A 1,001,407-nucleotide genomic window follows, 5' to 3' on the forward strand; every position below is an offset into this window, starting at 1 on the left:
TGTATCAGTATTTATAATATATACACGGTGCTGTATCAGTATTTATAAAAAAACACACGGTGCTGGATCAGTATTTATAATATATACACAGTGCTGTATCAGTATTTATAACAAAAACACACGGTGCTGTATCAGTATTTATAATATATACACGGTGCTGTATCAGTATTTATAATATGTACACGGTGCTGTATCAGTATTTATAATATATACACAGTGCTGTATCAGTATTTATAAAAAAACACACAGTGCTGTATCAGTATTTATAAAAAAACACAGTGCTGTATCAGTATTTATAAAAAAACACACAGTGCTGTATCAGTATTTATAATATATACACGGTGCTGTATCAGTATTTATAACAAAAACACACGGTGCTGTATCAGTATTTATAAAAAAACACACAGTGCTGTATCAGTATTTATAATATATACACGGTGCTGTATCAGTATTTATAAAAAAACACACGGTGCTGTATCAGTATTTATAATATATACACGGTGCTGTATCAGTATTTATAAAAAAACACACGGTGCTGTATCAGTATTTATAATATATACACGGTGCTGTATCAGTATTTATAAAAAAACACACGGTGCTGTATCAGTATTTATAATATATACACGGTGCTGTATCAGTATTTATAAAAAAACACACGGTGCTGTATCAGTATTTATAATATATACACGGTGCTGTATCAGTATTTATAACAAAAACACACGGTGCTGTATCAGTATTTATAATATATACACGGTGCTGTATCAGTATTTATAACAAAAACACACGGTGCTGTATCAGTATTTATAATATATACACGGTGCTGTATCAGTATTTATAACAAAAACACACGGTGCTGTATCAGTATTTATAATATATACACGGTGCTGTATCAGTATTTATAACAAAAACACACGGTGCTGTATCAGTATTTATAATATATACACAGTGCTGTATCAGTATTTATAAAAAAACACACGGTGCTGTATCAGTATTTATAAAAAAACACACAGTGCTGTATCAGTATTTATAAAAAAACACACAGTGCTGTATCAGTATTTATAAAAAAACACACAGTGCTGTATCAGTATTTATAATATATACACAGTGCTGTATCAGTATTTATAATATATACACAGTGCTGTATCAGTATTTATAAAAAAACACACAGTGCTGTATCAGTATTTATAAAAAAACACACGGTGCTGTATCAGTATTTATAAAAAAACACACGGTGCTGTATCAGTATTTATAAAAAAACACACAGTGCTGTATCAGTATTTATAAAAAAACACACAGTGCTGTATCAGTATTTATAATATATACACAGTGCTGTATCAGTATTTATAAAAAAACACACAGTGCTGTATCAGTATTTATAATATATACACAGTGCTGTATCAGTATTTATAAAAAAACACACAGTGCTGTATCAGTATTTATAATATATACACAGTGCTGTATCAGTATTTATAAAAAAACACACAGTGCTGTATCAGTATTTATAAAAAAACACACAGTGCTGTATCAGTATTTATAATATATACACGGTGCTGTATCAGTATTTATAAAAAAACACACGGTGCTGTATCAGTATTTATAATATATACACGGTGCTGTATCAGTATTTATAATATATACACAGTGCTGTATCAGTATTTATAAAAAAACACACAGTGCTGTATCAGTATTTATAATATATACACGGTGCTGTATCAGTATTTATAAAAAAACACACGGTGCTGGATCAGTATTTATAATATATACACAGTGCTGTATCAGTATTTATAACAAAAACACACGGTGCTGTATCAGTATTTATAATATATACACGGTGCTGTATCAGTATTTATAATATGTACACGGTGCTGTATCAGTATTTATAATATATACACAGTGCTGTATCAGTATTTATAAAAAAACACAGTGCTGTATCAGTATTTATAAAAAAACACAGTGCTGTATCAGTATTTATAAAAAAACACACAGTGCTGTATCAGTATTTATAATATATACACGGTGCTGTATCAGTATTTATAACAAAAACACACGGTGCTGTATCAGTATTTATAAAAAAACACACAGTGCTGTATCAGTATTTATAATATATACACGGTGCTGTATCAGTATTTATAAAAAAACACACGGTGCTGTATCAGTATTTATAATATATACACGGTGCTGTATCAGTATTTATAAAAAAACACACGGTGCTGTATCAGTATTTATAATATATACACGGTGCTGTATCAGTATTTATAAAAAAACACACGGTGCTGTATCAGTATTTATAATATATACACGGTGCTGTATCAGTATTTATAAAAAAACACACGGTGCTGTATCAGTATTTATAATATATACACGGTGCTGTATCAGTATTTATAACAAAAACACACGGTGCTGTATCAGTATTTATAATATATACACGGTGCTGTATCAGTATTTATAACAAAAACACACGGTGCTGTATCAGTATTTATAATATATACACGGTGCTGTATCAGTATTTATAACAAAAACACACGGTGCTGTATCAGTATTTATAATATATACACGGTGCTGTATCAGTATTTATAACAAAAACACACGGTGCTGTATCAGTATTTATAATATATACACAGTGCTGTATCAGTATTTATAATATACACACGGTGCTGTATCAGTATTTATAAAAAAACACACAGTGCTGTATCAGTATTTATAATATATACACAGTGCTGTATCAGTATTTATAATATATACACAGTGCTGTATCAGTATTTATAAAAAAACACACAGTGCTGTATCAGTATTTATAATATATACACGGTGCTGTATCAGTATTTATAAAAAAACACACGGTGCTGTATCAGTATTTATAATATATACACAGTGCTGTATCAGTATTTATAAAAAAACACACGGTGCTGTATCAGTATTTATAAAAAAACACACAGTGCTGTATCAGTATTTATAAAAAAACACACAGTGCTGTATCAGTATTTATAATATATACACGGTGCTGTATCAGTATTTATAATATACACACGGTGCTGTATCAGTATTTATAAAAAAACACACAGTGCTGTATCAGTATTTATAAAAAAACACACAGTGCTGTATCAGTATTTATAATATACACACGGTGCTGTATCAGTATTTATAAAAAAACACACAGTGCTGTATCAGTATTTATAATATACACACAGTGCTGTATCAGTATTTATAAAAAAACACACAGTGCTGTATCAGTATTTATAATATACACACGGTGCTGTATCAGTATTTATAAAAAAACACACAGTGCTGTATCAGTATTTATAAAAAAACACACAGTGCTGTATCAGTATTTATAATATATACACGGTGCTGTATCAGTATTTATAAAAAAACACACGGTGCTGTATCAGTATTTATAATATATACACGGTGCTGTATCAGTATTTATAATATACACACGGTGCTGTATCAGTATTTATAATATACACACGGTGCTGTATCAGTATTTATAATATCTACACCGTGCTGTATCAGTATTTATAATATACACACGGTGCTGTATCAGTATTTATAATATACACACGGTGCTGTATCAGTATTTATAACAAAAACACACGGTGCTGTATCAGTATTTATAAAAAAACACACAGTGCTGTATCAGTATTTATAATATATACACAGTGCTGTATCAGTATTTATAAAAAAACACACAGTGCTGTATCAGTATTTATAAAAAAACACACAGTGCTGTATCAGTATTTATAATATATACACAGTGCTGTATCAGTATTTATAAAAAAACACACGGTGCTGTATCAGTATTTATAAAAAAACACACAGTGCTGTATCAGTATTTATAATATACACACGGTGCTGTATCAGTATTTATAATATACACACGGTGCTGGATCAGTATTTATAAAAAAACACACAGTGCTGTATCACTATTTATAATATATACACAGTGCTGTATCAGTATTTATAAAAAAACACACGGTGCTGTATCAGTATTTATAATATACACACGGTGCTGTATCAGTATTTATAATATATACACGGTGCTGTATCAGTATTTATAAAAAAACACACAGTGCTGTATCAGTATTTATAACAAAAACACACGGTGCTGTATCAGTATTTATAATATACACACGGTGCTGTATCAGTATTTATAATATATACACAGTGCTGTATCAGTATTTATAAAAAAACACACAGTGCTGTATCAGTATTTATAACAAAAACACACGGTGCTGTATCAGTATTTATAATATATACACAGTGCTGTATCAGTATTTATAAAAAAACACACAGTGCTGTATCAGTATTTATAACAAAAACACACGGTGCTGTATCAGTATTTATAATATATACACAGTGCTGTATCAGTATTTATAAAAAAACACACGGTGCTGTATCAGTATTTATATCAAAAACACACAGTGCTGTATCAGTATTTATAATATATACACAGTGCTGTATCAGTATTTATAACAAAAACACACAGTGCTGTATCAGTATTTATAATATATACACAGTGCTGTATCAGTATTTATAAAAAAACACACGGTGCTGTATCAGTATTTTTAATATACACACGATGCTGTATCAGTATTTATAATATATACACAGTGCTGTATCAGTATTTATAAAAAAACACACAGTGCTGTATCAGTATTTATAACAAAAACACACGGTGCTGTATCAGTATTTATAATATATACACGGTGCTGTATCAGTATTTATAAAAAAACACACAGTGCTGTATCAGTATTTATAACAAAAACACACGGTGCTGTATCAGTATTTATAATATATACACGGTGCTGTATCAGTATTTATAAAAAAACACACAGTGCTGTATCAGTATTTATAACAAAAACACACGGTGCTGTATCAGTATTTATAATATATACACGGTGCTGTATCAGTATTTATAAAAAAACACACAGTGCTGTATCAGTATTTATAACAAAAACACACGGTGCTGTATCAGTATTTATAATATATACACGGTGCTGTATCAGTATTTATAAAAAAACACACAGTGCTGTATCAGTATTTATAACAAAAACACACGGTGCTGTATCAGTATTTATAAAAAAACACACAGTGCTGTATCAGTATTTATAAAAAAACACACGGTGCTGTATCAGTATTTATAACAAAAACACACGGTGCTGTATCAGTATTTATAATATATACACGGTGCTGTATCAGTATTTATAACAAAAACACACGGTGCTGTATCAGTATTTATAATATACACACGGTGCTGTATCAGTATTTATAATATACACACGGTGCTGTATCAGTATTTATAACAAAAACACACGGTGCTGTATCAGTATTTATAACAAAAACACACGGTGCTGTATCAGTATTTATAATATATACACGGTGCTGTATCAGTATTTATAATATACACACGGTGCTGTATCAGTATTTATAACAAAAACACACGGTGCTGTATCAGTATTTATAATATACACACGGTGCTGTATCAGTATTTATAATATACACACGGTGCTGTATCAGTATTTATAACAAAAACACACGGTGCTGTATCAGTATTTATAACAAAAACACACGGTGCTGGATCAGTATTTATAATATATACACGGTGCTGTATCAGTATTTATAAAAAAACACACAGTGCTGTATCAGTATTTATAATATACACACGGTGCTGTATCAGTATTTATAAAAAAACACACAGTGCTGTATCAGTATTTATAATATACACACGGTGCTGTATCACTATTTATAAAAAAACACACAGTGCTGTATCAGTATTTATAATATACACACGGTGCTGTATCAGTATTTATAATATACACACGGTGCTGTATCAGTATTTATAAAAAAACACACAGTGCTGTATCAGTATTTATAATATACACACGGTGCTGTATCAGTATTTATAAAAAAACACACAGTGCTGTATCAGTATTTATAATATATACACAGTGCTGTATCAGTATTTATAAAAAAACACACAGTGCTGTATCAGTATTTATAATATACACACGGTGCTGTATCAGTATTTATAATATACACACGGTGCTGTATCAGTATTTATAATATCTACACGGTGCTGTATCAGTATTTATAAAAAAACACACAGTGCTGTATCAGTATTTATAATATATACACGGTGCTGTATCAGTATTTATAATATACACACGGTGCTGTATCAGTATTTATAACAAAAACACACGGTGCTGTATCAGTATTTATAAAAAAACACACAGTGCTGTATCAGTATTTATAATATATACACAGTGCTGTATCAGTATTTATAACAAAAACACACGGTGCTGTATCAGTATTTATAAAAAAACATACAGTGCTGTATCAGTATTTATAATATACACACGGTGCTGTATCAGTATTTATAAAAAAACACACGGTGCTGTATCAGTATTTATAAAAAAACACACAGTGCTGTATCAGTATTTATAATATACACACGGTGCTGTATCAGTATTTATAATATACACACGGTGCTGTATCAGTATTTATAACAAAAACACACGGTGCTGTATCAGTATTTATAATATATACACGGTGCTGTATCAGTATTTATAAAAAAACACACGGTGCTGTATCAGTATTTATAAAAAAACACACAGTGCTGTATCAGTATTTATAATATATACACGGTGCTGTATCAGTATTTATAAAAAACACACGGTGCTGTATCAGTATTTATAATATATACACGGTGCTGTATCAGTATTTATAAAAAACACACAGTGCTGTATCAGTATTTATAAAAAAACACACAGTGCTGGATCAGTATTTATAAAAAAACACACGGTGCTGTATCAGTATTTATAATATATACACGGTGCTGTATCAGTATTTATAAAAAAACACACAGTGCTGTATCAGTATTTATAATATATACACGGTGCTGTATCAGTATTTATAAAAAAACACACGGTGCTGTATCAGTATTTATAATATATACACGGTGCTGTATCAGTATTTATAAAAAAACACACGGTGCTGTATCAGTATTTATAATATATACACGGTGCTGTATCAGTATTTATAATATATACACGGTGCTGTATCAGTATTTATAATATATACACAGTGCTGTATCAGTATTTATAAAAAAACACACGGTGCTGTATCAGTATTTATAATATATACACGGTGCTGGATCAGTATTTATAAAAAAACACACGGTGCTGTATCAGTATTTATAATATATACACGGTGCTGTATCAGTATTTATAATATATACACAGTGCTGTATCAGTATTTATAAAAAAACACACGGTGCTGTATCAGTATTTATAATATATACACGGTGCTGTATCAGTATTTATAAAAAAACACACGGTGCTGTATCAGTATTTATAATATACACACGGTGCTGGATCAGTATTTATAATATATACACGGTGCTGTATCAGTATTTATAAAAAAAACACACGGTGCTGTATCAGTATTTATAATATACACACAGTGCTGTATCAGTATTTATAAAAAAACACACAGTGCTGTATCAGTATTTATAAAAAAAACACACGGTGCTGTATCAGTATTTATAATATATACACAGTGCTGTATCAGTATTTATAAAAAAACACACAGTGCTGTATCAGTATTTATAAAAAAAACACACGGTGCTGTATCAGTATTTATAAAAAAACACACGGTGCTGTATCAGTATTTATAATATATACACGGTGCTGTATCAGTATTTATAAAATAACACACGGTGCTGTATCAGTATTTATAATATATACACGGTGCTGTATCAGTATTTATAATATATACACAGTGCTGTATCAGTATTTATAAAAAAACACACAGTGCTGTATCAGTATTTATAAAAAAACACACAGTGCTGTATCAGTATTTATAATATATACACGGTGCTGTAACAGTATTTATAAAAAAACACACAGTGCTGTATCAGTATTTATAAAAAAACACACGGTGCTGTATCAGTATTTATAATATATACACAGTGCTGTATCAGTATTTGTAAAAAAACACACGGTGCTGTGTCAGTATTTATAATATATACACGGTGCTGTATCAGTATTTATAATATATACACAGTGCTGTATCAGTATTTATAAAAAAACACACGGTGCTGTATCAGTATTTATAATATATACACGGTGCTGTATCAGTATTTATAAAAAAAACACACATTGCTGTTTCAGTATTTATAAAAAAACACACATTGCTGTTTCAGTATTTATAAAAAAACATACATTGCTGTTTCAGTATTTATAAAAAAAACACACGGTGCTGTATCAGTATTTATAATATACACACAATGCTATATCAGTATTTATAATATATACACAGTGCTGTATCAGTATTTATAAAAAACACACGGTGCTGTATCAGTATTTATAAAAAAACACACGGTGCTGTATCAGTATTTATAATATCTACACGGTGCTGTATCAGTATTTATAAAAAAACACAGTGCTGTATCAGTATTTATAATATACACACAGTGCTGTATCAGTATTTATAAAAAAACACACGGTGCTGTATCAGTATTTATAATATACACACAGTGCTGTATCAGTATTTATAATATACACACAGTGCTGTATCAGTATTTATAAAAAAACACACGGTGCTGTATCAGTATTTATAATATCTACACGGTGCTGTATCAGTATTTATAATATACACACGGTGCTGTATCCGTATTTAAAATATACACACGGTGCTGTAAACGTATTTATAAATTACATAGTGCTGTATTCGTATTTATAAATTGCACACAGTGCTGTATCCGTATTTATAAATTACACACAGTGCTGTATCCGTATTTATATTATACACACAGTGCTGTATTCGTATTTATAAATTACATAGTGCTGTATTTGTATTTATAAAATACACACGGTGCTGTATCCGTATTTATAAATTACACAATGCTGTATTCGTATTTATAAATTACACACAGTGCTGTATCCGTATTTATAAATTACACAGTGCTGTATTCGTATTTATAAATTACACAGTGCTGTATTCGTATTTATAAATTACACAGTGCTGTATTCGTATTTATAAAATACACACGGTGCTGTATTCGTATTTATAAATTACATAGTGCTGTATTCGTATTTATAAATTACATAGTGCTGTATTCGTCTTTATAAAATACACACGGTGCTGTATTCGTATTTATAAATTACACACAGTGCTGTATTCGTATTTATAAAATACACACGGTGCTGTATTCGTATTTATAAAATACACAATGCTGTATTCGTATTTATAAAATACACAATGCTGTATTCGTATTTATAAATTACACACAGTGCTGTATCCGTATTTATAAATTACACAGTGCTGTATTCGTATTTATAAATTACACAGTGCTGTATTCGTATTTATAAAATACACACGGTGCTGTATTCGTATTTATAAATTACATAGTGCTGTATTCGTATTTATAAATTACACAGTGCTGTATTCGTCTTTATAAAATACACACGGTGCTGTATCCGTATTTATAAAATACACAAGGTGCTGTATCCGTATTTATAAAATACACACGGTGCTGTATTCGTATTTATAAAATACACAGTGCTGTATTCGTATTTATAAAATACATAGTGCTGTATTCGTCTTTATAAAATACACACGGTGCTGTATTCGTATTTATAAAATACACAGTGCTGTATTCGTATTTATAAAATACACAGTTCTGTATTTGTATTTATAAAATACACACGGTGCTGTATTCGTATTTATAAAATACAGTGCTGTATTCGTATTTATAAAATACACAGTTCTGTATTTGTATTTATAAAATACACACGGTGCTGTATCCGTATTTATAAAATACACACGGTGCTGTATTCGTATTTATAAAATACACAGTGCTGTATTCGTATTTATAAAATACACAATTCTGTATTTGTATTTATAAAATACACACGGTGCTGTATCCGTATTTATAAAATACACACGGTGCTGTATCCGTATTTATAAATTACATAGTGCTGTATTCGTATTTATAAATTACACAGTGCTGTATTCGTATTTAAAAATACACACTGTGCTGTATCCGTATTTATAAATTACACAGTGCTGTATTCGTATTTATAAAATACACACGGTGCTGTTTCCGTATTTATATTATACACACGGTGCTGTATCCGTATTTATAAAATACACACGGTGCTGTATTCGTATTTATAAAATACACAGTTCTGTATTCGTATTTATAAAATACACACGGTGCTGTATTCGTATTTATAAATTACACAGTGCTGTATTCGTATTTATAAATTACACAGTGCTGTATTCGTATTTATAAAATACACACGGTGCTGTATTCGTATTTCTAAATTACATAGTGCTGTATTCGTATTTATAAATTACACAGTGCTGTATCCGTATTTATAAAACACACACGGTGCTGTATCCGTATTTATAAAATACACACGGTGCTCTATTCGTATTTAGAAAATACACACGGTGCTCTATTCGTATTTATAAATTACATATTCGTATTTATAAATTACACAGTGCTGTATCCGTATTTATAAAACACACACGGTGCTGTATCCGTATTTATAAAATACACACGGTGCTGTATTCGTATTTATAAATTACATATTCGTATTTATAAATTACACAGTGCTGTATTTGTATTTATAAAATACACACGGTGCTGTATTTGTATTTATAAAATACACACGGTGCTGTATTCGTATTTATAAAATACACACGGTGCTGTATTCGTATTTATAAAATACACACGGTGCTGCATTCGTATTTATAAATTACATATTCGTATTTATAAATTACACAGTGCTGTATTCGTATTTATAAAATACACACGGTGCTGTATTCGTATTTATAAATTACACACGGTGCTGTATTCGTATTTATAAATTACACAGTGCTGTATTCGTATTTATAAATTACACGGTGCTGTATTCGTATTTATAAATTACACAGTGCTGTATTCGTATTTATAAATTACACAGTGCTGTATTCGTATTTATAAAATACACAGTGCTGTATTCGTATTTATAAAATACACAGTGCTGTATTCGTATTTATAAATTACACAGTGCTGTATTCGTATTTATAAAATACACACGGTGCTGTATTCGTATTTATAAATTACACAGTGCTGTATTCGTATTTATAAATTACACAGTGCTGTATTCGTATTTATAAAATACACAGTGCTGTATTCGTATTTATAAATTACACACGGTGCTGTATTCGTATTTATAAAATACACACGGTGCTGTATTCGTATTTATAAAATACACACGGTGCTGTATTCGTATTTATAAAATACACACGGTGCTGTATTCGTATTTATAAATTACACACGGTGCTGTATTCGTATTTATAAAATACACACGGTGCTGTATTCGTATTTATAAATTACACAGTGCTGTATTCGTATTTATAAAATACACACGGTGCTGTATTCGTATTTATAAAATACACACGGTGCTGGATCCGTATTTATAAATTACACAGTGCTGTATTCGTATTTATAAATTACACAGTGCTGTATTCGTATTTATAAAATACACAGTTCTGTATTCGTATTTATAAAATACACAGTTCTGTATTCGTATTTATAAAATACACACGGTGCTGTATTCGTATTTATAAATTACATAGTGCTGTATTCGTATTTATAAATTACGCAGTGCTGTATTCGTATTTATAAAATACACACGGTGCTGTATTCGTATTTATAAAGTACACACGGTGCTGTATTCGTATTTATAAAATACACACGGTGCTGTATTCGTATTTATAAAATACACACGGTGCTGTATTCGTATTTATAAAATACACACGGTGCTGTATTCGTATTTATAAAATACACACGGTGCTGTATTCGTATTTATAAAATACACACGGTGCTGGATTCGTATTTATAAATTACATATTCGTATTTATAAATTACACAGTGCTGTATTCGTATTTAGAAAATACACACGGTGCTGTATTCGTATTTATAAATTACATAGTGCTGTATTCGTACTTATAAAATACACACGGTGCTGTATTCGTATTTATAAATTACACAGTGCTGTATTCGTATTTATAAAATACACAGTGCTGTATTCGTATTTATAAATTACACAGTGCTGTATTCGTATTTATAAATTACACAGTGCTGTATTCGTATTTATAAAATACACACGGTGCTGTATTCGTATTTATAAATTACACACGGTGCTGTATTCGTATTTATAAAATACACACGGTGCTGTATTCGTATTTATAAATTACACACGGTGCTGTATTCGTATTTATAAAATACACACGGTGCTGTATTCGTATTTATAAATTACACAGTGCTGTATTCGTATTTATAAATTACACAGTGCTGTATTCGTATTTATAAAATACACACGGTGCTGTATTCGTATTTATAAATTACATAGTGCTGTATTCGTATTTATAAAATACACACGGTGCTGTATTCGTATTTATAAATTACACACGGTGCTGTATTCGTATTTATAAATTACACAGTGCTGTATTCGTATTTATAAATTACACAGTGCTGTATTCGTATTTATAAAATACACACGGTGCTGTATTCGTATTTATAAATTACATAGTGCTGTATTCGTATTTATAAAATACACACGGTGCTGTATTCGTATTTATAAAATACACAGTGCTGTATTCGTATTTATAAATTACACAGTGCTGTATTCGTATTTATAAATTACACAGTGCTGTATTCGTATTTATAAAATACACACGGTGCTGTATTCGTATTTATAAAATACACACGGTGCTGTATTCGTATTTATAAATTACACACGGTGCTGTATTCGTATTTATAAAATACACACGGTGCTGTATTCGTATTTATAAATTACACACGGTGCTGTATTCGTATTTATAAAATACACACGGTGCTGTATTCGTATTTATAAATTACACAGTGCTGTATTCGTATTTATAAATTACACAGTGCTGTATTCGTATTTATAAAATACACAGTGCTGTATTCGTATTTATAAAATACACACGGTGCTGTATTCGTATTTATAAAATACACACGGTGCTGGATCCGTATTTATAAATTACACAGTGCTGTATTCGTATTTATAAATTACACAGTGCTGTATTCGTATTTATAAAATACACAGTTCTGTATTCGTATTTATAAAATACACACGGTTCTGTATTCGTATTTATAAAATACACACGGTGCTGTATTCGTATTTATAAATTACATAGTGCTGTATTCGTATTTATAAATTACGCAGTGCTGTATTCGTATTTATAAATTACGCAGTGCTGTATTCGTATTTATAAATTACGCAGTGCTGTATTCGTATTTATAAAATACACACGGTGCTGTATCCGTATTTATAAAGTACACACGGTGCTGTATTCGTATTTATAAAATACACACGGTGCTGTATTCGTATTTATAAAATACACACGGTGCTGTATTCGTATTTATAAAATACACACGGTGCTGTATTCGTATTTATAAATTACATATTCGTATTTATAAATTACACAGTGCTGTATTCGTATTTATAAAATACACACGGTGCTGTATTCGTATTTATAAATTACACAGTGCTGTATTCGTATTTATAAAATACACAGTGCTGTATTCGTATTTATAAAATACACAGTGCTGTATTCGTATTTATAAATTACACAGTGCTGTATTCATATTTATAAAATACACAGTGCTGTATTCGTATTTATAAAATACACACGGTGCTGTATTCGTATTTATAAAATACACAGTGCTGTATTCGTATTTATAAAATACACACGGTGCTGTATTCGTATTTATAAAATACACAGTGCTGTATTCGTATTTATAAAATACACAGTGCTGTATTCGTATTTATAAATTACACAGTGCTATATTCGTATTTATAAAATACACACGGTGCTGTATTCGTATTTATAAAATACACAGTGCTGTATTCGTATTTATAAATTACACAGTGCTGTATTCGTATTTATAAATTACACAGTGCTGTATTCGTATTTATAAATTACACAGTGCTGTATTCGTATTTATAAAATACACAGTTCTGTATTCGTATTTATAAAATACACACGGTTCTGTATTCGTATTTATAAAATACACACGGTGCTGTATTCGTATTTATAAATTACATAGTGCTGTATTCGTATTTATAAATTACGCAGTGCTGTATTCGTATTTATAAATTACGCAGTGCTGTATTCGTATTTATAAAATACACACGGTGCTGTATCCGTATTTATAAAGTACACACGGTGCTGTATTCGTATTTATAAAATACACACGGTGCTGTATTCGTATTTATAAAATACACACGGTGCTGTATTCGTATTTATAAAATACACACGGTGCTGTATTCGTATTTATAAATTACATATTCGTATTTATAAATTACACAGTGCTGTATTCGTATTTATAAAATACACACGGTGCTGTATTCGTATTTATAAATTACACAGTGCTGTATTCGTATTTATAAAATACACAGTGCTGTATTCGTATTTATAAATTACACAGTGCTGTATTCGTATTTATAAATTACACAGTGCTGTATTCGTATTTATAAAATACACACGGTGCTGTATTCGTATTTATAAATTACACAGTGCTGTATTCGTATTTATAAAATACACAGTGCTGTATTCGTATTTATAAAATACACACGGTGCTGTATTCGTATTTATAAAATACACAGTGCTGTATTCCTATTTATAAAATACACACGGTGCTGTATTCGTATTTATAAAATACACAGTGCTGTATTCGTATTTATAAAATACACAGTGCTGTATTCGTATTTATAAATTACACAGTGCTATATTCGTATTTATAAAATACACACGGTGCTGTATTCGTATTTATAAAATACACAGTGCTGTATTCGTATTTATAAATTACACACGGTGCTGTATTCGTATTTATAAAATACACACGGTGCTGTATTCGTATTTATAAATTACACACGGTGCTGTATTCGTATTTATAAAATACACACGGTGCTGTATTCGTATTTATAAAATACACACGGTGCTGTATTCGTATTTATAAAATACACACGGTGCTGTATTCGTATTTATAAAATACACATGGTGCTGTATTCGTATTTATAAACTACACACGGTGCTGTATTCGTATTTATAAAATACACACGGTGCTGTATTCGTATTTATAAAATACACACGGTGCTGTATTCGTATTTATAAACTACACACGGTGCTGTATTCGTATTTATAAAATACACACGGTGCTGTATTCGTATTTATAAAATACACACGGTGCTGTATTCGTATTTATAAATTACATATTCGTATTTATAAATTACACAGTGCTGTATTCGTATTTATAAAATACACACGGTGCTGTATTCGTATTTATAAATTACACAGTGCTGTATTCGTATTTATAAAATACACAGTGCTGTATTCGTATTTATAAATTACGCAGTGCTGTATCCGTATTTATAAAATACACACGGTGCTGTATTCGTATTTATAAAATACACACGGTGCTGTATTCGTATTTATAAAATACACAGTTCTGTATTCGTATTTATAAAATACACAGTTCTGTATTCGTATTTATAAAATACACGGTGCTGTATTCGTATTTATAAAATACACGGTGCTGTATTCGTATTTATAAAATACACACGGTGCTGTATCCGTATTTATAAAATACACACGGTGCTGTTTCCGTATTTATAAAATACACACGGTGCTGTTTCCGTATTTATAAAATACACACGGTGCTGTTTCCGTATTTATAAAATACACACGGTGCTGTTTCCGTATTTATAAAATACACACAGTGCTGTTTCCGTATTTATAAAATACACAGTGCTGTTTCCGTATTTATAAAATACACACGGTGCTGTTTCCGTATTTATAAATTGCACACGTTGCTCTATCCCTGTATTTATAACACACTCACAGTGCTGTGTCTCTGTTTTAAATCTTTGTGTTGGGATAATGATGGGGTTTTTTGTTCACTGGCTTTGGTCAGAAATTTAATGTGTGTGTAGATTTCATGGTAGATTTTTGTGTTCATCCATTTTGTACTCTATGCCCCTATTAATGAAGCTTGGGATACTGTATGCTCTATTAACTGCTTTCTCAACCTGTCCTACACCTTCAGTGATTTATCCACCTGTACCCAGGTCCCTCTGGTCCCGCACTCCCTTTTCGAATTTTTTTTTAATTCATTCATGGGATGTGGGCGTCACTGGCCAGGCCAGCATTTATTGCCCATCAGAAGGTGGTGGTGAGCTGCCTTCTTGAACGGCTGCAGTCCATGTGGGGTAGGTACACCCACAGTGCTATTAGGAAGGGAGTTCCAGGATTTTGACCCAGCGACAGTGAAGGAACGGCGATATAGTTCCAAGTCAGGATGGTGTGTGACTTCGAGGGGAACTTGCAGGTGGTGGTGTTCCCATGTATTTGCTGCCCGTGTCCTTCTAGTTGGTAGAGGTCGCAGGTTTGGAAGATGCTGTCTAAGGAGCCTTAGTGCATTGCTGCAGTGCATCTTGTAGATGGTACACACTGCTGCCACTGTGCGCCAGTGGTGGAGGGAGTGAATGTTTATAGATGGTGTGCCAATCAAGCGGGCTGCTTTGCCCTGGATGGTGTCGAGCGTCGAGTTTTTTTGGAGCTGCACCCATCCAGGCAAGTGGAGAGTATTCCAACACACTCCTGACTTGTCCCTTGGAGATGGTGGACAGGCTTTGGGGAGTCAGGAGGTGAGTTACTCGCCTCAGGATTCCTAGCCTCTGACCTGCTCTTGTAGCCACGGTATTTATATGGCTACTCCAGTTCAGTTTCTGGTCAATGGTAGCCCCTAGGATGTTGATAGTGGGGGATTCAGTGATGGTAATGCCATTGAATGTCAAGGGGAGATGGTTAGATTCTCTCTCGTTGGAGATGGTCATTGCCTGGCACTTGTGTGGCGCAAATGTTACTTGCAACTTATCAGCCCAAGCCTGGATATTGTCCAGGTCTTGTTGCATTTCTACACAGACTGCTTCAGTATTTGAGAAGTCACGAATGGTGCTGTACATTGTGCAATCATCAGCGAACATCCCCACTTCTGACCTGATGATTGAAGGAAGGTCATTGATGAAGCAGCTGAAGATGGTTGGGCCGAGGACACTACCCTGATGAACTCCTGCAGTGATGTCCTGGAGCTCAGATGATTGACCTCCAACAACCACAGCCATATTGCTTTGCGTTAGGTATGACTCCAACCAGCAGAGAGTTTTCCCCCTGATTCCCATTGACCTCAGTTTTGCTAGGGCTCCTTGATGCCATCCTCGGTCAAATGCTGCCTTGATGTCAATGGCAGTCACTCTCACCTCACGTCTTGAGTTCAGCTCTTTTGTCCACGTTTGAACCAAGGCTGTAATGAGGTCAGGTGCTGAGTGGCCCTGGCGGAACCCAAACTGAGCGTCACTGAGCAGGTTATTGCTAAGCAAGTGCTGCTTGATGGCACTGTCGACGACACCTTCCATCATTTTACTGATGATTGAGAGTAGACTGATGGGGCGGTAATTGGCCGGGTTGGACTTGTCCTGCTTTTTGTGTACAGGACATACCTGGGCAATTTTCCACATTGCAGGGTAGATGCCAGCGTTGTAGCTGTACTGGAACAGCTTGGCTCGGGGTGCGGCAAGTTCTGGAGCACAGGTCTTCAGTACTATTGCCGGTATATTGTCAAGGCCCACAGTCTTTGCTGTATCCAGTGCCTTCAGTCGTTTCTTGATATCACACGGAGTGAATCGAATTGGCTGAAGTCTGGCATCTGTGATGCTGGGGACTTCAGGAGGAGGCCAAGATGGATCATCAACTCGGCACTTCTGGCTGAAGATTGTTGCAAATGCTTCTGCCTTATCTTTCGCACTGATGTGCTGGGCTCCCCCATCATTGAGGATGGGGATATTTGTGGAGCCCACTCCTCCAGTTAGTTGTTTAATTGTCCACCACCATTCACGGCTGGATGTGGCAGGACTCCAGAGCTTAGATCTGATCCGTTGGTTATGGGATCGCTTAGCTCTGTCTATCACATGCTGCTTATGCAGTTTGGCATGCAATTAGTCCTGGGTTGTAGCTTCACCAGGTTTTGAGGTATGCCTGGTGCTGCTCCTGGCATGCCTTCCTGCACTCTTCATTGAACCAGGGTTGGTCTCCTGGCTTGATGGTAATGGTAGAGTGGGGGATATGCCGGGCCATGAAGTTACAGATTGTGGTTGTGTACAATTCTGCTGCTGCTGATGGCCCACAGCGCCTCATGAATGCCCAGTTTTGCATTGCTAGATCTGTTCGAAATCTATACCATTTAGCACGGTGATAGTGCCACACAACACGATGGACGGTATCCTCAATGTGAAGGCGGGACTTCGTCTCCACAAGGACTGCGCGATGGTCACTCCTACCAATACCGTCATGGACAGATGCATCTGCAGCAGGCAGATTGGAGAGGACGAGGTCAAGTCTGTTCTTCCCTCGTGTTGGTTCCCCCACCACCTGCCGCTGACCCAGTCTAGCAGCTATGTCCTTTAGGACTCGTCCAGCTCGGTCAGTAGTGGTGCTACTGAGACACTCTTGGTGATGGACATTGAAGTCCCCCGCCCAGAGTACATTCTGTGCCCTTGCCACCATCGCATGTAAATAGTAAGCAGAGAGTAAGAGGCAAGTCTGGGGATTTATCTCCTGTCCACTAGTGCTTTATAGTCAATGAAGTACCTTTGAAGTGTAATCACTGTCAAAATACAAGCAGTCAATCTACGCACAGCAAAATCCCACAAATTGCAATGTTTTAATGACTAGATCACAGAACAAAGAACAGTACAGCACAGGAACAGGCCATTCGGCCCAGCAAGCCTGCGCCGATCTTGATGCCTGCCGAAACTAACACCTTCTGCACTTCTGGGGACTGTATCCCTCTATTCCCATCCTATTCATATATTTGTCAAGATGTCTCTTAAACGTCGCTATCGTACCTGCTTCCACCACCTCCCCTGGCAGCAAGTTCCAGGCACTCACCACCCTCTGTGCAAAAAACTTGCCTCGCACATCCCCTCTAAACTTTGCCCCTCTCACCTTAAACCTATGTCCCCTAGTAACTGACTCTTCCACCCTGGGAAAAAGCTTCTGACTATCCACTCTGTCCATGCCACTCATAACTTTGTAAACCTCTATCATGTCGCCCCTCCACCTCCGTCGTTCCAGTGAAAACAATCCGAGTTTATCCAACCTCTCCTCATAGCTAATGCCCTCCAGACCAGGCAACATCCTGGTAAACCTCTTCTGTACCCTCTCCAAAGCCTCCACGTCCTTCTGGTAGTGTGGCGACCAGAATTGCACGCAATATTCTAAGTGTGGCCTAACTAAGGTTCTGTGCAGCTGCAACATGACTTGCCAATTTTTATACTCTATGCCCCGACCGATGAAGGCAAGCATGCCATATGCCTTCTTGACTACCTTATCCACCTGCGTTGCCACTTTCAGTGACCTGTGGACCTGTACGCCCAGATCTCTCTGCCTGTCAATACTCCTAAGGGTTCTGCCATTTACTGTATACCTCCCACCTGCATTAGATCTTCCAAAATGCATTACCTCACATTTGTCCGGATTAAACTCCATCTGCCATTTCTCCGCCCAAGTCTCCAACCGATCTATATCCTGCTGTATCCTCTGACAATCCTCATCACCATCCGCAACTCCACCAACCTTTGTGCCGTCCGCAAACTTACTAATCAGACCAGCTACATTTTCCTCCAAATCATTTATATATACAAACAGCAAAGGTCCCAGCACTGATCCCTGCGGAACACCACTAGTCACATCCCTCCGTTCAGAAAAACACCCATCCACTGTTACCCTCTGTCTTCTATGACCGAGCCAGTTCTGTATCCATCTTGCCAGCTCACCTCTGATCCCGTGTGACTTCACCTTTTGCACCAGTCTGCCATGCGGGACCTTGTCAAAGGCTTTACTAAAGTTCATATAGACAACATCCACTGCCCTTCCCTCATCAATCATCTTTGTCACTTCCTCAAAAAACTCAATCAAATTAGTAAGACACGACCTCCCCTTCACAAAACCATGCTGTCTCTCGCTAATAAGTTCATTTGTTTCCAAATGGGAGTAAATCCTGTCCCGAAGAATCCTCTCTAATAGTTTCCCTACCACTGACGCAAGGCTCACCGGCCTATAATTTCCTGGATTATCCTTGCCACCCTTCTTAAACAAAGGAACAACATTGGCTATTCTCCAGTCCTCTGGGATCTCACCTGTCACCAATGAGGATGCAAAGATTTCTGTCAAGGCCCCAGCAATTTCTTCCCTCGCCTCCCTCAGTATTCTGGGGTAAATCCCATCAGGCCCTGGGGACTTATCTACCTTAATGCTTTGCAAGACACCCAACACCTCATCCTTTTTGATAATGAGATGACTGAGACTATCTGCACTCCCTTCCCTAGGCTCATCTTCCACCAAGTCCTTCTCCTTGGTGAATACTGATGCAAAGTACTCATTTAGCACCTCACCCATTTCCTCTGGCTCCACGCATAGATTCCCATCTCTGTCCTTGAGTGGGCCAACCCTTTCCCTGGTTACCCTCTTGCTCTTTATATATGTATAAAAAGCCTTGGGATTTTCCCTAATCCTGTTTGCCAATGACTTTTCATGACCCCTTTTAGCCCTCCTGACTCCTTGCTTAAGTTCCTTCCTACTGTCTTTATATTCCTCAAGTGCTTCATCTGTTCCTAGACTTCCAGCCCTTACAAATGCTTCCTTTTTCTTTTTGACTAGGCTCACAATATCCCGCGTTATCCAAGCTTCCCAAAACTTGCTAAACTTATCCTTCTTCCTCACAGGAACATGCCAGTCCTGGATTCTAATCAGCTGACGTTTGAAAGACTCCCACATGTCAGATGTTGATTTACCCTCAAACAGCCGCCCCCAATCTAAATTCTTCAGTTCCTGCCTAATATTGTTATAATTAGCCTTCCCCCAGTTTAGCACCTTCACCCGAGGACTACTCTTATCCTTATCCACAAATACCTTAAAACTTATGGAATTATGGTCACTGCTCCCGAAATGCTCCCCCACTGAAACTTCGACCACCTGGCTGGGCTCATTCCCCAATACCAGGTCCAGAATGGCCCCATCCCGAGTTGGACTATCTACATATTGTTTCAAGAAACCCTCCTGAATGCTCTTTACAAATTCCGCCCCATCCAAGCCCCTAGCACTAAGTGAGTCCCAGTCAATATTGGGGAAGTTAAAATCACCCACCACTACAACCCTGTTACCTTTATATCTTTCCAAAATCTGTCTACATATCTGCTCCTCTACCTCCCGCTGGCTGTTGGGAGGCCTGTATTAAACCCCCAACATCGGGACTGCACCCTTCCTATTCCTGAGCTCCACCCATATTGCCTCGCTGCATGACCCCTCCGAGGTGTCCTCCCGCAGTACAGCTGTGATATTCTCCTTAACCAGTAATGCAACTCCCCCACCCCTTTTACATCCCCCTCTATCCCGCCTGAAGCATTTCGCTGCCAATCCTGCCCTTCCCTCAACCAAGTCTCTGTAATAGCAACAACATCATATTTCCAAGTATTAATCCAAGCTCTAAGTTCATCTGCCTTACCGGTTATACTTCTCACATTGAAACAAATGCACTTCAGACCACCAGTCCCACTGTGCTCAGCAACATCTCCCTGCCTGCTCTTCCTATTAGTCCTACTGGCCTTATTTACTATGTCCTCCTCACTCACTTCACTTGCTGTCCTACTGCTCTGGTTCCCACCCCCCTGCCACACTAGTTTCAACCCTCCCGAGTGATGCTAGCGAAACTTGCAACCAGGATATTACTGCCCTTCCAGTTTAGATGCAACCCATCCTTCTTGTACAGGTCCCATCTGTCCCTGAAGAGATCCCAATGGTCCAGATATCTGAAACCCTCCCTTCTACACCAGCTGCTCAGCCACATGTTTAGATGGACTATCTTCCTATTTATAGCCTCACTGGCACGTGTAATCCAGAGATTACAACCCTCGAGGTCCTGTTTTTTAACTTATTACCTAACTCCCTAAACTCCCCATACAGGACCTCATCACTCTTGCTGCCTATGTCATTGGTACCGATGTGTACCACAACCTCTGGCTGTTCACCCTCCCCCTTCAGAATGCCCCCTGTCCGTTCAGAGACATCCTTGACCCTGGCACCAGGGAGGCAACATACCATCCTGGAGTCTCTTTCACGTCCACAGAAGTGCCTATCTGTGCCCCTGACTATAGAGTCCCCTATAACTATTGCTCTTTTGCGCTTTGTCCCTCCCTGCTGAACAACAGTGCCAGCCGTGGTGCCACTGCCCTGGCTGCTGCTGTTTTCCCCTGATAGGCCATCCCCCCCAACAGTATCCAAAACGGTATACTTGTTAGAGAGGGGGATAACCACAGGGGATTCCTGCACTGACTGTCTGTCCCTTCTAGCGGTCACCCATCTATCTGCCTGCACCTTGGGTGTAACCACTTCTCTAAAACTCCTGTCTATGACACTTTCTGCCACCTGCATGCTCCTAAGTGCATCCAGTTGCCGCTCCAACCGATCCATGCGGTCTGTGAGGAGCTGCAACTGGGTACACTTCCTGCAGATGTAGTCGTCCGGAACACTGGAAGCGTCACGGACTTCCCACATCTCACAGGTGAAGCACTTCACCCCTCGAACTGACATTTCTAGCACTAATTAGTTAATTAATATAAAATAAATAAATACTTATTAAATCCTTACTAAATTATTATACACTTCACTGTGTGGTCCCTTGTGCTAGATTTCTACAATAAATATTAAATGCTGTCTAAATACAGTAATCTCCTCCCTCTGGTTTAGTTACTCTACTTATTAATTAGTTAATTAGTGTTTTAATCAATTTTTATCAGTTTTATTTTCAAATTCAGTACAGATTCCCTACCAGCCAATCAGGTCACAGTTTTCCTGTGGCGTCACTTTTTCAGTTTTTTTTCCCCCCACCCTGCTGAAGCTTCCGAATCGCTAGGTAAGTAATTTATACTGAAACTTACCTTCCCAGCTGCCCCCTGGCTCGCACTCTCACTGCTACCGCTGTTCAAAAAGAAGCTGCCGAGTCGCTAGGTAAGTAATTTATACTGAAACTTACCTTCCCAGCTGCCCCCTGGCTCGCACTCTCACTGCTATCGCTGTTCTTTGTAGATCATCTGTTCTTAAGTTGAGGGATAAATATTGGCTGGGATTGTGGGAGAATCTCTTCTTTAGTAATGCTATCAGACCCTTTATACCCACTAGAGAAAGCAAACAAGGCCTCAGTTCAGTGTCTTATCTGAAAGATAGCTCTCCCAACAGTCCAAGTATCAGCAGCAATTAGGCACTCAAGGCACTGGAGTGGGACTTAACCCCACTATCTACTGGTTTAGACATGAGCAAGCTCCCTATCTGAGCCACAGCTGACACCACTATGTTGGAATGGAGAGGAGAATCATACCACAGAATACACAATATATTATCCAGCTGTTAAGATGCAGCGGCACATGATTTTGCCCTTTAAATCCCCAAAGATGCTGAGATTAATCAGAGGCTAATGATCTGATGGATATTTAGTGATCAAATACTATATGTTTCTTTTTATTCATTCAGTGGATTTGAGGGTTGAAGGCAAAGCCAGCATTGATTGCCCAACGCTTTGAGAAGGGGATGGTGAGCCATCTTGTTGAACTATTGCAGTCCATGTGATGAAGGTACACCCACAGAGTTAGGGAGGGAGTTCCAAAAAGTCTATTTGAAAGTATATTTGTGGCAGGTGGGGATCTGCAATTGGTGAACAGTGACAGGACACCCTGGGCACAGTGGTTTTGTAATGAGCTGGAAGATGGGGTGTGGACTCTTGCTGCCCTCTTCTTAGGGACTCAGGAGGAGGTCATTCAGCCTCTCTGACCTGTTCGGCCATTCAGTTAGATCACGGCTGATCTGTATTTTAACTTGGGGAAGCGGTGGCTCAGTGGTAATGTCACTGGGATAGTAATCCAGAAACCCAGGCTAATACTTTGGGGACAGATGTTTAAAAGCCACCACGGCAGCTGGTGGAATTTAAATTCAATTAAAATTAATTTACAAACAATCTGGAATTGAAAGCTAGTCTCAGTAATGGTGACCATGAAACTACCATTGATTGTTGTAAAAACCTGGTCTGGCCTCCATGTGACTCCAGACCCACAGCAATGTGGTTTAAATGCCCTATGAAACGTCCTAGCAAGCGTCTCAGTTCAAGGGCAATAAATGCTGACCCTGCCAGTGATGCCCACATCCCATGAAATAAATGAAAAGAAGCTCCACTTAGCCACCCGGCTTCCCTAACCATCAAATCCCAAAACCAACAAAAATCTATTAAGCCCCGTTTTAAAATTTTCAACTGACCCCCAACCTCAAACAGCATTCTGGGAGAGAGAGTTCCAGAATTCCACCCTCTTTGTGTTAATGTGCTTCCTGACCTCACCCCTGAACAGCCTGGCTCCAAGATCAAGGTTCTACCCACTTGTTCTGGGCCCACCACCCGCACCCCCACCCCCCCGCCCCAGAGAAAAGTGTTTCTCCATCTACCGTCTGCTTTAATTATCTTAGACAGTTCAATTAGATCATCTCTTAATCTCCTAAACTCAAGGGAACACAAGTCTAGTCTCTGTAACCTGTCCTCATAATTTAACCCTTTTAACCCCGGTATCACGTCTGCTGAATCCCCTCCAAACACAGAGTGAAATTTGGATGTTAAATGTTCACAATTTCTTGAGTAATGAAAATCCCTGGAAGATTGCACTGGGAAAGGTGGGCTTGATTTATCACAGGACAGTTAAATTGCAAAGTGATTCTCCAAGAGTATTTCTGAAGGAGAGAGTTGACAAAACACATCACTCTCTGGCATTGATTGGCACTGGCTGCCTGTAGACTCTGTGTAACAGATCCCAAACTGAACTGTAGGCACAGCAAGGAGGGTTCAGACAGAATCATTCTCTTATTCCCAAGTAGATAATTCCAGCTCTGTAAACTGTGGTAGAGAAATACACAACTGGATCTAGGCTGCCGCTTGCTATCTTTGTGCCAATGGTGCAGTGATGGAGAGGATCGATTTCGTAAAGCTCAGTTACTAATGATTCATGTCAATAGTGTCAGGAAGCAGAAGTCACCAATCATTGTAAATCCATTCCCCCAGGTCAGGTCATTAGAGCAGGAAACAGACGATGTCAGCTGACAAGTATTCAAAAACTGAAACTTGATCTCTCACTTCAAAGAGACAATTCTTCAGCAATCAGTCTCACCATCTCAGCTTTCTGACTCACCCTCATTCCAAATTCAATTTCAGAAAGATTCTACCCACAAACCCTGACCCCACTCTCATCCAGATAACCCCAAACCCCTAACCCCCAACCCTAACCCCACCCCTAACCCTGACCCCACTCTCATCCAGATAACCCAAAACCCCCAACCCTAACCCCACTCTCATCCAGATAACCCTAAACCCCTAACCCCCAACCCTAACCCCACCCCTAACCCTGACCCCACTCTCATCCAGATAACCCAAAACCCCCAACCCTAACCCCACTCTCATCCAGATAACCCTAAACCCCTAACCCCCAACCCTAACCCCACCCTAACCCTAACCCCAAACCCCTAACCCCCAACCCTAACCCCACCCTAACCCTAACCCCAAACCCCTAACCCCCAACCCTAACCCCACCCTAACCCTGACCCCACTCTCATCCAGATAACCCTAAACCCCCAACCCTAACCCCACCCCTAACCCTGACCCCACTCTCATCCAGATAACCCAAAACCCCTAACCCCCAACCCTAACCCTGACCCCACTCTCATCCAGATAACCCTAAACCCCAAACCCCCAACCCTAACCCCACCCCTAACCCTGACCCCACTCTCATCCAGATAACCCTAAACCCCAAACCCCCAACCCTAACCCCACCCCTAACCCTGACCCCACTCTCATCCAGATAACCCTAAACCCCAAACCCCCAACCCTAACCCCACTCTCATCCAGATAACCCTAAACCCCTAACCCCCAACCCTAACCCCACCCCTAACCCTGACCCCACTCTCATCCAGATAACCCTAAACCCCTAACCCCCAACCCTAACCCCACCCCTAACCCTGACCCCACTCTCATCCAGATAACCCTAAACCCCTAACCCCCAACCCTAACCCTGACCCCACTCTCATCCAGATAACCCTAAACCCCAACCCTAACCCTGACCCCACTCTCATCCAGATAACCCTAACCCCCTAACCCCCAACCCTAACCCCACCCCTAACCCTGACCCCACTCTCATCCAGATAACCCTAAACCCCAACCCTAACCCTGACCCCACTCTCATCCAGATAACCCTAACCCCACTCTCATCCAGATAACCCTAAACCCCAAACCCCCAACCCTAACCCCACCCCTAACCCTGACCCCACTCTCATCCAGATAACCCTAAACCCCTAACCCCCAACCCTAACCCTGACCCCACTCTCATCCAGATAACCCTAAACCCCAACCCTAACCCTGACCCCACTCTCATCCAGATAACCCTAACCCCACTCTCATCCAGATAACCCTAAACCCCTAACCCCCAACCCTAACCCCACCCCTAACCCTGACCCCACTCTCATCCAGATAACCCTGACCCCACTCTCATCCAGATAACCCTAAACCCCTAACCCCCAACCCTAACCCTGACCCCACTCTCATCCAGATAACCCTAACCCCACTCTCATCCAGATAACCCTAAACCCCAACCCTAACCCCACTCTCATCCAGATAACCCTAAACCCCTAACCCCCAACCCTAACCCTGACCCCACTCTCATCCAGATAACCCTAAACCCCAACCCTAACCCTGACCCCACTCTCATCCAGATAACCCTGACCCCACTCTCATCCAGATAACCCTAAACCCCTAACCCCCAACCCTAACCCTGACCCCACTCTCATCCAGATAACCCTGACCCCACTCTCATCCAGATAACCCTAAACCCCTAACCCCCCACCCCTAACCCTGACCCCACTCTCATCCAGATAACCCTAACCCCAACCCCTAAACCTAAACAGCCCTTACACCCGATATATTCCCACAGTTATCCTATTTCCTAACCCTTTACGCTAACCCAGCAATTCAAAACACTATCCCCTTAATCTTCTCTGAAACCCTTACCGTAAAATCCATTCTCTCTGCTCTTTCAATTGGATATATTCACTGCAAAGTTAGGAAAACATGCCTTACATTCCAATGATAACCCGAGGTGGGTGTGGAAAATGGACAGACAGCAACGCAAGGTGTGAGCCGAATAAAAGTGGCAGATACTAGTGAAATAAGGCTCAAGAAATGAGTATGTAAACAGGAGGGGGGGGTTAATTTCCCTCCCTGCTGCCCAAATGCCCTACCCTACCCTAACCCCTCTACAGTTGAACAAGTAGAGCATTGATGCAGAAAGTGCAGAGAGAGCTTTACTCTGCATCGAGCCCTATTTTTTTTCTTTTTTTTAAAAATAAGGTGGCCTTTATACCCCAGGCCCCTTTTATAGATTTTATGTCGAGGGGGCCTTTATTCCTCAGGCTCCCTTTATATACATATTTTTAAAATAACTTTATTAAAAACAGATGAATAAACAAAAAACTCAAATTAAAATCCATTCTCAGCGTCAATGATTCACTCCAGTCCCTGCGGTGCCCACCGGTCACGGAAGGCCTCAAGCGTACCGGCGGACACCGCATGCTCCTTCTCCAGGGACACCCGGGCACGAACGTAACCGCAGAGGAGGGGCAGGCAATCAGGGAGGACGCACCCCCCCACCGACGGCCCGCAGCCTGGACCTGTGAATTGCCACCTTGGCCAGGCCCAGGAGCAGACCGACGAGGAGATCCTCCTCCCAGCCCACGCCCCTCCGCACCAGGTGCCCAAAGATCAGGAGCGTGGGACTGAAGTGCAGCCAGAACTTGAGGAGCAGCCCCTTCAGATACTCAAACAGGGTCTGCAACCTCGCACACTCCATACATACGTGGAACATGGACTCGTCCAGACTGCAGAAATTACACGCGGCCTGGGAGTCCATGAACCTTCTGAAAAGCCTATTGCACGGGACTGCCCTATGCAACACCCTCCACCCCAGGTCCCCGATGTAAAGGGGGAAGACTCCCGCGTAGAGAGACCTCCATCGGGGTTTTCTCTCGCCGCCAGATGGCAACGCGGACCTCCAGGGCGTGTCCGGCCGGCTGACGAGGGCGAGGAAGAGGAGAGTGGTGCAGGAGCAGCCCATACAGGAAAGCCCTCCGCGCCGATTGGAATGGCACGGAGGGCATTTCCGAGAGGCAGCTCGGTTTGTGCGGGACTGGCACCCGAGGAGGGTTTCGGGGCATCGGTCCGATGAGCAGTTCCGGCCGAGCGGGGGTCAGCTCCGCCAGGAGCGCAGAGCGCTCCCGATCCCGCAGTGAGGGGTGTCCCGGGGGCTTCGGCTACTCCTCCGCCTGCCGGACCGTCCCCGGAGTCGGCCACCAAGGCAGCCGAGGCGCTTACCTCCGCCGGCGGGGGAGCGCCCTGACTGGAGGCGACCATGTTCCAGACCCGGAATAAATCCGGTAAAAGACAGGCAACTCCCTCAGAGAGGCGCGGCTAACGGACTCCACCGGGAGCTGCGTGTCGTCCTGAAGGCAGTGACACTGGCGGAAAAAATACTTCGCCAGCGCACACCATCTGGGAGGACGCTCGACGTACAGGTATCTCTTCAGGGTCCGAAGGTGAAGAGTCGCAGCCTGGGAGCGGATGCACACCAGCGACTGGCCGCCCTCCTCAATCGGGAGACTCAGGACCGCGGCAGAGACCCAGTGTTTCCTCTTGCCCCAGAAGAAATTGATAAGTTTCTTCTGGATCTTGGTGGCAAATGCAGGGGGCGGAGCCAAAGTGACCAAACGGTACCACAGCATGGAGGCCACCAGTTGGTTTATGACCAGCGCTCGGCCCCTGTAGGAAAGCACTCGGAGCAGTCCTGTCCAGCGCCCCAGCCGAGCGGTGACTTTCGCCTCCAACTCCTGCCAGTTTGCCGGCCAGGCTTCCTCAGTGGGGCTAAGGTGGACTCCCAGATAGAGGAGGTGTGTGGTGCTCCATGCAAAAGGTGTCATCTCCTCCGGCAGGGAGTCAACCCGCCACTGACCCACCAGGAGACCGGAACATTTCTCCCAATTGATCCTCGCAGAGGACGCAGCAGAAAAGGTCTGCTGGCAGTCGCGCATCCTCCGCAAGTCAACGGGATCTGTGACCGCGAGGAGCACGTCATTGGCGTAAGCCGAGAGGACGACCCACATGGCCGGCTCGCGCAGAGCCAATCCCGTCAACCTCCTGCGAAGCAGGCACAGGAAGGGCTCCACGCAGATGGTATACAATTGGCCGGACAAGGGACATCCCTGACGCACTCCTCTCCCAAAGCGAAGAGGCGCCGTCAAGGACCCGTTAACTTTGACTAGACACTCTGCGGCGGCGTATAAAAGTCGGACCCGGGCCACAAAATGCGGCCCGAGTCCGAAAGTGCGCAGAGTCCAGAAAAGGTATTCGTGATCCACCCTGTCGAACGCCTTCTGATTGAGGGAGAGAAAGGCGACCGACTGACCAGTCCTCTGGAAAAGATGGATCAGTCCCGGACCAGGTGGATGTTGTCCTGGATGGACCAGCCCGGGATCGCGTAGGACTGGTTGGGGTGGATCACGTGGGCCAGCACTGAGCACAGGCGGGCAGAGATAGCCCGGACAAAGATCCATGCTGAGGAGGGAGACCGAACGCAGTTTTTAAGCAGGCAGAGATCGCCCCTCTTTGGCAGGAGGACGATGACTGCCCTGCGCCACGAGAGGAGCATCTCCCCGGTCACCAGGCTTTCCCCCAGGACCCGCACGTAATCGTCCCCCAGGATGTCCCAGAACGCCCTGAGGAACTCCACAGTCAGCCCGTCCAGCCCTGGGGATTTGCCCCTCGAGAGCTGGTGGAGGGCGCCGGTCAGCTCCGCCAACGTGAGCGGAGCCTCCAATCCTTTGGTGCCCTCCGGGCTGACCTGCGGCAGGCCCTCCCACAAAACTCTACGTGCGTCCTCGCTGGACGGATCCGGAGAGAACAACGCACTGTAATAAGTACGGACCAGGAGGCCCATTCCCTCCGGATCCGTGATGGAGGATCTGTCGTTGGCCAGCAGCTCAACGAGCTACTTACGGATCCCCCGCCATTTTTCCAGCGAGTAGAAGAAGGGTGAGGCGCGGTCCAAATCTTCCAGGATCTGGATCCGCGACCTCACATATGCGCCTCAGGACCCTATGAGCTGCAGGTCCCTCAGCGCGCCCTTCTTCTCTTTGTACGCCTGCCACAGGGCCGGGTCCGCGACGGCATGACCGAGGCGGGACTGCAAGTCGAGCACCTCCCTCTCAAGGCGCCCGATCTCAGCTTCCTGCCTCTTGGTCGACCCCTTCGCGTACTCCTGACAGAAGACGCGGATGTGAATCTTGCCCACATCCCACCACAGCCTCAAGGAGGGGAAGCCCCCCCGCTTCCTTCTCCAGTCGGCCCAGAATCGACAGAACGAGTCCCGAAATCGCACGTCCTCCAGCAGCCGGTTGTTAAAGTGCCAGTACGCGGACCCCGCCCGCGTGCGGAGTGGAGTAAACTCCGCCCACACCAGGGGTGGTCCGAACACGGCACCAGCGCATGGAGGCCACCGAGACGCGGGAGACGTACGCCTGCGAAATGTAGAGGCGGACGATTCGCGACCCTCCTCCTCCAGACCTCCACGTGAAGGCGCTGGAGTCGGGATGGAGATTCCGCCAGACGTCCACCAAGTTAAGGGAGCTGATCAGTCCCCTCAACTTCTCCACCGACGCTTGGCCGCGCTGGGGACCGGAGCGATCCCCCACCTCGAGGGTGCAGTTAAAATCCCCCCCGAGGATGATGCACTCGCCGCTATCGATGGAGCTCAAGAGAGCGGACACTTCTTCAAAGAAGCGCGCTTGCAACGCGCCGGGCCTGGGCGCGTACATGTTCACAAGGTGGAGCGGCACGCTACCCAGGCGAACGGCGAGGTGGAGCAAGCGGCCCGGCACTAGCTCCTTGACCCCCAAGATCTCCGGCTGAAAAGTCGGGGCCAACACGATAGCCACCCCACTAGAAATAGGGGTGAGGTGACTCATGGAGACCCCACCCTGCCACTCCAGGAGCCAGGTGGCTTCATCTCCCGGAACAGTGTGGGTTTCCTACAGAAAGGTCTCCGCGTATCTCCCTTCCCTGAGGACTGAGAGATTGTGAAATCTGCGGTGAGACCCCCTGCTGCCATTGATGTTGAGGCTGGCTATGGTTATCTTCATGTCAAAGGTACTTAAAACCCGTCACCAACACCTTACTGTGAGGAGGGAGTGGAAGTGCACCTGGCCTTCCACTCCCCCAGCAACCCATTGAGGAACACATTAAAACGGCTCCTCTCGACCAGTTTCACGCCCACACGCTTGCCCGTTATCTTCAGGGCAGCACGGACGGACTGGATGATCAGCGCCAGATTCGACCAGCGGTCGAGGGCCAGCTGAACTTTATTGCGGCAACCTCTGCAAGCCGCGAGGAAATCCCGGAGTTCCGCCGTGGGGATGAGAGGAGATTCGGTGGGAGGCACGAGGGACTCCACCACCTCACTGGCGATGCAATCAAGATCATCCTCCGTGCCCCACACCGAATCCCCATCCTCCTCCAGGTCGTCACCACCAGCGGCCGACACATCCACCACACACTGTGGGGCGGACGTCCCGGCCGCGCCAGCTGAATCCGCCTCCGTCACGATCCCACCCCCAGGATCAATGGTGGAGGAGTCCTCTCTGGGTTCTATTGTGAAACTGGTGCCTGTGGGCACCAGCGGTCCAGGACCCCCCTCCACCTCCGTCCCCAGGCCAATGAGCGGTCCAGGGGAGACAGAAGTTCCCGACTCCGGAAATCCAGCCGGAGCCGAGACCGGAGGTGGAGAGAGGAGGCCATCTCCCGCTCCGCCAGCACCCACAGGCCCAGCAGATGGGGCAGCATTCTCGGTTATAACCAGGTCGGGTGTCTCCTGGTTGGTGGTGGACTCCAGCTGGGAGGGCCGACCCTCTGGGGCCTCGCCCTCCCCTTCATTCAGGGCACCCGACCCAGTAGCAGTGGCAGAATGGGCGGCGTCCCCAGGCTCCCCCACCACAAGCAGGGCCCCACTTACTCCTTCAGGAGGGGCCTCAAGTACCGGGGCCTTCCCCTCCCCTCCATCCTGAGGAATAGGGTGCTCCTGCCTGGACTTTGTCGCCTTGGTGGTGGCGGTAGGGGAAACCTGGGGACCCGAAACAGGAGACAGCTCCCCTCCAACAGATGGACCCTGCACCTCAGGGCCCCTCGTTACCTCTTTGGAGGGGTGCCTTCTCCTCTTTTGCCCACCAGGGCGCAGAGGCTCAGAGACCTCCATGTCATCAGAGGCCTCTGCACCCTCCTTTTTAGTCACCCTAGGCCTGAGCCCAGCCCTGGGACAGGTGGATTCCGTGAGAACGGGCTTTGGGCTGAGCTCAGGCTCGGGTCATTTCAATGTGTCCAGGGGACGCGCCTCTTGATGTTTCTTTTGCCTCCGTGTCTTCCTTCCACTCGGACGGACGCTCCCCTCCCCGCTGGAGGCTGTGAAAACCACAACCTCCGGAACCAACTGAGCGGTGTCTATTGGATGTGTGGGGGGAGTGGGAGGAGGTGCTGTGGAACCACTCTGGGCCGCCGAGGTGGAGCTGGCAGCCGGGAAGTTGGGGCAGTTCTTACGAACATGCCCCACCCCCTTGCAGACGTGGCACCACGCCCCGTCCGAGGTCCAAAAGACGCGGTAGGTTGTCCCCTGGAACTCCACATTAAATTGGCCTTCCAAGTCCTCCTCCCGCGCCAGCTGCATAAATAACTGGCGGCGGAAGGAGTAGATATGTTGGAGGCTGTGTTCCCTAAGACCAAGCCGGACTGGGGTGATCCCTGACCTCACCTCCCCCAGATGGTGTCAGTGCGGGAGGAGGAGCTCACTGGGAATGAAGAGTGGGACGTTTGATAACATTATCCGATGCGCAGTGGCCCCCAGAGGGTCCACCGGCAGGAAGGTCCCCCCCACAGTGAGCCCTTTACTCAGGGCCAGGGACACCGCCCGCTCGGTCTTTAGAAAAAACACAGCCTTCCCATACATCTTTGAGGCCGCAACAATGGCCGAGGGGCCGACAACCTCGGCCACTGCCTTCACACAGGCCTCAATGGACATGTTGGGGTGGGGATAGCTCTTCACCCCATGGCTGGATGTTATTAATTTAAAAGGTGACGGGGCCACGTGGGCAGCCACAGAGGCTGCAGCTGCATAGGTTGTTGAGGGCCCCGCCACCTGTGATGAAGGGCTTGCCATGGGTCTAAGAGCTAACCCACCCCAAATTGTAGGCTTGAAAATAACTACGCACAAAACAAACAAACAATCAACAGGTTAGGGGAGAGGCTGAGGGAATAGAGGAGAGAAAGAGACAGGCTGTAAGGGATGACTGTTCCTTTCTGGAGGTGGTGCACACAGCACACTTAAAACAGTCTCTGCCAGCACACTTGGTCTTCTGGTTGGGGGAGGCGTCTTCACCCGGGTCAGCTGAAGCTGCCCAGGCACTATTTATCCCCTTCTGTATATTAGCCAGGCAGCTTCAGCTGACTCAGGCTGGGCAATTGGGGTGGGGAGGGAGCTTCCCTGCAACTTTAGTGCAACTGCACAGCTCCCTGCAGAATTGCATAGTCCCCACCGCTTGTTCTTCTGGCCTCCCACAACAATCCAAATGAAATGAGTCTGGTCCTCAACACCCACCTCCAAATACAGGCTTATTCCAAAAGTCTCTCCTCCTCTGCAGCAAATGTTGTTCAAAGTTTTTGCAGTTCCCTCCTCAGCACTCCTTGTCCAGCAGCACCTCCAGGAACTGACTGCAGCACAGTCAGCTGCACCTCGTTGATGCACTCTGGAGTCCCAATTAGGAAGCAGCCAATCCCAATGCTGTACCTGTCCTGGGAGTGTTTAATGGGACAGTGGAAAGGGAGCTTTACTCTGTATCTAACCCTGTTGATTTACCCAATGAACCATGGGGGAGTTGTGGGAAGTGGAGAGATGAATGTTCATTTATGATTAAGAATATTTCTTAGAATTCAAATAAAAGGGATGTGGCCTGATGGGAGTGTGTAGCTTTATTCGGATTGTCGTGTTTGCTCTGCGCCTCACTGAGCTGTCACCACGGCTACCTGCTGCCAGTCCTCCCCTCCCTCCACTCCCCTACCTCCCCTCCCTCCGTTCCCTCTCCATCCCCCTACCGCCACTCCCCTACCTATTCCCTTCCCTTCCCTCCCCTCCCCCTCTCCCTCCATTCCATCCCCTCCCTCCACTCCTGTCCCCTCCCTCCCCTCCCCATTCCCCTACCTCCCCTCCTCCATTCCCCTACCTCCCCTCCTCCATTCCCCTCCTCATTCACCTACCTCCCCTCCCCTCCCACCACTCCTCCACTCTCCTACCTCCCCTCCCCTCCCCATTCCCCTCACTCCCCTCCCCATTCCCCATTCGCCTGCCTCCCCTCCCCTCTCCTCCCTCCTCACCCTCCACTCCCCTACCTCCCCCATTCCCCTACCATCTCCCTCCCTCCCCCATTCCCCTATCATCTCCCTCCCTCCCCCATTCCCCTATCATCTCCCTCCCCTCCCCTCCCCTCCCTCCACTCCTCCCCCCCTCTCCCTCCACTCCTCCCCCCCTCTCCCTCCACTCCTCCCCCTCCCCTCCTCCATTCCCCTACCTCTCCTTTCCTCCCTCCTTCCCCTCACCTACCTCCCCTCCTCCCCTCCCTCTACTCCTCCCCCTCCCCTACCTCTCCTCTCCTCCCTCCCCTCCCTCACTCCCCTACCTTCCCTTCCTCCCCTCCCCTCCCCTCCCCACTCCCCTCACCTCCCCTCCCCACTCCCCTCACCTCCCCTCCCCACTCCCCTCACCTCCCCCAGCTCCACATGCACACACAGGAGGTGAGAACTCCTAACTGTGGCAGGATGAACAGGTGAAGAATGAGCCAAGATCTCACTATATTCCCAGCAGTCACATTCAAATATTTAATCTTCAAAATTAAATTCTCAACACACTCGGCTGCTCCCATTCTCTCACCAATGACATTGAGACTTGCTGTCTCTGCTGAGTTTTCAGCAAAGCTCTGTGTTTCTGCTCAGTTGAATGTCCTGCTTTTTCACAGTGATGTAACAAGACACAGATGCCTTCATTAGCTGTGAAAGTAGATGAGATTTCTATATAAACAAAGAAAGACTTGCATTTCAATAGCGCCTTTCACGACCGCAGGACATCCCAAAGTGCTTTACAGCCAATGAAGTGTTTTTGAAGTGTAGTCTCTGTTGTAATGCAGGAAACACAGCAGCTGATTTCCACACAGCAAGATCCCACAGACAGCAATGTTAAGTTTAAAAAAAAAACAGTTATTTGCTTTAATAGAAACAAGAAATGCTGGAATCACTCAGCAGGTCTGGCAGCATCTGTGGAAAGAGAAGCAGAGTTATTTGCTTTGTTTCTTAGGGACGGGCGTGTCTCTTCGATCCCATGGCGAACCCTCTTCACTGGTGGCGTGGCCTTCTTGCATATATGTTGCTGTGGCTGCTGCAGCTGCACCAGTTGCCCCGTCACCGTTTGTGTTGATAACATCAAAGCATGGGGGTCAAGAGCTACGTCCACCGCAACACGTCAACAGAGGCACGTGTGAAAGCAATGGCCGAGGTTGTCGGCCTCTCGCCCATTGTTGCAGCCTCTAACATGTACGGGAAGGCAGTGTTATTCCTGAAGACCGAGCGGGCGGTGTCCCTGGCTCTGAACAAGGGGCTCATCGTGGGCGGGACCTTTCTGCCAATGGACCCCCTGGAGGCCACTGCGCAACAGGTCATTTTATCTACTGTCCCGCCCTTCATTCCTGGTGAGCTCCTCCTTCCCCACCTGCACCATCTCGGTCTTCGGGAGAACAGCCTCCGGCATGTGTACTCCTTCCGCTGCCAGCTGGTGTGGGAGGAGGATGCGGAAGACCAGTTTAGTGTCGGGTTCCAGGGGGCGGCCGACCGCGGCTACTGGAGCTCGGACGGGGCACAGTGCCATGTCTGCAAGGGAGGGGGGGGGAATGTTCGGAAGAGCTGCCCCAACCTCCGGGCTGCCAACTCCACCTCGGCAGCCCAGGGTGGCACAACTGCACCTCCTCCTATTCCCCCGACACCTGCAACAGTCACCACTCCACCACTCAGGCGGTTCCAGAGGCTGTCATTTTCAGAGCCTCCAGTGGAGAGGGGGGAAGACCCGTCCGAGTGGGAGGAAGGCACAGTGCAGGTTGAAACACCCAAAGGCACACCCCCTGCAAACAGAACAACCACCTGAGCCTGAGCTTAGCCCTGGGCCCGATCGAGGGAAGCCCACCTGCCCCGCGGCTGAGCTCGGGCCCAAGAGATCTCGGCAGGGGGCGCACAGGTAGAAGCAGAGGCCTCGACTGAGATGGAAGTCTCTGAGCCTCCATGCCCCTCCCAGAATAAGATGAGGAGGCGCCCCTCCGCTGAAGAAAGCCCTGATATACGGGGTCCATCTCCTGGTGCGGGTCCTCGGGATAACCTCGCCACCAGCAACATGAGGGCCGAAAGCCCTGGGCGGGAATACTCCATCTCTCGGAAGGGATGGGAGGGAGATGCCCCTGTAATCTTGGCAACGACCGAGGTGGGGGGCTCGCCTGTGGTGGGGGAGCCTGTGGACCCCAGGGAAGAAATCTCTCCTTTGGCCAATGGGTCGGGTGTCCTGGGTGGGGACGAGACCTGTGAGGATCAACCTTCCCAGCAGCCTGATGCTGCCACCCAGGATGTACCCGACCCTGAGGCCAGTTTGCATAATTCTCCGTCTGCTGGGTCTGTGGGTGTTGGTGGGGTGGGAGATGGCCTCCTCTCTCCGCCTCCGGTTTTGGCTCCGGCTCGATTTCCAGAGTCAGGAAATTCCATCTCCCCTGGACCGTTCACTGGCCTGGGGATGTTGGTTGAGGGGGGGTCCTGAACCGCTGGTGCCCATAGGCTCCAGACAAATAGATGGACCCAGAGAAGACTCCCCCGCCATCGATCCTGGGAGTAAGATCGTGACGGAGGCAGGACCAGCTGACGCGGCCGGGACGTCCGCCTCACAATGTGTGCTGGGTGTGTGGTGGCCGCTGGCGGTGACGACCCGGGGGAGGATGGGGACTCGGTGTGGGGCAATGGAGTCCCTCGTGCCTCCCATCGAGTCTCCTCTCATCCCCACGGTGGAACTCCGGGATTTCCTCGCGGCTTGCAGGGGTTGCCGTGATAAAGTTCAGCTGGCCCTCGGCCGTTGGTGGAGTCTGGTGCTGATCATCCAGTCCATCTGTGCCGCCCTCAAGAAAGCGGGCAAGGGCGCGGACGTGAAACTGGTTGAGAGGCGCTGTTTTAATGTGTTCCTCAATGGGTTGCTGGGGGAGTGGAGGGCCAGGTGCACTTCCACTCCCTCCTCACAGTGAGGTGTTGGTGACGGGTTTTAAGTACCTTTGACATGAAGATAACCATAGCCAGCCTCAACATCAACGGCAGCAGGGGGTCTCACCGTAGATTTCACAATCTCTCAGTCCTCAGGGAAGGGAGATACGCGGTGAGCTTTCTGCAGGAAACCCACACCGTTCAGGGAGACGAAGCCACCTGGCTCCTGGAGTGGCAGGGTGGGGTCTCCATGAGTCACCTCACCCCTATTTCTAGTGGGGTGGCTATCTTGTTGGCCCCGACTTTTCAGCCGGAGATCTTGGGGGTCAAGGAGCTAGTGCCGGGCCGCTTTCTCCACCTCGCCGTTCGCCTGGGTAGCGTGCCGCTCCACTTTGTGAACGTGTATGCGCCCAGAACCCGGCACGTTGCAAGCGCACTTCTTGGATGAAGTGTCCGCTCTCTAAAGCTCTACTGATAGTGGCGAGTGCATCATCCTCAGGGGGGATTTCAACTGCACCCTCGAGGTGGGGGATCGCTCCGGTCCCCAGCGCGGCCAAGCGTCGGTGGAGAAGTTGAGGAGACTGATCAGCTCCCTCAACTTGGTGGACGTCTGGCGGAATCTCCATCCCGACTCCAGCGCCTTCACGTGGAGGTCTGGAGGAGGGGGAGTCGCGAATCGACCGCCTCTACATTTCGCAGGCGTACGTCTCCCGCGTTTCGGCGGCCTCCATGCGGCTGGTGCCGTGCTCGGACCACCACCTGGTGTGGGCGGAGTTCACTCCGCTCCGCACGCGGGCGGGGTCCGCGTACTGGCACTTTAACAACCGGCTGCTAGAGGACGAGCGATTCCGGGACTCGTTCCGTCAATTCTGGGCTGACTGAGAGAAGAAGCAGGGGGGCTTCCCCTCCTTGAGGCTGTGGTGGGATGTGGGCAAGACTCACATCCGCGTCTTCTGTCAGGAGTACGCGAAGGGGTCGACCAAGAGGCGGGAAGCCGAGATCGGGCGCCTTGAGAGGGAGGTGCACGACTTGGAGTCCCGCCTCGGTCATGCCATCGCGGACCCGCCTGTGGCAGGCGTATAAAGAGAAGAAGGGCGCGCTGAGGGACCTGCAGCTCATAGGGTCCCGAGGCGCGTACGTGAGGTCGCAGATCCAGATCCTGGAAGATTTGGACCGCGCTCACCCTTCTTCTACTCGCTGGAAAAAATGGCGGGGGGTCCGTAAGCAGCTCATCGAGCTGCTGGCAGACGACGGATCCTCCATCACGGATCCAGAGGGAATGGGCCTTTTGGTCCGTACTTATTACAGTGGTTGTTCTCTCCGGATCCGTCCAGCGAGGAGGCGCGCAGAGTTTTGTGGAGGTCCTGCCGAAGGTCAGCCCGGAGGGCGCTGAAGGATTGGAGGCTCCGCTCATCGGTCATCGTCCTGCTGCCGAAGAGGGGCGATGTCCACCTGCTTAAAAACTAACATCCGGTCTCCCTCTTCAGCACGGATTATAAGATCTTTGCCCGGGCTATGTCTACCCGCCTGGGCTCCATGCTGGCCCACATGATCCACCCCGACCAGTCCTACACGGTCCCGGGCCGGTTCATCCAGGACAACATCCACCTGGTCCCGGACCTGATCCATCTTTTCCAGAGGACTGGTCAGTCGGTCGCCTTTCTCTCCCTTAATCAGGAGAAGGCGTTCGACAGGGTGGATCACGATTACCTTTTCAGGAATCTGCGCGCTTTCGGACTTGGACCTGGACTCTGGACGCATTTTGTAGCCCTGGTCTGACTTTTATACGCCGCCGCAGAGTGTCTGGTTAAAGTTCTCGGGTCCTTGACGGCGTCCCTTCGCTTTGAGAGAGGAGTGCGTCAGGGATGCCCCATGTCCGGCCAATTGTATACCATCTGCGTGGAGCCCTTCCTGTGCTTGCTTCGCAGGAGGTTGACGGGATTGGCTCAGCGCGAGCCGGCCATGCGGGTCGTCCTCTCGGCTTACGCCGACGACGTGCTCCTTGCGGTCACAGATCCCGTTGACTTGCGGAGGATGCGCGACTGCCAGCAGACCTTTTCTGCTGCGTCCTCCGCGAGGATCAATTGGGAGAAATGTTCCGGACTCCTGGTGGATCAGTGGCGGGTGGACTCCCTGCCGGAGGAGATGACACCTTTTGCGTGGAGCACATTGCACTTCCTCTATCTGGGAGTCCACCTTAGCCTCGCTGAGGAAGCCTGGTCGGCAAACTGGCAGGAGCTGGAGGCGAAAGTCACCACTCGGCTGGGGCGCTGGACAGGACTGCTCCGAGTGCTTTCCTACAGGGGCCGAGCGTTGGTCATAAACCAACTGGTGGCCTCCATGCTGTGGCACCGGTTGGTCACTGTGGCCCCGCCCCCTGCATTTGCCACGAAGATCCAGAAGAAACTCGTCGATTTCTTCTGGGGCAAGAGGAAACACTGGGTCTCTGCCGCGGTCCTGAGTCTCCCGATTGAGGAGGGCGGCCAGTCGCTGGTGTGCGTCCGCACCCAGGCTGCGACTCTCCGCCTTCGGACCCTGCAGAGATACCTGTACGTCGAGCGTCCTCCCAGATGGTGTGCGCTGGCGACATATCTCTTCCGCCAGTGTCACTGCCTTCAAGACGACACGCAGCTCCCGGTGGAGTCCGTTAGCCACGCCTCTCTGAGGGAGTTGCCTGTCTTTTACCGGGATCTATTCCGAGTCTGGAACATGGTCGCCTTCAGTCAGGGCGCTCCCCCCCCCGCCCGGCGGAGGACTGCGACTCAGCTGTCCGGGTGGCCGGCTCCAGGGACTGTCCGGCGGGCGGAGGAGTAGCCAAAGCCCCCGGGACACCCCTCACTGTGGGTGGCGAGGGGGCTCGGGAGAGTGGAGTGCTCCCGGCCGAGCTGATCCCCACTCGGCCGGAACTGCTCATCGGACCCAGGCCCCGAAACCCTCCTCGGGAGCCGGTCCCGCACAACCCGAGCCACCTCTCGGAAATGCCCTCCGTGCCATTCCAATCAGTGCGGGGGTGTTTCCTGTACGGGCTGCTCCTGCACACTCTCCACTTCCTTGCCCTCGTCAGCCGGCCGGACACACCCTGGCGGTCCGCGTTGCCATCTGGCGGCGAGGGGAAACCCCGATGGAGGTCTCTCTACGCGGGAGTCTTCCCCCTTTACATCGGGGACCTGGGGTGGAGGGTGTTGCACAGGGCAGTCCCGTGCAATAGACTTTTAAGTAGGTTCACGGACTCCCAGGCCGCGTGTACTTTCTGCAGCCTGGACGAGTCTGTGTTCCATGTATATATGGAGTGTGCGAGGTTGCAGACCCTGTTTGAGTATCTGAAGGGGCTGCTCCTCAAGTTCTGGCTGCACTTCAGCCCCACGATCCTGACCTTTAGCACCCAGGTGTGGAGGGGTGTGGGCCGGGAGGAGGATCTCCTCGTCGGTCTGCTCCTGGGCCTGGCCGAGGTGGCAATTCACAGGTCCAGGCTGCGGGCCGTCGGTGGGTTCCATCCACCCTGATTTTCTGCCCCTCTTCTACGATTAAGTTCCTGCTGGGTGTCCCTGGAGAAGGAGCATGCGGTGTCCGCCGGTACGCTTGAGGCCTTCTGTGACCAGTGGGCACCGCAGGGACTGGAGTGCATAATTGATACCGAGAATAGCATTTTATTTTGAGTTTTTGTTTTATATATCTGTTTTTAATAAAGTTATTTTAAAAAGTATATAAAGGGGGCCTGAGGAATAAAGGCTTCAAAATAGGAAAAAAAATGGGTTAGATAAAAAAACGTGGTTCGATACAGAGTAAAGCTCCCTCTACGCTGTCCCATCATCTGTACATCTCTGATACTCTGGTAACTGCCTCTACTGCACCAGTTTTGCAGTTTCCACTTCTCACTCAGTTTACCCCGTGGTTTTTCTGTGTCCTGATTGGCAACTGAGTGAATTTCTAGACTATTTTGTTCAGTGGGTGTCTGGTCAGTGGGAACACAGTTGAGATTGTCCAAACTGCTTTTAATGAGAATTCTGAATCTAGGATTGTTCTCGTTAGAGCAGAAGGATTAAGGGGAGATTTACTGGAATGATGCCCAGGCATGGGAGACTTCAGTTAATGTGGAGAGACTGGAGAAGCTGGGATTGTTCTCCTTCGAGCAGAGAAGGTTAAGGGGGGATTTAATATGGGTGTCCACAATAATGAGGGGTTTTGATAGAGTAAATAAGGAGAATATTTCCAGTGGCAGGAGGGTCGGTAACCAGAGCGACACAGAGTTATGACGAATGGCAGAAGAACCAGGGTTAGATGAGGAGAAAAGAGGGTTTTGCAGTGTGTTGTTGTGATCTGGAACGCGCTGCCTGATAGGTCAGTGGAAGCAGATTCAATAATAACATTCAAAAGGGAATTGAATCAATAACAGAAGGGGAAAAAAATCACAGGACTTTGGGGAAAGAACAGTGGGACTAATTGGAGAGCACTTTCAAAGAGACAGCACAGGCACGATGGGCCGAATGGCCTCTTTCTGTGCTGTGTGATTGTAATGATTCTACAATATCTAACAGCACAGACTGGAAAGCACTACCTGGGCTGGATTTGTGCCCTGATCCCACAGGTGAAAGATCAGTGTCTGACCAATGGTGTCACCTATTCTCCAAATTGACAGACTCAATGATTGGAAATGTTTTTTTTAAAAACGTGTGTTTGATGATTGACAATTTAATCTTTCTGTGGCTCAATTTTCCCCATCAGGTAAATGGTCTGAATATTTAAATCTGTTTAGAATCCGGATTTAAGTGGCTTTGAGTGTGTGATTGATGGCAGGTTCCAGGGACATTAATCATAGTCTTCACACAGCACCCTCTGATCCCTTCGCTCTCGGACAGATTACAAATCAAAATCATTTGAAAATCAAATCAATAACCAGAACTGTTCTCTATTTGTCAAAGTTCCGACAGCTCAGACCCACTATTGACTGGTACAACCCCAGAATGCGCTCGGCCTCAACCACTATCTGACCCCTGGGGGTGAAGGAGCTCGACCTCAACCACTGTCTGACCCCTGGGGGTGAAGGACCTCGACCCCACCCACTGTCTGACCCCTGGGGTGAAGGACCTCGACCCCACCCACCGTCTGACCCATGGGGGTGAAGGACCTCGACCCCACCCACTGTCTGACCCCTGGGGGTGAAGGACCTCGACCCCACCCACTGTCTGACCCCTGGGGGTGAAGGAGCTCGACCTCAACCACTGTCTGACCCCTGGGGGTGAAGGAGCTCGACCCCACCCACCGTCTGACCCCTGGGGTGAAGGACCTCGACCTCAACCACTGTCTGACCCCTGGGGGTGAAGGACCTCGACCCCACCCACCGTCTGACCCCTGGGGTGAAGGAGCTCGACTCCACCCACTGTCCGACCCCTGGGGTGAAGGAGCTCGACTCCACCCACTGTCCGACCCCTGGGGTGAAGGAGCTCGACTCCACCCACTGTCTGACCCCTGGGGGTGAAGGAGCTTGACTCCACCCACTGTCTGACCCCTGGGGGTGAAGGAGCTCGACCTCAACCACTGTCTGACCCCTGGGGGTGAAGGAGCTCGACCCCACCCACCGTCTGACCCCTGGGGGTGAAGGAGCTCGACCTCAACCACTGTCTGACCCCTGGGGGTGAAGGACCTCGACCCCACCCACCGTCTGACCCCTGGGGTGAAGGAGCTCGACTCCACCCACTGTCCGACCCCTGGGGTGAAGGAGCTCGACTCCACCCACTGTCTGACCCCTGGGGGTGAAGGAGCTTGACTCCACCCACTGTCTGACCCCTGGGGGTGAAGGAGCTCGACTCCACCCACTGTCGGACCCCTGGGGGTGAAGGAGCTCGACTCCACCCACTGTCTCACCCCTGGGGTGAAGGAGCTCGACTCTACCCACTGTCTGACCCCTGGGGGTGAAGGAGCTCGACTCCACCCACTGTCTGACCCCTGGGGTGAAGGAGTTCGACTCCACCCACTGTCTGACCCCTGGGGTGAAGGAGCTCGACCTCACCACTGTCTGACCCCGGGGGGTGAAGGAGCTTGACCTCACCACTGTCTGACCCCTGGGGGTGAAGGAGCTCGACTCCACCCACTGTCTGACCCCGGGGGGTGAAGGAGCTCGACTCCACCCACTGTCTGACCCCTGGGGTGAAGGAGTTCGACTCCACCCACTGTCTGACCCCTGGGGTGAAGGAGTTCGACTCCACCCACTGTCTGACCCCGGGGGGTGAAGGAGCTCGACACCACCCACTGTCTGACCCCGGGGGGTGAAGGAGCTCGACTCCACCCACTGTCTGACCCCTGGGGGTGAAGGAGCTCGACTCCACCCACTGTCTGACCCCTGGGGTGAAGGAGCTCGACCTCACCACTGTCTGACCCCGGGGGGTGAAGGAGCTTGACCTCACCACTGTCTGACCCCTGGGGGTGAAGGAGCTCGACTCCACCCACTGTCTGACCCCGGGGGGTGAAGGAGCTCGACTCCACCCACTGTCCGACCCCTGGGGTGAAGGAGCTCGACTCCACCCACTGTCTGACCCCTGGGGTTGAAGGAGCTCGACTCCACCCACTGTCTGACCCCTGGGGGTGAAGGAGCTTGACTCCACCCACTGTCTGACCCCTGGGGGTGAAGGAGCTCGACCTCAACCACTGTCTGACCCCTGGGGGTGAAGGAGCTCGACTCCACCCACTGTCTCACCCCTGGGGTGAAGGAGCTCGACTCCACCCACTGTCTGACCCCTGGGGTGAAGGAGTTCGACTCCACCCACTGTCTGACACCTGGGGTGAAGGAGCTCGACTCCACTCACTGTCTGACCCCTGGGGGTGAAGGAGCGAGACTCCACCCACTGTCTGACCCCTGGGGGTGAAGGAGCTCGACCCCACCCACTGTCTGACCCCTGGGGGTGAAGGAGCTTGACTCCACCCACTGTCTGACCCCTGGGGGTGAAGGAGCTCGACTCCACCCACTGTCGGACCCCTGGGGGTGAAGGAGCTCGACTCCACCCACTGTCTCACCCCTGGGGTGAAGGAGCTCGACTCTACCCACTGTCTGACCCCTGGGGGTGAAGGAGCTCGACTCCACCCACTGTCTGACCCCGGGGGGTGAAGGAGCTCGACACCACCCACTGTCTGACCCCGGGGGGTGAAGGAGCTCGACTCCACCCACTGTCTGACCCCGGGGGGTGAAGGAGCTCGACACCACCCACTGTCTGACCCCGGGGGGTGAAGGAGCTCGACTCCACCCACTGTCTGACCCCTGGGGTGAAGGAGTTCGACTCCACCCACTGTCTGACACCTGGGGTGAAGGAGCTCGACTCCACTCACTGTCTGACCCCTGGGGGTGAAGGAGCGAGACTCCACCCACTGTCTGACCCCTGGGGGTGAAGGAGCTCGACCTCAACCACTGTCTGACCCCTGGGGAGAAGGAGCTCGATTCCACCCACTGTCTGACCCCTGGGGTGAAGGAGCTCTACCTCAACCACTGTCTGACCCCTGGGGGTGAAGGAGCTCGACTCCACCCACTGTCTGACCCCTGGGGTGAAGGAGCTCGACACCACCCACTGTCTGACCCCTGGGGGTGAAGGAGCTCGACCTCAACCACTGTCTGACTCCTGGGGGTGAAGGAGCTCGACTCCACCCACTCTCTGAACCCTGGGGGTGAAGGATCTCGACCCCACCCACTGTCTGACCCCTGTTTCTTCAGGGGAGTTCGATAAAGATTAACAGTTACCCGGGAGTGAGTTACAGACTGGAATCTAATCGAGGGGTTCGGGGGATTTACATATAGAATAACAGATACCTGGGAGTGAGTTACAGACTGGAATCTACACAAGGGGTTCGGGGGGGTTTATATATAGAATACCCGTACCCGGGAGTGAGTTACAGACTGGATTCTAATCGAGGGGTTCGGGTGGTTTACATATCGAATAACAGATATTCGGGAGGGAGTTACAGACTGGACTCTAATTGAGGGGTTCGGGTGGTTTATATGTAGAATAATAGATACCTGTGAGTGAGTTACACACTAGATTTTAATCGAGGGGTTCGGGGTGTTTATGTATAGAATAACAGATACCCGGGAGTGAGTTACAGACAGGAATCTAATCGACGGGTTCAGGGGGTTTACATATAGAATAACAGATACCCGGGAGTGAGTTACAGACTGGAATCTAATCGAGGGGTTCGGGGGGTTTATATATAGAACAACAGATACTTGGGAGGGAGTTACAGACTGGAATCTCATCGAGGGGTTCGGTGGGGTTTATATATAGAATAACTGATACCCAGGAGTGAGTTACAGACTGGAATCTACTCGAGGGGTTTATATATAGAATAACAGATACTCGGGAGTGAGTTACACACTGGAATCTAATCGACGGGTTCAGGGGGTTTACATATAGAATAACAGATACCCGGGAGTGAGTTACAGACTGGAATCTAATCGAAGGGTTCAGAGGGTATATATACAGAATAACAGATACCTGGGAGTGAGTTACAGACTGGAATCTAATCGAAGGGTTCAGAGGGTATATATACAGAATAACAGATACCCGGGAGTGAGTTACAGACTGGAATCTAATTGAGAGTTTCAGGGTGTTTATATATAGAATAACAGATACCCGGGAGTGAGTTACAGGCTGGAATCTAGTCAAGGGGTTCGGGGGGTTTATACATAGAACAACAGATACCCAGGAGTGAGTTACAGATGGGAATCTAATCGAGGGTTCAGGTGGTTTATATATAGAATAACAGATACCCGGGAGTGAGTAACAGACTGGAATCTAATCGAGGGTTCAGGTGGTTTATATACAGAAAAACAGATACCCAGGAGTGAGTTACAGACTGGAATCTAAATGAGGGGTTCGGGTGGGTTTATATATAGAATACCAGATACCCGGGAGTGAGTTACAGACTGGAATCTAATCGAAGGGTTCAGAGCGTTTATATATAGAATAACAGATACCCGGGAGTGAGTTACAGACTGGAATCTGATCGAGGGGTTCTGGGGGTTTTTATATATAGAGAGAATAACAGATACCCTGGAGTGAGTTACAGACTGGAATCTAATCGAAGGGTTCAGAGTGTTTATATATAGAATAACAGATACCTGGGAGTGAGTTACAGACTGGAATCTAATCAAGGGGTTCAGAGTGTTTATATATAGAATAACAGATACCCGGGAGTGAGTTACAGACTGGAATCTAATCGAAGGGTTCAGAGGGTATATATACAGAATAACAGATACCCGGGAGTGAGTTACAGACTGGAATCTAATTGAGAGTTTCAGGGGGTTTATCTTTAGAATCACAGATACCCGGGAGTGAGTTACAGACTGGAATCAAATCGAGAGGTTCGTGAGGTTTTATATATAGAATAACAGATACCGGGGAGTGAGTTCGAGACTGGAATCTAATCGAGGGTTCAGTTGGTTTATATACAGAATAACAGTTACCCGGAAGTGAGTAACAGACTGGAATCTAATCGAGGGTTCAGTTGGTTAAGATACAGAAAAACAGATAACCGGGAGTGAGTTGCAGACTGGAATCTAAATGAGGGGTTCGGGGGGGTTTATATATAGAATAACAGATACCGGGGAGTGAGTTACAGACTGGAATTTAATCGACGGGTTCGGGGTGTTTATATATAGAATAACAGATACCCGGGAGTGAGTTACAGACTGGAATCTAATCGAAGGGTTCAGAGGGTTTATATACAGAATAACAGATGCCCGGGAGTGAGTTATAGACTGGAATCTAATTGAGAGGTTCAGGGGGTTTATCTTTAGAATCACAGATACCCGGGAGTGAGTTACAGACTGGAATCTAATCGAGGGGTTTTGGGGTGTTTATATATGGAATAACAGATACCCGGGAGTGAGTTACAGACTGGAATCTAATCGAGGGGTTTTGGGGTGTTTATATATAGAACAACAGATACCCGGGAGTGAGTTACAGACTGGAATCTAATCGAGGGGTTCGGGGGGTTTTTATATATATATAGAATATATCTTGTCATTCCATGACAATATGAAAGGCACAATTCAACATGGTGGCTCCTCATCAGAGCCCTTTCCTTTCCTGAGTGGTGTGAAACAGGGCTGTGTTCTCGCACCCACACTTTTTGGGATTTTATTCTCCCTGCTGCTTTCACATGCGTTCAAATCCTCTGAAGAAGGAATTTTCCTCCACACAAGATCAGGGGGCAGGTTGTTCAACCTTGCCCGTCTAAGAGCGAAGTCCAAAATACGGAAAGTCCTCATCAGAGAACTCCTCTTTGCTGACGATGCTGCTTTAACATCTCACACTGAAGAGTGCCTGCAGAGTCTCATCGACAGGTTTGCGTCTGCCTGCAATGAATTTGGCCTACCCATCAGCCTCAAGAAAACGAACATCATGGGGCAGGACGTCAGAAATGCTCCATCCATCAATATTGGCGACCACGCTCTGGAAGTGGTTCAAGAGTTCACCTACCTAGGCTCAACTATCACCAGTAACCTGTCTCTCGATGCAGAAATCAACAAGCGCATGGGTAAGTCTTCCACTGCTATGTCCAGACTGGCCAAGAGAGTGTGGGAAAATGGCGCACTGACACGGAACACAAAAGTCCGAGTGTGTCAGGCCTGTGTCCTCAGTACCTTGCTCTACGGCAGCGAGGCCTGGACAACGTATGCCAGCCAAGAGCGACGTCTCAATTCATTCCATCTTCGCTGCCTTCGGAGAATACTTGGCATCAGGTGGCAGGACCGTATCTCCAACACAGAAGTCCTTGAAGCGGCCAACACCCCCAGCTTATACACACTACTGAGTCAGCGGCGCTTGAGATGGCTTGGCCATGTGAGCCGCATGGAAGATGGCAGGATCCCCAAAGACACATTGTACAGCGAGCTCGCCACTGGTATCAGACCCACCGGCCGTCCATGTCTCCGCTATAAAGACGTCTGCAAACGCGACATGAAATCGTGTGACATTGATCACAAGTCGTGGGAGTCAGTTGCCAGCGATCGCCAGAGCTGGCAAGCAGCCATAAAGACAGGGCTAAATTGTGGCGAGTCGAAGAGACTTAGTAGTTGGCAGGAAAAAAGACAGAGGCGCAAGGGGAGAGCCAACTGTGCAACAGCCCCGACAAACAAATTTCTCTGCAGCACCTGTGGAAGAGCCTGTCACTCCAGAATTGGCCTTTATAGCCACTCCAGGCGCTGCTTCACAAACCACTGACCACCTCCAGGCGCGTATCCATTGTCTCTCGAGATAAGGAGGCCCAAAAAAGAATAACAGATACCCGGGAGTGAGTTACAGACTGGAATCTAATCGAAGGGTTCAGATGGTTTATATATAGAATAACAGATACCCGGGAGTGAGTTACAGACTGGAATCTAATCGAGGGGTTCGGGTGATTTATATATAGAATAACAGATACCTGGGAGTGAGTTACAGACTGGAATCTAATCGAGGGGTTCGGGGGGTTTATACATAGAATAACAGATACCTGGGAGTGAGTTACAGACTGGAATCTAATCGAGGGGTTCGGGGGGGTTTATATATAGAATAACAGATACCTGGGAGTGAGTTACAGACTGGAATCTAATCGAGGGGTTCGGGGGGTTTATATATAGAATAACAGATACTCGGGAGTGAGTTACAGACTGGAATCTAATCGAGGGGTTCGGGGGGGTTTATATATAGAATAACAGATACCTGGGAGTGAGTTACAGACTGGAATCTAATCGAGGGGTTCGGGGGGTTTATATATAGAATAACAGATACCTGGGAGTGAGTTACAGACTGGAATCTACTCGAGGGGTTCGGGGGGTTTATACATAGAATAACAGATACCTGGGAGTGAGTTACAGACTGGAATCTAATCGAGGGGTTCGGGGGGTTTATATATAGAATAACAGATACCCGGGAGTGAGTGACAGACTGGAATCTAATCGAGGGGTTCGGGGGGTTTATATATAGAATAACAGATACCCGGGAGTGAGTTACAGACTGGAATCTAATCGAGAGGTTCGGGGGGGTTTACATATCGAATAACAGATACCCGGGAGTGAGTTACAGACTGGAATCTACTCGAGGGGTTCGGGGGGTTTATATATAGAATAACAGATACCCGGGAGTGAGTTACAGACTGGAATCTACTCGAGGGGTTCGGGGGGTTTATATATAGAATAACAGATACCCGGGAGTGAGTTACAGACTGGAATCTAATCGAGGGTTTCGGGGGGGTTTATATATAGAATAACAGATACCTGGGAGTGAGTTACAGACTGGAATCTAATCGAGGGGTTCGGGGGGTTTACATATCGAATAACAGATACCCAGGAGTGAGTTACAGACTGGAATCTAATCGAGGGGTTCGGGGGGTTAATATATAGAATAACAGATACCCGGGAGTGAGTTACAGACTGGAATCTAATCGAGAGGTTCGGGGGATTTACATATAGAATAACAGATACCCGGGAGTGAGTTACAGACTGGGTTCTAATCAAGGGGTTCGGGGGGGTTTATATACAGAATAACAGATACCTGGGAGTGAGTTACAGACTGGAATCTACACGAGGGGTTCGGGGGGGTTTATATATAGAATACCCGTACCCGGGAGTGAGTTACAGACTGGATTCTAATCGAGGGGTTCGGGTGGTTTACATATCGAATAACAGATACCCGGGAGGGAGTTACAGACTGGACTCTAATTGAGGGGTTCGGGTGGTTTATATGTAGAATAATAGATACCTGTGAGTGAGTTACACACTAGACTTTAATCGAGGGGTTCGAGGTGTTTATGTATAGAATAACAGATACCCGGGAGTGAGTTACAGACTGGAATCTAATCGAGGGGTTCGGGGGGTTTATATATAGAACAACAGATACCAGGGAGTGAGTTACAGACTGGAATCTAATCGAGGGGTTCGGGGGGTTTATATATAAAATAACAGATACTTGGGAGGGAGTTACAGACTGGAATCTCATCGAGGGGTTCGGTGGGGTTTATATATAGAATAACAGATACCCGGGAGGGAGTTACAGACTGGAATCTCATCGAGGGGTTCGGTGGGGTTTATATATAGAATAACAGATACCCGGGAGTGAGTTACAGACTGGAATCTAATCGAGGGGTTTATATATAGAATAACAGATACTCGGGAGTGAGTTACACACTGGAATCTAATCGAGGGGTTCGGGGGGTTTATATATAGAATAACAGATACCCGGGAGTGAGTTACAGACTGGAATCTACTCGAGGGGTTTATATATAGAATAACAGATACTCGGGAGTGAGTTACACACTGGAATCTAATCGAGGGGTTCGGTGGGGTTTATATATAGAATAACTGATACCCAGGAGTGAGTTACAGACTGGAATCTACTCGAGGGGTTTATATATAGAATAACAGATACTCGGGAGTGAGTTACAGACTGGAATCTAATCAAGGGGTTCAGAGTGTTTATGTAGAGAATATCAGATACCCGGGAGTGAGTTACAGACTGGAATCTAATTGAGAGTTTCAGGGTGTTTATATATAGAATAACAGATACCCGGGAGTGAGTTACAGGCTGGAATCTAGTCAAGGGGTTCGGGGGGTTTATACATAGAACAACAGATACCCAGGAGTGAGTTACAGATGGGAATCTAATCGAGGGTTCAGGTGGTTTATATACAGAAAAACAGATACCCGGGAGTGAGTAACAGACTGGAATCTAATCGAGGGTTCAGGTGGTTTATATACAGAAAAACAGATACCCGAGAGTGAGTTACAGACTGGAATCTAAATGAGGGGTTCGGGTGGGTTTATATATAGAATACCAGATACCCGGGAGTGAGTTACAGACTGGAATCTAATCGAAGGGTTCAGAGCGTTTATATATAGAATAACAGATACCCGGGAGTGAATAACAGACTGGAATCTAATCAAGGGGTTCAGAGTGTTTATATATAGAATAACAGATACCTGGGAGTGAGTTACAGACTGGAATCTAATCAAGGGGTTCAGAGTGTTTATATATAGAATAACAGATACCTGGGAGTGAGTTACAGACTGGAATCTAATCGAAGGGTTCAGAGTGTTTATATATAGAATAACAGATACCTGGGAGTGAGTTACAGACTGGAATCTAATCAAGGGGTTCAGAGTGTTTATATATAGAATAACAGATACCCGGGAGTGAGTTACAGACTGGAATCTAATCGAAGGGTTCAGAGGGTATATATACAGAATAACAGATACCCGGGAGTGAGTTACAGACTGGAATCTAATTGAGAGTTTCAGGGGGTTTATCTTTAGAATCACAGATACCCGGGAGTGAGTTACAGACTGGAATCTAATCGAGAGGTTCGTGAGGTTTTATATATAGAATAACAGATACCGGGGAGTGAGTTCGAGACTGGAATCTAATCGAGGGTTCAGTTGGTTTATATACAGAATAACAGTTACCCGGAAGTGAGTAACAGACTGGAATCTAATCGTGGGTTCAGTTGGTTAAGATACAGAAAAACAGATACCCGGGAGTGAGTTGCAGACTGGAATCTAATTGAGGGGTTCGGGGGTTTATATATAGAATAACAGATACCCTGGAGTGAGTTACAGACTGGAATCTAATCGAAGGGTTCAGAGTGTTTATATATAGAATAACAGATACCTGGGAGTGAGTTACAGACTGGAATCTAATCAAGGGGTTCAGAGTGTTTATATATAGAATAACAGATACCCGGGAGTGAGTTACAGACTGGAATCTAATCGAAGGGTTCAGAGGGTATATATACAGAATAACAGATACCCGGGAGTGAGTTACAGACTGGAATCTAATTGAGAGTTTCAGGGGGTTTATCTTTAGAATCACAGATACCCGGGAGTGAGTTACAGACTGGAATCTAATCGAGAGGTTCGTGAGGTTTTATATATAGAATAACAGATACCGGGGAGTGAGTTCGAGACTGGAATCTAATCGAGGGTTCAGTTGGTTTATATACAGAATAACAGTTACCCGGAAGTGAGTAACAGACTGGAATCTAATCGAGGGTTCAGTTGGTTAAGATACAGAAAAACAGATACCCGGGAGTGAGTTGCAGACTGGAATCTAAATGAGGGGTTCGGGGGGGTTTATATATAGAATAACAGATACCCGGGAGTGAGTTACAGACTGGATTCTAATCGAGGGGTTCGGGTGATTTATATATGGAATAACAGATACCGGGGAGTGAGTTACAGACTGGAATTTAATCGACGGGTTCGGGGTGTTTATATATAGAATAACAGATACCCGGGAGTGAGTTACAGACTGGAATCTAATTGAGAGGTTCAGGGGGTTTATCTTTAGAATCACAGATACCCGGGAGTGAGTTACAGACTGGAATCGAATCGAAGGGTTCAGAGGGTTTATATATAGAACAACAGATACCCGGGAGTGAGTTACAGACTGGAATCTAATCGAGGGGTTCGGGGGGTTTTTATATATATATGGAATATAACTTGTCATTCCATGACAATATGAAAGGCACAATTCAACATGGTGGCTCCTCATCAGAGCCCTTTCCTTTCCTGAGTGGTGTGAAACAGGGCTGTGTTCTCGCACCCACACTTTTTGGGATTTTATTCTCCCTGCTGCTTTCACATGCGTTCAAATCCTCTGAAGAAGGAATTTTCCTCCACACAAGATCAGGGGGCAGGTTGTTCAACCTTGCCTGTCTAAGAGCGAAGTCCAAAATACGGAAAGTCCTCATCAGAGAACTCCTCTTTGCTGACGATGCTGCTTTAACATCTCACACTGAAGAGTGCCTGCAGAGTCTCATCGACAGGTTTGCGTCTGCCTGCAATGAATTTGGCCTACCCATCAGCCTCAAGAAAACGAACATCATGGGGCAGGACGTCAGAAATGCTCCATCCATCAATATTGGCGACCACGCTCTGGAAGTGGTTCAAGAGTTCACCTACCTAGGCTCAACTATCACCAGTAACCTGTCTCTCGATGCAGAAATCAACAAGCGCATGGGAAAGGCTTCCACTGCTATGTCCAGACTGGCCAAGAGAGTGTGGGAAAATGGCGCACTGACACGGAACACAAAAGTCCGAGTGTATCAGGCCTGTGTCCTCAGTACCTTGCTCTACGGCAGCGAGGCCTGGACAACGTATGCCAGCCAAGAGCGACGTCTCAATTCATTCCATCTTCGCTGCCTTCGGAGAATACTTGGCATCAGGTGGCAGGACTATATCTCCAACACAGAAGTCCTTGAAGCGGCCAACATCCCCAGCTTATACACACTACTGAGTCAGCGGCGCTTGAGATGGCTTGGCCATGTGAGCCGCATGGAAGATGGCAGGATCCCCAAAGACACATTGTACAGCGAGCTCGCCACTGGTATCAGACCCACCGGCCGTCCATGTCTCCGTTATAAAAACGTCTGCAAACGCGACATGAAATCGTGTGACATTGATCACAAGTCGTGGGAGTCAGTTGCCAGCATTCGCCAGAGCTGGCGGGCAGCCATAAAGACAGGGCTAAATTGTGGCGAGTCGAAGAGACTTAGTAGTTGGCAGGAAAAAAGACAGAGGCGCAAGGGGAGAGCCAACTGTGCAACAGCCCCGACAAACAAATTTCTCTGCAGCACCTGTGGAAGAGCCTGTCACTCCAGAATTGGCCTTTATAGACACCCGGGAGTGAGTTACAGACTGGAATCTAATCGAAGGGTTCAGAGGGTTTATATATAGAATAACAGATACCCGGGAGTGAGTTACAGGCTGGAATCTAATCGAGGGGTTCGGGGGGTTTTTATATATATACAATAACAGATACCCAGGAGTGAGTTACAGGCGGAATCTAATCGAGGGGTTCGGGTGGTTTATATACAGAATAACAGATACCCGGGAGTGAGTTCCAGACTGGAATCTAATTGAGTGGTTCAGGGGGTTTATACATAGAATAACAGATACCCGGGAGTGAGTTACAGACTGGAATCTAATTGAGTGGTTCAGGGGGTTTATATATAGAATAACAGATACCCGGGAGTGAGTTACAGACTGGAATCTAATTGAGTGGTTCAGGGGGTTTATATATAGAATAACAGATACCCGGGAGTGAGTTACAGACTGGAATCTAATTGAGTGGTTCAGGGGGTTTATTTATAGAATAACAGATACCCGGGAGTGAGTTACAGACTGGAATCTAATTGAGTGGTTCAGGGGGTTTATATATAGAATAACAGATACCCGGGAGTGAGTTACAGACTGGAATCTAATTGAGTGGTTCAGGGGGTTTATTTATAGAATAACAGATACCCGGGAGTGAGTTACAGACTGGAATCTAATTGAGTGGTTCAGGGGGTTTATTTATAGAATAACAGATACCCGGGAGTGAGTTACAGACTGGAATCTAATTGAGTGGTTCAGGGGGTTTATTTATAGAATAACAGATACCCGGGAGTGAGTTACAGACAGGAATCTAATCGAGGGGTTCGGGGAGGTTTATATATAGAATAACAGATACCCGGGAGTGAGTTACAGACAGGAATCTAATCGAGGGGTTCGGGGAGGTTTATATATAGAATAACAGATACCCGGGAGTGAGTTACAGACTGGAATCTAATCGAGGGGTTCGGGGTGTTTATATATGGAATAACAGATACCCAGGAGTGAGTTACAGACTGGAATCTAATCGAGGGGTTCGGGGTGTTTATATATAGAATAACAGATACCTGGGAGTGAGTTACACACTGGAATTTAATGAAGGGGTTAGGGGGGGTTTATATATAGAATAAAAGATACACGGGAGTGAGTTACAGACTTAAATCTCATCGAGGTGTTCGGGTGGAATCAAAAAGCAGGAGATGAAAGTGTCCAGGTCTGAGATGCTTCAGTTGTTATTAATTATTAAATGCTGTATATTTTTGGAAATGATAAAGTGGACTGACTGACATTTACACAGCATCTTACCACCTGTCTGACAAACAGCACAAGCAATGATTTACTCTGGAATGAGTTGGTTCACACTTCCAAGGAACCTCTTTCAGGATAGGGTTGGACAGGGTCCCCGTTCCTCATTGCTTTTATTTAGTCCCTGTTGGAAAGAGCATGTCAGGACCTGGGGATGGTGGATAGATTCTGGGACAGTTTTCTGTGCTGTGGGCTGATGGAGATTGAACCAGACAAAGTTAAATGCATGGTCCCCTTTAGACCAGCAGGGAAAGGAAACTTGCAACACATCCATCGAAGACATTGGGGCATTGGTTTAATACCCTGCCGACACGCATTGTCTGCACTGGCACATGAGATTTGTTTACTGGGGTGGGGGAGCAGAGGGCAGTCAGTGTCCGTGGCACCCGTCCCGCAGTGAGGGTCAGTGTCTGTGGCACCCGTCCCGCAGTGAGGGTCAGTGTCAGTGTCTGTGGCACCCGTCCCGCAGTGAGGGTCAGTGTCAGTGTCTGTGGCACCCGTCCCGCAGTGAGGGTCAGTGTCTGTGTCTGTGGCACCCGTCCCGCAGTGAGGGTCAGTGTCTGTCTCTGTGGCACCCGTCCCACACTGAGGGTCAGTGTCAGTGTCTGTGGCACCGTCCCGCAGTGAGGGTCAGTGTCTGTGTCTGTGGCACCCGTCCCGCAGTGAGGGTCAGTGTCTGTGTCTGACGCACCCGTCCCACACTGAGGGTCAGTGTCTGTGTCTGTGGCACCCGTCCCACACTGAGGGTCAGTGTCTGTGTCTGTGGCACCCGTCCCACACTGAGGGTCAGTGTCTGTGTCTGTGGCACCCGTCACACACTGAGGGTCAGTGTCTGTGTCTGTGGCACCCGTCCCACACTGAGGGTCAGTGTCTGTGTCTGTGGCACCCGTCACACACTGAGGGTCAGTGTCTGTGGCACCCGTCCCACACTGAGGGTCAGTGTCTGTGGCACCCGTCACACACTGAGGGTCAGTGTCTGTGTCTGTGGCACCCGTCCCACACTGAGGGTCAGTGTCTGTGTCTGTGGCACCCGTCACACACTGAGGGTCAGTGTCTGTGGCACCCGTCCCACACTGAGGGTCAGTGTCTGTGGCACCCGTCACACACTGAGGGTCAGTGTCTGTGTCTGTGGCACCCGTCCCACACTGAGGGTCAGTGTCTGTGTCTGTGGCACCCGTCCCACACTGAGGGTCAGTGTCTGTGTCTGTGGCACCCGTCACACACTGAGGGTCAGTGTTTGTGTCTGTGGCACCCGTCACACACTGAGGGTCAGTGTCTGTGGCACCCGTCCCGCAGTGAGGGTCAGTGTCTGTGTCTGTGGCACCCGTCACACACTGAGGGTCAGCACTTTGAGGGGAGAGAGGGACAGAATTCAGGGAGAGAACAGAAAGGAGATAGAACTTGGATTTCTATAAAACCTTTCATGATCTCAATGCGTCCCAAAGTGCTTCACAGTAATTTAGTATTTTTGAAATGTAATCTCTGTTTGTAAAGTAGAAAACAAGTGGAGAATTGTCTCCATTGAAAGTGAGTACAGCCGGTCTGGACTTCGATAAGAACATTTTGGGGTAGACTCTGATTTGTGCGGATGTCAAAGGGCTGAGAGCGAATGGCCAGCGTCTTTTAAATCTCTTCCCGTTTGTGAAATCAATGGAAATATGAGAGAGAGAGAGAGAGCTGTAAACCAGGGGGCTGACTCGCTATTACACAGTCTAAACTACCTCTCTGAGCCAGACACAGTCTTTAACTGCAATAGAAGCATGGAGCGGATGCCAGAGTTGAAGAGATTTTCACAGATTACCAGCAGAAGGAAATTAGAATAATGGGATTCCATTCAGAAAAGTGCAGGGGCATCATTTGCAGATTCAGTGACGCACTGACTGCACTGATGTATGAGGAGTGAATTCTCTGCCTTACTTTTCCGCAGGCTTACACACACAGGCTGAGAGACGGAGAGGAGCACGGACGGATGAGTGAGAGACGGGGAGAGAGAGAGCTACTCAGCTGATGGACACTGAGACTGGGAATATTTCATCTTGCTCTGCTCTGTGTGAGTCTGACAGCAACAATGAGACTCTCGTGTCTTTTCTCCTTTATCCTGATGTTCGCAATGCTGGGTCTAATTTTCCTTGTCCGTGTGCAGGACCTAATGGAGATGGTACACCAGGAGACAACAGGTCAGACTTGAAATATCATCCACCAGATTCACCAGAATGATACCAGGGCTTAAAGGGTTAAATTATGAGGTCAGGTTTGTACAGACTGGGTTAGTATTCTCCGCAGTATCTCAGATTGAGGGTGTTCTGATCGTGTTGTTTAAAATGATAAAGACATTTAATAGGATAGACAGAGAGAAACGATTTCATCTGCTGGGGAGATCACAACATAACCTGAAAACTAGACTTAGGCTGCTACAGGAATGAAATCAGGGGCAGTTTCTGAGACAAAGGGTAGTGGAAATCTGGAACTCTCTCCCCCAAAAATCTGTAGACGCTGAGGGTCAATTGGAGCTTTCAAGGCTGGAATTGAGAAGAGTTTAGTTGGGTCAGTGTATCGAGGGATTTGGAGTGAAGGTGAATAAACGGAGCTCACATACATGATCTCATTGAATGCTGGAACTGGCTCAAGGGGCTGAATGGCCTCCTCCTGTTCCTGTGAAATATTTGTTTACTCCTTATGAAGATGACTGGTGCATGGGTCAAATGTTATTCAGCACTTTCCCTTTGTGAGCTCCAGGAATGCACAGTTTACTATCTCCTTAACAAGGATTGTCAGCTTGATCCCTGCACCTAACCACATAACAATATAAAATAAAGGGTACAATTCTAAAGGGGGTGCAGGAGCAGAGGGACCTGGGTGTATATGTGCATAAGTCATTGAAGGTGGCAGGACAGGTTGAGAGAGCGGTTAATAAAACATACAGTATCCTGGGCTTTATTAATAGGGGCATAGAGTACAAGAGCAAGGAAGTTATGTTGAACTTGTATAAGACACTAGTTCAGCCTCAGCTGGAGTATTGTGTCCAGTTCTGGGCACCGCACTTTCGTAAAGACGTGAGGACATTGGAGAGAGTACAGAAAAGATTCATCAGAATGGTTCCAGGGATGAGGAATTTCAGTTATGAAGATAGATTGGAGAAGTTGGGACTGTTTTCCTTGGAGACGAGAAGGCTGAGAGGTGATTTGATAGAGTTATTCAAAATCATGAGGGGTCTGGACAGAGTAGATAGAGAGAAACTGTTCCCACTCGTGAAAGGATCGAGAACGAGGGGGCACAGATTTAAAGTATTTGGTAAGAGAAGCAAAAGTGACATGAGGAAAAACTTTTTCACACAGCGAGTGGTTAAGGTCTGGGAATGCACTGCCTGAGAGTGTGGCGGAGGCAGGTTCAATTGAAGCATTCAAAAGGGAATTAGGCTGTTATATGATAAGGAAGAATGTGCAGGGTTATGGGGAGAAGGCAGGGGAATGGAACTGAGGAAGTTGCTCTTTCAGAGAGCCAGTGCGGACATGATGGGTCGAATGGCCTCTTTCTATACTGTAACGATTCTGTGATTCTGTGAAGAGTGCTCCCACTGATACACGGCTAACAATAAGGATTGAAAGTATTTGTTGTGTTGGATTTGGATGCTGGAGCAGGAAAGATAGCTGCCTTTCACACACTAGCTGCTTTGCATGTGACACAGTGTAAATTACAAAGAGAATTCACCAGTACTATTCATTTAACAATGCCAGCGGTGTTGTTCATAATATGTTAGTGGATCTAAGGACAGGAGTGTTACACCATGTGACATGGAGTATTATTCTGCTGCTAAGGCAGAGCTGAATGTTTCCTGGCCTGTCCCTTTGCTGCAAGCATAGCTAGGGGTCAGTTAGAGCCGAATTGCTGTCCATGCGGCACATTTGCAGATCATCAGGTGCTCGTAAATTCCCAGTCAGTCTCACTGCTCCACAACTATTCAACTCTAATTCACCTATCTGAGTGTTTTTTTCATACTTTTCACAGTTTTCAGTGTGATGTCTTTTACATAGATATATTTAAACGATATATTTAGCTCATGTCATTAATCACGCTCACAGTTTCAGTACACTCACTGCTTCACTGAGACCAAAAAAACATTGTGAATTTAGTACCCACTGAAGGATTAGAATACTCGACATATCACAAACACATCAAACACTCCCAGGACAGGTACAGCACGGGGTTAGATACAGAGTAAAGCTCCCTCTACACTGTCCCCATCAAACACTCCCAGGACAGGTACAGCACGGGGTTAGATACAGAGTAAAGCTCCCTCTACACTGTCCCCATCAAACACTCCCAGGACAGGTACAGCACGGGGTTAGATACAGAGTAAAGCTCCCTCTACACTGTCCCATCAAACACTCCCAGGACAGGTACAGCACGGGGTTAGATACAGAGTAAAGCTCCCTCTACACTGTCCCATCAAACACTCCCAGGACAGGTACAGCACGGGGTTAGATACAGAGTAAAGCTCCCTCTACACTGTCCCCATCAAACACTCCCAGGACAGGTACAGCACGGGGTTAGATACAGAGTAAAGCTCCCTCTACACTGTCCCCATCAAACACTCCCAGGACAGGTACAGCACGGGGTTAGATACAGAGTAAAGCTCCCTCTACACTGTCCCATCAAACACTCCCAGGACAGGTACAGCACGGGGTTAGATACAGAGTAAAGCTCCCTCTACACTGTCCCCATCAAACACTCCCAGGACAGGTACAGCACGGGGTTAGATACAGAGTAAAGCTCCCTCTACACTGTCCCCATCAAACACTCCCAGGACAGGTACAGCACGGGGTTAGATACAGAGTAAAGCTCCCTCTACACTGTCCCATCAAACACTCCCCAGGACAGGGACAGCACGGGGTTAGATACAGAGTAAAGCTCCCTCTACACTGTCCCCATCAAACACTCCCAGGACACGTACAGCACGGGATTGGCTACAAAAAAAAAAGAGGAAAAAAAGATATTTGGCTGGAGAATTTTAAGCACTTCCTGTGTGCAATTCGGTGAAAGAGCTGCACCTGAGCAGGCTGTGGGGAGCTGCAACTGGAGAGGCGAGTGGAGAGTGGAGAGAACTTCAACTGTGGAACTGTTTCTATTTTGTAAGAACAGAGAAGACCTACAAGTTATTTTTGGAGAGGTGGGTGTTGGAGCACCAGAAAACTGTTTTTTGTTTGAACTGTTGGGGGAGGGAGGAGACGTCGGAAAATCCAGGGTTGGGGCTGCCAAATTCTATAGGGAGCCCCTGTATTTGCTCTTGTGTTTTCCTTCCATCCTTCACAAAGGGGACTCCCTCCCCACCCCCAACTATGTGGCTCGGGATGGCTGGAGTTGCCCAGCTGAAGAAAGTTTTTATATAACAGCAGGAAAAGGAGAGAACTGGGCGGCTCCAGCCGACCCGGGTGAAGTACCCACCCCTCACTGGAAGACTGATCTTTGGACTCTGCAGTAAGATGCTCCAACCACCAATCGTAGAGCAACATCCTCGCAGCCTTTCTCTCCCTTCCACCACTTGGCCACCTATCCTTGCATCTCCTTTTCCTTTCCACCTCTATCCTCCAACCTCCTCTACTCCCACCACCCACCCCCCCCATCATATTGCTTAAGTTTTTAAAAAACTGTTATTTGCTTCGTTTCTGAGGGGTGGGCATCACTCTTTGACCCCATGGCAAACCCCTCCTCGCCAGTGGTGTGGCCTTCTCCCACTTATGCTTATGCATCTGCTACACCTGTTGCCCCATCACCATTTATGCTGTTAACATTAAAGCACGGGGTCAAGAGCTACACCCACCCCGACATCTCAATAGAGGCTGCCGGCCCCTCGGCCATTGTTGCTGCCTCTAAAATGTACGGGAAGGCAATGTTTTTCCTGAAGACCGAGTGGGCGTTGTCCCTGGCCCTGAGCAAGGGACTCACCGTGGGCAAGACCTTTTTGCCAATGGACCCCCTGGAGGCCACTGCGCAATGAGTCATTTTGTGTAATGTCCATCACTTCATTCCTGGTGAGCTCCTCCTTCCCCACCTACACCATCTGGGGGAGGTAAAGACAGGGCTTACCCCAATCCCGTTTGGTCTTCAGGAGAACAGCCTCTGGCATGTCTACTCCTTCCGCCGCCAGCTCTTTATGCAGCTGGCACAGGAGGAGGTTATGGAAGGTCAGTTTAATGTGGAGTGACAGGGGGTGGCATTCCGCGTCTTCTGGACTTTGGACGGGGCACTTTGCCATGCCGGCACTGGGGTAGGGCATGTTCATACGAATATGAATTAGGAGCAGGAGAAGGCCATTCAATAAGTTCATGGCTGAACTGATTACTCCACATTTCCACCTACCCCCGATAACCTTTCACCCCCTTGCTTATCAAGAATCTATCTACCTCTGCCTTAAAAATGTTCAAAGACTCTGCTTCCACCGCCTTTTGAGGAAGAGAATTCCCAAGACTCACGACCCTCTGAGAGAAAACATTTCTCCTCATCTCTGTCTTAAATGGGTGACCCCTTATTTTTAAACAGTGACCCCTAGTTCTAGATTCTCCCACAAGGGGAAACATCCTTTCCACATCCACCCTGTCAAGACCCCTCAGGATCTTATATGTTTCAATCAAGTCGCCTCTTACTCTTCTAAATTCCAGCGGATACAAGCCTAGCCTGTCCAATCTTTCCTCGTAAGACAGCCCACCCATTCCAGGTATTAGTCTGGTAAACCTTCACTGAACTGCTTCCAATGCATTTACATCCTTCCTTAAATAAGGAGACCAGTACTGTACACAGTACTCCAGATGTGGTCTCACCAATGCCCTCTATAACTGAAGCATAACCTCCCTACTTTTGTATTCAATTCCCCTCGCGATAAACAATAACATTATATTTGCTTTCCTAATTACTTGCTGTACCTGCATACTAACCTTTTACGATTCATGCACTAGGACACCCAGATCCCTCTGTATCTCAGAGCTCTGCAATCTCTCACCATTTAGATAATATGCTTCTTTTTTATTCTTCCTGCCAAAGTGGACAATTTCACATTTTCCCACATTATACTCCACTTGCTACGTCTTTGCACACTCACTTAACCTATCTATATCCCTTTGTAGCCTCCTTATGTCCTCTTCACAAGTTACTTGTCTCCCTATCTTTGTGTCATCTGCAAATTTAGCAACCCCATACCTTGGGTCCCTTCATCCAAGTCATTTATATAAATTGTAAAAAGTTGAGACCCCAGCACAGATCCCTGTGGCACATCACTCATTACATCTTGCCAACCGGAAAATGACCCATTTATGCCTACTCTCTGTTTTCTGTTAGCTGGCCAATCTTCTATCCATGCCAATATGTTACCCCCTACACCATGAGCTTTTATTTTCCACAATAACCCTTGATATGGCACCTTATTAAATGCCTTCTGGAAATCTAAGTACAATACATCCACCAGTTCCCCTTTATCCACAGCACATGTAACTCCCTTAAAGAACTCCAATCAATTGGTTAAACATGAAGTTACATTCACTATTTTCCAATCTAACAGAACCTTCCCTGAATCTAGGGAATTTTGGAAAATTAAAACTAACGCACCAACTATCTCACTAGCCACTTCTTTTAACACCCTAGGATGAAGTCCATCAGGACCCGGGGACTTGTCAGCCCACATCTCCAACAATTTGTTCAGTAACACTTCCCTGGTGATTGTAATTTTCTTGAGTTCCTCCCTTCCATTTCCTGACTTACAGCTAATACTGGGATGTTACTTGTATCCTCAATAGTGAAGACCTGATGCAAAATATCTGTTCAATTCATCTGTCATCTCCTTATTATCCATTATTAATTCCCCAGACTCACTTTCTATAGGACCAACACTCACTTTGTTAACTTTTCTTTTTTAAATATCTATAGAAACTCTTACTATCTGTCTTTAGATTTCTAGCTAGCTTTCTCTCATACTCTAATTTTACCTTCCTTATCAATCTTTTAGTTATTCTTTGCTGTTTTTTATATTCTGTCCAATCTTCTGACCTGCCTCCCATCTTTGCGCAATTATAGGCTTTTTCTTTAAGTTTGATACTATCTTTAACTGTTTTAGTTAACCACAGATGGCGGGTCCCCCCTTGGAATTTTTCTTTCTCATTGAAATGTATCTATTCTGTGTATTCTGAAATATCCCCTTAAATGTCTGTCACTGCATCTCTATTGACCTATTCCTTAACCTGATTTGCCAATTCACTTTAGCTAGCTCTGCTTTCATGCCCCCATAATTGCCCTTATTTAAGTTTAAAATATTAGTCTTGGACCCACTCTTCTCTCCCTCAAACTGAATGTAAAATTCAGTCATATTATGATCGCTGCTACTGCGGGGTGCCTTAATTATGAGGTCATTAATTAATCCTATCTCGTTGCACAATACCAGGTCTAGTATAGCCTCAAATAAAAGCAAATTAGTGCAGATGCTGGAAATCTGAAATAAAAACAAGAAATGGTGGAAATTCTCAGCAGAGTTAACGTTTCAGGTCAGTGGCCCTTCTTCAGAACTGAACTTCAGGCTAGTATTTGTCCAAGAAATTATCTGGAAAACATTCTATATTCGGCGGAGCTGCCCCAACCTCCGGGCCGTCAACCCCACCTCGGTGGCACAGGGTGGTGCCGCTGCGCCTATCCCTACTCCCCCTACACCTGCAACAATCACCGCTCAGGCTCAGATTTTCATGGCCTCCAGAGTGGAGGGGGAGACTTGTCCAACTGGAAGGAAGGCACAGCGCAGGTCGAAACACCCAAAGGTGTGGCCCCTGCAAACAGAACAACAACCTGAGCCTGAGCTTAGCCCTAGGTCCGATCCAGGGGAGCTCACCTGCCCCGCGGCTGAGCTTGGGCCCAAGGGATCTCGGTAGGGGGGCGCAGAGGTGGAAGCAGAGACCTCAACTGAGATGGAAGTCTCTGAGCCTCCATGCCCCTCCCGGAATAAGAAGAGGAGGTGCCCCTCCTTCTCCTGGCATGGGTCCCCAGGCTTCCCCCACCACCAGCACGATGAGGGCCAAAAGCCCTGGATAGGAACCCTCTGTCCCTCAGGAAGGAGGGGAGAGAGATGCCCCTGTAGCTTTGAGTACTCCCGAGGAGGGGGGCCCACCCATGGAGGGGGAGCCTGTGAACCCCACGGGAAAAGTCTCTTCTTTGGACGATGGGTCGGGTGTCCTGGGTGGGGGCGAGACCTGTGAGGGTCTACCCTCCCAGCAGCCTGATGCTGCCACCCAGGATGTACCCGACCCTGAGGCCAGTTTGCATAATTCCCATCTGTTGGGTCTGTGGGTGCTGGTGGGGTGGGAGATGGCCTCCTCTCTCCGCCTCCAGTGTCGGCTCTGGCTGGATTTCCAGAGTCAGAAAATTCCATCTCCCCTGGACAACTCACTGGCCTGGGGATGGAGGTTGAGGGGGGGTCCTGAACCGCTGGTGCCCATAGGCTCCAGTCAAATAGATGGAGCCAGTGAAGACTCCCCCGCCATCGGTCCTGGGGGTGAGATTGTGACAGAGGCGGGACCAGCTGGTGCGGCCGGGATGTCCACCTCACAATGTGTACTGGGTGTGTCGGCCACTGGCGGTGATGACCCGGAGGAGGATGGGCACTCCGTGTGAGGCATGGAATACAACCTTGAATCCACCGCCAGTGAGGCGATGGACTCCCTCGTGCCTCCCACCGAGTCTCCTCGCATCCCCACTGTGGAACTCTGGGACTTCCTCGCAGCTTGCAGGGGTGCCGCAATAAAGATCAACTGGCCCTCGGCTGGTGGTCGGGTTTGGCGCTGATCATCCAGTCCGTCTGTGCTGCCCTCAAGAAAGCAGGCAAGGGTACGGGTGTGAAACTGGTTGAGAGGCACCGGTTTAATGTGTTCCTCAATGGGTTGTTGGGGAAGTGGAAGGCCAGGTGCACTTCCACTCCCTCCCTCACTGTACCCTCAAAGTGAGGGATTGCTCTGGTCCCCAGCACGGCCAAGCATTGGTGGAGAGGTTAAGGGAACCAATCAGCTCCCTTGACTTGGTGGACGTCTGGTGGAATCTCTATCCCGACTCCAGCGCCTTCACGTGGTGGTCTGGAGGAGGAGGGTCGCGAATCAACCGCCTCCACATTTCGCAGCCATACATTTCATATGTCTCGGTGGCCTCCAACCGGCTGGTGCCGTGCTCAGACCATCACCTGGTGTGGGCACTTTAACAACCAGCTGCTGGAGGACATGTTTCTGGGACTCGTTCCGTTGATTCTGGGCCGACTGGAGAAGGAAGAAGGGGAGCTTCCCCTCCTTGAGGCTGTGGTGGGATGTGGGCAAGACTCATATCCATGTCTTCTGTCAGGAGTACGCGAAGGGGTCGACCAAGAGGCAGGAAGCCGAGATCGGGCGCCTAGAGATGGAGGTGCTCGACTTGGAGTCCCGCCTCGGTCATGCCGTCGCGGACCCGGCTCTGTGACAGGCGTACAAAGAGAAGAAGGGCGCGCTGAGGGACCTGCAGCTCATAGGGTTCCGAGGCACGTACGTGAGGTCGCGGATCCCGTTTCTGCAAGATTTGGACCGCGCCTCATTCTTCTACTCGCTGGAAAAATGGCGGGGTGTCTGTAAGCAGTTTGTCCAGCTGCTGGCCAACGACAGATTCTCCGTCACGAATCCAGAGGACATGGGTCTCTTGGTCATATCTATTATGGGGTGCTGTTCTCTACAGATCTGTCCAGCGAGCATGTGCGCAGAGTTTTTCGGGAGGATCTGTTGAAGATCAGCCCAGAGGGCGCTGAACGAACATATAAACTAGGAGCTGATCTGTTTGTGGACACAACTTCACTTTCCCCCCTTCCGATACCCTTTGACTCCCTTGTCTACCTCTGCCTTAAAAACACTCAATGACCCGGCCTCGACCACTCTCTGGGGAAGAGAGTTCCACTGACTCACGACCCTCTCTGAGAGAAAAAAATTCTCCTCATCTCTGTCCTAAATGGGAGGCCCCTTATTTTTAAACTGTGCCCCCTAGTTTTAGTCTCTCCCACAAGATGAAACATCCTTTCAACATCCACCCTGTTACATCCCCTCTGGATCTTATATGTTCCAATAAGATCACCTCTCACCCTTCTAAACTCCAATGGGTATAGTCCCAAACTGTTCAACCTTTCTTCATAAGATAACCCTCTCATCTCAGGAATCAGTCGAGTGAATCTTCTCTGAACTGCTTCTAATTCAATTATATCCTTTCTTAGGTAAGGAGACCAAAACTGTACACAATACTCTAGATGTGGTCTCACCAATGCCCTGCACAACTGTAACAAAATGTCTCTACTTTTATATTCCATTCCCCTTGCAATAAATGACAACATTGCATTTGCCTTCTTAATCACTTGCTGTACCTGAATACTAACTTTTTTGTATTTCGTGTACTAGGACACCCAGATCCCTCTGCATCTCAGAGTTCTGCAATCTCTCTCCATTTAAATAATATGTTGCTTTTCTATTTTTCTGGCCAAAGTGGACATGTTCACACTTTCCCACATTATACTCCATCTGCCAAATCTTTGCCCACTCACTTAACCTATCTATATCCATTTGCAGACTCCTTATGACCCTACACAACTTACTCTCCTACCTACCTTTGTGTCATCAGCAAAATTTCACAACCATACATTCTGTCCCTTCATCCAGGTCATTGATATAGATGGTAAATAGTGGAGCCCCAGCACTGATCCTTGTGGCACTTGTCATGACCGAGGTGGGAGGAGTGCACTGTTCATTCTATTTCACTTCTCCATGGGTCACAACATATATTTAAATTTTTCCCCAGTTACCGATACAGTCATTTACTCTACTTTTATCCCAGAATACCAACCAGGTTTCTTTAGTGAACAACAAAATTATCAGTTTGCTATAAAACAAGTCTTAACCAGTAATGAAGTAAAGCATAAACACACAGATTGAAATATTAAAGTTCCCGTTTTACCTTAGCCCCTCATACTCACACACACATGTGCACAGGTTAACCGGAAAAATAAAGGGATTTTTGTTTTCAGAGTTCTGTTACAGACAAAAAACAATTGGACTGAATACTTGCTCATTCTTGAAGAAACAGCAGATGAGATATGTTGTGTTCCAAAACTGACATACAGTCTGGCCTCTGAGTACACATAGACTGGTCACTGGGATCTTTTGGGACAGTTCTTTTCAGGTGGTGTTGAGAATTAATATGCAAGCTATTCTTCAAAGACAGGACATGAGATGAATTGACACAGTGGGCTTCTCAGGGTCTTTTAGAGAGGTTCTGGGTTGTGATCTTCTCTCCTTTGTGAATTCTCTTCTCTCCTTGGAGGTTCACTCCCTTTTTATACAGTTCAACCCTAACTCAAAACAATTCAAAAGTGAAACCAACAACAGGTGGTCAACCTTTTGACCTCCATCAATCTTGACCTGTCACTTCTTTGTAAACAACTTCTCCAGATGTCCAAAGTTCTCTGTTGTTTATTGAGCTGGCTTGTTGTAGCTTGCTGGGCAGAAAGGCTTGTTGTGGTTGCTAGAATTCTCATATTTACCCTTAGTTAAGTTTAAAACACTCGTCTTAGATGTACTCTTCTCACCCTCAAACTAAATGCGAAATTCAATCATGTGATCACTGTTACCTAGGGGCACCTTTACTATGAGGTCATTAATTAATCCTGTCTCAGTACACATTACCAGATCTAGAGTAGCCTGCTCTCTGGTTGGCTCTAGAACAGGGTTGTCCAACCTTTTCAGGCGGAGGGCCTGAACTTACCTTCCGGGAGAGCAGCAGAGAGGTGCGGATCTGTGGGAAGAACACGGAGGGACAAGCCATTAAATAAAGCCCGAGGATCGTGGCCCATAGCACTTAGCTTCCAGGAGAGGAGCGGACCTGCGGGGAGCCATTAAATAAAGCCCGAGGATCGTGGCCTATAGCACTTAGCTTCCAGGAGGGGAGCGGAGAGGAGTCCAGGCACACCAGGGTTTGAAAACAAAGTGAGCAGTGACATCATAGGAAAGCTGCAAGGTGATTGATTGGTGAGTAACTACTGTTAGGGTGCGTGTGTGAATAGCTTAATAATAAGGAACAAGTGAGTAGCTGTTTTTTTTTTTGAGTAAGGTTTATTTTAACTAGTTGACGGTATTGATTTTTAGTAGGATTTATCAATACTAGTAAGGTTTTATTAATAATTCTAAGCTGCTGTAGTATCGCTAAGGTTTTTTTTAGCAGTAGCAAAGGGTCAAATAATAAATAAAGGAATGGCAGGGTTGCTTCAACCTTGAGAGTGCACCTCCTGTATCCTGGAGAACCATTTGTGCAGGAAGTGTCGTCAATTGAAGCAGCTTGAGCTCTGGGTTTTGGAACCTGGTGACACTGTGATGCATTCATGAGGATGAGAGTTAATTTATAGATGTGGTCACCCCACAGCTTAAGAGTATGCAGGGAGAGAGGGAATGGGTGACCACCAGACGGTCAAAAAGAATCAGGCAGGTAGTGCAGGAGATCCCTGAGTGCATCTCAGTCTCCAACAGGTATTCAGTTCTGAATACAGAGGAAAGTGATGCTTCACCTGGGGAGTGCAGCCAGAGCCAAGTCCATGGCACAGCTGCACAGGGGGATACAGGGAAGACTGGAAGAGCCATAGTGATAGGTAATTCAATAGTCAGGGGAACAGACAGACATTTCTGTGCCCGCAGATGTGAATCCAGAATGGTGTGTTGCCTCCCTGATGCCAGGGTCAAGGATGTCACTGAGCGGCTGCAGAGCATCCTGAAGGGGGAGGGTGAACAGCCAGCAGTCGTGGTCCACATCGGAACCAACGACATAGGTAGAAAGAGGCATGTGGTCTTGCAGTCAGAATTTAGGGAGCTAGGTAAGAAATTAGCAAGCAGGACCTCAAAAGTAATAAGCTCCAGATTATTCCCAATGCCACACGCAAGTGAGTATAGAAATAGAAGGAAAAGACAGATGAATGCATGGCTGGCAAGATGGTGCAGGAGGGAGGGATACAGATTCCTGGGACATTGGGACCGGCTCTGGGGGAGATGGAACCTGTACTGACCGGACGGGTTGCACCTGAACAGAGCCGGGACTGAGTTCCTTGCGGGACGTTTTGCCAGTGCTGTTGGGGAAGGTTTGGCAGGGGGATGGGAACCTGAGGGTAGACTCAGTTGGGACAAAATCAGAAGTTAAAATGGAAGACAGAAAATTAATGGATGAGTCTGGAAGACAGAGGAAACGAGGGGAAAATAAAAAAAAGAGTTTAGCAGTGCTCAAGGGTATCTATTTCAATGCAAGGAGTATAGCAAATAAAGCAGATGAGCTGAGGGCACAGATAGACACATGGCAGTATGATATCATAGCTATTACAGAAACATGGTTTAAGGAGGGACAGGAATGGCAGCTCAACGTTCCTGGTTACAGGGTTTTCAGACACGATAGGGAGTGGGATAAGAAAGGAGAGGGAGTGGCAATTTTGGTCAAGGAAGCTATTACAGCTGTGAGGAGGGAAAAAGGAAGCATTCGTAAGGGCTAGAAGGCTGGGAACAGACGAAGCCCTTGAGGAATATAAAGAAAATAGGAAGGAACTTAAGCAAGGAGTTAGGAGGGCTGAAAAGTCATTGGCAAACAGGATTAAGGAGAATCCCAAGGCTTCTTTATACGTATATAAAGAGCAAGAGGGTAACCAGGGAAAGGGTTGGCCCACTCAAGGACAGAGGAGGGAATCTATGCATGGAGCCAGAGGAAATGGGCGAGGTACTAAATGAGTACTTTGCATCATTATTCACCAAAGAGAAGGACTTGGTGGATGATGAATCTAGGGAAGGGAGTGTAGATAGTCTGGGTCATGTCGTTATCAAAAAGGAGGAGGTGTTGGGTGTCTTGCAAAACATTAAGGTAGATAAGTCCCCAGGGCCTGATGGGATCTACCCCAGAATATGAGGGAGGCAAGGGAAGAAATTGCTGGGGCATTGACAGAAATCTTTGTATCCTCAATGGCGACAGGTGAGGTCCCAGAGGACTGGAGAATAGCCAATGTTGTTCCTTTGTTTAAGAAGGGTAGCAAGGATAATCCAGGAAATTATAGACCAGTGAGCCTTACGTCAGTGGTAGGGAAATTATCAGAGAGGATTCTTCGGGACAGGATTTACTCCCATTTGGCAACAAATGAACTTATTAGCGAGAGGCAGCATGGTTTTGTGAAGGGGAGGTCGTGTCTCACTAACTTGATTGAGTTTTTTGAGTAAGTGACGAAGATGATTGATGAAGGAAGGGCAGTGGATGTTGTCTATATGGACTTTAGTAAAGCCTTTGACAAAGTCCCTCATGGCAGACTTGTACAAAAGGTGAAGTCACACGGGATCAGAGGTGAGCTGGCAAGATGGATACAGAACTGGCTCGGTCATAAAAGACAGAGGGTAGCAGTGGAAGGGTGCTTTTCTGAATGGAGGGATGTGACTAGTGGTGTTCTGCAGGGATCAGTGCTGGGACCTTTGCTGTTTGTAGTATATATAAATGATTTGGAGGAAAATGTAGCTGGTCTGATTAGTAAGTTTGCAGATGACACAAAGGTTGGTGGAGTTGCGGATAGTGATGAGGATTGTCAGAGGATACAGCAGGATATAGATCGGTTGGAGACCTGGGCGGAGAAATGGCAGATGGAGTTTAATCCGGACAAATGTGAGGTAATGCATTTTGGAAGAGCTAATACAGGTGGGAGATATACAGTAAATGGCAGAACTCTTAGGAGTATTGACAGGCAGAGAGATCTGGGCGTACAGGTCCACAGGTCACTGAAAGTGGCAACGCAGGTGGATAAGGTAGTCAAGAAGGCATACGGCATGCTTGCCTTCATCGGTCGGGTCATAGAGTATAAAAATTGGCAAGTCATGTTGCAGCTGTACAGAACTTTAGTTAGGCCACACTTAGAATATTGCGTGCAATTCTGGTCGCCACACTACCAGAAGGACGTGGAGGCTTTGGAGAGGGTACAGAAGAGGTTTACCAGGATGTTGCCTGGTCTGGAGGGCATTAGCTATGAGGAGAGGTTGGAAAAACTCGGATTGTTTTCACTGGAACGACGGAGGTGGAGGGGCGACATGATAGAGGTTTACAAAGTGGCATGGACAGAGTGGATAGACAGAAGCTTTTTCCCAGGGTGGAAGAGTCAGTTACTAGGGGACATAGGTTTAAGGTGCGAGGGGCAAAGTTTAGAGGGGATGTGCGAGGCAAGTTCTTTACACAGAGGGTTGTGAGTGCCTGGAACTTGCTGCCGGGGGAGGTGGTGGAAGCAGGTATGATAGCGATGGTTAAGAGGCATCTTGACAAATACATGAATAGGATGGGAATAGAGGGATACGGTCCCCGGAAGTGCAGAAGGTTTTCGTTGAGACAGGCATCAAGATCGGCGCAGGCTTGGAGGGCTGAATTGCCTGTTCCTGTGCTGTACTGTTCGTTGTTCTTTGAGGGATGATATGTTGGAAGATTCATCAAATGAGGCCATATGGATTAAGCTAAGGAACACAAAAGGGGCAATCACACTGCTGGGCGTGTACGATAGACTGCAAAACAGTCAGACAGAGATAGAAGAGCAGATATGTAGGCAAATCTCTGAGAAGTGCAGGAACAATAGGGCAGTAATAGTAGGGGATTTTAATTACTCCAATATTAACTGGGATAGTTTTAATGTGAAAGGGATTAATGGAGCAGAATTCTTGTGGTGCATTCAGGAGAACTTTTTTGCCCAGTATGTGGCAAGTCCAACAAGAGAGGGCACAGTTTTAGACTTAGTTTTAGGAAATGAAGATGGGCAGGTGGAAAGAGTGGCAGTGGGAGAGCATTTTGGTAGTAGTGATCATAATTCAGTAGGTTTTAACATAAATGTGGAAAAGGACAGAGATAGAACAGGAATTAGAGTTCTCAATTGGGGCAAGACCAATTTTACTAAACTGAGGAGTGATTTAGTGAAAGTGGACTGGTAACAGCTACTTGAAGGTAAATCAGTGTCAGAACAGTGGGAGGCATTCAAATGGGAGATTCAAGGGGTTCAGAGTAAACATGTTCCCACAAAGAAAAAGGATGAGACGACCAAATCTAGAGCCCCATGGATGTCAAGGAGCCTATAGGGTAAGATAAGGCAGAAACGGAAAGCTTATGTCCAACACCGAGAACTCAATACTACAGAAAGCCGAGAGGAGTATAGAAAGTGGAGAGGTGAAATCAAAAAGGAAATTAGGAAAGCAAAGAGAGGGCATGAAAGAATATTGGCAAGCAAAATCAAGGTGAACCCAAAGATGTTTTATCAATACATTAAAAGTAAGAGGATAACGAAGGAGAGAGTAGGGCCATAAAAGACCTAAAAGGTAACCTATGTGTAGGGGCGGAAGATATTTGTATGGTTCTTAATGAATACTTTGTGTCTGTCTTCACAAAAGAGAGGGACGATGCAGATAATGTCGTTAAGGAGAAGTGTGAAGTATTGGATGTGATAAACATAGGGAGATAGGAAGTATTAATGGGATTAGCATCCTTGAAAGTTGATAAATCACCAGGGCTGGATGAAATGTATCCTAGACTGTTAAAAGAAGCAAGAGAGGAAATAGCAGAGGATTTGACCATCATTTTCCAGTCCTAACTGGATACAGGTGTGGTACTGGAGGATTGGAGAATTGCTAATGTTGTACCTCTGTTTAAAAAGGGAGCGGAGGATAGACTGAATAATTACAGGCCAGTCAGTCTAACCTCAGTAGTGGGCAAATTATTGGAATCTATTCTGAGAGACAGGATAAACTGTCACTTAGAAAGGCACAGGTTAGTCAAGGATAATCAGCATGGATTTTTTCAGGGAAGATCTTGTTTGACCAACTTGATGGAATTTTTTGAAGAAGGAACAAGATAGATGAGGGTAGTGTAGTTAATATGGTCTACATGGATTTTAGCAAAGCTTTTGACAAGGTCCCACATGGCAGACTGGTTAAAACAATAAAATCCCATGGGATCCAGGGAAATGCAGCAAGGTGGATACAAAATTGGCTCAGTGGCAGGAAACAAATGGTAATTGTTGACGGGTGTTTTAGTGACTGGAGGGCTGTTTTCAGTGCCGTTCCGCAGGGCTCAGTACTGGGTCCCCTGCCTTTTGTGGTGTATATTAACGATTTGGACATAAATGTAGGAGGTATGATCAAGAAGATTGTGGATGACACAAAGATTGGCTGTGTGGTAGATAGCGAGGAGGATAGCTGGAGGCTGCAGGAAGATATTGATGGTCTGGTCAGATGGGCAGAAAAGTGGCAAATGGAATTCAACTTGGAGAAGTATGAGATGATGCATTTGGGGAGGTCAAACAAGGCAAAGGAATACACGATTAATGGGAAAATACTAAGAAGTGTAGAGGAAGTGAGCGACTTTGGAGTTAATGTCCACAGATCCCTGAAGGTAGCAGGACAGGTCGATAAGGTGGTTAAGAAGGCATATGGAATCCTTTCCTTTATTAGCCAAGGTATAGAATATAAGAACAGGGAGGTTATGCTGGAACTGTATAACTCATTGGTTAGGCCACAACTTGAGTACTGGGTGCAGTTCCTGTCACCTCATTACAGAAAGGATGTAATTGCACTAGAGAGGGTACAGAGGAGATTTACGAGGATGTTGCCAGGACTGGAAAAATGCAGCTATGAGGAAAGCTTGGATAGGCTGGGGTTGTTCTCCTTGGAACAGAGAAGGCCGAGGGGAGATCTGATTGAAATGTACAAAATTTTGAGGGGCTTGGACAGAGTGAAGGTGAAGGGTCTATTCACCTTAGCAGAGAGGTCAGTGACTAGGGGGCATAGATTTAAAGTGATTGGTAGAAAGATTAGAGGGGAGATGAGGGTGGTGATGGTCTGGAACTCACTGCCTGAAAGGGTGGTTGAGGCAGAGACCCTCAACTCATTCAAAAGGAGTTTGGATATGCCCCTCCAGTGCCGTAATCTGCAGAGCTACGGACCAAATGCTGGAAGGTGGGATTAGAATGGGTGGATCGTTTTTCAGCCGGCACAGATACGATGGGCCAAATGGCCTCTTTCTGTGCCTTAAACTTTCTATAATTCTAGGGCCACATTACGATTTTTGCTCGGCCCAGGGAGGGGAGGGGAGGTGAGCAAATAACGTGCATTTTTGTGAGGAAGCTTTAAATGAGAAGACTTATTTATTGATTTATTTTCTTGTAACTATATTGAAAACAGATTTAGTGAGGTACCTGACATTGTTTTTGCTATAATAAGTAGTTGATCTCTCCACGCACACTTGATGTAGTGATGCAGAGTATTCTGGAGAGATGTCCATCTGTCAGGAGAGATGGTTATCTCTCTCCCCCCTCTCCCCGTGCTGTGTGTGTGTGTGTGTGTCTCATTCCCTCTTCCTTCCTCCCCCCTCTAGGACTAGGGGACACAAATTGAAAGTTTTTTGAAAAGATGTAGGGTGAGCATGAGGAAGCACTTTTATACACAGCGGGTGTTAATGACCTGGAACTCATTGCCCACAAAGGTGGTGGAAGTGGAGATGATCAATGACATCAGGAGGAAGATGAATGGCCACCTGAGAGAAATAGACTTGCAGGGCCACAGGGATCGAGTCGGGGAGTGGGACTGACTGCATAGCTCCGTGGAGAGCTGGCATGGGCTCAATGGACCAAAATGGCCTCCTTCTGTGCCATAAGTAAATGACGCTTTGACTCCCTCACCCCCCTTTCTCCCCTTTCTATCTGTCTCTCTCTCTCTGCCCGTCTATTTGTCTCTCTCTCACTGACTCCCTTTCCCCCCCCATCTGTCTCCTTCTCCCCCCACCCCAGTCCCTCTCCACCCTCTGTATCTTTCCCCCAACTCGCTCTTCACTCCCCGTGTCTCCAGTGTGCCCTGCTCCCTGCTCAGTGTTCCCCTTTCCCTGCTCAGTGTTCCCGGTTCCTCGCTCAGTGTTGCCCGTGCTCTCTCCGTCCCCCGTCTCTCCGTACTCCCGTCTCTCCGTCCCCCTCTCTGCCTCTCTGCCCTCTCTCTCTCTATCCACCACCCCTCCCCCCCCATCCCTCTCTCTGTTCCCCCCTCTCTCTCACACAGTTTCAGAGAGTGGAACACTCAGCAGATGGTTGGTCCGTTCTTTTAAAAAAGATCGCTGTCAGTTTCACAGCTGACAGCTGCTGACATTGGGAACAGCTGTTTCCCAACAAACTCAGGGTTTTCCAGCGGGCTTTAAAAAAAAAGTCAGAAACTGTTGGAAAACAGCTGTTCGCGTTGTCAGCAGCTATCAGCTGTGAAACTGTGCAATAGTTTAAAAGCCAGTCTGACAAAGGGAAATATCTCATCTGTCGTCACAGTGAGGACGAGGAATTGCACGGGGAACAGTTTACATCTGCAGGATGGATGGAAACATTTGGCGGGCCAGATCCTGGCCCACGGGCCGTACGTTGAACAACCCTGGTCTAGAATGTGATCCTGTAAGAAACTGTCCTGAAAACACTCCATGAACTCATCTTCCAGGCTACCTTTGCCAATCAGATTCGTCCAATCTATCTGTAGATTTAAATCACCCATTATAATTGCCGTACCTTTCTCACAAGCCCCCAATGTTTCTTCCTATATACCCTGCCCAACAGTGTGGTTACTGTTGGGGGCGGGGGGGGGTGTATAAACTACTCCCACAAGTGACTTTCTACCTTGATTATTTCTTATCTCGACCCAAACTGATGCTACATCTTGATTTTTAGAACTAAGGTCACCTCTCTCTATTGTGCTAATGTCATCCTTAATTAACAGAGCTACCCCTCCACCTTTTCCAAGTTTCCTATTCATCTGAAATGTCATGTAGCTTTGAATATTCAGGTCCCAGCCTTTTTTTTTATTCATTCATGGGATGTAGGTGTTGCTGGCTAGGTCAGAATTTATTGCCCATCTCTAATTGCCCTTGAGAAGGTGGTGGTGAGCTGCCTTCTTGAACCACTGCAGTCCGTGTGGGGTAGGTACACCCACAGTGCTGTTAGGAAGGGAGTTCCAGGATTTTGACCCAGTGACAGTGAAGGAACGACGATATAGTTCCAAGTCAGGATGGTGTGTAACTTGGAGGGGAACTTGCAGGTGGTGGTGTTCCCATGCATTTGCTGCCCTTGTCCTTCCAGTTGGTAGAGGTCATGGGTTTGGAAGGTGCTGTCTAAGGAGCCTTGGTGCGTTGCTGCAGTGCATCTTGTAGATGGTACACACTGCTGCCACTGTGCGTCGGTGGTGGAGGAAGTGAATGTTTGTGGATGGGGTGCCAATCAAGCGGGCTGCTTTGTCCTGGATGGTGTCGAGCTTCTTGAGTGTTGTTGGAGCTGCACCCATCCAGGCAAGTGGAGAGTATTCCATCACACTCCTGACTTGTGCCTTGTAGATGGTGGACAGGCTTTGGGGAGTCAGGAGGTGAGTTACTCACCACAAAATTACCAGCTCTTGTAGCTGCAGTATTTATGTGGCAAACATCCCCCAGGATGTTGATAGTGGGGGATTCAGTGATGGTAATGCCATTAAACATCAAGGGGAGATGGTTAGATTCTCTCTTGTTGGAGATGGTCATTGCCTGGCACTTGTGTGGCACGAATGTTACTTGCCACCTACCAAGCCTGGATATTGTCCAGTTCTTGCTGCATTTTTACACGGACTGCTTCAGTATCTGAGGAGTCACAAATGGTGCTGAACATTATGCAATTATCAATGAACATCCCCACTTCTGACCTTATGATTGAAGGAAGGTCATTGATGAAGCAGCTGAAGATGGTTCTGAGGAACTCCTGCAGTGATGTCCTGGAGCTCAGATGATTGACCTGCAACAAACACAGCCATCTTCCTTTGCACTAGGTATGACTCCAGCCAGTGGAGGGTTTTCCCCCTGATTCCCATTGACTCCAGTTTTGCTAGGGCTCCTTGATGCCATACTTGGTCAAATGCTGCCTTGATGTGAAGGGCAGTCACTCTCGCCTCACCTCTTGAGTTCAGCTCTTTTGTCTGAATAGTGGGGGCAGGGGATCAAATTTGGGAAGATATGGTAAATCAAGGAGTAGAGACAAGGCATGAGAGAAAGGTATTAATATGGGAAATGATAACCAGACCGTGACAGGAAGGGACAGAGCGTACAAATCTAAGAGTAAATCAACAGATAAGGCTAGAGATTATAGCCGTTATAGAGACATGGCTACAGGACGACATAGATTGGGACCTGAATATTGAAGGGTACATGGCATTTAGGAAGGACAGGAAACTAGGAAAAGGTGGAGGGGTAGCTCTGTTAATTAATGATGGAATTAGCGCAATAGAGAGGGATAACTAAAGTTCAGGAAACCAGTTTGGGTAGAGATGAGAAATCATAAAGGCAAGAAGTCACTTGTGGGAGTGGTGTACAGGCCACCTAACATTAACCATACTGTAGGACGGGATATAAAGGAAGAAATAATTGCAGCTTGTCAGAAAGGTACAGCGATAATTATGAGAGATTTTAACCGACATATAGACTGGAAAAATCAGATGGGCAGAGGTAGCCTAGATGTAGAGTACACAGAATGTTTTTGGGATAATTTCTTGGAACAATACATTCTGGAGCCAACCAGAGAGCAGGCTATACTAGACCTGGTATTGTGCGACGAGATAGGATTAATTAATGACCTCATAGTTAAGGCGCCCCTAGATAGCAGCGATCATAATATGATTGAATTTTACATTCAGTTTGAGGGAGAGAAGAGTGGGTCCAAGACTAGTATTTTAAACTTAAATAAGGGCAATTATGAGGGAATGAAAGCAGAGCTAGCTAAAGTGAACTGGCAAATCAAGTTAAGGGATAGGTCAATAGAGATGCAGTGACAGACATTTAAGGGGATATTTCAGAATACACAGAATAGAAACATTTCAACTAAAAGGAAAAATTCCAAGGGTAGGACCCGCCATCCGCGGTTAACTAAAACAGTTAAAGATAGTAACAAACTTAAAGAAAAAGCCTATAATTGTGCAAAGATGGCTGGCAGGTCAGAAGATTGGACAGAATATAAAAAACAGCAAAGAATGACTAAAAGATTGATAAGGAAGGTAAAATTAGAGTATGAGAGAAAGCTAGCTAGAAATATAAAGACAGATAGTAAGAGTTTCTATAGATATTTAAAAAAGAAAAGTTAACAAAGTGAGCGTTGGTCCTATAGAAAGTGAGTCTGGGGAATTAATAATGGATAATAAGGTGATGGCAGATGAATTGAACAGATATTTTGCATCGGTCTTCACTATTGAGGATACAAGTAACATCCCAGTATTAGCTGTAAGTCAGGAAATGGAAAGGAGGGAGGAACTCAAGAAAATTACACTCACCAGGGAAGAGGTACTGAACAAATTGGTGGAGCTGTGGGCTGACAAGACCCCGGGTCCTGATGGACTTCACTCCAGGGTGTTAAAAGAAGTGGCTAGTGAGATAGTTGATGTGTTAGTTTTAATTTTCCAAAATTACCTAGATTTGGGGAAGGTTCCGTTAGATTGGAAAATAGTGAATGTAACTCCTTTTTCAAAAAGGGAGGGAGACAGAAAGCAGGAAATTACAAGCTAGTTAGCTTAACATCTGTCTTAGGGAAAATGTTAGAAGCTATTATTAAAGACTTTATAGCGGGGCATTTAGAAAACTTCAGGGTAATTAGGCAGAGTCAACATAGTTTTGTGAAAGGGAAATCATGTTTAACCAATCTATTGGAGTTCTTTGAGGGAGTTACATGTGCTGTGGATAAAGGGAACCAGTAGATGTATTGTACTTAGATTTCTGGAAGGTATTTGATAAGGTGCCACATCAAAGGTTATTGTAGAAAATAAAAGCTCATGGTGTAGGGGGTAACATATTGACATGGATAGAAGATTGGCTAGCTAACAGGAAACAGAGAGTAGGCATAAATGGGTCATTTTCTGGTTGGCAAGATGTAACAAGTGGTGTGCTCCAGGGATCAGTGCTGGGGCTTCAAATTTGTACAATTTATATAAATAACTTAGCTGAAGGGACCGACGGTACGTTGCTAAATTTGCTGATGACACATAGATAGGGAGGAAAGTAAGTTGTGAAAAGGACATAAGGAGACTACAAAGGGATATGGATAGGTTAAGTGAGTGGGCAAAGATCTGGCAAATGGATTATAATATGGGAAAGTGTGAAATTGTCCACTTTGGCAGGAAAAATAAAAAAGAAGCATATTATTTAAATGGTGAGAGATTGCAGAGCTCTGAGATGCAGAGGGATCTGGGTGTCCTAGTGCATGAATCGCAAAAGGTTAGTATGCAGGTACAGCATGTAATTAGGAAAGCTAATAGAATGTTATAGTTTATCATGAGAGAAATTGAATACAAAAGTAGGGAATTTATGTTTCAGTTATACCGGTCATTGGTGAGACCACATCTGGAGTATTGTGTATAGTATTGGTCTTCTTATTTAAGAAAGCATGTAAATGCGTTGGAAGCAGTTCAGAGAAGGTTTACTAGACTAATATCTGGAATGGGCGGGTTGTCTTACGAGGAAAGGTTGGACAGGCTAGGCTTGTATCCGCTGGAGTTTTGAAGAGTAAGAGGCGACTTGATTGAAACATCTACGATCCTGAGGGGTCTTGACAGGGTGGATGTGGAAAGGATGTTTCCCCTTGTGGGAGAATCTAGAACGAGGGATCACTGTTTAAAAATAAGGGGTCGCCCATTTAAGACAGAGATGAGGAGAAATATTTTCTCTCAGAGGGTCATGAGTCTTTGGAATTCTCTTCTTCAAAAGGTGGTGGAAGCAGAGTCTTTGAATATTTTTAAGGCAGAGGTAGATAGATTCTTGATAAGGAAGGGGGTGAAAGGTTATCGGGGGTAGGTGGTAATGTGGAGTAATCAGTTCAGCCATGAACTTATTGAATGACGGAGCAGGCTCGAAGGGCTGAGTGGCCTACTCCTGCTACTAATTCGTATGTTCGTATGTCCAGTTTTGAACCAAGGCTGTAATGAGGTCAGGGGCTGAGTGGCCCTGGCGGAACCCAAACTGAGCATCACTGAGCAGGTTATTGCAAAGCAAGTGCCGCTTGATAGCACTGTCCACGACATCTTCCATCACTTTACTGATGATTGAGAGTAGACTGATGGGGCGGTAGTTGGCCGGGTTGGATTTGTCCTGCTTTTTGTGTACAGGACATACCTGGGCAATTTTCCACATTGCCTGGTAGATGCCAGTGTTGTAGCTGTACTGGAACAGCTTGGCTAGGGGCGCGGCTAGTTCTGGAGCACAAGTCTTCAGTTCTATTGCTGGAATATTGTCAGGGCCCATAGCCTTTGCAGTATCCAGTGCCTTCAGTTGTTTCTTGATATCAGGTGGAGTGAATCGGATTGGCTGAAGTCTGGCATCTGTGATGCTGGGGACTTCAGGAGGAGGCCAAGATGGATCATCAATTTGGCACTTCTGGCTGAAGATTGTTGCCTTTATCATCATGTAGCCATGTCTCTGTAATGGCTATCAGATCATACATATTTATTTCTATTTGAGCTGTCAATTCATTTGTTTTGTTACGAATGCTACGCGCATTCAAATACAGAGCCTTTATTTCTGCCTTTTTACTCTTTACGCAACCTCCTAGCCTTAGCCGCTTGCACACTCTTCATTTTGTACATTCTGTCTCTTCCTGCCACACTCTGATTATTTCCCTATTGCTACCTTGCTGTCTTGCCTTGTCATTTCTCTTTAATTTATCATATCTTCCTCTCACATGATCCCTCGCTCTCACTATTTAGTTTAAAGCCTTCTTTACCACCCTAGTTATACAACTCGCCAGTACACTGGTCCCAGCATGGTTCAGATGAAGACCATCCCAATGGTACAGCTCTCTCTTTCCCCAGTACTGGTGCCAGTGCCCCGTGAATCAAAACCCATTTTTCCTACACCTATCTTTCAGCCATGACTGGAGGCTCCGCTATCGTTGGTGGAGCTGAACGGTGCCCTCCACCAGTTCTTAAGGGGCAAATCCCTGGGGCTGCACGGGCTAATCGTGGAGTTCCTCGGCATTCTGGGATGTCCTGGGGAGCAATTATGTGTGGGTCCTGGGGGAAAAGTCTGACAACCAGGGAGATGTCCCTCTCTTGTTGCTAGGCGGTCATCGTCCTGCTGCCAAAGCAGGGTGATCTCCGTCTGCTTAAGAAGTGGCACCCGATCTCCCTCCTCAGCACAGATTATAAGATCTTTTCCCAGGCTATGTCTACCCGCTTGGGCTTCATGCAGGCCCACATGATCCACCCCGCCCAGTCCTACACAGTCCCTGGCCGGTCCATCCAGGAAACGTCCACCTGGTCCGGGACCTAAGAACACATGAACATACAAATTAGGAGAATGAGTAGGTCACTTTCCTCCTCAATCCTCCTTCGCCATTTGATAAGGTCATGACTGATCTGATTGTGGCCTCAAATCTACTTTCCTGCCTAACCCCCAGTCCCTTTGACTCCCTCGTCAATCACAAATCTATCTAACTCAGCCTTACAAATATTCAATGGCCCAGCCTCCACTGCTCTCTGGGGAAGAGAATTCCACAGATAAACGAGAAAAAAAATGTCTCCTCACCTCCGCTTTAATTGGGAGACCACTTATTTTTAAACTGTGTCCCCTAGTTCTAGTCTCTCCCGCAAGATGAAACATCTTCCCAGTTTCCGCCTTATGGTGAATAATAACTGGGTCCCACATGCAGCGAGAAGCAGAATCGTAATCAGTGGAGAATCACTGGTACATGCTGCGGACCCCAGGCTCACTTTGGGTGTCGGTACTGATCCAGGTTAACTCCGGCTGTCTGCAGCTCACGCCTCACACTCTGGGTGTCGGTGTTACTCGGTGTCTCTCACTCTGGGTGTCGGTGCTCAGTCCCGGTGTCTCTCACTCTGGGTGTCGGTGATCAGTCCCGGTGTCTCTCACTCTGGGTGTCGTTGATCAGTCGGTGTCTCTCACTCCGGGTGTCGGTGATCAGTCCCGGTGTCTCTCACTCTGGGTGTCGGTGATCAGTCCCGGTGTCTCTCACTCTGGGTGTCGGTGCTCAGTCCTGGTGTCTCTCACTCTGGGTGTCGGTGATCAGTCCCGGTGTCTCTCACTCTGGGTGTCGGTGATCAGTCCCGGTGTCTCTCACTCTGGGTGTCGGTGCTCAGTCCCGGTGTCTCTCACTCTGGGTGTCGGTGATCAGTCCCGGTGTCTCTCACTCTGGGTGTCGGTGATCAGTCCCGGTGTCTCTCACTCTGGGTGTCGGTGATCAATCCCGGTGTCTCTCACTCTGGGTGTCGGTGATCAGTCCCGGTGTCTCTCACTCTGGGTGTCGGTGATCAGTCCCGGTGTCTCTCACTCTGGGTGTCGGTGCTCAGTCCCGGTGTCTCTCACTCTGGGTGTCGGTGTTCTCAGTGTCTCTCACTCTGGGTGTCATAGTTCTCAGTGTCTCTCACTCTGGGTGTCGGTGATCAGTCCCAGTGTCTCTCACTCTGGGTGTCGGTGATCAGTCCCGGTGTCTCTCACTCTGGGTGTCGGTGATCAGTCCCGGTGTCTCTCACTCTGGGTGTTGGTGATCAGTCCCGGTGTCTCTCACTCTGGGTGTCGGTGATCAGTCCCAGTGTCTCTCACTCTGGGTGTCAGTGATCAGTCCCGGTGTCTCTCACTCTGGGTGTCAGTGATCAGTCCCGGTGTCTCTCACTCTGGGTGTCGGTGATCAGTCCCGGTGTCTCTCACTCTGGGTGTCGGTGATCAGTCCCGGTGTCTCTCACTCTGGGTGTCGGTGATCAGTCCCGGTGTCTCTCACTCTGGGTGTCGGTGATCAGTCCCAGTGTCTCTCACTCTGGGTGTTGGTGATCAGTCCCGGTGTCTCTCACTCTGGGTGTCGGTGATCAGTCCCAGTGTCTCTCACTCTGGGTGTCGGTGATCAGTCCCGGTGTCTCTCACTCTGGGTGTTGGTGATCAGTCCCGGTGTCTCTCACTCTGGGTGTCGGTGATCAGTCCCGGTGTCTCTCACTCTGGGTGTCGGTGATCAGTCCCGGTGTCTCTCACTCTGGGTGTCAGTGATCAGTCCCGGTGTCTCTCACTCTGGGTGTCAGTGTTCTCAGTGTCTCTCACTCCGGGTGTCGGTGCTCCATTCAAGTAATATCCTGCTTTTCTATTCCTCCTGCTAAAGTGGACATGTTCACATTTTCCCACATTATACTCCATCTACCAAATCTTTGCCCACTCACTTAACCTATCTATATCCCTTTGCAGACTCATGTCCTCTTCACAACTTACTCTCCTACCTACCTTTGTGTCATCATAAAATTTAGCAACCATACACTCGGTCCCTTCATCCAAGTCATTGATATAAATTGTAAATAGTTGAGACCCCAGCACAGATCCCTGTGGCACTCCACTAGTTACAGCTGGCCAACCCAAAGATAACCCATTTATCCCAACTCTCTGCTTCCTGTTAGTTAACCAATCCTTTATCCATACTAATATTTTAGCCCCTACACCATGAGCTCTTATTTTGTGTAGGAACCTTTGATGTGGCACTTTGTGGAATGCCTTTTGGAAATCCAAGTACAATACATTTACAGGTTCCCCTTTATCCACTTTGCTTGTTACTTCCTCAAAGGACTCTAATAAATTAGTAAAACATGATTTCCCTTTCACAAAACCGTGTTTACTCTGCCTGATCCCATTATGATTTTCTAAATGTCCTGCTATTACTTCCTTAATAATAGATTCTAGCATTTTACCTGTGACAGATGTTAAGCTAATTGGCCTGTAGTTTCCTGCTTTCTGTCTCCCTCCTTTTTTGAATAGAGGAGTTATATTTGCTATTTTCCAAACTGATGGGACCTTTCCAGAATCCAGGGAATTTTGGAAAATTACAACCATTTCATTGACTAGCTCTGCAGCTCCCTCTACATTGTCCCATCAAAGCAGGCACAGTGGTGCAGTGGTTAGCATCGCAGCCTCACAGCCCCAGTGACCCGGGTTCAATTCTGGGTACTGCCTGTGTGGAGTTTGCAAGTTCTCCCTGTGTTTGCGTGGGTTTTCTCCGGGTGCTCCGGTTTCCTCCCACATGCCAAAGACTTGCAGGTTGATAGGTAAATTAGTCATTAGCAATTGCCCCTAATGTAGGTAGGTGGTCGGGAAATATAGGGACAGGTGGGGATGTGGTAGGAATATGGGATTAGTGTAGGATTAGTATAAATGGGTGGTTGATGGTCGGCACAGACTCGGTGGGCCGAAGGGCCTGTTTCAGTGCTGTATCTCTAAACTAAGTACTTCCAGGACAGGTACAGCACGGGGTTAGATACAGAGTAAATCTCCCTCTACACTGTCCCCATCAAACACTCCCAGGACAGGTACAGCACGGGGGTTAGATACAGAGTAAAGCTCCATCTACACTGTCCCCATCAAACACTCTCAGGACAGGTACAGCACGGGGGTTAGATACAGAGTAAATCTCCCTCTACACTGTCCCCATCAAACACTCCCAGGACAGGTACAGCACGGGGTTAGATACAGAGTAAATCTCCCTCTACACTGTCCCCATCAAACACTCCCAGGACAGGTACAGCACGGGGTTAGATACAGAGTAAATCTCCCTCTACACTGTCCCCATCAAACACTCCCAGGACAGGTACAGCACGGGGGTTAGATACAGAGTAAATCTCCCTCTACACTGTCCCCATCAAACACTCCCAGGACAGGTGTGATAAGTGTTAGTGATATAAAAGGCTCCATTATGCTGCTGGGCTTCAGGGCTGTCACCCTGCGTGTCTGTAATAACAAACATCACAAAGTGATGATGCAGCTCTAAGCAGGCATATCTGGAATGAGGGTCTTGGCAGGATCACTCTCTGTGCTATTTCAGCACACTGTCCATTATATTTTACACAATTGGGGAACTGGACAAAGTTTGATCTGGTTTTATACTGAGCAAATCCGCAAATCCCGCCTGCTGTTTGTGCTCTGGCATTCCTGGTGACTGCAGTATTCTTTTCCTTCTCTCCAAAAGCAGCCTTAAGTGGAATACAGTTCTGAGAAAGCAATTTCAAAGTAATTTTCCACAACATTAGGTACAATTTAGTTCAGGTTTTTAGTATGAGACAAGCTATCCTGTTGATCGGTGTAAGCACACAAACCTTAATTGTATTTATATTGGCAGCAGCAGACTGCCAAGAACCATTACATTTCCTGTCAGACTGTCCCAGATTTTAAAGAGTTAATTACGAGGTCCAGTTGCATAAACTTGGCTTGTATTCCCTTGAGTTTAGCAGATCATTCAGAGATCTAATTGAGTTATTTAACATACTAAAGATATTTGATAGGCTCATCCAGAACCAGAGGGCTCAACCTTAAAATTAGAGCTAGGTTGATTAAGGTGATGTCAGAAAGCATGTGTTCACGTAAAGGGTCATTGATATCAGGAACTCTCAAAAAAAAGGGTATTTTTATTCCCACATGGGATGTGAGCAAGGTCAGCATTTACTGCCCATCCCCAATTGCCCTTGAGAAGGTGGTGGTGAGCTGCCTTCTTGAACCGCTGCAGTCCGTGTGGGGTAGGTACACCCACAGTGCTGTTAGGAAGGGAGTTCCAGGATTTTGACCCAGTGACAGTGAAGGAACGGCGATATAGTTCCAAGTCAGGATGGTGTGTGACTTGGAGGGGAACTTGCAGGTGGTGGTGTTCCCATGTATTTGCTGCCCTCGTCCTTCTTGGTAGAGGTCATGGGTTTGGAAGGTGCTGTCGAAGGAGCCTTGGTGCATTGCTGCAGTGCATCTTGTAGATGGTACACACTGCCGCCACTGTGCATCAGTGAGTGAGGGAGTGAATGTTTGTAGATGGGGTGCCAATCAAACGGGCTACTTTGTCCTGGATGGTGTCGAGCTTCTTGAGTGTTGTTGGAGCTGCACCCATCCAGGCAAGTGGAGAATATTCCCTTGTAGATGGTGAACAGGCTTTGGGGAGTCAGGAGGTGAGTTACTTGCTGCAGAAATCACAGCCTCTGACCTGCTCTTGTAACCACGGTATTTATATGGCTACTCCAGTAAAGTTCTAGTCAATGGTAACCTAGGGATGTTGATGGGGGTTCAGCAATGGTAATGCCGTTGAATGTCAAGGGGAGATGGTTAGTGTAGTATATTGTATAATCTTTTGTATACTGCCTCTCTTGGGAGGTGTAAATAAAGTTTCCAACATGGCTGCTCCCAGTTAAGACCTCATGTTAGTTTTATCTCTTAATACATAACAGTTAGATTCTCTCTCTCTTGTTTGAAATGGTCATTGCCTGGCACGTGTGTGGCGTGAATGTTACTTGCCACTTATCAGCCCACAATTGAATGCCATCCAGCTCTTAACTACATGTGGGTATGGACTGATTCAGTATCTGAGGAGTTGCAAATGTTACTGAACTCTGGGCAATCATCAGCGAACATCCCACTTCTGACCTTATTTTGGAGGAAAGGTCACTGATGAAGCTGGGGGTCAATTAAAATTTTCTTGACTGAGATGAATCGATGTTGCTGGGTAAGGGTATCAAGGGATATGGAGCAAAGTGGGGTAAATAGAGCTGAGCGACAGATCAGCAGTAATCGAACTGAATAGTGAACAGGCTCAAGGGGCTGATTGGGCTCCTCCTGCTCCTGTGTTTGTCAATCTCCCTGTCCTGCCTGCGGATTGTGTTTAACATCCCTCCACACTCTGCACATCTCGCTGTCTCATCAATGTATTAAAATAAAGATCCATTCCTACTCCAAACCCTTCTCCCAAAAGCTCATAACTGCAATTCCTCCTGGTCATTGTTCCCCTCTTCTTACAATCTGCAGGCTTTTAGAACCCAAACCTAGCCTCACCTGGCCAATTCTCTCGAATTTACTGTGCCCACTTGCTGCTGTCCAACTCTGCAGGCTCAGCCCCTTCGTTTGGTTTCTCTGTAACCTCATCCCAAGTGAGAATCCTTGCCCAGATACATTGCTCAGTCAGACTCACATTCAGTGTCTTGCCAGTATGCATTCACCTGCAAAACTATGATGCCTCTTAATGCCCCACCTGTTCAAATTAGATCAGTTAGAACTGCACATGTTAATACTGCTCCGTTAATACTACCCCTTTTAATCCCATACCATCTTACTATCGTGCCCTGAAAACTGTGCAGTTCTGCAATATTCTATAATCACAAAGAAAATATCAGTTGGTAACTGCAACACACTTTCATTAGAGGAGATTACGAGCTCCCATTGCAGAGAGGCAGGATATAACGAGGAGGAATTTGTAGTACAATTCTCCATTTAACCAACTGTATTAGTATTTAAAGGGATCCTGGAATTGTGTCAGTATTTAAAGGGGTGGATCCCGGAAGTGTGTCAGTATTTAGCGGGGTCCCAGAGGTGTGTCAGTATTTAAAGGGGTGGATCCCGGAAGTGTGTCAGTATTTAAAGGGGTCCCAGAAGTGTTTCAGTATTTAAAGGGGTGGATCCCAGAAGTGTATCAGTATTTAAAGGGATCCTGGAATTGTGTCAGTATTTAAAGGGGTGGATCCCGGACGTGTATCCGTATTTAAAGGGGTGGATCCCGGAAGTGTATCAGTATTTAAAGGGGTGGATCCCGGACGTGTATCCGTATTTAAAGGGGTGGATCCCGGAAGTGTATCCGTATTTAAAGGGGTGGATCCCGGAAGTGTATCCGTATTTAAAGGGATCCTGGAATTGTGTCAGTATTTAAAGGGGTGGATCCCGGAAGTGTATCCGTATTTAAAGGGGTGGATCCCAGAAATGTATCAGTATTTAGAGGGATCCCAGAAGAGTATCAGTATTTAAAGGGGTGGATCCCGGAAGTGTTTCAGTATTTAAAGGGGTGGATCCCGGAAGTGTTTCAGTATTTAAAGGGGTGGATCCCAGAAGTGTTTCATTATTTAAAGGGGTGGATCCCGGAAGTGTATCAGTATTTAAAGGGGTGGGATCCCGGAAGTGTATCCGTATTTAAAGGGGTGGGATCCCGGAAGTGTTTCATTATTTAAAGGGGTGGATCCCAGGTGTTTCATTATTTAAAGGGGTGGATCCCGGAAGTGTATCAGTATTTAAAGGGGTGGGATCCCGGAAGTGTATCCGTATTTAAAGGGGTGGATCCCGGAAGTGTATCCGTATGTAAAGGGGTGGATCCCGGAAGTGTTTCAGTATTTAAAGGGGTGGATCCCGGAAGTGTATCCGTATTTAAAGGGGTGGATCCCGGAAGTGTATCAGTATTTAAAGGGGTGGATCCCGGAAGTGTATCAGTATTTAAAGGGGTGGTTCCCGGACGTGTATCAGTATTTAAAGGGATCCCAGAAGTGTTTCAGTATTTAAAGGGGTGGATCCCAGAGGTGTATCCGTATTTAAAGGGGTGGATCCCGGAAGTGTATCAGTATTTAAAGGGGTGGATCCCAGAAATGTTTCAGTATTTAAAGGGGTGGATCCCGGAGGTGTATCAGTATTTAAAGGGGTGGATCCTGGAAGTGTTTCAGTATTTAAAGGGGTGGATCCCAGAAATGTTTCAGTATTTAATGGGGTGGATCCCAGAAATGTTTCAGTATTTAATGGGGTGGATCCCGGAAGTGTTTCAGTATTTAAAGGGGTGGATCCCGGAAGTGTATCCGTATTTAAAGGGGTGGATCCCAGAAGTGTATCTGTATTTAAAGGGGTGGATCCTGGAAGTGTTTCAGTATTTAAAGGGGTGGATCCCGGAGGTGTATCAGTATTTAAAGGGGTGGATCCTGGAAGTGTTTCAGTATTTAAAGGGGTGGATCCCAGAAATGTTTCAGTATTTAATGGGGTGGATCCCAGAAATGTTTCAGTATTTAATGGGGTGGATCCCGGAAGTGTTTCAGTATTTAAAGGGGTGGATCCCGGAAGTGTATCTGTATTTAAAGGGGTGGATCCCAGAAATGTTTCAGTATTTAATGGGGTGGATCCCAGAAATGTTTCAGTATTTAAAGGGGTGGATCCTGGAAGTGTTTCAGTATTTAAAGGGGTGGATCCCAGAAATGTTTCAGTATTTAATGGGGTGGATCCCGGAAGTGTTTCAGTATTTAAAGGGGTGGATCCCGGAAGTGTATCTGTATTTAAAGGGGTGGATCCCGGAAGTGTTTCAGTATTTAAAGGGGTGGATCCCGGAAGTGTATCTGTATTTAAAGGGGTGGATCCCGGAAGTGTATCCGTATTTAAAGGGGTGGATCCCAGAAATGTTTCAGTATTTAATGGGGTGGATCCCGGAAATGTATCAGTATTTAAAGGGGTGGATCCCGGAAGTGTATCAGTATTTAAAGGGGTGGATCCCGGAAGTGTATCCGTATTTAAAGGGGTGGATCCCGGAAGTGTATCCGTATTTAAAGGGGTGGATCCCGGAAGTGTATCCGTATTTAAAGGGGTGGATCCCGGAAATGTTTCAGTATTTAATGGGGTGGATCCCAGAAATGTTTCAGTATTTAAAGGGGTGGATCCTGGAAGTGTATCAGTATTTAAAGGGGTGGATCCCGGAAGTGTATCAGTATTTAAAGGGGTGGATCCCGGAAGTGTATCCGTATTTAAAGGGGTGGATCCCGGAAGTGTATCCGTATTTAAAGGGGTGGATCCCGGAAATGTATCAGTATTTAAAGGGGTGGATCCCGGAAGTGTATCAGTATTTAAAGGGGTGGATCCCGGAAGTGTATCCGTATTTAAAGGGGTGGATCCCGGAAGTGTATCCGTATTTAAAGGGGTGGATCCCGGAAGTGTATCCGTATTTAAAGGGGTGGATCCCGGAAATGTTTCAGTATTTAATGGGGTGGATCCCAGAAATGTTTCAGTATTTAAAGGGGTGGATCCTGGAAGTGTTTCAGTATTTAAAGGGGTGGATCCCAGAAATGTTTCAGTATTTAATGGGGTGGATCCCGGAAGTGTTTCAGTATTTAAAGGGGTGGATCCCGGAAGTGTATCTGTATTTAAAGGGGTGGATCCCGGAAGTGTTTCAGTATTTAAAGGGGTGGATCCCGGAAGTGTATCTGTATTTAAAGGGGTGGATCCCGGAAGTGTATCCGTATTTAAAGGGGTGGATCCCAGAAATGTTTCAGTATTTAATGGGGTGGATCCCGGAAATGTATCAGTATTTAAAGGGGTGGATCCCGGAAGTGTATCAGTATTTAAAGGGGTGGATCCCAGAAATGTTTCAGTATTTAAAGGGGTGGATCCCGGAAGTGTATCTGTATTTAAAGGGGTGGATCCCAGAAATGTTTCAGTATTTAATGGGGTGGATCCCAGAAATGTTTCAGTATTTAAAGGGGTGGATCCTGGAAGTGTTTCAGTATTTAAAGGGGTGGATCCCAGAAATGTTTCAGTATTTAATGGGGTGGATCCCGGAAGTGTTTCAGTATTTAAAGGGGTGGATCCCGGAAGTGTATCTGTATTTAAAGGGGTGGATCCCGGAAGTGTTTCAGTATTTAAAGGGGTGGATCCCGGAAGTGTATCTGTATTTAAAGGGGTGGATCCCGGAAGTGTATCCGTATTTAAAGGGGTGGATCCCAGAAATGTTTCAGTATTTAATGGGGTGGATCCCGGAAATGTATCAGTATTTAAAGGGGTGGATCCCGGAAGTGTATCAGTATTTAAAGGGGTGGATCCCGGAAGTGTATCCGTATTTAAAGGGGTGGATCCCGGAAGTGTATCCGTATTTAAAGGGGTGGATCCCGGAAGTGTATCCGTATTTAAAGGGGTGGATCCCGGAAATGTTTCAGTATTTAATGGGGTGGATCCCAGAAATGTTTCAGTATTTAAAGGGGTGGATCCTGGAAGTGTATCAGTATTTAAAGGGGTGGATCCCGGAAGTGTATCAGTATTTAAAGGGGTGGATCCCGGAAGTGTATCCGTATTTAAAGGGGTGGATCCCGGAAGTGTATCCGTATTTAAAGGGGTGGATCCCGGAAATGTATCAGTATTTAAAGGGGTGGATCCCGGAAGTGTATCAGTATTTAAAGGGGTGGATCCCGGAAGTGTATCCGTATTTAAAGGGGTGGATCCCGGAAGTGTATCCGTATTTAAAGGGGTGGATCCCGGAAGTGTATCCGTATTTAAAGGGGTGGATCCCGGAAATGTTTCAGTATTTAATGGGGTGGATCCCAGAAATGTTTCAGTATTTAAAGGGGTGGATCCTGGAAGTGTTTCAGTATTTAAAGGGGTGGATCCCAGAAATGTTTCAGTATTTAATGGGGTGGATCCCGGAAGTGTTTCAGTATTTAAAGGGGTGGATCCCGGAAGTGTATCTGTATTTAAAGGGGTGGATCCCGGAAGTGTTTCAGTATTTAAAGGGGTGGATCCCGGAAGTGTATCTGTATTTAAAGGGGTGGATCCCGGAAGTGTATCCGTATTTAAAGGGGTGGATCCCAGAAATGTTTCAGTATTTAATGGGGTGGATCCCGGAAATGTATCAGTATTTAAAGGGGTGGATCCCGGAAGTGTATCAGTATTTAAAGGGGTGGATCCCGGAAGTGTATCCGTATTTAAAGGGGTGGATCCCGGAAGTGTATCAGTATTTAAAGGGGTGGATCCCGGAAGTGTATCCGTATTTAAAGGGGTGGATCCCGGAAATGTTTCAGTATTTAATGGGGTGGATCCCGGAAGTGTATCCGTATTTAAAGGGGTGGATCCCGGAAGTGTATCCGTATTTAAAGGGGTGGATCCCAGAAGTGTTTCCGTATTTAAAGGGGTGGATCCCGGAAGTGTTTCCCAGAGAATCCTAGGATAAATCCCATCTGGCCCAGGGGACTTATCTATTTTCACACTTTCCAAAATTGCCAACACCTCCTCCTTGTGAACCTCAATCCCATCTAGCCTAGTAGTCTGAATCTCAGTATTCTCCTCGACAACATTTTCTTTCTCTACTGTAAATACTGACGCAAAATATTCATTTAACACTTCCCCTATCTCCTCTGATTCCACACACAACCTCCCACTACTATCCTTGATTGGCCCTAATCTAACTCTAGTCATTCGTTTATTCCTGATATACCTATAGAAAGCCTTAGGGTTTTCCCTGATCCTATCCGCCAATGACTTCTCGTGTCCTCTCCTCGCTCTTCTTAGCTCTCCCTTTAGATCCTTCCTGGCTAGCTTGTAACTCTCAAGCGCCCTAACTGAGCCTTCACGTCTCATCCTAACATAAGCCTTCTTCTTCCTCTTGACAAGCGCTTCAACTTCTTTAGTAAACCACGGCTCCCTCGCTCGACAACTTCCTCCCTGCCTCACAGGTACATACTTATCAAGGACACGCAGTAGCTGCTCCTTGAATAAGCTCCACATTTCGATTGTGCCCATCCCCTGCAGTTTCCTTCCCCATCCTACGCATCCTAAATCTTGCCTAATCGCATCATAATTTCCTTTCCCCCAGCTATAATTCTTGCCCTGCGGGATATACCTGTCCCTGCCCATCGCTAAGGTAAACCTAACCGAATTGTGATCACTATCACCAAAGTGCTCACCTACATCTAAATCGAACACCTGGCCGGGTTCATTTCCCAGTACCAAATCCAATGTGGCATCACCCCTGGTTGGTCTGTCTACATACTGTGTCAGAAAACCCTCCTGCACACACTGGACAAAAACTGACCCATCTAAAGTACTCGAACTATAGTATTTCCAGTCAATATTTGGAAAGTTAAAGTCCCCCATAACAACTACCCTGTTACTCTCGCCCCTGTCGAGAATCATCTTCGCTATCCTTTCCTCTACATCTCTGGAACTATTCGGAGGTCTATAAAAGACTCCCAACAGGGTGACCTCACCTCTCCTGTTTCTAACCTTGGCCCATACTACCTCAGTAGACGAGTCCTCAAACGTCCTTTCTGTCGCTGTAATACTCTCCTTGATTAACAATGCCACACCACCCCCCCCCCCCCCCCCCACTTTTACCATCTTCTCTGTTCTTATTGAAACATCTAAATCCCGGAACCTGCAACATCCATTCCTGCCCCTGCTCTACCCATGTCTCCGAAATGGCCACAACATCGAGATCCCAGGTACCAACCCATGCTACAAGCTCACCCACCTTATTCCGGATGCTCCTGGCGTTGAAGTAGACACACTTTAAACCAAGTTCTTGCTTGCCAGTGCCCTCTTGCGTCCTTGTAACCTTATCCCTGACCTCACTACTCTCAACATCCTGTGCACTGGAACTACAATTTAGGTTCCCATCCCCCTGCTGAATTAGTTTAAACCCCCCCGAAGAGCACTAGCAAATCTCCCCCCCAGGATATTGGTACCCCTCTGGTCCAGGTGAAGACCATCCTGTTTGTAGAGGTCCCACCTACCCCAGAAAGAGCCCCAATTATCCAGGAAACCAAAACCCTCCCTCCTACACCATCCCTGCAGCCACGTGTTCAACTCCTCTCTCTCCCTATTCCTCGCTTCGCTATCACGTGGCACGGGCAACAACCCAGAGATAACAACTCTGTTTGTTCTCGCTCTAAGCTTCCACCCTAGCTCCCTGAATTTCTGCCTTAAATCACCATCTCTCTTCCTACATATGTCGTTGGTGCCTATGTGGACCACGACTTGGGGCTGCTCCTCCTCCCCCTTAAGGATCCCAAAAACACGATCCGAGACATCACGAACCCTGGCACCTGGGAGGCAACATACCAACCGTGAGTCTCTCTCGTTCCCACAGAACCTCCTATCTGTTCCCCTAACTATGGAGTCCCCAATGACTAATGCTCTGCTCCTCTTCCCCCTTCCCTTCTGAGCAACAGGGACAGACTCTGTGCCAGATATCTGTACCCCATTGCTTACCCCTGGTAAGTCGTCCCCCGCAACAGTATCCAAAACGGTATACCTGTTGTTGAGGGAAACGGCCACAGGGGATCCCTGCACTGCCTGCTGGTTCCCTCTCCTTCCCCTGACGGTAACCCATCTACCTACTTCTTTTACCTGAGGTGTGACTACCTCCCCATAACTCCTCTCAATAACCCCCTCCGCCTCCCGAATGATCCGAAGTTCATCCAGCTCCAGCTCCAGTTCCCTAATGCGGTTCTCGAGGAGCTGGAGTTGGCTGCACTTCCCGCAGATGCAGTCAGCAGGGACACTCTTGGCGACCCTTACCTCCCACATTCTGCAGGAGAAACATACAACTGCCTTAACCTCCATTCCCTCTATTCTCAATTCCCAACAAATCAACTGAAAAACCAAAAACAAAAAGTCAAAACTTGTTAGCTTAGCAATCCAACGGACAGAACTTTCTAAATAAAAAGCTTACCTTACAACACACCAGAGTCCTTTTTTTTTGGTTAGAGGAGGAGGGTGGGTGGGAGACACGACACGTGTAGTGTCTCGGGTACAGCCACCACCCAAGTATATAGTTTTTACTTACCCAGCAGTCCCCTGGTCCTCCGAAAACAAAAGGGAATTAACTTTAACTTACACTGAAACTGACCTCCCAGCTGCAAGTTCGCTCCGCACCTCCGCTTCTGTCAAAGTTGCTGCACCAAAAAAAAAGGGGTGGATCCCGGATGTGAATCAGTATTTAAAGGGATCCCAGAGGTGTGTCAGTATTTAAAGGAATCCTGGAAGTGTGTCAGTTTTTAAAGGGATCCCGGAAGTGTGTCAGGAATTAAAGGGGTCCCGTAAGTGTATCAATATTTAAAGGGGTGGATCCCGGAGTGTCAATATTTAAAGGGATCCCGGAAATGTGTCAGTATTTAAAGGGGTGGATCCCGGAAGTGTCAGTATTTAAAGGGGTCCCGTAAGTGTATCAATATTTAAAGGGGTGGATCCCGGAAGTGTGTCAGTATTTAAAGGGGTCCCGTAAGTGTATCAATATTTAAAGGGGTGGATCCCGGAGTGTCAATATTTAAAGGGATCCCGGAAATGTGTCAGTATTTAAAGGGATCCCGGAAGTGTGTCAGTATTTAAAGGGGTGGATCCCGGAAGTGTCAGTATTTAAAGGGATCCCGGGAGTGAGTCAGTATTTAAAGGGATCCCGGAAGTGTGTCAGTATTTAAAGGGGTGGATCCCGGGAGTGAGTCAGTATTTAAAGGGATCCCGGAGGTCTATCGGTATTTAAAGGGGTGGATCCCGGAAGTGTCAGTATTTAAAGGGATCCCGGAAGTATATCAGTATTTAAAGGGATCCCGGAGGTCTATCGGTATTTAAAGGGGTGGATCCCGGAAGTGTCAGTATTTAAAGGGGTGTATCCCGGAAGTGTGTCAGTATTTAAAAGGATCCCGCAAGTGAATCAGTATTTAAAGGGGTCCCGGAAGTGTGTCAGTATTTAAAGGGGTGTCCCCATGCAGATTACTTTATAAGCCACTGCTCACGATCACAAGGTTGGTGAGCAGCATGTTCAAATACCTATGGCTTCATTAATGAAGGTTTCTGTAAACTTGAGTTCATCCAAATCTCTGCTGTCCCTATCCTAACTCACACCCTCCCATTTACCCATCACCCTTCTGCTGTCAGGCTGGCAAAGCCTCAATTTAAAAATTATCACCCTTGTTTTCAACTCCCTCTATGGCCTTGCTTATCCCTATCTCTGTAACTTCTTCCAGCCCAATAACTCTACAAGATATCTGCACTGTTGTGTATTCACAAAATAAATCTACATGGGAACAGCCATGTTGACAACTTTATTTACACCTCCCAACAGAGAGGGCAGCAGAGAGGCAGTATAGCAGGATAAAAATGCTTAGCTATCACAGTACAATCAGCCAGTTCAATACAGTACACTACACTCCCACCCGCTTAAACAAAACAACTTAATCATTAAATGGAAACTGGTTCTTGTATACAATTTCCCAGGATACAATAACAATACTCTGAAAGTTAACAATTTGGGTTGCATACTGTAATCACAACTAAAACATATATAACCAATATTTCCAGAGTAATTTACGTATAAAAGAATTGTTTTCTTTAACACCAGTATGACTTTAACAAAAATATCATCATTGACAAAAAGTAATGAAAAGAACAACCTATTTCTTCTTTCTTCCTACATACTTTCAATTAATCTATCTGGCTTCTTTCTCTTTCTGTCTGGGTATCTTCTTCCATTTCCATTAGCTTGACTCTGCTCTCCCAACATCTCAGACAGTGTCAACTCTGAACTTTGACTTTGACTACAAACTCCATTTAATGGTTGGGACTGTGAAGTTGATTGATTAGTCTTAATCAAAGATCCTGACTCACTTTGCTCTACCGGTGGATTCTGTGATACCTGCAAACTTTCAATTTCTTTGTGACTCCCATTTTCATTCAGACTTTCTCTTGGGACGGTAGGAACTTAGACTATAGGAGGTTTCTCATACTCTCCCCTTGTCAGATTTCCCTTTTCAAGCAAATGATCTACATGGCGTTGACAGAGTCTCTCTCCAATCCTCACTAAATATGTGAACACTTAGTCTTTTTGCAACGACTCCAAACACATACTTCTCCTGTTCACCTCAATGGTTTTTCACCATGATCTTCTGGCCAGCACTGAACTCTCTAAGTTTCATGCCTCGAGTATTATGACTCATTTTCGCTCTGTCTTGTTTTTCTCTTACTTTGCTGTTGATGTCAGGCTTAAGCAAACTAAAGCTTGTCCCAGGAGCGTGTTTAAACACTACATCATAAGGTGAGTAACTGTTGTAGATTGTGGAGTTATTCTGTAAGAGAACAGAAAATTGTATAACCTGTGTCAAAGAGAAACATGGAAATTACTGCCTAGCTTATGGCCTAGAAAATAATTTTGCAAAGCCCTCTCCACAGTTTGTACACTTCTTTCTACAGCACCATTCAATGCTGGGTGATATGGTAGTATTAGAGTGTGTTTGGCTCCATTCTTGCACAGAAATATTTCAAACTCTTCTGATGTAAACTATAGACAGTTATCTGACACCAACACTTCTGGCAACCCATAAATTGCAAATCAACTTCTCAAAACCTCAATAGTTTTGCCACAAATAGCATTGGGCATAAGCTCAACATTTATCCACTTGCTATAGCTATCGACAAACAAAATACTCTCTACCTTCCACTTCAAAGAAATCAACATGTAGTCATTCCCACAGTTTGTTGTGTTTGACCAGGGAATGAAAGGAAGCTTGGTTGGATCATTTCTCATTCTGAAACACACTTCCTAACCTTTCACCAACTCCTCAATATCTCTATCAACCTTTGTATACCAAAAATAGCTTCTTGCTACTGTTTTCATTCAGACTGTTACTGTATGCTCTTGTTGAAGTTCCACTAACAATCTCTCTTTAAACCTTGGCGGAATAATAACCCCTTAAACCCCACAGGAGACAGCCTTGATCTACACTCAGTTCATTTCTATGTGTGAAATGCTCCTGCAATTTCTCATCATCACACTCTTTAGACCAGCCATTCAAGACATAACTGAATACTATACTGAGCACCACATCCTGGCGAGTTTCCAGAAATTTCTCTGGCAGACATTGGTATGTCATTTGTGTATGTAAAGCAATTCACAGGTAACTCATTGGCTAAAATTGTATCAGTCTTCAGTTCCTCAATGTCAGACATACTCTTAGTGATCCCTACTGTCCAGTTTAACTGTATTTTCTTAAGCCAATTTCTTCCCACCAGGGAGACTTTGTTCCCTCACACTACTACCAATTACAAATAATAGGATGCATCATTGTATTCCACCCTAACACTAACTTCCCCCAATACTGGAATACTGTTATTGCAATAACTAGTCAGTTTCACACCAGATAACGGCAACTTCTGTTTCGATATCTATCATGTGCACATTCAAGGACTTACAGGAGCCTGAGCTATCTTTAGGTCCACCATAACCTCGATCTGGTGGATTGCTGAAACCTGGAGCTTTTCCATGACCTGGAGCATTACTGTTCCCTCTACTCTTGCCTGTTGTCTGCACATGACCGACTTTCCCACAGGCATCGCACTTTGACTGGAAATGGTAGCATCTAAATTTCTGACTCTGAGTCTGTAAACTTGGCTTCTGTGGCCTGGTTCCTGCTGAAATGCAGTGGGTCTCCCCAGCCAGCTCAGGAAAAGAACTTCCTTGCAATCTGCCCCTATCGCTTTCTTCCATTTCCATGGCTATGGCCTCATCACATGCCTCCTTCCAGGTAACTATTGCCTTTACTCAAAGGCTTGGTCTAGATTTTACTGTTCTTTAAACCTCCAACAAACATGTCTCTAAGGTTGACTCTAAGGTCACCCCATAAGCACAGTGACAAAACAGTGTCTTTAATTCAAGAATATAATCTGCAATAGACTCACTTGGCAACTGCTTCCTTTCACAAAATGCAATTCTTAGTCGTGTCATAATATGAGTCTCCAGAATCTTCTTAATTCCTGAATAGTCCAAAGTACTGGGATCTTGTGGGCAGTATTGGTTAAACACCATCTCAACAGCATCCAGCCCCATCACGGTGAGGAATACATTCACTTTATCCTCATCTCCTATTTTATTAGCTTGCAGCCAACTGTGTAACCTTCCTTTATAATTACACCAGTTCCCTTTGTTAGGGTTAAATTCCCTCATTGTCCCAAAATATGTCTTCAGTGCCATTTTTTTTTCAATAATGTAGCATGCTAACTCACAGAGTTGTACTTGAACGTGAATTGCAGACACATCCAGAACAATCTTTCAAATCACCCAACTTCCTCAAAATCGACTTGGGAGTTCCAAAAAGTGTGTCTGAATTTTCTTCAGACTTCTATCTCTTGAATGAATGTTAAAAAAAAGTTCAATTCCACTTCGTCGCTATGTTTCTGTTGTGTATTCACAAAGTAAATCTATATAGTTTAGAGATACAGCACTGAAACAGGCCCTTCGGCCCACCGAGTCTGTGCCGACCATCAACCACCCATTTATAATAATCCTACACTAATTCCATATTCCTACCACATCCCCACCTGTCCCTATATTTCCCTACCACCTACCTATACTAGGGGCAATTGCTAATGGCCAATTAACCTATCAACCTGCAAGTCTTTGGCTTGTGAGAGGAAACCGGAGCACCCGGAGGAAACCCACGCAGACACAGGGAGAACTTGCAAACTCCACACAGGCAGTACCCAGAATTGAACCCGGGTCTCTGGAGCTGTGAGGCTGCGGTGCTAACCACTGCACCACTGTGCCGTGCTTTACTGGGAACAGCCATGTTGACAACTTTATTTACACCTCCCAACAGAGAGGGCAGCAGAGAGGCAGTGTGGCAGGATACAAAACTTAGCTATCACAATACAATCAGTTCAATACAGTACACTACACACACTCCACCAATTCTGGCCTCATGCGCATCCCTGATTTCCATCGCTCCACCATTGGCCACCGGACCTTCAGTTACCTGGGCCCTAAGCTCTGGAATTCTCTCCCCAAACCTTGTTGCTACACTATCTCTCTCTCCCCTCCTCCAAGACTCTTCTTAAAACCTTCCTCTTTGTCAAGCTTTTAGTCACCTGTGGCTCGGTGTCAAATCTTGTTTGACAATCGCTCCTGTGAAGCACCTTGGGACGTTTTACTATGTTAAAGTTGCTATATAAATGCAAGGTGTTGTTGCTTGAAATGCGAGTCGCAGTTTCTTTTCAGATTCTGTGTGTTCATAACTTTCACATGGCTTTACAATTCGTCAGCCTCTCTGAGCTGTCAGGTCGGGGAACCTCTCTGGTACACATAAAGCACTGCACTGAACTCCCGGTTTGTAGCCAGTCTTCAATCAATAATAGCTACCAGTACAGATCTGTTTATTCAGTGTATTGTCGGATTCTGAAATGACAATTGCCTCAGGTATCATCACTGGGACAAACCACAAAGCACGGACTCATCTGGCAGAAACATCTCAAAATTTCACCCATTCAATAAATTGCTTTGAAGTGCAGTGACAGTTGTGTAAAAAGATGTGTCAGCCATTATTGCACACAGAAAGATCCCACAAACAGCCTTCAGCACAAATGGTGCCTTTTGAGGGAGAAATGTTGGTTTCATCTCGCACTTTTTCTCCATCCACAAGAAGAGTGTTATGGTCAGTGAGGAGGGGTAGAAAGGCTCCCCTCTTGTACCTCTCCTTGTTTGACCACAACAGGTTTCTCCTTTTTAATGCTTACCAATTCAGTTTAACCCTTTGTGTGATATGATCATAAAGAACCAATTGGATAGGTTTTCTTGATTTTAAACAGGAAAGAGGTTAGTTTATTGTACTTAAAATCAAAACCCTATCTAAGTAAAAATAATAAACTACTCTCCAACATTCACACGTGCCTTGTAGATGGTGAACAGGCTTTGGGGAGTCAGGAGGTGAGTTACTCACCACAGAATTACCAGTTCTTGTAGCTGCAGTATTTATATGGCTACTCCAGTTCAGTTTCTGGTCAAACATCCCCCAGGATGCTGATAGTGGGGGATTCAGTGATGGTAATGCCATTAAATATCAAGTGGAGGGGGTTAAATTCTCTCTGTTGGAGATGGTCATTGCCTGGCACTTGTGTGGTGCGAATGTTCCTTGCCACTTATCAGCCCAAGCCTGGATATTGTACAGGTCTTTCTGCATTTCTACACGGACTGCTTCAGTATCTGAGGAGTTGCAAATGATGCTGAACATTGTGCAATCATCAGCGAACATCCCCACTTCTGACCTTATGATTGAAGGAAGGTCATTGATGAAGCAGCTGAAGATTGTTGGGCCTAGGATACAATCCTGAGGAACTCCTGCAGTGATGTCCTGGAGCTGAGATGATTGTCCTCAACAACCACAACCATCTTCCTTTGTGCTAGGTATGACTCCAGCCAGCGGAGAGTTTTCCCCCTGATTCCCATTGACCTCCTGTTTTGCTAGGGCTCCTTGATGCCATACTCGGTCAAATGCTGCCTTGATGTCAAGGGCAGTCACTCCCACCTCACCTCTTGAGTTCAGCTCTTTTGTCCATGTTTGAACCAAGGCTGTAATGAGGTCAGGAGCTGAGTGGCCCTGGCGGAAACCCAAACTGAGCATCAGCAAGCAGGTTATTGCTGAGCAAGTGCCACCTGATAGCACTGTTGACGACATCTTCCATCACTTTACTGATGATTTAGAGTAGACTGATGGAGTGGTGTTACCTCAGTGAGACCGTTAACATCAAAACACGAGATATGAACTCCCCAGACCAAATTAAAGAATTACACAAAAAGATTTCACGTTTTACGACCTTTACCAGAACAACTAAACTAAAAATCAACATTAACTAAAACAATACCTTGGAAGTAGCTAATACACTAAATTAGAGAGACAGGTATTTCCTTTAACTTATTAAAACATTTGAAGACCCCACACCACATTTATACATTACACAGTGTCCTCATTGAAGTGATATCTTTGCAGTTAAATGTAGTTTAAGGATGTAAAGGGTTAATACCGAAGACAGTGAGAGAGACACCCTCCCCCTGTACAAGCAAAACTCTAACAGTCATATGAGATCGGCTTGAGAAGAAGGTATAGCAGCACAAAGGATGCCAGCTTAGGTGGCTTAAGGCGACTGTATATAGTAACTGTAAATAATAACAAAGTGATTCTTGACGACGCAGCCGGCCGCTGACGTCATCCGACTGCATCAAGCTGCGCACATGTGCAAACAGGCTCCTGCTCTCTTGCACGTGCGCAGCCTTCTGCGTTGCCAGGACTGGTTGGCGCATGCTCAGATGATGTCATTCCGTAACGCGGGGAAGTGAGGGAGAGCGCGGGGGGGGAAGCGGGGGGGGAAGCGGGGAGAGCGCGGGGGGGAAGGCAGGGAGAGCGCGGGGGGGGAAGGGCAGGGAGAGCGCGGGGGGAAGGCAGGGAGAGCGCGGGGGGGAAGGCAGGGAGAGCGCGGGGGGGGAAGTGGGGAGAGCGGGGGGGGGGAAGTGGGAGAGCGGGGGGGGGGGGAAGCGGGGAGAGCGGGGGGGGAAGGCAGGGAGAGCGCGGGGGGGAAGGCAGGGAGAGCGCGGTGGGGGAAGTGGGGAGAGCGGGGGGGGGGGAAGTGGGGAGAGCGGGGGGGGGGAAGCGGGGAGAGCGGGGGGGGAAGGCAGGAGAGCGCGGGGGGGAAGGCAGGGAGTGCGCGGGGGGGGGAAGCGGGGAGAGCGCGGGGAGAGCGCGGGGGGGAAGCGGGGAGAGCGCGGGGGGGAAGCGGGGAGAGCGCGGGGGGAAGCGGGGAGTGCGCGGGGGGAAGCGGGGAGGGCGCGGGGGGAAACGGGGAGAGCGCGGGGGGGAAGCGGGGAGAGCGCGGGGGGGAAGCGGGGAGAGCGCAGGGGAAGCGGGGAGAGCGCGGGGGGAAGCGGGGAGAGCGCGGGGGGAAGCGGGGAGAGCGCGGGGGGAAGCGGGGAGAGCGCGGGGGGAAGTGGGGAGAGCGCGGGGGGAAGTGGGGAGAGCGCGGGGGGAAGCGGGGGAGAGCGCAGGGGGAAGCGAGAAGAGCGCGAGGGGGAAGCGGGGAGAGCGGGGGGGGAAGCAAGAAGAGCGCGAGGGGGGAAGCGGGGAGAGCGGGAGGGGGAAGCAGGGAGAGCGGGGGGGGGGGGGAAGAAGCGAGAAGAGCGGGGGGGGAAGCGGGGGAGAGCGGGGGGGGAAGCGAGAAGAGCGCGGGGGGGAAGCGGGGAGAGTGGGGGGGGGAAGCAGGGAGAGCGGGGGGGGAAGCAGGGAGAGCGGGGAGGGGAAGCAGGGAGAGCGGGGGGGGAAGCAGGGAGAGCGGGGGGGGGAAGCAGGGAGAGGCGGGGAGGGGAAGCGGGGAGAGCGCAGGTGGAGAAGCGGGGAAAGCGCGGGGGGGAAGCGGGGGAAAGCGCGGGGGGGGAAGCGGGGAAGTGCGCGGGGGGGGGAAGCGGGGAGTGCGCGGGGGGGTAGCGGGGAGTGCGCGGGGGGAAGCGGGGAGAGCGCGGGGGGGAAGCGGGGAAAGCGCGGGGGGAAGCGGGGACTGTGCGGGGGGGTAGCGGGGAGTGCGCGGGGGGAAGCGGGGAGAGCGCGGGGGAAGCGGGAGAGCGCGGGGGGGAAGCGGGGAGAGCGGGGGGGAAGCGGGGAGAGCGCGGGGGGGAAGCGGGTGGAGAGCGGGGGGAAGCGGGGAGGAGCGCAGGGGAAGCGGGGAGAGCGCGGGTGGGGAAGCGGGGAGAGCGGGGGGGGGGAAGCGGGGGAGAGCGGGGGGGAAGCGGGGAGGGGCGCGGGGGGAAACGGGGAGAGCGCGGGTGGGGAAGCAGGGAGAGCGCGGGGGGAAGCGGGAAGAGCGGCGGGTGGGGAAGCGGGGAGAGCGCGGGGGGGGAAGCGGGGAGAGCGCGGGGGGGAAGCGGGGAGTGCGCGGGGGGGAAGCGGGGGAGTGCGCGGGGGGGGTAGCGGGGAGTGCGCGGGGGGAAGCGGGGAGAGCGCGGGGGGGAAGCGGGGAAAGCGCGGGGGGAAGGCGGGGGACTGTGGCGGGGGGGGGTAGCGGGGAGTGCGCGGGGGGGAAGCGGGGAGAGCGCGGGGGGGAAGCGGGGAGAGGCGGGGGGGAAGCGGGGAGAGCGCAGGGGAAAGCGGGGAGAGCGCGGGTGGGGAAGCGGGGAGAGCGGGGGGGGGAAGCGGGGAGAGCGGGGGGGAAGCGGGGAGGGCGCGGGGGGAAACGGGGAGAGCGCGGGGGGGAAGCGGGGATAGCGCGGGGGGGAAGCGGGGAGAGCGCAGGGGAAGCGGGGAGAGCGCGGGGGGAAGCGGGGAGAGCGCGGGGGGGAAGCGGGGAGAGCGCGGGGGGAAGCGGGGAGTGCGCGGGGGGAAGCGGGGAGGGCGCGGGGGGGAAACGGGGAGAGCGCGGGGGGGAAGCGGGAGAGAGCGCGGGGGGGAAGCGGGGAGAGCGCAGGGGAAGCGGGGGAGAGCGCGGGGGGAAGCGGGAGAGAGCGCGGGGGGAAGCGGGGAGAGCGCGGGGGGAAGCGGGGAGAGCGCGGGGGGAAGTGGGGAGAGCGCGGGGGGAAGTGGGGAGAGCGCGGGGGGAAGCGGGGAGAGCGCAGGGGGAAAGCGAGAAGAGCGCGAGGGGGGAAGCGGGGAGAGCGGGGGGGAAGCAAGAAGAGCGCGAGGGGGGAAGCGGGGAGAGCGGGAGGGGGAAGCAGGGAGAGCGGGGGGGGGGGAAGCGAGAAGAGCGGGGGGGGAAGCGGGGAGAGCGGGGGGGGAAGCGAGAAGAGCGCGGGGGGGAAGCGGGGAGAGTGGGGGGGGGGAAGCAGGGAGAGCGGGGGGGGAAGCAGGGAGAGCGGGGAGGGAAGCAGGGAGAGCGGGGGGGGGGAAGCAGGGAGAGCGGGGGGGGAAGCAGGGAGAGCGGGGAGGGGAAGCGGGGAGAGCGCAGGTGGAGAAGCGGGGAAAGCGCGGGGGGGAAGGCGGGGGAAAGCGCGGGGGGATGCGGGGAGTGCGCGGGGGGGGGAAGCGGGGAGTGCGCGGGGGGGTAGCGGGGAGTGCGCGGTGGGGGGAAGCGGGGAGAGCGCGGGGGGGAAGCGGGGAAAGCGCGGGGGGGAAGCGGGGACTGTGCGGGGGGGTAGCGGGGAGTGCGCGGGGGGAAGCGGGGAGAGCGCGGGGGGAAGCGGGGAGAGCGGGGGGGAAGCGGGGAGAGCGCAGGGGAAGCGGGGAGAGCGCGGGGTGGGGAAGCGGGGAGAGCGGGGGGGGAAGCGGGGAGAGCGGGGGGGAGCGGGGAGAGCGCGGGTGGGAAGCAGGGAGAGCGCGGGGGGAAGCGGGAAGAGCGCGGGTGGGGAAGCGGGGAGGAGCGCGGGGGGGAAGCGGGGAGAGCGCGGGGGGAAGCGGGGAGAGCGCGGGGGGGAAGCGGGGAGAGCGCGGGGGGGAAGCGGGGGAGAGCGCGGGGAGGAAGCGGGGAGAGAGCGACCAAAGATCTTGGTGGTGGCTGCTGCGGGTGCGCTGTTCTCCTCCCCGCACCCCCCCGGCCACTGACTCCTTGTTTCCCCCCCCACCCACCCACTCTCTCCGCCCGCTCTCTTCTCCCCCCACCTCCCGCTCTCTTCTCCCCCCACCACCTGCTCTCTCCCCCCCGCCCGCTCTCTCCCCCCCCCTCACCGCCCTCTCTCTCCACCCCCCCACCTCCCGCTCTCCTCCCCCCACCACCTGCTCTCTCCCCCCCGCCCACTCTCTCCCCCCCCCCACTCTCTCCCCCCCCCACACCGCCCTCTCTCTCCCCCCCCCCCACACCGCCCGCTCTCTCCCCCCCCCCCCCCCCCACCGCCCGCTCTCTTAGGTGGACGGGAATTCGCCCCCAACGTAAAAGTTGGTGGTGAACCCACTTCCGCCTAGCCCGGGGATCCGTCCCGTATTTTACGGGTCCCCGGGCTTTAATTGTCCCAAGGCGGGACTTCCACCCGCTTGAGGGAGGAGGTCCCACCTCAGTGAACTGCCGGCCAATCAGCGGGCCAGCAGCTCTTAATCCCAGCAGCACCACTGGGAACAGTGGCCACTGCTGGGACTGCAGCCCAGCCGATGCCATGGAGCCTGGAGATGAGATAAGTTGGGGTTGCCTCATCAGGGGGCTCGGTCCTTCCCTGGTGAGGCTGGAGTAGTCATTTGGCATCTTGGGACCCAGGGGTGGGTTGGGAGGTAGGGGCGGCCCTCAATCAGGCACCCTGTGCCCAAATGCCATGGCCCCCCCCAGGGCATGGAAAGGCCAGCAGCTATCGCTGGGCGGCCTTTCACGTCCCCAGCACACCTGCTTGCCATGGGTAAAATACCCGTGGAGGTGGGCGCGGCCCTTAAGTGGCCGTTAAGTGGCCACTTATGGGCCTTGATTGGCCTCGGGTGGGTGGGCCGTTCCCCCGGCCAACCGCTGTAAAGTTCACCGAAAGCAGGAGCAGGGCGGGTAGGCCTCCCAGAGCCAACTGACCCGCTGGAGCTGCGTAAAATTCAGCCCTAAGAATTTCTCTAGAATGCCCTGAAACACCACAGAAACAACTCGCCCAACATTAAAAGTCCCAAACTCCTCCCAGTTGCAATGGGTTGGATCTCCCAGTCCTTCTCAAAGTCAACGCCTCCTTCTTCCGAGCACTTTCGACTGGGACATCCGTGAATAAAGCAATCATTGGAGACCCCGTTGGTCTTTTTCCTCCACAAATCTCGAATTGGGTTCAAGTCTTGCAGCCTTTCGCTATATCAATGTTGTGAGAGCAGATGTTATCTCTCTCTCTCTTCTGAGGCTGTCACTGCTGGTCTTTGCTTTCTGGTATTCCTTACAGCCTCAAGACTTCTGTAAGCCTGTTGAATTTATCCAGAATCAAAAGTCAATAGCAATTTGCCTTTTTCAATATGCAATGTCCACAAGTCTGGCCACAGCAGAACCACCCGGGCCCTCCTTTGTTTCCAGGTATTAAAAATTTCAACTCAAGTTTAGCTCCCTGTTTATGGTCTGAGAGTCTGGGAGAGAGAAACCCATTGTCTTCAGGTTCTGCAACCTTGCCTTCTGCTTTGAAAAGGGTCTTTGATCGGGGTTCCTCGTCCGCTTGATAATCTCTCGTCTCTAGATAAAGTTGGTGTGAGGTCACATGTCTCCTCCGAATCATTTTTACACTGTATTAAAAATCACAGCATTTAAAAACATAATCTTACTACAAAGTCCAGTGTTAATAATAGGATGTAATTGGTCAGATTGGATTTGCCCTGCTTTTGGTAAACAGGACATACCTGGGAATTTTCCACATTGCAGGGTAGATGCCAGTGTTGTAGCTGTACTGGAACAGCTTGTTTAGGGGTGCAGCAAGTTCTGGAGCACAGGTCTTCAGTATTACAGCCTGGATGTTGTCAGGGCCCATAGTCTGCTGTAATCCAGTGCCTTCAGCCATTCCTTGATATCACGTGGAATGAATCAAACTGGGTGAAGACTGACATCTGTGATACTGAGAACCTCAGGGGAAGACTGAGATGGATCATCCACTCGGCACTTCTGGCTGAAGATGGTTGCAAATGCTTCAGCCTTGTCTTTTATACTGACGTACTGAGCTTACTCAAAAGACTCGACACTCTCCTACCTCCCCTTTGCTGCTTCCAGTTGTTTCATTAAATTATTCCGTGGATTAGTCTAGTACTAGCCTACCTGGGGAGTTCATTCCATGTGTTGGTCACTCTCTGTGTGAAGGAAAACGTCTGATATCAGTCTTATAGTTAACTTTTACTTTTAATCTCTGGCCTCTTGTCCTACTCTAACAATTTATCCTGAAGTTATATTCTGGATTTACTTTTCTATATGTTTAACTACCTTATATTACAATAACAACTTGCATCTATATAGAGTCTTAATGTAAAGAAAAGCCCCAATGCGCTTTGCATGAGTTATCAAACAAAACTTGACACTGAACCACATAGAGATATTGGTCAAATGACCAAAAGCATGATCAGATAGGTAGGTTTTAAGGAGAAGCTTAAAGGAGGAAAGTGAGGTGGAGAGGCAGAGAGATATAGGGAGGGAATTCCAGAGCTTTGGGCCCAGGCAGCTGAAGGCATGGTCACCGATGGTGGAGCGATGGGAATCAGGAATGCTCAAGGGACCAAATGGATGAACGCAGAGATCTTGTGGGGGAAGTAAGGCTGGAGGAGGTTTCAGAGACAGTGAGTGGTGAGGCCATGGAGGATTTGGAAACGAGGATGAGAGTTTTAAAATTGAGGCATTGCTTCACCTGCAGCCAATGTAGGTCATCGAGCACAGAGGTGATAGGTGAATGGGACTTGGTTCGAGCTAGGACACAGGCAGCAGAGTTTTGGAGTACCTCAACTTTAAAGAGGGGAGAAAGTGGGGGCCGGCCAGGAGTGTGTTGGAATAGTCAAGGCTGGAGGTAACAAAACCATGAATAAGGAATTTCAGCAGCAGATGAGCTGAGACAGGGGTGCAGCTGGGCGATGTTGGTAGAAATAGACGGTTTTAGTGACGGTGCAAAAATGCAGTCAGGAGCTCATCTCAGTGGCCAAATGTGATACCAAGGTTGCAAACAGACTGGTTCAGCCTCAGACTGTTGAGAGATGGGGATGGAGTCGGTGGCTAGGGAACGGAGTTTGTGCCGGGGACCAAATTCAATCTTCCCAATATTGGAGGAAATTTCTGCTCATTCAGTACTGGATGTCGGAGAAGCAGTCTGATAATTTCGCAACAGTGGAGGAGTCGAGAGAGGTGGTGGTGAGTTAGAGCTGGGTGCTGTCGGCATAAATGTGAAAATTAACGCTGTGCTTTCAGATGGTGTCGCTGAGGGGCAGCATGTAGATAGGCTGGCCAAGGATAGATCCTTGGAGGACACCAGAGGTAACAGTGTGGGAGCAGGAGGAGAAGCCATTACAAGTGATTCTCTGGCTATGATTAGATTGATCAGAATGGAATGAGGTGAGAGCAGTCCCACCCAGCTGGACAACAGCGGAGAGGTGTTAGAGGAGGATGATGTGGTTAACTGTTTCAAAGGAACTGTTCTGATGAAAGGTCATCGACCTGAAAGGTTAACTCTGTTTCTCTTTCCACACATGCTGCAAGACCTGCTGAATATTTTCAGCATTTCTGTTTTTGGTTCCGATTTCCAGCCTCTGCTGTATTTTGTTTTTGTATTAGTGGATCCCCCCAATCAGATTCAGTTTGATCAGAACGCTGAAACTGAACTTCCTCGGGCATGAATCGATATTGTTCCTGCCGCTGAAATCCAAAGTTAACCTTGGGTCTTCCACGATGACTGAGACAAGTTCTGCAGTTGATAATTTTATAATTTCCCCACACACACAAACCTTTAAATTAAATGCTTTTGAAAGGTTTTTTTTTACATATCACTACATAGGATATACAGCACAAAATCAGGCCATTCAGCCCAACCAGTCCATGCCAGCGTTTATGCTCCACTCAAGCCTCCTCCCACCTTTCCTCATCTAAATTTATCATCATACTCTGCTACTCTCTTCTCCTTCATATGCTTGTCTACCTTCCCTTAAATGCAACTAAATTATTCACTTCAACCACTCCCTGTGGTAGTGAGTTCCACATTTTCACTCCTGTTTGGGAAAGAAGTTTCTTCTGAATTCCCGATTGGATTTCTTGGTGACTATCATATATCGATGGCCTCTAGTTTCACTCTTCCCCACAAGTGGAATCATTCTCTCTATCAAAACCGTTCATAACTTTAAAGACCTCTATTAGGTCACCCCTCAGTCTTCTGTTTTCAATAGAAAAGAGACCCAGCCTGTCAATCCTTTCCTGATATGGATACCCACACATTTCTGATATAATCCTTGTAAATCTTCTCTGCACTCTCCTCTATGCCTTTATATCCTTTCTATAATATACCGACCAGAACTGTCTGCAAGACACAAAGTCTAAACAAGGTTCGATACTTCTCTACTTTTCAATTCTATTCCTCTAATAATAAAGCCTAGTGCTTGGTTTGCTTTTTATAGCCTTACTAACTCATTGTGAGACTTTTATTGATTGGTGTACTTGTACTCTATGATCCCTTTTTTCTCTACCCCACCTAGACTTACACCTTCCAAGTAATAATTGACATCCCTATTCTTCCGACTAAAATGTACAACCTGACATTTTTCTATGTTGAACTTCATTTGCCAATTATTTTCCCATTCTGCAAGTTTATTAATATCCTCCTATAATTTGTTGCAGTCCTCCTCGGTATTGTCATCCACAAATTTAGAAATGGTGATGTTGATTCCAACATCCAAATCATTGTGTAAATTATGAACAGTAGTGGTGTCAGCGCTGATCCTTGTGGAATATCAGTACCCACCATCTGCCATTCTGAAGAACGACCCTTTACTGCCACCCTCTACTTTGTCTGGAGAACTTGCAAACTCCACACAGGCAGTACCCAGAATTGAACCTGGGTCGCTGGAGCTGTGAGGCTGCGGTGCTAACCACTGCGCCACTGTGCCGCCCCACACGCTCTGTGTGTGCATCTCTGTCAGTGAGTGTCTATCTGTACATGTGTGTGCATGGCTGTCTGTGTGTGTGTCTATCTGTGAGTGTGCATCTATCTGTCTGTCTGTCTATCTGAGTGTCTGTCCGTTTGTGTCTATCAGTGTGTCTCTATCTGTGTGTGTATCTCTGTGTGTGTGTTTGTCTATCTGTTTGTGTCTCTGTTCATGGCTCCAGTTACTGCGTGAACAGTTTCTCTCTCTTGCTCCCAGTTTAGATTAGAGATTTCTTTTGGGCCTCCTTATCTCGAGAGACAATGGATACGCGCCTGGAGGTGGTCAGTGGTTTGTGAAGCAGCGCCTGGAGTGGCTATAAAGGCCAATTCTGGAGTGACAGGCTCTTCCACAGGTGCTGCAGAGAAATTTGTTTGTTGGGGCTGTTGCACAGTTGGCTCTCCCCTTGCGCCTCTGTCTTTTTTCCTGCCAACTACTAAGTCTCTTCGACTCGCCACAATTTAGCCCTGTCTTTATGGCTGCCCGCCAGCTCTGGCGAATGCTGGCAACTGACTCCCACGACTTGTGATCAATGTCACACGATTTCATGTCGCGTTTGCAGACGTCTTTATAGCGGAGACATGGACGGCCGGTGGGTCTGATACCAGTGGCGAGCTCGCTGTACAATGTGTCTTTGGGGATCCTGCCATCTTCCATGCGGCTCACATGGCCAAGCCATCTCAAGCGCCGCTGACTCAGTAGTGTGTATAAGCTGGGGATGTTGGCCGCTTCAAGGACTTCTGTGTTGGAGATATAGTCCTGCCACCTGATGCCAAGTATTCTCCGAAGGCAGCGAAGATGGAATGAATTGAGACGTCGCTCTTGGCTGGCATACGTTGTCCAGGCCTCGCTGCCGTAGAGCAAGGTACTGAGGACACAGGCCTGATACACTCGGACTTTTGTGTTCCGTGTCAGTGCGCCATTTTCCCACACTCTCTTGGCCAGTCTGAACATAGCAGTGGAAGCCTTACCCATGCGCTTGTTGATTTCTGCATCTAGAGACAGGTTACTGGTGATAGTTGAGCCTAGGTAGGTGAACTCTTGAACCACTTCCAGAGCGTGGTCGCCAATATTGATGGATGGAGCGTTTCTGACATCCTGCCCCATGATGTTCGTTTTCTTGAGGCTGATGGTTAGGCCAAATTCATTGCAGGCAGACGCAAACCTGTCGATGAGACTCTGCAGGCATTCTTCAGTGTGAGATGTTAAAGCAGCATCGTCAGCAAAGAGGAGTTCTCTGATGAGGACTTTCCGTACTTTGGACTTCGCTCTTAGACGGGCAAGGTTGAACAACCTGCCCCCTGATCTTGTGTGGAGGAAAATTCCTTCTTCAGAGGATTTGAACGCATGTGAAAGCAGCAGGGAGAAGAAAATCCCAAAAAGTGTGGGTGCGAGAACACAGCCCTGTTTCACACCACTCAGGATAGGAAAGGGCTCTGATGAGGAGCCACCATGTTGAATTGTGCCTTTCATATTGTCATGGAATGAGGTGATGATACTTAGTAGCTTTGGTGGACATCCGATCTTTTCTAGTAGTCTGAAGAGACCACGTCTGCTGACGAGGTCAAAGGCTTTGGTGAGATCAATGAAAGCAATGTAGAGGGGCATCTGTTGTTCACGGCATTTCTCCTGTATCTGACGAAGGGAGAACAGCATGTCAATAGTCGATCTCTCTGCATGAAAGCCACACTGTGCCTCAGGGTAGACGCGCTCGGCCAGCTTCTGGAGCCTGTTCAGAGCGACTCGAGCAAAGACTTTCCCCACTATGCTGAGCAGGGAGATTCCACGGTAGTTGTTGCAGTCACCGCGGTCACCTTTGTTTTTATAGAGGGTGATGATGTTGGCATCGCGCATGTCCTGGGGTACTGCTCCCTCGTCCCAGCACAGGCATAGCAGTTCATGTAGTGCTGAGAGTATAGCAGGCTTGGCACTCTTGATTATTTCAGGGGTAATGCTGTCCTTCCCAGGGGCTTTTCCGCTGGCTAGGGAATCAATGGCATCACTGAGTTCCGATTTGGTTGGCTGTATGTCCAGCTCATCCATGACTGGTAGAGGCTGGGCTGCATTGAGGGCAGTCTCAGTGACAGCATTCTCCCTGGAGTACAGTTCTAGGTAGTGCTCAACCCAGCGGTCCATCTGTTTGCGTTGGTCAGTGATTATGTCCCCCGATTTAGATTTGAGGGGGGTGATCTTCTTGATGGTTGGCCCAAGAGCTCTCTTAGCTATTAGAGATACAGCACTGAAACAGGCCCTTTGGCCCACCGAGTCTGTGCCGAACATCAACCACCCATTTATACTAATCCTACACTAATCCCATATTCCTACCAAACATCCCCACCTGTCCCTATATTTCCCTACCGCCTACCTATACTAGTGACAATTTATAATGGCCAATTTACCTATCAACCTGCAAGTCTTTTGGCTTGTGGGAGGAAACCGGAGCACCCGGAGAAAACCCACGCAGACACAGGGAGAACTTGCAAACTCCACACAGGCAGTACCCGGAATTGAACCCGGGTCCCTGGAGCTGTGAAGCTGCGGTGCTAACCACTGCGCCACTGTGCCGCCCTTGGTTCTTGGTTGTTTCACAGAAGCCAGAGATTGGAAAAATAAACTGTCACCATGAAATAATCAATGAATCAGCTTCTAATAGCCAATCCAATCCTTGTAATGAAAGCTAACACAGAACAACTTGTCAGCCACTTGTGTGGATTGATGTTTATGTCTCCTGACAGCTCCGATTCAGGGACCCGCTCATCAAACCAAAGCATTCGCTCCCACTCCTCAAATAATGCTTAAAGAAAATTTGCATTTGCTACAATAACTGCAATGTTATTCCACAATGGAGCCTGTCACAGAGTCTGGAGTTACCATACACAGCAAGATCCCAATGTCACATGGATCACCAACAGAGCAATGGGGGGGACAACTGATTCTCCAGAGGCAAAGAGAGAAACAAAACGACTTTCAAAAACACGAAACACACAATTTCTCCCCAAATCCCGAATCCCACCCACCCTCTCCCCATATCCCTCAATCCCAAACATCCACCCTCTCCCCATATCCCTCAATCCCAAACATCCACCCTCTCCCCATATCCCTCAATCCCAAACATCCACCCTCTCCCCATATCCCTCAATCCCAAACATCCACCCTCTCCCCATATCCCTCAATCCCAAACATCCACCCTCTCCCCATATCCCTCAATCCCAAACATCCACCCTCTCCCCATATCCCTCAATCCCAAACATCCACCCTCTCCCCATATCCCTCAATCCCAAACATCCACCCTCTCCCCATATCCCTCAATCCCAAACATCCACCCTCTCCCCATATCCCTCAATCCCAAACATCCACCCTCTCCCCATATCCCTCAATCCCAAACATCCACCCTCTCCCCATATCCCTCAATCCCAAACATCCACCCTCTCCCCATATCCCTCAATCCCAAACATCCACCCTCTCCCCATATCCCTCAATCCCAAACATCCACCCTCTCCCCATATCCCTCAATCCCAAACATCCACCCTCTCCCCATATCCCTCAATCCCAAACATCCACCCTCTCCCCATGTCCCTCAATCCCAAACATCCACCCTCTCCCCATGTCCCTCAATCCCAAACATCCACCCTCTCCCCATATCCCTCAACCTCCCCTACCCACCCTCTCCCCATATCCCTCAATCCCACACACTCACCCTCTCCCCATATCCCTCAATCCCAAACATCCACCCTCTCCCCATATCCCTCAACCTCCCCTACTCACCCTCTCCCCATATCCCTCAATCCCAACCATCCACCCACCCTCTCCCCATATCCCTCAACCTCCCCGACCCACCCTCTCCCCATATCCCTCAACCTCCCCGACCCACCCTCTCCTCATATCCCTCAATCTCCCCGACCCACCCTCCCCATATCCCTCAACCTCCCTGACCCACCCTCTCCCCATATCCCTCAACCTCCCCGACCCACCCTCTCCCCATATCCCTCAACCTCCCCGACCCACCCTCTCCCCATATCCCTCAACCTCCCCTACCCACCCTCTCCCCATATCCCTCAACCTCCCCTACCCACCCTCTCCCCATATCCCTCAACCTCCCCTACCCACCCTCTCCCCATATCCCTCAACCTCCCCTACCCACCCTCTCCCCATATCCCTCAACCTCCCCTACCCACCCTCTCCCCATATCCCTCAATCCCACACACCCACCCTCTCCCCATATCCCTCAATCCCTCCTACCCACCGTCTCTCATATGCCTCAATCTAAATGAAGGATGAGACTAAGCAGGCAGTCAGTGTACAGACCTGCTCCAGTGAGTTCGATACCATCTTGACGCTTTTGAGACCAAGATATCAATTCAGCTCGGACTAGTTGACTGAAAGCCCCTCTGTCTGCTGGGCACATGTTGTGTGTGAAAGCAGCTGGCGTCAGCTTATAGCATATGAGTTCACAGCACGAAGCAGAGAGGCCACAAAGAGGTGTTTGATGGGGACAGAGTAGAGGGAGCTTTACTCTGTATCTAACCCCGGTTTTTTTTTAATATAAGGTGGCCTTTATACTCCAGGCCCCTTTTATATATTTTATGTCGAGTGGGCCTTTATTCCTCAGGCTGCCTTTATATACATATTTTTAAAATAACTATATTAAAAACAGATAAATAAATCAAAAACTCAACTTAAAATGGCATTCTCGGCATCGACGATGCTCTCCAGTCCCTGTGGCGGACACCGCATGCTCCTTCAGGGACACCCAGGTGCGAACATATACGTGGAAGAGGGGCAAACAATCAGGGAGGACGGACCTCCCGACGGCCCGCAGCCTGGACCTGTGAATTGCCACCTTGGCCAGGCCCAGGAGCAGACCGACGAGGAGATCCTCCTCCCAGCCCACGCCCCTCCGCACCGGGTGCCCAAAAATCAGGAGCGTGGGACTGAAGTGCAGCCAGAACTTGAGGAGCAGCCCCTTCAAATACTCAAATAGGGACTGCAACCTCGCACACTCCGTATAAACGTGAAACACGGACTCGTCCAGGCCGCAGAAAGTACACGCAGCCTGGGAGTCCGTGAACCGACTTAAAAGTCTATTGAAAGGGACTGACCTGTGCAACACCCTCCACCCCAGGTCCCCAATGTAAAGGGGGAAGACTCCCGCGTAGCGAGAACTCCATCAGGGTTTCCCCTCGCCGCCAGATGACAACGCGGACCGCCAGGGCGTGTCCAGCCGGCTGACGAGGGCGAGGAACTGAAGAGTGTGCAGGAGCAGCCCGTACAGGAAACCCCTCCGCGCCGATTGGAATGGCATGGAGGGCATTTCTGAGAGGCGGCTCGGGTTGTGCGGGACTGGCTCCCGAGGAGGAGCCTGGGTCCGATGAGCAGTTCCGGTCGAGCTGGGGTCAGCTCGCCCGAGAGTGCTCCGCTCTCCCGAGCCCCTTTGCCACTCGCAGCGAGGGACGTCCCGGGGGCTTCGGTTACTCCTCCACCCGTTGGCCCGTCCCCGGAGTCGGCCGCCCGGACAGCCAAGGTGCTCTCCTCCGCCGGCGGGGGAGCGCCCTGACTGGAGGCGACCATGTTCCAGACTCGGAATAGATCCCGGTAAAAGACAGGCAACTCGCTCAGAGAGGCGCGGCTAACGGACTCCACCGGGAGCTGCGTGTCGTCTTGAAGGCAGTGACACTGGCAGAAAAAATATGTTGCCAGCGCACACCATCTGGGAGGACACTCGACGTACAGGTATCTCTGCAGGGTCCGAAGGCGGAGAGTCGCAGCCTGGGTGCGGATGCACACCAGCGACTGACCGCCCTCCTCGATCGGGAGACTCAGGACCGCGGCAGAGACCCAGTGTTTCCTCTTGCCCCAGAAGAAATCGACGAGTTTCTTCTGGATCTTGGTGGCGAATGCAGGGGGCGGGGCCAAAGTGACCAACCGGTGCCACAGCATGGAGGCCACCAGTTGGTTTATGACCAGCACTCGGCCCCTGTATGAAAGCACTCGGAGCAGTCCTGTCCAACGCCCCAGCCGAGTGGTGACTTTCGCCTCCAACCCCGGCCAGTTTGCCGGCCAGGCTTCCTCAGCGGGGCTAAGGTGGACTCCCAGATAGAGGAGGTGCGTGGTGCTCCACGCAAAAGGTGTCATCTCCTCCGGCAGGGAGTCCACCCGCCACTGACCCACCAGGAGATGGGAACATTTATCCCAATTGATCCTCGCGGAGGACACGGCAGAAAAGGTCTGCTGGCAGTCGCGCATCCTCCGCAAGTCAACGGGATCTGTAACCCCGAGGAGCACGTCATCAGCGTAAGCCGAGAGGACGACCAGCATGGCCGGCTCACACAGAGCCAATCCCATCAACCTCCTGCGAAGCAGGCACAGGAAGGGCTCCACGCAGATGGTGAACAATTGGCCGGACATGGGGCACCCCTGACGCGCTCCTCTCCCAAAGCGAAGGGGCGCCGTCAAGGACCGTTAACCTTGACTAGACACTCTGCGGCAGCGTATAAAAGTCAGACCCGGGCCACAAAATGTGGCCTGAGTCCAAAAGCGCGCAGAGTCCCGAAAAGGTATTCGTGATCCACCCAGTCGAACGCCTTCTCCTGATCGAGGGAGAGAAAGGCGACCGACTGACCAGTCCTCTGAGAAAGATGGATCAGGTCCCGGACCAGGTGGATGTTGTCCTGGATGGAACGGCCCGGGACCGTGTAGGACTGGTCGGGGTGGATCATGTGGGCCAGCACGGAGCCCAGGCGGGTAGACATAGCCCGGGCAAAGATCTTATAATCCATGCTGAAGAGGGAGACCGGGCGCCTGTTTTTAAGCAGGCGGAGATCGCCCCTCTTCGGCAGCAGGACGATGACCGCCCTGCGCCACGAGAGGGGCATCTCCCCGATCGCCAGCATTTCCCCCAGGACTCGCGTGTATTCGTCCCCCAGGACGTCCCAGAATGCCCTGAGGAACTCCATGGTCAGCCCATCCAGCCCCGGGGATTTGCCCCTTGAGAGCTGCTGGAGGGCGCCAGTCAGCTCCACCAACGTGAGCGGAGCCTCCAATCCTTCGGTGCCCTCCGGGCTGACCTGCGGCAGGTCCTCCCACGAACCTCTGCGCGCATCCTCGCTGGACGGATCCGGAGAGAACAACGCACTGTAATAAGTACGGACCAGGAGGCCCATTCCCTCCGGATCCGCAATCGAGGATCCGTCGTCGGTCAGCAGCTCAACGAGCTTCTTACGGACCCCCCGCCATTTTTCCAGCGAGTAGAAGAAGGGTGAGGCGCGGTCCAAATCTTCCAGGATCTGGATCCGCGACCTCACGTATGCGCCTCGGGACCCTATGAGCTGCAGATTCCTCAGCGCGCCCTTCCTCTCTTTGTACACCTGCCACAGGGCTGGGTCCGCGACGGCATGACCGAGGCGGGACTCCAAGTCGAGTACCTCCCTCTCTAGGCGCCCGATCTCGGCTTCCCGCCTGTTGGTCGACCCCCTCGCGTACTCCTGACAGAAGACGCGGATGTGAGTCTTGCCCACATCCCACCATAGCCTCAAGGAGGGGAAGCCCCCCCGCTTCCTTCTCCAGTCGACCCAGAGTCGACAGAACGAGTCCCGGAATCGCTCGTCTTCCAGCAGCTGGTTGTTAAAGTGCCAGTACGCGGACCCCGTCCGCGTGCGGAGCGGAGTGAACTCCGCCCGCACCAGGCAGTGGTCCGAGCACGGCACCAGCCGCATGGAGGCCGCCGAGACGCGGGAGACGTACACCTGCGAAAAGTAGAGGCGGTCGATTCGCGACCCTCCTCCTCCAGACCTCCACGTGAAGGTGCTGGAGTCAGGATGGAGATTCCGCCAGACGTCCACCAAGTTAAGGGAGCTGATCAGTCCCCTCAACTTCTCCACCGACGCTTGGCCACGCTGGGGACCGGAGCGATCCCCCACCTCAAGGGTGCAGTTAAAATCCTCCCCCCCCCTCCGAGAATGATGCACTCGCTGCTATCGATGGAGCTCAAGAGAGCGGACACTTCTTCAAAGAAGCGCGCTTGCAACGCGCCGGGCCTGGGCGCGTACACGTTCACAAAGTGGAGCGGCACGCTACCCAGGCAAACGGCGAGGTGGAGCAAGCGGCCCGGCACTAGCTCCTTGACCCCCAAGATCTCCGGCTGAAAAGTCGGGGCCAACAAGATAGCCACCCCACTAGAAATAGGGGTGAGGTGACTCATGTATACCCCACCTTGCCACTCCAGGAGCTAGGTGGTTTCGTCTCCCGGGCTGAGAGATTGTCCACCAAGTTAAGGGAGCTGATCAGTCCCCTCAACTTCTCCACCGACGCTTGGCCGCGCTGGGGACCTGAGCGATCCCCCACTGCGGTGAGACCCCCTGCTGCCGTTGATGTTGAGGCTGGCTATGGTTATCTTCATGTCAAAGGTACTTAAAACCCGTCACCAACAGCTCACTGTGAGGAGGGAGTGGAAGTGCACCTGGCCTTCCACTCCCCCAGCAACCCATTAAAACGGCGCCTCTCAACCAGTTTCACGCCCACACGAATGCCCGCTTTCTTGAGGGCGGCCCGGACGGACTGTATGATCAGCGCCAGATTCGACCAGCAGCCGAGGGCCAGCTGAACTTTATCGTGGCAACCCCTGCAAGCCATGAGGAAATCCCGGCGTTCCGCAGTGGGGATGAGAGGAGATTCGGTGGGAACACGAGGGACTCCACCACCTCACTGGTGATGGAATCAAGGTCGTCCTCCGTGCCCCACACCGAATCCCCATCCTCCTCCGGGTCGTCACCGCCAGCGGCCGACACATCCACCACACACTGTGGGGCGGACGCCCTGGCCGCGCCAGCTGGTCCCCCCTCCGTCACGATCCCATCCCCAGGATCGATGGCGGAGTCCTCCTCTCTGGGTTCTAAGATGGAACTGGAGCCTGTGAGCGCCAGCAGTTCAGGACCCCCCTCCACCTCCGTCCTCAAGCCAATGAGCGGTCCAGGGGAGACGGAAGTTCCCGACTCCGGAAATCCAGCCGGAGCCGAGACCGGAGGCGGAGAGAGCCAGCACCCACAGGCCCAGCAGATGGGGCAGCATTCACGGTTATAACCGGGTCGGGTGTCTCCTGGTTGGTGGTGGACTCCGGCTGGGAGGGCCGACCCTCTGGGTCCCCGCCCTCCCCTCTACTCAGGGCACCCGACCCAGTGGCAGTTACAGAATGGGAAGCGTCCCCAGGCTCCCCCACCACAAGCAGGGCTCCACTGGCTTCCCCCGGAGGGGCCACATGTACAGGTGTCTCCCCCTCCCCTCCAGCCTGAGGAATAGGGATCTCCTGCCCAGACTTTACAGCCTTGATGTTGGTGGTGGTGTAGGGGAAACCTGAGGACCTGAAACAGGAGACAGCTCCCCTACAACAGATGGACCCTGCACCTCAGGGCCCATTGTTACCTCTGTGGAGGGGTGCCTTCTCCTCTTTTTCCCACCAGGGCGCGGAGGCTCAGAGCCCTCCATGTCATCAGAGACCTCCGCCTCCACACCCTCCTTTTTTTAAGTCACCCTGGGCCTGAGCCCAGCCCTGGGGCAAGTGGATTCCGTGGGAATGGGCTTTGGGCTGAGCTCAGGCTCGGGTTGTGTCAATGCGTCCAGGGGACGCGCCTCTTGATGTTTCTTTTTCCTCCGCGTCTTCCTTTCACTTGGACGGGCACTCCCCTCCTCGCCGAAGGCTGTGAAAACCACAGCCTCCGGAACCGACTGAGGGGTGTCTGTTGGATGTGTGGGGGGAGTGGGAGGAAGTGCTGTGGAACCACCTTGGGCAGCCAAGGTGGAGCTGCCGTCGGGAGGTTGGGGCAGTTCTTACGAACATACCCCACCCCCTTGCAGATGTGGCACCACGCCCCGTCCGAGGTCCAAAAGACATGATAGACCATCCCCTGGAACTCTACACTGAAGTGGCCCTCCAAGACCTCCTCCCGCACCAGCTGCATGAAAAGCTGGCGGCGGAAGGAGTAGACATGTCGGAGGCTGTGCTCCCGAAGACCAAGCGGGACTGGGGTGATCCCCGAACTCACCTCCCCCAGATGGTGCAGGTGGGGGAGGAGGAGCTCATCAGGAATGAAGGGTGGGACGTTTGATAAGATTACCCGCTGCGCAGTGGCCCCCAGAGGGTCCACCGGCAGGAATATCCCACCCACTGTGAGCCCCGTACTTTGGGCGAGGGACAACGCCTGCTCGGTCTTCAGGAAGAACACAGCCTTCCCGTACATCCTTGAGGCTGCCACAATTGCCGAGGGGCCGACAACCTCAGCCATTGCTTTAACACAAGCCTCAATAGTCATGGTAGGGTGGGTGTAACTCTTTGCTGTTAAGATTTTAAACGGTGATGGGGCCACAGGAACACCTGCCGCAGGTGCTACAGCACAGGAGGGCCCCGCCACCGGAGAGGACTCAGAAGTCATGGGGGAGAAGAGTTACACACACTGTGTGTTGAGAGCAAAAAAAAGAAAAGAGCAAATACAATAATAAATCAAAAATGCAAACACTTAAAGGATTGTAAGCACAGGGGAAGAGGCTGAGGGAGAGGGAGGTCAGGAGGAATCAGTCTTTGTTGGTATTTTAAAAGATGTCTTTTAGCTGGTCTTCCAGTTGGGAGGGTGGGGAGATGTCTTCACCTGGGTCAGCTGTAAGCTGCCCAGGCACACGCCTCTTTCAATATTGAGATAATAAGTCTCTTCACCTGGGCAGCTCCAGCTGTCCCAGGCTTAGTAGTTGGGGTGGGGAGGGAGCTCCCTATCCAAAGGTGTTAAACACAGGAGCTCCCTATTGAACAATACAGCCCCACCCAAGGTCTTCAGGTCTCTTCTTTCCCCACCCCCAACAATCCAATAAAAAAGACTTCAAAGAACAGTACAGCACAGGAACAGGCCATTCGGCCCTCCAAGCCTGCGCCGATCTTGATGCCTGCCTAAACTAAAACCTTCTGCACTTCCGGGGACCGTATCCCTCTATTCCCTTCCTATTCATATATTTGTCAAGATGTCTCTTAAACGTCGCTATCGTATCTGCTTCCACCACCTCCCCCGGCAGCAAGTTCCAGGCACTCACCACCCTCTGTGTAAAGAACTTGCCTCGCACATCCCCTCTAAACTTTGCCCCTCGCACCTTAAATCTATGTCCCCTAGTAACTGACTCTTCCACCCTAGGAAAAAGCTTCTGACTATCCACTCTGTCCATGCCGCTCATAACTTTGTAAACCTCTATCATGTCGCCCCTCCACCTCCGTCGTTCCAGTGAAAACAATCCGAGCTTTTCCCAACCTCTCCTCATAGCTAATGCCCTCCAGACCAGGCAACATCCTGGTAAACCTCCTCTGTACCCTCTCCAAAGCCTCCACGTCCTTCTGGTAGTGTGGCGACCAGAATTGCATGCAATATTCTAAGTGTGGCCTAACTGAAGTTCTGTACAGCTGCAGCATGACTTGCCAATTTTTATACTCTATGACCCGACCGATGATGGCAAGCATGCCGTATGCCTTCTTGACTACCTTATCCACCTGCATTGCCACTTTCAGTGACCTGTGGACCTGTACACCCAGATCTCTCTGCCTGTCAATACTCCTATGGGTTCTGCCATTTACTGTATACCTCCCACCTGCATTAGACCTTCCAATATACATTACCTCACATTTGTCCGGATTAAACCCCATCTGCCATTTCTCCGCCCAAGTCTCCAACCGATCTATATCCTGCTGTATCCTCTGACAATCCTCATCACTGTCCGCAACTCCACCAACCTTTGTGTCGTCCGCAAACTTACTAATCAGACCAGCTACATTTTCCTCCAAATCATTTATATATATTACAAACAGCAAAGGTCCCAGCACTGATCCCTGCGGAACACCACTAGTCACATCCCTCCATTCAGAAAAGCACCCTTCCACTGATACCCTCTGTCTTCTATGACTGAGCCAGTTCTGTATCCATCTTGCCAGCTCACCTCTGATCCCGTGTGACTTCACCTTTTGTACCAGTCTGCCATGAGGGACCTTGTCAAAGGCTTTACTGCAGTCCATATAGATAACATCCACTGCCCTTCCAGTATAAAACAAACTCACAAAAGAGCTTCCTTTGTTGAAAATGTGGAAAAACCTTTGTTTCAGTTTGAGTCTCTCCCTCTTGCAGCAGTCACACAGCCTCCAGCCTCTGCACCCAGCCACAGTCAGCTGCACCTCATTGATGCACTCTGGAGTCCCAATTAGGAAGCAGCCAACCCCCGTGTTGTACCTGTCCTGGGAGTGTTTGATGGGGACAGTGTCGAGGGAGCTTTACTCTGTATTTAACCCCTGTTTTTTTTTTAAGGTGGCCTTTATACCCCAGGCCCCTTTTATATTTTTCACATCGAGGGGGCCTTTATTCCTCAGGCCCCCTTTATGTACATATTTACAGTTTTAAAATAACTTTATTAAAACCAGATAAATAAACAAAAAACTCAAATTAAAATGCCATTCTCGGCGTCAAAGATGCACTCCAGTCCCTTCGGTGCCCACCGGTCGCGGAAGGACTCAAGTGTACCGGCGGACACCGCATGCTCCTTCTCCAGGGACACCCGGGCGCGAATGTAACCGCGGAAGAGGGGCAGGCAATCGGGGAGGACGGAACCCCCGACGGCCCGCAACCTGGACCTGTGAATTGCCACCTTGGCCAGGCCCAGGAGCAGACCGACGAGGAGATCCTCCTCCCGGCCCAAGCCCCTCCGCACCGGGTGCCCAAAGATCAGGAGCGTGGGACTGAAGTGCAGCCAGAATTTGAGGAGCAGCCCCTTCAGATACTCAAAGAGGGGCTGCAACCTCGCACACTCCGTATAAACGTGGATCACGGACTCGTCCAGGCCGCAGAAAGTACAGGCGGCCTGGGAGTCCGTGAACCTACTTAAAAGTCTATTGCACGGGACTGCTCTGTGCAGCACCCTCCATCCCAGGTCCCCGATGTAAAGGGGGAAGACTCCCGCGTAGAGAGACCTCCATCGGGGTTTCCCCTCGCCGCCAGATGGCAACGTGGACCAGGGCGTGTCCGGCCAGCTGACGAGGGCGAGGAAGTGGAGAGTGTGCAGGAGCAGCCTGTACAGGAAACCCCTCTGCACCGATTGGAATGGCACGGAGGGCATTTCCGAGAGGCGGCTCGGGTTGTGCGGGACCGGCTCCCGAGGAGGGTTTCGGGGCCTGGGTCCGATGAGCAGTTCCGGCCGAGCGGGAGTCAGCTCGGCCGGGATCGCTCCGCACTCCCGAGCCCCCTCGCCACCCGCAGTGAGGGGCGTCCTGGGGGTTTCGGCTACTCCTCCGCCCGCCGGACCGTCCCCAGAGTCGGCACTGTATCTAACCCCGTGCTGTACCTGTCCTGGGAGTGTTTGATGGGACAGTGTGGAGGGAGCTTTACTCTGTATCTAACCCCGTGCTGTATCTGTCCTGTGAGCATTAAATGTAAGAATCTTTTTCTGGAGCTTCCTGGGTTCTGTCACTCTGGATACAGGATGTCATCTGCAGAAATAAATCTGCTGAGGATCTGGGTCAATCAATTGAAATCTTTCATGAAGGAGATGAAGCTAGGTGATTTCTTTCCAGCCTGACTACTCTGATAGTAATGTGACTTTGCAGGAACAACAAGGGACAGAAAGGGAAATAAAAATCAATCTGAGAGCAGCAGGGAGACAGGTCTAAAAAAGAGCCTCCGCCTTGTGTTCCCAAAAGGAGATTCTGTGCTGATTCACCCGACTGTATTCAGTAAAGACACATGAAAGAGAGGGTCAGTGAGCACTGAGCTCAAGGAGAGGGTCAGCGAGAACTGGGCTCAAAGAGAGGGTCAGTCAGCAATGAGCTCAAGGAGAGGGTCAGCGAGAACTGGGCTCAAAGAGAGGGTCAGTCAGCACTGAGCTCAAGGAGAGGGTCTGTGTGCACTGGGCTCAAGGAGAGGGTCAATGAGCACTGGGCTCAAGGAGAGGGTCAGTCAGCACTGGGCTCAAGGAGAGGGTCAGTGTGCACTGGGCTCAAGGAGAGGGTCAGTCAGCACTGGGCTCAAGGAGAGGGTCAGTGTGCACTGGGCTCAAGAAGAGGGTCAGTGAACACTGGGCTCAAGGAGAGGGTCAGTGAGCACTGGGCTCAAGGAGAGGGTCAACGAGCACTGGGCTCAAGAAGAGGGTCAGTGTGCACTGGGCTCAAGGAGAGGGTCAACGAGCACTGTGTTCAAGAAGAGGGTCAGTCAGCACTGGGCTCAAGGAGAGGGTCAGTGAGCACTGGGCTCAAGCAGAGGGTCAGTCAGCACTGGGCTCAAGGAGAGGGTCAGTGAGCACTCGGCTCAAGGAGATAGTCAGCGAGCACTGGGCTCAAGGAGAGGGTCAACGAGCGCTGGGCTCAAGGAGAGGGTCAGTGTGCACTGGGCTCAAGGAGAGGGTCAGTGTGCACTGGGCTCAAGGAGAAGGTCAGCGAGCACTGGGCTCAAGAAGAGGGTCAGTGTGCACTGGGCTCAAGCAGAGGGTCAGTCAGCACTGGGCTCAAGGAGAGGGTCAATGAGCACTCGGCTCAAGGAGATAGTCAGCGAGCACTGGGCTCAAGGAGAGGGTCAGTGTGCACTGGGCTCAAGGAGAGGGTCAGTGTGCACTGGACTCAAGGAGAGGGTCAACGAGCACTGGGCTCAAGGAGAGGGTCAGTGTGCATTGGGCTCAAGGAGAGGGTCAACGAGCACTGGGCTCAAGGAGAGGGTCAGTGTGCACTGGACTCAAGGAGAGGGTCAACGAGCACTGGGCTCAAGGAGAGGGTCAGTGTGCACTGGGCTCAAGGAGAGGGTCAACGAGCACTGGGCTCAAGCAGAGGGTCAGTCAGCACTGGGCTCAAGGAGAGGGTCAGTGTGCACTGGGCTCAAGGAGAGGGTCAGTGAGCACTGGGCTCAAGGAGAGGGTCAGTGTGCACTGGACTCAAGGAGAGGGTCAACGAGCACTGGGCTCAAGGAGAGGGTCAGTGTGCACTGGGCTCAAGGAGAGGGTCAACGAGCACTGGGCTCAAGGAGAGGGTCAGTGTGCACTGGGCTCAAGGAGAGGGTCAGTGAGCACTGGGCTCAAGGAGAGGGTCAACGAGCACTGGGCTCAAGGAGAGGGTCAGTGTGCACTGGGCTCAAGGAGAGGGTCAGTGTGCACTGGGATCAAGCAGAGGGTCAGTCAGCACTGGGCTCAAGGAGAGGGTCAGCGAGCACTGGGCTCAAGAAGAGGGTCAGTGTGCACTGGGCTCAAGGAGAGGGTCAGTGAGCACTGGGCTCAAGCAGAGGGTCAGTCAGCACTGGGCTCAAGGAGAGGGTCAGTGAGCAATGGGCTCAAGGAGACGGTCAGTCAGCACTGGGCTCAAGGAGAGGGTCAGTGTGCACTGGGCTCAAGGAGAGGGTCAACGAGCACTGGGTTCAAGAAGAGGGTCAACGAGCACTGGGCTCAAGGAGAGGGTCAGTGAGCACTGGGCTCAAGGAGAGCGTCAGTCAGCACTGGGCTCATGGAGAGGGTCAGTGTGCACTGGGCTCAAGGAGAGGGTCAGTCAGCACTGGGCTCATGGAGAGGGTCAGTGTGCACTGGGCTCAAGGAGAGGGTCACTGTGCACTGGGCTCAAGGAGAGGGTCAACGAGCACTGGGCTCAAGGAGAGGGTCAGTGTGCACTGGGCTCAAGGAGAGGGTCAGTGTGCACTGGGCTCAAGGAGAGGGTCAGTCAGCACTGGGCTCATGGAGAGGGTCAGTGTGCACTGGGCTCAAGGAGAGGGTCAGTGTGCACTGGGCTCAAGGAGAGGGTCAGCGAGCACTGGGCTCAAGAAGTGGGTCAGTGTGCACTGGGCTCAAGGAGAGGGTCAGTCAGCACTGGGCTCAAGGAGAGGGTCAGTGAGCACTGGGCTCAAGGAGAGGGTCAGTGTGCACTGGGCTCAAGGAGAGGGTCAATGAGCACTGGGCTCAAGGAGAGGGTCACTGTGCACTGGGCTCAAGGAGAGGGTCAGCGAGCACTGGGCTCAAGAAGAGGGTCAGTGTGCACTGGGCTCAAGGAGAGGGTCAGTCAGCACTGGGCTCAAGGAGAGGGTCAGTGAGCACTGGGCTCAAGGAGAGGGTCAGCGAGCACTGGGCTCAAGGAGAGGGTCAGTGTGCACTGGGCTCAAGGAGAGGGTCAATGAGCACTGGGCTCAAGGAGAGGGTCACTGTGCACTGGGCTCAAGGAGAGGGTCAGCGAGCACTGGGCTCAAGAAGAGGGTCAGTGAGCACTGGGCTCAAGGAGAATGTCAGCGAATACTGGGCTCAAGGAGAGGGTCAGTGTGCACTGGGCTCAAGGAGAGGGTCAGCGAGCACTGGGCTCAAGGAGAGGGTCAGTGAGCACTGGGCTCAAGGAGAATGTCAGCGAATACTGGGCTCAAGGAGAGGGTCAGCGAGCACTGGGCTCAAGAAGAGGGTCAGTCAGCACTGGGCTCAAGGAGAGGGTCAGTGAGCAGTGGGCTCAAGCAGAGGGTCAGTCAACACTGGGCTCAAGGAGAGGGTCAGTGAGCACTGGCCTCAAGGAGAGCGTCAGTCAGCACTGGGCTTAAGGAGAGGGTCAGTGAAAACTGGGCTCAATGAGAGGGTCAGTGTGCACTGGGCTCAAGGAGAGTGTCAGCCAGCACGGGTTCAAGGAGAGGGTCAGTGAGCACTGGGCTCAAGGAGAGGGTCAGTGTGCACTGGGCTCAAGGAGAGGGTCAGTGTGCACTGGGCTCAAGGAGAGTGTCAGCCAGCACGGGCTCAAGGAGAGGGTCAGTGTGCACTGGGCTAGCTCAAGGAGAGTGTCAGCCAGCACGGGCTCAAGCAGAGGGTCAGTCAGCACTGGGCTCAAGGAGAGGGTCAGTGTGCACTGGGCTCAAGGAGAGGGTCAGTGTGCACCTGGCTCAAGGAAAGGTTCAGTGTGCACTGGGCTCAAGGAGAGGGTCAGTGAGCACTGGGCTCAAGCAGAGGGTCAGTGTGCACTGGGCTCAAGGAGAGGGTCAGTGTGCACTGGGCTCAAGGAGAGGGTCAGCGAGCACTGGGCTCAAGGAGAGGGTCAGTGTGCACTGGGCTCAAGGAGAGGGTCAGTGTGCACTGGGCTCAAGGAGAGGGTCAGCGAGCACTGGGCTCAAGGAGAGGGTCAGTGTGCACTGGACTCAAGGACAGGGTCAGTGTGCACTGGGCTCAAGGAGAGGGTCAGTGAGCACTGGGCTCAAGGAGAGGGTCAGTGTGCACTGGGCTCAAGGAGAGGGTCAGTGTGCACTGGGCTCAAGGAGAGGGTCAATGAGCACTGGGCTCAAGGAGAGGGTCAGTGTGCACCTGGCTCAAGGAAAGGTTCAGTGAGCACTGGGCTCAAGGAGAGGGTCAGTGAGCACTGGGCTCAAGAAGAGGGTCAGTGAGCACTGGGCTCAAGCAGAGGGTCAGTGAGCACTGGGCTGAAGGAGAGGGTCAGTGAGCACTGGGCTCAAGGAGAGGGAGCAGCGTGTGAGCGAGTGAGCAGCTGGGAAAGTCAGTTTGAAAGTAAATTTAATTTCCTTTTGTTTTTCGGCGGAGGCCAGGGGACTGCTGGGGGGCTGCTGGGTAAGTAAAACACGATATATTTGGGCAGTTTCTGAACCCGAGACACCACACTTGTAGTGTCTCCCACCCGCCCTCCTCCTCTAACCAAAAAAAAAAGGACTCGGTGGGGTGTTTATAAGGTAAGGCTTTTTCGATTTCTCTGGTTTTATTGTGATTGGTAAAAACTTTTCGTTCCTTTTTCATTTAACTAAGTTTAAACTTAAGATTAAAAATGGCAGGAGATCTCAGACCCGTGTCATGTTCCTCTTGCTCAATGTGGGAGCTCAGGGACATGGCTGATGTCCCTGACTCCTTCACGTGCAGGAAGTGTGTCCAGCTGCAGCTCTTGTTAGACCGCATGATGGCTCTGGGGCTGCGGATGGACTCACTTTGGAGCATGCGCGATGCTGAGGAGGTCGTGGATAGCACGTTTAGTGAATTGGTCACACCGCAGATTAGGATTGCAGAGGGAGAAAGGGAATGGGTGACCAAAAAGCAGAGAAAGAGCAGGAAGGCAGCTCAGGTGTCCCCTGCGGTCATCTCCCTCCAAAACAGGTATACCGTTTTGGATACTGTTGAGGGAGATGGCTCACCAGGGGAAGGCAGCAGTAGCCAGGTCCATGGCATCGTGGCTGGCTCTGCTGTTCAGAAGGGCGGGAAAAAGAGTGGAAGGGCTATAGTCATCGGGGATTCGATTGTAAGGGGAGTAGATAGGCGGTTCTGTGGTCGAAAACGAGGCTCCCGAATGGTATGTTGCCTCCCAGGTGCACGGGTCAGGGATGTCTCAGATCGGCTGCAGAACATTCTAAAGGGGGAGGGTGAACAGCCAGTTGTCATTGTGCACATAGGCACTAATGATATAGGTAAAAAAACGGGATGAGGTCCTACAAGCAGAGTTTAGGGAGTTAGGAGCCAAGTTAAAAAGTAGGACCTCAGAGGTAGTAATCTCAGGATTACTACCAGTGCCACGTGATAGTCAGAGTAAAAATGAAAGAATATTCAGGATGAATGCGTGGCTTGAGAGATGGTGCAGGAGGGAGGGGTTCAGATTTTTGGGACATTGGGACCGGTTCTGGGGGAGGTGGGACTATTACAAATTGGACGGTCTACACCTGGGCCGGACTGGAACCAATGTCCTTGGAGGTGCTTTTGCTAACGCTGTTGGGGAGGGTTTAAACTAATGTGGCAGAGGGATGGGAACCAATTGAGGTCAGTTGACAGTAAGGAGGTAGTAACAAAAGCCTGTAAGAAACTAGATAATGAAGTCAGTGTGACTAAGGGGAAGAGCAGGCAGGGAGCAGATGATGAATATAAAGGGACTGGTGGTCTGAGGTGCAATTGTTTTAATGGAAGAAGTGTAGTTGGTAAGGCAGATGAACTTAGGGCTTGGATTAGTACCTGGGAGTATGATGTTATTGCTATTACTGAGACTTGGTTGAGGGAAGGGCATGATTGGCAACTAAATATCCCAGGATATCGATGCTTCAGGCGGGATAGAGAGGGAGGTAAAAGGGGTGGAGGAGTTGCATTACTGGTCAAAGAGGATATCACAGCTGTGCTGAAGGAGGGCACTATGGAGGACTCGAGCAGTGAGGCAATATGGACAGAACTCAGAAATAGGAAGGGTGCGGTAACAATGTTGGGGCTGTACTACAGGCCTCCCAACAGTGAGCGTGAGATAGAGGTACAAATATGTAAACAGATTATGGAAAGATGTAGGAGCAACAGAGTGGTGGTGATAGGAGATTTTAATTTTCCCAACATTGACTGGGATTCGCTTAATGTTAGAGGTCCAGATGGAGCAGAATTTGTAAGGAGCATCCAGGAGGGTTTTCTAGAGCAGTATGTAAATAGTCCTACTCGGGAAGGGGCCATACTGGACCTGGTGTTGGGGAATGAGCCCGGCCAGGTTGTTGAAGTTTCAGTAGGGGACTACTTTGGGAATAGTGATCACAATTCCGTAAGTTTTAGAATACTCATGGACAAAGATGAGAGTGGTCCTAAAGGAAGAGTGCTAAATTGGGGGAAGGCCAACTATACCAAAATTCGGCAGGAGCTGGGAAATGTAGATTGGGAGCAGCTGTTTGAAGGTAAATCCACATGTGATATGTGGGAGGCTTTTAAAGAGAGGTTGATTAGCGTGCAGGAGAGACATGTTCCTGTGAAAATGAGGGATAGAAATGGCAAGATTAGGGAACCATGGATGACAGGTGAAATTGTGAGACTAGCTAAGAGGAAAAAGGAAGCATACATAAGGTCTAGGCGGCTGATGAAAGACGAAGCTTTGAAAGAATATCGGGAATGTAGGACCAATCTGAAACGAGGAATTAAGAGGGCTAAAAGGGGTCATGAAATATCTTTAGCAAACAGGGTTAAGGAAAATCCCAAAGCCTTTTATTCATATATAAGGAGAAAGAGGGTATCTAGAGAAAGGATTGGCCCACTAAAGGACAAAGGAGGAATGTTATGCTTGGACTCAGAGAAAATGGGTGAGATTCTAAACGAGTACTTTGCATCGGTATTCACCGAGGAGAGGGACATGACGGATGTTGAGGTTAGGAACAGATGTTTGATTACTCTAGGTCAAGTCGGCATAAGGAGGGAGGAAGTGTTGGGTATTCTAAAGGGCATTAAGGTGGACAAGTCCCCAGGTCCGGATGGGATCTATCCCAGGTTACTGAGGGAAGCGAGAGAGGAAATAGCTGGGGCCTTAACAGATATCTTTGCAGCATCCTTAAACACGGGTGAGGTCCCGGAGGACTGGAGAATTGCTAATGTTGTCCCCTTGTTTAAGAAGGGTAGCAGGGATAATCCAGGTAATTATAGACCGGTGAGCCTGACGTCAGTGGTAGGGAAGCTGCTGGAGAAGATACTGAGGGATAGGATCTATTCCCATTTGGAAGAAAATGGGCTCATCAGTGATAGGCAACATGGTTTTGTGCAGGGAAGGTCATGTCTTACCAACTTAATAGAATTCTTTGAGGAAGTGACAAAGTTGATTGATGAGGGAAGGGCTGTCGATGTCATATACATGGACTTCAGTAAGGCGTTTGATAAGGTTCCCCATGGCAGGCTGATGGAGAAAGTGAAGGCGCTTGGGGTCCAAGGTGTACTAGCTAGATGGATAAAGAACTGGCTGGGCAACAGGAGACAGAGAGTAGCAGTAGAAGGGAGTTTCTCAAAATGGAGACGTGTGACCAGTGGTGTTCCACAGGGATCCGTGCTGGGACCACTGTTGTTTGTGATATACATTAATGATTTGGAGGAAAGTATAGGTGGACTGATTAGCAAGTTTGCAGACGACACTAAGATTGGTGGAGTAGCAGATAGTGAAGGGGACTGTCAGAGAATACAGCAGAATATAGATAGATTGGAGAGTTGGGCAGAGAAATGGCAGATGGAGTTCAATCAGGGCAAATGCGAGGTGATGCATTTTGGAAGATCCAATTCAAGAGTGAACTATACAGTAAATGGAAAAGTCCTGGGGAAAATTGATGTCCAGAGAGATTTGGGTGTTCAGGTCCACTGTTCCCTGAAGGTGGCAACGCAGGTAAATAGAGTGGTCAAGAAGGCATACGGCATGCTTTCCTTCATCGGACGGGGCATTGAGTACAAGAGTTGGCAGGTCATGTTACAGTTGTATAGGACTTTGGTTCGGCCACATTTGGAATACTGCATACAGTTCTGGTCGCCACATTATCAAAAGGATGTGGATGCTTTGGAGAGGGTGCAGAGGAGGTTCACCAGGATGTTGCCTGGTATGGAGGGCGCTAGCTATGAAGAGAGGTTGAGTAGATTAGGATTATTTTCATTAGAAAGACGGAGGTTGAGGGGGGACGTGATTGAGGTGTACAAAATCATGAGAGGTATAGACAGGGTGGATAGCAAGAAGCTTTTTCCCAGAGTGGGGGTTTCAATTACTAGAGGACACGAGTTCAAAGTGAAAGGGGAAAAGTTTAGGGGGGATATGCGTGGAAAGTTCTTTACGCAGAGGGTGGTGGGCACCTGGAACGCATTGCCAGCGGAGGTGGTAGACGCGGGCACGATGGAGTCTTTTAAGATGTATCTGGACAGATACATGAATGGGCAGGAAGAAAAGAGATACAGAAGCTTAGAAAATAGGCGACATGTTTAGAGAGAGGATCTGGATCGGCGCAGGCTTGGAGGGCCGAAGAGCCTGTTCCTGTGCTGTAATTTTCTTTGTTCTTTGTTCTTTGTTCTTTGTCAGTGAGCACTGGGCTCAAGAAGAGGGTCAGTGAGCACTGGTCTCAAGGAGAGGGTCAGTGAGCACTGGGCTCAAGCAGAGGGTCAGTGAGCACTGGTCTCAAGGAGAGGGTCAGTGAGCACTGGGCTCAAGCAGAGGGTCAGTGAGCACTGGTCTCAAGGAGAGGGTCAGCGAGCACTGGGCTCAAGGAGAGGGTCAGCAAGCAGTGGTCTCAAGGAGAGGGTCAGTGAGCACTGGGCTCAAGGAGAGGATCACTGAGCACTGGGCTCAAGCAGAGGGTCAGTGAGCACTGGTCTCAAGGAGAGGGTCAGTGAGCACTGGGCTCAAGGAGAGGGTCAGCAAGCAGTGGTCTCAAGGAGAGGGTCAGTGAGCACTGGGCTCAAGGAGAGGATCACTGAGCACTGGGCTCAAGGAGAAGGTCAGCGAGCACTGGGCTCAAGGAGAGGGTCAGCGAGCACTGGGCTCAAGGAGAGGGTCAGTCAGGAGTGGTCAAACAACAAGGGAACCATTCACTCCTGTCTGGAACTGTACAGTCCGTGTGTATCTCTTGTGACTTCTGAAAGTGGGATTTATCAGCATTATTGCAGTTGGTCCATTTCCTCATAAATGTGCAGGAGCTGTCGGTGAGACTCAGCCCAGACATGTGTGGGTTGCAAATAACTGTGCCTTTAAACTGGGTTGCACGTGCATGCTGATTAGGGTGCAGATGGGAGTGTGGGCCCCACTCTCGGGACAGACCTGGCTGCTTTAAGTGACGAAGGAATATGACAGAAAATTGGAGACTTAAATGTTGTGTCGGTCTGTAATAGAGCAGGTTCGAGCTGGATGCACAGTTCCAAAGGATTTGCTCTGTCTCCTTTTGAATTAGTAGCTGCATAATCTATCCCCCAGTTTCATTTTATCTGTATTAAAATCACTTTCATGTCATGAATATTTAATGATCGGATGCATCTCAATGAAATAGCGTGTTACGTTGCAGCTTAAAAGCTCTGAACCTCGGCAGCAGGAGACTTGGCAAAGAGTTCTCTGTCGAAATGAAAAGATATTAAAAAGTGATGGGAGTGCACCATGCCTGCACTTTGTGCGGATTGTTCCGGGTATGCGTTAGAATTCATGCACAGTCTGTCACCAAGTGTCACTCAGTAAGTGTGTCAAAGTTTGGAGTATCTGCTGAAGATTTGAACTAACAGTCTTTTTGTGAATTTTGTGCCCATCAAAGTGTGATTACCCACAGTCCCTGCTACACCAGCATGCCAATTTCCAGCATTTCTCTGAATGAAATCACCAACTAGAGTCATTTATGGTACAGAAGGAGGCCATTCGGCCCATCACATCCCTGCTGGCTCTCTGCAGAGCTATCCACTCAGTCCCACTCCTCCACTCGATCCCCGTAGCCCTGCAAGTTGATTTCCCTCAAGTGCCCATCCAACTTCCTTCTGAAATCATTAATTATCTCTGTTTCCACCACCCACATAGGCAGCAAGTTCCAGGTCATTACCACTCGCCATGTAAAAACATTCTTACTCACATCCCCCTTTTGTTACGGATAGATGGGAGGTGGTATGGGTAACTTTCACTGTTCAACTCTCAACTGACCACAGGTAGTCTTTTAAAAATAATGTTTTAGTCTCTGAGTGTTTTGAGGGTCAAATAAATTGACAATCAACTGGTTTTCTCATAGGTTAAAAAATGAAGATAAATACTTATTTTTACACAATAACCGAAAAATAATCGCGACTTTACCCACTCATGCATTCACACACAGACAAACACACACACAGAAGAGAAGGTAGACAGTAGAGGGTAGTGTGCAATTAGAGTCCAATTGTTATAAAAGAGCTCGTTGTTTTAAAAAACCTTTAGAAGCTTTTCAGCAGTACAGGCCTGAATGCTCTTCGTCTTGCAAAAATGAAGTGTTACAAAGGATGAAGTGTTGCAAGCTCCTTGTGGTTAAGCCTCAATCTGAAGTTGATGGCAGAAATCCAGGTTCACTTTCGCAGATGACAGCACCTTCCAAACCCACAACCTCTACCAACTAGAAGGAGAAGGGCCGCAAATGCATGGGAACACCACCACCTGCAAGTTCCTCTCCAAGTCACACACCATCCTGACTTTGATCTATATCGCCGTTCCTTCACTGTCACTGGGTCAAAATCCTGGAACTCCCTTCCTAACAGCACTGTGGGTGTACCTACCCCACATGGACTGCAGCGGTTCAAGAAGGCAGCTCACCACCACCTTCTCAAGGGCAATTAGGGATGGGCAATAAATGCTGGCCTGGCCAGTGACGCCCACATCCCGGGAATGAATATAAAAAAACGATGAGGAGTTCCAAACTCACCTTGCAATTTCACTGCTGCAGGAGTTAAAAGATTTTCCCAGCAGAACTTTCTCACAGCTGTGTTCTGACTGGAAAAGAACTTCTCTCACTGTTCTTCCCCTCTCTCTCCAGAGAGATACCTTTTAAGGTAGAAACTTTTTTATCTCAAAAATATACTTTATTCATAAAAATCTGTAAAAAAAATTACAAAACAGTTCAAAACAGCAGCAAGTTGATATTCCAGAAAGTGCAAAGGAAATGAGTTTTCTTCAATACCGGAGTGAGTTGCCTCACAACCCTTCCGTTCCATTTTACATGCCATGTACATTTTACAGCAAAAACATATTTGGTGTATATAGCCCGAGGGGTTTTCCATGGGTCCAGCTCCTCAGTTCACCTTGGTGGGAGAGCCTTGCACTGTGGTCTATCCCCATTGAACCTTTGCTGCGGCTGCCCCAAACTTTAGTGCGTCCCTCAGCACGTAGTCCTGGACCTCGGAATGTGCCAGTCTGCAACACTCGGTCGTGGACAACTCTTTGCGCTGGAAGACCAGCAAGTTTCGGGCAGACCAAAGGGCGTCTTTCACCGAATTGATAGTCCTCCAGCAGCAGTTGATGTTTGTCTCGGTGTGCGTCCCTGGGAACAGCCCGTAGAGCACAGACTCCTGTGTTACAGAGCTGCTTGGGATGAACCTCGACAAAAACCACTGCATCTCTTTCCACACCTGCTTTGCAAAGGCACATTCTAGAAGGAGGTGGGCAACCGTCTCTTCTCCACCACAGCCATCTTGAGGGCAGCGTGCAGAGGCAGTGAGATTCCGGGCATACAGGAATGATCTAACGGGGAGGGCCCTTCTCACCACCAGCCAAGCTACGTCTTGATGCTTGTTTGAAAGTTCTGCTGATGAGGCATTCTGCCAAATGACTTTGGCAGTCTGCTCGGGGAACCATCCGACAGGATCCACCATCTCCTTTTCCCGTAGGGCCTTGAGGACATTCCGTGCTTACCACTGCCTGATGGATTGGTGGTCAAAAGTGTTTTCCCGCAGAAACTTTCCCACGAAGGATAGGTGGTACGGCACGGTCCAACTGGATGGAGCGTTCCGCGGCAATGTGACCAGGCCCATCCTTCGCAACACCGGGGACAGATAGAACCTCAGCAAGTAGTGACACTTGGAGTTTGCGTACTGGAGGTCTACACACAGCTTGATGCAGCCACACACGAAGGTGGTCATCAGGATGAGGACAACGTTGGGTACATTCTTTCCACCTTTATCCAGAGGTTTGAACATCGTGTCCCTCCGGACCCGGTCCATTTTGGATCTCCAGATGAAGTGGAGAATGGCTCGGGTGACTGCCACAGCGCAGGAGTGGGGTATGGGCCAGACCTGCGCCACGTAGAGCAACAACGTGAGTGCCTCGCACCTGATGACCAGGTTCTTACCCACAATGGAGAGAGATCGCTGCTCCCACATGCTCAGTTTATGATGTACCCTGGCTACTCACTCCGTCCAGGTTTTGGCACATGCTGTGGCCCTTCCGAACCATATCCCCAGCACCTTCAGGTAGTCTGACCTGACGGTGAAGGGGACAAAGGATTGGTCGACCTAATTCCCAAAGAACATGGCCTCGCTCTTGCCGTGGTTAACTTTGGCTCCCAAGACCAGTTCGAACTGGTTGCAGATGCTCATCAGTCTGCGCACGGACAGCGGATCCGAGCAGAAGACGGCGACGTCATCCATGTACAGGGAGGTTTTAACCTGAGTGCCTCCACTGCCTGGGATTGTCACCCCTCTTATACTCGCATCCACCCTAATAGACTCAGCAAAGGGTTCAATACAGCAAACAAACAAGACCGGGGACAGAGGACAGCCCTGTCTGACTCCAGATTTGATCGGGAAACTTTCCGATTCCCACCCGTTGATTGAGACTGCGCTACTGATGTTTGTGTCGAGCAGTTGGATCCAATTGCAGATTCCATCCCCAAACCCCATTTTGGAAAGCACGTCCATCATGTAGGTGTGCGATATCCTGTCAAAAGCCTTCTCCTGGTCCAGGCTGATGAGGCAGGTGTCCACCCTCCTGTCCCGTACATAGGCGATCGTATCCCTGAGTAGCGCGAGACTATCAGAGATCTTCCTGCCGGGTACAGTGATCGGGGTGAATCACCAGCTCCAGAGCAGACTTGACCCGACTGCCGATGACTTTGGACAGAATCTTGTAGTCAACATTAAGCAGTGAGATGGGCCACCAATTTCTGATTTCCGCCCTCTCCCCCTTCCACTTGTAGATGAGGGCGATGATCCCTTTCATCGTGGATTTTAACATGCTGCTGGCCAGAAGCATACTCTCGTACACTTCCAGCAGGTCTGGGCTGATCCAGCCCCACAGAGTCAAACTCAACTAGTAAGCCATCGCTTCAGGGAGTTTTACTCGTCTCGAAGGACCTGACGGCCTTTGTCAGCTCGTCCAGAGTTAGTGGTTTGTCCAGACCGTCCCGCATGCTGTCATCTAAAACCTCCGTGATAGATGACAGGAAGGTCTGGGAGGCCGTGCTGTTCGTGGGCTTCACGTCGTACAGCCCAGCATAGAAGGATTTGCTAATCCTTAGTATGTCAGACTGCAAAGACGTTACCGAACCATCCTCTTCCTTCAGGCTGCTGATCACAGAGCTCTCTCTCTCTACCTTTTGGAAGAAGTAATGCAAGCACATCCTGCTCAACAGAGCGGACTCTGGATCGGAAGATGATCCTGGAGGCCTCCGTGGTAAAGAGCGAGGCCTGCTGGCTCTTCACCTCTTGGAGATCCTCCTGGACCTCGACTGCAGCCGGAGCAGTTTTTGCATTCTTTTCTGGAGTCAGGATATTTCTCTCTGTGTTTCTCTCACCCTCTGAACACCATTGAGGATAAGGAGCCTCTTGATCTTCTCCTTGATCGCTTCCCAGCAGTGCACAAGAGACTCAAAGAGGAGTCTCACGGTTCTCCAAGCTTTGTAATCCCTTTTGAGTTTCTTCGTGTACTCTGGGGTTAGTAGTGTAACATTCAGCTTCCATGTCCCTTTACCAACCCGCTGGTCATCCTGTAAGTAACTGTCGGCCAGTAAGAGGCAGTGATCAGAGAAGAATGGTGGATCTGACCGTGAAAGCGCGGGACACAAACAGGAAGTCAATCCTGGAACGGGCAGACCCGTCTGGTCTTGACCAGGTGTATCTTTGCCGTGCTGCATCAGGTCTGCTGAAGACATCGTGCAGCTTGGCATCTTTTACGGTTTCCATTAGGAATCTGGACGTAGCGTCCATTTTGCTGTCGTCACTGTTGTATCAGTGATGCAGTTGAAGTCATCGAGAATGAGCGGCCTGGATGTCGCCAGCAGCAGTGGGAGCTGCTGGAGGACGGTCAGTCACTTGCTGCATTGAACCAGGGCGTACACGTTGATTATCCGCAGTAGAGCATTGTTGTACATTACATCTGCTACGAGGAGGCGACCGCCCACCACCTCCTTAACTTCGGAGATGGTGAAGTTGGCTCCCTGCAGCAGAATGCCCAGGCTGGAGGAACGGGAATCACTTCCCCCTGACCAGGTCGATGGCCCGTGGGACCACCATTTCCTGTAAGTGCTGAGGTGCAGGATTCCACCCTCCTGCAGAAACAGCGGGTCGGCTTTGTCTTTGGCAAGGTAGTGGATTTAATGCTACACGCATTAATTGAAGCAATCTTTATAATGAAGAAGATACACCAGTTGACCATACCTACTTTATTAAGAAAATCCTTATTGATTGCTGCGGATTCCCAGCTGCAGACATCTTCTGCCAGGACCAGATGAATTGCATCCAAGGATACTGAGGGAAGTGAGGGTAGAAATTGTAGAGGCACTGGCCATGATTTTTCAGTCTTCCTAGACTCGGGCGTTGTGCCAGAGGATTGGAGAATTGCAAACATTGCACCCTTGTTCAAAAAAGGGTGTAAAGATCAGCCCAGCAACTACAGGCCAGTCAGTTTAACTTCAATGGTGGGAAAACTTCTAGAAAAAATAATTCGAGACAAAATCAATAGCCACATGGACAAATGCGAGTTAATTAAAGAAAGCCAGCATGGATTTCTTAAGGGAAAATCATGTTTAACTAACTTACTGGAGTTTTTTGAGGAGGTAACAGAGAGGGTTGATGAAGGAAATACTGTTGATGTAGTGTACATGGACTTTCAAAAGACGTTTGATACAGTGCCACACAACAGACCTGTGAGCAAACTTGTAGCTTATGGAAAAGAAGGGACAGTAGCAACATGGAAACGAAATTAGCTGAGTGACAGGAAACAAAGAATCGTGGTTAATGGATGTTTATCGGGCTGGAGGAAGGTTTGTAGTGGAGTTCCCCAGGGATCAGTGTTGGGACCCTTGCTTTTCCTGATATATATTAATGACCAAGACCTTGGTGTACAAGGCACAATTTCAAAGTTTGCAGATGATATGAAACTTGAAAGCATTGTGAACTGTGAGGAGGATAGTGTAGAACTTCAAAAGGACATAGACAAGTTGGTGGAATGGGCAGACAGGTGGCAGATGAAGTTCAATGCAGAGAAATGTGAAGTGATTCATATTGGTGGGAAGAACATGGAGAGACAATATAGAATAAAGGGTACAATTCTAAAGGGGGTGCAGGAGCAGAGGGACCTGGGTGTATATGTGCATAAGTCATTGAAGGTGGCAGGACAGGTTGAGAGAGCGGTTAATAAAGCATACAGTATCCTGGGCTTTATTAATAGGGGCATAGATTACAAGAGCAAGGAAGTTATGTTGAACTTGTATAAGACACTAGTTCAGCCTCAGCTGGAGTATTGTGTCCAGTTCTGGGCACCGCACTTTCGTAAAGACGTGAGGACATTGGAGAGAGTACAGAAAAGTTTCACGAGAATGAATGATGAAGAATTTCAGTTATGAAGATAGATTGGAGAAGATGGGACTGGTTTCCTTGGAGAAGAGAAGGCTGAGAGGTGATTTGATAGAGGTATTCAAAATCATGAGGGGTCAGGACAGAGTAGATAGAGAGAAACTGTTCCCACTCGTGAAAGGATCGAGAACGAGAGGGCACAGATTTAAAGTATTTGCTAACAGAAGCAAAAGTAACACGAGGAAAAACTTTCACACAGAGAGTGGTTAAGGTCTGAAATGCGCTGCCTGAGAGTGTGGTGGAGGCAGGTTCAATTGAAGCATTCAAAAGGAAATTAGACTGTTATCGGAAAAGGAACAATGTGTAGGGCTACGGGGAGAAGGGGCGGGGGAATGGAACTGAGGGAATTGCTCTTTCAGAAAGCCAGTGTGGACACAATGGGCTGAGTGGCCTCCTTCTATACTGTAACAATTCTGTGATTCTGTGATATTTTCTCCAGTTCATTTCATATTTCATCACTGTTCCCTTCATTAGCGCGACACCCTGTATCTCTAGCCCAAAACTTTCAATCTCTGACCCCAGTTCTTGTATTTTCAGTTAATGGAAACAGTTTTTTTCTTTAACTTATCTAAACCTGTCATAATCTTTATACCTCAATCAAATCTCCCCTCAATCTCCTTTGCTCCAAGGAAAACAACCCCAGCTTCTCCAACCAAACCTTGTAACTAAATTCTTTCATCCCTGGAACCATTCTGGTAAATCTCCTCTACACCCTCTCAAGGACCCTCACATCCTTCCTAAAGTGTGGTGACCAGAACTGGATGCAATACTCCAGCTGGGGCCTAGCCGGAACTTTGTAAAAGTTCAGCGTAACTTCCCTGCTTTTGTACTCAATATGTCTATTTATGAAGCCCAAGATCCCATATACTTCGCTAACCACTCTCTCAATATGTCCTGTCACCTTCAAAGATTAATGAACAAGTAACCCCAGGTCCCTCTGTTGCTGCACACTCTTCAGAACTGCGCCATTAAGCCTATATTGCCTCACCCCATCCCTTTTGCCGAAATGCATCACCTCATATTTGTCTGCATTGAATTCCATCTGCCACTTGTCTGCCCATTCTGCTAGCTTATCTTGTCCTGTTGCAGCCTGCTCCGCCATTCTATAAGATTATGGCTGATCTGTTTGTGATTTGTTTTATCCACTTTCCTCCCTACCCCCTTTGACTCCCTCGTTTGTCAAGAATTGTCTACTTCTGCCTTAAAAACATTCAATGACCCAGCCTTCATCGCTCTCCGGGGAAGAGAGTTCCACAGACTCACGACCCACTGAGAAAAAAAATTCTCCTCATCCCTGTCCTAAATGGGAGGCCCCTTATTTTTAAACTGTGGCCCCTAGTTTTAGTCTCTCCCACAAGGGGAAACATCCTTTCCACATTTACCCTCTCAAGTCCCCGCAGGATCTTATATGTTTCAATAAGATCACCTCTCATTCTTCTAAACTAATGCATATAGGCCCAACCTGTCCAACCTTTTGTTATAAGATAACCCTTCATCCTGGAATCAGTCGATGAACCTGCTGAACTGCTTCTAATTCAATTATATCCTTTCTTACATAAGGAGACCAAAACTGTACACAATACTCTAGATGTGGTCTCACCAATGCCCTGCACAACTGTAACAAATTGTCTCTACTTTTATATTCCATTCCCCTTGCAATAAATGACAACATTGCATTTGCCTTCTTAATCACTTGCTGTACCTGAATACTAACTTTTTGTATTTCGTGTACTAGGACACCCAGATCCCTCTGCATCTCAGAGTTCTGCAATCTCTCTCCATTTAAATAATATGTTGCTTTTCTATTTTTCTGACCAAAGTGGACATGTTCACACTTTCCCACATTATACTCCATCTGACAAGTCTTTGCCCACTCACTTAACCTATCTATATCCATTTGCAGACTCCTTATGCCCTCTTCACAAATTACTCTCCTACCTATCAGCAAATTTAGCAACCTTGCATTCTGCCCCTTCATCCAAGTCATTGATGTAAATTGTAAATAGTTGAGGTCCCAGCACTGACCCCTGTGGCACTCCATTAGTTACAGTTTGCCAACCCGAAAATGACCCATTTATCAATCTTCTCTGTTACTTCATCAAAACTTCAATTAGATTAGTCAAGTACAATCTGCATTTTACAAATCTGTGCTGGCTACCCTTAATTAACTCAAACCTCTCCAAATGCCTGTTGAATTTTTCCCTCATTATTGTTTCTAAAACCTTATCCACCAGTGATATTAAACTAACTGACCTGAAAGCACGAGGAATGTTCTTACGCCCTTCCTTGAATAAGGCTGTCATATTTACCACTCTTTCGGCATCCCCCTATAAATAGGGAATATTGGAAGATTATGATAAAATTTCAACAATACAAGGTGCCTAAACATTACTAAGACTGAAGCCATCATCTTTGACCCCCAATAAAATTTCTGTGCTTCTCCCACCAACTTTATCCCTCTCCCTGCTCACTGTCTCAGACTGAAACAGACTGTTCTACTAATAGCCTGAACTGGATTTCCAATCTCATATCATCTCCATCACCAAGACTGCCTGCTTACACCTTTGTAACATCACCCGACTCCACCCCTGCCTCAGTTCATCTGCTGCTGAAACCCTCTCACCGCGCCCTTTGTTATATTTAAACTCAACTATTCCGAGGCTCTCCTGCCCGGCCTCCCACTTTCCATAAACTTGAGCCCATCCAAAACTCTTCTGCCGGTATCATAACTTCACCCAGTAGTGCTGCCTGTATAGTTGAATAGCCTGCTAATGATCACTCTGTGAGGCTCATTGTTGTCAGGCCAGGAATTGTACCTGAGCTCAAACTTCCCATCACCAGAAAGTTAAAAGTCGGGAAAATATTCATGGTAAAGATCAAGTGATCAGTGAAATTTTTGAATTTTTCCAACAATTGAATCAACGTGCATTCTGACCAAAAATATTTCCACTCAGCAACACACACGTGGTGATTTGAGCTGAAGACAGCAGGACCCAGGGTTAGCAGCAAGGCAACAGGCAGATAGTGTGACCCAAGGCAATCTCCTTCATAACTCAGTGACAACAACAACTTAGATTTATATAGCACCATTAACATAATAAAAAGTCCCAAGGCCCTTCACAGAAGTATTATCGCAGATATCTCGGAGTAACGTTGACATTATAGAATCAGCTGCTTTGGAAAGAACATATAATAATAAAAACATAAGAAATAGGAGCAGGAGTCGGCCATTTGGCCCCTCGAACCTGCTCCGCCACTCAATAAGATCCATTTTCCGACCTGTCCCTCCATAACCCTCCACTCCCTCGCAGATCAAAAATCTGTCTAACTCAGCCTTGAATATATTCAAATGACCCATCCTCCACTGCTGTCTGGCAGTACTCTAAATGCAGTCTCACCAATGCCCTGTACAGTTGTAGCAGACGTCCCCACTTTTATACTCCAAATCTTTACCCCTGTACTCAAATCCCCTAATATATTTGTAGAAGCCTTTACTGTCTGTTTTTATATTTTGTGCTAATTTACTCTCATATACTTAATTTTTCCATTTTTAAGTCATCCTCTGCTGTTTTCTAAACTTTTATCAATATTCTGGTCTACCACTAGTCTTGGCAGAATTGTATGCCTTTTCTTTCAATTTGATACCATCCTTACTTCATTAGTTAGCCATGGATTCTTCTCAGAGAGCCTTTCTTTCTCAATGGAATATATCTTTGTTGAGAGTTATGAAATATCTCCTTAAATGTCTGCCACTGCTTCTCTACTGTCTTACTGTTTAACCTATTTCCCAGTCCACTTTAGCCAACTCTATCTTCAGACCGTTGTAATTGCCTTTATTTAAGTTTAAGACACTAGTTTCAGACCCAAACTTTTCACCTTCAAACTGAATGTGAAATTCTATCATGTTATGATCACTCTTGCCTAGAGGATCCTTTACTATGAGGTCATTTATTAATCCTGTTTCATCACACATTACCAGGTTTAAAATAGCCAGTTCCTGGGTTGGTTCCAGAACGTATTGGTCTAAGAAACTGTCCCTAATACACTCTGTGAACTCATCCTCCAGGCTACCTTTGCTAATTTGATTAGTCCAATCTATATGATGATTAAAATCAGCCATGATTATTGCAGTAGCTTTCCTGCAAACCCCCATTATTTCTTGATTTATATTCTGTCTTAAATGTAGCTACTGTTAGGGGCCTATAAACTCCCGCCAGTGACTTCATTCTTTTGCTATTTTTTATCTCCACCCAAACTGATTCCACATCTTAATCATCCGAGCCAAGATCATTTATCACTAGTGCACTGATCTCATCCTGGTTCATTGCATTCATTGATCTGACTAAAGCGTTTGACTCAGTAAATCATGAGGCTCTGTGGATTGTGCTCCAAAGATTTGGATGTCCAAGAAACTTCATCACAATCCTGCAATTGCTCTATGATGATATGACTTCAACTGTCTTGAGTGGGAGATCTGAAACATCGAGACCGGGGTGAAGCAAGGCTGTGTGATAGCCTCCAAACTATTTACAATCTACCTGACAGTGACTAGTGTTACAACCAGGTGAAAAAGGATTCCCTCTCAGCCTTCACCCTGTCTTATCATAACAGGGTTCAATTTTAAAACACTGTTTTTAGCTCTCCCTTAGTGAATCCTTGCTCACTAACTTTCAATTATAAAATAAACAAACTAGCCAAACAGATTTTCTTAGGTTTAAAGAAAAAAGGTTGAACTTTATTAAACTTAAACTCTAATTTGGTTAACACCTACGGATACGCGGCATGCCCTCGCTAGCATGCATACGCGATACACACATGCAGATAGAGACAGAAGAGAGCAGAAGAAAGAAAGTGGAAAAGTTTGAGGCAATAAATGCAAATGGTTCTGGTTACTGTTCTTCGAGCTCGCTGTAAAGTCCCTGATTGTAGGTAGGTCTTGCTTTTCATTGGGGCCCAGTATTCTTCTTAAACCTTGTTCGATATAGGAGACTTTTGTCTCTTGAAGTTCATGTGTCCTCAGTGAGTCCAGAGACTTGTGAGAAAGAGATGGGAGCAGGCAGGAGAGGTCTTCTCACTCCAGGAGCAAACAGTCTTTCTCAGTTCAAACTCTTTGTACAATTCAGAAAAACCCAGGTTACCAAGCAAGTTAGTCATGTGACTGGCTGGTCTGACCACGTCTGTTTGTGGATTCTCTTGTCTTAGTCGACCTTGGAATGTCTCTTCTTACACACAATACCTGGTACTCAAAGTCCATTGTGGATTAAATTGGAGCAGGGAATACCCCTTTGTCTCTCCAAGCACTGTCTGTTAGTATGTAAATGTTTTTTCCAGCCATGGCTGGGGCGGCACAGTGGTGCAGTGGTTAGCACCGCAGCCTCACAGCTCCAGTGACCTGGGTTCAATTCTGGGTACTGCCTGTGTGGAGTTTGCAAGTTCTCCCTGTGTCTGCGTGGGTTTCCTCCGGGTGCTCCGGTTTCCTCCCACAGCCAAAAGACTTGCAGGTTGATAGGTAAATTGGCCTTTATAAATTGCCCCTAGTATAGGTAGGTGGTAGGGAAATACAGGGACAGGTGGGGATGTGGTAGGAATATGGAATTAGTGTAGGATTAGTATAAATGGGTGGTTGATGGTCAGCACAGACTCGGTGGACTGAAGGGCCTGTTTCAGTGCTGTATCTCAAAATAAAAAAAAAATAAAAATAAACAAAATCTGTTTAACAAGTCATTTCCTCACTCTAGCAACAGTTTAAAATCAATTTTGGCAGGTGAGGGATCTGCATGATGCTCGTCACATCATGAAAGATCAGCTGCCCTCTGATGTATTTAAACCCACCTAGATGGAAAACTCTTTAACCTCAGTCGCCTTCGTGCCAGAACTAAACTGACCACCATAGACATATATGATCTACAGTTTGTGGATGACTGCAGTATCGGTTCCCACTCTGTACCAGATTTGCAAGCTGCTCTCGATTTCTTCAATTCTGCATACAAGAGACTCGGCCTGTCCTTGAACGTTACCAAAACAAAACTCATATATCAACCCACACCTGGTCAGTCAAATATATCACCTCCCATATATGTTGACGGAGAGACTTTGGAATATGTTGGGAATGAAACCGGACGGACCACCCGGCATCGACCTAGGCACCGGAAACGACAACAGCAAACCCAGCCCTGTCGACCCTGCAAAGTCCTCCTTACTAACATCTGGGGGCTTGTGCCAAAGTTGGGAGAGCTGTCCCACAGACTAGTCAAGCAACAGCCTGACAGTCATACTCACAGAATCATACCTGACAGACAATGTCCCAGACACTGCCATCATCATCCCTGGGCATGTCCTGTCCCACCGGCAGGACAGACCCACCAGAGCTGGCAGCACAGTGGTATACAGTCCTGAGGGGGTTGCCCTGGGAGTCCTCAACATCAACTCCGGACCCCATGAAGTCTCATGGCATCAGGTCAAACATGGGCAAGGAACCTCCTGCTGATTACCACCTACCGCCCTCCCTCAGCTGATGAATCAGTGCTTCTCCATGTTGAACACCAGTTGGAAGATGCGCTGAGAGTGGCAAGGGCACAGAATGTACTCTGGGTGGGGGACTTCAATGTCCATCACCAACAATGGCGCAGTAACACCACTACTGACCGAGCTGGCCGAGTCCTAAAGGACATATCTGCGAGACTGGGTCTGCGGCAGGTGGTGAGGGAACCAACAAGAGGGAAAAGCTTACTTGACCTCGTGCTCACCAATCAACCTGTCGCAGATGCATCTGTCCATGACAGTACTGGTAGGAGTGACCACCGCACAGACCTTGTGGAGATGAAGTCCTGTCTTCACATGAAGGGTACCCACCATCGTGTTGTGTGGCACTACCACTGTGCTAAATGGCATAGATTTCAAACAGATCTAGCTGCTTAAAACTGGGCATCCATGAGTCATAGACTCAGAGTTCTACAGCACAGAAACATTCCCATCGGCCTACTGTGCTCCCGCCGGCCATCAAGCACCTAAATATTCTAATCCCATTTTCCAGCACTTGGCCCGTAGCCTTGTATGCTATGGCGTTTCAAGTGCTCATCTAAATACTTCTTAAATGTTGTGAGGGTTCCTGCCTCTACCACTCTTTCAGACAGTGTGTTCCAGATTCCAACTACCCTCTGGGTGAAAACAATTTTCCTCAAATTCCCTCTAAACCTCCTGCTCCTTACCTTAAATCTATGTCCCCTGGTTATTGACACCTCACCTAAGGGAAAAAGTTTCTTCCTATCTAACCTATCAATGCCCCTCATAATTTTGTATACCTCAATCAGGTCCCCCCTCAGCCTTCTCTACTCTAAGGAAAACAACCCTAGATTATCCAGTCTCTCTTCATAGCTGAAATGCTCCAGCCCAGGCAACATCCTGGTGAATCTCCTCTGCACCCTATCCAATCACATCCTTCCTATAGTGTGGTGCCCAGAACTGTACACAGTACTCCAACTGTGGCCTAACAAGCATTTTATACAGCTCCAACATAACCTCCCTGCTCTTATATTCTATGCCTCGGCTAATAAAGGCAAGTATCCCATATGCCTTCCTAATCTTCTTATCTACCTATGCTGCTGCCTTCAGTGATCTATGGACAAGTACACCAAGATCCCTCTAACCCTATGTACTTCCTAGTGTCCTACCAGCCATTGTATATTCCCTTGCCTTGTTAGTCCTCCCAAAATGCAACACCTCACACTTCTCAGGATTAAATTCCATTTGCCACTGCTCCGCCCATCTTATCAGCCCATCTATATCATCCTGTATTCTAAGGCTTTCCTCCTCACTATTTATACCACCAATTTTCATGTCATCTGTAAACTTACTGATCATACCTCCTATATTCACGTCTAAATCATTAATGTACACTATAAACAGCAAGGGTTCCAGCACCGATCCCTGCGGGACACCACTGGTCACAGGCTTCCAATCGCTGTGGGCCATCAGCAGCAGCAGAATTGTACTCAACCACAATCTGTAACCTCATGGCCTGGCATATCCCCCACTCTACCATTACCATCAAGCCAGGAGACCAACCCTGGTTCAATGAAGAGTGCAGGAGGGCATACCAGGAGCAGCACCAGGCATACCTCAAAATGAGTTGTCAACCTGGTGAAGCTAAAACCCAGGACTACGTGCATGCCAAACAGCAGAAGCAGCATGCGATAGACTGAGCTAAGCGATCCCATAACCAACGGATCAGATCTAAGCTCTGCAGTCCTACCACATCCAGTCGTGAATGGTGGTGGACAATTAAACAAGTAACAGGAGGAGGTGGCTCCACAAATATCTGCATCCTCAATAATGGGGGAGCCCAGCACATCAGTGCAAAAGATAAGGCTGAAGCATTTGCAACAATCTTCAGCCAGAAGTGCCGAGTTGATGATCCATCTCGGCCTCCTCCTGAAGTCTCAAGCATCACAGATGCCAGACTTCAGCCAATCAGATTCACTCCACGTTATATCAAGAGTGAGCTGAAGGCACTGGATACTGCAAAGGCTATGGGCCCTGACAACATTCTGGCAATAGTACTGAAGACCTGTGCTCCAGAACCTGCTGTGCCCCCAGCCAAGCTGTTCCAGTACAGCTACAACACTGGCACCTACCCTGCAATGTGGAAAATTTCCCAGGTATGTCCTGTACACAAAAAGCAGGACAAGTCCAACCCGGCCAATTACTGCCCCATCAGTCTACTCTCAATCATCAGTAAAGTGATGGAAGGTGTCATCAACAGTGCCATCAAGCGGCACTTGCTTAGCAATAACCTGCTCAGTGATGCTCAGTTTGGGTTCCGCCAGGGCCACTCAGCTCCTGACCTCATTACAGCCTTGGTTCAAACATGGACAAAAGAGCTGAACTCAAGAGGTGAGGTGAGAGTGACTGCCCTTGACATCAAGGCAGCATTTGACCGAATATGGCATCAAGGAACCCTAGCAAAACAGGAGTCAATGGGAATCAGGGGGAAAACTCTCCACTGGTTGGAGTCATACCTAACGCAAAGGAAGATGGTTGTGGTTGTTGGAGGTCAATCATCACAGTCCCTGGACATCACTGCAGGAGTTCCTCAGGGTAGTGTCCTAGACCCAACCATTTTCAGCTGCTTCATTAATGACCTTCCTTCAATCATAAGGTCAGAAGTGGGGATGTTCGCTGATGATTGCACAATGTTCAGCACCATTCGTGACTCCTCTGATACTGAAGCAGTCCGTGTAGAAATGCAGCAAGACTTGGACAATATCGAGGCTTGGGCTGATAAGTGGCAAGTAACATTTGCGCCACACAAGTGCCAGGCAATGACCATCTCCAACAAGAGAGAATCTAACCATCTCCCCTTGACATTCAACAGCATTACCATCGCTGAATCCCCCACTATCAACATCCTGGGGTTCACCATTGACCAGAAACTGAACTCAACCAGTCACATAAATGTTGTGGCTACAAGAGCAGGTCAGAGGCTGGGAATTCTGCGGCGAGTAACTCACCTCCTGACTCCCCAAAGCCTGTCCACCATCTGCACGGCACAAGTCAGGAGTGTGATGTAATACTCTCCACTTGCCTGGATGGGTGCAGCTGCAACAACACTCAAGAAGCTCGACACCATCTAGGACAAAGCAGCCCACTTGATTGGCACCCCATCCACAACCTTCAACATTCACTCCCTCCATCTCCGACGCACAGTAGCAGCAGTGTGTACCATCTACAAGATGCACTGCAGCAACGCACCAAGGCTCCTTAGACAGCACCTTCCAAACCCGCAATCTCTACCACTTAGAAGGACAAGGGTAGCAGATTCATGGGAACACCACCACCTGCAAGTTTCCCTTCAAGTCACACACCATCCTGACTTGGAACTATATCGTCGTTCCTTCACTGTCACTGGGTCAAAATCCTGGAACTCCCTTCCTAACAGCACTGTGGGTGTACCTAAACCACATCGAATGCAGTGGTTCAAGAAAGCGGTTCACTACCACCTTCTCAAGGGTAATTAGGGATGGGCAATAAATGCTGGCCTGCCCAGTGATGCTCACATTCCCTGAACGAATAAATTAAAAAAACTTCCTGTACCTTGGCAGCCACCTCTCTCAAAAGGCTTGATGAGGAGATCCAACACCAGATCAGCTGCATCAGCTCAGCCTTCTACAAACTACAGCAGTGAGTGTTTGACAACAAAGACCTCTGGAAATCAACAAAAGTCCTAGTGTACAGAGGAGTTGTCACCACACTCTTGTACTGCAGTGAGACCTGGACTGTGTAAACGGTAGAGAAATTGCATCAGCAATGTCTCCGCTGCATCCTCCGGATTCAATGGGAGGACCGTCAAACAAACACTAGTGTCCTTCTTGAAGCCAGCTCCGCAGGCAATGAGGCAAAACTCCTGCAAAACCAACTTTGATGGCCGAAAACCATCTCCAACACCAGGTCTTGTTTTCTCAACTCTCAAATGGCCAGAGCTCCAGGGGAGGACAAAGAAAACACTTCAAAGACACTCTGAGGCTCTCTTTGAGACACGGCATTGATGACTGGGAGAAGCTTGCTACCAATTGTTCAAAATGGCGACAACTTGTCCATCAAAGTGCCTCACGCTTTGAGTCCAAATGCCTCAATGATGAAGCAGAGCGGCGACAGAGAAGGAAAGAAAAGGAAGCAAATCCTGCACTCCGGATCTCACTACCTCATGGGCCAACCTGCCCCATGTGCCCAAAGATCTGTGAGTCGAGAATTGGCCTGAGGACCTGAAGACCCATGGCAGAAACCCACGACCTTGAGTAGACATCATCCTCGGATCGGGGGATAACTGACAATTGATCTCATCCTTTATTAACAGAAGAACCCCACCTCCTTTTCCTTTCTTCCTATCATTCCGAAATATCAAACACCCTTCAATATTTAGTCCCCAGCCTTGGTCACCTTGCAACCATGTCTTTATAATGGCTATCATATCATACCCATTTATTTCTATTTGTGCTGTCAATTCATATATCTTGTTATGAATGCTGTGTGCATTCAGATAAAGAACATTTAATTCTGTCTTTTTACCATTTTTCCCTACTCTGACCTTATTTACTTGTACGCTCTTACCTTTGTACACTCTGTCCCTTCCTGTCACACTCTGGTTATCATTACCCATTTCACTACCCTGTATTATTGTGTCATCCTTTCTCATTAACTTTCTAAATATCCCCTCACCTGAACCGTCCCCCTCACTATTTACTGTAAAGCCCTTTCTGCAGCCCTAGTTATACAATTCACCAGAACACTGGTCCCAGCACTGTTCAGGTGAAGACCATCCCAACGGTACAGCTCCCTCTTTCCCCAGTACTGGTGCCAGTGCCCCATGAATCGAAACCCATTTCTCTCACACCAATCTTTAAGCCATGCATTCAACTCTGTGATCTTATTTACGCTACTCCAATTTGCTCGTAGCTCAGATAGTAATCTAGAGATCTAAAGGATTGCTGCAACTCACATCTGGACTCCAATAAATAATGATGATCAACAGACCTCCCTCATTCACCTAGAGCTCAGTCAGTGCTCAAACAATGGGGTGCACTGCACACACTAACTCTTTATTGAGAAGTGTGCAGGTTCATCAGCATTCTCCTGTATGTGCTCCAGAGAAGTCCTCATCTGAGTTCCCGTAGCAGAACCCGTCTGCAACCTCGCCTTCCAGTGAGCTGGCAAACCAACTATCCTTTCCCCCGGTCAGGCTGCAGCCAACTCGTGCAGATCCCAGCTGTATACTACCCTCTAAAGTACATGCAGTGTGAGTATCTGAGCTGGTGGCTGTGAGTGTCAGATCAAGTTGTGGGGTTTCTTCATAAATGTTGTGGTGTTGCTCTCTCTCCGCCTCCCGGGCAGGCGGGTGATCCTGGGTGTTTGAAAACAGAAAATCAGAATAGAGCAGGTTGGGGTGAGGGAACAGGGTTTGGATGCAGAGTAAGAGGTCCATGGTCACACCGTCAGCCGCTTGCTCACCATGCCAGATAGCAGGATGATGGTGAGCTGGGAGTTGAGAAGGGGAATGAGGCAGGAAGATGCCGTCATCCTCTGTATTCTCAGTGATCCCGGACGTCAGAGGCACAGTCACAGCCAGTCCCATGATGGTGAGAGCCATAGGGCTCAGGAGATGCAGGAGTCCTTGTCCCCCACTGGTTCTGCTCTGCTCCCTCTATTGTGTGTCACCTTGTCCCGCAAGAGAGAGAGGGCAGAATGTCAGTGAGTGTGTGCATTTTGTTTGGGTGATGTGCCTGCCACAGCTGAATAGCTGAAAGTATGTGGAAGCTGCAAGAGGTGGGAGTGGGACTTGCATCATTTCAATGAGAGTGAGTTGGAGTATCTGGATGTTAGGTGTGAGTCCTGAGTGTTGGGGGTGCTGCTGGGTGAGTGAAGGGGGTGTGGTGCATAGAGCAGTGTGAGAGTTTAGTGATGTGGTGGGTAGGAGATGGTATGTGAAGATGCTTCACTGACCTTCACCACCCGTGTGAGGTCATTAGACTTCTTGCGGCACCGCTCCAGGTCCTCAGGACCAGACTCTGGGAATTAAACTCCCTGGCCACTTTCTCCCACTCACTTCTGAGGGTGGTCCTGAAGGGTCACCTGCTCCCCCTCACCCCCACTGCCGTAGAACCATGGCGTCTCTCTTCCTGTCCACTTCCAACATGAAGGTTTCCAGCGCCACATTTGTGACCCTGGAGCTCTCTCTCTTCCCATCTTTTAACTTCCAGCAATATTATTCAATGTAGTTTCCCTTTAAGAGGGATAGCCTACCTTTAAGAACAGAAGGCTGGCTGTACCACATACTCTCAGCACAACGCTGCTTGGCCTCCTGCTGATCGCGGAGGCAGCTGGCACCATGAAGAGGACATCAGCAGTGAGGAACTCGCTTGGTCCCAAGCTACAATCATGGTAATGAGGTGAGAGCACCAAGTCTGCGAGCTGCCCGCCTCTCACAGTTACTGGCATGAGCAGCCCAAAAAAAACAGGGCAGACAAACTTTTAGCCTGATGTTTCCATTTGTGAGGAGTCCAAAACTCAGGTCCATAAATATAAGATAGTCACTAACAAATCCAATCGGGAATTCGGGAGAAACCTCTCCACCCAGAGAATGTTTAGTTTAGTTTAGAGATACGGCACTGAAACAGGCCCTTCGGCCCACCGAGTCTATGCCGACCATCAACCACCCATTTATACTAATCCTACCCTAATTCCATATTCCTACCACATCCCCACCTGTCCCTATATTTCCCTACCACCTACCTATACTAGGGGCAATTTATAATGGCCAATTAACCTATCACCCTGCAAGTCTTTGGCTGTGGGAGGAAACCGGAGCACCCGGAGGAAACCCACGCCGACACAGGGAGAACTTGCAAACTCCACACAGGCAGTAACCAGAATCGAACCCGGGTCGCTGGAGCTGTGAGGCTGCGGTGCTAACCACTGCGCCACTGTGAGAATGTGGAGCTCACTCTCCGATTGAGGTGGATATAATAAATGTATTTCAGGGAAAACTAGTTAAGTAGACGAGGGAGAAAGGAATACCAAGATATGGTGATATAGGATGAGATGAAGCAAAGTGGGTGGAGGTTCAAGTGGAGTAGAAATACTGGAATAGACGAGCTGGGCCGAATGGCCTGTTTCTGTGCTTTAAATTCTGTGTAATTCTATGTCAGGGACTCTGTTGTTTCAGCCCAGCACAGCCATCCTCTGTTGGCTGGAACTCACTCCTGACAGTCTGTTAACCCAGGAACATGACCTGTGACCTCCTGGGCCACCAACTGTGGGTTCAGAATGTTGCTGCTAATTAATATTTCAGCAGCAAGTCAGATGCAGCTACAAAGTCAAACACTACCCTGTCACTCAAATCCCCCTTCCTCTGCTGGAGGGCTGTGTCCTTGGTCTGTCCTTTAATTTAAGGCCCATTTCACTCATGTCATTCCATCACAAGAGGGAAGATAAATATTCCCCCCTCTCTCTCTCTCTCTCTCTGCACAAGCAGAAAGAAAAGACACGATCCCTGGACATCGCAAAGCACTTAATAAACAGCGGAGTAGTTTTGAAGTGTAGTCACTGTTGTGATGTAGGAAATATAGCAGTCAAATTGCACACGGCAAGATGTCACAAACAGCAATGTGATAATGAAAAGCTCAGCTGTTTTGTTAGTGACACAAAAGCAAAAATATAGCACATGCTGGAAATACAAAATAAAAACAGAAAATGCTCAGCATCTGTGGAGAGAAAGACAGAGTTATCGTTTCAGGTCTGTGGCACAGTTTCTCTCTCCACAGATGTTACACAAGCATTTCCAGTAGTTTCTGTTTTGATTGTTTTGTTAGTTGGAGGGTCACTGGGAGAACTATCATGCTCTTTCTCAAATAGTGCAGCACTCCCTCAGTACTGCACTGGAGTGTCACTATTCTCCATCTGAGAGGGCAAACAGGGCCTCAGTTTAACAGCTCTTCTAAAGGGTGACATCTCCAGTTCTCCATCCGCGCTGTACTGACAGTGCCAGCCGAGTTTTTGTACTCAAGTTGCTGGACTGCGATTTGAACCAATGTCTTCCAGACTCAGTGGCGAGAGTGTTACCCACTCATCCCAGAGTCACAGAACTCAGGTCCTCTCCAGTCCCGTGCAGTAATGAAGGAACATCAATATGAAAGCAGAGACTGAAACTCTGCGCACACAATCAGAAAGAAGCTGTGGCAAGGAAAGAATGATTGAGGTTACAGCACAAAAGGAGGCCATTCGGCCCATCACGTCTGCACCAGTTCTCCAAGTGAGCAATTCACCTAGTGCCATTCCCCTGCCTTCTCCCAATAATCCTGCACATTCTTCTTTTTCGGATAACTGTGCAATTTCCTCTGGAATGCCTCGATTGAACCTGCCTCCACCATACTCTCAGACAGTGCACTCCAGAGACTTGAGGACAACAATCTAGGCTGACACTCCAGTGCAGTACTGAGGGAGTGCTGCACTGTCAGAGGTGCTATCTTGTTTTGAGACATTGAATCGAGGCCCCGACTGCCCTCTCAGGTGGATGTAAAAGATCCCATGGCCACGATTCAGAAGAAAGCAGGGAAATTCTCCCTGGTGTCCTGACCAATATTTGTCCCTTTACCAACATCATTGAAAAACAGACCATCTGTTCACTATCGCATTGCTGTTTGTGGGAGCTTGCTGTGCACACATTGGCTGCTGTGACACTTCAAAAGTATTTCATTGGCTGTAAGTGCTACAGGATGTCCTGAGATTGTTATATAAATGCAAGTCGTTCACTTTGCCTGGAATGGATGTGGTTGAGAGGTGGTTTAATTCAGCAGTTATGGTGCTGGGGGAGTGTTGTGTGTCCCTGAGGGAGAACAGATGGATATTTGAATGGATTCCGTTGCTCTAGGTCCTGTAATTGTCCATATGTTATTGCCGAGTGTAGATGCCTGTGTCAGCAACCTGTCCAAACTCCACCTGATTAAGATACAACTGAACGTTATGCTTTGTATATATTTTAATCCTTCTTCAGAACTGCTGCCGACAGCTGGGACCAAGCATTTATCATTCATTCCGTTTCCAATTTTGTTCCCAGATACAACACAGCTGAGCCACGCAGGGCAGAGAATCAAACACCAGACTTCCCCTGCATAGCCCAGTATCACAGTGGGGGAGGGGCATGAACCTGCATAGCCCAGTATCACAGTGGGGGAGGGGCGTGAACCTGCATAGCCCAGTATCACAGCGAGGGAGGGGCATAAACCTGCATAGCCCAGTATCACAGTGGGGGAGGAGCATGAACCTGCATAGCCCAGTATCACAGCGAGGGAGGGGCGTGTACCTGCATAGCCCAGTATCACAGTGGGGGAGGGGCATGAACCTGCAGAGCCCAGTATCACAGTGGGGGAGGGGCATAAACCTGCATAGCCCAGTATCACAGTGGGGGAGGGGCATGAACCTGCATAGCCCAGTATCACAGTGGGGGAGGGGCGTGAACCTGCATAGCCCAGTATCACAGCGAGGGAGGGGCGTGTACCTGCATAGCCCAGTATCACAGTGGGGGAGGGACGTGAACCTGCATAGCCCAGTATCACAGTGGGGGAGGGGCATAAACCTGCATAGCCCAGTATCACAGTGGGGGAGGGGGGTGAACCTGCAGAGCCCAGTATCACAGTGGGGGAGGGGCATGAACCTGCATAGCCCAGTATCACAGTGGGGGAGGGGCATAAACCTGCATAGCCCAGTATCACAGTGGGGGAGGGGCATGAACCTGCATAGCCCAGTATCACAGTGGGGGAGGGGCATGAACCTGCATAGCCCAGTATCACAGCGAGGGAGGGGCATAAACCTGCATAGCCCAGTATCACAGTGGGGGAGGGGCATGAACCTGCATAGCCCAGTATCACAGCGAGGGAGGGGCGTGTACCTGCATAGCCCAGTATCACAGTGGGGGAGGGACGTGAACCTGCAGAGCCCAGTATCACAGTGGGGGAGGGGCATGAACCTGCAGAGCCCAGTATCACAGTGGGGGAGGGGCATAAACCTGCATAGCCCAGTATCACAGTGGGGGAGGGGCGTGAACCTGCATAGCCCAGTATCACAGTGGGGGAGGGGCGTGAACCTGCATAGCCCAGTATCACAGTGGGGGAGGGGCATAAACCTGCATAGCCCAGTATCACAGTGGGGGAGGGGCATGAACCTGCAGAGCCCAGTATCACAGTGGGGGAGGGACTTGAACCTGCATAGCCCAGTATCACAGTGGGGGAGGGGCATGAACCTGCATAGCCCAGTATCACAGTGGGGGAGGGACGTGAACCTGCATAGCCCAGTATCACAGTGGGGGAGGGGCATGAACCTGCATAGCCCAGTATCACAGTGGGGGAGGGGCATGAACCTGCATAGCCCAGTATCACAGTGGGGGAGGGGCATGAACCTGCATAGCCCAGTATCACAGTGGGGGAGGGGCATGAACCTGCAGAGCCCAGTATCACAGTGGGGGAGGGACGTGAACCTGCATAGCCCAGTATCACAGTGGGGGAGGGGCATGAACCTGCATAGCCCAGTATCACAGTGGGGGAGGGGCATGAACCTGCAGAGCCCAGTATCACAGTGGGGGAGGGGCATGAACCTGCATAGCCCAGTATCACAGCGGGGGAGGGGCATGAACCTGCAGAGCCCAGTATCACAGTGGGGGAGGGGCGTGAACCTGCATAGCCCAGTATCACAGTGGGGGAGGGGCATGAACCTGCATAGCCCAGTATCACAGTGGGGGAGGGGCATGAACCTGCAGAGCCCAGTATCACAGCGGGGGAGGGGCATGAACCTGCAGAGCCCAGTATCACAGTGGGGGAGGGGCGTGAACCTGCATAGCCCAGTATCACAGTGGGGGAGGGGCATGAACCTGCATAGCCCAGTATCACAGTGGGGGAGGGGCATGAACCTGCACAGCCCAGTATCACAGTGGGGGAGGGGCATAAACCTGCATAGCCCAGTATCACAGCGGGGGAGGGGCATAAACCTGCATAGCCCAGTATCACAGCGAGGGAGGGGTATGAACCTGCATAGCCCAGTATCACAGTGGGGGAGGGGCATGAACCTGCATAGCCCAGTATCACAGCGAGGGAGGGGTATGAACCTGCATAGCCCAGTATCACAGTGGGGGAGGGGCATGAACCTGCACAGCCCAGTATCACAGCGGGGGAGGGGCGTGAACCTGCATAGCCCAGTATCACAGCGAGGGAGGGGCATAAACCTGCATAGCCCAGTATCACAGTGGGGGAGGGGCATAAACCTGCATAGCCCAGTATCACAGCGAGGGAGGGGCATAAACCTGCATAGCCCAGTATCACAGTGGGGGAGGGGCATGAACCTGCATAGCCCAGTATCACAGCGAGGGAGGGGCATGAACCTGCATAGCCCAGTATCACAGTGGGGGAGGGGCATGAACCTGCATAGCCCAGTATCACAGCGGGGGAGGGGCGTGAACCTGCATAGCCCAGTATCACAGCGAGGGAGGGGCATTAACTTGCATAGCCCAGTATCACAGTGGGGGAGGGGCATGAACCTGCATAGCCCAGTATCACAGCGGGGGAGGGGCGTGAACCTGCAGAGCCCAGTATCACAGTGGGGGAGGGGCATGAACCTGCATAGCCCAGTATCACAGTGGGGGAGGGGCGTGAACCTGCATAGCCCAGTATCACAGTGGGGGAGGGGCGTGAACCTGCAGAGCCCAGTATCACAGTGGGGGAGGGGCATGAACCTGCATAGCCCAGTATCACAGTGGGGGAGGGGCATGAACCTGCATAGCCCAGTATCACAGTGGGGGAGGGGCGTGAACCTGCAGAGCCCAGTATCACAGTGGGGGAGGGGCGTGAACCTGCATAGCCCAGTATCACAGCGAGGGAGGGGCATAAACCTGCATAGCCCAGTATCACAGTGGGGGAGGGGCATGAACCTGCAGAGCCCAGTATCACAGTGGGGGAGGGGCATGAACCTGCATAGCCCAGTATCACAGTGGGGGAGGGGCATGAACCTGCAGAGCCCAGTATCACAGTGGGGGAGGGGCATGAACCTGCATAGCCCAGTATCACAGCGAGGGAGGGGCATAAACCTGCATAGCCCAGTATCACAGTGGGGGAGGGGCATAAACCTGCATACCCCAGTATCACAGTGGGGGAGGGGCGTGAACCTGCATAGCCCAGTATCACAGTGGGGGAGGGGCATGAACCTGCATAGCCCAGTATCACAGCGAGGGAGGGGCATAAACCTGCATAGCCCAGTATCACAGTGGGGGAGGGGCATGAACCTGCATAGCCCAGTATCACAGCGAGGGAGGGGCATGAACCTGCATAGCCCAGTATCACAGTGGGGGAGGGGCATGAACCTGCATAGCCCAGTATCACAGCGGGGGAGGGGCGTGAACCTGCATAGCCCAGTATCACAGCGAGGGAGGGGCATTAACCTGCATAGCCCAGTATCACAGTGGGGGAGGGGCATGAACCTGCATAGCCCAGTATCACAGCGGGGGAGGGGCGTGAACCTGCAGAGCCCAGTATCACAGTGGGGGAGGGGCATGAACCTGCATAGCCCAGTATCACAGTGGGGGAGGGACGTGTACCTGCAGAGCCCAGTATCACAGTGGGGGAGGGACGTGAACCTGCAGAGCCCAGTATCACAGTGGGGGAGGGGCATGAACCTGCATAGCCCAGTATCACAGTGGGGGAGGGGCATGAACCTGCATAGCCCAGTATCACAGTGGGGGAGGGGCATGAACCTGCATAGCCCAGTATCACAGTGGGGGAGGGGCATGAACCTGCAGAGCCCAGTATCACAGTGGGGGAGGGGCATGAACCTGCATAGCCCAGTATCACAGTGGGGGAGGGACGTGTACCTGCAGAGCCCAGTATCACAGTGGGGGAGGGGCGTGAACCTGCATACCCCAGTATCACAGTGGGGGAGGGGCGTGAACCTGCATAGCCCAGTATCACAGCGAGGGAGGGGCATAAACCTGCATAGCCCAGTATCACAGTGGGGGAGGGGCATGAACCTGCATAGCCCAGTAACACAGTGGGGGAGGGGCGTGAACCTGCAGAGCCCAGTATCACAGTGGGGGAGGGGCGTGAACCTGCATAGCCCAGTATCACAGCGAGGGAGGGGCATAAACCTGCATAGCCCAGTATCACAGTGGGGGAGGGGCATAAACCTGCATAGCCCAGTATCACAGTGGGGGAGGGGCATGAACATGCAGAGCCCAGTATCACAGTGGGGGAGGGGCATGAACCTGCATAGCCCAGTATCACAGCGAGGGAGGGGCATAAACCTGCATAGCCCAGTATCACAGTGGGGGAGGGGCATAAACCTGCATACCCCAGTATCACAGTGGGGGAGGGGCGTGAACCTGCATAGCCCAGTATCACAGTGGGGGAGGGGCATGAACCTGCATAGCCCAGTATCACAGCGGGGAAGGGGCGTGAACCTGCATAGCCCAGTATCACAGCGAGGGAGGGGCATAAACCTGCAGAGCCCAGTATCACAGTGGGGGAGGGGCGTGAACCTGCACAGCCCAGTATCACAGTGGGGGAGGGGCATGAACCTGCATAGCCCAGTATCACAGCGAGGGAGGGGCATGAACCTGCATAGCCCAGTATCACAGTGGGGGAGGGGCATGAACCTGCATAGCCCAGTATCACAGCGAGGGAGGGGCATAAACCTGCAGAGCCCAGTATCACAGTGGGGGAGGGGCATGAACCTGCATAGCCCAGTATCACAGTGGGGGAGGGGCATGAACCTGCAGAGCCCAGTATCACAGTGGGGGAGGGGCATAAACCTGCATAGCCCAGTATCACAGTGGGGGAGGGGCATGAACCGGCAGAGCCCAGTATCACAGTGGGGGAGGGGCGTGAACCTGCAGAGCCCAGTATCACAGTGGGGGAGGGGCATGAACCTGCAGAGCCCAGTATCACAGTGGGGGAGGGGTATGAACCTGCATAGCCCAGTGTCACAGCGAGGGAGGGGTATGAACCTGCATAGCCCAGTGTCACAGCGAGGGAGGGGTATGAACCTGCATAGCCCAGTATCACAGTGGGGGAGGGGCGTGAACCTGCACAGCCCAGTATCACAGCGAGGGAGGGGCGTGAACCTGCATAGCCCAGTATCACAGCGAGGGAGGGGCGTGAACCTGCACAGCCCAGTATCACAGCGAGGGAGGGGTATGAACCTGCATAGCCCAGTGTCACAGCGAGGGAGGGGTATGAACCTGCATAGCCCAGTATCACAGTGGGGGAGGGGCATGAACCTGCACAGCCCAGTATCACAGCGAGGGAGGGGTATGAACCTGCAGAGCCCAGTATCACAGCGGGGGAGGGGCGTGAACCTGCATAGCCCAGTATCACAGCGAGGGAGGGGTATGAACCTGCAGAGCCCAGTATCACAGTGGGGGAGGGGCGTGAACCTGCACAGCCCAGTATCACAGCGAGGGAGGGGTATGAACCTGCAGAGCCCAGTATCACAGTGGGGGAGGGGCGTGAACCTGCACAGCCCAGTATCACAGCGAGGGAGGGGTATGAACCTGCAGAGCCCAGTATCACAGCGGGGGAGGGGCGTGAACCTGCATAGCCCAGTATCACAGCGAGGGAGGGGTATGAACCTGCAGAGCCCAGTATCACAGTGGGGGAGGGGCGTGAACCTGCACAGCCCAGTATCACAGCGAGGGAGGGGTATGAACCTGCATAGCCCAGTATCACAGCGGGGGAGGGGCATTAACCTGCATACCCCAGTATCACAGCGAGGGAGGGGCGTGAACCTGCATAGCCCAGTATCACAGTGGGGGAGGGGCATGAACCTGCATAGCCCAGTATCACAGTGGGGGAGGGGCATGAACCTGCATAGCCCAGTATCACAGTGGGGGAGGGGCATGAACCTGCATAGCCCAGTATCACAGTGGGGGAGGGACGTGAACCTGCATAGCCCTGTATCACAGCGAGGGAGGGGCGTGTACCTGCATAGCCCAGTATCACAGTGGGGGAGGGACGTGAACCTGCATAGCCCAGTATCACAGTGGGGGAGGGGCATGAACCTGCATAGCCCAGTATCACAGTGGGGGAGGGGCATGAACCTGCATAGCCCAGTATCACAGCGGGGGAGGGGCATGAACCTGCATAGCCCAGTATCACAGTGGGGGAGGGGCATAAACCTGCATAGCCCAGTATCACAGTGGGGGAGGGGCATAAACCTGCATAGCCCAGTATCACAGTGGGGGAGGGGCATGAACCTGCAGAGCCCAGTATCACAGTGGGGGAGGGGCATGAACCTGCATAGCCCAGTATCACAGCGAGGGAGGGACGTGTACCTGCATAGCCCAGTATCACAGTGGGGGAGGGGCATGAACCTGCATAGCCCAGTATCACAGTGGGGGAGGGGCATGAACCTGCACAGCCCAGTATCACAGCGAGGGAGGGGTATGAACCTGCAGAGCCCAGTATCACAGTGGGGGAGGGGCGTGAACCTGCACAGCCCAGTATCACAGCGAGGGAGGGGTATGAACCTGCAGAGCCCACTATCACAGCGGGGGAGGGGCGTGAACCTGCATAGCCCAGTATCACAGCGAGGGAGGGGTATGAACCTGCATAGCCCAGTATCACAGCGGGGGAGGGGCATTAACCTGCACAGCCCAGTATCACAGCGGGGGAGGGGCATTAACCTGCATAGCCCAGTATCACAGCGAGGGAGGGGCGTGAACCTGCATAGCCCAGTATCACAGTGGGGGAGGGGCGTGAACCTGCATAGCCCAGTATCACAGTGGGGGAGGGGCATGAACCTGCATAGCCCAGTATCACAGTGGGGGAGGGGCATGAACCTGCATAGCCCAGTATCACAGCGAGGGAGGGGCGTGTACCTGCATAGCCCAGTATCACAGTGGGGGAGGGACGTGAACCTGCATAGCCCAGTATCACAGCGAGGGAGGGGCGTGTACCTGCATAGCCCAGTATCACAGTGGGGGAGGGACGTGAACCTGCATAGCCCAGTATCACAGCGGGGGAGGGGCGTGAACCTGCATAGCCCAGTATCACAGTGGGGGAGGGGCGTGAACCTGCACAGCCCAGTATCACAGCGAGGGAGGGGTATGAACCTGCATAGCCCAGTGTCACAGCGAGGGAGGGGTATGAACCTGCATAGCCCAGTATCACAGTGGGGGAGGGGCATGAACCTGCACAGCCCAGTATCACAGCGAGGGAGGGGTATGAACCTGCAGAGCCCAGTATCACAGCGGGGGAGGGGCGTGAACCTGCATAGCCCAGTATCACAGCGAGGGAGGGGTATGAACCTGCAGAGCCCAGTATCACAGTGGGGGAGGGGCGTGAACCTGCACAGCCCAGTATCACAGCGAGGGAGGGGTATGAACCTGCAGAGCCCAGTATCACAGTGGGGGAGGGGCGTGAACCTGCACAGCCCAGTATCACAGCGAGGGAGGGGTATGAACCTGCAGAGCCCAGTATCACAGCGGGGGAGGGGCGTGAACCTGCATAGCCCAGTATCACAGCGAGGGAGGGGTATGAACCTGCAGAGCCCAGTATCACAGTGGGGGAGGGGCATGAACCTGCATAGCCCAGTATCACAGTGGGGGAGGGGCATGAACCTGCATAGCCCAGTATCACAGTGGGGGAGGGGCGTGAACCTGCATAGCCCAGTATCACAGCGAGGGAGGGGCGTGTACCTGCATAGCCCAGTATCACAGTGGGGGAGGGACGTGAACCTGCATAGCCCAGTATCACAGTGGGGGAGGGGCATGAACCTGCATAGCCCAGTATCACAGTGGGGGAGGGGCATGAACCTGCATAGCCCAGTATCACAGCGGGGGAGGGGCATGAACCTGCATAGCCCAGTATCACAGTGGGGGAGGGGCGTGAACCTGCATAGCCCAGTATCACAGTGGGGGAGGGGCATGAACCTGCATAGCCCAGTATCACAGTGGGGGAGGGGCATGAACCTGCATAGCCCAGTATCACAGCGAGGGAGGGGCGTGTACCTGCATAGCCCAGTATCACAGTGGGGGAGGGACGTGAACCTGCATAGCCCAGTATCACAGCGAGGGAGGGGCGTGTACCTGCATAGCCCAGTATCACAGTGGGGGAGGGACGTGAACCTGCATAGCCCAGTATCACAGCGGGGGAGGGGCGTGAACCTGCATAGCCCAGTATCACAGTGGGGGAGGGGCATGAACCTGCAGAGCCCAGTATCACAGTGGGGGAGGGGCATGAACCTGCATAGCCCAGTATCACAGCGGGGGAGGGGCATGAACCTGCATAGCCCAGTATCACAGTGGGGGAGGGGCATAAACCTGCATAGCCCAGTATCACAGTGGGGGAGGGGCATGAACCTGCATAGCCCAGTATCACAGTGGGGGAGGGGCATGAACCTGCATAGCCCAGTATCACAGTGGGGGAGGGGCATGAACCTGCATAGCCCAGTATCACAGTGGGGGAGGGACGTGTACCTGCATAGCCCAGTATCACAGTGGGGGAGGGGCATGAACCTGCATAGCCCAGTATCACAGCGGGGGAGGGGTATGAACCTGCATAGCCCAGTATCACAGCGGGGGAGGGGTATGAACCTGCATAGCCCAGTGTCACAGCGAGGGAGGGGTATGAACCTGCATAGCCCAGTGTCACAGCGAGGGAGGGGTATGAACCTGCATAGCCCAGTATCACAGCGAGGGAGGGGTATGAACCTGCAGAGCCCAGTATCACAGTGGGGGAGGGGCGTGAACCTGCACAGCCCAGTATCACAGCGAGGGAGGGGTATGAACCTGCAGAGCCCAGTATCACAGCGGGGGAGGGGCGTGAACCTGCATAGCCCAGTATCACAGCGAGGGAGGGGTATGAACCTGCAGAGCCCAGTATCACAGTGGGGGAGGGGTGTGAACCTGCACAGCCCAGTATCACAGCGAGGGAGGGGTATGAACCTGCATAGCCCAGTATCACAGCGGGGGAGGGGCATTAACCTGCATACCCCAGTATCACAGCGAGGGAGGGGCGTGAACCTGCATAGCCCAGTATCACAGTGGGGGAGGGGCATGAACCTGCATAGCCCAGTATCACAGTGGGGGGGGGGACGTGAACCTGCATAGCCCAGTATCACAGCGAGGGAGGGGCGTGTACCTGCATAGCCCAGTATCACAGCGGGGGAGGGACGTGAACCTGCATAGCCCAGTATCACAGTGGGGGAGGGGCATGAACCTGCATAGCCCAGTATCACAGTGGGGGAGGGGCATGAACCTGCATAGCCCAGTATCACAGCGGGGGAGGGGCATGAACCTGCATAGCCCAGTATCACAGCGGGGGAGGGGCATAAACCTGCATAGCCCAGTATCACAGTGGGGGAGGGGCATAAACCTGCATAGCCCAGTATCACAGTGGGGGAGGGGCATGAACCTGCAGAGCCCAGTATCACAGTGGGGGAGGGGCATGAACCTGCATAGCCCAGTATCACAGCGAGGGAGGGACGTGTACCTGCATAGCCCAGTATCACAGTGGGGGAGGGGCATGAACCTGCATAGCCCAGTATCACAGTGGGGGAGGGGCATGAACCTGCACAGCCCAGTATCACAGCGAGGGAGGGGTATGAACCTGCAGAGCCCAGTATCACAGTGGGGGAGGGGCGTGAACCTGCACAGCCCAGTATCACAGCGAGGGAGGGGTATGAACCTGCAGAGCCCAGTATCACAGCGGGGGAGGGGCGTGAACCTGCATAGCCCAGTATCACAGCGAGGGAGGGGTATGAACCTGCATAGCCCAGTATCACAGCGGGGGAGGGGCATTAACCTGCACAGCCCAGTATCACAGCGGGGGAGGGGCATTAACCTGCATAGCCCAGTATCACAGCGAGGGAGGGGCGTGAACCTGCATAGCCCAGTATCACAGTGGGGGAGGGGCGTGAACCTGCATAGCCCAGTATCACAGTGGGGGAGGGGCATGAACCTGCATAGCCCAGTATCACAGTGGGGGAGGGGCATGAACCTGCATAGCCCAGTATCACAGCGAGGGAGGGGCGTGTACCTGCATAGCCCAGTATCACAGTGGGGGAGGGACGTGAACCTGCATAGCCCAGTATCACAGCGAGGGAGGGGCGTGTACCTGCATAGCCCAGTATCACAGTGGGGGAGGGACGTGAACCTGCATAGCCCAGTATCACAGCGGGGGAGGGGCGTGAACCTGCATAGCCCAGTATCACAGTGGGGGAGGGGCATGAACCTGCATAGCCCAGTATCACAGTGGGGGAGGGGCATGAACCTGCATAGCCCAGTATCACAGCGGGGGAGGGGCATGAACCTGCATAGCCCAGTATCACAGTGGGGGAGGGGCATGAACCTGCATAGCCCAGTATCACAGTGGGGGAGGGGCATGAACCTGCATAGCCCAGTATCACAGTGGGGGAGGGGCATGAACCTGCATAGCCCAGTATCACAGTGGGGGAGGGGCGTGAACCTGCATAGCCCAGTATCACAGCGAGGGAGGGGCGTGTACCTGCATAGCCCAGTATCACAGTGGGGGAGGGACGTGAACCTGCATAGCCCAGTATCACAGTGGGGGAGGGGCATGAACCTGCATAGCCCAGTATCACAGTGGGGGAGGGGCATGAACCTGCATAGCCCAGTATCACAGCGGGGGAGGGGCATGAACCTGCATAGCCCAGTATCACAGTGGGGGAGGGGCGTGAACCTGCAGAGCCCAGTATCACAGTGGGGGAGGGGCATGAACCTGCAGAGCCCAGTATCACAGCGGGGGAGGGGCATGAACCTGCATACCCCAGTATCACAGTGGGGGAGGGGCATGAACCTGCATAGCCCAGTATCACAGTGGGGGAGGGGCATGAACCTGCATAGCCCAGTATCACAGCGAGGGAGGGGCGTGTACCTGCATAGCCCAGTATCACAGTGGGGGAGGGACGTGAACCTGCATAGCCCAGTATCACAGCGAGGGAGGGGCGTGTACCTGCATAGCCCAGTATCACAGTGGGGGAGGGACGTGAACCTGCATAGCCCAGTATCACAGCGGGGGAGGGGCGTGAACCTGCATAGCCCAGTATCACAGTGGGGGAGGGGCATGAACCTGCAGAGCCCAGTATCACAGTGGGGGAGGGGCATGAACCTGCATAGCCCAGTATCACAGCGGGGGAGGGGCATGAACCTGCATAGCCCAGTATCACAGTGGGGGAGGGGCATAAACCTGCATAGCCCAGTATCACAGTGGGGGAGGGGCATGAACCTGCATAGCCCAGTATCACAGTGGGGGAGGGGCATGAACCTGCATAGCCCAGTATCACAGTGGGGGAGGGGCATGAACCTGCATAGCCCAGTATCACAGTGGGGGAGGGACGTGTACCTGCATAGCCCAGTATCACAGTGGGGGAGGGGCATGAACCTGCATAGCCCAGTATCACAGCGGGGGAGGGGTATGAACCTGCATAGCCCAGTATCACAGCGGGGGAGGGGTATGAACCTGCATAGCCCAGTGTCACAGCGAGGGAGGGGTATGAACCTGCATAGCCCAGTGTCACAGCGAGGGAGGGGTATGAACCTGCATAGCCCAGTATCACAGCGAGGGAGGGGTATGAACCTGCAGAGCCCAGTATCACAGTGGGGGAGGGGCGTGAACCTGCACAGCCCAGTATCACAGCGAGGGAGGGGTATGAACCTGCAGAGCCCAGTATCACAGCGGGGGAGGGGCGTGAACCTGCATAGCCCAGTATCACAGCGAGGGAGGGGTATGAACCTGCAGAGCCCAGTATCACAGTGGGGGAGGGGTGTGAACCTGCACAGCCCAGTATCACAGCGAGGGAGGGGTATGAACCTGCATAGCCCAGTATCACAGCGGGGGAGGGGCATTAACCTGCATACCCCAGTATCACAGCGAGGGAGGGGCGTGAACCTGCATAGCCCAGTATCACAGTGGGGGAGGGGCATGAACCTGCATAGCCCAGTATCACAGTGGGGGGGGGGACGTGAACCTGCATAGCCCAGTATCACAGCGAGGGAGGGGCGTGTACCTGCATAGCCCAGTATCACAGCGGGGGAGGGACGTGAACCTGCATAGCCCAGTATCACAGTGGGGGAGGGGCATGAACCTGCATAGCCCAGTATCACAGTGGGGGAGGGGCATGAACCTGCATAGCCCAGTATCACAGCGGGGGAGGGGCATGAACCTGCATAGCCCAGTATCACAGCGGGGGAGGGGCATAAACCTGCATAGCCCAGTATCACAGTGGGGGAGGGGCATAAACCTGCATAGCCCAGTATCACAGTGGGGGAGGGGCATGAACCTGCAGAGCCCAGTATCACAGTGGGGGAGGGGCATGAACCTGCATAGCCCAGTATCACAGCGAGGGAGGGACGTGTACCTGCATAGCCCAGTATCACAGTGGGGGAGGGGCATGAACCTGCATAGCCCAGTATCACAGTGGGGGAGGGGCATGAACCTGCACAGCCCAGTATCACAGCGAGGGAGGGGTATGAACCTGCAGAGCCCAGTATCACAGTGGGGGAGGGGCGTGAACCTGCACAGCCCAGTATCACAGCGAGGGAGGGGTATGAACCTGCAGAGCCCAGTATCACAGCGGGGGAGGGGCGTGAACCTGCATAGCCCAGTATCACAGCGAGGGAGGGGTATGAACCTGCATAGCCCAGTATCACAGCGGGGGAGGGGCATTAACCTGCACAGCCCAGTATCACAGCGGGGGAGGGGCATTAACCTGCATAGCCCAGTATCACAGCGAGGGAGGGGCGTGAACCTGCATAGCCCAGTATCACAGTGGGGGAGGGGCGTGAACCTGCATAGCCCAGTATCACAGTGGGGGAGGGGCATGAACCTGCATAGCCCAGTATCACAGTGGGGGAGGGGCATGAACCTGCATAGCCCAGTATCACAGCGAGGGAGGGGCGTGTACCTGCATAGCCCAGTATCACAGTGGGGGAGGGACGTGAACCTGCATAGCCCAGTATCACAGCGAGGGAGGGGCGTGTACCTGCATAGCCCAGTATCACAGTGGGGGAGGGACGTGAACCTGCATAGCCCAGTATCACAGCGGGGGAGGGGCGTGAACCTGCATAGCCCAGTATCACAGTGGGGGAGGGGCATGAACCTGCATAGCCCAGTATCACAGTGGGGGAGGGGCATGAACCTGCATAGCCCAGTATCACAGCGGGGGAGGGGCATGAACCTGCATAGCCCAGTATCACAGTGGGGGAGGGGCATGAACCTGCATAGCCCAGTATCACAGTGGGGGAGGGGCATGAACCTGCATAGCCCAGTATCACAGTGGGGGAGGGGCATGAACCTGCATAGCCCAGTATCACAGTGGGGGAGGGACGTGTACCTGCATAGCCCAGTATCACAGTGGGGGAGGGGCATGAACCTGCATAGCCCAGTATCACAGCGGGGGAGGGGCATGAACCTGCATAGCCCAGTATCACAGTGGGGGAGGGGCATGAACCTGCAGAGCCCAGTATCACAGTGGGGGAGGGGCATGAACCTGCATAGCCCAGTATCACAGTGGGGGAGGGGCATGAACCTGCATAGCCCAGTATCACAGTGGGGGAGGGGCATAAACCTGCATAGCCCAGTATCACAGTGGGGGAGGGGCATAAACCTGCATAGCCCAGTATCACAGTGGGGGAGGGGCGTGAACCTGCATACCCCAGTATCACAGCGAGGGAGGGGCATGAACCTGCATACCCCAGTATCACAGTGGGGGAGGGGCATGAACCTGCATACCCCAGTATCACAGCGAGGGAGGGGCATGAACCTGCATAGCCCAGTATCACAGTGGGGGAGGGGTATGAACCTGCATAGCCCAGTATCACAGTGGGGGAGGGGCATGAACCTGCATAGCCCAGTATCACAGTGGGGGAGGGGTATGAACCTGCATACCCCAGTATCACAGTGGGGGAGGGGCATGAACCTGCATACCCCAGTATCACAGCGAGGGAGGGGCATGAACCTGCATAGCCCAGTATCACAGTGGGGGAGGGGTATGAACCTGCATACCCCAGTATCACAGTGGGGGAGGGGCATGAACCTGCATACCCCAGTATCACAGCGAGGGAGGGGCATGAACCTGCATAGCCCAGTATCACAGTGGGGGAGGGGTATGAACCTGCATAGCCCAGTATCACAGTGGGGGAGGGGCATGAACCTACATAGCCCAGTATCACAGTGGGGGAGGGGCGTGAACCTGCAGAGCCCAGTATCACAGTGGGGGAGGGGCATGAACCTGCAGAGCCCAGTATCACAGTGGGGGAGGGGCATGAACCTGCATACCCCAGTATCACAGCGAGGGAGGGGTATGAACCTGCATAGCCCAGTATCACAGTGGGGGAGGGGCATGAACCTGCATACCCCAGTATCACAGCGAGGGAGGGGTATGAACCTGCATAGCCCAGTATCACAGTGGGGGAGGGGCATGAACCTGCATAGCCCAGTATCACAGCGAGGGAGGGGCATGAACCTGCATAGCCCAGTATCACAGTGGGGGAGGGGCATGAACCTGCAGAGCCCAGTATCACAGTGGGGGAGGGGCATGAACCTGCATAGCCCAGTATCACAGTGGGGGAGGGGCGTGAACCTGCAGAGCCCAGTATCACAGTGGGGGAGGGGCATGAACCTGCATACCCCAGTATCACAGCGAGGGAGGGGTATGAACCTGCATAGCCCAGTATCACAGTGGGGGAGGGGCATGAACCTGCATAGCTCTGTATCACAGCGAGGGAGGGGCATGAACCTGCATAGCCCAGTATCACAGTGGGGGAGGGGCATGAACCTGCATAGCCCAGTATCACAGCGAGGGAGGGGTATGAACCTGCATAGCCCAGTATCACAGTGGGGGAGGGGCATAAACCTGCAGAGCCCAGTATCACAGTGGGGGAGGGGCATAAACCTGCAGAGCCCAGTATCACAGCGAGGGAGGGGCATGAACCTGCATAGCCCAGTATCACAGCGAGGGAGGGGCGTGAACCTGCATACCCCAGTATCACAGTGGGGGAGGGACGTGAACCTGCATAGCCCAGTATCACAGCGAGGGAGGGGCGTGAACCTGCATAGCCCAGTATCACAGTGGGGGAGGGGCGTGAACCTGCACAGCCCAGTATCACAGCGGGGGAGGGGCGTGAACCTGCATAGCCCAGTATCACAGCGAGGGAGGGGTATGAACCTGCATAGCCCAGTATCACAGCGGGGGAGGGGCATTAACCTGCACAGCCCAGTATCAGCGGGGGAGGGGCATTAACCTGCACAGCCCAGTATCACAGTGGGGGAGGGGCATGAACCTGCATAGCCCAGTATCACAGCGGGGGAGGGGCGTGAACCTGCATAGCCCAGTATCACAGTGGGGGAGGGGCATGAACCTGCATAGCCCAGTATCACAGTGGGGGAGGGCCGTGAACCTGCATAGCCCAGTATCACAGCGGGGGAGGGGCATGAACCTACATAGCCCAGTATCACAGCTGGCAGGCAGCTAATCCATTGAGCTGTTGTGTAACTGGGTAACCAATGGAATCATCGAATGGTTTCAGCAGAGAAGGAGGCCATTCGGCTCGTAGTACCCATGCTAGCTCTCTGCAAGAGCAACTCAGCTAGTTCCCCCACCCTTTCCCCGTAGTCCTGCAAATTTTCATGTGCTTATCCAATTCCCTTTAGAAAGTCACGATTGAACCTGCCTCCACTCCTCGGGGCCTAATGGCTTCACCCCTCGTAATTTTTAATATAAATGCAGGCCTCTGGGGCTGCCTCCATGTTGAGGTGCCCTCATGGTCCCCAACCTGCCTCAGCGGCTGCCTCCTCTCCTGGTGGAGCTGCCTTCTGATTGGGCCAGCAGCATCGGGAACCCACCTCCGTCCTTAATGGGATGGTGAGCGCATTGGCCAATTCGGAGGCTGTCTCCGGGACGATGATGCCACTGTTCTCACTGCCAGCAAGTCCAGGCTTGGGACCCCATTTCATCACGACGCAAGGAAAATCCAGCCTTTTGTGTTAAAAAGAAAGACTTGCATTTATATAGCACCTTTCACAATCTCAGGATGTTCCAAAGCACTTTACAGCCAATTAAGTACTTTTGATATGTCGTTACTGTTGTAAAGCAGGAAACTTGTATCGAACCTTGGTTAGAGTAACTTGGTAGATTGGTCTCCATCCTCTACTAAGGTTTCAAGGCACTGCAGAATAGATTCACAAAGGTGATACCAGAGCTGAGAGTTTATAACCATCAGGAAAGATAGAAAGGAGCAGGTTGAAGGGTGACCTGATTGAGATCTTTTAAGATTATTAAGTGTTTGATAGAGTAGACGTAGAGAAGATGTTTCCATTTGTGCGGGAGACTGAAAGTAGGAGCCTTAAGTGTAAGATAGTCACTAATAAATCCAATGGGGAATTCAGGAGAAACTCCTTTACCCGGAGAGTGCTGAGAATGTGGAACTCGCTCCCACAGGGAGTGGTTGAGGTGAATAGTATCGATATATTTAAGGGAAACACATGAGGCAGAAAAGAAGAGAAGAATGTGCTGTTAGGGTGAGATGACAGAGGGTGGGAGGAGGTCTTGTGCATAACATAGATGCACAGTGTCAGTGAATCTTCTCACTCCCCTACTCCTGTCTGTGTGACTCTGTTATCATCTAAAACCTGTCCATTATCTTCACAGTTAACCATCTGTTGCTCATCCAGACGTGCTGAGTACAAGAACTAGAGTCTGACTCTCCTGCCAATGCCCATCGCTCTGGGTTTTCTAGTGTGTCTTGTCTGTTGTTCAAGTGAAGTTTGTCCCATGTTGTAATGAACCACCCCAATGGACCGGTTAGTTTATAAATAAGAAGGTGATACATGGGAGGAACTCGATTCCAAGTCCAGAGGTGAAAAGACACTCATCACTCTCCTGAATCACCTAAAATCAGTCTGAAATCGGACAACACTTTTACTCAAAGGTAGTGGAAATCGGGAACTCGCTCTCCCCCAAAAACGCTGTGGATCGGGGTCAGCTGGACTGAGCTAGAGTTTTGTTGGGTGAGGGTATTAAGGCGTATGAAACAAAAGTGGGGAAATGGCACTGAGGTACAGATCAGTCATGATCTAGTTGAATAGGGAAACAGGCTCGAGGGGCTGAATGGCCTCCTCCTGTTCCTATGTAACAGTCTCGAGGGGCTGAATGGCCTCCTCCTATTCCTGTGTAACAGGCTCGAGGGGCTGAATGGCCTCCTCCCGTTCCATGTAACAGTCTCGATGGGCTGAATGGCCTCCTCCTGTTCCGTGTAACAGTCTCGAGGGGCTGAATGGCCTCCTCCTATTCCGTGTAACAGTCTTGAGGGGCTGAATGGCCTCCTCCTGTTCCGTGTTACAGGCTCGAGGGGCTGAATGGCCTCCTCCTGTTCCTGTGTAACAGGCTCGAGGGGCTGAATGGCCTCCTCCTGTTCCTGTGTAACGGGCTCGAGAGGCTGAATGGCCTCCTCCTGTTCCTGTGTAACGGGCTCGAGGGGCTGAATGGCCTCCTCCTGTTCCTGTGTAACAGGATCGAGGGGCTGAATGGCCTCCTCCTGTTCCGTGTTACAGGATCGAAGGGCTGAATGGCCTCCTCCTGTTCCGTGTTACAGGATTGAGGGGCTGAATGGCCTCCTCCTGTTGCTATGTTCCTATGTGGGCTGTATTTAAACTCTGATGATCAGTCTGCAAGCACAGTGTCTGAAATCTGTCATTTCCAAAACAATTTCAAAAGAATTACATTTTTATCCTTTTCAGGGTCATATTTGGACTGTTTTATAACCTATAACAGACAGAGCTCCGTGTGAGAAATCCAATCTCACTGCTGATATCAGGAGCCAGTTTATACATCCCACTGGATATTGAGTTAAGAAGACTTATTTCAGCAGCTTGATATTTCTCCCCGGATATTCACTGCAGGGTATTTAACTGATAGTTGATAGAATCATTTGCTGTCGCGTAGAGTGAGCTAATTAGATTACACAGATCGTACAAGCTACAATTACTCCGTGCATCAGGCATTGTGTGAGTGACAACTTACACAACCAGCCTACACTTAAGCATGTCAGAGAACAGAAACCCCTCATTACAGCTCAATCCTTATATATGCATGAGAAAGTTTGTTTAGATCAAAATTTGAATTGGAATCTCTGGTTAGGATTTTAACTGTTTCCCTAGCCCTGTAACATCCTCCAGCCCCACATTCCCCCCAGGATCTCTGCACTCCTTCAATTCTGACCTCTTGCTCATCCCCAATTCCCATCGCTCCACCATTGGCGGCCGTGCCTTCAGCTGCCTGGGCCCTAAGCTCTGGAATTCCCTCCCTAAACCTCTCCACCTCTCTCTCCTCCTTTAAGATGCTCCTTAAAACTCCCTCTTTGACCAAGCTTTTGGTCACCTGTCCTAATATCTCCTTATGTGGCTTGTTGTCAAATTTTGTTTGATAATCATTCCCATGGGGCACGTTGGGGCATTTTGCTACTGGCGAAGACAGGTTACTGCTGAGAGAGTGCCAGGAATCTGAATGATAGTGTGCAGACAGGACTGCACACAGGTTTTATGTTGGTCCATTTTCTCTGGTGACTTTACCCGAATGAATAATCCCACCACATTCAATCAGGGGACATTCAGTTTATTCTGAGCCTGCAGAGGGTCTGTCTTGCTGTGTGGATTTTATCACCATGTCTTTCACTGGCCGTGCTTGTTCTGTGCCGATGAGTGAGTGAAGGAGATTTATTCCCCTTCCAGATTAGAGTTCCCAACCCTCCAGGATTGGCCTGGAGCCTCTCGGAATTAAAGATTAATCTGCAGGACATGGTTGTGAGCAAAACCTGGGAGAAAAATCATATGGGTAATAAAAAAGCTTTTTTTTAAACACTTTAAGCACTTTTGTTTACTGGTCATAAAAATTTTGGGATGCAACAAAAGGCTGTTTGACTGAATGGAGAATCATCCAATCAGTTAATGAAGAGTCTGTTGCTTTCCAATTGGCCATGGGATCACGGCGGCACGGGAATGGACATATCAGATGACCAATGGTGGGAGTGTGGGGGCGGGGCAGTAGGAAGCAGGAGGTCATGTGATGAAACCACCAGGGATACGTCCAACCAGAGTTGGCAACCCCGCTTGTGGAGAAAATGGTAAAACTGAATCTATCGCTCGTGACTAGTCCCAGTCAAGACAAGGGTGGTGAAATCTAATGGCTGTCCACGGTCACTCAATTGTTTAAATTGGGCATTGCTCCATTTGAAGAGAGAATGTAAATGACTGTGTAGCAGTCTTCCTGCAATCAGGAAGTGCCTGACCAATATTTGCAATCATGAGCTGATGGTGTCATTCAGCAACTCAAGCAGTTTTTCCAATGAATATCTGAACCATTCAGACTGGGAGAGCATCAGGCTTTGCCTCTCATTCTGTCCAGGGTTAGCTGGTCTGAGACAGGACACTGCTCAACCTCATTCACCCTAGATTCCAGAGCAAAGCTCCCTGACGAACATACGAATTAGGAGCAGACGTAGGCCATTTAGCCCCTTGAGCCCTAATCCTCTCCCCCACCATCCTTTCCATGTGGTATATGGGGGGACATGGCCGCCAAGCCCAAATAACCAATAGATACTGACCGTCCAGGCTCACAGAGTTCTGTCCCAATGGAATGGGGGCCCAGCCTGCAGTCAATGCCTTCAGAAATGGGAAGAGAATTGGCAAGGAGTTGAGTTACTGATCCGCTGTAGTTTGAAGGCTGTTGGGTCAGATCTTCTTGTAGCAGGGCAGCTAATGGTGTCCACTATTGTCAGACCAGCCCCTGCACCCTTCAGCTCACAATATTTTTGCCCACAAAGTTGCAGGAAGTGTGAGCTGATAACGGCACAGTGAGGGAAACAAGGCATCAGGGCATTCAATAACATGTCATTCTTACCCAATAAGATTGAAGGATTAGGAAATAAACCGTGGAAGGACTGAGGAGGGTGAATTAAAGGGAGTGAATTCATTGTCAAATCAGGTACAGAAAGAAAAATAGAGAGGGATAGAAAGATCAATTAAGAGGGAGAAAAAAAAGAAAGGAAAAATAAAGTTAAAATTAAAAATTTGCCATTTTTAGAATCTCCACACTTGTAATAGTTAATTTTCAGTGCCAGAGAAGTTGATTGCCCATAATTAACAATTATCATATTGTTAAAAGGGTACCTATGCTGTAAATACTTGCCCTAGCTATCTGTAGTGAGTTTAATTCATACACCAACTTCACAACATTCAATGCACATCAAAGGTGAGGCAAACAGCAAAATGTTATTTCTGCAGAGCTAACAGCAGAGACATGGAACCCAAAACGAAACTTATGGATATTTGCATTTAATCGTGCATCTGTTGCTTGGCTGAAGTTGCTGTGGAATTTACCCATTAATAGTGCTGTTAACCCCACTGTTATTTTAACAGCAAACTCTGACCCATTGTTTCCTTGCATCCTTCCAAAGTGCCAACAACAGCCTCCCCTCTCACCTTTTGTGAGTCCATCTTTAGGCCCTCTTCATTTTTGTATCTCACTGGCTGCTCTCACCTTAAACAGAACTCCCACTTCTCCATTTCTGAAGTTGCCTCCTTCCTTTTAACGTCTTAAATTTCTTTTATCCGCAAAAACTTGTAACTCTCTACTGATCGCCAAGAGCTCATCATCAAGGGGAGGTCCCCTAACCCTCTCTCACACTCCGAGGCACCGTCTGCGCACATGCTGGTGTCGATCGTGACTTTGTGTGATAATGTAAAACAAGTGATAGAGAATCAGCCACTCCATTTCTACTCTCCCTGATTTTTATCCATTTAAGTTAATAGATAAAAAAATGGAGAAAGTTGTAGAACAGATAGTATATTTGTTATCACCAGTCAAGAGTGGCCTTAACCTGTATGCCTTGATGCAGGATGAGATGAGTCCCATGGGACTTGGTGGGCACCCGATGCCAGTGTCACTGTGGCACTGAACTTCTACGCCACTTGATCATTCCAGGGATCCACTCACTGGAATCTCCCAGTCTGTGCCACATTGGTGCATCAAGGAGATCACCAAAGCCCTGTTTGGGCGGACGAGCAACTATGTGCACTTCTGCAACAATCCAAACAGTCAAGCTGAGAGGGCTATAGGATTTGGGGTCATCGCTGGCTTCCTCCAGGTGCAGGGAGTCACGGACCAGCCTGCTGCCTTCATTAGCTGGAAGGGCTTCTCTCCCTGAATGTACAACTGCTCTGCGACCAACGCAAATGGATCGTGTTGTGTGGCACTATCACCCTGCTAAACAGGATAGATTTCAAACAGATCTAGCAATGCAAAACTGGGCATCCATGAGGCGCTGTGGGCCATCAGCAGCTGCAGAATTGTACTCAACCACAATCTGTAACCTCATGGCCCGGCATATCCCCCACTCTACCATTACCATCAAGCCAGGAGACCAACCCTGGTTCAATGAAGAGTGCAGGAGGGCATGCCAGGAGCAGCACCAGGCATACCTCAAAATGAGGTGTCAACCTGGTGAAGCTACAACCCAGGACTACTTACGTGCCAAACTGCGTAAGCAGCATGCGATAGACAGAGCTAAGCGATCCCATAACCAACTGATCAGATCTAAGCTCTGCAGTCCTGCCACATGCAGCCGTGAATGGTGGTGGACAATTAAACAACTAACTGGAGGAGGTGGCTCCACAAATATCCCCATCCTCAATGATGGGGGAGCCCAGCACATCAATGTGAAAGATAAGGCAGAAGCATTTGCAACAATCTTCAGCCAGAAGTGCCGAGTTGATGATCCATCTCGGCCTCCTCCTGAAGTCCCAAGCATCACAGATGCTAGACTTCAGCCAATCAGATTCACTCCGCGTGATATCAAGAAACGACTGAAGGCACTGGATACTGAAAAGGCTGTGGGCCCTGACAATATTTCGGCAATAGTACTGAAGACCTGTGCTCCAAAACTTGCCGCGCCCCAAGCCAAGCTGTTCCAGTACAGCTACAACACTGGCACCTACCCAGCAATGTGGAAAATTGCCCAGGTATGTCCTGTACACAAAAAGCAGGACAAGTCCAACCCAGCCAATTACCGCCCCATCAGCCTACTCTCAATCATCAGTAAAGTGATGGAAGGTGTCATCAACAGTGCCATCAAGCGGCACTTGCTTAGCAATAACCTGCTCAGTGATGCTCAGTTTGGGTTCCACCAGGGCCACTCAGCCCCTGACCTCATTACAGCCTTGGTTCAAACATGGACAAAAGAGCTGAACTCAAGAGGTGAGGTGAGAGTGACTGCCCTTGACATCAACGCAGCATTTGACCGAGCATGACATCAAGGAGCCCTAGCAAAACTGAAGTCAATGGGAATCAGGGGGAAAACCCTTCACTGGCTGGATCATACCCAGTGCAAAGGGAGATGGTTGTGGTTGTTGGAGGTCAATCGTCTGAGCTCCAGGACATCACTGCAGGAGTTCCTCAGGGTAGTGTCCTAGGCCCAAGCATCTTCAGCTGCTTCATCAATGACCTTCCTTCAATCATAAGGTCAGAAGTGGGGATGTTCGCTGATGATTGCACAATGTTCAGCACCATTCGTGACTTCTCAAATACTGAAGCAGACTGTGTAGAAATGCAGCAAGACTTGGACAATATCGAGGCTTGGGCTGACAAGTGGCAAGTAACATTCGCGCCACACAAGTGCCAGGCAATGACCATCTCCAACAAGAGAGAATCTAACCATCTCCCCTTGACATTCAATGGCATTACCATCACTGAATCCCCCACTATCAACATCCTAGGGGCTACCATTGACCAGAAACTGAACTGGAGTCGCCATATAAATACCGTGGCTACAAGAGCAGGTCCGTGGCTACAAGAGGCTAGGAATCCTGAGGCGAGTAACTCACCTCCTGACTCCCCAAAGCCTGTCCACCATCTACAAGGCACAGGTCAGGAGTGTGATGGAATACTCTCCACTTGCCTGGATGGGTGCAGCTCCAACAACACTCAAGAAGCTCAACACCATCCAGGACAAAGCAACTTGCTTGATTGGCACCCCATCTACAAACATTCACTCCCTCCACCACTGATGCACAGTGGCAGCAGTGTGTACCATCTGCAAGATGCACTGCAGCAACACACCAAGGTTCCTTAGACAGCACCTTCCAAACCCACGACCTCTACCAACTAGAAGAACAAGGGCAGCAAATGCATGGGAACACCACCACCTGCAAGTTCCCCTCCAAGTCACACACCATCCTGACTTGGAACTATATCACCGTTCCTTCACTGTCGCTGGGTCAAAATCCTGGAACTCCCTTCCTAACAGCACTGTGGGTGTGCCTACCCCACATGGACTGCAGCAGTTCAAGAAGGCAGCTCACCACCACCTTCTCAAGGGTAATTAGGGATGGGCAATAAATGCTGGCCTGGCCAGCGACACCACATCCCATGAATGAATTAAATAAAAGGTGTGTGCACGATTCTCAGGAAGGAGCCACAACACCTACATACTAAGGCAATCTCAGGTGCCAGACCTTTTCCATGCCCTCACGTGCTTTCAGCGATGGATCCTTGAAGATAAGGGCTACCCACTGAAGACATAGCTACTGATGCCTGTGAGGAACCCATGCAGGAATGCAGAGGAAAGGTACAACACCTGCCACATGTCAACCCAAGCGGCCATTGAGGAGGCCATTGGTCTCCTGAAGATGAGATTCAGCTGCCAAGATCAGTCCGGTGGGGCCTTTCAGTGTGCCCCAGCGAGGGGATTGTATTGTGTATCATGGTGGTTTGCTGTGCACTGCACAACCTGGCACTACAGAGGAGGGAGGTATTGAATACTGAGGATATGGTGGAGTGTGATGCCTCCTCCAATGATGAAGATGTGGAGGAGGATGCTGCCAGTTGAAGGGCCCATGGTGGCAGGAAAAGCACCATGAGAGACACATAACAAGACACCCTTAATCATTCACATTTCCTTTGAGCCAGACCATCTTTAAGTAGACCTGTTGTCATCTCCTTCCTTCTGCACTGCAGTGCCCAGGTGCACTTCGCACAGTGGCAAGGCTGAAGCGTTGAGCACTCGGGGGTTGGGCCTCACTTCCAGCCTCTTGGGTGGAAGGGTTGAAATGAAGTCCCAAAGGGCACCAACAACATAAAGGAGATATAGTGAGTGAACATCATTATTTTATTCCATGTCACACCAAATGCACTACTACCTATCACAACTGCATCATCCCCCCTGAACCCCTAAGTGCATCAGGTGTTCTTTTTACAATTTTTCCAGGTGCTCCTACATGGTGCTCCCCCTGTGCTGTCAGCTGAGCTGGAGGTAGGCTGCAGACCTTGCTGCCCCCTGGCTTGGGATGACCTTTGCGGCCGTCCTCTGACTGCCTGAGGCCTGGATGACCTCAGCACCCTGAGAGCCTCCTGCAAAGGTGCAGGGATCACTTCTGTCGGTGGGGATAATGGAGGTGCCGGTGTCACTGGCAGAGAGACCTCCTCCGCAATCTCTGTCCAGGATGATTGGTCAAGTGGGCAGGTCTCCTCCTCCCGTCCCTGGGGAAGAGGAATTCCCACCTTGTGAGAACCTGCAGGGAGGAATCGCTAAAACGTGGGGCCACCCGGGGTCTTCCTTCAGTGACGGCCAGTGCAGGCTCCCAATCAGAACCTTCTCTTAGGCAGCACAGACAGCAGACAGGTCCAGGGGGAAGAGAGGGCAACAGACAGGATCCAGGGGGAAGAGAGGGCAACAGACAGGGTCCAGGGGGAAGAGAGGGCAACAGACAGGTCCAGAGGGAAGAGAGGGCAACAGACAGGGTCCAAGGGGAAGAGAGGGCAACAGACAGGGTCCAGGGGGAAGAGAGGGAAACAGACAGGATCCAGGGGGAAGAGAGGGCAACAGACAGGATCCAGGGGGAAGAGAGGGCAACAGACAGGGTCCAGGGGGAAGAGAGGGAAACAGACAGGATCCAGGGGGAAGAGAGGGCAACAGACAGGATCCAGGGGGAAGAGAGGGCAACAGACAGGATCCAGGGGGAAGAGAGGGCAACAGACAGGATCCAGGGGGAAGAGAGGGCAACAGACAGGATCCAGGGGGAAGAGAGGGTAACAGACAGGTCCAGGGGGAAGAGAGGGCAACAGACAGGGTCCAGGGGGAAGAGAGGGCAACAGACAGGGTCCAGGGGGAAGAGAGGGAAACAGACAGGATCCAGGGGGAAGAGAGGGCAACAGACAGGGTCCAGGGGAAAGAGAGGGCAACAGACAGGGTCCAGGGGAAAGAGAGGGCAACAGACAGGGTCTAGGAGGAAGAGAGGGCAACAGACAGGGTCCAGGGGGAAGAGAGGGCAACAGACAGGGTCCAGGGGGAAGAGAGGGCAACAGACAGGATCCAGGGGGAAGAGAGGGCAACAGACAGGGTCCAGGGGGAAGAGAGGGCAACAGACAGGATCCAGGGGAAAGAGAGGGCAACAGACAGGGTCCAGGGGGAAGAGAGGGCAACAGACAGGGTCCAGGGGGAAGAGAGGGCAACAGACAGGGTCCAGGGGAAAGAGAGGGCAACAGACAGGGTCCAGGGGAAAGAGAGGGCAACAGACAGGGTCCAGGGGAAAGAGAGGGCAACAGACAGGGTCTAGGAGGAAGAGAGGGCAGTCAGGAAGGCTTTTTTACCATCCAGGCAGGCCTGAATGCAGGGATAACGGCCCTTTAAATATGGTCTTGCATATTGGCTGCTGTTGCATGAGGTGATGGTGCCATTGGTGTCCCCTTCCTCACCTCATGCCTATATTGCATGAGCCCCACACCCTCCCATCCTTAATTGGCCAGTTGTTGTGTGATCACAGTCATTCAGCTGCATTTCGCTTGTGGGGTGATAGCATCTGCTTCTGGTGCCGTCACCATCGCCACTGAGAACCACATCCCACTTTAAAATTCAGCCCATCAGTTCAAATCCCACCACAGCAGCTGAGGAATTTAAATACAGTTAATTAAATAAAATCTGGAATTTTAAAAAGAGGTTTTTGGAATTACAAAAATCAGTAACGGTGACTGTGATGTTCTTGGGACTGGGGTGAGGTTTAGCCGAGTTTAGTATAAGGTATGAGGCAGAGACTGTAGGCTGTTGAACATAATAAGGGGGAAGCCACTTAGGACAGAGGAGGAGGAGAAATTTCTTTACTCAGAGGGTTGTGAATCTTTGGAATTCTCTACCCCAGAGGGCTGTGGAAGCTCAGTCACTGAGTATGTTTAAAGCAGAGATTTATTGATTTCTTAATACAAATAACATCAGGGGATATGAGGATAGTGTGGGAAAAAAGGCATTGAAGTGGATGATCAGCCATGATCGTATTGAATGGCAGGGCATGCTCGATGGGCTGAATGGCCTACTCCTGCTCCTATGTTTCTATAATGGAGTTTTCTTTATTCTGTTTTTACTTTCACTTTCCCTTTGCTAACATGTGTGTTCTACAGCAGCCCCAAGTGTACACAATGCACATTGCAATTTCAAAACACTACAACACTATATCCCCCCACTTCTTAGTAAATGAGAGACATAGCATGTTTCAATGGGTTTTTCCCAAAACTGTAAACAACAAACTTAAACATAAATAGTTCACTTTGTAACATAGTCATTTAAGCATGGTGGATGTTTTCTCTCACAACTTGAACAAGTAGGATATCATCTGACATCAGACGTAGTCTCATTTGACTCATATTCTTCATCTGAGGTGTCGTTGTCAGAATCGGATTCAATGTTTGCGAGTGGTGTTTTCAGTGCTTTGAAGAGTGACGCGTTTCTTGTGATAATTTGTGAATCACGCTTAGCAGTGATCATTGATCCTTTTGTGTTAATCACAACAAATGTTTGGATGTTATAAGGGGTTGTTTGCTTTCCAACATAACCATCATGTTTCACAAGTACTTTATCTCCTGGCTTTAACAGCGTAGCTCGAAATTTAATGTTTCGCTCGGCATTTATTTTCACTCAATCCTTCAATTCTCGATCGTGTTCATGTACATGTTGATCATTAACTCTGCAGGGTAGCTCAGGAAGATGTCTGTGCATAGGATGTACAAAGATGAGTGTAGCTGGAGGTTTCTAGTACTTGACTGAGGTGATATAGTTCTTGCTTCCATGACTTGATCTCAGCTGTAGCTGTAGTTATCCCATTTTTCAAGGTTCGCATAAATCTCTCAACTTCTCCATTAGCTTTTGGTCAACAGGGTGTGATATTTCTATGAGTGAACCCTAGGTAGTTTGCGAATGTGCTGAACTCATTGATGTTGAATTGGGTCCATTGTCACTCTTTACCGTTTGAGGGATTCCAAACAAGGCAAAGATCTGATCAGGCTTTGGGACGACTGTTTTCATTGAAGTTGACAAACTAATCCCACAATTGGGAATCTGCTGTAGTCGTCAGTGACATCAAGGAGGTGTTCACCTCTTGGCATATCTGTGAAGTCTATGCTGACTTCAATCCATGGTCCTGGAGGTAGTTTGGACATTTTGAGAGAATCAGGAAGATTTGCCTTGGTTGCTTGACATGGCAAACACTGATTGATTTTGTGCTCTACCATGCAGTCAGTTCCTGAGAACCATATCTTTTCCCTAAGGAATTGTTTAGTCTTGGCAATTCCTTGGTGTCCTTCATGTGCGATATCGATTTCACATTCCCTCAATGAGTGTGTAATGACAATACAGTTGTGTAATGTGCGATCAGATATGGTTGTGATGGTGAGCTCATTTCAAACATTGTGAAGACCTTGCACTGTGTGAGCAATTTCATTTGTAGACTCTTTCTCAATCACTTCTTTCCAGTTTTGTGATTCTATAGCGTCCATACATCATTGCAAAGTTTCATCTTGTTTTGTTGCTGCTTTGATGTCGGCTAGTTTTAACGACTTTGGCACCGCATTTATGCTTACATAGTTAGGATGTTGTTCAGCAACCTCTTCCTCACGACTAGTAGGACTGACTGTTGGCAGTGGATGTTGCAAAATATGGTCTGCTGGGTTGAGTTTGTCTGATACGCAACATGGAATTCATACCCATGTAGTCTGAGTATCCAACGTTCTATTTGAGAGGGTGGGTTGCTATGTGGATTGGTGAACAAACTCACTAATGCTCTACGATCGATTATTACTTTAAACTCGCTTCCATATAGGTAGAGATGAAAGTGTAAGATACCCAATGTGATTGAGAACATGTCTCTCTCTCTCTCTGTTTGTGAATAACGTTGCTCTACAGGCATTAATAATCTGCTTGCCATCGCAGTGTTTGATGTGTTACTTGTCTTGTCTTTCTGTACAAGAACTGCACCGAAGTCAACCGGGCTTCTATCCACGAGTAGCCGGGTGATTTTTTCAGGGTTGAAATAGGCATTTGTGAAACTTGCTGACAACTGTCATTTGGTCTGGTGTCCATTCCCAATTGGTGGTCTCTTTTGTCAATCGCGTAGGGGGGCAGATAGCGTAACGAGATCAGGAATGAAACCACTACGGTACGTGACATGACGAGTCCTAGCAGACTCCTGTATGTTTATAGCATTTGTCTGCAGCATTTTCAATGGCTTCAACGTTCCATGAATCAGGTGATACTCCTTCACCATTGAACATGTAACTGAAGAATTCAATTCTGCTTTCATTAAACAAGCACCTGTCTTTGTTTAAGGTGAGGTCACGTTCTCTGAGATGTTGTAGGCATGCATGTAGGAATGTCTTCAGTTCCTTTTCAATGCCACTGTAGATGAGAAAATCATCACTAATGTTCAGCGTGCCTTCAAGTCCTTGAAGTGCCGACTGAATCAAGTACTGAAATACATCAGCACTTGACTCCAAAGTTGAGTCCCCTCTAATGTAAAAGACCAATGTGAATGCGAATACAGTAAGATATCTCGATTCTTCTTCAAGATTGAACAAGCTCGATTTGATGGTGGCCTGCATTGACATCAAGTTTTGTTAAGTGGTTGCACCATTCACTTTCTTGTTACGACCTGGTTTGACCGCAACAGGGTTTATCTTTTTAACACAGTGATTTAACTTACCACCTCAGTGAGCACTTGCTCCTGTTCCTCTAATATAATTGCTTGAGTTATCTTGAGTTTAAACAAGAAAGATGCAAGTTTATTAATCTTATCACTCTAAACCAATTTAAAATTACTAAAATACGTTACGCATCCATGCCCCACATTCACACAAGAGCCACACACACAAACACAAACAAACAAATTACAGAGGGAAAAACAGAGTTGGGAGGTTGGAGTAGAGGTCCATAATAAATGGAATTTAAATACTAAGACTCAGTGTCTTTCGTTGAAATTGTAGTCCTGAAGTCCTCGCTGGGCTATGTGCACAATTCGGGCTTGATTCTCTGGTTCTGGAAGGCAGAAGAGGGGCTTTATCCATGTCCCCTTAGTTACTGAACGTAAGGATCGGTAGACCTGAGGCATAGTAGCTGCAGCCAAAGCTTCTCTGGGACTTTACTGGAGAGAGAGCGAGAGATGCTGTTCTCCTGCCTTCTGAGTCACCATTCAGAAATCTCCAGAGTAGCCCAAGCAGTCATGTGATGTGACCACCTTTCTGTGTTTGAATCAGCATCTTCCAGAATGGTCTTTGAAATTCAAGGGCTCTCCTCATAGCTGTTCATATACACTTGATGGGGGTGTGGCGTGGGGGGGGGGTGGTGTTGGCTCTTTCAAAGTCAATGGGTGTCGATGGCTTTTGATGACCCCCATTGACAAGATTATCTAAGATAAGTGAATCAGAGAGCACCTCATTGTTCTGGCTAAGCTGAGTAATCACATCCGTCTCCAGCCTGATTCTTTGTTTTTTTCATATGCAAATTGTGAGTGGTCATCTTGGCTGCTAGTTGTTCTGTTTTAAAAGTTATTTGTAACAGTGTCCAGCAAAAGTCTCAGGCAAAGTTCCATACGATTAAATTAATATTTCCAAATGGTATGTGCGGTTTCCGTCACATTCTCTATGATGTATTCAATTGTTGGTGTCAAGTGTCTTTCTCATTGTATGGCTTGGTTTGGTGATCGCATATCAATGCAGATTCTAATCTAGTTCTCGCTCTTGGGTTTCTTAATGACTTGTTTGGGTGAGACCCAAGGAGTAGGCTCACCCCCAACTTTCTCAATAATGTCATGATCAAGTAGATGTTGAACTTTGTCTGTCCCTGTCTGTTTCCTGACATGAAATGGTATTCGGCACCATTGATGCACAACTGAGGGCATATTGGGGTCTACATGCAGCTTGCACGTAACACCTTTCAGTTTTCTGAAACCAGTGAAGCAATCAGCATACAGTTCAAGAGTGTTTTTGTTATGCGAAGGAATCACCTATGTGACTGCAGTCATGCACAGATCTGTTGCTGTGTGGAAACGGATAAGCGTGTCACATTCTCCAGATACGACATAGAATACAGTATTTGTTCTTGTGTCTTTGAATGAGACTGGTTTTCAAAAGTTCTGAGAATTTTCAACGCTTTGTTACTGTTGTAAGGGAAAATCTTTGTGTTCCCTGGGTTTGCAGAGAATGGGACAATCCTGAAGTTGGTTGAATATTGTGTCTCCCATGACATTGATAGACACTCTTGCATCTAAGAGAGCATCTAGGTCCGAGCAGCCAATGGTCACTGTCACACATGGCTGTTTGCTGTGTCTGAGAGAGAGAACAAAATATGTTCAGGGTCATCCACCTCTACATTATCTACATTGTCTTGCCCTTTTGTTGTGGTACACATACTTGACACCCTTCTGTTGATATTGGTCTTAGTAGTTGATTTTGCTGTTGAGCGACAAACATGAGCAAAGTAGTTGGGTTTTCCACAGGCTTTACACTGTTTACCAGTAGCAGGACACTCAGCCCTGTTTAGGAAGCATCACCACAATGGAAACATTCTTTGGGTAAGTCACAACTCTGTTTGTGAGACAGCTGTTGTTGCTTTGCAGGTGGTTTCTTGGCACATGAATAATGAATAGTTTTCACAGGAGTTGAATTTGGAGTGTGGTAGTTACAGTCAGCAGCTTCAACGTCAGTAGCTCTGGACTCTAAAGGCACAGTGATCTTGCTCACTCCAGCAGCTCTGACAGCTTTCTGTCTATCTCAAGTGCTTTTTGGCGTAGTTGACTAGAGAGACAGCCTTCGATTATTTGTGTTTTGATTTCCCGTTTGACATGTTTCATAACATCGAAGTTACATGTGGTTGCTAGTTACCTCAATCTCGTACAATATTGGTCAATTGTCTCATTTGCCTCTTGCTTAGTGCATCAGAAGACAATAGTTTCGTATATGGCATTTTTCTTGGGTGTAAAGTAGGTTGTCAGTGCATTTTTTTCTGAGTTGTCATTTTGCTCAGGTGTAAGTGTCTCAAGGATAGCTTCTAATTCCTCACCTCCATTGTGTAGAAGTAAGGTCTTTTTCCTCGTGTCTTCTGTGATTGTGAAACCTGCCATCACGCCTTCAAAATGTCGCAGCCACTTTTGCCAACGTGGGGATACAGACGATGGCTTTGAATGCACACCAATAGGTGGTAGGTTGGGCATAGACACCACCATATTGACCAGCAATACAATGACGGTGGGTGATCAGGGATATGGGATCGCATTCCTTTCAGAGGCAACTTCTCTGCAATGATTCGAGATTTTTTTTGATTGATAGTTATTTTGGAGAGTTCAGTGTGTGAGTATACACTTCGCAGCTTCCTGTTGCTGGCCAGGGACTGTAAGAAATACAGAATCAGTTACAAACTGCTGGGATTGTTTGACCTGTAGTAACCTGGAGCTCGGACACTGGCCTGTGCTGGTAAAAACCAGTTTGAACTAGTTACTTTATGAGACAAGACAAAGGATCGATCACAGGAAAAGAGCCTTATTTGGACACGGTGTGATACTGGGGTCTTTGAGCCTGGGCCAATTAAGAGAAGCTGTGAATGAGGTGAGCAGGCCTAAACCAACCGGAAGGACACAGCTCAGATTTGGAGAGATAAGAGTGAGGATAAGAAGAGAGCTTTTTGGGCATAGAGCCAGTGAAAACTCCGGAGATCAACCATCATGGAAGCAGAAGACCCTGCGTGAGCGACACGGCGATGACGTAGAAGAGAGAGAGAGAACGGAACGCCTGGCTAGCGTTAACTCTCCCTTTTTCGGGTAATATCCTTAAGTTTTCTGTGACTCGGTCACACCCTAGTGGGTGTGCTTATGAATTCTAGCTAGTTTTGTTATTAACTGTATAACTCAGTTGGAGTTGCATGCTTTTGTCTAACTAAGTGTATAAGCCTTATTCTTACATTGTACAACAACGTGAATAAAGTAAATTGATAGTTAAAGAAAGGACTGAGTTCCTCCTCTTTGTACTAAGCCAGTAACTGTAGCCGGTGGATTAAGCTGGAGGGTGGCTCTCTTGAAACCTGATATCCCAAACACTCAGCCTGAGCCTGAATTAAGAGGACTTCAGTCCCACGTGACGGCCAGGATCAACTGTGTGCAGGGAATAAAGGGGACAAGGGGGAGTTGACTCCGCGCCACTGTTTACACTGTGTGTCACTCTACGCTGTCTCCAACTTAAAATGCTGTTTGTAAAAGTAGGAAAAAACCTTCCAAAATTTTCATACTTGAAACAATGTTTCCGGTTTTTCATCATCCTTTTTCTGTTTACCTTGTTGCCATTGTGATGTTCTTGGGACTGGAATGAGGTTTAGCCGAGTTTCGTGTAAGGTATGAGGTGGAGACAGAGACAGCAGGTTGTTGTACTTAATGGAGTCTTCTTTATTCTGTTTTTACTTTCACTTTCCCTTTGCAAGCATGTGTGTTCTACAGCAGCCCCAAGTGTACACAATGCACATTGCAATTTCAAAACACTACAACACTACAGTGACCATGAAAATACCTGATTGTCATTAAAAACTCAACTTAATCACTAATATCCTTTAGGGAAGGAAATCTGCATTTGTCCCTCTCAACTTGATAATTCCAATGCTCTCCTGGCCGGGCCTCCTACCCTCCACCTTCCTACCCTCCACCCGCCACCCTCCACCCTCTTACCATCCACCCTCCTACCCTCCACCCTCCACCTTCCTACCCTCCACCCGCCACCTTCCTACCCGCCACCTTCCTACCCTCCACCTTCCTACCCTCCACCCGCCACCTTCCTACCCGCCACCCTCCTACCCTCCACCTTCCTACCCTCCACCCTCCACCTTCCTACCCTCCACCCGCCACCTTCCTACCCGCCACCTTCCTACCCGCCACCTTCCTACCCTCCACCTTCCTACCTCCTACCCTCCACCCTCCTACCCTCCAACCGTCCACCTTCCTACCTTCCACCCTCCTACCCTCCACCCGCCACCTTCCTATCCTCTAACCTCCTACCCGCCACCTTCCAACCCTCCACCTTCCAACCCTCCACCTTCCTACCCTCCACCCGCCACCTTCCTACCCTCTACCTTCCTACCCGCCACCTTCCTACCCTCCACCTGCCACCCTCCTACCCACCACCTTCCTACCCGCCACCTTCCTACCCGCCACCTTCCTACCCTCCACCTGCCTACCTACCACCCTCCTGCCACCCTCCTACCCTCCACCTTCCTACCCTCCACCCTCTACCTTCCTACCCTCCAGAAACCTGAGCTTATCCAAAACTCTGCTGCCCATATCCTGCTCACACACTTCCTGTTAGCCCATCACCCCTGTGCTTACCGACCCCATTGGCTCCCAGTGCAGAAACACCTTGACCTTAAAATTCTCATCCTTGCATTAAATTCTCTCCATGGCCTCTCCCCGCCCGACCTCGGTAACATCCTCCAGCCCCACAAACCCCCCAGTTCCTCATTCATTTGACTCCGGCCTCTTCAGTTTCCTTCACTTCATTGCACCATTAGTGAGATAAGATATTGTTGTTGTACTGGAAGCTGACAGAACAATCTGGAATGGGTGCGCAGATCGACTATGACGAATGGTTCCTCTGCTGCATTAAATATTTGTCATCGCCTGCTTAATTTCATTAGTGTCACTGAATTTCTTCTGCTCTCTGCTTCTGTACCTCGGCATTCATAATCCAGACAAGCTGACAGGCTAAAGAGCTAGATACAACCATCCGTCATGTGGAGAAATGTTTTCTCTCAGAGGGTTGTGAGTCTTTGGAATTCTCTTCCTCAAAACGCAGTGGAAGCAGAGTCTTCGAATATTTTTAAGGCAGAGGTGGATAGATTCTTGATAAGCAAGAGGGTGAAAGGTTATCGGGGGTAGGCTGGAATGTGGAGTTGAGGTTGCAATCAGATCAGCTATGATCTTATTGAATGGCGGAGCAGGCTCGAGGGGCCGAGTGGCCTACTCCTGCTCCTCATTCATATGTTCATATGTTCGTATGTTCACTCACACTACACAGAAGCTGGGCAGCAAGAACACTCGGGATTGATCAGGAGTTCAGCAGGCACTCCCTCACTGACTGGAGTAATCAAAATGCTCCAACATAGGAAAGGAGGAGAAAGCTGGAAGAGGAGGAGAGGGACTGGAGGGAGTGGAAGGGGAGGGAATGGAAGGGGAGGGGAGAGTGGACAGATAGTGGAGGGAGTGGAAGGTAGTGGGAGAGAGTGGAAGGGGGGGGGAGTGGAAGTGGAGGGAGAGGGGGGAGTGGATGGGAGGGGGGAGTGGACAGATAGTGGAAGGGGAGGGGGGAGTGGAAAGGGAGCGGAGGGAGTGGAAGGGGAGGAAATGGAAGGAGAGGTGAGAGTGGACAGATAGTGGAGGGAGTGGAAGGTAGTGGAGGGAGTAAAAGGGGAGGGGGGAGTGAAAGGGTAGTGGAGGGAGTGGACGGTAGTGGAGGGAGTAAAAGGGGAGGGGGGGTGAAAGGGTAGTGGAGGGTATTGGGGGAGTGGATGGGAGGGGGGAGTGGAAGGGTAGTGGGGGGAGTGGAAGGGTAGTGGAGGGAGTGGAATGGGAGGGGGAGTGAAGGGGTAGTGCAGGGAGTGGGAGGGGAGTGTAGACAGATAGTGGAGGGAGTGGAAGGTAGTGGAGGGAGTGGAAAGTGGAAGGCATTGAAGGGAGTGGAAGGCATTGGAGGGAGTAGAAAGCATTGGAGGGAGTGCAAGTGGAGGGAGGGGGGAATGGAAGGGGAGAGGGGAGTGGAAGGGGAGAAGGGAATGGAAGGGGAGAAGGGAATGGAAGGGTAGTGGAGGGAGTGGAATGGTAGTGGAGGGAGTGGAAGGGGAGGGGTGAGTGAAAGGGTAGTGGAGGGAATGGAAAGGGAGGGGGGAGTGGAAGGGGAGGGGGGAGGGAGTGGAAGGGGAGGGGGGAGGGAGTGGAAGGGGAGGGGGAGTGGAAGGGGAGGGGGGAGGGAGTGGAAGGGGAGGGGGAGTGGAATGGTAGTGGAGGGAGTGGAAGGGGAGGGAGTGGAAGGGGAGGGGGGAGGGAGTGGAAGGGGAGGGGGGAGGGAGTGGAAGGGGAGGGGGAGTGGAATGGTAGTGGAGGGAGTGGAAGGGGAGGGGGGAGGGAGTGGAAGGGGAGAGGGGTAAAAGTGAACAAGAAAGGAGCAGGGGATTGGAGAGCCAGGAGTCGACTCAAGACAGCTGGGAGAAGAGGGGAGGGGATGGGGCTGGCAGGGAGCAGGAGAGAGAAGCAGGGTAGGAAAGAGGAGGAAGTGACCTAGTGAGGAGGAGGAGGAGAGCAGGGGAGGATGAGAAAATGATGAGGGATGTGAAAGGAGGGGATCACCTGAAGATGCTGGAGTTTGCCTCCACTGGACTGTAGCCACCCTCTGATATTTCACTCAAGGGACTACTCCATGTATGTGCTTTGACATTCAGTGCCAGTGAGATATTCAACTATATTGGGTATCACATTATGTCCTCCCCCAACCTCTACTCACATGTACTTTCCAGGGACCTCTGGCTTTTTTTTTTACTATTATCATGGTGCTGAGGTCAATTCTAGCACTCCAACTGTTAGCATGACTGACAGCAGCTAACTCATGGCAGGCTGCAGATTGAAGCTGACACTTTCCAGCCCGTGAGACTCAAAGCCACCAGGATCAGTCCTGTAAGCAGTTGTTAAGCCGGTGTCCTGAGGCACATTCACAATTACATTCACTGAAGCTGCAGCTCAGCAAACTGGAGTAATCGAGTAGGTGAGTGAGTGCGAGTGTAAACGAGTGTGAGTGGAAGCGAGTATGAGTGTGACTTTAAGCGAGTGTGAGTGTGACTTCAAGTGTGAGTTAAAACGAGTGTGAGGAGAAGTAGCTGAGTGTGAGTTTGTGAGTGTGAGTGTAAACGAAAGGGAGTTTTCTCAAAGAGGTTAAATGATGGACCTCACTGCCATTTTAATGTAAATATTAATTTCCGTTGGCATTGTGCAGTAAAGCTAGGAACATACCCATAGGTGATTGATAAGTGTTAACAAAAGGTCACAGTTAACGGTTCTCAAGGCTGGCTAGTCTGCTTTTTTGAGGTACTCAAGTAACCAGTCACAAAGTTACGCTCAATCATGGGCTTTATTAAGAGCCTGACATCTTTAATGGGCCCTTGTGAAAGTGAAGGTCTAACTGATGGGTTAAAGTAATCCAGATCCACCCAACAGTCGGAATTTAAACATTGGCTCCCAGACCAGCAGCCCCCGGATATTACAATTCTCACCTGTGTGTTCAAATCTCTACATGGTCTCCCCTTTCCCTATCTCTGGAATCTCCAGCCTGTAACCATGCAAGATCTCTGTTCCCTCCCAATTCTGTTCCCTCCCACATCCCTGATTTCCATTGCTCTAGCCATTGGCGGCCATGCCTTCAGCTTTCTGGGCCCTAACCTCTGGAATTCCCTCCCTAAATCTCTCTGCCTCACTCTCCTCCTTTAACACTCTCCTTAAAACGTACCTCTCTGACCTGTTGCCTGTCCTAATATCTCTTTTTGTGCCTCGGTGCCAGGTTTTGTCTGATAACTCCCCTGTGAAAGGTCTTGTTAAAGGCGCCGTGTAAATGCAAGTTGTTGAGGGAGGTAGCTGAATCCGCCAAGATTGGGAGAAAGGATTAACCAAACTTTACAATAAAGAGAGGAAATTCAGCACAAGGCAGAAGGTCAAAGAGTCAGAGTGTGGATTTACGGTGAAGGTATTCGGGCAGAATGAGACATCCCAAAGAGGTAAAGCAGGGAAAAAGGAAAAGGAAGTGAAAGATTAACAAGTTGGGAGCAGAGTGTGATGATGGGTGAGTCAGGATGTGTAGGGAAGGGTACAATGAACATGAGGGCAGAGTGAGTGAAGAGTCAGGTAACAGCGCAGAGTGAGTGAAGAGTCAGGTAACAGCGTAGTGAGAAAGCTCTTCTACTGTCACCGGTGTCTGTTCTGGTCAGGAAAGTCCTGACAATTCACAGCTCCAATACACCCATCGGAGTAATTCCTTCAGTCAGCACACTGCTCGCTCACTCAACCCTCGCCCTCCCACCTTCAGGCAGCCGGCTCAAATCCTTCTCTTTCATTCTTCATTCCTCCCCATCCAAATGTTTCTTTCCTTTTCCCTGCTCTGGTTCATTCTCTCTGGTTAACATTCCCACCTATCAGGATATGGAAGATGCTGAGAACTGTTTGAACCCTCAGGAAACGCCCGGACAGAAGTATTGAGCGATGGAGTGGGGGGAGTGAATCAGAATCTCAAACCTCATGAAACCCATCGGGAGCTGACATGAGCTGATAGACTGTGCAGGGAGCTGGATAACAACATGAGTTGAAGGCTGACACCCCTGGCAGTATTTCTGGACTATAGGACCCGTGTAACTGAGGCAGGCTGTCCAGAGAACAATTCGTAATTTGTGACTATATGATGGTTGAATTAACTAACAGTGTTTAGCTCTGGCAGAGTAACAATGAAATGTAGAGGAGAGAGTAAGAGTTCACTTTGTGTAATCCCAGATTCTAATAGGGTTGGCTGTAACTCAGTGGCTAGCACTCCCACCCCCGAGTAAGAAGGTTGTGGGTTTAAGTCCCATTCCAGAGACTTGAACGCAGATATCCAGGCTGACACTCCCAATGCAATGCTGAGGGAGCGCTGGACTGTCGGAGGGTTAGTACTGAGGGAGTGCTGCACTGTTGAGGGTGCCACCTTTTGGATAAGACATTAAACGGAGGCTCTGTCCGCCCTCTCAAATGGATGTAAAAGATCCCATGGCATTAGGTCAAAGAAGAGCAGGAAAGTTCTCCCGTGTCCAGGCCAACCTTTATCCCTCAACCAACATCACTAAAACAGATGACCTGGTGAATATCACATTGCTGTTAATGGGATCTTGCTATGCACAAATTGGCTGCCATATTTTCTACATTGCAACAGTATCTAACTTCAAAAGCAGCTATGCAGCACTTTGTGATGGCCTGATGTTGTGAATGCACTATAAATAAAAGTTATTTCATTCGCCTCTCCTCATAACCATTCTTCATATGTGAAAGTGTGCTTGCAGGCTATTTGACAACAGAGGCCGTCACAGTGAGTCTTTTACAGTTGGGTCTCCTTCACGACACTTGCTCCTGTGTTCGCAGTCCAACTACAGTTTGCAAGTAGATCAGGTACCCGAGGAGCAGAAACAAACATCCTCATTCACTACTATGTACACAACCAGCTTTAATAATTACAGCTTTTGATGCAATTCAGACCCCGACGTTATTTTACCATAATGTCACAAGTTTGCTGCTGTGTCCCATGTCTGCCAGCAAGATCTGTCACCAACCAGAAGTGCCGCCATTATTCCTGAGTGAATAAAAGAGGAGAATGTAGATTGTGGTTGAAAGGAGTTTAATATGTCAGTGTCGCTCATTCGAAATAAAATGGGCAAGTCTGACCATTGCAGACATGCTTGATGGAAATGTAGCACTATCGATCTATTCTACATTTAGAGAGGAAAACAACCCATTTCTAACCGGAATTTATTTGATTTAAATTATTATTAAGGAGCTGTCTTGTTGTAATGTATTCCCTCTACACTTAGACTAATTATGGGATAGCTAAAAAATCTATTTTGCCATATAGGCTGGGTTTTGTTTTTCAACAGAGTTTCAGAATTTATACTTCAAAGATGAAATAAATTTTTGATAGTGGAATTTCTTTGGACAGCAAATGGACTATCGATTTAGTAATCAATAGATGGAGCATAAATCTTTAAAGAGGGAGCTTTCTGCAGAAAGAAAGAAATCGGCACCGAAAAATTGGGGAGATGGAAAAACAAATCTTTGAAATGCTACACACCTAAAATACAAACAAATTCTGAAACTATCTGAAATCACAGAATTGTTACAGTGCAGAAGGAGGCCATTCGGCCCATCGTGTCCGCACTGGCTCTCTGAAAGAGCAATTCCCTCAGTCCCATTCCCCTGCCTTCTCCCCATAATCCTGCACATTCTTCCTGTTAATATAACTGTCTAATTCCCTTTTGAATGCTTCAATTGAACCTGCCTCCACCACACTCTCGGGCAGCACATTCCAGACCTTAACCACTCACTGTGTGAAAAAGTTTTTCCTCATGTCACTTTTGCTTCTCTTAGCAAATACTTTAAATCTGTGCCCTCTCGTTCTCGATCCATTCACGAGTGGGAACAGTTTCTCTCTATCTACTCTGTCCAGACCCTTCATGATTTTGAATAACTCTATCAAATCAGCTCTCAGCCTTCTCTTTTACAAGGAAAACAATCCAAACTTCTCCAATCTATCTTCATAACAGAAATTCCTCATCCCTGGAACCATTCTCATGAATCTTTTCTGTACTCTCTCCAATGTCCTCACGTCTTTCCTAAAGTGCGGTGCCCAGAACTGGACACAATACTCCAGCTGAGGCTGAACTAGTGTCTTATACAAGTTCAACATAACTTCCTTGCTCTTGTACTCTATGCCCCTATTAATAAAGCCCAGGATACTGTATGTTTTATTAACCGCTCTCTCAACCTGTCCTGCCACCTTCAATGACTTATGCACATATACACCAAGGTCCCTCTGCTCCTGCACCCCCTTTAGAATTGTATGCTTTATTCTATATTGTCTCTCCATGTTCTTCCTACCTAAATGAATCACTTCACATTTTCTACATTGAACTTCATCTGCCACCTGTCTGCCCATTCCATCAACTTGTCTGTGTCCTTTTGAAGTTCTACACTATCCTCCTCACAGTTCACAGTGCTTCCAAGTTTCGTATTATCCACAAACTTTGAAATCGTGCCCTGTTCACCAAGGTCTTGGTCATTAATATATATCAGGAAAAGCAAGGGTCCCAATACTGACTCCTGGGGATCTCCACTACAAACCTTCCTCCAGCCCGAAGAACATCCATTAACCACTATACTTTGTTTCCTGTCACTCAGCCAATTTCGTATCCATGTTGCTACTGTCCCTTTTATTCCATAAGCTACAAGTTTGCTCACTGGTCTGTTGTGTGGCATTGTATCAAATGCCTTTTGAAAGTCCATGTACACCACATCAACTGTATTGTCCTCATTAACCCTCTCTGTTACCTCCTCAAAAAACTCCAGCAAGTTAGTTAAACATGATTTTCCCTGAAGAAATCCATGCTGGCTTTCTTTAATTAACCTGCATTTGTCCATGTGGCTATTGATTTTGTCCACAATTATTTTTTCTAGCAGTTTTCCCATCACCAAAGTTAAATTGACTGGCCTGTAGATGCTGGGTTTGTCTTTACACCCTTTTTTGAACAAGGGTGTAATGCTTGCAATTCTCCAATCCTCTGGCACCACCCGAGTGTAAGGAAGACTGAAATATTATGGCCCGTACCTCTGCGATTTCTACCCTCATTTCCCACAGTATCCTTGGATGCATCTCATTTGGTCCTGGTGTTTTATCCACTTTAAGTACAGAGAGCCTGTCTAATATGTCCTCCTTATCAAACTTAAACCTTTCTAATATCTGATTTACTTCCTTTTTCACCATTTCCTGGGTTGCATCTTCTTCCTTGGTAAAGCCAGATGCAAAGTATTCATTTAATACCTCAGCTATGACCTCTGCCTCTATGTGTAAATCCCCTTTCTGGTCCCTAATCGTCCTCACTCCTCCTTTAACCACCCTTTTACTATTTATATACCTATAGAAAATTTTGGGATTTCATTTAATGCCAGCTGCCAGTCGCTTTTCATGCTCTCTCTTTGCTTCTCTTATTTGCTTTTTCACTTCCCCTCTGGTCCTTCTATATTCAGCCTGGTTCTCAATAATATTTTCTATCTGGCATCTGTCATAAGCACACTTTTTCTTCTTTATCTTAATCTCGACCTCTTTTGTCATCCAGAGAGCTCGGGATTTGTTTGTCCTACTTTTTCCCTTTGAGGAAACATAGAAACATAGAAAATAGGAGCAGGAGTAGGCCATTCGGCCCTTCAGGCCTGCTCCACCATTCAAAGAAGATCATGGCTAATCGAATAATTCATTACCCTGTTCCCGCTTTCTCCCCATATCCCTTGATCCCTTTGGCATTAAGAAATATATCTTTCTCCTTCTTGAATATATTAAATGACTTGGCCTCCACTGCCTTCTGCAGTAGAGAATTCCACAGGTTCACCACCCTCTGAGTGAAGACATTTCTCCTCATCTCGGTTCTAAATGGCATACCCCGTATCCTGAGACTGTGACCCTTGGTTCTGGACTCCACAGCAATCGGGAACATCCTTCCTGCATCTAGCCTGTCTAGTCCTGTTAGAATTTTATAGGTTTCTGTGAGATCCCCTCTCATTCTTCTAAACTCTAGTGAATATAGGACTAGTCGACCCAATCTGTCCTCATACGTCAATCCTGCCATCCCAGGAATCAGCCCAGTAAATCTTCTTTGCACTCCCTCCATGGAAAGAACATACTTCCTCAGATAAGGAGACCAAAGCTGCACACAATACTCCAGATGTGGTCTCACCAAGGTCCCGTATAACTGCAGTAAGACATCCTTGCTCCTGTGCTCAAATCCTCTTGCAATGAAGGCCAACATACCATTCGTCTTCCTAACTGCTTGCTGCACCTGAAGGCTTGCTTTCAGCGACTGGTGTACAAGGACACCCAGGTCTCGTTGCACCTCCCCCTTTCCCAATCTATCACCATTCAAGATAATAATCTGCCTTTCTGTTTTTACAACCAAAGTGGATAACCTCACATTTATCCACATTAAACTGCATCTGCCATGCATTTGCCCACTCACCCAACTTGTCCAAATCACATTGGAGCCTCTTTGCAACCTCCTCACAGCTCACATTCCCCCCCAGCTTTGTGTCATCTGCAAACTTGGAATTGTTCCATTTAGTTCCCTCACCCAAGTCATTAATATATATTGTGAATAGCTGGGGTCCAAGCACTGATCCCTGTGGTACCCCACTAGTCACTGCCTGCCACCCAGAAAAAGACTCGTTTATTCCTACTCGCTGTTTCCTGTCTGTCAACCAATTATCACTCCATGCCAGTATATTACCCCCAATCCTATGTGCTTTAATTTTGTACATTCACCTCTTATGTGGGACCTTATCAAAAGCCTTCTGAAAATCCAAATACACCACATCCACTGGTTCTCCCTTATCTATTCTACTAGTTACATCCTCAAAAAACTGCAGAAGATTTGTTAAGCATGATTTCTCTTTCATAAACCCACGCTGACTTTGTCCAATCCCGTTTATGCTTCCCAGGTATTCCACTATCACATCCTTTATAATAGAATCTAGCATTTTCCCCACTACTGATGTAAAGCTAACTGGTCTGTAATTCCCTGTTTTTTCTCTCCCTCCTTTTTTAAATAGTGGGGTTACATTTGCCACCCTCCAATCTGTTAGAACTGTTCCAGAGTCTATAGAATTTTGGAAGATGACCAACACTGCATCCACTAGCTAGGTTAACTGAACATTCCAGGGGTCAGGTCAGGTCAGGTGCGGGAAAAGAATGAAAGGACTCTGGCCGGGTCGGGTTTCATTTGCAGACCCGAGCAGGCCTTTACCTCATACCTTCATAGTTTCCTTTATTTAGAGGGAACATACCTTGACTGTGCCCAAACGATCTCTTCTTTGAAGGTAGCCCATTGTTCAGCTACTAATTTTCCTGCCAACCTTTGACTCTAACTTATTTGCCCCCGCTCCGTTCTTACCCCATTGAACTGGTTTTCCCCCAATTAATTCTTCTTACGCTGAGTTGTTCTTTGTCCTTTTCCATAGTCAGCCTAAACATTATGATACAATGATCAATGTCCCCGAAATACTCTCCTACTGATACTTGGTCCACCTGGCCCACCTCATTCCCAAGAACCAGATCTAGCAGTGCCACCTTTCTCAGTGGACAAGAAACATACTGCTGTAGAAAATTTTCCTGAACACACTCTAGGAACTCTTGTCCCTCTCTGCCCTTTACACTACTGCTATCCCAGTCTATATTTGGATAATTAAAGTCCCCCATTATAACTACCTGATAATTTTGCACCTCTCTAATTTCCTTGCAAATTTGTTCCTCCACATCCTTCCCACTTCCTCTACACTGTCCCCAACAAACAATCTCAGGGTGGGTACAACACGAGGTTACATACAGAGAAAAGCTCCCTCTACACCAGGGTTGTCCAACCTTTTCGGATGGGGTGGGGGGTGGGGGGGTGGGGGGGTGCACATTACAATTTCGGAAAGATAAAGGCATTAAAAAAATTTCTTACTATTAATTAAAACAACAAATGTGCATTTTTGTGAGAAGCTTTAAATGAGGTGACTAATTTATTGACTTACTTTCTCAGCACTATGTTGGACACTGATTTAGTGAGATACCTGGCATTTTTTTGCTTGCACAAGTGGGGTCAATGTTTGCCCACATACTTGATGTAGCGATGCGTAATATTCCGGATAGAGGTCATTCTGTCAAGAATGATCTTGATGACTTTCTCTCCCTCTCTCTCTCTCACCCTCTCTCCCTGTGTCCCCCCCCCCACCTTCGCTGTGTTGCTCCCCCTTGTCTTCCTAGCTCTCTGTGTCCCCACCCCTGTCCCCCCTCTTTATCTCTCTGTTCCCCCTCTCTCTGTCCACTTCTCTCTCTCTGTCCCCCTTTCTCTCTCTCGTCGTCCTCAAGCAATATGATGTTGGGGGAGGTGGGAGGATGGGAGTAGAACTGAAAAGGACAAGGAGAGAAGAGGATAGCTGGCCGAGTGATGGAAGGGAGAGAACAGCTCCGAGGATGTTACAGTTCAATTGGTGGTTGGAGCATCTTGCTGCAGAGTCTACAGTCCAGTCTTCCAGTTAGGGGAGGGCTCTTCACCCGGGTCAGCTAGAGCCACCCGGTTCTCTCCCTTTACTGCTGTCGTACAAAGATCGTCTTCACTCGGGCAGCTCCAGCCGTCCCGAGCCACACAGTTGGGGGTGGGGAGGGAGCCCCTTTTGTGCAGGATGGCAGATAAACACAAGGGCTCCCAGTAGAATTTGGCAGCCCCACCCCTGGTTCTTCCAGTGCCTCCTCCCTCCCCCAACAGTCCAAACAACAAACAGTTCTCTGGTGCTCCAACACCCACCTCTCCAAAATGACTTGCAGGTCTTCTTAGTCTTGCAAAAGTTCCACAATAAATGTAGCTGTCTCCACTCTACAGTCACCTCTTTGCAGTTACTCCACTCTGCTGTCTCCTCTCCAGTTACTCCACTCCAGTTGCAGCAACACAGGTGCAGCTGCTCTCACTGATTGCAGGCAGCAAGTGCTTCCCAAATTGCCCAGCCAATCCCAGTTTTTTTTTTTTTCTTTTTTTTTTGTATCTAACCCCCTTTTTTTTTGTATCTAACCCCCGTGCTGTACCTGTCCTGGGGAGTGTTTGATGGGGACAGTGTGGAGGGAGCTTTACTCTGTATCTAACCCCCGTGCTGTAGCTGTCCTGGGAGTGTTTGATGGGGACAGTGTAGAGGGAGCTTTACTCTGTATCTAACCCCGTTTTTTTTTTTTTTTTTCTTTTTTTTTTGTATCTAACCCCCTTTTTTTTTTGTATCTAACCCCCGTGCTGTACCTGTCCTGGGGAGTGTTTGATGGGGACAGTGTGGAGGGAGCTTTACTCTGTATCTAACCCCCGTGCTGTCGCTGTCCTGGGAGTGTTTGATGGGGACAGTGTAGAGGGAGCTTTACTCTGTATCTAACCCCGTGCTGTACCTGCCCTGGGAGTGTTTGATGGGACAGTGCAGAGGGAGCTTTACTCTGTATCTAACCCCGTGCTGTACCTGCCCTGGGAGTGTTTGATGGGGACAGTGTAGAACAGGTTTGTCCAACGTACGGCCCGCGGGCCAGGGTCTGGGCTGCCAAATGTTTCCATCCAGCCCGTGGGTTAAACTGCACTCGGGGCCGTTTCTCATCCTCACCAGGGATCTGTGACTGGAAATGAGAAATTTCCCTTTGTCAGATCGGCTTTTAAAAAAGATCACAAGTTAGTTTCACAGCTGACAGCTGCTATATCAGAAACAACAGCTTCTGAACTTCGGACAGATTCAAGAGTTTCCAGCCAGTTTTGACTTTTATTTAAAAGCCTGCCGGAAAACACTGAATCAGTCCAAAATTCAGAAACCGCTCTTCCCGATGTCAGTAACTATGCTGTGAAACTGACTTGCAATCTTTTAAAGACGGGGCTCACCCCAGTCCCGCTCGGTCTTCGGGAGCTGGTGCAGGAGGAGGTTACAGATGGCCATTTCAATGTAGAGTTCCAGGGGACGGCCCACCGCGTCTTCTGGACCTCGGATGGGGCACGGTGCCATGTCTGCAAGGGGGTGGGGCATGTTCGTAAGAACTGCCCCAACCTCCCGGCTGCCAGCTCCACCTCGGCAGCCCAGGGTGGCACCGCTGCACCCCCTCCTCCCCCCCCCACCCCCCCGACACCTCCACCAGACACCGTTCAGTCAGTTCCGGAGGCTGTGGTTTTCATAGCCTCCAGCGGGGTGGGGAGTGCCCGTCCAGGTGGAAGGAAGGCACGGAGGAAAAATAAACATCAAGAGACACGTCCCTGGACGCAACCCGAGCCTGAGCTCAGCCCAAGGCCCGATCTCAAGGAGCCCACCTGTCCCAGGGCTGGGCTCAGGCCCAGGGTGATTAAAAAAAAAGAGAGTGCGGAGACGGAGGCCTCTGATGACATGGAGGTTTCTGAGCCTCCGCACCCAACTGGAAAAAAGAGAAGGCACCCCTCCACAGAAGTAACACAGGGCCATGAGGTGCAGGGCCCATCTGTTGGAGGGGAGCCGTCTCCTGTTTCAGGTACCCAGGTTCCCCCTACCACCACCACCATCATCAAGGCTGCAAAGTCTGTGCAGGAGCTCCCTACCCCTCAGGATGGAGGGGAGGAGAAGGCCCCTGTAAATGAGGCCTCTCCTGAAGGAGTAAGTGGAGGCCTGCTTGTGATGGGGGAGTCTGGGGACGCCACTCATTCTGCCACTGCCACTGGGTCGGGTGACCTGAGAGGAGGGGAGGGCAAGTCCCCAAAGGGTCGGCCCTCCCAGCCGGAGTCCACCACCAACCAGGAGACAATCGACCCGGTTATAACCGAAAAGACTGCCCCATCTGCCGGGCCTGTGGGTGCTGGCGGAGCGGGAGATGGCCTCCTCTCTCCGCCTCCGGTCTCGGCTCTGGCTGGATTTCCGGAGTCGGGAATTTCCGTCTCCCCTGGACCACTCATTGGCCTGGGGACGGACGTGGAGGGGGTCCTGAATCGCTGGCGCCCATAGGCTCTAGTTTCACAGTAGAACCCAGAGAGAACTCCTCCGCCATCGATCCTGGGGGTGGGATCGTGACGGAGGGGGGACCAGCTGGCACGGCCGGGACGTCCGCCCCACAGTGTGTGGTGGATGTGTCGGTCGCTGGTGGTGACGATCCGGACGAGGACAGTGACTCGGTGTGGGGCAAGGAGGACGACCTTGATTTCTTCACTAGTGACGTGGCGGAGTCCCTCGTGCCTCCCACCGAGTCTCCTCTCATCCCCATGGCGGAACTCCGGGATTTCCTTGCGGCTTGCAGGGGTTGCCGCAATAAAGTTCAGCTGGCCCTCGGCCGTTGGTCGAGTCTGGTGCTGATAATCCGGTCCGTCGGTGTTGCCCTCAAGAAAGCGGGCAAGGGCGCGGGCCTGAAACTGGTCGAGAGGAGCCGGTTTAATGCGTTCCTCAATGGGTTGCTGGGGGAGTGGAGGGCCAGGTGCACTTCCACTCCCTCCTCACAGTGAGGTGTTGGTGATGGGTTTTAAGTACCTTTGACATGAAGATAACCATAGCCAGCCTCAACATCAACGGCAGCAGGGGGTCTCACCGCAGATTTCACAATCTCTCAGTCCTTAGGGAAGGAAGATACGCGGTGAGCTTTCTGCAGGAAACCCACACCGTTCTGGGAGACGAAGCCACTTGACTCCTGGAGTGGCAAGGTGGGGTCTACATGAGTCACCTCACCCCTATTTCTAGTGGGGTGGCTATCTTGTTGGCCCCGACTTTTCAGCCGGAGATCTTGGGGGTCAAGGAGCTAGTGCCGGGCCGCTTGCTCCACCTCGCCGTTCGCCTGGGTAGCGTGCCGCTCCACATTGTGAACATGTACGCGCCCAGGTCCGGCACGTTGCAAGCGCGCTTCTTTGAAGAAGTGTCCGCTCTCTTGAGCTCCATCGATAGCTGCGAGTGCATCATCCTCGGGGGAGATTTTAACTGTACCCTCGAGGTGGGGGATCGCTCCGGTCCCCAGCGCGGCCAAGCATCGGTGGAGAAGTTGAGGGGACTGATCAGCTCCCTTAACTTGGTGGACATCTGGCGGAATCTCGATCCTGACTCCAGCGCCTTCATGTGGAGGTCTGAAGGAGGAGGGTCGCGAATCGCCTCTACATTTCACAGGCGTACGTCTCCCGCGTTTCGGCGGCCTCCATGCGGCTGGTGCCATGCTTGGACCAACACCTGGTGTGGGCGGAGTTCACTCCGCTCCGCACACGGGCGCTGTCCGCGTACTGGCACCTTCACAACCGGCTGCTGGAGGACGAGCAATTCCGGGACTCGTTCTGTCGATTCTGGACCGACTGGAGAAGGAAGCAGGGGGGCTTCCCATCCTTGTGGCTATGGTGGGATGTGGGCAAGACTCACATCCGTGTCTTCTGTCAGGGTACGCAAAGGGGTCGACCAAGAGGCGGGAAGCCGAGATCAGGCGCCTCGGTCATGCCGCCGTGGACCCGGCTCTGTGGCAGGCGTACAAAGAGAAGAAGGGCGCGCTGAGGAACCTGCAGCTCTTAGGGTCCCGAGGCGCATACGTGAGGTCGCGGATCCAGATCCTGGAAGATTTGGACTGCGCCTCACCCTTCTTCTACTCGCTGGAAAAATGGCGGGGGGTCCGTAAGCAGCTCGTCGAGCTGCTGGTCGACGACGGATCCTCCATCACGGATCCGGAGGGAATGGGTCTCCTGGTCCGTACATATTTCAGTGCGTTGTTCTCTCCAGATCCGTCCAGTGAGGATGCGCGCAGAGTTTTGTGGGAGGACCTGCCGCAGGTCAGCACAGAGGGCGCCGAAGGGTTGGAGGCTCCGCTCACGTTGGCGGAGCTGACTGGCGCCCTCCTCCAGCTCTCAAGGGGCAAATTCCCGGGGCTGGATGGGTTGACCGTGGAGTTCCTCAGGGCGTTCTGGAACGTCCTGGGGGACGATGATGTGCGGGTCCTGGGGGAAAGCCTGGCGACCGGGGAGATGCCCCTCTCGTGGCGCAGGGCGGTCATCGTCCTGCTGCCGAAGAGGGACGATCTCCGCCTGCTTAAAAACTGGCGTCCGGTCTCCCTCCTCAGCACGGATTATAAGATCTTTGCCCGGGCTATGTCTACCCGCCTGGGCTCCGTGCTGGCCCACATGATCCACCCCGACCAGTCCTACATGGTCCCGGGCCGGTCCATCCAGGACAACAGCCACCTGGTCCCGGACCTGATCCATCTTTCCCAGAGGACTGGTCAGTCGGTCACCTTTCTCTCCCTCGATCAGGAGAAGGCGTTCGACAGGGTGGATCAAAAATACTTTTTCGAGACTCTGCGCACTTTGGGACTCGGTCCGCATTTTGTGGCCCGGGTCTGACTTTTATACGCCGCCGCAGAATGTCTGGTCAAGGTTAATGGGTCCTTGACGGCGCCCCTTCGTTTTGGGAGAGGAGAGCGTCAGGAATGCCCCATGTCCGGCCAATTGTATACCATCTGCATGGAGCCCTTCCTGTGCCTGCTTCGCAGGAGGTTGACGGGATTGGCTCTGCGCAAGCCGGCCATGCGGGTCGTCCTCTCGGCTTACGCCGACGACGTGCTCCTCGCGGTCACAGATCCCGTTGACTTGCGGAGGATGTGGGACTGACAGCAGACCTTTTCTGCCGCGTCCTCCACGAGGAACAATTGGGAGAAATGTTCCGGACTCCTGGTGGGTCAGTGGTGGGTGGACTGCCTGCCGGAGGAGATGACACCTTTTGCGTGGAGCACCACGCACCTCCTCTATCTGGGAGTCCACCTTAGCCCGGCTGAGGAAGCCTGGCCGGCAAACTGGCAGGATTTGGAGGTGAAAGTCACCACTTGGCTGGGGCACTGGACAGGACTGCTCCGAGTGCTTCCCTACAGGGGCCGAGCGCTGGTCATAAACCAACTGGTGGCCTCCATGCTGTGGTACCGGTTTGTCACTTTGGCCACGCCACCTGCATTTGCCATCAAGATCCAGAAGAAACTCGTCGATTTCTTCTGGGGCAAGAGGAAACACTGGGTCTCTGCCGCGGTCCTGAGTCTCCCGATTGAGGAGGGCGGTCAGTCGCTGGTGTGCGTCCGCACCCAGGCTGCGACTCTCCGCCTTCGGATCTGTACATCGAGCATCCTCCCAGATGGTGTGCGCTGGCAACGTATTTTTTCCGCCAGTGTCACTGCCTTCAAGACGACACGCAGCTCCCGGCGGAGTCCGTTAGCCGCGCCTGTCTTTTACCGGGATCTATTCAGAGTCTGGAACATGGTCACCTCCAGTCAGGGCGCTCCCCAGCCGGCGGAGGAGAGCGCCTCAGCTGTCCGGGCGGCTGACTCCGGGGACGGACTGGTGGGCGGAGGAGTAGCCGAAGCCCCCGGGACGCCCCTCACTGTGGGTGGCGAGGGGACTCGGGGGTGCAGAGCGTTCCCAGCCGAACTGACCCCCACTCGGCCGGAACTGTTCATCGGACCCAGGCCCCGAAACCCTCCTCGGGAGCCAGTCCCGCACAACCCGAGCCGCCTCTCGGAAATGTCCTCCGTGCCATTCCAATCGGCACGGAGGGGTTTCCTGTACGGGCTGCTCCTGCACACTCTCCACTTCCTCACCCTCCTTAGCCGGCCGGACACGCCCTGGCGGTCTGCGTTGCCATCTGGCAGCGAGGGAAGACTCCGATGGAGGTTTCTCTACGCAGGAGTCCACCCCCTTTACATCGGGGACCTGGGGTGGAGGGTGTTGCACAGGGCAGTCCCGTGCAATAGGCTTTTAAGTAGGTTCACGGACTCCCAGGCCGCCTGTACTTTCTGCGGCCTGGACGAGTCCGTGTTCCATGTATATATGGAGTGTGCGAAGTTGCAGCCCCTCTTTGAGTGTTTGACGGGGCTGCTCCTCAAGTTCTGGCTGCACTTCAGTCCCATGCTCCTGATCTTTGGGCACCCGGTGCGGAGGGGCTCGGGCCGGGAGGAGGATCTCCTCGTCGGTCTGCTCCTGGGCCTGGCCAATGTGGCAATTCACAGGTCCAGGCTGCGGGCCATCGGGGGATCCGTCCTCCCTGATTGCCTGCCCCTCTTCCGCGGTTACGTTCGCGCCCGGGTGTCCCTGGAGAAGGAGCATGCGGTGTCCGCCGGTACGCTTGAGGCCTTCCGCGACCAGTGGGCACCGCAGGGACTGGAGTGCATTGTCGAGGCCGAAAATTGCATTTTAATTTGAGTTTTTGGTTTATTTATCTGTCTTTAATAAAGTTATTTTAAAAATATAAATATGTAAAAAAAAAACGGGGTTAGACACAGAGTAAAGCTCCCTCTACACTGTCCCCATCAAACACTCCCAGGACAGGTACAGCACGGGGTTAGAAAAAAAAAACGGGGTTAGATACAGAGGAAAGCTCCCTCTACACTGTCCCCATCAAATACTCCCAAGGTAGGTACTATTATACCCAGTCGGGGATTTGGTGTGGAGGATGTTGCCCGTGGCAGTCCCGTGCAATAGAATATTAAGTCGATTCACGGACTTCTTTTGAAATTCATTTCTGGGATGTGGGCATTGCTGGCTAGGCTATCCCTAATTACCCTTGAGAAGGTGGTGGTGAGCTGCCTTCTTGAACCGCTGCAGTCCATGTGGGGTAGGTACACCCACAGTGCTGTTAGGAAGGGAGTTCCAGGATGTTGACCCAGCGGCAGTGAAGGAACGGCGATATAGTTCCAAGTCAGGATGGTGTGTGACTTGGAGGGGAACTTGCACAGAGTCATAGAGTTATACAGCACAGAAACAGGCCCTTCGGCCCATTGTGTCTGTTTCAGCCATCAAGCACCTAACTACTCTAATCCCATTTTCCAGCACTTGGCCCGTAGCCTTGAATGCTATGGCGTTTCAAGTGCTCATCTAAATACTTCTTAAATGTTGTGAGGGTTCCTGCCTCTACCACCTCATCAGGCAGTGTTTTCCAAATTCCAACCACCCTCTGGGTGAAATTTTTTTCCCTCAAAGCCCCTCCAGACCTTCTTCCAATCAAACCTATCAAAGCCCCTCATAATTTTGTTTACCTCAATCATGTCCCCCCTCAGCCTTCTCTGCTCCAAGGAAAACAACCCTCGCCTAACCAGTCTCTCTTCATAGCTGAAATGCTCCAGCCCAGGCAACATCCTGGTGAATCTCCTCTGCACCCTCTCCAGTGCAATCACATCCTTCCTATAGTGTGGTGACCAGAACTGTACACAGTACTCCAGCTGTGGCCTAACTAGCATTTTATACAGCTCCATCATAACCTCCCTGCTCTTATATTCTGTGCCTCGGCTAATAAAGGCAAGTATCCCAGATGCCTTCCTAACCACCTTATCTACCTGTGCTGCTGCCTTCAGTAATCTCTGAACAAGTACACCAAGGTCCCTCTGACCCTCTGTACTTCCTAGGGTCCTACCATCCATTGTATATTCCCTTGCTTTGTTAGTCCTCCCAAAATGCATCACCAATGCATTCCATTTGCCACTGCTCCGCCCATCTTACCAGCCCATCTATATCGTCCTGTAATCTAAGGCTTTCCTCCTCACAGTTTACAACACCACCAATTTTCGTGTCATCTGCCAACTTACTGATCATACCTCCTATATTCACGTCTAAATTATTAGTGTACACTGCAAACAGCAAGGGTCCCAGCACCGATCCCTCTGGTACACCACTGATCACAGGCCTCCACTACATAAACAGCCCTTGACCATTACCCTTTGCCTCCTGCCACTAAGCCAATTTTGGATCCAATTTACCAAATTGCCCTGGATCCCATGGGCTATTACCTTCTTGATCAATCTCCCTTGCGGGACCTTATCAAAAGCCTTACTGAAGTCCATGTAGACGACATCAACTGCTTTACCCTCATCTACACATCTAGTCACCGCCTCGAAAAATTCAATCAAGATAGTTAGACACGATCTCCTCCTGACAAAGCCATGCTGACTATCCCTGATTATCCCTGCCTCTCCAAGTGGAGATTAATCCCGTCCCTCAGAATTTTTTCCAATAGTTTCCCTACCACTGATGTTAGACTCACCAGCCTGTAATTATCTGATTTATCCCTGCCACCCTTCTTGAATAATGGTACCACATTCACTGTCCTCCAGTCCTCTGGCACCTCTCCTGTGTCCAGAGAGGATTTGAAAATTTGTGTCAAAGCCCCTGCAATCTCCTCCCTTGCCTCACATAACAGCCTGGGATACATCTCATCTGGGCCTGGGGATTTATCCACTTTTAAGCCCACTAAAACAGCTAACACTTCCTCCCTTTCAATGCTAATATGTTCAAATATATCACAATCCCCCTCCCTGATCTCTACACCCACATCGTCCTTCTCCATAGTGAACACAGATGAAAAGTAATCAGTTAAAACCTCACCGATGTCCTCCGGCTCCACACACAGATTGCCACTTTGGTCCCTCATGGGCCCTACTCTTTCCCTGGTTATTCTCTTGCCCTTAATATACTTATAAAACACCTTAGGATTTTCCTTTATCTTGCCTGGCAGTGTTTTTTCATGTCCCCTCTTCACTCTCCTGATTACTTTTTTAAGTGCCCCCCCCCAACCCCACCCCCACACTTTCTATATTCCTCTAGGGCCTCCGCTGTTTTCAGCGCTCCGAATCTGCCACAAGCCTCCTTTTTTTCCTGATCCAATACTCTATATCTCTTGACATCCAGGGATTTGTTGTTCCTACCCTTCACCTTAATGGGTACATGTTGGCTCTGAACTCTCACTATTTCCTCTTTGAATGACTCCCACTGGTCTGATGTAGACTTTCCTACAAGCAGCTGCTCCCAGTCCACTTTGGCCAGATCCTGTTTTATCATATTATATCGGCCTTCCCCCAATTCAGTACTTTTATTTCCAGTCCGTCTTTGTCCTTTTCCATAACTACCTTAAATCTTAGACTTATGGTCACTATCCCCGAAATGGTCCCCCACCGATACTTCTACCACTTGTCTAGCTTCATTCCCTAAGATTAGGTCCAGTACTGCCCCTTCTCCTGTAGGGCTTTCTACATACTGGCTCAAAAAGCTCTCCTGTTTGCTTTTTAAGAATTCTGCCCCCTTTAAGCCTTTTGCACTAAGACTATCCCAGTTGATATTAGGTAAGTTGAAATCCCCTCCTATTTTTACCCTATTATTTTTACACCTCTCTGAGATTTGCCTACATATCTGCTCCTCTATATCTCTCCCTGACTGTTTGGAGGCCTGTAGTAAACTCCCAGCCAAGTGATTGCCCCCTTTTTAAGTTCTACCCATATGGCCTCATTTGAGGAACCTTCTCAGATACCATCCCTCCTTACTGCAGTAATTGACTCCTGGATCAACAGTGCAATGCCACCTCCTCTTTTACCCCCTCCCCTGTCACGCATGAAGATTCTATACTCTAGAATATTGAGCTGCCAGTCCTGCTCCTCCCTCAACCATGTCTCTGTGATAGCAATAATATCATAATCCCATGTGCTAATCAACGCCCTCAATTCATCTGCCTTTCTAGTAAGACTCCTTGCATTGAAATAGCTGCAATCCAGCCTTGCATTTTTCACTTGTGCCTTAACAGGTCTATATTTGCTCTGCCTTCCAGACTGTCTCAATTTCTCCTCTATATTTGACTGTGCATCACCCCCTACTGTACCTCCACTCTGTATCCACCCCCCCTGACAAATTAGTTTAAACCCCACCCCAACAGCACTAGCAAACCTCCCAGCAAGGATGTTGGTCCTGTTCTGGTTCAGGTGCAACCCGTCCAACTTGTACAGGTCCCACCTTCACCAGAAACAGACCCAGTGATCCAGGAAACTAAAGCCCTCCCTCCTGCACCATCTCCTCAGCCACGTATTCATCTGCTCTATCCTCCTATTCCTATACTCACTAGCACGTGGCACAGGGAGTAATCCAGAGATTACAACCTTTGAGGTCCTGCTTTTTAATCTGCTACCTGGCTCTGTAAATTCTTGTTGTAGGACCTCATCCCTCTTTCTACCTATGTCATTGGTACCAATGTGAACCACGACCTCTGACAGCTCACCCTCCCCCTTCAGAATGTCCTGCAGCCGCTCCGTGACATCCTTGACCCTAGCACCATCCTGGAGTCACGTTTAGAAACACAGAAAATAGGAGCAGCAGTAGGCCATTCGGCCCTTTGAGCCTGCTCCGCCATTATTATGATCATGGCTGATCATCCAACTCAGTAACCTGTTCCCACTTTCCCCCCCCATATCCTTTGATCCCTTTCACCCCAAAAGCTATATCTAACTCCTTCTTGAAAACATACAATGTTTTGCCCTTAACTGCTTTCTGTGATAGCGAATTCCACAGTCTCACCACTCTCTGGGTGAAGTAATTTCTCCTCATCTCAGTCCTGAAAGGTTTACCTCGTATTCTTAGACTGTGACCCCTGGTTCTGGACTACCCCACCATCGGGAGCATCCTTCCTGCATCTACCCTGTCAAGTCCTATTAGAATTTTATAGGTTTCTATGAGATTCCCCCCTCACTCTTCTGAACTCCAGCGAATATAATCCTAACCGACTCAATCTCTCCTCATACGTCAGTCCCGCTATCCCAGGAATCAGTCTGGTAAACCTTCGCCGCACTCCCTCTATAGCAAAAACACCCTTCCTCACATATGGAGACCAAAACTGCACTCAATATTCCAGATGTGGCCTCACCAAGGCCCTGTAAATTGCAGCAAGACATCCTTGCTCCTGTACTCGAATCCTCTCGCTAACGAACCATTTGCCTTTTTTACCGCCTGTTGGACCTGCACGTTTGCGGCCACAGAAACACCTACCTGTACCCCTTACAATAGAATCCCCTATCACTATCGCTCCTCCACTCCTTTTCCTGCCCTGCTGTGCTGCAGAGCCATCCTTGGTGCCACGAACTTGGCTGTTGCTGCTTTCCCCTGGGAGGCCACTGCACCCCCCATCCCCCCCCCCACCAACAGTATCCAAAGCAGTATATCTGTTTGAGAGGGGGCTGGACACAGGGGATCCCTGCACTTCCTGCCTGCGCCTACTACTCCACCTGGTGGTCATTCATCCCTTTTCTGCCTGTGCAGCCATTACCTGCGGTGTGACCACCTCACTAAACGTGCTATCCACGATGTCCTCAGCATCGCGGATGCTCCACAGTGAATCCACCAGCAGCTCCAGCTCTGTAATGCGGGTAGCCAGTAGCTGCAGACGGATACACTTCCTGCACACATGATCGTCAGGGACACTGGAAGCGTCCCTGATTTCCCGCATAGCGCAGGAGGAGCATATCACGCGTGGTGCTGTTCCCATGCATCAGCTGCCGTTGTCCTTCTAGTTGGTAGAGGTCGCGGGTTTGGAAGGTGCTGTCTAAGGAGCCTTGGTGAGTTGCTGCAGTGCATCTTGTAGATGGTACACACTGCTGCCACTGTGCATCGGTGTTGGAGGGAGTGAATGTTTTTAGATGGGATGCCAATCAAGCGGGCTGCTTTGTCCTGGATGGTGTCGAGCTTGTTGAGTGTTTTTGGAGCTGCACCCATCCAGGCAAGTGGAGAGTATTCCATCACACTCCTGACTTGTGCCTTGTCGGTGGACAGGCTTTGGGGAGTCAGGAGGTGAGTTACTCGCTGCAGAATTCCCAGCCTCTGACCTGCTCTTGTAACCACAGTATTTATGTGGCTGGTCCAGTTCAGTTTCTGGTCAATGGTAATCCCCAGGATGTTGATAGTGGAGGATTCAGCAATGGCAATGCTATTGAATGTCAAGGGGAAATGGTTAGATTCTTTCTTGTCATTTCTGCCTATAATTTCTGTGGCCTGGAGGAGTCTGTGTTTCACATCTATGTATCGTGTGAGAAATTACCCTTTCTATTATCTGAGGGGGCTACTCCTCAATTTCCGGCTGCACTTCAGTCCCATGCTCCTGATCTTTGACTACCCGATGCGGAGGGGAGGGGACAAATAGAGGGACCTCCTGGGCCTGACCAAGGTGGCTATCAACAGGTCCAGGCAGTGGGAGGTCAAGGTTTGGTCTGACTGCCTGCCTCTCTTCCATGGCTACACCTGTACCAGGGTGTCCCTGGAGAGACAGCACGTGGTGCCCACCGATACTTGAGGCCTTCTGCCACCGGTGGGCACTGCAGGGACTGAAGTGCATCATCCTCCCTGAGAATATCATTTCAATGTGATTAGCTAAGTTTCCTTTAAAGTTTTTGGGTTTTTTATTGTTATGGTGTATTAGTGGTGCCCCTTTCAGAAGAGGCATTTAGTTCCTTTTTATTGGCAGCTATCTGGATCAAAAGAGCTACATACCCTGTACTAGAATCTGCATAGTTTGTAATGTCGGGCTCTGTTTTCAGATCAGTGAGTGTCAATTCACGTAGAGCAGAACTGGTCAGTGAGTTATTTCAAACCATCTGCAACTCATCAACTAGTTCCCTTTGTTTTTATGAATTAAACATACAAGATTAAATGAAGAAGAATGGGTTTATTCATTAAGCTTAAATAACCCAAGGCCATAATTAGAAAATAGGTTTTAATCTGATTCAGTTTGCAATTAGATTCCCTAAGAATGTGCCTTGTCTGCCTGTGATCATTGCAATTAATAATCATGTACCCAGTCAGTGCTGCTTCACTAAGCTTGCTTACAGGTTACAGCTGTGGCTTCAGGTTGGGTGATTTAGTGAGCCACTCACCATTAACTACAGAACCTCTCGCATCCATTACCTTCGGACACTAATTGGGCTGATGATGGATGCTGAAGTGGGGCAGCTGCTGTTGGTGAGGGGGCAAGTAATGGCTTTCATCAAGCAGCTAAACGATTCCATAAAAGCCCGAACGGTGGCAGTCACAGGCTCCAACATTCCCTTTGGGAACAATTGCAGGAAAAAGACTTCCTGCTGCAAACCATTCATTTACTTGTGCTTTCAAGTGGGACAAGTCATGTTGCAAGGGATGAGTTGGGGGGAAGAACCTCCTGCAGATACAAGACAATTATCACTGAAAACAATGCAGTTGGACAAACTAACAGTCTCTGTTCCAACACTTTATTTAACAGGTTGGACACATCCAATGACTGAGGCCATGTGGCATTTTGTGTTCAGTTAATGGTTTCAACACCAAAGACAAAATAATTATGGAACATTTTACATTATATTCATGGGATATATAGAAAAGAAAGCACATGAATTTATATAACGGCTTTCATGATCTCAGGATGTCCCACATTTATTTGAAATGTAGTTACTGTTCCAACATAGGAAACACAGCAGCCAGTTAGCACACAGCAAACTCCCACAAACAGCAATGTGATAATGACCAGGTAATCTGTTTTTGTGACATTGATTGAGGGATAAATATTGTAGACACCAGGGAGAACACTCCTGCACTTCTTTGAAGTAATGCCATGGGATATTTTTATATCCATCTGAAAGGCAGACAGGTTCTCTGTTTAGTGTCTCATCCAAAATGCAGCACCTCTGACAGTGTAGCACTCCCTCAGTACTGCCCCTCTGACAGTGCAACACTCCACTGTTAACTTAGATTATCTGCTTTAAGTTGCTGGAGTGGGGCTTGATCCCATGACCCACTGTCTCAGAGACAAGCGCACTATCAACTGAGCCAAGGCTGACACCTTGTTGGAACACAACTTCAATGGCTTTGTTCATTGGGATTCTGGATGATGGGAGTGAATGGGAAGGGGTTTGGGTCCATTGGGATTGTGTATAATGGGAGTGAATGGGAAGGGATCTGGTCCATTGGGATTGTGTACAATGGGAGTGAATGGGAAGGGATTTAGTCCATTGGAGTTTTGTTCAACTGACCTATCCAGTAGAATTTTATGCTTGTTTTGCTTTTTTGGGCCAGATTCCATAATAGATTTATTCAAAAATTTTCAGTGGTTCAAGAAGAAGACTCACCACTACCTTCTCAGGACAACTAGGAACGGGTAATAACTGCCAGAGAAAGCCATATCCAAAGAATAAATAAAAGCTAAATTTACAGTTAAATTCTCTGTCGTGTTCCACATCTGGAATCGGACCAAATAACTTCACGCTTGTTAAGCACAAAAGCACAATTCAGAAAAGAAAGCTAATTATAGCGTGCCTCATTGGCTTTTAAACTGAGTATCTATTTATCAAACCAATCATCTCATAAATAAGGAAAAACAAAATCACTGAACCAGGAAGTGACAGACACCACAAAATCTCATTACATTCAGAGCACTCTAAAATGTTCAAACAATTCACAGATACACTGTGCAACCAGATTAGAAATCACAAAATAAATGGGCTCAGAGGGAGTCCAGCAACACAATCCATTCCGTACAAACTCAGGCAGAATCTGCACAACCTTCTCATCAATGGCACCATGGATCAAACCCCTTCCCATTCACTCCCATTGTACACAATCCCAAAGGATCAAACTCCTTCCCATTCACTCTCATTGTACAAAATTCCTATGGATCAAACACCCTTCCCATTCATTCCCATTGTACACAATCTCAATGGACCCAAGCCCCTTCCCATTCACTCCCATTGTACACAATCCCAAAGGATCAAACCCCCTCCCATTCACTCCTATTGTGCACAATCCTAATAGACCAAATCCCTTCTCATTCATTTCAATGCAGAAAAGTGTGAGGTCATTCACTTTGGTCCTGAAAGGGATAGATCAGAGTACTTTCTAAATGGTGAAAAGCCAAAAGCAGTGGAGGTCCAAAAAGACTTGAGTTCCAGGTACATCGATCATTAAAATGTCATGAACAGGTACAAAATATAATCAAAAAGGTCTTTATATCTAGCGGACTAGAATACAAGGGAGTAGCAGTCATACTTCAGCTATATAAAGCCCTGGTTAGACCACACCTGGAGTTACTGTAAGCAGTCCCAGACACCACACCTTAGGAAGGATATATTGGCCTTGGAGGGAGTGCAGTGTAGATTTACTAGAATGACACATGGACTCCAAGGATTCAATTACAAAGAGAAATTACACAACTAGAGTTGTATTCCGTGAAATTTAGAATGAGTGAATTGATCGAAGTTTACAAGAAGACATCAAGGGGAACAGATAGGTTTGATAAAGAGAAACTATTTCCACTAATTGGGACGTCTAGGACCAAGGGGCAGAGAATAAAAATTAGAACCAGACCTTTCAGGAGTGAAATTAGAAAATACTTCAACACACAAAGCTTGGAACTCTCTTCTGCAAATGGCAATTAATGCTATATCAATTGCTAATTTTAATCACACGATTGATAAATTTTAGTTAACAATAGGTATTAGAGGATATTGGGTAAAGACAGGTATATGGAATTAGGTCGCAGAGCAGCCATGATCTCATTGAATGGCAGAACAGGCGAGAGGGACAAAAAGGCCTTCTCCTGTTCCCATGTTCCTATTCCCATTGTATAGAATCCCAATGGACCAAACTCCTTCTCATTCATTTCCATTGTATAGAATCCCAATGCATAAAACCTTCTCCCAAAGACTCCTATTGTATGAAATTCCAACCCATATTCTGTTATAGAAATATGGTAAATGATTTGTTACTCCTCTTCTTCTTCTTCTTTGGCCTCCTGGTCTCGGGAGACAATGGGTAAGTGCCTGCAGGTGGTCAGTGGTTCCATCTATTAGTATTTGATTTTAAGGTAGTGTTTGCAGAAGCCAGGAAATTAGACACATTTCCCCTTTGCTCAAGATATAACAATGCCAGGAGAATGGCAGAGTAGAATATGTAAGAATGTAATAAATGCTGTGAAAATAGTAAATCTGCCCTTAAATAGTCCATTAATTTGCTATTAATGTTGAAGGAGCATGAACATGTGATATATGTTGACATTAAAGATTTGAGTGGTTTGTAATCACTGCAGTGAAACGCTTATTCCACGCTTGGTAGGATTATAGTAACATTGCTAATATCTTTGAAGGGTAAGTTTAGTGGCAGAACCAAACCCTCATGAGGGTTTCATGAGCGACCACAGTCGAAGCCAAGACATGTTTATTCTTGGATTCACCAATAAGAAGCCTGGCATGTTTGTTTTCAGCTTCATCAATCTTATAGCTGAAGGATGTTGTGTTTTCCAATATCTGTGTCTGTTGGTAATAACCCTTCAATCAAAGCTAATGTCTGGCATGTGATTTTTTTTCCCTCTCTTATCTCTGTACCAATTACTGCCGACCCCAGGGAAGGTACTGCTTGCTGTTTAGAGGGTTACCTTGGCAACACTCATTCTAGGGCCTGCTTATACTGCATTTTTTTTTACATAGGTATGACAAGTTTTTTCCCAAGGAGATGGGCTTGTTACTTTGATTTCACAGCAATAAAACTGCAAAGCAAGCTTCTTAAACTTAATTTTAAATCTATTGTCAATATGGAGACTTGGCTCCATGCTAACATCAAATTCACTCAACTCTCAACAACCTGTCAACAGAATTACACACATTTGTATCAGCGCACATTTGCAGCACTCTGCTTTGTCGGGCCAGAGAGCTTTATATTGCTGACAGTATAACTTAGCGCAATTGGAGACTAACATGCCATCAAATTTGGGCAATTCCTCTTCCATGCCTGTTCCACAGTTGGTTGGCACATAATCCAACTGTTGGTACACACACCCTGTTAAACTGAAGGCAGGTAAAGGGTTTAACTCAGAAAGAAAGTATTGAGCCACGATTTTTGGTAGGTTCTTGGAGGCTGCTGATCCAGGTGATTTGGAAATCTGTGGACAGCTCCTGACAAAAATGACTGTGCTAATCTCTTGCACTTTAATTATTGAGTAGATAAAGGAGAAATGAATCCAACGCTTGTTTCTACATTCTGAGAAACAAAGGCACTGATTTTCCCTGAAGTTATTCCTCTCATCCTACAATGTGTGTGTCTCACACTCCAGTCTGTTTCTGGTGGTTTGCCCAAAAATGCAATCTAAGCTGTCAACTCCGTCATTGTAACAGGATAGAAGCAGCAGAAAACTGGCAACAGATTCAATAGGATGGAAGAATAACACAGATAGAGACTGAGAAATGAGTATCTGATATTCAAAATTTATTACTTAATAATCTGAAATAAGATGCGTACTTCAGCAAGAGATCACCATTTGTTACATCTGCCAGAACTGTATCAAAGCACTTCACATCCAGCCTATTTCTGGGGGTGATGGTAATGATGGTGATGGGGATGGGGTTGTGGGGGTGATGGGGTTGTTGGGGTGATGGGGATGGGAGTGTGGGGTGATGGGGATGGGGTTGTGGGGGTGATGGTGATGGGGATGTGGGGGTGATGGGGTTGTGGGGGTGATGGGGTTGTTGGGGTGATGGGGATGGGGTTGTGGGGGTGATGGGGATGGGGTTGTTGGGGTGATGGTGATGGGGTTGTGGGGGTGATGGGGATGGGGTTGTTGGGGTGATGGTGATGGGGTTGTGGGGGTGATGGTGATGGGGTTGTTGGGGTGATGGTGTTGTTGGGGTGATGGGGATGGGGTTGTGGGGGTGATGGGGATGGGGTTGGTGGGGTGATGGGGATGGGGTTGGTGGGGTGATGGGGATGGGGCTGGTGGGGTGATGGGGTTGTGGGGTGATGGGGATGGGTATGTTGGGGTGATGGGGATGGGGTTGTGGGGGTGATGGGGTTGGGGTTGTGGGGGTGATGGGGATGGTGATGGGGTTGTGGGGGTGATGGGGTTGGGGTTGTGGGGGTGATGGGGATGGGGTTGTTGGGTGATGGTGATGGGGTTGTTGGGGTGATGGTGATGGGGATGGGGTTGTGGGGGTGATGGGGTTGGGGTTGTTGGGGTGATGGTGATGGGGTTGTTGGGGTGATGGTGATGGGGATGGGGTTGTGGGGGTGATGGGGATGGGGTTGGGGTTGTGGGGGTGATGGGGATGGGGTTGGGGTTGTGGGGGTGATGGGGATGGGGTTGGGGTTGTGGGGGTGATGGGGATGGGGTTGTTGGGGTGATGGGGATAGGGTTGTTGGGGTGATGGTGATGAGGTTGTGGGGAGTGATGGGGATGGGGTTGTGGGGTGATGGGGATGGGGATGTTGGGGTGATGGGGATGGGGTTGTTGGGGTGATGGGGATGGGGTCGTTGGGGTGATGTGGATGGGGTTGTTGGGGTGATGATGATGGGGTTGTGAGGGTGATGGGGATGGGGTTGTGAGGGTGATGGGGATGGGGTTGTTGGGGTGATGGGGATGGGGTTGTGGGGGTGATGGGGATGGGATTGTGGGGGTGATGGGGATGGGGTTGTGAGGGTGATGGGGATGGGGTTGTGGGGGTGATGGGGATGGGGTTGTTGGGGTGATGGGGATGGGGTTGTGGGGGTGATGGGGATGGGGTTGTTGGGGTGATGGGGATGGGGTTGTGGGTGTGATGGGGATGGGGTTGTTGGGGTGATGGGGATGGGGTTGTTGGGGTGATGGGGATGGGGTTGTGGGGGTGATGGGGATGGGGTTGTTGGGGTGATGGTGATGGGGTTGTGGGGGTGATGGGGATGGGGTTGTTGGGGTGATGGGGATGGGATTGTTGGGGTGATGGGGATGGGATTGTTGGGGTGATGGTGATGGGGATGATGAGTGGTAGCAGGCAGTAGGATTAGATTTGGATTGCTGTGTCAAAGTGCCAGCACTGCTGCGATGGGCTGAATGGCTACTCCCTTGTTGTAAAACAATATGGTTCTAAACTCACCTAACTTTGGGTGAATTCTCCAAGATGATGTTAAGTTATGTTTCAATCTTTCGCCCCATGACATTAAAATAGTTCCAAAGGGTGTCTCTGAATCAATAGTTGGCCACAGATCATGGCTTAATGTACATTGAAGTTTGACATTCACTCCCTGGAAATTATTGCTTATACTGCTGCAGAGTTATTCAGATATCTATCTTTTATCTGGATTGCTGCTCGTGAATATTTCACAGTTCTGATTCATTTCATGCTTCAGTTCTACATTACCGACTTTCAATTTCCTTCCCTCACATTTGATGAAGAATTACGGATTTCAATTATCCCCATGAACTGATCACTCTGACTGGTTCCTGTTAAGTCCCTCTGATTTCATCTCCCACAGTTTTACACTGTGCTGGTCAGTCAGCAATGAGATCCTTCCTGTCTGGCTCCAAAAGTGTCTCCTGCCCTCTGAGCCACGACTCCTTGACATCCTTTTTTTTCATTCTTTCATGGGATGTGGGCATCACTGACAGGCCCTTAACAACTGAGTGTCTTGCTAGGCTATTTCAGAGGGCAGGCAAGAGTCAACCACATTGCTGTGGGTCGGGAGTCACATATAGGCCAGACCAGCAGATCTCCTTCCCGAAAGGACATTAGTGAAATAGATGGGTTTTTACAACAATTCATGGTAGTTTCATAACACCATTACTGAGACTAGCTTTCAATTGAGATTTTTTATTAACTTAATTGCCGTGGTGGGATTTGAACTTATGCCCCCAAAGCATCAGCCTGGGCCTCTGGCTACTAGTCTAGTGACATTACCACTATGCCACCATCTCCTCTACACCAGTAGCTTACTCTCAGTGACTCTGTACAGTTACACAGTGAGTAACTCTTACCCTTACACAGTTAGTGTATTAGCTGCCCTTTATACACCTAATGGAGTGGAAAATTACATCGGGTGTATAACGGGAAAATGATTTGTTACTACCAATTCTGCATCGCAGCTGAAGTCAATTTTTACCCCGTGTTGTCTCCCTCATCCCATTGAGTGATGAAGAGAAAGTCAGAGCAACATAAAAGGTAAGATGGAACATCACAGAGGTGAAGAGAGGCAGAAGGAAGGGAGGTGGAGAAGAAGTAAGGAGAGAGTAATATAGACCAATGGAGAGGAGGAAAGAAAAACAGAGAGAAAAACAGGAAAGTTGGCAGAGGGAGAGGGAGAAAGACAGAGTGAGCAAGAGGCAGAAACAAATACCGAGAAAAATTAAAGAGATGGAGAGGAAGATAAAGTGATAAAGATGGAAAGAGTATAAGAGATAGAGAGAGAGGGACAGAAGGTGTAGGAAACAACGACAGAAATAAAACTATGAAGGAAATGGAAAGATGAAAATAAAAACAATGAAGAAGAAAAAAGGGAGAGACGCAATGATAGAGAAAGAAAGAGAGAGATGTCTGGTTGGTGAAATTTAGAAACATGTTTGTGAGTCAAACAGAGACAGTGACAGCTGGTACCTTACACAAATTGAATACATTCCAAAGCATTGGCTGACAATCACACAACAGGTTGCAGACTGCAAATGCAGTCATGGAGATGACCTTTAACACAAGAGCGTAAAAACCATTTAAACAGCGCTCACATTAACACTTACCGTACCATTCAAAATGAACAGCAACTGCATGCAGTGAATAGCCTGGGAAATCTGTTAATGCGTAAAACAACAGAAGATCAGTAGGAGGTGTTCAAAAAGAATTTAATGTGATACAGAACCAGTTTATGCCCCTAAAGAGCAAGAGTTCTACTTGGCAAAAAAGCCAGCAATGGTCAACTAAAGAGATAAGAGACAATATAAAACTAAAAGAAAAAGCAAATAAAAATGCAAAAAATAACACAGATCCTGACAAATGAGAAAGATACAAAGAGCAGCAAAAGGTGACAAAACAGATCATAAGAGAAACAAAAAGACGGGTTATAAAGAAACTTGCAAAGGATATCAAAATCAGCACAAAACATTTTTACAATTACATTAGAAAAAAGAGAGTGGCCAGGAGCAATGCGGACCCCTTGAAAACTACTTAGTGATATGTTGAATAATTACATTGCATCAGTGTTTACAGTAGAGGATGAGGGTAGCATGCCGGACATCCCAAGGAAAGTATTATTGAATCAGAGACAGGGACACACCAAAATTAACATATGCAAGATAACAGTAATGGAGAAATTAATGGGACTAAAGAGTGACAAATCCCCAGGACCAGATGGTTTCATCCCAGGGTTTTAAAGGAAGTGGGTCAGAACATTGCAGATATCCTCATTGTAATCATCCAACGTTTGCTCGACTTGGGAACCGTTCCTTTACATTGAAAAATTGTGCATGTCACACCACGAATTAAGAAAGATGAGAGAGGGAAACCAGGAAATTCCGAAGAAGGGTCACTGACCCGAAACGTTAACTCTGCTTCTCTTTCCACAGATGCTGCCAGACCTGCTGAGTGATTCCAGCATTTCTTGTTTTTATTTCAGGAAATTATAGACCAGTTAGCCTAACATCCGTTGTCAGGAAATTACTAGTGTCTATAATTAAGGGCATGGTGACTGAACACCTTGAAAATTTTCAGCTGATCAGAGAATAGGAGTATGGATTTGTAAAGGGTAGGTCATGCCGAACGAATCTGATAGATTTTTTTGAAGATGTAACTGGAACAGTGGACAGGGGAATGTCTATGGATGTTATGTGGAATTCCAGAAGGCATCTGATAAAGTCCCTCATAAAAGACTGTTAACTAAAGTTGAGGCCCATGGAATTAAAGGCAAGTTATTGAACTGGTTAGGAAATTGTTAAGCAGCAGGAGACAGAGAGTAGCGACTCTAATTGGCAGGAAGTGACTAGTGATGTCCCGCAAGGATCTGTGTTGGGGTCTCAACTATTCACTGTATTCATTAACAACTTAGGCTATGGGATAGAAAGCCACATATCCAAATCTGTCAATGACACAAAGATAGAGGCCATTGTAAGCAGTGTGGACGGAAGCATAAAATTACAGAGATATTGCAAGGTTAAGTGAATGGGCAAAACTGCAGCAAACGGATTTCAATATAGGCAAGTGTGAGGTCATTCACTTTCATTCACTTTCGACCTAACTATGTACTTTCTAAATGGTGAAAAGATAGAAACAGCAGAGGTCCAAAGTGACTTGAGGGTCCAGGTACATAGATCATTAAAATATCATGGACAGGTACAGAAAATAATCAAACTGCTGGCCTTTGTACCTAGAGGACTAGAATACAAGGGGTTAGAAGTCATGGTTCACCTATTCAAAGCCTTGGTTAGACCACACCTGGAGTTATTGTGAGTAGTTCTGGGCACTACACCTTAGGAAGGTTATATTGGCCTTAGATGAGCTATTGCATAGATTTACCAGAATGATACCTGGATTCCTAGGGTTAAACCACAAGGAGAGATTATACAATAAAGGGTTGTATTCCTTGAAATTTATAATGTTAAGGAGTAATTTAATCAAACTTTTTAAGATATTAAGGGGGACAGATAGGTAGATAGAGAGAATCTATTTCCGCTGATTGGGCAGTCTAGGACTGGGAGGCATAGTCTAAAAATTAGAGCCAGTCCTTTCAGGAGTGAAATTAGAAAACACTTCTACACACAAAGGGTGGTAGAAGTTTGGAACTCTCTTCCATAAACAGCATTTGATGCGAGATCAATTGTCAATTTTAAAATTTTGATAGATTTTTGTTTGCCAAAAGTAAAGCCATAGACATAGGCTGGAATTTTACGGTCCTGCCCACTGGTCCAAAAATCAGGGGCAAGCCCGCCTCAGCTGGGCCTGGGGAGCCACACTGGGGTTTTATGCTCCCCAGACCTTTAACTGGACTTGGGCGGGACTTCCACCTCCTTGAGACAGGAAATCCCACCTAATGGAGCTACCGGCCAATCAGCGGACTGGCAGTCTCAGCAGCGCCACTGGGAGCAGTGGCCACTGCTGGGATTGCACCCAGCCAGCAGCAGGATCGTGGATGTCGACGCTGGAAGACAGGTAAATTTTGGGGTGTCACTGGGGACAATCAACTGGGCCCCTGCGAGGCGAGGGGGGGTGGGGTTGGTTGGGGGGGGAGGGGGGTCGGTTGGGGGTGGGCGACTTTATTTCAGTAGGGGCAGTTGGAGCTTTGGTGGCAGCCCTCCATGGGGCACAAGGTGCCCGATCAGGAGGGGCTGGACCCCAGCCCGCAAGGAGGCTGCTAGATTTTCTTGGGGCCTGAACCACCACCTGCTACGTGTAAAATACAAGCAACGATGGAAGGAGGCCCTTAATTGGCAGTTAATTGGCCACTTAAGGGCCTTGATTGGCCTGCTGCCACCTTGCATAAACATAGAAACATAGAAAATAGGAGCAGGAGTAGGCCATTCGGCCCTTCGAGCCTGCTCCGCCATTCAATATGATCATGGCTGATCAACTCAGTAACCTGTTCCCGCTTTCTCCCCATATCCTTTTCACCCCAAGAGTTATATCGAACTCCTTCTTGAAAACATACAATGTTTTGGCCTCAACTGCTTTCTGTGGTAGCGAATTCCACAGGCTCACCACTCTCTGGGTGAAATAATTTCTCCTCATCTCAGTCCTGAAAGGTTTACCTCATATACTTAGACTATGACCCCTGGTTCTGGACTCCCCCACCATCGGGAACATCCTTCCTGCATCTACCCTGTCAAGTCATGTTAGAATTTTATGTTTCTATGAGATCCCCCCTCACTCTTCTGAACTCCAGCGAATATAATCCTAACCGACTCAATCTCTCCTCATACGTCAGTCCCACCATCTCAGGAATCAGTCTGGTAAACCTTCGCTACACTCCCTCTATAGCAAGAACATCCTTCCTGCACACAATATTCCAAGTGTGGCCTCACCAAGGCCCTGTATAATTGCAGCAAGACATCCCTGCTCCTGTACGCGAATCCTCTCGCTATGAAAGCCAACATACCATTTGCCTTTTTTACCGCCTGTTGCACCTGCATGCTTACCTTCAGTGACTGGTGTACGAGAACACCCAGGTCTCTTTGCATATTCCCCTCTCTCAGTTTATAGCCGTTCAGATAATAATCTACCTTGCTAATTTTTCTACCAAAGTGGATAACCTCACATTTATCCACATTATACTGCATCTGCCATGCATTTGCCCACTCACTCAACCTGTCCAAATCACCCTGAAGCCTCTCTGCATCCTCCTCACAACTCAACCTCCCACCCAGTTTTATGTCATCTGCAAATTTGTAGATATTACATTTAGTTCCCTCATCTAAATCATTAATATATATTGTGAATAGCTGGGGTCCCAGCACCGATCCCTGCGGTACCCCACTAGTCACTGCCTGCCATTCGGAAAAAGACCCGTTTATTCCTACTCTTTGTTTCCTGTGTGCCAACCAATTTTCTATCCATCGCAATTCTTCTTTTGGGCCTCCTTATCTCGAGAGACAATGGATACGCGCCTGGAGGTGGTCAGTGGTTTGTGAAGCAGCGCCTGGAGTGGCTATAAAGGCCAATTCTGGAGTGACAGGCTCTTCCACAGGTGCTGCAGAGAAATTTGTTTGTTGGGGCTGTTGCACAGTTGGCTCTCCCCTTGCGCCTCTGTCTTTTTTCCTGCCAACTACTAAGTCTCTTCGACTCGCCACAATTTAGCCCTGTCTTTATGGCTGCCCGCCAGCTCTGGCGAATGCTGGCAACTGACTCCCACGACTTGTGATCAATGTCACACGATTTCATGTCGCGTTTGCAGACGTCTTTATAACGGAGACATGGACGGCCGGTGGGTCTGATACCAGTGGCGAGCTCGCTGTACAATGTGTCTTTGGGGATCCTGCCATCTTCCATGCGGCTCACATGGCCAAGCCATCTCAAGCGCCGCTGACTCAGTAGTGTGTATAAGCTGGGGGTGTTGGCCGCTTCAAGGACTTCTGTGTTGGAGATATAGTCCTGCCACCTGATGCCAAGTATTCTCCGAAGGCAGCGAAGATGGAATGAATTGAGACGTCGCTCTTGGCTGGCATACGTTGTCCAGGCCTCGCTGCCGTAGAGCAAGGTACTGAGGACACAGGCCTGATACACTCGGACTTTTGTGTTCCGTCGCAATACACTACCCCAATCCCATGCGCTTTCATTTTACATGCTAATTGCTTATGTGGGACTTTGTCGAAAGCCTTCTGAAAGTCCAAATAAACCACATTCACTGACTCCCCCTCATCCAACTCTACTAGTTACATCCTCCAAGAATTCTAGTGGATTTGTCAGGCATGATTTCCCTTTCGTAAATCCATGCTGACTCTGTCCGATTCTACCACTGTTCTCCAAGTGCTCTGCTATAGAATCTTTGATAATGGACTCTAGAATTTTCCCCACTACCGATGTCAGGCTGACTGGTCTATATTCCCTCCTTTCTCTCTACCTCCCTTTTTAAATAGTGGGGTTACATTACCTACCCTCCAATCTGTAGGAACTGCTCCAGAGTCTATAGAATCTTGGAAGATGACCACCAATGCATCCACTATTTCTAGGGCCACTTCCTTAAGTACTCTGGGATGTAGATTATCAGGCCCTGGGGATTTATCGGCCTTCAATCCCATCAATTTCCCCAACACCATTTCTCTACTAATACTGATTTCCTTCAGTTCCTCCCTAAACACCGTGTTCCCCAACATTTATGGTATGATATTTGTCTCCTCCTTTGTGAAGACAGAACTAAAGTATGCATTTAGTTGGTCAGCCATTTCTTTATTCCCCATAATAAATTCCCATTTCTGACTGTCAGGGACCTACATTTGTCTTCACCAATCTTATTCTCTTCACATACCTATAGAAACTTTTACAGTCAGTTTTTATGTTCCCCGCAAGCTTGCTCTCGTACTCTATTTTCCCCTTCTTAATCAATCCCTTGGTCCTCCTTTACTGAATTCTAAACTGCTCCCAATCCTCAGGTCTGTTGTTTTTTCTGGCGAATTTATATGCCTCTTCCTTGGATCTAATGCTATCTCTAATTTCCCTTTTAAGCCATGGCTTGGCTAGGAATAAACAATTGTTGCAGTTCATCCATGTGCTCTTTGAATGTTTTCCATTGCCTTTCCACTGTCATCCCTTTAAGTAACGTTTCCCAATCCATCATAGCCAACTCGCGTCTCATATCTTCGTAGTTTCCTTTATTAAGATTCAGGACCCTAGTCTCAGAATCAACAGCGTCATTTTCCATCTTGATGAAGAATTCTATCATATTATGGTCGCTCATCCCCAAGGGGTCTCGCACAACTATATTGTCAATTATTCCTCTCTCATTATACAATACTCAGTCTAAGATGGCCTGTTCTCTAGTTGGTTCTTCAACGTATTAGTCCAGAAAACCATCCCGTAAACACTCCAAGAATTCCTCCTCTACGGTATTGTGACTAACTTGATTTTCCAAATCTATATGCAGATTAATGTCACCCATAATTACAGATGTTCCTTTATCGCATGCGTCTCTAATTTCCTGTTTAATGCCATTCCCAACATCACCACTACAGTTTGGGGGTCTATATACAACCCCCACTAATGTTTTTTGCCCCTTAGTGTTTTTCAGCTCTACCCATACAGATTCCACATCATCAGAGCTAATATCTTTCCTCACTATTGCGTTAATTTCCTCTTTAACCAGCAATGCAACTCCACCACCTTTTGCTTTTTGTCTGTCCTTCCTCAATACTGAATACCCCTGGATGTTCATTTCCCATCCCTGGTCACCTTGCAGCCATGTCTCTCTAATCCCGACTATGTCATACCCGTTTACATCTATTTGCACGATTAATTCATCCACTTTATTGTGAATACTCTACACGTTAAGGCACAAAACCTTAAGGCTTGTCTTTTTAACATTACTTGTCCCCTTCCCACTATTTTTCACTCTGTCCCTATTTGATTCTGGCCCTTGATTTCTCTGCCTATCACTTGTCTTATTCCCCTTACTGTCTTTTGTTCTTGTCTTTGATTCCCCCCTCCTCTGACTCCTGCCATTTTAGTTTAAACCCTCCCCAACCACTCTAGCAAATACTCCCCCTAGGACATCAATCCCGGTCCTGCCCAAGTGTAACCCGTCCAGTTTGTACTGGTCCCACCTCTCCCAGAACCGGTCCCAATGTCCCAGCAATCTAAAACCTTCCCCCTCACACCATCTCTTCAGCCACGTATTCATCTGATATATCCTGCTATTTCTACTCTGACTAGCACGTGGCACTGGTATTAATCCTGAGATCACTACCTTTGAGGTCCTACTTTTAACTTACTTCCTAACTCCCTAAATTCTGCTTTTAGGACCTCATCCTTTTTTTTAACCTATGTCGTTTGTCCCAATGTGTACCACGACCACTGGCTGTTCACCCTCCCCCTTCAGAATGTCCTGTAACCGCTCCAAGACATCCTTGACCCTAGCACCAGGGAGGCAACATATCATCCTGGAGTCTCATTTGTGGCCACAGAAATGCCTATCTATTCCCCTTACAATTGAATCCCCTATAACTATTGCATTCCCACACTTTTTACTCCTCCCCTATGCAGCAGAGCCAACCGTGGTGCAACGAATTGGGCTGTTGCTGCTTTCCCCTGAGAGGCCATTCCCCCCAACAGTATCCAAAGCAGTATATCTGTTTTGCAGGGGAATAGCCACAGGAGATTCCTGCACTGCCTGCCTAGTCCTCTTGCTGTGCCTGGTGATCACCCATTCCCTTCCTGCCTGTGGAGTCTGAGGCTGCGGTGTGACCACTCTTTATACGTGCTATCCACAATACTCTCCACCTCGCTAATTACAGTGGGGGCAGGAAGGCATCAGGAATGGCCCCCATCCCCCTCACTTTTACATCCCCCCCGCTCCTGTCGGTGGACGTAAAATTCTGGCCGTAGCATCATTACGGCACAGAAGGAGGCCATTCGGCCCATCAAGTCCATGCCAGCTCTCTGTAGAGCAATTCAGTTAGTCCCATTCCCCTGCTCTATCCCTGTAGCCCTGCAAGTTTAATTTCCCCAAGTAACCAGCCAATTTCCTTTTGAAATCATCTTCCATCACTCTTGTAGGCAGCGAGTTCCAGGTCATTATCACTTGCTGTGTATAAAAATTCTTCACATCCGCCCTGCATCTCTTGCCCAAAACCTTCAAACTATGTCCCTAGTCCTTGTACCATCAGCTAATGGGAACAGCTTTTCTTTGTCTACCTTATCTAATCTTGTGCTGTTTTGCCATTGGCAGTACCTACCCAATCCCAAATTAAAGGCAACATTCACTAACCCCTGGAAAGAGGATTCACAGAGTGCAGTGTGAGGGGAATGGGGGAGGAGAGCTATCGTATGCCATCCACAGACCAGTCAGTGAAGCGGTCTCTGGCCAGGTCAGTTGGGTTCATTGTGGTTTACTATTGTGGTTTCTGCCCCATTGCAGCATTTGGGCACAGATCAAATTGGATCCAGTGCAGTGCTGTGGGAGTGCTACTCCAAAGGAAGTGCTGGCATTTAAATGATATATTATAGAGACATATAGGTAACAGAAGGAGGCCATTCAGCCCCATCAAGTCCATGCCAGCTCTCCATGGAGCTATGCTGTCAGTCCCACTCCCCGGCTCGATCCCTGTAGCCCTGCAAGTCTATTTCTCTCAGGTGGCCATCCAACTTCCTCTTGGAGTCATTGATTGTCTCTGCTTCCACCGCCACCCCCTGCCCCCCCTCCCCCCCCACCTCAACCATGTGGGCAGTGAGTTCCAGGCAGGTGTTAGATGGACATCAATTTCTCTTTGTGTCCCAGTTAATATATCACTATCATCCTCACAGTTCACAATGCTTCCAAATTCTGTGTCATCCGCAGATGCCCTGCTCACCCAAGTCTAGGTCAATAATACAGATCAAGAGAAGCAGTGGTCCTCATATCAACCATTGAGAAAACCCACTGTATACCTTCCTCCAGTCCGAAAAACAACTGTTCCCCACTACTCTCTGTTTCCTGCCACTCAGCCAACTTCTTATCCATGCTGCTACTGTTCCTTTTATTCCATGGTCTTTAATTTTGCTGACAAGCCTGTTATGTGTCACTTTACCAAACACCTTTTGGAAGTCTATGTACACCACATCAACCACATTACCCTCATCAACCCTCTGTTACCTGTCCTGCTAGGCCCCCAACTGCCAAGAATGAGGCGCATTAATTTTGTCATGAAATTGATTTTACACTGTTACTGGAGTGAGGTGAGGCCTTGTTGAGCAGATCAGCCATGGCTGGAAAATACATTTGCATATTAACAGACAGTGTTTGGAAGGACAAAGCAGCCATTCAACCCACAATGGACTTTTGATCACCAGACGTTGAAGGTGGGGAAGCTCGCATTCCAAGATGGCTGAATACACAAACGGACATGGTCAAACCAACTAGTTACATGACTTAACCTGCTGGGCAACCTGAGTTTTTTGAATTTGCACAAACAGTTTGGGCAGAAAGCTGTTTGCTCCTGGATTGAAAATACCTCTCCTGGCTGGCTCGCCACAGCCTCTCCTGTCTGCTCCCATCTCTTTCTCATGGAACTCCAAAACCCACTGAAGACACAGGAACTCCAAGAGAGAAAAGTCTCCTACAGTGAACAAGGTTTAAGAAGAATACTGGGCCCCAATGAAAAGCAAGATCTACCTACAATCAAGGACTCTACAGCGAGCTCGAAGCACAGTAACAAAAAACCCTCTTCAAAGATTGCCTCAAACTTTTCCACTTTATTTTTCTTCTGCTCTTTCTGTCTCTATCTGCATGTGTGTATCGCGTATGCATGCTAGCATGGACACGTCGTGTATCCATAGGCATTAACCAAATTAGAGTTTAAGTTTAATAAATTTCAACTTTTCTTCTTTAAACCTAAAACCTGTTTGTGCTGGTTTCTTTGCCTTATAATTAGAAAGCAGTGAACAAGGATTCACCAAGGGGGAGCTAAAATCAGTGTGTTTAAAATTAAACTCTGGGAACCCTAGACCTCTTTCTCACCTGGTCGTAACAAACCTCATCAAAAAATTCAATCAAGTTGGTTAAACACAATTTGCCTTTAATAAATCCATGCTGGCTTTCCTTAATTAAGCCACACTTATCTAAGTGACTGATAATCCTGGATTATCATTTCTAAAAGCTTTCCCACCAGCGAGGTTAAACTGATCAGCATGTAGAACAAGGGTGTAACATTTGCAATTCTCTAGTCCTCTGGCACTACCCCTGTGTCTAAGGAGGATCGGAGGATTATGGCAAGTGCCTCTGCAATTTCCTCCCTTACTTCGCTCAGCAGCTTCAACTGCATCCCGGGGAATGGTAGCATAGTGGTAATGTTAATGGACGCGTAATCTAGAGGACCAGACTAATGCTCTGGAGACAGCAGAGAGGAAGCAGCTGGGGGGACTTAAATTCAATTAATTAATAAATCTGGAATAAACAGCTAGTCTCAGTAATGCTGATCATGGGCTGAATTTTCTGTGCCCGCCGTCGATTTCAGCCCGCCCGCACTGGCCGCATGTCGTGGAGCTGCCGCAATCTTCCGTTCAGCATCTTGTTTAAATAGCCAGGGTGGGCCACCCACCCCGATCACATGGAGGGGGCAGGCTGTCCATCCCCGGCAATGGTGTCAGCTGCCTTTGCACAGGCACTGATGCCATTTTTAAAGGACTGTCAGCCCTACAAGGAAATTTAAATATTTAAAGGTAAAGTAAATAAAAATAAAGAAAGACATTTTCTCTGCCCCCCAATAACAATTAATTATTTGCCCTTTCCCCCCAAAACATTTACCTTGCCCGTCTGACCTTTCCCTCTCCAAAACTGCACAAACTTTAAACTCCAACCCATCCCACCATCCCCTACCCCCATGACGTTAATTTGACCCCGCTCCCACCCCCATCCCCCACACTGATAAACTTACCTCCTCCCCCCTCCCCACCAGTGTGGCGCCTAGTTTCCCCGGACGGGGATCCAAAGGTGCGGGAGTGCCTGCCAGCGGGCTGAAGATCGTAGAGGGACATGAGTGTCATTGATTCATTCATTTTAATTTCTTTAAATATTCAAATTGGGGTCCCATCACCTTGCAAAGTCCTCAACACTAACGTCTGGGGACTTGTGCCAAAGTTGGGAGAGCTGTCCCACAGACTAGTCAAGCAACAGCCTGGCATAGTCATACTCACCGAATCACAACCTTACAGACAATGTCCCAGACACCACCATCACCATCCCGGGTAAGACCTGTCCAACCAGCAGGACAGACCCACTAGAGGTAGCAGCACAGTGGTATACAGTTGGGAGGGAGTTGCCCTGGGAATCCTCAACATAGACTCCAGACCCGAGTTTACACACACAATGGGACACACTCCCTGAGCATTCCTGGAGACGGTTGTCAGGGCAATGCCTCACATTCTGGGGCCAGGACAGCCTTCAGGAACCTGCTGTCCTTGATGTTGATGCCTCGCACTCGCCCTGCCCTTCAGCCCACAGACAGACTTTCATTATTCCACTGTGTCTCTTCTTTTCCACATTTAACATAGGATGCTAGGTTTGAAACATCTGTGCTGGTTGTTTTATTGCACCTGTCTGTCTGTCCTTAGCTGTGTGTCCTTTAAGTGGCTCTCTCTTTCTTTCTCTATGTCTCTCTCTCACTCGGTCTGTCTCTCTGTTTCTCTGTTTCTCACACTGGTATTCCATTGCACTCTCTTTCTCTCTGCTTCTCTCTCTCGCACTGTCTTTCTCACTCTGCCTCCTTCATGCTCACTCTGTCTCTCTTATGCCCGCTTTCTCATGCTCTTTCTGGCTTTCTTGTGCTCTGTCTTTCTCTGTGTTTCTTTCACACTCCCTTTCTCTCTCTGGTTCTCACTCTCTGTCCTGTCTACATAGAATTATCCTGTCTACACAGAAATTACAACATGGAAATCAGTGAAAGTGACTGGGGAATATATGGTTGGAGTGATTGGGGAGTATATGGTTGGAGTTTCTGGGAGTATAAGATTGGAGTGACTGGAGAGTATATGGTTGGAGTGATTGGGGAGTATATGGTTGGAGTGACTGGGGAGTATATGGTTGGAGTGACTGGGGAGTATATGGTTGGAGTGACTGGGGAGTATAAGGTTGGAGTGATTGGGGAGTATATGGTTGGAGTGACTGGGGAGTATAAGGTTGGAGTGATTGGGGAGTATATGGTTGGAGTGACTGGGGAGTATATGGTTGGAGTGACTGGGGAGTATACGGTTGGAGTGATTGGGGAGTATATGGTTGGAGTGACTGGGGAGTATAAGGTTGGAGTGACTGGGGACTATATGGTTGGAGTGACTGGGGAGTATAAGGTTGGAGTTTCTGGGGAGTATATGGTTGGAGTGACTGGAGAGTATATGGTTGGAGTGACTGGGGAGTATAAGGTTGGAGTGATTGGGGAGTATAAGGTTGGAGTGACTGGGGAGTATAAGGTTTGAGTGACTGGAGAGTATATGGTTGGAGTGATTGGGGAGTATAAGATTGGAGTGACTGGGGACTATATGGTTGGAGTGACTGGGGAGTATAAGGTTTGAGTGACTGGAGAGTATATGGTTGGAGTGATTGGGGAGTATAAGGTTTGAGTGACTGGAGAGTATATGGTTGGAGTGACTGGGGAGTATATGGTTGGAGTGATTGGGGAGTATATGGTTGGACTGATTGGGGAGTATAAGGTTGGAGTGATTGGGAAGTATATGGTTGGACTGATTGGGGAGTATATGGTTGGAGTGACTGGGGAGTATATGGTTGGAGTGATTGGGGAGTATATGGTTGGACTGATTGGGGAGTATATGGTTGGAGTGACTGGGGAGTATATGGTTGGAGTGATTGGGGAGTATAAGGTTGGTGACTGGGAAGTATATGGTTGGAGTGATTGGGGAGTATAAGGTTGGAGTGACCGAGGAGTATATGGTTGGAGTGATTGTGGAGTATATGGTTGGAGTGATTGGGGAGTATATGGTTGGAGTGACTGGGGAGTATATGGTTGGAGTGACTCGGGAGTATATGGTTGGAGTGATTGGGGAGTATTTGGTTGGAGTGACTGGGGAGTATATGGTTGGAGTGACTCGGGAGTATATGGTTGGAGTGACTGGGGAATGTATGGTTGGAGTGACTGGGGAGTATATGGTTGGAGTGATTGGGGAGTATATGGTTGGAGTGACTGGGAAGTATATGGTTGGAGTGATTGGGGAGTATATGGTTGGAGTGACTGGGGAGTATTTGGTTGGAGTGATTGGGGAGTATAAGGTTGGAGTGACTGGGGAGTATATGGTTGGACTGATTGGGGAGTATATGGTTGGAGTGATTGGGGAGTATATGGTTGGAGTGACTGGGGAGTATATGGTTGGAGTGATTGGGGAGTATATGGTTGGAGTGATTGGGGAGTATATGGTTGGAGTGATTGTGGAGTATATGGTTGGAGTGACTGGGGAATGTATGGTTGGAGTGATTGGGGAGTATATGGTTGGAGTGACTGGGGAATGTATGGTTGGAGTGATTGGGGAGTATATGGTTGGAGTGACTGGGGAGTATATGGTTGGAGTGACTGGGGAGTATATGGTTGGAGTGATTGGGGAGTATATGGTTGGAGTGATTGGGGAGTATATGGTTGGAGTGATTGGGGAGTATATGGTTGGAGTGATTGGGGAGTATATGGTTGGAATAGTTCTGGGTTTTTTTTACCCTGGAGCACTCAGCACATACTCCTGAATCTGATCTAGAGCCGTCTGCAGTGTTGAATCTGGGATGTGGCGCAGTGGGTCAGTCTGACCCAGCACCTGCACCAATATATCTTAGAATGGAAACAATGGAAGTAAATAATCACCTGAGATTCGGTTAAAGACTCAAGAAACAGGATTTCCTAGCTTCGAGAAAGAGAGCGTTACAGAGACAGAAACAGACAGACAGGGAGCGAGAGACAGATGGACAAAGAGAGAGAGATACACTGACAAAGAGAGAAAGTCAATCAGAAAGAGACTGGCAGAGAGAGAGAACGACACAGAGAGATGGACAAGAGAGAGACAGTCAGAAAGATAGATAGAGAGACAGACAGAGAGAGTGCAACACAGAGAGAGAATGAAAAGAGTAAATTCAGGGACAGAAAAATAATAGAATGAGATGAAGAATTAATAGGGAAATAGAGAGATCAGAAACTCAATTGGTATTAGAAGCTTACAGGAAGAAGTTAGAAATATAAAGAGTTATTATGATATGGAATAAAGGCCTGCTCGGGTCTGCAAATGAGACCCGACCCAGCCTGAGTACTTCCATTTTTTCCCGCGCCCGGCCCGACCCGACCCGACCCGACCATCAGTTAACCTACCTTCCATTTTTCACTTTGTTCCTTACCTCCATAAGCTTAAAATAACTGTAACAAAACCACCTTTAAAGTCCAAAAAGTAAATTAACATTAGAGTCACTTACCTGAGGTGGTGATAGAGCCTGTCCGATCCGGCTCGACCTATCCCGAGCCCGAATGCCGGACCTGGAAGTGTGACCCGACCCGAGCCGAACCCGACACATGTTGTTGGGTCCCGTTGGGTTCGGGTCGGGTAACAGGCCTTTAATATGGAATAAAATTCCAAAAGAGCCCATTGAAGTCATGCAATGCATTAATTGTTCTTCCTATGTTAAGAAGAATATCTGTCTGTGGCTTAGTAGGTAGCATTCTCACCTCTTAGTTAGAAGGTTGTGGATTCAAATTCCCCTTCAGACAGTTGAGTATAAAAATCAAAGCTGACACTCCAGTGCAGTACTGAGGGAGTGCTATACTGTCAGAGGTGCTGTCTGTCAAATGAGATGTTAAGCTAAGACCCATCTTCCTTCCCAGGTGGATGTACAAGATCCCATGACACTTTTCAAAGAAGTCCTGGGCAATAATTATTCCTTAATGAAGAGCATAAGAAATAGGAGCTGGAGGGGGTAATTCAGCCCCTTGAGCCTGCTCCACCATTCATAAGATCATAGCTGATCTCTACCTCAACTCCACCTTCCTGCATTATCCCCACATTCCTTAGTACCCAACAATCTGTCAACCTCTGTCTTGAATATATTCAACGACTGAGCATCCACAGTGTAGAAAATTCCAGAGCTCACAACCCTCTGAGTGAAGAAATATTTCCTTGTTCAATCCTAAATGATTGACCCCTGAGACTGTGCCCGTGTTCTCGACTCTCCAGCCAAGGGAAACGTTTTTCTCAGCACCTGCCCTGTCAATCTGCTTAAGAATTTTATATGTTTCACTGGGATCACCTCTCATTTTTCTAAACTATAGCAAATATAGGCCTCATCTACTCAGTCTCTCCTCATAGAACAGTCCCCTCATTCCAGGAATCAGTCTGCTGAACCTTCGTTTCACTCCCTCTAAGGCAAGAATGCCCTTCCTTAACGAAGGAGACCAAAGCTGTATACAGTGTTCTAGGTGTGGTCTCACCAAAGCCCTATACAATTGTAGCAAGACTTCCTCATTCTTATACTCCAAACCCCTTGCAATAAAGGATAACATACCATTGCCTTCATAATTGCTTGCTGTACCTGCATATTAGCTTTCTGTGTTTTTTTAATATGTTTGTTTCATGGGATGTGGGCATCACTGGCAAGACCAGCAATTATTGCCCATCCCTAATTGCCCTTGAGAAGGTGGTGGTGAGCTGCCTTCTTGAACTGCTGCAGTCATTGGACTGTAGGTGCACCCACAGTGCTGTTAGGAAGGAAGTTCCAGGATTTTGACCCAGCGACAGTGAAGGAACAGTGATATAGTTCCAAGTCAGGATGGTGTGTGGCTTGGAGGGGAACTTGCAGGTTGTGGTGTTCCCATGCATTTTCTGCCCTTGTCCTTCTAGTTGAAAGAGGTCGCGGGCTGTCGAAGGAGCCTTGATGAGTTGCTGCAGTGCATCTTGTAGATGGTACACACAGCTGCCACTGTGCGTCAGTGGTGGAGAGAGGGAACGTTGAAGGTGGTAAATGGGGTGCCAATCAAGTGGGCTGCTTTGTCCTGGATGGTGTTGAGCCTCCTGAGTGTTGTTGGAGCTACACCCATCCAGGCAAGTGGAGAGTATTCCATCACACTCCTGACTTGTGCCTTGTAGATGGTGGACAGGCATTGGGGAGACAAGAGGTGAGTTACTCGCTGCAGAATTCCCAGCCTCTGACCTGCTCTTATAGCCACAGTACTTATGTGGCAGTTCCAGTTCAGTTTCTGGTCAATGTAACCCCCAGGATGTTGACAGTGGGGGATTCAGCAATGGTAATGCCATTGAACGTCAAGGGGAGATAGTTAGATTCTCTCTTGTTTGAGATGGTCATTGCCTGGCACTTGTGTGGCGCGAATGTTACTTGCCATTTAGCCAAAGCCTGGATGTTGTGCAGGTCTTGCTGCATATGGACATGGGCTTCTTCAGTATCTGAGTTGCAAATGGTGCTGAACATCGAATACCCAAGTGTGTTTTTATAACATAGGAACACAGGAGCAGGCGTAAGCCATTCAGCCCATCGAACCTGCCCCGCCAGTTAATACGATCATGGCAGAACATCCACTTCAATGCCTTTTTCCCACACTATCCCCATATCCCCATATGTCATTTGTATTTAGAAATCTGTCAATCTCTTTAAACATACTCAATGACTGAGCTTCCACAGCCCTCGGGTAGAGAATTCCACAACCCTCTGAGTAAAGAAATTTCTCCTCATCTCTGTCCTAAGTTGCTTCCCCTTTATTTTGAAATTGTGTCCCCTGGTTCTAGACTCCCCAACTAGGGGAAACATCTTACCTGCATCTACCCTGTCTATCCCTTTAAGTATTTTGTAGGTTTCAATGAGATCACCTCTCATTCTTCGAAACTCTAGAGAATACAGGCCCAGTTTCCCCAAACTCTCTTCATAGGACAGTCCCACCATCCTGGGAACAAGTCTGGTGAACCGTTATTGCATTCTCTCTACGGCAATAATATTCTTCCTAAGGTAAAGGGACCAAAATTGCACACAGTACTCCAGGTGCAGTCTAACCAAGGTTCTATACAATTGAAGCAAGACTTCACTACTCCTGTACTCAAATCCTCTTGCAATAAAGGCTAACATACCATTAGCCTTCTTAATTGTTTGCTGCACCTGCATGTTAGCTTTCAGTGACTTATTGACAAGGACACCCAGGTCCCTTTGTACATCTACACTTTCTAATCTCTTACCATTTAAGAAATACTCTGCACACCTATTCCTCCCACCAAAGTGGATAACCTCACATTTTCCCACATTATATTCCATCTTCCACGTTCGTGCCCACTCACTAAGTCTGTCCAAATCCCCTTGAAGCCGCTTTGCATCTTCCTCACAACACACATTCCCACCTAGTTTTGTGTCATCCGCAAACTTGGAAATATTACATTTGGTCCCACATTCAAATCATTGTGAACAGCTGGGATCCAAGCACTGATCCCTGTGGAACCCCACTAGTCACAGCCTGCCAGTGTGAGAATGACCCATTTATTCCTACTCTCTGCTTTCTGCCTGTTAACTAATTCTTAATCCATGCCAGTATATTACCTCCTATCCCATGTGCTTTAATTTTGCTAACCAACCTCCTGTGGGGGACTTTATCACAAGCCTTCCGAAAATCCAAGTATACCATGTCCACCAACTGACTCCCCTTTATCAATTCTGTTAGTAACATCCTCAAAAAACTCCAACAGGTTTGTCAAACATGATTTCCCATTTATAAATCCATGTTGACTATTCCCAATCAGATCATTATTATCCAAGTGTCTATTTATCACATCCTTTAGAATAGATTCTAGCATTTTCCCAATGACTGATGTAAGATTAACAGGTCTGTAATTCCCTGTTTTCTCTCTCCCTCCCTTCTTAAATAGTGGGGTGACATTTGCTACCTTCCACTCTGCAGGAACCGCTCCAGAATCTATAGAATTTTGGAAGATGATCACCAATGCATCCACTATCTCCATAACTACCTCTTTCAACACTCTGGGATGTAGAATATCAGGTCCTGGGGACTTATCAACCTTCAGCCCCATTAATTTCTCTAATACAACCTTCTTACTAATACTAATTTCCTTCAATTCCTCATTCCCCTACTCCCTTGGATCTCTAATTCTGGGAGATTTCTTGTATCTTCCTCAGTGAATATAGACTCAAAGTAACCATTTAGTTTCTCTGCCATTTCTCTATTCCCCATTATAAATTCTCCTGACTCTGCCTGTAATGGACCCACATTTGTCTTAGCCAAATGTTTCCTTTATACATACCTGTCAAAGCTTTTACAGTCCATTTTTATATTTTTTGCTAGCTTACATTCATATTCTATTCTCCCTTTCTTTATCAGTGTCTTGGTCCTCCTTTGCTGTATTCTAAAATCCTCCCAATCCTCAGGTTTACTACTATTTCTGGCAACTTTATAGGCCTTTTCATATAATCTTATACAATCCTTAACTTCCTTTGTTATCCACTGTTGACTGCCTTTACTTTTGGGGTTTTTGTGCCTTGAAAGAATGTATTGTTGCTGTAAACTATGTAATATTTCTTTAAAGACTATCCATTGCCTATGTACTGTCATGGCTTTTAATGTATTTTCCCAATCCACCTCAGCCAATTTGCCCCTCAGACCTTCATAATTTCCTTTGTTCAAACTTAACACCCTGGCTTCAGATATATTTATTTTTATTCATTCATAGGATGTGGGCGTCACTGGCCAGGCCAGCATTTATTGCCCATCCCTAATTGCCCCTGAGAAGGTGGTGGTGAGCTGCCTTCTTGAACCGCTGCAGTCCATGTTGGGTAGGTACACCCACAGTGCTGTTCCTTTTCATTGACTTCGTAGCGGTTAGATACAACTGAGTGGCTTGCTAGGCCATTTCAGAGGGCATGTAAGAGTCAACCACATTGCTGTGGGTCTGGAGTCACATGTAGGTCAGACCAGGTAAGGATGGCAGATTTCCTTCCCTAAAGGGCAATTAGTGAACCAGATGGGTTTTTACAACAATCGACAATGATTTCATGGCCATTATTAGACTTGCTTTTTAATTCCAGATTTATTAATTGAATTCAAATTCCACCTTCTGCTTTGGTGGGATTTGAACCCATGTCCCCAGAGCAATACCCTGGGTCTCTGGGTTACTAGTCCAGTGACAATACCACTACGCCACCACCTCCCCGGGAACTACCTTACTTTCAAGCATAATGTAAAATTCTATCATATTATGGTCACTCATCCCTAAAGGTTCTTTTACGACAAAATTACTAATTAGCCCTTTCTCATTACATAAAACTAGATCTAAAATAGCCTGTTCTCTAGTCTGTTCCTCAATATACTGCTCTAGAAAACCATCCCTAACACATTCCAGAATCTTGTCCTGCACAGCATTAGTGCTCATTAGGTTTACCCAATCAAATGCAGATTGAAGTCATCCATGATTACTGTATTACCCATGCCACATGCTTATCTAATCTCCTGATTAATACCATTCCCCACACTACCACTACTGTTTGGTGGCCTATAAACAACTCCTACCAATGTTTGCTGCCCCTTGCTGTTTCTTAGCTCAACCCGAACAGATTCCACATTTTGTTCTTCCGATCTGAGATCCTCCCTTACTAAGATACTGATGCCATCCCTTATTATCAGCGCAACACCACCTCCTTTTCCTTTTTGCCTGTCCTTCCTAAATGTCGAATATCCTTGAAGGTACTATCCACGTAGTCCTCTGCCTCGTGGATGCACAACAGTGACTCCAGCCGCCGCTTGAGTTCCGAAACCCGGAGCTCAAGCTTCTGCAGCTGGTGACACTTCCTGCAGTGTGTTCATCTAGGACACATGGTGTGTCCGTGACTTCCCAGTCTTGGTCGCCCTATAGCCACGTTTCTGTTATGTCAATTAGATCAAACCCATTTACCTCTATTTGGTCCAACATCAAATTGTTGAGAATGCTGCTTGCATTCAGGTAGAGTGCCCTTAACCTTGTCGTCTTGACATTCTGCATTCTAAGCCTAGTTGATGCCTTTGTTTCGTCTGCCTTCGAATGTCACTTGCTACTTTTATACCTCCTGTTACCAGCTTTACTTCCTTCCAATTTGAGCTACCCCTCAGGTTCCCATCTCACTGACAAGCTAGTTTAAACCCTCCCCAACAGCACTAGCAAATCTCCCTGCGAGGATGTTAGTTCTGGTCCTGTTCAGGTGTAGCCCGTCCATCTTGTACAGGTCCCACCTGCCCCAGAACCGGTCCCAATGCCTCAGAAATCTGATGCCCTCCCTCCCACACCAATTCTCCAGCCATGTGTTCAATCAATCAATTCTCCTATTCCTATGCTCACTAGCACGTGACACTGGGAGTAATCCTGTGATTACTGCTTTGGAGGTCCCGCTTTTTAATTTCCTTCCTAACTCCCTAAAATCTGTTTTCAGGACCTCATCCTTCTTCCTACCTATGTCATTAGTACCAATGTGGACCACGACCTCTGGCTGTTCACCCTCCCACAGAAGGAAGTCCTGCAGCCGCTCCGTGACATCCTTGACCCTGGCACCGGGGAGGCAACACACTATCCTGGAGTCACATTTACTGCTGCAGAAACACCTGTCTTATCCCCTGACTATCAAATCCCCTATCACTATTGCTCTTACACTCTTCTTCCTCCCCTCCTGTGCATCTGAGCCACCTGTGATGCCATGGACTTTGCACTGGCTGCAATCCCCTGAGGAATCATCACTCTCACCAGTATCCAAAATGGAAAACTGATTAGCAAGCAAGATAGACTCAGGTGACTCCTGCATTACCTGCCTGGTTCTCTTGAACTGCTTGCCGTTGGTCATTCCCTCTATGCCTACATGCTCCTAACCTGTGGTGTGGCTCCTAACCTAAGGTACTATCCACGTAGTCCTCTGCCTCGCGGATGCACAACAGTGACTCCAGTCGCCACTCGAGTTCCAAAACCCGGAGCTCAAGCTTCTGCAGCCGGTGACACCTCCTGCAGATGTGTTCATCCAGGACACGTGGTGCGTCCATGACTCCCCACATACTACAGGACGTACATTCCACTTGTCCAGGCTGACTTGCCATAACGTAACTTTAAAAACTTTTTATTATAATAAGTAAAATAACTTGCCAGTTACTCACCAATCAACTTCTTCCCCTGTACTGAAGAGAGAGGCAGCTACTGGAGGCTGCAAAAAGGTAGAAGAAAGAAAGGAGCCTCTCCCTCATCACCAAACTCCCACTTTACACTCTGTGCACATATTTATTTTCTTATTAATTTATGTTCCCTTCCTTACCGAACTCCCTCAATTACCAAACTCCTTTCAGTAGCACTCACTGCAGACACCAGCACTGAGAGTCCCCTGAATTTATAATCTGAAAACAATGCTGTGTCAGGTCTGCTCGAGCTCTGCTAGAGCTCAGAAACCAGTTTAAGCTAGCAACCTAATTAACTAGCTACAGCTATTCTCAGCGTGTTAGTATCTTCTTCTTCTTCTTTGGCCTCCTTGTCTCAAGAGACAATGGGTAAGCGCCTGGAGGTGGTCAGTGGTTTGTGAAGCAGCGCCTGGAGTGGCTATACCCCTGTTTAAAACTGCAAGAAACCTAACTTACCTCTTAACTGAAACAGGAATTTCAATTAGTTGCTGGATGTAAACAAAACAAAAGTTTCAAACAAAACAAAAAACAAACATTTCTATGGTGCCTTTCCTGTCCTCAGGATGTTCCAAAGCACTTTGCAACAAATGAAGTACTTTTGAAGTGTAGTCACTGTTGTATTGTGGGAAATGTGGCAGCTAATTTGTGCACAGCAAGTTCCCACAAACAGCAATGTGATAATGATCAGATAATCTGCTTTAAATGATGTTGGTTGAGGGATAAATATTGCCCAGGACTTCTTTGAACAGTTCCACGGGATCTTTTATACCCACCTAAAAGGGAAGACAGGGTCTCAGTTTAACATCTCATCTGAGGGATAGCATCTCTGATAGTGCAGCACTCCCTCAGCACTGCACTGGAGTTTCAGCCTGGATTTTATGCTCAAGTCTCTGAAGTGGGACTTGAACCCATAATCTCTGACTCAGAAATGAGAATGCAAGCCACGGAGCCACAGCCCACACAAACCCATTCCTCTTCACATAACAAGAACAATTAATGCATTGAATGATGAAAACAAAAAATGTTGGAAACAGGTTTGGATACAATAGACAAAGAAAAGCTGTTTCCATTCGATGACGGAAAAGGACTAGGGGACACAGATTGAAGGTTTGGGCAGGAGATGCAGGGGGAATGTGAGGAAGAACTTTTTTTTATGCAGCGTGTGGTAATGACCTGGAACTCGCTGCCCATGAGGGTGTTGGAAGCAGAGACGATGAATTATTTCAAAAGGAAATTGGATGGGCACTTGAGGGAAATAAACTTACAGAGCTACGGGGATAGAGCGGGGGAATGGGACTGACTGAATTGCTCTACAGAGAACCGGCATGGACTCAATGGCCAAATGGCCTCCTTCTGTGCCGTTATGACTCTTATCACACGCAGCAGGTCTGGCAGCATCTGTAGAGAGAAACAAGGTTAACATTTCAGGTCTGTGACCTTGCATCAGAACTGGAAGAAGTTCGCAATGTAACAGGTTTTAAGCAAGTACAGAGTCAGGGAGAGGGGAGGAAAGAACAAACGGGGAAGGTCTGTAATAGGATGGAAGGCAAGAGAGATTAATTAACAAAAGGGATGATAGTGTAGGGCAAAAGGAGATGGTAATGGGGGAAGTGAAGAAACTAAAGATGCGTCTAGAGGAGCTGGAAATGGGAAATAGCAGAATAGCAGTGGGGGAGGGGAAATCTGGAAAAGAGAAAATGCACCTGAGGACCGGGAATGTGGCCCTGAGACCCCGGAGAGAGTTATCACCCTTTACCAGCCATGTACCCGGGGGAATCCCAATCCCCAGCCCCCACACCATCACTATTCACACTCACCCTCTCCCCCCCACCTCCAGTGTCTGTGGTGCTTCCATTCTCTGTTACCATCACTGCTAAATGAGAGAATGGGAGCTGGGGTTAAGATGTGAAGTTGTAGAACTCGATGTTGAGCCTGTAAATGTTAAGGAGAAAGATGAGGTGCTTGAGATTTGTGTGACTCAATGTGATATTTCAATCATGTAGTTAGGTGCTAAATAAATACAAGTCTTTCATACTTATCTCCGTTGTCTGTATCCGCCTTTCGATTCCTTTTCTTAATTGGACAGCTGGTTTGTTGTCTGCCCAGTTAATTTACTTTGAACATGCCCCGTGCATTTCGCTCTGACATTCAGTCGTGACTCACAGACTGCGTTGCCATTGGTAACGCTCAAATTACCTCAGCAGGAACATCTTAAAGTGTTTGCAAAGAGTGAAATGACCTTAGGAATAGAACACACTGAGACAGCATTAATCCCACTGTGAGATAAAGCCTGTGTCACAGGGAGTCAGGGAGAAGAGTGGCTGGGATGGTGACAGGAAAGGAATCAGGCTGGATGGTGGGGGGGGCAAGGAGACAGGTTCGAAAGAGGACTAGGAGCTTCTCAGCTCCAATACTGAACAGGGGTATGGAGAGGGAATGAAATCTGCAAATTGGACATCCTGGCATTAGGTACATAGGAATAACAGGAGGCTCCTTGAACCTGTTTACTATTCGATTAGATTGTGGCTGGTCTGTACTTCAACTCCATTTTCCTGTCTTTGCTCCATTTCCCCAATACCTTAACTCAACAAAAATCTATCGAGTATCATCGGTTCCAACACTGACCTGAAACATTAACTCCACAGATGCTGTCAGGCCTGCTGAGTATTTCTTTCACATTTTCTGTTTTTATTTCAGATTTCCAGCAATTTACACTTGTAAACATCTGTTAATCTCAGTTTTGAATTTTTCAATTGACCCTCAGCCTCGACAGCTTTTTGTGGGAGAGAGAGTTCCAGATTTCCGCTCCCCTTTGTGTGAAAAAGTGCTTCCTGACATCATCCCTGAACGGCCTGGCTCTAATATTAAGGTTCTGTCCCCTTGTTCTGGACTCCCCCAACAGAGGAAGTACTCTATCGACCCTATCAAATCCAACACTTTAAATCACTCTTCAGCTTGTAAACTCAGTACTAAACTAAAATACAAGCCATGCTCACAGCTTAACCCTTTTAGGCCCGGTATCATTCTGGTGAATCTGTGCTGCACCCCCTCCCCCGTTCCGAAGCCAGTATATCCTTCCTGAGGTGTGGTGCCCAGAACTGAAGCCAGTTACTCCAGTTGGGCTCTGAGCAAGACTCTAAACAACTGAGCTTCACTTTTCACCCCTTTGTATTCTGTCTGGGGTTCCCAACTGTCCAGCTCTCCCAGAATGGACAATTGATTTCTCTAGCGCAGTAGCTGATGACTCGGGAGAGAAGGTCCCTGTTGGTGAAGTTTCTGTGCAGCACCCCAGCTGTTGGGGTTTACAACCAAAACATATAGTCTGAGTCCCTCTGATCTTCCATAATTCTGAAGCACACACGTTAATTGTTGTTTCTGAGGGTGACAGCATTGGGGTCAATGTAAATCACCTGAAAACTCTGTGGGGCCTGAGGGATAACTGCGGGAGGCAGAGAGAGAGAGAGAAACACAAACTGACAGCAGGAAAGAGAAATACAAACTGACGGAGAAAGAGAAACATAAATTGTGGGGAGGGAGAGAGAGTAAGAAACAAACTGGGGAAAGAGGGAGAGAAAAAGAAATAAACTGGGGAAAGAGACAGAGAAAGAGAGAGAGAGAGAGAGAAAGAAATTGGGTGGAGAGAGCGAAAGAAACACAAACTGGGAGAGAGTGAAAGAAACAAAGTGGAGAAAAAGAGAGAAACAAACTGGAGAAAAAGAGAGAAACAACCTGGAGAAAAAGAGAGAAACAAACTGGAGAAAAAGAGAGAAACAACCTGACAAGAGGAAAAGAGAGAGAGAGCAACACAAACTGACAGGGAGAGTTCTGTCAGCCTGTGATTTGTGCTGATATATAATATGTTTTGTTCTGGGAATCAAGCAACTTTTTCACTTCACCTGAAGATAGAGCCTCAGCTCCCAGCCATGGGTTTCAGGGGTGGCATGTTGGAGTCAATGAATTGAATTAGGTTTGGTTTTGGTTTTATTTATCACTGGCAGAGACCCACAAAACACTTCGTGAAATTAGTATCTTTAATGCAACAGTATTTCTTTAAATCCCCATCCAATCCTTCCCATGCCCTCCCTCTCATATCATTCCCATCCCCTCCATCCCATAACGTTTCTCCACCTCCCTGCCGTGCCACCACTTCCCCTCCCCAACTGGCTGCAGAGCGGCGGGGACCGGGGCCCAGTGACCAAGGCTGGAGAGCAGCGGGGGTCGGGGCCCAGTGACCGGGGCCCAGTGACCGAGGCTGGACAGCAGCGGGGTCCGGGACCCAGTGACCGGGGCCCAGTGACCGAGGCTGGAGAGCAGCGGGGGTCGGGGCCCAGTGACCGAGGCTGGAGAGCAGCGAGGGTCGGGGCCCAGTGACCGGGGCTCAGAGACCGAGGCTGGAGAGCAGCGGGGTCCGGGACCCAGTGACCAGGGCCCAGTGACCGAGGCTGGACAGCAGCGAGGATCAGGGCCCAGTGACCGAGACCCAGTGACCAAGGTCGGGTACTGGTGGTCAGGGCCCAATGACAGAGGCTGGACAGCAGCAGGGTTCAGGGCCCAGTGACTGAGGCCCAGTGACCGAGGCCCAGTGACCAAGGTCGGGTACCAGTGGTCAGAGCCCAGTGACCGAGGCTGGACAGCAGCGGGGATCGGGGGCCAGTGACCGAGGCTCAGTGACCAAGGTCGGGTACCGGTGTTCAGGGCCCAGTGACCTAGGCTGGAGAGCAGTGGCGATCGGGGCCCAGTGTCCGAGGCCCAGTGACCGAGGCTGGAGAGCAGCGGGGATCGGGGCCCAGTGACCAAGGCCCAGTGACCGAGGCTGGAGAACAGCGGGGTCCAGGGCTCAGTGACCGAGGTTGGAGAGCAGTGGGGGTCGAGGCCCAGTGACCGAGGCTGGAGAGCAGCGGGGATCGTGGCCCAGTGACCAAGGCTGGAGAGCAGCGGGGATCGGGGCCCAGTAACCGGGGCTCAGTGACCGAGGCTGGAGAGCAGCGGGGATCGGGGCCCAGTAACCGGGGTTCAGTGACCGAGGCTGGAGAGCAGCGGGGATCGGGGCCCAGTGACCGAGGCTGGACAGCAGTGGGGATCGGGGCCCAGTAACCGAGGCTGGAGAGCAGTGGGGATCGGGGCCCAGTGACTGAGGCCCAGTAACCAAGGCCGGGTACCGGTGATCAGGGCCCAGTGACCGAGGCTGGAGAGCAGCGGGGTCCGGGACCCAGTGACCGGGGCCCAGTGACCGAGGCTGGACAGCAGTGGGGATCGGGGCCCAGTGACCGGGGCTTAGTGACCGAGGCTGGAGAGCAGCAGTGATCGGGGCACAGTAACCGGGGCTCAGTGACCGAGGCTGGAGAGCAGCGGGGATTGGGGCCCAGTAACCGAGGCTGGAGAGCAGTGGGGATCGGGGCCCAGTGACCGAGGCTGGACAGCAGTGGGGATCGGGGCCCAGTGACTGAGGCCAAGTAACCAAGATCGGGTACCGGTGATCAGGGCCCAGTGACCGAGGCTGGAGAACAGCGGGGTCCGGGACCCAGTGACCGGGGCTGGAGAGCAGTGGGGGTCGGGGCTCAGTGACCGAGGCTGGAGAGCAGCGGGGTCCGGGACACAGTGACCGAGGCCCAGTGACCGAGGCCGGAGAACATCGGGGTCCGGGACCCAGTGACCGGGGCCCAGTGACCAAGGCCGGAGAGCATCGGGGTCCGGGACCCAGTGACCGGGGCCCAGTGACCGAGGCTGGAGAGCAGTGGGGATCGGGGCCCAGTGACCGAGGCTGGAGAGCAGCGGGGTCCGGGACCCAGTGACCGGGGCTCAGTGACCGAGGCTGGAGAGCAGCGGGGATCGGGGCCCAGTAACCGGGGCTCAGTGACCGAGGCTGGAGAGCAGTGGGGATTGGGGCCCAGTGACCGAGGCTGGAGAGCAGTGGGGATCGGAGCCCAGTGACCGAGGCCCAGTACCAAGGTTGGGTACTGGTGATCAGGGCCCAGTGACTGAGGCTGGAGAGCAGCGGGGTCCGGGACCCAGTGACCGAGGCTGGAGAGCAGTGGGGATCGGGGCCCAGTAACCGAGGCTGGAGAGCAGTGGGGATCGGGGCCCAGTAACCGAGGCTGGAGAGCAGTGGGGATCGGGGCCCAGTAACCGAGGCTGGAGAGCAGTGGGGATCGGGGCCCAGTGACCGAGGCCCAGTACCAAGGTCAGGTAGCGGTGATCAGGGCCCAGTGACCGACGCTGGAGAGCAGCAGGGTCCGGGACCCAGTGACCGGGGCCCAGTGACCAAGGCCGGAGAGCATCGGGGTCCGGGACCCAGTGACCGGGGCTCAGTAACCGAGGCTGGAGAGCAGCGGGGATTGGGGCTCAGTGACCAAGGCTGGAGAGCAGCGGGAACGGGGCCCAGTGACCGAGGCCGGAGAGCATCGGGGTCCGGGACCCAGTGACCGGGGCCCAGTGACTGCCGGAGAGCAGCGGGGTCCGGGACCCAGTGACCGAGGCCCAGTGATCGAGGCTGGAGAGCATCGGGGTCCGGGACCCAGTGACCGGGGCCCAGTGACTGAGGCCGGAGAGCAGCGGGGTCCGGGACCCAGTGACCGAGGCCCAGTGATCGAGGCTGGAGAGCATCGGGGTCCGGGACCCAGTGACCGGGGCTCAGTAACCGAGGCCGGAGAGCAGTGGGGTCCGGGACCCAGTGACCGGGGCCCAGTGACCGAGGCTGGAGAGCAGCGGGGATCGGGGCCCAGTGACCGAGGCCCAGTGACCTAGGCCGGGTACCGGTGGGCAGGGCCAGTAACTGAGGTGCACATGTCAGGCTCCACCCACCAATTCAACCCACCGGCCAATCAAAATTTCAGGCAGAAACTATTATATAAGAATTTTATAACTTGTTTTGTTCTGTAAAAAGTCATTAAATTGTACAAAAACTATAGTTAGAAGTTACTTATATTACTTATATGGATGTTTTGCTAATCAGTGACATTGCTGTTTCTCATTGCGATCACAGAAATAGTTCATATTTAAACATCATTTACCATTAAATCTTTCTGTTTGTTTGTGTTCTTTGATTTATATACAATATGATTCATTGCGCTGTAAAGAAAAAAGTTCAATATTTTATTCAGGGCTTGGTGATATTGAGAGGTAAATGTTGCAATAATATCTGCAAACTGTCATGATTAAGCATCACATTAGCAGGGTCTGATCGAATGTCACATGATGAAATCTCCAAGATCCAGAGGCAACATGCGGAAATTTTTTCCCACAGTGAGTCGGGATCTGGAACGCATTAAGAGAGAAAGAAAGACATGCATTTATATAGCGCCTCTCAGGACCACCAGACACCTCAAAGCACTTTACAGCCAATTAAGTATTTTTCGAAATGTAGTCACTGTTGTAATGTAGGAAACGCAGCAGTCAATCCATGCACAGCAAGATCCCACAAACAGCAATGTGGTAATGACCAGATAACCTGTTTTTGTGATGTTGATTGAGGGATAAATATTGGTCAGGACACCGGGGAGAACTCCCCTGCTCTTCTTTAAATTAGTACAGTGGGATTTTGTACATCCAGCTGAGAGGGCAGACGTGACCTTGGTTTAAGTCTCATGTGAAAGATAGCACCTCTGGCAGTGCAGCACTCCCTCAGTACTGCACTGGAGGATCAGCCTAGATGTTTGTGCTCAAGTCCCCTAGGATAGGACTTGAACCCAGAACAGACTGACTCAAAGCCGAAAGTCTGAACTGTCTGAAAGCAGATTCAACCGTGTCCTTCAAAAGGGAATTGGATAAATACTTTTACAGGGCTATGGGGAAAGAGCAGTGGGCAGTGAGACTAACTGGAGAACTCTTTCTTTTCACTGAACCAGCACAGACACGATTGGGCCAATGGCCTCTTGCTGTGATGTAAAATTCTATCAAGCTGTCAGTCTTGAGTTAATAACTCTAATTCCGTCATCCTCCTACCCTTTCTGAGTTGGAGACTGAAGCACAGTCTTGCAGAATAAGAGAGGGAACTTTAACCCTGTACCTGCCCCAATATGTGATCATCAACAATTTGAAACACTCCTGTTCAAACTCTGTATCAAACCCATCCTGGCTGAAACATAGAATGGTTACAGCATTCGGCCCATCATGTCCGTACCGTGTTCTCTGTAAGAGCTACTCACCTACTCCCACTTCCCCACCTTTTCGCCATAGCCCTGCAAATTTTTTCTCTTCAGATAATTATCCAATTCCCTTTTGAAACCCATGATTGTATCTAATAGAATGCAGAAGAGCTTGGATGGGCTGAATGGCCTCCTCCTGTTCCTGTATTCCCTCTGTCTGTTATGATTTTGAACCCAGAGCTGGAAGGTGAAGGGTCACTGTCCAGTTCCACTTTCTATCATGTGTAACATTTCTACTTTCTTGTTTCAGGAAGCAGAGTTCAGGTGTATCCAAGACAGATAAGGAAGGTAAATATTGGTTTGAGCTTCAACTCAGTACAATTCTGTGAGTTTATCCGATATTCTTAACAATTAGGGGTAATGAGAGGGAGACAGTGGGTAAGAGGGGTAATGAGAGGGGGTGGCAGTGGGTAAGAGGGGTAATGAGAGGGGGAGGCAGTGGGTAAGAGGAGTAATGAGAGGGGGAGGCAGTGGGTAAGAGGGGTAATGAGAGGGGGTGGCAGTGGGTAAGAGGAGTAATGAGAGGGGGAGGCAGTGGGTAAGAGGGGTAATGAGAGGGGGAGGCAGTGGGTAAGAGGGGTAATGAGAGGGGGTGGCAGTGGGTAAGAGGAGTAATGAGAGGGGGAGGCAGTGGGTAAGAGGGGTAATGAGAGGGAGACAGAGGGTAAGAGGGGTAATGAGAGGGGGAGGCAGTGGGTAAGAGGGGTAATGAGAGGGGGAGGCAGTGGGTAAGAGGGGTAATGAGAGGGGGAGGCAGTGGGTAAGAGGGGTAATGAGAGGGGGAGGCAGTGGGTAAGAGGGGTAATGAGAGGGGGAGGCAGTGGGTAAGAGGAGTAATGAGAGGGGGAGGCAGTGGGTAAGAGGGGTAATGAGAGGGGGAGGCAGTGGGTAAGAGGGGTAATGAGAGGGGGTGGCAGTGGGTAAGAGGAGTAATGAGAGGGAGAGGCAGTGGGTAAGAGGGGTAATGAGAGGGGGAGGCAGTGGGTAAGAGGAGTAATGAGAGGGAGAGGCAGTGGGTAAGAGGGGTAATGAGAGGGAGAGGCAGTGGGTAAGAGGGGTAATGAGGGGGAGACAGTGGGTAAGAGGGGTAATGAGAGGGGGAGGCAGTGGGTAAGAGGAGTAATGAGAGGGAGAGGCAGTGGGTAAGAGGGGTAATGAGAGGGGGAGGCAGTGGGTAAGAGGGGTAATGAGAGGGGGAGGCAGTGGGTAAGAGGGGTAATGAGAGGGGGAGGCAGTGGGTAAGAGGGGTAATGAGAGGGGGAGGCAGTGGGTAAGAGGGGTAATGAGAGGGAGACAGAGGGTAAGAGGGGTAATGAGAGGGGGAGGCAGTGGGTAAGAGGGGTAATGAGAGGGGGAGGCAGTGGGTAAGAGGGGTAATGAGAGGGGGAGGCAGTGGGTAAGAGGAGTAATGAGAGGGGGAGGCAGTGGGTAAGAGGGGTAATGAGAGGGGGAGGCAGTGGGTAAGAGGGGTAATGAGAGGGGGTGGCAGTGGGTAAGAGGAGTAATGAGAGGGAGAGGCAGTGGGTAAGAGGGGTAATGAGAGGGGGAGGCAGTGGGTAAGAGGAGTAATGAGAGGGAGAGGCAGTGGGTAAGAGGGGTAATGAGAGGGAGAGGCAGTGGGTAAGAGGGGTAATGAGGGGGAGACAGTGGGTAAGAGGGGTAATGAGAGGGGGAGGCAGTGGGTAAGAGGAGTAATGAGAGGGAGAGGCAGTGGGTAAGAGGGGTAATGAGAGGGGGAGGCAGTGGGTAAGAGGGGTAATGAGAGGGGGAGGCAGTGGGTAAGAGGGGTAATGAGAGGGGGAGGCAGTGGGTAAGAGGGGTAATGAGAGGGGGAGGCAGTGGGTAAGAGGGGTAATGAGAGGGAGACAGAGGGTAAGAGGGGTAATGAGAGGGGGAGGCAGTGGGTAAGAGGGGTAATGAGAGGGGGAGGCAGTGGGTAAGAGGGGTAATGAGAGGGGGAGGCAGTGGGTAAGAGGAGTAATGAGAGGGAGAGGCAGTGGGTAAGAGGGGTAATGAGAGGGGGAGGCAGTGGGTAAGAGGGGTAATGAGAGGGGGAGGCAGTGGGTAAGAGGGGTAATGAGAGGGAGACAGAGGGTAAGAGGGGTAATGAGAGGGGGAGGCAGTAGGTAAGAGGGGTAATGAGAGGGGGAGGCAGTGGGTAAGAGGGGTAATGAGAGGGGGAGGCAGTGGGTAAGAGGGGTAATGAGAGGGGGAGGCAGTGGGTAAGAGGGGTAATGAGAGGGGGAGGCAGTGGGTAAGAGGGGTAATGAGAGGGGGAGGCAGTGGGTAAGAGGGGTAATGAGAGGGGGAGGCAGTGGGTAAGAGGGGTAATGAGAGGGGGAGGCAGTGGGTAAGAGGGGTAATGAGAGGGAGACAGAGGGTAAGAGGGGTAATGAGGGGGGGAGGCAGTGGGTAAGAGGGGTAATGAGAGGGGGAGGCAGTGGGTAAGAGGGGTAATGAGAGGGAGACAGAGGGTAAGAGGGGTAATGAGGGGGAGGCAGTGGGTAAGAGGGGTAATGAGAGGGAGACAGAGGGTAAGAGGGGTAATGAGGGGGAGGCAGAGGGTAAGAGGGGTAATGAGGGGGAGGCAGTGGGTAAGAGGGGTAATGAGAGGGGGAGGCAGTGGGTAAGAGGGGTAATGAGAGGGGGAGGCAGTGGGTAAGAGGGGTAGAGAGGGGGAGGCAGTGGGTAAGAGGAGTAATGAGAGGGGGAGGCAGTGGGTAAGAGGGGTAATGAGAGGGAGACAGAGGGTAAGAGGGGTAATGAGGGGGAGGCAGTGGGTAAGAGGGGTAATGAGAGGGAGACAGAGGGTAAGAGGGGTAATGAGGGGGAGACAGAGGGTAAGAGGGGTAATGAGAGGGAGACAGAGGGTAAGAGGGGTAATGAGAGGGGGAGACAGTGGGTAAGAGGAGTAATGAGAGGGAGGCAGTGGGTAAGAGGGGTAATGAGAGGGGGAGGCAGTGGGTAAGAGGGGTAATGAGAGGGGGTGGCAGTGGGTAAGAGGGGTAATGAGAGGGGGAGGCAGTGGGTAAGAGGGGTAATGAGAGGGGGTGGCAGTGGGTAAGAGGGGTAATGAGAGGGGGAGACAGTGGGTAAGAGGAGTAATGAGAGGGGGAGGCAGTGGGTAAGAGGGGTAATGAGAGGGGGAGGCAGTGGGTAAGAGGGGAAATGAGAGGGGGAGGCAGTGGGTAAGAGGGGTAATGAGAGGGGGAGGCAGTGGGTAAGAGGAGTAATGAGAGGGGGAGGCAGTGGGTAAGAGGGGTAATGAGAGGGAGACAGAGGGTAAGAGGGGTAATGAGGGGGAGGCAGTGGGTAAGAGGGGTAATGAGAGGGAGACAGAGGGTAAGAGGGGTAATGAGGGGGAGACAGAGGGTAAGAGGGGTAATGAGAGGGAGACAGAGGGTAAGAGGGGTAATGAGAGGGGGAGACAGTGGGTAAGAGGAGTAATGAGAGGGAGGCAATGGGTAAGAGGGGTAATGGGAGGGGGAGGCAGTGGGTAAGAGGGGTAATGAGAGGGGGTGGCAGTGGGTAAGAGGGGTAATGAGAGGGGGAGGCAGTGGGTGAGGGTAATGAGAGGGGGTGGCAGTGGGTAAGAGGGGTAATGAGAGGGGGAGACAGTGGGTAAGAGGAGTAATGAGAGGGGGTGGCAGTGGGTAAGAGGAGTAATGAGAGGGGGAGGCAGTGGGTAAGAGGGGTAATGAGAGGGAGACAGAGGGTAAGAGGGGTAATGAGGGGGAGGCAGTGGGTAAGAGGGGTAATGAGAGGGAGACAGAGGGTAAGCGGGGTAATGAGGGGGAGACAGAGGGTAAGAGGGGTAATGAGAGGGAGACAGAGGGTAAGAGGGGTAATGAGAGGGGGAGACAGTGGGTAAGAGGAGTAATGAGAGGGAGGCAGTGGGTAAGAGGGGTAATGAGAGGGGGAGGCAGTGGGTAAGAGGGGTAATGAGAGGGGGTGGCAGTGGGTAAGAGGGGTAATGAGAGGGGGAGGCAGTGGGTAAGAGGGGTAATGAGAGGGGGTGGCAGTGGGTAAGAGGGGTAATGAGAGGGGGAGACAGTGGGTAAGAGGAGTAATGAGAGGGGGAGGCAGTGGGTAAGAGGGGTAATGAGAGGGGGTGGCAGTGGGTAAGAGGAGTAATGAGAGGGGGAGGCAGTGGGTAAGAGGGGTAATGAGAGGGAGACAGAGGGTAAGAGGGGTAATGAGGGGGAGGCAGTGGGTAAGAGGGGTAATGAGATTGTCACTGTGATTGATGCAGTGAGTCTGTGGCAATTGATGCCCAGAAACTTTCAGTTGATTCATTTCCTTTTTGTGCCAAGAGTTGGTAAGGACAGGAGTGCCCAGCGACTTTGTTTTAATTGGGTTTTTTGCTCTAGCTTGTTTACGATGGCTGCAGACTGACTGGACTGAGGCTTCAGCAGCATTCAGCCCCAGCCAAATAGATGGAAGGCTGCTAGCTAGCTTTGTGTCCAGTTTGGGACAGGCTGTGAATGTTGGCAGTGTCAGACATGGAGTAGATCCCAGGCTCTGAGATGCCCCCATTCCTATTTTCCCACTAGGGGTTTCCAGCCCTCCAGGTATATCCTGGAATTAAAGTTTAATCTCCAGTTCACTACTGCCAGCAAAATGCCAGGAGTAAAATCACATCAGTAATAAAAACATTGTGTGTTTTTTGTAATTTCCTTTGAACAGTTTCGTTTATTACTTATTATAGATTTTGAAGATGGGTAATAAAGGCTGTTTGGCCGGGTGGGGTGGTTAGTAGTACGAGGTCACATGGTGAAACCTCCCGGAATATGTCCAACCAGAATTGGGAATCCTATACTCTCCCCGTCCACTATCCCTTCCCCCCAAACCCTCATCTCCCCTACCCCCTATCCCTCTCCATCACTCCTTTCCCCCTCACCCACTCCCATATCCATCCCTCTCCCCTCCCCGTTCTCCTATCCCTACCCCTACCTCCCCTATCCCTCCCCCCCTCCCTACCTCCCCTATCCCTCCCTCCTCCCCTATCCCTCCCCCCCTCCCTACTCCCCTATCCCTCCCCCTCTCCTATCCCTCCCCCTCACCTATCCTTCCCCCTCCCCCTATCCATCCCTCCCCCTCCCCTATCCCTCCCCCTCCCCCATCCCTCCCCCTCCCCCATCCTCCTCCCCTATCCCTCCCCGTCTCCTCTCCCTCCCCCATCCCCCACCTTCCTCCTCCCCTATCCCTCCCTATTCCCCTATCCCTCCCCCACCCTTATCCCTCCCCCCTCCCTATCCCTCCCCCCTCCCACTGAATATTCATGTTGCAGAAAAAATTCTCCCTGTGTCTGCGTGGGTTTTCTCCGGGTGCTCCGGTTTCCTCCCACAAGCCGAAAGACTTGCAGGTTGGTAGGTAAATTGGCCATTGTAAATTGCCACTAGTATAGGTAGGTGGTAGGGAAATATAGGGACAGGTGAGGATGTGGTAGGAATAAGGGATTAGTGTATGATTAGTATAAATGGGTGGTTGATGGTCGGCACAGACTCGGTGGGCCGAAGGGCCTGTTTCAATGCTGTATCTCTAATCTAAACTAAAACTCACTGCTGATCCTGTGGCGCCACCTGGTGGATGAATGAGGGCAAATGCAGTGAGTTGGTGAATTTTTCCCCCTCTTCGCCCAAATATCCACTATTTTATTTCCCTCGTCCCTGCAATGACAGGTTAATGTTCCACTGGTGGCCTCTGGTATCTGGCCCGACTTCTTGTAAGAGTTTAAAAGACTGAGTACAAGCAGGATATTCAATTTTGAGGGCATCACAGCCAAGTTTGATCCTGATCCTGACATAGGAACTGGAGGCCATTCAGCCCCTCGAGCATGTCCCAGCATTCATGACTGATCTGTATCTTGACTCAGTTTTACCTGCCTTGGCTCCATATCCCTTGATCCCCTTACCCAACAAAAATCGATTTATCTCAGTCTTGAAATTTTCAATTGACGCCACCCCACCAACCTCCCTCCCCTACCCCTGCCAGCTTTCCAGGGAAGATACTTCCAGATTTTCACTATCCTTCCTGAATGGCCTGGCTCTAATTTTAAGATTGTGCCAGCTTCTTCGTAATGCCCCCACCAGCGGATCGCTTCATTTTTTAAACATGTCAATGAATCTCCCCTTAATCTTCTAAACTCAAGTTAATACAAGCCAAGTCTATGCAACATCCAATTCCCATGCTCTTCATAGAAACACTGGCCACAGCTGTCTGCATCCATTGCCCTCAGGTTGCGATGAGAGGTTGTCTGCAGCCACTTTGACTCACTGGGTCACATTGCTGAACCCTGGTTATTCCCGGTTTATATAAAGTGGGGGGGAGTTTAAGCCACTCATCATTCTTCCTCATGCATACCCCTTCCTCATCTCTTCAAGCAGTCACACAGTGACAATGGCTGCCATTTATTTTGTTCCAATGACCTGTAGGGAAACCTCTTGAATTATCTCTGCTGTCTGCACAGCTGCTGTTGGGAGGCTCACGTTGTACTAAAGGAAGAAAGAACCTGCATTTCTATAGTGCCTTTCACAATCACAGGATTTCCAAATGCGCTTTACAGCCATTCAAGTACTGTGTACTATTGTACAGTGGGAAACGCGGCAGCCAATTTGTGCACAGCAAGCTCCCATAATCAGCAATGAGATAATGAATGACCAGAACAGCTGTCTCAGTGATGTTGGTTGAAGGGTCAATAGTGACCGCTGGGGATTCCCCTGCTCCTCTTCCAATAATGGTCGTGAGAACTTTTATGCCCACATGGTACGGCAGACGGAACCTTGATTTAACGTGTCATCCAAAAGACAGCACCTTCGACAGTGAAGCACTCCTGCAATACTGCACTGAGAGTGTCAGCCTGGATTTTGTGCTCAGGTTTCAGGAGTGATGTCTTTACATCTTAGGTGTCCTAAATTGGGGCAACAATTCACCTCAGCTCCCCTGGGTTAGTGAGAGGGGGAAATCAGCCAGGGTTCCTCTCCTGATCACTGTCCAGTGACCTCTGGGTTACAGAGGAGTGGGATATCAGCCAGGGTTCCTGCTCCTGATCACTGTCCAGTGACCTCTGGGTTACAGAGGAGGGGGAAATCAGCCAGGGTTCCTGCTCCTGATCACTGTCCAGTGACCTCTGGGTTAGAGAGAGGGGAAATCAGCCAGGGTTCCTCTCTTGATCACTGTCCAGTGACCTCTGGGTTACAGAGGAGTGGGATATCAGCCAGGGTTCCTGCTCCTGATCACTGTCCAGTGACCTCTGGGTTACAGAGGAGGGGGAAATCAGACAGGGTTCCTGCTCCTGATCACTGTCCAGTGACCTCTGGGTTAGAGAGAGGGGAAATCAGCCAGAGTTCCTGCTCCTGATCACTGTCCAGTGGCCCCTGGGCTAGAGAGGGGGAGGGAAATCAGCCAGGGTTCCTGCTCCTGATCACTGTCCAGTGACCCCTGTGTTAGAGGGGGAAATCAGCCAGGGTTCCTGCTCCTGATCACTGTCCAGTGACCTCTGGGTTAGAGAGGAGAGGGGGAAATCAGCCAGGGTTCCTGCTCCTGACCACTGTCCAGTGACCCCTGGGTTAGAGAGAGAGGGGTAAATTAGCCAGGGTTCCGGCTCCTGACCACTGTCCAGTGACCTCTGGGATAGAGAGGAGAGAGGGGGTAATCAGCCAAGGTTCCTGTTCATGATCACTGTCCAGTGACCCCTGGGTTAGAGAGAGAGGGGTAAATCAGCCAGGGTTCCGGCTCCTGATCACTGTCCTGTGACCTCTGAATTAGAGAAGGGAAATCTGTCAGGCTTCTTGCTCCTGATCACTGTCCAATGACCTCTGGCTTACAGAGGAGGGGGAAATCAGCCAGGGTTCCTGCTCCTGGTCACTGTCCAGTGACCCCTGGGTTAGACAGAGGGGAAATCAGCCAGGGTTCCTGCTCCTGATCACTGTCCAGTGACCCCTGTGTTAGAGAGAGGGGGGAAATCAGCCAGGGTTCCTGCTCCTGATCACTGTCCAGTGACCTCTGGGTTACAGAGGAGTGGGATATCAGCCAGGGTTCCTGCTCCTGATCACTGTCCAGTGACCCCTGTGTTAGAGAGGGGGAGGGAAATCAGCCAGGGTTCCTGCTCCTGATCACTGTCCAGTGACCCCTGTGTTAGAGAGGGGGAGGGAAATCAGCCAGGGTTCCTGCTCCTGATCACTGTCCAGTGACCCCTGTGTTAGAGTGAGGGGGAAATCAGCCAGGGTTCCTGCTCCTGATCACTGTCCAGTGACCTCTGGGTTACAGAGGAGGGGGAAATTAGCCAGGGTTCCTGCTCCTGATCACTGTCCAGTGGCCCCTGGGTTAGAGGGGGAGGGAAATCAGCCAGGGTTCCTGCTCCTGATCACTGTCCAGTGACCCCTGTGTTAGAGAGGGAGAGGGAAATCAGCCAGGGTTCCTGCTCCTGGTCACTGTCCAGTGACCCCTGGGTTAGACAGAGGGGAAATCAGCCAGGGTTCCTGCTCCTGATCACTGTCCAGTGACCCCTGTGTTAGAGAGAGGGGGGAAATCAGCCAGGGTTCCTGCTCCTGATCACTGTCCAGTGACCTCTGGGTTACAGAGGAGTGGGATATCAGCCAGGGTTCCTGCTCCTGATCACTGTCCAGTGACCCCTGTGTTAGAGAGGGGGAGGGAAATCAGCCAGGGTTCCTGCTCCTGATCACTGTCCAGTGACCCCTGTGTTAGAGAGGGGGAGGGAAATCAGCCAGGGTTCCTGCTCCTGATCACTGTCCAGTGACCCCTGTGTTAGAGTGAGGGGGAAATCAGCCAGGGTTCCTGCTCCTGATCACTGTCCAGTGACCTCTGGGTTACAGAGGAGGGGGAAATTAGCCAGGGTTCCTGCTCCTGATCACTGTCCAGTGGCCCCTGGGTTAGAGGGGGAGGGAAATCAGCCAGGGTTCCTGCTCCTGATCACTGTCCAGTGGCCCCTGGGTTAGAGAGGGAGAGGGAAATCAGCCAGGGTTCCTGCTACTGATCACTGTCCAGTGACCCCTGTGTTAGAGTGAGGGGGAAATCAGCCAGGGTTCCTGCTCCTGATCACTGTCCAGTGGCCCCTGGGTTAGAGAGGGGGAGGGAAATCAGCCAGGGTTCCTGCTCCTGATCACTGTCCAGTGACCCCTGTGTTAGAGTGAGGGGGAAATCAGCCAGGGTTCCTGCTCCTGATTACTGTCCAGTGACCCCTGGGTTAGACAGAGAGAGAGAGGGGAAATCAGCCAGGGTTCCTGCTCCTGATCACTGTCCAGTGGCCCCTGGGTTAGAGAGGGGGAGGGAAATCAGCCAGGGTTCCTGCTCCTGATCACTGTCCAGTGACCCCTGGGTTAGACAGAGAGAGAGAGGGGAAATCAGCCAGGGTTCCTGCTCCTGATCACTGTCCAGTGACCCCTGGGTTAGACAGAGAGAGAGAGGGGAAATCAGCCAGGGTTCCTGCTCCTGATCACTGTCCAGTGACCCCTGGGTTAGAGAGAGAGAGGGGAAATCATCCAGGGTTCCTGCTTCTCAGAATCATCGAATTGTTACAGCACAGAAGACCGTTTGACCTGTTGTGTCTGTGCCGACTCCCTGTAGACCTGCACATTCTTCCTTTCCAATTCCCTCTTGAAAGCCTCGGTGTGAAAAAGATTTTTCCTCATGTCGGCATCGCCTCTTTACCTTAACTCTGTGCCCTCTTGTTCTCGATCCCTCCACTGAATGGAACCGTTTCTCTCTATCTACTCTGTCCAGACCCCTCACGATTTTGAATACCTCGATCAAATCTCCTCTCAATTTTCTCTTCTCCAAGCAAAACAGTCCTGACTTCTTCATTTATCCATGTAGTTGAAGTTCCTCAACCCTGGAACCATTCCAGTGAATCTTTTCTGTTCCCTCTCTAATGCCTAAAGTGTGGCCCCCCCAGGACTGGATGCAATTCTCCACTTGAGGCCAAACCAGTGTTTTTATTTTATTTATTTATTTTTATTTAGAGATACAGCACTGAAACAGGCCCATCGAGTCTGTGCCGACCATCAACCACCCATTTATACTAATCCTACACTAATCCCATATTCCTACCACATCCCCACCTGTCCCTATATTACCCTACCACCGACCAATACTAAGGGCAATTTATAATGGCCAATTTACCTACCAACCTGCAAGTCTTTGGTGGTGGGAGGAAACCGGAGCACCCGGAGAAAACCCACGCAGACACAGGGAGAACTTGCAAACACACAGGCAGTACCCGGAATCGAACCCGGGTCGCTGGAGCTGTGAGGCTGCGGTGCTAACCACTGTGCTGCCGTTCTATACGAGTTTAATGTAACTTCCTTGCCTTTGTACTCTATGTAGGCTCTATTAACCACTGCTGCTCCTGGAAATTTGGGTGGGGACAGGATTAGACTGTGATGCCTTCCATAGTCAAATACCCAACAACAGTCTAGGCTGAGAGTTGGAGAATGGCCATTCGGGGCGGGGTCCCAGTGAGAGTTCACACCCTGGGGAAAGGGGATTGAACTATGATGAGAAATACACTTGGTCCTAAAATGTTGTTGTTCCTCCCACAGCATTTATGCGACTGGAGCCGCAAGACAAAGAGCTCCGCCCCTCTGTCAGCCGCAACCTCTGACCCAACGCCAGGCCCCGCCCCCAGGCATACAGACACGCCCCCTCGCCGGCAGGCACCACCCCCGGCCTGGCCCCGCCCCAGAGAGAGAAGGTGGCAGGTGGAGCCGCCGCCTCGGCGCAGGCACAGCAGGAAGCTGCAGGACGGAAGGCGGGAGGAGCCGGAGCTCGAGCTCCGCCAGGGTGCCCGGGAGGGGGAGGAGCCGGAGCTCGAGCTCCGCCAGGGGGCCCGGGAGGGGGAGGAGCCGGAGCTCCGCCAGGGGGCCGGGGAGGGGGAGGAGCCGGAGCTCCGCCAGGGGGAGGGGGAGGAGCCGGAGCTCCGCCAGGGGGAGGAGCCGGAGCTCCGCCAGGGGGAGGGGGAGGAGCCGGAGCTCCGCCAGGGGGAGGGGGAGGGGGAGGAGCCGGAGCTCCGCCGGGGGGCCCGGGAGCAGGAGGCTGTGGAGCGCCGCCGACTGAGGGAGGTGCAGCGGGGCCGCAGGCGCCTGGTAGGCGAGGCCTGCCTGAGGTACCGGGACGCGGGCGGCCCCAAGTTGTTGGCCCCTCACCATGTCTCCAGGATCTATGTGGAGGAGCGGCACCGGCTGCTGTACTGCGAGGTGCCCAAGGCCGGCTGCTCCAACTGGAAACGGGTGCTGATGGTGCTGGGCGGCCTGGCCGGCTCCACGGCCCAGATCCAGCACAAGGCCGCGCACTATGGTAACTACCTGAGGCGGCTGGACAGCTTCGACCGCGAGGGGATGTGGCGCCGGCTCCGCACCTACACCAAGGTGCTGTTCGTCCGGGAGCCGCTTGAGCGCCTGGTCTCCGCCTTCCGCGACAAGTTCGAGCAGCCCAACGCCTACTACCACCCGGTGTTCGGCACGGCCATCATCGGCCGCTACAGGCCCAACGCCACCCGGGAGGCCCTGAGCACCGGCTCGGGCGTCACCTTCCGCGAGTTCGTCCGTTACCTGCTGGACTCGGGGCGGCCGGTCGGGATGGACATCCACTGGGAGCCGGTCAGCCGCCTCTGCAGCCCCTGCCTGGTTCACTACGACTTCATCGGCCGCTTCGAGAGCATGGAGGCCGAGGCCGACTCCCTGCTACGCCTGATCGGGGCCCCCAGTAACCTGACCTTCCCCGCTTCAAGGACCGGCACTCGCAGGAGGAGCGCACCGGCCCTCGGATCAGCCGCCGGTACCTGGCGCAGCTGTCGGCCTCGGACAGGCGGCGGGCCTTCCACTTCTATCAGAGCGACTACACCATGTTTAACTACCCCAAACCCCCGGGAATCGCCGATTAACAGAGGAAAAGACCGGCCCCGCCGCCCCTTCCCTCACTCCGCGCTCCGGCTTCAACCTACATCCAACTGCTGGCAACTGGGTGAAGAGTGTTGAGGAAGGAGGGTGAGGGTGTGAGGGGAGAGAGGAGGGAGTGTGTGCGAGGGGGGAGAGAGGGGGGAGAGAGAGGAGGGAGTGTGTGCGAGGGGGGAGAGAGGGGGGAGAGAGAGGAGGGAGTGTGTGCGGGGGGGGGGGGGGGGAGAGAGAGGAGGGAGTGTGTGCGAGGGGGGAGAGAGGGGGGAGAGAGAGGAGGGAGTGTGTGCGGGGGGGGGGGGGGAGAGAGAGAGGAGGGAGTGTGTGCGGGGGGGGGGGGGAGAGAGAGAGGAGGGAGTGTGTGCGGGGGGGGGGGGGGAGAGAAAGAGGAGGGAGTGTGTGCGGGGGGGGGGGGGGGAGAGAAAGAGGAGGGAGTGTGCGGGGGGGGGGGGGGAGAGAAAGAGGAGGGAGTGTGTGCGGGGGGGGGGCGGAGAGAGAGAGGAGGGAGTGTGTGCGGGGGGGGGGGCGGAGAGAGAGAGGAGGGAGGTGTGTGCGGGGGGGGGGAGAGAGAGAGGAGGGAGTGTGTGCGGGGGGGGAGAGAGAGGAGGGAGTGTGTGCGGGGGGGGGAGAGAGAGGAGGGAGTGTGTGCGGGGGGGGAGAGAGAGGAGGGTGTGTGCGGGGGGAGAGAGAGAGGAGGAGTGTGTGCGGGGGGGGAGAGAGAGGAGGGAGTGTGTGCGGGGGGGGAGAGAGAGGAGGGAGTGTGTGCGGGGGGGGAGAGAGAGGAGGGAGTGTGTGCGGGGGGGGGGGGAGAGAGAGAGGAGGGAGTGTGTGCGGGGGGGGGAGAGAGAGAGGAGGGGGGGAGAGAGGAGGGAGTGTGTGCGGGGGGGGGAGAGAGAGAGGAGGGAGTGGTGGTGCGGGGGGGGGGAGAGAGAGAGGAGGGAGTGTGTGCGGGGGGGTGGGGGAGAGAAAGAGGAGGGAGTGTGTGCGGGGGGGGGAGAGAGAGAGGAGGGAGTGTGTGCGGGGGGGGAGAGATGGAGGAGGGAGTGTGTGCGGGGGGGGGGGAGAGAAAGAGGAGGGAGTGTGTGCGGGGGGGGGGAGAGAGAGAGGAGGGAGTGTGTGCGGGGGGGGGGGAGAGAGAGAGGAGGGAGTGTGTGCGGGGGGGGGCGGAGAGAGAGAGGAGGGAGTGTGTGCGGGGGGGGGGAGAGAGAGAGGAGGGAGTGTGTGCGGGGGGGGAGAGAGAGGAGGGAGTGTGTGCGGGGGGGGAGAGAGAGGAGGGAGTGTGTGCGGGGGGGGAGAGAGAGGAGGGAGTGTGTGCGGGGGGGGAGAGAGAGGAGGGAGTGTGTGCGGGGGGGGAGAGAGAGGAGGGAGTGTGTGCGGGGGGGGGGGAGAGAGAGAGGAGGGAGAGTGTGCGGGGGGGGAGAGAGAGAGGAGGGAGAGTGTGCGGGGGGGGGAGAGAGAGAGGAGGGAGAGTGTGCGGGGGGGGGAGAGAGAGGAGGGAGTGTGGCGGGGGGGGGGAGAGAGAGAGGAGGGAGTGTGTGCGGGGGGGGAGAGAGAGAGGAGGGAGTGTGTGCGGGGGGGGGGGAGAGAGAGGAGGGAGTGTGTGCGGGGGGGGAGAGAGAGGAGGGAGTGTGTGCGGGGGGGGAGAGAGGAGGGAGTGTGTGCGGGGGGGAGAGAGGAGGGAGTGTGTGCGGGGGGGGGAGAGAGAGAGGAGGGAGTGTGTGCGGGGGGGGGGGAGAGAGAGGAGGGAGTGTATGCGGTGGGGGAGAGAGAGGAGGGAGTGTGTGCGGGGGGGGAGAGAGAGGAGGGAGTGTGTGCGGGGGGGGGAGAGAGAGGAGGGAGTGTGTGCGGGGGGGAGAGAGAGGAGGGAGTGTGTGCGGGGGGGAGGGGAGAGAGAGAGGAGGGAGTGTGTGCGGGGGGGAGAGAGAGAGAGGAGGGAGTGTGTGCGGGGGGGGGAGAGAGAGAGGAGGGAGTGTGTGCGGGGGGGGGGAGAGAGAGGAGGAGTGTGTGCGGGGGGGGGAGAGAGAGGAGGGAGTGTGTGCGGGGGGGGGAGAGAGAGGAGGGAGTGTGTGCGGGGGGGGGAGAGAGAGAGGAGGGAGTGTGTGCGGGGGGGGAGAGAGAGGAGGGAGTGTGTGCGGGGGGGGGAGAGAGGAGGGAGTGTGTGCGGGGGGGAGAGAGAGGAGGGAGTGTGTGCGGGGGGGGAGAGAGAGGAGGGACTGTGTGCGGGGGGGGAGAGAGAGGAGGGACTGTGTGCGGGGGCGGAGAGAGAGGAGGAGTGTGTGCGGGGGGGGGGAGAGAGGAGGGAGTGTGTGCGGGGGGGGGAGAGAGGAGGGAGTGTGTGCGGGGGGGGGGAGAGAGGAGGGAGTGTGTGCGGGGGGGGGGAGAGAGGAGGGAGTGTGTGCGGGGGGGGGGAGAGAGGAGGGAGTGTGTGCGGGGGGGGAGAGAGAGGAGGGAGTGTGTGCGGGGGGGGAGAGAGAGGAGGGAGTGTGTGCGGGGGGGGAGAGAGGAGGGAGTGTGTGCGGGGGGGCGGGCGAGAGAGAGAGGAGGGAGTGTGTGCGGGGAAGGAGAGAGAGGAGGGAGTGTGTGCGGGGGGGGAGAGAGAGGAGGGAGTGTGTGCGGGGGGGAGAGAGAGGAGGGAGTGTGTGCGGGGGGGGAGAGAGGAGGGACTGTGTGCGGGGGGGGAGAGAGGAGGGAGTGTGTGCGGGGGGGGAGAGAGGAGGGAGTGTGTGCGGGGGGGAGAGAGGAGGGAGTGTGTGCGGGGGAGGGGCGAGAGAGAGAGGAGGGAGTGTGTGCGGGAGAGGGCGAGAGAGAGAGGAGGAGTGTGTGCAGGGGAGGCGAGAGAGAGAGGAGGGAGTGTGTGCGGGGGGGGGTGGGGCGAGAGAGAGAGGAGGGAGTATGTGCAGAGGGGGGGAGAGAGAGAGAGGAGGGAGTGTGTGCGGGGGGGGTGGGGGGGCGAGAGAGAGAGGAGGGAGTGTGTGCAGGGGGGGAGAGAGAGAGGAGGGAGTGTGTGCGGGGGGGGGTAAGAGAGGAGGGAGTGTGTGCGGGGGGGGAGAGAGAGGAGGGAGTGTGTGCAGGGGGGAGAGAGAGGAGGGAGTGTGTGCAGGGGGGAGAGAGAGGAGGGAGTGTGTGCAGGGGGGAGAGAGAGGAGGGAGTGTGTGCAGGGGGAGAGAGAGGAGGGAGTGTGTGCGGGGGGGAGAGAGAGGAGGGAGTGTGTGCGGGGGGGGAGAGAGGAGGGAGTGTGTGCGGGGGGGGAGAGAGAGGAGGGAGTGTGTGCGGGGGGGAGAGAGGAGGGAGTGTGCGGGGGGGGAGAGAGGAGGGAGTGTGTGCGGGGGGGGAGAGAGGAGGGAGTGTGTGCGGGGGGGGGAGAGAGAGAGGAGGGAGTGTGTGCGGGGGGGGGAGAGAGGAGAGGAGGGAGTGTGTGCGGGGGGGGGAGAGAGAGGAGGGAGTGTATGCGGTGGGGGAGAGAGAGGAGGAGTGTGTGCGGGGGGGGAGAGAGAGGAGGGAGTGTGTGCGGGGGGGGAGAGAGAGGAGGGAGTGTGTGCGGGGGGAGAGAGAGGAGGGAGTGTGTGCGGGGGGGAGGGGAGAGAGAGAGGAGGGAGTGTGTGCGGGGGGGAGAGAGAGAGAGGAGGGAGTGTGTGCGGGGGGGGGAGAGAGAGAGGAGGGAGTGTGTGCGGGGGGGGGAGAGAGAGGAGGGAGTGTGTGCGGGGGGGGGGAGAGAGAGGAGGGAGTGTGTGCGGGGGGGGGAGAGAGAGGAGGGAGTGTGCGGGGGGGGGGAGAGAGAGAGGAGGGAGTGTGTGCGGGGGGGGAGAGAGAGGAGGGATTGTGTGCGGGGGGGGGAGAGAGGAGGGAGTGTGTGCGGGGGGGGAGAGAGAGGAGGGAGTGTGTGCGGGGGGGGGAGAGAGAGAGGAGGGACTGTGTGCGGGGGGGGAGAGAGAGGAGGGACTGTGTGCGGGGGCGGAGAGAGAGGAGGGAGTGTGTGCGGGGGGGGGGAGAGAGGAGGGAGTGTGTGCGGGGGGGGGGAGAGAGGAGGGAGTGTGTGCGGGGGGGGGGGAGAGAGGAGGGAGTGTGTGCGGGGGGGGGGGAGAGAGGAGGGAGTGTGTGCGGGGGGGGGGAGAGAGGAGGGAGTGTGTGCGGGGGGGGGAGAGAGGAGGGAGTGTGTGCGGGGGGGGAGAGAGAGGAGGGAGTGTGTGCGGGGGGGGGAGAGAGAGGAGGGAGTGTGTGCGGGGGGGGAGAGAGGAGGGAGTGTGTGGGGGGGCGGGCGAGAGAGAGAGGAGGGAGTGTGTGCGGGGAAGGAGAGAGAGGAGGGAGTGTGTGCGGGGGGGGAGAGAGAGGAGGGAGTGTGTGCGGGGGGGAGAGAGAGGAGGAGTGTGTGCGGGGGGGAGAGAGGAGGGACTGTGTGCGGGGGGGGAGAGAGGAGGGAGTGTGTGCGGGGGGGAGAGAGGAGGGAGTGTGTGCGGGGGGGGAGAGAGGAGGGAGTGTGTGCGGGGGAGGGGCGAGAGAGAGAGGAGGGAGTGTGTGCGGGAGAGGGCGAGAGAGAGAGGAGGGAGTGTGTGCAGGGGAGGCGAGAGAGAGAGGAGGGAGTGTGTGCGGGGGGGGGTGGGGCGAGAGAGAGAGGAGGGAGTATGTGCAGAGGGGGGGAGAGAGAGAGAGGAGGGAGTGTGTGCGGGGGGGTGGGGGGGCGAGAGAGAGAGGAGGGAGTGTGTGCAGGGGGGGAGAGAGAGAGGAGGGAGTGTGTGCGGGGGGGGGTAAGAGAGGAGGGAGTGTGTGCGGGGGGGGAGAGAGAGGAGGGAGTGTGTGCAGGGGGGAGAGAGAGGAGGGAGTGTGTGCAGGGGGGAGAGAGAGGAGGGAGTGTGTGCAGGGGGGAGAGAGAGGAGGGAGTGTGTGCAGGGGGGAGAGAGAGGAGGGAGTGTGTGCGGGGGGGGAGAGAGAGGAGGGAGTGTGTGCGGGGGGGGAGAGAGGAGGGAGTGTGTGCGGGGGGGGAGAGAGAGGAGGGAGTGTGTGCGGGGGGAGAGAGGAGGAGTGTGCGGGGGGGGAGAGAGAGGAGGGAGTGTGCGGGGGGGGGAGAGAGAGGAGGGAGTGTGTGCGGGGGGGGGAGAGAGGAGGGAGTGTGTGCGGGGGGGGAGAGAGAGGAGGGAGTGTGTGCGGGGGGGGGAGAGAGGAGGGAGTGTGTGCGGGGTGGGGGAGAGAGAGGAGGGAGTGTGTGCGGTGGGGGGGAGAGAGAGGAGGGAGTGTGTGCGGGGGGGGGAGGGAGTGTTGTGCGGGGGCGGGGAGGGAGTGTGTGCGGGGGGGGGGGAGGGAGTTTGTGCGGGGGGGGAGAGAGAGGAGGGAGTGTGTGCGGGGGGGAGAGAGAGGAGGGAGTGTGTGCGGGGGGGAGAGAGAGGAGGGAGTGTGTGCGGGGGGGGAGAGAGAGGAGGGAGTGAGTGCAGGGGAGGGGGAGAGAGAGGAGGGAGTGTGTGCAGGGGAGGGGGAGAGAGAGAGGGAGTGTGTGCAGGGGGGGAGAGAGAGGAGGGAGTGTGTGCGGGGGGGAGAGAGAGGAGGGAGTGTGCGCGGGGGGGGGGAGAGAGAGGAGGGAGTGTGTGCGGGGGGGGAGAGAGAGAGAGGGAGTGTGTGCGGGGGGGGGGGAGAGAGAGGAGGGAGTGTGTGCGGGGGGGGGAGAGAGAGGAGGGAGTGTGTGCGGGGGGGGGGAGAGAGAGAGGGAGTGTGTGCGGGGGGGGGGAGAGAGAGGAGGGAGTGTGTGCGGGGGGGGGGGAGAGGAGGGAGTGTGTGCGGGGGGGGGAGAGAGAGGAGGGAGTGTGTGCGGGGGGGGAGAGAGAGGAGGGAGTGTGTGCGGGGGGGGGAGAGAGAGGAGGGAGTGTGTGCGGGGGGGTGGAGAGAGAGAGGAGGGAGTGTGTGCGGGGGGTGGAGAGAGAGAGAGGGAGTGTGTGCAGGGGGGGAAGAGAGAGGAGGGAGTGTATGCGGGGGTGGGGGGAGAGAGAGAGGAGGGAGTGTGTGCGGGGGGGGTGGGGGGGGAGAGAGAGGAGGGAGTGTGTGCCATGGGGGGGTGGGGGGAGAGAGAGTGGACAGAGGGTGTGCCGGGGAGGTGGAGAGAGACGAGGGAGTGTGTGCCGGGGAGAGAGAGAGGAGGGCGTGTGTGCCGGGAGAGAGAGAGAGGAGGGAGGGTGTGCTGGGGGAGAGTGTGGAGGGAGGTGTGCCTTAATGAGTGAGGGAGCACCTTGGGCAGAAAACACCATTGTAGAGCATGAATGCCAATATACACCAGTTGTGTTCCAGACTCCCATTGAGGTAGTGGAGAAGTTTATCAGGCAGGGCATTTCCCTTACCTAAAATGGAAGGATTTGTGGGGAGTCCTGCTGTTTTAGACCTGTTTGTAGGGCAACTGAGCATCACGTGACAGATGTGAACATAAACAAGAGGAAAATTCTGTTCTGGAGGGACTGCTCTCAGAATACCTCACCTGCCCCTAGTTAGGCTGAGAACCTCAAAATCCAGTCCAATCACAACATAAAACTCATCTGTGTTTATTCCCTAGGTTTCTTGCTCTCTGTCTTGTATTCTTTCTGGTCTTTGCGTTTCCCTGTCTTTTTTCCTCAGTTTATCATTCTCTTGATCTGTCAGTCTTTATTTTTCAGTCTCTTATTCCCACAGTCTTTCAGATGTGTTCTTTTTCTCCTCACACACCTCTTCCCCCTACCCCTCTCTGCCTGTGCGTGTCATTTCTTTGTGTTTCTCTCGCGCCAGCCCTTGCAACTCCCATTCGTCTCACATATTCTCCTGCTCACTCCTCTGTACATCTTTCTGTTTCTCTTTCAGGCTGCATGTGTGTGTGCCTCTGCCTGACTCTCACTATGTCAGTGACTGTGTGTGTCTCTCTCTCTCTTTGTCTCCTCTTCTCCCTTTATTTCCATTTTTTCTCTCTCATTTCCCATCTCTTTTTCCCTTGGATCCTGACTCTCAGGCTCCACTTAAAGATATCTTTTATCCACACACAGCCTGTCCTAAGCCATTTTTCTGTTTCAAGGTTGTGCATTGGTTGTTCCATGGGTTCCGTTCCGCTGGCACAAGAACAAGGCTATGGACCCCCATCCTAAACTAGGACCTGGATTCCCACTTTCCAGGTAACCCTGCAGTCTCATGGGCCAGTGGTGGGTTGATGGTGAAGCAGCAGGAACCCAGTGTTCAGTGCCAGGAGACGGTCAAGTTCACTAGTTAGATTCCAGCTATCTCCCTGCACATATGTGTGGAAGGGCCTGAAGACTTGGCTATGTCAGTGCTCGCCAAGGCTCTCTGAACTTGGGTGTGCCTAGAGAGTGAATGTACACTCCATATCAGACATAACACAAACCAGTGAGGGATTCTTAAACATGAGGATGGGTTTCTGCTCATCAGGCACAAAGAGCATCAGAAATGAAAATCCAGGTTCTTGTACCATATACTCAGTTAAAAAGATTGGATTGGATTGCATTATTCACTAATGGTGCTATAGGCCTGGGCAGAGCAAAAGCAAGGCCAAGACCTGCTCTCCTTGAAGAGGGGTATGCCAGGTCTGTATCTAATAACTCCAGGCAGCTGGTTTGGGGAGAGAAGTGGGGAGCACAGTGAGAGACTGGGGTCAGGTCAGAAAAGAAGTGACTGGCAAATATACAACACTCTTCACAACCTCAGGATGTCCCCAAGTGCTTTACAGCCATTAAAGTAGTTTTGAAATGACCTGTTCATCTGCTTTAGTGGTATAAATATTGGTCCAGGATACTGGTCTCCCCTGCTTGCCTTTGATCGTGGGAATTGAATCTTTCACTCAATGTTGCCCTTTGCCATCCAGCACCACCAATATTCTCAATGGCCAGACGGAGCTCATGAGACAACGATTAGTGATTATAAAAATAGAATCATGCAGCACAGAAGGAAGCCAGTGAGCCCATAGTGTCAGTTTTTTCCCAATAGTCCTGCAAATTTTCCACTTCGGTATTTATCATGGTATTTCCATTTTGATAGTATTGAAACAGAGTGCAGATTGCAAGCTGAGTATGGAGATTCGAGTTTGGTGAGTTCGGTGAAATGGGGAGGAGGTGCTCCATTTTTCTATTTTTTTAACCCTCCAGTATTTGGTTCTTGCTTCGGTGCAGTGCAAAGAGCTGGTTGGTGAGTAACTGGTAAGCTATTCTAACAATAAATAGGCTGTAAAGTTAAGGTGTGGCAGGGCAGCTCTGCCAAGTGGACAGTTATATGAAAAGGAAGAATGTGCAAGGTTACGGGGAGAAGGCAGGGAATGGAACTGAGGGAATTGTTCTTTCAGAGAACCAGGGCGGACACAATGGGCCAAATGGCCTCCTCCTGTAGTGTAATGATTCTGTGAATCTGTTTCCACTGCCCTTTCAGGCAGTGCGTTCCAGATCACCACAACTCACTCTTCCCTCTGGTTCTTATGCTAGTCACCTTAAATGTGTCCTCTGCTTACCAACCCGCCTGCTACTGGAAATAGTTTCTCCCTATCTAACTCTATCAAAACCCCTCAATTTTGAACGCTTGTTAAATCTCCCCTTAACCTTCCCTGCTCTCAGGAGAACAACCCAGCTTCTCCAATCTCTCCACCTAATTGAAGTCCCTCATCCCTGGAACCATTCTCGTAAATCTCCGCTGCACGCTCTCTAAGGTCGTGATATCCTTCCTAAAAGGAATTGGACACAATCCAACTGGGGGCCTGACCATTGTTTGATAAAGTTCTAGCATAAATTCCTTTTTTTTTTAGTTTAGTTTAGAGATACAGCACTGAAACAGGCCCTTTGGCCCACCGAGTCTGTGCCGACCATCAACCACCCATTTATACTAATCCTACACTAATCCCATATTCCTACCACATCCCCACCTGTCCCTATATTTCCCTACCACCTACCTATACTAGTGGCAATTTATAATGGCCAATTTACCTTCCAACCTGCAAGTCTTTTGGCTTGTGGGAGGAAACCGGAGCACCCGGAGAAAACCCACGCAGACACAGGGAGAACTTGCAAACTTCACACAGGCAGTACCCAGAATTGAACCCGGGTCGCTGGAGCTGTGAGGCTGCGGTGCTAACCACTGCGCCGCCCTTTTGTACTCTATGCCTCTGTTTACAAAGCCCAGGATCCTGTTTGCCTAATGAACCACTTTCCCAACTGCCCTGCCACCTTCAGTGATTTGTGCACATATACCCCCAGGTCCTTCTGCTCCTGCATCCCTTTTAGAATTATATCCTTTATTGCCTCTCCTCGTTCTTCCTACCAAAATGAATCCCTTCACACTTCTCTGCATTAAATTTCATCTCCCACATAATGGTACTGTGGAGAATTAAGTTCTCTGATGTCTGAAATGAGCTGGGCTCAGTTTAAAGCAGGTATTGGATGCCCAGTTCAAAACATACAAAAGTGGCTGAAATTCAACATTAAGTTATTCTGAAGTCAAAGCCCTGAACGTTGCTGTACAGTGGGAACAGATAGTGCATCTCGACAGCAGTACCAAACTGGAACACGCTCACTGGAAAAATGTGCCTTTCCCTGTCACTCAATGCATTTCACCTCTGAACTTTTCTCTCTCATTCCTCCTAAGCTCCTAAACCCCATTTTATACACCCAGCCTCCATTGAAACCCTGACTCGACGCACCATTTCCGACTGTGATATCTGTTTCCAAGGATCTTGTACCATGGAATCCCCCACTCCCAAAGTCTCCAATGCCTTTTACAAACTTGATAACGAACCAAGATTTCTTACCTGACCTTGTGACTTCTTTTCACTCATGAGTATAGCAAATAAAGCAGATCAGCTGAGGGCACAGATAGACATGTGGCAGTATGATATCATAGCTATTACAGAAACATGGCTTAAGGAGGGACAGGACTGGCAGCTCAACGTTGCTGATTACAGGGTTTTCAGATGCGATAGGGAAGGGGATAAGAAAGGAGGGGGAGTGGCAATTTTGGTCAAGGAAACTATTACAGCTGTGATGACGGATGATACGTTGGAAGATTCATCAAATGAGGCCGTATGGATTGAGCTAAGGAACAAAAAAGGGGCAATCACACTGCTGTGTGTGCTATAGACCCCCAAACAGTCAGAGGGAGATAGACAAATCTCTGTGAAGTGCAAGAACAATAGGGGATTTTACTTATCCCAATATTAACTGGGATAGTTTTCATGTGAAAGAAATTGAGGGAGCAGAATTCTTGAGGTGCATTCAGGAGAACCTTTTTTCCTAGTATGTGGCAAGTCCAACAAGAGAGGGTGCAGTTTTAGACTTAGCTTTAGGAAATGAAGATAGGCAGGTGGAAGGAGTGGCAGTGGGAGAGCATCTTGGTGGTAGTGATCATAATTCAGTCAGTTTTAACATAATTATGGAAAAGGACAGAGACAGAACAGGAGTTAGAGTTCTCAATTGGGACAAGATCAATTTTACTAAACTGAGGAGTGATTTAGCAAAAGTGGACTGGTAACAGCTACTTGAAGGTAAATCAGTGGGAGGCATTCAAATGGGAGATTCAAGGGGTTCAAAGTAAACATGTTCCCACAAAGAAAAAGGGTGAGGTGGCCAAATCTACAGCCCCATGGATGTCAAGGAGCCTACAGGATAAGATAAGGCAGAAAAGGAAAGCTTATGTCCGACACAGAGAACTCAATACTACTGAAAGCTGAGAGGAGTATAGAAAATGGAAGAGTGAAATCAAAAAGGAAATTAGGAAAGCAAAGAGAGGGCATGAAAGAATATTGTCAAGCAAAATCAAGGTGAACTTAAAGATGTTTTATAAATACACTAAGAGTAAGAGGATAACTAAGGAGAGAGTAGGGCCCATAACAGACCAAAAAGGTAACCTGCATACCTATAATGGGATTAGCATCCTTGAAAGCTGGTAAATCACCACGGCCAGATGAAATGTATCCTAGACTGTTCAAAGAAGCAAGAGAGGAAATAGCAGAAGGTCTGACCATCATTTTCCAGTCCGAACTGGATACAGGTGTGGTGCTGGAAAATTGCTAACATTGTACCTCTGTTTAAAAAGGGAGCGAAGGATAAACCGAATAATTATAGGCCAGTCAGTCTAACCTCAGTAGTGGGCAAATTATTGGAATCTATTCTGAGAGGCGGGATAAGCTGTCACTTAGAAAGGCTAGTCAGCATGAATTTGTTAAGGGAAGATCTTGTTTGACCAACTGGATGGAATTTTTTGAAGAAGGAACAAGGAAGATAGATGAGGGTAGTGCAGTTGATGTGGTCTACATGGATTTTAGCAAAGCTTTTGACACAGTCCCACATGGCAGACTGGTTAAAACAATAAAATCCCATGGGATCCAGGGAAATGCAGCAAGTTGGATACAAAATTGGCTCAGTGGCAGGAAACAAATGGTAATTGTTGGCTGTTTTAGCGACTGGAGGGCATTCTGCAGGGCTCAGTACTGGGTCCCCTGCTTTTTGTGGTGTATATTAATGATTTAGACGGAAATGTAGGGGGCATGATCAAGAGGTTTGTGGACAACACAAAGATTGGCCGTATGGTAGATTGCAAGGAGGATAGCTGTAGTCTGCAGGAAGATATTGATCTGGTCAGATGGGCAGAAAAGTGGCAAATGGAATTCAACTTGGAGAAGTGTGAGGTGATGCATTTGGGGAGGTTAAACAAGGCAAAGGAATACATGATTAATGGGAATATACTGAGAAGTGTAGAGGAAGTAAGGGACCTTGGAGTGAATGTCCACAGATCCCTGAAGATAGCAGGACAGGTTGATAAGGTGGTTAAGAAGGCATATGGAATCCTTTCCTTTATTAGCCGAGGTATAGAATACAGAAGGTTATTCTGGAACTGTATAACTCATCGGTTAGGCCACAAGCCAAAAGACTTGCAGGTTGGTAGGTAAATTGGCCATTATAAATTGCCGCTAGTATAGGTAGGTGGTAGGGAAATATAGGGACAGGTGGGGATGTTTGGTAGGAATATGGGATTAGTATAAATGGGTGGTTGATGGTCGGCACAGACTCGGTGGGCTGAAGGGCCTGTTTCAGTGCTGTATCTCTAAACTAAACTAAACTTGAGTACTGTGTGCAGTTCTGGTCACCACATTACATAAAGGATGTAATTGCAGTAGAGAGGGTACAGATTTACGAGGATGTTGCCAGGAGTGGAAAAATTGGATAGTCTGGGGTTGTCCTCCTTGGAACAGAGAAGGCTGAGGGAAGATCTGATTGAAATGTACAAAATTTTGAGGGGCCTGGATAAAGTGGAGGTGAAGGGTCTTCACCTTAGCAGAGAGGTCAGTGAGGAGGGGGCATAGATTTAAAGTGATTGGTAGAAAAATTAGAGGGGAGATGAGGAAAAGTTTTTTCACCCAGAGGGCAGTGATGGTCTGGAACTCACTGCCTGAAAGGGTAGTTGAGGCAGAGACCCTCAACTCATTCAAAAGGAGTCTGGATATGCACTTCAAGTGCTGTAAGCTGCAGTGCTACGGACCAAATGCTGGAAGGTGGGATTAGAATAGGTGGATCATTTTTCAGTCAGCACAGACATGATGGACCAAGTGGCCTCTTTCTCTGCCTTAAACCTTCTATGATGGGGTCCCCACACTTGCTCTGAGTTAAAGAGAAAATGAGGGAACTGACTGATGCAGTCAGATAGACAACTATTAAACCCTGGGTTCACACCCAGCCCAGATTGAATGGATGAAAGTTTACTTTCTTTGCTGGTTGTAAAGATCCAAATGTGAAATGAATCTGGAGGTGGTGTAAATCCAAATTTCTAGTGACACAAGTGCACAGAACTGCCTTTAATTCAGAATGAATTGACAGTCTCACTTTGAGAATCTATAGGAGCACTGGTGTCGAAAATGGAAAGAAAGTACTGGTGAGATGAACACTTTTGAGGTTGAATCACAATGTTGGGGCTTTACTCTGTATCTAACCCGTCTACCTGCCCTCTTGAGTGTTTGGGACCGTGTAGAGGGAACTATACTCTGTATCTAAGCTATGTTTTAGCTACCCTGGGAGTGTTCGATGGGACATTAAAACTCTAACCTCAATGAGCACAAAAGTTGATGATTAAAAAATGACAAAATTTGTTCATTTGTGGCTGTCACTGCAGCTGCAGATTCCTTCCTCATTTGTGTGAAACGTTCCCCAATTTTATTTTGGAGGTGGGGTGTAGATTCACAGACAGTAATTGTACTGTAACACATTAAATGTGATGAATTGTTGAATGATTTGAAGGTTACTGTGACTGTTCATGTGTATAGTAGGAGGCTGGCCCTTTTATAACTGTCAGATGTGAATCCTTATTTACAGTATCCTGTGCATTAAATTGAAATAAAATGTTTTCCAATAACTCTGTGGAGTTTGATTGTTACCTTATAAACATTCTCTTCATAGCGCAACAGGATGAGGATAAAGAAGGACTTGCATTTCCATTTCATAGGAGCAGGAGTAGGCCATTCAGTCCATCGAGCCTGCCCCGCCATTCAATACGATCATGGCTGATCTTCCTTGGGATGTTCCAAAGTACAAGAACTTTTGAAGTGCGGTCACTTGAAATGTAGGAAGCGTGGTAGCCAATTTGCGTAGAGCAAGCTCCCACAATGAGAAAAATTACCAGATAATCTGTTTTAATGATGCTGATTGAGGGATATATGTTGGGCAGAAGACCATGAGAAAGTTCCTGCTTTACGGTAGTGCCGTGGAATATTTTATGGGCACATAAGAGGGATGATGGAGCTTTGATTTAATGTTTCGTCCAAAAGACAGTACCTCCAACAATGTAGCGCACTGAGTACTGTGCTGGAAGTGTTAATCTAAACTACGGGCTCAAGTCTCTGGAGTGGGACTGAACTTCTGACTCATAGGTGAGAGTGCTCCCACTTAACAGCATAATTGCACAGGGGTTCCATGACTTAAACGGAACTATTATTCCTTGGGTTGCATTTTCTAAAACCAACAAGCTCAGACAAAACAAATGCAGCACTTGCTGCGACTGCTGGATAGGTTTGTCCCAATGAGGCAAGGAAGGGATGGTAGGGTGAAGGAACCTTGGATGACAAGAGATGTGGAACAGCTAGTCAACAGGAAGAAGGAAGCTTACTTAAGGTTGAGGAAGCAAGGATCAGACAGGGCACTAGAGGGTTACAAGGTAGCCAGGAAGGAACTGAAGAATGGACTTAGGAGAGCTAGAAGGGGACGTGAAAAAGTCTTGGCGGGTAGGATTAAGGAAAATCCCAAGGCGTTCTACACTTATGTGAGGAACAAGAGGATGGCTAGAGTGAGGGTAGGGCCGATCAGGGATAGTGGAGGGAACTTGTGCCTGGAGTCAGAGGAGGTAGGGGAGGTCCTTAATGAATACTTTGCTTCAGTATTCACTAATGAGAGGGACCTTGTTGTTTGTGAGGACAGCATGAAACAGGCTGATATGCTTGAACAGGTTTATGTTGAGAAGGAGGATGTGCTGGAAATTTTGAAAGACATGAGGATAGATAAGTCCCCGGGGCCAGACGGGATATACCCAAGGATATTAAGGGAAGAGATTGCCGTGCCTTTGGCGATGATCTTTGCGTCCTCACTGTCCACTGGAGTAGTACCAGATGATTGGAGGGTGGCAAATGTTATTCCCTTGTTCAAGAAAGGGAATAGGGATAACCCTGGGAATTACAGACCAGTCAGTCTTACGTCGGTGGTGGGCAAATTATTGGAGAGGATTCTGAGAGACAGGATTTATGATTATTTGGAAAAGCATAGTTTGATTAGAGACAGTCAGCATAGCTTTGTGAGAGGCAGGACATGCCTCACAAGCCTTATTGAATTCTTTGAAGATGTGACAAAACACATTGATGAAGGAAGAGCAGTGGATGTGGTGTATATGGATTTTAACAAGGCGTTTGATAAGGTTCCCCATGGTAGGCTCATTCAGAAAGTAAGGAGGCATGGGATACAGGGAAATTTGGCTGTCTGGATACAGAATTGGCTGGCCCAAAGAAGACAGAGGGTGGTAGTAGATGGAAAGTATTCAGCCTGGAGCTCAGTGACCAGTGGTGTTCCGCAGGGATCTGTTCTGGGACCTCTGCTCTTTGTGATTTTTATAAATGACTTGGATGAGGAAGTGGAAGGCTGGGTTAGTAAGTTTGCCGATGACACGAAGGTTGCTGGAGTTGTGGATAGTGTGGAGGGCTGTTGTAGGTTGCAACGGGACATTGACAGGATGCAGAGCTGGGCTGAGAAGTGGCAGATGGAGTTCCACCTGGAAAAGTGTGAAGTGATTCATTTTGGAAGGTCGAATTTGAATGCAGAATACAGGCTTAAAGACAGGATTCTTGGCAGTGTGGAGGAACAGAGGGATCTTGGGGTCCACGTCCATAGATCCCTCAAAGTTTCCACCCAAGTTGATAGGGTTGTTAAGAAGGTGTATGGGGTGTTGGCTTTCATTAACAGGGGATTGAGTTTAAGAGTCGCGAGGTTATGCTGCAGCTCTATAAAGCCCTGGTTAGACCTCACTTGGAATATTGTGTTCAGTTCTGGTCGCCTCATTATAGGAAGGATGTGGAAGCTTTAGAGAGGGTGCAGAGGAGATTTACCAGGATGCTGCCTGGACTGGAGGGCATGTCTTACGAAGAAAGGTTGAGGGAGCTAGGGCTTTTCTCATTGGAGCGAAGAAGGATGAGAGGTGACTTGACAGAGGTGTACAAGATGATGAGAGGCATAGATAGAGTGGAAAGCCAGAGACTTTTTCCCAGGGCAGAAAGGGCTATCACCAGGGGGCATAATTTTAAGGTGATCAAAAAGCTTTTGATAAAGTTCCACATAAAAGACTTAATTAAATTCAAAGCTGTGAGGATTCAAAATAATTCTTGGGAATGGATAAGAAGGGTAGGAACATGGGAATAAGAGTAGGCCATTTAGTCCCTCGAGCCTGTTGTGCCATTCAATGAGTTCATGGCTGATCTACGATCTAACTTAATTTATCTGCCTTTGCCCCATATCCCTTAATACCTTTGGTTAACAAATATCTATCAATCGCAGTTTTAAAATTAATAATTAATCTGACATCAATTGCCATTTGCAGAAAAGAATCCCAAACTTCTACCACGCTTTGTATGTAGAAGAGTTTCCTAATTTCATTTCTGAAAGGTCTTGCTCTAATTTTTCGACTATTCGGCATGGACTTGATGGGTCAAATGGCCTCCTTCTGTGCCGTAGATGACTCTGACTATGGCTCTATGTACCCTCGTCCTAGACTCCCCAACCAGTGGAAATAGTTTCTCCCTATTTGCCCTATCTTCTCCTTAATATCTTGAGAACTTCAATCAAAATCACCCCTTAACCTTTCAAATTCCAGGGACTACAACCTTAGTTTATGTAACTGCGCCTTGAAATTTAACCCCTGGAGTCCAGGTGGCATTCTAGTAAAGTTATGCTGCACTCCCTCCAAGGCCAATATATCCTTCCTAAGGTGTGCTGCCCGGAACTGCTCATTGTAACTCCAGGTGTGGTCTATTCAGGGCTTTGTATGACTGAAGCATTGCATTCTAGTTCTGTAGATATAAAGGCCAACACTCCATTACCCTTTTTGATTATTTTCTGTACCTGTTCATGACATTTTAATGACCCCCACATCTCTTTGGACCTCCACTGTTTCTATCTTTTCACCACTTAAAAAGTACCATGTTTTATCCTTTTAGGTCCAAAGGCTTCATATTTACAGTCATGGAGTTATAAAGCACAGAAAAAGGCCCATCATGTCTGTGCCTATCTATTCTAATCCCATTTTTCAGCACTTGGCCTGTAGCTTTGTATGCTATGTCAATTAAAGTGCTCATCTAAATACTTCTTAAATGTTGTGAGGGTTCCTGCCTCTACCACCTCTTCAGACAGTGTGTTCCAAATTCCAACCACTCTCTGGGTGAAAAAGGTTTTCCTCAAATCCCCTCTATACCTCCTGCCCCTTACCTTAAATTGATGCCCCCTGGTTATTGACACCTCCGCAAAGGGAAAAAGTTTCTTCCTTTCTACCCTATCTATGTCCCTCATAATTTTGTATACCTTAATCAGGTCCCCCCTCAGCCTTCTCCGCTCTAAGGAAATCAACCCTAGCCTATCCAATCTCTCTTCATAGCTGAAATGCTCCAGCCCAGGCAACATCCTGGTGAATCTCCTCTGCACCCTCTCCAGTGCAATCACATCCTTCCTATAGTGTGGTGACCAGAACTGTACACAGTACTCCAGCTGTGGTCTAACTAGCATTTTATACAGCTCCATCATAACCTCCCTGCACTTATATTCTATGCCTCGGTTAATAAAGGCAAGTATCCCAGATGCCTTCCTAACCACCTTATCTACCTGTGCTGCTGCCTTCAGTGATCTATGGACAAATACACCAAGGTCCCTCTGACCCTCTGTACTTCCTAGGGTCCTACCATCCATTGTATATTCCCTTACCTTGTTAGTCCTCCCAAAATGCATCACCTCACACTTCTCAGGATTAAATTCCATTTGTCACTGCTCTGCCCATCTTACCAGCCCATCTATATTGTCCTGTAATCTAAGGTTTTCCTCCTATTTATGACACCACCAATTGTCATGTCATCTGTAAACTTACTGATCATACCTCCTATATTCACGTCTAAATCATCAATGTACACTACAAACAGCAAGGGTCCCAGCACCAATCCCTGTGGTACACCACTGGTCACAGGCTTCCAATCGCAAAAACAACCCTCGACCATCACCCTCTGCCTCCTGCCACTAAGCCAATTTTGGATCCAATTTGCCAAATTGCCCTGGATCCCATGGGCTCTTACCTTCTTGATCAATCTCTCTTGCGGGACCTTATCAACAGCCTTACTGAAGTCCATGTAGACTACATCAACTGCTTTACCCTCATCTACACATCTAGTCACCTCCTCAAAAAATTCAATTAAGTTTGTTAGACATGATCTCCCCTGACAAAGCCATGCTGACTATCCTTGATTAATCCCTGCCTCTCCAAAAGGAGATTAATCCTGTCCCTCAAAATTTTTTCCAATAGTTTCCCTACCACTGATGTTAGACTCATCGGTATATAATTACCTGTTTTATCCCTGGTACACTTCTTGAATAATGGTGCCACATTCGCTGTCCTCCAGTCCTCTGGCACCTCCCCTGTGGCCACAGAGAATTTGAAAATTTGTGTCAGAGCCCCTGTTATCTACTCCCTTGCCTCACATAACAGCCTGGGATACATCTCATCTGGGCATTGAAATCCATTTGCACAGTTTTGCCAATTCACTTCACCAATCAATATCTCTTTGTAACTTTATGCTTCCATCTACACTGTTTACAATGCCATCCATTTTGTGTCATTGGCAAATTTGGATATATGGTTTTTCTATCCCATCATCTAATTTGTTAATAAATATGGTGAATAATTGAAGCCCAACACAGACCCTGGTGGGAAACCACAGTCACATCCTGCAGCAATCTTCAGCCAGAAGTGCCAAGTTGATGATCCATCTCGGCCCCCTCCTGAAGTCCCCAGCATCACAAATGCCAGAGTTCAGCCAATTCGAATCACTTCGCCTGATATCAAGAAACGACTGAAAGCACTGGATACTGCAATGGCTATGGGTCCTGACAATATTCCGGCAATAGTACTGAAGACCTGTGCTCCAGAACTTGCCGCTCCCCTAGCCAAGCTGTTCCAGTATAGCTACAGCACTGGAATCTACCCGGCAATGTGGAAAATTGCCCAGGTCTGTCCTGTACACAAAAAGCAGGACAAGTCCAACCCGGCCAATTACTGCCCCATCAGTCCACTCTCAATCATCAGTAAAGTGATGGAAGGTGTCATCAACAGTGCCACCGAGCAGCATTTGCTTAGCAATAACTTGCTCAGTGATACCCAGTTTGAGTTCCGACAGGGCCACTCAGCACCTGACCTCATTACAGCCTTGTTCAAACATGGACAAAAGAGCTGAACTCAAGAGGTGAGGTGAGAGTGACTGCCCTTGACATCAAGGCAGCATTTGACCGAGTATGGCATCAAGGACCCCTAGCAAAACTGGAGTCAATGGGAATCAGGGGGAAAACTCTCTGCTGGTTAGAGTCATACCCAGCGCAAAGGAAGATGGCTGTGGTTGTTGGAGGTCAATCATCCGAACTCGAGGACATCACTGCAGGAGTTCCTCAGGGTAGTGTCCTAGGCCCAACCATCTTCAGCTGCTTCATCAATGACCTTCCTTCAATCATAAGGTCAGAAGGGTTCGCTGATGATTGTGCAATGTTCAGCACCATTCACAACTCCTCTGATACTGAAGCAGCCCGTGTAGAAATGCAGCAAGAACTGGACAATATCCAGGCTTGGGCTGATAAGTGGCAAGTAACATTTGCTCCACACAAGTGCCAAGCAATGACCATCTCCAACAAGAGAGAATCTAACCATCTCCCCTTGACATTCAATGACATTACCACTGCTGAATCCCCCACTATCAACATCCTAGGGGCTACCATTGAACAGAAACTGAACTGGAGTCGCCATATAAATACCATGGCTACAAGAGCAGGTCGGAGGCTAGGAATCCTGCAGCGAGTAACTCACCTCCTGACTCCCCAAAGCCTGTCCACCATCTACAAGGCACAAGTCAGGAGTGTGATGGAATACCCTCCACTTGCCTGGATGGGTGCAGCTCCAACAACACTCAAGAAGCTCGACACCATCCAGGACAAAGCAGCCCGCTTGACTGGCACACCATCCACAAACATTCACTCCCTCCACCACCGATGCACAGTGGCAGCAGTGTGTACCATCTATCTACATGATGCACTGCAGCAACGCACCAAGGCTCCTTAGACAGCACTTTTCAAACCTGCGACCTCTACCACCTTGAAGGACAAGAGCAGCAGATGCATGGGATGCAAGTTCCCCTCCAAGTCACACACCATCCTGACTTGGAACAATATCGCCGTTCCTTCGCTGTCGTTGGGTCAAAATCCTGGAACTCCCTTCCTAACAGCACTGTGGGTGTACCTACCCCACATGGACTGCAGTGGTTCAAGAAGGCCGCTCATCACCACCTTCTCAAGGACAATTAGGGGTGGGCAATAAATGCTGGCATAGCCAGTGACGCCCACATCCCATGAATGAATTTTTAAAAAAATTAGAGTATCTTCCCATTATCCCTACTATCTGTCTCCTGTCCCTTGACCAATGTCCTAACCAGGTCAATAATTTTCCTTCAATTCCATGGGCTTCAACTTTAGTTAACAGTCTCTTATGAGGGACTGTATCAGTTGCCTCCTGGAAGTCCATATAAATAACATTTATTTACATTCCCCTGAAAACTACTTTAGGGGAGACGGTGGTGTAGTGGTAATGTCACTGAATTACTATTCCAGAGGCTCAGGCTAATACCCTGTGCACAAGGGTTCAAATCCCATGAAAGCAGCTGCTGGAATTTAAATTCAATTAATTAATACAAATCTGGAATTGAATGCTGGTCTCAGTAATGGTGTCATCAATTGTCATAAAAGCCCATCTGGTTCACTAATGCCCTTTATGGAAGGAAAACTGTCATTCTTACCTGGTCTGGCCTACACATGACACCAGACTGACAGCAATGTGGTTGACTCTTAACTGCCTTCTGAAATGGCCTAGCAGCCACTCAATTGTCAAGGGTAATTAGGGATGGACAACAAATGCTGGCCCTGCCAGTGACAGCCACATCCCATGAAAGAAAAAAAAGTCACTTCATCAAAAAAATCAATCAGGTTCATCAGGCATGACCTACCCTTTACAAATCCATGCTGGTTCTTTGAGTAGCTGAAAATGTTCAAGGTGTACAGTCACCCTATCTTTAATTATAGAGTCTAGCAATTTCTGGACAACAGATGTTAGGCTAACTGATCTATAATTCCCTTGTTTCCTTGGTCACCTTTCTAAAATAGTAGAGTGACCTGTCAATTTTCCAATCTCAAGGAATGATTCCTAAATTGATAGGACTTTGGAAGATTATAGTTAGAGCATCTGCAATTTTCTCACTTACTTCCTTTAAAACCCTCGAGTGAAAACCATCTGGTCCTGGAGATTTGTTACTTTTTAGTGCCATTATTTTCTTCATTACTGTTATTTTGCTTATGCTAATTTTGGCGAGACCCTGTCCCTGATTCAGTATTAATTTCCCTGGAATGTCTGACATGCTGACCTCTTCCTCTACTGTAAATACTGATACAAAGTAATCATGCAGCATGTCTGCCATTTCCCTATTTTCATTTGTAATATCAGTGTTATTAGTTTTCAGGGGCCCACATTCCTCCTGACTACCCTCTTTTTCCTAATGTAATTGTAGGAAAAAAATGTGTTGATTTTGATATCCATTACTCCCTTTTAATAGCCTTTGCTATTTGTGTTGTCACCCTCTGCTGTTCTTTGTATCTTTCCAATTTGTCAGGATCTATGCTATTTTTTGCATTTTTGTATGCTTTTTCTTTCAGTTTTATGTTGTCTCTTACATTTTTAGTTGTCCATGGTTTTTTTTTGGCAAGTGGAACTCTTGTCCCTAAGGGGCATAAACTGGTTCTGTATCAAATTCTTCTCTAAACACCGATCTTCTGTTGTTTTACCCATTAACAGATTTACTGTTTATTGTGAGTCTCTGTCTCATTCCATTGAAGCAAGCCTTATATAAATCTAGAATCTTAATTGTTGTTTCCCATTTCTCCCTTTCAAACATTACATTGAACTCAATCATATTGATTGTTATTAGATAAATGTTGACACACCATTCTGCTGTTAACTAAATCTGGCTCACTACTCATTACAAAATCTAATAAAGCATGGCCCCTTGTTGTTTCTATGACATATTGTTGCAGAAGACTATCCCAAACACGTTCAAGAAATTCACTACCTTTATGACATGTGTTAGTCTGCTTGTCCCACACAGCAAGAGCTGTACAGATGAGTCGGTTGTCAGGTGAACAGATTTGTAAATCCATTTTAAAAGAATGTGTTACTGATTTCAGTACATGAAGCTTTGTTGCCAGACATGCAGAGACAGTGAGCATAGACCAGCCATGGGGAGACAGTGAGAACAGACCAGACATGGAAAAACAGTGAGAACAGACCAGATACAGGTAGACAGTGGGCACAGGTCAGACATGAAGAGACAGTCTGAACAGAACAGACACTGGGGGACGGTGGGCACAGGCCAGACATGGGGGGACATAATGCTATTAAATGTCAAGGGAAGGTGGATATGCTCTCTCTCTGATTGAAGATGGTCATTGTTGCCTTTGAATGTTACTTGTCACTTAACAGACCAAATTGTATGTTATCCAGGTCATAATGTGTCTGTTAGTTTCTTCTATGCAGTAATTTTTGATAAGGTAACAGAGAGGGTTGATGAGGTTAATGCAGTTGATGTGGTGTACATGGACTTCCAAAAGGCTTTTGATAAAGTGCCACATAATAGGCTTGCCAGCAAAGTTGAAGCCCATGGAATAAAAGGGACAGTGTCAGCATGAATACAAAGTTGGCTCAGTGATAGGAAGCATAGAGTAGTGGTGAAACAGTTGTTTTTCAGATAGAAGGAAGATATATAGTGGGGATCTCCAGGAGCCTTTGACAAGGTCCCTCATGGCAGACTGGTACAAAAGGTGAAGTCACACGGGATCAGAGGTGAGCTGGCAAGATGGATACAGAACTGGCTCAGTCATAGAAGACAGAGGGTAGCAGTGGATGGGTGTTTTTCTGAATGGAGGGATGTGCCTAGTGGTGTTCCGCAGGGATCAGTGCTGGGGCCTTTGCTCTTTGTAGTATATATAAATGATTTGGAGGAAAATGTAGCTGGTCTGATTAGTAAGTTTGCGGACGACACAAAGATTGGTGGAGTTGCAGATAGTGATGAGGATTGTCAGAGGATACAGCAGGATATAGATCGGTTGGAGACTTGGGCGGAGAAATGGCAGATGGAGTTTAATCCGGACAAATGTGAGGTAATGCATTTTGGAAGGTCTAATGCAGGTGGGAAGTATACAGTAAATGGCAGAACCCTTAGGAGTATTGACAGGCAGAGAGAGGGAACAGGTCCACAGGTCACTGAAAGTGGCAACGCAGGTGGATAAAGGTAGTCAAGAAGGCATACGGCATGCTTGCCTTCATCGGTCGGGGCATAGAGTATAAAAATTGGCAAGTCATGCTGCAGCTGTACAGAACCCTAGTTAGGCCACACTTAGTATATTGCATGCAATTCTGGTCGCCACACTACCAGAAGGACGTGGAGGCTTTGGAGAGGGTACAGAAAAGGTTTACCAGGATGTTGCCTGGTCTGGAGGGCATTAGCTATGAGGAGAGGTTGGATAAACTCGGATTGTTTTCACTGGAACGACGGAGGTGGAGGGGCGACATGATAGAGGCTTACAAAGTTATGAGCGGCATGGACAGAGTGGATAGTCAGAAGCTTTTTCCCAGGGTGGAAGAGTCAGTTACTAGGGGACATAGGTTTAAGGTGAGAGGGGCAAAGTTTAGAGGGGATGTGCGAGGCAAGTTCTTTACACAGAGAGTGGTGAGTGCCTGGAACTTGCTGCCGGGGGAGGTGGTGGAAGCAGGTACGATAGCGACGTTTAAGAGGCATCTTGACAAATACATGAATAGGATGGGAATAGAGGGATACGGTCCCCGGAAGTGCAGAAGGTTTTAGTTTAGGCAGGCTTGGAGGACCGAATGGCCTGTTCCTGTGCTGTACTGTTCTTTGTTCTTTGTGCCGGTATTAGGACTACTGCTTTACTTGATCTATATTAGTGACCTAGATGTCAGAGTGCAGGGCACAATTTCAAAATTTGTAGATGACACAAAACTTGGAAGTATTGCGAACTATGTGGAGGATAATGTTAGACTTCAAGGGAACACAGACAGGCTGGTGGAGTGGCCGAACATGTGGAAGATTAAATTTAATGCAGAGAAGTTTGAAGAGATACATTTGATTGGAAGAATGAGGAGAGGCAATATAAAGTAAAGAATACAATTCTAAACAGGATGCAGGAGCAGAGAGATATGGTGGTATATGTGCACAAATCATTAAAGGTGGCAGGGCCAGTTGAGAAAGCAATTAACAAAGCATACAGGATCTTGGGCTTTATAAATAGAGGCACTGAGTACAAAAACAAGGAAGTTATAGTGAAATTTTATAGGACACTGGTTCAGCCTCAACTGGAGTATTGTGTCCAATTCTGGGCACCACACTTCAGGAAGGATGTGAAGGCTTTAGAGAGGGTACAGGAAAGATTTATGGGTATGGTTCCAGGGATGAAGGACTTCAGTAACGTGGAGCCATGTGCTCATTGGCATAGGGTAAATAAGATCAGAGAGGTAAATGAGTGGCTCAAAGATTGGTGTGGGAGAAATGGGTTCCGATTCATGGGACACTGGCACCAGTACTGGGGAAAGAGAGAGCTGTTCTGTTGGGATGAGCTTCACTTGAACCATGCTGGGACCAGTATCCTGGCGAATCGTATAACTAGGGTTGTAGATAAGGCTTTAAACTAAATAGTGGGGGGGGGGGGAAGGGTTCAATTGAAGGGAAGTTTAAAAAGTCGAAAAGTAACGAGAGAGCAGAGGTGCAGGGTAGTGAAGGAACATACATTAATCAGAGAGTGACAGGAAGGGACAGAGAATACAAGCACAACAGTACAGCAAAATTGGAACCAGAGTAGGTAAAAATGGTAAAAAGTCAAAGCTTAAGGCTCTTTATCTGAATGCACATAGCATTTGTAACAAGATAGATGAGCTGACGGCACAGATAGAAATAAGTGAATATGATTTGATAGCTATCACTGAGACGTGGTTGCAGGATGACCAAGACTTGAATCTAAATGTTCAAGGATATTCAATGTTCCAGAAGAATAGGCAGAAAGGAAAAGGAGGTGGGGTAGCTTTGCTATTAAAGGAAGGGATCAGTACAGTTGTGAGTAATGATATAGGTGTAATAGATCGTGATGTAGAATCAGTTTGGGTGGAAATAAGGAATAGCAAGGGAAAGAAATCACGGGTGGGAGTGGTCTATAGGCCCCCGAAGAGTAGCTTCTCTGTAGGACAAGATATAAATCAAGAAATAATGGAGGCGTGAAAGAAGGGCACTGCAATTATCATGGGTGATTTTAATCTGCATATAGACTGGACAAATCAAATTGGCAAGAGTAGCATGGAAGACGAATTTGTGGAGTGCCTCAGGGATTGTTACTTAGAGCAATATGTTGCAGAACCTACCCGGGAACAGGCTATTTTAGATTAGGTATTTTGTAATGAGGTAGGTTTAATAAGAGATCTCATAGTTAAGGATCCTTTAGGGGGAAGCGATCATAACATGGTAGAATTTCAAATTCAGTTTGAGGATGAGCAACTCGGGTCTCAAACCAGTGTCTTCAACTTAAACAAGGGCAATTACAGAGGTATGAAGAAAGAGTTGTCTAAAGTGGGTTGGGAAAATATCAGTGGATGAGCAGTGGCAGACTTTTAAGCAGATATTTCATAACATTCAGCATTTATTCCAGTCAGAAGGAAGGACTCGAAGAGAACGATGAACCACCCGTGGATAACAAAGGAAGTTAAGGAGAGTATCAAATCAAAAACAAAGGTGTACAATGCAGCAAAAACCAGTGGTAGGCCAGAGGATTGGGAATTATTTAGAAACCAGCAGTGGATGACTAAAAAACTAATAAAGAGGGAGAAAATTGATTATGAGAGTAAATTGGCAAGAAATATAAAAACAAACAGTAAGAGCTTCTTTGGGTATATTAAAAGGAAGAGAGTAGCTAAAGTAAGTGTGGGACCCTTAGAGGATCAGACTGGGGAATTAATAACAGGGAACAGGGAAATGGCAGATAATTTAAACTAATATTTTGTATCAGTCTTCACGGTGGAGGACACTATAAATATCGCAACAATAATAGATGAGCAAGGTGTTAATGGGAGGGAGGAACTTGTAACAATCACTATCACGACGGAAAAGGTGCTGGACAAACTGATGGGACTAAATGCAGACAAGTCGCCAGGACCTGATGGCCTGCACCCAAGGGTTTTAAAAGAAGAGGCTGCAGAGATAGTGGAGGACCAAAACTCACTGGATTCTGTTAGGGTAGCAGCAGATTGGAAAACCGCTAATGTGACACCCCTATACAAGGAAGGAGGGAGGCAGAAAGCAGGGAACTATAGACCAGTTAGCTTAACATCAGTTATTGGGAAAATGCTTGAGTCAATTATTAAGGAAGAAATAGCAGGACATTTAGAAAAACATAATGCAGTCAAACAGAGTCAACATGGTTTTACAAAAGGGAAATCATGTTTGACAGATTTGTTACAGTTCTTTGAGGTGATAACAAGCAGAGTGGATAAAGGGGAACCAGTAGATGTAGTGTATTTGGATTTTCAGAAGGCGTTTGATAAGGTGCCACATAAAAGGTTATTGCACAAAATAGGAGCTCAGGGTATTGGCGGTAATGTGTTGGCATGGATTGAGGATTGTCTAACACACAGAAGGCAGAAAGTCGGGATCAATGGGTCTTTTTCAGGTTGGAAAGCCGTAACTAGTGGGGTGCCACAAGGATCAGTCCTAGGGCCTCAGCTATTTACTATCTACATTAATGACTTAGAGGAAGGGACAGAGTGTAATATATCCAAATTTGCTGACGATACAAAAATAGGTGGGAAGGCATGCAGTGATCAGGACACAAAAAATCTGCAAAGGGATATAGATAGGTTAAGTGAGTGGGCAAAAACTTGGCAGACGGTGTTCAATGTGGGAAAGTGTGAGGTCATCCACTTTAGTAGGAAAAATAAAAAGGCAGATTACGATTTAGATGGAGAAAGACTGCAAAATATTGCAGTACAGAGGGATCTGGGTGTTCTTGTGCATGAAACACAAAAGGTGTTCCGTTGGGATGAGCTTCACTTGAACCACATTCGGAAGGCAAATGGAATTTTGGGCTTTATTGCTAGGGGGTTAGAGTTTAAAAATAGGGAAGTACTGTTACAACTGTACAGGGTGTTGGTGAGTACTGGAGTACTGTGTACACTTTTGGTCCCCATATTTAAAGAAGGATATACTAGCATTGGAGGCAGTTCAGAAAAGGTTCACTGGGCTGATTCCTGGGATGAAGGGGTTGTCTTATCAAGAACGGCGAAACAGGTTAGGCCTTTATTCATTGGAGTTTAGAAGAATGAGAGGTGACCTTATAGAAACATATAAGATTTTAAGGGGGCTCGACAGGGTAGGTGTTGAGAAGATGTTTCCACTAGTGGGGGAATCTCGAATTAGGGGACATAATTACAGAATAAGGGAGCACACATTTAAAACTGAGATGCGAAGGAATTTCTTCTCTCAGAGGGTGGTGAATCTCTGGAATTTTCTGCCTCAGAGAGTTGTGGAGGCTAGATCACTAAATGTATTTAAGGAGGAGATAGATTTTTGAAATCTCGGGGAGTCGAGGGTTAGGCAGAGCAGGCCCGAAAGAGGAGTTGAGGCCTAGGACAGATGAGCCATGATCTTATTGAATGGCGGGGCAGGCTTGAGGGGCTGAATGGCCTACTCCTGCTCCTATTTCTTATGGATAATAGTTATACCATTGGACAGAGCATTAAGAAAGAAATATTGGAGTTTGTAACAAAGACAATGTAATTATCATGGAGGTCTATAATCTTCATATAGAATGGATAAATCAAATTGGCAAAGGTAGTCTGGAAGATGAGTTCTAGAATGCCTTTGTTACAGATTACTGGAACAATATGTTGTGAAACCAACAAGGGGTGGAGCTAATTTAGATCTAGTATTATGCAATGAGACAGGGTTAATTAATAATCTCATAGCAAAAGATCTGCTGGGAAAAAGTGATCATAATACAATTGAATTCCATATTAAGTTTGAAAGCAATATACTCCAGTCCCAAATGAGAATCTTAAACTTAAACAAAACATTGGTTTGAGGAGAGAGCTGGCTAAGGTTGATTGGGTAAATAGACTAAAAAATATGGTGATAAATAAACAGTGGGAAACATTTAAAGAAACAATTCAAAATGTTCAACAAAAATGCATTCCATTAAAAAACAAAAACTCAACAAGAAAGACTAATCCCAGGCTTATTAGGGAGGTTAAGGATAGTATTAGATCAAAAGGAGAGGTTTGTTGTGTTGCAAGAATAGTAAGCCTGAGAATTAGAAGTGTTTTAGAAATCAGCAAAGGGCGACCAAAAGGTTGATAAAAAGGTAAACAATAGAATGAGAGTAAACTATCCAGGAAGGTAAAAACTGATTGTAAGAGCTTTTACAGACATATAAAACAGCTAAAGTAAATGTTGGTCCCTTAGAAGCAGAGACACGAGAAATTATCGTGGGGAATGAAGAAATGGCAGAGCTCTTGAACAAATATTTGTGTACCTTCACAGTAGAAGATACAAATTACATACCAGAAATAGAGGATAACCAAGGGGCTAATAAGAGAGAGGAACATTAAGTAATTAATATCAGCAAAGAAAAAGTATTGGAGAAACTTAAGGGACTAAAATCCGACAAATCCCCAGGACCTGATGGCTTACATCCTAGGCTTCTAAAAATGGTAGCTGCAGAGATTATGGATGCGCTGGTTATGATTTTCCAAAATTCCCTAGATTCTAGAACAGTCCAGAGGGTTGGAAGTTAGCAAATGTAACATCGCTATTCAAGAAAGGAGGGAGAGAGAAAACAGGGAACTACAGAGCAGTTAGCCTGACATCAGTTGTCAGGAAAATGCTGGGAACTATGGGAACTATTATTAAGGAAGCCTTAACAATGCACTTAAAAAATCATTGTTTGATTAGACAAAGTCAATATGATTTTACGGAAGGGAAGTCATGTTTGACAAATTTATTAGAGTTTCTTGAGGATGTAACTAGTAGGGTAGTGTTATGACCAGGTGAGAAAGATGTCGATGGGTCTTTTACTGTCTTCACCTGTCTTATTGTAACAGGAAGTGTTGGAAAAACTCAGCAGGTCTGGCAGCATCTGTGGAGAGAGAAGCAGAGTTAACGTTTCAGGTCAGTGACCCTTCTTCAGAACTGGCAGATATAAGAAATGTAAAAGATATTAAGCAAGTAAAGCGGGGGTGGGGCAAGAGATAACAAAAGAGAAGGTATTGATAGGACAAGGTCATAGAATAGCTGACCAGAAGGTCATGGAGCAAAGGAAAACAATATGTTAATGGTGTGCTGAAAGACAAAGCAATAGTACAGATAGGGTGTTAATGGACTGAATATTGAACAGCCGCAAGCACAAACATGAAAAAACAGCGGGTAGGCACAGTAGAAACATACTAAAATGAAATAAACACAAAAAAAATAAAAAATAACTGAAGATAAAAGTAAAATGGGGGGGGGGGCCCGTAATGCTCTGAAATTATTGAACTCAATGTTCAGTCCGGCAGGCTGTAATCGGTAAATGAGATGCTGTTCTTCGAGCTTGAGTTGATGTTCACTGGAACACTGCAGCAATCCCAGGACAGAGATCGGAGCATGAGAGCAGTGGGGGTGGTGTGTTGAAATGGCCAGCAACCGGAAGCTCGGGGTCATGCTTTCGGACTGAGTGGAGGTGTTCCACAAAGTGGTCACCCAGTCTCCGTTTGGTCTCCCCAGTGCAGAGGAGACCACATTGTGAGCAGCAAATACAGTATACTACACTAAAAGAAGAACAAGTAAATCGCTGCTTCACCTGAAAGGAGTGTTTGGGGCCTTGGATAGTGAGGAGAGAGGAGGTAAATGGGCAGGTATTACACCTCCTGCACTTACAGGGGAAGGGGACGAGGTGGTGGAGGTAATGGAGGAGTGGACCAGGGTGTCGCGGAGGGAATGATCCCTTCGGAATGCTGACAGGGGAAGGGAGGGGAAGATGCCTTTGGTAGTAGCATCCCGCTGGAGGTAGCGGAAATGACAGGAGGATGATCCTTTGGATATGGAGGCTGAAGGGGTGGAAAGTGAGGACAAGGGGAACCCTGTCGCGGTTCTGTGAGGAAGGGGAAGGGGTGAGGGTAGAGGTGTGGGAAATGGGCCGGACACGGTTGAGGGCCCTGTTAACCACAGTGGGGAGGGGGGGGGAGTCCTCAGTTGAGGAAAAAGGAAGACATATCAGAAGCGCTGTTATGGAAGGTAGCATCATCAGAACAGATGCGTCAGAGACGGAGAAACTGGGATAATGGAATGGAGTCCTTATAGGAGGCAGGGTATGAAGAAGTGTAGTTGAGATAGCTGTGGGAGTCGGTGGGCTTATAGTGAATATTAGTGGACAGCCTATCCCCAGAGATGGAGACAGAGAAGTCGAGGAAGGGACGGGTAGTGTCAGAGATGGACCATGTAAAGCTGAGAGAAGGGTGGATATTAGAAGCAAAGTTGATAAAGTTTTCCAGTTCGGGGCGGGAGCAGGAAACGGCACCGATACAGTCATCAATGTATCGGAAAAAGAGTTGGGGGAGTGGGCCTGAATAGGACTGGAATAAGGAATGTTCGACATATCCCACAAAAAGACAGGCATAACTGGGGCCCATGCGGGTCTCCATGGCAACACCTTTTACTTGAAGGAAGTGAGTGGAGTTGAAGGAGAAGCTGCTCAATGTGAGAACAAGTTCAGCCAGGCAGAGGAGGGTGGATGGGGACTGGTTGGGCCTCTGCTCAAGGAAGAAGCAGAGAGCCCTCAGACCATCCTGGTGGGGGATGGAGGTGTAGAGACATTGAATGTCCAAAGTGAAGAGGAGGAGTGGAACCAGGAAACTGGAAATTGTCAAATTGACGTAGGGCATCAGAAGAGTCACGGATGTAGGTGGGAAGAGACTGGACAAGCAGAGAAAAGATAGAGTCTAGATAGGAAGAAATAAGTTCAGTGGGGCAGGAACAGGCTGAAACAATGGGTCTGCCGGGACAGTCCTGTTTGTGGATTTTGGGAAGGAGGTAGAAGTGGGCTGTCTGGGGTTGCGGGACTATGAGGTTGGAAGCTGTTAAGGGAAGATCTCCAGAGCAGATGAGGTCAGTGACAGTCCTTTGGACAGTCGTTTGATGTTTGGTGGTGGGGTCATGGTCCAGGGGGAAGTACGAAGAAGTGTCTGAGAGTTGGCTCTGAGCCTCTGCAAGGTAGAGGTCGGTACTCCATACAACAACAGCACCACCCTTGTCTGCAGGTTTGATGACAATGTCGGGGTTAGACCTGAGAGTACGGAGTGCAGCAAGTTCAGAGGGGGACAGGTTAGAGTGAGTGAAGGGGGCAGAGAAATTGAGATGACCAATGTCTCACCGACAGTTTTCAATGAAAAGGTCAAGAGCGGTTAAGAGGCCAGAGGGAGGGGTCCAGGTAGAGGGAGAATGCTGGAGGCAGGTGAATGGGTCTGCTGATTGAGGGGAGGACTCCTGGTCAAAGAAGCGAGTCCAGAGGTGGAGGCGACGGAAGAAGAGCTCAACGTCATGCCGAGCGCGAAATTCATTGAGGTGGGGGCGTAAGGGGATAAAATTGAATCCTTTGCTGAGTACAGAATGTTCAGCATCAGAGAGGGGGAGGTCAGTGGTTATAGTGAATATATGGCAAGGGGTCAGATCAGAAGGGGTGGGGTCAGAGGGAAGTGAAGGGAAAGATGACTTTATCGGTGCCGTTTCCTGCTCCCGCCCCGAACTGGAAAACTTCATCAACTTCTAATTTCCACCCTTTTCTCACCTTTACATGGTTCATCTCTGACACTTCCCTTCCCTTCCTCGACTTCTCTGTCTCCATCTCTGGGGATAGGCTGTCTACTAATATTCATTATAAGCCCACCGACTCCCATAGCTACCTCGACTGCAGTTCTTCGCATTCTGCAAGGACTCCATTCCATTCTCCCAGTTTCTCCGTCTCCAATGCGTCTGCTCTGATGATGCTACCTTCCGTGACAGCGCTACTGATATGTCTTCCTTTTTTCTCAACCGAGGATTCCCCCCCACTGTGGTTAACAGGGCCCTCAACCATGTCCGGCCCATTTCCCGCACCTCTACACTCACCCCTTTCCCTCCCTCCCATCAGCCTCCATATCCAAAGGATCATCCTCCATCATTTCCGCCACCTCCAGCGGGATGCCACTACCAAAGGCATCATCTCCTCCCTTCCCCTGTCAATATTCTGAAGGGATTGTTCCCTCCGCGAAACCCTGGTCCACTCCTCCATTACCGCCACCACCTCGTCCCTTCCCTCAGCACCTTCGCCTGCAAGCGCAGGAGGTGTAATACCTGCCCATTTACCTCCTCTCTCCTCACTATCCAAGGCCCCAAACACTCCTTTCAGGTGAAGCAGCGATTTACTTGTACTTCTTTCAATGTAATATACTGTATTTGCTGCTCACAATGTGGTCTCCTCTACATTGGGGAGACCAAACAGAGACTGGGTGACCACTTTGTGGAACACCTCCACTCAGTCCGAAAGCATGACCCCGAGCTTCTGGTTGCTGGCCATTTCAACACACCCCCTGCTCTCATGCTCACATCTCTGTCATGGGATTGCTGCAGTGTTCCAGTGAACATCAACTCAAGCTCAAAGAACAGCATCTCATTTACTGATTAGGCACGTTACAGCCTGCCGGACTGAACATTGAGTTCAATAATTGGAAGCATTCTGATAAATCTCCTCTACACTCTCTCGAGGATCCTCACATTCTTCCGAAAGTGTGGTGACCAGAACTGGATGCAATGCACGAGGTGGGGTCGAACTAGAGCTTTAAAAAGATTCGGCATAACTTTCCTGCTTTTGTACTCAATGCCTCTATTTATGAAGCCCAAGATCCCATATGCTTTGCCGACGACTCTCACAATATGTCTTGTCACCTTCAAAGATCGATGTACATGCATCCTCGGGTCCCTCTGTTTCAGCACACTCTTTAGAACTGTGCAATTAAGCCTATATTGCCTCTCCCTATCCCTTCTGCAAAAATGCATCACCTCATACTTCTCTATTAAATTCCATGTGCCACTTATCTGCCCATTCAGGTAGCCTATCTATGTCCTGTTGTAGGTAGTGGCGCAGTGGTAATGTCACAAGACCATTAAGTCAGAACCCCAGGTTAATGCACTGGGGACATAGATTTGATTCCCACCACGGCAGATGGTGAATTCAATTAATAAATCAGAATTTAAAAATCTAATCTAATGATGACCATGAAACCATTGTTAATTGTTGTAAACACCCATCTGGTTCACTAATGCCCTTCAGAGAAGGAAATCTGCCGTCCTTACCTGGTCTGGCCTATATGTGACTCCAGACCAACAGCAATGTGGTTGACTCTTGAATGGCCTAGCAAGACACTCTGGTCAAGGGTAATTAATGCTGGTCTAGCCAGTGATGCTCACATCCCATGAATGAATTTTTAAAAAAGGGGTCCATATAACCCTCTATTTGCCAGACCTCCAAGTTTTATACCATCAGCAAATTTTGAAATTCTACCCTATATTCCAAGATACAAGTCATTTATACATAGCGAAAAAAAAGTGGACCGAGCACTGACCCTTTGGGAACACCACTGTCTACCATCCTCCAGTCTGAAAAACAATCATTTACCACGACTTGCTGTTTTCGGTCCTTAAGCCAATTTTTTTATTCAAGCTGACACTGACCCTCCTATCGCATAAATCTCAATTTTGTTATCCAGCATTTTATGTGGCACCTTATCAAATGCTTTCTTAAAATCCATATGGACAACATCCACCATATTCCCTTCAGCAACCTTCTCTGTTACTTCATGAAAAATTCAATTGGATTAGTCAAGCATGCTCTGTCTTTTACAAATCCATGCTGGCTGTCCCCAATTAACAGGAATCGTTCCAAGTGACTGTTAATTTCCCCCCCTGATTATTGCTTCAACAGTGCGGCGCTCCCTCAGTACTGACCCTCCGACAGTGCGCGCTCCCTCAGTACTGACCCTCCGACAGTGCGGCGCTCCCTCAGTACTGACCCTCCGACAGTGCGGCGCTCCCTCAGTACGGACCCTCCGACAGTGCGGCGCTCCCTCAGTACTGACCCTCCGACAGTGCGGCGCTCCCTCAGTACTGACCCTCCGACAGTGCGGCGCTCCCTCAGTACTGACCCTCCGACAGTGCGGCGCTCCCTCAGTACTGACCCTCCCACAGTGCGGCGCTCCCTCAGGACTGACCCTCCGACAGTGCGGCGCTCCCTCAGTACTGACCCTCCGACAGTGCGGCGCTCCCTCAGTACTGACCCTCCGACAGTGCGGCGCTCCCTCAGTACTGACCCTCCCACAGTGCGGCGCTCCCTCAGTACTGACCCTCCCACAGTGCGGCGCTCCCTCAGTACTGACCCTCCCACAGTGCGGCGCTCCCTCAGTACTGACCCTCCGACAGTGCGGCGCTCCCTCAGTACTGACCCTCTGACAGTGCGGCGCTCCCTCAGTACTGACCCTCCCACAGTGCGGCGCTCCCTCAGTACTGACCCTCCCACAGTGCGGCGCTCCGTCAGTACTGACCCTCCCACAGTGCGGCGCTCCCTCAGTACTGACCCTCCCACAGTGCGGCGCTCCCTCAGTACTGATCCTCCGACGGTGCGGCGCTCCCTCAGTACTGACCCTCCGACGGTGCGGCGCTCCCTCAGTACTGACCCTCCGACGGTGCGGCGCTCCCTCAGTACTGACCCTCCGACGGTGCGGCGCTCCCTCAGTACTGACCCTCCGACGGTGCGGCGCTCCCTCAGTACTGACCTTCCGACGGTGCGGCGCTTCCTCAGTACTGACCCTCCGACGGTGCGGCGCTCCCTCAGTACTGACCCTCCGACGGTGCGGCGCTCCCTCAGTACTGACCCTCCGACGGTGCGACGCTCCCACAGTACTGACCCTCCGACGGTGCGGCGCTCCCTCAGTACTGACCCTCCGACAGTGCGGCGCTCCCTCAGTACTGACCCTCCGACAGTGCAGCGCTCCCTCAGTACTGACCCGCCGACAGTGCGGCGCTCCCTCAGTACGGCAATCCGTCAGTACTGACCCTCCGACAGTGCGGCACTCCGTCAGTACTGACCCTCCGACAGTGCGGCACTCCGTCAGTACTGACCTCCGACATTGCGGCACTCCGTCAGTACTGACCTCCGACAGTGCGGCACTCCGTCAGTACTGACCTCCGACAGTGCGGCACTCCGTCAGTACTGACCTCCGACAGTGCGGCGCTCCGTCAGTACTGACCTCCGACAGTGCGGCGCTCCGTCAGTACTGACCTCCGACAGTGCGGCGCTCCGTCAGTACTGACCTCCGACGGTGCGGCGCTCCGTCAGTACTGACCTCCGACGGTGCGGCGCTCCGTCAGTACTGACCTCCGACGGTGCGGCGCTCCGTCAGTACTGACCTCCGACGGTGCGGCGCTCCGTCAGTACTGACCTCCGACGGTGCGGCGCTCCCTCAGTACTGACCCTCCGACGGTGCGGCGCTCCCTCAGTACTGACCCTCCGACAGTGCGGCGCTCCCTCAGTACTGACCCTCCGACAGTGCGGCGCTCCCTCAGTACGGCAATCCGTCAGTACTGACCCTCCGACAGTGCGGCACTCCGTCAGTACTGACCTCCGACAGTGCGGCACTCCGTCAGTACTGACCCTCCGACGGTGCGGCGCTCCCTCAGTACTGACCCTCCGACAGTGCGGCGCTCCCTCAGTACTGACCCTCCGACAGAGCGGCGCTCCCTCAGTACTGACCCGCCGACAGTGCGGCGCTCCCTCAGCACGGCAATCCGTCAGTACTGACCTCCGACAGTGCGGCACTCCGTCAGTACTGACCTCCGACAGTGCGGCACTCCGTCAGTACTGACCTCCGACAGTGCGGCACTCCGTCAGTACTGACCTCCGACAGTGCGGCACTCCGTCAGTACTGACCTCCGACAGTGCGGCACTCCGTCAGTACTGACCTCCGACAGTGCGGCACTCCGTCAGTACTGACCTCCGACAGTGCGACGCTCCGTCAGTACTGACCTCCGACAGTGCGGCGCTCCCTCAGTACGGCAATCCGTCAGTACTGACCCTCCGACAGTGCGGCACTCCGTCAGTACTGACCTCCGACAGTGCGGCACTCCGTCAGTACTGACCTCCGACAGTGCGGCACTCCGTCAGTACTGACCTCCGACAGTGCGGCACTCCGTCAGTACTGACCTCCGACAGTGCGGCACTCCGTCAGTACTGACCTCCGACAGTGCGGCACTCCGTCAGTACTGACCTCCGACATTGCGGCACTCCGTCAGTACTGACCTCCGACAGTGCGGCACTCCGTCAGTACTGACCTCCGACAGTGCGGCGCTCCGTCAGTACTGACCTCCGACAGTGCGGCGCTCCGTCAGTACTGACCTCCGACAGTGCGGCGCTCCCTCAGTACTGACCCTCCGACAGTGCGGCGCTCCCTCAGTACTAACCCGCCGACAGTGCGGCGCTCCCTCAGTACGGCAATCCGTCAGTACTGACCCTCCGACAGTGCGGCACTCCGTCAGTACTGACCTCCGACAGTGCGGCACTCCCTCAGTACGGCAATCCGTCAGTACTGACCCTCCGACAGTGCGGCACTCCGTCAGTACTGACCTCCGACAGTGCGGCACTCCGTCAGTACTGACCTCCGACAGTGCGGCACTCCGTCAGTACTGACCTCCGACAGTGCGGCACTCCGTCAGTACTGACCTCCGACAGTGCGGCACTCCGTCAGTACTGACCTCCGACAGTGCGGCACTCCGTCAGTACTGACCTCCGACAGTGCGGCACTCCGTCAGTACTGACTTCCGACAGTGCGGCACTCCGTCAGTACTGACCTCCGACAGTGCGGCACTCCGTCAGTACTGACCTCCGACAGTGCGGCACTCCGTCAGTACTGACCTCCGACAGTGCGGCACTCCCTCAGTACGGCAATCCGTCAGTACTGACCCTCCGACAGTGCGGCACTCCGTCAGTACTGACCTCCGACAGTGCGGCACTCCGTCAGTACTGACCTCCGACAGTGCGGCACTCCGTCAGTACTGACCTCCGACAGTGCGGCACTCCGTCAGTACTGACCTCCGACAGTGCGGCACTCCGTCAGTACTGACCTCCGACAGTGCGGCACTCCGTCAGTACTGACCTCCGACAGTGCGGCACTCCGTCAGTACTGACCTCCGACAGTGCGGCACTCCGTCAGTACTGACCTCCGACAGTGCGACCCTCCGTCAGTACTGACCTCCGACAGTGCGGCGCTCCGTCAGTACTGACCTCCGACAGTGCGGCGCTCCGTCAGTACTGACCTCCGACAGTGCGGCGCTCCGTCAGTACTGACCTCCGACAGTGCGGCGCTCCGTCAGTACTGAGCTCCGACAGTGCGGCGCTCCCTCAGTACTGACCCTCCGACAGTGCGGCGCTCCCTCAGTACTGACCCGCCGACAGTGCGGCGCTCCCTCAGTACGGCAATCCGTCAGTACTGACCCTCCGACAGTGCGGCACTCCGTCAGTACTGACCTCTGACAGTGCGGCACTCCCTCAGTACGGCAATCCATCAGTACTGACCCTCCGACAGTGCGGCACTCCGTCAGTACTGACCTCCGACAGTGCGGCACTCCGTCAGTACTGACCTCCGACAGTGCGGCACTCCGTCAGTACTGACCTCCGACAGTGCGGCACTCCGTCAGTACTGACCTCCGACAGTGCGGCACTCCGTCAGTACTGACCCTCCGACAGTGCGGCGCTCCCTCAGTACTGACCCTCCCACAGTGCGGCGCTCCCTCAGTACTGACCCTCCCACAGTGCGGCGCTCCCTCAGTACTGACCCTCCCACAGTGCGGCGCTCCCTCAGTACTGACCCTCCCACAGTGCGGCGCTCCCTCAGTACTGACCCTCCCACAGTGCGGCGCTCCCTCAGTACTGACCCTCCGACGGTGCGGCGCTCCCTCAGTACTGACCCTCCGACGGTGCGGCGCTCCCTCAGTACTGACCCTCCGACGGTGCGGCGCTCCCTCAGTACTGACCCTCCGACGGTGCGGCGCTCCCTCAGTACTGACCCTCCGACGGTGCGGCGCTCCCTCAGTACTGACCCTCCGACGGTGCGGCGCTCCGTCAGTACTGACTTCCGACGGTGCGGCGCTCCCTCAGTACTGACCCTCCGATGGTGCGGCGCTCCCTCAGTACTGACCCTCCGACAGTGCAGCGCTCCCTCAGTACTGACCCGCCGACAGTGCGGCGCTCCCTCAGTACGGCAATCCGTCAGTACTGACCCTCCGACAGTGCGGCACTCCGTCAGTACTGACCCTCCGACAGTGCGGCACTCCGTCAGTACTGACCTCCGACAGTGCGGCACTCCGTCAGTACTGACCTCCGACAGTGCGGCACTCCGTCAGTACTGACCTCCGACAGTGCGGCACTCCGTCAGTACTGACCTCCGACAGTGCGGCACTCCGTCAGTACTGACCTCCGACAGTGCGGCACTCCGTCAGTACTGACCTCCGACAGTGCGGCACTCCGTCAGTACTGACCTCCGACAGTGCGGCGCTCCCTCAGTACTGACCCTCCGACAGTGCGGCGCTCCCTCAGTACTGACCCGCCGACAGTGCGGCGCTCCCTCAGTACTGACCCGCCGACAGTGCGGCGCTCCCTCAGTACGGCAATCCGTCAGTACTGACCCTCCGACGGTGCGGCACTCCGTCAGTACTGACCTCCGACGGTGCGGCGCTCCGTCAGTACTGACCTCCGACGGTGCGGCGCTCCGTCAGTACTGACCTCCGACGGTGCGGCGCTCCGTCAGTACTGACCTCCGACGGTGCGGCGCTCCCTCAGTACTGACCCTCCGACGGTGCGGCGCTCCGTCAGTACTGACCCTCCGACAGTGCGGCGCTCCCTCAGTACGGCAATCCGTCAGTACTGACCCTCCGACAGTGCGGCACTCCGTCAGTACTGACCTCCGACGGTGCGGCGCTCCGTCAGTACTGACCTCCGACAGTGCGGCACTCCGTCAGTACTGACCTCCGACAGTGCGGCACTCCGTCAGTACTGACCTCCGACAGTGCGGCACTCCGTCAGTACTGACCTCCGACAGTGCGGCACTCCGTCAGTACTGACCTCCGACAGTGCGGCACTCCGTCAGTACTGACCTCCGACAGTGCGGCACTCCGTCAGTACTGACCTCCGACAGTGCGGCGCTCCCTCAGTACTGACCCTCCGACAGTGCGGCGCTCCCTCAGTACGGCAATCCGTCAGTACTGACCCTCCGACAGTGCAGCACTCCGTCAGTACTGACCTCCGACAGTGCGGCACTCCGTCAGTACTGACCTCCGACAGTGCGGCGCTCCGTCAGTACTGACCTCCGACGTGCGGCGCTCCGTCAGTACTGACCTCCGACAGTGCGGCGCTCCGTCAGTACTGACCTCCGACAGTGCGGCGCTCCGTCAGTACTGACCTCCGACAGTGCGGCGCTCCGTCAGTACTGACCTCCGACAGTGCGGCGCTCCGTCAGTACTGACCTCCGACAGTGCGGCGCTCCGTCAGTACTGACCTCCGACAGTGCGGCGCTCCGTCAGTACTGACCTCCGACAGTGCGGCACTCCGTCAGTACTGACCTCCGACAGTGCGGCACTCCGTCAGTACTGACCTCCGACGGTGCGGCGCTCCCTCAGTACTGACCTCCGACAGTGCGGCACTCCGTCAGTACGGACCTCCGACAGTGCGGCACTCCGTCAGTACTGACCTCCGACAGTGCGGCCCTCCGTCAGTACTGACCTCCGACAGTGCGGCGCTCCGTCAGTACTGACCTCCGACAGTGCGGCGCTCCGTCAGTACTGACCTCCGACAGTGCGGCGCTCCGTCAGTACTGACCTCCGACAGTGCGGCGCTCCGTCAGTACTGACCTCCGACAGTGCGGCGCTCCCTCAGTACTGACCCTCCGACAGTGCGGCGCTCCCTCAGTACTGACCCGCCGACAGTGCGGCGCTCCCTCAGTACTGACCCTCCCACAGTGCGGCGCTCCCTCAGTACTGACCCTCCCACAGTGCGGCGCTCCCTCAGTACTGACCCTCCCACAGTGCGGCGCTCCCTCAGTACTGACCCTCCGACGGTGCGGCGCTCCCTCAGTACTGACCATCCGACGGTGCGGCGCTCCCTCAGTATTGACCCTCCGACGGTGCGGCGCTCCCTCAGTACTGACCCTCCGACGGTGCGGCGCTCCCTCAGTACTGACCCTCCGACGGTGCGGCGCTCCGTCAGTACTGACTTCCGACGGTGCGGCGCTCCCTCAGTACTGACCCTCCGATGGTGCGGCGCTCCCTCAGTACTGACCCTCCGACAGTGCAGCGCTCCCTCAGTACTGACCCGCCGACAGTGCGGCGCTCCCTCAGTACGGCAATCCGTCAGTACTGACCCTCCGACAGTGCGGCACTCCGTCAGTACTGACCCTCCGACAGTGCGGCACTCCGTCAGTACTGACCTCCGACAGTGCGGCACTCCGTCAGTACTGACCTCCGACAGTGCGGCACTCCGTCAGTACTGACCTCCGACAGTGCGGCACTCCGTCAGTACTGACCTCCGACAGTGCGGCACTCCGTCAGTACTGACCTCCGACAGTGCGGCACTCCGTCAGTACTGACCTCCGACAGTGCGGCGCTCCCTCAGTACTGACCCTCCGACAGTGCGGCGCTCCCTCAGTACTGACCCGCCGACAGTGCGGCGCTCCCTCAGTACTGACCCGCCGACAGTGCGGCGCTCCCTCAGTACGGCAATCCGTCAGTACTGACCCTCCGACGGTGCGGCACTCCGTCAGTAGTGACCTCCGACGGTGCGGCGCTCCGTCAGTACTGACCTCCGACGGTGCGGCGCTCCGTCAGTACTGACCTCCGACGGTGCGGCGCTCCGTCAGTACTGACCTCCGACGGTGCGGCGCTCCCTCAGTACTTACCCTCCGACGGTGCGGCGCACCGTCAGTACTGACCTCCGACAGTGCGGCGCTCCCTCAGTACGGCAATCCGTCAGTACTGACCCTCCGGCAGTGCGGCACTCCGTCAGTACTGACCTCCGACGGTGCGGCGCTCCGTCAGTACTGACCTCCGACGGTGCGGCGCTCCGTCAGTACTGACCTCCGACGGTGCGGCGCTCCGTCAGTACTGACCTCCGACGGTGCGGCGCTCCCTCAGTACTGACCTCCGACAGTGCGGCGCTCCCTCAGTACTGACCCTCCGACAGTGCGGCGCTCCCTCAGTACTGACCCTCCGACGGTGCGGCGCTCCGTCAGTACTGACCCTCCGACAGTGCGGCGCTCCCTCAGTACTGACCCTCCGACAGTGCGGCGCTCCCTCAGTACGGCAATCCGTCAGTACTGACCCTCCGACAGTGCGGCACTCCGTCAGTACTGACCTCCGACAGTGCGGCACTCCGTCAGTACTGACCCTCCGACGGTGCGGCGCTCCCTCAGTACTGACCCTCCGACAGTGCGGCGCTCCCTCAGTACTGACCCTCCGACAGTGCGGCGCTCCCTCAGTACGGCAATCCGTCAGTACTGACCCTCTGACAGTGCGGCACTCCGTCAGTACTGACCTCCGACAGTGCGGCGCTCCCTCAGTACTGACCCTCCGACGGTGCGGCGCTCCCTCAGTACTGACCCTCCGACAGTGCGGCGCTCCCTCAGTACTGACCCTCCGACAGTGTGGCGCTCCCTCAGTACGGCAATCCGTCAGTACTGACCCTCCGACAGTGCGGCACTCCGTCAGTACTGACCTCCGACGGTGCGGCGCTCCGTCAGTACTGACCTCCGACGGTGCGGCGCTCCGTCAGTACTGACCTCCGACGGTGCGGCGCTCCGTCAGTACTGACCTCCGACGGTGCGGCGCTCCGTCAGTACTGACCTCCGACGGTGCGGCGCTCCGTCAGTACTGACCTCCGACGGTGCGGCGCTTCCTCAGTACTGACCCTCCGACGGTGCGGCGCTCCCTCAGTACTGATCCTCCGACAGTGCGGCGCTCCCTCAGTACTGACCCTCCGACAGTGCGGCGCTCCCTCAGTACTGACCCTCCGACAGTGCGGTGCTCCCTCAGTACTGACCCGCCGACAGTGCGGCGCTCCCTCAGTACGGCAATCCGTCAGTACTGACCCTCCGACAGTGCGGCACTCCGTCAGTACTGACCTCCGACAGTGCGGCACTCCGTCAGTACTGACCTCCGACAGTGCGGCACTCCGTCAGTACTGACCTCCGACAGTGCGGCACTCCGTCAGTACTGACCTCCGACAGTGCGGCACTCCGTCAGTACTGACCTCCGACAGTGCGGCACTCCGTCAGTACTGACGTCCGACAGTGCGGCACTCCGTCAGTACTGACCTCCGACAGTGCGGCGCTCCCTCAGTACTGACCCTCCGACAGTGCGGCGCTCCCTCAGTACGGCAATCCGTCAGTACTGACCCTCCGACAGTGCGGCGCTCCGTCAGTACTGACCTCCGACAGTGCGGCACTCCGTCAGTACTGACCTCCGACAGTGCGGCACTCCGTCAGTACTGACCTCCGACAGTGCGGCACTCCGTCAGTACTGACCTCCGACAGTGCGGCACTCCGTCAGTACTGACCTCCGACAGTGCGGCACTCCGTCAGTACGGACCTCCGACAGTGCGGCACTCCGTCAGTACTGACCTCCGACAGTGCGGCCCTCCGTCAGTACTGACCTCCGACAGTGCGGCGCTCCCTCAGTACGGCAATCCGTCAGTACTGACCCTCCGACAGTGCGGCACTCCGTCAGTACTGACCTCCGACAGTGCGGCACTCCGTCAGTACTGACCCTCCGACGGTGCGGCGCTCCCTCAGTACTGACCCTCCGACAGTGCGGCGCTCCCTCAGTACTGACCCTCCGACAGTGCGGCGCTCCCTCAGTACGGCAATCCGTCAGTACTGACCCTCTGACAGTGCGGCACTCCGTCAGTACTGACCTCCGACAGTGCGGCGCTCCCTCAGTACTGACCCTCCGACGGTGCGGCGCTCCCTCAGTACTGACCCTCCGACAGTGCGGCGCTCCCTCAGTACTGACCCTCCGACAGTGTGGCGCTCCCTCAGTACGGCAATCCGTCAGTACTGACCCTCCGACAGTGCGGCACTCCGTCAGTACTGACCTCCGACGGTGCGGCGCTCCGTCAGTACTGACCTCCGACGGTGCGGCGCTCCGTCAGTACTGACCTCCGACGGTGCGGCGCTCCGTCAGTACTGACCTCCGACGGTGCGGCGCTCCGTCAGTACTGACCTCCGACGGTGCGGCGCTCCGTCAGTACTGACCTCCGACGGTGCGGCGCTTCCTCAGTACTGACCCTCCGACGGTGCGGCGCTCCCTCAGTACTGATCCTCCGACAGTGCGGCGCTCCCTCAGTACTGACCCTCCGACAGTGCGGCGCTCCCTCAGTACTGACCCTCCGACAGTGCGGTGCTCCCTCAGTACTGACCCGCCGACAGTGCGGCGCTCCCTCAGTACGGCAATCCGTCAGTACTGACCCTCCGACAGTGCGGCACTCCGTCAGTACTGACCTCCGACAGTGCGGCACTCCGTCAGTACTGACCTCCGACAGTGCGGCACTCCGTCAGTACTGACCTCCGACAGTGCGGCACTCCGTCAGTACTGACCTCCGACAGTGCGGCACTCCGTCAGTACTGACCTCCGACAGTGCGGCACTCCGTCAGTACTGACCTCCGACAGTGCGGCACTCCGTCAGTACTGACCTCCGACAGTGCGGCGCTCCCTCAGTACTGACCCTCCGACAGTGCGGCGCTCCCTCAGTACGGCAATCCGTCAGTACTGACCCTCCGACAGTGCGGCGCTCCGTCAGTACTGACCTCCGACAGTGCGGCACTCCGTCAGTACTGACCTCCGACAGTGCGGCACTCCGTCAGTACTGACCTCCGACAGTGCGGCACTCCGTCAGTACTGACCTCCGACAGTGCGGCACTCCGTCAGTACTGACCTCCGACAGTGCGGCACTCCGTCAGTACGGACCTCCGACAGTGCGGCACTCCGTCAGTACTGACCTCCGACAGTGCGGCCCTCCGTCAGTACTGACCTCCGACAGTGCGGCGCTCCGTCAGTACTGACCTCCGACAGTGCTGCGCTCCGTCAGTACTGACCTCCGACAGTGCGGCGCTCCGTCAGTACTGACCTCCGACAGTGCGGCGCTCCGTCAGTACAGACCTCCGACAGTGCGGCGCTCCCTCAGTACTGACCCTCCGACAGTGCGGCGCTCCCTCAGTACTGACCCGCCGACAGTGCGGCGCTCCCTCAGTACTGACCCGCCGACAGTGCGGCGCTCCCTCAGTACGGCAATCCGTCAGTACTGACCCTCCGACAGTGCGGCACTCCGTCAGTACTGACCTCTGACAGTGCGGCACTCCCTCAGTACGGCAATCCGTCAGTACTGACCCTCCGACAGTGCGGCGCTCCGTCAGTACTGACCTCCGACAGTGCGGCGCTCCGTCAGTACTGACCTCCGACAGTGCGGCACTCCGTCAGTACTGACCTCAGACAGTGCGGCACTCCGTCAGTACTGACCTCCGACAGTGCGGCACTCCGTCAGTACTGACCTCCGACAGTGCGGCCCTCCGTCAGTACTGACCTCCGACAGTGCGGCGCTCCGTCAGTACTGACCTCCGACAGTGCGGCGCTCCGTCAGTACTGACCTCCGACAGTGCGGCGTTCCGTCAGTACTGACCTCCGACAGTGCGGCGCTCCGTCAGTACTGACCTCCGACAGTGCGGCGCTCCCTCAGTACTGACCCTCCCACAGTGCGGCGCTCCCTCAGTACTGACCCTCCCACAGTGCGGCGCTCCCTCAGTACTGACCCTCCCACAGTGCGGCGCTCCCTCAGTACTGACCCTCCCACAGTGCGGCGCTCCCTCAGTACTGACCCTCCGACGGTGCGGCGCTCCCTCAGTACTGACCCTCCGACAGTGCGGCACTCCGTCAGTACTGACCTCCGACATTGCGGCTCTCCGTCAGTACTGACCTCCGACAGTGCGGCACTCCGTCAGTACTGACCTCCGACAGTGCGGCACTCCGTCAGTACTGACCTCCGACAGTGCGGCACTCCGTCAGTACTGACCTCCGACAGTGCGGCACTCCGTCAGTACTGACCTCCGACAGTGCGGCACTCCGTCAGTACTGACCTCCGACAGTGCGGCACTCCGTCAGTACGGACCTCCGACAGTGCGGCACTCCGTCAGTACTGACCTCCGACAGTGCGGCCCTCCGTCAGTACTGACCTCCGACAGTGCGGCGCTCCGTCAGTACTGACCTCCGACAGTGCTGCGCTCCGTCAGTACTGACCTCCGACAGTGCGGCGCTCCGTCAGTACTGACCTCCGACAGTGCGGCGCTCCGTCAGTACAGACCTCCGACAGTGCGGCGCTCCCTCAGTACTGACCCTCCGACAGTGCGGCGCTCCCTCAGTACTGACCCGCCGACAGTGCGGCGCTCCCTCAGTACTGACCCGCCGACAGTGCGGCGCTCCCTCAGTACGGCAATCCGTCAGTACTGACCCTCCGACAGTGCGGCACTCCGTCAGTACTGACCTCTGACAGTGCGGCACTCCCTCAGTACGGCAATCCGTCAGTACTGACCCTCCGACAGTGCGGCGCTCCGTCAGTACTGACCTCCGACCGTGCGGCGCTCCGTCAGTACTGACCTCCGACAGTGCGGCACTCCGTCAGTACTGACCTCAGACAGTGCGGCACTCCGTCAGTACTGACCTCCGACAGTGCGGCACTCCGTCAGTACTGACCTCCGACAGTGCGGCCCTCCGTCAGTACTGACCTCCGACAGTGCGGCGCTCCGTCAGTACTGACCTCCGACAGTGCGGCGCTCCGTCAGTACTGACCTCCGACAGTGCGGCGTTCCGTCAGTACTGACCTCCGACAGTGCGGCGCTCCATCAGTACTGACCTCCGACAGTGCGGCGCTCCCTCAGTACTGACCCTCCCACAGTGCGGCGCTCCCTCAGTACTGACCCTCCCACAGTGCGGCGCTCCCTCAGTACTGACCCTCCCACAGTGCGGCGCTCCCTCAGTACTGACCCTCCCACAGTGCGGCGCTCCCTCAGTACTGACCCTCCGACGGTGCGGCGCTCCCTCAGTACTGACCCTCCGACAGTGCGGCACTCCGTCAGTACTGACCTCCGACATTGCGGCTCTCCGTCAGTACTGACCTCCGACAGTGCGGCACTCCGTCAGTACTGACCTCCGACAGTGCGGCACTCCGTCAGTACTGACCTCCGACAGTGCGGCACTCCGTCAGTACTGACCTCCGACAGTGCGGCACTCCGTCAGTACTGACCTCCGACAGTGCGGCACTCCGTCAGTACTGACCTCCGACAGTGCGGCACTCCGTCAGTACTGACCTCCGACAGTGCGGCACTCCGTCAGTACTGACCTCCGACAGTGCGGCACTCCGTCAGTACTGACCTCCGACAGTGCGGCACTCCGTCAGTACTGACCTCCGACAGTGCGGCACTCCGTCAGTACTGACCTCCGACAGTGCGGCACTCCGTCAGTACTGACCCTCCGACAGTGCGGCGCTCCCTCAGTACTGACCCTCCCACAGTGCGGCGCTCCCTCAGTACTGACCCTCCCACAGTGCGGCGCTCCCTCAGTACTGACCCTCCCACAGTGCGGCGCTCCCTCAGTACTGACCCTCCCACAGTGCGGCGCTCCCTCAGTACTGACCCTCCGACGGTGCGGCGCTCCCTCAGTACTGACCCTCCGACGGTGCGGCGCTCCCTCAGTACTGACCCTCCGACGGTGCGGCGCTCCCTCAGTACTGACCTTCCGACGGTGCGGCGCTCCCTCAGTACTGACCCTCCGACGGTGCGGCGCTCCCTCAGTACTGACCCACCAACAGTGCAGCGCTCCCACAGTACTGACCCGCCGACAGTGCGGCGCTCCCTCAGTACGGCAATCCGTCAGTACTGACCATCCGACAGTGCGGCACTCCGTCAGTACTGACCCTCCGATAGTGCGGCACTCCGTCAGTACTGACCTCCGACATTGCGGCTCTCCGTCAGTACTGACCTCCGACAGTGCGGCACTCCGTCAGTACTGACCTCCGACAGTGCGGTACTCCGTCAGTACTGACCTCCGACAGTGCGGCACTCCGTCAGTACTGACCTCCGACAGTGCGGCATTCCGTCAGTACTGACCTCCGACAGTACGGCACTCCGTCAGTACTGACCTCCGACAGTGCGGCACTCCGTCAGTACTGACCCTCCGACAGTGCGGCACTCCGTCAGTACTGACCTCCGACAGTGCGGCACTCCGTCAGTACTGACCCTCCGACGGTGCGGCGCTCCCTCAGTACTGACCCTCCGACAGTGCGGCGCTCCCTCAGTACTGACCCTCCGACAGTGCGGCGCTCCCTCAGTACGGCAATCCGTCAGTACTGACCCTCCGACAGTGCGGCACTCTGTCAGTACTGACCTCCGACAGTGCGGCGCTCCCTCAGTACTGACCCTCCAACGGTGCGGCGCTCCCTCAGTACTGACCCTCCGACGGTGCGGCGCTCCCTCAGTACTGACCCTCCGACGGTGCGGCGCTCCCTCAGTACTGACCCTCCGACAGTGCGGCGCTCCCTCAGTACGGCAATCCGTCAGTACTGACCCTCCGACAGTGCGGCACTCCGTCAGTACTGACCCTCCGATAGTGCGGCACTCCGTCAGTACTGACCTCCGACATTGCGGCTCTCCGTCAGTACTGACCTCCGACAGTGCGGCACTCCGTCAGTACTGACCTCCGACAGTGCGGTACTCCGTCAGTACTGACCTCCGACAGTGCGGCACTCCGTCAGTACTGACCTCCGACAGTGCGGCATTCCGTCAGTACTGACCTCCGACAGTACGGCACTCCGTCAGTACTGACCTCCGACAGTGCGGCACTCCGTCAGTACTGACCCTCCGACAGTGCGGCACTCCGTCAGTACTGACCTCCGACAGTGCGGCACTCCGTCAGTACTGACCCTCCGACGGTGCGGCGCTCCCTCAGTACTGACCCTCCGACAGTGCGGCGCTCCCTCAGTACTGACCCTCCGACAGTGCGGCGCTCCCTCAGTACGGCAATCCGTCAGTACTGACCCTCCGACAGTGCGGCACTCCGTCAGTACTGACCTCCGACAGTGCGGCGCTCCCTCAGTACTGACCCTCCAACGGTGCGGCGCTCCCTCAGTACTGACCCTCCGACGGTGCGGCGCTCCCTCAGTACTGACCCTCCGACGGTGCGGCGCTCCCTCAGTACTGACCCTCCGACAGTGCGGCGCTCCCTCAGTACGGCAATCCGTCAGTACTGACCTCCGATGGTGCGGCGCTCCGTCAGTACTGACCTCCGACGGTACGGCGCTCCGTCAGTACTGACCTCCGACGGTGCGGCGCTCCGTCAGTACTGACCTCCGACGGTGCGGCACTCCGTCAGTACTGACCTCCGACGGTGCGGCGCTCCGTCAGTACTGACCTCCGACGGTGCGGCGCTCCGTCAGTACTGACCTCCGACGGTGCGGCGCTTCCTCAGTACTGACCCTCCGACGGTGCGGCGCTCCCTCAGTACTGACCCTCCGACAGTGCGGCGCTCCCTCAGTACTGACCCTCCGACAGTGCGGCGCTCCCTCAGTACTGACCCTCCGACAGTGCGGCGCTCCCTCAGTACTGACCCTCCGACAGTGCGGCGCTCCCTCAGTACTGACCCGCCGACAGTGCGGCCCTCCCTCAGTACTGACCCGCCGACAGTGCGGCGCTCCCTCAGTACTGACCCGCCGACAGTGCGGCGCTCCCTCAGTACTGACCTCCGACAGTGCGGCACTCCGTCAGTACTGACCCTCCGACAGTGCGGCACTCCGTCAGTACTGACCTCCGACAGTGCGGCACTCCGTCAGTACTGACCTCCGACAGTGCGGCACTCCGTCAGTACTGACCTCCGACAGTGCGGCACTCCGTCAGTACTGACCTCCGACAGTGCGGCACTCCGTCAGTACTGACCTCCGACAGTGCGGCACTCCGTCAGTACTGACCTCCGACAGTGCGGCACTCCGTCAGTACTGACCTCCGACAGTGCGGCACTCCGTCAGTACTGACCTCCGACAGTGCGGCGCTCCCTCAGTACTGACCCTCCGACAGTGCGGCGCTCCCTCAGTACGGCAATCCGTCAGTACTGACCCTCCGACAGTGCGGCACTCCGTCAGTACTGACCTCCGACAGTGCCGCACTCCGTCAGTACTGACCTCCGACAGTGCGGCGCTCCGTCAGTACTGACCTCCGACAGTGCGGCGCTCCGTCAGTACTGACCTCCGACAGTGCGGCGCTCCGTCAGTACTGACCTCCGACAGTGCGGCGCTCCGTCAGTACTGACCTCCGACAGTGCGGCGCTCCGTCAGTACTGACCTCCGACAGTGCGGCGTTCCGTCAGTACTGACCTCCGACAGTGCGGCGCTCCCTCAGTACTGACCCTCCGACAGTGCGGCGCTCCCTCAGTACTGACCCGCCGACAGTGCGGCGCTCCCTCAGTACGGCAATCCGTCAGTACTGACCCTCCGACAGTGCGGCACTCCGTCAGTAGTGACCTCCGACAGTGCGGCACTCCCTCAGTACGGCAATCCGTCAGTACTGACCCTCCGACAGTGCGGCACTCCGTCAGTACTGACCTCCGACAGTGCGGCACTCCGTCAGTACTGACCTCCGACAGTGCGGCACTCCGTCAGTACTGACCTCCGACAGTGCGGCACTCCGTCAGTACTGACCTCCGACAGTGCGGCACTCCGTCAGTACTGACCTCCGACAGTGCGGCACTCCGTCAGTACTGACCTCCGACAGTGCGGCGCTCCCTCAGTACTGACCCTCCGACAGTGCGGCGCTCCCTCAGTACTGACCCGCCGACAGTGCGGCGCTCCCTCAGTACGGCAATCCGTCAGTACTGACCCTCCGACAGTGCGGCACTCCGTCAGTACTGACCTCCGACAGTGCGGCACTCCCTCAGTACTGACCTCCGACAGTGCGGCACTCCCTCAGTACTGACCTCCGACAGTGCGGCACTCCGTCAGTACTGACCTCCGACAGTGCGGCACTCCGTCAGTACTGACCTCCGACAGTGCGGCACTCCGTCAGTACTGACCTCCGACAGTGCGGCACTCCGTCAGTACTGACCCTCCGACGGTGCGGCGCTCCCTCAGTACTGACCCTCCGACAGTGCGGCGCTCCCTCAGTACTGACCCTCCGACAGTGCGGCGCTCCCTCAGTACTGACCCTCCGACAGTGCGGCGCTCCCTCAGTACTGACCCGCCGACAGTGCGGCGCTCCCTCAATACGGCAATCCGTCAGTACTGACCCTCCGACAGTGCGGCACTCCGTCAGTACTGACCTCCGACAGTGCGGCACTCCGTCAGTACTGACCCGCCGACAGTGCGGCGCTCCCTCAATACGGCAATCCGTCAGTACTGACCCTCCGACAGTGCGGCGCTCCGTCAGTACTTACCTCCGACGGTGCGGCGCTCCGTCAGTACTGACCTCCGACGGTGCGGCGCTCCGTCAGTACTGACCTCCGACGGTGCGGCGCTCCGTCAGTACTGACCTCCGACGGTGCGGCGCTTCCTCAGTACTGACCCTCCGACGGTGCGGCGCTCCCTCAGTACTGACCCTCCGACAGTGCAGCGCTCCCTCAGTACTGACCCTCCGACAGTGCGGCGCTCCCTCAGTACTGACCCTCCGACAGTGCGGCGCTCCCTCAGTACTGACCCTCCGACAGTGCGGCGCTCCCTCAGTACTGACCCGCCGACAGTGCGGCCCTCCCTCAGTACTGACCCGCCGACAGTGCGGCGCTCCCTCAGTACTGACCCGCCGACTGTGCGGCGCTCCCTCAATACGGCAATCCGTCAGTACTGACCCTCCGACAGTGCGGCACTCCGTCAGTACTGACCTCCGACAGTGCGGCACTCCGTCAGTACTGACCCGCCGACAGTGCGGCGCTCCCTCAATACGGCAATCCGTCAGTACTGACCCTCCGACAGTGCGGCGCTCCGTCAGTACTGACCTCCGACGGTGCGGCGCTCCGTCAGTACTGACCTCCGACGGTGCGGCGCTCCGTCAGTACTGACCTCCGACGGTGCGGCGCTCCGTCAGTACTGACCTCCGACGGTGCGGCGCTGCCTCAGTACTGACCCTCCGACGGTGCGGTGCTCCCTCAGTACTGACCCTCCGACAGTGCAGCGCTCCCTCAGTACTGACCCTCCGACAGTGCGGCGCTCCCTCAGTACTGACCCTCCGACAGTGCGGCGCTCCCTCAGTACTGACCCTCCGACAGTGCGGCGCTCCCTCAGTACTGACCCGCCGACAGTGCGGCCCTCCCTCAGTACTGACCCGCCGACAGTGCGGCGCTCCCTCAGTACTGACCCGCCGACAGTGCGGCGCTCCCTCAGTACTGACCTCCGACAGTGCGGCACTCCCTCAGTACTGACCCTCCGACAGTGCGGCACTCCGTCAGTACTGACCTCCGACAGTGCGGCACTCCGTCAGTACTGACCTCCGACAGTGCGGCACTCCGTCAGTACTGACCTCCGACAGTGCGGCACTCCGTCAGTACTGACCTCCGACAGTGCGGCACTCCGTCAGTACTGACCTCCGACAGTGCGGCACTCCGTCAGTACTGACCTCCGACAGTGCGGCACTCCGTCAGTACTGACCTCCGACAGTGCGGCACTCCGTCAGTACTGACCTCCGACAGTGCGGCACTCCGTCAGTACTGACCTCCGACAGTGCGGCACTCCGTCAGTACTGACCTCCGACAGTGCGGCGCTCCGTCAGTACTGACCTCCGACAGTGCGGCGCTCCGTCAGTACTGACCTCCGACAGTGCGGCGCTCCGTCAGTACTGACCTCCGACAGTGCGGCGCTCCCTCAGTACTGACCCTCCGACAGTGCGGCGCTCCCTCAGTACGGCAATCCGTCAGTACTGACCCTCCGACAGTGCGGCACTCCGTCAGTACTGACCTCCGACAGTGCGGCACTCCGTCAGTACTGACCTCCGACAGTGCGGCGCTCCGTCAGTACTGACCTCCGACAGTGCGGCGCTCCGTCAGTACTGACCTCCGACAGTGCGGCGCTCCGTCAGTACTGACCTCCGACAGTGCGGCGCTCCGTCAGTACTGACCTCCGACAGTGCGGCGCTCCGTCAGTACTGACCTCCGACAGTGCGGCGCTCCGTCAGTACTGACCTCCGACAGTGCGGCGCTCCGTCAGTACTGACCTCCGACAGTGCGGCGCTCCCTCAGTACTGACCCTCCGACAGTGCGGCGCTCCCTCAGTACTGACCCGCCGACAGTGCGGCGCTCCCTCAGTACGGCAATCCGTCAGTACTGACCCTCCGACAGTGCGGCACTCCGTCAGTACTGACCTCCGACAGTGCGGCACTCCCTCAGTACGGCAATCCGTCAGTACTGACCCTCCGACAGTGCGGCACTCCGTCAGTACTGACCTCCGACAGTGCGGCACTCCGTCAGTACTGACCTCCGACAGTGCGGCACTCCGTCAGTACTGACCTCCGACAGTGCGGCACTCCGTCAGTACTGACCTCCGACAGTGCGGCGCTCCGTCAGTACTGACCTCCGACAGTGCGGCGCTCCGTCAGTACTGACCTCCGACAGTGCGGCGCTCCGTCAGTACTGACCTCCGACAGTGCGGCGCTCCCTCAGTACTGACCCTCCGACAGTGCGGCGCTCCCTCAGTACTGACCCGCCGACAGTGCGGCGCTCCCTCAGTACGGCAATCCGTCAGTACTGACCCTCCGACAGTGCGGCACTCCGTCAGTACTGACCTCCGACAGTGCGGCACTCCCTCAGTACGGCAATCCGTCAGTACTGACCCTCCGACAGTGCGGCACTCCGTCAGTACTGACCTCCGACAGTGCGGCACTCCGTCAGTACTGACCTCCGACAGTGCGGCACTCCGTCAGTACTGACCTCCGACAGTGCGGCACTCCGTCAGTACTGACCTCCGACAGTGCGGCACTCCGTCAGTACTGACCTCCGACAGTGCGGCACTCCCTCAGTACGGCAATCCGTCAGTACTGACCCTCCGACAGTGCGGCACTCCGTCAGTACTGACCTCCGACAGTGCGGCACTCCGTCAGTACTGACCTCCGACAGTGCGGCACTCCGTCAGTACTGACCTCCGACAGTGCGGCACTCCGTCAGTACTGACCTCCGACAGTGCGGCACTCCGTCAGTACTGACCTCCGAGAGTGCGGCCCTCCGTCAGTACTGACCTCCGACAGTGCGGCGCTCCGTCAGTACTGACCTCCGACAGTGCGGCGCTCCGTCAGTACTGACCTCCGACAGTGCGGCGCTCCGTCAGTACTGACCTCCGACAGTGCGGCGCTCCCTCAGTACTGACCCTCCGACAGTGCGGCGCTCCCTCAGTACTGACCCGCCGACAGTGCGGCGCTCCGTCAGTACTGACCTCTGACAGTGCGGCACTCCCTCAGTACGGCAATCCGTCAGTACTGACCCTCCGACAGGGCGGCACTCCGTCAGTACTGACCTCCGACAGTGCGGCACTCCGTCAGTACTGACCTCCGACAGTGCGGCACTCCGTCAGTACTGACCTCCGACAGTGCGGCACTCCGTCAGTACTGACCTCCGACAGTGCGGCACTCCGTCAGTACGGCAATCCGTCAGTACTGACCCTCCGACAGTGCGGCACTCCGTCAGTACTGACCTCCGACAGTGCGGCACTCCGTCAGTACTGACCTCCGACAGTGCGGCACTCCGTCAGTACTGACCTCCGACAGTGCGGCACTCCGTCAGTACTGACCTCCGACAGTGCGGCACTCCGTCAGTACTGACCTCCGACAGTGCGGCACTCCGTCAGTACTGACCTCCGACAGTGCGGCACTCCGTCAGTACTGACCCTCCGACAGTGCGGCGCTCCCTCAGTACTGACCCTCCCACAGTGCGGCGCTCCCTCAGTACTGACCCTCCCACCGTGCGGCGCTCCCTCAGTACTGACCCTTCCACAGTGCGGCGCTCCCTCAGTACTGACCCTCCCACAGTGCGGCGCTCCCTCAGTACTGACCCTCCGACGGTGCGGCGCTCCCTCAGTACTGACCCTCCGACGGTGCGGCGCTCCCTCAGTACTGACCCTCCGACGGTGCGGCGCTCCCTCAGTACTGACCCTCCGACGGTGCGGCGCTCCCTCAGTACTGACCCTCCGACGGTGCGGCGCTCCCTCAGTACTGACCTTCCGACGGTGCGGCGCTCCCTCAGTACTGACCCTCCGACGGTGCGGCGCTCCTTCAGTACTGACCCTCCGACAGTGCAGCGCTCCCTCAGTACTGACCCGCCGACAGTGCGGCGCTCCCTCAGTACGGCAATCCGTCAGTACTGACCCTCCGACAGTGCGGCACTCCGTCAGTACTGACCCTCCGACAGTGCGGCACTCCGTCAGTACTGACCTCCGACATTGCGGCACTCCGTCAGTACTGACCTCCGACAGTGCGGCACTCCGTCAGTACTGACCTCCGACAGTGCGGCACTCCGTCAGTACTGACCTCCGACAGTGCGGCACTCCGTCAGTACTGACCTCCGACAGTGCGGCACTCCGTCAGTACTGACCTCCGACAGTGCGGCGCTCCCTCAGTACTGACCCTCCGACAGTGCGGCGCTCCCTCAGTACTGACCCGCCGACAGTGCGGCGCTCCCTCAGTACTGACCCGCCGACAGTGCGGTGCTCCCTCAGTACGGCAATCCGTCAGTACTGACCCTCCGACAGTGCGGCACTCCGTCAGTACTGACCTCCGACAGTGCGGCACTCCGTCAGTACTGACCTCCGACGGTGCGGCGCTCCGTCAGTACTGACCTCCGACAGTGCGGCACTCCGTCAGTACTGACCTCCGACATTGCGGCACTCCGTCAGTACTGACCTCCGACAGTGCGGCACTCCGTCAGTACTGACCTCCGACAGTGCGGCACTCCGTCAGTACTGACCTCCGACAGTGCGGCACTCCGTCAGTACTGACCTCCGACAGTGCGGCACTCCGTCAGTACTGACCTCCGACAGTGCGGCACTCCGTCAGTACTGACCTCCGACAGTGCGGCACTCCGTCAGTACTGACCTCCGACAGTGCGGCGCTCCCTCAGTACTGACCCTCCGACAGTGCGGCGCTCCCTCAGTACTGACCCGCCGACAGTGCGGCGCTCCCTCAGTACTGACCCGCCGACAGTGCGGCGCTCCCTCAGTACGGCAATCCGTCAGTACTGACCCTCCGACAGTGCGGCACTCCGTCAGTACTGACCTCCGACAGTGCGGCACTCCGTCAGTACTGACCTCCGACGGTGCGGCGCTCCGTCAGTACTGACCTCCGACGGTGCGGCGCTCCGTCAGTACTGACCTCCGACGGTGCGGCGCTCCGTCAGTACTGACCTCCGACGGTGCAGCGCTCCCTCAGTACTGACCCTCCGACGGTGCGGCGCTCCCTCAGTACTGACCCTCCGACAGTGCGGCGCTCCCTCAGTATGGCAATCCGTCAGTACTGACCCTCCGACAGTGCGGCACTCCGTCAGTACTGACCTCCGACAGTGCGGCACTCCGTCAGTACTGACGCTCCGACGGTGCGGCACTCCGTCAGTACTGACCTCCGACAGTGCGGCCCTCCGTCAGTACTGACCTCCGACAGTGCGGCGCTCCGTCAGTACTGACCTCCGACAGTGCGGCGCTCCGTCAGTACTGACCTCCGACAGTGCGGCGCTCCGTCAGTACTGACCTCCGACAGTGCGGCGCTCCCTCAGTACTGACCCTCCGACAGTGCGGCGCTCCCTCAGTACTGACCCGCCGACAGTGCGGCGCTCCCTCAGTACGGCAATCCGTCAGTACTGACCCTCCGACAGTGCGGCACTCCGTCAGTACTGACCTCTGACAGTGCGGCACTCCCTCAGTACGGCAATCCGTCAGTACTGACCCTCCGACAGTGCGGCACTCCGTCAGTACTGACCTCCGACAGTGCGGCACTCCGTCAGTACTGACCTCCGACAGTGCGGCACTCCGTCAGTACTGACCTCCGACAGTGCGGCACTCCGTCAGTACTGACCTCCGACAGTGCGGCACTCCGTCAGTACTGACCCTCCGACAGTGCGGCGCTCCCTCAGTACTGACCCTCCCACAGTGCCTCGCTCCCTCAGTACTGACCCTCCCACAGTGCGGCGCTCCCTCAGTACTGACCCTCCCACAGTGCGGCGCTCCCTCAGTACTGACCCTCCCACAGTGCGGCGCTCCCTCAGTACTGACCCTCCGACGGTGCGGCGCTCCCTCAGTACTGACCCTCCGACGGTGCGGCGCTCACTCAGTACTGACCCTCCGACGGTGCGGCGCTCCCTCAGTACTGACCCTCCGACGGTGCGGCGCTCCCTCAGTACTGACCCTCCGACGGTGCGGCGCTCCCTCAGTACTGACCTTCCGACGGTGCGGCGCTCCCTCAGTACTGACCCTCCGACGGTGCGGCGCTCCTTCAGTACTGACCCTCCGACAGTGCAGCGCTTCCTCAGTACTGACCCGCCGACAGTGCGGCGCTCCCTCAGTACGGCAATCCGTCAGTACTGACCCTCCGACAGTGCGGCACTCCGTCAGTACTGACCCTCCGACAGTGCGGCACTCCGTCAGTACTGACCTCCGACAGTGCGGCACTCCGTCAGTACTGACCTCCGACAGTGCGGCACTCCGTCAGTACTGACCTCCGACAGTGCGGCACTCCGTCAGTACTGACCTCCGACAGTGCGGCACTCCGTCAGTACTGACCTCCGACAGTGCGGCGCTCCCTCAGTACTGACCCTCCGACAGTGCGGCGCTCCCTCAGTACTGACCCGCCGGCAGTGCGGCGCTCCCTCAGTACTGACCCGCCGACAGTGCGGCGCTCCCTCAGTACGGCAATCCGTCAGTACTGACCCTCCGACAGTGCGGCACTCCGTCAGTACTGACCTCCGACAGTGCGGCACTCCGTCAGTACTGACCTCCGACGGTGCGGCGCTCCGTCAGTACTGACCTCCGACGGTGCGGCGCTCCGTCAGTACTGACCTCCGACGGTGCGGCGCTCCATCAGTACTGACCTCCGACGGTGCAGCGCTCCCTCAGTACTGACCCTCCGACGGTGCGGCGCTCCCTCAGTACTGACCCTCCGACAGTGCGGCGCTCCCTCAGTACTGAACCTCCGACAGTGCGGCGCTCCCTCAGTACGGCAATCCGTCAGTACTGACCCTCCGACAGTGCGGCACTCCGTCAGTACTGACCTCCGACGGTGCGGCGCTCCGTCAGTACTGACCTCCGACGGTGCGGCGCTCCGTCAGTACTGACCTCCGACGGTGCGGCGCTCCGTCAGTACTGACCTCCGACGGTGCGGCGCTCCGTCAGTACTGACCTCCGACGGTGCGGCGCTCCGTCAGTACTGACCTCCGATGGTGCGGCGCTCCGTCAGTACTGACCTCCGACGGTGCGGCGCTCCGTCAGTACTGACCCTCCGACGGTGCGGCGCTCCCTCAGTACTGACCCTCCGACAGTGCGGCGCTCCCTCAGTACTGACCCTCCGACAGTGCGGCGCTCCCTCAGTACTGATTCTCCGACAGTGCGGCGCTCCCTCAGTACTGACCCGCCGACAGTGCGGCGCTCCCTCAATACGGCAATCCGTCAGTACTGACCCTCCGACAGTGCGGCACTCCGTCAGTACTGACCTCCGACAGTGCGGCACTCCGTCAGTACTGACCCGCCGACAGTGCGGCGCTCCCTCAATACGGCAATCCGTCAGTACTGACCCTCCGACAGTGCAGCACTCCGTCAGTACTGACCTCCGACAGTGCGGCACTCCGTCAGTACTGACCTCCGACAGTGCGGCACTCCGTCAGTACTGACCTCCGACAGTGCGGCACTCCGTCAGTACTGACCTCCGACAGTGCGGCACTCCGTCAGTACTGACCCCCGACAGTGCGGCGCTCCGTCAGTACTGACCTTCCGACAGTGCGGCGCTCCCTCAGTACGGCAATCCGTCAGTACTGACCCTCCGACAGTGCGGCACTCCGTCAGTACTGACCTCCGACAGTGCGGCACTCCGTCAGTACTGACCTCCGACAGTGCGGCGCTCCGTCAGTACTGACCTCCGACAGTGCGGCGCTCCGTCAGTACTGACCTCCGACAGTGCGGCGCTTCCTCAGTACTGACCCTCCGACAGTGCGGCGCTCCCTCAGTACTGACCCGCCGACAGTGCGGCGCTCCCTCAGTACGGCAATCCGTCAGTACTGACCCTCCGACAGTGCGGCACTCCGTCAGTACTGACCTCCGACAGTGCGGCACTCCCTCAGTACGGCAATCCGTCAGTACTGACCCTCCGACAGTGCGGCACTCCGTCAGTACTGACCTCCGACAGTGCGGCACTCCGTCAGTACTGACCTCCGACAGTGCGGCACTCCGTCAGTACTGACCTCCGACAGTGCGGCACTCCGTCAGTACTGACCTCCGACAGTGCGGCACTTCGTCAGTACTGACCTCCGACAGTGCGGCACTCCGTCAGTACTGACCTCCGACAGTGCGGCACTCCCTCAGTACGGCAATCCGTCAGAACTGACCCTCCGACAGTGCGGCACTCCGTCAGTACTGACCTCCGACAGTGCGGCACTCCGTCAGTACTGACCTCCGACAGTGCGGCACTCCGTCAGTACTGACCTCCGACAGTGCGGCACTCCGTCAGTACTGACCTCCGACAGTGCGGCACTCCCTCAGTACGGCAATCCGTCAGTACTGACCCTCCGACAGTGCGGCACTCCGACAGTGCGGCCCTCCGTCAGTACTGACCTCCGACAGTGCGGCGCTCCGTCAGTACTGACCTCCGACAGTGCGGCGCTCCGTCAGTACTGACCTCCGACAGTGCGGCGCTCCGTCAGTACTGACCTCCGACAGTGCGGCGCTCCCTCAGTACTGACCCTCCGACAGTGCGGCGCTCCCTCAGTACTGACCCGCCGACAGTGCGGCGCTCCGTCAGTACTGACCTCTGACAGTGCGGCACTCCCTCAGTACGGCAATCCGTCAGTACTGACCCTCCGACAGTGCGGCACTCCGTCAGTACTGACCTCGACAGTGCGGCACTCCGTCAGTACTGACCTCCGACAGTGCGGCACTCCGTCAGTACTGACCTCCGACAGTGCGGCACTCCGTCAGTACTGACCTCCGACAGTGCGGCACTCCGTCAGTACTGACCTCCGACAGTGCGGCACTCCGTCAGTACTGACCTCCGACAGTGCGGCACTCCGTCAGAACTGACCCTCCGACAGTGCGGCGCTCCCTCAGTACTGACCCTCCCACAGTGCGGCGCTCCCTCAGTACTGACCCTCCCACAGTGCGGCGCTCCCTCAGTACTGACCCTCCCACAGTGCGGCGCTCCCTCAGTACTGACCCTCCGACGGTGCGGCGCTCCCTCAGTACTGACCCTCCGACGGTGCGGCGCTCCCTCAGTACTGACCCTCCGACGGTGCGGCGCTCCCTCAGTACTGACCCTCCGACGGTGCGGCGCTCCCTCAGTACTGACCCTCCGACGGTGCGGCGCTCCCTCAGTACTGACCTTCCGACGGTGCGGCGCTCCCTCAGTACTGACCCTCCGACGGTGCGGCGCTCCTTCAGTACTGACCCTCCGACAGTGCAGCGCTCCCTCAGTACTGACCCGCCGACAGTGCGGCGCTCCCTCAGTACGGCAATCCGTCAGTACTGACCCTCCGACAGTGCGGCACTCCGTCAGTACTGACCCTCCGACAGTGCAGCGCTCCCTCAGTACTGACCTCCGACATTGCGGCACTCCGTCAGTACTGACCTCCGACAGTGCGGCACTCCGTCAGTACTGACCTCCGACAGTGCGGCACTCCGTCAGTACTGACCTCCGACAGTGCGGCACTCCGTCAGTACTGACCTCCGACAGTGCGGCACTCCGTCAGTACTGACCTCCGACAGTGCGGCACTCCGTCAGTACTGACCTCCGACAGTGCGGCGCTCCCTCAGTACTGACCCTCCGACAGTGCGGCGCTCCCTCAGTACTGACCCGCCGACAGTGCGGAGCTCCCACAGTACTGACCCGCCGACAATGCGGCGCTCCCTCAGTACGGCAATCCGTCAGTACTGACCCTCCGACAGTGCGGCACTCCGTCAGTACTGACCTCCGACAGTGCGGCACTCCGTCAGTACTGACCTCCGACGGTGCGGCGCTCCGTCAGTACTGACCTCCGACGGTGCGGCGCTCCGTCAGTACTGACCTCCGACGGTGCGGCGCTCCGTCAGTACTGACCTCCGACGGTGCAGCGCTCCCTCAGTACTGACCCTCCGACGGTGCGGCGCTCCCTCAGTACTGACCCTCCGACAGTGCGGCGCTCCCTCAGTACTGACCCTCCGACAGTGCGGCGCTCCCTCAGTACGGCAATCCGTCAGTACTGACCCTCCGACAGTGCGGCACTCCGTCAGTACTGACCTCCGACAGTGCGGCACTCCGTCAGTACTGACCTCCGACAGTGCGGCACTCCGTCAGTACTGACCTCCGACAGTGCGGCACTCCGTCAGTACTGACCTCCGACAGTGCGGCGCTTCCTCAGTACTGACCCTCCGACGGTGCGGCGCTCCCTCAGTACTGACCCTCCGACAGTGCGGCGCTCCCTCAGTACTGACCCTCCGACAGTGCGGCGCTCCCTCAGTACTGACCCTCCGACAGTGCGGCGCTCCCTCAGTACTGACCCGCCGACAGTGCGGCGCTCCCTCAGTACTGACCCGCCGACAGTGCGGCGCTCCCTCAATACGGCAATCCGTCAGTACTGACCCTCCGACAGTGCGGCACTCCGTCAGTACTGACCTCCGACAGTGCGGCGCTCCGTCAGTACTGACCTCCGACAGTGCGGCACTCCGTCAGTACTGACCTCCGACAGTGCGGCGCTCCGTCAGTACTGACCTCCGACAGTGCGGCACTCCGTCAGTACTGACCTCCGACAGTGCGGCGCTCCGTCAGTACTGACCTCCGACAGTGCGGCACTCCGTCAGTACTGACCTCCGACAGTGCGGCGCTCCGTCAGTACTGACCTCCGACAGTGCGGCACTCCGTCAGTACTGACCTCCGACAGTGCGGCACTCCGTCAGTACTGACCTCCGACAGTGCGGCACTCCGTCAGTACTGACCTCCGACAGTGCGGCACTCCGTCAGTACTGACCTCCGACAGTGCGGCACTCCGTCAGTACTGACCTCCGACAGTGCGGCACTCCGTCAGTACTGACCTCCGACAGTGCGGCACTCCGTCAGTACTGACCTCCGACAGTGCGGCGCTCCCTCAGTACTGACCCTCCGACAGTGCGGCGCTCCCTCAGTACGGCAATCCGTCAGTACTGACCCTCCGACAGTGCGGCACTCCGTCAGTACTGACCTCCGACAGTGCGGCACTCCGTCAGTACTGACCTCCGACGGTGCGGCGCTCCCTCAGTACTGACCCTCCGACGGTGCGGCGCTCCCTCAGTACTGACCCTCCGACGGTGCGGCGCTCCTTCAGTACTGACCCTCCGACAGTGCAGCGCTCCCTCAGTACTGACCCGCCGACAGTGCGGCGCTCCCTCAGTACGGCAATCCGTCAGTACTGACCCTCCGACAGTGCGGCACTCCATCAGTACTGACCCTCCGACAGTGCGGCACTCCGTCAGTACTGACCTCCGACAGTGCGGCACTCCGTCAGTACTGACCTCCGACAGTGCGGCACTCCGTCAGTACTGACCTCCGACAGTGCGGCACTCCGTCAGTACTGACCTCCGACAGTGCGGCACTCCGTCAGTACTGACCTCCGACAGTGCGGCGCTCCCTCAGTACTGACCCTCCGACAGTGCGGCGCTCCCTCAGTACTGACCCGCCGACAGTGCGGCGCTCCCTCAGTACTGACCCGCCGACAGTGCGGCGCTCCCTCAGTACGGCAATCCGTCAGTACTGACCCTCCGACAGTGCGGCACTCCGTCAGTACTGACCTCCGACAGTGCGGCACTCCGTCAGTACTGACCTCCGACGGTGCGGCGCTCCGTCAGTACTGACCTCCGACGGTGCGGCGCTCCGTCAGTACTGACCTCCGACGGTGCGGCGCTCCGTCAGTACTGACCTCCGACGGTGCGGCGCTCCGTCAGTACTGACCTCCGACGGTGCAGCGCTCCCTCAGTACTGACCCTCCGACGGTGCGGCGCTCCCTCAGTACTGACCCTCCGACAGTGCGGCGCTCCCTCAGTACTGACCCTCCGACAGTGCGGCGCTCCCTCAGTACGGCAATCCGTCAGTACTACCCTCCGACAGTGCGGCACTCCGTCAGTACTGACCTCCGACAGTGCGGCGCTCCCTCAGTACTGACCCTCCGACGGTGCGGCGCTCCCTCAGTACTGACCCTCCGACAGTGCGGCGCTCCCTCAGTACTGACCCTCCGACAGTGCGGCGCTCCCTCAGTACGGCAATCCGTCAGTACTGACCCTCCAACAGTGCGGCACTCCGTCAGTACTGACCTCCGACGGTGCGGCGCTCCGTCAGTACTGACCTCCGACGGTGCGGCGCTCCGTCAGTACTGACCTCCGACGGTGCGGCGCTCCGTCAGTACTGACCTCCGACGGTGCGGCGCTCCGTCAGTACTGACCTCCGACGGTGCGGCGCTCCGTCAGTACTGACCTCCGACGGTGCGGCGCTCCGTCAGTACTGACCCTCCGACGGTGCGGCGCTCCCTCAGTACTGACCCTCCGACAGTGCGGCGCTCCCTCAGTACTGACCCTCCGACAGTGCGGCGCTCCCTCAGTACTGACCCTCCGACAGTGCGGCGCTCCCTCAGTACTGACCCGCCGACAGTGCGGCGCTCCCTCAATACGGCAATCCGTCAGTACTGACCCTCCGACAGTGCGGCACTCCGTCAGTACTGACCTCCGACAGTGCGGCACTCCGTCAGTACTGACCCGCCGACAGTGCGGCGCTCCCTCAATACGGCAATCCGTCAGTACTGACCCTCCGACAGTGCGGCACTCCGTCAGTACTGACCTCCGACAGTGCGGCACTCCGTCAGTACTGACCTCCGACAGTGCGGCACTCCGTCAGTACTGACCTCCGACAGTGCGGCACTCCGTCAGTACTGACCTCCGACAGTGCGGCACTCCGTCAGTACTGACCTCCGACAGTGCGGCACTCCGTCAGTACTGACCTCCGACAGTGCGGCACTCCGTCAGTACTGACCTCCGACAGTGCGGCACTCCGTCAGTACTGACCTCCGACAGTGCGGCGCTCCCTCAGTACTGACCCTCCGACAGTGCGGCGCTCCCTCAGTACTGACCCTCCGACAGTGCGGCGCTCCCTCAGTACGGCAATCCGTCAGTACTGACCCTCCGACAGTGCGGCACTCCGTCAGTACTGACCTCCGACAGTGCGGCACTCCGTCAGTACTGACCTCCGACAGTGCGGCGCTCCGTCAGTACTGACCTCCGACAGTGCGGCGCTCCGTCAGTACTGACCTCCGACAGTGCGGCGCTCCCTCAGTACTGACCCTCCGACAGTGCGGCGCTCCCTCAGTACTGACCCTCCGACAGTGCGGCGCTCCCTCAGTACTGACCCTCCGACAGTGCGGCGCTCCCTCAGTACTGACCCGCCGACAGTGCGGCGCTCCCTCAATACGGCAATCCGTCAGTACTGACCCTCCGACAGTGCGGCACTCCGTCAGTACTGACCTCCGACAGTGCGGCACTCCGTCAGTACTGACCCGCCGACAGTGCGGCGCTCCCTCAATACGGCAATCCGTCAGCACTGACCCTCCGACAGTGCGGCACTCCGTCAGTACTGACCTCCGACAGTGCGGCACTCCGTCAGTACTGACCTCCGACAGTGCGGCACTCCGTCAGTACTGACCTCCGACAGTGCGGCACTCCGTCAGTACTGACCTCCGACAGTGCGGCACTCCGTCAGTACTGACCTCCGACAGTGCGGCACTCCGTCAGTACTGACCTCCGACAGTGCGGCACTCCGTCAGTACTGACCTCCGACAGTGCGGCGCTCCCTCAGTACTGACCCTCCGACAGTGCGGCGCTCCCTCAGTACTGACCCTCCGACAGTGCGGCGCTCCCTCAGTACGGCAATCCGTCAGTACTGACCCTCCGACAGTGCGGCACTCCGTCAGTACTGACCTCCGACAGTGCGGCACTCCGTCAGTACTGACCTCCGACAGTGCGGCGCTCCGTCAGTACTGACCTCCGACAGTGCGGCGCTCCGTCAGTACTGACCTCCGACAGTGCGGCGCTCCCTCAGTACTGACCCTCCGACAGTGCGGCGCTCCCTCAGTACTGACCCGCCGACAGTGCGGCGCTCCCTCAGTACGGCAATCCGTCAGTACTGACCCTCCGATAGTGCGGCACTCCGTCAGTACTGACCTCCGACAGTGCGGCACTCCCTCAGTACGGCAATCCGTCAGTACTGACCCTCCGACAGTGCGTCACTCCGTCAGTACTGACCTCCGACAGTGCGGCACTCCGTCAGTACTGACCTCCGACAGTGCGGCACTCCGTCAGTACTGACCTCCGACAGTGCGGCACTCCGTCAGTACTGACCTCCGACAGTGCGGCACTCCGTCAGTACTGACCTCCGACAGTGCGGCACTCCGTCAGTACTGACCTCCGACAGTGCGGCACTCCCTCAGTACGGCAATCCGTCAGTACTGACCCTCCGACAGTGCGGCACTCCGTCAGTACTGACCTCCGACAGTGCGGCACTCCGTCAGTACTGACCTCCGACAGTGCGGCACTCCGTCAGTACTGACCTCCGACAGTGCGGCACTCCGTCAGTACTGACCTCCGACAGTGCGGCCCTCCGTCAGTACTGACCTCCGACAGTGCGGCCCTCCGTCAGTACTGACCTCCGACAGTGCGGCCCTCCGTCAGTACTGACCTCCGACAGTGCGGCGCTCCGTCAGTACTGACCTCCGACAGTGAGGCGCTCCGTCAGTACTGACCTCCGACAGTGCGGCGCTCCGTCAGTACTGACCTCCGACAGTGCGGCGCTCCGTCAGTACGGACCTCCGACAGTGCGGCGCTCCCTCAGTACTGACCCTCCGACAGTGCGGCGCTCCCTCAGTACTGACCCGCCGACAGTGCGGCGCTCCGTCAGTACTGACCTCTGACAGTGCGGCACTCCCTCAGTACGGCAATCCGTCAGTACTGACCCTCCGACAGTGCGGCACTCCGTCAGTACTGACCTCCGACAGTGCGGCACTCCGTCAGTACTGACCTCCGACAGTGCGGCAATCCGTCAGTACTGACCTCCGACAGTGCGGCACTCCGTCAGTACTGACCTCCGACAGTGCGGCACTCCGTCAGTACTGACCTCCGACAGTGCGGCACTCCGTCAGTACTGACCCTCCGACAGTGCGGCGCTCCCTCAGTACTGACCCTCCCACAGTGCGGCGCTCCCTCAGTACTGACCCTCCCACAGTGCGGCGCTCCCTCAGTACTGACCCTCCCACAGTGCGGCGCTCCCTCAGTACTGACCCTCCCACAGTGCGGCGCTCCCTCAGTACTGACCCTCCGACGGTGCGGCGCTCCCTCAGTACTGACCCTCCGACGGTGCGGCGCTCCCTCAGTACTGACCCTCCGAAGGTGCGGCGCTCCCTCAGTACTGACCCTCCGACGGTGCGGCGCTCCCTCAGTACTGACCCTCCGACGGTGCGGCGCTCCCTCAGTACTGACCCTCCGACGGTGCGGCGCTCCTTCAGTACTGACCCTCCGACAGTGCAGCGCTCCCTCAGTACTGACCCGCCGACAGTGCGGCGCTCCCTCAGTACGGCAATCCGTCAGTACTGACCCTCCGACAGTGCGGCACTCCGTCAGTACTGACCCTCCGACAGTGCGGCACTCCGTCAGTACTGACCTCCGACATTGCGGCACTCCGTCAGTACTGACCTCCGACAGTGCGGCACTCCGTCAGTACTGACCTCCGACAGTGCGGCACTCCGTCAGTACTGACCTCCGACAGTGCGGCACTCCGTCAGTACTGACCTCCGACAGTGCGGCACTCCGTCAGTACTGACCTCCGACAGTGCGGCACTCCGTCAGTACTGACCTCCGACAGTGCGGCGCTCCCTCAGTACTGACCCTCCGACAGTGCGGCGCTCCCTCAGTACTGACCCGCCGACAGTGCGGCGCTCCCTCAGTACTGACCCGCCGACAGTGCGGCGCTCCCTCAGTACGGCAATCCGTCAGTACTGACCCTCCGACAGTGCGGCACTCCGTCAGTACTGACCTCCGACGGTGCGGCGCTCCGTCAGTACTGACCTCCGACGGTGCGGCGCTCCGTCAGTACTGACCTCCGACGGTGCGGCGCTCCGTCAGTACTGACCTCCGACGGTGCAGCGCTCCCTCAGTACTGACCCTCCGACGGTGCGGCGCTCCCTCAGTACTGACCCTCCGACAGTGCGGCGCTCCCTCAGTACTGACCCTCCGACAGTGCGGCGCTCCCTCAGTACGGCAATCCGTCAGTACTGACCCTCCGACAGTGCGGCACTCCGTCAGTACTGACCTCCGACAGTGCGGCACTCCGTCAGTACTGACCTCCGACAGTGCGGCACTCCGTCAGTACTGACCTCCGACAGTGCGGCACTCCGTCAGTACTGACCTCCGACAGTGCGGCACTCCGTCAGTACTGACCTCCGACAGTGCGGCGCTTCCTCAGTACTGACCCTCCGACGGTGCGGCGCTCCCTCAGTACTGACCCTCCGACAGTGCGGCGCGCCCTCAGTACTGACCCTCCGACAGTGCGGCGCTCCCTCAGTACTGACCCTCCGACAGTGCGGCGCTCCCTCAGTACTGACCCGCCGACAGTGCGGCGCTCCCTCAGTACTGACCCGCCGACAGTGCGGCGCTCCCTCAATACGGCAATCCGTCAGTACTGACCCTCCGACAGTGCGGCACTCAGTCAGTACTGACCTCCGACAGTGCGGCACTCCGTCAGTACTGACCTCCGACAGTGCGGCACTCCGTCAGTACTGACCTCCGACAGTGCGGCACTCCGTCAGTACTGACCTCCGACAGTGCGGCGCTCCCTCAGTACTGACCTCCGACAGTGCGGCACTCCGTCAGTACTGACCTCCGACAGTGCGGCACTCCGTCAGTACTGACCTCCGACAGTGCGGCACTCCGTCAGTACTGACCTCCGACAGTGCGGCACTCCGTCAGTACTGACCTCCGACAGTGCGGCACTCCGTCAGTACTGACCTCCGACAGTGCGGCACTCCGTCAGTACTGACCTCCGACAGTGCGGCACTCCGTCAGTACTGACCTCCGACAGTGCGGCGCTCCCTCAGTACTGACCCTCCGACAGTGCGGCGCTCCCTCAGTACGGCAATCCGTCAGTACTGACCCTCCGACAGTGCGGCACTCCGTCAGTACTGACCTCCGACAGTGCGGCACTCCGTCAGTACTGACCTCCGACGGTGCGGCGCTCCCTCAGTACTGACCCTCCGACGGTGCGGCGCTCCCTCAGTACTGACCCTCCGACGGTGCGGCGCTCCCTCAGTACTGACCTTCCGACGGTGCGGCGCTCCCTCAGTACTGACCCTCCGACGGTGCGGCGCTCCTTCAGTACTGACCCTCCGACAGTGCAGCGCTCCCTCAGTACTGACCCGCCGACAGTGCGGCGCTCCCTCAGTACGGCAATCCGTCAGTACTGACCCTCCGACAGTGCGGCACTCCGTCAGTACTGACCCTCCGACAGTGCGGCACTCCGTCAGTACTGACCTCCGACAGTGCGGCACTCCGTCAGTACTGACCTCCGACAGTGCGGCACTCCGTCAGTACTGACCTCCGACAGTGCGGCGCTCCCTCAGTACTGACCTCCGACAGTGCGGCACTCCGTCAGTACTGACCTCCGACAGTGCGGCACTCCGTCAGTACTGACCTCCGACAGTGCGGCACTCCGTCAGTACTGACCTCCGACAGTGCGGCACTCCGTCAGTACTGACCTCCGACAGTGCGGCACTCCGTCAGTACTGACCTCCGACAGTGCGGCACTCCGTCAGTACTGACCTCCGACAGTGCGGCACTCCGTCAGTACTGACCTCCGACAGTGCGGCACTCCGTCAGTACTGACCTCCGACAGTGCGGCGCTCCCTCAGTACTGACCCTCCGACAGTGCGGCGCTCCCTCAGTACGGCAATCCGTCAGTACTGACCCTCCGACAGTGCGGCACTCCGTCAGTACTGACCTCCGACAGTGCGGCACTCCGTCAGTACTGACCTCCGACGGTGCGGCGCTCCCTCAGTACTGACCCTCCGACGGTGCGGCGCTCCCTCAGTACTGACCCTCCGACGGTGCGGCGCTCCCTCAGTACTGACCTTCCGACGGTGCGGCGCTCCCTCAGTACTGACCCTCCGACGGTGCGGCGCTCCTTCAGTACTGACCCTCCGACAGTGCAGCGCTCCCTCAGTACTGACCCGCCGACAGTGCGGCGCTCCCTCAGTACGGCAATCCGTCAGTACTGACCCTCCGACAGTGCGGCACTCCGTCAGTACTGACCCTCCGACAGTGCGGCACTCCGTCAGTACTGACCTCCGACAGTGCGGCACTCCGTCAGTACTGACCTCCGACAGTGCGGCACTCCGTCAGTACTGACCTCCGACAGTGCGGCACTCCGTCAGTCCTGACCTCCGACAGTGCGGCACTCCGTCAGTACTGACCTCCGACAGTGCGGCGCTCCCTCAGTACTGACCCTCCGACAGTGCGGCGCTCCCTCAGTACTGACCCGCCGACAGTGCGGCGCTCCCTCAGTACTGACCCGCCGACAGTGCGGCGCTCCCTCAGTACGGCAATCCGTCAGTACTGACCCTCCGACAGTGCGGCACTCCGTCAGTACTGACCTCCGACAGTGCGGCACTCCGTCAGTACTGACCTCCGACGGTGCGGCGCTCCGTCAGTACTGACCTCCGACGGTGCGGCGCTCCGTCAGTACTGACCTCCGACGGTGCGGCGCTCCGTCAGTACTGACCTCCGACGGTGCAGCGCTCCCTCAGTACTGACCCTCCGACGGTGCGGCGCTCCCTCAGTACTGACCCTCCGACAGTGCGGCGCTCCCTCAGTACTGAACCTCCGACAGTGCGGCGCTCCCTCAGTACGGCAATCCGTCAGTACTGACCCTCCGACAGTGCGGCACTCCGTCAGTACTGACCCTCCGACAGTGCGGCACTCCGTCAGTACTGACCCTCCGACAGTGCGGCGCTCCCTCAGTACTGACCCTCCGACAGTGCGGCGCTCCCTCAGTACTGACCCTCCGACAGTACGGCGCTCCCTCAGTACGGCAATCCGTCAGTACTGACCCTCCGACAGTGCGGCACTCCGTCAGTACTGACCTCCGACAGTGCGGCGCTCCCTCAGTACTGACCCTCCGACGGTGCGGCGCTCCCTCAGTACTGACCCTCCGACAGTGCGGCGCTCCCTCAGTACTGACCCTCCGACAGTGCGGCGCTCCCTCAGTACGGCAATCCGTCAGTACTGACCCTCCGACAGTGCGGCACTCCGTCAGTACTGACCTCCGACGGTGCGGCGCTCCGTCAGTACTGACCTCCGACGGTGCGGCGCTCCGTCAGTACTGACCTCCGACGGTGCGGCGCTCCGTCAGTACTGACCTCCGACGGTGCGGCGCTCCGTCAGTACTGACCTCCGACGGTGCGGCGCTCCGTCAGTACTGACCTCCGACGGTGCGGCGCTCCGTCAGTACTGACCTCCGACGGTGCGGCGCTCCGTCAGTACTGACCCTCCGACGGTGCGGCGCTCCCTCAGTACTGACCCTCCGACAGTGCGGCGCTCCCTCAGTACTGACCCTCCGACAGTGCGGCGCTCCCTCAGTACTGACCCGCCGACAGTGCGGCGCTCCCTCAATACGGCAATCCGTCAGTACTGACCCTCCGACAGTGCGGCACTCCGTCAGTACTGACCTCCGACAGTGCGGCACTCCGTCAGTACTGACCCGCCGACAGTGCGGCGCTCCCTCAATACGGCAATCCGTCAGTACTGACCCTCCGACAGTGCGGCACTCCGTCAGTACTGACCTCCGACAGTGCGGCACTCCGTCAGTACTGACCTCCGACAGTGCGGCACCCCGTCAGTACTGACCTCCGACAGTGCGGCACTCCGTCAGTACTGACCTCCGACAGTGCGGCACTCCGTCAGTACTGACCTCCGACAGTGCGGCACTCCGTCAGTACTGACCTCCGACAGTGCGGCACTCCGTCAGTACTGACCTCCGACAGTGCGGCGCTCCCTCAGTACTGACCCTCCGACAGTGCGGCGCCCCCTCAGTACTGACCCTCCGACAGTGCGGCGCTCCCTCAGTACGGCAATCCGTCAGTACTGACCCTCCGACAGTGCGGCACTCCGTCAGTACTGACCTCCGACAGTGCGGCACTCCGTCAGTACTGACCTCCGACAGTGCGGCGCTCCGTCAGTACTGACCTCCGACAGTGAGGCGCTCCGTCAGTACTGACCTCCGACAGTGCGGCGCTCCCTCAGTACTGACCCTCCGACAGTGCGGCGCTCCCTCAGTACTGACCCGCCGACAGTGCGGCGCTCCCTCAGTACGGCAATCCGTCAGTACTGACCCTCCGACAGTGCGGCACTCCGTCAGTACTGACCTCCGACAGTGCGGCACTCCCTCAGTACGGCAATCCGTCAGTACTGACCCTCCGACAGTGCGGCACTCCGTCAGTACTGACCTCCGACAGTGCGGCACTCCGTCAGTACTGACCTCCGACAGTGCGGCACTCCGTCAGTACTGACCTCCGACAGTGCGGCACTCCGTCAGTACTGACCTCCGACAGTGCGGCACTCCGTCAGTACTGACCTCCGACAGTGCGGCGTTCCGTCAGTACTGACCCTCGCACAGTGCGGCGCTCCCTCAGTACTGACCCTCGCACAGTGCGGCGCTCCCTCAGTACTGACCCTCCCACAGTGCGGCGCTCCCTCAGTACTGACCCTCCGACAGTGCGGCGCTCCCTCAGTACTGACCCTCCGACGGTGCGGCGCTCCCTCAGTACTGACCCTCCGACGGTGCGGCGCTCCCTCAGTACTGACCCTCCGACGGTGCGGCGCTCCCTCAGTACTGACCCTCCGACGGTGCGGCGCTCCCTCAGTACTGACCCTCCGACGGTGCGGCGCTCCCTCAGTACTGCCCCTCCGACGGTGCGGCGCTCCCTCAGTACTGACCTTCCGACGGTGCGGCGCTCCCTCAGTACTGACCCTCCGACGGTGCGGCGCTCCTTCAGTACTGACCCTCCGACAGTGCAGCGCTCCCTCAGTACTGACCCGCCGACAGTGCGGCGCTCCCTCAGTACGGCAATCCGTCAGTACTGACCCTCCGACAGTGCGGCACTCCGTCAGTACTGACCCTCCGACATTGCGGCACTCCGTCAGTACTGACCTCCGACAGTGCGGCACTCCGTCAGTACTGACCTCCGACAGTGCGGCACTCCGTCAGTACTGACCTCCGACAGTGCGGCACTCCGTCAGTACTGACCTCCGACAGTGCGGCACTCCGTCAGTACTGACCTCCGACAGTGCGGCACTCCGTCAGTACTGACCTCCGACAGTGCGGCACTCCGTCAGTACTGACCTCCGACAGTGCGGCGTTCCGTCAGTACTGACCCTCCCACAGTGCGGCGCTCCCTCAGTACTGACCCTCCCACAGTGCGGCGCTCCCTCAGTACTGACCCTCCCACAGTGCGGCGCTCCCTCAGTACTGACCCTCCCACAGTGCGGCGCTCCCTCAGTACTGACCCTCCGACGGTGCGGCACTCCCTCAGTACTGACCCTCCGACGGTGCGGCGCTCCCTCAGTACTGACCCTCCGACGGTGCGGCGCTCCCTCAGTACTGACCCTCCGACGGTGCGGCGCTCCCTCAGTACTGACCCTCCGACGGTGCGGCGCTCCCTCAGTACTGACCCTCCGACGGTGCGGCGCTCCCTCAGTACTGACCTTCCGACGGTGCGGCGCTCCCTCAGTACTGACCCTCCGACGGTGCGGCGCTCCTTCAGTACTGACCCTCCGACAGTGCAGCGCTCCCTCAGTACTGACCCGCCGACAGTGCGGCGCTCCCTCAGTACGGCAATCCGTCAGTACTGACCCTCCGACAGTGCGGCACTCCGTCAGTACTGACCTCCGACAGTGCGGCACTCCGTCAGTACTGACCTCCGACATTGCGGCACTCCGTCAGTACTGACCTCCGACAGTGCGGCACTCCGTCAGTACTGACCTCCGACAGTGCGGCACTCCGTCAGTACTGACCTCCGACAGTGCGGCACTCCGTCAGTACTGACCTCCGACAGTGCGGCACTCCGTCAGTACTGACCTCCGACAGTGCGGCACTCCGTCAGTACTGACCTCCGACAGTGCGGCACTCCGTCAGTACTGACCTCCGACAGTGCGGCGCTCCCTCAGTACTGACCCTCCGACAGTGCGGCGCTCCCTCAGTACTGACCCGCCGACAGTGCGGCGCTCCCTCAGTACTGACCCGCCGACAGTGCGGCGCTCCCTCAGTACGGCAATCCGTCAGTACTGACCCTCCGACAGTGCGGCACTCCGTCAGTACTGACCTCCGACAGTGCGGCACTCCGTCAGTACTGACCTCCGACAGTGCGGCACTCCGTCAGTACTGACCTCCGACAGTGCGGCACTCTGTCAGTACTGACCTCCGACAGTGCGGCGCTTCCTCAGTACTGACCCTCCGACGGTGCGGCGCTCCCTCAGTACTGACCCTCCGACAGTGCGGCGCTCCCTCAGTACTGACCCTCCGACAGTGCGGCGCTCCCTCAGTACTGACCCGCCGACAGTGCGGCGCTCCCTCAGTACTGACCCGCCGACAGTGCGGCGCTCCCTCAATACGGCAATCCGTCAGTACTGACCCTCCGACAGTGCGGCACTCCGTCAGTACTGACCTCCGACAGTGCGGCACTCCGTCAGTACTGACCTCCGACAGTGCGGCACTCCGTCAGTACTGACCTCCGACAGTGCGGCACTCCGTCAGTACTGACCTCCGACAGTGCGGCACTCCGTCAGTACTGACCTCCGACAGTGCGGCGCTCCGTCAGTACTGACCTCCGACAGTGCGGCGCTCCGTCAGTACTGACCTCCGACAGTGCGGCACTCCGTCAGTACTGACCTCCGACAGTGCGGCGCTCCGTCAGTACTGACCTCCGACAGTGCGGCACTCCGTCAGTACTGACCTCCGACAGTGCGGCGCTCCGTCAGTACTGACCTCCGACAGTGCGGCGCTCCCTCAGTACTGACCCTCCGACAGTGCGGCGCTCCCTCAGTACGGCAATCCGTCAGTACTGACCCTCCGACAGTGCGGCACTCCGTCAGTACTGACCTCCGACAGTGCGGCACTCCGTCAGTACTGACCTCCGACAGTGCGGCGCTCCGTCAGTACTGACCTCCGACAGTGCGGCGCTCCGTCAGTACTGACCTCCGACAGTGCGGCGCTCCGTCAGTACTGACCTCCGACAGTGCGGCGCTCCGTCAGTACTGACCTCCGACAGTGCGGCGCTCCGTCAGTACTGACCCTCCGACAGTGCGGCGCTCCGTCAGTACTGACCTCCGACAGTGCGGCGCTCCGTCAGTACTGACCTCCGACAGTGCGGCCCTCCGTCAGTACTGACCCTCCGACAGTGCGGCGCTCCCTCAGTACTGACCCTCCGACAGTGCGGCGCTCCCTCAGTACTGACCTCCGACAGTGCGGCGCTCCGTCAGTACTGACCCTCCGACAGTGCGACGCTCCCTCAGTACTGACCCTCCGACAGTGCGGCGCTCCCTCAGTACTGACCCTCTGACAGTGCGGCGCTCCCTCAGTACTGACCCGCCGACAGTGCGGCGCTCCCTCAGTACGGCAATCCGTCAGTACTGACCCTCCGACAGTGCGGCACTCCGTCAGTACTGACCCTCCGACGGTGCGGCGCTCCCTCAGTACTGACCCTCCGACAGTGCGGCGCTCCCTCAGTACTGACCCTCCGACAGTGCGGCGCTCCCTCAGTACTGACCCTCCGACAGTGCGGCGCTCCCTCAGTACTGACCCGCCGACAGTGCGGCGCTCCCTCAGTACTGACCCGCCGACAGTGCGGCGCTCCCTCAATACGGCAATCCGTCAGTACTGACCCTCCGACAGTGCGGCACTCCGTCAGTACTGACCTCCGACAGTGCGGCACTCCGTCAGTACTGACCTCCGACAGTGCGGCACTCCGTCAGTACTGACCTCCGACAGTGCGGCACTCCGTCAGTACTGACCTCCGACAGTGCGGCGCTCCGTCAGTACTGACCTCCGACAGTGCGGCACTCCGTCAGTACTGACCTCCGACAGTTCGGCGCTCCGTCAGTACTGACCTCCGACAGTGCGGCACTCCGTCAGTACTGACCTCCGACAGTGCGGCGCTCCGTCAGTACTGACCTCCGACAGTGCGGCACTCCGTCAGTACTGACCTCCGACAGTGCGGCGCTCCGTCAGTACTGACCTCCGACAGTGCGGCGCTCCCTCAGTACTGACCCTCCGACAGTGCGGCGCTCCCTCAGTACGGCAATCCGTCAGTACTGACCCTCCGACAGTGCGGCACTCCGTCAGTACTGACCTCCGACAGTGCGGCACTCCGTCAGTACTGACCTCCGACAGTGCGGCGCTCCGTCAGTACTGACCTCCGACAGTGCGGCGCTCCGTCAGTACTGACCTCCGACAGTGCGGCGCTCCGTCAGTACTGACCTCCGACAGTGCGGCACTCCGTCAGTACTGACCTCCGACAGTGCGGCACTCCGTCAGTACTGACCTCCGACAGTGCGGCACTCCGTCAGTACTGACCTCCGACAGTGCGGCGCTCCGTCAGTACTGACCTCCGACAGTGCGGCGCTCCGTCAGTACTGACCTCCGACAGTGCGGCACTCCGTCAGTACTGACCTCCGACAGTGCGGCGCTCCGTCAGTACTGACCTCCGACAGTGCGGCACTCCGTCAGTACTGACCTCCGACAGTGCGGCGCTCCGTCAGTACTGACCTCCGACAGTGCGGCGCTCCCTCAGTACTGACCCTCCGACAGTGCGGCGCTCCCTCAGTACGGCAATCCGTCAGTACTGACCCTCCGACAGTGCGGCACTCCGTCAGTACTGACCTCCGACAGTGCGGCACTCCGTCAGTACTGACCTCCGACAGTGCGGCGCTCCGTCAGTACTGACCTCCGACAGTGCGGCGCTCCGTCAGTACTGACCTCCGACAGTGCGGCGCTCCGTCAGTACTGACCTCCGACAGTGCGGCGCTCCGTCAGTACTGACCTCCGACAGTGCGGCGCTCCGTCAGTACTGACCTCCGACAGTGCGGCGCTCCGTCAGTACTGACCCTCCGACAGTGCGGCGCTCCGTCAGTACTGACCTCCGACAGTGCGGCGCTCCGTCAGTACTGACCTCCGACAGTGCGGCCCTCCGTCAGTACTGACCCTCCGACAGTGCGGCGCTCCCTCAGTACTGACCCTCCGACAGTGCGGCGCTCCCTCAGTACTGACCTCCGACAGTGCGGCGCTCCGTCAGTACTGACCCTCCGACAGTGCGACGCTCCCTCAGTACTGACCCTCCGACAGTGCGGCGCTCCCTCAGTACTGACCCTCCGACAGTGCGGCGCTCCCTCAGTACTGACCCGCCGACAGTGCGGCGCTCCCTCAGTACGGCAATCCGTCAGTACTGACCCTCCGACAGTGCGGCACTCCGTCAGTACTGACCCTCCGACGGTGCGGCGCTCCCTCAGTACTGACCCTCCGACAGTGCGGCGCTCCCTCAGTACTGACCCTCCGACAGTGCGGCGCTCCCTCAGTACTGACCCTCCGACAGTGCGGCGCTCCCTCAGTACTGACCCGCCGACAGTGCGGCGCTCCCTCAGTACTGACCCGCCGACAGTGCGGCGCTCCCTCAATACGGCAATCCGTCAGTACTGACCCTCCGACAGTGCGGCACTCCGTCAGTACTGACCTCCGACAGTGCGGCACTCCGTCAGTACTGACCTCCGACAGTGCGGCGCTCCGTCAGTACTGACCTCCGACAGTGCGGCACTCCGTCAGTACTGACCTCCGACAGTGCGGCGCTCCGTCAGTACTGACCTCCGACAGTGCGGCACTCCGTCAGTACTGACCTCCGACAGTTCGGCGCTCCGTCAGTACTGACCTCCGACAGTGCGGCACTCCGTCAGTACTGACCTCCGACAGTGCGGCGCTCCGTCAGTACTGACCTCCGACAGTGCGGCACTCCGTCAGTACTGACCTCCGACAGTGCGGCGCTCCGTCAGTACTGACCTCCGACAGTGCGGCGCTCCCTCAGTACTGACCCTCCGACAGTGCGGCGCTCCCTCAGTACGGCAATCCGTCAGTACTGACCCTCCGACAGTGCGGCACTCCGTCAGTACTGACCTCCGACAGTGCGGCACTCCGTCAGTACTGACCTCCGACAGTGCGGCGCTCCGTCAGTACTGACCTCCGACAGTGCGGCGCTCCGTCAGTACTGACCTCCGACAGTGCGGCGCTCCGTCAGTACTGACCTCCGACAGTGCGGCGCTCCGTCAGTACTGACCTCCGACAGTGCGGCGCTCCGTCAGTACTGACCCTCCGACAGTGCGGCGCTCCGTCAGTACTGACTTCCGACAGTGCGGCGCTCCGTCAGTACTGACCTCCGACAGTGCGGCCCTCCGTCAGTACTGACCCTCCGACAGTGCGGCGCTCCCTCAGTACTGACCCTCCGACAGTGCGGCGCTCCCTCAGTACTGACCTCCGACAGTGCGGCGCTCCGTCAGTACTGACCCTCCGACAGTGCGACGCTCCCTCAGTACTGACCCTCCGACAGTGCGGCGCTCCCTCAGTACTGACCCTCCGACAGTGCGGCGCTCCCTCAGTACTGACCCGCCGACAGTGCGGCGCTCCCTCAGTACGGCAATCTGTCAGTACTGACCCTCCGACAGTGCGGCACTCCGTCAGTACTGACCTCCGACAGTGCGGCACTCCCTCAGTACGGCAATCCGTCAGTACTGACCTCCGACAGTGCGGCACTCCGTCAGTACTGACCTCCGACAGTGCGGCACTCCGTCAGTACTGACCTCCGACAGTGCGGCACTCCGTCAGTACTGACCTCCGACAGTGCGGCACTCCGTCAGTACTGACCTCCGACAGTGCGGCACTCCGTCAGTACTGACCTCCGACAGTGCGGCACTCCGTCAGTACTGACCTCCGACAGTGCGGCACTCCGTCAGTACTGACCTCCGACAGTGCGGCACTCCGTCAGTACTGACCTCCGACAGTGCGGCACTCCGTCAGTACTGACCTCCGACAGTGCGGCACTCCGTCAGTACTGACCCTCCGACAGTGCGGCGCTCCGTCAGTACTGACCTCCGACAGTGCGGCGCTCCGTCAGTACTGACCTCCGACAGTGCGGCCCTCCGTCAGTACTGACCCTCCGACAGTGCGGCGCTCCCTCAGTACTGACCCTCCGACAGTGCGGCGCTCCCTCAGTACTGACCTCCGACAGTGCGGCGCTCCGTCAGTACTGACCCTCCGACAGTGCGACGCTCCCTCAGTACTGACCCTCCGACAGTGCGGCGCTCCCTCAGTACTGACCCTCTGACAGTGCGGCGCTCCCTCAGTACTGACCCGCCGACAGTGCGGCGCTCCCTCAGTACGGCAATCCGTCAGTACTGACCCTCCGACAGTGCGGCACTCCGTCAGTACTGACCCTCCGACGGTGCGGCGCTCCCTCAGTACTGACCCTCCGACAGTGCGGCGCTCCCTCAGTACTGACCCTCCGACAGTGCGGCGCTCCCTCAGTACTGACCCTCCGACAGTGCGGCGCTCCCTCAGTACTGACCCGCCGACAGTGCGGCGCTCCCTCAGTACTGACCCGCCGACAGTGCGGCGCTCCCTCAATACGGCAATCCGTCAGTACTGACCCTCCGACAGTGCGGCACTCCGTCAGTACTGACCTCCGACAGTGCGGCACTCCGTCAGTACTGACCTCCGACAGTGCGGCACTCCGTCAGTACTGACCTCCGACAGTGCGGCACTCCGTCAGTACTGACCTCCGACAGTGCGGCGCTCCGTCAGTACTGACCTCCGACAGTGCGGCACTCCGTCAGTACTGACCTCCGACAGTTCGGCGCTCCGTCAGTACTGACCTCCGACAGTGCGGCACTCCGTCAGTACTGACCTCCGACAGTGCGGCGCTCCGTCAGTACTGACCTCCGACAGTGCGGCACTCCGTCAGTACTGACCTCCGACAGTGCGGCGCTCCGTCAGTACTGACCTCCGACAGTGCGGCGCTCCCTCAGTACTGACCCTCCGACAGTGCGGCGCTCCCTCAGTACGGCAATCCGTCAGTACTGACCCTCCGACAGTGCGGCACTCCGTCAGTACTGACCTCCGACAGTGCGGCACTCCGTCAGTACTGACCTCCGACAGTGCGGCGCTCCGTCAGTACTGACCTCCGACAGTGCGGCGCTCCGTCAGTACTGACCTCCGACAGTGCGGCGCTCCGTCAGTACTGACCTCCGACAGTGCGGCACTCCGTCAGTACTGACCTCCGACAGTGCGGCACTCCGTCAGTACTGACCTCCGACAGTGCGGCACTCCGTCAGTACTGACCTCCGACAGTGCGGCGCTCCGTCAGTACTGACCTCCGACAGTGCGGCGCTCCGTCAGTACTGACCTCCGACAGTGCGGCACTCCGTCAGTACTGACCTCCGACAGTGCGGCGCTCCGTCAGTACTGACCTCCGACAGTGCGGCACTCCGTCAGTACTGACCTCCGACAGTGCGGCGCTCCGTCAGTACTGACCTCCGACAGTGCGGCGCTCCCTCAGTACTGACCCTCCGACAGTGCGGCGCTCCCTCAGTACGGCAATCCGTCAGTACTGACCCTCCGACAGTGCGGCACTCCGTCAGTACTGACCTCCGACAGTGCGGCACTCCGTCAGTACTGACCTCCGACAGTGCGGCGCTCCGTCAGTACTGACCTCCGACAGTGCGGCGCTCCGTCAGTACTGACCTCCGACAGTGCGGCGCTCCGTCAGTACTGACCTCCGACAGTGCGGCGCTCCGTCAGTACTGACCACCGACAGTGCGGCGCTCCGTCAGTACTGACCTCCGACAGTGCGGCGCTCCGTCAGTACTGACCCTCCGACAGTGCGGCGCTCCGTCAGTACTGACCTCCGACAGTGCGGCGCTCCGTCAGTACTGACCTCCGACAGTGCGGCCCTCCGTCAGTACTGACCCTCCGACAGTGCGGCGCTCCCTCAGTACTGACCCTCCGACAGTGCGGCGCTCCCTCAGTACTGACCTCCGACAGTGCGGCGCTCCGTCAGTACTGACCCTCCGACAGTGCGACGCTCCCTCAGTACTGACCCTCCGACAGTGCGGCGCTCCCTCAGTACTGACCCTCCGACAGTGCGGCGCTCCCTCAGTACTGACCCGCCGACAGTGCGGCGCTCCCTCAGTACGGCAATCCGTCAGTACTGACCCTCCGACAGTGCGGCACTCCGTCAGTACTGACCCTCCGACGGTGCGGCGCTCCCTCAGTACTGACCCTCCGACAGTGCGGCGCTCCCTCAGTACTGACCCTCCGACAGTGCGGCGCTCCCTCAGTACTGACCCTCCGACAGTGCGGCGCTCCCTCAGTACTGACCCGCCGACAGTGCGGCGCTCCCTCAGTACTGACCCGCCGACAGTGCGGCGCTCCCTCAATACGGCAATCCGTCAGTACTGACCCTCCGACAGTGCGGCACTCCGTCAGTACTGACCTCCGACAGTGCGGCACTCCGTCAGTACTGACCTCCGACAGTGCGGCGCTCCGTCAGTACTGACCTCCGACAGTGCGGCACTCCGTCAGTACTGACCTCCGACAGTGCGGCGCTCCGTCAGTACTGACCTCCGACAGTGCGGCACTCCGTCAGTACTGACCTCCGACAGTTCGGCGCTCCGTCAGTACTGACCTCCGACAGTGCGGCACTCCGTCAGTACTGACCTCCGACAGTGCGGCGCTCCGTCAGTACTGACCTCCGACAGTGCGGCACTCCGTCAGTACTGACCTCCGACAGTGCGGCGCTCCGTCAGTACTGACCTCCGACAGTGCGGCGCTCCCTCAGTACTGACCCTCCGACAGTGCGGCGCTCCCTCAGTACGGCAATCCGTCAGTACTGACCCTCCGACAGTGCGGCACTCCGTCAGTACTGACCTCCGACAGTGCGGCACTCCGTCAGTACTGACCTCCGACAGTGCGGCGCTCCGTCAGTACTGACCTCCGACAGTGCGGCGCTCCGTCAGTACTGACCTCCGACAGTGCGGCGCTCCGTCAGTACTGACCTCCGACAGTGCGGCGCTCCGTCAGTACTGACCTCCGACAGTGCGGCGCTCCGTCAGTACTGACCCTCCGACAGTGCGGCGCTCCGTCAGTACTGACTTCCGACAGTGCGGCGCTCCGTCAGTACTGACCTCCGACAGTGCGGCCCTCCGTCAGTACTGACCCTCCGACAGTGCGGCGCTCCCTCAGTACTGACCCTCCGACAGTGCGGCGCTCCCTCAGTACTGACCTCCGACAGTGCGGCGCTCCGTCAGTACTGACCCTCCGACAGTGCGACGCTCCCTCAGTACTGACCCTCCGACAGTGCGGCGCTCCCTCAGTACTGACCCTCCGACAGTGCGGCGCTCCCTCAGTACTGACCCGCCGACAGTGCGGCGCTCCCTCAGTACGGCAATCTGTCAGTACTGACCCTCCGACAGTGCGGCACTCCGTCAGTACTGACCTCCGACAGTGCGGCACTCCCTCAGTACGGCAATCCGTCAGTACTGACCTCCGACAGTGCGGCACTCCGTCAGTACTGACCTCCGACAGTGCGGCACTCCGTCAGTACTGACCTCCGACAGTGCGGCACTCCGTCAGTACTGACCTCCGACAGTGCGGCACTCCGTCAGTACTGACCTCCGACAGTGCGGCACTCCGTCAGTACTGACCTCCGACAGTGCGGCACTCCGTCAGTACTGACCTCCGACAGTGCGGCACTCCGTCAGTACTGACCTCCGACAGTGCGGCACTCCGTCAGTACTGACCTCCGACAGTGCGGCACTCCGTCAGTACTGACCTCCGACAGTGCGGCACTCCGTCAGTACTGACCTCCGACAGTGCGGCACTCCGTCAGTACTGACCTCCGACAGTGCGGCACTCCGTCAGTACTGACCTCCGACAGTGCGGCACTCCGTCAGTACTCACCTCCGACAGTGCGGCACTCCGTCAGTACTGACCTCCGACAGTGCGGCACTCCGTCAGTACGGCAATCCGTCAGTACTGACCCTCCGACAGTGCGGCGCTCCGTCAGTACTGACCTCCGACAGTGCGGCGCTCCGTCAGTACTGACCTCCGACAGTGCGGCGCTCCGTCAGTACTGACCTCCGACAGTGCGGCGCTCCGTCAGTACTGACCTCCGACAGTGCGGCGCTCCGTCAGTACTGACCTCCGACAGTGCGGCGCTCCGTCAGTACTGACCTCCGACAGTGCGGCGCTCCGTCAGTACTGACCTCCGACAGTGCGGCGCTCCGTCAGTACTGACCTCCGACAGTGCGGCGCTCCGTCAGTACTGACCTCCGACAGTGCGGCGCTCCGTCAGTACTGAACTCCGACAGTGCGGCGCTCCGTCAGTACTGACCTCCGACAGTGCGGCACTCCGTCAGTACTGACCTCCGACAGTGCGGCACTCCGTCAGTACTGACCTCCGACAGTGCGGCACTCCGTCAGTACTGACCTCCGACAGTGCGGCACTCCGTCAGTACTGACCTCCGACAGTGCGGCACTCCGTCAGTACTGACCTCCGACAGTGCGGCACTCCGTCAGTACTGACCTCCGACAGTGCGGCACTCCGTCAGTACTGACCTCCGACAGTGCGGCACTCCGTCAGTACTGACCTCCGACAGTGCGGCACTCCGTCAGTACTGACCTCCGACAGTGCGGCACTCCGTCAGTACTGACCTCCGACAGTGCGGCACTCCGTCAGTACTCACCTCCGACAGTGCGGCACTCCGTCAGTACTGACCTCCGACAGTGCGGCACTCCGTCAGTACGGCAATCCGTCAGTACTGACCCTCCGACAGTGCGGCGCTCCGTCAGTACTGACCTCCGACAGTGCGGCGCTCCGTCAGTACTGACCTCCGACAGTGCGGCGCTCCGTCAGTACTGACCTCCGACAGTGCGGCGCTCCGTCAGTACTGACCTCCGACAGTGCGGCGCTCCGTCAGTACTGACCTCCGACAGTGCGGCGCTCCGTCAGTACTGACCTCCGACAGTGCGGCGCTCCGTCAGTACTGACCTCCGACAGTGCGGCGCTCCGTCAGTACTGACCTCCGACAGTGCGGCGCTCCGTCAGTACTGACCTCCGACAGTGCGGCGCTCCGTCAGTACTGAACTCCGACAGTGCGGCGCTCCGTCAGTACTGACCTCCGACAGTGCGGCGCTCCGTCAGTACTGACCTCCGACAGTGCGGCGCTCCGTCAGTACTGACCTCCGACAGTGCGGCGCTCCGTCAGTACTGACCTCCGACAGTGCGGCGCTCCGTCAGTACTGACCTCCGACAGTGCGGCGCTCCGTCAGTACTGACCTCCGACAGTGCGGCGCTCCGTCAGTACTGACCTCCGACAGTGCGGCGCTCCGTCAGTACTGACCTCCGACAGTGCGGCCCTCCGTCAGTACTGAACTCCGACAGTGCGGCGCTCCGTCAGTACTGACCTCCGACAGTGCGGCGCTCCGTCAGTACTGACCTCCGACAGTGCGGCGCTCCGTCAGTACTGACCTCCGACAGTGCGGCGCTCCGTCAGTACTGACCTCCGACAGTGCGGCGCTCCGTCAGTACTGACCTCCGACAGTGCGGCGCTCCGTCAGTACTGACCTCCGACAGTGCGGCGCTCCGTCAGTACTGACCTCCGACAGTGCGGCGCTCCGTCAGTACTGACCTCCGACAGTGCGGCGCTCCGTCAGTACTGACCTCCGACAGTGCGGCCCTCCGTCAGTACTGACCTCCGACAGTGCGGCGCTCCGTCTGTACTGACCTCCGACAGTGCGGCGCTCCGTCAGTACTGACCTCCGACAGTGCGGCGCTCCGTCAGTACTGACCTCCGACAGTGCGGCGTTCCGTCAGTACTGACCTCCGACAGTGCGGCGCTCCCTCAGTACTGACCCTCCGACAGTGCGGCACTCCCTCAGTACTGACCCGCCGACAGTGCGGCGCTCCCTCAGTACGGCAATCCGTCAGTACTGACCCTCCGACAGTGCGGCACTCCGTCAGTACGGCAATCCGTCAGTACTGACCCTCCGACAGTGCGGCACTCCGTCAGTACTGACCTCCGACAGTGCGGCACTCCCTCAGTACGGCAATCCGTCAGTACTGACCCTCCGACAGTGCGGCGCTCCGTCAGTACTGACCTCCGACAGTGCGGCGCTCCGTCAGTACTGACCCTCCGACAGTGCGACGCTCCCTCAGTACTGACCCTCCGACAGTGCGGCGCTCCCTCAGTACTGACCCTCCGACAGTGCGGCGCTCCCTCAGTACTGACCCGCCGACAGTGCGGCGCTCCCTCAGTACGGCAATCCGTCAGTACTGACCCTCCGACAGTGCGGCACTCCGTCAGTACTGACCCTCCGACGGTGCGGCGCTCCCTCAGTACTGACCCTCCGACAGTGCGGCGCTCCCTCAGTACTGACCCTCCGACAGTGCGGCGCTCCCTCAGTACTGACCCTCCGACAGTGCGGCGCTCCCTCAGTACTGACCCGCCGACAGTGCGGCGCTCCCTCAGTACTGACCCGCCGACAGTGCGGCGCTCCCTCAATACGGCAATCCGTCAGTACTGACCCTCCGACAGTGCGGCACTCCGTCAGTACTGACCTCCGACAGTGCGGCACTCCGTCAGTACTGACCTCCGACAGTGCGGCGCTCCGTCAGTACTGACCTCCGACAGTGCGGCACTCCGTCAGTACTGACCTCCGACAGTGCGGCGCTCCGTCAGTACTGACCTCCGACAGTGCGGCACTCCGTCAGTACTGACCTCCGACAGTTCGGCGCTCCGTCAGTACTGACCTCCGACAGTGCGGCACTCCGTCAGTACTGACCTCCGACAGTGCGGCGCTCCGTCAGTACTGACCTCCGACAGTGCGGCACTCCGTCAGTACTGACCTCCGACAGTGCGGCGCTCCGTCAGTACTGACCTCCGACAGTGCGGCGCTCCCTCAGTACTGACCCTCCGACAGTGCGGCGCTCCCTCAGTACGGCAATCCGTCAGTACTGACCCTCCGACAGTGCGGCACTCCGTCAGTACTGACCTCCGACAGTGCGGCACTCCGTCAGTACTGACCTCCGACAGTGCGGCGCTCCGTCAGTACTGACCTCCGACAGTGCGGCGCTCCGTCAGTACTGACCTCCGACAGTGCGGCGCTCCGTCAGTACTGACCTCCGACAGTGCGGCGCTCCGTCAGTACTGACCTCCGACAGTGCGGCGCTCCGTCAGTACTGACCCTCCGACAGTGCGGCGCTCCGTCAGTACTGACTTCCGACAGTGCGGCGCTCCGTCAGTACTGACCTCCGACAGTGCGGCCCTCCGTCAGTACTGACCCTCCGACAGTGCGGCGCTCCCTCAGTACTGACCCTCCGACAGTGCGGCGCTCCCTCAGTACTGACCTCCGACAGTGCGGCGCTCCGTCAGTACTGACCCTCCGACAGTGCGACGCTCCCTCAGTACTGACCCTCCGACAGTGCGGCGCTCCCTCAGTACTGACCCTCCGACAGTGCGGCGCTCCCTCAGTACTGACCCGCCGACAGTGCGGCGCTCCCTCAGTACGGCAATCTGTCAGTACTGACCCTCCGACAGTGCGGCACTCCGTCAGTACTGACCTCCGACAGTGCGGCACTCCCTCAGTACGGCAATCCGTCAGTACTGACCTCCGACAGTGCGGCACTCCGTCAGTACTGACCTCCGACAGTGCGGCACTCCGTCAGTACTGACCTCCGACAGTGCGGCACTCCGTCAGTACTGACCTCCGACAGTGCGGCACTCCGTCAGTACTGACCTCCGACAGTGCGGCACTCCGTCAGTACTGACCTCCGACAGTGCGGCACTCCGTCAGTACTGACCTCCGACAGTGCGGCACTCCGTCAGTACTGACCTCCGACAGTGCGGCACTCCGTCAGTACTGACCTCCGACAGTGCGGCACTCCGTCAGTACTGACCTCCGACAGTGCGGCACTCCGTCAGTACTGACCTCCGACAGTGCGGCACTCCGTCAGTACTGACCTCCGACAGTGCGGCACTCCGTCAGTACTGACCTCCGACAGTGCGGCACTCCGTCAGTACTCACCTCCGACAGTGCGGCACTCCGTCAGTACTGACCTCCGACAGTGCGGCACTCCGTCAGTACGGCAATCCGTCAGTACTGACCCTCCGACAGTGCGGCGCTCCGTCAGTACTGACCTCCGACAGTGCGGCGCTCCGTCAGTACTGACCTCCGACAGTGCGGCGCTCCGTCAGTACTGACCTCCGACAGTGCGGCGCTCCGTCAGTACTGACCTCCGACAGTGCGGCGCTCCGTCAGTACTGACCTCCGACAGTGCGGCGCTCCGTCAGTACTGACCTCCGACAGTGCGGCGCTCCGTCAGTACTGACCTCCGACAGTGCGGCGCTCCGTCAGTACTGACCTCCGACAGTGCGGCGCTCCGTCAGTACTGACCTCCGACAGTGCGGCGCTCCGTCAGTACTGAACTCCGACAGTGCGGCGCTCCGTCAGTACTGACCTCCGACAGTGCGGCACTCCGTCAGTACTGACCTCCGACAGTGCGGCACTCCGTCAGTACTGACCTCCGACAGTGCGGCACTCCGTCAGTACTGACCTCCGACAGTGCGGCACTCCGTCAGTACTGACCTCCGACAGTGCGGCACTCCGTCAGTACTGACCTCCGACAGTGCGGCACTCCGTCAGTACTGACCTCCGACAGTGCGGCACTCCGTCAGTACTGACCTCCGACAGTGCGGCACTCCGTCAGTACTGACCTCCGACAGTGCGGCACTCCGTCAGTACTGACCTCCGACAGTGCGGCACTCCGTCAGTACTGACCTCCGACAGTGCGGCACTCCGTCAGTACTCACCTCCGACAGTGCGGCACTCCGTCAGTACTGACCTCCGACAGTGCGGCACTCCGTCAGTACGGCAATCCGTCAGTACTGACCCTCCGACAGTGCGGCGCTCCGTCAGTACTGACCTCCGACAGTGCGGCGCTCCGTCAGTACTGACCTCCGACAGTGCGGCGCTCCGTCAGTACTGACCTCCGACAGTGCGGCGCTCCGTCAGTACTGACCTCCGACAGTGCGGCGCTCCGTCAGTACTGACCTCCGACAGTGCGGCGCTCCGTCAGTACTGACCTCCGACAGTGCGGCGCTCCGTCAGTACTGACCTCCGACAGTGCGGCGCTCCGTCAGTACTGACCTCCGACAGTGCGGCGCTCCGTCAGTACTGACCTCCGACAGTGCGGCGCTCCGTCAGTACTGAACTCCGACAGTGCGGCGCTCCGTCAGTACTGACCTCCGACAGTGCGGCGCTCCGTCAGTACTGACCTCCGACAGTGCGGCGCTCCGTCAGTACTGACCTCCGACAGTGCGGCGCTCCGTCAGTACTGACCTCCGACAGTGCGGCGCTCCGTCAGTACTGACCTCCGACAGTGCGGCGCTCCGTCAGTACTGACCTCCGACAGTGCGGCGCTCCGTCAGTACTGACCTCCGACAGTGCGGCGCTCCGTCAGTACTGACCTCCGACAGTGCGGCGCTCCGTCAGTACTGACCTCCGACAGTGCGGCCCTCCGTCAGTACTGAACTCCGACAGTGCGGCGCTCCGTCAGTACTGACCTCCGACAGTGCGGCGCTCCGTCAGTACTGACCTCCGACAGTGCGGCGCTCCGTCAGTACTGACCTCCGACAGTGCGGCGCTCCGTCAGTACTGACCTCCGACAGTGCGGCGCTCCGTCAGTACTGACCTCCGACAGTGCGGCGCTCCGTCAGTACTGACCTCCGACAGTGCGGCGCTCCGTCAGTACTGACCTCCGACAGTGCGGCGCTCCGTCAGTACTGACCTCCGACAGTGCGGCGCTCCGTCAGTACTGACCTCCGACAGTGCGGCCCTCCGTCAGTACTGACCTCCGACAGTGCGGCGCTCCGTCTGTACTGACCTCCGACAGTGCGGCGCTCCGTCAGTACTGACCTCCGACAGTGCGGCGCTCCGTCAGTACTGACCTCCGACAGTGCGGCGTTCCGTCAGTACTGACCTCCGACAGTGCGGCGCTCCCTCAGTACTGACCCTCCGACAGTGCGGCACTCCCTCAGTACTGACCCGCCGACAGTGCGGCGCTCCCTCAGTACGGCAATCCGTCAGTACTGACCCTCCGACAGTGCGGCACTCCGTCAGTACGGCAATCCGTCAGTACTGACCCTCCGACAGTGCGGCACTCCGTCAGTACTGACCTCCGACAGTGCGGCACTCCCTCAGTACGGCAATCCGTCAGTACTGACCCTCCGACAGTGCGGCGCTCCGTCAGTACTGACCTCCGACTGTGCGGCGCTCCGTCAGTACTGACCTCCGACAGTGCGGCGCTCCGTCAGTACTGACCTCCGACAGTGCGGCGCTCCGTCAGTACTGACCTCCGACAGTGCGGCGCTCCGTCAGTACTGACCTCCGACAGTGCGGCGCTCCGTCAGTACTGACCTCCGACAGTGCGGCGCTCCGTCAGTACTGACCTCCGACAGTGCGGCGCTCCGTCAGTACTGACCTCCGACAGTGCGGCGCTCCGTCAGTACTGACCTCCGACAGTGCGGCGCTCCGTCAGTACTGACCTCCGACAGTGCGGCGCTCCGTCAGTACTGACCTCCGACAGTGCGGCGCTCCGTCAGTACTGACCTCCGACAGTGCGGCCCTCCGTCAGTACTGACCTCCGACAGTGCGGCGCTCCGTCTGTACTGACCTCCGACAGTGCGGCGCTCCGTCAGTACTGACCTCCGACAGTGCGGCGCTCCGTCAGTACTGACCTCCGACAGTGCGGCGCTCCGTCAGTACTGACCTCCGACAGTGCGGCGCTCCCTCAGTACTGACCCTCCGACAGTGCGGCACTCCCTCAGTACTGACCCGCCGACAGTGCGGCGCTCCCTCAGTACGGCAATCCGTCAGTACTGACCCTCCGACAGTGCGGCACTCCGTCAGTACTGACCTCTGACAGTGCGGCACTCCCTCAGTACGGCAATCCGTCAGTACTGACCCTCCGACAGTGCGGCACTCCGTCAGTACTGACCTCCGACAGTGCGGCACTCCGTCAGTACTGACCTCCGACAGTGCGGCACTCCGTCAGTACTGACCTCCGACAGTGCGGCACTCCGTCAGTACTGACCTCCGACAGTGCGGCACTCCGTCAGTACTGACCTCCGACAGTGCGGCACTCCGTCAGTACTGACCTCCGACAGTGCGGCACTCCGTCAGTACTGACCTCCGACAGTGCGGCACTCCGTCAGTACTGACCTCCGACAGTGCGGCACTCCGTCAGTACTGACCTCCGACAGTGCGGCACTCCCTCAGTACTGACCTCCGACAGTGCGGCACTCCCTCAGTACTGACCCTCCGACAGTGCGGCACTCCCTCAGTACTGACCTCCGACAGTGCAGCACTCCCTCAGTACTGACCCTCCGACAGTGCAGCGCTCCCTCAGTACTGACCCTCCGACAGTGCAGCGCTCCCTCAGTACTGACCTCCGACAGTGCGGCACTCCCTCAGTACTGACCCTCCGACAGTGCAGCACTCCCTCAGTACTGACCTCCGACAGTGCAGCACTCCCTCAGTACTGACCCTCCGACAGTGCAGCGCTCCCTCAGTACTGACCCTCCGACAGTGCAGCACTCCCTCAGTACTGACCCTCCGACAGTGCAGCGCTCCCTCAGTACTGACCCTCCGACAGTGCAGCGCTCCCTCAGTACTGACCTCCGACAGTGCAGCACTCCCTCAGTACTGACCTCGGACAGTGCAGCACTCCCTCAGTACTGACCCTCCGACAGTGCAGCGCTCCCTCAGTACTGACCTCGGACAGTGCAGCACTCCCTCAGTACTGACCCTCCGACAGTGCAGCACTCCCTCAGTACTGACCCTCCGACAGTGCAGCGCTCCCTCAGTACTGACCTCCGACAGTGCAGCACTCCCTCAGTACTGACCTCGGACAGTGCAGCACTCCCTCAGTACTGACCCTCCGACAGTGCAGCACTCCCTCAGTACTGACCTCCGACAGTGCAGCACTCCCTCAGTACTGACCTCCGACAGTGCAGCACTCCCTCAGTACTGACCCTCCGACAGTGCAGCACTTCTTCAAATTCTGAATCATGTCTGGGTCTTAAAGAAAAACTTTGGCATTTAAATAAGAAAGAAATTTTGCAATTTGTCAGAATTGCAATTTTGATTGGTAAAATTGAATGTTAATTACTGTTACATTTTAGGTTTTACTCGGAATATTTTCTGTTACAATCACACTCGTAACTCCCACCCAAAATTCGCAAAGTAATAGTGAGGATTGGATTAAACCAGTGACCTGAAACGTTAACTCTGTTTCTCTCTCCACAAATGCTGCCTGACCGGCTGAGTATTTGCAGCATTTCTGGTTTTTATCCCAGCTCACTGTCCAGGGTGCGACTGGAATATGCATTTCCGGAGCCCAGGACACAGCCATCAAAAGCCGCCGCCGCAGCTGTTCAGCACGATATGCGCCTGCGCCCGGAGAGTCGGCAGCTGCTGGTGGGCGGAGCGCCGGACGTCACGTGCTTTAGATTGTGCCGTTTTACTGGCGGGTGGGCGGTGCCGGAGTCACGTGCTTGTCTTTCCCGCTCTTCCGTTGGCTGGCGCTCGTTTCCCGCCTTCTCGAGTGCCGCGTGCCGAGCCGTTTCGTCGTCTGGGGCGCGAGGCTGTGGAGAGTGAGGGAAAGGCCGGGCCGGGCCGGGCTGGGCTGGAGTTGCGGCCGGCGTTCATCTTAACCGGCATTGGTTTTGTTATTTACCAGCAGTGCTTTTAATGCTTACCGGTAATGTTTTAATATTCGCTGGCAGCGGGGTAATATTTACCAGCAATGGTTTAATGTATACCGGCAGTGGTTTAATATTTATCGACACTGTGATAGAGTCATTACGGCACAGAAGGAGGCCAGTCGGCCCATCTAGTCCATGCCACTTTACGTAGAGCAGTCCAGTCAGCCCCATTCTCCCACTCTATCCTCATAGGCCTGCAAGTTTATTTCCCTCACATGCCCGCCCAGTTTCCTTTTGAAATCATTGATTCTCGCTGCTTCCACTACCCTCGTAGGCAGCGAGTTCCAGGTCATTACCACACAGTGCATGAAAACGTTAATCCTCACATCCCATCCCCCTCAAACCTCTTGCCCAAAATCTTAAATCTATGTCCCCTCGTCCTTGTACCATCAGCTAATGGGAACAGCATTGCTTTGTTTTCCTTATCTAAACCTGTCGTAATCTTATACATCTCCATCTCCCCTCAACCTTCTTTGCTCCAAGGAGAACAACCCCAGGTTCTCCAGTCTGACCTTGTAGCTAATTCCCTCATCCCTGGAACCATTCTGGTAAATCTCCTCTGCACCCTCTCAAGGAGGTAGAGATTAAGATGAAGAAGAAAATGTGTGCTTATGACAGATGCCAGGTGGAAAATACTGTTGAGAACCAGGCTTAAAATAGAAGGTCCAGAGTGGAAGTGAAAAAGCAAATAAGAGAAGCAAAGAGAGAGCATGAAAAGAAACTGGCAGCTGGCATTAAATGAAATCTCAAAGTTTTCTATAGGCATATAAATAGTAAAAGGGTGGTAAAAGGAGGAGTGAGGCCGATTAAGGACCAGAAAGGGGATTTACACATGGAGGCAGAGGTCATAGCTGAGGTATTAAATGAATACTTTGCATCTGGCTTTACCAAGGAAGAAGGTGCAGCCCAGGCAATGATGAAAGAGGAGGTAAGTCAGACACTAGAGGGGTTTAAAATTGATAAAGAGGAAGTATTCATAAAGTATGATAAAGATAGGTTGTCTGTACCTAAAGTGGATAAGACACCAGGACCAGATGAGATGCATCCAAGGATACTGTGGGAAATGAGGGTAGAAATTGCAGAGGTACGGGCCATAATATTTCAGTCTTCCTTACACTCGGGTGGTGCCAGAGGACTGGAGAATTGCAAGCATTACACCCTTGTTCAAAAAAGGGGGCAGGATAAGCCCAGCATCTACAGGCCAGTCAGTTTAACTTCGATGGTGGGAAAACATCTCGAAAAAATAATGTGGGACAAAATCAATAGTCACATGGACAAATGCAGGTTAATTGAGCAAAGCCAGCTGGATTTCTTAAGGGAAAATCATGTTTAATTAACTTGGAGTTTTTTGAGGAGGTAACAGAGAGGGTTAATAGAACATAGAACAGTACAGCACAGTACAGGCCCTTCGGCCCACGATGTTGTGCCGACCCTTTAACCTACTCTAAGATCAAACTACCTACATACCCTTCATTCTACTATCATCCATGTACCTATCCAAGAGTCTCTTAAATGTCCCTAATGTATCTGCTTCTACTACCACCACTGGCAGTGCATTCCACGCACCCACCACGCTCTGTGTAAAGAACTCTCTGTATAAAGAACATCTCCCCTAAACCTTCCTCCAATCACCTTAAAGTTATGCCCCCTGGTGATAGCCCTTTCTGCCCTGGGAAAAGTCTCTGGCTTTCCACTCTATCTATGCCTCTCATCATCTTGTACACCTCTATCAAGTTACCTCTCATCCTTCTTCGCTCCAATGAGAAAAGCCCGAGCTCCCTCAATCTTTCTTCATAAGACATGCCCTCCAGTCCAGGCAGCATCCTGGTAAATCTCCTCTGCACCCTCTCTAAAGCTTCCGCATCCTTCCTATAATGAGGCGACCAGAACTGAACACAATATTCCAAGTGTGGTCTAACCAGGGCTTTATAGAGCTGCAGCATAACCTCGCAGCTCTTAAACTCAATCCCCCTGTTAATGAAAGCCAACACCTCATACACCTTCTTAACAACCCTATCAACTTGGGTGGCAACTTTGAGGGATCTATGGACGTGGACCCCAAGATCCCTCTGTTCCTCCACACTGCCAAGAATCCTGTCTTTAAGCCTGTATTCTGCATTCAAATTCGACCTTCCAAAATGAATCACCACACTTTTCCAGGTTGAACTCCATCTGCCACTTCTCAGCCCAGCTCTGCATCCTGTCAATGTCCCGTTGCAACCTACAACAGCCCTCCACACTATCCACAACTCCAGCAACCTTCGTGTCATCGGCAAACTTACTAACCCTGCCTTCCACTTCCTCATCCAAATCATTTATAAAAATCACAAAGAGCAGAGGTCCCAGAACAGATCCCTGCGGAACACCACTGGTCACCGAGCTCCAAGCTGAATACTTTCCATCTACTACCACCCTCTGTCTTCTATGGGCCAGCCAATTCTGTATCCAGACAGCCAAATTTCCCTGTATCCCATGCCTCCTTACTTTTTGAATGAGCCTACCATGGGGAACCTTATCAAACGCCTTGCTAAAATCCATATACACCACATCCACTGCTCTTCCTTCATCAACGTGTTTTGTCACATCCTCAAAGAATTCAATAAGGCTTGTGAGGCATGACCTGCCCCTCACAAAGCCATGCTGACTATCTCTAATCAAACTATGCTTTTCCAAATAATCATAAATCCTGTCTCTCAGAATCCTCTCCAACAATTTGCCCACCACTGACGTAAGACTGACTGGTCTGTAATTCCCAGGGTTATCCCTATTCCCTTTCTTGAACAAGGGAATAACATTTGCCACCCTCCAATCATCTGGTACTACTACAGTGGACAGTGAGGACGCAAAGATCATCGCCAAAGGCGCGGCAATCTCTTCCCTCGCTTCCCTTAATATCCTTGGGTATATCCCGTCTGGCCCCGGGGACCTATCTATCCTCATGTCTTTCAAAATTTCCAGCACATCCTCCTTCTTAACATCAACCTGTTCGAGCATATCAGCCTGTTTCACACTGTCCTCACAAACGACAAGGTCCCTCTCACTAGTGAATACTGAAGCAAAGTATTCATTAAGGACCTCCCCTACCTCCTCCGACTCCAGGCACAAGTTCCCTCCACTATCCCTGATCCGCCTTACCCTCACTCTGGCTTTCTTCTTGTTCCTCACATAAGTGTAGAACGCCTTGGGATTTTCCTTAATCCTACCCGCCAAGACTTTTTCATGTCCCCTTCTAGCTCTCCTAAGTCCATTCTTCAGTTCCTTCCTGGCTACCTTGTAACCTCTAGAGCCCTGTCTGATCCTTGCTTCCTCAACCTTAAGTAAGCTTCCTTCTTCCTCTTGACTAGCTGTTCCACATCTCTTGTCATCCAAGGTTCCTTCACCCTACCATCCCTTCCTTGCCTCATCGGGACAAACCTATCCAGCAGTCGCAGCAAGTGCTCCCTAAACAACCTCCACATTTCTGTCGTGCATTTCCCTGAGAACATCTGTTCCCAATTTAAGCTCCCCAGTTCCTGCCTAATAGCATTGTAATTCCCCCTCCCCCAATTAAATATTTTCCCATCCCGTCTGCTCCTATCCCTCTCCATGACTATAGTAAAGGTCAGGGAGTTGTGATCACTATCACCGAAATGCTCTCCCACCGAGAGATCTGCCACCTGGCCTGGTTCGTTGCCAAGCACCAAATCCAACATAGCCTCCCCTCTAGTCGGCCTATCTACATATTGAGTCAGGAAACCTTCCTGGACACACCTGACAAAATCTGCTCCATGCAAACTATTTGCACTAAGGAGGTTCCAATCAATATTAGGGTAGTTGAAGTCATCCATGATCATAATGAAGGAAATGCTGTTGATGTGGTGTACATGTACTTTCAAAAGGCATTTGATACAATGCCACACAACAGACCTGTGAGAAAACTTGTAGCTCATGGAAAAGAAGGGACGATAGCAACATGGAAACAAAATTGGCTGAGTGACAGGAAACAAAGAATAGTGGTTAATGAACGTTTTTCGGCTGGAGGAAGGTTTGTAGTGGAGTTTCCCAGGAATCAGTGTTGGGACCCTTGCTTTTGCAGATATATATTAATAACAATTGGTATCCAAGATGGCTCCTGGGCTATAAGCTCCCTAGGAAGCTCCCTTGCTGTTCAACTCTATTCATGGCCATCTGCTCCCATTCTTAGTGTTTTCTCCCCCAATCTACCCTCTTCAACTGTTTAAATTCCCCTGGCTCTTTAATCAGTTCATTTTAGCCCTAACTACAAGCTAACAGCTAGTTTATGTTACCTGGGCCCACTGCCCTCCCCCAGCCATACCTGCTCTTTGTTTTCCTCATTGAGCACTCAATGGAATTGAACGTAATCCGGACGAAATTACAAAGTACAGCTGGTGATACTTTGATCTTCGATCCTGCTGTCTACACCGTCCAGAGTGTCCGCGGCCACGGCGTGCAGTAAGTCCATTGTAGAGAAGAAGAAGCAGCGGGACCCTAGGGCAATAAGACTATCATAGAGGGGAAGCCTTGTGTGCCCCGAACACGCAAAAAGCCACGAATGGCTCCCCGGCCACAACTTCAAAGCGTCCGCGGGAGATGGCTCGGAGAGTATCTGCAGCGCAATGTCGGCGAATTCCTGCTGGTACCGGCACCCGAGGCTGTCGCTCACCTCCCGGAGGACGCGGATGAGCTTTCACGGCGTCGATGGTGGGAACTGATGAAATGGTTTATTACCTGCACTCCTTTTCCCCCACTTCCCCTTCCCCCCCCTTCCCCTTCCCAGCTCCACTCTCCCAGCTCACCACCCCCCGCACCCCCACCCCCTCCCCCCTCGCAACCCCTTCCCAGCTCCCCCCTCGCACCATCTTCCCCCTACACCCCCTTCCTCTGCAACCCCCTACCCCCTTACAGCCCCCTTCCCAGCTCCCCCTCACACCCCCTTCCCTCCACCCCTCCCCCTCGCACCCCCTCCTCCCACCGGCATCCTCCTACCCCTGTGTAGGGGCCCTAACAACCCCACTGCCTTGTGGGCGTCTCAGGAGAGACCAAGGCTAAGGGAGTAAACCCTAACAGAAAATCCGGAGCGGAACCCCGTAGGCGGTCATGTGTCACCTTTGGCATGTTTCCGGCAGTTCCTGCAGCCATACCAGTGCCAAACTTCATGCCCTGCACTCCTTTGGACCCCACCAGAAAGGCCGAGAGGGGGGTTTTGATGCTCGGGCAACTCTCAACCTCCATACATTCGCCCAGGCATGCGCCATGGAGAGGTCACTCCATAGTCGCCTCACAGCGACCGAAACAACACGGAAGGCAGCAGTTACGGGTTATAAGTCCAGCTCAATTGGCGTAGAGATTGGGCGCCACGGGTTGCCTTTGTCGGTGGGAGAGGTCATCGCACCTCACTGGACAGCTACCGCCCGCCTCAAACCAGTCAATAAGGTTCTGTCCCGCCACAGTCCACCTGCTTCAATGGGTGCTTGGAACTCAGGGTCATTGCCCGAAAAGTGGACTGCAACACTGCACCAAACAACACGAAAAAAGGAAAGAAGGTACCAGCCCTTCGCTTTGCAAGCTGGAACGTCAGAATTATGTGTCTTGGCCTGTCGGAAGACCTTACACAAATCAACGATTCTCGGAAGACCGCCATCATTAACAACGAGCTCAGTAGATTCAATGTAGACATTGCAGCACTTCAGGAGACACGCCTCCCTGCGAGTGGATCTCTAACAGAGCAAGACTACACCTTCTTCTGACAGGGTAGGGATCCCGAAGAACCAAGACAGCACGGAGTGGGCTTCGCCATCAGAAACCCCTTGCTCAGCATGATAGAGCCTCCCTCAAATGGCTCGGAACGCATACTATCCATCCGACTGCTCACCGCCTCTGGTCCAGTACACCTACTCAGCATATATGCTCCAACACTCTGCTCCCCACCTGAAGCTAAAGACCAGTTCTACGAGGAACTCCATAATATCATTAGTAGCATCCCCAACACCGAACACCTGTTCCTGCTGGGGGACTTAAATGCCAGGGTTGGGGCTGACCATGACTCATGACCCTCCTGCCTTGGGCGCTATGGCGTTGGAAGGATGAATGAGAATGGACAGAGACTGCTTGAGTTGTGTACCTATCATAACCTCTGCATCACCAACTTGTTCTTTCACACTAAACCCTGTCACCAGGTTTCATGGAGGCACCCAAGATCGCGTCGTTGGCACCAGCTGGACCTCATCGTCACAAGGCGAGCCTCCTTAAACAGTGTTCAAATCACACGCAGCTTCCACAGTGCAGACTGCGACACCAACCACTCCCTGGTGTGCAGCAAGGTTAGACTCAAACCAAAGAAGCTGCATCACTCCAAGCAGAAGAGCCACCTGCGCATCAACACGAGCAGAATTTCTCATCCACAGCTGTTACAAAAATTTCTAAATTCACTTGTAAAAGCCCTTCAAAACACTCCCACAGGGGATGCTGAGACCAAATGGGCCCACATCAGAGACGCCATCTATGAGTCAGCTTTGACCACCTACGGCAAACGTGCGAAGAGGAATGCAGGCTGGTTTCAATCTCATTTTGAAGAGCTGGAACCTGTCATAGCCGCTATGTGCATTGCACTGTTGAACTACAAGAAAGCCCCCAGCGAGTTAACATCCGTAGCACTTAAAGCAGCCAGAAGCACTGCACGAAGAACAGCCAGGCGCTGCGCAAATGACTACTGGCAACAGCTATGCAGTCATATTCAGCTGGCCTCAGACACCGGTAACATCAGAGGAATGTATGATGGCATTAAGAGAGCTTTTGGGCCAACCATCAAGAAGATCGCCCCCCTCAAATCTAAATCAGGGAACACAATCACTGACCAACACAAGCAAATGGACCACTGTGTTGAGCACTACCTAGAACTGTACTCCAGGGAGAATGTTGTCACTGAGACTGCCCTCAATGCAGCCCAGCCTCTACCAGTCATGGATGAGCTGGATGTACAGCCCAAAATCGGAACTCAGTGATGCCATTGATTCTCTAGCCCGCGGAAAAGCCCCTGGGAAGGACAGCATTACCCCTGAAATAATCAAGAGTGCCAAGCCTGCTATACTCTCAGCACTACATGAACTGCTTTGCCTGTGCTGGGACGAGGGAGCAGTACCTCAGGACATGCGCGATGCCAATATTATCACCCTCTATAAGAACCAAGGTGACCGCGGTGACTGCAACAACTACCGTGGAATCTCCCTGCTCAGCATAGTGGGGAAAGTCTTTGCTCGAGTCGCTTTAAACAGGCTCCAGAAGCTGGCCGAGCGCGTCTACCCTGAGGCACAGTGTGGCTTTCGTGCAGAAAGATCGACCATTGACATGCTGTTCTCCCTTCGTCAGATACAGGAGAAATGCCGCGAACAACAGATGCCCCTCTACATTGCTTTCATTGATCTCACCAAAGCCTTTGACCTCGTCAGCAGACGTGGTCTCTTCAGACTACTAGAAAAGATCGGATGTCCACCAAAGCTACTAAGTATCATCACCTTATTCCATGACAATATGAAAGGCACAATTCAGCATAGCGGCACCTCATCAGACCCCTTTCCTATCCTGAGTGGCGTGAAACAGGGCTGTGTTCTCGCACCCACACTGTTTGGGATTTTCTTCTCCCTGCTGCTCTCACATGCGTTCAAGTCTTCAGAAGAAGGAATTTTCCTCCACACAGGATCAGGGGGCAGGTTGTTCAACCTTGCCCGTCTAAGAGCGAAGACCAAAGTATGGAAAGTCCTCATCAGGGAACTCCTCTTTGCTGACGATGCTGCTTTAACATCTCACACTGAAGAGTGTCTGCAGAGTCTCATCGACAGGTTTGCGGCTGCCTGCAATGAATTTGGCCTAACCATCAGCCTCAAGAAAACGAACATCATGGGGCAGGACATCAGAAATGCTCCATCTATCAATATTGGCCACCACGCTCTGGAAGTGGTTCAAGAGTTCACCTACCTAGGCTCAACTATCACCAGTAACCTGTCTCTAGATGCAGAAATCAACAAGCGCATGGGAAAGGCTTCCACTGCTATGTCCAGACTGGCCAAGAGAGTGTGGGAAAATGGCGCACTGACACGGAACACAAAAGTCCGAGTGTATCAAGCCTGTGGCCTCAGTACCTTGCTCTATGGCAGCGAGGCCTGGACAATGTATGTCAGCCAAAAGCGACGTCTCAATTCATTCCATCTTCGCTGCCTCCGGAGAATACTTGGCATCAGGTGGCAGGACCGTATCTCCAACACAGAAGTCCTCGAGGCGGCCAACATCCCCAGCTTATACACACTACTGAGTGAGCGGCGCTTGAGATGGCTTGGCCATGTGAGCCGCATGGAAGATAGCAGGATCCCCAAGGACACATTGGGGATACCAGCTCGCCACTGGTATCAGACCCACCGGCCGTCCATGTCTCCGCTTTAAAGACATCTGCAAACGCGACATGAAGTCCTGTGACATTGATCACAAGTCGTGGGAGTCAGTTGCCAGCGATCGCCAAAGCTGGCGGGCAGCCATAAAGGCGGGGCTAAAGTGTGGCGAGTCGAAGAGACTTAGCAGTTGGCAGGAAAAAAGACAGAAGCGCAAGGGGAGAGCCAACTGTGTAACAGCCCCGACAAACAAATTATTCTGCAGCACCTGTTGAAGAGTCTGTCACTCTAGAATTGGCCTTTATAGCCACTGCAGGCGCTGCTCCACAAACCACTGACCACCTCCAGGCGCTTACCCATTATCTCTCGAGACAAGGAGGCCAAAGAAGAAGAAGATTAATGACCAAGACCTTGGTGTACAGGGCACAATTTCTAAGTTTGTAGATGATCCAAAACTTGAAAGCATTGTGATCTGTGAGGAGTATAGTATAGAACTTCAAAAGGACATAGACAAGTTGATGGAATGGGCAGACAGGTGGCAGATGAAATTCAATGCAGAGAAATGTGAAGTGATTCATTTGGTAGGAAGAACATGGATAGACAATATAAAATAAAGGGTACAATTCTAAAGGGGGTGCAGGAACTGAGGGACGTAGGTGTATATGTGCATACGTCATTGAAGGTGGCAGGTCAGGTTGAGAGAGCAGTTAATAAATCATACAGTAAGCTGGGCTTTATTAATAGGGGCATAGAGTACAAGAACAAGGAAGTTATGTTGAACTTGTATAAGACACTAGTTCGGCCTCAGCTGGAGTATTGTGCCTAGTTAGAGTCATAGAGTTATAGAGTACAAGAAACAAGCCCTTCGGCCCATCGTGTCCATGCCGGCCATCAAGCACCTATCTATTCTAATCCTATTTTCCATCACTTGGTCCGCAGCCTTGAATGCTATGGCGGTTCAAGTGCTCATCTAAATACTTCTTAAATGTTGTGAGGGTTCCTACCTCTACCACCCCTTCAGGCAGTGTTTTCCAGATTCCAACCACCCTCTGAGTGAAAACATTTTTCCTCAAATCCCCTCTAAACCTCCTGCCCTTACCTTAAATCTATGCCCCTGCTTATTGACCCCTCCGCTAAAGGAAAATGTTTCTTCCTATCTAACCTGTCAATGCCCCTCATAATTTTGTTTACATCAATCATGTCCCCCTCAGCCTTCTCTGCTCTAAGGAAATCAACCCTAGCCTTTTCAGTCTCTTTTCATAGCTGGAATGCTCCAGCCCAGGCAACATCCTGGTGAATCTCCTCTGCACCCTCTCCAATCACATCCTTCCTATAATGTGGTGCCCAGAACTGTACACAGTACTCCAGCTGTGGTCTAACTAGCATTTTATACAGCTCCATCATAACCTCCCTGCACTTATATTCTATGCCTCGGTTAATAAAGGCAAGTATCCCATATGCCTTCATAACCACTTTATCTACCTGTGCTGCTGCCTTCAGTGATCTATGGACAAGTACACCAAGATCCCTCTGACCCTCTGTACTTCCTAGGGTCCTACCATCCATTGTATATTCCCTTTCCTTGTTAGTACTCCCAAAATGCATCACCTCACACTTCTCAGGATTAAATTCCATATGCCACTGCTCTGCCCGTTTTATCAGCCCATCTATATCTGTAATCTAAGGTTTTCCTCCTCACTATTTACGACACCACCAATTTTTGTGTCATCTCGAACTTACTGATCATACCTCTTATATTTACGTCTAAATCATTAATGTACACTACAAACAGCAAGTGTTCTAGCACCGATCCCTGCAGTACACTGCTGATCACAGGCTTCCACTCGCAAAAACAACCCTTGCCCATCATCGTCTGCCTCCTGCCACGAAGCCAATTTTGGATCCAATTTGCCAAATTGCCCTGGATCCCATGGGCTCTTACCTTAACCAATCTTCCATGTGGGACCTTATCAAAAACCTTACTGAAGTCCACTTACCTGAAATCAGGAGCGGCGACAGCTGACGGACCTGGGCGGAAGCTGATTCGGAGCAGGAGCTGTAAAAGAGAGTGCGGGTCTCGAGGCCCTCACTTACCTGAAGACAGGAGCGGTGGCGGCTGGCGGACCTGCTATCTCTCGGCGAGTGCTGAGACTCGAAAAAAAACTTAGTGACATCATGGGAAATCTGCAAGGTGATTGGTTGGGTGAGTAGCAGCTGTTAGTGCATTTAAATAGCTTTAAAAAATCAAAGTGATTCCTGACAACACAGCCGCCACTGATGTCATCAGGCTGCGTCAAAGTGCACACATGCGCAGCTGGGTTTTCGCTCTCTGCGCGTGCGCTGTGTTTCGACTTCCCAGGACCGGTTAGCGCATGCGCCGATGACATCATCGCGTGACGTGTGTATCTTTGGGCAATGCGCCTGGTCGGCCTCGGCCACTCCGCTCTCCCCCTTGCTGCTCTCTCCGGCCCCTCCGCTACCCCCCCCCCCCACCCTCGCTGCTCTCTCCGGCTGCTCCACTCTTTCCGGCCCCACCGCTCCCCCCCCCCCCCCCCCCCCCCGCCTCGCTGCTCTCTCCGGCCCTTCTGCTCCCCCCTCCCCTCGCTGCCCTCTCTGGCCGCTCCACCCTTCCGGCCGCTCTGCTCCCCCCCGTACCCAGCCCGCTCACTCACTCGCCCCCGTCCCGCTGCTCCCCACCCCGCCGCCCCCACTTCCCCAGCCCACTCCACCTCCCACCCCCGTCCTTGGCCCGCTGGCTCGCTCGCTCTCTCCCTCCCGCCATTGTGTGCTGCCATGTGTTTAGGTTAGGTTGCCTTCATGTGTTTATTTGAGCAGCGCCATCTTTAGTCCTGGCAACTGCCTGAAGCCGCAGACTGTGATGTTTTAGTGGCACATGCTGAATCTGCGCATGTGCCACTGCAGCGCCACCTAGTGGTAGCGTTGTCAGCAAACGCAGCCTAAAAAAATAAGGGGAAAGTTTTTTTTTGTTGAATAAATAAACCTCTAGTGATAAGGTGAGTACTACTAAAGTGTTTTTTAATTCAGTGTAACTTATTAAGGACTTTAGATTGTAGTGGGTAGAACAAGGCCCCTAGTGTAATTAGTATTTTTCAATTAAGGGAGTAACTAATTAATCTAAGGGTAAGTCATGGCAGGAGAGCTCAGCCCCGTGATATGCTCCAGTGTCCCTGACAACCATGTGTGCAGGAAGTGTATCCATCTGCAGCCACTGGCTATCCTCATTATGGAGCTGGAGTTGTAGATGGATTCACTGTGGAGCATCCGCGATGCTGAGAACATCATGGATAGCACGTTTAGCGAGGTGGTCACACTGCAGGTAATGGCTGCACAGGCAGAAAAGGGGGAAAAAAAGGGATGGGTGACCACCAGGTGGAGTAGTAGGCGCAGGCAGGTAGTGCAGGAGTTCCCTGTATCCATCCCCCTCTCAAACAGATATACCGCTTTGGATACTGTTGGGGGATGACCTCCCAGGGGAAAGCAGCAACAGCCAAGTTCGTGGCACCATGGATGGCTCTGCTGCACAGCAGCGGTGAACAGGGGTGGAAGAGCTATAGTGATAGGGGATTCTATTGTAAGGTGTGCAGATAGGCGTTTCTGTGTCCACAAACGAGACTCCAGGATGGTATGTTGCCTCCCTGGTGCTAGGGTCAAGGATGTCATGGAGCGGCGGCAGGACATTCTGAAGGGTGAGGGTGAGCAGTCAGAGGTCGTGATACATGTTGGTACTAATGACATAGGTAGAAAGAGGGATGAGGTCCTGCAACAAGAATTTAGGGAGCTAGGTTGCAGATTAAAAAGCAGGACCTCAAAGGTTGCAATCTCTGGATTTCTCCCTGTCCCACGTGCTAGTGAGTATAGGAATAGGTGGATAGAGCAGATGAATGCGTGGCTGAGGAGATGGTGCAGGAGGGAGGGCTTTAGGTTCCTGGATCACTGGGTCTTTTTCTGGCAAAGGTGGGGCCTGAACAAGTTGGACGGGTTGCACCTGAACCGGAACGGGACCAACATCCTTGCTGGGAGGTTTGCTAGTGCTGTTGGGGGGGTTTAAACTAATTTGGCAGGGGGATGGGATACTGTGTGGAGGTACAGTAGGGCATGAGGCACAGCCAAATATAGAAGAGAAACTGAGTCAGTCTGAAAGGGAGAGCAAATATAGACCTGTTAAGGCACAAATGAAAAATGCAAAGCTGGATTGCATTTACTTTAATGCAAGGAATCTTACTAATAAGGCAGATGAATTGAGGTCATTGATTAGCACATGGGATTATGATATTATTGCTATCACAGAGACATGGCTGAGGGAGGGGCAGGACTGGCAACTCAATATTCCAGGATATAGAAACTTCAGGCATGATAGGGGAGGGGATAAAAGAGGAGGTGGTATTGCACTGTTGATCAAGGAGTCAATTACTGCAGTAAGGAGGGATGATATCTTAGAAGGTTCCTCAAATGAGGCCATATGGGTAAACTTAAGAATAAAAAGGGGACAATCACTTGGCAGGCCTCCAAACAGTCAGGGAGAGATAGAGGAACAGATATGGAGGCAAATCTCAGAGAGGTGTAAAAATAATAGGGTAATAATATTAGGGGATTTCAACTTACCTGATATCAACTGGGATAGTCTTAGTGCAAAAGGCTTAAAGGAGGCGGAATTCTTAAAATGCATACAGGAGAGCTTTTTGAGGCAGTACGTAGCAAGTCCTACAAGAGAAGGGGCAGTACTGGACCTAATCCTAGGGAATGATCTCCCCCTGACAAAGCCATGCTGACTATTCCTGATTAATCACTGCATCGCCAAGTGGAAATTAATCCTGTCCCTCAGAATTTTTTCCAATAGTTTCCCAACCACTGATGGCCTGTAATTACCTGGTTTATCCCTGTTACCCTTCTTGAATAATGGTATCACATTCACTGTCCTCCAATCCTCTAGTACCTCTCCTGTGGCCAGAGAGGATTTGAAAATTTGTGTCAGAGCCTGTTGGATCCCATTAGTTACACAAAGAGAGACGAAGTCCGACTGTAACTTTAAGAAACTTTATTGCAGTACTTCTTGGTTACATCATCAGCAAAGCAAACAACAACAACAACACCTGGGCTCTTCTCTCCTGTCCTGCCTGAGCAGGGAAATCAAGCCTTTCTTATAGTTCTTCATACAAATCAGTGACACCCCCTTTATGTTCCCAATTGGTTTACAAACTCTGCAGTTTCTTGGTGTCATGGCCTGATTGGGGTACTGCCTTGTCACCTTCCCCTCTAGCAGTTTCTCATCCCCCTATGTCCTTGGACCGTTAGGCTGATTGCTATACAATGGGCTACTATTATACAGCCTGCAGCTGTCCTGTTCGTTTCTGCTTGTTAGTCTACTTCTACTGATAAGCTATCTGTGCAGCCCTGAAACTATGAAGTCAATTCTGATAAGTTGTCTCTGCAGCTCCAAGGTTAGTTTGTTAGTAGTACATGATTGATTAATTATTTCACCTTAAATGTCCCCATATTATTATGTCCCCACAGTCCCCCCTTTGATTCTTCAAACACTTTTAAGAATCATTCCCTTGATCCCACCTAGGTGCCTTTAATGGTCTCTACTTGTCTAGAAACAGCCTTCAACACCCGGAGGGGTCACACTCAATACGTTGCCTGCTTGTGCCACAGGAGGGGTCTGCCGGAGCTCTGTAAAGGCATAAGTTTTGCAGGGATCTTCAGTTACTTGTTTACAGCAACACTTAATAAGCAAAAACGTCAAATACAGAATTACAATCATCACTAAAAAGAATTCGGCGTTCAATCACAGGTCGCTCGTTTTACATGAGAGGCGTGTATCCAGGCTTTCTTTCCTTCGACTTTAACTGCTGACTGGGTGGTCAGTAGCATTTGGAAAGGTCCCTCCCACTTGGCGCCCAAAGGTTCTTTGTGTATTTTCTTCACGTAGACCCAGACTCCCGGGACGATGTCATGCCCTCCTTCTGGTGGGTCACCCCAAGCTGCCGATACCTTAATCCCTGCTTCTATCCAGGTCAATTTTTCATCTTTGGAACATTCACTCTGCATCACTTGTAGGTCTTGTGTCAGATGGGACGCATTCAGTTTACATATTTGCGTCCATGCGTCCGAGCAAGGTGGCTTCCTTTGCTGCCTTGTCGGCTAGGGCATTCCCCTTTGCTTCTATGGTGTTGTCTTTCGTATGGGCTTTACATTTCAAGATAGATACCTTTTGTGGCAATTGCATGGCCTCTAGTAAGTCTCGGACCTCTTTCCCATTTCAAATAGGTGTACCAGCAGCAGTGAGAAATCTTCTTTTGCGCCACAGCTGACCAAAGTCGTGAGCGACTCCAAAAGCATACCGTGAATCTGTGTAAATATTAGCTGTCTTCCCCTCTGCTATTCGACATGCTTCCGACAGGGCTCACAGTTCTGCTTGTTGGGCCAATGTCCCTGAGGGCAGGCATCCCGCTTCCACAACTTCATGTAGGGTTGTAACTGCCCATTCTGCTTTCCGTGTACCGTTATCAACAAAGGATGAGCCGTATGTGAAAAGGATTAAATCTGGGTTGAGCAATGCTTCCTCTGCCGCTAGGGTTACCTCCTCTGTTTCGTCCATAATCTCCACACAATCATGTTCTTCTTCCTTCATTTCTTCAGGCCACGGGAGCATAGTCGCCGGATTTACCAGGCTGGCCCTGACCATGTGGAGATTAGGAGCCTCTAGGACTGTTGTCCATCAGGTCCATCTGGCTGCTGTCACTTGGGATACTCTGTTCATAGATAGCAAAGTGTGGACTGTGTGCGGACACTTAACGGTTAACTTTTGATCTAATACCAGACCTGCAGTAGCCATTACTGCTTGGCATATAGCTTCCATAGCTCTTAAACAACTGCCCCATCCTAGGGCGATGGTGTCCAGTCTTTTCGAATAGTATCCAATAGGTCTCTGTTTGTCCCCGTGCTCCTGTGTCAGTATGGCAGTCATATATCCCTCTTTTTCGTGTACAAACAGGATAAACGGTTTCCCGTTGTCGGGGATTCCCAGGGCTGGCGCTGAGCACAAAGCCCTCTTTAAGTTTTTGGAAGCTTCTTGTTGTTCTTTGGTTAAGGTAACTGACTCTTTAGAGGCCCGCTTTCCCTTCAAGAGATCGGTTAATGGTTGAGCCAGCTGTGTGTAGGAGTCGATCCAGTTTCTGTTGAAGTTACACAAACCCAAAAAGTACCTAAGCTCCTGGATAGTGGTGGGCAGTTTGGCAGCTCGAATGGCGTCGGTCCTGTCCTGGGTGAGTTCCCTTTTTCCTTTCGAAATCTTTTGTCCCAGGTACACGACCTCTCCTTCTGCTATCTGTGCTTTGTCGATACTGGCTTTGTGTCCTCTCTGATGAAGGTGGTCTAGCAGAGTACGCAGATCTTGTTCGTGCTGTTCTTCCGTCTCAGAGGCTAACAGAATGTCGTCCACGTACTGGATGACCGTGGAGTACATGGAAGGTAACTCCCTCAAATGGTTTTGTAGGGCCATATGAAATACCGTGGGGCTGTTGTGGAAACCCTGCGGCAGGCGAGTCCAGGTGTACTGTTGTTGTTGTACGGTAAAGGCGAACCACTGTTGGACTTCGGGTGCCAGTGGCACCGACCAAAATCCGTTGGCCATATCGATAACAGAGAACCATTCATGTTCCGGCTTCAGGGCATTAAATACCGTAGAGGGGTCAGCTACCAGAGGGGCCTTTTGATGAATACACTGGTTAGCCTTTCTATAGTCGACAGTAAGCCGCCAGGTCCCGTTTGGCTTCCGTACTGGCCACACAGGGCTGTTTGAGGTACTGTGTGTTTTAACCAGCACGCCTTGCTCCTCTAGCTGTCTAATTACGGGTAGGATTCCTGCAATAGATGTTTGACTGATGGGGTATTGCTTAGTACAGGGCGGAGCAGATCCCGTAAACGTTGTCGGTTCCATCTGAAGTAGCCCACAATCGTTCTTATCCTGGGCCCATATTGGATGCTCCCTCAGCTGCTCTTTCTTCAAACTTCTGATAGACCAAGTTACCTGGCCGCCTTTGAAATGCAACGAGGAGTTCAGCTGAGTGAGAACGTCCATACCGAGGAGTGCTTGGTCCACCGGACCTACCCAGACCGGTGTTACAATTCATGCGGACCAAGACCGATGCGTACGGGCTGGGTCCTCTTAATTACCAACCCATTGCCCCCAGCTGCGTAAGCTATTTTAGTCTTACCGTCTATCGGTAGGGAGTCCTCAACAATACGGTAGACACGTTAATTTGGCTCCGGTATCCAATAAGAAGTCAATGTCTTGGTCGCCCACCCTCGCAGGTACATACAATCTATCTTTTCTATTTTCTACTAGCGCTAGGAGAGGCGCTGAAAAGGCGAGGGAGGGCTCCTCTAGTTTTTGTCGCATCGAGTAAGGAGGACACCTCCTTCTGTTGCTGGGGCGTCAACCGTTTGAACTTCTCAAAGAGGTCGTTGGCATCAGTGGAGGGAGCTGGTTTGGATGCCGGGTTGCGTCCTTGGCGTCCTCTGCCTCGTCCTCTCGCTCTACACGCCTTAGCCCAATGGCCTTCCTTCCCGCAGTAGTAACGGTCCGGGTTGCCTAACTTGCTCTTTGTCAGGCTCTTTCGGTACTGGATCCGTCTACACGGCTCGAAGCTTGACTCCCATATCCCTGTCCAGCTGAGCGCATCTGTCAATTAACTCTGAGTATTTTCCTCTTACTGCGTCCCACTCCGGTAGAGTGGCCTTCAGTATTTTAGACAGTTCTGGCTTTAGTCCATCAACAAAAGCGGTTTTTAAGGGTCCAGAACTGGTGTCGTCCAGCTCCTCTGGGGTAGGGTCTACTATCCCTGAGTATTCCACCCAGGTGGACCTGAACCTCTCTTCATACTCCCGCACTTCCTCCGAGTTCTTCTGCTGACAGGCTGCAACTTTGCCCCAGTCCGTTTTTGCAGGACAAAACTCTCGCAACTACTTGTTAATCGCAGTCCATCCGGCGTCAAGTAGCTGACCATCTTCACCCAAAGCAATTTGGACCTCTCTCCTTAGCTTTCGGCTCACTCGGCCGGGCACCATTACGGTCAGAATCTGTACCTCGTCCCATGGATGGAGATCGTAAATTCCCTTCAATAGTTCCAGCTGCTCCCACGTTTTCAGACCACCTTCGGATCAGGCAATCTTGTGGACCAGTTGTCGATTTTCTCAGGGGAAGCCGGGACATGTGTCCAGTACGTGTTGTGCTCGGCCGTGGTGACCTCGCTACCGTTCACAGTCTTCTTTTCCGTCTTGACCTTAACGCGTTTCTGTTTAAGGGGAGCTAGTCGTGGAAATGGTAACCCATCATCATTGTCACTTTCTTCACTGGAAGACTCGGCTAGACCTGCTTCACGCAGTTGCATCTTCTGTTGTTCCTTTTGTAACGACTTCAAACTCGGATACAAGTTAGTTGGAGGTAGTCGGCGGGGTTCGCAGAGCTGTCCCGGTTCCTTCGGTTGGGTCGTCTGCTGGTCTTGTAGTTGTTTTTTAAGCTCTTTAATTTCAATCTGTAGCCTTTCCTTTTCAGATTGTTTTTCAGCCTCTAGCTTTTCCTTTGCAAGCTTTTCAATTTTCAGTTGTTCGCAGACCGCCTTCAGTTGATCCTTTGCACTCGTTAGGTCGCAATCACGTTGGGCTTATCGCATAATCTCATTGCGCTGCCGAATCTGGCCCGTTACGGCTAGGGACCATTGGGTCTGTTCTTTATCCTTTAAACGGGTTGTTTTTCCCCAGACTCTCTTTATATCTTCCAGGGACCACTGTCCCGTGGAGGTGCCATATTTTTGCCCAATTTCGGTGTACGCTTTAGCCAGATGAAACTGTTGCTCTACATATTCTTTCAACTGCCGAAGTATTTCATCTTCAGGAATGTCAGGTGGGGCCCGCCCACCTTTGACGGTAGTTGGTAACTGTCGGTTGCCTTCGTCTGTCATTTTATCCATTCAGGTAGGGAAGTAGGTCTCGGGCCGTCAGGCTTTTCGGCAAGTTGGTATTTCGTCAAATACCGCCAAGTTAGACGTCTAGAAAGGGGGTCTCGAGCCGCACAAGAAAGGGTATTTCCGTCAAATACCGCCAAGTTCGGGATTGCGTGGCAGGGAACCAAAATTTAGACAACGACCACAAGGACTTTTAACATAAAGAGGAGTCAGTCCTTACCTCTGGGGCGCCGATAGGTCCGATGTCTGTGGCTTCAGTCTTTATCCTCCAGCAATCCTGCCGACTACGCCAAGTTGTTGGATTCCATTAGTTACACAAAGAGAGACGAAGTCCGACTGTAGCTTTAAGAAACTTTATTGCAGTACTTCTTGGTTACATCATCAGCAAAGCAAACAACAACAACACCTGGGCTCTTCTCTCCTCTCCTGCCTGAGCAGGGAAATCAAGCCTTTCTTGTAGTTCTTCATACAAATCAGTGACACCCCCTTTATGTTCCCAATTGGTTTACAAACTCTGCAGTTTCTTGGTGTCATGGCCTGATTGGGGTACTGCCTTGTCACCTTCCCCTCTAGCAGTTTCTCATCCCCCTATCTCTTTGGACCGTTAGGCTGATTGCTATACAATGGGCTACTGTTATGCAGCCTTCAGCTGTCCTGTTAGTTTCTGCTTGTTAGTCTACTTCTACTGATAAGCTATCTGTGCAGCCCTGAAACTATGAAGTCAATTCTGATAAGTTGTCTCTGCAGCTCCAAGGTTAGTTTGTTAGTAGTACATGATTGATTAATTATTTCACCTTAAATGTCCCCATATTATTATGTCCCCACAGAGCCCCTGCTATCTCCTCCCTTGCCTCACATAACAGCCGGCGATACATCTCATCTGGACCTGGGGATTTATCCACTTTTAAGCCTGTTAAAACAGTTAGTACTTCCTCCCTTTCAATGCTAATATGTTCAAGTATATCACAATCCCCCTCCCGATCTCTACACCTACATTGACCTTCTCCACAGTGAACACAGATGAAAAGTAATCATTTAAAACCCTACCTATGTCCTTTGGTTCCACACACAGATTGCCAGTTTGGTCCCTAATGGCCTCTACTCTTCCCCTGGTTATCCTCTTCCCTTTTAGTATACTTATAAAATGCCTTAGGATTTTCCTTTATCTTGCCAGCCAGTGTTTTTTCATGTCCCCTCTTCACTCTCCTAATTACTTTTTTAAGTACCCCCTACACTTTCTATACTCCTCTAGTGCCTCCACTGTTTTCAGCACTCTGAAACTGCCATAAGCCTTTTTTTTTCCTGATCCAATCCTCTATATCCCTTGACATCCAGGGTTCCCTGGACTTGTTGGTCCTACCCTTCACCTTAACGGGTACATGTTGGCTCTGAACTCTCACTATTTCCTCTTTGAATGACTCCCACTGATCTGATGGGAAGACATTGAGAATCTGGGGGAAAACTCTCCGCTGGTTGGAGTCATACCTAGTGCAAAGGAAGATGGTTTTGGTTGTTGGAGGTCAATCATCTGAGCTCCAGGACATCATTGCAGGAGTTCCTCAGGGTGGTGTCCTAGGCCCAACCATCTTCAGCTGCTTCATCAGTGACCTTCCTTTAATCATAAGGTCAGAAGTGGCAATGTTCGCTGATGATTACACACTGTTCAGCACCATTTGCGACTCCGCAGATACTGAAGCAGTCCGTGCAGAAATACAGCAAGACCTGAACAATATCCAGGCTTGGGCTGATAAGTGGCTAGTAAAATTTGCACCACACAAGTGCCAGGCAATGACTATCTCCAACAAGAGAGAATCTAACCATCTCCCCTTGACGTTCAATGGCATTACCATCGCTGAATCCCCCACTATCAACATCCTAGGGGCTACCAATGACCAGAAACTGAACTGGAGTAGCCATATAAATACCGTGGCTACAAGAGCAGGTCAGAGGCTAGGAATCCTGTGGTGAGAACACACCGCCTGACTCCCCAAAGCCTGTCCACCATCTACAAGACACAAGTCAGGAGTGTGCTGGAATACTCTCCACTTGCCTGGATGGGTGCAGCTCCAACAGCAATCAAGAAGCTCGACACCATCCAGGACAAAGCAGCCCGCTTGATTGGCACCCCATCCACAAACATTCACTCCCTCCACCACCGACGCTCACTGGCAGCAATGTGTACCATTTACAAGATGCAGTGCCGCAACGCACCAAGGCTCCTTAGACAAAACCTTCCAAACCTGTGACGTTTACCACCTAGAACAACAAGGGCAGCAAATGCATGGGAACACCACCACCTGCAAGTTCCCCTCCAAGTCACACACCATCATGACTTGGAACCATATCGCCGTTCCTCCACTGTCGCTGGGTCAAAATCCTGGAACTCCCTTCCTAACAGCACTGTGGGTGTGCCTACCTCACATGGACTGCAGTGGTTCAAGAAGGCAGCTCACCACCACCTTCTCAAGGGCAATTAGGGATGGGTAATAAATGCTGGCCTAGCCATTGACACCCATGTCCGATGAATGAATTTTTAAAAAAAATACACATTTCAGATGACCCTACATCATCCTTCCAATCAAATAATGGACCACCTTCAGCTTCCACTGTTGATGTTTATCTCAGTTGAAAGCCCATATTTCTGCATCCATTGTCCCCTGGCACTTCTGTACAGTCAATACAACAACCAAAGGTGCTCTTGTTCCTCCCAAACAGCCCTTGGCGTGAGCCAGGGTTCTGCACTTGCAGATGGCTCCAGATGGAAATGTCGACATAAGGCACAACACCTTTATTATAAGCATAAATAGACACAAGCAGTAATTCCTTAACAATCATTTGACCCATGAAGCCCAAGTGCATCTAGTGGGTTTTCTTAATTCTTCTATGTGCTCCCCTTCGCTGCCAGATGTGGTAAAGGCAGGCTGCTGATCTTGCTGCCCCGTGGCTTGGGATGACCTTGTCAGCAGTTCTCTGGCTACCTGAGGCCTGGAGCTCCTGCACAGGTGCAGGAGCCTCCTCTGTTCTTGCGGCAACTTGAGGCACTGGTATCTCTGGCAAAGGGGCTGATGAGCTGCTGTCCACAGCAGGAACGCCTTGAGAGGAGCCCTGAGATGTGGAAGGCAGTCGCTCCTCCTCCCTCGCAAGGCACACTTGAACCTTCCTGGTAACCTGAGATGGACGGAAACCTGCTGGAGACTCCAGGTGCCGCATCATCTCTCACCTTGTCACTGCTCTATTGAGCTCATGGACAAGGCAATGCCATGCAGGTACAATACAATGGCATCCACTGACCACTGACTGGTCTCCTGGATTTGGCTCTCCATAAGAATCACCAATCTCTCAATAGAGGAGGCCACATGTGCAGACAAGAGGGAAGTGGCAGCACTCATGGCCTGGATGGTCTCCTCCACTGTCCAAGCCAGGATGGCATACACTCTGGAATCTCCGTCAGATCTCCATGCACCTCACACTGTAAGTCTAGCTTCTGCCGCCATAGGCACGTCATCAGCTGGAGCCACAGGATCAGCCTGGCCTCCCACACTCCTCTGAGTGTCAGTGGCTTCGGCTGTCACAGCTTCCGTCAGCTGGTTAGGCACGTGTCATGCTCTCACCAGGTTATGACCCCAACTCTAAGCGTGAATGTGTACCCACTGATGTGAGTTTTAAAAATTCTTTCCTGGGATGTGGATGTCGCTGGCAAGGCGAGCATTTGTTGCCTTTCCCTAATTGCCCTTGACAACTGAGTGGCTTGCTAGGCCACTTCAGAGGACAGTTAAGAGTCAACCACATTGCTGTGGGTCTGGAGTCACATGTAGGCCAGACCAGCTAAGGACAGCATATTTCCTTCCCTAAAGGGCATTAGTGAACCAGATGGGTGTTTTATGACAATGACTGAGACTGGCTTTCAATTCCAGATTTTTTTATTAACTGAATTTATTAATTAAATTTAAATTCCACCAGCTGTAGTAACCCAGAGAATTGCTCTGGAGTTCAAATCCCACCACAGCAGAAGGTGGAATTTGAATTCAATTTATTTATTTAGAGATACAGCACTGAAACAGGCCCTTCGGCCCACCGAGTCTGTGCCGACCATCAACCACCCATTTATACTAATCCTACATTAATCCCATATTCCTACCACATCCCCAACTTCCCTCAATTCCCCTACCTATACTAGGGGCAATTTATAATGGCCAATTTACCTATCAACCTGCAAGTCTTTGGCTGTGGGAGGAAACCGGAGCACCTGGCGAAAACCCATGCGGTCACAGGGAGAACTTGCAAACTCCACACAGGCAGTACCCAGAATTGAACCCGGGTCGCTGGAGCTGTGAGGCTGCGGTGCTAACCACTGCGCCACTGTGCCGCCCCAATTAATAAATCTGGAATTAAAAAGCTAGTCTAATGATGGCCATGAAACCATTGTCGATTGTTGTAAAAACCCATCTTGTTCACTAATGTCCGTTAGGGAAGGAAATCTGCTACCCTTACCTGGTCTGGCCTACATGTGACTCCAGACCCACAGCAATGTGGTTGACTCTTACCTGCCCTCTGAAATGGCCTAGCAAGCCACTCAGTTGTATCTAACCGCTACAAAGTCAATAAAAAGAAATGAAACTGGACAGACCACCCGGCATTGACTTAGGCACTGGAAACGACAAAAGCAAACACAGCCCTGTCGACCCTGCAAAGTCCTCCTTACTAACATCTGGGGGCTTGTGCCAAAGTTGGGAGAGCTGTCCCACAGACTGGTCAAGCAACAGCCTGACATAGTCATACGCACGGAATCATACCTGACAGACACTGTCCCAGACAATGTCATCACCATCCCCTGGTATGTCCTGTCCCACCAGACGGACAGACCCAGCAGAGGTGGCGGCACAATGGTATACAGTCCTCAACATCAACTCCGGACCCCGTGAAGTCTCATGGCATCAGGTCAAACATGGACATGGAAACCTCCTGCTGATTACCACCTACCGCCCACCCTCAGCTGATGAGCCAGTACTCCTCCATGTTGGAGGAAGCACTGAGGGTGGCAAGAGCACAGAATGTACTCTGGGTGGGGTACTTTAATGTCCATCACCAAGAGTGGCTCGGTAGTACCACTACTGATTGAGCTGGCCGAGTCCTAAAGGACACAGCTGCTAGACTGGGTATGCGGCAGGTGGTGAGGGAACCAATGAGAGGGAAAAACATATTTGACCTCGTCCTCACCAATCTGCCTGCTGCAGATGCATCTGTCCATGACAGTATTGGTAGGAGTGACCACCGCACAGTCCTTGTGGAGACGAAGTCCCACCTTCACATTGAGGATACCCTCCATCGTGTTGTGTGGCACTACCACCATGCTAAATGGTATAGATTTTGAACAGATCTAGCAATGCAAAACTGGGCATCCATGATGTGCTGTGGGCCATCAGCAACAGCAGAATTGTACTCAACCACAATCTGTAACCTCATGGCCCGACATATCCCCCACTCTACCATTACCATCAAGCCAGGAGACCAACCCTGGTTCAATGAAGAGTGCAGAAGGGCATGTCAGGAGCAGCACCAGGCATACCTCAAAATGAGGTGTCAACCTGATGAAGCTACAACACAGGACTACTTATGTGCCAAACTGCGTAAGCAGCATGCGATAGACAGAAATAAGCGATCACATAACCAACAGATCACATCTAAGCTCTGCAGTCCTGCCACATCCAGCCGTGAACGGTGGTGGACAATTAAACGACTGACTAGAGGAGGTGGCTCCACAAATATCCCCATCCTCAATGATGGGGGATGCCCAGTACATCAATGCGAAAGATAAGGCTGAAGCATTTGCAACAATCTTCAGCCAGAAATGCCGAGTTGATGATCCATCTCGGCCTCCTGAAGTCCCCAGCATCACAGATGCCAGACTTCAGCCAATTTGATTCACTCCGCATGATATCAAGAAATGACCGAAGGCACTGGATACTGCAAAGGCTATAGGCCCTGACAACATTCCAGCAACAGTACTGAAGACCTGTGCTCCAGAACTTGACGCTCCCCTAGCCAAGCTGTTCCAGTAGAGCTACAACACTGGCATCAAATCTGCAATATGGAAAATTGCCCAGGTATGTCCTGTACACAAAAAGCAGGACACGTCCAACCCAGCCAATTACCGCCCCATCAGCCTACTCTCAGTCATCAGTAAAGTGATGGAAGGCATCATCGACAGTGATATCAAGCGGCACTTGCTTAGTAATAACCTGCTCATTGACGCTCAGTTTGTATTCTGCCAGGACCACTCAGCTCCTGACCTCATTAAAGCCTTGGTTCAAACATGGACAAAAGAGCTGAACTCAAGAGGTGAGGTGAGAGTGACTGCCCTTGACATCAAGGCAGCATTTGACCGAGTATGGCATCAAGGAGCCCTAGCAAAACTGAGGTCATTGGGAATCAGGGGGAAAACTCTCCGCTGGCTGGAATCATACCTAGCACAAAGGAAGATGGTTGTGGTTGTTGGAGGTCAATCATCTGAGCTCCAGAACATCACTGCAGGAGTTCCTCAGGGTAGTGTCCTAGGCCCAACCATCTTCAGCTGCTTCATCAATGACCTTCCTTCAATCATAAGGTCAGAAGTGGGGATGTTCGTTGATGATTGCACAATGTTCAGCATCATTTGCAACTCCTCTGATACTGAAGCAGTCTGTGTAGAAATGCAGCAAGACCTGAACAATATCGAGGCTTGGGCTGATAAGTGGCAAGTAACATTCACGCCACACAAGTGCCAGGCAATGACCATCTCCAACAAGAGAGAATCTAACCATCTCCCCTTGGCATTCAATAGCATTACGATTTCTGAATCTTCCACTATCAACATCCTCGGGGCTACCATTGACCAGAAACTGAAGCCATATAAATACTGTGGCTACAAGAGCAGGTCAGAGGCTAGGAATCCTGCGGCGAGAACTCACCTCCTGACTCCCCAAAGCCTGTCCATCATCTACAAGGCACAAGTCAGGAGTGTGATGGAATACTCTCCACTTGCCTGGATGGGTGCAGCTCCAACAACACTCAAGAAGCTCTGCACTATCTAGGACAAAGCAGCCCGCTTGATTGGCACTCCATCCACAAACATTCACTCCCTCAAACACCGACGCACAGTGGCAGCAGTGTGTACCATCTACAAGATGCACTGCAGCAACGCACCAAGGCTCCTTCGACAGCACCTTCCAAACCCGCGACCCCTACCAACTAGAAGGACAAGGGCAGCAAATGCATGGGAACACAACCACCTGCAAGTTCCCCTCCAAGTCACACACCATCCTGACTTGGAACTATATCGCCGTTCCTTCATTGTCGCTGGGTCAAAATCCTGGAACTCCCTTCCTAACAGCACTGTGGGTGTACCTACCCCACATGGACTGCAGCAGTTCAAGAAGGCAGCTCACCACCATCTTCTCAAGGGCAATTAGGGTGGGCAATAAATGCTGGCCTGGCCAGCAATGCCCACATCCCATGAATGAATTAAAAAAAAGCTCCCATGGTGGGATTTGAACCCATTTCCTCAGGGCATTAGCCTAGGCCTTTGGATTACTAGTTCAGTGATATTACTGCTACACTATTTGCACTAGTGGAAGGTGCGGGGAAATGATGTGATGCTGGACACTCTGAGACACCATTGTCCTCCTCCTCAGAGGTGAATGGCTGTCCCCAGGATATGGCAGCTCTCCTTGTGGATGCCCTGTGCAAAAGTACAGAAAGATGAAAGGGTTTTGCCCTTCCAAACATGAGCCTCCAGAACTGGCTGGTCTTCAGATCAAAGGAGGACACAGGAACAGCATCCCTCATGCTCGTCTAAGGCTCTCTTGTGCCTAGTCATGAGGCTACTCACCCTCTTGCACCCGTACTCCTGCCTCCCTGTCTGATGGAGAAATGGCACCCCTCCACTGGTCTGGGCCCTTTCTTTGGCATTGTGGGCTCTCTTCTCCTGCAGGAACAAAGAAGAGAAATGTTAGTTGCCCCACAATAACAGGCACAATGCCTAAGTGGGAGGCAGCATAGCAATTCATTTTTGGGGCACTCGAATGCACCTGGCATTCGGCCACTCTGGAGTGACCCTGTAAGGGTTGCCACTGAGACTAACACCTGTTGACCAAGCTGTATCCATTCATTTTAGAGGAACTGCTGCAGCCCAGCTGCTGACTGGGTGGGCTCTCCCTTCCCAACAACTGCACCCTCACACTTATCCATTTGTTAACCCCTAAAGGGACTGAGGTATGGGGTTCTCATCTTGGCGAAACAAAGAAAATCATCCACGCACTTGCGGTACTGCAGTCAGGTTCTCTGAACTATCCCAAGGCTGCTGACCTCCTCCGTCACCTCCGTGCATGCTTGCTTGGTTAGGCAGGAGGTCTCCTCCTCTTGACTCTGGGGAAGAGGATCCCCTGCCTTTCCAGAGTAGCCTGGAGGAAAACATGCAGCAAATTCTCGCTGATCCGTGGGGCTACCCGGGATCTTCATTATGCTATGTCAACAACCATGTTCCTCTGTCCTTCACAATGCCTGTTGGCCTTTTACCACTAGGCCTGGACTGCTGGCTGTGTCTTCACAGAGGGCTTCAGTCAGGGAAGGCTTCAGCTGTGTTCCAGTGCTGGCAGCCCTTTAAAATTGGTACCAGCAATTCCATCGGCATCAGCTGGCACCATGGCCACCACCTCACTGCCCGCCTCTATCCCTGGAATTGTTGCTTCCACCCACCCCCGCCTGCCACTAGTTCATTGGCTGGCCAGCATGAGATAACGGTGCAATCACAGATCAGGAGGGAGAGCCAGTGCCATCTGCTTCCGGCCTTGGTGGCCACTCCTCAGCTCTGTAGGAAAATCCCGGCCACCTTCTGTGTCTACCCTGTCAAGCCGCTTCAGTATCTTGTATGTTTCGATATGATCACTTCTCATTCTTTTAAACTCCAATTTACACACTGTCTCATCATAGGACAACACTCTGATCCTAGAAACTAATTGAGTGGACCTTGGCTGTACTGCCTCAAATGCAAGGATGTCCTTCCTTAAATATGATCAAAACTGTGCCCAGTACTCCAGGTGTGGTCTCACCAAAGCCTGCACAATTGCCAGAGGGTTTGGGTGGTTTGGGTTAGGGCCAGAGGTTGAGGGCAGAAAGGGCGGAATTAGGATCAGGGGTTGGGGGCAAGATGGGTAGAGGTAAGGGAGGAGGGGTTGGGGTTAGGATCAAAGGGTGAGGGCAGGAGGGTTTGGGGTTAGGATCCGGGCATGAGGGCGATTGTGGGGGGGGGGGGGGGGGGTTTGTGGTTAGGATCGGCGGGGTGAGGACAAGAACAGTAGAGCTAGAGTTCAGGTGGAGGTTAGGGGTTAGGCTGGGGTTTAGGGTTATGGTACTACAACATTAGACCATATGTATTCGGGTTAGGGACACTGCGTTAGGGTGGGGTTAGGGACACTTCATTAGGGTTGGGGTTAGAGTGTGTCACATCCCTCAAACAGCACAGGTGTTAGGAAATCCCCCTCAACACTTCCGGGGCAGGTGTGGCACGGAATCAGTAGAGTATTTTTATTTGTGGTCAACCTTTACTGCAAGAAACTACAAAACAGCGGCTTAAATAAGCACCTCTGCATTGTGTCATGCAAACATGGGACTTAAATTTTAGCTCCTGCCAGGGCCAGGATTGGAGGTGGGCGGGCACTAAATATAGCACCACTGGGCCTGTGTGCCGGTTCCTGGCTCCATCCTGCCTCCGGGCCATTATCACCGGGGGGTGGGCGGATGTGGGCAGCAGGGCTACCCGCCTGTGTCATGAGTTTCTTTGTGCTATCTTAGGCAACACGAAGAGATACATGGATTCCTGTTCCTGGAAGATCCCTAGAGGGTTTATTAATAGCTAAACTAGTATATACAATACAGAGCAAACTATACACAGAACCTTTGTCCAGGGTGTTATAGTGCAGAGTGACCATGGCTTCTAGTCATCACTTTAAAAAGCAATCATACAACATCTCCTTTCTTTCCAAAGATAAGTCTCGTACACTACAAGTAAAAACACATAAAATTGGATAATATCAAAATTAGTTATAAAGGGATAGAGATTATAAAATTTACAAGTATTAAGATAGGTATTGTGAAATTTACGTGTGCAGAAACTTAAGAGTCCCTATATCATTTCGGTGGTTTGACACATCTTCCAGATCTTGTTATGGTATAGCCTTCTGGGGATGTGGATTTCACCCTTAACGGTTTTTGGCTTGTCAATCTGTTGGTTGTTGTCCTGTTGTTCCATCACACCCTCATCATTGGAGTGTGTTCTTTTGAGTCTGCTGTGTGCAATTGGAGTATTGCACACCTCTTAATTGGCTTCGGTTCCTTCTCAACACTGCTCCATTAGATGTTGTAATCTCATAAGACCTAGGCTCACAGCATACTTTGGATACCTCTACGGGTAACCATGTTTTCATTGTGGGGTGTATGACCCTGACCTTTTGTCCTATATGTAGTTGAGGTAGTTCCATCCCTGCACGTCGGTCGTGCACCATCTTCATTCTCCCTTATTTTTCGAGCAGTGCCTTCTGCATCGTGGAGAATTTGGACAGATGATGGCGTGGCAGAATTGTTTTCACTTGTCTGCCAAGCATGATCTCTGCTGGTGGCAGTAAGCCCATATCCATAGTAGTAGCTCTAAGGTGTAACATGGCAACACGAAAATCTTGTTTCGTTGTCCTACACTTCAGGATAAGTGATTTAACTGTGCAAAACATTTGTTCGGCAAGACCGTTAGATCTAATGTGGTGTGGTGAGGACGACATATTGTTTACTCCCCATTTGGCAGACATATCCCTGAAAGGTCTGCCCATATACTGTGGCCCACTGTCAAATAATTTTTTCAGGTGCACCGAACAGACTGAATATGGCACTCAACCGCGCTTGTAGTGTCTTTTACCTGTCAATTGGAAATTTGGAGAAATAATCGGTGCCTAAGATAAAGTCGTCTCCATTCACTGTAAATAGATCAGTGACGATTTTGGACTAAGGAACTGATGGAATCCCGTGAGGGTGTACAGGTTCTTTACGTTGTTCTGGCTGGTCGCTCTGGCATGCCTCGCATATCCTCACTAACCTTTCGATGTCACCGTTCATTCCTGGCCAATAAACAGTGTCTTGTGCCAGTCATCCCATTCGCTCTATACCTATATGGCCTTGGTGGAGTTGTGATAAGATGTCCTGTCTGAGAGCTTTGGGCACAATCACTTGTTTTCCTTTGAAGGTTACGCCTCTTGAGATACCAAATTCATCTCTATAAGGCCAAAAACATCTGAGGGTTTCTGGCACCTCTTTTATCGTATCAAGCCATCCTTCTATGATGACTCTCAGTTGTGTGTCGTTGGCTGTTTCTGATTGGAGTTAGTCACATTTGTACTGACCAAAATGCAGTAAATTGATTTTGTGCACATCTTCCACCTCGATGTCCATGCTGTCTACTTGTAGATCCATTGGGACTTCTTCATTCTTGTTCGGATTTGGCAATCCGCTCAGCATATCTGAGGTAACCATTTTGGTACCTGGTTTGTAGCAGATGTTGAAGTTGTACTCCTGTACTTTGACTAAAAGTCACTGTAGTTGAGGTGGTGTGCTTGTCAATGGTTCACGCCAGATCATCTCTAGTGGTTTGTGGACAGTTTCCACAGTGAACTGCTTACTCGTGTGGAGTCTTGCAATCCCAAATACCAGAGCAAATGTTTCATGCTCTTTGAGTAATTGCATTGTGCTGAGGATAAACCTTTGGTTCTGAATGCAATTGGTTTGCCATCCTAGCCCTTTCTGTGAGGCGTCGACTTCCAGGATGGCTTCTTCCTTGCATCATAGTACTGCAGGGTACAGGTTTCTGCTGACAATGCTTATCTGAGAGACTCAAACATATGCTGATGGTCCTCCTGCCATACGTATGGTACTTCTTTCTTTAAGAACTCTTTTAGTGATGATGCTTTGTCAGAAAAATTTGGAATGTATGGTGCCAGAAAATTGAAAACCTAAGGCATCTCTGTAGATTTTCTTTGTCTTGTGGAGTGAGGTGAGAGTGACTGCCCTTGACATCAAGGCAGCATTTGACCGAGTATGGCATCAAGGAGCCCTAGCAAAACTGGAGTCAACGGGAATCAGGGGGAAAACTCTCTGCTGGTTGGAGTCATACCTGGTGCAAAGGAAGATGGCTGTGGTTGTTGGAGGTCAATCATCTGAGCTCCAGGACATCACTGCAGGAGTTCATCAGGGTAGTGTCCTAGGCCCAACCATCTTCAGCTACTTCATCAATGATCTTCCCTCAATCATAAGGTCAGAAGTGGGGATATTTGCTGATGATTGCACAATGTTCAGCACCATTCACAACTCCTCAAATACTGAATGCAGTCCGTGTAGAAGTGCAACAAGACCTGGACAATATCCAGGCTTGGGCTGATAAGTGGCAAGTAACATTTGTGCCACACAAGTGCCAGGCAATGACCATCTCCAACAAGAGAGAATCTAACCATCTCCCCTTGACATTCAATGGCATTACCATCACTGAATCCCCCACTATCAACATCCTAGGGGCTACCATTGACCAGAAACTGAACTGGAGTAGTAATATAAATACCGTGGCTACAAGAGCAGGTTGGAGGCTAGGAATCCTGCAGCGAGTAACACACCTCCTGACTCCTCAAAACCTGTCCACCATTTACAAGGCACAAATCAGGAGTGTGATGGAATACTCTCCACTTGCCTGGATGGGTGCAGCTCCAACAACACTCAAGAAGCTCGACACCATCCAGGACAAAGCAGCCCGCTTGATTGGCACACCATCCACAAACATTCACTCCCTCCACCACCAACGCACAGTGGCAGCAGTGTGTACCATCTACAAGATGCACTGCAGCAACCCACCAAGGCTTCTTCGACAGCACCTTCCAAACCCGCGACTTCTACCACCTAGAAGGACAAGAGCAGCAGATGCATGGGAACATCACCACCTGCAAGTTCCCGTCCAAGTCACACACCATCCTGACTTGGAACTATATCGCTGATCCTTCATTGTCGCTGGGTCAAAATCCTGGAACTCCCTTCCTAACAGCACTGTGGGTGTACCTACCCCACATGGACTGCAGCCGTTCAAGAAGGCATCTCACCACCACCTTCTCAAGGGCAATTAGGGATGGGCAATAAATGCTGGCCTAGCCAGTGACACCACATCCCATGAATGAATTAAAAAAAAGTAGGCATATGCCTTACATCTTCGACTTTGCCTGGGTCAGGACGGATTCCGCAACCTGAATAGATGGAGCCAAAGAAATTGATCTGACTTACATTCACCTGGCACTTCTTGCTGTTAAAAATGAGCCCTTTGCGACGAGCTACTGCCATCAGTGAGTAAAGATTTCAATTATGCTTTTCGTTGGTTTTGCCCATAACCGCAATATCGTTGGCAATGCATATACATGCAGGCACATTTTCTATAATTCTGTCTATATGCTGCTGAAACAGATCTTGACTGACAGATAAGGCGAAGGGAAGTCCCTGGAAGCAATGTTTTCCAAATGCTTTTCTGAAGGTGGTGACTTCCTGAGATTCCTTAGCTAGGTGTACTGACCAATATCCATGTTTAGCATCCAACTGGAGAAGAATTTGGCCCCTGTGAACGTGGGATTCAATTCCTCTAGTGTTGGAATCTTGTGGGGGCATCTCTTTCGGCAGAAGTTTAGATGCCTCAGATCTAGACATACTCTGATTGCTTCATCCTTCTTTAGTACGCATGTAATTGAGCTGCATCAGTCTGTGTGATGATGCACGCGACAGATGATGCCTTTGTGTTCCATGTCATCCAACTTGCATTTAAGCTTTTCTTGTATGTGCACGCTGCACTTTCTGGGAGGGTTGATTGTCAGGATTGCATTCTCTCTGAGGTGCAGTACAGCATCGCCTTTGAGATCTCCTATGGTGTCGAGCCTGTCTGGGTACATTTGTTGTAAGCCCTGGACTGACTCAGTGTGGGTACCCTTGGTCTCTTCTGCTGTAATGGGTACCTTAGTGATCTCATGGATAGTCACAATGTTGAGGTTTTACACACTGGTAGTCCTGCTACTGCTGGTCCGCTTGTGTCTACCAGGTAAAATATTTGTGATTTCTATGCTGACATGCCATAGCTGCATTGCGTTGTTAGTGTGCCACTGCAAGGGATGGGTGACTCATTGTATGCAGTTAACTTTGCAGTTGTCAGTTGTAACATTAATTTTTAATGACCCCGGTAGATATCCTTCAGGATTCAGACTGGTAGGATATTTGCACTAGCTCCCAGAGTGTGAGTTTGCCAACTTTCTTTGGGCACATGATACCAATAGTAGCAAAAGCTTCCAGTTATTTGACTTCATCAACACAATGGCCGGAATCTTACGCCACCCCCAACAAGTGAGATGGTGGTGAGGGGGCGGGGGGTGTAAAATGGAGCGAGAGGCTCCGGGAGGCTTTCCTGACCCGCTCCCTCCTCTGCCATCCTTTACATAGGGTGGGTGGGGTGGGGTGCGAAGAAAGGCCCACCCGCCCCAGGCCAATCAAGGCCCTTAAATGGCCACTTAAGGGCCTTCGTCCACCTCCACGTGGATTTTACGCGTCATGGAGCAGGAAGACCAGGCAGCTGCTGATTGTCCCGGAGGACCGCCCCCGCAACACGCCCATTTTCCCCCCCCAACCGACCACCCTTGCCTCGCCAGGGCCTGACTGATTACCCCCAGCGAGGCAACCAAAACTTAACCTCTTCCTGGCTCCACGTCTTATTCTATCTTCAGCTGGGCTGCAGTCCCAGCAGTGGCCACCGCTTCAGGTGGCGCTGCTGGGACTAAGAGCTGCCAGCCTGCTGATTGGCCGGCAGCTCAATGAGGCGGGATTTCCACCCTCAAATGGGTGGAAGTCCTGCCTTGGAACAATTAAAGCCTGGGGACCCATAAAATACGGAACAGATCTCCAAGCGAGGCGGAAGTGGGTTCGCCACCAACTTTTACGTGGGAGGCTGGTTCCGTTCTGCCCACTGTAAAATTCCAGCCAATGTGTCAAGTTCACAATGTGAAACACCTGATCGTCTTCTGGCTGAGAATCACACCACTCTGAGTCTTGTCTCAGGTATGTTTTGCTGTCGACTTTGTGTATCGGCTTGCGTTTACGCTGGTCTCTGGCGCTCTCCTTGCTGCTGTTGCCATGTTGCTGCACCTGTCTTCTGTTTGTTTGTGTCCTACTGTGATTTCTAGCTGCGTCTTTGGAATCAGATTTTTTGCATAGGCGGGCCCAGTGTCCTTTAGCACCACACGCCTTGCACAGATCTTGAAATTCAGGACAACTTAATGGCGAGTGGGACAAACCACATTTAGCACACAGCTTGCTTGCTTTTTGTGACCTGGTTACCGTGCCGATACTGTTGGCTGCAACTAGTGCTTACAGATGCTGCTGTCCAGCTACAATGGTTTTGTATTTCCTGCCATCTTCTAGTGCTGTGACCTTTCTTCTTCCCCAAGAGGTCTTTTTGAAACACGTCAGTGGTGTAGAGATCATCACCAGCTCCATTATTCGCTTTCACAGCTCAGTTTCTGAAAAATCGCATTCATTGCCCTTACTACAGCATCGACTTATGAATTGCTCTATTGATTCCAATGGCTGCTACCTGTAGGACATCAATTCCAGGCGGTGAATTCTAAAATTCATTCTTAACTAAAGCTGATCTTCTACCACTTTCCATATCTTTGTGGGATCTTTCTGGTCCTCTTCAGATAAGCCAGAGGTATTGATTCTGTGTAACCCCTCATTTCCAACTGCTGTCAGTATTTTCACAGCCTGCTTCTCTGGTTCTGCAACCGTTTCGTCTATGAAACATAACTGCATTCCTTGTTTAAAAAGTTTGAACTCAGACAGGATATCAATGGCCTTCCAGTTCATGCTGAGAAATTTGGCATCCATCCCTCTGCTGTTCTTTTGCTTTCTGCTCTATATTTAACTTTGTTCAGTTGTGTGTGTGCCTTCAGCACTGTACTTAGTATGACTTCTCTGTTTGTGGCTTAAAACTTGTTTTAAAACTTGTTCAATTAACTCTGCGCTGTTCCCCCTTTAAGAAATTCTTTTTTTAAGCTAGCTGCTTTGATGGAGTGTAACAGGTGCTTGACAGTGTTCTCTTTTTTCTCTTTCAGCCTTTGCTTATATGTTTACACAGCTGTTCGATAGGCAGTTCAAAGGTTTTCCTCTGCTTTTTTATGCTAGAATTTATTTATCTTCTTCACGCTTGACTGGTTTAATGATTTTTTCAGCTTTGGCTGCGTGAATGGAGACTCTGCTGTGTTGGGGGTTTCCTGCGCTTTTTTTTTTCAGACATCTTCTGTAATGGTGCCGACCTCCATCAGCCTGAGAGAGAAATTGGGCCTTCCCCATTTTTTTTCTCTCTCCCAGATTCCCTGACTGTCGGCACAATGACTCACCCGATCACAGGAATTTATTTGCAGCCTGTCGTTTAGTGCTCTGTCTCCCACAGCTGGAGGTAAGTTTTTTCTTTTTTCCACTGTTTGGGCCAGTATTTCTTTTGAACTTTTGGCTGTAGGAAGGGTCTCTTTCACAGTTGTTTTGCCAGTGGTCTTCAAGTTTATATCTGTCTTTTCACCACCGCTGCGACTATATCATGAGTTTCTTTCTGTTGTCTTAGGCAACACAATGAGGTACGTGGATTCCAGTTCCCTGAAGATCTCTAAGAGGGTTTATTAACAGCTAAACTAGTATATACAATACAGAGCAAACTATATACAGAACCTTTGTCCAGGGCATTACAGTACAGAGTGAGCATGGCTTCTAGTCACATGACTATATCCTGGTACTTAACTCTTTAGCATACTGAATTCTTAAAGGGACATCACTCTTAAAGCAATCATGCAACAGCCTACACGAGTAGCCGATCCAGTTCATGAAGAGCCACTTAAAGGAGGGATTTCCAGTCAGCTTCCAGGTTCCCGCAGATGGCAGGGGACCAGTTTAGCTGCCGGGAGGCAACCTCCTGGGTGGGGGGGGTGGTGGCGGCAGCACTCCAGGCAGGCCTAGAGACCTATAAAGGGGCTCTCCCCCGCCCCCCCCCCCCCAACCCCTGATATGGTGGCCAGGCTGCAAAAGCCATTTTTTGGTTTAAATTTGAAAAATGTTGGAGGGAAGGTGCTTTCATTGAAGCCTGCTGTTGCTTTCAAGCTGGAGGGCCTCTACTTCAAGGACCTGTCAAATTTACTTAAATGGTAGGCAAGCCTGCCCTCTGACCATTAATTGGCCGCTCCAGGGAAAATCACAATGAGTGACTGTTTCTCACACAGTTCAGGCTTCTGACCCATATTTGAGCCTGACGGCGGGGTCAGAAGCCTGCAGAGAAAATCCAGCCCGTGGTGTGGGTTAAGAGCCAATGTGTATAGATAATGCCCAATTTTACGTACAATGTGACCAATGACTTAAGCATTTTCATTGGCTGTTTTGAGCATTTGATCCAGGAGAGGAAGCCATTGGATTAAATATTATAAATTATGGACACACTGCAACAATGCGCCAGAGTCACAATTCCAGCACACATTCTAGGATAGGTCGCATGTAGCCATGCTGCCTCTTTACTCCCAGTAGCTTCAATTAATGTTGGTCAGAATTAACATTTGCTACAATTAACATGTGTTACAATTAACGTGCATTACAATTAATGTCTATTTCTTGATGCAAAACTTCAAAATAGCAGGAATTCCAACCTGAAGAAAAAATATATTTGCTTTGATTGCAGCACTCTCCATGACCCCTAGATATAGAACATAGGAATGCTGCAAAGAACTTCAGAGCCAATAAAGTACTTCTCAAATAGACTCAATGCGCTGAATTTCACCTCAGGGTCGGAAACAGGTGCTGGGACTGTTTCCTGGTCCCAAACCCACCTCTGGGGTGGAGGGGGGTGGGGGTGGAAATAGTCACTCATTTGAAATTTGATCAGGGTGCCCCCTGATTTGTCATGGAGACAGGTTCCCTAATTAGGCAGTGGGCAGGCTCTCAGGCAATCAGAGACCTTCCAGCTTCAGAGGAACACCTGGCTACAGTAAATGCTAAGTAACTGAGCGGGTGCCTCCACAAGAAGGTGCCCTCCCAGCCACTTTAAAAAAAAATGTTAATAAAAAATAGAGAAAGTAGCCAGGCCACCACTGTGGGGGGCCTACCTGGAGTGCTCGCCTCCAGGCAGTTGAACTGCTCCCTGTTGCATTGGGAAACTGGAGGCCAACTGGTAAATCCCAGTCGGCCTTCATAATGCATGTTTAACAATGCTCTTAACGAGCCTAATTGGCTGCCTGCTTCATGGGGTGGGTGGAACGGGCGGACTTGCCAGGCCTTGAACCAGTGTCAGTCAAAATGGCCGACATCGGGAACAGGGTCGGGAAACCGGCATGCCGGCCAGCCTCCTAATTTTTGGGCCCTGTCTGCCTCTGTTCCTGACCTCGACGGGAACTAAAAATCCTGCCCAATGGTATAACTTAGGGAAATGTGGCAACAAATTTGCTCAGAATGAGGCCATACCCACAAACAGCAGTGAGATAATTTACCACATAATAATCTGTTTTAACAATGTTGGTTGAGGAATAAATAATGGCAAGGCCACCGGGATAACTCCTTTGCTCTTCTTGAAATAGTGCTGTTGTATTTTTTACGCCCACCTGAGAGGTTTAACATCACATCCAATAGATGGCACCTCCTTCAATGCTGCACTGGAGTGTCATCTGAATTCTGGGCTCAAGTCACTGGAGTGGAGCTTGAACCCACAACCTACTGACTCAGAAGTGAGAGTCCTAGCGCTGAGCCACGGCTGACACAACTTTATAAAATTTGACTAACTGCAACCTATCAGAAAGTGGATGAGCTCAACTTATTCTGAGTTCTTTTTATCAAATCACATAGCTGACCTTCTTGATGCACTCAGCCCCATAAGTAGATGGAAACATTCTAATCAGATTGTGCATTGTCACCTGGTTCTGGTTGTCAGATATAATTCTACAACTGAGCCTTAGCTGTAACTGGAGTGGTAAATGACTTATTTATTCATTCACAAGATGTGGATGTCGCTGGTAAGGCCAGCATTTATTGCCCATCCCTACTTGCCCTTGAGAAGGTGGTGATGGGCCTTCTTGAACCACTGCATTCATGTGGCGAAGGTACTCCCACAGTGCCGATAGATAGGGAGTTTGAGAATAGTGACTTAGCTACAATGAAGGATTGGCGATATATATCTGTTGGGATGTTGTCTGTGACTTTAAGATGATGTTGTTTCCATGCACGTGTTGCCTTTGTCTTTCCAGGTGGTGGAGGTCATGGGTTTGCAAGGTGTTGTCAAAGAAGCCTTGGCGAGTTGCTACAATGCATCTTGTCGACGGTACATACTGCAGCCACACTGTGAAAGTGATGGTGAGAGTGAATGATTAAGATGTTGGATGGCGTACTGCGGGCTGTTTTGTCTTGGAGGGTGTTGAGCCTGAGTGTTTTTGGAGCTGCCGTCATTCAGACAAGTGGAGATTATTTCACACACCCCTAACTTGTATGTTGTAGATTGTGAAAAGGCTTTGGGGAGACTGGAGGCAAGTCACTCACCACAGAAGACTTAACTTCTGACCTGCTCTTGCAGAATTTATGTGGCTGGTCCAGTTAAGTTTCTGATCAATGGTGACCTCCATGCTGCTGTTGGTGGAGAGTCAATAATGGTAATGCCATTGAATGTCAAGGGGAGATGATTAGATTCTTATGGAGATGGTCATTGCTTGGCACTTGTATTTCACGAACGTTACCACTTATCAGCCAAAGTCTGGATATTGTCAAGGTCTTGCTGCATGCAGGTAAGCACTGCTTCATTATCTGAGGAATTGAAAATGGATCTGAACACTGTGCAATCATTAGCAAACAGTCCCACTTCTGACCTTATGATTTTAAGGAGATCATTGATGAAGCAGCAAAGGGTGATTGGGCTTAGGACGCTACCCTATGGAACTCCTGCAGTGATATCCTGGGGCTGAGATGATTGGCCTCCAACATCACAGTCATCTTCCTTTGTGTTAGCTATGACTGCAGCAGGTTTTGCATTTCCCCTGATCCCCATTAACTTTAGTTTTACTGGGCTCCTTAATGCCAAAGTGTGACAAAGAGATTTATTGAGTGGACAGAGCCTGATTATTTTCTCAGTTGCTGTTTATTTCTCAATTTCCATTCTACTTACATGACGGCTAATAATCAGAATAACAAACATTGGACTTGCAAATCATTACATAGCTGAAAAATTTGAGGTATTGTCCAACTTGCTGTCTGCACACAGCAGGAGCTCTACAGTGGAGTCGATCATCAGGTGAATGGAGATTGTAAATCAAGTTTAAAAGAATGTGTTACTGATTTCACGATGTGAAGTTCTGTTTACAAATTGTTAATTGTATATTAATTGTGTTTAATTGTATACAGGTGGTGGGCATTCATTTGACTCCCTATAAATAGACACAGACTAAAACTATGTTTGTTGGCTTTGGAGGTGTATGCTTGTAATGTGTAACTCAGTAAATTGATATAAAAGTTTGTAAAAATTGGTTGGTTGAACTGTTTGGGCACTCAGATTGGACCAGGGTGATAGAAGAAGAAGCAAAGGCCTGGCACCCAGGGCAGAGCTGCCCTTTGCTTCAGTGCTGCTGACCTTGAGGTACTCCTGGAGGCTATGAGGCAGTCAAGGGTGGTCCTCTTTCAAGAGGATGGCAGGAGAAGGCCGTCCAGCCAAACAAAACAGGCATGGGTGGAGATGGCTGAAACTCTCAGCAGCAGGAGCATAGTGCAGAGGAACTGGGTACAGTGCCACAAAAGGTTCAATGACGTTCTTTGCTCTGGCAAGGTGAGTGCAAAATGAGTCCCTGATGACAGGCCTCTGGGTATTCAACCTCCAGCAGATGTACCAGCGGAGGAACCTGAGGGCGCATGCTGCCCCTGAATATGGGAGAAATGTGCACCCAAGGTACTTACGGACCCCTCAGCAATGCCCAGAGTCCTAGCGTTGTTGAGGGCTGAACTATACAGCGTCTTATGTAATAAGCCACTGGCATTGGTCAGAGTGGCCAGCAGTGCCTTATCTCTCTCTTTTGTCCTTGTAGCAGCTACAGAAATGGAAATTGCCAGGTGCCTCAGCAGGACCAAGTGGGGAAAGGAGAGATGGACATACCTGGAGGAGAGGGTGAAAAGATATTGCTATCTGTAGGTGAAGGGATGTTATGCACTCCTCCCATCTGATAGCATCCCAAAGACTCAGCTGCATTGGGAACGTTCAGCACTGCAGAGGCTTCTACTGTCACAGGCTAGTTCTCATGATCTCCTTGTGTCTCCCACAGAGTCACTCGTGGAGGGGGAAATGCCTGAATCCTGCCACTTCATTAGGGCCATTTCAAGAAACCGAAACAGCAGAGCCAGCACCGTCACATCTTACATGCTCAGCCTCTACTAACGCAGATACAATCACAACAGTGGGTTCTCACTCATGCTAAAAGAGGGTGGGACTAGGTAAAGAGCATGGAACTAGTGTAAAGGAGGTGGTGACAGAGGCAGAGGCAGCTCTGAGCAGTGCCCCTTTGAGGATGGAGGCCAGACAGAGCTATGCTCAGCAGGTGCAGATGCAGGGCCTCAGGAGTCACAAGAAACGAGGCTCTACATAGACCAGCAGCAGCAGATGTGCACCCACATGTTGGAAATCCTTGAGGCAGTGGGAGGTCATGGGCTGAGAACAGAGAGGTCCATTCAGCTCATGTGAGCCACCATGGCTCAGGGTTTTCAACACATGAGCTCCTCCATTGAGAGAGTGGCCAACCTCATGGAGAGCCATATGCGACAGCACTCTGAGTGGATACAGGAGCAGCGCACTGACATGCACAGAATGCATGCAACGCTCTGTAGCGTAGACCGATCAGTGGCGTTGGTGGTGCAAAGAAGCATGGAGTAGATGCCAGTAGCACCCCAACTGGTGGCCCCCGCCAGCCATCTCGACTGCCATCCAAGGGCTGAGACAGTCACCAATAAAAGAATGAGGGAACCTCCCCTCACTGGGTGCCATCATCATTAGCCTCCTTGGCCCCTCTGACTGAGGGACCATCTATGCAGCAGAGCCCTGTGAGGGAGGCTTCCCCTGCATTATCACCAGTGCAGCAGCCTCTGGAGGTGCTCCCACTGGTGCCTCTGCAACGTGCATCTGAGAGCAAAGGCCACTGCGATCAGAGCACTGAGTGGTTCACTGGGGTTTGTTTCACTTATAAAGGTGCAGTTTGTTACTTTTGGAATATGCTGTAAATAATGACACATGACTCCAGATGTGTGAACTTCCATTCTTTAATGATGAAATTCGAAAAGCAGAATGAAGTGATGAAAGGAAGCAAAAGTCTTTTAAGGGGAACAGTGAGACCACTGGACAGATGTGCATCATTCACTGGTGGTACGAGTGGATCTATTCAAAGCTACGTCTTCAATAGACGTTTTCTCAAAGGCAGCTCAAAGTGAGTTCCAGAGCATAGAGTCCTCGTGGGTTAGAAAGGCTCAGCTGAAACATGGCTAAGATGTTCCCTGATGTTGATGGCATCCTAACAAAATCCTCGAGTCATGCGCCAGTCCCAGTCATCTTCCTGCACAGCTGGGGCACCTCTCTGCTCTGCATCTTTCTTTTCCTCCTCCATGATTTACCCCTTTTAAATCAAACCTTTTGGAAGATCTTAATATCAAATAATATCAATTACTCTAGGGCCCTTCTTCCCTGTCCTCGTTACTAATGAACTCCCTCAAAAACACTACTTACTATATGTGAAAAAAACGGTAGACCTTTCTTACCTTAGTTACTAAACCAGCTATTTAGAGTTATTTCCTAACAGCAGTGACTCACCAACCAATCACCTTGCAGCTTTCCTGTGACGTCACTGGTGTTCCTGAGCCACATTGCAAGCTTTTGTGAGCCTTTCCCGGAACACAGATACATAGTCTAGTATCGAAGATTCATCCCTTTGCTCTAAGAACCTGACTTTGATTGGTTTTAGAGGACCTCTGATCTCATGTCCGTAAACCAATTTGAAAGGACTAAAACCTGCAGACTCATTTGGTGAATCTCTAGTGGGAAATAAAAAAAAGTTTAGAACTTTATCCCAATCATGGGGATATTCATGACAGGATGCTCTAATCATTGTTTTGAGAGTTTGATGGCTCCTTTCTACAGCTCCCTGTGTCTGTGGGTGATATGCTGAAGATATTAATTGTTTGATACCCAGATTACCCATGACTTCTTGAAATATCTTAGACACAAAATTGGAACCTTGATCCGATTGAACTTCAAGTGGCATTCCATATCTCGTAAAGAATTTGGTTAACTTCTCTACTACTACTTTAGCAATAATTGTCTTCAAGAGAATGGCCTCTGGAAATCAAGTAGCCATATGCATGATCGTGAGGATATATTGATGTCCCGCTTTTGTTTTCGGCAAGGGTCCTACGCAGTCTACCAACACCCTACTAAATGGTTCCTCAATCACTGGTATGGGAACTGGGGGTGCTATCCAACAAAAATGCACCACACTCATGGTAAGACCTGGCCAGTAATAATGTTGACTTATAAGTGATTTGGTCTTCCGGATCCCCATACGTCCTGTTAGAGAAATGTCATGTGCTAACCTTGATAATTCCTGGCGATATTTAGGTGCACTCGATACAAAGATACGGGTATATACGCCCCGCCAATAACATTAAGTAAAACTTTAGCATTCAGTGCGCTCTCTGGTGGAAATATTATACCTTTCCCTAGCAACAGTTTGGGTTGCTCCTGTATCCCTAAATATAATAATAGGTTTGCCTGCCTCACTTGAGGGATATGGAGTTACTTTTCCTTTTGACAAGAATTCCCTATAACTTTCAAGTATCTTATTCTCATTTTGGTTTCCGTATCTGGTTTTACAGCTAATGTTAAAGCTACAGCCTGGTCTGCTGTACTCTCAGTCAGAGTCCCTTTCTCTGCATTAGCTTTATGTACCCCAACAAGTCCCATGGGTTTACCTTGCAACTTCCAGCATTCTGAACAAAGATGTCCCACCTTGTGGCAATGATAACACTTCGGCTTGCGGACCTCACTTCTACCATCAGCACCTTCCTTTCTGGCCTGAGGAGGGGATCCTGGGGCATTCCCACATGTCCCTTCTTGTCCCTGGTTATTTGCCTTCCTTTCATTGTCTCACCTTCGATCCTTCTTGGGTTTGTCGGGGTGACGGACAAAGGGTTTTGGCTTACTCACAAGCTCAAAATCATCAGCGATTTCCGCTGCTTGTCTGGCTTTTAAAACTTTCTGGTTCTCTACATGGGTTCTCACTACTGGAGGGATTGAATTTTTAAACTCTTCCAACAGAATCAGTTCTGTAAGGTTCTCATACGTGGCTTCCATCTTTACTGCCCGAATCCAACAATCAAAATTAAATTGCTTTACCTTCTTAAATTTTACATAAGTCTGCCCAGCCAATCCCTGGAGGTTCTGAAACATCTGTCAGTAAGCTTCAGGGACTAACTCATGCAGCAAGAATAGCCTTTTTTGCCACCTCATAATCTGCAGAAGCCTCTTCAGAAAGCATGGCTCTGCCCATCAACCTGCTTTGTATAAGCAGAGTCCAGCTTTCCTATGATAATTTCATTTGTTTGGCTATTTTTTCAAATGAAAAATGCCTCTACGGGTCCAAAAAACATAAAGCTTCCTGAGCTGATCACATGACCAAAAAGTGTCTCTACTGTCATTCAAAGTGTTGATTTGAGGAGGTCAAAAACCCCTGGCTGGTTTCCTTGAAACTGCTTGCTTTTCCTATTCTTGCAAACGAAGTCAATATCCATCAATTTTAGAAGAGTGAGGGAAAACTTGATTGAAGTATATAAGATCCTGAATGGTCTTGACAAGTTGGATGTGGAAAGGATATTTCCTGTTGTGGGGGAGTCCAAAACTAGGGGGCACTGTTTTAAAATTAGGGTTCGCCCTTTTCGGACAGAGAGGAGGAGAATTTTTTTCTCTCGGTATTGTGTGACTTTGGAACTCTCTGCCACAGAAGGTGGTGAAGGCAGGGACATTGAATACTTTTAAGGCAGGGGTAGATAGATTCTTGTTAGGCAAGGAAATCAAAGGTTATCGGGGTAGATGGGAGTATAGAATTTGAGACACAAACAGATCAGCCATGATCTTATTGAATGGAGGAGCAGGCTCAAGGGGCCAAATGGCCTACTTCTGTTCCTAATTCGTATGTTTGGATGTAAAAATGTCAGCTATTTGCAGGTGTCCAAGTCCACTGAAAAGTCTGTTTTCAGTTTTTTAAAACAAACAGAATTCAAAGATTTTAATACAAAAATAAAACCATTATAACAATACCATTCAAAATTTCACACTCTCCTCCTTAATTACCATGTCAGCATTGTTTCCCTCTTTTGTGAAGACAGATGCAAAGTATTAATTCATGTCTGCGCTGGAGCCTGCTCGCAGTTCCTTCTGCGGCCTTCTGCCACTTCCCCACCCCGAGGCTGTCCCTGCAAGTGGCCATGAGGTTTTTTTTTTAAGAACATTACAGCGCAGTACAGGCCCTTCGGCCCTCGATGTTGCGCCGACCTGTGAAACCATATGACCTACACTATTCCATTTTCATCCATATGTCTATCCAATGACCACTTAAATGCCCTTAAAGTTGGCGAGTCTACTACTGTTGCAGGCAGGGCGTTCCACGCCTCTACTACTCTCTGAGTAAAGAAACTACCTCTGACATCTGTCCTATATCTATCACCCCTCAACTTAAAGCTATGTCCCCTCGTGTTTGCCATCACCATCCGAGGAAAAAGACTCTCACTATCCACCCTATCTAACCCTCTGATTATCTTATATGTCTCTATTAAGTCACCTCTCCTCCTCCTTCTCTCCAACGAAAACAACCTCAAGTCCCTCAGCCTTTCCTCCGTAAGACCTTCCCTCCATACCAGGCAACATCCTAGTAAATCTCCTCTGCACCCTTTCCATAGCTTCCACATCCTTCCTATAATGCGGTGACCAGAACTGCACGCAATACTCCAGGTGCGGTCTCACCAGAGTTTTGTACAGCTGCAGCATGACATCGTGGCTCCGAAACTCGATCCCCCTACTAATAAAAGCTAACACACCATATGCCTTCTTAACAGCCCTATTAACCTGGGTAGCAACCTTCAGGGATTTATGCACCTGGACACCAAGATCTCTCTGTTCATCTACACTACCAAGAATCTTCCCATTAGCCCAGTACTCTGCATTCCTGTTACTCCTTCCAAAGTGAATCACCTCGCACTTTTCCGCATTAAACTCCATTTGCCATCTCTCAGCCCAGCTCTGCAGCCTATCTATGTCCCTCTGTACCCTACAACATCCTTCGGCACTATCCACAACTCCACCGACCTTAGTGTCATCCGCAAATTTACTAACCCACCCTTCTACACCCTCTTCCAGGTCATTTATAAAAATGACAAACAGCAGTGGCCCCAAAACAGATCCTTGCGGTACACCACTAGTAACTAAACTCCAGGATGAACATTTGCCATCAACCACCACCCTCTGTCTTCTTTCAGCTAGCCAATTTCTGATCCAAAGCTCTAAATCACCTTCAACCCCATACTTCCGTATTTTCTGCAATAGCCTACCATGGGGAACCTTACCAAATGCCTTACTGAAATCCATATACACCACATCCACTGCTTTACCCTCATCCACCTGTTTGGTCACCTTCTCGAAAAACTCAATAAGGTTTGTGAGGCACGACCTACCCATCACAAAACCGTGCTGACTATCGCTAATGAACTTATTCTTTTCAAGATGATTATACATCCTGTCTCTTATAACCTTTTCCAACATTTTACCCACAACCGAAGTAAGGCTCACAGGTCTATAATTACCAGGGCTGTCTCTACTCCCCTTCTTGAACAAGGGGACAACATTTGCTATCCTCCAGTCTTCCGGCACTATTCCTGTCGACAATGACGACATAAAGATCAAGGACAAAGGCTTTGCAATCTCCTCCCTAGCTTCCCAGAGAATCCTAGGATAAATCCCATCTGGCCCAGGGGACTTATCTATTTTCACACTTTCCAAAATTGATAACACCTCCTCCTTGTGAACCTCAATCCCATCTAGCCTAGTAGCCTGAATCTCAGTATTCTCCTCGACAACATTTTCTTTCTCTACTGTAAATACTGACGCAAAATATTCATTTAACACTTCCCCTATCTCCTCTGATTCCACACACAACTTCCCACTACTATCCTTGATTGGCCCTAATCTAACTCTAGTCATTCTTTTATTCCTGATATACCTATAGAAAGCCTTAGGGTTTTCCCTGATCCTTAGAATTAGAACATTACAGTGCAGTACAGGCCCTTCGGCCCTCGATGTTGCGCCGACCTGTGAAACCATCTGACCTACACTATTCCATTTTCATCCATATGTCTATCCAATGACCACTTAAATGCCCTTAAAGTTGGCGAGTCTACTACTGTTGCAGGCAGGGCGTTCCACGCCCCTACTACTCTCTGCGTAAAGAAACTACCTCTGACATCTGTCCTATATCTTTCACCCCTCAACTTAAAGCTATGTCCCCTCGTGTTTGCCATCATCATCCGAGGAAAAAGACTCTCACTATCCACCCTATCTAACCCTCTGATTATCTTGTATGTCTCTATTAAGACACCTCTCCTCCTCCTTCTCTCTAACGAAAACAACCCCAAGTCCCTCAGCCTTTCCTCGTAAGACCTTCCCTCCATACCAGGCAACATCCTAGTAAATCTCCTCTGCACCTTTTCCAAAGCTTCCACATCCTTCCTATAATGCGGTGACCAGAACTGCACTACTCAAGGTGCGGCCTCACCAGAGTTTTGTACAGCTGCATCATGACCTCGTGGCTCCGAAACTTGATCCCCCTACTAATAAAAGCTAACACACCCTATGCCTTCTTAACAGCCCGATTAACCTGGGTAGCAACTTTCAGGGATTTATGTACCTGGACACCAAGATCTCTCTGCTCATCTACACTACCAAGAATCTTCCCATTAGCCCAGTACTCTGCATTGCTGTTACTCCTTCCAAAGTGAATCACCTCACACTTCTCCGCATTAAACTCCATTTGCCATCTCTCAGCCCAGCTCTGTAGTCTATCTATGTCCCTCTGTACCCTACAACACCCTTCGGCACTATCCACAACTCCACCGACCTTCGTGTCATCCGCAAATTTACTAACCCACCCTTCTACACCCTCTTCCAGGTCATTTATAAAAATGACAAACAGCAGTGGCCCCAAAACAGAACCTTGCGGTACACCACTAGTAACTAAACTCCAGGATGAACATTTGCCATCAACCACCACCCTCTGTCTTCTTTCAGCTAGCCAATTTCTGATCCAAAGCTCTAAATCACCTTCAACCCCATACTTCCGTATTTTCTGCAATAGCCTACCGTTGGGAACCTTATCAAATGCCTTACTGAAATCCATATACACCACATCCACGGCTTTACCCTCATCCACCTGTTTGGTCACCTTCTCAAAAAACTCAATAAGGTTTGTGAGGCACGACCTACCTTTCACAAAACCGTGCTGACTATCGCAAATGAAAATACTGTTAATGGACAGATTCTATCCACCAATGACTTCTCGTATCCTCTCCTTGCTCTTCTTAGCTCTCCCTTTAGATCCTTCCTGGCTAGCTTGTAACTCTCAAGCGCCCTAACTGAGCCTACACGTCTCATCCTAACATAAGCCTTCTTCTTCCTCTTGACAAGCGCTTCAACTTCTTTAGTAAACCACGGCTCCCTCGCTCGACAACTTCCTCCCTGCCTCACAGGTACATACTTATCAAGGACACGCAGTAGCTGCTCTTTGAATAAGCTCCACATTTCGATTGTCCCCATCCCCTGCAGTTTCCTTCCCCATCCTACGCATCCTAAATCTTGCCTAATCGCATCATAATTTCCTTTCCCCCAGCTATAATTCTTGCCCTGCGGAATATACCTGTCCCTGCCCATCGCTAAGGTAAACCTAACCGAATTGTGATCACTATCACCAAAGTGCTCACCTACATCTAAATCTAACACCTGGCTGGGTTCATTACCCAGTACCAAATCCAATGTGGCATCGCCCCTGGTTGGCCTGTCTACATACTGTGTCAGAAAACCCTCCTGCACACACTGGACAAAAACTGACCCATCTAAAGTACTCGAACTATAGTATTTCCAGTCGATATTTGGAAAGTTAAAGTCCCCCATAACAACTACCCTGTTACTCTCGCCCCTGTCGAGAATCATCTTCGCTATCCTTTCCTCTACATCTCTGGAACTATTTGGAGGTCTATAAAAGACTCCCGACAGGGTGACCTCACCTCTCCTGTTTCTAACCTCGGCCCATACTACCTCAGTAGACGAGTCCTCAAACGTCCTTTCTGTCGCTGTAATACTCTCCTTGATTAACAATGCCACACACCCCCCTCTTTTACCATCTTCTCTGTTCTTACTGAAACTACTGTCTGTTGCTACTGTCTGTATCCCTTTGGCTGCAGCTTCCTCCCTTTCAGGTTCTCCTTCTCACTGGAGGACCTGCCTCCTGAGTGGGCAATGCCCATGGCAGGTGGGCATTCCCAGTCTTAAGCACCACTCTCCCAGATGCTTCCTCCAACCACCCCACCTCAACCCTCTCAGCCTCCTTTCCAGCAGCCAGATGGCACTATGGAGGCTTGACCCCAAACCCTGGCACCTGAACTCACCCTCCATGCTGCAATATGTTATGGCCGCACTGCCCCAGACTTCCTGTGAAGGCACACTGCCTCACCCGACAGCTGCCAAATTCAGCACTGCCCCACTATACCTTTTGGGGCTCTGACAGCCCACGGCCCGTGAGCACTGCGAAACCTGACAGCGTAATAGTTTAAACAAGATTCTAACTAGGTTCTGAAAGAGGGAATACAGATTTTATTTCGATCATAGATGCACAGCTGAAACCTTGCAATTGCTGCGCCATGTGGGAACATCAGGACACTTTATGTGTCTTGGGGGATGACAGGTGTAGGAAGTAACCCCAGGTGCTTGGGCTTGAGCTGAGGGTTTCAGAGCTTGAGGGGCAGCTGGAGAAATTGCGGAGCATCAGCAAGGTTTTGAGAGTTCCCTGGATCATACATTCCAGGAGGTGGCCACCCCATAGGCAGAGAGAGTTCAGCATAGTAGATAGGTAGCCATCTGGAAGAATAGGAAGAGGCAGGAAATGCAGGCGTCTTCAGGGCTCTCAAACTGGTACTAAGGACTGGAGACTGTTGGGAGTGAAGACACCTTGAAATAGTGCAGTCCAGACCAGCAAAGCATAGAAATGCAATCATTATAGGAGATTTCACCTTCCTAACTGCTTGCTGCACCTGAATGCTTGCTTTCAGCGACTGGTGTACAAGGACACCCAGGTCTCATTGCACCTCCCCCTTTCCCAATCTATCATTTAGATAATAATCTGTCTTTATGTTTCTACAACCAAAGTGGATAACCTCACATTTATCCACATTAAACTGCATGTGCCATGCATTTGCCCACTCACCCAACTTGTCCAAATCACCTTGGAGCCTCTTTGCATCCTCCTCACAGCTCACATTCCCCCCCAGCTTTGTGTCATCTGCAAACTTGGAAATGTTACATTTAGTTCCCTCACCCAATTCATTAATATATATTGTTTAGTTTATTTTAGAGATAGAGCACTGAAACAGGCCCTTCGGCCCACCGAGTCTGTGCCGACCATCAACCACCCATTTATACTAATGCTTCACTAATCCCATATTCCTACCACATCCTCACCTGTCCCTATATTTCCCGACCACCTACCTACACTAGGGGCAATTGCTAATGGCCAATTTACCTATCAACCTGCAAGTCTTTGGCATGTGGGAGGAAACCGGAGCACCCGGAGGAAACCCACGCAAACACAGGGAGAACTTGCAAACTCCACACAGGCAGTACCCAGAATTGAACCCGGGTTACTGGAGCTGTGAGGCTGTGGTGCTAACCACTGCGCCACTGTGCCGCCCAAATTGTGAATTGCTGGGAGCCCAAGCACTGATCCCTGTGGTACCCCACTAGTCACTGCCTGCCACCCGGAAAAAGACCTGTTTATTCCTACTTGCTGTTTCCTGTCTGTCAATCAATTCTCAATCCATGCCAGTATATTACCCCAATCCCATGTTTAATTTTGCACATTCACCTCTTATGTGGGACCTTATCAAAAGCCTTCTGGGCTACAACTCCAGCAACCCGGGTTCAATTCTGGGTACTGCCTGTGTGGAGTTTGCAAGTTCTCCCTGTGTCTGTGTGGGTTTCCTCCAGGTGCTCCGGTTTCCTCCCACATGCCAAAGACTTGCAGGTTGACAGGTAAATTGGCCATTAGCAATTGTCCCTAGTATAGGTAGGTGGTAGGGAAATGTGGGGATGTGGTAGGAATATGGAATTAGTGTAGGATTAGTATGAATGGGTGGTTGATGGTCGGCACAGACTCGGTGGGCCAAAGGGCCTGTTTCAGTGCTGTATAACTAAAACTAAAACCATGTGCATATCTTTGGCCTCCACACACGTTACCTTTTCATTCTCTAATATGCCCTGCTTATCCCTTAGTTATCCCTTGCTCATTATGCATTTATAAAACATCTTTGAGTTTTCCTTGATTTTACCTGCGAATATTTTTTCATGCCATCTCTTTGCTTTCAACTGCTCACCAAAAGTAGTTAAATGGTCCTCCAGCCCAAATATTGCCAACCCCTCCTTTACAGTGCCCATCAAACATTCCCAGTGCAGGCACAGCATCGGTAAGATACGGAGTACTTTTGTCCACAGCCAACGTTTACTTACAAGAAACAGCAAAACAGCCACTTAAATAAGCTCCTCTGCATTGTTTCATTCATATAGAGTGTATCTTACATTTTTTTTCCTTTGGCTGTTATGAGCATTTAATCCAGGAGAGGGTGCCATTCCATTGACTACTATAAATGATGGTCACAGTGCAACAATGTGCCAGTGCAACACTCCGAGCTCACATCCCAATGTAACAATCTCAGCATACATTCCAGCGTAAAAATCCCAGCACTTGTCCCAGTTTAACAATCCCAGTGTAACATTCCCAGAATACATCCCAGTGTAACAATCCAAGCACACATCCTTGTGTAACAATCCCAGGATATGTCTCAGTGTACAAAACAAGGAAACGCCCCAGTGTAACAAACCCAACATACGTCCCAGTGTAACAATCCAAGCACACATCCTAGTGTAACAATCCTAGGATATTCCCCAGGATATGTTTCAGTGTACAAAATAAGACTTCGCCCCAGTGTAACCATTCCAGCACACATCCCAGTGTAACAAGCCAGCACACATTCGAGTGTAACATTCGCACCACATGACCCAGCATAACCATCCCAGGATACGACCCCTTAACAATCCCAGGATACGACCCAGTGCTACAATCCCAGCACACGTCCCAGTGTAACAAACCCAGCACATATCCCAGTGTAACACTCCCAGCACTCTTCCCAGTGTAACAATTCCAGAATACTTTCCAGTGTAACAATCCCAGAATACTTTGCACTGTAACAATCCCAGCTCACATCCCAGTGTAACACTCCCAGCTCACATCCCAGTATAACAATTCCAGAATACTTTCCAGTGTAACAATCCCAGAATACTTTGCACTGTAACAATCCCAGCTCACATCCCAGTGTAACAATCCCAGGGCACATCCCAATGAGGTGGGAGTGACTGCCCTTGACATCAAGGCAGCATTTGACTGAGTGTGACATCAAGGAGCCCTAGCAAAATTGAAATTAATGGGAATCAGGGAGAAAACTCTCCAATAGTTGGAGTCATACCTAGCAGAATGGAAAATGGTTAAGGTTGTAGGAGGCCAATCATCTCTGCCCCAGGAAATTGCTGCAGGAGTTTCTTAGGGTGGTGTCCTAGGCGTAACCATCCAGCTGCTTCATTAATTACCTTCCCTCAAAAATAAGGTCAGAAGTGGGGCTGTTTGCTGATGATCGCACAGCGTTCAGTACTATTCGCAGCTCCTCAGTTACTGAAACAGTCTGAGTCTGCATACAGCAAGACCTGGAAAACATTCAGGCTTAGGCTGATAAGTGGCAAGTAACATTTGTGCTAGGCAATGATCATTTTCAACAAGAGAGAATCTAACCATCTCCTCTTGACATTACCATCGCTGAATCCTGCACCATCAACATCCTGGCAGGGGTAGAGTGAGGGTTACCATTGACCAGAAGCTTAACTGGACCAGCCATATAAATATTGTAACTACAAGAGCAGGTCAGAGGCTGGGAATTCTGCAGTGAGTAGCTCACCTCCTGTCCACCAACTACAAGGCACAAGTCAGGAGTGTGATGGAATGCTCTCCACTTGCCTAGATGAGTGCGGTTCCAACACTACTTAAGAAGCTCGACACCATCCAGGACAAAGCAACTTGCTTGATTGGCACCCCATCCACCATCTTAAACATTCACTCCCTTCACCACCAGTGCACCTTGGCAGCAGTGTGTACCCTCTACAAGATGCACTGCAGGAACTCACCAAGACTCTTTCGACAGCACCTTACACCTAGAAGAACAAGTGCAGCAGGTGCATGGGAGCACCACGATCTGGAAGTTTCCCTCCAAGTCACACACCAATCTGACTTGGAAATATATCGCCACTCCTTCATTATCACTGGTCAAAATCCTGGAACTCCTTCTCTAGCAGCATTGCAGGTGTACCTACACTACATGGACTGCAGCGGTTCAAGAAGGTGGCCTACCTTCACCTTCTCAAGGGCAATTAATGATGAGCAATAAATGCAAGCTTTGCCAAAAACACTCACATCCTATGCACAAATGAAAAAAAATCCAGGATGCGTCTCAGTCTAAGAATCCTAGGGCACATCCTGGTGTGACAATTGCAGGATATGTTCCAGTGTATCTATCACAGGACATGTTCCAGTGTAATTATCCTGTATACTTCTGAGTAAAACAGTCCCAGTATACCTCCTGGTTATAACAATCCCAGGACCACATCCCAGTATAAGAAACCCGATACGCCTAAGTGTAAAGATCCCAGAACACGTTCCAGTGTAACAATCCTAGGATCAGTCGTAGTGTAATAATCCCAGGGCACATTGCAATGTATCAATACCAGGATACAGACAAATGTAAGAATCACAGGACGCATCTCATTGGAAAAATCCTAGGATACTTCCCAGTGTATCAATCTCAGCTCACATTCTAGTGTAAAATCCCGGGAACAGTCCTTCATAGCAATGTTAGGACAGGTCCCAGTGTAATAATACTCGAATCAAGACCAATAATAAAACTTACATTTATATAGCCAGATGGAATTTATGCAGGGCTTCACCCTGTTACTATAACTTTGGTGAAAGATCACCAGAAACCCTCCAAAAATGGTGCAAATGGCTGTTGTTGCCATTTCTCCAGCTATTCCATCCATGTTCTACCAATGTTACTGCGGGAGATCGGGAAAACTCCCAAGGATTTTCTATCCCAGTACCTTTAACATAGGAAAACATCCCAAGACACTTCACAGAGAATCATAGAAAGGTTACAGCACAGAAGGAAGCCTTTTAGCCCATGGAGCCTGTGCTGGATCTCTGCTAGAGCAATTGAGCCACTGCCCTTTAAAGGCCTGCTCAGGTTTGGAAAAGAAAACCCGACCCGAACCCGACAGAACCACATCGGACCTGAGCCTGACCCAGCCCGAGTCCCTCCTTTTTTCCTGCGCCCAACCCGAGCCCAACCCGATCCGACCACCGGAATGTTCACTTTACCTACCTTCCAATTGCAAATCCATTTCTTTTTAAACAACCTTTCAAGTCCAATTAATACTGTGTGTGTCCAACCCGGACCCGGCCCGAAAGCCGGACTCGGAAAAGCGACCCGACCCGAGCCCGACACATGTTGTCGGGTCCTGTCAGATTCGGGTTGGGTAGCAGGCTTTTACCGCCCTTTCCCTGTAGTCCTGCAAAATCTTTCCTTAAGTTTCTTCTTCAATTCCCTCAGATTCTCCCCACCCCACCGAATATCCTCAGCTCTTTCCCACCCCTAATATTGGTGTAATTAAAATAAATGGATGCCAAGTCGAAGTGGGAGATATTAGGAGGTGTAGACAAAAGTCTTGTCAAAGAAGTGACTTTTACAGAGGACCTCAAAAGAGGACCATATGGTGTAATGGTAATGTCACTAAACTAGTAATCCAGGAGGCTCAGACTAGTGCCCGGGGGACAGGGGTTCACATTCCACCATAGCAGCTGGTAGAATTTAAAAGTTCAATTAATTTTTTGAATTAAAAGCTAGTTTCAGTAATGGTGCCATTAAACTATCATCAATTGTTGTAAAAACCCATCTGGTTCACTAATGTACATTAGGGAAGGAAATTTGCTCTCCTTACCCGTTCAGGCCTACATGTGACTCCAGACCCACAGCAATGTGGTTGACTCTTAACTGCTCTCTGGAATGACCTAGTAAGCCACTCAGTTGTCAAGGGCAATTAGGGGGAGCGGGGCAACAGCGACACCCACATCCCATGAAAGAATTTTTTAAAGAGGAGCTGGACAAGAAGAGAGGTTTAGAGAGAGAATTCCAGAGTGTGCATTTGGATGGCTTAAAGGGTGAAGGAAGAGGGGGGTACACAAGAGGTTAAAGTCAGAGGAGACAGGAACTAGTCAGGTTGTGAGGGGATTTAAACACTGCGCTGATGTCAGCTAGGGGATGGGGAGGGAACAACAATTTAGCAAAGTGGGTACTGGCACAGAGCGAATGAGTGATGTGGCCTCATTCAACACTGTAACTTCTGATTTCTGTGAATTGTTACCTGTGCCCCTGGGTAAGGGGAAGAGGAATCCTGATCGTGGGACCTACTGGAAAGTGTATATGTGGCTGTCAGGTGAGGCAGGATTAGGGTTGGCTGTGATATCCTCTACAGTTGAATAATCCAAAGACAGTAGGCGGCCAATAAAAGAATAATCGTGGTTGTTAATGGTCTCAGGGTAACTAGGATGGGCAATAAATGCTGCCTTACGAGTTACCCACCTGTCAAAAGCAAATTTTGGAAAATAAATTTCAGGACCATGGGGAAAGAGCAGGGCAGTGGGACTAATTGGATGGCTCTTTCAAGAGCGAGCACAGACATGAAGGGCAGAATGGCCTCCTGTGTTCTATGGTTCTATGAAATAAAGCAAAGTTTGTTAGATACCAACAAGCATCTAGGTCTCACAGAACCAGACAGCAGTGAGGCGTCACTACATTAAAGAGCAGACGGGAGGAGATAAACTGGTATAAAAACTTTGTTCTATATCCTGCCTTGGAGGAACTAGGGTGTAGGTTGATCTGCTGGAGGCATCTTTCAGTTCTGCATTTTCACAAAGGCCCCACAGTTTGCCTTAGAGGCTCTGGCTCACCTGGCAGGCTAGGGTCACACCCCTTCTGACAAGCTGCATTTTCCTTCAGGGCCTTGAAGCGATCTGTTCCAGCTTTCCAGCCTGTGGGTGCTGTCAGTCAGCAGCTGGGAGAGCCTTGGGTATGTGAAAAGCAAAACCAGAGACAAGCACCATGCTGTTCTGTATCTATAGCCAATGTTGGGTAAGATAGTGTAGTGGTTTTGATACTGCAATAATCCACAGGTCTGGAGTAATGATTGAGGGTATGTGAATTCAAATTCCATCAAGGTAGTTTGTGAATTTGAATTTAGTTTTAAAAATCTGCACATAAAAGGCTGGGGTCAGTAAAAGTAACCATAAAGCTGTCGGACTGTTGTAAAAATCCAGTTGATTCGCTAATGTCCTGTAGGGAAGAAAACCTGCTGTTCTTACCAGGTCTGGGTCTATATATGACTCCAGTCATACACCAGTGTGGTTGACTCTTAACTATCCTCTGAAGTTGCCTAGCAAGTCACTCAGTTGTATCGAACTGCTGCGAAAAATTACAGACTGTAGCTGTTCAAGAAGATGGCCCACCATCACATTCTCTTATTTCAACGGCATCACGGTCACTTTTACTGAGACCAGCTTTTTATTTCCAGTTTTTTAAACCAAATTCAAATTCTCAAACTGCAAGTTGTGACTGGAACACCTTATCCTTGTTTACAAGTCATTCCATAGCCTTTCACCTATCTAATCTCCCTCCACAGCCATGTATACTCTACCCTCAGGCCTTTTACACCAGGATCTGCAGTCTCAGCTAATTGTCCTAGTGTATGAGTTTCTCTAACTGGTGCAATGCTGTGTAATTCAGATCAGGAAGCTTCCAGGTGTGATCCCCGGTTAGTGCCAAGTAAACTGATCTCACTTGAATAGCATTAGGGCTGCTATAATTGGCCTGAGCACATCTGGCTTTGGGAGTGGAAATTGGCCGGGGGTCCCAGTCCTGGTCATCATCTAAGTGATCCTTGCTGGAAAGTGTGTGTACAGACATAATGAAGACCCAATTGGTCTCTGCTGAGATGCCCTTCACAGTAAAGTAGACTGCCACTTGGTGGGGTACCAGACCGTGTGCGACAGCCTAGCAAGTAGTCAACAGGGACGTTAAAAAGAAAGTAATCTGCAGCCCGTCCACCGCCATAAACATCCACCTCCTCCACCACCACCACACTGTACTTGTACTGTGTACCATCCATAGATGCACTGCAGCAACTCTCCAAGGCTTCTTTGACAACATCTGCCAAACATGAACCTCTACCACCTACAAGTACAAGGGCAGCAGATGCATTGGAACACTATCATCTATAAGCCATACACCATCTCAGCTTGGATGTATGTCGCAATTCTTTCATCATTGCTGGGTCAAAATCCTGCAACTCCTTACATAACATCTGTGAAGGGATTCATTTTGGTAGGAAGAACGAGGAGAGGCAATAAAGGATATAATTCTAAAAGGGATGCAGGGGTATATGTGCACAAATCACTGAAGGTGGCAGGGCAGTTGAGAAAGTGGTTCATTAGGCAAACAGGATCCTGGGCTTTGTAAACAGAGGCATAGAGTACAAAAGGGCGGCGCAGTCGTTAGCACCGCAGCCTCACAGCTCCAGCGACCCGGGTTCAATTCTGGGTACTGCCTGTGTGAAGTTTGCAAGTTCTCCCTGTGTCTGCGTGGGTTTTCTCCGGGTGCTCCGGTTTCCTCCCACAAGCCAAAAGACTTGCAGGTTGGAAGGTAAATTGGCCATTATAAATTGCCACTAGTATAGGTAGGTGGTAGGGAAATATAGGGACAGGTGGGGATGTGGTAGGAATATGGGATTAGTGTAGGATTAGTATAAATGGGTGGTTGATGGTCGGCACAGACTCGGTGGGCCAAAGGGCCTGTTTCAGTGCTGTATCTCTAAACTAAACTAAACTAAACTATCACTGTGGAAGCACCTTCATCACATAGACTGCAGCAGTTCAAAAAAAGGACCTACCACCACCACCTCAAGGGCAATTAAGAATGGGCAATAAATGCCGGCCTTGTCAGTGACGCCCACATCCCAAGAATTAGTTTTTAAAAATGTAGGTCAGTGTGTCATTAGTAGCACCAGAATCACAGAAATAAATTTCTTGGTCGTTTATATTTCTGACTGGACTGACAACAAAGCCGAACAAACAGCAGGGCTGCAATGTTCCCAGTATACCGTCTGGCACCTGGTGCATGTGATTCTGTAAATGTATAGAGCAGTTTCTGGAGCACATAGAATTATGGGTATTGTAGCCACCATTATTGAATGATTGCCAGGAGGATGACATGTCGGGCAATTAGTGGTGGGAGGGTGATCCGTTGCTGGAACCCTTTAATTAGGCAGCAGTAACTGGAGCACTAGGTTAGGCATTTGTCCTGATTGAGATCTGGTGATCCTTGCTAGAAAATGTGTGTGTGGATGTCAGATGAGGACAAGATATAATGATGCCTACCGATGGCTGAATGGCCACCATCCAGGTCAAGGGTTCCAAGAGTAGTGGCCACCCTCCGGGACCTTGTCCACATTGCCTGTGATATTGCAGTGCCAATGAGAGGAGCCTACTCTGCAGTCCTACCCTGTTTAAACACATCCATCGTATTTTACCCAGGTAAACAACAGACAGGCAGGGGCAGCTTGCAGGCCTCACTATAGATCAACATTTCTTGAATCTTGTTGGTCCAAAGATCTCTAATTAGGAAGCCCCAGTCAACTTTGGCTTGTGGTAGTGCTCTCCCTTCCGAGTCAGAAGGTTATGGGTTGAAGCCACATTCGAGACTTGAACTTGTAGTACAAACTAACTCTCCACTGCTGTATGAGGGAGTGCTGGACTGTCAGAAGTGCTGTTTTATGGATGAGATGTTTATCTGAGGCCTCGTCTTCCCCCTCAGGTGAATGTAAAAGATCCCATGGCACTAGTTTGAAGAACTGCAGGAGTGTTCTCCCTGGTGTTTTGGCCAATGTATATCCCTCAACCAACATCAGTACAACAGATTATCTGGCCATTATCACTGTTTGTGGGACCTTGATGAGCACAAATTGGCTGCTGCGTTTCCTACATTACAACAGTGACTACACTGCTAAAGACCAAGTCAGTTCTGATGAAAGATCACTGACCTGAAATGTTAACTCTGCTTCTCTCTCTACAGATGCTGCCAGACCTGTTGAGTATTTCCAGCACTTTCTGTTTTTATTTACTGCAAAATTACTTAGTTGGCTGTGAAGCATTTTGGGAAGTCCTAAGGTCTTGAAGGGCACTATAGAAATGCAAGTTTGTTATTTCTTTACTGTGTACCCACTAATCTACCTGTTGCACATAGATCTGTCCATGACAGATGATGACCACTGCACAGTCCTTGTTGAGACCAAGTCAGTTTTCACAGTGAGGACACGGTCCATCGTGTCGTGTGATACTACCACCGTGCAATACATTAAGAACTATACTGGACATCTATGAGCTGCTGTGGGACATCAGCAGCAGAAAAGTTGTATTCCACCACAAATTGTAATCTCATGATCTAGCATATCCCTTACTCGTCCAGTGACTAATCCTGGTTCAATGAGGAGTTTAAAGACCATGCCAGGAGCAGCACCAGGCATTCCTGAAAATTAGGTGCCAACCTGATGAAACTACAATACAGGACTGGATATCTGCTAAACAGTGGAAGCAGCATGATGTAGACAGAGCTCAGTTATTCCACAACCAACGGATCAGGTGAAAGGTCTGCATTCCTATCACATCCAGTTGTAAATGGTGGTGAACAATTAAGCAACTAACGGGAGCAGGAAGTCTCATAGCATACCCGAGCACAGGAGTGCAAAAGATAAAACTGAAGTGTATGGAACCATCTTCAGCCAGAAGTATCAAGTTGATGATCTTTCTCAGCCTCTTCCTGAGGTCTTGACCATCACAGCTGCCAGTCTACAACCAATTAGATTCACTCCATGCAATATCAGGAAACACTAAGTGCATTGGATACAACAAGGCTATGGGTAGGATGCAGTAGAGAGTCAGTAGTTGGATGGGGTACAGTGTGTGTGAAAATGTGGGGATTTGGATGGGCTTTAATGTCTCTGAAAGGGTGGGGCGTTCAATGGGGTATAGTGTCTCTGAAAAAGTGGGGAGTTGGATGTGGTAGTGACTTACATAGTTTAATTCATCTTTAACAATTGTTCCTTTTACTTTATTTTTAACAATCCTTTTATACTTCTGTTTGAAACTGTATTTGTTCCCTGACTGTTTATGTTACCCATGCTCCATATCTTGGTCTGACCTTTAATCTTATCTTCTATTCCTTTTGTCATCAGGTTTATGTTATTTTCACCAGATTCCTCCTAGCCACCACTCCCACCTCCACCATCTTACCGGTTTAAAGCCCTATCGATAGCCCTATTTATCCTTTTTACCAGGACACTGGTCTCACTCAGATTTAGGTGGAAGGGTGGGGTACAGTGTCTCTGAAAGGGTGATGAGTTGGTCAGGGTACTGTGTCCCTGAGAGGATGAGGTGCAATGTTTGTGAAAGGGTGGGGAATTTGATGAAAAGCAGTGTCTGTGAAACAGTAGGAAATTGGATGGGGTACAGTGTCTCTAAAGTGTGGGAATGTTGATAGGGTGTATTGTCTCTTGAAAGGGTGGGGAGTTGGATGAGATACAATGGGGGCAATTTGAACCCTAAAAATGGTTGAGTTTGGTTCAGGTGGGAGGTCAAATTGTTAAAAGTTTGAAACAGTATTCCAACCTGCTTCAAAACTGTTCATTTCCGATTTAATAGAGGCATGACAAGGGGTGGCAACTAACCTGCTATCAGGAGGGTCACTCATTGAGAACTTGTAAGGCTGGTACTTCCATTTGTACAAAGTTTCTGTTTTTGACCTATGTTGGCTAGGTTTCCTACACTTCAGGATAAATGTGGTAAGAATGACTAGATCCTTAAGGTAAGTGCCTTTACAGCTTGTGTGCCAGGAGGAACAGGAGTGTCTGTTTCCAGCACAGTAAGTAAACTCTTCAAACCCTCCCCACACTTCCATGATTTTCCCCTACATCACCCCATTATCAACCTGGGACTACCTTCCCCCCCTACCATTACTGATCCTAGATCTTCTCTGACTCTGGAAATTTCCAATTCCACCGACACCCTCATCTCTCCCCGACTACCGAACCACCCCACAATCCTCCCCACGCCCCCGTGATCTTTGATCTCCCCATGATCGCCATCAACCCAGGCCCAGCCCCACCCACTAGATCTCGAATCATGAAAGTTATTTGATTCTTAGCTGCGGCCTTTTCTGGAGAACTACCCCATCTGACAGGCAGCCAAGCCTGTCAATCAAGCAGCTACCAGGTAGGGAATCTGTTTAAAAAGAAACAAAGATGTCATGGATATAAAACTCCATGGCATTTGGTGAAGAACCTGAAGGAAACCCGTCCTTTTGGGTTTCTGACCATCACTGTTCCCTGGCTCTGAAACCCAGCGCTAGTGAACTTTGGGCCCGGTGTCTGTGAGAAGGTGGGAGTATGAAAGTGTGGGGAGTTGCATGGGGTACAGTGCATGTGAGAAAGGTTGGGAGTTGCATGGGGTGCAGTGCGTGTAAAAGGGTGGGCAGTTGAATGGGGTGCACTTTGTGCGTGAATGGGTAGGGAGTTGAGGTACAGTGTGCATTTGAAAGGTGGGAAGTTGGATGGAGTACAGTGTGTGTGTGAGAAAGGTGGGGAGTTGGATGGGGTACAGTGTGTGTGTGAAAGATGGGGAGTTGGATGGGTTACACTGTGTATGTGAAAGGTGGGGAGTTGGATGGGGTACAGTGTGTGTGTGAAAGGTGGGGAGTTGGAAGGGTTACGGTGTGTGTGTGAAAGGTGGGGAGCTGGATGGGTTACGGTGTGTGTGAAAGGTGGGGAGTTGGATGGAGTACAGTGTGTGTGTGAAAGGTGGGGAGTTGGATGGGGTACAGTGTGTGTGTGAAAGGTGGGGAGTTGGATGGGGTACAGTTTGTGTGCGAAAGGTGGGGAGTTGGATGGGATACTGTGTGTGTGTGAATGGATGGGGAGTTTGATGAGGTACAGTGTGTGTGAAAGGGTGGAGAATTGGATGGGGTGCAGCGCAAGAACATAAGAACTAGGACCCTGAGTAGGTCATATGGCCCCTCAAGCCTGCTCCATCATTCAAAATAAGATCATAGTTGATCTGATCTTGGCCTGCACTGCACTTGCCTCCCTTTTCTCCATAACCCTCGACTGCCCTATGGTTCCAAAATCTGTCTGTCTCAGCCTTGAATATATTCAGCCTTCACAGTTCTCTAGGGTAGAGAATTCCAAAGATTCAGACTCTCTGAGAGAAGAAATTCCTCCTCATCTCCATCTTAAATGAGTGACCCTTTATTCTTAAACTATGCTCCCTAGTTTTAGATTCCACTACAAGGGGAAACATCCTCTTAGCATCTACCCTGTCGAGTCCCTTCAGAATCTTATATATTTCAATAAGATAACCTCTCATTCTTCTAAACTCCAATGAGTACAGGTCCAACCCTAGTCAACCTTTCCTCATCAGACAACCCCTTCAACCCAGGAATCAACCTTGTGAACCTTCTCTGAACAGCCTCCAATGCAAGTATATTGGTGTATGTGGCAAAGGGTGGGGAGTTGGAGGGAGTGCAGTGTGTGTGAAGGGGTGGGTGTTGGATGGGGTAAGGTGTATGTGAACTGATTGGATGAGAGGTTGGATGTGGGAGAGTAATTTTTGAGGTAACTTTTGCGAAAGCTTTTGGGCTGGTTGGTCTGTTGAGAATCCAAACGCCACTTTGATTTTCTTTTTTATACATCAAGAACCTATTAATTATGAAATATAAAATCTTTAAAATTAACCAGAACGCTTTTTTTAATGTAATGTTTCTAAATGTTCCAGGGAATCCCTCAGAATTTCCCCCCAGGAATTCCCCACCATTTTTCAGCCTTTATTAAGTGGAGTTCCCTTCATTTTTTCATCTTCTAGTGGTTTTAATTTGCCCAATACAGGTGAAAGAATGCTGTGTATAGACACCAGCCAAGGTACACAAGCCCATGTAACTACTTGTTCTCACAGGTCAGCTCCTTTCAATCTGTCAGCCAGCTTTTTGCTGGTTTGCATCAGGGAGCCTAGGTCTTGTTGATTTTACACTTTGTTTTCCAAAAAAAAAGTCAGTGGGTGTGAGAAGCTGGCAGGCTAGAAATTAGGAATCTCTTTATGGAAGATGAAAGTTCTCATCTGGAGCTGTGCACAGGCTAGTGACAGTGAGTGAGCAATAGTGTTCCTGCAGATTCACACGCAAGTGACCTTTGACTGCAAAATGCTCTTGTTCCAGATCATGCCCTCGATGCATTGCACAAATCCCATTACTGACCCAGGTTCCTTAGCTTCTCTCTTTCATTTCAGACCTTCAGATTAAAAATCCATAAATTAAGGAAATTAACTGATGGGCCCCAGGGCAGTTCTGTAAACCATTTAAATCTTGGTTTGACTTACTACCTCCTCTGCATATTTTATGCAATTGAACCAACGTCAGAGCCCTGCTTCTTTCTGAATGAGTGAAAGCCACTTTTTATATTTCTTCCATCTACTTAGTTTCAAGACTTGACTTCTTCCCCTCTGGTACCTCACCCAGATCACTGCCCCTCATATGTGGGGTTACACAGAGACCACTTGGAGACTATTTGACCCTGGGGACCATCACAGCTGAGTCTGAACATGTCATCACTGCATGCACTTTCTGGCAAAGCTCACTGGAGAGTGATCAGACCAACAGCCTTACTTTTTTTTTCCAAAATATACTTCATTCATAAAAATCTGTAAAAATTACATTCCCAAATAGTTTAAAACAGCATCAAGTCAAAGAGTACAGACAGTGCAAAGGTGATCAGTTACCTTCTATACAATCATGAGTTGCCTCACAACCCTTCCATTTCATTGTCATGCCATATACATTTTTACATTTACAGCACACAAAATTTCTCCGATACAGTTCGAGGGGTTTCCCATGAATCCAGCCCCTCAGTTCAGCTTGGTGGGGGGACCTTACACTGTAGTCTTTCCCCATTGAGCGTTTGCTGCGGCTGCCCCAAGCGACCTTACACTGTGGTCTTTCCCCATTGAGCCTTTGCTGCGGCTGCCCCAAACCTTAGTTCGTCCCTCAGCACATAGTCCTGGACCTTGGAATGTGCCAGTCTGCAACATTCGGTGGTGGACAACTCTTTGCGCTGGAAGACCAGCAAGTTTCGGGCAGACCAAAGGGCGTCTTTCACCGAATTGATAGTCCTCCAGCAGCAGTTGATGTTTGTCTCGGTGTGCGTCCCTGGGAACAGCCCGTAGAGCACAGACTCCTATGTTACAGAGCTGCTTGGGATGAACCTCGACAAAAACCACTGCATCTCTTTCCACACCTGCTTTGCAAAGACACATTCCAGGAGGAGGTGGGCGACCGTCTCTTCCCCACCACAGCCAATGCGGGGGCATTGTGCGGAGGGGGCGAGACTTCGGGTGTGCATGAAGGATCTGACGGGGAGGGCCCTTCTCACCACCAGCCAAGCTACGTCGTGGTGCTTGTTTGAAAGTTCATGTTACTGATTTCCCCATACCCCACCCCACCCCTGGAGGCACTGAGGTTGCTTTTTCACTCAGCAGCAACCAAGGCTCAAACCAGGAACCTTGTAGTCAATATGGCTTCAGTGCTACTTCGACTATGAGGCACTCGAGATGCGGGGAAGCAAGTGGCTGCTTTTAAAACTGATAAAAGTGTTAGCTGTGGCTCAGTGGGTAGCACTCTTATCTCTGAGTTACAAGGTTGTGGGTTCAAGACCTACTCCAGAGACTTAAGCCCAAAATCTAGGCTGATGCTTCAGTGCTATACTGAGAGAGTGTTGCCTATTGGGTGAGACATTAAACTGAGGTCTTGCCTTCTCTCTCAAGTGGCTATTTGAAGAGAAGGGAAATCTCCCTGGGGGCTATCATTATACCCAACTGACACCAGTGGCTCAAGAAGGCAGCCCACCATGTTTTCAGGGCAACTAGGGGTGGGCAATGAACACCTGTCTTGCCAGCAACGTTCACATTGTGAAAATTAATTTTTGAAAATCTACATAGCAACCAGAGGAAATTGCTGTATATTATATTGCCAAAAAATTACTGCTGGTGATTAGAGATGAATGCTTAGTCTAATATTCCAAGTGTTCTTTTTTAATCGAGGTATTAAAAGCGAGGGCGCTTTTTACAATAGAAGAATGCATGGGGGATTCACTCCAGGCGCTGCTTTTCAAACCACTGACCACCTCCAGGCGCTTACCCATTGTCTCCCGAGACACGGAGGCCAAAGAAGAATGTTTTAAAGTAAATGGGTTCACATTTTCACCAACAGGAAAAGTTTAAAAAAACTTGATAGTGTGACACAATATTATCACAAAGTACACATCTGGCTATGTATTTACTTTGTGAAACCTAATAAAGTTGTACTTAACCATTCCACTTAAAAGTTACACTTGCATGAATATTTGGCTAGTTGGCGCCAAAGATCAATTTTAAAAACATAAGAGAGGGAGAAGGTACAGGAATTTGAGCTGCAGGTAACTGGGATTTCTTCCTGTACAGTACAACTCAGGAACAAACTTGTTCCACTTTTACACAAAACGCGGGGAGAAGAAGGGGAAGCGAAGTCATTCATTAAATAGTATGGCGACCATTGCAAAAAAAGGTTTTTTGGGGAGGTGAGGGGAGCTATTTTCTTAATTCCAGTTTGCAGTGTCATTACTGCGAATGCAAAGTTGTGTTAAACAGTGTAGAAGGGACGCGAAAAGTGGGAGAAAAAGTTTTTTGCAAAAAAGACGAGAAAACATTAAAAATAATATGTAGAGGGGGGGGGGGGGGAAGGAGAAATATTTTTGCGTCTAGTTTTAAAAGAAACAAAGCAATTGAGGCCAATCGCCGGCGGAGCTCCCTGAGAAATGTTAGTGGCAGACACCGAGCTATAATTGAAATGGCGCTTTAGGCCAGAGGCAAGTTGCGAGGGCGCTTTTTACAATAGAAGAATGCATGGGGATTCACGTCATTGGGATTTAATGGCCGGCAGGAAATATGGCATTGCCGACATTAGAAAAATGCACAAAAATACACACACACACACATATATATATACACACAAATGCAACCCATCCCCCGACAGTTTTCTCAACAAGTCCCCAATATTTCTGTTAATCAGGTTGGATAAAGATTACAAGAAACGTGTCCTATGTTACTCATTTTCCCCAGAACTGAAAATTTATGCCTAGTTGAAAGTGCCTAGGGGAATATTACATCAGAAGGAATGACAATGATTAAAATCAGCTCCATTTTTTGGGGAGGGGGTGTAAAATGTATTAAGAGACGTGACAGAGTCTGACAGAACATCTGATTAAAACCGTTATCCCGGGCAGTGTGTAGAGGAGGGGGCAGAATCGGGGACTGAGAAATTGAACCGTTAGCAACAGAAAGGGGCAAAAAATAATAATTCTATCACCAAGGGCTCTGGCTGGAGACTGTTTCTCATCATTTCAGTAGGAGAGAAAAAAAATATCTCTGGGATTTTCATCTCGAAATGAGCCAGAGAGCGATTTAATCGGAGCCCAGTCCTGCCCGGCGGCTGCTGCACAGCCCGGAGGCAGAATTCAGTTTTTTTTTCTCTCTTTCGCCTCCCTGTGTTATTTAGAGACTGATTATCGGTTTTCTGTCTCTGCCTCTCCTCTCTTATCCTGCAACAATCTGCTTTTAACACAGAAACAAACCAGCCAGAGAGAGAAATCCCCCAAATTGCATCGATTGGTATCCGGGAAGAAGAGAAGGGAAAAAAGAGGGAGAAAAAAAAAAGGTTTGATGTTCACGGTAAGATTCGCCCGGTGTGTGCCTCAGTGTCCGATCAGACACTGCATCCTTTATTAATTCATCACCAGTTAAAATGCAACTTACAAGGACTAGGCTGTTGATACTTTGGAAGTGTTGGTGTTTGAGCCCCCGGTTCCGGGGTTATTCCGTCCGCTCCCGCCCACTAGCCCGGTAACCAAGCCACCGGGTCCCCGCTCACTACCCCGGTACCGAGACCCCGGAGCTCAACTCTCCACCCCCGCCCCCCCCCCCCCAGTACTGAGTTCCCGGAGCCCTGCTCTCTTTCCCCGCCAGTACCGAGCCCCCGTATCCTTGCTGTCTTTCCTCTCACCTCGTTACGGAGCCCTGTTCTCCCCCCTTCCCCGGTACCGATCCCCCGGAGCCCTTCTCTTCCCCCTCCCCCGGTACCGATCCCCCGGAGCCCTGCTCTCTTCCCCCTTCCCCGGTACCGAGCCCCCGGAGCCCTGCTCTCTTCCCCCTCCCCCGGTACTGAGCCCCCGGAGCCCTGCTCTGCTGCCCCACTCCTCCCCGGTACCGAGCCCCCGGAGCCTCGCTCCTCTACACCCATCTCCGGTACCGAGCCCCCGGAGCCCCGCTCCTCCACACCCATCTCCGGTACCGAGCCCCCGGAGCCCCGCTCCTCCCCACCCATCTCCGGTACCGAGCCCCCGGAGCCCCGCTCCTCCCCACCCATCTCCGGTACCGAGCCCCCGGAGGCCCGCTCTTCCCCGCCCATCTCCGGTACCGAGCCCCCGGAGCTCCGCTCCTCCCCACCCATCTCCGGTACAGAGCCCCCGGAGCCCCGCTCCTCCCCACCCATCTCCGGTACCGAGCCCCCGGAGCCCCGCTCCTCCCCACCCATCTCCGGTACCGAGCCCCCGGAGGCCCGCTCTTCCCCGCCCATCTCCGGTACCGAGCCACCGGAGCCCCGCTCCTCCCCACCCATCTCCGGTACAGAGCCCCCGGAGGCCCGCTCTTCCCCGCCCATCTCCGGTACCGAGCCCCCGGAGCTCCGCTCCTCCACACCCATCTCCGGTACCGAGCCCCCGGAGGCCCGCTCCTCCCCACCCATCTCCGGTACCGAGCCACCGGAGCCCCGCTCCTCCCCACCCATCTCCGGTACCGAGCCCCCGGAGGCCCGCTCTTCCCCGCCCATCTCCGGTACCGAGCCCCCGGAGCTCCGCTCCTCCCCACCCATCTCCGGTACCGAGCCCCCGGAGCTCTGCTCCTCCCCACCCATCTCCGGTACCGAGCCCCCGGAGCCCCGCTCTTCCCCATCAAGCTCCCGGTTATCGCTCTCTGCCCCCTGGGTTCCGAGTTCCCGGGTCACCTCTCTCTGCCCCCCTGGTAACGAGCTCCCGGGTCACCTCTCTCTGCCCCCCTGGTACCGAGCTCCCGGGTCACCGCTCTCTGCCCCCCTGGTACCGAGCTCCCGGTCACCGCTCTCTGCCCCCCGGGTACCGAGCCCCCTGAGCCCCGTCCTCTACCGCGATGCCGAGCTCGGAGCCCCGGTCACTCCGTGTCCAGTTCCTGTGGTTATTTGATTTCAATTTTGTTGCTGGGGTCACAGCTCCTCCCGCGCCTGGATTAGAGCGCAGGTGCCCGGGGAGAGGAAGCAGGTCGAGCCGGGGAGCCGCTGAAAGCTTTCTTGGAAACACTAAATCTATTTGTTGTTTTGTTATTGTTGGATTTTGTAAACATATTGCTGGCATAAGGTTTGGGTGTGAGTTTTAATGGGGCAAGAAAGGTAGAAAAGGAAAAGTTTAGTAGCGTGGGGATTGAAGGAGTGTCAGTTTGTTTATTAAAGTTTGAATGGACGGGCCTCCTGGAGAAGTTAAAACAAGTTCAGAAGCAAATTGGGAGGGTTTGCAACAACAACTTCTTATATTTATATAGTGCCTTTAACATAATGAAAATCCCAAGGTACTTCACAGGGGTGTTAGAAAACAAAATTTGACAGGGAGCTAGCTACATAAGACGATATTAGGGCAGATGATCAAAAGCTTGGTCAAAAAGGTAGGTTTTAAGGAATATCTTAAAGCAGGAAAGAGAGGCAGAGAGGTTTAGGGAGGGAGTTCCATAGCTTAAGGTCCAGGCGGCTGAAGGCATGGCTACCAATGGATTGATTAAAATCGGGGATGCTCAAGTTGCCAGAATTAGAGGAGCACAGAGGTCTTGGAGGGTTGTGGGACTACAGGAAATAGGGAGGGGTGAGGCCATAGGAGAGATCTGAAAATGAGATGAGAAATTTAAAGTTGAGGAGTTACTTAACCAGCAGGAAATGTAAGTCAGTGAGACAGGGTGGTGGGTAAGTGCGACTTAGATGACCTCAAGTTTATGAAGAGTAGAACATTGTACTGTAATAGGAACAATTATTGGGGTAATAAAACTCCTCAAACGGGCTGTGAGCTGGTTACAGTTTCCCCGCAGTTTCGCAGGCCGTTCCGTTCCTGGTCTTCTTGCTGTAAATGGGATTCAGAGCAAGAGTCTACAGCAATCCGTTCCTGGCAGGCTGAGATTGTGACAATCGTCTTGTAAACCAAAAGAGATCTGTTTTACCTGTCTATCAGACTTTTTTTTAAGATTACTTGTCCATCAGATTATCATTAAAAGTAGCTTCCCAGGTTATTAAGGCCATTGAAAAAAGCACTGAGGTTTATTTCTAGAGGAATAAAATTAAAAAGCAGAGAAATTATGTTTAACTTGTAAAGAACCTTGGAGTACTGTGAATAGTTCTGGTCTCCATTTTATTAAAAGGATATCGACACACTGGAGAAGGTGTGTAAAAAAAATTACTAGACTGCTAGGTATAACCTCTCAGTTCTGCTATCAGGAAAGATTGAATAGGCTGGGGTTCTTTTCTCAATGATAGAGATCTTTTAAGATTATGAAAGGATTTGATAGGGGAGACATAGAAAAGATGTTTCCTCTTGTGAGGCCATAAATATAAGATAGTTGTTAATAAATCCAGTTGGAAATTCATCAGAAATCTCTTTGCCCAGAGAATGGTGATAATGTGAAACTTGCTACCACAAGGAGTAGTTGAGGTAACTAGCATCGAAGCATATAAGGGGAAGCTAGGTAAATGTACGAGGGAGAAAGGAATAGAAGGATATGTTGATAAAGTTAGATAACGAAAAATGGGAGGAGGCTTGTGGAGCGTAAACACTGATGTGGACCTTTTGGGCCGAATGGCCTATTTCTGTGCTATAAATATAATGTGATTATTTATTAGATTTTATCAGTTTATCAATTAAATTATTTGTTAGATTATCTATTCGAGGTGTCAGCTGTAGCTCAGTGGGTAGCACACTTGCCTCAGAAGGTTGTGGGTTCAAGTCCCACCCCAGAGATTTGAGTACAAAAATAAGTAAATTAATTAATTGAGGGAGGGGCAATTTCAATTGGGTGAGAATGGAACTGGCCAAGATAAATTGAAATCAAAGATTGGTAGGCAAAACTGTAACAGATCTATGGGCTGTCTTTAAAGAGATGATTTGGTCGAAGTACATTCCCACAAAAGGAATAGATAGACAAACAAAGCCAGAGCTCCTTGGATGACGACAGAGAGTAAGATGAAGTAGAAAAAGGGTGTGTATGACAGATGTCAGGTTGATAATACAAATGGGAACCAGGTTAAATACAGAAAGTTCAGTGGGGAAGTGGAAAAAAGCAATGAGAGTATAAGAAGAGAGTGGCAGCTAACATAAAAGGGAATCCAAAAATCTTCTATTGGCATATGGGTAGTAAAAGGAGGGGTGGGGCTGATTAGGGACCAAAAAGGGGATTTATGCATGCAGGTAGAGGGCAATAAGAGTACTTTGCTCCTAGGAAGAAGATGCTTCCCCAGCCATAGTAAAAGAGGAGATGGTTGAGACACTGGATGGGCTAAAAATTGATAAAGAGGAGGTATTAGATAGGCTGGCTGTACTTAAAGTTGATAAGTCACCAGGACTGCATGAGATGCATTTAAGGATACTGAGGGAAGTAAAGGCAGAAATTGTGGAGGCATTGGCCATAATCTGCTGATCCTCCGTAGGTAGATGCCAGAAGAATTACAAATGTTACACCCTTGTTCAAAAAAGTGTATAAGGATAAACTCAGCAACTACAGGTCAGTCAATTTAATCTCGCTGGTGGAAATGTTTTTAGAAATGATATTCAGGGACATAATTAACAGTCAGTTGAAAAAACGTGGATTAATTAGGGAAAACCAGCATAGATTTGTTAAGGGCAACTTGTGTTTAACTAATTTGATTGCTTTTATTGAAATAACAGAGAGGGTTCATAGAGTCATACAGCACAGAAACAGGCCCATTGTGTCTGTGCCGGCCATCAAGCACCTACCTATTCCAATCCCATTTTCCAGCACTTGGCCCGTAGCCTTGTATGCTATGCCATTTCAAGTGCTCATCTAAATAGTTCTTAAATGTTGTGATGGTTCCTGCCTCTACCACCTCATCAGGCAGTGCATTCTAGATTCCAACCACCCTCTGGGTGAAAATTCTTTTCCTCAAATCCCCTCTAAACCTCCTGCCCCTTACCTCAAATCTATGCCCCCTGGTTATTGACCCCTCCGCTAAGGGAAAAAGTTTCTTCCTATCTATCAATGCCCCTCAATTTTGTATACCTCAATCATGTCCCCCCTCAGCCTTCTCTGCTCTAAGGAAAACAACCCTAGCCTTTTTAGTCTCTCTTCATAACTGAAATGCTCCAGCCCAGGCAACATCCTGGTGAATCTCCTCTGCACCCTCTCCAGTGCAATCACATCCTTCCTGTAGTGTGGTGCCCAGAACTGTACACAGTACTCCAGCTGTGGCCTAACTAGCGTTTTATATAGCTCCAACATAACCTCATGATGAGGGTAATGCAGTTCGTGTGGTGTACATGGAGTTCCAAATGGCGTTTGATAAGGTGCCACACAACAGGCTTGTCAGAAAAGTTAAAGCCCATGGAATAAAAGGGACAGTGGCAGCATGGATATGAAGTTGGCTGAGTGACAGGAAGCAGAGAGTAGTTGTGAACAATTGATTTTGAACTGGAGGAAGTTATACAGAGGGGTTCCCCAGGGGTTGGTACCAGGACCATTGATTTTCTTGATCTGTATTAATGACCTAGACTTGGCTGTGCAGGGCACAATTGCAAAAGTTGCAGATGACACAAAACTTAGAAGTGTTGTAAACTGTGAGCAAGATCGTGATTGACTTCGAGAGGACATAGACAGGCTGGTGGAATGGGTGGACACGTGACATGAAATTTAATGCAGACGTGTGAAGTGATGCAGTTTGGTAGCAAGAATGAGGAGAGGCAATATAAATTAAAGGATACAATGCTAAAGGGGGTGCAGGAGCAGAGGGACCTTGTGTGCACAAATCATTGAAGGTGGCAGTGGTTAATAAGGCATATGGGATCCTGGTGTTACGAACAGGTAGTTAATTTTTGAAAACAAATCCCTTTTTTCAACAACCTGTCCGTAAGCAGATTGTGATTTAAATTTTTCCCTTTTTTTAAAATAAAAAAGCCTTGATGGCGTATTTCTCCACTTCCTCAGTTTATGAACCACAACAGTACTGTTTTAAAGTTTAAAAAAAAGTAGGGTTTATTAACACACACTCTTAAACGCGGGAGGGGTTTAACTTTGTAACGCATGCTCACAAAAATACAAGGAAAGGTAAAGGCATCAAAAGGGCAAGGACGTTTACCAAATAGAAAATAGCTTAATTACAAACTGACAGCATGCCCCAATTTAAACCAGAGTCTCTTTTTTTTTAAACTAACATACAAGTCCAAAGGTGGAATTAACCAACTGGAAATGCTGAGTGGAGTAGGAGTCATAGGAAATCTCTTCTCTTTAACTTTCCTCTTATGCACTTTTGGAGATAAGCTGAGGCAGCTTAGTTTCTGATTTCACCCTTTCCGACAAGAGAGAAACTGGCAGAGAACAGAGAGAGATTTTGCTGCTTTTCAGACTGTGGCTTTTCTTCTTCTTGCAGGCCCAGAGATAGAGAGGTGCAGGGCTTCAAGGCAGCTGTTTCTTATATGAGCTGTTCTCTTTAACTGAAACTATTTCAAAATTAGACAGGCTAAAAGGGTGGCTTCTAGGTCATGTGATTGGACCCCTTCAAGTAGCTGTCCCACCTCCTGCTGGCCTTACTACATTTTAGAGTTGGTGAAGTGATCGTCCCTCTCCATTTTAAACAAGTTGAACACAGATATAAAACAACTTAACATGCTGTGTATATACAGAGATCAGAGAAAAAAATGGCTGTTCTCAAGCTCAAAAGATTCTTCAGTAAAAACATACCATACCTGGAACAAAAGGGTCAACATACACAGTAAGAACTGAGTTTTGAACTTATTTGTATCCTAGTTCCTACTATTTTCACTGTGTCTAATGGCAGCTGACAATAACACCCAAGTGCACAAAAATGCTTATAATTTACGGTTGCTTTTCATCCGTTCGTGACACTGGGCTTTATAAATAGGGGCATAGACTACAAAAGCAAGGAAGTTATGTTGAACTTTTATAAAGCACTGACTGGTTCAGCCTCAACTGGAGTATTGTATCCAATCCTGGGCACCACATTTTAGGAAGGCAGTAAAGAAGGTGCAGAAAAGATTTATGAGAATGGTTCCAGGGATGAGGAACTTCAGTTATGTGGATAGATTGGAGAAGCTGTGGTAGTTCTCCTTAGAGAAGAGAAGGTTGAGTGGATATTTGATAAAGGTGTTCAAAATCTTGAGGGGTCTGAGCAGAGTAGATAGGGAGAGTTGAGAGCCAGAGGTCACCGATTTAATGGCAAAAGAACCAAAGGCAATATGAGCAAAAACTTTTTTACACAGTGAGTGGTTAGGATCTGGAATGCACTGCCTGAGAGTGTGGTGGAGGCACATTCAATTGTGTCTTTAAAAAGGTAATTGGATAATTATCTGAAGAAAAGAAATTTGCAGGGCTACTTGGGAAAGGGCGGGAAGTGCGGACTAGATGAGGTGCAGAGAAACACAAACATGATGGGCCGAATGGCTGCCTTCTGTGCTCTAACCATTCTATGATTCTATTCTATGAAAATCGTGGTTGATATTCCAGTGTAACACTGAGGGATTGCTATATCGTTAGGTGAGATGTTAAACCGAAGCCCTGTCTGCTCTCTCAGGTGAACGTAACAGATCCCATGGCACTATTTCAAAGGAGAGCAGGGGAGCTATTGCCGATGTCTGGACCAATATTTATCCTTCAGTCAACATCACAAAAAATGGATTATCTGGGTGTCATCACATTCCTGTTTGTGGGAGCTTCTTGTGTGCAAATTGGCTGCTGCATTCATTTAGTTTGAAAGCATTTGGGACATCCTGAGGTTGTGAAAGATGCTATAGAAATGCATGTCTTTCTTTATTATTTGTCAGATTATCTACTAAATTAGATTATCTAAAAGCCCATCTGTCTATCACATTACCTGATTGCCTGGCTATCAGATTATTTATGATATCTGTTTATCAGATGGAATGTCAGATTACGTATCAGATGACATGTTTATCAGGTTATTTATCAGATTATTCATGTAGATGTGTATCTGCCTGTCTGTCAACAGACCTATAATTTTTCAGTTTATCCATCTGCATGTCTGTCTTGCTGTCTGTACCTCACTTTTCTCATCCATTCATTATCTACCCTTCATCTGCTATCTATTGACCTTTCCAAGGTTGTAGGCTAGGTAAAAGGCTGTGGAATGGCAGGTGCCTCTCCAAACCAATGCTTCCTACTTGGAATGTTACCGGAAGCTCACTGTTAAGCAGCGCATGATGCAAGTCAGTGGCCCGTTTCTGCCTCCAGCACTTGTGCCTCAGTGAACAGATCTGGACACAATACTCAGGGTACATGTTGACCGCAACTGGACACAGTACTCAAGGTACAGTCTGACTATAGCTGGACACTGTACTCAAGGTACAGTCTGATCACAACTGGAGATGTTACTCAAGGTACATTCTGACGATACCTGGACGCAGTACGCAAGGTACAGTCTGACTATAGCTGGACACAGTACCCAAGGTACACTCTGACCATAACTGGACACAGTACTCAAGGTACAATCTGACAATACCTGGACATAGTACTCAAGGTACAATCTGACTGTAACTGAACACAGTACTCAAGGTACAATCTGACCACAACTGGACACAGTACTCAAGGTACAATCTGACCATAGCTGGACACAGTACCCAAGGTACCGTCTGCCCATAACTGGACACAGTACTCAAGGTACAGTCTGTATATACCTTGACACAGTACTCAAGGTACAGTCTGACCATAACTGGACACAGTGCTCAAGGTACATTCTGACGGTACCTGGACAGAGTACATAGAAACATAGAAAAATAGGAGCAGGAGTAGGCCATTCGGCCCTTCGAGCCTGCTCCGCCATTCAATACGATCTTGGCTGTTCATCCAAACTCAGTAACCTCTCCAACTTTCTCCCCGTATCCCTTGATCCCATTAGCCCTAAGGACTATATCTAACTCTTTCTTGAATGTATTTAATGATTTGGCCTCAATTGCTTTGCGTGGTAGAGAATTCCACAGGTTCACCACTCTCTGGGTGAAGAAATTTCTCCTCATCTTAGTCCTAAATGGCTTACCCTTATCCTTAGACTGTGGCCCCTGGTCCTGGATGCCTCCACCATCGGGAACATCCTTCCTGCATCTAGTCTGTCCAGTCCTGTTAGAATTTCTGTGAGATCCCCTCTCATTTTTCTAAACTCTAGTGAATACAATCCTAATCGACCCAATCTCTCTTCAAATGTCAGTCCTGCCATCCCAGGAATCAGTCTGGTGAACCTTCGCTGCACTCCCTCCATAGCAAGAACATTCTTCCTCAGATAAGGGGACCAAAACTGCACACAATACTCCAGATGTGGTCTCACCAAGGCCTTGTATAATTGCAGCAAGATATCCTTGCTCCTGTACTCGAATCCTCTCGCTATGAAGGCCAACATACCATTTGCCTTCTTAACTGCCTGCTGCACCTGCATGCTTACTTTCAGCGAATGGTGCACAAGGACACCCAGGTCTCGCTGCACCTCGCCTTTCCCAATCTATCGCCGATCAGATAATAATCTGCCTTTCTGTTTATGCCACCAAAGTGGATAACCTCACAGTTATCCACATTGTACTGCATCTGCCATGTATTTGCCCACTCACTCAACCTGTCCAAATCACACTGGAGCTTCTCTGCATCCTCCTCACAGCTCATGTTCCCACCCAGCTTTGTGTCGTCTGAAAACTTGGATATATTACATTTAATTCCCTCATCTATATCATTAATGTATATTGTGAATAGCTGGGGTCCTAGCACTGATCCCTGCGGTACCCCACTAGTCACTGCCTGCCACCTGGAAAAAGACCTGTTTATTCCTACTCTTTGTTTCCTGTCTGCCAGCCAGCTCTCTATCTATGTCAGTACCTTACCCCAATCCCATGTACTTTAATTTTGTACGCTAATCTTTTATGTGGGACCTTATCGAAAGCCTTCTGAAAGTCCGAATACACCACATCCACTGGTTCTCCCTTATCTATTCTACTAGTTACATCCTCCAAAAATTCCAGTAGATTTGTCAAGCATGATTTCACTTTTGTAAGTCCATGTTGATTTTGTCCGATCCTGTCATTGTTTTCCAAGTGCTCTGCTATTACATCTTTTATAATGGACTCTAGCATTTTCCCCACTACTGATGTCAGGCTAACCGGTCTATAATTTCATTTTCTCTCTACCTCCTTTTTTAAATAATGGGGTTACATTAGCCACCCTCCAATCCGTTGGAACTGTTCAAGAGTCTGTAGAATTTTGAAAAATGACCAGCAATGCATCCACTATTTCTAGGGCCACTTCCTTAAGTACTCTGGGATGTAGATTATGAGGCCCGGGGATTTATCGGCCTTCAATCCCATCAATTTCCCTAACACCATTTGCCTACTAATACTGATTTCATACAGTTCCTCTTCACTAGCCCTATGTTCCCAACATTTCTGGGAGGTAATTTGTGACCTCCTTTGTGAAGACAGAACCAAAGTATGTATTTAATTGGTCTGCCATTTCTTTGATCCCCATTATAAATTCTCCCGTTTCTGACCCACATTTGTCTTCACTAATCTTTTTCTCTTCACGTCGCTATAGAAGCTTTTACAGTCAGTTTTTATGTTCATTTGCAAGCTTACTCGCATACTCTATTTTCCCCTTCTTAATCAATCCCTTTGTCCTCCTTTACTGAATTCTAAACTGCTCCCAATCCTCAGGTTTGCTGCTTGTTCTGGCCATTTTATATTTCTCTTCCTTAGATCTAATACTATCCCTAATTTCTTTTGTAAGCCACAGTTGAGCCACCCTTCCAGTTTTATTTTTGTGCCAGACAGGAATGAACAATTGTTGTAATTCATCCTTGCGCTCTTTAAATGCTAGCCATTGCCTATCCACTGTCAACCTTTTAAGTAATGTTCCCTAATCTATCATAGCCAACTCACGCCTCATACCTTTATAGATTCCTTTATTTAGATTCAGGACCCTAGTCTCAGAATCAACTCTCTCACTCTCCATCTTAATGAAGAATTCTATAATGTTATGGTCGCTCTTCCCCAAGGGACCCCGCACAACAAGATTGTTAACTAATCCTTTCTCATTGCACCATACCCAGTCTAAGATGGCCTGTTCTCTAGTTGATTCCTCAACGTATTGGTCCAAAAAACCATCACGTATGCACTCCAGGAATACCTCCTCTACAGTATTATTGCTAATTTGGTTTGCCCAATCTATATGTAGATTAAAGTCACCCATAATTACAGTTGCACCCTTATTGCATGCACCACTAATTTCCTGTTTAATGCCATCCTCTATATCACCACTGCTGTTTGGGGGTCTATATACAACCCCCACCAACGTTTTCTGCCCCTTGGTGTTTCTTAGCTCCACCCATACAGATTCCACAACAGGATTCTCTGAGTTAATATCCTTCCTCACTATTGTATTGATTTCCTCTATTACTAACAATAGTACACAAGGTACAGTCTGAATATAACTGGACACAGTACTCAAGGTACAGTCCGACTATAACTGGACACAGTACTCAGGGTGTAGTCTGATCCAGTCTGACCATAACTGGACACAGTACTCAAGGTACAATCTGACCACAACTGGACACAGTACTCAAGGTACAGTCTGAATATACTTGGACACAGTACTCAAGGTACAATCTGACTATAACGGGACACAGTACTCAAGGTACAGTCTGGCAATAACATGACACAGTACTCAAGGTACAATTTGACTATAACTGGGTGCAATACTCAAGGTACAGTCTGACCACAACTGGGACACAGTTCTCAAAGTACAGTCTGACCACAACTGGACATAGTACTCAAGGTACAGTCTGAATATACCTGGACACAATACTCAAGGTACGGTCTGACTATAACTGGACACTGTACTCAAGGTACAATCTGACCACAACAGGACACAGTACTCAAGGTACAGTCTGAATATACCTGGACACAGTACTCAAGGTAAAGTCTGACTATAACTGGACACAGTACTCAAGGTACAGTCCGGCAATAATATGACACAGTACTCAAGGTACAGTCTGACTACAACTGGACACAGTACTCAAGGTACAGTCTGACCACAATTGGACACTGTACTCAAGGTACAGTCTGACCACAACTGGACACAGTACTCAAGGTACAATCTGACTATAACTGGACACAGTACTCAAGGTACAGTCTGACCACAATTGGACACACAGTACTCAAGGTACAGTCTGACCACAATTGGACACCGTACTCAAGGTACAGTCTGACCACAATTGGACACTGTACTCAAGGTGTAGTCTGACTATAACTGGACACAGAACTCAAGGTACAGTCTGATTGTAACTGGACACCGCTTCAAGTGCGGTCTGACCAGAACTGAACACAGTGCTCAAGGTGTGGACTGACCAGCACTTGGTACAGTTTGAATGTTACTTTCTCTGACTTGTTTACAACAGTTCTGGCTGTTTTAACATTCTATTGATTTTGTTGATCGCTGCTTTGCATTGGTTGGAAATTTTGAGTGTCAATTCTCCACATTTTACTCTGTATCTAACCTGCGCTGCTCTTATAATGAGCATGTTTGATGGGACAGTGTAGAGGGAGCTTTATTCTGTATCTAATCTGTACTGTACCTGTCCTGGGAATGTTTGATGTTATTTAATAATTCTTGCCCCCAGCGCCCCTTGTGTTACTGACTGTATCTCTACTGATGTTAATCCAACTTTCTAACACTGTCATTCAGTAATCTCTTGCCCTATGCCTTCTGTTTGGGCTTGTAGGGAAGGTACTATGATAATTGTGGGTGATTTTAATCTTCATATAGATTGGACTAATCAAATTGGCAAAGGTAGCCTGGAGGATGAGTTCATAGATTGTATTAGGGACAGTTTCTTAGAATGATATGTCCTGGAACCAGCCCAGGAGCAGGCTATTTGAGACCTGGTAACGTGTAATGAGACAGGATGAATAAATGACCTCATAGTAAAAAATCCTCTAGGCAAGAGTGATCATAACATAATAGAATTTCATATTCAGTTTGAGGGTGAAAAATGTCGGTCTGAAACTGGTGCCCTAAACTTAAATATTACAAGGGTATGAAGACAGAGTTGGCTAAAGTGGACTGGGAAAATAAGTTAAACAGTAAGACAGTAGAGAAGCAGTAGCAGACATTGAAGGAAATAGTGCATATATTCCATTGAGAAAGAAAGACGCTGAGAGGATGCACCATCCTTGGCTAACTAAGGAAGTTAAGGATGGTATCATATTGAAAGAAAAGGTGTACAATGCTGCAAAGATTAGCGGTAGGCCAGAAGATTGGGAACATTTTGGAAACTAGCAGAGGATGACTTAAACAATAAAGGGAAAAATTAGAGTATGAGAGTAAACTAGCAAGAAAGCTAAAAACAGACAGTAAAAGCTTCAACAAATATATAAAAAGGAAGAGAGTATCTAAAGTAAGTGTTGGTCCCTTAGAGGATGAGACTGCAGAATTAATAATGGAAACAAGGAAATGACAGAGACTTGGAACAAGTATTTTGTATCTGTCTCCACAGTAGAAGACACAAAAAGCATTCCAAGAATAGCAGAAAATCGAGAGGCAAAAGGGAGGGAGGAAGTTAAAACAATCACTATCACTAGAGAAAAGGTACTAGGAAAACTAATGAAACGAAAGACTGACAGTTCCCTGGACCTGATGACCTGCATCCTAGGTCTTAAAAGAAGTATCTGAAGAGATAGTGGATGCATTGTTTGTAGTCTTCCAAAATTCCCTAGACTCTGGAAAGGTCCCAGCAGATTGGAAAACCGCAAATGTAACACGTCTAATCAAGTTGGTGGGGGGGGGGGGGGGGGGGGTGGTGGGCAACAAAAAGCAGGAAACTATAGGCCAGTTAGCCTAACATCTGTCATTGGGAAAAAGCTGGAATCCATTATTAAGGAAGTAATAGCAAAACATTTAGAAAATCATGAGTATTGCTGAAAACAGATATTTTGTCGAAGCTTTTCGTCTTGTACTCATCTGGACAATTCACAAGAATACCAATATAAGGGAAGCAACAAATTTATTCTATATGAGAAGAGAGTGCTGATTGGTTGGCAAGTGGACTCTGATTGGTAGACGCGTTGCAATGGAGAATACACCAGTTTATGGCGACTGAGTTAACTGCCAAGCTTTGTTTGAAATTTATACCAGGCAGCTTGACTCTGATTGGTCAAGGCATTGCCCTGAGGAATGAACCAGTGAATGGCTGTAACTTATTTTGTTTAGCTGAAACAGACAATGTGTATACATATTCTTTCTGTCTGCAAGGAACAGGGCCCTGTGTATTAATAGATGTAGCTTCCAGTATGCGCATATGCGCCACACTGCAAGCCCGACTGATAATCTTAAATTGGCATAATTCTTAGCACACTGAGGATTATTTAGCAAAGGTTGTCCAATCATGGAATCACATCTAATGTTGGACACTGTGTTCTGAGTTTTGCAAGCACATGCTGGTTGGGTACGGTCTGTACCTTGTCCGTTGCGAACAATGGAAGGGACATGTTGTTTGATATGATCCACCAGTCTTTGGGACAAACGGCCTATATACCTGTATACCTGGCATTGAAATTCATATATCACATTACTCATTTGTGTGATAGGCAGAACGTCTTTTTGGCTCAACGGCAGCATCCTGTTAGTGGGGAATACCACACTGTTGCTATTGCATAGTAGCAGCGTGAAACAACTAGCTTCATCTGTTGCTCAAATTTTTGGGATATTTTACCCTTCTAGGGTAATTTGAGGTTGACTGGGCACGTTCATAAGTGTGCACGATATACAGCGTGAGATGATCTGATCAGGGTAGCCTTGAGCAACAGGTGAAGCTAGTTGTTTCACTCTGCTACTATGCAGTAGCAACACGTGGTATTCCCCGCTAACAGGACGCTGCTGTCAAGCCAAAAAGACGTTCTGCCTATCACACAAATGAGTAATGTGATATATAAATTTCAGTGCCAGTGTGATGCTAGGTATATAGGCCATACGTCCCAAGAATGGCGGATCGTATCAAACAACATGTTCCTTCCGCTGTTAGCATCGGGCAAGGTACAGTACCCAACCAGCAAGTGCTTGCAAAACTCAGAACACAGTGACTGACATTAGATGTAATTCCGCGATTGGACAACATTTGCAAAATAATCCTCAATGTGCTAAAAATTACACTGACAACCAAAATTGTCAGTCGGGCTCGCAGTGTGGCTCATTTGCGTGTACTGGAAGCTACATATATTAATACACAGGGTCCTGTTCTTTGCAGACAGAAAGAACATGTACACACATTGCACCTGTTTCAGATAAACAAAATAAGTGACAGCCATTCACTGGTCAATGCATTTCCCTGAGGAATGAACTAATCAAAGTCAAGCTGCCTGGTTTAAATTTTGAACAAAGCTTGGCAGTTAACTGTCAGTCGCCATAAACTGGTGCATTGTCCATGGAACGCTTCTACCAATCAGAGTCCACTTGCCAACCAATCAGTACTCTCTTCTCATATAGTATAAATTACAGAGCTGGAGCTGCGGGTGGATTCACTGTGGAGCATCCGCGATGCTGAGGATGTCGTGGATAGCACATTTCCTGAGGTGGTCACACCGCAGGTAATGGCTGCACAGGCAGAAAAGACATGTGTGACCGCCAGACGGAGTAGTAGGCACAGGCAGGTAGTGCAGGAGTCCCCTGTTTCCATCCCCCTCTCAAACTGATATACTGTTTTGGATAATGTTGGGGGTGATGACCTCCCAGGGGAAAGCAGCAACAGCCAAGTTCGTGGCACCACGGATGGCTCTACTGCACAGCAGGGGAGGAAAAGGGTTGGAAGAGCTATAGTGATAGGGGATTCTATCGTAAGGGGTGCAGATAGGCGTTTCTGTGGCCACAAACGAGCTCTAGGATGGTATGTTGCCTCCCTGGTGCTAGGGCCAAGAATGTCTCGGAGCAGCTGCAGGACATTCTGAAAGGGGAGGGTGAGCAGCCAGAGGTCGTGTTCCATATTGGTACTAACGACGTAGGCAGGAAGAGAGATAAGGTCCTGCAAAGTGAATATAGGGAGTTAGGCAGAAGGTTAAAAAGCAGGACCTCTAGGGTTGTAATCTCAGGATTAGTCCCTGTGCCACATGCTAGTGAGGGTAGGAATAGGAGGATAAGGCAAATGAATGCGTGGCTGAACAGCTGGTGTAGGCGGGAAGGCTTCAGCTACTTGGATCATTGGAATCTCTTCTGGTGCAGAGGTGACCTGTACAAGAAAGACAGGTTGCATATAAACAGGAAGGGGACCAATATCCTTGCTGGGAGGTTTGCTAGTACTACTCGGGAGGGTTTAAATTAGTCTTGCAGCGGGGTGGGACCCAAAGTAGTAGTCTCTCCGATGAGATAGTTGAGGCAAATGTAGAGGTTAAAGCAAGCAAGTCCAGAAGGCAGGCCGTGCAGGGGCAGAACAGGGAGCGTGGAAGGTCTGATAGGCCAAACTGCATTTACTTTAATGCAAGAAGCCTTACAGGTAAGGCAGATGAACTCAGAGCATGGATCGGTACATGGGATTATGATATTATAGCGATTACGGAAATGTGGTTGAGGGATGGGCAGAACTGGCAGCTCAATGTTCCGGGGTACCGATCCTTCCGGCGTGACAGAGGTGGAGGTAAGAGAGGAGGGGGAGTTGCACTATTAATTAGGGAGGACACATGGCAGTACTTAGAGAATATATCCCAGGGGGAATGCCCAGCGAGGCCATATGGGTAGAACTTAGAAATAAGAAAGGGGTGATCACTTTGATGGGATTATACTATAGGCTCCCCAATAGTCAGAGGGAAGTGGAGGAGCATATATGTAGGGAAATCACAGATAGGTGTAGGAATTATAGGATTGTAATAGTAGGTGATTTTAACTTTCCTAATATTTGACTGGGACTGCCTTTGTGCTAAGGGATCAGATGGGGAAGAATTTGTTAAGTGTGTCCAGGATAGTTTTCTGAAGCAGTATGTGGATGGCCCTACTAGAGAAGGGGCTACACTCGACCTCCTCTTAGGAAATGAGGATGGGCAGGTGGTTGATGTGTCAGTGGGGGAGCACTTTGGGACCAGTGACCATAACTCTATTCGCTTCAAGATAGTTATGGAAAAGGATAAGACTGGTCCTCAGGTTGAAGTCCTAAATTGGGGGAAGGCTAATTTCGATGGCATCAGACAGGAACTCTCAAAAGTTGAATGGGAGAGGCTGTTTACAGGTAAAGGGACGTCTGGCAAGTGGGAGGCTTTTAAAAGTGAGATAGGAAGAGTTCAGGGCCAGTATGTTCCTGTTAGATGGAAGGCAAGGCTGGCAAGTTTAGGGAACCTTGGTTGATGAGGGATATTGAGGGTCTGGTCAGGACAAAGAAGGAGGCATATGTCAGGTATAGGCAGCTGGGATCGAGTGAGTCCCTCTAGGAGTATAGGGGATGGAAGACTACACTTAAGAAGGAAATTAGGAGGGCGAAAAGGGGCCATGAGATTTCCCTGGCAGATGAGATAAAGGAGAATCCTAAAAGATTCTATAAGTATATTAAGAGTAAAAGGGTAGCTAGGGAGAGAGTAGGTCCCTTAAGGATCAGTGTGGCAATCTATGTGTGGAGCCATGGGAAATGGGCGAGTTCTTAAATGAATATTTCTCATCCATATTTACCATGGAGAAGGTCATGGAAGCTAGTGTTCAAGGGAGGGAACAGCGATATCCTGGAGCATATCAACATTACAAAGGAGGTGGTGCTGGAGGTTTTGAAGTGTACTAAGGTGGATAAATCCCCAGGGCCTGACCAGGTGTATCCTAGGATGCTATGGGAAGCAAGGGAGGAGATTGCTGGGGCCCTGGCAGAGATTTTTGTATCATCGTTAGCCACGGGTGAGGTACCAGAAGACTGGAGGATAGCTAATGTTGTGCCTTTATTTAAGAAGGGCAGCAGGGATAAGCCAGGGAACTACAGGCCGATGAGCCTTATATTAGTGTTGAGAAAGTTATTGGAAGGGATTCTGAGAGACAGGATTTATATGCATTTGGAAAGGCATGGTCTGATTAGGGATAGTCAGCATGGCCTTGTGCGTGGGAAATCATGTCTCACGAACTTGATTGAGTTTTTCAAGGAGGTGACTAAGAGAATTGACGAGGGCAGGGCAATGAACGTTATCTACATGGACTTTAGCAAGGTCTTTGACAAGGTACCGTGTGGTAGGCCGGTCCAGAAGGTTTGAACACATGGGATCCAGGGTGAGCTTGCAAATTGGATACAAAATTGGTTTGGTGATAGGAGGCAGAGGGTGGTAGTGGAGGGTTGTTTTTCAGACTGGAGGCCGGTGACCAGTGGTGTACCGCAGGGATCGGTGCTGGGCCCTCTGTTGTTTGTTATATATATTCATGACTTGGATGTGAATGTAGGAGGCATGATTAGTAAGTTTGCAGATGACACCAAAATTGGTGGTATAGTGGACAGTGAAGAAGGTTGTCTAAGGTTACAACAGGATATAGATCAACTGGGAAAGTGGGCAAGGGATTGGCAAATGGAATTTAACGCAGACAAGTGTGAAGTGACGCATTTTGGGAAGTTAAACCAGGGCAGGACATGTACAGTGAATGGCAGGGCCCTGGGGAGTGTTGTTGAGCAGAGAGACCTTGGGGTGCAAGTACATAGTTCCCTGAAAGTGGCACCGCAGGTAGACAGAGTGGTGAAGAAGGCGTATGGCATGCTTGCTTTCATCGGCCAAGGCATTGAGTACAAGAGTTGGGACGTCATGTTACAGTTGTACATAACGTTGGTTAGGCCGCATTTGGAGTACTGTGCGTAGTTCTGGTCGCCGCACTACAGGAAAGATGTGATTAAGCTAGAAAGGGTGCAGAAAAGATTCACAAGGATGTTGCCTGGTTTGGAGGGCTTGAGTTATAAAGAGGGATTGGATAGGCTGGGTCTGTTTTCCCTGGAGCAAAGGAAGCTGAGAGGGGACATGATAGAGGTATATAAAATTATGAGAGGCATAGATAGGGTAGATAGCCAGAGTCTGTTTCCCATGGTAGGGGTGACTAAAACTAGGGGGCATAGATTTAAGGTGAGAGGGAGGAGGTTTAAAGGGGATCAAAGGGGTAAATTTTTCACACAAAGAATAGTGGGTATCTGGAATGAGCTGCCTGAGGAGGTGGTGGAGGCAGGAACAGTAGCAACATTTAAGAGGCATCTGGACAGGTACTTGAATGAGCAAGGCATAGAGGGATATGGAATTAATACAGGCAGGTGGGATTAGTATAGATAGGCATTATGGTCGGCATGGACGCGGTGGGCCGAAGGGCCTGTTTCTGTGCTGTACGACTATAAATTTGTTGCTTCCCTTACATTGGTACTCTTGCAATTTGTCCTGATGAGTGCAAGATGAAAAGCTTCAACAAAATGTCTTTGTTTGCAGCAAATTCTGTACTACCGCATGACTATTTAGAAAATCATAATGCAGTCAGCCAGAGTCAACATGGTTTTATGAAAGAGAAATCGTATTAGACATGTTTATTAGAATTCTTTGAGGATGAAACAGCAGGGTAGATAAAGGGGAACTAGTAGATGTAGTGTATTTGGATTTATAAAAGGCATTTGATAAGGGGACACATAAAAGGTAACTACACAATTTAAGAGCTCAAAGTGTTGGGGGTAATATATTAGCATGGATCGAGGATTGGCTAACTGATAGGAAACAGAGAGTCGGGATAAATGGGGCATTTTCAGCTTGGCAAACTGTATCTAGTGGAGTGCCACAGGGATCAGTGCTGGGGCCTCATTTATTTACAATCTATATTAATGACTTGGATGAAGGGACTGAGTAGTGTAGTCAAATTTGCGGATAATACAAAGATAGGTAGGAAAGCAAGTTGTGAGGAGGACAGAAAGTGTCTACAGAAATATAGATAGGTTAAGTGAGTGGGCAAAAGTTTGGCAGATGGAGTATAATGTGGGAAAATGTGAGGTTGTCCACCTTGGCAGGAAGAATAGAAAAGCAGAATATTATTTACATGGAGAGAGACTGCTGAACACTGCAATACAGAGGGATCTGGGTGTCCTTGTACATGAATCACAAAAAATTATCATAGTAATTATAATTATGCAAGTATAGAAAGTGATTAGGAAGGCAAATGGAATGTTGGATTAAAAACAAGAAATGCTGGAAATACTCAGCAGGTCTGGCAGCATCTGTGGAAAGAGAAGCAGAGTTAACGTTTCGGGTCAGTGACCCTTCTTCGGAACCCAAATGGAATGTTGGCCTTTATTGCAAGGGGGATGGAGTATAAAAGTAGGGAAGTCTTGCTACAACTGTACAGGGCATTAGTGAGACCATACCTAAGTACTCTGTACAGTTTCGGTCTTACTTAAAAAGGGATATACTTGCATTGGAAGCAATTCAGAGAAGGTTCACTAGGCTGATTCCTGGGATGAAGGGGTTGTCTTATGAGGAAAGGTTGAGCAGGTTGGGCCTACACTCATTGGCGTTTAGAAGAATGAGAGGTGATCTTATTAAAACATATAAGACTTTAAGGGGGGTTTATGCTGAGAGGATGTTTCCCCTCGTGAGGGAATCTAGTAGTAGGGGCATAGTTTCAAAATAAGGTGCCTCCCTTTTAAGACGGAGATGAGGAATTTCTTATTTCTGAGGGTCGTTAATCTTTGGAATTCTCTTCCCCAGAGAGTAGTGGAGACTGGAACATTGAATAGATTCAAGGTTGAACTAGACTGATTTTTGATCCACAAGGGAGTCAAATGTTATGGGGGGGCAGGCAGGAAAGTGGAGTTAAGGCTACAATCAGATCAGCCATGATTTTATTAAATGGCAGAGCAGGCTTGAGGGGCCGAATGCCTTACTCTTGCTCCTATTTCTAATGTTCTTATGTACTGACATGCTTTGTCAATGTGTAGATGGTTGTCCTTGATGTGATGATCCCGAATTCATTTTATGAGTATATGTGTAGTGAGTGTCCATTGCTAAGGGTGCCATAGTATTTTCCCATTACTCACTGTGCCTTTCTGAACCCTGCAGTCTATCCTCATGCGACATCGGCATGCATGCTTCTTGAGACAGGTGGCAATGGACAGTGCAGGAACCCTGGCCCAGAGGTGAGGTCAATAATAGCAGCCTAAGCTCTGAACTGACTGAGATCAGCTAGCTCAGTGTAGACCAGTTAATGAAATGTGGAGGGACCAGGCCTGTGCAGCTGAGAATCACAGCCTTTGGTACAGTTACCAGTTGAGCTGTAGTTTGTAGCATTGAATGAGCACATTTAAAAATATGATGGGCTTTGAGAGGATGGATGTCGTGAAGATGTTTCCACCTGTGAGGGAGACCAAAATTTGAAGCCATTAATATAAGATAGTAATAAATCCAATAGAGAATTCAGGTGAAACTTCTTTACTCAGAGAAGGATAAAATTTGAAACATGCTAGCACATGGGGTGGTTGGGACGAATAGCATAGTCGCATTTAAGGGGAAGCCAGATAAGTACAAGAGGGAGAAAGAAATAGAGGGCTATGTTGGTATGCAATGAAGAGGGATGGGAGAAGGCTTATATGGAGCATAAACAGCAGCATAGTTAGAAGCAGTTGAGAGACAATTCATTTGACTCATTCTGGGGATTAAGGGCTTATTTTATAAGATTGAACAGGTTGGGCCTCTACCCATTGGAGTTTAGAAGAATGAGAGGTGATCTTATTGAAACATTTAAGATCCTGGGGGGACTTCACAGCGTGTATACTGGGAGGATGTTTGTGGGGGAGACTAGAACTACAGGATGCAGTTTCAGAATAAGAGGTCTCCCTCTTTACTACGGAGATGAAGAGAAATTTTTTCTCTCAAAGGGCCGGTAGTCTATGGAATTCTCTTCTCCAGAAAGCAGTGGAGGCTGGGTCATTGAATTTATTCAGGCTGAGTTAGATAAGCTTTTTGATGGACAAGGGAGTCAAAGGTTATGTGGGGGCAGACAGAAAAGTGAGGTTAAGACCACAATCAGATCTTATCAAATGGCGGAACAGGTTCAAAGAGCCAAATGGCCTACTGCTGCACCGAAGTATTATGTTCCTATGCTCCTATGTTCCATAGAGCATTCGGACCAAATGGTCTGTTTCTGTGCTGTACATTCTATGCAATTTGCAGAAAAAGACACTTGGTTTTTTTTGTAGTTCCAGAAAATTTCAAAGACAGAGAGGGGGTGTGGGGTAAAGCAATAAAAAGGAATTCTGTATTTGAAAACAACTTCTTCTTTGGCCTCCTTGTCTCGAGAGACAATGGGTAAGTGCCTGGAGGTGGTCAGTGGTTTGTGGAGCAGTGCCTGGAATGGCTATAAAGGCCAATTCTAGAGTGACAGACTCTTCCACAGGTGCTGTAGATAAAATTGGTTGACAGGGCTGTTACGCAGATGGCTCTCTCCTTGCGCTTCTGACTTTTTTCCTGCCAACTGCTAAGTCTCTTCGACTCGCCACGCTTTAGCCCCGCCTTTATGGTTGCCCGCCAGCTCTGGCGATCGCTGGCAACTGACTCCCATGACTTGTGATCAATGTCACAGGACTTCATGTAGCGTTTGCAGACGTTTTTAAAGCGGAGACAAGGACGGCCGGTGGGTCTGATACCAGTAACAAGCTCGCTGTACAATGTGTCCTTGGGGGTCCTGTCATCTTCCATGCGGCTCACATGGCCAAGCCATCTCAGGCGCCGCTGGCTTTGTAGGGTGTATATGCTGGGGATGTTGGCCGCCTCGAGGACTTCTGTGTTGGAGATACGGTCCTGCCACCTGATGCCAAGGATTCTCCAGAGGCAGCAAAGATGGAATGAATTGAGACGTCGCTCTTGGCCGACATACATTGTCCAGGCCTCGCTGCCGTAGAGCAAGTTACTGAGGACACAGGCTTGATACACTTGGACTTTTGTGTTCTGTGTCAGTGTGCCATTTTCCCACACTCTCTTGACCAGTCTGGACATAGCAGTGGAAGCCTTTCCCATGCGCTTGATTTCTGCATCGAGAGACAGGTTACTGGTGATAGTTGAGCCTAGGTAGGTGAACTCTTGAACCACTTCCAGAGTGTGGTCGCCGATATTTATGGATGGGGCATTTCTAACGTCCTGTCCCATGATGTTCGTTTTCTTGAGGCTGATGGTTAGGCCAGATTCGGTGCAGGCAGCCGCAAACCTGTCGATGAGTCTCTGCAGACACTCTTCAGTGTGAGATGTTAATGCAGCATCGTCAGCAAAGAGGAGTTCTCTGATGAGGACTTTCCATACTTTGGTCTTTGCTCTTAGACGTACAAGGTTGAACAACCTGCCACCTGATCTTGTGTGGAGGAAAATTCCTTCTTCTGAAGACTTGAACGCATAAGAGAGCAGCTGGGAGAAGAAGATCCCAAACAGTGTAGGTGCGAGAACACAGCCCTGTTTCACGCCACTCAGGATAGGAAAGAGGTCTGATGAGGCACCGCTGTGCTGAATTGTGCCTTTCATATTGTCATGGAATGAGGTGATGATACTTAGTAGCTTTGGTGGGCATCCAATCTTTTCTAGTAGTCTGAAGAGACCACTTCTGCTGACGAGGTCAAAGGTTTTGGTGTGATCAATGAAAGCAACGTAGAGGGGCATCTGTTGTTTATGGCATTTCTCCTGTAGCTGTCGAAGGGAGAACAGCATGTCAATGGTGGATCTCTCTGCTTGAAAGCCACACTGTGCCTCAGGGTAGACACGCTCAGCCAGCTTCTGGACCCTGTTTAAAGTGACTCGAGCGAAGACTTTCCCCACGATGCTGAGCAGGGAGATTCCACGGTAGTTGTTGCAGTCACCGCGGTCACCCTTGATCTTGTAGAGGGTGATGATATTGGCATCGCACATGTCCTGTGGTACTGGGACGAGGGAACAGGCAAAGCAGTTCGTACAGTGCTGAAACTATAGCAGGCTTGGCACTCTTGATGATTTCAGGGGTAATGCTGTCCTTCCCAGGGGCTTTTCCGCTGGCTAGAGAATCAATGGCATCACTGAGTTCCGATTTTGTTGGCTGTACGTCCAGCTCATCCATGACTGGCAGAGACTGGGCTGCATTGAGGGCGGTCTCAGTGACAACATTTTCCCTGGAGTACAGTTCTAGGTAGTGTTCCACCCAGCGGTCCATTTGCTTGCGTTGGTCAGTGATTGTGTTTCCTGATTTAGATTTGAGGGGTGCAAAGCAATAAAAAGGTATTCTGTATTTGAAAACAACTTACTATATTAAAAATCGATTAAACCTGCCTGCTAGTAAGTAGCACAGGCACATCGTGGGCTGTGTTCTTTTTGAAACATTTAGTTTAATATTATATCACTATCTGTGCACTCTTTTGCTGTGATATTACATTCTTGCCTTTAGTCAAGATCTGGCTTTATTGGAAAAAGTTTCTCCAAGTGGGAGATTGGGGTGGGGAGAGTTGAACGTTTTGCAACTTTAAAAGGAAAGAGAAAGGCGATTAGGAATAACAAGGTTCAGAAAACACTGGTGGGAGTAGTTTATAGGCCCCCCTAACAGTAGTTATACCATTGGACAGAGCATTCAGCAAGAAATAATTGGAGCTTGTAACAAAGACAATGTAATAATTGTGGGGGACTTCAATTTTAATATAGACTGGAACAATCAAATTGGCAAAGGTAGGCTGGAAGATGAGTTTGTGGAATTGTTATGACCTCAGTGAGACAATTAACATTAAAATATGAGCTATGAACCCCCAGACCAATTTAAAGAATTAGAAAACAAGATTTCACATTTTAAGACTTTGATTATAACAACTAAACTAAGAAATCCCCATTAAACTACAGAGAACTTTGTAAGTAGCTGATACCCCAGATTACAAAGAAAGGTATTTTCTTTACTTATTAAATTGTTGAAAACCTCACACCACACTTATACGCTACACAGTCTTTTTTGATGGCGAAATGCTTTGCGGTTAAAAGTCCCAAACTCCTCCCAGTTACAATGGGTTGGATCTCCCAGACCTTCTCAAAAATCGATGATCTCTTTGCTCACTTCTCCGAGCTCTTCTGACCTGGACGTCCATGAATAAGGCGATTCCTGGTGATCCTGCTGTTCGTTTACTTCTCCGCAAGCTTCAACTTTCAAAACAGGTTCAAGTCTTCGCAGCCTTTTGAGGTATCAGGCTACTGTGATCAGGTGTCCCCTCTCTCTCTTTCTTTCTCTCTCTCTCTCTCTCGGCTGCAACCACTGGTTGTCTTTCTTACAACCTGCTCTGAGGCTGCAACTGCTGTGTTCCCTTCTTGTAGCTTGTCTTGAAGTTGCAACCACTGGTTTCCTCTCTTAAGCCTGTCTGCCTTCCAAAAATCTGTTAAATTTATCTAACTCAAAAATCAATCGATTATTGTCCTGTTCCAAAGATGCAAAGTCCAGAATTCTGGTTTCACAGAGCTACCTGGGCCTTCCATTGTTCCCAGGTGTTAACAGCCGCTTGGTGCATTTGTATCTTCAGAATCACTGACCCTCTTGTTTACGACCCAAAAATCTGGCAGGCTAAAACACATTGTTTATCAGGTGTTACCCCTACAGACTCTGTTTCTCCAACAAAAAAGTCTTTGATCTGTGTTCTCTGTTGTCCTGGTGACCAAGACTTGTCCTTTTGCAGAGTGGATGTGAGATCACCTGACTTTCCAGACTCCATCTTAAACTTTAAAATATCACAATTTTAAAAACATAATCATGTTACAAAGTCCAGTGTTCACAACAAGAATGCTTTCATGATAGTTTCCTGGAACAATGCATTGTGCAACCAACTAGAAATAAAACTATTTTAGATCTAGCATTGTGAATGAGGCAGGGTTAAATTAGTAATCTCATAGTAAAAGATCTGCTGGGAAAATATTTGAAAATATTTGAATATAATTGAATTCCATATTAAGTTTGAAAGCAATGTACTCCAGACCCAAACAAGAATCTTAAACTTAAACAAAGGCAATTACATAGGTATGAGGAAAGAGCAGGCTAAGGTTGATTGGGAAATAGACTAAAGGTATGGCGGTAAATAATTGGTGGAAACATTTAAAGAAGCAATTCAAAATGTTCAACAAAAATATATTCCATTAAAAAACAAAATCTCAGCAAGAAAGATCCATTCGTGGATTACTAAGGAAGTTAAGGATAATATTAGATTTTAAAAGAGGTTTACAATGTGGCAAAGAATAATAGTGAGCCTGAGGATTGGGAGTGTTTTAGAAACCAGCAAAGGGCCACCAAAACATTGATAAAAAGGGAAAAAAATAGATCGAGAGCAAACTAGCCAGGAATATAAAAACAGATTGTAAGAGCTTTCATAAGTATTAGAGTAGCTAAAGTAAATGTTGGTCCTTCTGAGGCAGAGACAGGAGAAATTATCATGGGGAATGAGACATGGGGCAGAGACATTGAACAAATAATTTGTGTTTGTCTTCACAGTAGGAGACACAATTTACATACCAGAAATAGAGGGTAACCAAAGGCCTAATAAGAGTGAGACACTTAAGGTAATTAATATCAGCAGAGAAAAAGTATTGGAGAAACTTAAGGGACTAAAAGCTGACAAATCCCCAGGACCTGATGGCCTACATCCTAGGGTTCTAAAAGAGGTAGTGCAGAGATAGTGGATGCGCTGGCTGTGATTTTCCAAAATTCCCTAGAATCTAGAACAGTCCCAGGGGTTTGGAAGTTGGCAAATGTAACACTGCTGTTCAAGAAAGGAGGGAGAGTGAAAGCAGGGAACCATCGCCTGACATTAGTCATTGGGAAAATGTTGGACTCTATTATTAAGGAAGTCTTAACAATGCACTTGAAAAGCATAGTATTATCAGACAAAATCAACATGGTTTTACGAAAGGGAAATCGTGTCTGACAAATTTATTACAGTTTTTTGAGGATTAACTAGAAGGGTAGATAAAGGGAATCAGTAGATGTAGTATACTTGAATTTCCAAAAGGCATTTGATAAGGTGCCATACAAAAGGATAATACACAAGATAAGAACACAAGAACTAGGAGCAGGAGTAGACCATGTGGCCCATTGAGCCTGCTCCGCCATTCAATACGATCTTAGGCTTCAATCCACTTTCCTTGAGACCATAAAGCTGTCTATCCCAGCCTAAAATATATTTAACGATGGAGCACCCACAACCAATTCCAAAGATTCACAACCATTTGAGTGAAGTAATGTCTCCTCATCTCAGTCCTAAATGATTGGCTCCTTATCCTGAGATTGTGTCCCCGCGTTTTAGATTCCCCTACCAGTGGAAACAATCTCTCAGTGTCTACCCTATCCAGCCCCTTCAGAATCTTAATATAAAAGCAAAATACTGCAGATGATGGAAATCTGCAATAAAAACAAGAAATGCTGGAAATACTCAGGTCTGGCAGCATCTGTGGAGAGAGAAGCAGAGTTAACTTTTCAGGTCATATCCCTTCAGAATCTTGCATGTTTCAATGAGATCGCCTCTCATACTTCTAAATACCAGAGAATATAGGCCCAATTTACTCAGCTTCTCATCACAGAACAACCCTCTCATCCCAGGGACCAATTTAGTGAACCTTCACTGTACCACCTCTAATGCAAGTATATCCTTTCTCAAATGTGGAGACCAAATCTGCACATAGTACCCCAGATGTGGTCTCACCAAAACCCTGTACAATTGTAGCAAGACTTCTTTATTCCTGTGCTCCAATCCTCTTGAAATAAAGGACAACATGCCATTTGCCTTCCTAATTGTTTTCTGTACCTGCATGCTAACGTTTTGCGGTCCTTGTACAAGCACACCCAAGTCTCTTTGAACATCAAAACTTACAAGTTTCACACCTTTTAAAAAATATTCTGCTTTTCTATTTTCCACAGTTCCCTACATTATACTCCATCTGCCATCCAGTTGCCCACTCACTTAACCTCATTGGTCCCTGGGATGAGAGGGTTGTCCTATGATGAGAGGCTGAGTAAATTGGGCCTGTATTCTCTGGTGTTTAGAAGAATGAGAGGCGATCTCATTGAAACATACAAGATTATATGTCTCTTTGCAGCCTCTGTATGTCCTTCCCACAGCTTACCTTTCCATCTACCTTTGTATCATCAGCAAACTTAGATACATTACTTTGTCTCTTCATCTAAGCCAATAATATAGATTGTAAATAGCTGAGGCTGCAGCACTCCACTATTCACTGCCTGCCAACGTGAAAATGCCCTGTTTATGCCCACTCTTTGCTTCCTGTCTGTTAATCAATCCTCTATCCATGCTAATATATTACCCCCAACTCTATGAGCCCTTATCTTACCTATTAATCTTTTGTGTGGCACTTTATGGAATGCCTTTTGGAAATCCAGGTTTACTAGATCTACTGGTTTCCCTTTATCTACCCTACTGGTTACATCCTCAAAAACTCTAATAAATTTGTCAAACACAATTTCCTTTTAGTAATACCATGTTGACTTGTTCTAATACTATGCTTTTCTAAATGCATTGTTAAGACTTCCTTAATAATAGATTCCAGCATTTTTCCAATGACTGATGTTAGGCTAACTGACTTGTATTTCCCTGTTTTCTCTCTCCCTCCTTTCTTGAAAAGCAACGTAAAATTTACCAACTTACAATCTGATGAGACCTTTCCGAATCTAAGGAATTTTGGAAAATTAAAGCTTATGTATCGACTCTTCTACATCCACATCCACATCTCTGTTCTATCGCTTTCTAGTGTATAGGCCATCAGGTCCTGGGGATTTGTCGGATTTTAATCTCTTAAATTTCTCCAATAGTTTTTCTCTGCTGATATTAATTTCCTTGATTTCCTCATTCTTTTTGGCCCCTAGGTTACCATCTATTTCTGGTATGAAACTTGTATCTTCTACTGTGAAGACAGATGTTGAGGTTAGGGATAGATGTTTGATTACTCTAGGTCAAGTCGGCATAAGGAGGGAGGAAGTGTTGGGTATTCTAAAAGGCATTAAGGTGGACAAGTCCCCAGGTCCGGATGGGATCTAGCCCAGGTTACTGAGGGAAGCGAGAGAGGAAATAGCTGGGGCCTTAACAGATATCTTTGCAGCATCCTTAAACACGGGTGAGGTCCCGGAGGACTGGAGAATTGCTAATGTTGTCCCCTTGTTTAAGAAGGGTAGCAGGGATAATCCAGGTAATTATAGACCGGTGAGCCTGACGTCAGTGGTAGGGAAGCTGCTGGAGAAGATACTGAGGGATAGGATCTATTCCCATTTGGAAGAAAATGGGCTTATCAGTGATAGGCAACATGGTTTTGTGCAGGGAAGGTCATGTCTTACCAACTTAATAGAATTCTTTGAGGAAGTGACAAAGTTGATTGATGAGGGAAGGGCTGTAGATGTCATATACATGGACTTCAGTAAGGCGTTTGATAAGGTTCCCCATGGTAGGTTGATGGAGAAAGTGAAGTCGCATGGGGTCCAGGGTGTACTAGCTAAATGGATAAAGGACTGGCTGGGCAACAGGAGACAGAGAGTAGCAGTGGAAGGGAGTTTCTCAAAATGGAGACGTGTGACCAGTGGTGTTCCACAGGGATCCGTGCTGGGACCACTGTTGTTTGTGATATACATAAATGATTTGGAGGAAAGTATAGGTGGTCTGATTAGCAAGTTTGCAGACGACACTAAGATTGGTGGAGTAGCAGATAGTGAAGGGGACTGTCAGAGAATACAGCAGAATATAGATAGACTGGAGAGTTGGGCAGAGAAATGGCAGATGGAGTTCAATCCGGGCAAATGCAAGGTGATGCATTTTGGAAGATCCAATTCAAGAGTGAACTATACAATAAATGGAAAAGTCCTGGGGAAAATTGATGTACAGAGAGATTTGGGTGTTCAGGTCCATTGTTCCCTGAAGGTGGCAACGCAGGTCAATAGAGTGGTCAAGAAGGCATACGGCATGCTTTCCTTCATCGGACGGGGTATTGAGTACAAGAGTTGGCAGGTCATGTTACAGTTGTATAAGACTTTGGTTCGGCCACATTTGGAATACTGCTTGCAGTTCTGGTCGCCACATTACCAAAAGGACGTAGATGCTTTGGAGAGGGTGCAGAGGAGGTTCACCAGGATGTTGCCTGGTATGGAGGGCGCTAGCTATGAAGAGAGGTTGAGTAGATTAGGGTTATTTTCATTAGAAAGACGGAGGTTGAGGGGGGACCTGATTGAGGTGTACAAAATCATGAGAGGTATAGACAGGGTGGATAGCAAGAAGCTTTTTCCCCAGAGTGGGGGATTCAATTACTAGGGATCACGAGTTCAAAGTGAGAGGGGAAAAGTTTAGGGGGGATATGCGTGGAAAGTTCTTTACGCAGAGGGTGGTGGGTGCCTGGAACGCGTTGCCAGCGGAGGTGGTAGATGCGGGCACGATAGCGTCTTTTAAGATGTATCTAGACAGATACATGAATGGGCAGGAAGCAAAGAGATACAGACCCTTAGAAAATAGGCGACAGGTTTAGATAGAGGATCTGGATCGGCGCAGGCTTGGAGGGCCGAAGGGCCTGTTCCTGTGCTGTAATTTTCTTTGTTCTTTGTTCATGCACAAGGAACCAAACTCCATTTTACACACAGCAAGATCCCAGGTGGTTCAGTGAGCTGAGGTTGAGGGAGGAATGTTGGCCAAAACATTGGGAAAACCCTTTTCTCTTCAAGAAGCACCGTGGAATCTTTTATGTCCATCTGAGAGGGCAGAGGGGCCTCAGTTTAATGTCTCAGCCAGACAACGGCACCTCCGACAGTGCAGCACCCCCTCAGTACTGACCCTCCGACAGTACAGCACTCCCTCAGTACTGACCCTCCGACAGTACAGCACTCCCTCAGTACTGACCCTCCGACAGTGCAGCGCCCCCTCAGTACTGACCCTCCGACAGTGCAGCGCCCCCTCAGTACTGACCCTCCGACGGTGCAGCGCTCCCTCAGTACTGACCCTCCGACGGTGCAGCGCTCCCTCAGTACTGACTCTCCGACGGTGCAGCGCTCCCTCAGTACTGACCCTCCGACGGTGCAGCGCTCCCTCAGTACTGACCCTCCGACGGTGCAGCGCTCCCTCAGTACTGACCCTCCGACGGTGCAGCGCTCCCTCAGTACTGACCCTCCGACAGTGCAGCGCTCTGCTGGTTTCTAAAGCACTCCCAATCCTCAGACTTGCTACTCTTTTTTGCGACATTGTTAGCCTCATATTTTAATTTAATACTATCCTTAACTTCCTGAGTGAGCCACGAATGGGTCTTTCTTGCTAAGTTTTTCAGTGGAGTGTATTTTTGTTGAACATTTTGAATTGTTTCTTTAAAGGTTTCTCACTGTTCATTTACCACCATATCTTTTAGTCTATTTACCCAATTTACCTTAGCCAGTTCTCCCCTTATATCTATGTAATTGGCTGTGTTTAAGTTTAAGATTCTTGTTTGTGATTGGAGTATGTCACTTTCAAAGTTAACATGGAATTCAATGGTATTATGGTCACTATTTCCCAGTGGATCTTCTACTATGACATTACTAATTAACCCTGCTTCATTACACAATACTGGATCTAAGATAGCTTTATCCCTAGTTGATTCCACAACGTACTACTACAATAAATTGGCCTGAAAAATTTTACAAACTCATCTTCTAGACCACTCTTGCCAATTTCATTGTCACAGTCTGTATGAAGATACGGGCTCATTTAGTTGGGCGTAATATATTAGCACGGATAGAGGATTGGTTAACTGACAGCAAGTAGAGAGTAGGGATAAAAGGAGCACTTTCAAGTTGACAGGCTGTGACTAGTGGAGTGCTGCAAGGATCTGTGCTGGGGACTCAGCTATTTACAATCTATATTAATGACTTAGACACCGAGAATAATGTATCTAGTTTGCTGACAATACAAAGCTAGGTGGGAATCCAAGCTGTGAGGAGGATACAAAGAAGCTGCAAAGAGATATATACAGATTAAGTGAGTGGGCAATAAGGTGGCAGATGAAGTATAATGTGGGGAAGTGTGAGGTTATTCACTTTCGTTATGAGTAAAAACGCAGATTATTCTTTGAAAGGCATTAAACTTGTAAATGTTGTTATTCAATGGGACTCGGGTGTATTTGTACAAGGAAAAAAGTTAGCATTGGAACATAGGAACAGGAGAAGGCCACTCAGCCTGTCGAGGCTGCTCCACCATTCAGTTAGATCATGGCTGGCCACTTTCCCACGCTATGCCCATATCCCTTGATGTCATTAGTATCCAGATATCTATCGATTTCTATCTTAAACATGCTCAATGATTGAGCTACCACAGTCCTCTGGGGCAGAGAATTCCAAAGATTCACCACTCTGAGTGAAAAAATTCCTCCTCACCTCAGTTTTAAATGGTCTACCCCTTATTCTGAGACGATGGGCTGAATTTTATTAGTACGCCACACATTGTGGTGGCGCACTTTGAACTCAGCAGCCTTCCGACACGGAAGCGCTGCCGCTGAACAATTGCGATATTTCACGCGGGGACTCATTTAAATAGAGGGGGTGGAGTGGCTGCCTTCGATGACATAGAGGGGGCAGCTGCTTTGTGTCCGGAAATGGCGTCCGACGCCAACACCCAGGCGCTGGCGCCATTTTTAAAGGGCTTCAAGCCGTTAGCATAATTCTGAAATTTTAAAGGTTTAACACTGGACATTTTAATGAAATAAAATCTGAAAGTCTGGAGGCCCTTTCCCAACCCCCACAAAGGTTGTTTTATTGGCTGATATGAATAAAATCAATTTCATTCCCAACCTGAACTTTCCCCCCCAACCTCTTCACATTTGCCCTTCCACCCCTTCCCAACGCCAATAAAAATTATTTTTCCTGCTCCCCCCTCCCGCCCTGATAATTTCAATCCTCCCCTCTCCCCACCAGTGTCTCACCTCGGAACGCCGAACAGAGTTCCGAAGGCATGCGAGTTGCGGCTGGTGGCTGTTAAATCGGCGTGGGACGGTTGACGGGACCAGGTAAGTTAATTAGCATATTGTTTTACTGCATTTAAATATTTCAAACAAAGAACAGTACAGCACAGGAACAGGCCATTCGGCCCTCCAAGTCTGCGCCGATCTTGATGCCTGCCTAAACTAAAACCTTCTGCACTTCCAGGGACCGTATCCCTCTATTCCCATCCTATTCATGTATTTGTCAAGATGTCTCTTAAACGTCGCTATCGTACCTGCTTCCACCACCTCCCCCGGCAACAAGTTCCAGGCACTCACCACCCTCTGTGTAAAGAACTTGCCTCGCACATCCCCTCTAAACTTTGCCCCACGCACCTTTAACCTATGTCCCCTAGTAACTGACTCTTCCACCCTGGGAAAAAGCTTCTGACTATCCACTCTGTCCATTCCGCTCATAACTTTGTAAACCTCTATCATGTCGCCCCTCCACCTCCGTCGTTCCAGTGAAGGTCAATGAAGGTCCCACCGCTGGTTGTAAAATACGGTGGGGTTGAGGCGGGTTTCTCCCAGAAGAATTTTACAGCGCTCGCCCCCCCTCCCACCCCCCACCACAATCCCTGCCGTCGAGGGGCTGGTAAAATTCAGCCCCATATCTTCTGGTTCTAGACTCACCAGCCAGGGAAAACATCCTATCTACATTCGCCCTGTCACGCCCCATAAGAATTTTGTAAGTTTCATTGAGATCACCTCTCATTTTTCAAAACTAAAGACTACAGGCCCAGTTTCTGCAATCTCTCCTCATAAGATAATCCTGCCATCCCAGGGATTAGTGTGATGAACCTCCATTGTACTCCCTAATGGCAAGTATATCCTTCCTTAGATAAGGAGACCAAAACTGTACACAATACTCCAGGTGCAGTCTCACCAAGGCTCTACATGTCATCCAGACCCAGAGCAAACTGGTTGACTCTTAAATGCCCTCTGAAATAGCCCAGCAAGTCATTCAGTTGCACCTAACCGCTACAAAGTCAAAAAGGAATGAAACCGGACGGACCACCCAGCATTGACCTAGGCACCGGAAACAACAACAGCAAGCCCTGTCGACCCTGCAAACTCCTCCTTACGAACATCTGGGGGCTGATGCCAAAGTTGGGAGAGCTGTCCCACAGACTAGTCCAGTAACAGCCTGACATAGTCATACTCACCGAATCATACCTTACAGACAATGTCCCAGACACCGCCATCACCACCTGGCATGTCCCACCGGCAGGACAGACCCGGCAGAGGTGGCGGCACAGTGGTATACTGTTGGGAGGGAGTTGCCCTGAGAGTCCTCAACATCAGCTCCAGACCCCATGAAGTCTCACAGCACCAGATCAAACATGGGCAAGAAATCTCCTGCTGATTACCACCTACTGCCTTTCCTCAGCTGATGACTCAGTACTTCTCCATGTTGAACAGCACTTGGAGGAAGCACTGGGGGTAGCAAGGACACAAAATGTACTCTGGGTGGGGGACGTCACTGTCCAGCAACAAGATTGGCTCAGTAGCACCACTACAGACCAATCTGGCCGAGTCCTAAAGGACATAGCTGCTAGACTGGGTCTGCAGCAGGTGGTGAGGGAACCAACAAGAGGGAAAAATATACTTGACCTCGTCCTCACCAATCTGCCTGCCACAGATGCAACTGTCTATGACAGCATTGGTAGGAGTGACCACCGCACAGTCCTTGTGGAGACGAAGTCCCGTCTTCACATTGAGAATACCCTCCATCGTGTTATGTGGCACTACCACCGTGATAAATGGTATAGATTTTGAACAGATCTAGCAATGCAAAACTGGGCATCCATGAGGCACTGTGGGCATCAGGAGCAGCAGAATTGTACTCAACCACAATCTGTAATCTCATGGCCCGGCAAATCCCCCACTCTACCATTACCATCAAGCCAGGGGATCAACCCTGGTTCAATGAAGAATGCAGGAGGGCATGCCAGGAGCAGCACCAGGCATACCTCAAAATGAGGTGACAAGCTGGTGAAGCTACAACCCAGGACAATCTGCGTGCCAAACAGCATAAGCAGCATGCGATAGACAGAGCTACGCAATCCCATAACCAACGGATCAGATCTAATTTCTGTCACATCCAGTCGTGAACGGTGGTGGACAATAAAAACAACTAACTGGAGGAGGTGGCTCCACAAATATCCTCCCATGATGGGGGAGCCCAGCACATCACGCAAAAGAGAAGGCTGAAGCATTTGCAACCATCTTCAACCAGAAGTGCTGAGCTGATGATCCATCTCGGCCTCCTCCTGAAGTCCCCAGCATCACAGATGCCAGTTTTCAGCCAATTCAATTCACTCTGCGTGATATCAAGAAACGACTGAAGGCACTGGATACTGAAAAGGCTATGGGCCCTGACAACATTCCGGCAATAGTACTGAGGACCTGTGCTCCAGAACCTGCCGGGCCCCTAGCCAAGCTGTTCCAGTACAGCTACAACACTGGCAAATACTCGGCAATGTGGAAAATTGCCCAGGTATGTCCTGTACGCAAAAAGCAGGACAAGTCCAACCCGGCCAGTTACCGCCCCATCAGTCTATTCTCAGTCATCAGTAAAGGGATGGAAGGTGTCATCGACAGTGCTATCACGTGGCACTTGCTTATCAATAACCTGCTCAGTGACGCTCAGTTTGGGTTCCGCCAGGGCCACTCAGCTCCTGACCTCATTACAGCCTTGGTTCAAAAATGGACAAAAGAGCTGAACTGAAGAGGTGAGGTGAGAGTGACTGCCCTTGACATCAAGGCAGCATTTGACCGAATATGGCATCAAGGAGCCCTAGCAAAACTGAGGTCAATGGGAATCAGGGGAAAACTCTCCGCTGGTTGGAGTCATACCTAGCACAAAGGAAGATGGTTGTGGTTGTTGGAGGTCAATCATCTGAGCTCCAGGACATCACTGCAGGAGTTCCTCAGGGTAGTGTCCTGGGCCCAACCATCTTCAGCTACTTCATCAATGACCTTCCTTCAATCATAAGGTCAGATCTGGGGATGTTTGCTGATGATTGCACAGTGTTCAGCACCATTAGCGACTGCTCAGATACAGACAAGCAGTCTGTGTCGAAATGCAGCAAGACCTGGACAATAATAATAAAAGCAAAATACTGCGGATGCTGGAAATCTGAAATAAAAACAAGAAATGCTGGAAATTCTCAGCAGGTCTGGCAGCATCTGTCGAGAGAGAAGCAGAGTTAACGTTTCGGGTCAGTTCCGAAGAAGGGTCACTGACCCGAAACGTTAACTCTGCTTCTCTCTCCATAGATGCTGCAAGACCTGGACAATACCCAGGCTTGGGCAGATAAGTGGCAAGAAACATTCACGCCACATAGGTGCCAGGCAATGGTCATCTTACTCCCTCCACCACCAACGTCCAGTGGCAGCAGTGTATACCATTTGCAAGATGCACTGCAGCAACGCCCCAAGGCTCCTTAGACAGCACCTTCCAAACCCGCGATCTCTACCACCTAGAAGAACAAGGGCTGCAGATGTATGGGAACACCACCATCTGCAGATTCCCTCCAAGCCGACACCATCCTGACTTGGAACTATATTGCTGTTCCTTCTCTATCGCTGGGCCAAAATCCTGGAACTCCTTTCCTAACAGCACTGTGGGTGTACCTACCCCACGTGGACTGCAGCGGTTCAAGGAGGCAGCTCACCACCACCTTTTCAAGGGCAATTAGGGCTGGGCAATAAATGCTGGCCTGGCCAGCAACACCCACATCCCATGAATGAATTAAAAAAAATATAAAATTGCAGCATACCATTAGCCTTCCTAATTGCTTGCTGCACTTGCATGCTAGCTTTTAGTAACTCATGAAGAAGGACGCCCAGGTACCTTTAGACATCAACACTTCCCAGCCTCTCACTATTTAAGAAATACTCTGTGTTTCTGCTTTTTCTACCAAAGTGGATAACTTCACAGTTATTCACATTATGTTCCATCTGCCATATTCTTGCCCATTCACTTAGCCTATCCAAGGCCCCTTGAAACCTCCTTGCATCCTCCTCACAACTTACATTCCCACCTCGTTTTGTGTCATCAGCACATCCAAATTATTTATATAAATTGTGAACAGCTGTGGCCCAAGCACTGGTACCCCACTAGTAACAGCCTGCCATCCTGAGAATGACTCGTTTATTCCTACTCTCTGCTTTCAGTCTGTTAACCAATTCTCAATCCATAGCAGTATATGACCCCCAATCTCATATGCTCTAATTTTGTTTACTAACCTCCTATGTGGTACCTTCTGAAAATCCAAATACACCACATCCACTGGTTCTCCTTTATCTATGCTGCAACATCCTCAAAAACTCCAACAGGTTTGTCAAATATGATTTCCCTTTCATTAATCCATGTTGACTCTGACCAATCATATCATTATTTTCTAAGTGTCTAGTTATCACATCCTTTATAATAGATTCTAACATTTTCCTTATTACTGACGTCAAACTAATAGGTCTGTAGTTCCCTGTTTTCTCTCTCACTCCTTTCTTAAATAGTGGGGTTACATTTGCTACTTTCCAGTCTGCAGGAACCTTTCCAAAATCTATAGTATTTTGAAAGATAACAACCAATGTATCCACTATCTCTACAGCCTCCTCCTTCAACACTCTGAGATGTAGTTTATCTGGTCCAGGGGATTTATCAACCTTCAATCCAGTTAATTTTTCAATTATTACCTCTTTATTGATACTAATTTCTTTCAGATCCTCATTTTCACAAGTCCTTTCGTTCCCTAGTATTTCTGGGAGATTTTCTATATCTTCCTCCGTGAAGACAGACACAAAGTAATTGTTTAGTTTCTCCTCAATGTCCCTATTCTCCATTATAAATTCTCCTGTAGTACCTAAAGAAGCTTTTACAGTCCGCCTTTATGTTTCTTGCTAGTTTGCATTCATATTCTCTTTTCCCTTTCTTTATCAGTTTCTTGGTCATCCTTTGCTGGATTCTAAATTGCTGCCAATCCTTAGGTTTACCACTTTTTCTGGCAACCTTATAAACCACTTCCTTTGACCTAATGCAAATTTTGGACTGGATTTCACGTTGAGCGGATGGGAACTGGCCACCGACGTAAAAGTCAATGACGAACCCGCTTCCGCCCAGCCCCACATTTTATGCGTCCCCGGGCTTTAATTGTTCCGAGGCAGGTCTTCCACCCGCATGAGGGAGGATGTCCCGCTTCATTGAGTTGCCGGCCAATCATCAGGCTGGCAGCTCTTAGTCCCAGCAGCGCCACCAGGAGCGGTGGCCACTGCTGAGACTGCAGCCCAGCTGAGGACATGGAGCCAGGAGTCCAGGTAAGTTGCAGTTTGCCTCGCCGGGCTAATCGGTCGTTTGGGGGCAAGGGGGGATGTCTCGGGTCCTGGGGGTGGTTGGGGAAGCAGGGGTGGCCCTTAATTGGGCATCCTGTGCCCGTTTGTCTGGGCCCCGTCCCCCCCAGTGCACTGAGTGGCCGAAGGTTTCACTGGGTGGCTTTTCACGTGGAGACGGGCAAAGGCCCTTAAGTGGCCGCTCAATCTGGCTCGCTGGGGTGGTGTAAAATTCCGGCCTTTAACTTCTTTTGTTAGCCATGGTTGATTAATCTTTCCTGTTGGGTTTTTGTGTCTTATTTGTATATTTGTTGTAGACCATGTAATACTTCTTTTAAATACTAGCCATTGCCTGTCTAATGTCAAATCTTTTAGTGTATTTTCCCAATCCACCATAGCCAACTTGTCCCTCATACCTTCATAGTTTCCTTTGTTCAGATTTAAGACCCTCATTTTAGAATTAACTATATCACTTTCAAACTTAATGTAAAATGCTATCATAATGTGGTCACTATTTCCCAAAGGCTCCTTTACAGCAAGGTTCTCATTAAATAATACTAAATTTAAAATAGCCCTATCCTTAGTTGGTTCTTCAACGTACTGCTCCTGAAACTCATCTCGTACATACTCCAGGAATACATCCTCCACAGCATTAATGTTGATTAGGTTTACCCAGTCTATATGTAAATTGAAGACGCCCATTATTACTGTATTACCCATGTTACATGTACCTCTAATTTCCTGGTTTATACTGTGCCCAACATGACGACTACTGTTTGGTGGCCTATAAACAACTCCCACCAATGTTTGCTGCCCCTTGCTGTTTCTTAACTCCATCCAAATTGATTCTACATCTTGATCCTTTGATCTAAGAACCTCTCTCACTAATGTACTGATCTCGTCCCTTATTAAGAGTGCTACCCCACCTCCTTTTCCTTTTAGAAAGAAACATAGAAAAATTGGGAGCAGGAGTAGGCCATTCAGCCCTTCGAGCCTGCACCGCCATTCAATACGATCATGACTGATCATCCAAACTCAGTACCCTATTCCCGCTTTCTCCCCGTATCCCTTGATCCCTTTAGCCCTAAGAACTATATCTAACTCTTTCTTGAATATATTTAATGATTTGGCCTCAACTGCTTTCTGTGGTAGAGAATTCCACAGGTTCACCACTCTCTGGGTGAAGAAATCCCGCCTCTTCCCAGTCCTAAATGGCTTACCCCTTATCCTTAGACTGTGACTCCTTGTCCTGGACTCCTCCACCATTGGGAACATCCTTCCTGCATCTAGTCTGTCCAGTCCTGTTAGAATTTTGTAGGTTTCTATGAGATCCCCTCCCATTCTTTTAAACACTAGTGAATACAAGCCTAATCGACCCAATCTCTCTTCCAATGTCAGTCCTGCCAACCCAGGAATCAGTCTGGTGAACCTTTGCTGCACTCCCTCCATAGCAAGAACATCCTTCCTCAGATAAGGAGACCAAAACTGCACACAATACTCCAGATGTGGTCTCACCAAGGCCTTGCATAATTGCAGCAAGACATCCTTGCTCCTGTACTTGAATCCTCTCGATATGAAGGCCAACATACCATTTGCCTTCTTAACTGCCTGCTGCACCTGCATGCTTACTTTCATCGACTGGTGCACAAGGACACCCAGGTCTCGCTGCACCTCCCCCTTTCCCAATCTGTCGCCATTCAGATAATAATCTGCCTTTCTGTTTTTACAACCAAAGTGGATAACCTCACATTTATCCACATTATACTGCATCTGCCATGTATTTGCCCACTCATTCAACCATCCAAATCACATTGAAGCTTCTCTGCATCCTCCTCACAGCTCACACTCCCACCCAGCTTTGTGTCGTCTGCAAACTTGGATATATTACATTTAATTCCCTCATCTATATCATTAATATATATGGTGAATAGCTGGGGTTCTAGCACTGATCCCTGCGGTACCCCACTAGTCACTGCCTGCCACTCGGAAAAAGACCCGTTTATTCCTGCTCTTTGTTTCCTGTCTGCCAACCAGCTCTCTATCCATGTCTGTTCCTTACCCCCAATCCCATGTGCTTTTAATTTTGCACGCTAATCTCTTAAGTGGGACCTTACCAAAAGCCTTCTGAATGTCCAAATACACCACATCCACTGGTTCTCCCTTATCTATTCTACTAGTTACATCCTCAAAAAATTCCAGTAGATTTGTCAAGCATGATTTCCCTTTTGTAAGTCCATGTTGACTTTGTCCGATCCTGTCATTGTTTTCCAAGTGCTCTGCTATTACATCTTTTATAATGGGCTCTAGCATTTTCCCCACTACTGATGTCAGGTTAACCTGTTTTCTCTCTACCTCCTTTTTTAAATAGTGGGGTTACATTAGCTACCCTCCAATCTGTTGGAACTGTTCCAGAGTCTATAGAATTTTGAAAAATGACCAGCAATGCATCTACTATTTCTAGGGCCACTTCCCTAAGTACTCTGGGATGTAGATTACGAGGCCCGGGGGATTTATCGGCCTTCAATCCCATCAATTCCCTAACACATTTACCTACTAATACTGATTTCATACAGTTCCTCCTTCTCACTAGACCCCACCTCCCCCAACATTTCTGGGAGGTAATTTGTGTCCTCATTTGTGAAGTCAGAACCAAAGTATGTATTTAATTTGTCTGCCATTTCTTTGTTCCCCATTATAAATTCCCTTGTTTCTGACTGTAAGGGACCCACATTTATCGTCACTAATCTTTTTCTCTTCACGTATCTATAGAAGCTTTTACAGTCAGTTTTTATGTTCTCTGCAAGCTTACTCGCATACTCTATTTTCCCCTTCTTAATCAATCCCTTTGTCCTCCTTTACTGAATTCTAACTGCTCACAATCCTCAGGTTTGCTGCTTGTTTTGGCCATTTTATATTTCTCCTCCTTAGATCTAATACTATCCCTAATTTCTTTTGTCAGCCACAGTTGAGCCACCCTTCCTGTTTTATTTTTGCGCCAGACAGGAATGAACAATTGATGTAATTCATCCATGCGCTCTTTAAATGCTAGCCATTGCCTATTCAGTGTCAACCCTTTAAGTAGCGTTCCACAATCTATCATAGCCAACTCGCGCCTCATAGTTTCCTTTATTTAGATCCAGGACCCTAGTCTCAGAATCAACTCTCTCACTCTCCATCTTAATGAAGAATTCTATCATGTTATGGTCGCTCTTCCCTAAGGGACCCCGCACAACAAGATTGTTAACTAATCCTTTGTCATTACACAATACCCAGTCTAAGATGGCCTGTTCTCGAGTTGATTCCTCAACGTATTGGTCTAAAAAAGCATCACGTACTCACTCTAGGAATTCCTCCTCTACAGTATTATTGCTAATTTGGTTTGCCTAATGTATATGTAGATTAAAGTCACCCATAAATACAGTTGCACCCTTATTGCATGCGTCTCTAATTTCCTGTTTAATGCCATCCTCTATATCACCACTCTTGTTTGGCGGTCTATATACAACCCCCACCGATGTTTTCTGCTCCTTGTTGTTTCTTAGCTCCACCCATACAGATTCCACATCAGGATTCTCTGAGCAAATATCCTTCCTCGCTATTGTATTGGTTTCCTCTTTTACTGGCACCTCCTTTCCCTTTTTGCCTGTTCTTCCTAAATATTGAATACCCTTGGATGTTCAGTTCCCATCCTTGGTCACCCTGCAGCCATGTCTCCGTAATCGCAACTATATCATATCCATTTACATCTATTTGCGCCGTTAATTCACCTACCTTATTGCAAATACTCCTTGCATTAAGACACAATGCCTGTAGGCTTGTCTTTTTAACATTCTTAGTCATCTTAGCATTATTTCACACTATAGCCCTATTTGTTTCTTGCCCTTGATTTCTATGCCTTCCACTTTTGCCTTTTTGTTTCCTGTCTTTCTTTTCTATCCTTGTTACCTCCTCCTCAGTCTCCTCGCTCAGGTTCCCATCCCCCCCTGCCATTCTAGTTTATATCCTCCCCAACAGCACGAGCAAACGCCCCCGCAAGGATATCAGTTCCGGTCCTGCCTGGCTGTAACCCGTCCCGCTTGTACAGGTCCCACCTTCTCCAGCACCGGTCCAATGTCCCAGAAATCTGAATCCCTCCCTCCGGCACCATTTCTCCAGCCCCACATTCATCTGGTCTATTCTCCTGTTCCTATACTCATTAACACGTGGCACAGGAAGTAATCCTGAGATTACTACCTTTGAGGTCCTGCTTTTTAATTTAGCTGCTAACTCCTTAAATTCATCCTGCAGGACCTCATCCCTTTTTCTACCTATGTCGTTGGTACCGACATGTACCAAGACCACTGGCTGTTTACCCTCCGCCTTCAGAATGTCTTGCAGCCGCTCCGAGACAGCAGGGAGGCAACATACCATCTTGGAGTCTCGGTTGCGGCCACAGAAACGCCTGTTTGTTCCCCATACAATTGAATCTCCTATCACTATGGCTTTCCCGATCTTTCCGCTACCCCCCCCCCCCCCACCCCCCCCCTGCTGTGCAGCAGAGCCATCCATGGTGCCACAAACTTGGCTGTTGCTGCTTTCCCCTGGGAGGCCATCCCCCCCAACAGTATCCAAAGTATCAATATCTGTTTGAGAGGGGGATGGCCACAGGGGACTCCTGCACTACCTGCCTGTGCTTACTACTCCGCCTGCTGGTCACCCATCCCTTTTCTGCCTGTGCAGCCATTACCTACAGTGTGACCACCTCGCTAAAAGTGCTATCCACGATTTCCTCAGCATCGCGGATGCTCCACAGTGAATCCACCAGCAGCTCCAGCTCAGTAATGCGGGTAGCCAGTAGCTGCAGATGGATACACTTCCTGCACACATGGTCGTCAGGGACACTGGAAGCGTCCCTGATTTCCCACATAGCGCAGGAGGAGCATATCACGGGTGCGAGTTCTCCTGCCATGACGTACCTTTAGTTTAATTAGTTACTCCCTTTAAAAAATACGAATTACACTAGGGGCCTTGTTCTACTCCAAACACTACCCACGACAATCTAAGGTCTTTAATAAATTACATTAATAAAAGAAAACACACTTTAGTAGTATTCACCTTATCACTTGAGGATTTTTTTCAAAAAACAACTTTCCTCTTATTTTTTAAAGCTATTTAAATGCACTAACAGCTGTTACTTACCCAACTAATCACCTTGCAGATGTCCCATGATGTTACTGTAAGTTTTATTCCCCCTGTTTCGAATCTCAGCGCATGCCGGTACAGAGACAGAGAGAGAGAGACAAAAACAAGAAATGCTGGATCCACTCAGCAGGTCTGGCAGCATCTGTGGAAAGAGAAGCAGAGTTAACGTTTCGGGTCAGTGACCCTTCTTCGGAACTGCCGACCCTTCCGAAGAAGGGTCACTGACCCGAAACGTTAACTCTGCTTCTCTTTCCACAGATGCTGCCAGACCTGCTGAGTGAATCCAGCATTTATTGTTTTTGTTTCAGATTTCCAGCATCTGCAGTATTTTGCTTTTATATCAGAGAGAGAGAGAGCCTGCCGCCGCTCCTTCCTAAATGATGAATACCTTGAATATTCATTTCCCAGCCTTGGTCACCCTGTAACCACACCTCTGCAATGGCAATTATATCATACACATTTACCTCTATTTGTGTCTTCAAATCATCTACCTTGTTGCGAATGCTGCGTACATTCAGATAGAGTGCCTTTAATTTTGACTTTTTAACATTATCCTGCATTCTTATCCTATTTGATGCTTGCCTTCGCCTCTTCTGTCTTCTAATTTTGCTTACTACTTTTATACTTCCTGTTACCAGTTTTGCATCCCTCCAATCTTCCCTTCCTGCCACACTCAGATTATCAATTCCCTTATTGCTACCTTGCTCTTTTGCCTTCTCTTGTCTCTCTGAATTATCACATCTTCCCTCACTTGATCCCATGTCCCCACTATTTAGTTTAAAGTTCTCTCTACCGCCCTCATTATATGACTCGCCAGAGCACTGGTCCCAGCATGGTTCAGGTGAAGAACGTCCCAACAGTACAGCTCCCACTTTCCTTAGTACTGGTGCCAGTGCCCCATGAATCGAAACCCATTTCGCCCACACCAATCTTTGAGCCACGCCTTTAACTCTCTAATCTTATTTACCCCTCTAATCTTATTTACCATACTCCAATTTGCTCGTGGCCCAGGTAATAATCCAGAGATTATTACCTTTGAGGTTCTACTTTTCAATTCAGCCCCTAGCTGCTCATGCCTTCTATGCAGAACCTCTTTCCTAGTCCTCTCTGTTTTTAGTACCCATGTGGATCACGATAACTGGGTCCTTCTCCTCCCACTGCATGTTCCTCTCCAGTCCTGAGCAAATGTCCAGAACCCTGGCACCAGGCAGGCAACACAGCCTTCTGGACTCTTGCTCTTGGCTGCAGAGAACAGTGTCTATCCCCCAGACTATACAGTCCCTAACTACCACTACATTCCTATTTACTCCTCCTGCTTGAATGGCTTCCTGTACCATGGTGCCATGGTCAGATTGCTCATCAACCCTGCAGCCCTTGCTCTCATCCATACAAGCTGAAAGAAACTCAAACCTCTTGGACAATTCTGGATCCCCTTACCTGCCTCACACGCAGTCACACCCTCGTGTCCCTGACCACTGAACAAATCAGAAGACGCTATCCTATGGGGTGTGACTGCCTTCTGGAACAAAGTTTCCAGGTAACTTTTCCCCCTCTCTGATACATCGCAGTGTCTGTAGCTTGGCCTCCAGGTCATCCACTCTAATCCGAAGCTCCTCGAGCCGCAGACACTTATTGCAAATGTGGTTGCTGTGGATCACACTGGTGTCCCCCAGCTCCCACATGCTACAGCTGCAACACATCACCCGCCCCGCCATCATTATTGTGTTTTAATTAACTACTTGATTGATTAATTTAATTATTTTAAAAAAATAATTTTTAAATTAATGCCTCTACTCACCATTACTAATTTAGAACCATAGAAAAAGTACAGCACAGAAGGAGGCTATTCAGCCCATGTGTCTGCGCCAGCTGAATAAACTATCCGCCCAAACTAATCCCACCTTCCAGCACCTGGTCCATAGCCCTGCAGGTTCCAGCACCTCAGGTACATGTTCAGGTACCTTTCAAAAGAATTGAAGGTCTCTGCCTCCACCACCGTTCCTGGCAGCGAATTCCAGACACCCACCACCCTCTGGGTGAAAACATTTCCCCTCATGTCCCCTCTAATCCTTAAACCAATCACCTTAAATTTGTGTTCTCTGGTGACTGACCACCCCGTCAGGGGAAACAGCCCCTTCCTGTCCACTCTATCTAGGCCTCTCATAATTTTGTACACCTCAATCAAGTCACCCCTCAGCCTCCTCAGTTCCAGGGAAAACAACCCTAGCCTCTCCAATCTTTCCTCATAGCTGCAACCTTCAAGCCCTGGCAACATTCTTGTAAATCTCCTCTGTATTCTCTCCAGAGCAATTATGTCCTTTCTGTAATGTGGTGACCAGAACTGCACGTAATACTCCAGCTGTGGCCTAACCAACACTCTATACAATTCCAGCAACACATTCCTGCTTTTGTACTTTATACCTTGGCCAATAAAGGAAAGCAATCAATATGCCTTCTTCACCACTCTATCCACCCGTCCTGCCACCTTCAGGGACCTGTGGACATGCACTCCAAGGTCTCTCACTTCTTCTGGCCCTCTCAGTATTCTTCCATTTATTGTATATTCCCTCGCTTTATTTGCCCTCCCCAAATGCAATACTTCACACTTTTCTGGATTGAATTCCATTTGCCACTTTTCCGCCGTTTCAACCAAAACATTGATATCATTATGGAGTCCACAGCTTTTCTCCTCACTATTAACTACAGGGCCAACTTTTGTGTCATCAGCAAATTTCTCAATCATGCCACCCACATTTAAGTCCAAATTATTACTACATACCACAAACAGCAAGGGGCCCAACACTGAGCCTTGTGGAACGCCACTGGAAACAGCTTTCCATTCACAAAAATATTCATCGACTACTACCCATTGTTTCCTGTCACTGAGCCGATTCTGGATCCAACCTGCCACTTTCCCCTGAATCCCATGGGCTTTCATTTTACTGACCAGTCTGTCATGTGGGACCTTGTCAAATGCCTTACTAAAATCCATGTAGACCACCTCCACTGCACTACCCTCACCAATTCTCCTTGTCACTTCCTCAAAAAACTCAATCAAGTTAGTAAGGCATGACCATCCCCTAACAAATCCATGCTGACTATTAATCCATGCCTTTCTAAGTGGCAGTTTATCCTGTCCCTCAGAATAGATTCTAACAATTTACCCACCACCGAGATCAGACTGACTGGCCTATAATTATCTGGCTTATCCCTCGCACCCTTTTTAAACAATGGTACAACGTTCGCAGACCTCTAATCATCTGGTACCTTGTCTGTACTTAGTGAGGATTTGAAGATGATCCTCATCGCATCCGCTAATACTAATAAATCTTACCACTTATAAGGAGGGTTATATTTAAATGAAAATTTTACATTTTTCTAATTTTCCAGCTATTTGGACACAAACTCTAACAGCAGTTACTCCCCAACCAATCAATTTATGGCTTTCCCGTGATGTCGCTGTTAGATTTTCTTTTCGCTTTTTCTTCAAACCCAGTGTGCACCGACTTCCAGCCAGCCTGCCTCTCCTCTCCCCCAGTCAGCCTGCCTCTCCTCTCCCCCAGTCAGCCTGCCTCTCCTCTCCCCCAGTCAGCCTGCCTCTCCTCTCTCCCAGTCAGCCTGCCTCTCCTCTCTCCCAGCCAGCCTGCCTCTCCTCTCTCCCAGCCAGCCTGCCTCTCCTCTCTCCCAGCCAGCCTGCCTCTCCTCTCTCCCAGCCAGCCTGCCTTTCCTCTCCCCCAGTCAGCCTGCCTCTCCTCTCCCAGCCAGCCTGCCTCTCCTCTCTCCCAGCCAGCCTGCCTCTCCTCTCTCCCAGCCAGCCGGCCTCTCCTCTCCCCCAGTCAGCCTGCCTGTCCTCTCCCCAGCCAGCCTGCCTCTCCTCTCTCCCAGCCAGCCTGCCTCTTCTCTCCCCCAGCCATCCTGCCTCTCCTCTCTCCCAGTCAGCCTGCCTCTCCTCTCTCCCAGCCAGCCTGCCTCTCCTCTCTCCCAGCCAGCCAACCTGCCTCTCCTCTCTCCCAGCCAGCCTGCCTCTCCTCTCTCCCAGCCAGCCAGCCTGCCTCTCCTCTCTCCCAGCCAGCCTGCCTCTCCTCTCTCCCAGCCAGCCAGCCTGCCTCTCCTCTCTCCCAGCCAGCCTGCCTCCTCTCTCTCAGCCAGCCTACCTCTCCTTTCTCCCATCCAGCCAGCCTGCCTCTCCTCTCTCTCAGCCAGCCTACCTCTCCTTTCTCCCATCCAGCCAGCCTGCCTCTCCTCTCTCCCAGGCATGCAGGTGCAGCAAGCAATTTGCAAGGAGATTGGAATACAAGAATATGGAAATCTTGCTACAATTGGACAGGGCTTTGGTGAAACCACACCTAGAGTACTGTATGCAGTTTTGCTCTCCATATTGAAGGAAGGAGACGGTACACTGAAGGTTCACTATGGATTAATTCCTGGGATGAGAAGCTTGTCCAATGATGAGAGGTTGAGGAAATTGGATCTATATGTTCAGAAGAATGAAAAATGATCTGATTGAAATATACAAGATTCTGAAGGGGCTTGACAGGGTAAACACAGAGGATGTTCCTGCTGGCTGGGGAATGCGGAACAAGGGGGCACAGTTTCAGGATAAGGGGCTGATCATTTAGCACTGAGATGAGAAGAAATTTCTTCATTCAAAGGGTTGTGAATCTTTTGTATTCTCTACCCCAGAGGGTTGTGGATGCTTCATCGTTGAATATAGTTAAGGCTGAGATAGACAGATTTTTGGTCTCTCAGTGAATCAATATAAAAACATAGAAAATAGGAGCAGGAGTAGGCCATTCGGCCCTTTGGGCCTGCTCCGCTATTCAAAAAAGATCATGGCTGATGGTCTAATTCAGTACCCTGTTCCCACTTTCTCCCCATATCCCTTGATCCCTTTGGTATTAAGAAATATATCCATCTCCTTCTTGAATATATTTAATGACTTGGTCTCCACTGCCTTCTGCAGTAGAGAATTCCACAGGTTCACCACCCTCTAAGTGAAGGCATTTCTCCTCATCTCGGTTCTAAATGGCATACCCCGTATCCTGAGACTGTGACCCTTGGTTCTGGACTCCACAGCAATCGGGAACATCCTCCCTGCATCTAGCCTGTCTAGTCCTGTTAGAATTTTATAGGTTTCTATTAGATCCCCTCTCATTCTTCTCAACTCTAGTGAATATAGTTTTAGTTTAGTTTAGTTTAGAGATACAGCACTGAAACAGGCCCTTCGGCCCACCGAGTCTGTGCCGACCATCAACCACCCATTTATACTAATCCTACACTAATCCCATATTCCTACTACATCCCCACCTGTCCCTATATTTCCCTACCACCTACCTATACTAGGGGCAATTTATAATGGCCAATTTACCTATCAACCTGCAAGTCTTTGGCATGTGGGAGGAAACCGGAGCACCCGGAGGAAACCCACGCAGACACAGGGAGAACTTGCAAACTCCACACAGGCAGTACCCAGAATTGAACCCGGGTCGCTGGAGCTGTGAGGCTGCAGTGCTAACCACTGCGCCACTGTGCCGCCCCACATATAGGATTAGTCAACCCAATCGCTCCTCGTACATCAATCCTGCCATCCCAGGAATCAGCCTAGTAAATCTTCTTTGCACTCCCTCCATGGCAAAAACATCCTTCCTCAGATAAGGAGATCAAAACTGCACACAATACTCCAGATGTGGTCTCACCAAGGCCCTGTATAACTGCAGTAAGACATCTTTGCTCCTGTACTCAAATCCTCTTGCAATGAAGGCCAACATACCATTCGTCTTCCTAACTGCTTGCTGCACCTGAAGGCTTGCTTTCAGCGACTGGTGTACATGGACTCCCAGGTCTCATTGCACCTCCCCCTTTCTCAATCTATCACCTGTCAGATAATAATCTGCCTTTCTGTTTTTACAACCAAAGTGGATAACCTCACATTTATCCACGTTATACTGCATCTGCCATGCATTTGCCCACTCACCCAACTTGTCGAAATCACATTGGAGCCTCTTTGCATCCTCCTCACAGCTCACTTCATTCCCCAGCTTTGTGTCCTCTACAAACTTGGAAATGTTACATTTAGTTCCCTCACCCAAGTCATTAATATATATTGTGTATAGCTGGGAGCCCAAGCACTGATCCCTGCGGTACCCCACTAGTCATTACCTGCCACCCGGATAAAGACCCATTTATTCCTACTCTCTGTTTCCTGTCTGTCAACCAATTCTCAATCCATGCCAGTAAATTACCCCCATGTGCTTTAATTCTGCTCACTAACTTCTGATATGAGACATTATCAAAAACTTTCTGAAAATCCAAATACACCATAGTCACTGGTTCTCCCTTATCTATTCTACTAGTTACATCCTCAAAAAAAACTCCAGTAGATTTGTTAAGCATGATTTCCCTTTCTTAAACCCATGCTGACTTTGCCCAATCCTGTTTATGCTTTGCCAGTGTTCTGCTATCACGTCTTTTATAATAGCCTCTAGCATTTTCCCCACTACTGATATAAGGCTAACTGGTCTATAATTCCCTGTTTTTTCTCTCCCTCCTTTTTTAAATAGTGGGGTTAACATTTGCCACCCTCCAATCTGTAGGAACTGCTCCAGAGTCTATACAATTTTGATGACCACCAATGCATCCACTATTTCCAGGGCCACTTCCTTTAGTACTCTGGGATATAAATTATCAGGCCCTGGGGATTGGTCAGCCTTTAACCCCATTAATTTCCCTAGCCCGATCTTTTTACTAAAACTGATTTCCTTCAGTTCCTCCCTCTCATTAGACCCTTGGTTCCCTAACATTTCTGGGAGGTTATTTCTCTCCTCCTTTGTGAAAACAGAACCAAAGTATGTGTTTAATTGCTCTGCCATTTCTTTGTTCCCCATTATAATTTCCCCTGTTTCTGACTGTAAGGGACCTACATTTGTCTTCACCAATTTTTTTCTCTTCACATATTTATAGAAGCTTTTACAGTCAGTTTTTATGTTCCATGCAAGTTTACTCTCATACTCTATTTCCCCCCACCTAATCAACCTCTTTGTCCTCCTTTGCTGAATTCTAAACTGCTCCCAATCCTCAGACTTGCTGCTTTTTCTGGCAATTTTATATGCCTCCTCTTTGGATCTAAAACTATCCCTAATTTCTTTTGTAAGCCACGGTTGAGTCACCTTTCCAGTTTTATTTTTGCGCCAGACAGGAATGAATAATTGTTGTAGTTCATGCACACGTTCTTTAAATATTATCCATTGCCTTTCCACCGTCAACCCTTTTAGTAAAGTTCCCCAATCTACCATGGCCAACTCGCGCCTCATACCTTCGTAGTTTCCTTTATTTAGATTCAGGACCCTAGTTTTGGATTCAATTACTTCACTCTCCATATTAATGAAGAACTCTATCATGTTATGGTCGCTCCTCCCCAAGAGACCCCACACAACAAGATTGTTAATTAATCCTTTCTCATTGCACAATACCCAGTCTAGGATAGCCTGTTCTCTAGTTGGTTCCTCAACGTATTGGTCTAAAAAACTGTCACGTACACACTCCAGGAAATCCTCTTCCACAGTATTATTGCCAATTTAGTTTGACCAATCTATATGTAGATTAAAGTCACCCATGATTACAGTTGTACCCTTATTGCATGCATCTCTAATTTCCTGTTTAATGCCATCCCTTCCATCTCCACTACTGTTTGGGGGCCTATAGACAACCCCCACCAACGTTTTTCTGCCCCTTGGTGTTTCTTAGCTCCACCCATACAGATTCCACATCATGATTTTCTGAGCCAATATCCTTCCTCACTATTGCATTCATTTCTTCCTTTACTAACATCGCTACCCCTCCTCCTTTCCCTTGTTGCCTGTCCTTCCTAAATACTGAATAGCCATGGATGTTCAGTTCCCATCCTTGGTCACCTTGCAGCCATGTCTCCGTAATCGCTACTAAATCACAACTGTTTATATCTATTTGCACTATTAGTTCATCTACCTTATTGCGAATGCTCCGCGCATTAAGACACAATGCCTTTAGACTTGTCTTTTTAACATTGTTAGTCATCCTAGTTTTTATTTTACACTATGGCCCCATTTGTTTCTTGTCCTTGTTTTCTCTGCCTTCCACTTTTGCTTCTTACCTTTCTGCCTTTCATTTCTATCCTTGTTTCCCTCTCCTCTGTCTCCCCGCTCAGATTCCCATCGCTCTGCCATTCTAGTTTAAACCCTCTCCGACAGCACTAGCGAACACCTCCCCAAGGAAATTGGTCCCGGTCCTGCCCAGATGCAACCCGTACAGCTAGTACTGGTCCCACCTTCCCCAGAACCAGTCCCAATGTCCCAGAAATCTGAATCCCTCCCCCCTACACCATTTCTCCAGCCAGGTATTCATCTGATATATCCTTATATTTCTGTTCTCGCTAGCACATGGCACTGGTAGTAATCCTGAGATTACTACTTTGAAGTCCTACTTTTTAATTTTTGTCCTAACTCCCTATATTCAGCTTGTAGGACCTCATCCCTTTTTTTTCACCGATGCCATTGGTACCGATATGTACAACGACAACTGGCTGCTTGCCCTCCCCCCTCAGAATGCCCTGCAGCCGTTCAGAGACATCCTTGACTCTTGCACCAGGGAGGCTACATACCACCCTGGAGTCTTTTTTGCGGCCGCAGTAATACCTGTCTGTTCCCCTTACAATTGAATCCCCTATCACTATAGCCCTGCCACTCTGCTTCCACCCCTCCTGTGCAGTAGAGCCACCCATGGTGCCATGAACTTGACTCTTGCTGCTTTCCCCTGAACCATCTCCTCCAAAAATATCCAAAGCGGTATATCTGTTAGAGAGGGGGATGGCCACAGGGGACTCCTGCACTACCTGCCTTCCTGTACTCTGCCTGGTGGTCACCCATTCCCTTCCTGCCTTTGCTGCATTTGCCTGGGTTGTGACCACCTCGCTAAACGTGCTATCCACGACGATTTCAACATCGCGGATGCGCCACAGTGAATCCCACAGTTCCAGCTCAGTAATGCGGGTAGCCAGTAGCTGCAGACGGATACACTTCCTGCACACATGGTCGTCAGGGACACTGGAAGCGTCCCTGATTTCCCACATAGCGCAGGAGGAGCATATCACGGGTGCGAGTTCTCCTGCCATGACTTACCTTTATATTACTTAGTTACTCCCTTTAATTAAAAAATACTAATTACACTAGGGGCCTTGTTCTACTCCAAACACTACCCACTACAATCTAAAGTCCTGAATAAATTACACTAATTTAAAAAACACACATTTTAGTAGTACTAACTTTATCACTTATACGGTAGTTTTTGAAAAAAAAAGTACTCTCCCCTGATACAGGCACCAACCAAGCACCTTGCAGCTTTCCTGTGATGTCACTGTTGACTTTTTTTCTTTTTTCAACACTCCAGCGCGCCTGGACTCCTCTCACACGGGTCCGCTCCTCTCACGGAAGGTAAGTGAAGGTAAGCACCTTCAGGAACTCTTCCCCAGTGAGAGTCAGCACCTTCAGGAACTGTACCCCAGTGAGTGTCAGCACCTTCAGTAACTGTACCCCAGTGAGAGTCAGCACCTTCAGGAACTGTACCCCAGTGAGTGTCAGCACCTTCAGTAACTGTACCCCAGTGAGTGTCAGCACCTTCAGTAACTGTACCCCAGTGAGAGTCAGCACCTTCAGGAACTGTACCCCAGTGAGAGTCAGCACCTTCAGGAACTATCTCCCCAGTGAGAGTGCCTTCAGAAACTGTACCTCAAGTGAGAGTCAGCACCTTCAGGAACTGTACTCCAGTGAGGGGCAACACCCTTGGAACAATGGGCACTGGCAGTGCTAGCTCCTCTCTCGATGTGTAGTATGCAGTGTGAGCCCCTCACTCTGCCTACTGTATAGTGCTCTGTCCCCTCTTGATGGGTATTGTACTATTTGCCCCTCTAGATGAGCATTCAGCAGTGATGGCTGCTCTCTGGATGGACACTGCACAGTGCTGGCCGCGCTGTCAATGAGCACTGTACGGTGCTAGCCTCTCACTCGATGGATATTGTGGAGTGTTAGCCCCACTCTCCGCAGCAGGTGCCTTGTCTATTTTTGAGCTGAGTTTTGGCCAGTATCTAAGGATTGTGTCTCCCAAGTGCCTAGAGAGAAGGGGATACACCCATGTCTAAGAATCCTGTCTGACTTTTGAAGGCTGGTCCGATAGGTGCAGGAAATGTGTCGTCAAGCTGCATGTCTCTGAATCACAGTGCAAAATGCAGCACTCCCAGCTCGAGGCTCTGAGCCCCAGGAAGCAAGTCTCTACAGCAGCTGCTTGTGTTCATCGGATTATGGTTAGAATAACGGGCAGAGGAGGAGTTTGCTTCACTGTACTGGAACCACAGTGACCCAGTGAGACTATATTTGGCAACAAGGCTGGTATCAGTGAAACAACAGCTCGGCAAAAAATCTGGAACAAATACACATTGTTAAGGAAAAACTGCACCCCACCCCAGCCTGCATGCACCCAACTGCAATTCCCCAAGCAGACAACCCCCACCCCCTGCAGCTATTTGACTCAGAGGTGAGAGTGCTACCCACTGAACCAAGCTAACGTGAGTGTGCAGTGACGATGTTTATATCCCCTCATATTTCCCTCCATAACAACAGTGACTACACTTCAAAAGTGCTTCATTAGCTGTGAAACGTTTTGGGACAGCATGAGGTTGTGAAAAGTGCAAATTCTTTTTTCACACTTTCTTATGGGGAACACAGTGGGAATGAGAAGGCATTAAAGCTCTTGACATTATGGGCCCCTCGATGTTGTGGGCCGTGGCGGGGAGGCCCGTAAAATGCTAGTGGGAGCAGCCTGCCATGACACATGACGCTGAGAAGGCCACCCGGAGCGACTCGCACGCCTTTGGAACTCCGTTGAGTTCCAAGGTGAGACACTGGTGAGGAGGGGGGAGGAATAAAATTATCAGGGTGGGAGGGGTGGGGGAGTGGAGAAAACACTTTTTGCTGATGTGGGGATGGTGGGAAGGGGTTGAAGGGAAAATATGAGAACGTTGTGAGGGAACGTTCGGGTGGGGAATGAAATAAGTTTTCTGAATATAGGGCAATGAAAAGAGCATGGGGTGGGGGGGGGGGGTTGGGAAAAGGCCTACATCTTCTAATTATTTATTGAAAGCAAATCTAATCTAATATCCCTTTAAAAATGTAAATCTTTGCTAAGTAATATCGCGGGGGCTGTGTGGCAGCACCTCCGTGTCGGAAGGCCGCTCTTTCACTGATAAAATTCAGCCCTATGTTTCTGATTGTGCTCAGATTAATTAAGAACTTGAGCGCCTTATAGTGATGGCAGTAACAGCTTTCCTTGTGATGCTTCTTTGGTTTTAAATGTAGGGGATAGGCTTCTTCAGTAATCACCCAACTGCTGTGTTCATAACCCCAATTACCTGCAAAAACATATTATTGTTCTCACTGTAAGTGTTCATCTGAAAGACTAGAGAATCTTGAGTTATTCTTAGAGCAGAGAAGGTTAAGGTGAGATTTGATAGAGGTGTTCAAAATCATGAAGGGTTTTGATAGAATGAATAAGGACAGACTGTTTCCAGTGACAGGAGGGTCGGTAACCAGAGACACAGATATAAAGTGATTGGTAAAAGAACCAGAGGTGACATGAGGGAAAAAAAATTACATAATAAATTGTTATGATCTGTACTGCACTGTTTGTAAGGGTAGGGGAAGCAGATTCAAAAGGGAATTGGATAAAGAAGGGAAGAATTTACAAAGCTATAGGGAAAGTGCAGGAGAGTGAGACTAATTGGATAGCTGTTTCAAAGAGTCAGCAGATACACAATGGGCTGAATGGCCTCCTCCTATGTTTGTATCATTCTCTGATTCTAGGTATCTATCTGGGTGGTTGAAGTCTTGTACTATGTGTGTCCTAGTGTCACATTTCTCAAAGGCGTTGCACGTCTGTAGGGCAATAAATTATGATTGGCTGAAATAAGCAGTCTGTTAAATTTGTTGAGAGGAGTGCTGGGAGTATCCAGGACACAAAGGAGCAAGATGATATAGTATGAAGAGGACTCAGAACAAGAAACAAAGCTTGTACAGAAGATCCAAGAAAGACAACAGCGACCAATACATTTGAAGAATGTAAACAGCTAGAATACCTTTCTCAAGGCTGTGTGCACAGAGGTACATGGAACAAGAGGTTGAGGAAAACCAAGAAAGCGCAGGATGAACAATTTCAAGAGTGACTGGTCGCAGAAAGGGATACGGATGACTGAAGTGGCCAGACTAGTTCAGGACTGACAGCAGTGGAGTGAATTTGCTTGGCCCCATCACCACTTCTGAGCTGGATGGAAATTTAGTCAGTAGTAAAAGATGGAGCAAAGTATAGTCATTGTAGTAATGTAGGAAATGTAGCAGGCAATTTGTGGATCCCACAAACGGCACTATGATCATGACCAGTGTTTTAACCAAGGCGGGATTAATGTACTGTTAATTCAGTCCCACAACTCCACAGGCCATAGCATATCAAATAAGGTTTCCCACCTACCAAAGAATATTCAAATTAAATACTGTATTTTTCCGCCAGAATAAAGCACACCAAGCCAGGTTTCTTTAAATAACAACAACATTAATTATTTATTAGAAAAGAAATAATAGGCCTTAACTACAAATGAGATAAATCTATATATATAAGAAAATTCCTTAATCCCTTAACCCTCATGCACACACGCATATATTCAAAAAGAAGTGGTTAACTAGTTTCTGGTTAAAACAACTGTTTCTTAGGAATGGAAGGAATAATAAAAAAAAATTGAGGTTCACGTTCTGGTAGGATGTTTTCAGTACAGTGAGGTGTCCCAGAGTCGGATGCCATTCGAAGTCTCTCCAGGTGAGGTTGATGAACAGTCTGTGATGGGTAGGTGTTCACGACAATTTAACTGCAGCAGGCATCACATAAGTCTTCCATCAGGGTGTAGTAACATCTGCTTGGGTTTTGAAGCAGCAGTCTAGCAGTAGAAGAATTCTTCAGATTTCAGGATTTTCGTAGAACACAGGAGGCAGCAGGAATTTCACTGGATGCAGAAATTCTTCAGAGACTGGAGGCAACAGGAATCTATCACCTTTCAAATGCAGGATTCCTTTCAAGAGATGCAAGTCTCCTTTACAGAGAGAGGTAACACTTTTCTGGGTCTTTTCTCTCTTCTTCCAGGCAGGTCAAGCAAAGATTTCAAATGCCTTTGTCCAATTCACAGGCTTTTCAAGGGTCCAAAATGAAAAAAGAACCTTCCTGAACATGGTCACATGTCCAGACACAGTGTCTCCCCCTTGTCACTCAAGCTGCTTTGAAGAAAGGCCAAACCCCTGTGATTTCCTTGAAACTACTGACCTTCCTGTCCTTTTTCAAGTTTACCTTCCTTTCAAAACACCCATTAAGTTCAACCCTTGTTCTGAGCTTCCTTTCAAAACATTGCAGGAATTCCAATTATTTTTGCAGGAGTCTTTCACTGAGCAAAATCTTTTTTTCAGTTTTTTTTGAAACACATAAAAGTCCAAGATTGTAGTACAAAAATACAGATAATCAGTTTTTCTGCCATTGGTCACACAATGCACCCATCCTCCTGATTGCCCCACTTTCCCACACCAAGTGTGAAGTGAACACATTTTGTTACTCAATTGGATGTTAATCAAACAGACAAATTTCTCATCTCCAATATTTTTATAACTAATAAAAGTGCACAAAGAAAATGAAAATAACATCCAATTTTTAAAAATTGACTGTATGATTTTTCTCTCCGGGTATTTGCTCGCAATGGTGTCCTGGAAATTAATCTCAATGCCTGGAGACTCCAAGCCAATCCCAGAGTGTCAGCAATCTGTTTGACTCAAGAACCTATTGTAGCCGTGTCTGATCCTGTCTACTCCCAATGTCCATCTGCACTTTCCAGGAGAGATAACATAATAACTGAAAAGATCAGGGACCCTCTGTAGCACAGAGTTGTGTAGGGCAATTGAGATCAGTGAACTCACCACAGATTGGGTGTTCAACCTGGGAATGACTCAGTCTTTATCACTCAATATAAAGGGGAGGGTTTGAACTAATTCTGTGAACATTGTACCGGGTAGTGCCTTTATCAACAATCCCATTGTGTTTCTCTAAAATAGTACAATATTGAGATTATATGGCTGGCCTTGTATGATTTTTGTCTGCATGATGAATGTTAAACTCTGGTGTGCACAATGTATTTTTCTGCTAAGGTGGAGCTAATTCTGCTTAAGGTCACAAAACGAAATTGTTGGGAAAACAAACTGAGGTCACTCAGAGGCTAATTGTTGTTTGGTCATGGATTAGCAGATTATAATGTGCCTGTCAGTTTCACACTGTAGCTCAGAAGCACCCATCATTTTGCATCTTTAACAAAGTGTGACATCTATAGTGTGACATTAGCATCTGTTACTACTAGATTTCTCACGACATTGTCCAGGCTAAGTCAGGGGATAAACTACCTTAGGACAGAGATGCTATAATGTGTGACTCATACTAGACTAGAGGTATATGTTCCTTTAGTATTACAGGGTGCAATTACTGTGATTTTTTTAAATTAAATTAATTTTTTAAATTAATAGGTCAGTTCAGGTCAGGCTGGTTTTCTTTTTGTATTTAGGGCCACAATGTTTGCTTGTCAAATAAAAAGTGGATGAGATCAGGAATTGTGCAGATTATGCTTGTCGACATCAAGTGAGGAGTGACGGTGCGGGATGTGACGTGTGTTTCTCTTTCTGTTTAAAACATTATTTCAAAATCATGAAGGATCTGAACAGAGTAGATAAAGGGAAACTGTTCCCATTGGCGGAAGGGTCAAGAACTAGAAGACACCAGTTTAAGGTGGTTTGTAAAGAGCCAGAGGCGACATGAAGAAATACTTTTTCACGCAGCGAGTGGTTAGGATCTGGAATGCACTACCTGAGAGTGTGGTGGAGGCAGATTCAATCGTGGCTTTCAAAAGGGAATTGGATAATTATCTGAAGAGAAAGAATTTGCAGGGCTATGGGGAAAAGACAGGAGAGTGGGACTAGATGCATTGCTCTTACTGAGAATTGGCATGGGCACGATGGGTCGAATGGCCTCCTTCTATGCTGTAACCATTCTATGATTCTATGATTATCATTTTCTAACTATGAAAAATACTGCTGATAGTAATCAGAGCTTTTTTATTTGTCTGAGAATCAAAATTCAACTCATTTGTGGGAAAAGAAAAAAGAACTTAAATTAGGATGAAGACACGACCCAGGAATTTCCGGCTGGTGATGGGTGGGACGATTGGAATGGGAAGTAGCCAGTCCTAATTCTCTGGCCATCATGGAGTGGGGCAGGCCGAACAGACCAGCTGGTCATTTCCTGTCTGTCACTTTTCATACGTCCAGTAATTGGAAGATCCGATTATGGCCAAATCATGGCATTAGAACCTTCAATGATAATAAAGTTCAAATTTCTTTGTTAATAAATAAAAGTGTTGAAAAAAATGGGGAAAAACCACTTTTTCTTAATGCTCCCTATGATTTTTTTCCTGTGTTTTTACTTGCAGCATCCTGCAATTCCTGGAGACTGCAGGACAATCCAGGAGGGTTGGCAACTCTAACTGCGTTCCAGATCCATGTCCTCACTAATGAGGGGGACCTGCTGGTCTAGCGGCAGCTCTCACATCCTGGAAGCTGCGAGAGATAGAGACAGTGAGACAGCAGCCTGCATTGTGAGCACCAGCATCTGGAACGCAGGCTTCTGTCTGTCTCTCCACCCGGTGTTGCCAGAGTTGCAGTCTTTGCTGCTGTGAGGATGGAGGCACTGATTGGACTGTGGTCTGTTAGCTGGGAGTCTGCAGCAGAATCCAATGAAGTGGCCACACTCTCCAATGAGCAAGCCTCATCGATGTAACTGTAAATGTGAGCTGTAGACTTCCGAGTCGTGCCAGGCAGTTGCCGCACATCCTCACAGACTGAACGCCAAGCCTGCATGATGTTCGTTGTATTTATAAGTTCCTATTGGCCCATGCCATTTTTGTCCCCATGCTCTGTTGTCTCACTTTGTGGCCAGCAGTGTTCTCTGACAAGCTGGCAGGCCAATACTGGAACAGAAAATAATATCTTTGTTAATTTTATTCTGCCTGTCTTTTGTTCAGGAAGGGAGAACAATGTCGCGCCTCTCTCTGACCCGCTCCCCTGTGTCTCCTGTGGCATCTCAAGGCATCCCACTGCCAGCTCAGCTCACGAAGTCCAATGCTCCTGTTCACATTGATGTGGGAGGTCACATGTACACCAGCAGCTTAGCGACCTTAACCAAATACACAGACTCCAGGTAAGAGCATTACTGTATTAACATGACACCCAAACACTCACTGTCAGCAGAGAATCAAAGCTTAGAACACAGTCATTCACTTTGGGGCCTTGGTTTTCAAACCAGTTCTCACTGATGGGATGAAAATCCCATCTTGGCATCTTACTACAAATCTCACTCAGAAAGATTGGAAAATGGAGATGACAGACTGGCAGAGTACATAGAACATAGGAAATAGGATCAGGAGTAGGCCATTTGGCCCTTCGAGCCGGCTCCGCCATTTAATAAGATCATGGCTTATCTGATTGTGGCCTTAACTCCACTTTCCTGCCTCCCGATAACATTTGAGTCCCTCGTAGATCAAAAATCTATCTAAGTCAGCCTTGAATATATTCAATGACCCAGCCTCCACTGCTGTCTGGGGAAGAAAAATTCCTAAGATCAACAATCCGCTGAGAGAAGAAATGCCTCCTCCTCTCCATCTTAAGAGGGAGACCCCTTATTTTGAAACTGTGCCCCCTAATTCTAGATTCCCCCATGATGGGAAATATCCTTTCAGCATCTACCCTGTCAAACCCCCTCAGAATCATATATATTTCAATAGGATCACCTCTCATTCTTCTAAACTTCAATGAGTATAGGCCCAACCCGCTCAACCTTTCCTCATAAGACAACCCCTTCATCCCAGGAATCAGCCTAGTGAACCTTCTCTGAACTGCTTCCAATGCAAGTATATTCCTCCTTAAGTAATGCGACCAAAACTGTATGCAGTGCTCTAGGTACAGTCTCACCAATGCACTGCACAATTGTAGCAAGATTTCCCTACTTTTATACTTCATTTCTCTTGCAATAAAGGTCAACATTCCATTTGCCATCCTAATTACTTGCAGTACCTGCATGCTAACATTTTGTGGTTCATGTACAAGGACATCCAGATCCCCTCTGTACCACAGCATTCTGCAGTCTCTCTCCATGTAAATAATATTCTGTTTTGCTATTCTTCCTGCCAAAGTGGACAACCTCACATTTTCCCACATTATACTCCATCTGCCAAGTTTTTTCCCACTCATCTATCCCTTTACAGACATGTGTCCTCCTCACAACTTGCTTTCCTACCAATCTTTGTATTGTCTGCAAACTTGGCTACAATCCACTTGGTCCCTTCATCCAAGTCACTAATATAGATCGTAAATCGATAAGACACCAGCACTGATCTTTGTGACACTCCACTAGTTACAGTTTGCTAACCTGTTAGTTAGTCAATCCTCTATATGTATTACCCCAACACAATGAGCTCTTATCTTGTGTAGTAATGTGGCACCTTATCAAATAACTTTTGGAAATCCATCTACTGGTTCCCCTTTATCCGCCTTACTGTTTCAACCTCAAAGTATTCTAATAAATTTGTCGAACATAAAACTGTGTTGGCATTGCCTGATTGCATTCTAATTTCCTAAATTCCTTAATAATGGATTCCAGCATTTTTCCAATGACAGATGTTAAGCTAACTGGCAATAGTTTCCTGTATAGTTTTCTGTGACCTCCTCTCTTTCTTGAATAGAGGCGTTACATTTGCAGTTTTCCACTCTGCTGGGACCTTTCCGGAATCAGGGAATTTTGGAAGATTACAACCAGTGCATCTACTATCTCTGCAGCTACTTCTTTTAAGATCGCAGGATGCAGGCCATCAGGTCCAGGGAATCTGTCAGCCTTTAGTCCCATTAGTTTTCCCAGTTCTTTTTCTCTAGTGATTGTGATTGTTTTAAGTTCCTCCCTCCCTTTTGCCTCTTGATTTTCTGCTATTCTTCTACTGTGAAGTCAGATACAAAATACTTGTCAAAGTCTCTGCCATTTCCTTGTTTCCCATTATTAATTCTGCAGTCTCATCCTCTAAGGGACCAACATTTACTTTAGCTATCTCTTCCTTTTTATATATTTGTAGAAGCTTTTACTATCTGTTTTTATATTTCTTGCTAGTTTATTTTCATACTCTAATTTCTTCCTCTTTTTTTAATCATCCTGTGCTGATTTCTAAAATTTTCCCAATCCTCTGGTCTACCACTAATCTTTGCAGTATCATACATCTTTTCTTTCAATGTGATACCATCCTTAACTTCCTTAGTTAGCCACGGATGGTGCATCCTTCTCGGACAGCCTTTCTTTCTCAATGGAGTAGAGGGCACAACTGCGAGAGTGGAGTTTGGCATTTGGGAAGTTCTTCCAGCTTCCACTGTACCTTCCCTGGGAGTATTTGGGGCAGTGTAGAGGGAGCTTTACTCTGTATCTAACCTGTCCTGTACCTGTCCTGGGAGTATTTGATGGGACAATGTGGAGGGACCGATATGGGGTGTGGGCTTGGCTAACTGCCCCCTCTCTCCATCTCTCACTGGGGAAATGATTCACAAACCCCAACCACCCACTAATCCCTCACCCCATGGCCGTTCTACACCTATTATTCTGGATAGTGAGTGTTCACAAAATGTCTGCTGTGATCTTTTGCACAGTGGCTTTGTTTTTTTCAGTCTGTTGGTATTGGGAGTGACACAGAGACAAAGCAGAAATATAAAACCCTAGGCATACAAGGGGCTGCTTATTGATTGCATAAAGTGTTTAGCATCGATTTCTCAGAGTCCTTGCATCTCTGAAGAATATTCCTCTGGTCAGCTGCTATTGGCTGTAAAGTACCAGCCCCTGGTGTGGAGAGGCCATTAACTCCCACTGGACTCATGGCTATATTTTAAACAAAATATTGTATTTAATCAGGAATGGGGTTGTCGTGGTTTCAGCCGTGCCCCTAGCCAAGCTGTTCCAGCACCACTACTGACCGAGCTGGCTGAGTCCTGAAGGACATAGCGGCCAGTCTGAGTCTGCAGCAGGTGGTGACAGAATCAACAAGTGGGGAAAAACCTACTTGACCTCCTCCTCACCAGTCTGCCTGTCGCAGATGCATCTGTCCATGACCATATTGGTAGGAGTGACCACCGCACAGTTCTTGTGAAGACGAAGGCAGTTTTTACACTGAGGATGCCCTCCATCATGTTGTGTGGCACTACCATCGTACTAAATGGGATAGACTCAGAACAGACCTAGCAGCTCAAAACTGGGAATCCATAAGGCACTGTTGGCCATCCACAGCAGCCAAATTGTATTCAACCACAATCTGTAACCTCATGGCCCGGCAAATTCCTCATTCTACCATTACCATCAAGACAGGGGACCAACCCTGGTTCAATGAGGAGTGTATGACAGCATACCAGGAGCAGCACCTAAAAATGAGGTACCAACCTGGTAAAGCTACAAAACAGGACTACACGCATGCTAAATAGCATGCTATAGACAGAGCTAAGCAATCCCACAACCAATGGATCAGATCAAAGCTCTGCAGTCCTGCCACATCCAGGTGTGAATGGTAGTGGACATTATCATTGGGCGGCACTGTAGCGCAGTGGTTAGCACCGCAGCCTCACAGCTCCAGGTACCCGGGTTCGATTCTGGGTACTGCCTGTGCGGAGTTTGCAAGTTCTCCCTGTGACCGCGTGGGTTTTCGCCGGGTGCTCCGGTTTCCTCCCACAGCCAAAGACTTGCAGGTGATAGGTAAATTGGCCATTGTAAATTGTCCCTAGTGTAGCTAGGTGGTAGGGAATATGGGATTACTTCAGGGTTAGTATAAATGGGTGGTTCTTGGTCGGCACAGACTCGGTGGGCCGAAGGGCCTGTTTCAGTGCTGTATCTCTAAATAAAATATAAAAATAAAAATAAAGTAGTTTATGGCACAGAAGGAGGCCATTCGGTCCATCAAGTTCATGCCACCATCCTCAGTGATGGGGGAGCCTGCACCTGAATTCAAAAGACAATGCTGAAGCATTTGCAACTATCTTCAGCCAGAAGTGCTGAGTGGATGATCCATCTCGGCCTCCTGTTGAACATAGATGCCTATCTTCAACCAATTCGATTCACTCCACGTGATATCAAGAAACGGCTGAAGGCACTGGATACAGCAAAGGATATGGGTCCTGACAACATCCGGGCTGTAGTACCGAAAACTTGTGTTCCAAACCTAGCCGCACCTTTAGCCAAGCTGTTCCAGTACAGCTACAACACTGGCATCTAACAATGTGGAAAATTGCCCAGATTGTCCTGTCCACAAAAAGCAAGACAAATCCAATCTGACCAATTACCACCCATCAGTCTCCTCTCAATCATCAGCAAAATGATGGAAGATGTCATCAACAGTGCTATCAAACAGAATCAAGCGGCACTTATTCAGCAATAACCTGCTCAGTTTGGGTTCCGCCACGGCCACACAGTTCCAGACCTCATTACAGCCTTGTTCCAAACATGGAGAAAAGAGCTGAATTCCAGAGGTAAGGCGAGAATGACTGCCCTTGACATCAAGTTTGGCATCAAGGAGCCCTTGCAAATGGTTGGGAATCAGGGGGAAAATTCTCCACTGGTTCGAGTCATGCCTAGCACAAAGGAAGATGGTTGTTCTTGTTGGAGACCAATCATCTCGACCCCAGGACACCACTGTAGGAGTTCCTCAGGGTAGTGTCCTAGGCCCAACCATCTTCAGCTGCTTCATCAATGACTTTCCCTCCAATAAAGTCATAAGTGCGGATGTTTACCGATGATTGTACAGTGTTCAGTACTTTTTGCAACTCCTCAGATACTGAAGCAGTCCTTGCCCACATGCAACAATATCTAGACAACATTCAGGCTTGGGCTGATAAGTGGCAAGTAACATTTGTACCAGACAAATTCCGGGCAGTGACCATCTCCAATGAGAGAGAACCTAACCATATCGCCTTGAAATTCAACAGCATTACCAGCGCTGAATTCCCCACCATCAACGTCCTGGGGTTACCATTGACCAGAAACTTAATTGGAGCAGCCATATAAATACTGTGACGACAAGAGCAGGTCAGAGGCTGAGAATTCTGCACTGAGTGACTCACCTCCTCACTCCCCAAAGCCTGTCCACCATCTACAAGGCACAAGTCAGGAGTGTGCTGGAATACTCTCCACTTGCCTGGATGCGTGCATCTCCAACAACACTCAAGAAGCTTAACACCATCCAGGACAAAGGCGTCTGCTTGATCAGCACCCCATACAGCTCCTTAAACATTCACTCCCTTCACCACCGACGCACTGTGGCTGCACTGTGTAGCATCTACAAGATGTACCACAGAAACTCACCAAGACTCTTTCGAAAGCACCTTCCAAACTTATGACCTCTACCACCCAGAAGAACAAGGGCAGCAGACGTATGGAAACACTGCCACCTGCAAGTTCCCCTCCAAGTCACACACCATTCTGACTTGGAATTACATTGCCATTCCTTCACTGTCACTGGGTCAAAATTCTGGAACTCTCTCCCTAACAGCACTATGGGGGGTACCTACATCCTATGGACTGCAATGGTTCAAGAAGGCGGCTCACCACCACCTTCACAGGGGAAATTGGGGATGGGCAATAAATGCTGGCATTGCCAGCGAAACTGACATTCCATGAACAATAAAAAAAAGCTCCATGCTCTGCATCAGGTTTATACAGGATATTGTCATATATACCTTTTGACCTCACGTGGAGGTATTATAAGATTACATAGAATATTCAGCACAGAAACAGGCCATTCAGTCCAAAAAGTCTATGTTCTGATGAAAGGTCACAGACCTGAAACTCTGTTTCTGTCTCCACAGATGCTGCCAGACCTGTTGAGTATTTCCAGCACTTTCTGTTTTTATTTCAGATTTACAGCAGCCGCAGTTTTTTGCTTTATGTTAGTCTGTGCAGGTGTTTATGCTCCACAAGAGCCTCCTCCTACCTTACTTCTTTTCACCTTATCGACCTGTCCTTCTATTCCTTCCTCCCTCGTGTTTATCTAGCTTCCTCTTAAATATATCTATGCTATTCATTTCAGCTACTCCTTGTAGTAGTGAATTCCACATTCTCATGACTCTAAGTGAAGAAGTTTCTCCTGAATTCCTCATTGGGTTTATTAGTGATTATTTTATACTTCTAGTTTCTAGTTTTAGGTTTGTCCACAAATGGAAACATCTCTACATTAGGGGAGATGATGGCGTAGTGGTAATGTCACTGGACTTGTAATCCAGAAATCCAGGTTAATGCCCTGGTGACATGGGATGAATACCACCATGGCAGCTGGTGGAATTTAAATTCAATTAATTAATAAAAATCTGGAACTGAAAGTTAGTCTCAGTATTGGTGCCATGAAACAATTATTGATTGTCATAAAAACCCATCTGGTTCACTAATGTCCTTTAGGGAAGGAAATCTGCTGTCCTTACCTGGTCTGGCCTACATGCGACTCCAGACCCACAGCAATGTGGTTGACTCTTAATTGCCCTCTGAAATGGCCTAGCAAGCCACTCAGTTGTCAAGGGCAATTAGGAGTGGGCAACAAATGCTTGCTTTGCCAGTGACGCGACATCCTATGAAGGAATAAAAAAAAATCTACCCCATGAAACCCTTTCATAATTTTAAAGACCTCTATCAGATCACCCTTCAGTCTTCTCTTTTGTAGAGAAAAGAGCTCCAGCCTGTCAGTCTTTTCTGATAGTTATAATCTCTCAGTTCTGGTATCATCCTTGTAAATATTTTTTTTGCAGCTTCTCCAGTGTGTCTATATCCTTTTTGTAATATGGAGACCAGAACTGTTCACAGTACTCCTTTTGTGGGATTGTCAAACATCCTTTACCTCGAATAGAAATCTGAGGACAAGGAAATACTGAAACACGTGGTTAATGTAGTAGTGGTGATCTGACCAACGGCAGGTCCTCTGCTCATTCCATGCTCCCTCCACGCCTAGTGGTCCTGCACTTTCCTCTTCAGTTACTCGTAAGAGCCTTCCATTTTTTAACTTCCATGAGAAATGAGCAATAGGAACATAATACTTAACTGGTTAATACTTTTTATTAAATCAAGTTAATGAGATAATAAAGCACAACACCTTAGATTGGTATTGATTGTACTCACATACCGAGGTCTCATTCAAGAGGTCACAAATGTGTTGTGACTGCTTACGCTAGCTTCAGCAAGACTAGATTGAAGTTCACCAGAAGCTGCAATATGTTGTATCTTTTATGGGATTAATTACATAGCACAAATGTGGGTATAATATGTTGCCACTCTTTGGCTGGGATTTTACTGAGCTCCTGATGTCAGGCTCCATGGCTGGTGGGGGGCCAGAAGATCATTCCGGCAGCAGCCCACCACGGAGCCCGAAGCTGGGAGTGCCAGGCCTAACCTTCCTAGTGGCAGCGAGGCTCTGTGGTGCACCTGTCCCCCGCCGCTGGCCGACAGGACCCGGATTAACATATTTAAATTAATGAAATAAATACATTTAAATAAAATCAACAGCGATCTTACCTTGGGGCCGCAATCTTCCGAGCGGCAGCCGGCACTCCTGTGCCTTCACTTTCCTGTCCAGGGAAGGCAGGCGCCACCATGGTGGGGAAGGGGTGAGCTTATGATTTTTAGTGCTGTGGGGTGGGGTGGGGCAAAATGGGCTCTAATGCAAATTACTAGTGTAGGGAGGGGAGACCTTTGCACTTTGATCAGTTTGTGGAGGAGGAAGGTCAAGTGTTGAAGGTAAATGTTTTGGCGAGGGGAGAGGGCAAATGTTGAATTTTATTAATATGGGGGGGAGGGGCGATAGATTTATTGGCGGCACATTGTGGGGGGGAGGAGAAATAGCCCTATAAAAATGTAAATGACCTGGCAGGGCTGGTTGCCCTTTAAAAATAATGTCATTGCCGGCCTGACTGGCTCATTATCCTGGCCACCGAGAGGAAGATTGCAGCGGCATGTTGGGGGGCCCCATTCTTTTCACCCACTGCCTTTCCTGGCGGTGGGAGAAGAAATTCCAGTCCTCTGTGTGTATGCTTTTGACAAGTAAGTTCCGTTAGTGTTAAGGTTAGCTGTTACCATTTGTTGTGCAAGTCTTAGGTTGTGTGTTAAACTCTGGGCCATTCCAAAAATGAGTGCTCATTAGTCTGCTGTCGCATTCGAAATCTCATGCCATTGCAGAATGAATACCAGTATGTTGTTATATATTTTAACTGATTACTATGGCAGTTCTACATGGTATATCTGTATTTACATTCTGTTCTCAGGATAGGACGCCTTTTCAATGGGACAGAGCCCATTGTCCTGGACAGTTTAAAGCAGCACTACTTTATCGACCGAGATGGAGAGATTTTCCGATACATCCTAAGTTTCCTCAGGACGTCGAAGCTCCTGCTGCCAGAGGATTTCAAGGTGAGTGTGCAAGGATTTAACAACAACAACAGCAAAAACCTATTTTTATTTGGTGGCTTTAACACAATAAAATGTCCCAAGGCACTTCACAGGAGCATTATAAAACAAAAGACGATATTAGATCAGATGATCAAAAGCTTGGTCAAAGAGCTAGGTTTTAAGGAGTATTATAAAGGAGGAAAGTGAGGTGGAGAGGTGGAGGGGAGGGTATTCCAGACCTTGGAGCCTAGGCAACTGAAGGCCTGGCCACCAATGGTGGAGTGATTAAAATCAGGGATGCACAACAACAGGCCGGAATTAGAGGAATGCAGGTTTTTTGGAGGGTTGTAGGGCTGGAGAGATTAGAGATGGGGAGTGGGGAGGGCAAGGCCATGGAGGGATTTGAAAACAAGGATGAGAATTTTAAATGAAGATGTTGCTTGACTGGGAGCCAATGTAGGTTAGCGAGCACAGGTTTGATAAGGGAACGGGACTTGGTGTAAGTTAGGACACAGGCAGCAGAGTTTTGGATGATCTCAAGTTTAACAGCCAGAATTGTGTTGGAATAGTCAAGTCTAGAGGTAATGAAGGCATGAATGAGAGTTTCAGCAGCAGATGAACTGAGACTCGGCAAAATCGGGTGATGTTCCAGAGGTGGAAATAGGCGGTCTTAGTGATGGCACGAATATGATGTCGGATGCTCATCTTGGGGTCAAATATAACACCAAGGCTTAATATCAGACTGTTGCCAGGGAGAGGGACAGAGTCGGTAGCTAGGAAACAGAGTTTGGAGTGGGGACCGAAAACAATGGCTTCAGTCTTCCTAATATTTAATTGGAGGAAATTTCTGCTCTCCCAGTACTGGATGCCAGATAAGCAGTCTGGTAATTTAGCAACAGTGGAGTTGTCAAGAGAAGTGGCAGTGAGATAGCGTTGAGTGTCGACAGCGTACATGTGAAACTATATTTGGATTAATTTCCCTTTCTTGCTCACTTTTCCATTCACAGTTGGTGATCTGCTCAAAATTGCTGCTTCACGTTGGGCTGTGGATTCCACAGAATGAGAAAGGAAAGGAATTTGCATTGCATTTTTATAGCGCCTACAATACTTGGTCGAAGAGGAAGGTTTTCAGGAGGCTAGGTCAATTGAAATTTTCATAAGAACAGGAAGTGGCTGTGCAGCCCCTCCAGCCTGTTCCGCCATTAAATTAAATCACGACTGATCTGTAACTTGACTCCATTTATCCGCTTTGGTTCCATTAATACCCTTGCCTAAGAAAATCTATTAATCTCAGATTTTTCATTGACGCCTGGCCTCAACAGCTTTTTGGAAGAGTAAGTTCTTGATTTTCACTACCCTTTACGTGAAGAAGTGCTTCTGACATCACTCTGAACAGCCTGGCTCTAATTCTAAGGTTCTGGCCCCTAGTTTTGGACTCCCCCACCAGAGGAAATAGTTTCTCTCTAGCAACCCTATCAAATTCTTCTATCATCTTAAACTCAATTAGATCACCCCTTAATCTTCTAAACTCGACGGAATACAACTTTAGTATGCAACCTGTCATCATAATTTATCCCTTTTAGTCTCTGTATCATTCTGATGAAACAGCAATAGTTAGATTTCTGTTGGGCATCAAGGGATATGGAGCATAGACAGATAAATGAAGTTGAGGTACAGATTACCCATAATCTAATTGATAGGATTAGATAAAGTAAGGTGTGAGGAAACTCATGTGGAGCATAATCACTGGCATGGACCTCTTGGGCAGAATGTGCTGTACATTGTATGTGGAATGATGGAACAGGCTTGAGGAGCTGAATGGCCTACTCCTATTTCTATCTGAGCAGGAGACTCGGAAACAAAAAAAAGACGTGAAATGAAATGACTCTTGTTGCAGGATTTCAGTCTGTTATATGAAGAAGCGAAGTATTACCAATTACAACCCATGGTCAGGGAATTGGAGAGGTGGAATCAGGAAAAGGAACATCGAAAGTCCTCACAGCCCTGTGAGTGTCTAGTGCTGAGGGTGACCCCTGACCTGGGAGAGCGTATCAGTCTGAGCGGAGAGAAATCCTTAATAGAGGATATTTTCCCTGAGACCGGGGATGTCATGTGCAACTCTGTAAACGCCGGGTGGAACCAGGATCCCACGCATGTTATACGATTTCCAATCAACGGATACTGCCGGCTCAACTCAGTCCAGGTGAGCCCCGGTCTTGGCCTCAGTTTGGGGCTGTCAAGTTTTCTCTTTGATAAACCTTATAATCCGTACCAACACTGGGGTTTGGTGATTACTGTCCATGTGCTGCTGCAACTGCCGATCCTCGTTGGGTGCATATGTGAAGAATGGGCTCTTAAGAGAGGTACTGGAAGGCTGACAGCACTGCACCACAAATAGTGATTGAAATGGGCAGTGGGAAATAATGATCAGGAAATATACACCAGGTCAGTCAAAGATAAGTGGGCATATGCACACCAGGACACTGGGACACAAGTGTATCAGAGATACATATACACACAAGCACTTATAGGGACCAAAACACTTAAACATCAGTGTCAGAGATACTTGTGTACACACATAATAGGCTTGCCAGTGAATTTGATGCTCATGGAATAAAAGAGACAGTGGCAGCATGGATACAAAGTTGGCTGAGTGACAGGAAACAGAAAGTAGTAGTGAACGGTTGTTTTTCAGATTGGAGGAAGGTATACAGTGGTGTTCCCCAGGGGTCAGCACTAGGACCGCTGCTTTCATATATATTAATGACCTAGATTTTGGTGTATAGGGCACAGTAGCAAAATTTTCAGATGACACAAAACTTGGAAGTATTGTGAACATGAGGAGGTAGTGATAGACTTCAAGAGGGCATAGACAGTCTGGTGGACACATGGAAGATGAAATTTAATGCAGAGAAGTGTGAAGTAATACATTTTGGTCAGAAGAACAAGGAGAGACAAGTTAAACGAAAGGATCCAATTATAAAGGGGGTGCAGGAACTGAGAGACCTGAAGAGAGCTGACACTGGCTTGATGGCCCAAATGGCCTCCTTCTGTGCTGTAACCATTCTATGATTCTACAATAAGCGACAACTAAAGTATTGCGTCCAGTTCTGGTCACCACACTTTCGAAAGGATGTGAGGGCCCTGGAGAGGGTGCAGAGGAGATTTATTAGAATGATTCCAGGGATGAGAGATACAAGGTTAGGTTGGAGAAGATGCTGCTGTTTTCCTTGGAGCAAAGCAGGTTGAGGGGAGATTTGATAGAGGTGTACAAGATTATGAGAGATTTAGATAAGGGAAACAAGGAAAAGCTGTTCTCATTAGCTGATGGTACAAGGGATGAGGGGACACAGGTTGAAGGTTTTGGGGAAGAGATGCAGAGGGGATGTGAGGAAGATCTTTTTTATGAACCAAGTGGTAATGATCTGGAACCCATTGCCTACAAGGGTGGTGGAAGCAGAGATGATTAATGATTTCAAAAGGAAATTGGATGGGCTCTGGAGGGAAATAAACTTGCAGGGCTACAGGGATAGATTGGGGGAATGAGACTGACTGGATTGCTCTGCAGAGAGCCGACATGAACTTGATGGGCCGAATGGCCTACTTTTGTGCCATAATAATTCTATGACTCTATGAGGACCAAGGCACTGTGACACCAGTCTCTTTGGGATAGAATTTGTGCCTTAGGTCTCCGTGAGCAGAGTGTTACACTCCGCAATTTCGGGTTCCGAGGTCAGTGCACTTCCTTTTTAAAAACCTATGCCCTGGTATTTCACAGGAAAATTCAATGCTTTTGCTTGAAGGAGGCACAACACAATCCCAATAATTTCCACTCTTCCACAAAGCACCGCCATTGCCCCTCCCCAATTCCCCATTTCTTGGACAAGCCTATCCATTAAGAGCTGGGAATTTTTCCAGCCATTTCCCTTCACTGAGACCTTTGCCCATCACTGGTAAAGCTGGTAATTTAGCCAGGTGTGGCTCACACTCTGCTGTGAGATGGACGGTTGCGTTTATTTTTCATGTAGTGCTTGAAGTCGTTCCGTTGGTGGGTTTGTATTGATTCCATCTGTTCCATCTTTGAACCATGCACCAAATGTTAAGCAGATGTCGGGCTGCTCTGAGAGGAAACAGGAGTTTGCCAAACTAAATATCACTTAATGGTGCCCTCCAGCTCTTCAGAATACACAAATCTCTTGATGTGAATGGATATAATGCGCAACTGCCATCATGTAAATCCAAAACTATATGAATCAGGAACCCCTTCATTACCTATTTACTGATCAGTGGAAAGGACCACTTTAGTATTTACCCTCTCATACCCTTTCTTAATTTCCGTCTTAATCTACTTTACTCCAGAGAATACAGTCCTGGTTTTAAGTCTGTCATACTAACTCCACACTCTCATTCCTGTTACCAATTTAGTGAATATTCATTTCACCTTTTTCATGACTCCAATGTTCTTTATATAATGGGGCAACTAATCACTTATAGTGTAATTGATCTCCTTGCTTTTGGAATCAAGGTCCCTAGTATAAATAATCTGTAATTTTTTAGAGTAATTTATGGGAGTAAATTAAGGGTAAGTCATAGCAGGGCAGCTCGGCAGTGTGGAGTGCTCCTCCTGTGCAATATGGGAAGTCAGGGACGCTTCCAGTGTCCAGAATGAACACGTGTGCAGGAAGTGTCTCCAGCTGCAGCTTCTCGAAATCCGCGTTTTGGATCTGGAGCGGCGGCTGGGACACTTTGGAGCATCTGCGAGGCTGAGTTCATCGTGGATAGCACATACAGGGAGGTGGTCACACCGCAGGTAAAGACTGCTCAGGCAGAAAGGGAATGGGTGACCGCCAGGCAGAGTAGAAGAACTAGGCAGGTAGTGCAGGAGTCCCCTGGGTCCATCTCCCTCTCTAATAGATTTTCCGCTTTGAATACTGTTGGGGGAGATAGCTTCTCAGGGGAATGCAGCAATAGCCAAGTCTGTGGCACAACGGGTGGCTCAGCTGCACAGGAGGGGAGGAAAAATAGTGGGAGAGCTCTAGTGATAGGGGATTCTATCGTAACGGGTACAGATAGATGTTTCTGTGGCCAAAAAAGTGACTCCAGGATGGTATGTTGCCTCCCTGGTGCTAGGGTCAAGGATGTCACGAAGCGGCTTCAGGACATTCTGAAGGAGGAGGTGAGCAGTCAGAGGTCGTGGTTCACATTGGTACCAACGACAAAGGTAGAAAGAGGGATGAGGTCCTGCAACAAGAATTTACAGAGCTAGGTAGCTGATTAAAAAGCATGACCTCAAAGGTTGTAATCTCTGGATTACTGCCAGTGCCACATGCGAGTGAGTATAAGAATAGGAGGATAGAGCGGATGGATAGCGTGGCTGAAGGGATGGTGCAGGAGGGAGGGCTTTAGTTTCCTGGATCACTGGGTCTGTTTCTGGCGAAGGTGGGACCTGTACAAGTCGGACAGGTTACACCTGAACGGGACCAACATCCTTGCTGGGATGTTTAACAAAGCAGGTAGAGAGAAAACGGAATTATAGACTGGTTAGCCTGACATCAGTAGTGGGGAAAATGCTAGAGCCCATTATAAAAGATGTAATAGCAGAGCTTTTGGAAAACAATGACAGGATCGGACAAAGTCAACATGGATTTACGAAAGGGAAATCATGCTTGACAAATCTACTGGAATTTTTGGAGGATGTAACTAGTAGAATAGATAAGAGAGAACCAGTGGATGTGGTGTATTTGGACCTTCGGAAGGCTTTCGATAAGATTTCACATAAGAGATTAACATGCAAAATTAAAGCACATGAGATTGGGGGTAAGGTACTGACATGGATAGAGAGCTGATTGGCAGACAGGAAACAAAGAGTAGGAATAAACAGGTCTTTTTCAGAGTGGCAGGCAGTGACTAGTGGGGTACCGCAGGGATCAGTGCTAGGACTCCAGCTATTCACAATATATATTAATGATATAGATGAGGGAATTAAATGTAATATATCCAAGTTTGCAGATGACACAAAGCTGGGTGGGAGTGTGAGCTGTGAGGAGGATGCAGAGAAGCTCCAGTGTGATTTGGACGGTTGAGTGAGTGGGCAATTGCATGGCAGATGCAGTATAATGTAGATAAATGTGAGGTTATCCACTTTGGCTGTAAAAACAGAAAGGCAGATTATTATCTGAATGGCGATAGATTGGGAAAGGGGGAGGTGCAGCAAGACCTGGGTGTCCTTGTGCAGCAGTCGCTGAAAGTAAGCATGCAAGTGCAGCAGGCGGTTAAGAAGGCAAATGGTATGTTGGCCTTCATATCGAGAGGATTCAAGTACAGGAGCAAGGATGTCTTGCAATTATACAAGGCCTTGGTGAGACCACATCTGGAGTATTGTGTGTAGTTTTGGTCTCCTTATCTGAGGAAAGATGTTCTTGCTATGGAGGGAGTGCAGCAAAGGTTCACCAGACTGATTCCTGGGATGACAGGACTGACATTTGAAGAGAGATTGGGTCGATTAGGCTTGTATTCGCTAGAGTTTAGAAAAATGAGAGGGAATCTCATAGAAACCTACAAAATTCTAACAGGACTGGACAGACTAGATGCAGGAAGGATGTTCCTGATGGCAGGGGAGTCCAGGACCAGGGGTCACAGTCTAAGGATAAGGCGTAAGCCATTTAGGACTGAGATGAGGAGGGATTTCTTCACATAGAGAGTGGTGAGCCTGTGGAATTCTCTACCACAGAAAGCATTTGAGGCTAAATCATTAAATATATTCAAGAAAGAGTTAGATATTGTTCTTAGGGCTAAAGGGATCAAGGGATACGGGCAGGAAAAGGGAACAGGGTACTGAGTTTGGATGATCAGCCATGATCGTATTGAATGGCGGTGCAGGCTCGAAGGGCCAAATGGCCTACTCCTGCTCCTATTTTTCTATGTTTGGTCGTGCTGTTGGGGGAGGTTTAAACTAATTTGGCAGGGGGATGGGATACAGAGCGGAGGTACAGTAGGGGTTGATGCACAGCCAAATATAGAAGAGAAACTAAGTCAGTCTGGAACGCAGAGTAAATGTAGACCTGTTAAGGCACAAGCGAATAATGCAAAGCTGGATTGCATCTATTTTAACGCAAGGAGTCTTACAAGTAAGGCAGATGAATTGAGGGTGTTGATTAACACATGGGAATATGATATTATTGCTATCACAGAGATATGGTTGAAGGGCAGGACTGGCAGCTAAATATTCTAGGGTATAGAATCTTCGGGCGTGATGGGGTGGGGTGTGCGTGTAAAAGAGGAGGTGGCATTGCACTATTGATCTAGAAATCAATTACTGCACTAAGGAGGGATGATATCTTAGACGGTTCTTCAAATGAGGCCTTACGGGTAGAACTTAAAAGGGGGCAATCACTGCTGGGCGTGAACTGCAGGCCTCCAAACAGTCAGGGAGAGATAGCGGAGCCGATATGTAGGCAAATCTCAGACAGGTGCAAAAATAATAGGGTAATAATAGTAGGAGATTTCATCTTCCTCAATATTAACTGGGATAGTCTCAGTGCAAAAGCCTTAAATGGGGCGGAATTCTTTAAAGTGCATCCAGGAGGCCTTTTTGAGCCAGCAAGTAGAAAGTCCTACAAGAGAAGGGGCAGTACTGGACCTAATCTGAGGGAGTGAAGCCGGACAAGTGGTAGAAGTGTCAGTGGGGAAGCATTTCGGGAATAGTAACCATAGCTCTGTAAGATTTAAGTTAGTTATGAAAAAGGACAAAAATGGACCGGAAATAAAGGTACTGAATTGGGGGAAGGCCGATTTCCATATGATAAAACAGGATCTGGTCAAAGTGGACTGGGAGCAGCTACTTGTAGGAAAGTCTATATCAGACCAGTGTAAGTCATTCAAAAAGGAAATAGTGAGAGTTCAGGGCCAACATGTACCCGTTAAGGTGAAGGGTAGGACCAACAAATTCAGGGAACCCTGGATGTCAAGGGATATAGAGGATTGGATCAGGAAAAAAAAGGAGGCTTATGGCAGATTCAGAGCACTGAAAACAGCGGAGGCATTAGAGGAGTATAGAAAGTGTAGGGGAGTACTTAAAAAAGTAATTAGGAGAGCGAAGAGGGAGCATGAAAAAACACTGGCGGGCAAGATAAAGGAAAATCCCAAGGCGTTTATAGGTATATAAAGGACAAGAGGATAACCAGGGAAAGAGTAGAACCCATTAAGATACCAAAGTGGCAATCTGTGTGTGGAGTTGGCAGACTTAGGTGAGGTTTTAAATGATTACTTTTCATCTGTGTTCTCTATGGAGAAGGACGATGTAGGTGCAGAGATCAGGGAGGGCGATTGTGATATACTTGAACAAATTAGCATTGAAAGGGAGGATGTATTAGTGGTTTTAGCGGGCTTAAAAGTGGATAAATCCCCAGGCCCAGATGAGGTGTATCCCAGGTTGCTGTGTGAGGCAAGGGAGGAGATAGTAGGGGCTCTGACAAAAATTTTCAAATCCTCTCTGGCCACTGGAGAAGTGCCAGGGAACTGGAGGACAGTGAATGTGGTACCATTATTCAAGAAGGGTAGCAGGGATAAACCAGGTAATTACAGGCCAGTGAGGCTAACATCAGTGGTAGGGAAACTATTGGAAAAAATTCTGAGAGACAGAATTAATCTTCACTTGCAGAGGCAGGGATTAATCAAGGCTAGTCAGCATGGATTTATCAGGGGGAGATCATGTCTAACAAATTTGATTGAATTTTTCGAGGAGGTAACTAAGTATGTAGATGAGGGTAAAGCATGTAGGGCGGCACAGTGGCGCAGTGGTTAGCACCGCAGCCTCACAGCTCCAGGGACCCGGGTTCGATTCCAGGTACTGCCTGTGTGGAGTTTGCAAGTTCTCCCTGTGTCTGCGTGGGTTTTCTCCGGGTGCTCCGGTTTCCTCCCACAAGCCAAAAGACTTGCAGGTTGATAGGTAAATTGGCCATTATAAATTGTCACTAGTGTAGGTAGGTGGTAGGGAAATATAGGGACAGGTGGGGATGTTTGGTAGGAATATGGGATTAGTGTAGGATTAGTATAAATGGGTGGTTGATGTTCGGCACAGACTCGGTAGGCCGAAGGGCCTGTTTCAGTGCTGTATCTCTAATCTAATCTAATCATGTGATGTGGTCTACATGGACTTCAGTAAGGCTGTTGGTAAGGTCAAGAAGATAAGAGCCCATGGGATCCAAGGCAATTTGGCAAATTGGATCCAAAATTGGCTGAGTGGCAGGAGGCAGAGGGTGATGGTCGAGGGTTGTTTTTTGCAATTGGAAGCCTGTGACCAGTGGTTTACTGCAGGGATCGGTGCTGGGACCCTTGCTGTTTATAGTGTATATTAATGATATATATGTGAATATAGAGATATGATCAGTAAGTTCACAGATGACTCAAAAATTGGTGGTGTCGTAAATAGTGAGGAGGAAAGCCTTAGATTACAGGACAATATAGATGGGCTGGTAAGATGGGCAGAGCAGTGGCAAATGGAATTTAATCCTGAGATGTGCAAGGTGATGCATTTTGGGACGACTAACAAGGCAAGGGAATATATAATGGATGGTAGGACCCTAGGAAGTACAGAGGGTCAGAGGGACCTTGGTGTACTTGTTCATAGATCACTGAAGGCAGCAGCATAGGTAGATCAGGTCGTTAGGAAGGCATATGGGATACTTGCCTTTATTAGCCAAGGCATAGAATATAAGAGCAGGGAGGTTATGATGAAGCTGTATAAAACGCTAGTTAGGCCACAGCTGGAGTACTGTGTACAGTTCTGGGCACCACACTATAGGAAGGATGTGATTGCACTGGAGAGGATGCAGAGGAGATTCACCAGGATGTTGCCTGGGCTGGAGCATATCAGCTATGAAGAGAGACTGGTTAGGCTAGTGTTGTTTTCCTTAGAGCAGAGAAGACTGAGGGGGAACCTGATTGAGGTATTCAAAATTGTGAGGGGTATTGATCGGTTAGATAGGAAGAAACCTTTTCCTTTAGCGGAGGGGTCAAGAACCAGGGGGCATAGATTTAAGGTAAGGGGCAGGCAGTTTAGAGGGATTTGAGGAAAAAATTTTCACTCAGAGGGTGGTTGGAATCTGGAATGCACTGCCTGAAGGGGTGGTAGAGGCTGGAACGCTCACAACATTTAAGAAGTATTTAGATGAGCACTTGAAATGCCATAGCAATCAAAACTACGGGCCAAGTACTGGAAAATGGGATTAGAATAGATAGGCTTGATGGCTGGCGTGGACACGATGGGCCGAAGGGCCTGTTTCAGTGATGTATAACTCTATGACTGTAACACTGCCCTTCTCTATAAAATCCAGAATACCATTTACCTTTACACATTTCCCACTGCAATCCTCTTTTTAAAGATCTATATTTTCTGTAAACACAGGAGCAAAAACAAAGAAAAAGTTAATGCTTTTCGGAGTTTACATGAGACATTTTCTGTCCTTGGGGTTGGTCAGGCATTGGCTATTCATCTCTTTGACCCTCCGATGGCCCGCGGCCTGGACCTGTGAACTGCCACCGTGCCCAGGCCCAGGAGCAGACTGAGAAGGTCCTCCTCCCGGCCCACCCCCCTCCACACTGGGTGCCCAAAGATCAGGAGCGTGGGGCTGAACTGCAACCAAATCTTCTGGATCTTGGTGGCAAATGCAGGGGGCAGGACCAAAGTGACCAACCGCTACCACAGCATCGAGGCCACCAGTTGGTTTATGACCAGCGCTTGGCCCCTGTAGGAAAGCACTCGGAGCAGTCCTGTCCAGCATCCTAGCCGAGTGCTGACTTTTGCCTCCAACTCCTGCAAGTTTTGCCGGGCAGGCTTCCTCAGCAGGGCTAAGGTGGATTCCCAGATAGAGGAGGTGCGTGGTGCTCTACGCAAAAGGTGTTAACTCCTCCGGCAGGGAGTCCACCCACCCCTGACCCACCAAGAGTACGGAACATTTCTCCCAATTGACCCTCCCAGAGGATGGGGCAGAAAAGGTCTGCTGGCACTCTCGCATGCTCTGCAAGTCAACGGGATCTGTGATCGTGAGGAGCATGTCATCGGCGTAAGCTGAGAGGATGACCTGAATGCCCAGCCTGTGCAGAGCCAACCCGCCAACCTCCTGCGAAGCAGGCACAGGAATGGATCCACACAGATGGTATATAATTGGCTGGATATGGGGCATCCCTGACGTACTGCTGTCCCAAAGCGAAGGGGCGCCGTCAAGGACCCGTTAACTTTGACCATACACTCTGCAGTGGCATATAAAAGTCGGAAACGGGCCACAAAATGCTGCCCGAGTCTGAATGCGCACAGAATCCTGAAAAGATATTTGTGATACGCCCTGTCAAATGCCTTCTCCTGATCGAGGGAGACAGACCAGTCCTCTGGGAAAGATGGATCAGGTCCTGGACCAGATGGATGATGTCCTTGATGGACTGGCCTGGGATCATGTAGGACTGGTTGGGGTGGATCATCTGGGCCAGCACGAAGCCAAGGCGGGTAAACATAGCCCAGGCAATGATCTTATAATCCGTGCTGAGGAAGACCGGACGCCAGTTCATAAGCAAGTGGAGATCACCCCACTTCGGCAGCAGGACAATGACCGTCCTGCATCACGAGACCGGCATCTCCCCAGTCACCAGGCTTTCCCCTAGGACCCGCACGTAATCGCTTCGAGCCTGCTCTGCCATTCATTATGATCATGGCTGATCATGCTACTCAGTAACCTGTTCCCGCTTTCCCCCATATCCTATCGAACTCCTTCTTGAAAACATACAATGTTTTGGCCTCAATTGCTTTCTGTGTTGACGAATTCCACAGGCTCACCACTCTCTGGGTGAAAAAATTTCTCCTCATCTCAGTCCTGAATGGTTTACCCCGTATCTTTAGACTATGACAGCTAGTGTTCTGGACTCCCCCACCATCGGGAACATCCTTCCTGCATCTACCATGTCAAGTCCTGTTAGAATTTTATAGGTTTCTATGAGATCCCCCCTCACTCTTCTGAACTCCAGCGAATATAATCCTAACCGACTCAATCTCTCCTCATACGTCAGTCCCGTCATCCCAGGAATCAGTCTGGTAAACCTTTGCTGCACTCCCTCTGTAGCAAGAACATCCTTCCTCAGATAATGAGACCAAAACTGCACACAATATTCCAGGTGTGGCCTCACCAAGGTCCTGTATAATTGCAGCAAGACATCCCTGCTCCTGTACGTGAATCCCTTCGCTATGAAGGCCAACATACCATTTGCCTTTTTTACCGCCAGTTGGACCTGCTTGCTTACCTTCAGCGACTGTTGTACGAGAACACCCAGGTCTCGTTGCATATTCCCCTCTCTCCGTTTATAGCCGTTCAGATAATAATCTGCCGTCCTGTTTTTGCTACCAAAGTGGATAACCTCACATTTATCCACATTATACTGCATCTGCCATGCATTTGCCCACTCATTCAACTTGTCCAAATCACCCCAAAGCCTCTCTGCATTCTGCTCATAACTCACCCTCCCACCCAGTTTTGTGTCATCTGCAAATTTGGAGATAGTACATTTAATTCCCTCATCTAAATCATTAATATTGTGAATAGCTGGGGCCCAAGCACTGATCCCTGTGGTACCCCACTAGTCACTGCCTGCCATTCGGAAAAAGACCCATTTATCCCTACTCTTTGTTTCCTTTCTGCCAACCAATTTTCTATCCATCGCCATACACTACCCCCAATCCCATGCGCTTTAATTTACATGCTAAAAGCCTTCTGAAAGTCCAAATAAACCACATCCACTGGCTCCCCCTCATCAACTCTACTAATTATATCTTTGAAGAATTCTAGTAGATTTGTCAAGCATGATTTCCCTTTCGTAAATCCATGCTGACTCTGTCTGATTCTACCACTGCTCTCCAAGTGCTTTGCTATAAAATCTTTGATAACGCACTCTAGAATTTTCCTCACTATCGACATCAGGCTGACTGGTCTATAATTCCCCAAGTCGAGCACCTCCCTCTCTAGGCACCCGATCTCGGCTTCCCGCCTCTTGGTCAACCCCTTCGCGTACTCTTGACAGAAGACATGTATGTGAGTCTTGCCCACATCCCACCACAGCCTCAAGGAGGGGAAGCCCCCCTGTTTCCTTCTCCAGTCAGCGAGAATCAACGGAACAAGTCCTGGAATTGCTCGTCCTCCAGCAGCTGGTTGTCAGAACTCGGACCCTGCCCACGTGCAGAGCGGAGTGAGCTCCACCCACACAAGGTGGTGATCCAAGCACGGCACCAACCGCATGGAGGCCGCTGAGATGCAGGAGATGTAGAGGCTGTTGATTCGGGACCCTCCTCCTCCAGACCTCCAGGTGAAGGCGCTGGAGTCGGGATGGAGATTCCACCAGACATCCACCAAGTCGAGGGAGCCGATCAGTTCCCTCAACTTCTCCACTGATGCTTGGCCGCACTGGGGACCAGAGCGATCCCTCACCTCGAGGATTCGGTTAAAATCCACCCCCCCCTCGCCACAAGGATGATGCACTTGCTGCTGTCAATAGAGCTCAAGAGAGCAGACACTTCTTTAAAGAAGTGCGCTTGCAACCCACCGGGCCTGGGTGCATACACGTTCACAAAGTGGAGCGGAATGCTACCCAGGCGAATGGCAAGGTGGAGCAAGCAGCCCGGCACAAGCTCCTTGACCTCCAAGATCTCGACTGAAAAGTCGGGGCCAACAAAATAGCCACCCCACTTGAAATAGGGGTGAGGTGACTCATGTAGACCCCACCCTGCCATTCCAGGAGCCAGGTGGCTTTGACTTCCGGAACAGTGTGGGTATCCTGCAGAAAACTCACCGCATATCTCCCTTCCCTGTCACCAACACCTCACTGTGAGGAGGGAGCGGAAGTGCACCTCACCTTCCACTCCCACAGCAACCCTTTGAGGAACACTTTGAACCAGTGCCTCTCAACCAGTTTCTCCCCCGCACCCTTCCCCACCCCCCCCACCCTTGAGGACGGCACGGTTGGACTGAATGATCAGCGCCAGAGACTGGTGGATGTACTGAGCAGGTTAGTCGGAGAGTGGAGCCAATGCCAGCAAAGGATCCACTACTGGTGGGGGTAAAGGGAGGGAGTTGTATAATGAAAAACAGAATCAGAGGACTGAAGGGTATCGTGGAAGGTAATAGGATTTGGAGGACGTTGTAGAGATAGGGTGAAATAAGGCCATGCAGAAATTTGATAAGAATGAGTAGTTCAAATTTAATATGTGTGGGACAGGGGCCAGTGAAGGTCATTGATGGGTAAATGTGACTTAATGCAGAACAGGATGTACGTTGCTATGTTTGGGGCAAATGGGAATTTGTGGTGGATGAGAGGGAATTGGAATAATCGAATCATAAGAAATAGGAGCAGGAGTAGGCTGTTTAGTCCTCGAGCCTGCTTCACCGTTCAGTAAGATCAAGGCTGATCTTATGGCCGTAACTCCACTTTCCTGCCTGCCCCTTGACTCCCTTGTAGATCAAAAATCTGTCTAACTCAGCCTTGAATATATTCAATGACCCATCCTCCACTGCTCTCTGAGGAAGAGAATTCCAAAGATTAACAACCCTCTGAGGGAAGAAAGTCCTCCTCATCTCCGTCTTAAAAAGGAGACCCCTTATTTTGAAACTGTGCCTCACAATTCCAGATTCCCATCCTCTCAGCATCTACCCTGTTAAGCCCGCTCAGAATCTTATATGTTTCAATAAGATCACCTCTCATTCTTCTAAGCTTCAATGAGTATAGGCCCAACCTGCTCAACCTTTCCTTATAAGGCAATCCCTTCATCCCAGAAATCAACCTAGTGAACTTTTTCTGAACTGCCTCCAATGCAAGTATATCCCTCCTTAAGTAAGGTGACCAGAACTGTACACAATATTCTAGGTACAGTCTCACCAATGCCCTGTCTAGTTGTAGCAAGACTTCCCTACTTTTATACTCCACCCCCCTTGCAATAAAAGCCAACATTCCATTTGCCTTCCTCATTACTTGCTGTACCTGCATGCTGCATTTTTGTGATTCATGTACAAGGACACCCTGACCCCTCTGTACCACAGATTTCTGCAATCTCTCTCCATGTAAATAATATTCTGCTTTTCTATTCTACCCACCAATTGGACACCTCACATTTTCCTATATTATACTCCATCTGCCAAATTTTTGCCCACTTGCTTAACGTATCTATATCCCTTTGCAGACTCTTTGTGGGGGATTTTATGCTCTTCCCCTGTGGTGGGTTTGGAGGCAGGGCGAGCACTTAATCAGGTGGGATGGTGGCAGGGAAGTGACCCCTCCACCTTCCCAATTAAGCCCGGGGTGGGAAGGCCTGTGAACGGCCTTCCTGCTCCGCCACCAATTGAGGCTCAGTTAAGGGCCTAATCCCACCTCTGCTGGTATTAGCCCTGTGGCGGGCAGGACTGTCGCTGCATGGGGAGCACACCAAGCAAAACCATGTGGGTTGCTTACTGGCTCCAGAGAGAGCTCCATTGTTAAAAGGCACAGTACCTGATCGAGGGACCCGGCATCTGGAAGGGGTGCCTGCTGAGAGCCACCCCCCTGCCCTTGCTGCCCACCCCCTTCACCCTCCTCCCCCGCAGTCCCCACCCCGTGAAACCACTCTTGCCCTGACTCACCTGTGGCCTGGGTCCCTCGGTGATCCACGGCTACCAGTGAGACCAGTACCAGCAGCAGCCACTGTCTCTGTGGTGGCTCAGTAATTTGCTGGCAGCTCTCAGCAAGCGGGACTTCCATTTCCAGGATCCTTGATCCCAGGTAAGGCCCACTGCTGTCCACTTAAGTGCCTAATTGGCACTTGATTTGGTGAGCCTTCCCCAGAAGAGGGACGGAGGGCTCTTGCCGGTGCTTTTGCTGGTGGCCGAGATCCTGTTGCCCGGATAAAATCCTGGCCTTTATGTTCTCCTTACAGTTTGCTTTCCTACCTATCTTTGTATCATCAGCAAATTTGGCTACAATACACTTGGTCCCTTCATCCAAGTCATTAATATAGATTGATCCCTGATCCCCGTGGCACTCCACTAGTTGCAGTTTGTCAACCTGAAAATGACCCATTTATCCCAGCTCTTTGTTTCCTGTTAATTAGCCAATTCTCTATCCATGCTAATATATTACCCCATCACAATGAGCTCTTACCTTGTGTAGTAATGTGGCACTTTATTGAATGCCTATTGGAAATCCAAGTACACTACATCTACTGGTTTTCCATTATCCACCCTGCTTGTTACATCCTCAAAGAACTCTTAATAAATTTGTCGAATGATAGTGAGTCTTAAGTTCCTCCCTCCCTTTTGCCCCTTGATTTTCTACTATTAAAACAAAGAACAAAGATAATTACAGCACAGGAACAGGCTCTTCGGCCCTCCAAGCCTGCGCCGATCCAGATCCTCTCTCTAAACATGTCGCCTATTTTCTAAGGTTCTGTATCTCTTTTCTTCCTGCCCATTCATGTATCTGTCTAGATACATCTTAAAAGACTCCATCGTGCCTGCATCTACCACCTCCGCTGGCAATGCGTTCCAGGTGCCCACCACCCTCTGCGTAAAGAACTTTCCACGCATATCCCCCCTAAACTTTTCCCCTTTCACTTTGAACTCGTGTCCTCTAGTAATTGAAACCCCCACTCTGGGAAAAAGCCTCTTGCTATCCACCCTGTCTATACCTCTCATGATTTTGTACACCTCAATCAGGTCCCCCCTCAACCTCCGTCTTTCTAATGAAAATAATCCTAATCTACTCAACCTCTCTTCATAGCTAGCGCCCTCCATACCAGGCAACATCCTGGTGAACCTCCTCTGCACCCTCTCCAAAGCATCCACATCCTTTTGATAATGTGGCGACCAGAACTGTACGCAGTATTCCAAATGTGGCCGAACCAAAGTCCTATACAACTGTAACATGACCTGCCAACTCTTGTACTCAATGCCCCGTCCGATGAAGGAAAGCATGCCGTATGCCTTCTTGACCACTCTATTTACCTGCGTTGCCACCTTCAGGGAACAGTGGACCTGAACACCCAAATCTCTCTGGACATCAATTTTCCCCAGGACTTTTCCATTTACTGTATAGTTCACTCTTGAATTGGATCTTCCAAAATGCATCACCTCGCATTTGCCCTGATTGAACTCCATCTGCCATTTCTCTGCCCAACTCTCCAATCTATCTATATTCTGCTGTATTCTCTGACAGTCCCCTTCACTATCTGCTACTCCACCAATCTTAGTGTCGTCTGCAAACTTGCTAATCAGTCCACCTATACTTTCCTCCAAATCATTGATGTATATCACAAACAACAGTGGTCCCAGCACGGATCCCTGTGGAACACCACTGGTCACACGTCTCCATTTTGAGAAACTCCCTTCTACTGCTACTCTCTGTCTCCTGTTGCCCAGCCAGTTCTTTATCCATCTAGCTAGTACACCTTGGACCCCAAGCGCCTTCACTTTCTCCATCAGCCTGCCATGGGGAACCTTATCAAACGCCTTACTGAAGTCCATGTATATGACATCTACAGCCCTTCCCTCATCAATCAACTTTGTCACTTCCTCAAAGAATTCTATTAAGTTGGTAAGACATGACCTTCCCTGCACAAAACCATGTTGCCTATCACTGATGAGCCCATTTTCTTCCAAATGGGAATAGATCCTATCCCTCAGTATCTTCTCCAGCAGCTTCCCTACCACTGACGTCAGGCTCACCGGTCTATAATTACCTGGATTATCCCTGCTACCCTTCTTAAACAAGGGGACAACATTAGCAATTCTCCAGTCCTCCGGGACCTCACCCGTGTTTAAGGATGCTGCAAAGATATCTGTTAAGGCCCCAGCTATTTCCTCTCTCACTTCCCTCAGTAACCTGGGATAGATCCCATCCGGACCTGGGGACTTGTCCACCTTAATGCCCTTTAGAATACCCAACACTTCCTCCCTCCTTATGCCGACTTGACCTAGAGTAATCAAACATCTGTTCCTAACCTCAACATCCGTCATGTCCCTCTCCTCGGTGAATACCGATGCAAAGTACTCGTTTAGAATCTCACCCATTTTCTCTGAGTCCAAGCATAACATTCCTCCTTTGTCCTTTAGTGGGCCAATCCTTTCTCTAGTTACCCTCTTTCTCCTTATATATGAATAAAAGGCTTTGGGATTTTCCTTAACCCTGTTCCCAAGTATCTTGGGATACTTTTTGTATCTTCTACTATGAAGACAGATACAAAATACTTGTTCAAAGACTCTGCCATTTCCTTGTTTCCCATTATAATTCCCCAGTCTCATCCTCTAAGGGAGAGTCTAGAGATGACAAAGAATGGATAAGGGTTTCAGAGGTAGAGGGGTGGCAATGTTGCACAGGTGATGTTGGTATTGATTATGATATGGGGTTTAACACTTGGATCAGTATCAAGTAGAATGCCAAGGATTCACAGTTTGTTTCAGTTCAAGTGAGTGGCTGCATGGCGGACTGAAATCAGTGCTTGAAGAGGCATGGGTTAATAAGAGGCAACCAACATGGATTTGTTAAAGGCAAATTGTGTCTAAATAACTTGACTGAATTCTTTGATGAATTAACAGAGGATTAAGGTAGTGCAATAAATGTTGTATATAGAGACTTTCAAAAAGCATTTGAAAAGGTACCAAATACAGACTTATTTGGAAAATAGAAGCACTTGGGATTAAAGGCATGATGGTAGTTTAGGAATTTGAGCTACAGCATAGTGGTGAACAGATATTTTTCTGACTAGAGAGAAGTATGCAATGGGGTCCCCCGGGGTTCAGTATTGGCATCATTGCTTTTCTTGTTATATATAAATAACCTGGACTAGGCTATGTGGCCTCATTCTGTGCTTTAACATTTTATGGTTCTAAGGGAGTGGAGTTTATAGCTGCCACTTTCACCTTTATCTGTCCCCCTAGCATGGCGTACAGTGATAACAGGCAGTGAGAGAGTATTCCCACAATCAGACCATTGACAACCATTTGAAAAACTGTGACTGAAAGAAGTTAAAGTGAAGGGATAGTTGGGTTGGTGGCAGGATGTGGGGGTTTGCAGGTGCAGGCGGTTAACAAAAGTATTATTCACCCAACTGTGGAGTGCACAAAATTTTGCTGTTAGGCTTCAGTGTCCAATCTACAGAGCAATGATGACCCAAACTATCACTTATCACCCTAAACATTATCTGCATATGCTTGAACAAACAATGGTGAGTAATACTATTAAGCCATTGTTTGAGTTGTATATGTGTATTGTAATTTGTACATATTGTACAACATTGGGCATTAAAGGGGTTACATTGGTAGGGGTACGCAGGCAGCTGGTAGATCTGGAAATGGGTACAGAATTAAAAATTAAATTAAAACATAAAATACTGGAAATACTCAGCAGGTCTAGCAGCATCTGTGGTAAGAGAAACAGTGTTAAAGTTTCAGGTCTGTGCCCTTTCATCTGATGTATTTTGGTTTTGACATAGTCAGTAAAGTTTGGGAACCTCAAATAGAGAAGGAGCTTTCCTCTGTATTTAATCCATGTTGTACCTGCCTGAGGCAGTGTTTTATGGGACAGGGTAGAGGGAGATTTACTGTGTATCTAACTGAAGCTGCACCTACCGCGAAGTATAAACACACAAAAACAGAGGACAGGAATATAGCAGCTGGCCCGGTGAGTCAGTCCTCTACTGTCATGGAGGAACCTCTGCTCACCATTGCTCCCCCACACCCACAGTCTCCACACACACCCCCACCCAACATCTTAGGAGAGGCAAAAACAAAAACAGGAAAAATCTTAAGCTAATTTAGAAAAGCACTGGGAAATTCATCTCTAACACCGGAATGTAATCAAACAAGTTCCAGGAGATCACTGTGACCGGGAAACCCATCACCGGGTACATCAGAAACTTGTCCAGCTAAATCTCTTCTGAATGCTGCAGGTGCCGGCAGTTCATTCCACTGTTGTCTCTGCAAAAAGCAGTACATCCTGACATCTAAGCTACTTCTCTACACATGTAACTTATAATTGTGTTTCTTGTCTTCCGTAACCTATCTCAATTCAATAGCCTCTCCTCGTGGATAGAATAGCATCACTTCATTACTTTAAATACCTCAATCAAATCTCCCTGAAGTCCACACTTTTCTAGAGTAAAAGTTCCCAACTCTTTAATCCTGTTGCAATAAATGAGGGTCATTAAAGTTGGTCTCAATCCAGTGATGCTCCTCTGAACCTGTTCCTGGCCCTGTGTATAACTCACCACGTGAGGGGATTGGACTGGACACAGTGCTTCTATAATATTCCTTTCTCTGCAATGTTGAATCATTTAGAACAAGCCAGTCATTTGTAGCATTACATCCATGGATGGTAATTTGGAGGCTTTTCTCTGGAAGTGAGTTCTGTCTGTTACATGTATCTATTCCCATTACTCCTCCCTGTCTCTCTGTAATATCCTACTGTGCTTGGTGTCTTTAATCGGGGCCTCAGGGTGTCGGGGAAATGGAGCTTTGGAAGCTGGAGGGAGGTTACCTTGGATCTCCTAATCAGTCTCTTCTGACGGATTTGGTTTCTGAAGAGGAGAATGTGTGGTCCCAGTGACTCCTGGCTCTCCATTACTGCCCCAACAACACACAAACCAAGTGTCAGGGCTTTTTTATTACTGCTTTTGACTTTAATTGATAATAATGATTGTTTTTACATTGAACACATTTTATTCCAGGCCTTTTATAAGTTCTGTTCAGAGTATGTGGCCTGAGATCTGACTGTACAGCAGTCCTCATCAGCACTTTGTACTTATTCTATTTACATAATATTCATTAGTCTCCCTGCAGTTCATTGAATCTTACTACACAGAAGGAGGCAATTAGGCTCATTGTGTCTGTGCTGAAAGAGCTATCAAATTAATCCCACCCCCCTGCTCCATCCCCATAGCCCTGCAAATTTTTCCCTTCAAGTATTTATCCAAATCCCTTTTGATAGTTACTATTGAATCTGCTTCCACTGCCCTTTCAGGCAGTGCATCCCAGATTACAACAACTCTTGCTGTGTAAAAAAATGTCTCCTCTTCCCCCCCCACCACCTCCCCCCCACTGCCCGGTTCTATTACCTTAAATCTGTGTCCTCTGGCTACTCACCCTCCTGCCACTGAAACAGTTTCTCCTTATTTACTCAATCAAAACTCTTCATGATTTTGCATATCTTTATTGAACCTCACTTTAACCTTTTCTGCTCTAAGCAGAACAATTCGTGCTTCTCCAGTCTCTCCACATTATTGAAGTCCCTCATCCCTGGTGTCATTTTGGTAAATCTCATCTGCACCCTTTCCAAGATCTTTATTTATATCATTCCTAAAGCGAGGTACCCAGAATTGAACACAATACTTCAACTGAGGTCTAACCAGTGTTTTATAAAGATTTAGCGTAATTTCCTTGCTTTTATACTCGGAGTTGATGAGTTTTGCCTAATTCAGATCAGCTGTCACCCACATCCCTACTTTAGTTTTTCATTGTTTGGGAGAAGACGGTCAGATATTTGACCCTCTCTCATTCTTCTCATCTTGGCTGATGGAAGCAAGAAATCCTTGCATTTATACAGCATATTTCACAATCTCAGGTTGCCCCAAAGTCACTGTTATAATGTAAGAAACATAGCAGTTAATTTGTGCACAGGAAGCTCCCATAAACAGCAATGGGATCATGACCAGATCACCTGTTTCAGTGATGTTGGTGGAGGGTTACTGTCTATGATGCCCACTCAGGTAAATTTGCCTGTTATTGGGTTACCTTGGTATACTTCATGGAGTAAAACCAGGTGGGAGGGATCACACAACCCATTCAGAAGCATATCTGGTCTTCTGCCTTTTAATTAGGACATCAAGATTCAACCATATAGTTTGGGACTGGAGTCACATGTAGGCAGACCGGGTAAGGACGGAAGGTTTCTTCCCCTGAAAGATAGTGGTGAACCAATGTTTTTTTTTATAACAATCCAACATCTTCATGATCATTTTTTTCTGGTGCCAACACACAAATTACCAAATTTATTCAATTCAAGTTCACCATGGCAGAATGTGAACTCCTATCTGCTGATGACTAGTCTAGTACCATGACCAGTACAGGTTACAGTGGTGTAGTGGTTATATTACTGGACTAACGATCCCATTCAGATCAGTTCAGGTTCCACCACAGCAGTAAGAGAATTTTAATTAATTTCTTCTTTTAAAAACAATTCTGGACACCACACATTAGTAAGGATGTGAAGGCTTTAGAGAAGGTGCATAAGACATTTATTACAATGGTAGCAAAATGAGGGACTTCAATTATGTGGAGAGACTGGTGAAGCTGGAATTGTTCGCTTTACAGCAGAGAAGCAGATTTAATAAAGGTGTTCAAAATTAGGAGGGTTTTGATAGAGTAGCCAGGGAGAAATACTTTCTGCTGACAGGAAGGTGGGTAACCGAAGGACACAGATTTAAGAGGGCAAATAAGAATTTTCTTACGCACCAAGCTGATCTGGAATGTGCTGCCTGAAAGGGTGGTGGAAGCAGATTCAATATTAACTTCAAAATGGAATTGGAGAAATACTCTATGACATGAAGGGGAAATATTTATAAGGCTATGGCGAAAGAGCAGAGAAGTAGGGCTAATTGGATAGCTCCTTCAAAGAGCTAGCACAGGCATGATGGACTGAATGGCTCCTTCTGTGTTCCTGAGTCTTTTGCCGGTGACTGATTTACTGATTGTTCTCCTGCAGGTTCTTGAACGATTGTTACACAAAGGATTTCGGGTGGTGGCATCCTGTGGGGGCGGTGTGGATTCCTCGCAGTTCAGCGAATACGTGCTGTATCGCCAGGACAAACGGTTACAGCTCACACCAACAACAATCAGAATAAAACAGGAGCCCCTGGATTAGCACGAGCAGAGTCCCTCGTCCCCTCCCTTTCAAGGCTTTTTTTTTGTTTTTTTCTCCCTACCCATTCATCTCCCCACCTGGATTTAGTTGCTGGATTTGAGGACGAGTGTCTATCAAAGGATTATTGATGAGTTGCATTAGCTGCATTCCCATGTACAGTTGTGTGTGTGGAATCTTAATGCTTTCAGTTGTCTTTCAAAACAGTTCGAAGCTAACAATACAGTTCAGTGGGGAAGAAAAGTGGATGCTAAGGGGGCATCAGTGGACTTTGGGCACATCTGTGGAAATTTTGTCCTAATGTAATGCGGCTGAAAGAGAGGATTGGGCTATGAGAATCCCAAACCAACACCACAAATCGACTTCTACGCCATTAGACTTCACCGTGTAAAATGTTCTTCTGCCTCATCCTGTCCTTCAGCTGGGCATTGCAGGGCACTTAACCCCAAACCTCCAGCACACGACCCCTATACTCCTAAACATCTGTTATACACACAATCAGTGCTGGGATACTGATTTGTTTCAGTGTCACCCGGCACGGTGATAATCATCATTACTTCGGGAAGGAAATCTGCTGTCCTTACCGGTCTGGCCTACATGTGACTCCAGAACTACAGCAATGTGGTTGACTCTTAATTTCCCTCTGAAATGGCCCAGCAAGCCACTCAGTTGTCAAGGGCAATTAGGGATAGGCAACAAATTCTGGCCTAGCCAGCGATGCCCACATCCCATGAAAGAATATAAAAAAAACAGGGAGTAGTGTAAAGAATCTTGTGCTTCATTCCTCCCCTCCCCCACTTTAAGGAACCTCTTGTGTTCCTCCCTACCTCTCCTGTGTAAAGAATCTCCTGTCCCATCCTCAGTTATTGCTTCCCCCCCTCAGCTCACACTCAGGGCAGGGGCCCAGGTGCAGGAGACAGCAGCTAACATTGAAGTACAATTTATTAAAATTGAAGAGAAAGCGGTTGAGTTTTTTATTATAAATAAAATAAGATGTTTACCTGCAACTTGTCGATGCTTTTTGTACTAATAAATGCTTCACACTTTCAGTGTGCAATCAACAAAGTTTGTAAAGTGTGTTTTTTTCTGATGTCAGCTGTGGCTCAGTGGGTAGCAATTTCTCCTCTGAGTCACAAGGTTATGTTAGTGGGCCTTGAGCATATAAGCCAGGCTGACACTCCCAGTGCAGTAATGAGGGATCGCTGCACTGTTGGAGGTGCTGTCTTTTGGTTGAGACGTTAAACTGAGGCCCAGTCTGCCATTTCAGGTGAAAGTCAAAGGTCCCATGGCACTATTTCAAATAAGAGTAGGGGAGTTATCCCCAGTGTCCTGGCCAATATTTATCCCTCAACCAACATCACTGAAACAAATTATCTGCTCATTATTACATTGCTGTTTGTGGACCTTGCTGTGTGCAAATTGGTTGCCACATTTCCTACACTACAACAGTGACTACATTTCAAAAAAATCTTCGTTGGTTGTAAAATGCTCTGGGACATCCTGACGTTGTTAAAGGCACTGTAACAATGCAAGTCCTTCTTGCTTGTAAAACACACTGACTGGCTTCTGCTCTTCATTGTACTATCCTATAGAATACTTATTTGCCCCAGTAGGCATGGTCAGCTAACTGGCCTGTAATTACTAGGTTTATACCTTATTCCTTTATTGCAATTCTTCCATATTTCAATTCTTTGAGGATTCTAGGATGTATTCCATCTGGCCTGGGAATTGTGTGGGTATTTCATGCTTCCGATTTCTGTAGAACAAATTATTTGGTTATGTTATGGATTGTTTAGCCCCCTTTACTAGGACTACAATTTGTTTTTGTGAAAATTCATGCAAGGAATCTATTCAGTACAACTGCCATAATCTGGTATCTGGCATGTTTTGTCCAATTTCTCCTTTGTGGATCCATCTGTACGTTGAAATTCCTTCTAGTAATCATAATTGTGAAATCATTTTGGTCCCCTTGCTGCCTTTGTGATTTATATTCACTTCTCACTAACCTTAGCTCCTCAATTGCAGGACACCCAACCTTTCTCTCCTTGTATTTTCAGAAACATTTTGCTCATTCTTAATGTTCCTCCTCACCCTTCGATTAACCATTTGTGCTCTAACTAGGCTGTTTGCATTTGGAATATATACTTTATTGGCTCATTCTCTACAACAACCTTAAATGCATTCCACATTTCTTCTGTTTTTAATCTGGTTTCCCAAATAATATTAGTCAACACTCTCCTCACAACTTACAAATCGGTTTTTCCAAAGTCTTGCTTCCTCATTTTGTTATCTGTATTGTTAGATTTTTTTAAATCACTGCCAATTCTATGATTGCTGGATCCCACAGTTCACCAAACCAGTTCCAGTGGATTGTTTAACAACACATCCAATGCAGCCTCTGTACCAGTCACATTGTCCTTCAGTGTTTATATTTACCCTCACCTTTTGATTGTCTCTGATCTGTTCATTTTTAACATTTCACTATGAGTAGTGCAATAGTGTGTTCCATAGCCCTCTTTATGTAGCGAAACAGCTCTCCTACCTGTGCTGGTGTTTCCAACAATTACCAAGTAATGCACTACCTTTAACATTACCCAGCCTTTTCCATACTATTTCAACCTTAGCCCTTTCCTGCTCTCTCCTCCGTATAACTGTTTTATCATTCCTTACTCCTCCAATTAGACCATGTAGCTCAAGGTATTAAATCAATGAAACAAGTTTATTAAAGGTTACATTAACAGAAGCAATAATAAGGCAAGTAAGGAGATTTTTTTCCCACAATGCTCGTGTAAGTTCAAAGCAATAAATCCCGAGATGTTGCTGTGGGTCTTGATAGCTGCACTTGTAGTGTGGATCAGGTGTGCATGCTGAGAAGTTGTGTGTGAGACTGATCTCTCTTTCGTCAAGTCTTTTAGTGACATCCATCTGCAAAATGGGAAGTAGAGTGGTGAACTAGGATAAGCATGTGGTACATATGAGATAGGATTTGGGCGACAGATTTGACAAATATGGTTGGGTAAATCTTCCTTTCAGAATCTCATCTCTGAATATTCTCCCAGGGGTTTGAGGCTGCTAACCAAGACCTGTTGAGACCGACATCAATTAGAAAACCTGCCATAATAATTAATAAATACATTCAATCAATTAATTAATTTTTAAAAATCTGGATTTCAAAGCTAGTGTCAGTAATAGTTCCATGAAACTATCATCGATTGTTGTTTTAAAAAAACCCCATCTGGTTCACTAACATCCTTTGGGGAAGGAAATCTGCTGCCCTTACCTGGTCTGTCCTACATGTGACTCCAAACCCACAGCAATGTAGTTGACGGTTAACTGTCCTCTGAAATGGCCTAGTAAGCCACTCAGTGTCAAGGGCAGGTAGGGATGGGCAACAAATGCTGACACCCACATTCCATGGAAGAATAATTTAAAAATAGCGATTTAAATGGGGTGGAAATATGGGAATACGGGAGCTGAATTTTCCCTTATTAATTATGTGGTTATCTGGGTGGCCTGTGAGTCTTGCCTCACTTGTTAAACTGTAATGTGAAGGAATATTCCCTTTTCCAGAGCTGGTCTCAGACTTGCATAAACAAACCCCCCAAATGGAATTAAAGACAGCGGAGAAAAAAAAATTACACTATTTGCACAGCTGGAAACCACAGCTGTTGAAATCCAGGTCCAGGTATGCATATTCCATCTAGACAGGGCTATAGGGAAAGTGTGAAGGAGTAGGATTGATTGAATAGTTCTTTCAAAGAGCCAACACAGATATGATGAGATAAATGGTCTCCCTCTTTCATGCCTTTGTTACCTCTAGACATAATTATTCCAATGCTTTCCTGGCCGGCCTCCCATCTTGCAACTACTGTTCCCTTGAGTCATCAAAAACCCTGCTGCCCATATCCTAACTTGCACTAAATCCTGTTAACCATCACCCCTGCATTTTCTGAGCTACATTGGCTCTCGTGCAGCAATGTCTTGATTTTAAAATTACCATCCTTGTTTTCAAATCCCTCTATGGTCTCACCCCTCCCTATCAATAACCCCTCTTCAGCCCCACAACTGTCCGAGATCTCTGTGCTCCTCCAATTCTGGCCTCTTGTACATCACTGATTTTCATTACTTCATCCATTCTTTCAGCTACCTGGGCCCGAAGCTCTGGAATTTCCTCCCTAAACCTCTCCACCTCTTTCTCTCCCCCTTTAAGACGCTCCTTAAAACCTACTTCTTTGACCAAGCTTTTGGTCACCTGGTCCTAATAACTCCCTATGTAGCTCAGCATCAAATTTTGAATCATTCCTGTGAAGGGTCTTGGGACATTTTACTACATTAAAGGTGCTATATAAATGCAAGTTTTTCTTGTGCAAAAATTTCCATGATACTACATTGCAATCAATCAGTAACCAATTTAAAGTGCCCTCAATTGGTGCAACTACAAACCCAACAGAAATACTGTATAAATAAAATGTAGAGTTTCTTGTGATATTAAACAGGAGAGTCCTCAGATCTGTCACATTAACATTCATCTCTTCTCACTGAATCGGGTTTGTGTCCATGTGTAATTATTTTTGCTCTAAAAAGTCTAATTGAATATTGGCCTGTATCTCAAAGGGGCTGCAATACAAAGGGGCAGAAGTCATGCTTCAGTGTACAGAGCCTTGGTCAGACCCCAACTCTTTAGTTCTGGGCATCACGCTTCAGGGAAGATCTGTTGACCTTGGAGGGGATGCAGCGCAGATTCACCTGTTAAGTGTAAGTAGCTGGTTTTCTCACTTACCTGTCCTGGTGTTGCAAACCTGCTCTAATTCAACACTAACTCTCACTCAGGGCTAAATGGCTAGGCTCAGTTATTTTACTCACATCTCTCAGTCAGAAGGCTGTGGGTTCACATCCCACTCGAGAAACTCAAGCCCAGAATCTAAGATGACATTTCAAGGCACCACAGAAGGAGTCTTGCTATGTTGGATTTCTTCCCAGTGTCCTGGCCACTATTTATTCCTCAACTAACACCACTAAAACAGATCGTCTGATTGTTCTAATTTCTGTTTGTGGGAGCTTGCTGTGGACAAATGGCTGCTGTGTTTCCCTACATTGACCACACAAACACAAACTATATAGTAGGGACTGAGATTAGAAAATGTCTTTCTCCCACAGGAAGGACTGTGGACAAAGAAAGGACCTGTTCAAGGCCATATTTTTTTATTTTTCATTTGGGGGATGTGAACATCGCTGGTTATGCCAGCATTTATTGCCCATCTCTAAATGCCCTTGAGAAGTTGGTGGTGAACTGCCTTCTTGAACCACTGCAGTCCATGTAGGGTAGGTACACCCACAGTGCTGTTAGGAAGGGAGTTCCAGGATTTTGACCCAGCAATAGTGAAGGAACAGTGATATAGTTCCAAGTCAGGATGGTGTGTGACTTGGAGGGGAACTTGCAAGTGGTGGTGTTCCCATGTATTTGCTGCCCTTGTCCTTCTAGTTGGTAGAGGTCGCGGGTTTGGAAGGTGCTGTCTAAGGAGCCTTGGTGAGTTGCTGCAGTGCATCTTGTAGATGGTACACACTGCTGCCACTGTGCATCGGTGGCAGAGGGAGTAAATGTTTGTGGATGGGGTGCCAATCAAGCAGGCTGCTTTGTCCTGGATGGTACCAAGCTCCTTGAGTGTTGTTGGAGCTGCATCGATCCAGGCAAGTGGAGAATATTCCCTTGTAGGTAGTGGACAGGCTTTGGGGAGTCAGGAGGTGAGTTACTTGCTGCAGAAATCACAGCCTCTGACTTGCCCTTGTAGCCACAACATTTATGTAGCTGGTCCAGTTCAGTTTCTGGTCAATGATAAGCCCCAGGATGTTGATAGTGGGGAATTCAGCAATGGATGTCAAGGGGAGTTGGTTAGATTCTCTCTTGTTTGAGATGGTCATTGCCTGGCACTTGTGTGGTGCGAATATTACTTATCAGCCCAAGCCTGGATGTTGTCCAGGTCTTGCTGCATATGGACACAAGCTGCTTCAGTATCTGAGGAGGTGAAAATGGTGCTGAACATTGTGCAATCATCAGCAAACATCCCCACTTCTGACCTTATGATGGAGGGAAGGTCAGTGATGAAGCAGCTGAAGATAGTTGGGCCTACACACTACCCTGAGGAACTCCTGCAAGGATGTCCTGGGACTGAGATGACTGACCTGGAGTGGCACAGTGGTTAGCGGTGCAGTGGTTAGCACCGCAACCTCACAGTTCCAGTGACCTGGCTTCAATTCTGGGTACTGCCTGTGCGGGGTTTGTCAGTTCTCCCTGTAACCATGTGGGTTTCTGCTGGGTGCTCTGGCTTCCTCCCACAGCCAAAGACTTGCAGGCTGATAGGTAAATTGGCCATTGTAAATTGCCCCTAGTGTAGGTAGGTGGTAGAAGAATTGTGGGGATGTGACAGGGTATATGGGATTAATGTAGGATTAGTATAAATGGGTGGTTGATGGTCGGCACAGACTCGGTGGGCCGAACGGCCTGTTTCAATGCTGTATATCTCTATGACTATGACTCTATGACCTCCAATAACCATAACTATCTTCCTTTGTGCTAGGTATGACTCCAACCAGCAGAGGATTCCCATTGACTCCAGTTTTGTTAGGGCTCCTTGATGCCATATTCAGTCAAATGCTGCCTTAAGGTCAAGGTCAAGGGCAGTCACTCTCACCTCACCTCACCTCTGGAGTTCAGCTGTTTTGTCCATGTTTGGACCAAGGCTGTAATGAGGTCAGGAACTGAGTGGCCCTGGTGGAACCCAAACTCAGCATCAGTGAGCAGGTTATTGCTGAGCAAGTGCCGCTTCATAGCACTGTCGACGACACCTTCCATCACTTTGTTAAATATTCTTTCAGTGTGAATGAGAGAAAACAGCACATATGAAATGTTTAATAAACAGCTGTTTTATTTCTTTACAAAATAAGTACAAAGTTTGCAAGTATGTCTTTGCACACGGACTGTAGAGCATAATCGTATATACAGGGTCCGATACCAAAAATAATGGAATTCTAATTAACACAAAAGTCTTTGTAAACACTATGTACAAATTATTGTCTTTCTAAAACCAGCTCTCTGCTTCCTACATGATTGTTGTGCTTACTCATTCGAGTTAACACCTTAAATAATATTTTGGCTAGACTGCAGATGAAGTGCAAATATACTTGCTCGTTCTTTAAGAACCGTAAAAAAATTATTAAAACTATTTTTACACAGACTGAAAAATTGCTTTATTTGTGCTTTTTCTCTCCCTCCCTCCCCGATACTTCATGATGTCAAAACCGTATTGCCTCAGAGTGCCAGAACACACTTATACAACCAGAGGTTGGGGGGGGGGGGCGGGTGGGGGAGTGGGGGGAGGTGGTTGAGATAAATTCAGCCAGCCTGACAGAGATTACTGTGTGCTTCAAGCAAAATTCAGGGCAGGGAAGCACAAGGTAACATCATTGATTGGAAGACCAGTGCCCTCTCTCTCACTTGGTGTGCACGCACACGCACTGCGGCTGTACGGAGCAGTGTGATGATATATGCTGTTTGTAGCTCAAGTACAGGGTGTACGTCTACAAATTTGACAAAAGTTCAACATTCTTCTCTATTATGTGAAATAATTGGTCTGAATAGTCAAACCATTCCCTGCATCAGCTGTGAAAGTAATACTGGGGAAAGGGGGGGAATTAATATGGGGGAAAGAGGGGGGATTAATAGTGGGCAAAAGGGATTGATTCTGGGGAAAGGGGGAATTAATACTGGTGAAAAGAAGAATTATGACTGGGAAAGGGGTGAATTAATACTGGGGCAAAGGGGAATTACTACTGGGGAAAAGGGGAATTAATGCAGGGGAAAGGAATTACTACTTGAGAAAAGGGGGAATTAATACTGGGAAAAAGTGAGTATTAATACTGGCGAAAGGGGCAATGGTGAAAGAATACCGGGGGAAATGAATTAATACTGGGGAGAAAAAGGTGAACTAATAGTAAGGGAAGGAGGAATTCTTAATTTGTACTGGGAAGGAGAATTTTGAGCTAGTATGTGGGGGGGGGGGGAAACTACTGAGAAAATATTGATGATGAACTAAGATGGGGGTGGGGGGAAGTCTAGGGTGAGGTGAGAATAATCTGCCCCCTTTTTTGTTGCCAATTTTCTTGCTGAAGGTTTTAGGGCAGATTTTTCCCAATTCTGTTCCCAGGCAGACGACCTCTTATGGCTAAGAGATCCTCTGTTAATTACACTCAGATAAGCAGGCATAGGAACAGGAAGATCCGCCCACAGATAGCTTGCTGGGAGACGTTTCCCTAAGGTTCAGAGTGCCCTCTGGAACCTCAGCCACGGAGGGGCATCAATCGAACAGAATTCCAAACTCATGCCTGGCCTGCACACGCACTCTGTCCACAGGTCACTGGATAATCATTGCCAGCCCCACACTGAACACAAGAACAGTTAGGCTCAACAGTGGCAACTTGAATGGCAATCCAACTGAGTATTAGTAACTCTGCACACACCGGGATCCTGTTTCTGTCTGGCAGTGGTTCTCAAACTGGGGTCTGCGGATCCTCGTGGGTCTACAGAGACTTTCCAGGGGATCTGAAATATAATCATTAATGTGACTGGGCTTTTGCTGAACTTATTTTAGAGCAGTAGCAGAAGGAAAGCTGACAACAATAACATGTTGCACCGCAATTAATTTCAAGCAGATCTAATTGTATCATGATTTACGGTTAGTATGGAAGAAGTCTCTGTTGCTTTTTCATCTTGAGAACTGCATAGTATAGTCGAGATAAGGGTAAGCAGATGAGCACAGGTGGAGGTGTACTTGGTGTGAGCTGGGAGTGGAATACGGCCGATACATGTACAGTACAGAGTGGCTAGCAGCAGTGACATCAGCACAGAGATAGACGCCAAAAAGTTGATCGATGATCTTTATCTTCTACAATTCTCCAGTTCTGGGGTGAGATGGAGATTGGAGAATTTTTGTGGAAATAAACCTATATTTTAAGAACCAAACAAGTTTGAGAACCACTGCAGTATGGCACCTTCTTTAACCCACCAAATCACTGGCTCTACTACTTCACTCAATTGTGTGCTAAGTTTCAATGTGACAGCAACATGTTTGAGAGAGAAAAAGAGAGGCAACTCGCATATTAACGGAACAGGGGTTCACTAGGGTACCCCATACTTGTACTAATTCCTGCCCTCACCCAAATAAAATTTAAAAGAAAAACTTTTAAAATGGGTTTAAACTAAATGATCCCCCACACCGGCTGGTACAAATGGAACACACACTGGTGAGACCAGCAATGCCCAGTTTAATCTACTCATGAAGGAGATCTTCACTGAGCAATATCCCTCACAGCTAAAATATCTCAGGCAACCTCACCAGGTCCCTGCTATGTAACCATTTATTTTGAGTTTTATAAAGAAACTTTAAATAAAGTTATAAAATGGAAAAAAATATATATATTTCCCTTCAATGTATAGTTCTCAATACTGCTAAAGGCTTTTGAATACAGGAGCAGCTATTCTGACTAACCCCTGGAGTAGGTTACAACATAATAATATCTTCTGAAAAGACAAACTAAAGTATCGAAATAAGATCGAAGACTACAACAGACAGCTGTATAGTCTCCCCTTTCCCTACCAAAATCACAGGGGGTGGGGGGCCCAAAAAAGGCAAAATGAAAATCTAAAACTGCTGCAAAAGCACAACAGGTCCAGTCTGAGCAACTGGACAGTAAGAGGTCCATTATTGGTTTGTTCGGGGACCGTTTTCCTTCTTGAACACAAACTCAGAGCTGTATTCCTGCCTGAGGTACTGACAGACCTGTTGTGTGTATGTCCCAGTATTTGCTGTTTTCATTATGTATTTACCATCTTTCACAGTTCTTATTTTAATCTCTACTAACAAACTGACAAAAATGGGGTGGGGAATTGCAGAGAATTTAAATACTGGATGCAAACATTCAGTTAGAGGTATCTAAAGGTTATTGGAAGATGAGGTCTGAGGCAACAGTAAACAAATTTGGATACGAAATGATTTGTTTTAGGAAAAGGCACAAGGCGGCAGTCACTGAATGCTGATCGCCTGTGGATGCAGGAGAGAGGGACTGAGCCCTCCATCCTCTGCCCTCTATTTCAGCAGTGCTCGGTACAGTACTAGTGAGTGCCTGGTGTCTCGCTCCTGTTCCATGTAGAAGATGAAGTCCCTGAGGTTTACTCGAGTTACTCTCTGTCGTGTGTACTGGCGAGATGAGGCCGGTCCATATCCTGCCTGGGGACCCAATGTGGGAGCTGTGCCCTGTGAGGAGGAGAAACATAGATCACAGCAGGAATCAAAGGCAATCTTCACAGTTAATCATTGCTTAACAGAAATTCTATTTATCCTTGACCCTGCCATGATTACATGGGGGCCAAAAAACCTATGGTGTGCCACCCAAGTAATGTTCATGGTGCATGAGCCAAGACTGTTGGTGAGCTGTTTAACATGAAGGTATCACAGCCGAGTCCAATTCTGGACACACGCAACATATTCTGGGAGGAATTACAGGATATTGATCTGGAGCAGGAACCACACTTTATTTCCCCTCCCCCCGCCCCCCCCGCCCACCTCCCTTGCTAAGAATGCAAAGAGGTAAGATTTTACAGAGCCATTTTATGTTCAGGACTTAATTTTGTCATTAAGACCGTTTATTTTGCAAAATTTATTAAAACAGGCAATATCTGCAGAATGTCACAAGATGGCTAAAATCACCACAGCTGCTTTGCAAGGCTGTAGTTCAAACATTCTAATAGATACCTGTTAAATGACATGTTTCAGATTTCTGTACATGTAAGGATAGCTTTAGTGATGGGATCCACTCTCTGGGATGATGGGTTATTGTAAGTCAAGAGCGAACGTCATGGAGGAAGTGATGTTAATGGTCTTTTAGTTGAAGATAAAGGTGAGATCTTTGTCACAGAAAATGAAGTGGCGAATCACCTCATGACTGCAGAGTGAGGTCTCCGGCAGCCTGTGTTCCATTGTCTATGTTGTCTATGAGTATCATTCCCTCTAATAAAATCTAGAAGCAAAGTTTCTGTCTAGTGCTTCAATGCCTTGCACAGTGACAACAGCTCCAAGTTCATCTCTCTATGGCAGTATTAATCAACAGAGTTGGAGTTCAAATCCTATCAAACCAAGTTGTGGAACTGGATGCTACAATTTGTCGGCTGGCACCATGAAAAAGGCCCAGGAACTCAGCTGAACTGCAAAAACCCAGCTGGATTGTTATTGCTTTTGAGATAGAGGAACCAGGACCCCTGCCTGATTTGGCCTACATCGGACTCCAGTCTCACACTGTGTGGTTGAATCTTAATCCCCTCAGAGGTGGACAAGTTGCTTAATCGTAAACCGTTAAGAAGGTATCAGCTATGTCTCAGTGGTAGTATGCTCACCTTTGAGTTAGAAGGACATGGGTTGAAAACCCCCTCCAGAGACTTGAGCTCATAATCCAGGCTGACACTCCAGTGCAATACTGAAGGAGTGTTGCACTGTTGGATGTGCCACCTGCTGGATGAGACATTAAAATGTGGCCCAATGAGCAATGTGTGCATATAAATCTTTCCATGACACGATTCAAAGAAGAACAGGAGAGTTCTAGTGTTTTTGCCAATATTTAACCCTCAACCAACATCATTAAAACAGATTATCTGGTTATTTATCGCATTACTGTTTGTGGGAGCTTTCTGTGTGCAAATTGGCTGCTGTTTTCTACAACAGTGACTACACTTCAAAAGTACTTCATTGGCTGTAAAGTGCTTTGGGACTTCCCGAGGATAAGAAATATGCAATATAAATGCAAGTTCTTTCTTCTTGCTCAAAGAACCACAAAAACTTCAGCCAACATCTTTACAAGGGGTCCTGATTTGAGTTTTAATATGTTTATTTAAAGGTTTATTCTAAAGCAAAGTGGATTCATGCAAATTAAAGGAGCACCAATATAAAAGGTGGTTAAAATGCTAATGAACAAGTCATTGAAGTTATTTTCCCAAATACTAAAAAGCCCCAATTTAATAAACCACACACCCATTGTGTTGTAGAGGTTCCCTGGGCCCAGATGCTTCACAGGGGGGTTGACACAGAGTTTTTTTTAAAAAGAGAAAGCTACAAGAGGAAGCTTTCAGAAGATTCAAGCTTAAGATACATAATAGTAGTTAGAAGTTATTTTATTTAATTAAATTAAGATGACCTACTGATGTGGGGATGTATAGAAACTTTATGACTTTATATTATACAAAGACAAATATGTTTGCTTGCTTTGTGAAATGAAACAGCTTAACAATTCCATGTTGACCTCATTGTACTAAGGGCTTTCTAGGATGGCCTTCGAAAAGATTGTAGAAGTACACACGAGCGCATGTGTAAAAGATACAATATCCAGCGCAGAGGTCAAGAGGGACACCATGTTACACAGACTACAGCAGAAACAAGCTATTTGGCTAACTGGTCTATACTGGCATTTGTGCTTCACACGACACTTGTCCCAGGATTATCCTGGCTTATGCTATCGCGTGGTTGGATATTGGTAGGCAGGGCAGACTGTTACAGGGAGGACCAGCATCTCTGAACCTGAGAATATCCAAGGTCAAAAAACCTCCAACATGTTAATAGGCAACAAACAGCAACGTCAGCCCCATTAAAGAAGTGCTTGGTCACTAGGCAGGGAAGTGAGGAGTCTCTGGAGGGGTTGTGACCGGCTGGGACGGGGGCGGGATGGTTATCAGCTAGAAATACACAGTAAGTCCGTCAACATGAGGAAAGTTGCTTTCTTTCTGTGCAACAACTGGAAACCAGAATGGAATCAGCCCTTTAACAGGTTTCAACAACTGAGGGAAGAAAGCATCAAAGAATACATAGATTGTTTTGGTTTATTTTTAAAACAATCCCAGGTTATCAGTGCATGCTTGTTTTGAACACAGGGAAAAGAAAACACCTTTAATAAAGTAACTGCACCTTAAGGAACTCAAAGAGAGGCCAATATTGTCTGTAGCCATAGTAACAAATTAGTGAGCAGCACACAGCAAGAAAAAACACAGCAAAATATCCCTCAGGTAACATGCCACACGGTTATCCACACTCCAGGCTCTCTCGTCTCATCTCAATTTCCATCCCTCTCCCTGCTTAGATTTTATTTTCTCCGGATACATGTGTGCGCGTGTATATATTTTTCATATAGGAATATGCTTCCTAATTTGCCATCAGGACTGCTTATATTAAACAAAGCCTGCCTTGTTTTGTGGGCTGTTTGCCTCCAGGCATCCTCCTCCAGCCAAGAGGGCGGAACAGCTTGGCGCTGGCCTTGGCTGCAGCTGCTGCTCCCTTATCCTGTGATCAGATGCCAGGAAGCGATCAGGCAAGGGTGTGTCAAATGACAGTGGTTTTGCAAAACAATTTTGTTTTGCCCAGGTTGGAACCACCTCTCTTCTTCCCTATGCTCTCAGCTACAAACTATGTGGGCTGAGGCAGTGCTGCACTGTGCACACCAGCAGCAGGGGGAGTGGGTACAGTGCAGATCCCAGTCCATCATCCCTCTTACACATGGGTTCCCTGGGATTCAGGGATTTCTCTACAGCAAAAGAAACAAGGGCAAGAATGGCAGCTCAACGTTCTTGGATATAGTTTTCGGGCGTGATAGACAGGGGGATAAAAAAGAGGGAGTGTAGCATTATTAGTTACGGAATCAATAACAGCTGTGAGGAGGGATGATTTGCTAAATGAATCATCAAATGAGGCCATATGGGTTGAGCTCAGAAATAAAAAAGGGGCAGTCATACTACTAGGAGTGTACTATAGACCCCCAAATAGTGAGAGGGAGATAGAAGAACAAATATGTAGGCAAATTTCTGAGTGCAAAAACTATAGGGCAATAATAGTTGGGGATTTCAACGACCCCAATATCTATTTATTTAGAGATACAGCACTGAAACAGGCCCTTCGGCCCATCGAGTCTGTGCCGACCATCAACCACCCATTAATACTTCTTTTGGGCCTCCTTATCTCGAGAGACAATGGATACGCGCCTGGAGGTGGTCAGTGGTTTGTGAAGCAGCGCCTGGAGTGGCTATAAAGGCCAATTCTGGAGTGACAGGCTCTTCCACAGGTGCTGCAGAGAAATTTGTTTGTTGGGGCTGTTGCACAGTTGGCTCTCCCCTTGCGCCTCTGTCTTTTTTCCTGCCAACTACTAAGTCTCTTCGACTCGCCACAATTTAGCCATTAATACTAATCATACAATAATCCCATATTCCTACCACATCCCCACCTTCCCTCAATTTCCCTACCACCTACCTATACTAGGGGCAATTTATAATGGCCAATTTACCCATCAACCTGCAAGTCTTTGGCTGTGGGAGGAAACCGGAGCACCTGGCGAAAACCCACGCAGTCACAGGGAGAACTTGCAAACTCCGCACAGGCAGTACCCAGAATTGAACCCGGGTCGCTGGAGCTGTGAGGCTGCGGTGCTAACCACTGTGCCACTGTGCCACCCTCCTGTGCCATCCTATCAACTAGGATACAAACAGTGTGAAGGGCACGGAAGGCACAAAATTCTTGAACTGTGTTCAAGAGAACTTTTTTAGTCAGCACGTAATAAGCCCAACTAGAGGGGGCGCAATTCTAGATTTAGTCTTCGGTAATGAAGCTGGGCAAGTGGATGAAATAAAAGTGGGTGACCATTTTGGAGACAGCGACCATAATACAGTTAGTTTTAGCATAATCATGGAAAAGGACAAAGATAAAACAGGAGTAAAAGTTCTAAATTGGGGGAAGGCAAATTTTATGAAACTGAGAGGTGACCTGGCGAAGGTGGACTGGATACAGCTACTTGAAGGAAAATCAGTGGCAAACCAGTGGGAGGCATTCAAAAGCGAGATACTACAGGCACAGTGTAGGCATGTCCCCACAAAAATAAAGGGTGGTACTGCCAAATCTAGAGCCCCCTGGTTCTCTCGAAGCTTACAGGGTAAGTTAAAACAGAAAAAGAAAGCATATGACAATCACAAAATGCTTAATACTTTAGAAAGCCCACAGGAGTGAAGGGGTGAAGTAAAAAAGGAAATTAGAAAAGCCAAGAGAGGACATGAAAAATTATTGGCAGGTAAAATTAAGGAGAACCCGAAGATGTTTTATCAGTACATTAAGAGCAAGAGGAATACTGAGGAAAGGGTAGGGCCTCTCAGAGATGCGTGGATGCAGAAGATGTGGGCAGGGTTCTTAATGAGTTTTTTGTCTCTGTCTTCACAAAGGAGAGGGATGATGCAGACATTGTAGTTAAAGAGGAGTGTGAAATATTAGATACGATAAGCATAATGAGAGAGGAAGTACCAGAGGGTCTGATATCCAGGGCTGGATGGATTGCATCCCAGGTTGTTAAAGGAAGGGAGGAAAAAGCGGATGCTCTGAGGATCAATTTCAAATCCTCACTAGATACAGGAGAGGTTCCAGACAATTGCAGGTCTGCAAATGTTGTACCATTGTTTAAAAAGGGTGTGAGGGATAGGCCAAATAATTATAGGTTGGTCAGTCTGAACTCGGTGGTGGGTAAATTGTTAGAATCAATTCTGCGGGACAGGATAAACTGCCACTTAAAAAGGCACAGATTTGTTAAGGGAAGGTCATGTCTTATTAATTGATTGAGTTTTTTGAGGAAGTGACAAGGAGGATTGATGAGGGTAGTGCAGTGGATGTAGTCTACATGGATTTTAGTAACGCATTTGACTGGTCAATAAATGAAAGCCCACAGAATACAGGAAAGACTGGCTTCCCCTAGCGGAGAAGTCAATTACCAGGGGCACAGATTTAAGGTGATTAGTAGAAGGATTAGAGGGGACATGAGGAAAAAGCTTTTCACCCAGAGGGTGGTGGGTGTCTGGAAATCACTGCCCGAAATGGTGGTGGCAACAGAAACCCTCAATTCTTTTAAAAGGTACCTGGACATGTACCTGAAGTGCTGTAACCTGCAAGGCCATGGACCAAGGGCTGGAAGGTGGGGTTAGATTGGGTAGCTAGTTTTTCCAGCCGGCACAGACATGATAGGCTGAATGGCCTCCTTCTGTGCCGTAATGTTTCTACCGTTCTATGGTGAAGAAGGAGAGGCGAATATTCTACAAGGATCAGTGACAGAAATAACCGACAGTGTATAATATTGGAACAAGGACCACATTGTATATTACAAGGAATAGCAGGCCCTGTGTACATTATAGGGAATAGCAGCCCCTGTGTATATTTTGTTATTCATTCATGGGATGTGGGCGTCGCTGGCCAGGCCAGCATTTATTGCCCATCCCTAATAGCCCTTGAGAAGGTGGTGGTGAGCTGCCTTCTTGAACCGCTGCAGTCCATGTGGGGTAGGTACACCCACAGTGCTGTTCGGAAGGGAGTTCCAGGATTTTGACCCAGCGACAGTGAAGGAATGGCGATATAGTTCCAAATCAGGATGGTGTGTGACTTGGAGGGGAACTTGCAGGTGGTGGTGTTCCCATGCATCTGCTGCCCTTGTCCTTCTAGTTGGTAGAGGTCGCGGGTTTGAAAAGTGCTGTCTAAGGAGCCTTGGTGAGTTGCTGCAGTGCATCATGTAGATGGTACACACTGCTGCCACTGTACGTCGGTGGTGGAGGGAGTGAATATTTGTGGATGGGGTGCCAATCAAGCGGGCTGCTTTGTCCTGGATGGTGTCGAGCTTCTTGAGTGTTGTTGGAGCTGCACCCATCCAGGCAAGTGGAGGGTATTCCATCACACTCCTGACTTGTGCCATGGTGGACAGGACCTGGGGAGACAGGAGGTGAGTTACCTGCAGCAGGATTCCTAGCCTCTGACTTGCTCTTGTAGCCATGGCATTTATATGGCTACTCGGGTTCAGTTTCTAGTCAAGGGTAACCCCCAGGATGTTGATAGTGGGGGATTCAGCAATCATAATGCCATTGACTGTCAAGGGGAGATGGTTAGATTCTCTCTTGTTTGAGATGGTCATTGCCTGGCACTTATGTGGGCGGCACAGTGGCGCAGTGGTTAGCACTGCAGCCTCACAGCTCCAGCGACCCGGGTTCAATTCTGGGTACTGCCTGTGTGGAGTTTGCAAGTTCTCCCTGTGTCTGCGTGGGTTTTCTCCGGGTGCTCCGGTTTCCTCCCACAAGCCAAAAGACTTGCAGGTTGGTAGGTAAATTGGCCATTATAAATTGTCACTAGTATAGGTAGGTGGTAGGGGAATATAGGGACAGGTGGGGATGTGGTAGGAATATGGGATTAGTGTAGGATTAGTATAAATGGGTGGTTGATGGTCGGCACAGACTCGGTGGGCTGAAGGGCCTGTTTCAGTGCTGTATCTCTAAAACTAAAAAAAACTAAAAGTATGTTACTTGCCACTTATCAGCCCAAGCCTCTGGATATTGTCCAGGTCTTGCTGCATTTCTACACTGTACTATAGTATACTAGAGGGAACATTACAGGGAACAGCATCCCCTGTGAACAAAGAAATGGCAGAACAATTAAACACATACTTTGGTTCTGTCTTCACAAAGGAGGACACAAATAACCTCCCAGAAATGTTAGGGAACCAAGGGTCTAATGAGAGGGAGGAACCGGAGGAAATCAGTAAAAAGATAGTGCTAGGGAAATTAATGGGGTTAATGGGGTCAAATCCCCAGGGCCTGATAATCTACATCCCAGAGTACTAAAGGAAGTGGCCCTGGAAATAGTGGATGCATTGGTGATCATCTTCCAAAATTCTATCGACTCTGGAGCAGTTCCTACAGATTGGAGGGTGGCAAATGTAACCCCACTATTTAAAAAGGGAGGGAGAGAAAAACAGAGAATTACAGAGCAGTTAGCCTTACATCAGTACGGGGGAAAATGCTCGAGTCTATTATAAAGGATGTGATAGCGGAATACCTAGAAAGCATAAACAGGATTGGACAAAGGCAGCGTGGGTTTATGAAAGAGAAATCATGCTTAACAAATCTACTGGAGTTTTTTGAGGATGTAACTAATAGAATAGATAAGGGAGAACCAGTGGATGTGTTGTATTTGGATTTTCAGAAGGCTTTTGATAAGGTCCCATATAAGAGGTTAATGTTTAAAATTAAAGCACATGGGATTGGGGGTAATATACTGGCATGGATTGAGAATTGGTTGACAGACAGGAAACAGACAGTAGGAATAAACGGGTCTTTTTCCAGGTGGCAGGCAGTGACTAGTGGGGTACCGCAGGGATCAGTGCTTGGGCCCCAGCTATTCACAATATATATTAATGACTTGGGTGAGGGAACTAAAGGTAACATTTCCAAGTTTGCAGATGACACAAAGCTGGGGGGAGGTGTGGGGGGGGGGGGGGTGGGGGGGGGGTGGAGGGTGGTGACTGTGAGCTGTGAGGAGGATGCAAAGAGACTCCAAGGTGATTTGGACAAGTTGGGTGAGTGGAAAAATGCATGGCAGATGCAGTATAACGTGGATAAATATGAGGTTATCCACTTTGGTTGTAAAAACAGAAAGGTAGATTATTATCTGAATGATGATAGATTGGGAAAGGGGGAGGCACAACGAGACCTAGGTGTCCTTGTACACCAGTCGCTGAAAGGTAGCATTCAGGTGCAGCAAGCGGTTAGGAAGGTGAATGGTATATTTATTTAGAGATACAGCACTGAAACAGGCCCTTCGGCCCACCGAGTCTGTGCCAACCAACAACCACCCATTTATACTAATCCTACATTAACCCCATATTCCCTACCATCTACACTAGGGGCAATTTACAATGGCCAACTTACCTATCACCTGCAAGTCTTTGGCTGTGGGAGGAAACTGGAGCACCTGGTGGAAACTCACACAGTCACAGGGAGAACGTGCAAACTCCACACAGGCAGTACCCAGAACTGAACCCGGGTCGCTGGAGCTGTGAGGCTGCAGTGCTAACCACTGCGCCACTGTGCCATCCCAATGTTGGCCTTCATTGCAAGACGATTTGAGAACAGGAGCAAGGATGTCTTACTACAGTTATACAGGGCCTTGGTGAGACCACATCTGGAGTATTGTGTGCAGTTTTGGTCTCCTTATCTGAGGAAGGATGTTCTTACCGTGAAGGGAGTTAGTATGAAGATGATTTACTAGGTTGATTCCTGGGATGGCAGGATTGACGTATGAGGAGAGATTGGGTTGACTAGGCTTATATTCACTAGAGTTTAGAAGAATGAGAGGAACTCATAGAAACCTATAAAATTCTAACAGGACTAGACAGGCTAGATACAGGGAGGATATTCCCGATGGCTGGGTAGTCCAGAACCAGGTGTCACAGTCTCATGATACAGGGAATGCCATTTAGAACCGAGATGAAGAGAAATTTCTTCACTCAGAGGGTGGTGAACCTGTGGAATTCTCTCCCACAGAAGGTAGTGGAGGCCAAGTCATTAAATATATTCAAGAAGGAGATGGATATATTTCTTAATGCCAAAGGGATCAAGGGATATGGGGAGAAAGTGGGAACAGGGTACTGAATTAGACCATCAGCCATGATTTTTTATGAATGGTGGAGCAGGCTCAACGGGCCGAATGGCCTACTCCCACTCCTATTTTTATGTTTCTATGTTTCCATTATAGAGAATAGCAGGGCCTGTGTATATTATAGAGAATAGCAGCCCATGTATACATTATAAGGAATAGGGTTTAAACTAAATTGGCAAGGGGTGGGCAGCAGAAATAGAAAAGAGGAATAAAGTGCATAAAGGAGTGAAAGTGTTGAATAGTTCTAGGGAAAGATTAGCACCATATTAGAGAGCAGCAGCCTAAGGAGGACCACGGGGAATACAAAGACAGGTTTACAATGCATTTATGTAAACACACAAAATGTGGTGAATAAAGTTGGTAAGTGACAAACACAAACAGCTGTGCGGGAATGTGATGTAGTGGTAATAACGGAAACATGGCTTAAAAATGGTGAAGCCTGGGTGCTTAATATTCAAAGATGCAAAATGTTCAGAAAAGATAAGGAAGGAAGAAAGGGAGGTGGGGTGGCAGTACTGATTAGAGAAGACATTGTAGTGTTGGGAAGAGAATGTCCTTGAGAAAGCAAGGATAGAATCCATTTGGTTAGAGTTGAGAAGAAAAAGGGGATGATCATGCTATTGGGGGTATTCTACAGGCCTTCAAATAGTGAGAGAGAGATAGAGAGAGAGAGGAGCAAATTTGCAGTGAAATCACAGATTTGCAAGAACTATAGAGGGGTGATACTGGGGGACTTTAATTATACAAATATTGACTGGAATAATGTTAGAGTAAAGGGTAAGGCGGGAGAGGGATTTCCGAAATGTGTTCAGAAAAATTTCCCTGACCAGTATCTTCTTGGTCCAACTAGGAAGGAGGCATTGCTGGATCTGGTGCTGGGGAATGAGGTGGAAAAGTGGAATAAGTACCTGTGGGAGAACACTTGGGTAAGAGTGATCATCGTATCATAAGTTTAGATTAGCAATGGAGAAGAGCAAGGAACAATCTAAAATAGATCTAGCTAGGGTAAAATGGAACCAAAGTTTGACAGAAAAAACTACAATGGAACAATGTGCAATCTTTAAGAAGGAGATGTTTCAGGTACGGGCTAGGTATATTCCAACGAGAGAGAAAGGCAGGGGAATCAAAGCCAGGACTCCTTGGATGATGAGGAAGATAGAGAATATGATGAAACAAAAAGAGGGTGTATGACACATATCAGGTGACTTCAGGTGTAAACTAGGCCAAATACAATACGTTGAGAGGGGAAGTGAAGAGGAAAATAAGACTGGCCAAGAGAGAATATGAGAATAGAATGGAAGTTAACATAAAAGGTAATCCAAAAATCTTCTATTGGCATGTAAATTGTAAGTGGTTAGTAAGAGGCAGAGTAGGGCCTATTGAGGACAAAGAGGATGATATATGCTTAGAGCTGTAAAGCAAGGCTATAATACTTAATGAGTACTTTGTATCGGTGTTTACTAAGGAAGAGGATGCTGACAAAATATCGGTAGAAGCGGAGATGGTAAATGTACTGTATGGGGTGAAAATTGATAAGAAGGATGTACTGGAAAGGTTGGCTGTGCTTAGAGTGGATAAGCTGCCTAGTCCAGATGGCTTGCATCGCAGGTTGCTCAAGGAAGTGCGGGTGGAGATAGTGGAAGGGCTTGCTATAGTCTTCTAATCTTCCCTAGATATGGGGAAGTGCCAGAGGATTGGAGAGTGGTAAATGTGACACCCTGATTCAAGAAAGGGTGTAAGGACATTCCTAGCAACTACAGGCCAGTCAGTTTAACATCAGTGGTGGATAAAGTTTTAGAAACAATAATCAGGGGAACAAATTATCAGGCACTTGGACATGTTTGAATTAATTAAGGACAGTCAGCACAGATTTGTAAATGGCAGATCATGTTTGACTAATCTAATTAAATTTTTTGATGAAGTAACAGAGAAGGTTGATGAAGGGAATGCAGTGGATGTTGTTTATATGGATTTTAAGAAAGTATTTGACAAGGTACCACATAAAAGACTGGTTAACAAAATTGAGGCTCATGGAATAGGAGGGTCAGTATCCAATTGGATAAAAAATTGGCTTAAATACAGAAAACAGCAATAAATGGTTGTTTTTCAAACTGGAGGATGGTCCACAGTGGTGTTTCCCAGGCTTTGTGCTGGGACCACTGCTTTTTTTAAATTAAATATATATGTCAAATTTCAAAACTTCCTGAAGATGTGAAACTTGGAAGTGTGGCAAACAGTGAGAATGATACTAATCAACTGCAACAGGCCACAGATAGGCTAGCAAAATGGACAGACAAGTGGCAGATGGAATTTAATAAAGAGAAGTGTGAGGTGATGCATTTTGGCAGAAGAGATAGGGAGAGGCAATATAGACATAATGGCACAGTTCTAAAGAGTGTGCAGGGACAGAGGGACCAGGGGTTGCATGTGCATAGATCTTTGAAGGTGGCAGAACATAGAGAGAGTAGTTAGTAAAGTATACGGGATCTTGGGATTCATAAATAGAGGCATTGAGTACAAAAGCAGGCAAGTTATGCTGAACCTTAATAAAGCCCAACTAGAGTACTGTGTCCACTTCTGGTCACCACACTTTAGGAAGGATGTGAGGATCCTTGATAGGCTGCACAGGAGATTTACCAGAATGGTTCCAGGGATGAGGGATTTTAGTTACAAGTTTAGGTTAGAGAAGCTGGGGTTATTCTCCTTGGAGCAAAGAAGGTTGAGGGGAGATTTGATAGAGGTGCACACATTATGACAGGTTTAGACAAGGTAGACAAAGAAAAGTTGTTCCCATTAACTGATGGTACAAGGACTAGGGGGACACAGCTTTAAGATTTTGGGCGAGAGATTCAGGGAGGATGTGAGGAAGAACTTTTTTACACAGCAAGTGGTAATGACCTGGAACAAAAACAAAGTGCTGGAAATACTCAGCAGAATTGGCAGCATCTGTGGGAGAGAAACAGAGTCTCTCCACAGATGCTGTCAAACCTGCTGAGTATTTCCAGCACTTTCCGTTTTTATTTCAGATTTCCAGCATCCGCAGTATTTTGCTTTTATTTTAATGACCTGGAACATGCTGCCCACGAGAGTGGAAAGATTTCAAAGGGAAGTTGGATAGGCACTTGAGGGAAATAAACTTGCAAGGCTATGGCGATAGAGTGTGGAATGGGACTTACTAGATTGCTCTACAGAGAACCAGTATGGACTCAATGGGATGAATGGCCTCCTTCTGTTCCATTATGACTCAATGAATAGCAGCCCCCGTGCATTATTAGAAAATAGTAGCCCCTGTGTATATTATAGGGAATAGCAGCCCGTGTATATTATAGAGAATAGCAGTCCTTGTGTCCATTATAGGGAGTAGCAGTCTCTGTGCATATAAGAGAATAGTAGCCCCTGTGTATATTGTATATTATAGAGAATAGCAGCCCCTTTGTATATTATACAGAATAGGAGGCCCTGTGTATATTATGCATAATAGCAGCTCCTGTGTTGATTATAGGGAATAGCAGCCCTTGTGTCTCTCTTACAGGGAATAGCAGTCCCTGTGCATATTAGAGAACAGCAGCTCCTGTGTCTATTATAGGGAATAGCAGCCCTTGTGTATATTATAGGGAATAGCAGTCCTTGTGTCCATTATAGGGAGTAGCAGTCTCTGTGCATATAAGAGAATAGTAGCCCCTGTGTATATTGTATATTATAGGGAATAGCAGTCCCTGAGCACATTAGAGAATCGCAGCCCTTGTGTCTATTATAGGGAATAGCAGCCCCTGTGTATATTATAGAGAATAGCAGCCCCTGTGTACATTATAGGGAGTAGCAGTCTCTGTGCATATAAGAGAATAGTAGCCCCTGTGTATATTGTATATTATAGAGAATAGCAGCCCCTTTGTATATTATACAGAATATACTGACTCCCACGACTTGTGATCAATGTCACAGGACTTCATGTCGCATTTGCAGACGTCTTTAAAGCGGAGACATGGACAGCCGGTGGGTCTGATACCAGTGGCGAGCTCACTGTACAATGTGTCGTTGGGGATCCTGCCATCTTCCATGCGGCTCACATGGCCAAGCCATCTCAAGCGCCGCTGACTCAGTAGTGTGTATAAGCTGGGGATGTTGGCCGCCTCGAGGACTTCTGTGTTGGAGATACAGTCCTGCCACCTGATGCCAAGTATTCTCCGGAGGCAGCGAAGATGGAATGAATTGAGACGTTGCTCTTGGCTGACATACGTTGTCCAGGCCATGCTGCCATAGAGCAAGGTACGGAGGACACAGGCTTGATACACTCGGCTTTGCCCGTGTATATTATCGAGAATAGCAGCCCCTGCGTATATTAAAGGATAGCAGCCCCTGTGTATATTATAGAGAATAGCATCCCTTGTGTCTATTATAGGGAATAGCAGCCCCTGTGCATATTATAGAGAATAGCAGCCCCAGTATATATTATAGGGAACAGCAGTCCCAGTATATATTATAGGGAATAGCAGCCCCTGTTTATATTGAATGGAATAACAGCCCCTGTGTATATTATAGAGAATAGCAGCCCCTGTGTATGTTGTAGGGAATAGCAGTCCCTGTGTATATTGTAGGGAATAGCAGCCCCTGTGTATATTATAGAGAATAGCAGCCCCTGTGTACATTAGAGAGAATAGCAACCCCTGTGTATATTGTAGGGAATAGCAGCCCCTGTGTATATTATAGAGAATAGCAGCCCCTGTGTATATTGTAGGGAATAGCAGCCCCTGTGTATATTATAGAGAATAGCAGCCCCTGTGTATATTATAGAGAATAGCAGCCCCTGTGTATATTATAGGGAATAGCAGCCCCTGTGTATATTCTAGAGAATAGCAGCTGCTGTGTACATTACAGAGAATAGCAGCCCCTGTGTATACTATAGAGAATAGCAGCCCCTGTGTACATTATAGAGAATAGCAGCCCCTGTGTATATTGCAGGGAATAGCAGCCCCTGTGTACATTCTAGAGAATAGCAGCCCCTGTGTATATTATAGAGAATAGCAGCCCCTGTGTACATTATAGAGAATAGCAGCTCCTGTGTATATTCTAGAGAATAGCAGCCCCTGTGTATATTGTAGGGAATAGCAGCCCCTGTGTACATTGTAGGGAATAGCAGCTGCTGTGTATATTATAGGGAATAGCAGCCCCTGTGTATATTATAGAGAATAGCAGCCCCTGTGTATATTGTAGGGAATAGCAGTCCCTGTGTATATTGTAGGGAATAGCAGCCCCTGTGTATATTCTAGAGAATAGCAGCCCCTGTGTATATTGTAGGGAATAGCAGAACCTGTGTATATTATAGGGAATAGCAGCCCCTGTGTATATTATAGAGAATAGCAGCCCCTGTGTATATTATAGAGAATAGCAGCCCCTGTGTATATTATAGAGAATAGCAGCCCCTGTGTATATTATAGAGAATAGCAGCCCCTGTGTATATTGTAGGGAATAGCAGCCCCTGTGTATATTATAGAGAATAGCAGCCCCTGTGTATATTATAGGGAATAGCAGCCCCTGTGTATATTATAGAGAATAGCAGCCCCTGTGTATATTGTAGGGAATAGCAGCCCCTGTGTATATTATAGAGAATAGCAGCCCCTGTGTATATTATAGGGAATAGCAGCCCCTGTGTATATTCTAGAGAATAGCAGCTGCTGTGTACATTATAGAGAATAGCAGCCCGTGTATATTGTAGGGAATAGCAGCCCCTGTGTATATTATAGAGAATAGCAGCCCCTGTGTATATTATAGAGAATAGCAGCCCCAGTGTATATTGTAGGGAATAGCAGCTGCTGTGTATATTATAGGGAATAGCAGCTGCTGTGTATATTATAGAGAATAGCAGCCCCTGTGTATATTGTAGGGAATAGCAGTCCCTGTGTATATTGTAGGGAATAGCAGCCCCTGTGTACATTCTAGAGAATAGCAGCTGCTGTGTATATTGTAGGGAATAGCAGTCCCTGTGTATATTGTAGGGAATAGCAGCCCCTGTGTATATTCTAGAGAATAGCAGCTGCTGTGTATATTATAGAGAATAGCAGCCCCTGTGTATATTGTAGGGAATAGCAGCCCCTGTGTATATTCTAGAGAATAGCAGCTGCTGTGTATATTATAGAGAATAGCAGCCCCTGTGTATATTATAGAGAATAGCAGCCCCTGTATATATTATAGAGAATAGCAGCCCCTGTGTATATTGTAGGGAATAGCAGCCCCTGTGTACATTATAGAGAATAGCAGCCCCTGTGTATATTATAGAGAATAGCAGCCCCTGTGTATATTATAGGGAATAGCAGCCCCTGTGTATATTATAGAGAATAGCAGCCCCTGTATACATTATAGAGAATAGCAGCCCCTGTGTATATTATAGAGAATAGCAGCCCCTGTGTATATTATAGAGAATAGCAGCCCCTGTGTATATTATAGAGAATAGCAGCCCCTGTGTACATTATAGAGAATAGCAGCCCCTGTGTATATTATAGAGAATAGCAGCCCCTGTGTATATTATAGAGAATAGCAGCCCCTGTGTACATTATAGAGAATAGCAGCCCCTGTGTATATTATAGAGAATAGCAGCCCCTGTGTATATTCTAGAGAATAGCAGCTGCTGTGTATATTATAGAGAATAGCAGCCCCTGTATATATTATAGAGAATAGCAGCCCCTGTGTATATTGTAGGGAATAGCAGCCCCTGTGTACATTATAGAGAATAGCAGCCCCTGTGTGTATTATAGAGAGTAGCAGCCCCTGTGTATATTATAGAGAATAGCAGCCCCTGTGTATATTGTAGGGAATAGCAGCCCCTGTGTATATTATAGAGAATAGCAGCCCCTGTGTATATTATAGGGAATAGCAGCCCCTGTGTATATTCTAGAGAATAGCAGCTGCTGTGTACATTATAGAGAATAGCAGCCCGTGTATATTGTAGGGAATAGCAGCCCCTGTGTATATTATAGAGAATAGCAGCCCCTGTGTATATTATAGAGAATAGCAGCCCCTGTGTATATTGTAGGGAATAGCAGCCCCTGTGTACATTATAGAGAATAGCAGCCCCTGTGTATATTGTAGGGAATAGCAGCCCCTGTGTACATTCTAGAGAATAGCAGCTGCTGTGTATATTGTCGAGAATAGCAGCCCCTGTGTATATCATAGAGAATAGCAGCCCCTGTGTATATTATAGAGAATAGCAGCCCCTGTGTATATTATAGAGAATAGCAGCTGCTGTGTATATTGTCGAGAATAGCAGCCCCTGTGTATATCATAGAGAATAGCAGCCCCTGTGTATATTCTAGAGAATAGCAGCTGCTGTGTACATTATAGAGAATAGCAGCCCCTGTGTATATTATAGAGAATAGCAGCCCCTGTGTATATTATAGAGAATAGCAGCCCCTGTGTATATTCTAGAGAATAGCAGCTGCTGTGTACATTATAGAGAATAGCAGCCCCTGTGTATATTATAGAGAATAGCAGCCCCTGTGTACATTCTGGAGAATAGCATCCCCTGTGTATATTCTAGAGAATAGCAGCTGCTGTGTATATTGTCGAGAATAGCAGTGCCTAAGTATATTCTAGAGAATAGCAGTCCATGTATAATGTAAGGAATAGCAGCCGCTGTTTATATTATAGGGAATAGCAGTCCCTGTGTATTGTTACGACCAAGTGAGAAAGAGGTCTAGGGTCCCCTTTTAGCCATCAACTGGTCTTACTATAAGAGGGTTTTATTTTTAAACACACTGCTTTTAGCTCCCCCTGTGTGAATCCTTGTTCACCGCTTTCCAATTATAAGGCAAAGAAACCAGCACAAACTGGCTTTCTTAGGTTTCAAGAAGAAAAGTTGACATTTATTAAACTTAAACTTTAATTCGGTTAACGCCTACGGATACATGATGCGTCCCACGCTAGCATGCCTACGCGATACACACATGCAAATAGAGACAGAAAAGAGCAGATGAAACATAAAGTAGAAAAGTTTGAGGCAATATCTGAAGAGTTGTTGATACGTTTCTTTGAACTCACTGTAGAGTTCTTGATTGTAGGTAGATCTTGCTTTTCGTTGGGGCCCAGTATTCTCTTAAACCTTGTCCGCTGTAGGAGACATTTCTCTCTTGGGGTTCTTGTGTCTTCAGTGGATTCAGAGGCTTGTGAGAAAGGGATGGCAGCAGACAGGCAGACAGGAGGTCTTCTTCAGTCCAGGAGCATTCTGCTTTCTGCAGGCTCTCAGTTCAATCTGTACAAATCAGAAACCCCCAGGTTGCCAAGCAGGTTAGTCATGTGACTAACTGGTCTGACCACGTCTTGGGTCTCTATATTGTATCATCTTAGCAGGGAATGGAATGCGCTTCCCTGCCTTCAATTTCTGTTAGTATGTAAATATTTTTTCCAGCCAAGGCCTGGCAGTAACAGGTCTTCTCTTCCCAGCAACAATTTGAAATTTAATGTCCATGTGGTGAAATTAATATGCCGCATCCTTGGCAAGTGGGGCCCTGCATGACAGTATATTATAGAGAATAGCAGCCCTCGTGTCCATTATAGAGAATAGCAGCCCATGTATTATCGGGAATATCAGCCCCTGGATATATTATCGGGAATAGCAGTCTCTGTTTATATTATAGGGAATAGCAGCCCCTGTACATATTATAGGGAATAGCAGTCTCTGTTTATATTATAGGGAATAGCAGCCCCTGTATATATTATAGGGAATAGCAGCCCCTGTTTATATTATAGGGAATCGCAGCCCCTGTATATATTATAGGGAATAGCAGCCCCTGTTTATATTATAGGGAATAGCAGCCCCTGTATATATTATGGGGAATAGCAGTCCCTGTGTATATTATAGGGAATAGCAGCCCCTGTATATATTATGGGGAATAGCAGTCCCTGTGTATATTATAGGGAATATCAGCCCCTGTATATATTATGGGGAATAGCAGTCCCTGTGTATATTATAGGGAATAGCAGCCCCTGTGTATATTATAGGGAATAGCAGTCCCTGTGTATATTATAGGGAATAGCAGCCCCTGTTTATATTATAGGGAATAGCAGTTCCCGTGTATATTATAGGGAATAGCAGCCCCTGTTTATATTAGAGGGAATATCAGCCCCTGTATATATTATAGGGAATAGCAGCCCCTGTTTATATTATAGGGAATAGCAGCCCCTGTTTATATTGCAGCAGTGCCCGTGTTTATTACCAGACTATAGTTTTCTCCTCTTCATATTAGTTGTGCACTTACTGGGTTGTATATGAAGAAATCTAGCACAGTATCACTCTGAAAGGTATTCACACTTTTGGGGGAAATAAAACAAATAGGAAAACCCAGACAAAAAAACAACAGCAGCCAGCAGACAGCCTCCCAGTAGTCATCTGAAATCTGAAACAAGATATCTGACATATTTGTGGTTTTGTTTTAAATCCAACTGATGCCCACACCCTGCAAAGAAGGAGCTAATTATCACAAGCAGTACATCACACGCTCCTGCCTGATAAGTTACACAGAACTGGGATCACAACGCAAGTGTGCCCTCTCAGTAACCTGCTCCAAGCCAGATTTGTAAATACAGGGAAGGGAATCGAAGACGAGCTCTGCCTAGGACACTGTTTGTATTCCACACGGAGCTGAGCTAGTTAGATCAGAAAGGTCTCAGCCAGCACCCTTGTTTGAACTCGAAGTTGCCATGTATTACTGTGGAAGTGCTGCATTGGTGAAGATGCTGTGTTTCAGATGGAAGCCCCACCAGCTCGTTATTGCTTCAGGTGGATACCACGGACTCCATGACATGGGTCGGAGGAGCAGGGATCTTGCAGATATCCCAGCTAACATTCCTCCCTCAAACAACATTACCAAATACAGACCAACCGGCCATTCTCTTGTTGCTGTTTATGGGGTACTGTTTCATTCACAAAATGGTGGATTTGAGGATTGATTGAATATTGATCTGATCAAGGTGGTTAAAATGTTAAAAGGGGATCAGTAGGGCAAATACAGAGAATCTATTTCCTCTGATGGGGGAATCCAGAACAAGGTACTGGGGTGAAGGCAGAAAGAACTTTTCCACTCAAAGGATCGTGGAAATCTGGAATTCTCTCCTCAAAAAGCTGGGGGAATAATGAAGCTTTCAAGACTGAAATCGATGGACCTTTGTTGGGTGAGAGTATCAAAGGATATGGTGCAAAGACGGGTACATGGAGCTGAGGTACATATCAGCCATGATCGGAATAGCACATTTGGAACAATGACCTCCTCCTGTTCCTAACAGATCCCCGAGGAAATGGAGCTGAATTGGGTTAAAATGAGTCCGTTAGAAGGGATGGGATCACCATTTGTTGAGAAGTGGGATCAAGTGTTCAACATATTAATAGCATTATATATTTTTTCCAGGAGAGGGGGTGGTTGACAGATCGTATATAGGGTGTGCGAAAGGGGGAGGTGGAATAAACTAATGAACTGTATGGAGTGGGACTGAATGGACTGAATGGCCTTTTCTCACTGCAAACTTTATGTTTAAATAGCTGCAGTATTTCCCTTTCCAGACTTGCACTTCAAAATGGTTCAGTGTATGTTAAGTACTTTCAGACATTTGATTGATGTGATAGGGCACTGCACAAGTCATTCTTTTGGTTTGTTTTGTAATATCAGTGTAATTGAGAATATATTGCACCAGTGAGAGGAGAAACCAATCTTCCCCATGGTGGTAAATGTAAAGATCTCCACAAAGTTGAAGTAGTGATCAGTAGTGGTACAAAAATTCACCACAACTGAAGGATAAATGCGGCTGCAGTAAAGCACAGGCTGAGATTTGGGCATTTGCAGCCTCGTGGTCCTGTCCTCCCCTGATGCATGCATAATCCAGCAGGAATCACTAGAGTTATCAATTTCCCCTCTTTAGGTGTTAAGGCCTGGCTGAATGCAAATTCGATGGACAGCAAGAATCAAACTGAGCACATTCTGGTCTGTGGGACTAATCATTACCTCGGGTCTGTGCAGAACAAGCTGAGCTTGTAAAGGATAACAGTAGGAGCTCTACGATTGGACTTGGTGCCTTGACTGAGGGAAGGAAAAAAATCAGCCAGAGTTTCTGCTCCTGTTTTTTGTGTATGTATCTCTAGTGTGTGTATATATTGTGTGTGTTTATATAGAGTGTGTAGTTTATATAGCATATATATATATATGTGTGTGTGTGTATGTACATGTGTATGTACTGTATGTGCGTATATATTAGTTACATGTGTGTGTGTGTGCATGTGAGGTTTTATATTTATTCAAGGGATGTGGGCGTCACTGGCTAGGCCAACATTTGTTGCCCATCTCTAATTGCCCTTGAGAAGGTGGTGGTGAGCTGCCTTCTTGAACTGCTGCAGTCCATGTGGGGTAGGTACACCTACAGTGCTGTTAGGAGGGGAGTTCCAGGATGTTGACCCAGCGACAGTGAAGGAACGACGATATAGTTCCAAGTCAGGATGGTGTGTGACTTGGAGGGGAACTTGCAGGTGGTGATGTTCCCATGCATTTGCTGCCCTTGTCCTTCTAGTTGGTAGAGGTCGCGGGTTTGGGAGGTGCTGTCTAAGGAGCCTTGGTGCGTTGCTGCAGTGCATCTTGCAGATGGTACACACTGCTGCCACTGTGCGTTGGTAGTGGAGGGAGTGAATGTTCATAATGGTGGATGGGGTGCCAATCAAGCGGGTTTCTTTGTCCTGGATGGTGTCGAGCTTCCTGAGTTTTGTTGGAGCTGCACCCATCCAGGCCAGTGGAGAATATTCCGTCACACTCCTCAGGATTTATGGATGTGTTGCTAGATTGCTCCTGCAAGAAACCAACTACTGATCCTTCCTCATATACATAAAGACATAAAGAGGAAAAAAATAAAGTAGGCATTCAGCAGGCAAGAATGAGGGAACACAGAAAGATTGTGGGGTGGTGGGTGGAGAAGCAGAGAGAAATCAAAGGGTTTTTTAAGAAACCTTTGCGAACAGGGTGGGGGTGGCATGTCGGAGGGATTTAGAGAGGCAGTTCTGGAGTACAAGGGAATAGTGACAGAAAGATAACAGCAGGCTGACAGTCCAGGGTCTGTATGCCATGCAGCAGGAGAAACACATGTTGAATCTGCTTCCCCCAAGTGTCCAAGATCACCCATCTACTATTACTGTTCAGACCAGCCGTGCTCAGATGCTCAAATGTGTCTCGTAGCAGAATACTGGGGCACAAGTTCATCCCCTGACGTTACATGCTGAGCTCAGATCAATCACCAGTTGCTTCCCTACAAAGGGAGAGAAGTAGGAAAAGGGGGAAGGGGAGAGGGGTAAGAAAGAGTTTGTTCTTCATCTTCTCCTAACACCTGACTCATCAGTAGTGATATCAAAGAAACTGCCCTTGTCCATGAGGGTAAGGGGGAGGCTGGTGAACAGAAAGTTTACATTTAACCACTTCACATAGAGGTGGGAATATGTGGCAAAAATTAAGGGTCCCTTAATGCCAAGCTCTTGCCACTGCCCAGGAAGACAGTTGAAGTGGATAATGTCACCTAATTCAAGGAGGGGATGGACAGCTTTTTGGCGAGGGTATATAGTTTTTTTTAAAGCCACGAGACTGGCAGATAGACAGCAATATTTTCCCGCCCAGTACCATCCTGTGTTTCTACAAGGCAACAATATGCAAAATAGAAGAAACCACAATCGATTAAATACAGCCTCATCAGATGTGTTTCTGTTACTGCTCAAGTACGTGACAAACTGTCCAACAGCCATTGCAGAAAGAGTGCCCCACACTTGGCAGCAGTTAGCTAGATTATTCTCGTCATTTTATGCCCTGAAGTTTCACAAACATATTGTCTTACATTTGTTGTCATTAGCAGATTTTGATAAAAAATTGTTTCCATTTAGTTTACATTAAAATATTTTATTCGACATTGATTGTTTATTTATCCATCTGTTTTGTGGTTCTGCAAATTTATCTTCCTTCTTCAGCCTCTTTTGCATACTGCTCCTCCCCCACCCCCTTCACAACCTACTGCCACATGTCACTCCCTGGTTCAGAGGACAAGTAGACAATCTTCTCCCAGGCCACAGCTTATGGTGCCCTGTAACTAACTCTTCACTCTACAAATTGAGTTCCATTCTGGGAGCCATAAATTAGGAAGGATGTCAAGGCCTTGGAGAGGATGCAGAGGAGATTTACCAGGGATGAGGGTTGTTTCAGACTGGAGAAGCTGTGATTCTTCTCCCAGGGTTTATGTGAGTGTAAAGCAATAGCAGAAGTAAACAAAGGTAATTGGGGGTCTTTCAGGCATTCCTAAAAACCCACCTCTCTGACCAGGTTTACGATCATCTATCCTAATACCTTCTTATGTGGCTCAGTGTCAAATGATTGATAACGCTCCTGTGAACAGTCTTGGAATATTTTACCACATTCAAGGTGCGATATAAATGCAAGCAATAGTTGTTGTCTTGGAGATAGACAGGATATAGGATTTGAAGCTCAGTGAAACAGAAATCTGAGACCAAATGAGAGAGCAGCCAGGAAGGGGATGAAGTCAGTGGCTAAAAACTAAGCTTTCAATCTTGGTGATGTTCGGTTAGAGAAAATATATAGAAATCATAGAATCGTAGAAATTTGCAGCACGGAAGGAGGCCATTCAGCCCATCATGTCCGTGCTCACTGACAAGGGGCCATCCAACCCAATCCTACTTACCAGCTCTTGGTGTGCAACCTGTAGGTTTATGGCACTTCAAGTGCATATCCAAGTAATTTTTAAAAATGTTATAAGGGTTTCTGCCTCTACCACCCTTTCAGGCCGTGAGTTCCAGATTCCCACCACCCTCTGGGTGACAGAATTTCCCCTTGAATCTTCTCCTACCCTAAATCTATGCCTCCTGGTTATGGACTCCTCAACCAAGGGAACTCTATCAAGACGCCACATAATTTTATACACATCAATTAGGTCTCTCCTCAGCCTTCTCTGTTCCAAAGAAAACAACCATAGCCGACCCAATCAATCCTCATGACTAAAATTCCCCAATTCAGACAACATCCTCGTTAATCTCCTCTGTACCCTCTCTAGTGCAATCACATCTTTCCTATAGTGCGGTGATGAGAACTGCACGCAGTACTCCAGCTGTGGCCTAACCAGTGTTTTATACAGTTCCAGCATAACCTCCCAGCTCTTATATTCTATACCTCGGTTAACAAAGGCAGGTATTCCGTCTGCCTTCTTGACCACCTTATCTACCTATCCAGCCACCTTCAGGGACATTTAGACATCCAAGTTCCCTCCGTTCCTCTACACTTCACAGTATCCAACCATTTATTGTGTATTCCCTTGCTTTGTTAGCCTTCCCCAAATGCATTACTTCACACTTCTCCGGATTGAACTCCATTTGCTACTGTTCCGCCCACCTGATTCGTCCATTCGTCCAGCAAGCGACAGCTTTCTTCTTCATTAACAAACACACAGCCAATTTTTGTATTGTTTGCAAACTTCTTAATCATACCCCCTACGTTCAAGTTCAAATCATTGATATATACCACAAAAAGCAATGGACCTAGTACTGAGCGCTGTGGAACTCACTGGAAACAGCCTTCCAGTCACAAAAACACCAATCCACCAATACGCTTTTCTTCCTGCCTCTGAGCCAATTTTGGATCCAACTTGCCACTTTGCCTTGGATCCAATGGGTTTTAACATTCAGGACCAGTCTGCCATGAGGACCTTATCAAAAGCCTTGCTAAAATCCATTTCGACTACATCAAATGCACAACCCTCATCAACCCTTGTTTCATCCTCAAAAAATTCAATCATATTAGTCAGACACAACCCTCCCTTAATAAATCCCTGCTGACTGTCTTTGATTAATCTGTGTCTTTCTAAATGAAGATTTATCCTGTCCCTCAGAATTTTTTCCAATAATTTTCCCACCACCGAGGTTAGGCGGACTGGTCTGTAATTATTCTATCTCTTTCTCCACTTTTAAACACTGGTACAATGTTAGCTGTCCTCTGGCACCACACCTGTTGCCAGAGAGGATTGGAAAATAATGGTCAGAGCCTCTGCTATTTCTTCCCTTGCTTCCCTTAACAGCCTAGGATACATTTCATTCAGATCTGGGGAATTATCCACTTTCAAAGATGTTAAACCCGTTACTACTTCCTCTCTCACTATGTTAATTTCATCTAATATTTCACACTCCTCCTCCCTAATTGCATTGCCTGTATCATTTTCCTCTTTTGTGAAAACAGATGCAAAGTATCCATTCAGAACCATACCAACATCCTCTGCCTTCACACACCGGTTGCCTTTATGGTGCCTAATAGGCCCTATTCTTTCTTTAGTTATCCTCTTGCTCTTTATGTATTTATAAAAAATCTTTGGGTTTTTCTTGATTTTATTTGCCAATATCTTTTCATGCCCTATCTTTGCTTTCTTAAGTTCCTTTTTAATTTCACCCCTACACTTTTTATACTGCTCTGTGCTTTCTTCAATATTGAACCCTCTCTACTTATCACAAACTTCCCATTTTTTTCTTTATCCTCTCCTTTAAGCCCCTTAACATCTAGGTGACTCTGGATTTGGTAGCCCCTCCCTTTTTCTTTAAGAGAACATTCTTGCTCTGAAGCCTCACTATCTCTCCCTTGAATGGCTCACAATGATCTGGCACTGATTTGCTTTCAAGTAGCTGTTTCTAGTCCACTTTAGCTAAATTACACGTCAGCTTGGTAAAATTAGCTTTTTCCTCAATTGAGAACTTTTATTTCTGGTCTAGGACCTTTGTCCTTTTCCATAACTACCCTAAATTTGACTGAATTATGATCACTTCCACCAAAGTGCTCCCCAAACTGCTATCCCTTCCAGCTGCCCGGCTCCATTCCCTAAAACTAAGTCCTCTCTTGTTGGGCTTGCTACGTGCTGGCTAAAAAAGTTCTCTTGAATGGATTTTAAGAATTCTGCTCCCTCTGTGCCTTTCACACTAAATTCTACCCCAGTTAATATTAGAGTAGTTAAAAATCTCTCACTATTACTGCCCATTGTTTTTGCACTTCTCAGAGATTTGCCTACATATTTGCTCTTCTATCTCTCTCTGACTGTTTGAGGGTCCATAGTACAATCCCATTAGTGTGATTGCCCCTTTTTTGCTTTTCAGCTCAACCCATATGGTCTCATTCGATGATCCTTCTACCATATCATCCCTCCTCACAGCTATAATTGTTTCTTTAATCAATATTGTGACCCCCTCCTTTTTTATCCTCCTCTCTATCTTGTTTGAAAACAATATAACTAGGAATGTTGAGCTGCCATTCCTGCCTTTCTTGCAGCCATGTCAGTAATAGCTATATCATACTTCCACATGTCAATCTGTGCTCTCAGCTCATCTGCCTCATTCCCTAGACTTCTGGCATTGAAGTCCATACCATTTAGCACTGTCAAACTCCCTTGTTGTCTATTTTTAGCCTTTGTTTCCTCTGTCTTTCAAACACATTTACTAATTTTCTGCAATAAAAACAGAAAGTGCTGATGAAAGGTCACTAACCTGAAACAGATGCTGCCAGACCTGCTGAGTTTTTCTAGCACTTTCTGTTTTAATTTCAGATTTCCAGCATCCGCACTATTTTGCTTTTATTTATAAATTAATTTTCAGTATTCAGAACTGAATACCAGTTGGAGAGTGAGATGTACTTGTGGAATCCCTGCCTGCCTGGTCCTCCTTGTCCTTCTTGCTGTCACCCATTCCCTCTCTGGTTGCACATTGATAAGCTGTGGGGTGACCACCTCCAGAAACGTGGTTTCCACGAAGCTCTCAGCCTTGCAGATGCCCTGTAGTGGCTACACTGCCGGTCAAGCTCTGAAACCCAGAGCTCGAGTCGTTCCGGCCAGCAACACTTTCTGCACATGTGGCTAACAAGGCTTTGAGAAGCTTCGAGCATTTCTCACATGACACAGGTTGTGCATTCCACGGGGCTGAGGTTCCCTGTCATACCTTTACTTTCTAGACTATTATCTGGAAATACTTATTGGCTGCTCACCAATCAGCTCCATCATTGGTTGGAACTTCACTAAGCCACATAAAGAGGTTTTAGGACTGATGACCAAAAACTTAGCCAAAGAGGTATGTTTTAAGGAGCATATTAAAGGGAGAGAGAGAGGTAGAGAGACAGAGAGGCTTAGGGAGAAAATTCCAGAGCTTAAGGTCCGAGGCAGCTGAAGGCACGACTGCCAATGGGAGAGAGATTAAAATCAGGGATGCACAAGAGGCCAGAACTAGAGGAGTGTGGAGATCTTGGAAGGTTATAGGGATGGAGGAGATTACAAAGATAGGGAGGGTGAAGTCACGGAGGGAGTTGAAAATAAGGTTAAGAATTTTAAAATTGAGATCAAGGCAGGAGCCAATACCGGTAAACTTGCCAACTCCATTGAGTTTGGGAGACTGCTGTCAAATTTACCAATCGTATTCCTGCCCAGAGACCAATGGAGAACATGGTAGGGGAAGTGGGGGTACCTGTGTTGGATGGCCTGTACACTCCATTCTCCATAAAAACACCACCGATATATAAAACTGGCTTCAGAAAAGCCTCAAGTTGTAATCTGGCATTTCATCAAGGGACCTGCAAGCTCAGCATCAGTATACACAGGACACACATTGCAGGCCTGATTCTAAGCAAGAAAGATATTGGTTTACTATTTGCATTACTATTGAAATTTAATGACGTGGGAAGTTACCATGACAGTGACCCAAAATCAACCTTTACTACCTGCAGCTTTTGTGAAACAAGACGCTTTTAACACACACCACCCTGATCACAGCACAGCCCTTGGGAAACAAATTAGAATGAGTTGGATGCCAGCTGGCATTCTAGAACACAGCATCAAACATAACAGGAGTAAAGTCAGGAGCACAAGTCCAGAGTGCTAGAGCAGAGGCAGATTATCAGGATAAGGCATATAACAAAGACAGCGTTTAAACACCGAGTCTGATAATGATGGTAGTGGGTATAACAGGGAAAGTGCTAAAACAGAAATCCTGTAAATGAGGATGGATGTAAAGCAGAAACAGCACTATAACTGAAAGCCTGATGAATGCAGGGTATAGATAACAGAGACAATTTAAAAACAGAGTCCAGTAATGAGAGTTGATTTTAAGAAATTGCATGCAAGGTGGATAAGAGAATGTAACTTAGCATCAAACAGTGAAAAGGTGCTTTTATGCCTTTCAGGAGACCTGCGCCACGATCAGCTCTCAGGTGATGATGGTGAGGCCGGATAAGGGAGTCAGATTTAGCATGAAAGTGGATTGCGAACATCAGTCTCCTGGAATTTCAGCCCCTTTTCGTCTTCAAATACCTCAGCGTTTCAAAATGACCTTTATCAACTGGCAATGTGGAGAAGGGGGAAATGAGCTCAGGGGCAAAATCAGCCTTTTCAAAGAACTTTAATTTTGTGTTTAACCAAATGAACTATCCCCACTCTACCTAAAACATACAGTAAATCCCAGCTCCAATTTAAATCGAATTCTCAAGAAATAAATTAAATTGTTTTCTTATTTTGTGTTTTTGTAATAAACTGAAAAGGTATCAATGCACCTCCAGGAGTTTTCAGGTGAGAGTTTTAATTTGAACAATTGGTCTCTTCGCCAATCCTCTTTCATCCTTCCACCCATCTTGTTTCACCACCCCCCCCCCCCCCCTCCCGCCGCCATGTTTTACAGTGAGATGAGATTTCGAGCTAGCAAAGGGTTAACAGAAATCGAGCGGGAATGCTGGGGGCCGCAATGCTGCAGAACACAGCAGTGTTCGTGCGAAGGCAACTCATTTCCCGAAACACTGCAGACATACCGCCCCAGGCAATCCAAAACCTTTAGAGACTAAAATGGCTTGCAGGAGTTCGAAGTAATAAGGTGTTTTTTTTCGTTCTTTCTTTTTCTCCTGGTCTGAAAAAGGAAAGGTTTGTACTGCTGGAGCTTTGCAGCAATAAGCCCCAAACATTACCATAGCATAGTTTATTTTAAGCTGCACGAGAGTGGCTTCTTTATGGAGCTTTTGCCTTATTAAATGACATTCTGTAATAATCAAAATATCCTCATTGTCTGGCTTCAGTTTTAGTGGAAATTAACTTGTTTCGCAAGATTAACTCTCTCCCCTTAATGAGGAGTGTTGTAAAAGAGAGACATAGTGGAAATTCTCATCTGGTTCTAGCAAACGTTCAGAATAATAGGTACCTAGGAGGGATGTCTGAGCTTGTGAACACCAGCGAGGTGTTCAGTTGCTGATTAATACCTTGCAAACTACCCCTCTTCCCCTGCAGCCTCCAACTGCCCCCTAGCTATCTGCAGTCCACGCCATGCAATTTACATGGAAACAGATTTGATTTTTTGGGTGTTTGGATGGATGTGGTCGCATTCTAGATGCTCTGCAAGTTAGCTGTCGTGCTGTGTAGTGGGTTGTGTCACAGGCTATATAACTAACTCAGGCTATTAAGTGCATTTTTGACCTAATAAATACGATGATTCAACATCTGAGCTCTGCCAGCCCGACTCAAACAGGAGCACTCGCTTTTCAGTTAGAAGGGTGTGGGTTCAAGTCTGAGACTTCAGCACATACACCCTGCACACCGACCCCATTCCTTTTCCTGGCAACTATCTATTTGCATCCTTGGTGTCATGTTTGATCCCGAGATGGAGTTTCCGACCACATATCTGCACCATCACTAAGACCGCCTACTTCCACCACTGCAACATTCCCATGCTCCAACCCTGCCTCAGCTCATCTGCTGCTGAACCCCTCACCCATGCCATTGTTACCTCTAGACTTAATGATTCCTGGCTGGCTTCCCACATTCTACCCTCCGTATGCTTGAGCTCATCCAAAACTCTGCAGCCCATGTACTAACACGCCCTTGCGCTCACTGACCTACATTAGTTCCCCGTTAAGTAACACGTCAATTTTAAAATTCTCATCCTAGTTTTCAAATCCCTCCATTGTCTATCCCTCACTATCTCAAAAATCTCCTCCAGCCCCACAACCCTCCAAGATATCTGCACTCTTGCAATTCTGGCCTCATGAGCATCCCTGACTTTAATCATTGGCAGCTGTGTCTTCAGTTGCCTAGGCCCGAAGCTCTGGAACTCCCTTCTAAACCTCCCTGCCTCTCTCCTTTAAGATACTTCATAAAACCTACCTTTTTGACCAAGCTATTGATCATCTGCCCTAATATCTCCTTATGTGGCTTGGTGTCAAATTTTGTTTGTTAACGCTCCTGTGAAGTGCCTTCGGACTTTTTACATAGGGGAGGGTCAGGTAGGGGGCAGGAAGGAGGAGGGATAAGGAGAGGAGAGGAGAGATGGCTTGTATTTATATAACACCTTATTGCATCATCAAAATACCTCAAAGCTCTTCACACAATGAAGAACTTCTTTGGAGTGCAGTCACCACTGTTATGTAAGTAGAATAACCAGCCCTGACATAGCCCTCCGCTGATAGTCACCTACCTGACTTCAAAATGTATGCCAAATGTTCCACTTGTACAAATGGTGACGTGGCAGGAGCTGAGGAAGGACATGCTACAGCCCTGAGAAACAGGCAGGAATCTAATGGGACAGGACTATCATCTCCACATGACAGTTCACATTGTAAGGCCATATTAAAAACAAAGCTAGAATAAATTATCCGAATCCTGATAGCTGTATCTACCAACACAGGTAATATTCGTCAATGACTAGCTATCTCAAAGGAAGAACTTTAGATCGAGACTAGAAATTTGTCAAGAGAATTTATGTTGATGAGTTTGGAGAACTCACAAAACCTATTAATGGTGAGCAAGGGGAGAATTCTGGCCCCTGATCCCTATTGAATAGTGCCAACATGTGGATGTTCGATAAAGATAGCCCAAGGTTGAAAAGCCAGGCAACACTTGCTCAAACCTGAGCAACTGCCATAAGGAATAAAAACAGAAATTGCTGGAAATACTCAGCAGATCAGGCAGCATCTAGGAACAGAGAAACAGAACTAACATTTTAGGTCAATGACCTTCTGGAGAACAGGATTGTACAACACAAGGAATACCACCACCACAAGCTTCTGAACCACCCTCGTGTTCTGAACCACTCCCGTGCAGTAGTAAACTTCTTGTGACCATGTGCTAAAAACATTCAACTTCCTTCTAAATAGCTGATGGGCTATGGGACACCAAGCTTGCATTTTAAAAGTCTGAGGGAAGACTGAGGGAGGTGAGCAATGCAATAGTTTTGAAATCCTGAGAAACAATGAGCCAGAGTAGGAGACTTCATTTAGAAAGGTACGGATTAATCAAGGACAGTCAGCATGGACTTGCGAAGGGAAGGTCATGTCTGACTAACTACACTGAATTTTTTCGAGGATGTCACAAGGAGGTTTGATGAAGCCAGTGTGCTGATATAGTCCATATGGATTTTTAGCAAGTCTTTTGACAAGGTCCCACATAGCAGACTGGTCAGGAAACTAAAAGCCCTTGGAATCCAAGGGGAAGTGGCAAGTTAGATCTAAAACTGGTTCAGTGGCAGGAAACAATGGGTTATGGTTGACAGGTGTTTTTGTGACTGGAAGGCTGTTTCCGGTGGGGTTCCACAGGGCTCAGCCTCCCTTGCTGTTTGTGGTTTAGATCAATGATTTAGACATAAATACAGGTGACATGATTAAGAAGTATGTAGATGATATGAAAATTGGCCGTGTGGTTAATAGTGAAGAAGAAAGCTGTAAACTACAGGAAGATATCACTGGACTGGTCAGGTGGGCAGAAAAATGAATTCAATCCGGAGAAGTCTGAAGTAATGAATTTGGGAGGACAAATAAGGCAAAGGAATTCACAATAAATGGTAGGTTTTTGAGAAGTGTGGAGGAACAAAGGGATCTTGGAGTGCATGTCCACAGATCCCTGAAGGTTGCAGGACAGGTAGAAAAGGTGATCAAGACAGCACATGGGATACTTTCCTTTACTGAACGAGACCTAGAGCCAAAGAGCAGGGAGGTTATTCTGGAACTGTATAAAACACTAGTCAGACAGCAGCTAGAGTACTGCATGCCGTTCTGGTCACTGCATTATAGGAAGGATGCATTTGCACTAGGGAGGGTACAGAGGAGGTTTACGAGGATGTTGTCAATTGCTACAGAGCTAAGCGATCCCACAACCAATTGATCAGATCAAAGCTCTGCAGTCCTGCCACATCCAGTGTGAATGGCAATGGACAACGGGAGAAGGAGGCTCCACAAACATCCCCATCCTCAATGATAACTGAGCCCAGTATGTCCGTGCAAAAGACAAGGATGAAGTATTTGCAACAATCTTCAGCCAGAGGTGCCGAGTGGATCACAGAATCGTTATAGCACAGGAGGCCATTTGGCCCATCATGTCTGTGCCGGCTCTCCAAAACAGCAGTTTACCTAGTGCCACTCTGCAGCTTTCTCCTCATGGCCTGCATTCTTCCTTCTCAAATAACATTCCAATTCCCTCACAAATGCCTCGATTGACCCTGCCTCCACCACACTCTCAGGCAGTGCATTCCAGCCTCGTCCTGAGAGACACAGCATCACAGATGCCAATCTTCAGCCAATTTGATTCACTCCACGTGATATCAGAAAATGGCTGAAGGCATTGGATACAGCAAAGGCTATGGGCCCTGACAGAAGAAGACTTGTGTTCCAGAACTAGCTGCGCTCCTAGCCAAGCGGTTCCAGAACAGCTACGACATTTATATATATATATATATTTTTTTTAAATTAATTCCTGGGATGTGGGTGTTACTGGCCAGGCCAGCATTTATTGCCATCCCTAATTGCCCTTATATCGACCCAACAGTATGGGAAATTGCCCAGCTATGTCGTATCCATAAAAAGCAGAACAAATCCAATCCGGCCAATTACTGCCCCATCAGTCACTCCCAAACATAAGCAAAGTGATGGAAGATGTTGTTAACAGTGCTATCAAATGGCACTTACTCAGCAATAACATGCTCACTGATGCTCAGTTTGAGTTTCACCAGGACCACTCGGCTCCAGATCTCTTTACAGCCTTGGTCCAAACGTGCACAAAGAGCTGAACTCCAGAGATGTAGTGAAAGTGAATGCCTTTGACATCAAGGCAGCATTTGACCAAGTGTTGCATCAAGAAGCCCTAGAAAAACTGAATTCAATGGGAATCGGGGGAAAGGTCTCGACTGGTTGGAGTCATATCTAGCACAAAAGAAAATGATTGTGGTTCTTGTAAAGTCATAGATTCATTTACAGCATAGACGGTCATTCGGCCCATTGAGTCCATGCCAGCTCTCCACAAAGCAATCCAGTCAGTCCCACACCCCAGTTGATCCCTGCTGCCTTGCAAGTTTATTTCCTTCAAGTGCCCATCCAATTTCCTTCTGAAATAGATTGTCTCTGCCTCCACTACCCTTGTGGGCAGCGAGTTCTATGTCTCCACTACCCACTGCATAAAAAAGTTCTTCCTCACATTCCCCCTGCATCTCTTGCCCAAAACCTTAAATTTGTGTCCCCTAGTCCTTGTACCATCAGTTAATGAGAAGAGATTTTCCTTGTCTTAATTATCTAAGCCTGTCATAATCTTGTATACCTTTATCAAATCTCCCCTCTATCTCCTTTGCTCCAGGGAGAACTGTTACAACCTCAGTGAGACTGTTAACATTAAAAGACAAGATATGAACCCACCAGACAAATTTAAAGAATTACATTACAAGATTTCACGTTTTAAGACTTTTATTACAAAGACTAAACTAAAAGATAGCCCCATTAGCCAAACTGTACTTTGTAAGTATCTGATACCCCAGATTAGAAAGAAAGGTAACTTCTTTACTTAGTAAAACACTTGAAACATTCACTCCCTCTACAAGCTAGCGTTCCTTCAACAAAAAGTGATGTAGCGTGTTTTTGAAACATTAAATGTCTTGATTACTAAAATCCCTCAATGAGATTATCAAGCGACTTCAGTGTAAAATATAGAGTGCAGACGATCGAACTTCCAGTATAATAAAAGCAAAATACTGCAGATGTTGGAAATCTGAAATAAAAGCAGAAAGTGCTGGAAATACTCAGCAGGTCAGGCAGCATCTGTGGAGAGAAGCAGAGTTAATGTTTCAGGTCTGTGGCCTTTCATCAGAACACCTGACTGAATCAGCAGATGAAACGTCACAGACCGGAAACATCAAACTTTCAGTGATGTCTCGAAAACATCATGAGACAAAAGATATAAAGAAAATCTCAGTCTCCTGGGGAACCGAGTAGTGCAGTATGCTGGAACACTCTTCTGGCAGATCACTGTAGGTTCTGGGCTCCCCTCCAGCCAGACAGATGGGATTATGGTCTGCTCACCATTGCTCCCTCACTGAAGGCTTCTGAGGTCACAAAACAAAGGAGGTTGGGCAACTTCAATCCAACTGTGACTGGATTCAAATTCACAGGCTTGAACTGCATCAAAACATGCACCAACAAGGAGACAAGGATAGACATTGTGGAACATGAAAATGTCACACTGAGTTACAGCAATAGCAAGTGCTCATGAAAATGCGATTGTGTTTCTTGTAGTAGTAGAGATACAGTACTGAAACGGGCCCTTCGGCCCACCGAGTCTGTGCCGACCGTCAACCACCCATTAATACTAATCCTACACTAATTCCATATTCCTACCACATCCCCGCCTGTCCCTATATTTCCCTACTGCCTACCTATACTAGGGGCAATTTATAATGACCAATTTACCTATCAACCTGCATGTGGGAGGAAACCGGAGCACCCGGAGGAAACCCACGCAGACACAGGGAGAACTTGCAAACTCCACACAGGCAGTACCCAGAATTGAACCCGGGTCGCTGGAGCTATGAGGCTGCAGTGCTAACCACTGCGCCGCCCATGAGATTGCCTGCCTATTTTCCCTTGAATATAGTAGATTTAGAGGTGATTTAATTGAGGTGTTTAAGATGATTAAAGGAATTGATGGGGTAGAGAGAAACCACTTCCCTTGGTGGGGAAGGGGGAACAAGGGGGCATCACCTTAAAATTAGAGCCAGGCCATTCATGGGCGATGCCAGGAACCACTGCTTCACACAAAGGGTAGAGAAAATCTGGAATTCTCTCCCCCCAAAATGCTGTTGAAGCTGGGGGTTAACTGAAAATTTCAAAACTAACATGGATAGATTTTTGCCAGGCAAAGGTATTAGGGCATTATGGAACCAAGGAGGGCAAATGGGGTTGAGGTACAGATCAACCATGTTCTAACTGAATAGCGGAACAGGCTGGAGGGGCTGAATGGTCTCCTCCTGTTCCCATGATCTTGCCTTCTCCACTCTTTGCTTGCTCAGATAATAGTTCAACAGGAAAGCAGTCCAGCCACCTGCAAAATGCTGGCTGCAATGTGGGGAGGCAGTGGCATAGTGGTATTGTCACTAGACTAGTAACCCAGGGTATTGCTCTGGGGGCATGGGTTCAAATCCCACCACAGCAGAAGGTGGAATTTGAATTCAATTAATAAATCTGGAATTAAAAAGCTAGTCTAATGATGGCCATGAATCGATTGTTGTAAAAGCCCATCTGATTCACTAATGTCCTTTAGGGAAGGAAATCTGCTGTCCTTACCTGGTCTGGTTTACATGTGACTCCAGACCCACAGTAATGTGGTTGACTCTTAACTGCCCTCTGAAATGGCCTAGCAAGCCACTCAGTTGTATCTAACCGCTAGCACTATGGGTGTACCTACCCCACATGGACTGCAGCAGTTCAAGAAGGCAGCTCACCACCACCTTCTCAAGGGCAATTAGGGATGGGCAATAAATGCTGGCCTGGCCAGCGATGCCCACATCCCATGAATTAATTTAAAAAAATATGTTTTTGGGGATACAAGTGAAACGAGTGGGAGACTGGGTGCCACACGGGGTCCAGTACTGGCCTTTCACCTCTGGGGCTCAACTCAGAATGACAGCTTTAAAAAGTGCTATTTTATTTCAACAACAATAACTTGCCTTGAACATAGTAAAACATTCCAAGGCACCTGGCAGGAGAGTAATCAGAGAAAAATTGACAGTGAGCCATGTAAAGAGGTATTAAGACAGGTGACCCAAGGCTTGGTCAAAGCGATTTTAAGGACCGACTTAAAGGAGGAACATTACAAAACAAAAACTCGGAGAAATATTCATCTGTGACTTATGAGGGAAGTTAAGGGTAGTATTTGATCAAAAGAAAAGGCTTATAATGTTGTAAAGAATAGTAGTAAGCCTGAGGATTGGGAGAGTTTTAGAAACCAGCAAAGGGTAACCAAAAAAGTTGATAAAAAGGGAAAAAAATAGAAATGGAAGTAAACTGGCCAGAAATATAAAAACAGATTGCAAGAGCTTTTCGAAGTATATAAAAAGGAGAGTAGCTAAAGTAAACATTGGTCCCTTAGAGGCAAAGCCAGGAGAAATTGTCATGGGGAATGAGGAAATGGCAGAGACATTGAACAAATATTTTATGTCTGTCTTCACAGTAGAAAACACGAATTGCATACCAGCAATACAGGGTGACCAAAGGGCTAATAAGAGTGAGGAACTTGAGCTAATTAATGTAAGCAGAGAATAAGTATTAGTCAAAGTTAAGGGAATAAAAGTCAGCAAATCCCTAGGACTTGATGGCCTACATCCTAGGGTTCTATAAGAGATAGTTAATGCACTGGTTCTGATTTTCAAAAATTTCCTAGATTCTAAAATGGTTCCCGCAGATTAGAATTTAGCAGGGAACTACAAGCCAGTTAGCCTGATATCAGTCACTGGGATAATGCTATTACTAAGGAAGTCCTAATGCATTTAGAAAATCATAGTATGATTAGACAGAGGCTGGTTTTATGAAAGAGAAATAGTTTTTGACAAATTTATTAGAGTTTTTTGAGGATGCAACTAGTAGGGCAGATAAAGGGGAGCCAGTAGATGTAGTACATCTAGGCATTCGATAAGGTGTCACATAAAAAGTTAACATGCAAGATAAGGGTTCAAGGAGCTGGGGGCAATATGTGGTTGGCATCCTTCTATGTATGAAACATGATAGATATGAGCAAACAAACCATTTAAGTGGGTGTCTTCTCTTGGCAATATATATTATTGATATAAGGTATTTAGTGGGGTTCCCCAGCGGTCAGCATTTGGACCACTTCTTTCCTTGATATATATTAATGACAAAATGTTAGTCCATAGAGAGTGTTAAGACTTGAATCTGCTAATTTGAATATGTGTGGTACTGAAGTACTTTTAGTGAGTGACAGGGCGGTGGACACGTAAGGCTGAGAGAGGAATTCACCGCAGAGAGAGGGTGAACGGTTGGTAATCCAGGAAAGAAATACTGATGAAGACCCTGCCAGTGGTTGCCAAGCTTGGCCAACTGTACAGGAAGGCCACATGACTGTGTTCGGGGAGCCCATCTACAGCGGCGATCAGGAGGAAGAGCGGCGATATGGTCCTGGCAGCAGCTCCCGCTCACTCGGCAACTCCGCGCTGTTTCCACACAAACTTTCCCCACAACTCCGGCTCGGCTCCTGGATCCCGATCCCAGTAGCAGTACATCATTGTAAAAGGGACAATGGTGGGAGCTGATGAAATGTTTTATTATCTGCACCCCCTTCCCCCCCACCGCTCCCAGCTCACCCCCCCCTCGCATCCCCTTCCCAGCTCCCCCCTCGCACCATCCTCCCCTTGCAGCCCCTTCCCCTGCAGCCCCCTTCCCAGCTCCCCCTCGCACCCCCTTCCCACCGCACCCCTCCTCCTCGCACCCCCTTCCCCCCCCGCACCTCCTTCCCCCCACCATCCACCTAACCCTGTGTAGGGGCCCTAACAACCCCACTGCCTTGTGGGCATCTCGGGAGAGACCAAGGCTAAGGGAGTAAACCCTAACAGAAAATCCAGAGCGGAACACCGAAGGCGGTCATGTGTCACCTTTGGCATGTTTCCGGCAGTTCCTGCAGCCATACCAGTGCCAATCATCATGCTCTGCACTCCTTTGGACCCCACCAGGAAGGCCGAGTGGGGGGTTTTGACGCCTGGGCAACTCACAATCTCCATACATCTGCCCAGGCATGCGCCATGGAGAGGTCACTCCATAGTCACCTCACAGCGACCAAATCAACACGGAAGGCAGCAGTTACGGGTTATAAGTCCAGCTCAGTTGGCGTAGAGATTGGGCACCACGGGTTGCCTTTGTCGGTGGGAGAGGTCATCACATCTCACTGGACAGCTACCGCCCACCTCAAATCGGGCAGCCCCCGGTCAGTAAGGTTCTGTCCCGCCACAGTCCACCTGCTTCAATGGGTGCTTGGAGCTCAGGATCATTGCCCGACAAGTGGACTGTAACACCACACCATACAGCACGACCAAAAAAGGAAAGAAGGTACCAGCCCTTCGTTTTGCAAGCTGGAACGTCAGAACTATGTGTCCTGGCCTGTCGGAAGACCTTACACAAATCAAAGATTCTCGGAAGACCGCCATCATTAACAACGAGCTCAGTAGACTCAATGTGGACATTGCAGCACTTCAGGAGACACGCCTCCCTGCGAGCGGATCTCTAAGAGAGCAAGACTACACCTTCTGGCAGGGTAGGGATCCTGAAGAACCAAGACAGCATGGAGTGGGTTTTGCCATCAGAAACTCTTTGCTCAGCATGATAGAGCCACCCTCAAATGGCTCAGAACGCATACTGTCCATCCTACTGTTCACCGCCTCTGGTCTAGTACACCTACTCAGCATCTATGCCCCAATACTCTGCTCCCCACCTGAAGCTAAAGACCAGTTCTATGAGGAACTCCATAATATCATTAGTAGCATCCCCATCACCGAACACCTATTCCTGCTGGGGGACTTTAATGCCAGGGTTGGGGCCAACCATGACTCATGGCCCTCCTGCCTCAGGCGCTATGGCATTGGAAGGATGAATGAGAATGGACAGAGACTGCTTGAGTTGTGTACGTATCATAACCTCTGCATCACCAACTCGTTCTTTCATACTAAACCCTGTCACCAGGTTTCTTGGAGGCACCCAAGATCACGATGTTGGCACCAGCTGGACCTCATCGTCACAAGGCGAGCCTCTTTAAACAGCGTTCAAATCACACGCAGTTTCCACAGTGCGGACTGCGACACCGACCACTCCCTGGTGTGCAGAAAGGTTGGACTCAAACCAAACAAGCTGCGTCACTCCAAGCAGAAGGGCCGCCCACGCATCAACACGAGCAGAATTTCTCATCCACAGCTTTTACGTAATTTTCTAAATTCACTTGAAAAAGCCCTTCAAAACACTCCTACAGGGGATGCAGAGACCAAGTGGGCCCACATCAGAGACGCCATCTATGAGTCAGCTTTGACCACCTACGGCAAACGTGCGAAGAGGAATGCAGACTGGTTTCAATCTCATTTTGAAGAGCTGGAACCTGTCATAGCCGCTATGTGCATTGCACTGTTGAACTACAAGAAAGCCCCCAGCGAGCTAACATCCATAGCACTTAAAGCAGCCAGAAGCACTGCACGAAGAACAGCCAGGCGCTGCGCAAATGACTACTGGCAACAGCTATGCAGTCATATTCAGCTGGCCTCAGACACCGGAAGTATCAGAGGAATGTATGATAGCATTAAGAGAGCTTTTGGGCCAACCATCAAGAAGATCGCCCCGCTCAAATCTAAATCAGGGAACACAATCACTGACCAACGCAAGCAAATTGCCCGCTGGGTGGAGCACTACCTAGAACTGTACTCCAGGGAAAATGGTGTCACTGAGACCGCCCTCAATGCAGCCCAGTCTCTGCCAGTCATGGATGAGCTGGACATACAGCCAACAAAATCGGAACTCAGTGATGCCCATTGATTCTCTAGCCAGCGGAAAAGCCCCTGGGAAGGACGGCATTACCCCTGAAATCATCAAGAGTGCCAAGCCTGCTATACTTTCAGCACTGTACGAACTGCTTTGCCTGTGCTGGGACGAGGGAGCAGTACCACAGGACATGCGCGATGCCAATATCATCACCCTCTATAAGAACAAGGGTGACCGGTGACTGCAACAACTACCGTGGAATCTCCCTGCTCAGCATAGTGGGGAAAGTCTTCGCTCGAGTCGCTTTAAACAGGATCCAGAAGCTGTCTGAGCGTGTCCACCCTGAGGCACAGTGTGGCTTTCGAGCAGAGAGATCCACCATTGACATGCTGTTCTCCCTTCGCCAGCTACAGGAGAAATGCCGTGAACAAAAGATGCCCCTCTACGTTGCTTTCATTGATCTCACCAAAGCCTTTGACCTCGTCAGCAGACGTGGTCTCTTCAGACTACTAGAAAAGATTCGATGCCCACCAAAGCTACTAAGTATCATCACCTCATTCCATGACAATATGAAAGGTACAATTCAGCATAGCTGCACCTCATCAGACCCCTTTCCTATCCTGAGTGGCGTGAAACAGGCTGTGTTCTCGCATCTACACTGTTTGGGATCTTCTTCCCCCTGGTGCTCTCACATGCGTTCAAGTCTTCAGAAGAAGGAATTTTCCTCCACACAAGATCAGGTGGCAGGTTGTTCAACCTTGCTCGCCTAAGAGCAAAGACCAAAGTATGGAAAGTCCTCATCAGGGAACTCCTCTTTGCTGACGATGCTGCATTAACATCCCACACTGAAGAGCGTCTGCAGAGACTCATCGACAGGATTGCGGCTGCCTGCACCGAATTTGGCCTAACCATCAGCCTCAAGAAAACGAACATCATGGGACAGGATGTCAGAAATGCCCCATCCATAAATATCGGCGACCACGCTCTAAGTGGTTCAAGAGTTCACCTACCTAGGCTCAACTATCACCAGTAACCTGTCTCTCGATGCAGAATTCAACAAGCGCATGGGAAAGGCTTTCTCTGCTATGTCCAGACTGGCCAAGAGAGTGTGGGAAAATGGCGCACTGACACGGAACACAATAGTCAAAGTGTATCAAACCTGTTTCCTCAGTACCTTGCTCTACAGCAGCAAGGCCTGGACAATGTACGTCAGCCAAGAGCGACGTCTCAATTCATTCCATCTTCGCTGCCTCCGGAGAATCCTTGGCATCAGGTGGCAGGACCGTATCTCCAACACAGAAGTCCTCGAGGCGGCCAACAACCCCAGCATATACACCCTATTAAGCCAGCGGCACCTGAGATGGATGGGCCATGTGAGCCACATGGACGATGGCAGGATCCCCAAGGACACATTGTACAGCGAGCTCGTCACTGGTACCAGACCCACCGGCCGTCCATGTCTCCACTTTAAAGACGTCTGCAAACGCGACATGAAGTCCTGTGACATTGATCACAAGTCGTGGGAGTCAGTTGCCAGTGATCGCCAGAGCTGGCGGGCAACCATAAAGGCGGGGCTAAAGTGTGGCGAGTCGAAGAGACTTAGCAGTTGGCAGGAAAAAAGACAGAAGCGCAAGGAGAGAGCCAACTGTGTAACAGCCCTGTCAACCAATTTTATCTGTAGCACCTGTGGAAGAGTCTGCCACTCTAGAATTGGCCTTTCTAGCCACTCCAAGCTTCACAAATCACTGACCACCTCCAGGCGCTTGCCCATTGTCTCTCGAGACAAGGAGGCCAAAGAGCAATGACCTGGACTTGGGTGCGTAAGGCACAATTTCAAAATTTGTGGATGACACAAAACTTGGAAATATTGTGAACTATGAGGAAGATAATGATCAACTTCAAAAGGACATCAACAGACTGATGGAATGGGTGGAGAAGTCGCAGATGAAATTTAATGTAAAGAAATGTGAAGTGATTCATTTTGGTAGGAAGAATGAGGAGAGGCAATATAAAAAATAGGTACAATTCTCATGCGGGTGCAGGAGCAGAGAGACCTGGGGGCATGTGTGCACAAATCATTGAAGGTGGCGGGGCCGGTTGAGAAAGCGGATAATAAAGCACTTGAGATCCTGTGCTTTATAAATCGGGTCATACAGTACAAATGCAAGGAAGTTACGATAAACCTGTATAAAACACTGGTTTGGCCTCGATTGGAATATTGTGTCCAATTCTGGGCACCACACTTTAGGAAGGATGTGAAGGTATTAGAGAGGGTGCAGAAAAGATTCACGAGAATGGTTCCAAAAATGAGGAACTTCAGTTCCTTGAACAGATTGGAGTAGCTGGGACTGTTCTCCTTAGAGAAGATTAAGAGGATATTAGATAGAGCTGTTCAAAATGATGAGGGGTCTGAGCAGAGTAGATATGAAGAAAGTGTTCCTGTTGGCGGAAGGGTCGAGAACCAGAGGACACCAATTTAAGGTGTTTGGCAAAGAAGCGATGAAGAAAAATGTTTTAGGGCTACGGGGAAAAGGCGGGGAAGTGGGTGAGTTGCTCTTGCAGAGAGCTGACACAGACATGACAGGCCGTGTGGCCGCCTTCTGCTGATGATACAATTCTAGGTGGGAATGTAAGCTGTGAGGAGGACACAAAGAGGTTGCAAAGACAGGTTGAGTGAGTGGGCAACAATGTGGCAGATGGAGCATAACGTGGGGAAGTGTGAAGTTATTCACTTTGGTCATAAGGACAGAAAAACATAATATTTTTTTAAATGCACGAATGTTTTCAATGTTGACATTCAGACAGACTTGGATGTACTCATACAAGGAACACAGAAAGTTAGCATGTAGATACAGTAAGCAATTAGGAAGGCAAAAGGCATGTTGGCCTTTGTTGCAAGGGGATTGGAGTACAAGAATAAGGAAGTCTTGGTATAATTGTATAGGGTTTTAGTGAGACCACAGCTGGAGTACTGTGTATAGGTTTTCCATATCTAAAGAAGGATATATTTGCATCAGAGACAGCTCAGCAAAAGTTCACTAGATTGGTTCCTGGGATGAAAGGGTTGATCTATGATGAGAGGCTGAGTAAATTTGACCTATACTCTCTGGAGTTTAGAACAATGAGTGGTGATCTCATTGAAACATACAAGATTCTGAACGAGCTTGACAAGGTAGACATGGAGAGTTTGTTTCCCCTGCTGGAGAATCTAGAACACGGAGGCACAGCTCAGGATAAGGGGTCGATCTTTTAGGACTGAGAGGAGGAGAAATTTCTTCACTCAGAAGTTTTCTGAATTTTTGAAATTCTCGACCCCAGAGGGTTGTGGATGTTCCATTGTTGAATATATTCAAGGCTGAGATCGACAGGTTTTTGTTCTCTCAGGGAATCAAAGGATATGGGAGTGGGCGAGAAAGTGGAGTTGGGGTAGATGATCAACCATGATTGTACTGAATGAGGGGCCGAATGATCTGCTCCTGCTCCCTTTTTTGATGTTCTTCTGTGCTTATGTCAAGAGGTAGAGGTTTAGGGAGACTTCCATTTATACAGTAGTGCATCACATTTATGATAAAACAGCAAAACATGTGCGGTGAAAGTAGACACTTTATTGGGACAGTACATCTTTAAATACAGGATTTCTAGTTGTTCTTTCACCAAAGACTTTAACAGAATCAAAACTTCTCACTCTGGAAAAAGTGGCATAAAGCTGTCCATGTGTAAAAACAGTCCTAGGAATGTAAATACAAATTTCGTCAAAAGTCTGGCCTTGTGACTTGTTTATCGTCATAGAATACGAAAAGGCAGGTTTACATTTGATAGGCTCAATATTATTCGAGAAATAAACACTCTATTTCCTTGAAATCTGCCTGTTATAATTTCAGCATCTATCGTTGAAGAAAACAGCTTCCTAACTACCAATCTTGTTCCATGACAAGGTCCTTGTTTAGGATTCAAGTTTCGCAGCAACATTTTAACTGCTTCTTCCTTGAGTCTCCGTTTGTATGATGACATGCCCATTGGAGTTAGACTGTGTAGAAACCCCTGGAGGGTATAGACTATTACTGTCTTCTTCATCTATGTATTCTTTTAATTCATCTGACAGCTTTCCTAAAACTTTTTTTCATTCAAATCTGGTGAATCTTCATTTTTAACACAAAAAATAGCTTTTGAATAATAAGTTGTATCAAATCATTGTCCCTGCCATTTTGTCACAGTTGACAAATACCATCATCTCATCCACCCCTCCCATGCCATCCCCTCCCCATCCCATGCCATTCCATCTTTCCCATGCTACCTCATCCCATTCCTTCCATCCCATCCCATCCTAACAGAAACAATCTCTGCTAACTTTATTGTTGGGTTCCCCTTACCTTCCTTTGTTTGAATTCTCCACTAACACTCCACCCACCGGGCCACCACGACCAACCATTGGCAGCTGCACATACGAACATATGAACACACGAATTAGGAGCAGGAGTAGGCCACTCGGCCCCTCGAGCCTGCTCCGCCATTTAATAAGTTCATGGCTGAACTGATTACTCCACATTTCCACCTACCCCCAGTAACCTTTCACCCCATTGCTTATCAAGAATCTACCTAACTCTGCCTTAAAAATAGTCAAAGACTTTGCTTCCACCACCTTTTGAGGAAGAGAGTTCCAAAGACTCACGACACTCAGAGAAAAAATTTCTCCTCATCTCGGTCTTAAATGGGTGACCCCTTATTTTTAAACAGTGACCCCTAGTTCGAGATTCTCCCACAAGGTGAAACATCCTTTCCACATCCACCCTGTCAAGACCCCTCAGGATCTTATGTGTTTCAATCAACTCACCTATTACTCATCTAAATTCCAGCGGATACAAGCCTAGCCTGTCCAATCTTTCCTCGTAAGACAGCCTGCCAATTCCAGGTATTAGTCTAGTAAACCTTCTATGAACTGCTTCCAATTTACATCCTTCCTTAAATAAGGAGATCAATACTGTACACAGTACTCCAGATGTGGTCTCACCAATGCCCTGTATAAATGAAGCATAAATTCCCTACATTTGTATTCAATTCCCCTTGCAAAAAATGAGAACATTCTATTAGCTTTCCTAATTATGTGCTGTACCTGCATACTAACCTTTTGTGATTTATGCACTAGGACACCCAGATCCCTCTGCATCTCAGAGCTCTGCAATCTCTCACCATCTAGATAATATGCTTCTTTTTTATTCTCCCTGCCAAAATGTACAATTTCACATTTTTCCACATTATACTCCATTTTCAGATCTTAGCCCACTCACTTAACCTATCAATATCCCTTTGTAACCTCATTATGTCTGCTTCACAACTTATTTCCCTACCGATCTTTGTGTCATCAGCAAATTTAGCACCACACCTTGGGTCCCTTCATCGAAGTCATTTATAAAATGGTAAAAAGTTGAGGCCGCAGCACAGATCCCTGTGGCACACGACTCATTACATCTTGCCAACCAGAAAATGACCCATTTATGCCTACTCTCTGTTTCCTGTTAGCTTGTCAATCTTCTAACTGTGCCAATATGTGACCCCCTACACCATGAGCTTTTATTTTTTTGCAATAACCTTTGATATGGCACCTTATCAAATGCCTTCCGGAAATCTAAGTATAATACATCCACCAGTTTCCCCTTCATCCACAGCACATGTAACTCCCTCAAAGAACTCCAATAATTTGGTTAAACATGATTTCCCTTTCACAAAACCATGTTGACTCTGCCTGATTAACTTGAATTTTTCCAAATGCCCTGCTATAACATCTTTAATAATAGCTTCTAACATTTTTCCTAAGACAAATATTAAGCTAACTGGCCTGTAGTTTCCTGCTTTCTGTCTCCCTCCCTTTTTGAATAAAGGAGTTGCATTCGCTATTTTCCAATCTAACAAAACCTTCCTCGAATCTAGGGAATTTTGGAAAATTAAAACTAACGCATCAAATATCTCACTAGCCACTTCTTTTAACACCCTAGGGCGAAATCCATCAGAACCTGGGGACTTGTCAGTCCGCAGCTCCAACAATTTGTTCAGTACCACTTCCCTGGTGATTGTAATTTTCTGGAGTTCCTCTCTCCCTTCCATTTCCTGACTTACAACTTATTCTGGGATGTAACTTGAATCTCTATAGTGAAGACCGATGCAGATTACGTGTTCAATTCATCTGCCATCTCCTTATTATCCATTATTAATTACCCAGACTCACTTTCTATAGGACAAATGCTCACTTTGTTAACTTTTCTTTTTTAAATATCTTACTATCTGTCTTTATATGACCATGTGTCATGCGCTCCAATTCTCCATGCGAGTCACCTGCCTCCGCTTGCATTCCATCCTTCTCATGCCATCTCCATCCCATTCCTTCCATCCCTCCCACGCGATCCCCATTCCTCTCACCAATCACATCCCATCATTCATGGAAACAATCTCTCCAGCCAGTGCTAACCACAAACCAAAGCTCACAATGGCTATAAAATCTCATAGAAATGTTTGTCACTGGGATTTCAACATGGCCTGACAATAGACGTGTAAAAGTTTATTCACTTGAATAGTGAAAGACAATTATAGATTTTGTCCTTCCAATCTTAGGTTAAGTCTGGAGAAACTGTGATGAAAGATGGGTGGTTTTAGGTTTCTCAATGGTTATATAAGTAGTGAGAATAATTTAAACTGGTGTAACACTCAACACAGTATTGAAGTGTTTTAGGTTCAGTGTACTATAGACAAGATTGCATTGATATCAGTATGTTAAATTCATCTAGAAATAATACACCGCCAGATACCAATTACATCCCTGCGTGCGTAACAGAATACCATGAAGTATCTCATATCACACCCTTTGTCACCACCGCCACCCATTGGCAGCCACATGTGCGTCACGCGCTCCAGTCCTTCGCGCACCCTGTGTGTGCCAGGCTCCGCCCATCAAATTAACCCACCGGCAATCAAAATAGTCTGGACAGACAAAAACAGAGTATTATTATTAAAGATGTCTCAAAGTATTTCACACAAATTAGTTCAGCGCCCTGGCGCTGAGGAAAAGTGATGTCATGCAGCAGCTTGTGTTTACATTTATCAGATTCTCAGTTTAACCTCTGTTAGAGTTGCATCGTAACTGAAACAAATTGAGTCTCAATTCAGTTTCTTGTGAACAAAGGTCCACAGTAAAAACCTTTTCCAAATTTGACCCAAGAAGCCATAAGACAGCTGGTGTGCAGTAAAAGGAAAAATGACACACAGGAAGGCTGAGGCACATTATGGGGCATTATAGAGGGGGTTTTGCTGTTACCAACCCATTCCCTAGCCCACCAAGCCAGATCTTCTCCAAGACTCCCCCTGCCCTAGTGCTGAACTTGCATCTTTCTCTAGTTTCTCTCCTATCTCCCCATATGCCCTCTGAGCTCACCTTGTCCATGACACCCACTTCCTGCTCCCTCAACCCTATTCCCACTGAACTGCTGTCCACCTAACTTTCCTTCCTAGCCCCCGTGTTACGTGATATTACTAACAGTTCTCTCTCTTCAGGTACTGTTGCCCTCCCCTTCAAATCTGACATTGTCACCCCATCAAAAAAAACAACCCCTGAACCTCCATTCTTGTAAACTACTGCTCCATCTTCAACCTCCCTTTGCCCTCCAAAGGCCTTGAACATGTTGCCTCCCTAATCTGCACCCAGCTTTCCCGGATCTCCCTCCAATCAGGTTTCCGACCCTGTCCGAAACAGTTCTTATCAAAGTCACACACTGTGACCATGGTGAACTAACCCCCCCTCACTTGCAACCTGCGACATGTTAGACCCCACCACCTCCAACACCTTCCTCCGTCGACCAGCTGATTGGGACTGTATTCGCCTAGTTCCATTCTTATCTACCTAGCCGTAGCCAATGAGCTACCTCCAATGGCTCCCTTCCCAATCCAACACTGTTACTTCTGGTGTCCCCCAAGGATCTATCCTTGGGACCCCTCCTATTGCTCATCTTGTGTGTCAGCCATGGCAAAGAGTTGGTAGCACTCTTGCATCTAAGTCAGACGGTTGTGGGTTCAAACCCCAATCTAGGACTCAAGCACAAAAATCAAGGCTGCAATTTTAGCGCTGTACCAAGGGAGATGATGTATTTTGGATGAGGCGCTAAGCCGAGACCTTATTTGCCCTCCCTGGAGGATGTCAAAGATCCCAGGTCAATATTCTGAAGAGGAGGAGGGGAATTTATTTCTGGTGTCCCAGTCAACATTTATCCCTCAATGAAGATCATAAAAAGCAGATTATCTGGTCATAATCACATTGCTGTTTGTGAGAGCTTGCAGTGTGCAAATTGGTTCCTACATTACAACACAGACTACACTTCAAGACTACTGTAATTGGCTGTAAAGCATTTTGGGATGACCAGTGGTCGTGAAAGACGTAATATAATTGCAAGTCTTTGTTTCCTTTTTACATGCTGCCCCCAGTCGCATCATCTGAAAACATCAGGTTCTACATGTACGCTGATGACACCCAGCTCTACCACCACCACTCCCAATCCCTCCACTGTCTCTAAATTATCAGACTGCTTATCCGACATCCAGTACTGGATGAGCAGAAATTTCTTCCAATTAATTATCGGGAAGCCTGACCCTGAAGCCATCAACTTCGGTCCCTGTCACAAACTCCATTCCCTAGCCATTAACTCCCTCCCTCACCCCGGCAACTGTCTGAGTTCAAACCAAACTGTTCACAATCTTAGTATCGTATTTAACCCAAAGATGAGCTTCTGACCACACATCAGTGACTTCACTAAAACCATCTGCTCCCACCTCTATAACATTGCCCGACTCCGTCCATCTGCTGCTGAAACCTTCATCTAACCCTTTGTTACATCTAGATCTGACCTTTCCACCGCACTCCTGGTTGGCCTCCCACATTCCAACCTTCATAAACTTAAGCTCACCCAAAACTCTGTCGCCCATATTGAACTCACACTAAATCCCATTCACCAAACATCCCTGTGCTTGCTGACCTACATTGGTTCCCAGTTAAGCAACACTATGATTTAAAAAATTCTCAACTTTATTTTCAAATCTCTCCACTGCCTCGTCCCTAGCTATGTAACCTCCTCCAGCCCTACAATCCTCTGTGATTGCTACACTCTTCCAGTTCTGGCCTCTTGCATATTCCTGATTTTCATTACTCCACCACTGTGCCTTCAGCTACTTTGGCCTTAAGCTCTGGAATTCTCTTCCTAAACCATTCTGTCTTACCTCTCTTTCCTCCTTTAAGATGTTCCTTAAAACCCAGCTCAGACTGCCCTAATATCTCATGTGGCTCGGTGTCAAACTTTATTTGTTAATGCTCCTGTTTAGTGCTTTGGGATGTTTTACTACGTGAAAGGTGCTATATAAATGCAAGTTGTTTTTGTTTTACTCTGTATCTAACCCGTGCTGTACCTGCCCTGGCAGTTTTAATGGGTCAGGGTGGAAGGAGCTTTACTCTGTATCTAACCCCGTGCTGAATCTGCCCTGGGAGTGTTTGATGGGACAGTGGAAAGGGAGCTTTACTCTGTATCTAACCCATTTTTTTTTTAACACTGTATCTAACCTCATTTTTTTTTTATGTCGAGGGGGCCTTTATTCCTCAGGCCCCCTTGATATACATTTTTTAAAAATAACTTTATTAAAATCAGATAAACAAAAAACTCAAATTAAAATGCCATTCTCGGCGTCAACAATGCACCCCAGTCCCTGCGGTGCGCACCGGTCGCAGAAAGCCTCAAGCATACTGGCGGACACCGCATGCTCCTTCTCCAGGGACACCCGGGCGTGAACGTAACCGCGGAAGAGGGACAGGCAATTGGGGAGGACGGACCCCCCGCGGCCCGGCCTGGACCTGTGAATTGCCACCTTGGCCAGGCCCAGGAGCAGATCGCGAGGAGATCCTCCTCCCGGCCCACGCCCCTCCGCACCGGGTGCCCAAAGATCAGGAGCGTGGGACTGAAGTGCAGCTGAACTTGAGGAGTATTTGCCCCTGTTTGAGTATTTGAAGGGGCTGCAACCTCGCACACGCCATATATATGTGAAACACGGACTCGTCCAGGCCGCAGAAAGTACAGGCGGCCTGGGAGTCCGTGAACCTACTTAAAAGCCTATTGCACGGGACTGCCCTGTGCAACACCCTCCACCCCAGGTCCCCGATATAAAGGGGGAAGACTCCCGCGTAGAGAGACCTCCATCGGGGTTTCCCCTCGCCGCCAGGTGGCAAGGCGGACTGCCAGAGCGTGTCCGGCCGACTGATGAGGGCGAGGAAGTGGAGAGTGTGCAGGAGCAGCCCGTACAGGAAGCATTTCCGAGAGGCGGCTTGGGTTGTGCAGGACCGGATCCCGAGGAGGGTTTCGGGGCCTGGGTCCGATGAGCAGTTCTGGCCGAGCAGGGTTCAGCTCGGCAGGGAGCGCTCCGCTCTCCCGAGTCCCCTCGCCACTCGCAGTGAGAGGCGTCCCGGGGGCTTCAGCTACTCCTCCGCCCGCCAGTCCGTCCCCAGAGTTGACCGCCCGGACAGCCGAGGCGCTCTCCTCCGCCGGCGGGGGAGCGCCCTGACTGGAGGCAACCATGTTCCAGACTCGGAATAGATCCCGGTAAAAGACAGGCAACTCCCGCAGAGAGGCGAGGCTAACGGACTCCGCTGGGAGCTGCGTGTCGTCTTGAAGGCAGTGACACTGGCGTAAAAAATACGTTGCCAGCGCACACCATCTGGGAGGACGCTCGACGTACAGGCATCTCTGCAGGGTCCGAAGGTGGAGAGTCACAGCCTGGGTGCGGATGCACACTAGCGACTGGCCTCCCTCCTCGATCGGGAGACTCAGGAACGCGGCAGAGACCCAGTGTTTCCTCTTGCCCCAGAAGAAATCGACGAGTTTCTTCTGGATCTTGGTGGTGAATGCAGGGGGCGGGGCCAAAAGTGACCAACCGGTACCACAGCATCACGGTCACCAGTTGGTTTATGACCAGCGCTCGGCCCCTGAAGGAAAGCTCTCGGAGCAGTCCTGTCCAGCGCCATAGCCAAGTGGTGACTTTCGCCTCCAACCCCTGCCAGTTTGCCAGCCAGGCTTCCTCAGCGGGGCGAAGGTGGACTCCCAGATAGAGGAGGTGTGTGGTACTCCACGCAAAAGGTGCCAACTCCTCCGGCAGGGAGTCCACCCGCCACTGACCCACCAGGAGACAGGAACATTTCTCCCAATTGATCCTCGCGGAGGATGCGGCAGAAAAGGTCTGCTGGCAGTCACGCATCCTCCACAAGTCAACGGGATCTGTAACCCCGAGGTGCACGTCGTCGGTGTAAGCCGAGAGGACGATCCGCATGGCCGGCTCGCGCAGAGCCAATTCCGTCAACCTCCTGCGAAGCAGGCACAGGAACGGCTCCACGCAGATGGTATACAATTGGCCAGACATGGGGCATCCCTGGCACAATCCACTCCCAAAGCGAAGAGGCGCCATCAAGGACCCGTTAACCTTGACTACACACTCTATGGCGTTGTATAAAAGTCGGACCTGGGCCACAAAATGCGGCCCAAGTCCGAAAGCGCGCAGAGTTCCGAAAAGGTATTCGTGATCCACCCTGTTGAACGCCTTCTCCTGATTGAGGCAGAGAAAGGCGACCAGCTGACCAGTCCTCTGGGAAAGACGGATCAGGTCCCGGACCAGGTGGATGTTGTCCTGGATGGACTGGCCCGGGACCGTGTAGGACTGGTTGGGGTGGATCTCGTGGCCCAGCACGGAGCCCAGGCGGGTAGACATAGTCCGGCAAAGATCTTATAATCCGTGCTGAGGAGGGAGACCGGACGCCAGTTTTTAAGCAGGCGGACATCGCCCCTCTTTGGCAGCAGGACGATGACCGTCCTGCACCACAAGGGGGGCATCTCCCCGGTCGCCAGGCTTTCCCCCAGGACCCGCGCGTAATCGTCCCCCAGGACGTCCCAGAACGCCCTGAGGAACTCCACGGTCAGCCCATCCAGCCCTGGGGATTTGCCCCTTGAGAGCTGGTGGAGGGCGCCAGTCAGCTCCGCCAACGTGAGCGGAGCCTCCAATCCTTCGGCGCCTTCCGGGCTGACTTGCGGCAGGTCCTACCACAAAACTCTGCGCGCATCCTCGCTGGACAGATCCGGAGAGAACAATGCACTGTAATAAGTACGGACCAGGAGGCCCATACCCTCCGGATCCGTGATGGAGGATCCGGCGTCGGCCAGCAGCTCAACGAGGTGCTTACAGACCCCCCGCTATTTTTCCAGCGAGTAGAAGAAGGGTGAGGCGCGGTCCAAATCTTCCAGGATCTGGATCCGCGACCTCACGTACGCGCCTCGGGACCCTATGAGTTGCAGGTCCCTCAGCGCGCCCTTCTTCTCTTTATACGCCTGCCACAGGGACTGGTCCGCGATGGCATGACCAAGGCGGGTCTCCAAGTCGAGTACCTCCCTCTCTAGGCGCCCTATCTCGGCTTCCCGCCTCTTGGTCGACCCCTTCTTGTACTCCTGACAGAAGACGCGGATGTGAATCTTGCCCACATCCCACCACAGCCTCAAGGAGGGGAATCTCCCCTGCTTCCTTCGCCAGTCCAGAATCGACGGAACGAGTCCCGGAATCGCTCGTCCTCCAGCAGCCAGTTGTTAAAGTGCCAGTACGTGGACCCTGCCCGCATGCGGAGCGGAGTGAACTCCGCCCACACCAGGTGGTGGTCCAAGCACGGCACCAGCCGCATGGAGGCCGCCAAGACACAGGAGACGTACGCCTGCGAAAAGTAGAGGCGGTCGATTTGGGACCCTCCTCCTCCAGATCTCCACGTGAAGGCACTGGAGTCGGGATGGAGATTCTGCCAGACGTCCACCAAGTTAAGGGAGTTGATCAGTCCCCTCAACTTCTCCACCGACGCTTGGCTGCGCTGGGGACCGGAGCGATCCCCCACCTCGAGGGTACAGTTAAAATCCCCCCCCGAAGATGATGCACTCGCCGCTATCGATGGAGCTCAAGCGAGTGGACACTTCTTCAAAGAAGTGCGCTTGCAACGCGCCGGGCCTGGGCGCGTACACGCTCACAAAGTGGAGCGGCACACTACCCAGGCGAACGGCGAGGTGGAGCAAGCGGCCCGGCACTAGCTCCTTGACCCCCAAGATCTCCGGCTGAAAAGTCGGGGCCAACAAGATAGCCACCCCACTAGAAATAGGGGTGAGCTGACTCATGTAGACCCCACCCTACCACTCCAGGAGCCAGGTGGCTTCGTCTCCCGGAACGGTGTGGGTTTCCTGCAGAAAGCTCACTGCATTGCTCCCTTCCCTGAGGACTGAGAGATTGTGAAATCTGCGGTGAGACCCCCTGCTGCCGTTGACGTTGAGGCTGGCTATGGTTATCTTCATGTCAAAGGTACTTAAAAAAAATCGTCACCAACACCTCACTGTGAGGAGGGAGCGGAAGTGCACCTGGCCTTCCACTCCCCCAGCAACCCATTGAGGAATGCATTAAACCGGCACCTCTCAACCAGTTTCACGCCCGCAGCCCTGCCCGCTTTCTTGAGAGCGGCACGGACGGACTGGATGATTAGCGCCAGACTCAACCAACGGCCGAGGGCCAGCTGAACTTTATCGCGGCAACCACTGCAAGCCGCGAGGAAATCCCGGAGTTCCGCCGTGGGGATGAGAGGAGACTCGGTGGTAGGCACGAGGGACTCCACCACCTCACTGGCAATGGAATCAAGGTCATCCTCCATGCCCAACACCGAATCCCCATCCTCCTCCGGGTTGTCACCGCCAGCAGCCGACACATCCACCACACACTGTGGGGCAGACGCCCTGGCCACGCCAGCTGGTCCCGCCTCCGTCACGATCCCACCTCCAGGATCGATGGCGGAGAAGTCCTCTCTGGGTTCTAAGATGGAACTGGAGCCTGTGGGTACCAGTGGTTCAGGACCCCCCTCCACCTCCGTCCCCAGGCCAATCAGCGGTCCAGGGAAGACGGGAGTTCCCGACTCCGGAAATCCAGCCGGAGCCAAGACTGGAGGCGGAGAGAGGAGGCCATCTCCCGCTCCGCCAGCACCCGCAGACCCAGCAGATGGGGCAGAATTTTCAATTATCACCGGGTCGGGTGTGTCCTGGTTGGTGGTGGATTTTGGCTGGGAGGGCCGACCCATTGGGGCCTCGCCCTCCCCTCCACTCAGGGCATCCAACCCAGTGGCAGAATGGGAGGTATCCCCAGGCTCGCCCACCACAAGCAAGGCTCCACTTACTCTTTCAGGAGGGGCCTCATGTACAGGGGCCTCCCCCTCCCCTCTATCCTGAGGGGTAGGGAGCTCCTGCCCAGACTTTGAAGCCTTGATGGTGTTGGTGGTAGGGGAAACCTGGGGACCTGAACAAGGAGACAGCTCCCCCCCAACATATGGGCCCTGCACCTCAGGGCCCTGTGGTACCTCTGTGGAGGGGTGCCTTCTCTTTTTCCCAGTTGGGCGCAGAGGCTCAGAGACCTCCATGCCATCAGAAGCCTCAGCCTTCGCACTCTCTTTTTGTTTAGTCACCCTGGGCCTGAGCCCAGCCCTGAGGCAAGTGGGCTCCCCGAGATCGGGCCTTGGGCTGAGCTCAGGCTCGGGTTGTGTCAATGTGTCCAGGGGACGCGCCTCTTGATGTTTCTTTTTCCTCCGTGTCTTCCTTCCACTCGTACAGCCTCCGGAAACGACTGAGCGGTGTCTGTTGGATGTGTGGTGGGAGTGGGAGGAGGTGCAGTGGCGCCACCCTGGGCTGCCGAGGTGGAGCTCGCGGCCGGGAGGTTGGGGCAGTCCTTACGAGCATGCCCCACCCCCTTGCAGAGGTGGCACCACGCCCCGTCCGAGGTCCAAAAGACGCGGTATGCCGTCCCCTGGAACTCCAAACTGAAGTGGCCCTCCAAGACCTCCTCCCGCGCCAGCTCCCCCAGATGGTGCAGGTGGGGGAGGAGGAGCTCATCAGGAATGAAGGATGGGACGTTTGACAACATTACCTGCTGCGCAGTGGCCCCCAGAGGGTCCACTGGCAGGAAAGTCCCACCCACAGTGGGTTTACACAGGGACAGGGACACCGCCCGCTTGGTCTTCAAAAGGAACACAGCCTTCCCATACATCTTTGAGGCTGCAACAATGGCCGAGGGGCCGACAACCTCGGCCATTGCCTTTACGCAGGCCTCAATAGACATGTTGGGGTGGGGATGGCTCTTCACCCCATGGCTGGATGTTATCAATTTAAAGGGTGATGGGGCCACGTGGGCAGCCACAGAGGCTGCAGCTGCATCGGTAGTAGAGGGCTCCGCCACTGGTGATGAAGGGCTTGCCATGGGTCTAAGAGCTAAACCCACCCCAAACTGTGGGCTTGCACACCGAATAACAAAAGATTCACAGAAGATATTGAATATGTATTAAAAAAAACAAACAAACAACAGGTTAGGGGAGAGGCTGAGGGAATAAAGGAGAGGTAAAGACAGGCTGTAAGGGATGACTTGCTTTCTGGAGGTGGTGCTCACAGCACACTTAAAACAGTCTTTGCACTTGGTCTTCCAGTTGGGGGAGGCATCTTCACCCGGGTCAGCTGAAGCTGCCCAGGCACTATCTATTCCCTTCCGTCTGTTTAGCCGGGCAGCTTCAGCTGACCCAGGCTGGGCAATTGGGGTTGGGAGGGAGCTTCCCTGTGTGCTTGTTGCAGCAGCACAGATTCCTGTTGAATTGGCAGCCCCACCCCTTGTTGTTCCAGCCACTTGTTCCTCCCCCAACAGGCCAAAGCAAAGCAAATTACTGGTGATCAGCACCCACCTCCAGACAAAGCCTTGTTTCTAACAAAAAAGTCTCTTTCTTCTCTTTAATGGTGATTGTTGTTGAAGCTTTCCCTCTGCTTGGTTGTCACAGTTCTCCCTTGCTCAGTGTAGCTCCTCTCTCCACCTCTGCAACCTCCAACTGCCACCAGCACTCTCAGTTGAGGCTCGTTGCTGCAATCAGCGGTCAACACTCCCAATTAGCCAGTAGCCAACCCCGTGCTGTACCTGCCCTGGAAGTGTTTGATGGGACAGTGTAGAGGGAGCTTTACTCTGTATCTCATCCCATGCTGTACCTGCCCTGGAGTTTTGATAGGTCAGTGTAGACGGCGCTTTACTCTGTATCTCTGTTGTACAGGAGAATGTGAATTGATCCGTTCTCCAGTAGTAACATGTGCCACCTTGGTAACCTCAAAAGTTAATTCCAAAAAAAAAAAATACCTTACGGAAAACAGTGAGTGGGATTAAGCAAGAGAATGGAGACAAATACTTTGCTGTTCTGCTGATGTTATGGTTTCGAGAAAACAGAAACTGTTTTATCTTTTATATACTTCATGATATACTTAAACCACAGTCCTGAACTCACAAGAGGTTTAATCGCAAAACAGGCACACAATTATTACAGTTAGCATTCAAGAAGTGCAGCAGTACCCTGACTTAGGACAACTTGCCATTCTGTGCTAGGATTGTAGTGTTTTCTAAGATTCATCCACAATCTCAGCCCCAGCTGTCTCACTGTCCTGTAGAGACCACAGACCCCTATTTGGTGCTGGCCCATGGCATTATCATTGAGAAAGAAAGACTTGCATTTCTCTAGTACCTTTCATGACCACAGGACATCCCAAAGCCTTTTACAGTCAATGAAGTACTTTTGAAGTGTAGCTACTGTTGTAATGTAGGAAACATAGCAGCCAATTTGCACACAGCAAGCTCCCACAAACAGTAATATGATAAGGATCAGATAATCTGTTTTTGTGATTGTGGGATAAATATTGTCCAGGACACCGGGGATAACTCCCTTGCTCTTCTTCAAAACTGTGCAGTGGGATCTTTTACATTCACCTGAAAGGGTAGACAGGGCCTCGGTTTTAACGTCTCCCCCAAATGACAGTACATCCAATAGTGCAGTACTCCCTCAGTATTACACTGGAGTGTCAGCTTCAATATTTGTGTTCAAGTCCTAGAGTCAGACCTGAACCCACAACCTTCTGATTCAGAAGCAAGAACACTATCCACTGAAGATCCAGAGAATGCGAACCCAAATCCCACCATGGCAGTTTGAGAATGAGTCTTTTAAAAAAAAAAAATCAGCATGTTAAAAGCTTCTACCAGCAAAAGAGAGCATGAAGTTGTTGGATTGTCGTAAAAAACCCAACGGGAAGAAAACCTCTTGCCCTCACTCAGTCTAGGCCTACATGTGACGCCAGTCCCGCACCAACATGGTTGACTCTTAACTACTCCCTGAAGTGACTTAGGAACGCATTCAATTGTGCCAAAACAGAGTAAGAATAAAATTGGATGGATCACACAGACTGCAGCGGTTTAAGAAGATGGCTCACCACCACTTTTTTATGTCAACTAGGGATGGAGACTAAATGTCGGCCATGCCAGTAATACCCACAGCCCAAGAATTAATTCAAGAAAAAGAATGAGAACTCACAGCATGAAGGCAAGAACACTTAACCAATATCTCTCCAACACAGACGAGTATCGGAGGCAAGATCATGCAACCAGTTCCGAAGAAGGGTCACTGACCCGAAACGTTAACTCTGCTTCTCTTTTCACAGATGCTGCCAGACCTGCTGAGTGGTTCCAGCATTTCTTGTTTTTATTTCATGCAACCAGTGTCTGTCCAACATAGAGGCATATATTACAAGCTTAAATAGACAACCAATATCTCTCCAACATAACGATATATGACTGGAACATATTCCCCCATTTTACCTGCCAAAACCTTTGAACTGATCGAAACAATGACCGAAATGCATCTTGGTGCAGACAGCCAGCATGGGCCTTCTTAATGGATCATTCCAGCCAGCTCCTTTAGCAAATCAATTTTGGCATTGCTGCAGGCTGTGTAAAACCTAGGTGGCGGGTGCCTCGAAAACCAACATAACACTGAGCACAGTATGGAAGCAGCATTGGTAAAGGCCAGTGCAAATGCAGCATTGGAGAGCAGAGAGTACAAGACAGACCCAATCTGTGGTTCACTCCCACCTCGGGAAAATATGGCTCCAATCGTCGAGCAGCAAAGTCTAAACCAGAGCTGTCCAACATACAGCCCTCCGGCCCGCCAAAGGTTTCCACGGATGTAAACTTTACTCGGCTGTTCCTCCTCCTCGCTGTGCGGTTTTTGCCCACGGCCGTTTCTTTCAGCTTCAGGGATGAGATATTTCTTGCGGCTCACCAAAGATTTCTATTACAAGCGGCCACCCCTGCTGTTATCGGCGAGTGAACGCCTCCTGGGAAATGTAATCCTGCTGCTCCCCAGTCCCTATGGACTGAACTGTAATCCAGGATTGCAACTCCCAGAGATCATCGCGTGCCTGTGTGGTGATTGGCTGTGGCCCGGTGGTGCGACCCCAGATGTTAATGAGCAGAGCTGGTCATGAAGGAGACGGTAGTCATGGTCAGCATGTTGATTAAAGTGAAGGTGAGCCTGAGGCTTGTGGCCTAAGCCTGGCGAGCGAGGGGGAGAGCAAGATGGGGGGGGAAGAGAGCCAGACAGAGGTAGGGGAAACAGAGAAAGCCAGAGAAGGGGGCGGTGGGGAAAGACAGAGAGAGAGAGAGGGAGACAGAGATAGCCAGAAGGGGGAGGGCGGAGACCGAGAGAGCCGGAGAGAGTGGGGGGCTGGGGGGTAGTGGGGGGTGGAGACAGTGGGTGGGGGGGCGGTGACAGAGAGAACCAGGGGGAGTGACAGAGAGAGAGACAGAGAGATCCAGAGAGAGGGAGCAGCCAGAGAGCCGGGGAGAGACAGCCAGAGAGAGGTGTTGGTGGCCGGGGAGGGAAGAGAGCAGAAGGAGCCAGGCAGGGGATGGGGGGTGGGGGGAGAGACAGAGAGAGCCCGGGGGGGGGGGTGGGTGGGAGGGGGGGAGCGGGGAGAGCAGAGTGAGCTGGGCAGGGGGTGGGGGGGGAGGGACAGAGAGAGCCAGAGAAAGAGACAGCCACAGAGAGGTGGAGAGCGACAGACACAGAGAGACGGAGGGAGAGGGACAGTCACAGAGAGGGGGAGAGAGAGAAAGACATACACAGTGAGGGGAAAGAGAGAGAGAGAGAGACAGACACAGAGAGGGGGAGAGAGAGCACGATCACGATCACTCCTGACAGACCAACATCTATCTGGAATACTCTGCATCACTACATCAAGTGTGCGAGCAGGCACTGACCATTTGTGCAAGCAAAAACAATGCCAGGTATCTCACTAAATCAATGTTCAATATAGTAAATTAATAAATCAGTCTTCTCATTTAATGCTTGTTTTACAAAAATGCACATTTTTTGTTGTTTTAATTAATTGTAAAATAAATTTCTAATGCCTTTACCCTTCTGAAATTTGCTCACTGGCCTCTTATGTAATTTGTAATGTAGTCTCTCACGTGAAAAGGTTGGATACCCCTGGTCTAAACAGACACTACATTTTTTTTGCCATTTGGCTTTGGGGGATTCTTTTTACCACATCTCCTGAGGAAACCCGGCATATTATACTTCCAAACCTTGTCACACATGGGAGATCACGTGTGTCATAATCTGGTTGCATGGGATTTAGATCTGACTTGGCCACTTCTTTCCCCTCCTTTTTAATATTTGTTTTAAAATGGGTCAAAAGATGACAGATAAATGGCAAAACTGCATAGATTGGAAATTAGAAGGAAACATGGGAAATGCTGTAAGTTTGCAGCAGGGCTGTCAGCAACTGATAGAAATGGACAGGTTAATGGTTATGATGGCACCTTCGATATTAATGACATCTTTGTATAAAGAAAAGATCTGACAGAAAGAGTGATGCAACATAGCTGCAAAACAAGAAACTTTTAGAAGTATGGTTTAAAAACTACTGCCACTAGCCAAGAAACTCTATGAAAGCTCTGGGAAACTCATCCTTTTCGTGTGTTCCTGGTCTTCATGACCTTCAGAGTCACAGTTACAAAGTTGAAGGAGCCATGACAGTCATTTTATTCCTGCTTCTGCCCTAAACTCACCCAAGTCTTGCTGGTGTGCGGTTCAGTGGGCAGTCTGTGGCACTCTTCTCAAGTGACCATGACTGAGTCGATACAGTAAGTAAGGCTAGCTATTCAACTCTGGAGAACATCATGGCCAAGCTCTGCCCAGTCAACATTCAACGGTTCGACATGCATGCAGTTTGCAGCATTGGTCACTAAACCAGAAGTAGTAACGGTGGCTGACTTTTTCCCCTTCCAGCCATGGCTCCGTGCGTCGCATTCTCGTCTTGGGGTCAGGACGTTGCAGGTTCAAGTCCCATCCAATGCAGGACCGAAGGAATGCTGAACTTTCAGAGGTGCTGCCTTTCAGATCAGACATGAAACTCTGCCTTCGCGGCTGGATGGAAAAGATTGCACGTCTCAATTTTGAAGTAGAGCAGATGAGTTTTCTCCAGTGTCATGGGACAATATTTATCCCTCAACCAACATTTCTGAAAAAACAGATGATTTGGTCATTTTCACTTTGCTGTTTGTGGGACTTTTCTGTGTACTAACTGACAATAATCCTGTTTCTGTGCTAAATTCACCTACTTCTTGCCAGGGTGTGGTTGCCGCATTTACAACAACGACGACACTTCAAACACACTTGATTGACTGAAGAAATATGGAACACCAGTCGTCATGAAAGGTGCTATTTAAATGCAAGTTCTTTATTTCTTCCCTTGCTTAGTTGCTCCAAAGCCGACTGCAGATCTCATACCCTCTATCAGCTAACTCAGTAACTGGTAAGTTATTCTACTTCTTCTAATTGTAATAGAACGTTTTTAAAGTTACGGTATAGCAGGTCAGCTTGGCAAAGTGAAATGTACATCCTACGTTATGCAGGAAGTCATGGACACACCATGTGTCCTAGACGAACACATCTGCAGTGTCACTGGCTGCAGAAGCTTGAGCTCTGGGTTTCGGAACTCGAGCGGCGGCTGCAGTCACTGTTGTGCATCCGTGAGGCAAAGGACTATGTGGATAGCACTTTTAGGGAGGTGGTTGCACCGCAGGTTAGGAACATGCAGGCAGAGAGGGGATGGGTGACCGCCAGGCAGTCTAAGAGAATCAAGCAGGTAGAGCAGGAGTTCCCTGGGACGATCTTGCTTGCTAATCGGTTTTCCATTTTGGATACTGGTGAGGGCGAAGGTTCCTCAAGAGCAGTAATCTCAGGATTAATCCCAATACCACATGCTAGTGCGCATAGGAATAAGAGGATTGATCAATTGAACACATGGCTGGAGAATTGGTGTCGGAGGGAGGGCATCAGATTTCTGAGGCATTGGGGCCGGTTCGAGGGCAGGAGGGACCTGTACACCTCAACAAGACCTGGACTAATGTCCTCGCAGGGAGATTTGCTAGTGCTGTTGGGGACAGTTTAAACTAGCTTGTCAGGGGGGCGGAAACCTGCGTGGTAGCTCAAATTGGAAGGAAATAAAGCTGCTACTAGGAAGTAGAACACTAGCAAGTGAAATTAGAAGGCAGCCAAAACAAAGGCGAGCATCAACTTGGCTTAGAATACAGAATAATGTCAAAACGACAAAGTTAGGGGTACTCTACCTGAATGCACACAGCATTCGCAACAAGGATTTAAAGGCACAAATAAAGGTAAATGGGTATGATCTAATTGCCATTACGGAAATGTGGCTACAGGGTGACCAAGACTGGGAACTGAATATTCAAGGATATTCGAGATTTAGGAAGGACAGGCAAAAAAGAAAAGGAGGTGGTGTTAGGCTAACAATAAGAGATGGATCAATACATTAGTAAGGGAGAATCTCAGATTGGAAGAACAAAATGTAGAATTTGTCTGGGTGGAGCTAAGAAACAGTAAGGGGCAGCAAACACTGGTAGGAGTTATTTCTTCTTCACAACACACATTCCCACCTAGTTTTGTGTCATCCGTGAACTTGGAAATATTACATTTGGTCCCCACATCCAAATCATTGATATACATTGTGAATAGCTGGGACGCAAGTACTGATCCTTGCTGACCCCACGAGTCAAAGCCTCCCAACACGAGAATGACCTGTTTATTCCTACTCTCTGTTTTCTGCCTGTTAATCAATCCTTAATCCATGCCAGTATATTATTTCCAATCCCGTGTGCTTTAATTTTGCTAACCAGCCTCCTGTGGGGGTATCCAAGTACACTATGTGCACCTACTCCCCTTTATCAATTCTGTTATTAACTTCCTCAAAGAACTCCAACGAGCTGGTCAAACATGATTTCCCATTCATAAATCCATGTTGACTATGCCCAATAAGATCATTATTATCCAAGTCTCCATTTATCACATCCTTTAGAATAGATTCTAGCATTTTCCCTACTACTGATGTAAGGCTAACAGGTCTGTAGTTCCCAGTTTTCTCTCTTCCCTCCCTTTGAAAATAGTGGGGTGACATTTTCTACCTTCCAATCTGCAGGAACCGTTCCAGAATCTTTGGAATTTTGGAAGATGATTACCAACCATAGAATAGAATCATAGGAAGTTTAAGGCATAGAAAGAGGCCACTTGGCCCATCGTGTCTGTGCTGGCTGAAAAGCGATCCACCCATTCTCATCACACCTTCCAGCATTTGGTCCGTAGCCCTGCAGATTACGGCACTTGAGGTGCATCTCCAGGATCCTTTTGAATGAATTGAGAGTTTCTGCCTCAACTAACTTTTCAGACAGTGAGTTCCAGACCTCCACCACCCATTGGGTGAAAAAAATTTTCTTCATCTCCCCATAAATTTTTCTTGCATCTACTATCTCCATAGCTACCTCTTTCAACATTCTGGGATGTAGAATATCAGGACCCTGGGACTCATCAACCTTCAGCCCCACTAATTTCTCCAATACAACCTTCTTACTAATACTAATTTCCTTCAATTCCTCATTCTCCCTAGTCCTTTGGATCTTTAATTCTGGGAAATTTCTTGCATATTCCTCAGTGAAGACAGCTGGGACTTAAGTACTGATCCTTGCTGTACCCCACTAGTCACAGCCTGCCAACACAAGAATGACCCATTTATTCCTACTCTCTGTTTTCTGCCTGTTAACCAATCCTTAATCCATGCCAGTATATTACCTCCTGTCCCATGTGCATCAATTTTGCTAACCAACCTCCTGTGGGGGAATTTATCAAAAGCCTGCTGAAAATCCAAATATACTTCAAATGGTTTTGGACAGACGAAGTGAGCGGAGGAGAACATGGCAGATGGAATATAATGTGGAAAAATATGAGGTTATCCACTTTGGTAGGGGGAATAGATGTGCAGAGTATTTCTTAAATGGCAAGAGATTAGAAAGTGCAGTTGTACAAAGGGACCTGGGTGTCCTCATCAATAAGTCACTGAAAGCTAACATGCAGGTGCAGCAAGCAATTAGGAAGGTTAATGGTATGTTAGCCTTTATCGCAAGAGGATTTGAGTACAGGAGCAGCAAAACCTTGCTTCAACTGTATAGAACCTTAGTTACACTGCACCTGCACTCACGGAGAAGACTCGGAGGGTGGAGTTCCAGACCTGTAAGTATAAAAAACTTACCTCTGGTAAAAAAAAAACTGAAAAGTGACGTCACAGGAAAGCTGTGACCTGATTGGCTGGTAGGGATATTTTAAACGGAATTTGAAAATAAAACATTGATAAAAATTGATTAAAACCCTAATTAACTAATTAATAAGTAGAGTAACTAAATCAGAGGGAGGAGATTACTGTATTTAGTCAGCATTTAATATTTATAGTAGGAATCTAGCACGAGGGACCATATAGTTGATATAACAATTCAGTAAGGATTTAATAAGTATTTATTTATCTTAAATTAATTTATTAATTAGTGCTAGAAATGTCAGTTCGAGGGGTGAAGTGCTTCACCTGTGAGATGTGGGAGGTCCGTGACGCTTCCAGCGTTCTGGACGACTACATCTGCAGGAAGTGTACCCAGTTGCAGCTCCTCACAGATCGCATGGATCGGTTGGAGAGGCAACTGGATGCACTTAGGAGCATGCAGGTGGCAGAAAGTGTCATAGACAGGAGTTTCAGAGAAGTGGTTACACCCAAGGTGCAGGCAGATAGATGGGTGACCGCTAGAAGGGACAGACAGTCAGTGCAGGAATCCCCTGTGGTTATCCCCCTCTCTAACAAGTATACCGTTTTGGATACTGTTGGGGGGGATGGCCTATCAGGGGAAAACAGCAGCAGCCAGAGCAGTGGCACCACGGCTGGCACTGTTGTTCAGCAGGGAGGGACAAAGCGCAAAAGAGCAATAGTTATAGGGGACTCTATAGTCAGGGGCACAGATAGGCGCTTCTGTGGACGTGAAAGAAACTCCAGGATGGTATGTTGCCTCCCTGGTGCCAGGGTCAAGGATGTCTCTGAACGGACAGGGGGCATTCTGAAGGGGGAGGGTGAACAGCCAGAGGTTGTGGTACACATCGGTACCAACGACATAGGCAGGAAGAGTGATGAGGTCCTGCAGGGGGAGTTTAGGGAGTTGGGTAGAAAGTTAAAAGACAGGACCTTGAGGGTTGTAATCTCGGGATTACACCCTGTGCCACGTGCCAGTGAGGCTAGAAATAGGAAGATAGTGCAGCTAAACACATGGCTGAACAGCTGGTGTAGAAAGGAGGGTTTCAGATATCTGGACCATTGGGATCTCTTCAGGGACAGATGGGACCTGTACAAGAAGGACGGGTTGCATCTAAACTGGAGGGGCACAAATATCCTGGCTGCGAGGTTTGCTAGCGTCACTCGGGAGGGTTTAAACTAGTGTGGCAGGGGGGTGGGAACCAGAGCAGTAGGACAGCAAGTGAAATAAATGAGGGGGAACTAGTAAATAAGGCCAGTAAGACTAAGAGGAAGAGCAGGCAGGGAGATGTTGCTATTACAGAGACTTGGTTGAGGGAAGGACAGGATTGGCAGCTAAATGTTCCAGAATTTAGAAGCTTCAGGCGGGATAGAGGGGGATGTAAAAGGGGTGGGGGAGTTGCATTACTGGTTAAGGAGAATATCACAGCTGTACTGCGGGAGCACACCTCGGAGGGGTCATGCTGCGAGGCAATATGGGTGGAGCTCAGGAATAGGAAGGGTGCAGTCACGATGTTGGGGGTTTTCTAAAGGCCTCCCAACAGCCAACGGGAGGTAGAGGAGCAGATATGTAGACAGACTTCGGAAAGATGTAAAGGTAACAGGGTTGTAGTGGTAGGTGATTTTAACTTCCCCCAGATTGATTCGGACTCACTTAGTGCTAGGGGCTTAGATGGGGCAGAATTTGTAAGGAGCATCCAGGAGGGCTTCTTGAAACAATACGTAGATAGACAAACTAGGGATGGGGCCGTACTGGACCTGGTATTGGGGAATGAGCCCGGCCAGGTGGTCGAAGTTTCAGTAGGGGAGCATTTCGGGAACAGTGACCATAATTCCATAAGTTTTAAGGTACTTGTGGATAAGGATAAGAGTAGCCCTCAGGTGAAGGTGCTAAATTGGGGGAAGGCTAATTATAACAATATTAGGCAGGAACTGGCCTAATTTGGCCGAACCATCAGCCTCAAGAAAACGAACATCATGGGTCAGGACGTCAGAAATGCTCCATCCATCAATATTGGCGACCACGCTCTGGAAGTGGTTCAAGAGTTCACCTACCTAGGCTCAACTATCACCAGTAACCTGTCTCTCGATGCAGAAATCAACAAGCGCATGGGAAAGGCTTCCACTGCTATGTCCAGACTATGGCCAAGAGAGTGTGGGAAAATGGCGCACTGACACGGAACACAAAAGTCCGAGTGTATCAAGCCTGTGGCCTCAGTACCTTGCTCTATGGCAGCGAGGCCTGGACAACGTATGTCAGCCAAGAGCGACATCTCAATTCATTCCATCTTCGCTGCCTCCGGAGAATACTTGGCATCAGGTGGCAGGACCATATCTCCAACACAGAAGTCCTTGAAGCGGCCAACACCCCCAGCTTATACACACTAGTGAGTCAGCAGCGCTTGAGATGGCTTGGCCATGTGAGCCGCATGGAAGATGGCAGGATCCCCAAAGACACATTGTACAGCGAGCTCGCCACTGGTATCAGACCTACCGGCCGTCCATGTCTCCGCTTTAAAGACGTCTGCAAACGCGACATAAAGTCCTGTGACATTGATCACAAGTCGTGGGAGTCAGTTGCCAGCGTTCGCCAGAGCTGGTGGGCAGCCATAAAGGCGGGGCTAAAGTGTGGCGAGTCGAAGAGACTTAGTAGTTGACAGGAAAAAAGACAGAAGCGCCAACTGTGTAACAGCCCCGACAAACAAATTTTTCTGCAGCACCTGTGGAAGAGCCTGTCACTCTAGAATTGGCCTTTATAGCCACTCCAGGTGCAGCTCCACACACCACTGACCACCTCCAGGTGCTTAGCCATTGTCTCTCGAGACAAGGAGGCCAAAGAAGAGGCAGTAACTGAAGAATTTAGATTGGGGGCAGTTGTTTGAGGGTAAATCAACATCTGACATGTGGGAGTCTTTCAAACGTCAGTTGATTAGAATCCAGGACCAGCATGTTCCTGTGAGGAAGAAGGATAAGTTTGGCAAGTTTCGGGAACCTTGGATAACGTGGGATATTGTGAGCCTCGTCAAAAAGAAAAAGGAAGCATTCGTAAGGGCTGGAAGGCTAGGAACAGACAAATCCCTTGAGGAATATAAAGACAGTAGGAAGGAACTTAAGCAAGGAGTCAGGAGGGCTAAAAGGGGTTATGAGAAGTCATTGGCAAACAGGATTAAGGAAAATCCCAAGGCTTTTTATACGTATATAAAGAGCAAGAGGGTAACCAGGGAAAGGGTTGGCCCACTCAAGGACAGAGATGGGAATCTATGTGTGGAGCCGGGGGAAATGGGCGAGGTACTAAATGAGTACTTTGCATCAGTATTCACCAAGAAGGACTTGGTGGATGATGAGCCTAGGGAAGGGAGTGTAGATGGTCTCAGTCATCTCATTATCAAAAAGGAGTTGGTTTTGGGTGTCTTGCAAAGCATTAAGGTAGATAAGTCCCCAGGGCCTGATGGGATCTACCCCAGAATACTGAGGGAGGCAAGGGAGGAAATTGCTGGGGCCTTGACAGAAATCTTTGCATCCTCATTGGCTACAGGTGAGGTCCCAGAGGACTGGAGAATAGCCAATGTTGTTCCTTTGTTTAAGAAGGATAGCAAGGATAATCCAGGAAATTATAGGCCGGTGAGCCTTACGTCAGTGGTAGGGAAATTATTAGAGAGGATTCTTCGGGACAGGATTTACTCCCATTTGGAAACAAATGGACTTATTAGCGAGAGGCAGCATGGTTTTGTGAAGGGGAGGTCGTGTCTCACTAATTTGATTGAGTTTTTTGAGGAAGTGACAAAAGTAATTGATGAAGGAAGGGCAGTGGATGTTATCTATATGGACTTCAGTAAAGCCTTTGACAAGGTCCCTCATGGCAGACTGATACAAAAGGTGAAGTCACATGGGATCAGAGGGGAGCTGGCAAGATGGATACAGAACTGGCTCTGTCATAGAAGACAGAGGGTAGCAGTGGAAGGGTGCTTTTCTGAATGGAGGGATGTGACTAGTGGTGTTCCGCAGGGATCAGTGCTGGGGCCTTTGCTGTTTGTAGTATATATAAATGATTTGGAGGAAAATGTAGCTGGTCTGATTAGTAAGTTTGCAGACGACACAAAGGTTGGTGGAGTTGCGGACAGTGATGAGGATTGTCAGAGGATACAGCAGGATATAGATCGGTTGGAAATTTGGGCGGAGAAATGGCAGATGGAGTTTAATCCGGACAAATGTGAGGTAATGCATTTTGGAAGGTCTAATGCAGCTGGGAAGTATACAGTAAATGGCAGAACCCTTAGGAGTACTGACAGGCAGAGAGATCTGGGTGTACAGGTCCACAGGTCACTGAAAGTGGCAATGCAGGTGGATAAGGTAGTCAAGAAGGCATACGGCATGCTTGCCTTCATCGGTCGGGGCATAGAGTATAACAATTGGCAAGTCATGCTGCAGCTGTACAGAACTTTAGTCAGGCCACACTTAGAATATTGCATGCAATTCTGGTCGCCACACTATCAGAAGGACGTGGAGGCTTTGGAGAGGGTACAGAAGAGGTTTACCAGGATGTTGCCTGGTCTGGAGGGCATTAGCTATGAGGAGAGGTTGGATAAACTCAGATTGTTTTCACTGGAACAATGGAGGTGGAGGGGGCGACATGATAGAGGTTTACAAAGTTATAAGCGGCATGGACAGAGTGGATAGTCAGAAGCTTTTTCCCAGGGTGGAAGAGTCAGTTACTAGGGGACATAGGTTTAAGGTGAGAGGGGCAAAGTTTAGAGGGGATGTGCGAGGCAAGTTCTTTACACAGAAGGTGGTGAGTGCCTGGAACGTTGCCAGGGGAGGTGGTGGAAGCAGATACCATAGAGACGTTTGAGAGGCATCTTGACAAATACATGAATAGGATGGGAATAGAGGGATACGGACCCCGGAAGTGCAGAAGGTTTTAGTTTAAGCAGGCATCAAGATCGGCGCAGGCTTGGAGGGCCGAATGGCCTGTTCCTGTGCTGTACTGTTCTTTGTTCTTTGCAGTACTGTGTGCAGTTTTGGTCCACTTACCTTAGGATGGATATTATTGGCATACAGGAGTGCAACAAAGGTTCACCAGACTTGTTCCTGGGATGGCAGGACTGTACTATGAAGAGAGATTGGGGAAACCAACTAGAGAACAGGCCATATAATAAAAGCAAAATACTGCAGATGCTGGAAATCTGAAACAAAAACAAGAAATGCTGGATTCACTCAGCAGGTCTGGCAGCATCTGTGGAAAGAGAAGCAGAGTTAACGTTTCGGGTCAGTGACCCTTCTTCGGAACTGACAAATATTAGAAAAGTCACAGATTATAAACAAGTGAGGTGGGGGTTGGGCAAGAGATAACAAAGGAGAAGGTGCAGATTGGACCAGGCCACATAGCTGACCAAAAGGTCACGGAGCAAAGGCAAACAATATGTTAATGGTGTGTTGAAAGACAAAGCATTAGTACAGATTAGGTGTGAATATACTGAATATTGAACATCAGCAAGTGCAAACCTGAAGAAAAACAACCTGAAAAAAACAGTGGGTAAGCAAACTGAACAAACTAAGATGAAATGAAATAAATGCAAAAAAAGATTGTAAAAAATGTAAAAAGGAATGCAAAAAAAAAAGGAAGAAAAAATAACTAAAAATGACTAAAAATGAAAGTAAAGTGGGGGGCTGTCATGCTCTGAAATTATTGAACTCAATGTTCAGTCCGGCAGGCTGTAGTGTGCCTAATCGGTAGATGAGATGCTGTTCCTCGAGCTTGCGTTGATGGTCACTGGAACACTGCAGCAATCCCAGGACAGAGATGTGAGCATGAGAGCAGGGGGGAGTGTTGAAATGGCAAGCAACCGGAAGCTCAGGGTCCTGCTTGCGGACTGAGCGGAGATGTTCCACAAAGCGGTCACCCAGTCTGCGCTTGGTCTCCCCAATGTAGAGGAGACCACACTGTGAGCAGCGAATACAGTATACTACATTGAAAGAAGTACAAGTAAATCGCTGCTTCACCTGAAAGGAGTGTTTGGGGCCTGGGATAGTGAGGAGAGAGGAGGTAAATGGGCAGGTATTACACCTCCTGCGATTGCAAGGGAAGGTGCCCTGGGACGGGGACGAGGTGGTGGGGGTAATGGAGGAGTGGACCAGGGTGTCGCGGAGGGAACGATCCCTTCGGAATGCTGACAGGGGAAGGGAGGGGAAGATGCGACTGGTAGTGGCATCACGCTGGAGGTGGCGAAAATGGCGGAGGATGATCCTTTGGATATGGAGGCTGGTGGGATGAAAAGTGAGGACAAGGGGAACCCTGTCACGGTTCTGGGAGGGAGGGGAAGGGGTGAGGGTAGAGGTGCGGGGAATGGGTCGGACACGGTTGAGGGCCCTGTCAACCACAGTGGGGGGCAATCCTTGGTTGAGGAAAAAGGAGGTCATATCAGAAGCACCGTCATGGAAGGTAGCATCATCAGAGCAGATGCGTCGGAGACGGAGAAACTGGGAGAATGGAATGGAGTCCTTACAGGAGGTAGGGTGTGAAGAAGTGTAGTCGAGGTAGCTGTGGGAGTCAGTGGGCTTATAATGGATATTGGTAGACAACCTATCCCCAGAGATGGAGACAGAGAAGTCGAGGAAGGGAAGGGAAGTGTCAGAGATGGACCATGTAAAGGTGAGAGAAGGGTGGAAATTGGAAGCAAAGTTGATAAAGTTTTCTAGTTCGGGGCGGGAGCAGGAAACGGCACCGATACAGTCATCAATGTACCGGAAAAAGAGTTGGGGGAGGGGGCCTGAGTAGGACTGGAACAAAGAATGCTCGACATATCCCACAAAAAGACAGGCATAACTAGGACCCATGCGGGTACCCATAGCGACACCTTGCTTACCCACTGTTTTTTTCAGGTTGTTTTTCTTCAGGTTTGCACTTGCTGATGTTCAATATTCAGTATATTCACACCTAATCTGTACTAATGCTTTGTCTTTCAACACACCATTAACATATTGTTTGCCTTTGCTCCGTGACCTTTTGGTCAGCTATGTGGCCTGGTCCAATCTGCACCTTCTCCTTTGTTATCTCTTGCCCAACCCCCACCTCACTTGTTTATAATCTGTGACTTTTCTAATATTTGTCAGTTCCGAAGAAGGGTCACTGACCCGAAACGTTAACTCTGCTTCTCTTTCCACAGATGCTGCCAGACCTGCTGAGTGAATCCAGCATTTCTTGTTTGTGTTAGAGAACAGGCCATCCTAGACTGGCTTTTGTGTAATGACAAAGGATTAGTTAACAATCTTGTTGAGCGGGGTCCCTTGGGGAAGAGTGACCATAACATGACAGAATTCTTCATTAAGATGGAGAGTGAGAGAGTTGATTCCGAGACTAGAGTCCTGAATCTAAATAAAGAAATCTATGAAGGTATGAGGCGCAAGTTGGCTATGATAGATTAGGGAACGTTACTTAAAGGGTTGACAGTGGATAGGCAATGGCTAGCATTTAAAGAGCACATGGATGAATTACAGCAATTGTTCATTCCTGTCTGGCGCAAAAATAAAACAGGAAGGGTGGCTGAACCATGGCTTTTAGAAGAAATTAGGGATAATATTAGATCTAAGGAGGAGAAATATAAAATGGCCAAAACAAGCAGCAAACCTGAGGATTGGGAGCAGTTTAGAATTCAGTAAAGGAGGACAAAGGGATTGATTAAGAAGGGGAAAATACAGTATGAGTGTAAGTTTGCAGAGAACATAAAAACTGACTGTAAAAGCTTCTATAGATATGTGAAGAGGAAAAGGTTAGTGAAGACAAATGTGGGTCCCTTACAGTCAGAAACGGGGGAATTTATAATGGGGAACAAAGAAATGACAGACCAATTAAATACATACTTTGGTTCTGTCTTCACAATGGAGGATACAAATTACTTCCCAGAAATGCTGGAGAACATAGGGTCTAGTGAGAAGGAGGAACTGTATGAAATCAGTATTAGTAGGGAAATGGTGTTGGGGAAATTGATGGGATTGAAGGCATATAAGTCCCGCGGCCTGATAATCTACATCCCACAGTAATTAAGGAAGTGGCCCCAGAAATAGTAGGTGCATTGCTGGTCATTTTTCAAAATTTTATAGACTCTGGAACAGTTCCAACGGATTAGAGGGTAGCTAATGTAACCCCACTATTTAAAAAGGGAGGTAGAGAGAAAACAGGGAATTATAGAGCGGTTAGCCTGACATCAGTAGTGGGGAAAATGCGAGAGTCCATTATAAAAATGTACTAGTAGAGCACTTGGCAAACAATGACTGGATCGTGCAAAGTCAACTTGGATTTACGAAAGGGAAATCATGGTTGACAAATCTACTGGAATTTTTTGAGGATGTAACTAGTAGAATAGATAAGGGAGAACCAGTGGATTTGGTGGATTTGGACTTTTCGAAGGCTTTCGGTAAGGTCCCACATAAGAGATTAGCGTGCAAAATTAAAGCACATAGGATTGGGGGTAAGATACTGACATGGATAGAGAACTGGTTGGCAGACAGGAAACAAAGAGTAGGAATAAACGGGTCTTTTTCCGAGTGGCAGGCAGCGACTAGCGGGGTACCACAGGGATCAGTACCAGGACCCCAACTATTCACAATATATATTAATGATATAGATGAGGGAATTAAATGTAATATATCCAAGTTTGCAGTTGACACAAGGCTGGGTGGGAGTGGGAGCTGTGAGGAGGAGGCAGAGAAGCTCCAGTGTGATTTGGACAGAGTGAGTGAGTGGATAAATACATGGCAGATGCAGTATAATGTGGATAAATGTGAGGTTATCCACTTCGCTGGTAAAAATAGAAAGGCAGATTATTATCTGAACGGCGATAGATTGGGGAAGGCGGGGGGGCAGTGCAGCAAGACCTGGGTGTCCTTATGCACCAGTCACTGAAGGTAAGCATGCAGGTGCAGCAGGCAGTTACGAAGGCTAATGGTATGTTGGCCTTCATATCGAGAGGATTCGAGTACAGGAGCAAGGATGTCTTGCTGCAATTATACAAGGCCTTGGTGAGACCACATCTGGAGTATTGTGTGCAGTTTTGGTCACCTTATCTGAGGAAGGATGTTCTTGCTATGGAGGGAGTGCAGCGAAAGTTCACCAGACTGATTCCTGGGATGGCGGAACTGACGTATGAAAAGAGATTGGGTCGATTAGGCTTGTATTCGCCAGAGTTTAGAAGAATGAGGCGGGATCTCACAGAAACCTACAAAATTCTAACAGGACTGGACAGACTAGACGCAGGAAGGATGTACCCGATGGCAAGGGAGTCCAGAACCAGGGGTCACAGTCTAAGGATAAGGGGTAAGCCATTTAGGACTGAGAAGAGGAGGGATTTCTTCACCCAGAGAGTGGTGAACCTGTGGAATTCACTACCACAGAAAGCACTTGAGGCCAAATCATTAAATATATTCAAGAAAGAGTTAGATATAGTTCTTAGGGATATGGGGAGAAAGCGGGAACAGGGTACTGAGTTTGGATGATCAGCCATAATCATGTTGAATGGCGATGCAGGCTCGAAGGGCCGAATGGCCTACTCCTGCTCCTATTTTTCTATGTTTCTAAGTATTCGCTGAAGTTTCGAAGAATGAGAGGTGATCTCATTGAAACCTACAAAATACCTAAAGGGATAGACAGGGTAGATGCAGCTAAGATGTTTCCCCTGGTTGGGGAGTCTAGAACCAGGGGACACAATTTCAAAATAAAGTGGAAGCCACTTAGTACCGAGATGAAGAGAAATTTCTTTACTGAGAGGGTTGTGAATCATTGGCATTCTCTACCCCAGAGGGCTGTGGAAGCTCAGTCATTGAGTATGTTTAAAGCAGAGATTGACAGATTTCTAAATACCAATGACATAAAGGGATATGGGGATTGTGTGGGGAAATGTGGATAATCAGCCATGATCGTATTGACTGATGGAGCAGGCTTGATGGGCTGAATGGCCTATTCCTGCTCCTATGTTCCTAACTCAACATAGACCTGACAGTGAAGCTGGGACTCACTGTTGTTACAAAAGTGCCTCTGTCTTTTGTTAAATATATTTTTGAGGATTCATTTTTGAAAGATTGAAGAAATATTAAACTTTGGGGTTTTCAAAGTAAAGCCTGGCGGCCCAACCCGAACCCGACTAGACCCAACCACATATGTCGGGCTCGGCTTGGGCTGCACACTGCTTCCGGGAAGTCACGGGATCAGGCTTATCCATGATTCGCCAGAGCTCCAGCTGCAGGAATAGCCTGCTGCCGGAACGGATGAAGGATATTTGTGTCGGGTCAGGCGCAAAAAAAAATTAAAGGACTCGGGCCCGGGTCGGGCCCTGGTCAGGTTTTAGTTTTATATCCGAGTCAGGCTTTATGTCAAAGGGGGTCATGTAAAGGCAACTTGACTTTGAAAAACAGTCCCTGGAAACGTTTTTTAAAAAGGGACACTGAGAGGTCATGTGAGGAAAACAAGCTTTTCTGGGAAACCACCTGACCTCCAGCAACAACAAGCCTTTCCGGGAAACTATTTGACTTCCAGCTCAATAAACTGAGAACTTAGGACACCTGGAGAAGTTGTTTACAAAGAAGTGTCAGGTCAAGATTGACGGAGGTCAAATGGTTGATCTCCTGTTGTTGGTTCTGCTTTTGAATTGTTTTGAGTTAGGGTTGAACTGTATAAAAAGGGAGTGAACTTCCAAGGAGAGAAGAGAATTCACAAGGAAGACCACAACCCAGCACCTTTCTAAAAAAAAACTCTGAGAAGTCCATTGTGTCAACTCATCTCATCTCCTGTCCTTTTTAGTTTTGGTGACTGCAGCTTGACTGTAGCGGAGGTGCGAGAGCGAGCCAACAGCTGGGAAGTCAATTTCAGTGGAAGTTTAGAAGTTAATTCCCTTTTGTTTTCGGAGGACAAGGGGACTGCTGGTTTTGGTGACTGCAGCTTGACTGTAGTGGAGGTGCGAGAGCGAGCTAACAGCTGGGAAGTCAATTTCAGTGGAAGTTTAGAAGTTAATTCCCTTTTGTTTTCGGAGGACAAGGGGACTGCTGGTTTTGGTGACTGCAGCTTGACTGTAGTGGAGGTGCGAGAGCGAGCTAACAGCTGGGAAGTCAATTTCAGTGGAAGTTTAGAAGTTAATTCCCTTTTGTTTTCGGAGGACCAGGGGACTGCTGGGTAAGTAAAAACTATATATTTGGGTGGTGGCTGTACCCGAGACACTACACGTGTAGTGTCTCCCACCCACCCTCCTCCTCTAACCAAAAAATAAAGGACTCTGTTGTGTTGATAAGGTAAGCTTTTTATTTAAGAAGTTCTGTCCGTTGGATTGCTAACCTAACAGGTTCTGACATTTTTTTTTTGGTTTGTCAGTAGATTTGTTGGGAATTTAGAATAGAGGGAATGGAAGTTAAGGCAGTTGTATGTTCCTCCTGCAGAATGTGGGAGGTAAGGGTCGCCAAGAGTGTCCCTGCTGACTGCATCTGCGGGAAGTGCACCCAACTCCAGCTCCTCGAGAACCGCGTTAGGGAACTGGAGCTGGATGAACTTCGGATCATTCGGGAGGCGGAGGGGGTTATTGAGAGGAGTTATGGGGAGGTAGTCACACCTCAGGTAAAAGAAGTTTCTAGATGGGTTACCGTCAGGGGAAGGAGAGGGAACCAGCAGGCAGTGCAGGGATCCCCTGTGGCCGTTTCCCTCAACAACAGGTATACCGTTTTGGATACTGTTGCGGGGGACGACTTACCAGGGGTAAGCAATGGGGTACAGATATCTGGCACAGAGTCTGTCCCTGTTGCTCAGAAGGGAAAGGGGAAGAGGAGCAGAGCATTAGTCATTGGGGACTCCATAGTTAGGGGAACAGATAGGAGGTTCTGTGGGAACGAGAGAGACTCACGGTTGGTATGTTGCCTCCCAGGTGCCAGGGTTCGTGATGTCTCGGATCGTGTTTTTGGGATCCTTAAGGGGGAGGGGGAGCAGCCCCAAGTCGTGGTCCACATAGGCACCAACGACATAGGTAGGAAGAGAGATGGGGATTTAAGATAGAAATTCAGGGAGCTAGGGTGGAAGCTTAGAGCGAGAACAAACAGAGTTGTTATCTCTGGGTTGTTGCCCGTGCCACGTGATAGCAAAGCGAGGAATAGGGAGAGAGAGGAGTTGAACACGTGGCTGCAGGGATGGTGCAGGAGGGAGGGTTTTGGTTTCCTGGATAACTGGGGCTCTTTCTGGGGTAGGTGGGACCTCTACAAACAGGATGGTCTTCACCTGAACCAGAGGGGTACCAATATCCTGGGGGGGAGATTTGCTAGTGCTCTTCGGGGGGGTTTAAACTAATTCAGCAGGGGGATGGGAACCTAAATTGTAGTTCCAGTGTACAGGATGTTGAGAGTAGTGAGGTCAGGGATAAGGTTACAAGGACGCAAGAGGGCACTGGCAAGCAAGAACTTGGTTTAAAGTGTGTCTACTTCAACGCCAGGAGCATCCGGAATAAGGTGGGTGAGCTTGCAGCATGGGTTGGTACCTGGGATCTCGATGTAGTGGCCATTTCGGAGACATGGGTAGAGCAGGGGCAGGAATGGATGTTGCAGGTTCCGGGATTTAGATGTTTGAGTAAGAACAGAGAAGATGGTAAAAGAGGGGGGGGGGTGTGGCATTGTTAATCAAGGAGAGTATTACAGCGACAGAAAGGACGTTTGAGGACTCGTCTACTGAGGTAGTATGGGCCGAGGTTAGAAACAGGAGAGGTGAGGTCACCCTGTTGGGAGTCTTTTATAGACCTCCAAATAGTTCCAGAGATGTAGAGGAAAGGATAGCGAAGATGATTCTCGACAGGGGCGAGAGTAACAGGGTAGTTGTTATGGGGGACTTTAACTTTCCAAATATCGACTGGAAATACTATAGTTCGAGTACTTTAGATGGGTCAGTTTTTGTCCAGTGTGTGCAGGAGGGTTTTCTGACACAGTATGTAGACAGGCCAACCAGGGGTGATGCCACATTGGATTTGGTACTGGGTAATGAACCCGGCCAGGTGTTAGATTTAGATGTAGGTGAGCACTTTGGTGATAGTGATCACAATTCGGTTAGGTTTACCTTAACGATGGGCAGGGACAGGTATATACCGCAGGGCAAGAATTATAGCTGGGGGAAAGGAAATTATGATGCGATTAGGCAAGATTTAGGATGCGTAGGATGGGGAAGGAAACTGCAGGGGATGGGAACAATCGAAATGTGGAGCTTATTCAAAGAGCAGCTACTGCGTGTCCTTGATAAGTATGTACCTGTGAGGCAGGGAGGAAGTTGTCAAGCGAGGGAGCCGTGGTTTACTAAAGAAGTTGAAGCGCTTGTCAAGAGGAAGAAGAAGGCTTATGTTAGGATGAGACGTGAAGGCTCAGTTAGGGCGCTTGAGAGTTACAAGCTAGCCAGGAAGGATCTAAAGGGAGAGCTAAGAAGAACAAGGAGAGGACACGAGAAGTCATTGGCGGATAGGATCAGGGAAAACCCTAAGGCTTTCTATAGGTATATCAGGAATAAAAGAATGGCTAGAGTTAGATTAGGGCCAATCAAGGATAGTAGTGGGAAGTTGTGTGTGGAATCAGAGGAGATAGGGGAAGTGTTAAATGAATATTTTGCGTCAGTATTTACAGTAGAGAAAGAAAATGTTGTCGAGGAGAATACTGAGATTCAGGCTAGTAGGCTAGATGGGATTGAGGTTCACAAGGAGGAGGTGTTAGCAATTTTGGAAAGTGTGAAAATAGATAAGTCCCCTGGGCCAGATGGGATTTATCCTAGGATTCTCTGGGAAGCTAGGGAGGAGATTGCAGAGCCTTTGTCCTTGATTTTTATGTCGTCATTGTCGACAGGAATAGTGCCGGAAGACTGGAGGATAGCAAATGTTGCCCCCTTGTTCAAGAAGGGGAGTAGAGACAGCCCTGGTAATTATAGACCTGTGAGCCTTACTTCGGTTGTGGGTAAAATGTTGGAAAAGGTTATAAGATACAGGATTTATAATCATCTTGAAAAGAATAAGTTCATTAGCGATAGTCAGCACGGTTTTGTGACGGGTAGGTCGTGCCTCACAAACCTTATTGAGTTTTTCGAGAAGGTGTCCAAACAGGTGGATGAGGGTAAAGCCGTGGATGTGGTGTATATGGATTTCAGTAAGGCGTTTGATAAGGTTCCCCACGGTAGGCTATTGCAGAAAATACGGAAGTATGGGGTTGAAGGTGATTTAGAGCTTTGGGTCAGAAATTGGCTAGCTGAAAGAAGACAGAGGGTGGTGGTTGATGGCAAATGTTCATCCTGGAGTTTAGTTACTAGTGGTGTACCGCAAGGATCTGTTTTGGGGCCACTGCTGTTTGTCATTTTTATAAATGACCTGGAAGAGGGTGTAGAAGGGTGGGTTAGTACATTTGCGGATGACACTAAGGTCGGTGGAGTTGTGGATAGTGCCGAAGGATGTTGTAGGGTACAGAGGGACATAGATAGGCTGCAGAGCTGGGCTGAGAGATGGCAAATGGAGATTAATGCGGAAAAGTGTGAGGTGATTCACTTTGGAAGGAGTAACAGGAATGCAGAGTACTGGGCTAATGGGAAGATTCTTGGTAGTGTAGATGAACAGAGAGATCTTGGTGACCAGGTGCATAAATCCCTGAAGGTTGCTACCCAGGTTAATAGGGTTGTTAAGAAGGCATATGGTGTGTTAGCTTTTATTAGTAGGGGGATCGAGTTTCGGAGCCACGATGTCATGCTGCAGCTGTACAAAACTCTGGTGAGACCGCACCTGGAGTATTGCGTGCAGTTCTGGTCACCGCATTATAGGAAGGATGTGGAAGCTATGGAAAGGGTGCAGAGGAGATTTACTAGGATGTTGCCTGGTATGGAGGGAAGGTCTTACGAGGAAAGGCTGAGGGACTTGAGGTTGTTTTCGTTGGAGAGAAGGAGGAGGAGAGGTGACTTAATAGAGACATATAAGATAATCAGAGGGTTAGATAGGGTGGATAGTGAGAGTCTTTTTCCTCGGATGGTGATGGCAAACACGAGGGGACATAGCTTTAAGTTGAGGGGTGATAGATATAGGACAGATATGAGAGGTAGTTTCTTTACTCAGAGAGTAGTAGGGGCGTGGAACGCCCTGCCTGCAACAGTAGTAGACTCGCCAACTTTAAGGGCATTTAAGTGGTCATTGGATAGACATATGGATGAAAATGGAATAGTGTAGGTCAGATGGTTTCACAGGTCGGCGCAACATCGAGGGCCGAAGGGCCTCTACTGCGCTGTAATGTTCTAATTCTAATTCCTGTCTTTGAAGAAAAGCCTGCTAAATTAATTCTCAATGCCACCTGAAAAGAACTGTTCTAAAAGATTCCAGTGTCCCTTCTATGTGTACTCGGAGGCCAGACTGTATGCCACTTTTGGAACACAACATATCTCATCTGTTGTTTCTTCAAGAATGAGCAAGTATTCAGCCCAAATGTTTTGTTTGTCTGTAACAGAGCTCTAAAAACAAAAATCCCTTTTATTTGTCCGGTTAACCAGTTTACGTGTGTGTGAGTGTGAAGGCGAAGATAAAAAGGGAACTTTAATATTTCAATGATTGTGTTTATGCTTTAATTCATTACTGGTTTAGACTTGTTCTATAATAAACCGATAACTTTGTTGTTTATTAAAGAAACCTGGTTCATATGTTTTATTCTAGGATAAAAATAGAATTTATGATTGACCGTATTAGTAAGTGGGAAATTTTTTTATATATATATTGTGACCCATGGAGAAGTGTATCTAGAACGAACAGTGCAATCCGCCTGCCGCGGTCGTAACACTGTCTGTATGATCTGTGCTACAGTGGGCAGTTCACTTTATGTCTTTATGTGATTCTTTTCAAATGCTTGTAATCATGGAACTTCAAGCAGCACCACTGCAGCTAAAAGAAGTAATTACAGGGTTGCATTCTGTGATTCTGGCAATGCAACAACAAAATGGGCACAGCCACATTCTTCATCACTGCCCCACAAGAAGGAACAAACTTTCATTTATACAACACCTTTCACTTGTAAGGATGTAACAAATGGGCTCACAATTAATTAATTTTGAAGTGTCGTCACTATGGTAATGTAGGAAACACGGCGGTCAATCTGAGCACAGCAAGCTCTCAGAAACAGCAATGAGATAAATAATCAGTTCACCTGTTTTTGCAATATTGGTGGAAGGATAAATATTGGCCAGGGCATCAGAGAGAACTCCCCTGCTCTTCTTCAAAATAATACCATTCGATCTTTAATCCACTTGAGAGGACAGATGGAGCCTCAGTGTAACGCCTCATCTGAAAGACAGTCTGAAAGACTCCTCGGTACTGCACTGGAGTGTTAGCCTAGATTATGGGCTCAAGTCTCCACAGTGGGATTTAAATCCATAATCTTCTGACTCAGAAGCTAGACTATTACTACTGAGCCAAGGCTGACACTTTACCAGGGGTGATGAACAAGTAGTAAATGTGAATGGGTTAGGAACTTATAGAAACTAGGAAACATCATCATCCACCTGACTGATCCCAATTTTTAAATAAGCGCCACACACTTCTCTCTCTTTCGTTCCACCCGTTTTCCCTACTGAATATCCACTTCTCTCTCGAATTCGTCAGCAGTACTGATTGCCATCTCATACAACTGTTCGGTAGATTCAGCACCCTCTGTGTGAAGGACTTAAATTAGAACCTTTTGTTCATTTTTCCTCTTCTGAGCTCGATTCAGTGCCCCCTTATGCAAAATATATGATCAATTCAAACACATTATTAATATTAATTTTATCGCTGCCACTTAGAATTTTTGCTTTTTGTTGCTCCAATGTGGACAATCAACAAGAATCTGCAGCAGTGTTTTGGGTGCAAAGAGTCTGATTTTTAAAAATCTATTCTCCAGATTCTTGGGATATGGGCATCGCTGGCAAAGCTGCACTATTGCCCATCCCTAGTCTTGCCCTGAGAAGTTGGTGGTGGGCTGCTTTTTTTAACTGCTGCAGTCTTTGTGATGATGAGGCTCTAATGAGTAAGGTTGGGAATTTCTGGATGTTGACTCAGTGACGGCGATAGGTGTCCCAGTTAAAATGGAGTGTGACAGGCTGAATGTGCTCCCAGTAGAAGAGGCTGTGGGCTTGGGAGGGTTATTAAGACACTATGGGAGAGTGGGGCCCATGGTTTTTTTTTACTCCTCAAGGATGCATACTACTAAGAAAGCTCAAACTTTTGCTCTGTAGGGCCAGGAAGGTGCTAGTGCAGAGATTTGTCTGCCATGTTAGAATAGATTAAAGTCTGGACACAAAGTCACCCTTGCCTGCTCCCAAATATTATTCCTCACCAATTCCACAGAGCCTGTCCACCTCCCTGAAAATTGCACCTGATGTGCAGGAAAAAGTCAGAAGATTATGTTTGAGCCTCATACAGGAGTTTCAGCTCATAATCTAAGCTACCATAGGAAGGAACATAAGAACAGGAGGAGGCCATTCAGCCCCTTGAACCTGTTTCACCATTCATTTAGATCATGACTGATCTGCATCTTAGCTCTATTTACCCACCTTGCTCCAAATGCCACGACACCCTTAGCAAACAAAAATCTATCGATCTCAGTCTTCAATCGACTCCCAGCAGGCATCTGGGGAAGAGAGTTCCAGATTTTCACTTCTATCTTTGATAGAAATGCTCCCTGATTTCACTCCTGAATGATCCTGCTCTAATGTTCAGATTATGTTCTGGATTCCCCCAGAGGAATAGTTTCTATCTACTCCATTAACACCTCGATTAGATTGCCCCTCAACCATCTTAACTCAAGGTAATACAAGCCATGTTTACGCAATAATTTAACCCTTTTATCCCCACGGATCATTCCAGTGAATCTATACAGCAAGACCTCCAAGGCCAACATAGCCTTCCTGAGGTGCAGTGCCCATAACTGAACATAGTACTCCAGGTGGGGTTCAAACATGGCAAAGTGCAGTATCACTTCCTTGGCTTTTGTATTTCAATTCCTTGAAATAAAGACCAATATTCCATCAGCCTTTTCAATTACTTTTGTATCCATAGCAATTTGTGACATGGAGACCTTTGGAAAAATATGAAAAAAGAATATACGGCAGTTATACAAGACCACAACACACTCCAACTGATCTTGCTGCTGTGGGTGGGTGCAAACTATACGTCAGCTTGGTTCAGTTGCCAGAGTCAAACAGCCATGGATTCAAGCTACACTCCAGCACTAAAGCACACAACACAAACTGACCCTTGGGTGCAGTATTGAAGGAGTGTCGCACAGTCAGATATATCATCAGTTAGATGAGCCTTTAAACTGAGACTCCATTTGCCTTTTCAAATAACATTTAAAACCTCGCAATATAGTCTGAAGATAATGAGGGAATTTTCATGTTATCCAACATATTGCCCTCAATCAACACCAAAAACCGGTTCATCTCAGTGCTCTTTATGGGATCTTACTGTGCGCAAAACAGTTGCCATATTTTCCCACACAAATTAATTGTGCAAGGCAGTTCAATACAATGATTCGTGCAAAGTAAATGCACATGTTATTTTATATCATTTTTGAATTCTTCCCACTGTAATCTTCACATCAAGTCTGCACTCGACCTGTAATGTTACTTAAAAAAAAACCTAACTTTTACCGGGAAACAAGCCAAAAAAAAAGAGATCGGCCACCAAAACATTCACACCAAAATCACTGAGGATGCCATGATGCCAAGTTGCCAGAGATGATTTAATTTTTTTTTGTAAAATCAGAAATTCCAGAGTGCCTTCTTGCACTATCCTCAATTCCCCCGATTCACACAGAATCAGTGGAGTAGGACACCAGCTCTCCGTCAGTGCAAAAAGGACAGCTTCCCCCACGCTCCAGTAATCCCCTGCCCCTCCTCCCCAATAGTTCAGCTGAGATAGTGCAAGGCTGTGGCCAGGGAGATCAGATTTTTATATTATGAAAGGCTTAGAGCACTATATGTTAACACTGCATTTTCACAAACATATGCAGGGACATCAACAGAGCAAGAGGATTCTTTTTTTTGCTCTTGTAGAGGGGAGAGGGTCAGCGAGAGTTTTGGTGGGTGGGGAAGACAGAGAAATAATTTAGATGCAGACATATAGGCCATTAAAGAAATTTCACAAAAGGAGAGAGACAGAAATAAAAGTGATAGGGAACGAGGAGACAGATCCATCAGAGTTGACGCTTTATTGGCGAGCTGGCCATCCCTCAAACAGTGACCAATTATAAGTGGCAGCATCTGCCCAAAGCCAGGCCTTCAGGAAAGACAGAAGGGCAGGTTAGGCATATTTCAAATTCATCAGACACAACAATTAAATGGACTAGCGTTCCCTGAAAGACTAAGACACAGCTTGCTATTTTTTGACGCATGTCTCAAGTAAAAATCTATTGATCTCAAAGAATGTCCCTTGGCAATTATGAAATATTAAATCCAAGCCATGCTCTTTTTTTAAAATACAGTTTAATTTTTTTTATATATTCATTGCATTTTTCATTTGATCAATTTTAATAAGTTGGCAAAATTCTCTGGAAAGCATGATTTAAAAAAAAAGACACCACCATCATTTAGTGCCATTTTCCAGAATATTCCCGTATTTTAAAAGGAACACAGATTTTAATTAAAACATCGTGGCTATATCTTTGCTTGATAATAACTCAGGTGTGATTTGAAATAAAAAAGACTTGCATTCATACAGTGACCTACCACATCTCAAAATCCTTCATTTCGAATGAATTACTTCAACATGAAGTCAATGTTATCCAGGTAAATGTCACAGCCACAATGCACACAGCAGGATTTTTAAAAAATTTATTCATGGAATGTGGGCATCGCTGGCTAGGCCAGGATCTATTGCCCATCCCTAACTGCCCTTGAGAAGGTGGTGGTGAGCTGCCTTCTTGAACCACTGCAGTCCATGTGGGGTAGGTACACCCACAGTGCTGTTAAGGAGTTCCAGGATTTTTACCCAGCAACAGTGAAGGAACGGCGATATAGTTCCAAGTCAGGATGGTGTGTGACCCAGAGGGGAACTTGCAGATGGTGGAGTTCCCATGCAACTGTTGCCCTTGTTCTTCTAGGTGGTAGAGGTCGCGGGTTTGGAAGGTGCTGTCTGAGGAGCCTTGGTGCATTGCTGCAGTGCATCTTGTAGATGGTACACACTGCTGTCACTGTGCGTCGGTGGTGGAGGGAGTGAATGTTTGTGGTTGGGGTGCGAATCAAGCGGGCTGCTTTATCCTGGATGGTGTCGAGCTTCCTGAGTGTTGTTGGACCCATCCAGGCAAGTGCAGAGTATCCCATCACACTCCTAACCTGTGCCTTGTAGATGGTGGACAGGCTTTGGGGAGTCAGGAGGTGAGTTACTCGCCGCAGAATTTCTAGCCTCTGACCTGCTCTTGTAGCCACAGTATTCATATGGCTACTCCAGTTCAGTTTCTGATCAATGGTAACCCCCAGGATGTTGATAGAGGGGGATTCAGCGATGCTAATGCCATTGAATGTCATGGGGAGATGGCTAGATTCTCTCTTGTTGGAGATAGTCATTGCCTGGCACTTGAGTGGCACAAATGTTACTTGCCACTTATCAGCCCAAGCCTGGATATTGTCCAGGTCTTGCTGCTTTTCTACATAAACTGCTTCAGTATCTGAGAAGTCGCAAATGGTGCTGAACATTGTGCAATCATCAGCGAACATCCCACGTCTGACCTTACGATTGAAGGAAGGTCATTGATGAAGCAGCTGAAGATGATTGGGCCAAGGACACTACCCTGAGGAACTCCTGCAGTGATGTCCTGGAGCTCAGATGGTTGACCTCCAACAACCACAACCATCTTCCTTTGCGCTAGACATAACTCCATCCAGTGGGGTGATTTCCCCCTGACTCCCATTGACTCCTGTTTTGCAAGGGCTCCTTGATGCCATACTTGGCCAAATGCTGCCTTGATGTCAAGGGCAGTCACTCTCACCTCACCTCTTGAGTTCAGGTCTTTTGTCCATATTTGAACCAAGGCTGTAACGAGGTCAGGAGCTGAGTGGCCCTCGCGGAACCCAAACTGAGCATCACGGAGCAGGTTATTGCTCTGCAAGTGCCACTTGATAGCACTGCCCATGACACCTTCCATCACTTTACTGATGATTGACAGTAGACTGATGGGGTGATAATTGGCTGGGTTGGATTTGTCCTGCTTTTTGTGTACAGGACATACCTGGGAAGTTTTCCACATTGCCGGGTAGATGCCAATGATGTAGCTGTACAGGAACAGCTTGGCCAAGGGCGCAGCTAGTTCTGGAGCACAGGTCTTCAGTACTGTTGCTGGATTGTTGTCAGGGCACATAGCCTTTGCAGTATCCAGTGCCTTCAGTTGCTTCTTGATATCACGCGGAGTGAATCGAATTGGCTGAAGTCTGGCATCTGTAATGCTGGGGACTTTAGGAGGAGGCCAAGATGGATCATCCACTTGGCACTTCTGGCTAAAGATGGATGCAAATGCTTCAGCCTCATCGAGGATGGGGATCTTTATGGAGCCAGCTCCTCCTGTTACTTGTTTAATTGTCCACCACCATTCACGACTGGATGTGGTAGGACTGCAGAGCTTAGATTTGATCCGCTGGTTGTGGGATCGCTTAGCTCAGTCTATCGCATGCTGCTTATGCTGTTTGGCATGCAAGTAGTCCTGGGTTGTAGTTTCACCAGGTTGACCACAAGCTAACATAAGATGACTGGTTTATCTGTTTCTTGTGACACTGGTTGAAGGAGGAATTGCTGGCTAGGACACCAAGGAAACATTCAAATCTCAAACCATGGGAAGAGCCCTCGATTGTAATTTTACCTGATAGGACCTCAGACAGTGCAGCACTCCCTCAGTGCTGCACCTGAGTGTCAGCCTAGGGTGTGTATTCAGGGCTTGAACCTTCTGATTCAGAAATGAGAGTGCTACCAAATGAGTCAAACTAGCTCATTGCCATGCATGTTTCCACCATGCAAGGTTGCCCGCCAAAGGTTAAATATCAAGGGAAGAATTTGAGTGTCAGAGTTGATAACTTATAAAACGTCCACCAACAGGGTGATGAGGCAGTGGGAAGGCACGAAGGTGTTTTGCTCAGACAACAGCATCTAAAATTAAGGGCACTATGATTGGCGTAGCCTTTCATATGGCCACACTCGGAGCAGTGCCTCCAGTTTTGTCTCCACACACACAGCTGGAGCCAAGCCCCTGGAGAAAGGAACAGAGGATGTGATGAAATTTAAATCCAATCTCAGGGTTTAGTTATCAGAATAGATTTCAGGGGTTGGACCCATTTTCTTTTAGGGAAATGCAGGTTTAGAGGGGTTACGCTTGGGATTTAGACTGCCCAATCAGATAGATTATTTGAGAAGGAAATGTGCAGCAGGACTAGAAGGCATGCAGGAAAAAAATCCTTAGAGAGTTACATTCGGTGTTAAGAAGCATTTCCTTTTTTAAAATTCACTGCTTTCTCGAATAGTTACTGATATGTGCATCGAGGATGGATTCCCAACAATCCTTGAACGGGATTGCATAAGATCCTTAGAGAGGACGTTAATTGTACAAGGCACTTTGTGATTACTGCAGTGTAAATTCAACAGTTATTTTATCAGAATTTGTGATTATTCCCAGTGTAATCTTTTCATCAAGTTCGTAGGAAGACATTTCCAGGTATTGAAGGCAGGCCTGTGAGTGAGTTAGCAGGGGTTATCAGAAGGATTTATGGGTTACCATTGTCTTGTAGAACTTTGTTTAACTGCTTGAGGGAATCGGAGAGGAATTTTTTTAGCAGTTTATCCTAAATTGGTCTGTTTTGGTTGCCTTTTTGCCTCTCACAGGAAATTGCATGATTTATTAGTATGGTTTTATTTATTCATTCAAGGGATGTGGACATCGCTGGCTAGGCCAGCATTTATTGCCCATCCCTAATTGCCCTTGAGGAGATGATGGTAAGCTGCCTTAAATCGTTGCAGTCCGTGAGGTGAAGGCATTTTCAACAGTGCTGTTAGGGAAATAATTCCAGGATTTTGACCCAATGATGAGGAAAGAACAGGAATATAGTTCCAAGTCAGGATGGCGTGTGACTTGGAGGGGAACTTGTAGGTTGTGGTGTTCCCATGTGCCTGTTGCCCTTGTCTTTCTCGGTGGCAGAGGTCGGTGGGTTTCAGAGATGCTATTGAAGAAACCTTGGCAAGTCGCTGCTGTGCATCTTGTAGATACTGCACACTGCAGCTACTGCACGCCGGTGGTGGAGGGGTTGCTGATTCAGTGGATTTCTTTGTCCTGGATGATTTTGAGCTCCCTGAGTTTTGTTAAAGCTGCACTCATCCAGGCAAATGGCGAGTATTTCATCATACTCCTTACTTGTGCCTTGTGGATGGTCAAAAGGCTTTGGGAAGTCGGTAAGTGAGTTACTCGCCGCAGAATTCCCAGCCTGTTCTTGTAGCCACAGTATTAATGTGGCTGGTCCAGTTAAGTTTCAAGTCAGTGGCAATCCTCAGAAAACTGGTGGGGGAGTTAACTATGGTAATGCTGTTGAATGTCAAGGGGAGATATTTAGATTCTCCCTAGTTGGAGATGGTCATTGCCTCCACTTGTGTGGCATGAATGTTATTTTCCACTTATCAGTCCAAGCCTGAATACTGTCCAGATCTTGCTACATGCAGGTACGGACTGCTTCATTATCTGGGGAGTTGCGAATGGAACGGAACACAGTGCAATCATCAGCGAACATCCCTTATGATAGAGGAAAGGTCATTGATGAAGTAACTGAAGATGGTTGGGCCTAGATATTGTATTGATTATGTTACAGAAGCATCAAGCCAGAGAGTACAAGTTCAAATCCCACCAGGGCAGCTTGAGAACTGAAAGCAATTTAAAACATGCAAATAAGTGTCTGGTGACAGTATTTTTTGTTTAAAAAAGTGACTGCGAAGATGTCGGATTGTCATTAAAAACTCAACTGTTTCACTAATGTCCTTCAGGAAAGAAAACTGTTGTCCTTAACCATTCTGGTCTACACAGGACTCCAGTCCAGCACCAATGTAGTTACTCTTAACTGCCCTCTAAAGTGGCCTAGTAAACCATTCAGTTATATCACTTTCTCAGGGTAATTAGGGATGGACAATAAACGCTAATCTTGCCAGTGATGCCCACATTCAATAAACTAAAAATAACTGTGGAATGAGATCAGGTCAATGATGAACATGGTTGCTGTTTTATGCCATGACACCATGATCTAAAAATAAAGTGTGCCAACCTAGGTCTTCTGCCTTCTGAGGTACAAGAACTGCATGTTTCTCCAGCAATGAATCTGTCCACAAGCTGGGAAGTTCATCCGTAGATTTCAGATTTTTGTTCCACTTCTTTCCTCAGCACTGCTCAAACAACACCTGATGAAATTAGCTGGGAGCCAAACCTTGCTCTTTCTGGGTCAGAGGTAGTTTAGGCATAGAGTCATAGGGTTATTTTAGCACAGAACTAGGCCATTCAGCCCATCAAGTCCATGCTAGCTCTCTGTGGAGCAACTCAAACAGTCCCATTCCCCTGCTTTATCTCCATAGCCCTGCAAGTGCTGACCCAATTTCCTATTGAATAATTAATCGTCTCCGCTTCCATCTGCCTCGTAGGCAGCGAGTTCCAAGTAATTACCACTCACTGCATAAAAAAGTTTTCCTCCCTGTATCTCTTCCCCTAAAACTTCAATCTGTGTCCCCTAGTCCTTGTAGCATCAGCTAACGGGAACAGCTTTTCTTTGTCCACCCTATCCAAACCTGCCATAATCTTGAACACCTCTATCAAATTTCCCTTCAATTTTCTTTGCTCCAAGGAGAACATCCAAGCATCTCCAACCGAAACTTGTAGCTAAAATCTCCCATCCCTGGCACCATTCTGGTAAATCTCCTCTTTATCCTCTCAAGGAACCTCACAGCCTTCCTAAAGTGTGGTGGCCAGATCTAGATGCAATACTCCAGTTGTGACTTAATGGGAGCTTTATAAAGGTTCAGCATAACTCCCTGCTTTTGTACTCAATATCTTTATTTATAAAGCCCAAGATCCCATATGCTTTGCCAACTACCCTCTCAATATGTCCTGTCAACTTCAAGGATCAGGGCACATGAACCCCAAGGTGCCTCTGTCCCTGCACACTCGTTAGAACTGTGAATTTACAATTTTCAACTTCACTGACTGGGCAATAGCATAGGAACATAAGAACAGGAGTAGGCCATTCAGCCCATCGAGCCAGCTTCACCATTCAATACAATCATGGCTGATCATCCACTTCAATGCCTTCTTCCCACACTATCTCCATATCCCTTTGTCATTGGTATTTAGAAATCTGTTAATCTCTAAACACACTCAGTGACTGAGTTTCCACAGTCCTCTCATTCCAAAGATTCACAACCCTCTGAGCAAAGAAATTTCTCCTCATCTCGGTCCTAAGTGGCTTCCCCCTTATTTTGAAATTGTGTCCCCTGGTTCTAGACTCCGCAACCGGGGGGAACATCTTAGCTGCATCCACCCTGTCTATCCCTTTACGTATTTTGTAGGTTTCAATGAGATCACCTCTCATTCTTCGAAACTCTATGAACACAGGCCCAGTTTCCCCAATCTCTCTTCACAGGACAGTCCCGCCATCCCGGGAGCAGGCCTGGTGAACCTTCGTGGCGCTCCCTCTATGGGAATAATATCCTTCCTAAGGTAAGGGGATCAAAATTGCACACAGTACTCCAGGTGCAGTCCAAGGTTCGATACAATTACAGCAAGACTTCACTACTCCTGTACTCAAATCCTCTTGCGATAAAGGCTAACATACCATTAGCCTTCCTAATTGCTTGCTTTTTTAAAATTAATTCATGGGATGTGGGCATTGCTGGCCAGGCCAGCATTTATTGCCCATCCCTAATTGCCCTTGAGAAGGTGGTGGTGAGCTGCCTTCTTGAACCGCTGCAGTCCATGTGGGGTATGTGCACCCACAGTGCTGTTAGGAAGGGAGTTCCAGGATTCTGACCCAGCGACAGTGAAGGAACGGCGATATAGTTCCAAGTCAGGATGGTGTGTTACTTGGAGGGGAACTTGCAGGTGGTGGTGTTCCCATGCATTTGCTGCCCTTGTTCTTCTAGTTGGTAGAGGTCGCGGGTTTGGAAGGTGCTGTCGAAGGAGCCTTGGTGCATTGCTGCAGTGCATCTTGTAGATGGTACACACTGCTTCCACTGTCCGTCGGTGGTGGAGAGAGTGAATGTTTGTAGATGGGGTGCCAATCAAGCGGGCTGCTTTGTCCTGGATGGTGTTGAGCTTCTTGAGTGTTGTTGGAGCTGGACCCATCCAGGCAAGTGCAGAGTATTCCATCACACTCCTGACTTGTTCCTTGTAGATGGTGGACAGGCTTTGGGGAGTCAGGAGGTGAGTTACTCGCCTCAGGATTCCTAGCCTCTGACCTGCTCTTGTAGCCACTGTATTTATATGGCTACTCCAGTTCAGTTTCTAGTCAATGATAGCCCCTAGGATGTTGATAGAGGGGGATTCAGCGATGGTAATGCCATTGAATGGCAATGGGAGATGGTTAGATTCCCTCTTGTTGGAGATAGTCATTGCCTGGCACTTGTGTGGCGCAAATGTTACTTGCCACTTATCAGCTCAAGCCTGGATATTGTCCAAGTCTTGCTGCATTTCTACACGGACTGATTCAGTATCTGAGGAATCATGAATGGTGCTGAACATTGTGCAATCATCAGCGACCATCCCCACATCTGACCTTATGATTGAAGGAAGGTCATTGATGAAGCAGCTGAAGATGGTTGGGCCTAGGACACCACCCTGAGGAACTCCTGCAGTGATGTCCTGGAGCTCAGATGATTGACCTCCAACAACCACAACCATCTTCCTTTGCATTAGGTATGACTCCAGCCAGCAGAGGATTTTCCCCGATTCCCATTGACTCCAATTTTGCCTGGGCTCCTTGATGCCATACCCGGTCAAATGCTGCCTTGATGTCAAGGGCAGTCACTCTCACCTCACCTCTTGAGTTCAGCTCTTTTGTCCATGTTTGAACCAAGGCTGTAATGAGGTCAGGAGCTGAGTGGCCCTGGCGGAACCCAAACTGAGCATCACTGAGCAGGTTATTGCTAAGCAAGTGCCGCTTGATAGCACTGTCCACGACATCTTCCATCACTTTACTGATGATTGAGAGTAGACTGATGGGGCGGTAGTTGGCTGGGTTGGACTTGTCCTGCTTTTTGTGTACAGGACATACCTGGGCAATTTTCCACATTGCAGGGCAGATGCCAGTGTTGTAGCTGTACTGGATCAGCTTGGCTAGGGCCGCGGCTAGTTCTGGAGCACAGGTCTTCAGTATTATTGGCGGAATATTGTCAGGGCCCACAGCCTTTGCAGTATCCAGTGCCTTCAGTTGTTTCTTGATATCACGCGGAGTGAATCGAATTGGCTGAAGTCTGGCATCTGGGACTTCAGGAGGAGGCCGAGATGGATCATCAACTCGGTACTTCTGGCTGCATCTGCATGTTAGCTTTCAGTGACTTATTGACGAGGACACCCAGGTCCCTTTGTATATCAACACTTTCTAATCTCTTGCCATTGAAGAAATAACCTGGCAGAGTGAATTACTCTCCCACTATAGAGCCACAACCCAACCCTTCCGATTTTACTTCCTTTCAAATCTTTTTAGAATTTCACAATCGGAAAACATTTGAGTCAAAAAATGCTTACTAAAGTGCTCACAAAGTTTAATGCTAAAAGGAGTTGTGGTAAATCTTCAGGAGCATCTTTAGCAACACCTCTCTGCCACCCACCCCCAACCCCAACCCCCACCACCCCAGTCTGTTTGGCAATCAACTGTCTATAAGGGATGCAGGTGAAAGAATGTAAAACGTATGCTGATGTTGTCCATTACCATAAAGATAAACACTCTGTGACACATGGAGAAAGTGGCTGTGAGAGTCACCATCAATGTGATGATCATGGCATTTGCAGATTTTATTGTGTAAAGTTCCAACTGATCAATTCATATTTAAAGGGATTAATTATTGGGTTCAAGCCTAAAATCAAAATGCCTACTCAATCATACCACTGATCTGGTTGGAAATCCTGCTTACCCTATGCCATCTCAGTTCAATTTGTCATTTTGGGTCTAAATCTGCTTCCTGCACTCTCTCTCTTCTACTCTCTTTCCACTGAGTTTCCCTACACTGCTCCCTGACTGAGGGGCAAGTGGGCAGGCAGGAAACCTTCTCCTATGCCGCATCCAATACTGGTCTGGAGCTATACATTGCAGGGTAACTGAGTAGTAGACATAATCCTGCAATCCTCCGACAGCAACCTGGAGGTTCCTCCCCAGACAAATTGCTTATTCAAAATAAATGATGATAGGGCGGCACAGTGGCGCAGTGGTTAGCACCGCAGCCTCACAGCTCCAGCGACCCGGGTTCAATTCTGGGTACTGCCTGTGTGGAGTTTGCAAGTTCTCCCTGTGTCTGCGTGGGTTTCCTCCGGGTGCTCCGGTTTCCTCCCACATGCCAAAGACTTGCTAGTTGATAGGTTAATTGGCCATTATAAATTGCCCCTAGTATAGGTAGGTGGTAGGGAAATATAGGGACAGGTGGGGATGTGGTAGGAATATGGAATTAGTGTAGGATTAGTATAAATGGGTGGTTGATGGTCGGCACAGACTTGGTGGGCCGAAGGGCCTGTTTCAGTGCTGTATCTCTAAACTAAACTAAAGGAACTGCACCAGCATGGCAGAAGACTATTGCCTTGAGAACGCACCTAAATGTCATAGGACTGGTGCATAATGAGTGTGCCTGCACAACACACGACCAGACCCCTAGATAAATGCAAGTTTGTCTTTTTACTGTGGCTCAGTGGGTAACAGCTCTCCTCTGTGTCAGTAGGTCATGGAATCAAGTCACACTCTAGAGACCTGCACACAAAGTCTAGGCTGATACTCCCAGTGCAGTACTGAGGGGTGCTGGAAGACGTTTGGAGGAGGCATTAAACCGAGGACCTGACTGCCCTCTCAGGTTGATGTAAAAGATCCCATGACACTATTCAAAGAGGAGCAGGGGATTTCTCCCTGGTGCTCTGGTCAACATTTATCCCTTTAACCAACATTACTAAACAGATTAGCTGGCTATGATCTCATTGCTGTTTGTGGGACCTTGCTGGGTGCAAGTTGGTTTCCGTGTTTCCTACATTATAACAGTGACTACACTTCAAAACTACTTCATTGGCTGTAATGTGCTTTGGGGTGTGATGTTGTAAAAGGCGCTCTTTGAAAGCAAGTTCTTTCTTTCTTGGTTCTGATGAAAGGTCACTGACCTGAAACATTAACACTGTTTCTCTCTACACAGATGCTGCTAGACCTGCCGAGTATTTCCGGCACTTTCTGTTCTCATTTCAGAGTTCCAGTATCTGCAGTATTTTGCTCTTCTTTCTTCCTTTACCTGTCATGACAACATGTTGTGTAGATGGCTAAAAGTGGCATACAGCTCCAAACAGCAGGTCTGCTTTTTTTTTAAAATTAAATTTAAAAATTGCTGGTTGGAAGAGTTTAAAAATAAAATGTAATTTTTTTTGCCAACTTTCTTTCCCCATTCTGGAAGCTCCATCTGTGGCACAGTCTACAGGCACCAGCAATCTGTAGGTGCCCATTCCCATACAGTATACGTCATTGGAAAACAGGCAGGATATCATACCATGGTGGATATCACAGCAGAGCCCAATCCTGTTTTTACCTGATTCGCAAGCACTTTCCAGCAGGGTCACTAGGTCATGAGCAGGAGCAGCAATTCTGGCTGCATTTCTCCTCCCGAACTGGAAGAAGGCGGGGAATGGAATGACTGTTACCCATACCATGGCCCTAAATTGGAATTAGGCTAACCCAGCAAAGACCAGGGATCAAACTTATGGTCTCTATGGCGAAGACTGCAGTGGGCATTCACTCATTAAGAAATCAGGAGTGCTCCCAAGAGCAGAAAGGTCAAAAAAACTTACATGTCGAACACACCTTTCACGTCCTCAGGATGTTCCAAGACGCTTTGCAGCCAATGAATCATTTTTGAAGTGCAGTCACTGAACCAAAAAACAGCAGCTAAATTGTGCACTGAAAGATCCCATGGACAGCACTGAGATGAGAGGCCAGTTTATTTGTTGGCAGATGGATCCTTGGTTTAATGTCCCATCTGAAAAGCAGCACCCCTGACAGTGCAGCACTCGCTCAGTACTGCAGTGAGGTGTGCTCAAGTTCCTGGAATAGGGTTTGGGGGAAATCAAACCCATAACCTTCTAACTCAGAGGCCATGGTTGAATTTTACAACCATAGACAGTTTAGAAACCACAACAATGTTTACTCTTGTAAAGCGTTCCCATCACCAATGGAAAATCACTCACTGCACAAAACAGAGAAGCTCTATTTCATGAATTAGGATCAAATGCAATTTGCTCCTACATAATCCAAGGACAGCTAGAACTCTCTTCTTGATTGCGACTCCCAGGAAGCTGCAGCAGCAGTTCCAGGTTTATTAAAAACTTAATTTGTCCATCTGTCCCCAAACTACTGCCAGGATTAGACGCTGGAGAACAAAACCGTGTGCAACTGAAAGGGGAAATATCACTCTTCAAAAATAATTGCATTTTGCTCTTAATAATCAAGGTGCTTCCTGTATGTCTGGTCGGGGAACTGTGCTTGTTGAATTCCCAGACAACAGTGCAAAAAGGGAAAGCCAGAACAGTGCAAAGAAGTAAAAAAAAATTGGAATGTGTTTTGTTCAGTTCATTAGTTGAGATTACAAGTTTAACTTACAAAATCAGGGGTCAAGAATTCTCATTAACAAGGGGGCCGTGCACAGCTGCAGGGGTTGTATCAAGAGGAGACCCAATCTTATGGCTAACTATACATTTCAAATCTGCCTTTGATGTTCTTGCCCCCAGCCCCCCACCCTTCCTTTTACTTTTGGCAAAGGAGTTGATTTTAATTGTAGCTACATGCTGCACTAGACTTCTGCCTGAAAGCCAGCCTCCACATCTGCAGTGCGAGAGGCTCCAGTGATATTGGGTGCAGTCCACAGCCCCAGGCACATTTTAATGGCTCCCCTTTCCATTTGAGCCTCAGATTGCTTGCCACGTGACTCCCTGTTCAGTTTAGCTGCAGGAAAGGGCATTACTTCTCCTTCTGAGCTCCTGATCCAGACTCTTTAACAAGGTAAGCTGCAAGACAAGGAATAGGATCTGCTGCTGTTTCAGAAATCACTTTTTACAAAAAATGAAACCTTATCCTTTGATTCGGAAAACTCAAAATAATTTTCTAAAAACATTTAAAACATGCAAAAAGTTGCATTTATAGAGCAACTCATATCATTGCTCAAATATCTCAAAGTAGTATACATGTAACATCAGTGATTTGCATTTATATAGTGGCTTTGCCATAGAAATAAATCCCAATACCTTCACAGAAGCATAGTCAAGCAAAAGTGAATGCTGAGCCAAAGCAGGAGTTACAGGAGAGTGGTGACCAAAGCCTAAGACAAAAGACTGAGTTTTAAAGGAAGAGGGAGAGGAATCTAGGTGACAAAGTATGTCTGCCTATCACGTACAGTCCAGGGAGCATTGGGGTGGGGGTGGGGTGGGGGGGGGGGTGTGCACAAGAGTTCATAGTTGGAAGAGGAGAGATTTCTGGGACATTGCAGGGCTGGAGGAGGTTATGAGGTGGGGAGGGATGAGGGAGGCTGAGAGACACAGAATTTTAAATTGGAAACATTGGGGTACCAGGAACCAATGTAGGTCTACATGACAGGAGCAAGGTGAACTTGGTGCAGGATAGGATAAAGGCAAAGCTTTGGAGGATGGGAGGCCAGACAAAAGGGCATTGAAATCATCAAATGTGGATGTGACAAAGGGATGGAGGAAAGTTACAGCAGCAGTAGGCTAAAGTGGATGCAAAGATCGGGGATATTACAGAGGTGGAAGCTGGCAGTCTTTGTGATGGAGAGGACATGGGTTAGAAGCTCAGCTCGAGATTGAAAAGAACAGAATTTACAACACAGTAACAGCCCAATCAGCCCGACTGTCTATCCTGGCATTTTGGCACCATGAAAGCCTCGTCCCACCCTACTTCATTGAACCCCATCAGCATATTCTTCTATCCTTTCTCCCTCATCTACTTTTAATACGACTCAAAGGTTGTGAACAGTCTGAATCAACCTGAGATAGTGCCCGGAGAACTGGGATTAGGGACGGATTGTTGTAAAAAGCCATTTGGTTCACTATTGTCCTTTAGGGAAAGAAATCTGCTATCCTTGCGTGTTCTGGCCAATGTGTTTTTTCAAATTCATTTGTGGGATGTGCCCATCCCAAACTGCCCTCGAACCGAGTGGCTTGCTAGGCCATTTCAGAGGGCATTTTAAGAGTCAACCACATTGTTGTGGGTCTGGAGTCACATGTAGGCCAGACCAGGTAAGGACAGCCGATCTCCTTACCTAAAGGACATTAGTGAACCAGATGGATTTTTACAACAACAGACAATGGTTTCATGGTCACCATTAGATTAGCTTTTAAATCCAGATTTATTAATTGAATTCAAATTTCACCATCTGCCATGGTGGCATTCGAACCCATGTCCCTAGAGTATTAGCCTGGGCTCTGGATTACTAGTCTAGTGGCATTATCACTGTACCAATGACTACAGACACACAGCAATGTGTTTGACTCTTAACTGCCAACTGAAATGGCCTAGCTAGTCACTCAGTTGTCAAGGCAGGGCTCTCCACCACCTTCTCCAGGACAATTAGAGATGGACAGTAAATGCTGGCCTTGCCAGCAACACCCACATCCCGTAAATGAATGGAAGAATGTCAGAGAAGCAGTCTGACAGCACATAATTGCTTATGAAGAACCACAATCACCGATATAGGCAAATGTAGCAGTCATTCTGGACCAGAAACAGCAATGAGATGAATGACCAGTCAATTTCTGGACTCCATGCTCTTCTGTAAATAGTACCATGGGATCTTTAACATCCACCAAGACAGGCCATGCGGTTTAACATCTCATTTGAAGTACAACTGCAGAGACAATGTAGCAGCTCCCTCAGTACTATGCCAGTTATGTGCCCAAGCTCAGGGGTGAGGCTGGAACCTATAACTTGCTGACCCAGAGGTGAGAGCACGAACATTGAGCCAAACTAAGACATTTCAAAACGCAAGGAAGGAGGGTAATGGGTTGGATTTCAAATGCGGGTTAGGATAGAGATTGGAAGTGGTTGGGACTGCAATTTTGTGCCACCAACCATCATGCTGGTTTGGGGCCATGTTCCCAACTCCAAACCATTTTGAGAGTGGCTGGGTCGGGGTTGGAACGGTTACCCATCCGCAAGGAGAAGGTAGGCAACTGAGGGCAATTAGAGCCAATTACGAGACTTATTAAGGCCTCATTCCCATGTTGACTGGGATTTCCAGTCAGCAATGCAGACAAGAGACATCGACCTGAACCATGGCCATGCAAACAACCTGCGAGGGACACTCCCACCATCACACCTGCACCAGCCAAGACCGCCAAGCTATAGCTGCGTCCGCTGGCCGTCCCGTGGAAGAGCTGCCCCTCCACAAACACAGCCAGGCAGCTGAGACCAGTTTATATTGTTTTTTAACCTGACTTCTTCAGAGAGCGCCTCAATGTTGGGGTGCGCCCTCTCCCTCCACCACGAATCGGCAGCTCCCAATGCAGTCAGTTGGGCTGCTGATGTGTCAGTGCCAGAGGGCCTGTCATTCTCAATTGGACGGCAAGCCCACTCTCTGCCATTAATTGGCCTGGCCCTTTAAAAATCCAATTGGGCATGTCTGGAACACGCCATGTGAGGTTGGGACCCAGAACTGTTCCCGACTCTAGGCTGAAAATCCAGTCCAATGTTTCTAAAAGGGCAACCCAGTAGGATAATGAGCACTTGTACAGAAGCATGAACAAAACCAGCTTGAATTAAATCAACTTTCAAGAAACAGATTTAGAAGTTCAGCAATCAGGGGATGATGAATTTAACAACAGAGACAAAACAATGGAAATTAGAATCCACTTAACATGCTCGCTTAGGCCAGCTAATAAGGCACAAAATAACTTAGTAGTTAAATTAACACAACTTACATTCTGAAGCCTTTTGCAAGGGGGCAAAACATACATGAGAACAAGCAGGAGAGGTAAACAGTGTGGGTGGTGGGTGGGGAAGAGGGTTGGCGAATGAACAGTCCCAAGAGAAGGGTTTCTGAAACGGAGAAAAATTGAACTTTTTCGAGAGGAAATTCCAGAGTAGAAGAACGCAGTGGATGCAATGGGCAGCGTCATTAGTCAAGTGGAGGGTGGGCAGTAGGCTGCGAGTCTAAGAGTGGAAGGTGCTTATAACTGGAGAGGGTCACTGAGGTAGGGTGGGGCAAGAATCAGAATCTGCAATATCTTCCTCTCTTCCTGCGAATACTGGTTACAAACAGTTTATATTGAATAGCTCCAGTTACAGATAAAATTTGTGACAGTTTTGAATCCCATCAAACTTGTCTTGAAATTACAACCACATAAGAAAATCATCTTTATTCACTATAAATTTTTAAAAAAATTGATTCACAACTATTCACCAATGTTAAATTCGTGGAAAGGGCTATAAGTTAAGAATTCACTCCTTGTGTTGGTGGGAGGTTTGTCAACTCATTGAGCACAGAGATGACAACTGTATCTCTAAGCCTTGCAACACAGGTATGAGGCACCATCATTGATGAATAGACTGTATGTTGTTACTGGGCTATCTGTGTGCAGTGGAGGAGACGGCCACTTGTTTGGTCACACTGCTATTAGGAGTGCTGACACCCTTACATTAATAACTTACAATTACTTTTCATTAAATGAGAGTATGAGAAGAGAATGGCAGCTAACATAAAAGGGAATCCAAAAGTCTTCTATTGGCATATAAATAGTGAAAGGGTGGTAAGAGGAGGGATGGGGATGACTAAGGACCAAAAGGGATTTACATTTGGAGGCAGAGGGCATAGCTGAGGTACTAAATGAGTACTTTGCATCTGTCTTTACCAAGGAAGAAGATGCTTCCAAAGTCACAGCAGCAGAGGAAGTATTAGAAAGGCTGGTTGTACTTAAAGTTGATAAGTCACCAGGACCAGAAGGCATGCAGCAAAGAATGCTGAGGGAACTAAGGATAGAAATTGTGGAGGCACATGCCATAATCTTCTAAACCTTCTTAGGTATGGGGGTGGTGCCAGAGGACCAGAGAATTGAAAATGTTACACCCTTACTCAAAAAAGGGTGGAAGCATAAAGCCAGCAACTACAGGCCAGTCATTTTAACATTGTGCTGGGAAAGCTTTTAGAGATGATAATCCAGCACAAAATTGACAGTCAATCAGACAACTGTGGATTAATTAAGGAAAGCCAGCACAGATTTGTTAAAGGCAAATTCTGATTGAGTTTTTTCTGATGAGGTAACAGACAGCGTTGATGAGGTAATGCGGTTGATGAGGAGTACGTGGACTTCCAAAACGCATTTAATAAACTACCACATAATAGGCTTGTCAGCAAAGTTGAAACCCATGGAATAAAAGGTTCAGTGGCAGCATGGATACAAAGTTGGCTGAGTGAGAGGAAACAGAGAGTAGTGGTGAACAGTTGTTTTTCGAACTGGAGTAAGGTATACAGTGGGGTTCCCCAGGGGCCAGTACTAGGCCACTAGTTTCCATGATATATATTAATGACCTAGACTTGGGTGTACAGGGCACAATTTCAAAATTTGCAGATGGCGCAAAACTTGGAAGTATTGTGAACTGTGAGGAAGATAGTGATAAACTTTAAGAGGACATAGACGGTGGAATGGGCGGACATGTAGCAGATGAAATTTAATACAGAGAAGTGTGAAGTGATATATTTTGGTAGGAAGAATGGGGAGAGGCAATATAAAATAAAGAGTCTAGTTCTAAAGGAGGTGCAGGAACAGAGAAACCTGGGGGTATATATGCATAAATCATTGAAGGTGGCAGGGCAGGTTGAGAAAGTGGTTGAAAAGACATATGGAATCCTGAGCTTTATAAATAAAGGCATAGAGTACAAAAGCAAGGAGGTTATGGTGAACATTTATGAAACATTTGTTAGGCCTCAACTGGAGTATCATACCCAATTCTGGGCACCGCATTTTAGGAAGAATGTGAAGGCTTTAGAGAGGGTGCAGGAAAGATTGACAAGAATGGTTTCAGGCACGAGGGATTTCAGTTATGTGGACTGACTAAAGAAGCTGGGATTGTTCTCCTGATAGAAGAGACATGTGAGAGGAGATTGGATAGAGGCGTTCAAAACCATGACAGGTCTAGACACAGCAGATAGAGAGAAACTGTTCCCATTGGCGGAACAGTCGAGAACCAGAGAATTTAAGGTGATTTGCAAAAAATCAATGGCAACATGTAGGAAAACTTTCTTACGCAGTGAGTGTTTAGAATCTGGTCTTCACTGCCTGTGAATGTGGTGGAGGCAGATTCAATCGTGCCTTTCAAAAGGAAATTGGATAATCTGAAGAGAAAATAATTGCAAGGCTACAGAAAAAAGGTGGGTGAGTGGGACTAGCTGAGTTGCTGCTGCAGAGAGCCAGCACAGACACAATGGGCTGGATGGTCTCCTATGCTCTCATCATTCTAAGGTTCTATAATTCTAATGAGAAAACAAGTTTGACTGGATACAATATGTTGCAATCCTCTTCATGGGACTAAATGGGAATGAGTATGGCATTCAAGTTGAAACCATCACAGAATATAAAGACACAGCCTTATGAAATTGTTTGCTCTGCAACAGACAACCAAGCTCAGTGGGAGCTTAAAACAAAAGTTCCCTCACTCCATCAGAGCAAAATATCCTTTCAACATTACTCTTACTTACCTCCTTGGGTATAACCCACATGACTCCCTAACTAAAACGGTTGGCATATAAGCCATAGCCAAGCCTTTACCAACAACACTCTTAAAGGAGCCATATGCGGGTATAGAGTCAAACATCTATCCTTTTTTTTTCACTCAGGAATGTGCTTTGTCTCTGCTTGGTTGTTCCCCAAAATAGCACTTCAAACATTTGTAAACTGAGCAGCATAGAGAAAACGTGCAGGGCATCATTCAGCTGGGCAAAGAATCAGGGCCTAAAGTTACTGCACCAGCAAGAGTTTGAATAAAGATTGAGCAAAGATGAGCAGCCACATCACCGAGATCAACATTATATATCCTCACTTTGAGGATTATTTATAAATTAGAATACAGTTGACTCAATATACAAAGGGGTCCAAACCTGAAAGGTAAACTCCTGTTTTCTTCACAGATACGGCCTTACCTTCTGAGTGTTTTCAGCATTTCTGTTTTTGTTGGGACCCAATCCTTTGCAGGGTTAGCTTGCACAGCCTTTCGCATTCACTTCTACCGTATAGAATCCCAATGGACCAAACTCCTCGTCATTCACTCCCACTGTACAGCATTCTAATGCACCAAACCCATCCCATTCACTCTCAAAGTACTGAATCCCAATGGACCAAACTCATCCTATTCACTCCCACTGTACATCATTCCAATAGACCAAAATCATCCCATTCACTTTCACTATGCATCATTCCAATAGACCAAAATCATCCCATTCGCTCTCACTATACTGAATCCTAATGGACCAAACCAAACCCATTAACATCAAATCTTGTGTAATTCTTTAAATTGGTCTGGGGGTTCATACCTCATATTTTAATGTTAATGGTCTCACTGAGATCATTAACAGTTCTCCCTGGAGCAAAGGAGATTGAAGGGAGATTTGATAGAGGTATAAAGATTATGATAGGCTTAGAAAAGTTTGAGAAGGAAAAACTGTTCTCATTAATTGATAGTACAAGGACTAGGGGACATAGATTTAGGGTTTTGGGCAAAAGATGCAGGGGGAACGTGAGGAAGAACTTTTTTATGCAGCTGGTAGTAATGACATGGAACTCACTGTCTACAAGGGTGGTGGTGGAAGCAGACAATCAATCAATAGGAAATTGGATGGGCATTTGAAAGAAATAAACGTGCAAGGCTATGAGGATTGACTGAGGTGTGGGACTGAGTGGATTGCTCCGCAGAAAGCCAGCATGGACTCAAATGCCTGAATGACCTCCTTCTATGCCGTAAATGAACTTATGTCTCTATAATCTGTTTACTTCCACTGTACTGAATCCAAACCCATTGTAGCAAGAGGCAGCTGAGTTAGAGATACCTGACTGCAGCTTAGCTTGAACAGTAGTCAGTGATGAGGACTAAATTCTAAATTTTGCCCAGATAATGGTTAACAAGTAATGACTAAGCTTGCTTAATTGATTAACCACCAATTAGGTGTGACAGTACCAGTGCCTGGTTGCGATTTTAATGGATTAGCTGTTTCAAAAGTGATCCTTGTGTTTAAATTGACTGTGCTGTTGTTTTTTTTTAAAGTTATTTTTTGTTGTTCAGATATGGACTACATTGGCATGGCTGTATTTATTGTGCATTTCTTTTTCTCCTGAGGGCATCAAGAGTCAACATGATGTGAGATTAGAGTCCTATGTAGGCCAGACTAAGCAGTGGTGGCAGATTCCTTTCCCTGAAGGGCACTGGTCATAGAGTCAAAATGGCACAAAAGGAGGCCATTCAGCCCAGAGTCTATGCCAGCTCTCTCTAGAGCAATCCTGTAAGACCCATTCAAATGCTATATCCTCATAGCCTTGCATGTTTATTTCCCTCAAATGCCTATCCAATTTCCTTTTGAAATCATTGATCATGTCCAGTTCCAGCACCCTCACAGACAGAGTGTACCAGATCATTACCACTTGCTGCATAAAAAAGTTCTTCCTCACATCCCCCCTGTATCTTTTGCCCTAAACCTTAAATTTATGTCCGCTTGCACCATCAGTTAATGGGAACAGCTTTGCTTTGTCTACCTTATCTAAACCTGTCATAATGTGTACATCGCCATCAAATCTCCTCTCAGCCTTCTTTTATTCAAAGAGAACAACCGTAGCTTCTCCAACCTAAACTTGTACCTAAATTACCTCATCCCTGGAACCATTCTGGTAAATCTCTGCTGCACCCTTTCATGGACCCTCACATCCTTCCTGAAGTGTGGTGACCAGAACTGGGCACAATAGTCTAGTTGTGGCCTAACCAGAGATTATAAAGGTTCAGCATAACTTGCCGGCTTTTGTACTCAATACCTCTATTTATGAAGCCCAAGATCCCATATGCTTTACTAACCACTCTCTCAATATGTCTTATCACCTTCAAAGATCAATGCATGAACCCCCAGGTCCCTCTATCGCTGTACACTCTTTAGAACTGTGCCATTAAGTCTATATTGCCTCTCCTTATCCCTTCTGCTAAAACCACCTCAGACTTCTCTGCATTAAATTCCATCCGACACTTGTCTGCCCATTCTGCTGGCCTATGTATGTCCTGCTGCAGTCGATTGGTATCATCCTCATTGTTTGGCACACTTCCAAGCTTGGCATTATCAGAAATTTTTAAATTTTACTCCATATTCCAATATCCAAGTCATTTATAGATATCAAAAAAAGCAGTGTTCCTAGCACTGACTCTTGAGAAACACCACTGTTTACCATCCTCCAGTCTGAAAAACAACCTTTTATCACAACAATAATCTTTCTGATGAGTGTGTCACGGAGCCATCTATGGCTCAGAAGGAGACCATTCGGCCCATCGAGTCCATGTTGGTTTCCCACAGAGCTATCCAGTCAATCCCACTCCCCCACTCAATCCCCATAGCCCTGCAAGTCTATTTCCTTCAAGCCACCATCCAATTTCCTTTTGAAGTCAGTGATTGTCTCCGTTACCACCATCCTTGTGGACAGCGAGTTCCAGGTCATTACCACCCGCTGCATAAAAAAGTTCTTCCTCATATTCCCCTTGTACCTCTTGCCCAAAACCTTCAATCTGTGTCCCCTAGTCCTTGTACCATTAGTTATTGGGTGCAGCTTTTCCTTGTCTAACTTATCTAAGCCTGTCATCATCATCTTGCAAACCTCTATCAAATCTCCCCTCAGTCTTCTTTGCTCTAAGGAGAACACCACCAGTTTTTCAAACCTTACCTTGTAATTAAAATCCCCCATCCCTGGAATCATGCTGGTAAACTTTCTCTGCACCCTCTCAAGGACCCTCACATCCTTCCTGAAGTGTGGTGACAAGAACCGAACGCAATACTCCAGTTGGGGCCGAACCAGAGCTTTATAAAGATTCAGCATAACTTCCCTGTTTTTGTACTCAATATCTCTATTTATGATCCCGTATACTTTACTAACCACTCTCTCAATATGTCCTGCCACCTTCAAAGATCTATGCACATACACCCCAGATCCCTCTGTTCCTGCACACTCTTTAGAACTGTGCCATTAAGTATATATTGCTGCCAAAATTCATTATCTCCCATTTGACAGTATTAACTTCTATCTGCCACCTCTGCCCATTCTGCTGGCCTATCTATGTCCTGTTGCATGTGGATCATATCATCCTCACTGCTTGCTGCACCTCCAAGTTTGGTGTCATCGTCAAATTTTGAGATTCTACTCTGTATTCCAAGATTCAAGTCATTTATACCGTTACGACCGTGGCGAGAGCAACGCACTGTCAATTCAGTGCCGTCACTCCACAGGTCACAGTATATTATTAAGCTTTCACACTCAATCGGAAAAGCAGACAAATTAAACACTCTAGTAACCCCAGAATAAAACAGACCGGACCAGGTATCTTTAGACAACAAATTAACTATTTATTAAAAAAACTAAATCTTAAACACAATTAAGACAAACCTATATCTAAAGAGTTTATAACTTCTTATTTTAATCTAACTCCACCATTCACACACATACACTCAAAAATAACAGTTAACTGCTTTTAAAAAGTGGAGTTTTAAAAACTAGCTATCTCTTGAGAATAAATAAAATAAGTAAGTTTTTTTGTAGGTTACATTCCTGATGGATGAGGTCTTCTAATGTAGGTTTAGTGAAAATAGTCCTTCAGAAGATAGGCATTCAACTCTTCAGCTGCAGCAAGCATTAAACAGTTCTTTGAACAATGAGCACAGCAATACAAATGGTTTCTTGACAAAAAAGGCTTTTTCTTCTTTACTCAGGGAATTAACTTGGCTTGTAACTCCTTGTAGATTTTTTTTCTGTGAGAGAATAAAACAGCTCCTTTTTGCTTCAGTATGCCTCGCTGGGAAGTTTCTCCGAACTAACTGGTTTCAGCAGGTTTCTGCCAGTTCCACACATAGCCAAGTGGAAACATTGCCTCTCTCTCTCTCCTGCTATTGCCCAGGGTAACAAAAATGCAGCTGCTGCACACTGTGGCTCAGGAAATCCAGAACCTTCTCTCCCTTAAAGGTGCACTGTTTTTAACAGAGTCTTAAAGGCACACACACTGTTTTCAATCCGAGGAGAAAAATAATTACAGATCCGTGACAATATATAGCATAAAAAGCAGCGGTCCCAGCACTGACCCTTGAGGAACACCCACTGTCTACCATCCTCCAGTCTGAAAAACAACCATTTACTATGACTCACTGTTTTCTGTCCTGAAGCCAGGTTATTGACCTGAAACGTTAACTCTGTTTCTCTCTCCACAGATGCTACCTGACCTGCTGAGTACTTCCAACACTTGCTATTTTATTTCAGATTTCCAGCAGCCGCAGTATTTTGCTTTTGATTTACCAGACACGCTGTTTTCTGTCCTTAAGCCAATTTTTGATCCAAGCCAACAGAGACCATCCTATTCCATGAGCCTCAACTTTTTATTTAGCCTTTCATGTGATACTTTGTCAAAAGCTTTCTTAAAATCCATACAGATAACATCCACTGCATTTCCTTCACCAACTTTCTCTGTTATTTCATCAAAAATTCAAATATATTAATCAAGCATGATTTGCCTTTTATAAGTCCGTGCTTGCTCTCCCTAATTAACTCAAATCTCACCAAGTGCCTGATTTTTTTCCCTGATTATTGTTTCTCAAACCTTAGCCACCATTGATGTTAAACTGACTGACCTGTAATCACTAGGAATTTCTTTACACCCTTTCTTGAATAAGGGTGTCACATTTTCCCCTCTCCAATCCTTGGCGCCTCTCCCATATCTAGGGAAGATTGGAAGATTATGGCACTATCTCTAACCCCACTTCCTTTAGCAACCTGGATGCAAGCCATCTGGACCAAGCGACTTATCTAGTCTAAGCATTGCCAGCCTTTCCAGGCCATCCTGCCTATGAATATTCACCCAGTCCAATACCTCTACCATCTCCACTTCTACACATATTTTGTCAGCATCTTCTTCCTTAGTAAACACTGATATTCTAATCTTGCCCTGCGTCGCTCAGCATATATCACCCTCTTTGTCACGAATAGGGCCGACCCTATCACTTACTATCCACTTACTAATTACATGCCTTCTTTTTATGTTTCCTGCCATTCTATCCTCACATTCTCTCTTTGGCAGTCTTATTTTCCTTTTCACTTCCCCTCTCAATTTATTGTATTTGGCCTGGTTCTTGCTTGAAGAATTCACCTGACATGCATCATACACTCTCTTTCTTTCTTTCATCATATTCTTTATCTCCCTTAGCATGGAAAGAGCCCCAGTTTCGGTTCCTCTACCTTTTGCCCTTGTTGAAATGTACCTAGCCTGTACCTGAAACATCTCCTCCTTAAAGATCATCCATTGTTCAGTTACAGTTTTTTCTGTCAGTCTTTGATTCCGTTTTACCCTGGCTACATCCCCCTTTATCCACAGCACATGCAACTCTCTCAAAGAACTCCAATAAATTGGTTAAACATGATTTCCCTTTTACAAAATCATGTTGACTCTGCCTGATTACCTGTTCCTTGCTCTTCTCCATCGGTGGTGGCAGTGTGGTATTGTCACTGGACTAGTAACCCAGAGACCTAGGATATTGCTCTGGGGACATGGGTTCAAATCCCACCACAGCAAAAGATGGAATTTGAATTCAAATAATAAATCTGGAATTAAAAGCTAGTCTAATGATGACCATGAAACCATTGTCAATTGCTGTAAAAACCCATCCGGTTCACTAATGTCCTTTAGGGAAGGAGATCGACTGGCCTACATGTGACTCCAGACCCACAACAATGTGGTTGACTCTTACATGCCCTCTGAAATGGCCTAGCAAGCCACTCAGTTGTCAAGGGCAATTAGGGATGGGCAACAAATGTAGTCAGCAGAGGCAGAAAGCTTTCATTCCATCAATGTGGGCAGGGGAAATCCAGTTGAAAGGGATATATGCCAACTGGCAGAACTTTGCACATCTAATAACACCACTGGACACTTGACTTAAATATGGTGTGACCTTTCCCTACCAGGATCCTTAATTAAGTGTATAATGTCAGGCACCATTATCTAGTTAGAAGAGTAGCAGTGAGAATCGCTAGGAGTTTTGAGACCAATTCATAGAATGGTTACAGCACAGAAGGAGGCCATTCGGTCTATAGTGTCAGTGCCGGCTCTCTGCAAGAGTAACTCACCTAATCCCACTCTGCTGCCTTTTCTCCGTAGCCCTGCAAATTGTAGTCAGCTTAAACACTTTTGTCATATCGCCCTATAAACTGCATTGTTCTGACAAAAAAATTCATAGTTGTACTTACTCATACCAGGCAGCATCCTAGTGAATATGTGTTGTATTCTCTCTAAAGCCTCAATATCCTTCCTATAGCGATAAGCGCAATACACGGTACTCTTAAATGAAGGCTTTTTAAGGTTTTATAAAGTCTCATCATTACTGCTTGGCATTTATATTCTGTACTTCTAGTGATAAAACCTAGAATTCCATTAGGTTTTTATGGCCTTTTCAACCTGAGCTGCTGCCTTTAATGTCTTTTGAATCTGTTGCTCCAAATCTCTCTGTTTATTTCATTCTTTCATGGAATGTGGCTGTCGCTGGCAAGGCCACTTGTTGCCTATCCCTAATTGCCCTTGAACTGAGTCACTTGCTAGGCCATTTCAGAGGGCAGGTAAGAGTCAACCACATTGCTCTGTGGGTCTGAAGTCACGTGTAGGCCAGACCAGGTAAGGACAACAGTTTTCCTTCCCTTAGTGAACCAGATGGGTTTTTACAACAATAGATGATAGTTTCTTGGCACCATTACTGAAACTAGCTTTCAATTCCATATTTGTAATAATGGAACTGAAATTCCACCAGCTGCCATGGTGGGATTTGAACCCATGTTCACAGGGCATTAGCTGGGCCTCTGGATTACTAGTCCAGTGACATTACCACTACACCACCATCTCTCTTTCTACAGTACCAGACTATACCCATTCAGAGTATAATACTGCTCGTTCTGTTTTTACCAAAATATGTCACCTCACACTTCCTGATATTGAATTTTTTGCCACCTTTTAGCCCATTCCAGCTATATCTTTGCAACTTGCTCTGGTCTTCTAAATAATTAACTGTACTTTCCTATTTTGTGATCATCTGCAGATTTCAATAACACTGCCTCTAGGTCTATATCCTAATCATTGATATACTCTAGGGTTGTCCAACATATAACCCACTGGCCAGGATCCAGCCCGCCAAAACGTTTCATCCAGCCTGCGGATGTATTTCAGAGATGAGAAATTTCCCACCAGCTTCTTCTTTCAGACCAACTTTTTTTTAAAAAATCACGCTGTCAGTTTCACAGCTGATAGGTTGGTTTCCAACTTTGGACAGATTTGGGGTTTTCCGTCGGGTTCCAACTTTTTTTTTTAAGTCCGCCGGAAAATTTCAAATCTGTCAGACATTGGAAACCGACCTGTCAGCTGTGAAACTGACAGCAAGACTTTTTTAAAAACTGACCAACCACAAAGCTACTGTGCTGAGCATGCCTGCTCCATGCAACTGTCAGAGAGAGAGGGAGGGCACGGAGAGGGGGGGAACAGAGAGAGAGAGAGGGGCAAGAGAGAGAGGGAGGGGGAGAGGGAGGGGGAACAGAAAGAGAGAAAGAGAGGGGGGAAACAGAGAGAGAGAGAGAGAGGGGGAAAGAGAAAGAAGGGGAACGGGGGACACAGAGAGGGGGGAGGACACAGAGAGAGGGGGAGGACACAGAGAGAGGGGGAGGACAGAGAGGGAGGGGGAGGACAGAGAGGGAGGGAGAGAGGGTGTACAGACAGAGATAGAGGGGGGAACAGAGAGAGAGACGGAGCACATAGACAGAGAGGAGACAGAGAGAAAGGGGGGGGGCAGAGAGAGAGAGGGGGGGGTCACAGAGAGTGAGGATGACACAAAGAGGAGGGGAACAACACAGATTCACCACCCTCTGACAGAGAGGGAAAAACAGGGAGGGGGAGAGAAGGAGAGAGAGAGAGACAGAGACAGAGAGGGAGAGACAGACAGACAGAGAGAGGAGAGAAAGAGAGCAACCCAGATCACTCCTGACAGATAGACAACTATCCGGAATACTCCACATCACTACAACAAATGTGTGGGCAAACACTGACCACTTGTACAAACAAATAAATGCCAGGTATCTCACTAAATCAGTGTCCAACATAGTGCTGAGAAAGTAAGTCAATAAATTAATCTTCTCATTTAAAGCTTCTTCACAAAAATGCACATTTGTTGTTATTTTGATGAATAGTAAGATAACTTTTTAATGCAGTTATCTTTCTGAAATTGTCTCATCGGCTCCCTGTGTAAGACAAAAATTGTAATGTGCCACCCCCCCATGCAAAAAGGTTGGTCAACTCTGGTATACACAGTGAACAGAAGTGTCCTCAGAACTAAACTCTGAAATACCACTACTCACTTCAAACCACTCTAGAAAACTGCCCTTAACTCCTACTCTCAGTTTTTTCGCTTTAACCCTAATATTCTAGTCTCCCGTTAATTCCATACCCCTTAGTCTTCTCTGGTAATTTCCTGTGTGGTACCTTGCCAAAAACATTCCTAAAGTCCATGTATGCTACATGCGCCTGTATTCTCTAGAGTTTCGAAGAATAAGAAGTGACCTCATTGAAACTTACAAAATTCGTACATGGCGTGACAGGGTGGATGTGGATAGGATGCTTCATCTGGCTGGTGAGTCTAGAACCAGGGTACAGAGTCTCAGAATAAGGGGCAGGCCATTTAAGATCGAGATGAGGAGGAATTCCTTTACTCAGAGGGTAAATCTGTGGAAATCGCTAACCCAGAGGGCTGTGGAAGCTCAATCATTGAGCATGTTAAAGACAGTGATCGATAGATTTCTGGATACTAACGACATCAAGGGATATGGAGATAGTGGGGGAAAATGGCACAGAGGTAGATGATCCATGATCTGTTTGAATGGCGGAGCAGGCTCGACAGGCCGAATGGCCTACTCCTGCTCCTATTTCCTATGATCCACTGCATTTTCCCGATTTACCATGTTGGTTACTTCCTCAAATAGTTCTTTGGCCAACCAATGCATAGTAGCAATGAATAAAGCCAATAAAATTCAATTACACACCCAAAACATGAGAATAAATGTCAGAGGAGGTGATGTTCAAACTGAACAGAGCACTGAACAGTGCTGCTTCCAATTCTGGTCACTGAGGTGCCATTCAAGCACTGGAGGCAGAGCAGAAAAGAACCACAGGGCTGTTCTCTAGTGTCAGGGATCTGAGTTATAAGAAAAGACTGGAGAGACGGGAGCTCATCAGCCTGGAAACGAATTGACTGACAGGTGATCTTATCGAGGGATAGGAGATAGTTATGAAATAGGAACAGTAAATTTGAAATTGCAAGAGTAGGACAAGGGAACACAAATTCAAGCTCATCAAATGCAAATTTAAGACTGATATCAGGAAGTACACTTTATACAGAGTTATCAACACATAGAATGAATTCTCAGTTACAACGAATAGTGGAGGTGAAAACCCTGAATCATTAAGAAATAATTTGTGAGCTGAGATGGGCTATATGAAGGGATCCAAGATGCTTTTCTTTTTATTGCTGCTTTATCAACTTGTTCTCCTACTCGCAAAGATTTGTGTGTCCTTCATAAGATTTTCTTTATCTGTAAGCAGTTCTATTTTTCCTTTAACTTAGAAAAAATCTTTGTTCCCTGCCAGTTTTGCTTCATACTTCCTCTGAGTCTTTCTTATTCCTTTTACTTCAACCCCCGACAACCCCCACCCCACCCCACCCCCCATGTTCTCTTGGCCACTTGATTTTTTTTTGTACTTTGACACAACGTTTAGCACATGCCTGTTTTTTAACGTCTCCTTTTAATTTTAATTTCTACATTCATCGTAGAAACTGCAGCTTTTGCTGCACCATCTTTACTTCTTGCGGGAATGCATCTGATCTGTACCATAGTTATCTCCTGTTTGATTATTTCTAATTATTTGACTGATATTTATTATCTGACAATGTTTCCTTCCAATCTGGGCAAGTTTCTGTTTTATCTAATTGAAATTGGCCTTTATTTCCAGTTTTTATCTTATATTCACTGTTTTTCATTTTTATATGTTGCCAAGATATACCCTAATCCCTACATTATCTACTAGCCCTATTTAATTTTGTGGGTCTAGATCTAGTACTCCCTGGTTGGACTAAAAATATTCTTGGTATAATTTCAGTGAAACTTCACTTTTTTTCTTACAATGAGGTGGCCAGAACTGCATCTAATCTTCCAACTCGAGCCTAAATGTGGTCTTATACAAATTCAACATCTCTTCCTTACTTTTATTTTCAATGCATCATATATAAACCCCAGAATTCTATTAGCCTTTTTGTAACCTTTTCCACATGCAGTCCCCCTTTTCTGTTTCCTACATCACAACAGTGACTGCATTTCAAAACGATGTAATTGGTTGTAAAGTACATACGAACAAGAAGCAGGAGCAGGCTATTCAGCCCCTTGGGCCTTCCCCACCATTCAATAAGATCATGACTGATCTGATTGATTCCACTTTCCTGCCTCCTCCCATAACTCTTGACTCCCTTGTCAATCAAAAATCTGTCGAACTCAGCCTTGAATATATTCAATGACTCAGCTCGATGCTTTCTGGGTTAGAGAATTCTAAAGATTAACGACCCTCTGAGAGAAGAAATTCCTCCTCATCGCCATCTTAAATGAGAGACCCCTAATTCTGAAACTGTGCCCCTAGTTCTAGATTCCCCCATAAGGGGGAAACATCCTCTCAGCATCTACCCTGTCAAGCCCCGTCAGAACCTTATATGTTTCAATAAGGTCACCTCTCATTCTTCTAAACTAGAATGAGTATAGGCCCAATCTGCTCAACCTTTCCTCAAAGTACAATATAAATACAAGATATTTTTCTTCCTTGGCAAGATCTTTGTATCCAGACTCTTAGATCTTTCTCTTCATCCACTCTGATCAAGGTATACTTCTTTTTGTTCTTGTTCCAAAAAATACTGCATCACATTTCTGTCCATTCCATGGCATCTGCCACCTACCTGCCCAAGCTGCTTATCTGTCTCCTTGAAATTTGTTACATCTTCCTCACAGTTTAGCATGGCCTATAATTTGATATCAGCAAATTTCAAAATCATTCCTCGTGCTTATATCCAAATAATTTATCCAAATGGTAAACAAGAGGTCACAGCATAGGTTCCTGGCGACACCACTATCCACAACCTACAGTTACAACCCGGCGAGAAAGAGGTCTAGGGTTCTCTTTCAGCCTTCACCTGGTCTTACCGTAACAGGGTTTAATTTTAAACACACCAAGTTTTGGCTCCCCCTTGGTGAATCCTTGTGCACCGCTTTCCAATTATAAGCCAAAGAAACCAGCACAAACAAGCTTTCTTAGGTTTGAAGAAGAAAAGTTGAAATTTATTAAACTTAAACTCTAATTTGGTTAACACCCACGAATACACGATGCGCCCATGCTAGCATGCATACGCGATACACACATGCAGATAGGGACAGAAAGAGCAGAAAAAAAATAAAGTGGAAAAGTTTGAGGCAATCTCTGAAGAGGGTTTTTTGTTACTGTGCTTCGAGCTCGCTGTAGAGTCCTTGTTTGTAGGTAGATCTTGCTTTTCATTGGGGCCCAGTATTCTTCTCAAACCTTGTTCACTATAGGAGACTTTGCTCTCTTGGGATTCATGTGTCTTCGGTGGGTTTTGGAGTTCCGTGAGAAAGAGATGGGAGCAGACAGGAAGTCTTCTTCAGTCCAGGAGCATTCTGTTTTCTGCAGACTCTCAATTCAAACTGTTGCCAAGCAGGTTAGTCATGTGAATAACTGGTCTGACCATGTCTTAGACTTGTGTATTGTGTGTGTCAGGGAATGGTCCTTTGTCTACAAACACTGGCTGTTAATATGCAAAAATATATTTTCAGCCAGGGACCTGGCAACCCCTTGTAAGAGGCCTTCTCTTCTTCTCAGCAACAAATTGCAATTTAATGTCCATGTGGCGAAATTAATATGCCTCATTCTTGCCAGGTGGGGGCCTGCATGACACCTCCTCACCGAGGGGAATGAAATGCGATTTGAGAAAGGAAGTATTTCATTAAAAGGATTGAGAAAAAAAATATAAGATACAGTGGCGCAGTGGTTAGCACCGCAGCCTCACAGCTCCAGGGACCCAGGTTCAATTCTGGGTACTGCCTGTGCGGAGTTTGCAAGTTCTCCCTGTGACCACGTGGGTTTTCGCTGGGTTCTCCGGTTTCCTCCCACTGCCAAAGACTTGCAGGTGATAGGTAAATTGGCCATTGTAAATTGGCCATTGTAAATTGCCCCTAGTGTAGGTAGGTGGTAGGGAATATGGGATTACTGTAGGGTTAGTATAAATGGGTGGTTCTTGGTCGGCACAGACTCGGTGGGCTGAAGGGCCTGTTTCAGTGCTGTATCTCTAAATAAATAAAAAAACATGCATTTCTCTCATTCATACACAAATCCTAAAACTTATTAAAATTGCCTGTCTTTTCTTGGTGCCAGTGCTACTTTAATTGCCCCCTTTTTGGCATCCCAGTAAACATGTGGTTCTTTGGGGAACTTTTTCCTCAGTTCGCCCATTTCCATGACTGCCTAGGGCCTTTGTTCCTACTGAGGTAATTTTTTTTTCAGGAGAGCTAGTAGTGGGCGGATCTATCCTGAACTCTCTTTCAGTGCTTTGCTGAGTCATGCAAAGGCTTTTGACTTCAGGGGATGGGTGGTTACCTTTTTCTCTGACTGTGGGGGAGGATTCTTTGTTAATCTCCCCTTTGTTTTCTGGGACACTCCTGCCTGCAGGTATTTGTGCAGACTCTATTGCACTCCCCTGTGGCACTTCGACTAGGTGAGGTACCACCCTCACAGTTTCTCTGCCCTCTAGAGGTCTTGATTTGTCTCTGCAGGTTCCTGTAAATGCTGTTAGCAACTCTGGTGGGGTACTTTGAGAATCCGCATTTCCGTAGGAGGATATGGGGTCTAACTTTTCAAATTTTTCGAGGTTGGCTGACCAGACAGTAGGGGTTTTCATCCGGGATTCCTCCAGGACTTCCTTTAACCTGCCCTCTTGGTCACTTTTTCCCCTTTCCTTTCTAAACTTTTACCAGTTTTGTGCCTGCTGATCCCCTTTTGTTCTCAGCGGGGATCCCTTACAGTTCACCAGCCCTCTGCTGGAGGGTCCTCCTAACACCGCTACAGGACTTAGAGGTGCAGGTTTCACTGTAGGTTGGGGTTTCCCCTCAACCTGGAACATGTGACAACTCTTGCAGTAGTCCACCACACCTTTGTGGAGTGTTGGCGAGTCAAACTGCTGTCTTATGCGGGCTTTGATCTTTCGTATACCGGCATGTACTGCCACTGTAGTCTCGTGGGCCCTTCTTAATATTTCTCCCCAGTACCTCTGTGACACCACTAACTGGTGAACTACTGCCCACTCCTTGCTATCAGGTCTGTGAGGAGAACTCCAGTTCCTCATCAGTACCTCATTCTTTAAATAGTAGCAATCAGGGACTCCCTCTGCTTCACTTTCAGACTGGGCAACTCTCGCAATACTGGGTCGCATCAGCTACGGAAAATCCACTTAATTTATTACCTGGGTCTCCTAAGTTTCCAAAGAAAGTCTCGGACAGGCAGACCTCATGGTCATCTGCCTGCAGTGCCAATTCAGTCTCCTCTGGGGGAGCTGGTTCGATCATGGTCTGATCCACTACACATTCAGGGAAACTGCCATTGCCCTGTCTCCTGCGGTCTTTTACTACTGGGGGGTGCTACCACCTTCACCCCCGCCAGATCATTACCTAGGAGCAGGTCAACCCCGTCCACAGGCAAACTAGGGACAATCCCTACGGTCACCGGTCCCAAAACTAGGTCGCCATCCAGCTGCACCCGGTGTACAGGTGCAGGCATACACTGCCCTCTAATACCATTTACCACCATTCTGGTGTTCACTGCACTCACTGGAGGAAAGGTCAGGCCTTTTCCCAGTCAAAGGGATCTAGTGGCCCCTGTGTTCCTGAGAATTACTATGGGTTTGCTGGCCCCACTCAAGGGGTATGGGGTTACTATCCCTTCAAACACAAAGTCCTGATAACCCACAGGAACCCTATTAAATTTTCCTGCACTTGCAGTTGTATGCTTTCTGGGTCTCACTCTTACTGTAGTTAAAGCTACAGCTTGTTCTGCGGTGCTTTCCATCAGGTTTGCTTCTCCAGAGCAGGTGTGCCCTGATTAATCCTACAGGTTTTCCCTTTAGTTTCCAGCAGTCAGCTTGCTTTTAAATGCCCTGCTTTATTACAATGGAAGCACACAGGTCTATGGGTCTCACTCTTGCTCACAGCACCTTCCTTTTTGGCTGGAGGAGGGCCCCCTGTGTCTCCTGCTTTCCTTTCTCTCCCAGGACTGCCTGGGCTTCTATTACCTTCCTACCCAATCCTTTTCGGACTTGTGGGGGTGACTGGGAAACGGACTTATAAATGAGAGCAAACTCATCGGTTAGAACGGCCGCTTGCCGGGCTCTCTGGACCCGCTGCTCCTCTACATTGGTCTTTATGGAGAGTGGGAGTGTTTAAATTCCCCTCTAACAGAATTACTTCTCTGAGATTCTCATAGCTGAGCTGGACTTTAAGAGCCCTCAGCCACTGGTCAAAGACCAGCTGTTTACTTCTTTCAAACTCCAGATAAATTTGATTAGCTTATTTCTTGAGTGTTCTAGACTTTTGGCATTAGGCTTCGGGTACTAATTCATATGCCCCAAGGATAGCATTTTTGGTCAGTTCATAATTTGATGAACTCTCATCTGGCAACAGGGAATAAACCTCATGGGCTTTTCCAGTTAGCTTGCTTTGCAGTAAAAGAGGCCAGGTCTCAGCTGACCATTTTAGGTACCTTGCCAGTTTCTCAAAAGACACAAACAATGTCGCCACATCTTCCTCATTGAAATTCGGAATTAGTTGAGCCAGTTTTGGCAATTTTGTACCCAGCCCTGAATTATGCTCCTCCATCTTGGCCATGCTTTCACTGGGGTTACTCTGTCACCCCCTAGTTAACTCAAGCCGCTTCAACTCTCCTTCTTCACATTCTTTCTGGAATATTCTTTCTCTCTCTCTGCTGCCTTTTATTTTCTTCACGTTCCTTCTGGAAGGCTCTTTCTTTCTCTTCACGTTCCTTCCGGAAGGCTCTCCCTCCCTTTTTTTCTCTTTCCCCCAATTCAAGTTTCCTTTGTTCCAATTGTATCTTTGCTAGCAGTGCCCTGTCTGGGTCTACTTCTAACACTGCTTCTGCTTCTTCAGATTCAAGGGAAAAATGGTTGGCCACTAGCCTTAGGAGTTCAGACTTCCTAGCCTTGCCACGTACAGTGATCTCACACTGCTCAGCCATTTTCCTCAACTCCTCCATAGACAGTGCTTTTAATTTAGAGTCATAGAGAGATACAGCACCGAAACAGGCCCTATGGCCCACCGAGTCCGGGCCAACTATCAACCACCCATTTATACTAACCCTACATTAATCCCGTTTTCCCTTTCACATCCCCACCTTCCCTCAATTCTCCTACCACCTACCTACCCTAGGAGCAATTTTTACAATGGCCAATTTATCTATCAACCCGCAAGTCTTTGGCAGGTGGGAGGAAACCAGAGCACCCGGAGGAAACCCACGCGGTCACAGGGAGAACTTGCAAACTCTGCACAGGCAGTACCCAGGACCGAACGCGGGTCGCTGGAGCTGTGAGGCTGTGGTGCTAACCACTGTAACTTATCCCAATTTACTTCACCCTGGCTTAGGGAGCTACTAGCTTCAGTTGTAGACATGTTAGTATTCAATCACACACAACCACAAGAAAATTGGTATTGAAAACTTGCTCATTTTTTTTTGACTGGGAACAATTTGACTTCCCACTTCCAATTTCTCTCGTTTGTCGGTAAGATTCCGGATGCTAGCACCCAAATTTCTGTTACGACCAGGTGAGAAAGATGTCTAGGGGTCCCACTCAGCCTTCACCTGGTCTTACTGTAACAGGGTTTAATTTTATACACACCATGTTTTGAGCTCCCCCTTGGTGAATCCTTGTTCAGCACTTTCCAATTATAAGGCAAAGAAATGAGCACAAACAAACTTTCCCAGGTTTAAAGAAGAAAAGTGAAATTTATTAAAACTTAAACCCTAATTCGGTTGACGCCTACAGATACATGACGCGCTCAAACTTGCATGCATACGCGATACACACATGCAAATAGAGACAGAAACGAGAAGAAATAAAGGGAAAAAGTTTGAGGCAATATCTGAAGAGTTTTCAGTTACGGGTCTTCGAGCTCACTGTATAGTCCTTGCTTGTAGGTAGATCTTGCTTTTCGTTGGGGTCCAGTATTCTTCTTAAACCTTGTTCACTGTAGGAGACTTTTCTCTCTTGGGGTTCATGTGTATTCAATGGATTCCAAAGCTGGTGAGAAAGAGGTGAGAGCAGAGGAGAGACTCTTTTCAATCCAAGAACTTTCTGCCTTCAAACACTGTCTCTACAATTTAAAACTCCCCAAGTTGGCCAGTAGGTGATCATGTGACCAACTGGTTTGACCAGGTCTCTTTTGTGTATTGTATGAGAGCAGGGGATAGCTTCCTTTGTTCAACACCGTCTGCTAATATGCAAAAATGTCTTTCCGGCCGGGGGCCTGGCAATTCCTTTTAACAGGCCTTCTCTTCTTCCTAGCAACAATTTGAAGTTTATTGTCTATGTGATGAAATTAATGTGCCTCATTCTTGGCAGGTGTGGGACTGCATGACACTGCCAAAAGTGCATATGAGAGATGGGGGATCTTGCTGAACAGTTCACCAACACTCACTGTTCACATTCACATTCACAGAATCAAAGATCTTAACAACACAAGAGTCCATTCAGCCCATCGCGCCTTTGTGAGTTTTCTAAAACAGTGTTGTCCAATAGAAATTGCTGACAGCTATGGCTAGGGTGACACTGTTTTAGCCACGTGCATTAATTTTAATTTAAAAAATTATGTGTATATTTACTGAACAAACATCTTTCAGCATTCAGAAACCAAGGAACTAAAGAACTCGCAACAAATAAAAAGCACTCTGTCATGCAGACCCCCACCTGCCATGAATGCGGCATATTAAATTCGTCATATGAACGTTGATTTTAAACTGAAATAAAAAGCAAATTACTGCGGATGCCGGAAATTTGAAATAAAAACAAGAAATGCTGGAAATACTCAGCAGGTCTGGCTGTATGTGTGGAGAGAGAAGCAGAGTTGACGTTTCAGGTCAGTGACCCTTCTTCAGATTGCCTCAAACTTTTCCCCTTTATTCTACTATGCTTTTTCTGTCTCTATCTGCATGTGTGTTTATTGCGCATGCATGCTAGCGTGGTTGCGTCGCATATTCGTAGTCGTTAACCGGATTAGAGTTTAAAATTAATAAACTTCCACCTTTCTTATTTAAATCTATGAAAACCTGTCTGATTTCTTTGCCTTACAATTGGAGCAGTGAACAAGGATTCACTGAGGGGGAACTAGACACGGTGTTTCTAAAATTAAACTCTGTTACGGTTAATCCAGGCAAAGGCTGAGAGGGAACCCCTAGACCCCTTCTCACCTGGTCCTAACAACTCGCACACTCTCTTTTCGGCTAACCGTTTTACCAAATGCACAAATGACCTAGACAGGGAACAATTTCAAAATTTGCAGATACACAAAACTTGGAAGTATTGTGAACTGTGAAGAGGTTAGTGATAGACTTCAAGAGGACACAGACAGGCTGGTGGAATGGGTGGACATGTGTCAGTTGGAATTTAATGCAGAGAAGTGTGAAGTGATACATTTTGGTAGAAAGAACGGGGAAAGGCAGTAGAAAATAAAAGATACAATTCTAAAGGGGGTGCAGGAGCAGAGGGACTTGTAGATATATGTGCACAAATTGTTGAAGGTCAGGTTGAGAAAGCGTTTAATAAGACATATGAGATTTATAAACAGAGGTATAGAGTATAAAAGGAAGGAAGTTAAGGTAAACCTTTATAAAATGCTGGTTTGTGCTCAACTGAAGCGTTGAGTCCAATTCTGAGCACCACACTTCAAGAAAAATGTGACGGCTTTAGAGAGGGTACAGGAAAGGTTTACTAGAATGGTTCCGGGCATGAAGGTCTTCAGTTGCAAGGATAGATAGGCAAAGCTGGGGTTGTTCTCTTTAGAGAAGGCTGAGAGGAGATTTGATAGAGGTGTGCAAAATCATGAGGAGGCTAGAGAAAGTGCATAGGGAGAAACAGTTCCCAGTGGCTGAAGGATCAAGAACCAGAGGACACCGATTTAAGGTGAACAGCAAAAGGAGCAAAAGCAACATGAAGAAAAACTTTTCTTTTTACACAGTGAGTGGTTAGGATCGGAAATGCACTGCCTGAGAGTGTGGTGGAGGCAGATTCAATTCTGGATGACAAGTCTGTACTCCAGTGGAAATATTTATAAATCACTGTATTTCCACTATATACACTGTATAATGAGAGTTCAGAGAAGAATGATGAAGATGATTCTGCAAATTGCAAAGTTATGAAGAATGGCTTACAGAGCGTGACACTGGATAAAGATTGGGGGACAAGATCAAGGTTTTTAACAGGCCAATAAGGCACATATGCCGTCGATCAAGGCAGGGGTTTGAAACAAGACTGGGAGTAGAGACTGAGTAACATGAATGGTTAAAATCAAACCTTGACAAGAAGCTGAGATTAGAAGAAATTCTTTCTGCATTGGTTGTGGGCATAGAGCAGCCTTCCAGAAAAAAATAGCTGAGACAGTGTTAAAAAGCAGTGAAGGAATGGCAATATAGCTTCAAGTCAGGACAGTGTGTGACTTGGAGGTGAACTTGCAGTGGTCGTGTTCCCATGCATTTGCTGCCCTTGTCCTTCTAGTTGGTAGAGGTCACGGGTTTGGAAGGTGCTGTCTAAGGAGCCTTGGTGCATTGCTGCAGTGCATCTTGTAGATGGTACACACTGCTGCCATTGCGCGTCAGTGGTGGAGGGAGTGAATGTTTAAGGTGATGGATGGAGTACCGATCAAGCGGGCTGCTTTGCCCTGGATGATGTTGAGCTTCTTGAATGTCGTTGGAGCTGCATCCATCCAGGCAAGTGGAGAGTATTCAATCACAATCTGGACTTGTGTCTTGTAGACTGTGGAAAGACTTTAGGGGGTCAGGAGATGAGTCACTCACTGCAGAATTCCCAGTCTCTGACCTGCTGTTGGAACCACAGTATTTACTTGCTGGTCCACTTAAGTTTCTGCTCAATGGTAACCCCAGGAATTTGATGGTGGGGGATTCGATGATGGTAATGCTGTTGAATGTCAAAGGGAGGTGGTTGTTGGAGATGGTCATTAGCTGGCATTTATGTGGTGCTAATGTCACTTGCCACTTATTTTTAAAGCCTTAATGTTGTCCAGGTCTTGCCTTATGTGGGCACAGATTGTTTCAGTATCTGAGGAGTTGCAAATGGAACTGAACACAGTGCAATCATCAGCTATCATCCTCACTCTGTTCTTATGATGGAAAGAAAGTCATTGATGAAGCAGCTGAAGATGGTTGGGCCTAGGCCACTGCTCTGAGGAACTCCTGCACTGAAGTCCTGGGCCTGAGATGATTAGCATCAAACAACCTTCCTTCGTGCTCGGTATGACTGCAACAAACAAAGCTTTTTTTCCCCGATTCCCAGTGATTCCAGGTTCGCTAGGCTTCCTTGATGCCGCACAAGGTCAAATGCTGCCTTGATGTCAAGGGCAGTCACTCTCACCTCACCTCTGGAATTCAGCTCTTTTGTCCATGTTTGGACCAAAGCTGTAATGAGGTCTGGAGCCAAGTAGTCCTGGCAGAACCCAAACTGAGCATCAGTGAACATGTTCTCAGCTTACCTCACCCTTCATTCCGTTTAGTGATCTTGAATTTATAAATGCTGAGATGAAGCTTACACATGGAGAGGAAAGGCAGTCGCTACTGGGAGAAGAAAGCATTTCACTGTAGAAAAATGAAGTGGATTTATGTCATAACAAAAAAATTCCAGAACCTAAAGGAACAAAATACCTTTCCTGTTGGTCACTACAGCAACTTGTGGCTTGTCTTCACAAGCACATGTAAACAATCGTGGCAGCTGGGGGAAAAAAAAATCACAATCCTACTGTGCCTTCCCTCCCAACTAACTTAAATGACAATGTTTATTAGAACCAGGTTTGCACACACCCAGAACAATGTGAATACAGTGCTTAAACTGAGAGCAAATTAGTCTCTCTCATCCCACTACACTCCCCCTCCCTGCCCCCAACCCTCAGTTCCCTCTTCTGAATGCCTCCCATTGCTTGCTGTGTAACTAATCCTCCTGCGGGAACTCTATGGGCCTTTGTGTGCCTCTGGATTTAAGATCAAGCTCAAGAGAGCCCTGAACAGCTATCAGTTTCAGCCCCTGCAGCAGTATGGGTCACAGGACTAGCTGCAACTTTCAATCACCATTGTGGTTCAGACCCCGAATGGAGGATATATCTTATCAACAAACGGTAGCAATCAGTGACTTTAAATTTCAGCAGAGGTCAACTCCAGCAGCTTGATGCCATGGAAAGGTCATTACCCGTTTAACTTAAGCTTGGCACGGATCTGAGAGCTGCCTTTGTTTCAGACTAATTTGGAAAGCCAGAGATTTGCTGTCAGTGGGAATGAATCAGCGCTGAGACCTAATCAAGCTGCCAGCATCTTCTCCTCCTGGCTGGTGCCTGCGGCTCATTTCTGAGGAGATGAAAACTATGACAAGCCTTTCAGTTTGGCTGAAAGCAGGCGAGAGAGAGAGAGAGAGAGAGTTGTCCAGTAACAGCCACAGGCCTCCGAGGTATTCTGTGACTCCTCTATGGAAAAAAAGTCACATTCACTTTGCTTTTGAGAAACAAAGATGACAGCCAGAGGCACACAAAGGATGTGAAATGATGAAATGTGGGGTGAAAATGATCTAAAAAATAGGTTAAAATTACATTCCTTTTCTCCCAATAGCTTGGAAGTAAGAGTGCTCCATTTTGACACAGAACACAGGGCAAAATAACTCGATATCTCTCATAATCAAGTAGGTGCTGGGTGTGAGATATCTAAAGCAGCTTTTGTTCAGCATCAACGACCCCTGGTTTTGCCAACTTTGTCTTCAAGCTGTCTAGTATCATTTTGTGTAAAATAGATTTTTGTGTGAAAAATAAGGTGTTCAAACTACTGAACCTCAGGAAAATGAGCCTTAAATTGTAATACACACCATGAAAACTGCCAGAGGCAGGCACTAACGCCACAATGCTTCCAGAATGGGTGTTCATTTTCAGCCAGACTCCTGCAAGTATGTGACATAGCTGCTCTCGAATTGGACAACTGATGGTCTATTGTAACTGGTTGAGGCAGTTGGCCTCATTTCCCCCTCTTGATGAAGGCGACTCAGGACTATTTTGGACCAGCAAAGTGACACTGGTGTGGTTCAACAAATGATGCCACCAGGACAAAACATCACCCCAAGTGCATTCCTCACAAGGGAAGGCACTGTTAACACAAATGGTTCATCCAAACCAAAATTCATTTGGAATGCAGAACAAAACAAAAACCTGCTCTGGTTCGTTTCGTTAATGACACAGCTGGTGTCCTGCAGTGTACACTGGTCATGGACGACTTCAAACCTACTGGCTGAGATTGCACGATCCCTGTCCAAGGTCAGCCATGTGCGCACAAGACAATGGAACAGAGTCAACCAGGTGGGTCGGCTCTCCCAACAGATCCTTTGCATCCTGGACATGTGGTTGGCAGTATTAGTCCAGGATACATTTCCACAAGTACCAGCAATGCCCTCATACCTCAGCCAGGACTGTTCATACCAAGGCCATTGGGCCAAGGAGACCACTGGAGCAATGCCCAGTCCTGTTCTCACAAAATGCCACGACACGCACCCTGAAATGACTGAACTTGATACAGTTCAGCCTTCTCAACGACAGTGCCAGACAGTCCCAAACCCGCAACCTGAAATACAATAAGAACATAAGAAATAGTAGAAGAAGTAAACCATTCAGCCCTTGAGCCGGCTCTGCTATTCAATACAATCAACGCTGATCTTCTACCTCAACTCTACTCCCCCACTTCGCATATCCCTCGATTCCCTAAGAGACCAAAAATCTGTCTATCTCAGCCTTAAGTATACTCAACAATGGAGCAACCACAACCCTCTCAGTAGACAATCCCAAAAATTCACAACCCTTTGACTGAAGAAATTTCTCCTCATCTCAGTCCTAAATGATCAACCCCTTATCCTGAGGCTGTGCTCCCATGTTCTAGATTCCCTAGGCAGGGGGAAACAAAACCGCGTCTATCCTGTCAAGCCCCTTCAGAATCTTGTATGTTTCAATGAGATCACCTCTCATTCTTCTAAACTCCAGACAGTATATGCCCAATTTACTCAGCCCCTCATCCAAGGAACCAATCTAGTGAGCCTTCACTGTACCGCCTCCAAGGTAAGTATATTCCTCCTTATATATGGTGACCAAAACTACACACAGTCCTCCAGGTGTGGTCGTGCCAAAGCCCTGTACAATTGTAGCAAGACTTCCTTATTCTTGTACTCCAGTCCCCCTGCAATAAAGGCCAATATGCCATTTGCCTTCTTAATTGCTTGCTAACTTTCTGTGTTCCTTGTTCAAGTACACACAAGTCCATCTGAACATCAACAATTAAAAATTTCACGCCTTTGAAAAAATATTCTGCTTTTTTGTTCTTACTACCGAAGTGAAGGATTTTGCACTTCCCCACATTATACTCCATCTGCCACCTTGTTGCCCACTCACTTAATCTGTCTATATCACTTTGCAGTCCTCCACACAGCTTACATTGCCACTTAATTTTGTACTGTCAGCAAATTTAGATGCATTACTCTCGATGTCTTTGTCTAAGTCATTAATATAGATTGTAAATAGCTGAGGGCACAGCACTGATCCTTGCGGCACTCCACTAGTTGCAGCCTGCCAACTTGAAAATGCCCCGTTTATCTCTACTCTCTGCTTCCTGTCCATTAATCAATCCTTTATTCATGCTAATATATTGCCCCAACTCCATGAGCCCTTATCTTGTACATTAACCTTTTGTACGGCACCTTATTGAATCCATTTTGGAAATCCGAGTATATGACTTCTACTGGTTCCCCTTTATCTATCTTACTAGGTACGTCAAGAAACCGTGGTCATGGGACAAGGTGTTGCATCTCTGCCCCTGATCACACTAAATAACGCCCCACTGAAAGTGGTTCACAAATTCTGCTACCTTGGGTCCACAGTGACAGAAAATCTGTCCTTGATGCAGGACACGACATAGGGAAAGCAGTTACCACCTCTGGCTGACTAGCAAAATGTGCATGGAATAACACCAAGCTGACCCTTTGGACCAAGCTGATGGTTTATAAGGCCTGTGTTCTCAGCACCTTGCCATTTGGTTGTCAACATGGGCGACTTACTTACCAGGAAAAGAAGCTCAATAATTTCCATTTTCGCTGTCTGCGGCATATTATGGGTATATCCTGGCAGGACAATACCACAAATGTGGCAGTCCTCTAAAAGGCAGAGCTCCAACGTGTGTTGGCACTTAACAAACAGAGGCAGCTTCGGTGGATCGGACACATCTGCAGGATGGAAGACGGTCGCACACCCAAGGACCTTCTGTATGGTGAGGTAGCTGGGGCCAGGCGACCAGTGGGGCACCCAAATCTCCATTTCAAGGATGCTTGCAAGCGTGACATGAAGGGCCTAAATGTCGACTATCACACCTGGGAGTCACTAGCTGGTGAAAGAGGAAAATGGCGACACATCCTGTGGACTGGTGTGCACTACCACGACGACCAGTGGCTACAGCAACTTGGTATCAGGCGCCAACATCAAAAACAACAACTCACAGCGTCACTTGGCAGCTTCACATGTGGCAGAACCTGCTTCTGAAGCATTGACCTTCACAGACATCAGCAAAGGTTTTTAAAAATTTTTTTATTCATTCATGGGATGTGGGTGTCGCTGGCCAGGCCAGCATTTATTGCCCATCCCTAATTGCCCTTGAGAAGGTGGCAGTGAGCTGCCAACTGAGTGGCTTGCTGGGCTATTTCAGAGGGCAGTTAAGAGTCAACCACATTGCTGTGCGTCTGGAGTCACATGTAGGACAGACGAGGTAAGGACAGCAGATTTCCTTCCCTAAAGGACATTAGTGAATCAGATGGGTTTTTACAACAATCGACAATGGTTTCATGGCCACCATTAGACTAGCTTTTTTTTAATTCCAGATTTATTAATTGAATTCAAATTCCGCCTTCTGCTGTGGTGGGATTTGAACCCTTGTCCCCAGAGCAATATCCTGGGTCTCTCGGTTACTAGTCCAGTGACAATACCACTACGCCACCGCGTACCTAAGGTTGTAAATGGGTTGTTTCTACTTGTCAAAAAACTCTAATGAATTTATCAAACACGATTTCCCTTTCATAAAACCATGTTGACTTTGATCATAGTATGATTTTCTGAGTGCATTGCTAAAACTTCCATAATAATAAGATTCCAGCATTTTCCTGACAACTAATGTCAGGCTAACTGGCCTTTATTTCCCTGTTTTCTCTCTTCCTCCTTTCTTGAATTGTGGAATTACATTTGCTAACTTCCAATTTGCTAGTACCATTGTAGAATCTAGTGAACAACATGATGTCATGCCATCAGGTGAAAGGAGTCAAAGCAGAGAATTTAAGGTGAGGGATGTGCTTTTCTCAGGCTTGACGTTTTTAGAAAGCATTGGTGAAAGGGCTGTGGTACCTGCGGAACACCATGAAATGCTGTGGTACCTGCGGAACAGCCTGAAATGCTGCAGCCACACAGGACCTTGCACTGATACCATATGAGCATTTGGTGTGCGGAGGGAGGCAATAAGTTCATATTGAACTTTGTTCAACCTCAAAAATTGGAAGAGACAAAACTTCCCATTCCACAGCCAACTTGAAGCTTTCAGAAAATTGTAAAAATTACCTAAAGTGAGAGATTAACCTGAAGGGTGAGACCCAAACAACAGTCAATTCTTCAGCAACATCAGAAAAAAATTCCATAGATTTTTGCTGCAGCATAACCCTTTAAAAAAAGGGTGGTGACATAGACATTAATATTAATAAGTTCATTCAACAAGCTGCAAACATCTTTTAAAGCATGTATCAAGATTCAGAAATGGTTGCGCTAACTTTTGTGATGTGAATTAAAAAGAGAGCCAAACGCTTAGCATCAACAGAAAAAATATATTGTTGCAACCACACCTCTTAAGTTGTCAGAACGCAGTGCAGTGCTTTTTATGTAGGCTATCTATCTGGTTACCTCGCCAGTTGCCATTCCCACCTCAGTTGCCTGTGGTCCCGGGGAGTCCAGTTTGCGTTTCTTGCGCGGGCCGATGGCAGCAAGAGCTGTTAGGTTTGCATCTCGTTGCCTCATCTGTGCCAGCTCCTGCTGCTGCATCTGTGGAGGAGTAAAACAGATAAGGTTAGTAAACATGTACACACGGCAACTTGTCCTTCTGTCTTAGCTTAACATTGATGGACTAAATACATTGAAAAAAGAATCTAACCAAGAAACAAAATACACTAAAACATACTGAGAGAGAGAGAGAGAGATACAAAGACAGTGAGGGAGGCACAGAGAGAGGTAGACAGAGAGGGAGACAGAGAGAAAGAGAGGGAGACAGAGAGAAAGAGAGGGAGAGAGTGCACAAGATGCCGATGCCTAAAATAAGATCAATCCTAAACAGCAACTTACATTTACCTTGTGTCTTTAATAAGCTGCCTGCATCTTAACTTGCAACAAGGCCTATTCACCCATTACCCCTGTGCTTGCTGACCTACATTGGTTCCCAGTAAAGCAACACTTCGATTTTAAAATTCTCATCCTGTTTTCAAATCCCTCCATGGTCTCACCCCTCTCTCTGTAACCTCCTCCATCTCCACAACCCTCCGAGGTCTTTGCTCTCCTCCAATTCTGGCCTCGAGCATTTCTGATTTTTATCGCTCCACCATTAGCGGCCGTGCCTTCAGTTACTTGGGCTCCAAGTCTGGCATTCCCTTCCTAAGCTTATCTGCCTCTTTCTCCTCCTTCAAGTTGCTCCTTTACACCCACCCCTCTGACCTACATTTTAATCTGGGTCGGTGCCAAATTCTATTTGATAACACTCCTGTGAAGCACCTTAGGACATTTTATTACACGAAAGAGGCTATATAAATGCAATATTTGTTGTGAATGTGACAAGGCATTTCGCAGAGATGAAAATTAAGGACATGGAAGGGTTAGCCTAAATGTCTGAAGGGCAAGTGGTTGGTTTTGAAGAAGCTTTTGAAGGTGGCTAGACAGGTAGCAAGTAGGAACAATTTAGGGACACTGGGGGCTGAATTTTACCAGGCCCTCGACACCACGGGGTCACAGCGGTGCGGGGGGGGGGGGGGGGGGGCGGTGGTAAAATTCTGCAGGGAGCGGCCCACCTCGACCCCCAACATAGAGAAGGGCCCGCCGCATATTAGCAGCGGTGGGGAGACCTTAGTGCGGCTTCCCCTGCTGCCTGGTGACAGGCCCTTCATCTGCATATTTAAAGTAACATTAATGATATGTAAATAAACTTACCTGCAGACGGCGGCCGTCCCACGCCAATTTTACGGCCGCAGTTCGTGCTTCATGCTTTAGGAACTCGGTACGAAGTTCTAAGGCGAGAACCTCATGGGGAGTGGGGGGAGGAATAAAATTTTCAGAGGGGGGGTGTTGGGGAAATTAATTTTTATTGGTTGTGTGAATGATGGGAAGGGGTTGAAGGGCAAATGATTGAAGATTTGGGGGGTTGGGGGGGGGAGGTTCGGGTAGGGAATAAAGTGTTTTTTGTCAATGAGGGCCAAATTAAAAGACCATTGGGGGGTTGGAGAAGGGCCTCCATAACATAAGTGTTTATTTAATAAAAATCAGCACTAATGTTCCTTTAGAAATTTAAATGTGTGTTAAGGGCTTAAAGCCCTTTAAAAATGGCGCCTGCAAGGTGGCGCCGGACACCGTTGACGAGGACGTGGCAGCTGCCCCCATCTACGTTATCGGGGAGAGCGCGGTGAGCAATTAAAATTCAGCCCAGGCTTTAGGGAGACAGTTCTGGAGAGTACAGCCAAGTCAGCTAAAGGCTCTGCCACCCAAGATAGAGAGGGGGGGCGGAAGGTTCCATTAGATTGGAAAATAGCTAATGTAACTTGTTTATTCAAAAAGGGAGGGAGACAGAAAGCAGGAAACTACAGGCCAGTTAGCTTAACATCTGTCGTGGGGAAAATGTTAGAAGCTATTATTAAAAACGCTATAGCAGGGCACTCAGAAAAATTCAAGGTAATCCGGCAGATTCAAAATGGTTTTGTGAAAGGGAAATCATGTTTAATCAATTTGTTGGAGTTCTTTGAAGTAACATGTGCTGTGGATAAAGGGGAACCAGTGGATGTACTTTACTTAGATTTCCAGAAGGCATTTGATAAAGTGCCACATCAAAAGTTATTGCAGAAAATAAAAGCTCATAGTGTAGGGGGTAACATTTTGGCATGGATAGACTAGCTAGCTAACAGGAAACAGAAATTAGGCATAAAGGGTCATTTTCTGGTTGGCAAGATGTAACGAGTGGTGTGCTACAGGATATGTGCTGGGGCCTCAACCTTTTACAATTTATATGAAGGGACCGAAGGTATGGTTGCTAAATTTGGTGAAGACGCAAAGATAGGTAGGAAAGTAACTTGTGAAGAGGATATAAGGAGGCTACAAAGGGATATAGATAGGTTAAGTGAGTGGGCAAAGATCTGGCAAGTGGAGTATAATGTGGGAAAATGTGAAACTGTCCATTTTGGCAAGAGGAATAAAAAAGCATATTATCTGAATGGTGAGAGATTGTGAAGCTCTGAGATGCAAAGGGATCTGGATGTCCTAGTGCATGAATCGCAAAAGGTTAGTATGCAGATACAGCATGTAATTAAGAAACCTAATAGAATGTTATCATTTATTGCGAGCGGAATTGAATACAAAAGTAGGGAGGTTATGCTTCAATTATACAGGGCATTGGTGAGACCACATCTGCAGTGCTGTGTACAGTACTGGTCTCCTTATTTAAGGAAGGATGTAAATGCGTTGGAAGCACTTCAGAGGTGGTTTACTGGACCAATAGCTGGAATGGGCAGGTTGTCCTATGAGGAAAGATTGGACAGGCTAGGCTTGTCGCCGCTGGAATCTAGAACAGTAAGAGGCGACTTGATTGAAACATATAAGATGCTGAGGGGTCTTGACAGGGTGGATGTGAAAAGGATGTTTCCTCTTATGAGAGAATCTAGAGCTAGGGGTCACCGTTTAAAAATAAGGCGTTGCCCATTTGAGACAGAGATGAGGAAAAGTTTTTTCTCTCAAAGGCTGGTGAATCTTTGGAATTCTCTTCCTCAAAAGGCGATTGAAGCAGACAGAGTCTTTGACTATTTTAAAGGCAGAGGTAGATGGATTCTTAATAAGCATGGGGTTGAAAGGTTACTGGGGGTAGGCGGGAATATACTTAGGTTACAATCAGACCAGCCATGATCTTGTTGAATGGCGGAGCAGGCTCGAAGGACCGAATGGCCTACTCCTGCTCTTAATTCGCATGTCTGTATGTAAGGGCACTAGGGAGTTAGAGTGGGGCGAGGTTGTGAAGAAATGTGTAAACAACTGCAAGTACTCTGAACTCTATGTGGCTGTCAGGAAGTCAGCAAAGACAAAGGCAATAGGGGTAAGGCTAGGATGCAGCAAGCAGGAGTTGGAGTTTATGTTGCATGGATCTCGGGAAGCCAGCCGAGGAATCATTTGGGAGGTTGAGCCTGGGAGTGAGAGGTATAAATGAGTGTTTCAACAGCAATGAGGGTGAGATAAAGGCAGAGGTGGAAATGAGGTGATCATGGCTGTGGATAATGTTCAAAACCAAGAGGTGTTTTGATAAAGAGGAAGAAATTGTTCCCACTGACAGGAGAACACAGATAGAAGTTAATTGCCAAAAAATCCAGAGGCAGTTTTTTTTAATGGAGTGAGTTATGATGATCTGGAATGTGTTGCCTGAAAGGGCAGTGGAAGTGGATTCAATATTAACTTTCAAAAGGGAATTGGATAAATACTTGAAAAAGAGAAATCTGGAGGGTTATGGGGAAAGAGCAGGGGGTTGGGACTAATTGGATAGCTCATTCAAAGAGCCAGCACGGACACAATGGGATATAGAGAACTTAAAAGTTCTGAAGTGGAATATAAGCAAGGGGGTGGAAGGTTATCGGGAGTAGTTCAGCCATGAACTTATTGAATGGCGGAGCAGGCTCGAAGGGACGAGTGGCCAATCCTGCTCCTAATTCGTATGTTCATACAGGATTTTGGGCAACATTTATACGGGCTAACCTTATTTTGCACTCTGGAACTATCTCCATAAATACTGTTACCTGACACCACCATCCCTCCACCTAACCCTCTCCCAGTTTGAAAGCTTGGCTCTGCAATGGGCACCTTTGCCGCATTTTCTGTTCAAGCAGGGTTCTTGCAGCACTCCACATTTGCACAACTACTAAAGCTTCCGTAATATCAGAATAAGCCCCTCAGCCACTGTCTCTAAAATCACAATCATCTTCCTAGCTGGGTCCTGCAATTACATAGCTGAAAGGGGCTATGCTTTTGCATTTAATGCAATCTCAGCTCTTACAAGTTCAGGCCAATTGGCCTCTGGCCGCTCTTAATGCAAATGATGTAGTTCATTTTATTTTGCTGAGATTTACATTACCAGTGTAAATAACTTTCTCAATGCACTACCAAAGAGGTGGGTTTCGGTGGCGAGGGACTGACCATCTTTTCCAAATGGTGAACGCAATGCCATCCTCTAAGTGAGGTATCACTAAGCATGACCTTCAGAAAAAGAGTGACAGTTGGAAACGACTGAGTAAAGCATAAAGCATTAAGACTAGAGATTACATATTCGATTTGTCATTTGTGCAGAGTCTCTGGCAAACAGGAGGGTGGGCCGTAGGGGAGCAGGAGGGCGGGTCGTAGGGGAGCAGGAGGGCGGGGGCCGAAAGGGGAGTAGGAGGGCGGGCTGATAGGGGGCAGGAGGGTGGGCTGTAGGGGAGCAGGAGGGCAGGCTGATAAGGGAGCAGGAGGGCGGGCCCATAGGGGAGCAGGAGGGCGGGCCCATAGGGGAGCAGGAGGGCGGGCCCATAGGGGAGCAGGAGGGCGGGCCCATAGGGGAGCAGGAGGGCGGGCCCATAGGGGAGCAGGAGGGCGGGCCCATAGGGGCAGGAGGGTGGGCCAATAGGGGAGCAGGAGGGCGGGCCAATAGGGGAGCAGGAGGGTGGGCCAATAGGCGAGCAGGAGGGTGGGCCGTAGGGGAGCAGGAGGGCGGGCCGTAGGGGAGCAGGAGGGCGGGCCATAGGGGAGCAGGAGGGCGGGCCAATAGGGGAGCAGGAGGCTTGTTTTAGGCTAGGGGGAGGAAAAATCATCCAGTGAACCTGACGAGATAGTGTGCACATGAAGCTCAAAGCCCACTCATTGCCTCAGTCCACAGAATTAGGATGGACACTTGACTAATGTATTGTCCGATAAGTCAGACCCTTGAGCAAGGTGGGAATAACTGAAACAATACTATTACTCTCCCTTAATTTCCACCCTATTAGCATTTTGTTGTCTACAATATCAAACATGTGGATCAGGAGCTTCCCGCTTCCTGCCTTCTTGCGTTCCCAGCATTTGCTAATGGAACCAGACACGCTGACATGCCAAGGGGCCACATGCAGAACTGCTGTGCGGACACCAAGCAGAGCATCTCCTCCAAACCGCCAGAGTAACTGAGTCAAAATGTCAGTCAGAACTGTGGCCCATTTAGATGCATTCATCCAGCTGTTTGCCCTGTAAATGTCACCTTGCCCAGTCTAACACCTTTTGAAAAATACCGAATCAATCATTATTGTGGGGTACTTCCTCACTCCCTTTCTCTTAGGAACCCAAGCGGAGAGGAAAAGGAAATGAGCAGACCAAAGTATTCCACTGTCTCTTGAATACACACAGATAATACAGTCACAGTTCAGAAAGTATATTAATAAACAACTAAAAATATTAAGTAAAAACCATATCCATACTTGGTCCCTGCTTTCTTCATCCCATGCCCAAATTTTAAAAGGTCATGCTGAATTTGACCTGAATGGTTGAATGGTCCACTTCTGAATGCTCTGTATTATTCTATTGTTGTGTAAACTGGGAACCCGCATTAATCATACAACTAATCACATCACTCCGAACAATCCAGAAAAATCTCAAAAGACCTGTCCAAGTTTCAGAGATGAACACTACCAACCTCCCTTCTCTTCATATCCCTCAATCCTGTCTCTTCAAAATCACATCTGTCTCCTGACCCTATTTACAATGCCTCGCTTTCGAGCAAGAAATTAATTCTCAGGATGTGGGTGTCGTAGGACAGTATTTATTGCTCATCCTCATGTTGCCCTTGAGAAGGTGGTGGTGGTGGTGGTGAGCCTTCTTATTGAACTGCTGTAGTCCATGTGGTTAAGATGGTCCCACAGTGCTGTTAGTTTGAAAGTTCCAAAGTTTTAACCCAGCAATAAAGAAGGAAAGGCTGATATATGTCCAAGTCAGAATGGTGAGAGACTTGGAAATGAGGGTGTTCCCATTTACCTGTTGCCCTTATCCTTCGAGGTGATGAAGGTTGTGGGTTTGGGAGGTACTGCCGAAGAAGCCTTCGCAAGTTGCTGCAATGAATTCTGTAGATAGAATACACTGCAATCACAGTTCCAAGCCCCCAGAACCCTTAGGCTTACTTTCCATCCAGAAAGACAGAAGAGTAACAATCTTTGGGAATAACCACATCACATGCAGATGTATTTTTGGGCGGGGTGGAGAGAGAGAGAGGAAGGGACTTGGCAAGTAAATAGCCAATCTGTTCCTCACTCTCTACCAACATTGCTCTTGGGTTAAGCTTCCATCAAGTTTTTCTCCATTTCTTCAAGGGAACTCTCTCAGTCTCAATTTGATATTTCCTCCTTGGGGAAAACACAAGCTTTCTCTCATCATGAGAAACTCCCGTTGAACCTCTTCTTTTCCAGGTTACTATCCATGCTCAAGTACAAACTCTGAAGATACTGCCTTGAAAAAGGTTGGTATATGCCAAACAGCAGCACCAATCTACCAGTCTCAGTGCCAGAAAGAATCAAATAGGGTCACACTGAAATTCCTGAATTTTAGAATGAAAGGAATCTGAATTTTCCTTCAATCTTTTTTTAACTGTGCACATTAACACGAGGGAATTATAGTTTCTATTCCAGGCACCCAGTGTCAAATACAGTACGATTAGAAGCAGAGTGAAAATCCCTCTGTTCAATCCCAACCTCAGTGTGCCCATTACTACCTTATGTAATACCTTTAGACTTCCAACATCAGCCTGCCTATGATACCTCAATTACATTACTAATTTAGTCCCAAATTGCGCTGCCACACCCAACCGAATTTACAAAGCCTCAAACCCCATTTTCTCTCAGATCCTTACAGCCAACAGACACAAGAGACTAGCACTGAGACTGACTGTGAGGTTTGGAGTCACTGAGAGTGACGGGAGGGTTCGGTGTCACTGAGAGTTTCAGCAGGGCTCGGTGTCACTGAGAGTGACTGCAGGGTTTGGTGTCACTGAGAGTGACTGCAGGGTTCGGAGTCACTGAGAGTGACTAAAGGATTCGATGTCACTGAGAGTGACTGCAGAGTTCGGTGTCACTGAGAGTGACGGCAGGGCTCGGTGTCACAGAGTGACTGCAGAGTTCGGTGTCACTGAGAGTGACTGCAGAGTTCAGTGTCACAGAGTGACTAAAGGATTCGATGTCACAGAGTGACTGCAGAGTTCGGGGTCACAGAGTGACTGCAGGGTTCGGTGTCACTGAGAGTGACTGAAGAGTTCGGTGTCACTGAGTGACTAAAGGATTCGATGTCACAGAGTGACTGCAGAGTTCGGTGTCACTGAGAGTGACTGCAGGGTTCGGTGTCACTGAGAGTGACGGCAGGGTTCGGTGTCACTGAGAGTGACGGCAGAGTTCGGTGTCACTGAGAGTGACTAAAGAATTCGATGTCACTGAGAGGGACTGCAGGGTTTGGTGTCACTGAGAGTGACTGCAGGGTTCGGTATCACTGAGAGTGACGGCAGGGTTCGGAGTCACTGAGAGTGACTGCAGAGTTCGGTGTCACTGAGAGTGACTGCAGGGTTCGGTGTCACTGAGAGTGACTAAAGGATTCGATGTCACTGAGAGTGACTGCAGGGTTCGGAGTCACTAAGAGTGACTAAAGGATTCGATGTCACAGAGTGACTGCAGAGTTCGGTGTCACAGAGTGACTGCAGAGTTCGGTGTCACAGAGTGACTGCAGAGTTCGGTGTCACTGAGAGTGACTAAAGGATTCAATGTCACTGAGAGGGACTGCAGAGTTCGGTGTCACAGAGTGACTGCAGGGTTCAATGTCACTGAGAGTGACTGCAGGGTTCGGTGTCACTGAGAGTGACGGCAGGGTTCGGTGTCACTGAGAGTGACGGCAGGGTTCGGTGTCACTGAGAATGACGGCAGGGTTCGGTGTCACTGAGAATGACAGCAGGGTTCGGTGTCACTGAGAGTGACGGCAGGGCTCGGTGTCACTGAGAATGAGAATGTAACCTACAACATCCTTCGGCACTATCCACAACTCCACCGACCTTCGTGTCATCCGCAAATTTACTAACCCACCCTTCTACACCCTCATCCAGGTCATTTATAAAAATGACAAACAGCAGTGGCCCAAAACAGATCCTTGCGGTACACCACTAGTAACTAAACTCCAGGATGAACATTTGCCATCAACCACCACCCTCTGTCTTCTTTCAGCTAGCCAATTTCTGATCCAAAGCACTAAATCACCTTCAGTCCCATACTTCCGTATTTTCTGCAATAGCCTACCGTGGGGAACCTTATCAAACGCCTTACTGAAATCCATATACACCACATCCACGGCTTTACCCTCATCCACCTGTTTGGTCACCTGCTCGAAAAACTCAATAAGGTTTGTGATGCACGACCTACCTTTCACAAAACCGTGCTGACTATCGCTAATGAACTTATTCTTTTCAAGATGATTATAAATCCTATCTCTTATAACTTTTACCAACATTTTACCCACAACCGAAGTAAGGCTCACAGGTCTATAATTACCAGGGCTGTCTCTACTCCCCTTCTTGAACAAGGGGACAACATTTGCTATCCTCCAGTCTTCCGGCACTATTCCTGTCGACAATGACGACATAAAGATCAAGGACAAAGGCTCTGCAATCTCCTCCCTGGCTTCCCAGAGAATCCTAGGATAAATCCCATCTGGCCCCGGGGACTTATCTATTTTCACACTTTCCAAAATTGCTAACACCTCCTCCTTGTGAACCTCAATCCCATCTAGCCTAGTAGTCTGTATCTCAGTATTCTCCTCGACAACATTTTCTTTCTCTACTGTAAATACTGACGAAAAATATTCATTTAACGCTTCCCCTATCTCCTGTGATTCCACACACAACTTCCCACTACTATCCTTGATTGGCCCTAATCTACGTCTAGTCATTCTTTTATTCCTGATATACCTATAGAAAGCCTTAGGGTTTTCCTCGATCCGATCCGCCAATGACTTCTCGTGTCCTCTCCTTGCTCTTCTTAGCTCTCCCTTTGGATCCATCCTGGCTAGCTTGTAACTCTCAAGCGCTCTAACTGAGCCTTCACGTCTCATCCTAACATAAGCCTTCTTCTTCCTCTTGACAAGCGCTTCAACTTCTTTAGTAAACCACGGCTCCCTCGCTCGACAACTTCCTCCCTGCCTGACAGGTACATACTTATCAAGGACACGCAGTAGCTGCTCCTTGAATAAGCTCCACATTTCGATTGTGCCCATCCCCTGTAGTTTCCTTCCCCATCCTACGCATCCTAAATCTTGCCTAATCGCATCATAATTTCCTTTCCCCCAGTTATAATTCTTGCCCTGCAGTATATACCTGTCCCTGCCCATCGCTAAGGTAAACCTAACCGAATTGTGATCACTATCACCAAAGTGCTCACCTACATCTAAATCTAACACCTGGCCGGGTTCATTACCCAGTACCAAATTCAATGTGGCATCGCCCCTGGTTGGCCTGTCTACATACTGTGTCAGAAAACCCTCCTGCACACACTGGACAAAAACTGACCCATCTAAAGTACTCGAACTATAGTATTTCCAGTAAATATTTGGAAAGTTAAAGTCCCCTATAACAACTACCCTGCTACTCTCGCTCCTGTCGAGAATCATCTTCGCTATCCTTTCCTCTACATCTCTGGAACTATTCGGAGGTCTATAGAAAACTCCCAACAGGGTGACCTCTCCTCTCCTGTTTCTAACCTCGGCCCATACTACCTCAGTAGACGAGTCCTCAAACGTCCTTTCTGCCGCCATAATACTCTCCTTGATTAACAATGCCACACCCCCCCCCCCCCCTCTTTTACCATCTTCTCTGTCCTTACTGAAACATCCAAATCCCGGAACCTGCAACATCCATTCCTGTCCCTGCTCTACTCATGTCTCCAAAATGGCCACAACATCGAGATCCCAGGTACCAACCCATGCTGCAAGCTCACCCACCTTATTCCGGATGCTCCTGGCGTTGAAGTAGACACACTTTAAACCAAGTTCTTGCTTGCCAGTGCCCTCTTGCGTCCTTGTAACCTTATCCCTGACCTCACTACTCTCAACATCCTGTACACTGGAACTACAATTTAGGTTCCCATCCCCCTGCTGAATTAGTTTAAACCCCCCCGAAGAGCACTAGCAAATCTCCCCCCCAGGATATTGGTACCCCTCTGGTTCAGGTGAAGACCATCCTGTTTGTAGAGGTCCCACCTACCCCAGAAAGAGCCCCAATTATCCAGGAAACCAAAACCCTCCCTGCTACACCATCCCTGCAGCCACGTGTTCAACTTCTCTCTCTCCCTATTCCTCGCTTCACTATCACGTGGCACGGGCAACAACCCAGAGATAACAACTCTGTTTGTTCTCGCTCTAAGCTTCCACCCTAGCTCCCTGAATTTCTGCCTTAAATCCCCATCTCTCTTCCTACCTATGTCATTGGTGCCTATGTGGACCACGACTTGGGGCTGCTCCCCCTCCCCCTTAAGGATCCCAAAAACACGATCCGAAACATCACGAACCCTGGCACCTGGGAGGCAACACACCAACCGTGAGTCTCTCTCGTTCCCACAGAACCTCCTATCTGTTCCCCTAACTATGGAGTCCCCAATGACTAATGCTCTGCTCCTGTTCCCCCTTCCCTTCTGAGCAACAGGGACAGACTCTGTGCCAGAGACCTGTACCCCATTGCTTACCCCTGGTAAGTCGTCCCCAACAGTATCCAAAACGATATACCTGTTGTTGAGGGAAACGGCCACAGAGGATCCCTGCACTGCCTGCTGGTTCCCTCTCCTTCCCCTGACGGTAACCCATCTACCTACTTCTTTTACCTGAGGTGTGAGGTGTGACTACCTCCCTATAACTCCTCTCAATAACCCCCTCCGCCTCCCGAATGATCCGAAGTTCATCCAGCTCCAGCTCCAGTTCCCTAACGCGGTTCTCGAGGAGCTGGAGTTGGGTGCACTTCCCGCAGATGTGGTCCCTGCCGCTCTAAGCTTCCACCCTAGCTCCCTGAATTTATGCCTTAAATCCCCATCTCTCTTCCTACCTATGTCGTTGGTGCCTATGTGGACCATGACTTGGGGCTGCTCCCCCCCCCCCCGACCATGACTTGGGGCTGCTCCCCCCCCCCCCTTAAGGATCCCAAAAACACTATCCGAGACATCACGAACCCTGGCACCTGGGAGGCAACACACCAACCGTGAGTCTCTTTTGTTCCCACAGAACCTGACTGCAGGGTTCGGTGTCACTGAGAGTGACTGCAGGGTTCGGTGTCACTGAGAGTGACGGCAGGGTTCGGTGTCACTGAGAGTGACTGCAAGGTTCGGTGTCACTGAGAGTGACTGCAAGGTTCGGTATCACTGAGAGTGACAGTGGGGTTCGGAGTGACTGAGAGGGACTACAGGGTTTGGAGTCCCTCAGAATGACTGCAGGGTTGGAGTGACTAAGAGGAACTACAGGGTTCGGAGTCACTGAGAGTGACTGCAGAGTTAGGTGTCACAAAGTGACTCAGGTTTGGAGTCACTAAGAATGACTGCAGGGTTCAGAGTCACAGAGTGATTATGGATTTCGGAGTGACAGAGGGACTACAGGATTCAGAGTCACTGAAAGTGACTGCAAGAGGCAGTGGAGCACATACAGCTCAAGAAGTTATATTCGTATATTTATTCTTTTCAACAATTTTAATACATACTCCTCCAAGGGCACTATATAAAATTATACAAAAAAACACAAATTAAATTATTTGAGGGAGTTACATGTGCTGTTGATAAAGGGGAACAGGTGGATGTATTGTACTTAGATTTCCAGAAGGAATTTGATAAGGTGCCATATCGAAGGTTATTGCAGAAAATAAAAGCTCACGGGTTAGGGAGTAACATATTTACATGGAAAGAAGATTGGCTAGCTAACAGTAAACATGGAGCAGAAATAAATGGGTCATTTTCTGGTTGGCACGATGTAACGAGAGGTGTGTCACAGGGATCTGTGCTGGAGCCTCAACTTTTTACAATTACATTTCCAGCAGCTGCCTGAATGAAGCAATGAGTGCCATGCCATTCCAATCATGCTCCCATCCCATTCTCGTCAGGCAAAGGGCATGGAAATTGATGCTGAGGCCCCAATTACGGGGGGAAGGGTGGTAGAGATACAGATTTGCATTCGACATCATTCAATATGCCATCAGTGCGGAGGGAAAACTCAATCAATAAGGTTCACCTTGTCAGCTCCTCTGAAGTAGAAGAGAACTGCAGAGAAGCAGATTTCACGACAGCCTTCTAACAGGCCTGAGTTTTACATGGTTTAACTTTTAATTTCTCTCTCTTCTACCAACTTCTCATTTAAGAATATGTTGCTGTGATTGGATAACATCATTCCCCAAATAATGCACTGTATACGTTTGGGATAATACACACCCAGAAATATTAAATAACAATAATACAAAATTTGGAAATATTGTGAACTGTGAGGAGGATAATGTAGAACTTCAAAAAGGACATAGACAGGTTGGTGGAATGGGGGAGAACAAGTGGCAGATGAAATTTAATGCACAGAAGTGATTCATTTTGGTAGGAGGAATGTGGAGAGACAATACAAAATAAAGGGTACAATTCTAAAGGGGGTGCAGGAGCAGAGGGACCTGTATGCATATGGGCAGGACAGGTTGAGAGAGCAGTTAATAGTGCATACAGTATCCCAGGCTCCATTAATAGGGACACAGAGTACAAAAGCAAGGAAGTTATGTTAAACTTGTACAGAAGACTGGTTTGGCTTGAACTGGAGTATTGTGTCCAGTTCTGGGCACCACACTTTAGGAAAGATGTGAAGGCATTAGAGGAGTGCAGAAAAGATTCACAAGAATGGTTCCAGGGCTGAGGAACTTCAGTTACGGGAATAGATTGGACAAGTTAGGACTGTTTTCCTTGGAGAAGAGAAAGTTGAGAGGAGATTTGACAGAGGTGTTCAAAATTATGAGGGATCTGGACAGAGTAGATAGGGAAAAACTGTTCCCATTGATGGAGGGATCGAGAACAAGATAGCACAGATTTAGGTAATTGGCAAAAGAAGCAACAGCGAAATGAGGAAAAGCTTTTTCACACTGAGTAATTAGGATCTGGAATGCACTGCCTGAGAGTGTGGTGGAGACAGGTTGAATTGAGGCATTCAAGAGAGAATTGCATTATCTGAAAAGGAAGAATGTGCAGGGCTACCAGGAGAAGGTGGGGGAGTGGCACTAGGTAAATTGCTCCTTCGGAGAGCCAACGCAGACACGATGAGGCGAATAGCCTCCTTCTGTGCTGTAACGATTCTGTGAAACTGTCATCAGACCCATTATGGGATCCACACTGACAATCATGGCAGGGCAATCAAAAGGGAATTTTCACCTCCGTCTTCTTTTTCAAAGACATGACAACTCATACATTACTGAGAAAACTGGGAGAGACTATAGATTCCCAAGCTCTGCATGAGAGGGAAGTGCTCTAAATTCTGGGGTTGGAGACAATAGAGGATGTTGGAGACAGTGAACAAGAAGAGCAGGTGCCAACTGCAGGCTATGGTTCTCTAATTTCTCTTTCTACTTTAAGGCACATTACTGGTTAGCAAACTACATCTTACAACCTGCAAGTGACATGAGAACTCAGTAACCCTGTAACCCATTATAAACTCTCTCTTTCATAGATGTGGACGAGAAAGAAGAACCAGGCATCAGTGGATCCAGTGCAGGGGCTGGGATTCCACAGTCTTTCTCAGTTCTTTTAGGAATGTTAAGGGTTGCCATCTCCTTCAAAAAGAAGGCAAAAGTGAAAATTCCCTTTGGTTGCCCAGCCAGTACTGCAGAGCAACCGATGTCTCCTACTCTTTTCCCGTCTCACATATCTAAGCTTACAGAATCCACCCTGGATAAATTAGAGAGCAAGCTATAGAATAGTCAACCGGCCGATGCATAGCACACAAGGAAGAAGAAGGTGTTGTTGACTGCAACATCAGGAATGGTCACCCATTGGCTCGGGAGCCAGACAGTCCAGATCTCATGGGTGGTCGCATTTGGGATCAAATGCCCCTCCAGATCCTCCTTCCCCTTCACTTCCCTCTGGCCCCATCCCTTCTCCTAATCTCACCCCTTGTCGTGTATTCACAATACCCTCTGACCTGCCCATCTCTGACGCTGAATGACTTCTACTTAGCAAAGGACTCCGTTTTATCCTCTTACTCCCCCACCTCAACGAATTTCATCCTCAGCATGATGCTGAGCTCTTCTTCCGTCGCCTTCGCCTCCAGGCTCATGGCTTTGGAAAGGAGTCCTCCCCCTGACCAGCGGACCCATTCACCTTCCTCCAGTATTTTCCCTCCACCTGGAACCCTCCCCCTCTGGCCTCTTACCCGCTCTTGATCTTTTCATTAAGAACTGTCGGCAAGACATTGGCCATCTTAATTGTTCTGCTTCCCTCACTCACTCTAACGTGTCTCCCTCCAAACTTGCTGCACTCTGTTCTCTCAGGGCTAACCACGACATTGTGATCAAACCTGCTGACAAGGGTGGTGCTGTTGTTGTCTGGCATACCAACCTCTACCTTGTACAGGCTGAGCGCCAACTCAGATACTTCTTCCTACCTCCCCCTGGACCATGACACCACCACCAAACATCAAACTACTGTCTCCAGGACTGTCACTGACCTCATCTCCTCTGGAGATCTTCCCTCCACAGCCTCCCACCTCAGAGTCCAGCAACCCAAGACAGCCCACTTCTACCTCCTTCCCAAAATCCAAAAACAGGACTTTGTCCTAGCAGACCCATCGTTTCAGCCTGTTCCTGCCCCACTGAACTTATTTCTTCTTAACTTGACTCTATTTTTTTCTTCCCTGGTCCAGTCTCCACCCACCTACATCCGTGGCTCATTTCGACAATTTCCAGTTTCCTGACCCTAACCACCTCCTCTTCACTATGGACGTCCAATCTCTCTACACCTCCATCCCCCACTAGGACGGTCTGAGGGCTCTCCACTTCTTCCTTGAACAGAGGCCCAACCAGTCCCCATCCACAGAGCCCTCCTTCGCCTGGCTGAACTTGTTTTCACATTGAACAACTTCTCCTTCAAATCCACTCACTTCCTTCAAGTAAAACGTGTTGCTATGGGTACCCACAGGGGCCCTAGTTATGCCTGTCTTTTTGGGGGATATGTCGAATGTTCCTTGTTCCAGTCCTACCCAAGCCTTCTCCCCCAATTCTTTTTCCAGTACATTGATAACTGTATCGGTGCCAATTCTTGCTCTCGCCCCGAACTGCAAAACTCCATCAACTTTACTTCCAATTTCCACCCTTCGCTTACCATCACATGGTCCATCTCCAACACTTCCCTTCCTCGACTTCTGTCTCCATCTCTGGGGATAGGCTGTCTACGAATATTCATTATAAGCCCACCGACTCCCACGGCTACCTCGATTACACTTACTCACATCCTACCTCCTGTAAGGACTTCATTCCATTCTCCCAGTTTCTCCGTTTCCGATGCATCTGTTCTGATGATGCAACCTTCCACAACAGCGCTTCTGACATGTCTTCCTTTCCTCTTAACCGAGGATTCCCCCTCACTGTGGCTGACAGGGCCCTCGAGCGTGTCCGGCCCATTATCCGCATTTCTACCCTCACCCCTTCCCCTCCTTCTCAGAACTGCGACAGGGTTCCCCTTGTCTTCACTTTCCACCCCACCAGCCTCCACATCCAAAGGATCATCCTCCACCATTTCCGCCACCTCCAGCTTGATGCTATCACCAAACACATCTTTTCCTCCCCTCCCTTATCAGCATCCGAAGGAATCGTTCCCTCCGCGACACCCTGGTTCACTCCTCCATCATCCCCGACACCTTGTTCCCTTCCCACAGCACCTTCCCATGCAATCGCAGGAGGTGTAATACCTGCCCTTTTACCTCCTCTCCCTTCACCATCCAACGCCCCAAACACTCCTTCCAGGCGAAGCAGTGATTTACTTGTACTTTTTTTCACATTGGGGAGACTAAACGAAGATTGGGTGACCGCTTTGTGGAACACCTCCATTCAGTCCGCAATCATGACCCCAAGCTTCCAGTTCCTTGCCATTTTAATTCACCACCCTGTTCTCATGCCCACATTTCTGTCCTTGGCCTGCTGCAGTGTCCCAGTGAAGCTCAATGCAAGCTTGAGGAACAGCAGCTCATCTTCTACAGCCTTCTGGACTGAACCATCTTCAGGTGCTTCATCAATAACCTTCCCTCCATCATAAGGTCAGAAGTGGGAATGTTTGCTGATGATTGCACAATGTTCAGTACCATTCGCAATTCCTCAGATACTAAAGCAGCCCAGGTCTAGATCAGCAAGACATGGACAAGATCCCAGCTTGGGCTGATAAGTGGCAAGTGACATTCGCGCCACACAAGTGCCAGGCAACGATCATCACAAACAAGAGTGAATCTAACCATCTTGCCTTGATGTTCAATAGTATGAAATTGAATCCCACACTATCAACATCCTGCATTTACCATTGACCAGAAACTGAACTCCACCAGCCACATAAATACTGTGGCTACAAGAGCAGGTCAGAGGCTGGGAATTCCGCAGTGCGTAACTCGCCTCCTGACTACCCAATGCCTGTCCACCATCTACAAGGCAGAAGTCAGGAGTGCGATGGAATACTGTCCACTTGCCTGGATGGGTGCAGCTCCAACAACACTCAAGAAGCTCGGCACCATCCAGGACAAAGCAACCCTCTTGATCTTCACCCCATCCACCACCTTCAACATTAACTCCCTTCACCACTGACACACAGTGACAGCAGTGTGTACCATCTACAAGATGCACTGCAGCAACTTACCAAGGCTGCTTCGACAGCACCTTCCAAACCCGTGACCTCTACCACCTAGAAGGACAAGGGCAGCAGATGCATGGGAACATCACTACCTGCAAGTTCACCTCCAAGCTACACGCCATCTTGACTTGGAAATATATCGCCGTTCCTTCACTGTCACTGGGTCAAAATCCTGGAACTCCCTTCCTAACAGCACTGTGGGTATACCTACCCCACATGGACTGCAGAGGTTCAAGAAGGCAGCTCACCACCACCTTCTCAAGGGAAATTAGGGATGGGTAATAAATGCTGGTCTAGCCAGTGATGCCCATATCCCACAAATAAAAAAAACATTGAGTTGAACAATTTCAGAGCATGACTGCCAAGCTTTTTTTATTTATTTTAACTTGTTTTCATGTTTGTGCTTTTGGACAGAGCCAATTCTGCCATTAACTCTCTCTCTCTCTGGTCTTTTACTACAACTATAAGCACTCCCTTGGCCTTTTATTTTGCAACATTTTTGTCATTTAATCTCTTCTGCCCTCTGTCCTATCATGCACCTCCATTTTGTTCTTCTTCGCTCCCTCCCCACTTTCACTTGTTCAAAGCCTATTACATTTCTAAATTTTGCCAGTTCTGATGAAAGGTCACACACGTGAAACCTTAATCCTATTTCTCTCTCCACAGAAATTGCCAGACCTGCTGAGTTATTTCCAGCACTTTGTTTTTAATCCAGCTCTCATGGGTCCTGCTTTTAGAAGAAGGATATCTGCAGAGTATCAAGCACATACTTGCACTGGGAGCCATGTCCAACTGTGCTGCAAATGGTGGGTTGAGTGTAGAAATCCAGTACCCACACGCTCAGTCTTCTGATGGATGACTTTGCAGTACTGCAGTGCCCACCCAGAGTGTGTAACTGCGCCAGTGACACTGACAGCAGAAGCCCCTGTGATAAGAGAGCCTGAGGGCAGTCCATCCCTCTTCAATGTATGCTCAGACTGCTGCATTAGAGGCTTGCTACCAAAATAGAAGGGGCTGTCTGTTCTGATCTCCAAAGGGTTGAAGCTGAGTTGCAGACAAGCATCTCTTGCACAATGATCGAACTAGTTTGGATTTGATCCTTTTTTCAAAGTTGACAATTATGGGAGCCATATCACTCATGGGTGTGCTTAGATGAGAAACATCTGCTCAGCCTTTGCCTCTCTGTCCTGCTTTATAGAAACCTAGTCTTGATAATCTGAAAGGATTCCAGATTCCGAAAACACTGAAAAATTATTACAAAGTATGCTTTTAAATTCTTTTGGGCATCCTTATCTCGAGAGACAATGGATACGCGCCTGGAGGTGGTCAGTGGTTTGTGAAGCAGCGCCTGGAGTGGCTATAAAGGCCAATTCTGGAGTGACAGGCTCTTCCACAGGTGCTGCAGAGAAATTTGTTTGTCGGGGCTGTTGCACAGTTGGCTCTCCCCTTGTGCCTCTGTCTTTTTTCCTGCCAACTACTAAGTCTCTTCGACTCGCCACAATTTAGCCCTGTCTTTATGGCTGCCTGCCAGCTCTGGCGAATGCTGGCAACTGACTCCCACGACTTGTGATCAATGTCACACGATTTCATGTCGCGTTTGCAGACGTCTTTATAGCGGAGACATGGCTTTTAAATAATTAGCATTAAATGACACCACATTTCAGGGATGAGGTAAAGCAGCAGGGCAGGATAAATTCATGACATGTCCCAGACTGGAAGAGAAGCAGAAAATCTGAAGAATCCAAATTAGAAACTGAAACAGAAGCTTTGGAACATGTGACTACCTAACTTTCAGAGGGATCTGAATTGACTATTGAGGGGGAAATTGTGCAAAACTGATCCACAGAGTCTTCCAGTGGGCAAGGGAAGAGGTGAGAATGTAAAATGAATTTAATTAAAAATGGGGGAATTGATCTACACGATCAGTGTCTTCCACTCATATTAAAAGCTTCCAATCTGTAATCAGCTACTAATTCAGGGATTTCAACAGGAATATTCCCATTTAAGCATGTGAGCGCTTTGGGGAGGGTCTGGATGACTTCGCCGTGATTAGTTTTCCCAAGTATTAGTCTCAAGAAGAATACTGAGACAGGCTCCAAGACAGGAGGGTGGCAAAGAATTTTTAAATCAATGAATGTCACCAACTATCCAGATTGCTACATTAGACCCGATAATAAAAACAGAAAATGCTGGAAATACTCAGCAGGTCAGGTAGCATTTTTGGAGAGAGAAACGGAATTAACATTTCAGGTCTGTGACATTTCATCAAAACAAGGTCACAGACCTGAAATGTTAACTGTTCCTCTCTCCACAGATGCTGCCTGACCTGATGAGTATTTTCAGCAGTTTTTGTTTTTAATTTCAGATTTCCAGCATCTGCAGTATTTTGCTTTTGTTATACTAGTCCCTATGTTGTTCTGACTGAAAAATAAACCCTGCTCGTCTGTTAACTCTTGCAGATTAATTGATGAAGCACTCCTAATAAAGACAGTGCAGAGCTCAATGCTATTTACAAAAGTGCTATTTACAAAAGTCAGTAGCCAAACACTGAGGGTAAAGAGCCCATAATGAGCGCCATTTGTCCTTCCATCAAATCAGAACACATATTATTATTCATAGCAACTGCAGCTCATTAGGATGTAGTTTTGCTTTTTCTGATCATGTAGACTTTGTGAAGTTTTCCTTTGAAAGTTAACCACCGGAAAAGAATGAATAACATTGTAGTTTTTTGCATCTTTCATTACTCGCAACACCCCAAAATGCCTTTCAGTCAATGGATTATTTTGAAGTGCAGTTGTTATTTTTCTGTCAGAAAATGCAGCCAATATACATGGAGCAAGACCTCACCAACAGAAATGATATATGTGACCGGATATAACAAACATAAGTTGGAGCAGGAGAAGGGCAGATGAGCCTTTGAGCCTGCTCCACCATTCAATACAATCATGGCTGATCTTCTACCTCAATTCCATTTTCCTGCCCTATCCCCATATCTCTAGTATCCAAAAATATATCAGTCTTAGTCCTGAATATACTCAACGACTGAGCGTCCATAGCCTGGGGCAGATAACCAGTTTTGGCGATGTTGATAAATATCAAGGACTCTGAGAGCTTTCCTGCTGCTTTTCAAACAGTGCCAGGAGGCCTTTTATGTACTTCTGAAAAGGCATCCAAGATCTTGGCTTAATGTCTCATTTAAAAGACATCACTTATAGCAATACAGCACTCCCTCAGTGCTACCTCAAAGTGTCAGCCTAGATTAAACGGTCAAATGGGACAATGCTAGAATCCATTATTAAAGAGGTAGGAGCAGAACATCGAGAAAATCACAATATAATCAGGCAGAGTCAACATGAATTTGTGAAAAGGAAATCATGCTTGACAAATTTATTAGAGTTCTTTGAGGATGGAACAAGCAGGGTGGATAAAGGGGAACCAGTAGATGTAATGTATTTGGATTTCCAAAAGGTACTTGACAAGGTGCCACATAAAAGGTTACTATGCAAGACAAGAGCTCAGGATAAGAGCAAATTACTGCGGATGCTGGAACTCTGAAATGAAGTCAGAAAGTGCCGGAAATACTCAGCAGGTCTGGCAGCATCTGTGCATATGTACATATGAATGAGGAGCAGGAGTAGGCCACTTGGCCCCTCGAGCCTGCTCCGCCATTCAATAAGATCATGGCTGACCTGACTGTAACCTCAACTCCACATTCCCACCTACCCCCGATAACCTTTCACCCCCTTGCTTATCAAGAATCTACCTCTGCCTTAAAAATATTTAAAGACTCTGCTTCCACAAATACACTGTTTCACATCCAACTTATGCCCTTTCTTACCAGCCTCCAAAGTTTGTAGGTGGCATTCTGCTTGCCAAAGTGCAGGCCAGGGTTAACTCATTCCCATGTTTCCCTTCTCTCTGTAGAATAAGTGACCAAATCTGGTCTACAGAACAGGCCAATCAGTATCAAGATGTGATACAAGTTTAGGGTATTTAAATGAGTCATTCTCCCCTTCAATAATCCTGCTCTATTCTCCATATGTGCTGCAACCTCTGTCCCGACCAAGATCACGTACCCTGAGGATCTCAGCAACCCTAGACTGATGGTGCGCCCTGCACCTTTCTTTCCTTCCAAACAATTCTGGAAGACAAATGTAACAATACAACATCCTTGTATTTGTTTCAGACTCCAAAATGAATTACTAGGTTTACTTCGTATCAATTTGACAAGCGAACCACAGCCTAATCCTTACACAGATAGCACTGAACTGACAAGCCTTTTGAATCCAAGTTACGCTCCTTCAGCAGTGAACACAGAAAGTTTTCTATGCCATAAATCTCATTCTGACTCCAACAAGCTTAAGATAGAGCTTGTGGGAGCGGTCAGTCTCACATTTCTCTTCCTTGAGGTTAAATCTGCCATAGACTGCATGCTAAGATCTTGTGTCCTGCTTTACCTTAAATTTGTCTAGAGTCCATCACCAATTCAACAACAAACAACAATTTGCATTTATATAACACCTTTAAGGTAGCAAGATATCACAGGAGCATTATTAGAGACAATTAGACAACGAGCCACATAGTAAGACACAGGATCAAAAGGTCAAAGGGGAAAGAGGTAGAGAGACTGAGAAGTTCGGATGGGAATTCCAGAGCTTAGGGCCGAGGCAGCTGAAGACATGACCGCCAATAGTGGAGCAAAGAAAATCAAAGGTGTAAAAGAGGCTAGAATTGGAGCAGCACAGAGGGTTGTGGAGCTGGAGAATGTTATCGACAAAGGGAGCGGTGAGACCAAGGAGGGAGTTGACAACAAGGAGTGACGGGATAACAGGATTTGGTGTGAGTTAGGATATGGGCACAGAGTTTTGGATGAGCTCAAGTTTATGGGGAGTGCAAGGTGGGAGGCTAGCCAGGAGAGGATTGGAATAGTCAAGTCCAGAATTGGTAAATGCTATGCAGACAGAAAATGCAGACTTGACTTACACTATTCTATCTTCATTCCGAATTCAATGATGCACAATGGAGTTTTTCCACCATGCCAAAACATTATCTTACCAGCTCATTACAAATAGCTACCCACCCCATGAGCACAATGTTCAACTGAAATGCGAATTGGACAGGCAGTGCAGCGGGTATGCACTACGTCTGCCTGATGGTCAGTCCTCATAGTATCAGTGAGCCACCAGCACTCAAGGAGCACTGGTAGGTACCTCACCAATCAAGTAGAGGGGTGAGTATGGAAAGGGGAATTCCAGCGGCTTCAACGCAAAGCAAAGTCTGAAGTATTCGTTTAAGGGGGAAAAGGGGAGAGCATGGACAGACAGGCAGTGCTCAAAGACTTTTCTCGGGCACAATCTCCAGTAGGCCCTTGAAGGACTGCTGGTTAGGCTGCTCTAGGACCTGTACCAATGGACAGAACCTGCTCCACACACACTGCACTCACTGGTACCTGGGAATTGCAGCTAGGTAGGACCCAGATGCAAACATTTTAATAAGGCTTCTGCCAGGTTTGGGCAGGTATCATACAGTGGTTACAGCACAGAAGGAGGCCATTCGGCCGGTCATGTCTGTGTGGCTCTCTGCAAAAGCGACACACCTGGCCTTACTCCCCTATCTTTTCCCAATAGCCCTACAAATCTTTTCTCTTCAGATAATCATCCAATTCTCTTTTGAAGGCCTCGATTGAATCTGCCTCCACGACATTCTCAGGCAGTGCATTCCAGATCCTAACCACTCGCTGCATAAAAATGTTTTTCTTCATATCACTGTTGCTTCTTTTGCCAATCACTTTAAATCAGTGCCCTCTGTTTCTAGATCCTTCCGCCAATGGGAACAGTCTCTCCCTATCTACTCTTCCCAGACCCCTCATGATTTTCAACACCTCTATCAAATCTCCTCCTAATCTCTTCCAAGGGAAACAACCACAGCTTCTCCAACCTTTCCACGTAACTGAAGTTTGTCATCCCTGGAACGATTCTCAAAAATCTTTTCTGCACCCGCTCTAATGTCTTCACATCCTTCTTAAAGTGTGGTGCCCAGAACTGGACACAATACTCCAGTTAAGTCCAACCGAATGTTTTATACAGATTTATCATAACTTCCTTGTTTTTGTACTCTATGCCTCGATTTATAAAGTCCAGGATCCCACATGCTTTATTAACTGCTTTTTCAACCTGCCCTGCTACCTTCAATGATTTATGCACATACTCTCCTAGTCTCTCTGCTCCTGCACACCTTTTAGAACTATACCCTTTATTTTATATTGCCTCTCCTCATTCTTCCCACCAAAATGAATCACTTCACACTTCTCTGCATTAAATTCCATCTGCCATTTGTCCACCCATTCCTCCATTCTGTTTATGTCCTCTTGAAATTTATAACTATCCTCCTCACACTTCACAATATTTTCAAGTTTTGTGTCATGCGTAAATTTTGAAATTGTGCCGTGTACACCCACGTCTAGGTCATTAATATACTTCAAGAAAAGCAGTGGTCTTAACACCGAGCCCTGGGGAATCCCACTATATACCTCCCTCCAGTCGGAAAAACAACCATTTACCGCTACTCTGTTTCCTGTCACTCAGCCAATTTCGCATCCATGTTGCTATTGTCTGTTTTATTTATCAGTTTATCATATTTACCACTTTATCAACTGCCTTTGGAAGTCCACGTACACGACATCAACTGCATTACCCTCATCAATCCTCTCTGTTACCTCATAAAAAATCTCAAGAAAGTTAGTTAAACACGATGTGCTTTTAACAAATTAGTGCTGGCTTTCATTGATTAATCCACATTTGTCCAAGTGACCATCAATTTCACCCCAAATTATCGTTTCTAAAAGGTTTGTCACCACCGAAATTAAGTGGACTGGCCGATAGTTGCTGGGCTTATCCCGACACCCTTTTTTGAGCAAGGATTCAACATTTTCAATTCTTCAGTACACTGGCACCACTGCTGTATATAAGGAGGCCTGGAGGATTCTGGCCAGTGCCTCTGCAATTTCCACCCTTACTTCTCTTCGTTTCCTAAGATGCATCTCATCCAGTCCTGGTGACTTAAAACATAGAACATAGAAACATAGAAAAATAGGAGCAGGAGTAGGCCATTCGGCCCTTCAAGTCTGCTCCACCATTCAATACAGTCATGGCTGATCATCCAAACTCAGTAACCTGTTCCCGCTTTCTCCCCGTTTCCCTTGATCCCTTTAGCCCTTATAACTATATCTAACTCTTTCATGAATATATTTAATGATTTGGCCTCAATTGCTTTCCGTGGTAGAGAATTCCACAGGCTCACCACTCTCTGGGTGAAGAAATCTCTCCTCAGCTCAGTCCTAAATGGCTTACGCCTTAGACTGTGACCCCTGGTCCTGGACTCCCCCGCCATTGGGAACATCCTTCCTGCATCTGGTCTGCCAAGTCCTGTTGGAATTTTGTAGGTTTCTATGAGATTCCCTCTCATTCTTCTAAACTCTAGCGAATACAAGCCTAATCGACCCAATCTCTCTTCATACATCAGTCCTGCCATCCCAGGAATCAGTCTGGTGAACCTTCGCTGCACTCCCTCCATAGCAAGAACATTCTTCCTCAGATAAGGAGATCAAAACAGCACACAATATTCCAGGTGTGGTCTCACCAAGGCCTTGTATAATTGCAGCAAGACATCCTTGCTCCTGTACTTGAATCCTCTCGCTATGAAGGCCAACATACCATTTGCCTTCTTAACTGCCTGCTGCACCTGCATGCTTACTTTCAGCGACTGGTGCACAGGACACCCAGGTCTTGCTGCACCTCCCCCTTTCCTAATCTATCGCCGTTCAGACAATAATCTGCCTTTCTGTTTTTGTCACCAAAGTGGATAACCTCGCATTTATCCACATTATATTGCATCTGCACTGACTCAGCCTGTCAAATCACACTGCAGTTTCTCTGCATCCTCCTCACAGCTCACACTCCCACCCAGCTTTGTGTCGTCTGCAAACTTGGATAAATTACATATAATTCCCTCATCTATATATATTGTGAATAGCTGGGGTACGAGCAGTGATCCCTGTGGTACCCCACTAGTTACTGCCAAGAGCTATATCTAACTCAGTTTTGAAAACATTCAATGTTTTGGCCTCAACTGCTTTCTGTGGTAGAGAATTCCACAGGCTCACCACTCTCTGGGTGAAGAAATTTCTCCTCATCTCAGTCCTGAAAGGTTTACCCCGTATCCTTAGACTATGACCCCTGGTTCTGGACTCCCCCACCATCGGGAACATCCTTCCTCAATCTACCCTGTCAAGTCCTGTTAGAATTTTATAGGTTTCTATGAGATTCCCCCTCACTCTTCTGAATTCCAGCAAATATAATCCTAACCGAATCAATCTCTCCTCATATGTCAGTCCCGTCATCCCAGGAATCAGTCTGGTAAACCTTTGCTGCACTCCCTCTATAGCAAGAACATCCTTCCTCAGATAAGGAGACCAAAACTGCACACAATATTCCAGGTATGGCCTCACCAAGGTCCTGTATAATTGCAGCAAGACATCCCTGCTTCTGTACTCGAACCCTCTCGCTATGAAGGCCAACATACCATTTGCCTTTTTTACTGCCTATTGGACCTGCATGCTTACCTTCAGCGACTGGTGTATGAGAACACCCAGGTCTCGCTGCATATTCACCTCTCTCCATTTATAACCGTTCTGATAATAACCTGCCTTCCTGTTTTTATTACCAAAGTGGATAATCTTACATTTATCCACATTATACTGCATCTGCCATGCATTTGCTCACTCACTCAACTTGTCCAAATCACCCTGAAGCCTCTCTGCATCCTCCTCACAACTCACCCTCCCACCCAGTTTTGTGTCATCTGCAAATTTGGAGATATTACATTCAGTTCCTTCATCTAAATCATCAATGAAAGGAAATTGTGAGGGTTCAGGTCCAACGTGTTCTGGTAAAGGTGAAGGGTAGGACCAACAGGTCAAGGGAAGCATGGAATTAAAGGGATATAGAGGATTGGGTAAGGAAAAAAAAGGAGGCTTACGGCAGATTCAGAGCGCTGAGAACAGCGGAGGTCCTAGAGGAGTATAGAAAGTGTAGGGGAGTACTGAAAAAAGTAATTAGGAGAGTGAAGAGGGGGCATGAAAAATCACTGGCAGAAAGATAAAGGAAAATCCCAAGGCATTTTATAAGTATCCTAGGGGCAAGAGGATAACCAGGAAAAAGTGGGGCCCATTAGGGATCAAAGAGGCAATCCGTGTGTGGAGCCAGATGACATAGGTGAGGTTCTGAATGATTACTTTTCATCTGCGTTCGTTATGGAGAGGGATGATGTAGGTGTCGAGATCAGGGAGGGGGATTGTGATATACTTGATCAAATTAGCATTGAAAAGGAGGAAGTATTAGCTGTCTGAGTGGGCTTAAAGGTGGATGAATCCCCAGGCCCAGATGAGATGTATCCCAGGCTGTTATGTGAGGCAAAGGAGGAGATAGCAGGGGCTCTGACACAAATTTTCAAATCCTCTCTGGCCACAGGAGAGGTACCAGAGGACTGGAGGACAGTGAATGTGGTACCATTATTCAAGAACGGTAGCAGGGATAAACCAGGTAATTACAGGCTGGTGAGTCTAACATCAGTGGTAGGGAAATTATTGGAAAAAATTCTGAGAGACAGGATTAATTTCCACTTGGAGAGGCAGGGGTTAATCAGGGATAATCATTATGGCTTTGTCAGGGGGAGATCGTGTCTAGCAAATTTGATTGAATTTTTCGAGGAGGTGACTATATGTGTAGATGAGAGTAAAGCAGTTGATGTAGTCTACATGGACTTCAGTAAGGCTTTTGCTAAGGCCCCACATGGGAGATTGGTTTAGAAGGTAAGAGCCCATTAGATCCAGGGAAATTTGGCAAATTGGATTCAAAATTGACTACGTGGAAAGAGGCAGAGGGTGATGGTTGAGGGTTGTTTTTGCAAGTGGAGGCCTGTGACCAGTGGTGTACCACGGGATCGGTGCTGAGACCCTTGCTGTTTGTGGTGTACATTAATGATTTAGATGTGAATATAGGAGGTAGAATCAGTAAGTTCGCAGATGACACAAAATTTGGTGATGTTGTAAATAGTGAGGAGGAAAGCCTTAGATTACAGGACGATATAGATGGGCAGAGCAGTGGCAAATGGAGTTTAATCCTAAGAAGTGAGAGTTGATGCACTTTGGGAGGACTAACAAGGCAATGGAATATACAATGGATGGTAGGACCCTAGAGAGTACACAGGGTCAGAGGGACCTTGGGGTGCTTGTCCATAGATCACTGAAGGCAGTAGCACAGGTAGATAAGGTGGTTAGGAAGGCATATGGGATACTTGCCTTTATCAGCCGAGGCATAGAATATAAGAGTAGGGAGGTTATGATGGAGCTGTATAAAACACTGGTTAAGTCACAGCTGGAGAACTGTATACAGTTCTGGGCACCACACCATAGGAAGGATGTGATCGCACTGGAGAGGGTGCAGAGGAGATTCACCAGGATGTTGCCTGGGCTGGAGCATTTCAGTTACGAAGAGAGACTAGATAGGCTGGGGTTGTTTTCCTTGGAGCAGAGAAGGCTGAGGGGGGACCTGATTGAGGTATACAAAATTATGAGGGGCATTAATAGGGTAGATAGGAAGAAACGTTTTCCTTTAGCGGAAGGGTCATTAACCAGGGGGCACAGATTTAAGGCAAAGGGACAGGAGGTTTAGAGGGGAGTTGGGGGAAAAAAAATTTCACCCAGAGGGTGGCTGGAATCTGGAACACATTGCCTTAAGGGGTGATAAAGGCAGCAACACTCACAACATTGAAGAAATATTTAGATGAGCACTTGAAACACCATAGCATACAAGGCTATGGGCCAAGTGCGGGAAAATGGGATTAGTTTGGACGGGTGCTTGATGGTTGGCACAGGCACACTGGGCTGAAGGGCCTGTTTCTGTGCTATAAAACTCTATGACTCTCTATGACTTCTTGCACATACGATCGTCAGGGACACGGGGAGCGTCCCTGCTTTCCACATAGCGCAGGAGGAGCATATCATGGGTGCGAGCTCTCCTGCCATGATTTACCTTTAGATTACTTAGTTACTCCCTTTAATTAAAAAATACTAATTACGCTCGGGGCCTTGTTCTACTCCAAACACTACCCACTACAATCTAAAGTCCTTAATAAATTACACTAACTTAAAAAAACACACTTTAGTAGTACTAACCTTATCACATATAGAATAGGTTTAAAAAAAAACTTTCCCCTAATCTTTTTCAAGCTATTCCCAGGCACCAACAGCAGTTACTCATCAATCAATCACCTTGCAGCTTTCCTGTGATGTCACTGTTGACTTTTTTTTCAAACTCCGGCACGCCTGGACTGTTCTCCGGAAGGCAAGTGACTGGGCCTAGACCCTCGGGCTCAATTTATCCTCTCCTCTCGCTCGGCGTTCTCCCCACAGGTCTGCTCCACTCCCGGAAGGTAAGATTTAGCAAATTTAAGTACAGCCAGCCGATCTAAAACCTCCTCTTGATCAATTTTCTGCTGATCTAGTGTCTCAACTACCTCCTCTTCCACTATGACTTAGGCAGCATTTTCTTCCTTGTTAAAGTACTCATTTAGTACCTCAGCCATGCCATCTGCCTCCATGTCTAAATTAGGTCCCTAATCAGCTCCACTCTTCCTTTTAACACTTTTTTACTATTTATATGCCTATAGAAGACTTTTGGATTCCCTTCAATGTTAGCTGCCAGTCTCTTCTCATACTCTCTCTTTGCTGCTCTTAGTGTTTTTTTCACTTCCCCTCTGAACCTCCTATATTCAAGCTGGTTCTCAATTGTATGATCAATCTGACATTTGTCCTATGCTCCATCTGCTTCATCTTACTCTCTATTTCGTCTGTCATGCAGGGAGCTCTGGATCTGTTTGCCCTCCCTTTCCCCATCGTGGGAACGTATCCTGACTGTACCCAAACTATCACCTCTTTACCTTCCGGGAGCGGAGCGGAGAGCAGTCGAACCACTTCCAGCGCGCCGGAGTTTTGAAAAAAAAGGGCAAACAGTGATGTCAGAGGAGAGCTGCAAGGTGATTGGTTGGTGAGTGGCAGCTGTTAGAATATCTTAAAAAAAAGGGTAAGTTTTTTTTTGTTGGAAAAAAATCTCTGGTGATCAGGTGAGTACTACTAAAGTATTTTTTTTTTGAAGGACTTTAGATTGAAGTGGGTAGAACAAAGCCCCGAGTATAATTAGTATTTTTTCATTAAGGGAGTAACTAATTAACCTAAGGGTAAGTCGTGGCAGGAGAGCTCAGCCCGTGATCTGCTCCTCCTGGGCTATGTGGGAAATCAGGGACTCTTCCAGTGTTCCTGGTCACCATGTGTGCAGGAAGTGCATCCAGCTGCAGTTACTGGCTACCCGCATTACGGAGCTGGAGCTGTGGGTGGATTCACTGTGGAGCATCCGCGATGCTGAGGAAGTTGTGGATAGCACCTTTAGTGAGGTGGTCACACTGCAGGTAATGGCTGCACAGGCAGAAAAGAGATGGGTGACCACCAGACGGAGTAGTAGGCGCAGGCAGGTAGTGCAGGAGTGTACTGTGGCCATCCCCCTCTCAAACAGATATACCGCTTTGGATACTGTTTCGGGGGGGGGCATGACCTCCCAGGGGAAAGCAGCAACAGCCAAGTTCATGGCACCACAGAGGGCTCTGCTGCATAGCAGGGAAGGAAAAAGGTTGGAAGAGCTATACTGATAGGGGATTCTATCATAAGGGGTGCAGATAGGCGTTTCTGTGGCCTCAAACAAGACTCCAGGATGGTATGTTGCCTCCCTGGTGCTAGGGTCAAGGATGTCTCAGAGCGGCTGCAGGACATTCTGAAAGGGGAAGGTGAGCAGCCAGAGGTCGTGGTCCATGTTGGTACTAACGGCCTAGGCAGGAAGAGAGATGAGGTCCTGCAAAGTGAATATAGAGAGTTAGACAGAAGGTTAAAAAGCAGGACCTCTAGAGTTGTGATCTCAGGATTAATCCCTGTGCCACGTGCTAGTGAGGGTAGAAATAGGAGGATTAGGCAATTGAATGCGTGGCTGAAGAGCTGGTGTAGGCAGAAGGGCTTCAGCTACTTGGATCATTGGGATCTCTTCTGGTCCAGAGGTGACCTGTACAAGAAGGACGGGTTGCATCTAAACTGGAGGGGGACCAATATCCTTGTGGGGAGGTTTGCTAGTACTACTCGGGAGGGTTTAAACTAGTCTTGCAGGGGGGTGGGACCCAAAGTAGTACTCTCTCAGATGAGATAGTTGAGGCAAATGTAGAGGTTAAAGCAAACAAGTCCAGTAGGCAGGCCAGGCAGGGACAGGACAGGGAGCGTGGAAGGTCTGGTAGGCTAAACTGCATTTACTTTAATGCAAGAAGCCTTACAGGTAAGGCAGATGAACTCAGAGCATGGATCGGTACATGGGATTGTGATATTATAGCTATTACGGAAATGGGGTTGAGGGATGGGCAGGACTGGCAGCTCAATGTTCCAGGGTACCGATCCTTCAGGCATGACAGAGGTGGAGGTAAGAGAGGAAGGGGAGTTGCACTATTGATTAGGGAGGACATCACAGCAGTACTTAGAGAGGATATCCCGGGGGGAATGTCCAGCGAGGCCATATGGGTAGAACTTAGAAATAAGAAAGGGGTGATCACTTTGATGGGATTATGCTATAGGCCCCCCAATAGTCAGAGGGAAGTGGAGGAGCATATATGACTGGGACTGCATTCGTGCTGAGGGATCAGATGGGGAAGAATTTGTCAAGTGTGTCCAGGATAGTTTTCTGAAGCAGTATGTGGATGGCCCTACTAGAGAAGGGGCTACACTCGACCTCCTCTTAGGAAATGAGGATGGGCAGGTGGTTGATGTGTCAGTGGGGGAGCACTTTGGGACCAGTGACCTTAACTCTATTAGCTTCAAGATAGTTATGGAAAAGGATAGGACTGGTCCTCAGGTTGAAGTCCTAAATTGGGGGAAGGCTAATTTCAATGGCATCAGACAGGAACTCTCAAAAGTTGAATGGGAGAGGCTGTTTACAGGCAAAGGGACGTCTGGCAAGTGGGAGGCTTATAAAAGATAGGAATAGTTCAGGGCCGGCATGTTCCTGTTACATGGAAGGGCAAGGCTGGCATATTTAGAGAACCTTGGTTGACGAGGGATATTGAGGGTCTGGTCAGGACAAAGAAGGAGGCATATGTCAGGTATAGGCAGCTGGGATCAAGCGAGTCCCTCGAGGAGTATAGGGGATGTAGGACTACACTTAAGGAGGTAATCAGGAGGGCGAAAAGGGGCCATGAGATTTCCCTGGTAGATAAGATAAAGGAGAATCCTAAAAGATTCTATAAGTATATTAAGAGTAAAAGGGTAGCTAGGGAGAGAGTAGGTCCCCTTAAGAATCAGTGTGGCAATCTATGTGTGGAGTCATGGGAAATGGGTGAGGTCTTAAATGAATATTTCTCATCCGTATTTACCGTGCAGAAGGTCATGGAAGCTAATGAGTTCAAGGGAGGGAACACCGATATCCTGGAGCATATCAACATTACAAAGGAGGAGGTGTTGGAGGTTTTGAAGCGCATTAACGTGGATAAATCCCCAGGACCTGACCAGGTGTATCCTAGGATGCTATGGGAAGCAAGGGAGGAGATTGCTGGGGTCCTGGCAGAGATTTTTGTATCATCGTTAGCCAAGGGTGAGGTACCGGAAGACTGGAGGATAGCTAATGTTGTGCCTTTATTTAAGAATGGCAGCAGGGATATGCCAGGGAACGACAGGCCGGTGAGCCTTACATCAGTGGTGGGAATGTTATTGGAGGGGTTTCTGAGAGACAGGATTTATATGCATTTGGAAAGGCATGGTCTGATTAGGGATCGTCAGCATGGCTTTGTGCGTGGGAAATCATGTCTCACGAATTTGAGTTTTTCGAGGAGGTGACCAAGAGGATTGACGAGGGCAGGGCGATGGACGTTGTCTACATGGACTTTAGCAAGGCCTTTGAAAAGGTCCCGCATGGTAGGCTGGTCCAGAAGGTTCGAACACATGGGATCCAGGGTGAGCTAGCAAATTGGACACAAAATTGGCTTGGTGATAGGAGGCAGAGGGTGGTAGTGGAGGGTTGTTTTTCAGATTGGAGGCCAGTGACCAGTGGTGTGCCGTAGGGATCGGTGCTGGGCCCTCTGTTGTTTGTCATATAGATTAATGACTTGGATGTGAATGTAAGGGGCATGATTAGTAAGTTTGCAGATGACACCAAAATTGGTGGTATAGTGGACAGTGAAGAAGGTTGACTAAGGTTACAACAGGATATAGGTCAACTGGGAAAGTGGCAAGGGAGTGGCAAATGGAATTTAACGCGGACAAATGTGAAGTGATGCATTTTGGGAAGTTAAACCAGGGCAGGACATATACAGTGAATGGCAGGGCCCTGGGGAGTGTTCTTGAGCAGAGAGACCTTGGGGTCCAAGTACATAGCTCCCTGAAAGTGGCAACACAGGTAGACAAGGTGGTGAAGAAGGCGTATGGCATGCTTGCCTTCATTGGCCGAGGCATTGAGTACAAGAGTTGTACAGTTATGTACAATTGTACATAACGTTGGTTAGGCTGCATTTGGAGTACTGTGTGCAGTTCTGGTCGCCGCACTACAGGAAAGATGTGATTAAGCTAGAGAAGGTGCAGAAAAGATTCACAAGGATGTTGCCTGGTTTGGAGGGCTTGAGTTATAAAGAGGGATTGGATAGGCTGGGTCTGTTTTCCCTGGAGCGAAGGAGGCTGAGAGGGGACATGATAGAGGTATATAAAATTATGAGAAGCATAGATAGGGTAGATAGCCAGAGTCTGTTTCCCATGGCAGGGGTGACTAAAACTAGAGGGCATAGATTTAAGGTGAGAGGGAGGAGGTTTAAAGGGGATCAAAGGGGTAAATTTTTCACACAAAGAATAGTGGGTATCTGGAATGAGATGCCAGAGGAGGTGGTGGAGGCAGGAACAGTAGCGACATTTAAGAGGCATCTGGACAGGTACTTGAATGAGCAAGGCATAGAGGGATATGGAATTAATGCAGGCAGGTGGGTATAGTATAGATAGGCATTATGGTCGGCATGGACGAGGTAGGCCGAAGGGCCTGTTTCTATGCCGTCCGACTCTATGACTCTAAAAGCAGCCCATTGTTCCATTACAGTTTTACTGCCAATCTTTGATTCCAATTTACGTGGGCCAGATCCTTTCTCACCCCATTGAAGTTGGCCCTCCCCAATTAATTATTTTTACTCTGAATTGTTCCTTGTCCTTTTCCATAGCTAATCTAAACTTTATGATTCTATGGTCACTGTCCCCTTAATGTCCTCCGACTGACACTTGATTCACATGACTCACCTCATTCCCCAGAAATCAGATCCAGCCATGCCATAGAACCATAGAAAAGTTACAGCACAGAAAGAAGCCATTCAGCCCATCGTGTCTGCACCGGCTGAAAAAATAATAGCCGCCCAATCTAATCCCACCTTCCAGCCCCTGGTCCGTAGCCTTGCAGGTTACAGCACTTCAGGTGCCTTTTAAATGAGTTGAGGGTTTCTGCCTCCATCACCGATCCGGGCAGCGAATTCCAGATACCCACCACCCTCTGGGCGAAAAAATTTTCCCTCATGTTCCCTCTAATCCTTCTAGCTATCACCTGAAATCTGTGCCCCCGGTAACTGACCTCACCGCTAGGGGAAACAGGTTCTTCCTGTCTACTCTATCTTGGTCCATCTTAATTTTGTACACTTCAATTCAGTCACCCCTCAGCTTCCTCTGCTCTAAGGAAAACAACCCGAGCCGATCCAATCTTTCCTCATAGCTGCAATTTTCATCCTTTGGCAACATTCTTGTAAATCTCCTCTGTACTCCACAGCAATTATGTCCTTCCTGTAATGTGGTGACCAGAACTGTACAGAATACTCCAGCTGTGGCATAACCAGCATTTAACCTACCTCCTCATCATTGGACTGGAAACTGACTGATGTAGAAAATTCTCCAGAATATACTTTAGAAACTCTTGCCCCTCTCTGCCCTTGACACTATTATTATCCCAGTCTATATTAGGATAATTGAAGTCCCCCATTATAACCATTCCACAGTTTTAGCACCTCTCTGTAATTTCCTAGCAAATTTGTTCATCTATCTTTTCCACTATTTGGTGGCCTATAGAAAACACCCAGCAATGTAATGATACCTTGATTATTTCTTAACTCTAACCAAATAGATTCTGTCCTTGAACCCTTTAGGGCATCCTCATTCCCCAGCAATGTAATGTTCTCCTTAATCAATACTGGTACCCACCCCACCTCCCCCACTTTCTTTCTTTCCCGATCTTTCCTGAACACTTCGTATCCAGGAATATTTTGTACCCAGTCCTTCCCTTTTTTGAGTCAGGTCTCCGTTAGCACCACAACATCATAATTCCACGTGGCAATCTGCACTTGCAGCTCACCAATCTTACTTACCACACTCCAGGCATTCACATCCATGCACAGTAAACCTAATTTAGATCTTATTATACTCCAACACCACCTAATACCTTACTATTTCCTACTCTGGTGCTATCTGGCTCTCCAAATTCTCTGTGCACCTTGGTTTTCCTCTCTAATATTACCTCCTGGTTCCCACACCGCTGCCAAGTTAGGTTAAACCCTCCCTAATAGCACTAGCAAATCGCCCCGCAAGGACATTGGTCCCTGCACTGTTCAGGTGCAAACCGTCTGGCGTATACAGGTCTCGTCTCCGCCAGAACTAATTCTAAAGACCCAAAAATCTCAAGCCCTCCGTCCTGCACCATCTCTCCAACCATGCATTCATCTGCTCGATCCTCCTATTTCTATACTATAGCTCATGGTACTGGGAGTAATCGAGTAATCTGGCAATTACTAACTTCGAGGTCCTGCTTCATAATCTCTTTACTAACTACCTAAAATCTGCCTGCAAGACCTCATCCCTCTTTCTACCTATGTCGTTGGTACCTATATGGACCACGACCGCAGGCTGTTCACCCTCCACCCTTTGAGTGCTACACAGCCGTTCAGTGACATCCTTGATCCTGGCACAAGGGAGGCAACATACCAACCTGGATTCACGTCTGCAGCTGCAGAAACGCCTGTCTGTTCTCTAACCATCAAATCCCCTATCACTATTGCTTTTCCAATCTTTCTCCTACCCCACTGTACAACTGTGCCAGCCGTGGTGCTGTGGAGGCTCTGGCTGCACACCCCAGATGAACCACACTCTCACCAGTATTCAGGACAGAATACTGGTTGGAGAGTGAAATGCATTCTTGGGACTCCTGCACTGACTGCCTGGCAGTCATCCATTCCCTCTCTGCCTGTATACCCTTAAGCTGAGAGATGACCACATCTATAAACATGCTATCCACGAAACGCTCAACCTAGTGGATGCGCCACAGTGACACCAGCTGTTGCTGAGCTCCAAAACCCGGAGCTCAAGCTGGTCCAGCAGATGACACTTCCTGCACATATGGTTATCCAGGATATGAGAAGCATCCTGGAATTCTCACATGGAACAGGATTCGGATTCCACAGGTCTGAGCTGCCCGGCCATGCCTCTATTTATTAAACTTACTATATTAATTAGAAAGAAGCTCATCAATCAGCTTTTCTCCTGTGCTGACATCACTATATTTGATAGGGAGGTTAGCCAAAATGTTTCTACTTAACTCTTATTATCTAAAAACTTAAGATTTTAATTTACTGAAAAATTCAGACTTCTTTAGTTTTACTGTCCCTTATTATTTAATTTTAACCCCTAGATCTGATTGAGATCAGGCCTGGCCCCAGGTCATCAGCTGAAAGGTTAACTCTGTTTCTCACTCCACAGATGCTGCCTCACCTGCTGAGTATTTCCAGCATTTTCTGTGAATGGGTGCTAGGCAGCTGGGAATGGGATGGGAGGCAGGTGAAAATGGCCTGCCAGATGTTTCCACTACAGGTCGACGTCTACAATTGGTGACAACTACTCTTAAGAAATAATAGGGTCATATCTCAATGATATGGCTATTTATGAAACTTACCATCAGGGAGTTCTCAGTGAGAGACCTGTGATTCCTGCACCAGACCCAAGTCTCTGGAAAAGACCTTTGCAATGGGACTTGGATCTGTTTCTCACGATCTGCTTACTTAGAACCATAGAAAAGTTAAGGCATAGAAAGAAGCCTTTCAGCTTATGGTGTCTGCGCCAGCTGAAAAATACTAGCCGCCCAATCCAATACCACCTTCCAGCACCAGGTCCATAGCTTTGCCGGTTACAGCACTTCAGGTGCATATCCAGGTACCTTTTAAAAGAATTGAGGGTTTCTGCCTCCACCACCATTCCTAGCAGTGAATTCCAGACACCTTCTGGGTGAAAACGTTTTTCCTCATGTCCCCTCTAATCCTTCTACCGATCACCTTCAATTTTCTAAAATACATTCATGGGATGTGGGCGTCGCTGGCCAGGCCAGCATTTACTGCCCAAGCCTAATTGCCCTTGAGAAGGTGGTGGTGAGCTGCCTTCTTGAACCGCTGCAGTCCATGTGGGGTAGGTACACCCACAGTGCTGTTAGGAAGGGAGTTCCAGAATGTTGATCCAGTGACAGTGAAGGAACGGCGATATAGATCAAAGTCAGGATGGAGTGTGACTTGGAAGTGTTCCCATGCATTTGCGGCCCTTCTCCTTCTAGTTGGTAGAGGTTGTGGGTTTGGAAGGAGCTGTCTAACGAGCCTTGGTGCATTGCTGCAGTGCATCTTGTAGTTGGTACACACTGCTGCCACTGTGCGTCAGTGGTGGAGGGAGATAATGTTTGTGGATGGGGTGCCAAGCAAGCGGGCTGCTTTGTCCTGGATGGTGTCGAGCTTCTTGAGTGTTGTTGGAGCTGCACCCATCCAGGCAAGTGGAGAGTATTCCATCACACTCCTGACTTGTGCCTTGTAGATGGTGGACAGGCTTTGGGGAGTCGGGCGTGGGTTACTTGCCGCAGGATTCCTAGCCTCTGACCTGCTCTTGTAGCCACAGTATTTATATGGCTACTCCAGTTCAGTTTCTGGTCAATGGTAGCCCCTAGCATGTTGATAGTGGGGGATTCAGTGATGGTAATGCCATTGAATGTCAAGGGGAGATGGTTAGATTCTCTCTTTTTGGAGATGGTCATTGCCTGGCACTTGTGTGGCATGAATGTTACTTGCCACTTATCAGCCCAAGCCTGGATATTGTCCAAGTCTTGCTGCATTTCTACACAGACTGCTTCAGTATCTAAGGAGTCACGAATGGTGCTGAACATTGTGCAATCATCAGCGAACATCCCCACTTCTGACCTTATGATTCAAGGAAGGTCATTGATGAAGCAGCTGAAGATGGTTGGGCCTAGGACACTACCTTGAGGAACTCCTGCAGTGATGTCCTGGAGCTCAGATGATTGACCTCCAACAACCACAACCATGTTTCATTGTGCTAGGTATGACTCCAGCCAGCGGAGGGTTTTCCCCCGGATTCCCATTGACTCATTGATGCCATACTCCGTCAAATGCTGCCTTGATGTCAAGGGCAGTCACTCTCACCTCACCTCTGGAGTTCAGCTCTTTTGTACATGTTGAACCAAGGCTGTAATGAGGTCAGGAGCTGAGTGGCCCTGGCGGAACTCAAACTGAGCGTCAGTGAGCAGGTTATTGCTAAGCAAGTGCCACCTGATGGCACTGTTGATGACACCTTCCATCACTTTACTAATGATTGGGAGTAGGCTGATGGGACGGTAATTGGCCGGGTTGGACTTGTCCTGCTTTTTGTGTACAGGACATACCTGGGCAACCTTAAATCTGTGTCCCCTGGTAACTGGCCCCTCTGCTACGGGAAACAGGTCTTTCCTGTCTACTCTATCTAGGCCCCTCATAATTGTGTACACCTCAATTAAGTCACCCCTCAGCCTCCTCTGTTCTAAGGAAAACAACCCTAGCCAATCCAATCTTTCCTCATAGCTGCAACTTTCGAGCCCTGGCAATATTCTTGTAAATCTCCTCTGTACTCTCTCCAGAGCAATTCTGTCCTTTCTGCAATGTGGTGACCAGAAATGTACGCAGTATTCCAGCTGTTTTGTACAGTTCCAGCATTACATCCCTGCTTTTGAATTCCATACCTTGGCCTATAAAGGAAAGCAATCCATATGCCTTCTTCACCACTTCATCTACCTGTCCTGTCGCTTTCAGGGACCTGTGGACATGCACGCCAAGGTCTCTCACTTCTTCTACCCCTCTTAATATCCTCCTGTTTAATAAGTTATTATGTTTCCAAACAAACTCCTATCCAATTTTCACTCTGTTGACAATCTTTATGGACTAGAGCAGGAATCGAGGTGTCCTGATTGCACAAATAAAAGTTCGGGAAGCACTTCCATTTGCATAAGTTGCAACTTTTGCAACACTACATAGAACATTACAGTGCGGTACAGGCCCTTCAGCCCTCGATGTTGCGCCGACCTGTGAAACCATCTGACCTACACTATTCCATTTTCATCCATATGTCTATCCAATGACCACTTAAATGCCCTTAAAGTTGCCGAGTCTACTACTGTTGCAGGCAGGGCGTTCCACGCCCCTACTACTCTCTGAGTAAAGAAACTACCTCTGACATCTGTCCTATATCTATCACCCCTCAACTTAAAGCTATGTCCCCTCGTGTTTGCCATCACCATCCAAGGAAAAAGACTCTCACTATCCACCCTATCTAACCCTCTGATTATCTTATATGTCTCGATTAAGTCACCTCTCCTCCTCCTTCTCTCTAACGAAAACAACCTCAAGTCCCTCAGCCTTTCCTCGTAAGACCTTCCCTCCATACCAGGCAACATCCCAGTAAATCTCCTCTGCACCCTTTCCAAAGCTTCCACATCCTTCCTATAATGCGGTGACCAGAACTGCACGCAATACTCCAGGTGCGGCCGCACCACAGTTTTGTACAGCTGCAGCATGACCTCGTGGCTCCGAAACTCGATCCCTCTACTAATAAAAGCTAACACACCATATGCCTTCTTAACAGCCCTATTAACCTGGGTGGCAACTTTCAGGGATTTATGTACCTGGACACCAAGATCTCTCTGTTCATCTACACTACCAAGAATCTTCCCATTAGCCCAGTACTCTGCATTCCTGTTACTCCTTCCAAAGTGAATCACCTCACACTTTTCCGCATTAAACTCCATTTGCCATCTCTCAGCCCAGCTCTGCAGCCTATCTATGTCCCTCTGTAACCTACAACATCCTTCGGCACTATCCACAACTCCACCGACCTTCGTGTCATCCTCAAATTTACTAACCCACCCTTCTACACCCTCATCCAGGTCATTTATAAAAATGACAAACAGCAGTGGCCCCAAAACAGATCCTTGCGGTACACCACTAGTAACTAAACTCCAGGATGAACATTTGCCATCAACCACCACCCTCTGTCTTCTTTCAGCTAGCCAATTTCTGATCCAAAGCACTAAATCACCTTCAATCCCATACTTCCGTATTTTCTGCAATAGCCTACCGTGGGGAACCTTATCAAACGCCTTACTGAAATCCATATACACCACATCCACGGCTTTACCCTCATCCACCTGTTTGGTCACCTTCTCAAAAAACTCAATAAGGTTTGTGAGGCACGACCTACCCTTCACAAAACCGTGCTGACTATCTCTAATGAACTTATTCTTTTCCAGATGATTATAAATCCTATCTCTTATAACCTTTTCCAACATTTTACCCACAACCGAAGTAAGGCTCACAGGTCTATAATTACCAGGGCTGTCTCTACTCCCCTTCTTGAACAAGGGAACAACATTTGCTATCCTCCAGTCTTCCGGCACTATTCCTGTCGACAATGACGACATAAAGATCAAGGTCAAAGGCTCTGCAATCTCCTCCCTGGCTTCCCAGAGAATCCTAGGATAAATCCCATCTGGCCCAGGGGACTTATCTATTTTCACACTTTCCAAAATTGCTAACACCTCCTCCTTGTGAACCTCAATCCCATCTAGCCTAGTAGTCTGTATCTCAGTATTCTCCTCGACAACATTTTCTTTCTCTACTGTAAATACTGACGAAAAATATTCATTTAACGCTTCCCCTATCTCCTCTGATTCCACACACAACTTCCCACTACTATCCTTGATTGGCCCTAATCTAACTCTAGTCATTCTTTTATTCCTGATATACCTATAGAAAGCCTTAGGGTTTTCCCTGATCCTATCCACCAATGACTTCTCGTGTCCTCTCCTCGCTCTTCTTAGCTCTCCCTTTAGATCCTTCCTGGCTAGCTTGTAACTCTCAAGCGCCCTAACTGAGCCTTCACGTCTCATCCTAACATAAGCCTTCTTCTTCCTCTTGACAAGCGCTTCAACTTCTTTAGTAAACCATGGCTCCCTTGCTCGACAACTTCCTCCCTGCCTGACAGGTATATACTTATCAAGGACACGCAGTAGCTGCTCCCTGAATAAGCTCCACATTTCGATTGTGCCCATTCCCTGCAGTTTCCTTCCCCATCCTACGCATCCTAAATCTTGCCTAATCGCATCATAATTTCCTTTCCCCCAGTTATAATTCTTGCCCTGTGGTATATACCTGTCCCTGCCCATCGCTAAGGTAAACCTAACCGAATTGTGATCACTATCACCAAAGTGCTCACCTACATCTAAATCTAACACCTGGCCGGGTTCATTACCCAGTACCAAATCCAATGTGGCATCGCCCCTGGTTGGCCTGTCTACATACTGTGTCAGAAAACCCTCCTGCACACACTGGACAAAAACTGACCCATCTAAAGTACTCGAACTATAGTATTTCCAGTCAATATTTGGAAAGTTAAAGTCCCCCATAACAACTACCCTGTTACTCTCGCTCCTGTCGAGAATCATCTTCGCTATCCTTTCCTCTACATCTCTGGAACTATTCGGAGGTCTATAGAAAACTCCCAACAGGGTGACCTCTCCTCTCCTGTTTCTAACCTTGGCCCATACTACCTCAGTAGACGAGTCCTCAAACGTCCTTTCTGCCGCCGTAATGCTCTCCTTGATTAACAATGCCACACCCCCCCCCCCCTCTTTTACCATCTCTGTTCTTACCGAAACATCCAAATCCCGGAACCTGCAACATCCATTCCTGTCCGTGCTCTACCCATGTCTCCGAAATGGCCACAACATCGAGATCCCAGGTACCAACCCATGCTGCAAGCTCACCCACCTTATTCCGGATGCTCCTGGCGTTGAGGTAGACACAATTTAAACCAAGTTCTTGCTTGCCAGTGCCCTCTTGCGTCCTTGTAACCTTATCCCTGACCTCACTACTCTCAACATCCTGTACACTGGAACTACAATTTAGGTTCCCATCCCCCTGCTGAATTAGTTTAAACCCCCCCGAAGAGCACTAGCAAATCTCCCCCCCAGGATATTGGTACCCCTCTGGTTCAGGTGAAGACCATCCTGTTTGTAGAGGTCCCACCTACCCCAGAAAGAGCCCCAATTATCCAGGAAACCAAAACCCTCCCTCCTACACCATCCCTGCAGCCATATGTTCAACTCCTCTCTCTCCCTATTCCTCGCTTCGCTGGCACGTGGCACGGGCAACAACCCAGAGATAACAACTCTGTTTGTTCTCGCTCTAAGCTTCCACCCTAGCTCCCTGAATTTCTGCCTTAAATCCCCATCTCTCTTCCTACCTATGTCGTTGGTGCCTATGTGGACCACGACTTGGGGCTGCTCCCCCTCCCCCTTAAGGATCCCAAAAACACGATCCAAAACATCACGAACCCTGGTACTTGGGAGGCAACACACCAACCGTGAGTCTCTCTCGTTCCCACAGAACCTCCTATCTGTTCCCCTAACTATGGAGTCCCCAATGACTAATGCTCTGCTCCTGTTCCCCCTTCCCTTCTGAGCAACAGGGACAGACTCTGTGCCAGAGACCTGTACCCCATTGCTTACCCCTGCTAAGTCGTCCCCAACAGTATCCAAAATGGTATACCTGTTGTTGAGGGAAACGGCCACAGGGGATCCCTGCACTGCCTGCTGGTTCCCTCTCCTTCCCCTGACGGTAACCCATCTACCTACTTCTTTTACCTGAGGTGTGACTACCTCCCTATAACTCCTCTCAACAACCCCCTCCGCCTCCCGAATGATCCGAAGTTCATCCAGCTCCAGCTCCAGTTCCCTAACGCTGTTCTCGAGGAGCTGGAGTTGGGTGCACTTCCCGCAGATGTGGTCCCTGCCGTTCACAATGGGATCAGCCAGCTCCCACATCATACAGCTACAGCACATCACCTGCCCAGCCATCTCTACTTAGTTAATTACTTTATTAATTTACATAAATTTATGAGCTAAATACTTTGATTCTTCTCTGCTGTGGTCTTTTTCAAATAACCAATTAATAGATAAGTCAAAAAAGTAAAAGTAGTAAATTTTTACCAATCACACGATACTACTTCCAGGAGCTTTCTAGTGAAGCAAATTCCACCACTGCTGTCTAATGCAGGGAATTGTTTTGATGACGAGTTAGTAAGCTGAATCCCTCAGATCAGGCACTGAGGACATGACTGCAGCCATCAATCCAGGACTCTGGGGCCAGAATCCAGCCATGACTTTTCAGCCCCTGTTGAACGGCAACTATGTTTGCATACCAAGAAGGCTTGGTGGAGATCCCAATTCCAAAATGGTTTTGATCCCTCCGATTTGAACATGCTTGTTAAATAGGCCCCCAATTTTGGTATAAGAACGTAAGAAATAGGAGGAGGAGTAGACCATAGGGCCCCTCAAGCCTGCTCTGCCAGTCAGTACTATTGTGGCTGATCTGATGCCTCAATTCCACTTTCCCACGAACTCGCCATATCCCTTCATTCCCTGAGACACCAAAAATCTGGCAATCTTAGAGCTTTAAATATATTCAACGACGGAGCATCCACAACCCTCTGGGGTAGAGAATTCCAAACTCTGAGTGAAGAAATTTCTCCTCATCTCAGTCCTAAATGATTGACCCCTTACCCTGAGACTGTGTCCTTGTATTCTAGATTCCCCAGCCAGGAGAAACAGCCTCTCGGTGTCTATTCGGTCAAGTACCTTCAGAATCTTGTACGTTTCAATGAGATTGCCTCTCATTCTTCGAAATGCCAGACAGTATAGGCCCAATTTACTCAGCCATCCCAGGAACCAATCTAGTGAATCTTCACTGCACCACCTCCAATGCAAGTATATCCTTCCTTAAATATGGAGACCAAAACTGCACACAGTACTCCAGGTGTGATGGCATTAAAGCCCTGTCCAATTGTAGCAAGACTTCCATATTAATAGTCGTTTGGTAGTACAGAAATTGAGAATTGCTGAAAATAGAGACATGTTGTCGAAGCTTTTTGTCTTGCACTCATCAGGACAAAGAACAAAGAACAAAGAACAAAGATAATTACAGCACAGGAACAGGCCCTTCGGCCCTCCAAGCCTGCGCCGATCCAGATCCTCTCTCTAAACATGTCGCCTATTTTCTAAGGTTCTGTATCTCTTTTCCTGCCCATTCATGTATCTGTCTAGATACATCTTAAAAGACGCCATCGTGCCCGCATCTACCACCTCCGCTGGCAACGCGTTCCAGGCACCCACCACCCTCTGCGTAAAGAACTTTCCACGCATATCCCCCCTAAACTTTTCCCCTTTCACTTTGAACTCGTGTCCTCTAGTAATTGAATCCCCCACTCTGGGAAAAAGCCTCTTGAAGAGGCTTGAAGAGCAAGAACAACCACGGCACAGTGGCGCAGTGGTTAGCACCGCAGCCTCATAGCTCCAGCGACCCGGGTTCAATTCTGGGTACTGCCTGTGTGGAGTTGCAAGTTCTCCCTGTGTCTGCATGGGTTTCCTCCGGGTGCTCCGGTTTCCTCCCACAGCCAAAAGACTTGCAGGCTGATAGGTAAATTGGCCATTATAACTTGCCCCTAGTATAGGTAGGTGGTAGGGGAATATATAGGGACAGGTGAGGGTGTGGTAAGAATATGGGATTGGTGTAGGATTAGTATAAATGGGTGGTTAATGGTCGGCACAGACTCGGTGGGCCGAAGGGCCTGTTTCAGTGCTGTATCTCTAAATCTAAATCTAAATAAACCAATGTAAGGGAAAACAACAACTTACACTGCATGAGAAGAGAGTGCTGATTGGTAGAGGTATTCCATGGAGAATGCACCAATTTATGGTGACTGACAGTTAACTGACAAGCTTTGTTTGAAATTTAAACCAGGCAGCTGACTCTGATTGGTCAAGGCATTGCCCTGAGGAATGAACCAGCGAATGACTGTCACTTATTTTGTTCAGCTGAAACAGGCATACTCTGTGTCCATGTTCTAATGTGATATATGAATTTCAATGCCAGTGTGATGCTAGGTATATAGGCCGTACGTCCCAAAGACTGGTGGACCATATCAAACAACATGTTCCTTCCGCTGTTCGCAACGGGCAAGGTACAGGCCGTACCCAACCAGACCGTGCTTGCAAAACTCAAAACACAGTTTCCAACATTAGATGTGATTTCACAATTGGACAACATTTGCGAAATAATCCACAGTGTGCTAAGAATTACGCTGACAACCAATTTCAGATTGTCAGTAGGGCTCGCAGTGTGGCACATTTGTGCATATGCGCATACTGGAAGCTACATATATTACATAGAGCCCTGTTCTCTGCAGACAGAAAGAACATGTACACATATTGAGCCTGTTTCAGCTGAACAAAATAAGTGACAGCTGGTTCATTCCTCAAGGCCAATCAGAGACAAGCTGCCTGGTTTAAATTTCAAACAAAGCTTGGCAGCTGTCAGCCACTGTAAACTGGTGCATTCTCCATGGCAACACCTCTACCAATCAGAGTCCACTTGCCAACCAATCAGCACTCTCTTCTCAAGCAGTATAAGTAGTTATTTTCACTCACATTGTTTTTTCTTGCGAAATGTCCTGATGAGTGTAAGACGAAAAGCTTCGACAACATGTCTCTATTTTCAGCAATTCTCGACTTCCTTATTCTTGTATTCCAATCCCCTTGCAATAAAGGCCATCTGTCTTCCTAATTGCTTGCTTAACTTGCATGTTGACTTTCTGTGTTCCTTGTATGATTGCATCTAGTCTCTCCGAACAACAACATTTCGAAGTTTCACACATTTTAAAAAAAAATTCTGCTTTTCTGTTCTTATTACCCAAGTGAATAACCTCACACTTCCCCACATTATACTCCATCTTCCAACTTGTTGCCAGTCATTTAACCTGTCTATAGCTTTTTGCAGCTTCTTTGTGTCCTCCTCACAGCTTACATTCCCACCTAGCTTTGTATCACCAGTAAACTTGGATGAGGTACTCTCGGTCTCTTCACCTAAATTATTAATATAGATTGTAAATAGCTGAGGTCCAGCACTCATGCTTGCCGCACTCCAGTAGTTACAGCCTGCCAACTTGAAAATGTTCTATTTATCCCTACTTTCTGCTTCCTGTCCATTTATCAATCCTATCTATCCATGCTAATATATTACCCCAACTCCATGAGCCCTTATCTTGCATTTTAACCTTTTATGTGGCACATTATCAAATGCCTTTTGGAAATCCAAGAATACAACACCAACTGGTTCCCTTTTATCTATCCTACTAGTTACAACCTCAAGAAACACTAATAAATTTATTAAACACAATTTCCCTTTTGTAAAATCATGTTGACTGTGTCTGATCATACTGTGATTTTCTAAGTGCACTGTTAAGACTTCCTTAACAATAGGTTCCAGCATTTTCTCGACGACTGATGTCAGGTTAACTGGCCTTTTTTCCCCGTTTTCTCTCTCCCTCCTTTCTTGAATAGCGGTGCTACATTTGCTAACTTCCAAACCACTGGACCATATTAGAATTCACTGTGTCTGCAGCTGCCTCTTTTAGAACCCTAGAATATAGGCCATCAGGTCCTGGCTATTTGTCAGCTTTTATTCCCTTAAGCTTCTCCAATACTTTTTCTCGGCAGCTATTAATTACCTTAAATTCCTCATTCTTATTAGCCCCTTGGTTAACCTCTATTTCTGCTATGTAATTTGTATCTTCTACCGTTAAGACAGACACAAAATATTTGTTCAATGTCTCTGCCTTTTCCCCATTCCCCCAGATAATTTCTCCTGTCTCTGCCTCTAACAGACCAATGTTTATTTTAACTACTCTCCTCCTTTTTACATCATTGAAAAAGCTCTTACAATCTGTTTTATATTCCTGCCTAGTTTACTCATTTTATTTTTTCCATTTATATCAGCTTTTTGGTCGCTCTTTGCTGGTTTCTGAAACACTTCCAATCCTCAAGCTTACTACTGTTGCATCTCCCCTCCCCAACAAAGCAGGAAAATACTGCCATAGCCTTGAGTTATATTTCTTCCAATTTTCATGACCTACAAATTCCTCTTCAATCATCTGAAGGCTTCAAGATTCTGCTGAAAGTTTTCCTTAACCATATCCATCCTGATTATGGTTCAAACTAAAGGATGTCCACAAAGCAGTACAGTGCCAGACCAATATAACAAGCTCTCTGAAACAGAAGTATGAGGGGAAGTAGTGGGGTCGTGGTATTATCACTAGACGAGTAACCCAAAAACCCAGGGGATTGCTCTGGGAACATGGGATCGATTCCCACCATGGCAGAATTCTATTCAATTAATAAAAATCTGGAATTAAAAGCTAGTATAATGATGACCATGAAACCATTGTCGACTGTTGTTAAAAACCCATCTGATTCACTAATAACCTTGAGAGAAGGAAATCTGTTCTCCTTACCTGGTCTGGCTTACATATGGCTCCAGACCTGCAGCAATGTGGTTGACTCTTAAATTCTCTCTGAAATGGCCTAGCAAACAACTCAGTTGTATCAAACAAAGTCAATAAGGAATGAAACTGAACGGACCACGCAGCATTGACCTAGACACTGGAAATGACAATGGCAAACCCAGCATTGTCGACCCTGCAAAATCCTCCTTATTAACATCTGGGGGCTTGTGCCAAAGTTGGGAGAGCTGTCCCACATACTAGTCCAGGAAAAGCCTGACATGGTCATACTCACAGAATCATACCTTACCGACAATGACCCAGACACTGCCATCAACATCCCTGGGTATGTCATCTCCCACTGGCAGGACAGATTCACCAGAGGTGGCAGCACAGTGGTATACAGTTGGGAGGGAGTTGCCCTCGGAGTCAACATCGATTCTGGACCCCATGAAGTTTAGTTTAGTTTAGTTTAGAGATACAGCACTGAAACAGGCCCTTCGGCCCACCGAGTCTGTGCCGACCATCAACCACCCATTTATACTAATCCTACACTAATTCCATATTCCTACCACATCCCCATCTGTCTCTATATTTCCCTACCACCTACCTATACTAGGGGCAATTTATAATGGCCAATTAACCTATCAACCTGCAAGTCTTTGGCATGTGGGAGGAAACCGGAGCACCCGGAGGAAACCCACGCAGACACAGGAAGAACTTGCAAACTCCACACAGGCAGTACCCAGAATTGAACCCGGGTCGCTGGAGCTGTGAGGCTGCAGTGCTAACCACTGCGCCACTGTGCCGCCCCTTCTCATGGCATTAGGTCAAACATGGAAAAGGAACCTCCTGCTAATTACCACCCAAAGAATCTGCAAAGGGATAGGTTAAATGAGTGGGCAAAAACTTGGCAGATGGTGTTCAATGTGGGAAAGTGTGAGGTCATCCACTTCCGTAGGAAGAATAAAAAGGCAGATCATTACTTAGGTGGAGAAAGACTACAAAATACTGCAGTACAGAGGAATCTGGGTGTTCTTGTGCATGAAATACAAAAGATTAGCATGCAGGTGCAGCAATTAGGAAGGCAAATGGAATTTTGGCCTTTATTGCTAGGGGGTTAGAGTTTAAAAATAGGGAAGTCTTGTTACAACTGTACAGGGTGTTGGTGAGGCCACACCCGGAGTACTGCATTCAGTTTTGGTCCGCATATTTAAAGGATATATTAGCATTGGAGGCAGTTCAGAAAAGGTTCACTAGGCTGATTCCTGGAATGAAGGGGTTGTCTTATCAAGAAAGGCTAAACAGGTTAGGCCTTTATTCATTGGAGTTTAGAAGAATGGGAGGTGATCTTATAGAAACATATCAGATTTTAAGGGGGCTTGACAGGGTAGATATTGAAAAGATGTTTCCACTGGTGGGGGAATCTCGAACTAGGGGACATAATATCTTCTCTCACAGGGTGGTGAATCTCTGGAATTCTTTGCCTCAGACGGTTGTGGAGGCTAGGTCACTAAATGTATTTGAGGAGGTAGATACATTTTTGAAATCTCGGGGAGTCGAGGGTTAGGCAGAGCAGGCCCGAAAGAGCAGTTGAGGCCTGGGACAGATCAGCCATGATCTTATTGAATGGTGGGGCAGGCTTGAGGGGCTGAATGGCCTGCTCCTGCTTCTATTTCTTATGTTCTGCGCCCCCTCAGCTGATGAATCAGTACTCCTCCATGTTGAATACCAATTGGAGGAAGCACTGAGGGTGGCAAGGGCACAAAATGTACTCTGCGTGGGACTTCAATGTCCATCACCAAGAGTGGCTCGGTAGCACCACTGCTGGTCAAGGACAATGCTGCTAGACTAGGTCTGCAGCAGGTGGTGAGGGAACCAACAAGAGGGAAAAACTTACTTGACCTCGTCCTCACCAATCTACCTGTTGCAGATGCATCTGTCCATGTCACTATTGGTGGGAGTGATCACTACCCAGTCCTTGTGGAGATGAAGTCCTGTCCTCACATTGAGGATACCCTCTATCATGTTGTGTGACATTACCACGGTGCTAAATGGGATAAACTTAAAACAGATCCAGCAATGCAAAACTGGGCATCCATGAGGTGCTGTGGCCAATCAGCAGCAGCAGAAATGTATTCAACCACAATCTGCAGCCTCATGGCCCAGCATATCCCCCACTTTACAATTACCATCAAGCCGGGGGATCAAACTTGGTTCAATGAAGAGTACAGGAGAGCATGCCTGGAACAGCAGCAGACCTACCTCAAAATGAGGTATCAACCTGGTGAGGCTACGACCCAGGACTACTTGCATGCTAAATAGCGGAAGCAGCATGTAATAGATAGAGCTAAGTGATCCCACAACCACCAGATCAGATCCAAACTCTGCAGTCCTGGCACATCCAGTCATGAATGGTGGTGGACAATTAAACAACTGTCAGGAGAAGATGGCTCCACAAATATCCCCATCCTCAATGATAGGGGACAGCAGCACATCAGTGCAAAGGATAAGGCTGAAACTTTTGCAACAATCTTCAGCCAGAAATGTCGAGTTGATGAACCATCTCGGCCTCCTCTTGAAGTCCCCAGCATCACAGATGCCAGACTTCAGCCAATTTGATTCACTCCACGTGATATCAAGAAGTGGCTGTAGGCACTGGATACTTCAAAGGTCCTGACAACATTCCAGCAATAGTACTGAAGACTTGTGCTCCAGAAGTAGCTGCGCCCCTAGCCAAGCTGTTCCAGTACAGCTACATCACTGGCATCTACCCGGCAATGTGGAAAATTGCCCAAGTATGTCCTGTACACAAAAAGCAGGACAAATCCAACCTGGCCAATTACCGCCCTGTCAGTCTACTCTCAATCATCAGTAAAGTGATGGAAGGTGTCGTTGACAGTGTTATCAAGCAGCACCTGCTTAGCAATAACCTGCTCATTGACGCTCAGTTTGGGTTCCGCCAGGGCTACTCAGCTCCTGACCTCATTACAGCCTTGGTTCAACAAAGGACAAAAGAGCTGAACTCAAGAGGTGAGGCGAGAGTGACTGCCCTTGACACCAAGGTAGCATTCGACCGAATATGGCATCAAGGAGCCCTAGCAAAACTGGAGTCAATGGGAATCAGGAGGAAAACTCTCCGCTGGCTGGAGTTGTACTTAGCACAAAGGAAGATACTTGTGGTTTCTGGAGGTCAATCATCTCAGTCCCACGATACCACTGCAGGAGTTACTCAGGGTAGAGGCCTGCTACCCGACCGGGACCCGATAACATGTGTCGGGTTCAGGCTGGGTCGGACCCATCTTCAGGATACTGCGTTCGGGCCCGGGTCGAGTCGGGTCGGGCCAGACACACACGGCAAGTGCTCTGCTGGTAAGTATTGAAATTTTAAAAACTTACCTGAGCTGGGAGTCCGGGACAAAACTGAGTCTGCGCAGTGAGCGAGTGACGTCACGATGATGTCATCGCGCATGCGCTGCAGCTTCATGGAGATTCCGAGTCCAAAGGTGAGTAAAGAGATGGTCGGGGCGGGTTCAGGGCAAAATCGGAGGGACTCGGGCCAGGTCGGGCTCGGGTCCGCAGTGGTTCGGTCAGGTTCGGGTCAGGTTCGGGTCAGGTTCTTTTTTCCCAACCTGAGCAGGCCTCTACCTCAGCGTAGTGTCCTGGGCCCAACCGTCTTCAGCTGCTTCATCAATGACCTTCCTTGAATCATAAGGTCAGAAGTGGGGATGTTCGCTGATGATTGCACAATGTTCAGCACCATTCGCAACTCCTCAGATACTGAAGCAGTCCGTGCCCAAGTGCAGCAAGACTTGGACAATATCCAGGCTTGGGCTGATAAGTGGCAAGTAACATTTGCGCCACACAAGTGCCAGGCAATGACCATCTCCGACAAGAAAGAATCTAACCATCTCCCCTTAACATTCAATGGCATTACGATCGCTGAATCCCCCACTATCAACATGCTAGGGGTTACCATTGACCAGAAACTGAACTGGAGTAGCCATATAAATACTGTGGTTACAAGAGCAGGTCAGAGGCTAGGAATCCTGCAACAAGTAACTCACCTCCTGACTCCCCAAAGCCTGTCCACCATCTACAAGGCACAAGTCAGGAGTGTGATGGAATACTCTCCACTTGCCTGGATAGGTGCAGCTCCAAAAACACTCAAGAAGCTCGACACCATCCAGGACAAAGCAGCCCACTTGATTGGCACCCCATCCACAAACATTCACTCCCTCCACCACCGACGCACAGTGGCAGCAGTGTGTACCATCTACAAGATGCACTGCAGCAACACACCAAGGCTCCTTAGACAGCACCTTCCAAACCCGCATCCTCTACCACCTAGAAGGACAAGGGCAGCAAATGCATGGGAACACCACCACTTGCAAGTTCCACCATCCTGACTTGGAACTATATCGCCGTTCCTTCACTGTCGCTGGAACTCCCTTCCTAACAGCACTGTGGATGTACCTACCCCACACGGACTGCAGCGGTTCAAGAAGGCAGCTCACCACCACCTTCTCAAGGGCAATTAGGGATGGGCAATAAATGTTGGCCTTGTCAGTGACACCCATATCCCATGAACGAACAGAAAAAAGTATATATTTTCAATAAGGCCTGCAGAAACTTCTCAAGAATTCTTAGCTCATTCATCTGACAGAACAGAAACATGGGAAGTGATAGACGAATCAGGTCCATCTAGTGCACATTCTACCATTCTGGTAGTCACTTGATACAATGATAATGGAGTTGTTGACTAATCACAGCAATTAATCTCCATCAATTAGTCTACAGCAGATCTAGACATGGAGCAAGGAATACCCCCAGTGGTAAAGCACTTTGTGAATCACAGGTCCAAAGACACCTGTTCCTTCCAAGCATATTCCACTTATTGTATGTCATATCTCAAATTACTCATATAATGTATTCCAAAATGTTAGTTTCTGATTGTATATTTGGTCTAATGCACAAGCTTGTTCATAAGACCGTTCTACACCATACATTCAAGGTACATATTACAATCATAAAGCATAGAAAATGTAAAGGACATTAAGCCCAATCATCCTCAAGCCAAATTCAATCTGCTCCATCACAGACCCTACCTCAACCATTCAATCTCCTCGCACAGCCCATGAATAATCCATCCTCGTCAGACTCTACCCACCCATTCAATGTCATGCCACAACCTATGTACAATCCACCCTTATCATAGATTCTATCCACCCATTCAATCTTCTTGCACAGCCCATGTTCAATTCACACTTGTCATAGACTCGATCCACCCATTCAATTTCGTGCCACAATTCATGCACAATCCATCCTTGCCATATTCTACCCACCCAATCAATCTCCCAAGAGATTTGCATAAAATGCTCCCCAATCTCAAAAAGTAAACAAGATAAACTCCAGAATATTCACCAATCTTCACTATCCAATCTGGATTTATTGCTCTCTACAGATACCATCGCATGAAGCCACAGGCCTACCACCAGTACAGAAACGATTGTGTGTGGAATATTTTATCACCTCAATCTCTACTAATCGCGAGCATTCAAACATGAAACCAGCCAACGAGTTCTCTGTCTCCTTTTTGAAGATGTCTGTCCAACATATACAGCTCTCTTACTTTAGTTGGGGCTGGTAATTCGGCATTGGTGTGGCCTAGTTATATTCTTCAATCCAAGTCAAATAGCTTGTTGACAATGATATCTGTGCCTCTCAGCACTTTATTCATATTCTCAGCAGGCCTAGCTGCCATCAATGTTTAATGCTATAGGAACATCTCCTCAGACAATAGCTCCTGAGGCTCTGAAGCTTCAAACCCATGGAAAGCAGAAATCTCAGACAGCAGTTCTGTTTGACTATATCAGGTACAAATACATTATTTGATAGACAATCATCTCCTCAGAACTTGGAGCTCTCAGTCTTCCCACCACCCCCCACCCCTCCCCGCCCCAAACTTCCTTTCCCTATTGTAACCTTTCTTGTTATATTAACACTACTAGGGTTCCTTCTTGGAACTTTCCTCGCTTGTTCCCCCAGAGCTCCATGAAAGGAACAAACTTGTATTTGTACAGCATTTTCACAACTTCAGAAAGTCCCAAAGTGCTTTACAGCCAATTAAATATTTATTTTTTAAAGTGTGGTCACTATTGTAGTGTAGGAAACACAGCAGTCAATTTGCACACAGCAACATCTCACAAGCAGCAATGAAATAAATGCCCAGATCATCTGTTTTAGTGATGTTGGTTGAGGGCTAAAAATTGGCCAGCACACGGAGAACTCTCCTACTCTTTCTTGTTCAATAGTGCAGCAGGATCCTTTACATCCGCCGAACAGGATAGACTGGGACTCAGGTTAACATCTCATCCAAAAGGCAGCACCTCTGACAGTGCAGCACTCCCTCAGTATCATGCTGGAGTGTCAACTTACATGAAATGCGAATAGACTGGAGTGAGGCTTGAACCCACAACCTACTGATTCAAAGGTGAAAGAGCTGACACCATATATGTCTCCCTGACATGCTTCCTTCTCCCAAACTCTGAGCTAAAATCAACACTTGGTGCACCATCTCTCCATAACTTGTTTAGACTTCTCTCCTGGCAATGTAGCAACTTTCAAACATAAAATGCACAATTTGTCATTAAAGCTCTGCACTCTGCAGCATGATCTGGGTTTCTCAGTTTAAAAACAAATTACTGGAAGTTGTTTCTTGGGGGGGGTGTGGGGGGGGGGAGGGCAGGGGAAGAGAATGGGCAAAAAGAGGGATATCAGTGTATCTACACATTTAATGCTTCATCAGCTTTGTTTCCCAAAGTATTGGTTGCTTAATTTCCTCATTGCTAGCTTCATCTTTGGCTTCCAAGATGGAAAGTATTCGTCTGATGAAAGTCACCATACATCACCCCAAGTGATACAAAATAACTTTCCATCACTGACATACATCCTGAAGCCATGGTTTGGGATTAACGCTACAAAGATTACGCTGAAAGTCAAAAAACTGAATAATGAAAAACTTGAAATTACATGGTGCCTGATCACCTCCATCAAACAGCTCAAAGGGTTTCATATGCATTATTTTGTAATGCAGTCACTGTTACATAGATAAAGACATCGTAGTCATCGACAAACAATAAAATAATGAGCAATTAGTTTGCTTTGCATAGTGCTGATTGAGGGATTAATATTGGCCAGGACACTAGGACAATTTTGTGCTCTTCTATTAGCTTCATGGGAGTTTCAACATCCACCTGCACAGGCAGAAGGGGACACAGTTTAATGTTTCACCTGAAAGACGGCACCTCTGCCAATGCAGCACTCCCTCAGTACTGCACTGGGAGCGTGAGCCTGGATTATGTACTAAAATCAGGGAGTGAGGCTGCAACCTTTCACCTTCTGACTCAGAGGTTAAGTGTGCCATTAACTGAGCAAGTCGGCATGAAACAATTTAATAGAAATGAAGTGCAAATGAAGAACGTCTCAGTTGCCACTGGTATCTGCTTCTAAAGAGCACACGAGAAAGCCAATCTGAAACTTCGCTATTTGTGCAGCAAGTTGTTTGATTTGGAATACGCTGCCTCGAAGGGCAGTAGAAGTCGATTCAATAACAACTTTCAAATGGAAATTGGATAAACACTTTAAGAAGAAAACATTACAGGACTATGAAGAAAGAGCAAGGAGGAGTAGAACTAATTGGATAGCTCTTTCAAAGAGCCAGCACAGGCACAATGGGCCGAATGGCCTCCTTCTGAGCTGTATTAATCGATGATATGCAAGAAAACTTCCATCATCGTGTTATGCGAATACAGCAACTGTGGTTTTAGTGGGATTGGGTACAGGACTAAGAAAAGGACAAGATGTAGCTTATGTAATAGTATGTGAAGAAAATGAATGTTCAAAAGTAGGAGAAAGGGTGGTTATAGCCTGAGTGCAAACCCAATAAAAGTAACATAAAATATTTCAAAGCGGCGCTCAGCTGTTGACAACAGATAAAAGCAGCTCAAGGACTTTGGTCTTTATTCCGCACCCCCCCCACCCTCCTTTTTTTTTTTAACAGCTCTAAATGGCGGAGTTTTGAATCAGTCTTCTCACGTGCCCTTTAAGAAACAGATACGAATGGCGACTGAGACGTTCTTCATTTACAAAGGTCAAGGAGCAGCGGCTAGCCTGTGAGCAGTCATTTAAAATTCGATTGATCCCCATTTGTAGTCAGGCCAAATAGCATAAAAGACATTTCAGCTATATTGTAATTGCAAAGGCTCCAAGGCAACAGTAAATATAAGTGCACACATTCAAGATGTGTAGATGTTTGCACTCAGATTCTAGGCATCTTTAGTACAGTCATTTTTCTGTTGGTGAAGACAGGCCACAATCAGCAAAGCATCGCACACGCAGATGCGGGTGGGATCGATAACAGATGGTCACTGGTAAAAATAAAAGAGTCCCTCATTTCAGCTGAAGCAAGATTGTGATTCAGAGCATTAGAATTTTTTTAAAACTCTGAAATAGAACAAAGAGTAGGGCCAAAGAGGACAGTGGATTGCACTGGGGGCAGGGTGGGGGTGGGGTGGTTGGAATTTACATTGTTCTCCAAAATTGAGTGCCTCTCCCTCCCCTTTATTGACAAATTCTTTGCTTCTGAGGGCATTAACCCCTGTTTGGCCAAGCTCCCACAGCCACTGGGTCATCCTCTGCTGGACCCTGTTCCTACTGCCACTGGGTCATCCTCTGCTGGAGCAAACTCGGAATGCCAGTGGGTTGTCCCAGCCTGGAGCAAGATCCCACAGCCAGTGGATCAGCTCCAGTTGGAACAAGCTCCTACAGCTAGTGGGTTACCCCTGTTACAACAAGCTCCTGCCATCAGTGGGCCATTCTCTGTTGCAGTAAGGTCCTCTAGCTGGCAGGATGCATTCTGGTAACTCACCCAGGAGTTTCACCATTCTTGCCAGGAGTGACAATGAGTCAGTGAGTCTCAGAGAACTGCAGAGATAGTGAATGCACTGGTTGTGATCTTCCAAAATTCCTGAGAGTCTGGAACGGTCCTAGTGGATTAGAAGGTAGCAACTGCAAGCATGCTGTTCATGAAAGAAGGGAGAAAGAAAACAGGGAACTACAGGCCAGTTAGCCTGACATCAGTCGTCAGGAAAATGCTGGAATCCATTATTCAGGAAGTGCTAACAAGGCACTTAGGAAATCATAATATGATTAGGCACAGTCAACATGGTTTGCTGAAAGGGAAATCAGGTTTGACAAATCTATTAAAGTTTTTTGAGGATGTAACTCGCAGGTTAAAGGGGAACCAAAAGATGTAGTGTATTTGGATTTTCAAAAGGCATTCGATCAGGTGCCACACGAAAGATTGTTGCACAATCATGGAGTTGGGGTAATATGTCAGCACAGATAGATGGTTAAAGGACAAAAAACAATAGGAATAAATGGGTCATTTTCAAGTTGGCAAGCAGTTACTCGTGGGGTGCCGCAAATATCAGTGCAGGGGCCTCAGCTGTTTCCAATTTATATTAATGACTATGACGAAGGGACCATGTGTAATATATCCAAGTTTGCTGATGATGCAAAGTTGGTGGGAAAGTAAGCTATGAGGAGGACATAAGGAATCTGCAAAGGGATATGGACAGCTTAAGTGACTGGGCAAGAAGATGGAAGATGGAGTGTCATGTAGGAAAACATGAGATTATTCTCTTTGGTAGGAAGAACAGAAAAACAGAATATTTTAAAAATATTTCTTAAATTGAGAGCAACCATTATATGTTGCTGTTTAGAGAGGGATTTGGGTGTCCTCGTACAAGAAACACAAAGTTAATATGCAGGTACAGCAAGCAATTAGGAAGATAAATGATATGTTAGCCTTTATTGCAAGGGGATTGGAGTTTAATAAGCAGGTTTTGCTGCAATTTGGTGAGACCTGGAGTACAATGTACTGTTTTGGTCTCCGTACCTATGGGGTCTCCGTACCCCTTGACCAAAGTTCACCAGATTAATTCTTGGGATGAGAGTGCTGTCTGATGAGAGATTGAGTAGAATTGAGTAGGGACGGCACCGCAGCCTCACAACTCCAGCGACCCTGATTCAGTTCTGGGTACTGCCTGTGCGGAGTTTGCAAGTTCTCCCTGTGACCGTGTGGGTTTCCGCCGGGTGCTCCGGTTTCTTATCCCACAGCCAAAGACTTGCAGGTTGATAGGTAAATTGGCCATTGTAAATTGCCCCTAGTATAGGTAGATGGTAGGAGAATTGAGGGAAGGTGGGGATATGGTAGAGGATATAGGATTAATGTAGAATTAGTATAAAGGGGTGGTTGATGGTCTGCACAGACTTGGTGGGCCAAAGGGCCTGTTTCAGTGCTGTATCTCTCTATGACTCCATGAGAATGGGCCCATACTCACTGAAGTTTAGAAGAACAAGAGGTGAACTCATTGAAACATATAAGATTCTCAGGGGCTTGACAGGGGAGGTTCTGAGAGGCTGTTTCCCCTGGCTGTAGAGCCCAGAACTAGGGGTCATAGTCTTAGAATAAGGGGTCGGCCATTTAGGAATGAGATGAGGAGAAATTTCTTCACTCAGAGGGTTGTGAATCTTTGAAATATCTACTCGAGAGAGCAATGGATGCTCAGTCATTGATTATATTCAAGGCTGAGACGGATAGATTTTTGGACACTAAGGAAATCAAGGGATATGGGGATTGGGCAGGAAAGTAGAGTTGAGGTCGAAAATCAGCCATGATCTTACTGAATGGCGGAGTAGGCTCGAGGGGCCATATGGTCCAATCCTGCTCCTGCTTATGTTTCTATGCCAACACGTCTGCCAACATATCTGAGATTGCACATCAAAGAAATTAATTGTGTGTTTTGGGAGTTTTGAGATTTAATCAGGAACGATGCAATCGATACGTCTTCCTTTTCATCTGTTCAAAACATGGTGATCTTTCTTTTCTTAAGTCTCCCCTTGTCATCCAACATCTATGTTAGAGATTGGGTATACAAACCCAAGCCTCTGCCATATGAACATATGAATTAGGAGTAGGAGTAGGACATTCAGCCCCTCAAGCCTGCTCTGCCATTTGATAAGACCATGACTGATCTGAATGTGGCCTCAACTCCACTTAATGTCTGTCCCACATACACGTGACTCCCTTGTCTATCAAGAATCTATCTAACTCGGCCTTCAATATATTCAATGACCTAGCCTCCACTGCTCTCTGAGGAAGCAAATTCCACAGACTAATGACCCTCAGAGAAAGAAAATTCTCCTCCTCTCCATCTTAAATGGGAGACCCCTTATTTTTAACCTGTGTCGACTAGTTCCAGTCTCGCCTATAAGTGGAAACATCCAGCATCCACCCTATCAAGTCCCTTCAGGATCTTATATCTTTCAATAAGATCACCTCTCATTCTTCAAAACTCCAATGAGTATAAGCCCACTTGTCCAACCTTTCCTCATAAGATAACGCCTTCATGCCAGGAATCAGTCGAGTGAACCTTCTCTGAAATGCTTCGAATGCAACTTTATTCTTTCTTAAGACCACCAAAACTGTACAGTATCCCAAACCTGCAGACAAGGGTGGTGCTGTTGTCGTATGGCGTACCGACCTCTTCCTTGCAGAAGCTCAACGCCAACTCACGGACACTTCTTCCTACCTCCCTCTGGACCATGACCCCACCACCAAACATCAAGCCACCGTCCAAAGGACTGTTACTGACCTCATCTCCTCTGGAGATCTTCCCTCTACAGCTTCCAACCTCATAGTCCCACAACCCCAGACAGCCCGCTTCTACCTCCTTCCCAAAATCCACAAACGGGACTGTCCCGGCAGACCCATTGTGTCAGCCTGCTCCTGCCCCACTGAACTTATTTCTTCCTATCTTGACTCTATCTTTTCTCCGCTGGTCCACTCTCTTCCCACCTACATCCGTAACTCTTCTGACGCCCTACGCCATTTTGACAATTTCCAGTTTCCTGGTCCCAACCGCCTCCTCTTCACTATGGACGTCCAATCTCTCCACACCTCCATCCCCCACCAGGATGGTTTGAGAGCTCTCCGCTTCTTCCTGGAACAGAGGCCCAACCAGTCCCCATCCACCACCACCCTCCTCCGCCTGGCTGAACTTGTTCTCACATTGAACAACTTCTCCTTCAACTCCACGCACTTCCTTCAAGTAAAAGGTGTCGCTATGGGTACCCGCATGGGTCCTAGTTATGCCTGTCTTTTTGTGGGATATGTCGAGCATTCTTTGTTCCAGTCCTACTCAGGCCCCCTCCCCCAACTCTTTTTCCGGTACATCGATGACTGTATCGGTGCCATTTCCTGCTCCCGCCCCGAACTGGAAAACTTTATCAACTTTGCTTCCAATTTCCACTCTTCTCTCACCTTTACATGGTCCATCTCTGACACTTCCCTTCCCTTCCTCGACTTCTCTGTCTCCATCTCTGGGGATAGGTTGTCCACTAATATCCATTATAAGCCCACCGACTCCCACAGCTACCTCGACTACACTTCTTCACACCCTACCTCTTGTAAGGACTCCATTCCATTCTCCCAGTTTCTCCGTCTCCGACGCATCTGCTCTGATGATGCTACCTTCCATGATGGTGCTTCTGATATGACCTCCTTTTTCCTCAACCAAGGATTTCCCCCCACTGTGGTTGACAGGGCCCTCAACCGTGTCCGGCCCATTCCCCGCACCTCTACCCTCACCCCTTCCCCTCCCTCCCAGAACCGTGACAGGGTTCCCCTTGTCCTCACTTTTCACCCCACCAGCTTCCATATCCAAAGGATCATCCTCCGCCATTTCCGCCACCTCCAGCGTGATGCCACTACCAGTCGCATCTTCCCCTCCCTTCCCCTGTCAGCATACCGAAGGGATCGTTCCCTCCGCGACACCCTGGTCCACTCCTCCATTACCTCCACCAACTCGTCCCCGTCCCATGGCACCTTCCCCTGCAATCGCAGGAGGTGTAATACCTGCCCATTTACCTCCTCTCTCTTCGCTATCCCAGGCCCCAAACACTCCTTTCAGGTGAAGCAGCGATTTACTTGTACTTCTTTCAATGTAGTATACTGTATTCGCTGCTCACAGTGTGGTCTCCTCTACATTGGGGAGACCAAGCGCAGACTGGGTGACCACTTTGTGGAACATCTCCGCTCAGTCCGCAAGCAGGACCCTGAGCTTCCGGTTGCTTGCCATTTCAACACTCCCCCACGCTCTCATGCTCACATCTCTGTCCTGGGATTGCTGCAGTGTTCCAGTGACCATCAACGCAAGCTCGCGGAACAGCATCTCATCTACCGATTAGGCACACTACAGCCTGCCGGACTGAACATTGAGTTCAATAAATTCAGAGCATGACAGCCCCCCATTTTACTTTCATTTTTAGTTATTTTTTTTCTTCCTTTTTTTTTACATTCTTTTTAACGATTTTTTTTTTTGCATTTAGTTCATTTCATCTTAGTTTGTTCAGTTTGCTTACCCACTGTTTTTTTTCAGGTTTGCACTTGCTGCTGTTCAATATTCAGTGTATTAACAGCTAATCTGTACTAATGCTTTGTCTTTCAACACATCATTAACATATTGTTTGCCTTTGCTCTGTGACCTTTTGGTCAGCTATGTGGCCTGGTCCAATCTAGACCTCCTTTGTTATCTCTTGCCCCACCCCCACCTCACTTGCTTATAACCTGTGACTTTTCTAATATTCGTCAGTTCCGATGAAGGGTCACTGACCCGAAACGTTAACTCTGCTTCTCTTTCCACAGATGCTGCCAGACCTGCTGAGTGGTTCCAGCATTTCTTGTTTTTATTTCAGATTTCCAGCATCCGCAGTATTTTGCTTTTATATTATTGTGCAGTATCACAGTTGTCTCACCAATACCCTGTACAGCTGTAGAAAAACTTTCCTACTTTTATATTGCATCCCCCTTGCAATAAACGACCACATTCCATTTTCCTTCTTAATCACTTGCTGTACCTTCATACTAAGCTGTTGTGATTCATGTACCAGGACACCCAGATCCCTCTGTACTGCAGTGTTCTCCATGTAAATAATATTCTGCTTTTCCATTCTTCCAGCCAAAGTGGACAAGTTTCCCACATTATGCTCCATCAGCCAAATTGTTGCCCACTCACTTAACCTATCTATATCCCTTTGTAGACTCTTTATGTCCTCTTGAGAAGTTACCTTCCTACCTACCTTAGTGTCATCTGTTTTTCCAAAAGTACCGAATGGAAGGTGCCTAATTGCAGCCCAGGAACCCGTACTCCTTTCCGTCCGCTTTCTAGCGCACGGCATTCTCAAAGTCCTGCAGCGCTGAAGTGTGGCCCGCCTGCATCCTGTGGCACTAAAGTGTGGCCCACCATCGTCCTGTGCCTCTGAAGTGTGGTTCACCCACGCCCTGTGGCCAAGTGTGGCCCACCCTCACCCTGTGGCCCTGATGTGTGACTCACCCTGTGGCCCTGGTGTGTGGCTCACGCTTGCCGGACATTCACAATCTCCACCTAATGAATTTCATTTCACACCTCAGACCAGGCAGCAAGATGAAAGCACTCAAACTCTAAGTACTGAACCACCGAGCCAGGAATTGTGTGAACCAATTTAAGGAGATAAAGGATAAAGGCTAAAATAAAGTTGGGAGGTAGAATCTTACAATGCTACAGCACAGCAATAGGCCATGTGGCCCATGAAGACATCACTGGTGCTTTTCTCCACAAGCTACCTAGTTTAGTTGCACTCTGCTGCTTGCTCACCAGACCCTTTATTATTCATTTACAAATAAATAATTAAGACAAATGACGGATTCTACTAAAAGGGTGGTTTGATCAGACATTCTAACCACCCTTTGAATAATCTTTTATCTTTTCTACCCATTCCCTTTCATTCTTGATTTGATTACTTTGTGTTCTCTTGCGACTATCTTGTAAGCAATTGAAACATGCTATTGTATTTTACTAACAGTCTGAAGACTGAAGAAATGCATCAATCAGCTGCTGGAAAGCCCTATGTTCGGGACTATTGGAAAAGCTGAATTGAAAATGGTCAAGGAGTTCACCAATCTTGAAAATGTCCAATCTGATGATGCAGAAATCGATAAGGAAATGATGGCTCACATACAGAGAGCAAATAGAATGGAATTAACAAAGTTGCCACTAAACTGAAGGTTTATATGGGACGTTATCTCACCAAGCTCCTGGATGGATGTAAAACATGGACATTCTATAGAAGGCACGCTCAATAGCTGGAAAGGTATTTACCATCGCACCTGACTTTGTATTAGGTAGCCAGACAAGATCACGAATAACAAAGTAAGAGTCTTGCTCTTGTACAGTGCCTTTCACGACTTTGGAGCGCAGCAAAGCACTTTACAGCCTATAAAATACTTCGGACGTCTAGTCACTGTTGTAATGTAAGAAAAGGCAGTAACCAGTTCATCTCTTCAACCTGTGATAATTACTGGCATATACCAAACCACAGAAGAGCTTATAGTGGAGTTTCTGTTTGCTCTCGATTGCACCCTTCTGGCACACACTCAGGACGCAATGCAACTCTGAGGCATCAAATGCCTGTGGCCCTACTATTTAGCCTAAAGAAAGCAGAAGTGCTGTACCAACCACAGACCTGAAGAAATTACAATCCATTGTGATCAGCATTGACAGCAGCAACCTCCATGCAGCACAACAATTCACCTATCCAGGTAGCATTATCTCAAATGATGCCACTGTCAACAAGGACATAGACAACTGACTGTCCAAGGCCAACAGCTCCTTTGGTTGCCTCTCGAAGCGTCCCTGGAAAAACTATTCACTACACATCTCTACCACTATTCAAGTATACAGGGGGGTTGTCATCACCACCCTCTTGGGTGGGTTAGAATCATGGGTTCTGTAAAGAAAACAAATCCAATTGCTGGAGCGCTTCCATCAAAGCTGTCTTCAATCCATCATGAACATCAGATGGCAGGACTACATCACAAACAATGAAGTCTTCAACAGAGCCAATATGCCCAGCATTGAATGAATTCTCTTACAACACCAACTCTGCTGGGCAGGACATTTGTCACACATGGAGGATTCCAGAATACCAAAAGCAGTGCTTTATGGTGAATTATGCTCCAGTAAGTGAGATTGAGGTGCACCTCACAAACACTTCAAAGACCAGCTGAAAAGACAGCTCTCTCTGGCTGACAATGACCAACGGCTGTGAGAGCAGGAGGCTGCCAACAGATACAGCTGCCGCACAACAACCAGGAAAGCAGCCTACAAGTTCAAAACAAACAGAAGCGAGGCTACTGAAGAAAGGCGCAGACAACAGAAGGAGTCTGCTTATACCAGAGCCCCTCCAAACCAGGAGTTCTTGTGCCCCAACTGCTCAAGAATTGACCTCTTCAGTCACCAACAATCATGCCAACTACCAGACAGACAAGCCTTCCCATGATCTTCGCCTGTGAAGAATCTGCCATCATCATTATTAATACAGGAAAAGGCAGCAGCCAATTTCAGCACAGCAAGGTCTCACACACAGCCATGTGATAATGACCAGCTGGTCTGTTTTAGTAATAAAAAATCCCAGTCACTGACAAGTTGAATGAAATCAGAGAAGAAGTAAAAGGCCTTAAGTTACAAAACCATGCCAGGGTGGAGGCAGAACGTGCAAAATGGGAGGATCAGCAACATCAAAAAAGTCAACAGGAGAACCTCCCCCAGGAATGAAGTTATGTGAGGCCTGTGGGAGACTATGTCCGTCATCTATTGGCCTGTATATTCACCAACGCACCCATCCACCAGGAGCTTATGTTCCCTCAACCTCGAGTATGAAGTTCACACAAGTACAGTAACCTCAGCATAATCCTGATGACCTCTATCAGGTCGCTGCTTAATCTATCAGCTCAAGAGAATAAAGCCCTGATATTACAACTGCAAGCCCCCTCATCCTGATACCCCAGTGAAATTATGCTGTATCTTTTCCATTACTTTTACATCTTTACTAAAATGGGGTACCTAAAACTGTTCTGATGAAAGGTCACAGACCTGAAACGCTAACTCTGCTTCTCTCTCCACAGATGCTGCCTGACCTGCTGAGTATTTCCAGTAATTTCTGTTTTTATACCTAAAACTGCACATGCTAGAGGATTTGAGGTTTGCTGCATTTGTGATGACATTGAATGTGGAAATTATAAATTATTCCTCTCCTTGCCACCACTCAATGCCAAAGTACAGAATGACTTGGGTAAGGGCCTTATGGCATAAAAGACGAGTTCACAGCACAGTAGGTGGCCATTTGGTCCATCGAGGTGGTACTGGTTCTTTCAAAGAACAATCCAGTTAGTCCCACTCCCCTGTCTTTCCTCATATTGCTGCAATCTTTTCTCGTTCAAGTATTTATCCAATTCCCCTATGAAGACTTACAATCGAATCTCTATCACCACCCTATCAGGCAATTCTTAACCAGTCACTGCATAACAAAGTTATCCTCATGTACCCACTGGTTCTTTTGTCAAACGCCTTAAATCTGTGCCCTCTGGTTATTGACCCTTCAGCCAATAGAAACAGCTTCTCTTTCTTTACTCTTTATATATTCTTCTTGATATTTAACACCTCCATCGAATTTCCTCTTAGCCTTCCCAGCTTTAAGGAAACCAATGCCAGCTCCTCCAGTTTTGGAACTTTTTACTGTGTTGAAGGTGCTAAATAAATGCAAGTTGTTTTTGTTGTAACAGAAGCACACTGGTCCATATGAAACCAGGGGCCAGTGAAGATCCTATATCTCAACATAGACAGAGGAAACACTTGAAGATGACAACTTTGAACATTAAACAGGAGCACAAATCTATAATTAAAATTATTCCATTCTGTCTGTTTCGTGCTAATCGAGGTTTCTGTCTTTGGAAAACCGAGAGGATTTACCGTGAAATGTATTCCCCTGGAATTACACAAAGTTCATCCTCAACCTTTAGGGATAGGTGAAAAGCTTAGGTACATATGCCAGTTAACATGCTTATTCTTGCTTGCAGCATAGGCACTGCTTTCTTTGGATGATAACATCACATTGCTTGGATACATGCTACAGCTACTAGAGTCGCCAGTCACCCTGAATACAGTGGATGGATTAAGGCCTTGTGGGAGTGAGATGGAAACTTAGCTAATGGCTTTTTAAAAAAAACTCTGAGCTTGAACTGCTTCCAGAAAACAAAGGATTACCTCCTCCACCCCTGTACCACAGTTAGCTTCAAACCCAGAGCCCAGGATGTTGGGATCCTTAGGGGGGTGGGGGAGCAGCCCCAAGTCGTGGTCCACATAGGCACCAACGACATAGGTAGGAAGAGAGATGGGGATTTAAGACAGAAATTCAGGGAGCTAGGGTGGAAGCTTAGAGCGAGAACAAACAGAGTTGTTATCTCTGGGTTGTTGCCCGTGCCACGTGATAGCGAAGCGAGGAATAGGGAGAGAGAGGAGTTGAACACGTGGCTGCAGGGATGGTGCAGGAGGGAGGGTTTTGGTTTCCTGGATAATTGGGGCTCTTTCTGGGGTAGGTGGGACCTCGACAAACAGGATGGTCTTCACCTGAACCAGAGGGGTACCAATATCCTGGGGGGGGGAGATTTGCTAGTGCTCTTCGGGGGGGTTTAAACTAATTCAGCAGGGGAATGGGAACCTAAATTGTAGTTCCAGTGTACAGGATGTTGAGAGTAGTGAGGTCAGGGATAAGGTTACAAGGACGCAAGAGGGCACTGGCAAGCAAGAACCTGGTTTAAAGTGTGTCTACTTCAACGCCAGGAGCATCCGGAATAAGGTGGGTGAGCTTGCAGCATGGGTTGGTACCCGGGATCTCGATGTTGTGGCCATTTCGGAGACATGGGTAGAGCAGGGACAGGAATGGATGTTGCAGGTTCCGGGATTTAGATGTTTCAGTAAGAACAGAGAAGATGGTAAAAGGGGGGGGGTTGTGGCATTGTTAATCAAGGAGAGTATTACAACGACAGAAAGGACGTTTGAGGACTCGTCTACTGAGGTAGTATGGGCTGAGGTTAGAAACAGGAGAGGTGAGGTCACCCTGTTGGGAGTCTTTTATAGACCTCCGAATAGTTCCAGAGATTAGATTAGATTAGAGATACAGCACTGAAACAGGCCCTTCGGCCCACCGAGTCTGTGCCGACCATCAACCACCCATTTATACTAATCCTACACTAATCCCATATTCCTACCAAACATCCCCACCTGTCCCTATATTTCCCTACCACCTACCTATACTAGTGACAATTTATAATGGCCAATTTACCTATCAACCAGCAAGTCTTTTGGCTTGTGGGAGGAAACCGGAGCACCCGGAGAAAACCCACGCAGACACAGGGAGAACTTGCAAACTCCACACAGGCAGTACCCGGAATCGAACCCGGGTCCCTGGAGCTGTGAGGCTGCGGTGCTAACCACTGCGCCACTGTGCCGCCCAATGTAGAGGAAAGGATAGCGAAGATGATTCTCGACAGGGGCGAGAGCAACAGGGTAGTTGTTATGGGGGACTTTAACTTTCCAAATATTGACTGGAAATACTATAGTTCGAGTACTTTAGATGGGTCAATTTTTGTCCAGTGTGTGCAGGAGGGTTTTCTGACACAGTATGTAGACAGGCCAACCAGGGGTGATGCCACATTGGATTTGGTACTGGGTAATGAACCCGGCCAGGTGTTAGATTTAGATGTAGGTGAGCACTTTGGTGATAGTCATCACAATTTGGTTAGGTTTACCTTAGCGATGGGCAGGGACAGGTATATACCGCAGGGCAAGAATTATAGCTGGGGGAAAGGAAATTATGATGCGATTAGGCAAGATTTAGGATGCGGAGGATGGGGAAGGAAACTGCAGGGGATGGGAACAATCGAAATGTGGAGCTTATTCAAGGAGCAGCTACTGCGTGTCCTTGATAAGTATGTACCTGTCAGGCAGGGAGGAAGTTGTCGAGCGAGGGAGCCGTGGTTTACTAAAGAAGTTGAAGCGCTTGTCAAGAGGAAGAAGAAGGCTTATGTTAGGATGAGACGTGAAGGCTCAGTTAGAGCGCTTGAGAGTTACAAGCTAGCCAGGAAGGATCTAAAGGGAGAGCTAAGAAGAGCAAGGAGAGGACACGAGAAGTCATTGGCGGATAGGATCAGGGAAAACCCTAAGGCTTTCTATAGGTATATCAGGAATAAAAGAATGCTTAGAGTTAGATTAGGGCCAATCAAGGATAGTAGTGGGAAGTTGTGTGTGGAATCAGAGGAGATAGGGGAAGCGTTAAATGAATATTTTTCGTCAGCATTTACAGTAGAGAAAGAAAATGTTGTCGAGGAGAATACAGAGATTCAGACTACTAGGTTAGATGGGATTAAGGTTCACAAGGAGGAGGTGTTAGCAATTTTGGAAAGTGTGAAAATAGATAAGTCCCCGGGGCCAGATGGGATTTATCCTAGGATTCTCTGGGAAGCTAGGGAGGAGATTGCAGAGCCTTTGTCCTTGATCTTTATGTCGTCATTGTCGACAGGAATAGTGCCGGAAGACTGGAGGATAGCAAATGTTGTCCCCTTGTTCAAGAAGAGGAGTAGAGACAGCCCTGGTAATTATAGACCTGTGAGCCTTACTTCGGTTGTGGGTAAAATGTTGGAAAAGGTTATAAGAGACAGGATTTATAATCATCTTGAAAAGAATAAGTTCATTAGCGATAGTCAGCACGGTTTTGTGAAGGGTAGGTCGTGCCTCACAAACCTTATTGAGTTTTTCGAGAAGGTGACCAAACAGGTGGATGAGGGTAAAGCAGTGGATGTGGTGTATATGGATTTCAGTAAGGCGTTTGATAAGGTTCCCCACGGTAGGCTATTGCAGAAAATACGGAAGTATGGGGTTGAAGGTGATTTAGAGCTTTGGGTCAGAAATTGGCTAGCTGAAAGAAGACAGAGGGTGGTGGTTGATGGCAAATGTTCATCCTGGAGTTTAGTTACTAGTGGTGTACCGCAAGGATCTGTTTTGGGGCCACTGCTGTTTGTCATTTTTATAAATGACCTGGAAGAGGGTGTAGAAGGGTGGGTTAGTAAATTTGCGGATGACACGAAGGTCGGTGGGGTTGTGGATAGTGCCGAAGGATGTTGTAGGGTACAGAGGGACATAGATAGGCTGCAGAGCTGGGCTGAGAGATGGCAAATGGAGTTTAATGCGGAAAAGTGTGAGGTGATTCACTTTGGAAGGAGTAACAGGAATGCAGAGTACTGGGCTAATGGGAAGATTCTTGGTAGTGTAGATGAACAGAGAGATCTTGGTGTCCAGGTACATAAATCCCTGAAAGTTGCTATCCAGGTTAATAGGGCTGTTAAGAAGGCATATGGTGTGTTAGCTTTTATTAGTAGGGGGATCGAGTTTCGGAGCCACGAAGTCATGCTGCAGCTGTACAAAACTCTGGTGAGACCGCACCTGGAGTATTGTGTGCAGTTCTGGTCACCGCATTATAGGAAAGATGTGGAAGCTTTGGAAAGGGTGCAGAGGAGATTTACTAGGATGTTGCCTGGTATGGAGGGAAGGTCTTACAAGGAAAGGCTGAGGGACTTGAGGTTGTTTTCGTTGGAGAGAAGGAGGAGGAGAGGTGACTTAATAGAGACATATAAGATAATCAGAGGGTTAGATAGGGTGGATAGTGAGAGTCTTTTTCCTCGGATGGTGATGGCAAACACGAGGGGACATAGCTTTAAGTTGAGGGGTGATAGATATAGGACAGATGTCAGAGGTAGTTTCTTTACTCAGAGAGTAGTAGGGGCGTGGAACGCCCTGCCTGAAACAGTAGTAGACCCGCCAACTTTAAGGGCATTTAAGCGGTCATTGGATAGACATATGGATGAAAATGGAATAGTGTAGGTCAGATGGTTTCACAGGTCGGCGCAACATCGAGGGCCGAAGGGCCTGTACTGCGCTGTAATGTTCTAATAAAGGTAATGTGCTAACACACTGCAATCTCCAACCCTGCACATAAAGGAGATTGCAACATCTGAATCCAGCTTGCAAGATGAACGTACAATGTTCGCAGAAAGCTTTCTTTCTACTCTTATTTAAAATTCAATTTGTTCTACCAGCCTGCAAGTTCCACAACAATTACAGGATTTTCCACATTTCTTTAGAGGAAAGATCCCAGCCCCTCTATCTCCTCATGGCTTTTGGTTCTTATAGGAAAGTGACGTAGAATATAAATCACCTCCCCTCTACACCTTTTCTGCAGTGAGATTATAAACTAGACCCCAGTGCAAACACACAATGCACCGCGACTGGGATTTTGCTCCAAGAGTTAAACTAAACAGCAGGGAAAACAGTTATTTTAAAAAACCCTCATCATTTTATTTCCTGTCCTTTCTCGCCCACTCATCACTCTCCAGTCGCAGACAACAGGCAAGGCCAATGCCACTCTTGATTTGGCTTGAATGGTCTGGGAATGAACTGCAACTCGATTCATCTTCCAACCCCTAGGATAGAGGATAGGGTTCAGCATCTGATCAACTACTGCCTAACTCTCAAACCCTGGGCACCCCCTCAGAGGCACATGCCCCAACTGTAAATCCTGGGCACTCTCGTAGAGCCACAGCACCCCAAACTCTAAATCCTTAAATTCCAGGCACTCTCTCAGAGCTGTAGCTCTAAACCCTTAGCACTCTTACCTCCGAGTCAGAAGATTCAAGTTGCACTCCAGAGGCTTGATCACATAATCCGGGCTGACAATATCAGTACAGTACTGAGGGAGATTTTCAAATGAGACATTAAATCAAGGCCCCATCTGCCCTTTCAGGTGGATGTATAAAATTCCAAGGCACTAGTTCGAAGAAGAGCAGTGTCCTGGCCAATATTTATCCCTCAAACACCACCTGAAAACAAATACTCTGGTCATTATCTCATTGTTGCGTATGGGACCTTGTTCTGTGCAATGGTTACTCTCTCCAAATCACAACTCCGAGTCAACAAAATGCGTCAACCATTACCAATGAAAAACATGGGCAATTGTGGATGAGAAAAAAATTACATTCAACATATTAGGGTTAGATGAAGACTTAAATTTCCATATGTTCTAAAAACTGGAAATCCCAATGATGAAAGGGATGGATGAAACTGAACCAGGCAAACTGTTCACTGTGCAAGAGGGGTCGAAACCCAGAGGACACAAGCTAAAATTAAAAAGATAGGAATAAGAAGGGAAGTAAGGGAAACTTTATAAAGCAAAGAGTAAGAAAAATGTGGGTAAGTGCCAGGGAAGGGTATGAAACTGTATAGTATAAAGGGATTCAAGAAAGAATTAAATGTTTTCCCACATAGAGAAGGCATTGAGAGGTGGTAGATGATCGATCAAAATGGAATCGGCTTGTTGCATCTTTTCATGCTCCTGAAAAGGATGTCATCTCAGAAACTGCCATGGTATAGGAACATCGGAGGAGTAGACCATTCAGCCCATCGAGCCTGCCACACCATTCAGTATCACGGCTGATCTTCCACTTCAATGCCTTTTTCCCACACTATCCTCATATCCCCTTATGTCATTTGCATTTAGAAATCTGTCAATGTCTGCTTTAAACATACTCAATGACTGAGCTTCCACAGCCCTCTGGGGTAGAGAATTCCAAAGATTTGCAACCCTCTGAGTAAAGAAATTTCTCCTCATCTCTGTCCTAAGTGGCTTTCCCCATATTTTGAAATTGTGTCCCCTGGTTCTAGACTCCCCAACCAGGGGAAACATCTTAGTTGCATCTACCCTGTCTATCCCTTTAAGTATTTTGTAGGTTTCAATGAGATCACCTCTCATTCTTCGAAACTCTAGAGAATACAGGCCCAGTTTCCCCAATCTCTCTTCATAGGACAGTCCCGCCATCCCGGAAACAAGTCTGGTGAATCTTGGTTGCACTCCCTCTATGGCAATAATATCCTTCCTAAGGTAAGGGGCACAGTGGTTAGCACTGCAGCCTCACAGCTCCAGGGACCCGGGTTCGATTCTGGGTACTGCCTGTGCGGAGTTTGCAAGTTCTCCCTGTGTCTGCGTGGGTTTTCGCCGGGTGCTCCGGTTTCCTCCCACAGCCAAAGACTTGCAGGTGATAGGTAAATTGACCATTATAAATTGCCCCTAGTATAGGTAGGTGGTGGGGAATATGGGATTACTGTAGGGTTAATATAAATGGGTGGTTCTTGGTCGGCACAGACTCGGTGGGCCGAAGGGCCTGTTTCAGTGCTGTATCTCTAAATAAATAAATAAATAAAAACAGTACACAGTACTCCAGGTGCGGTTTAACCAAGCTTCACTACTCCTGTATTCAAATCCTCTTGAGATAAAGGCTAACATACCATTAGCTTTCTTCATTGCTGCAGTACCTGCAGGTTAGCTTTCAGTGACTTATTGACGAGGACACTCAGGTCCCTTTATATCAGTATCCAGTTCTTTCCTTCTGTTTTTTAATGACTTTACCGTGCTGAGTTTATATGTATTCACCTGTGATTTGAGGGAAGTTATAGTACACAGCAATCAGCCTCATTGAAATTATGTTCCCACGTGCTGCTGTCTGACACTGATCAGTACTTAAACTCTGCGCTATAAATGAAGATGGTTTAATTAAGATTTTGACTAAACAGCATAATCACTGCTCCCCAATGATGTAGAAACATGGCATGCCCCAGGTGCACAGAATCAGCTGCATTCACCACTGAGGGTTGGGTTCCTTCAAACAATTCAGACTCAGACACATTAACCAGGGCTAGCTTGCCTCAGTTTCATGCCAAGTATGATCAAGCGACGGGAATTATCCAATGCCCTGGGAATCATCAGTTGGTTAAGAGGACTCACTGACCAGGCTTCAGGACCCGATACCAAAGGAGATCAGTCTCATATTCAGCATTGATCAGACTGAATTAAGGAAGCCACTGAGTGTTTCTCGGCATAACCTAACCACTTGGAGGGCTGCGCATCAGAATTTTTTTAAATTTGTCCAAATTTTGCCTTGAGTTTTTGAAAGTAAATAAATGCTTCCCTTTCTTTGGTTTTCCCTTCTGCAGAAGGAAACACACAGAGATATATATAAATGTAGATATTATGTAGAATGAATTATGAAGCACACACACACATATCAACAGACCAAGAATCGGGGGGAGGAGGAACAGCCACACACAAATAAGGAAGCGGAGACATGCACACGTGGGGTTTGAGAGAAAAATGCACGCCAAGGTGCAAGAAACTCATGGGCACAACGGACATACACATGGGCCGCAATTCAGAGCCTGTACTTCAAGCAAACAAAAGTATGCACTGCTCCGAGACTCAGGAGCCACATGCTGCCATCACAGCAGTGGTCTGCCTAGGCGGAAAGAGAACAGCAGAGCTCATGCTGCTGAACTGCGGAGTTGAAAACATGCCCAGAGTACAGTGAAGGCTAAACTAACAGAGCATGTGGCCAGCAGACTACTTTCAAGCTGAGTGAGGGATGAAGTGAGAACAGGTGCTAAAGGCCTGAAGGGTTGCAGAGGTTTGGATACACTGAACTTGTGAAGATTTACCACTGCATTTAAAATATATTTACTGCTTGGCCCAGCACGTAGATGGCAGCTGAACTGCATTGGCAGCAGATGGGGAGTGCCAAATACAACAGGCAAAGCTCCCCTCATGTTGCAGGGACTCACTGGTTACCAGAAGATAGCTCTGTGCACACATGCTTACTCACAATCATAACACTCCACTCTCAATTTATTTTTAACACATTGTGCTTTGGGATATCTTCAGTGATGTGATGAGACTTTACATAAACACAAACTCTTTCTTCCTTCAAATGTTTTCAGAGTGCATGCTCTCAAAACTATTCAGGAAGATTGCAAAGCCAAGACAACCTCAGCATTTTTTAACCTGCTTCAGCAATGCATTGCAGTTATACCCAAGGGATTTACCACTCTGGTTTCTGCGAAACATCAATATAAAAGTGGCAGCAGAACTTCAAAGCAAATGACAGCGTCTGCTTCCAGGGGTTAGGAGTTAGAGGGACCACACAGTAGACTAGCTGGATTTCTCTACAATTTTGGAAAATACAATATCAGACTCGATTCTCTCGGCTTCCTCCCCCACCTCCCAAACCCATCACAATTCAATTAAACACATAGCAGTATCCATAACAACAGTAAAGTTCTGGTCTTTCTGTTCTCAGTCACTGTGAATCCCACACCAGAATTTGAAATCGTAATCAAAACTGACATTCTAATGCTGTACTAAGGGAGGTGCTGCATTAGCAGAGGTGTTGCCCTTCCAATGAAATATCAAACCAGGACTCCATTAATCTGTTTAGGCGGTATGACTGGAAGCAGAGCAAGGAATCCAGATGTCCCGGCCAAGCAACGAATTCTGGTGTCCCGGCCAATGTTTCTCCCTCATCCAATGTCACCAAAAACAGATAATTTATTTCAGTGTCCTGTTAATGGGATAGGAGAGTGTAGTATCAAGGGGTCCAAGTAAAATTGGAGTCAATGGGAATCAGGGGAAACACTCCACTGGTTGGAGTCATGCCTAGCACAAAGGAAGATGATTGTGGTTGTTGGAGGCCACTCATCTCCGCCCCAGAACATCGCTGCAGGAGTTCCTCAGAGTTGTGTCCTAGGCCCAACTATCTTCAGCTGCATCATAAGGTCTGAAGTGGGGATGTTCGCTCATGATTGCACTGTGTTCATTTACAACACCTCAATCTGTGTGCAGAGAACAGAACTTTACTGTCGTTATGTATACTGCTATGTGTTTAATTGAATTGTGGTGGGTTTGGGAGGTAGGGGAGGGAGAAGGAAGAGAGAGAATCGAGTATGATATTGTATTTTCCAAAACTGTAGAGAAGCCCAGCCTGTCTCCTGCATGGTCCCTCTAACTTCTAACCCCAAGAAACAGCAAAATCTGGACAGCATTCAAGCTGGACCTGATAAGGGGCAAGTAAAATTTGCACCACAAGTGTCAAACAATGACCAGTTCCAACGAGAGTCTAAACACCTCTCCTTGATATTCAATGGCATTACCATTGCTGAATCCCCCACTATTAATATCCAGGGGGTTACCATTTACCAAAAACATAACTGGAGCAGCTATATAAATACTATGGCTACATAAGCAGGTCAGAGGCTGGGTATTTTGTGGTGAGTAGCTCCTGACTCCCCAAAGCTTTTCTATCATCTACAGGACACAAGTCAGGAGTGTGTTAGAATACTCTCCACATGCCTGGATGTGCGCAGCTCCAACAACACTCAAGAATCTCACCAACCTACTTGATCTGCACCTCATCCACCACCTTAAACCTTCACTCCCTTCACCACTGGCACACTGTGGCTGCAGTGTGTACCATCTACAATATGCACTGTAGTGACTTGCCAAAGCTTCTTCAATACCCTGACCTCTGCCACCTAGAAGGACATGGGTAGCAGGCGCATGGGAACAAAGTTGCACACACCATCCTAACTTGGCAAAATATCACTGTTTCTTCATTGTCACTGGGTCAAAATCCCAGAACTGCCTCCCAATGGGCATACCTTCACCACACTGATTGCAGCAGTTCACAAAGACAGCACTCCATCACTTTCCCAAGGCAATTAAGATGGGCAATAAATGCTGGCCTTGCCATGCATAATTTGGTTTCTGCATTTGTCTGTATAATCATGCATTTTAAAGTAGTTAATTCGTTGTAACATGCTCTGAGAATCTTCTGAAACACATAAGTGGTGCTATATAAATGAAAGTCTTTTTAAAGGGAAATAATTACACAGGAATTTGTTAAAATCCACTCGTAAAAAGCACCAGGCAATTCACAACTTCATCGTTTTGTGCGGTGCAGTCTTTTTCACTCACTGCATGAATATTAAACAAAATGTGCATAAAATTCTATATATAATCTGTTGCAAAGAGAACACAAAAAGACAGGAATCCAGCAAGGTGACAGAGTGAAGATGATGTATATCAGGTAATAGTGATTAGATATTGCTGATCTTTGGTTAAAAAACTTTGAAAATGTCTTGCAAAGGCAATAGGCCAGAATTTTCAGGCAAAGTAACAGGAAGTTGATTGGCATTCGCCGTTATTAATGCATAAATTATCCAGCGATTGTGGTGATGAAGAGATACCTCGTGTGTTCCGAATCTCCACAAGTTACTGGATGATTTGGACCACTTCACTATTAGTCTCGCGAAAACGGCAGCTCTTTTTTTTAGAGATACAGCACTGAAACAGGCCCTTCGGCCCACCGAGTCTGTGCTGAACATCAACCACCCATTTATACTTTCTTTCTTTTGGGCCTCCTTATCTCGAGAGACAATGGATACGTGCCTGGAGGTGGTCAGTGGTTTGTGAAGCAGCGCCTGGAGTGGCTATAAAGGCCAATTCTGGAGTGACAGGCTCTTCCACAGGTGCTGCAGAGAAATTTGTTTGTTGGGGCTGTTGCACAGTTGGCTCTCCCCTTGCGCCTCTGTCTTTTTTCCTGCCAACTACTAAGTCTCTTCGACTCGCCACAATTTAGCCCTGTCTTTATGGCTGCCCGCCAGCTCTGGCGAATGCTGGCAACTGACTCCCACGACTTGTGATCAATGTCACACGATTTCATGTCACGTTTGCAGACGTCTTTATAACGGAGACATGGACGGCCGGTGGGTCTGATACCAGTGGCGAGCTCGCTGTACAATGTGTCTTTGGGGATCCTGCCATCTTCCATGCGGCTCACATGGCCAAGCCATCTCAAGCGCCGCTGACTCAGTAGTGTGTATAAGCTGGGGGTGTTGGCCGCTTCAAGGACTTCTGTGTTGGAGATATAGTCCTGCCACCTGATGCCAAGTATTCTCCGAAGGCAGCGAAGATGGAATGAATTGAGACGTCGCTCTTGGCTGGCATACGTTGTCCAGGCCTCGCTGCCGTAGAGCAAGGTACTGAGGACACAGGCCTGATACACTCGGACTTTTGTGTTCCGTGTCAGTGCGCCATTTTCCCACACTCTCTTGGCCAGTCTGGACATAGCAGTGGAAGCCTTACCCATGCGCTTGTTGATTTCTGCATCTAGAGACAGGTTACTGGTGATAGTTGAGCCTAGGTAGGTGAACTCTTGAACCACTTCCAGAGCGTGGTCGCCAATATTGATGGATGGAGCATTTCTGACATCCTGCCCCATGATGTTCGTTTTCTTGAGGCTGATGGTTAGGCCAAATTCATTGCAGGCAGACGCAAACCTGTCGATGAGACTCTGCAGGCATTCTTCAGTGTGAGATGTTAAAGCAGCATCGTCAGCAAAGAGGAGTTCTCTGATGAGGACTTTCCGTACTTTGGACTTCGCTCTTAGACGGGCAAGGTTGAACAACCTGCCCCCTGATCTTGTGTGGAGGAAAATTCCTTCTTCAGAGGATTTGAACGCATGTGAAAGCAGCAGGGAGAAGAAAATCCCAAAAAGTGTGGGTGCGAGAACACAGCCCTGTTTCACACCACTCAGGATAGGAAAGGGCTCTGATGAGGAGCCACCATGTTGAATTGTGCCTTTCATATTGTCATGGAATGAGGTGATGATACTTAGTAGCTTTGGTGGACATCCGATCTTTTCTAGTAGTCTGAAGAGACCACGTCTGCTGACGAGGTCAAAGGCTTTGGTGAGATCAATGAATCCTACACTAATCCCATATTCCTACCAAACATCCCCACCTGTCCCTATATTTCCCTACCACCTACCTATACTAGTGACAATTTATAATGGCCAATTTACCTATCAACCTGCAAGTCTTTTGGCTTGTGGGAGGAAACCGGAGCACCCGGAGAAAACCCACGCAGACACAGGGAGAACTTGCAAACTCCACACAGGCAGCACCCGGAATCGAACCCGGGTCCCTGGAGCTGTGAGGCTGCGGTGCTAACCACTGCGCCACTGTGCCGCCGCTCGTCCTCAACCTTCCCATGAGTTTCAAGAAATTGCTACATTTTGCATTTATTACCAATTAAACTCACCACAAAGTGTTAGGGCTGGGACTTTACAGCACCAGAGTCTTTTTCATAATGAGATTTACGTCCCACATGCCAATCAACATCTCTACCCCAGAAAGAGAACAGCTGAAACTATGGAGTCTCATGCCCACGGCAGTAAACCTGCTGAAAGATAACAGTTTAAAAGGTAAAAGTTTAAAAAACTTGGATTTTCTGTGCCTCTTTTGTCTCTCTCTTAACCCAATCTTTCTCTTCCTCTTTCTGGCTCTGATTTGACTCTAATTCACCCTATTTCCTACTCTTATCAATCCTCTGTTCCTTTCTCAAACCTTAAATCACAATGGATAAGGGATGCACTGCTGGTCCTGCCAGTCACTAAGGTTTCAGATGACTGGTTATCAGCTCCAGCAAGTTGAGCACAGAAATTTTCAAGCCACAGGGTGAGGAGAAATTTCTAACTAACAGATGCCACACTCCGGTGCCTGTTGTGGTACAGAAGTACATTGTCAGAACTGTCTCCTGCTTTCCTGAAGTTGTTGACTTGAACAGGTTCATAAGCAATGGTCTCAATATCCTGCTCAAGTATGAGAACATAAGAAATAGGAGTAAGAGTTGACCATTCAGTCCCTCGAGTCTGCTCCGTCATTCATGGATGATCATCTGCCTCAACTTCACTTTCCTGGCCACTCCCAAATATCCCTCGATTCCCAGAGAGACCAAAAATTTGTCTATCTCAGCCTTCAATATATTCAACGATGGAGCATCCACAACCCTTTGGGGTAGAGAATTCCAAAGATTTACAACCCTTTGAGTGAAGAAATCTCTCCTCATCTCAGTCCTAAATGATCGACCCCTTATCCTGAGACTGGTCATTTGCAGCAGGAACCAGAAAAACAATCACAAAAGCTGCCCACATGTCACAAAAACCCAACTAATTCACTTAATGGCCTTTAAGGAAGGAAACCTGCCACCTGTGAAGCTGGAGTTTGTGCCCTATTTTGGGCACCACCTTTTAGCAAGGATGCCCAGGCCTTTGAGTGGGAGCAGAGGAAATTTACTAGAATGGTACTGGGGATGAGGGACTTCAGTTATGTGGAGAGACTGGAGAAGCTGGGATTGTTCTACTTAGAGCAGAATTGTTCAAAATTATGAGGGGCTTTGACATTCATATCCCATGAAAGAAAAAAGTATTTGGTGTGAGTTAGGAAATGGGCCAGCTCGGGAAGTGTTGGAATAGTCAAGTCTAGAGGTAGCAAATGCATCGATAAGGTTTCAATAGCAGATGGACTGATGTAGGGGAGGAGTGTGCGATGTTACTGAGATGGAAGTGGGCAGTCTTAGTGATGGAGAGGATATGGGGTGGAAATCTCAGCTCAGGGTCAAATAGGCACCGAGGGTTCAAAAGTCTGGTTCAACCTGAGACAGGTGGCCAGGGAGTGTGATGGAATCTATCACTATTTTTTTCTTGTGTTCGAACAAAACTGATGTTTTCACTTTTCCCAGTGATAGAGTTTGCTGGGTGAAAATCCAAGAACTCTCTACTTAACAGCATTTTGGGAGCACCTTTGCCATATGGACTGCAGTGGATCAAGAAGGCAGCTCATCACCACCTTCTCAAGGGCAACTCGGGATGGGCAATAAATGCTGGTCCTGCCAGCAAAGCCCATAAACCAAGAGTGAAAAAAAATCAAATCAGAATATCTGTCTAATATAAAATAAAAACAAAAAGTGCTGGAATATACTCCGCAGGTCTGGCAGCATCTGTGGTGAGAGAAGCAGAGTTAACGTTTCAGGTCAGTGACCCTTCATCAGAACTGACAAAGGTTAGAAATGTAATAGGTTTTAAGCAAATAAAGTGGGGGTGGGGCAAAAGAGAACAAAAGGGAAGGTGTTGTTAGGACAGAGGGTCACAGAGAATAACTGACGAGGAGGTCATGGGGCAAAGGCAATGAGTGTGTTAATAGTGCAATGAAAGACAGTGTTAGTGCAGAGAAGGTGTTAAATGACAGAATAATGAAAGCCCGAGCCAAAAGCACAAACATGAAAAAGTGGGCAGGCACACGGTAAAAAAAATTGAATGATGAAACAAACTAAAATAAAATAAAATCAAAACAAAAACAAGAAGTAAAACTAAAAATAAAAAACGGCGGGGTGGGGAGGAGGGGCAGTCATGCTCTGAAATGATTGAACTCAATGTTCAGTTGGTAGGCTGTAGTGTGCCTAATCAGTGAATGAGGTGCTATTCCTCGACACTGCGCTGATGTTCACTGAAACACTGTAGCAAGCCCCGAACAGAGACTTGGGCATGAGAACTCGGGGGTGGGGGTGTTGAAATGGCAAACGACAGGAAGCTCGGGGTCATGTTTTCGGACTGAGTGGACGCGTCCGCAAAGTGGTCGCCCAGTCTGCATTTGGTCTCCCCAATGTGGAGGAGACCACATTGTGAGCAGCGAATACAGTATACTACATTGAAAGAAGTACAAGTAAATCGCTGCTTCACCTGAAAGGAATGTTTGGGGCCTTGGATAGTGAGGGGAGAGGAGGTAAAAGTGCAATAATTGCACCTCCTGCGATTGCATGGCAAGGTGCCGCGGGAAGGTGTCGGGGTTAATGGAAGAGTGGACTAGGGTGTTGCAGAGGGAACAATCCCTTCGGAATGCTGACGGGAGAGGAAGGGAAGATGCGTTTGGTAGTGGCATCACGCTGGACATGGCGGAAATGGCGGAGGATGATCCTTTGGATATGGAGGCTGGTGGGGTGGAAAGTGAGGGGTACCCTGTTGCAGTTCTGGGAGGGAGGGGAAGGGGTGAGGGCAGAGGTGCGGGAAATGGGTCGGACATGGTTGAAGGCCCTGTCAACCACAGTGGGGGGGGAACCTCAGTTGAGGAAAAAGGAAGACATGCTAGAAGCGCTGTTGTGGAAGGTTGCATCATCACAGCAGATGAGTCAGAGACAGAGAAAATGGGAGAATGGAATGGAGTCCTTACAGGTGAGGAAGTGTAGTCGGGGTAGCTGTGGGAGTCGGTGGGCTTATAGTGAATATTAGCAGACAGCCTATCCCCAGAGATGGAGACAGAGAAGTCGAGGAAGGGAAGGGAAGTGTCGGAGGTGGACCATGTAAAGGTGAGAGAAAGGTGGAAATTGGAAGCAATGTTTAAGAAGTTTTCCAGTTCCGGGCGGAAGTAGGAAACGGCACCAATACAGTCGTCAATGTACTGGAAAAAGAGTTGGGGGAGGGGGCCTGAGTAGAACTGGAGCAGGGAATGTTCGACATATCCCACAAAAAAACAGACATAACTGGGGCCCATGTGGGTCTCCATAGCAACACCTTTTACTTGAAGGAAGTGAGTGGAGTTTAAGGAGAAGTTGTTCAATGTGAGAACAAGTTCAGCCAGGCAGAGGAGGGTGGTGGCGGATGGGGACTGGTTGGGCCTCTGTTCAAGGAAGAAGCGGGGAGCCCTCAGACCATCCTGGTGGGGGATGGAGGTGTAGAGATGTAGGTTAGGGCCAGGAAACTGGAAATTGTCGAAATGACGTAGGGCGTCAGAAGAGTCACAAATGTAGATGGGAAGAGACTGTACCAGCGGAGAAAAGATAGAATCAAGATAGGGTCAAGATAGGAAGAAACAAGTTCAGTGTAGCAGGAACAGGCTGAAACGATGGGTCAGTCAGGACAGTCCTGTTTGTGGATTTTGGGAAGGAGGTAGAAGCGAGCCTTCCAGGGTTGTGGGACTATGAGGTTGGAAGCTGTAGAGGGAAGATCTCCGGAGGAGATGAGGTCAGTGACAGTCCTGTGGACAGTAGCTTGATGTTCGGTGGTGGGGTCATGGTCCGGGGTGGCGGGGTGGGTAGGAAGAAGTGTCCGAGAGTTGGCGCTGAGCCTCTGCAAAGTAGAGGTTGGTACGCCAGACAACAGCAGCACCACCCTTGTCGGCAGATTTGATCACAATGGCGGGGTTAGATCCGAAAGAACGGAGTGCAGCAAGTTCAGAGGGAGACAGGTTAGAGTGAGTGAGGGGGGCAGAGAAATCGAGACGGCCAATGTCTCGCCAACAGTTTTCAATGAAAAGATCAAGAATGGGTAAGATGCCAGAAGGAAGGGTCCAGGTGGAGGGAGAATGCTGGAGGCAGGTGACTGGGTCTGTTGGTCGGGGGGAGGACTGCTGGTCAAAGAAGTGAGCCCGGAAGCAAAGGTGACAGAAGAAGAACTCAACGTCATGCCGAGCGCTAAATTCATTGAGATGGGGGCGTAAGGGGATAAAACTGAGTCCTTTGCTGAGTACAAATCATTCAGCAGAGAGGGGAAGGTCAGAGGGAATAGTGAATACACGGTAAGGGGTCAGATCAGAAGGGGTGGCGTCAGAGGGAAGTGAAGGGGAAGGAGGATCTGAAGGGCATTAGTCCCCATCAGCTGCTGGAGCTTGCATTCCTTAACACCTGAAAAAAAGAAACAAAATCTGCCTGTCGTCTTGTTTAGTAAATAGTGTCGGGAGGGAGTAGATGAAAATTCAAGCATGATGGACCTTTGTCTAAATGGAATACGGTAATCTTCACCTTCATATCGATCGCATGCAATTTACATCTTTCAGGATGCAGAACTACATACTCACAGTCTAAAAGGAAAATCTCAATGATTTATTCATTTCAAATAGAAAAAAAGTTGCAAGTTAGATGAGAAGAAATGACTTCACAAGCCGAGTCTTTCTCAGGGCATTAACGCAAGACTCTTATTTTTGCACTGCCCCCGGGCTTTCTCTATGCCAGTCCTTTTAATTAACAAGGTGAATCATGCAGCAGATCCCTAATTAGTGAACATGACAACCTTAATAGAAACATGTAGCCAGACCTGGCACTGGCACAATGCTCCGAGAGGGGGGAGGGGAAGAGAGAGAGAGAGAGAGGGGAGAAGGGGGGAGTGAGGGATGGGAGAGGGAGAGCAGGGAGAGAGGACGGTAGGGGATAGGGAGCAAGGGAGAGGAGAGAGTGGGCAGGGGAAGAGAGAGTGTGGGGTGACGGACTGGGGTAAAGAGAGGGGTGACGGGAGGGAGAAGAGGGGGGAGAGCAAGCAAGAGGGGCAGAAAGAGTGAGGGGGAGAGCACGAGAAAGTGAGTGGAGGGGAGAGGAGGGGAGAGAGAAAGTTTGTGGTGGGGGGGGTATAGAGAGAGCAGAAGGAGAACAGAGCAGGGGAGGGGCCGGGTAGGGCAGTTGTGGGGGGGGAGGCTAGGGATGGGAAAGAACAAGATTTTCTTTTCTATTAATATCTTTAACAAAGCTCTTTTATGTTCTCTGAGTGAATTGGGCTACACAAACAACTCGCAGCTTTAATAACATTGTGTATTCCCAGCATCAGCCAAAACCGTCGGCAAGAACAGCTGCAAATCCTGTTCAGTTTTTCCTTTTGTTGTGGTGGAGGAGTCAGTATTTGTGTTGCACAATGTTAATTTGTAGAAAGTACAATTTACAGAAAACAGTCACAGCCCTTCATCTCATAACTATCCTGCGAGATAACGGCTTCCCTATCAGATCACTGCTCGTTGTATATCGCGCATACTCCCGAATGGGCCTAAGGCTGCCACTTTCGGACCTGAAAAGTGCCCAGTCTACATCAAATTACTCTAGACAGGTAAGGTAAATCAAAAATTTGAGCAACACGCAAAGCTAGCCATTTCACGCTGCTACTATGCAGTAGCAACACGAGTGGTATTTTCCACTTACAGGATGCTGCCATTAAGTCAAAAAGACATTCTGTCTACCACACAAATGAGTATTCTGGTAAATGAATTCCTGTGCTGGTGCGATGCCACGTACGTAGGCTGAACATTCAAACGACTGCAGATTGTATCAAACAGCACATCCTTTCGGCTGTTCGCAACAGGCAAAGTACTGACTGTATTCAACCAGCCCGTACTTGCAAATCTCAGAACATAACGGTCTAACGTGAGATGTGATTCTGCAATTGGACAGTAGTTGCTGAACAATCCTGAGTGTGCTAAGAATTACACTGATAACCAATTTAAGATTATCAGTCGGGCTCACAATGTAGCTCACTAACGCTTGCTAGAAGCTACAAATACTCAAAAGTAGGGACCTGTCCTCGGCAGGCAAAAGGAACATGTCCAGGCTTTGTACCTTTTTTGAATTAAAAAAAAGTGTAGGGGACAATAGTTCAATGTGTTCCACTCTATTCACATCTTTCCCTTTACCAGGGAGAAGCACCAATGTCAGTGACACACCAAGGTGAAGATCACAAAACAGGAGCCTTCCTTACCTGGGAAAACCAATCAAGAGGTGTCCAATTTGAGAAATTTCAGTAATGGCAGGGTTACTAAGTGTGAGGGATGCTGCACGGTTGGAGGTGCTACCCTTGGGGTACAACAAGAGCCCCATCTGTCTCATCGCTGAATGCAGGAGGTCCATTATATAATGCAAACAGCAATGAGTTCTCCCCATGCTCTGACCAACATTTTACTCAAAATCATCATTACCAATAAAAACAGAATAGCTGGTCATTCACCCAACTGCCATTTGTGCGACCCTGCTGGGTAAATATTGGCTGCCTCATTGCCCTGAATCATAACAGTAACTGCACTTCAAAACATTTTCCTGAGGCCATTCAAAATATGATAACTGCAAGCTTTTCTATTAATATAGATTCCTTTGGACCAAGCAATTCTAGATTAGCACCAATTCATGCCCCAGTAATTAAGCAACACTCAACTTAAAAAAAAATCATTCTCATGATGGGGAATCGCTGGCAAGGCCAGTAATTATTGTCCATCCCTCCTTGACCTGAGACTGTGATGGTTCTTCTTGAGTCAATGCATGTAACGATTTGTTACAACTGAATGGCCACTTCAAAGGATAGTAGAGTCAACCGCGTTGGAGAGAAACTTGGGCCACATATGGACTAGTCCAGTGGGTTCCCTTCCCTAAAGGACATTACTGAACCAGCTGGGCTTTTACAACAATCCAGCAGTTTCATGGTCACATTTATTCAAACCAGCCTTTTATTTCCAGCATTTTTTTTAAAGAAAGCTGAATCCAAATACTCAAATCTCCATGGATTTTGAACTCACGTTTTTATTTATTTTATTTTATTTAGAGATACAGCACTGAAACAGGTCCTTCGGCCCACTGAGTCTGTGCCGACCAACAACCACCCACTTATACTAACCCTGCAGTAATCCCATATTCCCTACCACCTACCTATACCAGGGGCAATTTACAATGACCAATTTACCTATCAACTTGCAAGTCTTGGGCGGCACAGTGGCGCAGTGGTTAGCACTGCAGCCTCACAGCTCCAGGGACCTGGGTTCGATTCTGGGTACTGCCTGTGTGGAGTTTGCAAGTTCTCCCTGTGTCTGCATGGGTTTTCTCCGGGTGCTCCGGTTTCCTCCCACAAGCCAAAAGACTTGCAGGTTGGTAGGTAAATTGGCCGTTATAAATTGTCACTAGTATAGGTAGGTGGTAGGGAAATATAGGGACAGATGGGGATGTTTGGTAGGAATATGGGATTAGTGTAGGATTAGTATAAATGGGTGGTTGATGGTCGGCACAGACTCGGTGGGCCGAAGGGCCTGTTTCAGTGCTGTATCTCTAATCTAATCTAATCTAATCTTTGGCTGTGGGAGGAAACCGGAGCACCCGGCGAAAACCCACGCGGTCACAGGGAGAACTTGCAAACTCCGCACAGGCAGTACCCAGAATCGAACCCAGGTCGCTGGAGCTGTGAGGCTGCGATGCTAACCACTGCGCCACTGTGCTGCCCCACATTCACAATCTGGACGTTCTCCAGATTATTAGTCCAGGCCTCTGGATTATTAGTCCAGTAACATAACTGACTACACAACTGTACCCAAAGTAATATTTTGAGGTTGGGGGGATTTTGTGGGGAGGAAATAGGTCTCCATGTTGAGTGAAAATATTTCTACTTTATACTGTGCCTTTCAAATACACTCAACACACATTATTTTGAATTGCCTTCACTGCTACATCAGTAAAGTTCAGACTGATCTGTGCCAGCATGGCCCCACAAATAACATTGAGATGAATGACTTCCATCATCACATAGCCTGTTGTCTAATGTTATGGCTCACATATGAAGAATAACCTTTTATGTGAATTACTGAAGAGGAGCCATGGCCTGAGGAACTGCAGTCCAGCAAGAGCCAGTGCTTCAACATCAAACAGCTTACATTTACTGAGTTAAATTAGCAAAATATCCCAAGATGATTCCCAGGAAAGTTATCAGGCAAAAACGGACACTGAATCAAAGGTGTCATTAGGACAGATGACCAAAAGCTTGGTCAAAGAGGTGGGTTTTAAGCAGCGTCTTAAAAGAAGGAGAGAGTGGTGAAGAGAAGAGAAGAGATTTGGGGAACGAATTCCAGAGCTTAGGGCCTTGACAGCTGAAGGCAAGGTTCACTGAGAAAACTGGGGAGTGGGAAAGAAGGGAAGGGATTATGCTCAAAAAGACACTGATGAAAATCTTAGCAACATTTCTTGCACGTTCTGAGACAAGAAAGGCTTGTAACAGATGCTGCAGTGCCCTCTCTCCAAACAGCATCCTCTTCAGCAAGCTTCCACACAATTCACTGGAAGAGGTCAGTGCGGAAATTCAAATCGCTTATAGAATGTCTCAGGTGTAGTCGCAACCTGTACAAAGTGAGTCGAAAAGAATTATGGGATAGAGATCCCCATCCAGTCCAATTTGCGAGAAATGTAACTTTCTGACAAGGTACTGTGAAATACTAAATTCTCACTTACCCTGCGCCCCAGCTGTTGCCTTGTTAAATGTGTCAACATCATTTTTAAAAATGCTGCATGCAAATATATTCACAGAGAAACTATGGATTCTGCAATCACAAGATATATTCACACTTTTTTGTCTTCAAACCCTTCTCCATACTGCTTCTTTCTTCTCTCCTCCTCCCCACCCCGAACACCGCACGCCAGATGACAGACAGTGCACAGCACCATCCTTATCCCAGACTACAAAGCAGAGTTATCAAATGTTCAGAAAATAATCTCCGACAGACATGGGTGCGAAGGAATAAATATCACGATGTACAGGATATGCAACACAAATGCTATAGGCAGTTCTGAAGGTGCTGAGGTTTTGAGAAGATTCAGTAATTGGGCTTTATTTTTAAATATTTGAAGACTATAACCTTTGTCCGATTTAGTTTTGCTATGGGTAGTTGGAATTCTTCTTCAACTTTCAAGAACACTACAAATGTTGGATGATCCCCCTTGTGAAGTAACTCTCCCATCTTGACATCTAATGTATTTCCAATAACAAGCCTGCACGGTGGTATATTCCAAACATTCATCACTCTGACTGTTGCTTTTGCTGATACCAGTTTTAAATCCACTCCTCATTGCTTTGATTCATGTTCCAGCTCCTGCCTTGCTGAGTGACTTTGAAGTAATATTCCAAGGTTACCTTACCTGCATCATTTAATATTTTAGACTTTTATATACTTCTATGAAGTCCCCCTTAACCTACTTTCCAGACAGTACAGCTTAAGATTCTCTGAACATTCCTCTCAATTCAACTCCTTCATGTTCTCAAGAGAGAAACACCAAGGTGCACAAAAAATTGGGAAAGGAATGACTGTGCGAGAGCAGGAAACGGTAAAATATTAGTTGGGCTGCCTTTATAGAGGAGATATTTCGGGCACAGTCAAGGTATAATCCCACAAAAAGGAAAGGTAGGGCAAATAAATCCAGAGTTCCCTGGATGTCAAAAGAGATAAAGATTAAGATGAAGAAAAAGTGTGCTGATGACAGATGTTAGGTGGATAATAATACAACCGAGAACCAGGCTGAGTATAAAAGGTTCAGAGAGGAAGTGAGAAAGCAAATAAGAGAAGCAAAGAGAGAGTATGAAAAGAGACTGGCAGTTAATATAAAAGGAACTCCAAAAGTCTTCCACAGGCATATTAATAGTAAAAGGATGGTAAAAGAGGTTATGGGGCCAATTAGGGACCAAATATGGGACTTATGTATGGAGGTATTAGGTATGGCAGAGGTATTAAATGAATACTTTGCATCTGTCTTTACCAAGGAAGATGATGCTGTACACTTCATGATGAAAGAGGAGGTAATTCAGACACTTGAAAGGTTTAAAATGATAAGGAGATGGTATCGGATAGACTAACTGTACTTAGAGTGGATAAGGAACCAGGACCGGATGAGATTCATCCAAGGATACTGAGGGAAATGAGAGTGGAAATTGCGGTGGCACTAGCCATACTTCCTTAGTTTCATGGGTGGTATCAGAGGACTGGAGAATTGCAAGTGTTACATCCTTGGTCAAAAAGTGGTGTAAAGAAGAGCCCAGCAACGACAGGCCAGTCAGTTTAACCTCTGTGGTGGGGAATCTCCTAGAAATGATAATTCGGGACAAAATTCATAGCCACTTGGGCAAATGCGGGTTAATTAGGGAAAGACAGCATGGATTTGTGAAGCACAAATCATGTTTAATGAACTTGCTGGAGTTTTTTGATGAGTTAACAGAGAAGGTTGATCAGGGTAATGCTATTGATGTGGTGTACATGGACTTATAAAGTTCCACACAACGGACTTGTGAGTAATGTCATAGCTCGTAGAATAAAAGGGAAAGTAGCAACATGGATATTGGGGAGTAGCACTAGGTAAATTGCTCTTTTAGTGAGTCAGCGCAGACACAACAGGCCAAATGGCCTCCTTCTGTACTGTAACAATTCTGTGAAATTCTTTTCTTATTGTAGATATTTTGTCTAAGTCATCAAAGCTGTACACAGAACTCAAAGTCAAATCTGCCAACTGCACATGGAAGATCTCAGCAGAATTCCTGATATTGGACTGCTCTGCTCTTGCCAGAAAATCGTGGGTCCGAGCACATCCACAGACCTGAGCACATAATTGAGTTGAAACACCAGTGCAGTAGAGAGAATACTGCATCACTGGAGGAGACAATAAACTCGAGAACCACAGTATTCCAAGAGAAAGAAGTTCTCTCCAAGGTAACATCCACATCTCAACCAACACCTCCAAAACAGATCAACAGGTTATTTACATTTCACTTGCTGTTTGCTGTGCATAAACTGATTTGCTATAATAAAAACAAGAAATGCTAGAACCACTCAGCAGGTCTGGCAGCATCTGTGGAAAGAGAAGCAGAGTTAACGGTCAGCGACCCTTCATCGGAACTGATTTGCTATGTTACTCTACATAACAACAGTGACAGCACTGGAACATTACTTAATTGATTGTGAAGCTCTTTGGAATGTTCCGAGCATGTGAAAGGCACTATATAAATGCAAATTATGCCTATTTTCACCTTACATATATTTCAACATTTCATCAGTTTTATTAATTGCTTCCCCACATAGGATGATGAGCTCTGAGCCTACTTTCATTCAGGTCCCTTCAGAAGTCAGCAGTTCAACCCCATTTAATATTTTTATTCCATGCCTCTTTAACCCATGTGCAATGCTTCACGTTATACTATTTTTAATATCGTTTGCCACACGAATGCCCAATTGTTAAGAAAGAAAGGATGAAGGGTGGCAGTATTGATTAAGGATAATACAGTGCTGAAGAAAGAGAATGTCCTGGTGGGGTCAAGGACAGAATATATCTGGTTTGAGTTAAGAAAGAGTAGAGGTACCATTACACTACTGGGTGTATTCTACCGGCCACCAACTAGTGGGAAAGATGCAGAAGAATAAATTTTCAAGGAAATTACAGATAGGTGCAAAAACTATAGTGTAGTTATAATGGGTGACTTTAATTTCCTAATATATACTGTAGTAATACTGTACAGGGCAGAGAGCAGGAAGAGTTTCTTAAGTGTGTTCTGGAGGATTTTCTACATCAGTATGTTTCAAGCCCAATGAGGAAAGAGGCATTGTTGGATCTAGTTCTGGGGAATGAGGTGAGAAATGTGGGATCAAGTAGGGGAACATTTAGGGGACAGTGATCATACTTTAATAAAGTTTAAGTTAGCTACAGAAAAGGACAAGTAGCAATCCAGAGTAACAGGAAACAGAGAGTAGGCGTGAATGGGTCATTTTCTGGTTGGCAAGATGTAACGAGTGGTGTGCCACAGGGATCTGTGCTGGGGCCTAAACTTTTTACAATTTATATGAATGACTTAGGTGATGGGACTGAAGGTATGGTTGCTAAATTTGTTGATGACACAAAGATAGGTAGGAAAGTAACTTGTGAAGAAGACATAAGGAGGCTACAAAGGGATATAGATAGGCTAAGCGAGTGGGCAAAGATCTGGCAAATGGAGTATAATGTGGGAAAATGTGAAATTGTCCATTTTGGCAGGAAGAATAAAAAAACATATTATCTAAATGGTGAGAGATTGCAGAGCTCTGAGATGCAGAGGGATCTGGGCGTGCTAGTACAAAAATCGCAAAAGGTTAGTACGCAGGTACAGCAAGTAATTAGGAAAGCTAATAGAATGTTAACATTTATTGCAAGGGGAATTGAATACAAAAGTAGGGAGGTTATGCTTCAGTTATACAGGGTATTGGTGAGACCACATCTGGAATACTGTGTACAGTACTGGTCTCCTTATCTAAGAAAGCATGTAAATATGTTGGAAGCACTTCAGAGAAGGTTGACTAGACTAATACCTGGAATGGGCGGGCTGTCTTACGAAGAAAGATTGGACAGGCTAGGCTTCTTTCCGCTGGAATTTAGAAGAGTAAGAGGGGTCTTGACAGGGTGGATGTGGAAAGGATGTTTCCCCTTGTGAGAGAATCTAGAACTCCGGGTCACTGTTTTAAAATAAAGGGTCACCCATTTAAGACAGAGATGAGGAAAAATGTTTTCTCTCAGAGGGTCATAAGTCTTTGGAACTCTCATCCTCAAAAGGCGGTGGAAGCAGAGTCTTTGAATATTTTTAAGGCAGAGGTAGATAGATTCTTGATAAGCAAGGGGATGAAAGGTTATTGGGGGTAAGCGGGAATGTGGAGTAATCGGTTCAGCCATGAACTTACTGAATGGCGGAGCAGGCTCAAGGGGCCTACTCCTACTCCTAATTTGTATGTATGTAAAATAATTAATTAGAGGACAGCCAATTTTATTGGAGGCGAGAACGGATCTGGCCCAGGTAACTGGAATCAAATAAAAGCAAAATACTGCGGATGCTGGAAATCTGAAATAAAAACAAGAAATGCTGGAACCACTCAGCAAAGATTGGCAGGCAACACTGTAATTGAACAATGGGCTTCCTTTAGAAAGGAGATAGTTCGGATACAGCCAAGGTACATTCCCGTGAGGGGAAATGGCAGGACAAACAAAGCCAGAGCTGAAAGGAGGGGCTAAAGTATGGCGAGTCGAAGAGACTTAGCAGTTGGCAGGAAAAAAGACAGAAGCGCAAGGGGAGAGCCAACTGTGTAACAGCCCCGACAAACAAATTCTTCTGCAGTACCTGTGGAAGAGCCTGTCACTCTAGAATTGGCCTTTATAGCCACTCCAGGCGCTGCTCCACACACCACTGACCACCTCCAGGCGCTTACCCATTGTCTCTCGAGATAAGGAGGCCAAAGAAGAAGTAAAATAATTAATTAGAGGACAGCCAATTTTATTGGAGGTGAGAACGGATCTGGCCCAGGTAACTGGAATCAAAGATTGGCAGGCAACACTGTAATTGAACAATGGGCTTCCTTTAGAAAGGAGATAGTTCAGATACAGCCAAGGTACATTCCCGTGAGGGGAAATGGTAGGACAAACAAAGCCAGAGCTCCCTGGATGATGAAAGAGATTGAGAGTAAGATGAAGCAGAAAAAGTGTACATATGACAGATGTCAGGTTGATAATACAAGTGGGAACGAGGCTGATTATAAAAAGTTCAGAGGGGGAGTGAAAAAAGGAAAAAGAACAGCGAAGACAGAATACAAGAAAAGACTGGCAGCCACATAAAAAGGAATCCAAAAGTCTTCTATAGGTTTATAAATAGTAAAAGGGTGGTAAAAGGAGGAGTAATGCCTATTAGGGACCAAAAAGGGGATTTACACATGGAGGAAAAGGACATGGCAGAGGTACTTGATGACTACTTTGCATCCGTCTTTACCAAGGAAGAAGATGCTGCCACAGTTTTGTGAAAGAGGAGCTGGTTGAGACACTGGATAGGCTAAAAAAAAGTTCATAAAGAGGAGATTTTCGAAAGGCTACCTGTACTTAAAAGTCACCAGGACTGGATCAGATGCATCAAAGATACTGACGGAAGTAAAGGTGGAAACTGTGGATGCACTGGCCATAATCTTCCAATCCTTCTTAGGTACATGGAAGGTGCCAGAGGACTGGAGAATTGCAAATATTACATCTCTGTTCAAAAAAGGGTGTAACAATAAACCAGCGACTACAGGTGATGGAAAAGCTTTTAAAAATAATAATTGGGAAAAAGTTGATAGTCACTTTGACAAATGTGGATTAATTAAGGAAAGTCAGCACCAATTTGTTTTGGGCAAATCAGTGTTTAACTAATTTGATTGAGTTTTTTGATGAGGTAACAGAGAAGGATGACATGCATAATGTGGTAGATAGAGTCATTCACGGCATAGAAGGTGGCCATTCAGCCCATCGAGTCCATGCCGGCTCTCCGCAGAGTGATCCACAGAGTCCATTGCCCTGCTCGATCTCTGTAGTCCTGCAAGTTTTGTTCCTTCAAGTGCCTATCCAATTTCCTTTTGACATCATTGATTGTCTCCACTTCCACCACCCTCGTGGGCAGCGAGTTCCAAGTCATGACCACTTGCTGCATAAAAAAGTTCTTCCTCACATTCCCCTGTATCATTTTCCCAAAACCTTCAATCTGTGTCCCCTAGTCCTTGTACATAGTGGTGCATATGAACTTCCAAAAGGCAACTGACACAGTGCCAATAGCAGGTTTGTCAGCAAACTTGTAGCCAATGGAATAAAAGGGGAAGTGGCAGCATGGATACAAAGTTGGCTCAGTGATAGGAAATGCAGATTAGTGGTGAACAGTTGTTTTTCAGACTGGAGGAAGACAGGGAGGGAGAGAGACAGGAGGGCAGGGAGAGATGGAGAGGGAAAAAAGAGAGAGGGAGGGAGATGGAGAGGGAGAAAGAGACGGAAAGGGAGGGAGATAGATGGGGAGACAGAGAAAAGAGAGAGACAGGGAAGTGGAGCGATGAAATTTGAGGGAGAGGGATGCAGAGGGGGAACAAAGGAAATAGGAGCAGGAGTAGCCCATTCGGCCCATCGAGCCTGGTCCACTTGTCAAGTAGGTCATGACTGATCTTCTACCTCACCACCATTTTTGTTCACTATCCCCATATCCCTTGATAGCTTTCATATCTAGAAATTTATCGATATCAGATAAATATATAACTATAACTATATTATCACTATAATATAGTGTGGTCCCCCAGGGGTCAGTATTCACACTACTTTTCTTGATCTATATGAATGATCTATACTTGAGTGTACAGGGCACAATTTCAAAATTTGCAGATGACACAAAACTTTAAATATTGCGAACTGTGAGGAGGATATTGATAGACTTCAAGAGGACACAGGCTGGTGGACTGGATGGACATGTGGCAGATGAAAGTTAATGCGGCGAAGTATGAAGTGACACATTTCAGTAGAAAGAATGAGGAAAAGCAATATAAAGGATGTAATTCTAAAGGGTGTGCAGGAGTAGAGGGACCTGGGACATATGTGCACAACTTGTTGAAGGGGGCAGGGTAGATTGAGAAAGAGGTTAATCATGCATATGGGATTTGGGGCTTTATAAATAGGGGCACAGAGTACAAAAGCAAGGAAGCTATGGTAAATCTCTATAAAACACAGGTTAGGCCTCAACTGGAGTAGTGTGTCCAATTCTGGGCACCATACTTTGGGAAGGATGTGAAGGCATTGGAGAGAGTGCAAAAATGATTTGTGAATAGTTTCGGGCATGAGAGACTTCAGTTAAGTGGACAATTTGGAGAAGCTGGGGCTGTTCTCCTTAAAGAGAAGGTTGAGAGGAGATTTGATAAAGATTTTCAAAATCATGAGGGGTCTGGACAGAGTAGATAGGGAGAAATGTTTCCAATTGGCAGAAGGGTCAAAAAAAAGGACACTGATTTAAGGTGACTGGCAAAATAACCAGAGACAACACGAGGAACATTTTTTAATGCAGCAAGTGGTGAGGATCTGGAATGCACTGCCCGAGAGTGCAGGTGGTGGCAGATTCAATTGTGGCTTTCAAAAGGGAATTGGATAATTATCCAAAGAGAAAAAATTGCAACGTCATGTGGAAAAGGCGGGCAAGTGTAACTAGCTAAGTTGCTCTTGCTGGCATGGACACATCACCCAAATGGCCTCCTTCTGTGCTGTAACCATTCTATGATTCTAAATGATTTAAATTCTTCCAAGTCTTCTGCTCCACCTTCTCAATACTGTTCATGCTATTTTATGTTTCAAGTTTGACCAGTTTTGTTCTATTCAGTAGTATCAAATTAAAAGGTATGACAGCAGAAAAGCAACGAATATTTAAAGAAATATTTCATCGTTCTCAATGAATATATACCCACTGAGAAAAACAACTCCAAGGGAAAGTGATCCATTCACAGGGAACTAAAGAGGTTAATAGTATTAGACTAAAAATTACAATGTTGTGAAGAGGAGCAAGCCTGAGGATATGGAGATTTTTAGAAACCAAAGGATGACCAAAAAATTGTTAGGGGAAAAAACAGATTTTAAGACTAAATTAACAAGAAAGATAGAGACAGATTATAACAGCTTCTACACGTATATAAAGAGGAAGAGAATAGTGAAAGTAAAGATGAGTCCTTTAGAGGGTGAGACAGAAGAAACTATAATGGGAATAAGGAAATAGCAGAGATGTTCAAGAAATATTTTGTGTCTGTTGTCATAGAAGACACAAAAATAAAACAAAAAATTGTGGCAAACCAAAGGTCTACTGAGACTGAAGAGCTTAAAGTAATTAATATTAGTAAAGAAAAAGTATCGCAGAATTAACTGGACTAAGCACCGACAAATCCCCAGGATCTGATGGTCCACATCCAAGAGTTCTAAAAGACCTGACTGCACAGATCATGGATGCATTAGTTGTGATCTTCCAAAATTCTCTGGATTGGAAAGTAGCAAAGATAACACCATTATTCAAGAAAGAAGTGGGTGAAGAGCAAACAATTAAGTTTCCAGTCAATGGTGAATCTCCAGGATGTTAATGGTGGGGAATTTAGCGATGATAATGCCATTGAGTGTCATGGGGAGGTGGTTAGATTCTCCCTTATTGAAGATGGTCATTGCCTGCACTTGTGTGGCATTAATATTACTTGCCACTTATCAGCCCAAGTCTGAATGTTGTCCAGAACTTGCTGCATGCAGGCTCTGACTGCTTCAGAATGGAATGGAACGGAACACTGCTCAATCATAAGCGAACATCCCCACTTCTGACCTTATGATGGAGGGAAGGTATTCAAAACCATGAGGGGTCTGGACAGAGTCGTTAGGGAGAAACTGTTCCTTGTGAAAGGATCGAAAATGAGAGGGCACAGATTTAAAGTAATTGACAAAAAGAAGCAAAAGCGACATGAGGAAAAACTTTTTCATGCATCAAATGGTTCAGGTCTGGAATGCACTGCTTGAGGGTATGATGCAGGCAGGTTTAATTGAGGCATTCAAAAGGGAATTAGACTGTTAGCTAAAAAGGAAGAATGTGCAGGGTTATGGGGAAAAGACAGGGGAATGGTATTAGGTGAATTGCTCATTCGGACAGCCGGTGCAGCCACGATGAGCTGAATGGCCTCCTGCGCTGTAATAATTCTGCAATTCTGTGATTCATTGATGAAGCAGCTGAAGATGGTTGGGCCAAAGACACTGCCCTGAGAAACTCCTGCAGTGATGTCCTTGGACTGAGATGATTGGCTTCCAACAACCACAGCCTTCTTCCTTTGTATTAGGAGTTTTCCCCGGTTCCCACTGACTTCAACTTTGCTAGGGTTCCTTGATGCCACACTTGGTCAAGTGCTGCCTTGATGTCAAAAGTAGTCACTCTCAACTCACCTTTGGAATTCAGTTCTATTGTCTATGTTTGGACCAAAACTGCAATTAGATATGGAGCAGAGTAGTCCTGTTGGAAGCCAAACTGAACATTGGTAAGCAGATTATTGGTAGGTACCGCTTGATAGCACTGTCAATAACACCTTCCATTACTTTGAGAGTAGACCGATAGGGCTGTAATTGGCTGGATTGGATTTGTCCTACTTTTATATGTGAAGCTTGATATGTGGTGAGGCCTAATATAAATGCAAGCCTTTCTTTCAAACCTACATTTTATGCTGATTAAATTGTAGTTTTTATTTTCCAAAGGGCTCTACTACAGAAACAAAACATTGTTTGTATAAATTAATTTCTAAGGAAGAGTGTACAGACTCCAGCAACAGCCTTGTAGCTGTTGTTTCTCAGGTCATCCCTTAAATTATCTACATTGATTTTCAAAATGTATTTTTAACTGTGAAGCCAACAGGAGAAAGATCCTTAATAACAGAAAGTGCTGGAAATACTAAGCAGGTCTGGCAGCATCCGTGGAGAGAGAAACAAAGTAAATGTTTCAGGTCTGTGACCTTTCATCAGAACATGATTCTCTGTCCACGGATGCTGCCAGATCTGCCGAGTATTTCCAGCACTTTGTTTTTATTTCAGATTTCCAGCAGACAGTATTTTGCTTTTACTATCGGAGAAAGATCCTTGGCATGCTTACTGCAACAAGAGCAATCCAATTCCTTTTCCAGTTCTCAAACACACAGCGGATCCAGCACAGCCAAGGAGATCAGTGTAGGCCAGCATTTATTGCCCATCCCTAGTTGCCCCAAAAAGATGGGTGGGCAGCATTCACCTTGCCTGCTGCAGTCCAGTAGCAGGTTTGATACCACTGCGTCTCACCAGGCCACTTCAAGGGGCAGTTAAGAGTCAACCACATTGGTGTAGGACTGGAATCACATATAGGCCAGGTAGGTACAACAGGTTTCCTTCCCTAAAAGACATCAGTGAACCAGTTGGGTTTTTATGACAAACTGACAGCGTCTCAGTCACTTTACTGACAGCAGCTTTTTATGTCCAGATTTTAAAAAAAATCTAATATAAAAATTCTCAAACTGCAATGGTAGGATTTCAACTCATGTTCTCTGGACTATTCCTCCAGGCCTCGAGAGTACTAGTACAGAAGAACTTGAGAACATAAGAAATAGGGCCAGGAGTAGACCATTCGGCTCCTCGAGCCTGCTCCACCATTCAATAAGATCATGGCTGAAGTAACTGTGGTCTTAACTCCACTTTCCTCCCTATCCCCATAACTCTTAACTCACTTGTCAATCAAAAATCTCTCTAACTCAGCTTTGAATATATTCGATGACCCAGCCTCCACTGCTCGCTGGGGAAGAGAATTCCTAACACTGACGACCCTTGGAGAGAAGAAATTCCACCTCTCTCCATCTTAACTGGGAGACCCTTTCATTTGAAACTGTGCCCGATAGTTCTAGATACCCCCAACAAGAGGAAACATCCTAATCTAATAATGTGTTTTAATCTTTCTCTTCAATCTCAGGGTTTTGGCAAGCCTGTTTGAGGGAGTTGGGGAACGCTTATTTATTTAATTTATTTATTTATTTAGAGATACAGCACTGAAACAGGCCCTTCGGTCCACCAAGTCTGTGGCGACCATCAACCACCCATTTATACTAATCCTACATTGATCCCATATTCCTACCACATCCCCACCTTCCCTCAATTCCCCTACCACCTACCTACACTAGGGCCAATTTATAATGGCCAATTTACCTATCAACGTGCAAGTCTTTGGCTGTGGGAGGAAACCGGAGTTCGGCGAAAACCCACGCGGTCAGAGGGAGAACTTGCAAACTCCACACAGGCAGTACCCAGAATTGAACCCGGGTCGCTGCAGCTGTGAGGCTGCGGTGCTAACCACTGCGCCACTGTGCCGCCCAGTATATTACCTCACAAAACAATTGCCTGTTTCTTGTGCTATTCCATTGAGTTTTTTCACCTTCAGTAGAGGCAGTAGCAATGAGATTTTTAGAGGACACATCAAAATCAGTGGATGCAACATTTTTAAGGAATTATGTTGGTAGCTCAAATGCTGGTCAATATTTATTGCTCTCTGGTATTGGCTCGACTGCCTCAACAGGCTGACCAATCACTGTTACCAGAAAAAAATCTACCAGAGTTCCCTATCCCAATTGCAGCTCAGCATGCATGCACATGTCAAGCGAAGACAGGGCCAGGCTCAGCTGTGATACGCCCTTCCATGGTTCAATAGACTGTCAACACTATCTCAAATAAAGACAGGTCACTTAGAACAAGATCTCAGCAGAAGATGGAAGTTCTGATAAAAGGTCATCGACCTGAAACATTAACTCTGTTTCTCTCTCCACTGATGCTGCCACACGTACGAACATACGGGCATCTGAATTAGGAGCAGGAGTAGGGCACTCAGCCCCGCTCCGCCATTCAACAAGATCATGGCTGATCTGATTGTAACCTCAACTCCACATTCCTGCCCACACCCGATAACCTTTCACCCCCTTGCTTATCAAGAATCTATCTACCTCTGCCTTAAAAATATTCAAAGACTCTGCTTTCACTGCCTTTTGAGGAAGAGAGTTCCAAAGACAAAAACAGAGTGCCAAAGACCTACTGAGTATTTCCAGCACTTTGTTTTTATTTCAGATTTCCAGCATCTGCAGCATTTTCTGTTTTTATCTCAACAGAAGACACAATTTCCTGAGACGAGGGGAGCAAAATGTATATAATTGAGGCTATCAAAGTCACAAATGACATCCTATGCAACTTTTATTTTCAGTCATTCATGGAATGGAATACACACTAAATGTAATATCTCTAAATTTGCAGATGACACAAAACTGGGTGGGAGGGTGAGTTGTGAGGAGGATGCAGAGAGGCTTCAGGGTGATTTGGACAAGTTGAGTGAGTTGGCAAATGCATGGCAGATGCAGTATAATGTGGATAAATGTGAGGTTATCCACTTTGGTAGCAAAAACAGGAAGGCAAATTATCTGAACGGCTATAAACTGAGAGGGGAAGATGCACCGAGACCTGGGTGTTCTTGTACACCAGTCGCTGAAGGTAAGCATGCAGGTGCAACAGGCAGTAAAAAAGGCAAATGGTATGTTGGCCTTCATAGCGAGATGATTTGAGTACAGGAGCAGGGATATCTTGCTGCAATTATACAGTGCCTTGGTGAGGCCACACCTGGAATATTGTGTGCGGTTTTGGTCTCCTTATCTGAGGAAGGACGTTCTTTCTATTGAGAGAGTGCAGTGAAGGTTTACCAGACTGATTCCTGGGATGGCGGGACTGACGGATGAGGACTGATTGAGTCGGTTAGGATTATATTCGCTGGAGTTCAAAAGAGTGAGGGGGGATCTCATAGAAACCTAAAAAATTCTAACAGGACTTGACAGGGTAGATGCAGGAAGGATGTTCCCGATGGTGGGGGGGAGGCAAGAACCAGGGGTCATAGTCTAAGGATACGGGGTAAACCATTCAGGACTGAGATGAGGAGAAATTACTTCACCCAGAGAGTGGTGAGCCTGTGGAATTCACTATCACAGAAAGCATTTGAGGCCAAAACATTGTATGTTTTCAAGAAGGAGTTAGATATAGCTCTTGGGGCGAAAGGGATCAAAGGATATGGGGAGAAAGCAGGAACAGGCGACAGAGTTGGATGATCAGCCATGATCATAATGAATGGTGGAGCAGGCTCAAAGGGCCGAATGGCCTACTCCTGCTCCTATTTTCTGCGTTTCTATGAATGCATACGACGCTGGCTGGGCCAGCATTTATTGCTTATTCCTATCTGCCCTTGAGAAGGTGCTGGCGATGAGCTGTCTTCTTGAACTTGGGGTGTAGGTGTACCCACAGTGGTGTTAGCAAAGGAGTTCCAGGATTTTGACCCAGCGACAGTGAAAGAATGACGATATAGTTCCAAGTCAGAATGGTGTGTGACTTGGAGGTGAACTTGCAGGTGGTGGTGTTCTCATGCATCTGCTGCCCTTGTCCTTCTAGTTGGTAGAGGTCGCGGGTTTGTAAGTTGCTGTTGAAGAAGACTTGGTGCGTTGCTGCAGTGCATCTTGTAGATGGTACACACTGCTGCCACAGTGCATCGGTGGTGGAGGGAGTGAATGTTTGTGGGGGATTCAGCGATGGTAATACCATTGAATGTGGAGGGGAGATGGTTAGATTCGTTCGTTAGAGATGGTCATTGCCTGGCAATTGTGTGGCATGAATGTTACTTGTCGCTTATCAGCCCAAGCCTGGATGTTGTCCAGGTCTTGCTGCGTATGGACATGGGCTGCTTCAGTATCTGAGGAGTCCCTAATTGCCCTTGAGAAGGTGGTGGTGAGCTGCCTTCTTGAAGTTACAATAAAACCCATGTTTTCTTTGGATATTACTTGCAGTTCTGTGAATCTTAAAATAGTTCATATACCAAAGGGGCAAGAAATATTACAGGTGGCACTGCTCTCATCTGATCCCATTCTTATCTACCTAATCGTAGCCAAAGAATCACTTGCAATGGCTTCTCTTCCTGCTTCCACACCGTTACCTTTGGTGTCCCCCAAGGATCTATCCTTGGCCCCCATTTATTTTTCATATACATGCATCCCCTCGGCAACGTCATCCAAAAACACATTAGTTTTCACATGTACACTGGCGACAACCAGCTCTACCTCACCACCACTTGTCCTGGCTCCTCATCATTGCTAAATTATCAGACTGCTTATCTGACATCCAGTAGCAGATGAGCAGAAATTTCCTCCAATTAAATATTGGGAGACTGAAGCTCCAAACTCTGTTCCCTAGCTACCGACTCCACCCCTTTCCCTGGCAACAGTCTGATTAAGCCAGTCTGTTTGCAACCTTGGTGTCACATTTGACCCCGAGTCCCATGTAGCTATGTTGTTGGTATGACTGGTCCACCTGAGCTTCTGTTCAATGGTCACCCTCAGGTTGGTGCCTTTTTTCCTTCCTGTCATTGTCAAAAAGAGCAAAGGAGACTGAGCAGAGATTTGATAGAGGTGTACAAGATTACGACAGCTTTAGATAAGGTTGGCAAAGAAAAGCTGTTCCCATTAGCTGATGGTACAAAGACTAGGGAAACAGATTTAAGGTTTTGGGCAAGAGATGCAAGGGGAATATGAGGAAGAACTATTTTACACAACGAGTGGTAATGACCTGGAACACTCTGCCTACAAGGGTGGTTAAAGCGGAGATAATGAATGATTTCAAAAGGAAATTGAATGGGAACTTGAGGGTAATAAACTTGCAGGGCTATGGGGATATGGTGGGAGAATGGGACTGATTGGATTGCTCTATAGATACAGTGGGGAAAGTCTTTGCTCGAGTCGCTCTGAACAGGCTCCAGAAGCTGGCCGAGCGCGTCTACCCTGAGGCACAGTGTGGCTTTCGTGCAGAGAGATCGACTATTGACATGCTGTTCTCCCTTCGTCAGATACAGGAGAAATGCCGTGAACAACAGATGCCCCTCTACATTGCTTTCATTGATCTCACCAAAGCCTTTGACCTCGTCAGCAGACGTGGTCTCTTCAGACTACTAGAAAAGATCGGATGTCCACCAAAGCTACTAACTATCATCACCTCATTCCATGACAATATGAAAGGCACAATTCAACATGGTGGCTCCTCATCAGAGCCCTTTCCTATCCTGAGTGGTGTGAAACAGGGCTGTGTTCTCGCACCCACACTTTTTGGGATTTTCTTCTCCCTGCTGCTTTCACATGCGTTCAAATCCTCTGAAGAAGGAATTTTCCTCCACACAAGATCAGGGGGCAGGTTGTTCAACCTTGCCCGTCTAAGAGCGAAGTCCAAAGTACGGAAAGTCCTCATCAGAGAACTCCTCTTTGCTGACGATGCTGCTTTAACGTCTCACACTGAAGAATGCCTGCAGAGTCTCATCGACAGGTTTGCGTCTGCCTGCAATGAATTTGGCCTAACCATCAGCCTCAAGAAAACGAACATCATGGGGCAGGATGTCAGAAATGCTCCATCCATCAATATTGGCGACCACGCTCTGGAAGTGGTTCAAGAGTTCACCTACCTAGGCTCAACTATCACCAGTAACCTGTCTCTAGATGCAGAAATCAACAAGCGCATGGGTAAGGCTTCCACTGCTATGTCCAGACTGGCCAAGAGAGTGTGGGAAAATGGCGCACTGACACGGAACACAAAAGTCCGAGTGTATCAGGCCTGTGTCCTCAGTACCTTGCTCTACGGCAGCGAGGCCTGGACAACGTATGCCAGCCAAGAGCGACGTCTCAATTCATTCCATCTTCGCTGCCTTCGGAGAATACTTGGCATCAGGTGGCAGGACTATATCTCCAACACAGAAGTCCTTGAAGCAGCCAACACCCCCAGCTTATACACACTACTGAGTCAGCGGCGCTTGAGATGGCTTGGCCATGTGAGCCGCATGGAAGATGGCAGGATCCCCAAAGACACATTGTACAGCGAGCTCGCCACTGGTATCAGACCCACCGGCCGTCCATGTCTCCGTTATAAAGACGTCTGCAAACGCGACATGAAATCGTGTGACATTGATCACAAGTCGTGGGAGTCAGTTGCCAGCATTCGCCAGAGCTGGCGGGCAGCCATAAAAACAGGGCTAAATTGTGGCGAGTCGAAGAGACTTAGTAGTTGGCAGGAAAAAAGACAGAGGCGCAAGGGGAGAGCCAACTGTGCAACAGCCCCAACAAACAAATTTCTCTGCAGCACCTGTGGAAGAGCCTGTCACTCCAGAATTGGCCTTTATAGCCACTCCAGGCGCTGCTTCACAAACCACTGACCACCTCCAGGCGCTTATCCATTGTCTCTCGAGATAAGGAGGCCCAAAAGAATAGATAGTCAGCATGAACTCAATGGGCCGAAAGGCCTTCAGTGCTCTGAGATATGAGCTTCAGACCTCATATTCGTACCATTATTAAGATTGCCTGTTTCCACCTCCATAACATCATTTGTCTTTGCCCATATCTCAACCCATCTGCTGCTGAAACCCTTATTCAGGCCTTCATTGCCTCTAGACTTGACTATTCCAACACAGTCCTGGCTGGTCTCCCACATTCTACCCTCCACAAACTTGAGGTCATCCAAAACTCTGCTGTTTAAATCGCACCAAGTCCCGTTCCCCATCACCCCTGTGCTCACTGACTTATAGTGATTCCCACCCTGGTTTTCAAATCTCTTCCCATCTCCTGCAGCCCCACAACCTTCCAAGGTTTTTTAGTTTTAGTGATACAGCACTGAAACAGGCCCTTCGGCCCACCGAGTCTGTGCCGACCATCAACCACCCATTTATACTAATCCTACACTAATCCTATATTCCTACCACACCACCACCTGTATCTGCACTTCTCTAATTCTGGCCTCTTGTGCATCCCTGTTTTTAATTGCTCCACCATTGGTGGCTGTGCATTCAGTTGCCTCGGCCCCAAGCTCTGGAAAACCCTCCCGACACCTCTCCATCTCATTTTCCTCTTTTAGGAGACTCATTAAAACTTACCTCTGACAAAGCTTTTGGTCATCTGACTCAATCTCCTTGAAAATGATAGGAACGGAACAGGAGTAGGCCATTTAGCCCCTTGAGCCTGTTCCACCATTCAATGAAATCATGGCTGATGTGACATAACCCCATATACCCACCTTTGTCCATTTCTCTTCATACCTTTGGATAACAAATATATATCGATGTCAGTTTTAACAGGAGTGCACATCCTGTTCCACGTGGAACTCCAGGACGCTTCTAGTGTCCAGGACAACTACGTGTAGGAAATGTCATCAGCTGGAGCAGCTCGAGCTCCAGATTTGTGAGCTTGAGCAGCAGTTGGCATCACGGCAGTGCATCGCAAAGTTGAGAGTACCATGGATAGCACAGATATGCACGCAGATAGTGAATAGATGACTGCCAGGCAGTCACGGAGGACCAGGCAGGTAGTGCAGGAATCCTCTGAATGCATCGCTCTCCAACCAGTTTTCAGTGCTGAATAATGGTGAGAGCGATGGTTCCCTTGGGGAGTGCAGCCAGAGCCAAGTCCTTGGTACCACAGCTGGCTCAGCTTTACAGGGGGGTGGGAGAAAGATTGGGAAAGCAATGGTTATAGGGGACTCGATAGTTAGGAGAACAGTGTTACGACCCAGGCGGGGGGAGTGCACTGTTTATTCTAATTCCATTTCTCCACAGGTCACAAAATATATTTAAATTTTTCCATTCACCGATATGGTCAATCATATATTTTTCCCAAAATAAAACACAACCAGATTTCTTTAATAAACAACAAAATTATCAGTTTATTATCAAACAAGTCTTAACCAGTAATGAAGCAAAGTATAAACACACAGATGAGTATAACAGTTCCCTTTTTACCTTAGCCCCTCCCTCACACACACACATATACATCTGTTAAATGGAAATATAAAAGGGATTTTGGTTTTAGAGCTCTGTTACAAAAAAAAGACAAAAAAAAACACTTGGGCTGAATACTTGCTCATTCTTAAAGAAAAAAAGATATGGAAAGATGTCCTTTGTTTTGGTTTGGAGTCCCAAATGCGTATAGACGGCTGTCACTGGAATCTTCCTAGAACAGTTCTTTCCAGACAATGTTGAAGATAAGTTTGGGTAGGCTTTCCAAGAAATGCAGCTACAGAGGTTTCAGATAGGCCTTACAGCAGAAATGCAGCAACCGGGGTTTCAGTTCCCATACATTCGATCCGCAGGTATTCTTCAAATACAGCAGGAAAGAGGAGACTGACACACTGGATACACAGGGTTTCTTTCGAAGGGAGAGAAAGAGATGAGCTGCATTTCCTTGGCAGGCAAAAACCAACTGTCTTCCAAGCCATTTACACTCCAACTCACTGTCCAAAGTGAAACCAAAACGTCACAAGAATCAAGCCTCCTGTCCTCTATAAATCTTAACCTGTCACTTCTCTGTAAACATCTTCCCCAAGTCAAAAACAATCTCTACTTCCAGTAACTGTTTTAGCCCTCCTTGATCCTTCTAGTAATTATTTGTTTTCAAAGCCAGACCTCTCAGTGACCCTGGTTAAAAACCCATTCATGGAGTTTCTTCAGTTTTTCCAAAATAAACCAATGTCCAGCTCTAAAATACACGAGTCCTCAAAAAAAACTTAAAAATATAGAAGCACTCCTCACACCTCCACTCTCGGAGAAATGAAACACAATTTTCAAAATGCGTTTCATTACAAAGTGTAAAAAAAAAGATGGAAACATTTTAAAACATATTTTCACACTCATACTCACTTACACTTGACATGTAGTTAATACTATTCTGCTTTGTACCATTTTTGCATTCAGATAACTCAATGCAAAGTTAGATTCTTGACAAATCATCTGCAATTACACTATTTTTTCCTACAATGTGGATGATCTTTAAATGATAAGGTTGCAATAGTAAACTCCATCCGAATAGTCTGGCATTCTGGTTTTTGAATTTTTCCATCAAGGCTAGGGGGTTATGATCAGTATATACCAGTGTGTCTCTGTAGTCGCGGCGGACATAGACTTCAAAATGCTTAAGAGCCAATAATAAACCTAGAGTTTCTTTTCCCACTGTTGAATGAATTTTTTTTGGATGTCTATTTAGCTTTTTGAAAAAGTATCCCACTGGTTTTTTTATGCCTGATTCATCGTCTTGTAGCAGGACTGCACCAACCCCCAGGTCACTAGCATCAATTGCTACCTTGAAGGGCTTAGTGAAATCTGAAGCAGCCAACACTAGTTCATTAAACAAAATGGATTTTAGCCTCTCAAAAGAATGCCTGGCACTAACCTGACCACACTACTTTGGTTTTCTTTTTCAGTAGTAAATCTGTCAATGGAACAGCTATGTACGTAAATTTGGTACAAACTTTCGGTAGAAACCACACATCCCCAAAAACCTCATGATTTCTCGCTTAGTCTTACGGGTATGGAACTGCACCAATGCTTGTACTTTCGCTGTTCTTGGCAACACACGTCCTTGCCCTACTATGTGCCTGAGGTAGGTCACGCTTGATTTCGCAAATTCACTTTTGGTAAGGTTTATTACTAAATCAGCTGATTGTAATTTTTTTAAACAGAGCTTCTAGTTGTTTCAAGTGGTCCTTCCAAGTGTCACTGTATATCAGCACATCATCAAGGTAAACTACACAGTTAGGAACACCAGCTACCACTTGGTTCATTAATCTCTGAAAGGTTGCTGGGGTAATTTTTAGTCCGAATAGCATCACTCAGCATTGGAAAAGACCGTCTGGTACGACGAAGGTCAATATTTCTTTAGCTCGGGGTGTTAAAGTATCCCTTTATAAAAATCTATTTTTGTAAGAAACATAGCACTCTGTCAATACAGTCTTCCAAGCGATGTATTGAGTCGGAGTCTGCCTTCTTCACTGCATTAACCTTTCTGTAGTCTATGCATAGTCTAGTTGAACAGTCAGGTTTAGGCACTAATACCACTGGCGACCTCCAGCTGCATTGACTGGGTTCTATTAGGTGGTTTTCCAGCATGTATTGGATTTCTGCTTTTACCTGGGCCTGTTTCTCTGGACTTAAGTGATAAGGATGCCGTTTTATTGGCAAGGATTCCCCTACATCCACATCATGTGGCTAAGGTTGTACATCACGGCCCATCCCTACAGACTCCTTTAAATGCGGTGAGTCGCCTTGTTGTTAGGTCTTCACGTGGTTCTGCATCTAATTTTAAAAGCATATTGTCCAATCTCCCTAACAATTTAGTATGAGCTAATTGGATAGTAGGAGGTTCAATTTGAGAATCGTCCAGGCCTCCTTCTGCCTCATCTTCACTATCTCTTTCATCCTTCACTGTCCCTACTACCTGACATACCTGCGCTTGCTTATCCTCCTCCCGGTGATGATATTGTTTCAACATATTGACATGACACAGCCAATTTCTTTTCTGGCAATCTGGGGTGTCAATCAAATAATTTACTTTACCAACTCTCTTAACCACTTTATACGGACCACGAACCCATGCTTTCAATGGTTCACCCCGTAAAGGTAGGAATAAGAACACTTCATCCCCTGGTTGAAATGTTCAGGTTTTGGCATGCTTGTCTGCCCATTTCTTCATAGTGGTTTGGAAACCTTCAAGGTGTTCCTGAGCCACATTGCAGTCTCTCGGGAGCTATTTCCGGAACACGGAATCTATTACAGAAGAACTATCGCTCTGCCCTAAAAACCTTGAATTAGTTTCAGAGGACCCCTTATCTCCTGTCTGTAAACTAATTCAAAAAGGACTAAAACCTGTAAACTCATTAGATGAATCCCTAGTAGCAAACAAAAGAAATTCTCTTCCTTTATCCCAATCATGGGGATATTCATGACAGTATGCCCTGATCGTCGTTTTAAGGGTCTGATGTAAAGCTTGGCTACCCAACCCGAACCTGACCAGACCTGATGACGTGTCGGGTTCGGGTCAGGTCGGATCCAGCATTCAGGCTCGGGTCGGGTCGGGCTGGACGTGGACACAGTGCTGCCTTGCTCAGGCAGGGAAGTAATCTTCAAACTTTGAACATTCAGCCAGATGGGTGGTATGTTGAAAACTTTAAATGAAAAATTTTAGACATAAAATTGGAACCTTGACCTGACTGAATCTCAATTGATAATCCATATCTAGTGAAGAACTGGGTTAACTTCTTTACCACTACCTTAGCAGAAATTGTTCTCAAGGGAATGGCCTCTGGGAACTGAGCAGCCATATCCATGATAGAGAATATATATTGGTGTCCCACTTTTGTTTTCGGTAAAGGTCCTACACAGTCTACCAACATCCGACTAAATGGTTCCCCAATAACTGGTATGGGAATTAGAGGTGCTGGTTTTAAGGCAGGTTGCGGTTTTCCTGCAACGTATGGCACATTTTACAAAACTGCACCATGCCCTTGGAAAGATCTGGCTATTATAAATGTCGACTTATACGTGATTTGATCTTCCAGATCCCCACATGTCCCGCTATAGGAATTTCATGAGCTATCCTTAATAGTTCCTGGCGATACTTTGGCAGTACCACTATGTGATGAACAACCGTGCATTCTTGGTTTTCAGGTCTGTGAGGAGGTCTCCACTTCATCGGAATCCCAATTTTAATATAATAGTCTTCTGGAACTCCTTTTGCCTCAGCTTCTGTTAGAACTGATTGTGCCAATTTATTTAACTCTGGATTGGCTTGCTGAGCCTCGATCGAGAAGACAAACATTTCCTTTGGATTATCCAAATCCCCAAAAATGTTTCAAATATTCGGCTGTCGATGGTACCAATTTTACCTCCGACAATTGAACTTGTTTAGCCATTGCTCGGGTTACTACACATGAAGGAAATATTCCTGGAACCTGTTCCTGCAACTGTTCTGTCTCTTTAACTTCACTTGGTCTTTCCGTGACTACTGGAGAAGCTACTTTTTTCGCTCCGGCCAGATCAATCCCCAGGAGTAAGTCAACTCCGTCTACTGGCAAACTATGAACAACTCCAACAGTTACTGTTCCAGACATTAGGTCACACTCAGATGCACCCTATACAACGGTGCGGGTATATGCTCCCCACCAATACCATTCACTAAAATAAAAGCAAAATACTGTAGATGCTGGAAATCTGAAACACAAACAAGAAATGTTGGAAATACTCAGCAGGTCTGGCAGCATCTGTGGAGACAGAAACAGAGTTAACGTTTCAGGTCAGTGACCCTTCATCAGAAGCATTCAGTGCACTCTTGCTGGGAAAAGGCATAACATTTCCACCACAAAGAGTTTGGGTGGCTCCTGTATCCCTAAATCTAACTATATTTTACCTGCCTTACTTGAGAAATGAGGAGTTACTTGAATTATCTGCAGACAGGTGCCTTCCAGTCACTGTTTTTAGCACTCCTGGATCCTTCCAGTAATTGTTTGTTTTCAAAGCCAGACCTCTCAGTGACCCCGGCAAAAACCCATCCATGGAGTTTTTTTTCAGTTTTCCCAAAATAAATCAATGTCCAGCTCTAAAATACGAGTCCTCAGAAAAAAAACCTTAAAATTACAGAAACACTCGTAAAAGACAGACGTTTCTGTGGAAGCAGACTTGAATCCAGGATAGAATGCGGCCTCCCTAGTGCCAGGGTCAAGGATGTCACTGAGCGGCTGTATAGCCCTCAAAGGGGGGAGGGTGAACAGCTTGCGGTCGTGGTCCATATAGGTACCAATGACATAGGTAGAAAGAGGGATCAGGTCTGGCAGGCAGATTTTAGGGAGCAAGTAAAGAGATTAAGCAGGACCTCGAAGGTAGTAATCCCAGTACTATGCACTAGCGAGTATAGAAATAGGAGGATGGAGCAGATGAATTTGTGGCTGGAGAGATGGTGCAGGAGGGACGGCTTGAGATTCCTGGGACTTTGGGACTGGTTCTAGGGAAGATGGGACCTGTACAGGTCAGACGGGTTGTACCCGAACAGAGCCGGGATTTACTAGTGTTACTGGGGAGGGTTTAATCTAACTTGGCAGGGAGATGGGAACCAGGATGCAGCATTAGAGGGGGAAAACAAGGTGCACAAAGAATTGGGAGGGACAGGTAGCGATAGAGCAAGATGGACCCAATTAGCAGAATGGGCTTCTTCAATGCGATAAATAACTGTGACTCTGAGATACAGAGGTGGTGCTAGAGGAATGGAAAATTGCAAATGTTATGCTCTTATTCAAAGATAAAGTGTAAGGATAAAACCAACAACTACTGTCCAGTCAGCTTAACCTCGGTGGTGGGAAAGCTTTTAGAAACAATAATCCAGTACCAAATTAACAGTCACTTGGACAAATGTGGATCAATTAACTGAAGTCAACAGGTATTTGTTAAGGGCAAATCATGGTTAACTAATTTGATTGAGTTTTTTCATGTTGTAACAGAGGGTTGATGAGGGTAATGTGGTTGATGTGACATGCATGGACTTTCAAAAGGCATTTGATAAAGTGCAGCATAACAGGCTTGTCAGCAAAGTTGAAGCCCATGGAATAAAGGGACAGTGGGAACATGGATACAAAGCTGGCTGAGTGACAGGGAACAGAGTAATGGTGAATGGGTGCTTTTTAGACTGGAGGACAGTACATAGTGGGGTTCCCCAGGGGTCGGTACTCAGACCACTGCTTTTCTTTATCTATATTAATGACCTAGACTTGGGTATGTAGGGAACAATTTCAAAAAACTTGAAGGTATGGTGAATGGTGAGGGGAATCGTGATAGACTTATAGAAAACATAGACAGACTTCAGTTATGAAGATAGACTGAGATATGATTTGATAGAGGTATTCAAAATAATGAGGAGTCTGGACAGAGTAGATAGGGAGAAACTGTTCCCACGCGTGAAAAGATCGTGGACGAGGGGACACAGATTCAAAGTAATTCGCAAGAGAAGCAAAAGCGACATAAAGAAAAAGTTTTTCACATAGTGAGTGGTTAAGGTCTGGAATGCAATGCCGGAGTGTGTGGTGCAGGCAGGTTCAACTGAGGCATTCAAAAGGGAATTAGACTGTTACCTAAAAAGGAAAAACGTGCAGGTTTACGGGGAGAAGTAGGGGGGGGAATGGCACTAGGTGAATTGCTATTCGGAGAGCCGGTGCAGCCACGATGGGCTGACTGGCCACCTTCTGTGCTGTAATAATTCTGTGACGGAATAGGTGGACACGTGGCAGATGAAATTTAATGCAGAGAAGTGTGAAGCGATACATTTTGTTAGGAAGAACGAAGAAAGCCAATAGAAAATCAAGGATACAATGCTAAAGGGGGTGCAGGAACAGAGGGACGTGGGGGTATACGTGCACAAATTGTTGAAGGTGATGGGGCAGGTTGAGAGAGCAGTGAATAAGGCATATGGGATTCTGGACATTATAAATAGGGCATACAATATAAAAGCGAAGAATTATGGTGAACCTTTATAAAATACTGGTTCTGCCTTAACTGGAGCATTGTGTCCATTTCTGAGCACGACATTTTAGGAGGATGTGAAAGCAATGGAAAGGGTGCATTAAAGATTTACAAGAATGGATCCAGGGATGAGAGACTTCAGTTAAGGGGCTGTTCCCCTTAAAGAGAAAGTTGAGATGAGATTTGATAGAGGTGTTCAAAGTCATGAGGGGCCTGGACAGAGTAGATAGAGAGAAACTGTTGCCATTGACGGAAGGGTCGAGAACCAGAGAACACAGATTTAAAGTGACTGGCAAAAGAACCAGTCGACATGAGAATGTTTTTTTTTTTAAACACAGCAAATGGTCAGGATCTGGAATACACTGCCCGAGTGTGTGGTGGTGGCAAATTCAATGTTAGCTTTCAAAAGGGAATTGGATAATTATTTAAATAGAAAAAAATTGTATGACTATGGAGAAAAGGCATGGGACTAGCTGAGTAGGTCTTACAGAGAGCCAGGATGTACGCGATGGGCAAAATGGCCTCCTTCTGTGCTGTAACCATTCCGTAATTCGATGAAAATTTACAATTGCCCTAGCATCAACTGCTGCTTGCCGAAGAGAGTTCCAAACTTCTAGTACCCTTTGTGTGTTTCCTAATTTCACTCCTGAAAGGTCTGGGCCTAATTTTAAGATTACATCCCCAATCCTAGACTTCCCAACCAGTGGAAATAGCTTCCCTCTATGTACCCAATCTATTCTCCTTAATATCATGAAAACTTCAATCAAATCACCCCTTAACCTTTAAAGTTCAAGAGAAAACAAGACCAGTTTGTATAATATCTCCTCATAATTTAACCCTCCTCAGTGACATCGTTAACGTGAAAAATACAAGATATGAACCCCCAGACCAATTTAAAGAATTACACAAAAAGACATCGCGTTTTAATACTTTTATTATAACTAAAATAAAATAAATCCCTATTAACTAAACAGTACTTTGTAAGTAGCTCAAATTACAAAGAAAGGTGCTTTCTTTACTTATTAAAATATTTGAAAACCTCACACCACATTTATATGTTACACAGACCTCTGATAGCAAAACCATTGCAGTTTAAGTCCCAAACTCCTCCCAGTTACAATGGGTTGAATCTCCTAGACTTTCTCAAAAATCAATGTCCTCTTTGCTCACTTCTCCATGAACAAGGTGATTCCTGGTGATCCTGCTGGTCTTCTACTTCTCTAAAAGCTTCAACTTGCAAAACAAGTTCAAGTCTTCACAGCCTTTTGCTGTAACAAGCATCTGAGAGCCTCTCTTAAGGCTGCAACTGCTGGTTTTCGGCCTTACAGCCTAGTCTCAGCTGTAACCACAGGGTTCCCTTCTTAAAGCCTGCCTTGAGCTGGGAACCACTGGTATCTTCTCTTAGAGCCTCTCTGCCTTCAGAAAATATGTTAAATTTATCTGGACTCAAAAGTCGATAGCCTATTGTCCTGTTCCAACATGCAAAGTCCGGTTTCACAGAGCTACCTGGGCCTTCCATTGTTCCCAGGTATTAACAGCTGTTTGGTACATTTGCATTTTCAGAAACTCTGACCTCCTGTTTTACAACCCGAAAGTATGGGAGAACAAAACCCATTGTTCTTCATGTGTTACCCCTGCAGTCTCTTTCTATCAAAAAAAAACCTTGTCCTTTAGCAGAGTGAATGTGAGGTCACCTGACCTTCCAGACTTCATCTTAAAGTTTAAAAATAAAATCACAATTTTTAAAAACATAATCAAGTTATAACGTCCAATATTCATAACACAGGTATTATTCTGGTAAACCTATGCTGCACTCCCTCCAATTTCAATATATCCCTCCTAAGGTGAGGCGCCCAGAACTACACTCAGTACTCCAGTTGTGGTCCAACTAGTGACTTATATAGCCGAATCATGACTTCTACTTGTTGGTATTCTATTCCTCTGGATATAAAGGCCACCATTCCATGAGCGTTTTTGATTATTTTCTGCACCTTCTTCTTCTTTGGCCTCCTTATCTCGAGAGACGTAAGGGTAAGCGCCTGGAGGTGGTCAGTGGTGTGTGGAGCAGCGCCTGGAGTGGCTATAAAGGCCAATTCTAGAGTGACAGGCTCTTCCACAGGTGCTGCAGAAAAATTTGTTTGTCGGGGCTGTTACACAGTTGGCTCTCCCCTTGCACTTTTGTCTTTTTTCCTGCCAACTGCTAAGTCTCTTCGACTCGCCACACTTTAGCCCCGCCTTTATGACTGCCCGCCAGCGCTGGCGAACGCTGGCAACTGACTCCCACGACTTGTGATCAATGTCACAGGACTTTATGTCGCGTTTGCAGACGTCTTTGAAGCGGAGACATGGACGGCCGGTGGGTCTGATAACAGTGGCGAGCTCGCTGTACAATGTGTCTTTGGGGATCCTGCTATCTTCCATGCGGCTCACATGGCCAAGCCATCTCAAGCGCCGCTGACTCAGTAGTGTGCATAAGCTGGGGATGTTGGCCGCCTCGAGGACTTCTGTGTTGGAGATACGGTCCTGCCACCTGATGCCAAGGATTCTCCGGAGGCAGCGAAGATGGAATGAATTGAGACGTCGCTTTTGGCTGACATACGTTGTCCAGGCCTCGCTGCCATAGAGCAAGGTACTGAGGACACAGGCTTGATACACTTGGACTTTTGTGCTCCGTGTCAGTGTGCCATTTTCCCACACTCTCTTAGCCAGTCTGGACATAGCAGTGGAAGCCTTTCCCATGCGCTTGTTGATTTCTGCATCTAGAGACAGGTTACTGGTGATAGTTGAGCCTAGGTAGGTGAACTCTTGAACCACTTCCAGAGCGTGGTCGCCGATATTGATGGATGGAGCATTTCTGACGTCCTGCCCCATGATGTACGTTTTCTTGAGGCTAATGGTTAGGCCAAATTCATTGCAGGCGGCCGCAAACCTGTCGATGAGACTCTGCAGGCACTCTTCAGTGTGAGATGTTAAAGCAGCATCGTCAGCAAAGAGGAGTTCCCTGATGAGGACTTTCCGTACTTTGGACTTCGCTCTTAGACGGGCAAAGTTGAACAACCTGCCCCCTGATCTTGTGTGGAGGAAAATTCCTTCTTCAGAAGACTTGAACGCATGAAAGAGCAGCAGGGAGAAGAAAATCCCAAAGAGTGTGGGTGCGAGAACACAGCCCTGTTTCACACCACTCAGGATAGGAAAGGGGTCTGATGAGGTGCCGCCATGTTGAATTGTGCCTTTCATATTGTCATGGAATGAGGTGATGATACTTAGTAGCTTTGGTGGACATCCAATCTTTTCTAGTAGCCTGAAGAGACCACGTCTGCTGACGAGGTCAAAGGCTTTGGTGAGATCAATGAAAGCAATGTAGAGGGGCATCTGTTGTTTGCGGCATTTCTCCTGTATCTGACGAAGGGAGAACAGCATGTCAACGGTCGATCTCTCTGCACGAAAGCCACACTGTGCCTCAGGGTAGACGCGCTCGGCCAGTTTCTGGAGCCTATTTAAAGCGGCCCGAGCAAAGACTTTCCCCACTATGCTGAGCAGGGAGATTCCACGGTAGTTGTTGCAGTCACCGCGGTCACCTTTGTTTTTAGAGGGTGATGATATTGGCATCGCGCATGTCCTGAGGTACTGCTCCCTCGTCCCAGCACAGGCAAAGCAGTTGATGTAGTGCTGAGAGTATAGCAGGCTTGGCACTCTTGATTATTTCAGGGGTAATGCTATCCTTCCCAGGGACTTTTCCGCTGGCTAGAGAATCAATGGCATCACTGAGTTCCAATTTTGTTGGCTATATGTCCAGCTCATCCATGACTGGTAGAGGCTGGGCTGCATCGAGGGCAGTCTCAGTGACAACATTCTCCCTGGAGTACAGTTCTAGGTAGTGCTCAACCCAGCGGTCCATTTGTTTGCGTTGGTCAGTGATTATGTCCCCTGATTTAGATTTGAGGGGGGCGATCTTCTTGATGGTTGGCCCAAAAGCTCTCTTAATGCCATCATACATTCCTCTGATGTTTGCGGTGTCTGAGGCCAGCTGAACATGACTGCATAGGTGTTGCCAGTAGTCACTTGCGCAGCGCCTGGCTGTTCTTTGTGCAGTGCTTCTGGCTGCTTTAAGTGCCACGGATGTTAACTCGCTGGGGGCTTTCTTGTAGTTCAACAGTGCAGTGCGCTTAGCGGCTATGACAGGTTCCAGCTCTTCATTATGAGATTGAAACCAGTCTGCATTTCTCTTCGCACGTTGGCCGTAGATGGTCAAAGCTGACTCATAGATGGCGTCTCTGATGTGGGCCCACTTGGTCTCAGCATCCCCTGTGGGAGTGTTTTGAAGGGCTGTTACAAGTGAATTTAGAAATTTTTGTAACAGCTGTAGATGAGAAATTCTGCTCGTGTATTTGCGCGGGTGGCCCTTCTGCTTGGAATGATGCAACTTCTTTGGTCTGAGTCTAACCTTGCTGCACACCAGGGAGTGGTCGGTGTCGCAGTCCGCACTGTGGAAACTGCGTGTGATTTGAACACTGTTTAAGGAGGCTCGCCTTGTGACGATGAGGTCTAGCTGGTGCCAACGACGCGATCTTGGGTGCCTCCAAGAAACCTGGTGACAGAGTTTAGTGTGAAAGAACGAGTTGGTGATGCAGAGGTTATGATAGGTACACAACTCAAGCAGTCTCTGCCCGTTCTCATTCATCCTTCCAATGCCATAGCGCCCAAAGCAGGAGGGCCATGAGGCATGGTCGGCCCCAACCCTGGAATTAAAGTCCCGCAGCAGGAACAGGTGTTGGGTGTTGGGGATGCTGTTAATGATGTTATGGAGTTCCTCGTAGAACTGGTCCTTAGCTTCAGGTGGGGAGCAGGGTGTTGGAGCATAGATGCTGAGTAGGTGTACTGGACCAGAGGCGGTGAGCAGTCGGATGGACAGTATGCGTTCCGAGCCATTTGAGGGAGGCTCTATCATGCTCAGCAAGGAGTTGCTGATGGCGAAGCCCACTCCATGCTGTCTTGGTTCTTCAGGATCCCTGCCCTGCCAGAAGAAGGTGTAGTCTTGCTCTGCTAGAGATCCACTCGCGGGGAGGCGTGTCTCCTGAAGTGCTGCAATGCCCACATTGAGTCTACTGAGCTCGTTGTTAATGATGGCGGTCTTCCGAGAATCGTTGATTTGTGTAAGGTCTTCCGACAGGCCAGAACACATAGTTCTGATGTTCCAGCTTGCAAAGCGAAGGGCTGGTACCTTCTTTCATGTTGTTTGGTGCGGTGTTGCAGTCCACCTATCGGGCAATGACCCTGAGCTCCAAGCACCCATTGAAGAAGGTGGACTGTGGCGGGACAGAACCTTATTGACCGGGGGCTGCCCTGTCATTTTAGTGATCTATGTACCTCGACCCAATGTTCGTTCTAACCTGCGCAGCCGTGTAGCAACCCAGAAGGTTCTGCGCAGGCCGAGCACTAGTCAGCCCCTTGAAGTTACTGTGCAGGTGGCAACAGAAAAAAAATTAAAGGGCCTGCGCACTTAAATGACAGGCCGCGAACAGCAAAAAAAAAAATAGATGGAGCATGACCTGGACTCCCAAGTCTCTTTTGACCTCCACTGTTTCTAGCTTTTCACCATTTAGAAAATACAGTGTTCTATCCTTTTCAGATTCAGAGTGGATGACCTCACATTTGCCGACACTCAAATCCATTTGCTACAGCTTTGCCCATTTATTTAATTTATCAATATCTTGGTAATTTTATGCTTCCATCTACACTGTTTACAATGCCACCTACCTTCGTATCACCGGCAAATTTGGGTATGTTGTTTTCCCATCATCGAAGTCAGTAATAAATATGGTGAATAGTTGAGACCCCAGTACAGATACTTGCAGGACAACATGAGTCACATCCTGCCAATTACCTCTACTTTGTCTCCTGCCGCTCAGCCAATTTCTTAACCAGGTCAACAATTCACCTCCAATTCCATGGGCTTCAACTTTAGCTAACTTTAGCTTATGAGGCACCTTATCAAATACCTTCTGAAAGTCCATATGAGCAATATCCATAGACATTGCCCTGTCCACTACTTTAGTCACCTCTTCAAAGAATTTGATCAGGTTCGTCAGGCATGACCTACCTCTCTCAAATCCATGCTGGCTTTCTCTGATCAGCTGCAAATTTAAGGTGTTCCATCCCCATAACTTTAATTATAGACTCTAGCAATTTTCCAACAGATGTTAGGCCGACTGGTTTATAATTCTCTGGCTTTCCTCTCTCGTCTTTCTTAAATCGCAGAATGACATGCACAATTTTCCAATCTGAACAAACCGTTCCTGAATAGAACTTTGGAAGATTATAGTTAGAGCATTTGCAATATTCTCCCAACTTCCTTTAAAATCCTTGGATGGAAACCATCTGGTCCTGGGGATTTGTCACTCTTTAGTGCCATTATTTTCTTCACTACTGTTCATTAGATTTGTTGAGTCCTTAATTCAATATTAATTTCTTGGGATTTCCAGCATGCTGACCTCTTCCCCTATGGTAAATACTGATGCAAGGTAATTGGAGCCAGTTACGGCATAGGACGCGGCCATTTGGCCCATCAAGTCCATGCTGGCTCTCTGTGGAGCAATTCCATCTGTCCCACTCCCCCACTCGATCCCCGTAGCCCTGCAAGTTTATTTCCTTCAAGCGGCCATCCAATAAATGATTGATTTTCTCCACTTCCACCACCCTCGTGGGCAGCAAATTCCAGGTCATTATCACTTGCTGCCTTAAAAAGTTCTTCCTCCCATTCCCCCTGCATCCCTTGCCAAAAACCTTCAATCTGTGTCCCTAGTCCCTGTACCATCAGTTAAAGGGAACAGTTTTTCCTTTGTTTAACCTAGCTAAGTCTCTCAATCTTGTACATATCTATCAAAATTCCCCTCAATCTCCTTTATTTCAGGGAAAACAACCTCAGCTTTTCAAATCTAACCTGAAACTAAAATCACCCACCCACGCCGGAACCATTCTGGTAAATCTCCTCTGCACCCTCACAAACAACCGTCCAAAAGTGTGGTGACCAGAACTGGATGCAATTTGGGACCCAACCAGGGCTTTATAAAGGTTCAGCATTAATTCCCCTCTTTTGTACTCTATTTATGAAGCCTAAGATCCCATATGCTTTACTAACCACCCGCTCAATATATCCTGCCACCTTCAAAGATCAATGCACATTCACCCTCAGAACCCTCTGTTTTTGCGCACTCTTCAGAACAGTGCCATCAACTATATATTACATCACCCTTTCCCTTCTGCCAAAATGCATCACCTCACACTTGTCTGTATTAAATTCCATCTGCCACTTGTCTGCCATTCCTTATCTTCATCAACAGTATCATTATCAGTTTTCACAGGGCCCACAATGATCCTGAGCACCCTCTTTTTTCTAATGTAATTGTAAAAAGAAATTGTGTTGATTTTGATATCCCTTCAATGTTTCTTTTCAAACTCCCTTTTTGTAGCTCTTAGTATCTGTTTCATCATCTTTTGCTTTGTATCTTTCCAATTTGCCAGGATCTGTGCTATTTTTTGCATGCTTTTTCTTTTAGTTTTACATTGCGTCTTACCTCTTCAGTCGTCCATGACTTTTTTTTTGCAAGTAGAGCTCTTGCCTCTTAGGGGTATAAACTGGCTCTGTATCACATTATATTGGTTTACTGTCAACAGTCTCTGTCTCATACCATTCAAATCAATCTTATCTAAAGCTAGAATCTTGGTAGCTGTTTCACTTTTCTCCCTTTCAAACACAACGTTGAAGTCAATCACATAATGTAAATGTTCATGCAACATTATGCTGTTAACTAAATCTGTCTCATTATTAAATCGAATATAGCATGGCCCTTTGTTGATTCTAGGACATATTGTTGCAGATACCTAGCCCAGACACTCACAACAAATTCACGACCTTTCTGACATGCGCTAGCCTGCTTGTCCCAACCTGTATGAAAAGTAAAGCCCTCATTAAAATTACTTTGCCTTTACCAAAGGCTTGTCTAATCTCTGCATTTATGCAATCTACCACCTTACAGCTGCTATCAACTCCTATTACAGTTTTAAATCCTTTTCTAATTCTTAGCTCTCACTATATCCTTTCATCATGGGCGGCACAGTGGCGCAGTGGTTAGCACCGCAGCCTCATAGCTCCAGCGACCCGGGTTCAATTCTGGGTCCTGCCTGTGTGGAGTTTGCAAGTTCTCCCTGTGACCGCGTGGGTTTTCGCCAGGTGCTCCGGTTTCCTCCCACCGCCAAAGACTTGCAAGTTGATAGGTAAATTGGCCATTATAAATTGCCCCTAGTATAGGTAGGTGGTAGGGGAATATGGGGACAGGTGGGGATGTGGTAGGAATATGGGATTAGTGTAGGATTAGTATAAATGGGTGGTTGATGGTCGGCACAGACTCGGTAGGCCGAAGGGCCTGTTTCAGTGCTGTATCGTTAAATAAATAAATAAATCATCAAAGTGATTTCAACCTTTAACACAAAGGTTACTCTTCCCCCTCTACCATTTTCCCCATCTTTCCTGTAGAACTTATAACCTGGTATATTAACTTCCCAGTCCTGACTGTCTTGCACGTCTCAGAAACTGCAGCATCTGCAGATTACTAACATAATAACTATGTTGGACTAAAGATCACAAAAGCAGAAAGTCAATTAGACAGGTGGCAAAGAACAAAGGATAAGTGAGACAAGATTTGCAAGAAGCTGCCAATCTGCCAGACACAAATACATAAACTGCACATCATGAACATGAGACACACCAAAAAAAAAGGCTGCGAACCGGTGCCTGGAGCACCTCCACATTGTATGTCTATAATACATCCAAGAATAAACACAGTGAGCGGCATGGACAGAGTGGATAGTCAGAAGCTTTTTCCCAGGGTGGAAGAGTCAGTTACTAGGGGACATAGGTTTAAGGTGAGAGGGGCAAAGTTTAGAGGGGATGTGTGAGGCAAGTTCTTTACACAGAGGGTGGTGAGTGCCTGGAACTTGCTGCCAGGGGAGGTGGTGGAAGCAGGTACAACAGCGACGTTTAAGAGGCATCTTGACAAATTCATGAATAGGATGGGAATAGAGGGATACAGTCCCCAGAAGTGCAGAAGGTTTTAGTTTAGGCAGGCATCAAGATCAGCGCAGGCTTGGAGGGCCGAATGGCCTGTTCCTGTGCTGTACTGTTCTTTGTGACTGGAAGATGACACATGGGACGAGTTCCCTGGGTGCACAGTGATATAACAGATAGCCACTCCTGACGTCCAATCCTACCTCTCTCCATTAATACCATTAACTCCATTAACAAGGCTGTTGCTATTCGATCATACTGCGTGTTGGACATTAAGTCCTCTAACTTCCCACAGCTCAAACTGGCAAACCTTAGGCCATTAGGTTCTATTCCCTCCATCATCTACTTGCCGACGACGCCAATTCAATAAAGTTCAGTGCCTGCTCTCTCGAGCTGAGGCGCACCCTCCGCATTCTCGGACTCACAGCAGAGCTTTAAACCTTGGACCATCTATAGGACATGGCCTGCTTCTACCCTAATTGCAGCACTTTCTCATTACTTCACTGAAATGCCAGCCTGCATTACTTGCTCTAATCCATGACATGGGCTTGAAGTTGTGAACTTCTGCCTCAGGGATGACAGTACTACCAAGTGTGCCAAGCTGAAAGAAAGATGAACAGCAAAGGCAGGGAGTTTGACTACTGGGAGAAACAGATATTTACTGAAGCAGATTGGCACATATGCCAAATATTGAAGGAGAGATTAAATAACAAAATCTCTCCTGCCCTCTGCCCTATCAAACACCTTCCCCTTTGTTCTCTCCCCCACCCGCCTCTCCTTCACTTGCTGAAAACCTAATTCTTTTCTAACCATTTCCAGTTCTGATAAAAGGCCACAGACTGAAATGTTAACTCTGCTTCTCTCTCCACAGATGCTGCCAGACCTGAGTATTTCCAGCACTTCTTGTTTTTATTTCACATTTCCAGCATCTGCAGTATTTTGCTTTTATTTTTGTACAGTTAAACTGCCAGCCTTTCCAAACTTGGGTTGTGTTCGATTAAGTGTATCTTATACACGTGGGGATACAGGACCAGGTTAAAAACCATTGTGATCATCAGGCTAATATCAATAAATGCCGGCCAAACAATATTTCTCAGACCTAGCACTTTTATTGCCAAGAAACTATTCACCTCATTGTGCAATTTGCCAAAACAATCCATCTTCACTACATTTATGCCAGATAATGTAGGTTGAGGTACTGGTGTTTACATGTGGGAATAAATTGAGGTGATAAATGAAGAGCAAATAAGAAGTGGATCACACATTGAATGGCAATTGGCTCATGTGTGATGTTCCTATGGCAGTATCAACCCAAACACATTGCTGAGTTACAGGTGAGGCTATACTGGCACCATTTTAGTCCCATGTGCTAATTTTAGTAGAAAATGCCTTACGCACAATGTGTGTATATTTACTGAAAAAAAACTTACTACCATTGAGGCAACACCATGGAAGTAAAAAACTCAACAATCAAAAAACACACACACATTGCATTTCTTCTTACCATTTACTAAGAAATGCACAAAAGGTTAAAGTTGACATGCATACCATGTGAAAATATAAGCATCAAGATCACATGCCCAATGACTATCTATTACTCATTTATTTGCTAATCAGAAATATAATTAGCCACATCTGGATTCCAATGAGCCACTTGTGGCTGGCACTAATACAATATATTGGACAACGCAGATCTCTTAGTATGAAGATATTATTTAAGCTAATTCTCTCAAACAAAGCTTCTTTCTGCAGAGACCAAAGAGTAAAGAGAGAGAAAGAGAACTTAAAAAAAAACAATTTCTGCTGGGCCACTCCAAAGAGATCATTCTTCTTGAGGTGTGACAAATCACTGACGTTCAGATCAGCTGTGATTTAAATAAGTCATCAATGTGCACAATATGGCTGAACAATAGGGGGCTCCATTCCAGCCAGACATTCTCCATTATGATCTATAGATTACATTTTAAAACGTCCTATTGTACTAAAGGCAATATCATTCTATCACATTGGACTGGGCATTAATAGTTCTTTCACTTCAGTCTAAAGGAAGAGAAATTTTTCTCACTTTATTTTAGGGAAGACTAGAATAGAATTCCAATTTCTAAGTTTGACACATGGAATTCATATGGGGTCTACAGCAAAGTGTTTGCCTCGCATCCAATTTCACCTTGGAAGCTAGTTTCGTCCAGTTGTTTTCTTAAGCATGGCCACACAATATTTTCCTGAAGAGTGATCAGGCTGGGCTCTTTGCATGTTCACTATGTGGATCTACTGTTAGTGTATGGGGAATCCAATGCTCCAGTATCATTGCATGGGTGCTCTGAAGTGGGACCCAACACTCTGTTAATGACTGGGATGCTGTAAACACGGGACTGAAGTTCTACCATGAGTAACTGAGTTTAGAACGAGTGTCTAACTTTGCTATCAGTGAATGGATGCTTGGAATGGGGATCTAATGCTGCATCATTGTGACCAAACATCTGAACAGGTGCCCAACACTTGATGCTAGTGACTAGCCTTGTGTCTGAACCCTGGAGTTATTAGCCTAAAACCTGACATCACTTCTATGAAAAGTGACTGTCTCAATCCAGTTCCAAATTGACTTCAGAGAAGGAATTTTATACTCTCCCCCGTGGCAGGTTTGGAGGCAGGGAGAGCATAAAATCCGGTGGGATGTGACGGGGGAGGGAGGAGGTGTTCCCGCCACCATCCAGCCTCCAGCAAAATTTAGTCCGGGACAGGAAGGCTGTGAACAGCCTTCCTGGCCCACCGCTAACTAAGGCCTTTAACTGGGTAATTAACCCCAATTAAGGGCCACATCCCACTGTCACAATTAGTCATGCAGCGGGCGGCCCTGTTGCCACATAGGAAGCACGGCATGAAAAGGCATGCGGGCTGCTTCCTGGCTTGGGGGGAGCGGGGCTAAGAGCCACCCCCCTGCCCTTGCTACCAAACCCCACCTTCAGCCCCCACTCCTCTGCGACCACCACCCCACAAGACCCCTCCCACCTTGACCAACCTGTGGCCTGGGTCCAGCGCCACTACTGGGGCTCCAGTAGGTGCTCCTCTGGCAGTAGCCACAGTCTCCACAGTGGCGCTGCTCAGTGGAAGAGCTGCCAGCCTGTGATTGGCCAGCATCTCTCCAAGGATGGGACTTCTGTCGATGGGGTCCTTGATCCTGTGGAAGGCCCGCCACTGTTCACTTAAGTGCCTGAGTGGCACTAGATTCGGCGGCTCTTTCGCAGAAGAAGCAATACAGGGATCTTGGCGTCGCTTTTTCCGGACAACAAAACCCCGCCACCAGCATAAATCCCGGCCCAGCTCACAGCACGTTGGGTATTAATTGATAAGAGGACAGCCAGTGTCATACTGGTACAGTGAGGGGATACTTTGCTGAGATTGTAATTGATGAATTTAATTGGGGCACTGTTGGGAAGAAGAGAGACACACTGTCACAGAATATTATTGTCCTGCATCTGCAGTGTTTCAATCTACACTTGGTAACAGTTATCTCTAGCAAGGGCCCCTAACATTTGAATCTATTGTCCTGACTGCTACTTGAGGAGCAGAAAGTATCCTTCAAGTTAGCGAGAAGGAATTAAAAAAATTATGTGGAAGTCAGGAAGAAAACACTGAAAACACAAGTGCAACGGAGAAAAGGAGGTGAGTAGTTTACATACAATATAGAAATGTCCTCTCTAAAAATAGGCTAAAGACTGGATTAATGACAAGAAAATATGAATTATTCCCCCCCCCCCCCCCCACCAAGTAAAAAGTCCCCATTTGGCATTTCCAATCCCAAGGGAATTCCTGCACAGTGCCATTTTATGTCCAGACAGCACGAGCGTTAATGGCTTTTATATATTTCTAAGTCATTGCATTTTTTGTTTGAAGTTAATTTTGTACTGCATTGAAACAATGTTCCCAGAGATTCCCCAATCACAGAGTGGGTAAAGACTTTTTTTTTAATTCGTTCATGGGATGTGGGCATCGTTGGCAAGACTAGCATTTAATTTCCATCCCTAATTCCCCTCGAACAGATGTCCCAGGATTTTGACCCAGTGACAATGAAGGCTGATGTTCTGTCCAGTGCCTAGGTCAATGCTGGATGGTCTGTCTGGTTTTATTCTTTAGACTTCTTCATAGCAGTTTGAAACGACGGAGTGGCTTGCTAGGCCATTTCAGAGAACAGTTAAGACTCAGCCATGTTGCTCTGTTTCTGGAGTTACACGTATGCCAGACTGGGCAAGGACGGCAGATTTTCTTCCCTAAAGGACATTAGTGAAACAGATGGCCATTTACGACAATCCAGTAGTTTCATGGTCATCATTAATTACTGAGACTAGCTTTTTATTCCAGATTTATTTAATTAACTGAATTTAAGTTCCCCAGCTGCTGTGGTAGGATTTGAACTCACGTCTCCGGATCATTAGTCCAGGCCTCTGGATTACCAGTCCAGTAACAACCACAATGCTGTCATACCCTGAGGTCTTTACCCGGCATGGCCAAGCCACAGACCAGAAGTGCCCAGTTGCAATTTCTGGTTTGTGCTAACTCAGCCACGGCTACAGTTGGCCTCAGACCCATGGCTATGGGAAGGGTGGGGGTACATTTACAAGGGCTCGGGCTCCTGCTCCTGATGGGAGGCAGTGTTACTTTGACGGGAATACTTGCTGGTTTGGCAAGGGGTTCAGCCAAGCTTCAAACCTCGACAGGTGAGGTCAAGCTCAGCTCAGCTGCCCTTCACAGTGGAAAAATAATTTAGAAGGCCAATGGAATATTGGCTTTTATCTCAAGGAGATCGGAATACAAAGGGTTGGAAGTTATTCAACAGCTATATAAAGCTTTGCTCATGTTGGATTTGGACATCAAACCCCAGGAAGGATATATTGATACTGGGGCTAAAAGATGTAAATTATGAGGATGGGTTGCAAAGACTAGACATGTATTTCCTTAAATATAGGTTATGCGGCGATCTAATCGAGACGTTTAAGATGATTGAGGGATTTGATAGGGATTTTTTTGTTTAGGGGTGGGCAATAAATGCTGGCCTTGCCAGCAATGCCCACATACCATAAATGGATAAAAAAAAGATGGAGAGAAACTATTTCCTCTGCTGGAAGAGTCCAGAACAAAGGGACATAACTTTAAAATTAGAGCCAGGCCGTTCAGTGGGGATGTCGGGAAGCACTTCTTCACACAAAGGGGAGCGGAAACCAGTTGCTCTCTGCCAAAACCCGATTAAGGTTGGGGTCAACTGAAAATTTCAAAACTGAGTTTGCTAGGCAAGGATATTAAGGATTATGGAAACAAGTGGGTAAATGGAATTGAGATACAGATCAGCCATGATATAACTGAATGACAGAACAAGCTCAAGGGGCTGAATGGCCTCCTCCTGTTCTGATGAATAACCAGCCAGTACCTGCGAAGGGCCACATTTGAAGAATGACCACTAAAGACTGCTTGGTGCCTGCGGACCTGTAACACAGCTAGAGTCAGAGCTGCAAGGGGGACCAGGAACTGTATTGAAGAAATCAGGAAAGAAAGAGCTATCCCCTTTAAGATGCTGAACTATACTCTTCAAACCTCTCGGACAAAGTAAAAGTTTCAGGCTATGCCTCAACACCAGCAGCAGCTGTCACTGCAGCAGACTGCTCTGCCACATTTCACTGGCTTCAATTAGTTCTCCAGTCTTTTGTTAGAGAAATGTCTTCAGTATCAGGTTGTTGAAAAGATTTGGAAACACTGGAAACCCTTTGTGGATTTTAGTAACAGGAACATGAACTCTCTCCAGCTACAACCGTCTGCGATAAATTCCTTTTTTAAAAGCTATAGAAGAATATTTTCAAGCCCAGCATTATTCAAATGTGGGACATATTTATCATAAGTGGCTATTGAAGCTGAATCAATCACAACATGTAAGAGGGAATTAATGTACAACTGAAGCATAAGTAGAAGGCAGACTGATTCTGTCCAAAGTCATAGCCAGTCGAGTCAAGTCTGCTCTGGAGTTGGTGATTCACCCCGATCAGACCTGTACTGTACCCGGCAGGAAGATCTCTGATAGTCTCGTGCTACTCAGGGATAGGATCGCCTACGTACGGGACAGGAGGGTGGACACCTGCCTCATTAGCCTGGACCAGGAGAAGGCTTTTGACAGGATATCGCACACCTACATGATGGACGTGCTTTCGAAAATGGGGTTTGGGGAGGGAATCTGCAATTGGATCCAACTGCTCGACACAAACATCAGTAGCGCAGTCTCAATCAATGGGTGGGAATCGGAAAGTTTCCATATCAAATCTGGAGTCAGACAGAGCTGTCCTCTCTCCCCGGTCTTGTTTGTTTGCTGTATTGAACCCTTTGCCGAGTCTATTAGGAAGGATGCGAGCATAAGAGGGGTGACAATCCCAGACAGTGGAGGCACTCAGGTTAAAACCTCCCTGTACGTGGATGACGTCGCCGTCTTCTGCTCGGATCCGCTGTCCGTTCGCAGACTGATGAGCATCTGCGACCAGTTCGAACTGGCCTCGGGAGCCAAAGTAAACCACGGTAAGAGCGAGGCCATGTTCTTTGGGAACTGGGCTGACTGATCCTTTGTCCCCTTCACCGTCAGGTCAGATTACCTGAAGGTGCTGGGGATATGGTTCGGAAGGGCCGGGGCGTGCACCAAAACCTGGGAGGAGCGCGTAGCCAAAGTACAGCAAAAGTTGAGCATGTGGGGGCAGCAATCTCCCTCCATTGTGGGTAAGAACCTGGTCATCAGGTGCGAGGCGCTCACGTTGTTGCTGTACGTGGCACAGGTCTGGCCCATACCCCACTCCTGCACCGTGGCAGTCACCCGAGCCATTTTCCGCTTCATCTGCGGATCTAAAATGGACCGGGTCCGGAGGGACACGATGTTCAAATCTCTGGATAAGGGCGGGAAAAATGTACCCAACGTAGCCCCCATCCTGATGACCACCTTCGTGTGTGCCTGCATCAAGCTGTGTGTAGACCTCCAGTACGCAAACTCCAAGTGTCACTACGTGCTGAGATTCTATCTGTCCCCGGTGTTGCGAAGGATGGACCTGGTCACATTGCCGCGGAACGCTCCATGCAGTTGGGCCGTGCCGTACCACCTATCATTCGTGGAACAGTTTCTGCGGGAAAACACCTTTGACCACCGGTCCATCAGGCAGTGGTCTGCACGGAATGTCCTCAAGGCCCTAGGGGAAAAGGAGACGGTGGATCCTGTCGGATGGTTCCCCGAGCAGACCGTCAAAGTCATTTGGCGGAATGCCTCATCACCAGAACTTTCAAACAAGCACCAAGACGTAGCTTGGCTGGTGGTGAGAAGGGCCCTCCCCGTCAGATCCTTCATGCACACCCGAAGTCTCGCCCCCTCCACACAATGCCCCCGCGGTGGCTATGGTGGGAAAAGACGGTTGCCCACCTCCTCCTGGAATGCGTCTTCGCAAAGCAGGTGTGGAAAGAGATGCAGTGGTTTTTGTCGAGGTTCATCCCATGCAGCTCTGTAACACAGGAGTCTGTGCTCTACGGGCTGTTCCCAGGGACGCACACCGAGACACACATCAACTGCTGCTGGAGGACTATCAATTCGGTTAAAGACGCCCTTTGGTCTGCCCGAAACATGCTGGTCTTCCAGCGCAAAGAATTGTCCACCACCGAATGTTGCAGACTGGCACATTGCAAGGTCCAGGACTACGTGCTGAGGGACGCACGAAAGCTTGGGGCAGCCGCAGCAAAGGCTCAATGGAGAAAGACCACAGTGTAAGGTCCCCCCACCAAGCTGAACTGAGGGGCTGGGTTCATGGGAAACCCCTCGAACTGTATCGGGAAAATTTTGTGTGCTGTAAATGTAAAAATGTATATGGCATGACAATGAAATGGAAGGGTTGTGAGGCAACTCATGATTGTATTGAAGGAAACTGATCATCTTTGCACTGTTTGTATTTTTTGACTTGATGCTGTTTTAAACTGTTTGGGAATGTAATTTTTACAGATTTTTATGAATAAAGTATATTTTGGAAATAAAAAAAACAAAAAAAACAAGTAGAAGGCAGAATAAGATCAGACAGCACCAATGTGGAACCAGCAACCCACAGAAGCACAATGGTCGACTGGCTGCCTTCTGGTCCAAAATATCTCTGATTCTCTGAAAATCCATTTCTAAGGCAGAAAGTAAAATGGAATGGATCATAAGAAAGAGACTAAATTCAGGAACGTATTTTTGTTTTGCAAGTTATATTTTTTCTGTAATTGTTATTTGCCCTTCTTCACCCCTCCAAATTACAAATGCATGTCTTGAATTTGAAATTACAGATTGGTATTTCACTGAAACCTACAGCAACGTGTGTGTCAGCAATAAGGAGTGAACTGAATCTTGGCATACTTACTCAGAAGCACAGGAGGTGATGATAAATCTGCACCCACAAACACACCGGGAGCACTGGGTATAGTTTTGGTCACTGGCACAGACACACATGGAACACTAGGTACAATTCTGATCACCATACTGTAACAAGGAGACTGCAGCACTGGACACATCGAAGAATGGAACAAAATTGATAGTGAGCTCAGATAGCATAAGCTCTACGCGGGTGAAGGGCCTGTGGTTGGTTAAACAGGAGAGGAGAAAGGCTGGGGGTACTTGTTAATCAAGCACTTGCGATCTGTTATAGAATCGAGAAACTGAAAAGTCAGCACAGGAGACATGGGCTCAAACTTGTGAGGAAAGGGGCAGAGACAGTTTTGACAGAACTACTTGAGAAGGGGTAGTGAACGTGAGGATTTTTTTTAATTCACTCACAGGACGTTGGCTTCAGCGGCAAGGCCAGCATTTATTGTACATCCAAATTGCCCTTGAGAAGGTATTGGTGAGCTGTCATCTTGAATCGCTGTAGTCCATGTGGTAGTTACACCCATAGTGCTGTTAAGGAAGGAGTTGCATGATTTTGACCCAGCGATAATGGAGGAATGGTGATTTATTTCCAAGTCAGGATAGTGTGTGGCTTGGAGGCGAACTTGCAGGTGGTGGTGTTCCCAATAGTGGAAATAGTGGATGCATTGGTGGTCATCTTCCAAGATTCTATAGACTCTGGAACAGTTCCTACAGATTGAAGGGTAGCTAATGTAACCCCACTATTTAAAAAGGGAGGTAGAGAGAAAGCAGGGAATTATAGACCAGTCAGCCTGGTGTCAGTAGTGGGGAAAATTCTAGAGACCATTATCAAAGATTTTATAGCAAAGCACTTGGAGAACAGTGGTAGAATCGGACAGAGTCAGCATGGATTTACGAAAGGGAAATCATGCCTGACAAATCTATTAGAATTCTTCGAGGATGTAACTAGTAGAGTTGATGAGGGGGAGCCAGTGGATGTGGTTTATTTGGACTTTCAGAAGGCTTTCGACAAAGTCCCACATAAGAGATTAGCGTGTAAAATTAAAGTGCATGGGACTGGGGGTAGTGTATTGCGATGAATAGAAAATTGGTTGGCAGACAGGAAACGTGTAGGGATAAATAGGTCTCTTTCTGAATGGCAGGCAGTGACTAGGTGGATACCGCAGGGATCGGTGCTGGGACCCCAGCTATTCACAATATACATTGATATTCAGATGAGGGAACTAAATGGAATATCTCCAAATTTGCAGATGACACAAAACTGGGTGGGAGGGTGAGTTATGAGGAGGATGCAGAGAGGCTTCAGGGTAATTTGGACAGGTTGAGTGAGTGGGCAAATGCATGGCAGATGCAGTATAATGTGGATAAATGTGAAGTTATCCACTTTGGTAGCAAAAACAGGAAGGCAGATTATCTGAACGGCTATAAACTGAGAGAGGGGAATACGCAGCAAGACCTGGGTGTTCTCGTACACCAGTCGCTGAAGGTAAGCAAGCAGGTGCAACAGGCAGTAAAAAAGGCAAATGGCCTTCATAGCGAGAGGATGAGAGTATAGGAGCAGGGATGTCTTGCTGCAATTATACAGGGCCTTGTGAGGCCACACCTGGAATATCGTGCGCAGTTTTGGTCTCCTTATCTGAGGAAGGATGTTCTTGCTACAGAGGGAGTGCAGCAAAGGTTTACCAGACTGATTCCTGGGAGGGCGGGACTGACGTATGAGGAGAGATTGAGTCGGTTAGGATTATATTCGCTGGAGTTCAGAAGAGTGAGGGGGGATCTCATTGAAACCTATAAAATTCTAACAGGACTTGACAGGGTAGATGCAGGAAGGATGTTCCCGATGGTGGGGTAGTCCAGAACCAGGGGTCATAGTCTAAGGATACAGGGTAAACCTTTCAGGACTGAGATGAGGAGAAATTTCTTCACCCAGCGAGTGGTGAGCATGTGGAATTCTCTACCACAGAAAGCAGTTGAGGCCAAAACATTGAATGTTTTCAAAAAGGAGTTAGATATAGTTCTTGGGTCTAAAGGGATCAAAGGTATGGGCAAAAGCCAGAACAGGCTACTGAGTTGGATGATCAGCCATGATCATAATGAATGGCGGAGCAGGCTCGAAGGGCCAAATGGCCTACTCCTGCTCCTATTTTCTATGTTTCATGCGTCTGAAGCCCTTGTACTTCCAGGTGGTAGAGGTCACGAATTTGGGAGGTGCTGCTGAAGAAGCCCTGGTAAGTTGCTGCAGTGCATCTTATAGATGATGCACACTGTGGCCACGGTACACTGGTGGTGCAGGGAGTGAATGTTTAACATGGAGGATGGGATGCCAATCAAGCAGGTTGCTTTGTCCTGATGATGTTGAACTTCTGCAGTGTTGTTGGAGCTGAACTCATCCAGTAAGTGGACAGCATTTCTTCACACTCCTGACTTGTGCCTTGTAGAAGGCAGACAGGCTGTGGGGAGTCAGGAGGTGAGTTACTCACCACAGTATTCCCAGCCTCTCACCTGTTCTTGAAACTATAGTATTATGTGGCTTGACCAGTTAAGTTTCTCGTCAATGTTGACCCCTGAGATGTTGAAGGAGGGGAGTTCAGCAGTGGTAATGCCACTGAATGTCAAAGGGAGCTAGTCAGACTCTCTCTTGTTGGAGATGATCATTGTCTGGCACTTGTGTGGCACAAATGTTAACTTGCCACTTATCAGCCCAAATTTGAATGCTGTCCAGGTCCTGCTTCATGTGGATACAGACTGCTCCATTACCTGCAGAGTTGTAAATGGTACTGAACGCTGTACAATCATCAGCAAACATCCCCAATTCTAACCTTATGAAGGAGGGAAGATCACTGATGAATCAGCTGAAATTGATTGGGCCTAGGACACTACCCTGAGGAACTCCAGCAGTAATGTCCTGGATATATCCCAAGAGGCAGTAAGGGCACAAATTAAGAGAAAATATTTAGGGCAAATTTGATTGATATAAGTGTGGGCGATTGGTGGTGGGGGGTGGTTAGATTTGGATTCAGGCCAGACAGAGTGCATGGTTTTTGTGATCCTATATTGCTAGACACAACTCTGAACACATAAGCAACAGACTAAAGTGAACAGACACACAGGAACAAGAGCAGGCCATCCAGGTCATTGAGCCTGCCGCAATGGGTTAGAAACTGGAACTTAACAGCCTCAATACTATGACAGCTTTGAATTAGGAGAGGACATCACCTTTGCAATCATGAGCAAACAGTGAAAACAGTGAAAACAGCAACCTACGCTCAACATCCACTGCCAGACTCGCCTGAGAGTAAGTCATGTCAAAGCAGCATCAAAACACTCACTTGAACGTAAACCAAAACTCAGGGGGTAAATTCAGTAACTTTGAATGCACAATATATGGATCCCAAAAATATTTTCAAAGATTCAAGCATTATGAAATGAAATAATCCTTCTTGTAAAACTACGAACTCCAGTACAGAACAATATTGAAAGAATGTTCCTTGCTTTTCTGTCTTATGAGTCTAAACCTTATGATATGAAGTTCAATCTTACCCAAGTGCTTCCCCCATAGACACTTGGTCCACTTGGCCTACTTCATTTCCCAGCACCAGATCCAGCAATGCATCCTTTTTAGTTGGAGCCTCACAGCTCCAGGGACCCGGGTTCAGTTCTGGGTACTGCCTGTGCGGAGTTTGCAAGTTCTCCCTGTGACCGCGTGGGTTTTCGCCGGGTGCTCCGGTTTCCTCCCACTGCCAAAGACTTGCAGGTGATAGGTAAATTGGCCATTGTAAATTGCCCCTAGTGTAGGTAGGGAATATGGGATTACTGTAGGGTTAGTATAAATGGGTGGTTCTTGGTCGGCACAGACTCGGTGGGCCGAAGGGCCTGTTTCAGTGCTGTATTTCTCTAATCACCTTTTATTACACCATAAGGTTACCAGTTTGTGAATTGTTAACTTCCCATGAGTGACTTTGAAAATGGGAAGAACTCAAACTACTTGGGATTACATTGTGGGGGAATGGGGGTGGTGAAAAATGAAGGCAACTTCTCACAAGTCTAATTGTTACCAGTGTGACACAGGCACTTGAACATGAAAAATTAAATCAGCCAAGTCCTGAAAGTTCGAGCGTAGAGATCTCCAGTCTCCCTTACCTCCTTTGCTTTCTGCTTTAGCCTCGCATGCTCAGGGTCTTCCTGCCTGGAGCGACTCTAGACAGTTAAAGAGAGAGGTAGAGAAAAAACATACAGAGTTTAACAATTGTCCATCTGTCACAGTGAACAAAAATTAGCAAGAACAAGCAAAGAGCAAAATACAAGCCATCAAGGACACTGTTATACACAGGTGCGACTTCAAACTTGCTGGTCTCTCCAGGTAAAACTATACTGAAATATGAGTGGGGAAAAATAACTTTTCATGAATTAATTTACCTCTTAAAATTTATAATTCTACAAAACATGAAAGAAAGGATATCTTCAAATGAGAATACTATCATATGGGGCTGTTTCGAGCACACAAACCCAAACAAGCATATTTTAAGTTGCTTCTCTCTGCCCTTATCCAAACTCCTGAAGCCACAGATCCCTTACTAGATTGCAGCTCTGAGACAGCATTGAACTCCCTCACCCTGAAGAATCTGTCCTTCATGTGAAAGCCCAGACAGCGAGTGCATCAAACATAACCGCAGTTTTTCTGCTCTTTCCTCCATTTAAATCCAGTTTGGTACTCATTAAAGCAGCCAGGTAGTAAGTTCCAAACCAACCTCGTGTCACCAACATTAAGTAGGTTTCCCTGAATTTTTATGGATATGATATCGATTCACTGTATTTTAAATAATTCACCATTTTGTGTGAGCTTCAAAGAACAAAGAACAGTACAGCACAGGAACAGGCCATTCGGCCCTCCAAGCCTGCGCCGATCTTGATGCCTGCCTAAACTAACACCGTCTGCACTTCCGGGGCCCATATCCCTCTATTCCCATCCTAGTCATATAATTGTCAAGATGTCTCTTAAACGTCGCTATCGTACCTGCTTCTACCACCTCCCCTGGCAGCAAGTTCCAGGCACTCACCACCCTCTGTGTAAAAAACTTGCCTCGCACAGCCCCTCTAAACTTTGCCCCTCGCACCTTAAACCTATGTCCCCTAGTAACTGACTCTTCCACCCTGGGAAAAAGCTTCTGACTATCCACTCTGTCCATGCCGCTCATAACTTTGTAAACCTCTATCATGTCGCCCCTCCACCTCCGTCGTTCCAGTGAAAACAATCCGAGTTTTTCCAACCTCTCCTCATAGCTAATGCCCTCCAGACCAGGCAACATCCTGGTAAACCTCCTCTGTACCCTCTCCAAAGCCTCCACGTCCTTCTGGTAGTGTGGCGACCAGAATTGCACGCAATATTCTCAGTGTAGCCTAACTAAGGTTCTGTACAGCTGCAACATGACTTGCCAATTTTTATACTCTATGCCCCGACCGATGAAGGCAAGCATGCCGTATGCCTTCTTGACTACCTTATCCACCTGCGTTGCCACTTTCAGTGACCTGTGGACCTGTACGCCCAGATCTCTCTGCCTGTCAATACCCCTAAGGGTTCTGCCATTTACTGTATACCTCCCACCTGCATTAGACCTTCCAAAATGCATTACCTCACATTTGTCCGGATTAAACTCCATCTGCCATTTCTCCACCCATGTCTCCAACCGATCTATATCCTGCTGTATCCTCTGACAATCCTCATCATTATCCGCAACTCCACCAACCTTTGTGCCGTCCGCAAACTTACTAATCAGACCAGCTACATTTTCCTCTAAATCATTTATATATACTACAAACAGCAAAGGTCCCAGCACTGATCCCTGCGGAACACCACTAGTCACATCCCTCCATTCAGAAAAACACCCATCCACTGCTACCCTCTGTCTTCTATGACCGAGCCAGTTCTGTATCCATCTTGCCAGCTCACCTCTGATCCCGTGTGACTTCACCTTTTGTACCAGTCTGCCATGCGGGACCTTGTCAAAGGCTTTACTAAAGTCCATATAGATAACATCCACTGCCCTTCCTTCATCAATCATCTTCGTCACTTCCTCAAAAAACTCAATCAAATTAGTAAGACACGACCTCCACTTCACAAAACCATGCTGTCTCTCGCTAATAAGTTTGTTTGTTTCCAAATGGGAGTAAATCCTGTCCCGAATAATCCTTTCTAATAGTTTCCCTACCACTGACATAAGGCTGACCGGCCTATAATTTCCTTGATTATCCTTGCCACCCTTCTTAAACAAAGGCACAACATTGGCTATTCTCCAGTCCTCTGGGACTTCACCTGTAGCTAATGAGGATGCAAAGATTTCTGTCAAGGCCCCAGCAATTTCTTCCCTTGCCTCCCTCAGTATTCTAGGGTAGATCCCATCAGGCCCTGGGGACTTATCTACCTTAATGCTTTGCAAGACACCCAGTACCTCCTCCTTTTTGGTAATGAGATGACTGAGACTATCTGCACTCCCTTCCCTAGGCTCATCATCCACCAAGTCCTTCTCTTTGGTGAATACTGATGCAAAGTACTCATTTAGCATCTCGCCCATTTCCTCTAGCTCCAAACATAGATTCCCATCTCTGCCCTTGAGTGGGCCAACCCTTTCCCTGGTTACCCTCTTGCTCTTTATATATGTTTAAAAGCCTTGGGATTTTCCTTAATCCTGTTTGCCAATGACTTTTCATAACCCCTTTTAGCCCTCCTAACTCCTTGCTTAAGTTCCTTCCTACTGTCTTTATATTCCTCAAGTGCTTCATCTGTTCCTAGACTTCCAGCCCTTACAAATGCTTTATTTTTCTTTTTGAATAGGCTCACAATATCCCGTGTTATCCAAGCTTCCCGAAACTTGCCAAACTTGTCTTTCTTCCTCACAGGAACATGCTGGTCCTGGATTCTAATCAGCTGACGTTTGAAAGACGCCCACATGTCAGATGTTGATTTACCCTCAAACAGCCGCCCCCAATCTAAATTCTTCAGTTCCTGCCTAATATTGTTATAATTAGCCTTCCCCCAATTTAGCACCTTCACCCGAGGACTACTCTGATCCTTATCCACAGGTACCTTAAAACTTATGGAATTATGGTCACTGCTCCCGAAATGCTCCCCCACTGAAACTTCGACCACCTGGCCAGGCTCATTCCCCAATACCAGGTCCAGAATGGCCCCATCCCTAGTTGGACTATCTACATACTGTTTCAAGAAGCCCTCCTGGACGCTCCTCACAAATTCTGCCCCATCCAAGCCCCTAGCACTAAGTGAGTCCCAGTCAATATTGGGGAAGTTAAAATCACCCACCACCACAACCCTGTTACCTTTACATCTTTCCAAAATCTGTCTACATATCTGCTCCTCTACCTCCCGCTGGCTGTTGGGAGGCCTGTAGTAAACCCCCAACATCGTGACTGCACCCTTCCTATTCCTGAGCTCCACCCATATTGCCTCGCTGCATGACCCCTCTGAGGTGTCCTCCCGCAGTACAGCTGTGATATTCTCCTTAACCAGTAATGCAACTCCCCCACCCCTTTTACATACCCCTCTATCCCTCCTGAAGCTTCTAAAGCCTGGAACATTTAGCTGCCAATCCTGCCCTTCCTTCAACCAAGTCTCTGTAATAGCAACAACATCATATTTCCAAGTACTAATCCAAGCTCTAAGTTCATCTGCCTTACCTGTTATACTTCTCACATTGAAACAAATGCACTTCAGACCACCAGTCCCGTTGTGCTCAGCAACATCTCCCTGCCTGCTTTTCCTCTTAGTCCTACTGGCCTTATTTACTATGTCCTCCTCATTTATTTCACTAGCTGTCCTACTGCTCTGGTTCCCTCCCCCTTGCCACACTAGTTTAAACCCTCACGAGTGACGCTAGCAAACCTTGCAGCCAGGATATTAGTGCCCTTCCAGTTTAGATGCAACCCATCCTTCTTGTACAGATCCCTAACCATCTGTCCCTGAAGAGAGCCCAATGGTCCAGATATCTGAAACCCTCCCTTCTACACCAGCTGCTCAGCCACATATTTAGCTGCACTATCTTCCTATTTCTAGCCTCACTGGCAAGTGGCACAGGGAGTAATCCAGAGATTACAACCCTAGAGTTGGTTAAAGAACCAGATGAATGTGTCCTGAATGCGACCGTGCTTTCATTATCAAAATTGTTGTAGTAATCCAGCAAAATACAGCAATCATACTGCTTACAAGAAGGGAATTCTTTTTCTGCAAAGAAAATAACATCAGAAGTCCTCGAAAGACCATTGCCGTGCCAACCCAGGCAGGTTTCTAGTCTGACTGAGCACAAAGTCTTTCCTAACAATTGTATCCATAAAGCCTGATACTTCACAAATTGCAGCACTGTGGCTGGCCATTGTTAATTTACAATTCCCCATCAATGGTGATCAGTGTATAAATCTGAGCCCTGTTCGCTCCGTTCTTGCTGAATCTGATGATTCTTCAAGCTGGAGAGCTCCAGTCATTTGTAAAATTAAAACACAGGAACAGCCCATTCAGCCCAACTAGATTATGCTGGTGTTCATGCATCACACAAGCATCCTCTCACCTAACTTAATATAATCCTGTCAGCATATCCTTCTGTTCCTTTCTCCGTCATGATTATCCAGCTTTCCCTTAAACACATCTATGCTACTTGCCTCAACTACTCCGTGGTAGCAAATTCATATTCTCACCTCTCTCAGAGTAAAGAAGTTTCTCCTGAATTCCTTTTTGTATTTATTAGTGACTATTTTATATCTATGGCTCCTAGTTTTGGATTTCATCCAAAAGCTGAAACATTTTCTTCACATTTACCCCTTTATTATTTTGAAGGCCTCCAATAGGTTACCCATGTCCCAATGAAAAGGCGGGCGTGGGGGGCAGCGAGGAAAAGCAGACATTGTAGTTAAGGTGCTGTGTAAAATATTGGATAGGATAAGCATAGTAAGGAAGGAAATTGTAAGGTGTTTAGTATCCTTGAAAATGGATAAATCACAAGGCCCAGATGAAATGTACTCCAGGCTGCCAAGAGAAGCAAGGGAAGAAATAGCAGAGGCTCTGACCATCATTTTCCAAACCTTTGTGGCGACAGGCATGGTGTTAGAAGACTGCTAACGCCGTACATTGTTTAAAAAGAGAGGAAGGGATAGCCCGAGTAATTAGACGCCTGTCAGCCTAACCATGGTGGTGGGCAACTTATGGGAAAAAGTTCTGAGACACAGTACAAATCGCCACTTAAAAAGGTACAGATTATTGAAGGACAGTCAGCATGGACTGAAGGGGAGAGCACGTCTGACTCACATGACTGAATTTTTTGAGGAGGTAACAAGGAAGGTCGATAAAAGTAGAATGCGTGACTTAACCTACTAGGATTTTAGCAAGGCTTTTGACAAGGTTCCACATAACAAACTGGTCAGAAAAGTAACAACTCATGAGATTCAAGGGAAAATTAGCCAATTGGCAGGAAGCAAAAGGTAATGATCGACAAGTGTTTGTGTGACTGGAAAGTGGTTTCCAGTGGGGTTCCGCAAACGTCAGTACTAGGTCCCTTCATATTCGTGGGAGACAGCAATGATTTAGAATTAAATGTAGGGGGCATGATTAAGAACTTTGGAGACAATACAAAAATTGGCTGTGTGGTTGATAGTGAGGAAGAAAGGTGTAGGCTGCAGAAAGATATCAATGGACTGGTCAGGTGGGCAGAAAAGTGGCAAACGAATTCAAGCCGGACAAATGTGAGGTAATGCATTTAGGGAAGGCAGACGAGGAAAGGAAATACACAATAAATTGTAGGAAACTGAAGTGTAGAGGATAAGGAGGACCTTGGAATACATGTCCACAGATCCATGAAGATTGCATGACAGGAAGATAATGTGGTTAAAAAGGCATATGGATACTTTCCTTTATTGACCACACAGTAAAAGAGCAGGGAGGTTATACTATAACTGTATAAAGCACTAGCTAGACCACACCTAGAGTACAGAGTATAGTTCTGGTCACCACATTGGACAAAGTAGAGGGTACAGAGCAGATTGACCAGGATGTTGCCAGGAATGGACAATTTTAGCTATGAGGAAAGATTGGATAAGCTGGGGTTGTTTTCTATGGAAGAGGACGCTGAGGGAAGATTTAATTCAAATGTTTTAAATTATGAGAGGCCTAGATAGAGTGGATAGAAAGGACCTATTGCTATGAGCAGAGAGGTCAATAACCGGGGGCATAGATTTCAAGTAATTGGCAGAAGGATGAGAGAGGAGTTGAGGAGTATTTTTTTCACTCAGAGGATGGTGTGGGTCTGGAACTGCCTGAAAGGGTGGTAGAGGCAGAAACCATCACCGCATTTTAAAAAAATACTTGAATATGCACTTGAACAGCCATAACCGACAGGGCCAAAAGCTAGAAGGTGGGATTCGGATGGGTAGATCTTTTTTGGCCGGCACAATCACAAATAGCCTCCTTCTATGCCGTAAATTTTCCAGGTATCAAAGTCCTCAGATGGCCAACACAAGTATGCCATCAGCTATCAAAAGGCCAAGAGCGTGTTCCTGGTTTACACTTCTATTTTACCTTTGCAAACTTTTAGTTGTGGGTGGGAGGGGAGGAGGGGGTGCATCAATTGAAGTAATTACTTTATCTAACTCAGCATCACCCCGAGCAGCATACCCAAACAACTCACCAAACAGAAGTTAGATAAAAACTTAATTATCATGCTTTCAATCCAGTAATGCACCTCAAAATTAAGCGCGATCCCTGACCGAACTGTGGGGAGTACCTTCACCACACAGATTCCAGTGGCTTAAGGCATCCACCACTTTTTCAAGCGCAACTAGGATGGGCAATAAATGCTGGCTCTGCCAGCGAAGCCCACAACCTGAGAATGAATTAAAAATTTTGAACACCATGCAGTGGGAGAAGGGTTAGGAGAGGTGACGAATGAAGAAGCGAGTTCTGGGATGGGGTCGATAGTGGAGGAGGTGGGGAAGTAGTGGCAATTTTGGCAGGAGCCAAATCAATGGGTTCAGCCTTCAGATCTAAAATTGGAGAAAGCTCTTGTTGATTTAATGTCAGTTAAGGAGTTGGACAGCAGAGTGCTGGCTGGTGGCCACTCAGTCAGTAGTCATGGCAGAAATATACAGCTGGATGTAAACCGAAATATGAAAGTTAATCCGTGCTTCAAGATGTTTGTCAATAAAGGACAGCACGTAAACAAGGAACTGAGGGCAGAATCCTGAGGCACATCAGAAATGGTCATGAGCAGGCTTAGAGAAAGCCATTGTAGGAAGTCAAAAGAAAGCAGCAGAACCAAACAAGGGCATTGCCATATGGAGGGACCACTGGGGACAAACAACAGGATGCTGAACGGTGTCAAATTCTGCAGAGAAGTTCAGGACGACTTGGGAAAAGCGGGTCAGTGTCGTAGTCACAAAGCATGCAGTTGGTGACATTCATCAGTGCAGTGTTGGTTACGTAGAAAGGACGGCAACTGAACTGGAAGGACAGGCACCAACTGTCCAAATGCTCATCATCACCAGGTTGATTCTTGTCCACTTAATCAAAATCACGCATGTGTTTGGACTTGACAGTAAAATCACACTCCAGGAGTATGGCTTACAAACTTTTTTTTTTAAAAAGAATATTTACGACAGATAACACATTGCTCATTCTGGCACTACACCTCAGTGGATAATCAGTGTGATTTAGCAAAATGAAATTTGAAACCACGCTTCAATAATCAACAAGATATAAGTCACCCTGCCTCTCAGCCAAATTCCAGAATCAAATCTATTACCCATTCAAGATTGTTCTCACTTGATTTTTTTGGGGGGGCGGGGGAAGAGAAGAGGGAGGAGTGACGGTTTGAGTTGTACTCCCATCCTCTCCAATAGTAGAATTTCAAAACTAAGGAAACCCACATTCATTAAAAATGTTCAATCTGATGCCATCTGACAATTTGGTTTTAATCACTGAATTAGTCCATACCTTTGCTGCTTTTAATAGAATTTCTCTCTCCTGATCGTCCTTCCTTTGTTTTTCAAGCCGCTCCAGATGTTCAAAGAATTTCAGTTGTGCCCGAACATCTGTTGCTTGTTCGTACCATTCATGGTCCTACAGATTATTTAGAGAATAGATAAGAAAATGTCTCATGCACAGCCAATAAATGTTTTTTCCAGCAACATTTACCCACTCCAACTTAATTACAAGCAATAAGCATCAAGCAATGTGTGCAAATGTGGCTATTGCATGTTCAACAGGTATAACCAATAATCACAAATTTAACCATTATTTGATACTGCAAACAGAAACCATTTGGATCAACAATAATTTGCATTTTTTTTTTAAATCACCCAAGGCAAGGAAAATGGATGCTGACCCAGAAAAGAAAGAGTTATTATGTGTGATTCAAAGCTTGGTTCAAGAGGTGAGTTTTGACAAGATTTTTAAAGGAAAGGGAGGTGGAGAGGTTTCAGGAGGAGCTTCAAAGAGCAGAACCAAGGCAATGGAAGGTTCTGTCACCAATTGTGGGGTGAAGGAAGAGGTAATGCACAAAAGTTAAGAGTCAAAATGAAGGAGAGTTCAAGAGAGGATGCAGGGCTGTGCAAGATTGCAGAAATATGGTAGTGGCAGGAGGCAGAGGGTGATGGTCGAAGGTTTTTTTGCGATTGGAAGCCTGTGACCAGTGGTGTACTGCAGGGATTGGTGCTGGGACCCTTGCTGTTTGTAGTGTACATTAATGATTTAGACGTGGATACAGGAGGTATGATCAGTAAGTTTGCAGATGACACGAAAATTGGTGGTGTCATAAATAGTGAGGAGGAAAGCCTTAGATTACAGGACGATATAGATGGGCAGAGCAGTGGCAAATCGAATTTAATCCTGAGAAGTGTGAGGTGATGCATTTTGGGAGGACTAACAAGGCAAGGGAATATACAGTGGATGGTAGGACCCTAGGAAGTACAGAAGGTCAGAGGGACCTTGGTGTACTTGTCCATAGATCACTAAAGGCAGCAACACAGGTAGCTGAGGTGGTTAGGAAGGCATATGGGATACTTGCCTTTATTAGCCGAGGCATAGAATATAACAGCAAGGAGGTTATGATGGAGCTGTATAAAACGCTAGTTAGGCCACAGCTGGAGTACTGTGTACAGTTCTGGTCACCACACTATAGGAAGGATGCGATTGCACTGGAGAGGGTGCAGAGGAGATTCACCAGGATGTTGCCTGGACTGGAGCATTTCAGCTCTGGGGAGAGACTGGTTAGGCTCGGGTTGTTTTCCTTGGAGCAGAGAAGGCTGAGAGGGGACCTGATTGAGGTATACAAAATTATGAGGGGCATTGATAAGCTAGATTGGAAGAAACTTTTTCCCTTAGCGGAGGGATCAATAACGAGGGGGCATAGATTTATGGTAAGGGGCAGGAGGTTTAGAGGGGATTTGAGGAAACTTTTTTCACCCAGAGGGTGGTTGGAATCTGGAACACATGGCTTGAAGCGGTGGTAGAGGCAGGAACCCTCACAACATTTAAGAAGTATTTAAATGAGCACTTGAAACACCATAGCATACAAAGCTCTGGGCCAAGTGTGGGAAAATGGGATTAGAATAGATAGGTGCATGATGGCTGGCACAGACACAATGGGCCAAAGGGTCTGTTTCTGTGCTGTATAACTCTATGCACGATCATGCTGGGATTTGAAGATGACATTAAATTTAAATTTAATGTGCTAGGGGATGACAAACCAATGTAGGACACCAGTGAGTGAGGACTAGAGTGAAATGGGAACTGGACTTAAGTTGGGACAGGATACAGGCAGAGGAGACTGGGGAGATGGAAGATGGGTAAACAAAAAAGTGATACAAGTTGCATTTATATAGCATCCTCCATGACCTCATAACATCTCAAAGCTCTTTGCAAAGAATAAAGTATTTTTGAAGTGCGGTCACTGTTGTAATGTAGGAAACAGTTATCCGGCGAGCCAGGTCCATAACAACTTTGAAAAGCGAAGTGATCAAATATTTGAAGGAAAAAATAAATGAGCACAGGAAAGAGGAAGGAGAATGGGACAAACACTGCTCATTCTAGCACTACATCTCAAAGCGTCAGCATAGAGGTAAAGGGCCAAATAGCCTCCTCCTGCACTGTAAAATTGTATAATTCTACAATCCCCTGCTCTTCAGAGTGCAGAACACACACAGATTATTTTTCTCCTCTCAGACTCACCACTTCCTGTCCAACAGAAACTACAATGGGAACACTCAATCATCTTAGGGGCTCTTTACAGTAACTTACCAGAGGACAGTCAGAAGAAAGGGCAGCTGAGCTCGAATGCTAGTCAAAGCTGGGAACCCAACCTCATAAATGCACCACACTCTGCTGCAAGGGTGATATGATATTTCAATGATATTTTAGTACAACACTTTTTAGTGAAATTAACCTTCACTTAAATCTGTAATTTAATTTTATAATCTTCAATGATGCTCTACTCTTAAGTAATGCAGGATGCTGTTCACCCAAACTATTCGGGAAACATCTTGGTTTGACAAAGTGAATAAATTAAGACAATCATATATTAATCCTGATATTGTACAATGTCAATTCAGCACAGAAACTGAGGTAGGAGATTTTGAAGGGATTTGAGGGGAATGTTTTTCCACACAGAGTGTGGCAGGGACCTGGAATACACTGGCTAAAAGAGTGGGAGAGGCAGAAATCCTCATAGCATTTAAAAAGTACATGGATATGCACTTGAATCACCGTAACCAACAAGGCAGCAGACCAAGAGCTGGAAAGCAGGATTAGGTTGGATGGCTACTTGTTGGCTGGCATGGACACGATGAGCTGAATGGCCTCCTTCTCTGCTGTAAATGTGCATGATTCTATGACCTTGGCACTGAAACTGACCATCATCATCCAGTGTTGGGTCTCAAAAGGTATGCTTCCATTCCAAGCCCACCACACTTTTTGAAAATAATGTAAAGTTCAGGACAGTGGGGTAATATTGTCCGTCAGCACCCCTGCTTAATTTTATCTGCTGCTGAAAACTTTATCAATGTAACTGTTAACTCCAGACTCAACTATTCTAATACCCAACTGGAACCCTCCAAATCTTTGCTATCCTTATCCAAAATCTCAAAAGTCCGGTTCACCCATCGCCCGCATTCGCAGACCAACACTGGCTCCCAATTTGGCACTGGCTCAATTTTAAAATTCTTTTCCTTGTTCTCAAATTTCTCCTGGTCACACCCCTCCGTATCTCTGTAACCTCCTCTAGACTAACAACTAGTCAAGATCTCCACCCTCCTCCTATTCTGGTTGCTTCTGCATCCCCAATTTTCACTGCTACACCATTGGCAGCTGTGCCTTCAGCCATCGAGACCTAAGCTCTGGAATTCCCTTCCATGACAGATGGTATGGTCATTTATCTCATTACTATTTGTGGGAGTTTGCTGTCCACAAATTGGATGCAGAGTTTCCGTCAACACAACAGTAAGTACAATTCAAAGGTACTTCATTGCTGTAAAGCGCTTTGGGATGTCCAGAGCTTATGAAAGGCACTATAGAAATGCAAGTGCATGTTTCTTGAAGTGGATATTACAATTGTAGTTGCAGCAGAAAAGCAGGCCATTCGATCAAAGCTGGTCTTTATGATCCTAACCGTCAGCATACCTGTCTGTTCTTTCTCTCTCATGTACTTATCTAGCTTCCCCATAAATGCATCCCTGCTTCAACTACTCACTGTGTTAGTAAGATCCACATTCTCACCACTTTCTGGGTAAAGATGTTTCGCCTGAGTTCCACATTGCCTTTATTAGTGACCCCTAGTTCAGGTGAGGTGAGAGTGACTGCCCTTAACATCAAGGCAGCATTTGACCAAGTATGGCATCAAAGAGACCTAGCAAAACTGGAGTCAATGGGAATCAGGGGGAAAACACTCCACTGGTGGGAGTCATACCTAGCGCAAAGGAAGATGGTTGTGGTTGTTGGAGGTCAATCATCTCAGCTCCAGGACATCACTGCAGAAGTTCCTCAGGGTAGTGTCCTAGGCCCAACCATCTTCAGCTGCTTCATCAATGACCTCCCCTCCATCATAATGTCAGAAGTGGGGATGTTAACTGATGATTGCACAAGGTTCAGCACCATTCATGACACATAGAAACATAGAAAATAGGAGGAGTAGGCCATTCGGCCCTTCGAGCCTGCTCCACCATTCATTATGATCATGGCTGATCAGGCAACTCAATAACCTGTTCCCGCTTTCCCCCCATATCTTTTGATCCCTTTCGCCCCAAGAGCTATATCTAACTCCTTCTTGAAAAAATAGAATGTTTTGGCCTGAACTGCTTTCTGTGGTAGTGAATTCCACAGGCTCACCACTCTCTGGGTGAAGAAATTTCTCCCCAGCTCAGTCCTGAGAGGTTTACCCCGTATCCTTAGACTATGACCCCTGGTTCTGGACTCCCCCGCCATCGGGAACATCCTTCCTGCATCTACCCTGTCAAGTCCTGTTAGAATTTTATAGATTTCTAGGAGATCACTCAGATACTGAAGCAGTCCATGTAAAAATGCAGCAAGACTTGGACAATATCCAGGTTTGGGCTAATAAGTGGCAAGTAACATTCGTGCCACACAAGTGCCAGGCAATGACCATCTCCAACAAGAAAGAATCTAACCATCTCCCCTTAACATTCAATGGCATTACGATCGCTGAATCCCCCACTATCAACATCCTGGGGATTACCATTGACCAGAAACTGAACTGGAGTAGCCATACAAATACTGTAATGACAAGAGCAGGTCAGAGGCTAGGAATCCTGTGGCCAGTAACTCACCTCCTGACTCCCAAAGCCTGTCCACCATCGATAAGGCACAAGTCAGGAGTATGATGGAATATTCTCCACTTGCCTGATGGGTGCAGCTCCAACAACACTCAAGAAGCTCGAGACCATCCAGGACAAAGCAGCCCGCTTGATTGGCATCCCATCCACCAACATTCACTCCCTACGTCACTGACGCACAGTGACAGCAGTGTGTGCCATCTACAAGATGCACTGCAGCAATGTTCCTGAGAAAGCACCTTCCGAACCCACAACCTCTACTAACGAGAAAGACAAGGGCCGCAGATGCATGGGAACACCACCACCCGCAAGTTCTCCTCCAAGGCACACACCATCCTGACTTGGAACTTCAGCATCGTTTCTTCACTGTCGCTGGGTCAAAATCTTGGAACGCCCTTCTGAACAGCACTGTGGCTGCACCTACCCCACATGGACTGCAGCGGTTCAATAAGGCAGCCCACACCCACCTTCGCAAGGGCAATTAGGGATGGGCAATAAATGCTGCCCGAGGCAGTGATGCCGACATCCTGTGAATGAATTAAAAAAAACAACTGGAAACATTATCTCTTCCACTCCGCATTAAACCCTTTCAGCAGGTTAAAAAATAAACCTGTACAAGAAGGACGGGTTGCATCTGAACTGGAGGGGAACCAATATCCTGGGCGGGAGGTTTGCTAGAGCTCTTCGGGAGGGTTTAAACTAGTTTGGCAGGGGGATGGGAACCGGAGCCACGGGTCAGTGGATGGGGTAGCTGTTGAACAGGCAGATACCGAGTGCAGAGAGTCTGTGAGGAAGGTTAGACAGTTGACAGGGCAAAGTTGCAGCCAGTATGATGGGTTGAAGTGTGTCTATTTTAACGCAAGAAGTGTCAGGAATAAGGGTGATGAACTTAGAGCATGGATCAGTACTTGGAGCTACGATGTTGTGGCCATTACGGAGACGTGGATATCACAGGGGCAGGAATGGATGTTGGATGTTCCAGGGTTTAGATGTTTCAAAAGGAATAGGGAGGGAGGTAAAAGAGGTGGAGGAGTGGCATTGTTAATCAGGGATAGTATCACAGCTGCAGAAAGGGAGGTCGTCGAGGAGGGTTTGTCTACTGAGTTATTATGGGTGGAAGTCAGAAACAGGAAAGGAGCAGTCACTTTGTTGGGAGTTTTCTATAGACCCCCCAATAGCAACAGAGACATGGAGGAGCAGATTGGGAGGCAGATTTTGGAAAGGTGCAGAAGTAACAGGGTTGTTGTCATGGGTGACTTCAACTTCCCTAATATTGATTGGAACCTCCTGAGTGCAAATAGTTTGGATGGAATAGTTTTTGTCAGGTATGTCTAGGAAGGTTTCCTGACTCAATATGTAGATAGGCCGACTAGAGGGGAGACTATGTTGGACTTGGTGCTTGGCAACGAACCAGGCCAGGTGGCAGATCTCTCGGTGGGAGAGCATTTCGGTGATAGTGATCACAACTCCCTGACCTTTACTATAGTCATGGAGAGGGATAGGAGCAGACGGGATGGGAAAATATTTAATTGGGGGAGGGGGAATTACAATGCTATTAGGCAGGAACTGGGGAGCATAAATTGGGAACAGATGTTCTCAGGGAAATGCACGACAGAAATGTGGAGGTTGTTTCGGGAGCACTTGCTGCGACTGCTGGATAGGTTTGTCCCGATGAGGCAAGGAAGGGATGGTAGGGTGAAGGAACCTTGGATGACGAGATGTGGAACAGCTTGTCAAGAGGAAGAAGGAAGCTTACTTAAGGTTGAGGAAGCAAGGATCAGACAGGGCTCTAGAGGGTTACAAGGTAGCCAGGAAGGAACTGAAGAATGGACTTAGGAGAGCTAGAAGGGGACATGAAAAAGTCTTGGTGGGTCGGATTAAGGAAAACCCCAAGGCGTTCTACACTTATGTGAGGAACAAGAGGATGGCCAGAGTGAGGGTAGGGCCGATCAGGGATAGTGGAGGGAACTTGTGCCTGGAGTCGAAGGAGGTAGGGGAGGTCCTAAATGAATACTTTGCTTCAGTATTCACTAGTGAGAGGGACCTGGTCGTTTGTGAGGACAGCGTGGAACAGGCTGATATGCTCGAACAGATTGAGGTTAAGAGGGAGGATGTGCTGGAAATTTTGAATGCTATGAGGACAGATAAGTCCCCGGGGCCAGACGGGATATACCCAAGGATATTAAGGGAAGCGAGGGAAGAGATTGCTGCGCCTTTGGCAATGATCTTTGCGTCCTCACTGTCCACTGGAGTAGTACCAGATGATTGGAGGGTGACAAATGATGTTCCCTTGTTCAAAAAAGGGAATAGGGATAACCCTGGGAATTATAGACCAGTCAGTCTTACGTCGGTAGTGGGCAAATTATTGGAGAGGATTCTGAGAGACAGGATTTATGATTATTTGGAAAAGCATGGTTTGATTAGAGACAGTCAGCATGGCTTTGTGAGGGGCAGGTCATGCCTCACAAGCCTTATTGAATTCTTTGAAGATGTGACAAAACACATTGATGAAGGAAGAGCAGTGGATGTGGTGTATATGGATTTTAGCAAGGCGTTTGATAAGGTTCCCCATGGTAGGCTCATTCAGAAAGTAAGGAGGCATGGGATACAGGGAAAGTTGGCTGTCTGGATACAAAATTGGCTGGCCCATAGAAGTCAGAAGGTGGTAGTAGATGGAAAGTATTCAGCAGGGAGCTCGGTGACCAGTGGTGTTCCACAAGGATCTGTTCTGGGACCTCTGCTCTTTGTGATTTTTATAAATGACTTGGATGAGGAAGTGGAAGGCTGGGTTAGCAAGTTTGCCGATGACACGAAGGTTGCTGGAGTTGTGGATAGTGTGGAGGGCTGTTGTAGGTTGCAACGGGACATTGACAGGATGCAGAGCTGGGCTGAGAAGTGGCAGATGGAGTTCAACTGGAAAAGTGTGAAGTGATTCATTTTGGAAGGTCGAATTTGAATGCAGAATACAGGCTTAAAGACAGGATTCTTGGTAGTGTGGAGGAACAGAGGGATCTTGGGGTCCATGTCCATAGATCGCTCAAAGTTGCCACCCAAGTTGATAGGGTTGTTAAGAAGGCGTATGGTGTGTTGGCTTTCATTAACAGGGGGATTGAGTTTAAGAGCCGCAAGGTTATGCTGCAGCTCTATAAGGCCCTGGTTCGACCACACGGAATATTGTGTTCAGTTCTGGTCGCCTCAATTTAGGAAGGATGTGGAAGCTTTAGAGAGGGTGCAGAGGAGATTTACCAGGATGCTGCCTGGACTGGAGGGCATGTCCTACGAAGAAAGATTGTGGGAGCTAGGGCTTTTCTCATTGGAGCGAAGAAAGATGAGAGGTGACTTGATAGAGGGGTACAAGATGATGAGAGGCATAGATAGAGTGGATAGTCAGAGACTTTTTCCCAGGGTGGAAAGGGCTATCACCAGGGGGCATAATTTTAAGGTGATTGGAGGAAGGTTTCGGGGAGATGTCAGAGGTAGGTTCTTTACACAGAGAGTGGTGGGTGCGTGGAATGCGCTGCCAGTGGTGGTAGCAGAAGCAGATACATTAGGGGCATTTAAGCGACTCTTGGATAGGTACATGGATGATAGTAGAATGAAGGGTAGGTAGTTAGTTTGATCTTAGAGTAGGTTAATAGGTTCGGCACAACATCATGGGCCGAAGGGCCTGTACTGTGCTGTACTGTTCTATGTTCTATGTTAAACCAACTGTTTCCCAACTAATGACCAATACAAATCAGCTCCCAGGTTCAGTCTCCAACCTGCGCTGAGTTAGCTGATCTCCGCTCGGCAATAGAAGAGATAGTGCAATTGGGTTCAACACCCCTGGTTGAGGAAGAACAATCAGACAAGGTTTCTGCTCTTGGATCACTATTTACTACCTGTGGATGTGGGTGAAGTGTGTTATATTTTAAGAGTGTGGTTTGTAATTAATCAAAACTAAAGAAACATGATAATTTTTTTTAAAAACTTTTCTCATGATGTGGGTGAGATACAGGGATACGGCCATCATCCATGGAACAGTACTGTTGCAAGGTGTCAGCAGTTTGAAGAGGGTAAAAGACTGGGATAAGAAACAGGACTGAATCATATCTGTTACTCAGTTACAAAGAAACACAAAAGTCAAGTTCTTCACTGAGGTTTGACAGGATATTCAGCACGACAGTCAAGCTTGATCCTGTCCCCACCTGACCGCCGGACAAATTCAATTCAGAAGGCTCTTAAGCCAATTCAATCACATCCTTCCAAGATACCAACTCTACAGTCAGCACCCAGTTACTTCTTAGACAGGCCCAGCGTCCTGACCTCATAAACTCTTCCTGGCAATAAGTTCCAGCTATCCATAACCTTCTGTGTCAATAAACACTCCCTTCTATCAGTCTCATATCTGCCCCTGCAACCCTGCTTCTCTTGTCCTGTTGCCATCACCAATCCAAGTATTGTTTTGGATTAACTTTTTATAGGCTGGCACAGCAAACTATCCAGCAAGAGCCACTGGACAGTAATCAGCAACCCCCCTTCGCCCGGAGGTGCTGAAGTGAATGGTAGCATTCCCAACTCAACCAACTCGCTCACTGCATTGAGAAAATTGCACCATCGCCCATGCATTAGTACCACACCAGGGCAGTGCCTTTACCCACTTAAGACACCTCTTCAATAATGCAATCGACAATACTTAGAATGGACCGCCATTGTGTAAATAATTCAAACTATCTGATCTTAATTTATTAATTTACATTCAGGAACTTGCAATGATTGCATGGCAGTGAGGGAATGGAAGAGATGCACCAGATTAATCTATATTACAGAACTTGACCCCTTTGCTTTCAAACCAATTAGGTAATGATACAGAAAAGCCCTTTGAATGGGATGACAGGCATACAAGTTCAAATTAGGCAGCAAAGGAGACTAGAAAAGGAAGCAGGATTTGCCATTCTAATGAAAGGTCATGGTCCTGAAACGTTAACTCTGTTACTCTCTCCACAGATGCTGCCAGACTGGCTGAGTATTTCCCGCATTTTGTTTTTATTACAGAATTTGCTAACAGAGTATTTGATAAACTTGTATATTGAATATGAGCAGATTTTATTGTGAAAAGAGCTGGAGAACATCGCATACTGTTGGTATTTGGAACTGTGCAGCTCCCAAACTTTTACGTGCAGGAGTGATCTTTCGTCACCCTCTTCCCTGCAATCTCCCCCCAAACCCCCAGCTCTGGGGCACATCAAAGTGGTAACAGAGTGCTGCTGGTGGGCACAGAGCATGAAGAAGGGAGTTTGGTAAGTGAGGGAGTTCGGTAAGGAGGGGAACTATAAATTAAGAGAGAAAATAAATTTGTCTGCACTAAGAGCTGCTTTGAGTGCACAAAATGTAAAGTGGGAGTTTGCTCTGTGAGGGAGAGGCTCCTTTATTTCTTTTTTTTACCTTTTTTCAGCCTCCAGTAGCTGCCTCTCTCTTCAGTAGAAGGGAAGAAGCTGATTGGTGAGTAACTGGTAAGTTATTCCACTTCTAATTGTAAAAAAAGTTACATTAAGGCAGGTCATCTTGGCCAAGTGGTATGAGCATCCTGCAGCATGCGGAAAGTCATGGACACACCAAGTGTCCCAGACGAATACATCTGCAGGAGTGTCACCAGCAGCAGAAGCTCGAGCTCCAGGTTTCGGAACTTGAGCGGCGACTGGAGTCACTGTTGTGTATCCACGAGGCAGAGGACTACATGGATAGCACGTTTAAGGAAGTGGTCACACTGCAGGTTAGGAGCATGCAGGCAGAGAGGGAATGGGTGACTGCCAGGCAGTCTAAGAGAAACAGGCAGGCAATGCAGGAGTCTATCTTAAAAGCAAAATACTGCAGATGCTGGAAATCTGAAATAAAAACAAGAAATGCTGGAAATACTCAGCAGGTCTGGCAGCATCTGTGGAGAGAGAAACAGAGTTAACGTTTCAGGTCAGTGACCTTCTTCAGAACTCTGATACCAAATGTAAAACAGCCAAGATCACGGATTACACAAAACTGGGTGGGAATGTGTATTGTAAGGAAGATGCAAAGCGGCTTCAAGGGGATTTGAACAGGCTTAGTGAGTGGGCAAGAACATAGCAGATGGAATATAATGTGGAAAAATGTGATGTTATCCATTTTGGTAGGAGGAGCAGATGTGCAGAGTACTTCTTAAATGGTAAGAGATCAGAAAGGAACTTGGGTGTCATCAAATAAATCACTGAAAGCCAACATGCAGGTGCAGTAAGAATTAAGGCATCTAATGGTATGTTAGCCTTTAGTGCAAGAGGATTTGAGTACAGGAGTAGTCAAAGCTTGCTTCAATTATATAGAACCTTGATTAGACTGCACCTGGAGTATTGTGTGCAGTTTTGGTCCCCTTACCTTCAGAAGGATATTATCGCCATAAAGGCAGTACAAGGAAGATTCATCAGACTTGTTCCCGGGATAGCGGGACTATCCTATGAAGAGAAATTGGGGAAACTGGGCCTGTATTCTCTAGAGTTTCAAAGATTGAGAAGTGATCTCATTGAAACCTACAATACCTAAAGGGATAGACAGGGTAAGATGTTTCCCCTGGTTGGGGAGTCTAGAACCAGGGGACACAATTTCAAAATAAGGGGGAGCCACTTATGACTGAGATGAGGAGAAATTTCTTTACTCAGAGGGTTGTGAATCTTTGGAATTCTCTACCCCAGAGGACTGTGGAAACTCAGTCACTGAGTGTGTTTGGAGATTAACAGATTTCTAAATACCAATGACAAAGGGATATAGAGATAGTGTGGGAAGAATGCATTGAAGTGGATGATCAGCCATGATTGTATTGAATGGCAGAGCAGGCTCGATGGACTGAATGGTCTACTCCTGTTCTTATGTTCCTAAATCAGGACCTGATAAAATGGAATACCAATAACTTCTTCTCCTACTCAATGAAGTACTTTTGACCAGGACATGGCAATGAGACTCAGACGGGAAGTATGTGGTGAACGTTAGCAGGACTGGCTGGCTGGAGCTTGAACTCAAACACCAAGAACATGTTACACAACCCCAGCAGCCTAGAATTTAATATCAATGGAAACTCGAGTTTTGCCATCTCCACATGCCCGCAGTTCCCTTTCTTTGGTTACCTTGTGCCATAACTGCAGGAGCTATGCTTGAACATCCTAGAGATGGCAGGATTGGGGAAAAGTTTAGGGGGGATATGCGTGGAAAGTTCTTTACGCAGAGGGTGGTGGATGCATGGAATGCATTACCAGCGGAGGTGGTAGACGCGGGCACGATAGCGTCTTTTAAGATGTATCTAGACAGATACATGAATGGGCAGGAAGTAAAGAGATACAGACCCTTAGAAAATAGGCGACAGGTTTAGATAGAGGATTTGGATCGGCGTAGGCTTGGAGGGCCGAAGGGCCTGTTCCTGTGCTGTAATTTTCTTTGTTCTTTGAGCATCCTGGAGATGGCAGAACTCATAGAATGATGCAGCAAAGGAGACGATTCACCCCATCATGCCTGAGCCAGCTCTTTGAAAGAGCAATCCAATTAGGCCCACTCCTTCACCCCACAGCCCTGCAAATTTCTTCTCTTCAAGTACCTGGGGATGAAGAACTCACAGGGTTATGGATAAAAAAGGCAGTGTGGGAGTAAGCACAACTGCTATTTCCAACAGCCAGCACAGGCGTGATGGATTGAATGGACTCCTTCTGTGCTGTAAGCTTTTGTGATTCTAGGAAGACATCCAATTCCCTTTTGAAAGTTATTGAATCTGCATCCACCATCCTTTCAAGCAATGAAGCTCATCTGAAACTCAAACACAAGGTGATGAGATGTTGATCTGTCTCCTTCTACAGGAGAACCTTGTATCTGCTGCACCATCTCAAATACAGGAGCAGGATTCTTAACAGGAGGTAACACTGTGCCCATGTCCAGTTTATCCTTCTCTTTGCAGAACTTCAATGTGCCAAGCTGTACCAAGGCTCAAAAGACAGAATGGTGAACTGCCCCCCGGGATCGATCAATGGCACTTTGGCACTGAGGGCATGAGACAGGAATGCTTTCCTTCCCTGTGGGATTGCACTGCAAAGTGGCTTCCATTACACCCTATTCCCATAACCCACCAGTCACCCTGACTCAGAGTACTGGAGTTATACTGCCAGCCAGCAACTCTGACCTGTCCCGATTGAAACCAACTGGCTGAAATCTTCGAGAAATTCTTTAAGTAGGATACTGGATTGTTTCTTCACACTTACAATAAAACAAGCTTATATTGTTATTTGTAAAATGGGCTCAAGGTACAAATAGATTATAAATTATTCAACCTGCACTCTTATGGCTTATGTCATAACCTCAGAGAAGGTGCAGAGCAATTTTATTACAATGGAACCAGGGAAGAGGGACTTCAGGAGAAGCTGTGATTGTTATCCTTAGAACCAAGTGTTAAGGGGAGAATTCGTGTTTAAAATCATGAGGGGTTTTGCTCAAGTAGATAGAGAAAAACTATTTCCACTTGCGTGTGGGTTGGTAACCAAAGGATATAGATTTAAGGTAATTGGTATAAGACTCATAAGGGAGATGAGAATTTTTTTTATTCACACAAGCGAGTCATTGTGATCTGAAATACACTGCCAGTAAGTGCAGTGGAAGCAGATTCAATAGTAACTTTCAAAAGAATTGGATAAGTTCTTGGAAAAAGGAAAAATCTGCATGGCTGTGGAGAAAGAGCAGGGGATTGGGACAAATTGAATAACTCTTTCCAAGTGCCAGCACATACACAATGAGCCAAATTGCCATCTTCTGTGCTGTATAATTCGATGAACATTAACACCACCCTCCACTTCCAGGGTTAGGTAACTGGCTGAGCAACAGGAGACAGAGTAGGGATTATGGGAAGGTCCTCTAATTAGCAGAATATGACTAGTGGTGCCCGGAAGGATCTGTGTTCGGCCCTCAACTATTCACTATATTTATTCACAACTTAGATGATGGGATGGAAAGCCATATATCCAAATTTGCTGACACAAAGTTAGGCAATATTATAAATAAATTATAATAAACGGAAGGGTAACTTTTCAAGAAATATTGATAGATTAAGTGAATGGGCAAAATTGTGACAAATGGATTTCAAAGTAGACAAATATGAGGTCATCCACTTTGGATCTGAAAAGGAAAGAACAAGTTTATGTTCTATATAGCGAAAAGCTGGAAATAGTGGAGGTCCAAAGAGACAAAACAGAAAATGCTGGAAATACTCAGGTCAGGCAGCATCTGTGGAAAGAGAATGAGTTAACGTTGCAGGCCTGTGATGGAAGTTTGGAACTCACTTCCACAAACAGCAATTGATGCAAGATCAATTGTTAAATTTAAAACTGAGATTTTTATTAGCCAAAGATATTGAGGAATATGGGACAAAGGCGGGTTCAATGGAGTTAGTCACAGATTAGCCATGATCTCACTGAAGGGCAGATCGGGCTCGAAGGGCTAAATGACCTTCTCCTGTTCCCATGTTGCCCATTAAAGGCACCGTGCAAATAAAATCAAGCCTCAGATTGTTATGGAACAAATCAAAGGTCCAACAAAGGGGCATCCTAGCATTTCTTACAGAAACTGATCAAGCTCACTTGTTCCGGCCTGCACGGCAACAAGGGGGGTGAGGAATACCTACTGTGCAGACTTCACTCGTGATTTAAGGACATCTTAATCCCTTCCCCCGGAGATATTTGATTTGTGGTCACTCCCACATTTCAATTACTTGATAAGTGCTAATGATTCCATGCCCCAACCATGTCTCACTGTACAGATCGGGAAGTGCCAGGATCAGCCCACTGGTCTACGCTGGTTTCAGACTCGCCTCCCTATTGTACTTGAGATTTCAGCTGAAATATGAGCTTTGCCAGTCTCTGGGGAGCTCAATCGGCATTTTCAAACTCTGATCATTGCACGAGGTAACCCCGAGAGAACCATTCAGATCAGTGGAAAGGGCAGATTCAACAGGTTCCATTCAATTAACCTCGAAGTTAACAGGGCTTTATGTAAGGTTAACGCAAATTACAGGGGTTTTCAAAATTATGAAAGGATAGGACAACATAGATAGAAGCAGATAGCTTCTGTTAATTGAGTCAAGTATGAGGGCCATAGATACAAGACTAAATCGAAGAGAATTAGAACAAAGGGCAGGAGAAATTTCCTTACACAGAGTTGCGTGGCTGTGAAATTTACTACCGGGTTTACTGGTTAAAGCAAAAACTAGGTCAACATTAAGACTGGATAAATGATGAAGGAAAAGGGAAAGGAAATGAGATTGAAAGGATAGGGAACAGAGCATGTAGTTGTGATTAGGATTATTTGTTCATGTGGAGGGTAAACTGATACAAACTAGTTGGGCCAAATGGCCTTTTTCCTTGTTGTAATCCCTTCTCAAGGGCAATTAGATTAGATTATGATTAGAGATACAGCACTGAAACAGGCCCTTCGGCCCACCGAGTCTGTGCCGAACATCAACCACCCATTTATACTTCTTTTGGGCCTCCTTATCTCGAGAGACAATGGATACGCGCCTGGAGGTGGTCAGTGGTTTGTGAAGCAGCGCCTGGAGTGGCTATAAAGGCCAATTCTGGAGTGACAGGCTCTTCCACAGGTGCTGCAGAGAAATTTGTTTGTTGGGGCTGTTGCACAGTTGGCTCTCCCCTTGCGCCTCTGTCTTTTTTCCTGCCAACTACTAAGTCTCTTCGACTCGCCACAATTTAGCCCTGTCTTTATGGCTGCCCGCCAGCTCTGGCGAATGCTGGCAACTGACTCCCACGACTTGTGATCAATGTCACACGATTTCATGTCGCGTTTGCAGACGTCTTTATAACGGAGACATGGACGGCCGGTGGGTCTGATACCAGTGGCGAGCTCGCTGTACAATGTGTCTTTGGGGATCCTGCCATCTTCCATGCGGCTCACATGGCCAAGCCATCTCAAGCGCCGCTGACTCAGTAGTGTGTATAAGCTGGGGGTGTTGGCCGCTTCAAGGACTTCTGTGTTGGAGATATAGTCCTGCCACCTGATGCCAAGTATTCTCCGAAGGCAGCGAAGATGGAATGAATTGAGACGTCGCTCTTGGCTGGCATACGTTGTCCAGGCCTCGCTGCCGTAGAGCAAGGTACTGAGGACACAGGCCTGGTACACTCGGACTTTTGTGTTCCGTTTATACTAATCCTACACTAATCCCATATTCCTACCAAACATCCCCACCTGTCCCTATATTTCCCTGCCACCTACCTACACTAGTGACAATTTATAATGGCCAATTTACCTATCAACCTGCAAGTCTTTTGGCTTGTGGGAGGAAACCGGAGCACCCGGAGGAAACCCATGCAGACACAGGGAGAACTTGCAAACTCCACACAGGCAGTACCTGGAATCGAACCCGGGTCCCTGGAGCTGTGAGGCTGCGGTGCTAACCACTGCGCCACTGTGCCGCCCTAATTAGCGATGGGCCTAACAAATGCTGGCCTTCACAGCAACGCACACATCCCATGAAAGAATTTTTTTAAAAAGTCATAAAAAGTTGTTGCAGCTTGAGGTCAGTTGAGGACATCAAAACTGAGACTGATAGATTTTGGATAGGGAGGGGTTTTCAGGGAAATGGAATCAAGATGGGCAGATGGAATTAAGATATAGATCAGCCATGATCTAACTGAATGCCAGACAGGCTCAAGAGGTGTCACTGCAGTGTAAAGGAAGAAAATAAACATAAGACAGACCACTATTATATTTTAATATTGTATAAGACAGAACACTGCTCCTGCCAGAAACTGCATGAGTGGACATCAGCTGAGGACTGGGATAAAGCTTGGCTATGAAACCCCCTACATATTGAGAGAGCGGTTAGTACAGTATATGGGACCTTGGGCTTTATAAATAGAAGCATTGAGTACAAAAGCTGGGAAGTTATGCGGAACCTTTATAAATCTCTGGTTAAGCCCCAACTGAAGTATTGCGGCCAGTTCTGGTCACCACACTTCAGGAAGGATGTGAAGGTCCTAGAGAGGGTGTAGAAGAGATTTACTAGAATGGTTCCTGGGATGGGGGATTTTAGCTACAAGGTTAGGTTGGAAAAGCTGTGTTTGTTCTCCTTAGAACAAAGGAGATTGAAGGGAGATTTAATAGAAGTGTACAAGATTATGACAGGCTTAAATAAGTTAGACAAAGAAAAACTGTTGCAATTAACAAATGGTACAAGGGGACACAGATTGAAAGTTTTGGGCAAAAGATGCAAGGGGAATATGAGGAAGTACCTCTTTACGCAGCGGGTGGTGATGACGTGGAACACTCTGCCCACAAGGGTGGTGGAACTGGAGATGATCAATGACTTGAAAAGGAAGTTGGATGGGCACCTGAGAGAAATAGACTTACAGGGCGATGGGGATCGAGCAAGGTAGTGGGACTGACAGCATAGCTCTGTGAAGAGTCGGCATGGACTCGATGGGCCGAATGGCCTCCTTCTGTGCCATAAATGACTCTATGACCCTGTGACTGAACAGCAAACTGGGGTATACCATTTGGATTGGACTCGCACTTGAGTAACGGTCCCTCGTACAAGGGAAAGATTAATCCCAGCAAGAAACAGGGCTTACAGAAGAGAAGGGGAGAGACGGACAAGCATTCATCCTGAACGTTTATTAGTTGATTAACTCACATTTCAATTAGTCACACCTGTATAGTTATTTGTCTTTTTCTCAACATTTGGAGCTGTAAAACAGGCTGTACTAATACAAACTGCTTTGGTCTATTCTAAAGGTAACCACACAGAAAATATTACAATAGCACATGAAACGCGACCTCAATTTTATACTTTGAGGGAAGGAGTGTTATCATAAGCCACACAAGCCCAAGAGACATGGAGATAGATTTTTTTTTTTTTAGAAGTTGCTGCGAAATTGAGAGTGCGAGCTTTCTTTTTATGCCTGTTTCTGTGCCCTTCAAACACAAGCCAAAGACTTGCAGGTTGATAGGTAAATTGGCCATTGTAACTTGCATCTAGTGTAGGTAGGTGGTAGGAGAATGGTGGGGATGTGATAGGAAATATGGAATTAATGTAGGATTAGTAAAAATGGGTGGTTGTTGGTCGGCACAGACTCGGTGGGCCGAAGGGCCTGTTTCAGCGCTGTATCTCTCTATGACTATGACTCAAGCCATTTATAGGAGATTTGTTCGGCTGATTTTCTCTCTCCACCCCCACCCAAGCCCCAGCCCCCAGGTGAAAGTATCATCTTCTGCTGTGGGACAGTTCCACCTGATGGGTTAACTTCTGGTACCAAGTCTCTCTTCATGTGTAAGCCGAGACAGTGTCAGATGATTTGAGCCCGCAGAGGGGATGGGAGTGGGGGAGGGGTGGGCGGCCATAATCAAGCCAGATCCTGTACCTTCACCTCTGGCTACATCCACACCTGGTAGTCATCAGCAGCATGGATCCGGGGTGAAACATCCCCTCTGAGAACGATGGGGTTAAATACACGGCTGATCACGTTGGACCAACCAACATCTGCACTCGGCACTGACCAGGATCGATGATTCCGGTTTATTTTGCTTCATGGGATGTGAGCATCGCTGGCAAAACCAGCATTTATTGCCCATCCATAATTATCCTCGAGGAAGTGGTGGTGAGCCAACTTCTTGAACTGCATCAGTCCATATGGTGCAGGACACGCACGGTGTTGTCAGGGAGTGTGTGTTCTGGGATTTTGACCCAGCAATAATGAAGGAACGGCGACATAGTTCCCAATGAGGATGACTTGGAGAGGAACATGCAGGTGGTGGTTTTTCCATGCAGCTGTTGCCCTGTCTTTCTAGGGTGGTCGAGGTCACAGGTTTGGAAGGTGCTGTCGAAGGAGCCTTGGTGAGTTGTTACAGTGCATCTTGTAGATTGTACACACTGCTGCCACTGTATGCTGGTGGTGGAGGGAGTGAATGTTGAAGGTGGTGCATGGGGTGCCAATCAAGCGGGTTACTTTGTCCTGGATGGTCTTGAGCTTCTCGAGTGTTGTTGGAGTTGCACCCATCCAGGCAAATGGAGAGTATTCCATCACACTCCTGACTTGTGCCTTGTAGATGGTGGGCAGGCTTTGGGGAGTCAGGAGGTGAGTTACTCACCGCAAGATTCCCAGCCTCTGACCTGCTCTTGTAGCCACAGTATTTATGGTCAATGGTAACCCCAGGATGTTGATAGTGGGGGATTCAGCGATGGTAATACCATTGAATGTCAAGGGGGAGATGGTTGGATTCTCTCTTGTTGGAGATGGTCATTGCCTGGACGTAAGTGGCAAGTGACAATCGTGCCACACATCAGCTCAAGCCTGAATATTATCCAGGTCTTGCTACATGCGGGCACAGACTGCTTCAGTGTCGAAGGAATTGTGAATGATACAGAACACTGTGCAATTATCAGCGAGCATCCACACTTCTGACCTGATGATGGCAGGACAATCATTGATGAGGCAGCTGAAGATGGTTCAGACTATTTTACTACCCTGAGGAACTCCTACAGAGATATCCTGGGGCTGAGATGGTTGGCCTCCATCAACCACAACCATCTATCTTCCTGTGTGTTATAGAAGATTGGCTCGCTGGCAGAAAGCAGAGAGTATGCAGAAATGGGTCCTTTTCTGATTAGCAGGATGTGACGAGTGGTGTCCCGCAGGGGTCTGTGCTGGGGCCTCAACTTTTACAATTTATATCAATGACTTAGATGAGGGGAGTAATGGCTTGGTAGCTAGATTTGCACAAAGATAGGCCGGAAAGTTTGTTGTGAAGAGGACATCTTTTAAAATCTTTTCATGGGATGTGAGCGTCACTGCCAAGACCAGCGTTTGTTGCCCATCCCTAATTGCCCTTGACAATCCAGTGGTTTGCTAGGCCACTTCAGAGAATGGTTAAGAGTTAACCACATTGCTGTGGGTCTGGAGTCACATGTAGGCCAGACCAGGTAAGGACAGCAGATTTCCTTCCCTAAAGGACATTAATGAACCAGATGGGTTTTTACAACAATCGATGATAGTTTCATGGCACTACTCAGACTAGCTTTCAAGCTAGGGGTAGGCAGTGGCGTAGTGGTATTATCACTGGACTAGTAACCCAGAGACCCAGGATATTTTCTGGGGACATGGGTGCGAATCCCACCACAGCAGAAGGTGGAATTTGAATTTAATTAATAAATCTGGAATTAAAAGCTAGTCTAATGATGGCCATGAAACCATTGTCGATCGTTGTAAAAACCCATCTGATTCACTAATGTCCTTTGGAGAAGAAAATCTGTTGTCCTTACCTGTGACTCCAGACCCACAGTAATGTCCTTAGATGTCTTAAATGGCCTAGCAAGCCACTCAGTTGTACCTAACTGCTACGAAGTCAATAAAAAGGAATGAAGCCGGACGGACCACCCGACATCGACCTAGGCACCGGAAACGACAACGGCAAACCCAGCCCTGTCGACCCTGCAAAGTCCTCCTTACTAACATCTGGGGGCTTGTGCCAAAGTTGGGAAAGCTGTCCCACAGACTAGTCAAGCAACAGCCTGACATAATCATACTTACGGAATCATACCAGACAGACAATGTCGCAGACACTGCCATCATCATCCCCGGGTATGTCCTGTCCCACCGACAGGACAGATCCAACAGAGGTGGTGGCACAGTGGTATACAGCAGGGAGGGAGTTGCCCTGGGAGTCCTCAACATCAACTCCGGACCCCATGATGTCTCATGGCATCAGGTCAAACATGGGCAAGGTAACCTCCTACCGATTACCACCTACCGCCCTCTCTCAGCTGATGACTCAGTACTCCTCCATGTTGAACACCACTTGGAGGAAGCACTGAAAGTGGCAAGGGCACAAAACGTACTCTGGGTGGGGGACTTCAATGTCCATCACCAAGAGTGGCTCGGTAGCACCACTACTGACCGAGCTGGCCGGGTCCTAAAAGACATAGCTGCTAGACTAGGTCTGCAGCAGGTGGTGGGGGAACCAACACGAGGGAAAAACATACTTGACCTCGTCCTCGCCAATCTGCCTGCCGCAGATACTTCTGTCCATGACAGTATTGGTAGGAGTGACCACCACACAGTCCTTGTGGTGACGAAATCCCGCCTTCACATTGAGGATACCGTCCATCGTGTTGTGTGGCATTATCACTGTGCTAAATGGGATAGATTTCGAACAGATCTAGCAATGCAAAACTGGGCATTCATGAGGCGCTGTGGGCTATCAGCAGCAGAATTGTACTCAACCACAATCTGTAACCTCATGGCCCGGCATATCCCCCACTCTACCATTACCAACCCTGGTTCAATGAAGAGTGCAGGAGGGCATGCCAGGAGCAGCACCAGGCATACCTCAAAATGAGGCGTCAACCTGGTGAAGCTACAACCCAGGACTACTTGCATGCCAAACTGCGTAAGCAGCATGCGATAGACAGAGCTAAGCGATCCCATAACCAACGGATCAGATCTAAGCTCTGCAGTCCTGCCACATCCAGCCGTGAATGGTGGTGGACAACTAAACAACTAACTGGAGGAGGTGGCTCCACAAATATCCCCATCCTCAATGATGGGGGAGCCCAACACACCAGTGCAAAAGATAAGGCTGAAGCATCTGCAACAATCTTCAGCCAGAATGCCGAGTTGATGATCCATCTCTGCCTCCTCCTGAAGTCCAGAGCATCACAGATGCCAGACTTCAGCCAATTCGATTCACTCCGTGTGATATCAAGAATCGACTGAAGGCATTGGATACTGCAAAAGCTATGGGCCCCTACAATATTCCGGCAATAGTACTGAAGACCTGTGCTCCAGAACTTGCCGCGCCCCCAGCCAAGCTGTTCCAGTACAGCTACAACACTGGCATCTACCCTGCAATGTGGAAAATGGCCCAGGTATGTCCTGTACACAAAAAGTAGGACAAGTCCAACCCGGCCAATTACTGCCCCATCAGTCTACTCTCAATCATCAGTAAAGTGATGGAAGGTGTCATCAACAGTGCCATCAAGCAGCACTTGCTTAGCAATAACCTGCTCAGTGATGCTCAGTTTGGGTTCCGCCAGGGCCACTCAGCTCCTGACCTCATTACAGCCTTGGTTCAAACATGGACAAAAGAGCTGAACTCAAGAGGTGAGGTGAGAGTGACTGCCCTGGACATCAAGCAAGCATTTGACCGAATATGGCATCAAGGAGCCCTAGCAAAACTGAGGTCAATGGGAATCAGGGGGAAAACCCTCCGCTGGCTGGAGTCATACCTAGCGCACAGGAAGATGGTTGTGGTTGTTGGAGGTCAATCATCTCAGCTCCAGGAGTTCCTCAGGGTAGTGTCCTAGGCCCAACCATCTTCAGCTGCTTCATCAATGACCTTCCTTCAATCATAAGGTCAGAAGTGGGGATGTTCGCTGATGATTGCACCATTCATGACTCCTCAGATACTGAATCAGTCCGTGTAGAAATGCAGCAAGACCTGGACAATATCCAGGCTTGGGCAGATAAGTGGCAAGTAACATTTGCGCCACACAAGTACCAGGCAATCACCATCTCCAAAAACAGAGAATCTAACCATCTCCCATTGACATTCAATGACATTACCATCGCTGAATCCCCCACTATCAACATCCTAGGGGCTACCATTGACCAGAAACTGAACTGGAGTAGCCATATAAATACCGTGGCTACAAGAGCAGGTCAGAGGCTAGGATTCCTGAGGCGAGTAACTCACCTCCTGACTCTCCAAAGCCTGTCCACCATCTACAAGGCACAAGTCAGGAGTGTGATGGAATAGTCTCCACTTGCCTGGATGGGTGCAGCTCCAACAACACTCAAGATGCTCAACACCATCCACGACAAAGCAGCCCGCTTGATTGGCACACCATCTACAAACATTCACTCCCTCCACCACCGACGCACAGTGGCAGCAGTGTGTATCATCTACAAGATGCACTGCAGCAACGCACCAAGACTCCTTAGACAGCACCTTCCAAACCCAGAACCTCTACCAACTAGAAGGACAAGGGCAGCAAATACATGGGAACACCACCATCTGCAAGTTCCCCTCCAAGTCACACACCATCCTGACTTGGAACTATATCGCCGTTCCTTCACTGTCGCTGGGTCAAAATCCTGGAACTCCCTTCCTAACAGCACTGTGGGTGTACCTACCCCAAATGGACTGCAGCTGTTCAAGAAGGCAGCTCACCACCACCTTCTCAAGGGCAATTAGAGATGGGCAATAAATGCTGGCCTGGCCAGTGACACCCGCATCCCATGAATGAATTAAAAAAAAATCCATATTTTTATTATTTAATTGAATTTTATTACTTAATTGAATTTAAATTCACCAGCTGCCATGGTGGGTTTTGAACCCATGTCCCCAGGACATTAGCCTGGGCCTGGTACTCGTTCAGTGACATTCCCACTATGGCACAGTGGCGCAGTGGTTAGCACCGCAGCCTCACAGCTCCAGGGACCCGGGGTACTGGGTACTGCCTGTGCGGAGTTTGCAAGTTCTCCCTGTGACCGCGTGGGTTTTCGCCAGGTGCTCCAGTTTCCTCCCACAGCCAAAGACTTGCAGGTGATAGGTAAATTGGCCATTGCAAATTGCCCCTAGTGTAGGTAGGTGGTAGGGAATATGGGATTACTGTAGGGTTAGTATAAATGGGTGGTTGTTGGTCGGCACAGACTCAGTGGGCCGAAGGGCCTGTTTCAGTGCTGTATCTCTAAATAAATGCCACATAAGGCGGTTGCAGACCAATATCGAGAGGTTGAGTGAGTGGGCAAAAATCTGGCAGATGGAGTATAATGAGGGAAAATGTGAAGTTGTTCACTTTGGCAGGAAGAATAAAAAAGCAGAGTATTACTTAAACGGAGAACAACTGCAGAATTCCGAGGTGCAGAGGAATCTAGGTGTTCTCATGCATGAGTCACAAAAAGTTAGTATGCAGGTACTGCAAGTGATAAAGAAGGCTAATGGAATGCTATCCTTTATTATGAAAGGAATTGAAAATAGAAGTAAGGATGTTATGCTTCAATTATACAGGGCATTGGTGAGACCACATCTCGAATATTCTGTGCAGTTTGGTCTCCTTATTTAAGGAAGGATGTAAATGCATTAGAGGCAGTTCAGAGGAGGTTTACTGGATTGATACCTGGAATGAGCAGGTTGTCTTTTGAGGAAAGGTTGAACAGACTGGGCTTATTTTCACTGGGGTTTAGAAGAGTGACGGGAGACTTGATTAAAGTATATAACATCCTGAACGGTCTTGACAAGGTGGATGTGGAAAGGATGTTTCCTCTTATGGGCTAGTCCAGAACTAGGGGGCACTGTTTTAAAATTAGGGATTGCCCTTTTCGGACAGAGATGAGGAGAAATTTTTTCTCAGAGGGTTGTGCGACTTTGGAACTCTCTACCTCAGAAGGTGGTGGAGGCGGGGTCACTGAATATTTTTAAGGTGGAGGTAGATAGATTCTTGTTAGGCAAGGGAATCAAAAGGTTATCGGGGTAGATGGGAGTCTGGAATTCGAGACACAAACAGATCAGCCATGATCTTATTGAATAGCAGAGCAGGCTCAAGGGGCCGAATGGCCTACTTTGACTGCTTGTTCGTATAACTCCAAGCAGTGGCGAGCTTCCCCCCACCGATTCCCATTGATTTTAATTTCACTGTGGCTCCTTGATGTCATACTCAGTCAAATGTTGCCTTGATGTCAAGGGCAGTCACTCTCAGCTCACCTCTGGAATTCAGCTCTTTTGTCCACATTTGGACCAAGTCTGTAATGAGGTCTGGAACCGAGTGGCCCTGGCGGAACCCTGAGGCTCAGTTATATTTTGTCTTTAGCAAAAAGGGAAATTCATAACCTCAGATGAACAAATGAAGAAAAAAAGTCAACAACACTTACTTGCAGGTGGCTCCTGGGAAATAAAAAATCAGCGTTTTATACACAAGTATTTCTTCTTCTTCTTTTGCCTCCTCATCTCGAGAGACAATGGGCAAGCGCCTGGAGGTGGTCAGTGGTGTGTGGAGCAGTGCCTGGAGTACCTATAAAGGCCAATTCTAGAGTGACAGGCTCTTCCACAGGTGCTGCAGAAAAATTTGTTTGTCGGGGCTGTTGACCGGGGGCTGCCCGTTTTGAGGCGGGCGGTAGCTGTCCAGTGAGGTGCGATGACCTCTCCCACCGACAAAGGCAACCCGTGGCGCCCAATTTCTATGCCAATTTAGCTGGACTTATAACCCGTAACTGCTGCCCTCCGTGTTGTTTCAGTCGCTGTGAGGCAACTATGGAGTGACCTCTCTATACATCTCGACCAATGTGACGGTGAAGTACCTTTCCTCCACCCAAATCTTCAGAAGACTGGTTGCATGGGCAAGGGACAAGCAAGTTGTTGCTGCCTGTGAACTGGACCCTACAAAAGATTCCGTGCCTTCAGAAAAGGAGGCAAATGAAAAGAAAGACTTGCATTTATATAGCACTCAAAGCTTTTGAAGTGTGGTCACTGTTATGCAGGAAACACAGCCAATTTGCACACAGTAAGCTCCCACAAACACAATAATAGAGTAAGAAACAGAAGCCAGAATGGGCTATATGGCCCCACCAGTCTGCATTGCAATTTAATAAGGACATGGCTGGTTGATCCTCAACATGAACTCCACTTTCCCGCCCGATCCCCTTACAATTCAAAAATCCATTGAGTTCAGTTGTAAAAATACCCAATGACCCAGTATCCACAGCTCTCTGGTGTACAGAATTCCAAAGATTCACAACTCCTTATCCTGAGATTATGCCCCCTCCAGCCAGAGGAAGCAACCTCTCAGCATCTACCCTGTCAAGCCCTCTCAGAATCCAGTTTTTTTTTAAGGAGATCACTGCTCATTCTTTTAAACTGCAGAGAAAATAGGTCCATTCGACTCAATCACTCCTCAGAGGACAATCCTCTTATCCCAGGAAACCATCGAGCAAACCCTTTGTTGTACCCCCTCTGAGGCACATATATTCTTCCTCAGGTACAGAGTCCAAAATGATACACAGTACAACACCAGGTGCGATCTCGGCAGAACCCTGTACAATTGCAGCAAGACTTCCTTACTCTTGTACTGCAATCCCCGTGCTTATAAAGGGCAACATACCATTTGCCTTCCTAATTGCTTTCTGCACCTGAATGTTAACTTTGTGTTTCTTGTACAAGGACATCCAAATCCCTCGGAACACCAACATTTAACACTTTCCCACCTTGTAGAAAAAAAATATTTTTCCATTCTATTCTTCATACCAAAATTAATAACCTCTCACTTTCCCACATTATAGTGCATCTGCCACCTTCTTATCCATACGCTTAACCAGTCTATACCCCTTTGCAGCCTCTTTGTGTCCTCCTCACAGCTTACTTTCCTAACTAGCTTTTTATCGTCAGCAAACTTGGATGCATTATACTGGCTCCTTTCATCTAAGTTATTAATATAGATTGTAAATAGCTGAGGATCCAGCACTGATCCTTGCAGCACCCTCGTACTAACAGCCCACCAAACTGAAAATGACTTGTTTATTCCTAATGTTTTCTGTCCCTTAATTAATCCTCTATTCATGCTAATACATTAGTCCCAACTCCACAAGTCCTCATTTTGTGCAACCTTTTGCATGGCACCTTATCAATTCCTTATTCCACGAACAATAATTAGTTTGTAAAGTTAAGGTACGGCAGGGAGCTTGGCCAAGTGGTGTAGTACGTAGGAAGTTGTGGATGCATCATGCGTCCTTGACAAATGCATCTGCAGGAAGTGTCTGCAGAAGCTTGAGCTCCAGGTTTTGGAGACACTGTGGTGCATACGAGACATGGATAGCACATTTAGGGAATGGGTGACCACCAGGCAGTCGAAGAGAACTAGGCAGGTAGTGCAGGAGTCCCGAGATGATCTCACTCGCTAACTGGTTTTCCATTTTGTATACCGGTGAAGGCGAGGGTTGCTCAGAGAGCAGAAAAAGCCAAGTCCGTGACAGCACAGATAGCACAGCTGCACAGGAGGGGAGGATAAAGAGTGGAAGAGCAATAGTGATGGGGGATTCGTTAGTTAGGGGAATGGACAGGCACTTCTGCAGCCGTAGACATGACTCCAGGATGGTATGAGGCCTCCCCGGTGCCAGAGGTCGTGGTCTATTGTTACCATTGGCATAAGTAGGAAGAGGGATGAGGTTCTGATGGCAGAGTTTAGGGAGTTAGAAAAGAAATTAATAAGCAGGACCTCAAGCGCAGTAATCTCAGGATTACTCCCAGTGCCACTTGCCACTAAATAGCAGGATTGAGCTATTGAACACATGGCAGAATTGGTGCAGGAGGGAGGGAATCAGATTTCTGAGGAATTGGGACCTGTTCTGGGGCAGATAGGACTGGTATATGATGGACAGGTTGCACCTTAGCAGGACTGGGACTAACATCCTCGCAGAGAGATTTGCTGGTGCTGTTGGGGAGGATTTAAACTAAATTGTCAGGGGGTTCGGAACCTGAGGGAGCTCAGATTGGAGGGAAGCAAAACTGGTACAGGAAGCAGAAAAGTAGTAAGTGAAATTAGAAGGCAGATGAAATGAAGACAAACATCAAATAGGATCGGAATGAGGAATAATGTTAAGACAAAGTTAATGGCACTCTATCTGAATGCATACAGCATTCACAGCAAGGTAGATGATTTGAAGGCACAAATAGAGGTAAATGGGTATGATTTAATTGCCATTACGGAGACATGGTTACAGGGTGACCAGGACAGGGAACTGAATATTCAGGGATATTCGTTAGTTAGCAAGGATAGGTGGAGGGGAAAAGGAGGTGGGGTAGCATTGTTAATAAGGGACAAGATCAGTACATTAATGAGAGAGGATCTTAGATCGAAGGAGCAAGATGTAGAATCAGTTTGGGTGGAGCTAAGAAACAGTCAGGGGCAGCAAACACTGGTGGGAGTTGTTTATAGGCCAAACTGTAGTGGTAATATTGGGCATGGTATAAATCAGGAAATTAGAGCTGCATATCGCACAGGTAATACAATAATAATGGGTGAATTCAATTTACATATAGTCAGGGTAAACGTAAATAGCCCAAATGCTGCGGAGGATGAATTCCTGGAGTGAACACAAGATGGGTTTCTGGAGCAGTAGGTTGAGGAACCAACTAGGATCGGGCTATTTCAGATTTAGTACTTTGTGATGAGATAGGGCTAATAAATAACCTTGCTATAAATGAAACCATAGAAAAGTTACGGCACAGAAAGAGGCCATTCAGCCCATCGTGTCTGCGCCAGGTGAAAAATCTAGCTGCCCATTCTAATCCCACCTTCCAGCACCTGGTCTGTAGCCTTGCAGGTTACAGCACTTCAGGTGCAGGTCCAGGTACCTTTTAAATGAGTTGAGGGTTTCTGCCTCCACCACTGATCCGGGAGGAGAATTCCAGACACCCACTATCCTCTGGGTGAAAAAGTTTTTCCTCATGTCCCCTCTGATCCTTCTACCTTAAATCTGTGCCCCCTGGTAATTGACTTCTCTGCTAGGGGAAACAGGTCCTTCCTGTCTACTCTATCTGGGCCCCTCATAATTTTGGACACCTCAATTAAGTCATCCCTCAGTATCCTCTGTTCTAAGGAAAACAACCCCTAGCCTCTCCAATCTTTCCTCAGAACTGCAATTTTCAAGTCCTGGCAACATTCTTGTAAATCTCCTCTCTACTCTCTCCAGAGCAATTATGTCCTTCCTGTAATTTGCTGACCAGAACTGTACGCAATACTCCAATTCTGGCCTAACCAGCGTTTTATACATTACATCCCTGCTTTTGAATTCTATACCTCGGCCAATAAAGGAAAGCATTCCATATGCCTTCTTCACCACTCTATCTACCTGTCCTGGCACCTTTAGGGTCCTGTGGACATGCACTCCAAGGTCTCTCACTTACTCTACCCCTCTCAATATCCTCCTATTTATTGTGCATTCCCTTGCATTTTTGCCCTCCCCAAATGCATTACCTCACACTTCTCCGGATTGAATTCCATTTGCCACTTTTGCACCCACTTAACCAAACCACTGATATCGTTCTGGAGTCTACAACTATCCTTTTCACTATCAACCACACGGCCAATTTTTGTGTCATCTGCAAATTTCCCAATCATGCCTCCCACAATTAAGTCCAAATCATTAATATATACCACAAACTGCAAGGGGTCCAACACTAAGCCCTGTGGAATGCCACTGGAAACCGCCCTCCATTCGCAAAAACATCTGTCGACCACAACCCTTTGTTTCCTGTCACTGAGCCAATTTTGGATCTGAATCGCTACATTCCCCTGAATCCCATGGGCTTTAATTTTCTGACCAGTCTGCCATGTGGCACCTTGTCAAATGCCTTACTAAAATCCAGATAGACAAGATCCACTGCACAACCCTCATCAATCCTCCTTGTTATTTCCTCTAAAAATTTAATTACGTTAGTAAGACATGACCTTCCTTTAACAAATCCATGCTGACTATCCCTGATTTAATCTGAGCATTTCTAAGTGACAGTTTATCCTCTCAGAATCAATTCTAATAATTTGCCCACCACTGAGGTCAGACTGACTGGCCTATAATTATTTGATCTATCCCTTGCACCCTTTGGAAACAATGGTCCAGCGTTTGCAGACCTCCAATCCTCTGGCACCTCGCCTGTATCTAGTGAGGATTTGAAAATGATCCTCAAGGCACTCAATATTTCCTCCCTAGCTTCCTTTAACAGTTGAGGATACAATCTATCCGGCCCCGGTGATTTATCCACTTTAAAAGGATGTCAGACCCTCTAGTACTTCCTCTCTCATTATGCTGATCGTATCTAATATTTCACACTCCTCTTTAAAGGAGCCATTTGGAAATAGTGACCACAATGTGATAGAATTTTACATTAAGCTTGAAAGGGATGTAGTTCATTTGGAAACTAGGGTCGTAAATCTTAACAAAGGAAACTATAAAGCTATGAGCGGCAAGTTGGCTATGGTGGATTGGGAAAATACATTAAAAGATTTGACAGTAGACAGGCAATGACTAGTATGTAAAGAAGTATCACAAACTTTACAACAAATATACATTCGTCTAAGACACAAAAACCCAACAAGAAAGGTGAACCAATTGTGGTTACCAAAAGAAACTGAAGATTGCCTAAGATCAAAAGAAGTGGCTCACAAGTTCGCCAGAAAAAGTGGTAAGCCGGAGGATTGGGAGCAATTTGGAATCCAGCAAAGGAAGACCAAGAAACTGATAAAGAAAGGGAAGAGAGAATATGAATGCAAGCTAGCTAGAAACACAAAGGCAGAATGTAAAGCTTCTTTTGGTATGTGAAAAGGAAAAGATTAACAAGGACAAATGTGGGTACATCCCAGGCAGAAACAGGAGAATCTGTGGTGGACAATGGGGAAATGGAAGAGAGACTAAACAATTACTTTGTGTCTGTCTTCACCGAGGAAGACACAGAAAATCTCCCAAAAATACAAGGGAACCAAGAGACTTGTGAAAATGAGGAACTGAAAAAAATTAGTATCAATAAAGGGTTAGTACTCGAAAAATTAATTGGATTGAAGGTTGATAAATCCCCTGGACCAGATGAGCTACATCCCAGAGTATTGAAGGAGGAGGCTACAGAGAAAGTGGACGCATTGATAGTTATCTTTCAAAATTCTATAGATTCTGGAAGGGTTCCTGCAGACTGGAAAGTAGCAAATATAACCCCACTACTTAAGAAGGGAACGAGAGAGAAAATGAAGAGCTACAGACATGTTAGTTTGACGTCAGTAGCAGGGAAAATGTTAGAATCTATTATAAAGGATGAGATAACTGGACACTTGGAAAATAATGTAAAATTGGACAGAGGCAACATAGATTTATGAAAGGGAAATCGTGTTTGACAAACCTGTTGGAGTTTTTTGAGGTTGTTACTTATAACATAGATAAGGGAGAACCAGCGGGTGTGGTGTATTTGGATATTCAGAAGGCATTTGACAAGATCCCACACAGGAGATTAGTAAACAAAATAGAGCACATGGGATTGGGATAATATACTGTTGTGGATTGAGAATTGGTTAACAGAGTGCAGGAATAAACAGGTCATTCTCAGGATGGCAGGCTGTTACTAGTGGGGTACTGCAAGGATCAGTGCTTGGGCCATAGCTGCTCACAATCTATCTAAATGATTTGGATGTGGGAACCAAATCTAACATTCCCAAATTTGCTGATGACACAAAACTAGGTGGGAATGTAGGAGGATGCTAATCGGCTTCAAGGGGATTTGGACAGGCTAAGTGAATGGACAAGAACCTGGCAGAAAGAATATAATGTGAATTAGTGTGAAGTGATTCACTTTGGCAGAAAAAACAAAAAGGTAGAGTATTTCTTAAATGGTGAGAGGTTGGGAAGTATTGACATCCAAAGGGACCTGGGTGTCCTTGTTCACGAGCTAGCATGCCGGTGCAGCAAGCAATTAGGAAGGCAAAAGGTAGGTTTTTTTTTTATTTAGAGATACAGCACTGAAACAGGCCCTTCGGCCCACCGAGTCTGTGCCGACCATCAACCACCCATATTATACTAATCCTACACTAATTCCATATTCCTACCACATCCCCACCTGTCCCTATATTACCTTACCACCTACCTATACTAGGGGCAATTTATAATGGCCAATTTACCTATCAACCTGCAAGTCTTTGGCATGTGGGAGGAAACCGGAGCACCCGGAGGAAACCCACACATACACAGGGAGAACTTGCAAACTCCACACAGGCAGTACCCAGAATTGAACCCGGGTCGCTGGAGCTGTGAGGCTGCGGTGCTAACCACTGCGCCGCCCTTCATTATGAAGGTTAGCCTTCATTACAAGGGGATTTGAGTAGAGGAGTAAACAAGTCTTGCTGCATTGTATAGAGCCTTGGTGAGACTGCACCTGGAGTATTGTGTACAGTTTTGGTCTCCTTATCTGAGGAAGAATATACTTGCCATAGACGGAGTTTAACAGAGTTCACCAGACTAATCCCAGGGATGATGGGATCGTTTTATGAGGAGAGATTGCAGAAACTGGGCCTGTATTCTCTCCTTTCTCAAGGGCAATTAGGGATGAGCAATAAATGCTGGCTGAGCCAGCAACACCCACATCTTTTTTTTTTAAGAGATACAGCACTGAAACAGGCCCTTCGGCCCACCGAGTCTGTGCCGATCATTTATACTAATCCTACATTAATCCCATATTCTCTATGTGTCAGAATGGCCGAGTGGTCTAAGGTGCCAGACTCAAGGAGTGAAGTCCTTCTGTGATAAACTGGGTATTCTGGTCTCCAGTTGGAGGCATGGGTTCAAATCCCACTTCTGACATGAAGCTTTAGGGGCAGCACAGTGGCACAGTGGTTAGCACCGCAGCCTCACAGCTCCAGCGACCCGGGTTCAATTCTGGGTACTGCCTGTGTGGAGTTTGCAAGTTCTCCCTGTGTCTGCGTGGGTTTCCTCCGGGTGCTCCGGTTTCCTACCACAGCCAAAAGACTTGCAGTTTGATAGGTAAATTGGTCATTATAAATTGCCCCTAGTATAGGTAGGTGGTAGGGGAATATAGGGACAGGTGAGGATGTGGTAGGAATATGGGATTAGTGTAGGATTAGTATAAATGGGTGGTTAATGATCGGCACAGACTCGGTGGGCCAAAGGGCCTGTTTCAGTGCTGTATCTCTAAATCTAAAATCTAAATATCTACCATATCCCCACCATTCTCCTACCACTTACCTACACTACGGGCAATTTACAATGGCCAATTTACCTATTAACCTGCAAGTCTTTTGGAAGTGGGAGGAAACCGGAGCACCCGGCGGAAACCCACGCAGACACAGGGAGAACTTGCAAACTCTGCACAGGTAGTACCCAGTACTGAACCCGGGTCACTGGAGCTGTGAGGTTGCAGTGCTAACCACTGCGCCACTGTGCCGCCCATCTCCTGAATGAATAAAAAATTCTCACTGAAAATTCTTTCAGGGCGCGACAGGGTAGATGGGGACAGGATGTTTCCTCTGGCTTGTGAGTCCAGAACCAGGGGGCACAGTCTCAGAATAACAGGCAGGCCATTTAACATAGGAAGATAGGAACAGGAGTAGGCCATTCAGCCATTTAAGACTGAGATGAGATGTTTCTTGGCTCAAAGGATGGTGAATCTGTGGAATTCTCTACCCCAGAGGGCTGTGAAAGCTCATTCATTGAACTTCAAGACAGAAATCACTAGATTTCTGGATACAAATGCAATCAAGGGGTATGGGGATCATGGGGAAAAATGGCACAGAGGTAGATGATCAGCCATGATCTGTTTGAATGGTGGATCAGGCTTGACAAGCCAAATGGCCTACTCCTATTTCCTATGTTCCTAATTGCCTTTTGAAAATCTAAATATACTACATCCATTGGCTGACCTTTATCTACCCTGCTAATTACATCCTCAAAAAAACTCTAATAGATTTGTCAGATATGATTTACCTTCATAAAACCATGTTTACTCTGCTTAATCATATGATTTTTTAAGTGTTGTGTTACTACTTCCTCCACCATGGATTCCAGCATTATCCTGACAAGTAGTGTCAGGCTAATTGGCCTGTAGTTCCCTATTTTCTCTCTCCCTCCTTTCTTGAATAGCAACGTTACATTTGCTACCATCCACTAGGGCATGGCGACCCGACCCGACCGGGCCCGATGACATGGGTCGGGTTCGGGTCGCTCTTCAGGGTCTGGCATTCGGGCTCGGGTCGGGTCGGGCCGGACACAGTGACAGCCAGAACACCAAGGCAGGAAACGTGCATTTGGACTCCGCACTAGTCTGCAGTGAGCAATTCCATCTAAGGTAGAGCACAACCTCTTTAATATAATCAACTTTATTCCGGTTGAATAAAGTCAGGTTGGGTCGGGCGCGGGAAAAAAAAATCAAAGGGCTCAAGCCGGGTCGAGCTCAGGTTGGGTTTCATTTGCAGACCAAAGCAGGCCTTTACCATCCACTATCTCTGCAGCAATCTGCTATAGAACCTAGGATGCAAGCAGTCAGGTCCAGGGGATTTGTTAGCTTTCAGTCCCATTAATCTCTCCAGTACTTTACGAATACTTGAAATTCCTCACTCTCATTAGATGCTTGGTTCCTGACTATTTCTGGTATGTTTTTTGTGTCTTCTCGTCTGACAGACACAAAATAGTTGCTTTTTCCTCTCTGCCATTTCCTTATCTCCCATTATAATTTTTCCTGCCTCAGCCTCTAAGGAACTCAGTTTACTCTTACTTTTTACAGACTTGTAGAACCTCTTATAATCTGTTTTTATATTTCTGGCTCATTTACTCTCCTGGTCTATTTTCTCCCTGTTGAACAACCTTTTTTGGTCATCCTCAGCTAGTATCTAAAACTCTCCCAATTCTCAGGCTTATTACTCAACTTGGCAATTTCGTCATCCAGCTGGGTTGGACCGCACTCCCCCAGTTTCATTCTGATCTCTCTAACTATAGCCACAGTATCACCTGCAATAGCTTCTCTTCCTGCTCCCACATAGTCACCTGTGATATCCTCCAAGGATCTATCCTTGTCCCTCTCCTATTTCACATCTACATGCTTCCCTCCAGGGAGGTGATCCAAAACACAGTGTCTGTCTTCACATGCATGCTGAAGACACCCAGCTCTGCCTCAACACCACCTCTCTTGACTCCTCCTCCATTGCTGAATTATCAGGCTGCTTGTCTGACACCAGCATGAATAGAAATTTCAAACAAATAGATAGTGGGAAGACCGAAGTCATTGTCTTCTGTTGCTGCTACAAACACCATTCCTAGCTAATGACTCCATCCCTCTCATCGCCAAGCATCTCAAGGCTGAACCAGACTGTTAACAACCTTGGTGTTGAGGCCCATGATGAGGTTCCAACCACATATCCACACCATCACGAAGACCACCTACTGCCACCTCCACAACATCGCCTGACGCCTCTACTGTTGAAACCTTCATCCATGCCTTTTCTTGTCTCTTAGGCTTCACTATTCCGATGCACTCCTGGCCGGCCTCCCACGCTCTAACCTCCATAAACTCAAGGTCACCTAAGTCTCTGATGCCCGTGTCTCACACCAAGTCCCGTTCACCCATCACTCCTCTGCTTGCTTACCTACATTAGCTCCTGGTTAAGCAATGCCTGTTTGAAAATTCTTAGCCTTGTTTTCAAATTCTTCCAAGGCCTCGCCCCTCCCCATCTCTGTAATCTCCTCCAGCTCCATAACTCCAAGATATCGGCATTCCTCTAATTCTGTCCTATTTAGCATCTCCAATTTTAATTGCTCCACCATTGGTGGCCTTGCCTTCATCTGCCTTGGCCCTCAGCTCTGGAATTCCTTCCCTAAATCTCTCCAACTCACTAGCTCTCTTTCCTCCTTTAAGAAGCACATTAAGACCTACCTCTTCGACCCAGCTTTTGGCCATCTGCCCAAATTGCGCCTTATGTGGCTCGGTGTCATATTTTGCTTTATAATGCTACTGTGAAGCACCTTCGGACGTTTTATTGCGTGGAAAGCGTTATAGCGAAACAAGTTGTTGTGTTATTACATGGGAACATAGGAGCAATAGGCCATTTGGCCCGTCGAGCCTGCTCCGCCATTCAAACAGATCATGGCTGATCATCTACCTCTACACCATTTTCCCCACTATCCCCATATTACTTGATGTCGTTAGTATCCAGAAATCTCTCGATTTCTGTCTTGAACATGGTCAATGATTGAGCTTCCACAGCCTTCTGGGATAGAGAATTCCAAAAATTCACTGCCCTCTGAGTAACGAAATTTCTCCTCATTTCAGTCTTAAATGGCTTGCCCCTTATTCTGGACTGTGTTCCCTTGTTCTAGACTCATCAGCCAGAGGAAACATCCTATCCACATCTCCCCTGTCACACCCTTTTAAAAATTTTCGATTCGATCTTGTTAGTCATTTGGGGGATGTGAGAGTCACTGGCTAGGCCAGCATTTATTGCCCATCCCTAATTGCCCTCGAGAAAGTAGAGAATACAGGCCCAGTTTCTGCAATCTCTCATAAAGCAGTCCTGTCATCCCAGGGATTAGTCTGGTGAACCTCCGTTGCACTCCCTCTATGGCAAGTATATCCTTCCTTAGATAAGGAGAACAAAACTGTATACAATACCCCAGGTGTGGTTTCACCAAGGCTTTATACAATTGCAGCAAAACATCTTTACTCCTGTCCTCAAATCCCCTTGCAATGAAGGCTAACCTACCATTTGCCTTCCTAATTGCTTGCTGCACTGGCATACTAGCTATTAGTGACTCGTGAACAAGGACACCCAGGTCCCTTTGGACATCAACACTTCCCAACCTCTCACCTTTTAAGAAATACTCTACCTTTCTGTATTTTTTCTACCAAAATGGATCACTTCACACTTATTCACATTATATTCCTTCTGCCAGGTTCTTACCCATTCACTCAGCCTGTCCAAATTCCCTTTAAGGCTCCTTGTATCCTCCTCACAACTTACATTCGCAACTAGTTTTGTGTCATCAGCAAATTTGGAAATATTACATTTGGTTCCCACATCCAAATCACTTATAGATTGTGGGCAGCTATAGCACAAGCACTGATCCTTGCAGCACCCTACTAGTAACAGCCTGCCATCCTGAGAATGACCTGTTTATTCCTTCTCTCTGTTAACCAATTCTCAATCCACAGCAGTATATTACCCCCAATCCCATGTGCTCTAATTTTGTTCACTAACCTCCCGTGTGGGACCTTATCAAAAGCCTTCTGAAAATCCAAATACACCACATCCACTGGTTTTCCTTTATCTATACTACAAGTAACATCCTCAAAAAACTCCAACAGATTTGTCAAACATGATTTCCCTTTCACAAATCCATGTTGACTCTGCCAATCAACCATTATTTCCCAAGAGTCCAGTTATCTCACCTTTATAATAGATTCCAACATTTTCCCTGCTACTGAAGTCAAACTAACAGGTCTGTAGTTCTTCACTTTCTCTCTCCCTCCTTTCTTAAATAGTGGGGTTACATTTGCTACTTCCCAGTCTGCAGGAACCCTTCCAGAATCTATAGAATTTTGAAAGATAACAACCAATGCATCCACTATCTCTATAGCCACCACCTTCAATACTCTGAGATGTAGCTCATCTGGTCCAGGGGATTTATCAACCTTCAAACCAATTAATTTTTCGAGTACTACCTCTTTACTGATATTAATTTCTTTCAGTTCTGCATTTTCACATGTCCCTTCGTTTCATTGTATTTTTGGGAGATTTTCTGTGTCTTCCTCGGTGAAGACAGACATTTTTGTTTAGTCTCTCTTCCATTTCCCCATTGTCCACCACAAACTCTGTCTCCGCCTGGGATGGACCCACATTTGTCCTTGCTAATCTTTTCCTTTTTACATACCAAATGAAGCTTTTACATTCTGCCTTTATGTTTCTAGCTAGCTTGCATTCATATTCTCTCTTCCCTTTATCAGTTTCTTGGTTCTCTTTTGCTGGGTTCTAAATTGCTCCCAATCCTCCGGCTTACCACTTTTTCTGACAACCTTATTAGCTACTTCTTTTGATTTAATGCAATCTTTAACTTCTTTTGGTAGCCACAGTTGAAACACCTTTCCTGTTGGGTTTTTGTGTCTTCGACGAATGTATATTTGTTGTGAAGTATGTAACACTTTTTTAAATACATTTTATAATATATTGTAAAGCTCTTCTTTTAATCTGTTATCCTTAACCTCTTTAGCTAGCTATGGATGGATCTTCTTTCCTGTGGAATTTTTATTTCTCTATGGAAGATGCATGTTCGCCATTGCTCAGACCATTATATCTTTTAATCTAATTTAACCTTATCCAATTCGCCCCTCATACCTATGTAATTGGCTTCATTTAAGTTCAATACGCTAGTCAGACTTATCTACATCACTCCCCAACTCAATGTGAAATTTTATCATATTATGATCATTCTTTCCCAAAGGATTCCTTACGATGAGATTACTAATTAACCTTGTCCCATACACAAAAGATCTAAAATAGCCTTTTCTTTTGTTGGTTCCATGACGTATTCTTCTAGGAAACTGCCTCAAATGCATTCCCTGAACTCATCCGCAAACTACTTTTGCTAATTTGGCATGTTCGGTCTGGATGAAGATTCAAGTCCCCACAATTATTGATTGCACTGTCTTTGGTACAAGCTCCTTTTATTTCTTGAGTCAGCCTCTGTCCAACAGTATAGGTAGTCTTAGGGGCCCATAAACTATGTCAATCAGCATTTTCTGACCCTTGTTATTTATTATCTGATTTATACTGATTCTACTTCCTGCTCTTATGAGTCAAGATCCTACCTCACTACTGTCCTTCTGTCATACTTTATTATCAGGGCTACCCATGCCCACCCCTAACTCCTTTTCTATTTTGTCTGCTTTTTGAAACATCAAGTACCTGGAATATTTAGCTCCATGCTTGGTCACCATGTTTCTGTGATGGCTATTTATCCCATTGATTTGTCTACCTGGTTATAAATGCTTCATACACTCAGATAAAGCACCTTTAATTTTAGCTCAACATTTTACCCTGATTTGACCTTATTCATTGATGCACTATTACCGTAAAATTTTTTGTCCCTTCCTCTCGTATTTTGCTTTCTTTACCGAAAACACTACGCTGCTCTGTGCCCTTCACATTTTCCTTTAGATTTATAAACTCCCCTCACTTCAACCCTCCCCCTAAAGTAAAATGTTTTTAATTTAAAGCGCTATCTATAGCCCAAGTTACACAATTCACCAGGACACTCAATCCAGCCCAGTTTAATTGGAGACTGGCCCAATGAAATCACTCCCTTTTTTCCCTGTACTTGTGCCAATGCCCCAATGATTCGAAAACCCTGTCTCCCACACTGTTCTTTTAGCCACACATTCAACTCTGATCTTTTGAAAAATTGCAAATTTGCACATAGCTCAGGTAGCAATCTAGAGATTATTAGCTTTAAGGTTCTGCTCTTTAATTTGAACCTTAGCTACTCAAACTTCGTCTGCAGAACCCCAGTCTTCATTCTACTTATATTGTTGGTTCATACGTGGACCATGACAACTGATCTGCCCCCTCCCACTCGGAGTTCTTCTCCATCCACGAGGAGACATCTTTAACCCTGGCACCATGCAGGAAAAACAACTTACAGAACTCCCAGAAGCAGCTGCAGAGAAGTGTGAGGTGATGCATTTTTGGAGGAGTAACAAGTCAAGTGAATATACAATGTACTTCCTATGGTCCTACCATCCAGAGGGACAATAGATCACTGAAGGCAGCAGCACAGGTAGATAAGGTGGTTAGGAAGGCATATGGGATACTTGCCTTTATTAGTCGAGGCATAGAATATAAGAGCAGGGAGGTTATGATGGAGCTGTATAAAACGCTAGTTAAGCCACAGCTGGAGTACTGTGTACAGTTTTGGGCACCACACTATAGGAAGGATGTGATAGCACTGGAGAGGGTACAGAGGAGATTCACCAGGATGTTGCCTGGGCTGCAGCATTTCAATTATGAAGAGAGACTGGATAGGCTAGGGTTCTTTTCCTTAGAGCAGAGAAGGCTGAGGGGGGACCTGATTGAGGTATACAAATTATGAGGGGCATTGATAGGTTAGATAGGAAGAAACTTTTCCCTGTAGCGGAGGTGTCAATAACCAGGGGGCATAGATTTAAGGTAAGAGGCAGGAGGATTAGAGGGGATTTGAGGAAAGGTTTTTTCACCCAGAGGGTGGTTGGAATCTGGAACATAGTGCCTGAAGGGGTGGTCGAGGCAGGAACCCTCACAACATTTAAGTAGTATTTAGATGAGCACTTGAAACGCCATAGGCTATACAAGGCTATGGGCTAAGTGCTGGAAAATGGGATTGGAAAATGGGATTATAATAGTCAGGTACTTGGTGGCCGGCACAGACATGGTGGATTGAAGGGCCTGTTTCTGTGCTGTACAACGCTATGACTCAGACTCTAAAAGTATCTATTCCCCTCACTATACTATGCACTACCACTACCTCATCTCGTTTCAGTCCCCCCAATTGAATGGCCTCCTGTATCACAATGCCATGGTCAGTTTGCTCATCCAACCTGCAGACCTTGCCCTCAGCCATAGAGACAGCAAGAACCTCATACCTGTTAGATAAGGCCAAAGGCTGAGGCTTCTCCAGCACTGTACCTGGGGTCCCCCTTACCCGCAGTCACACCCTCCTGTCCCTGACCTCTAATCAGACATGTACCCCTTCCTAACTTAAGGATGTGACTGCCTCCTGGATCAAAGAGTCTGGGTAACTCTTCAATTCCCTGATGGCTGCGATGTCTGCACCTCAGGCTCCAGCTGAACATCTCTGAGCTGAAGTTCCTCGAGATACAGATGTGGTTGTCTGAGATAATAACACTCTCCACAAACCCCCACATGATATAATGAGCAATGAGATAATGATCAATTGATCAGTTTTAGTGATGTTGGTTGAGGGATCAAAATTGGCCAGAGCACTGAAGATAAAGCCTGGCTCGGGTAAAAAATTAAAATCCGACCTGGGCCCAACCCGACCACAGCCAACTCGAACCCAACCCGGGCCAGAGTTCTTTAATATTTTTTCGCACCTGACCCGACACGAATATCGTTCATCCGTTCCAACAGCGGGCTATTCCTGCAGATGGAATTTTGGGGGATCATGGGTAAGCCTGATCCCATCACTTCCCAGAAGCAGCATTGTCCAGCCCGAGCCCGAATGCTCTACTCAGAATATAGATCCAACTCGACCCAGACACATGTAGTCGGGTCTCGTCGGGTTCAGGTTGGGCAACCAGGCTTGAACTAAGGAGAAATTCCCTGCTCTTCTTCAAATAGTGCCATGGGATCTTTTATCAGAGAGGGCAGACAGGGCTTAAGACTTAATCCAAAAGATGACACCTCCAACAGTGCATCGCTCCCTCACGACTACACTAGGATTGTCAGCTGAAATGATGTGCACAATTCTCTGGGACTAGAACCTGCAAATCTTCTTACTCAAAGCTGAGAGTATGGCCCACTAAGCGATAGCTGGCAGCCTCAAACCATGAATGGATTACTTCAAAACAGCAACAAACAGCACAGCAGCAACACAACATCATACGCACCAGTTTAAAATAAGTCAAGCAGCTAGCAACACTCTCCTCGAGCACAGGGACACCTGCTTCACGTACCTTGTGAGTTTCCATTCTGTGTTGTGCTATTGATGTCAGTTTTCCGATGACCAATTTTAACCGTTCTTGCGTTGCGAGTGAAACAGTGTTTACTATGTCAATGGGAACGTCCGTGATTCCAAACCTTTTAGCTGCAAAACATTTTGTTTGAAATATATTCTGAATTTTTTTTTTAAAAACAAGGACTTTTGTCAACCAAATTGAAATGGCCAAAAAAATTGCTCAACACTTCTTACTGCTAGGGCGAGCTCGGCACTGTACATTGGCCACACTAATCAATGGTTCAGATGCAAGGAAGAGCATCAACAGCAACTCCTCATTCTGTTACCTCCACCCTCAACCATGGAGACCGGGCATCTAATGGCTCTTTTCTAAGGTGAAAACAATATGCAGGACCAATGAGCAGCAACACTACCTGGGCAGCAGGGAGACAAGAGAGAGACTGCCCATTGAGTGGAAATGCAAGACAGCCAGCACACAGAATTTTGCAGCACATCAACAGGCCAACTGGTCTGTGCTGGTGTTTATTCTCCATATAAAACATTTTACCACCTTACTTCAAATCACCCTTTCAGCATATCCTCCTGTTCCTTTCTCCCTAATGTTATTAACTAACTTCCCTTAAAGGCACCAATACTAATGACTTCAACCACTGCATGTTGGAGCAAGTTGCAAATTCTCACCATTCGAGTAGTGATCTGCAGACCGAACTGAAAGAATAGGCAACCCCAATTTAAATCTGAGAATTAAATTGAATTTCAGTCCACCAGCTTAACACATCATGCTGCACATGGCTGTCTTTGGGTTTGGCTGTTAGCACACATTACAGGGTGAGCAGAAGGCAGGCCCATTTGAGCGGAGCAAATGACATGATAATATTTGCGCATGCAAGGGAACTGGGGAATGCTGCACTCTCAGGTGTGAGAGCACAGCCAGGAACTCAAAACAGTTGAAAAGGAAGGGACCAGCAATGTCTTTGGATGATTCCGTGCCATCCAATTCAAAGCGGAGAGGAGGAGCAAGGGGATCAGTCAGTCGTACCTTTATAGTGGGGCTCAGCCACAGTGCTGAGGACAGGGGAAAGATTCAACTTTAAAAGATAATTCATGTCCAGAATTATACAATGCACCAGGTAATCCATCTATTAATGCAGTTTTGCAATAAAGTTGAATTGTTTGCATATCCAGCACAAAGTAGGTGTGCAAGCTATCAGCTGGGATTATTCAAAAGCAGGTTGACAGTTTATATATTCTCTGTTGCCAATTCATCAGCAATGGGATCTTACTTTATAGTCCTTCGCCTGCCATCTTACAATGTTCAGACATTTCACAACACTTATGGCCCATAGCTTATTTCAGGCCTGTAACAAACCACCTGGAATATATTGCTCCATGCAAGAAATAAAAACTTGCAAGCTTGCATTATTTCCTCAAAAAAGGAAAAAAAGTTTCTTCTGCCCAACCTCCATGTTCTAACCTCCAGTGTAGGAGGTCTGCTTGATTGCACAGGTTCTACTACATCTGTACTTGTAAGGGGAGATTCTACCATACATAAAATAACTCAACAAAACTGATTTCTCCAACACCCATATTTCACAATCAGATTGCAATATACCAGGGATGCAGAACTTCAGTTTCGTGGAAAGACTGGAGAAGCTGGGTTTATTCCCCTGACAGCACAGAAGGTTAAAGGCTGTTTTGATAGAGGTGTTCAAAATTATCATGGGTTTTGATAGAATACATAAGGACAAACTGTTTTACTGGCAGAAAGGCCATTAAACAGAGGACACAGATTTAAGGTAATTAGCAAAAGAACCCGAGGCGAGATGAGAAGAATTTTTTTTTTCCACACAGTGACTTGACGTGAACATGAATGCACTGCCTGAAATGACGGTGGAAGCAGAGTCATAAGAGGGCACAGGAGGAGGCCATTCAGCCCATCGAGTCCATGCTGGTTCTCCACAGAGCTATTCAGTCAGTCCCACTCCCCACAGTCCTGCAAGTCTATTTCCTTCAAGTGGCCATCCAATTTCCTTTTGAAGTCATTGTCTCCACTTCCACCACCAGCTGCATAAGAACATTCTTCCTCATATTCCCCCTGCATCTCTTGCCCAAAACTGTCAACCTGTGTCCCCTCATCCTTGTACCATTCGTTAATGGGAACAGGTTGTCCTTGTCTAACTTGTCCAAGCCTGTCATACTCTTGTACACTTCTATTAAATCTCTCTTTCTTTTAAGGAGAACAACCTCAGCTTTTCCAACCTAATATTGTAACTAAAATCTCTCATCCCTGGGACCACTCTGGTAAATCTCCTCTGCACCCTCTCAAGGACCCTCACATCCTTCCTAAAGTGTGACCAGAACTGGATGCAGTACCCCAGTTGGGGCCTAACCAGAGCTTTATAAATGTTCAGCATGACTTTCCTGCTCTTGAACTCAATGCCTCTACTAATGAAGCCCAAGATCCCATATGCTTTACTAACCACTCTCTCAATATCAATATCAAAGATCGAGGCACACGCACCCCCCAGGTCCCTCTGTTCCTACAAACTCTTTAGAACTGTGCCAGTAAGTATATATTGCCTCTCCCAATTCCTTCTGCCAAAATGCGTTACCTCACACTTGTCAGTATTAAATTCCATCTGTCACCTATCTGTCCATTCTGCTAGCCTTATCTATATCTGTTACAACAGTAACAATGGCAAACAATAAGTAAAATTCTGAGAAGAAAAGCAGAGTGAGTGTTTTTAAGCACTGAGTGTTTTAATTCCTTGGTTACTAAATGGCAGTAGATGTTGGTTAAGTATTAAACACATTTATCTGTATTGTGTCTAAGGCGCTTTCGACTAAAATGAGCCTGTGTCACTAAATGGTGCTGTCACAAACTGTGGCTAGTCAGCACTTTTTGTTGGACAATGCTGTCCAAGAGTCTCAACCCCAGAAAATCCATCCTGGTTCAGTCTCTCCTCACCACACAGCTCCCTGACCAATGTAGAGAATCACCTCCTGGACCGATCTTTCCAATACAGAGACAACACCAACATCTTGTATTTTTATAGCGGCCTGAATATAGTAAAATGTCCCAAGCTTCATAGGAGTGTTATCAAACAAAACTTGACATCAAGCTACAAGAAGAGGTATTAGGAAACATGTCCAAAAGCTTGGTCAAAGAAGTAGATTTTAAGGAGGGTCCTAAGATAGAGATGTTAAGGAAGGAAATACCCAGGCTTAGGGCCGTGGCACCTGAAGTCAGGGCCAATGGTGGAGTGATTAAAATCGGGGATATACAAAAGGCCGGAATTGGGCTGGAAGAGGTTATAAAGATTGGGAGGGGCAAGGCTTATGGAGGGATTTGAAAACAAGGATGAGAATTTTAAAACAGAGGCATTACCAGACTGGGAGACAATGCAGGTCAGCGAGAACAGAGGCGATGGATGAATGGGACTCGATGCGAGTTAGGATATGAGCAGCAAAGTTTTGGATGAGCTTGGGCTTATGTAGGATGGAAGATGGGAGACTGCCAAGGAGAGCATTTGAATAATCAAATCTAGAGGAAACAAAAGCATAGATGAAGATTTCAGCACAAGAGCTGAGGCAAGGGAAGAGTCAGGTCATGTTATAAAGGTGGACATAGTTGGTCTCGCTGGTGTAGCAGATGTGTGGGCATCTCGGAGTCAAATATGACATCAAGATTGCAAATGCTCTGGTTCAGCCTCAGACAGTTGCAAGGGATGGAGTCAGTGGCTAGGGAATGGAGTTTGTGGTGGGGACTAAAAACAATGGCTTCAATCTTCCCAATATTTAATTGGGGGAAATTTCTGTTCATCCAGTACTGGATGTCAGCCAAGTAGTATGACAAATCGGAGACAGTGAAGGGTTTGAGAGAGGTGGTGGTGAGCTAGTGCTCGGCATCCTCAGCATACAAGTGAAATCTGGTATAGATTCTGGTCGAGCTATACCGTACTAACAGTATAAACGCCGCCGGTGTTGGGTTGGAGAAAGATGGACAGGGTACCCACTCTAACCTGCGCAGTTAGGCAGATTAAAAACAAAACTGACAACCAAACACAAAGCTGTGAGTGAACTGTTTCCACCCACCAAAATGTTCAAGCATCTTAATTAGATCAAAACAAAATTAAAATGCATTTGTACTGCAGGTACAGAGTGAGGTAAATTAAAGGATTATATCTCAAGGTAAAAAAATATTTTAACTGGCAAATTATAGTTGTATTTGTATCAAGTCATCTAAAGATTAAAATATATACCCTGAGGAAAACTCAATTTATTTGAAGTGTACACTCATTCTTGCTCAACTTCTGTTATTAAACCTTTTTCTTTTGAGGTGAGCGATGTAAGTGCTGGGAAATGGAACACCAGCCATTCCAGACATGCAGTGCACTCATGAAACACTATCCAATCAAACACTCGCAGGACAAGTACAACATGCTCAACTTTGCCGCATCAAACACTCGCAGGACAAGTACAACATGCTCGACCACTGCCGCATCAAACACTCGCAGGACAGGTACAACAAGCTCGACCACTGCCGCATCAAACACTCGCAGGACAGGTACAACAAGCTCGACCACTGCCGCATCAAACACTCGCAGGACAAGTACAACATGCTCAACATTGCCGCATCAAACACTCGCAGGACAAGTACAACATGCTCGACCACTGCCGCATCAAACACTCGCAGGACAGGTACAACATGCTCGACCACTGCCGCATCAAACACTCGCAGGACAGGTACAACATGCTCGACCACTGCCTCATCAAACACTCGCAGGACAGGTACAACATGCTCGACCACTGCCGCATCAAACACTCGCAGGACAGGTACAACATGCTCAACATTGCCGCATCAAACACTCGCAGGACAAGTACAACATGCTCAACATTGCCGCATCAAACACTCGCAGGACAAGTACAACATGCTCGACCACTGCCGCATCAAACACTCGCAGGACAGGTACAACATGCTCAACATTGCCGCATCAAACACTCGCAGGACGGGTACAACATGCTCAACACTTTTTTTTTTAATTTTTAAAATAACTTTATTAAAAACAGATAAATAAACAAAAACTCAAATTAAAATGCCATTTTTGGCGTCGACAATGCACTCCAGTCCCTGCGGTGCCCACCGGTCGCGGAAGGCCTCAAGCGTACCGTGGACACCGCATGCTCCTTCTCCAGGGACACCCGGGCGCGAACGTAACCGCGGAAGAGGGCCAGGCAATCGGGGAGGACGGAACCCCCGACGGCCCGCAACCTGGACCTGTGAATTGCCACCTTGGCCAGGCCCAGGAGCAGACCAACGAGGAGATCCTCCTCCCAGCCCAAGCCCCTCTGCACCGGGTGCCCAAAGATCAGGAGCGTGGGACTGAAGTGCAGCCAGAATTTGAGGAGCAGCCCCTTCAGATACTCAAAGAGGGGCTGCAACCTCGCACACTCCGTATAAACATGGAACGCGGACCAGTCCAGGCCGCAGAAAGTACAGGCGGCCTGGGAGTCCGTGAACCTACTTAAAAGTCTATTGCACGGGACTGCTCTGTGAAACATCCTCCACACTGCCGCATCAAACACTCGCAGGACAGGTACAATATGCTCAACACTGCCGCATCAAACACTCCTCAGATAGGTACTGCAAATATTTAAATAAAGCACAGCTCCCTCAACACTGTCCCATCAAACACTCCTCAGATAGGTACTGCACAGTTTAAATAAAGCACAGCTCCCTCAACACTGTCCCATCAAACACTCCTCAGATAGGTACTGCAAATATTTAAATAAAGCACAGCTCCCTCAACACTGTCCCATCAAACACTCCTCAGATAGGTACTGCACAGTTTAAATAAAGCACAGCTCCCTCAACACTGTCCCATCAAACACTCCTCAGGTAGGTACTGCACAGGTTAAATAGAGCACAGCTCCCTCAACACTGTCCCATCAAACACTCCTCAGATAGGTACTGCACAGTTTAAATAAAGCACAGCTCCCTCAACACTGTCCCATCAAACACTCCTCAGATAGGTTCTGCACAGTTTAAATAAAGCACAGCTCCCTCAACACTGTCCCATCAAACACTCCTCAGATAGGTACTGCACAGTTTAAATAAAGCACAGCTCCCTCAACACTGTCCCATCAAACACTCCTCAGATAGGTACTGCAAATATTTAAATAAAGCACAGCTCCCTCAACACTGTCCCATCAAACGCTCCTCAGGTAGGTACTGCACAGGTTAAATAGAGCACAGCTCCCTCAACACTGTCCCATCAAACGCTCCTCAGGTAGGTACTGCACAGGTTAAATAGAGCACAGCTCCCTCAACACTGTTCCATCAAACACTTACATCAGGTGCAGGGCTGATTCGATAGAATAAGTGCCACTTCTTCCCCCAGACTGTTAACTTCAGTCCCAGCTCCCAGTGCTGACTTTGAGGTGGATACAGCCCGGTAGAATAGATACAGGGGTAGGAGATCTGAAATGAGCAGTGGGATTCAGAACTGCAGCTAGCAAGGAGAATGTTATTGAAGTATCTCAGCACTGGAGGAACAAAGCCACCTAAACAGGACTTACTCGCTGAAATCATAGAATGGTTACAGCACAGAAGGAGGCCATTCAACATATTGTGTCCATTCCAGCTCTCTGCAAGAGTAACTCATCTAGGCCTACTCAGCCACCCTTACTCTGTACCCCTGCAAATTTTCTCTCTTCAGATAATTATCCAATTTCCTTTTGAAAGCCATGACTGAATCTGCCTCCACCACACTCTCAGGCAGTGCATTCCAGATACTCATCACTCCCTGCACTAAAACGCTTTTCTTCATGTCACTTTTGATTCTTTTGCCAATCACCTTAAATTGGAATCCTCTTGACCCTCCCGCCATCAGAAATAGTTTCTCTCTCTCTCTCCTCGACAAATCCAGAACACTCATGATTTTGAATGTCTCTATCAAATCTCCTCGCAACCTTCTCTTCTCCCAGGATAAAAGCCCCAGTTTCTTCAACCTATTCATGTAACTGAAATCCCTCATTCCTGGAACCATTTTTGTAAATCTTTTCTGCACCCTCTCTAAAGCCTTCACATCCTCCCTAAAGTCCAGTGTCCAGAATTGGACACAATACTCCAGTCGAGGCCGACCAGTGTTCTGTAAAGGTTCACCATAACTTCCTTGCTTTTGTACTCTATACCCTTATGAAAAAGCCCAGGATCCCGTATGCCTTATTAATCACTTCCTCAACCTGACCTGCCACCTTTTGTAATTTATGTACATATACTCCCAGGTGCCTCTGCTCATACAAACATACCAATTAGGAGCAGGAGTCGGCCACTCAGCCATGCGAGCCTGCCCTGCCATTCAATTAGATCATGGCTGATCGGATTGTAACCTCAACTCCACATTCCCGCCTACCCGATAACATTTCACCCCCTTGCTTATCAAGAATCTATCTAACAAAGAACAAAGAACAGTACAGCACAGACCATTCGGCCCTCCAAGCCCGCGCCGATCATGATACCTGTCTAAACTAAAACCTTCTGCACTTCCGGGGACCGTATCCCTCTATTCCCATCCTATTCATGTATTTGTCAAGATGCCTCTTAAATGTCGCTATCGTACCTGCTTCCACCACTTCCCCTGGCAGCAAGTTTCAGGAACTCACCACCCTCTGTGTAAAGAACTTGCCTCACACATCCCCTCTAAACTTTGCCCCTCTCACCTTAAACCTATGTCCCCTAGTAACTGACTCTTCCATCCTGGGAAAAAGCTTCTGACTATCCACTCTGTCCATGACACTCATAACTTTGTAAACCTCGATCATGTCGTCCCTCCACCTCCGTCATTCCAGTGAAAACAATCCGAGTTTATCTACCTCTGCCTTAAAAATATTCAAAGACTCTGTTTCTACCGCCTTTTGAGGAAGAGAGTTCCAAAGACTCATGACCCTCAGAGAAAAAATTTCTCCTCATCTCTGTCTTAAATGGGCGACCTCTTATTTTTAAACAGTGACCGCTAGTTCTAGAATCTCCCACAAGGGGAAACATCCTTTCCACATCCACCCTGTCAAGACCCTTCAGAATCTTATGTTTCAATCAAGTGCTTCTGCACCCCTTTTAGAATTGCATCCTGTATTTTACATTGCATCCTCTGTTCTTTCTACCAAAATGTATCAATTCACACTTCTCTGTATTAAATTTCATATGCCAGCTGTCCGTCCATTCCACCAGCCTGTCTATATCCTCTTGAAGTCTATGACTATCCTCCTCACAGTTCACAACACTGACAAGTTATATGTCATCTGCAAATTTTGAAATTGGGCCCTCCATACCCAAGTCTAGGTCATTAATACAGATCAAGAAAAGCAGTGGTCCTCTTACGAATCCCTAGGCTACCCCACTGTATACCTTCTAGTATGAAGGAAAAACATTCACCACCATTCTGTTTTCTTCACTCAGCCAACTTCGTATGCATGTGGCCACTGTGTCTTTTATTCCATGGGCTTTAACGATGCTGACAAGCCTCATCAACCTTCTCTTCAAAAACCTCAAACAAGTTAGTTAAACACATTTTACCTTTAACAAAACCACACTGGCTTTCCTGAATCGATCCACATTTGTCCAAGTGACTATTAAGATTGCCCCAGATTATTGCTTCTAATCGCTCTCCCACACCGAGGTTTAACTGACTGGCCTGCAGTTGCTGGGCTTATCCTTGCACCCCTTTTTTGAATAAGCGAGTAACATTTACTATTCTCCAGTCCTCTGGCACCACCCCTGAATCTAAGGGGGATTAGAAGATTATGCCTCCACAATTTCCTCCCTTACTTCCCTCAGTATCCTCAGATGCATCTCATCAGGTCCTGGTGACTTATAAATTTTAAGTACAGCCAGCCTTTCCACTACCTCTTCTTTATCAATCAGAACGAAGGGGAAGAAAATTCATCTTGCAGATGCCAGTCGACACACAGGTGCGAATTTTAACAGACAGTTCTGTGATATGGACCCTTGCCTCATACAAGGATTGTGGATTTTTCTGTGTGATCTGGGCTGTAACTTTTGGGGGCTGTACACAAAAGCTGATCTAAATTAGCTTTAACCCAAGAGACCTGGCCCCACTTACCTGTTTCTAGGATGCGTTTGTGCAGAGGGCCACTAGCCAAAAATGCTTCATCTTTACATGAGCGAATGTGCGTTCCAATCAAATTGGAGTTGATTGCCAGAATGTTAGCACTTTCCTCGCTCAGATTAACTCCAGCCATTGAGGTAACATCGTTAATGTCATCATCATCTCTGCAATGAGAGAAGAAACTGTGAAACCTGCTGTATTACTCCTGACTGTGTACCTCTCACGGGTTTCTTTTTAAACAAGAACAGCAAGCACAATGAGACAGAAAAACATGTTAAATAGGATGAGCAGGCCATATGACCCCTCAAGCCTGCTCCGCCTTTCAATAAGATCATGGCTGATCTTCTGCCTCAACTAAACTTTCTGGCCCTATCCCTTGAATCCTTTCGCAGTCAAACATCGACCAATCTCAGTCTTGAATATACTTAACAATGAAGCATCCAGAGCCATCTGGGATAAAAAGAATTCCGAAGACCCACAATCCTTTGAGCGAAGAAATTTCTCATCAGTCAAAAATGGCCAACCCCTTATCCGCAGACTATGACCAATGTTCCTTCTATGCTGCACGGGTGCGCAGCAATCAGGAATGTGCTGCGAAGGGAACAAACAGGCTGCGCATAAGCAGCGTTCCCTTTAAAAGGCGCCAATCTTGGAGGCCTCGCAGTGCAAAAAGCAGGCTGCGCACAGACCACAGAAATAAAAGGGAATACTGACTGTGACCCCAAATTATAGACTCTCCAGCAAGGGACAGAGCCTCTCAGCATCGACCCTGTCAAGCCCTCTAAGAATTTTATACATTTCACTGACATCACCTCTCAATTTTCTAAACGCCAGAAAATATAAGCCCATTCTACTCGATCTTTCCTCAGAGGACAAACCAGGAATGAGACCAGGAAATGTTCCGAGGTACCACATCCAGCAAATTGCAAGCACAGAAGCAGGCCATTTGGCCCAACCAGTTTGTGGCATCACTTTCCTGCTCCCATATCATTTCAACCCCTTTTCTTTCATCCACCTAATCAATCTAATCTTGAACGCAGATATAGTTTATGCCTCAAAAATGGACCCAAGAAGTGAATTCCACAGCCTCACACAGAAGCAGGAGTAGACCACATGGCCGCTTGAACCTGCTTCACCATTCAATAAGATCATGATGATATTCTACTTCAACTCCACTTCCCTACTCTTTGTGAAGAACCTTCTCCTGCCATCTGTTCGAAATCTCAGACTTAATTTTATGTTGGTGACCCCTCATTCTGAACACTGCAACTACTAGAAACTGTCTGCTTCTATCTACCCTGACGCATCCTTTGATAACTTGGTGCTACAACTGCGCAGAGAAAGCTTCTGGCAGCTGGGATCCTGAGCATGTTAAATCTTTTGTTCTAATCATACAGCAACTTACACTTCTTTTAAAAAATGGCTGAGAGAACCTTACAAAACAGTGATTAACCATGAGATACACAATGAGGTACATTGTGACACAAATGTGACTTGCAAACTAGACAGTGACTAGAATATGGTTAACAGCGAAACGCCTTTAAAAAATTGTCTGTCTAAAAAGAAATGTATGAACACAATTCCTTTCTTGTCACTCTCACATTGGGAATACAGTCATCTGCTGTGGTTCATGAAACTTGGTCAAAACTAGACTCCAGTCCTGCTTCGGCCCACAGCCACCGCTTGGATAGATTACATGGGCAGCAGCAATTGCATGCACCTTTACCTCTGTGAAAGCAGTGACTCGTGCTAGATTGTGATTCATATAATGCCAGCAGCCCTCACTACCAGGTTATTCCTGCCTCGTTAGCCCACAGTCAGCATAACGAGCCCAGTCAATTAGGTGGAGGAAGAAGGGAAGGGGACTACCAAGTAATCCCAATTGTCCTCACTGACAATTACACACAAACCAAGAAAGGAAAAGGGAAAAAAAGAACTTGCATTTCCTTAGCACCTTCCACAACCTCAGGACCTCCCAAGGTGCTTTAAAGCCAATGAAGTTCTTTTGAAGTGTAGTCACTGTGGTCATGTAGGAAACGGGGTCGCAAATTGTTGCACAGGAATCCCACAAACAGCAATGAGATAATGACCAAATAATCTGTTTTGATGATGGTGATTAAAAGAGAAATATTGGGCAGGACAACTGTAGAACTCCCCTGTTCTTATTTGAATAGTGCCATGAAATCTTTTACATTCATCTGAGTAGCCAGACAGGGTCTCTGTTTCAGTTCTCACCCGAAATATGGTATCTCTAATGCTGGCATTTCAGTGCACTCTCAACTGAGCAACCAGTTAGAGGTCAGAAGTGGTCAAGGTGGATGAGTCCCTCCCCAGCTCAGGCATTCCATGCTGTTGCAGTGCCCTTCCATGAACCAAAACCAGAGAAATCTGCACAAGACTGAATCTAGTTTAGTTTAGTTTAGAGATACAGCACTGAAACAGGCCCTTCGGCCCACCGAGTCTGTGCCGACCATCAACCACCCATTTATACTAATCCTACACTAATCCCATATTCCTACCACATCCCCACCTGTCCCTATATTTCCCTACCACCTACCTATACTAGGGGCAATTTATAATGGCCAATTAACCTATCAACCTGCAAGTCTTTGGCATGTGGGAGGAAACCGGAACACCCGGAGGAAACCCACGCAGACACAGGGAGAACTTGCAAACTCCGCACAGGCAGTACCCAGAATCGAACCCGGGTCCCTGGAGCTGTGAGGCTGGGGTGCTAACCACTGCGCCGCCCCATAATCTGGTTTATATCACCTGGGATTACAAAACATTCAGCACCTTCAAGGGAAGGATGATGCCATGTGAAGGGCCATTCGGCCCTTCAAACCTGCTCCGCCATTCATTATGATCATGGCTGATCATCCAACTCAATAACCTGTTCCTGCTTTCAGCCCATGCCCTTTGATCCCTTTAGACCCAAGAGCTGTAGCTAACTCCTTCTTGAAAACATACAATGTTTTGGCCTCAACTGCTTTCCGTGGTAGAGAATTCCACAGGCTTACCACCCTCTGAGTCAAGAAATTTCTCCTCATCTCAGTCCTGAAAGGTTTACCCCGTATCCTTAGACTATGACCCCTGGTTCTGGACTCCCCCCATCATCGGGAACATCTTTCCAACATCTACCCTGTCAAGTCCTGTTAGAATTTTATAGGTTTCTATGAGATCCCCCCTCACTCTTCTGAACTCCAGCGAATATAATCCTAACCGACTCAGAATCTCCTCATACGTCAGTCCCATCATCCCAGGAATCAGTCTGGTAAACCTTCGCTGCACTCCCTCTATAGCAAGAACATCCTTCCTCAGATAAGGAGACCAAAACTGCACACAATATTCCAGATGTGGCCTCACCAAGGCCCTGTATAATTGCAGCAAGATATCCCTGCTCTTGTACTCAAATCCTCTCGCTATGAAGGCCAACATACCATTTGCATTTTTTAACCGCCTGTTGGACCTGCATGCTTACCTTCAGCGACTGGTGTACGAGAACACTCAGGTCTCGTTGCATATTCCCCTCTCTCAGTTTATAGCCATTCAGATAATAATCTGCCTTCCTGTTTTTGTTACCAAAGTGGATAACCTCACATTTATCCACATTATACTGCATCTGCCATGCATTTTCTCACTCACTCAACTTGTCCAAATCACCCTGAAGCCTCTCTGCATCCTCCTCACAACTCATCCTCCCACCCAGTTTTGTGTCATCTGCAAATTTGGAGATATTACATTTAGTTCCTGCATCTAAATCATGAATATATATTGTGAATACCTGGAGTCCTAGCACCGATCTCTGCGGTATCCCACTCGTCACTGCCTGCCATTCGGAAAAAGACCCGTTTATCCCTACTGTTTGTTTCCTGTCTGCCAACCAATTTTCTGTCCATCACAATACACTACCCCCAATCCCACGCGCTTTAATTTTACACGCTAATCTCTTATGTAGGACTTTGTCGAAAGCCTTCTGAAAGTCTAAATAAACCACATCCACTGGCTCCCCCTCATCAACTCTACTAGTTACATCCTCGAAGAATTCTAGTAGATTTGTCCAGCATGATTTCCCTTTCGTAAATCCATGCTGACTCTGTCCGATTCTACCACTGTTCTCCAAGGGCTCTGCTATAAAATCTTTGATAATGGACTCTAGAATTTTCCCCACTACCGACGTCAGGCTGACTGGTCAAAAATTCCCTGTTTTCTCTCTACCTCCCTTTTTAAATAGTGGGGTTACATTAGCTACCCTCCAACTTGTAGGAACTGTTCCAGAGTCTATAGAATCTTGGAAGATGACCACTAATGCACTATTTCTAGGGCCACTTCCTTAAGTACTCTGGGATGCAGACCATCAGCCCCTGGGGATTTATCGGCCTTCAATCCCATCAATTTCCCCAACACCATTTCTCTACTCATACTGACTTCCTTCAGTTCCTGTCTCTCACTAAGCCCTGTGTTCCCCAACATTTCTGCTATGATATTTGTGTCCTCCTTTGTGAAGACAGAACCAAAAAATGCATTTAGTTGGTCAGCCATTTCTTTGTCGCCCATAATAAATTCCCCTGTTTCTGACTGTAAGGGACCTACATTTGTCTTCACTAATCTTTTTCTCTTCACATACCAAGAGAAACTTTTACAGTCAGTTTTTATGTTCCCCGCAAGCTTGCTCTCGTACTCTATTTTCCCCTTCTTAATCAATCCCTTTGTCCTCCTTTGCTGAATTCTAAACTGCTCCCAATCCTCAGGTCTGTAGTTTTTTTTCTGGCAAATTTATATGCCTCTTCCTTGGATCTAATGCTATTTCTAATTTCCCTTGTAAGCCATGGTTTGGCTACCTTTCCCATTTTACTTTTGCACCAGACAGGAATAAACAATTGTTGCAGTTCATCCATACGCTCTTTAAATGTTTGCCATTGCCTATCCACCGTCATCCCTTTAAGTAACGTTTCCCAATCCGTCACAGCCAATTCGCGCCTAATACCTTCGTAGTTTCCTTTACTAAGATTCAGGACCCTCGTCTCAGAATCAACTACGTCACTCTCCATCTTGATGAAGAATTCTATCATTATGGTCGCTCTTCCCCAAGGGGTCTCGCACAACTATATTGTCAATTATTCCTCTCTCATTACACAATACTCAGTCTAAGATGGCCTGTTCTCTAGTTGGTTCCTCAACGTATTGGTCCAGAAAACCATCCCATTGACACTCCAAGAATTCCTCCTCTACGGTATTGTGACTAATTTGATTTGCCCAATCTATATGCAGATTAAACTCACCCATAAATACAGATGTTCCTTTATCGCATGCGTCTCTAATTTCCTGGTTAATGCCATTCCCAACATCACCACTCCAGTTTGGGGATCTATACACAACTCCCACTAATGTTTTTTGCCCCTTCGTGTTTCTCAGCTCTACCCATACAGATTCCACGTCGGCAGAGCTAATATCCTTCCTCACTATTGCGCTAAATTCCTCTTTAACCAGCAATGCAACTCCACCGCCTTTTGCTTTTTGTCTGTCCTTCCTAAATACTGAATACCCCTGGATGTTCATTTCCCATCCCTGGTCACCTTGCAACCATGTCTCCGTAATTCCAACTATATCAGATCAGCCATGATCTTATTGAATGGCGGAGCAGGCTCGAGGGGCTGGACGGCCTACTCCTGCTCCTAGTTCTTATGATCTTATGATGATCACATCCATTTACATCTATTTGCGCAATTAATTCATCCACTTTATTGCGAATGTTCCGCGCGTTAAGGCACAAAGCCTTAAAGCTTGTCTTTTTAACATTACTTGTCCCCTTCCAACTATTTTTCACATTGCTCCTGTTTGATTCTGGCCCTTGATTTCTCTGCCCATCACTTTTCATATTTCCCTTATTGTCTTTTGTTCTTGTCTTTGATTCCCCCCTCTTCTGACTCCTTGCAAAGGTTCCCATCCCCCTGCCATTTTAGTTTAAACCCTCCCCAACCACCATAGCTACTACTCCCCCTAGGACATCAGTCCCAGTCCTGCCCAGGTGTAACCCGTCCAGTTTGCACGGGTCCCACCTCCCCCACAACCAGTCCAAAAGTCCCAGGAATCTAAAACCCTCCCCCTCACCATCTCTTCAGCTACGTATTCATCAGATATATCCTACTATTTCCACTCTAACCATTAGCAGATACCTCAACGGTCACGATGTCCATGTACTGTGGGGGGGGGGGGGTGTCAGGGGTGGGGGAGAAGCAGGGAGCCAGGTTAGAATACTGCTGTATTTATGCAGTACTTTGCTAAAGATGATTACATTTTAGCTATAAAGTCAGTGAGTAAGTGGATTCTACTTGATCCATGGAAGGAGCTGGCAATTCTTGCAGGGCGTGACAGGGAAGATGTAGATAGGATGGTTCCCCTGTTTGGTGAGTCTAGAACCAGGGAACATAGTCTCAGAATAAGGGTAGGAAGAATTTCTTTACTCAGAGAATGGCGAATCTTTGGAATTCTCTATCCCAGAAGACTGTGGAAGTTCAATCATTGAGCACATACAAGACAGAAATCGCCAGATATCTAGATACTTGTAAGTATTGTGAACTGTGAGGAGGATAGTGATAGACTTCAAGAGGACACAGACATGCTGACGGAATGGACAGACAGGTGGCATATGAAATTTAATGCAGAGAAGTGTGAACTGATGCATTTTGGTAGAAAGAACAGAAGATGCAACATAAAATAAAGGATGCAATTCTAAAAAAGGTACAGGAGCACTTGATTGAAAGATATAACATTCTGATGGGTCTTGACAGGATGGAAAGGATGTTTCCTCTTGTGGGAGAATCTAGAACTAGGGGTTACTGTTTAAAAATAAGGGATCGCCCATTAAAGACAGAGATGAGTAGAAATTTTTTTCCTCCGAGGGTCGTGAGTCTTTGGAACTTTTCCTCAAAAGGCAGTGGAAGCAAAGTATTTAAATATCTTTGAAGCAGAGGTAGATAGATTCTTGCTAAGCAAGAGGGTGAAATGTTATCAGGGGTAGGTGGGAATGTGGAATCGAGGTTACAATCAGATCAGCCATGATCTAACTGAATGGCAGAGCAGGCTCGACGGGCTGAATGGCCTACTCCTGCTCCTATGTTTCTATGGACTGAATGGCCATTTCACATTTCCATGAGTGATTTTTCTTTCTAAGCAGCAAGACAGGGAGCTGTTCAGGAACCTAGAATTACCCACTCCCATGCAGATATATTATGTATTAGCCTCAAAATAAAGCTCCCTCTACACTGTCCCAAACACCCCAGTGGAAGTACAGCATGGGTTAGATAAAGAGTTAATTTCTCTCTGCTCCCCACTGCCAGCCTCAGAATAGTGTCACTTACTGTAAACAGTATACATTTTTCCACAACTCACATCCTGTTGAATCCCCCTAAGCTTGCTACAGTAGGAGCTCTTTCCAGATTATCCCAAATCCCTCTTACACTGGAGTCGACACCAGCATAGGGTCAAGATTTCCATCCCATCAGACCAAGTTGGATTTGAACTCCAGTGCCAGAATGATCCAGCCTGCCAGCCTCTGTACAAAGCTAACTTTATACACAGAATCTAATGTTCAATAGGAAAGCTTCCAACAGCAGTGCAGCCACTGGTATATATCCAAACCTCCTTAATTTCCAGCATAATCAATTAAGAGCTTCATTTAAGAGATCTCGCACTCCAATCGGGGGCCATGTTCTGTTCCCAGAGCATTTATACCAACAAGAAAGGCTTGTGTGAAGACAGCGACTTATTAAGTTTCTCAGAGATGTTTAAAAACATTTCATGTACAATGCATTTTTTTCTGAATTACCGTTTTGTTCAAAGCTGGGGAAGGAAGGACAGAGTAAGATGCTAGTTCATCACCAACAGATCCTCATTTTATCGGACCTACTGACTTTATGTTGGAGGTTACCAATGGTTAACAACACTGATTCAAGGGGCTCCACCTCCCATGAATCCCAGTGCATTTATAACTGTTCATTTGAACCACAGTACATGGGATTGTCTGAGGTTAACCCAAACCATACTTTGATATTTATCTGGTACTAAGTGGACTGGAAGGTGCCAGTAAGGCAGCAAATGAAAAGCATGCAAATCACAAGACTTATTGTCAATTATGTTTTACACAGATGCTCGGATTCTTACATTCATGGGCTTCTTCCTCTGCAGTCTCCGCTCATTAACTGCTGGGTTTAGTCAAGAGATTAAATATCACAGAATCGTTACAGTGCAGAAGGAGGCCATTCGGCCCATCACGTCCACATTGGCTCTATGAAAGAGTAATTCACTCAGCACAGCTGAGTGCAATTCTCATTTTCACCCGAGTCAGAATGTTGCAAATTAAAGCACCACTCTAGGATTTGAGCACATAACCTGTGCGGACACTCTGTTGCAGACACAAGGGGCTGCTGCGCTGTCAGAGGGGCTGCTGTTTGGACAAGAGTTGAAGTGAAGCACCCACTCCATGCTCCAAGAGGTCAATGCAATTGTTAAGTATACTATGGCACTACAACAAACTGCATTCACATGGCATCTTTAACATAGTAAAATATTCCAAGGCACTTCACAGTGCAAGTCCAAAAAAAATTTAGGGACCCATGTACTCATAGCTCTAAAATATTTCTTTTGGGCCTCCTTATCTCGAGAGACAATGGATACGCGCCTGGAGGTGGTCAGTGGTTTGTGAAGCAGCGCCTGGAGTGGCTATAAAGGCCAATTCTGGAGTGACAGGCTCTTCCACAGAGAAATTTGTTTGTTGGGGCTGTTGCACAGTTGGCTCTCCCCTTGCGCCTCTGTCTTTTTTCCTGCCAACTACTAAGTCTCTTCGACTCGCCACAATTTAGCCCTGTCTTTATGGCTGCCCGCCAGCTCTGGCGAATGCTGGCAACTGACTCCCACGACTTGTGATCAATGTCACACGATTTCATGTCGCGTTTGCAGACGTCTTTATAACGGAGACATGGACGGCCGGTGGGTCTGATACCAGTGGCGAGCTCGCTGTACAATGTGTCTTTGGGGATCCTGCCATCTTCCATGCGGCTCACATGGCTATAGTATTGGAAAATATAATCAAAAATGCAACTGGAATGTCAGCCTTTCCACTAGAGGGTCAGAACATAAAAGGGAGCAAGTTTTGCTCCCGTTACAGAAGTCCTGGTTAAACCACATCTGGAGTACTGTGTACAGATCTGGGCAACTCACCTTAGAAAGGAATTTTTTTATTCCTTCATAGGATGTGGGCATCACTGGCAAGACCAGCATTTATTGCCCACCCCTAAATGCCCTTGAGAAGGATATTTCTTGGCCTTGGAAGAAGTGCAGCACAGCTTCAACAGAAAGTTTTCAGGGCTCTAAGGGCAAGAGAATGAGCAGAGATTACATAAACTTGGCATGCATTCCCTGGAATATAGAAGATTGAGGGGGTGGTTTGAGTGAGATTTTTATAATTTTGTAAGGAATTGTTTGGGTAGAAAGAAACTTTTTCTGCTGGTTGGGGAGTCTCAGATAAAGACGACCTTAAAATCAGAGCAGGGCACTCAAGAGAGAAGCTTGGAAACACTTCTTCACGCAAAGGGTGGTAGAAGTGCGGCACACACTCTCACAAAAATCAGTAGACGTTAGCTCAATTAAATTGGAGATCAACAGGTTTTTCTTAGACAAAGGTATAAAACTATACGGAGCCAAGGCAGGTGAATGGACTCAAGATACAGATCAGCCATGATGTCACTGAATGATGGAACAGGCTCAAGGAGCTGAACGGTTAACTCCGGTTCCTATGTTACGATGTTCACCAGGGTGCTGACGGACAAAATTTGGCACCAAGCCGTACAAAAAGAGGAAGGAAGGAGGCATTGTTGGATTTGGTTCTGGGGAATGAGGTGGGTCAAGTGGATCAAGTGTCAGCTGGAGAACCTTTAGTGAACAATGATCAAAGCATCATAAGGTTTAGGTTAGCTATGGAAAAGGACAAGAAGCAATTGAATATATGGCAATTGAATATATAGACTGGAGGAGGGCCAATTTTAGTGGGGTGAAAACAGAACTGTCCCAGGTAAATTGGAATCAAAGATTGTCAGACAAAACTGTAACAGAACAATGGACTACCAAACAGGAGATACTTCGGGTACAGTCGAGGTACATCACCATGAAACAGAAAGGTAGGACAAGCAAAGCCAGAGCTAGGTGCATGACAAGAGATAGAGAGTAAAATGAAGCAGACGAGGGTGCGTATGACAGATGTCAGGTTGAAAATACAACTGAGAACGAGGCTGAATATAGAGATTTCAGAGAGGAAGTGTGACAGATCCATGATTTTGAACATTTCTGTCAAATCTCCTCTTTTCTGAGGAAAACAGTCCCAACTTCTACAATCTATCCACCTAACTGGGTGGAGGCGGTGGCGTACTGGTATTGTCACTGGACTAGTAACCCAGAGATGCAGGTATTGCTCTGGGGATATGGGTCCGAATCCCACCACAGCAGAGGTGGAATTTGAATTCAATTAATAAATCTGGAATTTAAAGCTAGTCTAATGATGGCCATGAAACTAATGATGGCCATGAAACCATTGTCGATTGTTATAAAAACCCATCTGGTTCACAAAAAGAGGGAAGGAGATCTGCTGTCCTTACCTGGTCTGGCCTACATGTGACTCCAGATCCACAGCAATGTGGTTGATTCTTACATGCCCTCTGAAATGGCCTAGCAAGCCACTCAGTTCAAGGGCAATTAGGGATGGGCAATAAATGCTGGCCTGGCCTGCGATGCCCACATCCCATGAAAGAATAAAAAAAAACTGAAGTTCCTCATCACTGAAACCATTCTTGAGAATCTTTTCTGCAAACTCTCCAATGCCTTCACATCTTTCCTAAAGCGTGAAGTCCAGAACTTGACACAATACTCCAGTTAAGGCTGAACCAGTCTTCTGTACAAGTTTAACGTAACTTCCTTGCTTTTGTACTCTGCGCCCCTATTAATGAAGCCTAGGATGCTGTATGCTCTATTAACCACGCTCTCAACCTTTCCTGCCACCTTGCATGATGTATGCACATATACCCAGATGGAGACAAGAATTTAGCAAGTTTATACAAAGAACAGTACAGCACAGGAACAGGCCATTCGGCCCTCCAAGCCCGTGCCAATCATGATGCCTGTCGAAGGTAAAACCTTCTGCACTTCCGGGGTCCGTATCCCTCTATTCCCATCCTATTCATGTATTTGTCAAGATGCCTCTTAAACGTCGCTATCGTATCTGCTTCCACCACCTCCCCCGGCAGCAAGTTCCAAGCAGTCACCACCCTCTGTGTAAAGAACTTGCCTCACACATCCCCTCTAAACTTTGCCCCTCTCACCTTAAACCTATGTCCCCTAGTAACTGACTCTTCCACCCTGGGAAAAAGCTTCTGACTATCCACTCTGTCCAGGCTACTCATAACTTTGTCAACCTCTATCATGTCGCCCCTCCACCTCCATTGTTCCAGTGAAAACAATCCGAGTTTATCCAACCTCTCCTCATAACTATTACTCTCCAGACCAGACAACATCCTGGTAAACCTCTTCTGTACCCTCTCCAAAGCCTCCACATCCTTCTGGTAGTGTGGCGACCAGAATTGCACGCAATATTCCAAGTGTGGCCTAACTAAGGTTCTGTACAGTTGCAGCATGACTTGCCAATTTTTATACTCTATGCCCCCAACCAATGAAGGCGAACATGCCGTATGCCTTCTTGACTACCTTATCCACCTGTGTTGCCACTTTCAGTGATCAGTGGACCTGTACGCCCAGATCTCTCTGCCTGTCAATACTCCTAAGGGTTCTGCCATTTACTGTATACTTCCCAGCTGCATTAGACCTTCCAAAATGCATTACCTCACATTTGTCCGGATTAAACTCCATCTGCCATTTCTCCGCCCAAGTCTCCAACTGATCTATATCCTGCTGTATCCTCTGACAATCCTCACACTACCCGCAACTCCACCAACCTGTGTCGTCCGCAAACTTACTAATCAGACCATTTTCCTCCAAACCATTTATATATACTACAAACAGCAAAGGTTCCAGCACTGATCCCTGCGGAACACCACTAGTCACAGCCCTCCATTCAGAAAAGCACTCTGCCACTGCTACCCTCTGTCTTCTATGACTGAGCCAGTTCTGCATCCATCTTGCCGGCTCACCTCTGATCCCATGTGATTTCACCTTGTGTACCAGTCTGCCATGAGGGACCGTGTCAAAGGCTTTACTGAAGTCCATATAGACAACATCCACTGCCCTTCCTTCATCAATCATCTTCGTCACTTCCTCAAAAAACTCAATCAAGTTAGTGAGACACGACCTCCCCTTCACAAAACCATGCTGTCTCTCGCTAATAAGTCCACTTGTTTCCAAATGGGAGTAAATCCTGTCCCAAAGAATCCTCTCCAATAATTTCCCTACCACTGACGTATGGCTCACCGGCCTGTAATTTCCTGGATTATCCTTGCTACCCTTCTTAAACAACATTGGCCATTCTCCAGTCCTCTGGGACCTCACCTGTAGCCAATGAGGATACAAAGATTTCTGTCAAGGCCTCAGCAATTTCCTCCCTTGCCTTGGTTATACAGCATTGGTTTACAGTTCCTCATCACCACCTGATTATTTTTTGTAGTAACGCTGCTCATTGGTTTTGAGTGTAGTGATTGTACATGGTTTTATGAAGGGTAAACCGTGTTTGACTAATTTGCTAGAGTTCTTTGAAGCTGTAGCAAACAAAGTGGATAATGGGGATCCTGTAGATGTAGTTTATCTGGACTCCCAAACGGCATTTGATAAGGTGCCACACAAAAGGCGAATACACAAGGTAAGTTCACATGGGGTTAGGGGCAATTTACTGGCTTGGATAGAGGATTGGCTAACCAACAGAAAACAGAGAATCGGGATAAATGGGTCTTTTTCTGGCTGGCAAGATGTAACTAGTGGGGTGCCACAGGGTTCGGTCTTCAGACCCCAACTATTTACTACAATCCATATAAATGACTTGGATGCAGGGATAGAATGTACTATAGCCAAATTTGCAGATGACACTAAAATAGGTGGGATAGTAAGTTGCAATAAAGAAATAAGAAATCTACAAATGGATATGGATAGGTTAGGTGAATGGGCCAAAATTTGGCAGATGGAGTTTAACATGGTTAAGTGTAAGGTTATCCACTTTGGTCAGAAGAATAGAAAGGCAAATTATCTAAATGGAGAGAAACGTCAGAGTGCTTCAGTGCCAAGGGATCTGGGTGTCCTCGTGCATGAATCGCAGAAAACTAGTTTGCAGGTACAGCATGTGATAAGGAAGGCAAATGGAATTTTGGCATGTATTGCTAAAGGAATAGAGTATAAAAGTAGGGAAGTATTGCTGCAACTGTACAAGGCATTGGTGAGACCGCACCTGGAGTACTGCATACAATTTTGGTCCCCTTAATTGAGAGAGGATGTAGTTGCATTGGAGACAGTTCAGAGGATGTTCACTAGATTGATTTCAGAGATGAGAGGTTTGTCTTATGAACAGAGATTGAGCAGTTTAGGCCTTTACTCTCCGGAGTTTAGAAGAATGAGAGGATATCTAATTGAGGAATATAAGATGATTAAGGGGACTGACAAAGTAGATGCAGAGAGGATGTTTCCTCTGGTGGGGCAATCTAGAACAAGAGTTCATAGTTTTAGGATAAGGGGTAGCAGATTTAAAACAGAGATGAGGAGAAATTACTTCTCTCAAAGGGTTGTGAATCTGTGGAATTCACTACCCCAGAGCGCGGTGGATGCCGGGACATTGAGTAAATTTGAGGAGACAGACAGATTTTTAATTAGAAATGGGTTGTCGGGTTATGGAGAACGGGCAGGAAAGTGAAGTTGAAGCCAAGATGAGAACAGCCATGATTGTATTGAATGGCGGATCAGGCTTGAGGGGCTGAATTGCCTACTCCTGCTCCTAGTTCTTATGTTCTGTGGAATATTGTGATTGAAAATGCCACTGCACTGGCCCCTGGTAACTATAATGAGCAACAGTGTCACAATGGCAAAATTACACATCAATTTTAACTGACTTTTCTGCAGCTTAAAATACTCTTCTAAGATGTGGTACTACATCCATCCATGTAAAAGTCTTGCATCTAGCATACATTGTCATATTTCAAAGTGTCATACTTTGTTACAGAAGCAAAGCCATCTTAAGAAGTGGAAGAAAGTCAGTCATTTAACTATCATTTCATCTGACGTGAAGCAAGAAATTTAGCAGATAGATGTTAAGTGACCTATTGTGGCTATAACAGAGACATAGAAACATAGAAAATAGGAGCAGGAGTAGGCCATTCGGCCCTTCAGGCCTGCTCCACCATTCAAAAAAGATCATGGCTGATTGTCTAATTCATTACCCTGTTCCTGAATTCTCCCCATATCCCTTGATCCCTTTGGCATTAAGAAATACATCTATCTCCTTCTTGAATATATTAAATGACTTGGCCTCCACTGCCTTCTGCAGTAGAGAATTCCACAGGTTCACCACCCTCTGAGTAAAGACATTTCTCCTCATCTCGGTTCTAAATGGCATACCCCATATCCTGAGACTGAGAGTTCTGGTTCTGGACTCCACAGCCATTGACATCATCCTCCCTGCATCTAGCCTGTCTAGTCCTGTTAGAATTTTATAGGTTTCTATGAGATCCCCTCTCATTCTTCTAAACTCTAGTGAATATAGGCCTAGTCAACCCAATCTGTCCTCATACGTCAATCCTGCCATCCCAGGAATCAGCCCAGTAAATCTTCTTTGCACTCCCTCCATGGAAAGAACATACTTCCTCAGATAAGGAGACCAAAACTGCACACAATACTCCAGATGTGGTCTCACCAAGGCCCTGTATAACTGCAGTAAGACATCCTTGTTCCTGTACTCAAATCCTTTGGCAATGAAGGCCAACATACTATTCGCCTTCCTAACTGCTTGCTGCACCTGAATGCTTGCTTTCAGCGACTGGTGTACAAGGACACCAGTTCTCGTTGCACCTCCCCCTTTCATAATCTATCACCATTCAGATAATAATCTGCCTTTCTGTTTTTACAAACAAAGTGGATAACCTCACATTTATCCACGTTATACTGCATCTGCCATGCATTTGCCCACTCACCCAACTTGTCCAAATCACATTAGAGCCTCGCTGCATCCTCCTCACAGCTCACTTCATTCCCCAGCTTTGTGTCATCTGCAAACTTGGAAATGTTACATTGAATTCCCTCAAGTCATTAATATATATTGTGTATAGCTGGGGCCCAACTAGTCACTGCCTGCCACCCAGAAAAAGACCCGTTTATTCCTACTCTCTGTTTCCTGTCTGTCAACCAATTCTCAATCCATGCCAGTATATTACCCCCAATCCTATGTGTTTTAATTTTGCACACTAACCTCTTATGTGGGACCTTATCAAAAGCCTTCTGAAAATCCAAATACACCACATCCATTGGTTCTCCCTTATCCATTCTACTAAAATTCCAGGAGATTTGTTAAGCATGATTTCCCTTTCGTAAACCCATGCTGACTTTGTCCAATCCTGTTTATGCTTTCCCAGTGCTCTGCTATCACATCTTTTATAAAAGCCTCTAGCATTTTCCCCACTACTGGTGTAAGGCTTACCGGTCTATAATTCCCTGGTTTTTCTCTCCTTCCTTTTTTAAATAGTGGGGTTAACATTTGCCACCCTCCAATCTGTAGGATCTATAGAATTTTGGAAGATGACCACCAATGCAAAGAGCTGGCTCAAGAAGGGTGTTAAATATTACTGGATGCAAGGTGTTCAGGTAAGATAGGGAAGGGAAAAGGGGGAGGGGTGGCGATATTGATTAAAGAGAGCATTGCAGGGCTGGAGCAAAAGGATGTTCCAGAGGGGTTGAGGACAGAATCAATTTGGCTGGAACTAAGGAACAAAATAGGTGCAGTTACTTTGCTCGGTGTTGTCTATAGGCCACCAGTTGGTGGGAAGGACGTGGAGGAACAAATTTGCAAGGAAATTACAGAGAGGCGCAAAAATTATCAGGTAGTTATGATGGGGGACTTTAATTATCCAAACATAGACTGGGATAGTAATAGTGTAAAGGGCAGTGAGGGGCAAGAGTTCCTAGAGTGTGTTCAGGAAAATTTTCTGCAGCAGTATGTTTCTAGTCCAACGAGAAAGGAGGCACTACTAGACCTGGTTGTTGGGAATGAGGTGGGCCAAGTGCATCAAGTACCAGCAGGAGTGCATTTAGGGGACAGTGATCATTGTACCATAAGATTTAGGCTGACTATAGAAAAGGACAAAGAACAATCCAGAGTAAGAATAATTAACTAGGGGAAGGCCAACTTCAAGGGGCTAAGAATGGAGCTGGGGCGAATAAATTGGAGTCAAAAGTTGGCAGGAAAACCAGTAGGTGAACAATGGGCTACCTTCAAAGAGAAGACAGTTTGGGCACAGTTAAGGTATGTTCCCTCAAAATGGGAAAGGTAGGGCAAACAAATCCAGAGCTCTCTGGATGACAAAAGAGGTAAAGATTAAGATGAAGAAGAAAAATTGTGCTTATGACACATGCCAGGTAGAAAATATTATTGAGAACCAGGCTGAATCTAGAAGGTCCAGAGCGGAGGTTAAAAAGCAAATAAGAGAAGCAAAGAGTGAGCATGAAAAGAGACTGGCAGCTAGTATTAAAGGAAATCCCAAAGTTTTCTGCAGGCATATAAACAGTAAAAGGGTGGTATAAGGAGGAGTGGGGCCAATTTGGGACCAGAAAGGGGATTTACACCTGGAGGTAGAGGGCATAGCTGAGGTATTAAATCAATACTTTGCATCTGTCTTTACCAAGAAAAAAGATGCAACAAAAGCAATGACGAAGGAGGAGGTAATTCAGACACTAGAAGGGTTTAATATTGGTAAAGAGGATGTATTAGATAGCTGTCTGTACGTAAAGTGGATAAAGCACCAGGACCAGATGAGAAGCATCCAAGGATACTGAGGAAAGTAGGGTGGAAATCGTGGAGGCACTGGCCATAATTTTTCCATCTTCCTTACACTCGGGGGTGGTGCAAGAGGATTGGAGAATTGCAAACGTTGCACCTTGTTCAAAAAAGGGTGCAAAGATAAGCCCAGCAACTACAGGCCAGTCAGTTTAACTTCAGTGATGGGAAAATTTCTAGAAAAAATAATTCGGGACAAAATCAAGAGTCACTTGGACAAATGTAGGTTAATTAAGAAAAGCTAGCACGGGTTTCTTAAGGGAAAATCATGTTTAACTAACTTGCTGGAGTTTTTTGAGGAAGTAACAGAGAGGGTTGATGAGGGCAATGATGTTGATCTGGTGTACATGGACTTGCAAAAGGCATGTGATACAGTACCACACAACAGACATTTTAGCAAACTTGTAGTTCATGGAATAAAAGGGACAGTAGCAACATGGATACGAAATTGGCTGAGTGACAGGAAACGAAGAGTAGCGCTTAATGGTTGTTTTTCGGGCTGGAGGAAGGTTTGTAGTGGAGTTCCCCAGGAGTCAGTGTTGGGACTCTTGCTTTTCCTGATATATATTAATGGTCTAGACCTTGGTGTACAGGGCACGATTTCAAAGTTTGCAGATGATATGAAACTTGGAAGCATTGTGAACTGTGGGGAGGATAGTGTAGAACTTCAAAAGTACATAGACAAGTTGGTGGAATGGGCAGACAGGTGGCAGATGAAATTAAATGCAGAGAAATGTGAAGTGATTCATATTGGTAGGAAGAACATGGAGAGACAATATAGAATAAAGGGTACAATTCCAAAGGGGGTGCAGCAGCAGAGGGACCTGGGTGTATATGTGCATAAGCCATTGAAGGTGGCAGGACAAGTTGAGAGAGCAGTTAATAAAGCATACAGTCTCTTGGGCTTTATTAATAGGGGCACAGAGTACAAGAGCAAGGAAGTTATGTTGAACTTGTAGAAGACATTAGTTCGGTCTCAGCTAGACTATTGCATCCAGTTCTGGGCTTTGCATTTTAGGAAAGATGTGAGGGCACTGGAGAGAGTACAGAAAAAATTCACGAGAATGGTTCCAAGGATGAAGAACTTCAGTTATGAAGATAGATTGGAGAAGTTAGGACTGTTTTCCTTGGAGAAGAGAAGGCTGAGAGGTGATTTGATAGACGTATTCAAAATCATGAGGGGTCTGGACAGAGAAGATAGAGAGAAACTGTTCCCACTCGTGAAAGGATGGAGAACGAGAGGGCACAGATTTAAAATATTTGCTAACAGAAGCAAAAGTGACACGAGGAAAAGCTTTTTCACGCAGAATGTGGTTAAAGTCTGGAATGCGTTGCCTGACAGTGTGGTGGAGGCAGGTTCAATTGAAGCATTCAAAGGGGAATTAGACAATTATATGAAAAGGAAGCACGTGCAGGATTATAGGGAGAAGGCAGGGGAAAGGAACTGAGTGAATTGCTCTTTCAGAGAGCCGATGCGGACACGATGGGCCGAATGGCCTCCTTCTGCACTGTAACAATTCTGTGAAAAAGGAAATCAGAGACGCAAAGAGAGAGCATGAGAGGAGACTGGCAGCAAACATAAAAGGGAATCCAAAAGTCTTCTATGGGAATATAAATAGTAAAAAAGAGGGGCAGGGCCAATTAGTGACCAAAAAGGGGATCTATGCATGGAGGCAGAGGGCAAAGCTGAGGTACTAAATGAGTATTTTGCAACTGTCTTTACCAAGGAATATTGCTGTCCAAGCCATATTGAAGGAGGAAGTAGCTGAGATACTGGATGGGGCGGCACAGTGGTTAGCACCGCAGCCTCACAGCTCCAGGGACCCGGGTTTGATTCTGGGTACTGCCTGTGTGGAGTTTGCAAGTTCTCCCTGTGTCTGCGTGGGTTTCCTCCGGGTGCTCCGGTTTCCTCCCACATGCCAAAGACTTGCAGGTTGATAGGTTAATTGGCCATTATAAATTGCCCCTAGTATAGGTAGGTGGTAGGGAAATATATAGGGACAGGTGGGGATGTGATAGGAATATGGGATTAGTGTAGGATTCGTATAAATGGGTGGTTGATGGTCGGCACAGACTCAGTGGGCCGAAGGGCCTGTTTCAGTGCTGTATCTCTAAAACTAAAACTAAAAATTTATAAAGAGGAGGTATTCGAAAGGCTGGCTGAGCTTAGAATTGATAAGTCAACACGGGGCAGCACAGTGGCGCAGAGGTTAGCATCGCAGCCTCACAGCTCCAGCGACCCGGGTTCAATTCTGGGTACTGCCTGTGTGGAGTTTGCAAGTTCTCCCTGTGTCTGCGTGGGTTTTCTCCGGGTGCTCCTTTTCCTCCCACATGCCAAAGACTTGCAGGTTGATAGGTTAATTGGCCATTATAAATTGCCCCTAGTGTTGGTAGGTGGTAGGGAAATATAGGGACAGGTGGGGATGTGGTAGGAATGTAGGATTAGTATAAATGGGTGGTTGATGGTCGGCACAGACTCGTTGGGCCGAAGGGCCTGTTTCAGTGCTGTATCTCTAAACTAAACTAAACTAAACTAAACATAAACACGATCGGATGGACTGCATCCAAGGATACTAAGCAAAAAAATAGATGAAAATTGCGGAGGAAGTACCGGCCATAATCATCCAATCCTCCTTAGATACCGGTGGTGCCAAAGAACTGGGAATTGCATATGTTACACCCTTGTTCAAAACAGGGTGCAGGCCAGTGACTTTAACCTCGATGCAGGGACAGCTTTCAGTGATGATAATCCGGGACAAAATTAACAGTCACTTGGACAAGTCGGACTAATTAGAGAAAGACAGTACCAATTTGTGAAAGGTAAACAGTATTTAACAAACTTGATTTGAGTTTTTTTGATGAGTTAACAAAGAGGGTTGATGAGAGTAATGCAGTTGACGTAGTGTACATGGACTTCCAAAAAGCATTTGATAAAGTGCAACAATGACTTGTGAGCAAAGTTGAAGCCCATGCAATAAAAGGGACAGTGGCAGCATAGATATGAAGTTGGCTGAGTGACAGGAAACCAAGAATGGCATTAAATGAAAGCAAAATACTGCGGATGCTGGAAATCTGAAACAAAAACAAGAAATGCTGGATTCACTCAGCAGGTCTGGCAGCATCTGTGGAAAGAGAAGCAGAGTTAACGTTTCGGGTCAGTGACCCTTCTTCGGCATTAAATGGTTGTTTTCAGACAGGAAGAAGGGCTCAGTACTTGGACCACTGCTTTTTTTGATAATATTGATGACCTAGACTTGGGTGCGCAGGGCACAATTTCAAAAGTTTCAGATGACACAAAACTTGAAAATATTGTGAACTGTGAGGACAGTGATAAGACTTCAAGAGGACATCGTCAGGCTGGTGGAACAAGCAGACACATGGTTCCAGGAATAAGTGACTTCAATTACGTGGACAGATTGGAGAAGCTGGGGTTGTTCTCTTTAGAGAAGAGGAGGTTGAGAGGAGATTTTATAGAAGTCTTCAAAATCTTGAGGGTTCTAGACAGAGTAGAGAGAAACTGTTCCCATTGGATGAAAGGTTGAAAAACAGAGGGCACCAATTTAAGCTGATTGGCAAAAGAACCAATGGCGACATGCGGCAAAGTTTTCTTAAGAAACAGGAGGAGTAAGCCATTCGGCCCCTCGAGCCGGCTCCACCATTCAGTACAATCATGGCTAATCTGATTGGGGCCTTAACTCCACGTTCCTGCCTGCCCCCAACCCAATCTGATGCCCGTCAATCAAAAATCTGGCTAGTTCAGCCCTGAATATATTCATTGAACCAGCTTCCACTGCTCTCTGAGGAAGAGAATTCCAAAGATTAATGACCCTCAGAGAAGAAATTACTCATCTCCACCTTAAATGGGGGACACCTTATTTTGAAACTGTGCCCCTACTTCTAGATTCCCCCAGGAGAGAAAACATCCTCTCAGCACACGACCTTGTCAAGCCCCCTCAGAATCTTACATAGTTCAATAAGATCACCTCTCATTCTGCTAAACTCCAATGGGTATATCCCCAACCTGTTCAACCTTTCCTCATAAGACAACCCCTTCATCCTAGGAATCAGTCAAATGAACCTTCTCTGAGCTGCTTTCAATGCAAGTATATCCCTCCTTAAACAAGGAGACCAAACTGTATGCAGTACTCCGGGTGCAGTCTCTCCAATGCTCTGCACAGTTGTCGCAAGACTTCCCTATTTTGATACTCCATCTCCTTTGCAATAAATGCCAAGGTGCCATTTGGCTTCAAAATTACTTGCTGTATTTGCATGCTGACTTTTTGAGATTCATGTACAAGGACATCCAGATCCCTTTGTACCGTAGCATTCTGCAGTCTCTTTCCATTCAAACAATATTATGCTTTTCTATTCTTTCTGCCAAAGTGGACAACCTTACATTTTCCCACATAGTACTCCATCTGCCAAATTTTTGCCCACTCAGTTAACCTATCTATACCTCTTTGGAGATACTTTGTGGCCTCCTCACAACATGCTTTCCTACCTATCTTTTATCATTCACAAATCTGGCTACAATACTCTCGGTCCCGTCATCCAAGTTATTAATACAGATCATAAACAGCACTGATAACTGTGGCAGTTATCCAAACTGGTTAGTTTGCCAACCTGAAAATGCCCCATTTATCCCAACTGTATCCTGTTTGTTAACCAATCCTCTATCCATGCCAATTTATTACCCCCAACACCATGAACTCAACTTGTGTAGCAACCTTTTATATGGCACCTTATCAGATGCCTTTTAATAATTCAAACACATTACTATTTTCTCCTTTATCCACCCTGTTTGTTTCATCCTCAAAGTACTCTAATAAATTTGTCAAGCACGATTTCCCTTTCAAAAAACCATGTTGACTCTGCCTGATTGCATTCTGATTTCCTAAATGTCCTGCTATACTTCCTTAATAATGGATTCTAGCATTTTCCCAATAACAAATGTTAGGTTAACTGGAGCCCACCTCCCCACCACCGCTCCCCCCACAACTGCTGGGACCTTTTCGAAATCTAGAGAATTTTGGAAGGCATCCACTACCTCAGCAGCCACTTCTTTTAAGAGCCTAGGATGCAGGCCATCAGGTCCAGGGGACTTGTCAGCCTTTACTCCCGTTAGTCTTCCGAGTACTTTTCTCTAGTGATAGAGATTGTTTTAAGTTCCTCCCTCCCTTTTGCCTCCCGATTCTCCAAGACTGGGATGCTTTTTCTGTCCTCTACTGTGAAAACAAATACAAAATACTTGTTCAAGGTCTCTGCATTTCCTTGTTTCCCATTATTAATTCCCTTGTCTTATTGTCGAAGGGACCAATGCTTACTTTAGCTACTCTCTTCCTTTTTATGTCTGTAGATGCTTTTAGTGTCTGGTTTTATATTTCTTGCCAGTTTACTCTCATACTCTAATATCTACATTCATGGTTTTTGCAGTCATCCTCTGCTGATTTCCAAAATTTCCCCAGTCTTCTGGCCTACCACTAATCTATGCAGAATTGTGTGCATTTTCTTTCAATTTGGTCCCATTCTTAACTTCCTTAGTTAGCCACAAATGGTGCATCCTTCTCTATCTGTGCTTCTATACTATCTTACCTTTTGTTATTTTCCCAGCCCTCTTTAGCCAACTCTGACTTCATATCCTTCTAATTGCCTTTATTTAAGTTTAAGACACAAGGTTCAGACTCAAACTTCTCACCCTCAAACTGAATGTGAAATTCTATAATGTTACGATCACTCTTGCCTAGAGGATCCTTTACTGTGAGGTCATTTATTAATCCTGTCTCATTACACATTACTAGGTTTAAAATAGCCTGCTCCAGGGTGGGTTCCAGAACATATTGTTGTAAGAAACAGTTCCTTCTGCACTCTATGAATCCATTCTCCAGACTACCATTGCCAATTTGATTAGTCCAATCTATAAGCTAGAAATCGCCCACAGTTATTACAGTACCTTTCCTACAAGCCCCCATGATTTCTTGATTTATATTCTGTCCTACAGTGTAGCTACCATTAGAGGGCTTATAAACAACTCCCACCAGTGACTTCTTTCCTTTGCTATTTCTTAACTCCATCCAAACCGATTCTACATCTTGATCTTCCAAGCCAAAATCATTCCTCACTACTGTACTGATCCCATCCTTTATTAAAAAGGCTATCCCATCTCCTTTTCGTTTTTTTTATTTGTTGAAGGGATGTCAGTGTCGCTTGCAAGGCCAGCATTTTTTGCCCATCCCTAATTGCCCTCAAGAAGGTGGTGGTGAGCTGCTTTCTTAAACCATTACAGTCCTTGGGTGTAGATACACCCACAGTAGTTAGGAAAGGAGTTCCAGGATTCTGACCCAGTGACAGTGAAAGAACGGCAAATTAGTTCCAAGTCAAAACGGTGTGGCTTGGAGGGAAACTTGCAAGTGGTGGCGTTCCCATGCATTTGCTGCCCTTGTCCTTCTAGGTGGTAGAGGTTGCAGGTTTGGAAGGTATTGTTGAAGAAGCCTTGGTGAGTTGCTGCAGTGCATCTTGTAGATGGCACGCACTGCTGCAACTGTGCTTCAGTGGTGGAGGGAGTGAATGTTGAACGTGATGCATGGAGTGCCAATCAAGCGAACTGCTTTGTCCTGGATGGTGTCGAGCTTCTTGAGTGTTGTTGGAGCTGAACCCATCCAGGCAAGTGGAAAGTATCCCATCACAATCCTGACTTGTGCCTTGCAGATGGTGGACAAGCATTGAGAGACAGGAAGTGAGTTACTCGCCGCAGAATTCCCAACCTCTGACCTGCTCTTGTGGCCACAGTATTTATGTGGCTGTTCCAGTTCAGTTTCTAGTCAATGGTGACCCCCAGGACATTGATCGTGGGGAATTCAGCAATCATAATGCCATTTAACATCAAGGGGACATGTGCAGCATGAATGTTACTTGCCACTTATCAGCCTAAGCCTGGATGTTGCCAAGCTCTTGCTGCATGTGGAGATGGCCTGCTTCAGTATCTGAGGAGTTGAGAATGGTGAACATTGTACAATCATCAGCGAACATCCCCACTTCTGACCTTATGATGGAGGGTAGATCATTGATGAAGCAGCTGAAGATGGTTGGGCCAAGGACAATATCCTGAGGAACTCCTGCAGTGATGTCCTGGGACTGAGATGATTGACCTCCAACAACCACAACCATCTTCCTTTGTGCTAGGTATGACTCCAACCAGCGGAAAGTTTTCCCCAATTCCCATTGACTCCAGTTTTACTAGGGCTCCTTGATGCCATACTCGGTCAAATGATGCCCTGGTGTCCAGGGCAGTTACTGTCACCTCACCTCTGGAATTCAACTCTTCTGCCAATGTTTAAACCAAGGCTGTAAATGGGGTCAGGAGCTGAGTGGTTCTGGCGGAACCCAAACTGAGCATCAGTGAGCAGGTTATTGCTGAGCCAGTGCCGCTTGATAGCACTGTCCACAACCCCTTCCATCACTTTGCTGGTCAAGAGTTGACTGATAGGGTAGTAATTGGCTGGGTTGGATTTGTCCTGCTTAGTGTGTACTGGACATACCTGGGCAATTTTTCACATTGTCAGTTAGATGCCAGTGTTGTAGCTGTACTGGAACAGCTTGGCTAGGGGCACGGCAAGTTCTGCTGTAATATTGTCAGGGCCCAAAGCCTTTGCAGTATCCAGTGCCTTCAGCCATTCCTTGATATCACGTGGAGTGAATCAAATTGGCTGAAGACTGGCATCAGTGATGCTGGGGACCTCAAGAGGAGGCTGAGAAGGATCATCCACTCGGCATTTCTGGCTGAAGGTGGATGCAAATGCTTCAGCCTTGTCTTTTGCACTGATGTGCTGGGCTCCCCCATCAGTGAGGATGAGGATATATGTGGAGCCTCCACCTCCTGTCAGTTGTTTAATTGTCCACCACTATTCACTAGATGTGGCAGGACTGGAGAGCTTAGATCTGATCCATTGGTTATGAGATCACTTTGCCCTATCACATGCTGCTTCCACGGTTTGGCATGCAAGTTGCAGCTTCACCAGGCTGACACCTCATTTTGAGGTATGCCTGGTGCTGCTCCTGGCATGCTCTCCTGCACTCTTCAATGAACCAGGGTTGGTCCCCCAGCTTGATGGTAATGGTAGAGTGGGAGAATATGCCGGGCCGTGAGGTTATAGATTGTGGTTAAATACAATTCTGCTGCTGCTGATGTCCCACAAGAGCGACGTCTCAACTTATTCCATCTTCGCTGCCTCCGAAGAATCCTTGGCATCTGGTGGCAGGACCGTATTTCCAATGCAGAAGTCCCCGAGGCGGCCAACATCCCCAGCATATACACCCTACGGAGCTAGCGGCACTTGAGAAGGCTTGGCCACGTGAGCTGCTTGGAAGATGGCAGGATCCCCAAGGACGCATTGTACAGCGAGCTCGTCACTGGTATCAGACCCACCGGCCGTCCATGTCCGCTTTAAATACGTCTGCAAACGCGACATGAAGTCCTGTGACATTGATCACAAGTCGTGGGAGTCAGTTGCCAGTGATCACCAGACAGCCATAAAGGTGGGGCTAAAGAGTGGCGAGTCGAAGAGACTTAGCAGTTGGCAGGAAAAAAGACAGAAGTGCAAGGAGAGAGCCAACTGTGTAACAGCCCTGACAACTAATTTTATCTCCAGCGCCTGTGGAAGAGTCTGTCACTCCAGAATTGGCCTTTATAGCCACTCCAGGCGCTGCTCCACAAACCACTAACCACCTCCAGGCGCGTATCCATTGTCTCTCGAGACATGGAGGCCAAAGAAGATAATGTCCCACAGTGTCTCATGTATGCCCAGTTTGAGTTGCTAGATCTGTTCAAAATCTATCCCAGTTGGCATGGTGGTAGTGCCACGCAACACAATGGTGGGTACCCTCAATGTGAAGACGGGATTTCGTCTCCACCAGGACATTGCGGTAATGGTAATAATGGAAATGTGGCTTAAAAATGCTAAGGGCTGGAACTTAATATTCAAGGATACAGAGTGTTCAGATAAGATAGATAAGGGAAAAAGGGAGGTGGGGTGGCAGTATTCATTAGGGAAAACATTGTAATGTTGCAAGGGAGGAGGTCCTGAAGGGGGCAAGGACAGAATCCATTTGGTTAGAGTTGAGAAGCAAAAAGGATATGATCACACTCCTGGGGGTATTCTATATGCCTCCAAATAGAGAGAGAGAGAGAGAGAGAGAGAGAGAGAAATAGAGGAGCGATGATACAAATTATCGACGATAGCTGAAGACTTATAAAAACTGACTTGGTCTTTTAAAAATGAAACTTGCTTTTAAAAAGTGAACAATACTTCAAAATGACCATGGAAGAAAATGCCTTGGCCTTTGTGTATTGAAGCAGTCTGGCAGGAACAAAGAAAAATCTTCAAAGCCAGGAGGTGTCAACTGAACCCATCCTACAACATTCCAGAATTGAATGTCTTCTTCTGAAACAAAGAAGGTTTGAAGTAGCCACGTCCTGGGTCATTGTGCTCTCACCATGGGGAAGAGACCAGAGGGTCTCCTACCAGGCGGTGAGAAGTGACGCAGCTTGACCCTTTTTGAAAAAAAGCAGCCTAGAGAGAGACTCCAGAAAGAGAGAGAAGAAAAGCAACATCCAGCAGCTTGTTTTCCAGCAAACGAGAAGGCACGTGCCCTGTTGAATCCAACATCTACACCAGATAGCAGTGAACTAGAAATGATCCAACATCTTCAAGTGAACTTCTAACCAGGAGAGAAACCTACAATCTCCTCACGCCCGAAACCCACGAGAACTCAAATGCCAAGAGAATTCAACAAGTTTACGTGACCGCCCCCAAAACCTACCCCCCAAATTATAATTACTTACCCCCTTTCCTCATCATCTATCCCTTCATGTCTATGCATGCGCATGTGAGCAAATGGTGAGAGGATGCAGTTGCGACAATTTTGGGATAAGGCGTATTGATCAATAAACAAATGATATTCTGTTTTAAACTGACAAGAAAACCTGTCGCTGTATGTTTATTTGACAACTAAAACACCAAGGGATTAAACCCCAACAACAAAACACACTCGCTGCAGTTGAACAGTGGGAACCACCCACATCTCACCATTTGGTTGTAACAGTACGTTCTCGGTCCAACTAGGGAGGAGGCATTGCTGGATCTGGAGCTGCGGAATGAGGTGGGCCAAATGGACCAAGCGTCCGTGGGGGACACTTGGGTAAGAGTGATCATCGTATCATAATCCCCTGGTTAGACCACACTTGGAATATTGTCTTCAGTTCTGGTCGCCTCATTATAGGAAGGATGTGGAAGCTTTAGAGAGGGTGCAGAGGAGATTTACCAGGATGCTGCCTGGACTGGAGGGCATGTCGTATGAAGAAAGGTTGAGGGAGCTAGGGCTTTTCTCATTGGAGCGAAGAAGGATGAGAGGTGACTTGATAGAGGGGTACAAGATGATGAGAGGCATAGATAGAGTGGATAGCCAGAGACTTTTTCCCAGGGCGGAAAGGGCTATCACCAGGGGGCATAATTTTAAGGTGATTGGAGGAAGGTTTCGGGGAGATGTCAGAGGTAGGTTCTTTACACAGAGAGTAGTGGGTGCGTGGAATGCACTACCAGCGGTGGTAGTAGAAGCAGATACATTAGGGACATTTAAGCGACTCTTGGATAGGTACATGGATGATAGTAGAATGAAGGGTAGGTCGTTAGTTTGATCTTAGAGTAGGTTAAAGGTTCGGCATAACATCGTGGGCCGAAGGGCCTGCACTGTGCTGTACTGTTCTATGTTCTAAAAGGTTTAGATTAGTAATAAAAAAGATCAAGGAACAATCTACAGTACAACTTCTAAACTAAAAGTGTGGCAACTTCAATGGGATGAGTGGGGATCTAGCCAGGGTAAAAGAAAACCCAAGACTGACAGGAAAAGCTGGGTGATCTTTAAGGAAGATAGGTTTCAGGTACAGGATAGGTACATTCCAACAAGGGCGAGAGGTTAAGGGAACCAAAGTCAGAGCTCCTTGGATGACGAAGGAGATAGAGAATATGATGAAACAAAAAGAGTGTGTATGATGCAGGTCAGGTGAAGTCTTCATGGGAGAAACAGGCCAAATACCATATTGAGACGGGAAGTGAAGAGGAAAATAAGATCTGCTGTTAACATAAAAGCGAACGCAAAAATCTTCTATCAGCATGTAAATAGTAAGCGGGTGATCAAGGAAAACTCAAAGATGCCTTATCAGTACATTAAGAGCAAGAGGATAACTAAGGCAAGAGTAGGGCCTATCAGAAATGTACAAGGTAACTTATGCATGGATGCAGAAGATGTGGGCAGGGTTCTTATTGAGTATTTTGTCTCTGTCTTCACTAAAGAGGGGGATAATGCAGACATTGTAGTTAAAGAGGAGGATTGTGAAATATCAGATATGATGAGCATGAGAGAGGAAGTACTAGAGGGTCTGACATCCTTGAAACTGGATAAAAAAAGGGCCAGATGGATTGTAGCCTCGGCTGTTAAAGGAAGCCAGGGAGAAAATAGCAGATGCTCTGAGGATCATCTTCAAATCTTCACAGGCAAGGTACCAGAGGATTTGAGCTCTACAAACAATGTACTGTTGTTTACAAAGGATGCAAGGAATAGGCCAAAGAACTATACGCCTGACAGTCTGACCTCAGTGATGGGCAAATTATTAGAATCAATTCTGAGAGACAGGATAAACTGTCACTTGGAAATGCACAGATTAATCAGGGATAGTCAGCACAGATTTGTGAAGGGAAGGTTGTGTCTTACGAACGTAGTTCAGTTTTTTGAGGAAGTAACCAGGAGGATTGATGAGGGTAGTGCAGTGGATGTTGTCTCCAGGGACTTTAATAAGACCTTTGACAAGGTCCCACATGGGAGATTGGTCAGAAAAGTAAAAGCCCATGGGATTCAGGGGAATGTGGCGAGTTGGATCCAAAATTGGCTGTGACAGGAACAAAGGGTAATGGTTGACGGATATTTTTGCAAATGAGCTTAAATGTGGGAGGCATGATTGGGAAATTTGCAGATGACACAAAAATTGGCCGTGCCGTTCATAGTGAAGAGGATAGCTGTAGACTCCAGAATATCAATGGTTTGGTTGAGTGGGCGGAAAAGTGGCAAATCGAATTCATTCTGGTGAAGTGTGAGGTAATGTATTTGTGGAGGGCAAACAAAGCAAGGGAATACACAATAAACGGGAGGATATTGAGAGGGGTAGAGGAAGTGAGAGACCTTGGAGTGCATGCCCACAGGACCCTGAAGGTGGCAGGACAGGTAGATGAAGTGGTGAAGAAGGCATATGGAATGCTTTCCTTTATTGGCCGAGGTATAGAATACAAAAGCTGGGATGAAATACTAGAACTGCCACAGCTGGAGTATTGCGTACAGTTCTGGTCAGCACATTAGTTTAGTTTAGTTTAGAGATACAGCACTGAAACAGGCCCTTCGGCCCACCGAGTCTGTGCCGACCATCAACCACCCATTTATACTAATCCTACCCTAATTCCATATTCCTACCACATCCCCACCTGTCCCTATATTTCCCTACCACCTACCTACACTAGGGGCAATTTATAATGGCCAATTAACCTATCACCCTGCAAGTCTTTGGCTGTGGGAGGAAACCGGAGCACCCGGAGGAAACCCATGCAGACACAGGGAGAACTTGCAAACTCCACACAGGCAGTACCCAGATTTGAACCCGGGTCGCTGGGGCTGTGAGGCTGCGGTGCTAACCACTGCGCAGTGGTTAGCTGCGGTGCTAACCACATTACAGGAAGGACATAATTGTTCTGGAGAGAGTAGAGATGAAATTTACAAGAATGTTGCCAAGGCTTGAAAATTGCAGTTATAATGAAAGATTGGATTGGCTAGGGTTGTTTTCCTTTGAACAGAGGAGGCTGAGCAGTGACTTAATTGAGGTGTACAAAATTGAGGGGCCCAGATGGAGTAGACAGAAAGGACCTGCATCCCCGAGCAGAGAGGTCAATTACCAGGGGGCACAGATTTAAGATGACTGATAGAAGGATTAGAGGGAACATGAGGAAAACCTTTTTTTCTCAGAGGGTGGTGGGTGTCTAGAATTCACTGCCCAGATCAGTGGTGGAGGCAGAAACCCTCAACTCATTTAAAAGGTACCTGGACATGCACCTGAAGTGCTCTAACCTGCAAGGCTACAGACCAGGTGCTGGAAGGTGGGATTAGATTGGGCAGCTACTTCTTACAGCTGGCACATACACGATGGGCTGAATGGCCTCTTTCCATGCCGTAACTTGTCTATGTTCCAATGTACCAAGAGGTGGGTAGGGAGAAAGAGGGTGATCCATGCTTCAAGGCACCAAGCAAAGCTAGAATATTTAATGAGTAGTTTGTGCTGGTGTAAAATGAGAAAGAGGATGCTAATAAAATATCGCTAGGAACAGAGATGTTGGAGGTAATGGATGGGGTGAAAACTGATAGGAATGATTGACTGGAAAAGCTGACTGTGCTTAGAGTGGATAAGTCACCTGGTCTGGATGGCTTGCATCACAGGTTGCTCAAAGAAGTGGGGGTGGAGATAGTGTAAGGGTTCGCCATAATCTTCCACTCTTCCCTTGATAGGAGGGATATGAGAGAGGATTACAGAATTATAGAAAGCTTACGGCACTGCAAGTGGCGATTTGGCCCATCGTGTCTGTGCCGGCCGAAAAACGTTCCACCCATTCTAATCCCACTTTCCAGCATTTGGTCCATAGCCCTGCAGATTACGGCACTTGAGGGGCATATCCAGACTTCTTTTGAATATGTCGAGGGTTTGTGCCTCAACTGCCCTTTCAGGCAGTGACTTCCAGACCCCCACCACCCTCTGGATGAAAAACCTTTTCCTCATCTCCCCTCTAGTCTTTCTACCTGTCACTTTAAATCTATGCCCCATAGTCACTGACCTCTCTGCTAAGGTAAATAAGCCCTTCACCTCCACTCTATCCAGGCCCCTCAAAATTTTGTATGTTTCAATCAGATCTCTCCTCAGCCTTCTTTGTTCCAAGGAGAACAACCCCAGCCTATCCAATCTTTCCTCACAGCGGCATTGTTCCAGTCCTGGCAACATCCTCGTAAATATCCTCTCATTCTCTCTAGTGCAATTACATCCTTTCTGTAATGAGGTGACCAGAACTGCAGAGTTCTCAAATTGTGGCCTAACTAATGAGGTAGACAGTTCCAGCATAACCTCCCTGCTCTTATATTCTGTACCTTGGCTAATAAAGGAAAGGATTCCATATGCCTTATTAACCACCTTATCGATCTGTCCTGCTACCTTCAGGGATCTGTGGACATTCACTCCAAGGTCTCTCACTTCCTCTGCACTTCAGTATTTGCCCATTAATCGTGTATTCCTTTGCCTTGTTTGACCTCCCCAAATGCATCACCTCACAGGTCTCCAGGTTGAAATCCATTTGTTACTTTTCTGCCCATCTGACCAGACCAACAATATCCTCCTGCAGCCTACAGCTAACCTCGCTATCTACCACACGGCCAATCTTTGTGTCGTCTGCAAACTTCTTGATCATGCCTCCTACATTTACATCCAAATTGTTTAATATATACCACAAAAAGCAGGGGACCCAGTAATGAGCCCTGCAGAACACTGCAAAAACACCTGTCAACAATTACCCTTTGTTTCCTGCCACTGAGCCAATTTTGTATCTCCAAACGAAAGCAAAATACTGCGGATGCTAGAAATCTGAAACAAAAACAAGAAATGCTGGAAATACTCAGCAGGTCTGGCAGCATCTGTGGAAAGAGAAGCAGAGTTAACGTTTCTGGTCAGTGACCCTTCTTCGGAACTTTGTATCCACCTTGCTGCATTTCCCTGGATCCAATGGGATTTTTTTTTTTTAAACCAGTCTGCCATGTGGGACCTTGTCAAAAGCCTTGCTAAAATCCATGTAGACCACATCAACTGCACTACCCTCATCTATCTTCCTTGTTACTTCTTCAAAAAATTCAATCAAAGTTAGTCAGACAAGATCTTCCCTTAACAAATCCATGCGAACTGTACTTAGTTAATCCGTGCCTTTTTAAGTGACAGTTTATCCCGTCTCTCAAAATAGATTCCAATAATTTGCCCACTACTGCGGTTAGACTGACTGGCCTGTAATTATTCCATCTATCCCTCGCTCTCTTTTTAAACAGAGGTACAACGTTAGCAGTTCCCCAATCCTCCGGCACCACACCTGTATCCAGTGAGGACTGGAAAATGATGGTCAGACCTTCTAGTATTTCCTCTCTTGCTTCTTTTAACAGCCTGGGTACATTTCATTTGGCCCTGGTGACTTATCAACTTTCAAGGATGCTAATCCCATTAATACATCCTCTCTCCCTACGTTGATCACATCCAATACTTCACACCCCTCTTAAATATAATATCTGCACCGTCCCCCTCTTTTGTGAAGACAGATGCCAAGTATTCATTAGGAATAATACCAACATCTTCCGCCCCAACACACAGGTTACCTTTTTGGTCGTTTATGGGGCCCTACGCTTTCCTTGATTATCCTCTTACTCTTAATGTATTGATAAAACATCTTTGGGTTCACCTTGATTGTGCTTGCCAATATTCTTTCATGCCCTCTCTTTGCTTTCCTAACTTACTTTTTGATTTCACCCCTCCACTTTCTATACTCCTCTCGGCTTTCTGTAGTGTTGAGTTCTCTGTGTCGGACGTAATCTTTCCTTTTCTGCCTTATCCGACCCTGTAAGCTCCTTGACATCCATGGGGCTCTAGATTTGGCCACCTCACCCTTTTTCTTTGTGGGATCATGTTTACTCTGAACCCCTTGAATCTCCCCTTTGAATGCCTCCCACTGTTCTAACACTGATTTATCTTCAAGTAGTTTTTACCAGTCCACTTTCACTAAATCACTCCTCAACTTAGTGAAATTGGCCTTGCCAAAATTGAGAACTCCAACTCTTGTTCTATCCTTGTCCTTTTCCATAATTACATTAAAACTGACTGAATTATGATCACTACTACCAAAATGCTCTCCCACTGCCACTCCTTCCACCTGCACATCTTCATTTCCTAAAACTAAGTCTAAAACTGTGCCCTCTCTTGTTGGACTTACTACATACTGGCCAAAAAAAGTTCTCCTGAATGCACCTCACGAATTCTGCTCCCTCAATTCTTTTCACACTAAAACTATTCCAGTTAACATTGGAGTAATTAAAATCCCCTATTACTGCCCTACTGTTTTTGCACTTCTGAGATTTGCCTACGTTTCTGCTCTTCTATCTCCCTCTAATTGTTTGGGGTCTATAGTACACTCCCAGCAGTGAGATTGACCTTTTATTGTTCCTTAGCTCAATCCATATGACCTCATTCCAACATATCATCCCTTCTCACAACTGTAATAGTTTCTTTAACCAAAATTGCCACTCCCCCTCCTTTCTTATCCCCTCATCATGCCTGAAAACCCTGGAACCAGGAACATTGAGCTGCCATTCCTGTCCCTCCTTAAGCCATGTTTCTGCAATAGCTATGATATCATACTGCCACTTGTCTATCTGTGCCCTCAGCTCATCTGCTTTATTTGCTATACTCCTTGCATCAAAATAGATACCCTTGAGCACTGCCAAGCTTTTTTTTTTTTATTTTCTAACCTTTGCTTCCAGAGTACCAGATAAAAGTCTGGTCAACAAAATTGAGGCTCATGGAATAGGAGGGTCAGTGGCAGCTTGGATATAAAATTGGCTTATGGAAAGGAAACAGCAAATCATGGTAAATGGGTTGTTTTTCAGACTGGAGGATGGTGGACAGTGATGTTTCCCAAGATTCAGCATTTGATCCTTTTTTTCATATTATAGGGTGACTTGGATATTGGACTAGAGTAAAACTTCAAAATTTGCCGATGATACCAAAAGTGGAGGTGTGGCAGACAGTGATGAAACCAATCAACTGCAGCAGGCCATTGATCGGCTAGCAGAATAGACAGACAAATGGCAGATGGAATTTAATACAATTTGTGAGGTGATGCATTTTGGCATAAGGAATGGTTGGCATCCTTCCATCCACGAAAGATGATGGACACGCAGCAAACAATCCATTTACGCGGGGGTATCTTCTCTTGGTGAACCTTTGCTGATGGCTGTGAAGCCCATCCTTGACAGGCAGGTTCTGCTACAAGTGCTACACGTGAAGCTGTCAAATGATGCTGAGAGTTTTTGTTTTTGACGTTGGCGCCTGTTGCCAAGCTGCTGTAGCAACTGGTCCTTGTGGTAGTGCACACCAGTCCACAGGATGTGTCGCCATTTCCCTCTTTCGCCAGCTAGTGACTCCCAGGTGCAACAGTCAACTTTTAGGGCCCTTATGTCACAATTGCAAGCACCCCTGAAGCGGAGCTTTGGGTGCCTCACTGGTTGTCTGGCCCCGACTACTTCTCCATACAGAAGGTCCTTGGGTATGTGATCATCTATCCTGAAGACATGTCCAATCCACAGAAGCCACCACTGTTTGATTAGTGCCAACACACTTGGGAGCTCTGCCTTTGAGAGGACTGTCAAATTTGTGATTTTGTCCTGCCAGGATATAACCATAATGCGCCGCAGACAGCCAAGAAGGAAATTATTGAACTGCTTTTCCTGGTAGCTTTAAGTCACCCATGTTTCACAGCCATACAGCAAGGTGCTGAGAACACAGGCCTTATAAACCATCAGCTTGGTCCCCACTGAAAACGGTTAGCAAATTCTGCCAACTTGGGTCCACAGTGACAGACAATCTGTCCCTCGATGCAGAGCTCGATACGCGCATAGGAAAAGCAGCTACCACCTTTGGAAGACTTGCAAAACTCACGTGGGATAACAAGCTGGCAGAATGAATAGGGAGAGGCAATATAGACTAAATGGCACAATTTTGAAGAATGTACAGGGACAGTGGAACATGGCAGTTCACGTGCATAGAACTTTGAAGGCAGCAGGACGTATTGAGAGAGTAGTTAGCAAAGCATATGGAATCTTGGGCTTCATAAATTGAAATATTGAGTAGAGAAGCAGGGAAGTTATGCTGGACCTTTTATAAAGCTCTGGTTAAGCCGCAACTAGTGCATTGCATCCAGATCTGGCCACCATACATTATGAAGGAAGTCCGCATACTTGAGATGGTGCAGAGGAGATCTACCAGAATGGTTCCAGCGATGATGAATTTTAGCTACAAGGTTAGGTTGGAAAAGCTGAGATTGCTCTTGGAGCAAAAGAGATTGAGGGGAGATTTCATAGAGGTGTACAAGATTGACAGGTTTAGGTACGGTAGACAAAGAAAAGCTGCTGCTATTCGCTGATGGTACAAGGACTGGGGGATGCAGATTTAAGGTTTGGGCAAGGGATGCAGGGGGAATGTGAGGAAGAACTTTTTTTTTTTTTTTTACAGAGCGAGTGGTAATGACCTGGAATTTTCTGCCTGCAAGGTTGGCGGAAGCAGAGACAATGAAAGATTTCAAAAGGAAATTGGATGGTGACATGAGGGAACTGAAGTTGCAGGGCTAATAGAATGATGGCTTTTATATCTAGAGCACTAGAATACAAGGGGTGAGAAATCATGCTTCAGCTATCCAAAGCCTTAGTTAAACCACACCTCGAGTACTGAGTAGTTATAGGGACCACACCTCAGGAAAGACATATTGGCCTGGGAGGTAGTGCAGCGTAGATTTACCAGAATAGTACCTGAACTCCAAGGGTTAAATTACAAGGAGCAATTACACAACCTAGGATTGTGTGCCCTGGAATTTAGAAGGTTAAAGGTGATTTGATTGAAGTTTTCAAGAACATGAAAGAAATGGATTGGGCAATTAGCAACTGTATCTCCTGGTTGGGGAGTCTAGGAGTGGGGCACAGAGGTTTGCAATTTTTAAAATTTCAGGAGTGAAATTAGGAACTACTTCTACACACAAAGGGTTACAGAAGTTCCAGGGCCAGCATGGATTAGAATCCAGGACCAACATGTTCCTGTGAGGAAGAAGGATAAGTTTGGCAACTTTCGGGAACCTTGGATAACGCGGGATATTGTGAGCCTAGTCAAAAAGAAAAAGGAAGCATTCGTAAGGGCTGGAAGGCTGGTACAGACGAAGCCCTTGAGGAATATAAAGACAGTAGGAAGAAACTTAAGCAAGGAGTCAGGAGAGCTAAAAGGGGTCATGAAAAGTCATTGGCAAACAGGATTAAGGAAAATCCCAAGGCTTTTTATATGTATATAAAGAGCAAGAGGGTAACCAGGGAAAGGGTTGGCCCACTCAAGGACAGAGGAGGGAATCTATGTGTGGAGCCAGAGGAAATGGGCGAGGTACTAAATGAGTACTTTGCATCATTATTCACCAAAGGACTTGGTGGATGATGAGTCTAGGGAAGGGAGTGCAGCTAGTCTGGGTCATGTCCTTATCAAAAATGAGGTGGTGTTGGGCGTCTTGCAAAGCATTATGGTAGATACGTCCCCAGGGCCTGATGGGATCTACCCCAGAATACTGAGGGAGGCAAGGGAAGAAATTGCTGGGGCCTTGACAGAAATCTTTGTATCCTCATTAGCTGCAGGTGAGGTCCCAGAGGACTGGAGAATGGCCAATGTTGTTCCTTTGTTTAAGAAGGGTAGCAAGGATAATCCAGGAAATTATAGGCCAGTGAGCCTTACGTCAGTGGTAGGGAAATTATTAGAGAGGATTCTTCGGGACAGGATTTACTCCCATTTGGAAACAAATTAACTTATCAGCGAGAGACAGCATGGTTTTGTGAAGGGGAGGTCGTGTCTCACTAACTTGATTGAGTTTTTTGAGGAAGTGACGAAGATGATTGATGAAGGAAGGGCAGTGGATGTTGTCTATATGGACTTCAATAAAGCCTTTGATAAGGTCCCTCGTGGCAGACTGGTACAAAAGGTGAAGTCACACAAGATCAGAGGTGAGCTGGCAAGATGGATGCAGAACTGGCTCGGTCATAGAAGTCAGAGGGTAGCAGTGGAAGGGTGCTTTTCTGAATGGAGGGCTGTGACTAGTGGTGTTCCGCAGGGATCAGTGCTCAGACCTTTGCTGTTTGTAGTATATATAAATGATTTAGAGGAAAATGTGGCTGGTCTGATTAGTTAGCTTGCGGACGACACAAAGGTTGGTGGAGTTGCGGATAGTGATGAGGATTGTCAGAGGATACAGCAGAATATAGATCAGTTGGAGACCTGGGCGGAGAAATGGCAGATGGAGTTTAATCCGGACAAATTTGAAGTAATGCATTTTGGAAGGTCTAATGCAGGTGGGAAGTATACAGTAAATGGCAGAACCCTTAGCAGTATTGACAGGCAGAGAGATCTGGGCATACAGGTCCACAGGTCACTGAAAGTGGCAACGCAGGTGGATAAGGTAGTCAAGAAGGCATACGGCATGCTTGCCTTCATCAGTTGGGGCATAGAGTATAAAAATTGCAGCTGTACAGAACCTTAGTTAGGCCACACTTAGAATATTGTGTGCAATTCTGGTCGCCACACTACCTGAAGGACATGGAGGCTTTGGAGAGGATACAGAAGAGGTTTACTAGGATGTTGCCTGGTGTGGAGGGCATTAGCTATGAGGAGAGGTTGGAAAAACTCGGATTGCTTTCACTGGAGCGACGGAGGTGGAGGGGGGACATGATAGAGATTTACAAAGTTAGGAGTGGCATGGACAGAGTGGATAGTCAGAAGCATTTTCCCAGGGTGGAAGAGTCAGTTACAAGGGACATAGGTTTAAGGTGCGACGGGCAAAGTTTAGAGGGGATGTGCGAGGCAAGTTCTTTACACAGAAGGTGGTGAGTGCCTGGAACTTGCTGCCGGGAGAGGTGATGGAAGCAGGTACGATAGCGACGTTTAAGAGGCATCTTGACAAATACATGAATAGGATGGGAATAGAGGGATACTGTCCCCGGAAGTGCAGAAGGTTTTAGTTTAGGCAGGCATCAAGATCGGCGCAGGCTTGGAGGGCCGAATAGCCTGTTTCTATGCTGCAGTGTTCTTTGTTCAGAACTTTAAATCTGATATCAATAGCATGTTATCCAAAGGTACTAAGGTATATAAGGCAAAATATAGTTAGATCTGCCATGATCTCATTGAATGGCGGAAGTAGTTCAAGGGGTTAAATAGACTACTGCTTTTCCCAAGTTCCTATTCCCATATATCTACATTAAAACCCATCAGCCAAACCTCACCTCTTCCTTCTAAGTAGGTCAGATCAAGTTATGTCCACTTGGACTGTGAAAATATCCAGCAGTAATAAAATCTATCCTTTCAAAACTGGGTCATATCTACAGAGTATTTTGAGCCTTATATCACTATTCTGAAGGGAATGAAAGAAATACCCTACTGCACCCTACTGTGTCCTCAAGATGTCCCAAAGCACGACATGTTATATGAAGGACCTTTGAAGGGTAGGCACCGACTGGCAAAGTATTGATGGGGGTTCAAGCAATGAGTGATGAAGGCTATTACGCAATATCAAGAACTTGCATTTATACAGCACCTTGAAAAATGTAAAATATCCCAACCCACTTCACAGGAGTGTTATGTTATGACCAGAAAGAGGTCTAGAGTTCCCTTTCAGCCTTCACCTCATCTTACTGCAACAGCGTTTTATTTTTTAAACACACTATGTTTTTAGCTCCCCCTTGGTGAATCCTTGTTCACCGCTTTCCAATTATAAGGCAAAGAACACACACACAGGTTTTCTTAGGTTTAAAGAAGAAAGATTGAAATTTATTAAAACTTAAAACTCTAATTCGGTTGACACATACGGATACACGAAGCGCCCACGCTAGCATGCATACGCAATACACACATGTAGATAGGTACAGAAAAGAAAAGAAATAAAGTGGAAAAGATTGAGGCAATATCGGAAGACTTTTTAGTTACGGGTCTTCGAGCTCACTGTCTCGTCCTTGCTTGTAGGTAGATCTTGCTTCTTGTTGGGGCCCAGTATTTTTCTTAAACCTTGTTCACTGTAGGAGACTTGTCTCTCTTGGGGTTCATGTATCTTCAATGGATTCTGAAGCTGGTGAGAAAGAGATGGGAGCCGACAGGACAGAGATGTTCTCAGTCCAGGAGAAAAACTGCCTTCTGCCAGTTCAAACACTGTCTCTACAATTTAAAACTCTCCAAGTTGGCCAGCAGGGTAGTCATGTGACTGGTATAACCACTTCTGGCTTTGTGTATTGGGTGGGTCAGGGAATGGTCCTTCGTTCCAACACGGTCTGCTAATATGCAAAAATGTCTTTCCAGCCATGGGCCTGGCAATACCTCGTAACAGGCATTCTCTTCTTCCCAGTAACAATTTGAAACTTAGTGTCCACGTGGCGAAATTAATGTGCCTCATTCTTGGCAGATGGGGGGGCCTTGCATGACAGTTACAAGACCAAAATTAACAAGGACAGAAAAACTTTGGCACACAGCAGGACCACTGGTTTTCATGATCTGTATTAGTGACTTAGACTTCGGGGTACAGGGTACAATTTCAAAATGTGCAAATGACACAAAACTTAAGTATGGTCAAAAGTGGGAAGGATAGTTACAGACTTCAAGAGGAAATGGACAGGCTGGTGGAATGCGTGGACATGTGGCACATGAAATTTAATGCAGAGAAGTGCAAACTGATACATTTTGGTTTGAAGGAAGGGGAGAAGCAATATAAAAGATACTATTCTTAAGCATGTACAGGAAGAGAGATATACCTGGGGTGCATGTGCACAAATCGTTGAAGGTGGCAGTGCAGGTTGAGGAAGTGGTTAAAAAAAGCAGGATCCTGGGCTTTATAAACAGAGGCATAGGGCACAAAAGCAAGGAAGCTATGATGAAATACTGGTTCAGCCTCAACTGGAGTAGTGTGTCCAATTCTGGGGACTGCACTTTAGGAGGGATGTGAAGGCCTTAGAGAGGGTGCAGAAAAGATCCAGAGATGAGGGACTTCAGTTATGCAGATAGATTGGAGAACCTGGAGCTCTTCTCCTTGGAGAAGGGAAGATTAAGAAGAGATTTGATAGAGGCATTCATAATCATGAGGGGTCTAGACAGAGTAGATAGAGAGAAACTGTTTCAATTGCCAGAAGAATCTATAACCAGAGGACACCGATTTAAGTTGACTGGCAAAAGGACCAATGGTGACATGAGGAAAAGCTTTTTTTACACAGCAAATGGTTAGGGTTTGGACTGCACTGCCTGAAAGGGTGATGGAAACAAATTCAATTGTAGCTTTCAAAAGGGAAATAGTTAATTACTTGAAGGGAAAAAAAGTTGCAGGGCTGGGCATGGAAGCCTGGGATGTTATATTCCAGAAAGCGAGTTGGTGAAGGATAGTACTGCAGTCAATCTTTACTCAGTCTAACATTTATTTACAGAGTGAAAGATTATAAGCATACAACTCCTAGCCCATAGTTTCACAAAGTGTGTCTTTTCATATGTGCTCAAGTGAAATGCCCTCCACCAGCACATAATTAAAAACAACTGAGAGGGGAGTGGGGCTAGTTGGACTGCTGTTGCAGAGCCGGCACCGACTTGTCGGGCCAAATGTCGAACTCCTGTGCCGAAGCCATTCTATGTTCCTAAATGCAATGCAGTGGAGAAACTGGGAAACTTCTTCTCCAGGAGAAGCAAGTGGCAAGAAGTTGTGGGACGGTACAATAAAGGATAGGATTGATCAAATTAGCTGCTGTCACTCTGCATTCAACATATGCTGTATCTGCCCTGGGAGTATTCATTGGGAGGAAGCTTCACTCTGCCTCCTCTTCCAACACCTTTCCTCTTTCTTAAGCCTGCTGGCTCATTGACCAGCTGAAAACCAACCTACTACCTCACTGGTGGGATTTAATGCTGGTCTTCCAGCAACACTGGGAGATGGGCAGGTGGGAAGGGTGGGATGAGAGATTGTCGTTCTATCACCAAGTGCTTTGCCAAGTACTCGATGATTGCTCCCCAGTAACCAGGCTGAAAGAATTCACTTACAGTGCTGGACAGAGGGAAGATAAGAACAGGCTCGAACCTCGTTTCTACCCCTTAAGGTTAATGTGCTTCCCAGCTTGGGGCTCTGTGCATTTTATTTCCCCACCCTTCTCTCAGTCCTCACAGGGTCAAAACTTCAGGCACTGCAACCTACAATGATGCAATGTAACAGATCAAACAGTAATAAGTGGGGGAGGGGGGAAATTACCAATACCTTTGCAGCAATATAACATTAAGGACAACTTGATAACAAAACATTAACGGCTTTGGGGTTTTTTTTGCTGAATTTCACCACTGCTCCAGCAGCTAATTTGCCTCAGAGCCACAAACAAATCCTGCAAACATGCTGTGAACAGCCAGGACCAGTCAGCATTCGGAAAATTAATACAGGTTATTGGCTGGATGCCTTCAGGCCCAACTCACAGACGCTGTTTTGGCTGGAGGAGAGGTTAAAGGTTCAAATGCAAATTAGGTCCAGACTGTGTTTCTTTGTCATAAACACTCGAACTGCAGTAGCTTTGGTGTTGTTTTCCCCTTCCCACCAAATTAAACTTTTCAATTATTCCAAAATCCACAATGGCACTTTCTCTTCCACTCATCTTCAATGAAAAAAAACTTAAGCTGAGCTTTCAAAAACAGAAGCTTAAAAATGTCTAATACGAGGAGTTATGCCTGTGACAGATTAATGACCAAACCTACTAAAGATTTATCGATTTATCAGTCAAGGCCTAAAGCGCATTTCCCCAATAGAGGACATTAATACCAAGTAGGCTTCTTCTATTCCTTGCATAAACTTGCTGTGATCAAACAGTTGTTGAGAAAGCTCACCGGATGCTGCCCTCTTGTGTGCAACTGCAAGATTTCCCTCCCACCCTTGGTCTTGAAATTAAAATCACAGCCTCTCTTACCTGAAAGAGCCACCTCCAGGGTCGTTGAGCTTGTTTTTCTGATTGGCGGAGTCCTGGAGCAGGGATCCTGAGAGACTTTTGCCTCCTTGCAGCAATGATGCCTTCCCCACTGAGGAAAGAAAGCAAAACCGGCAGTGATGCAGCGCCTTATCACATCACACCAATATCACAAAGTTCTTCAAGCCAATGGAGTAGTGTGGAAGTGCATTTGCTGTTACGAAAGGAAAAGATACTTGCGCACAGCCAGATCCAGTAAACAGCAACAGTTGAACAGCCATCTTACCTCCAGTTTCCCTCAGAACAAAAAAAACTGCTGGGGTCTTCCAGCCAAATCAGTTTCTGGAGCTGTTGGCCAAAGGAAAGAGGGTCAGGGGGGAGAGGGGTGGAATGTTAGCTGAGAGAAGGGGACGTACGCTGTGAGGGAGGCTGTACTGAGGAGGGGGAAATGTTAACTGGGGTGGGGGGGGGGGAAATGTTAGCTGTGGTTGGGGCGGGGGGTGGGGGGGCTGTGGTGTCAGATCGGGAGTGTGTAGATTGGTGGAGTTAGGGAAAAGTGGGGGGTTGCTGGCCAGGTGACTCTGCTCTTCTTCGAATCAGATCTTTATCAGCCTGAAACACTGGATTAGATAGGTGGGGAGAGAACTCCAACAATGTAGCACTCTTGCAGTATTGCCCTGGAGGGTCTGCCTAGATTAGGTGCTGATTTGGGGCTTGAGCCCACAGCCCTCTAAACCAGACAATGAAAGCACCACCATTTGTGATGAATTGCATCCAACCAGAAACACAGTTTCCAACAACCTAGTACACACAATGTCTGTCAAGTGTTTTTTTTCCTGAGATATCTCTCTTTACAGCATTGCTTTCATTTTGCTTATCTAGTGTTCTCCGTGTCATCCACCTCTGCCTCTCCAAAGTTGGGTTCCCAAGCGTGGTCAGGAACAGCTGTCTCTCGCTCTCTAGCTTGTACTTCCTGCAGTACTCAAGCTCAGGGGATCACAATGATGTTAACCCTCAGACTCGAGCTTCACATACATCACAATATCAGCCGAAACAGCTAGTTCTCAAGAAATGTTGATTGTTCTTAAGACAGCAACCATCACTCCATTCCAGTGTGGTAATGCTTACCTGACCACAGTTTTTTAGTTAATTGCAGGCCTTAAAATGGATTGAAAAATCTTCCAGAAATGATGGCAACTGCTTCTTGCCCCAGGCCTGCTTGTGCACAGCTCCCAAGGTACTTCTGAGATTAGGAAGACTGTGCCCATTGTTGAATTTAAAGATACCAAAAGTGGGAGAACAACCTGGTGCAGAGATTACTGTCTGCCTCAAGTTATATCTAGCATGCTTTTGAATATAATATATATCTATATGTTACGACCTAGGCGGGAGGAGTGCACTGTTAATTCACTCCCACTTCTCCACAGGTCACAACGCATATTTTAATTTTCCCACTTAGCAAACAATCAAACAGATACTCTACTTTTCCCCAGAATAAAGCACACCAACCAGGTTTCTTTAATAAACAACAAAATTATCCATTTACTATACCCCAAGTTTTAACCAATATTAAAGGAAACGTACCTGCGATTTGAATTATTAAAGCCCCTTATTTTTATGCTAGCCCTCACGCACACAACCGGTTAATCAGGAAAAAAAAGGATTTTTGTTTACAGCTGTTAAAAAGAATAAAAATACTTAGACTTAAGAGACGGTATGGAAGTCCTTGTTTTGGCGAGGTCTCCCAAAGGCAAATAGGTGGCTACCACTAGGAATCTTCCTAGAACAGTTCTTTCCAGGCAATGTTGATTAACAGTCTGGGTAGGCTTTCAAGAGATGCAGCTACTGAAGGCTTCACATAGGTCTTACATCAGGTGTGCAGCAACAAAGGTTTCAATGCTCCATCATTCGATGCAAAGTTCCTTCAAAGATGCAAGGTTTCTGCAAACATGCAAGATTTCTTCAAATACAGGAGGCAACAGGAACTTGATGCAGGAATTCTTCAAAGAGTGATAGATATCAGCTGTCTTCTCCTGGCAGGTCAAGAAACAAACTCCAACTGGCTTTTTCACAGTTCAAAATGAAACTAAAACCTTTCCAGGGGCAAGTCGTATGACAACCATAAATCCTGGTTTGTCATTTCCTTGTAAACATCCTTTTCAGAGTCACAAGCACAAACCCCACGCTGGGTTATTTGCAAACAGATGCTTTCTAGTAAGATTTGTTTACTGGTCAAGCTTCTGTTGACCTTCCCTTTAAGAAAATCACCCAAAGCTCAGCCTCTTCAAGATTCCAGATGAATCAGTGTCTACAATCTGACTATAATTTCTTAAAACATATTGTACAAAGTATATATATATATATATATATATAAAAAACTGACAAGTCTGTCTAATTGGCACCACTTGGAGTCACATTGTGGAACCTGGCTGTAAGGATGAATATCCAGTGCAGAGTTGGATCTAATGGTTCTGGCACAAACCCTAACGTGCTGACCATATTTCCTAGCTAAGAGGCTGCGCACATTGAATTGACAGGCCACTGCACCTGTGTCAGGGCAATGACTGGAGCTACCAATCTAAGCACATTTTCCCTGCTCTCTTCTCTCTTGGTTCAATCCCCACCATCTGCCAAAGCGATTTCATTAAAAGTTATGGTTACATATCATTTGTAGCATAGAAACAGGCCATTCGGGCCCAAAGGTCTAATATAGTTATCATGCAGAGCCCCACCTGCCAAGAATAAGGCATATTAATTTTGTCATATCAATGATTTTTAAACAGTTGCTGGAGTGAAGAAATTACTTGTTTGAAGATCACCAGACACTGGGCTGGAAGGACATTTGCATACGAAGTGACGCTGTTTGTGGAGACAAAAGACTATTCCCTGCTCCAACCCAAATGGATTTTGATCACCCAGATATTGAAGGTGTAAGGAAGGGCATTCCAGGGCCTGCTGAGATGATACAATCCACAAAGCCAGGACTGGTTAAACTAGTTGGTCACATGACTAACTGGTTGGTCCATGTTTTTTGAATAAGACACAGGACAGTTTGAGCTCAAAAGGCAGTGTGAAACTGAAGCTGGAACAAGGAAGCCTCTCTCTCTCGCTCACTTTTTCCCAAGCCACCGGACCCACGGAAGACACGTAAACCTCGAGAGACAGAGAGAAAAGACTCCGACATCGGAACAAATTGAAGCGTGAATTGGACCCCAACGAATTGCAAGACTTAGCGGCAACCAAAGACTCCACATTGAACTCAAAGGACTAACTCCCAGATATTGCCTCAAACTTTTCCCCTTTATTCCTTCTATTTTTTCTGTCTCTATCTGTGTGTGTTTATCACGTCTGCATGCTAACGTGGCCACGTCGCATATTCGTAGTCGTTAACCAGATTAGAGTTTAAGATTAATAAATATCTACCTTTCTTGTTTAAATCTAAGGAAACCTGTTTGATTTCTTTGCCTTACAATTGGAACAGTGAACAAGAATTCACTGAGGGGGGAGCTAAAAACACGGTGTTTTAAAATTAATCCCTGTTGCGGTTAAACCAGGCAAAGGCGGAGAGGGATCCCCTAGACCCCTTCTCACCTGGTTGTAACACAGTGCTTATATTCCACACGAATCTCCTCCCAATCTACTTAATTTAGCCCCATCAACAAATCCTCCTATTCTTTTCTCCCTCATGCGTTTATCTAGCTTCCCCTTACATGCATCTATGCTATTTGCCGTGGTAGCGAGTTCCACATTGTCACCATTGAGTAGTGGTTTCTCTAGAATTTCTTAATGAATTTATGAGTGACTAGCTTATAGTTATGACCCCTAGTTCAGGTCTCCTCCGCGTCTACTCGATCAAACCCTCTCAGTGCATCAAAAAATAAACTACCTGTTCTATAAACGACCAATATGAATCAACTCCAAGGCTCAGTACTGTGCTGAGCTAGCTGATACCCACTGGGCAGTAGAAGAAATACTGCAGTTGGGTTCAGCACCCCAAGGTTAAGGAAGAACAATAAGACAAGGTTCCTGCTCTTGGATCACTATCTACTACTTGTGATGTAAAGTTCACATGTGGATATGGCATCAGTTCATGATGAATCTTAGCAGTGATGGCTCCACCAAGCTGGTGTCAACATTCACTGCCCAAGCATGGGGATTAAGAATGACACTTCAAATCACCCACAATGGCTTCTTTGCCTGCCCCTGTACCATTTTCTCTGCTGTCGCCCCAGGATCTATGCTTGGCCCCCTTCTATTTCGAATAGACAAGCTGCCCTCCAGCGACATCATTCGAAAACACATCAGTTTCCACATGTACACTGACAACACACAATTCTACCTCAGCACCACCACTCTCAACCCCTCCACTGTCTCTAAACTATCTGATGGCTTATCTGACATCCAGTACTGCATGAGCAGAAATTTCCTTCAGTTCAGTATGGAGAAGACTGAAGCCATTGTCTGTGGACCCCGCTACAAACTCCATTCCTCCTTCTGGAATCGTTCTGAGGCTGAACCAGATTGTTGGTAACTTTGGTGTCATAACTGACCTTGAGATCAGCTTCCACATATCCACAATCAAGGTTACTATGGCCACCATTTCCATGTCCATCATTGCTGGATCTGGTTCTGGCAAATGAGGTGGATCAAGTGAATCAAATATCAGTAAGGGAACATTTAGGAAACAGTGATCCTAGTATCATATGGTTTAGATGAGCGATGGAAAAAGACAAGGAGCAATCTAGCATAAAAATATGTAATTGGAGGAATACCAATTTCAGTAGATTGAGAACAGACCTGTCCTGGATAAAATACAATGAAAGATTGGCAAGCAAAATGGGTTGCCTTCAAAGAGGAGATGGTTCAGGTGCAGTCAAGGTACATTCCCACAAGGGCGGGTAGGCAGAGAAAACAAAACCAGAGTCCCCTGGATGACAAAAGGGATAGAGAGCAAGATTAAGCAGAAAAAGGAAGCATATGGAAGCTGTCAGGTTGTTAATTCAAATGAGAACTGGGCTGACTATAAATAGTTCATAGGAGCAACAAGAAAGTAAATGAGAGAGGCAGACAGGTGGCAGATGAAATGTAATGAAGTGATTCATGTTGGTAGGAAGAACATGGAGAGACAATATAAAATAAAGGGTACAATTCTAAAGGGGATGCAGCATCAGAGCGACCTAGGCGTATATGTGCATAAGTCATTGAAGGTGGCAGAACAGGTTAAGAGAGCAGTTAATCTTCTTCTTTCGCCTCCTTGTCTCAAAAGACAATGGGTAAGCGCCTGGAGGTGGTCACCAAGACTCCTTAGACAGCACCTTCCAAACCCACAACCTCTACCAACTAGAAGGACAAGGGCAGCAAATGCATGGGAACACCACCACTGCAAGTTCACCTCCAAGTCACACACCATCCTGACTTGGAACTATATCGCCGTTCCTTCACTGTCGCTGGGTCAAAATCCTGGAACTCCCTTCCTAACAGCACTGTGGGTGTACCTACCCCAAATGGACAGCAGCGGTTCCAGAAGGCAGCTCACCACCACCTTCTCAAGGGCAATTAGGGGTGGGCAATAAATGCTGGCCTGGCCAGCGTCGCCCACATCCCATGAATGAATAATTTTTAAAAAGCAGTGCCTGGAGTGGCTATAAAAGGCCAATTCTAAAGTGACAGACTCTTCCACAGGTGCTGCAGATACAATTGGTTGTCGGGGGTGTTACACAGTTGGCTCTCTCCTTGCACTCCTGTCTTTTTTCCTGCCAACAGCTAAGCCTTTTCGTCTTGCCACTCTTTAGCCCCTCCTTTATGGCGGTCCGCCAGTTCTGGCGATCACTGGTAATTGACTCAAACGACTTGCGATCAATGTCACAGGACTTCATGTCACATTTGCAGACATTTTTAAAGCGGAGACATGGACGGCCGGTGGGTCTGATACCAGTGACGAGCTCGCTGCACAATGTGTCTTTGGGGATCCTGCCATCTTCCGTGCGGCTCACATAGCCGAGCCATCTCAAACACCACTGGCTCTGTAGGGTGTACATGCTGGGGATGTTGGTTGCCTCGAGGACTTCTGCGTTGGAGATACGGTCCTGCCACCTGATGCCAAGGATTCTCCGGAGGCAGCGAAGATGGAATGAGTTGAGACGTCACTCTCGGCTGACATACGTTGTCCAGGCCTCGCTGCCGGTTAATAAAGCAGAGGAGCATAGAATACAAGAGCAAGGAAGTTTTGCTGAACTTGTATAAAACGAGTTTGGCCTCAGCTGGAGTATTGCGTTGAGTTCCGGACACCTCATTTTAGGAAAGATGTGAGGGCGTTGGAGAGAGTACAGAAAAGATTCACGAGAATGGTTCCAGGGATGAAGAACTTCAGTTATGAAGATAGATTGGAGAAGGTAGGACTGTTTTCCTTGAAGAGAAGGCGGAGAGGTGATTTGATAGAGGCATTCAACACCACGAGGGGTCTGGACAGAGTAGATAGAGAGAAACTGTTCCCACTCGTGAAAGGATCGAGAAGGCACAGATTTAAAGTATTTGGTAAGAGAAGCAAAAGTGGCATGAGGAAAAACCTTTTCACGCAGAGAGTGGTTCGGGTTTGGAATGGACTGCCTGAGAGTGTGGTGGAGGCAGGTTCAATTGAAGCATTCAAAAGGGAATTCGACTGTTATATGAAAAGGAAGAATGTGCAAGGTAATGGGGAGAAGGCAGGGGAATGGAACTGAGGGAATTGCTCTTTTGGAGAGCAGGTGCAGACACGATGGGCCAAATTGCCGCCTTCTGCACTGTAAAAATTCTATGATTATGTAACTTGATGGAGTTATATGATGAGGTAACAGAGAAGGTTGATGAGGGTAATGCAGTTGATGTGGTGCATATGGACTTTCAAATACCACATAATAGGCTTGTCAGCAAAATTGAGGCTCATGAAATAAATGGGGCATTGGCGGCATGGACACAAAGTTAGCTGACTGACAGGAAACACAGAATTGTGGTAAATGGTTGTTTTTCAGGCTGGAGGAAGGTAAAGAGTGGGCTTCCCAGGGATCAGGACTCAGACGACTGCTTTTGTTGATATATATCAATGACTTAGACTTGGGTGTGCAGGGCACAGTTTCAAAATTTACAGATGACAAAACATGGAAGTATTATGAACTGTGAGGAGGATAATGACAGACTTGCAGAGGATGGATTCAAGATGGCCCCTGGGCAGTCAGCTCCCAAGGGAGCTGCTCACTGTGCATGACTATTCTCGGCCAGTTGCTGCCATCGTTGCTCTTTCGACCCAATAAATCCTTTCTTCTGCTGTTTAAAAACAGTTCTCGTGATTCTAACAGTGGGTGCATTTTAGCCCAAAGTTCACATTAACTGTTAGTTTAAATGGTCTCTGCCTGACTGCTCAAACCCTATCCCACAACGTAATCTTGTGAGCTCTGGTAAAGATCTGGATAAGACCTGTATGTGGATAGTCTCAAATCTGGTTTCAAATTCCTGGCTTCGCTGGACATCAAGTCCACATTTCTGTACTGGACTACATTGGGGAAAAACCCAAGACTCAGTTTCTGTCCATAATCTGCTATTTTTTGATCTGAGAGATATGGAAAAGATCTGAAAACATCTCAATCTAGATCCAGATCTTCTTTCAAACCTGGCTTCAAATTTGTGGACTTCTCTTGATGTCAAGACACTTCTGCTCTGGGCTACAATGGTTATACCTGAAGACCGAACTCCTGTCTCTGATTTGCTGCACTTTTGCGATATTTAAAGTAACTTTTATCAATTGACTGCCCTTCCCCCACCACTGCTATGGTTGAGACACCTCAGTTTCCGGCTGAACCTGCAATTGGCCACTGGCTATACTGTTTTTTCAGCTTCAGTCTGTTCCTGGCCAGAATACCACCCAGCTGGGCTGAAGAACAAACCTCTGCAGTTTCTGGATCTAATGGCGTCCTCCAACTTCACCATCATCCTTTTTATCCTACAACTGACCCTGGATCTTAATTCCTATGAAAATACTTCCATCAGTGCCCCACTGACTCTCACATCGACCTTCCCACTCAGTGCGCCCACTGGGGCTAATCTTGCCAATCTTCTTCCTGTCCAACTCATCCCTCCCACTTCTGACTCTGTGGACTTTGCCAGCAGATCAACTCACACCAACCCTCTACGCATCACCCTCCAAAATGCCCATTCACTTGTGAACAACGCCCTTGCCATCCACAAAATTATTGTGAATGACTGTATCAACATCTTGGACTTAATAGAAACCTGGCTGAGGGGTGATGACACCTTGCCACTTAATGACCTACTCCTGCTCTTACTTTTATGCTCTTAACTTAGATTACTGTGTGCTTGCTCAACCCCATGCCTCTCCTCCTTTGTCCCACCCCACTTCATTCCACATTCGACAAAAATTATAAAATGTTACAATTCAACGAGAGAAAAGGAAAAAGAATAAAAAGAAATGAAAATGAAAAAAGAGAAAGAGAAGAGAAAGTAAGAGGTCAGAAAATGAAATAAAAAGAAAAAAAATGAAACATCAACGTGAAACATTAACTCTGTTTCTCTCCACAGATGCTGCCAGGCCTGCTGAGTATTTCCAGCATTCTCTGTTTTTATTTCAAATTTCCAGTAGCAGCAGTATTTTGCTTTGGTTAAGAAATGGGGATTGGTCGAACAGGGCTGAAATGGACTAGAGGATGTCAATGTGATGTTACCAATCAGCAACTGCAGGCGTTTGATGATCATACCTGGTTTGATAGATGGGGTAATAACCACTGGCAATCTCACTTGAGCTCCGAGACCAATAGATTGCTTTTTCACTGTCTGTACTGGAGACTGCACGATCTGTTAAAAGAACAGGTGACATGAGATTTTGCACATATGAATATCATTGTTCACAATATTCTTTATCCTCAATGACTGAGGGCTTCACAGTCCACTTGTGTCTGTATTCCACTCAACCTATTGTGCACACCAGCAGACCTTGGAGAGCTTTTGTGCAGCCTCCTGGGAATATAGGAGCAGGAGGAGGCCATCCAGCCTATCGAGCCTACCCCGCCATTCAATAATAGCATGGCTGATCATCCACTTCAATGCCTTTTTCCCCACACAATCCCCATATCCCTTTATGTCATTGGTATTCAGAAATCTGTCAATCTTTGCTTTAAACATACTCAATGACTGAGCTTCCGCAGCCCTCTGGGGTAGAGAATTCCAAAGATTCACAACCCTCTGAGTAAAGAAATTTCTCCTCATGTCTGTCCTAAGTGGCTTCCCCCTTATTTTGAAAATGTGCCCCCTGGTTCCAGACTCCCCAACCAGGGGAAACATCTTAACTGCATCTACCCTGTCTATCCCTTTAAGTGTTTTGTAGGTTTCAATGACATCGCCGCTTATTCTTCGAAACTCTAGAGAACACTGTTTCCTCAATCTCTCTTCATAGGACAGTCCCAACATCCCGAGAACAAGTCTGGTGAACCTTTGTTGCACTCCCTCTCTGGCAATAATATCCTTCCTAAGGTAAGGGGACCAAAACTGCACACAGTACTCCAAGCGCGGTCTAACCAAGATTCTATACAACTGAAGCAAGACTTCACTACTCCTGTACTCAAATCCTCTGGTGATAAAGGCCAACATACCATTAGCTTTCCTAACTGCTTGCAGCTGACCTGACTTATTGACAAGGACACCCGGGTCCCTTTGTACATCTACACTTTCTAATCTCGCACCACTTAAGAAATACTCTGCACACCTACCAAAGTGGATAACCTCACATTTTTCCACAGTATATTCCATCTGCCATGTTCTTGCCCACTCACCAAGTCTGTCCAAATCCTCTTGAAGCCGCTTTGCATCTTCCTCACATCACACATTCCCACCTAGTTTTGTGCCATCCGCGAACTTGGAAACATTACATTTGGCCCCCACATCCAAATCATTGATATGTATTGTGAACAGCTGGGGCCTAAATACTGATCCCTGCAGTACCCCAGTCACAGCCTGCCAACGCGAGAATTAGAATTAGAACATTACAGCGCAGTACAGGCCCTTTGGCCCTCGATGTTGCGCCGACCTGTGAAACCATCTGACCTACACTATTCCATTTTCATCCATATGTCTATCCAATGACCACTTAAATGTCCTTAAAGTTGGCGAGTCTACTACCGTTGCAGGCAGGGCGTTCCACGCCCCTACTACTCTCTGCGTAAAGAAACTACCTCTGACATCTGTCCTATATCTATCACCCCTCAACTTAAAGCTATGTCCCCTCGTGTTTGCCGTCACCATCCGAGGAAAAAGACTCTCACTATCCACCCTATCTAACCCTCTGATTATCTTATATGTCTCTATTAAGTCACCTCTCCTCCTCCTCCTCTCTAACGAAAACAACCTCAAGTCCCTCAGCCTTTCCTCGTATGACCTTCCCTCCATACCAGGCAACATCCTAGTAAATCTCCTCTGCACCCTCTCCAAAGCTTCCACATCCTTCCTATAATGCGGTGACCAGAACTGCACGCAATACTCCAGGTGCGGCCTCACCAGAGTTTTGTACAGCTGCAGCATGACCTCGTGGCTCCGAAACACGATCCCCCTACTAATAAATGCTAACACACCATATGCCTTCTTAACAGCCCTATTAACCTGGGTGGCAACTTTCAGGGATTTATGTACCTGGACGCCAAGATCTCTCTGCTCATCTACACTACCAAGAATCTTCCCATTAGCCCAGTACTCTGCATTCCTGTTACTCCTTCCAAAGTGAATCACCTCACACTTTTCCGCATTAAACTCCATTTGCCATCTCTCAGCCCAGCTCTGCAGCCTATCTATGTCCCTCTGTACCCTACAACATCCTTCGGCACTATCCACAACTCCACCGACCTTCGTTTCATCTGCAAATTTACTAACCCACCCTTCTACACCCTCTTCCAGGTGTGACCCATTTATTCCTACTGTCTGTTTTCTGCCTGTTAACCAATCCTTAATCCATGCCAGTCCATTACCTCCTATCCCATGTGCTTTAATTTTGCAAACCAACCTCCTGTGGGGGACTTTATCAAGAAACCTTCTGAAAATCCAAGTATACCATGTTTACCGACTCCCCTTTATTAATTCTGCTAGTTACACCCTCAAAATATTCCAACAGGTTCATCAAACATGATTTCTCATTCATAAATCCATGTTGTCTATGCCCAATGAGATTATTATCCGTGTCCATTTATCACATCCTTTAGAATAGATTCCAGCATTTTCCCTACTACTGACTTAAGGCTAACAGGTCTGTCATTCCCTACTTTCTCTCTCCCTCCCTTCTTAAATAGTGGGGTGACATTTGCGACCTTCCAATCTGCAGGAACCATTCCAGAATCTGTAGAATTTTGGAAGATCATCACTAATGCATTCACTATCTCCATAGCTACCTCTTTCAACACTCTGGCGTGTAGAATATCAGGTCCTGGAGACTTACCAACTTTCAATCCCATTAATTTCTCCAATACAACCTTCTTACTAATACTAATTTCCTCCAATTCCTCATTCCCCACAGTCCCTTGGATCTCTAATTCTGGGAGATTTCTTGTATCTTCCTCAGTGAAGACAGACACAATGTAATCATTTAGCTTCTGCCATTTCTCTTTTCCCCGTTTTAAATTATCCTGATTCTGCATGTAAAGGACCCACATTTGTCTCAGCCAAACATTTTCTTTTTACGTACCTACAGAAGCTTTTACAATCCATTTTTAAGTTTTTTGCTACTTTACATTCATATTCTATTCTCCCTTTATCAGTTTCTTGGTCCTCCTTTGGTATATTCCAAAATCCTCACAATCCTCAGGTTTCCTACATGCTCTTTAGTTTAGAGATACAGCACGGAAACAGGCCCTTCAGCCCACCGAGTCTGTGCCGACCATCAACCACCCATTTATACTAATCCTACACTAATCCCATATTCCTACCACATCCCCACCTGTCCCTATATTTTCCTACTACCTACCTATACTAGGGGCAATTTATAATGTCCAATTTACCTATCAACCTGCAAGTCTTTGGCTGTGGGAGGAAACCGGAGAAAACCCACGCAGACACAGGGAGAACTTGCAAACTCCACACAGGCAGTACCCAGAATTGAACCCGGGTCGCTGGAGCTGTGAGGCTGCAGTGCTAACCACTGCGCCACTGTGCCATGCATACAGTGGCCCTTCGTAACAGTCCTGATTATTGGACTCCACGGCACACTGTATTGAAGAACTCAAAGTTTCTCCTACATCTCACACAAGTACAGTAGTTCCAAATGTGGTGTATATCATCAGAAAAACAACCACTGTCTTCAGCACATAAAGCACACCACATACTCACAAAGCACCATGGATAATGCAGCTTAAATGCATAGCTTTTCACTGAAGCAGCTTAACGCCCAGCCAAGAATAGAGTTTCACATTTTACTTAGGCAGCAAAATTAAAGACATTCTTTCTCAATATTGTTCCTCACTCACTTTTAACGGATTCCGTTTCACACCTAGCACATTGATGGGCACTGCGCCTCCCGTAGCCCCTTATAAATACTGAACTATAAAACAGTTTTTGTTCTCCATTTGTTTCTGAAACTATTTGAACATTTCTGTTTGGTGACAGCCTGATGGTGGGAACTGACGTACAAACCTGAAAATGATCAGATTACTGAAGTAGTCCTGAGTTAATCACTGCCAATCAACAGGACGATAAAAGATGTATGAGTTAATACTAAATTCTTTCCGACCTTGCATTTAAATTTAAATGCAGACTCATTAACATTTTCAAACAGAATTGAAAGCTTAGGGGTACAACTTGATCGATTTATCACTTTAAAATTTGCTTTTAAGGCAACACATTTCCCTTCAGTGACTCTCAATTAATTGAGCAGCAGGGTTTGAACAATGCCCAGAAAATACTGCACTAAACCCCTGATAAAACAAGGCTGTGTTGGACAGATACTTGGTCTCTCAGGGAATCAAGGTATATGGGGAGCAGGTAATAAAGTGGATTTGAAGCCCAAGTTAAGCCATGATCATACTGAATGCCGGGCAGGCTCGACAAGCCTATGGTCCACTACTGCTCCTGTTTATTATGTTATAAGAACATAGCTTAAGAAATAGGAGCAGGGGTGGCCATTTGGTACCTCGAGCCTGCTCTGCCATCCAATAAGATCATGGTTTATCTGATCATGGCCTCAACTTAACTTTCTTGCAGGCCCCCTCAACCCTCGATTCACTTGCACATCAAAAATCTGTCCAACACAGCCTTGAATATATTCAATGACTCAGCCTCCACTGCTCCCTGGGTAGAGAATTCCAAAGATTAAGAACCCTCAGAAGAAATTCATCTTCATGTCCGTCTGAAACAGGAGAGCACCTATTCTGAAACAGTGTCCTCGGTTTTAGATTCCCCCATGAGGTGAAATCCTATCAGCATCAACCCTGTCAGGCCCACTCAAAATCTTAGATGTTTCAACCTCTCATTCTTCCAAACTCCAAAGAGTATAGGCCCAATCAGTTCAACCTTTCTTCATAAGACAACCCCATCATCCAAGGAATCAACCTAGTGAACCTTGTCTGAACTGCCTCCAGTGCAAGTATATCCCTCCTTAAACACTAACTCTGGACTCCATGAGGTCTCATGGCATCAAGTCAAACATGGGCAAGGAAACCTCCTGGTGATTACCACCTACTGCCCTCCCCAGATGATGAATCAGTATGCCTCCATGTTGAATACCACTTGGAAGAAGCACTGAGGGTATCAAGGGCACAGAATATATTCTGGATGGAGTACTTCAAGGTCCATCACCAAGAATGGCTCAGTAGCACCACTACTGACCGAGCTGGCCGAGTCCTAAAGGACAGATCTGCCACACTGGGCCTACGGCAAGCGGTGAGGGAACCAACAAGAGTGAAAAACATACTTATGTATAACGAGGGCTGTAATCGTATAACTAGGGCTGCAGACAGGGCTTTAAACTAAATAGTGGGGGGGAGGGTTCAGTTGCATGGAAAAGTTAAAGGAAAAGGTAGGAGTGCAGGTTAGTGGTGAGGCTGATTGTTATCAAACTGCAAGTAGTATACAGGTTAAACCAGAAGACAGAAATAATAAACAGGCAAATAAAGCATCAGTGCTGAGGGACAGGTTAGGGGGTATAGCCCAAATAAGAGTTCTATATACAAATGCACAGAGTGTAAGAAATAAACTAGATGAGCTACAGGCGCAAATTCAAATGGAAGATTATGATGTGGTGGCCATTGCAGAGACGTGGCTGCAGGATGGTCGGGACTGGCAACTAAATATACCTGGTTATAAAGTTTACAGGAGGGACAGGGAAAATGGCAGAGGGGGTGGAGTAGCCTCACTGATTAGAAATAATATCACCTCATTGGTGAGGGAGGATATAATGAGGGGAAAGCATCCAGTGGAGACCTTATGGGTGGAACTGAGGAACAGAAAAGGATCTAAAACTGTAATAGGTGTTGTGGATAGACCCCCTGGTAGCAGTCCTGAGGTGTTAGATTGTATAAATGCAGAAATTAGGCAAGTGTGCAACAAAGGCAGAGTAGTATTAATGCGGGATTTTAACTTACACAAAGATTGGGAGAGGCAGACTAGCACCTGTCAGAAAAGTAGTGAAATTCTGCAATGTGTCCAGGATAGTTTCCGACAGCAATATGTCCTAGACATAACAAGGGGACAGGCAATATTAGATTTAGTTATGAGTTATGAGCCAAATTTAATTAGTAGCCGAACTGTGCGTGAACATTTATCAAATAGTGATCACAACCATGATCGAATTCAAGGTAGCGTTTGAAAGTGAAAAGCACGAATCAGCGACTAGAATTTTAGACTTGGGTAAGGCTGAGTTTACCGGGATGAGACAGAGACTGTCCACGGTAAACTGGGTAGATCTGTTAATGGGTCAAACGACTGAAGAACAGTGGAGAATATTTAAAGAAACATTTAATAAAATACAGAGCGAGTATAAACCCGAGAGGAAAAAGCTCCACTTCACAGAAAATACAGCCATGGACAACTAAAGAGATTAGGGATAGCATAAAACAAAAAGGGCTTACAAAAATGCAAAACACAGCATAGATCCGGCCGAATGGGATCGATACAAAGACCAGCAAAGGGTTACAAAGCAGCTTATAAGAGCTACTAAAAGAGATTATGAAAGGAAACTTGCAAGGGACATCAAAATCAATAAGAAATTTTATAGTTACATAAAGGGGAAATGGGTGGTCAAGAGTAATGTAGGCCCACTAAAAGCTGAAAATGGAGATATTGTCATTGATAATGGGGAAATGGCAGACATGTTGAACAATTACTTTGCCTCAGTAGTTACAGTTGAAAAGGAGGATAACTTGCCGCAAGTCCCAAAAAAATTAATAGCCGATAGAGGACAGGGACTTAATACAATTAACGTAAGTAAATCATCAGTAACAAGGAAATTAATGGAACTGAAGAGCGAGAAATCCCCAGGACCTGATGGTTTCCATCCGAGGGTGTTAAAGGAAGTAGGGGAGCACATTGTAGATGCCCTAATCATAGTCTTTCAGAGTGCCCTAGATTCAGGAGCGGTCCCTCTGGATTGGAAAGTTGCACATGTCACTCCACTTTTTAAGAAGGATGAAAGGGGGAACCAAGGAAATTACAAATCAGTTAACCTGACATCTGTGGTGGGCAAGTTGCTGGAGTCTATAATCAAGGATAGGGTGACTGAACACCTAGAAAAATTTCAGTTAATCAGGGACAGTCAGCATGGATTCATGACGGGAAGGTCATGCCCCTTACCTGACAAATCTCATTGAATTTTTTGAAGAGGTGATTAAGGTAGTGGACAGGGGAGTGTCTATGGATGTTATTTATATGGACTTCCAGAAGGTATTTGATAAAGTCCCACATAAGAGACTGTTAGCTAAGGTAGAAGCCCATGGAGTTGAGGGCAAATTATTGACATGGTTAGGAAATTGGTTGAGTGGTAGGCGACAGAGAGTGGGGATAATGGGTAAGTACTCCGATTGGCAGGATGTAACTAGTGATGTCCCGCAGGGGCATTGATGTTGGGGCCTCAATTATTCACATTATTCATTAACGACTTGGATGATGGCACAGTAAGTCATATATCCAAATTTGCTGATGATACAAAGTTAGGCGGCATTGTAGACAGTCTAGATGATAGCACAAAATTTCAAAGAGATATTGACAGACTAGGTGAGTGGGCAAAACTGTGGCAGATGGATTTCAATGTGGGCAAGTGTGTTCTGGAACAAAAAAGGATAGAGCAGGGTACTTTCTAAATGGGAAGAGGTTAAGTACAGTGGATGTCCAAAGAGACTTGGGGGTTCAGGTGCATAGATCTGTAAAATTCCACAAGCAAGTGCAGAAAATAATCAAAAAGACTAATGGAATGCTAGCCTTTATATCTAGAGGATTGGAGTATAACGACACAGAGGTTATGCTGCAGCTGTACAAAACCCTGGTTAGACCCCACTTGAAGTACTGTGAGCAGTTCTGGGCACCACACCTTAGGAAGGATATATTGGCCTTGGAAGGAGTGCAACGTAGGTTTACAAGAATGATACCTGGACTACAGGGGTTAAGTTACGAGGACAGATTACACAAATTAGGCCTGTTTTCGCTAGAATTTATAAGGTTAAGGGGTGATCTGATTGAAGTCTTCAAGATAGTAACAGGAAAAGACAGGCTAGATAAAGATAAACTATTTCACTGGTTGGAGATTCTAAAACTAGGGGTCATAGTCTAAAAATTAGGACCAGACCGTTCAGGAGAGATGGTAGGAAGCACTTCTTCACGCAAAGGGTGGTAGAAGTTTGGACCTCGCTCCCACGAACAGCAGTTGAAGCTAGAACAGTTGTTAATTTTAAATCTGAGATAGATAGATTTTTGTTAAGCAAAGATATTAAGGGATATGGGCCAAAGGCAGGTATATGGAGTTAGTCCGAGGATCAGCCATGATCTCATTGAATGGCGGGACAGGCTCGAGGTGCTGAATGGCCTACTCCTGTTCCTATCTTCTGATACTTGACTCCGTCCTCACCATTCTACCTGGCTTCGATGCATCTGTCCATGACAGTATTGGCAGGAGTTACCACCGCACAGTCCTTGTGGGGACAAAGTCTTCACAATGAAGATATCATCCATTGTGTTGTGTGGCACTACCACTGTGCTCAATGGAATAGAAAACATAGTACATAGAAACATAGAAAAATAGGAGCAGTGGGCTATTCGGCCCTTCAACCCTGCACCGCCATTCAATACGATCATGGCTGATCATCCAAACTCAGTACCCTGTTCCCGCTTTCTCCCCGTACCCCTTGATCCCTTTAGCCCTAAGAACTAAATCTAACTCTTCCTTGAATATATTTAATGATTTGGCCTCGAGTGCTTTCTGTGGTAGAGAATTCCACAGGTTCACCACTCTCTGGGTGAAGCAATTCCTCATCTCAGTCCTAAATGGCTTTCCCCTTACCCTTAGACTGCGACCCCTTGTCTTGGACTCCCCCGCCATCGGGAACATCCTTCCTGCATCTAGTCTGTCCAGTCTTGTTAGAATTTTGTAGGTTTCTATGAGATCCCCTCCCATTCTTTTAAACACTAGTGAATACAAGCCTAATCGACCCAATCTCTCTTCCAATGTCAGTCCTGCCAACCCAGGAATCAGTCTGGTGAACATTCGCTGCACTTACTCAATAGCAAGAACATCCTTCCTCAGATAAGGAGAACAAAACTGCACACAATATTCCAAATGTGGTCTCACCAAGGTCTTGTATAATTGCAGCAAAACATCCTTGCTCCGATACTCGAATCCTCTTGCTATGAAGGCCAACATACCATTTGCCTTCTTAACTGCCTGCTGCACCTGCATGCTGACTTTTAGCAACTGCTGCACAAGGACACCCAGGTCTCGCTGCACCTCCCCCTTTCCCAATCTATCGCCATTCAGATAATAATCTGCCTTTCTGTTTTTACAGCCAAAGTGGATAACCTCACATTTATCCACATTATACTGCATCTGCCATGTATTTGCCCACTCACACAACCTGTCCAAATCACACTGGAGCTTCTCTGCATCCTCCTCACAGCTCACACTCCCACTCAGCTTTGTGTCATCTGCAAACTTGGATATATTACATTTAATTCCCTCATTATATCATTAATATATATTGTGAATAGCTGGGGTCCTAGCAGTGATCCCTGCGGTACCCCACTAGTCACTGTCTGCCGCTCTAAAAAAGACCTGTTTATTCCTACTCTCTGTTTCCTGTCTGTCAACCAGTTCTCTATCCCTGTCAGTACCTTACCCCCAATCCCATGTGCTTTAATTTTGTACACTAATCTCTTATGTGGGATCTTATCGAAAGCCTTCTGGAAGTTCAAATACACCACATCCACTGGTTCTCCCTTATCTATTCTACTAGTTACATCCTCAAATAATTACAGTAGATTTGTCAAGCATGATTTCCCTTTCGTAAATCCATGTTGATTTTGTCCGATCCTGTCATTGTTTTCCAAGTGCTCTGCTATTATATCTTTCATAATGGACTCTAGCATTTTCCCCACTACTGATGTCAGGATAACCAGTCTATAATTCCCTGTTTACTCTCCACCTCCTTTTTTAAATAGTGGGGTTACATTAGCTACCCTCCAATGTTCGCTGATGATTGCACAATGTTCAGCACCATTCGTGATCCCTCAGATACTGAAGCAGTCAGTGTAGAAATGCAGCAAGACCTGGACAGTATCCAGGCTTGGGCTGGATTCACGCCACAATGAATGACACAAATGCCAGGCAATGACCATCTCCAACAAGAGAGAATCTAACCATCTCCCCTTGACATTCAATGGCATTACCATCGCTGAATCCCCCACTATCAACATCCTCGGGGTTACCACTGACCAGAAACTGAATTGGAGTAGCCATATAAATACCATGGCTACAAGAGCAGGTCAGAGGCGAGGAATCCTGCAGCGAGTAACTCACCTCCTGACTCCCCAAAGCCTGTCCACCACCTACAAAGCACAAGTCAGGAGTGTGATGGAATACTCTCCACTTGCCAGGATGGGTGCAGCTCCAACAACACTCAACACCATCCAAGACAAAGCAGCCCACTTGATTGGCACCCCAGCTACAAACATTCACTCCCTCCACCACCGACGCACAGTGGCAGCAGTGTGTACCATCTACAAGATGCACTGCAGCAATGCACCAAGGCTCCTTAGACAGCACCTTCCAAACCCGCAACCTCTACCAACTAGAAGGACAAGGGCAGCAAATACATGGGAACACCACCACCTGCAAGTTCCCCTCCAAATCACACAGCATCCTGACTTGGAACTATATCGCAATTCATTCACTGTCGCTGGGTCAAAATCCTGGGACTCCCTTCGTAACAGTACTGTGGGTGTACCTGCCCCAAATGGACTGCAGTGGTTCAAGAAGGCAGCTCACCACCACCTTCTCAAGGGCAATTAGGGATGGGCAATAAAAGCTGGCCTGGCCAGCAACTCCCACATCCTATGAATGAATTAAAAAAAACATCCACTGGAACTGTTCCAGAGTCTATAGAATTTTGAAAAATGACCAGCAATGCATCTACTATTTCTAGGGCCACTTCCTTAAGGCTCACAATAGATCTAGAGCTTAAAACTAGGCACTCATGAGGTGCTGTGGCCATGAGCAACAGAACTGTATTCAATCATAATCTGTAACCACATGGCCTGGTATGTCCCTCATTCTACCACTACCATCAAACCAGGGAATCAACCCTTGTTCAATGAGGGGAGCAGGAGAGCATGCCAGGAGCAGCACCAGACATAGCTAAAAATGACATGCCAACCTGGTGAAGCTACAACACAGCACTACATGCATGCTGAACAGCGAAAGCATCATGGTATAGGGCGAAACAATCCACAACCAACGGATCAGATCAAAGCTCTGCAGACCTGCCACATCCAGTTGCGAATGGTGGACAATTAAACAATTAACACAGGAACATAGGAGCAGGAGTAGGCCATTCAGCCCATCGAGCCTGCCCCACTATTCAATATGATCATGGCTAATAATCCACTTCAATGCCTTTTTCCACACACTATCCCCATATCACCTTATGTCATTTGTATTTAGCAGAAGGATGAGGCTCCACAAATATCCCCATCCTCAACAATGGAGGAGCCCAGCACATCAGTGCAAAAGAAAAGGCTGAAGCATTCGCAACTATCTTCAGCCAGAAAGGCTGAGTGGATGCTCCATCTTGACCTTCTCCTGAAGTCCCCAGCCAATCTGATTCACTTCATGTGATATCAAGAAACGGCTGAAGATACTGGATACTGCAAAGGCTATGGGCCCTGACAACATCCCAGCCGTAGTACTGAATAATTGTGCTACAGAGCTAGCCACACTCCTAGACAAGCTGTTCCAGTACAGCTACAACACTGGAATCTGCTTGACAATGTGGAAAATTGCCCAGGTATGTCCTATCCACAAAAAGCAGGACAAATCCAATCTGGCCAATTACTGCACCATCAACCTACTCTACATCAGCAAAGTGATGGAAGGGGTCGTCAACAGGGCTATCAAGCACCACTTAAACAACAGTAACCTGCTCGTAATGCTCAGTTTGGGTTTTGTCAGGGCTATTCAGTTCCAGACCTCATTACATCCTTGGTCCAAAAATGGACAAAAGAGCTGAATTCAAGAGGCGAGGTGCGAGTGACTGTCCTTGACATCAAGCATTTGACTGAGTGCGGCATCAAGGAGCCCTAGCAAAATTGAGGTCAATGGGATTCGGGGGAAATTTCTCCGCTGGTTAGAGTCATACCTAGCAGATGGTTGTGGTTGTTGGAGGACAATTATCTCAGTCCCAGGACATCACTACATGAGTTCCTCAGAGTAGTGCCCTCGGCCCTACCATCTTCAGGTGCTTCATCAATGACCTTTCCTCCAACAGAAAGTCAGAAGTGGGAATATTTGCTGATAATTGCATAGTGTACAGTACCATTCGCAACTCCTCAGATACTGAAACAGTCCGCGTCCATATGCAGCATGACCTGGACAAATAACATTCATGCCGCACAAGTGCCAGGCAATTACCATCTCAAACAACAGTGAATCCAACCATCTCTCCTTGACATTCAAAAGCATTACCATCGATAAATCTCCTACCATCAATATTCTGGGGGTTATTATTGACCAGAAACTGAACAGCCACATAAATACAATGGCTACAAGAGCATGTCAGCAGCTGGGAATCATGTGACGAGTAATTCAACTCATGACATCCCAAAGCCTGTCCACCATCTACAAGGCACAAGTCAGGGGTGTGATGGAATACTCTCCATTTGCCTGGATGGATGCAGCTCCAACAACATTCAAGAAGCTTGACACCATTCAGGACAAAGCAGCCCGCTTGATTGGCACCACATCCACCACTTTCAACATTCACTCTACCACCGATGCACAGTGGCAGCAGTGTGTACCATCTGCAAGATGCACTGCAGCAACGCACCAAGGCTCCTTCAACAGCACCTTCAAACAGCACCACGACCTGTACCACCATAGGACAAGGGTAGCAGATGCATGGGAACACCACCCCTCCAAGCCACACAACATCCTGACCTGGAACTATAGCGCCTTTCCTTCACTGTCGCTGGGTCAAATTCCTGGAACTCCCTTCCTAACAGCACTGTGGGTGTACCTACACCCCAAGGACTACAGAAGTTCAAGAAGGTAGCTCACCACCAACTTTTCAAGGGCAATTAGAGATGGGCAATAAATGCTGGCTTTGCCAGCAAAACACAAGAACAAATTTTTTTTTAAAGTGCCCTCCTCACAACTTGCTTTCCTATCTTTGTATCATCAGCAAATTTGGCTACAATATATTCTGTCCCGTCATTCAAGTCATTAATGTAGTAAATAACTGCAGCCCCGGCACTGATCCCTCTGGCACCCCATGAGTTACAGCTCACCAACCAATGGCCTAACACACATTTGCTTTTGTACGTCGCACAGGCAGCACTTATTACACTTGAAATGAGGGGCACCTCATAAAATTCAGCAGTGACTATAAGACTATTCATCATAGATTGGCAAATTCTACTTGGTCCCAAATACCCATGAAATACACAGCTCCACCTATCAGCTATGGCTTTGTTATTAATGCATTGCTTTTACGATGTAGCTCTGCTTCTGAAGGGGAGTCTTATATTTACATTTTATAAATGCTCCTCCTATCTACAGGAAGCACCGAGTGCAGTGGACCAGTTATATTCTATTGTGAGAGATATTCAGTGACCAAGAATGTATAATGGATGGCGAGAGGAAACACCCCTGCAATCCCATACACAGGATACGTCACATCCTGTCAGGTGAAGAACGTTAATGACTCCTTTCATAGAATCTACATCGAAAGTGCACACCAACACTGCATTTGTCTTTCAGTTGTTCCTGTACATGATCCTCCCAGTTGAAGATGAAACTCCAATGCCTGTTCCATCCCATCTTTTAGTGTTTGACTCCCTTTTAGTCTGATGCCTTTCAAAGTCAAATCGTAATGACTTTTGCATTTTGGAGTGCACTTTTATCCCTTTCCAGCTTTTTAACCTCTATTCACAGGTTGTTCTACCCATTGGCTCCACCTTTCCAATTGCACAAGTTGGTTTCCTTAACTTCATCTGTTGCAAAGCAGGGAGAGTGGCACGTTTGGTCAAAGAAACTATTGCAGCTGTGAGGAAGGATGATGGGTTGGAAGGTTCATCAAATGAGGCCATATGGATCGAACTAAGGAACAAAAAAAGGGCAATCACACTGCTGGGAATGTACTATAGACCCCCAAAAAGTCAGAGGGAGACAGAAGAGCAGATATGTAGGCAAATCTCTGAGAAGTGCAAGAACAATAGGGCAGTATTATGAACGTACGAATCAGGAGAACATAAGAAATAAAAACAAGAAATGCTGGAAATACTCAGGTCTGGCAGCATCTGTGGAGAGACAAGCAGAGTTAACGTTTCAGGTCAGTGACCCTTCTTCAGAACTGGCAGATATTAGAAATGTGAAAGGTTATAAGCAAGTAAAGCGGGGGTGGGGCAAGAGATAACAAAGGAGAAGGTGCAGATAGGACAAGATCACAGAATAGCTGACCAGAAGGTCATGGAGCAAAGGCAAACAATATGTTAATGGTGTGTTGGAAGACAAAGCATTAGTACAGATAGGGTGTTAACAGACTGAAAAATTGAACAGGCGCAAGTACAAACATGAAAAAAAAAGTGGGTCAGCAAACTGAACAAACTCAGATGAAATAAAACAAAATAAACAAAAAAAAATATAAAAAAAAGAAAAAAATAACAAAGTAAAATGGGGGGCCCCGTCATGCTCTGAAATTATTGAACTCAATGACCTTCTGGTCAGCTATTCTGTGACCTTGTCCTATCTGCGCCTTCTCCTTTATTATCTCTTGCCCCATCCCCACTTTACTTGCTTATAACCTTTCACATTTCTAATATTTGCCAGTTCTGAAGAAGTGTCACTGACCTGAAACATTAACTCTGCTTCTCTCTCCACAGATGCTGCCAGACCTGCTGAGTATTTCCAGCATTTCTTGTTTTTATTTCAGATTACCAGCATCAGCAGTATTTTGCTTTGATATAAGATAAGAACTAGGAGCAGGAGTAGGCAATTCAGCCCCTCGAGCCTGCTCCACCATTCAATACGACCATGGCTGATCTCATCTTGGCCTCAACTCCACTTTTCTGCCCGTTCTCCATAACCCTTCAACCCATTACTAATTAAAAATCTGTCTATCTCCTCAAATTTACTCAATGTCCCGACATCCACCATACTATGAGGTAGTGAATTCCACAGACTCACGACCCTTTGAGGCAAATAATTTCTCCTCATCTCTGTTTTAAATCTGTTACCCCTTATCCTAAAACTATGACCTCTTGTTCTAGATTGCCCAAGAGGAAACATCCTCTCTACGTCTACTTTGTCAAATCCCTTAATCATCTTGTATACCTCAATTCGATCTCCTCTCATTCTTCTAAACTCTGGAGAGTAAAGGCCTAAATTGCTCAATCTCTCTTCATAAGACAAACCCCTCATCTCTGGAATCAATCTCGTGAACTCCTCTGAACTGCCTCCAATGCAACTACACCCCTCCTCAACTAAGGGGACCAAAACTGTGCGCAATATTCCAGGTGCAGTCTCACTAATGCCTGGATAACGTATGTCAGCCAAGAGCGACGTCTCAATTCATTCCATCTCCGCTACCTCCGGAGAATACTTGGCATCAGGTGGCAGGACCATATCTCCAACACAGAAGTCCTCGAGGCGGCCAACATCCCCAGCTTATACACACTACTGAGTCAGCGGCACTTGAGATGGCTTGGCCATGTGAGCCGCATGGAAGATGGCAGGATCCCCAAAGACACATTGTACACTGGTATCAGACCCACCGGCCGTCCATGTCTCCGCTTTAAAGACGTTTGCAAACGCGACATGAAATCCTGTGACATTGATCACAAGTCGTGGGAGTCAGTTGCCAGCGTTCGCCAGAGCTGGCGGGCAGTCATGAAGGCGGGGCTAAAGTGTGGCGAGTCGAAGAGACTTAGCAGTTGGCAGGAAAAAAGACAGAGGCGCAAGGGAAGAGCCAACTGTGTAACAGCCCCGACAATCAAATTTTATCTGCAGCACCTGTGGAAGAGCCTGTCACTCTAGAATTGGCCTTCATAGCCACTCCAGGCGCTGCTCCACACACCACTGACCACCTCCAGGCGCTTAACCATTGTCTCTCGAGATAAGGAGGCCAAAGAACTCCAGGTGCAGTCTCACTAATGCCTTGTACAGTTGCAGCAACAATTCCCTACTTTTATATACTATTCCTTTAGCAATAAATGCCAAAATTCCATTTGCCTTCCTGCTGCACCTGCATTCTAGTTTTCTGCGATACATGCACGAGGACACCCAGATCCCGCTGCACCGAAGGACTCTGAAGTTTCTCTCCATTTAGATAATTTGCCTTTCTATTCTTCCAACCAAAATGGATAACCTCACACTTATCCACGTTAAACTCCATCTGCCAAATTTTGGCCCATTCACTAACCTATCCATATGTAGATTTCTTGTTTCTTTATTGCAACTTACTGTCCCACCTATTTTAGTGTCATCTGCAAATCTGGCTATAGTACATTCTATCCCTGCATCCAAGTTATTAATACATATTGTAAATAGTTGGGACCCGAGGACCGACCCCTGTGGCACCCCACTAGTTACATCTTGCCAAGCAGAAAAAGACCCATTCATCCCAACTCTCTGCTTTCTGTTGGTTAGCCAATCCTCTATCCAAGCTAGTAAATTGCCCCTAACCCCATGTGATCTTAGCTTGTGTACTAACCTTTTGCGTAGCACTTTATCAAATGCCTTCTGGAAGTCCAGATATACTACATCTACAGGATCCCCATTATCCACTTTACTTGTTACATCTTTGAAGAACTCTAGCAAATTAGTCAAACATGATTTACCCTTCATAAAACCATGCTGACTCTGATGGATTGCGTTTTGACTTCCTAAATGTCCTGTTATTACTTCCTTAATAATGGATTCTAACAATTTCCCAATGACAGATATTAAACTAACTGGTCTATAGTTTCCTTTCTGCCTCCCTCACTTTTTGAATAAGGGCATTATATTAGCATTTTTCCAATCCAATGGAACCTTTTCCGCATCCAAGGAATTTTGGAATATTATAACCAATGGATCCGCTATCTCCGCTGCCACTTCCTTTAAGACCCTAGGATGTAGGCTATCAGGCCCTGGGGACTTGTCTGCTTCAATCCCAATAGTTTGCTCAGTACTTTTTTCCTAGTGATGATGATCGTTCCAAGTTCCTCCCTTCCTATAACCTCTGCATTACCTGTTACTATTGGGATGGTACGAGTGTCCTCCACCGTGAAAACTGAGGCAAAATACTGATTTAGTGTCTCTGCCATTTCTGTGTTCCCCAACATTAACTCCCCAGTCTCATCCTTCAAGGGACCAACATTCACTTTTAGCTACTCTCTTCCCTTTTATATATTTATGGAAGCTTTTGCTATCCATTTTTATATTTTGCACTAGCTTTCTTTCATAATTTACCTCTGCTCTTTTGATTTCTTTTTTAGTAACCCTTTGTTGACCTTAAAAAGTTTCCCAATCTTCCAGCCTGCCACTGGCCTTTGCAATATGGTATGCCTTAGTTTTTGTCTTTATGTTATCCTTAACCTCCTTGCTTAGCCATGGATATTTTTTTCCCCTCTTGGAATCTTTCTTCCTCTCTGGAATATATTTTAGTTGGGAGGTATTGAATATCTCCTTCAACATCTGCCACTGCTCATCAACTGTTCTACCTTTTAGTCTTCCTGCCCAGTCTACTAGAGCCAAATCTGTCCTCATGCCTATGTAATTACCTTTGTTTAACTCCAGAATGCTAGTGTGGGACTCCAGTTTCTCGCCCTTAAACTGAATGTCATTCCAGTATGCTATGATCACTCTTCCCCAGAGGACCCTTAACAATGAGATCATTAATTAATCCCAAATCTAGAATAGCCTGCTCCCTGGTTGGTTCCACAACATATTGCTCCAAAAAACAATCTCCAATACATTCAATGAACTCTCCCTCGAGGTTACCCTTACCAATTTGATTAATCCAGTCTATATGCATATTAAAATCACCCATGATTATTGCCGTACCTTTCTTACAAGCCCCCAGTATTTCCTGGTTTATACTGGGCCCCACTGCGGAACTACTGTTTGGGGAATCTGTAGATTACTCCCACCCGGGACTTCTTTCCCTTGCCATTTCTTAAGTCTACCCAGACTGATTCTACGTCTTGATCTCCAGTGCCTAGAAGTAGGCCATTCGGCCCCTCTAGCCTGCTCCGCCATTCAATAAGATCATGGCTGATCAGTTTGTGTCTCGAATTCCACACTCCCATCGACCCCCCATAATAGTAAATCCCCGTACAGTAATAGTAAGGATATTTAACTACCACAATATTAACTGGCATACTTTTAGTGTGAAAGGAATTGAAGGAACAGAATTCTTGAGGTGCGTTCAGGAGAACATTTTTGGCCAGTATGTAGTGAGTCCAACAAGACAGGGTGCAGTTTTAGACTTAGTTTTAGGAAATGAAGATGGCCAAGTGGAAGGAGCGGCAGTGGGAGAGCATTTTGGTGGTAGTGATCATCATTCAGTCAGTTTTAACATAATTATGGAAAAGGACAGAGATAGAACAGGAGTTAGAGTTCTCAATTGGAGCAAGGCCAATTTCACCAAGCTGAGGAAAGATTTAGCAAAAGTGGTCTGGAAACAGCTACTTGAAGGTAAACCAGTGTCAGAACAGTGGGAGGCATTCAAAGGGGAGATTCAAGGGGTTCAGAGTAAACATGTTCCCACAAAGAAAAAGGGTGAGACAGCCAAATCTAGAGCCCCATGGATGTCAAGGAGCTTACAGGGTAAGATAAGGCAGAAAAGGAAAGCTTACGTCCGACACCAAGAACTCAATACTACAGAAAGCCGAGAGGAGTATAGAATGTGGAGGGGTGAAATCAAAAAGGAAATTAGGAAAGCAAAGAGAGGGCATGAAAGAATATTGGCAAGCAAAATCAAGATGAATCCAAAGATGTTTTATCAATACATTAAGAGCAAGAGGATAATCAAAGAAAGAGTAGGGCCCCAAAAAGACAAAAAAGGTAATCTGTGTGTAGGGGCGGAAGATGTTGGAATTGTTCTGAAAGAATACTTTGCATCTGTCTTCACTGAAGAGCAGACCGATACAGATATTCTAATTAAGGAAGAGGGTTGTGAAGTACTGGATGTGATAAACATAGGGAGAGAGGAAGTATTAATGGGATTAGCATCTTTGAAAGTTGATAAATCACCAGGGCTGGATGAAATGTATCCTCGGCTGTTAAAAGAAGTGAGAGAGGAAATAGCAGAGGGTCTGACCATCACTTTCCAGCCCTCACTGGATACAGGTGTGGTGCCAGTGGATTGGAGAACTGCTAACGTTGCACCTCTGTTTAAAAAGAGAGCGAGGGATAGACTGAATAATTACAGATCAGTCTAACCTCAGTAGTGGGCAAATTATTGGAATCTATTCTGAGAGACAGGAAAATCTGTCACTTAGAAAGGCATGGATTAATCAAGGACAGTCAGCATGGATTTGTTCAGAGATGATCATGTCTGACCAACTTGATCGAATTTTGTGAAGAAGTAACAAGGAAGATAGATGAAGGTAGTGCAGTTAATATGGTCTACATAGGTTTTAGTAAGGCTTTTGACAAGGTCCCACATGGCAGACTGGTTAAAAAAAAAAAATCCCATGGGATCTAGGGAAATGCAACAAGGTGGATACAAAATTGGCTCAGTGGCAGGAAACAAAGGGTAATTGTTGACGGGTGTTTTTGCGACTGGACAGCTGCTTCCAGTGGCAATTCCACAGGGCTCTGGACTGGGTCCCCTGCTTTTTGTAGTATATATTAACGATTTGGATGTAAATGTAGGAGGCATGATCAAGACGTTTGCAGATGACACAAAGATTGGCCGTGTGGTAGCTAGAGGGGTGGTTAGCTGTGGGCTACAGAAAGATATTGATGGTCTGGTCAGACGGGCAGAAAAGTGGCAAATGGAATTCAACCTGGAGACGTGTGAGGTGATGCATTTTGGGAGGTCAAATAAGGCAAAGGAATACACGATTAATGGGAAAATACTGAGAAGTGTAGAGGAAGTGAGGTACCTTGGAGTTAATGTCCACAGATCCCTGAAGGTAGCAGGACAGGTCAATAAGGTGGTTAAGAAGGCATATGGAGTCCTTTCCTTTATTAGCCGCGGTACAGAATATAAGAGCAGGGAGGTTATGCTGGAACTGTATAAATGATTGCTTAGGCCACAACTTGAATACTGTGTGCAGTTCTGGTCACCTCATTACAGAAAGGATGTAATTGCACTAGAGAGGGTACAGAGGAGATTTACGAGGATGTTGCCAGGACTGGATAAATGCAGCTATGAGGAAAGCTTGGATAGGTTGGGGTTGTTCTCCTTGGAACAAAGAAGGCCACGGGGAAATCTGATTGAAATGCACAAAATTTTGAGGGGCCTGGATAGAGTGCAGGTGAAGGGCCTATTTACCTTAGCAGAGAAGTCAGTGACTATGGGGCATAGATTTAAAGTGACAGGTAGAAAGATTAGAGGGGAGATGCAGTGGGGGTCTGGAACTCACTGCCTGAAAGGGTAGTTGAGGCAGAAACACTCAACTCATTCAAAAGAAATCTGGATATGCACCTCAAGTGCTGTAATCTCAGGGCAACAGACAAAACACTGGAAGGTGGGATTAGACTGAGTGGATCGTTTTTCAGCTGGCACACACATGATGGGCCAAGTGGCCTCTTTCTGTGCCGTAAACTTTCCATGATTCTATGATTTCCTCACCCTCTGTGTTTTGGTAGGTTCTATAAAGTAGTTTGTCAACTTAAATCTATTCTAGTGAAGTGTCTCCACTGGGAAAGTTAAGCTGCCTTCGCTCTTCCAGATGCCCACAGACCTTGTGTGGATTTCCATAGCTCTCTGCTTTTATTTCAGATTTCCAGCAGTTAGTTTTTAACTCAAGTTGTCCCAGATTCACCCATTCCGTGTAAATGTTACCCAAGGTCACCACATACCAGATGAGTGCTCCGCCCTTGCTGTGCTAAGTTGATGTGTGCCTGCGTCACTGTGTTTGTTCCTGAGACTGCATTATCGGTGATGGGCTGTCGCATTCGTACAGACGGTCCAGCCACGACAGTGGCGACAGTTGCTGTCGATTGCTGTGTTGATGTGGCCTGTGGATGCTGAGGTTTCTGATTTACCTGCAGGATGCATTGCTGATTATGCACCAGGGACTGCCTCAAGGCTGGCAAACTTTTCTGGGAGAAAGACAACAAGCAGGTAATGCTTAAATGATAATTCAACAGGCAAATATTTATTCTTAAACAAGATTCACAACATTTGCTAAAACTACTTGGACCATACACAAGCATTTCTGATACAGGAAAAGGACATATAGCTCAACAAATTCTCAACCTTAGTTACAATGGCAGACAAGGATTTCTGACCAACAGGGAAAAAAGGGATCTACAATTGCTTAAAAACTTGCCAAGAGTAAATGGAGACTCTGTCTTCCCCTCTCCATCATCTATTGAACCAATATTCACACAGGCCTAGAGGGAATGCCAGCAGACAGCTGAACTGAAAGAAATACACCCCACCTGATCCTGTCTTCTAATATTAACATATTCACTTTCCAGCAAATAGTCATCAGTAGCAGGAACCCTTGGGATAGTCCACCTTCTTACTCCAGAGGCACTAAATCAAACTAGCACCCCCACTGCTCTCCAATCACAATCAACAAATTGAGGACACAGCGAGGACTGAAACTGGGAATTCTTGTTTCAACAACACGCTTCAGAATGCCAATCGCTTCTGCATCTTCATCTCCCTGCCCAGCTCTCCACCACCCCCAACATATAACCTGTGCTCACAATTTAAAATAAGTATACATTACCCACAAATTGAACTGACGTTCATAACCTCAACACAATTAACACAATCCGAAATGTGAGTTTTCAGCATGTAATTTTAGTCATAAAAGTGAAGACAGCAGGACTAAGGATTGGAGCACTACTCCCTCCTTAGATCCAGGTACAGGCTCAGACAGGGTTTCCTACTCCAGCTACAATGTGGAGTTCACCCACAGCCTTTGCTCGCACTAATTAGGTAACCTTTTTACTGTGATTAATATGAGAAATCAAAATCTCACTCAGGGTAGACTTGTGAGAATTGGGTTAAAATACATTATTACAGCAGATTCAGCTTCAGTCTCTCTGTAACCCGTGCTGAACATGACCTGGGAGTTTTTGATCAGAACAGTGTAGAGGGAGCTTTACTCTGTATCTAGCAGGGTTTTCTTACTATGAAAGAAGCTGCAGAGTGTCCAATTCTTACAGGACCTGTAGATGTACATAAAGTGCACACAGATCGCCGTTAAAAATATACATCCTGTTTCTATTCGTACCACACCTTGAGAAAAGGCACCAGGTATGGCTGTGGGGACGATTTAAGCTCTGATTGAAGTCTGTTTGTGAACTCTTCTGGTTCAATCTTAGAGTCCTTCAAAAGAGAAAAGCAGACAGACAGTTAGGATTTTTCAGAGTTAGTAATGTTTTTATTTTCAGGTTATTTTGTTGATTTCTCTTGGATTGGATTGCCATGCACTCCCCACAAGGAACAGGTCAATTTAAAAAAAAGAGCTAAGCCTGGACACTTGGAATAACTCCCCTCCAACCTTGCCCCCCTCTCCCCCCGCCACTCTCTTTTGCGAGCTCTTCAACTGCAACTATTCATTCTTGTCCCATTTCCTTGCCCTTTCCCCTTCCCCATATGCTTCGAAATCCTTCAAGTATTTAACGCTGTAAAATTTTTCAGTTTCAATATGCACTTGTGGTGATGCAATTCACATCCTTCCCAGTACAGCTTGGTCAGTTAGGACTGAAGTCAGGAAGCACTTCTTCACACAAAGGGTTGTGGAAATCGAGAACATTTCACCACCAGACACCGCACCCGACCTCCCCAAAAGGCTGTGGATGCTACTGGTCAGCTGGAGCTTTCAAGAGAGTTCAATAGAATTTAGCTGGGTAAAGGTATCCAGGGATGTGGAGCGAGGGGGGAAAATGGAGTTGTGGTACAGGTCAGCCACGATCTAACAGAATGGCAGAAAAGGCTCAAGGAGCTGAATGGCCAACTCCTGTTCCTATATTCCTGCCTCTTGCACTGATCGGGAGTTTGTTTCCTCCTTTGTTATAGATTCATTGCCTCGTGCAATTGGAATTGGCTGAAAGCTATGAGGAAAGATTGGATAGGCTAGGGCTGTTTTCCTTAGAACAGAGGAAGCTCAGGGGTAACTTAATTGAGGTGTATAAATTTATGAGGGGCCTAGATAGACAAGAACGACCTGTTTCCCCTAGCGGAGAGATCAATTACCAGGGGGCACAGATTAAGATAATTGGTAGAAGGATTAGAGGGGACATGAAGAAAAACTTTTTCATCCAGAGGGTGGTGGCTGTTTGGAATTCACTGCCCAGATTGGTGGTGGAGGCAGAAACCCTCAACTCATTTAAAAGGTACCTGGACCTGCAGTTGAAGTGCTGTAACCTGCAAGGCTACAGAACAGGTGCTGGAAGGCGAGATTAGAATGGGCGGCTAGTTTTTCCAGCTGGCGCAGGCACGATGGACTGAATGGCCTCTTCCTGTGCCCTAACATTTCTGTGGTTTCCATGGAACAAATCTTTCACTCTTCATTCTCAAAGATTTTCATTTGTTTTGAATAACTTTAGAGATCCCCTCAACCATTTCGGCTTCAAGGTGTACAGTCGCTCATTCTAAGTCTATCCTCTCCTCCCCAATTTCATCCCAGACAATCTATGCTGCACCTACTCCATGGATCCAAGATCCTTTTTGTAAAGGGGTCTCCAAAACTACACACAGCTCTTGGACTCTAACCTAACCAGTGCTTACTCCAAATTTATCGCCTCGCTCTTCTTTCTAGAATGCCCCGTTATAGAAAATTCAGAATATCATTCACCCTTTTCATATTTTTTAAATGCTGCTCCCTGAAACCCTGTTTTGAAGGTCTGTGCATTGGCACTCTCAAGATTTCTGTTCCTTTACTGTGAGAACTAAGTTATATTTCTATTCTCTTATTTCCTCGCAAATTTATGACTCTATTTATCCATGTTCAATTGAATTTGCCACACACCTGTCCACTCTCCTGAGCTCTGGGTGTCCCCCTGTGGTCTTCCTTCCAAATTCAACAGCAGCAACAAATGCCACAGCTCATTACATCTCCATGTCCAGATGTTTTGTGTGGACAGGAGTAGAAGAGCAAGTGAATGTCCCTGGGTCCCATCACCAGCTCCATTTTGAGAAATGTTACTCAATTTCACTCTGTGCTTTCCACGCATTAACCTCTTAAGTAACACTTTATCAAACACTTTTTGAAAATCATAAGCAGTTCTGTAGAATACGAAGTGACGCTTCATTTTGTGAAGAGTAGCGCTATCCCTGAACCTCTCACTAACACTCAAATGTACATGTATTGGAGGATTACAATGCAGCCTAATTAATGCTGTAATTTTTCCCCAAATATACATACACTTTGTCCCTCACATAGTGCAATCACATGCTTTGCCTTTCCAGCAACACACAGACACGCAGCAGGCCTTGCACTCCATTTTGAATAGATAGCGGCCATCAGCAAATCCAGGAAATTCGGTCCACATTCAGGGTAACCTCACATTGGGCCAGGATTCTAATATTGCACAAAAACTACAATTATTCTAATAAAACCATTTAGAAGCAAGCTCTGCCACTTGCCAAAAGATCCTGAACAAGGCCCTTCACATTCCGGGAGGTGTCTGCAGACTGTCCACTGTGCGACGCAAGTTTAATCAAGGTCGCGAGAAAGTTCTTGCACTTCTTCACATTTTCCTGCATTTCCTGGATTTAAAAGAGAGTGTCTGGGCATTAATCACAAGTATTTATTTTACTCTCTTCCCCTTCTTTCCCCAGCTTTCTTCCTTGATCTCCCGAAGGGTCTGGTGCATGAACATTCTGTGCTTAGCAGAATGGAAGCAATGCCCTCACATTGTTTATGAGTTGTGCTGCTCACTCAGTACGCTGTTTGCGAGGAACTCCTCATTCATGTTGCTCAGCCATCGACTGCTCAAATCTAACCTTCTCATTGTCTGTTAACTGACGAGAAGTTAACCAAAGACTATCTCAGAGAGATGGAAGAGGGCTAAGTGGGAGTCAGAGGTCATGAAGATGGCTCGAAGGTTGGGACAGTAACAAAATGATACAAGTTCAGAACCAAGTCAACCTTCCATGGCAGACTTGGTATCATTGATGTTGATCATGGCTAATGGAATCTGGAGATGTAGCCAAGAAACTAAGGAGTGAGATCCTTTCCACTCAGCTCCAAGTAGCTCCTAAATCACTTTCACCTTGCAGGCCAAAGCTATAATGAAAGTATTTAAAATTATCACATGTTTTGATAAACAGGCAAAGACTACTTCCTTGGTTAGGGAGTCACTGATAAAGGGTCATCAATTTGGAGTCATAGTCATAGAGAGATACAGCACTGAAACAGGCCCTTCGGCCCACCGAGTCTGTGCCAACCAACAACCACCCATTTATACTAATCCTACATTAATTCCATATTCCCTATCACATCCCCACCATTCTCCTACCACCTACCTACACTAGGGGCAATTTACAATGGCCAATTTACCTATCAACCTGCAAGTCTTTGGCTGTAGGAGGAAACCGGAGCACCCGGCGAAAACCCACGCGGTCACAGGGAGAACTTGCAAGCTCCGCACAGGCAGTATCCAGAATCGAACGCGGGTCGCTGGAGCCGTGAGGCTGCGGTGCTAACTACTGTGCCACTGTAATTTAGCACTAAGAGAGTGAGGAGAGAGGATACAAGAAATTTCTAGGTACAGGTTTACTGGAGCACCAAATGTTTTGCCAAAGGCAGTGGCTCAGGCAGCAATCATTGCATTCTTCAAGGAAAAATCAAAAAAAAATTTGCATCAGAGGATACAGGGCTCTGGAGAGAGTGTGGTCAACATTAAAGACCAAATGGCCCCCTCTGTGCTGCAAACTTCTATGGTTCTGAGTTGAGGGTCCCAGCTCTGCAAGCAGTGCTAAGCTAATCAGTAATCACAGCCAAGCCCAATGCTATCCACACTTGCAGTCTACACACATGTACAATGACAACTCGCATTGATATAGCACCTTCAACATGAAGGAACATCCGAAGAAAGTGCCCGAGTCAAGGGCTGCTGGAAGGCAATCAGGAGCAGGAAACCAACCTCAATTTTTTTGCCCTTCCTACGCTAGAGATGCAAAATGCTGAACAACCCCTCTCCCCAGAGCCCTGTGTTACTGACTGCATCTCCACTGATGTTAATCCAGCTCCCTCACACAGTAACTCAATAACTAACCCCTTCCAGCAAGCCGCTCAATCAGCATTTGATTTTTGTTGAAAGGATATTGACAATTCCTGTTTGTAGAACGCATCAATACAGTAAAACTCTTGCAAATAATAAATTTCTTGTTAAATTTTACAATCTAAAGTCTGTATGGCCGAAAGCATCCCTACAATTTTATTCATTTTTCTTCATTGCTCTCCCTTCCTCTCCTGAAGGTGGCGCCTCTCAATAGAGCTCAGCTCCCTCGGCACTGGCAAACATTTGGTACTTAGCTTAACCTGGGATCTGTGCACACACACTGCATGTGAGTACCGACACGCCATTGAAGTGTGAAAGATGTCACAGCCTATTCAATTACGTGGGACATCACTGCCAAGCCTTATCCTACTGTTAACTCATACACAGACAGAAGCACACATATACATAAACACAGCAGAGATCCTAGGACAATGATCAGGAGTGGTGACTCTGGCTGATTTGACCTAGCGCAGGCCAAGTGCTGCTGCTGCTCTGGCTGAGTTCAGTTATCACAGCACAGACCAGTTAGAGAGTCTGGCTCTTCCTGGTCTCCAAGAATCATTATCACACTGGGTGATGTATTCATCGACTGAACAAACAGCTGGAATTCCCTCCACAAAAAGTTTATACGTACACTTAGGTATTATGAACAGGCTTTAATGAGGGAGACATTTGTTATCTGTGTGAATTCCTTTACGGGCAGCGTGTCTAGCAGCACAGGGCAAGGGACAGTACTAAGCTAATCGCAGGCTCCTCCTCCAAGACAGCCATGGGAAAGGGAAGATGTGAGGCTGAGTCACTGCCAGATCAGATCACTGTCACGTGCCTCCCAGCAGCCTGCTGAAGAGTGACATCAGCTGAGGTCAGGTTACCTGTCCAGCTCTCGCCAAGGGTGCAGAACGTGGTGCCAAGGAGACCTAGAACGGGATAGGAGACAGGAAGAAAACAAAGACCATTAAACACATTCATCACCTCGTCCTGCTTCTCTTCAAAGGAACTGTTAAAGCCATTTTAAAAAAGGGCTTCTCAAAGAGATCACTGTGACCACACTGACCTGTGAAACCGTGGGCGTTCCTGGAAGTGGGGAACTGGGTATAACTTGAGGTTGGACTTGCAGTCGTGTCTTGGTTACGGGTTGGGGGTGAAGTGGGGGCTGAGGTGAAGCAGGAATTTGGGATGGGGCTTGGGACATGATTGCGTGGTGGCTGCCCACACCAGATATGGTCGTTGTGTATATGGTCTGTGGAGCACTGGTACTGCCAGATATCTGCAACAAACAACAAAATGAGCAATTTTAGATCTCACCAACAGGTAGAAAATATTCTTACCCAAAACAGAAACGTAAAATGCCAGAAGCACTCAGCAAGTCTGGCAACATCCATGGAGGGAGAAAGAGATTTAACATTTCAGCTCAATCGCCTTTCATCAGAACAGATTATTATCCGTGCAGTTAACTCACCAGTTTAAGGGACTTAACAGGGCCCTGTTGCTGGGAGAATGTTGCCTCTGACTGAGGAGGCCAGAACTAGGGGTCACTGTCTCAGGATAAGGAGCCGACCATTTAACACTAAAATGAGGATACATTTTTTCAATCAGGTGGTGATGTATCTTTGGAATTCTCTACCCCAGAAAGTTGTGGATGCTCAGTCGTCGAGTATATTCAAGGCAGAGCTGATAGATTTTTTGGTTTTAAGGGAATTAAGGGATATGAGGATCATGCAGGAAGGTGGAATTGAGTTAGATCAGCCATGATCTTATTGAATAACGGAGCAGGTTCGAATGGCCTATTCCAGCTCCCATTCCTTACGTTCTTGCGCTCTTATTACGGACTTCTCTACATTCTCAGGATGTGGGCATCACTGGCATTGTTTACCAATATCTAGTTAGCCTGAGAATGTGGTGGTTGGCCTTCTTGCCACGGTTTGATACAACGGAGTGTCTTGCTGGGCCACTAAAGACGTCAGTTAAGAGTCAACCACATTGGTGTGGGACTGAGACAAATAATAGGCCCAGACCACTTAAGTACAGCAGTTTTCCTTCCAGCAAAGACAAAGTGGGTTTTTAACAACAATCTGACAACTTCATGGTCACATTTACTGAGACCAGTTTTATTTTACATATTTTAAGACCCAGCCAATCTCCCTCAGCAGTGCGCCCAGGGAGTCAGAATCAAGTGTCTTCAGATGAAACAGGGTTAGGTGAGGGATAATTGGAACAAAACATGCATTATAACTCAGCCTCTAATTTGAAATCACACATTCTGTCCTTATTCTTATATTTCCATCACTAATTCTTATGCCCACAATTTTAATGGAAACTTTATATGTAACTTATTATACTGTAGTTACACTCTCGCACCAATAATGGCATCACAGCGTCTCCAACCTGGTTGGTGGAGGGATATAATTATAGCAACTGCCAACTTTACATAAGCAGTTTCTATTTTCACCGGACACCGGAATTTATAAATGCAAATAGTTTACAAAGTGTACACAGACTTGAATATTAATATATTAACTGGATTCAGGGTAACCCAGATTAAAAATGGAGGTTGGTCTTTACCTCGGTTTAAAATGGAGGATTAGCCATGGTCTGTTTGGGAATATAGGAAGATTCTGGTCATCAAGGTTTAAGATCGAGGCTGGTGCAGCCATGCCACGGATCTGCCTTCAGCCAAAGAGAATGCATGAACAAGAGCCAAACTAAAGAAAAGGGAAGGAAAGAAATCTTCAAGGAAAGACTTTTGATAAGGTCCCGCATGCGAGATTGGTCAAGAAGGAAAGAGCCCATGGGATCCAAGGCAATTTGGCAAAGTGGATCCAAAATTGGCTTAGTGGCAGGAGGCAGAGGGTGATGGTCGAGGGTTGTTTTTGCGAGTGGAAGCCTGTGACCAGTGATGTACCACAGGGATCGGTGCTGGGACCCTTGCTGTTTGTGGTGTACATTAATGATTTAGACGTGAATAGAGGAGGTATGATAACTAAGTTTGCGGATTACACGAAAATTGGTGGTGTTGTAAATAGTGAGGAGGAAAGCCTGAGATTACAGGACAATATAGATGGGCTGGTAAGATGGGCAGAGCAGTGGCAAATGGAATTTAAACCTGAGAAGTGTGAGGTGATGCATTTTGGAAGAACTAACAAGGCAAGGGAATATACAATGGATGGTAGGACACTAGGAAGTACAGAGGGTCAGAGGGATCTTGGTGTACTTGTCCATAGATCACTGAAGGCAGCAGCACAGGTAGATAAGGTGGTTAAGAAGGCATGTGGGATACTTACCTTTATCAACCGAGGCATAGAATATGAGGAGGGAGGTTATGATGGAGTTGCATAAAAGGCTAGTTAGGCCACAGCTGGAGTACTGTGTACAGTTCTGGTCACCACACTATAGGAAGGATGTGATTGCACTGGAGAGGGTGCAGAGGAGATTTACCAGGATGTTGCCTGGGCTGGAGCATTTCAGCTATGAAGAGAGACTGAAAAGGCTAGGGTTGTTTTCCATGGAGTAGAGAAGGCTGAGGAGGGACACGAGGTAAACAAAATTATGAGGGCCATTGATCGGTTAGATAGGAAGAAACTTTTTCCCTTAGCAGAGGGGTCAATAACCAGGGGACATAGATTTAAGGTAAGGGGCAGGTGGTTTAGAGGGGATTGAAGGAAAACCTTTTTCACCCAGAGGGTGGTTGGAATCTGGAACACACTGCCTGAAGAGGTGGTAGAGGCAGGAACCCTCACAACATTTAAGAAGTATTTAGATGAGCACTTGAAATGCCATAGCATACAAGGCTACGGGCCAAGTGCTGGAAAATGGGATTAGAATAGTTAGGTGCTTGATGGCTGGCATGGACACGAAGGGCCTGTTTCTGTGCTGTATAACTCTATGACTCTATGAAAGAGAAACTATTTCCTCTGGTGGGAATCCAGAACAAAAGGGCACAATCTTTTGAGAGCAAAATCAGGAAGCACTTTTTCTCACAAATGGTATGGGCAACCTGGAAATCCCCAGCACCCACCCCAGCCCAAGCAAAAGGATGTGAATGCTGGGGGGGCAACTGCAATTTTCAAGACTGAGATCAATAGATTTTTGTTGGGTAAGGGTATCACAGGATTTGGAACCAAAGCAGATAGATAGGGTTGAGATCCAGATCACCCATGATTGAACTGAATGGCTTTCTCCTGCAGCTCTCTCGTGAGACTAATGAAAAAGAAATGGGACAGCAAGCAAAGGAACCATAGCAGATTTTCCTGTCCCTCACTCTGACAGTATACTCAGTACAAACTGGGACTTTCCTGGTTTCCCCATTAAGCAGCTCATTCACACACTTGCCCACAATTTTCTCAAAGGTTGGACAGGTTGGGTCTGTATTCATTGGAGTTTAGAAGGATGAGAGGTGATCTTATTGAAACATATAAGATCCTGAGGAGACTTGACAGGGTGGATGTGGAAAGGATGTTTCCCCTTGTGACAGAGACTAAAACGAGGGGGCACAGTTTAAAAATAAGGGGTCTCCCATTTAGGACAGTGTTGAGCAGACATTTGTTTCTCTCAGAGAGGGTCATGAGTCAGTGGAACTCTCTTCCCCAGAGAGCAGTGGAGGCTGGGTCATTGAATGTTTTTAAGGCAGAGGTATGTAGATTATTGACAAACAAGGGAGTCTATGGGTATCGGGCATAGACAGGAAAGTGGAGTTGAGACCACAAACAAATCAGCCATGAACTTATGGAATGGCGGAGCAGGCTCGATGGGCCTCCTGCTCCTAGCTCGTACGTGTGAGTTTTTGTTACAGAAACAACCCCCATGATGGACGTTGAATTTTCAGATGGAATGCCATTAGCGGGCAGGGTGGCAAGACATTACACATAGCGTGGCTTTTGGTCACAGGATGCGTGGTATCATCATTCCCATTCTGGAGGTGTAGAAACAAATTCGCCCTCAAATTCGCCATATCGATCATGCAGGCCGGCATCACACTTACTGCAACGGAAACTGCTGTGCAGGCAGGCTGTGAAGCAGCGACAGACGTTACATTAAGTGGCGTGGTTGCAGGTTGAACTACTTTGGCTTGCATTGGGTGCCCTGCCCTGATTGAAGAGATGGTCATGGCCTGCTGAAACAACAAATGCCAGTTAATAGAACAAAACACCAGACAAAAAAAACAGTAGTCCGTGTGTGAATTTCTTTGACTGGTGCACTGAACCATAACTCCTGAGCATATTTCCTCTTTTACTCTCGACAACCTTGACGTTCTGGACCCTTCACCCCAATTTCCTAATTAAAACTTTAAATACATCCATTCCCATTCGCTGACCTTATCCTGATGCGAGACATTTGGCCCAGTGTTCTCCAACACACTGGCAGCCTTGCCATAAAGCAGCACATCAAATGAACTGCCAAACTCGGTATATCTGCTGCCAGAGAGACTGTGCAACAGTGGTCTGCCAGGTTAAGGGGAAGAGAAAGTTGTTCCCAGAACAACCGAGTAGCAGAGAGAAAATTGCTTGCTTGAACCTGAGCCTCTCAAAAGCCAGCCAATAAGCTGGCAGTTCTCTGACAAATTCTGTCAAGCATAGCTCCTGATTTATCTCATCTCTTAGTCTCTTCAACCTTGGTATCCTGCAATGTGGGGCTGTCCACCCTGGTTTCACAATTAAACCTTTTCAAGGTCCCGATACAGGGCTGGGCAGACCACTGTGGTCCATCTAGCTGGATCCAAATTTCAATCTCTTCTTGCACCTATCAATTATCCAGCTCCCTTTTGGATTTACTGTGATTCTCCTCTCTGACCTGTCTCTAATCACTGTGAAAATTAATTAAATCTGAACAATTTACCCTCTCTCCTTTTAATACCTCGAGTCTGTGGTTTGTCAAAGCATAGAATTTAACAACGTCTCCTTGACCAACACTCATTAAAATTTGAAACAGAGAAAGAAACCAAGTTTCAGAGGAAGGGGACTTTGTTCGAGTCCCAATAACTGACAGAACCTCCTATCGTGACAGATAGTAATCAAGATAATCTCATTGGCTGGAGACAAGTGCCAAGATGAGTGGGTGCATGTAGTCACTCAGTCTGCACCCCTGCGCAGCGTTACACACACCAATCCAATACTGATCGACAAGAGGGTGGAGCTTGGTCAAGTGAAGACCTGGACACAGTCCGATGCCATTTGTTGGTATCATGCCACTGAAGTGTTGGTATCTCAAGCACCTGACCCAATTGAAAGACCATGATGCCAAGCAGAGTGAGACGCCCAACAGTTTGGTAGTATATGTGCCATTCAAACAAGTAGTACAAGACTTTTATGTAGAAAAGAATGCAAGGGAAAAGCATTATTTTCAACAATACTGAATCTGGAAATTATTGGCAGTGCTTTCAACTCAAATGGTCAAGCATCCATTTTTAAACCATCAAAATTACCCAAACATGACATCAAACCCAAAACCCTACTCGACCCCATTATGCCAGAAAAGCTTGCAGCTCTGCTGTTCCACTCTGCACAACAGGCATCACACACCTTGATCAAGTCATCCACTACAAAACAAACTTACACCATATCACACCTTCCCATTCTCCTCCCCATCACAAACCTCCTCTAGCCCAAAAATTCTGTACCTAAGTGACAAACCATTGACACATTGAACCTTCAGACATTAAATCCCCATCACATGCTGAACACAAGCCCCCTCTAACTCCCACATTGCACTCCATCCCAAATTACAGTGCAATCCACACAGAGGGTCCTGATCCCTTGACCATTTGTGTTTTGCAACTTACACATCCTCCCCAGTTGTATGCCACGTAGCAGGTGCAACATACAAATACAACCCCTACCCCCAGTTGCTTGTAATGCAACATATGTAAAGCACACCCTTTTTCCAGCTACAGTTTAAAACGAAAACTTAATTTTTCTTTTTCTCCAACAGACAAATTTTATGAAGGTGATGGAGAGGTTGGCCCCCAATGTATAATGGGAAATACACAATTGCTCAAAAAGCAATGAAAGTGGGTCTGAAAAAGGTTGCTCCAGTAACCATTGCTAGAACAATCCAGGCAGCTTTTACACCTTAGGCACTAAATACAAATAGAAAAGGATACTGAAGGAGGAGTTCCTTAACCAAATGTCAATCAGCTTTGCAGGAACAACAACTGACAACTAAACAAAGCTGATCTGCTCTGAAAGCTTGTAAAATATTTCAAAACCCTGCATCAAGAGGTCTTTCATCACCTGGGTTCAAAGCGTGAAGCCTGGGGGAGGATACAAGTCCAACTCCATCAGAAAAATTACAAGGAAAAGGCTTATGATGGAGAGACACAAGGAATAAGGGCTTAAATCCTTCAACAGACAATACTGACCAGCTCATGAATTAACAAAATAAATCTCTCATAATGTCAACTGTTGTTGTGCTTGATCTCAATGCACAGCAAGCCCAAAGAAAACCTGCTTGACCAGTTCACTATTGTGTTTTCACAGTGATGTACTTTCAGCAAATCCAGTGAAGTTTCCCTGAGACAAAAACAAGAAATGCTGGATTCACCCAGCAGGTCTGGCAGCATCTGTGGAAAGAGAAGCAGAGCCAACGCTTCGGGTCAGTGACCCTTCCTCGGAAGTTTCCCTGAGGGCTGCTGTCAAATGCCTGCAGGAACATCCCACAACTTGTCTTTCAGCTATCAACCTGCATTTACACCATGAAAACCATTTTGCATGTTAAAGACCTTGATTAGATTAGTCCTCAACCATTTAAACACAAGGGAATACAAACCAAGGCAATGCAACCTGTCCTCATAATTTAACCCTTGAAGCCCCCATATCATTCTAGTGAGTTCTGACGAAAAGACACAGACCTGAAATGTCAACTCTTTCTCTCTCCACAGATGCTGCCAGACCCGTGTATTTTCAGCACTTTGTTTGTATTTCCAATTTCCGGCATCCACAGTATTTTGCTTTTATATAATTCTTGCAAATCTCCACCACACCCATTCCGAGATGAGCACATCCTTCTTAACATACAGGAGAGCTTCCCTGCTCTTATGCAAAATTGTGGCATGAGAGCTTTTAGATCACCTGAGAGGACAGAAAGTTTAACGTCTCACCCAAAAGACGGCACCTCCAACAGTACAGGACTCGCTCAGTACTGAACTGGTCTGTCATCTTAGATTATGCGCTCAAATCTCGAGATTGGTCGCACAGTGGTTATGTTACTGGACTACTAATCCAGAGGCCTGGACGGCTGGGTATTGGGTACTGCCTGTGCGGAGTTTGCAAGTTCTCCCTGTGACCGCGTGGGTTTTCGCCGGGTGCTCCGGTTTCCTCCCACCGCCAAAGACTTGCAGGTGATAGGTAAATTGGCCATTGTAAATTGCCCCTAGTGTAGGTAGGTGGGAGGGAATATGGGATTACTGTAGGATTAGTATAAATGGGTGGTTGTTGGTCGGCACAGACTCGGTGGGCCGAAGGGCCTGTTTCAGTGCTGTATCTCCAAATAAATAAATAAAATACTATGGAGGTACGTCTTCAAATCCCAACATGACATCTGGGGAATTTATATACAGTTAATTAAATAAGTCTGAAATTAAAAAGTTAGCATCAGTCACCATAATTGTGTAACTAACAGATAAGAAAATATCTGGTTCACTAATGTCCTTTACGCATGCCTACCCGTCTGGACTACATGTGATTCCAGATCCACAGCAATGTGGCTGACTCTTAACTGCCCTCTTAAACGGCCAAGCAAACAATCAGTTGTATCAAACCACAACATAACACTGCAACGGTTCAACAGAGTGGCTCACCACCTTCTCAAGGGCAATTAAGTATGGGCAACAAATACTGGCCTTGTCAGTAGGACCCACATCCCATGAATGAATAAAAACAAATGAATAAAACCACAACCTGACTCACAGCCAAAAGTGCTACCCACTGAGCCATGGCTCACACACAGGCGGACTGCAAACAGGTGGACACAAAGGACTGAAGAGCTTCTCCTGCCTAAAACAGTTGCTATACTTCTACACTCAAATTTCGTTCCAAAACCCTTTCACCTGGGCGTACCTCTTCCCAACTTAATAACCCTTGAATCATGGCTTACCAATCCCATTTTCTTCTTAATTCCTGGCCAGTGTCCCACTTGGCCAAAAAAAGAAAGCAAAAAGCATTTTATTGCAGATTATGGAGATATGAAGTTTTTAAAAAAATCTGTGCAGAGTCAGGTACACTTACCTTTTCAGTTCCTAGAGCTTTTCAGCAAAAACAGGTCAATTATCTTTTTGTGGGACCTTGCTGTGCACAAATCAGCTGCTACATGTCTACGTCACAACAATGCCCATACTTTAAAAGTACTTCATTGGGACCTCCTGAGGTTGTGAAAGACACAATATTAATGTAAGCACTTTCTATTAGGAACTGAATCTCAAACCTTCTGGTCTGTGAGACTCAAATGCTCAACACCTTCACCAAGTGAACCACCAACTCGTTTGATAATTAACAAAAAGATGATGCAAATTGCCTTCAAATAAGCTTTGGAATAAGAGCTGCAGTAACATTGGCCTCATGTTGGTCACACAAATGATCACAGGTCAAGCCTGGCTACCCGACCCAAACCTGCTAGACCTGACCAAGAGTCAGGTTCAGGTCGGGTCGAAATTCCGAGTCCAGCATTCGGGCTCGGGTCGGGTCGGGCTGGACAGTGCTGCTGGGAAGTCACTGGATCAGGCTTATCCATGATTCCCCACAATTCCATCTGCAGGTATAGTCTGCTGCTGGAACAGATGAACAATATCCCGGTCGGGTACGAAAAAAATTCAAGGACTTGGGCCCGGATCGGGTTTGAGTTGGCTGTGGTCGGGTCGGGCCCGGGTTGGGTTTCAATTTTACACCCAAGCCAGGCTTTAATCACAGGAAATGCCTGGATATTTCGAGAGCACCACCAGGAGGAACAGATCAATACTGCAGTCTTCTATGCCATGCATATAAAAGCAACAGTGACCCTTAGAACTGACATTTGGAACTGCACCTCAACAAGAATCACACCCCCAAAAAAAGGGAAAAGAGAGCTTAAAAAGAATCTGCGGAACAGAATTATGAATCCATTCTTATGTTTTAAACAGATGCGATGAAAAGTGGACAGCATTGTCTCTTAGATGGGATGTTAAATCAACAACGTACACGTATATAGCATTTTTAATCAATAAAACGCCCAAAGCGCTTCACAGGAGCATTATCAAACAAAATTTGACACCAAGACACACAAGGGGACATTAGGACAGATAACCAAAAGCTTGGTCAAAGAGGTAGGTTGTAAGCAGCATCTTAAAGGAGGAAAGAGAGATAAAGAGGCAGAGAGGGAGGGTATTCCAGAGCTTAGGGCCCAGGTAGCTGACGGCTCTATCTGCCTGCTTGGATGATCATGAAGATTCCAAGGCAATGTTCAAAGAAGTGTGGCATGTCGTCCCAGAGTTCTGGCTGGCAGGACTGCAGCGATTCAAGAAGGCAGCTCAACATCACCTTCTCGAGGGCATTTAGGGACGGGAACAAATGCTGGCCTTGCCAGCGACACTCACATCGCAAGAAACAATAAATAAACACCAACCAACATTATCAAAAACAAATTAACTGGTCACCTTTCTCAATTCTGTTTGTGGGATCCTGCTACAGGCAAATGAACTGCCACAGTTACCTACAAAGCAGTGACTGCTTTCTTAACTGATACACTAGCTGTGAAACGCTTTGGGATATCCTGAAGCTGTGAATGGAACTGCATTACTTAAAGCTTGTTCTATATTCTAAAGGGTCCCAAGGACACAACGTTCAGCATCAACTCCCCATGACCCCCATGGATAAAGGCATTGCCAAATGTGGTACTGAGCAGTACAGACCCAGCTCGTGTAGTAGCTGGCGTGCAAGTGATGACATCTGCCAGGATTCGCACTCCTCATCATTTTCTATCAGCACTCAGTGGATAGCGAGGAAGGTCATTGGCACCAGGAGAACTTTTCTCTCACCCTCTCTAACCCAGGGATGTGTGCTCCTGACGTAACTCTACCACCGCTCTAACTAAAATCAGTTAACTCCAGCCCGGTTGGTCATCAAACCTGGAACATTCCCAACCTGTCTGATGCAGTAATGTACTGGACATAGTGTCACCAATGAACTGTAGAGTCAGCTGATTTTCTAACTGACTCAAAAGTGCATAAAAACACTCGTGAGTCACACCTCTTCACCCAATCCATGACCGGAATTATCAGGTCACCTCAGGCATCAAGTTATCATCAAAGCTGACAACAGTAACTAATGGAATATTAACTCACCTATACAGTTGGTTACAGATAGTAAACTAATCGGGGGTTTCGAAAACTGCAGCTTAGATCTTCAAAACCTACTGACTGGATTGTGCCATCGACACGGATATCCACACAGTGCCTGTTTCATGCAGAAGGAAATCACAGCTAGAGGGCAGCATTCACCCACTCCTGCGAGGCAAAGCTCATCACTTTGTCAGCTCAACCTTTCCTGAAGCTCTTCACAGCCAGTTTTTCAACAAGCTTCAAGCATCAAGTCTCCAAACCTCCAACACTTAAAAGTCCAGGACATGCTGTTGCTGTGTGACCACCTGGAAACCCTCTCATCTGGAAAGACCAAAGAGAACCACGAACCTATGTACTCAATTCTGGGTGCTGCCTGAGTGGAGTTTGCAAGTTCTCCCTGTGTCTGCGTGGGTTTCCTCCGGGTGCTCCGGTTTCCTCCCACATGCCAAAGACTTGCAGGTTGATAGGTTAATTGGCCATTATAAATTGCCCCTAGTATAGGTAGGTGGTAGGGAAATATAGGGACAGGTGGGGATGTGGTAGGAATATGGGATTAGTGTAGGATTAGTATAAATGGGTGGTTGATGGTCGGCACAGACTCGGTGGGCCGAAGGGCCTGTTTCAGTGCTGTATCTCTAAACTAAACAAAGGTGAACCTGTGGAAAATGCCATACTTTGACACACCTTCATCATCAACCATACAATACAGCAGGCCTACTGAAATACATTCAGATAATGTATTCAGACACTTTACAACTACGTAATTTGTAGTAAAATAAAAGCAAAATGCTGCAGATGCTGGAAATCTGAAATAAAAACAAGAAAAGCTGGAAATACTCAGCAGGTCTGGCAGCATCTGAGGAGAGAGAAGCAGAGTTAGCATTTCAGGTCAGTGACCTTTCATCAGAACTGGCAAATGTTAGAAATGTAATAGGTTTTAATTACACGGGGTGGGGCAAGAGATAACCAAAGAGAAGGTGTTGATAGGACAGAGGATCACAGGGACACTGCAACACTGCAGCAAGCCCAGGACAGAGATGTGAGCATGAGAGCTGGGGAGGGGGGTGGGGGCGGTGTTGCAATGGCAAGCAACCGGAAGCTCGGAGTCTGAGCTCGGAGTTCTTTCGGACTGAGCGGAGGTGTTCCGCAAAGCAGTCACCCAATCTGCGTTTGGCCTCCCCAGTGTATCGGAGACCACATTGTGAGCAGCGAATACAGTATACTAAATTGAAAGTAGTACAAGTAAATTGATGCTTCATCTGAAAAGAGTGTTTGGGGCCTTGGATAGTGAGGAGCGAGAGTGTAAAAGGGCAGCTGTTAGACCTCCTGCAATTGCATGGGAAGCTGCTGTGGGAAGGGGACGAGGAGTTGTGAATCAACGAAACCCTAATCCCAGCGAGAGGTGGCACTACCAGGACGGGAGAAGAGAAAGCTAGCAATAGAAATAGCAGAAAGGTATCCAACCAAACACTCCTGATGTGCCGATCAAGATGACAGGACAGTTTTACACAGAACCAGTTGACTAGTTTAAGCCACTCTTGTTAAGTGGCAGGAGTACAGCCACCTCTTGAAGTCCACAGCATCACAGATGCCAGGCTTCAGCCAATTGGATTCACTCCACATCATATCAAGAAACGACTGAAGGCACTGGATATTTCAAAGGCTATGGGCCTGACAATATTAGAATTAGAACATTACAGCGCAGGACAGGCCCTTCGGCCCTCGATGTTGCGCCGACCTGTGAAACCATATGACCTACACTATTCCATTTTCATCCATATGCCTATCCAATGACCACTTAAATGCCCTTAAAGTTGGCGAGTCTACTACTGTTGCAGGCAGGGCGTTCCACGCCTCTACTACTCTGAGTAAAGAAACTACTTCTGACATCTGCCCTATATCTATCACCCCGCAACTTAAAGCTATGTCCCCTCGTGTTTGCCATCACCATCCGAGGAAAAAGACTCTCACTATCCACCCTATCTAACCCTCTGATTAACTTATATGTCTCTATTAAGTCACCTCTCCTCCTCCTTCTCTCCAACGAAAACAACCTAAGTCCCTCAGCCTTTCCTCGTAAGACCTTCCCTCCATACCAGGCAACATCCTAGTAAATCTTCTCTGCACCCTTTCCATAGCTTCCACATCCTTCCTATAATGCGGTGACCAGAACTGCACGCAATACTCCAGGTGCGGCCTCACCAGAGTTTTGTACAGCTGCATCGTGACATCGTGGCTCCGAAACTCGATCCCCCTACTAATAAAAGCTAACACACCATATGCCTTCTTAACAGCCCTATTAACCTGGGTAGCAACCTTCAGGGATTTATGCACCTGGACACCAAGATCTCTCTGTTCATCTACACTACCAAGAATCTTTCCATTAGCCCAGTACTCTGCATTCCTGTTACTCCTTCCAAAGTGAATCACCTCACACTTTTCCGCATTAAACTCCATTTGCCATCTCTCAGCCCAGCTCTGCAGCCTATCTATGTCCCTCTGTACCCTACAACATCCTTCGGCACTATCCACAACTCCACCGACCTTCGTGTCATCCGCAAATTTACTAACCCACCCTTCTACACCCTCATCCAGGTCATTTATAAAAATGACAAACAGCAGTGGCCCAAAACAGATCCTTGCGGTACACCACTAGTAACTAAACTCCAGGATGAACATTTGCCATCAACCACCACCCTCTGTCTTCTTTCAGCTAGCCAATTTCTGACCCAAAGCTCTAAATCACCTTCAACCCCATACTTCCATATTTTCTGCAATAGCCTACCGTGGGGAACCTTATCAAACGCCTTACTGAAATCCATATACACCACATCCACTGCTTTACCCTCATCCACCTGTTTGGTCACCTTCTCGAAAAACTCAATAAGGTTTGTGAGGCACGACCTACCCGTCACAAAACCGTGCTGACTATCGCTAATGAACTTATTCTTTTCAAGATGATTATAAATCCTGTCTCTTATAACCTTTTCCAACATTTTACCCACAGCCGAAGTAAGGCTCACAGGTCTATAATTACCAGGGCTGTCTCTACTCCCCTTCTTGAACAAGGGGACAACATTTGCTATCCTCCAGTCTTCCGGCACTATTCCTGTCGACAATGACGACATAAAGATCAAGGACAAAGGCTCTGCAATCTCCTCCCTAGCTTCCCAGAGAATCCTAGGATAAATCCCATCTGGCCCAGGGGACTTATCTATTTTCACACTTTCCAAAATTGATAACACCTCCTCCTTGTGAACCTCAATCCCATCTAGCCTAGTAGCCTGAATCTCAGTATTCTCCTCGACAACATTTTCTTTCTCTACTGTAAATACTGACGCAAAATATTCATTTAACACTTCCCCTATCTCCTCTGATTCCACACTCAACTTCCCACTACTATCCTTGATTGGCCCTAATATAACTCTAGTCATTCTTTTATTCCTGATATACCTATAGAAAGCCTTAGGGTTTTCCCTGATCCTATCCGCCAATGACTTCTCGTGTCCTCTCCTCGTTCTTCTTAGCTCTCCCTTTAGATCCTTCCTGTCTAGCTTGTAACTCTCAAGCGCCCTAACTGAGCCTTCACGTCTCATCCTAACATAAGCCTTCTTCTTCCTCTTGACAAGCGCTTCAACTTCTTTAGTAAACCACGGCTCCCTCGCTCGACAACTTCCTCCCTGCCTCACAGGTACATACTTATCAAGGACACGCAGTAACTGCTCTTTGAATAAGCTCCACATTTCGATTGTTCCCATCCCCTGCAGTTTCCTTCCCCATCCTACGCATCCTAAATCTTGCCTAATCGCATCATAATTTCCTTTCCCCCAGCTATAATTCTTGCCCTGCGGTATATACCTGTCCCTGCCCATCGCTAAGGTAAACCTAACCGAATTGTGATCACTATCACCAAAGTGCTCACCTACATCTAAATCTAACACCTGGCCGGGTTCATTACCCAGTACCAAATCCAATGTGGCATCGCCCCTGGTTGGCCTGTCTACATACTGTGTCAGAAAACCCTCCTGCACACACTGGACAAAAACTGACCCATCTAAAGTACTCGAACTATAGTATTTCCAGTCAATATTTGGAAAGTTAAAGTCCCCCATAACAACTACCCTGTTACTCTCGCCCCTGTCGAGAATCATCTTCGCTATCTTCCTCTACATCTCTGGAACTATTTGGAGGTCTATAAAAGACTCCCAACAGGGTGACCTCACCTCTCCTGTTTCTAACCTCGGCCCATACTACCTCAGGAGACGAGTCCTCAAACGTCCTTTCTGTCGCTGTAATACTCTCCTTGATTAACAATGCCACACCCCCCCCCTCTTTTACCATCTTCTCTGTTCTTACTGAAACATCTAAATTCCGGAACCTGCAACATCCATTCCTGCCCCTGCTCTACCCATGTCTCCGAAATGGCTACTACATCGAGATCCCAGGTACCAACCCATGCTGCAAGCTCACCCACCTTATTCCGGATGCTCCTGGCGTTGAAGTAGACACACTTTAAACCAGGTTCTTGCTTGCCAGTGCCCTCTTGCATCCTTGTAACCTTATCCCTGACCTCACTACTCTCAACATCCTGTACACTGGAACTACAATTTAGGTTCCCATCCCCCTGCTGAATTAGTTTAAACCCCCCCGAAGAGCACTAGCAAATCTCCCCCCCAGGATATAGGTACCCCTCTGGTTCAGGTGAAGACCATCCTGTTTGTAGAGGTCCCACCTACCCCAGAAAGAGCCCCAGTTATCCAGGAAACCAAAACCCTCCCTCCTGCACCATCCCTGCAACGTGTTCAACTCCTCTCTCTCCCTATTCCTCGCTTCGCTATCACGTGGCACGGGCAACAACCCAGAGATAACAACTCTGTTTGTTCTCGCTCTAAGCTTCCACCCTAGCTCCCTGAATTTCTGTCTTAAATCCCCATCTCTCTTCCTACCTATGTCGTTGGTGCCTATGTGGACCACGACTTGGGGCTGCTCCCCCTCCCCCTTAAGGATCCCAAAAACACGATCCGAGACATCACGAACCCTGGCATCTGGGAGGCAACATACCAACCGTGAGTCTCTCTCGTTCCCACAGAACCTCCTATCTGTTCCCCTAACTATGGAATCCCCAATGACTAATGCTCTGCTCCTCTTCCCCTTTCCCTTCTGAGCAACAGGGACAGACTCTGTGCCAGATACCTGTACCCCACAACAGTATCCAAAACAGTATACCTGTTGTTGAGGGAAACGGCCACAGGGGATCCCTGCACTGCCTGCTGGTTCCCTCTCCTTCCCCTGACGGTAACCCATCTACCTACTTCTTTTACCTGAGGTGTGACTACCTCCCTATAACTCCTCTCAATAACCCCCTCCGCCTCCCGAATGATCCGAAGTTCATCCAGCTCCAGCTCCAGTTCCCTAACGCGGTTCTCGAGGAGCTGGAGTTGGGTGCACTTCCCGCAGATGCAGTCAGCAGGGACACTCTTGGCGACCCTTACTTCCCACATTCTGAAGGAGGAACATACAACTGCCTTAACTTCCATTCCCTCTATTCTAAATTCCCAACAAATCTACTGAAAAACCCAAAAAATAAAATGTTAGGTTAGCAATCCAACAGACAGAACTTCCTAAATAAAAAGCTCATTTTGGCAATAGTACTGAAGACCTGTGCTCCAGAACGTGCCATGCCCCAAGCCAAGCTGTTCCTGTACAGCTACAACACTGGCATCTACCCTGCAATGTGGAAAATGGCCCAGGTATGTCCTGTAAACAAAAAGCAGGACAAGTCCAACCCAGCCAATTATCACTCCATCAGTCTACTCTCAATCATCAGTAAAATGATGGAAGGTGTCATTGACAGTGCTATCAAGCGGCACTTGCTTAGCAATAAACTGCTCAGTGAGGCTCAGTTTGGGTTCCGCCAGGGCCACTCAGCTCCTGACCTCATTACAGCCTTGGTTCAAACATGGACAAAAAAGCTGAACTTGAGTTAAGAGTGACTGCCCTTGACATCAAGGCAGCATTTGACCGAGTGTGACATCAAGGAGCCCTCGCAAAACTGAAGTCAATGGGAATCAGGGGGAAAACTCTCTGCTGGTTGGAATCATACCTAGCACAAAGGAAGATGGTTGTGGTTGTTGGAGGTCAATCATCTCAGCTCCAGGACATCACTGCAGGAGTTCCTCAGGGTAGTGTCCTAGACCCAACCATCTTCAGCTGCTTCATCAAGGACCTTCCTTCAATCATAAGGTCAGGAGTGGGGATGTTCACTCATGATTGCACAATGTTCCGCACCATTCGTGACCCCTCAGATACTGAAGTAGTCCATGTAGAAATGCAGCAACACCTGGACAATATCCAGGCTTGGGCTGATAAGTAGAAAGTAACATTTGCGCCACGAAGTACCAGGCAGTGACTATCTCCAACAAGAGAGAATCTAACCATCTCCCCTTGACATTCAACAGCATTACGATTGCTGAATCCCCCACTATCAACATCCTAGGGGCTACCATTGACCAGAAACCGAACTGGAGTCGCCATATAAATACAGTGGCTACAAGAGCAGGTCAGAGGCTAGGAATTCTGCGGCAAGTAACTCACCTCCTGACTCCCCAATGCCTGTCCACCATCTACAAGGCACAAGTCAGAAATCTGATGAAATACTCTCCACTTGCCTGGATGGGTGCAGCTCCAACAACACTCAAGAAGCTTGACACCATCCAGGACAAAACAGCCCGCTTGATTGGCACCCCATCCACAAAAATTCACTCCCTCCACCACCAACGCACAGTGGCAGCAGTGTGTACCATCTACAAGATGCACTGCAGCAATGCACCAAGACTCCTTAGACAGCACCTTCCAAACCTGCGACTTCTATCAACTAGAAGGACAAGGGCAGCAGATGCATGGGAACCCCACCACCTGCAAGTTCCCCTCCGAGTCACACACCATCCTGACTTGGAACTATATTGCTGTTCCTTCACTGTCGCTGGGTCAAAATCCTGGAACTCCCTTCCTAACAGCACTGTGGGTGTACCTACCTCACATGGACTGCAGTGGTTCAAGAAGACAGCTCACTACCACCTTCTCAAGGGCAATTAGGAATGGGCAATAAATGCTGGCCTACTCAGCGAAGCCCGCATCCCATGAATGAATAAAAAAATACAGTAATGTAATTTATTTAGCTTTCCAAAGGGTTATTGATAAGATGCCACAAAATAAACTCATGAATTGAAGATCAGAGCATGTGCAATCAGTAGACAAGCAGCAGAATGGACAGCTAGCTAGCTGTAAGATAGAACAGAGAGAGTAGGGGTAAAGGTGGAAAGTGGGATCCCTCAAGTGCTGGGACTACTGTTGCTCACAATTTAGACTTTGGCACCAAAAATAAAATTTCTAAATTTGTGGATGTCACCAAATTATGGGAGGATAGTCAACACTGAGGACGACTGCAACAAATTATCGGATGAATAAACTTGCGGAACGGCCAGAAAATTGGCAAATGAATTTCAACAGTTAAGTGCAAAGTATTATGCTGCGGTTAGCAAAATAAGGAGGTCATATATTACTTGGAAAATAAGCATCTAAAAGGGGTAAATGAGAAAGTGAATTTGGGATCACAATGCACAAATCACAAAGTTATGACACAGATCAATAAGGTCATAAAAAAGCAACCCAAACTCTAGAGTTTATTTCCACAGTTATGCTAAATTTGTGACGTACCTTGGTTAGACCACATTCTGATTACAATGTACAGTTTTGGTTGCCATATTATGAAAAGGATATAGAAGCACTGCAGAGGGTGCAAAAAAAAAGATTTACAAGGCCAGAAATGCCACGTTATAGCTACCAGGAAAAGATAAACATGCTGGGCCTTTTTTTCTTGAAAAGAGAAGGGTGAGGGCTGTGCTAACAGAGGTCTTTAAAATTATGGAAGGTTATGATGGAGTCGATACAGTGTGTTTCTGCTTGAGCAAAACTAGAGGTTGTCAATATAAGATAGTTACCAAGAAATCAAGGAATTCAGAATAAACCTTTTTTTAATCCAGAGAGTGAGGATGTGGAATTCACTACCACAGGGAGCGGTTGAGGTGAATAGATGTATTTACGGGGAAACTAGATACGTTCTTGAGGAAGAAGAAATATAAGTTTATGTAATAGAGTTAGATGAAAAAGGATGGGGGGGGGGGGGGAGGTCGAGCCAAATGGCCTGTTTCTATGCTCTATATTCTATGTATTTCTATGCAAAGTAAATGCAAACACAAAAGGTCAACAGAATCCTTGGTTCTGTATCTAGACGCATAGAACGTAAAGCAAATAGGCAAGGTTGTACTTGTACAGTAACTTAGTTGGACCAGCAGTTGGATTTTTGTGTACTGTTTCGGGTACCCAATTACAGGAAAAATATAAAAACAACAGAAAATGGTCCAGTATCAAATCACTAGTATGTTATGGGGATAAGGGGTCAGATACGAGGAAGATTTAAAAGGCGGCCTGGTAGAGGTCTTTATGAGTTTGTAGGGTTATAAGGAATTTAGTGATAGGCTGCTTCCAATCGTAACATAAGAGCACATGTTTCAGTTATTCACAAACAGAATTCCAAGAGGAGGTTAGATAAAATATCCTTACACAGAAGGTTGTTAGAAAGTGGAATTCTCTGCACATACATGCAGTTGAAACAGAATTAAAACTTCTTCAAAGACTAAATTACCACCGTCTCCATGTTACACCGCTTTTCAAGAAAGGAGGTAGAGAGGAAACAGGGAACTACAGGCCAGTTAGCAGTCATTGGGAAGATGCTGGAAACTATTATTAAAGAAGTCTTAACAATGCACTTAGAAAAGTATAGTATGATTACAACAAGTCAGCATGGTTTTACTGAAGGGAAATCCTGTTTGACAAATTTTATTCCAGGTTTTAACTAGTAGGGTAGATAAAGGGGAACCAGTAGATGTAGTATACCTGGAATTTCAAAAGGCATTCGATAAGGTGCTACATAAAAGATTAATAGGCCAGATAAGGGCTCATGGTGTTGGGGGTAATATATTTGCGTGATTAGAGGATTGGTTAACAGACAGGAAGCAGACAGTGGGCATAAATGGGTCATTTTCAAGTTGGCAGGCAGTGAATTGTGGGGTGTCACAAGGATCAGTGCTGTGGCCTCAGCTATTTACACTCTATATTAGTGACTTGGATGAAGAGACAGAGAATAATGTATCTAAGTTTGCTGATGATGCAAAGCTCAGTGGAAAGGTAAGCTGCAGGGAGGACATAGAGGGACTGCAAAAAGATAGACAGGTTAAGTGAGTGGGCAACAAGATGGCAAATGGAGTATAATGTAGGGAAGTGTGAAGCTGTTCACTTTGGTCGTAAAAATAGAAAAGCAGAATATCTTTTAAAAAGATACAAAACTTCTAAGTGTTGATGTTCAAAAGAGGGGGTACTTGTACAAGGAACGCACAAAGTTAACATGCAGGTGCAGCAGGCTATTAGGAAGGCAAATGGCATGTTGGCCTTTATTGCAAGGGGATTGGAGTACAGGAATAAAGAAGTCTTACTAAAATTATACAGGGCTTTGGTGAGACTGCACCTGGAATACTGTGTGCAGTTTTGGTCTCCATATTTAAAAAAGTATATACTTGCACTGGAAGCAGTGCAGAGAAGATTAACTAAATTGGTCCCTGGGATGAGGGGATTGTCCCATGATGACAGACTGAGTAAATTGGGCCAATCTTCTCTTGAGTTTAGAAGAATGAGAGGCGATCTAATTGAAACATACAAGATTCTGAAAGGGCTGGATAGGGTAGAAGCTGAGAGATTATTTCCGCTGGTCGGGGAATTTAGAACGCGGGGGCACAGTCTCAGGATAAAGGGTCATTCAGGACTGAGATGAGGAGAAATTACTTCACTCAAGGGTTGTGAATCTTTGGAATTCTTTACCCTAAAGGGTTGTGGATGCTCCATCATGGAATACATTTAAGGCTGGGATAGATTGATTTTTGGTCTATCAGGGAATCAAGGGATATGGGAGGTGGGCAGGAAAGTGGAATTGAAGCCCAAGATCAGCCATGATCGTATTGAATGGCGGAGCAGGCTCTTTGGGTCATATGATCTACTTCTGCTCCTATTTCTTGTGTTCTCTCTCCTTCCAGATCCAACTTAGACAAAAATTACACTGCAGATGCTGGAAATCTGAAACAGAAACAGAAAATGTTGGGAATACTCAGCAGGTCAGGCAGCATCTGTGGAGAGAAAAGTAGGGTTAACATTTCAGATTCTGATAAAAGGTCATCAACCTGAAACGTTAACACTATTTTTCTGTCCACAAATGCTGCCTGACCTGCTGAGCATTTCCAACATTTTCTGTTGGTGCCCCTTCAAACTCAAATCTTCGACATCGCTTTTGGTCACCTGTCTGGTTACCTCCTTTTGTGGCTCTGTCAATTTTTTTTTTTGATCATCGCTCCTGTGCAATGCCTTGACACATTATATTCTATTAAGGCACTGTATACATGCAAGCTGTTGTTGTAGAGAGTTACTTGAAAAAGTCTGAGCAGGTGATTCAGATTAAACGGGGGGAGGGGGATCATGGAGAAAATTACTAGTACAGATTTGATGGACCAAATAGCCTAGTTCTGTGCGAAAGTATTCTATGATTGTGCGAGTACTTTCCAGCAGTGGTTGCTGGACATCCATCAGGAGAGGGAAACACTGGCTGATTTCTTCCCCTACCCAAGCTGAGACTAACTGATGCATGCTTACCGTTGTCCCAGCTGAACTCAGCACAGACCAGGAATCAGATTTGGGTCCTTGCTAGTTTGTTTGACTCAGTGCCACAGCTGGCGAGACAGCACACACTGAGCTGTCAAGGAAGCTACAATCCTGAGTGAAGAGATTTAGCTGTGAGTCCTTACAGCTGAAAAAGGAGACGGCATCTGACGTGATCTGGAGAGTTTGTCTCCTCTCAGGTATATCAGAAAGAATGAAACACTACAAGCGTAACAATAAAGCTACAAACATTATTTATTAAAAAATACAGACAATATGGTAAATGAGAAATGTATCAATATTTGTCAACAATTTTTAGAAGAATTTTACTCCCCAAGAAAATTTAGCATTTAAACCCAAATTTTACTTTTGTTTAAAAGAAACCATAAAAGGAAATTAGAAAACCAAAACAAATCATCCAATGACAACACTTCGACATGAAGACTGAGCTTTACATTTGATTAAGTTTCCCTCTGGGACAGGTAAGATCTGAAATAACTGCCTGGTTTCTTACAGTTCAGACTCGAAGCTCCTTCCGTGTAATTGCCCACTCTCCCCTTGCGCCAGTTACTGCTGAGAACGAAGACCCCAAGGTGATTCCCCTGCCAATGCCAGGTTGTTCCGCCAATGAAAACCTTTGTCAGACTCTCGGTCAGATTTCCGTCCAATAACACTGCTTTCCAACGGACGTCTGTTACCCAAGGACCTGGCATCAGATGCCATCTGCTACACCATCTAAATGAACATGCTGCGTCTCAGAGCCCCGACTGTCAGTGCTAAGTTGCTTGTTTGACTATGAAGAGTGTTATGGCCAAACCTGGTCCTCCCAACCAGTGCAATTCCCAACAGGGGAAAGCCAACCAAAATGACAGACTGGTCCAATTTATCTTTTGCCTTTTATAAAGCCTAGCAACACTCAGGCCTATTGCACTGCCACAAGTGCCTGTTGAGTTTATATTGCAGAATGAGTACTAATATGTGGATCTAATTTGAAAAGCTTACAATAGCCTTTCTACCTGGTACAGCGGTATTTATAGTGCCACCCAGTGGAAATCAACTAACGAACCTGGGACGTTCTGATCCCAGTGCCTGTAGTTCTGTCCCTTGTTAAGCAATCCTACAAGGCCGGACGGGGTGCAGTGGGAGGGGGATTTATAATGATCAAAAGTGCATTCTGCTTGTGGGCAAACATAAGTTTTCCTACCTGATGGATGATATGTCTGACTGGCCCAATGGATGCATCTGTTGAAAATAAAGAACTGAATTGTTTTTGAGATATCTTTTCAGTAATTTTCGAAAATCAGCTTTCCCACTATTTAGAGTGCAAGTGAAATGCTCAGAACTACTAAGAAAGTTCCTTCGAGAACCCTTCAAAACTAACCTGGAAACAGTCAGCCCTGTACTGAACAAGACATATCTGCATCATCCAACTTTCCTTGCAGTTACCCCCAAGGGTTTTCCCTGCTTCCCTCCCCTTGTAGATATTTCTGTACGTCCCTCCAATCCCCTCATGTACTACATTATTCCCTCTTCTGCTTCCAGGCCTCTACCCATGTTCCACTTGAATTAACTGGATTGATTTCAATTTTCAATTTTTTTCTTCTCTCCTTATTTGGGGGAGGGATGGAAGCGCAGAGGATAAGGATAAGCAACCAATTTTTGACAGACCCACCACCTCCACACTCAAAGGTCTAATGTTCATATTAGAAAGACTTGCATTATATAGCATCCTTCATAGTCTTGCAACACCCCCAAGTGCTTTACAGCCAATGAAATACTTTTTAAGCATAGTCACTGCTGTAATGTAGGAAACGTGAGAGCCAATTTGCCACAGATAGCTCCCACAAACAGCAGTGGTAATAACCAAATATTCTGTTTAAGTCATGTTGATTGAGGGATAAATATTGTCCATGACACTGGGAGAACTCACCTGTTCTAGTGTCATGGAATCTTTTACATCCCAAGTGGGCAGATGGGGCCTCAGGTTTAACATTGCATCATTAGACAGCACCTCTGACTGTGTCGCACTGGGAGCATCAGCCTAGATTTTGTACTCAAATCCATGAAGTGGAGTTTGAACCCATGACCTTCTAATTCAGAGGTGAGAGTGTCACCCCTGAGCCATGGCTGACACCTGGATTCCAAAGATTGGCAATTCAAGAAGATAAACCAACATGCCTGAGTACCATCACAATCTAAGGGAACATAGCTTTAGAAAGTTTTGAACCTAAAGCTCGCCTTTCACCCATACAAACTTCATTGAAGCAGACATTGAGCCCAAAACCGGAAGAAGGAGGAAATTCCAAATGATAAACTCCTCCCTGGCTCCTGAGGGAGGCAATAGAATCATAGAAAGTCATAGAAATGTTACGGCACAAAAAGAAGCCATTGACCCATCGTGTCTGTGCCAGCCAAAGAACGTTCCACCCATTCTAATCCCACCTTATAGAATCATAGCAATACATGACAGGGGTACTGTACCCTCCAATAACTCCAACTGAGAAGCAGTGGGGGGAGCTGAACAGCCTGAGGGTCAGGAGAGGGGGAGAACATGCAGGACATACCCCTTTTTAAATTAAGTCTATGAATCTTGTGCCAGGTTAAAGGAGCTAGATTTAGCAGGGTGATGTCAGGGTGCTATCACAAACACCAGAATGAAAACACTGCCCAAGTACAATCAGCTTATATTTTCCTTCTTTTGCATTATTGATATGTTTCTGCCCCAGTCACCTCAAACTGTCTGTTATTGCTAACCCTGATTAGAGACCTCTGCCCATGCCCCAATTAAACCAGTTACCAGTCAGAGGTGAATGTTTATCACTTTGATCCCCTTTTGGGAAGGGAAAGTTTTGGCAAATGACTTGAAGAATCAGTCAACCCAGCACCCTGAAGATCAGCAATTCAATGCAGTGGACTGTGAATGCAAACCCAGGTGCCATTACCATGCTACCCAATGACAGAAAAATTCCAACATTCCATCACCTTCCCGGCTTTATATCAAGCAAGTTCCTTGAATACCTTAAACAGAAAAGGGTTTTGACCAAGATTCCTGAGCAATTGACAGTGCATAAACACAATGGCACAGGTAGACTGGGAAGTGTGAAACAAGGAGCTTTTACACTGTGAAAGAATACCCATTATGTGACTGCAAGCATCACATATTCTCTTTCATTAACTGTTAACCATCTGACAGCAACACGACCAAGCAATAGAATTCAATTCGCTCATACCTGAGTCGATGCTAGGCGGAATGTGGTGCCACTTGTAGGAGCAGAAGGCCGAGGAGAAATGCTTCCTGGTCGTTGGGCCTGGGCCTGGGCCAACGCTTGCTGAGGAACCATGACGAGCTGCCCACTCTCTGTCCGGACCAAAATCATACCTGGAAAGGGAGGGAGTGGGGAAATGATTAAAATTTGCTGCAGACTGTTTTAGTTACAAATAGAAACCACATGTTGAAAGCAATTAAGGATACAAATTTCTAGATGATAAAGACCAAGGTCTAATTCGTCTTCGACCATCCTGATAATGAAACAAAACAATGTTAATGGAGTATTGACTAATCACAGCTATCAATTTCCATCAATTAATCGACAAAAGACACAGACATGGTGAGGGAGACCCCAGTGATGGACAGTTTTGAAAGCCATAGGTCCAAAGTCAACTGAAATGGCAACATCTTTCTTTCCTGGAACCAAAGGAGACTTACCTCATTCAGAATACATAAATTAATAGGTGATGCTTAGCAAAACTTCAGCCAACATCATTTTCTAATTCCCAGTTTTTTCCCTTTTGCTTTTGAGAAAGGTGCCAACTTTTACTGGGGCTCAGTCCCAGAATAACATCGACACCCTTTGGTGCCTTAACAACCCAGACATTCTTCTTGTGAGCTGAGTGCGTGTGCGCAGCAAGTGAACTGTTCGGACATCATGTCCGAGCGCTATCCTGTCAGTACCGTTACACACACAAATTCACTCAATTGGCTCACAACACAGCAATGGAGAGGCGAGGTCCTGACTGCTTTTGCCCTCCTTAACCCACGGGTAAACTGTAGCATCCCTGAATTGCCAGCTCCTCAGATTAAATAATCTGCACAGACACTGAATCAAAGCTGGGGCCGTCAGCTCTGCCTTGCACAGCACAAGACCAAGGGCCAGTTCGGGGGCGAGAAATTCAACAATTTTTAAGACCTGAGTTGCCAGCAACAACAAAAAAAGACCATCTTAAATTGCCGCTCAGAAAACACCTCAAAGTGCTTCATATACAATGAATTACCGTGAGCTGCAGCACTAGTCACGTAAGCAAAACTGTCAGCATTTTATGCACAGTTTGTAAGTAGCACAAGGACCAGCACAAAAGAGTATTGCTGTGACACAGTATGTAACTCAGGAATTTGGTCAGTAAGGGAATTCGGCGCAGTGAGGGAAGAGATGCTATTCTGGTCTTTTACAAAACAAAGAGCGGTCCGAGTGAGGGAGCAGGAGGCAGCGAGACCTGGCAGCAGCAGCGGCAGCTGATACATCAGAGTGGGGAAAGAGTGGAACCTCCATAGCATTTTCCAGAAAAAGCAAGGATTGGCATCAGAGGCTAGCAGGTAGAAAATTGGTTGGGGGTTTTTTTTTTCTCTCTAATCTAGGGTAATCGTTTAAACTAGCACCGGGAAACTATTAAGTACTGTATTAAACTTATAGCTTAGAATTCCAATCGGGGTTAAGTGTAACAGTAACTGAATTACTAAGAGTATTAGCACAGAGCAGATCGAGAGGCATTTTGATTAAAATTAATAGTTTATACAAGGTACTACCTAGATTATAAAACAGAGCAAAGAGACATTTTTCTCAGATCATGGGTGGGAAGCTGAGACCCGTTGCTTGCAATTCCTGCGCCATGTGGGAACTTCAAGACACTTCATGTGTCTTGGGGGAATCACACATCCAGGAAGTGGCTCCAGCTATTTGAGCTTGAGCTCAGGATTTCCAAGCTTGAGGGCCGCTGCAGTCACTGCAGAGCATCAGGGAGCAGGAGAGCTCCCTCGTATAGTCCAGGAGGTGGCCACCCCACAGGTGGAGAGTGTTCAGGATAGTAGATGGGTGGCCATCCGGAAGAGGCAGAAATGCAGAGGTCTTCAGGACGCGTGCCACTATCAAACCGGCATTCAGCTTTGGAGACTGTGGGGAGTGGCTGCATCTTGAAGGAGTGCAGCCCAGACCATGGCACCAATGGGCAAAGGACTCCACAGGTGGGAACAGCAAAGAGTAGAAATGCAGTCGTTGTAGGAGATTCCATAGTGGGGGGAGAGAGAAGCATTTCTATAACTGTCAACCCAAGTCCTGCATGGTGTGCTGCCTCCCTGGTGCCAAGGTTAAGGACATCACAGAAAGAGTGCATTCCTTTATGCATCTTATTCCTTTTTAACTTCTATATGCTGGTGCCCATCACCCTGCCAATTTAGTTTAAACCATCCCCCAACCACGAGTGACTCTCCCCACGAAGACTTTGGTCCCAGTCCTGTTGAGGTGCAACCTGTCCCTCCTGGCCTGGAGCTGCTCCCAAAGACCGAAGAGTCTTTTTTTTTTATTCGTTCAGGCGATGTGGGCATTGCTGGCTAGGCCAGCATTTGTTGCCCATCCCTAATTGCCCTTGCAATGAGTGGCAGCTAGCCTATTTCAGAGGGCATTTAAGAGTCCACCACATTAGAAGCCTGATACCCAACCCAAACCCGACAGGACCCGACATGTGTCGGGTGCGGGTCAGGTTGGGCCCCTCTTCCAGGTCCGGCTTTCGGGCTCGGGTCGGGTCAGGTCAGGCCAAGTCCAGGTCGGGCTGGGTGCAGGTCAGGCCAGACACACACGGTAAGTGATCTGCTGGTAAGTATTGAAAATAAAAAACTTACCTGAGCTGGGAGTCCGGGCCAAAACCGAGTCTGCGCAGTGAGCGACAGACGTCACTATGACATCATCACACATGCGCAGCAGCTTCGTGGAGCTTTCCAGTCGGAAGGTAAGTAAAGGGATGGTCGGGTCGGGCTCGGGGTGAAATTGGGTGGACTCGGGCCGGGTCGGGCTCGGGTCCGCTGTGGATCGCTGGGGTTCGGGTTGGTTTCTTTTTCCCTGACCTGAGCAGGCCTTTAAACCACATTGCTATGGGTCTGGAATCACATGCAGGCCAGACCAGGTAAGGACGGAAGATTTCCTTCCCAAAAGGACATGAGTGAACCAGATGGGTTTTTTAACTACAATCGACAATGGTTTCATGGTCACCAATAAACTCGATTTTAATACCAGACTTATTAATTGAATTCTATTTTTGTTATCTGCCGCGGTAGGATTCGAACCCACGACCCGAAAACATTAGCCTGGGGCTCTGGGTTACCAGTCTAATGACATTACCACTATGCCACCGCCTCCCCCAAACTGTCCATCCTGCACCATGCCTCAAGCCGTGCATTGATCCTTCCTTTCCAGCTATTTCTACTCTTGAGAGAGCACGTAGCGGAGTGGGGGGTGAGTGGGGTGCGGGGGGGGGGGCTCCAGAGCAGGGAGCGGGGGGAATATCCCCGGAGTGGGGGGACAGCAGGCCGGCAGGGGGAGCGGACAGAGATAGAGAGGGGGAGTGGAGACAGAGAGGGATCTGACCAAAGACTGGTGTGTAACCGAGAATTATCATTTACATTATTTGTAATAAACTGCTTTCTGGATTTAAAATTCATTATGTGCTGCACAAGCAAACTTTAGCAAGTTGGGAATCAAACAGACTAAAGATCTTTTCACTCGCTTGAGGGCAGACCAGACTGCAGTTTAACATCTCATCCAAACAGCAGCACCGCGAACAGTGCAGCACTCCTCAGTGCTCCACTGGGAGTATCTGTCTAGACTTGGTGCTCAACTCTCTGAAGTTGAACTTGAACGCTCAATTTCCTGACTCTGGGTAGCACTCTCACCTCTATGAGCCAGAGCTGATATATTAATCAAAATAACTGACAGCTCCCATCAGTTCATTCAATAAAATTCTGGTTTCCAGCATGCTAAATTCAGTAGGTTTTGCCTTCCCAACCCACTTTTGCTGTTGGTGCAAGACAGTGTAACACAATACATGAAGCAGAGAGAACCTCAAGTCCTCCACCTGATCATTTAACACAATAATCATTGTGATCATTGCATCATAAGGTTTAGGCTATGGAAAAGGACAAAGAGCAATCCACGGTAAGAATAATTAACTGGGGGAAGGCCAACTTCAATGGGGTAAGAATGGAGCTGGAGCAAATAAATTGGAGTCAAAGGTTGGCAGGAAAATCAGTAGATGAACAATGGGCTACCTCCAAAGAAGAAACAGTTTGAGTACAATCAAGGTATGTTCCCTCAAAGGGGAAAAGTAGGGCAAACAAATCCAGAGCTCCCTGGATGACAAAAGAGGTAGAGATTAAAGTAAAGAAGAAAAAGTGTGCTTATGACAGATGCCAGGTAGAAAATACTATTGAGAACCAGGCTGAATCTAGAAGGTCCAGAGGGGAAGTGAAAAAGAGAAGCAAAGAGAGAGCATGAAAAGAGACTGGCAGCTAACATTCAAGGAAATCCCAAAGTTTTCTATAGGCATATAAATAGTAAAAGGGTGGTAAGATGAGTGGGGCCAATTAGGGACCAGAAAGGGGATTTACACATGGAGGCAGAGGGCATAGTTGAGGTATTAAATGAACATTTTGCATCTGTCTTTACCAAGAAAGATGATGCAACCCAGGCAATGTTGAAAGAGGAGATGAGTCAGACCACTAGAGGGGTTTAAAATTGATCAAGAGGAAGTACTAGATCGGCTGTCTGTACTTAAAGTGAATAAAACACCAGGACCAGATGAGATGAATCCAAGGATACCGAGGGAAGTGAGGGTGGAAATCGCAGAGGCACTGGCCATAATTTTTCAGTCTTCCTTAGATTTAGGGGTGATGTCAGAGGACTGGAGAATTGCAAACGTTATACCCTTGTTCAAAAAAGGATGTTAAGATAAGACTAGCAACTACAGGCCAGTCACTCAGTGGTGGGAAAACCTCTAGAAAAAATAATTCAGGACAAAATCACATGGACAAATGCAAGTTAATTAAGGAAAGCCAGCATGGATTTCTTAAGGGGAATCATGTTTAACTAACTTGGAGTTTTTTGAGGAGGTAACAGAGAGGGTTGATGAGGGCAAAGCTGTTGATGTGGTGTACATGGACTTTCAAAAGGCGTTTGATACAGTGCCACACAACAGACCGGTGAGCAAACTTGTAGCTCATGGAATAAAAGGGACGGATATGAAATTGGCTGAGTGACAGGAATCAAAGAGTAGTGGTTATTGGATGTTTTTCGGGCTGGAGGAAGGTTTGTAGTGGAGTTCCGCAGGGATCAGCGTTGGGACCCTTGCTTTTCCTGATATACATTCATGACCAAGATCTTGGTGTACAGGGCACAATTTCAAATCTGCAGATGATACGAAACTTGGAAGCATTGAACTGTGAGGACCATAGTGTAGAACTTCAAAAGGACATAGAAATGTTGGTGGAATGGGCAGACAGGTGGCAGATGAAGTTCAATGCAGAGAAATGTGAAGTGATTATTTTTGGTAGGAAAAACACGGAGCGACATATAGAATAAAGGGTACAATTCTAAAGGGGGTGCAGGAGCAGAGGGACCTGGGTGTATATGTGCATAAGTCATTGAAGTTAGCAGGACAGGTTGAGAGAGCGGTTAATAAAGCATACAGTCTCTTGGGCTTTATTAATAGGGGCATAGAGCACAAGAGCAAAGCAGTTATGTTGAACTTGTAGAAGACACTAATTCGGCCTCAGCTGGAGTATTGCATCCAGTTCTGGGTGCCGCACTTTGGAAAGACACGAGGGCATTGGAGAGAGTACAGAAAAGATTCACGAGAATGGTTCCAGGGATGAGGAATTTCAGTTATGTAGATAGACTGGAGAAGTTAGAACTGTTTTCCTTGAAGGAGAAGGCAGACAGCTGATTTGATAGACGTATTCAAAATCATGACGGGTCTGGATAGAGTAGATAGAGAGAAACTGTTCCCATTCGTGAAAGGATTGAGAACAAGAGGGCACAGATTTAAAGCATTTGCTAAGAGAAGCAAAAGTAACATGAGGAAAAACGTTTTCACGCAGAGAGTGGTTAAGGTCTGGAATGCGCTGCCTGAGAACATGGTGGAGGCAGGTTCAATTGAAGCATTCAAAAGGGAATTAGACAGTTATAAGAAAAGGAAGAATGTGCAGGGCTACGGGGAGAAGGTAGGGGAATAGAACTGAGGGAACTGCTCTTTCAGAGAGCCAGTGCAGACACAATGGGCCGAATGGCTCCCTTCTGCACAGTAACACTCCTGTGATTCTGAATACTGACTCTCTTAGATTGAAGCCAACTCAGCTTTAAACCTCTTCATTCTTTTCAGAGATTCTCAGACAATTTTAACAATACTGCATTCAAATATAAAAACTGCTGTATACATAAAAACTTAATAAATACATTAGAAACAAGTGTGCAGTACAATAACTCCAACACATCTGTCTAACATCTTACAAAATTCATGAGAGTACAATAATCTGTATACACAAGAGGGAGCTGCACACAACATTACAAACCAGTCACAATAAAAACACCAGATCCAAGTACAGATTGTACACCTCACATTGACCGAGGATTACAATCATATTCCTGCACCATAATCAAATTAAAAAATCAGACCAAAATTGATACAGAAAAATGTTTCTGTTGTCATGCAGTCCAAAGTTCTTCTCCACTTTACCTGCTGATGGAAACAAGCAGATAATCTGACATTAGAGGGTAAGTGACACAAAGGCATTGTGTCATGGGGTTTGTACCCAGCTAGTGGGTGTCTGATCTGTCTGAGAGAAGCATTAACTGAAGTTCAGGCTCTTCATCACAGGGTTGGGGGGTGGGGAGGTATATCAGCAAGAAGCAACTTGAAGATGACAAACGCTTCTCACCAAATCCAACATCAGCTCAGGAGCAATGTGTTGAATTCAAGGCAGTACAGCCAGTTGAAACAACAGAGTGAGACACACGGGGATGGGAGATGAGGGAAGGAGGAGGTGCATTGGCCAATTAGTTAAAACCCCATGCAACGTCTGGGAAATAAAAACCCTCCAAGTCTCTCACAAACAGAGTGGGTCTCTCCTGAGAATTTCCTAAGTAAAAGTGATCAGCTTATCTGAGTCAGGTCAGAGTGTCTCACACACAGTTCTTTTCAAGCCAATATGCACAGCTTTCCATACAATTGATGCCAAACACAATTAGAAAGTTATTTATTTATTTAGAGATACAGCACTGAAACAGGCCCTTCAGCCCACCGAGTCTGTGCCGACCAACAACCACCTGTTTATACTAACCCTGCAGTAATCCCATATTCCCTACCACCATGCAATTTACAATGGCCAATTTACCCATCAACCTGCAAGTCTTCGGCTGTGGGAGGAAACCGGAGCACCCAGCGGAAACCCACGCAGTCACAGGGAGAACTTGCAAACTCTGCACAGGCAGTACCCAGAATCGAACCCGGGTCCCTGGAGCTGTGAGGCTGCGGTGCTAACCACTGCGCCGCTCGTTAAAAGGAGGATCACTAATTCTTCATTGTTGTGTGATGTTTCGAGACCTCATACTCGACCATTTGCCAGCACAAAGACGATTTCTCAAACCAAAATACTGAGAATCAACCATTTCTGCTTGCCTGATAAGTGCAGATCGTCAGCATGGATTTATTAAGGGAAGATCTTGTTTGACCAACTTGATCGAATTTTTTTGAAGTAACAAGGAAGGTAGATGAGGGTAGCACAGTTGTTGTAGTTTACATGGATTTTAGCAAGGCTTTTGACAAGGTCCCACATGGCAGACTGGTTAAAAAAATAAAATCCCAGGGGATCCAGGGAAATGCAGCAAGGTGGATACAAAATTGGTTCAGTGGCAGGAAACAAAGGGTAATTGTTGGCAGGCGTTTTTGTGACTGGAGGGCTGTTTCCAGTGGCGTTACAAAGGCTCAGTACTGGGTCCCCTGCCTTTTGTGGTACATATTAACAATTTGGATGTACATGTAGGGGGCATGATCAGTAAGTTTGCAGACCACACAAAGATTGGCCGTGTGATAGATAGCGAGGATAGCTGTAGCTTCAGGAAGATATTGATGGTCTGGTCAGATGGGCAGAAAAGTGGCAAATGGAATTCAACCCAGAGAAGTGTGAGATGATGCATTTAGGGAGGTCAAACAAGGCAAAGGAATACACGATTAATGGGAAAATACTGAGAAGTGTAAAGAAGAAGGGGACCTTGGAGTGAATGTTATGACCAGGTGAGAAAGGGGTCTTGGGGTTCCCTCTCAGCCTTTGCCTGGTTTGACTATAACAGAGTTTAATTTTTAAAACACCGTGTTTTTAGCCTCCCCTCAGTGAATCCTTGTTCACCACTCTCCAATTGTAGGCAAATAAATCAGACAGGTTTTCTTAGATTTAAACAGGAAAGGTGTAAGTTTATTAACCTTAAAACTCTAATTCATAAAACTGCTACGAATACACGATGCAACCGCCGCTAGCATGCGATAAACACAAACGCAGATAGAGACAAAAAAGGAGAAAGAATAAAGGAGAAAGTTTGAAGCAATAGCTGGAGCTCGTTAACTGTTTGAGTTCGATGTAGAGTCTTTGATTGCACTTAAATCTTGCCGTTTCAATGGGGCCCAGTGCACGCTTTCAAACTTGTTTCGATGTACGAGTCTTCTCTCTTGAGGTTTAAGTGACTTCAGTGGATCTGGAAATTCGAGAGAGCAAGCAAACCAGAGAGAGAGGCTCTTTCTTCATGTTCAGTTGCAGTCTGACCTCAAACTGTCCTGTGAGCACAATTCAAACCTCCAATTGGCCAGCTGGTTAGTCACATGACGAAGTTTTTTCAACAAACTCTCCTGCATTTCTGTGGATTCTGCATCCCAGCAGACACCCTCAGTAGGGGGGGGGGGGGGGGGGGGGGGAGTGTTAGATGGAATGCTGGCTTGTTCCACATTCAATGTCTGGTGACCAAAATCCATTTGGGCTAATTGGATAAGGGAGCAGTTCTATTGTCTCTCCAGGCAACTGTCTCTCAGTATGCAAATATTTCCAGACACTGCTGCAATTTCTTTCAACAAGCCATCTTTTCAGTCCAACAGTTTAAAATTAAAAGTTCATATGATGAAATTAATATACCTCATTATTGGCAGGTGGGGACTTCATTACAATGTCCACAGATCCCTGAAGATAGCAGGACAGGTCAATAAGGTGGTTAAGAAAGCTTATGAAATCCTTTCCTTTATTAGCCGAGGTGTTGAATACAAGAGCAGGGAGGTTATGCTGGAACTGTATAACTCATTGGTTAGGCCACAACTTGAGTACTGTGTGCAGTTCTGGTCACCTCATTACAGAAAGGATGTAATTGCACGAGAGGGGATACAGAGGAGATTTACGAGGATGTTGCCAGGACTGGAAAAATGTAGCAATGAGGAAAGATTGGTAAGCTGGGGTTGTTCTCCTTGGAACAGAGAAGGCTGAAGGGAGATCTGATTGAAATGTACAAACTTTTTAGGGGCCTGGATAGTGTGGAGGTGAAGGGTCTGTTCACCTTAGCAGAGAGGTCAGTAATGAGGGGGCATAGATTTAAAATGATTGGCAGAAACATTAGAGGGGAGATAAGGTAAAACATTTTCACCCAGAGGGTGACGGGTGTCTGGAATTCACTGCCTGAAAGGGTAGTTGAGGCAGAAACTCTCAACTCATTCAAAAGGAGTCTGGATATGCACCTCAAGTGCCGTAATCTGCAGGGCTACGGACCAAATGCAGGAAGGTGGGATTAGAATGGGTGGGACGTTTTTCGGCCAGCACAGACACGATGGAGCAAGTGGCCGCTTTCTGTGCCTTAAACTTTCTAAGGTTCTAGTACACATCCTATTCAACTAAGCCCATAATGGCAGCTTGATTCAGTTAGTCACATTCTCGTTTCCAAGTCCACAGTTTGAAAGCTCCACTCAAGGACTTGAGCTCATAACCTCAGCTGACAGTCTTGCCCATCACACATGAAACCAAGATCTGTTCAGGTGAACACTGAATATCATGGGAAAGATTAGAAAATCAGGGAGTTGCTGGTGCCCTGGATAACATTGCTCCCTCAACCAACAGAGACTGATCACCTATCTCATTGCTGTTCGTGGGATTGTGCTGCTGTAGTTGTTTATAAAACAGTGAATGATTCCAAACTAACACTTCACATGCATAGGGCTTTGAAGAACTTGACGCATGTAATGAAGCATAATATAAATACAAATCTTTGTCCTTCCTTCAGAGAACTTGTTGCAGATTGACAGAAGCTAAGGATTATAGTGTGTCAAACAAACACAGAAACACTGAAGTTTAACCAGTTAAATCCACATTGAACACGAACACTGGTTAGGTCCAGGCAAGACCATTCAATCTATTAATAGAACTGGCTTGTGAAGTTCAGTTCTAAGACTCATTCTCACTATGTGGACATTACTGACAAGACCAGCTTTTATTGTCCATCCATCCATTGTTGCCATGAGAAGACCTTCTGCTAATTGATACCTGCTAGAGCATGTCAGGTGGCAGTTAAGTGTTAACCATGTTAGTGTAAGACGTGACTCACATATAAGCTCAGAATGGCTGAGGGTGGCAGCTTTCCTTCCCTACAGGACATTCATGAACCGGCTGAATTTTTAGGAACATAGGAATAGGAAGAGGCCATTTAGTCCCTTGAGCCTGTTCAATCATTCACTGAGATCATGGCCGATTTCCAACCTCATTCACAAGAACACAAGAAGTAGGAGCAGGAGTAGGCCATTCAGCCCCTCGTGCCTGCCCCGCCATTCAATAAGATCATGGCTGATCTGTCCCAGGCCTCAACTCCTCTTTCAGGCCTGCTCCACATAACCCTCGACTCCCCGATATTTCAAAAATCTATCTACCTCCTCCTTGAATACAATAAGTGACCTAAACTCCACAACTCTGAGGTAGAGAATTCCAGAGATTCACCGTCCTGACAGGTGAAATTCCTTCGCATCTCAGTTTTAAATGTGTGCCCCCTTATTCTGTAACTATGTCCCCTAGTTCGAGATTCCCCCACCGGTGGAAACATATTCTCAACATCTAAAATGTCAAGCCCCCTTAGAATCGTATATGTTTCAATCAGATCACTTCCCATTCTTCTAAACTCCAATGAATAAAGGCCTAACCTGTTTAGCCGTTCTTGAAAAGACAACCCCTTCATCCCAGGAATCAGCCTAGTGAACCTTTTCTGAACTGCCTCCAATGCTAGTATATCCTTCTTTAAATACGGGGACCAAAACTGTACGCAGTACTCCAGGTGGAGCCTCACCAACACCCTGTACAGTTGTAATAAGACTTCCCTATTTTTAAACTCTAGCCCCCTAGCAATAAAGGCATAAATTCCATTTGCCTGTTGCACCTGCATGCTGACTTTTTGTGTTTCATGCACAAGAACACCCAGATCCCTCTGTACTGCAGTATTTTGTAGTCTTTCTCCATCTAAATAATAATCTGCCTTTTTATTCTTCCTACCAAAGTAGATTACCTCACACTTTCCCACATTGAACACCATCTGCCAAATTTTTGCCCACTCACTTAACCTAGCTATATTCCTTTGCAGATTCTTTGTGTCCTCATCACAACATGCTTTCCCACCTATTTTTGTATCGTCAGCAAATCTAGATACTCTACACTCTGTCCCTTCCTCCAAGTCATTAATATAAATAGTAAATAGTTGAAGCCCTAGGACCGATCCATGTGGCACCCCACCAGTTACGGCTTTTCAACCTGAAAAAGACCCATTGATCCCGACTCTCTGCCTTCTGTGTGTTCGCCAATCCTCAATCCATGCCAACACATTACCCCCCCCCACCCCCCAATACCCTGAGCTCCTATTTTGTGCAATAACCTTTTATATGTGGCACCTTATCAAACGCCTTCTGGAAATCCAAATACACTACATCTACCGGTTCCCCTTTATCCACTCTGCTTGTTATCACCTCAAAGAACTGTAACAAATCTGTCAAACATGATTTCCCTTTTGTAAAACCATGTTGACTCTATTTGATTGCATTATGTTTTTCTAAATGTCCTGCTATTTCTTCCTTAATAATGGACTCTAGCATTTTCCCAATGATAGATGTTAAGCTAACTGGTCTATAGTTCCCTGCTTTCTGTCTCCCTCCTTTCTTGAATAGGGGTGTCACATTAGCGGTTTTCCAATCTGCTGGTACCCTACCGGAATCCAGTGAGTTTTGGTATATTCCGACCAATGCCTCCACTATCTCTGCAGCCACTTCTTTTAAAACCCACAGATGCAGGCCATCAGGACCTGGCGACTTGCCTGTCTTTAGTCCCAGTTTGTCCAGCACCTTTTCCCTCGTGATAGAGATTGTTACAAGTTCCTCCCTCCCATTTACACCTTGCTCATCTATTATTGTTGGGATGTTTATAGTGTCCCCCACCGTGAAGACCGATGCAAGATATTGGTTTAAATTATCTGCCATTTCCCTGTTATTAATTCCCCAGTCTCATCCTCTAAGGGTCCCACACTTAATTTAGCTGCTCTCTTCCTTTTAATATACCCGTAGAAGCTCTTACTGTTTCTTTTTATATTTCTTGCCAATTTATTCACAATCAATTTTCTCCCTCTTTATTAGTTTTTTTAGTCATCCGCTGCTGGTTTCTAAATAATTCCCAATCCTCTGGCCTACCACTAGCTTTCACCGCATTGTACACCTTTGTTTTTGATTTGATACTCTCCTTAACTTCCTGTGTTATCCACGGGTGGTTCATCGTTTTCTTTGAGTCCTTCCTTCTGACTGGAATAAATGTTTGCTGAGTGTTATGAAATATCTGCTTAAAAGTCTGCCACTGCTCATCTACTGACTTCCCCTGTAGTCTATCTTCCCAGTCCGCTTTAGACAACTCTTTCTTCATACCTCTGTAATTGCCCTTGTTTAAGTTGAAGACACTGGTTTGAGACCGGAGTTGCTCATCCTCAAACTGAATTTGAAATTCTACCATGTTATGATCGCTTCCCCCTAGAGGATCCTTAACTACGAAATCTTTTATTAATCCTACCTCATTACACATTACCAAGCCTAAAATAGCCTGTTCCCAGGTAGGTTCTGCAATGTAAAAGGTAAAGGTACTTCAAGTAAAAGGTGTCGCTATGGGTACCCGCATGGGTCATAGTTATGCCTGTCTTTTTGTGGGATATGTCAAGCATTCTTTGTTCCAGTCCTACTCAGGTCCCCTCCCCCAACTCTTTTCCCGGTACATTGATGACTGTATCGATGCCGTTTCCTGCTCCCGCCCCGAACTGGAAAACTTTATCAACTTTGCTTCTAATTTCCACCCTTCTCTCACCTTTACATGGTCCATCTCTGACACTTCACTTCCCTTCCTTGACTTCTCCATCTCCATCTCTGGGGATAGGTTGTCTACTAATATCCATTATAAGCCCACCGACTCCCACAGCTACCTCGACTACACTTCTTCACACCCTACCTCCTGTAAGGACTCCATTCCATTCTCCCAGTTTCTCCGTCTCCGACGCATCTGCTCTGATGATGCTACCTTCCATGATGGTGCTTCTGATATGACCTCCTGTTTCCTCAACCAAGGATTGCCCCCCCACTGTTGTTGACAGGGCCCTCAACCGTGTCCGGCCCATTTCCTGCACCTCTGCCCTCAACCCTTCCCCTCCCTCCCAGAACCGTGACAGGAATCCCCCTGTCCTCACTTTCCACCTCATCAGCCTCCATATCCAAAGGATCATCCTCCACCATTTCCGTCACCTCCAGCGTGATGCCACTACCATATGCATCTTCCCCTCCCTTCCCCTGTCAGCATTCCGAAGGGATCGTTCCCTCTGCGACACCTTGGTCCACTCCTCCATTACCCCCACCACCTCGTCCCCTTTCCATGGCACCTTCCCCTGCAATCGCAGGAGGTGTAATACCTGCCCATTTACCTCCTCTCTCCTCACTATCCCAGGCCCCAAACACTCCTTTCAGGTGAAGCAGCGATTTACTTGTACTTCTTTTAATGTAGTATACTGTATTCGCTGCTCACAATGTGGTCTCCTCTACATTGGGGAGACCAAGCGCAGACTGGGTGACCGCTTTGCGGAATACCTCCGCTCGGTACGCAAGCAGGACCCTGAGCTTCCGGTTGCTTGCCATTTCAACACTGCCCCCCTGCTCACATCTCTGTCCTGGGATTGCTGCAGTGTTCCAGTGAACATCAATGCAAGCTCGAGGAACAGCATCTCATCTACCGATTAGGCACACTACAGCCTGCCGGACTGAACATTGAGTTCAATAATTTCAGAGCATGACAGCCCCCATTTTACTTTCATTTTTGATTATTTTTTCTTTTTTACATTTTTTACAATTTTTTTTTTGCATTTATTTCATTTCATCTTAGTTTGTTCACCCACTGTTTTTTTTTCATGTTTGCACTTGCTGCTGTTCAATATTCAGTCCATTAACACCTTATCTGTACTAATGCTTTGTCTTTCAACACATCATTAACATATTGTTTGCCTTTGTTCCACGGCCTTTTGGTCAGCTATGTGGCCTTGTCCAATCTACACCTTCTCCTTTGTTATCTCTTGCCCCACACCCAACTCACTTGCTTATAACCTGTGATATTTCTAATATTTGTCAGCTCCGAAGAAGGTTCACTGACCCGAAACGTTAACTCTGCTTCTCTTTCCACAGATGCTGCCAGACCTGCTGAGTGGTTCCAGCATTTCTTGTTTTTATTTCAGATTTCCAGCATCCACAGTATTTTGCTTTTATTTTAGGTTCTGCAACGTATTGTTCTAAGAAACAATCCCTGATGCACTCTACAAATTCATCTTCCATGTTACCCATGCCAATTTGATTTGTCCATTCTATATGCAGATTAAAATCACCCATGATAATTTCAATGCCCTTCTTACACACCTCCATTATTTCCTGATTTATATCTTGTCCTACAGAGAGGCTACTCTTCGGGGGCCTATAGACCACTCCCACCTGTGATTTCTTCCCCTTGCTATTGCTTATTTCCACCCAAACTGATTCTACATCATGATCCTTTACACCAATATCATTACTCACAACTGTACAGATCCCTTCCTTTAATAACAAAGCTACCCTACCTCCTTTTCCTTTCTGCCTATTCTTGCAGAACGTCGAATATCCTTGAACACTGACATTCCAGTCCTGGTCAACCTGCAACCACGTCTTTGTGATAGCTATCAAATCATATTCATTTATTTCTATCTGTGCCGTCAGCTCATCTATCTTGTTACAAATGCTATGTGCATTCAGATAAAGAGCCTTCAGCTTTGACTTATTGCCATTTTTACCTACTCTGGTTCTAATTTCTGCTGTACGCTAATGTTTGTATTCTCGGTCCCTACCTGTCACACTCTGATTAATGTATGTCCCTTCACTACCCTGCACCTCTGCTGTCTCGTTACTTTTTGACTTTTTAGACTACCCTTCAAATGAACCCTCCCCCCCACTACTTAGTTTGAAGCCTTATCTACAACCCTAATGATAGGATTCGCCAGGACACTGGTCCTAGCATGGCTCAAGTGCAGCCCATCCCAACCGAACAGCTCTCTTTCTCCAGTACTGGTGCCAGTGTCCCATGAATCAGAACCCTTTTCTCCCACACCAATCTTTGAGCCACGCATTTACCTCTCTAATTTTGTTTACCCTATGCCAATTTGCACATGGCTCAGGTAGTAATCCAGAGATTACTACTTTTGTGGTTCTGCTTTTTAATTTAGCCCCAAGCTGCTCATAGTCTCTCTGCAGAACCTCTTTCCTAGTCCTACCTATGTCGTTGGTACCTACGTGGACCACAACAACTGGATCCTTTCCCTCCCACTCCAAGTTCCTTTCTAGCCCAGAAGAGATGTCCTTAACCATGGCACCAGGTAGGCAACACAGCCTTCGGGACTCTCTATCTTTGCTGCAGAGAACAGCATCTATTCCCCTAACTATGCTATCCCCTATGACTACAACATTTCTATTTTCTCCCCCCACTTGAATGGCGCTCTGAACCACGGTACAGTGGTCAGTTCACTCATCCTCCCTGCAGTCTGTGCCCTTGTCCATTTCGGGAGTAAGAACCTTGTACTGATTGGATAAGGGCACTGGCTGAGGCTCCTCCAAAACTAAATTCTGGATCCCCATACCTGCCTCACTCACATTCACACCCTCCTGTCCGTGACCATGGTCCAAATTGGATGTACTTAATCTGAGGGATGTGACTGTCTCCTGAAACACAGTGTCCAGCTAACTCTCCCCCTCCCTGATGTGTCGCAGTGTCCGCAGCTCGGACTCCAGCTCATCAACTCTGAGCCGAAGTTCCTCGAGCAGCCAACACTTGCTGCAGATGTGGTCACCATGGATCGCACCGGCGTCCAAAAGCTCCCACATACTACAACTGCAACACATCGCCTGCCCAGCCATCTCTGTTCTATTTAATGAATTAATTTGGACCTCAGTATTAAAAAAAAAAAATGTAAGTGTACTCTTAACCATGCTTGCATAACCTCTCCTCATAACTTAACCCCTAGAATCCAGGTGTCATTCTAGTAAATCTATGTTCTCATCCGTCAAGGCCAGTAGAGCATTCCTAAGGTGTGGTGCCCAGAACTGCTTTCAGTAATTCAGGTGTAGTCTAACCAGGGCTTTGTATAGCTTCTACCCCATGATCTTATTGAATGACGAGCAGGCTCAAGGGGCCGAATGGCCTACTTCTGCTCCTAATTCGTATGTTCGTATTTACCCCCCTTGTATTCTATTTCTTTAGATATAAAGGCCAGCATTCCATTAGCCTCTTGATTATTTTCTGCATCTGTTCATGAGATTTTAGAGTGATAAAGTTATACAGCACAGAAAGAGGCCCTTCGGCCCATTGTGTCTGTGCCGGCCTCATTTAACTATTCTAATGCCATTTTCCAGCACCTGGCCCATAGCCTTGTATACTATGGCGTTTCAAGTACTCATCTAAATACTTCTTAAATGTTGTGAGGGTTCCTGCCTCTATCACGTCTTCAGGCAGTGAGTTCCAATTCCAACCACCCTCTGGGTGAAAAACATTTTCCTCAAATCCCCTCGAAACCTCCTGCCCCTTCCCTTAAATCTATGTCCGCTGGTTATTGACCCCTCAGCTAAGGGAAAAGGTTTCTTCCGAAATAACCGATCAATGGCCCTCATAATTTTGTATACCTCAATCAGGTCCCCCCTCAGCCTCCTCCGCTCCAAGGAGAACAATGATTCTGTGATCTTCCTTTGTGCGAGGTATGACTCCAACCAGAGAGTTTTCCCCCGATTCCCAATGACTCCAGTTTTGCTAGGGCTCCTTGATGCCACACTTAGGCAAATGCTGCCTTGATGTCACGGGCAGTCACTCTCACCTCACGAGTTCAGCTTTTGCCCATATTTGGACCAAGGCTGTAATGAGCTCAGGAGCTGAGTGGCCCTGACAGAACCCAAACTGAGCACCAGTGAGCAGGTTGTTGTTTAGCAAGTGGCGCTTGATAGCACTGTCAATGACACCTTCGATCACTTTGCCGATGATCGAGAGTAGACTGATAGGGCAGTTAATGGCCTGATTGGATCAGCATGGTTCTCTCCACAGTTGAACATCTGACTGATAATCGCTCTCTAGGTTCACACATACAACAAAGATACTTTGTTGAGGAAGCAGAGTGCAATGAGTGTCTGTGAATCACATGCTGCCAAACAAACATCCCCAGCAGAGGAGAGGAGAAAATGGAGCTGGATGGGTAAAAAGATAGCATGAAAAAAAAATCGACCATTGCTGGATTTCAGCTTTGACGGACAAGTATAAAGCCAAACAAAACTCACACAGCACCATACAACAAATCCTCACTCATGCATTTCCAAGCTGTAGTGTCTCTGTAGGCGCTGCTTCACAAACCACTGACCACCTCCAGGCGCGTATCCATTGTCTCTCGAGATAAGGAGGCCCAAAAGAAAGAAAGAAAAAGAAAGTGTCTCTGTAACACCTCATCCATTTGTTTAGAACAGGGCCAAAAGTCATTCTTCAAAATTGCAAGCCAGACTTTCACTCACATCACATTGTTTGAAGAATTTCCTCCAACAAAACAATGTGATCGTTCTTTGTCATCCTGTATCCAACGAAAACATAAAAGAATGATGTGCACAAGCCCTTCCCTCACTGGACAAACATGAGGTTCCACAGCTAGTAATCCTTATCTGCCTGCCTGTACATTCATGCAGCAAGGTGATGATGCTACCTGTGGCTAAGTAAGTTGGAGGAGGAAGAGGAGACTGAAGGAGGGAAGGGCTTCCAGGTTTGAGATCAGAGGGAAGAATGAGTTAAGTTTGAGGATTATCGACAAGACAACGTTATTGCAGTATATGTGGAATGTACAAACATGAGAGAAACTCACATAGCATTGAAGATTAAAAATCTTGAGAGATATATATAGCTAAATAAACAAATAAACAAACAAACAGGCATGTTTGGATCGACACAAACTCACTTGTTTGGTCTCACACTTGAAGAACGACCACAGGATAGCTAAGAGTAGCCATCACCCATGGAACTAATCAGCACCTTCAGGACGAAGGGGGTGAAAGTTAATGATGCAGGGGTGAGAAAAAGAACTTTTGCTTCCCTAAGAAATGAAAAGTCGGCGATAGGAGAGGGAAAAAAAGCCACTTACTTCTGGTTCTTCAGCTGTACAATCAATTTAAAATCTTAGTGCCAAGCCCCAGCCATCTGCCTCCGACTGAAAATAAAGGCACACGCAGAGCGGTCAAGCTTCACATTGCATGGTCACTGTGACTTTGGCCTGTTCAGCAGCAGTGCTTCCCCTATTGCGTACAACAAAATGCTAAGATTTGATAGACATCCACCTCAAACACGGAGCTGCCAACTCTCAAGAGTTTGCGAGTTACAAAGTTTGTACTCATGCAGAGCAAACGACCAGGACATGAGATCGGAGAAGACAGAGTCAGTTCACATGCTCATCCAAAACTTATTTTTTAAATGCTATCACAATGTTTCAATGCATTGATCCGACTATGCTGTAGCAGGATTGTGCAAGCTATGGCTCCTGGACCACATCAAGCCCACACCCACCCTAGTGTTTTTGCCAGCTGGCCCATAAAGTCCAGGCAACTCAGTCCTTTTGTGCTTAGAATTATTATTCCTTTCTTCATCCTTTTGAAGTTTATGCATGCAAGAAAGACTTCTCTTCCAGCTGGTGGATAAAAGCTGATCCTAACAACAGGATCATTCAGTATCAAGAACCTGAGACATTGGCAAATTAACTGAAACATGGATTTAAACTATACACTTGACCCCAAGACAAAAAGGCTGGGTAACCCAGTACAAAACAAGAGAAAAAAATTACACTTATGTCAACACACTTCAGTTCTGTGCTCAAACCTGTCCTGTACTGTTACTCTTAATTTGTCATTTATTCCCACCAGTGGCAGGCCTTCACCACTAGTATGGTAGCCCAGTCTTATACAATGACAGACCTGCACCTCAGTGTTAAACAGTGACAGACCTAGAACCCCAAGTGTTATATGCATTAGAAGACACACTCCAGACCCCATGCAAATTATGAGGAGTGCATTTGGAACTGGACTGCTGCCTGTTTATCACAGCTCAAGTGGACGATATATAACTTCACACATCCAACATGCCAACTGATTGAAATCTTATTGGTGATACCAACACAACCTTTACTGGTCATTGGGAGTGTCATGTTTAGTTTAGTTTAGAGATACAGCACTGAAACAGGCCCTTCGGCCCACCAAGTCCGTGCCGACCATCAACCACCCATTTATACTAATCCTACACTAATCCCATATTCCTACCACATCCCCACCTGTCCCTATATTTCCCTACCACCTACCTATACTAGGGGCAATTTATAATGGCCAATTAACCTATCAACCTGCAAGTCTTTTGGCATGTGGGAGGAAACCGGAGCACCCGGAGGAAACCCATGCAGACACAGGGAGAACTTGCAAACTCCACACAGGCAGTGCCCAGAATTGAACCCGGGTCGCTGGAGCTGTGAGGCTGCGGTGCTAACCACTGTGCCGCCATGTGAGAAGTAAACAAATATAGAGCAAACTGAAGCAAAGAAGAAAAAAAAAATGCAATTCTATGCACAACGGTTCAACGGAGTCAATATTTACTGCAATGAGTGGGTACCTACTTTAGGCTTTGGTTACAATGACAAATCCAAGCTGCTCCCTGTTTGATCATTGCATAACTGAATGATCACTTTCTTTAAAGTGCATAGATTTTAAGGATCCACCTCACTTTCTTTGAACCCTTAGAAGTATTCTGATTCCTTTAGAGACGAAACTAATATATTTCAATGCAAATATAAACCTGAAGTCTTCCTAACTGCATCCATCAACCACTTCCTTCAATTTAACATAAAGCGGCAATGGAGAAACAGAATAAATTTAACTATTCAAACTCTTAGGTCTTCAGGGACAATATGGAGTGAGGTTATGAACAGAGTGGAATCATCTGAACCAGAATAGATTAAGTGACCAATTCACTGACATGAAGGGTAGAGAGTGGGAATGCAGACAGAGTCCTGTAGAACCCTGAGTCAAAGATGAGTTGTCAACCACAACACAGATATAGCAAATCAAAAGGAAATGAGAAAGTTAATCTTTGGAGGGAGGTCATAAGATTCCCTTGGTTTAACATTTTTTATTATTTTCTTCTGTCTCTCCTACCAGAAGCTCTTAGCACCTGTCTAAAAGTCCTCCCAACAAAAGTCAACACCTTCAGCAAGGAGCGAATGGTGGGTGAGATCCACTTGCTAGTCAGAGCCCACTGCCAATGTTGATGTGACCACACATAAGAATTAACACTGAAGAGGAAAGACATAAGAGTAATCATCGAATGAAATTGACAATAATTCCAAAGGAAAAACCAACTATCTACTAAAAACACCCAATCTCCCTATTTCTGCCTCTCCCCCCACCCTAGTCAATATAAACCCAAGGTCACGTCCAAACCCAACTGATGCAATAAAGCAGAATAATACAATGAATGTGCAACATACAAAATAACACACCTTGACACACAACTAATGTGTTCGTATGTAACATCTACTGGGGTGCTCAGTGCCTTTTGGCTAGGAAAGGGAGGGGCTATGGCTTGGGGAGACAGCCCGAGCTCCTTCATAAAGTGGAGAATCTTTAAATAGCCATATCAGTTGGAAAGTGGCCCATTAGCAGTTGTTGGGCAAGGACAGACCTCAGCTGGGTTATCACGCTCGTCATCATTCAATGTCCAATTTCCCACATGAAGAATTGTCATTTAGTCGAGGCACTGTGATTGTTCTTCATGTGAGAGCCAGCACACCTGGTCAGGAAAGGAGGGGGAAGAAAAATTAGAACTTACTAAATTAAATTGTAGTTTTTTACAGTTAGTGATAGCTCGCCTCAGACATACCCACAGCTCTGAAAGTAAACACTCAGAGCAAAGAGAGTCAAATCAATGTCATAAACTGGCTTTGACCCACACGTTATTAAACATCAGTGGCCAAGAATGAGGTAAAAATACAGTAAACAGAGCGTGGCAGACAGCTGTAAAAGACAGACACTTTAATCCTTGATCCATTCACAAGGAACCCGGCCAACTGTAAAGATTTGACTGAAAGTCGGCTGCCACCTTGTCAATAGCAAAGCAACATCCTGGAAATGAGGACAGGTTGGACAAACTGGGCTTGTTTCCACTGGAGTTTAGAACAGTGAAGGGAGACTTGATTGAAGTATATATAGGATCCTGAATGGTCTTGACAAGGTGCATGTGGAAAAGATGTTTCCTCTTGTGGTTAAGTCCAGAACGAGGGGCACTGTTTTAAAATTAGGGATCGCTCTTTTAGGACAGAGATGAGGAGAAATTTTTTCTCTGAGGGTTGTGCGACTTTGGAACTCTCTGCCTCGGAGCATGGTGGAGGTGGGGTCATTGAATATTTTTATGGCGGAGGTAGATAGATTCTTGTTAGGCAAGGGAACCGAAGGTTATGGGGAGTAGATGGGAGTGTGGAATTCGAGACACAAACAGATCAGCCATGGACTTGTGGAATGGCGGAGCAGGATCGAGGGGTCACATGGCCAACTTCTGCTCCTAGTTCGTATGTTCATATGCACCCGGCAATGTGCAAAATTGCCCAGGTATGTCCTGTGCACAAAAAGCATGACAAATCCAAACCAATTACTGCCCATCAGTTCTACTCTCCATCATCAGCAAGTGATGGAAGGTGTCGTCGACAGTGTTATCAAGCGCCACTTCAACAGCAATGCCCTGCTCACCGGTGATCAGTTTGGGTTCCACCAGGGCCGCTCGGCTCCTGACCTCATTACAGCCTTGGTCCAAACAGGGACAAAGGAACTGAACTCAAGAAGTGAGGTGAGAGTAATTGCCCTGGATATCTTGGCAGCATTTAACAGAGTGTGGCATCAAGGAACCCTAGCCAAACTGAGTCAATGGGAATCAAGATGCAAACTCTCCGCTGGTTGGAGTCGTAACTAGCGCAAAGGAAAGTTGTTGTGGTTGTTAGAGGTCTATCATCTCAGCCCCAGGGCATCACTGCGGGAGTTCCTCAGGGTAGTGTCCTAAGCCCAACCATCTTCAGCTGCTTCATCAATGACCTTCCCTCAAACATAAGGTCAGAATGGAGATGTTCACTGATGATTGCACAATGTTCAACACCATTCTCAACTCCTCAGATACTGAAACAGTCTGTGCCCATATGCAGCAAGAGCAGGACAACATTCAAGCTTAGGCTGATAAGTGGCAAGTAACATTCATGTCACACAAGTGCCAGGCAATGACCATCTCCAATAAGAGAGAATCTAACCATCTCCCCTTGACATTCAACAGCATTACCATCGCTGAATCCCCCACTAACAACATCTTGGGCAGTTACCATTGACCAAAAACTGAACTAGAACTGCCACATAAATACTGTGGCGACAAGAGCAGGTCAGAGGCTGGGAATTCTACAGTAAGTAACCCACCTCCTGACTCCCCAAAGCCTGTCCACCATCGATAAGGCACAAGTCAATAGTGTGATGTAATACTCTCCACTTGCCTGGATGACTGCAGTTCCAAAACCACTAAAAAAGCTCAACACCATCCAGGACAAAGCAGCCCGCTTGATAGACACCCCACCTTCAACATTCACTCCCAGCACCACCAGCGCTCAGCAGCAGCAGTGTGTACCATCTACAAAACGCACTGCAGCAACTCCATAAAACCACAGAAAAATTTTGGCAAGGAGGCCATTCAGCCTGTCGTGTCTGTGCCGGCCACCACGCCTCCTTCACCAGTACCTTCCAAACTCGCAACCTCTTCCACCTAGAAGGACAAGGACAGCAAATGCATGGGAACACCACCACCTGCAAGTTCCCCTCCAAGTCACCTGCCATCCTGACTTGGATATGTATCTTTGTTCTTTCACTGTTGCTGGATCAAAATCCTGGAACTCCCTCCCTAAGAGCACTGTTGGTGTACCAGCACCGGATGGACTGTAGCGGTTCAAGAAGTAGCTCACCACCACGTTCTCAAGGGCAATTGGGGATGAACAACGAGTGCTGGCCTTGCCAGGGCCGCCTACATCCCATGAAACAAATTTTTAAAAAATCACTGTTTTCTGTGGACATGGTGTGTAAATTGATTTCCATGTTTGCCTCCTTAAGTAACTGCATGTCATCGGCTGTGAAGCACGATCCGACATTGAGAATGTGAATGGCACTATATAAATGCAGATTTTCTCTTCAACTCCCACCCACTCCTCCCACAAGTCACATGTATTAAGACCATTTGTAGTACCTGCACCACAACCTTAGTTCAGGCCAGAGAATTCAGCAGATAGCAGGCTTCAAACCTGTGACCTTCATGGTCTGCATGGCTGTCACACACTATCTTAACCAGCTATTTTAACTTGAAGTAATTGGGGAAAAGCACAGCTCCAACCCATAGCACCATGGACACATCTCTCTCCCTGTACTGCTCTCACTGCAGCAGCTTCAAATTTCAGCAATGTCATCAGAAGGATGAACCAAGCAGGGCTAAGGTGCCTCCTGTGGAGGATCAACATTTTACAGATCATCTCTTCAAGGTTTCTTTGCATTATGGTTCCATTAGCAGCCCTCCAACACCTCACCCAAGTGATCATCCCTCATTTGTGAGTCCAGTGTCAATGAGCTATGACTTGTGGAGGGGTGGGGAGGGGGGGGGTGGGGTTGGTCATCAAAGTCATGTACTGTATTCACTTGACATCCACGTACATGTACTTGCAACAAGAGTAATTAGATAGAGATCTGGAGCAGGAACCCAATTGGCCTTTCCCTTTTCGAGCACAAGGGTGCTGATCTCAATTGGAGCACCAGGGAAATCAAATAATGCAACATGGACCAGGAAATGCACCTGAGATCTTCCAGTTTGTGCAGCTCCACCAGGTCACCAGTGGAGCTTATTTTCAAAGGTTCAATGTCACTCTTTCTGCTACTTTCACACAGAAACTCTCAGCTCTTCACCATGCTGAAGGTCCTCATTAGCAGGTAGCAATATGACATTTTTACAAGATGCTCTCGCTCTCAATCTCAGACAAGAAACCGCCAATGCTGTCACTCTTCAGGCTCTCAAACTGTGATAAATGAAATAAATGAATGGCTCATTTGTTATCTCCTGGAATGGCTCCATTGGACAACACTAGTCTAACTTGCTCGGCAAGGTCCAAGATTTGATCCCAAGTCTACGTTCTCAACCAGGAAATCAGTTGGGACACAAGTGCCGTCAGTATTCCTGAGTGAGGTAGGGAGAAATTACCAGTGATCACCGTTCCTGTTCACTCTCCAGCGAGAGACCAAAATTGGGTTGTAATGCACCCATGGTGGAATAGTCCAACAGAATGACCGCTTGACTCAAGTTCAAGGGGTGCCCAGTACGTACGTACGTGTGTGTCTGTGTGTCTGTGTGTGTGCGTGTGCGTGCGTGTGCGTGTGTGCGTGTCTGCGTCTGCGTGTCTGCGTGTGTGTGTCTGCGTGTGTGTGTCTGTGCGCGTGTGCGCGTGTCTATGCGTGCGTGTCTGCGTGTGCGTGTGTTGGAGGGGTAGGGTGTTGCTGTTCAGAGTCACTCGAAATTAGCTTTACAAAGTTTTCCTTCTCTGCCTGACAGCGATCTGCTATATGTAAAATCAACAACTTGCATTTAAAAAGCACCTTTAATGTAGCAAAATGCCCCGAGGTACTTCAAAGGAGCATTATCAGACAAATTTTAACACCAGCCCACTTGAGATGAGAGGACAGGTGATCAAAAGCTTGGTCAAAAAGCAAAGTTTTAAGAAGCACTTTACAGGAGGAGAGGTTCAGGAAGAGAATTCGAGCTTAGCGCCAAGGCAGCACAAGACGTGGCCACCCGTGAGGAGTGAAGGATTTCCGAGATGTGCAACGATTGGAGCAGCAGAGAGATCTGAGGGCAATCTCTCAAAAATGTAACTGCTCCCTGTGGCAAACCATAGCAGAGGCATTTTGTCCCCATCCTGCCCCAGACACCACACTTCAACCCACAACTTATCTGTTCCATCAAACCACCAAGCCTCATCACTCACACTTTAACTGAAATGTGTTCACTATGGAGAAGGACGATGCGGGTGTAGAGTTCAGGGAGGGGGATTGTGATATACTCGAACAATTTAGCAATGAAAGGGAGGAGGTTTTAGCAGGCTTAAAAGTGGATAAATCCCCAGGTCCAGATGAGATGTATCCTAGGCTGCTATGTGAGGCAAGGGAGAAGATTGCAGGGGCTCTGACACAAATTTTCAAATCCTCTCTGGCCACAGGAGATGTGCCAGAGGACAGGAGGACAGCAAATGTGGTACCATTATTCAAGAAGGGTAGCAGGGATAAACCTGCCAGTGAGGCTAACATCAGTGGTAGGCAAACAACTGGAAAAAAGTCTGAGGGAGAGGATTAATCTCCACTTGGAGAAGCAGGGATTAATCAAGGATAGTCAGCATGGCTTTGTCAGGAGCAGATCGTGTCTAACTAACTTGATTGAATTTTTCGAGGAGGTGACTAGGTGTGTAAATGAGGGTAAAGTTGATGTAGTCTATATGGACTTCAGTAAAGCTTTTGATAAGGTCCCACATGGGAGATTGGTTAAGAAGGTAAGAGCTCATAGGATCCAGGGCAAATTGGATCCAAAATTGGCTTAGTGGCAGGAGGCAGAGGGTGATGGTCGAGGGTTGTTTTTGCAATTGGAAGCCTGTGACCAGTGGTGTCCCGTAGGGATCGGTGCTGGGACCCTTGCTGTTTGTAGTGTACATTAGTGATTTAGACGTGAATATAGGAGGTACGATCAATAAGTTCGCAGATGACACAAAAATTGGTGGTGTCGTAAATAGCAAGGAGGAAAGCCTTGGATTACAGGACATTATAGATGGATTGGTAAGATGGGCAGAGCAGTGACAAATGGAATTTAATCCTGAGAAGTGTGAGGTGATGCATTTTGGGAGGAATAACAAGGCAAGGGAATATATAATGGATGGTAGGACCCTAGGAAGTACAGAGGGTCAGAGGGACCTTGGTGTACTTGTCCATAGATCACTGAAGGCAGCAGCACAGGTAGATAAGGTGGTTAGGAAGGCCGATGGGATACTTGCCTTTATCAGCCGAGGCATGGAATATAACAGTAGGGAGGTTATGATGGAGCTGTATAAAACGCTGGTTAGGCCACAGCTGGAGTACGGTGTACAGTTCTGGGCATGACACTACAGGAAGAATGTGATTGCAATGGAGAAGGTGCAGAGGAGATTCACCAGGATGTTGCCTGTGCTGGAGCATTTCAGTTATGAAGACAGACTAGACAGGCTGGGATAAAAACAAGAAATGCTGGAATCACTCAGCAGGTCTGGCAGCATCTGTGGAAAGAGAAGCAGAGTTAACGTTTCGGGTCAGTGAACCTTCTTCGGAACTGACAAATATTAAAAATGTCACAGGTTATAAGCAAGTGAGGTGGGGGTGGGGCAAGAGATAACAAAGGAGAAGGTGCAGATTGGACAAGGCCACATAGCTGACCAAAAGGTCATGGAGCAAAGGCAAACAATATGTTAATGGTGTGTTGAAAGACAATGCATTAGTACAGAATAGGTGTTAACGGACTGAATATTGAACAGCAGCAAGTGCAAACATGAAAATAAACAGTGGGTAAGCAAACTGAACAAACTAAGATGAAATGAAATAAATGCAAAAAAAAGGTTGTAAAAAATGTAAAAAAGCAAAAAGTAAAAAGAAAAGTAAAATGGGGGGCTGTCATGCTCTGAAATTATTGAACTCAATGTTCAGTCCGGCAGGCTGTAGTGTGTCTAATCGGCAGATGAGATGCTGTTCCTCGAGCTTGCGTTGATGTTCACTGGAACACTGCAGCAATCCCAGGACAGAGATGTGAGCATGAGAGCAGGGGGGAGTGTTGAAATGGCAAGCAACCGGAAGCTCAGGGGACCGAGCGGAGGTGTTCCGCAAAACGGTCACCCAATCTGCGCTTGGTCTCCCCAATGTAGAGGAGACCACATTGTGAGCAGCGAATACAGTATACTACATTGAAAGAAATACAAGTAAATCGCTGCTTCACCTGAAGGGAGTGTTTGCGGCCTGGGATAGTGAGGAGAGAGGAGGTAAATGGGCAGGATTTACAGCATCCGCAGTATTTTGCTTTTATAGATAGGCTGGGGTTGTTTTCCTTGGAGCGGAGAAGGCTGAGGGGGGACCTGATTGAGGTATACAAAATTATGAGGGGCATTGATAGGATAGATAGGAAGAAACCTTTTCCTTTGCGGAAAGGTCAATAACTAGGGGGCATAGATTTAAGGTAAGGGGCAGGAGGTTTAGAGGCGAGTTGAGGAGTAATTTTTTCATCCAGAGGGTGGTTGGAATCTGGAACACACTGCCTGAAGGGGTGGTAGAGGCAGGAACACTCATGACATTCAAGAAATATTTAGATGAGCACTTGAAACGCCATAACATACAAGGCTACAGGCCAAGTGCAGGGAAATGGGATTAGTTAGGACAGGTGCTTGATTGTCGGCGCAGGCGCATTGGGCCTGTTTCTGTGCTGTAAAACTTATGACTCTATAAGAGCAAGGAGGTTATTATGGAGCTGTATAAAACGCTAGTTAGGCCACAGTTGGAGTACTGTGTACAGTTCTGGTCGCCACACTGTAGGAAGGATGTGATTGCACTGGAGAGGGTGCAGAGGAGATTCAACAGGATGTTGCCTGGGCTGGAGCATTTCAGCGATGGAGAGACACTGAAAAGGCTAGAGTTGTTTTTCTTAGAGCAGAGAAGGCTGAGGGGAGATATGATTGAGGTATACAAAATTATGAGGGGCATTGATAGGTTAGATAGGAAGAAGCTTTTTCCCTTGGCAGAGGGGTCAATAAGCAGGGGACATAGATTTAAACTAAGAGCAGGAGGTTTAAAGGGAAATTGAGGAAAACGTTTTTCATCCAGAGGGTGGTTGGAATCTGGATCACGCTGCCTGAAGGGGTGGTAGAGGCAGGAACCCTCACAGCATTTAAGAAGTATTTAGATGAGCACTTGAAATGCCATAGCATACAAGACTACGGGCCAAGTGCTGGAAAATGGGATTAAAATAGATAAGTGCTTGATGGCCAGCATGGACACAATGGGCTGAAGGGCCTGTTCCTGTGCTGTATAACTCTGACTCTATGAACCCAACTGCACAACATAGCCCATGACCCTTCAGCATCCTGCCATTTGCAACTAGTCCACATGCATCTCAAGAGCTGTACAATGATTTCCAAAATTTTGCCACAATCAAACTTCCTGGAGTCTGTCACCTACCCATTACAAAACTGCATTTCTACTACAGAAAACATATTTATTCATGAACAGCTGAAGAGAATGTACTTTTAGTCAACATATATTAATGGCTCGAACTCTCATGTCTTTGGTTTGTGACCCACAAATTATGAAATACCATGTTCGACTGTAATACATCTCTAGGCAAGATCAGCTTTCGTGAAACTAAAGTTTTAAAAAAAAAGGTCTGATCAGGTACTCAGGAAATCCCAAAGCTCTTCACATCCAGTGAGTAGTTTAGTCGGCAAACACGACAGGTCATTTGTGCACAACAGTACTGCACTGGTATGTCAGTTGAGATTACATGTTCAATCAGAGCGGGACTTAAATACACAACTTTCTGACTCAGAGGTAAGGTGGCTGCCACTGAGTCAAGCTGACATTGTTTTTGTTCTGTTTATATGAGTTCTGCCACATTGAGTCGTGAATGGGTGGTGGACAATTCAACAATTAACCAGAGGAGGCTCCAAAAACATTTAATCATGACGGAATCCATCACGTCAGTGTAAAACACATCTTCAGCCAGAAGTACCGAGTGGATCACCCATCTTGCTCTCCAGCATCATAGAAGCCAGTCTTCAACTCTATTCACTCTACATGATATCAATGAAAGGCTGAAGGCACTGGATACTGACTGCAAAGGCTAGGGGCACTAACAACATCCCAGTAGTAGCACTGAACACTTGTGCTCCAGAACTAGCCAAGCTGTTCCAGTACAGCTACAACACTGGCATCTACTCGACAATATGGAAAATTGCTCGGATATGTCCAGTTCACAAGAAGGACAAATCCAATCTGAACCACCTCATCAGTCCACTATCAATCAAAAGCAAAGCGATGGAATGTGTCATTGATAGCCCTATCAAGAGGCACTTAAACAGCAATAACCAGCTCACTGATGCACAATTTGGGTTCCACCAGGGTCACTCAGTTCCAGACCTCATTACTGCCTCGGTCCAAACATGGACAAAAGAACTGAACTCAAGAGGTGAGGTGAGAGTGCCTGCCCTTGAGATCAAGGCAGCATTTGACCATGTATGACATTAAGGAGCCCTAGCAAATACCGGAGTCAATGGGAATCAGGGGGAAACTCTCCGCTGGGTGGAGTCATACCAAGCACAAAGGAAGATGGTCGTGGTTGTTGGAGGCCAATCAGCTCAGTCCCAGGACATCACTGCAGGAGCTCCTCAGGGTAGTGGCCTCGGCCCAACCGTCTCCAGCTGCTTTATCAATGACCTTTCCTCCATCATAAGATCAGAAGTGGGGATGTTCACTGATGATTGTCGTGTTCAGTACCATTTGCAACTCCTCAGATACTGAAGCAGTATGTACCCACATGCAGCTGGACAACATTCAGGCTTGGGCTGTTAAGTGCCAAGTAACATTCGTGCCACACAAGTGCCAGGCAATGACCATCTAAAACAAGAGACAATCTAACCATCTCCCCTTGATGTTGAATGGAATGACCATTGCTGAAGCCCCCACTATCAACATCCTGGCAGTCACCATTGACCAGAAACTGAATTGGACCAGTCACAAATACTGTGGTAACAAGAGCAGGCCAGAGGCTGTGAAATCTTCAGCAAGTAACTCACCTCCCCAATGTCTGCCCACCATCTACAAGGCACAAGTCAGGAGTGTGATGGAATACTCTCCACTTGCTTGGACGGGTGCAACTCCAACACTCAGGAAGTTAGACACCACACAGGACAAGGCAGCCAACTTGATTGGCACCCCATTCACCTTCAACATTCACTCCCTCCACCACTAGTGCACAGCGGCAGGAGTGTATCCCATCTCCAAGATGCACAGCAGCAACTTGCCAAGGTTCCAAAAGCACCTTCCAAACCTGCGACTTTTACCACCAGAAGATAAAGGGCAGCAGACGCATCTGAACACCATCGCCTGCAAGTTCCCCTCCAAGCCACACACCATCCTGACTGGAACTATATCACCATTCCTTCACTGTCACTGGGTTAGTATCATAGAACTTCCTCCCTAACAGCACTGTGGGTGTACCTACACCACATGGACTGCAGCGGCTCAAGGTGTCATCTCACCACTGCCTTCTCAAGGGCAATTAGGGATGGGCAATAAATGCTGACCTTGCCAGCAACACGCATATCCCACAAACAAATAAAAAATTGCCTTAACTTCCAAACATGAATTCAAGCCTCAGAAACTGTTTTTGTAAAGAAATCCATAAAATGCAAACAGAAAAAGAAACAGTTGACAGGGTTCCATCAAGTGGTTCCGATACTGCTCCTGCAAGTTTTAAAAACAATAAATAGAGATAACATTTCAGATTTGTAACTTGCTACCATTAGTTCCACTCAGTAAGTGTACTGAACTTTCTTTTTTTTCCTTCTCTAAACTGCACCTTCACTGAACAGAACTGCACAGTGAACTTGGCAGAAAGCAAAATGCATCCAACTGTTACAACCCTGGAGTCATATATATGAGGCTGTCTCCTTTATGCGGACACTGCATTTTCAGTGTGTTTTGTACATGTTACAGATGGCTGGGAGTGTACAAAGCCATAATCTAACCAACAAGTTCAGATGATCTCCAAGTACTTCATGCAGTTTATAACAGTCACTGAAACTGTGAAATGGGTTACAGGAATGTGATGACTCTGGTACTCAGACATATGCAGCGTGGAAGGACTTTTTTTTTTAATTCAGTTTTTGTCACCAGCAGGAATTATGCAGACAACCCTGCTTAGTTGTCATTCAAGTGAGATACATACTGATTTATGCCAGGTAGCAAAACCACACACAGCAGCAGTAGCCCTCCAACACCTAAACAAAGTGCAGCATTCACAGTAACAAGTTAACTGGCTATTCATTCACAGGGGGGTTTAGGACCAAGACCTATTCTGTCTTCTCCAAACATCCACAATGGATAGTGACGAGGAACTCTGACTGATATTATTCCCCGTTCCCAGACTAGGGACTTTGAAACCATTCTTAGGGAAACTACAGAAGAGGCCCATCATGACACTGTCACCTCTTAGCGAGAGAATCCTAATCCAATCCCTCTGCCCCTGTAGCCCTGCATCTTCCACTGCTCCACATACTTTTCTTATTTTCCATTATAAGATGCAATGAACTCTGCTTAACTATTCCAGGTAGCAGCATTTCATGCTCCAACAATCTTGTGTTTTCTCTTAACAAATTTCTCTTAACCACTCTCTTTTGTGTGACAAATTTGTAATTTATAACCTTTGTCACTGACACCCCAACAAGAGGGAAAGAATCATTCCCTTTGCACTCTATCAAAACTTCTCATAATTTAAACCTCCTTAGCTTTCTTCACTCCAGTGGAAAAAGCCCCAGTGATGCCTCAAATATAAATTCCCATTTTAGCTCCATATATGCGAAAATAATAAACACATTCAGCAAACACGAGAACAATCTCCCTGTCAACAGCAAGCCACATGAAACTTCTCCCCATCACTGTCCCAGCTCATACCAGGAATGAAAACGAGCTTTTCTGATCTGTATCACTAGATGCTACTGCTGGACTTTACAGACATAACCAATCTTATTGGCTATCCTACCCAAGATATTGTTTAACATAACCCAATCAGTTTAACTGGGCCATTCCTTTTTTAGCAGTGCTTCTCTGATTCTGCCTTTTGATTGACCTGCTTGGTGACTCTCAGATATCCATGTGTTACCAAACACTGAAGGATTAATTGTCAGGACCAATGCATGTTTACTGATAATCAACTGTCAATTATCAACTGTGCACAAGGATGTACCAGCATGAAACATGGCTCAGTGGGTTGCGCTCTCACCAGAGTCAGAAGGTATTGGGATCAATCCTCAATACAGAAGCTTGAGCAAAAAATCTAGACTTACACACCTAGTGCAGTACTATCAGAAGTGTCACCTTTCAGTTGAGACATTAAACCGAGGCCCTGTCTCCTCTCTCAAGTGGATATAAAATATAACACAGCATTATTACGAAGAGCAGGCGAGTTCTCCCGGTATTCACCCTCAACCGACATCTGATCATTATTCCATTGCTGTTTATGGGACCTTTCTGTGCGTAAATTGGCTGCTGTATTACTTACAACAGTGACTACACTTCAAAAGTACTTCCATGGCTGTGAAGTTCTTCGGAATAACTGAAGTTGCAAAAGGCACTATATAAATGCAAGTTCTGTGAAGCTGATCAAATTTCTCCAAATTTAGGTGGAATATTCCAGACTGTCACATAACTTGCCCTTTTCCATTACCTGAAGGGTTTGCTTTTCAACCGCTGGCTTCATTTTTCACCTACACTCTTCACCCTTGGCCTGCAGGTCATGCAGATGTGAAGACCTCCTGCATTCTGTGGCAGGCACAGGTCCATGACACACAGCATCACCAAGGACAGTTTGCTCCAACTGCTTGCCACTGTTCCAAGTCCTAGAGTGCACCATGGAGCACAGACACAGCATCCACCGCCCTGCAACTGCTGGACTTTACAGACATTACCAATCTTACTGGCTATCCTACCCAAGATATTGCTTAACATAACCCAGTTTAACTTGGCCATTCCTTATTTAGCAGTGCTTCTCTGATTCTGCCTTTTGATTGACCTGCTTGGTGACTCTCAGATATCCATGTATTACCAAACAGAAAAATAAAAGATATACAAGTGCCCTTGTACGACACCAATAATAGCAACAAAACAAGCCAACTAAATAACATGCTTAATAAGCAACAGAAAATAGCACACCAATGAATTAATATCGTGACTGACAGCTACAATATATTCCCTGTCCGACAATGTCCACCAGTCACAGATAGTCTCCAGGTTACAGAGTCATTTACAGCACAGAAGGCGGTCATTCGGCCTATCAAGTCTATACCAGCTCTCCATAGAGCAATCTTGTCCTTCCTAAAGTGTGCTGACCAGAACAGGGCGTAATACCCTCGTTGGGGTCTAACCAGAGGTTTATATAGGTTCAGCATAACTTCCCTGCTTTTATACTCAAAATTTCCATTTACAAAGCCCAAGATCCCATAAGCTTTACCAACCGCTCTTTCAAAATGTCCTTCCACCTTCAAAGATCGATGCCCCAGGTCCCTCTGTCCCTGCACACACTTTAGAACTGTGCCACTAAGTCTATATAGCTTCTCCCCATTTCTTCTGCCAAAATGCATCACCTCACACTTCTCAGTATTAAATTCCATTTGCCACTTGCCGGCCTATTCTGCTAACCTATGTCCAGTGGTAGTTGATTTATATCATCCTCACTATTTACCACTCCTCCAAGTTTGGTATCAACAGCAAATTTTGTAAGATTACTCTGTATTCCAATATCCAAGTAATTTATATATCAAATACGACAGTCAGTGGTCCTTGCACTGATCCTGGGGGAAATAAAGGCCTGCTACCCAACCTGAACCCGATGGGATCAGACGACATATGTCGGGTTAGACTCAGGTGGGGCCCCTCTTCCGGATCTGGCTTTCGGGCTCGGGTGGGGCCAGACACACACGGTAAGTGCTCTGCCGGAAAGTATTAAAGATAAAAAATTTCCCTCAGCTGGGAGTCCAGGACGAAACTGAGTCCGCGCAGTGAGCGATGACGTCACTATGACGTCATCACGCATGTGCTGTCGCTTCCTGGAGCTTCCCAGTCGGAAGGTAAGTGAAGTGATGGTCAGGTCGGGTGAAGTGGAGTCAGGCGCGGGGTCAGGTCGCACTCGGGTCGAAATTGGAGGGACTCGGGTCCGCTGTGGATTGGTCGGGTTTGGGTCAGGTTCTTTTTCCTGACCTGAGCAGGCCTTTGGGGGAACACCACAATCTACCATCCTCCAGTGTGAAAAATAACCATTTACCACGACTCGCTGTTTTCTGTCCTTAAGCCAATTTTTTATTCAAGGTGATACTGACCCTCCTATTCCATGAGCCTCAATTTTGTTAACTAGCCTTTTATGTGGTACTTTGACAAATGCTTTCTTCAAATTTAAATAGTTGCAGCATTTTGTCCAGGTACACCCCAAAGGTACCCAGACAAGGACAATGCTGCAGAAAACAGGCAGGCAGGTACAGAAACGCTATGAACAATGCCCATCCCTGACCTACAAATTGTTATTTTGGACAGGTCCAGGAGCAAGTCCATGAGATAATCATCCAACTTAACCCACAAGACCCCCTTCCCACCAGGTGGCAGGAGATCAGGGACATGGGGGTAAAGTGCAGACAAAAGTGGAGGAGCAGCCCATTCAGATGGCTACACAAGGACAGTAACCTTGCGTACATTATGTACACATGAAATACAGACTCCTTTAGGCCACAAAAATGCAACCAGGGAGACCGGGAAGGTGCTTAAAAATCTTTGGTTTAGAACTGCTCTGTACAAATCCCTCCATCACAGTTCCACACTGGGAAAGACTCCTGCATAGAGACCGCTGATGAAACACCTGGTTAGGGGAAGGGTGGATGTCCGGAAAACAATGGAAGGGGTGCGCAAACAGAAGAGGGATCAGGAAAGTGTCCATACAGGAGATGGAACATTGTGGAGGGGTGGGGCGGGGTGGTTTCCAGACAGGAGACAGGGGCAAGGGAGTGGAGTGTGTGTAGGAGCAGCCCATACAGGATTTCTCTCCGCAGAGTGGAAAGGCCTAGAGGTAATATCCAAGAGGAGGCTCAAGTTGCGAAATGTGAGTTCCTGAGGGAGGATTTGTGGCCTCTCACTGCTGAAAAATTCAGCCCGAACAAGGCTAAGATTGTGGAAGTGAGCAGAAAGGCATGGCACTATGCTTAATGGGAAATATAGCCAAGTTAGGAATAGTAGCTTTGCTGAGCTTTGATTTTAAGTGGCAGAAACCACAATGAAATAGTTAAAAGTAAAGGCAGTGCGTGTGAGACTATAAAGACTAGCCAACACTGGTAATTGCAAGGACATATGTTCTTTATGGCCTGATTGTGTGACTCCCTGTGGTTTGGAACAAATTGACTCCTGTTAATCAAATGATGTCCATCCCTGTGTGGGTGATAAGGAGTGCTAGGCCCCTCTTATCTTCGTGAACTGCCACTACTTGATGTAGCTGCAGACTGCACGAAACACTCAGGAATGTACACCTAATAGAGATAGCAGGATGCGCCACAATTACTTGTCACAAGGTAGAAACAGACTCATGATCCATGTAGGGAGTGAGACCAGCATGGTTATTGATGATTCCTATGCTCTTGCTAATTAGCTTGCTTGTCCGCTTTGTTTTACCTTGCTGGTACAAAACAATATTTTATTAGTAACAAGTATGTATTGAGAATGGTGTGGTATTGTTAACCTCAGTAACAGATGTACTGCATGTCACCACGTGGGTGAAGTCGAATTGTACCACACTGATTGGTTAAACAAGGAGGTGTAGCATGAATCTTAATGTATAACCAGTAGTACCTGTATCACAAACTTCACTTACTCTGGGGGGGGGACCCGACAGACTCTGGTGGAGTCAGTGCCGCTGTTCTCAGAGTAAGTCCGCTGGCAACTGCGCAAATAAAGTAATTGATTTTACCTACACATCCGACTCGGTATATTTACTGAACCAGACTGAAGGCAAAAAGAACTCAGATTAACAAGATCAGTCGGGATTACTCCACACACGACGCACCTGGTGGAGTCAGAGCCAAGAGCGATTTTGAATGCTCAGAAGACTTTGGCCACAGGACATAGAGGACAGGACGTAGAGCCAGGACATCTAATGTGCCAACACTGTTGGTAACATCCAGTACCTCCCTGACTTTGGTTAACATCGCAGCCCTAGCCCACTGCTCCATTGTCCAGTACCTCCCTGACTTTGGTTAACATCGCAGCCCTAGCCCACTGCTCCATTGTCCAGTACCTCCCTGACTTTGGTTAACATCGCAGCCCTAGCCCACTGCTCCATTGTCCAGTACCTCCCTGACTTTGGTTAACATCGCAGCCCTAGCCCACTGCTCCATTGTCCAGTACATCCCTGACTTTGGTTAGCATCGTAGCTCGGGGTCCACTGCTCCATCATCCAGTATGTTGCCGACTCTGTTTAGCAACGCAGCCTGGACTCTGTGCTCTGCCAGCCAACCGCAGAGATGTTGATTGCGGAGGAGTAGCACTGCCAGGAGAATCACTGCATCTGACGGAGGAGAGCTCCTGCTGGAGGCAACCAAATTCCAGACCCTGGTAAGACCTTGATTAAAAAAACAGGCAGCCCTGCAAGGTTCCTTCCTTTGGGAGTGTGGTGGAGTGGGGCTTGGACCGGAGGTGGGGGGTGGCGCAGTTTGCAGGGTAGTGTTTGTATTTGTCATGTCCAATACTAACAGCCAGGATGAAATAGTATGAATGATGCCACGACTTGTGGACACTACACATTGTAATATTGCACACTCAAATCTCAAACTTACTACTTGAACATTTTGCAGAAACCCTTCATGTGCAGAGGTCACAGAATAACAGCGTTGTCCAATAGAAACTGCAAACTAGCTACAGCAACACTACTTAGCCACATGTACAAAATTTAGTAGAAAATCCTTTATGTATGCACGCACACATAGATGTATAACTTGTGTGTATATTTATTAAACAATTAACCACCATTCAGTAATCAACTAAACCATCAAAAAACTGTCTCACCAACAAATGCACAAAAATGTTTCACGTACACAGCAAGCATTTTTACAAAGTTAAACACTTTGTGTTTAAAAAATGCAAGTTACTGCTATGTTAATATGAATATTGCCATTTGCCCAGCAACGGCATATATGAAACTTTTTATATTTACTTAACCAAAAATAAAATTAGCTACATTTGGCTTGTAGCGAACGTACTGGAGAACAATCAAATAACTTGATTTATTCAAATACTCTGTCACGCTCACTCACGGTGTGCTCATTGGTCCTGTGCTTTCAACAGTACTCACCTGGCGGGATGGTGAACCCAGAAGCAAGTTGCACTGTCGGTTGTTGTTGTGGGCGGATGATAAGCTGTGGGGCGACAATACGCGGGGATGCCCCTATTCCGGGACGAGGAGGCTGCGGCTGAGTGGCTGACGCATGGATGATGCCAGGGACAGACGTGACGACTTTTGTGATTCCGACGTGGGACTGTGCAATCATGTTGACTGCAGGCTTTGCCACAGCATTTATGTTGACCGGGACACTGACAACAGGGAGAGAGTTGGTAACTGTACATTGCAGCTGATTGTTCGAAGTGTTGGTCATAGCAACAGAAGCAGTTGGGTTGTTTAGAAGACCGAGTGTAACAGGCTGAGACTGAGTGGGCAGAAGCTTTGACTGTGACGTGGAGTCTGTATTGGTGGCTGTGGAGTTGGAAATGGGGCTACTGACAGCAGCAATCTGATGATTAGCCAATTGTGTCATTGTTGCACCTCGACGGATGCCTGTCCGAGTCCCCACTTGCAGCAGTCCGGATGCATTCACATTGCTGAGGGGGGCAATTCCATTTTGCGACAGTGCAGTGGCCGAAACGTTGCTGGCATTCACAGTGTGCACTGGCGGCCTTTGCAGGGCAGTGGTGGGGGTGCTGACAGTACACATCAGAACGCTGGCTTGAGACAAAGAGAGAAAGTGCGGGTTAAGTGAGCCGTTTTGAGATGCACTGCAAGATGAGTTGATGCTAGTGGCGGTGGGCACAGTCAGGGAACTGGAGTCAAAGGTGCTGTTAGCCCCAGTGGTCGGGAGGCGGTTACAGGTACCAGGAGGGGTACCAGCAGAGAGATGTAGAGCAGCCGTTGAACCGGGGGAGCTGCAGTTTGCGACCAAGCCATTGACAGCCTGAGGCAGGGGTCGGGGAGCCTTGTGTGGTGTGGGCAGGTGGTTCGACACTGGGGGCTCGATTCCTGTCACCAAGTCCAGGCCCCCGGGGTTATTGGTACCCAGAGGTGGTGCAGGGCTGCTGATGCCGGGGGCAGGTGAAGGAGGAGTTGGAGGAGGCTGCGGCCGGTAGGACTGAGGGAGACGGCCAGTGCCCGGGGTCGCTCCACCTGAAGCCCGGGCTCCGGCCGCTGAGGTGTGCGAGGTGGGAGATGAAGGGAGTTTGCTGGAGGCGGCTGCTCGCTGACTGAGGCCGGGCCCAACGGGTGCGTCCTTCCCGAAACCGGGGGCCGGACCGGCAGCCGCCGCTGCTTTTTCCTCAAGTTGCGATGGCGCCATCCCGCCGAGTCGCCGCTGCCCGTCGGCTGAGACGCTGCCGCCAGCCGGGCCAGGCCTCCCATCCCCCTGAGGGGATGCCCCGGCGCTGCGGCCAGCCAGCTGCGACTCCAGCGATCCCACCAGGTCGCTGACCGCTTTCTCATCCACCTCTGACAGAAAGAGGTCTTCCAGTGGGTCCGAGCCCGCCGCCATCTTCCTGGGGTGCCCGGCGGCGCATGCGCAGCCACAACCCCCCGCCCCCTCCCCCCGCAGCGAACAGCATGCCGGGAAACCGCGACTGGGATTCCCGGGGACACAATGTAACAAATCAACAGAAAGAGGGAGAGTGGGGAACTGAGGGGTGAGGGGTGTGGAATGAGAAAGGGGCGGGGGGAGGGGGTGTGGAATGAGAAAGGGGCGGGGGGAGGGGGTGTGGAATGAGAAAGGGGCGGGGGGAGGGGGTGTGGAATGAGAAAGGGGCGGGGGGAGGGGGTGTGGAATGAGAAAGGGGCGGGGGGAGGGGGTGTGGAATGAGAAAGGGGCGGGGGGAGGGGGTGTGGAATGAGAAAGGGGCGGGGGAGGGGGTGTGGAATGAGAAAGGGGCGGGGGAGGGGGTGTGGAATGAGAAAGGGGCGGGGGGAGGGGGTGTGGAATGAGAAAGGGGCGGGGGAGGGGGTGTGGAATGAGAAAGGGGCGGGGGGAGGGGGTGTGGAATGAGAAAGGGGCGGGGGAGGGGGTGTGGAATGAGAAAGGGGCGGGGGAGGGGGTGTGGAATGAGAAAGGGGCGGGGGAGGGGGTGTGGAATGAGAAGGGGGCGGGGGAATGAGAAGGGGGGGAATGAGAGGGGGCAGGTGCAATGAGAGGGGGGCGGAGAGGGGGTGTGGAATGAGGGGGCGGTGGAATGAGGGGGGCGGAGGGGGGGGTGGAGTGAGAGGGGGGCGGAGGGGGTAGTGGAGTGAGAAGGGGGCGGGGGGGAATGAGGGGGGCGGGGGGGTGGAGTGAGAAGGGGGCAGGGGGGAATGAGAAGGGGGCGGGGGAATGAGAGGGGGGGCGGGTGGAATGAGAGGGGGGGCGGAGGGGGCGGGTGGAATGAGAGGGGGGGCGGTGGAGGGGGGGTGGAGTGAGAAGGGGGCGGGGGGAATGAGGGGGGCGGAGAGGGCGGGTGGAATGAGAGGGGGGGCGGTGGAGGGGGGGTGGAGTGAGAAGGGGTCGGGGGGAATGAGGGGGGCGGAGAGGGGGTGTGGAATGAAAGGGGGCGGTGGAATTGGGGGGGGCGGAGGGGGGGTGTGGAGTGAGCGGGGGGCGGCGGGTGGAATGAGAGGGGGGCGGGGGGTGGAATGAGAGTGGGGGCAGGGAGGGTGTGGAATGAGGGGGGGAGGAACAGGAGGGGAGGGACCGGGCGTGGGAACAGAGGGGAGGGAACGGGGTGGAGGGGAACAGAGGGGAGGGAACGGGGGGGGGGAAAAAAGAGGGGAGGGGAGGGGACGGGGGGGAACAGAGGGGAGGGGACGGGGTGGGAACAGAGGAGAGGGGACGGGGGAGGGAACGGGGGGGGGAAACAGAGGGGAGGGGACGGGGGGGAACAGAGGGGAGGGGACGGGGGGGAACAGAGGGGAGGGGACGGGGTGGGAACAGAGGAGAGGGGACGGGGGAGGGAACAGAGGGGAGGGAACGGGGGGGGGAAACAGAGGGGAGGGGACGGGGGGGGAACAGAGGGGAGAGGACGGGGGAGGGAACGGAGGGGGGAACAGAGGGGAAGGAACGGGGGGGGGGAACGGGGGGGGGAACAGAGGAGAGGGATGGGGAGGTGGGAACAGAGGGGAGGGAATGGGGGGGAAGGGGAACAGAGGGGGGGTACAGGAGGGAGGGGGAACTGAGTGGGGGAGGGGAGGGGAGAGGGAACTGAGGGGTGGGTGGGAACGGGGGGGGTAGACGGGAGGGGGGGAGGAACGAGGAGGGGAGGGGGAACAGGGAGGGGAGAGGAGACAGGGAACAGAGGGAGGAGAGAGGAGACGGGGAACAGGGGGGGGGGGGGGAACAGAGGGGGGAGGGGACTAGTCCAGATGTGATAAAGGGTTTAGACTCCAACACTCCCTCTGTATAATCTGCAGTACAGGAGAGGTCACTGGACCTCTTACTCCATTTTATAGGGACGGCGCAGTGGTTAGCACCGCAGCCTCACTGCTCCAGCGACCCGGGTTCAATTCTGGGTACTGCCTGTGTGGAGTTTGCAAGTTCTCCCTGTGACCACGTGGGTTTCCTCCCACAGCCAAAGACTTGCAGGTTGATAGGTAAATTGGCCGGTTCTAAATTGCCCCTAGTGGTAGGTGGTAGGAGAATGGTGGGGATGTGGTAGGGAATATGGGATTAATGTAGGATTAGTATAAATGGGTGGTTGTTGGTCGGCACAGACTCGGTGGGCCGAAAAGCCTGTTTCAGTGCTGTATCTCTTTAACAAAAGTGTCCATTATTTGGAGTTTAGTTCATCAGTTAATTTTTACAGTTCATAATTGCTCCAGTTCGCTTTAGTTCATAACTGTCTCTTTCGTGAGCGTGACATCTGATACAATACTTCCTGCCACCAAAGGTCAACCATTCAAATTGAACAAATAGAATTCTGATTCTGACTGTTGCGAAGAGATGGATTTTATTTCTGGCAGAAGAATAAATGGTATTCCACCTCTCACCAGCTGGCTGGAGAATCAATATGAGGGACAGAATTTCCATTCAGTATAAACACACAACAAGCTTCTCTGATCGCTCAGTGGGTTTAGACATTGACTGTCTGTGTCCTACAGACCAGATAGCTGCCAGATTCAAAGCTCTGTCTGTGCTTATCTTCATTTCACTTGAATGTGTGTGTGTATCCTCATCAGGTGAACACAGAACCAGGCTTGAGGTGTGGTGATGTGCCAACTATATCCACATATTCAGCCAACACTCATAGTATATATGGTTGCAAACTGGAGGGGCTACAGGTTAGCATGAAACCAGACTTCAGTAGGGAGCCTTTGTGATAGGGTAAACAATGACTGGAATGGAAATTTTCAAAACTTACCAGGTAAAAATAACAATTGTGCCAATTTTCCTTCAGCTGACCACGTGTTTTTTTTTGCCCTCACAAGGATGTTACACTCTTCAGGGATACACAATCCTCGATCACTACTTCCCACTCTGGAATATGATATCAGCATGACGCACATGAGCTGGGCTCATATTCTGAGGCTTACGTAGGATAAATGCAGAACAACACAAGGTTAGGTACAAAGCCAGCAATAAAAGTTGTACAACTCTGATGCTGACAGTAGTGAATGTCTCTGTTACATGCTCCAGTGGGTGATTTTCTTTCTATTTCATCCACATCTGCTCTGCTTCCCAAGTTGTTGTGGTTTAACCTTTATCTATCTGCCTTTAGAGCCTCCGACACCACGAGCTTTAATGTGACATTTTCAGAGGTTTCAGCTTCCTGGGTTCCACTCTCACTCTAAACGTCTCCCCCAGAGCAACTCCATCATCATGCTCTCTTTATTTAAACAACTGCACAAAACCCAGCTCTTCAGCCAAGCTTTTAGTTGCTTCTAATAATCCCCTCTGTTTCTTGATTCGCAGTCCATTTATTTACATCTACCTAGGAAGTATTGGTACTGCTCTCTATTGTTCGTTTGCCTATCACTCTGTCCCTATTAGACACTGTCCCCGTACTCTTTCCCTACTATTCTGTCTCCAGTTTATGTCTCTATTACTTGTCCTTTGTTACTCCTTGTCCATTTTACTCTCTATCCTGAATAATCTCTGTTCCATTACTTCGTATTACTCAATACCCATTAGATCCTGTCACCATTACTGCCTGACCTCATTGGTCCCTGTCCCAATTACTCTGTCCCTATAACTCTTCTGCTATTGCTCCCTGATCCTATTACTTCCTGTTCCATTACTCTCTGGTCCCAATACTTTATTTTTTTAAATTTATTTAGAGATACAGCACTGAAACAGGCCCTTCGGCCCACCGAGTCTGTGCCGACCATCAACCACCCATTTATACTAATCCTACACTAATTCCATATTCCTACCACATCCCCACCTGTCCCTACATTTCCATACCACCTACCTATACTAGGGGTCATTTATAATGGCCAATTTACCTATCAACCTGCAAGTCTTTGGCATGTGGGAGGAAACTGGAGGAAACCCACGCAGACACAGGGAAAATTTGCAAACTGCACACAGGCAGTACCCAGAATTGAACCCGGGTCGCTGGAGCTGTGAGGCTGCGGTGCTAACCACTGTGTCACCAATACTCTGTCCCTATTGCTCCCTGTCCCATTTAATCTGTCCTATTACTTTAATCCCCATTATTCTTTCACTATTTCTCCAAGTTCCCATTACTCAGTCTAAATTAAACCCTGTCCCTGTTACTCTGTCTTTCTTACTTTTTGTCCCTATTATGCCTTGTCCCTAGTACTCCATGTCTTTATTACACACAGTCCTAATTACTCCATTGCGATCATTTCCTTTCCCAATTCTCCCTGCCCGTAATACTCTCTGTCCCTATTATTCCCAGTCACTATTACCCCCTGTCTCTATTACTGCCTTCCGCTTTACCTGCTGCTCCTATTACTTTCTGTCCCTATTACTCCTGTCTCTGTTTCTAAGGTAAATTGGGTAAATAGACTAAAAGATATGGTGGTAAATGAACAGTGGGAAACCTTTAAAGAAACAAATCAAAATGTTCAACAAAAATACATTGCATTGAAAAACAAAAACTCAGCAAGAAAGACTCATCCGTGGCTCACTCAGGAAGTTAAAGGTCGTATTAGATTAAAATAAGAGGCTGACAATGTTGCAAAAAAAGAGCAGCAACTCTGAGGATTGGGAGTATTTTAGAAAACCAGCAAACGGCCACCAAAAAGTTGATTAAAAAAAGGAAAAAATAGAATGAGAGTAAACTAGCCAGTAATATAAAAACATTGTAAGAGGTATATAAAAAGGAGAGCAGCTAAAGTAAATGTTGGTCCCTTACAAGCAGATACAGGACATATTATCATAGGGAATGAAGAAATGGCAGAGGCATTGAACAACTACTTTGTGTCTGTCTTCACAGTAACATACGCAGGTTTCAAACCAGAAATGGATGGTAACCTAGGGGGTAAAAAGAGTGAGGAAATTAATATCAGAGAAAAAGTATTGGAGAAACCTAAGGGACTAAAATCCGACAAAACCCTGGACCTGATGGCCTACACCCTTGGGTTCTAAAAGAGATAGCTAAAGAGATAGTGAATGCGCGAGCTATGATTTTCCAGAATTCCTTAGATTTGGGAATGATTCCATCAGATTGGAAGTTGGCAGTCTGCTTTTCAAGAAAGGAGGGAGAGAGAAAATAGGGAACTACAGGTCAGTTAGCCTAACAGTCATTGGGAAATGCTGGAATCTATTATTATGGAAATCTTAACAATGCACTTAGAAAAGCACAGTATTAGAACAAGTCAATATGGTTTTACTAAAGAGAATCCTGTTTGTCAAATTTATTAGACTTTTTTGAGAATGTAACTAGTAAGGTAGATAAAGGGGAACCAGTAGATGTAGTATACCTGGATTTCCAAAAGGCATTCGATAAGGTGCCACACAAGAAGTTAAGAGGCATGATAAGGTCTCATGGAGTTGGGGGTAATATGTTAGCGTGGATAGAGGATTGGCTAACAGGCAGGCAGCAAAGAGTGGGCATAAACAGGACATTTTCAAGTTAACAGGCGGTGAATAGTGGAGTGCCACAAGGATCAGTGCTGAGGCCTCAGCTGCTTACAATCTACATTAATGACTCAGATGAAGAGACAGAGAGCAATGTATCTAAGTTTGTTGATGATACAAAGGTAGATGGAAATGTAAGCTGTGGGGAGGATACAGAGGCTGCAAAGAGATATAAACAGGTTAAGTGAGTGGGCAACAAGATGGCAGATGGTTTATAATGTAGGAAGTGTGATGTTATTCACTTTGGTGGTAAGAACAAAAAATTTTTTTTTTTTAAAGATGTGAAACTTGTAACTGTTGATGTTCAAAGAGACTTAGGTGTGCTTGTACAAGGAATGCAGAAAGTTAACATGGAGGTACAGCAAGCAATTCGAAAGGCAAATGGCAATTTGACCTTTATTGCAAGGGGTTTGGAGTACAGGAATAGAGGTCTTGCTACAATTGTACATGGTTTTGGTGAGACTACATCTGGAATACTGTGTGCAGTTTTGGTTTCCACATTTAAGAAGGATATACTTGCATTGGAGGCGGGACAGTGAATGTTCACTAAATTGCTCCCTGGGATGAGGGCAGTGTCCTATTATGAGAGGCTGAGTAAATCACACCTATATTCTCTGGAGTTTAGAAGAATGAGAGGCATCTCATTGAAACATAAAAGATTCTGAAGGGGCTGGACAGGTTAGACACTGAGAGGTTGTTTTCGTTGATCTGGGAATCTAAAACACAGAGGCACAGACTCTGCACAAGGGGCTGATCATTTGGGACAGAGATGAGAAGAAATTACTTCACTCAAAGGGTAGTAAATCTTTGGAATTCTCTAACCCAGAGGGTTGTGGATGCTCCGTTGTTGTATACATTTAAGGCTGGGATAGATAGATTTTTGGTGTCTCGGGGAATTAAGGGATATGGGGAATGGGCGGGAAAGTGGAGTTGAAGCCTAAGATCAGCCACAATTAAAGGCCTGCCACCCGACCCGAACCCGATGGGACCTGACGACATGTGTCGGGTTCGAGTCGGGTTGCACTTCCAGTTTCGGCATTCGGGGTCGGGCCGGATCGGACACGCTCTGTCACCACCTCAGGTAAGTGACTTTAATGTCAATTTACTTTTTGGACTTAAAGATGGTTTTGTTACAGTTATTTTAAGCTTGTGCAGGTAAGGAACAAAGTGAAAAACGGATGTTAGTTGGTTAACTGATGGTCGGGTTGGGTCGGGTGCAAGAAAAAATGGACGGACTTGGGCTGGGTTGGGCTCAGATGGGGTTCTGTCAGGCTCAATCACATTGAATGGCAGAGCAGGCTTGATGGGCCATCTGATCTTCTCCTGCTCCTATTTCTTGTGTTCTTGTTCTCTTTGCCCCTATATAACTCCCTATTCCTATTACTCTTTTTCCCTATTAATCCCAAGCTTTGTTGCTCCCTGTCCCGATCACTCCCTGAATCTTCAACGGAGGAGTCTGCAATACTTCAGTGAACCAAGGAAAGGAACACCAGGCCTGTTAAAAAAAATTCCTCCCAGAAAACGGCACAGTGCCGCAGTGGTTAGCACTGCAGCCTCACAGCTCCAGGGACCCGGGTTCGATTCTGGGTACTGCCTGTGTGGAGTCTGCAAGTTCTCCCTGTGACTGCATGGGTTTTCGCCGGGTGCTCCGGTTTCCTCCCACAGCCAAAGTCTTGCAGGTTGATAGGTAAATTGGCCATTATAAATTGCCCCTAGTATAGGTAGGTGGTAGGAGAATTGAGGGAAGGTGGGGATGTGGCAGGAATATGGGATTAGTATAAATGGGTGGTTGATGGTCGGCACAGACTTGGTGGGCCGAAGGGCCTGTTTCAGTGGTGTATCTCTCCATAATTCCAAAACCAAGAAGGTTTCAAAGTGTACTTTTTTATAATAATCAGACTTAAATACATGCTATCCTCTAATCTCTATCTCTTGTGTGTGTGCATGTGTGAGTGGATGAGGTTGCGAATATTTTCGGGTATTGTTTTATCAATGATTTATCTTTCTTTCAATCCTACAAGAAAACCTATCATTTTTCTGTTCATTTGACCACTAAAACACTCGGCCTAAAATAATATTTTTAAAACACTGCCTATGGTCAGTTGAGAGGTGAAAAGTGGAAGTCATCCATACCATCTCTCACTGTCTGTAACACAGATGTATCTGGTGTCCATCCAGTGCATAATTTTTTTTAGTCTTGTAAAAACTCCTACTCCTTAGATAACTGTCTTTGAATAAAAAATCCATGGCGTGAGAATGTATTTGTGGGTGCTTTTTACCCATATCACTGCTGATATGAGCTGCATGGGATTTCCAACATGCAACCAAATCAGTAACAAATATCTAACTCCACCAGTAACTATCACAAATAGCAACAACAAGAGAAGCAGTGGCGTAGTGGTAATGCCACTAGATTAGTAATCTAGAGCCTCAGGCTTATGCTCAGGGGACATGGGTTTGAATCCCACCCTGGTGGAATTTGAATTCAATTCATAAATCTGGAATTAAAAATCTACTCTACTTGTGATCATGAAACCATTGTCGATTGTTGTAAAAACCCATCTTTAGGGAAAGAAATCTGCCGTCCTTACCTGCTCTGCCCTACATGTGACTCCAGACCCACAGCAAAGTGGTTGATCCTTAAATGCTCTCTGAAATGGCCTATCAAGCCTCTCAGTTGTATCAAACAGCTACAAAGTCTAAGAGAACAAATGAAACCCAACTGACCACCTGGCATCGACCTAGGCACTAGAAAAGACAATGGCAAGCCCAGCCCTGTCGACCCTGCAAAGTCCTCCTTATTAACATTTGGAGACTTGTGCCAAAGTTGGGAGAGCTGTCCCACAGACTAGTTAAGCAACAGCCTGATATACTTTTTTTCAACTTTGTTCCTGGGATGTGGGCATTGCTGGCTAGGCCAGCATTTATTGCCCATCCCTAATTGCCCTTGAGAAGGTGGTGGTGAGCTGCCTTCTTGAACCGTTGCAGTCCACATGGGGTAGGTACACCCAGAGTGCTGTGAGGAAGGGAGTTCCAGGATTTTGACCCAGCGACAGTGAAGGAATGGCAATATAGTTCCAGGTCAGAATGGTGTGTGACTTGGAGGGGAACTTGCAGGTGGTGGTGTTCCCATGCATCTGCTGCCCTTGTCCTTCTAGGTGGTAGAGTTTGCGGGTTTGGAAAGTGCTGTCGAAGGAGCCTTGGTGAATTGCTGCAGTGCATCTTATAAATGGTACACACTGCTGCCACTGTGTGTCAGTGGTGGAGGGAGTGAATGTTGAAGGTGGTGCATGGGGTGTCAATCAAGCGGGCTGCTTCGTCCTGGATGGTGTCGAGCTTCTTGAGTGTTGTTGGAGCTGCACCCACCCAGGCAAGTGGACAGTATTCCATCACACTCTTGACTTGTGCCTAGATGGTGGACAGGCTTGAGTGAGTCAGGAGGTGAGTTACTCACTGCAGGATTCCTAATCTCTGACCTGCTCTTGTAGCCATGGTATTTATATGGCTACTCTTGTTCAGTTTCTAGTCATTGGTAACCCCCAGGATGTTAATAGTGGGGGATTCAGTGATCGTAATGCCATTGAATGTTAAGGGTAGATGAATAGATTCTCTCTTGTTGGAGATGGTCATTGCCTGGCATTTGTGTCATACTCATGGAATCATACCTTATAGACAATGTCCCTGACACCACCATCACCATCCCTGAGTATGTCCTGGCCCACCGGCAGAACAGACCCACCGGAGGTGGCAGCATAGTGGTATACAGTCGGGAGGGAGTTGCTCTTGGAGTCCTCAACATTTACTCCGAACCCCATGAAGTCACATGGCATCAGGTCAAACATGGGCAAGGAAACCTCCTGCTGATTACCACCTACCGCCCTCCCTCAGCTAATGAATCAGTACTCCTCCATGTTGAACACCAATTGGAAGAAGCACTGAGGGTAGCAAGGGCGCAGCATGTACTCTGGGTCGGGCCTTCAATGTTCATCACCAAGAGTGGCTCGGTAGCACCACTACTGACCGAGCTGGCCGAGTCCTAAAGGACATAGCTGCAAGACTGGCTTTGCAGCAGGTGGTGAGGGAACCAACAAGAAGGAAAAACATACTCGACCTCGTCCTCACCAATCGGCCTGTCACAGATGCATCTGTCCATGACAGTATTGGTGGGAGTGATCACTGCACAGTCCTTGTGGCGATGAAGCCCCGTCTTCACACTGAGGGTACCAACCATTGTGTTGTGTGGCACTACCACTGTGCTAAATGGGATATATTTCGAACAGATCTCACAACTCAAAACTTGGCATCCATGAGGCGCTGTGGGCCATCAGCAGCAGCCGAATTGTATTCAACCACAATCTGTAACCTCATGGCCTGGCATATCCCCACTCTACCATTACCCATCAAGCCAGGGGACAAACCCTGATTCAATGAAGAGTTCAGGATAGCATGCCAGCAGCAGCACCAGGCGTACCTAAAAATGAGGTATCAGTCTGGTGAAACTACAACCCAGGACTACTTGCATGCCAAACAGCAGAAGCAGCACACAATAGACAGAGCTAAGCGATCCCACAACCAATGGATCAGATCTAAGCTCTGCAGTCCTGCCACATCCAGCTGTGAATGGTGGTGGACAATTAAACAACTGTCAGGAGAAGGAGGCTCCACAAATATGCCCATCCACTACAATGGGGGAGCCCACCACATCAGTGCAAAGGACAAGGCTGAAGCATTTTCATCCATATTCAGTCGGAAGCTTCCATTTGAGCAGCGGGAGTGGTGAGAGTGCGATCCAGGGGGCAGCCGGGAAGGTAAGTTGAGCTATAAAGTACTTACCTCGTGATTCAGCGGACGTGGACACGGGGACTGCTGGGTAAGTGAACTTACATATTCGGGCAGTGGCTAAACCCGAAACACTACACGTGTAGTGTCTCCCACCCATCCTCCTCCTCGAACCAAAAAAAAAGGACTCTTGTGTGGAGGGTTTGGTAAGGTAAGGTTATCCTTTATTTTTTTAAATCTCTTTTGTCAATTTAGAGCAGAGGGGATGGAAGCTAGGGCAGTTGCATGCTCCTCTTGCAGGACGTGGGAGGTGAGGGTCACCACTTGTGTCCCTGCTGACTTCACCTGCGAGAAGTGCACCCAACTCCAGCTCATCACAGACCGCATTAGGGAACTGGAGCTGGATGAACTTCGGATCATTCGGGAGGCTGAGGGGGTGATAGAGAGCAGTTATAGGGAAGTAGTGACACCTAAGTTACAGGATGAAGGTAGCTGGGTGACCGTCAGGGGAGGGAAAGGGAATAGGCGCACAGTGCAGGGATCCCCTGTGGCCGTTCCCCTCAATAATAAGTATACTGTTTTGGATACTGTTGGGGGGGGGGAACCTATCAGAGGAAAACCACAGCTGCCAGGTCTCTGGCACTGAGCCTGACTCTGTGGCTCAGAAGGGAAGGGGGGAGAATAGGAGAGTGATAGGAGATTCAATGGTTAGAGGAACAGACAGGAGATTCTGTGGTCGCGAATGAGACTCCCGGATGGTATGTTGCCTCCCGGGTGCCAGGGTCAGGGATGTCTCGGATCGAGTCTACAGGATTCTTAAGGGGGAGGGGGAGCAGCCAGAAGTCGTGGTACACATCGGTACCAATGACATAGCTAGGAAAAGGGATGAGGACCTGAAAAGCGAATATAGGGAGTTAGGTTGGAAGCTAAAAGGCAGGACGAGCAGAGTAGTAATCTCAGGATTGATACCGGTGCCACGTGCTAGTGAGGCGAGAAACAGAGAGCGAGTGCAGCTGAACATGTGGCTACAGAGCTGGTGTAGGAGGGGGGGCTTCAGATATGTGGATCATTGGGATACCTTCTGGGGAAGGTGGGACCTGTACAAGAAGGACGGGTTGCATCTGAACTGGAGGGGCACCAATATCCTGGGCGGGAGGTTTGCTAGAGTTCTTCGGGAGGGTTTAAACTAGTTTGGCAGGGGGATGGGAACTGGAGCTACGGATCAGTGGATGGGGTAGCTGTTGAACAGGCAGATACAGAGTGCAGAAAGTCTGTGAGGAAGGTTAGACAGTTGACAGGGCAAAGTTGCAGCCAGTATGATGGGTTGAAGTGTGTATTTTAACGCAAGAAGTGTCAGGAATAAGGGTGATGAACTTAGAGCATGGATCAGTACTTGGAGCTACGATGTTGTGGCCATTACGGAGACGTGGATATCACAGGGGCAGGAATGGATGTTGGATGTTCCGGGGTTTAGATGTTTCAAAAGGAATAGGGAGGGAGGTAAAAGAGGTGGGGGAGTGGCATTGCTAATCAGGGATAGTATCACAGCTGCAGAAAGGGAGGTCGTCGAGGAGGGTTTGTCCACTGAGTCAGTATGGGTGGAAGTCAGAAACAGGAAAGGAGCAGTCACTTTATTGGGAGTTTTCTATAGACCCCACAATAGCAACAGAGACACGGAGGAACAGATTGGGAGGCAGATTTTGGAAAGGTGCAGAAGTAACAGGGTTGCTGTCATGGGTGACTTCAACTTCCCTAATATTGATAGGAACCTCCTTAGTGCAAATAGTTTGGATGGAGCAGATTTTGTCAGGTGTGTCCAGGAAGGTTTCCTGACTCAATATGTAGATAGGCCGACTAGAGGGGAGACTATGTTGGATTTGGTGCTTGGCAATGAACCAGGCCAGGTGGCAGATCTCTCGGTGGGAGAGCATTTTGGTGATAGTAATCACAACTCCCTGACCTTTACTATAGTCATGGAGAGGGACAGGAGCAGACGGGATGGGAAAATATTTAATCGGGGGAGGGGGAATTACAATGCTATTAGGCAGGAACTGGGGAGCTTAAATTGGGAACAGATGTTCTCAGGGAAATGCACGACAGAAATGTGGAGGTTGTTTAGGGAGCACTTGCTGCGACTGCTGGATAGGTTTGTCCCGATGAGGCAAGGAAGGGATGGTAGGGTGAAGGAACTTTGGATGACAAGAGATGTGGAACAGCTAGTCAAGAGAAAGAAGGAAGCTTACTTAAGGTTGAGGAAGCAAGGATCAGACAGGGCTCTAGAGGGTTACAAGGTAGCCAGGAAGGAACTGAAGAATGGACTTAGGAGAGCTAGAAGGGGACATGAAAAAGTCTTGGCGGGTCGGATTAAGGAAAATCCCAAGGCGTTGTACACTTATGTGAGGAACAAGAGGATGGCCATAGTGAGGGTAGGGCCGTTCAGGGATAATGGAGGGAACTTGTGCCTGGAGTCGGAGGAGGTAGGGGAGGTCCTTAATGAATACTTTGCTTCAGTATTCACTAGTGAGAGGGACCTTGTCGTTTGTGAGGACAGCATGAAACAGGCTGATATGCTCGAACAGGTTGATGTTAAGAAGGAGGATGTGCTGGAAATTTTGAAAGACATGAGAATAGATAAGTCCCCAGGGCCAGACGGGATATACCCAAGGTTATTACGGGAAGCGAGGGAAGAGATTGCGCGTCTTTGGCGATGATCTTTGCGTCCTCCCTGTCCACTGGAGTAGTACCAGATGATTGGAGGGTGGCAAATGTTACTCCCTTGTTCAAGAAAGGGAATAGGGATAACCCTGGAAATTACAGACCAGTCAGTCTTACGTCAGTGGTGAGCAAATTATTGGAGAGGATTCTGAGAGACAGGATTTATGATTATTTGGAAAAGCAAAGTTTGATTAGAGACAGTCAGCATGGCTTTGTGAGGGGCAGGTCATGCCTCACAAGCCTTATTGAATTCTTTGAGGATGTGACAAAACACATTGATGAAGGAAGAGCAGTGGATGTGGTGTATATGGATTTTAGCAAGGAGTTTGATAAGGTTCCCCATGGTAGGCTCATTCAGAAAGTAAGGAGGCATGGGATACAGGGAAATTTGGCTGTCTGGATACAGAATTGGCTGGCCCATAGAAGACAGAGGGTGGTAGTAGATGGAAAGTATTCAGCCTGGAGCTCGGTGACCAGTAGTGTTCCGCAGGGATCTGTTCTGGGACCTCTGCTCTTTGTGATTTTTATAAATGACTTGGATGAGGAAGTGGAAGGCTGGGTTAGTAAGTTTGCCGATGACACAAAGGTTGCTGGAGTTGTGGATAGTGTGGAGGGCTGTTGTAGGTTGCAACGGGACATTAACAGGATGCAGAGCTGGGCTGAGAAGTGGCAGATGGAGTTCAACCTGGAAAAGTGTGAAGTGATTCATTTTGGAAGGTCGAATTTGAATGCAGAATACAGGCTTAAAGACAGGATTCTTGGCAGTGTGGAGGAACAGAGGGATCTTGGGGTCCACGTCCATAGATCCCTCAAAGTTGCCACCCAAGTTGATAGGGTTGTTAAGAAGGCGTATGGTGTGTTGGCTTTCATTAACAGGGGGATTGAGTTTAAGAGCCGCGAGGTTATGCTGCAGCTCTCTAAAGCCCTGGTTAGACCACATTTGGAATATTGTGTTCAGTTCTGGTCGCCTCATTATAGGAAAGATGTGGAAGCTTTAGAGAGGGTGCAGAGGAGATTTACCAGGATGCTGCCTGGACTGGAGGGCATGTCTTATGAAGAAAGGTTGAGGGAGCCAAGGCTTTTCTCATTGGAGCGAAGAAGGATGAGAGGTGACTTGATAGAGGAGTACAAGATGATGAGAGGCATAGATAGAGTGGATAGCCAGAGACTTTTTCCCAGGGCGGAAAGGGCTATCACCAGGGGGCATAATTTTAAGGTGATTGGAGGAAGGTTTAGGGGAGATGTCAGAGGTAGGTTCTTTACACAGAGAGTGGTGGGTGCGTGGAATGCACTGCCAGCGGTGGTAGTAGAAGCAGATACATTAGGGACATTTAAGCGACTCTTGGATAGGTACATGGATGATTGTAGAATGAAGGGTATGTAGGTAGTTTGATCTTAGAGTAGGTTAAAGGGTCGGCACAACATCGTGGGCCGAAGGGCCTGTACTGTGCTGTACTGTTCTATGTTCTAAGTGTCAAGTGCATGATCCATCTCGGCCTCCTCCTGAGGACCCCAGCATCACAGATGCCAGTCTTCAGCAAATCAAATTCACTCCACATGATATCAAGAAACAGCTCAAGGCACTAGATACTACTATGGGCCCTGACAATATTCCGGCAATAGTACTGAAGACCTGTGCTCCAGAACTTGCCGCGCCCCTAGCCAAGCTGTTCCAGCACAGCTACAACACTGGCGTCTACCCGGTAATGTGGAAAATTGCCCAGGTATGTCCTGTGCACAAAAAGCAGAACAAATCCAACCCAGCCAATTACCACCTATCAGTCTACTCCCAATCATCAGCAAAGTGATGGAAGGTGTTATCAACAGTGCTATCAAGCGGCACTTGCTCAGCAATAACCAGCTCAGTGATGCTCAGTTTGGGTTCCACCAGGGCCACTCAGCTCCTGACCTCATTACAGCCTTGGTCCAAACATGGACAATAGAGCTGACCTCCAGAGGTAAGGTGAGAGTAATTGTCCTTGACATCAAGGCAGCATTTGACTGAGTGTGGCATCAAGGATCCCTAGCAAACTGGAATCTGAGGTCAATGGGAATCAGGGGGAAATCTCTCTGCTGGTTGGAGTCATACTTAGCACAAAGGAAGATGGTTGTGGTTGTTGGAGGTCAATCATCTCAGTCCCAGGACATCACTGCAGGAGTTCCTCAGGATAGTGTCCTAAGCCCAACCATCTTCAGTTGCTTCATCAATGACATTCCCTCCATCATAAGGTCAGAAATTGGGATGTTCACTGATGATTGCACAATGTTCAGCACCATTCGCAACTCCTCAGATACTGAAGCAGCCCATGTCCATATGCAGCAAGACCTGAACAAGATCCAGGCTTGGGCTGATAAGTGGCAAGTAACATTCGTGCCACACAAGTGCCAGGCAATGACCATCTCAATCACAAGAGAATATAACCATGTCCCCTTGATGTTCAATGGCTTTACCATTGCTGAATCCCCCACCATCAATGTCCTGGGGGTCACCATTGAGCAGAAACTGAACTGGGCCACATAAATGCTGTTGCTACAAGAGCAGGTCAGAGGCTGGGAATTCTGTGGCAAGTAACTCACCTCCTGACTCCCCAAAGCCTGTCCACCATCTACAAGGCACAAGTCAGGAGTGTGATGGAATACTCTCCACTTGCCTGGATGGCTGCAGCTCCAACAACACTCAAGAAGCTCGACACCATCCAGGACAAAGCAGCCCGCTTGATTGGCACCCCATCCACCACCTTAAACAGTCACTCCCTCCACCACCGACGCACAGTGACAGCAGTGTGTACCATCTAAAAGATGCACTGCAGCAATGCACCAACGCTCCTTAGACAGCACCTTCCAAACCCGCGACCTCTACCAACTAAAAGAACAAAGGCAACAGATGCATGGGAACATCACCACCTGCAAGTTCCCCTCCAAGCCACACACCATCCTGACTTGGAACTATATCGCCGTTCCTTCACTGTCGCTGGGTCAACATCCTGGAACTCCCTTCCTAACAGCACTGTGGGTGTACCTACCCCACATGGACTGCAGCAGTTCAAGAAGGCAGCTCACCACCACCTTCTCAAGGGCAATTAGGGATGAGCAATAAATGCTAGCTTCTCCAGCAACGCCCACATCCCCCAAACGAATAAAAAATGGGAGTGTGAAACAAATAGACGGTAATACTGGGATCACAGCAAGAACACGCAGGTTTAACGAAAGCAAAATACTGCAGATGCTAGAAATCTGAAATATAAATAGAAAATGCTGGAATTACACAACAAATCAGGCAGCGACTGCAGGGAGAGAAACAGGGTTAACGTTTCATGTTGATGACTTCAATCACAACTGGAAAAAGTTAGAGATGTAACAGGTTTTAAACAAGTACAGTGGTGGGAAGCGAGGGGAGGAAAGAACAAATGGGAAGGCAGAATAGATTGTTCAGGGTCAGAGAGAGGGAAGTCAGAGGGGATAGTGAAAACACAGCAAAGGGTGAGATTGGAAGGAGGGATGGCAGGGGCGGGGACGGGGTAGAGGGTGGTGGGGACGGGGTGGAGGGATGGCGGGCGGGGGGCAGAGTCAGAGGAAAGTGAATGGGAAGAAGGATCCCAGCCGGGGTTGGGAGGCGGTTGCTGATATCCAAGAGTTTTGAAACTTGTGATCCTTGACACCTGAAAGGGGAAAAAAAATGTTTTTTGTTAAAGCATAGATGAGACGAAGGATGAAATGGAACTGTGGATCAGGACAGTTTTTTGAGATAGAGTGAGTCAGTGCAAGTTTTATTCCATCTGCCCTGGAAGGTACTGGAGTCGTTTTGCACCTTCATAAGTATATGATTTTGAAATGGATTAGAACTGGTGCCAATGTCAACAGTAAGGGCAGGTTAAGAAACAAATGAAGAACTTTGGCACTTTTCATGTCCTCAGAACATCCCAAAGCAATTTACAGACAATTAAGTACTTTTTAAGTCACTGTTGTAATGCAGGAAATGCAGCCACCAATATGTGCAGAGCAAGGACTCACTAACAGCAATGATATAAATAACCAGATAACTAATTTTAGTGATGTTGTTTGATGGATAATTATTGGCCAAGACACTAGGAAGAACTCCCCAGCTCTGTTATAAGAAGTGCTACAGGATCTTTTCATCCACCCGAGGGAGCACTCAACTCTGCAGGTGGAGATTATTTGAATCATTATTCATAACTGTAAGGTACCTAGGGCAGAAAGTAATGGAAAGGAAACTGTGTGCAAGTGAAATTTAATGGCAATTAAAAAGGAGAGCCACAAAAGGAAGGACAGCATTTCAGAAAGCTTTTGGAGAACCTTAAAAGGCATCAAAACCCAACAGCAGCCTTTAGCAAAGTGGAAAGAGCAGAGAATTGAGGAAGAATGCTGGACAAAAAATGAAGGGAAAGGGAGCAGGGATGAATCCGCAGGCAAGGGACTAATTAGCCCAGCACCTCAGCCTCTGCTCAAGTTGAGGTGGTGCTCTCCACAAAACGCTTAACAGGAGAGTTGCTCTCAGTGCCACTCCATGGTATCCATCGTTATTGACCATCATGTGAAACGTAAACACTAGCACAGACCTGCTGGGCTGAATGGCATGTTTCTGTATGTTAATTCTATATAATTCTGTATATATTGTAATAAGGGTTTCCATTTTTTGTTAACTTGAGAATCTATATTTTTAAAAAACTGAAAAAGATTTCATGCATGCTGGAATCTTGAAGAAGCTAAACTTTGGGTGTTTTTCTTAAAGGGAAGATTAATAGAAGGTTGACTAGTAAACTAATCTTACTGGAAGGCATCTGATTTCAAGTAAACACAGCAGGGGATTCTGACCTGAAGGGACAGATGTTTACAAGGAAATAACAGACCACAATTTATAACTGTCACAGTATTGCTGTTGAACAGTTAGTTTCAATTTTGAACAGTTAAAAAGCCAGTTGATTCGGCTAAAAAACAAGCAGTTGGAGTTTGATTATTGACCTGCCAGGAGAACAGAAGAAAATCTAGACAGCTGATATCTTTCTCTCTTTGAAGAATTCCTGCTGTTGGAAAAGCAAATCCTGCATCAAGTTGTACTGTTGCCTCCTATATTGGAAGAAATCCTGAATGTTTGCAGAAACCTTGCATCTTTGAAAGAATTTTATTGAGATGTAAATGACATTAATTTTCTCATCCTCTCCCTTCCCAATGAAAAATTAGTTCTAAAACAATTCCCCTCGTTTATCTTCCAGTTTGCAGATGACACTTAATTAGAAGGCATATATGTTATGTGAATGGGAGAAGGAAGTTACAATAGGACATAGACAAATTAAGTGATTGGGCAAAACTTTGACAGATAGAGTTCAAGGTGAGGAAGAATGAGATCATATATTTTGATTCTCAGGAAGGTGTTACGGCCGGGTGAGAAGTGGTGGAATGGCTCCCCTCTCTTTCCGCCTCTCGGTTGACCGCAGCAGGTGTATTAAAAAGAATTTGCTTGTGAATTTAGTGAGTGTCTAACTGCTTAATGCTGTGACTGTAAAAGACACACACAGACAGGTTTTCTTGTGAAGTTTAAGAGAAAAGGAAATAATGTTTATTGTTCTTAATACCTGATAAATGAAAAATAATTTTAAAAACTCTTGCTCACACATGAACCCAAGAGATTCACACACACAGCAATAGGTGATAAGGAGGGAGGATCAGTTGAAATGTTTAAGTGTCCAAAAGAAAGTCAATCGTATACAGATCGTGTAGAATAAGGCATTGGATGGTTTCGGGCTGTGTTCAGCAATTTGCCCTGGATTCTACGCAGAGACAATTTAAAGTCTTGCCAACGATCTTTGTCTTTTCCTCTGTAATCAATAGCTGTTTATTTTATGTTGAAGACGCTGCCTCTGGTGTTTGGCTGGGTATATACAGGCAGGGCACACACTTGCAGAATGGCTGGAGAGAGAGACCACAAGTTCTCTTTTCACTGTGATCCACTCATGGTCTGTTTGCAAACCTACCCACTCTGGAGAAGCAGTCTCTTTCCAACACAAAGGGTTCGCTTGCTACCACATGACCTCTATTCCTAATCCAGCCAGTTACCAAATATGGTCACAGCAAGCTGGGAAACCTTCAATCCAAGTCCATTGCTTAAAGTGATGAGTTTAACTGACCGGTTTGCATCCACCTGAATAACATACTTATTAGGAGCAGGAGTAGGCCACTCGGCCCCTCGATGGCTGATCTGATTATAATCTCGACTCCACATTCCCATCTACCCCTGATAACCTTCCACCCCCTTGCTTATCAAGAATCTATCTACCTCTGCCTTAAAAATATTCAAAGACTCTGTCTGCTTCCACTGCCTTTTGAGGAAGAGAGTTCCAAAGACTCACGACCCTCTGAGAGAAAAATTCTCCTCATCTCTGTCTTAAATGGGAGACCCCTTCATTTTAAACAGTGATCCCTACTTCTAGATTCTCCCACATCCACCCTGTCAAGACCCCTCAGGATCTTATATGTTTCAATCAAGTCACCTCTTACTCTTCTAAACTCCAGTGGATACAAGCCTAGCCTGTCCAAAATTTCCTCATAAGATAACCCACCCATTCCAGGTATTAGTGTCGTAAACCTTCTCTGAACTGCTTCCAATGCATTTACATCCTTTCTTAAATAAGACCAATACTGTACAAAGTACTCCAGATGTGGTCTCACCAATGCCCTGTGTAACTGAAACATGACCTCCTGACCTTTGTATCCAATTCTTCTCACAATAAGCGATAACATTCTATTAGCTTTCCTAATTAGTTGCTGGACCTGCACGAGGACACCCAGATCCCTCTGCATCTCAGAGCTCTGCAATCTCTCACCATTTAGATAATATGCTTCTTTGTATTTTTCCTGCCGAAATGGACAATTTCACACTTTCCCACATTATACTCCATTTATCAGGTCTTTGCCCACTCACTTAACCTATCTATATGCCTTTGTAGCCTCCTTGTGTCCTCCTCACAACTTACTTTTCTACCTATCTTTGTGTTATCAGCAGATAAAGAGATTTTGTTTGAATGTCTGTGAGTAGTTCAGGTAATGGGCCATTCACACTCGCTTATGTGATTGTTCTGGTGGTTCACCTCCAGACAGCTTTGTAATTTGCAAGGTGAAGTCATGTAAATGTTCGGACATTTTATGAACTGTGTTGTTTAGGCCACTTAAAAATACTGTTTTTCAGTCCATTTAAAACTTATCCTGATTTTCAATCCATTCAATGAATAATCATTTTTGATGATTTTACAACAAAGGTAAATTGAAAGGTTTTCTTAGGAGACATTAGAATTGTGGAGGGGTAAAGTGATCTGTCTGTCCAGATGCACAATCACTAAAAGCTAGTGCACAGGCTCAAGAAGTAATCAAAAAAGCTAATAGAATGTTGGCCTTTATCTTAAAGGCAATGGAAAACAAAGGGGAGGAAGTTATGCTGTAATTAAAACAGGAAGTGCTGGAAATACTCAGCAGGTCTGGCAGCATCTGTGGACAGAGAAGCAGAGTTAACGTTTCAGGTCTGTGACCTTTTATCAGAAGTTATGCTTGAGTTGGACAGAGCCTTGGTCAGAACCCAGCTGGAGAGGTGTGTTCAGTATTTGGGCACCACACCTCAGGAAGGAAATATTGGCCTTGGAGTGGGTGCAGTGCTCATTCAGCAGAATTATACCAGTTGGGTGGTTGATGGTCGGCACAGACTCGGTGGGCCGAAGGGCCTGTTTCAGTGCTGTATCTCTAAACTAAAACTAATGTTCTTCAAGGGTTAAATTATGAGGACAGGTTGCATGAAGTTGGCTTGTATTCCCTTGAGGAGTTAAAAATTATAAAAGGTTTTGATAGGGTAGACACAGAGAAACTATTTCCTCTTATGAAGGAGTCCAGACCATGGAGAAATATTAAAATTAAAGCTGGGCCATTGAAACAAAATCAGGAAGCACTTTATTTTACACAAATTGTAGTGGAAATCTGGAACTCTGGCCCAAAAAACAATTGGAGCTTTCAAGACTGAGACAGATAGGATTTTGTTAGGTAAAACCTAAAATCTACCTCTTTGACCAAACATTTGGTCATCTGTCCTTGCAGTTTTAAGGATATGGACTATTGTAGGTAATGGACTCTGGATACAGATCAGCCATCATGTAATTGCATTGATGAGCAGGCTCGAGGGGCTGAATGTTCTACTCCTGCTCTTAGCTTCCTATTTGGTATCAGGTTTCTCCTGTTCTAATAAGACTATATGTTATAAAATTTACATTCTGCATTGGCACAGGAGCTGTACACATAGATATATATATATTGATTTTTAAGTGTGAACTACATCAAAATAGATTACATTTTTAAACCAAAATGAATCAGAATAAGGGAACTGGCTAAAACTGGTGCAAGGTCAATTGAGGACCCATGTCAGGAAGGTGTTCCTTCACCCAGAGTAATTAGCACTTCGCAAAGCTCTGTGGGACAGGTATTGAAGGCAGATTTATTCAAGATATAGTTAGGTGCCATGATGAGAAACTTTTTCTTGGATGGATTAGTTCGTGGGCTAAAATATCCCCCCCACCCTCCACATATGCATTTGTCTTGTGCTGAGCACTGATTTATAGCTTTCATGGAAAAAATGGACAGAATCATGGATTGTGATTACAAGACACCTTTTAAAAATCCTGGGAATACAGTGACCACACAAAATAAAAACTGGATTTGACTTATTCAACCAGCCATGTTGTCGCTTAGTGGGAATGACTAGGTTTAGAATTTGGAACATTTCGATAAAGTGAAAACACATGGCCAGCATGACAGATTCATACAAGATGACAAAATGATTACAATGGTGAAGGTCATTTGGCCCATCTTAAATTTATCCATCCAATGTCTCCCCATTGAGCATCCAATTGTTTTTAAAACTATTTCAGAGTTTTTACCTAATCTATTGAGAAGCATGTTCCATTCTTCACCCGATGTGTCAAGTATTTAGGGTGCCAAACCAGGTCGGATGTAGTCCTGGAGGGTTTGTCATGGTGATAATCAATTATGTGACATTTGATCATGTGATGGTAGTCACATGATTTTTGATCACTTTTTCATTTGTTCATGGGATTTGGGAGTCACTGGCTAAGCCAGCATTTATTGTCCATCCCTAATTGCCCTTGTGAAGGTGGTGGTGAGCTGCCTTCTTGAACCGCTGCAGTCCATGTGAGGTAGGTACACTCACAGTGCTGTTAGGAAGGGACTTCTAGGATTTTGACCCAGTGACAGTGAAGGAACGGCGATATAGTTCCAAGTCAGGATGGTGTGTGACTTGGAGGGGAACTTGCAGGTGGTGGTTTTCCCATGTATTTGCTGTCCTTGTCCTTCTAGGTGGTAGAGGTTAAAGGCCTGCTACCCAACATATACCCGACGACATGTCGGGTTCGGGTCGGGTCGGCCCCTCTTCTGGGTCCGGCTTTCGGGCTTGGGTTGGGTCGTGCCGAGTCCAGGTCGTGCTCAGGTCCAGTTGGGCCGAGTCCGGGTCGTGTTCGGCACTGCTCGGGTCGGGCCGGACACACATGGTAAGTGCTCTGCCGGTAAGTATTAAAAATGAAAAAACTTACCTGAGCTGGGAGTCCAGGCTGAAACTGAGTCTGCACAGTAAGTGAGTGACGTCACTATGAAGTCATCACGCATGCACTGCAGCTTCGTGGAGTTTCCCAGTCAGAAGTTAAGTAAAGGGATGGTTGGGTCGGGCTCGGGTGGGGTTGAGTTGGGGTTAAACTCGGATTGGGTCAGGCTCGGGATGAAATTGGAGGGACTTGGGTCGGGTTCAGGTCGGGGTCTTTTTCCTGACCTGAGCAGGCCTTTAGTAGAGGTCGCAGGTTTCAAAGGTGCTGTCTAAGGAGCCTTGGTGCATTGCTGCAGTGCATCTTGTAGATGGTACACACTGCTGCTACTGTGCGTCGGTGGTGGAGAGAGTTAATGTTTGTGGATGGGGTGCCAATCAAGCGAACTGCTTTGTCCTGAACGGTGTCAAGCTTCTTGATTGTTGATGGAGCTGCACCCATCCAGGCAAGTGGAGAGGATTCAATCACACTCCGGATTTGTGCCTTGTAGATGATGGACAGGCTTTGGGGAGTCAGGAGGTGTGTTGCTCGCCGCAGGACTCCTAGCCTCTGACCTGCTCTTGTAGCCATGGTATTTATATGGTTACTCCAGTTCAGTTTCTGGTCAATGGTAACCCCCAGGATGTTAATGGTTGGGGATTCAGCGATCGTAATTCTAATGATCCTGTAGTTTGTTTTTCTGGGAAGAAAGCGGTGTGCCTTTAAGGCTGGAAAAAGAGCCCTACTGCCTTAAGGCAGCAAACTCTGAAGACTGAGTCAAAGAATGCATTCTCGTTGCCTTGGATACAGCCACTTGGACTGAGCATCAAGAGATACATTTGTTACAATTTAATTTTGAACTGGCTTATAGTGAAAAAAAACAGACCGTCCGAACTCAGAGGACACAGACAGACAGCTGTGTGTTAGCACCTGAAAGAAGTGCTCTCAGCCCATTTAAACCAAAGGAAGAGAACTTAGTCTGTTTATTTATTTTTAGATTTAGAGATACAGCATTGAAACAGGCCTTTCGACCCACCGAGTCTGTGCCGACCATTAACCACCCATTTATACTAATCCTACACTAATCCCATATTCCTACCACATCCTCACCTGTCCCTATATTCCCCTACCACCTACCGATACTAGGGGCAATTTATAATGGCCAATTTACCTATCAACCTGCAAGTCTTTTGGCTGTGGGAGGAAACCGGAGCACCCGGAGGAAACCCACGCAGACACGGGGAGAACTTGCAAACTCCACACAGGCAGTACCCAGAATTGAACTCGGATCGCTGGAGCTGTGAGGTTGCGGTGCTAACCACCCTATTCTCTCTCAAAATTCTAAAATGTCTAGCCAAAACAGAGATCTCTGATAATTGAAACTGAAGGAAGGGAAGTTAGATTGTGACAATCTTTTATCCCTCAAAAATTGTAAAGTCTGATTGATTCTATTGAAAGTGGTTGCGAGTTGTTGATCTACTGTGGTCATCGCTGGAAGAAAGAAGAGTTTAAAACTTCAGGTATTGGACTGTTTTCCTTTCCTCATCGGACGCTGGAAGATTTCTCGTGGACTTTAATCAGAGGATTGTTCATCAGGAAGTGTAAATTTGCAAGGACTCTAATTTTTTTCCATTTTAAATGTTGTTTATATCTTTGTTGTGTTTAAGAATTTAGTTTTTCTAATTAAAGAGTTAATTAGTTGATTTAAAGACACCTGGTTTAGTTAGCCTCATTTGGGTGTCAATAGATGGGACAATTTGGCTGGGTCTTTCTTTAATTTGGAAAGTTTAAAATATGTTAGGCGATCTGTGGAGGGACGGGATTGAATTAACAGTGCATTTCTTCCACCACAATCAGAATGGTATATTTTGGTTGGAGGCTTTGACTGGAGCAGTTGGTCATAACATAATACCATTGAGGAATGGAACCGGACATGACATTTTCCCCAAGGTTGGCAGATTTTATGCATTGACCTCAGTTGGCTAGCTCAGTAGGCGCAGGCTGGTAGTACAGGAGTCCCCTGTGGCCATCCCCTCTGAAACAGGTGTACCGCTTTGGATACTGTTGGGGGGATGACCTCCTAGGGGAAAGCAGCAACAGCCAGGTTTGTGGCACCATGGATGGCTCTGCTGCACAGCATGGGGGGAAAAGGAGTGGAAAAGCTTCAGTGATAGGGGATTCTATCGTAAGGGGTACAGATAGGCATCTCTGTGGCCGCAAACGTGACTCCAGGATGGTATGTTGCCTCCCTGGTGCTAGGGTCAAGGATGTCACGGAGCGGCTGCAGGACATTCTGAAGGGGGAGGGTGAACAGTCAGAGGTCGTGGTACACTTTGGTACCAATGACATAGGTAGAAAAAGGGATGAGGTCCTGGAACAAGAATTTAGGGAGCTAGGTAGCAGATTAAAAAGCAGGACCTCTAAGGTTGTAATCTCTGGATTACTCCCAGTGCCACGTCTAGTGAGTTTAGAAATAGGAGGACAGAGCAGATGAATGCGTGGCTGAGGAAATGGTGCAGGAGGGAGGGCTTTAGTTTCCTGGATCACTGGGTCTGTTTCTGGCAAAGGTGGGACCTGCACAAGTTGGACGGGTTGCAGCTGAACCGGAACGGGAACAACATCCTTGCTGGGAGATTTGCTAGTTCTGTTGAAGGGAGTTTAAACTAATTTGTCAGGGGGATGGGATACAGAGTGGCGATACAGTCGGGGGTAATATAGAACAGAAAGTGAGTCTGCCTGGAAGGCAGAGCAAATATCGACCTGGTAAGGCACAAGGGAAAAATGCAAGGTTGGATTGCATCTATTTTAATGCAAGGAGTCTTACTAGTAAGGCAGATGAATTGAGGGCGTGGATTAGCACATGGGAATATGATATTATTGCTGTCACAGAGACATGGTTGAAGGAGGGGCAGGACTGGCAGCTCAGTAGTCCATAGAATCTTCAGGCATGACAGGGGAGGGGAAAGAAGGGGAGGTGACATTGCACTGTTGATCAAGGAGTCAATTACTGCAGTAAGGAGGGATGATATCTTAGAAGGTTCCTCAAATGAGGCCATTTGGGTAGAACTTAAAAACAAAAAGGGGGCAATCACTTGGCTGGGTGTCCAAGCAGGCCTCCAAACAGTCAGGGAGAGATAGAGGAGCAGCCTCAAGCTCCAGTGACCCGGGTTCAATTCTGGGTACTGCCTGTGTGGAGTTTGCAAGTTCTCCCTGTGTTTGCGTGGGTTTCCTCCGGGTGCTCCGGTTTCCTCCCACATGCCAAAGACTTGCAGGTTGATCGGTAAATTGGCCATTAGCAATTGCCCCTAGTATAGGTACGTGGTAGCGAAATATAGGGACAGGTGGGGATGTGGTAGGAATATGGAATTAGTGTAGGATTAGTATAAATGGGTGGTTGATGGTCGGCACAGACTCGGTGGGCCGAAGGGCCTGTTTCAGTGCTGTATCACTAAACTAAACATATGTAGGCAAATCTCAGAGAGGTGTGAAAATAATAGTGTAATATTAGTAGGGGATTTCAACTTCCCCAATATTAACTGGGATAGTCTTAGTGCAAAAGGCTTAAAAGGGGCGGAATTCTAAAAATGCATACAGGAGAGCTTTTTGAGCCAGTATGTAGAAAGTCCTACAAGGGAAGGGGCAGTACTGGACCTAATCCTAGGGAATGAAGCCGGACAAGTGGTAGAAGTGTCAGTGGGGGAGTATTTCAGGGATTGTGACCATAACTCTGTAAGATTTAAGGTAGTTATGGAAAAGGACAAAGATGGGCCAGAAATAAGGTACTGAATTGGGGAAAGGCCGATTTCAATATGATAAAACAGGATCTGGCCAAAGTGGACTGGGAGCAGCTATTTGTAGGAAAGTCTACATCACATCAGTGGGAGTCATTCAAAGAGGAAATAGTGAGAGTTCAGAGCCAACATGTACCCATTAGGGTGAAGGGTAGGACTAACAGGCCCAGGGAACCCTGGATGTCAAGGGATATAGAGGATTGGATCAGGAAAAAAAAGGAGGCTTACAGTAGATCCCAAGTGCTGAAAATAATGGAGGTCCTAGAGGAGTATAGAAAGTGTAGGATGTCACTTAAAAAAGTAATTAGGACAGCGAAGAGAGGGCATGAAAAAACACTGGCGGGCAAGATAAAGGAAAATCCCAAGGCGTTTTATAAGTATATTAAGGGTAAGAGGATAACTAAGGAAAGAGTAGGGGCCATGAGGGACCAAAGTGGCAATGTGTGTGGGGAGCCAAAGGACATAGATGAGGTTTTAAATGATTACTTTTCATCTGTGTTCACTATGGAGAAGGACGATGTAGGTGTAGAGATCAGGGAGGGGGATTGTGATATACTTGAACATATTAGCATTGAAAGGGAGGAAATATTAGCTTAAAAGCAAAATACTGCGGATGCTGGAAATCTGAAATAAAAACAAGAAATGCTGGAAAAAAGTCAGCAGGTCTGGCAGCATCTGTGGAGAGGGAAACAGAGTTAATGTTTCAGGTCAGTGACCTTTCATCAGAACTGGCAGATATTAGAAATGTAATAGGTTATAAGCAAGTAAAGTGGGGATGGGGCAAGAGATAACAAAGGAGAAGGTATAAATAGGACAAGGTCACAGAATAGCTGACCAGAACGTCATGGAGCAAAGGCAAACAATATGTTAATGGTGTGATGAAAGACAAAGCATTAGTACAGATAGGGTGTTAACGGACTGAAAATTGAACAGCCGCAAGTACAAACATGAAAAAAAAGTGGGTAAGCAAACTGAACAAACTAAGATGAAATAAAATAAAATAAACACAAAAAAAATACATTAGAAAAAGGAAAAAGACAAAAATAACTAAAAATGAAAGTAAAATGGGGGGCTGTCATGCTCTGAAATTATTGAACTCAATGTTCAGTCCGGCAGGCTGTAGTGTGCCTAATCGGTAAATGAGATGCTGTTCCTCGAGCTTGCGTTGATGTTCACTGGAACATGAAGCAATCCCAGGACAGAGATGTGAGCATGAGAGCAGGGGGGAGTG

The 1,001,407-nt window shown here is 47.4% G+C and overlaps 3 protein-coding genes and 1 non-coding gene across 11 annotated transcripts; 3 read left to right on the plus strand and 1 right to left on the minus strand.

Annotated features, from left to right (window-relative positions):
* The first annotated feature begins 259,051 nt into the window (after positions 1–259,051).
* LOC137379137 (carbohydrate sulfotransferase 8-like) lies at positions 259,052–260,520 on the plus strand. The gene is given in 2 exon segments (XM_068049852.1): positions 259,052–260,270; positions 260,273–260,520. Coding segments are annotated over 2 exon segments (1,383 nt in total). The 3' UTR covers positions 260,437–260,520.
* Positions 260,521–416,143: 155,623 nt separating this feature from the next.
* LOC137379143 (BTB/POZ domain-containing protein kctd15) lies at positions 416,144–507,936 on the plus strand. Of its 2 annotated transcripts, none has more exons than XM_068049858.1 (5): positions 416,144–416,364; positions 475,603–475,778; positions 483,893–484,037; positions 485,914–486,219; positions 506,775–507,936. In XM_068049858.1, the coding sequence occupies exons 1-5, from the start codon at positions 416,356–416,358 to the stop codon at positions 506,931–506,933; spliced, it is 795 nt and encodes a 264-aa protein (XP_067905959.1). In that variant the 5' UTR covers positions 416,144–416,355; the 3' UTR covers positions 506,934–507,936. The 2 variants fall into 2 exon arrangements, with proteins under 2 accessions (XP_067905959.1, XP_067905958.1); XM_068049857.1 differs by lacking the exon at positions 416,144–416,364 and adding an exon at positions 437,033–437,089.
* Positions 507,937–513,853: 5,917 nt separating this feature from the next.
* Positions 513,854–973,791, minus strand: LOC137378690 (transcription initiation factor TFIID subunit 4-like). Of its 7 annotated transcripts, none has more exons than XM_068049028.1 (16): positions 972,332–973,791; positions 934,653–934,801; positions 914,338–914,466; positions 910,414–910,626; positions 910,232–910,276; positions 907,720–907,842; positions 905,368–905,457; positions 903,972–904,214; positions 882,988–883,084; positions 874,247–874,355; positions 832,345–832,514; positions 823,221–823,351; positions 782,131–782,256; positions 774,285–774,341; positions 642,660–642,797; positions 513,854–517,237 (listed from the first exon to the last, which is right to left on the minus strand). In XM_068049028.1, exons 1-16 carry the CDS (start codon positions 973,773–973,775, stop codon positions 517,070–517,072), a joined length of 3,432 nt encoding a protein of 1,143 aa, XP_067905129.1. In that variant the 5' UTR covers positions 973,776–973,791; the 3' UTR covers positions 513,854–517,069. The 7 variants fall into 7 exon arrangements, with proteins under 7 accessions (XP_067905129.1, XP_067905130.1, XP_067905128.1 ...); XM_068049029.1 differs by having other exon boundaries at positions 642,681–642,797; positions 914,338–914,469; XM_068049027.1 differs by having other exon boundaries at positions 914,338–914,469.
* Positions 814,235–814,348, plus strand: trnal-caa (transfer RNA leucine (anticodon CAA)). Its single transcript has 2 exons — positions 814,235–814,272; positions 814,303–814,348. It is a non-coding gene; the product is annotated as a tRNA-Leu (tRNA).
* Positions 973,792–1,001,407: the final 27,616 nt, after the last annotated feature.

Source organism: Heterodontus francisci, chromosome 17, assembly GCF_036365525.1.
Source record: "Heterodontus francisci isolate sHetFra1 chromosome 17, sHetFra1.hap1, whole genome shotgun sequence".
In the NCBI taxonomy this organism is placed as follows: Eukaryota; Metazoa; Chordata; class Chondrichthyes; order Heterodontiformes; family Heterodontidae; genus Heterodontus; species Heterodontus francisci.

What these genes read in the sequence shown, in the direction of transcription:
- LOC137379143 (XM_068049857.1), top strand. Translation starts at nt 437,039, where the DNA reads ATGCTTCTTGAGACAGGTGGCAATGGACAGTGCAGGAACCCTGGCCCA. An exon ending in TGCTGCCAGAGGATTTCAAG is followed by an intron (nt 484,038 to 485,913) that starts GTGAGTGTGCAA and finishes CTCTTGTTGCAG; the next exon opens with GATTTCAGTCTGTTATATGA. An exon ending in GCCGGCTCAACTCAGTCCAG is followed by an intron (nt 486,220 to 506,774) that starts GTGAGCCCCGGT and finishes GTTCTCCTGCAG; the next exon opens with GTTCTTGAACGATTGTTACA.
- LOC137378690 (XM_068049027.1), bottom strand. Translation starts at nt 973,775, where the DNA reads ATGGCGGCGGGCTCGGACCCACTGGAAGACCTCTTTCTGTCAGAGGTG. An exon ending in GCCTTGTTCAGGATCTTTTG is followed by an intron (nt 905,458 to 907,719) that starts GCAAGTGGCAGA and finishes TCTCTTTTGAAG; the next exon opens with GACTCTAAGATTGAACCAGA. An exon ending in ACAGAATGGAAACTCACAAG is followed by an intron (nt 782,257 to 823,220) that starts GTACGTGAAGCA and finishes AATAATCTGTAG; the next exon opens with GACCATGAATGGTACGAACA.